This window comes from Cervus elaphus, chromosome X, assembly GCF_910594005.1.
Source record: "Cervus elaphus chromosome X, mCerEla1.1, whole genome shotgun sequence".
NCBI lineage: Eukaryota > Metazoa > Chordata > Mammalia > Artiodactyla > Cervidae > Cervus > Cervus elaphus.
This window is the reverse complement of record NC_057848.1, coordinates 72,457,487-73,610,919: the sequence shown is the minus strand read 5'-3', so window position 1 is coordinate 73,610,919 and position 1,153,433 is coordinate 72,457,487. Positions and strand designations below refer to the sequence as shown.

At 41.4% G+C, this 1,153,433-nt stretch overlaps 6 protein-coding genes, 6 long non-coding RNA genes, 2 other non-coding genes and 3 pseudogenes across 32 annotated transcripts in view; 8 read left to right on the top strand and 9 right to left on the bottom strand.

Annotated features, from left to right (window-relative positions):
- The window catches only part of LOC122689843 (melanoma-associated antigen 10-like), a 335,391-nt gene extending 329,399 nt beyond the window's left edge, over positions 1 to 5,992 (top strand). For 3 of the 5 annotated variants that reach the window (XM_043896612.1, XM_043896609.1, XM_043896613.1), the window contains 2 exons: positions 4,235 to 4,327; positions 4,671 to 5,992. In XM_043896612.1, coding sequence (XP_043752547.1) covers positions 4,691 to 5,476 — 786 coding nt within the window. In that variant the 5' untranslated portion in view covers positions 4,235 to 4,327; positions 4,671 to 4,690 and the 3' untranslated portion in view covers positions 5,477 to 5,992. The other 2 variants (XM_043896607.1, XM_043896608.1) reach the window with 2 other exon arrangements.
- On the bottom strand, positions 90 to 873 carry LOC122689844 (annotated as a pseudogene).
- Positions 5,993 to 129,891: 123,899 nt separating the features above from the next.
- On the bottom strand, positions 129,892 to 147,455 carry LOC122689753. Its single transcript, XR_006339912.1, has 3 exons — positions 147,240 to 147,455; positions 140,960 to 140,962; positions 129,892 to 129,925 (listed from the first exon to the last, which is right to left on the bottom strand). It is a non-coding gene; the product is annotated as an uncharacterized LOC122689753 (long non-coding RNA).
- Positions 147,456 to 208,587: 61,132 nt separating this feature from the next.
- Positions 208,588 to 210,389, top strand: LOC122690353 (melanoma-associated antigen 9-like). Its single transcript, XM_043897389.1, has 4 exons — positions 208,588 to 208,605; positions 209,195 to 209,274; positions 209,421 to 209,482; positions 209,557 to 210,389. Exons 1-4 carry the CDS (start codon positions 208,588 to 208,590, stop codon positions 210,387 to 210,389), a joined length of 993 nt encoding a protein of 330 aa, XP_043753324.1.
- A 16,584-nt stretch (positions 210,390 to 226,973) lies between these two features.
- LOC122690939 lies at positions 226,974 to 227,080 on the bottom strand. The gene has a single exon (XR_006340193.1). It is a non-coding gene; the product is annotated as a U6 spliceosomal RNA (small nuclear RNA).
- A 30,678-nt stretch (positions 227,081 to 257,758) lies between these two features.
- LOC122690352 (melanoma-associated antigen 8-like) lies at positions 257,759 to 259,021 on the bottom strand. The gene is made up of 2 exons (XM_043897388.1): positions 258,890 to 259,021; positions 257,759 to 258,573 (listed from the first exon to the last, which is right to left on the bottom strand). Exon 2 carries the CDS (start codon positions 258,551 to 258,553, stop codon positions 257,759 to 257,761), a length of 795 nt encoding a protein of 264 aa, XP_043753323.1. The 5' UTR covers positions 258,554 to 258,573; positions 258,890 to 259,021.
- Positions 259,022 to 264,506: 5,485 nt separating this feature from the next.
- LOC122690801 (melanoma-associated antigen 10-like) lies at positions 264,507 to 265,549 on the bottom strand. Its single transcript, XM_043897759.1, has 3 exons — positions 265,489 to 265,549; positions 265,077 to 265,139; positions 264,507 to 264,972 (listed from the first exon to the last, which is right to left on the bottom strand). Exons 2-3 carry the CDS (start codon positions 265,126 to 265,128, stop codon positions 264,560 to 264,562), a joined length of 465 nt encoding a protein of 154 aa, XP_043753694.1. The 5' UTR covers positions 265,129 to 265,139; positions 265,489 to 265,549; the 3' UTR covers positions 264,507 to 264,559.
- Positions 265,550 to 288,296: 22,747 nt separating this feature from the next.
- On the bottom strand, positions 288,297 to 307,845 carry LOC122690110. Of its 2 annotated transcripts, none has more exons than XR_006339977.1 (4): positions 307,062 to 307,845; positions 305,666 to 305,788; positions 304,266 to 304,839; positions 288,297 to 288,806 (listed from the first exon to the last, which is right to left on the bottom strand). It is a non-coding gene; the product is annotated as an uncharacterized LOC122690110 (long non-coding RNA). The 2 variants fall into 2 exon arrangements; XR_006339976.1 differs by having other exon boundaries at positions 304,571 to 304,839.
- A 30,965-nt stretch (positions 307,846 to 338,810) lies between these two features.
- Positions 338,811 to 1,066,144, top strand: LOC122689685 (probable ATP-dependent RNA helicase DDX4). 8 transcript variants are annotated; one of them, XM_043896317.1, is made up of 23 exons: positions 338,811 to 338,814; positions 340,283 to 340,359; positions 348,235 to 348,295; positions 356,597 to 356,674; positions 1,015,487 to 1,015,564; positions 1,018,435 to 1,018,512; positions 1,020,397 to 1,020,447; positions 1,023,914 to 1,023,973; positions 1,038,662 to 1,038,781; positions 1,039,729 to 1,039,809; positions 1,041,120 to 1,041,167; positions 1,043,001 to 1,043,048; positions 1,043,152 to 1,043,199; positions 1,043,767 to 1,043,909; positions 1,044,526 to 1,044,678; positions 1,046,497 to 1,046,651; positions 1,049,098 to 1,049,227; positions 1,050,607 to 1,050,773; positions 1,054,997 to 1,055,142; positions 1,062,545 to 1,062,644; positions 1,063,416 to 1,063,686; positions 1,064,939 to 1,065,049; positions 1,065,702 to 1,066,144. In XM_043896317.1, exons 2-23 carry the CDS (start codon positions 340,288 to 340,290, stop codon positions 1,065,786 to 1,065,788), a joined length of 2,286 nt encoding a protein of 761 aa, XP_043752252.1. In that variant the 5' UTR covers positions 338,811 to 338,814; positions 340,283 to 340,287; the 3' UTR covers positions 1,065,789 to 1,066,144. The 8 variants fall into 8 exon arrangements, with proteins under 8 accessions (XP_043752252.1, XP_043752251.1, XP_043752253.1 ...); XM_043896316.1 differs by lacking the exon at positions 338,811 to 338,814 and adding an exon at positions 338,886 to 339,239; XM_043896319.1 differs by lacking the exons at positions 338,811 to 338,814; positions 340,283 to 340,359; positions 348,235 to 348,295; positions 356,597 to 356,674 and adding exons at positions 982,550 to 982,629; positions 983,673 to 983,749; positions 999,411 to 999,471.
- Positions 443,328 to 495,683, bottom strand: LOC122689367 (annotated as a pseudogene).
- Positions 518,159 to 955,238, bottom strand: LOC122689687 (probable ATP-dependent RNA helicase DDX4). Of its 5 annotated transcripts, XM_043896324.1 has the most exons (23): positions 955,159 to 955,238; positions 954,039 to 954,115; positions 938,291 to 938,351; positions 922,199 to 922,276; positions 571,460 to 571,537; positions 568,521 to 568,598; positions 566,581 to 566,631; positions 563,036 to 563,095; positions 547,760 to 547,870; positions 546,735 to 546,815; positions 545,390 to 545,437; positions 543,513 to 543,560; positions 543,361 to 543,408; positions 542,651 to 542,793; positions 541,873 to 542,025; positions 539,897 to 540,051; positions 537,210 to 537,339; positions 535,665 to 535,831; positions 531,279 to 531,424; positions 522,351 to 522,450; positions 521,309 to 521,579; positions 519,963 to 520,073; positions 518,159 to 519,310 (listed from the first exon to the last, which is right to left on the bottom strand). In XM_043896324.1, exons 2-23 carry the CDS (start codon positions 954,108 to 954,110, stop codon positions 519,224 to 519,226), a joined length of 2,277 nt encoding a protein of 758 aa, XP_043752259.1. In that variant the 5' UTR covers positions 954,111 to 954,115; positions 955,159 to 955,238; the 3' UTR covers positions 518,159 to 519,223. The 5 variants fall into 5 exon arrangements, with proteins under 5 accessions (XP_043752259.1, XP_043752260.1, XP_043752261.1 ...); XM_043896325.1 differs by lacking the exon at positions 543,513 to 543,560 and having other exon boundaries at positions 518,160 to 519,310; XM_043896326.1 differs by lacking the exon at positions 563,036 to 563,095 and having other exon boundaries at positions 518,160 to 519,310.
- On the top strand, positions 604,460 to 639,839 carry LOC122689693. 3 transcript variants are annotated; one of them, XR_006339891.1, is made up of 4 exons: positions 604,460 to 605,000; positions 623,297 to 623,565; positions 623,748 to 623,870; positions 639,330 to 639,839. It is a non-coding gene; the product is annotated as an uncharacterized LOC122689693 (long non-coding RNA). The 3 variants fall into 3 exon arrangements; XR_006339890.1 differs by having other exon boundaries at positions 623,297 to 623,870; XR_006339889.1 differs by lacking the exon at positions 623,748 to 623,870 and having other exon boundaries at positions 604,464 to 605,000.
- On the top strand, positions 646,803 to 654,441 carry LOC122689696. The gene is made up of 3 exons (XR_006339894.1): positions 646,803 to 647,064; positions 653,159 to 653,161; positions 654,432 to 654,441. It is a non-coding gene; the product is annotated as an uncharacterized LOC122689696 (long non-coding RNA).
- LOC122689692 lies at positions 659,258 to 663,351 on the top strand. The gene is made up of 3 exons (XR_006339888.1): positions 659,258 to 659,500; positions 662,552 to 662,644; positions 662,994 to 663,351. It is a non-coding gene; the product is annotated as an uncharacterized LOC122689692 (long non-coding RNA).
- On the top strand, positions 701,123 to 701,229 carry LOC122690938. Its single transcript, XR_006340191.1, has one exon. It is a non-coding gene; the product is annotated as a U6 spliceosomal RNA (small nuclear RNA).
- On the bottom strand, positions 718,565 to 721,029 carry LOC122689697. The gene is made up of 4 exons (XR_006339895.1): positions 720,955 to 721,029; positions 718,894 to 718,968; positions 718,681 to 718,742; positions 718,565 to 718,606 (listed from the first exon to the last, which is right to left on the bottom strand). It is a non-coding gene; the product is annotated as an uncharacterized LOC122689697 (long non-coding RNA).
- Positions 1,066,145 to 1,071,358: 5,214 nt separating the features above from the next.
- Positions 1,071,359 to 1,138,661, top strand: LOC122690351 (annotated as a pseudogene).
- Positions 1,138,662 to 1,153,433: the final 14,772 nt, after the last annotated feature.

Genomic DNA, 1,153,433 nt, shown 5'->3' with positions numbered 1-1,153,433 from the left:
CCTGGGCCCTGACTTCTGAGAAGGCTGACTACTCCCTCTTTAATCACAAAGGGAAGGATCAACCTGGCTGCTGCTCTGGCTCAGGCCCTCTATTCCTCCTCCCTCGCAGCCTCTGCAGACAGGAGTGGGGAGGCCCTCAAAGCCCTCTGTTTGACGCTGAGCACACACACCATGACTTGCCACTTGCTGGTCTCCACATAGGCCAGGGACCCCACAGGAACTCACAGCGAGCAGGGTGACTGTCAGGCACCTGCTGGTACTCCAGGGATCCCTCCCACACCCACACTTGGGTCAGCAGCTCCCTGAGCTCCCCAAAGAGACAGTGCTCACTCCCAACACACACCCCCATCCTGCTGAGTACTCCCAAGACTGCTTCCTCAGGGGGCAGGTCTTCATTCTGCATGATCAGGTTGAGGACCAGCACCAGGAGGCCAGCCTTGGGCAGGCTCTGCCCATTGCTCAGCATCACATTGCAGGTGAGGCCCAGCGTGGGTACCATGATGTAGATGTGCTCCCTGGGGTCCAACTCCTTTACCTCCACACCAACAACCATCTGTAGGCACTCTTAGACTTGACTGAAGACCACCAGGACATGCTCCTGGTTATCCCTAAGGACCTTCTTCAGCATTTCTGCCTGAGATGTCAGCTGTTTGGCCAGATACTTCAGGAGCAAGAACTTCATCAAGTTAGCCACCATCTCATTCAGAGCTTCCAGGGGCAAGGCCTCCACAGGGGTGGAGCAGGAGACTGTGGGGGAGGAGGCTGAGGGAAATGCAACCTCCCCCGCCTCAGCCCCAGAGAGCTGCACCTCCACAGGACCCTGGCCTCACCTGGGTCCTGAAGGTCTTCCTCGAGCTTGCTCAGATCAGTCATCTTGACCACGAGCAAGATGCCTGGGATCAAACTACACAGTGAGGCAGGAGTGAGGCATGGGGGCAAATGGAGACAGATGGGCACCACAGGCCTGGATGGTGGATAGACAAACTGTGAATGGCCTCACCTGAAAACCGCACCCTGGTTGGCCACAGGCCACTTGCAGGCCTCCTCTTGAAAAATGCTCTCAGACCTCATGGGGGCATGCCTCTGGAGAGGCCAGTCCCCTGGCTACCTGAAGGAGGGAGTTAGGTGGCTCCCCAGGGTGTGGTCAGCACAGCCCGAGATTTCTGGGATTGACAAGGAAAGGGGATTAGGCTCTTGTGGGGTCCCCTCAGTTCGGGGATATGGAGCCCTTGGTGTCCACTCAGGGCACACTCGTCACCCTGACTCCTGGCACTCCCTGGACCTCCTCTGCTCTCTGACCTCAGGACATGGGCCTCAGACGTCTGCCTTCACCTCCTGGTTCCAGTAGATCCTGTGAGAGAAATGGAGGGGGCACCTCAGTGGTATCCTGTGGCACAGCCCTGAGCATTCTCTGACAGTATGAGGGGTGGACACTGTGAGGTCCCCTCTGGGCTCCCTTGTAGTTCTTACCTTTCCCATGGCACAACCTGGTCCCTCCCCTCTGGGGGCCTGCAGGGAAACTCAGAACAAGACCCAAGACTGAACAGAATGCGCTGAGGGCCCCTACATGTGGCTGCACCTGCCCAGGGTCTACTGCGGTTCCTAGGCTGGGGAGAAGCTCAGTCCTCAGCTCCACCTCACTTCCTGCCTGGCCTCCCAGCACTGACCACAGGGGCGGGGGTCTGCTCAGTCCTCCATTGGGGTTGAGGAATACAGCCTCTGCTGATCTGAAGCCTTCACCCTCTGCCTGAAAAACCTCACCTTCTGAGGTCCCTAAGCCAGAGGTCAAGAAACTGCTCACCCCACTCTGGGCCCACCAAGACCCTCTTGCAAGGGCCAAGATCCCTCCCTGTTGGGGTCTAACTGCCTTAGTACTTCCTTGCATGGAGCCTAGACTCCAGACAAGACCTGCAAGTTTCCCGTCTGCCATTTGGAGGTTCTGCTGCTTTCAAGAGGTCCCCAGTTTCTCTGAATGGTTGTCAGGCAATGCGGCACGAGGTTATCCTGCCCAGGGACTACCAGGGTTCCCTCTGTGCTGAGATCTGGCTACCCCCAGTCCTCCCTCAGGGTCCTCGCCTTGATTTCCAGGAGGACCTAGGCTCTGTCCTCTCCCCACCATAGTCCCTGCTCCTCACACTAGGTCCCCAGTCTCACAGAGATGGATGTCAGGAACTCAGGACAGACCTAGTGTGCTCTTCTCCCCCCGAGGGCTCCCAAGGCCGAAGGCAGGGGCAGGGAGCTGTGGGGTTCCATCACTCTTATCTTGGGATCCCTAGAGTTTTCACTTGGGGTCCCTTCAGCCTTCCCTCAGGGACCTCACCTTATCTCCAGGTATGACTTCAGATACTCTCCTCTCCCCTACTAATGCACCAACACTCATATCAGGACTCCAGGCTTTCTGAGATGCAGATGTCAGTAACTCCGCTCTCTAAACTAGGACACCAGTCTGAAATCTGGATATTAGGAAGTCAGCCCCCTATACCAATTCCCCAGTCTCTCTCAGACCCAGTCACGAAATGCAGCATATGTTCATCCACCATATGTCCCCCCATAGCCCACTCTGCTCTGGGGTCCAGGGTCCCCTCAGTCCTTCCTCAGTGTCCTCACCTTGACTCTCAAAAGAAAGAAGATCTTTCCCACTGCCCATCTGAGGCCCTGCCCCTTCTAACAATTGCGTAATATCTCTGAGACACAGATGCAAGAGTCAGAACAGGCTGCCAAGTGCTCATCCCACCACCAGGGTGGCCCAGGGCTGACAGCAGGGTCAGGAATCTGTGGGGTTCCTTATATCCTCCCTCAGGAACCTCATCTTGAGCTCTGGCAGATCTGGGGATGTCCCTTGTGTTGACCAGAGGTGGGACCCTCACATCAAGTCTCAGGGATCATAGATGGTGGATGAGCACATGCTGCATTTCCTGACATCTGGGTCTCAGAGTAACTGGGGACCTGGGAAAGGGGGTGTAGCCTCAGGTGAGCAGAGGGAAGAAGCTCAGCTCCTCCAGGGTTTCAATTTGAGGACCCTGAGGGACGATTGAGGGGACCCTGGACCCCAGTCAGTGGAGACCTCAGAAAAGCCTGGAGTTGCTGTTGGTCCTTGTTGGACCTGGGATACGATGAGTCCAAAGTGCATGGTCTCACTTCCTGACATCCGGGTCTCTGACTGGGGACCTCGCATATGGGGCAGGGCCTACGGGGGGCCGATTCCCAGGTCTTTCAGGGTTGAAAAATTTGCGGACCCTGAAGAGGGACTGGAGGACCCTGAACCCCTAATCAGAAGAGACCTCAGAGAAGCCTGAATCTGTTGTCAGTGCAGGGCAACCGTGGGGGCAGGATGAGCGCCACAGGCATGAGCTGACTTCCTGACATCCGGGTCTTCAAGAGACTGGGGTCTTGGTATAAGGGGCGGGGCTTCAGTTGCGGAGAGGCGAGAATCCAGGTCCTGCCCGGAGGCAAGGTGAGGTTCCGGAAGGAGGACTGTGGGGGCCCTGAGTGAGGACCGATGGAACCCCACAGATCCCCATCCCTGTAGTCGTCCCTGGGAGCCCTTGGGGTGAGAAGAGCACACTAGATCTGTCTGACTTCCTCACATGCCGGTGTCAGAGGGACTGGAGGCCTTGTGAAAGCGGCGCGATCTCAAAATGGCGGACAGGACAATCACGTGTCCTGCCTGGAGTCCAGGCTCCATGCAAGGAAGGATTGAGTCGGTTAGACCCCAACAGGGAGGGATCTTGGCCCTAGCAGGAGGGTCTTGGAGGGCTCAGAGTGGGGTGAGCGGGTTGAGCAGTTTCTTGACCGCTGGTTTAGGGATCTCGTGAGGTGAGTTTTTACGGGCGGAGGGCGGAGGCTTCAGGTTGGCAGAGGCTGGACTCCCCAACCCCGAGGTGGACTGAGCAGACCCCTGCCCCTGTGGTCAGTGCTGGGAGGCCAGGCAAGATGTGAAGAGGACCTGAGGACCGAGCATCTCCCCAGCCTAGGTCCCGCAGGAGGACCTGGACAGGTGTGGCCGCAAGTGGGGCCCCTCAGTGCTTTCTGTTCAGGCTTGTGTCTTGTTTTCAGTTTCTTTCTACTCCTCCAAAGGGGATGTCCCAGGCCATGCCAGGGGAAAGGTGAGCACTACAAGGGACCCACCACACAACTGGCTGTACTCATAGTGTCCGCCCCCTCCTACCATCACAGAAGGCGCAGGGCTGTGCCACAGTACAGCCCTTAGATATCACCTCCTTTTCTCTCACAGGAGCTCCAGGAACCAGTTGGTGAAGGCAGAGGTCTGAAGCCTGTGTCCTGAGTTCAGAGAGCAGAGGAGGTCCAGGCAGTATCAGGAGTCAAGGTGAGAGGGTGACCTGAAGTGAACCAGAGTATCCCAGAACAGAGGGGGGCCCCAGAAGACCCCAATTCCTCCCACTTTCTTGGACCCAGAAATCTCGGGCTGTGCTGACCGCACCCTGGGGAGCCACCTCCCTTCCTCCTTCGGGTAGCCAGGGGACTGGCCTCCCAGGAGGAGCTCTCCTGTGAGGTCGGAGAGAACCCCTCAAGGTGAGAGCTGTAAGTGGCCTGTGTCGTACCATCCAGGATGCATTTCTTAGCCCAGGTTGCTCACAACTCCTCTCTCCCAGAGGCCCTTGGTCCCCATCTGTACCTCTGCCTCACTTCCGTGTCTTGTTTCACCTCAGGCATTGTGCTCGTGGTTGAGATGAGTGAGCTCAGCAAACCCGAGGAAGACCTTCAGGACCCCGGCGAGGCCCAGGGCCCTGTTGAGGTGCCGCTCTTGGAGGCTGAGGTGGGGGAGGCTGCATCCCACTTGACCTCCAATGCCCTAGCATCCTCCTCCGCTACTGTGGAGGCCTTGCCCCAAGAAATTCTGGATGGGATGATGGCTAACCTGCTGAAGTTCCTGCTCTTCAAGTATCGAGCCAAGAAGATGACCTCCCAGGCGGAAATGCTGTATAAGGTCCTCAGCGATAAGCAGGAATACTTCCCTGTGGTCTTCAGGGAAGTCTCAGAGTGTCTGCAGCTGGTCTTTGGAGTGGATGTGAAGGAGGTGGACCCAGCGGAGCACATCTACATCTTGGTCCCCACCCTGGGCCTCACCTGTGATAAGATGCTGAGCGACGGGGTGGGCCTGCCCAAGGCCGGCTTCCTGTTGCTGGTCCTCAGCGTGATCATGCAGTGTGGAGACCCGGCCCCTGAGGAGGCGGTCTGGGGAGCACTCAGCAGGATGGGTGTGTATGTTGCGAGGGAGCACTGTGTCTTTGGAGAGCCCAGGGAGCTGCTGACCCAAGTATGGGTGCAGGAGGGTTACCTGGAATACCAGCAGGTGCCTGACAGCCACCCTGCTTGCTATGAGTTCCTGTGGGGTCCCCGGGCCTATGTGGAGACCAGCAAGTGGCAAGTCATGGCATTTATGCTCAGGGTCAATCAAAGAGCTTTGAGGGCCTTCCCATTCCTGTCTGCAGAGGATGAGAGGGAGGAGGAATAGGGGGCCTGAGCCAGAGCAGCAGCCAGGTTGTTCCTTTCCTCTGTGATTGAAGAGGGAGTAGTCATCCTTCTCAGAAGAGAGGGCCCCGGGCCAGTTGGGGGAACCAGTGTGTAACATCTTTTGGTTCCTGTTCTCTATGATGACATGGGGATTCATCTCTGTTTTCTTTAAAAATTTTTCAAAGTTTGGTTTCAGAGAAGGCTGAAGAAACTTCAACATCTTAGCTTTGTGAATGATATTGATCCGAGTGTATTTGTGGTTACCCGGTTCAAAAACAAGAGTTTTGCTGTTTTGTAAAGGAGATTGGGAAGTCTTCCATTTTGTTTTGTAGTCCTGAACATAATACAATGGAATAGTAATTAGAACTGTTTTGAAACCTTGTATTTACATAGAAATAATATTGAATGAAGAAGAATTAGATAATAAAAGGAATCATAGTGAATTCATGCTTATGTCCTTCTTGTCTGTCATTCACAATAACTAAATGATCTCAGTTAATTGAATTTTCCTGGGTTATTAAAGAAAGTAGCAGACAATCTGAGAGCCCTGCTCACTGGCTCAGTTATTCCAAAGACGTTTATAGATTCTCTGCTCCGTGATAGGCCGTGTTAGCAGTGGGAACACTAGGAGAAGCAGGACACCCCCACACTTACAGCAATGGTCCAGGAGTCGCAGTCACATGAGGTTTGTCTTGGGACTGAGGGGAATCTCTGAAATGGATCATTGCTGTGAGGTGTCCTTTTGCTTCTTGGATAAACCCCAGAGAGATCTCTTTCTAGGGCAGGCAGGAAGGGGTCCTGGCTCTTGTCCCAGCTGTTGACCACAGGGATGAAATAGGTGTGTTCTGTCCACCATCTGCTAGGAATCCTAGAGAAATGTGAATCTTGCTCTTTGATATATGCCCAGTATTCCCTGTGCTAGCCCTCTTGTCTCTGCCTTGGGAAGCTGATTAACAAGTACATTGAAATAACAGATTCTTTGGTCATCTGGAATTTTTTATTTTCACTTGTGAGCATGGTGTAGATTTCATTTGGATGAAATGAGTGAAGAGAAGCTGCAAAAGTGGACAGGACCTGCTGTGTGACTAGAATCCTGGGATCTTTGAGTGAGCTGTGCCCAGCTGGAGACACTGCTCTCCACCCCGAAACACACACAGACACTGAAATTGATATACATTTTCCGGGAGAAAAACACAGAACAGCAATTCTGAGTGGTTTTTTATTCCATTTCTAATTAAGCTCCCAATTCTCTGAGGTGTCCTGAAAAGAAAACAGTTTCCAGAAGGGAGAGGGACAGAGTCTGAGATCCGCATAGCATGAGAAATAAGTACTAGCCAGTAAAGATGCAACATCTGCCAGCATCCCTGGGTTCGGGTGGGTTCAGAAGTGTGGAGGCAGCAGAGACCCAGGTTAAGGCTGTGCCTGGCAGCAAAAGGCAGGAGCGACTTCCGGGCCTAAGGAGGTGGTGAGGTCACTGCAGTGGGGGTGTGGATGGGTGCAGGGGGCTAAAGGGGCAGCTATCCATGCTGAGTGCCAGAGAAAAACGGGAACAGGTGATGTGATTCTGGTCACATATATGGCAGCTGTCAGATAGTCAGTGGATGCTTGGAAAAGGGAGAATTTCAAGACCCATATGACCTGCTCAGACTCTCCTCCCCAAAACAAAGGCGATTTTTAACTGCTGCTCTTTGCGGAGCATCTGCTAGGCAGTGTGGAATTGGAGAGATGTCAGGTGTTCAGGCACCTCTTGTCTTCCTCTCTCCCTGCACACATGGGGACACGACCCTGCCAGGCCTCTTCACTTAGGAAGGGTCATGTGTTAACCCGGGGTCAGTGAGTTTTGAGAAGAAGCATTTTTGTCAACGACCATTTGTTCTGAAGGGACACGGGCACCTGGGGGTTAATCCCCAAATCAGGACAACACACAGACGCAGACCACCTCTTCCAGAGACTAAAATCCCTCACCTCTGACCCTTGAGAGAGGCTGCCCCACAGGGAACTGGCTGCAGGAAATCCACCCACCCCCACCAAAGACCCACAGCCAGCCCCCGCCCCCCACGAGCTTCTCTGTCTGCCCCCTCTGGGCTGTGCTCAGTCTCCATCAGGAGGGCAGCAGCCAGCTGCCAAAGGCCCCTGTTGGGGTTGGGGACATCCTCCTCATGGGGCCCAGCTGCGAGGCCACCCACCCCTGCTGCCCACAGCACCCCCTCTCCCCCAGAACCTGGCCTTGGGTTTTGTCCTGCTTCCCCCCCAACCCTCCATCCCCCACTGAGAGTGGATTAGGCCCTGGTCCTGATGACCTCATGTGTGTAACTTTATTTGAAAATCCCAGAGCAGCATCCCCTTCAACAGTGCTTCAGGTGGAGCCAGCAGGACTTGATGCAGCCCCTGGGCACGTCTCCTCGTGGGAGGTCAGTAGTAGTCATTGCCATGGAAATGCAGGGCACATCTCTAAGCTCCTGAGGTGTATCAGATTGTTCATTCCCTTTGGAATCCCCACGGAGGGTCTTGGAGGAAACTGAGGGTCTTGTTTATGTGACTGTGAGGTCCTGGTTTTGAGCCTGAGTTTGAGAGGCAGAGGGGTGTCTGGTCAGCAACCGGCAAAGCTAGCTAGGACTTTGGTGAGCCCAGTCGTGCTGTTTGAGCAGAGGACAAGCTCTAGCAGATGCCTGGGAGGATGCTCCCCCAGGCACCAGAGGCCCCACACTCCAGTGAGGATTCAGAAAGGAGCCAGGCAGGAGAGGAATCTGTGGCCCAGGGGTGCAGGCTGTAAAGAAGGTCAACAGCCCCAGAGACATGGAAGCAACAAGCCCCTGGAGATCCCATCAGACCTTCCTGGGCCTGGCCAGGAGACGGAGCGGGGAGCAGATGCCGCTGCAGGTGAGCAGATGCCGCTGCAGGTGAGCTGCTGACCTGGCCTCCAGTAGGCCATCTGTGCTCAGATGTCCTGAACACAGCCCCAGGGGGCACTCCAGGATGTATATGTGACAGCTGTCATGGCAGGTACTCCTCATGTGCCTTATGGGATGTGATTGTTAGGTGTGGTTGGGTTCTTGCTCTGGGTACATAAGAACCTCAGGCCTTTGATTGGGAGGAGGCCCAAACTGTCCCCCATCCCCATCGACTTATCTGGAGGTCATTTCCAGGATTCAGCATCTTCTGCAGCAGCCTCTGTGTGGACACACACCACCCTGTTCCCAAGCTGATCTTTCCCAGGGCATCACAGATTGCACAGGCACCTCCCTTGGGTTAAGGATTCTCAGTGAGTGTTCTGCTCCTCTGAGAAGTCCCTGTGTTTCATCATGGCTTCCCTGGAGGCTCAGTGTTAAAGAATCCGCCTGCAATGCGGGAGATGCAAGTTCAATCCCTGGGTGGGAAGATGCTCTAGAGGAGGAAAAGGTATCCCACTCCACTATTCTTGCCTGGGAAATCCCATGGACAGAGGAGATGGGGGCGGGGGTGTGTGTGTGCCACAGTCCATGGTGTCGCAAAGAGTCAGACACGACTGATTGACTGAGCACTCACATGTACACACAGCTAAAAGTTTGCTCTGGACCCTTGTATCCTTGTCAAGACATTGACCCCGGCCTGGATCTTGACAGACTTCTGTAGCAAATCATACTGTCAGACCTCTTAAAGTGGTTTTTGAGCAAGTACGGGGTTCCAGGTTGACACCTGGCCTCGGTTGGTGGCTTTTGCCATATCCAGGCAAAACATCTATGAGGTTGGACTAGGGCAGTGTTTGTGGGACTTGAGAAAAAAAGTGGATCCAGATATGTTTCTGTGGTGGAAGAGGCCCGGTGAGTATATTATATGGGATTGGAGGTTAAGGGAGAGGAAAAGTTGAAGCTAATTTAGCAAGGGGTGTTTCACACTTATAGGTTCCGTGTGCTTGTGTTTGGTTTCCTTTCTATTTCCTTTTTTAACTACTCAGCATGTTTGCCCAATGTTTCCTTGTCTTTTTATTTTGAAAATAGACTTTATTTTCACCTTTTCCTTTGTAACCCTTTTAGTCCTTCTAACCCTTTATGATTTGAAAAAAAAATTGTGAAAATAGTATAAATCGCTTATGCCCCTCACCCAGTCTCCCCTATTCCTAATATCTTACAGTAATATGATATATTTATTAAAATTAATGAGGAAGTATTGATGCATTATTGATTATCAAATAAAGCCCATATTTTACTCAGATTTCTATAGATTTTACCCATTCCCGGATCCTGGCAAGGAAAATACCCTGATATTTACTTGTAATGTCTCCTTGGGTTCCTCTTAGCTTTAATATTTCTTTGTTTTGGATGATCTTGACAGTTTTGAGGAGTACTCAGTAGATGTTTTGTACCATGTCCCTTGACTGGTATTTGTCTGATATTTTACTCGTGACTAGCCTGGGATTACAAGTTTGGGGGAGGAATTTTACAGATATAAAATCCTATTCTCATCACATTGTATCAAGTGTTTATACTAATAGCATAATTGATCACTGATGATGCTCTCATTGATCATGTGGCTGAGGTAGTGCTTGTCATGTGTATGCGATAAAGTGATTCTTTTATGCCCCCTTTCTATCCTGTCCTCTTTGGAAGAAAGTCACGATGAGCAGTCCATGCCTCAGGGGTGGGGAGTTATGATTGCCTTTCTACAAGTGGGAATGTCTGCATAAACTGGAATTTTTCTGTGTGGAACACTTGCCTATGCTTGTTTGTGTAATTAAGAAATTATTTCTGTTTCTCAGTATGGAATCATGGTATCTTTATTACACGTTGGGTTACAATCCAACTTTATATATTTTTATTTTCAAATTGTTCTCAGATTGGCCATTGGGAACTCTTCCTGTCACTCCCTTTGTATATACCTTTATCATATGCCTGGAAATGTTGCTTCCTCTTTTGAAAGTTTTTTGAGCACTTCTTTTTCTTTTATTTTTATTTTCACACCATACAAGATACTCCAGGCTCATTTTCCATATTTCCTTTCCCAATTCTAGAATCATCATTTTTTCCATGGAGCCCTTGTTTCTTTTATTGTTGAATGGTATTGACAAAACTAGATCTGTGCCCTAAGTGTGCTCATTGGTACTGAAGGGTCATTGCTTCTGGGCACCCGTTGGTTGACAGGGCAAAGAATTGTATGTGTACTTCTTAACCTGTGTTTATTTATATATCTAGAAATATTTTAGATGGTAATGATTTCATGGGTATGACACCAATAACCTGGCAGAAAAAGGAAAAACATAGATAAATTGGATCTCATAAAAAAAAAAAAGTCTGTGCATGAAAGAACACAATCAAGGAAGCTACCATATGATCCAGCAATTCCACTTCTGAGTGTATATTCAAAAGGAAATGAAAATTGGATATCGAAAAGATATCTACACTCCTACATTTATCGCAGCATTGTTCAGAATAGCCAAAATATGGATACAACCTAAGTGTCCATCAGTGGATGAATGGATAAAGAAGATGCAACATATTCAGGATAGAGCCATATGAGAGAAGGAAATCCTGCCATTTGCAACAACTTGGAAGAAGCTTGAAGGCATTATGCTAAATAAAATGAGACAGAAAAAGATAAGTACTGTTTGTTATTATTTACATGTGGAATCTTAAAAGGACAAACCAGGACTTCCCTGGCAGTCCAGTGGCTAAGACTCTGCAGTTCCAAAGCAGGGAGCATGGATTTGATCCCTGGTTAGGGACCTAAGATCCCACACTGTTGTGCTATTATTGTATTATCTAACTACTTGGTCATCTAGGCGGATCCATTCAAGGGAAGTACACAACAGAGGAAACTAAATACCCCCCAGTCTGTGTGAGAGGACCAGAAGGAGAGTTTCCTGGTAGCCAGAGTGAGGGCAGATAGTGGGAAAGAGCAAATATGAGCAAGGGATCCCAGCAAGTTGTATGAACTCTTGAGTTCAACCTGAGCTGTGCATGCAGGAATCTCACCAGAGACAGAATATCAAAAGCGAGGAAAACTGAACCATTGCCCTAGGGGCAGGCTGGGCCCTGCGTGATTCACAAATGCTGTGGATCTAAATATCACTGCATCAACCACAGCAAAATGCACATTTATTTCAAGCACATGGGAAACATTCAACAAGATAGAATCCTATATCCTCAAAACAAACTAAAAAAATATAATTGATGCAGAGTATGTTCTCTGACAAGAAAAGAACCAAACTAGAAGTCAAACAATATGGAAGGAGAAGAAAATTCTCAAAACACTTGGAAATTAAGCAACCATCCACAGGTAAAAGAGAGATTCCCAAGGAAATAGAAACTACACTGGAATGAATGAAAATGAAAGGGCAATGTAGTGGAATTTATGGGATGCATCCAAATCAGTGTTAAGAGGGAAAATTATAGCATTTAATGTTTAGATCAAGAAAGAAGAACAACCTCAATCAATAATCTATGCTTCCACGTTAACTTAGAAAAAGAAAACTATACCCAAAGCAATCTGCAAACAAACAAACCAAAAATAGAAGATAAAAAATTGAAATCAAAAATAAAGAAAAAAATCATGGTACAAAAACTGGTTCATTGAAAAGATCAACAAAATTGATAAAACTCTAGCTAGATAAACAAAATCTAAAAAAGAGAAGACAAATGACTAATATCAGAAATGAAATACTATCACTACAACTCTACAAGCCCTACACTAAAGATGTTGGAAGGATAAAAAGGAAACACTAAGAACAAATCTATGTATAGTACATAAATTCAAAAATTTAAGTGGAATTTTAAAATTCCTCAAAATCCAGAAACTACCCAACTCACCCCTGAGGAAATGTATAACCGTTATAGTACTACAACTATTAGAGAATGGATATCACATTTTAAAATTTTCTAAAATGAAAATCTTTAGAAAATCAGAAATATCAAAAAACTCAAACAGAAATTGTCAGAACCAACTTTATCAGAACTCTGAAGAATTGTCAAAGGTTAGCAGCAACTAAGCTACCAAGATTGTGAGCTCCTCTGGGTCTGGGTTACTGGTTTTGCTCTGTGGTCCTAGTGTCCACCATGGGCCTTGGCACTCAGTGAGAGATCAGAAAGTGTTCGCTAAATAATGTCTTACTCATGACTCCTGCAATCTGGTTGGATCAACTCTATTTGGCCCCCAATACATGTAACAGGTCAACATGACCATAAACACAAACGGGAGCAGTGACACAAGTACACCTCTGCAAACATCTGTGGAGAGGTGCCTGACACACACACAGCCAACAGAGACAGAACTGTTTGAGCCCATGGGTAGCTTTAAAAAATCCCATTTTTTTTTTCATGAAAATCTGATCACTGCTGTGAAAGAACAAAGTGGTGGCAAGAAAGAGTTTCTCATAGAATGACAAGCTGAGCCCATGTCCTCCAAGTGCTGGGAGAACAGAAGTGGCATTTAGGAGGAAATGACCAACCAGGCACATTAGGAAGGCTATTTAGGTTTGGAGGAGTACAATATTCTGATGATTTCCAGAAGTATAAAACCCAGTCCTTTCCTAAAATATCCTCTGGCACATTCAAGACACAGAGATCTTTGACTCTTCTAACAACGTAAACATTCTGGGCCTTCCCTGATAGTGTATGTGTTAAATGTCAGTACACAAGAAACAAGTGCCCGCACAGTCTGAATTCCAGGCCTGGCCTTCCTGTCACTATTACACAAAAGTGAGTGTATGAAATGAGTATTTACTAATTCTGTTTCACTTTTGCTTAAGTCCAAAGGACCTGAGACTGTGTTTGGTTAGCAAATCCACCCTTCTAGCAACAGAGAGGTCAAGACAGTAAGCTGATAGATATCTAAGCACAAAAATAGGCCCATGACCAAAATTCAGATGCAAATGCTATATATTTTCACCCTGCTTATTTAACTTATATGCAGAGTACATCATGAGAAACGCTGGGCTGGATGAAGCACAAGCTGGAATCAAGATTGCTGGGAGAAATATCAATAACCTCAGATATGCAGATGACACCACCCTTATGGCAGAATGTGAAGAACTAAAGAGCCTCGTGATGAAAGTGAAAGAGGAGAGTGAAAAAGTTGGCTTAAAACTCAACATTCAGAAAACTAAGATCATGGCATCTGATCCCATCATTTCATGGCAAATATATGGGGAAACAGTGGCTGATTTTATTTTTCTGGGCTCCAAAATCACTGCAGATGGTGATTGCAGCCATGAAATTAAAAGATGCGTACTCTTTGTAAGGAAAGTTATGACCAACCTAAACAGCATATTAAAAAGCAGAGACATTACTTTATCATCAAAGGTTCATCTAGTCAAGGCTATGGTTTTTCCAGTTGTCATGTATGGATGTGAGAATTGGTCTATAAAGAAAGCTGAGCACCGAAGAATTGATGCTTTTGAACTGTGGCGTTGGAGAAGCCTCTTGAGAGGTCCTTGGACTGCAAGGAGATCCACCTAGTCCATCCTCAAAGAGATCAGTCCTGGGTGTTCATTGGAAGGACTGATTTTGAAGCTGAACCTCCAATACTTTGGCCACCTGATGCAAAAAGCTGACTCATTTGAAAAGACCCTGATGCTAGGAAAGATTGAATGCGGGAGGAGACGGGGTTGACAGAGGATGAGATGGTTGAATGGCATCACTGATTCAATGGACATGGGTTTGGGTAGACTCTGGCAATTGGTGATGGACAGGGAGGCCTGGCGTGCTGTGTTTCATGGGGTTGCAAAGAGTTGGACATGACTGAGCAACTGAACTGAACTGAACTGAATGGAAATCTACTGAGTTTTCATCCCATATATAACTCTACTGACAAACCCACATCTTTAACAAACACTGATGATACAATTGCTGGATACACACTACTAGGCTGGTGAGTCATGTCACTGAGAATGATATGGCAGGTTCTGAAAAAGAGATGCATTTAAACTGAGAACATCAAAACTGGGCTGGAGGTTTTTATGATTTTAATACAGTCTAAAATGTTTAGAAGTACAAAGGGATCTGATTTTCAAAATTTGAAATGATGGTTTTCAAAACAAAATGAGGATTTTATTTTCATGGTCAGCTATTTCACCTATGGAACTATAAGTCCACTCAAGTTATCTAAAGCTTGAAAAGAAGTACTCCCAAGGCAGCCTTAATTTTGTTTAAAGCATCAGAAATTTGTTATACAGATGAACAGCTGGCTGGACCAGTGCCCTTGCAGGAATTCTGAAAGTAACAAGTGCAATGCTTATAGCAAGCGGCAGGACAGGACAGTGAGAATCACGCGACTTCAGATGTGAACTAGAACCTCTGGGAGCTACCATGCATTAACACGACAGAGGAAGTGGAGGCCTGTGGTCAAGGTCTGTCAGAAAGAAAACTTCTTCAACAAACCAAGGCTGTGACATTCTTATCCCCATAGTTACCTGGAAAGGTGACCTCCAGGGGGGCTCTTCATCTTTTTTTTTTTATACTTAATCTATGTTTATTTTGATCTAATTCTCATAATCAATTTCTATATACCATGACATTTATTTGTGAGCTTCTATTTTTTTCCAATCGATTTTTTTAATTTTTTTTCCATTTATTTTTATTAGTTGGAGGCTAATTACTTTACAGTATTTTAGTGGTTCTTGCCATACGTTGACATGAATCAGCCATGGATTTACATGTGTTCCCCATCCCTTTTTTTTTAAATCTTTTTCTCCCTCCTCTTCACTATCTGTTTCAAACAAACAGTAATCTCCACTCCTGACCACTAAGTAAGACAAAATATGTACTTATTTCTTGGAAGAAATATGAGACAGTTGGGGGCATATTTATGAAATGCCCCCCAAAGACACATAAATTGTCCATCAAAGGCATCAGTGGGGAGGAGGAAACAGGAGATGAGGAGGCCTCACTCTGGGCTAAGCTACATGGTTTGTGAAGGCCATGGAGGGGACCTGGTCGCTGCTGGGTTCATCTGGCATTTTCTTCCTTCTTCACAGGAAACTGTACATGTATGCACCAGATCAAGCCTGAAGCAACCAGTTCTGTTACCAAGATGGCCCAGAAGACTGAAAACTATCATCATGTTACAGTTCAGCACTTTGGGACCTCAGACAAGGTCAAAGTGGAGCGGAAGCTTCAGTGTTATCTGAATGGGTCCAAATTGCTACGGCAAAGCTAATTGGGATAATTAGGGACCAGGAGTCAGTGTCATCACCTTCTGCTTCACTTTATACTGTGTAGACACAGGCCATAACACAGGCCATAAGGCATTTGAAAGAGTTTTTTTTTTTTTTAATCACACATTATCATGAGGAGGAAATGGGCAAATAACATAAAAAAGAAAAGAAAAGAAATGAAAAAAGCACAATCACAAAAACTCTACCACCACACTCTGGCTGTTTCTACTCATAGGCTAGGACAGACGGAGTTAGGCAGACATGATCCATATTTAGCACTGTTAGGCTTCTGGTCAACAAGGAGTCCCCCAGTTGCTTACTGAAATTTGAGAAGAAGTGTACTGACCACAAGATACAAAGCACAAACTATATGGATGGTCTTTACCTGGCATTTTCCTTGCAAAGACATATTGTGTCTTAAGCACAGGGGCTGTCTAGAGAGCTGAAATGTTCAGAGAACTCAAGAAGTTTGAAGATGGAATCTATCATTTTGATGACTATTTTATCAGAGAAAAGAGACCCAGCATGTGCATTTCTGATGCTACAAGAACTTTACTGTCACTGCAAGAAAACATATACATATTTTCAAGTTATATTAGAATTTTCAAATGCTGAGGTGTCTTTTGGATGACATCATGTGATGTCTTTAGGTATCTTCTGGACTTATCCATTGTGAGGTTACAGGAAACCTTGACTTGTTGAAAATTAGTTGCTATCACTAAACATAACAGTGAGAAATTTTGCCCATGTTTTCAGAAATATCTGAAACCTTCACCCATGAAGATGCAGAATGAATGACTTGGGCCTTATATCCTTGAACAGAAGCACTGTAATTTGTTACGTTTATTTTGAAGAAGGCACCAGGCCCAGAGGCCTGGGCCCAGGCCTGAGGAAATAAATGCAATTCAACATAAAGTAAGAATAAGCAGGAACGAACCAAAGTCACAGCATTACATCAGACCGAGGTGGAGACCATGAAAGCAATGCTTCAGATAAGCTCAGAGACTTGCTGGAAAGTCACACAGACTTGATGTCATGTGGTCATTTGGTAAACACTGAGATTTCCAGGACTGAACATTTTACCCTCATTATCGGCTCTAAAATCAACCATGGCTTCAACTGTATTCAATCATACCTTCAAGAACTTTTGTTCACGTGGCCACTGAAGTCAGTTTTCATCATGAGCAGTTGTACATTGATTTTTATTGTTTGAAAGATGCTGCCAATTTTTACGTGACATGTGCCATTAACACATTAAAAAAGGAAGAAAATGTTTTAAAAAATCTCCTATTCCTTTATAAATTGTTATTGAAATGAAACTTAGAAATAGATAATATTTTCTGAAGTTCTATCTGCTAATAATAAGTAGAAAAACTCTTATATTTATGTTTGTGATTTCTGATAGGGGTCCTGCCTCCAGCCTGGGTCCGTGTATGTACCATGGACACTGATGCTGACAGCTGGCTTTTAAAATCCCACCACCTATAATCCCAGGGAGTTGGTCTTTTATTTCAGATATTTGACAACAAAGTGAGGCTTGTCACTGATTCTGCTGTACAGAACTGATGTGGAAACAAATGTGTCTCACCAGCATGGAAGGTGTCATTGAACAGCAATGATGCGATGGTCTGTATGCACATAGATATGGAACTGGGAGTATGTCACCTACAGAACATGTTAAGAGCTCAGATGCTCACCAATAATGTGAATAACACAGCAAAATTATTATATCATCAATAGGTTTGCCAAGGGTATTTCAAAGATACTTATTCTTACACTTGGCAACTCTTAGAAATATTTAAAAGCCCAATGACTCAAGAGATTGGAAAATGGGCTTTCAATAAAGTGCTTCCAAATCTAAAGATAGGTTTTGGAACTCGTCATTGTCTACAAAATAAGCCACACATCAATTCTTTCCTTTCCTCCCCAGCTTGTAAAAAGAAATATCTGATTCCAAGCTATCAATGACATACACCCCGGCATTATTGTACTGGAAGTTTTATGACGAGGCACGGGTAGTGTAATCCCAGCCTTCAAGAACTTGATATAATGAGGGTGAAATGAATCAGAAACTAAAGTCAACAACATTCAGAGGAACTTCTTTCAAGGATAACCAACTCATAAGGTGGTTATCAAAGACCATATCCAGTTCTTCCAAAATGTAATGTTTACATGAGCAAAGGAAAGACCCATGATGACCGCAGTGGGCATATACCCCCAGTTAAAGAACAAAACATCAGTATGACACCATTTTGAAATGGATAGACCTGATCGCTTGCCAACTGACTACCACTTAAAGTATCTCAACAACTTTATGTTTCCACAACCAGGAGGCAGAAGATGCTTTCCAAGAGTTCACTGAATCCTGAAGCATGCATTTTTATACTATAGGAATAAACCAACATTTCTTATTGGCAAAAAAAAAAAGGATAGGTCTCTCTAAACTAGCAAAGGCCCCTTTAAAAACAGACAGATTGGCACAGCTTACTTGTGACTTGATAGAAATTGGCACACAGTGTCTGCACAAGAGACTGTTGGCATGACTGACACGCCAGCAGACAGTGGGTCACACATAATTCCAGCTTGAATCTTTGTCTCTTGACTTGAGCAGCACATGAAATGAAACTCTTTAGAACTCATGGATTTTTTCATGCCATAATGCTAAATTCAATATTTGGGAGATTACATTTGATTACATCCAGGTATATGAAGCAAATTTTGAATATTGCTTCCTGAAATTGGCTTGCTGATTTTAGGAAATTACTTCTCAGGTGAAAGGCCAAAACCAGATTTAAATGATGGTAAGAATCAGGTGAGGGAAAGGATTCCAACTGATTTCCTACTGATTCTGAATACCATCCTGTTGACGTTAGGGACCTTGTGATATTACTTGTATGGTTACATAAGCTGCAGTAATCAAGACACAATACAAGACATAAAAAGTCTGAAGATATTATGAGTAATCTGCAAAATAATTAATAATTATTCAATATTCTAACAAATTCAAAGTGGGTCAGGCTGAAATGGATCATCCCATTAGAATGCCATTGCCAAGAGTAAGTGCTACGTCCTTTGCTAAGTGGAGCAGGCATAGCCGCTGCATTTCACAATTACTCATTCATTTTTTTTTTCTGTGATAGGGTGAAACACACCAACTCTGTGTGGCTATCGAGCTCTGCTTTTCCAAGACCATCATCTGACTTTGCTCTGAAGGGTCCTGTCTGAGCTCTGGTGACTCTGAAACCACCCACACACTGGGCATTGGATTTGGAGGGTAGTTTAGAGCTTTTTTGAAACTGAAGAGGCAGGGTGAGAAAGTAACTGTCTTAAGGTATCCCCATCTTTGTGTTTAATAAATCGCTAACTATCCTTACATGAAAATGGAATCAGTGCTCTCAGAATGGCAGCGTGGGGTGGGGGGGTTGCTCGTACGCATTCACGCTCAATGCTTTTCAAAGAAGGTCACGGACATTCGAAATACAGGGGTTCTCTTTAAATTCAGAGTTCCAGGAGGAACTGAAACGCATTTTCAGTAAGGGTTTTCAGCTATGGAACAAACACACCTCAGCAGAGCTCTGGACCTCAGAATTGGATAACAAAACCATCAACCCCTCTTCTCTTTCTGAGCCCATGGGTGGTGCTCAGGAGCAAGTGAGCCACATGGTAGTCAGCTGACTGCTCTGGAAGATTCCATCAGTCGGGCTCAGAGACCCACAGAGATCACAGTGTTTCACCCCTCTGCCCCCCTATCAAGTCACAAGCATCAAACCATGCATGGGACACACAGGTAACAGGGATACCTGAATTCTGGTCAAAGATATAAGGGTTAGAATCGATGAAATTGTAAGAGGATCAAGAAAACCTACTGGGAGCATGATCAACCCAAGGCTGCCACCACTGCTTTTTTTTTTTTTTTTTTGCCGTTCCTTTTCTGTTTGTCTGTTTCTTCTAATTAATAAAATATGTCCAAATATTAGTTAGTTAATACTAAAAGTTAATACTAGTTAATACTAAAAGAATATGAGCCTATCAGGAAATGAGAAAACAAACTTTGAAAACCATGCTTTAACAATTCAATTGTCAAAATCTAGACACATTGCAAAAGTACACCCAAGTTCAGGAAAAGAAATTCTACTGACTCTAAATGTTTACGTGGTTCAGCAATCAATTTCACAAGGTAAATATTCAGTATTTTATTAACAGAATGCCATTTTCACTCTCTTTTTTAGTGACTGAGGGTACATAAAAAGTATAATAAGAAAAGGATTATCTGTCAAAAATGCATCCCACATTGGATTTTCCATAGAATTGACAAAAAGAAGCACCACCCAGATATTATAGAAGAATTTAGTGGCAAATAATTTTCTAAAATATGTCCACTCCAATAACTAGAAATATCTCTTGTGATAATTTTGATGCATTGTTGGAAAAATATCAGTTTACTGTTGATAAATAGATACTATGCACTGGAAGAATACCATGTATTATTTCTTCATTCCCTTCAAATAGAAAAGCATGCAAGCATCTTTAAGAACTTTTAAACTTAACCGGATATAACAAGTCTATAATTAGATATAATAAATGTTATTTCATCTCAAGTTTCATTGGAACAGACCATAATTGAATATTTTAACTATTGTTATTCAGAGGCCTATGCATTTAATTTTTGTATAAAGTTTATAGAAATCAAAGACAACTGTATACTACATATCTAAATATCTTCCCTAAAGGAACAAATGAAGCCAACTCATCCTATTTTCTTCATAAGCACATGTCTGTGAAAGAGAAGCTAGTTATATTAAAGTCATCTTGCTAAATATGGGGCTATTCATTAAGTCATGGATTCATTAAATATGTACTTTCTGAAACAAACACATTCCACCCACAATTGGAACATAAAAATAGAATGAATAGTAATATTATTTCACAGCACCACCCTATATCATGCTTTTACCCAACATCAAGGTACTGAGTGAAGAAGGAAGTATTTCAACACATTCTCGTCATCGTCTTCAGAAAGTTTTTGGAGGTCTTGGCCTTCCCCAGACTCCTGGGTCAAGTTCAGCATCCTCTCCTTACCCTTTTTGTATTTCTGTTCCCTGGCCTTGATGCGGTCCATCGTGCACAACAAAACACCAGCAGCAATACCAAGAACACACCCACAGTTACCTACACACTTGTGCACACAGCCTACACCGACAGTTACCTACACTTTATCCAAAATCGTGGATAGTGTGGCAACAGTTGGGACTTGTGGATGGTTGCTTGTTAGCAACAAGTATCTCCTTGTTTCTTTTATTTTCCCAGATTTTGCATTCTTCTTTAAAAAAAAAATACTGCCTACCTCATAGAGTTGTGAAGATCAAGTGAAAAGATGTATAAATATGAGAACTGTTTTGTAAAGAGAAAGTGGCTACTTGAACATTCTCGAGTGTTCTATCAGACCCCACAAGTCTTCTGTGTGTCACATCTAATCTCTTATTGGATCTGGGAAAATGTAGCTTTTTGTCTGTTTATTCAGGAAATCTATTCAGAAACTGCAGTGTTTAGCTTCATCTCCCACACGTGCCCTCTTGAAAAATATCATTTATTTTAAAAATTTGACCTCTTTCTGAGGCAATGTGGTACATATACACAATGGAATATTACTCAGCTATTAAAAATAATGCATTTGAATCAGTTCTAATGAGGTGGATGAAACTGGAGCTTATTATACAGAGTGAAATAAGACAGAAAGAAAAACACTAATACAGTATATTAATGCATATATAAGGAATTTAGAAAGATGGTAACGATGACCTCATATGTGAGACAACAAAAGAGACACAGATATAAAGAACAGATTTTTGGACTCTGTGGGAGAAGGTGAGAGTGTGATGATTTGAGAGAATCATGCATGAGACAGGGCTCTCAGGGCCAGTGCATTGGGATGACCCAGAGGGATGGGATGGGGAGGGAGGTGGGAGGGGGGTTCTGGATGGGGGACACATGTACACCCATGGCTGATTCATGTGAATGTATGGCAAAACCACTACAATATTGTAAAGTAATTAGCCTCCAATTAAAATAAATAAATTAATTTACAAAAAAAAAACAAAACATTTTTGGCCTTACTGTGCGGCATGTGGGATCTTAATTCCCAGATCAGGGATCAAAACTCTGCCCCACTCCTGCAGTGGAAGTCTGCTGGACTACCAAGGAAGTCCTAAAATATTTCATTTCCTGGTTTCTTAAAATTCTAAATGTATGGCCCAAGTTTTAAAACTGATTTAAGTGACATTTCTGCTTTGGGCAGCTTAAATATTTTCTTTATTTGTTTGTACTTAGCAATGATCATTGCCTTCATTCTTTTTTTTTTTATTCTGACTTCTCATTTGAGGAAATGGAAAAATCCAGTGATGTAAATTATAGTAAAAGGTCTCACTTATGGGAAATTAGGAACACATACTACATGTGAGTTCAAATTTGCTATTTCTCTAGAGCTGATTTTGATAACTAGAAACAGCAATATGAGTAGCTACACCATATTGTACTTTCATTATATATATTTTATATACCTCCTACCTCTGATTATGAAAAAAGCCATGCCATGAGATAATGTGATTCATATTGGCAAATATTTTTTGCACAGGGAAAGGAGCTGGGAAATGAGGTCAGGATGGAATGAAGTAGTCTTAGAAATGCAGGGAACTTTCCAAGTGGGTTGGCAGAGTCTCTCCATTTTCCTGGAGAAAGTGGCTAGGTTTTGAATTCTATGGCCATCAGCTCTTAAACCTGGCCCCAGACATGTGAGGCACTAGCCTTCCTCGGAAGTTCCACTTATTGCTAGAGATTTCACTCTAAAAAAATCATTATTTTCAGTGGGCTAACTCAAAAAGAAAAAGACTTCTCAGATCTCCTGGGTGGAGTTAGTCCATTACTTGAGTTCTCCAGAATGGCCCAGTGGGACAGGAGGCCATGAACTGGACATGGAAATGTAAGTGTATTTTTAGTGCCACCTCCAGTTAGTTGTGGGTTTTAAGTCATCTGCTACATGCATCAGCAGCTTCTCCCCAGACTGGGCCGTATTATCTCTAAAGACCCTTCTGAAGTGAGAACCCATGTTCATTCACTTCACCCACAGACACAGTGGACTTCACTCTGAGTTAGTGTTGCTGGGAATGACCCAGTCTCATTCACTAGCTTGTTTAGTATTTACCAGGATCAGGCAGAACTGAGTCCTAATCTAAATCAGGAAACTGGAATTCAGAGAGTTTAGAGACCTGTTGGGGGCTCCAGAAGAAGCATCTAAACTAGGACCTGACACTGGTCTTGCCCATGGCAGCTCTTCCCCTCGCCCCAACTCCTCTGTGACCTCCTTCAGAAAATTTCCATGTCAGTTGACACAGAGCAAATACCTGGGCGTGTGAAGGTTACCACAAATGGCTTCTTCAGGGCTTGGGGCTCCCTGGGAGCCAGGATCTGGTGGGACAGGATCAGGCAAACCCCAAATGAAAGGGAAGTGTCCTTACTGCCTCTTCAGCTGGTCCATGGACTTTTTCTCCTCCTCAATTCTGGCCTTTACAGTCTTTACAATGGTGGTATGGAAAAGCTCAACCCCTCTAAAGGAAAGCCAGAAACAGAATGAACGAGCATTTTTATTGGTATTGGCCACTATCCCTGACAACAGTTACTAAGAGAAAACATTTCCGGCAGGCTGCTGCCTGGAGTCTCTGGGCTGGGGCTGGGGGTCGCAAGTCCCATCCAGAAGCCCCATCCCCATGGATGGGCTCACACAGCCTCCATCCTCCCCTGGGCAGAGTGGCTCCACCAGCTATACTCTGAAGGGTAACAGGTGAGTATTTTTTCTCTACCTTCAGGAGTTTCTCCTTAAAATGGAGGCCACAGGGAGGTGGGGGAAGATGTCCTAGACTCTGGACCAACATGGTCTCGGCTTCTGTTCTGACTCAGGAGACCCCAAGGAGCTACTCCAGGACTGAGGTCTGGACCGAGGAGTTCAATGTCCAGTCTGTCTTTGAACTTCAGGGGTATCCTAGTCTTGGTAAGGTGTAACTCCCTCTAGAGTGTTCCTCTTTACTCTTCTGTTCTATATCTTAAAGCCTTGGATCACTTTTCCTTGAAGGAATATGTCTTAATTCCTTGTGGGTTCTACAGGCAAGCTCAGACAGCAGTCTGGGTGCAATGTCACTTCCCAGCAGGTTTCTTAGGAGAAATCCCTTGATTCCACAGCCTGACCCACCTGGATGCCAGGATCTTCAAGGCTTTTATATCCACCACCACATGCAGGAAATAGTAACTCATGAACACTCTTCTCTGCAGCAGGAGGGAGGCAAAGCACATGCTGTCCCAAATGATTCCCACCTCCCCACTGAGCAGTTTACATGAGGAGTCGTCATCAGCTGGGGGAGGGGAAAAGAAAAAGAAAAAAATTAAAATGAATACTCATTTTCATTGTTATTTTATAAGCTCTGTGATACAATCACACAGACATACGAGTCGAGACATTGAGTCCCTATGAAAGGATTTGTGCAAGGGCACAAACTTCAAGTCTGGTAACAGCACCAGTTCAGAAGGCTGACCATAAGTGAGCTCTGCATACTCTAGGGCTCAGGAAGAAAGGTCAGGGAGAAATCGCATCTGTTTGTCCCAACACCAGAGGGAATCTGGGCACAAACAAGACATGTTCTGGGAATAGGCCCTTCCCAGGGTGACTAGCAGAGTAGCTACAGTCTACTGGAAGAAGAGGTGCCAACAGCATGTCTGATACCGCCCCCACCCCAAGTCAGAACAAGCTCTAGTGCCTTCTTCATCCTCTGACCAGAAGGCAGGGCAGGGCGGGGGTGGGGGTGGAGGAGAGCCAGGTTCCAGGCCCTATGGAGAACAGAGAGGGGGTGGCGCTGTCCAGGGTGCTGACGCAAGAGGCACAGGGTGGGTGGGAATGGGAGTCAGGCTTCCATCAGGGAGGGAGTCTAACTGCAGACATTCTGCTGCTCCTCCCAACTGTCCACCCGGTGGGGCTTCTCTGAGCTTTGCGGTGGGGGCTCTGCAGGCAGAACTCCTCTGATGATCCACCCAGCAGTCATAGGTGTGTATGGGCATCTGTGACCCTTTCCATCATAAATACAGGAAGTTCAGGCAGTTGCTAAACACCTGCTTGGGGAGAGGGATGGGATGTTTGTAGAAGAAGATCAAAGATTATCTTGGAGCTGGGGTGTCCTGACCACAGATACCCTGGAGGCACCAACCCACAGCTCCATGAAGACACTGAGTTGGGCATCCCTTCATCTCTTTCCTTCAGGGGCTTTGGCCCAGATATTTAAATTAGAACACTACTTCTGCCCTCCCTTCTCTGTCCCTCCATTCCAAAATCTGCTTTTCATACTCATGCATTTTGTATCCCTTGACTGTGCAGGCCAGGCTGAATGCTTGGATCAACCAGCAACTATTTCGAACCAATTTTTCAATATAGCCACATGCTCCTATCTGAAAAACAAATGGGAAAGGAGTATTCTGAAACTCTGCACTCAGAAAACAAGATTGATGTCTTGCAATCCCAACACATGCAGGAATTCCCCACAGCTCAGTGCTTTGATGGCTCCTAAAATCCAGTCCCACCCACTAAAGCACCTGATGTTTCACTTCTGGGAGTTAAACCCAAGGAGCAAGGAGAAGCCTCAGCATGGTGCTCTCTGCACTAGGAACTACCTCTCTTTTCAAAGAGGATACTTAGAGCATCATAGGAACAAGCCTGACTCTGCAATAGGCAATGGGTGAGCACTAATCCAAGATTCATATTTGAGCAGAGACAAACCTAGACAGCATATTAAAAAGCAGAGACATCACTTTGCCAACAAAGGTCCATATAGTGAAAGTTATGGTTTTTTCCAGTAGTCATGTATGGATGTGAGAGTTATACCATAAAGAAGGCTGAACACTGAAGTATTGATGATTTTGAGTTGTGGTGCTGGAGAAGACTCTTGAGATTCCCTTGGACAGCAAGGAGATCAAACCAGTCAATCCTAAAGGAAATCAATCCTGAGTATTCATTGAAAGTACAGATGCCGAAGCCCCAATACTTTGGCCACCTGATGTGAAGAGCTGATTCATTGGAAAAGACCCTGATGCTGGGAAAGATTGAAGGCAGGAGGAGAAGGAGACAACAGATGACGAGATAGTTGGATGGTATCACTGACTCAATGGACATGAGTTTGAGCAAACTCCCTGGGTGATAGTGAAGGACAGGGAAGCTTGATGTGCTGCAGTCCACGGGGTCTCAAAGAGTTTGACAAGCCTGGGCACCTAAACAACAACAGAAAAGTGAAGACCAGGTCTGAAACCCAGGTTTACAGAATGAATAAGTGAATCAGTGGATTTCACAGTCACACACTTTCCAGGAACAGCTCTTGGAAGGGATCAGTTACCAGGTGCCAGTCTCTGCCCATCAGACTGGCTTCAGGAGAAACCATGACCTCCTGTCCTGCCTCACCCCCGCCCGACAACTCTCAACACCACCCCACAGGCAAACATGCACTGCTAGAGTCCAACTGAGGAATAAAAATAACTTTTACTACCAACTAGAAACTTAACCATTCACATGGACTGGAGAAAAAATAAATTCTTCAAAGACACACTCATGGTTACAGAGACTTGGCTTCCCCAGACCTCTAAACACAGCAATGTATGTGCCTCCCCACACCCAAAGTCAAATACTTGCCAGGAGAATTGCCTGGCAAGCTCATCTTTAAGTACCAGGAAGGGGAGAAGCAGGAAGTCATACATCACTGTTCTTTTATTTCTATTTTAATTAATTTTAATTGGAAAATAATTGCTTTACAATATTGTGTTGGTTTCTGCAATATATCAACATGAATCAGCCATATATATATATATATCCTCCTTGAAACTCATTCTCACCTCCCACCCCATTCAACCACTGTTCTTCTAATGCTCTATCCGTTACAGCCATGAACAGCAGGCCCTGAGATTGAGTTTAAATCAGAGCTAGAGGTGGATTAACTCCTTCAGCTCCTGAAAGGTCACTGTTTAATTTCTTGACAGAATACATAGCTTAAAAGGTATCTTTGTGGCCTAAAATTTTCACGTGACTCTGGGATGACCCGTGGGCAGTTTATCTACCAGGGAGGGGCCACACTGTGACCTGGAAGGTAGAAATTTAACAGAGAACTGGCCATGTTCTGTGGACAGGAGGTGTTGGTCTGAATCTTGAACCATCTTAGCTGTTTTTTAAGTCAAGACACCAGTGCTTAGGGCAGCTATGAAGCTCCTGTGTCCACCTATGCATCAGGGCATCATAAAACACCTGCACCTTTGGGAGCCTGTCCCTCCCATCTGTACCCCACACAGTGTGGTGAAAAACCTTGTCCATTCTATCAATATTTACACTTGCATGGTGCTTTCCTGGTAAGAAAGTTGGTTTCAGCCAACAGAATATAATTTGTGAAGACATCCCATGACTATTTCAACTCATAAAGGGCCACATGCAGCCTGTCCTGGAGAGACATCCAATTGTTCCTTAGAAGGGATAGATTTTAATTGAGAAAATACACTGTAGAGTTTTTTCCCCTACAAATACATATCTTCTTGTCTTTGAGAGGGTAGAAGTGAGCAAAAAAGATTCTGCTTAAAACAGCAAAGCAAGGAGTAATAAACCGTCATTCCAATTCTGAGTCTGACAGCATCCTATTTGGGGCTTTTAAGAGAGCAGCATGAGGGGCTGAGGGCTTTCTGTAACCACCCAATGGGTCATTTGCTCTGAGGCTGGGACCGCAAATGTGTTACACGGCATGAGCCACTTACTGACAGTATATTTTTTGTTGTGATCATGAAGATGTTGTAAGCAATCAGTCAGTCCCAGTAGCACAGGATGCTCTTGATGGGTTTCAGCAGCAAGTTGCCCCCAAAGAGCAGGAAGTAGAAGCAGGCCACCACATAGCCCATGCAAAAGTTGCTGATGTGGGTCGTCCCAGTGATGAAGATGATGGTGAGCACGAACCAGAAGAGGTAACTGAAGATGACCACCATGGATATGTCCAGGTATGACCTGGACAACGAAACCAAGAGACAACACAGACTGCAGCACAGATGAAGTTGGGAGGTTCTAGTCGAGGAAGGGAATGCATTCACACATCCTCCTCCTGACTTGGCCTGGAGGCACAGGCCAGACAGGCACTCTGATCGCTAGCTGATCCACGTGTAATCCTCGCCCAGTTAGTGACGGACAGAGCAGTACTTTGTGAAAATGCCGTGTGCACTTTTATTATCATCAAACTGGGCCAAACTTCCCACAAGCAGCAACATTCTCTGCCTAGTACCTGAAGAGTCAGACATGACTGAGTGACTAGCACTTTCACTTTTTTACACACAAACATGGAGTTTGCAGGCTCTGTAAGCACTCTCTCTGCACTTCCCTGGGCTGAGCCAAGATCCCTTCTGTGGGACCACTCCTCACTCTGCAGACAGGCAGATGCTCAGGCCCTGTCCTCCCCCAGTGATGGAGCTCCAGGAGCTTCCCCAGCTGGGTATCAGCTGACAGGCATTGTGCTTACAAGTCGTGTCCTGTCTGGATTCATTTGCTCAGAGGCTCTCGGCTTTGGAGGCTTTGCTTGGCTGTTTCTCTTCCTAAGTTTGGGGAGAAGCACAGAAGCACCAATTGTGCTATCAGATACTTGATAACTGAGTTGTTATTTTGTGGAAGCTCTTAAGTTGTCTCTGATAAAATAGGTTCTACACTGTTTTCAGCATGGTTAGAGAATAAATGGTCCCTAGAAGAATGCTGGTGATGGACAGGGTGATGGAGTTGGTGACAGAGGGAAGGCTGGCATGCTGCAGTCCATGGGGTTGCAAAGAGTCGGACATGACTGAGTGACTGAACTGAACTGAGAAGAAAGCTGTTACAGAAGTGGACTTTTGGACTGTACTCTTAGACTAAAATACTCAACACTTTTGAATAGTTCCATGATTTTTCTCTAAACTATGTTTCACTCATCCTTGATGTCACACACACTGGAGAATGCATAAGATGTGGGTGTTTCTCAGCATCCCACGGTCACACAGGCAACGTCAGTGATTCAGTCCTGGTGGGATCTGAACACCCATAGTCCTCCTGATGTGTGTGTCTTGAAGTTGGTGGAACTAGGCTGCTGGCATGTTTAAGTGTGAGTGTGTATGTACTTGTGTGCACATGTTTGTGCACTGTGGGCTTTCCATCCATTTTTCTTCCCTGCCTGCAGCTGTGAATCCCCCTGTAGGAGCTCCAGCCCTCACTCCTCAGCCTGACCTGCTGTGGGTTCAGAAATCATAAAACTAAGCCTGTGGAAACAGCATGGAAACACCAACCAACATGCCCGGGGAGGACCTCTGGGGGCCCTGGGAGCACGTGAGGCCCAGGCTGTCCTGGGGTTCAAGGGCATCTGCTCCCCAGAACTGCCCTGGGCATGTCCATGGAGGATGGAGGATAACAAGGAGGTTTGACCTCCAGATCTCCAACCCATCTGGCCCTGGGATTCCTGGCATCATGGTGCAATCAGCGGGTCAGTGCCCAGGAAAGGCAGGGGAGCTGGAGGCATGGATTTCGGGGTCACGTCTTCTCAGGGGCTGCCCGCGGGTGGCCGCGTTACTTGCAGTGGATGAAGTTGGGCATGGGGTTGTGCTGGCTGAATGAGGCCACGTCCAGGTTCAGGCAGATCTCTACATTGTCACCTGCCATGATCCATATGGCGGCCTTACTCTCGTCCTCAAAGATCTGTCATTGCAGCGAGGCACACAGGAGCAGCATGAAATCATCTGGTGGAACAGAAGCATCTGTGGTCTGGCCTTGTCCTTCCAGCTACCCTGTCCAGTCTGTAGGTCTATGTCCATGGTGGCAGCAAGAAGCAACTGCTTCCCCCAGACCAGGCCCATCCACCCCTACAGCACCCCCAAAAGGTGGGTGCATACAGGTGTGTGGGGCTGGATAGTGGGGGTATGTGGCAGGAGATAAAATTACTAAAGTAAAAAAAGTGTTTGGAATGCTAACACGGTATTAACTCTGCAGACATAACAGGGCAGACCAGCCTGTCCAGACTGTATGTGCAGGGGTGTGGTGGGAGCGGGGGCAGGAATGCACCACTAGGGAAAGATGATCAGGTGGGACCCCAGCTCCCCACTTACACAAGAGGAACACAAGTTTGGGCCAAACGATGAAGTCAGGGAAGTACAGCCACTTGACGATATTGTCATTGAAGCTGGTACCCTTGAACTTCCAGGGGTAGTCTGCAGGGGGTGGAGTGGGAGGAGCCAGTCAGGGAGCCCCTCATGCCCTTGAGTTCCCTCCTTCCCAGTGCCAGCACTGGTGTGGGGGGGACTCACCTCGGCAGGGGGCAGGGGGGATGCCGATGCAGATGAAATACTGGAAGGTGATGATGCAAGCCAGGAAGCAGCAGTACTTGGGTGGATCAGATCTCGGTGATGGCCTTCCTCCTGTGCCGGTACAGGATGGCAATCAGCCAGCGGGCGTGAATCATGGTGTAGAAGTCTATGCGCTGGCCGATCACGTTAGCTGACATGAGAAAACAGATCTGCATGAGGATGAAAGAGGCAAGCTGCAGAGCAGGGGACAGGCACTGAGTCCTGGAGACTCTCCACCAGGCCAGGAACCCTGCCATGGAAGCTCCCCCCAGACCCCTGGATCCCAAGGAGGCAGAAACCAGGGCGTGGAGACATGCCACAAAGCCCTAGTGGCCACCTGGCTGAAAGCAGCCACTGGAATTTTCAGAGAAAAGAGAAAGAAAACAGCTCAGCAAGGAAACTCACCTCCAGACCAAACTTGTGGAAAAAGTAATTGATGAAATACTTGGCACAGTTAACAAGTCCATCATCCAGCTGGAGTCTTGTGATGTTGTGGAAGATGGTTTTAGACAAAGGGGGTTAAAAGGTTGTTCTGACTTTGGTAATACTCCTGATGGTGGTAGATGGTGACCTTGAAGGCCAGAATGGCCAGCATCAGCAGGTTGTTCTAGAAAACAAGGAAAATACATGTGTTGCCACGTGGTCATTTACAGTCTCCTCAAAAAGCCATCTAATTTCACTGTGGGTGTCTAAAGGGACAGTGTGTGATCAGATCCCACATCCATGAAACAGTCTTGACTTTAATGCTCATTTTCCCTGTTTTGCAGTAACAAGGGTAGAGTCATCTCCAGTTTGCAAATCAGGCTAATTTTCACGATAACAAGATTTAGAACCTCTATACCAATGACTGGCCATGGTCACACCGGATCCAGAAAAAGTACCACCGAACCATACAGCTGGGTCCAGTTATTCAGAAGGGTTGTCCAGCCTTCTCTTTAATGAAATGTGAGAAAATCTCATACAGCATCCTACAGGGACCCTGGGAAAGAGACTGAGCTGCAGACTGGGGCTCAACTTAGCAAGTTTTGAACACAGTACCTCTGAAAGCTGGCTAGAGAGAGCAGTAGAGTGAAAAATATGCTGACCATACTACAAAATAATAATATAAAATAGGTAACATTTATGTGCCAGACATTATTCTAATCACCCCTTGCAAATATTGAGTTGGTTTTATCCTTGTAACAGCTCTTAATGGTAGACATCATTTGTATGTTACAAACAATATTGGTCATATGAGCAAAAAACCAGAAATCTACACCAAAAGAGAGAGGAGATGCTTAGTACACTTTCAGACTCCAGGAGTTGAGTACAAAGGCTTTAATTACATTATCAGCATAATCCATCAAAGTAAAATGCTCAAATTATCCATCATAGTAACATGTGAATAATCTGAAGTATATTGCTTTCCCTATGTTTGTTACAACTATTTGCAATCAGAATTCATTTTTCAAAGACACGCTCTTTATATGTGGCTACTTCTAAACATAATAGATGCCATTGATTAAAATATGTAGAATTTAGAGAGCAAACATTTCTTGTCATGCTACACTTACTTCTCAGAAATAATTACTCTGACCATTTGTTGTAATTTACTCAATATTTTTTCTTTGTGCCTACAAGACATCATTCTATGTATCCTGTTTTGAAGTTTGCTTTTTTTTTTCAACATTATAATATATTTTGGATATATTTCAGTGTCTGATAATATCATCAATCTACCTCAGTCTTTGAGTGGTTTCATAACATTCCAGTGAATATATTTGTCATACTCTATTCAACGAATCTCAATTTACTCAGCTGATTTCTTTACAGCACAATTCAATACTGATTTTAATATTCAGTCATGTGTTTTGGAGATGACTTAAAACCCCATGTAAAAGGATGAGGCTGCTCTCAAAGGTGAGGTGAGTGGTCTCCAGGGAAAGGGCTGCAGACGTGAACTTGGCAGAGGCAATGCTAAGGATGAAGAAGCCTTATCCTCAGGTAGACGAGCAGAGGAGATGACTTCCTGAGGCCCATCCATTCCATGGGGTCAATGGGTGCGCTGTAGAGCAGAGACAAGTTCAGCTGGTGCAGGGGTATTTTCATCTGGTTTTCATTTGCCTGAAAAGAAGAAAGGAGTAAGAGATGGCCCTGCAGTCAGGAGAGTTCAGACTAGTCTCCTTTAGCTTTAAGCAAATGGACTCAGGGATGGGGAGGGAGGACCCACTTCAGAAGGAGCCAGCATTAGGAGAGACAGGGTCAGGACACCTCCAACTCACTGAACTGATGAAAGCCTGATGGCGAGTGCTGGGGGATGTGTGCCCCCTGAGGTCTGCCTCCCTTCCCTGAAGGCCAGGCAAGGAGACCCCCGTCTCCGAGGCTCACCAACGGACAGATCACAGAGAAGTTCTCAGGCTTGATGGTCTGCAGCTGGTACAGCATCTTACAGACGATGATCACATATGTCCAGACAGTGCAGACACTGGAGACCAGACAGCGGAGCTTGGCGTATGGCAGAGTGAAATCCCAGGAAATCAGAAACACGTAGTTGAATAGAGACACTTGAGAATACAAAATTGGAAATGCAGACAGAAATATGTCACATGGCACAACATCTAAAAACCTAGATGTTTTTAGGCAACTTGACTGATTCAGTTCCTCTGAACTGAGCAAAGGCTGGCTGAACTCTTATGTACAAGAAACAGCCATGGGTGTTAAGATATACATTTTGTATGCAGACAGGTGTACAACCAGGTGATGTTAAGTAACATCACAATGGGAAACTACAGAGGTGAACAGGCTTCTGGGAGGACACCCGGGGGATCCTTGGCCCAACCTAGAGTTTTAGGAACCTCTTGGGAGAGAACACACTTGAGCAGTGCCCTTAAGCATGGGGACCTTAAGTCCGAGCGGCCTGGGGCTCCAGCTTGAGCAGACGCCTGGCTGGTCTGGCCTGAAGACAGAACAGCATCACTTGCCTCCTTCATGGACACCCAGATGATGTAGGAGGACATGATCTTGATGATGTGCAGCTCCAGGATCCACCACAGGGACGTCTGCAGCTGGTAGAAGCCCAGCTGAAGTCCAGCTGGTAGAAGCAGCACTGTGAGGTGGTCGATCACCAAGTGTCAATTGTTCCTCAGATCTGCAAGGCAGGACGTGTGTGCAGCTGTAAGTGGAAGCCTGGCCTGTATGGATTGTTCCCACAGTTTCTAGCTCTCTGTCAGAGTCAAGTATATAATTGAGCATATAGTGAATATATATTTTATTATATACTTATATTGAGTATATATTTTATTCACTTGGAGCAAGTCAGCGTTTTGTTTCCTCCACCTGTGAGTCAGCATCTGAGCGGCTCCTGGGCGGGCAGCTTACCTGACATCTCCTCCTCCTCTTTGTCTTCCTCGTCCTCATCCTCATCCTCATCCTTGCTGTCCCTGCCAGGCTCGCCCTTCTTGGCTTTTGCAGGGCATCCCCCCAGTGTCTCCTCCCCAGGCCCAGCCAGCTGTTTGACTTCTGCTACCTCCAGGCTGGCAGTCAGCTTCATCATGGCGAGGTCCAGAAGGCTTCACTCGTGGTGGGCCAGCCTGTTGGCAGACAGCAGCAGAGTCAGGGAGGGAAGGGCATTGGGAGCTGAGAGTGAGGGGCATGTGGAGGAGAATGAACAAAATGGAAGTCACTATGCAGCCTGGCATGTGGGCTTGTCAGTGTCTGGTCACTTTTTATTTTTTAAAGCTCTTTCTAAAATATGAACTGTAAACTCAGGTTTGGTGAGCTCTTCAAATTCAGATTCTAGTGATGAGTCAGTCATGAGAGCTATCAACACCTAAACTTGACATTTTTTCCCCCTAAGGAGAAAATGGTCAGAGTTTAGGATGGAGAAGCATAAAATGGCATCCTGTAGAGCAAGAATTTCAAGGCTTCACAGAGGGACTTACTCATTGTGGTGGATTGGTAAGTTTTTCTTAATGCTGCTCAAAGTAATGGAAATAGAAAGAAAAAAAAGGAGATGAGAACAGAAGAGTTATAAGGAGAGTCAGAGATCACACATCATGCTACAGTCATCTACTGTGCACTGGGTACAGGGGCCCTAACACCACATGCATTCCAGGATGGCGGCCACAGTGTGTTTTGACTGGGAGCCCTGAGCTGGGCAGCTGATCTGAGAGTGAATGGCGCTGCAGTGGTAAAGGGCAGAACGTAGAGACTGCTAAGGCAAGACTGGTCATGCTTTCTCAGAAACACGGCAAACCATCCCCTAGGAATCAAGTCATTCACAGTTTAAGGAGGGATTTTTTTTTTTTAATTCTTAGATAATGTGTAATGTTGGGCAAGCTTTGCATGGACTAATCTCATCCTGTGGCCATCTGAAGCATTATGCAGTGGATGCAAATGCTTCCAGGGGTAAGAAGCCTGCAACACACCCCATCCTTGGGCACCAGGTAAGCTGCCAGACCAGATCTTCTGTGAAGAGTGCAGGAGCCCGGCTGAGGGGGCTGTAGCCTTAGGGAGCTCAGCGACTCTCGGGGGTCCAGCTTAGCTCACAGCAAATAGTAATGAGTATGATCTTGCTCCTCAATTTTTAAAGAGCATATCTTTTTATTCATATTCAAATGAATGCTTGAAGGAACATTTTTGGGCAATAAAGTAGACATTAGGATAAGGCTTATTACTGATAATGCAGGTAGTCCTCCTCATTTACAGTAAAGTATTCATTTCAACCTGACTGTCACAGGACAGGCATTGACTAATGTTATTGTATCTGTAATACTGTGGGCCCTGAGTCAATTTCACATCTCTGGAATTTTACTTTTTTTTTTTTTTTTTTTGACAAAATGAAGAAGTCTAGCTAGATAAAAATCTAAGCTCATATGCAACTTGTTGGTTTTGTATTTAAAATGCCTGTGATATTGGAGAACTGTGGTCAAGATTCTACATTGCCTTTGGACTTTCAGAGAGGTTCTCCTTCAAAAACAATTCCTTTTAGAGATGTCAAGCAGGTAGATCACAGAATGTCAGAAACAAATTGCTAATTTAATGAACAAAGAATGTTCTGAGGTCTGGTGGAATAAAGTGTGCTGACATGTACTTGCTTATTTTCTTTTCCTTTTCTTCTCTTATTGGATATATGCATACATATAGCTGATTCACATTGTTGTACAGCAGAAAGTAACACAGCATTGTAAAACAACTATCCTTCAAAATATAAATTAATTAAATCGTATGATCCCCCCAAAATTCACCTTTCAGTTTGGCTTTGATGATCCATATTATAGCCAGATTTCCACATCATTATTTTCCACTTGTATGTACTTACTTATTTTCTTAAGCTAGATAATTCACCTGAGAATATCTGTGTACCTAAACTGCCTCTTATTGAAAGTATGCATTGCTGGAGTTTCTACCTTAATGACACTGTGTGAATCCTTTCACTGTGCTTCTGTTTTTCTCATAGCATTTTTCTGAGACAATCCAGAACAGTGTTAAAAGCATGCTCTTTGGAATCAAAAAGATTTAGATTCAAGCCTCAACTAGACATCTTACTAACAAGGGCAAATGGCAAAGCTCCTTACTCTGTCTTTTATTTTAAAAAGATATTGAAATAGAGTTGATTTACTATGTGTTAATTACAACAATGTGATTCAGTTACACATGTACACAGGATCAGGTGTAATGGCCCTGATTTGTGTATATGTAGCAGAAATAACCATTGCTCCTGTTAAACTATTCTAAATCAGTCTGTTTACAAATTCAGTTGGAACTTCCTGCAATTTTTCACACCAACAGAATTTTATCAGTCAGCCACTGTCCTTAACACAGCCCTACCTCACATCTTATAAGGTCAAGTCAAAATGTGATTGACCCAGAAGTCGGATATAGGTATGTCCCCTCTTTCATCAGAACTCCCATCTACAAACACATTATTCTCCTTATTAAACAGCACTGAGCATACAGAAATAAATTTGGGGAGGAAGAAAGCTTATTGACTCAATAAAAGTTTCACCCTATCATTCTAATCAAGAGAAGTCCCTTCAAAACTGGACATACTTCACATGCAGCCTTCAGAAGCACATGCTGTGCAGGAACAGAGGGTTTATTAGGTTGAGTGCTCCCTAGGGCACAGCTCTTACTTTTCTTAAAATGTGGGCATTCAGACAAAAATGAGAGTCCACTGGAAAGAAGATTGAGATAATGGTGGAATGCTTCAAGTTTTTAATTATTTTAGATGACTGCATCTAGGTCATTCTGAGAACTCCTGAGTCAGTTCAGGGTTGATGGGCATGGACTTTTCCTCAGAAGGAAAGCAGGGGGCCAACTCTGTACCATCAGCATCCTTGGCACATTGGTTCTAGGACCCCCACGGACATCAATACCTATGGGTGCTCAAGTCCCTTGTATAAAATGGTATAGTATTTGCTTGTAACTTACGAACATCCTCCTATACATTTTAAGTGATCTCTAGATGACTTGTAATACCTAATACTATTTGAATGCCATGGAAATAGTAACTGACACACAGCAAATTCAAGTTTTGCTTTGGGGAACTTCCTGGATTTTTTTTTTAATGCTTTTGGTTGAATCCATAGGTGCAGAACCCACGGATACGAAAGGCTGAGTGTATAAGTTGTCAGAGCCCTTCAAACCACTCCTGCCTCTTGGGCACCCCAGCCACCTCCTCTTAAAGCATATGGTCAAGACTATCAGAAACACAGAGGGAGAGAGAGACAGATACAGTGTGGTTCTTTATGTTAAGAGGGATAATACTGATATCGTTGCCCACAAAACCAGCCCCAAAGGGAATCCACCCGGCCTCATTCCTCTTCCATAAAGATCTCCACAGAGATGCACTAAGTTTTTTCACCTCCTTCTAGATGTTCTGCCTCCTTAGGTCTGCTACTTGGTTACCAGCCTCAGCATTCTACTTAAAAGGAAAGAGAGTGGAGTAGAAAACCTACAAATCTTTCCAAGAGTTATTTGTTAAGTGGATTTATTGCAAAATACGTGCTTCTATTACTTAAATTACTGACTGACATGAAGTTATGGGAGTGGATATTTTAATTCTCTCAATAAAGTAAGAAGAGCTTTGGTGAATTAGACCTGAAGACTCTTCTCTTTGGGCACTTGAGGATAACTCCACACACAGCAGGTGTCAGAGCTCACCCTCTGTTACCTGTGGTTATGAGCATGTGTTATCTCCCTGCCTGGGTGATGTGCATCTAAAGCACACTGCCCAACCTGGCTTTTTTATTTTTTTGGCAGAAGGCAAATATGTTGTGAAATCTGTCATGCAAAATACCATCCTTCTATATGATGCTCTTTTAAGTAGATTTATATTTGAAGAAATTGGTGTTTTAATTTTCTCTTAACCATAGATTGTTGTGCCTATTATCACTTCATTGAGGAATATCCACTAGTGGTTAAGCCCCCATTGTAGGTGAGATGTAGGCCCTGTGGTGGATTGTACAGGGCCCCAGGGGCTGAGGGGCAGAGGCGGCAGGCGGGGGAGATAAGACAGGCTGAAGGCCAGTGTCAGGAGGCGGCAGCAAAGAGAAAGTGCACTGGGAACTCAGAAGAAGGGCCGGTATGCTCAGCAGGGACTCGGCAGTGATGGGTAGTTTGTGGACCAGCTGATTCTTGAGCTGAGCTCTCGACTATGTGTTCAAGAGGGAGGTGGGCTTGCAGGCAAGCCCAGGACTAACTCTACCAAAGGGTGACCAACGCCAAGTGCCAGCTGAAGACCCTCGGCCACCTCCCAGTCCACTCAGCAGCACCATTCAGTCCAAACACCAAATGGCTGGGTTTGCCAAAGACATCCATAGCATACCTGGAGGCCATGTCCACTGTCTGATGATGTCAGTTTCATTTACAAGCTAATAAAGTGCTTAACATCCCCAGCTGCTGCTGCTAAGTCACTTCAGTTGTGTCCGACTCTGTGCGACCCCATAGACGGCAGCCCACTAGGCTCCCCTGCTCCTGGGATTCTCCAGGCAAGAACACTGGAGTGGGTTGCCATTTCCTTCTCTAATGCAGGAAAGTGAAAAGTGAGAGTGAAATCGGTCAGTTATGTCCGACTCTTCACGACCCCATGGACGGCAGCCTACCAGGCTCCTCCATCCATGGGATTTTCCAGGCAAGAGTAATGGAGTGGGGTGTATTGCCTTCTCCTAACACTTCCAGAGACCATTTTAAAAAGGAGTCAAGAGAGAAAATGCTGAAGTACCCACCTATTTATTATCAGATACACATGCCCATTGACCTTGGCATGGCTATGTGGGAAGCACAAGGCAGCAGCAGGGGGACAGTCGGAGAGAGAAAGAGGAGAGTGTTAGCCAGAGGGAAGGAGCTGACTGTGTCCTGTAAACTCTGCATCACCAGGTGTGTCACCAACACCTTTCATGCACTGTGAAGTGTCCGGACAGCGAGGTTCGGCGGCACCGTGAAGTCAGACAGAGTCAGGTTTGAAAACACTTGACAGTAACAGCCTCTTCCTCCCTTCCTCCCCCAAGGAATCACATGCCCGGTCAGATATCTCTAAGGTTTAAATATCCAGAGTGCATTTATCAAATAAAATACCATGTAAAACATTAATTTTTGCTCCTTCTCCAGAATTAAATAAAATAAAATCCTTTGAGTATCCGTATTCAACATACTGTTTTCTGAGGTTCTTCTAAAATTAAAGTTTAAAAAAGTCATTTTATTTCTTTATGCATCACAGTACTTTCTAAAACAAATTATTGACATGTGGCAGTCACAGATATTTAAATAAGGAATGGGCATTCAGTACCTTACTATTAAGTGTTTGTTATATAATAATTATGTTGTAATTATGTTATAGTGCCTATTTTATCAATATATAAGGGAAATGGTATTCCTGACAATGCTAACCTAGACATAATAATAGTTTCTCATAAGATTTGTTATAAAATTTTTCATAATGCTAACTATAAATTCTCGAGGGCTCTACATGATGAATTCTTCTTCAGACACAAGTGACACTTGACTACAGAGCAGACAAAAGCCACACAAACAACAGACAAACAGGCAAAGGATAGCTGGCTGTTTACAGAAACAACAGGACCAGAATCAATTCAAAGGTTAAAACATACTGATCATTCCGTTTGGGAATTTTTTTTTTTTTTTTTCTGGTGTAGCATCTACCAGGGGGCGGGAACAGAGAAGGCAAAGCATGACAGTCAATCCAATTCTGAAGACCTCTTTCTTCATCATTTTGACTCTAATGTAGCCACTTACTAGGGTCCTAGGGACTAAAAATCACTAGTAAGGAAAACACTACAATGGAAAAGAGTTGTGAAAAAGATGGGATACACGTCCCACGCTCCAGGTAGAAATTTGGGGACTTTTATATGAAACTCCTGCATGAAATCCCAAACTACCAAACTCAGATGAGTCATTTGAACTCCTTGAATTCCTAGAAAACTCTTTTCACAGAAGCAAAAATGAAACCCCATGACCCCAAACCATACATACTGCTGACATTACTCATTCTTGCCTCGCCCTTTACGTTCTCTTAGAAAAGTAACAGTTCAGAGGGTAGGGGCTGAGCCTCAGTCAAAGGAGGGCCAGTCATGGCCTCAGACCGACCAGACCATGGGTCTCCTTCCTTTGCAGCCAGGTGAGGGGGTTACAGGCTGGACAGACAGTGGAGGAAAACAGGAGGACACATCTTGATAGGAGGCTTCTATCCTTTTTCAGAACCCACATAATTAAACCATGTTTACGTACTTAAGGAAACCCTGTTCAACACGCTCAGTTTTCCATAATTCCACCAGTCAATATTAAAGGAAGTCAACCTTGAATATTCATTGGAAGGACTGATGCTGAAACTCCAATACTTTGGCCACCAGATGTGAAGAGCTGACTCATTGAAAAAGACCCTGATGCTGGGAAAGATTGAAGATGGGAGGAGAAAGGGACGACAGAGGATGAAATGGTTGGTGGCATCACTGACTTGATGGACATGAGTTTGAGCAAGCTCTGGGAGTTGGTGATGGACAGGGAAGCCAGGTGTGTTGCAGTCCATGGGGTCGCAAAGAGTTGGACATGACTGGGTGACTGAACAACAACAACCCCCTAGCACAGCAGAATGTTCACAGTCTGACATTTCATGAACTATGCCTAATGAATTACTGCTTCATCTTCTTTCCATGGACTCACTGTTCCCCTTGAGAAGGAACTCAGGGGAATTTTCACCTGCGGCATCTGTGTTCCTCTGAAGGCAGCACTTTGCTCCCTCATCTATGCAACAAGGGTTTTCCAGGAGCTGAATCACAGGCTACTATTTGAAGCAGAGAGGAAAATCTGTATCAAGGCTCATTAGATGAATGCCTGTAATGTTCCCGAGATGGAGCAGGCCTAGGGATGTGTGCTGACCCGCTGTGGCTCTATGCACATGGCCAGGGTGAGACGGATCCCATTGGCTGCTTGGAAACACTTTGTATTAGTATTTATTGATGGAAGACAGCAACAGGGAACTGGTGGCAGGAATCACTGCTTTCGCTCCTTCCTTAAATGTTACTCTGGTTACTTGCAGATGGCAGAACCTTACAGCCGAGGTCCTTCCTTCCCGAAATGAAAAGGAAAATTCTGTACTACGCTTTTACTCATAGAGGCTTCCTTACTGCCTGTCAGTGCAACAGAAGACTCACCCTCTGAATTTAACCAGATTCTGTAAATGGTTCTAAAAATACCCCATACACCAGATACAAAAGACACATCACCACCACAAAGGAACTTCAGTCTGCACAGCTCCTCTGGACCAACTCACACGCCTGTCAAGATCACCCATGAAATGTCATAAATCACGACCCACGTGCATGCTAAGTCAATCAGTCATGTCCGACTCTTTGCGACCCCATGGATTGTAGCCCACCAGGCTCCTCTGTCCATGGGATTCTCCAGGCAAGGATACTGGAGTGAGTTTCCATTTCCTACTCCAGGGAATCCTCCTGACCCAGGGATCGAACTTGTGTCTCTTATGTCTCCTGCACTGGCAGGCAGGTTCTTTACCATGAGCACCACCTAGGAAACCCAAATCACTACCTACTGTTTCATAAAGTGCCATCAAACACTCCACATTTTTTCTGATTTTTTCCCACTCAGAGGCTGACTGTCACGGCAAGTACAGGTTGAGATTCTCAGTGAGAGGACAGGAGGGTTTGGCTGCACTTGTGTGGGCTCACCTATAGATGGCACTGTCCTCCTCCTGGGGATGGACTCAGATTGGTGAGCTCTAGGAACCAGTTGTGGAAGTAGTACAGGTGCAGGATGCAGACCAGGAGGAACGAGGCGGGGATGAAGATGCGTGTGAACAGCTCAGCCACCTTGAACTGCTTCAGGCCAAGGTCCTCCAGCCTGTGAAACAGGACGGGTTTCCCCTGTGGGCTCACTCACCCAAATGTCCACTGGAATTCGGCTATTTTTGGTGATTTCACACTGAACATTTTCAAGACAGAAGTCTCCATTTCCCCATGTTCCTGAAGCAGCTAAGCTGTTCTCACCCCCTCCCCACTCCAGTCTTCCTTGGCACAACCATCCACCTCATGCAAAACGCCCAAGTCAGGATGCCCCCTCACCCCCACACTTTCCTGTCTCCACCATCCACATTCCTTCACTCTCATTTCCTGAATCTGTGCTCTTGTTTCCTCTTTAGTGCCTCCTATTCTAGGTGAGACTGCCATCCTCAATCACAGGACACCCCCCACCAACATTGCTGGCTGACCACCTGGCTGTGTCTATTCTGGCCCCCACACATCACTGTTTTCTCAGCCAGTCAAGGGTGCTTTAAAGACTTGTAGACATTTCACCGAGAATGAGACACAAACCATCACCACCTAGGGGCCCTGCACCTCCAGGCCCCTGACTGACCTCCAGCCTCCCTGCAGGTGAGCCTTCGTGCTGTTCAGCTCACTCACCAAACCCTGTCCTGCCATAGGCCCTTTGCATTTGCTGTTCTCTTTTCCTGGAATGTTCTTCCACCTCTGAGCTCTCAACTCAGTTTTCTAAAGACAAGCTCCTTCTTATTCTTCAGGAGTTTAAACTACATCTCCTGGAATCCCTTGTAGTCCAGTGGTTAAGACTCAGCATTTTTACTGCCGAGGGCATGGTAAATCTGTGCTGGTCAGGGAACTAAGATTATACATGCCAGGTGGTGCAGCCAAAAATTAAAAATGACACCTCCTCAGGGAAACCTGCCTGAACCACTCCATCTCTAGCTATTGTGCCCCCACTGTTCACTATCTCGGCCTGATTTTGTTTCCTTCACAGATGTGTCTGTTTGTAATTTATTTGACATAAAGTAGGCCTTTTGGTTTGTCTCCTGTCCTAGAATGTAAATTCCACAAGACTCAGACTCCCTCTGGCTTCCTGTTGATATTCAGGTGCACAAGAGTATCTGGCTCAGGCAAGGTGCTCAGTTCTATGCCTCCTTCTCTGGACACTTGACTCTATGTCTCCTCCTCTGGACACTATGCCCAGTTCTGGTTCGATTTCTAAAGGAATTTAGGAAGTTTAGAGCAGCAGAGTAGAAAAGGCTAGAGTCCTATCTATTTCATGCATGAGAACGAGCTCATCACTGCTAGTTTCCATGGCCAACCACTCCTTAAGAGTCCCTTGGACAGCAAGAGGATAAACCAGTCAATCCTAAAGGAAATCATCCCTGACTATTCATTGGATGGACTGATGCTGAAGCTGAAGCTTCAAATCTTTGGCCACCTGATGGGAAGCCCCAATGTACTGAAAAAGACCTTGATGCTAGGAAAGATTGAGGGCAGAAGGAGAAGGGGATGAGAGAGGATGAGATGGTTGGATGGCATCACCGATTCAATGGGTATGAGTTTTAGCAAACTCCGGAAGATGGTGAAGGCAGGGAAGCCTGGTGTGCTGTAATCCAGGGGGTCACAAATAGTTTGACACAGCTTAGCAACTGAACAACAACTGCTTAGAATCTCAGCACCAGCTCCATCAGGGAGGGAGGCTGATGCTTTGTGTTATGAGCCTCCTGTTAGGAAGGGAGAACGTGTGACTCTGAGGAGCCAGGCAGGTGAGTTTCACATGAAACAGACACTAGAAAAAGCCATTTCATTAATAAGGGGCTGAGAATTCACTTTCCAGTCAATTCTTATTGAGTATCTATTATGTGTCCAAAGCTCAGGCCTAGGTCATGAGAACCCCAAACAACCAAGACCAATGTGTTCTGTTCTGGAGGAACTTACAGCCAGTGATGACATCAGGTTTTACTAAAACTTCCTTCCCGGCAACGTGTTTGGAAAAACACACCCTCACAACTTCACCTGGTGGGTCACTTTCCACCCTGCTGTCCAGAACAGTTACTTACTTTTCTTTTTTTCAGTCCAGTCATGTTTTGCCACAGGCCTGGGAAATTTTCAAATTGATATGTGTATATAAAGATGAGCACCAGCATCATGTAGATAACCACTGACTTCCAGAAGTACTTCAGGATCCTCCTCCACCATTCATAGTGCACCTGTGAGTCAACAAATGGGGGAAAAGCATGTTAGGGGAAAACTCACAAAAATACCTGCTCCATTCAACAAAGACAGGTGATTCCATTCACAGATGTCTGAAAGCGAAGTCAAGTTCATTTAGTTTTTGAGGCTGTGTTGCTTGTAGAGTTGGGATGATGTAGATTGGAATCTGAGGGCTTCTCTTGTGGCTCAGATGGTAAAGAACCCGTCTGCCAATGCAGGAGATGCAGGTTTGATCCCTGAATCAGGAAGATCCCCTGGAGAAAGAATGGCAACCCACTCCAGTATTCTTGCCTGGAGAATCCCATGGACAGAGGAGCATAGCGGGCTACAGTCATTAGGGTTACAGTCAGACACAACCAAAGCAACTTGGCACGCACGCATGTTGTGTTAGTTTCAGGTGTATAGCAAAGTGAGTTGGCTATATGTGTATACATCTTTTATAGGTTATTACAAAATCTGGGTATAGTTCCCTATGTTATTCTGTAGGTCTTTGTTTATCTCTTTTACAGATAGTAGTATGTATATGTTAATCTCAATTTCCAATTTTATCCCTACTCTCACTTTCCCTTTAGGTTAACAATAAGTCTGTTATCTATGTCTGTAGGTCTGTTTCTGTTTTGGAAATGAGTTCATTTGTGCTGTATTTTAGATTCCACATGTAAGTGATATCCTATGGTATTTGTCTTTCTCTGTCTGATTTACTTCACTTAGTGTGATAATCTCTAGGTCCATCCATGTTGCTGCAAATGGCACTATTTCATTCTTTTTATGGTTGAGTAATATTACATTGTATAAATATACCACATCTTTATCCAGTCATCTGTCAATGGACATTTCTAAGGTCAAGAACAAGACAAGGATGCCACCCTAACCAGTTTTCTGACTTTTTAAGAACATAATATTTCAAATTAGTGAACAGGTGGAAGGGGCTCATTCCTCATTTTATGATTCCTAGCCTGTATTGTTTGAATCTCATCAACCCCTTTACACGATGTGTTCATGAGGTCACAGTAACTCAGTGCCTCGCCAAAGGGAGCTCAGGCATACCCCTGGACAGACATGAGGATAGTAAACGGTGGACACAAGCACCCACCTGATATAGGGCCACATAGAAGAGGCAGAGCACCATGTGGATGATCTTGTACATCATGATTTTACCCTCAAAGCTGATGAAGAAGAACATCCCCCTGCAGATGTAGATCAAGTACTTGATGAACAGGGCCACCACCAGGTTCCCCAGCACCTTCATCACATCCTGTTCATCCACCTCTTCTTCTTCCTCTTCCTCTCTCTGTTCCTGCTGCTCCTCCTTTGGCTCCTTTTCTTCCTCCTTCTCCTGAGCCTTGCTGTCCACCTGTACATCCTGTTCATCATCTTCAAGAGAGAAGACCCTGCTGTTAGGAGGAGCCAGTCCATGGATCAGAGCCACACACTCTGACCCATGGTATATGGATGCCACACAATTTAGGCGTTACCATACAATTTAAATTATTTTAGATAGTTCTAATAAACAAGGCAGAATTTATAGAACTAATCATAGTCCATTTTCTTAATCTTCCTGAAACATAAAAGAAACACATTTTATAATACTTTTATACAAGCTTTTCATAACACCTATTTCACTTGCAATGTCCAATAGCTATAATTACTGCAGGATCAAGAGAAATAAACAGACAACAAGAACACAAACCGAAACTATGACAATTTCAGATTCTGACTACAACGTGCCTCTCAGTTCAGTTCAGTTCAGTCGCTCAGTCATGTCTGACTCTTTGAGACCCCATGGACCACAGCATGCCAGGCCTCCCTGTCCATCACCAACTCCCAGAATTTACTCAAACTCATGTCCATTGAGTCAGTGATGCCATCCAACCATCTCATCCTCTGTAGTCCCCTTCTCCAGTCTTCAATCTTTCCCAGCATCAGGGTCTTTTCAAATGAGTCAACTCACTGGATCAGGTGGCCAAAGTATTGGAGGTTCAGCTTCAACATCAGTCCTTCCAATGAACACCCAGGACTGATCTCCTTTGGGATGGACTGGTTGGATCTCCTTGCAGTCCAAGGGACTCTCAAGAGTCTTCTCCAACACCACAGTTCAAAAGCATCGATTCTTCAGTGCTCAGCTTTCTTTATAGTCCAACTCTCACATCCATACATGACTACTGGAAAAACCATAGCTTTGACTAGACAGACCTTTTTTTGGCAAAATAATGTCTCTATTTTTTAATATGCTGTCTAAGTTGGTCATAACTTTCCTTCCAAGGAGTAAGTGTCTTTTAATTTCATGGCTGCAATCACCATCTGCAGTGATTTTGGAGCCCAAAAAATAAAGTCAGTGACTGTTTACACTGTTTCCCCATCTATTTGCCATGAAGTGATGGGACTGGATGCCATGATCACTGTTTTCTGAATGTTAAGCTTTAAGCCAACTTTTTCACTTTCATCAAGAGGCTCTTTAGTTCTTTTTCACTTTCTGCCACAAGGATGGTGTCATCTGCATATCTGAAGTTATTGATATTTCTCCAGGCAATTTTGATTCCAGCTTGTGCTTCAGCCAGCCCTGCGTTTCTCATGATGTACTCTACATATAAATTAAATAAGCAGGGTGACAATATACAGCATTGACATACTCCTTTTCATATTTGGAACCAGTTTGTTGTTCCATGTCCAGTTCTAACTGTTGCTTCCTGACCTGCATACAAGTTTCTCAAGAGGCAGGTCAGGTGGTCTGGTATTCCCATCTCTTTCAGAATTTTCCACAGTTTATTGTGATCCACACAGTCAAAGGCTTTGGCATAGTCAATAAAGCAGAAAGAGATGTTTTTCTGGAACTCTCTTGCTTTTTTGATGATCCAGCAGATATTGGCAATTTGATCTCTGGTTCCTCTTCCTTTTCTAAAAACAGCTTGAACATCTGGAAGTTCACGGTTCAGGTATTACTGAAGCCTGGCTTGGAGAATTTTGAGCATTATTTTACTAGCGTGTGAGATGAGTGCAATTGTGCGATAGTTTGAGCATTGTTTGACATTGCCTTTCTTTGGGATTGGAATGAAAACTGACCTTTTCCAGTGCTGTGGCCACTGCTGAGTTTTCCAAAGTTGCTGTCATATTGAGTGCAGCACTTTCACAGCATCATCTTTTAGGATTTGAAATAGCTCAACTGGAATTCCATTGCCTCCACTAGCTTTTTTCGTAGTGATGCTTCCTAAAGCCTATGGATGGAGGTTCGTGACATTGTACAGGAGACAGGGATCAAGACCATTCCCAAGAAAAAGAAAAACAAAAACGCAAAATGGCTCTCTGAGGAGGCCTTACAAATAGCTGTGAAAAGAAGAGAAGTGAAAAGCAAAGGAGAAAAGAAAAGTTATACCCGTTTGAATGTAGAGTTCCAAAGAATAGCAAGGAGAGATAAGAAAGCCTTCCTCAGTGATCATTGAAAAAGAAATAGAGGAAAACAATAGAATGGGAAAGACCAGAGAACTCTTTAAGAAAATTAGAGATACCAAGGGAACATTTCATGCAAAGATGGACTTAATAAAGGACAGAAATGTTATGGACCTAACAGAAGCAGAAGATATTAAGAAGAGGTGGCAAGAATACACAGAAGAACTGCACAAAAAAAGATCTTTATGACCCAGATAATGATGGTGTGATCACTCGCCTAAAGCCAGACATCCTAGAATGTGAAGTCAAGTGGGCCTTAGGAAGCATCACTATGAACAAATCTAGTGGAAACAAGACCGGGAGCTGACTGTGGCTCAAATCATGAACTCCTTATTGCCAAATTCAGACTTAAATTGAATAAAGTAGGGAAAACCACTACACCATTCAGGTATGACCTAAATCAAATCCCTTACAATGTGCCTTTCACAGTATTTTATTGAATCTGGGTTATTAGTAATAATGTTAACCAGAAAGTATGATTTTATAGAATTTAAAAATTTAGAGTTAAAGCCAAATATAGTTTAATTTAAATTAGGCTTCAGGATTAATTATAATTTAGCCAAATTTAAAATAGTCTTATGCATTAGAAATAAAAGCTTATTTGGTCTTACTTTAAAATATGCTAACACATAGGACTCATCTTTGTGGTCTTAAGGTGACCTACTGTTTGAATAACTTATTCGAAAGACCAGGAGATCCACAGAGTGAGGGGAATGCATGTGGGGTGAGAGGTTGGAGCAACTGTTGTTCTTAAATGAACTGTTCTTTACATAAAGTAACTGGTGAATTTAATCACTGTGTTAACAGAGACATCCAAACTCAAATAGTCAAGATTTAAACCTTAAAGACGTCCATTGCTGAAAAACAACCAATGTTTAGGCCTAAATGAGAAACTATAAGAAAAAGATGAGTTGGTTTTTTCCTCCTGACGGGGTTAATCTGAAGGTTACCAGCCCTGCCTCTGACAACTTTTACGGCTTCCTTTTCAGACAGTGCTACATGCCTCACTAATGGTCTCCAAGCTGTTCAACGAGTATTAAATTTTATTGTATTTATTGGCACATCCAGGCAGGTAGGGAGCAAGTGGCTCCCATTTGACCCATGGAGCGGGTCTAAAATTACAGAGTTGATCATCAAAACATCATCTTCCTTTTTTTTTTTTTTGACTCTGGTACATTTGTTTTTGAAAAGGCAAGAAGATTTGAATTTGGGAGATCTGAGTCACTGTGACCTTGGAGGACCCAGGAAATGCCCTGCAATGGGATCACTTTTGTGTGGGTCAAATGGCCAAGGGTCCCTGAAGCTCCAGTGGACACCCATGTGGGCAGTAACTCAGCCCTGGCATGCGATCATCCACGCCTGGCCTCCCTCCAGTGATGTCCTCTGGGGCCCTTCTTCTGGTCACATTGCACGTACTAATCACCTTTTTCTTCACTTTCCTGACTTCCGATTTTGGTCTCAGACAGAAGAGCTTCCTTTTCTTGGAGAGCTTTCTGCTCTGTGAGGTGCTATCTCAGCAGTAGTCAGAATGTGATGGTTAACAGGATCTGGAAGGAGACAATAAGGATCAGAGCATCACCCTTCTGAAGTGTAAGCATGTTCAACCATGACTATGCTTCCCTGCCCTTCAGTGGGAGCACACTGCATAAACCTGTCCACTCCAGACAGTCAGGCACCCATTACATTGCACCTGAAAGCCACCAGCTTTTTCTTTTTTTTTTTTTTTTTAATTTTTCATTGATATGAATCAGGCATAGATTTCCCTTTCTGAGGATGCTGGAGTGCAGTCCAGCGCCGGGGTGCCTTCATGCCTGGGACACTCCAGGAAGATGCACAGGACCACCTGGGCTAGAAACTGACATGGGCCAAGGGTCTCCTTCCTGCCTCAGACCTCAGCACAAGTAGAAGAGGAAGATGTATTTCTCTTATGAGCCCCATTATTTCAACAATGTTCCTTATTTTGAAGAAATCCACAGAGGGGGTAAAAGAGCATTTCATCCCAGCAAACAGAGTCCCTGCATCCTCCCATTCTTTTCTGGAAGCTGAAAAGGTAGTTTTTCTAAGTGCCCACATGTTTATATCAACATTTTCTTGAGGGCAAAGGGGAAAAATAATGATTTCAAGGAGCACTGAATATTTGGAACCTACTTTTGCATGTTCCTGCTTGGATATGACTGTTTTGATTACTGTGTTTTTGTCTGAATGTCCTGTCCCCTTGTTTCCATGCCCACTTACCTTTGAGGCGAGCTCCCCCGGCTCCTTCGTTTCTAAGAATCTCCAGAACCTTTTTAATCTCGGGGAGCTCAAAGCTCCACATGTACCGCGGTATGAGCAGCAGGTTTCCGTAGACGACCATGAAGGAGGAGCTGATCATGGCGTACTTCCTCCAGTTGCGGATCACCACAGAGTGCAGGACCAGATGAGCAGCATGAAGGTCAGCCAGCTGTGATAGGTGATGCTCCAGGCCTCCAGGGAGGAAGAGCGAGAAAACAGGGCAGTCAGTACATGGTGCAATCCCCACCCTGCTGAGTTAGACTGGTCTACGATGAAAAGGTCAGTGACATTCACACTAGGGGGGAGGATCATGGTGAAACTGTAGAGGGGAGCATCCCAGCTGCATAGGGGATGAAGCAGGGAGAAAGGCTGCCCTGTGAGCTGACACTGCCCTCAACATCCTAGAGGGAAGAGGGTCAAGTGAGGGTGGGGATGGCTTCACTCTGCATCCTTTGCCCTCCAGTCCAGATGTCTTCCATTTAACTGGATTTGCTGGATGAAAAGCAGCCCTAAGTGCTTCTTCCTTCATTCTTCCAAACCAGCTTGGGGTTGGCTCTTTTTCCCGGGTGCTGGGTGAGTATGGCCAGGCTGGGCTCTGAAACGGAAGCTGTGGGACCACAGGGTAAGCAGATGAACAGGCTTCAGGGGTCCCTTTAGCCAACCCTCTGGGAAGACAGACATGATAGGAATCAGGGAATTGCCAGGAGGAGGTGGAGTGTCAGGTGTCTGCACCCCACGTAGTAAAGCCAGGTTAATGGAGAGTCTGGCCTCAGCTTCTATACTGTAGGGGGCAGGACATCCTCCAGTCACACCAAACTCTGGCAGACCTAGAATGCATCTCAAAAAGCAGTTTCCGGAACATTCTAGAAAATCAGGCTCATGAATATCATTAACCTCAAGAAATCTATCCTCTCTTACCATAATCTTCAATACCAAATTTCTGTGAAAAGGCCTCTGCGACAATCTAGAAAGGTGGGATGGGGTGGGAGGTGGGAGGGAAGTTCAAGAGGGAGGGGACATATGCATACCTATGGCTGATTCATGTTGATGTAAGGCAGAAACCAACACAATGTTGTAAAGCAATTATTCGCCAATTAAAAATACACAAATTTATTTTTTTAAAAAATGTCTAGTTGGGGCTGAGTTCAATCATATCCCTGACTATCAGGAATTTCAAGGGTTATTGCAAAGTCGGAAATGTTTTATGTCTGTTTTGCTTCTGGAAAGCAGATAAGTAATGAGATAAATAAAATAAATGAATGGAGTCAGCACAGAACAAATACTTCCTCTCAGCAACTTGCAAATGTATCCTAAAGCAAAGCCAATTTTTTTAAGTACAGAGTTATTTTAAATTGTTGTTTAAAACATATGGCAATTATAAACAGGAAATTAGAACTGCTTTTATTAAAATTGAGAACTGACAGCTATTTTTAAGTCATGAATTATTTTCATGAAAAATAGTATTCCTTGGAAATGGTGTTATCAAAGTGTTAGTTGCTCAGTTGTTTCCGACTTTTTGTGACCCCATGAGCTGTAGCCCTCCAGGCTCCTCTGTCCATGGAATTTTCCAGGCAAGAATACGAGGGTGGGTAGCCATTCCCTTCTTCAGGGAGATCTTCCCGACCTAGGGATCAATCCCGGGTCACCTGCATTGCAGGCAGATTCCTTACCACTGAGCCACCTGAGAAGCCTGGCATTATCAAAGGTACGTAATATTTAATGCCTTTATCCCAGAATGAAATTCGGATCTGACCTTGCTACTTTTGTGTGGATGACCCAGGAGAGTAACCTGCACAGCTATTGTAATTCCAGCAGAATTTTTTCCCTATACACTATTCTCCTTTGGATGAAAGAGGGAGGAAAACAAATTGGGAACATTTTGTTAAACTTCTTTCATTTTTAAGGCCTCAGTCACACACGCCCTTTGGTTGTTGGGGGTAGAATCTGCTTCATGTTCCTTCTTATGTGCAGTTCTAGGATCATCTGAAGGTATGGAACATTTGCATTGTGTGTTTCTGAATAAAGATGTCTATCATCCTAACAGATCCAGCTGCTTGGCACTGCTCTAGAAAGAAGAGATCTGCTGTGATTAAAAGTCTGCTGCAGAGGGGAGCTTCCAGGTAAGATGCTCATAACTAGAAGACACTCTTGGGGACTCGGTGCTTGGTGTTCAGACTGGTAAGTGTTTGTTTCAATTCAAATGGAATGCTGCTGCTGCTGCTGCTAAGTCACTTCAGTCGTGCCCAACTCTGTGCGACCCCATAGACGGCAGCCCGCCAGGCTCCTCTGTCCCTGGGATTCTCCAGGCAAGAATATTGGAGTGGGTTGCCATTTCCTTCTCCAGTGCATGAAAGTGAAAAGTGAAAGTGAAGTCGCTCAGTCATATCTGACTTTTAGCGACCCCATGGACTGCAGCCTACCAGGCTCCTCCATCCATGGGATTCTCCAGGCAAGAACACTAGAGTGGGTTGCCATTTCCTTCTCCGCCAAATGGAATAGTCTCACTCAAATCTAAGCTCTGACTATACTCCTCATCATCTGAGAGAAATAAAAGTGGCCTTTGTTAACTGTGAACACCTTCAAAGCCATATTAGAAAAACTACCATCATGTCTTTTTAAATCTGAAAAACAGGGGGCAGTCTGACTTGATAGGCTAATTTGAGAGACAGGTATTAATATTTAAAAGCAGGCTAATACGTGTAACTCTATGGCTGATTCATATCAATGTATGACAAAACCCACTGGAAAAAAAAATTTAAAAAATAAAATGAAAAAAAAAAAGCAGGCTAAGCAGCATAGAGGGGGACATAGTTTTAAAATCTATAGTATAAAAGTCCCGTGAAAAAATTAACAGAAGCAGCCATTGTCTGCTAAGACATCAGGAAGATGAACAAGTCATGCTGGTGGGAGGAGGCGGTAGGGCTTGGAGCCAGCGGGCTTCGAGCACTGTCCATCCCACCAGCGCTAACGGTGTCCCAAGGACAGAGCAAGGTGTGGGGCGGAATCTGGGCAGAAGTCAGGACTCTGGCGCATACGCACCATCGTGGCAATGAGGGTGCAGATGTAGCTCTGTTTCATGATGAACTGGAACACAGACACCATGGCGTGCACTTTGACACTCCTCTTCTCCTCCCAGCTCCACTCGTCCTCAAACTCTTTCTTATCATCTTCTTCCTCCTTCTTTTCTAGAGGGACAGATTATTTTATGTAACAATTTATGCATGTAGGTGAATTTCATATAAGCAACCCAAGCATGAATTTGTCCTCTCTAGTAACAGGCAGCTCTCTTTCAATAGGATTGTTGTATGCTAAGTCATTCAGTCATGTCTGACTCTTTGTGACCCCATGGGCTGTAGCCCACCAGGTTCTTCTGCCCATGGGATTCTCTCTGCAAGAATACTGGAGTGGAGTACCATTTTCTCTTCCAGGGGATCTTCCTGACCCTGGGATCAAACCCACAGCTCTTTCATCTCCTGCATTGGCGGGCAGATTCTTTACCACTAGTGTGCTTCAACAGGATAAACTGAGGGAAAAGGGAGAAAGGTCTCATCAAAGTTTTGGGCCTCTTGGTTTTTTTTTATTAGACAAAAAGAACTCTTCCAGAAAACACTCATCCAGGAACCAGCAAAACTATGGACCGTGATTGTGGAATCAAATTACAAAAGGACTAAAACACAAATATGCATGTAGGTTTAACACTGCACACAAGATGACCTGTTTAAAATGATATTTTACCTTCTATTTTTCAAAGTTTATTCCCATTGTGCTCAATCACTTCAGTTGTGTCTGACTCTTTGCGATCCTATGGGCTATAGCCCACCAGGCTCTTCTGTCCATATGATTCTCCTCTGCTAGAGATGAAAAGGAAAGAGGACCACATCTGATGAAGGATAAACCAAAGACAGGAGATGCTGAGCTCTGCCGGCAGCGGTCCCACAGGCTCCTGACCTGGGGAGGTGGTGGTGGGCTCCCAGTGGTACTGCGGCATGGAGTACAGGTCAGCCTTGGTGGGGCTGTTCTCCAGCGGGAGGCTGCAGTGGATGGTGTGGCAGTCCATGGAGTTGCCGTTCAGGGTCATCAGCAGGCCCTGCCAGGGGCGTGGGGCAAAGGCAGGTGTGACAGCAGCTCTGGTTTTCCACACAGAGCCCCCTCCTCTGCTCCGCTAGGTGGGCATACTGGACACCACAGAGCCGAGGGGAAGCTGAGCACCATGGGTAGTGATGCCTGCCAGCAAGACAGCCCTGCTTGCCCTCTGAACCCAGCCCCGCAGACCACACAGGACAAGGCAAACCTGAGCTGGCCTACTACTGCTGCACCCATGCCATGCACTCTGCTCTCCACATGAAGTGTGAAGCCTGGAAAGGCTGCAGAGGGCTCAGGGCCTGCTCTGGTCTCCCTCCAGCCTCAGTTCCCGGCCCTCCTCTGGCTACAGGATCTCCAGACAGACTGGGTTCTGGCCTGGAACTGCTGTCTGCCCTGCCTCCCCCCCCCCCCAGCCCTGATCCCACCTGCTCCACATTCCACATGGCCCTCGGGATGAGCAAAGTCTCTGGTTAGCCACAACCCTACGGTCGCCCCCTGACACTGCAGCCTGCAACTCCCGTGTTGTAGCATCTTGTACACTAACTACAGTTTCCTACTTTTTCCTTCTGTCTCTTTGGCTTTACAATTTTTTTTATTTATGCAGATACATATAAACATACACACACACGTGTGTGTCCACAGACGTGTGAGACTTCTTATTCAAATCATAAAACAAGCATATCTGCAGAGCAAAATGCTTTTTGAGGAAAAGACCCTCCAATGTGGCTTTTTAAAAGTTTAAATACATTCATATGTTTATACTCGAGCTCATGTTATATGAATCAGTGTTTTAACAGCAATAAATCAGATATAATTTCTGCAAAATAGTATTCAAAAATGTATGAAAATTTTATAGAGCATTAAACTACACTCAGAGGAGCTAATTCCATTTATGTGCCCTTTATGTCACTGACGCATGCAGAAATGAGAATTCTAGGGTATACCAATGTCGGATAGCTTGTATTCATCCTGAGTCATGGATAAAAGCTGCAAAAGCAATACAGGACAGCATGTCAACATGTAAGCAGAAAGCGATGCGATATTTACACACAGCTACAAAGTCTCAGCACACACACAGTCGCTCCTTCGCTGTTTTTCAAGTGTTTTGTTCTCATAGAATTAGCCGCTTGGTTTTAAACTCCTAGGTTTAAAACCCTTTGAGATGTCTGTAGGATTCTGAAAGTGTTGACTTTTCAAGAAACTGAAGTTTCATAATAAAGAAAGTTTGACTTGTAGTACAGATTGGGATTATTTTAAGATTTGTGCAGTATCCACAACAAAAGAATTATGACATGGCTGTGACTTTCAGTTGTAGTAGAGCTGGGGGGTTCAGCTTCCCGAATAACAAGCATCTGCTGATCTAGCGGTTCTTCTGCTTTTTGGCTCAGAACTCTCTCACTTTCTTAAAAATCACTGAAGATCCTGAAGGGTTTTACTTATGAGAGTCCTACCCATCAATATCTATTGTGCTAGAAATTAAAATTGTGGCGTTAAAAATATTCATTTGTTCATTCATTAAAAATTGGCTCGTTCACATGAATAATTTTATCTAAATAGTTATCTTTTAAAAAATAATGAAAAGAATGGTGCTGTCATATTAAAATATGCTTTTGTGTATCTTTAATGCTGGACTCAAAAGCCCACTCCATTTATTTTAAAGTAGCTGTCTGCTGAAAGCTCGCACCTGAACCCCCCAAACTGTCCATCAGCTGTTCTTGCACGTAGACCTGTGGTACATGGATGGCAGCAGGGTCCACTCACTGGCCAAGCACTTCTCCTTCTCAAGGGATTGGGACTTCAGGGGGTCTTCCCCTGATGTCAGTCAGAATATTAAAAAAGCGTGTGCCCCAAGGTTGAGATTTAAGAAAAACAAAGACTATTTATGGTTTATCAAGAATATTCTTAAGTGGACCTGACCTTTCTGTTTTGTTTCCTGCACACATGTGGCCATCAGTTTCATGCTGCTGCCATGGTTGGAGCTCTTGTACCATCAGAGCAAGTGTCAGCACAGCTGAAAGGCAGATCTCTTAAATGTTGTTACAAAAATTGTTTCAAGCCTGTGGATCCCAGGAAGGTCTTGGGAATCCCCACCATGGCCCGCAGCCCTCACCTTGGAAACTGCCATGCTGTCTCCATGGATACCATGACTTAGTGACCTGAGCAGGACAGTCTGGCACGTGTGTGACAGGACAAAAGGGATCCGGGACACTAGATGTCTTTGGGCACCATGGCTGCTCCTCTAGGCTGCAATGCGCTGAGAAGTTCATTCACTGATTCCCCATCTCTCAGCCCACAACAGGCAGGTGCAAAAACGGGACCATGTATCTTAGAGAAAGTCTGCCACTGAGTCAATCAGAGAATCTCCTCCTTGATTCCTAACATGACCCCACCAGAGAAGTGTGAGCATCTGTGGTCCCCACATTGCAAATGGGTCACTGTAACAAGTCAGTGGCTGGGTCGTGTTGAAAATAGTGAACAAATGGTGATGGTGAAAAGCTTAAGAATCACCCTGCTATGCTCTTGGCCCCGGTGTCTACACTGTGACCCTGACACAGGGAGGGGCTCCTTTTCATGTCCACACAGACTGGCTGGTGTCCCATGAGTGGTTGTGTGAGCGGTCATGGTCACCACGGCAGCCGCTTCAATATAAAATCACTCTCCACAGTGCATCCCAGCACCTAGGCTGTCACTGCCCAGGGCCAAGGGATCACCTTGTTTTTGTGTTGTTATTGTTTTAAATAACAAAATTATCTTTAAAAATTAAGACCACTCTATTTTTTCTGGGATTAAGAGTCTTCCCGGGGAAGCACTGAACTGTAAAAGGTTGGGTCTGACAGAGCCTGGGGTTTCCTTTCCAAGCACTGGGCTCTCGTGTCTGACCCTAACCTTCACCATCAAACAGCCCCTGTAAACTGAGCAACCTGGGTTTGCATGTGGACTCATATGGCCTGTATTCAGCAATATGATAAAAAGCAGAAAACAAATGAGAAACAACCCTGTCCTGGCGGCTTACTTTTCTCTCCATAGGGTAGTGGGTGGTGTACCAGAGGCTCCGCCTCCTCTCAGCCGTGAGGGGGGCGGGGCTGCAGGCCAGGGCTCTGTCCTCCTTGTTGGTCCTCTCTTCCTGCATCTGAGACACAAAATAACCCAGAGGACCTGCTTCTGGAGCAGGTCCTTCAGCAGCCTGGGAGCCCAGACAGAGCTGCTCGTCTCTGCCCCCGCATGCTGATCTTATAAAGTAACGTACACCCTACACAGGCTTCCATCCAGACACTTCACAAATGGCCAAAGGGCCACCCTATAAACGCGGAGACAGCAGGCTCGCTTGGTCCTGATCCTTGTGAAATACAGGGACAAGTGCCCATGCTCCGTAAGAAGCCTCCATGTGTGTTCTGACCTGTGGGAGGAGGGCCATGCAAGGTCCACAGAGGCCACAACTGCCTGTGGAACCTGCCAGGGGACTCTCATGAAAGAGACATTCACTACAGGCAGAACCATCTAGAGCTTACACACCACATTAAGCAAAAACACAGCTACTGCCTAACACTGCCGCTCACCTAATTGAACCTTGGCCTAAATGAGACAGTTGGTCCAGGAGAGATGGATAGAGAGAGGAAGGATCAGTACACACTTGGTGGTTGAGGATGGTTTCCAACAAAGATGCCCCATGAAAGGGCGCTTACACACATTGATCTGCAGACAGAGGGAGAGTGTTCAGTGTTGCCGCTGATTCCTAGGGCCTGGCAGCCACACAGAGCACCAGATCCCGGGGAACCCGAGTCTTACATTCAGCTCCAGACACTTGTTCCTCTCTTTCTCAAACTTACATCATAGACTTTTACTGCAGAACTCACATTTTCCATGAAAGCTGCCAGGCCACCTGGAACCATGATATTAATACAACCAGGCACCTGCCCTCCATCACCACCTTGGTGAGGAAGTCCTGAATGCCACCCCATTTAAAACACTGACCCCTGAGGGTCGACTTGGTATGAATGAGTCTCTGTTCTGCACAAACCTGCAGATGCTGTGGGGTAGGAACTGCTGTGGACTGTGGCCTGGAATGTGGCCTGTCCTCCCCACTCTCTGCTTTCCCTGGTTCCTGGACAGCCCGGGGCCAAGGAGGTTGAGAGTCTCCAGGGCCCGAGGGGCTTAAACAGCCTGGCAGCTCCTGACTGAGGCACCAAGGGAAAACCAGGGGCACCTGGGACTCTTATGAACCTGAAGGCATTAAGGTCATTTCCATTATTGCCTAAGACATTGTTCAGAGTAGACCTCACATTTTAACTTCTTTGGCACAGTTTTATGTGTGCATTTACACATACCCATATCTGTGTGTTTGTGCAGGAAACAAACATAGCAACACTTGTAAGGGGTTTACTGGCGTCCTCATGTCTTAGAAGAGACTCAGAGGAAAAGGTAACCAAGGTGACTGGGATTCTCCGTGAGCCTGAAATCATTCTGTCACCACTTGCCATCTTGGGGTCCAAGGAAAGTGAGACCTGAGACCCCTGCAAACAAGGATGCCTGTACCATGGGCCAGGGTGGGGGTCGCTACACAGAGAGAGGTAGGCAGACCCCCTGCAAACGACAACACCTGTGCCGTTGGCTGCTCACGTATTTGGGGGCCGCCTTTCCTCTTGTAAAACATTCAGCTCCTCCCCTACACTGGGCCAATGCTCTGCCTGTAGCCCCAGGCTGGGGTCTGAGTCACTGGCTCGCTTTCAGTACACACTGGTGGCCTGATCACTGACCATATGGATGGAGCTGGAGGGGAGCAGGTGCCAGCCTGGCATCTCACCTTTGCCCCCTGTCCCAGCATCCCCCTACCCCACTTGGCATGTGGGTGTGAGGTGATGTGTAGCAGCCCCGTCTATGCCACCTGAATCCCTCATACCTGAGCTTCTCACAGTCATTTTGGGAGAACGAAAGGGACTGGAGTTTCTGTCACTGAAAAGGAAAAGAGAGGGACCACAAGCCGTCTTCCCTGATGGTGCCCCAACATACCACATTCTACAAACAACCCCACAGGGAACAGCCCATTCCTCAGCCCTGCCCAGTGGCGGGACCCTGGGGGTTACAGCACCACTGAGAATGGGGACATCCCCATCATATCATCAGAGGTTAGAGGTCTAAGATTTAGGAAACTCCAGTTGCCATGACAACAGTCTGGGTGGTCAGAGACTCTTGCTTTGTCAGCAAACATGGGCTTGAATCTGATTTCTACTGTTCAGCAAGTGCGTGATTTACCTCTCTACCCTTGGCCTCCTCATCTCTAAGATGGGTACAGCACCTGTTCTTAGAGTCATGCAGGGGACTGAATGTGGTAATGTATGTAAATAGCCCAGGACCTGGCCTGGCACTAAGTGAGTGCTCAATGAAAACGAGGCTTCCACTGGCCTCACCACTGGCCCTCTGAGCAGCCTGGGGGATGCTAACACAGGGAAGCTGGTCTTTGCTCTGATAGAATCTGTACTCACTTAGGACTCTGTGTGGAAACAAAACACTCTGATAAGAACACTATAGTTATTTCAGAATACACTATAGATTAGTCAGCAGTTGATAGGAATGAACCCTTTCTCCAGAGTCTCCTGCTACTTTGCAGACAAGACCATGAAAACTTCTGGTCCTTACAATGGGCTCCTGCAGCCAGATTTGGATCAGAGTGGCCAGCGTGTAGTACATCACCAGCAGGATGATGGGGTACCTTGGTGGTACCAGGACAGGTCGGAGTTGGCAATGATCTTCCACGTACTGGAACAGTCCATCTGAATGACTGATTCAATACCAAACAACCTGTTTAAAAACAAAGAGAAATATTTATGTGTTAGTATGCTGTAATGTTCTTTATCTTTCTGGCTTACTTCACTCTGTATAATGGGCTCCAGCTTCATCCATCTCATTAGGACTGGTTCAAATGAATTCTTTTTAATGGCTGAGTAATATTCCATGGTGTATATGTACCACAGCTTCCTTATCCATTCATCTGCTGATGGGCATCTAGGTTGCTTCCATGTCCTGGCTATTATAAACAGTGCTGCGATGAACATTGGGGTGCACGTGTCTCTTTCAGATCTGGTTTCCTCAGTGTGTATGCCCAGAAGTGGGATTGCTGGGTCATATGGCAGTTCTATTTCCAGTTTTTTAAGAAATCTCCACACTGTTTTCCATAGCGGCTGTACTAGTTTGCATTCCCACCAACAGTGTAAGAGGGTTCCCTTTTCTCCACACCCTCTCCAGCATTTATTGCTTGTAGACTTTTGGATAGCAGCCATCCTGACTGGCATGTAATGGTACCTCATTGTGGTTTTGATTTGCATTTCTCTAATAATGAGTGATGTTGAGCATCTTTTCATGTGTTTGTTAGCCATCTGTATGTCTTCTTTGGAGAAATGTCTGTTTAGTTCTTTGGCCCATTTTTTGATTGGGTCATTTATTTTTCTGGAATTGAGCTGCAGGAGTTGCTTGTATATTTTTGAGATTAATCCTTTGTCTGTTTCTTCATTTGCTATTATTAAAAAGATGCAACAAAGATCTGGGTCCAATCCACAGAATACAACCAGCTTGTCCTACACATTCATGAGCTGTGTTGTGTCTCAGTTGTGTCACTCAGTTGTATCTGACTCTTTGTGACCCCATGGACTGTAGCCCACCAGGCTCCTCTGTCCATGGGATTTTCCAGGCAAGAATACTGGAGTGGGTTGCCATTCCCTTCTCCAGGGGATCGTCCCAACCCAGTGGTTGAACCCGGGTCTCCAGCATTGCAAGCAGATTCTTTACAGTTTGAGTCACCAGGGAAGCCCCATATACAATATATGCATCTTTAAATCATATATATGTATGTTCATGTATGCATACAATTCATGCAAACATTACCCAGATGGCTTTTCCTCTGGTTTAAAAATCTAGTTAATACTAAATCTTTGTACACTTATTAGAAATTTATGTCTTAATTGTCAATAAGTGTTTTATTAATGTAGATTTCTACTATATAATCAGATATGATATGATTATATAATGGGAAATTGTGTAAATGTGATTCATTTAGAAGTTCATTTTATATGAATTTTTTCTCATAAATGCTCTACCAAGTGAATGAAATATTTACATGTCAAGTGAGTCTCCCTGAAATGGAATATTTCAATCGTTTGTAGCTTTTACGAACTTCCTTTAACTTTGATGTCCTATTCTTCACTGCTCTAAGGTTTTGCAAGATGAATTCTCCATTTGTAAAACCTCTCATAGATATTGCAGTTATTAACACGAGTCCAGGGCAACATTAGTGACCATCCCCACCCCCAGTCCTATCAGATTCCTGCTTCTCTTCTTCCTCCTCTCTCTCTCTTCCTCCTCCTCCTTGGCAGGGAGCACAACTGTCTCTCCACTCCCCCTGGAGCACTTGCTTTGTAATTTTTCTCTCCTTCCAAAGCACTCCCAACATCTGACAGCACGTGTTGGTTATGACTTGGCTGGGTGTTTTTTTCTCTTTGCACATGTTGGCAGATTTACAAAACCTCCACCTGTTTTCAGGTTTACTCAGTATCACATCTGCTGGTGTCTGGTAATACAGAAACCCAGCCATTTGCAAGAAATATGTAATAATGAAAATAACACCCCACTTTAAAACATTTAATTTTGGTAAAATACAGATAACATACCATGGGTTGGGAAGGCCCCCCAGAGAAGGGAACAGCTACCCACTCCAGTATTCTGGCTTGGAAAATTCCATGGACTGTGTAGTCCATGGGGTTACAAAGAGTCGGACATGACTGAGTGACTTCCTCCTTGCAATCTCCTATATAGATCTCACACATAACATAGAATCGATCATCTTACATTTTAAAGTGTACAGTACAGGGGTATTAACTGCATTCACACTGTCATACAACCAATCTCTAAACTTTTCATCTTGCAAAAACTAAAATCCTGTCCCCATTAAACAATAAAACCACACCCCATCTTCCCCCTCAGCTCTTTGTCACCACCATCCTACCTTCTGTCTCCATCAGGATGATTACACAGTGCACCTGGTAGACTCTAAGTGGAATCACACAGTATCTGTTCTTTAGTGACTGTTTATTTCACTCAACATAATGTTCTCAAGGTTCATTCACTGGTGTAGCAGATGTCAGAATTTCTTTCCTTTCGAAGGCTGAATAATATACCATTGCATGGATGGATCACATTTTCTTTATCCATTTCTCCAAGGATAGAGACTTACAACTTTTGGCTATTATCAATAAAGTTGCCATGAACGCAGGTGTACAAATACCTTTTTAAGATCCCACTTTTGATATTTTTGGCCATAAACCCAGAAGTAGAATTGTTGGATCATATGGTAGTTCTATCTTTAATTGTTTGAGGAACCACTGTACTGTTTTCCACAGTGGCTGTAATCAGTTTATGTCCCCACCAACAGTGCACAGGGCTCCAATTTCTGTACATCACTGCCATGTTTCAGGTTTTTGATGGAGCCATCCTTGCAAGTGTGGCCTTAGACACCATGCTTTTAATTTAGCCTTTTCTTTCAAGAGCTCAGAGATCTTTATGATCTGATCCCCTCATACTGACACTTGGAGGTATAGTCTCCAATCAAATACACCCTCACTAACCAGTTGACACAATATCTTCACAAAACTTCACTGAGAGTTAATCAAGAGGTGAATCTTATTTCAGGAGCTTTTTATTTGTAACTCTGAGTTTTTACCAAGAATCACTTTCTTTAGTCTGCGAAACACCCTTTAATATTATATATATATATATATATATATATATATATTATACTGTGTGTCATGAAGATCTGTGGGTGCCAAATACCCTCAGTTTCACATAAGAACATCTTTATTTGACTTTTATGTTTTTCCATATATACCTTTGTACATAAAATCACACCTTGATTGTTTTTTTCCAGGAGAATGTGAAAGATGTCCTCTTGCATTTAGACTAGCATGATTTCTGGTGAGAAGTCTGTGATTCCCTTTCACAAAATGTACTTTCTATTGTGATGCTGTTACTATTTTTCTCTATCATTGTTACTCACAATTTAATTGTACTATGGCTTGGTGTGTCCAGCACCCTGCATTATGGGGTCTAAGGGAGGGGCAGGTGTGTGGGGGGAGATGGCCCTTGAGAACAGGGGGCCACCAGCAGACGGGGACAGAACCTCCTCCTCCAAAACCCCATGGTGCAGTCAGCACAAGTAAAGGCCAAACTCTAACTGCTGGCAGGTGGGAAGCAGAACTAGTATTACACACAAATAAAAGCAAGAACACACTGTCAAGAAGGCAAGGCAGGTCAGATGTCCACAGAAAGCGAGGTTTGTGCTTCCACCCCCATGAAGATATTTCCTCAACATTCGACAAATGTCTTTGCTGGAAGGAGACTGAATCTAGCTCTCAGTGGTCCTCCCAGCAAGATGCTCCCCTCTCCTTACAGCAGCCCATCTGGGTAAGGACAGACTGCTTTTATACACGTGTTCTTGCTGCTCTGGCTTCCAACCACCCTCCCCTCTGTATTGCATCATATGAAAAACACAGCCAATGTTTAACATCTTTTATCATTAGTTTCCTACTTATGCTTTAAACACATTTCCATGTCAAACCCTTAGATATTTTTGAGAAACTTGAGTCTGACAGTTTCCACACAACATTGTTTTCTTAGGCTTGGAAAAACTTTCTATGGAGTCCCCTGGGCTCTGCATCACACCTTGGAAGTCCTTTTTGGCATACATGTGCCTTAACGGTCTGCCAGGTTGTTGTAACTGGGCTTAACCCTACAGGTGCAGAGCCCTGCCTTATAATAAAAGCATTCTGTCCATTGGCCAATTTTGCACAGGTAGAAGGTGTGTTGTCTTCAGAAGGGGGACAGCTGATGGACACACTGAGGCCATGTGGAAGTTCCTTGCCATTTCACCATTAAAGGCCCACTATCCTATTTGAGATGATGCCACATCTCAAGAACATTTATATTCTATGAATATTGTAGATTCATGGTCTATTTTCTGTGTCCAAACACATTTTCACCTCTGAGAGCAGTGTAGAAATGAGTCAGAACCAGGACTCCCAGGACCAGGTGGTCATCCCATACGGCTGCTTATGACAAGACCAAGTTCGGCCCCTAAACCATGCGGCCTTCTGTGTTGGCAGCACAGGATGAAAAACATAAAATGTGGGCATTTCTATTACCCACAAACATAATTTTCCCCAAGTAGCTATAATGTAAGCATGGATTTGAATACCTCACTTTAAAGCCCTACATGGTTAATAACCAATGACATTACAAAGGCAAACAGAAGGAGACCCAAGCCAACCCTGCAGTTCCTCTGATAAATCAGGCACTATGTTGAATGTCTGCGGCCAGCTCTGCTGGGGATCTGCTATTGGCTCCATTATACACATGGATGGAGGCACAAATGATTAAAAAGGTTGTATGTGGTGGGGATTATGTATCCAGGTCTGCTGGCTTCAAATCACACCACCCCATTTCTCAGTAAGTGGTGAAATAGGAAAACCCTAAGGGTATCAGGAAACCCTCAGGAAAGGGCATCAGTCATAGGAAGATTCCACTACAGGATGCATTTAGCAAATTTGTCCTTTTAAGTGATGAGTCCTGAGTCTGTTGAGCACTACAGTTATTGTCGAGGATATGCAAACAAATAAGATACTATCCCTGTCATCATAGAGAATTCATGATGGTGGGAATACTACTCAAATATGGCGGAATGTTTTCAGGAAATGTTCTCCGAGTCATTCACCCATTGGAAGGTGGTTATCAAGTGTTCCCTCCATAGAACTGCTTTGCCTGGATGGTGGGTGCAGAGTGGTGATTTGCGCCACCTCTTTCTGAGCATCAGAGCAGTAGGCATTACCTCTGAAGGGCACAGAGGCACGTCACTGACCCCATGAGAGGGATCTCACTCCCCAGTGGAGTAGCCAATTGTTGGCTCTTACATTTTAATTTAAGAGCACTTTAATTAAGGGCACTAAAGAGAAACCTGTGAACTAATGACCAAGGAGTTTCATTTAGTGTCAGAAAGGTCAGAGATATTGAAGGAAAAAGATTGGATAATCCATCTATGGAGGCATGCTCAAGCAGGGGAAAGCAAGAAATCTTCTGTAAGAAAAGTTGTAGCTAAAGTTACTCGAGGAAGAAGCAAACACATCTAGAAAAGGAAAAAATTGGCAGAAGTCTCTTTAAAGCCCAGATCTTCTCCCTTTATAAGTCCACATAAAATGTTTCTATGTTGTCTAAGATAAAGTCCTAAGTTTCTCAGGTTCACGTCATAGGAAATGGCTTTCCATAAAGTGTCCTTGTAATGTGATGTAACAATAAGTATAAGCTTTTCCTATTCCTGGGAATTTTCTAATTTAGGGAAACATGAATATATTTTAATGGACATGTATCATGGAAATATGGTAACGTTAATCAGTCTCAAACCCAATGAGTCATGGAATGGATGTTAGAGCTGGGTTTTTTCTTTCTTTCTTTCTTTCTTTCTCTTTTCTTTTTTTTTTAATTCAGGGAAGCAGTTTTTAGGAAGGTGAATGCAATTTTCCATCAATATTAATATATAAAGTAACAATAATAGGAACTTCAGGTGTATTGTCAGACACAACACAAGTGAGAAGACAGTGATGGAACATCTTTTTAAAGTAGTGAAATAAAAGCTGTTACCCTAGAATTCTATACCTAGCAAAACTATCTATCACCAGAAGGTTTGCACTAGAAAAAATGTGAAAAATTATTTTATGCAGAAGAAAAATAATAATAAATGGAAATGTGGATATGTGGACTGAATAGGAAAAAAAGATGGTACAAATTCTCTGAATAAATTAAATAGTTATTCTCTGCAATAAAATAAACATCTTTACTGATTCTACAAATATTCAAAAGAAAATAAACTAAACATTATTAGCAACTTTATGCTAATAAATTTGACATCTTACATGCAAAGGCAAATTCCTTGAAAGACACAAATTACTAAAACTCATTCAAGAAGAAATAATCTGAGAATCTTATAATTATTAGAGAAATTGAATCTGTGCTTAAATACCTTCCCATAAAGAAAATTTCAGACTCACATAGTTTCATGAGTCAATTCTTAGGGAAAAATTTAAAAATAATAAAAACATTCGACATCAACTCTTCTGTTATACAAATTCAATCCCAGCAGACTTTGCTACAGACATCAACAGACTGATTTAAAATTCATATGGAAACATAAATGGCTTAGAATAGCTTAAACAACTTTAAATGAAAATTTAAAAAAGCAAAAAGAGAGTATGACATTGCTTAAATTCAAGACATTATCAAGCTACATGTAATTAAGACAGTCACATAAAGATGAGGAGAAGGCAATGGCAACCCACTCCAGTACTCTTGCCTGGAAAATCCCATGGATGGAGGAGCCTGCTAGGCTGCAGGCCATGGCGTCACTAAGAGTCGGACACGACTGAGCGACTTCACTTTCACTTTTCACTTTCATGCATTGGAGAAGGAAATGGCAACCCACTCCAGTGTTCTTGCCTGGAGAATCCCAGGGATGGGGGAGCCTGGTGGGCTGCCATCTATGGGGACGCACAGAGTTGGACATGACTGAAGAGACTTAGCAGCACATAAAGCACATAAAGATGAAGAGACAAATTGTACAGAACAGTCTATAAATAAAACCAACAACATAATCATGGTCACGATTTTCAACAAATGCAGAAGAAAACACAGTCACTTCAATAAATGATTCTATACTACTTAACATCAAAGGCTAAACAAACTCTGAGAAGAAGATATAGAGGAAACATTTGTGAATTTGGGATTGGAAAATATTTCTTAACTATCACACCAAAAGCATGATTCACAGAAGAACAACTATGAAGTATATTTCATCAAAACTAAAAACTCTGCTCTTGCAAAGACACTAGTGAAAGGATGATAACCCACAGACTGGAGAAATATTTGCAGAAACATATACCTGATAAATGATTTGTGTCCTGGTTTTCTAAACAAATGTCAGAACTCAACTGTAAGAAAACAAAGTTAACATTATTTTTAAAAATGGGTAATAGGTGAAAGATTTATATGACCTGAAGAGAGAGTGATGAAGAGAAAGTAGCATCTACATACAGTCCATAGCATTGCAAAGAGTTGGACATGACTGAAGCGACTCAGCATGCACACATGTGTAAAATAGATAGCTGGTGAGAAGTTTCTATAAAACACAAGGAGCCCAGCCTGGCACTCTGTGATAACCTAGAGGGGTGGAATGGGGTGAGGGGAAGGAGGTGATATATGTATAATTATGGCTGATTCTCACTGTCCTACAGCAGAAGTCAACACAACATTGTAAAGAAATTTCCCCTGAATTAAAAATAAATTTAAAAAAACAAATAAAAATGGGTAAAATATTTTAACAGACACTTCATTAGAAAGATATGTGAATGTAAAATCAGCTCATGAGAAAGATCCTGAGTCTCATTAGACATTAGGGAAATGCATTAATTTAAAACCACAATGAATTGCCTCTACACAACAATCAGAATGCCCAAATTTAAAAAGATTGACTGTACTAAGAGGGGATGAAAAAGAATGAACTCTCACAGTGCTAAATGAGACTTGCCTCCTACCCCCATGCAGGATAATAATAATATTAATAATAACAACAATAATAGCAAAAATAACATTAAAAAGTACATAATACATGATTTCATTTATAGAAAGTCCCAGAAAATGTATTCTAATCAAGTTATGGAGAGCCATCAGAGGTTACCTGGGGATGGGATGAAGGAGGATGAAGACAGGAGAGAGATTGCAAAAGGGATGGAGCCCTTGGGACAGATGGGTATATTCATTCGCTTAATTATGGTGATGGTTTCACAGGTATGATTTTGTCAAAACTGATCAAACTCTAAGCTTTAAATTATGCAGTTTATTTCATATCAATTATATGTCAAGAAAGCTGTTAAGAAAAACAATTATATTACTTCCACCAAAAATGAATAACTAGCAAGTTTATGAAAAACTGTTGTTAAGTTTTCTCAGGAAAAGTAGATTCTTTAGAGAAACTCTGAAGAGAAAAATCAGAGCCTCTTGGTTTGCATTTCCAGAGCTAATCTCTTACTTCTGGGTCAGTTTGTTTAGAACTAAAATGAACATACTGCTATATTTAAAATGGATAACTAACAGGGACCTACTGTACAGAACATGAACTCTGCTCAATGTTACGTGGCAGCCTGGATTGGAGGAGGTTTGGGGAAGAATGGATACATGTATGTGTATGGCTGATTCCCTTAGCTGTTCACCTGAAACTACCACAACATTGTTAATCAGCTATACTTCAATACAAAATAAAAAGTTTAAAGTTTGGAAAAAGAAAAAAAAATGAAGACAACAACAGCCACAGTTACTGCATATGTAACATTCTGAACTTCAGAACGCCAAGCAGTTACGAGGCAACATCCTTCTGTATATTTATCCTCAAAATACGTTGCAAGTCAGCCAAATTGGCTTATCTACAGTCTAAAAAATTAATGAGGTGTTACTGCATTGAATTAAAATCCATTCCATGAATGAGAAGCTTAGCTCTAATAAACAAGATGGTCACACTTTCCAACAAAACGCTTGATAGCAAAATAATTGTTTGGTTCCAAAATGCCCTTTCTCAAAAGATCGCTTTAATTTTTCATCAGTTGTTATCTTAACTTGAAGGATTAGTCCATCTTCCCACCACAAGAAATTTTACCATCATTAATTTGCTATTAATTTTTAAAGTTGAAGCACTTAAATGTACCATCCAGGCATAGTTTTTAATATGTTCATTAATACTAATCATTTGGAGCAAATGAAAAAAAAAAATAACTGCCAAATCTACCTAATCTCTATTCCTCTTCATATTTTGAAAGATTAAATGTAAAATGAGTCATCTTTTCAACTGGCAAGGTTCACTGGACCACACTTTATCCTTGAGAGCAGGGACAGAACTTGGGCAGAAAGGTCCTGACTTGAGGTGACCCATGCAGGTGAGCTGCTCTGTGGAAACAATGGCTCCAGAGCAAGACTACCCTCCAGGTCAGCCAGGACACCAGATCACAGGACAGGGTGGGTTCTTCCTGGACACTGGAAGAAGACCCTTCCTGAGAGGCAGCTCAAGAGCAAAGGCAAGACACAGCTGGTCAAGGCTGCACTTCCAGAAGCCCAGGCTAGGAGGTTTCAGGTTCAGGTTGGACAGACGTCCAGTGTGGAGGCTTGTCTGCCTGGTCAGGGGCAGTGGCAGCTTTACACATGATGCTAGGTGTCAGGGTGACACCCCACCCAGGGACCCCCTTTCCCAGGGGTCTTGAGTCAACACCACACTCACTCATGGCCCCAAGTGACCATCAGGTTGTGGAGATTCCCCAAATGGACTTGAGGGTCAAGTATTTACATTCTATTGATTTTCTATTTATCTGTGGAAAGTCAATTTGTTTCTCTTGGTTCCCAGTTTTTGCCTTTTAGATGAGCACAAATGAAGTGGGTCTGAGATTGGTCACTTAATCCAAAAAGAAACAAGAGTTTGGTTGCTGTTATATCACCTACCTACTGGACAAACTAAACCATCGGCTACCTGGTGGTGACACCTTTAACAAAAAGGGGAAGTGTTAACCACAGGTTCATTTACATTCCTCAGTGTGAAAATGACCTGCTTGACGTTAATTTTCCTCACACTGGACTGCTTTCAGATGAAGTTCTCACCAACCTGCCTCCATTGAGAATAATTTCATCTTTCCATGCTGTTTCTGTGCTAGGCTCAGATGGCTCTGATGAGGGGGCAGCACCATGGCTGTCCCAGGTGAGGCCACAAACGCACTAGAACAAGCCACATTAGACAACCACCTGCAAAGCTCATGGTGCCAGACACAACACAAGAGTGACTGCATTGTGTCACCTTCTAGGAGCCCACTGGCTTCTCCAAACTAGAAGAAAAAGACACAGCATCGGGGCCATTATGACTCTTGACACATTACTGACATTTTAATGACTAGTATAAGAACAGGATAAATATAATAAATAATACTGTACCATGGTTTTTTTTTTTTTTCATTTTTCTCATTTGTTACAGAATGGTTAAATATTGCTGAAGTTTGAAGCTTTGGCTTTTCTTTCTTATACCGTTTTAACACTGGAGTAAACATGCTTTTCCTTCACTAAACAAAATGCATTTTCTTATTGTGATTTGTTGAAACAGGACATGGAAAGGGTGGCATGGGACAAGTTGTTGTGTATTTATTTAATAGAGAATGCTGCCTCCACAGGGAATGGTCCGAAAATCTCTCCCATTCCTTCCCACAATTCTTGTTCATTTTCAAATTGCAGGATCTAAGGTGAAAAAAAAAAGCAGCAAAACAACAAAATGAATTTGAGCAAAGAAGTCCAACACCTGCAGTGTAGAGAAAGTGACTGTGATTGTCACAGAGAAAGTGCAGAGGTTGGAATGACAGTCGGTCAGAGATGATGAGACGCGACTTTGAGGGCTATTCGGGGCACCCCCATATGAGTGTTCACTGTGCACAAATGTTCATGACACATGAAGAATAAAACCTACAGGTTCCATCATTCTCTCTGTCATGATTATGAAAACAGTAGACGCTGATTCCCCTGCCAAGCCCTCCACCTGGCCCATGTGAGAATATTCGCTGGGATTGTCCAGATAATTTTGGTGAGAAAACAAGGACCGCCCCCCTACCCCGCCTTTGTCCAGGACTGTTTTTACATAAGTTCACCTCAGAATTACCTGCATTGTCATCTTTGCAAGGAAACAGTCAACAGTGAGCTGACACTGTTAAAACTGACTTTTTGTAAAGTCACCAGCGAGTAAATGTTTGTTTACAGCATTGAACACATTTCAGCTCACGTTCAAGGACACCACAGAGCAAGTCAGTTCCACCTGCTTCGGTCCCGTCCTCCACCCTGTGCACACCCCACACTTTCGGTGCAGAAAACCCACAGGACACAAACTGGCTGGGACTGGTGGCTTTATCACAGAGAGGAACCCAGGTGAGGACTGAAGCGACTTAGCATGCATGCATGCATTGGAGAAGGAAATGGCAACCCACTCCAGTATTCTTCCCTGGAGAATCCCAGGGACAGAGGAGCCTGGTGGGCTGCCGTCTGTGGGGTCGCACAGAGTCGGACATGACTGAAGCGATTTAGCAGCAACAGCAGCAGCCAAAACCTTAAAATCTCGTCCAGGGATGCTTTTACCCTAAAATGGCTTCTTGGAAAAATTGTCACAGAGACCATAGGCCTGCAAAATCTAAAATATTTGCTAACTTTACAGAAGAGGTGTTTTCAAGGTGGTTCAGAATAGTCTTTGTATTTCCTATTATCAGTCTCTAGATGGCAGAAAAGAGACTTAAATTGGGGTATGTGGAGCGACCACAGCCCCATAGAAGGTATACAACTTAACTTTCCAATGAAATCATCCCCTAAATTAGTCCAACAGTGCAAAACTTTTTGCTCTATGGGGTTCAATAAAACCAAAAATTAAACTTCTAAAACTGAAATATTCATTTAGTCTGGAACTAACCACCTTGCAACAGTAAAAAACATGTTTCTATATGTGTTCAATAAATTAAAAATTATATGTCTTTGAAGAAACTAAGACTGGCTTAGCCTAGAACTAATGTTTGCCCTGAAATCTTGTATCTGTCAACTTCTGCTTAAAATAAATATTATGTAAATCTGCATTATTAAAGAGACTTCTCATTTCCCCCAGCTTTGCTGAAGTACAATTATATTTAAAGTGGATGGCATGATGATTTGATATAAGTATAGGCTGTAAAATGATGCATAGCATCTCAATCAAGTTAGTAATCACTTCACATAGCTACTCTTTTTCTTTTGTGTGTGTGTGTGGTATGAAGGTTTAAGGTCTATTCTCAGCACATGTCAGTACAATGTTATTACAATGCAGTGCTACTACTACAGTACCCCTGTAGATAGATCCTCAGAATTTACTCATCTCATACCTGAAAATATGTACCTTTCCACCTCTGCCTATACTCCTCAGCCTCCAGTGCTTAGCAACCATCACTCCACTCTCTGTTTCTTTAGGTTTGACTTTCTGTTTAGATTCCACATAAGGGGTGAGATCATACAGTATTCATCTTTCTCTGACTTATTTCGCTCAGCACAATGCCCTCCATGTTCATCTAAAAAAGTGAAGTTACTCAGTCATGTCTGACTCTTCGTGACCCCATGCACTGCAGCCAACCAGGCTCCTCTGTCCATGGGATTTTCCAGGCAAGAGTACTGGAGTGGGTTGCCATTTCCTTCTCCAGGGGATCTTCCCAACCCAGGGATCGAACCCAGGTCTCCTGCATTGCAGGCAGACACTTTACCATCTGAGCCACCAGGGAAGTCCAGGTTGTTGCAAATAGCAGGACCTCCTTTTTTTTCATGGCCAAGTAACATTCCTTATATATGTGTACTATATTTTCTTTTGTCATTCGTCCATCAACAAACACCTAGGTGTTTCCATGTCTTGGCTCCTCTGTTTTTCATGTTTGTGTATCCTAAAGAGTTCACTCTGTATCTTCTAAAACAATGACATTTTCCCAGATATCCACATACAACCATGCACCTGAGAACTAACAGGGAGTTTGTAATATCAGTAACAACCAGTGAATATTGAAATTTCCCCATTTAATCTCAAGAAACTGGGATGTGATCCAGTGTTGGGCTTCCCATCTATCTGCAGGTTTCCTTGCTTCTCCTTTGAAGTACAACGGCCTTTGCCCACACCCTTCATGCACGCTTCTTTTTCAGAATGCTGATTTTCGAAGAGACCAGATTGCTTCCCTTACATTCTACATTCTGGACTTAATGACTGCTTCCCTGTGGAGTCAATTAAACCACATTCCTGCCCCTCATATTTCGTGGACATTGGAGGTTAGGTCTAAAGCCTTAACAATACAGTGCCTCATTACCCACACTGCATCCAGCCTAGAAGTCTGAAATGTCAAGGGACCCCACTCCAGTAAAATTTGTTTGGATCAACTGGTCAAAGTGCTGACTACCCCGGAAGGGGCTTTTCCCTTTGCAACTAGCAAATGATCAGTAAGCTTACACTCTGTCATCCTTGCAAACAATCTTCATCCCAGGAGCCTCTTTAAGTCATGGTTTCAATTTGTGAATAGATTTAAGTGTCTCATGAAGAATTGGTAAATGGTAGTTTTCTAATTTTATCACTCCTTTCCCTTCATTAGCTAGTGTCATCCTGTCAAGAGGAGTTTTCCCTCATTAACCGAGAACGGCCTAGAATTCCTTCTTAAAAGTCAAAGCAAATGCTGGGTTCTTTACCTTCAATTCTCATTTTCATAAAAGACTTTGGGATAATAGTCAACTTCAACTGAAGCACATTAAATATTTCTCTCTCTCTCTCTCACACACACACACACACCATGGATTCATGTATTTTTACTTTTACGTTTTTATGATCACTCAGTTCTTTTTGACACTCAGTTTGTCCTCTGTTTGCCCTTGAGAGCTCCCTCCCATGGATGCTCTGACATATCCTTCTTATTCTTTGCTGTAAAACATTCTCCCTAGTCTCCTTCCTCAACCAAGACCGTGTGTCTGCTCTTTACTGCAAACAGCAGCTTCCCTCCACTTCACCCTAGCAGCACCCCCACCTGAAACAACACCTCTTCCCTGCAGACTGTGTGGCAGGCAGACACCGTGTCCCCATCTCCACCAAAGCCCGGCTGACCCGCCAGTGGGCGTTAGAAGAAACTTTGCAGATGCTCAGGGCCCGGTAGGGTCCTCCCGAGGGCTCGAGGATTATCTTACGGAATCTTCATATATCCAATGATGCCTCTTAACCTGGCGTAGTAGTCGTGGGGAATGGCTTCCTGGATGAACTGGGAACTGGTACAGATAGAGTCTGATCAGGTGTCCCACGGTGAAGATCACCAGCAGGACGCAGAGACAACTGAACAACAAGGGGTCGAAAGTCCGGCACCAGGACCACCAGGTGCATAGGCCCAGGAACACGAAGAAGTACACGGACGAGGTCAGGGAGGGCAGCATCATCCCTGCGGGAGCGTGGGGCAGGGGGGAGCGGGCGGGCTTGTGTGAGAAATGCTGAGAGAAGGAAATCCTACACAGCTCAGCCTCCATCACTATTGGGGACGAAGAGGAATTCCTCCTCCGCTTGTAGTAAAATTCACCACACTCTCTTGATGAAATCAGAGTTAGTGCTATTTGTATTGTGAAAAAAAGTCATATGTAAAGTGAAACGTGTAAATATGGGGAAATATCAGATGATGAAGAAATCCTACCTGTGGCACTTGAGCCCTATCAACAAACATTCACTTCTCCAACCAGCAGAATTTAGCATGTTTACTTGCCTGTTTTCATCTTTCTATTTTCCCCCCAGTTTTTCAGGAATACTGTATCTCCATTTTAATTGTCCTCGATAAATTTTTTAAATAATGATTTATTTTTGCTTGTCTGTTGACAAGGGTTCGTAATAATATTGCATTCTGTGGCAGATAAAACCTCACTAAACCTTTGTCCTGCCTGACAAAATGTGATTTGCTCTATCACTAAAAGTGGAAAGGTCAAATGAAATCATTCCTTCATAGGCATTTAAAAACTTTGCAGGGAGCATTTTGAAACAACTTCTCATTAAAGTCCTGAGTTGCATTTCTTGAGAAATACTCTTCACTTTTCTATCTTTTAACTCTCCTATGGAAAAAGAGTTGCTTCATTTCATGAAACTTCACAGAAGCAGGATGGAATAATTTTGCAGCAGCTATGGGGCAATGGGGACAGTGCAAAGATGGAGATAACGTATTTATGGAAGGAGCAGCCTGCAGCCAACAGGGAGAGGTAGTGGGCGTGTGTGCTGGGAGATTAACTGGGGAAGAAAAACACTCTATCCTGAAGAGTTAAATTAAGAGACCTAATGACTCAGTGTAAATAGACAAGCTTCCGAAAGCCCATGTGTAACTCTGGACAGGGACAGAAAAGGGTCCCTTGTCACAGATCACCACCTACAGGCTCTGAGGGAGGTGAACAGTGGTCCTGTTGGTCACGTAGAAAATGCCACCTAACTACTAAGGGAAAAGACTGCTTTATAGAGGTTAACAGAAACCATCTAATACATAAAACCTACAACTGAACAGGAAAAGCTCTGTGTGTGTGTGTGTGTGTGTGTGGTTTGTACATGTGGCCAGTTTCACAAAATCTACATTTACGATTTTGTTGTTATGGAATAGAACTGTTTCCTTCTTTCATCATTCGCCAGCTCTCTCCCTGTGTGCCCCAGGACTTGGAGGTTCTCACCTGATGAACCCAGTAAAATCTTCAAGACAACCTTCCCCTCAGTGGTTATCATGTTGCCAATAAACTCTCTCAGCTTAGATGCCATGGAGGCCAGCCTGCAGAAGAGTTTTAGTTTTGCGCTTTCCTCCAAGTCACCTTCAGTACCATCTCCTTCACCTAAATCCTCTTCATAGATCAGGACCTCTTTGGAGTCTATTTTTTCTCCTCCAGCCTAAATAAGTGAAAAAAGAAAACACTGTAGTCTCTGCCTATCCACCCAGAATATTATATGGTTTGTAATTTACTGGTAGGTCAGTGAGGTGAATTTCAGAAATGAGGAAAAAATGCAGACTACCACTCAACCACGTAAGCCTCCTCAGGTCTCTGGTGGTCCCTGTGTGAAGCCCAAAGAACTCTGATCTTTTTCAAGACATAAACAAGAAGCATCACTAATCATAGGGTCCCCAACAGCAGATCATCTCATCTACATGAGCTCTTTTTTTTTTTTTTTAACACATAGAAGCCGAAACTGTCTGAAACATCTATTCATAACTCAGTTTTCATCAATCTGGGTTTGGTTCCTCAGATTTAAGTTTTCCACTAAGGTGATGGGAAGTTTGATGAGTGGGCTTAAACGGAAAGGATGGGCCACATCAGCTCTGAGAAAATCTCTTTTCATTCTGGAGTTTATCTTTGTTCACTATTTAAGTGTTTCCTGCCTGTGGGAGGACGAGTGGTCCTGGCTTCTTGGCTAAATAAACAGTTGCTTCCTATCTCATCCTTTTAGAGAATTGTGCACAGGTCCAATCCCAGGCCTCATGGGACCTCAGGACCATCACTAGAGAGTCAGAAGAAACACATGAACAGCACAAATACACTTCCATGGATTATTTTAAACTGTGTATACCACGGGCTTTTTTTGTTCATTTTTAAAGACTACATAAGAATTTTTTTGGATAATTACAATCTTTCCCTGGAAGGGTTAGGATTTTTTAAAGAAATTATAAATATAAACTGTCCCCTTAAGACGAAAGGAGCCTGTCTCAGATTCAGGACAGGCTTCAAGGCAGCAGCTTCTGCAGAGTCAGACAACTCTGAGACCCAGATCAGACATCGAGTCCAAGCAGTACCCGTTTGCTTCATTTTCCCATTTTAAAGTTTCTTTCTTTTTAAAAATTTTTATTGAATGAAAGATCCTTTAAAGTCTATGGTGCTTTAAAGTTTCAAAGATTTCATACATATGATTTCATCTAATTCTATAATAAGTCTTTTCTCCCCTACCCCACTGCTAACTACTAGTTTGTTCTCTATGTGTGCGTGTCTGCTTTTTTTTTTGTTTCATTCACTAGATTGTTGTATTTTTTATAGTTCACATATAAGTGATATCAAACAGTACTTATATTTCTCTGACTTATTTCACCAAGCATAATGCCCTTCGAGTCCGTCCATGTTACTGAAAATGGCATTATTTCATTTTGTGGCTGAGTAATATTCCATTGTGTATATATACACATACCATATCTTCTTTATCCATTCTTCTGTAAATGAATGTTTAGGTTGCTTCTGTGTCTTGGCTGTCATAAATAGTGCTGCTGTGAACACTGGGGTACCTCTTTTTCCAATTAGTGTCTTTTTTTCAGGCATATATTTATATATACATATATATATTTCTTGATCTGCTTAGTTTAGAATTACATAATATTCACTGCTGGTGTCTGAGCTTCTATCTCACTGGAGGAGAGGCTGGTGCACCACTCAGTAAGTGCTGAGTGACCTGAGGGCTCAGACCTGCTGTTTGCCTAGGTGGGTACAGGCCACTTGAGACTTACATTGGCTGTTGATGAAGCCAAGGCTACAGGATGCACTCCCACCCCTGTGTGCACAGACACACACACACGAAGACACACATGCACATCATACATACATACACACACAGACATACACACATGAGGATGTAATCCCAGGCTATTCAAGTCCATATACCCAAATCGGGTTTTGCGTTATACTGTATTTCATCACATCACATTTGTACTTTTTCTGGAAGGGAGAAAAATGTCACAGGCTTATGCATGAAGATTTTTCTATCTGCTCAGAGCCCAGTAGGCCTCAATATCACTAGTAAGAGACAGAAGAGCACACACACTAGAAAGAGATAGAAATAACTTAACAACTAAATATCTCAAAGTGACACTTGCTATTCCAAGAATTAAAACAGAGTGATGTGATTGAGAGAGTCAGTGTGGCCATTTTAGATTCTGAGTTCAGGGAGAGCCTCTCTGAGGAGGTGACATTTAAGCTGAGTGCTGACTGTCACAGAGCCACCAGTCATGTGAAAATTCTAGCCAGAGCCTTTCAGGCAGCAGGAAGGGCTGGTCAAGCCTCCATAGCACATCCCCAGACCCACGCCCTCTTCCACCTGCTCATCCTCCTCACTGTCAGCTGATGCCCCTGCATTCCACCTTGTAGAGACATGAGGGCTGAGCTCCAGTCACTGCAACACCAGCAGCCCCACCTGTGTGCAGATGCCCGGCCCCTGCCTGGGTTGATAGGAGAGCTGCAGAGCCGGGGTACCAGGAGGAAAGCCTGCCACCCCCTGCCCTGCATCACCCACAGAGGGAGTTTCAAAGCAAAACTCTCCAAGAGGTGGCAGGACTCAGAGCAAGACTTGCCCAACACTTCACTTCTCTTGAACCCAAGCTAAGACGATTCTGATCGCCAACCACTCCACCCAGTGAGAGGGACAACGGTATCTCTTCCATAGCAACTCCAGTGGCTGCAGTGGAGGAAGAGCAGGGGGACCCCTGCAGCCAGGATGCTGTGCTGATGGAAGAGGGGATGGGGAGTGGAGCTGAAGAGGGTTCACGTCTTGGGTGAGCATCTTGTAGGTCCAGTCAGCAGATCCTGGTTGGTAAATTTCACATGGTGGAGGGAGGGATGGAGGAGAATCAGAGGGAGCTCTTGTCTTTGTGGATGAGATCAGGACGACCAGCCATGGAACAAGTTGAATTAGATGAAATATTGTTGACATTACAGGCACATATAAGAGTGTCTGACTAATCTCCTGGCACAGAGCACAATCCCTGAGCCTGAAATGTGAAGCAGCTGAAAAGCCATCAATCAGCTTTTAAAGATGCAGCAAGTACCAGCCTTTTAAAAAAGTTTCTCCATACTGTACTTTCAAACACAAAGTGGCTGGTGGCACCTGATGTGAAGGCTGAAGCAATTCTGGACTCACAACAGAAGCTCACTCTCTGTGCTTTTCCAGGAATCCAGATAGACAACTGTTCATGGCAGACAGAATCTTGTCTGGGCACTGATAACTCTAGCAGGCAGGCTCCTTCATTTTATTGCATCCTCTCTCTGCTTTTAGTCAAAGTAAGACATAAAAACTGCATTTCTAGGGGAGTAAAATGTTTATGACGAGGGTGGGCAACCCCAAGAACTCAGACATGGGTAATGTATATAGTCTGGGGGATTCAGACCTTCAGGAGCCCCTCCTTGATTACCATACCCTCCCCTCCTGCAGAGGCAGGGTCCCTAAGGCAATCTCTTGGAAGCGACTTCCCAGGGAAGGAATTGGGGCCCCAGGCAGACAGTTAGGAAAGGAGACAGGATCCCCACTGCCACCCTCCCAGGCCTTAGGCTTTGAAACAAACACCAGTGTTTCCTTTGACAGAAAGGCAGAGGAGGGCTTGGACGGGAAATGGAAAGTCTACAAAGCAGAGGAGGGTAATGAATTCTGCTTGGGGGTTCAGGCTGACAAAGAGAAGTCCTGAGCATGGCCTCAGATCGCTCCTGAGGGGAAGAGAAGCAGGGGATGGGCTGCTGGCAGGACACGTGCACTGTTCCTGTCTTGAGGTCTCAGGGATGAGGTGGGCATGCCCACCGGGTCCCTGTGTCCCTAGTCCTTTGCCTCACACAGGTCTCAGGGATGAGGTGGACATGTCCACCAGGTTCCTGTGTCCCCACTCCTTTGCCTCACACACATTCCTCACTCCCCTTCACAGGAGAAGGAGCCAGAGTTATAGTTTTTCAATCCTGCATCCTTACAACACCATAAATAAACAATGAAAGGGCTTCCCTGGTGGCTCAGACAGTAAAGAATCTGCCTGAAATGCAGGAGACCTGGGTTTGATTCCTGGGTCATGAAGATCCCCTGGAGAAGGAAATGGCAACCTATTCCAGTAGTCTTGCCTGGAGAATTCATGGACAGAGCAGCCTGGTGGAAAACAGGTCATGGGGTCACAAAGAGTTGGACACGACTGAGTGACTTCACTTTCACTTCACTTTCAAACAATGAAAAGGGGATGTTGCAAATGAAAAAAAAAATGTGATGAACACAGAGCAGGTGGTTCAGCCAGCACAGTCCCCAATCTGAAGTCGGTTACATCCTGGTTCACAGAGCTGGCCTGACAGGAGCCAAGAGATCCTGGTGATTCTTAGTGACCTGAAGAGATCCGGGGCCATCATCCTAAGAGATACCTCACTTCGCAGGCCAGAACATCTCTTCCCGGTTGTGATTCAAAGTTCAGGAACATTTGGAAAGAGCTGTGAAATAATTGAGGGCTTCCCAGGTGGTGCTAGCTGTAAAGAACCAATGCAGGAGACGTAAGAAATGCAAGTTTGATCCCTGGGTCAGGAAGATTCCCTGGAGAAGGACATGGCAACCTACTCCAGTATTTTTGACTAGAGAATCCCATGGACAGAGGAGCCTGGTGGGCTACAGTCCATGGGGTCACAAAGAGTCAGACAGGACTGAGGACTAAGCACATAGGACTCAACATACCAGAAGCACATTTTTAAAAGAACCTTAGTAACTGCACTTCATTACTTTACTGAGCATGCAGAAAGTGTGGACGGAGCAGCTACTGTAGCTGAGCCCATTTCAGGCCCTGAGTAAAAACCTGGGAACAGAACATCCATGGTCTGTGCCCACCTGCAGTGTAGTCTAGGGCTGAAGAGAAGCGACAAGGACAGCAAAGTGATTAAAATTACAGCAAAGTTTTAAGAAGTAAAAGAAAGGAGAAGAATGCTTCAAACTAAGGTGGGGGGGGGGTGGGCAGTCACCTGAAGTCACAGTCGACTGCCCGTGCAAAGCTCTTAGCTCACGTTAACCTGGGAGCAGATTCCACGTCCCAGGACTCACAACTTTCCTATCACTTTGGAGGATGGAGTGGGTAGTATGTCCTAATGATAAGTGATTCACTTAACACAGCACCTTAGAAAAGCCCTGTTCCTCACATTAGCCCGGACTCAGACCCTTGGAGAGTGGAGCTTCCTATGCCGGGGCTCCCAGGCCGGTAAATGGAGGGCACCCCCACAACGTGTGGAGTTACCTGTGGGGTCTTGGGGTTCTTTGCTAATGCACACAAAAAGGCATAATGGACTCTTCTCCGGTTTTGAGTTTGGCTTCTGGACGGAGGCATTCTGGCCTTTCGGAAGTGTGCTCCCCCACCAGATGTGCAACGACAGCACCTTCCTGAGCCTGTGATGCTGGTGGCGAACTTCCTGTTGGGAGAAATGGGTCAGAGCCACCCCACACCAAGGCTGAAAGGGGACAGGTGACCAGGAATTCTGGCAGATTTGGCTAAAGTGTTTAGTCACTCAGTCATGTCTGACTCTTTGTGACCCCATGGACTGCAGCCCAGCAGGCTCCTCTGTCCATAGGATTCTCCAGGCAAGAATACTGGAGTGGGTTGTCATTTCCTTCTCCAGGGGATCTTCCTGACCCAGGAATCAAACCCGTGTCTCCTGCATTGCAGGCAGATTCTTTACCATGTGAGCCACCAACTTAGCCATCTGAAATAGCACTTAAAGATCTCATTTTATATTTTTATATTCATTTTATATTCAATAACACTTTATAATTGACCAAGATAGGAAGCAGGACATCAGTGGAGTAACAGAAAGAGCAAACCTGGGGTCAGAAGACTCATAGACTGTGAACTTGTGAACTTGGCCCTTGGCCTCAGCTTTCTCATCTGTAAAATGGATTTAATAATACCTGCCTCATGTGGTTCTTAGCATTAAATTGAAATAATACTGGGAAGCATGCTTTGCAAAGAGTCCAGTACTACAAAAAGCTAACATATTAGGCATCTAATAGGTATTAATAGCAGTGAGGTCTGACTACAGGCAAACACCCGTTTTAAGCTCTGACTTGTGCCAAAAATCCAGGGCCAGATGGAGGAAGGAAAGGCCCGTAAGTCAAACAGTCCCCTTAAGAAGCATCCTTAGGAAGTCAGCAAAGACTTGAACATTTTTGCTTCCAGTTAAATGAGCAGTGAGCAACTCCAGAAAAGTGCTAGCAATCAATTATTTAGGCTTCACATGTCATTAATAAAATACATTGTTCTAATAGACAATAATGAACTTATTGAAAGATTCCTCTTAACCAGAAAAGAGGATACTCAGTGCATTTTAAAAATGAATTAATAAGTGAATTCATTTTATAAATTAAGATGATTTTCTAGAAGGAAATTTCCTTCAAAAGAGATAGCTAGGTAATGGTTATTCACATTTCAAAAGCAGGTTTACATTCTTTTAAAAAAACTTTTTAAATTGAAGTATAGTTAACTTACAATGTTATGTTAGTTTCAAGTGTACACCAAAGTTACACACACATATATATATATTCTTTTTCAGATCCTTTCCATTACATGTTATCACAAGATGTTGAGTAGAGTTCCTTGTGCTAAACAGTAGGTCTTTGTTTAGCTATTTTATATATTGTAGTCTCTATATATTAATCCCAACCTTCTAATTTATCCCCAATCCATTTTCCCTCTGGTAACCATAAATTTGTTTTCTGTGTTTGTGAGTCTATTTTTATTTCATAAATAAGTTCATTTTATCGTTTTTTTAGGTTCCAAATACAAGTGATATCATATATTTGTCTTAACATAGTTTCAAGAGAAGACACTATAAAAAGTGAGAGATATAGCAAATATCATAGGTTGTAGTAAAACTTTAATTCCCATGGATGCCTGTGCATTATACCCTTAGAAGAGCTGAGACTGACAGTGACAACCCAAGAAGAATGTACATGACACACCACAAAAGTGACAGCCGTGTAACAGGAAGGGTGACCCTGGACAGGACTCTGTTTCGGATGCTAAGGGTGCTTCTGCACAGGCCTGGGAGATGTGTGCATGTCAGCTGACTCCAAGCTGGACCACAAGCTGCACTTGTCCTCTTCAGAGACATAGCCTCTAGGGGTTGTTGGCCAGCTTCTCCAACAGGGAGCACCCACAGAAGGTGCTACAATGCAAACCTACTAACCACCATATTGAGGGTAGGCAATCTCACGATTGCAAGGGGGACACTTAATACTTTTGAGATGCAGGCAGTGTTTTAGCTGTATTGCTAATCTCTGTACTTTTAACATGATTCCAACATATAATAAAAATTAAAATATACATAGAAGTGTTTATGGAATCTCTACAGTATTAAGAATTACTGTAATAATGGTCATGCACACACAAATGAGCTACTCTTATATTCTGACTGATAACTCTTCATTTATCACAGTGATGAGTTATTGTTCATTTTGTTAAATTATAACACTGAGAGATGCATTCTCAAGAAAAAACTGTGATGCCTGTTTTTTGATTAATGCAATCGTTGAACACCAGCAAATGTCAAATAATCCTAGTGAAAGATGATCTGGTCCTCCAATTGTGGCATGGATGATGTTTTAAGATTGAAATATTTTTTTTTTTGGCTTCTTGATTGGAATGGGTTCCGAGAGTGTGTTCATTGGAGAGGGCGATAAATGGTAGAAGTCAGCGTGATACAGACCAGAAATACTCAAAGTGGGGTGCAGACTATGTGGAGATTTACTCTCCCAAAGAGGGAAATAACCCAAATCAGCTATAAGAGACTGGTCGATACTTTACCCAAACTCTCACGTCATTTCACAGTAATAATTCACAAGATATGATGATCTCTGACAACTTTAACTTGTGGAGAATCTGACTCCCTATCTTCATTTATAATGTGTATGTGTGTGCACACATGTGTGTTCACGTCTGTGTTACAGAACTACAAAGCATGCAAATACACAAAGTGGTGTAACTTGCATAGACTCATGCAGATGTTTGACTCACTCCATGATGGGACCTGAGGGTGATGCAGTCTGTTTGTAAAAACCAGCCTCTTAGAATCATGTTGATTATATTCCAGCACCTACACCTGCTCTAGAAAACAGACTATCTCCATCTCAACATAAGGCCAAGCATCCTTTAAGGAAGCTTAAAGTCTGAGTAACGGAACTCTGAGTATTAACCCAGAGATCATCATTTATTGGTTGACAGAAATGGCAGTTAGATCCATTTTGAAATAAAATTTCCCAGGAAGTAGCAACCTAAGTTTTAATTTTTCCCCCACTGGCTAATAACTGAGAAATAAGAAACTTTTTTTTCTCATTTCCTCCCACTTTGTAGCCACCTGAATCAATACTAATGTAGGATATGGGTGAGAATCCATGTAGCTTTGCCCTTCACATCTGCAAGCCTCTAGGAACCAGAAAAACCAAGCAAATGCCATAAATACCAACCTGAATATGCTGCAAATCATGTTTAAAAAGAGAGGCTGGGCAAGAACTTTCTGGAGCTAGAGGTGTCCCTCCTCCAGCACTCTCCCTAGAGGTCAGCCAAGAATTCTCCAGAACCTCATTCCCACCTCTTTGTCTACCATCGCAGGGCAGGATGGCTCCAGGAGGACAGGGAGCCATCCGACTGGGGGCCCAGCAGTGACCTGACCTCCACCTTCCTGCTCCACCCGAAGGTGAGGTCTCAGAACTGAGCTGAGCATGCTTGCAACACCAGCCAGAGCAGCAGGAAAACTGCCACCTCCGAACCGCTAACAGGGCCAGCTTGTGCAACACAGCAGGTGAGAAGGTGCTTTTCTGCCCAGGACTCAAATAGAACATCGTCCCAGATCTCAGAACAGAGTGGAAACCATGCAGGTGGGAAAACCAATCACCAACCCAACACTGTTATGTCTTCAGCTATTTTTTTTTTTTTCAACTAAGGAGCAGGTCATGTGAGTTACTGGAAATGTGTCTTTACCTATGACCTGTACCCTGATAACACCCTCATCTGTGTTGCCAAGAGAATGTCCTTCCTGAATTATAGATCCACAATAACCTACCGGACGTTTTCTCTTACAGCTGGATCTGGATTTCAAACACCAAACTGACACCCTCCCTCCCTCCCTTCCCAAGTCAAATCTGACCTTCCCCATGTGGTCCTTACACTGTTGAAATAGTACCTCCACCCACCCAGTCAGTCTCTTTCTCCTTCCACCATGCTGAATTAGATAGCATTGTCTTTCTCGAAGCATCTCTTCTAAAATTCCTCTGCAGTCTTAGTTCAGGTTCTTGTCACTGGTCCCTCCTCCTCCATCACCCCAACTGTCATCACTCACATACACACACCCACACAAAGGTGCACACTGTGGTCAGGATGATCTTTCTAAAGCATCACTAAGAGACCTTCCTGAAGGCCCAGTGGTTAAGATGTCACCTTTCAATGCAGGGGTTACGAGTTCAATCCCTGGTTGGAGAGCTAAGATCCCACATGCCTGATGGCCAAAAAACTAAACATAAAACAAACAATATTGCAACAAATTCAATAAAGAGTTTAAAAATAGTCCACATCAAAAAAAGTATTTAAAACATCATTCATTCCTATTTCTGCCATTAGGGAAAAGAAAAAAAAAAAAAACCCTCAAAGGTTCCAGCTTCTGGTAAATTCAGAACTCGTCTAAGTGATATCCAAGACCTTACAATGCCTGGATCACTCTCCATGCCCAGCAGCTGTTGGGGTTCCCCAGGCCTTTGGGGGTGACTTTATTCATCAGATCACCTGTTACTGCGGAAATGTGTTTGTGTGCCTACCCCTCACCTTAGAGGAAGAGCTCCCCAGAGCAGGGGCTGGCTATGGCAGTCTTATCTGTGGTTCCCTGGGGCTGACACACACCCGGAACACAGAAGCTCTGTATGATCAACCAAGACTTGTTGAATAAATGAATGAAACATCGATAAGCTAGGAAGCGCTTTCAAAACCATCCTCTGATTTGGTCTTCACAACAGCACTTCAGACAAGAAAGCACGACCTTTAGGATCTGCAGTGGGACCAGAGTCTACCACTCTGATGCCCCCACTCTTCACAGAAGCCCTGAAGCAAATAACAAGGGGAAACTCCAATTTGTTCCCACCATGGTAAGTGGCTTTTAAAAAACATTCTTTGCTGTTGTTGTTTAGTCATTAAGTAAAAAAAAAAAAATAAAGTATAATTTAAATAACTTAAAACTCACTCGTTTTTTAATATAATTTTTCAAATTCTGACAAATGCATTCAGTCATGTAACTACCACATCTGTCAAGATACAGAGTAGCTCCATCAGTCCCAAAGTCTCCCAGCCACTGGTGACTGCTGATCTATTTTGTGTCCTTAGAGTTTGACTTTTTCTAGAACATCATCCATGTCATCATATGGGCTGGAGCATCTGAGACTGGCTTCTGTCACTCAGCATCTTTCATTGGAGAATCAGCTGTGTTACTGTGTGGACCAGCACTGTGTACTTTTCACTGCTGACTAATATTCCATCCAGGGTCTGCAGTTTGTTGATCCATTCAGCAACTGAAAGACATCTGGTTTTTTCTGAAGCTTGGGACAATTACAAATAAAGTTATTGAGAACATTTGCTTAGAGATTTTTGTGTGAATATACATTTTCATTCCACTTCAGTAAATTTCCAAAAGTAGGAATTCTGGGTTGAACAAGTAGTAAGTGGCTGACCATCAGATATACTGGCAACTGGTTTTCAAAGTGGCTGCATGACTCTGCATTCCTAGCAGCAATATGTTTGAATTCTAGGGGCTCTGCGTCTTCATTAGAAGTTGGGGTCCTTCCTTCCTTTCTCCCATAATAAGAGATACAGAGCAGTAACTTCATGTTTTCAATGTTCATTTTCCTAATGACTAATGATATTAAGCGTATTTTCATGCATTTATTTGTCATTTGAGTATCCTCTTTGGTGCAGTGCCTGCTCAAAATTTCTGCCCATCTTTTAAGTTGAGATGTATGTTTTCTTGGTATTGAGTTTTGAGAGTTCTTCATATATTCTGGATGGAAGTCCTTTACCACATATGTGATTTACAAATATTGTCTTTCAATTTGTGGCTTCACTTTTTAACATCTTCTTGGATTTTAAGAGGTTCTTAATTTTGATATAAGTTCAGTTTATCCATTTTTCCCCTTTGAATCATTTTTTTTGGTGTCATATTTAAGAAATCATCTCTTTTGTCCAACTCAAGACCACAAAGATCTTATTTTTTGAAAATAGTTTCATGGTTTTACATTTTAACTTCAATGATCCACTTTGAGTCAATTTTTATATATGGTACATGATAAAGATTAAAGCCCTTATTTTTCATATGAATTTTAAAGTGGAATGGATTTAAATATGGGCTTAAATATGGAACCCACATTTTTCCAGTAACAATTGTGCTCTATCCACAAACCTGCTTTTGCATCTCTGCTGAAAATTGACCATGTATGTGCAGATCTATTTCTGGCCCCTCTTGCTCTCTCACTAACGTGTACATCTGTCTTCTCACCACCAGCAAAGCAGCTCGATTACAGTGGCTTACAGTATTCTGAGCACCTCCTATTCACCTGTTGATGAGAGAGGTATCCCCTGCCTCAACAGAATGAGATGGTTGCATGCACAACACACAACACTAAGCAGATTGGACTGGCAGAGTTTCTCAGTCACAAACACTCCTGACCTTGGGAAGGAGGATGCCACGCACTCTGTGGGGCCACAGGGGTTGCAGAGTGAGCAGGGCTGTGGGACACATGCTCAGTAACATCAGGAAGGTAGGGTAACCCCTGCTTATCACAGAAAGATGTGATAGACTGGTTGGAATAATTCTTCAATCTACAATGTTTCAGCTCATGAACAATTATCCAGAGTGTGAGCACAGGAAGCAAAGGAACCCTGAAGCAGAGGCACTGAGCAGGGGAAGGTGGCGGCTGCAATTTTCTATGTGTCCACTTTGCTTCTCCGTGACCTCCCTGCCTGAAACATCCCCATGCTAACCTTGATATTTCATTTCTACTTTTCTGGGTTAATTTTCTTTAGAGCATTATTACTGTTAGAATATTATAAAGCTTACTTATTTATATATCTCCCACATTACAGAGCCGGAGAAGGCAATGGCACCCCAGTCCAGTACTCTTGCCTGGAGAATCCCATGGAGGGAGGAGCCTGGTGGGCTGCAGTCCACGGGGTCGCTAAGAGTCGGACACGGCTGAGCAACTTCCCTTTCACTTTTCACTTTCATGCATTGAAGGAGGAAATGGCAGCCCACTCCAGTGTTCTTGCCTGGAGAATCCCAGGGACGGGGGAGCCTGGTGGGCTGCCGTCTATGGGGTTGTGCAGTCAGACACGACTGGCGTGACATAGCAGCAGCAGCAGCAGTACATTACAGAATACCAGCTCAGTAAGGGTTACAGTTTCAATTGTTTTTGCTTTTAAGCTGCTGCATCCCCAGCAGCTGGAACAGTGCTTAGGACACACAGACAACTGGTAACTATTTGTTGTATGGATGGATGGACTTGAGCTGTGCTTCTAAGACTCTTGACATCCTTGGGGGTGGGGGAGGGGCTACTCCTCCCTCTGTTGATTGAAATGAAGTGTCCATAATGGTTTCATGGAATTCATGTAGGAGGTCTTGGGTGACTCGGTACCTGCAGTAAGTTTTAGATGGAGAAGTCATATCATGATCCAGTTCCATGATTCCAGGCCAATTCCAACATCCTTACAATAATACCCCTTAGTTTTACTCTATTAGAAACAAAAAGCCTACTTTTCTCAGAAGCACATTCATGGACTTCGGGCAGCCTATAATTTAAAATAAGTTTTAAGCAACATTATAAATCAACTATACTTCAATAAGAAAAAATTCTAACAAATGAATAAGCACTATAGCCATAAAAATGTAGACATATTCTAGGAAATAAATTTGGTCCCTCTGACTTTAAAATATAAATAAAAATACCAACCCTATTGTATACTATCAAGTATAAAGTTTACTGGTATAGTTACAAAAACATCATAAATTTAAAAATTACGTCATTAAGGAGACTGTTTACTGCTTTGACTCAAATCCAAGAATAAGTAATATTTCCAAGAGTAAAATAAATGCCAGTTACTGTTGACAAGAATGTCTATCTATAACTGAAGCACAGAAAGAAAGCATCGAATATATTTTGTTGACTGAAAAAATGATACATTGATTATTCACCTTTAAGGGTGAAATGCCTGTTGTTGCATTTTGCTAGCCTATTGATTCAAAATTTAAAGTATAAACTACTGGCTTGGCTGTTTAAAATGCAGCATGTGTTTTGGTTTGTTTTGCTTTCAAAGTTTTCATGGTGAGATGGTGTGCTCACCTACATCCAAGTCAATGGAAAGGGTAAATGATCTTATAGAGATGTCGTCAGAGACTTCACAGCCTGTCTGGCTTCTAAGCTTTCAATTATCCAAAGGCCAGTTCTTAAATAAAACTTACGTTTTGGATGACTTAATTCTTTGGATAAAGGGAAGTGTCATATGCCCAAGTTCATTACCAACATGTTGGACGATCACATGGAGATAACCCAGGGCAGGTATGGCTAAGGTGACATATATGTGACACATCCACCCAGATCTAAAGAACTAAGTCTTCAAATTGATTCAGAAAACTCTCACTTTGTCAACTTCTTGTTAACACCTGTGCTTACCAACCTTCCCCCCCACCCCCATTCCCCATGAGATGTCCAACCAGTTGGTTGGACAAAAAAACAAAAACAAAAAATGGTTTAACTTTATGACTGATTTTGCTTAATTAGGTGTTTATGGATCAAGAGTGTGTCTGTTTTTGTTTCTTTTCATCGTGAAAATTAAGGTGGTTTTTGGAGAAGACTCTGAAGTCTGAAAAACCAAATACAAGTAGAAAATGTAGGTTTTGGAGGACTTCAAAATGCAGATACTAATGCCTGAACTGCCACATATTGACATGTTCAACCACCTTCATTTCAGAGTAAGGCATAAACTAAGTGTATGTCTCAAAACCAAGACAAAAAGTTGATAAATAACTTCTGCTAAAGAAAGTTAAAATACCATACATTTTGGAAGCCAGATCACCCTTAATTTATAGGTGTTTTTATCCATCCTTCTTCCACAAATTATGACAATGTCAAGAAGGACTACCATCTATTTTGAGGAAACAGAAGATAAATGCAGAAAGAACTTGAATGTCTTCCTTATTGTTCTCTAATATAATCAGTTAATGAGGAAAACCATCTTTAACATTTTCTGGATGGTATGCATCAAGGCAAGACCTTGCATTAAATTTGATATATATTCATTGAAATTCTTCAATAGACTCTCTGCAGAGACACATAAATGTGGCTTTTACTTCATAGAGTCAAAGTTACTGTCTTAAGGGGCTGTTAGGAATCTCACAGCAAATGGATTCTTTCCAGGGATTTGTTGTTGTTGTTGTTGTTGAGTCACTAAATCATGTACAACTCTTTGTTACCCTATGGACTGCAGCAGGCCAGTCCTGTCCTTCACTGTCCTTCCCTGTCCTTCACTAACTCCTAGAGCTTGCTCAAATTCCTGTGTATTGAGTCAGTGATGCCATATAACCATCTCACCCACAGCTGCTCCCTTCTCCTTTTTAAAACTTGATAAGAGGAATGTTCTTGAGTATGTGTGTATTCCCAGAGCCAAATCTAATCTTCAGGGTTCATGAGATGATAGAGGTGGATGCATTTCATGATAGAAGGGCACTTTCATGGTTGTCACGACAAATAGCTACACCTTCAGGTGTCTACTCTCACATCACTTCCTCGAGGAAGTCTTCCATCCCAGGCCAGACTAGGTACCTATTAAGTATATTTCCACTGATCTTTCTACATCCTCAATATCAGCGTTATGTCTGACTCTGCTCATGGTCGTCATTCATCTGTCAGCCTCTACCTCACACAAGTGGACTACAAGGTCTGTGAAGGTAGGACTGTGATGTCTATAGGCTACCATGAATGCACTCAGTAGGTATTTAATAAAAAATTATCACATAAATTAATATATGACAAGACTGTGGGATTATAAATAACCTGAATTATTTAAAATTAATTTTCTTAGCAGTTATTGTAGTGTCTACTTTATGGAGAAACATTTTCAAAGTTAACAATACAAGATATCATAATATCATTGTTACAATTTAAATATGACATTCATTCAGATTTCTCAAATAAGAAAATAAATACAGCTCAGATGGTAAAGAATCTGCTTGCCAATGCAGGAGATGCAGGTTTGATCCCTGGATTGGGAAGATAAATTCAAAAAGGAAATAGCAACCCACTCCATTATTCTTGCCTGGAAAATCCCATGGACAGAGGAGTCTGGAGGGCTACAATCCATGGGGTCAAAAAGAATCGGACATGACTTAGAGACTAATCAACAACAATAATATTTTTTGAAGAGCAAATAAAAAATAAACATGAAAAAAAAACATGAGATTGCAATGAAATATCCTCCAAATTCTGCAAAACTAAAAAGAAGGAAATATGTTTACTCACTTCTGAGCATGGTGGTTTACACTTCATAAGTGCTTTGATTTGATTATTACCCATTGGCTCGTGGGGAAGAGGAAGAAACCACCATGTAAGAACCCTGGAAAACCAGCTGTCTACCCATCCTCCACTGCACTGCTTCTTAAAATGCTTTTGGGGTCTTCAAGAACGATCATTTAAAAATTAGAGATGATAAACTAAATAACAATGCAAGGTAATGAAAGAAAAGCATTTGAAACCATAATTATCAACATGCAATATTTAAAACATCCATCTACAATATAACATTTTATAGTAATATCAGCTCCAATACTGTGGCCACCTGATGTGATGAGTCAACTCATTGGAAAGGACCTTGATGCTGGGAAAGATTGAGGGCAAGAGAAGGGGACGACAGAGGATGAGATGGCTGGAGGGGATCACTGACTCAACGGATATGAGTTTGAGCAAACTCTGGGAGATAGCAAAAGGAAGCCTGGCGTGCTTCAGTCCATGGAGTCACAAAGAGTTGGACATAACTTAGAGACTGAAAGACAAAGAAGAATAATAGTAATATCTTTAGTATTTTATTCACTATATACTCATATCCTACAATGGGGATCTTAGGAAATGTTTAAATGTCTCTAAACATGAACATAAGAGATAAAATTATACTAGCAACTGCTTCACCAATCTTCTATGCCACTGAAATATATTTTCAATACATGAAATCAAGAGGAATTTTCTGAATCCAAAATTCTGTTTATAGGAAAAAAGTTTTTTATTTATGAATCCACATGTCTAGGTCCTAAAATACACACCCGTTCAATGAGTCTAAAGAATAACTAAACTGTTTTACAATTACCGCTTCCTGGAATTGCATGACTGTTCTTGACCCAGTTATACTCCCTGATGCCATTGAACTACCCTTCCATCACACCAGGCACTTGGAAACACACAGTTACAGCTCGATGTTGCCCATCTATAATTTTGAGATTGAGTTTACTCCTACACCACACAGACTAATCTTAGAGCTTTTATGGTAAATAATTTACACTAGAAATGCTGCATCATAAAATTGAGGGTAGGGAAATTGCTTTTTAAGCAACACAATCGATTGTGAATCATCTTGAATTTCCCGGATCTTGCAGCCAGATTGGAGGGAGCAGAGGGGCCTGAGGAGACTGGCTGAAGCATCATTCACTGCAGAATTCTCTCCCCACCCACCCAGGTATCAGTGAGGCCTACCCACCCATCCCACCCCACCCTCTTCTCCTCTCCCTTCCTCACTGCTTCTAAAGCCAGCTCTGCCTTTATGTTTACACTCCTAGTGTCCCCTAATCCAAATGGAAATCCGAGTTTCCTTTTGCACCAAGTGACTTTATTTGATGGATCATTTTTAGGGAGAAATAAAAGCCTTCGAGTGGTCATGTCTTTCTCCTACTTCCTTATGAACTGAAAAGAAGAGATGGTAACCACTACAGAGTAAAATGTACAGTGTGCATTCAGGGCATGGAGTCGGGCTGGGCAGGGAGAGGATGTCCCCACCCTGGAGCTGCACTCACAGGCCCAGAAGGTGAGGACCCATTCACGGAAAGTGAAGTCGCTCAGTCCTGTCCGATTCTTTGCAACCCCATGGACTGTAGCCTACCAGGCTTCTCCGTCCATGGGGTTTTCCAGGCAAGAATACTGTATTGGGTTGCCATTTCCTTCTCCAGGGGATCTTCCTGACCCAGGGATCGAACCCAGGTCTCCCGCATTGTAGGCAGATGCTTTATCTTCTGAGCCACCAGGGAAGCCCCACCTACAGAAAAGTGGCCCCCAAACAAAGAAGTCGTCTGGTTTCATCTCTGTCACCCTTCCTCCAAGCTTCACCCACATGACTGTGTATAATTTGGTTCTGGGTAATTTCTGCCCCTCTGATAATGACAGAAGCTTTAACAATAGCAGTACTAATAATTTATAGTCACTGACCACTTGCTCTGGGGCAGGCACTGTACTCGGTGCACGGCCTGTGTTTGTGGACCTCACAGCCATCTGGCGAGATGGTGACATCACCTTCACTTTACAGTCCAGGAAACTCAGGCACAAAGAACAACTTCCCCACAGTCCCCTGAGGTCCTAAGTTAACTCATATAGTAGAAAATATAAAAATTCTCATGAAAAATGTTTCTTCTGTAAAATGAGATATTGTCCTAGAAGAAATGCTGATAAATGATAAAGCAGACAGTGCTCAACAGCCATCACTGCAAGTGAACCAGGACACCAAGCAGCCCTGGCCTGCAAGACTTTCACCCTGATGGGGTCTCTCTTCCCCACCGAGTCTCCCACCCTTATTCGCCGCCCTCCCTCCCCGCCTGGGTCTAGCTCTGGGCAGTAAAAATTAATTGTGTCCATCATTCTAGGAGCATGGACTCATCTGTATCAGGTTACCAGAGTTCTCTTTCAGCATGCTTTCCCCCAAGGTCTACCAATCACAGGTCAGGCCCAGACTGAGGGGCCTTTGCCCTGCTGCTGGACATCAATCTCCTCTCAGTGGGCCCGTGCATCCATGTGTAGCGAGCTGAAAAAGTAATCTGCCTCCATTACCGGGGGCTGTGGGAAATACCAGTTAAGTCTAATTTCTCTTATAATATATGTGAGCGGGAGGTGTGCATACCATCCAGAAGCTTTTAAACTACTTCGCTTAAGAGAAAATCAGAGAGTGGTCCTCACCCTGGCACAGAGGGCCAGGAGAAAGCTGACAACCTGGTCTGGGTTTTTGTTTTCATTGTTGTGTCTTGAGGCAGATCCTGCTTTCAGGAGCTGGCAGAGGAGAGGAGTGTGACAGGGCCAAGAGGAAGCCGACACTGCCAGGCGCCGCCCTCCAGAGACCCCTGGTCAGGGCTCACAAGGATGCAGGCAGCAGACAGGTGCCAGAAAATGGCTCTCAGAGTGAGGGAGGTCAGTGTCCTTTCAAGTATTTTGTTTCTCATTTCATAAGCATCAGCTCTCTCTTCCGCAGTACCTTGTCCAGTGAAGACATAAAGAAGAACATAAAGAAATGGACTTAATTTTCTGAGGACAGACCTGCCAGGTGACTCTGTAGACCTCAGGCTCCATCTCCGACCAGCACAACTTATGATGCACCAAGAGGGGATGGAGGTTCCAAAGACAAATCAGCGTGGGCTCTGGGAAGCAGGGCACCTTCAGGTATGCTCCTCACTCACTCTGTGCTCACCCCATGTCATTGGGATGGGATGCCCACCTTCCAGACCCACAACTGGCCCTGGGTGTTCCTGTCACCTGCTGAGGTTTCAGATGCTGAGTCACAGCATCGGGACCCTCGCACTTTGAGGATTGAAGGGCAGCAGGAGAAAGTAACTCTGAAGCCTAGAATAACCTCTTGGTCAGTGGCTTCCAAGCTTTTGGGATGAGAAAAGTTGGAACTCTAGGTACCCCTCCCTCCACAGGAGAAGAAAGCAGTTAATCTGAGGGGTCTGACCCTCAGGGGAAAAGATATTTAACAATGACCCCAGCAACTGAATGAAGCAAAGAAAATACGCAATTCATTATGAGGAAAAATCTCCAAAGAAGAGAAAACCATGGACTGAACACCAGAAACTCTTACTTAAACCCTTTGAAATTGCACTAATCCAGAGTCTTAGAAAGTGCAATGGGCTTCCCTGGTGGCTCAGATGGTAAAGAATCTGCCTGCCAATGCGGGTGAGCCAGGTTCTATCCCTGGGTCAGTAAGATCCCCTGGAGAAGGGAATGACAGCCCACTCCAGTACCCTTGCCTGGAGAATCCCATGGAGAGAGGAGCCTGGCAGGCTACAGTCCATGGGGTTGCAAAGAGTCAGACATGACTTAGTGACTAAGCAGGCATGCATGCAGAAAGTGCAGTGGAGAAAAAAAATCCAAAACTGGTGATAAACACTGGGTTCCACAATGACGAGCAGAGAGAACAGAAAAGATTCTGGCTTGCATGACAGTGGCTCCAGCCACTCACTCGCCCTCTCAGCTGGGCTCTACATCTCCATCCTCAAAACTACCCTCCTCCCTGTCTCCTCCATCCCTCTTCACCCCACATCAGCCGCATGTGCAGACCAGGCACGGCAGGTTCCCGGAGAAGAGAGATTATGGGGTAGCCCAGCTCTGCAGAGGTGAGACTTGGCCGTCAGACTGGCCTCTGTGCAGGAACAAGCTGGGTCTCCATCTCCAGATGGATCCAGCCTGGAAGAGGGCGGCTGCTCACCTCCTGAGGCCCAGCCTGCATGGCCGGGGTCTACTCTAAACTGAATGGGACCTTGTGCATGGAGTGCCCTATACAAAGGATACCAGAGCCCATTTGTGACAAGGAGAAGGGAGGTGTTAATTAGAAGAGGGATACAATGACATGAAGGGCTCTATACAGAGCAGCTGTCATCACTGCAAAGCTTCCCTTCACAGTCCGGACAGCAAACATTTCTTTCAATCAACAGCCTGCATCAGCACAGTCCCTGCATCATCCAGACCGGCCCTGCATCTCCCTTCCCACCCCTGCTCCCCAACACCCACAGGTCCATCACCAAGGCAGACAGACTGCTTCTACAGGCTCCGGAAGGACATGATTAAAACAGTCCAGTTTTCTGGACTGTTCCATTTCATTTCATGGAACGAAAATATTTTAGTAAACTGTACAACATGTGTCTGAGGAGAATTTACAGAGGTGCCCCCCCCCAACGATTTCCTCACTTACCTGGAAGTGAAGGGGGAGGGGTGGGGCAGCAGGTCCCCCTTCTGCACAATAGCATCTTTCTTTTATATTTAAATGATTTATTTATTTTACTTTACAACGTTGTATAGGTTTTGCCATACATTGACTTGAATCCACCATGGGTGTACATGTGTTCCCCATCCTGAAAACAATGGCATGTTTAACAAACCCGCCAGCCACCAAGCACTAAGTGGGTGGTCTGAAGCAACCTTTACTACTGCCAGTGGCTGTTCACAGGGCTCTTGGGGGAGAGAACTTCCAATGGCTGGATATTTATAAGGGATACCGCTGTCACCAGACTCACAGCTCAGATTCCTGAGGGATCCTGGGAGCATTTGCCATAAGGAGGTTGAGGGCATACGAGTGTTAGACAGGGAGAGGAGTCGTTAGGATCACCAAATTAAACACGTATAAATGAGCACTCAGTGGTTTGGAGTCTGAACACCACTTGAGTGAGATGGGGAACCTGGACGTGTCTGGGTTCCTTCATTTTAATTTGACAAAGTCTGGCACACAGAGGAGGCATTCAGACGGCACAGTGCAGCCAGCCCAGGCACTCTGTGCCTTTTCATTTGAAGTTTTGCTACTTCGCCTATACAGATGCCAAAAGAAGGCGGAACTTCAAATGTGGGATATCAAAACAGAGGACTTTGTGTTTACAGCTTAGATGGTATAATCAAAACTGCATATGCTAGAGAAACAATAACACGAATGAGGTGAAGTTGTTGTAGCCATGCCTTCTGGGAAACAAACTCATTCAGAAGAACGACGCAGATAGTGGAGTGCAGTTTATTACACTGGCCGGGGCCAAGGCAGAGTCTCCTCTTAGCCAAGGACCCCGACCAGTTTTTGTAAAAACCTTATATACAGTAAGTGTACGTGCTCAAACCTACCTCCATAAATTCTCTGAAACAAGTCTGAACAAAGGAAAAAAAAAAGATACAATCAAAGTTAACCCATGATTCATATGCCTTAAGCACAGGTAATTAACAGTGGACAATTATCAATAGGCCTGTGGTCATACCCCAATAAGCATAATAGAATTTATGATTCTATTCGGTTACACAGATAATTAGGGTATTCTTTTAGGCCACAGAAAGTCTAGATACGAGCCCTGGGGCTCTTCCATCCTGGGGGTCTGGTTTTCCAGTTGGTATGTCGTTTCCATAGATACTGTGTATATAGCTCAAAGTCCACAGTCCAGCCCAAGATGGAGTCCTGCATTCAAGATGGAGCTTGTTCTGTCTGTTTCCTCCTTCAAAGTCAGCCCCAAATGGAAAGTCAGTGTTTCCATTACCGCGGGGGCAGGATTTTTCAAGAGTTTATATAACTTGATCATTAAAAAATGCTCCAGGCTGAAAACCTGATCTGTGTCAACCCTGGACTAAACTAGTTTGCAAAATTCTGAAGTTTGTTTGCTATCCTCTTTTATCCCTTTTCAAGAATGTATGATTTTTAAATACTGCATATGAAGCTGAACAAAAAAACAAAAAACAAAAACAAAAAACCTCTGTAGACCTGGTGTGCCGATGCTTTGCAGCATCGCTGGTTTTTAGGAGACACTGGTGATTTCTCTATGTAGACTCACTCCCAAGGTACCCGTGGAGCTCACATCCATTCTCTAATTCATTCTTTTGCATCTCCCTTCTCTGTGGTGACTTCCTCAAAAATGCTGGAACTTCACACTGGAACATTCACTTTTGTGGAAATAAGTGTACTGTTAGATTTCTATTATATTGGCCTGGGGGGAAGAGAATAGAGCTTTTATATGGGCATCAAAAAGGAAAGAAGGACAGTATGATAGGTTTGGACTTGTTCAAGATATATCTCTGTGAAGAGTAACAGCAGAAAGCACTACATATGAATAGAATGATCTCTAGCAATATACAGTGTCTAGAAGCCCACACATTTGGCTGTGAGGTTAGGAAAGGCAGGTCTGACTCTCCAAGAGAGAGTTACTGGTAATGGCCAGTAACAGACATGTCAAGAGACCAGATCTGACTGGTCTCTACTTTCACCACTGAGCAAGGCAGCCCAGGATACCAACATAGGATCCATCCAAAGGGTCTAAGTAATGTGGATCCTGGCCTGGGAAGGAGGAGAAAACATGAGTACAAGCTTATGCACATGTGCATATGTGAGTTGTGTGATGTGTATGTGGTATGTGTGTGGTGTGTGTATGTGTGACGTGTGTGTGTGTGTGTAGTGTGTGTGTGATGTGCATGTGTGTGTGGTATGTGTGTGTAGGATGTGTGATGTGTGTGTGACCTATGTGTGTGGTGTGTGTGTGTGAGATGTGTGTATGCACACATATGTATAAAGGGAACTTATTATTTATGAAATACCCTTTTTAAAAACAGGGATAATACTTTATTTTCTATATTGCCATGGTATGAGTTATTACTCTAGAGAAAGTAAATAAAATTTTGATGTCAAAACATTATTATATACAGAATATATAACATTATATAATTGGGTTATGGAATCTCGTCTGGATGCAATGTATCAAATAATTTTTCTATGTTCTTCCTCTCACACCTACCTTTTCTTACTTCAAATTCAGCTCTCATTGTGGGTAAGGTAGCAAGCTGTTCAGAAAACATCTATAGTTAAAAAAATCCCTCCTTTTGGCTCTGGGAATGCCTGATTAAGACCTACCCAAAGGATTTTTGATTCAGAACAGTAAAAAATATCACTGCTAACATTTCTACTAAGTTCAAAAAGACTTGAATCTGGCCAAGTGTAATAAATGCTTTCTATCATCTTAATATAACTAAAGTACCATTATTTATCAAGTTTTTAATAATGATGTGACTTTCATCCGACATTAAAGCCACATTGTAAGAATGGAATATTAGTCAGCCATGAAAAAGAAAAAGAAATAGTCCTAACATAGGCTACAACATAGATGAACCTTGAAAACATTACACTGAGTAAAAGAAGTCAGACACAAAAAAAAGTCAGAGACAGACATCATGTATTTCTGTTTGGATGAAATGCCCAGAGCAGGTAAATCCACCACAGTCAGAAGGTAAATTAGTGGTTGCCTAGGAATGCATGGAGAGGGAAAGAAGGATGTATAGTGTTCATGGGTGCAAGGTTTCTTCTTGGGGTGATGAAAGGTTTCTGGAATTAGAGAGCAGTAATGGGTGCACAACCTGAAAACCATTGAGTTGTATTCCTCAAATGGGTGAATGTTATGGTATATGAATTCTATCTAAGTCTTTTTGAAAACACATCTTAATTCCTAGATCTTAAACCAAGAATCACTTTGATAGGCATTATTATCCAAGGACCTGGGCACTTAATAAAATGGTCAAAATGAACACGAACTTTAGCTCTGTGAAGTTTAGCTCTCTAAAAGTTATGCAGTGAGGGATACTGAATAATCTATAACTTTGTATTTTACTAAAGAATCTCTCACTACAGTTATGCTAATATTCTTTGATCCATGAAGAATTTTGATCTCTTTTTATTTTACCGGGAAGGGTTTGTTTCCTTCATTTCACTTGTGCTTGCACTTATGAAAGATTAGGAAATTTCAAACCCACAAATGGGTTCCTCAGTGAAAAACTGACAACTTAAAACTATTAATTTAGTCTTTTCCAAATATCTCAGGGTTTCTTCAGGTTTAACTTAAAACATGTGGATTGTATTCCATCTCTTTGAAATCCTTCTTTTTTTTTTTTTATTCAAATGACAAACACACATCCTACAAAAACAAGAGTAGAATTTATCTGATAGTGAGAGGGTAACAGGCAGGAAGGCCAGGGGCCTCCAAACGGAGGAAATAGGCTGCGAGTGTCAGACATTTTTTAATATCTTTCTTAAGTGTCAGGAAGAAACAATCTAGTGTTACATTCCCCCCCCTCCCTTCTCTACACAGATTTAAAAAGAGGTTCCTCTTAAAACTCTGTGTTGCCATAATGACACCTGGTTTCACCTGAACTTAACTTTTCTCAAACCTTGAGCTGACCAATGTATTTTTCTTATGGAAATGTTTGTCTTAAGCTCTGTTAATGTGCTATGTATTTACCCCAGACTCTGTCTTCAAGTCAATTCCCTGTGTAAAGGCTACACAACAATGCATGTCCTTAGACATGCCCCCTTCTACCCATTCCACCCCCATTAGCCATTCCCCAAATGCACATCACCAGACCCTCAGCCACATCAGAACACAAACTCCCTCCTGTTTGTTACTCTATTTCCAGTTTCTATCCCCATTTCTAAACATAGTAAGCAATCAGTAAATATTTACTGAAAGAGTAAATAGATCCCTGCCTCTTTCTTTGCAAACCTGTAATGCCCTCTGCACAACCGTGGGTCCCAAATTCCAAAGCATACTTCAAACTCGCCCAAACATCTGTCTCCTCCCAGATAATACCCTCATCACCCAATAAAAAAGTAATCTTCTCTGAATAAAAAAAGCACACTTTTCTAGCAGTAAGAAATAACTCAGTAAGACTGCCACACTGTATCACAAAGAATGGTTCTTTCTCATAGGAGTTAACACTAAAAGATGTGTACAAAATGATGGGTCAAAACCTGGTTTATACAATTGTGTACAACATGACAGGCCTTTGAGGTTGATATTAATATTTTTAAGGTCCCCCATTTTCAAGAAACTAAGGTTCACAAAGTATATGCAACTTGTCCAAGGTCAAGGTGAAATTGGATTTAATCCCAGTCAGGCTGAGTCTTACCTCCTCCAATCCCCAGCCCTCTATACACACAGAAAACATTTGGAAGAATATCAGACCATTAACCTCTGGGAGGAGGGGTTGAAGGAGATTGAATAGTTACCTTTTAACTAATAGCATTAACTTTTCTCATAACAGGTATTTGTACATTTTGCATTTTAAAATCATACTGCATGCATGCTAAGTCACTTCAGTCATGTCCAACTCTTTGTGACCCTATGGACCAGAGCTGCCAGGCTCCTCTGTCCATGGGATTCTCCAGGCAAGAATACTGGAATGTGTTGCCATGCCCTCCTCCAGGGGAGTTTCCTAACCCAGGGATTAAACCTGGGTATCTTACATCTCCTGCATTGGCAGGCGAGTTCTTTAACTAAATCTAAGGAAATGCAATCTCTTGCGTTTCTGAATACTCATCACATTTATGACCTGGATCCATGTGACCTTGAAGTATTTCACCCTGCAAACTCATCACCCTTTTGAATGGGCTGTAAGCCCCTTAAGAGCACAGCTGTGTGCTAGCTGTGACTTTGGGAGCCCAGCATAGTGCCTCTCACATGACAATCATGTGACAATCGTGCAGAATGAATGAAGGAATGGAGGAATGAAAGGCTGGACTTCTCTTGCCCTTGGGGACAGAGATATCTGAGAAAAGCTGTTGTGTCTGACAGGTGGTGTAAATATTCAATGGCTTTCACCAAACAGATGATTCTGAAATGTCCGGTCTGGCTCACGTAATGACATGGCTACAAACAAGAATATTCAAAAGGGATGAGACAAAGATATCTGTTGGAAAACCAATATCTGCGTAATAATTTCCACTTAGGCATCCAGGAAGAGACAAGAAACAAGAGAGCTTCTTGAATCATGAACCTTTTCTGTCTTGATGAAGTTACACTCTAGAGAGCTTCTCTTGGAAGAAAAAGGTATATGAAGTTAAAGTCCAAGTCTTAACCATTTCCTTCTTACAGATGGATTCAATTCAAATTCTACATCACCACAAGAGGTTCTATAAGGCTTTCATCAGCTTTGGGGGATGGAAAGACATTTATTAACCATATATACCACACAAAGAAAGTGCGGAAATATGTTTTCAGCGTTCATCAGGTTGTGTCCATTGACTCTCACAACCTGACCCCTCTTTGGTGGCAACTAAGAGGAAGTCAAAATGTGAATCCCAATAGAGCTACACTGGACAAATCCATCAACACCTAAGTCTCAACTTCCTGTCTCGTGGCTTCCTTGGTGGCTCAGTGGTAAAGAATCCGCCTGCCAATGCAAGAGATGCAGATTGGATCCCTGGATCAGAAAGATTCCCTGGAGGAGGAAATGGCAACCCATTCCAGTATTCTTGCCTGGAGAATTCCATGGACAGAGGAGCCTGGTGGGCTACAGTCCATGGGGTCACAAAGAGTTGGATACAACTGAGCAACTAAGCAACAACTTCCTGTCCCAGAGAAGGAATTATGCCAGGCATAATCCTTTAATGCTACTAGAGACCAGTTGAATCAGCAGTGCTTAAATCATAGGTAGGATGAGTTGAAAGGACTTTGCAGACCTCCTAAGCTATTCAGGGGCCACTTCTCCGCTGGACACGACTCCTAGGTGTGTTTGGTGCTAACTGGCTGTTAATCTAGGGGCAAAGTTCAACTTCCTCTTGGGGTTGGAAACAAATGGCTGGGAGCAAAAAGTTTCCAGTTGATTTCTTTAAATCGAATTAACCCTCAGGACCTCTAGCGTTTTCTCCCGTTTCTCCTTCAGTTAAAAGTGGAGATTGTGCTCAGTCATGTCCAACTCTCTGCGACCCCATGGACTGTAAGCCACCAGTCCATGGGATTTCCCGGCAAGAATACTGGAGTGGGTTGCCATTCCCTACTCCAGAGGATCTTCCCTATCCAAAGATCAAACTTGTGTCTCCTGCATTGGCAGGATGATTCTTTATCTCTAGTTCCACCTGGGAAGCCCCCAAATGGGGAGGAACCTCTCAAAATCAAACTTCAACTATCTGGCATAAATCACACCACGGCCCACAACCAAGTAACATCCACCCCCCCTCATCAGTAAGGATTAAAGTTTCACATGAACAGGTAACCAGGAGCTGAAGGAAGGGGGATGGAGACCACAGGTGCTGATCACCTTCTAAAGAAAAGGGCATCATGTGGAGGTGATTCTGCATTTCTAAGCATATCCACACTCCCTTGGCACAAATGAATCCTAAAGAGCAAGTAACTCTTTTTTTCCCCCCTCAGATAGAGAACTAACATTTGTTGTTGTATTTTTTTCAGCTTCAGATAGAACCTGTTAATTTTTGAAGCAGACTGCCCAGAAATACAACCTGGAAAGTAAAGCAATCTCCAGCCTTTTTCTTCTTACTGTTTTCCTTTTGAAACACATCCTGGGGCCCCCAAAACTCATCTCTTGGAAGCCTCCTACAGACAGCAATAATTGGGCCATTTCATAGGAAAAACCACTATTTGGCCTCAGCAAATAACATCAAACACACAAGCCAGGATGTAGGAATGTAGAAAGACAGTGGATTGAACCAATCTGTAGCCTACTGGGAATCAGAAGTGTCGGTGTCTGTCACAGAGTCACCTTAACCATCGTCACCACCTCTGTTCCCTAGCCTCCATGGAGGCTCCAGGTGAGCCTTGATGACCCCACCTCCAGGTGAGTCCAGGACCCGCTCCACCTGCCAGACCACACCATTCACAGCCTGAGGGTCCAGTCCACAATGTGTTAAAAAAAAAACACACAACTTTTAAAAGCATACTTGAATTGGAATGCTTACTGGAACACAAAAATCCTGCTTTGGGAAGGAAGGAAGAGGGGAGGGGAGGAGGGAAGGTAGACCCCCCACAGTGAAAACCCTGGTGGTGAGGGTGGTAACCTGAAACCTGTGAGCCACTCAGGACAGAGACTATAAACCATCCCCCTGCATCCCCAGCACCCAGGACGATGTCCTGACACAGAGCGAGAGATGGATAAATACCTGTTCACTGAACTGCATTGATGTGACATACAAGAAATCATATTTATTATGATATACACAGGTTCCTGAAAATTGAAATGCTAAAAATAAGAAATATTAAAATTATTACCATAAAAATTGATGTGAAGATGACTTTTAAAACCATCATTTTGCTTATGCTAGCAATAAAAAAATTCAATATGGAAGTCTTAATAACAGGTTAGTGAGACTGATAAGTGGAAAAAAGAAATAGGAGGACATAGAAGTTATTATAAATAATCAAACAGAAAGAACCAATTTGCAAATTTGCCACTAACTATTCTGAAGGAAGTAACTGATATGAAAACACTATTAAGTGGTGAGAATGGAGGCCTGTTCCTCTACGCAAACTGTGTTGCAATTTTTTTAAAATGAGACAAGTAAATAATTCAGTCTTTTTAATGGGAAAAGATAAAGGAGCTGAAATGTCATATTTAAGAGAAATAGGATTTTAATTCAAAACTACACCTCAGTCTCCAAAGTATTTATATGGAATATCATAAGTCTTGTATGTTCTGGATAGAAATGAGTGGCCAGTCCTGTTGTGGCTTGTTGGGAACTTGCCCATGTCCTCCTCAGGGTCGCCTTCAGCCCTGATCGCTGGCAGAGCCCAAGTGGCTATAACTCCTGACCAGTCTGTTTTCTCGCCAGTGTCCTCTCCCAAGCAATACACTTGGTTGTTGTTCCTTTCATTCTAAACATATTTTTCTGACTCTAGACAGCGGAGGATTTTTTTTGTTTGTTTGTTTTGTTTTTCCCCCTCTGCAAATAACTAAGAACTCAGAGCTGGTGCTGGAGAAGTCTGTAAGCTCGACAGAAGTGGAGAAGAGGCCAGGTGGACACCCTGGTGCCTCTGGCAATGGGTGAGGCTGCTTGTCCCTGCTCTGGGCCTCTCTGCATCCCCTAATCACACCCTGCTTCTTCCCTTCTCCCAAAGCCCTTCATCAAGATCACCTAACCCCCCAGAGCAGGTCTTCAGCTCCTGTCCATCCTCCTCATGTGTTCATCTTCCTCCAGTGCTGGACACAGGTGTGTCAATAAGAGGGTTCCGAGGACCATGGGGACCACATACCCATTTGCTCCTGCCCTTCCACCCACCACCTCTGCCCACACTCAGAGTCCAGGTGCAACCACCTGCTGGCAGAGCCTCCCACTGCTGCTTCTTTCCCTGTTCTCTCACCACCTTTGTACCAAAACCCACGGTGTCCTGCGTTTCTGTCTTAGCTGACTCAAGTGCCATCCTTAGGAAGCCATCTCCTGAGTGTATGATGCTGAAAGGGGTCACCTCCTGGGCTGTGCTCCCAGGGGGCCTGTGCAGACCTCTGCATGTACCCACTATGTCTGGACTATTTGGTCACAGGTCACCCCCCACACACAACATTTTAAGTTCCCAGAGTCATCAGCTCCATCCTAGGTCTTCCTGTATCTGATAGGAACTCAACAGAGAAGGTCCTGAGGTGAACATACAAGACCACAATTCCCAGTGGGTCTGAATGAGGTGGAACTCCCATTCTGATGCATCTCTAACAGTGGCCTGGCCAAGGAAACCTAGATGGAATGAAGTGTGTTGACATGTCCTTACATGAGAAATTCAGAGAATTCTCCATGGCTGTTTACACTAATCAGCATGCCCTCACCTCTATGGGGCAGAAACAAAGAACATTCATATAGAGCCCTTAGATGTCTACCTTTCTAGTTTTTTGAGCCCAAGTGTAATCCATTTAGCAATCGTTTTCCTCATCACAGGTGCCATCTCTCAGCCACAAATAAAGAAGACTTTGTCAACCAAGGTAAAAGAACACAGGAGGCACAGTCAAACTGGGTGATGAAGGACTATATCCAGGGCTATAGTCTGGGTTCAAAAAAGGTACAAATGACAGCAGAGCAGGGGGCCATCAACAGAGGACAGAAACCTGCATCCAACTTCTGTCCCACCCACACTCCCCATCTCTTGCCAGCACCTCTTCATGGCCACCCAACCCAGAAGAACTAGAGCAGAAAAGCACCCCGATGCAGTTCAGGCAGACCAGCAATGGCAGAACAAAGGATGGCCCATGGGAGCAAGGCAGGTAACCGCACCAGCAGCACTGAGTTTTCTTTAGTTATCATGGACACTGCTGCCCTGATGTTCTGTGTATGACATTTCTAGCAATTGGCAGTCTGCTCATGTTCATGACATGCCCATGTGTGTGTACCCAGGTCAGTGTCCTGACAACTGGCCACATGTCACAACCTCTTGGATCTCTGAATCCAAACCCCAGCACCCCAACAACTGTGGTTTTCAAAGTTGGTAACCATCCATGTAAAGTCTCAGAGCTTAATTCATCTAAACTCTTCTTTCTTTCTCTCTCTCTTTTTTTTTTTTTTTGGCCTGTAATGGGTCTTTGTTGCTACACTTGGGCTTTCTCTAGTTGCACTAAACAAGAGCTACTCTCTAGTTGAAGTGTATAGGCTTCTCATTGCAGTGACTTCTCTTGTTGGGGAGAACAGGATCTAGAGTGTGAGGGTTTCAGTAGTTGCGGCTTGCAGGCTCCAGAGCACAACGCAGTAGTTGTGTGGCACTGGCTTAGTTGTTCTGTGGCATGTGGGATCTTCCTGGACCAGGCATCAAACTTGTTACCCTTGCAATGCAGAGTGGATTCTTAACCATGGGATCACTAGGGAAGCCCTGAACTCATCTTGACAATAGAATTCTCAACAGAGTGACTAAGGACCTCCTTCAGTCCAGTTCAGTTCAGTTCAGTCGCTCAGTTGTGTCCAGCTCTTTGTGACCCCATGAACTGCAGCACGCCAGGCCTCCCTGTCCACCACCAACTCCCAGAGTTTACCCAAACTCATGTCCACTGAGTCAGTGATGCCATCCAACCATCTCATCCTCTGTAGTCCCCTTCTCCTCCTGCCCTCAATCTTTCCCAGCATCAGGGTCTTTTCAAATGAGTCAGCTCTTCCCATCAGGTGGCCAAAATATTGGAGTTTCAGCTTCAACATCAGTCTTTCCAATGAACACCCAGGACTGATTTCTTTTAGGATGGACTGGTTGGATCTCTTTGCAGTCCAAGGGACTCTCAAGAGCCTTCTCAAACACCACAGTTCAAAAGCATCAATACTTCAGCGCTCAGTTTTCTTTATAGTCCAACTCTCACATCCATACATGACTACTGGAAAAACCATAACCTTGACTAGATGAACCTTTTTTGGCAAAGTAATGTCTCTGCTTTTTAATATGCTGTCTAGGTTGGTCATAATTTTCCTTCCAAGGAGTAAGCATCTTTTAATTTCATGGCTGCAATCACCATGTGCAGTGATTTTGGAGCCCAGAAAAATAAAGTCAGCCACTGTTTCCACTGTTTCCCCATCTATTTGCCATGAAGTGATGGGACCAGATGCCATGATGTTAGTTTTCTGAATGTTGAAATTTAAGCCAATTTTTTCACTCTCCTGTTTCACTTTCATCAAGAGGCTCTTATACAATGTCTCCTGTACAACGTCACAAACCTCTGTCCATAGTTCATCAGGCACTCTGTCTATATCAGATCTAGTCCCTTAAATCTGTTTCTCACTTCCACTGTTTAGTCATAAGGGATTTGATTTAGGTAATACCTGAATGGTCTAGTGGTTTTCCCTACTTTCTTCAATTTAAGTCTGAATCTGGCAATAAGCAGTTCATGATCTGAGCCACAGTCAGCTCCCAGTCTTGTTTTTGCTGACTGTATAGAGCTTCTCCATATTTGGCTGCAAAGAATATAATCAATCTGATTTTGGTGTTGGCCATCTGGTGATGTCCATGTGTAGAGTCTTCTCTTGTGTTGTTGGAAGGGGGTGTTTGCTATGACCAGTGCATTCTCTTGGCAAAACTCTATTAGCCTTTGCCCTGCTTCACTCTGTACTCCAAGGCCAAATTTGCCTGTTACTCCAGGTGTTTCTTGACTTCCTACTTTTGTATTTCAGTCCCCTATAATGAAAAGGACATATTTTTTTGGAGTTAGTCCTAAAAGTTCTTACAGGTCTTCATAGAACCATTCAACTTCATCTTCTTCAGCTTTACTGGTCGGGGCATAGACTTGGATTACTGTGATATTGAATGGTTTGCCTTGGAAACGAACAGAGATCATTCTGTCATTTTTGAGATTGCATCCAAGTACTGCATTTCGGACTCTTTTGTTGACTCTGATGGCTAATCCATTTCTTCTAAGGGATTCTTGCCCACAGTAGTAGATTTAGTGGTCATCTGAGTTAAATTCACCCATTGAAGTCCATTTTGCTGATTCCTAGAAAGTCGACGTTCACCCTTGCCATCTCCTGTTTGACCACTTCCAATTTGCCTTGATTCATGGACCTAACATTCCAGGTTCCTATTGCAATATTGCTCTTTACAACATCAGACCTTGCTTCTATCACCAATCACATCCACAACTGGGTGTTGTTTTTGCTTTGGCTCCATCCCTTCATTCTTTCTGCAGTTTTGTCTCCACTGATCTCCAGTAGCATATTGGGCACCTACTGACCTGGGGGAGTTCATCTCAGTGTCCTATCTTTTTGCCTTTTCATACTGTTCATGGGGTTCTCAAGGCAAGAATACTGAAGTGGTTTGCCGTTCCCTTTTCCAGTGGACCGCATTTGTCAGACCTCTCCACCACGACCTGTCTGTCTTTGGTGGCCCTACCTGACATGGCTTAGTTTCATTGAGTTAGACAGGCTGTGGTCCATGTGATCAGATTGGCTAGTTTTCTGTGATTGTGGTTTCAGTCTGCCCTCTGATGCCCTCTCTCAGTGCCTACTGTCTTACTGGGGTTTCTCTTACCTTGGATGTGGGGTTATCTCCTCTCAACCACTCCATCGCTGTGCAGCTGCCACTCCAGCGCCACGCAGCTGCCACTCCAGTCCAGTACAACTGGTCCACTAGGACCTCCCTAGTGAGACTTAAAGTCTGTCCTTGGGTTGAACTCACCCAGGAGAACACAGGTGTGATGGAGCATCTCCAACAGAAGAGATGTAACTGAGTTTGAGAAATTATTCTCTCATTGAGAGAAGACATGTCAAAGCCTGGTGGGTGGTGAGTATACACAGAATGACCGATGGCCTCTGTGACCTTCTCAAATGCCTTCCCATCCCAGGTCTTGGAAAATAATGAGGAAAGGATGTACAGTAATATGATGACCTGAACTCCTGAAATTAGTTTTGAAAGACAAGGATTTCAGGTTGAATGATGGGGGTGGGTGAGGGACATCTCTTCATTCTGGGAATAATGACCACGGCCTGGCATTTCAGAATAGCAGCTGTGTGTGGGGTCCTGGCCAGTCCCTCATATGTCCATCACAGAGCTTTCCAGTTGGCTCATCATGCTGATGGGAAATCATGTGGACAGGTGGTGGAGGATACATCCATCTCCTCAAACAGTCCATCTGATTGTGAAGGGTTCAACAAGAAGGTGGGGGACCTCCTTTTTGTCCACAGAGGTGTGGAGGAGGTGAGCAGTGTTTCAAAAGCAAACCCTCCTGAGTTCTGTCTCCTGCGCCAACCCTCTAGGGCCACCACAGCTAAGGCTCTGATGAAAGCCCAGAGCATCACAAGTCTTACCAAGACAGCCTATTGATCTCCTGAGCCTTGATCTCAGAGGGATCACACAATTGTAACAGAAGATGTCAGACATTTCCCTGTTCCATCACAGTGAAGAGGACAGCACACAAGTTAAATTGGAAATTCTAAAATGGAGCTCAAGGTATCAACCAGCCAGGCAGAGCCCTTCCCACAGGAGGAGGCAGAGCAGCAAGGTGGTCGTGATGCCCAGACCCTGCTGATCTGTGCCCCAGCTCAGCTCAGCAGCCAGGACTCCTAATGATTCTCCATCTCGGAGCCTCTGTCTCAGGGCCCTTTTCCTGGAACAGGCAATAGCAGTCCCCTCTGACCTCTGATAAGCTGGCTGCCAAGTCAAGTCTACAGATTAAATGGCCAAGAGGCAAAAGAGAGGGAGGGAGAAACACAAACAGCCCCTTAAAATCAAAATGAAAACTAAGTATTTACATTTGGCTTTAAGCTTAAAAACATGGAAGTGATTGTGAGGCCCCTTCCACGCAGGACACACTGACCAATTCCATGCTGTCTAACAGCTTCACACAGTGTCCACTGATTGCACTGACCAAATGCTGTGGAAACCTGTTCTAGACCTGAAGGGGCGAGGTGGTCGGGGAGAGGGTAAGGGCAAGCGAAGTCAAATACTTCCAGGCAAAGTGCCCAATAAGCTTCAAGTATAAATACAAGCAAAGATAGATGCACAAGCATTTTATCTTTCCAATAAGACTTACCCAATCACACGTCCTGCTTTCTCTGAGAGGTTGCACAAGGCACAGTGATCTTTCAAACAGGCCCACATGTTTGTACAGGAAGGTCCATTTGTTAAGAAAGCCACAAAAAATGGTACAGATGAACCTATTTGCAAAGCAAAGATGGAGACACAGATGTAGAGAACAAACCTATGGACATCAAGGGGAAGAGGGGGTGGGATGAATTGGGAACTTGGGATTGACACATATGCACTACTGATGGTGGTTTAGCTGCTAAGTCCTGTCTGACTCTTGCGACCCCATGGACTGCCAGGCTCCTCAGTCCTTGGGATTTCCCAGGCAAGAATACTGGAGTGGGTTGCCATTTCCTTCTTCAATACACTATTGATACTATGTATAAAATAGATAACTAGTGAGAACCTACTGTACAGCTCAGGGAACTCAACTCAGTGCTCTGTGGTGACCTGAATAGCAAGGAAATTCAAAATCAGAGGGCATATATGCATACATAGAGCTGATTCACTTTGTTGTACAGCATAAACTAACACAACATTGTAAAGTCACTCTACTCCAGTAAAAATTAATTTATAAAAAAGAGCGCCACAAGCATACAGCTTCAGGGATCCCTGTGTTAGTACACATGGCACTTTACCCCTCTAGTCTCTGTTTAAAATTCTACAAGAAATATCCCCTAATAAATGTGTAGGTACAGTGGAGAAAAATTACCAGAATGGTAGGCTTTGAGCCCTGGCCTTAATAGGGGGTGTTCATATTGAACATATATTTATTCCAAGACAAGATGATCTAACAACTCATCTGAAGAGAGCCTTTCTGGCTCCGTGGTCCCACTGACAGCATAGAAAGGAGATGAGTGCCTATTTCTGGGTGACAGGGGGGTTAACTGAGATGGAAGTATGCCCAAAAGGGGCTGGCCCGTCATGAGCATGACAAAAGGGTCTGTTCTTGTTCATAAAGCAGTTGTTGGAAATCTCCTGGCAGCCACAGCTAAAGAACACAAAGCTCCCTGGTCAGAGTCACTCCCCAGACTCAATGTGGACGCCCTTCTTCCACTGCAAAAGTCCCTGAAGCCGGCCTATCCCACCACAGTGCAGGGAAAGGGAGATCAGAGCATTTGCATGCACTGTTAGTGAAACACAGCCAGGGGCCCAATATAGGACTCTCTGGAGTGGGTAGTGCATGTGCTCCTCACCGGGTCAGTTTCACTCAGACACGCAGCTGAAAGTCAGCTTTCAGAAGGAGGTTACAGGAAAAGACTGAAGATGGAGAGTCACAGGGGACATTAAAAACACATTGTCTCAAGTATTGTAGCAACAAAAGCAAATAATTGGAAATAACAGTAAGAAATAGTTTAAAATATGTTTTAAAGTCCATATTATGGAATACTGTTCATCCACTCGAAGTCATGCTGATGGTAAATTTTTACTAAGAGATTGTTAAATAATTATAGCAAATTATAAACCACGTCTAAGCATCTGATTTGATTTTATGAGAAGTCACATGACATGATAAGAGCTAGGGTAAGGAAGCATAAAAATAGTAGGAATAGTCATTGCTCAGGAATGCAATTACAATTGATTTGTATTCTGAATTTAGATTTCAGTCTCTTTTTATATTTTCTGGAAGGATATAGGCTATTTTTGTAGCCAGAAAAAGAAAAAACCAAGACACATTACTTTCCATAACCAAGAATCAACTACATTGGACAGGGCAATCTGGATTCAACTCTGAACCTTGAAGAAATATGAACAAAAAGGGTTTTGTAAAACCAGGAAACAGAGTCACAGACGAATTCAGTCAGGACCTATCAGTAACGGAGCCTGTGTCATTAGGGACAGAACTAAGAAAATGACGGGGCCTGGGTCCCCCCACCTGCCACTTCCAGCCTTGGACCCACACACCCATCCTCCACACAAGGAGCAGGTCTCACATTTTCTCTTGCCTTTCACTGTCAAAACCTGTTCTCAGAAAAATTGATTTCATATGCGTCCATAGTGTTCTTTAAAACCCCAGCATTCTCACAGACTCTAAGGCCTGACAAGCCCTAGAGTCTTCAACACTGCCTGTATTTGAGTTCAGGGCCACTTGGTGTCCAGATTTTCAAATTAGAGATGATTTCTGGAAACATTCTAACTTTAGCAGCTTTGGTTCCCCTTGATACATGGGGGAAAAGTACCCTGGAGAAAAGTGTATCTTTCTCCCTGATTTAGAAGGTGACTTGCTAGCTCCAGAAACCTGAGTAACATGAATGGAGGGGCAGGGACCATTTGGGGCAATGGCCCAACACCCACCAGGCTAGTTCCCAGTCGACAGGCTTTGTGACCAACAGCTGATAGAAGAGGAAGATCCTAAAACAGGTGTAAAAATCACTTCACCTTCATGGACACAATTTAAAGAGCAAATAATAACTTTTCATGGTTTAATTATTTTTCTAATCTTTTAAAGACTTCATTTAAGCTCACCAAGATTACAGTAGGCTAGTTCTGATGTTATCAGATGACAGTCAAATCTGGGGCACCAGATAGTGTGTAGTGTGTTAGTCACTCAGTCGTATCCAACTCTTAGCAACCCCGTGGATTGTGGCCCACCAGACTCTGTTCATGGAATTCTCCAGGCAAGAATACTGGAGCAGGTTGCTGTTCCCTTCTCTAGGGGATCTTCCCCACCCAGGGATCGAACCTGGGTCTCCCACATTGCAGGCAGAATCCTAATTGTCTGAGCCACCAGGAAAGCCCGGGGCAACAGATGTGAAAGTTTCTGTCCTGTCATACAGCCCATGGAATTCTCCAGGCCAGAATATTGGAGTGGGTAGCTAGTCCCTTCTCCAGGGGATTTTCCCAACCCAGGGATCAAACCGGGGGCTACTGCATTGCAGGCAGATTCTTTACCAACTGAGCTATCAGGAAGCCAGGTATCAGGGCACCAGATATTCTTTTTTTTTTCCATTTATTTTTATTAGTTGGAGGCTAATTACTTTACAATATTGTAGTGGTTTTTGCCATACATTGACATGAATCAGCCATGGATTTACATGTATTCCCCATCCCGATCCCCCCTCCCACCTCGCTCCCCATCCCATCCCTCTGGGTCTTCCCAGTGGACCAGCCCCAAGCACTTGTCTCATGCATCCAACCTGGGCTGGTGATCTGTTTCACCCGTGATAATATACATGTTTCGATGCTGTTCTCTTGAAACATCCCACCCTCACCTTCTCCCGCAGAGTCCAAAAGTCTGTTCTGTACATCTGTATTCTTACACAAAATTCTCCCTCTTCAAATGCTGGGCAGATGCCCCCAAGATGACTTCCTCTTTCATATAAAATCTCTTCCCTCCACATCTTAAACTACCTTAAAAGAAACTTTAAAAGGTTTAAATCTTCAGCCCTACAGTGGGCTAAATAAAATACTTCTCTGACTGTAAGTATCCTGAAGGTAAATAATATATCTTATTTTTTTGTTCAAACCCACACACTTAGCCACTGGCACAGAACCTAGTGCACCATAAATAATAAATGGGAAGTGACAGAATGCTGTGTGTACAGCAGAATAAGTCTAGTGAATTCTGTTATTCCAAATTGATGATTTTCCACTATTTTCCAGTGGCATCAGTGAGTAAAGGGCATCCCTGGTGGCTCAGATGGTAAAGAATCTGCCTGCAATGAGGGAGATGTGGGTTCGACCCCTGGGTTGGGAAGATCCCCTGAAGATGGAAATGGCAACCTACTCCAGTATTCTTGCCTGGGCAATCCCATGGATAGAGGAGCCTGGTGGGCTCCAGGCCATGGGGTCGCAAAAGAGTCGGACACAACAGTGATTTTCACTCACTCAATGAGCAAAGTAACTTCTTTCTCTTAAAGACCTAGTGGCAAAAGGCAAGAACCTCATACAGTGGCAGGAGCCAGGAGGTGAAAGCACCATTCCAGCAGCTCTCCAAAATCAGGTGACTTCTGCAGGTGACTTCCCAGAAGCCCTGCAGATCTCCATCTGAAAACAGATGCCACCACCCACTGCCCACAGGCACCCCAACGTTCTTACCCGACTCTGACTGTATTTTTGCTTCTCTTAATAAAATGAAGGCATTCCTTCTCGATTTTTCAGTACAAACTTTAAATAGGAAAGAGAAACAGGAGCTAGATGAGGACCAATCATTCTCTATAAATTATAGAATATCTGTAAATACTGCCTGGAATCATTGTCCAGTTCTCATAAATGCATCTCTCCTTTGTAAACATTCATCCACAAATTTAGAATCACTTAATAAAACATCACATGAAGCACCACAGGGCTGGCTTGATCAGGGACATCTCAGGAGCCCCATCAGCTCTTCCTAGGAACCTGAGAATCACCCACCAGATGGGGATCTGAGGCCCATCAGTGTGCTGGTGCACTTTCATGGGTGGAGACCAAGATTCTGTGGTCCTCACCAACCACTCTTGCTCAGCCCTCCACGGAGAAGACTTCTAGTTCATGCTGGGGGCATGCTCGTCTCCTCTGATGGATCACTCCCTGTGGTCATGTTGCAATGGCTGCACAGCGGAGACTCGCAGAGAAAGAGCCACAGTCTGCTTCCATGTGTGGTTCACAATGAAAGGATGAACCTACTGAGCCCCATCATTCTAGACACTGGTCTCCTTCCCTTTCTCCTGGGGCCCAACTAGAAAGAAGTAATATTCCCCTTCCTTACCAGATGGGAGATCCAAGCTACTTACAGAGAGAATGCCCTGGCTCTGTGCTCTGGAATCACTCGTGTTTGAACTACATGGTTTTAAAACCACTACATGGTTTTAAAAGTGAGGAAATTGATACCCAGTGGGGCCAAGACATTTGCCCCAGATCAGAGCTAAATTAGAAACTAGAACCCAGGTCAGATCCACTCAGCCCCTCCTGACTATCCCACACCCAGCTCCCCCTGCCATTTCTAAGATTAACTCAATATGTGGTCAAATATATTTCTGAACAATATGGAAAACATAACAAACTCATAAAATGCTAGTGAAATTATTTCATTCATACCAAGTGAGACTCAAATGGCAATGGGAAAGAAATGGGCATATCCTACCATGTGGTTAATAAAAGCTAATAACCTCAACCTGAATTCCTGCTCACAGGATTCCTAGATCCCAAGTTAGGACGTCAGCCAGTTTGGAAGATTTGGTCCAAACAGTCCTGAAGTCCCCTTGCTGCAGATCAGAGACGAGATAGGATGAACTGGCCTCCTTTCCCTACACTGATTTCCCCACGACTTCCAAAAATAATACTCTGGGCCAGCTGTTCAGTAAAGCCCTCAGTTTATTTGTAGTGAGTTGGAATAGGAGACCATAAATTAAACTCAGATACCGTGAGAGAGAAATATGAATCCTTCCAAACTGAAAAGCCTTTCTTGTTTTCGAGTGGAATGAAAGAACGTCAGGCAATGGAGCTTTGACCCGACACTCCCCCAAGTTTGAAGATGAAGGGCCAGAAGAATGGACTTGTCCTAAGCCAGCGAGCCAGCTCAGTCCCTTGTTTTAATCCTCAGGTACCTGAAGAAATACAGAATTTTTTAAATTAATTAATTTATTTTAATTGGAGGCTAATTACTTTACAATATTGTGGTGGTTTTTGCCATACATTCACATGAATCAGTCATGGGTATATATTCTGAACCCCCCTCCCACTACCCTCCCCATCCCATCCCTCTGGGTTGTCCCAGTGCACCGGCTTTGAGTGCCCTGTTTCATGTATCGAACTTGCACTGGTCATCTATTTCACATATGGTAATATACATGTTTCAATACTATTCTCTCAAATCAACCCACCCTCTCCTTCTCCCACAGAGTCCAAAAGTCTGTTCTTTATATCTATGTCTCTTTTGCTGTCTCACATATAGGGTCATTACCATCTTTCTAAATTCCATATATATGTGTTAATATATTGTATTGGTGTTTCTCTTTCTGACTTCCTTCACTCTGTATAATAGGCTCCAGTTTCATCCACCTCATAGAATGGATTCAGATGTGTTCTTTTTAATAACTGAGTAATATTCTATTGTATATATGTACCACAACTTTCTTATTCATTCATCTGCCAATGGGCATCTAGGTTGCTTCCATGTCCTGGCTATTGTAAACAGTGCTGTGATGAACACTGGGGTACACGTATCTCTTTCAATTCTGGTTTCCTCGGTGTGTATGCCCAGCAGTGGGATTGCTGGGTCATATAGCAGTTCTATACTGTTCTCCATAGTGGCTGTACCAGTCTGCATTGCCACCAACTGTGTGAGAGGGTTCCCTTTTCTCCACACCCTCTCCAGCATTTATTGTTAGTAGACTTTTTGATAGCAGCATTGTAAATCAACTATCCTCCAGTATAAAATAAAAATTTGAAATATATAAATATATTTAAATAATTATTTCAATCAAAATTATATGGAACTATGGAAACTGTTCAACTGTGCTATTATAAAACATTGATCCAGAGTTTAGTTTGACATAACGGAATCTGTTTCAAAAGCCACATTCTTGACCAAAAAAAAATGTATCGATGTTGGCATAATTATGATTTTTGGAAGTTTGTATTTTAGAATGCTCCATTTCAAAATGGGCTGAGACCAGGAATTTCCTGTCGTTACACTGTTCCCATGCAGCCACTGGGCCAAGTGTGGCCTTCCCTTTACAAGGAAATGGAAGAAACCGAGGTCCCTGAGTGTTCCTGTTACAGAGTTTCAGGAAGAAATGCAGTCAAGAAAGAAAGCCAAAGAAAATACACATCAAAGTGGAAATGAAGACCTCTTCCAAATAACATTATCTCCACAATTTATTTTACCAAATGATGCTCAGTGCAAACCACAGAGCCTGGCAGAAATTGTCAGGATCTCAGGTCCATTGCGTCCCTTAATTGATGAGGCACCAGCCCCTGACCATATTCAGACAGTGCAGCAACAATGGAATGATGGTTTTGCACAATAATGTTGATATTAAAGAGACCAAAACTTAGAGAGAAAGGAAACTGTAGAAAGACTGCATTATTTATAATAATAAAGTTAAACCATCTCCTGGAATGTGTCCACAAGGGCAGTTATGGAGTCGGGAGATCTTAGCTGCTAGAATCCCGCCACTGGGTTCTGCCCCTCTGCAGACTGGCAGCTGGCCCGGACAGTTCTCTTGGTATGAACAGCAAAGCTACCATAGTGTGCATGGGGGAATTCATGCTTCTTTATCCCTGTCCTTAAAGGAGACCACAGCTGTTACTTGCAAAAACTCAATGATGTGTTTCTAGCAGTATTGTTGCCCAATCTTGTGATGAGATTGCTGGATTTCATCATTGTGCCCTATTTTTGCTCAGTAATTACTTTGGAGGCCTATGAGCATCTCTCTGTCTCTCTGTTTTTCTTTCATCCTTTCCTTTCTTAGGTAAACTGCTAACTTGTTTACACTCCCATCTTTTCACATAACCCTTGCTAAAGAAAAAAAAAATCATTGTACATTAAGCTATCTCATCACCGACTCAATGGGCATGAATTTGAGCAAACTCCAGGAGGTGGCACAGTGGTAAAGAATCTGCCCACCAATGCAGGAGATGCAAGAGACGTGGGTTCGATTCTTGGGTCAGGAAGATCCCCTGGAGGAGGGCATGGCAACCCACTCCAATATTCTTGCCTAGAGAATCCCCATGGACAGAGGACTCTAGTCATTTGGTAAATTTTAAAATCCTCTATTTTCTTTACTGCCTTAAGTCTTGGGTGCTGAGATTTTTTAAGTGCCCTAACCCTGTCTGGTTTCTTTCAATTTCCCATTGAATTACTGAGTTCTCATGCTTTATATATTTTAATTTTTAATGCAACTTGTTTTAGCACAGAGTTTCATGGAACTTATATGGGCAAAATGAGAATTTACCATGTCATTTTAAAAGTTTTACTTATGTATTACACAGTATTTAAGAAATATAAGGTTATAAAAACAATGCAACAAATATTTGAAAACCAAAACATTAGCAATACAGTTAATTCATCTTCATGATCCCTCCCCTGGGCTGTCTATCTTCCTTCCTCCCAGTTGAAACTTTTGTAATACTTTTTAAGTTTGTATTTCTCATAAATTTTCTCATATTTTTGTTACCTATGGGTCCAAAAGTAATATACTATGGCAGTATTTTATGCAGTGGAATTTCATGAACCAATGAAAACGAATGTTTGTAAGACATCTTTCAAGTCATGAAAATATCAAAATTATTTAGGAAAAATAAACAAGTGCAGAAAAATATATGCAGTGTGAAAACCATCAATAACCTGTTTTAAAACAAGAATTGTACTTTATTAATATAAAATATTCCTTTTTCTCCCATTTAAGTATTTTGCCTTGAATTATTATTTATCTTTAATATTTAATATGCTAATATTTGGGTTGTTTCTATTTTCATGATTTACAGGAGTCCACACTCAAGCTTTTATTCTTTTTAAGGTGACTTTATTTTAAATATGTTGCCTTACACTGAACATTTTTTCTTATATCTAGTGTGAATGACTATCCTTTCATGAGGTAGTTCAACTAATTAGCACACAGAGTTGAAATACTTAGTCATCTTTTTGTGTGCTCTTTCCTTTTTTTTGTTTTTGAACTTCATCAACTATTTCCTTTGTTTTCACTTACTCACCAAATAAACTGCATAGCCCTTGCTTTTGTCATAACCAATGTTTTAATATAGATAGACAAATGACAGATACAAATATATATACATACTTACAAAATCATGTATCTTGCCTTCTATGTTAACTACCCATTACTTTTAAGATTTTCAAAACCGTATTTAACCTATATTTCTTGTTAACATTCTTCTTACACTGTCCTAAAAGAAGACAGTAGATTTTTGAATTATACTGAACAGAATACTTTAATATACTTTACTATTCTACTTACTTTTCTCTGTCCCACTCACCACTGGACTCTATTAGCAGAATTAATAATATATTTTTAATATTTCTATTGCATTATCATTTTTAATGTATTTTATACTTTGACACTTGTATTAAGTTTCTAAATCATATGAAGAAGTGTTTTTCATTTATTTTTGTTGTTGAACAGGTTTTCTGTTTGCCTTCTCTCTCTGTCCTCTGTCTTCCCCCTTTCTGAGTTTAATATGGACTTTTCAGTGCCCTCTATGACTCACATTGGAATTGCTGAGTCCAAATACAGATGACAACTAAGATCCCTAGAATCTCCCCATCCAGGATTGCTCCATCCCCAGCTGTTCCCCCAGGATGGGTCCATGCTGGAACTGAGCATCTCAGATTTGGCCCAGAGCGGACCTGCCCCTCTGGGTGCCATGGCCCAGGACCATGGCTCTTCTGGTCCATGGATGCTAGACATCCACATATGCAGGAGGCTTTCTCTCTCTTCCTGTCCCTCCTCCTTTCACGACACTTTGGATGCTTTAATTAATGCACACATAATAAAGGTGTAAGTTCAGATGCTGAATGGATTAAATATATAAATGATTCTTGAAACAGGTTTTGGGTAACTCCCCAGAAAGGTCAAAGAGGGAGAAAGGAAGTAATTCAACAAATAATTAGTGTCTCTAGTTCATGGTGGAATCCCCTGTGTGCAGTATGTTATTATTATTTTTTTTAATGTAATCTCTTGGCCTTCCTGGCATAAGTTCTCAGGCATTTACTCAGCAAAATATTTATTTGTTCAAAGTTTCTTATCATAAATAGGAAGGCAGAGATTTGCAGAGGTTTTCTTTATACTTTATTTTCTTTGTGAATAATTAACAAGCTTTCAAGATTATCAGATGGATTTTAGAAAGATGACACAGATGGTATTTGTTAGTATTATGCTTTAATTTTTGATCATTTAAAGCGAACAAATGGGGGACTGGGCAACCTGCCCAGCCATCCATACCATTCACACGAAGTTGATGGACAAGAGAATAAGGCAAGCACTGTGTTTTCCTGGCAAATACAAACAACATGCAGAGAAACTCAAAAAACCTTAGATGTGTCTCTGAAAGAAGGAAAGAAATCCAGAGAAGTAGGTGGAGTTAGTGGACATCTCTGTATGTGCTAGCTATTACAGGGCTGGTGTTCAAGCCAAACCCCCAACAGGAATGCAAAATTAAGCTTTCAGTCAATTAATTATGACCTGGGTTTTAAGAAAGTCGGTCTTTTTGAGCAGAGGCATTCTCAGGGCACCCCGTTTTCTTGGTCCCTTGAGCACAGTGGCCTTAGCAGCAAGAAATGGCTCTCCTCGAGGCCCAGCTTGAGAGAAACCAGTAGAGAAAGACCATGCTGACCCTGTCGCTGCCCCAATTTTTTCTCTGCTGAGTTGGGACCGCACAAAAGCCTTTGTCCTCAGAAGCATCAACCAGGCATTCTCTGTCACAGAAATAAAGCAGAGTGGAAATATTGATAAGAAACTTCACGTCGACCTTTCACAGGATGGAGGTATGACCTGGCAAAGGAGCACTTTTCTGAGAGTAGCCAGCACCCCTCTTCTTGGCCCCACAGAATTTCTTATCCAGCATCTGGAAATGCCACAGGGGTGAACCTCCAAACCCCTCACATGCGTGGGGCCTAGGTCTACCCTCAGGCTGAGGGGAGACCAGCTGGTGTCTGCTAGGATCTGGAAGTCAGAAGACTGACCTTGAGGTTAGAAGGCCTTCTCTCTCACTCATCCTGCTGGAAGGCAGCTTCAAACCTAAGTCACCCTCCCTGCACTTTGCTCTCCTGCTATGGGGGTGACAGACACCCCCAAACTCAAGGTCAGGGTCTTCCCTATCTGGTTAACAAGCTCTGTATCCAGAGAGAGTAAAGAGTGATAGGGTACATGATTCCTGTGACAGGTAACGTGTATGCTCAAAATGATAGACACTGATTCCCACAGCTCTGGAGGCCAGAAGACCAAAGTCAAGCTGTGGACTGAGCCATGCACCCCCAGAGGTCCCAGGGGAGGCTCGCTGAGGTATTGCTCCAGCTGCTGGGTAGCTGCATCAGCCTACCTCTGCCTCATAGTCACCTTGCCTCTTCCTTTTCATTAGAGTCTCTCTGTCTCTCTTACACTTGGGATAGGGATGGGGTTTGAGCCCACCCAGATAATCCAGGATAAAATGCCTGTCTGTGTGAGTGCTGAGTTGCTTCAGCATCCAACTCTTTTGTGACCCCATGGACTATAGCCCTCCAGGCTCCTTTGTCCTTAGGATCCTCCAGGCAAGAATACTGGAATGAGTTGCTATGGGATCTTCCCAATGCAGGGATAGAACCCGTGTCTCTTATGTCTCCTGCATTGGCAGGCAGGTTCTTTACCACTCACTCTAAAGTCTCTACCTTTCACTTTATGGAATTAGGAATTAGGACCTGGTATCTTTGGGTGGCCATTATTCACACAACGTGACGAAAAAAGGTAAGAAGAGTTTTCTTTGTTTTATTCAGTCTTCTTTATTACACAGGATGTGTTGGTCTGCTCAGGTTTCCGTAACTGGATGGTTTCAGCAACAAAAGTTTGTTTATTTTCTCATAGCTCTGGAGGCTGAAGGGACCAGCCTGGAGAAGGCTCTCCTTGAGGCTAACAGATGGCCACCTTCTCCCTGTGTCCTCACGTGGCCTCTTTTCATTCATGCTTAAGTTCGTGCTGGCATCTCTCTTTATAATGGCATGCATCCCACCATGAGTCCCCATCCTCACGGCCTCGTCTGATCCTAATTACCTCCCAGAGACCCATCTTCAAACACCACCATTTTGAGGGTTAGCGTTTCAACATGTGAATTTTGAAGGGACACAAACATTCAGTCCCAAACACTTAATTCTGTGCTCAGGAACTAAAAATGCCCAACTACAAACTCCAAGGGCCCAGGTGGTGCTAATGGTAAAGAACCTGCCTGCCAATGCAGGAGACATAAGAGACATGGGTTCAATCCCTGGGTCTGGAAGAGCCCTCAGAGAAGGGCATGGCAACCCACTCCAGTATTCTTGCCTAGAAAATTCTATGGACAGAGGAGCCTGGTGGGCTATATAGTCTATGGGATCACAAAGAGTCGGACATGACTGAAATGACTTAGCTCAGCACTACAAACCCCAAGAAGTAACCCAGGACTCCAGATTCATCGCTGAGTCTCTGAGTTCATCTCCGTCAGACATGGAAATAGCTGTGGGAAGAGCTGCTTCTTACCTTTTGTAGTCAAGAGGGAAAAGGGCACACCATAATTGCTGACTCTTGGCTGGGGGTGGGATAAACATTTTGCAGGACAAAACTTATTGTCACTGAAATGTTTTCCCCCAAACCTACTGGGATCTCACTCATGACACAGGTATAATGAAAAAGTATAAATACCCTCTAACTTACCCTGTTTTATAACATCTAGGTCATAATAATTCTTGAGACCCAGAGGTTTCATAACTTGCCTAAGAATCCAGACCATATGTTAAACATGTCTCTCTGCAATTTTGCATTCTGGATATACATCTGGGCCTAATCCAAAAACATCATGTACTCATTCCACAGGGCAATAAATTTTATGATAAACTGAAGAATGCAAAACCATAATCTAACATTAAAGCATATATTTTTCACTTCTAAATAGTTTAGCTGCTTATCCTCAGAGATCAGTAATGCAGCCACGGAAGCTAACTTCCCTCCCTGCTTTCTGAACAAGGAGATTCAGTGATATCCATCTTTTTCACACATCTCTGCGGTCAGTGAAAAGTAGCTTGTTGTTGTTCAATCGCTGAGTCACATCAAACTCTTTGCGACCCCATGGGCTATAGCATGCCAGGCTTCCCTGTCCTTCACCATTTCCCGGATTTGCTCAAACTCATGTCCATTGAGTCGATGATACTATCTAACCATCTTATCCTCTGTCGCACTTCTTCTCTTGCCCTCAGTCTTTTCCAGCATCAGGGTCTTTTCCAATGAGTCGGCTCTTCACATCAGGTGAAAATCACAAACATTTATATTAGGCCATGCCTGTGAAGATCACTACGGAGCATATATTAAAACTCCCAAATGAGAGAGAGACAGAGAGGGTGGAGACACACAGAGATGGAGACAGAGTAGAGTGTGGTGCAAAGACTTGGAAGAAATCAGGAGGACCATTCCTGGAGCCAGCTGGCCCTGCAGCGGGACCTTTAAACTGTTTATGAAATGTGCTTTCTATGATTTATAGAGAAATTTCCCCAAGATGCTGCCCAAGTCTTTTCATGGTCATTTGGACCATCTTCAGTCTTTAAAGAAATAAAAGCAATGCATTATTTAGAAATAAGTTACAAACAGCAGAGACTAAAATCTCTCAAGCTGTGTACTTGCAAACATACACAACACGTGTTGCTCGAGATAAACACACCATCAACCAGCCTCCATCCCTCCCATGTCCACAGGTGTCTCTTCTTGTTCCACAATTGGTTGTTGATTGCTGAAAGTGATGAAGATGGAAGCTTCTTTTTGGGTGTGTTTTCTTTCTTTCTGTAAAGATCACAGGAGACTGACAAGTATGAAGGGAAAATAATTCATAAACTAGCATTCATAATTGGCAACTCTTAGACAATTAGCTATTAGGATACACAGAAAGAATCTATTTGTTTTTTTTTAAGAAGAACCCATAGGATTTCTGAACCATAACCTTAAGTGTTCTTTTACAAGCTTTGCTGGTAGCTATCCTTATTGACATTTGTGAGGAAGCCTGCTTGTGATGGCCCTGATGGATAGGAATATGCTGCATTAAGGCCACTCCCAGCTCAAGAACAGGTTGCATTCGCATCACTCCCTCCTAACTTGATTGTTTGCCATCAAAGGTCTCTTCCCCAGGTAACCACAGGCTGGGGAGTTTCCCTGGCCATCCTGAAGAAACCCTTTTATTCCTGACCAGGTCATGGTTCCTTCAGCTGTGGCTTCAGCAAAGAGGCAGCAGCAGAAATGTCTACGTGTGCTACCTGCTGCTCATAAATCCAGGACCGAGGCCTGGCTGTCCCAGTTGCCTCTTTGTTGATACACATAGTCTTCAGGGGCAGAAAGCCCTAAAGTTGTCCCAAACACCAAGATCTCTCAGAACTACAAGGTAGGTAAGATAACATGGTCGAAATAAGGACCAGACTCTTTCTGTTGTTGGAAATACCAAAAGAAAGAAAGAAAGGAAAATTGGTTTCAATTCATTATATTTTTTAAATACATTACTTAAAAATGAAAAAGAATGTGTTATCACAACAGTTAACTTCATAAGCCACATTAAGGATGAAGAACACATTCATCCATGGAATATATGGCTTTTCTCACCATGGAAGTTCAGAGATCTTCATGTGAAAAACTTTTAAAGGGATAAAAATGTGTGCTCTCACCAGTGGAGGATAGAACCATTTTAAAGGCAAACGTTTACCCCTGAATTAGTGGCTCTCTGCTGCTGTCAGCACCTGCACTGTGGTTTTCTACTCACTGTTGCCTGTATCATCAATTTCTATTTATTCTCGTCCACTCCTAAGTGAAAACACAGTTTACTGCATAAACCACAAAAGCCTCTTGTTATCCTCAGGCAGGCGTTAATAATGCATTCTGCAATCTTGCTCAGAGGTCAGAGAGGTGGGTCTTGCTCAGTGAACAGTAAGTGTACATCCCCCTTATTGACTAATTCATGGACTCTGAACATTAGGACAAAACCTAGAAGTCATCTACCCAGCTACTGATTCAAAACAGAGACTTGTCAGGTCCCAGTATCTTCTGAGATGTCTCCAAGAAGGAAGATATTTAGTGCTTGGTTTTGCTGTGTTTTTCTAGATAATGAAATGCCTACATGATGAAAAGTAAATCCAAGATGATGTGAATAAACAGTGAATGGATGTGATAGTGGCAAAGTTTCATCATAAGCCAGTTTAAGTTTTAGGAGTAAAACCATCTGAAAGAATTCTATAAGAAATGTGTGTTTGGCTTTTATTTTACATAGAGTATATTTCAGAGCTAATTCTACTTGATCTGTTCTTCAAGGAGCATGAGTTCCTAGAAAAACAGGCATGGATAATGTGGAGATATATTTAATGAGAGTAAAAACCTCCCAATATTTAAATACATCAATGCAAATGTGCATTGGGGGTTTAGGTTTGAATATTTTAAAACTAGAAGAATCTAAAACTATTTCAGGAAAAAAAATCACATCCTCATGTCAGCTGTTCTACAACCTTGTTGCTCTCATCTGACAAACTGCAGGTAGAACAGAGTTTTATATTCACAGGCAGTAATATTATTAATTAGATTTTTCCAGGAATAGATGTTTCTCTAAATCAGTTAGAAAAGTTCTCTCTTTCCTTGAAGGTACCTAGGTGTATTTCCTTGTAAGCCTAACCCAAATACCAACAGATTAGAAAAATGTCCTCAGTTTATTTCAGTCAATGAAGGATAATTTATTCAGAGAGTACTCAGAGGGGGAAAAAAAGCATTCATTCACCCATTTGACAAAGTATCTATTAAGTGTTTCCTATGTGCCAACCACTGTTTTAACTGCTTCAAATTGAATGTGAGCATAAACGTCCCAGAGCTCATGGGGCTCTGACATGGACACTGAAGGGCTAATTCCAGTCGACTCGTAGATGTGCTGAGGGAACCACATGGAACACTTCACACATGGAGACCTCGACCTTCTTGTGGATAAGTGAAGAAGCTCTTGGCTCTAAACCTCCACGTATCTGTACAAATAGAAAATGCTCCACACAGGTGAAGATGATACAGGAGGTAAGAAACATTTTCCCATTTAAGGAGAGGAATTTCTGCAAACCCACTTCATTTTCTTCCAAACTCCTTCAGACACTATAAAGGTAAATGATTCATGTCCTAAGGATATAGTGTGGATAGATTCTAAACTGGCTCTAAACTCAATAACTTTACCTAAACAGCAGGTTTATAGATCTGCCACAGAAGTATTCTCACGGACACCCCCTCCCCCCCAAAAAAAAACTAAATGAAATGCAGCATTTATGACATGAACTATCCAGCTATTCAAACTATTTAAAAGGTTTAAGCCACATAAGCATTATCAAATCAAAATACACAGTCCTCACTAGAATATAAATTCCACAGGGACAGGGGTCTATATTTGTTCTCTGCAGTCCCCTAATCCTGATGGCTTAAATACCACCTCACATAGTAGGCATAATAATTGTTTGTTGATTAAATATTTTTAATGTAGACAGGTTTTATATCTACATGTACTTGGATGAATTGCCAATTGCATGTGTGCTAAGTTGCTTCAGTCATGTCCAACTCTGTCCACGGGATTCTCCAGGCATGAATACTGGAGTCAGTTGTCATGTTTTCCTCCAGGGGATCTTCCCAACCCAGGGATTGAACCTGCATTTCTTATGTTTCCTGCATTGGCAGGCAGGTTCTTTACCACTAGTACCACCTGAGAAGCCTACATTGCCAATTAATATAAGTCACTTAGTAACTCCAACTGGCAAATAGATGCTGGGAAAGTGGAAACAGTGGCAGATTTTATTTTCTTGGGCTCCAAAATCACTATAGACAGTGACTGCTGCCATGAAATTAAAAGACACTTGCTACTTGGAAGAAAAGCTATGACAAAACTAAACAGCGTATTAGAAAACAGAGACATCACTTTGCTGACAAAGGTCCATCTAGTCAAAGGTATTGTTTTTCCAGTAGTCATGTATGGATGTGAGAGTTGGACCATAACGAAGGCTGAGCACCAAAGAATTGATGCATTCTAATTGTGGTGTTGGAGAAGACTCTTGAGAGTCTCTTGGACTGCAAGAAAATCAAACCAGTCAATTCCAAAGGACATCAACCCTGAGTATCATTAGAAGGATGCTAAAGCTAAAGCTCCAATACTTTGACCACTTGATGAAAAGAGCCAACTCATTAGAAAAGACCCTGATGCTGGGAAAGTTTGAGGGCAGGAGTAGAAGAGGATCAACAGAGGAGGGGATGGTTGGATGGCATCACTGACTCAAGGGACATGAGTCTGAGCAAACTCCAGGAGACAGTGAAGGACAGGGAAGCCAGGGTGCTTTAGTCCATGGGATCACAAAATGTTGGACACGACTGAGCGACTGAATAACAATAATCTTCAATTCAAGCTATTTAAGCAAAGTAAGGCTGAAAATCCATTTCTTAAGAAAAAAGCAATTTCAACTCCAGAAAGATTCTCTATGTGGTGATACTCCTAGTAATTGCTTCCACAATTGCTCATGTTTTAAGAGAAAATGTTATTTTTAAGTGATCAATCAATTAGGGTCTGGATATCAAGTATACTGGTTGCAGTCTGCTTTGACACTACTTGGAAACATTAACAGGACATGCAAAGGAAACAGTAAAATCTAGTTCCCCGTTCACTGCATTGTTCTTCTCCACTTAGTCCTATAAGCAAGCCACTTCTTTCCACCCATAACTTGGAAAAGACATGATTTTGTGTATTGGGAAATGCGGGTGACCCATGACAAGCTGACCACACAGGCAGTGGCAGAAAAGTCACCCCACATGGCCCATGGGGGCATGGAACCCCAGCCCAGAGAGAAAGAAGGTAACTTCTGGCGGCTCTGGCTCTGAGGGCTAGAGAGAAATGTGGGTGAGCCTGTGGCTGCTGCTGTGGTTGGAAGTAGTTAGGTTTCATGGGTTATTAACTTTCAACAGTTGGGCATTTTTAACTCGAGAAATTACTGGAAGACTCAGTCTTGCCGTGTCTTACCCTGAACCAACACTGGCCATGAAAACAAGACAGGTGGCATCTCTGCGTTGTGGGTTTTACAGTGCAGCAGAGAAGACAGAAAATTAGGCAGATAAAACCATGAAATAGGAGAAGGCTCTGATAGAAGAAACCAGATGGTGCTGAGAACATATCCCAGGGAGTCCACCTGGTCCCCGAGCCAGATGAGGACTCCCCAGGAATAGGTGACGAAGACGAGGGCTGGAGAGTTGAGGACACCAAGCATTCAAAATCTGACTCAGTTGCTGCCTTAGCAGATATTCCCACCTAGCACTGATCTCTCAGGAGCCCAGACCCAGCTCATGTTTTCTAAGGAGGAAGAGAGGGTGGGTTGGCATACCAGAGCAGAGAGAGAGTTAACGTCTCAGCTTGACAAGGACCATTTCCTTCAGCTTCTACAAAGTTTGCAGTTCAGGAATATTGATCTCTCTAAAGTAGACGTTGGCCTTAAGTGAGCAAAAAAAGAAAAGCATAAACAATCTCTTCTCCACCCAAAATTTTTGTTTTATTATCTAAGTACTTCATGCCTTTCAGAAGGCTCCACGTCAGCCATTCATCAACATCTCCAGCAAGAATAGTGAAATTCTTGGGGGAAAAAAGAAGCAATTAAAAGTGCTTTCAGACACACAGATACAGAGAACAAACTAGTGGCCCAGTAGGGAAAGGGGTGGGGGTAAAATAGGGGAAGGGGATGAAGAGGAAGAAACTACTGGGTATAGAATCAGATACAAGGGTGTGATGCACAGCACAGGGAATATATTCAGCATCTGAAATTATCAGATGACACTGGCTAGTCTATAAAAATACTGAATACTAAATAAAATACTAATATACTAAAAAAAAGTGCCTTACTAATGAGGTGTCAAATAATTGTGATTTTAACTTTAAGATTTCTAGTATGAATGATTCTAATTTTCTTGACTACCTAAATCAGAAACTTCTAGAGTATGGTGTCTTCAAAAATAGTTTATGATTACATGCTTGTAAGCAAATATTTACCTCTTTTCCTCTTTCCCACCTCTACCTCCAGAGAAAAGAGTGTGTGTGTTTGTGTGTGTACTTGGGAGAGGAGGCTATTTAGTCATTGAATCTTAAACGAACTAACTCAGTGCATCCAAGCCCCTTTCTAACACACCTAACCACATCCATACTAAATTTTTAAGCACCTAATTCACATTGGTTATACATCACCTAATGATAGAAATAAGATATGTTGAAATAGTTTAAATGTTCTTTTAACGGAATCTAGAATTATTTTCATAAAAATGTTAATAACACTAAGGCATTCAATAAAATATGTATGAATGAGGGAATAGTCCAATGTGATCACAAATTACTTGCCATCCAGTCCTATTTTGAACCCAGACACGTCAGCACATCTTTTTATGATCATGGTAAAGTAGGTCATTTCGAGTCTTTGGAATTATTTTTTACTCTTTCAAACAAGTTGAGATGATGATTGAGATGTCTGGTTTTGAAATTTTGTAATTCAGTTTTCTCCATATTCCAAGCTGACATAATGTCGAGTGGATTTTTTAGCCTCAGATCTAATCATTTCCCTGACTTTCAAATGTCTAGCTAGAAAGATCCTGCAGAGGTTTCACCCCAGTAAGCTGGATGCTCCAAGAGCCAGAAAACACCATGGAGACACATATCATGGGGTCGAGGCTGACTAAAGAGGCTGACGCATCAGCAGAGAAGACACGGGGGATGGTTTTCAAATGTGGTTCTGTTTCTGTTGCTCCTTGGAAATGAAGCTGTGAAACATGACTTGGAAACATAGCAAGTCAAGGAGCATGAGCCCCTGGACAGAGGGTCATGGGGTCAGGTTTACTTACATGTCTCCCCATACCTTCACTTCTGCCATCTGTGCTTGAAGGACCCAACTGGCCCCTCCAAGCAGCTCCCCACTCCATGAAGGTCAAAAACAGCACTGTGCACAACCACATGCCTGACACAGTGAGCCTACTGGGAGGTCAAACCTCTGGGTCAAAGGCCTGTGTTACCCCACCCGGCAAGCCATCCAGGCCAGCTGAAGTGCAGGTTGACAGCAGGGAGACCCTGGACGGGCCATAAAGGGGGGAATGATGACATTAACTAGGACATTAGTGCCACTGTGGTGGCAGTGGAGACAGTGGCCTGGCATCCAGACCCCTTTGAGGCCTTGGGACAGAGGGCTACTGACCGTCTGTTTTCTGGGAAGAGGTGAGGACATCTAGTTCCCTGGCTACTTCATCCATGAAGAACAGAGATATGCCAGGATGTTAAATCAATTCTCCAAATGTGGGGGACAGACGGCAGGGCATTTTCTTATGGGATTAACTTTCTGGATGACAGTCTTCCTGAACTCGAGTCAGTATGTCACAGACTGAAATATATAAGGGAGGTCCATTGTGAAATAATGGGGAACTTACGGGACCCTTACATGTCACTCGAAACTTGTCCTTGGTTTCCAGACTCCTGGGGAAGGGAGGGTACTATGATTGGAAATTTGATGAGCAAGCCTTATGTCCTTGGGAAGCTAAATAATCTAAATGGGAAAATAATCTGAAAAAGAATAGATATATGTATAACTGGATCACTGTGCTGCACACCTGAAACTAACACAACACTGTAAATCAACTCAGTTCAGTTCAGTCATTCAGTCGTGTCCGACTCTTTGCGACCTAGTGAACCACAGCATGCCAGGCTTCCTGTCCATCACCAACTCCCATAGCTTGATCAAACTCATGTCCATGGAGTCAGTGATGCCATCCAACCATCTCATCCTCTGTCGTCCCCTTCTCCTCCTGCCTTTAATCTTTCCCAGCATCAGGGTTTTTTCAAATGGGTCAGCTCTTCACATCAGGTGGCCAAAGTTTTGGAGTTTCAGCTTCAATATTAGTCATTCCAATGAACTCCCAGGACTGATCTCCTTTAAAATGGACTGGTTGGATCTCCTTGCAGTCCAAGGGACTCTCAAGAGTCTTCTTCAACACCACATTTCAAAAGCATCAATTCTTCAGCACTCAGCTTTCTTTATAGTCCAAATCTCATATTCATACATGATTACTGTAAAAAGCATAGCCTTGACTAGACGGGCCTTTGTTCACTAAGTAATGTCTCTGCTTTTTAATAAGCTGTCTATATTGGTCATAACTTTCTTCCAAGGAACAAGCGTCTTTTAATTTCATGGCTGCAGTCAACATCTGCTGTGATTTTGGAGCCCCGGAAATTAAAGTCTGTCACTGTTTACACTGTTTCCCAATCTATTTGCCATGAAGTGATGGGACCAGATGCCATGATCTTAGTTTTCTGAAAGCTGAGCTTTAAGCCAACGTTTTCACTCTCCTCTTTCACTTTCATTAAGAGGCTCTTTAGTTCTTCTTCACTTTCTGCCATAAGGGTGGTGTCATCTGCATATCTTAGGTTATTGATATTTTTCCAGGCAATCTTGATTCCAGTTTGTGCTTCATCCAACCCAGTATTTCTCATGATGTACTGTGCACATATGTTAAATAAACAGGGTGACAATATACAGCCTTAACGTACTCCTTTCCCAATTTGGAATCAGTCTGTTGTTCCATGTCCAGTTCTAACTGTTGCTTCCTGACCTGCATACAAATTTCTCAAGAGGCAGGTCAAGTGGTCTGGTATTCACATCTCTTTCAGAATTTTCCACAGTTTATTGTGATCCACATAGTCAAGGCTTTGGCACAGTCAATAAAGCAGAAACAGATGTTTTTCTGGAAATCTCTTGCTTTTTGGATGATCCAACAGATGTTGGCAATTTGATCTCTGATTCCTCTGCCTTTTCTAAAACCGTCTTGAACATCTGGAAGCTCACAGTTCACGTATTGCTGAAGCCTGACTTGGAGAATGTTGAGCATAACTTTACTAACATGTGAGATGAGTGCAATTGTGTGGTAGTGTGAGCATTCTTTGGAATTGCCTTCCTTTGGGATTGGAATGAAAATTGACCTTTTCCAGCCCTGTGGCCACTGCTGAGTTTTTGAAATTTGCCCAGCATATTAAGTGCAGCACTTTCACAGCATCATCTTTTAGGATTTGAAACAGCTCAACTGGAATTCCATCACCTCCACCAGCTTTGTTCATAGTGATACTTCCTTAGGTCCACTTGACTTCACATTCCAGGATGTCTGGCTCTAGGTGAGTGATCCCACCATCGTGATCATCTGGGTTGTGAAGATCTGTCTTGTACAATTCTTCTGTGTATTCTTGCCACCTCTTCTTAACATCTGCTTCTTTTAGGCCCGTAACATTTCTGTCCTTTATTGAGCCCATCTTTGTATGAAAATTTCCATTGGTATATCTCATTTTCTTGAAGAGATCTCTAGTCTTTCCCATTCTATTGTTTTCCTCTATTTCTTTGCATTGATCGCTGAGGAAGGCTTTCTTATCTCTCCTTGCTATTCTTTGGAACTCTGCATTCAAATGGGTATATCTTTCCTTTTCTCCTTTGCTTTTCACCTCTCTTCTTTTCACAGGTATTTGTAAGTCCTCCTCAGACAGGTATTTTGCTTTTTTGCATTTCTTTTTCTTGGGGATGGTCTTGATCCCTGTCTCCTGTACGATGTCACAAACCTCTGTCCATAGTTCATCAGGCACTCTGTCTATCAGATCTTGTCCCTTAAATTGATTTCTCACTTCCACTGTAAAATCGTAAGGGATTTGACTTAGTTCATACCTGAACAGTCTAGTGATTTTCCATATTTTCTTCAAATTAAGTCTGAATTGGCAATAAGGGGTTCATGATCTGAGCCACAGTCAGCTCCCAGTCTTTTTTTTTTTTTTTTTTGCTGACTGTATAGAGCTTCTCCATCTTTGGCTGCAAAGAATATAATCATTCTGATTTTGGTGTTGATCGTCTGGTGATGTCCATGTATAGCGTATTCTCTTGTGCTGTTGGAAGAGGGTGTTGGCTATGACCAGTGCATTCTCTTGGCAAAGGTCTACTAGCCTTTGTCCTGCTTCATTCTGTACTCCAAGACCAAATTTGCCTATTACTCCAGGTGTTTCTTGATTTCCTACTTTTGCATTACAGTCCCTTATAATGAAAAGGACATCTTTTTTGGCTGTTAGTTCTAGAGGGTCTTGGAGGTCTTCATAGAACTGTTCAACTTCAGCTTCTTCAGCATTACTTGGGCATAGACTTGGATTACTGTGATATTGAATGGTTTGCCTTGAAAATGAACAGAGATCATTCTGTCATTTTTGAGATTTCATCCAAGTATTGTATTTTTGGACTCTTTTTTTGACTATGACGGCTACTCCTTTTCTTCCAAGGGATTCCTGCCCACAGTAGTAGATATAATGGTCATCTGAGTTAAATTCTCTGATTCCAGTCTATTTGAGCTTGCTGATTCCTAAAGTGTTCACTCTTGCCATCTCCTGTTTGACCACTTCCAATTTGCCTTGATTCAGAGACTTAACATTACAAGTTCCTATGTAATATTGCTCTTTACAGCATTGGACCTTGCTTCCATCATCAGTCACATCCACAGCTGGGTGTTGTTTTTGCTTTGGCTCTGTCTCTTCATTCTTTCTGCTCTTATTTCTCCACTGATCTCCAGTAGCATATTGGGCATCTACCAACCTGGGGAGTTCATCTTTCAGGGTCCTATCTTTTTGCCTTTTCATACTGTTCATGGGGTTCTCAAGGCAAGAATACTGAAGTGGTTTGCCATTTCCTTCTCCAGTGGACAATGTTTTGTCAGAACTCTCCACCATGACCTGTGCACCTTGGGTGGCCCTACATGGCATGGCTCATAGTTTCACTGAGTTAGACAAGGTTGTATTCCATGTGATTAAATTGGTTCGTTTCCTGTGATTGTGGTTTTCAGTCTGTCTGCCCCTGATGGAGAAGTATAAGAGGCTTATGGAAGCTTCCTGATAGCTGACTGAGGGTGAAACTTGGTCTTGTTCTGATGGGCAGGGCCATGCTCAGTAAATCTTTAATCAAATTTTCTGTTCATGGTGGAGGTGTATTCCCTCCCTGCTATTTACCTGGAGCCAAACTATGGTGGAGGTAATGAAGATAATGGTTACCTCCTTCAAACAGTCCCATGCATGTACTGCTACATTCAGTGCCCTCAACCCTGCAGCAGGCCACCACCAATCCACGCCTCCACTGGAGACTGCTGGACATTCACAGGCAAGTTTGGGTCAGTCTCTTGTGGGGGTCACTGCTCCTTTCTCCTGGGTCCTGATGCACAAAGTTCTGTTTGTACACTCCAAGAGTCTATTTCCCAGCCTTGTATAAGTTCTGGCAGCTCTTAGGTGGGGTTAATGGTGACCTCCTCCAAGAGGGCTTATGCCATACCCAAGTCTGCTGCACCCAGAGCCCCTGTCCCTGTGGTAGTCCACTGCTGACCTGTACCTCCACAGGAGATGATCAAACACAGTTCTGTCTCAGTCTCTGTGGGGTCCCTGGGCCCTGGTGCACACAAGGTTTGTTTGAGCTCTCTGAACATCTCTGGTGGGAATGTGGTTTGATTGTAAATGTGAATTCACCCCTCCTACCGTCCTGCTGAGTCTTCTCTTTTGCCCTTGGATGGGGGTACCGCCACTGTTAACTGACATCAATCTATTTATGAAACTGTCCTTCCCTCCTAGACATGGGAATAGAGATTTCCACCTGTTTTGTTCCTGGTTACAGCAGACTTCCAAAGAATATCAAGGGGAGATAAGAAAGACTTCCTAAGTGAACAGTGCAAAGAAATAGAAGAAAACAACAGAATGGGAAAGACTAGAGATCTCTTCAAGAAAATTAGAGCTACCAAGGGAACATTTCATGCAAAGATGGGCACAATAAAGGACAGAAATCATTAGGTTTCTCTTAGGTGATGGACCTAACAGAAGAAGGAGATATTAAGAGGTGGTGGTGGCAAGAATACACAGAAGAACTATATGAAAAAGATCTTCATGACCCAGATAACTATAATAGTGTGATCACTCACCTAGAACCAGACATTGTGAGTGCTATGTCAAGTGGGCCTTAGGAAGCATCACTACGAACAAAGCTAGTAGAGGTAATGGAATTCCACCTGACCTATTTCAAATCCTAAAAGATGATGCTGTGAAAGTGCTGTACTCAGTATGCCAGCAAATATGGAAAACTCAGCAGTGGCCACAGGACTGGAAAATATCAGTCTTCATTCCAATCCCAAAGAAAGGCAATGCCAAAGAATGTTCAAAGTACCAAATAATTGTGTTCATTTCACATGCTAGCAAGGTAATGCTCAAAATCTTTCAAGCTAGGCTGCAACAGTATGTGAACCAATAACTTCCAGATATTCAATCTGGATTTAGAAAAGTCAGAGGAACCAGAGATCAAATTGCAAACATCCGTTGGATCATCAAAAAAGGAAGAGAATTCCAGAAAATCATCCACTCTGTTTCATTGACTACGCTAAAGCCTTTGACTGTGTGGATCACAGAAAAGAGTGGAAAATTCTTAAAGAGATGGAAATGTCAGACCACCTTATCTGCCTCCTAAGGAAATCTGTATGCAGGTCAAGAAGCAACAGTTAGAACTGGACATGGAACAACAGACTGGTTCCAAATTGGGAAAGGAGTACATCAAGGCTGTATATTGTTACCCTGCTTATTTAACTTATATGCAGAGTATATCACGTGAAAAGTCAGGCTGGATGAAGCACAAGCTGGAATCAAGATTGCCGGGAGAAATATCAATAACCTCAGATATACAGATGACACATCTTTATGGCAGAAAGCAAAGTTGAATTAAAGAGCCTCTCGATAAAAGTGAAAGAAGCAAATGAGAAAGCTGGCTTAAAACTCAACGTTCAATAAACGAAGATCATGGCATCCAGTCCCATCACTTCACGTCAAATAGATGGGGAAACAATGAAAACAGTGAGAAACGTTATTTTCTTGGGCTCCAAAATCACTGCAGCCAAGAAATTAAAAGAGGCTTGCTCCTTGGAAGAAAAGTTATGATTAACCTAGACAGCATATTAAAAAGCAGAGTCATTACTTTGCCAACAAAGGTCCTTCAAGTCAAAACTACTTCCAGTAGTCATGTATGGATGGGAAAGTTGGACCATGAAGAAGGGGGAACACTGAAGAATTGATGCTTTTGAACTGTGGTGTTTGAGAAGACTCTTGAGAGTCCCTTGGACTGCAAGGAGATCAAACCAGTCAGTCCTAAATGAAATCAATCCTGAATATTTATTAGAAGGGCTGATGCTGAAGCTGAAGCTCCAATACTTTGGCCACCTGATACGAATAGCCGACTCACTGGAAAAGACTCTGATGCTGGGAAAGACTGAAGGTGGGAAAAGGGGACGACAGAGGACCAGATGGTTGGATGGCATCACTGACTCAATGACCAAGAGTTTGAGCAAGCTATGGGAGATGGTGAAAGACAGGGAAGTCTGGTCTGCAGCCGTCCATGGGGTCACAAAGCGTCAGACATGACTGAGCAACTGAACAACAATACCAACAGTCCTAACACTTAGAGCACAACATCATCCATGTGAAGTGTTCAATAGATCTTTGTAGAAGAAATTAACTGAGGACCTTAAATTTCAGAGAGTACTATGCCAACCTCGCCAGATAACTGCTGCACAAGATGTCAACTTGTTCTTTGCAGTCAGCTCAACTAAGTGACCCTGCTTAAACCCCAGTGCTATTCCCCTCAGCTCTTCCATCATCCTCCCAGCTTCCAGCAGCAGTCCTTCCTCTTACCCCATTGTCACTAAAATCCAACACGAATAACTTTCTCATATCAAATACTAAAGAGATGGTGACTTTGCAAATATCTTAAACAAAATAACAGTAACTGATGGTCACAACCGCTACTCATCTTCTCCTAAGAAATAATTAGTGCAGACTTGGTGACAGTTTCCAACCCGGCCAATTGTTTGACAATTATCTACACAATGCACACTGCAGCAGAGAAGAAGCAGAAAATTCCCCCCCCCCCCAAGAGATCTCCCAACAGAGACTCTCAGCTCTGACAGGGCTAAACAGTCAGTGGTGTTTAGTTTCAACAAAAAGCCTTAGGCAGCAATGCCTGAGAGACATTACCTGAATAACAGACTTTGTTTTACACCAGTTAGGTTTAGCACAATTTCTAGAAACTTGAGTTTAACTGGGATCCCTACAAGGGGTTCCCAGACCTCTCTTAGTGAAAATTCCTTCATGAGAATTAATGTAATGGGTTTCCAATTAAGTCTTTTCAAATGAAGTCTTTCAAAATGAAGCTACCATACATCTTCCATATAAGAGATAAAACCCACATACTTTACTGAGGTTTTCACTAAAATACTTGTGCCTCAAGGTTCAAGAGCAACCGGTATCATTTTGGAGTTGGAAAACTCTACTTCCTTTTCAACAGTGGAAGAAGTTTCCTAGAATTTCAAAATGTAAAGCTGGAATTATTTCTTACAGAAATATTATCTGAATAAGACCACTTTACATTTGTATATTGGTGTAACTTTAAAAATGCACAAGTCTATGTCTATCTCAATAGACACCATCTCAATGTTCACTGAGCTGCCAGGAGCTACCACTCCACACATAACATGGTTCCTAGAGGAAAATGTGTTAAATGCATCCAACAGCCATAAAATAGACAAAGGTTTGGAGTCTAGTGGTTCAAGAGGTGTAGGCCATGAATAACTGGCACGTGCTAAACCAGTGGAGGTGTCGAGTTTTTAGCACGAATCTCAGACGACCCCAGTGAGAAGCTGGTGAAATTCTGGGGTATGGAACAAACCAGAACCAAGACAAACTATACAGGAATCTTTCAAATATGACCCCACAACAAACAGAAGATACACAGCACACACACATATGGAAAAAAAAAAAAAAAAAACCCTACAGAATATTTAGTGGGCTTAGAAAAATCCACCTTTGAAATACTCTGCCAACATATGCAAGAGTCTGGAGCAGAAGGAGGGAGTCGTCCCGCCATGTTGGGAAGCAATGACAGGTCAGCTGACAACGCCAGAATCTACCTTCTCTTGGACAACCCAGAGTCCATTGCATCCTTGTTGAATGTCAGGCAAGGAGAAGCATTAGGGACCTTTTTGGTTTTTTTTTTTTTTTTCCAGAAATGTTTCCTGGGCCAGATTTAAAGTTTTTTTTTTTTTCCCTAAGAAACCATTGCCACCAAGTCCTCAACACCACAACAGAGTGTTCTTCAAGGGGAACAGAGTCAATCTCTACCACACCCAACACCTACAGACCCCAAGAAGATGTCTGACACTCAAGTACAATCCCACCTAGATCTTCCCGTAACACCTATAACCAGATAGGCCTATTTTGCTTAACAAAGCAAATTCATATGACAAAAAGAAAACATGGGATAGTGGGTGCGTGAGAATTAGATTTTATTTTTTTGAGATCACTAATATCATGAATACAAATACCTGTTCAAACTTCTCAAGAGAAGGTGACTTTTCATAGCATCAGGTTACTAGTTATGCATATAGAGGAAATGTCCCAAACAGGAGAAGGTTGTGAACATGACAGATTTCATTAAGGGTCCAGGGAAGATAGTTACACATTCATCTAAAACTGAATATAATATTAGTGATATCTCTTTTTCACATTTCACATTGAAGATTTGAGAACTAATGTTTCCTATTTAATCAAACAGCTACATTTCAAATGCTGGCCCAAGCAAGCCTAAAAGTTTAATTTTTGTTAAAATTCCTGTACTATTCCTAAACTGATGTACTCTGATAGAAATAAGTAATTTTCCACACCTGGAGTAAGTTTCCATACCTGGAGTAAGTCTTAACTGTAAACAATGGAAATTTTGAAGGACTTAGTATTTCTTTAAGAGTTGGAGTGGTAAGTAATAACAAAGACTGAGACCAGCTGATTTCACAGCATTTTTATACAATTTAGTGATAAATGGAAATTTTTCTTCACCTATGACGCTAATACAAAACTTATGCCAAGTTTCATCAAGAAAATTTTGAGAGATATTCAAAAAAGTTTTGTTTACTCACCCAGCATTTCATCCTCTCCAAGGATCATAAAATGAGAATCTAATAAGAAAAAGTCAAGAATATAAAGTGCAGTTTTGGGATACAGGAATGGCAGACTTGCAGTTGATCTTTCCAGTTAGAAGATGTTATTCTAGCACCATCTCAGATATTAAGGATGCCAATGGATTTCTCATGGTGATTAAACATGTCAGGTAAAGAATGACAAATTAGGCAGGATAAGGAGAATAAAGGGTGAAGAGGTGATGCAGGAGTTGGTGGTGGTGCTATTATTGTATAATAAAGTCCTCAGAGAAGACAGGGATCTGAATTATGGGAGTCATCACTGTGGAGCTGATATTAAAAATATGACTGAGTGGTGGTGCATCCAGAGAAAGAGAGTAGAAAAAAAGAAGACTGAGCTCCAGACACTCCCCACTTAGATGTCAATGTTTCCAAATATGGGTTTTATATTATGTAGGTATAGTGAGGGCAACAGGTCAGGAGATGACAGCCATAGAAGTGATTGGTCAATTTGGGGAGAATTAATATCTAAACAATATTGAATCTTCCAATCCATGAACATGAATAGATCCTCTACTTATTTAATTCCCAATTGTTTACAATCAGGCTTATGAAGTATGTGACATACAGCTCTTACGTACTTTCCTAGACTTGTACCTAAGCATTTCCTAGGTTCTTTTTGTGCCAGTACAGAGAAATGTGATTCTGTACATTGACCTTACAGCCTGTGATCTTGATAAATCATTTATTAGGTCTAGTCGGTGTCTCGTGGATTCCTTGGGATCTTCTATGTATATAATTTATGTTTATAATTAGGTCATCTACAAAGAAAGATGACTTTATTTTTTTCCTTGTAATCTGTATACCTTTTCTTTCTTTGTCTGGCCTTATTACACTGGTTCATGTTGGAAACAGTGATAAGAGGCAATATATTAACCTTGTTCCCAGTCTTAGTGGAAAAGAATTCAGTCTTTTGCTATTAAGTATGATGTAAGCTATATGTTTATGTAAGGTTATATCAGGTTGAAGAAATTCCCTAACATTCTTAGTTTTCTGAAAATTTTTATCATGAATGTTGAATTTTTTAAAATGCTTTCATGCATCTGCAGAGTTTGTCATATACTTTTGGTTTTCTTTTTTTGGACTGGATCTGGTGGATTACAGATTGATTTTTAGATGTTGAATCACCCTTATATTCCTTGGATAAATATCATTTTATGATGTATTATCATTTTTATATATTTCCAGATCCCATTCAGTAATATTTGTTACAGTTTTCATGTTTACACTCAGTAAACATGAAAAGGAGTAAACTCCTTTTCTTAAATTTGTCATAATAATACTGGTCTCATAAAAGGCCTTCCATTATTTACATATATGTGGTCACATCTCTTACAAGGCTTTAGCACAGTTATTAACACAAACCTGATGGTAAGTAAGTGTTGTTAAGTAAGTCACTCATTGGAGAGTCTTTGTGACAAGGGGGCATCTTTTCCTAGTCTCTCTATTTCCTGTCCCTTTTCCTTACATGAGAACTAAGAGGAGCAAATTCAGTTACCTAGAAAATCCCTTTCCAGATATAAATGTTTATGAAGCTAAATTTACAGAATTTCAGGAGTGTCAGCCAAGTGTGACAGGTATCATGCTCAATAAAATCTTTAGGTCCTCGTAAAATTAATCTGGCTTCTTTACATAGTATTTTGAGACTGTGATTTAATTAACCTTCACATTCCCTGTCATCTAGCAGAGCTCTTTGTATAGGACTAACGTCATAGAACAGTAGATTTCAACCTTGGTGTGCCTCAGCCTGTTGTTTAAAAAAAAAATAATACTGATATCCACGTCTTCTCTCTCTAATGAAAACTCAATTCAGTAGATCTCAGGTTATGTCTGTTTAATTTTTAAGGTATCATGGTTGCAAACCATAGTTCACTTTCTGCCTTCAGTTCACATTGCTGCCACCAAGTACAGAGGCCTGCCCTTTGGGCAAGTTACACAATATTAATAGTTCCTCGTCTGTAAAATCAGAACAGCTCCAAACTACTATTGTGAGCATTAAATGAGTCACATGTAAAATGCTCAGAATGTGGTAAGTACATATAAATGTTAACTATTACTGCTATTTTTTTATTATTATTGTCACCGTAGGTTAGGTTAGCCCAAGCCATTTGTTTCCCATTTTTAAGTAGTTGCATGCTGTGCTCAGTCACTCAGTTGTGTCTGACTCTTTGTGAGCCCATGGACTGTAGCTCACTAGACTCCTCTGTCCGTGCGATTCTCCAGGCAAGAACACTGGAGTGGGTTGCCATTCCCTTCTCCAGGGGATCTTTTTGACCCAGGGATCAAACCGATATCTCCTGTGGCTCGCGGATTCTTTACCACTGAACCACCTGGGAAGGCCATCTTACTAGAGTTGGGGGTCCCCTTTAACATAGAAATAGATCAAAGACACATAAACTCTGTACTTGCTGAGTAAACATATGACCAAAATGTTACCGTGAATTCAAGTAAATTGTATTTTACTTATTTCATTAGCATCTATATACAGTTAAGTCATTATCTTTATTCAATACAAAGATAATGCTTGGCTTTCCTGTAGATTTTCCGACCCGTGTAACCAATCTGAGCTTGCTCCCCACCCCTCTTAAGGTTCTGAGTTCCACTGGTTGTGACCTACCACTCCAGACATATCAAGCTGCCTTGGATTTGTCTCAACATGCCACCAATCTTCCTGAATTCCTGCTCTCCTTACTGTCCCATCTACCTCAAACACCCACCCATCTGCTTCTCTATTTAGACCATAAGTCATGAATGTCAACAAACTCCTCTTAACTCACTGGCCCGAGCTTTCCCTACAGTTGGTTAGTGAGGAATTGAAGGTGCCATCCAATTAAGTGCTCTGCTCACTAACAGGAACAACAGTGAACAGGCATGATTTTTTAAATGGGATAGAGGGAAGGTCAGGGAGAGAAAGCAGAGAGCAGATGAGTGAATGGAGGTCTGTGGGCCTCAGGAGCATCAGAATGCCAGCACACACCTGGGAGGGCACATTGGCCAGGACCACAGGGTCCTGTCCTCTCTCTGTCCAAGCACAGAGAGACGGACCCAATGATGCCAGGCCCTGGCTCCACAGTAGCAGCTCACCCCAGTTACACTCCAGGGTCACTAGGCAAGATCAGTGGGCATGGGAAAGCGCCACCCTGACAGGAGAGCCCAGGGTCAAGGGCCCACAGCACTCACCATATCCCCAAAGGCTATCTTGCTGAGGAGCAAGGAGAGGGCACAGACTGAACCATTTTACCAAACTATGCTCAGGAGCTAATCAAAGAAGTTTTTAAAAAATCCACTTGCTAGAATAATTTTACTTGATTAGGCTAAAATTATGGGGCTTCTCTTTTCATTCTTTCTGGTGATCCAGCAGGACGGAGGCTCATGTGAACAGCAAACAAAGGACCGCTCAGAGAAAAACAAAGTTACATTTTTCTTTACCTGCTTGAGTGCAGCGTGATTTAAATTTTAACAGTCCTCTATGACTCTTTTTAACAGCAGCATAAGTGTTAACTGCCCTGTAATTGGTAGAATACACTTTTATGTATCAAGGATCACAGACTCAGTTATTCAGAGCACCACCACTCCCTCCCCTGGGCAAGCTGGGAGGGCTGTAACACAGGTGGTTGAATTGAAACAGCCAAGATCCCACACAGCCTAAATTCTCCAATGAGTCAGTGTTAAGAGAGAAACATTGAACACTGGGGTGCACGTGTCTCTTTCAGATCTGGTTTCCTCGGTGTGTATGCCCAGAAGTCATATTGCTGGGTCATATGGCAGTTCTATTTCCAGTTTTTTAAGAAATCTCCACACTGTTCTCCATAGCGGCTATACTAGTTTGCATTCCCACCAACAGTGTAAGAGGGTTCCCTTTTCTCCACATCCTCTCCAGCATTTATTGCTTGTAGACTTTTGGATAGCAGCCATCCTGACTGGTGTGTAATGGTACCTCATTGTGGTTTTGATTTGCATTTCTCTGATGATGAGTGATGTTGAGCATCTTTTCATGTGTTTGTTAGCCATCTGTATGTCTTCTTTGGAGAAATGTCTGTTTAGTTCTTTGGCCCATTTTTTGATTGGGTCATTTATTTTTCTGGAATTGAGCTGCAGGAGTTGCTTGTATATTTTTGAGATTAATCCTTTGTCTGTTGCTTCATTTGCTATTATTTTCTCCCAATCTGAGGGCTGTCTTTTCACCTTGCTTATAGTTTCCTTTGTTCTGCAAAAGCTTTTAAGTTTCATTAGGTCCCATTTGTTTATTTTTGCTTTTATTTCCAATATTCTGGGAGGTGGGTCATAGAGGATCCTGCTGTGATTTATGTCAGAGAGTGTTTTGCCTATGTTCTCCTCTAGGAGTTTTATAGTTTCTGGTCTTACATTTAGATCTTTAATCCATTTTGAGTTTATTTTTGTGTATGGTGTTAGAAAGTGTCCTAGTTTCATTCTTTGCCCATCAGCAGACGAATGGATAAGGAAGCTGTGGTACATATACACCATGGACTATTACTCAGCCATTAAAAAGAATTCATTTGAATCAGTTCTAATGAGATGGATGAAACTAGAGCCCACTATACAGAGTGAAGTAAGCCAGAAAGATAAAGACCAATACAGTATACTAACACATATATATGGAATTTAGAAAGATGTTAACAATAACCCTATATGCAAAACAGAAAAAGAGACATAGATGTACAGAACAGACTTTTGGACTCTGTGGGAGAAGGCGAGGGTGGGATGTTTCGCGAGAACAGCATCGAAACATGTATATTATCTAGGGTGAAACAGATCACCAGCCCAGGTTGGAAGCATGAGACAAGTGCTTGGGCCTGGTGCACTGGGAAGACGCAGAGGGATCGGGTGGAGAGGGAGGTGGGAGGGGGAATCGGGATGGGGAATACATGTAAATCCATGGCTGATTCATGTCAATGTATGACAAAAACTACTACAATATTGTAAAGTAATTAGCCTCCAACTAATAAAAATAAATGGAAAAATAAAATAAAATGAGTGAAAAAAAAAGAGAGAGAGAGAAACGTGTCTTACTCGTCCTGAAGGAATTACTAGGCTGCCTTTCCCTACAGTGTGACTTCAGTATTCCTACCCCCACCACCAACTTTTCCTCCCCGCCACACACCAGTAGAAAAGAGTTAGAAAAAAGTACATTCTGGATGACTTGATTTGGCTTTCAGTTTGAATAAGTTACCACAACTGTTCTTTATTCCCCTGGAGATTACCCTTGACAACCAATGCACTCCCTTCTTTCAAACGATCTACTCAGCTTAGACTTACAAGTTATTTTGTATAGAAGAGGAGTTTTGTTTCTTCACACCAGACTAAAAACCTGCCATAGTTCCATTTTCCTTCCTGATTTATTTATTTTTTTCCCTTCCTGATTTAAACATTTTATTTTAAATGGAAAAAAAAAAACTGTTTCTTTTTTCTTTTTAAAAATGCGTCCTTAAAGAATAGAATTATATTTACACAGAGACAGGAGGTAGTTTCCTCACATAGTGTTAAAGGGATTAGAGAGAAGACAGCAAATTAGAGGGACTCCACTGTGGAACTGCACAGGCAGAACTTTGCAGCCTTCAGATATCAAAAAAGGTATTGAAAAAACTACAGGACTGGGTTTTCAGCTTGTGGACAGACAATGTAAGGTAATGAGTCAAGAGGACTTTAGAGGGCATTTCACTAGAGTGGGTAAAAATAAATGGATAATATAGTAGAATGGATACCATAGGAATGACACAGGAGAATGGAAAAAATTTTTTTTGATACAAACAGCAAGAGCAGTAAGTGAGAGCTTCTCTGCTAGCTCAGATGGTAACAAATCTGCCTACAGTGTGGGAGACTCAGGTTCGATTCCTGAGTTGAGAAGATCCCCTGAAGAAGGGCATGGCAACCCACTCCAGTATTCTTGCCTGGAGAATTCCAGGGACAGAGGAACCTGGTGGGCTACAGTCCATGGGGTCACAAAGAGTCGGACATGACTGAGTGACTAACACACACACTACACTACACAAGGCTGCCACAGACTGCAGACATCACAGAAGCTCTGTGGTCAAGGCAGGACTTGGGCTCCCCCTTGAGGGGTGGGAAGAACCTGACCAGACAAGGAAACAGCAGAACTTCACAAGGGCACGAGGGAATAAACAGCCATGGGATTCAGGCTACAATGAATGGAGATCACCAGATTGGAACAGAAGTTATGTAGGGATCGTATGCACTAGACCTCAGGAAGGGCTGTGACAACACAACTGGAAAAGGATGATATCCCTAGACACCTTCCTTTTCTCTGACTATATTTCATTCTGGGTCTGGGTAAGGTTAAAAAAAAATTGACCCAAAACATTTTACCAGAGCTTAGAAGTTTGCTTATAACTCTAGTACAGAGGGGAAAATATATATATATATATATATATATATTCTCTCCAGAAGAGACTTCAAGTGGGTTCAGTAATTTTATCTTTTCATAGTTTGTACTTATAATATGGGATTAAACAGGTCTATTAAACAGCTCTCCACTGCCAATTTTCCCAGAGGAATTACCACTCCCAAATGTACACAATCACATCAGGAGAAAAAGAATGTGCTGACAAGGCATGCTATAGTGACTGTCAACTCCACAGGCATGGCATGTGTATGGTGATCGGAGCAACAAAACAAGTGAAAGTAATATACAGTTAATACTAGGAACCAATTGTTTTCGAATAGTTTCATTTTTAGAACCTGCAGCAGACTTGGGGTTTCCCTGTAACAAGGTCCTCTCACTGGCATTCCAATCTGCTTCCTCAGTGGGAGAGAAATGAGTGGAGCTAAACCATGAGGACTGCTTTCAAGTTTACTGCAGACCCCCTTATGCCCCCATTACTCTGGGTACACCCATCAGGACTGCACACACTTCTGAGTTCAGGATAGGAAACGGTTAAGAAGAGCTGCCAGAGAATGCCAGTCCATGGAGTCACAGAAAGTCACAGCCACCTCTAGCTTAATTCGACTCCTTCTTAGAAAGTTTTTTAAATTTGTTGAAATGCTCCTTGACTTTTCCTGGGAAACTTATGGCCTATATTAAAAGCATATTACATTAAGGAACATTTTCCGTACTTAGTCAAACGATGCTTTCTATTTAAATTTGTTTTTACCATAGCAAGGTGTTCTGTGAACAGTGGTGGTGCCAGTGGCACTGAATTTGTAACCATTTCAGAGTCAGTCTAACAATTTTATAGCTTCTGATTATCACATCTCAGAAGGGAAGCTAGAATGACCCCCATCACTCCTAGGCACACACTCTAGCAGGTGTTAAAAGTGCGGGTGTGAGAGCCAGACAGACATGGGATATGCCACACACCACGTGAGTGACCTTAAGATAGGTTACCTGATCTGTATGCCTCAGTTTCCTCACTTTAAAATAATGGAAACTGTTTTATACAATTCATCTGAAGATAAAATAAGAAATATAAAGCATGTCACATAGTTTCTGACACAAAGTGAATTCTCTACAATCAACCTATTAGTGTCTTATTCTGACATTTCTATCTTTTCTAAAAGCCTGTATTAACTGTTCAATATTGTCTTTTTTTAAACAAGAGTAATTCATCTTTGCTATGGTTGTAGGTGTTTATCCCTGAACCTATTTTTCTTACCCATGAGGTGAGGATAATACCACTTGTCCTCTAATCTCAATGTATTCTAGAAACTGAATATACAAAAGTTACTAACTAAAATTTTTACTCTGTGATTGATTATACTGAAATAAGCTTGTCAGGAATGCTGTGGATAAACAAAGACATGTCAGATTCATCATATCATGACTCAAGTCCTTTTCCCAAACCTCCTCTAATGAATTCATTTTAATTCATTTTAATCATATAGTGACTCAATGTCTTCATGTGATAATCATTCATGGGTTTTAAATTTGCCATATGTTGCTTCTAGATTATTTGCAGAAATGTCTGATGAGCTTTTTCTTAGGAAAGTCACGGCTAAGCTAGAGGATAAGATGTTGGTTATTATTTTATTCCAGCTTCAGCTAAAACATGTTTATTCCCAATTCAGATCATCTACTCATATCAGTTTAGTTCAGTTCAGTCACTCAGTCCTGTCTGACTCTTTGCGACCCCACAAACTGCAGCCTGCCAGGTATCCCTGTCCATCACCAAATGCTGGAGTTTACTCAAACTCATCTCCGTTGAGTTGGTGATGCCATCCAACCATTTCATCCTCTGTCATTCCCTTCTCCTCTAGCCTTCAATCTTTCCCAGAATCAGGGTCTTTTCAAATGAGTCACAAGTTTGCATCAGGTGGCCAAAGTATTGGAGTTTCAGCTGCAACACCAGTCCATCCAATGAACATTCAGGATTGATTTCCTTTAGGATGGACTGGTTGGATCTCCTTGCAGTTCAAGGGACTTTCAACAGTCTCCTCCAACATCACAGTTCAAAAGCATCAATTCTTCTGTGCTCAGCTTTCTTTAAAGTTCAACTCTCACATCCATACATGACTACTGGAAAAACCATAGCCTTGACTAGATGGAACTTTGCTGTCAAGTAATGTCTCTGCTTTTTAATATGCTATCTAGATTGGTCATAACTTTTCTTCCAAGGAATAAACGTTTTTAATTTCATGGCTGTAGTAACCATCTGCAGTGATTTTGGAGCCCCCAAAATAAAGTCTGTCACTCGTTCCACTGTTTCCCCATCTAATTGCTGTGAAGTGGTGGGACGATATGCCATGATCTTAGTTTTCTGAATATTGAGCTTTAAGCCAACTTTTTCACTCTCCTCTTTCACTTTCATCAAGAGGCTCTTTAGTTCTTCACTTTCTGCCATAAAGATGATATCATCTGCATATCTGAGGTTATTTAGGTTATTGATATTTCTTCTGGCAATCTTGATTCCAGCTTGTGCTTCATCCAGCCCAGCATTACTCATGATGTACTCTGCATGTAAGTTAAATAAGCAGGCTGTTAAATAAAACAGCCTTGACTTAGTCCTTTCCCTATTTGGAACCAGTCTGTTGTTCCATGTACAGTTCGAACTGTTGCTTCCTGACCTGCATACAGATTTCTCAAGAGACAGGTCAGGTCATCTGGTATTCCCATCTCTTTCAGAATTTTCCACAGTTTGTAGTGATCCACACAGTCAAAGGCTTTGGCATAGTCAATAAAGCAGAAATAGATTTTTTGTTTTGTTTTATTTTGTTTTTGCTGGAACTCTCTTGCTTTTTCAATAATCTAACGGATATTGGCAATTTGATCTCTGGTTCCTCTGCCTTTTCTAAAATCAGCTTGAATATCTGGAAGTTCATGGTTCACATATTGCTGAAACCTGGCTTGGAGAATTTTGAGCTTTACTTTACTAGCGTGTGAGATGAGTGCAATTGCGTGGTAGTTTGAGCATTCTCTGGCACTGCCTTTCTTTGGCATTTCTTTCTTTCTTGTTCTGCCCATCAAAACAAGACCCAATTTCCCCCTCAGTCAGTCTTTCCCATCAGGAAGCTTCAATAAGCCTCATATCCTTCTCCAACAGAGAGCAGACAGACTGAAAACCACAATCACAGGAAACTAACCAATCTGATCACATGGACCACAGCTTTGTCAAACTCAATGAAACAATGAGCCATGCCCTGTTGGGCCACCCAAGACGCACGGGTCTTGGTGGAGAGCTCTGAGAAAACGTGGTTCACTGGAGAAGGGAATGGCAAACCACTTCAGTACTCTTGCCTTGAGAACCCCATGAACAGTATGAAAAGGCAAAAAGATAGGACCCTGAAAGATGAACTCCCCAGGTTTGTAGGTGCCCAATATGCTACTGGAGACCAGTGGAGAAATAAGAGCAGAAAGAATGAAGAGACAGAGCCAAAGCAAAAACAACACCAGCTGTGGATATGGCTGGTGATGGAAGTAAAGTCCAATGCTGTAAAGAGCAATTACTACATAGGAACCCAGAATGTTAAGTCTATGAATCAAGGCAGATTGGAAGTGGTCAAACAGGAGATGACAAGAGTGAACATCAACATTTTAGGAATCAGTGAACTAAAATGGACTGGAATGGGTGAATTTAACTCAGGTGATTATTATATCTACTTCTGTGGCCAAGAATCCCTTTAGAAGAAATGGAGTAGCCCTCATAGTCAACAAAAGTGTCCAAAATGCAGTTGCTGCTGCTAAGTCACTTCAGTCGTGTCCGACTCTGTGCGACCCCATAGACAGCAGCCCACCAGGCTCCCCCGTCCCTGGTATTCTCCAGGCAAGAACACTGGAGTGGGTTGCCATTTCCTTCCCCAATGCATGAAAGTGAGAAGTGAAAGTGAAGTCGCTCAGTCGTGTCCGACTCTTCGCGACCCCATGGACTGCAACCTACCAGGCTCCTCTGCCCATGGGATTTTCCAGGCAAGAGCACTGGAGTGGGGTGCCAGTGCCTTCTCCCCGAAATGCAGTACTTGGATGCAATCTCAGAAACAACAGAATGATCTCTGTTCATTTCCACGGCAAACCATTCAATATCACGGTAATCCAAGTCTATGCCCTGACCAGCAATGCTGAAGAAGCTGAAATTGAATGGTTCTATGAAGACCTCCAAGACCTTCTAGAACTAACACCCAAAAAAGATGTCCTTTTCATTATAAGGGACTGGAATGCAAAAGTAGGAAATCAAGAAATACCTGGAGTATCAGGCAAATTTGGCCTTGGAGTGCAGAATGAAGGAGGGCAACAGCTAATAGAGTTTTGCCAAGAGAACGCACTGGTCATAGCAAACATTATCTTCCAATAACTCGAGAGAAGACTCTACACATGGACATCACCATATGGTCAATACTGAAATCAGACTGATTATATTCTTTGCAGTCAACGTTGGAGAAGTTCTATACAGTCAGCAAAAACAACATCGGGAGCTAACTGTGGCACAGACCATGAACTCCTTATTGCCAAATTCAGACTTAAATCTACTCATATAGCAATGATTAAATTAGAAGCAGTATGGTGCAGCTGGCAGGGTGTGGACTTCTGGGGTTTGAACACTAAACAGTCATTTATTAGCTAGACTGAAATTTCAGCTTTTTACCTTCCTGAACCTACATCTGAGAAATGGGAATAAAACAATTACTTTTTAAAGGAGATGGTCTTAAAAAGCAGAGCACAGTCCCCAGACACAGGGATGGTTCTCGAAGAGAGAATAATTTTACAATGGAACAAAACAGTATCTACTTACAGTTCACAGATGCCAGCTCGACTGGGAATGAGAGGCACAAGCTTCAGCAAGAGTCTGACACCATTCTGGCACACCTCTTCTCTATCAAACTCCCAGTACAAGTATCTACACTCATCAGATGAAAACTGGTAGAAAACATAGGTGTCCTGAAAGTATAGATGCTGGCCCACTGTTGGAAACAAAAAAGGTGTGGATCAGTTTCTTAAAGTATATTAGAGAGTCATAAATCGAGTAATAAATTGAAAGGCCTACTAACTACTAGGGAGAAGCTAGGGATAGGACCATAATTAAGTCCATTCATGTTCATAGTCACATTGAATGAAAAAGGACTTACTGACCAACCTATTTTCATCACTTGAAACTTTGGCCAGCACATTCATGTGGATTTTACAACTCTTCTGCTTCAGGGATGGGTGAAATCAATAGCAATTCCAAGGGAGTATAAGAAATTTCTTTCTTTTTTCTTTTTAGTGTCCCAAAGCAGTACATTTAATTACTTAAATTTAAGCAGTACATTAAATTACATTTAATTAATTTAATTACAAAACTATGCCAAGTTTTAAATTGGTGGTACTCAACCAACGGCAACTGTTCCCCTCCCTGAGGACATTTAACAACGTCTGGTGACATGCTGAGTTTCCGCAACTAAGTGCCACTGGCATTGGAGGCTGGAAGAAAGGGATGCTACTAAACATCCTACCATGTACAAGACAGCCCCCCACAATTAAGAATTATCTGGCAGAAAATACCAACACTATTAAGGCTGGGGTCAAGAAGTAGAGACGTTTCCTAAAAATATTAGCGTAAAATGTTTTGCAAACCAGAAACCTTAACCTCACAAGCAAGCTGATAAATATAATCCTCAAAGGCAGTTAACTGCTTTTCTAAATAAGAGCATCAGGTGCTAGGTGTGACCAACTAAGATGACAGCCACATCCCCACCTGTACCACTTTCCCACAGTGCTACTTGGGTATGCCTTTCTGAACCTTATTTTGTTCTCTGACCCTCATTATTTATAACCTAGAGAAGAAAAGAGCTTCCCAGTGACCCAGCACCTGTATGGTAGAGCTAAATAAAGAATCCAAGCTGCTTGACTTCTTTTTTTATTTTTAAATAAATTTTAATTGGAGTACAGTTGCTTTACAATGCTGTTAGTTTCTGATGTACAGCAAAATGAAACAGCTATACATGTACATATATCCCCTCTTTTTTGGATTTCCTTCCCATTTAGGTCACCCAGGAGGCACCAGGGATGAAGAATCTGCCAGCTAATGAAGGAGATGTGAGGGATACGGGTTTGATCCCTGGGTTGAGAAGATTCCCAGGAGAAGGAAATGGCCACCCACTCCCGTATTTTTGCCTGGAAAAATACCATGGACAGGGGAGCCTGGAGGGCTGCAGTCCATGGGGTTGCAAAGAGATGGACACGATCAAGCACTTGTCAGAAAAAAAAAAGAAGTCATCACAGAGGATGTGATGGAACTTCTTGGAAGTGCTATGCAGTTTGTTCTCATTAGTTATCTATTTTACACGTAGTATCAATAGCCTGGACTTCCTGGGTGGTACTAGTGGTAAAGAACCTGCCTGCAAATGCAGGAGACGTAAGAGAAGTGGGTTTGATGCCTAGGTGGAGTAGATCCCCTGGAGGAGGGCTCGACAACCCACTCTAGTGTTCTTGCCTGGAGAATCCCATGCACAGAGGAGCCTGGTGGGCTATGGTTTGTAGGGTTGCAAAAAGTCAGACACCACTGAAGTGACTTAGTGTGCATGCATCAATAGTGTATACATATGTGTATATATATATCAATCTCAATCTCCCAGTTGATCCCACCACTACCCTTTCCCCCTTGTGTTCTTTATGTCTTTGTCTCTGTTTGTCTGTGTCTCTGGTTGTAAGAACGAAGTCTGCAGTTTGATTATTGGGATCTGTCTTTCTGGACAACTTCCTAACTGAAAACCCAATTTTTCTACCTGTAAAAAGGAATACTGTATCGAAAGGTCAGGATCAACTGCAAAAAAAAAAAAAGGTTTTGAATGCACTTAGGCAAATTGCACCCAGGTCGGCAATTGATCCGTAGACTTGGCTTTTGCTGGATTTTCTGAGTAGACATCCTCTTAACATTTGGTCTCAAATCTACTCCTTCAGAGAATCTATCTTCCTTTTAACCCTCTAGATATTTTACTTTTAATATTTCAGCCATTATGAATGATGCGATCCCCTAAATAAACAAGCATCAGGACTTGTTAGCTCTTTCAACGATTTTAGTAACAGAAGAGCATTAAGTATATGACCTCAGCTTTGAAACAAAATAGGTTTCATCTGAATTTGCTGTATTAATACTTTCCTAACAACCATGATGAAGAATTAACTTTTCTTTGCAATTCACTTTGAAAATAAGCAGCATTGTCCACATCTAGCAGCGAAAGTAGAAGAATGGCTAATATTTAGGAAGCCTTTATCCCTTTGCTTTCTACATAATTTTTAAAATTTTTATTTATTTATTTATTTTTGACTGTGCTGGGTCTTCACTGCTGTCAAGCTGCTTGACTTCTAATTCTTCAATTCCCTGGACTCAACAAAGAAAAGCAATATTCACAATCTATTTTAGGGTCTGTGCTAAGTCACTTCAGTCATGTCTGATTCTTTGCAGTCCTGTGGACTGTAAACCACCAGGCTCCTCTGTCCATGAGATTCTCCAGGCAAGAATACTGGAGTGGGCTGCCATTTTCTTCTCCAATTTTAGTGTCTAGTTTGTGAGGCTGTCATGGCTAACACCATGGCAGGCAGCCTAGATTAGGAGTAGGCCTGGTTTCCCGGGGTAACATAATTATCAGGCCTCCTGGAGCCAGCCAATCAACATATGCCTAGCCAGAGAAAAGGGAACCTATCAAGGGAAAGCTAAAAGCCCCACGTTGGGCCAACAAAAATTACCTTGCAACTGTGTAACCAATCTGCTTACTGCCAACTACCCACTGTGTAACCAATCCGATTGTGCCAACTACCTGCTGCTTATTTTGACCTAATAAATATCCGAGAGAACTGGGGCTCGGGGCCTTTCATCCTCACACACCTGGTGAGGGCGGGAGGCCCTGGCTCAAGTCAGTAATAAATTCCCCTATTGCGAGTTGCATTGTTTCGAGGAGTCTTCTTTCCCGACCGGGGACTCGGACTATGGGCAGAACATTTGGGGGCTCGTCCGGGATCCCTTGACCAGGGAAGAACGCTCTTTGGAACAAAGGGGAAAAAAAGGGAATAGCACCGGTGCTCAGGCAGGTTTAGAAAAAGACCAGAGTAAAGCCGAGGCCCTGCTGTGAAGCGGGAAGGTGTCTGGTGCAGAAAAAGACCAGAGTAAATCCGGGGCCCTGCTGTGAAGCAGGAAGGTGTCTGGCATTAGGGAAAGCTTTCCATGAGGGAACGGACTGGCCGTTCCGGCTGGCATGAGGCCAAGGCCAGCGAGCGCGCTGGGAGGCAGCCAGCTCTGCGGGAAGGAGACCCCTTCTCCTAAACCCAAATCTGGGGAACAGTGGATGCCATACGGTAAGGTGACCCTTGTTCCAGAGGATCTGTGTTGTCGGCCGATGTATGTCTGTCTGTGTGTTTTTCTGTATAACTGCCGGCATTGTCTCCTGTCTCATTGTTCTCTGGTGTGTCGTTGTCTATTTCTTCCTATAAAGCCTTGGAGCCTCATTTCTGTTTCTGGGAGTTTCAGTGAACAGGCAGACAGTTGTTGGGGCAACTGACGAGTCCCGGCCAGGGCTACTCCCTGGCGGATTCTGAAGGCCTCCCAACAAGTCAGCCCCAGTAACAGGAGCCCGAGAGGGTGAAACTCCTTTCTTTTTTCTCGTATTCTAAACTGAGAATCTGGCCAAATAAAAACCTGTCTGTGTGGGCACGAGACAGGCACTTAAGAGCCAATAGGGCACCTGCCACTGGAAGACTCCCGTGAAAGGATAAGGGGGTCACGGAACGGGCTAGAAACCCTTAGGGTGCCCGCCCCCAGCAAGAAAACTTCCGTGCAACGACTAAGGCACTCAAATAGTTCCACAAAGCATACCACAAGCCCAACCTCCTGGCCGCCACCACTCCTGATAGGATTTATTGGTGGTAATTCTCGGTGACTTTCTTCTGACTCTTGTTACGGGGCAAAGAAAATCTACCTCACTCTCTCTCATGACTGATCATTTCTCGGATGTCAGGGCTAGAATGTATGATCTGTTGCTACTGGTTACAAAGAGTAAATTAATAACCTTTTGCTCTGCAGAGTGGCCCACCTTCCAAGTTGGATGGCCTCCAGAGGGAACTTTTCAACCTTCTATTATTCGGGCAGTGAAAAAGAAAAAGTTATGGCTCCTGATCCCTGGGGCCACCCGAGCCAAGTCCCAGATGTTGTGGTCTGGCAAGATCTAGTAAAAGATCCGCCCAAATGGTTAAAACCTTTTGTTCACAAACTCCCTGATTCTCCTAATGTACAGGCCCTGGTTATGAAAACTCCCACTGCCCCAGAAAAAGCCAAAAAGAATAAGGGCCCAAAACCGGTCTTGCAGGAATCCTCGGACCGGAACCTGATTGACTTGGAGACGGAAATTAGGCCCCCGCCATATGCCCCTCCGGGGGGAAGAGCCCCCCACCCGATGAATCAGAAGGGACAAGAAAATCCCGACCCCAGAGAAAGAATAGAGGAAATAGGGTGAGCAGGATCATGGGGAACCTTCATCTACTGTACAGACACTCCCCGTCCGGGTGGGACCATCTAACCCAGACGGAGAGCGAACCTCTCAATACTGGCCCTTTTCCATTTTGTTCACTCATAACCCCACCTGGGATGATTGCCAGCAGCTGTTGCAGGTGCTCTTCACCATGGAAGAATGGGAGCGAATCCCGGCAGAGGCGCGGAAACGGGTCCCGGGGGTTGACGAGAGACCAACCGCCCAGCCTCATCTCGCGGATGAGGGGTTTCCTCTGTTGTGGCCTAACTGGGATTTTGAGCAAGTAGGAGGTAGGGAGCGTCTCCGAGTGTACCACCAGACTCTAATGGCTGGCCTGAGGGCCACAGCTAGGAAGCCGACAAATTTGGCAAAGGTAAATTTAATAAGGCAAGAGCCCACTGAGAGCCCGTCAGCCTTCCTAGAGAGGCTAATGGAAGCCTTTAGGCAATATACACCTATGGACCCCCAGGCTGAGGAATCATGCGCTGCAGTTCTACTAGTGTTTGTAAATCAGGCAGCCCCAGATATTAGGAAGAAATTACAAAAGATGGAGGGGTTAAGAGAACAGACAATACAAGACTTACTGAAAGCAGCTGAAAAGGTATTTAATAATAGGGAGACCCCAGAAGAAAGGGAGGAACGACTTCGTCGGGAGGAAAGGGAACTAGCTGAAAAGATCAGGAAAGAAGATAGGGAACAAAGGGTGAAGGAAAACCGGAAAAACCAGAGAGAGCTAGCCAAGATTCTTTTTGCGGGGATGAAGGCCGGAACAAAATTGAGGGAGCCTCGAGGCCCCCAGACGGGAGAAACAGAGAGACCAAAAAGGCAGGCCCTAAGAAAGATCAGTGCACTTACTGCAAAGAACAGGGGCACTAGAAAAAAGAGTGCCCTAAGAAGGACCTAAAGAGAAGAACAACCCAGAGAGAGAGAATTTCCCCTGGAACTCAAGTTCTATATGCGGGAGAAGACAGTGACTAGGGGAGTCAAGACTCGGCACCCCTCCCCGAGTCCTAGGTAACCATATATATGGAGGGGAAACCCGTTGGCTTCATGGTGGACACTGGCGCCCAACACTCTGTTTTAAATCAAAAACTGGGACCAATGTCTAAAAAAACCAGCTTGGTGCAGGGAGCCATGGGGACAAAAAAAATATTGTTGGACCACAAAACGGAAAGTAAATCTGGGGACCCATCAGGTGTCCCATTCGTTTTTGGTGATACCAGAATGCCCAGCCCCTCTACTTGGACGGGACTTGTTGACTAAAGTTAATGCTCAGATCCATTTTGACCCTGGGAAAATGTCAGTCACGGATGGACTTAGACAGCTGATACATGTCTTGTCTCTAGCTTTAAGAGATGAATACAGTCTTTTTGTGCCTAAGCCCTCAGAGGTTATAGCACCAGATATACAACCATGGGTCCACAAATACCCGTTGGCATGGGCAGAAACAGCAGAAATGGGACTGGCTAAACAGAGACATCCAGTCGTCATCGAACTAAAAGCCGAGGCGACTCCTGTGAGGGTGAGGCAATACCCTATGAGCCAGGAGGCTCAGCGGGGGATCACTCCCCACATTCGACGGCTCATGGATGCCGGAGTTCTCAAGTGGTGCCAATCCCCTTGGAACACCCCCTTACTACCGGTAAAGAAGCCAGGGAGTACGGATTACAGACCTGTCCAGGACCTATGAGAAGTCAACAAGCGGGTGAGTGACATACACCCTACTGTCCCCAACCCGTATACCCTCCTGAGCAGTCTGCTGCTTGACTACACTTGGTACACTGTGTTGGACTTAAAAGATGCTTTTTTCAGCCTACCCCTGGCAGCCCAGAGCCATTTGCCTTTGAATAGACTGAGGGGAAAGGCCAACCGGTAGTACAACTAACTTGGACCCGCCTCCCACAAGGGTTCAAAAACTCCCCTACCTTGTTTAATGAGGCTTTGAGTGAGGACCTCTATGAATATCGGACTCGCCACCCAGAGGTAATCCTGCTGCAATATGTAGATGACCTTATGTTGGCTGGAACCACAGAAGAGGCATGCAGCCGTGCCACCGGTGACCTCTTACAGACTCTAGGCACCTTGGGATATCGTGCTAGCACAAAGAAGGCACAAATATCCAGGCAAGAGGTCACCTATTTGGGGTATAAGATCAGGCAAGGGCAAAGGTGGCTAACTCAGGCCATGAAAAAAACAATATTGCAGATACCAGAGCCCAAGACCCCCCGCCAGATGAGAGAGTTTTTGGGGACTATTAGATATTGTAGACTGTGGATCATGGGGTTTGCTGAAAAGGCCCAGCCCTCGTATGAGGGAAATAAAAAGACCCCAAACTGGACTTAGACTGAGCCAATAAAACAGGCTTTCCAGACACTGAGACAGGCCCTACTAGAAGCGGCCAGCAGGGACTACGCCGCCTCCATATTAGCCGTGGGACTTCCACCTCCTGGTATGGAGACTCTACCCCCAGTCCTCGACTATTCCCTCCCTGACCTCGTTTGGATCAACAAGGATACCACCCTCCAGAAGGATAACAAAGATGGATGGTACCGAGATCAAAACAACAACCTGATATTGCCTGCCATCCTGGGTCATCACCTATGTAAACACCTGCACACAACTACACACTTGGGAGATAAAAAGACCTTGACTCTTCTCCAGATGGCCTGCCTGAGGTTCCCTCGACAAAATGCAACTGTACAAGAGATAATCCGGGCTTGCAAAGCATGCCAGCTGATGAGGACAGAAAAAAGGCAGCACACTGGAACAAGGTACTGAGGGAAAGAGCCAGAGCAACACTGGGAGATAGATTTCACTGAGGTAAGGCCAGGCAAGTACAGGTATCGCTATCTGTTGGTTCTGGTAGATACCTTCTCGGGATGGATAGAAGCCTTCCCCACTAAGGGAGAGACAAAACAAGTGGTTGCTAAAAAGATCTTAGAGGAGATAATGCCTAGGTACAGGCTGCCAGTGACTATGGGCTCTGATAACGGACCTGCCTTTGTGAGCCAGATTGTACAAGGGCTGGCCCAAGCTCTGGGGACAAAATGGAAGTTACATTGTAAATATAACCCCCAGAGCTCAGGACGGGCAGAACAAATAAATTGGACCCTAAAAGAAACTTTGACAAAGTTGGTAATAGAGACTGGCGGGGACTGGGTGACCCTCCTTCCCTTCGCGCTCTTTTGAGCGCGTAACACCCCTTATAAGCTGAATCCTACCCCTTTTGAGATTCTGTATGGAAGACCCCCTCCTGTGTGTCCTATATTTGAAAAAAAATGCCTACCACCCCCTACCTTGGGACAATTTCAACAAACACTGATGGCATTAAGTAAGGTACATAGCCATGTTTAGAAATTAATTCGAGAGATACACGAGGGTCCAAGCAAGGGGACCATCCCCTCACATAATATTGGCCCGGGTGATTGGGTTTGGGTAAAACGACACCAATCTAAAGCATTAAAACCTAGATAAAAAGGCCCTTATGTTGTTCTCCTTACCACTCCTACTGCTATTAAAGTCAATGGGATCGGGCCCTAGGTTCACTGCAATCATGCGCGGCAAGCCACCCCGGAAGAACAAGAGAAGATGCAAGCAGAATGGGAGGCAAGACCTCACCCGTCAAATCCTTTAAAACTGAAACTCGTACGACGGGAGCCCTCTTAACTCTCCTGCTGATAACAGTTTTCATCGGCTCAGGAACAACCAGCCACAACCCCCATCAGCCAGCTAACCTGACTTGGGTGATCTACAATCCTGAGACTGGAGAAATGCTTAATTCGAGCTCCAACGTGGCCCCCAAAGGGACATGGTGGCCAGTACTGACCTTTGATTTGTGTGTGCTGGCAGCTGATGGTAATGGGTTTGGTCCCCACCAACTGACCAAGTTCTTTGCCCACGGCCCTTTCGGTCTGTTCACCCGTAACTGTGAGCGAAAAGGCCCACAGTACTACGAACAGGTGCCTGTCTATGTCTGCCTGGGGGGAAAAAGAGTCAAAACCAAATTGAAAAATGTGGGGGAGTTGACTCTTTTTATTGCACCACTTAGGGTTGCAAAACCATGAGAACAGTCCATTTCGCACCTCCAAGAATCCTTGAGCTCCTTGGCTGAAGTAGTGTTACAGAATAAGAGAGGTTTAGATTTGTTGTTTCTACAACAAAAAAGATTATGTGCAGCACTGAGAGAAAAATGCTGTTTCTATATCGACCATTCAGGGGTGGTACAAAAATCTCTCCAAAAAGTAAGAGAGAGACTAGCCCAATAGAAGAGAAAACGAAAAGCCCAACAAGGCTGGTTTAAATCTTGATTTCAGCGCTCCCCCTGGTTGACCACTTTGATTTCCACCCTCCTGGGTCCACTCATAATATTAATATTGTTACTGACCTTTGGTCCATACATTTTAAACCGTCTGGTCTCATTTATTAGGGAGCGCCTAAATACCATCCAAATTATGGTATTGAGACAACAATGTCAGTCAATTTCACAGGGTGAAGAGGAAGATTCCTCTACTTGAACAACAGACAGGGGGGAAATGTGAGGCTGTCATGGCTAACACCATGGCAGGCAGCCTAGATTAGGAGTAGGCCTGGTTTCCCGGGGTAACATAATTATCAGGCCTCCTGGAGCCAGCCAATCAACATATGCCTAGCCAGAGAAAAGGGAACCTATCAAGGGAAAGCTAAAAGCCCCACGTTGGGCCAACAAAAATTACCTTGCAACTGTGTAACCAATCTGCTTACTGCCAACTACCCACTGTGTAACCAATCCGATTGTGCCAACTACCTGCTGCTTATTTTGACCTAATAAATATCCGAGAGAACTGGGGCTTGGGGCCTTTCGTCCTCACACACGTGGTGAGGGCGGGAGGCCCTGGCTCAAGTCAGTAATAAATTCCCCTATTGCGAGTTGCATTGTTTCGAGGAGTCTTCTTTCCCGACCGGGGACTCAGACTATGGACAAAACAAGTTAACATCAATTTTCTTTTCTATTTAAACAGTTTATTTTCATAGATCATATTTCTAGTCGTTCATGATTCCTTATACAATTAAAATAGCATGCACCTTCTATTCATACAGTTAGTTTCTGATGAGTATTCTAAGTACAGCAAGACAAACAACACATTCAGAGCAACTAAAGATGTCCACTGATCTTTTTAAAAATTCGTGAGCATCGTTTTGAGTAGAGAAGAGATGGGGTAAGGGAAAGACTCTTACAGGTTGTAGTTAATGAATCAGCAAGTACCAAAAGGTGTGAGAAATAACAAAAGATGATATGCCACTTTCATTTATAAGAGAACACAAATATTTACCAGCAAAAGCAATTTCCATCTTGATTATAATATCATCTAGAAAACCAAACAGGTTTTGGTCAGGCAGCTTAACAGCTTCAGGATTCTGTGCCTTCAGAACACATAATACTAACCTGATGACAGAATTCCCATGTCCAGTAGGAGCTGCCAGGCCCATATGGCCATAGATCTGCACTGGATGAAAGGACAGTGTTCTAGAACCCAATCTACCAGTTCTGATCCAACACAGCTTCTCCTAGACAAAAGCAAAGCCATTCACAGTAAGACATGGTTGCCACCCATTTGCAAAAAAAAAAAAAAAAAAAAAGAAAAAGAAAGAAAAGAAATTTAATACCATTCCGTTTATGTGCTTTTTAGACCAGCAACTCAAGAACAAATGACATGCACTTCTTATTCATGTTTCAGATTTCAGCTCAAATATCACTTTCTTACAGAAACTTACAAACATATCATCTTACACTTTTTCTTTATATCACCTAACATTTAACAATTACACATCTTTCCAAATGTGTAATACTTGCTTTCTTCCCTTGAGAATAATTTTCGGGAGAACAGGGACTATGCACATGTAACTCATGACTAAACTCCAGCATTAGAACAGTCCAAGCACACAGCAAGTTCTCTGAATACATACATTTGAATAAATGAAGGAATAAACTTAGCAGTCCTTTACTGAAAGACAATGTTTCTGCCTTGATAAGACAAGTGCCATGATCAACTTTGGTGCAACCATTTACACATTTTTATCTCATCTTTTTGAGAACAAAACAATTCCAAGATTAGACCAAGTTGCACCACTGTGAGGGGTAAAATGTTTTGTTTTCTACTTTTCAAACAGAGATTAAGCTTAATATCTGTATCAAAGAACAATAAATTTGACTGTTAATATGGTCTAAGCAATTCACCAAGCAGCCTGGATCATAAACCCACAAACCTGGATGACAGATTCTGCTAACCACCTGAAGAAATACTTTCTGTAATCCATCTTAAAATACACAGCTGTATTCAAAGAATGCCCTAATCTGGGTATTACAAGCAATATTTTCATGCCTACCTTTCCAGCTTTATCAGCCTCAGATGAAAAACCAAATGAAGAAAACTTTCTGAAATAAGGGTCTTTAATTTGCAGAAATTTCATTGAAACCCACTCTCCCATATGAGAAAAGTCACACCAAAATTTTTTAAACACTTGTATCACATAAATGACTACCTTTCTCCTTCATTTTTTATTTAAGGACCAAAAGATGCTAACATCTATTTGTATTTCTAGAACAGAAAAATATTGCCTATCTTTTATGACTGGCATAATCACAAATATCTAGAAATCACCCAGTAACAAACAGAGTGAAGAAATGCCATGCGATGCTTTATTTTCTTGGGTGATGGAAAAATAAGGTAGTAAACATTTCTGCTGAGATATCTGAACAACTATTCTAGTTTTAGTTAAAATATCACTTTCTTGGGTAAAGATTTGAAAGATACTCTGAGGACATTTAGGCAATTCTAAGTTGTACCAACTGTACAATTCCAGTTGCAGGTTAGCAGTAAGACAAAAGAAAGATTAACAGTCAAATAAATGGATGATTTTTTTTTTTTTTTGGAAACAACACAAGAAAACAGATTGCAACAAAACAGGCAATTAGACCAAACCATCAATATTAACTTCTAGTTCCACAGGACACCTTTCATTAGTAAATGCTCAAAGTGTTAATTTCTCAACACCTCTATCAATTAGCCAGCATCTTTGGGCTTTAAAGCACTTTCATCATCTTTGTTTTTTTCTTTTTCTTTTTACTTTCATCATCTTAATCCTCATTCTCAGAATAATACATATGGCTCCTCAGCCTGTGCTGTGTCTGACATCACCTGGAACATGGCAGGATACAACAAAACATTTGCTAAACAGACTAAACTTTCAAATTGCAAACAGTGACTAGACAGATGCACTGGCTTTCTTCTTCACAGGTGATCGGGAAGACGTTTCTCAGAACAGGGCTTCCCATGTTTGTGTTGAGGGGGAGTTACCTGGGGGACCTTGTTAACATGAAGATTCTGGTGCAGCCTCTGAGTCCTCACTTCTAATGGGCTGCCAGGTGAGGCCAGTGACCCAGCCCTACCTTTTCAATGGGAAAAACTCGCTCTGTTTCAGGGGCGAGGAGGAAAGGGTGGTGGGCAGGACTGAGTCACTTTCCTAAAACACGGTATAGCCATGACTGCTGTCATGTGTAGTTATTACTTAGTAATCAAGCTCCCGCTCTTAGAGTAAGCTACTGTTTCAGTTGTGCACGCTTTTTCTACCCCCACCTGTGACTTATCATATTGTGTTTTGAATCGCTTTTGACAATCCCTTTGCACCAGGCAAAACATCACTGGGATAAAGATAAACACTATCACTAATACCACCAATTCACCAACTCAATGGACATGAGTTTGAGCAAACTCTGGGAGATAGTGAAGGACAGGGAAGGCTGACGTGCTGCCATCCACAGGGCCGCAAAGAGTCAGACACGACTTGGCAACTGAACAACGATACCACCAAAGCAAACAAAATAGGGTGAGTGGCCACTGCAGTTAACCTGTGGACCAGGTCAGCAACAATCCACTTTAAATCCCTGAGACTACATGACTGAGAGGAGGGTGGTGGAGAAATCAGAGATGCCTGGAAGGGAGGAGTGTGAACACCCACAGCAATTCTTACTCTCCACGTATCTTCAGTCTTGTACTGAATCCAGAAGCTGTCTCACCAGTGCTGCGATGCTAGACAGGAACATTATGATATGGAAGTGATGGCTCCAATGCCAATGTGATTGCCACAGCAAAACACGAATTTTACTAATCTCTGAAGTTGAACACTTATTCGTCTTGGCCTCCTTCCATCTCCAGTTACAGTTGAAGTAATCAGTTCATAGTAGTGCAGACAGACCCTCATCTCATTCAATGGGGGCAGTGGTATTTAGAGACTTACATGAAAGCTCAAAGAAGTAGTATGATTTTTCCTATAGTACCAAATGAATGGAAAACATATCAAAATTGTGAAAGTAATTCTCATGTGGTACTCTGCCTCAATTTACTACCAGACAAATGAAAATGACCCAGCCTAGGCTATCACATCAGCACTTTGTCTCTAAACGCAGAGTATTAATCAGTCCTTAGACTATAAACCCACACTGTCACCACATTCTACTCCTGATAAACCCAAAGTATGCTCTTGCTTGGATGGATGGTTCTTTTCCATGAACCTGATTAATGGATATCTTCCAATTCTTTTTCAGTCTATATCCAATCAGGAACAAAACTGAGAGCAAGGGCCGATTCTACACACAGCCTTATATAGGAGCAAAAATGAATCAATCCTATGAGTCTGCTCATAACTAGACCCAAAAACTGACACAGGCAGACCTCCTTTTATTGCAGTTTCCTTTTCTGTACTTTACAGATATTATGTTTACAAACTGAAGGTTTGTGGCAAGCTGAATGTAGCAAGTCTATCAGTGCCATTTTTCCAATAGCATTTGCTCACTTTGTGTCTCTTTTTGGTACTTCTCACAACATTTCAAACCATCCACTAACAAAAAGATGATGACTTGCTAAAGACTCAGATGATGACTAGCAAGTTTTAGCAATATTTTTTAAATTAAGAGACATACATTATTTTTAGACATAATGCAATTGCACACTTAATAGACTACAGTGTAATAACTGTTACATGCACTGGGAAACACAGTAATCCATGTGACCCACTTTATTGTGCTACTCATTGCACTGGGGTGTTCTGGAACCAAACCCACAGTATCTCTGAGGTATGCTTGTACAGGCAGTTTTAGCTTTTAAGGAAAAACAAATTAGACTTGTCTAAAGTTAATATAATCATCTATTAAAGAAAAAAGAGAGAGAGATTCTATATGAAGTAATGCAACTATCATTACAGCCCCTATCCTAGCCTGTTGCAACTACTTGACCTGGGCCCTAAGCTAGTGGTTTTCAGAGTTAGGGGCTTGAATTCCTTATGGAAGGAAGTATGTGGAGGTGATCTTGGAGCTTTTTAAAGAGATTCATAATTCCACGTACACAAAAGCATTGTTTCTCGACATAATAAATTATGTCTAACCTATGTGGAAGGTGTCAAAACCTACATAAATAAAACATGGATTTTAAAGTGTTAACTCATTGTAGTTCTCTCATCTCCACTACACAGTTGCTCAGTGGTGCCTAAGATTACAGATCCTGCCAAGTTTTTGATTAGAAACAAGTTGTCAGCCTGGGATGGTTACTGATGGGGATGGGACACAAAGACATCATCTGGGGTGTGAAAACCCCCTAGATCTTGCTGTAGATAGCAGTCACATGAAAGTGAAAGTGCAAGTCCCTCAGTTGTGTCCGACTCTTGGCGACCCTATGGACTATACAGTCCATGGAATTCTTCAGGCCAGAATACTGGAGTGGGTAGCCTTTCCCTTCTCCAGGGGATCTTCCTAACCCAGGAATTGAACCAAGGTTTTCTGCATTGCAATGGATTCTTTACCAGCTGAGCCACAATAGGTATGTGTAATAATTAAAAATTTATCCAGCTGTACCCTTAGATTTGTGCATTTTACTGTATGTCAGCTATGTCTCAGTAGAAAAGAGGAGGTGCTCTTACTCAAACAGGTTAGGAAGCACTATCCGCCCAAATCTAGGCCATGATGAAATTTTTCCCATCTGTGGCAAGTAGAAAAAAAAGAAAATACCATAAGGAGATGGTGATAAAGCTAAATGTAGTTAACTCAAAGAAATATCTTTCTTCTGAGAATCTTTCCTACTGTTTTTTGACATCATTTGTTCTGAGTATTCTTTCCTAATCTTCATGGTGTTGTAATCTCATTTCTGTAAGAACAAATAGTGATAATAAATGATAGTGGTTCTTTGTTTATTTCTGTAGTTTTAGTATTGTTTGCTGTGGTTTAATACCTTTACTGGGAAAAATATTCATAAAAAGCTCTTCATTCACATTTGTTATTTCTTTAAATGGCTCCATGGAATGGAGACATGTGCCCTGAACTTTCTCCGTGACCATCTTCTTGGTCCAGATGTACTTTAAGTTGACCATACGCCCATCCATTGACTCTAACACCTCCACCCTTATTCACCTGCCAAGGCAGAGAAGTGCCATCCCTATGCCCACCTGACCCTCCCCACCCCCATCCCTGCAGCTCCTGAAGGGGCAGCTCACTCCCACCTGGAGAGTTAGAGAAGTGGCCCTCTCCCCCAGGGACCTCCAAAGGGTCCTCACAGAGCTCTGATAGAGGGGACCTGTATTTACAGGAGGCCCAATGCAGTACACACCCAATAAAATGCCTTGGAGGAAGCAGAGCCGAGACTCTCAGGAGCCCACACACACCTGCAGCTGAGCACTCCCCTCCTGATCTTCAGACCAGGAGTCCAGCTGTCCAACACTTGGCTCGTTTAATTAAGAGAGAAGTCACCGCCAGTCTCCCAAGCAGACACTTCAAACCCAGCAACCCTCCTACTCCTGATAACAGCCTATCTCTCTGTGATCAAGGTTATGACTTTAACACGTTTTCAGGTTTGTTTGTTTTTGTTTTCTCAAGGAGAATTTCTGACAAGGTGTTAGGAAACTGTGTGACCTATAAAACCCCTTGGTTCGCTCTATCCTTTATCAGGTCAGCTGCCTGAACAATGATAATATTCTGCAACGCTCTTCCTGTACAAGAAGAATTGTCTCCATAAATCTACATAGACAAGACTAAAGACTCACTGAGAACTCAGAACAATAATGTGACAATTTGTGAACTGCCGATGACACATTATACAGAAAAATGATGGCCAAGTCCCTAAGCTTAAAATACTTATATTGTAGCATACATAGCTAAGACAATAGCTATGTAACTACCTATTCTATTTATTTTTGCTATTGGAGCACTTAAGCTATTAGGCTATAATAAAGTGAAAGTGAAAGTCACTCAGTCTTGTCTGACTCTTTGTGACCCCATGGACTATATAGTCCATGGAATTATCCAGGCCAGAATACTGGAATGGGTAGACTTTCCCTTCTCCAGGGGATCTTCCCAACTTTCCAAGTGCTAAACTGCTTTAACTGTAAATAATTTCCTTTTACACAAAATTTCCAGGGCAAAATACTTGTTTTTACACACAATGTTTCTATCAATACAGCAAACTGAAGAGCATTTTTTATATGAACTCTGCCATATTGATAATGCATACATGTAAACATCTTGGAAGATGGGAAAATTAATTTTTTCCTATCTAGTCAGCATCTCACACCATGATACAATTTGATAGCTGGCTGCTGTCTGCCTTGCTTTTAAGCTTCACTCAACTACAGGGTTCATGGTTAATTCCAAGCATCCTGGGTTCATCTACTTTACGATTCCATCTCACAGATAAAAATTTCATATAGCTTCTTTTTTTAATCTTCTGATTTGCCCGTATGCATCTCTGATTCTTGGAGGATGAAGGAGGGTATCCCTTAGATCTGGAGAGGCCTATGTCCCAATTTATAAACTACCTCCTTTCTCTGTAATTGGCAACTTCATCCACAGGGCAATATTGCCTCACAAAGGAAATGAACTCTCTTCCTAAGTAAAGCAAATGAAATTTCATGAAATTGAAAATATATTGAGGGTGAATGTTTACATCTGTTTACTTGCTGAACTCTTTTTGCACCCACAAAGTTTTGACAGAATATTTTTATCTTTTCCAAAGGCAAACAATTGATAATATATTGACTATAACTTAATCCTGAACATTTTAACCCCATCCTTATACTCCCTTAATTTTCATACTATCACCTCCTAAACACAACCCAATGAGAAGATGAAAACGACAGGAAATGATTTTATTTTTAACATGCAAAAACCATTAAAAAATACTTAAGTCAGATAACAGAAGGTACTACCGCAAAAGAGTATGAGTCAGCTAACACTTGACTGGTCCTGACAGTGTTCATTCACTCAGTCATTCAAAAACACTGAGCAGCGATCAGCCCCATTCTAGATGCTGGGATACAGTAGTGAACAAGACCAAAGGTTCTGTCCTCACAGAGCTCACAGTCTCCTGTCTTTCTAAAATACACAACCCTGTCAGCTGATATTTTTTTGTTCTTTTAATCAGCTATTTAACAACACAATGAAGGCAGCCCCACCTTGTCTCAGTAAGCATCCAGGGATATTCTACTATTAGATACCTATAAATAATCCCCCCTTTCACAAAGTTTTCAAAGTAAAACATCCCCTATTTTTTAAATACAGCATTTCTATCATTCAGCAAATTGAAAATATTTCTATTATATATGAACTTTGCCATATTCATAATGCATTCATGTAAAGGACTTGGAAAATGGAGGGATTTTTTTCCCCTTATTTAGTGAACATCTTTTGCCATGATACAACTATCAGAGCATTTCAAATACCTTTGGCCATGTCATTCCATCTGAAGGAGACGACATAATCAGGAGCAAAGGGCAGATTTCTAAGTAGCAAGTACTACACCAGGGTTTGTGTACTATCGTTTCAGAAATGCTGTAAGGCAGAAAAGAATCATACCTGGGAAGGATTATGTTCGAGGTACGGGTTGGAAATTCTTCTTGGTTGAGTCTATTTGGAAGGAAAGAAAAGGGAAAACTCAGAACTAAACAGTTTTTGGTACCACTGTACCATTAAGGACACAGTACATGCAACCGTGACAAGTCCAGCAATTGTCCGAGCCAAAAATGTCAATGACCACAGAGGATTAACGTCCTTATTCTCATTCAGGGTAAATATCTGGTCAACATTCACTCCAATGGGACAGGATATTCTATTAGAATGGCTTCCACAGCTTTAAAATCTGCAACTGAACAATGGACGTTTTGTGTCTATGTTGCTTTACTCTCAATGTGATTTTGATTCCACTTCTCCTTTCCCTTCCATGTCCCCTTTCACTGATCTAATTCCAGCTTTCATCCCTGTACCCCTGGACTGCTGTTTCAGCCTCTCAATGGATTTCCCCAGGCTCCAGTCACACCCCCTCAGGCCATCCTGCAAATCTCAAGTAAACAAAAGTCCCCCGTGTAGCCCCTCAACTGATGGTGGGTCTCTCTTTGCCTGTAGGAGTCAAGGAAAAACCCCCACTTGCCCTTCTGGGCCCACCAGCATCGGCCTCCAGCAGATTTCTAGTATTCTCCCTCTACTTCCCCACGTGGCTTCTATGATTCAACATGAAATCCACTTATCAAAAGAACCTACAACACATACCTGCCTCTGCTCATACCCTTCTCCAAAGCAGAAAGCCCTTCATCTTCTTTGACACGGCCCTGAACCCCAGTTAAGTCCAGGCCTGTACAGTCACCTGCCGGGTGAGGCTCCAGCCCCCTCTACTGGGGTTGTCCCTCTTTGGAGCTCCTTGTTTCTGACTATTTCTGGGGCAGCTCCCGGGTGCTCTGCCTTACTGGTGTCCTTCCACATGTGCATTTGCCCAACTAATTTGTAAGCTCCTTGAGGGAGAGATGGCAGCTTACCTGGCTTTGCTTTCACAGGTTCTAGCACATAGCTGTGCACAATAATGTTGAATTTTTCTATTCATTTATTACAGATGATTTATATCTCTATATCAATTGAGTATTTGCTGAATGATTTGAATTGTAAGAGCTAATTTTTCCTGCCTAACAATCCAGTAAGCGGCACCATCACGCACATGTGTTTAAGCACAATAGAAAACTATCATCATTTTCTGTTGCAGTTTAGGAGAAAGAACAGAGACATGAACATTTACTGAGCTCCTAACCCTATGTTTAAAAGTTCTTTACACTTCTATTCTGAAGCTTGCTACCTTTTGAGATCCCATAGTTTTTTGTCTGCCGCTTCCACTTCTTAGACTCACTTACTAAACATTCCCTGCCGTTCAGTGCCTTCCAGCCTCTGAACCTTCTACCAGACTTTATGGCAGAATTTCCATTTTGCCTCTGGCCTACTGCACACATCTCCCATATTACTTATCTTCTAATTAAACTGAAATAAATATATGGACTCTATATCCAGAAATGTCAGTTGGTACACTCTGCCAAAGACTTACAATGGCTCCCCCCCACCAACCCTAGAAATTGCTTCAGTTAGTTCAGTTCAGGCACAGTCATGTCCAACTCTTTGCGACCCCATGGACTGCAGAACACCAGGCTTCCTTGTCCATCATCTATTCCTAGAGCTTGTTCAAACTCGTGTCCATCTAAAGGGTGATGCCAAACAATCCAGAAATTGTTTAAGAAATGCCATTTTTTAATTAAAAAAAATTTTATTTATTTATTTATTTTTAGCTGTGCTGGTTCTTCATTGTTGAAAGGGCTTTTCTCTAGTTGCAGCGAGCAGGGTCTACTCTGTAGTTGTCGTGTATGGGCTTCTCATTTCAGTGGCTTCTCTTGTTGCAGAACAGGAGCTCTGGGGTGTGCAGGGGTCCGTAGTTGCAGCTCCCGGGCTCTAGAGCACAGGCTCAATAGTTGTGGCGCACGGGCCTAGTTGCTTTGGGGTATATGGGATCTTCCTGCATACCAGGGATCGAACCCATGTCTGCTGCATTAATAAGTGGATTCTTTACCACTGATCCACTCAGGGAAGCCCCAGACAGGCCATTTTTAATTGTCATGTATTAAAATAAAACATCCACTCACCCCTTCTGGTCTAGTCTATACACATTCTCAACTGGTCCTTCCTAGGTCTTTTGTCATCTGAGCCTAGGCTTTTGTACTCACTTACTGAAATAATGAACAGTGTGAAGTTTGCATCTACACCAGATTTACAATTCAAAGATGAATCATCATGATAAGTGATTTTTTTCCCCAAACAGACCTTTAAAAGTCAATATGGCAGGCCAGAATTGACCATTTTTATTACTCATCTAATTGCCTAAATCAGCTCAGAAAAGCTACCATGTCACATGATCTAGTTAAAAAGAAGTCTTCCAGGTAGAAACAAGCTCTGAAGAATTAGGTGGGGGCACTTCACAAAAGAACACAAACGGCTTCCTTTCTCTCTGCTGCCAGCCCTAATCTGACTGTCTCGACACTAGTGTTAGACTTGCAAGATTCCATTTCACAGAAACTTCCCCCGTGGGTGGCTTGTTACTAAAGATTGGTAAGGTGAGTCAATAACGCCATGGGGTCCTTCCATGCCAACTAGACAACAGTGTTAGATGAGCTCTCAGCCCACAGGGCATCGACCAGGAACTGCCTTTGACAGCACACAATACCTAGGTTTGTTGTCAGAAATGCCTCAGAAGCCTGCTCCCGGCTCTTCCCCAGGGAGCTGTGTTTTCTAAACATTCCAGACAGCAGCTCTCAAACAGTACCAGAAAGAACTGATTTGTTCAACTGAAAATAACTACACAAGCCTGTACCTTTTTTTTTTTTTTTTTTGAGACCGCTTTATGTCAGCTGTTGGTACTGACTAAAAGTTGCAAGTGCCAAAGACTTATTAAAAAAGAACATGGAAGAACTGACCATCCATCACCTCATTTTTTCAGACTTTGTGAAAGGATTGTCGTGGAATTTTACTGGGAGAATGCCATGGGCCAACTTACAGGACTCTGAGAATCACTGCTCTAAAGCACCTCACAAACTTGCTCTCCCAGCCCTTCCCTGAAAGAGGAGCACAAGAAACCTTGACAACGCACCTTCTCCTTTCAACATTCTTTCCCTGATATTCAATTACTCAGCTGTTTTCACCCCATCCTGGACTCCCTCGGTTTTGTTTCTCCTTTCCTCATTTCTGGGTTTCATCTCACCACTCCTGTGGCAACTAACTTCCCTTACGTTCCTTATGAAGCACCTATTGAACTCCTATTCTGGCAGTGTGGCAGTGCCAGAAACAGACATGTGAACAAGATACCATCCTCTTATTTAGAAATCAAGTTACTGAAAGACACAGGATCTAAAGAACACTTTAAACTCATAAGAGGTCTCTTTTTTCTTCCCAATTTCCCATCAATTTTCTCTATAATATCAGGTGGCTGGTCAATTTGATGCTGATCCTCTTTTCAATAGTTCTCACCATGATATCTCAAATAGAATGCCCAGATGAGATGATTCTTTTCCCCCCTTTAGTTACAATTTCCCAGAATTACTTAAGCCAGATGAAATGATTCTTTTACACAGGACTTTATATGGACTGTAGAAAGAAGACTAGTAACAATACAAATGAAATTAGATTTTAATTCAAATTTATTTCTTCTCCTTTCCAATTTAATGAACCATAGGAAATGATTCCCTAAATGATTCCATGCAAATCTCATATTTTAAACATGTGTTAGGAAGTTGCAACCCTTTAATATTTACAAATGAACTTCCAGAAAATAAATAATGGCATAACTCAGAAGGATAACTGGGAAGCAATCATATATTACTTCCATTTTTTTCTAAGTTAAGTGCCCACTGAAGTTAAACTATAATAGTCTGTGAGGCTGGGTCTAAATCAAACATTTTAGTGTCACTGGGCTTAAGGCACATTTTTTAATCGGCTCTTAAAGGACATGTCTTAAGGTTCTCCTTGGATTGAATTAAAAAAAAACTTAGGTTACAAGGGGATAGAGAAATGAAAAGAAAAAGTCTGAAATACTTCAATCACCACAGAAATATGACCTGCTCTACTACAAACAGGAACAAACAAGAACTACCAAATGTGTTGATAAGTTAAGAGTTCAGCTCACAACACAACTTTCTGTCATCTTCAGCCACCGTCCTCTACCCATTCTGGCTGACAAAGTAGAAATGAAGATGCTAAAACGGGTAAGTATACTTGGATTTATTATAATTCTAAGAAGCCAAAAAGTTCCATAAGCAACTAGAGGGTGCATGTGTTAGGAGACTAGGGACTACAACAATAGAGGCTGTGCAGTAGAGTTCTAAGACCTGGGGTGGAGGTACTTTATAAGTCCTAGCATACCCTTGCATCTCAGGCAAAGCTTGATCCCAGTAAAAAAGACAGAATCCCACCCAGCCAGGATGCTGGCTTAAGAAGAACAAGGCCATCCCAAGTTCAGCCTAATGCAAACTGGAGACCTGAGCCAAGTACTGACATGGAAGTACAGGGCAGGGCACCCCACCTCTTATCTGCAGACTCTGGTCCCAACTCAGGCCCAACCATCCTTCAGGGCTCCAAGGGTCATGCTCCCAAAGTCAGTCACAGCCACAAAGGCCATTTGTAACAGGATCTTCTCCACACATCCTGGCCAAACCAAAGTCAATGATGTTCTCAAAATTAGATCTTCCAATGCCTTATGAAAACAGAATGAGAGGGAAGGTGGCAAAATGCTTACTGAGCACCGACTTTGTGCTTAAGCACTTTCCCACACTAGGAAGTACACCACCTGTTCATACAGCTAGAGAAAAGAGGGTGAGAGTCAGAGAAATTAGGGAAAATTCTTAAAGATATGGGAATACCAGACCACCTGCCCTGCCTCCTGAGAAATCTGTATGCAGGTCAGAAAGCAACAGTTAGAACCAGACATGGAATGACAGACTGATTCCAAATAGGGAAAGGAGTACCTCAAGGCTGTATATTGTCACCCTGTTTATTTAACTTACATGCAGAGTACATCATGAGAAACATTGGGCTGGATGAAGCACAAGCTAGAATCAAGATTGCAGGGAGAAATATCAATAACCTCAGATATGCAGATGACACCACCTTTATGGCAGAAAGTGAAGAAGAACTAAAGAATTTCTTGACGAAAGTGAAAGAGGAGAGTGAAAAAGTTGGTCTAAAACTCGACATTCAGAAAACTACGATCATGCCATCTGGTCTCATCACTTCATGGCAAATAGATGGGGAAACAGTGGATACAGTGACAGATTTTATTTTGGGGGGGGGCTCCAAAATCACTGCAGATGATGACTGCAGCCATGATATTAAAAGACACTTGCTCCTTGGAAGAAAAGCTATGACCAAGCTAGACAGCATATTAAAAACCAGAGACAATACTTTGCTAACAAAGGTCCATCCAGTCAAGGCTATGGTTTTTCCAGTAGTCATGTATGGATGTGAGAGCTGGACTATAAAGGAAGCTGAGCACCAAAGAATTGATGCTTTTGAACTGTGGTGTTGGAGAAGACTCTTGAGGGTCCCTTGGACTTCAAGGAGATCCAACCAGTCCATCCTAAAGGAAATCAATCCTGAATGTTCATTGGATGGACTGATGCTGAAACTCCAATATTTTTGCAACCTGCTGCGAAGTTGTGACTCATTTGAAAAAACCCTGATTCTGGGAAAGATTGAAGGCGGGAGGAGAAGGGGAAGACAGAGGATGAGATGGTTGGATGGCATCACTGACTCAATGGACATGAGTTTGAGTAAAATCTGGGAGCTGGTGATGGACAGAGAGGCCTGGTGTGCTGCACTCCATGGAGTCACAAAGAATTGGACATGACTGAGTGACTGAACTGAACGGAACTTAAGGTTCCGGAGCTGGAAAGTTATACAGCCAGGTTGGAAGAAAATTTTTACTGATTCCAGTTGTGACCGACTCTTTGCAACCCCATGGACTGCAGCACGCCAGGCCTCCCTGTCCATCACCAACTCCCGGAGGCCACCCAAACTCATGTCTGTTGAGTCAGTGATGCCATCAAACCATCTCATCCTCTGTCGTCCCCTTCTCCTCCTGCCTTCAATCTTTCCCAACATCAGGGTCTTTTCAAATGAGTCAACACTTTGCATCAGGTGGCCAAAATACTGGAGTTTCAGTTTCAACATCAGTCCTTCCAATAAACACCCAGGACTGCTTTCCTTTAGGATGGACTGGTTGGATCTCCTTGCAGTCCAAGGAACTCTAAAGAGTCTTCTCTAACACCACAGTTCAAAAGCATCAATTCTTCTGCACTTGGCTTTCTTTATAGTCCAACTCTCACATCCATACATTACTATTGGAAAAATCATAGCCTTGACTAGATGGACCTTTGTTGATACAGTAATCTCTCTGTTTTTTAACATGCTATCTAGGTTGATCATAACTTTCCTTCCAAGGAGTAAGCATCTTTTAATTTCATGGCTGCAATCACCATCTGCAGTGATTTTGGAGCCCAAAAAAATAAAGTCAGCCACTGTTTCCCCAGGTATTTGCCATGAAGTAATGGGACCGGATACCATGATCTTAGTTTTCTGAATGTTGAGCTTTAAGACAACTTTTTCACTCTCCTCATTCACTTTCATCAAGAGGCTCTTTAGTTCTTCCTCACTTTCTGCCATAAGGGTGGTGTTATCTGCATACCTGAGGTTACTGATATTTATCCCGGCAATCTTGATTCCAGCTTGAACATGTAGAAGTTCACGGTTCACATATTGCTGAAGCCTGGCTTGGAGAATTTTGAGCATTACTTTACTAGTGTGTGAGATGAGTGCAATTGTGTGGCATTTTGAGCGTTCTTTGGCATTGCCTTTCTTTGGGATTGGATGAAAACTGACTTTTTCCAGTCCTGTGGACACTGCTAAGTTTTCCAAATTTGCTGGCATATTGAGTGCAGCACTTTCACAGCATCATCTTTCAGGATTTGAAATAGTTCAACTGGAATTCCATCACCTCCACTAGCTTTGTCTGTAGTGAATCTTCCTAAGGCCCACTTGACTTCACATTCCAAGATGTCTGGCTCTAGGTGAGTGTGAGTGATCACACCATCATGAAGATCTGGGTCATGAAGGTCCTTTTTGTACAGTTATTCTGTGTATCATTACCACCTCTTCTTAATATCTTCTGCTTCTGTTAGGTCCATACCATTTCTGTCCTTTATTGAGCCCATCTTTGCATGAAATGTTCCCTTGGTATCTCTAATTTTCTTGAAGAGATCTCTAGTCTTTCTCATTCTACTGTTTTCCTCTATTTCTTTGCATTGATTGCTGAGGAAGGCTTTCTTATCTCTCCTTGCTATTCTTTGGAACTCTGCATTCAAATGGGAATATCTTTCCTTTTCTCCTTTGCTTTTCACTTCTCTTCTTTTCACAGCTATTTGTAAGGCCTCCTTAGACAGCCATTTTGCTTTTTTGCATTTCTTTTTCTTGGGGATTGTCTTGTTTCCTGTCTCCTGTACAATTTCATGAATCCCTGTCCATAGTTTATCTGGCAGTCTGTCTATCAGATCTAGTCCCTTACACCTATTTCTCACTTCCACTGTATAGTCATAAGGGATTTGATTTAGGTCATACCCAAATGGTCTAGTGGTTTTCCCCACTTTCTTCAATTTCGGTCTGAATTTGGCAATAAGGAGTTCATGATCTGAGCCACAGTCAGGTCCCTGTCTTGTTTTTGCTGACTGTATAGAGCTTCTCCATCTTTGGCTGCAAAGAATATAATCAATCTGATTTCAGTGTTGACCGTCTGGTGATGTTCATGTGTAGAGTCTTCTCTTGTGTTGTTGGAAGAGGGTGTTTGCTATGACCAGTGTGTTCTCTTGGTAGAACTCTATTAGCCTTTGCCCTGCTTCATTCCGTACTCCAAGGCCAAATTTGCCTGTTACTCCAGGTGTTTCTTGACTTCCTACTTTTGTATTTCAGTCCCCTATAATGAAAAGGAAATCTTTTTTGGGTGTTAGTTCTAGAAGGTCTTGTAGGTCTTCATAGAACTGTTCATCTTCAGCTTCTTCAGCATTACTGGTTGGAGCATAGACTTGGATTACCGTGATATTGAATGGTTTGCCTTGGAAACAGAGATCATTCTGTCATTTTTGAGATTGCATCCAAGTACTGCATTTTGGACTCTTTTGTTGACTCTGATGGCTACTGCATTTCTTCTAAGGGATTCTTGCCCACAGTAGTAGATATAATGATCATCTGAATTAAATTCATCCATTCCATCCATCTTAGTTCACTGATTCCAAGAATGTTGATGTTCACTCTTGTCGTTTCCTGTTTGACCACTTCCAATTTGCCTTGATTCCTGGACCTAACATTTAAAGTTCCTATACAATATTGCTCTTTCCAGCATTGAACCTTGCTTCTATACCAGTCAATCCACAACTGGGTGTTGTTTTTGCTTTGGCTCTGTCTCTTCATTCTTTCTGGAGTTATTTCTCCACTGATCTCCAGTAGCATATTGGGCACCTACCAACCTCAGGAGTTCACCTTTAACTGTCTTATCTTTTTGCTTTTTCCTACTGTTCATGGGGTTCTCAAGGCAAGAATACTGAAGTGGTTTGCCACTCCCTTCTCCACATTCTGTCAGACATCTTCACCATGACCTGTCAGTCTTGGGTGGCCCCACACGGCATGGCTTAGTTTCATTGAGTTAGACAAGGCAGTGGGCCGTGTGATCAGATTGGCTGGTTCTGTGATTGTGGTTTCAGTCTGCCCTCTGATGCCCTCTGTCAGCACCTACCATCTTACTTGGGTTTCTCTTACCTTGGATGTTGGGTACCCCTTCATGACTGCTCCAGCAAAGCGCAGCCACTGATCCTTACCTTGGACGTGGGGTTGCTCCTCTTGGCCACCGCCCCAACCTTGGACGTGGACGAGAGGCTTCTCTCGGCCTCTCCTGTGCCATTGCAGCCACTGCTTAAGCTCAAACTACCGCAAAATTGCACTCATATCACATGTTAGTAAAGTAATGCTCAAAATTCTCCAAGCCAGGCTTCAGCAAAACATGAACTGTGAACTTCCAGATGTACAAGCTGGTTTTAGAAAAGGCAGAGGAACCAGAGATCAAATTGCCAACATCTGCTGGATCATTGAAAAAGCAAGAGAGTTCCAGAAAAACATCTATTTCTGCTTTATTGACTATGCCAAAGCCTTTGACTGTGTGGATCACAATAAACTGTGGAAAATTCTGAAAGAGATGGAAATACCAGACCACTTGACCTGCCTCTTGAGAAACCTGTATGCAGGTCAGAAAGCAACAGTTAGAACCAGGCACGGAACAACGGACTGGTTCCAAATTGGGAAAGGAGTACATCAAGGTTGTATATTGTCACCCTGCTTATTTAATTTATATGCAGAGTACATCATGAGAAACACTGGGCACAATGGAGCACAAATTGGAATCAAGATTGCCGGGAGAAATATCAGTAACCTCAGATAAGCAGATAATACCACTGTTATGGCAGAAAGTGAATAAGAACTAAAGATCCTCTTGATGAAGGTGAAAGAGGAGAATGAAAAAGTTGGCTTAAAGCTCAACATTCAGAAAACTAAGATCATGGCATCCGGGCCCATCACATCACAGCAAATAGATGGGGAAAGAGTGGAAACAGTGGCTGACTTTATTTTTCTGGGCTCCAAAATCGCTACAGATGGTGACTGCAGCCATGAAATTAAAAGACGCTTACTCCTTGGAAGGAAAGTCATGACCAACCCAGACAGCATATTAAAAAGCAGAGACATTACTTTGCCAAAAAGGTCCATCTAGTCAAGGCTATGTTTTTTCCAGTAGTCATGTATGGATGTGAGAGTTGGACTATAAAGAAAGCTGAGCGCTGAAGAATTGATGCTTTTGAACTGTGGTGTTGAAGAAGACTCTTGAGAGTCCCTTGGACTGCAAGGAGATCCAACCAGTCTCTCCTAAAGGAGATCAGTCCTGGGTGTTCATTGGAAGGAGTGATGTTGAAGCTGAAACTCCAATACTTTGGCATGATGCGAAGAGCTAACTCATTTGAACCCTGATGGTGGGAAAGATTGAGAGCAGGAGGAGAAGGGTACGACAGAGGATGAGATGGTTGGATGGCATCATCGACTGAGTGGACATGGGTTTGGGTGGCCTCCGGGAGTTGGTGTGATGGACAGGGAGGCCTGGCGTGCTGCGGCTCATGGGGTCACAAAGAGTCGGACACGACTGAGTGAATTGAACTGAAATTCATTGCACAGATGAAAAAATAAAAACAAGACACTGGGCTTTAAGGAAAGGCATTACAAATCATTCAGTCAGTCACAGGTCATTCTGAAATGAAGGCAAAGGAGAGACTTTGGCTGGCTCCTGATCTGGGGCCCCATATCAGGGCCATGTTGGCCTTTTCCATTTTCCATACACATATTTCCCCAAGTGGAGAAGCTGAGAAACAACCTGAGTAGAGAAATACCGAATGTTGTTCCTATTTATCCTAGGAGGGACTTCTGCCTTTCAATTGCTGATTCACTTATTTGTTCCTTTATTCATTCACCCAGTCTTCCTTCATTCATGTTTTATTATAAGGAGGCACCTATATTTACTCATGTATCTTATCAAACAATTCTGGAAAACTACATAATCTCTTGAACTTTTCCAAGATGAAATCTAAAGTCTCTCATCTCTCTCTCTCTCACACACACACACACACACATATGTTCATATATTTTTCTCTATTAAATTATAAAGTTTCCCTTTTGCCTAAATTGTTGCAAAGAATGTAATTCTGGTGTGTAGTCAATATGCACAATTTTCACAATCTAGAACAAAAATTGCTGAATGCTTTTATATGTATCCAAAGAATTATAGATACTATAGCAATGTTTACCACCACCCAAAATTTTAAAACACATGAATGACCTTTTAACAGTAGGAACACTTAATGTTCTTTTACCTCCTTAAAGTCACATTTCCATTCCATTTCTCCAATTTTACCCTTAATAACGTGCTTCATGCTTAAAAATCTCTTATGAATCATCCTAGCATTATTCTACATAACAAGAGTAAAATATAAATCAAAATGATTTCTTAATTTCCTGTAATCTTAAGGCTTTAGATGTTAAAATTTTTTCTTCTGAATTGAGTTATTGCTAAAATTAATAGGACAAAATTAATCAAAACAGCATAAATATATTACAACTCTAGACAATGCACTGTCAAGTCAGGGAGAAATAAGAAGTATGCCTTTTTGAAGTTCAAGGTGAGCTGAGAAAAAGAACCCTTCCCATTGAATCTTCCCTGCAGGCATGTTCTCAGGCTGATCTTATTAAGAAAGCATATATACAGGGAAGTCTAGGATCTGGAAATTAATTCCCTAAGATACATACAATGTAATATATTCCAGCTGGAAGATCACTTCTGTAGATGTCAAGAGCACAGAGGCTCCATAAGGAGTTCTGAGGGGCACATACAAACAACACAGCAGAAGTCAGATGTGTTCAAGTGTATCTGTTAGGGACCAGTCAAGAGACAAATCCCATTAATAACCTGAATGTGGGACATCAAGTAGAAAGAACTGTTAACTAGGCAGAAGATAAGAGAACTGTAAAGTGTAACAGAGGTAGAAATTCAGAAGGCAGCGACCTAAGGCTGAGGGAAAAGTCAATGAACAAATTAGAAACTGAGAGGAGGATCCCACAAGACTTGCAGACTGAGCGCGGCTGCTCGTAAAGAAGAACCAGGGTGCTACAGGTACTCAGGGCAGGACCCTGAGAGCCGTCACCACCACGGTGAACACTTCCCAGGACCCTCTGCACACCAATTTGCATGCAACTGTACCAGAAACAGCCCGTGGAACAAAAGCAGCCCTTTCTTTCCCTTTGACTTTGCTGCAACCTTGATTGCTTCAGTGCAAGACTGTGCCGACTGGCAAATGAGAAACAAGGAGCTCAGTCCAGATGCAGGATGATGAAGCAGAACAAAAAAGGATGCGTGTGGAGCTGAAGGGGGATTAATTAATGACTGGCACAAGCATCATGAGAAAACTGCAGTTAAGGAATTACATGAGTTCAGAGAAAAGGGAAATGACCTTTAATCTCCGCTCTCCTCAGATCAATAGATGGATAGATTCTAGCTGGATTCTGAGCTAGCACCTTTGGTCTCAATCTATCTGCAGATTTTAGTTGACAGCAACCAGAAGCTACATGTATAGCTACCTTGCAGTGACACCCAGGGCTGAGACGCTTGCCCCAGGCTCACAAACTCTTGACTTTGCTTCTGTGTGTGTGTGCAAAGCAAGCTGGCTCTCTCACATGTGCAGGAAGCACAACCAAGAGTCTCCAGGGGCGAATGATATGTCTGTCTTTGTGGCAGCTACTCATCTCGACACCAGCCTGTGGAGACTGCTTGTACTGCTGAACTTTTTCTCCTTTGATTCCTGCCCAAGAAGAGGAGGAAGCCAGGGAGCTAGGGATAGTCTATTTTGATTTCTCCTATTTCTGCTCTTTGTTTTGAAGTGAAATAATTTCATACAGCCCCCAGCTGGCACCAAGTTCTCCTTTTCACCAACTCCCCTACCGTCTTTATTACTGCAGTCAAGGAGATGTTTTTAAAAAAAATAAAGTGCCAGTGCCAACTAACTGTGACAGGGTTTTATTTCAAAATCATTATCTGTGGCTTTACTTGTTTGAAACTCTCTGCCATATTCTATAAAATACTCCATTATTCATCTCTAACGCCTTGAGAAAGAAACCCTCTGAGAGGCCACACAGGGGCAGGAAGGGCTCTGGCTGGGAATAGAAGGCTGAGGTATTCCCGTTTCTACCACTAACTGACTGTGTAAACAACGAAAATCATTTGCTTCCTCATCATGTCCCTTGGCTTTATCCCTGAACACTGTGAAGTGTGGAACCATAGTTACAGCCATCAGCCTATGGGGATGACAAGAAAGTACCCCATTCACCTGTGGAGCACTGTTGAGGTGGATGCAACCAAAGGAATCAATTAGGGTAGGTCTTGCCTACGCAGCTCCACACCCACAGTCCTTCTGATGACTTCAGACTCATATTCCTTTGTAGTCTGCTTTCTGTTTATTTTAAGGTATAACAGACACACAGTAAAGTACACACATCGATAACTTTTTATGCAAATGTACACTTCTGTAACTACCTTTTGATTAAGCCAGATATTTCTAATAGCCCACTCCCCAAATCCTTATTTCTTAGTCAGTATTCCCTCCTGCCCATAGAAGTAACTGCTATTATGACTTATGTCACCATAGATTTGTTTTGTGTCTTCTTGAGCTTTATGTAATGGAAATCCTATAGTCTGTACTCTTGTGCTTCTGGCTTCTTCCATTCAACACAGTCTGTGAGATCCTTCCACAGGAAGCTCCCTCCTCTTTCTTTCTTAAAGAAAATAGGAAAGAGGTGGAGTGGTTCCCAGAGGTCCCTTAAACTATCTTTGATTTAAAAATTTTTTGGGAGGGAGACAGGAGGGGGGATCGGGATGGGGAACACACGTAAATCCATGGCTGATTCATGTCAATATATGGCAAAAACCACTAAATATTGTAAAGTAATTAGCCTTCAACTAATAAAAATAAATGAAAAAAAAAATATATATATATATATTTTTCCTTTTTCTGTTCAGTGTAGGTGGTGTCTACTGCACTTGTTGTTTCCTTCTAGTGTATTTTTTAAAAAAATTCCAGACCTATTTATATGCTGCCTACAAGAGACTCACCTGAGATTTAAAAACACACAGACTGAAAGTGGGAGGATGGGAAAAGGTATTCCATACAAATGGAAATTTCACAAAGCAATATTTTTTTGGAGTATGTCTCCTGAGGCAAGGGAAGCAAAAGCAAAAATAAACAAATGGGACTACATCAATCTAAAAGAATTCTGCACAGTGAAGGAAACTATCAACAAAGTGAAACAGCAGCCTACTTGAATGGGAGAAGATATTTACAAACAGTATATCCAATATATATTTAATATTTAAAATATATAAAGAACTCATATAACTCATATAACAAACAATATGATTGCAAAATGGTCAAAGTGTCAAGGTAGACATACATATGGCCAAGAGGTACATGAAAAGATACTGAACGTATCATCAGGGAAATGCAAATAAAAACCACAATGAAATACCACCTCATACCTGTCACATGACTATCATCAAAAAGACAACAAATAACAAGTGTTGGCAAGGATGTGAAGAAAAGGGAAAACTTGTGCACTGCTGGTAGGAATATAAATCGGTGCAGTCACCATGGAAAAACAGAATAGGAGTCTTTTAAAAAACGAAAAATAGAACAATCATATGATCCAGCAATTTCACTTATGGGTATTTACACAAAGAAAAAAAAAATACTAAATTGAAAAGGTAATTGCATACCGGTGTTCACTAAAGCATTATTTACAAGAGCAAATGTATGGAAGCAACTGAATAGATAGCTGATAGACAAACATGATACATATACAGTGGAATATTACTTGGCCATGAAAGGAGATCTTGCTATTTGAAGCAACATAAATGAAGCTAGAGAGTATTATGCTTCATGAAATAAATCAGGCAGAGAAAGACAAATACCACATTATCTCATTTATATGAAGATTCTAAAAAACCAAACATATAAACAAATAAAAACCAAAGTGAAAACAGACATATATACAAAGAACAGATGAGTGCCACTAGGGAGGGGCATAGAGGTTGGGTGAAAGAAATGAAAGTGATTAAGAGGTACAAATCTCCAGTTACATAATAAATAGGTCACAGGGATGGAATGTACAGTATAATGAGTATGGTCAATAATACTGTAATAACTTTGGGGGTCAGATGGTCACCAGACTTATCATGGTGATCATTTTGTCATGTATGTAAATATAAACTCATTATGTAGTACACCTGAAATTAACATATTTCAATAAAGAAGTTACTTCTAGCACCAAAAAAAAAAAAAATTCCAAATCCAGTTAAAATAATTGTTTTCCCTTTCCTCTGCCAGTTTAATTGTTGAAGTCAGATTTCTAAAGCTGAGGAAAAGATTCAGGGTTTGACTTCATTATGGAATGCTCCTGTGAGATCATTTGGATTGCTTCCTCAATTTCTAAGAGAGACATCCTTCTTAAAAAAAACAGCAGCAGATATTTTAAAACGGATAACCAGCAAGGACTCACTGTACAGCACAGGGAATTCTGCTCAATGTTATGTGGCAGCCTGGATGAGAGGGAGTTTGGGGGGGAATGGTGGTGGTTTACTTGCTAAGTTGTGTCTGACTCTTGCGACCCCTTGAACTGTAGCCTGCCAGGCTCCTCTATCCATGGGATTTTCCGGGCAAGGATCCTGGACTGGATCGCCATTTCCTTCTCCAGGGGATCTTCCTGACCCAGGGATTGAACCGGAGTCTTCTGTGTTGCAGAGGCATTCTTAACCGCCTAAGTCACCAAGGAAGCCCTGGTGGGGAGTTTGAGGGAGAATGGATACATGCGTATCTATGATTTAGTCCTTTGGCTGTGCACCTGAATCTATCACAACATTCTTAATCAGCTCAATGCAAATATAAATTCAAAAGTTTGAAAACAACAGTAACAGCAAGAATCAACAACAGGACAGTGCCACTTCCAAGCACTCCAGGGGCAACCACCCCTCCAGTCACGTCTCTGTATATTAATACTCATGTGCTTTGCATCTGTCCCCTTCTCAAGGGTAAGTTCCATAAAAGTGAGAATCAAGCATTCTTACACATCTACATAAGCAGAGGGCTAGCCCAGGAATTGATGTGCCCTCTGCACTCAAGAAACATTTCCTGAACGTCTTGACTGAATCATAGCAGTCATTTATTCCAGATATGGGATAAGACACAAACTGAGTTTTTACTTTTGTCCACTTTTAACTGACGTCAGGGATGATGGTGATTAATAAGGAGAAAGATGGGAACCCAGGAGACAAGTCTGATTCCCCGAAGCATGAAAAATGGGAAATTGGAAGCTCCAGACCAGTCTTCTGGAGATGGGAACTGTCAGAGCGGGAAACAGTCTGGTTTAGACCAAAACAAGATTAGAAGGGACCTGATGATGTAATGCAGTAGGGATGGCTGGAAGAGACAGAGCAAAGTGTTGGGGCCAGTTGGGAACCCCTACGCAGACTCCAGTTGTCAAGTCCAGTTTCATGTTAGACCTGCCAGAGGAGACTTAAACCATACTGGTGCCCCAGCCCCACCAAAGAGCAGTGGGTTTAGAATGCAGGTGGAACAGGCATCCGTGTGCTTATTTAAAAAGTATCCCAGGTAATTCTGTCATGCGATGAAGATTGAGAACACCCAATCCAGAACAAAGTGAGAATGGAGGGCTTGTCTCCAACCTTGACCCCAAAGTCTGTGTCAAGAAAAGGCTGATTTCCATTGTGTGCCCTGACGGTGCCACACCCTGTACTAAAGCCATCTTAGCAATGACAGGGTTGAGGCCAGAGCATGGAGGACCTCTAATGTCAAGGTAAGGGGAGTGGATGCTTTACAGCGATGGGGTGCACCAGGCACAACTCCACAGACTGGGGAACTGGTTCCTGGTAAGTGGCTTCACCAGTGAGTCAGCCTCAACTCTGAAAGCCCACAATGGATTACATTATTGGCAAGATCCAAAGGAAGGACTAGTTATTTCTGAATATGAGTTTTCTTCGTATATATCTCGCTAGTGTCAGCTTGCATTAGTAACTCACGTTTACCACGTGAGTGCAACTGGCACTTGCTGGCAGGACTTAGGTTGAGTACAGAGAACAAGCAAACTGATGGGAAAGTTTAAAAATCTGAGGTTTAGAAAGTGCAAGGTCCAGCCTGCCTATATGATGACATGGTATTAGAAAAAGCAAGTGCATGAGGTTAGCAGGCATTGTAATTAGTGGCGCTGCCCTACACTGAAATCCGGGGGTTTTGTGGCACAAAGAGCCGGCTGGGGAAACCAGCTCTCCAGCCATTTCCCATCCTGACCAAACTCTCTCTCTCCCAGCCAACCTTCACAGCTCATGTCCAACAAGTCCAGGTGAGCCATATTTCTTCATAGCTCTGTACTTAATGACCCGATTGGTAACCTGAAATCAGCAATGGTTTGAGTATTCACACCTCAGAAATCAGCAAACTCTACAAACCAAGCTTTTTCCCTCCTGGAGAGATAAATCTTTCCCAACAAACCCTGGGTAGAACGTAGTCAGGATAGAGGGAAGCACATTTCAGGAAAAGTACACACCACACAGGCAAAGGCCTAGAGGCCAGGAAAAAAGAAATCAGAGGGGAATACGTGATTTTTTAATTTTTATGACTATAAAGTGCACAGTTGTAACAGCAAGAAATAAGACAAAAAGGGAGGCAAGGGCTAGGTTATGGAAGGCATCAGAAGCTGTGCAGAATTTCTACTTTACTCAGTTAGAGATGGTAGGCAAAGAAGTTTTAAGGTAGGGTATAATAAGCTGGTATTCTGGAAGCATCCTACTTACAACCACTGAAGCTTCTCTTTGATAATTATTAACATTTTATACAACATGAATTGAGACTAGATTGAAGAAAATTTGCTCCTAAAACCACCCTCAAAGCCAAAAATAAAATTAAAAAACAAAATAAGTCTTCAAAAATACAGAAGTTCTGTTTTATCACCCATGATATCATAATTTGGTGTCATGATAGCAAAATTTGGTTTAAGTAAGTGGCCCTATGGCAGTATAGCAGTTTGGGTCTAATCAGATGATAAAAACCACACAGTGCAACTTCCCTGGAGGTCCATGGTTGAGAAGCCACCTGCCAATGCAGGGGACATGAGTTTGCTCCCTGGTCCGGGATGATTCCACATGACACGGAGCAGCTAAGCCTGTGCAGCAGAACTCCTGAGCCCTCGTGCCGTGGAGCCCATGCTCTGTACCGAGAGAAGCCACAGCAACGAGAAGCTCGTGCACCACGACTAGAGAGGAGGCCCTGCTTGCCACAACTGGAGAAAAGCGCCAGTGCAGCCAAAAATACATAAATAAGGAAAATATTTTAAAGGCACAGTGGGTTAAATAGGGAGTTAAACATAAAGAACTATGAAAAATGACTGGAAGATACAAGGAAACTCCATATGGGGCCCTAGGAAGAACAAACTGGGAGGGGTTCACTCCATGGAGAAGCGGGGATTCAGCCCACCACGTAGCAAGGGAGTTTGCTGCAGAGCTGGTCTGAGTTGCCTGGCAATAATTATAATATGCCACTCTCTGGGGTGCAGACTGGGGGAACAGACCAGCAGAACTTGTGGCTGAGGCATGCAGTGCATGTCTAGGGTTGTCGGGGTCAGTTGGAGGCACTGGTTTTCATAAGAGACAGCGGCAGGAAAGTGATCGCCAGGCCAAGGCTGCAAGAGTGCTGAAGGACCAGGTTCTGGGCCAGAGGCTGGGACAGGCTCCGTCAGGTGACCTCGCCCACCGCCCATGGCCCTCCCGGGAGCCACAGGAGCCCCACCTCCTCCGGAGAGCCCCTCTGGCCTCCTCTACTGAGTAAGCCTTACACTGTGAGATCACTTATTTTTTAAATTGTCATTTTACTCTATATATATGTGTGTGTGTGTATTATAAAAAATATAATTTTACCTATTTTATTGCTCACTTTAAAGGAGAAATACTTAAAGGAATCCCATTATTTTTCAGACAGCATGTTGAAAGGTGTGTTTGTGGCTAAGGAGCTATAAAAGGAGGGGACATAGGTCCAGTGTTTCAGGGGAACTGAAAACTGTGGTCACTCTCTTGGCTGTTTTACCTCCATGGCCCAAAGAAGCGAGCAGTGCCAGGCTCTTTAGACAGCCTTAGACTGTGGCGTTGGAGAAGACTCTTGAGAGTCCCTTGGACTGCAAGGAGATCCAACCAGTCCATCCCAAAGGAAATCAGTCCTGGGTGTTCATTGGAAGGACTGATGTTGAAGCTGAAACTCCAATATTTTGGCCACCTGATGGGAAGAGCTGACTCATTTGAAAAGACACTGATGTTGGGAAAGATTGAAGGCAGGAGGAGAGGGGGACAACAGAGGATGAGATGGTTAGATGGCATCACCGACTCAATGGACGTGAGTTTGGGTGGAATCCGGGAGTTGATGATGGACAGGGAGGCCTGGCGTGCTGCGATTCACAGGGTTGCAAAGAGTCGGACAGGACTGAGCGACGGAACTGAACTAAACTGAACTGAGATGTTGAAGAACTGCTTGCTACTCATTCTGGGTGTCACCTTGGGGCCCTCAGCTAAGGCACAGCTCTAAGGAGTCTCAGTCCACTGGGCTCATGACCTGGGCAGCCCCTCCCGCTCACAGCACTGTCTGAGATGCTCACATTTCCTGCAGTTCCAGACCCCTGGGTCACATCACATGCTCCACTTTCCACCATCTCTCTTTGGGGAAAGAAGAAAACCATGTTGCTGTGGCTGCTTAATTTTATTGATGGTGCAAACAAGCCCCTGTCTTGAGAGACCATGGTTAAGAGTCCATGTCCCAGGGTCAGGCATGTCCCAGTCTCAATACTTAGTTATTCATTAAGCCTGGAAACCTCAATTGCCCCATCTCTAAAACAGGGATGAAGAGTACGCGTCATGCAGTTGTTAGAGGCATGAAATGAGATCATCTGTATAAAGTACAGTAAATACTTGGTAATAGTCACTGCTATTATGCTGCACAGAGAGCCAAAACTCAAACTCCTGAGAAATGGCCAACCATACCTTGTCTTCCTCAAAATGCTGGAAACTTAATAGTCATTTACACTTATTTTGATTTTGACTATCATCATTACCCAACTGGAAAAGAAGTGGGTTTTGCTGAAAAGTTTTTTACTATCCTGAATTCACTCCCAGAGTAGAAATGTTTGAGGACTTGCCTATGATATTCCCCCCTCTTTTTAATACACTTGATGGTATTGTTCATTATCCACTTGAGATGGCATTAGAATAAATTAATATTAAATATTTACATTTAGAACAATGAGTTTGAAATGCTATTAGGAAGATTTGTCACTTGCCATGAGAACTCAATGCTCCATTTGCTACAGGCCCCTCTCCAGTAAGTCCAGAGCCCTCTGGCTTAGATCACTACCTGGGACCTCTCTCGCCCTCCCTGTCCCCTGATGCCGTGTGGACATCTGTTCTTGGGTTCACTGAGAGTTTGATCCACTGACTCTCCTTAGACTTCAGACACCTGTATTTGACTGAGTGCTCTTTAATATCGTCTGCTTAGATGCCAATTAACACGAGAAAGGGCAAAATTCACTTGTTTCACCAAGTGCTCAAGATAACACAAAATGTACTTCAGAAAAGTGAAATGACTAACAGCGCTATGTCCAAATAGGAGAATAGAGCTTTGAAAGGGGATCGCAGCAAATCTGTGAGGCTGTAGGTATGGCTGTTAAGGCCCACACTCTGGAGCCCAGCTGCCTGGGTTCAGATCCCAGTCCTGCCACTCACTGGCCTTGAAAACTCCAGCAGGCTGCTTTAACTTTCCGAGCCTCAATCACCTTATCTGAAAAAATGGAGATGATATCAACACCTGCCTTGCAGGGGTGCCCTAAGGATTTCACGAGTTAAAAAACATAAAGGGCTTCAAACACCTAGCACAGGGATAAGGCTATGGAAGTATTTGCTGTTATCACCTGGTCTTTGAAAAAGACATAAGAGAAAATAGAATAACAGGTTCTTCCAATCTATTAAGCACCTGCCAGCATTCCAGAAGACCCTTATATGTAAGATCCCTTTCCTTGGCTTTTTCTGCTTTATTGACTACACGAAAACCTTCGACTGTGTGGATCACAATAAACTGTGGAAAATTCTGAAAGAGATGGGAATACCAGACCACCTGACCTGCCTCTTGAGAAACCTGTATGCAGGTCAGGAAGAAACAGTTAGAACTGGACATGGAACAACAGACTGGTTCCAAATAAGAAAAGGAGTACATCAGGCTGTATATTGTAACCCTGCTTATTTAACGTATATGCAGAGTACATCATGAGAAATGCTGGGCTGGAAGAAGCACAAGCTGGAATCAAGATTGCCGGGAGAAATATCAATAACCTCAGATACGTGGATGACACCACCCTTATGGCAGAGAGTGAAGAGGAACTGAAAAGTCTCTTGATGAAAGTGAAAAAGGAGAGTGAAAAAGTTGGCTTAAAACTCGACATTCAGAAAACTAAGATCATGGCATCTGGTCCCATCACCTCATGGAAAATAGGTGGGGAGACAGCAGAAACAGTGTCAGACTTTATTTTTTGGGGTTCCAAAATCACTGCTGATGGTGACTGCAGCCATGAAATTAAAAGACACTTACTCCTTGGAAGGAAAGTTATGACCAACCTAGATAGCATATTATTTTTTTTCCTTTATTTATTTATTTTTATTCAGTGGGTTTTGTCATACATTGATATGAATCAGCCATAGATTTACACATATTCCCCATCCCGATCCCCCCTATTAAAAAGAAGAAACATTACTTTGCCAACAAAGGTCTGTCTGGTCAAGACTATGGTTTTTCCAGTGGTCATGTATGGATGTGAGAGTCGGACTGTGAAGAAAGATGAGCACCAAAAAATTGATGCTTTTGAACTGTGGTGTTGGAGAAGACTCTTGAGAGTCCCTTGGACTGCAAGGAGATTCAACCTGTCCATCCTAAAGGAGATCAGTCCTGGGTGTTCATTGGAAGGACTGATGCTGAAGCTGAAACTCCAATACTTTGGCCACCTCATATGAAGCGTTGACTCATTGGAAAAGACCCTGATGCTGGGAGGGACTGGGGGCAGGAGGAGAAGAGGATGACAGAGGATGAGATGGCTGGATGGCATCACCAACTCGATGGGCATGGGTTTGGGTAGACTCCGGGAGTTGGTGATGGACAGGGAGGCCTGGCGTGCTGCGATTCATGGGGTCGCAAAGAGTTGGACACGACTGAGCGACTGAACTGAACTTTCCTTGGCTTGGACTTGTCTCCCTTTGCCGATCTTCTTCAAAAGAATAATGACCTACTTTGAAGTAGAAAGCCCTGAGGAAGTCGCTTTGAGAGGAACCTTCGCAGGAAATCCCCAAGTAATCTACTGGGGGGAAAATCGGCTTAAAAGCCAGCCAGCCTTGAACTCGTGCACTGCATTCCGAGTCAGGGCAACAGCTTGGTCATGCGCTATTCCATGATCTGAAGCCGATTCCTGGGTTGCTTACTGAGCCAAAGTGGATCCAGCCAAGCACTCGTGTTTTGTGCACCACTTAAATATATATATATATATATATTCAACTTCAACACAAATTCTACTTAAAATAAATACCTAATAGAAACATCCCTCCAGATCATCCAACAACCTCTGAAATTCTTCTCCCCTTTCTTCGTGGATATTTGAACATTTCTTTGGCAAAGAGCTCTGGTCCTTTTGAATGTATGCTGAGGTCTGAAAATAGGTAACCTCTAAGCAGAGCCCCCAAAACATCAGATAAAGAGTTTTTAGTATAAATATATTCCAGGTAATACTGGGGACATATTTATACTAAAAAATACTTATTTACATGAAATTCTGGCTTAACTGGATGTTCTATATTGTCTGCTAAATTCAGATTTTGAGTCTAGGTAGTTTATTTTAAAAATCTGACAACACAAAGTGCTGGCAAAGATCCAGATCAATTGGAAGTCTCATATGCTGGTGGTTTCTACTATTTCTATAGCAAAACGGTATAGCCATTTTGGAAAATCATTGTGGCAGCTGCTTAAAAGTTAACATACACCCACCATATGACACTGCCTACAACATCACCTACCAAAAGATTTGAAAATGTTTATATTGGATACTGTGAAGTTAAAATCAAAAATAAGTTCACACACACACACACACACACACACACGCACACTATACTCTAGATGATAAGCCTGTTTGTCACAAAGCCTAGCATTGGTAATTTCAATACTGTTTGTATACTTAGAGGAAAAACTAAGTAAATATATTGCAAATAATTATAGCTAATTTCTCAATTTTTGAAAAAAATAACAAATAAAGAAAAGAAGAAGGTTGGAATGAATCCTCAGGTGACAGATTGGAGTCAGAAGTATCAATATTGACTTATGTCTTAAAAAGATATACGTACACAGACAAATAGATACAGAAACAAAAATAGAGGTGTGTATATGCATGAACTAGTATACATATATGTATAGATTACCTAATTTTCTCTCCTGAGACAGGCCAGAAGCTAATTAGTACACGTACTGCCCAGATGATGGTTTCTAACACCATTCTCTAGTGAAAGGAACCAAGGCTCCTTGCAGAACTGGTTGAATCTAGGGTTGGAGCAATAAATAAAGATGAGCCTGGAGTATTCTGTGGTGCAAGAAAATAAGTGCTATTGTTGTTGTTTAGCCGCTCAGTTCTGTCTGACTCTTTGTGACCCCATGGACTATAGCCTGCCAGTGTCTTCTATCCGTGGGATTTCACAGGTAAGAATATTGGAGTGGGTTGTCATTTCCTTCTCTAGGGGATCTTTCCAACCCAGGGATCAAGCCCATATCTCCTGCACTGGCAGGCGGATTCAAAGAAGTACTAAAAATTATATTAAAAGATGGGGGCACATCAAACCTGAAAGCTTTCAAGGACCAAAGATGGAACCATGTGACAAATAAAGTAAACAGTATGATGGATTATAACCGAAAGAATCAGATAAATGTCCAACAATCCATCCTGCTATCAAAAAAGAACTGAAAAAATAAGTGAGGGAGAGTAGACAAGTTGTCTTTAACAGAATTCCAATCAACAAATGTAGGAAAAATGAGAGAAGCAGAGAGTCACTATTGGAGCACCACTGTAATTACTGCCGAAAGCAAGATCCACTGAAAGATGCTAAAATCAGGAGGCAAATGGAAAAGAATGAAATGCCACTTGCAGAAACATGTATGGACTTAAGGGATTATCACACTAGGTGAAGTAAGGCAGACACAGGGAAAGACAGATATTAATATCATATAATATTTATATGTGGAACCTAGAATATCATACAAATGAACTTATTTACAAAACAGAAACAGGCACACAGTTTGCACACAGAGAGCAAACTTATGGTTACAAAAGGGGAAAGTGGGGCGGTGTGTGAGGGATAAATTAGGATTTTGGGTTTGGCAAATGCCAGCTACTGTGTATAAAATAGATAAACAAGGTCCTCCTGGGAACAGGGAAGTATATTTAATATCTTCTAAAAAACTACAATGGAAAAGAAAAAGTCGGGGGGCAAGAGTTTAAACAGAAACAGGACATTTGCATGGTCTCAAAGTATCTCTCCTCAAATATTTGATAACTGCAAGAGGAAAAAGAGTGGGTTTATGGTGGAGAATCCTGACAAATACCACCTTTGCCAAGTGATCAAAATTAACATCACCAGTAACACATATCAAAATCATGTACCCCTGATATGATGCACAGAACAGGGCACCCTTCTGTTGTATCCTTCCCCAAACCACATAACCTCAATCTCATTGCAAGGAAACATCACACAGACCCCAATGGAGGGACTTCTATAAAATAACTGACGAAAGCTCTTCAAAAGCATCAAGTCCATTAAAGAGGATGGGGGAAGGCTAAATGAAATGTGGAATGCTGGAATAGAAAAAAAGAACAGTAGTGGGAAAAGTGGTGAAGTCCAAATAAACTCTGTAAACTTAATATATTGTACTAAGGTTGATTTTCTAGCTTACATAGATATTCAATAGTTTTTAGATGTTAGCATAGGAGGGAGTGGGTACAGCATATACAACTCTCTATTTTTGCAACAACTCTCAGTCTAAAATTACCTAAAAATAAAAATATTGCCCCCAAACCATAAAACCCTCATTTCTACCACACAATACCTTACTTTAGCAACAGAAAGAAAAAACTATTAAAGAGACAATTTTGCTGCAAGAACAGGCTACCACACTTTAGACTACTAAATCATTTCCCAAATCGTCTTTTCATCTTTAAACTGGGTCAGGAATCCTGGAGTCTTTTTTCCCCTCTCCTTTCTTCTTCAAATTTCTAAATCAGGATCTCCCACTGACTGCATGCAGCTGGTGCTGTCTCCCACACAGTTGCACACCCTGCCGAGAGGCAAGGCCCAAGTTGGGGGGCTGTGCCATTTCTCTGCCTCCACTGCAGGTCAGCAGGAAGTGGGTTCCTCCAGAGGTGCTGCCGCTGTTAGGATGTTTGAAGACCCTTCTAGAATTTTTGTTGAGAAAAGCAATGCAGAGGAATCTCACCCAGAGCAAGACTTGTGAGGCTTGGCGTTAAGGACCCTCAGTTGTCTCATTTTTTGAGGAAAATCACTCCCATCTCTGAATGTATAAATAAACTATTAGTGGTTAATGAAGTTAAAGCCATCTGCTGCCATGTGAACAAGCTGTCAAACTGCGACATTTCATAATGCTGTCTACATCTTCTAGCTTCCCACAAGGCAGGGTTACATTTTTTTTTAATCTGAAGGCAGATATTTTACCTCACTAAGGTGTTGGTGTTAGCTGTTGTAAGAGGAGACTGTCCCTGACTTTTCAGTTAGTGCCCAAGGGAAACACCAACTTTTGATTAATATAAAATGTTTGCAGATTAATGATAAGAATAATTGGAAATGATAACTACTCTAAAAAAATAGTCAGGGGATGAACAGGCTACTTACCAAAAAAAGAGGGAGTGGGTCAAGGCAAAAGCCCATGAACCTCAAAAACCAGGTGCTCAGACAGACACCATCTAGGTGGGAATACTTTTAATAGACTCAATACACTTTGGAAATGTTTATGCTTTGAGGCTCAGAGGTTCCTGAGACTTTGGGGATGAGAGAATTAGCATCACTGTCCCTTTCTCCGGGCCTTAAGTCAGCTTCGTACAGCATCTGGGCACCCCTAAACCTGGCTAGTCAGCTCTGAATGCCTCTGCCCAACAGCTCAATGCAGGGACTAAGTCCCAAACCAGTAGCTGTCTGAACTTTTGCCCCAGGGGATGACAGACAGCTTGTAATTGTGGATCTGAATCCAAATGAGAATGCTCTCCTGACAGTAAACCACTAGTCACAAAGGCTTCAAACAAGCTATCATATCTGGACGTAAGATCAGTTCCCTGGTACCTGCCTGTGACTGTCCAGCAAGCCTCTTGGTATCCCCATCTCTCATGGCAGGAGGAGTATGTACACCCGAGCCCTCCAGGCCTGACAACAGGGCTGTACATACCTCAACTCACTTCACCCCCACCATGACCCCAAGAAGTGGCTTCCTGTCTAGGGCCTTGTGCTTCTCCTAATGGGCACCTGGCCATCTCCATGGCCAGCGAGTGGGTAGTAGAGGTGGGAATGGAGGTGCGAGTGGGGGGCTGGACTGGGCTTCCAGGTTGCCATAACGTGGGGTCTTGAGTAGCTACATCTCAATGCCTCTCTTCAGGCAGCTAGGGGAAGTCTTGCCTAAACTTCCGTGTGTTAGATCTCTGCTGCTACAAGTCAGCACAAGTCACCAAGTTACCACAAACTTGGGGCGTCAGCAATTTATCACCTCTCAGTTTCTGTGGGTCAGGAGTCTAGGCACGGTTTGGTTGGATCTTCTGCTCAGGGTCCAGAGGATACAACCAGGCTGTGAGTTGGGCTGGGTTCTCATCTGCGGACTTGAGAAAACCTGCTTCTGAGTTTAACTGGAGTTGTTAGCAGCACCAACCCTGGTGGCTGTAGGACTCAGGGCTCTGGGCTATTGCTGGGAGCCACACTCAGCTCCTAGGGGTCACACACTGCCCCGCCATGTGGTCATCTCACATCGTGGCAGCTTACTATTTCAAAGTCACAAAGAGAGTCTCTTTCTCCAGTCTTCTAAGTTACCTAAGTTACCTGCTAACATCTATCACTTTCGCACATACTCTAACCCAGCCAAGGGAGTGACATCATAGCCTCTAACACCTTCCATTGATTGGAAGCAGGACACAGGTGCCGCCTGCACTGAAAGGGAAGGGGTATACAGTGGTGTGATCTGGGGGTTGCTGTAGTTTTTGCCTCCCACACTCAGACTCTTCCTTTCGTATTTGATTCAGGTTACAGGATTTGATTTCCTTTTTGATCCATCTTGTGGAGTCTGAACTTGGCCTCGATTTCTGTTACTGATCCCTAATTGCTTACCCGCTACACTCTCTCCTTCCAGATGCTCTTATATGATGTAACTGAACATGTCGGTGGCAACCAGCTTTCATGAATGAATGCCATCTACAGTCTAAGGACACCAACTGAGAAAGCGTAAGAGTGAGAAACCAATCGTCCAAGGTCACACAGATTACAACAGGTGAAATGTGACCTGGGTCCACTTTGTTTCCAAATCCAAACAATGCCTATTAGGATAGTGGTAATAATTCTACACATCTCCAGGATCAACAACAAAATAATGCATTAAATTACAATTAGTAAATTCAACAGTACTATGGAAATATCAACTACAATTTTCATTTACTGAGTTGCCATATGACACACAAGTTTTACTCCTGGGCAAAAGGAGGATGAAAATATAATTGAGAAAAATATGTTCACCACTATGTTAATAGTAGCAGTAGTCCCAACACACAAGAAATAGAAAAAACATAAATTTAACAATAAAAAACGGATGCATAAAGAAGATGTGGTACATATATACAATGGGATATTATTGATTAATAGGATTTGGAGAAAAATGGATGAATATTAATTAAAACAAAAAGTGAAGTCAGAAAACCAAACATCATATGATACCATGAATATCTGTGAGGCAAAAGTGAGAAAAACGTGCCAGCAATAAGGCCACCTGCACTCTCCAGCTGTATTATTTGAAATCTCTTTAGGAAATGACAATCTCCACACCAAGCAGGCCTTGACTAGTGCACCCAGGAATGGGGGACAGATTGGGCTGGAAGAGGTTTGAAGAGTCACCTGGTCTGCACCTCTCCCCGTGGGGGGTTTCCCACCTCCAGCCTCTGTCTTTAGAGTTGCCTTACCTTTAGACCACAGCATCTTCAGACCAGCTGAAAAGAGGGGTGGGGATTGCTTGCTGGGACAGAGGATACTGGGAAAAGAAGGGAGGAGACACAGCCCCTAGGCAGTTTGTTCTGGCCCTTTGCACTCTCATTTACAGCCATGGAAGGCAACTTTCATGAAGGTTCTCATTCCCCAAAAGACACGTGTACCCCAATGTTCACCACAGCACTGTCTACAATAGCTAGGACATGGAAGCAACCTAGATGTTCATTGGCAGATGAATGGATAAGAAAGCTGTGGTACATATACACAGTGGAATATTACTCAGCTATTAAAAGGAATGCATTTGAATCAGTTCTAATGAGGTGGATGAAACTGGAGCCTATTATACAGAGTGAAGTAAGTCAGAAAGAAAAAAAACAATACAGCATATTAATGCATATATAGGGAATTTAGAAAGATGGTAATGATGACCCTATATGTGAGACAGCAAAAGAGACACAGATGTAAAGAACAGACTTTTGGACTTAATGGGAGAAGGTGAGGGTGGGATGATTTGAGAGAATAGCATTGAAACATGTATAGTACCATATGTGAAATAGATTGCCAGTCCAGGTTTGATGCATGAGACAGGGCACTCAGGGCCAGTGCACTGGAATGACACTGAGGGATGGGATGGGGAGGGAGGTGGGAGGGAGGGTCAGGATGGGGAACACATGTACACCCATGGCTGATTCATGTATGGCACAAACCACTACAATATTGTAAATTAATTAGCCTCCAATTAAATAAATAAATAAACTAACCCAACATTTAAGGAATATAAGCACTCTTTAAGAAAATCACACTGAATGAACTATACTGAAGAAGGCCAAATTAAAGAACCATACAGAATAAGCCTCCAACTAATAAAAATAAATGAAAAAAAAAGTGTACGTACAAAAAAAAAGAATAAGAATTTAAAGTATGTTTATTATACATCCTCAGTATGATAAGAATTTTTGAAACATGAAACCTGAGTAAGTTGTTATAGTAAAAGAATCAAGTACAAATATTGAGCATGAGAAAGAAAAATTGCCCCAAATCTGGTCAAAGAACTTTTTTGTGGCATGTAATTAAAATTTCATATCAAACAAGGAAAAAGAAAGAGTCAGATTTGACTGAGAAACTGACACCTTCACTTTCACAATTATAGAATATATAACTAATATGGATCTATTGTACAGCACACAGAACTCTACTCAATACTCTGTAATATTCTCTGTATGGGAAAATAACCTAAAAAAGAGGATATGTGCATATGTATAACTGATTCACATTGTTGTACATCTGAAACTAACACAACATTGTAAATCAATTGTACTCTAATAAAAATTTTTTAAAAAATGCACCTGAATAAAAGGAAAAGAAAATCAAGAAGTGTTGTCTCCTTGTGGGCCTTTCTCCCAACACCACAATTCAAATCCAGGCTTCTGGGAACTGAATACTCCCAAGGCCTTAGCGGCTGTAAATGACACCTGCTCTCAAAAATGGGCCTTGAGAAGTATACTCAAGGAAAACGACAAAAGGGACAGGTTGTCAGGAAGCCTATTTCAGCCAGGAAAGTTTACTCACCCACATTATAAGAGGAAAAGTGTAGAATCACAGGAAATCATCCCACCCAGCATCCCTTTCCTGACAAATGCAAACGAAAGGTCACAGGAGGAACCACCTGTTCCCAGGCAAGTTGGCCATCATCATTGAGTCTGCACACAGGTATACTTGGGAGGGCGGACAGCAAGGGGAACATTCTAGCCCACTGGCATGGGTGTAACTGGAATCAGCCACAGTGGGGACAGCACAAGAGGACATAACGCCAAAAGGACCAGACTTAGCATATGATGCCACACTCTCCCCACGGGGTGTACACCTGGAGACACCTCCACTGAAAAAGATGTGCATCCCAACAGTCCCTGCCGCACTGTTTAATAGAGGCAAAACATGGAGGCACCCATTATGTCCTGGACGTGACTGCATCCAGGAGATGCGATGCCCAGTTACAAGCGCATGTTTCTCAGCCATAGATCAGAATGAATCTTTGAGCTACAGGGATGGGTCCAACTAAATGAAGGAATGAACACAGTGGGAGACAAAGACCTCACCACAGAACCATTCATAGTTGAACTCGACCACCTGAAATAGATGGACTTATTTAAAAAGGAGGAACAGACAGAGAGTTAGCAAACAGACCTAGTGTTACCAAGGGGACAAAAGAGGGGCCATAAAACAGGAGGATGCACTTACCCTATACACACTCACATATGTAAACTAGGTCACCAAAGAAAACTCACTTACTGTGTATCATAGAGAACTGTGGTCCACGACACTGTAATACCCCATCTGTGCAAGGATCTAGAAAAGACCGGATACACCTCCACCTATACCTGAATCAAGGTGTTGTACAAATGCAACAAACACATCATTGTCCATCAACTATACTCCAACGTGAACAGACATTATTTAACCACTGTACAAAATGACTACTCTAGTCCCCTCAGGACTGGGCAATCAGACTTGGGTCACATCGCTGGAGCCTGAGCAGCCTCGCCTCCCTCGGTTGGACACTCCTGGGGCTGAGGACGATGTGCACCCATGATCCTCTCACCTTAGACCTGTCTGTACCCCCTTCCGGAGCAAAGCACGATCTCCAGACCCAGTTTGTCCCCGCAGGATTCGAATAATCCTAGGGCACCCAGAGAATGGAGGACCTATTGGGATGGAAGAGCTTTGCAAAGTTGACTGGTCTGCACTTCTCCCATTGTGGGGGTTCCCACCTCTGGCCTCGGACCTTAGAGTCGCCTTACCTCTGGATGGCAGCACCTTCGGAGGAGCAAATAGAGGGGTGAGGATTGGTCTCGGAGTGGGGATGAATTGGAGGGGCTGAACGGTAATGAGGATACTACAAAGAAGACACAACCCACTGGCAGTGTGCTCTGCCACTTTTCACTCACATTTACAACCCAGCAAGCCAACTTTCAGGAAGGCTCTCCTTCCCCAAATAGAGGGTGGAAAAGCAGGAAGTGCTGCCACCTTGTGCCCGTTTCTCACAACAACACCAGGCAACCTGGAGCTTCTAGGAACTGAATACTCAGAAGGCTTAAGGGGTTGTAAATGACACCTGTCCTCAAGCATGGCACTTGTGCTGGATACCAACCACAAACTCCAGGAGGGACAGGCTTTCGCGAAGCACTTTTCAACTGGGAAATTTTACTCACTCTAGGTATAAAAGGGAAAATATAAAATCACAGGGAATCAGGGCAACCAGAGCCCAACACTTGTCTCTCCACGAATGCAAAAGAACGTTCCAAGGAGGAATCACCTGCTGCCAGCCAAGGCGGCCTACATCAAACACTCTGCACATATTTCATGTTGGGGAGGAATAAAATAGAGGGACTGCTCCTAGCACACTCTTAGGTGGGAAACTGGAATCAGCCACAGTGGGGAACAGCATGGGGAGACCTAATGCCTGAATAACTTGAGGTAGCCTTTGATGCAGCACCCCTCCCCACTATGTGTATGCTTGAAGACACCTCTGGTACAAAAGGCATGTGAACCCCAATGGTCCCTGCTGCCCTTTTTAAAAGAGGCAAGCTGTGAGTCAACCATAATGTCTCCAACAGATGATTGTATCCAGGAGATGCGATGCCCAGTTACAAGTGGGTGTAGCTCAGACAAGTGGGTGTAGCTCAGCCATAGGTCAGAATGAAATAAAACCATCTGCAGCTACAGGGATGTGTCCTACTAAGTGAAGGAAATCAGACAGAGCAAGACAAAAACTGCAGACCGCACAGTATCATGCAGAGGTGAAATCGACCACCAGAAACAGACAGACTCATTTAAAAAGGAGAAATAGACACAGAGTTAGCAAACAGACTTAGTGTCAACGAGGGGACAAAAGAGTAGGGATAAAACAGGATGCACTTCCCATGCACACACTCACATATGTAAACTTTCTTTAAGGTCCAGCTCTCACACCCATGCATGACTACTGGAAAAACCATAGCTTTGACTAGATGGACCTTTTGGGGCAAAGTAATGTCTTTGCTTTTTATTATGCTGTCTTGGTTGTTCGTAAGTGGCAGGAGGAAACAAACTACAAGTGTCAATTTTTCCCTGCATTGGAGTCTTTTCCAATGAGTCAGTTCTTTGCAACAGGTGGCCAAAGAACTGGAACTTCAGCTTCTGCATCAGTCCTTCCAGTGAGTATTCAGGGTTGATATCCTTTAGGATTGACTGGTTTGATCTCTTTGTGTCCAAGGGATTCTCCAGAGTGTTCTTCAACACCACCGTTCGAAGGCATCAATTCTTCAGTGCTCAGGCATTTTTATTGTACAGATCTCACATCCCTACATGACTACTGGAAAAACCATAGCTTGACTATATGGATCTTTGTCAGCAAAGTAATGTCTCTGCTTTTTAATTCACTATCTAGGTTTGTCATAGTTTTTCATCCAAGAAGCAAGTGCCTTTTAACTTCAAGTGAAAGAGCACAGTGGAAAAGTTGGCTTAAAACTCAACATTCCAAAAAGTAAGATCATGACACATGGTCCCATCACTTCATGGCAAATAGATGGGGAAACAATGGATACAGTGAGATACTTTATTTTTTTGGGCGCCAAAATCACTGCAGATGGTGACTGCAGCCATGAAATGAAAAGATGTTGGCCCCTTGGAAGAAAAGCTATGACCAACCTAGACAGCATATTGAAAAGCAGAGACATTACTTTGCCAACAAAGGTCCGTCTAGTCAAAGCTATGGTTTTTCCCATAGTCATGCATGGATGTGAAAGCTGGACCATAAAGAAAGCTGAGCACCAAAGAACTGATGCTTATGAACTGTGGTGTTGGAAAAGACTCTTGAGAATCCCTTGGACTGCAAGGAGATCAAACTCATCCATCCTAAAGGAAATCAGTTCTGAATATTCATTGGAAGTACTAATGCTGAAGCTGAAACTCCAATATTTTGGCCACCTGATGTGAAGAACTGACTCCTTGGGAAAGATCCTGATGCTGGGAAAGATTGAAAACAGGAGGAGAAGGGGACAACACAGGGTGAGATGGCTGGACGGCATTACCGACTCAATGGTTGTGAGTTTGAGCAAGATCCAGGAGTTGGTGATGAACAGGGAAGTGTGCTGGTGTGCTGTAGTCCATGGGGTCACAAAGAGTCAAACATGACTGAGCTGAACTGAGCTGATACTTTTCCATCTACATACACAAGCAGAACAAGATACAATTACTTTGATGCCTCCAAGGCCTTCCTTATAGCTCAATCGGTAAAGAATCTGCCTGCAATGCAGGAGACCAGGATTCGATCCCTGGGTTGGGAACATCCTCTGGAGAAGGGAATGGCAATCCACTCCAGTATTCTTGCCTGGAGAATTCCATGGACAAGAAGCCTCATGGGCTATAGTTGGTGGGGTTGCAAAGAGTCGGACACGACTGAGCGACTAACACACACACAGAGAGATAAAAATATAGTTTATTATGTTTGATAGTGTTAATCAGTTCTCTTAAGGCCAGTTCTTGGAAGTATGCTAGGCTTAGACTTGGGGCTGAAAGGGTAACAGGCAGGAGGGCTAAGGGGGTCCCCAAGCAGAGGAAATAGGCAGCAAGTGTCAGAATTTTTCTTTCCCTCTCTTAAGCGGCAGGAGGAAACAAACTACAAGTGTCAGACATTTTTTTCCTTCTCTATACAAAAGTAAAAGGAGGTTTCTTTTATTTTTTATTTTTTTAATTAATTAAATTATTTGTTTTACTTCACAATATTGTATTGGTTTTGCCATACATTGACTTGAATCCTCCAATTCTGCATTTCCATGATGATACTTGTTATCACTTGAACTTAATTTTTCTCACCTTTAGCTAACCAATGTGTTTTTCCTATTGAAATATTTCTCTTAAGCAGTGTTATTGAACTTATTTCATTATTTACTTTAAACTCTGTCTTTCTTCAAGGAGGTTCCACCCAAGACTCAGAGGGGATAATGGCTCAACAAACCAGTATGTTTTATTCATGGAAATGTTCTCTTAAGCTATGGTAATGAAACTATGTATTTGCTTGGAAACCTGCCTTTCTTCAAGATTCATGTCAATTGTTTTATGGCCCAGGATGACTCACCTTGTGCCAATGCTATCTCAAAATGCATGTTGTGGGTGAGGGGCCTGGTGCCACTCTCTCAGTTTTGAGGCATTCCTTTCTCTAATGAGCAGCTTGCTGGTAGAGCTTCCCTGGTGGCTCAGAGGCAAAGCCTCTGCCTGCAATGCAGGAGACCCGGGTTTGATCCCTGGGTCAGGAAGATTCCCTGGAGACGGAAATGCCAACCCACTCCAGTACTCTTGCCTGGAAGATTCTGTGAGCCACAGTCCATGGGGTCACAAAGAGTTGGACACGACGAAGCAACTTCACTTTCAGTTTTCAATAGGTATATAACTTCTTGCTATAAACTAACAAGGGTGCACTCTTTCAGCCGCCTTCTGATGTCTATGTCAGAAGCTTTCTCCATCTCTTTCATACTTTAATAAAACTTTACTACACAAAAGCTCTGAGCGATCAAGCCTTGGCACTGACCCTGGGTCAAATTCCTCTCCACAGGCCAAGAATCCTGGTGGCGTTCATGGCTCATAGTGACAACCTTTCAGTACTGGCTCAAGATGAAGCATTTTATGGCTTGGCTGCAGTCAGGTCATCAGGCAGTTCGCCTTTTCCCTCTGGGGGCAGTTACAGTATCTGTAAAACTCAGAAATGTGAGACTTCCCTTTTGATCCAGTGGTTAGGAACTTGCCTTCCAATGCAGGGGACATGGGTTTGATCCCTGGTCAGGGAAGTGAGATCCCACAAGCTATAGAGCAGCTAAGCCTGCGTGCCACAACGAGAGATCCCACACCCACAACAAAGATCCCATGTGCCGCAACTGACACTTGATGCACTCAAATATTTTTCAAAAAGAAAAAAAAAAAGAGGAAAAGGGAAAATGGTAGGGAGGGAGAGAGATGAAAAGAAATGGGTCATGAGTTAATAACTGATGAACTTCAGTGATGAGCATGTGAGTTTTATTATACTCTTTTCTTTACTTTTGTGTATGCTTGATCAATTACCACAATCAAAACTTTAAAATATAGACTTAAAATGACAAAAGGATGAGTGAACTATAATGTCATCTAGCACAGTAGGAAGTCAGCGGAGAATGTCTAAAGTTGAGAACTACATTAAAAAGTTAATATAGATATAAGCACAGTATTTACAAAGGTTGAGGCAAACTATAAGACAAACTGAAACTAGAAACATTGAAAATGAGAAAGGGAGGCTGATGGGAAGGACATGGGACCTTTGATTTGTATTATGTGCCTTTTGTTCTCTGACTTTCATTCCGAGTTGAATTGTGTCTGCCCACAACCAGCTGCCCCAATAAAGATTTGTTGAAGTCCTCATCTCTAATACTTCAACATGTGATCTTATCTGGAAATAGGGTCTTTACAGAGGTAATCAAGGCAAAATCAGGTCAGTAAGGTGGGATGTAATCTAATGTGATTCACGTCCTTGTAAAAAGGGGGAAATTTGCACACTGAAAGCAGGCACATATAGAATGAAAATGTCCACATGAAGATGGAGGATTGGAATGATGCATCAACAAGCCAATGAATAACAAAAATTGCCAGTAAACCACCAGCAGCTGGATGGGGTAAGAGAAGATCCTTCTCTTACTGGTTTTAGAAGGTGCAAAGTTCTGCAAATACCTTGATTTCAGACTTCCTGTTTCCAGAATAGTAAGAGAATACATTTTTGTTGTTCTAAGCCAACTAGTTTGTGGTGCTTAGTCACAGCAACCATAGAAAAGGAATACAACTTAAAAACATTTCAAAATGCAATGAGATTGATGAGCTATGCTGAAGGTAAGCTAAAATAGAAAATTGCATGCACCAATTGGCATAATTCTGTTGGTTTTGTTATCATTTTGTTGGGAAGTAGCAGCAACAGGACAAAAGTGAGAGCAAATGCAGGGGGCTCATGAGAGAGCAGTTTAGGTGACAGTGGTTAAGAGTGAGGGCATGAGATAACTGATTTTAGTCAGAGTGGGATCCCAAAGTTTAAGATGTTTGAGGTGGAGCAGATCCTGAGAATGAAAAGTCTAGAATGTGGCCGTGCAGGTGGGGAGCTGAGGTGCAGAGAAGAGAGATCGTCAGAGGCAAGGAAGAAGTCAAGGAGCTATGAGTAGCATGGGCTGCCCAGGTAGACACAAAAGTCAGCCAGGATGATGGCAGGACTCACGATGCCAAGGTCACCAGTGAGCCAGGTGCCTGAGTATTCGATGAATGAAGAAGGACCAATAAGTGCTGTGTAACCACAATCTCGGTGGCTGTACCTCATAGTTTCTTTGGGTCAGATGTCTGGGTGCAGCTTAACTGGGTCTTCTGCTCAGGGTTCCACAAAGCTGCAGCTGATGTGCTAGCCAGGGCTATGTTCTCATCTGAGGCCCTGGGTTCTCTTCCAACTTAGTCACATTGTTGACAGAGTTCAGTTTCTTGGGGTATAGGACCGAGGTCCCTGTTTTCTTGCTGGCCATCAGCCAAGGATCACTCTCAGCTCCTAGAGACCCCTTACAGTTCCTTGCCACATGGCCCTCTTACAGGTTCTCTCACATGGTAGTCTACTTCATCAAAGGCCAGCAGGGGGATCTCTCTACCTGCAGAGAAAGCCTGGCCCTTTTTTGTAAGGTTCACCTGATGAGGTCAGAATCACCCAGGGTAATCTCCCGTTTGATTAAGTGAAAGTCATCTGACTAGGGACCTTAATTATATCTGCAAAAATTCCTTCACCTTCCCCACACACTATTGTTGACAAACAAGTAGTTCATTCTGCCCATGCAATGTCAAGGAGAAAGGATTATACATGGACATATATACTGGGGGGTAGAAACCTTGGAGGCCATATAGAATTCAACCTACCGCAAACGAGCCCTATCTCGAACCTCGACTCCACTAGAGAACAGACATTTTAGTTCACATTTCTCCAGTTACTTCTTACTAATGACTAATTATTGCTATCCAGCATCTTGGGATTTTCTCCTCCTAGCAGACTACCACCTAAATTTTGTGAGGTTTAGTTTCATGGCATCTGGAGAAAAAGAGAATCTGGCCCCTGTCCTTGGCCACTGTACACGCCAGCATCCACTGTATTGTAATGTAGCAGTACATCCCATGTGGCCCTCAAAGACAGCACATCTTCATGCTGGCTTCCAATGAGGTGTCATCATCCCAGCCTGGTTCCTAGCTACACCGTCCACAGCAACATCCTTTGGAGGGTGGCTTTTTCTTTCTCTTCCACAAACACAACTTCTTCTTGAGGGCACAGGTAAATTCAGCTGCTTTCCTATGCTACGTTAGTGCCACAGGAAGCACAGGGGGCTGCCTCCGGCAATTCCACAGCAGAGCCGTGCTCATGGGAGGGGAGTTCTAAGACTGAGCACTGCCCAGGGTACAGTCCAGTGAGGGACCACAAGTTCCTCTGACCTGGGATTTCTATCATCCTCCCACCAATGACCCTAACTCCTGGGGTGAGGGCATAACACATGGGTCTGTTGGTCAACATCCCCAAATATCCTGCCACAGCAGAAGGATGAGGATTCAGGGAGAATTCAAGCCTTGTTTCAATCCGATCTGGGATCCTCAGATGGGCACTCCTTCAAGTCACCCTCTGCCCCTTCCATTCACTGCTGTATGCACAGGGCTGGCACAATTTGTTGGATTTCGAGGAATCACTGGGATGAGCAGCACAATCAGAAGTACTTGAGTGAGAAGGCAGAGCAGCCCAGGTTGTGCTCAGCGTGCTGCCAGTGAGGGCTCTCACCCTGCACAGAGCAGCAGGCAGCACCCTTGTCTCTGGGCATGTGAACTGAATCTGAGGAGCCTGATGTGGACTGCAATTGCTACCACAAGTGCTGGGCACCGAGGGCCCCATTCCAGGCAGTGACTGTCTCAGGATATGCTAGATGGGTCTCTCACTGCCTGGGGAGTGGCTGGTGCACGGATCTGGATCTGGGGTGCCAGGAGGTGGATGATACAGCAGGACTATCCTGCTTTCTGCAGCTCCCCAGGTGGCGTTAGTGGTGAAGAACCCACGTGCCAATGAAGGAGATATGAGAGACACAGGTTTGATCCCTGGGTCAGGAAGATACCCCATCATAGGAAATGGCAATTCACTCTAGTATTCTTGCCTGGAGAATCCCATGAACAGAGAAACCTGGTGGGCCACAGTCCATGGGGTCACAAAGTGTCAGACAGGACTATAGCAACTTAGCGCACACACACAGCCTGATTTCTAGCTGGGGACTCCTGGAGGGAGTGAAAATGAATTGAATTACAACCAGAACCTGATACTGCTGAAGTAAAACCCAGTGGAACATGAGGGCGCAGAAGAAGGACTGGGCATCACTGCAGCCTTGACATTTGCTGAGCTTCGGGCTTCCCTGGTGAATTGATGCTTTTGAACTGTGGTGTTGGAGAAGACTCTTGAGAGTCCCTTGGACTGCAAGGAGATCCAACCCATCCATCCTATAGGAATTCAGTCCTAAATATTCATTGGAAGGACTGATGCTGAAGCTGAAACTCCAATACTTTGGCCACCTAATATGAAGAACTGACTCATTGGAAAAGACCCTGATGCTGGGAAAGATTGAAGGCAGGAGGGGAAGGGGACAACAGAGCATGAGATGGTTGAGTGGCATCACCAACTCGATGGACATGAGTTTGGGTAAGCTCTGGGAGTTGGTGATGGACTGGGAGGCCTGGCGTGCTGCAGTCCATGTGGTCGCAGAGTCGGATATGACTGATTGACCTGAACCAAACTGATTCCTGAGTCTGTGCAAATATCCACCTGACACACCAGTCAGAAACAGCCTGACCTTTCTTTAAAAAGTACTATCTCAACAGATACAAAGAAGAGACTAAATATAGGACTGGAGTATGAGATAGATCGAAACATAGTAATAGCAGATACTCTTTAACAATTTAAGTATATATATGGTGGCTCAGTGGGAAAAGAATCTGTCTGCAATGCAGGAGATGCAAGAGACTCGAGTTCAATCCCTGGGTCAAGAAGATCCCCTGGAGAAGGAAATAGCAAACCACTCCAGTATTCCTGCCTAGAGAATCCCATGGACAGAGTAGCTGTTGTGCTACAGTCTGGGCTGCAAAGAGTTGGACACGACTGATGCAATTGAGCAGCAGCAGTGTAGTCCAAAAATTAATATATAGCTAAAAATCCAAATGTACACCCACATATACATGTTTAGTACAGACATTGTGGTTCAGTCATGTCCGAGTCTTTGCAAAACCATGGACTATAGAGTCCATGGAATTCTCCAGACCAGAATACTGGAGTGGGTAGCCTTTCCCTTCTCCAGGAGATCTTTCCAACCCAGGGATCAAACCCAGGTCTCCCGCATTGCAGGTGGGTTCTTCACCAGCTGAGCCACAAGGGAAGCCCAAGAACACTAGTGTTGGTAGCCTATCCCTTCTCCAGCAGATCTTCCCAACCCAGGAATTGAACCAGGTCTCCTGCATTGCAAGCAGATTCTTTACCAACTGAGCTATGAGGGAAACATATAATCTACACACACATATACATACAAATCTGACAGACACCTCATAGACATGTGAAATGTATTCATCAATATGAATGAGAATTAGACAGTGAAAAGGACAGCACTCCAACAGGATCAACTATTATGGCTGAGCGCTGAAGAATTTGATGCTTTTGAACTGTGCTGTTGGAGAAGACTCTTGAGAGTCCCTTGGACAGCAAGGAGATCAAATCAGTCAATCCTAAAGGAAATCAACCCTGAATTTTCATTGGAAGGACTGATGCTGAAGTTGAAGCTCCAATACTTTGGCCACTTGATGCAAAGAGCCAACTCACTGGAAAAGACTCTGATGCTGGGAGCAATTGAATGCAGGAGGACAAGGGGATGACAGAGCACGAGATGGTTGGATGGCACCACAAACTCAATGGACATGAGTTTGATCTAACTCTGGTAAATAGTGAAGGACAGGGAAGCCTGGCACGCTGCAGTCCATGAAGTTGCAAAGAGTTGGACATGATTGAGTGAATGAACAACAACCAACAGGTAATATTATCTAATCATCAAACCAAGGGTTCCCCTAAATCACCTGCCACTACTCATCCTCTTCACCTAAAACCAAATATTTTATACAAAATGTTTTCCAAGTATGGTGACTGCTGAGGGGCCCGCATGGGAAGATGTGTGGTTCCTCATGCTCCCCCATGGTCATGGGTACAGCAGGCCCCCATCCAGCATCTGTCCTGGGACTGCAGCCTTCTCTCAAATGTTAAGGAAGTTCCCTCCTGAATGAGGATGAGGGGATCCAGTCACCCTGGAACAGAGGTTCTCATAGAATACAACTCCACTCCTACTGGGACTCCTGGGGACCCCGGTCCGGGCTGTCAGGCTGAGCCCCTCCCCCACCACTTCCTCAGTGACTCAGGGAGTCAGAGTCTTGGTCTGAGGGTACAGTCTCATGTGGACAGAGGGAAGGGCCCACATCCTGAAGAGACTCGAGGTGAGGACAGAGGGTCCCCAAGGGATGCATGTGTGGCCCTCCGGACAGCCGTGGGGGACCATGGGATGTGGCGTCCAGATATGACGTCACTGACCCCGCTGAGGGGGAGAAGTGACGGCCTGGGTCACAGAGCTTGCGTTCAGGTTAGCAGACTGAAGGAGCCTAGCTGTGCTAGGAGTCAAGGTAGAATCCTGATGGGGGCACTGGGACCCCAGGACATACAGGTTGTCACTGCTTTTATCCCTGGGAGACCCCGACAGGCTTGTGGGAACGAGCCCTCACTCCTGCTTTCCTCTCAGGGGTCCTGGCTTGGGGAGATGCTGGCTCTAAGGCGAGCAAAGATGGCAGCTGAGGGCGGTGCCTAGGTGAGCTGGGAGTCAAGGTGACAAAGAGAAAGAGGGTTGAGGAACCCCTGCGGGATCATCTCAGCTCTGGGAAGCCCTGGGCTTGGAGCCCTGATGTCATGTCCACAGTCGCCTCCCGGGGTCTCAGGGCAGTGAAGCCGTTGATGTGAGGGTCCTGCTTCGGGTCAACATAGGGACATCCCCGGACCTGCCAGGGCTCAAGATGAGGACCTCGAGGGAGGACACAGCGAACCCTACAGGTCCTGGCACCTGCTGTCAGCCCGGGGAGACCCTGGTGGCGGCATGAGCACCGGGTCGCAGAGACACTGGAGACTTGATCTAAGAAGAGGGGCCTCGGAGGGTGAGGGGCCTCAGAGGGTGAAGGGGAGGATCTTAGGTTCTGAAAGAGTCTGGGTGAGGACCCTGAGGGAGGACTGCGGGGACTCTGGCCCTGGGGTAGGATGAGCCCAACATACATGGTCTCACTTCCTGATATCTGGGTCTCAGCCTGGGGTCCTGAAACAGGGGGCAGACTTCCTGACATCCGGGTCTCAGCCTGGGGACTCCACATATGGCAGGTGGACTCAGGTGCGCCAATTCCCAGGTCCCGTGGTGAGTTAAGTTGAGGACACTGAGGGAGGACTAGGGTACCATGGACCACAATCAGAGGAGACCGCAGAGAAGCCCGTCTCTCTGTTATCAGTCCAGGGTGACCCTGGGGTAGAATGAGTGAAACAGGCATGGTCTAACTTCCTGACATCCGGGTCTTGGAGAGACTGGGGCCCTGGTATAAGGGGCGGGGGCTTCAGCTGGGGAGAGGGGAGAATCCAAGATCCTGACTGGAGGCAAAGTGAGGTGCATGAAGGAAGATTGAGGGGTCCCTGCGTGAGGACTGATGGAACCTCACAGATCCCCGCCCCTGTAGTTGGCCCTGGGAGCCCTTGGGGTGAGAAGCGCACACTAAGTCTGTCTGACTTTCTGACATGCGGTTATCAGAGAGACTGGAGACTTGGTGTGAGGAGCCGGGCCTCAGGTAGGGAGAGGACAGAGCCCAGGTCCTACCGGGAGTCAAGGTGAGGACACTGAGGGAGGAGGGGAGCCCGACCCCAGAACAGAGGGCACCCTGGTAGTCCCCGGGCGGGATGATCATGTGCAGAATTTCCTGACATCCGGGTCTCAGAGAGCCTGGGGACCTGGTGAAAGTAGTGGGGTTTCAACATGGCAGACGGGACAATCGTGGGTCCTGACTAGAGCTTAGGTTCCATGCGAGGAAGGACTGAGGCTGTTAGACCCCAAGGCAGGGAGGGATCCTTGCTCTTGCGGGGGAGGTGGGGTGGTGCTTGGAGGGCCCAGAGCGAGGTGAGCAGTTTATTATTAATTCGGGGCATTAAGGTGAGGTGTTCTGGTAGAGGGTGGAGGCTTCAGGTCTGCAGAGGCTGGATTCCCTGAACCCCGAGGGGGTACCGAGCAGACGCCCGCCCCTCTGTTCAGTGCTGGGAGGCCAGGTAGGATGTGAGGAGAGGTGAGGATGGAGCATCTCCCCGGCCCAGGACACGCTGGAGGCCCTAGGCAGGTGCGGCCACATATGGGGCCCCTCAGCACTTTCTGTCCAGACTTGGCTCTTGTTCTGAGTTTCCCTGCAGGCACCCACAGGGGGAAAGTCCAGGCCATTCCAGTGGAAAAGTGAGCACTACACATTAGCCCCGTTGGGACTACCCACCCCAGATCTGGGGGGACCTCACAGAGTCAACCCCTCCTATCAGCACAGAAAGCCTAGGTCTGTGCCACAGTCTACCCTGAGGTGCCCCCTCCATTTGTCTCACAGGGGCTCCAGGAACCAGGAGGCGAAGTTGGAGGTCTGAGTCTGTGTCCTGACATCACAGGAGTGCCAGGAGTCAAGGTGAGGTGGGTGTCCTGAGTGTGCACAGGGGCTCCCCATCCCAGAACAGAGGGGACCTCAAAAGGCCCTAATCTCCCCACCTTGTCAGCCCCAGAACCTCGGGCTGTACTGGCTGCACCCTGAGCCAGAATTTCTCTTCCTCACTTGACAGGGGACTGACCACTGACGAGGAGCTCCCCTGTAACACGCTAGAGCAGCCCTCAAGGAAGACCGGTAAGTGGCCTCAGTCACAGCCACCCGTGGCACATTTCAAAACTGAGACCATTTACACTCTCTCTCTTTCCCAGGTCAGGGGTCTCCATTTTCCCCCTGCCACACCCCTAGCGGGCACAAGACCCCAGTCATCATGGTCCCAACGAATGAGCTCTGCACTTCTGAGGAAGACCTTCAGGGCCAAATCCAGGCCCAGGGCCCAGTGGAGGTGCAGCTCCTGGGGGCTGAGGCAGAGGATGCCTCAACCCCTCTGGCCTCCTTCCCTCCAGTCTCATCTTCCTCTGCAGCCGTGGTTGTGGAGATCTTGTTCAAGCAGGCTCTGTATGTGATGACGACTGAATTACTGGAATTCCTGCTCCTGAAGTATCGCACCAAGGAGCCAGTTTTCCAAGCTGAAATGCTGAATACGGTCCTCAGGGATAACCAGGCCAACTTCCCAGTGGTCTTTCGTAAAGCCACACAGTGCCTGCAGCTGGTCTTTGGCCTGGATGTGAAAGAGGTGGACCACAGAGAGCACATCTATGTCATGGTCCCCACCCTGGGCCTCACCCTCAATGAGATGCAGAGGGATGGGCAGAGCATGCCCAAGGCTGGCCTCCTACTGACGGCCCTGAGCAAGATTGTCCTAGCAGGGGGCCGGATCCGTGAGGAGAAGATCTGGGGAGTACTCAGCAGGATGGGGATATTTGCTGGGATAGAGCACTGCATCTATGGGGAGCCCAAGGAGCTGCTGACCCAAGTGTGGGTGCAGGCGGGGTACCTGCAGTACCGTCAGGTGCCTTACAGCCACCCTGCTCGTTATGAGTTCCTGTGGGGTCCCCGGGCCTATGCAGAGACCAGCAAGCAGCAAGTCAAGGACTATCTGCGCAGGGTCAATAGAAGGGGTCCCAGGTTCTTCCCACCCTAGTTTGCAGTCATGTGAGGGAGGAGGAAGAGGGGCCCTGAGCCAGAGTAGCAGCCAGGCTTCTTTCAGGCCCACATCCAGCAGCTTGTCCTGGGGATAGGAAGGGAGGCTGATCCTTCCCTCTGTGTTTGAAGAGGGAGCATTCAGCCTTCTCAGTCGTGACAGCCTGGGCCAGTTTGGGGCACTGGTGTGTAGCATCTTTGACTTCCTGTTCTCTACAATGCCATGGAGACTCACTTCTGTTTCCTTTAGAAAATTTTCAAATGTTATTGCTTTTAATAGGAGGCTTAATGAGCTTCAGTGTCTTAACTATGTCAGTAGCGTTGATCACAGTGTGTTTGTGCTTACCCAGTTCAAGAACAAGAGTTTTGCTGTTTTGTAAAAGTGATTGCAAACACTTTCACTTTATTTTGTGACCCTGAACAAGATTACATGAACTTGGAATATAACTACTTTGGAAATATGATATTACTTAGTAAGAATTAAGAAATAAAATGTATTTGAGGTGAGTTCCTCTATACTTCTTGTCTGTCATTTTATACAGCTAAACTATCTTTGTTCAATTGGATTTTTTCAAGTTATTATTTAAGAAAGTACAAAAAGCCTGATCTGACTTAATAAGTGCCCCACTCTGGCTCATTTATTCCACAGACCTTCATGGAGCCTGTGCTCTGTGGAAGGTCCTGTGTTAGCAGTGGGGACACTAGGAGAAGCAGGACTCCCCAACACCTCGAGTGATGATCTAAGAGCTGCAGTCACATGAGGAAGGTGGAGAGACATCCCCTAGTTCCACAGAACAGGGCAACCAGGGGCAGGGTCCAGGAGGAGCACTTGAGTGTCGGTGCCTGAGCCAGGGTGGTTTGGGGCTTTGGGAAGCGGGGTTCATTCTGCGAGAGGTGATTGTGATGAGGGTGGATGGTGGCAGCAGCCAGTTATACACAGTGTCTTATGAGTGAGAAGAATATCTGAAATGGGACATATACATTAGAAGATCCTCTTCTGTCCTAGATAAATTTCCTGGGGCTGGAAGGGAAGTTACACTATGGTCAGGAACAGTTAGACACCTGTTTATGCTGCTTGATCAAGGTACACCAAAAATTTTCAAAATGGGGAGGGGTGAGTGGACTTTGGTTTGCTGCACAATCTACTCAGTCTTAGAGAATATAATTGAAGACATCTTGTTAAGCACCCCCAAACTTTTGGTAGGATTTTAATGTAGTGTCTTCTTTGAAACTGGTGGTTGTGCACTTAACCTAAAGGATCAGCTTATCCAGGTGGTCAGGCCCTAAAGCAGTAGATGAGGAGGGGTTATGGAAACCACAGTGGCAAAATCTGTACTGAACTTGAATTCACACACGTCAGAATTCTCCTTTGAGGTGAAAAGTGCTGCTTTGTGCATATCCTAGCTAGATTTTATAAAGAAAACTCCCGCTGTCCTTGTCCTCTCACTGCCGCTTGTCTGATACCTGCCCCTCATGAAGCTCATGGCTGTCGGGGAGCCTAAGGGCACCTGTGCAGGTACTTAGGCAAGTTCCAGCATGTGGAGGCAGTCGGGACTCCCAGTGGGGCAGACTGTGTCTAGTATCAGGGGGCAGGGGCACATCCTCAGCCCGCTGAGACTGTGGGCAGGCATCACTGCAAAGGGAAGGGCAGAAAGAGCACTGGAGGGAGCCAGGAGGACCCCTCCCTGACATTCCCAAGAGCCTTAGAAACTAAATCAGATCTTGCATTTGGAAGTGCCAGCACAGAGGGATGACTAGAAACAGTTGGAGATTCAAGGCACCTTTGGCTTTCTCAAAAACTCCTCAACGCACGACGGGAATTGTCTTCATCACAAGCTATACCTACTGGCTGCTGTCTGTTGAGCACCGAATACACTGCAGGGCAGGGGAGAGACTCCAGGTCCTTGTTCACATCTCTTCTCCCTCTGCTTCCTGGAAGCTGTCTGCAAGGAACATGGGATCCTAGGTAAATCTCCAACAGTTTGGGAATAAATGCATGATCAATTCACCAGTTCAAATACAAAGACAGAAAAAAAACTTTTCATACAAATAGCAATAGCACGTTGTTTGGAGAAAAAGCATCCCAATTGTGCTGATATCTGGGGTGCTGTGGGAAAGATATTCTGGATGAAGGTGGTGCCACATCCATGGGGCTGAGGTCCCAAGAAGCAGGAAAGGCTCCTGCCTGCCTGACTGATGGAAGCTCTGTCCAGGTGCCGTCCATTCAGGGCCAAGGGTGAGGACCTGGGCTCTTCCCAGTGGCACTGGTCTCGTGAGTCAGCAGTGAGTGGTTGTGTGAAGCAGCATCTTAATTCTCTGCCCAGGAATTGAACCTGGGTAGTCTGGATGACAGCGAGGAATTCTAGCCAGGAGACTAGCAAGGGCTAGAGGCTGCAAGCTGTTTTTTCATGGATCATTGCCTCCAGTGAAAAATGCATTTATCACAGAGGCAGAAACTGTAAATGCAGATACAAAATTTATCATTAGAAACATAGCACAAGTGGGAGATCACATAAAGAAATAGTTTAGTTGAGACAGAAGCAAGGCAGAGATGCACTCCTGGAGAGAAAGAGTATAGATGTCACACCTGGTGAGCAGGAGCAGTCAAGAGGCAGTAAAGTCATTTATATAAGGCAGTACTTCTGGAATTTTGTCTTCCTTCAGGCCAATTATCTGGTTTCTTTTTCCACATGTGACCTACCCTGGGGCACTCCCCTGCATTCATACACACACCCCTCAGCCAAGATGGATCTCAAAGTGAAGGTTTCTGTGAGGAGCAAGACTCACTATGGTCTGGTATTATCCCTTGACTTTGGCCCCACAAGGAGCTTTTTTTCACATGTCTGATGTCTCCCTTGTCCCAAAAGATGGGGGAGTGGAGATCCTTTTATCCTTTACTCAAACAGGGTTTTACCCCTCTGTCCTTGCCATGACTGTTTCCTTTAGGTATTTATAAGAGACAAACACAGGCTATTTATGCTGTCTCTATTGTTCTATTCATTTCAGGGAGCAAACAGGAGGCTGATTGTAAATGCCTCAACTGTACCCAAACTGTCCCTTGTCACAGGGAACACTAACATTTGTTAAGTATCCAGCCTAAAGCCCACTTCTTTGTGCCCCATGAAATGCAAACAGGAGGCCAGTTGAAAATATCTAACTTGGAGTCCATTCATCCATACTCCTCTCCCTTACTGTGTGATGCACAAATACTTTCATCATGATAGTAGTGGTAAATGCCTACTAATTCTGTTCGTATAGTCTCTGGGACAAGAAGATGATCTGACTTGCTAAAATAACCATCAGGGCACAGAAGCCTTGAGATATAGCTTTGTGATTGAGTCCAACACAAGTACTTGGAAGTCATAGTCCTTGAACTTTGGTCAGGGCACAGGGATCACCCCTGCCCATGACTTCAACATCCAAAGGCTAAGTCTCTGTGTCTAACTTGCACTTCATTCTGTTGTTCACTTCTGGTGCCATTTCAGAGCACGATGGTCATAGTAATTTTCAGAAGGCAGACATCAAAAGGGAAGACCCTGCAGAGATCAACCTAATCAAGGTGAGGGCGTCAGGCCACTGTATCATTTCCACATTGATCCTGTGAGTAGTCTCTCACAAAGAGCTGCCCCCAGGGAAGCAGCCCCTTCAGTGGAGGGTAATTCCTGAGAAGACTTTTGGTCTGAGTCCTCATCCACCAACACCATTGGCCCTGGGCAAGTGAGTGGGCTAGTGACAAAGAGGAGATCTGGGTGGCACCACAGAATCCACTATAATCCACCCCTCCCAACACTGACATACACTCCCTTCATCTGGAGAGTTTGCCTGATCTGAGGACAGCTCCTTGAGGATTCTGGTTGGTCTCCTCTCCTCCTAAAGAAGCTCAGAGAGAAAGACTGGACTGCTGCCTCACAGTTGCAGCAGCTGCTGCATCACAACTGATGGTCACTCTCTCTTGCCTGAGATCCCTTCTAAATCCCCTGTTCTCTCAGCCAGGACCTCAGCCACTTCCAGTGGCTTTCCTGGTGAGGTAATACAGACATGTCCCTCAGGGCTCTGAAGCCCTGGGCCCGATGCCCTTCTCAGACCCTTGCTCTTGGACTTGTCAATTCACCACTGAAATGGGGCAGGAACCCAAGACACATCACCTGGCTGTTAGAGATGTTTCCTCGCTGTTCTCCCTGTGCCAGAGTAACCCACACACTCCTTAGGATCAAGGTCATCTCCGTCTGCCAGGATGGGGACAGTTCTCTGTGTGTGCTGGTCCCTAGCAGGAGGAGCCCAAAGTGCCCAGATGGGAACCATGGCTCATGGGTCAGTAGGACTGTTATTGTGTCTCCTGGGGGAACCTTCTGGCTTTGGGAATAGCCTGTCGTGTGTCACCACCGGCAAGAGGGTAACCAGTAGCCACATGAGGCTGGGTATTGTGAACTCAAATGGGCTTAGTGTGTTCCCAGGGCCTGGCCTTCTACCTTAACATAATGTGAAGTCAAATGTAAATAGCTAGATGTGGCTAATGTGGACAGCCCTGTATGGAACTACAGAACTTACTCTTAAGAACTGGAAGCACAACTTCCCTTGTGGGTCACTGAGAGTGGTGGCAGGTGGGGTCATGAGTCCCTGGGAGTGGTCGTACGGGGAGTCATAGATCTCTGGGAGTGGTTGTAGGTGCTTTCATAAGTTAGTGGAAGTGGTGATCAGTGGGGTCACTCTACCCTCTGGTTCAAGGACCATGCATCTTACCTCATGGGGAACTAAGGATGACAGATGTGGAGCATGTCTGGTCCCTGGAGGGTGACACCTGGGTGCCACGGGCTCTCATATCCCAGTGTGCACCCCACTTGTGCTTTGTAGAGGTCATCCCACTGTTCCAGAAGACCAGCAGCTTCTGGATGGTGGGGGCTGAGACAGTGACTTTGGATCCCATGGCCACTTGCCCTCTGAGCCCCCAGTGTGCTGTTAAAGGATTTCTTGGTCTTGGAAGGTTTTGTGAAATACCCTGTGTCAGTCAGTTCTGTTTTCTATGAGCCCTCAAATAGTGGCACCAGACAAGGTGCTGCAAGCAGGAAAAGCAAAACCCACATCTAGAATGTGTACCTATCGATTTCAGTAAAGATGAACCTGTCCTCCTTCAAGGATGGAAGTGAGATGTTGTTATCAACTCACCATTAGTGGCTCAATGATCTTCTAGAGCGAGGGTGCCACTGAGGTGTCAGCATGACTCTGTCCATGGTAGGGCAAACACCTGGTAGGTGCCATAGCTCATCTGGCCTGCTGGTGGCACCTGTGCTGCTGAGCCCAGATGCAGCACCATCCTTGGCCCCATGGCTCCTCCACGCATGAGAGCACTGTGCAGCCCTCAGGGACCACTGACAGAGGCTGGGTGCTCTCAATTCTTCAGGCATTGGGTCTTCATAGATGTTTCTTGCCTCTTGTATGCTGCATGCTTTTGTGAGTAGTAAGAGGCAATGCAAATATCTTCCCTTTTGGTATCCCTTCCTATAGGTTCATTGATGTACCCCTTCTCCAAACCTACATGTGGCAATCTACCAAAATTTCTCATTCTAAGTACCTGACCGGCTGTCCAATCCATTTTCCATCATCCTTAAGCCCATGTCTATTCTTGGCTCAGGTCATTTCTTTTATCCATATATAGTGGATCCCTAGAGGCACCATCTGAAGTTGCATCCACTGGGAGGGGATTTCTGCTCACCACTGTCTCTATGGCCATGTGTGGTGGAGGTGGTATTGCAGCAGGAGTTCATTTCCACCTGCAGTTGCAATTCAGCCAACCCACCCCTCGTCTACGCTCAGCATTTCTACACCCCCAGCAGCTGGTCTGGAAAGAACTTCCTGGTCCATTAATCTCCAGGAATAAACTGCAGCAGAGGTGCTTGTGACACATTTGCAGGTCATATTGGGGTTTAGCTCACCTTCTTGTAATCTATGGCCCTGCTTGGGTGTGATCTCCTCAGAGACGCCACTTCTGTTTTGTGGTGAATTACTGTTGCAGTCCCCTCCCTCTGTGGGTCTGACAGAACCTAGCTCATGAGGACCACTGACTGCATGCTGTATGCCGAGGAGGTGGCCACGTGTTCCAGCAAAGATAACAAACCTGGCAAAGCAGTTGCTGTCGAGGGAGTGGTGGGCCACAGTCCTCCTTGGGAGCCTATAGGTTTGAGTAGGGTCCAGACCGCTGAGGAGGTATGGTGGGGACCACCTCCCTGCATCCTTTTGGTGTTAAGGGTGTCATTCATGTTCCTCATCTCCCAGACCAGAGGGAATCTTGGTTTGTATTTACTCTCACGGTCAAGGTGCAGGGAGTGCACTTGATTTCCCCCGCTCTGATAGCTTCTATACTAATGGCCTTGCCCAATGGGCCTTGTGCCCATTATCAAGCCCATTTGTTCTAATCACACATCTGGAGGTGGCAGGCAGGAGCTCTCTGGGTCAGATCTAGGCCAAAACTCCGTATGTTCCTGGTGCACACATGCTCCCACTCCTTGGAGACATTGACAGAGTGAAGGCCTGAGTATCACTGTCCACAGCATCCCATTTCTAGATGTCCTTACAATGTTTGCGTTTTTCCTCTCTCGCCTGCTATCAGTCACCAAGGTAAACGATGCGGGTCTCTTTGTGGGACAGACTTGGGGAACGATGGCTGCATACATCTGTCAGGGTGTTGCAGAGTCTTTACTCATAAGGATCCCTCCTGCCCTTTGGTCAATGGATTCTGTGTCTGACAATTGACTCAGGTGTGCGAACTGGGGAAGATGTCATGACTCTCTTGGAGCACTCTCCTGCATCCTCCTGCTCACTCATCTTTGTTGTCTATCAGACAGTAAGGAATCTGCCTGCAATGCAGGAGACCTGGGTTTGATGCCTGGGTGGGCAAGATCCTCTGGAGAAGGGAGTGGCAACCCACTCCAGTATTCTTGCCTGGAGAATTCCATGGACAGAGGAGCATGGCGGGCTACAGTTCATGGGGTCACAAAGAGTCAGACACAACTGAGCGATGAACATTTTCACTTATACTAATTAAGTCACAGATTTGTGGATGGCTCATCTCTCTTGACCCTAAGAACACTGTCCTGTTAGCAAGTTCTACACCTCTCTGCAGATCAGAGCCTCTGGGTGCCACATCAGTTTTGCTGCTTTTACAATAATAGAGATCACATTCCTTTTGAAATTTAAGTGCCACCTGCTGAATTGAAGGGGATGTGATAAAATCTTCCAGGTTTTTGTTTTTTTTTTTTTAATTACAAGAAACAGTGTCTCTGGAGTTGACACCTGCACATGAATAATGCCAGAATTTTCTGCCCACAGGGGCTGCTGTGGGCACCATCCTCCTATGGCTTTCCAGGGTCTGACAAACCAAATGTCACTCGGGCACTAGTTGTGAACACACATGAGGCAGCTTGGGAATTTCAACCAATGAACCCTGTCATGACATTAAGAGGATGGCGATTCCTTATCAGGGAAGGGTGAGAGCAACTGGTGAAATTTAACTTTTACTCTTTACACTATTCTGAAGGAAACAGGAAAACTGGTATTACTGAGAGACAATGTGAACTTGCATAGCAAAAATTCTAGCGAACCCACCAAAAATAAATAAATAAACAAAACATATAAGAACCAGTTAATGAGTTCAGCCAGTACGCGGGATATGAGATCAATGTTTAAAAAAAAAAAACAATTACATTTCTGTATAGTAGCAACGAATCATCCCAAAGTGAAATTAAGAGAACACTTCCATTCACCATAGCATCCAAAGAAAGGAAATACTTCAGAAGAAGACTAATAGACAAACAAATAATGTGTGTGACTTCCACACTGAAAAGTACAAAACTTTGCTGAGTGGAGTTTACAAACATCTATAAGAGAGAAGGTCTCTCTGTTCATGAGTCAGGATGTGTGATGCTGTCAGATGGTGGTTCCCGCCAGTGTGATGTGTGGATTCTCTTCAGTCCCTCCCCAAATGCCCAGAGACTTTTCTGTAAAAATGGAGAAGCTGATTCAAAAATGACGATGCAAAAGATCCAGAATAGATGCAAAATGTGGTGGGAAGTGGGGGGACAATGGAAGACTTACTTGCCCTTCGTGATTTCAAAACCCAGCATTATAATAGAGGCATCATGACAATACAGTTGTGTTGTAATTGTAGATGTAGAGTTCAATGGGACAGAATTGAGAGTTCATAAATAAGCTCATATATTTATGGTTCATGGATTATTTTTCAAGGTGCTAAATCCACGTGGAAAGGATAAATCCACTTTTCAAAAATGGGGAATCCACCTGCAAAAAATGTGAGTTTACACCACTTCCTCAGAACATACACAAAAACTAATTCATCTGAGAAAATGTTCATGACTTTACCTTTAGATGATATTTTCCCAAATAGAACACTAAAGCCCAATGCATGAAAGGAAAAAAAAAATCAATACAGTGTAATTAACCGAAAATTAAAACTGTTTTTACATATCCTTGCAATGGAATTCTAGTTAGGAATAAAAATAAAAGAATGACAATTTTTTGGTATAGCATGGATCAAGGAAATAAGTCATGTGACTCCTTTTCTATGCAGTTTCCAGGAAAGGCAAATCAGTAGAGATGGGAAGAAGAGCAATGACTGCCTGGGAGTGGGCTGGGAAAGGAGCAGTTAAATTAAAAAAAAAAAACAAAAAAAAACTAGGAATGTTCAGGCCTGCTCACTGTTCTCTTTACATTCTTTCTTCTCAGGAAAGGGGGAAAAACAACAACAACAACAACAACTCATTTCTTCTTGCTTTCATTTTCACTGCAACACTACCACCCAGCCTCATCAAAATCACCTTCCACAGAAGGAACCCAGCTTCCCAAAGCCCCAAACCAACCTACCTCAGGCACTGAGTGCTCCTTCTGAAGCCCCACCACCTCACATTGTGTTGCCTTGTTGTGTGGGACTAGGGGACATCTCTCCACCTTCCTCATGTGACTGCAGCTCCTAGACCATCGCTCTAGGTGTGGGGGTGTTCTGCTTCTCCTACTGTCCCCACTGCTAACACGGCCTTCCACAGAGCAGAGGCTCCATGAGACTCTGGGTGAGAATAAGCCAGTGAGCAAGGTACTTAATGATTCAGAACGATTTTACCCTAATTTCTTTAATAAATAATGCAAATCCAACTAAACATAGATATTTTAGTTTTATAGATTAACTGATGACAAAAGGATTTAGAATTAACTTTTATTTTTTATTCTCTATTTCCTTTTATTTATTCCCCATGCCCAGTGGTTTTGGGGAGCTTAGTTCCCCAACCATGGATTGAACCTGGGACCCAGCAGTGAAAGTGCTGAGTCCTAACCACTGCACTGTCAGAGAATTCCCAATTTCTCTATTGCTTGACTCCATCAATTTTATTTTTCTTTCCCATTTCCAGGAAAATTCCTATTCCAATGAAATGTTAGCTTCTTCAGGGTCACAAAATAAAATAAGAGAGTTCCCAGGCTGTTTTACAAAAGAGCAAAACTCCTATCCTTAAACTGGGTAAGTATCATAGGTATCAATACATGTGTGATCATTGTCATTCACAAAGTTAGATATTGAAGTTTATTAAGTCTTCAGCTGAAAAAAAGCAACATATGAAAAATTCCTAAAGAAAACAGAGATGAATCTCCATGTCACTGTGGAAAGAAGCAACCCAAAGATGCTATGCATCGTGTCCCCTCAACTGGCCCAGGCCCTCACTACTGAGAAGGCTGACTGCTCCCTCTTCAATCACAGAGGGAAGGATCAGCCTCCCTTCTTGCCCCCAGGACACGCTGTTGGATGTGGGACTGGAAGGAGCCTGGCTGCTGCTCTGGCTCAGGGCCCCTCTTCCTCCTCCCTCTCAGCCTCTGCAGATGGGAGTGGGAAGGACCTGGAAGCCCCTTGATTGCTTTTGAGCAGATGGGAGTGGGAAGGACCTGGGAGCCCCTTGATTGCTTTTGAGCAGATGGGAGTGGGAAGGACCTGGGAGCCCCTTGACTGCTTTTGAGCAGATGCTCTAGGATGTGCCACTCGCTGGTCTCTGCATAGGCCTGGGGACCCCACAGGAACTCGTAGCGAGCAGGGTCACTGTGGGGCACCTACTGATATTCCAGTTACCCCTCCTGAACCCACTTGGGTCAGCACTCCCTGGGCTCCCCATAGATGTAGTACTCCCTTCCAGCGTATACACCCATGTTTTTCAGGGTTTCCCAGATCTCCTCCTCATGGGCACAGTGGCCCTCCAGGAGGATCATGCCTAGAACCACCACCAGGAGGCCGGCCTTGGGCACACTGTGTCCATCGCTCACTAGCATGTAGGTGTGTTTCGTGTGGTCCACCTCCCTGACATCCACGCCGAAAACCATCTACAGGCACTCCGGGGCTTGGCAGAAGGCCTCAGGGAAGTGGTGCCCGTCCTCTCTGAGGACCATGTTCAGGATTTCATCCTTCGTGGTTGGCTCCTTGGTGTGATACTTGAGGACCAGGAAGTGCACCAGCTCCACCACCAGCAGATGCAGTGGGTCTAGGTGCGTGGACTTGGCACCTTCCTGGTCCCACTGGGTGCTCTCGGCCCCTCCTAGTCTTGGCTGCTGGAGGCCTCATCTTTGGATTGGCTCCATGGAGTGGCAGCCATGGCAGGGGGGAGAAAAAAGCACCTTGAGGGCTCGAGGTGGTGGGGGGATGGGTGCTTCAGCGTCAGCCAGCTCCAGCTCCTCCAGGGTGCCCAGGAACAGGACAGAGGAGGAGGGGGAAACGTATGCAACCTCCTCTTCCTCCTCCTCCACCTCCACCTCCTCCTCCTCCTCCCCCTGAATGAACTGTGCCTCCACTGGGCTGTCAGCCTTCCTTGGGTCCTGAAGGTTGGCCTCACTCTCCTCATGGAGCTCGCTCATCCCAGGCATGATGACTGGGATCAAAACACAGACAGAAGTGAGGCAGGGGGACAGATGGGGACCACAGGCCTACGGGAGAGAGGGGGTTTGAGCTGCTTTGGCTGAGAAACCCACCCTGGTTGGTCTGACACAGGCCATTGACAGGTCTCCTCTTGAGGGGTGTTCTTGGGCCTCACAGGGATGCTCCTCCTGGGCAGGCTGTCTTCTGCTAACCCGAAGGAGGGTGAGGGGTGCCTCCCGAGGGTGCAGTCAGCACAGCCCGAGATTCCAGGGCTGATGCGCTAGGGGGAATTGGGCCTTGTGGGGTCCCATCTGTTCTGGATTGGGGAGCCCCTGATGCACACTCAGGGAACCCACCTCACCTAGACTCCTGGCACTGCCTGGACCTCCTCTGCTCTGCAACCTGCAGACACGAGCTTCAGACCTGTGCTTTCATCTCTGGGTTCTTGGAGCCCCTGTGAGAGGAAACAAGGGGGCACCTTGGCTTGTAGACTGTGGCATGGCACTGGGCCCCTCGGTGCTGACAGGAGGACTGGGCTGTACTCGGCGAGGTTCCCCCTGTCCTGAGGTGAGTGGTCCCCCCTGTGCTCACAAAGGGCCCTCCACTTCCTCCTGGCAGGGTCTGGGTCCTCCTGTCTGTTGTGCAGAGGCAAAATTCTCAAGACACATTCCCTGTACTGAAAGGAAGAAAGAGAGGGGCCTTGAATACTGGTCATGCCTGCCCAGGGGCTAACAGGGCTCACAAGGGACAACAAGGGGTGACCTAACTCTATTGATTCCCTCTGTGCTGGGATGATGGGCAGTCGGCTCAGTCTCCACCTTGACACCCTGGAAGGCCTAGGGCAGTGTCCTCTGTTGACTGTGACCCATCTCCTTAAGCAACGGCCTTAACATTCATGACAACGGAAGTGAGAGCACCAATGCACCCACCTCTTCTGGGCCACCCCAGGGTGACCAAAGGGGCAAGGCAGGCTGGGCTCCAAGTACTGTGTGTGAGGAGGTGTCTCCCCAGTGTTCCCCCTGACCTCTGTGAGGGCCTGAGGCCAGACCCTCAGAGGAAGGGCCCCTGGCCTTGACCAACCATCTGGCTGAGGAGGTGGACCTCAGGGCTCTGATGGTTTCTAGGGCTGGCAGGAGGGATCTCTGTGGCCCCTTCTTTGTGGTGGGAGTTGGGGTTCCTCACTCCTCCACAGGGTCCTCACCTTGACTCCTGGTGACTCTGGGACTCCTCCTGCTGCTGAGCAGACATGCTCCCCAGATGGCCGCCCTGGCGCAGTCCTCCCACTCTGGGTCTGCCTCCACAGCAGGCACTCTTCTATCCCTACCACGCAGGGTCTCCGCTGTCATGGGGGAGGCCGCCTCCTCAGTCTGTCCTCAGCACCTTCGCTCTGACTGCCTTGCAGCCTGGCCTGACCCATGCTGACCGATTCCCCCCAAAGCCTTAGCCCTCCAGAGTCCTCCTCCTCCCCTCCGCCCCCACCAAGCTCCCCACCAAGCACCTTGACAGGAAGAGTGCATCACCCTGGTCTCCATGCTGGGCTCTCGTGGCGGTACAGTGGACCACCCTGCAGGTGGGTTCCCTTCTTTCTGAGCAGGGGACCCAGCAGTCCACCCAAATGATAGCCTCAGGCCTTTCCTGCCCAGGCTCACCCTGGGGCCCCTCGAACTCAGCCCTATCCCTGCGAACCCTGAGGTGCTGCAGTTGGGAGGGGGATGTTTCCTAGGGACCTTCCTAGGTGACCTCCTCCAGGTCCTCCCTCACTGTCTGATGGAGCCTGGGCCCCTCCCTCTGCCCACCTGCAGCCTCCTGACCCCCTGACCCAGACCTTCAGCTGGTCTAAATGGAGAGGCTGCCCTCAGGGGGCAGCACCTGGAGCCACACGGGCTCCAGGGTGACAGCAGAGATGGAGAGGGGGACGCTGGGTTCTGGGGTCCAGGGCCCGACTCACCCTCAGGGTCTCCACCTAACGTCCCTGCAGGTCCTGGGTGGCCCGTCTTCATGCAGATAGCCCAATCCTCACACCAGGACCCCAGCCTCTCTAAGACCCAGATGCAGAAGTTGGGACATACAACATTTGCTCCTCTCACCTGTGGGTCTCCCAGGCCTGGGGGCAGGGGTGGGCTTGTTGGGGTCACCTCTGTTCTGGGACCCGGAGCCCCCTAAATCCTCCCTCAGCATCTTCACTTTCACTTTGGTCCCATGTAACCCTCCCCTCTGCCCACCTGAGTGCCCACCCCTATCCCAGGCTCCCAGTCTCTCTGGGACCCAGATGAGGAAGTCAGCACAGGCTGCTTATCTCACCCTGAGGCCTCCCACAGCTGAGGGCAGGGCCAGTTTCTCTGGGACACTCCACCCTCACCCACATTCTGGAGTCCAGGGTCCCCTCAGTGCACCCTCAGGGTCCTCACTTTCTCTCCCAGTAGTTCCTAGGCTTCTCATCTGCCCACCTGAGCCCCTACTCCCACCGCCATTGCACCAAGTCCCAGTCTGGCTGAGACCTAATGCGAATGTCAGGACACCCTGCCACGTGCTCATCCGCCTGGGGCCTCCCAGGCCTGACAGCAAGAGTGGACTTCTCTGGACACCCAACTTTCCTACTGCCCCACTTTTCAGGGCTCCAAGAGCCCTACACTCCTCCCTCTGCTCCTCATGTTGGCTCCCTTCAGGACCTGGGCTCCTCCCTCTGCCCACTTGAATTTTCTGCCCTGAGACCCAGGCCCTCCCCCTCCGGTCCCCATTCCAACAAGCCCACTCAGGGTCTCCCAGGGAGGACGCAGATCCTGTGGGGCTGTTAGTCCTCTCTCAGGCTCCTCCCCTGACCCCGCATAGGGCCAGCTTCCTCTCTGTCGGACTGGAGCCTCCTCCCAGACCCAGGCCCGCACTTTCTCAGACCTCTGAGGCAGACAGAAGTCGGGTGACATCACATTGGGATCCATGGCTTAGGGACTCCCAGGGCTGAGCTGGGAGTGGAGCTGGATTCTCTGGACCCCCTGGGAAGATGCCCCCTCCCCAGAACCCACTCCTGAGGGTCCTCACTTGGGAGTCCTTGAGGAAATGCTGCTGCAATGGACTCCCTCCGGGTCAGGTCTGCATCTCTGTCCAGCTGCACCCTGAGCACAGAGTGACTCTGCATCCCAGACTGGAAGCTGGGTGGGGCCACAGCACCCCTGACTGCGGAGGAGGGTCCCAGAGGAAGCACACCTTCCAGTGTTGCCTCTCTGCCTGCAGCCAGACTTAGTTTGTTCTAAGATTCCTTCTCTGCATGGAAGAGGTTGAGCAGCAGGGTCTGGGGAGGTCTTTTGAATCAAGTTTTCTAACTTTTCATAGTTCAGAGCACTGATTTTCACTCTCTTGAGCCACATTCAGAGTCAGAAATATGTTTCACATCTTGCCAAATTTCAAGAAAGAACATCTACTCTTACGCTGCTTGATTCACTCTGATGCTCAATGCTATTCTCTTATTTCTAGTCCAATCTTCATCTGCTATTTAAAGTGTACATTTCGGAAAGGCCAGTCCTCACCCTAAGGTGAGGTGATTTCAAGTGGTCATTAGCACAGACACTGCAGCCCTACTGGCTCAATCATCCCATTCTTTGTGCTGCCCTGATCTTACCCTGTGTCTTCTGGCATCTGTGGCCTGAGACACTGTCTTTCAATTTACACAATGAAATATGGGCAGAAGCTTAAACTTTCCTGTTACCCATCCTGTCACCTGCTTTTATGCAGGCTACAGCTGTTGAGATATAAATACACTTAATTTCATTCACTCTCCCTTCTTAGTTTCTCAGGATTTCCTTTGGGAACAGAAGACAGAAGCTCAAGATTGACTGTCCTTTTGGTAGATAAATTTATAGCACTAATCCTGTAAATCTATTTTTAAAAAAGGAGAATTGGTATTGTCACTGAATTCTGTTTCCCATCATTGGATCTGCTCTACTGCTCTATTTATGTGGGAACTCTTGAATTTGAGTCTACCAGTAAGCTTGTGTAATGCCTCCATAAAGATCTTGTCTACGTATTTGTTACAATTTTTTTTTTAATGCTTATGTTTTCTTAGAGAAGTTTAATGGTTTCGGGTCTTTGATTTAAATCTTTAATCCATTTCAAATTTACTTTTGTGCATGGTGTGAACAATAGTCCAGTTTTGTGTGTGAATATTTAGCTTTTGCAATACCATTCATTGAAGTGGCTGTCTTTTCCACATTGCATATTCTTGCCTCCTTTGTCATATACTAATTGCCCATTTAAGTGTGGCTTCCTTTCTGGGTTCTCTATTATGCTCCATTGATCCATGTGTCCGTTTTGTGCCCATACCATACTGTTTTGATGACTATAGCTTTTTTAGTAGTACAGTTTGAAACCAGGGAGTATGATACCTCCAGCTTTGTTCTTTTTTCTCAAGATACTTTTGGCTATTCAGAACCTTTAGTGTTTTCTTACAAATTTAGAATTATTATAGTTCTGTGAAAAACTCCACTGATGTTTTGATAAGGTTTGTACAGAATCTGGAGATTAACTTGGGTAGCATGTTCATTTTTTTTTAAATTATTTATATTTTTTTATTTTTATTTTATTTTTTCATTTATTTTTATTAGTTGGAGGCTAATTACTTTACAATATTGTAGTGGTTTTTGCCATACATTGACATGAATCAGCCATGGATTTACATGTGTTCCCCATCCCAATCCCCCCTCCTGCCTCCCTCCCCATCCCATCCCTCTGGGTCTTCCCAGTGCACCAGCCCTGAGCACTTGTCTCATGCATCCAACCTGGGCTGCTGGTCTGTTTCACCCTTGATAGTATACTTGTTTCAATGCTATTCTTTTTAGATAAATTTTGCAATTTTTTGCAGTTTTAAAATGAGGCATTTTCTATTACATATTCTACATAGCTCTTGCTCTTGCAGGGCAAAGCACTTGATTTGGCTGTGGTAATATTCCATCCCCTATTTTTCTGAAGTCTCTTATTCATTTGACTATTCCAAGGGCTCATTCCTTTGAATTTGCTAGATAGATGATCACACTGTAATATGAAATATTAATTTTTCAGTATGCATTTATATTGCAAAATATAAAGATATTATATTTATATAGCTCTGGTTTTCTGTTTCAGGGCAGCTTCAAAAATTAAATAGGATAGATAACATACTTCTAGGACTTGTCCCTAGTAAGAATGCTTCTAACATTCACTTTGCTGTATGTTTATATATGTGTATACATGTATACATATACATGATTTATGCATGCTGCATGTTTATATATGTGTGTGCACACACATATATGTGTATTTACGGTTATGTTTTTATAGTTATTTTAAATTGCTGACGTATTAAATTCAAATGCATTTTAACAACACTGCATTGTACTCTCTGCCCCTTGTTTATCGGGTTGGGCATCATATGTCCTTTTGCTTTTTCTATCCCTCATCTACTTTTTGTAGATATAGATGATTTTCCTTTTATCACTTGTCCTTCCTCCATGCTTATATGTGGTTGATTCTTTTTTTTTTTTTTGAATAGCAATAGAAGTTATCTTGATTTATGCAATATTGCATCTGAAAATTTTAAACACATTCTGTTAAAGTGGATGTGGATAGTACACCAAAAAAAAGATTGTGTGCCAGACTAGAAAACAAGTCTCATTACTTTTATTTTTTTTATTTAATTTATTATTTTATTTTTTTTCCATTAAAAATATGGAACGCTTCACAAATTTATGTGTCATCCTTGTGCAGGGGCCATGCTAATCTTCTCTGTATCGTTCCAATTTTAGTATATGTGCTGCTGAAGCGAGCACGTGGTTGATTCTTTTGAACTCTCCTTCAAATCTGAACAATAGACTTTCTGGGTAGAACACTTTTGAATGTCGTTTTTTGTCCTTTCAGCATTTTAAAAGCAAGGTGCCCCTCCCTGTGGCCTGTAGCATGTCTGCTGAGAAGTCAGCTGATAGCCTAATTGAATTTCTCTTGTAGGAAACTTACTGCATTTCTCTTGCTGCTGTAGTATTCCCTTCTTATCTTTTATTTTGGACATTTTAATTACAATGTGTGTTGAGGTGATCCTCTGGGAGTTGATCCTGTTTGGGACTCTAGGTGTTTCCTGAAACTGGAGGTCTGTTTCCTTTCCCAGGATAGGTAACTTTTCATGCATTGCGTGTCCCGTTATATTATCTAACCATCCTCTCTCTCTCTTCTCTTTCTGGGACCCGTATAATGCAAAGGTGAGAGTGTGTGATGTTCTCTCAGAGGTCTCTTAAACTGTCCTCATTTTTAAAGCTTTTTATCTGTTCCGCTTGAGTGATTTCCACTACTCACTCTTCAAGTTTTCTGACCTGTTCCTCAGTATCATCTAATCTACTCTTGACACTTATTAGTGTACCTTTAATTTCAGCTGTGGCATTCTTCAGCTCTGTTTGGTTCTTTGTTTTGTTTTCTGTTTCGTTAAACTTCTCACTTCAGTTCAGTTCAGTCGCTCAGTCATGTCCAACTATTTGGACCCCACGGACTGCAGCATGCCAGCCCTCCCAGTCCCTCACCATCTTCCGGGGCATACTAAAACTCACGTCCATCGAGTCAGTGATGCCATCCAACCATCTCATCCTCTGAAGTCCCCTTCTTCTCCCACCTTCAATCTTTCCCAGCATCAGGGTCTTTTCCAGTGAGTCAGTTCTTTGCATCAGGTGGCCAAAGTTTTGGAATTTGAGCTTCAGCATCAGTCCTTCCAATGAATATTCAGGACAGATTTCTTTTAGGATAGACTGGTAGGATCTCCTTGTAGTCCAAGGGACTCTCAAGAATCTTCTCCAACACCACAGTTCAAAAGCATCAGTTCTTCGGTGCTCAGCTTTCTTTATAGTCCAGCTCTCACATCCATACGTACTGCTGAAAGAACCTTAGCTTTGACTAGATTTTTGTTGGCAAAGTAATGTCTCTGCTTTGTAATATCTTGTCTAGGTTGATCATAGCTTTCCTTCCAAGGAGTAAGTGTCTTTTAATTTCATGGCTGCAGTCACCATCTGCAGTGATTTTAGAGCCCAGAAAAATACATCTGTCACTGTTTCCACTGTTTCCCCATCTGTTTGCCATGAAGTGATGGGACCAGCTTCCATGATATTAGTTTTCTGAATGTTGAGTTTTAAGCCAACATTTTCACTCTCCTCTTTCACCCATATCAAGAGGCTCTTTAGTTCTTCTTCACTTTCTGCCATAAGGGTGGTGGCATCTGCAAATCTGAGGTTATTGATATTTCTCCTGGCAATCTTGATTCAGGCTCGTGCTTCATCCAGTCCAGCATTTCTCATGATGTTCTCTGCATATAAATTAAATAAGCAGAGTGACAATATGTAGCCTTAATGTACTCCTTTTCTGATTTGGAACCAGTCTGTGGTTCCATGTCCAGTTCTAACTGTTGCTTCTTGGCCTGTATACAGATTTCTCAGGAGGCAGGTCAGGTGGTCTGGCATTCCCATCTCTTGAAGAATTTTCCACAGTTTGTTGTGATCCACACAATCAAAGGCTTTAGTGTCATCAACAAAGTAGATGTTTTTCTGGATTTCTCCTGCTTTGTCAATGATCCTATGGGTGTTGGCAGTTTGATCTTTGGTTCTCTGCCTTTTCTAAATCCAGATTGAACATCTGGAAGTTCACGGTTCATGTACCATTGGAGCCTGGCTTGGAGAATTTTGAGCATTACTTTGCCAGCATGTGAGATGAGTGCAAATGTGGTGTAGTTTGAACATTCTTTGGCATTGCCTCTCTTTGGGATTGGAATGAAAACTGACATTTTCCAGTCTTGTGGCCACTGCTGTTTTCCAAATTTGCTGGCATATTGAGTGCAGCACTTTCACAGCATCATCTTTTAGGATTTGAAATAGCTCAACTGGAATTCCATCACCTCCACTAGCTTTGTTCATAGTGATGTGTCCTAAGGCCCACTTGACTTTGCATTACAGGATGTCTGGCTCTAGGTGAGTGATCACACCATCCTGCTTATCTGGGTCTTGAAGGTCTTTTTTGTATAGTTCTTCTGTGTATTCCGGCCACCTCTTCTTAATCTCTTCTGCTTCTGCTAGGTCCATTCTGTTTCTGTCTTTTGTTGTGCCCATCTTTGCATGAAATGTTCCCTTGGTATCTCTAATTTTCTTGAAGTGATCTCTAGTCTTTCCCATTCTATTGTTTTCCTCTATTTCTTGGCGTTGATCGCTGAGGAAGGCTTTCTTATCTCTCCTTGCTATTCTTTGGAACTCTGCATTCAAATGGGCATATCTTTTCTTTCCTCCTTTGCCTTTCACTTCTTTTCTCAGCTATTTGTAAGGCCTCCTCAGGCAACCATTTTGCCTTTTTGCATTTCTTTTTCTTGGGGATGGTCTTGATCACTGCTTCTTTTCACAAACCTCCATCCATAGTTCTTCAGGCACTCTGTCTATCAGATCTAATCCCTTGAATCTATTTGTCACTGCCACTGTATAATCACAAGTGATTTGATTTAGGTCATACATGAATGGTCTGGTGGTTTTCCCTACTTTAACTATGTAACTTTTCACTATGTACATCTATTCTTCTCTCAAATTCTTTCAGCATCTTTATGATCATTACCTTGAACACTTTATTTGGTAAATTGTTTTCTCCATTTCACTTAGTTTTTCTCCTGGGGTTTGATCTCATTCCTTCAATTGGAACATAGTCTTCTGTTCCCTCATTTTTCCTAATTGGCTCTTTTTATTTCTATATCTTTGGCAGGTTGGTTTTTTTTCTTGATCTTGGAGTAATGGCCTTTGGAAGGAGACAATCTATGTATGCCAGCAGTCCCCTGTCTTCTTGTCACCAGAGATATATGCTCTAGTGTTGCCGCCGTGGAAACTGCGTGGTCCCCTCTCCTGAGGCAGGCTGACTGGTGTGGGCAGCCTGGGTAGGCATTGCTGACCCCTGGTCTGTTTGGTTGCCAGGGCTTGCCTTGTGCAGAGGCTGATGATCACCGGTGGGTGTGGTTGGGTCATGAGGTGTCTGGCTGCTGAGACCTGGGTGGTCCCAGGTCTAGTCCCGGCCCACTGGTGGGTGGAGCAGTGTTCTGGGGTGGATGGTTACACAGCCAAGAGTTCCTAGATCTAGTGCTAGCCTGCTGCTGTGTGGGGCTCACTCCTGACACAGCTGGTTTCAGGGTCCAGGGTGTCCTGAATCAAGACTCCTACTTCTCGTCTGGAAATCCAGCTCCTGTGGGGTTACAGGTCTGCTGGTGGCCTGCTAGTGGGTGGGCTAGGACCTGACATGGCAGGCTGTAGGGCTACAGTGGATCTGGGGCTGCTTCCTTCTCACTGTTGGCTGCAGCCCAATCCTGGTGACCCTGGCTACAGAGCATGTGATCCTGGAATGGGTGCCAGTCATCTGGTAAGCAGAGCTGGTCCCAGGGTTTCTGACTGCCAGCCTTGGGTTTGCTGAAGTTGGTGCCAGCCCACTGGTGGATGGGGCAGGGCTTGGACCTCTGGCTGCAGAGCTGAGGGTCCCCGGGCTTGTGCGGGCACACTGGTGGGTGGAGCACCATCCTGGGCACTCTGGTGTCAGGGCCGGGTCCTGCATAGGTGGGGGACTCTGAGGGTCCTAATGCAAATAGCCTGCTGGTGGGTGGGGCTGTGGCCATGCTCACCTATCTGTTGGTCTGAGTCTTCCCAGTACTCATGCCAACAAGCTGCCTGGTGAGGCTGAGACGTCTTGCTAATAAGTGAGAGGGAGGATTTCAAAATGGCACTTGCCAGCACCCATGTCCTTTGGAAGAACGAGCGCCCTCAAGTGGCTGCCACCAGTAGCTCTGCTCCAGGGTGAGCTCCATTTACCTACTGCCTCTCCAGGAGCTCTCAGAGATGAGCAGGTGGATCTCACGCAGGCTCTTTCAAATTACTGCTTCCACACAGAGTCTTGGACTGCGTGAGATTTCCTGTATGTACTTGAAGAGCGGAGTCTCTAGCTGCTAAAGCTGTCTGGCTCTCTTAAGGGTAAGACCCACTTCCCTTCAGACGCAAATGTTTTGTGGGCATGTTGTCCTGGTGCATGACATACAGGATAGGTGCCCAGTGTGGGGCTTGGACCCCTCACTTCCTGGGAAGAATATCTGCAGTGGTGATTATCCTACCGTTTGTGCATTGCCCACCCAGGGTATGGCTCTTGATTATATCATGAGTCTGCCCAGCTTACCCATCCTGATGTGGTTGCCTTTCTATACTATAAATATATATATATATATAAATGTGTGTATGTATGTAAATATATAATTCTATAAATATTAAATTATATATATATATTTCATATATAAAATTATGTTATCTTCATCACAGACTACTGCTGAATCCTCGGTGTCGTACTGTTCCTCAAGAAGACCGTTGAGCTACTAATGGTGAATTGATCACAATTTCTCACTTCCATCCTTGAGGGAGGAGAGGTCTATCTTTGCTGAAATTGATAGGTACACATTCTAGATGTGGGTTTCGCTTTCCTGCTTGCAGCACCTTGTCTGATGCCACTATTTGAGGTCTCACAGAATGCAGGACTGAGTGACACAGAATATTTCACAAAACCATCCAGGACCAAGAGACCCTCTAATAGGACGCCAGAGGCTCAGAGGGCAAGTGGCCATGGGATCCAAAGTCGCTATCTCAGCCCCCACCATCCAGAATCTGCTGGTCTTCTAGAGCAGGGGAATGGCCTCTACAAAGCACACGTGGGGTGCACACTGGGATATGAGAGCCCGTCATGCTGGGGTGTCACCCTCCAGGGACCAGACATGCTCCACATCTGCCATCCTTATTTCCCCCACGAGGTAAGATACATGGTCCTTGAACTAGAGGGTAGAGTGACCCCACTGATCACCACTCCCACTGACCCATGACCCCACCTACAATCACTCCCAGTGACCCACAGGGAACTTCTACTTCCGGTCTCCCAAGAGTGGATTCTAAAATTCCACAGCAGGGCTGTCCACATTAGCCACATCTAGCTATTTACATTTGACTTCACATTATGTTAAGGTAGAAGGCCAGGCCCTGGGAACACACTAAGCCCATTTGAGTTCACAATACCCAGCCTCATGTGGCTACTGGTTACCTACCCTCTTGCCGGTGGTGACACACGACAGGCTATTCCCAAAGCCAGAAAGTTCCCCCAGGAGACACGATAACAGTCCTACTGACCCATGAGCCATGGTTCCCATCTGGGCACTTTGGGCTCCTCCTGCTAGGGACCAGCACACACAGAGAACTGTCCCCATCCTGGCAGACGGAGATGACCTTGATCCTAAGGAGTGTGTGGGTTACTCTGGCACAGGGAGAACAGCGAGGAAACATCTCTAACAGCCAGGTGATGTGTCTTGGGTTCCTGCCCCATTTCAGTGGTGAATTGACAAGTCCAAGAGCAAGGGTCTGAGAAGGGCATCGGGCCCAGGGCTTCAGAACCCTGAGGGCCAAAGTCTGTATTACCTCACCAGGAAAGCCACTGGAAATGGCTGAGGTCCTGGCTGAGAGAACAGGGGATTTAGAAGGGATCTCAGGCAAGAGAGAGTGACCATCAGTTGTGATGCAGCAGCTGCTGCAACTGTGAGGGCCCAGCATTTGTCCAGTCTTTCTCTCTGAGCTTCTTTAGGAGGAGAGGAGACCAACCAGAATCCTCAAGGAGCTGTCCTCAGATCAGGCAAACTCTCCAGATGAAGGGAGTGTATGTCAGTGTTGGGAGGGGTGGATTATAGTGGATTCTGTGGTGCCACCCAGATCTCCTCTTTGTCACTAGCCCACTCATTTGCCCAGGGCCACCGGTGTTGGTGGATGAGGACTCAGACCAAAAGTCTTCTCAGGAATTACCCTTCACTGAATGGGCTGCCTCCCTGGGGCATCAGGGAGGATCAATGTGGAAATGATACAGTGGCCTGACCCCCTCACCTTGATTAGGTTGATCTCTGCAGGGTTTTCCTTTTTGATGTCTGCCTTCTGAAAATTACTATGACCATCGTGCTCTGAAATGGCACCAGAAGTGAACAACAGAATGAAGTGCAAGTTAGACACAGAGACTTAGCCTTTGGATGTTGAAGTCATGGGCAGGGGGGATCGCTGTGCCCTGACCAAAGTTCAAGGAGTATGACTTCCAAGTATTTTGTTGGACTCAATCACAAAGCTATATCTCAAGGCTTCTGTGCCCTGATGGTTATTGTGGCAAGTCAGATCGTCTTCTTGTCCCAGTGGATAAATGGAACAGAACTAGTAAGTATTTACCACTGCTATTATGATTAGAATATTTGTGTATCACACAGTAATGCAGAGGAGTATGAACAAGCACTACACTCTGTATTTCAATGCCAGGGTTCCCTTACCGCTCCAGTGAGGAAATGCCCGTGACCCACACGTGGATGAACAACACGGTGTGATGAAGCCAGCTATTTCCAATCCTCATTTGAGTCTGGGGATGATGGGGTCTGGGGAGCAGGCTGGTGACTGCACCTGTCATCTGCTACAGCCTTTCTTCTGCTCCAACTGCCTATTTGTGGACACTGAGGTCCTCTCTGGCTCTGTGGGTGGCTGACACACCATCCTGGCAACCCTCTTCTGGCTAAAGCTCAGAAAGGACAGCCTTCTACCACCCAGCCTTGCTGATCACTTTTATCAAAGATTAGGAATTAAGGAATCATTTGAATAGTCATACATAATCATAGCCTTTTGTCATTATTCAGATCACACAGGGTTGTTATTTACTAGCCATCATGACACTCACCAAAAGTGACCTCAACTGTCCATTTATGTGAATCACAATTGTGGCAGGGGACTATTATCTGGGGACCTTTACATACCGACCTGCCGGGGAATGCCAACACTGTGCCCATCTTGGGCTGGGAGGTTGTCTGGACAGGGACAGGAAGAGTAGAGCCCCGAGATGCAGAGAGTGAGGCCAGGTTGGAGACAGTGGGGGCAAGGGGTCCACAGTAGGGGTTATGGGAGCTCTGGGCTGGAAGCCAGGGACAGGATACAATCATCCTACAGGTCCACTTGGGCTGCTGCCTCCAGCGCACTGTCAAGAGTACCGAAGAGCTCTGAGACAATGGAAGGGTGCTGCTCTGAGAGCTAAAGTGATCAGGTGGCAGGAAGGAATTCCTGGACTTTGCTTCCTGAAGGGTGGCCCCTTGTATGAAGTCCACCACCCCTGCTCACATCAGGGGAGGTGCAGAGTGTGACATTTCATGAAAAAGGAACAAATACACAGGACTCCAGCTCCTCCTGGTGTGCAAACAGAGTGGTTTGTTTCACGACTGTGCTGGTTAGAGAAGGAAACCAAGATTCCGGAGGCTGCTTTTGTATAAATGGCCTTCATAGTCTCGTGTACCCCCAGCTTCTTTCTCAGCATCCCCAGAGGCTCTTGAGCCAGTTCCCCATCTATGTGTCTCCTCTTCTCCAGGCCTGGCCCTGCCACGTGGGGAAGGGAAGGGGAGAGAAGAATGGACCCCAGAAGGAGGGCAGAGGGGGAGGACTGTGTGGTCCTCATGTGGTTCTGGCTTGAAGCTCAGCTCCAGACTCCTAGGCTGCATCCTGATAGCCTATGGTGAATGATGTTGGATTCGTGATCTCCAAAGAAGATTTAGCTTCGGGACCAGGGACCAGGTTTGATCACTCAAGAGCTTTTGTGTAGTGGAGTTTTCTTAAAGTAAGAAAAGGGACAGATAAAGCTTCTGATATAGACATCAGAAGGGGGACAGAGAGTCCGCCATTGCTGGTGTTAGCAAGGGAGTCATATAGTTTTTAATAATTGGTTATTACAGTTAATCAAAAGAATGTCTCAAGGTTGTAAAAATTTTACCAGACCCACTCCCACAATTTACATTTTAGGATAACAGGACAAGAACTTAACAGTAGATTCTACCAGACCCACTCCCATAGTATACATTGTAAAATATCAGGATTAGTCAGAAGGTTTTCTGGAAGGAGAAGCTGTCCTCAAGCAGGATACACTGTTGCTGTATAATCCCTAGTACAGAGTTTAAGCTGAGTTGTTTGTTGTGTAATCATCAGTTTGAGGCTTAAAGGAAAAAAACATTTTATGTGACTAAGAGTAAGAAAAGTAGAGGGAAAAAAAATTGTCCTTTCCTCCTCCTTGAGAATTCCAGACCCCTATCTCCTCTTTGAGAGCTGCAAACCCCTTTCTCCTCCTCGGGGAACCCGGACTTGTTATCAACCTGCCTAGGAATTGACTCTCAATTCCTGCCCCTTGCTCCCAGGGCTCTCCACCATCCTCAGTCCCTCTGGCTGTACCACCCCCAGGATACCATCTGCAGTGCCCAGAATCCAAAATTTTCCTTCCTCTTCCACCCTGTCTACATCACTACTGTCCTGGAGGGCTCTAGGACGACAATAGTCCTTGGAAAAACACCTGCCTTCTGACTGTGCCACTTGGAGGAGCCCAGGTCCTCACCCTTGGTCCTGAACGGATGGCGCCTGGAAAGATCTTCCATCAGTCAGTCAGGCAGGAGCCTTTCCTGCTTCTGGGGAGCTCAGGCCCATGGATATGGCACCACCTGCCTCCAAAATACATTTCCACCCCACCCCAGGCAAAGTGCAAATGGTATGCTTTTTCCCCAAACAACGTGCTATTGTTATTTAGATAAAACCTTTGTCTGTATTTAAAACACTGAATTTGCTGTCATTCAGTCACATCCCATTCGTTGCCATCCTATGGACTGCAGCACGCCAGGCTTCCCAGTCCTTCACTTTCTCCCGGAATTTGCCCAAATTCATGTCCACTGAGTCTATGATGCCATTCAACCATCCCTTCCTTTGTCACCCTTCTTCTCCTGCCCTTAATCTTTCCCAGCATGAGGGTCTTTTCCAGTGAGTCAGCTCTTCACATCATGTGGACAACATATTGGAGCTGCAGCTTCAGCATCAGTCCTTCCAATGAATTAATTAAAAAACATTGAATTAATCACATCTCTGTTTCCAAATTGTGGTAGGATTTCATAAAGGCCCCATGTTTCCTGCAGGCAGCTTCCAGGAAGCAGAGGGAGAAGGGATGTGAACAAGGACCTGGAGTCTCTCCCCTGCCCCGCAGTGTACTCGGTGCTCAACAGACAGCAGCTGGTTGGTATAGGTTGTGATGAAGACAATTCCTGTTGTGTGTTGTGGAGTTTCTGAGAAAGCCCAACGTGCGTTGACTCTTCAACTGTTTCTAGTCGCCACTCTGTATCATCAGCACTTTCAAATGCAAGATCTGATTTAGTTTCCAAGGCTCTTGTGAATGGCAGGGAGGGGTCCCCCCAGCTCCCTCCAGTGCTCTTTCTGCCCTTCCCTCTGCAGTGATGCCCGGCCACAATCTCAGGATGTGCCCCTGCCTCCTGATGCCAGGACACAGTCTCCCCCCGGGAGTCCCCAGGAGTTCTGGCTGCCTCCACACGATAGAACTTGCCTGAGCAACTGCACAGGTGCCCTTAGGCTCCCCGACAGTCATGAGCTTCATGAGGGGCAGGTATCAGACAAGCAAGAGTGGGAGGACAAGGACAGTGGGAGTTTTCTTTATAAAATTAGGGTAGGATATGCACCTCCCTTCACCTTCAAGGATGATTCTGAGGTGTATGAATTCAAGTTCAGTGCAGGTTTTGCCGCTGTGGTTTCCATAACCCCTCCTCATCTATGGCTTTATGGTCTGACCACCTAGAAAAGCTGATCCATCAGTTGAAGTGCCCAGCCTCTAGTTTCAAAGATGGTACTCCATTAAAATCAGACAAAAGTTTAAGGGTGCTTATTAAGACTTTTTCAACTATATTCCCCAAGACTGAGTAGATTGTGCAGCAAATAAAAGTCCACTCACTCCTCCCCATTTTGAAAGTTTTGGTGTACTTAGATCAGGCAGCATAAGCAAGTGTCTAACTGTTTCTGACCAAAGTGTCCCTTCCTTTCCTGCCCCAGGAAATTCATCTAGGACAGAAGAGGATCTCCTAATGTGTATGCCCCATTTCAGATATTCTTCTCACTCATGAGACACTATTTATAATTCTGGCTGCTGTCACCACCCACCCTCATTACAATCACTTTCCACAGAAGGAACCCAGCTTCCCAAAGCTCCAAACCACCCAGGCTCAGGCACTGACATTTGAGTGCTCTTTGGAGACCCAACACCCCCCTCTCCATTTTGCCTTTTTCTGTAGGACTAGGGGACGTCTCTCCACCTTCCTCATGTGACTGCAGCTCTTAGATCATCACTCTAGGTGTGGGGGTGTCCTGCTTCTCCTAGTGTCCCCACTGCTAACACAGGGCCTTCCATAGAGCAGAGGCTCCATGAAGTAATAAATGTGGAATAAATGAGCCAGTGAGCAGGGAACTTATTAAGGATCAGATTTTATTTTATTTTTTTTACTTTCTTAAATAATAACCCCAAAAGTCCAACTGAACGGGGATAGCTTAACTGTATAAAATGACAGATGAGAAATATAAGAAGCAAGAACTCACCTCAGTTACATTTTAAGTCATAATTCCTCCCCAATGATATTACTGTTAAGTATTTTCACATTTCCAAAATAGTTCTATTCCAATTCCATTTCATCTTGTTCAGGGTCACAAAACAAAATGGAAGAGTTCCCAATCACTTTAAAACAAGAGCAAAACTCTTGTTCTTGAACTGTGTAAGCACAAACACACTGTGATCAGCATCATTCACAAAGCTAAGACACTGAAGTTTATTTAGCCTTCTATTAAAACAGCCAAAGTTTGAAAAATTCCTAAAGAAAAGAGAGATGAATCTGCATGTCATCATAGAGAAGAGGAACACAAAGATGCTTCACACTGGTTCCCCCAACTGGCCTGGGCCCTCACTTCTGAGAAGGCTGACTACTCCCTCTTCAATCACAGAGGGAAGGATCACCTGGCTGCTGCTCTGGCTCAGGCCCCCTCTTCCTCCTCCCCCTCAGCCTCTGCAGACAGGAGTCGGAAGGCCCTCAAAGCCCTTTGTTTGACCCTGAGCAGAAATGCCCTGACTTGCCACTTGCTGGTCTCCACATAGGCCCGGGGACCCCACAGGATCTCGAAGTGAGCAGGGTCATTGTCAGGCACCTGCTGGCACTCCAGGTACTCCTCCCCACCTACACTTGGGTCAGCAGCTTCCTGGGCACCCCAAAGATGCAGTGCTCACTCCAGACACCCCCCTCACCATCCTGCTAAGTGCTCCCCAGACCTCCTCCTCGGGGTCAGGTCCCCTGCTAGAAGGATCAGGCTGAGGTCTAACACCAGGAAGCCAGCCTTGGGCATGTTCTGCCCACCCCTCTGCATCTCATTGAGGGTGAGGCCCAGGGTGGGGACCAGGAAGTAGATGTGCTCCCTGGGGTCTACCTCCTTCATATACACACCAAAGACCAGCGGCAGGCACTGTGTGGCTTCACATAAGACCACCGGGAAGTGGGCCTGGTTATCCCTGAGGACCATATTCAGCATTTTTGGCCTGGGAGATTGGCTCCTTGATGCCATCTTTGAGCAGCAGGAACCCCGTTAGGTTAGCTGTCATCACATTCAGAGCCTTCTTGAGCAAGGACTCCATATGGGTGACAGCAGAGGAAGAGGAGACTGGGCAGGAGGAGGCCAGAGGGGTTGAGGCCTCCTCTGCCTCAGCCCCCATGAGCTGCGCCTCCACTGGGCCCTGGGCCTGGTTTTGGTCCTGAAGGTCTTCCTTGGGCTTGCTGAGTTCACTCATCTCAACCATGAACATGATGATGGATCGAACTGTAGACAGGAGTGATCCAGGGGGACAGCTGGGGACCTCGGGCCTGGTTGGGGGGCGGGTGGTAAATGGTCAGTTGAGAGACATGCCCTGGCCTGCTCTGACTCAGGCCACTTACAGATCCCCTCCTGAGGGCTGCTCTTGGGCCTCACAAGGGCGCTCCTCCTTGGTCGACTTTCCCCTGTCAAGTGAGGAAGTGAGAAGGCACCCAAGGGTGCAGCCAGCATAGCCAGTATTTCATGGGATGAAGGGAGAAGTGATCTGTGACATATTGGGTCCCATGTATTCGGGGATGGGGAGCTCTTGGTGCACACTAAGGGTGCCTGCCTCACCTTGACTCCTCACACTGCCTGGACCTTGAACCCTGTGACCTCAGGACACATTCTCAGGCCTAGGTCTTCATCTCTAGGTTCCTGGAGTCCTTGTGAGAGGTAACAAAGGCTCATATCCAGTGTCAGCTGTAGCAGAGCCCTAGGCCTTCTGTGCTGGAAGGTGGGGTGAACTCTGTGAGCCCCCCCCCCAGTTCTGGGGTGTGTGGTCCTTTCTGGGCTCACTTGTAGTGCTCATTTTTCCCCTGGCAATTCAAGAAGAGATGGCAAAAATACACAGAAGAACTGTGCAAAAAAGATCTTAATGACCTGGATATCAACAGTGGTGGAGTCACTCACTTAGAGCCAGACATCCTAGAGTATCTGTGCAGAGGAACCAGAGATCAAAGTGCTAACATTCGTTCAAGCATAGAGAAAGTAAGGGAATTTCAGAGGGACATCTACCTCTGTTGCATTGACTACTCTAAAGCCATTGACTGTGTGAAGTGAAAGTCACTCAGTCATGTCCCATGCTTTGCAAACCCATGGACTATAGAGTCCATGGAATTCTCCAGGTCAGAATACTGGAGTGGGTAGCTTTTCCCTTCTCCAGGGGATCTTCCCAACCCAGGGATCAAAACCAGGTCTCCAGAATACAGGCGGATTCTTTACCAGCTGAGCCACCAGAGAAACCCAAGAATACTGGAGTGGGTAGTCTATCCCTTCTCTGGAGGATATTCCCAACCCAGGGATCGAACCCAGGTCTCCAGAATTGCAGGTGGATTCTTTACCAGCTGATCCACCAGGGAAGCCCAAGAATACTGGAGTAGGTAGTCTATCCCTTCTCTAGGGGATCTTCCCAACCCAGGAATTGAACTGGGGTCTCCTGCATTGCAGGCAGATTCTTTACCAGCTGAGCTACCAGGGAATCCCAAATGTGTAGATAATAACAAACTGTGGAAAATCCTTAAGGAGATAGGAATCTCAGACTATTTTACCTGTCTCCTGAGAAACCTGTATGCCTGTCAAGAAGTAACAATTAGAACCTTGTAATGAACAACTGACTGATTCAGAATTGAGAAATGATTACCACAAGGCTGTGTATGTTCACCCTGTTCATTTACCGTATATAGAGAATCATCATATGACATTCCAGCCTGGATGAGTCACAGGCTGGATTCAGGATTGTCGGGAGAAATACCAACAACCTCAGTTTTGCAGATGATACCACTCTAATGGCAGAAAGTGAAGAGGAACTAAAGAGCCTCTTGAGGAAGGTGAAAGAGGACAGTGAAAAAGTGGGCTTAAAATTCAAAATTCAAAACAAACAAACAAACAAACCAAACAAACTAATATCATAGTAACCGGTCCCATCACTTCAAGCAATAAAGGTGAAAAGGTAGAAGCAGTGACAAATTTCCTCTTCTTGAACTCTAAAATCACTGGGATGGTGACTACAGCCATGAAATTAGAAGGTGACTGCTTCTTGGAAGGAAAGTTATGACAAACCTAGACAGTGTATTAAAAAGCAAAGGCACTAATTTGCTGACAATGGCCCATATAATCAAAGCTATGGTCTTTCCAGTAGTCAGGTACGGGTGTGAATGTTGGACCATAAAAAAGACAGAGTGCCGAGGAATTGATGCCTTAAAACTGAGGGGATGGAGAAGATTCTTGAGAGTGTCTTGGACTGCAAGGAGATCAAACCAGTCAATCCTAGAAGAAATCAACTCTGAATACTGTTGGAAGAACTGATGCTGAAGCTGAAGGTCCAGTACTTTGGCCACCTGATGCGAAGAGCTGACTCATTGGAAAATACCTTGATGCTGGGAAAGATTGAAGGCGGAAGGAGAAGAGGGCAACAGAGGATGAGATGGTTGGATGGCATCACTAAGTCAATGGACATGCACTTGGGCAAACTCCGGGAGATGCTGAGGGACAGGGAGGCTGGGCGTGTTGCAGCCCACAGGGTCACAAAGAGTCAGACATGTCCTAGTGATGGAACAGCAACATCAGCAACAAGTTTTCTCAAGATGTTGAAATGCCTTTGAAATCTTCCATTGTCATTTGGCTAAGTGAATAACTATTGTTTAAATCAACCAGTCAGGTCTATGGGGCATCCAAGATGGCTGCTTGGCTTTTCCTAGCCCCCTGACGAACCTCATTTTTATTTGATGGTATAAAGCCTTCTCTGATTTTGAGGTTTGTGCCCTTACAGTGAAGAAAAAAAAGTTTGTTTCACTAGATATTAAATTCTAGCTTTGCTAATCAAGGTCTGTGTTTATCAAGGCTCATTTCCCAGTTAGTTCCTTGCTGTTGTGTTACATTGCTAAAAAGTTTAATTGAGCTATTGCTAGTTTTAAAAATCAATCCAAGTATTGGGTTTATGTCAGTTATCTGTGTCTAGCACTTCTGGGTTACTTTGGTGGGTTTCCCCTCTCCAAGGATTTAATTGGTTGACTCTTGAGAAATCTATCTCAAATGAAAAACAAATATAGTCATGTTCAGGCCACTATTGATATTATGAGATAAGATTCCCTCACCTTATCAGTTAATAATGCCAGCTCTGACCTTGGCCATAAATATGAATTTTCTTCTATTACTCAAGTTCAATCAGAGCAACAAACAAAATTTCAACCAAGGAATAAAACCTCTCACAACTATGGGATGGATTTATGTAGTTAACATCAGGCTATGGTAATTTAAACTCTCTTCTATGCTGGGAACAACTAAATCATGCTAAGGATAATCAGTCTAGCAACACTAGAAAATAGGCTGGGTGCCTTATGGACAATGCCAATATATGGTTTCCCTAAGAAATAAGGATTGGTACAGAACAGTAAAAGTCAGATGACTTAGGTATATACTGGGCTACAACTAATGGAAGTTCTTCACTTAAGTTCTTACGTATGACCTTACTATTGAAAATTGAAAGTGTTAGTTGCTCAGTTGTGTCTGGCTCTTTCGGTCCCCATGCACTATAGCCCACCGGGCTCCTTTGTCTGTGGAACTCTCCAGGCAAGAATACTGGAGTGGGTAGCCATTCCCTTCTCCAGGGGATCTTCCCAACCCAGGGATTGAACCGAGGCCTCATGCATTGCAGGCAGATTCTTTACCATCTGAGCCACAAGGAAAGCCCATGACCTTACTATTACTGTTAGCTATATTGTTTTTCTATATTGACAGTTTAAAAAATTGTTGTCCCTTACATTACCAAATGTGTGACTGAACCACTGATAAAATGATAGTATACGTTTTTGCCTGAAATCAATAATTACAAAGTGTAACTCTAGATATGGGGGGAAATGGGGGGGGGGGGATAGTATTGTGGACCAAGAGGCTAGTAAGTACAGGTTGTCCAGTGAAATTTAAATACTGTTTTGTACTGTTTTGAATTTTGAATACTGTTTTGAACTGTGCCTAATTCAGTAACAACACACTGAGTGGCCTGTTAAGAAAATTTTCACAAGACCTGGGAATGAGCATTCCTAGCACCATGGGGCAAAATGGTCATGTAATGCCCCCAAACCATGGTCAGATTCATGACCCTGAAGGGACTCTGCCAGTTGGAAACTGGAACTTGCCGTCTATCTTCAAAACCCCCTGAAATGAATTCAGTGTGGAAATTAGGAATGAGGCACTCTGTGCTCTGGAAAAACTGGCAGAAGAGGCCTTCAGATAGTTAGACACCTTCAGGAGGAGATTTTTATGAGCCCTGATTCTTGCGTCTCCTCATACCTAGAGAAATACTAACGTCATTGATGGTGACAGTCACTTAGGCTATTAAGGGAAAATTATAATCAAAGTCAAAATAGAGTTACTGTTGTTGTTCAGTGGCTCAGTTGTGTCTGACTCTTTGTGACCCCATGGACTGCAGCATGTCAGGCTTTCCCTGTCCTTCATGCTCCCCTGAAGTTGGCTCAAACTCATATCCATTGAGTTGATGATGCCATCCAACCATCTATTCCCGTCGCCCCCATTTTCCTCCTGCCTTCAATCTTTCCAAGCATCAAGGTCTTTTCCAATGAGCAGGCTCTTCGAATCAGGTGGCCAAAGTAGTGAAGCTTCAGCTTCAGCATCAGTTTTTCTAATGAATATTCAGGGTTGATTTCCTTTAGGATTGACTGGTTTGATCTCCTTGCAGTCCAGGGGACTCTCAAGAATCTTCTCCAGCACCACAGTTCAAAAGCATCAATTCATCGGTGCTCAGCCTTCTTTATGGTCCAACTCTCATAGCTGTAGACGTCTGTGGTGGCTCAGACAGTAAAGCATCTGCCTACAACACCAGAGACCCAGGTTCGATCCCTGAGTCAGGAAGATCCCCTGGAGAAGGAAATGGCAACCCACTCTAGTACTCTTGCATGGGAAATGCCATGGACAGAGGAGCCTGGCAGGCTACAGTCCATGGGGAAGCAAAGAGTCGGACACGACTGAGTGACTTCACGTCACTTCACTCCACTTCTCGCAGCTGTACATGACAACTGGGAAAACCGTAGCTTTGACTAGAAGGACCTCTGTCAGCAAACTGATATCTCTCCTTTTTACTATGCTGTCTAGATTTGTCATAGCTCTCTTTCAAGGAGCAAGCGTCTTGTAATTTCATGGCTGCAGTCACTGTCCACAGTGATTTTGGAGTCCAAGAAAACAAAGTCTGTCACTGCCTACATTGTTTCCCCATCTATTTGCCATGAAGTGATGGGACTGGATGCCATGATCTTAGTTTTCTGAATGTTGAGTTTTAGGTCAGCTTGTTCACTCTCCTCTTGCACCTTCATCAAGTGGCTCTTTAGATTCTCCTGGCTTTCTGCCCTTGGAGTGGTGTCATTTCCATGCTGTGCTGTGCTTAGTCACTCAGTCATCTCTGACTCTTTGCGACCCTATGGACTGCAGCCTACCAGGCTCCTCTGGCCATGGGGATTCTCCAGGCAAGAACACCAGAGTGGGTTGCCATGCCCTCCTCCTGGGGACCTTCCCAACCAGGAATCGAGCCCATGTCTGCCTCATTGCAGGCGGAATCTTTACAGTCCGAGCCACCATGGAAGCCTGTCATTTGCATATCTGAGGTTATTGATATTTCTCCCAGCAATCTTGATTCCAGCCTGAATTTCATCCAGCCCAGCACTTTGTGTGATGTACTCTGCATATGTTAAACAAGCAGGGTGACAATATACAGCCTTGATGTACTCCTTTCCCAATTTGGAACCAGTTCATTGTTCCACGTCTGGTTTTAACTGTTGCTTTTTGATCTGCATAAAGGTTTCTCAAGAGGCAAGTTTGGTGGTCTGGTATTCTCATCTCTTTCAGAATTTTCCACAGTTCGTTGTGATCCACACAGTCAAAGGCTTTAGTGTAGTCAATGAAACAGAAGTAGATGTTTTTCAGGAACTCTCTTGCTTTTTCTAGGCCCCAACGGAGGCAGGCAATTTGATCTCTGGTTCCTCTGCCTTTTCTAAATCCAGCTTGTACATCGGGAAGTTCTCAGTTCACATACTGTTGAAGCTGAGGTTGGAGAATTTTGAGCATGATCTTGCTAGCATATGAAATGAGTGCAATTGTGCGGCAGTTTGAATATTCTTTAGCATTGCCCTTCTATGGGAGTGGAATGAAAAGTGACCTTTTCCAGTCCTGTGGCCACTGCTGAGTTTTCCCAATTTGCTGGCATATTGAGTGCAACACTTTCACGGCACCATCTTATAGGATTTGAAATAGTTCTGCTGGAATTCCATCACCTCCACTAGCCTTGTTCATAGTAAAGCTTCCTAAGGCCCACTTAACCTCACACTCCAGAACATCTGACTCTAGGTGAGTGAGCACACCATCGTGGTTATCTGGGTCATAAAGACCTTTTTTGTACAGTTCTTTTGTGTATTCTTGCCATCTCTTCTTAATCTCTTCTGCTTCTGTTAGGTCCATACCATTTCTGTCCTTTATTGTGCCCATCTTTGCATGAATTGTTCCCTTGGTATCTCTAATTTTCTTGAAGAGATCTCTAGTCTTTCCCATTCTATTGTTTTCCTCTATTTCTTTGCACTGTTCCCCTAAGAAAGTCTTCTTATTTCTCCTTGCTGTTCTTTGGAATTCTGCATTCAGATAGATATATCTTTCCTTTTCTCCTTTGCCTTTCTCGTCTTTTCTTTTTTCAGCTATTTGTAAGGACTCCTCAGACACCTGTTTGCCTTCTTGCATTTATTTCTCTTGGGGATGGTTTTGGTCACTGTCTCCTGTACAGTGTTGCAAATCTCTGATGGTAGTTCTTCAGGCACTCTGTTTATCAGATCTAATCCCATGAGTCTATTTGTCACTTCCACTGTATAACCATTAGGGATTCGATTTGGGTCATACTTGAATGGTCTAGTGGTTTTCCCTACTTTCTTCAACTTAAGTCTGAATTTTGCAATAAGAAGTTCATGATCTCAGCCACAGTCAGCTCCTGGTCTTGTTTTTGCTGACTGTATAGAGTTTCTCCATCTTCGGCTGGAAAGAATATAATCAATCTGATTTTGGTATTGACCATCTCGTGATGTCCGTGTGCAGAGTCATGTCTTGTGTTGTTGGAAGAGGGTGTTTGCTATGACCCATGCATTCTCTTAGCAAAACTCTGTTAGCCTTTGCCTTGCTTCATTTTATACTCCAAGGCCAAACTTGCCTGTTACTCCAGGTATCACTTGACTTCCTACTTTTGCATTCCAATTTCCTATGATGAAAAGGACATCTTTTTTTTTTTTTGGTGTTAGTTCTAGATTTCCCTGATGGCTCAGAGGGTAAAGCGTCTGCCTACAATGCAGGAGACCTGGGTTCAATCCCTGGGTCGGGAAGATCTCCTGGAGAAGGAAATGGCAACCCACTCCAGTATTCTTGCCTGGAAAATCCCATGGATGGAAGAGCCTGGTAGGCTACAGTCCATGGGGTCACAAAGAGTTGGACATGACTGAGCGACTTCACTTTCACTTTTTCTAGAAGGTCTTGTAGGTCTTCATAGAACTGTTCAACTTCAGCTTCTTTGGCATCAGTTGCTGGGGCACAGACTTGGATTACTGTGATAGCAAATGGTTTGCCTTGGAAATGAACCAAGATCATTAAGTCACTTTTGAGATTGCACCCAAGTACTGCATTTCAGACTCTAATGGCACCTCTAAGGGCTACTCCACTTCTAAGAGATACTTGCCCACTGTAATAGATATCATAGTCATCTGAACTAAGTTCGCCCATTCCCATCCACTTTAATTCACTGATACATAAAATGTTGATGTTCACTCTAGACCTCTCCTGTTTGACCACTTCCAATTTACCTTGATTCATGAACCTAACATTCCAGGTTCCTATACAATAATATTACAGCATCAAACTTTACTTTCACCACCAGACACAGCCACGCTGCCTGGTGTTTCTGCTTTGGCTCAGCCTCTTCATTCTTTCTGGAGCTATTTCTCCACTCTTTTCAGAAGCATATTGGGCACCTACCAACCTGGGGAGTCCATCTTTCAGTGTCATATCTTTTTGCCTTTTCACTGTTCATGGGGTTCTCAGGGCATGAATGCTGAAGTGATTTTCCATTCCCTTCTCCAGTGGACTGCATTTTGTCAGAACTCTCCACCATGACTCATTCCTCTTGGGTGACACTACATGGCATGGCTCATAGTTTCATTAAGTCACACAAAGCTGTGATCCATGTGATCAGTTAGCTTAGTTTTGCACGATTGTGGTTTTCATTCTCTCTGCCCTCTGATGGATGAGGATAAGAGGCGTGTGCAAGCTTCCTGGTGGATGGGACTGGCCATGGGGAAAACTGGGTCTTGCTCTGGTGGGCAAGGACATGCTCAGTAAATCTTTAATCCAATTTTCTGCTGATGAGTGGGGCTGTGTTCCTGCCCTGTATTTTGACCTGGGACCAAATTATGATTGGGATAATGGCAACCTCCTTCAAGAGGACTTGTGCCAGCATGCTGTGCCTCCCAGGACTGCTGCTGTCAGTGACCCTAACCCCACGGCATGTCACTGTTGACCCAGGCCTCCACCGGAGACTCCGGAACACTCACAGGCAAGTCTGGCTCAGTCTCTTGTGGGACCACTGCTCCTTTCTCCTGGGTCCTGGTGCACACAAGGTTTTGTTTCTGTCCTCTGAGTGTCTCTGTTTCCCCAGTCCTGTGGAAGTTCTGTAATCAGATCTCACTGACCTTCAAAGTCAGTTTCCCTTGGAGATTCTCAATCCCTTTGTCAGATTCCCAAGTTGGGAAGTCTATTGTGGGGCTTAGAGCTTTCTCAGGAGTGCCAGAACTTCTTCGGTGTAATTGCTCTCCAGTTTGTGGATCGCCCGCCTGGCAGCCCTATAGTGGGGTTAATGGCAACCTCCTCCAAGAGGACTTCTGGCACAAACAAAATAAAGCAGCTATGGAAATACCTAGGTGATGCTATGGTGTGATTTCAGACAAGTCCTTGTATTGTTAAGAACGTGAGTCTTCTGAGCTGTGCCAGACTTAGAATGCCATCAGCCATTCAGCAGCAATCATATTTTTAAAAGTCTTCTGTTGTAACTGTTTTATGTTTAGACAATGAAATTTCTCTGGACCATATGTTGGGGAAAAAAAAAAAAGCATGTGTAATGACCAATAGCCACATGAAATGTTAAAGTCTACTTAGATAAACCTAGACAACTAAATGAAGCTGAAGCTCCAATACTTTGGCTACCTGATGCAAAGAGCCAACTCAGTAGAAAAGCCCCTGAAGCTGGGAAAGGTTGAAGGCAGGAGGAGAAGGGCATGACTGTAAGGTACAGTTCGGGCGAGGCAGAAAATGAAAGACGACCTCAACAGAAGTAGGTTACCTTTATTCAGGCAAGGAGGGGCGACAGTCAGCCTAACGACCAGGCTGAGCGCCGAGAGAGATCAGGGAGGCTTCATACTTATTGGGAGTTTTGTGGAAGCAATAAGGGAAACGTTAATCAGGCGGGATATTTTGAGTATTCTTTTGTTGAGATGACATTTGTAGTTGGGCAGGGGGTGTAAGTCTTCTGGGTAAGTGTAGGGGGTGGAAGGTTTCTGGATAGGGGTTGATAAGTCCCAGATAGATGCAACCGGCCTGTAGCATCAGGGTGGAACTAAAGTTCTGTTTTGTTTCTCTGAAGTTAGATGATTCAGCAAGGGACCTTTGAGACTGTTGTTCTCTTTTCTAGGCCCAAAAGACTCCAATGACAGAGAATGAGATGGTTGGATGGCATCACCATCTCAATGGACATGAGTTTGAGCAAACTTTGGGAGATAGTGAAGGACACGGAAGTCTGGTGTGCTGCAGTTCATGGGATCAGAAGGAGCTGGACATGGCTGAACAACAACAGACAATGAGCCAGGCTACCTGGCTACAAGTGTTAAATCTAAATTAGGATTCAGGCTTAATTTCAGGCTTAGCTTTTTCTATCTTGTCTGCTAAGGTCCAGGTTGCCATTCCTCCAAGTACTTCTGAGTCCAAATAGCTCCATTCCTTTGAACAGGATGACCCAAGCACTGACCCTACCTGGACCAGAACCAAAATTGTCATCAAATATAACTTGGTTCTTACTCTTTCATTGACCCCCATTTACAATAACTCTTTTACTGATCTATGGCCTCTGTTTTTAAAAAAAAACAAAAAACAAAAAATCTGCTAAGTTTTGTCTCCTCCAGATGACAACATACTTACATCAAGAAAATGATGATGCGGAGCAAAAACCCATACCCCCCAGAGAGATTACAGCCACTCCTTAGAACAGATCATGTGGGAATAACCAGAAAGTCACCTGAGGGCCCCTTTATAAAACAAGGCAAGAGCTCCATGACCCCAACTAGGTAGCATCTACGAGTCCTGTGTCAGCACTAAAGAAGTTACGGAAGACTGACAATCTACCCCTCAGAACCCCAATAAAGATTTGTGAGGTTCATCTCTCAAGGAAAATTTGAAGTAGGAGATAGATGGGCCCCTGGGCTGAACAGCTGGTGATTGTCACATGGAGGAAAACTGAACTTCGTTCCTCAGCCAGACAAGAATGACAACAATTTCCCTCATCCATCAATAAGGAGGAGATAAACTGACAGGCAGGCATTTGTTGCAATGAAAAGGAAAAAAAGAAAAATGAGTTTTTCTCTATCCCTTTCCTGAGAACAAATAAGATAAAAGAGCACAGTGAGCAGGCCTGGACATTCCTAGTTTCTTTTTACTTTAACTGCTCTGAACTCTGCATGTCTGTAACTGTTTGCTTTTCTGTCTCTTAACTCTATAGGAGCTACACTTCACACCTATTTTTCTTCGATTCTATGCTAAATACACCCTGTATCTGGTGATTACCCTTACAACACCCTTCCCCTTGTAGTTACATATCAGAAAGTAAGGCACTGAGTCACTGAACCGCCAGGCTCAATGGATGGGTTACTGAGCCAGTCTATGACTGACTTTGAAGCAATGCAAGAGAAAGGCATCAAGATCCTAACACCTTTGTTCCTCATCACTGACTCCTGACTGGGAGCCCTCAGATTATATCAGCCCCTAGATTCCTCATAGACAGGGGGCTGTTTTTGAGGCATGTACTTTGTTCCCCTCTCTGCTGGCTGAGAATTAAAGCCACCTTTCTACTGCCTGCCCACTCTATCTTTGTATTTTTTGTTTACCTTCGGTGGGCAGAGAAGGCCAAGATTTTGGCCAGCAACATGATGGAACTTGCCTGAACACCTGCACAGGTGCCCTTGGGCTCCCTGATGGCCGTGACCTTCGTGAGGGGCAGGTATCAGACAAGAGACAGTGGGAGGACAAGGACGGTAGGAGTTTTCTTTATAAAATCTAGCTAAGATATGCCCAGTGCACCAACCTTCACCTTCAAGGAGGATTCTGAGCTGTGTGAATTCAGCTTCAGAGCAATTTTTATGGCCTTGGGGTCTCACCACCTAGGAGAGCCACTCCATCAGTTTAAGAGTCCAACTGCCAGTTTCAAAAAAGTTCCCCATTAAAATCCTACAGGAAGGCTGAGAGTGGTTGAAGAGGAAAAGTTAAAATTTTACATGACCTCCTTCTCCTTCTGCCTCAGTAACTCAGCTTGGCCCTTGCAAAGTCTAGATCATGTAGGTCACATAGTCTCAGAAAGTGGGGACATGCAACACTAGGAAGTGGAGTTTATTTCGCTCACCCTTGTCCTGCTCTTTGCAATCACCCAGCCCCTGCAAACCTGCTTAATCATGCCTGTCCAGGTCAGTCATCCCCATCACTGTTCTCAGGCACGCAAAACCCCTTAGTTTAAACCAGCCTATTAACAGCTAGTGTTGTCCACTACAGTCTGTCTATAAAACCTCTGTAATCCCTTTGTTTGGGGCTCAGAGCTTGGAGTGTTATATCATCTGCATCTGCTGGCATAATAAACCTGAGCTCTCCAACTTTGAGCGTGGTGCTTGGTTTCTCGAGTACTGATTTCTGTAACATTTCTGGAGGCCCCAGTGAGATTCCAACCACGCTGGCCCCTTGAGTCGCCAGACGGTTGGCTGGGCTGTGCCGAAGCAAAGCAACCCCAAGATGATCGAGGAGGCACGCCACCTGACGGTATTCTGGATTCTCTTTCGGACAGGTGTTCCGACTCTCCAGACGGCCGAACCCCAACTGAACTCATTGGAGGGACAGACCAACTCACCAGGAATGATCACAGGATAAGATAAGGCCCAGCAGGAACCTACCCCAACGGGTAGAAGAGGAGACTGATCACCTCCTTGGGCTCCCAGGAAGGGAGCATCAGATAGGGAGACCTGGGGACTTGGGAGGAAGGGAGGCATTGTGGTAGCCTCTGAATGATTGTGAGTGTGTGATTGCTGATTGAAAAGAAACTTGATGCATCTATGTTTCAAGAGCAGACATCCCAGTGCCCACTCTCCCTTGTGAATAATCTCAGTGCTAGTAAAGAACAGCTTATTTGCATAGATGCATTAAAGGATTTTTTGAATTCAAGAAAAAAAGAAAAAGAAAAGAAACTTGAAAGAAACTTTTGGAAACTACAAAACCAGTTCTTTTTGCATGTGCAATTAAAAACAACTAGCTTGTTAAAAGACCTGCCCAGGGAAAAGCTTGAAGTTAACCCTTTCCACGTCCTTGAAATATACAGTCAGCTTTGCCTGAGACCTCAGCCCTGGGCAAATTAGAACTTCAAACGGAAGGGAAAAAAAGGGAGGTGGTGTCAAAGAGATATTTTAAATCTCAAACAGAAAATTCTAAGATCTCTCTCAGTCTGTCTGTCTGGATTTATGTATGTCTCAGTGTATGTCTTTTTTCTGATAATATTGTTGAAGTTGTAAATGAGTTCTAATTGCCCTAAAGAAAAATAAGTGCTTAAAAACCAAAGAATTCTAAATACAAAAAAAAAAAAAAAAAGAAGAAGAAGAAAAAAACCTAAAAAAATTTCAGATTCATGTGAACTGGGAAATATTCCATATTAAATATCTAGTATCAATGTTTGTTTGCTAATCTAATAAGAAAGTAGGATGTGTGTTTTAAATAAAGAAGATATAAAAAATAAAATTACATTTTATAAAGGGAAAAGAAAGTAGGTCTGACTTGCAGGTGGCTATTACAGAAAGTGATTAAAAGGTTTGTGGAAGGTGGACCCTGTAAAAATGTTTTGTGCATGGTTAGGACTAAGTTTAAAATAAATTTAATTGAGGTTTACCTAAATGAGTTTAAAGTAAGCTGGTGCAAAGACTTAAATTTGGCCTTTCTCTCTGTTAAGAAGACATACTTTCTTCAGATGTTGAACTGCTTTTAATAATAGATTTAAGTTCCTTTACCTCTTAATTGATCTGCTCTATATTAACCTTTGAAATCTTTTGTTAACTTTGGCTAAGTAAATAATTATTATTTCACAGTAACTTACATGATCCTGCCTGACTATGTTAAACCTTTTGATATTTATTGGCAAAACTTCCTAAATAACTTGACTTCTAGCTAACTTTGGGATGCTTCAAAGGGCCCCTGAGACATCCCAAAGAGTTATTAAGCTACCTGGGTTCACTGGACATGTTAAATTACATGGGAAGTACTGTTAAAGGGGTGAAAAAATTCTTTACAGGTTATACTCTATGGCTGATATTACTAATATAGATATCCTAAAATTATGTGAAATTCATAGAGATCTGATATGCCCTGATAAAATATGGTCAATTATAATTCTAGTTATCATATTAAAGTGTTATGACCAGGTTTCTTTGTCAATTGCAATAGAATCAGATTTTAAACATGTCTTCTATGATTTTACTCACATGCCTTTAGAAGAATACAGCTAGTTCCTCAAGATTTATGGAAAAGACTTTCTAAGATTAAACAGATAAACACATTTTGTTATTAACAGTAAGCTGGTACCAGACTGGAATTTGGTCTTCTCTCTGTTTAGAGAACAAAGTTTTCTTAAAAAGTAGCTCTCAATAACAGACTATTAATTTCTTTGCCTTTAAGTGATTTTCATTGGTTTTTAAAATGCTTCTGTTACTTTGGTAACATAAATAAACATTATTTAAGATTATGGTACATGTACAAAAAGCTCATTGTGCTTCAACAAAAAATAACCCTTCAAGCTTAGACTTTTACTATCTTGATGTCCTTAAAACATAGTGACAGTCTGCTCTTACATCAGGAAATTAAAAATAAATAAACAACAGCTAAACATCAAAGATCCAGGGCTATGGGAAATCCAAGAAGGCCCCTTAGCTTTTCCCGGCTCCCTGATAGACCTCATTTTTATTTGATGGGTTAAAGCCTTACCTGCATACAGTGTTAATGCCCTCACAATGAGTTCTCCAAAAAAAAAAAAAAGAAGAAGAAAGAAAAGAAACAAATCATGTTTCATTAAATATTAAGTTCTAGTTTTGTTAATTAAGGTCTGTGCTACTAGGACGCACTTCTGAGAGTTCCTTGTTATGTTATATTGCTTAAAGGTTTAATTAAATTATTAAAATGACACTCTTAAGATTGTTTCTAAATCTTACCTCAGCAACCAGTCTTTGGATAAAGGTCAGATGCTCCATGATGTACAACCAGGAGATTAACACTTGGCTATAATCATTTAACTGAGACAGGTGACCTGGGGTATACTGGGCTATACCCAATGAAAGTTCTTGATTTAAATTCTTGCTTGTGACCTTACTAATAACTGCTAGCTATATTATTTTCTATGTAGCTTGTTTCAGAAGATTATTTCTTATGTTACCAAATGTGTCACAGAGCCTGTGATAAAATGCTGATATGCAGTTCCATATGAGATCAATAATTGTAATAATGTAAATTTAGATATGGAAAGAAACAACAAGAGGGAACATTTTCCTGGACCAAGAGGCTAGTAAGACAGGTATGGTCCAGAGACTTTTGCTACTTACAAGGCCTGGTCTAGTGACAACACATTGAGTGGCCTGTCAATGGAATCTTTGTTAGACCTGGGAATGAGCTTTCCGAGCACTGCGGGACACAATGACCATGAAATGCCCCCCAAACATGGTCAAATATGACTATGAAGTCAAATATGACTATGACAATCTTAAGAGTGTCTTTTTTAAATAATTTAATTAAAACTTTTAGCAATATAACATAAGTAACAATCTCAGAAGTGAGTCTTAGTAGCACAGACCTTAATTAACAAAACTAGAACTTAATATTTAATGAAACATGATTTTTTGTTTTCTTTTCTTTTCTTTTCTTTTTTTTGGAGAACTCATTGTGAGGGGATTAATTAACACTGTACCCAGGTAAGGCTTTAACCCATCAAATAGAAATGACTATCAACTGGAAGTTGGCCCTTGCCAGCTGACTCTACAAAGATTAAATCATGACCACTACAAGATGCTGATCTTCAACACCCCGTTGAAAAGAGTTAAGGGTGGAGACAGAAAATAAGGCACTCTGAGCTCTGGGAAAAACCCAGAGAAACAGGCCTTCAGATAGTCAGATGTTTTCAGGTAAAGATTTTTATGAGTCCAAATTCTTGCATCTTCTCACACCTAGAGAAACACTAATGTCACAAACCAATGTCTGGACCTGGTTCTCCTAGTCGTGCCTCGGCAGCTTTTCTACTTCTATTAATCTTTGGGCCGCATATCTTTAACTTTCTTGTTAAGTTTGCTTCTCCAAGTAGAAGTACGACAAGAATATTCCCCGGCCAATGCCCAGACAATGCTAAAAAAAGCTGCCTTAGTCTGTGGACTCACATCGCCCTCTGTAAATGCACCGCGAGGACCCAGGCTAGTCTCCCTTTGAGATCTTATATGGGAGATCACCTCCAGTGATTAAAAAAAGCTCAAGGGATACCACCAACTAACTGACCTGGAGGTGTAGGCCCTGGGAAATTCTTCCACCATGTCGCCCAAGAAACCTGAGAAAGGACACCCATTCCACTGGGAAATTGGGTTCATCCCTATCAGCCAGGAGATGAGGTATGGGTTAAAGATTGGAAAAAGGAACCACTTCAGCCAGTTTGGACAGGCCCTCACATGGTCATCCTGCCAAACCCTACTACTGTTAAAGTTATAGGTTTCAATCCCTTGGATCCACCACACCAGAGTGAAGAAGGCAGCAGCTTCCTATAATGAGGACACCTGGAAAGTAATTCAGGGCCCCAAAAACATCCTCAAAGTCTGTTTACAAAAACAACGACCCTCACGCACGAAGGATGCTGAGACTTGCTCCAGCCACACTCCGGCAGCTGGCTGGTCAACACACGACAGAAGCTTGAGGATCCGGCTATCAAAATATCAATGGATTTTCATTGTCAAGCCTGGACTCTATCCCTGATTGCTATTATTTCTGTGCTTTTCACAACAGGACTAGTTTCAGTCACACCCCAGGACTGGTGTTTGGGTCAGAAGCTGCAGTTAACTGTCTGTTATCTCACTGTAATGGGAATCCTCATTCTTATTAGAAGTCTCTTACGATCGATTCTCCCTACTAAACCGCTCCACAGTATAACTGACCCCCCTTCATGATAAGCTCAGTTGCTAGAGCCGTGACAACCCAAAGATGGGGAGAAACCCTTTTGCTAGTCTTCAGTTACCTGTTATGTGCAGGCTGCTTTGCAGCCTTTTGGTGTCCCTTGCTGTAACAGATGGTGCCGCCCCATCAAGGCCTTTTCTTTGTTTGTGGGACAGATGCTTACTTGTGTCTACCTGTCAATTAGATGGGTATCTGCACCTTAGCTTTCCTCACTCCCCAGATGAACATTGTCCCTAACAACCAGACTCTCACCGTACATCTGGCAGCACGTACAAAGTCAAAAAGAGCCATCCAGTTTATACCCCTACTAGCTGGTCTGGGAATCATGACTGGGATAGGTATGGGGATAGGAAGAATTGCTTCACCAACCATCTTTCACCATACACTATCCAAAGACTTCACAGATGACATTGAGAGAGTGGCTAAATCTTTAGTGGCCTTACCTGACCAACTAGACACCCTGGCTGGGGTGGTTTTGCAAAATAGGAGAGGTCTAGACCTACTGACAGCTGAAAAGGAAGGACTCTGCCACTTCTTGAATGAAGAATGCTACTTTTATATAAACCAGTCAGAAATAGTCAGGAACATGGCCCAACAGCTAAGGGAACAAATCATAAAAGGAGAGAAAAACTAGCTAATTCCTGGGGTAATTGGAGCAATATCTGGAGTTGGCCATCATGGCTTCTCCCTTTAACAGGTCCTCACTTCATGCTCTTTGCAGCGCTCTTGTTTGGCCCTTGTATTCTCAATGCTATTACCCAGTTCATAACCTCTCGGATTGAATCCACAAAGTTACAAATGGTAATAGTTCAATACAGCCCCATAAACCATGGGGAGCTCTGAATGTCCTACCAAAAACATGCGATGATGCTTTCTACAATGAGGGATAGAAGCATCAAGAAGGGGGAATGAAGAGGAAAAGTTAAATTTTTACAGCACCTCCTTCTTCTCCTGCCTTTGTAACTCAGCTTGCCCCTTGCAAAGTCTAGATCATGTAGGTCCCATAGCATCAGAAACTGAAGATTTGCAGTGCTAGGAACTGTAGTTTATCTCACTCACGCTTGTCCTGCTCTTTGCAATCACCCAGCCCCTGCAAATATGCTTAATCATGCCTGTCCAGGTCAGGCATCCCCCTCCCCATCTTGACCACTTTTCCCACACGTGAGAAACCCCTTAGTTTAAACAAGCCTATTTACAGCTAGTGTTGCCCACTACAGTCTGTCTATAAAAACTCTGCAATCCCTTTGATAGAGGCTCAGAGCTTGGAGTGTTAACTCCTCTGGGCCCGCTGGCTTAATAAACCTGACTTCTCCAACTCTCCAAGTGTCATGCTTGGTTTCCCAGTACTAGTTTCTGCAACATTGTAACTAAATGTCTTCAGCTATAAACCCTGAGACTGAGAAGATTGTGTGCCAACCCCAATTCACTCATGTCTCATTTGGAACCTTTCAAGTGTATTTACACTCAGGCAGAAAAACCAGGCATCTACTTGATCCTGATCACAGTGCACTTTGTCTTTTGGGCCCAGGAGATTCATCTCCAAATGAAGAGGAACTTCTAATATATATGTCCTATTTCAAATTTCCTTCTCACCCACAAGACATTGTCGAGAGGTCTGGTTGCTGCCACCACCCAGCCTCATCACGATCACCTCCCACAGAAGGAACCAAGCTTCCCAAAGCCCCAAACCACCCTGGCTCAGGCACCGACACTCGGGGGCTCCTCCTGGATCCCCACCGCCCCGCCATGTTTTGCCTTGTTCTGTGGGGCTAGGGGACATCGTTCCACCTTCCTCATGTGACTGCAGCTCTTAGATCATCATTCCAGGTGTGGGGGTGCCCTGCTTTTCCCACTGCTAACATGACCTGTCACAGAAATCAGGCTCTGTGAAGTTCTGTGGAATAAATGAACCAGGGAGCAGGGCCTTATTTAGTCAGATTAGTTTTCTCCTACTTTCTTAAATAATAACCTGGGAAAATTCAAATAAACTGAGATAGCTTAACAGTATAAAATGACAGACAAAAAGTATAAGAAGCAAGACTTCGCTTTAATCACATTTTATTTTCTAATTCTTTCACCAAGTACATTACTGCTAAGTAAGTTCACATTTCCAAAATAGTTATAATTCCATTCTCATGTTACCATGTTCAGGGTCACAAAATAAATGGGAAAGTTCCCAAACTCTTTTAAAAACCAGCAAGACTCTTTTCCTTAAACTGGGTAAGCACAAATACATGTGTGATCAATGTCATTCACAAAGTTAGATACTGAAGTTTATTAAGCCTTAAGCTGAAATACACATTTGAAAAATTCCTAAAGAAAACAGAGATCAATCTGCATGTCATCGCAGAGAGCAGGAACCTAAAAATGCTACACCTGGTTCCCCAAGTGGCTCAGGCCATCACTCCTGAGAAGGCTGACTACTCCCTCTTCAATCACAGAGAGACGTATCAGCCCGGCTGCTGCTCTGGCTCAGGGTCCCCCTACCTCCTCCCTCACATCCTCTGCAGAAGGGAGTGGGAAGGACCTAAAAGCCCTTTGGTTGACCCTGAGCAGATACTCCGTGAATTTCTCCTTGCTGGTCTCCGCACAGGCCCGGGGACCCCAGAGGAACTCGTAGCGAGCAGGGGCGCTGTCAGGCACCTGCCGGTACTCCAGGTACCCCTCCCGCACCCACACTTGGGTCAGCAGCTTCCTGGGCTCCCCAAAGATGGAGTGCTCCCTCCCAACATACACCCCCATCTTGGTGAGTGCTCCCCAGATCTCCTCCTCAGGGCCGTGATCCCTATTCTGGAGGATCAGGCTGAGGACCACCACCAGGAGGCCGGCCTTGGGCAGGCCCTGCCCACCTCTCTGCACTGCATCACAGGTGAGGCCCAGGCAGGGAACCATGATGTAGACGTGCTTCCTGGGATCTACCTCCTTCACATCCACGCCAAAGACCAGCAGAACGCACTCAACTGCTTGGCGGAAGACCACTGGGTAGTGCTCCTGGTTATCCCTGAGGACCGTATTCAGCAATTCGGCATCAGAGGTTGGCTCCTTGGTTCGATACTTGCGGAGCAGGAACTTCACCATGTTAGCCACCATTTTATTCAGAGCTTCCTGGGGCAAGGCCTCCTCAGCAGCAGACGAGGAGACTGGTGGGGAGGAGGCCGAGGGGGGTGCAGCCTCCCCCCCCTCAGCCCCCAAGAGCTGTGCCTCCTCCAGGCCCTGGGCCTCGCCTGGGTCCTGAAGGTCTTCCTTGGGCTTGCTCAGCTCACTCATCTCGACCACGAGCACGATGCCTGGGATCAAACCACAGACAGGAGTGAGGCAGGGGACATTGTGGACCATGGGCCTCAGCTAAGAAATACACCCTGGGTGGTCAACACAGGCCACTAACAGGTCTCCTCTTGCGAGGTGCTCTCGGCCTCACAGGGGCTGTCCTCCTGGGCAGTCTGACTCCTGGCTACCTGAAGGAGGAGGGCAGTGGCTCCCCTGCATGCAGCCAGCACAGCCAGAGGTTCTGGGGCTGACACAGTGGGGGAATTAGGGCTTTGTGGGGTTCCCTCTGTTCTGGGATGGGGAACCCCTGGTGCTCATTCAGGGCACCCTCCTCACCTTGACTCCTGGTACTGCCTGGACCTCCTCTGCTCTCAGACCTCTGGACACAGGCCTCAGACCTCTGCTCTTGCCTCCTGGTTCCTGGAGTGAGAAAAATGGAGGGGGCCCCTCGGGGGTAGATTCTGCACAGCCCTGGACTCTGAGGTCCGCCCCCCCTTGCTGTGGGGGAAGTGGTCCCCTTGTCGGGCTCCCTTGTAGTGCCCACCTTTCCCCTGCCATGGCCTGGACCCTGCCCTTTGGGGGCCTGCAGAGTAACTCAGAACAAGACCCCAGTCTGAAGAGAAAGTGCCCCACATGTGGTCGCACCTGCCCAGGGCCTCCTGCGAGTCCTACTTAGGCTGGGGAGATGCTCGGTCCTCACCTCACGTCCAGCCTAGACTCCCAGCACTGACCACAAGAGTGGGTTCAGCTCTGTCCATGGAGTCCACCCTCTGTGCATCTGAAGCCTCCACCATCCGCCTGAACACCTCATCTCCCGAGGCCCCTAAGCCAGAGGTCGACAAACTGCTCATCCTGTTCAACCTGCTCTGGGACCTCTAAGACCCCCATCAAAGGCAAGGATCCCTCTCTGTGTTGGGGTCTAACTGCCTCAGTCCTTCCCCGCCTGGAGCCTAGATGCCAGGCAGGACCTGGAATTGGCCCGTCCTCCATTTTGAGGCCGCGCCGCTCTCAACAGGTCCCCAGTCTCTCTGAGACCCGATGTCAGGAAATGCAGCACGAGGTCGTCCTGCCTGGGGAATACCAGGGTCCCCTCTGTTCTGGGGTCTGGATCCCCTCACTCCTCCCTCAGGGTCCTTACCTTGACTCCCGGTAGGACCGGGGCTCTGTCCTCCCCCAGTTTGAGGCCCGGTTCCTCACAACAGGTCCCCAGTCTCTCTTGAGACCCAGATGTCAGAAAGTGAGGACAGGTGTAGTGTGCTCTTCTCACCCCAGGGTCTCCCAGGGCTGATGACAGGGGCGGGGATCTGTGGGGCTCCATCAGTCCTCCCTGGGGGTCCCCTCAATCTTCCCTCAGGGCCTTACCTTGTCTTCGGGTAGAACTTCAGATTCTCTCCTCTCCCCACCTGAGGCCCCGCCCCTTATACGAGGCTCCCAGTCTCTCTGAGACCCGGATGTCAGGAAGTCAAACCATGCCTGTGATTCTCATCCTACCTCAGGGTCGCCAAGGACCGACAACAGAGACAGCTTTCTTTGAGGCCAAGGGTCCCTTAGTCCTCCGTCAGGGACCTCAACTTGTTACCCCACAAGTCCTGGAATTCTCCTCTCTTCCCACCTGAGGCCCTGCCACCTATAGCAGGTCCCCAGTCTCTCTGAGACCCGGATGTCAGGAAATGCAGCATGTGCTCATTCCACCCTATGTGCTCCCTGAGTCCACTCTGTGATGGGGTCCAGAATCCCCTCAGTCCTTCCTCAGGGTCCTTACCCAGACTTCTTCAGAACCTAAGATCCTCCCCTTCTCCTTCTAAGGCCCGCCCCTTATATCAGGTCCCCATTCTGTCAGAGACAGGGATGCCAAATTTCGGGACATGCTGCCAAGTGCTCATGCCGCCATAAGGGATGCCTAGGGATGACATTAGGGGTGGGATCCATGGGGTCCTTGTGTCCTCCTCAGGGTCCTCATCTTGAGCTCTGCAAGCTACAGGATGTCCCCGAGTTGACCCAAGCCTGGACCCTCACACCAAAGCCCTCATTGCCCTGAGACCACAGCTTCCAGTGCTGCTGGTCTCCTGGAGCAGCAGAATGGCTTCTACGAAGCACATGTGAGGTGCACACTGGGATATGAGAGTCCGTGGTACTGGGGTTTCACCCTCCAGGGACTGGACAAATTTCACATCTGTCATCATTAGTTCCCCCACCAAGTAAGATACATGGCCCTGGAACCAGAGGGTACAGTGACCCCACCTACCACCACTCCCAGTGACCCACAGGGGAGGTTGTGCTTCTTGGCCCCCGTATAGGTTCTGCAGTTCCTCAGCGGGGCTATCTAGCCGTTAGCCACTTCTAGCTATTTACATTTGACTTCACATTATGTTAAGGCAGAAGGCCAGGCCCTGGGACACACTAAGTACATTGGAGTTCACACTACCCAGCCTCATGTGGCTACTGGTCACTCTATTAATGGGGGTGACAGGACATGCTCTTCCCAAAGGAAGTTGGTTCCACCAGGAGGTATCATAACAGTCCTACTGACCTATGAGCCATGGTTCCCACCTGGTACTTTGCACTCCTCTCCACAGAGGTTCAGGCACCAGTTCCCCATCCACATGTCTCCTCTTCTCCTGACCCAGCTCTGCCATGTGACGAAGGGAAAGGGAGAGAAGGATGGACCTCAGAAGGAGGGCTGTGTGGTCCTCATGTGATTTTGGCTTGAAGCTCAGCTCCAGACTCCCAGGCTGCATCCCTGCCCCTTGCTCCCAGGGCTCTCCACCCTCCTCAGTCCCTCTGGCTGTACCACCCCCAGGATACTATCTGCAGTGCCCAGAATCCAAAATGCTCCTTCCTCTTCCACCCTGTCTACATCACAACTGTCCTGGAGGGCTCTAGGAAGAGAGTAGTTCTCCTAAAAACACCTACCTTCTGACTGTGCCACTGAGAAGAGCCCAGGTCCTTACCCTTGGCCCTGAATGGACAGCACCTGGACAGATCTTCCATCAGTCAGGCAGGCAAAAGTGTTTCCTGCTTCTTGGGATCTCAACCCCATGGATGTGGCACCACCTGCATCCAAAATACCTTTCCATCCCACCCCAGGCATCAAGACACATGGGATGCTTTTTCCCTAAAGTACATTCTATTGTTATTTAGATGAACCGTTTTTTTTCTTTGTATTAAAATCGGTGAATTAACCTTGTATTTATTTCCAACTTGTTGTAGGTTTACATAAGGATCCCCTGTTCCCTGCAGGCAGCTTCCAGGAAGCACATGGAGAAGAGATGTGAACAAGGACCTGGAGTCTCTCCCCTGACCTGCAGTGTACTCGGTGCTGGTGCTCAACAGACAGCAGCCGGTAGGTAAAGCTTGTGATGAAGACAATTCCCTTCACGTGTTGAGGAGTTTCTGAGGAAGCCAAAGACGCCTTGAATTTTCAACTGTTTCTAGTCACTACTCTCTACTGGCACTTTCTTTCTTTCTTTCTTTTCTTTTGGGGGGGACACTTTCCAATGCAAGATCTGATTTAGTTTCCAAGGCTCTTGGGAATGTCAGGGAGGGGATCCCCCTCCCCCCACTCCCTCCAGTTCTCTTTCTGCCCTACCCTCTGCAGCAGTGCCCAGCCACAGTCTCAGCAGTGAATATGTGGCCCTACCTCCTAATGCCAGGGAGTGTAGCCTGGGAGACTCGGCTGCCTCCACAGGATAAAACATGTCTGAGCACAGGTGCCCGTAGGCTCCCCAACAGCCATGACCTTCATGAGGGGCAGGTATCAGACAAGTGACAGTGGGAGAAAAAGGACAGTGGGAGTTTTCTTTACAAAATCCAGCAAGGATAAGCACAATGCACCACTCTTCAACTTCAAGGATTCTGCTGCTGCTGCTGCTGCTAAGTCGCTTCAGTTGTGTCCGACTCTGTGCAACCCCATGGACTGCAGCCTACCAGGCTCCTCCATCCATGGGATTTTCCAGGCAAGAGTACTGGAGTGGGGTGCCATTGCCTTCTCCGGGAGGATTCTGAGGTGTGTGAATTCAAGTTCAGTGCAATTTTTATTATTGTAACCACGCATTCCGGGAAACAAACTCCCTCAGAAGGAGAATGCAGATAGTGGAGTGCAGCTTATTACACCGGTGGGCCCAAGACAGAGTCTCCTCTTAGCCAAGGACCCCGACCAGTTTTTGTGAAAATCTTATATACCCTAAGTGTATAAGTTTCCCTGAAACTAGTCTGAACAAAGGAAAAAGTAAGATCCAAACAAAGTTAACCCGTGATCATATGCCTTAAGCCTAGGTAGTTAACAGTGGACAATTATCAATAAGCCTGTGGCTATACCCCAGTAAGCATAATAGAATGTATGATTCTATTCAGTTACACAGATAATTAAGGTATTCTTTTAGGGGATGGAGAGCCCTGGGGCTCTTCCTTCCAGGGTCCTGGTTTTCCAGTTGGTATGTCGTCTCCATAGATACTGGGCCTATAGCTCAAAGTCCACGGTCCCGCCCAAGATGGAGTCCTACTTTCAAGACAGAGCCTGTTCTGTTTCCTCCTTCACTATGGCTTTGGGGTGTGACCACTCAGGAAAGCTGACCCACCAGTTGAAGTGTCCGATTGCCAGTTTCAAAGAAGAACCCTATTAAAATCTTACCAGAAGACTGAGGGTGGTAATTGAAATGTCTTCAACTGTATTCCCTGAGACTGAGTAGACTGTGTGCCAAACCAAATTCACTCATTTCCCATTTGGAAACTTTCAAGTGTATTTAGACTCAGGCAGAAAAACCAGGTATCTACCTGTTCTGACCAAACTGCACGTTGTTTTTGAGACCCAGGAGATTTATTGGAGAGAAGATCAACTTCTAACATGCATGCCTGATTTCAGACTTTCCTCTCACCCATAAGACACCTTCTAAAGTCTGGCTGTTGACACCACTCAGGTTCATTACCATCATCTCCCACAGAAGGAGTCCAGCTTCCCAAAGCCTCAAACTGCCCTGGCTCAGACACCAACACTTGAGTGCTCCTCCTGGATCCCCACCACTGTGCCCCATATTGCCTGTTCTGTGGGACAGTGGTACATCTCTCCACCTTTGTCCTGTGACTGTGGCTCCTAGACCATAGCTCTAGGCGTGGGGGTGTCCTGCTTCTCCTAGTGTCCCCACTGCTAACACAGGGCCTTCCACAGAGCAGAGGATCCGTGAAGTTCTGTGGAATAAATGAACCAGTGAGAAGGGGGCTTATTAATCTCATCAATTTTTTCCTACTTTCTTAAATAATAACCTGGCAAAATCCAAGTAAACAGATGTGGTGGATTAGCTGTAGAAAAGGACAGTCAAAACCTATAAGAAGCAAGAATTCACTACAATCGTTTTTTATTTTCCAATTCTTCCACCAACTATATACTGCTAAGTAAGTTCACATATCCAAAATACTTGTAATTCCAATTCCATGTATTCTTGCTCCAGGTCACAAAATAAAATGCAAGAGTTCCCAATCTCTTTTACAAAACAGCAAAAGTCTGGTCCTTAAACTGGTTAAGTACAAATACATGTGTGAACAATGTCATTCACAAAGTTAGATACTGAAGTTTATTAAGGCTTAAGCTGAAAAAACACATTTGAAAAATTCCTAAAAAAAAAAGAGAGAGATGAATTTCCATGTCATCTCAGAGAAAAGGAACACAAAGATGCTACACCCCGGGTTCCCCCAAGTGTCCCAGGCCATCACTACTGAGAAGGCTGACTGCTCCCTCTTCAATCACAGAGGGGAAGATCAGCTTGTCTGCTTCTCTGTGTCAGGACTCCTCTTCCTCCTCCTTCACAGCCTCTGCAGATGGGGGTGGGAAGGCCATGGAAAACCACTGGTTGACTCTCAGCAGGTCCTCCATGACTTCCGACTCGCTGGTCTCCATACAGGCCTGGGGACCCTACAGGAACTCGAAGCGAGCAGGGTCATTGTCAGACACCTGCCGGTACTCCAGGTACCCCTCCTGCACCCACACTTGGGTCAGCAGCTCCCTGGGCTCCCCTAAGACACAGTGCTCCCTCCTGACAAACATCCCCACTTGCTGAGTGCTCCCCAGACATCCTCCCTAGGAGTGCAGTCTCCATTCTGCATGATCAGGCTGAGGACCAGCACCAGGAGGCAGGCCTTGGGCATGCTCTTCCCACTGCTCAGCATCGCATCACAGGTGAGGCCCAGGGTGGGGACCATGATGTAGATGTGCTCCCTGGGGTCTACCTCCTTCACCTCCACACCACAGACCAGCTGCAGGCACTCTGAGGCTTGGCTGAAGACCACCGAAAAGTGCTCCTTGTTATCCCTGAGGACCTTCTTCAGCATTTCCGCCTCGGAGGCCATCTCCTTGGCCCGATACTCGAACAGCAGGAACTTCATCAGGTTAGCCACCATCTCATTCAAAGCTTCCTGGGGCAAGGCCTCTGCAAGGGTGGAGCAGGAGACTTGGGGGAGAAGGCCGAGGTGGATGCAGCCTCCCCTGCCTCAGCCCCCAAGAGCTGCGCCTCCTCCAGGCCCTGGGCCTTGCCTGGGTCCTGAAGGTCTTCCTCGGGCTTGCTCAGCTCAGTCATCCTGATCATGAGTGCAATGCCTGGGGTCAAACCACAGCCAGGAGTGAGGCAGGGGAACAGATGGGGACCATGCCTCTGGGGGAGAAAGGGGGTGTCAGCGGCCTCAGCTGAGCAACACACCCTGGGATTTCTGACACAGGCCACTTACAGGTCTCCCCTTGAGGTGTGCTCTCAGACCTCACAGGGGCATGCCTCTGGGGCGGGCAGTCCCCTGGCTACCTGAAGGAGGAAGTAGGGTGGCTCCCCAGGGTGCAGTCAGCACAGTCCGAGATTTCCAGGGCTGACAAGGTGTGGGAATTAGGCCCTTGTGGGGTCCCCTCTGTTCTGGGGTGGGGAGCCCCTGGTGCACACTCAGGCCACCCTCCTCACCTTGACTCCTAGCACTGCCTGGACCTCCTCTGCTCTCTGACTTCAGGACATGGGCCTCAGACTTCTGCCTTCACCTCCTGATTCCTGGAGTTCCTGTGAGAGAAATGGAGGGAGCACCTCGGGGTTATCCTGTGGCACAGCCCTGAGCCTTCTGGGATGGTACGAGGGGTGGACCCTGTGAGGTCACCCCAGTTGTGCAGTGGGAGGTCCCCTCAGGGTTCCCTTGTAGTGTTCACCTTTCTCCTGGCACAACCTGGCCCCTCCCCTCTGGGGGCCTGCATGGAAACTCAGAAAAAGATGCGAGCCTGAACAGAAAGTGCTAAGGGGCCCCACATGTGGCCGCACCTGCCCAGGGCCTCCCACGGGTCCTCAGCTCCTCCTCACATCCTGCCTGGCCTCCCAGCACTGACCACAGGGGCGGGGGTCTGCTCAGTCCTCCCTCGGGGTCCGGGAAGTCCACTCTCTGTGGACCTGAAGTCTCAGCACCCTCCCCCCCACCCCCCGCCTGATCACCTCAGGTCTCGAGGCCCCTAAGCCAGAGGTCAAGAAACTGTTCACCCTGTTCACCCCACTCTGTGGACTCCAAGACCCCCATCAAAGGGAAGGATCCCTCCCCATGTCCGGGTCTAACCGCCTCATTCCTTCCTCTCATGGAACCTGGACTCCAGGCAGGACCCAGGATTATCCTGTCCTCCATTTTGTGGCCCTGCCACTCTCATGAGGCCCCCAGTCTCTCTGAGACCCGCACGTGAGGAAGGCACACAGGCCTAGTGTGGTCTTCTCACCCCAAGGGTTCCCACGGCCAACTTCAGGGGCAGGGATCTGTAGGGTTCTGTCAATCCTCCTTTGGGGTTACCTCAGTTCTCCTTAGGTACCTCACCTTGCCCCCGGGCAGGACCTGGATTCTCACCTCTCCCCAACTGAAGCCCCGCCCCTTATACCAGGGCCCCAGTCCCTCAAAGACGCGGATGTCAGGAAGTCAGACCATGCCTGTTTCATTCATTCTACTGCACTGTTGCCCTGGACTGACAACAGAGACGGGCTCCTCTGAGGTCTGCTCTGATTGGGGTCCATGATCCCCTAGTCCCTCCTCAGGGTCCTCAACTTGACGCCCCACAGGACCTGGGAAGTTGCCCCCCTGAGTTCCCAGTCCATAGATGAGGTCTCAATCTGAGACCCAGATATCAGGAACTCCTCCCCCATACTGGGTCCCTAGTCTGAGACCCGTATTTCAGGAAGTCTGACCATGTCTGCTGCACTCATCCTACGCCAGCGGTGCCAGGGACCAACAGCAGGGACCGACTTCTCTTAAGTCTCCTCTGTTTGGGATCCAGGGTCCTCTCAGTCCTCCCTCAGGGCCCTCACCTAAACTCCTTCAAAATCTAGGAATCTCCCCTCCAATCTCTGAGGCCCTGTCCCTTATATCAAGTCTCCAGTGTTTCTGAGACCCGATGCTCATGTCCCCATGAGAGTCTCCCCTGGCTGACAACAGATGCCAAGACCGGTGGGATTCCCTGTTTCCTCGCTCAAGGTTCTCATCTTGAGCCCTGGCAGGTCCAGTGATGCCCCTTGTGTTGACCGGAAGCAGGGCCCTCACACCAAGGCCATCACTTCACTGAGACCCCAAAGGGAAGTCTGTGGACATAACACCAGGGCTCCAAGCCCAGGGCTTCCCAGAGCTGAGATGATGCCCTGGGTGTTCCTCAACCCTCCTTCTGCTCTTCACTTTGACTCTGAGCAGGTCTGAGCACCACCCTCTGTCCCTGACCTTCCTCCCCTTAGAACCAGGCCATCCCCAGCTAGGACCCCTGAGAGGCAAGCGGGAGTAGGGGGCTCATTCCTACAACCCTGCCAGGGTCTCCCAGGGCTGAGAGCAGTGATGACCTGGATGTCTTGGGGCCCTAGAGCCCCACTACCTTGACTCCTAGAACAGCTGGGTTCTTTCACTGTGCTGACCTGAACCCGGACACCTGACCCAGGCCCTCCCTTCACTCCCATCGGCATCAGTGACATTACATCTGGATGCCATGCCCCATGGTCCCCCAGGGCTGTCGGGAGGGCCGCACATGCATGCCCTGGGGACCCTCAGCCTCCTCTGGTCCTCACCTCAAGTCTCCAGAGGACGTGGGCCCCTCCCTCTGCCTACCTGAGACTGGGCCACAAAGACCAAGCCTCTGACTCTGAAAGTTCACTGACAAAGTGAGGGGGAGTGTGGGGTCTCAGCCTGACAGCCCAGACTAGGGCCCCCAGGAGTCCCAGTCGGGCTGGGGTTGTATTCTATAGGACCCTCTCTTCCGGGACAACTGGACCCTCTCATCCTCTCTCAGGAGGGGGCCTCTTTAACCCTCGAGAGAAGGCTGCAGTCCAAGCACAGATGATGGATGGGGGGCTGCTGTGCCCATGACTTTGTGGGAGCACAGGGAACCACTCACCTTCCCATGGGGGTTGCTCAGTGTCACCACACTTTGGAAATTTTTGCATGAATGATATTGTTTTAGCTGAAGAGGGTGAGCAGCGGCAGGTGAATTAGCAAGAACTCAGCAGCCTGTAGATGGCCTTGGTTACTCATAGTGACTTCACACTCCTCCTCTCTGGGGTATCCCCAGGGTCATCTCCTGGTGGCTCTCTTCCACTGGTCTACACGGATGCCCCCCCCCCCAATCTCCCGCATGGGCCCGTCTTATGCAGAGTGTCCCAGAGGGACTCTCGGGGGCCAAGAACTCGTGAGTCGTGGGTTCTAAGTCCCCACCGGTCGGGCGACTTTAGACTCTTCCCCCAGGAAGGAGAGACATTTGGGAGGAGGGTGGGTGGCTGACCTGCCCTGCCCCTGGGGACCCTGAGGGCCAAGGACTCAGCCTCACTGGAGTCCAGCCCAGCCCCCATGATGGCCTGGCCACCCCAGCCCCACTAACAACCCCCCAGAGCACCACTCAGAGGCCGGAGGTGTTGCCTGAGTGAGGCTTGGGCATCCCCAAGTTTGCTGAGGGTGGGGCGTGCAGAGGTCATCGTCTGTGTGGTTTGCACGGGTCCTCAGGGGAAGGGGGGGCCCTGGATGGGGCCTCAGACCCTGGGGATGGGGACCTTCCCTCCCTTTCCAGAGGCTCAGCAGATGGCTAAGCACCTTGCTGCCCGGTCACAGGCCTTACCTGTGGGGTTGGGCATAGACAAGTCCCAGGCCGTGGTGTCTCATCAGCCTCCCCTGCTGGTTTGTAGCTTGATCCATCCTAGGGCCTTTCCTCATAACAGTTCCCACGGAGTCCCGGGCGGTTCCTCCTGCAGAGAGCTGGCACTCCAGAGCACTGCCAGGTTTGCTCATCACAGGCTAAGTCTTGTTTCTGTCATCCAGAAATCAGACTCTTTGAGCCTCATCCCTGTTTGGCCATGGCATCTCCCTTTGTGAAAGGACAGAGCAAGGGGGCCCAGGGGGCAAATGAGCCACTGAGGACCCAAGAATAGCACTGGGCTGAAGAAGGCTCAAGCAGAGCTGGTGGGAAGTGAGTTGGCCGTGGATCACTGGCTCCCCTGGGTCTGCCCGGTTGGGCCTCCAGGGTCACCCTTACTTAGTTGGAGCACTTGTGAGGTAGGCCCCTGCTCTGAGACACCCTGTCTGGTTGAATTGCATTTCCACTCTCCTAGACACAGTCACCTGTGTGACCCCGGGGACAAAAGTAAACCCATGCCTCTGGAGCCGCCTGGCCTCTCCTCTGGTGACCCAGGCACACGTGGGGCTTGAGACACTTTGACTGTCCAGGGCCAGCCCATCAAGTCCATACTCCCTCCCTCCACTCCTGTGTGACCTTAGGCTGCCGCCTCTGCCCAGCCCAGGAGGACACGTGCTTAGCCACTTCACTCTGCAGACATCAATCAAAATCTACCAAGGACTGAGTGGTGGGAGTGAAGTACCACAGGAGTCTCTTTTGATGTCAGGCAGCCTTGACTGTAAATAAAAGTTGCCTTTTGTGACAAGCAGATGATTTGATATTGCAATCAGCACATCTCCACTTTATAGATTTACAGGTAAGCAGGTGCCACACATGCTGAGGTTTCAGGGAATGTGTTTTATAAATAGCAGCATCTGTGTGTGATTCAGGTCAGGAGGCATACGGAAGTCAAGACAAAAAACCGAATGAAATCTTCTGAAATTTAAGGCATTCCCCAGGCAGCGACCTTTGTAAGGGGCTGTGTTTTGACTTGGAAGTGAGCAGTTTGGTCGGGTGTCATGGCAGCTCAGTGCTGGGGCTGACAGAGGCCTGGCCTGCACTGCCCCGTGTCCTTTCTCAGGGGCTCCTCTGCCTGCACCAGACTTCCAACAAGGGAGACCCAGCCTTTCAGTTCTGGTGGACTGGTGTGCATGCTCTCCCCTCTCCCGACCTCGGAGCCCTTGTCTCTGCAGCACGACCCTGGAGGGCTCTTTGCTATGCTCCTCAGGACAAACACTCTTTTAAGAGAAAGCGTGTTATAAAATGGACACCCCAGCAAGCAGAGGGTGCTGAGGTGTGACACCCTTGGAGCACTCAGCTGAAAAGGGAAAAGAAAAGAGAAACAAGAAAATGTCACCAGATGTAGGCCCTGCAATGAAGCCAAACCTCGGGCCTGCTGTCCAGACACCAGCGAGTCCCCAAACTGAACACCCGCAGGCCTCGGACAGGTACCACAAGCTCCAGCCCTGTGCATCTCAGGACAAGTAGGGCTCTTTTGGGGCCCCCAACAAGGGGAGGCCTAATTTCTACTCATCTGTCAAGTGAGGAGCCTGCTGGACAGTGTCCCTGTGCCCGTGAAGCCACTCCACCGGGCTCTTGTCAAGCTCTTGACGGGTCTTTTCAACGAGTGGGTGCAGAGCATCTGAGGGGCTTCCCCAGGTGTGTACGAGCTGCCCATATTGTGCCAGGGGTGGGTCGCTATCTGTCTTGACTTTGCAAGCAAGCAGCTGCCTGAGGGGACTCAAATGCTCAGCCAGGCCCAGGATGGAGACGCTGAAGATATGTGCTGGGTGGGAAATCCCTCGTGTTTTCAGGTTCTTTTTTGGCGTGCAGTATTCTGACCAAAGGGCCGCCTCTATCTGTCTGAATAGGGTGCATATTTGGGGCCCTCTGGGGGTACACCTGAAGGGGGTGGGGATTACGGGAAAGAATGGCTGGAGATTTTGGGAAAGAGGCGCTGCCTGAGCAGTAGTAGAAGGGGTTCCAGGCCTGAGCCACAACAGGCATCCAGGTGGGGCACAGAAGCACCCGTGTGGCCACTGGGAGCTGCCCAGGGGGCAGGCTGAAGATTTGGGTGGGCACAGTGGTAGGGCCAACCACCATCAAAGGAGGAACCATCTGGGCAGGAGGCCAGGTGAAGCAGAGCCACAGGCAGGGCCCGTGGGCAGGGCCACCTCTGTTGGGACAGGGATTAGAAAAAAAGGAGCTTGTGTGCCCTCGGGCTGCCAGGCCTCAGGACCCAACAAGGAGGGTGGGGCCGCCCTCCCTGGACCAGCAGCAGGGACATTGTAGGTCCCGGCCAGGGCAGTGGCGGGGGCGAGTTCCAGGTGGCTCACGGTCCCCTGGGCACCCTCAGGGCAGGGTGACAGGCCGTCCTGTGGCTGAGCAGTGCTGGGCCCATGAAGGACGCCCAGGGCTGCCGGCCTGCCCTCCACCTGCTGAGATGCAGACTTAATGCCCCCTCTCCTCTTCATCTTCCCCAGGAGGTATGGCTGTCTCTCTCAAACAGGGAACTGCAGCAGAACTGTAACTGGGGTTCACTGAGAGAGAGAGAGAGAGAATAGCAAGTCCAAGTGTCAAAAGGCTTACTGAAACCAGCACCCTCTTGGCTAGGCCCCTGGGTGCCCTCACCCCGCCATCCCCAGGCCTCATGGAGAAAGCAGGTCCCTGTCCCACAGGAGGCAGTGCCCCAGCTTGCACATCCTCGGGACTCATTAACTCACCATCACCTTGGAAAATGAATCAGAGTGGCCCAAGAGTATCCGTACAAGGCCCAGAGAGGGGCCTTGGCATTTGCAGCAGGCAGACTGCACAAGTTTCTCTGCTTTCTGTGCAGGTGTCGACCCATGGCCTGCACTTCCTCGGCTGAGCAGGACACTTCCCAGGAAAGGACCTGTGCTTCCCTGCACTAGACTTCTGCTCCACAGCTCTGGGAGTCATGTGCTTAGTCACTTAGTCATGTGTGACTCTTTGCGACCCCATGGACAGTAGTCCACCAGGCTCCTCTGTCCATGGGGATTCTCCCGGCAAGAATACTGGAGTGGGTTGCCATGCCCTTCTTCAGGAGATGTTTCCAACCCAGGGATCGACCCCAGATCTCCTGCCTTGCTGGCAGATTCTTTCAGGTCTGAGCCGTGAGGGAGTCATGGGGGCACACAAACCCTGTCCCCCACCTGCCTCCGCTTGGCCCATTTGTGCCCTGGCTGGAGGACAGGAAGGTCCAGCATTTGAGCAATGTCATCTCTTTCCCTGATGTGACTGTGATCTAAGGGCCCACGGGTCAGTGGTACAGAGTGACTCCTGGCCCCCGGGTATCCTGACCTGATCCCTACTGTGCATTCAGCTTACCTCCGTCATCTCACACAGACATCCCCAGCAGAGAAAGAAAGGAGGAGCAGTGACTTCTTTGTGCTGAGAATGCTCAGACTCTCCCCCTCACAACTCCCCAATGCAGCACCAGCACTGGCAGCTCCGGCAGTCACGCTGGTCCCCAGTCCTGTCTTTACACACAGCATTCCCGGCCACACTGAGGTTGGCACCCACCCCGCCCCCAGGGCCCAGCAGATATTCCTCCACCCTTACCTTGCTCAAGACACAGACAGGCAGCTCCTCCATGAGCAGGTTGGTCAGGCAGAGGGAGGTGAGCACATCCTGGCACGCTTTGCTGAATCCATACAAGCTAAGCTGGCAGACGAAGCTCTTCATGCAGTCTGTCTCAGACACCTTGTCTGAGTCCACCCTCTCCAAAATTTCCTCAAAGAGCTCCTCACTGATGCCTACACAAGTGACATCTTCCTCCCACCAGATGGACACAAAGTGGTGACTGTTGACGATGGTCCACCGCTTCCTGGGAGAGGGGAGGGAGAGGAGGCTGCCCTCTCCCCCAGGCAGGGCAGCACACTCGGTGTGCAGCCTCTTCAACAAAGGCTCTTCCCTCAAAGCCTGGAAAGTGCTCTCTTCCAGCAGCAGCCTGAAGCTGCGGTGGGCACAGGCAGGGCCAGGGCGACCAAAAGGTCCGCAGGGAGGGGTGCAGCTTCCTGAGCCCAGGGCCAGAGGCCCTGTGTTTGGAAGAAAGGGAGTCCCCCAGACGCCGGGCATCCCGTCCATTGTGGGGCCCTCCTTGTCCACAGCCACACGGAGGGTGGTGCGTCCCTCCTTCCTGGAAATTGGACAGTGCAGTGGCCAGGAGCAGTCCAGGCTCACAAGAGCGCTCGGCCCCTCACCAAAGGCCTCTGCTTGCTCAGGGTTGACATCACAAGGCAGTCATTAAGTGACCTAATAAATGGCTGGCTGCACCCAGGCTGGTTAGCATGTCAGCCTCCTGGTCCATGCTCGTAATGACAGCAGACACCGTGACACTTGTGCATGAGGGTGAAGTCTCAGACCAAGCACTCGTGCAAAGTGGACACAGTCTTCTGGTCCTGGAGTCCCAGGTCTGGGCAGACGCGCACCGACAGATGTGTGATCCTCAAAGTCAGCCCCTCCTCTGTGTTCACAGGTGCCTTGAGGGTTCTGCATGGCACCCTTGTGCTCAAGCACAGCCTCATCCAGGGTGGGGGTCCATGGTCAGGGGTACAGTCACCCAGTCCTCTGTGCACTGTCATTGGCCGGGCATCCGGTCCCCAACACAGACCCTCTCTGGGCCCTGCCATTGGTCTGCAGGAGCCCCAGGGTGGGGGCTGTAGAGGTGACAGGTGAGGTCCCAGGGACGCAGAAGGAGGACAGGCTGCCATCCTCTGGGCTCCACAGCCTGACCATGTCCACCCCAGGCCAGCCTTGCTCTGCACATTGCTGCCCCAGGCATTCAGGCGGGGGCAGTCTCCCTGGGCCGTCATGCAACAGTGTGGATCCCTTTCCTGTGACCGCCGTCCACACGACCTCCATCTGGCTCTGCATCCAGGCTTTGAGAGATGCCATCTTGCTCTAGGGCCTGGTGCTCTAGCATCAAAGAGGAGGCCGTGCAGGGCAGCCCACACAGGCGGCCCACCCTACTAATGCCCCTCACCCTCACTCTGCTCCTGGGGTTGAGGATCTTCCTGAGACTTCCGGAATCAGAAATGCCTCTGATGTTGAGGTGTCAGCCATCCAGGGCCCAGACGCCCGGCCCAGTGGGTGACAGAGAAGGCTCAGGTGAGGAGATGCCAAGCCGGGCACCGCTGCCCTGATGACCCCTAGTTGCCTGGCTCACCCACTCTGAGCCTCCGCTTCCCCACACAGGTTCCTAGGGGAACCTGCCTCACAGGGTCCTGAGGACTCGGGGGAGGCACAGGAGGTGGCGAGTTTCCTGACATGTATGTCTGCCATGTAGTTACAGGGAAGCGTGTTGTGTCCAACAGCAAGTCTGCATCTAAGGTGCGTAAGCTCTGATCTCCCGCTGGACCTTGGCTCCATGCTGGAAGCCTCCGGTCACCAGCGAGGGGTGGGCTTCCTTGTCAATTCTTGCAAACTGAGGGCTGACACACCACCTGAATTAAATCTCTCTAGACACAGCTTGGGTGAGCTAGATAGCATTGCCCAGTGTTTCCTGTAGACAAAAGCCCTATTCAGTGCCCTCCCATGTGACCCAGGGATGCTTCAGACCCCTAAAAAGCCAAGTTCCATTTTAGACTGTCTGGGACCCTGCAAACACTCTCGGCTGCCTCCTCAGCTATCAGGATTGTGGCAGGGCACTCCCTGCCAATGGTTGAATCCCTCGCCTGCCCTTTCCTCTCTGTATGTCCTGGATGCCCCTGTATACTCCTGAGAGATGCTCACCCACCCCTGCTCCCCTCGGCTGCCGGTGGCAGCTTGAGGTTCCCTTTTGTTCTGGTTGAGAGAACACCTAGCATCCTGGTTCCAGAAAACTACTAGAGCTCATTGATGAATTCAGTGACGTTTCAGTATACAAAGTTAATATATAAAAATCTGTTTGCATCTCTACTCTAACAGCAACTAGCAGGAAGAGAACTTTAGGATATTATCCCATTTACCATTAAATAATCCCATTTAACTGCATCAAAAAGAATAAACTACCTAGAAATAAACCTACCTAAAGAGGCAAAAGACCTGTACTTGGAAAACTGTAAGATATTGACCAGAGAAAGTGAAGAGAGTGCAACAACAAAAATGTGCCACAACAAAGACCAGACACTATCAAATAAAGTAAAAAGAAAAAAAGAACAGAGCTGGAGGAATCAAGCTTCTTGACCTTAGACTATACTATGAAGCTATAGCAATCAAAACAGTATGGTATTGGCACAAAAACAGACATACAGCTCAATGAAATAAGATAGAAATCATAGAAACAAGCCTATGCACCGATGGTCAATTAATCTACAACAAAGGAGGCAAGAATACATATACAGTGGAGAAAAGACAGTCTCCCCAGCAAGTGGTGCTGGGAAAACTGGACAGTTGCATGTAAAAGAATGAAAGTAGAACATGATCTAACACTATATACAAAAACAAACTCAAAATGGATTTGAGACCTATGAAGATTGAATATGCAAAACTTCTGGATGAAAACATGGGCAGAACACTCTTTGACATAAATCACAACAGCATTGTTTTTGGATCCACCTCCAAAAGTAAAGGAAATAAAAGCAAAAATAAACAAATGGGCTTCCCAGGTAGCACTACTGGTAAAGAAATTGCCTGTCAATGCAGAAGACATAAGAGATGAGGGTTCAGTCCCTGGGTCAAGAAAATACCCTGGAGAAGGTCATGGCAACCCACTCCAGTATTCTTGCCTGGAGAATTCCATGGGCAGAGGAGCCTGGCAGGCTACAGTCCATAGGGTTGCACAGAGTCAGACATGACTGAAGCGACTTAGTATAGCATGGGGACTCAATTAAACCTAAAAGTTCTTGCACAGCAAAAGACACCATTGAAAAAATGAAAAGAAGCTACTGAATGAGAGAAAATATTGCATGTAATTGATTTGGGGTTAATATCCAACATATATAAATAGCTCAAAAACTTAGGGTCAGAAAAAAAGAAACTTTAAAAATAGGCAGAAAAACTGAATAGAAACTTTCCCAAAGTAGATATACAGATGGCTAACAGGCACATGAAAAGATGCTCAACATCACTAACCCATCAGGGAAATGGAAATCAAAATCACAATGAGATGTCACCTCATACCTGTGAGAATGGCTATCATCAAAAAGAACACAAATAACAAATGGTACCAAGGATGTGGCACAAAGGGAATCTTTGTGCACTGTTGGTGGGAACATATATTGATGCAGTCACTGTGTAGGGACGTTTCTCAGAAAACTAAAATTGAGCTATGTGACCCAGCAATTCAATTCCTGGGTGTATATCCAAAAAACCCAAAAACACTAATTTGAAAAGATAAGTGCTCTCCAATGTTCATGGTAGAATTATTTACAATTGTCAGATATGGAAGCAATCTAAGTGTCCATCAATGGATGAATGGATAAATAATATGTGGTGCATGCACGCGTGTGCACGCACACGCACACACACACACACACAATGGAATACTACACAGACATAAAAATGAATGGCATTTTGCCATTTGTAGCAAGACGGATGGGCTTGTAGGGCAATATGCTAAGTGAAACGAGTCAGACAGAGAAAGACAAATACTGCATGATCTCACTTAGATGTTGAATTTAAAAAATAAAACAGACTAATAACCTCAGATGACACCACCCTTATGGCAGAAAATGAAGAGGAACTAAAGAGCCTCTTGATGAAGGTGAAAGAGGGGAGTGGAAAAGCTGGCTTAAAATTCAACATTCAAAAAACGAAGATCATGGCATCTGGTCCCATCACTTCATGGCAAATAGATGGGGAAACAATGGAAACAGTGACAGACTTTATTTTCTTGGGTTCCAAAATCACTGTGGATCGTGACTGCAGCCATGAAATTAAAAGATGCTTGCTCCTGGGAAGGAAAGCTATGATACACCTAGATAGCGTATTAAAAAGCAGAGACATTGCTTTCCTGACAAAAGTCTGTTTAGTCGAAGCTATGGTTTTTCCAGTAGTCATGCATGGATGTGAGAGTTGGACCACATAGAAGGCTAGGCACCAAAGAATTGGTGCTTTTGAACTGTGGTGTTGGTGAAGACTCCTGAGAGTCCCTTGGATGTCAAGGAGATCCAACCAGTCCATCCTAAAGGAAATCAGTCCTGAATATTCATTGGAAGGACTGATGCTGAAGTTGAAACTCCAATACTTTGGCCACCTGATGCAAAGAACTGACTCATTAGAAAAGAACCTGATGTTGGGAAATACTGAATGCAGGAGAAGAAGGGGAGGAGAGAGGGGAGATGGTTGGATGGCATCACCAACTCACTGGACATGGGTTTGAGGAAGTTCTGGGAGATGGTGAAGAACTGGGAAGCCTGGCATGCTGCAGTCCATGGGGTCACAAAGAGTCGGGCGTGACTGAGCAACTGAACAAAAACTGAACATTAACATAGAAGAAGCTGACTCACAGACACAGAGAACAAACTAGTGGTTACCAGTCGGGAGAGGGAGGGAGGAAGGGGCAAGATAGGAATAGGGGAGTAAGAGTTATAGACTATTATGTATAAAATAAGCTACAAGGATATATTGCAAAACATGGGGAATATAGCCAATATTTTGTAATAGCTATAAGTGGAGTATAACCTTTAAAATTGCAAATCACTATATTGTACATCTGTAACATACAGTTCTGTGTAGCCACTATACTTCAATTTAAAAAAAGAGTTTTCTCAAATGCTTCTGGAGTTTCTAGAATTAGCTCTGTAATCTGATTAGGTTTAAAGTTGCTAACGACTCTATAGTAAAGACAGCATCGATAGTCTATGGCAATAGATATATGGAAAATATCTCCTTTGGATATGCCTGATGAACCACTTAAAAGAACTCCTGGGTGCAAGGTGTTCTGTGACTGTGTATATGATACTTTTGAACATTTTTGGAACACCAATAGATATGAGGAGCTTTCTGGTTGCTCCAAATGTAGTTGGAAAGAGTGGTGAAAGAAAAGGATTAGCTCAGTTTACAGTAAAAGACATAAAAGATTCTGTGTGTAATCATAAGCAGACAATTATCTCCTGTACATACTGGGCTGAGATTGCTAATGATCACATGCAAACGCTCAACCTGCAACTGGTTGAATTAGACTAGAAGTTGAATTCTGCCACTAGAGTGTTTCCTGTTAAAATGAGGGCGCTGACTTGGAAAGAATGGGATTCTGTACATTGTGATAGAGCTGTGTGGGGAGACCCTGATGAAGCTGGGGACACTGAGTCCATCAAGTCTGACAAGTCATCTTTGCCAGTAGAAGAATCCTCCCCACCCTCAGTTGGAAGCAGTCTCCTGACCCCCAATGTGATCAGCCTCCCCACAGAAAGCTAGATCAGGCCAAAATGATTCATTAAGCATAGATTCTGCATTTAATATTGCAACTCTGGGAGTTAGAAAGTGCTCTTATTAGTTTGTCTGGTTGGTTGAACTATGGACCAAAATTGGGCCCACAGTGAGTGAGTTGGAAATGTCAACCCTGCCTTGGTTTAATACAGAGGAAGGCATTCAGAGGTTTACAGAGATTTGACTGTTAGTGTGGATTTGGCATTGAAGACATACTCATCCATACTGGGAGGGTCCTGAAGACATACCTTTCACCAAGACTGTGAGGGAAGCCCCAGCACCCTTGAAGAACTCTGTGATTGCTCTTCTCTGCAGGCCAGAACTCACGGTAGGAACTGCAGTCACTGAATGGGGAATCCTAAATGCAGTGGGAGTACTTAGATTCCCAGATGGCAGGAGCCAAGTGGCAGCACACAACCACCAAGGGCAAGGTGGGCCTGGTTACAGGAATGGAGAGCAGAGTCAAAGCACCAATCAGAACAGGCTGACTTGGGCAGCTCTATGGTTTTATCCAGTTGCTCATGATCTTCCTAGAAGTGAAAGAGTTAGGAAGCCCAGTAAGTTCTTACTTGGTCTGTATAAGCAGAGATGTCACTGGTCAAATGAACAAAAGTTTATTCTGAATCATGAAAACAGAGAGTCACAGTCTTTTGATCAATTCCCAGACTTGAGCCATTAAAACTCTGAGAAGAAAATGCAGAGGTACATTTTTATGACGCTGGATTTCAGAAACGGATCCTTAGATGTGACACCAAATGCATGAAGAACAAAATGAAAAAAGACAATGTGGGTGAACCTCGAAAACATCATGCTAGATGAAGGAAGCCAGCCACCAAAGACCACATATTATGATTCCGTTTATATGAAATATCCACCATAGGAAAATCTACAGATAAGCAAAGAAGATTAATGGTTACCTAAGGCTGGGGGCTTCCCAGGTGGCACAGTGGTATAGAATCCGCCTGCCAATGCAGGAGATGCAGGTTGGATCCCTGGCTTGGGAAAATCCCCTGAAGAAGGAAATGGCTACCCACTCCAGTATTCTTGCCTGGGAAACCCTATGGACGGAAGGGTCTGGCAGGCTGCAGCCCATGGGGTTGCAAAGAGTCAGACATGACTGAGCGACTGAACACACACACATACAAGGCTGGAGTGGGCCGGGGGGACATCGTGGTGGATAGTGTCTGTGAATATTCATCCACTTGGTTCTTACTGGTGTGCTGGAAATTTTCTAAAATTGATTGTGGTTATGCTCGTCTGACTCCCCAAATACACTGATTGCACTTTACACTTTATTTTTTTTTTTCATTTTACACTTTAAATGGACGAATTGTGTGCTATATGAATTTGTGTCAATAGACATATTTTAAACAATATTTAAAAAGAGGAAATGGAATATCTAAATAAAACTACTAAAAGTCAGGATTTGGAGGACTTCCCTGCTGGTCCAGTGTTCAGGAATCTACCTGCCACAGTGGGGAACGCAGCTTGGATCTCTGGTCTGGGAAGGTTCTGTGTGCCATGAAGCAACTGGGCCCATGTGCCACAAGTACTGAAGCCCGTGCACCCTAGGTCCCGTGCTCCACAACAAGAGAGTGGTCTCCACTAGCTGCAACTATAGAAAGCCTGTGGGCAGCAACAAAGACCCAGCACAGCCAAAAATAAAAGCAATAAAGTTTTTTAAAAAGTAAGAATTTTGAATTAGTACGTAAAAATTCTTTCCACAAAGAAAAGCCTGTGTTCAGATGGCTTTACTGGTGAATTCTACCAAACGTTAAAAGAATGAACACCGATCCTCACACACTCTACCAAAATGTTAAAGAGAGGGGAAACACTTCCCAACTCATTCTATGCAGCCAGTATTATATACCAAACTGAATAAAGTCAGCACAAGGAAAGACAATGATAGGCCATGACAAATGTACAAAATGCTCAACAATATGCTTATCAACTGGATCCAGCACCATATAAGAGGGAAGATACACCATAGCCAAGTTGGGTTTATCCCAGATATGCAGTTGTTTTAACATGTGAAAATCAATTAATGTCATGTATTATATTAATAGAAGAAAGGACAAAAACCACAGGATTGCCTCAAGATATACAGGAAAAGCATTTGGCAAAATCCAACACCCTTTTATAATAAAAACTATTCAATGAGTTAAGAATAGAAGAATAATTCCTCAACCTGATAAGGGTATCCATAAAGAAAAACTTATAGCAAACATCATACTCAATACTAAGATGCATTGAATAATACACTGAAAATGAGTGAAGAGTACATTTTCTGGTATGTAAAACATATGTCAATAAAATTGGTAGGTCAGTTGTTTTTCTTGGTCTCGTGGGTGCTACTTCTGATTGTTAGAGAGAAAGAGCAACTACCATGAACTTATGGCTTGCCTCTCTGGAGAGTAACTGAACTTGGTAGTTTCCATCACCATGGCACTTACTCTTCCTTTCACCCTTTCCCACCCCACTGCCTGTTACCCACAGGTACCATCTTGGCTGGGTGCTGTGTGACCCTGGGAAAGGAGAGCAGAGAAAAGCAGAAGGAGTCATATGTGGGGGAACGGGGCTGGGAGACATGTCAGTGTGAGAGAAAGGAGGCTTTTAGAATTTCCACAATGGTTTCCAGCCATTTAAAATTGGGAGAGGCAACATCAAACTCTGGATTTACAGCTCAATTTTATAAAAGGGAGGGATGGGGAAAGCAGAGACAACACTTGGCCCCTGTGTCGGGCTGGTGTTTCTCCTGCAGCTGGGCAGCTTCATTCATTTTTATCAGCCATTGAGCCCCCACCAGCATCTGCATTTGTGTGTTCCTTTTGTCTTTCCCTGCTCCACAGCCTTCTGTTCAGGCCACAGAATGACCCTATTGGGACTTCTCACATAGGACTGCACTTCACACTTCTGGGTTAGCGGTGCATGCAGTGACCTTCCCCTCTCTTTCCTATTGTTAGCTCTTCCATGAAGCCTCCTCCTGTTCTACCATTCATATCTGACCTCACTCTCTCCTCTGAAACTTGCTCAGATCTGAGTAGGCAAATCCCACACCTGCCTCTGCTCTAGGTATCTGCATGCTGTTCTAGGGCCTCCAGTATTCTCTCATGCTGGTTTCTGTCTTACTGACTGCTGCCTTGACTGCTGTACCCCCTAGATAACCTGTACACAGTCAGTTCAGTTCAGTCCCTCAGTCGTGTCTGACTCTTTATGACCTGACCTCAGGGACTGTAGCACGCCAGGCTTCCCTGTTCATCGCCAACTCCCAGAATTAACTTAAACTCATGTCCATTGAATTGGTGATGCCATCCAACCATCTCATCAGTAGGTGCCTAATATTTTACAGACTGGATGGTCCCTCTGGCCTGGCCTGATGCTGAGGAAGGAAAGTTGCTATCACCATAGGAAAAGATTCAGCACAGAAAATCATGGTACACTAACTTAGAGGAGCAGTGACAAGTGAAGGAATTCAGCAGCAAAGACCATGGGAAAACACTCCTTGCTTGAACTGAGCTAAGCCTGTTCAGAGATATTCCAGTTCAGAGATATTTTACAATGTGGCTCAGCGGTAAAGAATCTGCCTGCAGTGCAAGAGATGAGGGTTCAGTCCCTGGGTTGGGAAGAACCCCTGGAAGAGGAAGTGACAACCCATTCTAGCATTCTTGCCTGGAAAATCCCATGGACAGAAGAGCCTGGCGAACTGCAGTGTTTCATGGGGTCGCAAAGAGTTGGGCACAACTGAGTGACTGAGCACATAGGATCTCACTCAAATCGGAAGTGGCCTCATTCCTTCCAACAGCAGTGCTCTCCTGACGGTGGCTGGTAAATGGCGTATTGGCAGCTGGGGGAGTGAAAGGTGATCTGGCCTGTGCAGCCAGTGCTTGCAAGTCTGACAGTCACCTTTTCTGACAACCCCATGGGCAAAGCGCTACTTCCCCCTCCCACTAGAACAGGCTAGACTGCAGGGTTGATGTGCAGAGCACAGAAATCACTGTTGATTGCCTGTCTCCACCTGTGAAACCACCTGGAGAGTAGGAGAAAGCCAAGAACAGAGGCTTGGAGGTGGGGTGGGGACTGGGAAGAGAAGTCCTAACTTCTGTTTTCCTTTAAACCACTAAGGTCATTTTTTTCCTCTGCGGTCCTTGCTCTTCAGTCATGAAAAAATTTCTTCTCCAGAATGAATGAAATCACGCTCCTAAGGAACTGAGAATGACTCTTGCTGGGTGAGTAACTAACTGGAGCTTCTAGAAAGTCTCCACTGAAGACATCAGGCACGATTTCTTCTGACTATGCGTGTGTGCTAAGTTGTTCACGGACTGTAGCCCAACAGGCTCCTCTGTCCATGGAATTTCCCAGGCAGGAACTCTGAAGTGGGTTGCCATTTCCTCCCCCAAGGAATTTTCCTCGACCCAGGGATCAAACCCGCGTCTCCTGCAGTTCCTGCATTGCAGGGGAAATATTTACCACTGGGTGGCGGTAGGGGTTAAAGAACCCGCTTGCCGACGCAGAACAGGACTGAAGCGACTTAGCAGGCACGCAGGAGCCACTGGGGAAGCCACTCCTGACTGTGGAAGACGCAATGATCCCGCGTTCACAGACTATACAAGGCAGAGGACCACAGCACAAGGGGTAGTGAACACGTGGTGACTTGCCCTCCCCCTCCTGAAAGTGGAAGTGTGTCTCTCAGTCGTGTCCGACTCTTTGCCACCCCATGGAAGCTGCCAGTCTCCTCTGTCCATGAAATTCTGGGGTTGCCATTCCCTTCTCAGGGTTTGAACCTGGTTCTCTCGCAGTGCAGGCAGATTCTTTACCATCTTAGCCACTAGGGACGCCCCTCCCCGTTCTGGGGATCTCGTTAATATGCAGATCCTCGCTGTGTATCTGGGTGGAGTCTCAGATGTTTGTTCTCTTCTCTGCACCCAGGTGATGGGGTGCTGCTAGTCCAGAACCACTGATGGGCTGCAGAGGGCAGGAGTTGGAGTGGGGGGAGGTGGGTTGCAATGGAGACAAAGCAGCCAGAATGGTCCTTGGCTTACCCCAGGCACAGGTGGGTGCACCCTGGTGGTCCTTGAGAAGGCTTGGGATTTGTTCAAGCAGCCCTGGCCTGTCGTGGCTACTTTTGGCTCCTCCCTTCTTAGAGATCAGAGATTCCCTGGTGTCTCGGAATCATGGTAAAGCACCTGCCTACAGTGCAGGAGACCAGGGTTCGATTCCAGGGTCAGGAAAATCCCCTGAAGAAGGGAATGGCAACCCATTCCAGTGTTCTTGCCTCAAGATCTCCATGGATGGAGGAGACTTGCAGAGACTCGAACACAATTGAGCGACTTTCTCTTTTCCTTAAAGATCCACCAAAGGATGGTGACGGCCCTGGAACCAGTCACTGTGTGCAGGAAACTGTCAGTGTGTAATGCTGGACATGGGATGGCACGGGCTGGGACTAGAGTATGACTTCCCCAATCTCTCCTTTCCCAACGTGCCAGAGAGATGAGTGGATGGTCTTTTAGGGATGCCCTGGGGAACATAGGAGAGACCCCCACACCTCTCTGCAGTCTCTCTCCTCAAGGAGACCCCGCGTCCACTCTGGAGGTGCCCCGCGGCGCCTGGCAGTTCTCCCTCAGGCTTAAGCTTCTTTGATTCCCACGGACCAAGGGCAGAGCCTCCCAGCTGCACCACGGTGAAGGAGTCACGGGCTGGGGGTCCAGGGGACCTGGTGTCTCCACCAGACCGGGCACGCCCTTGGCCCCAAGCACGCAGGCGTCCCAGGGATGCTGGCCCACAGAAGTATCCTCCCTTCAGGGTGTCTTTCCACGGGTGCAGGTGGCAGCCCGCACCACTCACGTCATTGTCCCTCCTTCAGGACCCCGCGGCACCCCCTTGGCGGGACCACGCAGTCCCTGGTCGCCCCGGTGACCAAGGCCATCTTCGTGGCTCTGTGCCTCTTCACTATGCTGCTCACCCTCTGCTAATCCTGTGGTACATTTGCCGGGACCTGGACAATGACTCCATCTGAAGCAGGTAAAGCGCTGCCTCAGCCCTCTGAGGCCCCAGCCCCATGACCCCGAGTTCGTCCCAGAATCCACGTCTCTTCCCAGGACCCCGTGCTCTTCCTATGGATTCTGTGTTGCTCCCCGGGACCCAAAGCCCTCTCTCAGTCCCGCATACTTCCCCGGATTCTGGGTTCTCCCATCTCTGATCCCGTGCCTCTTCCCCAGACCACTTGCCCTTCCCTTGGACTCGGAATTTCTTCCCTGGACCCGGTGCCCCTCCCCAGATTCTGTGCCCGTGACCCAATCCCCTGACCCACCTCTCACCCTGCACGCTCCTCTCCTGGACCCCGAGTCCCTTCCCAGGACCCTAATGCCCTCTCTTAAGCTCATCATCCCTTCCCTGCACCCCGTTGCCCTCCCCAGACCTCCAGAGTCCTCTGGGAAATCCCAAGGACTCCATGTTCTTCCCAAGACCCTGTGGCTCCATCCTGATCTGTGATCCTGAGCCCTCTCCCCGAACCCCACTCTGTTCCTTGGAGCACTCTCCCCTCCCCCAAGCTCCGAGGCCCTCTCCCCATCTCTGAAATCTGCTTATTGCCCCTACTCCCCACCACAGCCCTGCATTCTCTTCTGACCCCACACTCTGAAGCTTTCTCCAGACCCTGGAGAAACCCAGTGTCTTTCTTCAGAAACCCATAGCCCACCGGCCAGCACCCCTCATCCCACCCTAGGGCCAGAGCCCCCCTCCCCAGGATGTCTGGGCCTTCTCCCAAGCTGGTTCCCTTCTCAGGGTCCTTTGCCCTTCTCCAGATTCTGCTGTCACCAACTGCTAAGAGTCCAGCAAGACTGAGCGACTTCACTTTCACTTTTCAGTTTCATGCATTGGAGAAGGAAATGGCAACCCACTCCAGTATTCTTGCCTGGAGAATCCCAGGGACGGGGGAGCCTAGTGGGCTGCTGTCTATGGGGTCGCACAGAGTCGGACACAACTGAAGCGACTTAGCAGCAGCAGCAATCCTTCTGGAAAACTTCAATGCATTCTCCAAATGTTTTCCCATTGGGCGTGTGAGTACTCTGATTTGTCACTTAATCAGCTGGCTCTTTGGATATAAACCTGATGTTAAAGAGAGGAATTTTTAATCTGATCTGGCCACGGCCTGGGGTGGGCGGGAAGGGCAGGGGCTCCAGAGAAATGGAGACCAGGGCTCTGAGCCCACCCCGGCCCTCACTAGCACGTGGTCCTGTGAAGATGCCCAAGCCCTGTGGCCTCAGTTCTTCATCTGGGAGGCAAGTGGCTGTGAGGAGTCCCATGTGTTGGACTGCAGGATGTGCTGGATACACAGGACAGAGCTCGCAGGCCTGGCAGCTGTTGGCCCTGTGATGGCAGGGCAGGAATCTCTCACACTGTTGCCCCCAGACACACCTCTGTCCTTTCCTCTGGCATTTGATATTATTATCCTGTTCACAGAATTCAGTCTCTTCCAGAGGCTTCTCATGTTTTGTTGTTTAGCTTTTGCTGTCGATATTGTGCTTTTCATTTGCTTCATTTTCTCTTCTCTAGTTTACCAGGGTAGATTTTGGGAACAGAAGACAGCAGCCTATACTTCGACACCATCTTGAGAGCTACAGGTAGAGCACTAAATCTATAAATAATTTAAGCAGATTTGACATCTTTACAACAGTTTGCCACCATAAATGAGTATGGTATACTGCTAGAGACTTTTTATTTGAGACTTTTTTTTTACCCATATCTATCTATAAATTTGTGTTGTAGCCTCTATTAAGATTTTATATATTTTGTTAGACTTCTAAGATAATTTTTTGGCTTGTGTTGTGAATGGGGCATTTTTAAATTACATCTTCTAAATAGTTAGTGCTTTGTGTGTGTGGCAAGGCTCTTGGTTTTGCTGTAGTAATCTTCCATACAAAGTTTTTTCTGGTCTCTTATTAATTTGAGTATTCCATGTATCAATTTCTTTGAATTCCCTATGTAGATGACCATATTGTCACAAAATATTATCTTTTTCAATATTCATAGTTCTTATTTCCATTGATATGCACGGTTCTAACTGTGTTCTAGTGAATTCTTGTATTGTACAAGGGAGAGCATGCATCTTTGACTTGTTCCTGTCTTTAATGGGAATGCATCAAACTTTTCACACTTAAGTGTGTCTGCTTTTGATATTAGGAAATGGAAGTTCCTTTCTAATCTTTATTTGTTAAAGTTGTACTCATGTTAAATTGATTTCTGAGGCTTTTCCACATCCATTGATATGCTTCAATGTTTTCCCCTAATTTGTTATTGTGCAGAATTATAATTGAGCCATTTTCTAGTTTGAATCGTATTTTCATTCTTTAGCCATAACCTGTCTGTTCATGTAATTCACTGCTTTATTGAATATGCTATTAGTTTGCTTAGGATATTTGCTACTCTCTGGGTGAACTGTGCTCAAGTGTTCTTTGCATGGTAGGAGTGGGAGTACTCATCTCGTTTTATAGTCAAGGAGAGCTGGTCTGGGAAAATAAGTTAAATAATTTCCCAGCTTTTTTGTGTGTGCTTTAGAGGAGTTTGCATAAGATGGAGATTAATTTTCCCTGACCATTGGTACAACTGACCACCCAAACTGCCTGTCTTGGAATATTTGAAGGTAGCTTGGGTGTTGAGTACTGTTAAAGTTTGTAGTGTTTAAAGTTTTCTGCTTCTTTATGGGTGGATTTTGTCTTAAAAAAAAAATCCATTTCACCCAGAATTTCAAATTTAATTGCATGATATTTATGATAAAATTTATTATTATAACAGAAACTGTAAGACATATACAGCAGTAGAGAATGATATAAGGGACCCAATATACTGGGCAGCCAGCATCAATCATCTGCAGTACATGGCTGGTCTGGTTCCAATGTACCCTCACCTTCCCCACATCTCTGCCAGTGGACTAATGTGAAGGTAGTCCAAGACATCAGGATGATTCATCTCTAAGTATGTCAGTAAGCATTGCTAACAGACAAGGAATCTTTTATAAAACATAAACCCCAAACAATGATCATTCCTAAAAATTTAAATGTTTTAACAAGAGCAAATATCTAGTAATTTTTAACATTTACCTTACACATTACTTTTTTTTTTTTAGTTTGTTTGGATCACAAATACAGTCTATATATTGTGATTTTGTATGTTCCTTAAGTCTTTTTTAATCAACAGGTTTCCCCTGCATCATCTTTTTTTTCCTGTAGTTTTTGTTGTGAAAAAAAGCAGGTTTTGTATTTTTCAAGTTTTCCGTAATACAGATTATGTTGAATGAAACAGTTTGATGTCATTTAACACTTTCTTTAAATTGGTAGTTACAGGTAGAAGCTTGATGAACTTGTTTATTTACAAGACTGCTACCTAGGTGATGCCAGGTACTTCCATTAAGAAGAACATAATGTTTGTTGTCCTTTGTTGGCAGTCATTGATGATCCTCACCTTCATTTACCTATTGGGGGTTGCAGAGGGTTAATTTTCAAATTCTCTCATTCAGTTTTAGTTTATCACCTGAAATACTTTCATATGTAGAAACTTTTCCTTGGCCAGCATTTGCTTCTCTTGAGGGAATCATATAACATATTTGCTGTGCTTTTACATCATTTAAATATCTTTTGCATCTATAGTTTATACAGTTTTAACTTATTTTGTTTATGTGTTATTTTTTTCTTTAGTATCTGGTCATATTTTCAAAAAAAGTCTGTTTCATAAATATTTTCAAGTAATTGGCATTTGTTTTTTGGCCTTACTGCTTTCTAATTCATTATTTCTACATGTACCTTTATTCTTTCCTACCTTCTGTTACTTAAAGTTTCATATGATGTTGATTATCTAGCTTCTTGAAGTTCTTGGGTGATTTAAATAGCTCTTGTTTTCTAATACATCTGTTTAAGTCTATATATTTCCCTTTGAGTACCATTTTGGATCTGTTATATATTTCCCTTTGAGTACCATTTTGGATCTGTTGCACAGTCATGCTATTTAACTTCATGTATATTGCTTGAATTTTTTTTTACAAATTGGCTAAATCACTCTATTACTTATGTTATTAGAATTTTTCAATATATGCCCCAAAACTACTGAGTGTAAAATTTATTTTTGAGAAGGCCATGAAGATGATGATGAAAGATGCTTTATTTGGGGAAAGTTTCAGAGCCAAGGGGTATTTTGTTTTATAAATTATTTTTATTAATTACAGAAGAGACAAGCATATTTACCTGCTGGTGACAGAGCTGGGTTTATGTCAAGAATGCAAAAGAGTTCAACACTAGATCAGTCATTATAATTGGTTGCATGTAACAGTCAAGGATTGTCCTGGAAATTAGAAACCACTGTAAATATTTAACATGGAGGAAACTTAATGCATGGGGTTGGTTTCAAAAGTGGTAGGTAGCCAAGCAGGAGAGAATTGGGAAACCCAATTATTAGCAACATGAGGAAATCAGTCACCTCTGAGATGAAATGACAAAGAAAGGAGATCGTGTTACTGGAACCTGGGTGTTGGATCCAGAGCCCTGATGGGTCAACCTCATGGTTGAATGGCTGGAGCCATGGAGAATATGGAACTATTGAAAGACAAGTCACCTGATGCAGAGGAAGGAGAAAAACCTTTGATTGCTCTGTCTTCCAAGATTCTAATCTCTTACTGGTGTTTCTGGTTAGCTGAACCAAAATGGCAGCCAACTGTTGGTAAGTTTGATTGCAGCCTGCTGGAGTCGGCCCCTGGATAACCTAGAACAGGGCAAGGAGGAATGAGGGATGGATCTGGGAATGCATAAGCTCAGGATTGCCTTATTACAATAACAGATTGAGTGAGAAAAATCAGAGCTACATCGATACAGAAAAGTATCTACTAAAAATCAACATCCAGTCATGGTAAAAAGAAGTGTTAGTCCAAAGTATTCAACTGGGGTAATGAGTTTTGGGGAGGAAGACCAGAGAGACAAAGTGCCATTCTTATCATATCATATCAAGGGTACACTCTATCAACATGATTTATAACCATTGTTATTTACCTTGTTCACCTAGCTGAAGTATTGTTTGTCAGGTTTTCTCCTCTCTTGAGCTCAGATGCAGAAATAAGGAAGAGAGGAAGCTCACTCAGATCATTTCCTAAATAACCAGCCCAGAAATCACAGCTAACTGTGGCTAACTTGTCACACAGATTAAAACCCCCAAAAAATATTCAGCCCTATTTCCTGCAGTGAAACAGAAGTCTTCCAACATGGAAAACAATAAATGGGATCATGGTGTAAATTAAGAACATGGTAGGGTTTCTGTCCAACTTAGAGGGACCCTGAATATCAGAGGAAGGGGTGTGGAACTTATTTTACATGCTAAGTCGCTTCAGTCGTGTCAGACTCTTTGCGACCCTATGGACTGTAGTCCTCCAGGCTCCTCTGTCCATGGGATTCTCCAGGCAGGAATACTGGAGTGGGTTGCCATTTCCTTCTCCAGGAGATCTTCCTAACCCAGGGATCAAACCTGCATCTCTTATGTCTCTGGCATTGGCAGGCAGATTCATTTCCACTGGCGCCACCTGGGAAGCTTTTATGGGTGGTAGAAAATTAAGCAGCAGGGTGACATGATTACACCTGGGCTCCTCTCATCCTCCTCAGTTCCTTTTGGATCTGTGATTTGGATCTGTTTTCTTATATACTATCCTCACTGGATATGAGGAAGGCTTAAATGTTCTCAGTTTGCGATGTACTTATGAATACCTCAAAAGAAAAGCACCATTTAAACTCCCACCTAAGAACAATCCTTTGCTTATTTTGAGATCAAGGTGTTTCAATAAGACGCACTTTCAGTTCACCTGTGTTCTCTTTATTCTTTCAGGTCAAACTCCATCCAGTGACTGCTCGACATCATGGCCCCAAACCCAAGAAAGCATGAAGTCTTGATGAGGAGCTGAAAACACCAGATGAGCATCCTCATTGTGTATTATGGACTCCCTAATCTATGGTCATGTGAACCATTACATTTCCATCTGAATTTTGGTCTTAGGCCTATTTTTGTGCTTAGGTATCTATCACCTTACTGTCTTGACCTCTCTGTTGCTAGAAGGGTGGATTTGCTCACCAAACACAGTCTCAGGTCCTTTTGACTTAAGCAAAAGTGAAACAGAATTACTAAACACTTGTTTCATACACTCACTTTTCTGTAATAATGACAGGAAGGCCAGGCCTGGAATTCGGACTGTGTGGGCACTTGTTTCTTTTGTACTGACTAACACATACACTCTCAGGGAAGGGCCAGAATGTTTATCCTGTTAGAAGAGTCCAAGGTCTCTGTGTCTTGAATGTGCCAGAGGATATTTTAGGAAAGGACTGGGTTTTGTACTTCTGGAAGTCATCAGAATATTGTACTCCTCCAAACCTAAATAGCCTTCCTATTGCACCTGGTTGGTCATTTCCTCCTAAATGCCACTTCAGTTCTCCCAGCACTTGGAGGACATGGGCTCAGCTTGTCATTCTGTGATGACCTCTTTCTTGCCATCATTTTGTTCTTTCACAGCAGTGATCAGACTTTCATGAAAAATGGGATTTTTTAAAGCTACCCATGGGCTAAACTGGTTCTGTCTCTGTTGGCTGTGTAAGTCTCAGGCACCTCTCCACAGATGTTTGCAGAAGTGTACTTGTATCACTGCTTCTCTTTGTGTTTATGGTCATGTTGACCTGTTACATGTATTGGGGGCCAAATAGAGCTGATCCAACCAGATTGCAGGAGCTGTGAATAAGACATTATTTAGCGAACACTTTCTGATCTCTCACTGAGTGCCAAGGCCCATAGTGGACACCAGGACCACAGAGCATGACAAGTAACCCTGACCCAGAGGAGCTCACAATGTTGATAGCTTAGTTGCTACAAACTTTGACTATTTTTCAGAGTTCTGATAAAGTTGATTCCAACGATTTCTGCTTGAGTTTTTTTTTTTGTTTTCTGAGGTTCTAAAGATTTTCTTTTTAGAAAATTTTAAAATGTGATATCCATTCTCTAATAGCTGTAGATACAGGTTATGCATTCCATCAGGGGTGAGTTGGGCAGTTTCTGGATTTTGAGGAATTGTACAATTCCATTTAAGTTCTTCAATTTATGTACTGTACATAGATTTGTTCTCAGTGTTTCCTTTTTATCTTTCCAATATCTTTAGGACTTGTAGAATTGTAGTGATAGTCAGTATTTCCTTCTGATATTAGCCATTTGTCATCTCTTTTTTGATTTTATCTGGTGAGAGCTTTATCAATTTTGTTGATCTTTTCAATGAACCAGTTTTCTTCCCGTGATTTTTTCTCTTTATTTTTGATTTCAATTTTTTCTCTTCTGTTTTTGGTTTGTTTGTTTTCATATTGCTTTGGGTAAAGTTTTCTCTTCTTTTCCTAAGTTATGGTTGAGGCATAGATTATTGCTTGAGGTCTTTCTTCTTTCTTAATCTAAACATTCAATGCTATAATTTTCCCTCTTAACACTGATTTAACTGCATCCCATAAATTGTAATACGTTGCCCTTTACTTTTAATTCATTCCAGTGCAGTTTCTACTTCCTTGAGAATCTCTTTTTTACTTATGGATGGTAGTTTAATTTCCAAGTATTTTGAGATTTTTCTTCTCCTTCCATATTGTTTGATTTCTAGTTTGATTCTTTTCTTGTCAGAAAACATACTCTGCATCATATAAATTTTTAAAATTTGTTTTGATGATATAGGATGCTATCTTGGTGAATGTTTCCCATATGGTTGAAATAAATGTGCGTTTTGCTGTGGTTGATCCAGTGATATTTAGATCTATATTGTTTGTGAATCATGCAGCACCCAGCCTGCCCCTTGAGCAATGGTTCAGTTCACCACAATTTTGGTATTCTGTCTCTGGTGAGATTCCTGTATGCACAGCTCAGGTCAAACTCAAGAGTTCCTACAACTTGCTGGAATCCCTTGCTCATACTTGCTCTTCTCCACTATCTGCCCTCAGTCTTTGGCTACCAGAAGACTCTCCTTCTGGTCTTCTCACTGAGAGTGGAGGGGTTATTTAGTTTGCTAACTCTGTTGTATACTTCCCTTCAATAGATTCACGTAGATGACCAAGTGGTCAGATAATACAAAAATAGCACAACAGTCACTTCTCACAGAAGTTTTTCTTTACAGAGAAAAATACCGCCCTCCCTCAAAGTTTTAGGTGTCTGCCATGCTGTTATTGAGTCTTTTACAGCAGGGTTAAAGATCTGGGCCTGGGGCTTTTGCTTCTACCCATGTTATAAATCCCTCAGTATATTCATGCTATTTTGCTTTTCACCAGTGATCAGCAAACATCCCTGGTAAATGGCTAAATTGTAAATATTTTTGACTTTGTAGGCCATATTTTCTCTGAGATAGATAGATTGTGTATTTTATTTTTGTATTATATTCATAATAATTTTGTGTTTAATGTTTATAATTATAAATGTATAAATGTATAAACATTTATAATGTATACATTTATAATGTATACATTTATAAATGTACAAATGTATACACATTTAATGTTTATAATTAGTTAATCGTTCAATTTACTTAATACATGCAAATCCACCTGACTGACATTTACATGCTCCTCTTAAGATTAATGTGACATTTTGTTTGAAAAATCTGCCATAGAGGAGGCACTTAAATATCTGGAGGATATCAAGGCAAATCTGGCCTTCTCAGAAACTCTTCCACGAAATGAGGAAGCTAGTCATAACAAATGATAATGACCACTCTTAATTGAGCGCCTACTGTGGATCACTCTATGGGAGAGACTACAAGTGCTTGTCCGTATCTTGTCTCCCCTTCCTCCATCCCAGACATAGGGGACGCTACACTGCCTGTCCACTTGTAGCTAGGATGGGTGATGTGACTAGACATTGACATCGAGATATGATCAGGAGCATTTTGGTCACGTCTGAAGCCAGTATGCCATTTCTGTGCTTACTCTTTCACTCAGCAAGAAACATGGCAATCCAATGGTAGAATTCCAGAATGGAAACAGTATGGAAACTTGGGCCCTCTGAGACCAGAGTTAGTTTTAGTTGCTCAGTCGTATCCAACCCTTTAGAGCCCCATGGACTGGAGCGCACCAGGACTCCCTGTCCATCACCAAATACCAGAGTTCACTCAAACTCATGTCCATTGAGTTGGTGATGCCATGCAACCATCTCATCCTCTGTTTTCCCCTTCTCCTCCCAATTTCAGTCTTTCCCAGCATCAGGGTCTTTTCAAATGAGTCAGTTCTTCTCATCAGGTGGCCAAAGTATTGGAGTTTTAGATTCAGCATCAGTCCTTCCAATGAATATTCAGGACTGATTTCCTTTAGGATGGACTGGTTGAATCTCCTTGCTGTCCAAGGGACTCTCAAGAGTCTTCTCCAACACCACAGTTCAAAAGCATCAAGTCTTTGGCGCTCAGGTTTCTTTATAGTCCAACTCTCACATCCATACATGACTGCTGGAAAAACCATAGCTTTGACTAGATGGACCTTTGTTGGCAAAGTAATGTCTCTGCTTCATAATAAGCTGACTAGGTTGGTCATAACTTTTCTTCCCAAGAGCAAGTGTCTTTTAATTTCATGGCTACAGTCACCATCTTCAGTGATTTTGGAGCCCACAAAAACAGAGTCTGTCACTGTTTCCACTGTTTCCCCATCTGTTTGCCATGAAGTGATGGGACCAGCTTCCATGATATTAGTTTTCTGAATGTTGAGTTTTAAGTCAACATTTTCACTCTCCTCTTTCAATTTCATCAAGAGGCTCTTTAGTTCTTCTTCACTTTCTGCCATAAGTGTGGTGTCATCTGCATATCTGGGGTTGGGGTACAGTTTTTCAGGGTATGCCAAGGAGGCAGGTTCTAAATGGTGAAAATCGTTTATTTGGACTACATTAAAAGTAATTAGATGTTCAAAAATTTGAGCTTGTTGGGGAATATTTTAGGGAAGGGCTCCTTCTCACACTTCTGTAACCATTCTGTAGCACGCTCCACTCCCAGACCCAAGCTTAACTTGCCTTCCTATTGTGCCTGATGTGTCATTTCCTCCTAAATGCCACAACGGTTCACCAAGCACTTGAGGGACACTGGCTCAGCTTGTCATTACATGTTTGAAAATCTGCCATATAGGAGGCACTTAAATATCTGGAGGATATCAAGGCAAATCTGGCCTTCTCAGAAATTCTTCCATGAAATGAAGAAGCTAGTTATAACAAATGACTAGGCAAGAGAGAGGAGCTCCCTCTTGCCACTATCTTATTCTTTCACATCATTGATCTGATTTTCCTGGACAGTGGGACGTTTTAAAGTTACTCATGGGCTAAAATGGTTTGTCTATGTTGGCTGTGTAAGTATCAGGCATCTCTCCTACAGATGCTTGCATAAATGAACTCGTGTCATTGCTGCTGTTTGTGTTTATGGTCGTGTTGACATGTATTGGGGGCCAAATAAAGTTGATACGACCAGATCATGTGATCTGTAAGATATTTTCTGATCTTCTACTGAGTGCCAAGGCCCATGGTGGCTGCCAGGACCACAGAGCATGACATGTGAACTCTGACTTGAGCAGCTCATGGTCTCATATGGGGTCTGGCCGCATACTTTTCACGGGGTTCTCGAGGCAAGAATACTGGAGTGATTGACATATCCTCCTCCAGTGGACCATGTTTTGTCAGAACTCTTCACTGTGACCCATCCGTCTTGGGTGGCCCTGCACGGTATGGCTCACAGCTTCATTGAGTTACACAAACCCCTTTGCCTCGACAAGGCTGTGATACATGAAGGGTACCCTGATGCTGGGAAAGATTGAAGGTAAAAGGAGAAGGAGGCTGCAGAGGATGAGATGGTTAGATAGCATCACCCAACCAATGGGCATGAATTTGAGCAAACTCTGTGAGACAGTGGAGGACAGAGGAGCCTGCAGTCTATGGGGTCGCAACATGTTGGACACAACGTAGCAACTGAATAACAATAAATTGTCACATAACAAAGTTCCTTCTTCATGTTCTAGAAGTGCCAAGGCATATAGACAACAAAAATGGATAATTACAAATATGTCAGGAAGCTTCCATAAGCCTCTTGTCCTTCTCCATCAGAGGGCAGACAGACTGAAAACCACAATCACAGAAAACTAACCAATCTGATCACATGGACCACAGCCTTGTCTAATTCAATGAAACTATGAGTCATGCTGTGTAGGGCCACCAAAGACGGACAGGTCATGGTGGAGAGTTCTGACAAAATGTGGTCCCTTGGAGAAGGGAATGGCTAACTATCTCAGTATTCTTGCCTCGAGAACCCCATGAACAGTATGAAAAGGCAAAAACATAGGACACTGAAAGTTGAACTCTCCAGGTCGATAGGTGCCCAATATGCTACTGGAGACCAGTGGAGAACTAACTCCAGAAAGAATGAAGAGACAGAGCCAAAGCAAAAACAACACCCAGCTGTGGATGTGACTGGTGATGGAAGGAAAGTCCGATGCTGTAAAGAGCAATATTGCATAGGAACCTGGATTGTTATGTCCACGAATCAAGGCAAATTGGAAGTGGTCAAACAGGAGATGGCAAGGGTGAACATTGACATTTTAGGAATCAGTGAACTAAAATGGACTGGAATGGGTGAATGTAACTCAGATGACCATTATATCAACTACTGTGGGCAAGCATCCCTTAGAAGAAATGGAATAGCCATCATAGTCAACAGAAGAATCTGAAATGCAGTACTTGGATGCAATCTCAAAAAACGACAGAATGATCTCTGTTTGTTTCCAAGGCAAACCATTCAATAGCACAGTAATCCAAGTCTATGCCCCGACCAGTAATGCTGAAGAAGCTGAAGTTGAATGGCTCTAAGAAGACCTACAAGACCTTCTAGAATTAACACCCATAAAATATGTCCTTTTCATTATAGGAGACTGGAATGCAAAAGTAGGAAGTCAGGAAATATCTGGAGCAACGGGAAAGGGGCCCAAGGTCAGGGGCAGCAGCCGAGAGGAGCTACACCATGTCAAAGGTAAGGAGCAGCGGCTGCACTTTGATGGAGCATCCTTGAAGAGATAACCCACGTCCAAGGTAAGAGAAACTGAAGTAAGACGGTAGGCACAGAGAGGGCATCAGAGGGCAGACAGACTGAAACCACAGCCATAGACAACTAGCCAATCTGATCACATGGACCACAGCCTGTCCTACTCAGTGAAACTAAGCCATGCCATGTGGGGACACCCAAGATGGACAGGTCATGGTGGAGAGCTCTGAAAGAACGTGGTCCACTGGAGAAGGGAATGGCAAACCACTTCAGTATTCTTGCCTTGAGAACCCCATGAACAGTATGAAAAGGCAAAAAGATAGGACACTGAAGGATGAACTCCCCAGGTCGGTAGGTGCCCGATATCCTACTGGAGATCAGTGGAGAAATAACTCCAGAAAGAATGAAGGGATGGAGCCAAAGCAAAAACAACACCCATTTCTGGATGGGACTGATGATAGAAGCAAGGTTTGATGTTGGAAAGAGCAATATTGCATAGGAACCTGGATTGTTAGGTCCATGAATCAAGGCAAATTGGAAGTGGTCAAACAGGAGATGACAAGAGTGAACATCCACATTCTAGGAATCAGCGAACTAAGATGGGCTGGAATGGGTGAATTTAACTCAGATGACCATTATATCTACTACTGTGGGCAGGAATCCCTTAGAAGAAATGGAGTAGTCAACAAAAGAGTCCAAAATGCAGTACTTGGATGCAATCTCAAAAACGAAAGAATGATCTCTGTTCGCTTCCAAGGCAAACCATTCAAGATCACGGTAATCCAAGTATTTGCCCCGACCAGTAACACTGAAGAAGCTGAAGTTGAACAGTTCTATGAAGACCTGCAAGGCCTTCTAGAACTAACACCCAACAAGGATGTCATTTTCATTATAGCGGACTGGAATGCAAAAGTAGGAAGTCAAGAAACACCTGGAGTAACAGGCAAAATTGGCCTTGGAGTACGGAATGACGAAGGGCAAAGGCTAAATTAGAGTTCTGCCAAGAGAATGCAGTGGTCATAGCAAACACCCTCTTCCAACAACACAAGAGAAGACTCTACACACGGACATCACCAGAAGGTCGACGCCGAAATCAGACTGATTATATTCTTTGCAGCCAAAGATGGAGAAGCTCTATATAGTCAGTAAAAACAAGACCAGGAGCTGACTGTGGCTCAGATCATGAACTCCTTATTGCCAAATTCAGACTGAAATTGAAGAAAGTGGAGAAAACCACTAGACCATTCAGGTATGACCTAAGTCAAATCCCTTATGACTACACAGTGGAAGTGACAAACAGATTTAAGGGACTAGATCTGACAGACAGCGTGCCTGAAGAACTAAGGACAGAGGTTTGTGACACTGTACAGCAGACAGGAATCAAGACCATCCCCAAGAAAAGGAAATGCAAAAAACAAAATCCCTGTCTGAGGAGGCCTTACAAATAGCTGTGAAAAGAAGAGAAGCAAAAAGCAAAGGAGAAAAGGAAAGATATTCCCATTTGAATGCAGAGTTCCAAAGAATACCAAGGAGAGATAAGAAAGTCTTCCTCAGTGATCAATGCAAAGAAACAGAGGAAAACAATAGAATGGGAAAGACTAGAGATCTCTTCAAGAAAATGAGAGATGCCAAGGGAATATTTCATGCAAAGATGGGCACAATAAAGGACAGAAATGGTAGGAACCTAACAGAAGCAGAAGATATTAAGAAGAGGTGGCAAGAATACACAGAACTATACAAAAAAGATCCTCATGACCTGGATAATCACGATGGTGTGATCACTGAACTAGAGCCAGATATCCTGAAATGTGAAGTCAAATGGGCCTTAGGAAGCATCACAAGGAACAAAGCTAGTGGAGGTGATGGAATTCCAGTTGAGCTCTTTCAAATCCTGAAAGATGACGCTTTGAAAGCGCTGCACTCAATATGCCAGTAAATTTGGAAAACTCAACAGTGACCACAGGACTGGAAAAGGTCAGTTTTCATTCCAATTCCAAAGAAAGACAGTGCCAAAGAATGGTCAAACTATCACACAACTGCACCCATCTCACATGCTAGTAAAGTAATGCTTAAAATTCTCCAAGCCAGGCTTCAGCAATATGTGAACCGTGAACTTCCAGATGTTCAGCTGGCCTTAGAAAAGGCAGAGGAACCAGAGATCAAATTGCCAACATCTGGTGGATCACTGAAAAAGCAAGAGAGCTCCAGAAAACCATCTCTTTCTGCTTTATTGACTATGCGAAAGCCTTTGACTGTGTGGATCACAATAAACTGTGGAGAATTCTGAAAGAGATGGAAATACCAGACCATCTGACCTGCATCTTGAGAAACCTGTATGCAGGTCAGGAAGAAACATAACTGGACATGGAAAAACAGACTGGTTCCAAATAGGAAAAGGAGTACGTCAAGGCTGTATATTGTCACCCTGCTTATGTAACTTATATGCAGAGTACATCATGAGAAATGCTGGGCTGGAGGAAGCACAGTCTGGAATCAAGATTGCCGGGAGAAATATCAATAACCTCAGATATGCAGATGACACCACACTTATGGCAGAAAGTGAAGAAGAAATAAAGAGCCTCTTGATGAAGGTGAAAGAGGAGAGTGAAAAAGTTGGCTTAAAGCTCAACACTCAGAAAACTAAGATCATGGCATCCGGTCCCATCACTTCATGGCAACAGATGGGAAAACAGTGGAAACAGTGGCTAACTTTATTTTTCTGGGCTCCAAAATCACTGCAGATGGTGATTGAAGCCATGCAATTAAAAGACGCTTACTCCTTGAAGGAAAGTTATGACCAACCTTAACAGCATATTGAAAAGCAGAGACATTACTTTGTCAACAAAGGTCCGTCTAGTCAAGGCTATGATTTTTCCAGTGGTCATGTATGGATGTGAGTTGGACTATAAAGAAACCTGAGTGCCGAAGAATTGATGCTTTTGAACTGTGGTGTTGGAGAAGACTCTTGAGAGTCCCTTGGACTGCAAGGAGATCCATCCAGTCCATCCTAAAGGAAATCAGTCCTGAATATTCATTGGAAGGACTGATGGTGAAGATGAAACTCCAATACTTTGGCCACCTGATGCGAAGAGGTGACTCATTTGAAAAGACCCTGATGCTGGGAGGGATTGGGGGCAGGAGGAGAAGGGGACGACAGAGGATGAGATGATTCGATGCCATCACTGACTCAATGGACGTGGGTTTGGGTGAGCTCCAGGAGTTGGTGCTGGACAGGGAGGCCTGGCGTGCTGCAGTTCATGGGGTCGCAAAGAGCTGGACACAACCGAGTGACTGAACTGAACTGAACTGAACTGAATGGGAAAATTTGGCCTTGGAGTACAGAATGAAGCAGTGCAAAGGCTAACAGAGTTTTGCCTAGAGAACACACTGGTCATAGCAAATACCCTCTTCCAACAACACAAGTGAAGTCTCTCCATATAGACATCACTGCATGGTCAAAACCAAAATCAGATTGATTATATTTTTGCAGCCAAAGATGGAGAATCTCTATACAGTCAGCAAAAACAAGACTGGGAGCTGACTGTGGCTCAGATCATGAACTCGTTATTGCCAAGTCCAGACTTAAACTGAAGAAAGTAGGCAAAACCACTAAACCATTCAGGTATGACCTAAGTCAAATCCCTTATGACTACACAGTAGAAGTGACAAACAGACTCAAGGGATTAGATCTGATAGACAGAGTGCCTGAAGAACTATGGATGGAGGTTCATGAAATTGTACAGGAGGCAGTGATCAAGAGCATCCCCAAGAAAAAAAATGCAAAATGGCAAAATGATTGTTGGAGGAGGCCTTACAAACAGCTATGAAAAGAAGAGAAGCAAAAGGCAATGGAGAAAAAGAAAGATATACCCATTTGAATGCAGAGTTCCAAAGAATAGCAAGGACAGATAAGAAAGCCTTCCTCAGTGATCAGTGCAAAGCAATAGAGGAAAACAATAGAATGGGAAAGACTAAAGATCTCTTGAAGAAAGTTAGAGATACCAAGGGAACTTTTCATGCAGATATGGGCACAATAAAGGACAGAAATGGTAGGGACCTAACAGAAGTATAAGGTATTAAGTACAGGTGGCAAGAATACACAGAAGAATATACAAAAAAGATCTTCATGACCTGGATAATCATGATGGTGTGACCACTAACCTAGAGCCAGACATCCTGGAATGCAAAGTCAAGAGGGCCTTAGGAAGCATCACTATGAACAAAAGCTAATGAAAGTGATGGAATTCCAGTTGAACTATTTCAAATCCGAAAAGATGATGCTGTGAAAATGTTGCACTCAATATGTCAGCAAATGTGGAAAACTCAGCAGTGACCACAGGACTGGAAAAGGTCAGTTTTCATTCCAAACCCAAAGAAATGTAATGCCAAGGAATGCTCAAACTACTGCACAATTGTACTCATCTCACACGCTAGGAAAGTAATGCTCAAAATTATCCAGGCTAGCCTTCGACAGCACATGAACCATGAACTTCCAGATGTTTAAGCTGGATTTAGAAATGACAGAAAACCAGACATCAAATTGCCAACATCCGGTGGATCACCAAAAAAGCAAGAGTGTTCCAGAAAAAAAAACATCTACTTCTGGTTTATTGACTATGCCAAAGCCTTTGACTGTGTGGGCCACAACAAACTGTGGAAAATTCTTAGAGAGATGGGAATAACAGACCACCTGACTTGCAGGTCAAGAAGCAACCGTTAGAACTGGAGATGGAACAGCAGACTTTCCAAATCAGGAAAGGAGTATGTCAAGGCTGTATATTGCCACCCTGTTTATTTAACTTATATGCAGGGTACATGATGAGAAATGCTGGACTGGATGAAGCACAAGCTGGAATCAAGTTTGCTGGGAGAAATATCAATAACCTCAGATATGCAGATGACACCACACTTATGGCAGAGAGTGAAGAAGAACTAAAGAGCCTCTTGATGAAGGTGAAAGAGGAGAGTGAAAAAGCTGGCCTAAAATTCAACATTTAGAAAACTAAGATCATGGCATCTGGTCCCATCACTTCATGGCAAACAGATGGGGAAACAGTGGAAACAGTGACAGACTTTGTTTTTGTGGGCTCCAAAATCATTGAAGATGTTGACTGCAGCCACGGAAATAAAAGATGCTTGCTCCTGGGAAGAAAAGCTATGACCAACCTAGACAGCTTATTATGAAGCAGAGACATTACTTTGCCAACAAAGGTCCATCTAGTCAAGGCTATGGTTTTTCAAGCAGTCATGTATGGATGTGAGAGTTGGACTATAAAGAAAGTTGAGCATTGAAGAATTTATTCTTTTGAACTGTGGTGTTGGAGAAGACTCTTGAGAGTTCCTTGGACTGCAGGAAGATCCAACCAGTGCATCCTAAAGGACATCAGTCCTGAATATTCATTGGAAGGACTGATGCTGAATCTAAAACTCCAATACTTTGGCCACCTGATGCGAAGAGCTGACTCATTTGAAAAGATCCTAATGCTGGGAAAGATTGAAATTGGGAGGAGAAGGGGACAATAGAGGATGAGATAGTTGCATGGCATCACCGACTCAATGGACATGAGTTATAGGAAACTCCAGAGATGGTGATGGACAGGGAGGCCTGGTGTGCTGCAGTCCATGGGGTCGCAAAGAGTCGGACACAACTGAGCCACTGAACTGAACTGAACAAACACTTTTGTTTTTGAGTGAGAATGTTTAGCCTGACAGGTTTAAAGGAGTTGGCTAAGTACATGGTTATGAGCAGGGGCTCTGATTCCAGCCAGCCTGGATTTCAATCTTGACTGTGCCACTTGCTGGCTGTGTGATCTTGTGTAAGCGTTCAACCTCTCTGTGCCTCAGTTCCCTCATCTGTAAACCATGGATAGCGATAGTACCTAACTCATGGCTCAGTTATGAGGACAAAACCAGGTAATATTTATAAACCACGTTCAACAGCACCTGGTACATATTAAATGCCAAGTGAGGGCTTATTAAATCAACAAATTCTGACCTCACCAGACACTGCTGTGTAGCCTCAGGATTCTGTCATTTGGCTCAGTAAATGGAACTGGGAAAGTCTGTAAAACAGGGCTAAAACTTGTGCTCCACTGAGCTGTGATGAACTTGAAACACTTAGCCTCCTGAAAAGCATGCTGTATGGTTATCCTTCTCCTTGACAGAGGCCTGGAAGCCCTCGGATCCTCCCATGCTCTAGAGTGTGCTATTGCACCTCTCGAATGTTCATAGTGTTTCTGCAACAACCCAGTGGTCAATTCTGGTGAAGTCCCTTAACATCTTGAATGTAGTCCATGACTACAGCAGCTTACTGTGGGATGCATAAAATACATCATAATAACAATGGTAACTGCTTACCAGTACACTACAGGTTATACAGTGGATCACGGAGATGATCTCATTTGCTAAAACAAGCAATGGGGCGCAATAGGCTTGAGATTCTGGCCTTTGAATGAGCCCGAGCCAAATAAATACTTTGGGAGCTCTATTCCTGGAGGGGGTTTTTTTTTGTTGTTGTTGTTTTTTTTTTTTTTTTTGAGTTTTTGACAGAACACATGGATGGCCTCCCTTCCCATGACTTAAGCCTCCAATAGCTAAACTGCAGGGTATAACTTGCATTTCACTCTCTCAGTCACCTCTGCTGCCATTTCAGATCACAGAGGTCACAGTAATAATTTGAAACCAGATGTTTGCTATTCCTTAGCCTCTTCTCATTTAGATAAATAAGTATTAATAGATCAACATCCTGACATGTGCTGCTCATCCACAAACACTCATTTATGCCTTTTCCACCACCCTCTCATGGGCATGTGCTTTTCTTGCCCATCAAACACATCCTGCTGTTACAGCAGAGGTAACTGGGAGCCTTGGCCCAAGTGGAAAATTCATATCAACAGGAATACTTATTATTTGCGATCACCTTCTAATTAGTTCCATCATTTCCGTACTCTTCTGAGCCCAGCTCTGGATATTCCCATATGTCTGCTTCCCTGGTACTTGAAGATGCAGTTTGCTTTCCAGCACTGGCAGTCAGTAGCCCAGGGTAGACAAAATAACCCAGCAAAGAGAGCTCCCTACAGGGAAGGAGTGCCAGTGAGAAGAGCCAGACAGGCAGCCCACGATGCTCTCAGAAAAACAGCTGTTGCAGGGACCAATTCTGTCCCTATAAGGACAGACCCCAAACAAGTTGCTTTAAAATTATTTGTGAAAACATTAAAACTGTCATTACTCAAAATTGCCCAGCATCTCAAGAAACTTTGCAGGCCACACCTAGGGGCTTAATTCTTGAATCATGTCAAGAGCTGCCACACTTCCAGGCACGTTGGAGTTAGCCAGTCAACCGTGACCCAATTTCCTGAGAGATGTCAGGCTGGTGGAGGAAATGAAGGAATCAAGGGCATGCTAGTGGGTTTGTCCACACTTGTGTTTTCACTTATAATGAAAACTGCTCCTTCCATCTTCCCTGCCACCATTGCTTTTACGTATATGATGTTGAACTTGGAAAGGCCCTGAGGGATTGGATCAGGCAGGAAAGGCTAGACTCTTCTGGTCCTCTATGACTGACTCTCTATGACTTTTCTGATCTAATCTTCAGAGAGTCTGCTGCTCACTCCTGATATATGTATATCAATACCAATGTACCAGTTTATACCAATATATTGGTATCTACCAGTGTACCAATTTATACTGATTTAAAGCCAAATGTACAATAATTGATGAATAGATAGAATGTGTATATATGCAAGGCTTCCCTGATAGCTCGGTTGGTCAATGATATGTTATTCAACCATTAAAAAGGAATGAACTAAAATCTTAAGGGGAAAAAAAGAAGGAAGTACTGATACTTGTTCCAACCTGAACCAACCTTTAACTATTTAAATGGGGATAGGTTCCAGAGAATGGCTTTTCTTTCTAGAGATGGATGTGATGGGTAATTTCTAGCTAGTGATTTTCTAGAGGGGGATTCAGATGTTGGGTAGGGTTTGGGAGTAGATGTATATATACACTCACACACACACATACACATGAAAGGTTCTCTCTGGTTGGACTTACTGATAAAACACTTAGAGGAGGGCTATAACATTTTAAAAGGACAAATTCTGGAAGGTATGAAGAAAGTGCAACCCACTGCTTTAGTGATTTGCTTGTCTCTGACAACAGCTGCAACTCACCTACAGCCTCCAATCCATGACAGGGCAGAATTCTCAGCGATCTTGCTGTTAAGGCTGAAGGAACATAGCAAAAGGGCAGGTATTCCAAAGGCCCGTGTGAGGCATCCACTGATTGGTTGTCAGCTGCACTGTCAAGAGTAACATCAGCACCCCAAACATGTGGGTCCCTGGCACCCATCAATTTTGTTAGTTTCCCTGAACAAGCACCAGCAGATGGTAGGTGAGGCCAGCCTTGGATCAACACTCTAGGGTGATAACACTTGTGTGGGGTTGGGGGGTGGAGTTGAAGTTCTAAGCTCACCGACCTGCTTCAGGGATTCAAATCTCCTGTTCGATGCTGCAAGACACAAGTTCATTCTCAAGGAGGAATTGGAGGAAAGGAAAACTCCATAATCCATGTCACACCCCAAGGTTTGAACACGCAGTTGTAATTGGTTCAGAGGCTGTTCTTTAAGCTGAGTTAGGAGTGGAGGAGGCTCTGGTTTGCACAGTCAGGCAGGGACGTGTTCGTGTGTACAAGGTGACTTTCACACATATTCTGGTCAATATGCCACGGGCATTGCATAGACCCCATCTGTGGGCACAAACAACATTGCCAACTGAGAACAAAGCCAGTGGCCTCTGCAGAAACCAAAGCTACAAGTGAAGCCTCGAGAGATATAACTAGGCTACGACTCTCTGAGCTCTTTCTCTGAGCCAGGCCCTTGGTTAGACACCCTGGGTGGTAGGATGAGAGGAAGGAAAATCAAGGCGACAATGTTATTAGGAGCCAGGAACACAGGCTTAGGGAACCTACATTCCCCAGAGCCACTGACATGTGAATGACGTCACTGGCCTCTTACTGGATCAGCTTTGTGTCTCCTGTCCTTTTCCAACTCAAGCCAGTACCTGAGCCTCCACACTCATCCAGTCACCAAGGTCCACCAGTTCTAAGTCAGAGATGTCTCAACCCCGCTTTCTCCTATGGCCATGGGCTGAATTCAGGCCCTCATGCTTTCTGATCTTCTAACTGCTCTCTACTCCCAGGACCTCAAATCTGTCCTCCACACTGCTGATGAGGAACTATCTAGAAGCACTGACAGGACCACTGAGAAAGGCTCTGGGCTTTCTGTAGGTAAGGGGAGGAAGTCTCCAGTTCAAAACAGCTGACATCAACATCATTGGACAGCCACTCTGGTGCTCTACCCCGCTGCCTAAGGGGCAAAGCAAGGAACGGAGCTGGCTGCCACTTCCAGGGTAAGTGGGCAGTCAAGAAGTGGGCCACACCAAAATGTGGATCTTGAGCCTCCTCTGCCCTCTATGCAAATGCCCAGTGCTGACTCTTAAAAATAGTCTTTGCACTTCATGTAGCACCTTTCTTCAGAGGATTTCACAAAAGAAGTTCAAAGCAATCTGCTCACAGACTTGGGTGGCAGGTGTCCCTTCCCTGGCAGTGTCTGAGTATAGAAGGAGAAGACAAGGGAGCAGGGCCTTGCCACTTCCTTGGGAGACTTTCTTCTGCTTTTGAATTCCTTCCTGGTCCTCTGAAATCCAAAGTAAAATCCCATTTAATATAAAGAATATAAACACATCGCACTGTGTGTCTGAGTGAGAGACAGAGAAGGCAGGGAGCAAGTAAAGGCAGGAAACAGAAGAACTGAATGGTTAACAGTGTCACCTCCTCTGGGAAGGAGGATGGGGGCAGGCTGTGTGGACTGATTGCTCCTTTCATTTCTGGGCTGTATGATTTTGCTTTTTTTGCAAGAAAGTATATTTATTGCTCGGGTAATATAAAAAAAATCTCTTTGTAACATAAAGTATCATGAATATTGGTGAAAAAAAGTAATGAAGCATTTTGGTGGGAAAGTCAAGCAGTACCATGCACATCTCGACTCTGTGGGAGAAGGCGAGGGTGGGATGATCTGAGAGAATAGCATTGAAACATGTATATTATCAAGTGTCAAACAGATCTCCAGTCCAGGTTTGATGCATGAGACAAGTACTCAGGGCTGGTGCGCTGGGATGACCCAGAGGGATGGAATGGGGAGGTAGGTGGGAGGGGGATTCAGGATGTGGAACACATGTATACCCCTGGCTGATTCATGTCAATGTATGAAAAACCACTACAATATTGTAAAGTGATTAGCCTCCAATTAAAATAAATAAATGAAAAAAATAATTTAATAAAATATTAAACAAGTACTGAACATTTATATTGAATATAAATATAAATGAATATTTTCCTTGCTTCTTAAAAACAAGCTTTAGATGCTGTTTTTCTTGGACTTAAAGACATGGGAAGGAAAACATTTTTAGTATTAGGTTATCAATAGAAGGTACTCATATCTTGCTTGTAGTGGAGGTTATACAGCTTAATGTATTTGTCAAAACTTAGCACTGTACACTGAAAATAGAAAATTTTACTCCATGTAACTTATGCCCCCCAAATAAGTAAAATAATGTTATCATTAGAGGGTGGTTGGCTATCCACAAGTAACTACCACCACTAAATGCAGATTTTCTGCATGTAAGACTGTTTATCAGCTTAAATACAGTATTTCATGTAATAACCTCAATATGCCTGACACCAGCATTAATTTCCATTTACAGATAAAAAAATAGATGTGAAGTGTAGCTCCTGTAGAATTAGGGGGCAGAAAACAGTTACAGACATGCAGAGTTCAGAGCAGTTAAAGTAAAAAGAAACTAGGAATGTTCAGGCCTGCTCACTGTGCTCTTTATCTTATTTGTTCTCAGGGAAGGGATAGAGAAAAACTCATTTTTCTTTTTTTCCTTTTCATTGCAACACATGCGCACCTGTCAGTTTATCTCCTCCTTATTGATGGATGAGGGAACTTGCTGTCATTCTTGTCTGGCTGAGGAATGAAGTTCAGTTTTCCTCCATGTGACAATCACCAGCTGTTCAGCCCAGGGGCCCATCTATCTCCTACTTCAAATTTTCATTGAGAGATGAACCTCACAAATCTTTATTGGGGTTCTGAGGGGTAGATTGTCAGTCTTCCGTAACTTCTTTAGTGCTGACACAGGACTCGTAGATGCTACCTAGTTTGGGTTATGGAGCTCTTGCCTAGTTTTAAAAAGGGGCCCTAAGGTGACTTTTCTGGTTATTCCTACATGATCTGTTCGAAGGAGTGGCTGTAATCTCTCTGGGGGGTATGGGTTTTTGCTCCGCATCATCATTTTCTTGATGTAAGTATGTTGTCATCTGGAGGAGACAAAACTTAGCAGATTTTTTGTTTTGTCTTTTTTTTTTTTAAGAAAAACAGAGGCCATAGATCAGTAAAAGAGTTATTGTAAATGGGGGTCAATGAAAGAGTAATAATCAAGTTATATTTGATGACAATTTTGGTTCTGGTCCAGGTAGGGTCAGTGCTTGGGTCATCCTGTTCAAAGGAATGGAGCTATTTGGACTCAGAAGTACTTGGAGGAATGGCAACCTGGACCTTAGCAGACAAGATAGAAAAAGCTAAGCCTGAAATTAAGCCTGAATCCTAATTTAGATTTAACACTTGTAGCCAGGTAGCCTGGCTCATTGTCTGTTGTTGTTCAGCCATGTCCAGCTCCTTCTGATCCCATGAACTGCAGCACACCAGACTTCCGTGTCCTTCACTATCTCCCAAAGTTTGCTCAAACTCATGTCCATTGAGATGGTGATGCCATCCAACCATCTCATTCTCTGTCATTGGAGTCTTTTGGGCCTAGAAAAGAGAACAACAGTCTCAAAGGTCCCTTGCTGAATCATCTAACTTCAGAGAAACAAAACAGAACTTTAGTTCCACCCTGATGCTACAGGCCGGTTGCATCTATCTGGGACTTATCAACCCCTATCCAGAAACCTTCCACCCCCTACACTTACCCAGAAGACTTACACCCCCTGCCCAACTACAAATGTCATCTCAACAAAAGAATACTCAAAATATCCCGCCTGATTAACGTTTCCCTTATTGCTTCCACAAAACTCCCTATAAGTATGAAGCCTCCCTGATCTCTCTCGGCGCTCAGCCTGGTCGTTAGGCTGACTGTCGCCCCTCCTTGCCTGAATAAAGGTAACCTACTTCTGTTGAGGTCGTCTTTCATTTTCTGCCTCGCCCGAACTGTACCTTACAGTCATGCCCTTCTCCTCCTGCCTTCAACCTTTCCCAGCTTCAGGGGCTTTTCTACTGAGTTGGCTCTTTGCATCAGGTAGCCAAAGTATTGGAGCTTCAGCTTCATTTAGTTGTCTAGGTTTATCTAAGTAGACTTTAACATTTCATGTGGCTATTGGTCATTACATATGTTTTTTTTCCGCCAACATATGGTCCAGAGAAATTTCACTGTCTAAACATACAACAGTTACAACAAAAGACCTTTAAAAATATGATTGCTGCTGAATGGCTGATGGCATTCTAAGTCTGGCACAGCTCAGAAGACTCACGTTCTTAACAATACAAGGACTTGTCTGAAATCACACCATAGCATCACCTAGGTATTTCCATAGCTGCTTTATTTTGTTTGTGCCAGAAGTCCTCTTGGAGGAGGTTGCCATTAACCCCACTATAGGGCTGCCAGGTGGGCGATCCACAAACTGGAGAGCAATTACACTGAAGAAGTTCTGGCACTCCTGAGAAAGCTCTAAGCCCCACAATAGACTTCCCAACTTGGGAATCTGACAAAGGGATTGAGAATCTCCAGAGAAACTGACTTTGAAGGTCAGTGAGATCTGATTACAGAACTTCCACAGGACTGGGGAAACAGAGACACTCAGAGGACAGAAACAAAACCTTGTGTGCACCAGGACCCAGGAGAAAGGAGCAGTGGTCCCACAAGAGACTGAGCCAGACTTGCCTGTGAGTGTTCCGGAGTCTCCGGTGGAGGCCTGGGTCAACAGTGACATGCCGTGGGGTTAGGGTCACTGACAGCAGCAGTCCTGGGAGGCACAGCATGCTGGCACAAGTCCTCTTGAAGGAGGTTGCCATTATCCCAATCATAATTTGGTCCCAGGTCAAAATACAGGGCAGGAACACAGCCCCACTCATCAGCAGAAAATTGGATTAAAGATTTACTGAGCATGTCCTTGCCCACCAGAGCAAGACCCAGTTTTCCCCATGGCCAGTCCCATCCACCAGGAAGCTTGCACACGCCTCTTATCCTCATCCATCAGAGGGCAGAGAGAATGAAAACCACAATCGTGCAAAACTAAGCTAACTGATCACATGGATCACAGCTTTGTGTGACTTAATGAAACTATGAGCCATGCCATGTAGTGTCACCCAAGATGAATGAGTCATGGTGGAGAGTTCCCACAAAATGCGGTCCACTGGAGAAGGGAATGGAAAATCACTTCAGCATTCATGCCCTGAGAACCACATGAACAGTATGAAAAGGCAAAAAGGTATGACACTGAAAGATGAACTCCCCATGCTGGTAGGTGTCCAATATGCTTCTGGAAAAGCGTGGAGAATTAGCTTCAGAAAAAATGAAGAGGCTGAGCCAAAGCAGAAACACTGGGCAGTGTGGCTGTGTCTGCTGGTGAAAGTAAAGTTTGATGCTGTAATATAATTGTATAGGAATACTATTGTATAGGAACCTGGAATGTTAAGTCCATGAATCAAGGTAAATTGGAAGTGGTCAAACAGGAGATGTCTAAAGTGAACATCAACATTTTATGTATCAGTGAATTAAACTGGATGGGAATGGGCGAACTTAGTTCAGATGACCATGATATCTATTACAGTGGGCAAGTATCTCTTAGAAGAAGTGGAGTAGCCTTTGTAGGTGCCATTAGAGTCTGAAATGCAGTACTTGGGTGCAATCTCAAAAGTGACTTACTGACCTAGGTTCATTTCCAAGGTAAACCATTTGCTATCACAGTAATCCAAGTCTGTGCCCCAGCCACAGATGCCAAAGAAGCCGGAGTTGAACAGTTCTATGAAGACCTACAAGACCTTCTAGAAAAAAGTGAAAGTGAAGTTGCTCAGTTGTGTCCGACTCTTTGCGACCTCATGGACTGTAGCCTACCAGGCTCTTTCATCCATGGGATTTTCCAGGCAAGAATACTGGAGTGGGTTGCCATTTCCTTCTCCAGGAGATTGTCCCGACCCAGGGATTGAATCCGGGTCTCCTGCATTGTAGGCAGACGCTTTACCCTCTGAGCCACCAGGGAAGTCTAGAACTAACACCCAAAAAAAGATGTCCTTTTCATCATAGGGAATTGGAATGCAAAAGTAGGAAGTCAAGAGATACCTGGAGTAACAGGCAAGTTTGGCCTTGGAATCTAAAATGAAGCAAGGGGGAGGAGCCAAGATGGTGGAGGAATAGGACAGGGAGACCGCTTTCTCCCCTACAAATTCATCGAAAGAACAATTGAACGCTGATCAAACTTCACAAAACAACTTCTGATCGCTAGCAGGCGCCCAGAAAAGCAGCCCATTGTCTTCGAAAGGAGGTAGGACAAAACATAAAAGATAAAAAGAGAGACAAATGAGCTAGGGACGGAGACCCGTCCAGGGAAGGGAGTCTTAATAGAGGAAGTTTCCAAACACCAGGAAACCCTTGCACTGGCGGGTCTGGGGGAAGTTTTCGAATCTCGGAAGGCAACCTAACTGGGAGGAAAAATAAATAAAACCCGCAGATTACATGCCTAAAAGCAACTCCCAGCAGAAAAGTACCCCAGACGCCCGCATCCGCCACCAGCAAGTGGGGGCAGAAGAGAGAGGAGCGGGCAGCATTGCTTAGGGTAAGGACCGGCCCAAAGGCCCTGAGAGCAATCGGAGGGAGCTTTCGTGAGATAGCAACTTAAGCTGTGGGATAGCAAGAGAAAGAGAGAAAATTAACCGGCCCGAACACACTGCCGGCCGTTCGCAGAACAAAGGGACTGAGCAACTCCAGAGAAGAGCTAGCCGGCGGCTGACTGGCCCATCCCCGCCGGAGGCAGGAGGCAGGGGGGAGGGGAAACGGGCAAACTCGGCCCCAAGGACGGCATCCTCTACCAAACTGCAAACAGGCTCCCAGTTTCTAACCAAAGACTTCCTGAGATCCTGGATGGTTGACATCCGCCAGGAGGGTCGTGGCTAACCACAAGGCGCATGCACCCGACTGGCGCAGGCAGAAACTGAGACTGGGACCGTGGAGGAGAGAAGGCGCCACCGCACCCGGGGAGAGTGCGCTTGTCAAGCTCCTGGCTGCCTGAGGTGCTCCAGCCGGGGAAGGCACAAAACGCAGGTTCAACCGAGTCCGCACTTTTGTGGAATACCCGAAAACTGGAACCGCACGCAACGCAGGGCCCGCTCCATATAGAGCAGCCGGGAGCCTGAGCAGTGTAGACGGGAAAAGCACACACACCCGTGAGTGGGGGCAAACCCAGTGTGGCCGGAACACTGTGAGTACTACCCACACACAGCGATATCTGTCTGCAGCGCCCCTCCCTCCCCGCAGCAGGACTGAACTATCAACCTGAACAAGAGACCACCTCCGCCCACCTGTGTGAGGGTGGAAATTAGACACTGAAGAGACCGCCAAACAGAATCCAAATAAACAAAGGGAACCTCTGCAGAAGGGACCGGTGAAACAGATTAAAATCCCTGTAGGTAACACCGACTACACCGGAAGGGGCCTATAGATATCAAGAAGTGTAAGCTGGAACCAGGAGCTATCTGAAACTGAACTGAACCCACAATCACCGCAACAGCTCCAGAGAAATTCCTAGATATATTTTTACCTTATTTTTTAATTAAAAAAATTTTTTTTCTTTCTTATCTTTCTTATTTTTTCTCTTTTATTTTCTTTTAAAATTCCCTATTACTCCCCCATTACTCCTTAACTTTCATTTTCATATATTTTTATGATTTTTTTAATTAGGAAAAATTTTTGTTCTTTTTTTTTCTTTTTTTTCTCATATTTTCTTTTAAAGTTCTCTATTACTCCTCTATTACTCCTTAATTTTCATTTTCATTTCACTATACCCTTGCAAAAAAAAAAAAGAGAGAAGGCCTATTTTTAAACCGAACTTCATATATATTTCTAAAATTTTTTGTGATTTTGTTTTTGTTTTTAATACTGTATTTTTAAGAGTCTAACCTCTAGATTTTAATCTTTGTTTTTCAGTATGTGATATAAATTTTGGACATGTAAGAATCCAGTATTCAGTTCCCATTTCTATTCAGGAGTGTGTTGATTACTCTCTCCCACTTTTGACTCTCCGTTTTCCACCTTAGAACAACTCTATTTCCTCCCTTCCCCTTCTCTTCCCAATCAATTCTGTGAATCTTTGCGGGTGTCTGGGCTACAGAGAACACTTTGGGAACAGAGAACTGTGTAGATCTGTCTCTCTCCTCTTGAGTCCCCCTTTTCTCCTCCTGCTCATCTCTATCTCCCTCCTCCCTCTCCTCTTTTTCATGTAACTCTGTGAACCTCTCTGGGTGTCCCTCACGGTGGAGAATCTTTTCACCATTAACCTAGAAGTTTTATTATCAGTGCTGTATAGTTGAAAAAGTCTTGAGACTACTGGCAGAATAAAACTGAAATCCAGAGGCAGGAGACTTAAGCCCAAAACCTAAGAACACCAGAAAACTCCTGACTACACGGAACATTAAGTAATAAGAGACCATCCAAAAGCCTCCATACCTACATTGAAACCAACCACCACCCAAGAGCCAATAAGTTCCAGAGCAAGACATACCACGCAAATTCTCCAGCAACGCAGGAACATAGCCCTCAGCGTCAACATACAGGCTGCCCAAAGTCACACCTAACACATAGACCCATCTCAAAACTCATTACTGGACACTCCATTGCACTCCAGAGAGAAGAAATCCAGTTCCACGCACCAGAACACCAATGCAAGCTTCCCTAACCAAGAAACCTTTACAAGCCCATCGTCCAACCCCACCCAATGGGTGAAACCTCCACAATAAAAAGGAACCACAGACCACCAAAATACAGAAAGCCCACTTCAGACACAGAAACCTAAACAAGATGAAAAGGCAGAAGAAAAGGCAGAGAAATACCCAACAGGTAAAGGAACATGAAACATGCCCACCAAGTCAAACAAAAGAGGAGGAGATAGGGAATCTACCTGAAAAACAATTTAGAATAATGATAATAAAAATGATCCAAAATCTTGAAAACAAAATGGAGTTGCAGATAAATAGCCTGGAGACAAAGATTGAGAAGATGCAAAAAATGTTTAATAAGGACCTAGAAGAAATAAAAAAAAGTCAATTAAAAATGAATAGTGCAATAAATGAGATCAAAAACACTCTGGAGGGAACCAAGAGTAGAATAACGGAGATAAAAGATAGCATCAGTGAGGTAGAAGATAAAGTGGTGGAAATAAATGAAGCAGAGAGGAAAAAAGAAAAAAGAATCAAAAGAAATGAGGACAACCTCAGGGACCTCTGGGACAATGTGAAACACCCCAACATTCGAATCATAGGAGTCTCAGAAGAAGAAGACAAAAAGAAAGGCCATGAGAAAATACTCGAGGAGATAATAGCTGAAAACTTCCCTAAAATGGGGAAGGAAATAGTTACACAGATCCAAGAAACCCAGAGAGTCCCAAACAGGATAAACCCAAGGTGAAACACCCCAAGACACATATTAATCAAATTAACAAAGATCAAACACAAAGAACAAATATTAAAAGCAGCAAGAGAGAAACAACAAATAACACACAAAGGGATTCCCATAAGGATAACAGCTGATCTATCAATTGAAACCCTCCAGGCCAGAAGGGAATGGCAGGACACACTTAAAGTAATGAAAGAGAATAACCTACAACCTAGATTACTATACCCAGCAAGGATCTCATTCAGATATGAAGGAGAATTCAAAAGCTTTACAGACAAGCAAAAGCTGACAGAATTCAGCACCACCAAATCAGCTCTTCAACAAATGCCAAAGGATCTTCTCTAGACAGGAAACAGAGAAAGGTTGTATAAACATGAACCCAAAACAACAAAGTAAATGGCAACGGGACCATACCTATCAATAATTACCTTAAATGTAAATGGGTTGAATGCCCCAACCAAAAGACAAAGACGGGCTGAATGGATACAAAAACAAGACCCCTATATATGCTGTCAATAAGAGACCCACCTCAAAACAAGGGACACATAGGGACTAAAAGTGAAGGGCTGGAAAAAAATATTTCACGCAAACGGAGACCAAAAGAAAGCAGGAGTCGCAATACTCATATCAGATAAAACAGACTTCAAAATAAAGGCTATGAAAAGAGACAAAGAAGGACACTACATAATGATCAAAGGATCAATCCAAGAAGAAGATATAACAATTATAAATATATATGCACCCAACATAGGAGTACCGCAATATGTAAGGCAAATGCTAACGAGTATGAAAGAGGAAATTATTAGGAACACAGTAATAGTGGGAGACTTTAATACCCCACTCACACCTATGGATAGATCAACTAAACAGAAAATTAACAAGGAAACACAAACTTTAAATGAAACAATGGACCAGCTAGACCTAATTGATATTTATAGGACATTTCACCCCAAAACAATCAACTTCACCTTTTTCTCAAGTGCACACGGAACCTTCTCCAGAATAGATCACACCCTGGGCCATAAATCTAGTCCCAGTAAATTCAAAAAAATTGAAATCAATCCAGTCATCGTTTCTAACCACAGTGCAGTAAGATTAGATCTCAATTACAGGAAAAAAAATTGTTAAAAATTCAAACATATGGAGGCTAAATAACACGCTTCTGAATAACCAACAAATCATAGAAGAAATCAAAAAAGAAATAAAAATATGCATAGAAATGAATGAAAATGAAAACACAACAACCCAAAACCTACGGGACACTGTAAAAGAAGTGCTAAGGGGAAGGTTCATAGCATTACAGGCCTACCTCAAGAAACAAGAAAAAAGTCAAATAAATAACCTAACTCTACACCTAAAGCAACTAGAGAAGGAAGAAATGAAGAACCCCAGGGTTACTGGAAGGAAAGAAATCTTAAATATTAGGGCAGAAATAAATGCAAAAGAAACTAAAGAGACCATAGCAAAAATCAACAAAGCTAAAAGCTGGTTTTTTGAGAAAATAAACAAAATTGACAAACCATTAGCAAGACTCATTAAGAAACAAAGGGAGAAGAACCAAATTAACAAAATTAGAAATGAAAATGGAGAGATCACAACAGACAACACTGAAATACAAAGGATCATAAAAGACTACTACCAGCAGCTCTATGCCAATAGAATGGACACCTTGGAAGAAATGGACGAATTCTTAGAAAAGTATAACTTTCCAAAACTGAACCAGAAAGAAATAGATCTTAACAGACCCATCACAAGCAAGGAAATCGAAACTGTAATCAGAAGTCTTCCAGCAAACAAAAGCCCAGGACCAGATGGCTTCACAGCTGAATTCTGCCAAAAATTGAGAGAAGAGCTAACACCTATCTTACTCAAACTCTTCCAGAAAATTGCAGAGGAAGGTAAACTTCCAAACTCATTCTATGAGGCCACCATCACCCTAATTCCAAAACCAGACAAAGATGCCACAAAAAAAGAAAACTATGGGCCAATATCACTGATGAACATAGATGTAAAAATCCTTAACAAAATTCTAGCAAACAGAATCCAACAACATATTAAAAAGATCATACATCATGACCAAGTGGGCTTTATCCCTGGAATGCAAGGATTCTTTAATATCTGCAAATCAATCAATGTAATACACCACATTAACAAATTGAAAAATAAAAACCATGTGATCATCTCAATAGATGCAGAAAAAGCCTTTGACAAAACTCAACATCCATTTATGATTAAAACTCTGCAGAAAACAGGAATAGAAGGAACATACTTCAACATAATAAAAGCTATATATGACAAACCCACAGCAAACATTACCTTCAATGGTGAAAAATTGAAAGCATTTCCCCTAAAATCAGGAACAAGACAAGGGTGCCCAGTCTCACCACTACTATTCAACATAGGTTTGGAAGTGTTGGCTACAGCAATCAGAGCAGAAAAAGAAGTAAAAGGAATCGAGATAGGAAAAGAAGAACTGAAACTCTCGCTGTTTGCAGATGACATGATTTTCTACATAGAAAAGCCTAAAGACTCTACCAGAAAATTACTAGAGCTACTCAACGAATGTAGTAAAGTTACAGGATATAAAATTAACACACAGAAATTCCTTGCATTCCTATACACTAACAATGAGAAAACAGAAAGAGAAATTAAGGAAGCAATACCATTCACCATTGCAACAAAAAGTACAAAATAATTAGGAGTGTATCTACCTAAAGAAACAAAAGACCTATACATAGAAAACTATAAAACACTGATGAAAGAAATCAAAGAGGACACAAACAGATGGAGAAATACACCATGTTCATGGATTGGAAGAATCAATATTGTCAAAATGGCTATACTGCCCAAAGCAATCTATAGATTCAATGCAATCCCTATCAAGCTACCAACGGTATTCGTCACAGAACTAGAACAAATAATTTCACAATTTGTATGGAAATACAAAAAACCTCGAATAGCCAAAGTAATCCTGCGAAAGAGGAATGGAACTGGAGGAATCAACCTGCCTGACTTCAGGCTATACTACAAAGCCACAGTCATCAAGACAGTATGGTACTGGCACAAAGACAGAAATATAGATCAATGGAACAGAATAGAAAGCCCAGAGATAAATTCACGAACCTATGGACACCTTATCTTTGACAAAGGAGGCAAGGATATACAATGGAAAAAAAGACAACCTCTTTAACAAGTGGTGCTGGGAAAACTGGTCAACCACTTGTAAAAGAATGAATCTAGAACACTTTCTAACATCATACACAAAAATAAACTCAAAATGGATTAAAGATCTAAATATAAGACCGGAAACTATAAAACTCCTAGAGGAGAACATAGGCAAAACACTCTCCAACATAAACGACAGGAGGATCCTCTATGACCCACCTCCCAGAATATTGGAAATAAAAGCAAAAATAAACAAATGGGACCTAATGAAACTTAAAAGCTTTTGCACAACAAAGGAAACTATAAGCAAGGTGAAAAGACAGCCCTCAGATTGGGAGAAAATAATAGCAAATGAAGCAATAGACAAAGGATTAATCTCAAAAATATACAAGCAACTCCTGCAGCTCAATTCCAGAAAAATAAATGACCCAATCAAAAAATGGGCCAAAGAACTAAGCAGACAGTTCTCCAAAGAAGACATACAGATGGCTAGCAAACACATGAAAAGATGCTCAACATCACTCATTATTAGAGAAATGCAAATCAAAACCACAATGAGGTACCATTACACGCCAGTCAGGATGGCTGCTATCCAAAAGTCTACAAGGAATAAATGCTGGAGAGGGTGTGGAGAAAAGGGAACCCTCTTACACTGTTGGTGGGAATGCAAACTAGTACAGCTGCTATGGAGAACAGTGTGGAGATTTCTTAAAAAACTGGAAATAGAACTGCCATATGACCCAGCAATCCCACTTCTGGGCATACACACCAAGGAAATCAGATCTAAATGAGACATGTGCACCCCAATATTCATCACAGCACTGTTTATAATAGCCAGGACACAGAAGCAACCTAGATGCCCATCAGCAGACGAATGGATAAGGAAGCTGTGGTACATATACACCATGGAATATTACCCAGCCATTAAAAAGAATTCATTTGAATCAGTTCTAATGAGATGGATGAAACTGGAGCCCACTATACACAGTGAAGTAAGCCAGAAAGAAAAAGAACAATACAGTATACTAACACATATATATGGAATTTAGAAAGATGGTAATGATAACCCTATATGCAAAACAGAAAAAGAGACACAGATGTACAGAACAGAATTTTGGACTCTGTGGGAGAAGGCAAGGGTGGGATGTTTCGAGAGAACAGCATCGAAACATGTATATCATCTAGGGTGAAACATATCACCAGCCCAGGTTGGATGTATGAGACAAGTGCTCGGGCCTGGTGCACCGGGACGACCCAGAGGGATCGGGTAGAGGGGGAGGTGGGAGGGGGGATAAGGATGGGGAATACATGTAAATCCATGGCTGATTCATCTCAATTTATGACAAAAACCACTACAACATTGTAAAGTAATTAGCCTCCAACTAATAAAAAAAAGAATGGAAAAAATAAATAAATAAAATGTATTAACCGTGAGCATCACCATATTTCAAAGAATGTCAGTTCTTTCCACTCCAGGTTCAGAAACTTCCTTTCACATTTCTTTGAGAAAGCTAATTTATAGTACTGGGTTGGCCAAAAAGTTCCTGTGGTTTTAAAGGAAAAACAGAAGACACATTTTTCATCATTTTCACCAAGAACTTTATTGAACAACATATTCACCGATTGCAACATATTCACCAATATGCAGATGAAACTACTCTAATGACAGAAAGTGAAGAGGAACTGAAGAGTCTCTTGAGGAGGGTGAAAAGGAAATGGAAAAGCCAGCTGAAAACTCAACATTCAAAAAACGAAGATCATGGCATCTGGTTTCATCACTTCATGGCAAGTAGATGGAGAAAAAGTGGATGCAGTAGCAGGTATTACTTCCTTGGGCTGCAAAATCACTGTGGACTGTGACTGCAGCCACGAAATTAAGGCATTTGTTCCTTGGAAGGAAAGCTATGACAAACCTAGACAGCATATTAAAAAGCAGGGACATCATTTGGCCAACAAAGGTCCATATAGTCAAAGCTATGGTTTTTACAATAGTCATGTACAGATGTGAGAGTTGGAGCATAGATAAGGCTGAGCACCAAAAAACTGATGCTTTCAACTGTGGTGCTGGAGAACACTCTTGAGAGTCCCTGGGACAGGAAGGCGATCAAACCAGTCAATTCTAAAGGAAATCAACCCTGAACATTCACTGAAAGGACTGATGCTGAAGCTGAAGCTCCAATACTCTGGCCACCTGATGCAAAGAGCTGACTCATCGCAGAAAAGACCCTGTTGCTGGGAAAGTCTGAAGGCAGGAGAAGGGGCAGCAGAGGATGAGATGATTGGATGGCATCACAGACTCGATGGACATGAGCTTGTGGAAATTCCGGGAAATAGTGAAGAACAGGGATGCCTGGCATGCTGCTGTCCAGGGGTCCAGGGGGTTGCAAACAGTAGGACACAACTTAGTGACTGGATAACATTCACCATTGTGTTTCACTACCTTCTGACATTTTTCAGGCAATTTTATAATTCCATCGTCCCAAAGCTTTTTATCTTTTTGAGCAAGAAACTGTTAGAGGTGCTTCTTACAATCTTCCACGGAATTGAAAATTTTCCATTAAGAGAATTTTGGAAGGACTGAAATAAATGGAAATCTGAGGATGCAGTGTCTGGCGAATACAGCGAATGAATCAGACCTTCCCAGCCAAGCTGTAACAGGTTTTGTCTGGTCATCAGAGAAATATGCAGTCTTGTGTTATCCTGATGGAAGACTATGTGTTTTCTGTTGACTAATACCAGACTCTTTTCTTTGAGCGCTGCTTTCAGTTGGTCAAATGGGGAGCAGCACTTGTTGGAATTAATAGTTTTGTTTTCCAGAAGGAGCTCATAGTAGAGGCCTCCCTTCCAATCCCACCATATACACAACATCATGTTCTCTGAATGGAGATAAACTTTGGTGTGGTTGGTGGTAGTCCGTTTCACTTGCCCCATGATCTCTTTCATTAAACATTACTGTATGGTATCCAATTATTATTGCCCATCACAATTTGTTTTAAAAATGGAATTTTCATTAAATAGAGAATTGAATGCAGAAATATGGTCAAGGTTTTTTTGCTTAACTTACATGGAACCCAAACATCAAAGCGATTAATACAACCAAGCGGGTGCAAATGATTTTCAATGCTTGATTTGGATTTTCTGAGCATGTTGGCTATTTCCCTTATGATATAAAGTTGACTGTTCTCATTAGTGTCTAGATTTGATCCCTCTCAACTTCAACTGGTCTACCTGAATGTGGAACATCACCCAGCAAGAAATGTCCAGTACTGTACTTCCTTGATGGCTCAATGATTACAGAGGCCACCTGCCAATGCAGGGGACACAGGTTTGACCCCTGGTCTGGGAAGAGTCCCCGTGCCACTGGGCAACTAATCCATGTGCCACAATTACCAAGACTGTGCTCTAAAGGCTGAGAGGCACAACCACTGGGCCCATGTGCCGCAACTACTGAAACCCATGCACCCTAGAGCCTGTGCTCCACAACAAGAGAAGCCACTGCAGTGAGAAGCCCATGCATTGCAACTAGACAGTAGCCCCTCCTCTCTGCAACTAGAGAAAAGCCCACACAGCAACAAAGACCTAGCATAGCCATAAAGAAAGAAAGAAACAAAGAAAGAAAGAAATCTCCAGCACAAACCACAAACCATTTTGTCATGTTTGATTAGTCATGTCACCTTCTCCATATACTGCACAAGTCTATTCTTGTGTTTCAGTTGCCTTTTTACCTTTCATGAAATAATAAAGCATAAAATGCCAAAAATGTTGCTTTTTTCCCTTCCATCTTCAATATTAAAATAGCTACACAAAAATTCACCAATTTTGATGATTTTTTTTAATGCACACTGATATGACAGCTGTTACAATACATTCTAACAGAACTGTTTCAAATGAAGTTAAAGACAACGAAGCACTACTACAGCATCTTACAGAAAACAACCAAATGAAGTTTTTGGCCAACTCAATACATATGCCAAGATGCTAGCAACAATCTGCAATAACAGGCACTGGCTTTTCCCCAAAGAAATGGATTATGAACCCACCATATATGTATTTATGAGTGAGAATTACTATTAACTAATACTTCTGCATATGGCAGAGTTTTAGATACTACATTTATATTTAGTTTACCAGGCTGGGGGTTGATTTTTTTTTTTCCTGTAACTGGCCAGATAGTAAATATTTTAGGCTTTGCCAGCCATACGGTCTGTGCAACTACTCAACTTTGCCTTGTAGCACAAAAGAAAATATATAAATGAGTAAGCATGGCTGTGTTCCAGTAAAACTACATAAAAAGTACATACATTTGGCAGTGGGCCAAGCTTGGTCATAGTTTACGCACCTATCCAGTACACCAATATAAAAGCAAATGGGGGACCTTCCCGTTGGTCCAGTGGCTAAGAATCTGTGTTCCCAATGCAAGGGGCCTGGGTTCGATACCTAGTCATGGAATTAGATTCCACATGCCATAACTAAAACATCCCACATGCCGCAATTAAGACCTGATGCAGCCAAATAAGTAAATATTTTAAAAAAAAAGCTAATGGAATCATACCATTAAAAAGGCAGCCTGGTGAAAGCAGTTTTCTTATGTATATGTATGTTCTTCTATGTATTGTAAGTCTATAACTTCTATAAAGTCCAGTAATGGACTTATCCAAACCTCTTCCTTATGAATTGCTTAATGGTCAACCAACAGGAGCTATAATATTTAAATTGTGATGTGACAGTTGGATCAACAAATCCTTCAAGAGGTGTAAATTTGACAGTGCTGGGAGAGAATGTGGTTTAATAAAGAAATTACCAGTTAAAACAATGCAGTAGCACCAAAAAGCCTATCCTCCCACACTGGGGAACACTATTATAAATGCTCTAAAGTTATGTTTAGGGAGGAAAAAAGAAAGAATACTGGTATACTGGTAAAGGACTTAAATTTAAGTTTATTATAAAATGCTGGCCTGGTAGAGGTTTTTAACCTATTAATGATTTCTTTTATTTACTTTTATGGTCATATCTCCTTTAAAAAAATAATAGTATAAATCATTATTTTAATTTGTAATTCATGCATTCCCATCCTCCTATGCTGTTTATCTTTTATTGTAACTATTCAGGGTATTATGAAAATCACAATAAACAGCAACTACTTTTACATATGTAACTGAGATATGCAGCATTTAAGATTGAGAGAAGAAATCTAAGGCTAAAGGTTCTCAGAGCTCTAGTGGGCACACAGTGGGAAAGCTGAACTTTATTTTCTTCCAGTCAGAGAATCTATAGGTGATATTTTAGTTTGCTACTAATCTGTCATCTTAACATGAAGTTTGTAGATGTTTGTGATGCAAGGAGATTTTTGTTCAAGTTAAAACAAGGTTTCTTTAACCTATTGGAAAGTTTAAGGGCTTCCCAGGTGGCCCTTGTGGTAGGGAATCCACCCGACAGTGCAAGAGAGGGAAGAGATGCTGGTTCGATCCCTGGTTCAGGAAGAGTCCCTGGATAAGGGCATGACAACCCACTCCAGCATTCTTGCCTGCAGAATCCCATGGAGAGAGGAGCCTGGCAGGTTACAGCCCCATAGGTCGCAAAGAATCTGAAAGGATTGAAGCGGCTTTCCACCCACGCATTGAAAAGCTTAAAGCCTTTCCCTTCAGGGGTTGCCTGGTTACCTTGCATATGACAGCAGTAAAAAGATAAAAGAAGGGGGAACAGGTTAGAGTTTGCTAATATACTGATCGCAGCAATAGATTAAGGCAAGGCTTGAGAGTCATGAAAATTAGGTTTCAGTCAATAACTGGTTGTCTGGTGGTGAGCGAGTCAATTTCTTCATCTCGGTGGGCCTGACTTTCCTCATCTGGAAAGTCTCAACGCACTTGATAGCAACTCTCAAAGACCCCTTCTAGCTCTGCTATTTTAAGACAGGAAGATGTCAAGCCACCTACTATCAGGGCACTAGCTCTCACAATCGAGCCGGGGGTGGGGGTTGGGGAGAAGAGTGACAAGGACTTACTGGTCTGGCCCTCACTCCCCACCCCTCGCCACCGCCATCTGCGGCCCGAGCTCAAGGCATCAAAGGGGTTCCCCCCCCCCCCACTTCCCCTCTCTAGCTCTCTCCTACTCCCATTACTATAATTCTCCCAATTCTCCACCTCCCTCCTCTCACCTGGGTCTTCACCCACTGTAACCTTGCCTTTTCCTTAAGGCTCCGGCAGACACGACTCCCACAGCCCCTCGAGTTCTCCCAGCCACGGACTGAGTCCCCTACTTTGCTGGCAACTGAACCCTGCAGGAGCGCGCGCCGCCCCTCCGGACAGGACTCCACGGGCCCCAGCTTTGGCCTCACCGCTCCCGCAAGAAGCCACCGTTCCGACGCGTTTCCCCAAAGAACTTCCCCGAGTGACAGCCCGCTCCGATGCAAGCTCAGTCCTTCAGGCCGCTTCTCCCCTCTTCCCTCTGCTCCTTCCCCGGAGGTGAGTTTGCAAAACCCGGAACGTGCTCTACCTGAGCAGGCCAAGCCCGGAAACTCAGAGCGTTTGGGGGGAAGCAGTACACCCCTTCCCCAATCCTCTCAACTTGCCACAGCGAGGCTTCTAGTCCCCTGGACAGGAAAAGGCAAAGGCCTAGGTCGCGGGGGCCGGCGGGGAATGAAGTTCTGAGAGCACCAAGCCGGCAGCCGCAGTCAAACCTCCCGCCGTTGCGGACTACCACTCCCAGAGGGCTCTGCGACAACCAACACGCCTCCCGCCGCAGAGCCCAATCCCGCCCACACCCCCCCCCCCCCCCCCCCCCCCCCGCTTCAGCTTCGGCTTTTGCTTGGGCTTCAGCTTCAGAAAGAGGGGCGGCCCGGGTGCACAAATCGCTCCCCCCAGCCGCGTGACGTCCGCGTTGGAGTCTGTTGTCTGTCCGAGACCCTTAAGGTGTCGAAGTGGAGGGGCGCGATCTCCTGCAGTCGGTACCACCCCCGAGGCCGCTGAGAAAGGGCTGCTGTGACATTTCCATCTATGGCAGACTTCCCACTGTCTCTCATTTCAGGATGTTCTGACTGATGCTCTGTACTCTCATCACGTGCCTGAACCCGATGGACACCAAGGGAAGCCGGTTTGAAAAAAAAAAAAATTGTTGAATTGGCACTTTTCCTTCCTTGTCTAGACACTTAGGTTTTTTAAAATTTTTAACGTGTCGGCAAATTACTCACGAGCCTGAAAGGGGATTTGGGAGAATTTTAAGCACCCTCTCGCCATCCCTAACAGTTTCTCCCAGAGCCACCCCAAATAAACATACAACTAAGTAAAATTAATGTGCTTGTTATTAAAAGTCAGCTTAAGGTAAGCCTTCTGAAAAGCGTATGGTGATACCTAAGCTCTTCTTATACAGGAAGACGGTGACTTTTTTTTTTTTTTGGAAGGAAAACAACCAGGATAAATCCAACAATGTAATATGTTAATGGAATATGAAATAACCCAAATTTAACAAATATCTAATATTGAGTGTCAAGCATTTTACATGCAAAATATCTTTTTAAAATATTTTTTTATTATTTTTGGCTGTTCTGTATCTTTATTGCTGTCCAGGCTTTGTCTAGTTGTGGAAAGCAGGGCTACTCTTCGTTGCAGAGGGTTCTCATTCTGGTGGCTTCTCTTGTTGTGGAGGGCAGGATCTAGGTGCGCTGGCTTCAGTATTTGTGGCTCTTGGGCTCAGAAGTTGTGGTGCGTGGGCTTAGTTGCTCTGCAGCATGTGGACTCTTCCCTGACCAGGGATTGAACTCGTGTCCCCTGCGTTGACAGTTGGATCATTATCCACTGTACCCTCACATTCAGTATCTCTTGAAGTCTTTCACATGATTCTAGAAGTGTGTATTGCTCCTATTTTACAAATAAGGAAGCCGGCCTAGACAATGTAAGTGAGTTACCCAAGGCAAAATAACTATTAAGCAGCAGAAGAGCTGGAAATCAAACTAAGGTCTTATTCCAAAACTTTGTGCTCTCAAACACTGCCTCTGGTAGTGAGGGTTTGACAATTACAAGGCAGGTGATGTGATGAACGTTGTCTTTAAGGTGTGTGCTAAGTCACTTCAATAGTGTCTGTTTCTTTGTGACCCTATGGACTGTAGCCCGCCAGTCTCCCCTGACCATAAGATGCTCTGGGCAAGAATACTGGAGTGGGTTGCCATGCCCTCCTCGCCTTTAAGGTAGATAAAAGTTATTTTGCTAATGGTATCCGTATTGAAAAACTTTTGCAACTGCTCTTTAGGTCAACAGTACATTCTTCAGATCAACATTACATTTCTTTTGATAACTCCAGTGATAGAAAAATGTTCTTTTTTCTCTGCTTTTCAAGCTGAGAAAATATTTTTAGGCAAGGCTGAGACGTGTGAAAGGAAATGGTATAGAATGACATCCGCAAAGATAGCTGAATAGGAAACTTGAAAATTGTCCCTCCCACAAAAGCAAGAAATAAGCTGGCAAAACTGTCAGAATCAACTATTTTGGGTACTCTGGAATCTAATAAAAAAAATTATACCAAGCAGGGGAACACTTAAGGAGAGACTGCTGAATTTTGGCAAGAGAGCTCTATGATCATCTCCAGCTTGTCAGTGGCCTTGAAGACAGCAGTCCACATCCCTGGCTTAGGTTGCTGGTAACACAGAGGGCAACACGGACTTTATTCTAAAGGAGTTGTGAGGATTCCATGGCAGTCCAGTGTTAAGGAGTCCCCGCTTTTACTGCTGAGAGCCCCTGTTCAATTGCTGGTAAGGGAACTAAGATGCCACAGGCAGTGCTGTGAGGGCAAAAAGAGTTGTCATTGTGTGTTTTGACCTATCTGGTGGTTCCCTGAAGGTTTGGCTCAAGGCTGTCCTGGAGCCTCCCCAGGACTGAGGCAGCTAGCTTCCCAGGCAGGGTTTGTCAAAAGGATTTAAAGCAAATATATTAGCCACTGCCATCAGGTACAGTATAACAGAGGAGACAAACAATAAGCAGGCCAAAAGCCTGGGAAGGAAGAGGCTGGGGGAGCAGATACTTGGGGAATAAGGGTTTTGAAAAGCTTCCTCTTATTCTGGGGAATCTAGAAGACCACATGCCTGCCTTGGTCTGGACACATACTCAGAAAAGACCTGAGAAGACTCTATCCACCTAAGCTCTCACTTCTGGTTGACCTTTAGAGTTGGTGCAAGGAGGAGGTGAAGACTACTGCAGAACTGTAAAGTATCTAGCTAAGCATTGAAGGAGTGCCCCAGTGACACAACTAATTGGCAAGCACTGAAAGAGTTTTCTTGAATCTTGATTGTTTGTTTTTAATATTTTGCTTCTAGGCATTTAATAAAGACATCTCTGCTGAATTACTACTTGACCACCAAGCTAATGAAATGGAGTGGTCCTGCAACAAAGGAGGCAGACTGTATAGAATTAGTTGACTGGTAGTTAAATTTCCTTGAAAAAGACCCTGATGCTGGGAAAGATTGAAGGCAAAAGGAGAAGAGGGCAGCAGAGAATGAGATTGTTATTAGATAGCATTACCTACTCAGTGGACATGAGTTTGAGCAAACTCTGGGAGACAGTGGAGGACAAAGGAGCCTGGCGTTCTGCAGTCTATGGGGTCACAAAGAGTCAGACATGACTTGGCAACTGAACAACAATGACAGTTAAGTCTAGAAGCTTGATCATATTTAAGCTTGATTTTTAAAATCAAGTCTTTATAAATGGTATTGTGTACTTCCCATCATGTTAGGAAGCACATTTCTGGAAGTCTGATTTGTGATATTAAACTACTCAGTGGGCTCAAATATTTTCTCTTTCAAAATTCTCCTTTAGCTTTTCACCATACTTTGATAATCATTAGCCATCGATGATCATCTGCTAGATCAGAGGTTCATGTCACCTTTAGTGTCTGAGTAAATTTTTCTCAGTGTCCTTCATTTCCGTTTACTATGTAGTTATGTCCAAACAAGTTAATATGTGTTTATACCCTAACAATTTAAGCCATTTAAATAGATACGTAAATTGAAAGAAAACTATTTTATTTTATTCTTAAAGAACGACAACTGCTTACTAACTGGGTGTGTATACCTATTGGGCACTGTGTAACTTCTCAAACCTGGAAATCAGATGGGATATCACTATCTTCATGTCCTGTCCCACACTGGATTTTACATGACACTTACTTGAGATCATAGCAACTGTTGCAAACTCAATTTTGCAAAGATGTGATGTTAGCCAAAAGAATTAGCTTGATCTAATGTTAAAACTGAAGTATCTCAAGCTGGTTCACATGGCGTCTGACAGATGTTGCTGTGTTTTCCTTAAAAATCTAAAACGCTCTATGATGTCCTTATGAGTTCCCTGTGGTAGCCTCATAGTTTAGGAACTGCAGGTCATCAGCAATTATTTTCTTGGCCGATAGCAACAACTGACAAACATTTTATGAAAAGGGCCTAGTTGTAAGTATTTTAGGCTTTGTAGTGATATGGTCAGAGAAGGCAATGGCACCCCACTCCAGTACTCTTGCCTGGAAAATCCCATGAACGGAGGAGCCTGGTAGGCTGCAGTCCATGTGGTCGCTAAGAGTTGGACACGACTGAGCGACTTCACTTTCATTTTTCACTTTCATGCATTGGAGAAGGAAATGGCAACCCATTCCAGTATTCTTGCCTGGAGAATCCCAGGGATGGGGGAGCCTGGTGGGCTGCCGTCTATGGGGTCGCACAGAGTGGGACATGACTGAAATGACTTAGCAGCAGCAGCAGCCATTTGGTCTCTGTCAACAACTACCCAGTTCTGTGTTTGTGTCATGACTGCAGCCAACAGAGACAGTATGTAAACCGATGAGGTGGCTGTATTCTAATCTATTTATAAAAACAGGTATTTGGCTAGATTTGTTCCCAGAACTGTAGTTTCCTGACGTCCTCATCTAGAGATCTCAGAGTGGAGATTCTCATTTATTAGTTGGAATTCTTCTAAGAGGAGATCTTTCCCTCTTTTCCTGGACATGAGCTTACTCCCTTGTAGGATTTGGAGTTTTCCAGGCTGTATTTGGGATTTACTTGAAGTACTTGCTTTGAGTACTTGTTTGGCACTTTGGTCTGATATTGAGATCAGAATGTTTAAATCAAAGTTGGCTGAAAACGACTTCGGCCCAATTTCTTTGGGAATGGGCTGCTTCAAATGGAACTGCTGATTGAGCCTCCAGCCCATTCTTTTGGGGCTATCTTATGGAGACTGACAAAAGAAAAAAAAGGAAGGAAGGAAGGAAGGAAAAAGAAGGGGAGAGAGGAGATGGGAGAAGAGACGAGAAGGCCTTTATCGTGGCTCCTCAGGGGCCAAGCTGTCTCCTTAAGATTGGCTAGAATGGGTTTGTGAACATTTCTGCTGTAAGCTGTTTGAACTGTTTGGAAATTGTTCTTTATGCTAAAGGAAAAACATCTAGAAAATCGGATCCCAGTTATCTAAGTATTTTGAGGGTGTACACTCAGTTATCTAAGTATTTTGAGGGTGTAAACTGTGGCCAATTTTATGTTTAAAACCAAGGTTCTTTCTCTTGTGCACTTCTAACTAAATAGCCTGACTTGATCAAAGGCAAGTTAGAAGATCAGTGGCCATTGTGGGGAACTCTTGAAATCCTCAAACTTAATTTCATTAGAATTGGATTATAATAGCTCAGAACTTTCCAGAACTGAGTGGAACACTTATTTCAATGGGTATTTTTGAGGTTTTCTGAAATTATCAGAAGTCTAAAATTGGAAAATAAAACTGAGATTAACTGAGGCAAACGAATGATTAAAGAAAGCTAAAATGGTTCCAGAAGCCTCAGGCTCTTATTGCTTGCATTCTTTGTCTCAGGCTCTGCCTTTGGCACCGTCTTGTCTCTCTGCCTCAGCACCAGCTTGCTCCTTCCCTTCTACACCACCTGTGCTCCCACTTTACCATTGTCCCAGTACTAACTCTCTCACTTAACTTCCCTCTTTCTCTGAAACTCCCCTCACCCCGCTTTCCTCTGAACTTGTCAGAATCTATCACATTAAAATTAAGCATTCGAGGATCTGGAGACTAAAAGCTCAATCTCATACTTTCTGGACTCCAGCTGAACTGCAGGCCACAGCCAAAGATTTCCTCAAAGTAACTGAAGGTTGTCGTAGATTTGCTGAGGATTTTAATATAGTGATTCAGACATAACCTGGTTTCTCTGATTTATATCAGCTTGTTTATATGTTTGTTGGCAATAGCCAAGCCCAGCATTGAATGAAAACTCCTAATTGTGAAGGTCCTGAAAGAGTTCTAGAGTTACAACTGAGAAATCAGCCTGCTAACTTATTATACGATCAATCTCAGGCAATTGCTGGATGACTTCATTGAGCAATTTGTAGAGCTTTTCCAAAGCCTGTTGATTGACACAAAATTCAGACGTACACACAAAAATCTGATAAATCTGTTCATGAATATTACAATTGACTTCAGAATGTTTTTAAATGAAATTCTCATCTTCCTTCAAATGTTGAGTCCACCTGAGTAGCTTTTAAATTTCTTTTACTTCTAATTATCTCTTTTGAACTGTGGTGTTGAGAAGACTCTTGAGAGTCCCTTGGACTGCAAGGAGATCCAACCAGTCTATCCTAAAGGAAATCAGTCCTGAATAGTCATTGGAAGGACCGATGCTGAAGCTGAAACTCCAATACTTTGACCACCTGATGTGAAGAACAGACTCACTGGAAAAGACCCTGATGCTGGGAAAGATTGAAGGTGGGAGGAGAAGGGGATGACAGAGGATGAGATTGTTGGATGGCATCACCGACTCGATGGACATGAATTGGAGTAAGCTCTGAGAGTTGGTGATGGACAGGGAAGCCTGGTGTGCTACAGTCCATGGGGTCGCAAAGAGTTGGACATGACTGAAGACTGAACTGAACTGACTAATCTCTCCCACATTCTCTTCCTACTTTGGTATCCATAAATTTGTTTTCTACTTCTGTGAGTCTATTACTATCTTGTAAAGAAGTTCATTTATATCATATTTTTAGATTCCACATATAAGTGATACCATGATATTTGTCTTTCATTTTCTGACTTAATTCACTTAGTATGATAAATCTCTAGGTCTATCCATATTACTGAAAATGGCATTTTATACTTTTTATGGCTGCATAGTATTCCATGTATATGTATATATGTACAATATCTTCTTTATCTATTCATCTGTCAATAGAAATTTAGCTGGCTTCCACACCTTGGCTATTGTAAATAGTGCTGCTGTGAACATTGGAGTGCATGTATCTATTGAATTAGACTTTTTGTCATTTCCAAATATAGATCCAAGAGTGGGATTATTGGATAATATGTAATTCTATTTATTTCCTTTTTTCCACACCCTCTCCAGATTTATTATTTATAAACCTTTTAAGGATGGCCAGTCTGACTGGTGTGAGGTGACATTTCACTGTAGTTTTGTTTTGCATTTCTCTACTGGTTACTGATCTTTAACATCTTTCCATGTTCCTCAGCAGTTCAGTTCAGTTGCTCAGTCATGTCCAACTTTTTGTAACCCCATGGACTGCAGCACACCAGGCTTCCTTATCCATCAACAACTCCTGTAGCTTGCGCAAACTCATGTCCATTGAGTTTTGATGCCATCCAACCATCTTATCCTCTGTCATCCCCTTCTCCTCCTGCCTTCAGTCTTTCCTAGCATCAGGGTCTTTTCAAATGAGACAGTTCTTCACGTAGGGAGACAAAGAATTGGAGTTTCAGCTTCAGCATCAATCCTTCCAATGAATATTCAGGACTGATTTCCTTTAAGATTGACTGGTTGGATTTCCTTGCAGTCGAAGAGACTCTTAAGAGTCTTCTCCAACACCACAGTTCAAAAGCATCAGTTCTTTGACACTCAGCTTTCTTTATGGTCCAACTCTCATATCCATACACAACTACTGAAAAAACCATAGCTTGGACTAGAAGAACCTTTGTTGGTAAAGTCAAGTCTCTGCTTTTTAATATGCTGTCTAGGTTGGTCATATCTTTTCTTCCAAGGGGCAAGTGTCTTTTAATTTCATGGCTGCAGTCACCATCTGCAGTGATTTTGGAGCCCAAGAAAATAAAGTCTGTCACTGTTTCCATTGTTTCCCCATCTATTTGCCCTGAAGTGATGGGACCAGATGCCATGATCTTCATGTTTTGAATGTTGAACTTTAAGCCAGCTTTTTCACTTTCCTTTTCCACTTTCATCAGGAAGCTCTTTAGTTCCTCTTTGCTTTCTGCCATAAGGGTCATGTCATCTGCATATCTGAGGTTACTGATATTTCTCCTGGCAATCTTGATTCCAGCTCGTGCTTCATCCAGCCCAGCATTTCTCATGATGTACTCTGCACAGAAGTTAAATAAGCAGGGTGACAATATACAGCTTTGATGAACTCCTTTCCAAATTTGGAACCAGCCCATTGTTCCATGATTGGTTCTATCTGTTGCTTCTTTACCTGCATACAGATTTCTCAGGAGGCAGGTCAGGTGGTCTGGTATCCCCAACTCTTTAAGAATTTTACAGAGTGATCCACACAGTCGAAAGTTTTGGCATGGTCAATAAAGCAGAAACAGATATTTTTTTTCTGGAACTCTCTTGCTTTTTCGATGATCCAGCAGATTTTGGCAATTTGATCTCTGGTTCCTTTGCCTTTTCTAAATCCAGGTTGAACATCTGGAAATTCTCTGTTCACATACTGTTGAAGCACGACTTGGAGAATTTTGAGCATTGCTTTGCTAGCATGTGAGATGAGTGCAATTGTGTGGTAGTTTGAACATTCATTGGCGTTGCCTTTCTTTGGGATTGGAATGAAAACTGATCTTTTCCAGTCCTGTGGCCACTGCTGAGTTTTCCAAATTTGCAGGCATATTGAGTGCAGCACTTTCACTGCATCATCTTTTAGGATTTGAAATAGCTCAACTGAATTCCATCACCTCCACTAGCTTTGTGCATAGTGATGCTTTCTAAGGCTCACTTGTCTTCACATTTCCGGATGACTGGCTTGAGGTGAGTGATCACACCATTGTGGTTATGTGTGTCATGAAGATCTTTTTGGTATCGTTCTGTGTATTCTTGCCACCTCTTCTTAATATCTCACTTCTGTTAGGTCCATACTGTTTCTGTCCTTTATCGTGCCCATCTTTGCATGAAATGTTCCCTTGGTATCTCTGATTTTCTTGAAGAGATCTCTAATCTTTCCCATTCTATTGTTTTCCTCTATTTCTTGGCATTGATCACTGAGGAAGGCTTTCTTATTTCTCTTTGCTGTTCTTTGGAACTCTGCGTTCAAATGTGTGTATCTATCTTTTCTTCCTTTTCCTTTTGCCTCTCTTATTTACTCAGCTATTTGTAAGGCCTCGTCAGACAACCATTTTGCCCTTTTTGCATTTCTTTTTCTTGGGGATGGTCTTGATCATGGCCTCCTGTACAGTGTTCTTCCATAGTTCTTCAGGCACTCTGTCTATCAGATCTAGGCCCTTGAATGATGTGTCATTTCCACTGTATAATCTTAAGAGATATGATTTAGATCATACCTGAATCATGTAGTGGTTTCCCCTACTTTCTTCAATTTAAGTGTGAATTTTACCTTAGGGAGTTCATGATCTGAGCCACAGTCAACTCCTGGTCTTGTTTTTGCTGAGTGTATACAGCTTCTTCATCTTCAGCTGCAAAGAATATTATCAGTCTGATTTCAATATTGACCATCTGGTGATGTTCATGAGTAGAGCTGTCTCTTGTGTTGTTCGAAGAGGGTGTTTGCTATGACCAGTGAGTTCCCTTGACAAAACTCTGTTAGCCTTTGCCCTGCTTCATTTTGTACTCCAAGGCTAAATTTGCCTGTTACTTCAGGTATCTCTTGTCTTCCCACTTTTGCATGCCAGTCCCCTATGATGAAAAGGACATCTTTTTTGGTGTTAGTTCTCGAAGGTCCTGGAGATCATCATAGAACCGTTCAACTTCAGCTTCTTTGGCATTAGTGGTTGGGACATAGATTACTGTGATATTGAATGGTTTGCCTTGGAAACAAACAGAAATCATTCTGTCATGTTTGAGACTGCACCCAAGTACTGCATTTTGGACTCTTTGGTTGACTATGAGGGCTACTCCATTTCTTCTAAGGGATTCATGCCCACAGTAGTAGATATAATGGTCATCTGAATTTAATTCTCCCATTCCGGTCCATTTTAGTTCACTGATTCCTAAAATGTCAGTGTTCATTCTTGCCATCTCCTGTATGGCCAGTTCCAATTTACTTTGACTCATGAACCTAACATTCCAGATTCCTATGCAATATTGTTCCTTATAGCATCAGACTTTACTTCCATCACCAATCACATCCACAACTGGGCATTGTTTTTGCTTTGTCTCTGTCTCTTCATTCTGTCTGAAGTTATTTTTCCACTGCTCTCCAGTAGCATATTGGGCACCTACCAACCTGGGGAGTTCATCTTTCAGTGTCCTGCCTTTCTGCCTTTTCATACTATTCATGGGGTTCTTAAGGCAAGAATACTGAAGTGGTTTGCCATTCCCTTCTCCAGTTAACCACGTTTTTTCATGATCCACCAACTTAGGTGGCCCTGCACAGCATGGCTCAATGTTTCATTGAGTTAGACAATGCTGTGATCCATGTGATCAGTTTGGTTAGTTTTCTGTGATTGTGGCTTTGATTCTGTCTGCCCTCTAATGGATAAGGATAAGAGGCTTGCGGAAGCTTCCTGATGGGAGTGGAAGCTTCCACGTGCCTATTGGCCATCTATATGTCTTTTTTGGAGAAACGTCTGTTTAGATCTTCTGCCCATTTTTTGGATTGGGTTGTTTGTTTCTCTGTTATTGAGCTACATTAGCTGTTTTAATATTTTGGAAGTAAAGTCCTTGTTGGTTGCATTGTTTGCAAATATTTTCTCCCAGTCCATAGGTTCTCTTTCTGAACTTTGTTTATAGTTTCCTTTGTTGTGCAAAAGCTTATAAGTTTGATTAGGTTCCATTTGTTTATTTTTGTTTTATTTCTTTTGCCTTGGGAGACTGACCCTAGAAAACACTCATGCAGTTTATTTTAGAGAATGTTTTGCCTGTATTCTCTTCTCGGAGTTTCATGTAGCATGCCTATATGTAAGTCTTTAAAACACTTTGAATTTATTTTTGCATATAGTGAGAGAATATTCTAACTTCATTGTTACATGTGCCTGTCCAGCTTTCCCGGCACCACTTGCTGAAGAGACTGTCTTTTCTCCATTTTATTTTCATTCCATTGTACTTACCTCCTTTGTTGACAATTGACTGACCAGAGGTGGGTTTATTTCTTGGGTCTCTATTCTAGTCCATTTATCCATATGTCTGTTTTTCTGCCAGTAACATTTTGTTTTGATTATCACAGTTTTGTAGTATTGTCTGAAGTCTGGGAGGGTTATAACTTTGTTCTTTTTCCTCATGTTTGCTTTGGCAATACTGGGTCTTTCATGGTTCCATCCACCTGAGTGGTTTTAAACTCTTATGTTTACTAATTGGCAGAACTGGGACTTTTTCCTTCTAGAAAAAACTATGAGGGTGGAATGGAAAACTATGTTCACTCCAGATTTAGTACGTCTGGCAAGAGAACTCCATTATACTCTAGATGTTGCGCGAAAGGAACACTGCCAAAATTTTTAATCTTTAACTCCAGTAAATGACGGCTCCTAAATATGATCAAAACCTGCTTAGGGTCTCAGTTCAGTTCAGTAGCTTAGTCTTGTTTGACTCTTTGTGACCCCATGGACCGCAGCACCCCAGGCCTCCCTGTCCATCACCAATTCCTGGAGTTTACCCAAACTCATGTCCACTGAGTCGGTGATGCCATCCAACCATCTCATTCTCTGTCGTCCCCTTATCCTCCTGCCTTCAGTCTTCCCCAGCATCAAGGTCTTTTCCAATGAGTCAGTTCAAGGATGTATATTGTCATCCTGCTTATTTAACTTCTGTGCAGAGTACATCATGCGCAATGCCAGGTTGGATGACTCATAAACTGGAACCAAGATTGCATGGAGAAATATCAACAACCTCAGATACGCAGATGGTACCACTCTAATAGCAAAAAGTGAAGAGGAACTAAAGAACTTCTTGAGGAGGGTGAAAGAAGAGAGTGAGAAGGCTGGCTTGAGATGCAACATTCAAAAAACAAAGATCACGGCATCTGTTCCCGTCACTTCATGGCAAATAGATGGGGAAAGGACATTATATTGATACTGAGCCACCAAGAAAACCCCTGGTCACTTCTTTGAGTCTCATATTTTTATGTGACTCCTGTATGTATGAAATTAAAATTGTTTTTCTCCTTTTGTTTAATGTCAGTTTAATTATTGGGACAGCCAAAAAGGCTACAAAGGAAGAAGGGAAAATTTTTCTGCCCCTTCAACTACATGGGTGGATGTTTCAGTCTGCTATTGAGGGATTTTTGACTTATTTCTCATTAACTTTTAGTTCTGCAGTTAATAACTTTGTGGAAACAGTGACAGACTTTATTTTGGGGGGCTCCAAGATCACCTAAGATGGTGAATGCAGCCATGAAGTTAAAAGACGCTTGCTCCTTGGAAGAAAAATTATGACAAACCTAGACAGTGTATTAAAAAGCAGAGACATTACTTTGCTGACAAAAGTCCGTCTAGTCAAAGCTATGGTTTTTCCAGTAGTCATGTATGGATGTGAGAGTTGGACCATAAAGAAGCTGAATGCCAAAGAATTGATGCTTTTGGATTGTGGTGTTGGAGAAGACTTTTGAGAGTCCCTTGGGCTTCAAGGAGATCGAACCAGTCAATCCTAAATGAAATCAATTCTGAATATTCATTAGAAGGACTGATGCTGAACTGAGGCTCCAATACTTTGGCCCCCTGACATGAAGAGCTGACTCATTAGAAAAAACCCTGATGCTGGGAAAGATGGAAGGCAAGAGGAAAAGGGGATGACAGAGGATGTGATGGTTGGATGGCATCATTGACTCAGTGGACATGAGTTTGAGCAAGCTCCAGGAGATGGTGAAGGACAGGGAAGCCTGGCGTGCAGCAGTCCAAGGGGTTGCCGAGTTGGACACAATTGAGCAACTGAACAACAGAGTTGTCCTTTTATATTTTTGTTAGTGTATCTTTGAAATAAATTCTAGAAGTAGGATTACAGGATCCAAGGATAAATGCACATGTGATTTTGCTAGATGTTGTCAAATTCCCTTCCTTCAAGGTTTAGGCCATGGAACATCCCCAACAGTGATAAAAGAGGGTGCCTGTTACCTCGAAGCTTCCCTAACAGAGTTCATTATCAACATATGCACTGATGAATGTGTCTAATATATACTAAGATATTAAATAAACACACTAAAATGACTATCAAAATGAAAATTGTCTGAGTTGCCTAAAATCAGTGGTATGAGTACCATACATTCATAAACACTGCCTTAGCCATTACTTGAAAAACTCAGATATTTTGGCCTCTCTGGACCCTGCTTGGTATGCTGAAAACCCCTGTCCAAGTTGCTTTCTTCCTTAGATGTTGCACAAGTACGAGATGTCCTGTCTGAGACATTATAACCCATTCCACCTTGTTTTTGTGTTGATTTATAGGGCTCCAACCTGCAGTATTTAATTTTTTTAGCCTGTTGTATGGTTATGTGCATAATAAAAGATTCTCAAATATTTGTAATCCTTAAAGATGAACATCTAATTCTCCCCCACCTGAGGTAATCCATTTTTATACTGTTTGTTGTTGTTCAGTCAGGAAGTTGTGTCTGACTCTTGTGACCCCGCAGACTGTAGCCCACCAGGCTCCTCTGTCCATGGGACTTCCCGGGCAAGAGTACTGGAGTGGGTTGCCATTTCCTTCTCCAGGAAGTCTTTGGACCCAGGGATTGAACTCATGTCTCCTGCATTGGGAAACAGGTTCTTTACCACTGAACCACCAGGGAAGCCCCATGTACTACTGGTAGATTAAAAGAATTTTTAATAGCCTTGACATGGTGCAAGGCACAGTACACATCAACTAAAAAAATCATTACTTGAATAATGTGGAGAGAATGCTAGGAACATAAAATCTAAAATATTAGTCATCTTTACATGTATTACTTTGAACTAACTACATTGATTCCAAACTGAGAGACAGCTTTGAGGAAACTCTTGTCCTACCTTATTAAAGAAGGATTTAGGAAATTCGGAGAAACATTATATAAGCTTTCCAGGGAATCTTTTGAGATAAGAATGTTAAGGTTTAAATTCCATTGGTCATTGCCATTCTTGTCACTAGAATGTTCCTTGAGAAGCTAATTTTACCTGAAACATTTAGCATAATACCTGACATATAGTAGGTGTTCATTTAAAGCCTATCTAACTAATGAATGAATCCCTGCCTTTTCCATACATTGTGATTTATTACCACCAGTAACTTAGGATCTGTTAGTGAGAACAAGAAAATAGAATATACTGGCTTCATTTTCTTGGGACACCCATTAACGAGCAAGTGTTTGCTAAACCGTGGGCTTGTCTTTTTTCACTGTTTACGTTCAATTTTTGAATTGCATGATTTTTATCCATTGTTTATCCTTTACTCAGTACAGAACTTTAGTTCTCATCAGAATGCACTTTTTCTTAAACAGGAACTCTCAAGGATTATATTGAGTGTTTCATAAAGAACTATTTCATTGCAGTACCTGAAAGCACAAAAATTTCTTCTCTCGTACAGTTAACAGCAGAGAATGTTTGCCAAATGTTTTAAAAAAATATGCTCATTTTAGAAAATATTTCCAAGCTTTCTATTCCTAAAATAAAAATATCTAGTTGGTTATCATTCTATCTACACAATTTCATATCTTGTTTTTTTTACCTGATACATATTTTCCCACAACATAAAAATTTTTGAAAGAACATTCAATTCAAAGTGAGTAAAAATACGTCAGAGGACCCTGTGTACAAATTCAGAGCATCAGAAAGAGTGTTGGTAGCTCTCCCCCATACATATACGATTGAAAGTATAAGATGCCTCAAGAGTATGATGTAAAAATTTTGTTTAAAATAGAAATTATTAAAAATGAAAAAATAAAATTAAAAATATATTCTGATTTCACTTTTGTTCAATGTAATCTTTTAAACATAATTCACCTTGATAATAGTCTGACAAAGTTTGATGCTAACTAAATAAATATTTTTAAGGATTCAAAGAAAATAAGTATTTTTAATTAAAGAGATCAATAATGATGGTTCAAGAGCTGGAAAGTGTAAAGTGTTCCATAAAGTACCTCAGCCTCTATGCCTGAGTGTCAGACTGTGTTGGGACTTACATTTCTGAACTATTCAGGGATTTATTAAAAGATTCAGAGCATGGAAAATGATGAAAATAAAGCCAAAAATAAAAATGGTATTTTTCAAGCGGCCTGTTATGCCTTTTGGAGGGATGGGAAAATACGGAAAGATTTCCCTGACTTTTTGTGGGACAGAACAAACACTAACTGGTTGACGAGTGTAAGTACCGAAATGACCTTCGGACACCCTTAGGTTTGGCCAGTAAGTGGGGATATAAACAGGTGGGTCACAAATCTAACGAACGACCTTCACCAGCACAATTTACTTCTTCCTTCTGGATCAGAGAGTGTCTCCTTCCCAAAGAATTCGACCTCTAGCTCTGTAAGACAAGTTACTGACTTCACAGCCTCCTAGGTATCGGCGTGACAGTCTCATCCTTCGGTCTGGGAAGAAAAAGAAATACCCCACCACCCCGAGCCTCAGCCATACTTTGAGGTGCCTGGAAACCCCCTGGATGTGAAGCAAGCGCCTGAGAAATAGAGGCCAACTGCCAGGGACTGCAGTAGGCAAAAAAGGAGAGAAAGTTTAAAGAGGTAGGTAGGAGGACGTTTTAATTCCTCTTCTATTTTTAACTTTGACTTGCAGCGCTTACATAGGAAAATTCTATAGTCTCTCGAGATAGAGGACCCCGCAGAAAAATCCAGAGAAAGTGACCCACGGTCAGCCTTGTATCCCCAGGCCTAATGGGCCACTCTGTCCAGAACATAATGGGTCAGCTGATTGCGGCCTTGAACGCGAACACATACGGTAGGAGAAGCAGGAGATGGGGGCGGGACGACATTGCTGCCTGACGCTGATTGGCTGATGGAGCTCGTCGCCTGGTGTCATTTGTTGTTGGATCGGCGCACCAGACGCAGTCTGCGTCGTGCACGTGACGACGCAGTCTGCGTCGTGCACGTGCAGCCGTTTAAGTCGCGTCAGCGCCGGTGAGGACTCCGGGAGAGCAAGTTGCAGAGAGGTGAGTGGGCTGCCGGCTCTTTTCCCAGTACGGGTTTCATCCCAATGCTCTGGGCTTCCTAGTTGTAGCTGGACTTCAGGCCAAGTGAAGAACGGTTGGGGTGGGCAGGGGTTTGAAGCCGTCCTTTGGGGTCTTTCTGCTTCCTGCCGGAGGGTCCAGTAGCACGGTGCGTGTCCGAAGTCTGGGGTTGAGGCCTGCAGGAAAGGCGAAGGAGCATTTTTGACCACATGGTAGTACACCATCTGTGTTGAGAGAAAAAGACTCTCTAAACATGGATGGTTGTAGAACTATTCGTGTATACACCCTCTTTGGCGAAACTGGTTGTTTGTGGGAGACATTTGGGCCACCTAATCACCCCTTCCTTCCCTGCCAAACTTCAAGGCCTTGATCCCTGGTCACTCCCCCCCACCCCTGCAAAGAAACTAAATAAACCCCACACAAAACGTCGTACCCAGTTTTGAAGGGAGAAACCTGGAGTAGTATCTGAAAAATTTCCCCTCCCCCTTAATATTCACTAAGACGCATTGGGAACCCTTCGGTGAGAAAATAAATTCTGTCAACAGATTTTGGGGAAACGCCTGAACTCCACTGGGACATGGTGATTGCTAGAGTGATTAGATAAGTGGTTCAACTAATTTTTAAAGATAAAAAATTGAAAGTCGCTCAGTCGTGTCCGACTCTTTGTGACGCCATGGACTATACAGTCCATGGAATTCTTCAGGCCAGAACACTGGAGTGGGTAGCCATTCCCGTCTCCAGGGGATCTTCCCAACCCAGGGATTGAATCCATGTCTCCCGCATTGCAGCCGGATTCTTTACCGTCTGAGCCAGAAGGATGAATATAAATGGTATCTCTCGGTAAGAAACAAAACTTTAATTGGCCTTTTTGCAAAAACTTTTGGGGAGGATCAAGAGTTAATGGTGTAGCTTGGAGGTATATGTGTGAAATGATGATTTATGCTTTTAAAGGTAAAATTCTGATCTCTGATTCTGACTGAGCCTAAATGTGCATGTTTGTATTTCTATAAAAACTGAACTGGAAGCCGCCATGGGAGATGAAGATTGGGAAGCAGAACTAATCAACCCTCATGTGTCTTCCTATGTTCCTGTATTTGAGAAGGTAATAAAATTTAAAGTTTGTAGTTATTGAATGCTACAGATTTTATCAGAGTTGAAAATCTCTGTGGTGAGAAAGTTCATCTGTAGTGAGAAGCATGCTGTGCTTCTCCATGTGATTGTTATTAACTGTCTTATAGGGAATGATGAAGCATGCTAAGCCTCAAATAGAAGAAAACAGTCTGACATAATTTAATAATTAAAACCTAAAACGGGTATAATATTCTTAGCAACTTAATTTAAATCTCAGTGATTTAGAACTTACTGTGGGTGAAAGCAAGCTTGTGTTAATGTGGTTGAATGTCTCTAAGATACAGTTGTATATAGAAAATGGAAAAATAAAATTCGTTTTTGGGTGGCAGTTTGAATTCTGAAATTTGGTTTTATATAAGCAGGGCTCTCAAGATGAAAACATTAGGTTGATTCAGATGGTAACATCCGTTTGATCTTCAGATGTACAAATCTGCAGATCTTTTTCCTCAATAGCTTTTGAAGAGTTACACTGAAATTTACCTGAGGGGATTATGGAGTGGGTTTTTGGATTTTAGTTTTGACTTTAAGATGGTGAAGAAAGCCTACTTTGGAAGACAGTGTATTTAATGGATTGCTTTTACATAAGTTTTATCTACTTGAAAATGTCTCCAAAAGTCAATTTGTTTTCCTCTTAGGATTTCCAGTTTGTATTTATGTTAGTCAGTTCTGCCACTTTCTATTTCAAGTGATGTCTTAATAGAAATTCTTAATTTACCCCAAAACATAAAATTTAATTCTTTGTCTTTCTTGAATTTGGCCTGTTTGCATATAAACTTTAGATTAAAATACCTAAGGTTGTTAATCTGAATTTATCATGTTTCTTGCTTTGGGACTTTTTTTAGAAATAACTTCTTTGTATGTTATCTTTTTATAGTCTTCTTTATGTTACAATATCATAAGAATATTGTAAGACCAAAAGAGGACAAATATTACCTATAGTCTCGCTCACTAGCACAAATGCTCTGTTGAGGTTTTAGTCAATTTTCTTCTATATTTCCCAAACACATTTTTCCATGGATTCTAATGATTGTATGTAATAGTAATTTTTGATTTCAGTTTTTTCACTCTTCAGCACTAGCTATTCCATATTACTAACTTCCTAAAAATAATTTCATATGGGTGTGTGGTACTTAATGGACTAGAACTACCAAAGCATAATTGATTTTCTTTTGGTAGAAATTAAAGTGTTATCTTTGCACTGTAGTATTGTCATGAATAGCTACAGTTTATTGTTTAATTTGGGAGTATTTTTTTCAAAAATGGAATTACTTGGTCAAATAATTTTCTATGGTTCTTTTCTTCCCAGGTTCTTGGTAGATTAGTTGTAATACACAGTTTAACTCATAGGTACAGATGTTCTTCCACTTGAACTTGTCTAATTTTTACTTTTTCTTACTATGAGATTTTGTTTTAACTAAGTATTATTCAAATGGTATACTGCACTGTAGAATGTTGTGCATGGTTATTGCAAAGGGGGTCTGAAATTGAGGATGGTCAACTGTCAGGCTTCCAGGTTTACCTTTTGGGAGTCTTTGTGCTATTCAGTAACATACTTTGTTTCTCAATGCTGGTCGTACTGATTGAATATTAATTAATATTAATGTTAATGTTAATATTCAATTACATTGTTAACATTAGTTAATAATACTGTTAATGTTAATATTAATATTAATGTTAACATTTCTACCTTACGATTCTTAGTACATATCTGTGTGGGGCCAATTTGTAGTAAACTTTTTGCATTTGTCCACAACTTAACACCTGGTGCTAGGTGTGCAGTTAGTAGTTTGACCTACTTAACTTGAAGGAACATGATGCATTCAGTGACTTTGTTCGCTTATCTTCGTTGAATAAGATGTGTAGAAGCTAAGGATGAACACATGACATTTTTATGTAGGAGAAATCTGAGGTCTTCAGCCCGTTTTCTTTTAAAGGCACCATTTGATTGGTTGTTGTAATTGGATTTCTGTTTCAAGAAGCAACTGGGCTTCCCTTTTGTGCAATTTGTATTGGCTCTGAGATCATCTTGGATTGGTAATAATATCTGTGATCAGCCTTTTCTTAATTTAAAAAATCGGAAGTATAGTTGATTTACAATGTTGTGTTTCTGCTGTACAGCAAAATAGGTCAGTTATACATATACATATATTCATTCTTTTTTATCTTCTATTCTTATATAGGTCTTTACAAAGTATTGAATAGAATTCCCTGTGCTATGCAGGAGGTTCTTATTATGTGATAAGCCTTTTCTGAATGCTTCTAAGGATCCTTTGGAGATTTAGTATTAACACAGGCTTATATAATTTTGAAATAACAAGTTGCTTTTCTGGTAGTTTTTAGAACTTCCCAGTGCTAGTTTTTGAAGTGAGTGTACTATGTGGGGATAGAATAATAAAAAATGTGAGGTTGAGAAATATTTGGTAATCTAGCAGTTACAGTAGTCCAGAAATGGTTCAGTTCAGTTCAGTTCCTCAGTCGTGTCCGACTCTTTGAGACCTCATGAATCGCAGCACACCAGGCCTCCCTGTCCATCACAAACTCCTGGAGTTTACTCAAACTCATGCCCATTGAGTCAGTGATGCCATCCAGCCATCTCATCCTCTGTCGTACCCTTCTCCTGCCCCCAATGCCTGCCAGCATCAGGGTCTTTTCCAACGAGTCAACTCTTCGCATGAGGTGGCCAAAGTATTGGAGCTTCAACTTCAGCATCAGTCCTTCCAATGAACACCCAGGACTTATCTCCTTTAGGATGGACTGGTTGGATCTCCTTGCAATCCAAGGGACTCTCAAGAGTCTTCTCCAACACCATAGTTCAAAAGCACCAATTTTTCAGCGCTCAGTTTTCTTCACAGTCCGACTCTCACATCCATACATGACCACTGGAAAAACCATAGCCTTGACCAGATGGACCTTTGTTGGCAAAGTAATGTCTCTGCTTTTTAATATGCTATCTAGTTTGGTCATAACTTCCCTTCCAAGGAGTAAGCGTCTTTTAATTTCATGGCTGCAGTCGCCATCTGTTAGGCGTTTGCATATTGTGCGCACGCTTGTTGGGGTGAGAGATGAAATGAATGAGCGTGATGACTGTAACAGGATACTGGGTTTGCTTGCTAGTTGTAATATTTCATATTAAACCACTGATGAGTATACACACTCGTCTCTTCTGTCTGAACTTTTTTCCTTTTTTCTGGCATATTTCAGAAGGCATATATACTCTTGTGATTAAAGTGGAAACTGCTTAAGATAATTAGTCCATCCACAATTATTATTTTGAAATTTATAGTATTTGAAATAATGTTAAGTTTTAAAATTTCTAAATTGGTTCACTTGGATGTGTAAAGAGGTTATAAATGTTTTATAGCTAAGTGTTCTAAAAATAGGTAATGTTAAGACCTAAGACTCATTCCACATGTTTTTTTGAGCCTTATTAAATGCTGGAGCTAGTGGTAAACATGATAGATAAGGGGCTTGCTGGCATGGATGTTGTATTTTACTGGAAGAGACAGAATAAGCACATTAAAAATCATATACTAATAGTGAAAATTCTTAAATAATAATAGTAATAAAATAATCAGGAAACTCTGTGTGTGAGGGAGAGAGGGAGAAGAAGATTGGTATGGGTAGATTTAGATCAGGTGGAAAGGAAGATATTCCTTGAGACTATGACTCATGAGCCGGAGACCTGAAAGAGTCCCAGTAACACATGACGTGCAGAGATCTGAAGAGAGAACAAACTTAGGGTATCAGGACAACTGGAAGAAGTACAATGTGTTAGTTTCCTATAGATGCTATAATAAATTATCACAAACTAGATGGCTTACAGTAACAGAAAAATTTCTCTTACAGTTCTGGAGGCCAGAAGTTAGAAACCATGGTCTCAGCAGTGCTGTTTTCCTTCAGTAGGCTCTTGGAGAGAATCCATGCTTCTTCCAACTTCTGGTGGTTATAGGCAGCCTTGGCTTGTGGCTGCATCTCTTTCTGTTGTCTTCACTGGGCCTTCTCTGTGTTTGTGTTAATACCCTTGGCCTTTCATAAGGACACTTGTGATGACATTTAGGGCCCACTTAGATGATCCAGGGTAATCTCCTCATTTCAAAATTCTTAGTTATATCGGCCAGAACTGCTTTTTCTTCAAATAATACAACACATTTTTCAGAAATTAGGGCTTGATATCATTGAGTGGACGTTATTCAATCTACTGTAGCTGCTGCTGCTGTTAAGTTGCTTCAGTCGTGTCCAATTCTGTGTGACCCCATGCACAGCAGCCCTCCAGGCTCCCCTGTCCCTGGGATTCTCCAGCCAAGAATACTGGAGTAGGTTGCCATTTCCTACTCCAGTACCTGAAAGTGAAAAGTGAAAGTGAAGTGGCTCAGTTATGTCTGACTCCTAGCAACACCATGGACTGCAGCCTACCAGGCTCCTACATCCATGGGATTTTCCAGGCAAGAGTACTGGAGTGGGTTCCATTGCCTTCTCTGCTACTATAGCTAGTATAGAGCTATTTCATATCCTAAAAGATGATGCTGTGAAAGTGCTGCACTCAATATGTCAGCAAATTTGGAAAACTCAGCAGTGACCACAGGTCTGCAAAAGGTCAGTTTTCATTTCATTCCCAAAGAAAGGCAATGCCAAAGAATTTTCGAACTACCACACAGTTGCACTCATCTCATGCTCTAGCAGAGTAATGCTCAGAATTCTCAAAGCTAGGCTTCAACAGGAACCGAGAACTTCCAGATGTTCAAGCTGGTTTTAGAAAAGGCAGAGGAACCAGAGATCAAATTGCCAACATCCATTGGAGCATATCAAAAGCAAGAGAGTTCCAAAAATTACCTATTTCTGCTTCATTGACTACGCTAAAGATTTTAACTGTGTGGATCACTACAAACTGTGTTAAATTCTTAAAGAGATGGGAATACCAGACCACCTGACCTGCCTCCTGAGAGACCTGTATGCAAGGCCAGAAGCAACAGTTAGGACTGGACATGAAACAATGGACTGGTTCCAAATTGGGAAAGGAGTACGTCAAGGCTGTATATTGTCACTCTGCTTATATAACTTATATGTGGAGTACATCATGTGAAATGCCAGGATGAATGTAGCACAAGCTGGAATCGAAATTCCCGGGAGAAATACCAATAATCTCAGATATGCAGATGATACCAGCCCTATGGCCGAAAGCGAAAGAGGAACTAAAGAGCCTCTTGATGAAAGTGAATGAGGAGGGTAAAAAAGCTGGCTTAAAATTCAGCATTCAAAAAGCAAAGATCGTGGCATCCGGTCTCAGCACTTTATGGCAAATAGATGGGGAAACAATGGAAACAGTGAGAGACTATTTTCTTGGGTTCTAGAATCACTGCAGATGGTGATTGCAGCCATGAAATTAAAAGATGCTTGCTCCTTGGGAGAAAAGCTATGACCAACCTAGACAGCATATTAAAAAGTGGAGACATTACTTTGTCAACAAAGGGCCATCTAGACAAAGCTATGGTTTTTTGAATAGTCATACATGGATGTGAGTGTTGGACCGTAAAGAAGGCTGAGTGCAAAGGATTGATCCTTTTGAACTGAGATGTTGGAGAAGACTCTTGAGAGTTCCTTGGACTGCTAGGAGATCAAACCTGTCAATCCTAAAGGAAATCAATCCTGAATATTCATCGGAAGGACTGTTACTAAAGCTCCAATACTTTGGCTACCTGATTCAAAGAGCTGACTCATTAGAAAATACCCTGATACTGGGAAAGACTGATGGCAGGAGGAGAAAGGGATGACAGAGCATGAGATGGTTGGATGGCATCATGTGACTCGATGGACATGACTTTGAACAACCTCTGAGAGATGGTAAAGGACAGGGATGCCTGTCGTGATGCAGTGCATGAGTCGCGAAGAGTCAGACATGACTGAGTGGCTGAGCAACAACACATTTCTAGCATGGCTAAACTATAGTAAGATAAAGCAACATTTGTAGAAAGTGAAATCTGAGGAGGAAAGAGAAAAGGAAGAGAGGGAGAGGGCCCTCACGATAGAAGTGGGCATAGAGTTGATAGAACTAGATGGCCTGGATATGGGGAATGCAAGAGAGAATGATGCTAAGTTTTTATATTGAAGCAAGTAGATGGATGATGGTGCTCATTACTGAAATGGGAAATATGTGGAAGATGAACCAATTTGGGAGGGAAAAAATCAAGAATTCTGTATTTGCAGTGTTGAATTTCAGATGCCTAAGCAAAGATTTAAGTAAGGATACTAGTCATTAGTTGTTGCTTAGGAGAGGGATCAGAGCTGTAGGTACAAATCTGGAATTTATCTGTTTTAATAGGATTTAAATCTGTGAGAGTGGAGTGGGTAAAGTTGGATGGAATAAAACAGACTTAGAGGGCTCTGCCATGAACTGTGGGGCACTTTGATTTTAAAGGTACATTAGCTGGGGAGCTGGCAAGGGAGACTGTGGAGGGAGTGGCCATGGGGCAAGAGGAAAACCTGGGAAGGATGTGTTCCCTATGCCAGAGAAGCAAGTAGATAGTCTGTTGTTTCAAATGCTGCTGAGAGCTCTGGCAGGATGAAGCTTAAAAGTAGTAATTTTATTACATAATATGCTTACTATAAGCTTTTTCAGTGCAGAGGTGAGGATGGAGGCTAGCAAGAGTAGCTTGAAGGAAATATGGAATGTGAGAAAACAGAGGCAGCAAATGTAGACAAATTTTTTTGCCTATAACAGAGCAGAGAAATGGTACAGTAGCTGGAAGGGAATATGAAGTTACTTTATTATTAAGGTTATGAAAACTATTAAGGATTTTTATGATGAAAGATGAATTCTATTGACTTTTTTTTTTTTCAAAATTTGCCTTAGAATGTGTGTGGGATGTTAAATTCCGTCTTCTGAAGATTGTTTGGTAACAATAATTTTTCAGTTGTTTGGTGCCAGAGTGTTTCATTACTTTTTATCAGTTATATGAAGCTGAATGTTATAACACTTATAAAACTAGCCTCTTTGGGGGCTCTATTCGTCCAGTAGTATTTTGGATACTAGAAAAGAGAAAAAAAAGTCTTCAGTGTTTCACTTTAAATAGGGAAAGCTGGATTAATGTTCTTGTTTGTCTTATCATCTACGGTAATCATAAATTGGAACATTTTACTGTAGCAGTTATCAAAATCCCAAGCCATTTCAAAGATTTTATCATATGTTTTTAGTAAGTTAGAAAAATAACTGAATGTCTTTTGAGCTTTATAAAGGTAGTTTTTAACAGTCAGTGTCTTTTGTGAAAGAAATTTTGGAGCATAAGTATTACCTGACGATGTTAATACCTACCTTGGTATACTCCCTCCAGCTTTAGGTTTGTTTAAAGAAACTGATTTGACAAAAATATTGTGATTTTTCTAATTCAGCCAGTTAATTGAAGTGTTATCTGTAAATTTGAGATCACTTTTTGTGCTTCAGTTATTGAATTTGATTTTGAAGAATTTCAGAGCTCTGTTCAAAAGTTTTGCCTTTAGTATTGGAAACTTGTTTGAGAGGAAGCAGCCTGTTACATACCTAGATGAATTGAGGATGGCTTTTTTCCAATAAAACTTTATTTATAAAAACTGGTAGCCCACCAGATTTGGCTTGTGGCTATAGTTTGCTGACTATTGTTTTAAGTGATATATTAGTATGCTATACATACAATTTTAAAGTGAAGGTGTTTTAGAGTAGTAAATAAAAGAACATGCAGTGACCCAGGAAATCTTACATTCTTTAACTATTTTGTTTTGGACAAAAAAAGTTGTTAAAACTTTCTAGTATTTATGAGATAGATTACTCATTGTTATTATTCAAAGTATAAAACTGGTGTTTTCTTTTTTCTTACAGGATAGGTATTCTTCTGGAGCAAATGGAGACACTTTTAACAGGACTCTGGCTTCATCATCAGGTATGTGTTAAAGCAAAAATGCAGAGCTGTTTTTAGGTTAAGGGCTTCATCCACTGGATGAGAAGCAGACTAATAGATACCTTGTCAAAGATGTTTTTGAAATTTTCTAGTGAGACGTTTTGGCTTGAATATTTTGGGTTTGGCGCCTCTTACAATTAAAGGAAGGGAGAGAAGAGAGAGTGTAATGTTAGAGTGTATCCTTCGATTTAGTGGGTTTGCTGTAAAACCTTTGCCCAGCCTCCAAGTTGCATGTTTGGCTTTCAGGCTGCTATGGGAATTGTCAGGATTCCTGATACAAGGCAGTAGGAGAGTAGACTCAGGTGTTGAAGCAGGTTACAGTGATGGTGACCTGTCAGGATAGCAACTATTTAAACCAAACTCATACCAAATTAATGCCCATAAATCCCTGGCATTCCTATACACTAACAATGAGAAAATAGATATAAGAATTAAGGAAACAACCCTATTCACCATTACATCAAAAAGAATAAAATACTTAGGAATAATTCTACCTCAAGAAACAAAAGACCTATATTTAGAAAACTGTAAAACACAGATGAAAGAAATCAAAAGATGACACAAATAGATGGAGAAATATACCATGGTCATGGATTGGAAGAATCAACATAGTGAAAATGAGTATATTACACAATGGAATCTATAGATTCAATGCAATCTCTATCAAGCTACCAATATCATTTTTCACAGAACTTAAACAAATAATTCCACAATTTGTGTGGAAGCACAAAAAACCTCGAATAGCCAAAGCATCTTGAGAACGAAGAATGGAACTGGAGGAATCAACCTGCCTGACTTCAGACTATACTATAAAGCTACAGTCATCAAGACAGAATGGTACTGGCATAAAAACCGAAATATAGATCAGTGGAAAAAAATAGAAAACCCAGAGATAAATCCACGCACCTATGGACACCTTATCTTTGGCAAAGGGGGCAAAAATACGCAATGGAGAAAAGACAATCTTATTAACAGGTGATGCTGGGAAAACTGGTCAACCACTTGTAAAAGAATGAAACTAGAACACTTTCTAACACCATACAAAAAATTAAACTCAAATTAAATTAAAGATGTAAATGTAAAATCAGAAACTATAAAACTCCTAGAGGAAAATATAGGCAGAACACTCTGACATAAATCACAACAGGATCCTCTATGATCCACCTCCCAGAGTAATGGAAATAAAAGCAAAAAAAACAAAGTGGGACCTAATTAAACTTAAAAGTTTTTGCACAACAAAGTAAACTATAGTAAGTTGAAAAGACAGCTTTCAGAATTGGAGAAAATAATAGCAAACAAAGCAACTTTCAATCTCAAAAAACCCACAAGGAGCTCATGCAGCCCAATACCAGAAAAATAAACAACTCAGTCAAAAAATGGGCCAAAGAACTAAACAGACATTTCTTCAAAGAAGACATACAGATGGCTAACAAACACATGAAAAGATGCTCAATATCACTTATCATCAGAGAAATGCAAATCAAAACCACAATGAGGTACCATCTCACGCTGGTCAGAATGGCGGCTATCAAAAAGTCTACAAACAATAAATGCTGGAGGTGTGTAGAAAAGGGACCCCTCTTACACTGTTGGTGAGAATGCAAACTATTATAGCCACCATGGCAAACAGTGTGGAGATTCCTTAAAAAACTGAAAATAGAACTGCCATATGACCCAGCAGTCCCACTGCTGGGCACACACACTGAGGAAACCAGAATTGAAAGAGACACATGTACCCCAGTGTTCATTGTAGCACTGTTTACAGTCGCTAGGACATGGAATCAACCTAGGTGTCTGTCTGCATATGAATGGATGAGAAACTTGTGGTACATATACACTGTGGAATATTACTCAGCTATAAAAGAACATATTTGAGTCAGCTCTAACGAGGTGGATGAGACTGGAACCTATTATACAGAGTGAAGTAAGTCAGAAAGAAAACACACCAATAACAATTTATTAGCGCATATATATGTTGGAAATTAGAAAAATGGTAACAGTGACCCTATATGCGAGACGGCAAAAGAGACACAGATATAAAGTACAGGCTTTTGAACTCTTGGGAGAAGGTGAGGATGGGATGATTTTAGAGAATAGCTTTGAAACATGTATATTACCATATGTGAAATAGATGACCAGTCTTAAGTTCGATGCTTGAAACAGGGCACTCAAAGCTGGTGCACTGGGACAATCCAGAGAATTTGGATGGGGAGGTAGGTGGGAGGACGGTTTGGAACAGCCTTGTTCCAAACAAGGAACACCTGTGGCTGTACACAGGTACAGCTATATACACCCATGGCTTGTACACCCGTGGCTGATTCATGTCAATATATGGCAAAACCCACCACAATATTGTAATTAACCTCCAATTAAATAAATTAATTAAAAAGTAAAATATTTAAAAAAAGATAATATGAGCTTCTTTGGGATCTGAAAACTAACTTAGGGAGGTCCTTGGCAAATAAGAGAAAGAAATCAAGATAAGGGAGCTGTTGTTTTCCCCCTGTCACTTGTCTCTATCTTGTTTGCCTACATTTTTTATAAAGCTGAGAAGGTAGGTGGAAGTGGTAGGACCTGGGCTAGAAAATTAAACTCATGACAGTAGCCTTTGAGTTTGTTGAAGTTCACAGCAGGCTAATATGTGACTTCTAGTATTTTTTCAATTAAAAAATACATATAACAACAAAATTTACTGTATTAACCAAAGAGTCTGAGCAACTGAACTGAATGTCCTGAAAATATCAATTAAGTCTAAGTGTTCTAATACATCATTTAGGATCTCTGTTGCCTTATTGATGTTCTGTCTGGAAGATTTGTTCACTGATGTCAGTGAGGTCTTAAAAAGTCTCCTTTATTATTGTATTCCCATCCATTTGTCTGTTAGTATTTGTTTTCTATATTTCAGTTCAGTTCAGTTGCTGAGTCATGTCCGACACTTTTCGACCCCATGGACTGCAGCACCCCAGGCTTCCCTGTCCATCACCAACTCCAGAGCTTACCCAAACTCATGTCCCTCGATCGGTGATGCCATCCAACCATCTCATCCTCTGTCATCCCTTTCTCCTCCCATCTTCAATCTTTCCCAGCATCAGGATCTTTTCAAATGTTAGTTCTTCACATCAGGTGGCCAGAGTATTGGAGTTTCCACTTCAGCCTCAGTCCTTCCAATGAATATTCAGGAATGATTTCCATTAGGATTGACTGGTTGGATCTCCTTGCAGTCCAAGGGACTCTCAAGAGTCTTCTCCAACACCATAGTTCAAAAGCATTACTTCTTCGGCACTCAGCTTTCTTTATAGCCCAACTCTCACATCCCTACATGACTGCTGGAAAAACCATAGCTTTGATTAGACGGACTTTTGTTAGCAAAGTAATGTATCTGCTTTTTAATATGCTGTTGAGGTTGGTCATGGCTTTTCTTCCAAGGAGTAAGAGTCTTTTAATTTCATGGCTGCAGTCACCATCCGCCGTGATTTTGGAGCCCCCCCAAATAAGTCTCTCAGTGTTTCCATTATTTCCCCATCTATTTGCCGTGAAGTGATGGGACTGGATGCAATGATCTTCATTTTCTGAATGTTGAATTTTAAGACCACTTTTTCACTCTCCTCTTTGACTCTCATCAAGAGGCTCTTTAGTTCTTCTTTGCTTCCTGCCGTTAGTGTGGTGTCATCTGCATAGCTGAGATTATTGATATTTCTCCTGGAAATCTTGATTCTAGCTTGTGATTCCTCCAGCCCAGCATTTTGCATGATGTATTCTGCATATAAGTTAAACAAGCAGGGTGACAATATACAGCCTTGACATACTCCTTTTCCTATTCGGAACCAATCTTTTGTGCCATGTCCAGTTCTATCTGTTGCTTCTTGACCTGCATACAGATTTCTCAGGAGACAGGTCAGGTGGTTTGGTATTCCCATCTCATTAAGAATTCTCCATCGTTTGTTGAGATCTACACAGTCAAATGCTTTGGTGTAGTCAATAAAGCAGAAGTAGATGTTTTTCTGGAATACATGATTTTTCAATGATCCAGTGAGTATTGGCAATTTGATCTTTGTTTCCTCTGCCTTTTCTAAATCCAGCTTGCACATCTGTAAGTTCACGGTTCATGTACTGTTGAAGCATGCTTGGAGAATTTTGAAGGTTACTTTGCTAGCATGTGAGATGAGTGCAATTGTGGGGTAGTTTGAACATTCCTTGGCATTGCCTTTCTTTGGGATTGGAATGGAAACTGACCTCTTCCAGTCCTGTGGCCACTGGCTGAGTCTTCCAAATTTGCTGGCATGTTGAGTGCAGCACTTCCACAGCATCGTCTTTTAGGATTTGAAATAGCTCAATTGGAATTCCATCTCCTCCACTAGCTTTGTTCATAGTGGTGCTTCATAAGGCCCATTTGACTTCACATTCCAGGATGTCTGCCTCTAGGTGAGTGATCACACCATCATGGTTATCTGGGTCATGAAGATCATTTTTGTATAGTTCTGTGTATTTGCCACCTCTTCTTAATATCTTCTGCTTCTGTTAGGTCCATACCATTTCTGTCCTTAATTGTGCCCATCTTTGCATGAAATGTTCCCTTAGTATCACTCATTTTCTTGAAGAGATCTCTAGTCTTTCCCACTCTATTGTTTTGCTCTATTTCTTTGCACTGATCACTGAGGGAGGTTTTCTTATCTCTCTTTGCTATTCTTTGGAACTCTGCATTCACATGGGTATATCTTTCCTTTTCTCCTATTCCTTTCACTTCTCTTCTTTTCTCAGCTATTTGTAAGACCTCCTAAGACAATCATTTTGCCTTTTTGCATTTCTTTTTCTTGGGGGTGGTCTTGATCACTGCCCTCTGTACTATGTCACGAACCTCCATCCATAGTTCTTCAGGCACTCTATCAGATCTAATCTCTTGAATCTGTTTCTCACTTCCACTGTATAATCGTAAGGGATTTGATTTAGGTCATACCTGAAGGATGTAATGATTTTTCCCTGCTTTCTTCAGTTTCAATCTGAAATTGGCAATAAGGAGTTTATGATCTGAGCCACAGTCAGCTCCCAGTCTTGTTTTTGCTGACTGTATAGAGTTCTCCATGTTTCTCTGCAAAGAATATGATATTTTTATATACTTATATGTTTTTATATTTATATATAATTATTTATTTTAAGTATTTAAATATAATTTTAATATAAAAATAAATATTTGTATAAATTTAGATGATCCTATATTGAGTGTGTATGTGTCATTGAGTATAATATCCTCTTCTTGTATTGATTCTTTTATCATTATATATAGTGTCTTTCTTTAGCCTTCTTATGGCTTTTGTTTGGAAGTCTGTTTTGTTTATACGAGTGTTGCATCCCCCACTTTATTGTCATTTTCATTTGTATGAAATACCTTTTTCCATCTCCTCACTTTGAGTCGTTTGTCCTGGAGTGGGTCATTGGTTTCTTAAAGAACTAGGTTTTGGCTTTATTGAGCCACTATTATATTTTTGTTTACTGTTTCATTATTTTTTATTTTTAACATTTTTTAAAAGATTTATTTACTTGTAATTATTTACAGCTGTACTGGGTCTTAATTGCTCTGCACAGGCCTTCTCCACTTGTGGTGAGTGGGGGCTACTCTCTCGTTGCAGTGCATGGGCTTCTCATTCCACTGGTTTCTCTTGTTGTGGACCACGGACTCTAGGTGCATGGGCTTCAGTAGTTGCAACTCATGGTATCTGGAGCGCTGGTTCAGTAGTTGTGGCACACAGGCTTAGTTGTCCCACCGCACCTGAGACCTTCCTGAACCACGGATTGAACCTGTGTCTCCTTCATTGGTGGGTTCTTTACCACTGAGCCACCAGAGAGGCCTGCTTTTACCATCATTTTTCTCCTTTACTCTTCTGTGATTTGTTGTTTTTCTAATGTTCTTACTAGTTGAGATGGATGTTTACCTCATTAATTTTCAGTTCTTATTGTATAAAAATATAATTTCTGATAGGTGTCATTTTATCATACAATTCTAAGTATTTCTAAAGTTCCATTGTAATTTTTTTTCTTTGAACTGTTTTGTATAGACGTGGTTCCAAATGTAAGAGAATTTTAAAATTGTATAATTGAGTTACTCAATCATTAGTTGTCAGTGTATAATAGTGATTTGCTATTTTTATAGATTATACACCATACAAAGTTAGTGTAAAATATTGACTATATTCCTTGTGCTGTATATTGCATCCCTGTAGCTAATTTATTTTATAACTAGTAGTTTGTGCCTCTTACCTCCCCTTCACCTATTTCATACCTCCCTCACCCTTCTCCCATGTGGCAAACCACTAGTTTGTTTTCTATATCTGTTCATCTTATCTGTTTTTGTGTATTTGTTGACTTGTTTTATTTTTTGGATTCCACATATAAGCAAAACTATACAGTATTTGTCTTCTAGCAATTTTTAAATTGATTGCTTTGCAATTAGAGAATTTTGTGTATGTGATAACTGATTTTTGAAATTGTTGAATTTACATTTTGGCCTTCCATGTGGTCAGTTTTTATGAACATTCTATTGTTGAAGAAAGTCACCAGTTTAATGTTTTTAGTTCTGTGAATGTTTACAGTGTTCTGTGGATGATTGTAATTTGTCTGTTCTCCTTTGACTGTTTTTCTTGGCTGTTATAGACAGTGCTTATCAAAACATTTTTATGTGTATCTGTGTTACCATGTGAGTATATCCACAGGAAAAAGTATACTAGTATATTTTCAAAAAGTATTTTCCTTTAAAATTAGGATCAAGAGGGATCTAGTTTATAGTTTCAATGTTGTATCTGATTCGTGCTTGTTCCCCTATGTCCTTGACTAGTCTTGGTATTTAAAAAAATATTTATTGGAATATAGTTGCTTTACAATGTTGTGTTAGCTTCTATTGTACAGCAACGTGAATCAGTTATATATATATTTCCACTTGTTTAGATTTCCTTCCATAGAGCAGTGAATAATGTTCCCTGTGCTATACAGTAGGATTTTCATTAGTTATCTATTTTACACATAGCATCAATAGTGTATATACGTGAATCACCATCTCCCAGTTCATCCTTCCCCCAACCTCCTGCCTCTTGATATCCTTAGATTTGTTCTCTACGTTTGTGTCTCTGTTTCTGCTTTGCAAATAGGTTCATCTGTACCATTTTTCTAGATTCCATGTTTATACATTAATATATGATATTTGTTTTTATGACTTTCTTCATTCTGTATGACAGTCTCTAGGTATATCCATGTCTCTACAGGTGACCCAATTTAATTCCTTTTTATGGCCAAGTAATATTCCATTGTCTGTGTGTACCACGTCTTCTTTATTTATTTCCTCTGTTGATGGAAATTTTGCTTGCTTCCCTGTCCTGGCTTTTGTAGATAGTGCTGCAGTGAACATTGGAGTGCATGTGTCATTTTGAATTACGTTTTTCTCTGGGTATATATATGCCCAGTGTTGGGATTGCTGGGTCATAGGGTCCTTCTGTTTTTAGTAGTTTTTAGGAACCTGCGTATTGTTCTCCATAGTGGCTGTATCAGTTTACCTTCACACCAACAGTGTAAGAGGGTCTCTTTTCTCCACACTCTCTCCAGCATTTGTTGTTTGTACACTTTTTGATGTTGGCCATCCTGACTTGTGTGAGGTGATAACTCATTGTAGTTTTGATTAGCATTTCTCTAATAATTAGTGATGTTGAGCATCTTTTCATGTGTTTGTTGGTCATCTGTATGTCTTCTTTGGAGAAATGTCTGGTCTTTTGGTGGTAGTTTAGTCACTAAGTCATGTCGGAGTCATGTCCAACTCTTGCAACCCCATGGGCTGTGGCCTGCCAGGCTCTTCTGTCCATGGTATTCTCCAGGCAAGAATACTGAAATAGGTTGCTATTTCATTCTTCAGAGGATCTTCCCAACCCAGAGATCTAACCTAGGTCTTGTGGATTACAGGCAGATTCTTTACTGACTTAGCTACGAGGAAAGCCCCATTTAGGTCTTCTACTAGATTTGTATTAGCAAACTGTTTCCAGTCAGTCATGGTTGCAAAAAGTTATATTCTTCTTTTGATTTTCAGTGTCTTTAATTAGGAGTGAGAGTTAGTCAGCATTTTTTTCATTTGGAGGACTACCTATTCTTATTCATAGCCCATTTTCCTACTAGGCTACTCATCTTTCTTACTGCTATGTAAAATTCCTCCTATGCCGTGTGGATGGCACATTTAGATGGTTTAAAGCTTACTTACCACCAGGATACTTTTTTGTTATTTTGACTTGCTTCAAATGTTATTTACTTTAGAAATGGGTGATGGATCATCTCGAAGAGATCATTTCATGAGAAGTGGATTTGCCTCTGGGAGGAGTTTGGGAAACAGAAGTAAGTATCTTTCTTTAATCATCTGTTATAATAGGTGAATAGTGGAATGAATAGAGGCTTTTATGGCTGTTTAGTGCAAGGTTAAATCTGATATAACTTAGTGTACAGTAGCCTTTGTTGGGATGATGAATTTCTTTTAATACCAGTATTCTTTTCACTGTTTTACATTTTAAGATAGTAGGAAATAGTTGAATTGATTAGATGGGTAGATTGGTTAAAGAGAGTTGCTTCCCAGAGCTGCTTCTTGATGTGTTGATGGTTATTGTTCCCATTGGCATGGGAGGAATGGGAGAAACTCCAGAGACTGAAGTGTGAAGGCCCTTTTCCTTAAGTTTTATGTTTCTCACAAAAAGGCAGTATGTGAAACAGTTTTGTTAGCTCACTAGTATTAAGAGGTTGTTTTCCCAAAATTGAAAGTTTTTATTGTCACTTTCAGAACAACCAGCACTAGATGTGACAGATAATGACACACCAAATAGTTTCCTCCTTTCCATTTTTAGATTTGTTATTAAAATGCTGAAAATATTGTGCACTGTGTTTTATTATAGTGCAACAAAATACTATTAGAACCTCAAATGGTCATATGGATTTTTAAATAAATTTCTCTTATGGGGCCCTAAGCTAGGGTTAATAGTTTTAAATATACATGACACTTATTCTTGAATATATTAAATGTTAGTTTTTGAAAAACTTTGGTATTTGTATATATTTTTATTCATTGGAAACTGAATGTTGGTATATGGTATTGCATTTGCTACTTGGAAAACTTAATTTTTTAAGATAAAGTTAACATAAGTGTGAATTTTATGTTTTGACATATTTCTTCTACTAATGAAATTTGTTGAAGATGCATATATATTTTTTTTATTTTTAAGCCTGCATGTTAAATAAGAGGCATTAATGTTTTGGACCATATAGTTGTGCTTAGAGATTCAAGTGTGTATTCTGTTTGCTAGTACTAAAAAGTAACAAATACCTTAATACGACACTCAGGGAACTACTTAATATTTGGATATATTTTAAAATCCTAATTTAGAATGATATTTTTTGATGCAGACTTCTAAACATTGTTGACTAGAGCCTTTTTAAATGAGAAAACCATCACTGAGATTTTACTATGAATTGTTAATTGAATATGTTGCAGATTTAAATACATTAAATTTCTGATCGAAACTGTGAATATTGATGCTTTAAAAGTTATCTTTGAAAAAATCTGAAAAAGAATGAATATATGTATATGTACACTGAATCACTTTGTATACCTGAAACTAACACAAAATTGTAAATTAACTATACTCCGATAATATTTAAGAAAAAAAAAGTTCTCTTTAATACTGCATATAATCCTGGAAATTTATAGAAGAACCATACCTTTCCCAAATGATTCAGTTTACCATTCTAGTTTGTTTCAATCTTTATGGTATTTTTTCTCACAACTTGGATATATCTAGTAACATGGTTTTAAAATTGACTTTTAATTACCTAAAATATATATTGATTTGCTTTTTATCTTCTGTGAAGCATGGCCTAAAAAGCCTTAACTTCCTGAATCACGTGCTTTTTTAGAATCTGATAAAAGTACTGATAGTTGCATATACGCAGTTTTGCATGTGGCATTAGGAGTTTCACACATCTCTTAGCTCCTCTGTATTGGGATATTATAGATGTAGGGAAGACAATTTGTGAAAATCACAAGATTATGATAATTATCCCAATGAGAGTTTAAAGTGGCTATTTGTGATGTTTGGGGTGCTTAAGTTTATGTTTTAAATAACTGTGCTGCTTGCCATAGAAACTCTGCCCTCAAAATTCTTAATTTCGTGGTAGAGAAGCACATGGAAAGAAATATTGCTTTAAAAGAGATACACATAGTATGCTGTGGGAATGTGATTGATGAATTGATTACAGTTAGAGGACTGAAGGAGGACTTCACAGGAGAGGTGGGTTTTGAATCAGGCTTTTGAAGAGTGAAAAGAATTTTGCTAGGAAAAATAGGAAAGCAAGGAATGTCATGCTGAAGGAATAGCGTGTAGGAAATAGAAGATATTAGAAGTTCACAGCGTGGAGTATGGAAAGTTGTTTTATGAATTAAAATGTTGGGTGTTCAGAGTTGTATAGTAGAATATAAAACTAAGAAGGTTGATATGGGGAAATACTGTGGAGTGGGAGGTAAAGAGAAGTGGTATTCTTAGCATTTTTCGTTATTATATATCGCCTTCTTAATTCTAATTTTAAAAAGTAGATTGAGTGTGATTTAAGTACTAGAAAAATGAATAGGGATTTCCCTGGTGGTCCAGTGACTTAAGACTTATGCAGCCAATACCAGGGGCCCTGGTTTGATCCTTGGTCAGGGAACTAGATCCCACATGCTGCAACTAAGAGTTCTCATGATGCAGCTAAGACCTGGTGCAGCCAAATAAATAATATTTTTTTAAAAATGAATAAATAATGAATAACAATAGGACAAGAGTATAGAATTTTCATTAGCAGTGACTTTCACATAGAGGTATAATGTAAATAGCTGGATCTGTCAGGGTGAGGTTTCAGTATATAGAAAATGAGAGTTGAATTGAATAGAGTTCAATTGTAGAATTGAATTTCTTGGTTAAAGTTCTCTAGTAGAATAGCAAGTAGTTGAGAGCTGTATTTCAGCAGTAGTATATTTACGTTTTTACTTTGGTATAATGTAAGAATTTTTTAAAAAGAAGTTGCAGGCATATTTTAATTTCATAAGTTCCTGTAATACTCTCTCCTCATCCTTGGAAGTTCCCTCACCACACAGATTCATTTAATTCCTAGTTATTGATGACACACTTGATTTTACACTTTAAAAAGTTTTAATTGTATCTGAACCTTTTCAGATCCTGGTGAGTCTAATAAGAGAGAGAATACGTCCAGAGTGGGTGGTTTTGGAGTTGGAAAGAGTTTTGGAAACAGAGGTAATCTGCTTATGATGTCTTTCAATTGAAACTTAAGTGATACCTTATAGTCTTTGAGTACTGTTTCCTTTTAACATACATAGGAAGTGTGTGCCTTTCCCAAGAGTTTATGGAGATCACAAGGGAGTGCTTTCAGTTTCCTAATCATAGTTCAGAGCAACACTTTATGCTGCTTTGGATGTGTTTGCTATTCTACTTAGTTTTCTTGTTTTCCTTTTTAATAGCCATGCTACTTGTTGCAGCATCTCATCAAATTGATTTACCCCACAGGTGAACCCCACCTCTTTTCTCCTGTACTCACGACTTCCTTGCCCTGCTCTTGCAGCAAGAGATCCATCTTAAACTTCCAGGGGTGAATCCGAGTTTCCATCTTTACTTGAACAAAGAACCGGTGGCAGTGGTTTAGTCGCTAAGCTGTGTCTGACTCTTGCAACTCCGTGGACTGTAGCCTGCCAGGCTCCTCTGTCCAAGTTGTGTCTGACTCTTGCGACCCCGTGGACTGTAGCCCGCCAGGCTCCTCTGTCCACGGGATTCTCCAGGCAAGAATACTGGAATGGGTTGCCATTTCCTTCTCCAAAAGAACCAGTAGAAGTTTTGAATTTGTGTTTTGTGTCTAAAAAAATTTAAAAACTATAAAGTAGAATTTGTGTAGAGTTTAAGATCAAAACCAATAGTACATAGATGGAAGACTTCTCAAGCATTTTGGAGACTCAGCACTTGACTTTTCTGGGACAGGTATATGGAGGGGAAGGGGCAATTGTAGAGGGCAGTAGAGTGTAATCTTTTTCTGAACCAACTTCAAAACTTGCAAGTATTTAAATAAATGAAATAACCAAAAAGTCTGTTTTGTTATATATACTCTTTTTGTAGGGATTGTCTTTATTTTGAAATTATATATCTGCTTAAGGAAAAAGTGTTATCCATTCATATATAGAGGCCATATGTGGCCTGATACTTACTTTTTAATATGCTAACTGTGTGTTAAATGTCTCTGGAGTTTAATGCTGGAACATGAGATTTTGTTGAGCCTGAGATGTTAAATGACTTGATATGTAGACACTTTGCATATAAACTTAATGTCTCTCAAACAGTAATTGATTGGTCTCTGTACTATTGAAGCCATAATTTAATATATTTTATTATTTAAATTAGATCATGATTGAGAGACATTGCGTATTGACATTTAATTTTTAAGTTACATTATCTGAGTAACTTGTAGTTACTCAGGTACCTAAAAGATCATTTGATTAAAACTCATATTTTTAAAAATGTATGAAATATTACTGATAGATAATTTTAAAGTGAATTTTAGAGCTACATCTATATGTTCCATAGATGCATAGATCTTGACATAAGGTTTTATTAAACGAGAAATTTGAAAGCAGAGTTTGGTGAAAGATTGTTTTTAAAATTTTATAAACAGAAGTTGGTAGAATTTCCTTGATACTGAGAAGGAAAAAATGATATGATATTGGATTGTAATTTAGTTTTCCTCCAGCAGATGAAAGTATAATTTATAAAATTCATAAAAATTTGATATTTTGAATAGAAAGTACATAGTGGTTATAGTGAGATACACACAACACATACCCATGTTTCACTCATGTACATATGAAGGAATATGTAACATTTCAGGTAATATAAGATTGGCTGGTATTTTAATCTTAATAAACTGACACAAGGCAGAAGTTGTCATACAATGCACCTGCATTCTCATTCACTATTTATATATATAGTTGTATGCAATTTATATAGTTTTAAAGGGACATCATAACTAGCAGTCCCTGTAAGGTGTTTCTCTTTCTTCTGCAGAAGAAATTGGTTTTTGGTCATTTGATTTAGGTAGTTGTTTTCCGAAATTTACAAGTTTAATTTTATGTTTCGTGTAGGTTTTTCAAATAACAAGTTTGAAGAAGGTGATAGCTCTGATTTCTGGAGAGGTAAGTTCACTGTTTTTCGTAGTGACTTAAGAATTTAGTGTCTAGAATCCATGCTAAGGAGGAAATAAAATTATCTTAGTCTGTTCCAACTCTAATTTATTTAAACACGGTTTTATAAGGCACATATCAGTCAGTTCAGTCGCCCAGTCGTGTCCGACTCTTTGCGACCCCATGAACTGCAGCACGCAGGGCTTTCCTGTCCATCACCAACTCCTGGAACTTGCTCAAACTCATTTCCATCCAGTCAGTGATGCTATCCAACCGTCTCATCCTCTGTCGTCCCCTTCTCCTCCTGCCTTCAATCTTTCTCAGCATCCGGGTCCTTTCTAATGAGTCAATTCTTTGGCGTCAGGTGGCCAAAGTATTGGAGCTTCAGCTTCAGCGTCAGTCCTTCCAATGAATATTCAGGACTGACTTCCTTTAGGATTGACTAGTTTGGTCTCCCTGCAGTCCAAGGGACTCTCAAGAGTCTTCTCCAATACCACAGTTTGAAAGCATCTTTGATGCTCAGCTTTCTTTATGGTCCAACTCACATTCATACATGACTAGTGGAAAAACCATTGCTTTGACTAGATGGACCTTTGTTGGCAAGGTAATGTGTCTGCTTTTTAATGTGCTGTCTAGGTTGGTCATAGCTTTTCTTCCAAGGAGCAAGCGTCTTTTAATTTCATGGCTGCAGTCACCATCTGCAGTGATTTTGGAGCCCAAGAAAATAAAGTCAGCCACTGTTTCCATTGTTTCCCTGTCTGTTTGCCATGAAGTGATGGGACCAGATACCATGATCTTTGTTTTTTGAATATTGAGTTTTCAGCCAGCTTTGTCACTCTCTTTCACTTTTATCAAGAGGCTCTTTAGTTCCTCTTGGCTTTCTGCCATAAGGGTGGCATCATCTGCATATCTGATATTATTGATACTTCTCCCAGCTGTCTTGATTCCAGCTTGTGCTTCATCCGTGACTTCTCTTGGCCAGAATACTGGAGTGGTTAGCCGTTCCCTTCTCCAGAGGATCTTCCCAACCCAGGTCTCCCACATTGCAGGCAAATTCTTTACCAGTTCAGCCACCACAGAAGCCCCAAAGCAGTATCAGTTCAGTTCAGTTCAGTCGCTCGGTTGTGTCTGACTCTTTGTGACCAAAGTAGGATAGGCAGAGCCTTAACCAAGAATTCAGCCTTCCTCATCTGGGCTGTTGTCATCTATCTTAACTAATCTATGCAGGACAATTTTGAATGCTGTGTTACCTTAAGAAAAAGAGGATAGTAGAGCAAGTCAGGAAGCAAAATTTCACTTTCATATATAAATACAATTTGGGGCGTGTAGGTCCTTATTCAGACTCAAATAAGTATTTCCAGTGGAAAAGGATTCGAGACTGGATCATTGCTGAGATCAAAGACATTTATGTAAAAGTACTGACACTCTGGTTTGGAGGAATACAGAAAATGGTGAGGATATTGTTAGCAGAAGATAGACTTAAATAATTAATAATACTTTCCCAAGAGAACCTGACTGAGGAGATTTGAGTGAGGCCCTGGCTCCTGTATTTAAAAGCCTCCCTGATGACTCTGATGCCTCTTTGATTTGGTAACCACTGATCTATGGAGTCTTTATAACTTAAAAAGCAGGGTTTGCTATCATGATAGAAGCTTTTTTTCTCTGCACACAGATATATAGTGTATTTTGTGATTATTTTTCCTGTATCTTGTGTCCCTTAGCTGGTACAGTATAGCAAGAAGGAGCTCAGATTTTGGAATCAGACACCTGGGGTTTGAGACCCAGATCCTTCTCTTCCTGTCAGTTGTATTATCTTAAAAAAACATGTTTAACTTTGTATTTCTTTTTCTCTGCTTATAAATTGAGGATAATACCCACCTCATAAGGTTTTTGTGAAGATTTAAAAAGTTAAAATAGAATTCATTTAGAAGAGTGTCAGACATACTAAGTTAAATGTGTTGTTATTACATTATTTCTTATAATTAATAGATTATAACTAATCTTGGGATCATTATCTCATTTTTGTTTGTGCTTAGCTTTATTTTTAACTCTACAGAGATAATTTCTCTTTAAATAACTTTTTATTTTGAAATCGTTTGACTCAAGAAGTTTCAAAAATAGTACAGAAGATTTCCTTCACCTTGCCTCTAATGTAATTGTACTCCTCACCCAACTTCTCCTAATGTCATTAGTCTATTTTAATTCCCAATGTGGTCAAAATAACTAAGTTTGTTTTAGGAGAACAGTTGGCCAAAGGTTATGTGAGGTGTCTTTCTCCTTGTCAGGTCCCAAATTAATTCATAGGTTTTCTTTCGTATATGGCAATAAATGTTAGCTACCATCATCATTATTCCAGATGATGATGAATTATTATATCATCAACTAATAATTCCATTATTCCAGATTATTCTAAGAATCTTTCCAGAATTCATTCTTTCCTCTTCAGTTCCCTTGTATGAAATCTTGCTTCTGAGAAGGTTGTCTTGGTGTTAAATGACTCTTCAGGAGTATGGTCAATTGTTGATATCATCTCAAATAGGAGCCTGCAACAAGAGCTGTGGGTCATTCTTTATTATAAATCAATATTAATTGAGTGGATTAGTACTTTTGTATATAAACAACTGATAACTTTTAATCTGGTTAGCCACATATGTCATCACTGGGATCTAAAGTTCTCCGGTACTAAATGTTAGTGATATGTACAAAGATTCCTTGAAACCATCTTGGTATTTTCCAAATATGGTTTTATTGGAATCTTCTAGAAAGCTTAAAGTTATTACTGAACATTATATCAATAATGTATAATTTTTTTAATTTAGAAAAATTGTTCATTCCTTGATGTCACTCTGCACATTCAAAACACATATCTCTAGGGTGGGTTATGAAAATTTATTTTTAACCAACTTTCCTGATAATTTTTAGTCATCCTTCAGTGTAGTGATCCTCATACTACTATGCAGAAACTCTGGTAATGTTACTTAATAATATTACTAAGAACAGAAAGCCAGGATATCCCCAAATGCTTCCATTAGGATGGATGGGGGAAACTTTGCATATATTAAAAAAACACTAATGTCTCAGGTTTATTAAGAAAGGCAATTTACAGAAATAATGATGACATTAAAAATATAATAGTTACGCATGTCTGAGATCCGATTGAGTACTCAAATGTTCAGATATTTCTGAAACTGTTTCATGACATTTATGAAATTCATATTTTTTGGTTGTGCTTAGAACATGACAGATACATGCTTAACCTTTAGTATTTAGGTATATTAGGTGATTTTTTATAGTAGGTGATTTTTAAAAAGAACTGACTGAATAATGTGTATTTTGTTGTTATTTTAAAATTTAAAATTTTGTTCACATGTTAACTTATGAATATATTTATTTTTTCTTGGTAATTTATCTTGTGACAGTACTATTTAGATACTACAATAATATAAATACTGCAGTAATTATTTAGATGCTATTCACATGTTAAATTTTTTATCAAGAGTCTAGTAATGACTGTGAAGATAATCAAACACGGAACAGAGTGTTTTCCAAGAGAGGCGGTAAGGACCATGTTTTGGAACAACTTGTACTTAAGACAGAAGTTAAACTGAAAAATTGATTTTGGAAGAGCTGAAAGAAAAATTCTGGTGGTGAAAACCTTTCAAGAAAAATACTTTGGCATATCCTTTATGCTGTTAATACTTGAGTTAATATTCAGTAGGTGTCTCTCCTTCTGTCACTGGATTTGTCTTTTCCTAAGACCTCTAGAGTGTTCTATGAAGTACAACAGGCGGGACTGTGTGAATTTTGGTCAGTCATGGTATAGATAACCTGGGATGTCTTTGTCTCTGAGTAGGGACATTGGAGATATGGGGGAAGGGAGAAATTGTAGATTAATTGCCATACTTGCTAATCCTGCAATCCTTGCTAATCCTTGAGGTGAGATGGTATAAAAATTATCATGCTCAGTTCTGGATTATCTATAGGCAGACATGTTAAAATAGCAACAATACCCACGAAAAACCACAGTGAACTTATAAATTTGCTATAAGTGTGCAAATATATTTATGATAGAACTTTAGTTTTTGCTGCAACTTGGGGATGTCCTTTTCCCTTGCTTATTAAATGATTGGCTGATTGACTAGATCATTGACTAGCAGGCCTTCCTAGTGAAGCTGAGACTTGCTGTGGATTTCACTGTAGCCTTGGTTGAGTTGTGAGGGGAGTAGGAATTTGGTGGTGAATGAGGGATGGCTTATTTATCTCCTAAGTTGAGTCTTTAATGGCAATTGCAGGGGTGCCTGCAGTGATGGGGCAGACGTTTAGCTAAGAAACAGACTCCTCTTTTAACATTGCTCTCCTTCCCCCTTTAACAAGCAGGTTTGACACAAATGTTCCTAAAACATAGCTCTTATTTAAAATGTTTGATTTTCTGCAGAACAGTGCCTGGCTTTCTTACTATTTAGTTTTCTTTAAATCATTTTAGTTCATATTTAAGTAAAGCAGTGAAAAGCCAGTTGTAGCCCTTTGTGCTTGATCCTGGCTTATTGACTAGTGTAGGTTGACTAGTAGGGTGTCCCTGATTGCTATTTTCTTTAGATGTACACATTTGAAGGTAGAAAATTTGTGTGTGACACGGTGGTCACTCAGTAAATACAGAGGTGTGTGTAAATAGAACCGTATCTAAGTTTATGTTGAAGTATGATGTCATACAGGAACAGGTAGGTGCATATGTCATAAATGTATGCAGCTCAGTGATTTTTCAGTAACTGAAGACACCTGGGTTCTGTGTTTTCCCAAGCACCCAGATCAGGAGTAGAAATTACTAGGTCCTCAAAAACCCCTTTCATGCTCATTTTTAGTCACTAGCACTGCCCTTCTAGTTAATCTCTATTCTGACTTGTAGCAGCATAAATTTTTAAAAATTTTGTACTTAATATAAATAGAATCACATAGTATGTAATCTTTTTGTGTCTGTCTTCCTCTTAATGTAGTTGTGAGACTGTCTTATTGTTGGTTGCAGTTGAAGATCATTATTGCTGTATAGTGTTCTTTTGTTCTCCTGCTAATGATGGGTACTTGGATTTTGTAAATATGAAGAGTTTTGGACTGTTCTGAAACTGCTTCTCTGAACATTCAAGTACATTTCTTTTGGTGAGGCTTGCTAGTGTTTGTCTTTTTGACTATAGTCATTGTAATGGATATAAAGTGGTATCTCATGATTTTTTATGATTGACATATAGTTGATGTATAATATTATGTAAATTACAGGTAACAAAATGTAGTGATTCATACCTTTTAAAGGTTATACTCCATTTATAGTTATTATGAAACATTGGCTGTATCCCCTGAGTTGCACAACATATCCTTGTATCATTGTGATTTTGATCTGTATTTCCTGGTGACTGTGATGTTGAGCAGCTCTCCATGTGTATATTGGTCATTTGTATACATTCTTTGAAGAAATGCTATTCATAACTTTTGCCCATTAAAAAAAAATCAGGGTTATTTATCTTTTTGTTTTAAGAATTCTTTATATATTCTTGATACAAGGGCTATCAGAAACATGATTTGCAAATATTTTCTCCCTTTCTGTGGTTGTTTTTTTAAACTTTCTTGATGGTATCCTTTGAAGCACAAAAGTTTTAAATTTTGATGCAATCCAGTATTTTTGTTTTTGTTGCTTGTTCTCTTGATATCATATAGAAAACCCTTGCCTGTCCGTAGGTCATGCAGGTTTTCACTTCTTTCCTTCTAAGAATTTTATAGTTTTCACTCTGCTCTTACATTTAAGGTCTTTGAGTTCATTTTTGTATATGGTGTGGAATAAGGGTCCAACTTAATTATTTGGCGTGTGACTGACCAGTTGTCCCAGCACCATTTGTTCATGTTATATATTGACATGTATAGGTCTGGAGCTCTTGAAATATATCCAACTTGCAGTTTATTAAGCTTCTTAGATGTTTGTTGCTTCAGTCGTGTCTGACTCTTTGCGACCTTATGGACTGTAGCCCGACATTCTCCTTTATCCATGGGAATTTTGCCAGCAAGAATACTGGAGTGGGTTGCCGTGCGCTCCTCTAGGGAATCTTCCAGACCCAGGGATGGAATCTGCGTCTCCGGGTTCTTTATTGCTGAGCCACCAGGGAAGCCCCCTTCGATGTGTAGGTGAATATTTTTCATTAAATTTTAAATTTTTTCTGTTTTTATTATGGTAAAATAACTTAGCATAAAGTTTGTCATTTCAGCTATGGATGTATAATTCAGTGGCACTGAATATTTGTGCAGTGTTGTTCTGTTATCACCCCTGTGTATTTCTAAAACTTCTTCATCACACAAGCAGAGCTTATATCCATGTAGCAGTAACTCCACATACCTCTTCCTCTCAGTCTTGCTGTTTTGTGTTTGGCTTCATTCACTTAGTCTCAGCATTTTCAGTGTTATGTGGTTGCATGTATCAGAACTTCATTCCTTTTTATGGCATACTGTTCCATTGTGGGCTTCCCTGGTGGCTGGCTCAGTGGTAAAAAACCCTCCTGCTAATGTAGGAGATGCAGGTTGGATCCCTGGGTCAGAAAGATCTCCTGGAGGAGGAAATGGCAACCCACTCCAGTATTCTTGCCTTGGTAATCCCATGAATAGGGGAGCCTGGTGGGCTACAGGCCATGGGGTTGCAGAAGAGTCAGAGATGATTTAGTGACTTAACAGTAGCAACAGTACTATTCCATTGTAGGTGTACTCTTAAAAAAAACAAAGAAACAGACAAAGGAGTAATCTCAAAAATATACAAGCAAGTCCTGCAGCTCAAATCCAGAAAAATAAATGACCCAATTAAGAAATGGGCCAAAGATCCAAACAGACATTTCTCCAAAGAAGATATACAGATGGCTAAAAAACACATGAAAATATGCTCAACATCACTCATTATTAGAGAAATGCAAATCAAAACCACAGTGAGGTATCATTATACACCAGTCAGAATGGCTGCTATCCAAAAGTCTACAAGCAGTGAATGCTAGAGAGGGTTGGAGAAAAGGGAACCCTCTTACACTGTTGGTGGGAATGCAAACTAGTACAGCCACTAGGGAGAACAGTGTGGAGATTCCTTAAAAACCTGGAAATAGAACTGCCATATGAGCCAGCAATCCCACTCCTGGGCATACACACGATGAAACCAGATCTGAAAGAAGCACATGTACCCCAGTGTTCATTGCAGCACTGTTTATAATTGCCAGGACATGGAAGCAACCTAGATGCCCATCAGCAGACGATTGGATAAGGAAGCTATGGTACATATACACAATGGAATATTACTCAGCCATTTAAAAGAATACATTTGAATCAGTTCTAATGAGATGGATGAAACTGGAGCCCATTATACAGAGTGAAGTAAGGCAGAAAGATAAACACCAATACAGTATACTAGTGCATATATATGGAATTTAGAAAGATGGTAATGATAACCCTATATGCAAGACAGAAAAAGAGACACAGATGTACAGAACAGACTTTTGGACTCTATGGGAGAAGGCGAGGGTGGGATGATCTGAGAGAACAGCATCAAAACATGTATATTATCAAGTGTGAAACAGATTGTCAGTCCAGGTGGGATGCACGAGAAAAGTGCTGGGGGCTGGTGCACTGGGATGATCCAGAGGGATAGGATGGGGAGGGAGGCTGGAGGGGGATTAAGGATGGGGAACACATGTAAATCCATGGCTGATTCATGTCAATGTATGGCAAAAACAACTACAATATTGTAAAGTAATTAGGCTCCAACTAATAAAAATAAGTGAAAAAAAGTATATAAGTAAAAATAAAATTCCATTCAAAAGTTGATGTACCCTTGGGTTTCTAACTACTTTTGTCTGTTGTGTATAATGCTTCTTTGAATATTCATAAACAATTATCTGTTTGAGTCACCGTTCTTGCATGTTTGGGGTATATGTTTAGAAGAGGAATTGTCAGGGAATTGACTGGGGTAAGTTAAAATATGCCATAAAAATCACAGCTCTTACTGAGAATCAGCCTATTTTATTTTATTTTTTTTCATTTATTTTTATTAGTTGCAGGCTAAATACTCCACAACATTGCAGTGGGTTCTGTCACACATTGACATGAATCAGCCATGGAGTTACATGTGTCCCCCATCCCGATCCCCCCTCCCACCTCCCTCTCCACCCGATTCCTCTGGGTCTTCCCAGTGCACCAGGCCCGAGCACTTGTCTCATGCATCCAACCTGGGCTGGTGATCTGTTTCACCATAGATAATATACATGCTATTCTCTCGAAACATCCCACCCTCGCCTTCTCCCACAGAGTCCAAAAGTCTGTTCTGTACATCTGTGTCTCTTTTTCTGTTTTGCGTATAGGGTTATCATTACCATCTTTCTAAATTCCATATATATGTGTTAGTATGCTGTAATGGTCTTTATCTTTCTGCTTACTTCACTCTGTATAATGGGCTCCAGTTTCATCCATCTCATTAGAACTGCTTCAAATGAATTCTTTTTAATGGCTGAGTAATATTCCATGATGTATATGTACCACAGCTTCCTTATCCATTCATCTGCTGATGGGCATCTAGGTTGCTTCCATGTCCTGGCTATAATAAACAGTGCTGCCATTAACACTGGGGTTTACATGTCTCTTTCAGATCTGGTTTCCTCAGTGTGCATGCCCAGGAGTGGTATTGCTAGGTCATATGGCAATTCTATTTCCAGTTTTTTAAGGAATCTCCACACTGTTTTCCATAGCGGCTGTACTAGTTTGCATTCCCACCAACAGTGTAAGAGGGTTCCCTTTTCTCCACATCCTCTCCAGCATTTATTGCTTGTAGACTTTTGGATAGCAGCCATCCTGACTGGCATGTAATGGTACCTCATTGTGGTTTTGATTTGCATTTCTCTAATAATGAGTGATGTTGAGCATCTTTTCATGTGTTTGCTGGCCATCTGTATGTCTTCTTTGGAGAAATGTTTGTTTAGTTCTTTGGCCCATTTTTTGATTGGGTCATTTATTTTTCTGGAATTGAGCTGCAGGAGTTGCTTGTATATTTTTGAGATTAATCCTTTGTCTGTTGCTTCATTTGCTATTATTTTCTCCGAATCTGAGGGCTTTCTTTTCACCTTACTTATAGTTTCTTTTGTTGTGCAAAAGCTTTTAAGTTTCATTAGGTCCCATTTGTTTATTTTTGCTTTTATTTCCAATATTCTGGGAGGTGGGTCATAGAGGATCCTGCTGTGATTTATGTCGGAGAGTGTTTTGCCTATGTTCTCCTCTAGGAGCTTTATAGTTTCTGGTCTTATATTTAGATCTTTAATCCATTTTGAGTTTATTTTTGTGTATGGTGTCAGAAAGTGTTCTAGATTCATTCTTTTACAAGTGGTTGACCAGTTGTCCCAGCACCACTTGTTAAAGAGGTTGTCTTTTTTCCATTGTATATCCTTGCCTCCTTTGTCAAAGATAAGGTGTCCATAGGTTCGTGGATTTATCTCTGGGCTTTCTGTTCTGTTCCATTGATCTATATTTCTGTCTTTGTGCCAGTACCATACTGTCATGATGACTGTGGCTTTGTAGTATAGCCTGAAGTCAGGCAGGTTGATTCCTCCAGTTCCATTCTTCTTTCGCACGATTACTTTGGCTATTCGAGGTTTTCTGTATTTCCATACAAATTGTGAAATTATTTGTTCTAGTTCTGTGAAAAATACCGTTGGTAGCTTGATAGGGATTGCATTGAATCTATAGATTGCTTTGGGTAGAATGGCCATTTTGACAATATTGGAGAATCAACCTATTTTAAAAAAATATTTTCTATTTTTAATTAACATTTTGTTTCTAATAAACATTAATATTTTGTTGTTGTTGTTCAGTTGTGCCTGACTCTTTGCGATCCCAAGGAGTGCAGGATGCCAGGCTTCCCTGTAGTTTACCATCTCTAGGAGCTCGTGCAAACTCATGAACACTGAGTCGGTGATACCATCCAACCATCTCATCCTCTGTCGTCCCCTTCTCCTGCCCTCAGTCTTTCCCTGCATCATGGGCTTTTCCAGTGAGTCAGCTCTTCCCATCAAGTGGCCAGAGTTTTGGAGATTCAGCTTCAAAATCAGTCCTTCCAATGAATATTCAGGATTGATTTCCTTTAGGATCGACCAGTTTGATCTCCTTGTAGTCCAAGGGACTCTCAAGAGTCTTCACCAGCACCACAGTTCAAAATCATCAGTTCTTCAGTGCTCAGCCTTCTTTCTGGTCCAACTCTCACATCTCTATATAACTACTGGAAAACCCATAGCTTTGACTAGACGGACCTTTGTCGGCAAAGTGATGTGTCTGCTTTTTAATACACTGTCTAGGTTGCTCATAACTTTTTTTCCAAGGAGCAGGCATCTTTTAATTTCATGGATGCAGTCACCATCTGTGGTGATTTTAGAAACCCCCCCAAATAAAGTTTCTCACTGTTTCCATTGTTTCCCCATCTATTTGTCATGAAATTATGGGACTGGATACCATGATTTTGGTTTTCTGAATGTTGAGTTTTAAGCAGCTTTTTTACTCCCCTTTTTTCACCTTTATCAAGAGGCTCTTTAGTTCCTCTTGGCTTTCTGCCATAAGGGTGGTGTCATCTGCATATCTGAGGTTATTGATATTTCTCCCGGCAATCTTGATTCCAGCATATGAGTCAACCAACATGGCATTAGTTAAATAACCAGGGTAACAATATACATCCTGATGCACTCCTTTTTCAATTTTGAACCAGTCTGTTGTTCCATGTCCAGTTCTAACTGTTGCTTCTTGACCAGTATATAGGTTTCTTAGGAGGCAGGTAAAATGGTCTGGAATTCCTGTCTCTTTTAAGAATTTTACACAGTTTGCTATGATCCACAGTCAAAGGCTTTGGTGTAATCAGTGAAGCAGAAGTAGATTTTTTTTTCTGAAATTCTTTTGCTTTTTCTGTGATCTACCAGCTGTTGGCAATTTGACCTCTGGTTCCTCTGCCTTTTCTAAATCCAGCTTGAACATCTGGAAGTTCTTGGTTCATGTATTATTGAAACCTAGCTTGGAGGATTTTGATCATGACCTAGCTAACACGTGAAATGAGTGCAATTGTATGGTAGTTTGAACATTCTTTGGCATTGCCTTTCTTTGGGGTTGGAATGAAAACTGACCTTTTCCAATCCTGGGGCCACTGCTGAGTTTTCCAAATTTGCTGGCATGTTGAGTGTAGCACTTTCACAGCATCATCCTTTAGGATTTGAAATAGCTCAGCTGGAATCCTGTCACCTCCACTAGCTTTGTTTGTAGTGATGCTTCCTAAGGCCCACTTGACTTCACATTCCAGGATGTCTGGCTCTAGGCGAGTGATGACACCATTGTGGTTATCCGGGTCATTAGGATGTTTTTTGTGTTCTTCTGTGTATTCATGCCACCTCTTCTTAATGTCTTCTGCTTCTGTTAGGTCTATATCATTTCTGTCCTTTATTGTGCCCATCTTTGCATGAAATGTTCCCTTGGTTTCTCTCATTTTCTTGAAGAGATCTTTAGATTTACTCATTCTGTTGGTTGCCTCTGTTTCTTTGCATTATTCACTTAGGAAGTCTTTCTTATCTCTCCATGTTGTTCTTTGGAACTCTGCGTTCAGATGGGTATATCTTTCCTTTTCTTGGTTTCCTCTCACTTCTTTTCTCAGCTATTTGCAAGGACTCCTCAGACAACCATTTTGCCTTTTTGCATTTCTTTTTCTCAGGGGTGGTTTTGATCACTTCCTCCTGTACAATGTCATGAACCATGTCCATAGTTCTTCAGGCACTCTGTCAGATCTAATCCCTTGAATCTATTTGTCACTTCCACTGTATAATGGTAAGGGATTTGATTTAGGTTATACTGAATGACTTAGTGGTTTTCTCCACTTTCCTCCATTTAAGTCTGAATTTTGCAGTAAAGAGTTCAATCTGAGCCACAGTCAGCTCCCAGTCTTGTTTTTGTTGACTGTATAGAGCTTCTCCATCTTTGGCTACAAAGAATATAATCAATCTGATTTCGGTGTTGACTCTCTAGTGATGTCCATGTGTTGAGTCATCTCTTGTGATGTTGGAAGATGGTGTTTGCTATGACCAGTGCATTTAATGTTGTTTGTTGTTTTTTTAATGTTCCTTGAGTTGATGCAAGTCCTGGATTAATTTTTGGTTTGGAAAGTATTAATTGGACAATTTATTTTGTTCTTTAGTGTACCAGCATGTGGAGACCTTTACTTTGCTATTTTTACTGATATTAGTGATACAGATTGTTTAGTAATTTTATTTTGTTTGTTAGTATAAAGAAATACAGTTAAGTTTTGTATATTGACGCTTCAGTAACATCACTAAACTTATAAGTAATTTTTCAAAAAATGACAAAAATTTTCCTGTTCTTTTACCAAAGTTTAATTGATTTATAAATTCATTCTTTTCTAAAGATTGTTACCAGACATCTTTAAGAGCTGCTCAAAACTGTCGATTCTCCCTTACAAAATGCAGGATATAGTTCATGGGAAGGACTTAGGTTACCTTTAAAAGAATATTGATGTTATATTATGAAAAGTGACATTTGTGTGTAGAATCATTAAGCTATAGCTACCAGAGGTACTGATGCATTATGTTGTTGATGGTCCACTGGTGAAGGTAGATTTGGAAAGGAATGCAACTGAATTTATAGAAAAGATTTCAGTGGTTAAAAGCATATTGAATTTAATAAGATTAAACACAGATGAATAGAACAAATGAATCCAAAGGTAGATTTGTAGAAGTTCTCTAAATTCGGAAATGTAAAGCATGAAAGCCGTTAATAGATGTGAAAAACAGATTAAGAAGCCCTGCTATTCTGGCATATAGTTAAATATCTCCAGAGGAGAGAATAGGAACAGAAGGAGAGGAGACTGTTCAAAGATAACAGATGAGACTTTTCCAGAGTGAATGAGGTATAAGAGTCTTGAGCAAGGTAAATAATAGCAAATTTACACCCTTTAAAAATATTATAGAGATTAAAAAAATTTTGAAAAACCACCAGAGGAAAAAGATCCACCTATCCAGGCAAGAATACTGGAGTGGGTAGCCTTTCCCTTCTCCAGGGGATCTTCCCAACCCAGGGATTGAATGCAGGTCTCCTTCATTGAAGGCAGATTCTTTACCAGCTGAGCCACAAAGGAAATCCAAAGCCCTTGACTGTGTGGATCTCAACAAACTGTGGAAAATTCTTAAAGAGCTGGGAATACCAGACCATCTTACCTGCCTCCTGAGAAATCTGTTTGCAGGTCAGGAAGCAACAGTTAGAACCAGACGTGGAACAACGGACTGGTTCCAAATTGGGAAAGGAGTACTTCAAAGCTGTATATTGCCACCCTCCTTATTTAACTAATAGGCAGAGTACATCATGGGAAATGCCGGGCTGGATGAAGTGTAAGCTGGAATCAAGATTTCTGGTAGAAATATCAATAACCTCAGATACGCAGATGACGCCACCCTTATGGCAGAAAGTGAAGAGGAACTAAATAGCCTCTTGATGAAAGTGAAAGAGGAGAGTGAAAGAGTTGACTTCAAGCTCAACATTCAGAAAACTAAGATCATGGCATCTGGTCCCATCACTTCATGGCAAATAGATGGGGAAAACAGTGGCAGACTTTATTTTCTTGGGTTCTGGAATCACTGCCGATAGTGACTGCAGCCATGAAATTAAAAGACGGTTGCTCCTTGGAAGAAAAACTATGACCCAGACAGCATATTAAAAAGCAGAGACATTACTTTGCCAACAAAAGTCCTCCTAGTGAAAGTTACGGTTTTTCCAGGAGTCATGTATGGATGTGAGAGTTGGACTATAAAGAAAAATGAGCTCAGAAAAATTGATGCTTTTGAACTGTGGTGTTGGAGAAGACTCCTGAAAGTCCCTTGGACTACAAGGAGATCAAACCAGTCAATCCTAAAGGAAATCAGTCCTAAATATTCATTGGAAGGACTGATGCTGAAACTGAAGCTTCAATACTTTGGCCACCTGATGCGAAGAACTGACTCATTGGAAGAGACCCTGATGCTGGGAGAGATTGAGAGTGGGAGGAGAAGGGGACGGCAGAAGATGAGATGTTTGAATGGTGTCACCTGACTCGATGGACATGAGTTTGAGTAAGCTTTAGGAATTGGTGGTGGACAAGGAAGCGTGGTGTGCTGCAGTCTATCGGGTCGCAAAGAGTCAGACAGAACTGAGAGACTGTACTGAACTGATAAAAGAACAGTAATTCAGCAGCATAAATTTTTCTCAGTAATGGCAGAGGTCAGAATAAGGTAGAATTCAGAATACTAAGGGAGAATAACTCTGAACCCAAGCTGCTGTTTTCAGATAATTTGGGTGTTAGAAATAATATTTTGGGTAAAGTTGATGTTTAATACTTTTAGGGGATTGAGGAAAGAACTATTAAATCATATTAGTAAAAAGGAAACTGAGCTTTGGAAGAAAGTAGGAAGCAATGATGAGCCAAAATAAATAAAATTTCAAAATTCGTAAGCATATTGGTATAATTGAAAGCATATTGACTGCATGAGCTAGTGATAATGATGATTAATTTAGGGTTATTTAGAAATAAAAAGAACTAAAATTTTAACAAATGAAAAGACAGTTCTTTGTCAGTTCTTATTAGTAAAAACGAGAATAGATTGAAATTAAAGATTTCTTAAATATGGTAAAAGTTGGGGTAATCAGAAAAAGAATAAAATAAGTAACTTACTAGTGGAGGAAATACAGTAGAAAGAGGAGAGGACTTTGTAGGAAGGAGATTAGGTTGAAAATAATTTTAATAATAGCTTCAATATCCATGGTGACATTGAAGGATGTCAGTAAAATCATTAAATAGAATACAGCCTTTGGGGATATCTAATAGAAGGCCAGAAAGGAAAACAGGAAGCATTGAAAGAAATCAGTGAAGAGGAAACACAAAATAAGATGATAGGAGTAAAAATACATGTATCAGTAATTTTATGTAAGCATTTCAATGCAGAGTTGAGAATAAAGAGAAAAAATATCAGTACATTATTAAACAAAGCTGATGTAGAAATAGACAAAATAGACTCTAAGGCAGATATAGTTCTGAACATGCTTTGAATCTAACAACATGGTCTTAAAATATACAGGGCAAAAATTGAAATAAGGAAAAATGTGCAAACCCTAGTTAAACAGTTAATCACCATTAGGATTTTAAACTATTTTATTTTTCAAAAACTGATAGAGCAGAAATGAGTAAGATTACAGAAGATTTGAATATAAGATTTGAATATCAGTTATTAAGCTTGATTTAATAGTTGCGTTTGAAGTGATATATTCCCAAATTACAAATTACAGATCCTTTTCCAGCATATAGAAAATATACACAATTTGAAAATCTATCAAGTCTAAAAGAAAGGCCCAAGATATATCATAAAATTTATATCATAGACCATATTGTAATTATTAAGGTATATCTTGTACTTGTTAAAATACATTAAAAGTAGAAATCAATAACAGACGCCTGACCCTTGTGCTTTGGGAACTGCATTTCTCAGTTTATGAATAGCAATTTATGTGGAAATGATGAAATATTTAGAATGGAATGACTATACAAACAGAACATATAAAAATGTATGGGGTTACATGGCTGTGGGCTGCTCCATGGGGTGGGCACCACTTCCCATGGCATCCCATGGAGGCCACTCCCATTGGTCGAGGGCAGTTCTTCAAAATGAGTATGCACATATGATCCGGTTGCATACTGGGGCTGGCGACAGTGCACTGGCCCAATGAAGGAGTCCAGGAGGGGCATCATCATTGCCTGCTACTCCACCACCTCCGTTTCTACCTAATGTTGTGTGGAAGGCCAGTGCAATCAGAAAAAAGTTATTGAAGATACAGGACCTTGACAAGAAAGCACAGCATATGACTTGATTATCTATTTCTAACATCCACAAGAATACACAGTTTATCAACCACTGAAAATAATATCATAATGTGTTAGACTGTGAAATCAGCATACAGAAGTTAACAGCTTTCCGTGCAGTTCAATTAGTAGATGTATGGCAGATATCCTATCTGTAGTCATAAAATAAGATAAAATAGAGTAAGAATAAAGTATTCCAAAGAATGCGAGTTCCACCGAATAGCAAAGAGAGAAAGAAAGCCTTCCTCAGTGATCAGTGCAAAGAAATAGAGGAAAACAATAGACTGGGAAAGACTAGACATCTCTTCAAGAAAATTAGAGATACCAAGGAAACATTTCATGCAAAGATTGGCTCAGTAAAGGACAGAAATGGTAGGGACCTAACAGAAGCAGAAGATATTAAGAGGAGGTGGCAAGAATATACAGAAGAACTGTACAAGAAAGATCTTCACGACCCAGATAATCACGAGAGTGTAGAACCAGACATCCTGGAAAGCAAAGTCAAGTGGGCCTTAGGAAGCATCACTATGAGCAAAGCTAGTGGAGGCGATGGAATTCCAGTAGAGCTGTTTCAAATCCTGGAAGATGATTCTGTGAAAGTGCTGCACTCAACATGCCAGCAAATTTGGAAAACTCAGCAGTGGCCACAGGACTGGAAAAGGTCAGTTTTCATTCCAATCCCAAAGAAAGGCATGCTCAAACTACTGCACAATTACACTCATCTCACACGCTAGCAAAGTAATGCTCAAAATTCTGCAAGTGAGGCTTCACCAATACGTGAACCGTGAACTTCCAGATATTCAAGCTGGTTTTAGAAAAGGCAGAGGAAGCAGAGATCAGATTTCCAATATCTGCTGGATCATCGAAAAAGCACAAGAGTTCCAGAAAATTACCAATTTCTGCTTTATTGACTATGCCAAAGCCTTCGACTGTGTGGATCACAATAAACTGTGGAAAATTCTGAGAGATGGCAATACCAGACCAGCTGACCTGCCTCTTGAGAAATCTGTATGCACGTCAGGAAGCAACAATTAGAACTGTACATGGAACAACAGACTTATTCCAAATAGGAAAAAGAGTACGTCAGGGCTATATATTGTCACCCTGCTTATTTAACTTATATGCAGAGTACATCATGAGAAACGCTGGGCTGGAGGAAGCACCAGCTGGAATCAAGATTGCTGGGAGAAATATCAGTAACCTCAGACATGCAGATGATGCGAAACCTTATGGCAGAAAGTGAAGAAGAACTAAAGAGCTTCTTGATGAAAGTGAAAGAGGAGAGTGAAAAAGTTGGCTTAAAACTCAACATTCAGAAAACTAAGATCATGGCATCTGGTCCCATGACTTCATGGCAAATAGATGGAGAAACAGTGGAAACAGTGGCTGACCTTATTTTGGGGGGCTCCAGAATCACTGCAGATGGTGACTGCCGCCATGAAATTAAAGGGTGCTTGCTCCTTGGTAGGAAAGTTATGACCAACCTAGACAGCATATTAAAAAGCAGAGACTTTGCCAACAAAGGTCCATCTAGTCAAGGCTCTGGTCTTTCCAGTAGTCATGTATGGATGTGAGAGTTGGACTGTAAAGATAGCTGAGCACTTAAGAATTGATGCTTTTGAGCTGTGGTGTTGGAGAAGACTCTTGCGAGTCCCTTGGACTGCAAGGAGATTCAGCCAGTCAATCCTAAAGCAAATACCTCCTGGCTATTCATTGGAAGGACTGATGCTGAAGCTGAGGCTCCAATACTTTGGCCACCTGATGCAAAGAACTGACTCATTGGAAAAGACCCTGATGCTGGGAAAGATTGAAGGTGGGAGGAGAAGGGGATGACAGAGGGTAAGATGTTTGGATGACATCACCAACTTGATGGACATGAGTTTGAGTAAACTCCGGGAGTTGGTGATGGACGGGGATGCCTGGCGTGCTGAAGTCCAGTAGGGTCACAAAGAGTCAGACAAGACTGCCCAACTGAACTGAACTGAAATATAGAAAACAAATACTAACAGACCTAAAGGAAGAAATGGATGGGAATACAATAATAGAGGAGATTCCAACACCTCAGTGACGTCAGTGGACGAATCTTCCAGACAGAAAATCAATAAGGCAACAGAGATCCTAGATGACGTATTAGGACAATTAGACTTAATTGATATTTTCAGGACATTCAGTTCAGTTCAGTCACTCAGGCTGTCTGCGACCCTGTGGACTCAGCACACCAGGCTTCCCTGTCCATCACCAACACCCATAGCTTGTTCAAACTCATGTCCATTGAGTCGGTGATGCCATCCAGCCATCTCATCCTCTGTCATCCCCTTCTCCTCCCATCTTCAATCTTTCCCAGCATCAGGGTCTTTTCCAATGAGTCAGTTCTTCGCATCAGGTGGCCAAAATATTGGAGTTTCAGCTTCAGTATCAGTCCTTCCAATGAATAATCAGGAGTTATTTACTTTAGGATTCACTGGTTTGATGTCCTTGCAGTCCAAGGGACTCTCAAGAGTCTTCTCCAACACCACAGTGTTTATAGGTGTCACTTTTTCTTTTTAGTCATTTTTAGGTTTTGTTTGCAAAGCAAATAGTGGATTTTTTAAAAAAGATCATAGCTTTTATTTATTTTCTGGTAAAGTTGAACAGTTATAGGTCAAACACAGCATTTCTCTTTAGTAACTATCTGTTGATGACTTAAAATATTAAAGTCATTGAATTATGCAAGGCTTAAATTAATGTGGCCACCATGTCCCCAAGATTTCTTTGTTGGTTTTTGTGTCGTTTGTGTTTTTGTGTTTTAATATTATAGGTTATCAAGTCGGCAATGATTCAGAAGCTTCAGGATCGTCCAGAAGAGGTGGAAGAGGTGGAAGAGGTAGTTTCCGAGGTTGCCGTGGAGGATTTGGTCTAGGAAGTCCAAGTTAGTAGTGGATTGCAAATACTGTGCTTCGTTTATTAAAGAAATGATTAAAAATAACACCTATCACGTATAAGATTGTTATGACTATGTGAGAATGGTTTAGTATAATGGCTGGTACATAATCACTTATGCTATGCAAAATATTATTTTGTAGACATATGTAATTCCTTATAGATTAAATGAGAATATGTGACTCTTTGTAACAGTTTGTGTGGTGCAGTTCTTTAATATTACATGCTGTGAAGCATTTTAGAGCTTTGATAAAGATGGCTGACCTTACAAATAAGTGGCATTCTCATGATTCCATTATACCTTCTTATACCAGTGTGGCTTTCTACCTAAATTTTTCCAGTTGTCTTTCCTTGGTGCTAAGATATTGTCTCCTGAAGTCACTTTGGGAATGCATGTCTCTCTTAACAGAGGAGAACAGAATAGTGAAACTAAAAACGTAAATTGATATAATGATTTAATAGATATGTAGCAGATTAGTGAATTGTCCCTTTTTAAAAAGTGAAGAGATCCACAGGGTTGCTGTTTAAGACTGATAAAGTTTGATTTGAGTGCAGTGGGTACCAAGGGATACTATTGTGGAGAATAAGCACTAAGATTATGTAATGTGAAATTTTGAGGGGCAGCAACAGTGCTGTTTTTCAAAGGGAATTTAACTTGCTTATATCATATTTTGGTGTAGTATTAGCCCTGACTACTTTTATAAGATAATTTTAATAAAATATTGAGAAAGTAATGTATAATTGAAGGAAATAATTTATGGAAAGATCCTTCTGTGTGATACTTCAAAAACACTACGATTCCTGTTAAATTTAAATTATTTTATCCTGCATCTTTTTAACTTACGGCACCATAAATTGATTTTTTTCTGTTCACTGCATGACTTAAAAGTTTTTAAAAGTAACGTAATCTAAATTTTTAATCTGTAAATCTAGAGAGCGAATATGAACAAGAGGAGGGGACCCAGCGCTCTGGTGGCATTTTTGGTTCTAGAAGATCAGCATTAAGTGGTGCAGGTGAGAAACAGAATTTATTACTGAATATTAATCATTCACATTTGCTTTTAGTTCTAGGATTATTGAACATAATATGTATATTAGATTGGTTCATGATTATCTCTGCTTTTTAGATTTGTAGGCAAAAGGAAAATGGACAATTTTTCCTCCCTTATAAAATTTGTGCTCTGTGAATTATTCCTTCTTTCTTATCTACCAGTTAATTTGAGATATAAATTATACTTTTAATTAGAAGAAGGAAAATGAAGTTTCCTTTGGTTTCAAAGAAAGGATTCTGAGGGAATTTGAGGAGAAAGTGGGGGAAAAAAAGCATCCTGTTGATGAAATGTTTAAAAGTAGTTAAATGAACTGTGGTATTAAGAAGAAATGAGCTATATCAAGCCTGAAAAGACATGGAGGGGCCTTAAATGCGTACTGCATGCTTGCTAAGTCACTTCAGTTGTGTCAGATTCTTTGCAGCCCCATGGACTATAGCTCACCAGGCTCCTCTGTCCAATGGGACTCTCTACGCAGGAATATTATAGTGGGTTGCCATGCCCTCCTCCAGGGGATCTTGCCAACCCAGGGATTGAACCTGCGTCTCCTGTGACTCCTGCATTGCAGGCAGATTCTTTACTGCTGAGCCACTGGGGAAGCTCTAAATATGTGCTACTGAGTGAAAGAAGCCAATCTGAAAAGACAGTATACTGTATGATTCCAACTCTGTATGACATTCTGTAAAAGGCAAAACTGTAAGAAGAGGGCTGAAAAAAATTGCGTGGTTGCTAGGGGTCAGGGAAGGGATGAACAGACAGAGCACTGAGAATTTTTCGGGTAGTCAAGTTACTGTGTATGATACTATAATGATGGAGACATGCCATGATACATTTTTGCAAACATAAAAAACACTGTACAGTACCATGAATGAGCTGTAATGTAAACCATGGACTTTGGGTGATTGTGATGTGCCAGTATAGGTTTATCAACTGTAACAAAATACCTCTCTTGTGGGGAGCGTTGATTATGTCAGGGGGGTGTGGAGTATGCAGGTGTGAGGACTGGAAGTATCTGGGAAGTCTCTGCATTTTCCTCTTAATGTTTCTGTGAACCTGAAATTGCCCTAAAAATGAAGTGTTTAAACAAAATGTTCAGACGAGAAAACGGTTTTTGTTAAACATAGAATTAGGAGATGGGTGGGTTAAGGGTCTAGGAATCCTGAGAAATCACTCAGTATTTGAAAAGAAATAGCTATATATTTTATGTGCTTGAAGAGGAGCTGTGTTTCCTCTGAATATTTCTGTAAAACAATGCCTTACAGGTAATGGTGACACTTTCCAAAGCAGAAGAGGTCGTGGAAGTGGACGAGGTGAGTTCTTATTTGGTTTACCTGTAAGTGGTTAAAATGACTGTAATCCAAGTTTAATTTTTGAAGTTAAAGGTAACTGTTGGTGCTTTTATACACACTTTGAGGAGTATACATTTGCACGGCCAGTTTGGAGAAGTTGTTTACTTTTGTTGTTTAGTCGCTGTGTTGTGTCTGACTCTTGCAGCCCTGTGGACTATAGCCCACCAGGCTCATCTGTCCATGGGATTTTCCAGGCAAGAATACTGGAGTGGGTTGTCATTTCCTTCTCCAGGGGAAGCCAGTTGTTTACTACTACTCTTTAATCCAGCAGTTCCATTATATACTGTAGGTGTATATGCTCAGTGCATGTAAAAGGATGTTCACTTAAGCTTCATGTGTAATACGTGAAAACTGAAAATCACCTAAAATTCATCAGTAAATAACTGCTTAATAAATAACATAACCATAAAATGGGAGTTACCATGCAAATTTTAAAGACTGAGATGTAATCTATGTTTACAGATTCTTATATTAAAATAATCTTTCTTATGAGATAGTTAGCTTGGTGTAGGGGATAAAGAAAGTTCAGTATAGATAATTTTATACTCTTAAAAAAATCTCAGAGTTAAAAATGCTTAAACTTCATATAAAAGTTAAAATATTTTCCAGACTAGGAAAACAAGAAAGCTTGTTTAATATCTCTGAAAAATTCTGTGATCATTTTTAGTCTGAGAGCATTCAGAGTGGCAGTTCCCTTGAACCACTTTTCCCTGCTTCACTCTTTCAGATTCTTGGTTTCTCCAGTGTAGAAAAAGATTATGAATGGCTAAACCATATTTTATACAAATTCTTAGATCTTGTTTGAAAAGGGGTTTGAAGACCTGTGGACATACAGGACAAGAAAATTAGAGAGTGCACATATAAAAGTGCTATGTGTTAGCCTTTCAAAGCTAGTACAGTCCTGATTCTTTCTGTGTTAGTACCTGAAAGTGGCACAGTCAGTGACTCCTTGTCTAGAAACCAGAAAGGTAGTGTGTGGAAAAGAGTTAACATGGTAGACCTGACTGGTCTTCTTGGAAAGTCCTTCTTACAAGACCCCTCCCTGGCTTCTGGGAACTTGGATTTGGGGAGGGGTCTCAACACCCTTAACCAGTGTGAGTGGTCCACTGTACCTAAATGGTTTGTAAAACAATGTGGTTTATGATGAATACCCCCTTTTCTTCTGGGAGTTGGGAAATTTGGTACATGCCAGGCAGAAGGTGCCTGCCTGCTTTATCAGCCCCTCATAAGAACCCTGGAAATTGAATCTCTAAATTGCTCTGGTAAACATTTTCAGCATTTTGTCACAACTCATCCTGTATGACCCCAGTGGGAGTGACTCTTAAAAGCTTGCACCTGGTCTTCTCTGGCCTTTTCTCCATACCCTTTTTTCCTTTGCTCATTTTGCTTCATATCTTTTCTATGTAATAAGTCACAGCCATAGTTTTGACTGTATTCTGAGTCCTAGCAAATCATAGAACCTATATGGACTAAGCAGAGATGGACTTGTAGTTCCTCTTAGAAAATATATTCCTTTGTTGAGGAATATAGGAATAGGAAAGAGACATAACAGCTTAAACAGGGAGATACTAATATGTTATAACATTGTAATCTACATAAAGTCAGCATTTTGAATGCTAAGGGAACTTAAAATATTCAGGATTCTATTTATCTTAATTGTCTCAAAATATTATTTGTTTGAAGGGGCCATCCATGTTTGGAACTTTTTTCTCTTTGAAAACAAGCAACAAAAATAAAGATATACACAGTCTTGTATATTAACTGGCTGTCACTGTGTATTTCTTTAATAGGTGGTTACAAAGGTTTAAATGAAGAAGTAATTACAGGCTCTGGAAAGAGTTAAGTTTTACTTTAGATCAGGTATTTGATTTTTATAGTGAGTATTGTTTTACCCCTCGATTTTAAAAAACATTTGTCTTGTTTTCGTTTGATTCCTTTTAAGATTCTTGGAAGTCAGGAGCTAAAGGAGGAGAAAGTGGTGACACTAAGGGTATATTAATTTTTGTGTGATCCACATAAATGTATATTACATTCGTGTATATATATACAAATGCAGAATATTTAAAGAGATAACTTTAAAAAGTTTGAAGTAAAAACTTTAATGGTAAACCTTGGGACCTTTTCTGGTAATTTTATTTACTTACTCTTGGCTGTGCTGGGTCTTCGTTGCTGCACAGGCTTTTCTCTAGTTGCGGAGACTGAGGGCTCCTCTCTAGCTGTGGTCTTCTCATTGTGGTGGCTTTTCTTGATGCAGAGCATGGGCTCTAAGGTGCACGGGCCTCAGTAGTTGTGATACGTAGGCTCAGTAGTTGCAGCTCCTGGGCTCTAGCGCACAGGCTGCGCATGGGCTTAGTTGCTCTGTGGCATGTGAGATTTTCCTGGGGCAGGAATTGAACTCGTATTTCCTGCATTGGCAGGTGGATTCTTTACCAGTGAGCCACCAGCGAAGCCCAGGAATTTGCATGTTGTTTTGAATTTGAGTTTGTTGCTTTTTGTCTGTTTTCTCTTTTATTTTTATCTTAATCCTTATAATGTAAATTTTCTTTTCAATTCCGAGGTCGAAAAGTGACCTACATACCACCTCCTCCACCTGAAGATGAGGACTCCATCTTTGCACATTATCAGACAGGCATAAACTTTGACAAATATGATACTATTCTTGTAGAAGTATCTGGACATGATCCACCACCAGCAATTCTGGTCAGTGTAATAATTGTCTCTGTACTGACTGTGAGACAAACTTTGTTTTTTAAAAATTTGGAACATTTCTCTAAGTTGATATTAAAGAATACAAAAACTTCATCTTTAGTATTTACTGTCTTAGGTTGGAAATTTAGAATCATATCTAACATCTACATTATAATTCATTGCTGTGTTGAAAGGGAGGGTACTATATTTCCTCCCCACCTCCTCAAACTAGGATGGAAACTTGATTTAAATTTATTAAAAAGGATACTTTTCCTAAAGATTCACTATTTCTGCTTTCTACGTATGTGAGAAAGTGCATCTTAGGGGAGTGATTTTCTAAGGAATCGGGGAGCCCAGAGTTCCCTGTTGATAATGAACCGTTTTTATTGATCAGAGTTATTTGTATCTCACAGGTTTTAAGGGGGCTGAAAAAGTTTTTAGAGCCATTGTCTATATGGAATATTCCTTAATTCTATCAAGTAGTCGCATAGAGGTTCTAGATATTACTTTTGAATGGGGGCATATATAGGATATAAAGTAGAATTAACAACTTGAAACTAATTCAAATGGAATGTGTTTATGGAATGACTAGTGTATGATACATGGCATTTAACCACTGCCCCCTGATTTTTTCTAGACTTTTGAAGAAGCTAATCTTTGTCAGACATTGAATAAGAACATTGCTAAAGCTGGTTATACGAAGCTTACTCCTGTGCAAAAATACAGTATTCCTATTATACTAGGAGGACGAGATTTGATGGCTTGTGCTCAGACAGGCTCTGGAAAGACTGTAAGTCACTTCCCTACATATATTTAGCCCAGTATTCAAACTGTCACTTTTTGAACTTTGGTTCTTCCCAAGTAGATGATTTTAGTGAACTGTCATAAATACTCATGTTTTTGTCTCTGATTTCTGGTTTTATTGAAGTTTGTGTACTTTTGACGAAAGAATTTTGAACTATTTCTAGAGTAGTGTTTTGCAGTTCATAGATGTTTATAAGTGTATTCAGCTCCTTCTGTGGGACATAATACTTAATACCTGAGAGTCAAAGCACCAAAGGTTATGAGACCTTTGATTATAAGAGCATGGGAAAAAATAATTTATGTAATGTAAAGTTTTTCCCATCACTTCATGGCAAATAGATGGAAAACAAAACGGGGAAACAGTGACAGATTTTATTATCTTGGGCTCCAGAACCACTGTGGACGGTGACTACAGCCACGAAATTAAAAGACACTTCCTCCTTGGAAGAAAAGCTATGACAAACCTAGACAGCATATTAAAAAGCAGAAATTTACCACTTTGCTTACAAAGGTCCTTACAGTCAAAGCTAAGATTTTTCCAATAGTCATGTATGGATGTGAGAGCCTTAAAGAAGGCTGAAAGCCAAAGAATTGACGCTTTCAAGCTGTGGTGCTGGAGGAGGCTCTTGAGAGTCCCTTGGACAGCACGGAGATCAAAGCAATTGATCCTAAAAGAAATTAGCCCTGAATATTCACTGCAAGGACTGATGCTGAAGCGCCGATACTTTGGCTTCCTGATGTGAAGAGCCACCTCATTGGAAAAGACCCTGATGCTGGGAAAGATTAAGGCAGGAGGAGAAGGGGGCGACAGAGGATGAGATGGTTGGATGGCATCACCAACTCAATGGACATGAGTTTGAGCAAACTCCGAGAGACAGTAAAGCAGCCTGACGTACTGCAGTCCACGGGGTCAAAAAGAGTTGGACACGAGTTAGCGACTAACAACAACAGTGTAATAGCCGATACAGTTTTGGAGTCAAGAGAATGAGAAATAGCTGTATGTACTGTTGTTGTCTATGTACTGTACCTGGTCCTTAGTACGAAGTGACCTCTGGTTATGCTAATTCTAAAAAAAACTCTGATGGGACCAAGTTGGTCTTAGGACTAAACTGTGAGATTTGTGAATTAAATAGGGTTCCATGAGATGAGCATTAAAGACTGTCATTTCCAGGATCCTAGTCTTGCTTCATACTATATTAGTCTTAAAAATTCTCCATAGTAGAGTTGAAAGGAAAATAAGTGAAAATAAGCTGTACAATATAGCAGCTAATGTGTGACTTAAATGTGGTTTTGGAGGTAGGTTTTAGTGTCTTATTTAATAAGAAAACTGTATCACAAAGTTTCTCTTGCCATATGTAACATTTATGAGGGTGATATGTTTAGTAAGTCAAATGAATGCTTTCCCAATTTTTGCTCTGTTTTGTGGACCACTTTTGTCATGCATTCTGATTTTATTTCTACCTCAAAAGGAATCATTTATACTAAATGCTACATTCCTCATTTACCTCTCAAAATAAGTTAATGTTTGTTTATGTAGAATCTTTGGTTGTGTTTGTTTTTAAAAAAGCACAAAAGATAAGTTTCATAAGATAGATTAACTTTATCAAACATTTTATATTGTATAATATGAGCATGATGACCAAAATGTTAGAAACTCATGGAAATAAAAATTATTTCCCTTTCTCATTTTAAATTTATCAAAAGGATGAAAGAAGCAGCTAAGGGGTTTAAAGACATGAGGAATAGGTTGCCATAGGGAAAAGGATGATGCCCTATAAATTTGTAAGTTATGCAATTTAACTTCTAGGCAGCTTTTCTCTTGCCAATTTTGGCTCATATGATGCGTGATGGAATAACCGCCAGTCGTTTTAAAGAACTGCAGGAACCAGAGTGTATTATTGTAGCACCAACTCGAGAGTTGATCAGTCAGATCTATTTGGAAGCCAGAAAATTTTCTTTTGGGTAAGTACATCTGGAATGCCACTCACAAACAAGTTTTTCTTTTGAGAATTATTGTATTTATTTTGGGAAGAACTCAGTACATGTAAAAGAATGCAGTCATATAATTTAATTTGGTGTTACCTGACTGAAGTTCACTTTTTCATAATCTTGTTTATAGAATCTATTTTTTTAAATGCTTATTAAAAATCAGATGGTGATAGAAGTAGAACGATAAGACAGTGTACATATTCATGTGTTTTCTGGTAGTTTTTAAGTATATGTTTAATCATGAGTTTATGGTGTTCGTAATAATTTTCTCTCCTTTAACCCGTAACTTCATAAAATGGATAACTGCTTATTTAACAATCAGACGTAATTTTTAATGACTGTAAGATTGTCCATGTGTTTGTATTTTACTTCTCTATTTGGGAGATTTAAGTTGTTTCTAATTTGGGGCTACTATAAATAAAAGCAATTCTTGCTTTAATGAACAGCTTGCTTATAAACTTTTTCTACTTTTATCTTTTAAGTATTTTATTAGAGTAGATTTTTATAGATTTAATGTTAAAGAATATGAAGTTATTTTAAAGCTTGCATTCTACCAGCAATATTTGAAAATGCCAACTTCACTATACACTTTGCCACTGTTTGGTATTGGATTATTTATCTGTTGCTGCTTACTTTAAAACCTAGTTGCTCAAAACAATACATATTATTTATAGTTTCTGAGGGTTAGGAATTGAGGAACAGTTAAGCTGGGTGTTTCTGGCTTGGCATCTCATGAGGTTGCAGACAAGATGTCATCCAGAATTACAGTCATCTGGCTTTACTGGATCTCTGTAAGAATGGTTGTCTCTAGGGAATGACAGCTGGCTTCACTTAGATTGAAGGGTCAGTGAGAAAGAGCAAGGAGGAGGTTTCTGTGACTCTTGTAAGACAGTTGCAGTCACTTTTGCTGTACTCTGTTCGTCACTAAGCAGGTCACTAAATCTAGCTCATCCTCAGGACTGGCTATATAATTTGCGAGAACTAGCCCAAAATGAACTAGCCCAGTACAAGGTCCTTTGTTTAAAAATTATGATGAATTTTAAAGCAGCAAATAGAATATTAAACCAAGTTCAGGTCTATTTTAAGCATAGGACTGTGTATTACTGCACAGGTTCTATACCTATGAAGCCAGCCTTGCACACATCTTTGGAGGAGGGAGTTAGGATCTATATTTAAAGGAAGGTGTATTGAAGAATTTGTGTACATATTTTAAAATCACTACAGCTATCTTCATGTTTTCATCTATTTGGTTATTGAGAGGTTGAACTACTTTTTGAATGCTTTGTACATTTTCCCTGTGAATTATCCATTTGTTGTCTACCCATTTATCTGTTGGTATATTAGTCTTTTTCTGTACAGTTCTTTAGAGCTTTCTATCTAGAACCTTCAGCTTTTATTTTGTGTAAATCAGTTTATTTGAAATTAGAGGAGAAAAAACTAAAATTATTAATTCTTTTAATGTCAAGCTTGACAGATCTCTTTTTGTAAGAAGTAGATGTTCATTGCTTATACCAGTATTTATTTCTTACTGACCCCCATGTACTGTGTTGCTCTTCGGGCTTTTAAATCAAGTAAAAGATAAACGTTTTCTTTAAAAAAAAAACAATAATGATATTTCAGATAATATGTATGCACAAAATGTGCATTAGTATGTGGATATTTTTTGGAACATTTTTGTGGCAAAAAACTGAGAAGTATCTAACTGTCTTACCTTTAATCCTCCTCTTCAAAGTTTACACACTATTACAGTTTTATGTGAAATAGTATAGAAAGAGCTGGTGCACATGTATGCACTTTAATTCTCCTCTCAGCAAATCTTAGCATACTAAGCTTGGTTGCCATCCTTTAAAAAAATGGTATATGTTGGAGCTAACACTTACTATAGAACTGTACTCATCTTTATAGATGCTCAGTGTTCTTTTGTATGGAAGGCCTATAATTCTGTTTTTCATTGTTAGATAATTTTCAGACTTTCGATACTAAAAAGCATGTTATCAGTGAATATATTACACAGTCATCTTTACCCCTTTGTGGGGGTATATCTGAAGGGAAAATTCCTATATGTGAATTTCTTGGGAAAAATAAGTTTTAAAATTTTAATAGAGACTAAAATTGTGAAAGAGATTGTATCAGTTTATCCCCCTGAGTGCCAGTTACCCTACACTGGCTAACATGGCATTATCACACTTGAGGGAAAATTTTGTTAGACTTCATTTGTTTTGCTTTATTGATTTAAAAAGTAATATTGAACTTAAAGTGTTTAAAAACCGTCTGTATTTTTAATGAACATTTGTTCATGTTGTTGGCCTGTCGTATGGGTGTTGGTTGTGTTTATCACTGTTTTTGAAGAGCTCTGTCAGACAGGTTGCAAATTTTTTTTTCCCTCAGCTTTTCAACTTTCTGGGAAGAATTGTAAAAGAATGTTGAATGTATTAGCTTTTTCTTCATGGGTTTCATTTTACATCTCATTAAAAACAAATGACTAATTTTCAAGCAACTAGAAAATGACATTTATTTTTATTGTCAATAGGACTTGCATAAGAGCAGTTGTCACATATGGGGGAACCCAGTTGAGGCATTCAATTCGACAAATAGTACAAGGCTGTAATATATTATGTGCTACTCCTGGGAGACTGATGGATATCATAGGCAAAGAAAAGGTAAGCTCTAGAGGGATACAGTGTTGTGAGATTGACTAGTAATTGTTTTGTTTGGGAAAGAGAGAAACTTGTGTAAAGACATGTATGTTCATTACAGCACCATTTGTATATTAGGCTCCCATCTGATTCCTTGAATGCTTTCTTTTAATACAAATAGGTAAATAGTATTTTCCATTTTATACTTGGGAAAACAAACTTTTAGTGAGATTATGTAATTTATTTTAATCTCTAAGTTAGCTCTAGTAAGTGATAGGGTTAGAATCTGGATCTGAATCCAGAATCCATATCCTAGACCCACTCTACTGGGAGAAAAATGAAGTCAGTGCTTTTTTCTAGTTTCGTATATGTCTTGAGGAAATCATTTATTTTTCCCTGGAAGAAAACCTTTGTGGTATCAGTAATTGTGTCTCCTGTTTTAAGTGTGAGAGTGATATTATCCAGGATTGTTAAGTTTCTGTCTTTGGAGAGCGATTTTAGGGCGATTTATTTTCAGTATTCACATACCACATTATTACATCTCTGTATCAGTATTTTCAGTTCACTTTCATGACCCTGATTTGCTTTTTAAGGCTGTTCTTTAAAGGGATTATTAAAAATATGCTCTTTCTGCAGAAAGGAATTTTTCTTATGGTACTTATTAAGAGTATCCAGAGAAATTCACCTTGATTTCCCACCTTGTTTCCCATCTTCCATAGGGTAACAAAATCACTTGTTTTCTTTTTGCAAATATGTGCTTCTGCTTTTAGCACTAAATATTCATGATAGGTAAGAAAACTTTTCCACTTGTTGCTGAGTGGTTAGAGAATCGGGGGTTTATTAAGGGTTTAAAGGAGTTAGAAATAAATTTGTCAGTTATAGGCCACTTGATAATGTCATGCTGTTAAGAAATTTTATTTCTTACACTAAATAGCCTGCCTTGATCAGATGATAGAATCTAGATGTGTGCTGTCCAATACAGTAGTCACTAGCTACATGTGGATATTTACATTTTAACTGATATAAAATTAAAAGTTCATTCTTCAGGCACACTAACTACATTTCAAGTGCTTAATAGCTGCATATGGCTCCTGGCTAATACTGAAGATATAGAATATTTAAGTAATTACAGAAAGGTCTATTGTGTAATACTGATCTAAATGTTTTGGTTTCTTTCAGTTTTATGAAATGTTTTATAAGACAAAATTGAGAAATGAAATGAACACTAATACTACTAGCTAACCATAACAGTGGTCTCATCATTGTATGCATTGATTTCTAATCTTCATCTTTGAGAATATATTAATAGTTAGACTTGATGAGAATATTTTCATTTAATATATCAACTACTGTACTAACTAGTATGCATTCTCTGCTCTAACCCTTGAAAATATCCTAAAAGATTGGTCTCAGACAAGTCAAATACTTAGTTTTGGATGAAGCTGATTGCATGCTGGATATGGGTTTTGGACCAGAGATGAAAAAGTTAATTTCCTGCCCAGGAATGTCGTCAAAGGAACAGCGTCAGACCCTTATGTTCAGTGCAACTTTTCCAGAAGAAATTCAGAGGTAAATTTTTTCTTCTTAGAAGTGGCTGCTGTGTACTAAAATGCTTTTACAGCAGGAGAAACAATGTGAATATCTTACTCTTGAGAGATGATAACATGGATAGTTTAAAAGTATTTCTAAAAAGTTTACTATATTTTTCATTGTTTCTTACCTTAATTCCTGGCTTTGCATTAGCATCACACTTTATATTAGCGTGTATGTGGTTGTGTGAGTGAGAAAATGAGAGCACGTAGCACCTCGCCAGGATTTAGTAAGTGCTTACTAAATGAAATTATTTTTATGGTGGTGCCCCCTCTTCGACCCCAAATTATAGAGTTTGGGGGAATTGAACTTGTGTTAGAAAATGTATGTACTAATTGTTGACAGATACCTGAGTATCATATATACACTGTGTGGTCTGTGAGTTCTGAGGTTCGCATGACGTATTCCTGCTAGAATGGTGACTCTTCTTTCTGCCTGCTAATCCCTTAGCAAGAGGGAACCTGAAGTACCCACACAGCAGGTCTAGCTTATACAGTTCAGTAAAACTCCTGTTTTCTCTGGTGGAACTGTTCTCCCTTTGGGAACCAAGACCTCCAATACTTATAGTTGGTGCAGTGAGCACAATTTCCCATGTGGGTCACTGGGAGTGATGGTAAATGGGCCACTCTAGCTTGTATCCCTTGGTTCCCAGACCCACATACTCCATAAAGATCTTTGGTTCCTACCGAATGATTGCTTTACTATCTGCTTTTAAATGTTATAAATTGCCTATTATTCCATCTGAAGTCCATTTTTCGCATTCTGCATATTCCCTGAACCATTGTGGCATCCATATCCTTGGCTTGCATTTCTACCTGTATGCACTCCCAAAACTTATACCTGTAATTTTTTGATTGAAGTATAGTTGACTTACAATATTATATTAGTTTCAAGTGTACAACTTAGTAATTTGATATTTTATAAAATATATTCCATACAAAGTTATAAAATGTGAAGTATGTTCCTTATGCTGTACATTCTGTCTTTGTAACTTATTTTATACCTCATAGTTTGTAACTCAATCCTTTTCACCTCTTTTACTACTCTCCTGGCCCCCTCCCTTTTGGTGACCATTGGTTTATTCTCAATATCTGAGTCTGTTTGTTTTGTTATGTTTGTTCCTTCGTTTTATTTTTTAGATTCCACTTACAAGTGAAACCATACAGTATTTGCTTTTTTCAGACATATTTTACTAAGTATAATTAACCTCCAGATTCATCCATGTTATTGAAGATGGCAAAATTTTCATTATTTTCTATGGCTGAGTAATATTCCATTGTGTGTGTGTGTACCACATCTTCTTTATCCATTCATCTGTTGATGGACACTTAGGTTGTTTTCATATCTTGTCTATTGTAAATAATAATGCTGCTATGAACATTGGGAAACATGTATCTTTTCATTTTAGTGATTTCATTTTCTTCAGATAGCTACTCAGCAGTGGAATTGCTTCCTATGGTAGTTTTATTTTGAATTTTTTGAAAAATGCCCATTCTGTTTTCTATAGTGGCTGTACCAGTTTACGCTCCCACCATCAGTGCATGTGGATTCTCTTTTCTCCACATCTTGCCAACCCTCGTTATTTCTTGTCTTTTTGATAATAGCCATTCTGATAGGTGTGCAGTGAGATCTCATTGTAGTTTTGATTTGCATTTCCCTGATGATTTGTGTTACTGAGCATCATTTCATGAGCCTATTGGCCATCTGTACATCTTATTTGGGAAAATGTCTATTCAGGACCTCTGCCCATTTAAAAAAATTGGGTTGTTTGTCTTACGCTATGAGAGAAATCATGAAGAAACCCAAAGACAGTGTACTGATTGGGAGAAGATATTTGTAAACAATATGTTCAATGAGGGGTTAATATTCAAAATACATGAAGAACTTGTATAAGTTAATGTATTAACTTGTATAAGTTAATATTTAAAAAAAAACAGCCTGATTATTACCTGTATGCTTAATCTCTCTCCTCAGCTTCAGACTTTTAGATTTAACTCTTCAGGATTATTTTTCCTCTTCGATGAATTACCAGTAACTCATGTTCATCAGGTACAAAACTGAACCTCTTCTTCAACTCCCTCTTTTTATCTTTCCAGTTTTCCTTGTTGGCTTCGAGGTCTTTCGAAACCAAAGTCCTTTGAAGCATGTTGATTCCTCCCTCATATTCCTTTAACTCTGCTCTTCAAAAGTATTCAACTTGGCAGTTACCTGTAAAATATTGCAAATTTGTTAGTTTCTTCTCTGTTTACCACCTTATTTTAGGTCCCTTTCAGTTCCCCTCTGCTCATTGATAGTAGCTTTCTAATACGTCTGTGGTTTGACTTTTGGGCTGTTAAAATTGCAAAACTAAGTCTGATTTTATCACCATTTATTGAAAATAAATTCTCCCATGTCTTTCCATTTCCACAGACTAACCAACTTTTAAATGCTTTTATATGTGACAATTTTTGCCTCATTTGCCACTTTATTCCTTGGAATGATGTTTTTCTGGTTTATTCAGAGTATTTTCTATTGGCTACGCAAGCCAAATTCTGTTCCTCTTCATTATTTATCCTTATTTCTTCTTTCCTTCTGCATAGAGTGCTTTTCCTTAGTCATCCCTATTTCATGTTCTTGCTTGCTGCTTCCTTAGATCAAGCTTTAAACTTGAAGACTCTTTTTTTAAAAAAAAACTTTAAAAAAGGTTTATTTTTTTTAATTATTTTTAATGGTTCTTTTTATTTTTTTAGTTTTTTTCCATTTATTTTTATTCGTTGGAGGCTAATTACTTTACAATATTGTAGTGGTTTTTGCCTTACATTGACATGAATCAGTAGACATTAATTCATGACATGAATTAATAGACATCATTTCATCCATTTCCTGCCCGTCTTGTAAAGGAACCCTCTGTCTTTTGAAAGAAGCTATTTAAAACACTTTGCAGTTTTCTTGTAATATAGTAAGGTCCAATCAATATTAACTATTGTAGCACTAACTTACTGTAGTAAAGCATTGAATAATTAAAACATGTAAATATTAAACTTAATAAAATATTTTTAAATTATAGTAATTGCTTTTATGTAGCTATATTTATGCTGTTTGATATGAGCAACACAGGCAGAGACCATCATATTCATCTTTATACACACAGTACCTTATACCACATATACCTCACATGAGGCACTCAGTATATATTTTAATGAGTGTAAAGGATGATTGATAATTAAGAATTTCAGATAATGTCAAGGTTTGTGCCTGGATGAAAGGGTTCTTGACTCTAGAAGTAGTGTATGAACAAGAAGTTTTTCTTTTATGGTAAGAGAGCAGATGAAAAAGAAGCAGCAGTGATTTATTAAGATTCTAGATCTGCAGAGTTTGAACTATTTTCTTGATATGCTGGGGGATAACTAGAAAGTAAGAAATTGCTATGTAGGAGAGAGGAGGACTGCTCCATGACCTCCTCTTTTTTCCTCCCAAACTTGCTCTGTAATTGGCAATTCCACTTCTCCCCACCCCATGTTTCTGTGATCTAAAGCAGGGCTTCTTCATGATATATTATCCGTGAGTCGTGTGTGTGTCAGGATGCTGATACCCTCAAACTTTGGGGAGAGCATCTGCAGCTTGGTGTGGCCTAGCCCCTGGTCTGTTCACCTGGTCTCATTTTTTTCACCAGTTATGCTCAACAGGTATTATCATTTTCTATGTCATGATGTGAAAAGCATTGACTTACGATCTGGTTTGCTCAGAATATTATAGTTCATTTGGAGTATACTAATTTAACAGCTCATATTTTCAGGGAACAACTCTTTTAAATAACATATATGAAGGTGATGAATGAAGAACAGAATTTTTGCTGTAGGTTTGCATTTTAATCTTTAATTTAAAAATTCCTGCTTGTTGTAGTCTGATAGTTTAGCATACTTTTTATTATTGTTGTATACACATTTTGTATAGTTTCGTGTGGTCAGGGCTTCCAGTTGAATTTACTCACCCATCATTTGACACAGACTTTTTCATTTGTAATAAATGTTTTGAAAAATGCTAACATTTTACAATGATATTTGAAAGTAATACTTGGATGATGTAATATCTACCATCTCTTATTATGACTGTTATAATCTGGCTTATAAATGTTATAATCTGGCTTATAAATGTTGAAGTAACACTTGAGAAATTCAGTGAATATTATTAGCATTAATAGAAGAGAATAAGTTAAGGAATACTCTTTTTGTCTTTCAAGGTTGGCTGGGAAGTTTTTAAAGTCAAATTATTTGTTTGTTGCCGTTGGACAAGTGGGTGGCGCATGTACAGATGTTCAGCAGACCATTCTTCAAGTTGGCCAGTACTCAAAAAGAGAAAAACTTGTTGGAATTCTACAAAACATAAGTATATCTTATGTTGATTATCTTTTGTCATGATTTTGATTTTTACAAAAATTACTTTTAGAAATGACTTTAAGACTATTTGGCATGAGTTAAATAAGTTTTCACTGTTTCTTCTTCCTCTAAAGTTCTGTTTATTATGATTTGATTCGTCTATGGGATCACACAGAGTTGGACACGACTGACGTGACTTGGCAGCAGCAGCATAGTCCTTTCTCCTCTATAAATGTTAAAAAAAAATAGGAGGAGTTTGAGACTTTTAACAGTGCTTGACCAAAAACTATTCCAGCAGAAATATATATGTTCTTGTTTTAGAAAATAGAAAGCTTTACATCAAGCTCTATTTACTCCACTAAAAGTACTATCTTTGCTGTATTTCTAATTCCCAGTTTTTGCTCTCTAAGGCTTCCTGTATTCACATAGTCAAAGACTTTTGGAGCTAGAAGGGACTTTAAAGGTCTAATTCTATTCCTTACAATGTTAATGAGAAACTCTATCCCTCCCTTCAAAAAAGCCAGTTTATATGGAAAGTTGTATTTCTTTGTTTGATTGAGATAGCTTTGGTTTGTGCCTAGAAATAAAATTTTATAATATGGCCATTTTAATATTTTTTGTTGCCTCACAGGCTAAATATATTATATGGATCCTTTCTCCTCATCCTCCACTTTAAGTGTCTGTTTCAGTTTGAAGTCAGTGTTAGGACTGGGGAATAAAAAGGCAAGAAGCTGTCTAATTTCCAACAATAAGAAAAAGTTGATTTAGAAACGCTTTTAAAAGGCTTCTAGTCTTCAGTTTTTTCTGAGTTTTATATAAAAAAAAACTTTTAAAAACCAAATATTCATCTTGAGTTTGAGAAATGTTATTAGTTTTACTTCATGATATGTTTCATAGCATATACTGTTGCATGCAAAATAACATTTGCTGTGGGCCATATACTATTCTGATTGTTTTACATGTGTTCACTCATTTAATCCACAAAACAACCTTCTGAGGGTGGGGTTTGTCATCATTTTAAGATTGTGGGCACTGAAATACAGAGATGTCAGATAACATGCCCAGTATAAATTGAAGTTCCAAATGCAACAGGAGATAAGTAATACATGGTTTTGCTGAAGTTAGAGCACATTTGTAGTATAATTATCTTTAAGACTTTTTTTTCCATTTATTTTATTAGTCGGAGGCTATTTATTTTACAATATTGTAGTGGTTTTTTGCCATACATTGACATGAATCAGCCATGGATTTACATGTATTCCCCATCCTGATCCCCCCTTCCACCTCCCTTTCCACCCGATCCCTCTGGGCCTTCCCAGTGCACCAGCCCCGAGCACTTTGGTGCACTGGGAAGACAAGTGCTTAAGACTTTTTATATGTGAATTTATGGAATGAAGTTTGAGAATAATTCAGCTGAAGATAGTGTTTCAAAAGTGCTGGTTTCCCTTTGGGAAACCTTTGAGGTCAGCATGTAAGCACTATTGGTATACTTCTATATTATTTGAAAGGGTAAATGTTTTATAGTTCATAATTTATTATTCTTGGTTTCTTTTTACTTTGCATAGAAATGTTATGCTGTATATCATATTTTATATGTTTTTGTTCATATAAATTTATCTCTTTTTCTAATCATTAACTTAAATCAGGTAGCTTTCCTCTTCTGCTTTTAAAATGTATGGGTTTAATTATTTCATAGTAGTATCAGTTCAGTTCAGTTCAGTTCAGTCGCTCAGTCGTGTCCGACTCTGCGACCCCATGAACCGCAGCACGCCAGGCCTCCCTGTCCATCACCAACTCCCAGAGTTCACTCAAACTCATGTCCGTCGACTCGGTGATGCCGTCCAGCCATCTCATCCTCTGTGATCCCTTCTCCCCCTGCCCCCCATCCCTCCCAGCATCAGGGTCTTTTCCAGTGAGTCAACTCTTTGCATGAGGTGGCCAAATTATTGGAGCTTCAGCTTCAGCATCAGTCCTTCCAAAGAACACCCAGGGCTGATCTCCTTTAGGATGGACTGGTTGGATCTCCTTGCAGTCCAAGGGACTCTCAAGAGTCTTCTCCAACACCACAGTTCAAAAGAATCAATTCTTCAGTGCTCAGTTTTCTTTATAGTCCAACTCTCACATCCATACATGACCACTGGAAAAACCATAGCCTTGACTAGACATTGTTGGCAATGTAATGTCTCTGCTTTTTAATATGCTATCTAGGTTACCAACTGCCTTTTTCATAATTTTAAATGAACAGGTTTCATAGATGTTAGTGGACTCATTAATTACAAAGGGAACTAGTAAGATGTTATAGCCAGTTCAGGGGAGAATTCAAAGAACACATTTATGTGTAGGATATCAGGAAGACTAAGATGAATTTATAAATAGATGTAAAATTGATCAATATCCACAAAGTTTAATAATCTGTTACATTTGAGGGAAGATTTTCATTTGTATTTTTATCAATAAGAATCATTTGCATTGCTCTCAGTTGCAGTAGAGGTATAAAACAAAGGTAGTAAAAGGTACAGACAACCTTGAAGGGTATGCTGATCAGTATCAGCTTTGCTCGTTTCAGAGTCTTCAACACTTTTTTCTGACAACCTGTATTCCTACATAGTCACAATAATCTCAGATTATTCTTGATCACAAGAAAGGCTGGTCTCATTATGTTTGGCCTATTTTCAAACAGTGCAGCAAGACTGTTCCATAAGAAAGGCCTCTTCGAGTTTGTTTCGCAAATCTAGAACCGTACAATATTGAACAACTCTGAAAGTCACAAAATTAACTTCTAGATAGTTTTCATAAGAAATCTGAGATTGAAGTTGTAAAGGTCTCTGAAGAATAGGAAACTAAGTCTAAGATACTTTTCATATACCATTTGCTGAACCTAGAAATTTAAGTGAATTCCTCTCTTCTAAATTTCCCCAGATTTTTAATGTAATTGATTCTTGTTTCATTGAATCTGTCATCAGATTCTATCTACTTTTAGACTATAAACAGTTCTAGAAATTATCCTCAATCCAGTGATCTTTGCAAGTTGTCAGAATGTCAGTTTGCAGCCTTCTCACCTTGAGGTATCAATAGTTTGAAGTGCCTGAAACAGTGCTTTCCCAGAAGACTTGGAGTCTGTTCTTCTTCACTGGTGATAGAAACTCTCTGGTTTATAGAAAGTCTTTGGACAAGCATCAGAACAAAACAGAAACTGTCTGTAGTTGACAGAGAATGATTGTGGTTAAGTTATTAGTGATTATTGTTAAATACAGAAGATCTGACGAAGGCTGAAAATAAGAATAATGCTACAGACAAAGAAATTTGGTTGTATGGGGCAGTGTACCTCTGAAATGTACAGAAAACCTATTTAGAGTTGTTTCATAAGTGTCTTGGTCAGTGTTTCTCCTGAACTTTAAAAACAATATTATGAGCAGCAAGGGAATTTACATAATTCTAGGGACTTCTCATGAAGTAAACAGTTTTGAAATGTATGAATAACATTTTACCTATGCATTTCAACCTCGGGAAAGCTTAATGTCTTCTGATACAACAGTTCTTACCACACAACTCTTCAAAAGTAATAGCATGCTATACAAGCTTAATTATTTATTAGCTTCTCTTTTATTTTATATGGTGAAATAAAAAGCCTATCTTTTCCCTGGGGTTCTCTGAGAAATCTCAGGAGTACTTTAGGCAGATTTCTTCTTCTAAATTTATCAGTTCAGTTCAGTTGTTCAGTCATGTCCGACTCTTTGTGACCCCATGAAGCGCAGCACGCCAGGCCTCTCTGTCCATCACCAACTCCCAGAGCTTACCCAAACTCATGTCCATTGAGTTGGTGATGCCATCCAACCATCTCATCCTCTGTTGTCCCCTTCTCCTCCTGCCCGCAATCCTTCCCAGCATCAGGGTCTTTTCAAATGAGTCAGCTCTTCACATCAGGTGGCCAGAGTAATTGAGTTTCAGCTTCAACATCAGTCCTACCAATGAACACCCAGGACTGACCTCCTTTAGGATGGACTGGTTGGATCTCCTTGCAGTCCAAGGGACTCTCAAGAGTCTTCTCCAACACCACAGTTCAAAAGCATCAATTCTTCGGTGCTCAGCTTTCTTCACAGTCCAACTCTCACATCCATACATGACCACTGGAGAAATCATAGCCTTGACTAGACGGACTTTGTTGACAAAGGAATGTCTCTGCTTTTTAATAAGCTATCTAGGTTGGTCATAACTTTCCTTCCAAGGAGTAAGCGTCTCTTAATTTCATGGCTGCAGTCACCATCTGCAGTGATTTTGGAGCCCAGAAAAATAAAGTCAGCAGCCACTGCTTCCACTGTTTCCCCATCTATTTGCCATGAAGTGATGGGACCAGATGCCATGATCTTAGTTTCTGGATGTTGAGCTTTAAGCCAATTTTACACTCTCCTCTTTCACTTTCACCAAGAGGCTCTTTAGTTCTTCTTCATTTTCTGCCATAAGGGTGGTGTCACCTGCATATCTAAGGTTATTGATATTTCTCCTGCCAATCTTGATTCCAGCCTGTGCTTCCTCCAGCCCAGTGTTTCTCATGATGTACTCTGCATATAAGTTAAATAAGCAGGGTGCCAGTATACAGTCATGACATACTCCTTTTCCTATTTGGAACCAGTCTGTAGTTCCATGTCCAGTTCTAACTGTTGCTTCCTGACCTGCATACAGATTTGTCAAGAGGCAGGTCAGGTGGTCTGGTATTCCCATCTCTTTCAGAATTTTCCACAGTTTATTGTGATCCACGCAGTCAAAGGCTTTGGCATAGTCAATAAAGCAGAAATAGATGTTTTTCTGAAACTCTTGCTTTTTTGATGATCCAGTGAATGTTGGCAATTTGATCTCTGCTTCCTCTGCCTTTTCTAAAACCAGCTTGAACATCTGGAAATTCATGGTTCACGTATTGCTGAAGCCTGGCTTGGAGAATTTTGAGCATTACTTTACTAGCATGTGAGATGAGTGCAATTGTGCGGTAGTTTGAGCATTCTTTGGCGTTGCCTTTCTTTGGGATTGGAATGAAAACTGACCTTTTCCAGTCCTGTGGCCACTGCTGAGTTTTCCAAATTTGCTGGCATGTTGAGTGCAGCACTTTCACAGCATCATCTTCCAGGATTTGAAATAGCTCAACTGGAATTCCACCAGCTCCACTAGCTTTGTTTGTAGTGAATCTTCCTAAGGCCCACTTGACTTCACATTCCGGGATGTCTGGCTCTAGGTGAGTGATCACACTATCGTGATTATCTGGGTCGTGAAGATCTTTTTTGTACAGTTCTTCTGTGTATTCTCGCCACCTCTTCTTAATATCTTTTGCTTCTGTTAGGTCTAAATTTATAGCTGATCTTAAAAAAGACAAAATCAAAAGTTGCCAGAAGAGAGTTGAACATTTTACTAGTGTAAGATTACTTAGTTCTTAGGCAGTAATTTAATTGAAGTGACAAAGCATTTAAAAATAAGAGTAGAAGATAACGTGGTTATAAAGAACAATAGCTCTTTCATAAAGGTCGTTTTCTCTTTAAACAACCAAAGACATAATAAAGTCAAAAGAATCTCTGCTATATAGGCTGATTATAAGAGAAAGAAGAAAGAAGAACCTTTCATATTGTAAGTAAAGGCATTAAACAGTAAATCAGGAAATAGTTCCGTGCAAATTGATTGAATTTGTTAACATTTTAACATATTTCATCCTTTTTTTTTTTCTTTTTTTGGGGGGCTTTCCTGGTGGCTCAGTGGTAAAGAATCAGCCTGCAGTGTAGGATACGCAGGAGACGGTTGTGATCCCTAGGTCACGTAGATGCCCCCTGGAGGAGGACATGGCAGCCCACTGTAGTATTCTTGCCTGGAGAATCCCATGGACAGAGTTGCCTGGCTGGCTACAGTTGATGGTGTCGGAAAGAGTCGGACACCACTGAAGTGACTTAAGACAAGCACATAGCTTTTTTTTTTTAATAGTCACATATTATAAACTGGTATAAAATTCAGTTTCCAAGTTTTATCTTTCATTGTGCATTTTTCACATTCTGGAGCAAACTGACACTTTAGGACAAAATGAATCCTTCTCAGGTTCCCTGAGATGCTCTCAAGGAGTCTGTGAGGTAAAAACAATTTTCATAATTATACTAAAATTATTTTAACATGCAGAATGTTCCAGTAAATATTTAAAAATTTTTTTGGTTTTAGTGTTCAGGGTGGTAAATGTTAGTTGTTACAACCCATGTAGCTAAAACTCTTTGGGATTGTTGATAATTTTTTGAGTTTACAAGAGTCATAGACCAAAATTTTGAGAGCTGCAGCTTTAGGGAAATTTTGCTTTTTCTTTCCTTGAAAAATAAATGCAAAAACAGTTTATGTTTCTTGGTCAATATTACTCCTAGTATAGTCTCGACCACTTAGGTTAATTATTACTTTTAACCAACGTTCACTTCTGTTTCATAGAGAAAACTAGAAGTAGGGATGGACAGTTGAGAGATACCATACAGAGACATTGAGGCTGACTACCAGAACTCATGAACTTTCTATCCTACTTTCTACACCACACATATCCTTTTACACTTAAAGTAGCAAAATTCAGTATCTTCCTTATTATGACTCAAAGATATTTCCTCTCTATAATATATGAAAAATAACAAGCAAATTCTATCCTAAATATTCAGTGATTATCAATTTAATTAACTCAGTATAGTCTACTGTTTTAACTTAACCATAAAGCCAAAGATCCTGGAAATTATCTTCAGATGACAGTATGCAAAACAGTAGATAATGTTGAATAGTCAGTTTAGTTGAACACAGATTTACATTTTCATACAGTTAAACATTATGTAGAATATTAATTTGATTGGCAAATCTTCATACATTAGAAAAACCCAAGTAAAGTAAGATATGTTTGTTTTCTACTTAACACTGATAAATTGGAGCAAGGACATGCATATTTTTAAAACCAAAGTTATTAAGTTAGTCTTGTGTATCAAAAGTTTCACTTATTTATGAGAACTTGGAATCTTAAAATATTTCTGCTTAGTTGCTATAGGAAGAGTTTTTAATTTGATATAGAGTGGGTGCTTAGTTGCTTCAGTCGTGTCCCACTCTCTGCGACCCTATGAACCATGGCCTGCCAGGCTCCTCTGTCCATGGGATTCTTCAGGCAAGAATACTGGAGTGGGTTGCCATTTCCTTCTCCAACAGTTAGAGTATTGTGAGTCAATTTCTCTATTTTCTGGGAATTTTAGATTTCTGGAATTTTTAGAATCATAGTTTTTAGAATTATGGATTTCTATAAATTCTCTAATTTATCTGTGTAAACCAGTCAGAATTGAGCTCCTTTAAGAGGCTTTATGTTTGTTAATACTTGTCCATAGAGTATTAACATAAAGATTATGTACAGTGGTAGATAAAAATCTTTCTGAATTATAGATACATAAAGAGCTGATAGCTTCAGTTCTGTCGCTTAAGCCATAGGTCAAGAATGTACACAGAAATACAAAAAATTGCAATTTGCCTACCAGAGCTAGTATTCTTTTTAGATTCTTAATTAACTTTAGTTCATAATGGACCAGCAAAATGAATCCTGTATTATTTTTCACCTCACAGAATAAGTAGTTGTAATTCATTAATCCATCTACAGAGATCACAAAATGGTCTGATCATAAAACTAAATTTTCATTATCTCTGCCACTGAAGGGATATAGCTTATTACCTGAACGAGAAAAAAATCCGAACTTTTTAGTAGAGGAAAAAACAGGGAAAGTGTCAGCAGAGTTAAATTTTTATTACCATTTTGGGATTCACACTGGGGGACCAGGAAAAGATGAGATCAGGGCTTTAAGCTGCATAGTAGTATTATGTACTTGACTGTATCAAATGAATCAGTTGTGGCATTGGGCATCTTGATGGATGATCTCCAAAACTGTTGAAAGATTAATTTTTGATAAAACATAAAATGATGACTCATTAATAAAATGACTATGTCTCAAGGATATAGCTCATTTATTACTGTGAGTATCACTTATTCTCTTGATTTCCTACCTGGTTGTCTGATATCTGAGATTAAATATCACCTTTAAAACCTTCCTTTCTTGCATTCCTACTATGTCACTTAGGAAGTTCCATTCAGTATCTTGCCTGGAGAATTCCAAGGACAGAAGAGCCTGGTGGGCTATATATAGTCCATGGGGTCACAAGGAAACAATCGGACACGACTGAGCGACTAAGACTCACTCCAGTTGTTCAGACACAAAAATATGAGGCATCTTTGGTTTCTTTCTCCAGTGTACATATCTGATCTGTTAGCAGAGTCCTCTTGTTTCTGGAGAAAGAAATCAAAGATGCCTCATATTGGGGATTAAGGGGTTTGAATTGAGATAATGTTGAAACACAGAATATTGTAGAGTTTGTCAGCCCTGGGTTGAATGCAATTGTTATGAATGCCTCTGGCAGTCAAGGTAGAATAAAAGAGTCTATGACCATGGGACGAACAAAGATGTTTATTTATAGAGAGGGAAATGAAGGGCCTGAGCCAAATTTGGAACTGCTAAGAGTTGGCAGGTAGATATCATTTATCTTTCCCTAAATCTCTACTTATTGGTTGGCCTATGAAGGCAAAGGGCAAGCAGCTGTTTTTCTTTCTTTTTATTTCTATAGTCATAAAGTAGAAAAAAGTCCTTGTCTCTCGATCTCTGACATTCATCCACTCAGGAAATATTGGAATTGCTCCTACCTATCAGGCCTGAGTTTAGGTGCTGGGAATATAGTAGTGGATAAGACAGTTTCCTACTCACCCTATGCATTTTTTTCTTTTCCTAATTTTGTAATTTAAATGTTTCATTGTCTTGTAGGTGATGAAAGAACCATGGTCTTTGTTGAAACTAAGAAAAAAGCAGATTTTATTGCCACTTTTCTTTGTCAAGAAAAAATATCAACAACAAGTATTCATGGGTGAGTAGGTTATGATGATTTCCTAGTAAGGAGGGAACTTCCATTTGCCATTTGTTAAGAAATGTTGGTATGTTTAACTAGTAGAAAATCCTGGAATTAGGATTTCAAGATCTAACTATTATTCTTCATCTTTTAAGTTTTTATAAGAACCAAGTGGCAGGGATGGGTGAGTTAGAAGTATCTTAGGTTTCTCATCCTGATTGTCAATCGATCTCACTTAAAAGTCTCTCTGATCCTTAGATCTAGGTGTTTATTCAGCTAAATCTATTCCATGCTTGAGATTTTTTTTCATTGGAGTCCTCAAAAATGTCGTATTAACACAATTTCATTGGCACTTTACTAGAAGATCTAAAATATTAATCAGTGAATATGTAGAATTCAGAGATTATACTTTTAAAAAATCAGTAATTTTTGAGAAAGCATTTGATCAGGTAGTTGTTTATTTTTTGTCAAAACTAGAAAGAGTTTATTAGTGGGTAAGATTTGATGTTTGTCATGTTTGGGTCTGTATTTTGGCTGTAGGTATTAGCTGTCACCTTACTTCATCTGCAAATGGGGTTAATCGTTCTAACCTCAAAGTGTTATTGTGAGAATTAAATGATGACTTAAAAGAAATTAGTATAATACTTTGTATGTAAGAAGTAGACATTAATGTTAAATGTTGCTATTTTTTTTTACTGTTATTAAAAAAATCTATCCGTTGAACTTTAATGGTTCTCTTTAATAATTTTCTTAAGGACTGTTCTAATACATGCTTTGCTTTCTTTCAAGTGATCGTGAACAGAGAGAAAGAGAGCAAGCTCTTGGAGATTTCCGCTGTGGAAAGTGCCCCGTTCTTGTTGCTACTTCAGTAGCTGCACGAGGGCTGGATATTGAAAATGTTCAGCATGTTATTAATTTTGATCTTCCTTCTACCATTGATGAATATGTTTATCGAATTGGGCGTACTGGTCGTTGTGGAAATACTGGCAGAGCTATTTCCTTTTTTGATCTGGAATCAGATAGCCATTTAGCACAGCCTCTAGTGAAAGTGCTATCAGATGTAAGTTTTTAACTTTTAAAACTGAATGGATAGTGTTCTTGCCTTGTCATTGAAAGCGGACATTTTATATATATGGATTTTCAGTTCAGTTGCTCAGTCATGTCCGACTCTTTGAGGCTCCATGGACTGCAGTATGCCAGGCTTCCCTGTCTATCACCACCTCCCAGAGATTACTCAGACTCATGTTCATTGAGTTGGTGATGCCAACTCTGTCGTCCCCTTCTCCTCCTGCCTTCAATCTTTGCCAGGATCAGGGTCTTTTCCAATGAGTCAGTTCTTCACATCAGGTGGCCAGAGTATTGGAGCTTCAGCATCTGTCCTTCCAATGAATATTCAGGACTGATTTCCTGGTTGACTGGTTTGATCTCCTTGCAGTCCAAAGAGACTCTCAAGAGTCTTCTTCAGCACCACAGTTCAAAAGCATCAATTCCTCGGCACTCAGTTTTCATTAAAGTCCAACGCTCATATCCTTACATGACTACTGAAGAAACCATAGCTTTGACTAGACAGACCCTTGTTGGCAAAGTAATGTCTCTGCTTTTTAATATGCTATCTAGGTTGGTCATAGCTTTTCTTCCAAGGAGCAAGCATCTTTTAATTCCATGGCTGTAGTCACCATCTGCAGTGATTTTGGAGCCCCCAAAAATAAAGTCTCTCACTGTTTCCATTGTTTCCCCATCTGTTTGGCATGAATTGATGGGACTGGAAGCCATGATCTTAGTTTTCTGAATGTTGAGGTTTAAGCCAACTATTTCACTCTCCTCTTTGACTTTCATCAAGAGGCTCTTTATTTCTTCTTTGCTTCCTGCTGTAAGGGTGGTGTCATCGGCATATCTGAGGTTATTGATATTTGTCTGGGCAATCTTTTCATCCAGCCCAGTGTTTCTCATGATGTACTCTGCAGATAAGTTAAATAAGCAGGGTGATGATATATAGCCTTGACGTACTCCTTTTCCTATTTGGAACCAGTCTGTTGTTCCATGTCCAGTTCTAACTGTTGCTTCTTGACCTGCATACAGATTTCTCAGGAGGCAGGTCAGGTGGCCTGGTATTCCATCTCTTTCAGAATTTTCCACAGTTTGTTGTGATCCACACAGTCAAAGGCTTTGGTGTAGTCAATAAAGCAGAAGAAGATGTTTTTCTAGAACTCTCTTGCTTTTTTGAAGGAAAAGTAAACATGTGAATCTTTTGAGACTTTATGCATGTTGTTTATGAAGTTAATTTTTTTTTTAAGGCTCAACAGGATGTTCCTGCCTGGTTAGAAGAAATTGCCTTTAGTACATATGGTCCTGGCTCCAGTGGTAGGACAAGAGGAAATATGGTTGCATCAGTTGATACCAGAAAGGTTAGTTGAGGGGGAAAATTTAGAAATTGGCTTTTTGTTATTTACTCTTTGTAAATGTTGCGCTTAATATTGTGAAGTAACTATAACAATAACTTAAGCCATTATTTTCAAGCTTGGAAGATTAATGTTTCTCTAAAAATTTTATGTACATATATAGTTTTGGTCTTAAAGGGGAGGAATTTAATTTAATTATGCTCAAACACTTTCCTTTCCCATTTTAAATTCTAATTTAGGATCTTCTGAGATTTTTGTAGTAATTCTTTATTTTTTGAATTCTGACCACATTATTAGGTAAGATGAGATAATAGCAGTGTGGTTACATATCTTTTCTATTGTGTCAGTCTAGGCAACATAATTTTTATACAGAAACAATGGGCATACTAGTCATTAAGTATTTATGCTTATTCATTAAAGTGAAGAGCTTTGTTTTTCCATTTGCCAAAACTATTGGCTTACATTTTTTTCTTGAAATAGTCTGCAATTTAAACTTCCTAGGTTGATATGGACCTTTTGTCAAATAGATTGGAGTCAGTGAGAATGAAATTTTTTGTTTGGGGAAGAAATGGTAGACAGCTTGAGTCCTTGCTATCAGTCTAGGTAGTGTAACTTTAATGCTACATAAAATTAAATGTTTGTTTGTTTCTTTTTTAAGAATTACCTCCGCAGGAGCTCTTTGAACACAGCAGGGTTTTCTTCATCACAAGCTCCTAATCCAGTAGATGATGAGTCATGGGATTAAGACGAAAATAACCAGCAAGTCTGTGGTACAGTTGTGATGCAGAGAAGAAAGTAGTTTTGATTTTTGATTTTTTAAAACAGAAGTATGAAACCTTGCATCTCCTATCCTTCTGTTCGTACTCCCACCCTTAAAAAAAAATCCTTACTGACTAGTTATGTGAAATGCTAAAAGTTACAACGATGCAATTACTAATACAAATGGTGTTAACCAGAAAGATTAAAACATTCTAAATGCCTTGCCTATTTCTATTGTATTCTTCAAGGGTTTTAGACATACTTCATGTCTAAATGCCATGTCTTAGTATAGTGTTTATTGATCCTAGAGCAAACAGGATTATAGGATACACTTTTGGTTAAAAATTATTGGGTTCCGTTTTTGCTTAAAAGGAGCCTTTAAACAATAGTGTGTCACTGAAATGTAATGACATGATTTTCATGATAGAAACAGTGAAAGACAAGCTTTTAAAAGCAATTTTGATTTTATATCATCAGATGTGTGATAAACATGGTTGAATGTTTGCAACGTGAACTCTGTACTCAATGATACAACTGTTTGTATTTATAACATACAGACTTCTCCTTAAAAATAAAGGATGATGCTGTTCTCTAGAAACCTCCCACCCTCGCCTTCTCCCTGATCCATGTCAATGTATGACAAAAACCACTACAATATTGTAAAGTAATTAGCCTCCAACTAATAAAAAGAAATGAAAAAAAAATAAAGGATGAAACTCTTTCCCCCCTAAGTTTTCCAACAGCACTTTTAATTTTTCTTGTTACAGATTATAGTTCTCAACTCTTGTATTTTGAAATTTTGAGTCTTGTGAAGCCAATGAAGTGAAAAGTCTTATATAAATTGAATATGTATAATACACATTAGTACACAGATGCAGTAATGAAAATCATTCTTTCAGCTCAACCTATATCAACAGAAACAGTGTTGTTCACTCTTGCTATAATTAATTTTTTGATATTTTAATATTGAGGGTGAAAACTTTTTTTCACTTCCCCCATTACGTATCTTAAATTTACTGTGTCTACGTGTACCCCAATGTTCATCGCAGCACTGTTTACAATAGCCAGGACATGGAAGCAACCTAGATGTCCATCGGCAGACGAGTGGATAAGAAAGCTGTGGTACATATACACAATCGAATATTACTCAGCTATTAAAAAGAATGCATTTGAATCAATTCTAATGAGGTGGATGAAACTGGAGCCTATTCTACAGAGTTAAGTGAGCCAGAAAGAAAAACACCAATATAGTATATTAACGCATATATATGGAATTTAGAAAGATGGTAACGATGACCCTATCTGCGAGACAGGAAAAGAGACACAGATGTAAAGAACAGACTTTTGGACTCTGTGGGAGAAGGCAAGGGTGGGATGATTTGAGAGAATAGCATTGAAACGTGTATATTATCATATGTGAAATAGATCGCCAGTCCAGGTTCGATGCATGAGACAGGGTGCTCAGGGCTGGTGCACTGGGATGACCCTGAGGGATGGGATGGGGAGGGAGGTGGGAGGGAGGGTCAGGATGGGGGACACAGGTACATGCATGGCTGATTCATGTGAATGTATGGCAAAAACCACCACAATGTTGTAAAGTAATTAGTCTCCAATTAAAATAAAGAGTAATAATTTTTAAAAAGACGGAAGAAGGGCAAACAAAAACTTACTGTGTCTAGATTGTAAGAAATTCTTACTAAATCATTAAATAAATGAACCAAAATATTAACATAAAGCAAGTGAGACATAAACACAGGGGGACAAAAATAATCTGTTTCAAGTGTATGTTATTATTCACTTAAAATATCCAAAGCAGCATTTCCTGAACATGTATGTCTGGTTATAAGAATTTTGGTTAGTAAAGGAGGCATTGCAATTTAAAAGAGGAATGGAACATTCAACAGATTCTTCTGGGATAACTAGATGCCTACCCCCATGCCATATTAAAAATCAACCCTGTGTGACATGTAAAAATTACAACTACAAAAAAATACAGTTAAATATTAAACCTTTGACTTGGGAATGAGAGTTGACATTAAGCTCACAGGACAGAAATCATGAAGGAAACAAGGAATAGATTTGATCACAACAATATTACTTGATTATATAAAAAAGGTAAACAGAAAAGGAAAAATATCATTATGACTATAGTGGATTATCAGCGTATAGTTATTTATATATGTGGGTCTGTAGGAATACCGTTAGACAAATACACAAAGAACAGACAACTCAAAATGAGAAGTTTAGTTAAAAAGAATAAGCGACAGAAATTCCCTGGGAATCCAGTGGTTAGGATTCCGTGCTTTCACTGCCAAGGACCTGGGTTTGATCCCTGATTGGGGGAACTAAGATCCTGCAAGTGAAAAAGTAAACAGGATATATTTAACTTAATACTGTGAATCTCACTTCTGGGAACGGCTAAATGAAAGTGTTTGCACTGTTAGTTGTTTTGTCTGTATGTCTTAATTGTCCCTTCCAGTTTTGTTTACAAAGAGAATTTATAGGTCATTTCTTTGTTTATTTCCTCAAATAGCTTCTTGGTCATAGCCTGATTGCCTTAAAACTATTTTGAGTCATGCTTGGTTTATCAAATTTACCATCAGAGCATTACTGAAACAAATGTAAAGAGAAAGTCACACACAATCCGACCATCATAACAAACCAACTGTAAATGTCCAAGTGTTCATTTACTTTCCTTATTTCTGAGTATAGATTTGAAAAATTTCTTTAAAAAATATCAAAGTAACAGATACACATATGACTAGAAAATAAAATTCTGTAGAAGGATTATAACAGAGCAATATCCTGCTGCCTCTCCCTTTCTAAATTGCTATTCCATATCCCACGGTTTACTGACTGTGCATGGTAAAGACCACTCACCTCATGGTCCCTTCTTTGGTAACTTTTTTCCAATTTTATTGAGATGCAGTTAATATATACCACTGTGTAAGTGAGGGCATATAGCATATGGTTTTGCTTACACTGTATTGTGAAATGATTACTGCAATAAGATTAGTTAGCATCCATCATCTTATAGTAGATAAAAAGAGAAAAGAAGAAAAAAAGTGATAACTTTAATATAGTTGGAAGTATACTTTGTGAGATGATAAAGACACCCTACTTCTGTTTTTACACTGCAACATCTGTAAACTATACATTTACATTTCCAAAGTTAACATCTGCATTCTGTGACAAAGCTCTCTTGTTATATCTACAAGTTGGTTCTAAAACTGAAAATCAATAAGGTTTACATTATATAATTTGTTCTCTGCATGGGCCAGTTAACATGGTCTGATTATCTTTCCTTTACTATTTATTCAATTTTGTCACCTCTGTGTTTCTAGAGATGATTACTATAAATATTTCACAGGCCAATTTGCTTTAATTTTGGATAAACTCTTAGAGCAGTTTGCTTACCCTATAGTTCCATTGTCTTTCTCTTTTTGGGAGAAGAAATACGTGCTTTTCATCGTAATATTTTCTGTGCTCAGAGTTAGTGTCTGGAAGCTAGATCCCCAAAGATGTTAATGTTCTTAAATTTTATAATGAGTGGACCTTTCAATTCTAGAGTATTTGGTGTGCTTTGCAGATCATACTTTTCTGACTCTGGGAGTGTGTTGTATTTCTTTGATAATTTTTCCTAGATTTTCTTTGTTCTTTATGGAACTCCTGTTGATATTAATCAGATGCTGCTGCCGTTGCTGCTAAGTCACATCAGTCATGTCCGACTCTGTGCGACCCCACAGACGGCAGCCCACCAGGCTCCCGTCCCTGGGATTCTCCAGGCAAGAATACTGGAGCATGTTGCCATTTCCCGCTCCAGTGCATGAAAGTGAAAAGTGAAAGTGAAGTCGCTCAGTCGTGTCAGACTCTTCGTGACCCCAAGGACTGTAGCCTACCAGGCTCCTCCGTCCATGGGATTTTCCAGGCAAGAGTACTGGAGTGGGTTGCCATTGCCTTCTCCAATCAGATGCTAGAACTACAAAATTAATCTCTAAGTCTTCTGTCTTTCATGTTTTTTCATCTTTTTGCTTATGTTCTGGTAGAATACTATCTTTAAATCTTTTTTATATACATTTTTTAGCAATTATATTTTATTTCCAATAGCTCTCTTATTTTCTTTTGTTTTTCCAAGTGTTGCTTAATAGTGAATTTTCTACTTCACTGATGCTTGTTTAATCCCTGGAATTTAACCTGAGAAATCTTTTTTTTTAACATTATGTATTTGTTTTCCTGCTGCTTGATATCAGAAATCTTTAGCCTTTATCAACTTTAAGTTGTTATGGTATATAGAATGCTGGCTTTAGGCAAATTCAGTAATCTGTTCGTTTTTGTGCCTTTCCTGCCAACTGCTAGAGTCTAGTGACCTCTCCTCCTCTATCTGTTTATTGAGGCCTCTTCTCAAGTGAGTGCCTAGTCACTTTTGTCAGTAGTGTCCAACTCTCTGCATTGCCATGGACTGTGTAGCCTGTCAGGCTCCTCTGTCCAGGTAATTTTCTGGGCAAGAGTACTGGAGTCGGTTGCCATTTCCTACTCCGGGGATCTTCCCGACTGGAATTGAATCTGTGTCTCTCCAGTCTCCTGCATTGAGAGGTGGATTGTTAACCACTAGCGCCCCCTGAAAAGGCATAGGTTAAGATGTGAATAATAAAGCTTAGATTTTCTTCCCTTGAATTGTTTGCATTTTAAAACTGCAGAGTCAAAGGTTCTGGCCCAAAGTAAAGAAGCTCAAAATGTAGAATGTCAGGCATCAGCTGTACAAAGGAAGGTTTGGAAATAATGGTGATGTTAGTAGAGAGGAAAGATGAAGAGTGGTCCTGATTTCATACTGGGTACATGACCCGTCCAGCCCATCTGTCCGTTAGGGTCTTGGGTAGAGTAGTGATTGTTTTCTGATTTAAGTTTTCAGCACTGATAACATAGGGCAGCAGCATTGGACAGAAGTTCACCCCTTCTTTACACTTTAACCTCCTTTACACCCCTGGCTTTACATTTTGTGCTGTTCCTGTAATCTCTTTATTGGTCCCCTAACTGGGGAGAAGAGAGCTTTTCATTTTGTTTTGTGTGTTCATTATAGATTTTAAACTATGTTTAAAATGGCCATGTTAAAATTTTCAGCCACACGCCAGTGTGCATGATGCTGTAGTTGGCACTTAACGTTCAGTGTCGGCTTTAGATTTCCCTGCCAGTGTCCACGCAGAACCGGGAACCTAGTACCTCCTTAGGAAAAGCCCAGAATGGACCTGTATTATGTCCCACGATGCTAGTGGTGAGGAAAAGTGCTCTTTTACTATCCGACCAGCAGAGAGCTCAGCCTCGGGGTCAGACAGATGTGAGCGATCAGACAGTTGTGTGTGGCTGTGGTCACTTTGAAGCAGCTGGCGCTGGGAAGCAGCTTTGCCTGCATGCCGGCTTGGTCACCGAGGCAGCTCTGAGCTGGCAGTCCTGCCCTTTCCCGAAGCAGGGCAGTGCTTTGCTCTGCCCGCTGCCGGGAATGACAGCTACTGAGGGCGTGGGGGCGGCGGGAAACTCCCCCCTGGCGCGGAGCCGGAGGTTGGCTTCCTGGGATCCCAGGGACAGGGATAAGCAGATAGGAGGGCGTCCCTGCCGCTGAGAACTTGGCGCTGATTGCATCCAAGTGAGTGTGGGGCACGCCTGCGTGGTGGGCTGGCGCTGCTGTACTCTTGGGGTTCTCCCTTTAGAATCGCGGCTCCTAATCACTTTAGATCACGTTGGTTTTTCGACTCAAGTTTTACTTGAATTTTCAGAGATTTTATCTGTGTTCTGCCTAGTCATGTGCTTAGATTTATCTACCTATGTAATTCCATCCATAGACACAGCAAAAAGGTCAAGGAACCAAAGATTAAATGAGTCCTGCTTTAGAGACAGTTGGTGGTTCCCTGAGGAATTTCTTGTAAGGAGAGCGGACTGGGGGGAGGGGCAATAAGGTGAATGTGCTGGAACACTAAGGATGCTTGAAATTGAAATGAGCAAATGATTTGTCCTAGAGTTTGGGGTCTGGCAATTTAGGTTAATCCTTTAAGTGCTTCATTAATTGTTTTGCTGTAATTTAGGAGATTGCCAAATCATAGTAGGGCATTGAAATCTACTTCTCTGTGGGGGATTTTGCATGTAAGAATTCCTTGGAAAAGGTTTTTTTTTTTTTTTTTTTTTCTATTTTTCCTTTATCAGTGTTTTCTGGATTTGGAATCGTGTTTTTGTAGAATTCTTTTTCAGCATTCAGGAACAAAGCCCGATTTTTTATTTCCTGTGTATACGAATTTACTGTCCCAAAGTCTTGGCTGTCTCTATCTAACCTGATTTTCTCCTTAGTTTTGGCAGAGGTTCACCATGTGAGGGATGTATTCTCAACAGGTACAAAAACGGTTTAAAATACTCATAAACTTTTATGTATAGGAAGAGACACTCCTGTATATCAAGGTGGGTATGACGCTTCATATTAGAGAACTAGTTGGAGTAGCCTTAACACTGGCCTTATTCGATGACTTGCGTGGTACCTAGCACTATCAATGATCTGGTTTATCCTTCAGTCTGCTTTTACATAAAAGAAAGACAACAACTGGAGTTTTCTTCATCCAGTGTGCATCCAGTGAAGATGCTACACAGTCAGTGCAGGCAGTTACAATAAAATACTTTTAAAAGAGGCAGCCCTGTGTAAGAATGCAGAGTATCATAAACGTATGCTAGTGCCCTTATATTTTAATGTTCATTTTATTCTAATACAAAAAATCCCCTACATACAAAGAAATTCTATTCCAGGAGCACATTCATAACTCTGGTTTGCTTGTAAATCCAACAGAGTTAGCCGGGGTACCCAAGCAGAACAATCGGCTACACAGGGCTGTACTGTATTGGTTTATAATACTTATCACAAAAACAATACATTAAAAAAAATTAAAACACTTTTAGTCTTACAGTACCTTGAAGAGTATAGTAGTACAGTACAGAAATAGCATACAGGAGCTGGCATCGAGTGAACAGGCAAGAAGAGTTACTGACTGGAGGAGGGAAAGGAGATGGGAAATGATAGACCTGAAGGATCGCCAGCAGTAGGAAACAGAGGGCAAGCTGCCGTTTCACTCATGCCTGATGTTGATGGAATTCATGTTTGCATCCTTCAAAGTTAGCAATTTGAAGGTTTGTATTAGGGAACATACTGTATTGAATTAGCTGATATATCAGTGATCAATAAATAGGTTCTTTCCTGAGAAACAGGTAGGGATCACATTTGTAACTATATTGTTTGAGTTGCTTACAAATATCACAGGGATATGAGTGACACTTGTTAATTGGTCATATATCATCTCACTGCATCTTCATCTATTAATTGTTTCATCAGTCTTAGGATGTTCTACCACTTGAGATTTTTCATGATAATCTACAGGTGCTAATCAACTAATGTATTTGTGCTAGTTAAATGGCAGGTTCTGACAGTTTTATCTTACCATGTTTGTCCCTCAAGTGGATTATCTTACTCCGTTACCAGTTATATGGGATGATGGAAAGTTTGATTTCAATAATGTACTTCAGTTCTATAGACAGAATTGTTATTGCTGTAGTGCCACAAATTAAAACCATCATTTGAACTATAGAATGTTTTGGTGCCAAAATCAGTTCAGTTCAGTCGCTCAGTTGTGTCTGACTCTTTGTGACCTCATGGACTGCAGCATGCCAGGCTTCCATGTCCATCACTGCCTCCCAGAGCTTACTCAAACTCATGTTCATTGAGTCAGTGATTTCATCCAGCCATCTCATCCTCTGCCATCCCCTTCTCCTCCTGCCTTCTATCTTTGCCGGCATCAGGGTCTTTTCAAATGAGTCAGTTCTTCAAGTCAGGTGGTCAAAGTATTGGAGTTTCAGCTTCAGCATCCGTCCTTCCAGTGAATATTCAGGACTGATTTCCTTTAAGGTTGACTGGTTTGATCTCCTTGCAGTCCAAGAGACTCCCAAGAGCCTTCTCCAACACTACAGTTCCGAAGCATCACATCTTCGGCACTCAGCTTTCTTTATGGCCCAACTCTCACATCCATACATGACTACTGGAAAAACCATAGCTTTGACTAGGTGGACTTTTGTTGGCAAAGTAACGTGCCTGCTTTTTAATATGCTGTCTAAGTTGATTATAGCTTTTCTTCCAAGGAGCGAGTGTCTTAATTTCATGGCTGCAGTTGCCATCTGCAGTGATTTTGGAGCCCAAGAAAATGAAGTCTCACTGTTTCCATTGTTTCCCCATCTGTTTGCCATGAAAGGATGGGGCCCAGATGCCATGATCTTAGTTTTCTGAATGTTGAGTTTTAAGCCAACTTTTCCACTCTCCTCTTTCACTTTCATGAAAAGGTTCTTTAGGTCTTCGCTTTCTGCCATAAGTGTGGTGTCATCTGCATATCTAAGGTTATTGATATTTCTCCTGGCAGTCTTGATTTCACCTTGTGCTTCATCCAGCCCAGCGTTTCGCATGATGTACTCTGCATATAAGTTAAATAAGCAGGGTGACAAACGACATCCTTGACATACTCCTTTCCCGATTTGGAACCAGTCTGTTGTTCCATGTCTGGTTCTAAATGTTGCTTCCTGACCTGCATAAAGATTTCTCAGGAGGTAGGTCAGGTGGTCTGGTATTCCTATTTCTTTAAGAATTTTCCACAGTTTGTTGTGGTACACACAGTCAAAGACTTTGGCATAGTCGATAAAGCAGAAGTAGTTGTTTTTCTGAAACTCTCTTGGTTTTTTGATAATCCAATGGATGTTGACAATTTGATCTCTGGTTCCTCTGCCTTTTCTAAATCCAGCTTGAACATCTGGAACTTCAAGTTTCACGTACTGTTGAAAAATCAGTACAGTTTATCATAATATAGATACTATGGATAAATTATGTAGCAATAGTGATGCTACTGATGTATTTAAGCTAAGTAACAACAGTCTTCTTGGAGTTTTCTCATTTCTCTATGGATTGGGTGGAAAAGTGAACCCTACTCAAGTCAGAAGACTAAGATTAACCTAAGTTTGAACCTGAGCCCAACATCTTGTATTTGTGTGCTTTGGGGCAAGTTAACTTTTTAATCATTTTATTGGAAATATGATTTACATATTTTAAAAGGCACAAACACTTAGTGTATGGCTTAAATTTTTATTTCTATATACTTAAAACCATTGCATGAATCAAAATGGGTAACATTTCTATTACCCTTTTGCCCCTTTGCACTCAACTCTTTTGCCCAGAGGTAACCACTATTCTGATTTTTATAATCATAAATTATGTTTGTTCCTGAACTCTATATAAATGGATCATCAACTCTCTTTTTTGTTGTTTTTTTCAACATAGTATTGGTGAGATTTCTCCATGTTGTGTGTATCAGTTCTCTTTTACTGTGTGGTGTTCTGTCATATGAATATACTATAAATTGTTTTTCTAATTTGTTGATGGGCATTTGAGTTGTTCCCCGTTTTTTACTATTGTAAATAAAGCTCCTAAGCGTATTCTGTAAGTCTTTGGTGAACACAGCTCTCAGTTCTCACAGGTGTGTACCTAGGAGTGAAATTGCTGGGTCATAGGGTAGGTATGTGTTTAGCTTTCCTAGTAACAGCCAAAGAGTTTTCCAAAGTAGTTGAATTATTATTATTATAGCTACCAGCATTGTAGGAAGATTGTTCCATTTGTTTCACATCCTCACCATTATTTGTTATTGCCAGCTTTAAAATTGTAGCCATTTACTGTGGTTTTAATTTATGTTTACCTGATGGTTAGTGATGTCGAGCACCTTTTCATGTGTCTGTTGGTCATTTATTTCATTGTTTCTTCATCTGTTTACATGTCTACCAATCACAGTCTTGGCAACAATACACCTGGGAGTCATACAAGGGGGTGGAGAAGAGATGGAATCAAGGGATGGGGTGTTATCTTACTGCTTCATGAGGACATCAAGAGTTGTGAACTGGTTGATTGTTAGTATTTTGAGTCACTGATTTTATCCACTAGGATGACACTAGCTGCTTTTAAGAAATCCCCAGAACTTCAGTGACTTAACAAGATGGAGGTAGGTTTTTGCTCACCTAACTGTCCAAGGAGGGTATTCCTGCAAGGTAGGCAGCCTTTCAAATGGTTATTTAGGACTCCAAGCTTCTTCTGTCATGTGCCTCTTCTATCTTTGTATCTTTGGTACATGGTTTCCAAGGACTTTTATGCTTCTCTTCATCAAGCCAGGAAAAGGGAAAGAGTGGGGCTAGGGGAGGGCAGCAGTGGACAATAGGAAGATGTTTATGAATTAGGCAAAGAAATGGCATATAGATCTCTCTTCCTATTCCACTGTTGAGAACTTAATCACATCTAACTGTAAGGGAGGCTGGCAAGTGGCAGAATGGGGCTTTGAACCCAGATATTCTGGCTCAAAAGTCTGTTTGCTGCTCCAGTCTAGCCCATCTCCAGCTGCTGTGTGTATGCTCAGTTGTTCTGTCGTGTCTGACTCTGTGACCCCATGGACTGTAGCCCACCAAGTTCTTCTGTCCATGGGATTTTCCAGGCAAGAATACTGGAGTGGGGTGCCGTTTTCTGCTTCAGGGGGTCTTCCTAACCCAGCGATCAAACCCACGTCCCTTGAGTCTCCTGCATTTGCAGGTGGATTCTTTACCGCTGCCTTGCTGGTATGGGAGAGACATATGTGATCAATATATCCCAAATATCATTTCAGTATATAATCAGTATAAAATTAAGGTATTTTACATTTTTGTACTGAATCTTTGAAATCCAATATATATTTTATAATTCCCTCCTATCTCAAATTGGAAGCTGTTTTCACTGGAAATATTTAGTATTTAGATTTTATAAACTATACTGAATATAGTAAATTATGATTTAATACCCAATATAGATTCACATACTCAAGTTGTTTCAGATACACTGAAGTTTCCCAATAGCCAAATCAAGTCTCAAGCTTTGCATTAAGTAAAATAAAGTTTAGAAAATTCAGTTTCTCAGTTGAACTAGCTGTGTTTCAAGTGCTCAGTAGCCACATGTGCTTAGTGGCTAAGACTCTTTAAGCAACAGTGCAATTCTAAAGTCTAGACTAAATTCAGACTGTAAGCTCTAGGAAGGCAGGGACTTCTGCCTGGAACTGAGAAAGTGCTCAAGAAATATTTGTGGTTTGAAAATAATGTCATCCTATTCTGAAGTTGGTAAGAGTTGAGAGTGAGGTTTAATAAATAATTTAATTGAATAGCTGGGAGGAAGCCAGGCTTCCAAAGCCAAGATTTTGTCTCAAAAATTTAATTATTCTTAATAAGCATTTAGAGTATGCTTATTATATATAAATATAGGATTTATTTTTATTTATATATTCATTATATATTATGTGTATTAGTTTTTAAATATATATTATTTATTTTATATATTATATAGCATTGTATATTTTAATTATATATTATATATAAATATAGCATTTATATATAGCATTTATTATTATTAAATACAGCATTTATACGTGCAGTGATTTAGGCTATAATGGCTATACATTTTTGGAAGATGTCTTTTTCCACTCAAGTGGCTGGCAACTCTTGTCAAATTGCATATTAATCACCACATAGTGGATTAGCTAAACAACTATGGAGGAAAATGTTCAAAGTTGATTTTTCTGCAATTCATTGGTTTGAATTTGGGGAATAGAAACTAAAGGAAAAGAAAGTTAAAACAATTAAGGTTCAAATTCTGAAAAATAATCATACATCCTATTTCATGTTGCTCTGCAGAGGAAACTATTTTGTTGTGTTACAGAGGCATACACATGTAATTTAACAACAACAACAACAAAATGTTTTTTGAAAAAAAAAAAACCTGAAAAAAGAACTATATTCTTTGAGAATGGGAGTTTTATATATTAATGTTCTTATGTTTTTCCCACTAATTACCCAGACTTTACTAGTTCAGTGCTCTACTCAAGTCACACTTCTTTTGCAAAGTCTGTCTTGTTTACTGTACTTCACAGTGCTTCCTCCCATCCCAGAACTCATAGACTCAAATCTTTTGTTGTCCAAATATATATCTACAGTGTTGTGAATTGTTTCTCATTTGACTCATGTCATGTCTAGCCATCTCAACTCAGTCCTCTCAGTATTTAACAAGTAACAGTTGCTCAACTTGTGCTTGAGTACGCAAAAAAATGACAAATGGAAATCCTGACTGACAGACTTCTTAAGAACCTCTGACTGTTCCCATGCTTTGAGTTCAAATTGCTTTACTGCATCCTTCTTGACTTGAGTAGTGAGAACAGTTCAGCTGAGCTGGAGAGCTAACTGCCAAGTGCTGGAGTACTGCATTAAACAGGTCAAAATGAAAGTGAGTCACGTTTTTAACCGCTTATGGCGTTTGTATAGACAAGGGTCTGAACTCAAAGGGTCACTCTGGTCCACTTCTTCCTGTGGAATGGCCTACTTGTTGAGGGTTGGACGGATCAGCACAGATGTTGGGAGTTGTCTCACTGTTTAGGGAGCCCTGAACAAAAGGCACTTGCAGACTTATGGACCCAGAGGTTGGGAAAAGGAGGAAGGAAAGGCTAGGAATTGGAAACTACTGAGTCAGGGTCTAGAAAATTGTCTTCTAGTTTTTTCCCATAAGAAAACTTCCAGATAGAGGTGCCTGGGCCAGAAATGCAGATGTGTTTAACAGCACCGCCATCCAGGGGGACCTGAATCCTTGTCTGCAACAACTTTCAGAGGTGGTAATGCATTGTGTGTTGATTTTGTATCAAATCTGATATGGGGAGGACACCTTTGCTATGAAGCCCACCAAGGAAAGTCTTTGTAATTGCTTATGGTCAGGCCTGAAAAATCGGTGATTTTTGGCTGGGACATGGACTCCTTATGTATGAAATCTGTACTCAGGACCTCAAACTACCCTTATCTGTTCCAGGGTGGCCATTTCCCAACATTTTAATATCTTTGATATCAGGATGTATTTTATAATTGATGTCATCCAGATAACAGTTGTGATTTAATTGATGCTTTGGGATAAAAATCAAGAAAGTACCAGCATACTCAGCCCTAAAAAGGAACGAATTTGGGTCAGTTGTAGTGAGGTGGGTGAAATTAGAGTGAAGACAGAAAGAGAAAAACAAATGTCATTTATTAATTCATGGAATCTAGAAAAAAGGCACTGATGAACCTATTTGCAGGGAAGGAATGGAGACACAGGTCTAGAGAATGGACTTGTGGACACGGGGAAGGTAAGGGTGGGATGAATTGAGAAAGTAGTGCTGACATGTATACACTATCAAATAGTGAGAAGTTCCTGTATAGCGCAGAGGGCCCAGCCTGCTGAACCAAGGCAGAGGATGCAGACTGAAGCTGCCTAGAACTTGGTTTGGTTTCCCTCAACCACCGCAGTGCATGCCTCAGTCCATGGCAAGCACCCAAGCACCAGATGAAGAATCCAGAGCATTAGTAATAAGAATGCTAACTGAACTAAGGAAAAGAATCGATGAACACAGTTTTAATAAGGAACTAGAAAATGAATAAAAGAACCAGTCAGGACTGGAGAATACAGTAACAAATGGAAAACATACTTGAAGGAATGAACAGCAGACTAAGGATACAGAAGAACACAGTGATACAGAAGACAGAATAAGGGAAATTGTGCATTCGGAACAGGAAGAAGGTGGCTCCGGTGGTGAAGAGTCCACCTGCAGTGCAGGAGACTCAGGTTCGATCCCTGGGTCAGGAAGATCCCTGGGGAAGGAAATGGCTACCCACTCCAGTATTCTTGCCTGGAGAATTCCACAGACAGAGGAGCCTGGAGGGCTACAGTCCATGGGGTCGCATAGAGTCAGGCACGACTGAACAACAAACACACACATACAAGGAAACAACACAAGTGATCTGGAAGACAGCGTAAGGGAAATCCCCCAATCAGAACAGGAAAAAGAAAAAGAAAGGGAACAATTTAGGGTACCTGTTGGAAAACGGCAGGTATACTAATATTCACATTATAGGTGTCCCAGAAGAAGAGAGAGAAAGATGTGTTGAAAATGTAATTTGATTAAATTGTGGCTTAAAAATGTCTGAATCTGAAGAAGGAAACAGATATCTAGGTATGAGAGGCACAGCGAGTTCCCTAAAATTTATGAACTCAGACCCATTCCAAGATATAATTAAAACAGCAAAATTTAGAATTTTAAAGGCAGTCAGAACAGACTCATATAAAAGGGAGTTCCCATAAGGTCATCAGCTGATTCTTCTGCAGAAACTTTGCAAGCCAGAATGAAGTGGCATGGTTTATTTAAGGTATTGAAAGGGGGAAAACCTACAATTAAGGATAACCTGCCCAGCAAGATTATAATTCAGAGTTGGAGGAGAAATAAAGAACTTCTCAGACAAGTAAAAGTGAAAAGAATTCATCAATACTACACCAACCCTAAAAGAAATGTTAAAGGATTTTCTACAGGTGGAAAGAAAAGGCTGCAAGAAGAAGAACTTATAGGCAAGGAAAAATCCAATTAGTAAAGGCAAATATATAGTAAAGATTGTGAATCAACCACTGAAGTAAGCTTGTGTAAAGATTAAAAGACAAAAAGAAATTCTAAAATCAACCATAACTATAATAAATAGTTAAGGGATAATAAACATGAAGATGTAAAATATGACATCAGAAATACAAAACTGCAGGGGAGAGGAGTAAAAAAATGTAACTCTTTTAGAATGTGTATGAACTTAATGACTACCAGTTTAAAACAATAGATATATAGGCCAACATATGTGAACCCCATGGTAACTACAAATCATAGACCTACAATAGATATGCAAAAACTAGAGGGAAAAGGACTTAAGCATACCGCTGAAGCAATCAAACCACGAGAGAAGAGTCTAAAGGAAGAAGAAAACAGAAGAACTGCAAAAACAACCAGAAAACAAGTAACAAAGTGGCAATAAGTGTATTTAAATGTCAATAGACCAAATGGTCCAAGCGAAAGACAAAGAGTGTCTAATTGGATAAAAAATAAGACCCCTGTATATACTGCTTGCAGGAGACTCACTTCAGAGCTAAAGCCACACATGGAAAGAAAGTGAGGTGATGGAAAAGAATATTTCCTGAAAATAAAAATAGCAAGAAAGCTGGGGTAGCAATATTCATATAAAACAAAATAGGCTTTAAAACGAAGCCTGTAATAAAAGACAAGGCCATTATATAATAACAAAAGGATCAATACAATAAGAGGATATGACATCTGTTAACGTGTGTGCACCTTATATAGGAGCATCTAAATATATAAAGCAAATATTAACAGACATAAAGGGAGAAGTTGACATTGATAATAGGTGACTCTAACACCCCCATTTACACTGGTGGACAGGTCATCCAGACAGAAAATAAGGACACAGTAGTAGTAAATGATACATTAGAACAGTTGTGCTGAATAGATATGTATAGGACATTCCATCCAAAACCAGCAGAATGCACATTCTTTTCAAGTGTACATAGAACATTCTCTAGGGTAGATCCTATGCTAGGCCACAAGTTTCAACAAATTTAAGAGCATAGAAATTATTTCAGGCATTATTTTCTGACCACAGTAGTATAAAACTAGAAAACAACTACATTAAGAAAAATGGGGAAAAAACCAAACACAGAGAGAGTAAACAATAAGCTACTAAAAAACCAGTGAGACAACAAAGAAATAAAAAAGGAAATCAGAAAATACTTCGAGACAAAAATACAACTTTCCAAAATCTATGAAAGCCAAAGTGTTAGTCGCTCAGTCACATCCCACTCTTTGTAACCCCACATGGACTGTAGCCCACCAGCCTCCTCTGTCCTCCTCTCTCCAAGCAGGAATACTGGAGTGGGTAACCATTCCCTTCTGAAGGGATCTTCCCAACCCAGGGACCTAACCCAGGTCTCTTGCATTGCAGGCAGATTCTTGACCACCTGAGTCACCAGAGAAGCCCAAAATCTATGGGACACAGCAAAAACAGGTCCAGAAGAGAAGCTTCTAGCAATGCAGGCAACCTCAGGAGACATGAAAAGTCTCAAGCAACCTAAGGTACTATCTATAGGAATTAGAAAAAGAAGAACAAAGCCTGAAGTCAGTGGAAGGAAGGAAATAGTAAAGATCAATCAGGAAATGAAATAGAGCCCCCCTAGAGAAGAAACCAATAGAAAAGATTGATGAAGGCATGAACTGTTTTTTGAAGAAATGAAAAACAGAATTGATAAGAATCGGTAAGGCTTTAGCCAGTTGCCATGTCAGGCTATTACACATCTCTACCAGAAACATGTTATTTTTATAATTTTTCCATTTACTTTCAATGTACTGCTAAACTGTTCCTTTCTCTTACTTTCTGGGATCCATTTGCCTTAGGGCACAATTAATGGCTCCTCTTTCCCGTTTCCTGTAGCACTTTATACACACATTTAACAGCACTTGCCACTTTGTTCTATAGTGCCTTGTTTATTCTTGCCTGGAGAATCACATGGACAGAGGAGCCTGGTGGGCTGCAGTCCACAGGGTCGCACAGAGCCAAACACGACTGAAGCGACTTAGCACAGCACAGCACACAGCACCTTTGTTTATGAGTCTGTTTTCCTACCTAAGTTGTGAATGTTTCCTAGTTGAGACCTCTGCTTTCCTCAACTTTGCTTCCACAAGCTCAAGCATAAGATCTGACACTGACTTATGTTTGTGGAGTTGAGTTGAAAGGCTGGAATGCATGGGTTTCATCTCTCCTCCTCCAACCTCAGTGTTACTTTCTTCAAGTGTATTGATTTGCCATTCTAGCCAGCACTGTCTCCTGTTGTGCTCTGTCCCATGCTTTCTGTCATATGCTCAGATTGACTTTAGCCCCTATCAGTAAACTCCTGCTGCCATAGCTTCAATGGTCCCTAAAAGTCCAAGTTGCCTTCTTCCTTCAGTTGACATTTATCTTCTCTATTGCATGTGTTATTTGTGGTAATCATGTTTTATAAAGGCACTGTGGACTCGGAGTTAGTGAATACTGAACACTTCTCCCTCGTGGAAACACAGGGTTGAGTTCCTGTGAACCTCTGGTCACGACATTCGTGTCAGATACTCAGCACATAACCTTGTTGTATATGTGTTTCCATTTAAAGGCACCTAGTTCAATGTATCGGAGAAGGCAATGGCAACCCACTCCGGTACTCTTGCCTGGAAAATCCCATGGGCAGAGGAGCCTGGTAGGCTGCAGTCCATGGGGTCACGAAGAGTTGGACAGGACTGAGCGACTTCCCTTTCACTTTTCACTTTCATGCATTGGACAAGGAAATGGCAGCCCACTCCCGTGTTCTTGCCTGGAGAATCCCAGGGACGGCGGAGCCTGGTGGGCTGCCGTCAATGGGGTCGCACAGAGTCGGACACGATTGAAGTGACTTAGCAGCAGCAGCAGCAGCAGCTGTTCACTGTATATTGTTGGTGCATCAACCTTGAAGTCACAGCCAACAGCAGTATAACTCACACCTGAACAAAGGTTGTCTAACACACGTATGTCCTGTCAAGCACATCATGAGCTTCTCCTTAGGACCACTAGACAGCTCTTCAGCACTACGCTTGAGGGCCATTTTAAATGGCGAAATCACCATCAAAACGCACGCAAAAATGTGAAAACTGTGGCACTGAACAGATCATGAAAAGAAAGTTTGTACAGTACAAGAGCAGTGTTACTTATTCAACCTCAGCATGGAATGTATGCTTCTTGCCACTGCTTATGTCTGTGAATGACCATGGCACAGCTCAAGGACTGATTCTGGGGACACAGTGAATTTTAGAGAGTTGGTGAATTTGCAAATATGAATCTATGGGTAATGAGGATAGATTGTGCCCCCGTAGTATCTCATCTTCTGAAATTATGAGATTCATGGCACAGATCTTGCTTCTTGGTGGCCTCCCTTTTAGGTGATTTTAGGTTTCAACTTTCTCATGTTTCTTCATCCCACTGCCGCTTGACTCACTTCTCATACTCCAAAACTTTTTGACCTCTCTTATTGCCATGTTTTGTTGTCTCTTCTCCCATTTGTTTTGTTTTGTGTGACTTTGTAGCTTTCCTCTGCCTTTACCGTCATTTTCATGGAGTTATCTGATAGAGCAGAGAGAAAAGTATATATCCAATCAACCATGGAGCCAGAATTTTATTGTATAACATCATTAGTCACGTGTTATATGTATAATAAGTTTACTAAGTAATTGTTGAATAAAGAGCTGCTATTTTTATGCAAAAATGTACCTGTCCTAGATAGTACATTATAACGGTATTTTTTTAGTACCTCATAGTTTACTATGTTAAAGAAAAAACAAACAAACTTTCTCCTCCTTACTTCTGCTAAACTTTCCTACTTAGTAGAACATTGGCTAAGGAAGATGGGAAATAAATTTAAATTAAGACATATATGGGGACGTCCCTGGTGGCACAGTGGATGGAACACTGCCAATGTAAGGGACATGGGTTTGATCCATGGTCCAGAAAGATTCCACATACCTCAGAGCAACGAAGCCCATAAGCTGCAACTCCTTAGCCTGCATGCTTCAACTACTGAAGCCCAAGTGCCTTTGCTCTGCAGTAAGAGAAGCCACTGCAGTGAGAAGACTGCACCCTGCAAGAAGGACTAGCCCCTTCTCGTCACAACTGGAGAACGCCCATGCAGCAGCCAAGAGCCAGCACAGCCATAAATGAATAAATACTAAGTTTAAAAAATTACTAAATAAAAAACCATATTCAGCTGGAGTGCATATCTTGTTTTAAAGCTTAGGTTTCTTTCCTTTTGCATCATTTTTTCCATAGACAGTTCCATAGACTTTATGATTTTGTCAGTTACAAAAAGATAAAATTATAATGCCTAAAGTGATCCCAGAAACCATCAGATTTAACCTTTGATTTATAGGATACCGAGAGTCAGGCTGTCTTGGTTCAGTTCTTGGCTCTACTACTTGATTTGGACAAGTGTCTTTTTCTGGCCTCTGTATCCTCATCTATAAGATGAGAGGAAAAATATAACTGATGTCATAGAATTGTTGTGAAGACTGAGATAATTTCAAGTTTGTAGTACTATGACTGACATGTAGTAAGATCTCCATATATATTTAATTATTATATTAAGTCACTTAATTAGTAATTTAGCTGGCTTCCAGCCCCCCAGTTTAGTATACTTAATATTGGGTTGGTCGAAATGTTTGTTTTTCCGCAACACTGGATGAAAAACCCAAATGAACTTTTTGGCCAACCCAACACATGCTTAGGAATTATAAATCTCTTTTTCCAAGTTAGCTACCATTATTTTCTCTCCATCTCTTTCTTCATTTAAAGATCATTGCATGATGATATATTTCTGAAACTAAACATACTCTTAGCATTTCACCCATTACCACCTGCATTTGTAAGGACTTCCTGTATAGAACATTTTAAATTTAGTCATTCCTTGTAGTTGTTTATGGCACTTTCAGATAGCACTTTTTTCTGTAAAGTTGAGTGGTCTCACAGAAGCAGATTTTTTTAAAGTTACAATAATGCACTCCATTTCCCAGCATAAGTGGGTAAGTGCCACCCTGGCTTGAGCTGGGCTTAAAAGCAAAGGAAAAGCCCTTGGACCAGAGAGGAAACACTTGCATAACTGTGTTGATAAATTACAAACCACTCTCCTTGCTCTCACTTGTGCTGTGGAAGACAGGGCACCTTTGATGTGGATCTTTTTAAACAGCAGAACCTCTGTGGGATACCACCCCACACAGGAAGGTGAGTATCAGGCCACAGAACCTGATAACGCAAACACCTGCAGATTTGGTCCCTTCTTCTATTATATGAGGGTTTATTTCTGCTTTCTTCAATAAAGTTATCGGTCAGAACTCGCTGCATGACTTACTCTGTAGTTAGATTGGTTATTGATGGTGACAAGGAATCTAATCTTCTGGCAGTATATCTTTTTTCAAATGCTGGCGCTAGGGTGGGAGATGGTGGAGGACAGCGATCAGGGGCTGGGGAAAATATAGGAACGTTAAAGGTTTATCTTTCTGGGAGCTTGAGGCTGTAGGAAATTAGACCTAGGAGATTCAGAAGAAAATCCCTGTGTGTAATGGCATTTTGTGGCAGGAGGACTGAGGGAGAGTAAACCAATAATAACTTCTGCTTGATTTTGATGGAGAGAATCTAGGCTTTAGAATAAGAGAAGCGTAAGTTTGAATCCAGCCATGGGGTCGCAAAGAGTCGCATACGACTGAGTGACTGAACTGAAAATGAAACTGAAGTCACTTACAAACTATGAGAGTTTTGGACTGATGAAGTGATACTGTGAGCCACAACTTCCATATCTGTAAAGCAGGGGTAATAATACCAACTCTGCAGGGATTTTAGGAAGGACAGGTGTAACTTATGTAATGCAATTAGGACTTTGTAGACTTTGTAGTAATGTCGCATCATACTTGTGTTCTTGCCAATCTTGCTGCTAGCTGTCTCAAAGTATTCATTGTGTGAAAGCAGCCTGAACCTCAAATGGGTTTATACTCTGAAACTGAATGCAGTTTCCTGATAACTCTTTTTAAAAGTAATTGAGATATAATTAACTTATTAGTTTCAACTATACAACATAATGATTGAATATCTGTATGCAGTGTGACATGATCACCACATTAAGTCTATTTAAGGTAACATGTATGGTGGCACTAATGGTAAAAAACATGCCAGCCAATGCAGGAGATGTAAGGGATGTGGGTTCGATCCCTAGGTTGGGAAGATCCCCTGGAGGAGGGTGCGGCAACCCAATATTCTTGCCTGGAGAATCCCCATGGATAGAGGAGCCTGGCAGGCCCCAGTCCACAGGGTCGCAAAGAGTCGGCCACGACTGAAGCGACTTAGCATGCACACATACCACCATACATAGTTACAAAACTTTTCTCTCGTGATGAGAGCCTTTAAGGTCTACTGCCATGAAAGTGAAAGTTGCTCAGTTGTGTCTGACTCTTCGACACACCACGGACGGAATTCTCCAGGCCAGAATACTGGAGTGGGTAGCTGTTCCCTTCTCCAGGGCATCTTCCCAACCTAGGGATCGAACCCCGGTTTCCCACATTGCAGGAGGATTCTTTACCAGCTGAGCCACAAGGGAAGCCCATACATGGTTACAAAACTTTTCTCTTCTGATGAGAGTTTTTAAGGTCTACTGCCATAGCAACTTTCAAATATACAGCACAGTATTATTAACTAATATTAACATATTAGTCACCATGCTGACAGCTCTTAATCTCGTCTTGATAAGGTACATAAGCATTTCCTCACCCAAAAAGAAGATACGGTTAGTTTACTAGGCTGAAATTGTCAATATGTGACTGTTTTAGACTTATGAAAATAGCATTTTTGTATAATTCAACCTAAAAGTATGTTACTATCCCTAGAATTTACTTCTTTGTCCATCCTTTAAAAACTCAATCCCATGCTCTGCACAGTTTGTGGCACAGCATGGGTATCAGCACACATTAACTGAGGAAATGTATGAATGAATGAATGAAAGCAGGGTCATATAGTGATATATTGGTGTGCAGGCGAAATCAGGTAAAACAGCCTCCAGGACACAGCCTTGAGTGGGAACTGAAGCTCCAAAGAACAGCCTGCGTGTGGAGTGGTGGAGGTGTTTGTGTGTGTGTAATGGGAGATTGCTAGAGAGGAAACCAGCCATGCTATTGCTTCTGGTTGGGTGATAAGAGATAGAATATGGAGAGGAAGGGATAGTTTCACATCAGCTGGCAAGAGCAGAGTCTCTTCCTTTGTTTTCTTGTCTCCAGCCACTGCTGAAGCCAGCAATAATTGGTTGGTTTCACTTCCAGTCATTGTACTCCTAACAGTAGCTACTACTTTAAAGATAAGACACTAAAAATTACTCAAGTGGCATCACTTTATGTTCTGAGTCCTTTGGTTCAGTATGGAATATTCACAGTGTTGTTTGAGAATTCCAGAGCTCCTGTTGTATTCAAATCAGGCACCACTACTGAGAAGGTGTATATTTCCTAGGAAGTGCCTCCTTCCTAGGAAACAGGAAGGAGGAAACAGTGGAGACAGTTATTCAAAGCTGCTGCATTTTAAAAGTTAGCGCTGATGAGTCAGGCAATGAAGGTAATGGTTTAATGGTTCTCCTTAAGAGCTCAGGATAATCTTCATGAATTTTCTGTAGCCCACAGTCTTGCTGCACCCAGAATTGCTCAGATTTGAGGAGGCTGATTACAGCATGTAAGACTTCATGAGACTGGTATGTTTAAACAAAGGAGGGTAGTCTTTTCTAATTACTAGAAGTCTTACATCCTTTGTTCAGGATCGGGACAATTGCTAAATTATTAATAATCAGAAATGGCTTCACAGAATCAGAGCAGTCACGGAAATTTTGGGTTTTGAGGTATCTTTCATCAAGGCTGTGGTGAAGTCTAATGATTTTCCTGTTATAGAGTACAGCTGACCCTTGAACAACATGGATTTTAACTGTGTGTCTTGTTTTCAATAGTAAATATTGTCGTACTACACTGATTGTGATTGGTTGAATCCAAGGTTGTAGAACCTCAGATGGGGAGGAACTGGGTGTATGGACAGAAGTTATGTGAGTGGATTTCTTTTTTTTTTTTTTTTTTTAAATTTTTTTATTAGTTGGAGGCTAATTACTTCACAACATTTCAGTGGGTTTTGTCATACATTGATATGAATCAGCCATAGATTTACACTTATTCCCCATCCCGATCCCCCCTCCCACCTCCCTCTTCACCCGACTCCTCTGGGTCTTCCCAGTGCACCAGGCCCGAGCACTTGTCTCATGCATCCCACCTGGGCTGGTGATCTGTTTCACCATAGATAGTATACATGCTGTTCTTTTGAAACATCCCACCCTCACATTCTCCCACAGAGTTCAAAAGTCTGTTCTGTATTTCTGTGTCTCTTTTTCTGTTTTGCATATAGGGTTATCATTACCATCTTTCTAAATTCCATATATATGTGTTAGTATGCTGTAATGTTCTTTATCTTTCTGGCTTACTTCACTCTGTATAATGGGCTCCAGTTTCATCCATCTCATTAGGACTGATTCAAATGAATTCTTTTTGACAGCTGAGTAATATTCCATGGTGTATATGTACCACAGCTTCCTTATCCATTCATCTGCTGATGGGCATCTAGGTTGCTTCCATGTCCTGGCTATTATAAACAGTGCTGCAATGAACATTGGGGTGCACGTGTCTCTTTCAGATCTGGTTTCCTCAGTGTGTATGCCCAAAAGTGGGATTGCTGGGTCATATGGCAGTTCTATTTCCAGTTTTTTAAGGAATCTCCACACTGTTTTCCATAGTGGCTGTACTAGTTTGCATTCCCACCAACAGTGTAAGAGGGTTCCCTTTTCTCCACACCCTCTCCAGCATTTATTGCTTGTAGTCTTTTGGATAGCAGCCATCCTGACTGGCGTGTAATGGTACCTCATTGTGGTTTTGATTTGCATTTCTCTAATAATGAGTGATGTTGAGCACCTTTTCATGTGTTTGTTAGCCATCTGTATGTCTTCTTTGGAGAAATGTCTGTTTAGTTCTTTGGCCCATTTTTTGATTGGGTCATTTATTTTTCTGGAATTGAGCTTCAGGAGTTGCTTGTATATTTTTGAGATTAATCCTTTGTCTGTTTCTTCATTTGCTATTATTTTCTCCCAGTCTGACGGCTGTCTTTTCACCTTACTTATAGTTTCCTTTGTAGTGCAAAAGCTTTTAAGTTTCATTAGATCCCATTTGTTTAGTTTTGCTTTTATTTCCAATATTCTGGGAGGTGGGTCATAGAGGATCTTGCTGTGATTTATGTCAGAGAGTGTTTTGCCTATGTTCTCCTCTAGGAGTTTTATAGTTTCTGGTCTTACATTTAGATCTTTAATCCCTTTTTGAGTTTATTTTTGTGTATGGTGTTAGAAAGTGTTCTAGTTTCATTCTTTTACAAGTGGTTGACCAGTTTTCCCAGCACCACTTGTTAAAGAGGTTGTCTTTTTTCCATTGTATATCCTTGCCTCCTTTGTCAAAGATAAGGTGTCCATAGGTTCGTGGATTTATCTCTGGGCTTTCTATTCTGTTCCATTGATCTATATTTCTGTCTTTGTGCCAGTACCATACTGTCTTGATGACTGTGGCTTTGTAGTAGAGTCTGAAGTCAGGCAGGTTGATTCCTCCAGTTCCATTCTTCTTTCTCAAGATTACTTTGGCTATTCGAGGTTTTTTGTATTTCCATACAAATTGTGAAATTCTTTGGTCTAGTTCTGTGAAAAATACCGTTGGTAGCTTGATAGGGATTGCATTGAATCTATAGATTGCTTTGGGTAGAATAGCCATTTTGACAATATTGATTCTTCCAATCCATGAACACGGTATGTTTCTCCATCTGTTTGTGTCCTCTTTGATTTCTTTCATCAGTGTTTTATAGTTTTCTATGTATAGGTCTTTTGTTTCTTTAGGTAGATATACTCCTAAGTATTTTATTCTTTTTGTTGCAATGGTGAATGGTATTGTTTCCTTAATTTCTCTTTCTGTTTTTTCATTGTTAGTATATAGGAATGCAAGGGATTTCTGTGTGTTAATTTTATATCCTGCAACTTTACTATATTCATTGATTAGTTCTAGTAATTTTCTGGTAGAGTCTTTAGGGTTTTCTATGTAGAGGATCATGTCATCTGCAAACAGTGAGAGTTTCACTTCTTCTTTTCCTATCTGGATTCCTTTTACTTCTTTTTCTGCTCTGATTGCTGTGGCCAAAACTTCCAACACTATGTTGAACAGTAGTGGTGACAGTGGGCACCCTTGTCTTGTTCCTGATTTCAGGGGGAATGCTTTCAATTTTTCACCATTGAGGGTGATGCTTGCTGTGGGTTTGTCATATATGGCTTTTATAATGTTGAGGTATGTTCCTTCTATTCCTGCTTTTTGGAGAGTTTTAATCATAAATGAGTGTTGAATTTTGTCAAAGGCTTTCTCTGCATCTATTGAGATAATCATATGGTTTTTATCTTTCAATTTGTTAATGTGGTGTATTACGTTGATTGATTTGCGGATATTGAAGAATCCTTGCATTCCTGGGATAAAGCCCACTTGGTCGTGGTGTATGATTTTTTTAATATGTTGTTGGATTCTGTTTGCTAGAATTTTGTTAAGGATTTTTGCATCTATGTTCATCAGTGATATTGGCCTGTAGTTTTCTTTTTTTGTGGCATCTTTGTCTGGTTTTGGAATTAGGGTGATGGTGGCCTCATAGAATGAGTTTGGAAGTTTACCTTCATCTGCAATTTTCTGGAAGAGTTTGAGTAAGGTAGGTGTTAGCTCTTCTCTAAATTTTTGGTAGAATTCAGCTGTGAAGCCATCTGGTCCTGGGCTTTTGTTTGCTGGAAGATTTTTGATTACACTTTCGATTTCCTTGCCTGTGATGGGTCTGTTAAGATCTTCTATTTCTTCCTGGTTCAGTTTTGGAAAGTTATACTTTTCTAAGAATTTGTCCATTTCATCCAAGTTGTCCATTTTATTGGCATAGAGCTGCTGGTAGTAGTCTCTTATGATCCTTTGTATTTCAGTGTTGTCTGTTGTGATCTCTCCATTTTCATTTCTAATTTTGTTAATTTGGTTCTTCTCTCTTTGCTTCTTAATGAGTCTTGCTAATGGTTTGTCAATTTTGTTTATTTTTTCAAAAAACCAGCTTTTAGCTTTGTTGATTTTTGCTATGGTCTCTTTAGTTTCTTTTGCATTTATTTCTGCCCTGATTTTTAAGATTTCTTTCCTTCTGCTAACCCTGGGGTTCTTCATTTCTTCCTTCTCTAATTGCTTTAGGTGTAGAGTTAGGTTATTTATTTGGCTTTTTTCTTGTTTCTTGATGTAAGCCTGTAATGCTATGAACTTTCCCCTTAGCACTGCTTTTACAGTGTCCCATAGGTTTTGGGTTGTTGTGTTTTCATTTTCATTCATTTCTATACATATTTTGATTTCTTTTTTGATTTCTTCTATGATTTGTTGGTTATTCAGAAGTGTGTTATTTAGCCTCCATGTGTTTGAATTTTTAACAATTTTTTTCCTGTAATTGAGATCTAATCTTACTGCACTGTGGTCAGAAAAGATGACTGGAATGATTTCAATTTTTTTTGAATTTTCCAAGACCAGATTTATGGCCCAGGATGTGATCTATTCTGGAGAAGGTTCCGTGTGCACTTGAGAAAAAGGTGAAGTTGATTGTTTTGGGGTGAAATGTCCTATAGATATCAATTAGGTCTAGCTGGTCCATTGTGTCATTTAAAGTTTGTGTTTCCTTGTTAATTTTCTGTGTAGTTGATCTATCCATAGTTGTGAGTGGGGTATTAAAGTCTCCCACTATTATTGTGTTACTATTAATTTCCTCTTTCATACTCGTTAGTGTTTGCCGTACATATTGCGGTGCTCCTATGTTGGGTGCATATATATTTATAATTGTTATATCTTCTTCTTGGATTGATCCTTTGATCATTATGTAGTGTCCTTCTTTGTCTCTTTTCACAGCTTTTATTTGAAAGTCTATTTTATCTGATATGAGTATTGCGACTCCTGCTTTCTTTTGGTCTCCGTTTGCATGAAATATTTTTTTCCAGCCCTTCACTTTCAGTCTGTATGTGTCTCTTGTTTTGAGGTGGGTCTCTTGTAGACAGCATATATAGGGGTCTTGTTTTTGTATCCATTCAGCCAATCTTTGTCTTTTGGTTGGGGCATTCAACCCATTTACATTTAAGGTAATTATTGATAGGTGTGGTCCCGTTGCCATTTACTTTGTTGTTTTGGGTTCACGTTTATACAACCTTTCTGCATTTCCTGTCTAGAGAAGATCCTTTAGCATTTGTTGAAGAGCTGGTTTGGTAGTGCTGAATTCTCTCAGCTTTTGCTTATCTGTAAAGCTTTTGAGTTCTCCTTCATATCTGAATGAGATCCTTGCTGGATACAGTAATCTAGGTTGTAGGTTATTCTCTTTCATTACTTTCAGGACGTCCTGCCATTCCCTTCTGGCCTGGAGGGTTTCTATTGATAGATCAGCTGTTATCCTTATGGGAATCCCTTTGTGTGTTATTTGTTGTTTTTCCCTTGCTGCTTTTAATATTTGTTCTTTGTGTTTGATCTTTGTTAGTTTGATTAATATGTGTCTTGGGGTGTTTCGCCTTGGGTTTATCCTGTTTGGAACTCTCTGGGTTTCTTGGACTTGGGTGGCTATTTCCTTCCCCATTTTAGGGAAGTTTTCAGCTATTATCTCCTCGAGTATTTTCTCATGGCCTTTCTTTTTGTCTTCTTCTTCTGGAACTCCTATGATTCGAATGTTGGGGCGTTTCACATTGTCCCAGAGGTCCCTGAGGTTGTCCTCATTTCTTTTGATCCTTTTTTCTTTTTTCCTCTCTGCTTCATTTATTTCCACCATTTTATCTTCTATCTCAGTTATCCTATCTTCTGCCTCCGTTATTCTACTCTTGGTTCCCTCCAAAGTGTTTTTGATCTCATTCATTGCATTATTCATTTTTAATTGACTCTTTTTTATTTCTTCTAGGTCTTTATTAAACAATTCTTGTATCTTTTCAATCTTTGTTTCCAAGCTATTTATCTGTAACTCCATTTTGTTTTCAAGATTTTGGATCATTTTTATTATCATTATTCTAAATTCTTTTTCAGGTAGATTCCCTATCTCCTCCTCTTTTGTTTGACTTGGTGGGCATTTTTCTTGTTCCTTTACCTGTTGGGTATTTCTTTGCCTTTTCATCTTGTTTAGATTGCTGTGTCTGGAGTGGACTTTCTGTATTCTGGAGGTCTGTGGTTCCTTTTTATTGTGGAGGATTTACCCAGTGGGTGGGGTTGGACGTTTGGCTTGTCAAGGTTTCCTGGTTAGGGAAGCTTGCGTCAGTGTACTGGTGCGTGGAACTTGATTTCTTCTCTTTGGAGAGCAATGGAGTGCCCAGTAATGAGTTTTGAGTTGGGTCTATGTGTTAGGTGTGACCTTGGGTAGCCTGTATGTTGACATTCAGGGCTATGTTCCTGTGTTGCTGGAGAATTTGCGTGGTATGTCTTGCTCTAAAACTTATTGGCTCTTGGGTGGTGGTTGGTTTCAGTGTAGGTATGGAGGCTTTTGGACGGCCACTTATCACTTAAAGTTCCATGTAGTCAGGAGTTTTCTGGTGTTCTCAGGTTTTGGGCTTAAGTTTCCTGCCTCTGGATTTCAGTTTTATTCTTCCTGTAGTCTCAGGACTTCTCCAACTATACAGCTCTGATAATTAAACTTCTAGGTTAATGGCGAAAAGATTCTCCCCCGTTAGGGACACCCAGAGAGGTTCACAGAGTTACATGAACAGGAGAAAAGGGAGGAGGGAGATAGAGATGAGTAGGAGGAGAAAAAGGGGGACTCAAGAGGAGAGAGACAGATCTACGCAGCTGTCTGTTCCCAGAGTGTTCTCGTATCTCAGACACCTACAAGGATTCACAGAATTGGATGGGGAAGAGAAGGGGAAAAGAGGAAATAGAGGTGTTCTGAGGTAGAAAACAGAGAGTCAAGATTGGGAGGGAATAATCTTCGGTTTTAAGATAGGGCTTCTCTTTTTTTTTTTTTTGTAAGGTTATAGTGTAGTGAAGATGAAAATGAAGAGTAGTAGAGGAGTACTAGAGGACTTTAAAAGAAATAAGATAAAAAGAAAAATAGAAAATAGAAGAGAAAAAGGAAAGAAAAAAAAAAAAAGAAGAAAAAGGAGAAGAAAAAAAAAGAAAAAGAAAAAAAAAAAAAAAAAGAAAGAAAAAAAAAATTTTTTTTTCCCCTAATTAAAAAAATCGTAAAAATCTATGAAAATGAAAGTTAAGGAGTAATGGGGGAGTAATAGGGAATTTTAAAGGAAAATAAAAGAGAAAAAATAAAAAAGAAAAATATAAAAAGAAAAAAAAATTTTTTTTTTTTTTTTTTCCTTACTTAGAAAAAACAGAAAAATAAAAAAAAAAGTAAAAATATGTCTAGGAATTTCTCTGGAGCTGTTGCGGTCAGTGTGGGTTCGGCTCAGTTTCAGATAGCTCCTCGTTCCAGCTTGCACTTCTCGATATCTACAGGGCCCTTCCGGTGAAGTCGGTGTTTTCTTCAGGGATTTTAATCTGTTGCACCAGTCCCTTCTGAAGCGGTTCCCTTTGTTTATTTGGCTTCTGTTTGCCGGTCTCTTCAGAGGCTCATTTCCGCCCTGACACAGGCGGCCGGAGGCGGACTCTTATTCAGGTAGCTAGTTCCGTTGCGCTGCTGGGAGGGGCTGACGCTGCGGGGCGGGGCTGGCGCTGTGGGGCGGGGCTGACGCTGCGGGGAGGGGCTGGCCCTGCGGGGGCGGGGCTGACGCTGCGGGGAGGGGCTGACGCTGCTTTCTCCGTCTGCGCTGCTCAGGCTCCCGGCTGTTCTATATGGAGCGCGCCCCGCGCTGCGCGAGGTTCCAGCCCTCGGGTGTTACACAAAAGCGCGGAAGGAAAAGCTGCGCCTGCTCTCTGTGCCTTCCCCGTCAGAGCGGTCCAGGCAGCCAGGGGCTTGGTGGGCGCGCTATCCCCAGGTGTGGCGCACCCACTCCCTTCCGCGGACCCAGTCTCAGTTTCCGCTGGCGCCAGGCGGGTGAGCGCGCCTTCCGCCCTCCGCGTCCCCAGCCCCAGTCCCCGCCCGCGCCGGTCGGGTGCCTGCGCCCTGTGTCTCGCCGCGACCTTCCCCTCCCCCCTGCCTCCTGCCTCCGGCGGGGCTGGGCCGGTCCGCAGCCTGCGAGCTCTTCTCGGGACTTTCCCCGTCCCTTTGTTCTGCGAACGGCCGGCAGTGTGTTCCGGCCGGTCAATTTTCTCTCTCTCCTTTGGTCTCCCACAGTTCAAGTTGGCACCTCACAGAAGCTCCCCCCGATTGTCCTCAGGGCACTCAGGCCCGGACCCTAGCCCAAGCAAGGCCGCCTAAGACTCCCTTCCCGGGACGGGTCTCCGTCCTTAGCTCTTTTGTCTCACTTTTTATCTTTTATATTTTGTCCTACCTCCTTTCGAAGACAATGGTCTGCTTTTCTGGGCGCCTGATGACCTCAGCTAGCGATCAGAAGTTGTTTTGTGAAGTTTGCTCTGCATTCGGTTATTCTTTTGATGAATTTGTAGGAGAGAAAGTGGTCTCCCGGTCCTACTCCTCCGCCATCTTGGCTCCTCCCCTGAGTGGATTTCTGACTGCGTGGAGAGCCTGTGCTCCTAACTTTGGCATCGCTCAAGGTCAACTGTATGTCACTCCAGCAATGGAAAACTTCATAATTTCCTCCCATGGATACTTAGCCACTCAGTTGTGTCTGACTCTTTGTGACCCCACGGACTCAGACTGCCAGGCTCCTCTGTCCATGGGATTCTCCAGGCAAGAAGACTGGAGTGGGTAGCCATTCTCTTCTCCACGGGATCATCCCAATCCAGGTATCAAACCTGGGTCTCTTATGTTGAAGGCAGATTCTTTACTATCTGAGCTACCAGGGAAACCCTAGGCATTTCCTTACTATATCTGACTCTTTGTGACCCCATGGACATATCTGACTCTTTGTGACCCCATGTATTAGAGCGCACCAGGTTCCTCTGCCCATGGAATTCTCCAGGCAAGAATACTAGAGTAGGTAGCCATTTTCTTCTCCAGGGGATCATCCCAATCCAGGATCCAACCTGAGTCTCCTGCATTGCAGGCAGAATATTTACCGTCTGAGTCACCAGGGAAGCCCTAGGTATTTCCTTAGACAGCAATAATCCTTCTAGTAGCAGTGAAACAGATGAAAAGTCAATAACCAAGTCAGAGTAGGGGAAAAAGTTACCTGCTTAAACAATGGTGGAAATACATGCTTACGCTTACATGGTTCTGACTTACTTTGCTAACCAATGCTCTCCACTGTATTGGTTCCTAAACTAAACTAGGATGTGGCTGAATTTACAAACAGGATTCTTTCAACTCCCAGAGATGATACTTTCACTGATTACTGAATGTTAGGAAACCAGAAAAGAGGAAAATCTAGAAAGGTTCTTAAATTTCAGTCAGCCTTAATAAAAAGTAGCAATCAGGGTTGAGGAAAATATGAAGGATATTCAGGAACTGACATAAAAGTTCCAGTTGAATCACAAACATCTATTTTTTTTCCTGAGCAAACCTGAAATTTGCGTTTTCAAATTAGCCTTTTATTCCAAACAAGTAGAAAACTGATATTTCAATGATTTAAAATAAATCATGAATGAGTTCAAAGTTCAAATCCAAAGTTCCCAGTGCCTTTCAGAGATTTAACAATATTCAAATAAATATGAAGAATTGTAAGAAAATTGATAATTTTCAGTTGCCTCAACTTTAAATTCCCCCAGAAAGCACTCTCAAAGGAAATTTAATATCTTTTTTGAAAGTCTTGATGAGAACTATAAGATATCTTAAAATCTGATGAATTAGGCTGAGAGGTGAACTGGAGTTTCATAGCTAATATTACAGGATAGTGCTATCAATGATTGACTAAACTGTTAAATATTCCAAAGCATTATTTTTTTCATAGACTAACACTAATACAGGAGACTAAATACACAAAATGACATAAACAGACATACTCACTTCTATTTCATTCAGTCCTCTGACTTTTAAAACAAAGTCCAAGATTCAAGATTTACGTCAAAGATAAGTCATTTAATAATGAGCCCCTAATCATTTAAGATTGGTTTTAGTATGAGGTCTCAAGACACAAACAGCTTATTAATAACTTGCTTGCTAATACCTATGCTGAAACATTATCTCCACAAAAAGAACATAGAGAACAAAAAAAGGAAGCACCTGTAATGTCTTTTAAAAGGTATTCATTTGAATCAGTTCTAATGAGATGGATGAAACTGGAGCCCACTATACAGAGTGAAGTAAGCCAGAAAGATAAAGAACAATACAGTATACTAACACATATATATGGAATTTAGAAAGATGGTAACGATAACCCTATATGCAAAACAGAAAAAGAGACACAGATGTACAGAACAGACTTTTGGACTCTGTGGGAGAAGGCGAGGGCGGGATGTTTCGAGAGAACAGCATCTACAGAAACATGTATATTATCTAGGGTGAAACAGATCACCAGCCCAGGTTGGATGCATGAGACAAGTGCTCGGGCCTGGTGCACCGGGACGAGGGAGAAGGCGAGGGCGGGATGTTTCGAGAGAACAGCATATACAGAAACATGTATATTATCTAGGGTGAAACAGATCACCAGCCCAGGTTGGATGCATGAGACAAGTGCTCGGGCCTGGTGCACCGGGACGACCCAGAGGGATGGGGTAGAGAGGGAGGTGGGAGGGGGGATCGGAATGGGGAATACATGTAAATCCATGGCTGATTCATCTCAATGTATGACAAAAACCACTACAACATTGTAAAGTAATTAGCCTCCAACTAATAAAAAAATAAATGGGAAAAAATAAATAAAAGGTATTAACCGTGAGCATCACCATATTTCAAAGAATGTCAGTCCTTTCCACTCCAGGTTCAGAAACTTCCTTTCACAATTCTTTGAGAAAGCTAATTTATAGTGCTGGGTTGGCCAAAATGTTCCTGTGGTTTTAGAGCAAAAACAGAAGACACATTTTTCATCATTTTCACCAAGAACTTTATTGAACAACATATTCACCAATTGCAACATATTCACCAATATGCAGATGAAACTACTCTAATGACAGAAAGTGAAGAGGAACTGAAGAGTCTCTTGAAGAGGGTGAAAAGGAAATGGAAAAGCCAGCTGAAAACTCAACATTCAAAAAACAAAGATCATGGCATCTGGTTTCATCACTTCATGGCAAGTAGATGGGGAAAAAGTGGATGCAGTAGCAGATATTACTTCCTTGGGCTACAAAATCACTGTGGACTGTGACTGCAGCCACGAAATTAAGACATTTGTTCCTTGGAAGGAAAGCTATGACAAACCTAGACAGCATATTAAGAAGCAGGGACATCATTTTGCCAGCAAAGTCCATATAGTCAAAGCTATGGTTTTTACAATAGTCATGTACAGATGTGAGAGTTGGATCATAGATAAGAACTGATGCTTTCAACTGTGGTGCTGGAGAACACTCTTGAGAGTCCCTGGGACAGGAAGGTGATCAAACCAGTCAGTCCTAAAGGAAATCAACCCTGAACATCCACCGAAAGGACTGATGCTGAAGCTGAAGCTCCAATACTCTGGCCACCTGATGCAAAGAGCTGACTCATCGCAGAAAAGACCCTGTTGCTGGGAAAGTCTGAAGGCAGGAGAAGGGGCAGCAGAGGATGAGATGGTTGGATGGCATCACAGACTCGATGGACATGAGCTTGAGGAAACTCCAGGAAATAGTGAAGAACAGGGATGCCTGGCATGCATTCAAATAATTTCTTCTTCTAGGGGGCCCAAAGCTATTTTTCATATAATCATGGGCTCACAAAATTCCAGTGGAAATGGAAACATCAAAACTAAAACTCTTACAGATGGAACAATCACAGTCATAAGGACAAATGACTTTCCCAACATCACCAGAAAAATCAAAGATGGCTTCCTGGCAGGGGCAGGGTCTGATATCTTTGCATTCCCAGTGCCGAGTTCAGTGCTCGGCATATATTGAGTGATTAATATGTGGGTACTGCAGATAATTCAAAAAACTTTTTAGACATGAAACAATACTTCCTATGAATTAATTTACTCTGTTAATAACTTTTGATCAGTAGGAAATTAAATAGGATAATACATGAATGATGAGAGAAGAAAATAGAAATAACAAGAATTTAATTAAATAAATAATAAAATAATTTTAATGCCCATGTTAAAAAAGTCTTCTGAGTTGAAATGAGGGCTAATACTAAAAATTCCTGCATCAAGGGATACTGAAAATAGTCCTTCAATAATAAGGATTTAAAGGTTATACTTGATTGGGCTTATTTCTAGTTAACCAGGAAATTAAACCTTAAAAATTTCAGAACAGTTTTCACTTTCAAAATGTATGTGAAAGGAAACTTTCTATTATGAATAACTCATGAGAATACCCATTGCCAACTTCTCCAATCTGAGAAAAACAATTTGATGCAGCCTGCCCTAGCCTTCGGACAGAAATGCACATAAGCAGTCCCCAGGTGGTCTCTGGATTAATTTGCTCTTGGCTGCTGTTTCAATGGCCTCCAACCTTATAGCTGGGCTCTCCTGCTTTCTAACTGGACAGTCGGGTCCTTAAAGGTAAGGCCAGTGTCTTTCTCCTGTGGCATCCCTTATAGGACCAGTTCTATACCCAGCAAACACCAGGTTCTATGAGCCTGGTGAAGCCCTTTCTTCTTGTCCAAAGATTGAGGTCAAAGTTGTTCCAGGAAGTCTGATTCCACTTGTCCTGCCAGCCATTCCTTGGGACGTTTAAACCTCGAGTGCCCCTTATGTGAACCCTGTGCAAATCTCAGCCCAGGACTGCTCCCCACCTGCATCATCCTGTCCACCTCCCATAACCAGCCTGCTCACAGTCTCCTTAATAGAAACAGGAGTGTTTACCTTGAAATCATCCCCAAACCACATGGCTATACAGGGTTGGGAACATCAGGCCAACATAGGTGCTTCAGTTTGCTAATAAGAGAGAAGATTTTAAAACAAGAAGTAAGTCCAAGAAGCATTTTCCTTGTACTGCATGGCCAAGCCAAAAGAATGCTAACCCGCCTTCCAGTGGAGGAGACGCAAGACCCAGGTTCAAGTTGGGAAGATCCCCTGGAGAAGGAAATGGCAGCCCACTGCAATATTCTTGCCTGGAAACTTCCATGGACAGAGGAGTCTGGTGGGCTACAGTCCATGGGTCACAAAGAATCAGACACGACTGAGCATGCAAACACACATGGGGAATTGTACGGCCCCCTATTGAATAATGGCAAGCTCACAGCCTCCTGATGGAAACTGAGAAAGCAAAGTACTTTGTGGGGAGGCAGCGGGGGTTGAAACTGCAAGTCATTTGTGCGACATAATGGAGGGAGACCTTTCTCCAGAAAGCTACTCTTTCCCACTCTCCTGCCACCGCATCTCCACCCCCTGGTCCTGGTGCCAAGAATCACACTATCACAGAGCCATTTGTTTGAGATTTATTCCCCAGGAAAGGTAACACTCTAAGTCTTATAAGATACTCATATTTTAGAGCAGTGATTCTCAAAGTGTGGTTCCCAACCAGCAGCATCGTCACCACCTGGGAGCTTTTAGATATGCAAAATTTACAAGAATTTGTGCTGAAGATTCAGTTACAATCCTCGGGAATTGAGGTTGACTTAGTTTGACCATAACTAAGCACAGCTTGGTCCTCCTAGGTGGCGTCAGTGGTAAAGAACCCACCTGCCAATGCAGGAGACATTAGAGATATGGGTTCAATCCCTGGGCTGGGAAGATCCCCTGGAGGTGGGCATGGCAACCCACTCCAGTATTCTTGCCTGGAGAATTCCACAGACAGAGGAGTCTGGCAGGCTATGGTCCCTAGTTAGGGTCTCTAAGGTTGCAAAGAGTCAGACACGACTGAAGTGACTTAGCATACATGCACACACAAGCGCAGCTTGGCAGAGAAGACTCACAACTGTGCAGTTCTGGAGAGAGAGGTCTACCAGGGAGGGAGCCCGTGACCCTTAGGGTAGAATGAGGCTTCCTGGGGAGAGAAAGGACAAGACCCTGAAGACAGGCTTCCTTCCCTACAGTGGCCAGAGCAGGCAGGACAAATGGCCTTCAGCCAGTCCTCCAACACTGTGTAATTAGCAAGGACCAATCTATCCTGGGCATGCGCTGACCAGAGCTCCAACTCCATGGGTACCCTGCTCCCTACTCTACCTAGAAGAGAAGCTGGCCACCTGGAGACCCTTTGCTGCTGCCAGTGGTCCCCACTAGACACTGAGAGAGAGGATCTTCTCCCCAACTCTAGTATCAATTTTAGAACATAGTAGATAAAGCCTGTAAAGCAGCTGACACCTCCCTGGCTTCAAAAAGTCCTAGGCCTGGGGCATGGGCTGTCGGGGGTGGAGGTCCTCTGCTCCAGTTAGAATTCTAATGTGCCAGAGTGTAAGGCACATGATAAACTCAGTAGCTAGGTAAAAAAAAACAAAAAAATGAATGAACATGCCTAAATAGCAGAGCACCCTCTTCCACCCATGGTGCCTTCCACTCCCTTTCCACCCCTCATTTTGAGGGCCCGCATTGTTGTCTCCAAACCCACTTGGGTTTTTGGATGCCATATGCCACCGTCAGGAGGATGAAAATAAGAAGGCCCCCTCCAACCAGAGAAGTTACAAGAAAAATCTCAAAGACACCTTTGGGAAAAGGAGAACAAAATCAGTAGTAGGCTGAGCTCCTTACTTTCTTGACAAAAATCAAAGAGTAATATTTCCTTCCAGTAGTTTTAGCAACATATTCCTTGCCAATTTTCTTTCAATTTAATTTAAACTCATTCCATTTCTCCTCTCCCTGAATAATACTGACAGAAATTATGTTCCCCAGGTTCACCCTCCAGTTTCATTCATTTAATAAACATTTCTGAGCACTTATAATTTGCCAAACACTATTCTGAGTAATAAAATAAATAAACAGCAAGAAACACAAGAATCCCTACTCTCATGGAGTTTACATTCTGGTACAAGAATTCAGACAATAAATAATGTAAGATTATTTCAGATAAAATGGGTATTTTTAAAATTATTTTATTATTAGAGAATAACTAGGGTAAAGTGGGATAGGAGTTAGCACCTTTAGATAGGGTAGCAAAGGAAGACTCTTGGGAGAAGTGAAATTTGAGCTAATGTGAATAATGAGAAGGAACGAGCCATGTTCATTCTGGGGAAAGCATTCCAGACCGAAAAAAGAGCAGATGCAAGAGCATAAATGGGAACATAATTGGGAAGTGGTGGGAGGTGAGATCAGGAAGGGACAGATGAGGAAGTGTCCTGAAATCTGGGAAGGAGTTTAGGTTTTATTTAAAATACAACAGAAGCCATTGGTGGCTTTTAAGCAAGGAGTCTAGGATTTTAAACTCTGGCTGTTGTGTGGAAAACAGATGGTAGAGGATCAAAGATAGAAGCAGGGAGATCTATAAGAACCAAGGGTAAAAAACTTCTAGGCTCCAAGGTAGACTTTTGCCTTCAAGTTGACCCCTAGAGAAATTCCACCAGATAATGCAATTTGTGTCTAGTGTTGTAAAAAGATAACATAATTTTTAAAGATTTTAAAGAGCAATATCAAAAAAGAAGTCCCTAAAGACAATGCTTCAGTCAATAAAAAAGAACGTGTTTTCTGTGTAGAAACACATACTATACCCACATTTTCTAGAACCATAAACTGCTTTTCTTCTCTTGGAAACATGATGATAAACAAGGGACTTCCAAGAATACTTAGACTGTTTCTAGCTTTTATTGAAATTTTGCAATATCCCTTCACTTTTAAGTTTCATTTTTAAGAACAGTGTTAGTATATCCTTACAATCAAATCTTGGTCATTCAAAGGCTTGGAAAAATTAACCTGTTTCTCCCATCTTCCTTCCTTCTTTCTCCTTCATCTCCCTTCTCAGCCCATCTTCTTTCCCCTCTTGAATAGCCCCCACGAGCATCAGATGCATCACATTATATTTTACATTATTGTTTTATTTATTAAATTTTTCTTGCTCCCATTTTTTTTTATTTTTATTTTTTTATTTTACATAACAAAACAAATGGATACGGTTAGGTTACAAGATAGTTAGGTCTTTTCCTGCCCTAAATTCAGTGATTTTCTGTCTACTGAAATGACATAAAACAAGGGGCATCTAGATGTCCTGACATTAGTGCACTGAGAATATCTGACCCCATCTCTGAGTCAGACTGAGTTATTCTGGGGTCCTTCCCACACCCCAAGACCCCAGACCCCACAGGGCCCTGGACGTGGGGTGAGTCCCAGAGGAGGACGATCATTGCTCACAGTGTTGGGCCGTAGGGTGCTTCACACTACCCGAGAACAGATTTTTATTTTTACTTGATTTATGTTTGCACATCATTAAGTATTATTCAAAAGCGGCGATGAAAACAGAGAATGAGAATGTAAGGTTCAAGATCAGGATCTTCTTAATTACTACAACTCTGTATACCCACTGTTTTCTATTAACTTAGATCTGACATCATTTTAAAGTAAATATTTTGAAAGCACATACCAACCATAAAGGAACATAAATTAAAGGTTGTCAAATTTTATGTATTTTATAAATATTTAATAAAGTTTTATATAGATGAGAAAGCTCAGATATAAAAATGTTAATAATACACAGACTAAATTCTCTGAGATGATTCTGAGGAGTCTAAACCCAAGGGGAAAATATGCAATACAACTATGTCCATTTCAATTCCTATGACTTCTCCATTTTAAAAAGGTTAAGACGGGCGAAAAAAGAAAAAGATGAAGGTTAAGATGATTTCAGGATTTAACAAAATAATGAAGAATAAACTTGGCCTCACTGAAATTTTAATATAAAATCTGATTACTAGAACATATTATGCACTTTTTTACTCAAAAGACTCCACAAATGATGACATTAAGTGGGTCAGTGGTGCAAGGTTTTTCCTTGTTTGACACACAGGGATTGACAACTGTGAACTGGGGACAATCTTGAGGTGGGGCTGGTTTGAAGTGTCAGTGAAGTTGGCATTAACTTGATCCCTCCTCTCTATGAAGATTTGGGGCTACCCGTGAGGAAGAAGCAAAACGAACCATCTTTCCAAATTCAGCTCTCAATCTTCCTGCTCTCCCTCCCATCACTCATATGCTTTCCTGGAAGGCCAGTGAGTCAGACAACAAATGGTTCTTCTTACTTTGCCCTTTCTTTTGGCTTCCCCCTGCCCCTGGCAAACACCATCTGTGACTGGCCTAAAGGAAATGTCAAGGAGACATTCCCAGGGACTAAAAGAGTACTCACTAATTGACGATGTCTTGAAGTTTATCCCGGGGCCATTAGCTCCCCCAGCACTGGTGCTGGCCATGACCCGAACAGTGTAAGAGGTCTTTCGTGTCAGGGACTCCAGGTCATACCGCAGGATGCTGGAGCTGACTGTCTTGGCTAAAGGAAAAATACAGAAGTCAAACACCACAGCCAAACCCAAGTGAAAATTGTGCTTTATTGGAGTTCAAATAAGAGCACTGGAACCTGTGCTTCCAAGCTTGGCCATCTAATACTCCTATCTCTCTATCCATTAAAATTAGCTTATTAAGATGGATCAAAGACCTAAATATAAGGGTTAAAACTATAAAACGCTTAGAAAACCACATAAGGTAGATCTATATGGCCTTGAATATGACAATGACTTCTTAAATATGACACTAGCACAGAAGCAGCAGAAAGATTAAACTGGGCTTCATCAAAATTAAAAGTTTTTGTGCATCAAAAGACACTATCAAGAGAGTGAAAAACTCACAGAATGGGAAAAAATACTTACAAATCATGCATTTGATAAGGAATTTGTATCCAGAATGCTTTAAAAAATAAAACCCTAACAACTCAACAACTGAATGACAAACAGCCTGATTTAAAAATGAGCAAAGAGACTGAGAAGACTTTCTCTAAAGAAGATATACAAATGGCCAACAAACACATATAAAAGATGCTCTACATCATTAGTTATTATGGAAGTGCAAATCAAAAGCATATTGATATGGCTGATTCATGTTGATACATGACAGTAATCAACACAGTGTTGTAAAGCAATTATCCTTCAATTAAAAATAAATACATTTTAAAAAAAACCACATTGAGATAGCATTTTATACCCACTAGGACAGCCACGCTTTTTAAAAATGAAAAATAACAAGTGTTGATAAGGATGTAGAGAAATTAGAACTCTAATTTATTGCTAGTGGAAATGCAAATTGGTATAACTGCTATGGAAAACAGTTTGGTGGCCCCTCAGTAAGTTAACTTAGAATTCCCAAATGACCCAGCAATTCTAATCCTAGTATATACCCCCCAAAGAATTAAAAGCAGAGATTCAAACAGATATTTATACACCAATGTTCATAGCAGCATTAATCACAGTGGCTAAAATGTTTTATCAACTGATGAATGGATTAAAAGATGTTTTTTGATATAATAAAATATTATTTAGCCATAAAAAGGAATGAGGTGCTAATACATGCTACAACATGGATGAATTTTGAACACATTATGCTAAGTGAAAGAAGCCAGGCTAAAAAAAAAAAAGTAACATATTGTAGGATTCTGTTTATATGAAATATCCAGAGTAGGGAAACCCATAGAAACAGAAAGGAGTTTTGTGGTTGCCGCGGACTCTGGGTCAAGGGTAAGGAAGTGACTGATTCATGGGTACACGGTTCCTGTTTGGAGTGGAATTAAGTAGTATTATGGTTACAACATTACGGATGTTTAATACTTAATGCCACTAAATTGTATACTTTCACATGTTTGAAGTGGTACAATTTACATTATATGTACACTACATGTATTTTACCATAACCAAAAAAAAAAAAAAATTAGCCTAAACAGAAACCCAGGCCTAGCCCACAATTGAGGATGTCAGGCAATATTGTAGATGCAAGAAAAAGGCAGTGGACGGTAGAAGCCATTGTAAAGGGTCCTGCACTGAAGCAAGTGCCACCAAACAGGGTCTGTCCCCTCTAGCCTTTAATCTAGGCATGTCCCACTCTGGCGTAAAGATCAAGAGCTCCATGGAGGCCCACTGTTCACAGCCTGATGGGCACAAATTATATCAATTTCTCTGGTCCCTACAGGACTCTCAGGTACAGTCATTTCAATCTCATTTGACTCTTAAAAACTCAAGAGATGGACACCCTTGACACTGTTTTCAGAGAATCTCAAGGAAGTTAAGTGATTCCTGCAAAATGGCAGGGCACCCACCATAGGAGCTACCCCGATAGCAGGTCTATCCACAGCATCTATCTGGGGCTCAGGGTTCTTTCAGCTAGACTATAAGCTCTAATATAAGCTCACTTACAGAATTCCTTTCCATCTTCAACTTGGTAAAATATGGTGTAATTGATGAAACCATTTCTCTGATGCTTGGGAATCTCCTTCCATGTAATTGTGACTGTCCTCACACCAGTGTTCTCCGCCTTCATCACGGGACCTGCTGATGGAACTTTATAGGACAGGGAGACAAATGAACACCGAATCACACCCCAGCAGGTCTTTCCCCTACGAAGTCTCTGCCCAGTCCTCAAACTGTAATCAGTGCTGGGGGTGGGAGGTGGGGCAGAGTAGGGAAACGATGAATCAACTTGTCTTGAAAAGCTGTTGTCTGGAATCATGCCTCTCAAACAGGAAGAGAAGCAGAGACAAAGACCAGAGAAAGAGTACTTCCTCATAGACCTCTCACTAATTTGGCACCCAGCTTTTTCATCCAGACATGTAATAGCTATTATCAAACAGTTGAAGATTATGCTTCCATGAGCTATCACTGAGTGACAGGATATATTTCCTAAGGTTGAATCTGGAAGATGTTAACTTCCAAAAAGGCAGAAGTTACAGTCTGAGTGGTTCACCAATAAAACCTTTGCTTATTGCTATACAATCAAATACAGTTTTTTAGCATCTCCAAGTTACAGTTAACTCTTAGGGTCCCTAGCTTGGTCTTTTCTGATTATAGAGCTGTTAGCACTGTTTCTTTGTGACTTTTGGCAAGTTGGTTCACCTCTCTGAGCCTTGCTTTTGTGAGATGAGGGACTTGGACTTGATGATCTCTAATGTCCACCGCAGCTTTAAATTTCATTGACTCCATACTCTGACCACAACTGTGTCAACTTCTACAAACTGTAATAAGTATACATAGCTTACTACAAGCTAAATGTGCAGCACGGATGAGCACTAAAACAACTGTGAACAAGCCACAGGCCTTCACAGCCTTGAGTAAATGTTGGACAGGCCCCAGAGTTTCCTTTGCCCAATGGCACCTTGTCCATACATACCACCTTCTTTGACATAAGCCTGGATGGAATATGGCTCGCCCACTCGGTTTTGCAACATTGGATACACAGAGATATTATAGTACCAGATAGGTTTCAGTTCATCTGCAGAAAAGGGGGAGGTAGAGAGGGAGGGGGGCAGAGGGAGGGAAAGAGAGAGAAGGAGTGAGGGAGGGAGGAGGAAGCGTTAGGTGCAGAGCATGGCATAGAAGAAGGAATGCTAGACTAAGACTTATGACCTGTGACTTAGAGAAGATACTTTATTTCTCAATCATCTCCACATCTGAAAAATAAGGAAGTTAACTTGGATGGTCTCTAATATTTATGTTGGTTCTAACATTTTAAAGTTAATTAATTTTAAAATTAATTAAATTTTAAAAGGAACCAAACCTGCACCACTCTGACAAAATGGCTGAGCCACCCAGGAAAGGAGAAGTAAGAGATCCAGGCTCTCCTTCATCACTGATTTTGTTACATCATTTGGGGAGCACTACAGAATAAACTTAATTCTTCTTTCAATAGCATATCACCTTAGAGAACTCAGCTACCATACATTCTAGCTCTTCTGTCTGTCTGCATCCCTACATAAGTATAATTCTTCATATAGATGCTACTAAGTATTAAAAAATGGTTGGAGTGATAGGACTGGGAGAGTAAAGCCTCACTTATGTGTCTTATATGGAGCAGGGACTTTCTTGAAAAGAAGGCTATTCTCTGTATCAGTCACTTGGGGAAGGGCCCTAGAACCTAAACATGTAGCCAGAACTGAAGGAGGCATCCTGAATTGGACAGATGGGATACAAACTCTGGTGTTTCCACACAATCGCATGATTTCCACATTGTATTCACATGATCCTGGTATCTGGGAAGAGCTCTCTGATGGTGGGTGTCCACCACCAAAGATGGTGCTTTCCGCCTGGAAGGACATCAGCTGCCTAGTCCGATACTCACGGCTTCTTATTCCTGCATTTCTGGGAAATGCCAAGAAGCACACGTCACTAAGCTTGCCCTAGCCTGTCAAATTCTATTACTTACAATTTACAGGTTTGAAGACAAAATTAAGGACTTTAAAACTGGTGAAAACAATCGTGAATCCTACACAGCAAGAACCTGTGGGGTCCGCACTGACTACCTTGCTGGATTGTCCAGTTCCTGGTATGAGACACAGACTCCCAGGAAATGGCCAAGGGCTTTGAGTCCGTCTGTGACCCACTCCACCATCCATGTATCGACCTCCAGAGCAGAGCTTTGCCACTACACCACCAGCTGGTCCTGAGTGAGGCAGGTGTGCATGGCCTCAATGCACTGGAACACTGAAAGGAGAGGAAAAGACTGCTTCACAACACCGAACTCATCCTCCAAACGCACCAACCATATTTACATCTATTCACTGCCTAAAGTGTAAAGAAGGTCAAAGTTCAGGATCTCCACTGCCACCTTCCACTAGGATGCTGTTTTCAATGTTTTTATTGTATCCCTTTTCCTTACTCTTAATATTTGATGAAGTGCCTTTTGTTATCTTCCCCAAATTTGCCTGTTGCCAGCAGAGAACCTTACTAGACCGTTGATGCCTAAGAAGAATTACCGGGCATCTCTGGGGTCTGTGCAAATCAAACGGAAAGTAAGCCTGAGACAAAGAATGGATCTCTAAAGGTAGAATTTCAGGCATCTATAACTTTGTGACTGGGAAGCTGGAATCTGGTGACCCTAAAATCACACCAGGGTGATGGTTTCTAATTTCAACTACCTAAACTGGTGCTATACAACCTGGCTATGCAGTCCCATCTTCAGGTAGGAAGAACTGTGTCTGCTGCAGAAGGATATAGACACACCCAACTAAAGCACCTAGATGTGGACCAATAAGTAAATGACTGCATTCCCTGCAGACCTAGCAAAAAGACAGGTGGGGAAACAGTCCACAGTGTTCTTTAGTGGAAAAGTTGAACATGTGGCTTCAAGTCTAGTACCTGGGATCTAATCAGAATCAGAGAGTTCCCTTATTGAAAATGTTCTGAATATGCAGAAGAGAGGACTACTGGAGATGTGGGGAGAGAAGGAGGAGAAGGAGGGCATGAAGGAGTGGGGCTCAGAAGACCACAGCATGTGGCTGTCCCCTCTTCTACTCCTCACTGCCTACAACATCCCTGAGCCTATAGAATTGGAATCCACAGGAAGCATGTTTAAAGTAACATCAAAGATGGTTCTGGATGAGGGCAGAAGAGGAGGTGGAGTCCCTCAAAAAAGCCAAAATGCCTCTGGAAGTTGGAAAGCTAGGCAAGTATAGAGATTTGGCATAAGAGGCCAGGCGGTACTAAATTCTGCTATGCCTATGCAACAAATACATTCAGTTCAGTTCAGTTCATTTCAGTCGCTCAGTCATGTCTGAGTCTTTGCAACCCCGTAAATCGCAGCATGCCAGGCCTCCTTGTCCATCACCAACTCCCGGAGATTAAATACATTACTATGTGTAAAATAGATAACTAATGAGAACCTACTCTATGGCAAAAGGAACTCTATTCAGTGCTCCGTGGTGACCTAAATGGGAAAGTGAAAATTGCTTAGTCGTGTCCAACTCTTTGCGACCCCATGGACCGAAGTCCATGGAATTCTCCATACCAGAATACTAGAGTGGGTAGCCTATCCCTTCTCCAGGGGATCTTCCCGACCCGGGAATTGAACCAGGGTCTCCTGCATTGCAGGCAGGTTCTTTACCAACTGAGCTATCAGGGAAGCCAAAAAATGGGAAGGAAATCTAAAAATGAGGGGATATGTGTATATGTATAATTGATTCACTTTGCTGTATGGCAGAAACTAACACAACACTGTAAAGCAACTGTGTGTGTGTTAGTCATTAAGTCATGTCCAACTCTTTGCAACTCCATGGACTGTAGGCCACCAGGCTCCTCTGTTCATGGGCTTTCCCAGGCAGCAATACTTGAATGGGTAGACACTTCCTTCTCCAGGGGAATCTTTCTGACCCACAGATTGAACCCAGGTCTCCTGCACTGCAGTCAGATTCTTTAGTGTCTGAGCCACCAAGGAAGCTCCCCACTCCAAAAGCAACTAGACTCCAATAAAAATTAATTTAAAATTAAAAAATAAATAAAATAACAGGAAAACGACAACAACAACAAGCCCCAGAGGGCTGTGTACCTATTTGGAGCCTCTGTTCTTGAAGCTCACAATGGAAGGGAAAGGAGTCCTTTCCCCGTACTAGGCCTTTATGAGAGACTCTACCGTCTGGTCTAGAAGCAAGGCCAGAGAATCCGTCAACTTGAAAGGGCAGCTCTGAGGAAGGGCAACTGACATATGGAGAAATCGTGAAGCTGGAGTAGGGCAAGGAGCACAGAGCCAGGAAATTAAACCCACCTAAGCCCTAGCGTTCCAGCTCTCTCCTCCCTGCCCTCCCCTGCTCACAGCCTCTAAGCATCCTTAGTCACTGTTGCAATCAGGCTTAAAGTCATTATTGGAGCATTTGCAAACTTATTCAGCCTCTTGAAGCAGGTAACATTAGTGTTCCCTGATCGCCTCAGTTGGTAAAGAATCTGCCTGCAATGCAGGAGACCCAGGTTCGATTCTTGGGTTGGGAAGAGCCCCTGGAGAAGGAAATGGCAACCCACTCCAGTATTCTTGCCTGGAGAATCCGATGGGCAGAGGAGCCTGCAGGCTATAGTCCATGGGGTCACAAGAGTCGGACACGACTTAGAGACTAAACTGCCAACCGATCCCCTCCGATGCCTTTTTGCTGTCTTTATATGTCGCCTGCTTGGGATAACTTTGAGCTGTAACAAACTTCAGAGTTCCTGTGCAGGGTCAGGCTGGAACCACCCTCCCCAGGACTGTCAACTCAAATCGAACCATTCTGGGTTGAATTGTGTGCCCGCAGAAGATATTCTTGGTATTGCAAAATGTAACCTCATCTGGAAAGCAGGAATAAGTAGTTAAAATAAGATGAGAGTCCTTAGCCCAATATGACTGGTCTCCTTAAAAGTGGAATTTGAATGCAGAGACAGATACACACAGGAAGCTGGTCATGTGAGGAATGAGTCGGATTAGAATTAGACTGCTACAAGCCAAGGAAAGCCTGGGGCTTCCAGAAGCTGGGATAAAAAGGAAGGATCCTCCCTTAGAAGTTTTTGAGGGAGCACGGTCTTGCCAGTGCCTCATTTTCAGACTTTTCAGCCTGCAGAAAAATGAGGCAGTTGAGTTTCTGTTGTTTGAAGTCACCGAGTCTATGGTGCTTTGTTGGGAAGATCTGGGAAAATCAATCAACATCTTTGGCTCAGCCTCCTCTTCCTCCTCTTCCCTGGCCTTCCTTCCTTTTCTGATTAATAAACCACTTGCACGAACATCCCAACTTGAAGATGGAAGTGAGTGTTGGTTGCTAACCCCACACTCTTTCTCTTTAGCAGTATTGGAACTCTGAGGAGCAGAAGTCAGGTCTAAAGAGTTAAGAAACAAGCACAGATTCTGAACCACAGAGGGTGTGGAATCAAGCCATGAGTCAGCCTAGCAAGATGAAAGGGCCTGGGCAGCATTAAGTGTTGTTGAAAGAAGTTTCCAAGTCATTGTTCTACTGAATGTTGACTAATTGCCTCTATCACTCAACAATCACTTTTTCAGCAACTTCTCCAAACACAATACACCCCCAGATGTGGTAGGAAATAGATTCCTCTTGAGAGAAGAGGAAAGGCACTAAGACTGCAAATGCTGTTAATTTCTTATGATTTGCATGAAGTCAGTCACTCTGGGCCCATCAAATATCATTCTCAGATGCTAGTAGTGCTTCATCTTTGCCCACCATCCTAGCCCAACCTGAACCCTCCCTCAACTCAGGACCAACCTCCTCCTTGGACAATTGGCCATGTTTTGCCATGTCCTGCCTCAGACCACTCCACAGCTGTCTGCTGGCTAAGGTCTCTTAGAAGCAGAGCTTCTTGTCTTGGGGCCAAAAAGAACCTGAAGGTGTTTCTGTTCCAATTCTTTATTTGAAAGATAGGAAAACAGAGGTCCACAGAGGAAAAGAATCATTCAGTGTCACACAGCAGCTGTGATCAGATTTCTAAGTCACTTTACTAAGTCCAAGGTTCTGGATAAAATATATTGGACAAGTGTGGAATCATGTAGACCTGTGCTTAAAGTCCACCTGAGAGATCTTTGAGCAAATTACTAAGCTTTCCTGAATCACAGCTTCATCAGCTCAAAAGTAAACCTGATAGCACCTATCCCATGGGTCATGTGAGGCTAAAATTAGATTGAATCATATCATTTTAGCACAATGTCTGACATATCCTAATGGACAATATTGGATAATTATACTTAATGACTGTTAAACTTACAATTATTATTATAACTATTCTCCAGGCGACTCTAGTAAACAAAATTCTGTAAAACATCACATTCTTAAATGTCTTGGACTGGGAACTGCAAAGAGGTCTGTAAAGGGTCAAATAGTAAATATTTTAGGTTTTGCAGGCCTCCTCTGTGGCAACTACTCAACACTGCCACTGCTTTACATTGTTGCAGGAGATGCAGGACACAAGCGTTAGATCCCTGGGTCAGGAAGATCCCCTGGAGAAGGAAATGGCAACTCATCCCAGTATTCTTGCATGGGCAATCCCATGGATAAAGGAACTTGGTGGGCTACAGCCCATGGGGTCGCAAAAGAGTCAGACATGACTTATCAACTGAACAACAGCAATAAGATCTATAGAGAAAATAAAGCCAGGAAGAGGAAATAGATTGTCTGCAATTCCTTGAATAAGACTCAAAGAAGCTATTTTATTCCAAAACAGGATATAGGTTTGCATGAGAGTAGTAATATTTTTAAAATTACTTAATTAAAGGTGTAATGAGCAATTATTGGCAAGAATAAGCATTAGAGCCAACTCATTAGAAAAGACCCTGGTGCTGGGAAAGACTGAAGGCAAAAGAAGAGGGTGGCAGAGGATGAGATGATTAGATAGCATCACCAACTCAATGAACAAGAATCCAAACAAACTCCAGGGAGACAGTGAAGGACAGGGAAGCCTATGGCATGGGGCAGTCCATGGGGTTGCAAAGAGTCAGACACTACTTAGCAATTGAACAACAACAACAATTAACATTAGAACTATCCCTAACTAGATAGTCAAATGGAAGGGAGAAAAAGAAGGAAACAGGAGAGTGAACAAATCAAGACCAGGATGGGGTCAGAACTGTGAAGGGAAGATTTCGAAAGACATCTTTTAGCCACTGAGGATAAACATGGCAGATCTGACAGTTTTAATGCTCAATCCAGCTTATATTCACTCAGAATAAAACAAAGACTTGCTGCACATAGAACTTCTAGGCTCATGACTGTGTATCCTATGATTTATGAAATCTCTGATTTTCAACAGAGGCTTTATTCCAAAAGAACGTTATTTCAAGAAGCTCATTAATTGAAGATTATGATCACCCCACCATAACCTAAAATGTCCTTACTTCATTTTCATTTCGATGCTAAAAAAACAGCAACCATTGAGAGGATAGGGACAACTCCTTGGCAAATCAGATGGGGTAAGGCATCTAACTAAGAAGTTTATGTCATACTTACACGTTTCATCAATAGCTGGAATCCTCAAGGTGGCCTCTGGAGATTTCCCAAGAGAATTATAAGAAATCACGTGTACCCAGTAGGTCTGGTTTCCCAGATACAGTTCAGGCTGCTGGTTAGTAGTGTTCATTGTCTCTGTGAGGTTAGTGTTGTTTTCTGGAAAATACCATATGTTGTAACCAAGTACTTTCTCCAGGACTGGGGTTCCTTTTGCCTTCTGAACACAAAGGAAACAAAATTTACTGCTAACAGCAAGGAAAGAAAGTCATTGAGACAGTAATAAGTGATGGGAATCAGGGATGGGAGGTAATATTAATTATTAGGTGCTAAACTATAATCATATGATGATCCCTCTGGGATGAGTAACATACACTCTGCCATGTTAACCCTCCAAATGCCAGGAGAGGTGATTTCTAAATGGTCTCTTGGTATCAACCCTTGACATAAATCTAATTCCACAAAGATAAACTAGCATGATGCCCAAACCAATGCAAGCAAACCACTCCTTATTCCTTTAGGCAGCATCTTGCTCTCTGTCTTCAATGGGAGAGGTTGTTGTTCACTTGCTCAGTCCTGTCCGACTCTTTGCAACCTCATGGACTGCAACATGCCAGGCTTCCCTGTCCTCCACTATTTCCTGGACTTTGCTCAAACTCAAATTCATTGAGTCGATGATGCCATTCAACCAACTTGTCCTCTGTTACCCACTTCTCTTCCTGCCTTCAATCTTTCCCAGCACCAGGGTCTTATCCAGTGAGTCAGTTCTTCACATCCGGTGGCCAAAGTATTGGAGCTTCAGCTTCAGCATCAGTCCTTCCAATGAATATTCAGAGTTGATTTTCTTTAGGATTGACTGGTTTGATCTCCTTGCTGTCCAGGGGACTTTCAAGAGTCTTCCCCAGCACCAATAGTTCGAAGACATAAATTTTTTGGTGTTCAGTTTTTTTTTGTTGTCCATCTCTCACATCCATACACAACTAATGGAAAAAACATAGCTTTGACTACATGGACATTTGTAGGCAAGGTAATGTGTCTGCTTTTTAATACACCGTCTAGGTTTGTCATAGCTTTTCTTCCAAGGAGCAAGCGTCTTTTAATTTCATGGCTGCAGTTACCATCCACAGTGGGCACTTTGGATCCCAAGAAAATAAAGTCTCTCACTGTTTTCATTGCTTCCTCATCTATTTGCCATGAAGTGATGGGACCAGATGCCATGATCTTAGTTTTCTGAATGTTGAGCTTTAAGCCAACTTTTTCACTCTCCTCTTTCACTTTCATCAAGAGGCTCTTTAGTTCCTCTTCACTTTCTGCCATAAGGGTGTTGTTATCTGCATATCTGAGTTTACTGATGTTTCTCCTGGCAATCTTGATTCCAGCTTGTGCTTCATCCAGCCTGTCATTTCACATGATGTGCTCTGCATATAAGTTAAATAAGCAGGGTGACAATACACAGCCTTGACATACTCCTTTCCCAATTTGGAACCAGTCTGTTGTTCCATGTCCAGTTCTAACTGTTGCTTCTTGACCTTCATACAGGTTTCTCAGGAGGCAGGTAAGGTGGTCTAATATTCCCATCTCGTGAAGAATTTTCCATTGTTTGTTGCTATCCACACAGTCAAAGGCTTTAGTGTAGTCTATGAAGCGGATACAGATATTTTTCTGGAATTCTTTTGCTTTTTCTATGATCCAATGGATATTGGTAATGGACAGAGAAGCATAAACTTAAAAGCTGAGGCATTTCCTCTGAGCCAATCCCAAGTCTGTTCTGGCCCTGGATGATTTCTTTCATGGAAACCTTCAGGTGTTGGAGAGTGCCCTGTCCTTTTATCTCCATACCACCCTCTCCAAGGAGAGAGCTAGCTTCCCCAACCAGACATTCCAGCTAAGAGGACTAGAACATTCAAGGTTACCCTATCAGACCAAATCCTTGGTGAGAAATGAAGGTGACCCCAGGGGCTCCAGGCCAACCTCTTTTTTTCAGCCTTGAACCTGAGCCTGTTAATCATATGCTTTGCTAGAGATCAGCATGCTGAGTATTTCTCAGGAATTAGAGGGCTTCCCTGTTTTTCTCTTTCTGTTACTGATAACACACAGAGATGAGCAGAATGACTGAACATAAGGTCAGAAGGACTTCAGAAGTCACTTTGTCCCACTGCCTTTCTGGTTTGAGAATTTCCTTTACACCTCCCATGACATAAAAAGTCTGTTAAAAATCTTCCTGATGACTGGGAGGCATTTATCTTTCATGATAACTCATTCTATTTTTATAATAAAATAATAAAATTTTTTATTGAGATATAATTCACATACCAGAAAATTCACTTTTTTGGAGTGTGCAACTCACTGGCTTTTAGGATAGTAAAGAGTTGTGCAATCATCACCACAATCTGATTTTAGTTCATTCTTTTTTAAGCATCTCTGATTCTTAGAAAACTCTATTGAAGCAAAAGGAAGACCAGTCCCCAGGTGAGGGGGAGAAGAAGAAGGGCATTCAAGTCCATCTCACCTACTTCACAGGTTGGCCTACTTGATCTATCTGGGTCTGGCCACACACAGGATGTGCTCTTGTTTATTTTCCTTCTCAGAAATATGTTGACAGAGTAATTCCTTTCCACACTTGATGACTGAGAAAGAACTCACAACATCTGGGATCAATTCTTGAAGATTTCCCAACACCACTGGCTGTGTTCTCCCTTGCATGCTGCCACTGATGGCGTCCTTCTGTCCTCGGGGTGGGGAGAGGAGAAAGGTAGAAGGATGCTCCAACCCTGAAGTAACTGGAATTGGGATGTCATTTGGAAAAAGCAGGGTGATTTCTCCATTTTCAAGAGCATTTGAAACTTGCCCAGACTTGAGCAAGTATGAGATAACCCAATGAGTATTTCCTGAGCAATTTGGAGACACACCAAAGAATTGGGGCATCTCACTGCTCTTCTCCCTCTCTTCTTTCCCCCAACTCCTCTCTCCTACTTTCTGGCTGGTTTTTCCCCTCTGTTTGCCCTTTCCTTTCCTAATGATCCCCTCTTTCTCTCCTTTTCTGTCCTTTTTCCTACAGTCACCTCTCATCCCCTCTCTCGTATCCTCTGTATTAACCACCTGGATCCTCCTTTGTTCCTCATTCCGAGGCCTCCATCCTACAAAGGACCATTGGGCCCCTGTTCTATCCTTGCACCCCACTATCCCAGTGCTCTGGGGGGCACTTGTGCAATGACCCCAGGACACACTGGTAAGCTCACCCCCAAGGCAGTGCTCTTCTCCAGTGTGCGGGTGGGGACTATATAATTTTCCATTGCCTTAGAGTGAGGGCCAGCCAGCGACAGTTTTCTCCAGAAGGTCAAGGAGCCTCCTGCACTTCCACTTGCACTTACACTTTGTACCTGTCCCAGGTGTTAACATTTCCAAGTGTTAACATTTCAGATCAAAGAAGAAGGCTCAGGGTCTGCATTGCCCATTCAGGACTTCTACAAAATGACATCCAGGGCTTTTCTGAGGTAGGAAACCATTGTGAGATTTGGGGCATCAAAGGAAAGGAAGGAAATTAAGGAGGTAAAATGCCCATAATCACGGTTCTTAGAGGTATAAGAGACCAAGGCTTTTACACAGAATTGTAAATAAATAACCCAGAGAGAGGTCACCTTCCACAACAACTGCACTGGCCTTTTTCCATCCACTTTGTCTAATCTCTCCATAGATCCAGGTCATGTGGAGCTGTAAAGAATAGGAGTGAGGTGTTCAGCAGAGACAGAAGGGAGTTGTAGCAGGAGATGGTGAAATTAGTGAGGCTGTCTGTCTAGAAAATGCAGTTGGGGAGGATTTGCTCGAGGGGGCCAGCAGGAGTAAGGTGGAGAGTGGAAGACTTCATTGCAATGACGTCTTCATCCTGTAGTTGAAGGACTAGAATCAACCAAAAGTCAAAAATAACAAAGGATCTATAAAATTAATATCCTATATATAAATCACTCTCCCCCTGCAATGAAAATGTTGGGATTTTCTTGTATTAGAACACTACTATAATGTGGTGAAAAGCTTTGTATTTTGTGGAAAAAATAATCATGATTATGAAAACCACAATCATGTAGGGCAAAAATAAACATAAAATAAAAAATTAAAACTGCTCTTGGATCTGATGACTTAAGGTAAGCTAAAATAAAACTACAATAGATCCCACTGTAATATAATTTATTATTCAAATCTGGATTGGAATATGACATCTCATGTCCTCATCATTCACATACATGAAAGCTAGGAATAACATAGATAACTGCTAAGGAGAGTTTATATATAATTTATACCATATCTGGGCTTCCCTGGTGGCTCAGAGGTTAAAGTGTCTGCCTGCAATGTGGGAGACCCAGGTTCAATCCCTGGGTTGGGAAGATGCCCTGGAGAAGGAAATGGCAACCCACTCCAGTATTCTTGCCTGGAGAATCCCATGGACGGAGGAGCCTGGTGGGCTACAGTCCTCGGGGTCGCAAAAAGTCAGACATGACTGAGCGACTTCATTTTCACTATGCCATATCTACTCCCCAAAAAGAAGAAACCACACACTTACAATGTTATAAAGCACAACAAAGAATCAAAGAAGAAACAAGCAGAGAAATAATCTTTCCTAAGCCCCTCTCTAAGCTCTAAATTTAATGCTGATCTTCCAGGCAGGAAGAGTGAAAAAGAATGAAATTTAGTTGTGTATTCCTTATGTGCTGATAAAAAGAACACATAGAAATCATTGTGAAGAGGCAAGTTTTTTCAGGCTATGGGCATTAAATTCATAAATGGAATTACCTTGTAGATCCAGTCAAAAAAGACAAAAGATAACCTAAAACTGTGTCTGCAATCACAGTTGAACAAAAGCACATAAATATGGCAAGTGTACACTTCTCATGGTTGTCTTCTATGAAATACAAGGTCATAATGTGAAAGTTAGGTTCATGCATTTCTCCCGTGAAAAACAACATACCTGAAGACAGCATAGTTCAAGTGTGTTAGCTTCTGATGATCTAACCATTCAGGGATAAAACTTAAAAAAAAAGAGAGAAGGAGAGAGAGGAATTTCTATTACACTTGACCTCCAGACTGTATCTCCCAAATATCTTGTCTCAAGGAGTTTTGGCACAAAGTGGGCCACTGGTAATTTATAGTTGAACCTTCTGACATGCACCTGAAATTTCAAATGGTGAGCTACTGACTAAAGAATGACACATACACTTTAGTCAAGAGAGGAAAGCAGGGTTCGAAAGAACTGTTCAGAAGGCTATTGGCCTGTAATTGAGGAAATGTCTCTAACTAAAGCTGAAGTTTATGAAGACTAAATCTTTTCTTGAGGAATTCACATGGATGAAAGGAATGTAATTCAGTCTGCAAAAAATGGGATCTGCCACTCAGGACAAGATCTAAACTACTTTAGTACTGAGAGACTATTTTTAGGGATTTTTTTGTTTTTAATTCAGGTAATTGAGTGTTTAATGTGAAATTACATACTGAACCCTAATTAAAGACAACTTCATAATGTAGAGAAGGGCACTAAAGGGCAATTAAATCAATGACCTGTCTTGTCATCAATGAAGGGTGACATTTCTACAACTATGCTTGCAGAAGTCAAAGTGTGGTTAACACAGTCTAACGGCTAGGTTCCAAGTGTCCCGATGAGACCTATTGTAATTCCATGTAAGTGCCATATAAGGAAATTGGAACATTTAAACTTTATATATGACTCAATCTTCATTCCATTGAAATGTTGTCTCACAAGCTCTGCCAGGAGTTTTCCCAAAGGTCTTTACCAAATCAAGAGACTGGACAGTCAGGACTCAACTTTCTCAGACAGAGAACAACAAGTTTCAGCCTGTCAACAGGTTACAGCCTGAGATGTCAGCAAAGACAGTGTTCCTCCCAGAAGACAGTCTTCTCAGCACAAAGCTACAAAGTCATGAGACCTTCATAGGTGACCCACAGAACTGGAAAGACTCTCAATCCATCTCTTACTTGCAGAGTCTCTCTGTTCCAGTTACATGGAACTCAGACTCTGGGATAATAATATGGAGAATAAGAAAGAGAAAACCTAAAGGCAAAGTTTTCATTACAAACCAGTTCCAAATACTCATGTGAAGCATAGAGAGAAACAAAAAAAAAGAACCAATATCCTTAGTATAATCAATACAATGGTTATGTGTGTTTTCTCTGTGTTCAAAAATTCATAAATCCTGAGTGGAGGGGACAGTCCCACCCAAAAATATATTGCAAATACTATATCACCTAAATTATTCCTATGTCAAAAAAAAAAGTAGATTTGTATTATATGACTGTTCTCAAATGATTATTGATTTTAATTCCAAGGTTAGAAAACATAATATTTAATAACAGTAAAAAATATTAAGGCTAATAAAGGTATTGTGTTGTGAAAAATAAATAAATAAACTGATCATTAAATAATCAATCATTCCAGTCACTGATTAGAAAGAGTAAAATTCTACTTAGATTTACCCCATAGGCAGCCACTTGGTTCTAGTAGATGGTAAACAGTGCTGACGAATGAATTTAATCAGGTATTTTCTTCTTTCACTGTGGTCACTGTTTCCTGCAGATGTGTTCCAAAGAGAAACAGTCTTTCTGATGTAGACTTCCTACAGACGCGACTTTTAGTAAAACAAATGGCTAGCATTTAAATCTTCTACAATTACGTGTGCATGCTCAATTGTGTCCAACTCTTTGCAACCCCTTGGACTGTAGCCCAGGCTCTTCTGTCTATGGAATTTTTCATGCGAGAATACTGGAGTGGGTTTCCATTTCCTCCTGCAGGAGATCTTCCCAACCTAGGGATTGAAACTGCATCTCCTGCATTCATAGGTGGATTCTTTACCACTTGAGCCATCTGAAAAACCCTCATCTACAACTATTACAGTCAATTTTCCAAGATCATAAATTGATAATGAATAAATTAATAATCCAGCTTAACCAAATGGGGAAAAGCAATAATTCTGTATTTGTGAAAGAATAATACTAAGCTTTTACAAATTTGCCAAAATATTTACATATTGGTGGTGGTGGTTTAGCCGCTAAGTCATATCCAACTCTTGCGACCCCGTGGACTGTAGCCCTCCAGGTTCCTTTGTCCATGGGATTCTCCAGGCAAGGAATATTGGAGTGGGTTGCCATTTCCTTCTCCAATTACATATTGGAGTTTACATATTCCAAGGCATCAACTGTCTGGACAGACGTAGTAAGAATTTGCTGTTCTGTTGCTCCAGGTACAATCTGGAAATACCCACAGTCACCACCAATCAGCACTTTAGACACATTCTGCTGCCTTTGCTGAAGACTAACACTAAGAATCACTCACTTTTAGCAAGTGTCAGATACTAAGCATTTTACCTGAATCATCTCATCTAACCTCCACAGCCTATAATTAGGTACATCAATATTACTATTTCCTCTTCTGAGGTGTTAAGAAGTGAGAAAATTGCCCAATATAACTTTTAAGTAATGGCGCCAGGAATTGAATATTATTATATGTTTCCTGTGGCTGTTCAATCACTAAGTCATGCCCGACTCTTTGCAATCCAAAGGATTGCAGCACTCCAGGCCTCCCTGTCCCTCACTGTCTCCCGAGGTGTGCCCAAGTTCATGTCCATCGAGTTGGTGATGTGATCCAGCCATCTCATCCCCTGCTGCCCTCTTCTTCTTTTGCCTTAAATCTTCCCCAGTATCAGGGTCTTTTCTCATGAATCGGCTGTTTTGTGTAGTATGCGTGTTTCAAGTAGTATATATTTATATGCTTAAATGTGAGTAAATAATCCTAATAATCAATATATTGAAATGCAAAAGGGAAGAGTAATTCATATTCAACTTAAAATGGAAATTTTCAAATTAGAAAAGGTTTGAGGTAGTGTGTATAAAACAGCTGGCATTTCTTTGTGAAACAGGGAAACACTTTACGAATTAGAAGAGGATAAATTAGGATTTGCCAGGGGTGGGTACATTTTCATTAGTTTCTTCTGGGATTCTGAAAAAATTAAGAAAAGCAAAAATTGTCCAGTGGTATGTTGACAGATGTTCATTTTATTTAACAAGCACAGGGCACAGAGGACACTAGCATCTAATGTTTTGGTGGTCAATCTTAACCAAGCAAGCTGAAATAACAAATCAGTTGAAATGGTAAATCTCATTTCTAGTGGTGAAACAAGTGTATGAAATTGACATTAGCAAGTGGTTGGACTGTGATGAACTTAAGACAGTGAACCATAATGATGTTAGGTCTCTAAGAAGAATGACAGCTACAGGGAGGAGAACTGTACAAAACAAGATCAAACCCAGGGTAGAACTCACTCTCCCAGATTGCCTGCTGAAAGGTATAGCAGAGGGAGAGGACAACTTGCACAAGGATATTGCTTGCATTTCGTTCTAATATTTTTAAAGATAGGGGTCAGTGAAGCCACAGACAGCAATAACTGAGCACTCCAACAGATTGTAACCATTGGGTCATTTTATATTGTACAATTTAAGTGCTATTTGGTATTTGTAAACTAGTATATTTGTTTTGAAAGTGAAAGTGAAGTTGCTCAGTCATGTCCGAATCTTTGCAACCCCATGAACTGTAGCCTACCAGGCTCTTCTGTCCATGGGAATTTCCAGGCAAGAATACTAGAGTGGGTTGCCATTTCCTTCTCCAGGGGATCTTCCCGACCCAGGGATCGAACCCAGTTCTCCCGAGTTGTAGGCAGACACTTTACCGTCTGAGGATTATTTACGATGGTGTCTATAGAGTGTTCCCAAATACTGCATATAATTTTAATCAAAAATTCACATTAGGTCCACAACTTGACTAGTTTTGTTTTAATCATGCATGTATTTTTATTTATTTAAAATTTATATAGCACTTACCATTTGTAAGGCACTGTTCTAAGCATATAAACACATAGGGATTAGAAATTTTATATTACTTTTTCCTGTATTCTTACAGTTGAGCATGGAAGCCTGGATGCCTGAATGCCATAGATGAACAGAATCTTAGAGTAAGAAGGGACTTCAGAGGCCATCCAGCCCAATCCTCTATGTGTGTCACATGAATCTTTGTTGTAACTACATCCACCAATGAGTAGTCCAGACTAAGCATGAACATCTCCAGTGGGAGATACAAAATTCAGAAGGCACCTGATTATTCCCAGACATATGATCATATGGGCAAACATGCCAAATATCTGTTAACACTAACTTGGGTCTCATGGGAAACTCAACCAGGATCCAGGGGAATACACTTTCGCCATATAGACCAGGGAGCACAGGAGCTGACCCCACATGTTGCATAAGATCAGTGAGGGACTTGTTGTAAGACTGATTAAAAAGGGCCTGAAACCATGCCCACGGTGGGGTGAGGGGAAATTCATGGTCTAGAACTTACATGTCTCATAAACAAAGTTAAAGCCTCAGAAGGTTAGAATGATCAGCATTTTTCTGTTTCTCTTACATATTTCAGAAGATGTGTGGCCTTTGATAAGTATTCATTTAATTAGTCATTCATTCATTGTATTAGGTTGAAAAATGAACCCCCAAAATCTAAGTACAAATCTCTTATCACCTATAAACGTTACCTTTTATGGCCAAAGGGACTTTGTACATGTGATTGGGTTAGGATCTTGAGATGGGGAGACTATCTTGGATTATCCCAGTGGGCCCTAAATGTTATCACAATGGTCATTACAAGAAGGAAGCAGACAGATTTGACATGGAAGAGGAGAAAAAGGTAATGTGATGACAGAAGCAGAGACTGAAGTAATATGCTTTGTTTATAGGAAGGGGCCACAAACCAAAGAATACAGACAGCTACTAGAAGATAGAAAAGGCGAGAAAATATATTCTCCCTTCAAAATCTCCAACTGTGCCAGCACTTTGACTTTAGTCCAATGAAACTGATTTTGGACCTTTGAATTCTAGAACTAGAAGAGAAAAAAAAAATTGTGGGCTTCCCAGGTGGCACAGTGGCAAAGAAGCCACCTGCCAATGCAGGAGACACAAGAGAGGGGAGTTTGGTCTCTGGGTTGGGAAGATCCTCTGGAGTAGGAAATGGTAACCTGCTCCAGTATTCTCACTTGGAAAATTACATGGACAGAGGAGTCTGTCACGCTATAGTCCATGGGGTCACAAAGAGTCAGATATGACTGAGCAACTGAGCACACACACACACCCACAATTTGTTACAGTGGCCACAGGAAACGAACACATTCGTCAAACACTTACTGAACGTCTACTGGGGTCAGGCTCTGGGCAAAGCTCTTGATTTATAGAGCATGGTAACATGCTGAGTGACAATGAACAAATTAACATCTCAGCTATCTCACTTGCAAACAGAGGTGATTCTACATATTTTATAGGGCTCTTAGGAGAATTAATAACACTGATAGGAAATCTGTCAACTACTGAATGTTGATTATGGGCTAAACACAATTATTTCTTTTAATCTTTAAAATAATACTAAAAAGTAGGTACTACTATTAACTCAATTTTATAAATTATAGTCCATTATGGAAAAGGGGAAACATTAGTAAGGAGACTGAATCTTAGAGGGTGAGTATCTTGCCCAAAGTTACTCCACAGCCAGGCTGGATTTTATATCAAGCCCACAGATTAGGTTGGCCAAAAAGTTCATTCCAGTTTTTCTGTAAGATGTTATAGAAAAACTCAAAGGAACATTTTGGTGAACCCAATAGTGTTCTTGATTACCATTCCTGACTCATGGTAACCATTCAATCAAGGTGCAATCAATCCTCTTCTCCTTCCTTCCTTCACTATAATTAAAGATGTGGCCTTTTTTCTCATTAGTTACACCTTTATTTTTTAGCAGTAGCTCAGGGTTTGCAACATCAATCTTTAATTTATCATAGGACATCTTTAAATAATCTTATACTACTTCAAGCACAGTATAAGAACTTTATACAAGTATTCAAGATATGGTCCTTTGCCTTCAAGGCAGAAAGCTGCTAATGTCACTAACATCATCAGGGGAAGGCCAGCTTATCCTGTAGGCTCAGGCGTGTGCCATGCATGCCCTGTGGAGGCGCACTGTACAGACTCTCTGGCTCTGGGATTGTGGGATTCCATCATTCCCAAGTATGGCAAAGTACTTGACAAAATCCACAAGGGCTCAGTTCAGTTTGCCCTAAACCAGAGCAGACAAAAAAGAAACCACAATGGACCAACTTGCCTTCTTCCATAGTTATTCCCATTTTTTCTTGACTCCAGCCACTCCAGAACCTTGACTTGTGAGCCACACATTGCAGAGCCACAACGTACTCTGTAAAAGCCTGCAGACCTGTGAGGTTATATGCTTCTTCTTCATTCACACAGCTTTTGGTGAAGTTGACTTCCATCTAAAAGACAAAGACAGCCTTAAGCTGGATGGGAGACCACATGTTATCTTTCCATGTTTCTTCTTTACTCCCCAACCCTCTCTTACCTTTCTGAACCAGTAGCATTATATTTAAAATTTTTTAATTTTCACAAATAAACTTCTACACTTGCTTGGAGACTGTTAGCATCAAATAGAGGGGTTACCCCAAGAACCACCACTCATCCCCTTTCTTCTTTCTAAGCTTGTGAGGTAGATATTCCTGCCTCTGGGCTGGATGTGAGTGAATCTTGCTGTCCTGGAAGATGCAGGGTGGGTGGAGTCCTGGCACCCAATACAGGCCTCAGTTTAATTTCTGGAGATGACAACAATACCTAGAGATAAGATCTCAAGGAACAGTATGTAAAAGACACGTTGACAGCATGAAGTTCAAACTCATGTCATGAGCAAAACCCCGACAAGTTAAGTGATTATGGACTACCTCAGCAGTTATAATCAGCAGAACTAGGATCAGAGCACAGATCCCCTCACGCCCAGACTCTTTCCTTTTATTCAAACTTCCCATTTCAAATGATTGGTCTTTGGGTGATCAGTCAAGTTGCTAAAGATCTCAGTATCCTAGATACATAAATTCATTTTGACACTCTCTCAGTGTGCAGAACAGGGAGAGGCAAATATACCACCTCCCCTTTCTAGACCTCAGTTTCCTTGTTAGTAAATGAGCGTGTTGCTTTCTATAAAGTCCCTCTGGACTTAACTCTCCACAAGAAAGTAGAAATTCAGCTATGTCTTACTGAGCATGATCATTGTTGCTGCAACATGAACTTTTAGCTGTAGGTTTATATAAATTTATATTGAGCTTATTAATGAAAATAAACTCTATTTACAGACATGACTACTTTGTGAGGATGCACACTAGCCCATAGAATCTGGCAAGAATAGGAAGTCCTGATATCACTTATGTGTACAACAACTGTGAAAATCGGTACACAATTATAGGTGCTGGGCCTAAAGGAAATTGGGGCAAAATCAGGATGCGTCTATATGGCCAACAGCTGAGCATCCCAGCTGCAGATGGACGGTTCTGAACTCCCAGTCTAGTGAGATGGCATCAGAGCAAGGAAGCAGCATCCAGGCCTGAAGGCAATTTTGCTGCTGAACCCCAGGTTCCCTGAGCACCTTCCTGCAAAAGCCCCTGGAGACGTTGCAGTGGTAGAACAGGGCTGTTGGGAACATATCTTGGGACAATTCATCATCTCCGGGGAAGTGGCCTCCTCAACTGACCTCAGTTATGGGGCTCAGTTAAAACCAGATTAAGACCTTTGAGAGAAGGTCAACCACATGGTACTCTCCATGCATAAATCAAAATAAAAACAGTATTAATCCATAAAACACATGTAAGGAAGTCTAATGACATTCTATTTTACTTTCCATGCTTTTAAAATATATAATCTTCTTCTTCTATTTTTAATTTCTCAAAATTTTCCTCCTGTTTTGCTAGTACCCTCAGCATATGCTTGGTCTCTTGCTGGGTCTCCTCACAATCAGAAAGCTCTCTTTACTGTACCTGTGCAAACCTGTTCTTCCCAGACCCAGCCTCAGGGCAGAAAAAAATGCAGTTAAAGTTCCAAAGAGTGCTCCTCTAAGGCTTCTTTACTGTGGCTTTTTTCCAGGCTATATGGCTTTGGTCCTCACTGGATCCAAGACCAATTGATCCCCCATATACAGGCTTAAATCTAAAAATCCCCGAACTCAGAACAAGCAATGGACTCCTACCGAAACACTAATTAACCACCAGTTTTGTTTCTAGCAACCTATATTTTGTGCCACGTCCTAGCTTATCCCAAGTGTTTATATCTTAAGAGATGAGTCAGAAGTTTTGGAGCAAAGCCTAAGTCAAATTCTTAAAACAGTCTTGAAATCCTTTGGTAGAGTGTTCACATGGTTCCTTTTTATAAAAGTAGAAACCCTTTCCACTATGGCCATGGGGAGGTAGTTTGGAGGCTAAAGTATGGTCAAATGAATGACTGAACTTGGCGTCACAAAACCTGAGCTCAACTCTGTAACTCACAAATCTTAGACAGATGACCAAAGTGCTCTACATTGCAATTTGCTACTGCTACTGCTAAGTCACTTCAGTCGTGTCCGACTCTGTGCGACCCCATAGATAGCAGCCCACCAGGCTCCCCCGTCCCTGGGATTCTCCAGGCAAGAATACTGGAGTGGGTTGCCATTTCCTTCTCCAATGCATTGCAATTTACTAATCTGTAATAACAATGGGGCTTCCCTGGTGGCTCAGTGGTAAAGAATTCACCTGCAAATGCAGGAGATGTGGGTTTGATTCCTGTGTCAGGAAGATCCCCAGAAGAAGGAAATAGCAACTCATTCCAGTATTCTTGCCTGGGAAATCCCAAGGAGGAGGAGCCTGGAGGTCTACAGTCCCTGGGGTCACAAAGAGTCGGACACAACTTACTGACTAAACAAAAACAACAATAAGAAGAAAAGCGATATCTTATTTATAGGAGGGGTTTCCCAGGTGGCTCAGTGGTAAAGAATCAACCTTCCAATGGAAGAGACACAGTTTCAATCCCTGGGTTGGGAAGATCTCCTGGAGATGGAATTGGTAAACCACGCTAGTATTCTTGCTTATGTTTTCCCAGTAGTCACATATGGGTGTGAGAGCTGGACCATAAAGAAGGCTGAGCACCGGAGAGTTGATGCTTTCGAACTGTGGTGCTGAAGAAGACTCTTGAGAGTTCCTTGGACAGCAAGGAGATCAAACCAGTCAATCTGAAAGAAAATCAACCCTGAACATTCATTGGAAGGACTGACACTGAAGCTGAAGCTCCAGTACTTTGGCCACCTGATGTGAAAAGCCTACTCATTGGAAAAAACCCTGATGCTGGGAAAGACTGAGGACAGGAAGAGAAGGGGTGACAGAGGATGAGATGGTTGGATGGCATCATCAACTCAATGGACATGTGTTTGAGCAAACTCTGGGAGATAGTGAAGAACCAGGAACCCTGGCGTGCTGCAGTCCCGTGGGGTTGGAGAGAGTCGGACATGACTGAGCGAATGAACAACATTCTTGCCTGGGAAATCCCATGGAAAGAGAAGCCAAGCAGACTATGGTCCATGGTCTTGCAAAGAGTCAGACACAACCTTTTAACTAAAAAACAACAATTTATATGATATTTGCAAGGATTAAGTAGCTTGCAGTATAAAAAAGCACTCTGCAACCCATATATTGTGTGCATGGGTGCTCAGTCACTCAGTCATATTTGACTCTTTGCAATCCCATGGACTGTAGCCCACCAAACTCCTCTGTCCATGGGATTATCACAGCAAGAATATTGGAGTGGGTTGCCATTACCTCCTCCAGGGGATCTTTCCAACCCAGGAATTGAAAACAAGTCTCCTGCAGTTCCTGCACTGGCAAGTAGGATTCTTTACCATTGAGCCACCTGGGAAGCAAACCCATATGTTAGCATCTCACAAATATGAGTCTTGTTATATGAACATATTGGGATTTTGGAATTGGTTTTTATGTGGTGTAGTTTAATTAAACATTTATTGAGCACATGTGGCAGGCAATGAGAATACTAAGATGAAAATCAAGGTCTCTGTGTTTGAGGAACTTATCATCAAATATGGGGAGAGATGAGTTTAAGTGACTATGTTAAGTGCAATGACAGAGGAGGAGTACCTATCTCAGACTCCCAGAAGAAAATATGTCAGATCAGAGTTCTGAGAGATGAGTGGCTCTAGCAAGGTTTAGGCCAAGAGGAGAGGTACAAAGCAGAGAGCTGTTCTAGGCAGAAGCAGAGAGTAATGAAATGACGTGACACAAGGGAAACTAGCAATTCAGAACTACTAGAGAAGCAAGAGCAAGATGGAAGATGAGTTTGGAGGGCTTGATAGGGGCCAGGCCTTGGAGGGTTAAGAATTTAGATCTTTTTCCATTGACAATGGGATGAGAACCATCCAGAGAAGACTGGATTGGTTTAGGTGGATTTAGAACTGATTAGACTTGGTTGTGTTTGAGAACTGAAAGGAGAGAGATTCTGGTTGTACATTCCACTCTCCTTCCCACGTTCTCCAGGTTAGCAGGAGGAAGGACCTCGGAAGGAAGGAGGCAAAGATGAGTACAGATGCAGGTAAGTTTTTCAAAGAGGTGGGGTACAGGATGCTAGGGATTGAAGTAGTTTGCATGTGCTGCCCTCACTTAGTATTGTAAGTGGTTTAGTAATTTTCCAGAGGAATATAGCTCCTGGCTTCTTTTTCTTGTTGGATTTTGTAAAGTAGTCACAGGACTCTGGGATCAGACAAAAGAAACCAAGGGTTGCTAGACAGTAGATCACACAGAAGTTCCTCAGATTCACTGAGCCCATGTTATGTGGTATGAAGATGAGTTTCCGTTGTGCTGGGGAGTGCCCTACTTAGGGGTTCCTTTCTGGGTTCCAGAAACTACCCATCAGTGAGTCTTATGTTCGTATAGTCAGTTCTAGGAGAATGGATCCAGAGTTGGCACAGAAAAGAAGCTGAGAGGAAGAGTGAACTCATTATTTCTCTTGACTTGAATATAAGACAAGTGAAACTTAACCAGTTTTCTTTTCTGCAAGAGTTCTAGTCTAGTGGAGGATGCACTAGATATAGTACCATGGCTTCAGTAAAGGAAAAAGTCTAGTGATGGCCTCATGGCCAAGATGAAAAAAGTAGGCTAATGATTGTGGTGGTCTTCTATATTCAAAGAAGCTTGAGTAAATGAGCTTCTTTTAGCACAAAGGAGAGGCTGATGTCTTTGGATGGGCTCCAGTGTAGTCATTCTTTGATCAATGATTAGATGAAGGTATAAAAATGTTATCAAATCTGAAGATATTAAAAAATTAGAAAGTAAAAAGTTAACTCGAAGGTTTATAGAAAAGTTAGAAAGTAGAAAATTAACTACAAGCTTTGGGTAATAGAATAAAGATTCTCAATAGGCCAAAATGATGGATAAGACCAACCTGAAGAAATTCAATAGGAATAAATAAAACATCAGCATTTTAGGTTAAAAAGGGATAAGTTATAAGACAGTGGAAATATTCTTACTAGAAAATCTTTTGTGTGTTGGGGGGAAATCTTAAAGATTTAAATGATTTAATTGGCTGGAAGCTAAGAGTCAATAATGTAAGTTGGTTAGAAATAGAAAGTTGATATAATATCAGACTGCATTATGGAAATATGATAATTATTTCTGAATTTTGAGGTAAGAAAATATTTCTCAAGATGCAAGAGACAATAAATATAAAGGGAAACCTTGATAAAATTTGACAGTATTCATATTAAGAAGTTCTGTTCCTCTAAAGTTACCATTAAGAAAGTGAAAAGGCAAGCTGCTTAGTGAGAGATGTTTACAAGACACATAAAAAATAAAGACTCATAAACAGAATATGTAAGTAACTCCTATGAGTCAATTAAAAAATCAGATCTTCCAAAAGAAAAAAAGTGTGCAAAAGGCTTAAATCAATACTTCAAAAAGAAGGATTCCACGTGGCCAATAAATACACGAAAAGACATACAATCTCATTAAAAGTTAGGTAAATGCAAATTAAAGCCATGATTCCATTGTGTACATGCAACAGAAGACTACATTGGAATAAAAATGTATAAACACCAGCACTGTAAAACATGAATGGATTTTAAAAACACAATATTGAGAGAGAGGAGTCAAACATAAAGAAAATACAAAGTATATGGATTCCATTTATACACCATCTCAAACTACATTGTTTAGGGATGCAGGCCTACATGGTAATACCAAAATGAAAAGCAAAGAAGCAATTACCAAGAAAATTAGGATAATCATTGGTTCTAAAGGCAGGAGGAGAGTGTTATCAGAAAAAGGTAGGCAGGGGGCTATCGCATGCTATTTTTTATATCAGTGGTTTTTACATGCACACTGACTTAATAATAACTTGTTAAATGCAATATTTATATTTTGTTCACTCTTCTAAATATGTGTTATAGATCACAAAGTTTAGAACAATTTAAAAAGAAATTCCCAAGCTATAGACTCTCAAGAACCAATGTAGCTAGACACAAAACAGAATGAAATGCAAAAATAAATTTATCACTTTTTTGTATGCCCCTATGTTCAGAATGCAAGATGCATATGGTAAAACACTTTTCCAATCTAAAAGGCCCAAATGGGAAACTGGGGAGAAAAGTATTCACTATTGTCTATCTTCTATTTTAAATGTAGAAAATAGAAAAAAATTGGTTCCAGATCAACAAACATCAATAATTCTCTGAGAAACATTATAATGGCATAACTTACCCAGTGGGTACTATTTACTGCTCTGAATCGAAGTGTATAATTTAAAGCAGATGACTTAGGTGCCAACACAGGCTGTGTCCATTTTATTTGAACCATTTTTTTGAGGCCCAAAACTGGTTTCACACTGGAAATCTTAGGAGGCTCGATTTTAGCTGAAAATAAAAATCATACAGTTCTTGTATTTGCACAAAGACCAGAAAGTGCTAATAACATCCACCCAGAATTGAAAAGGAAATGATAGTGCATATTTCGTGATTTAATGTATGCACAAGGCTTTAGGAAAGCAGGGCAAAAAGAATGTTGCCACCTCCCACTCCTTCAAAAGAGAATGTCCAGTGAGGAAAGGCTATATTTCTGAGATTTTTTTTTTTTTTAACAAATCAGCCTTTTACTGACTGGTTGAGATCTTTTGTTAAACAGAAGGGAGGTAAAAGGAAATTCCATGACCAGAGAATGGGTTGCTCCTCTTGTCTATTCTCCCCATCTCTCTTTCTTTGACCTTCAGGATGAAGAAGTGTCCAGTAGAAAGCACCTCTCATCTCCCCTGAACACTACAAACATTCTCACCCTAAATCTCTCCTTGAAAAAGTGTGTGTGTGGGGGGGGTTATAAAAGTAACATAGGCTCACTTCAAAAATTATTTATTTGAATGCATTTATTTGGTTGTGCCAGGTCTAATTTGCAGAGTTGCAGCTTGAGAACTCGTAGTTGTAGCTTGTAGGATCTAGTTCCCTATCCAGGGATCGAACCCACGCTCCCTGCATTGGAAGGCAGAGTCTTGACCACTGGACCATCAGGGAAGTCCTCCCCAAATTTTTTAAATATAGAAAAACTACAAAGAAAAATGTAGTCAACCATAATTCTATCAACCGGCATGCATGCTAAGTTGCTTCAGTCATGTCGGATTCTCTGTGATCCCATGGACTCTAGCCCGCCAGGCTCCTCTGTCCATGGGATTCCCCAGGCAAGAATACTGCAGTGGGTTGCCATGTCCTTCTTGCCATCAACCAGAGATCATCCTTATTAGCATTTTGGTGTATTTCCAGGCTTTTTCCAATACAAGAATTTGTATTTTTTTTTAAATGATGTTATAGGAAAAGAAGAAGTGAAACTCTCGCTGTTTGCAGATGACATGATCCTCTACATAGAAAACCCTAAAGACTCTTCCAGAAAATTACTAGAGCTAATCAATGAATATAGTAAAGTTGCAGGATATAAAATTAACACACAAAAATCCCTTGCATTCCTATATACTAACAATGAAAAAACAGAAAGAGAAATTAAGGAAACAATACCATTCACCACTGCAACAAAAAGAATAAAATACTTAGGAATATATCTACCTAAAGAAACAAAAGAGCTATACATAGAAAACTATAAAACACTGATGAAAGAAATCAAAGAGGACACAAACAGATGCTCATGGATTGGAAGAATCAATATTGTCAAAATGGCTATTCTACCCAATTCAATGCAATCCCTATCAAGCTACCAACGGTATTTTTCACAGAACTAGAACAAATAATTTCACAATTTGAATGGAAATACAAAAAACCTCAAATAGCCAAAGTAATCTTGAGGAAGAAGAATGGAACTGGAGGAATCAACCTGCCTGACTTCAGACTCTACTACAAAGCCACAGTCATCAAGACAGTATGGTACTGGCACAAAGACAGAAATATAGGTCAATGGAACAGAATAGAAAGCCCAGAGATAAATCCACGAACTTATGGACACCTTATCTTTGACAAAGGAGGCAAGGATATACAATGGAAAAAAGACAACCTCTTTAACAAGTGGTGCTGGGAAAGCTGGTCAACCACTTGTAAAACAATGAAACTAGAACACTTTCTAACACCATACACAAAAATAAACTCAAAATGGATTAAAGACCTAAATGTAAGACCAGAAACTATAAAACTCCTAGAGGAGAACATAGGCAAAACACTCTCCGACATAAACCACAGCAAGATCCTCTATGACCCACCTCCCAGAATATTGGAAATAAAAGCAAAAATAAACAAATGGGACCTAATGAAACTTAAAAGCTTTTGCACAACAAAGGAAACTATAAGTAAGGTGAAAAGACAGCCCTCAGATTCGGAGAAAATAATAGCAAATGAAGAAACAGACAAAGGATTAATCTCAAAAATATACAAGCAACTCCTGCAGCTCAATTCCAGAAAAATAAATGACCCAATCAAAAAATGGGCCAAAGAACTAAACAGACATTTCTCCAAAGAAGACATACAGATGGCTAACAAACACATGAAAAGATGCTCAACATCACTCATTATTAGAGAAATGCAAATCAAAACTACAATGAGGTACCATTACACGCCAGTCAGGATGGCTGCTATCCAAAAGTCTACAAGCAATAAATGCTGGAGAGGGTGTGGAGAAAAGGGAACCCTCTTACACTGTTGGTGGGAATGCAAACTAGTACAACCACTATGGAGAACAGTGTGGAGATTTCTTAAAAAACTGGAAATAGAACTGCCATATGACCCAGCAATCCCACTTCTGGGCATACACACTGAGGAAACCAGATCTGAAAGAGACACGTGCACCCCAATGTTCATCGCAGCACTGTTTATAATAGCCAGGACATGGAAGCAACCTAGATGCCCATCAGCAGATGAATGGATAAGGAAGCTGTGGTACATATACACCATGGAATATTATTCAGCCGTTAAAAAGAATTCATTTGAATCAGTCCTAATGAGATGGATGAAACTGGAGCCCATTATACAGAGTGAAGTAAGCAGAAAGATAAAGACCATTACAGCATACTAACACATATATATGGAATTTAGAAATATGGTAACGACAACCCTATAAGCAAAACAGAAAAAGAGACACAGAAGTACAGAACAGACTTTTGAACTCTGTGGGAGAAGGTGAGGGTGGGATGTTTCGAAAGAACAGCATGTATATTATCTATGGTGAAACAGGTCACCAGCCCAGGTGAGACAAGTGCTCGAGCCTGGTGCACTGGGAAGACCCAGAGGAATCGGGTGGAGAGGGAGGTGGGAGGGGGGATCGGGATGGGGAATACGTGTAAATCTATTGCTGATTCATGTCAATTTATGACAAAACCCACTGAAAAAAAAAAGCTGAAGGAAAAAGCAAAGAAAAAAAAAAGAAAATGATGTTATGCTAAATAAATCTTTTGTCTTTTTGAAAAACATTATGAAACCAGCAAACATCCCTTTGCATTAAAATTTTTCAAAACATGATTTCAAAGCTTCCTAATATTCTCTTATAGAGGAACAGAATTTGACACTTTCTCTATTAGTGTACATAGTGCTTCCAATTTCTTGTTTTAAAGCTCCCCTGAGAACAGAAGCTGAGTCTCCATCACAAGGCCTTGGATTAACACTTGGCACTTAGCAAATTTCAGATATTTGTTAAGTGAACAAGTAAGTGGATGACAGTTGTATCTTTGTCTGCATCTCTCACGGCTTCCATAGATCCCCTAGGACAGAAGGATTAAATTAAAGGGTATAAATATTTTGGGTCTTCCCAGGTGGTTCAGTGGTAAAGAACCCACCTGCCAGTGCAGGAGATGTGGGTTTGATCCTTGGGTTGGGAGATCCCTTGCAGAAGGAAAGGGCAACCCACTCCAGTATTCTTGCCTGGAGGATCCCACGGACAGAGGAGCCTGGAGGGTTAGAGTCCATGGGGTTGCAAAAGAGTTGGACATGACTTAGTGACTAAACAACAAAAAACAACAACATAAACATTGTTAGGGCTACTTCCCACAAAATGTCATTTTGCTTTCCAAAATAGCTACAGTAATTGCAGTGTATATATATATAGCACAGTTTCTTTATTCATGATTCTGTTGGTGGGCATTTAGGCTGTTCCTATATCTTGGCTATTATGAATAATATTGCAATGAACATGGAAATGCAAGTATTTCTTTAAGATCCTAATAAGATCTTATTTAGATAATACCAGAATTGGAATTGCTAGTAGTTGTATTTTTAATTTGGGAGTTGTAGTTTTTAATTTGGTAGTTGTATTTTTAACATGGTAGTGGTATTTTTAATTTTTTTTGAACTTTCATACTGTTTTCCATTAATTTACATTATTGCTAAAGTAATATATGTTCATTTTAAGAAAGTAAAGATAATAATAAAATAGAAGTTTGTGTTTAAGAAGTGAAAAGCCTTGCCCCTTTCAGGCCCATCGTCAAGAGGTAGAGCCAATGTTAGCAGTGTGATGTAAGCCTTCCAAAGGGAGTTCCTAAAAATGTTTTTATAAAGAAACCCAAGTCAAAACACTTCACAAAAAGAAAATCTGAGGCCCAGATACCTAAACTGCTGAGATGTACCAGAGGTTTAAAGACAAATTACCACTGATCTTTCAGTTCAGTTCAGATCAGTCACTCAGTAGTGCCCGACTCTTTGCGATCCCATGAACCGCGGCACGCCAGGCCTCCCTGTCCATCACCAACTCCCGGAGTTTGCTCAAACTCATGGCCACTGAGTCGGTGATGCCATCCAGCCATCTCAGCCTCTGTCGTCCCCTTCTCCTCCTGCCCTCAATCTTTCCCAGCATCAGGGTCTTCAAATGAATCAGTTCTTCTCATCAGGTGGCCAAAGTATTGGAGTTTCAGCTTCAACATCAGTCCTTCCAATGAATACCCAGCATTGATCTCCTTTAGGATGGACTGGTTGGATCTCCTTGCAGCCCAAGAGACTCTCAAGAGTCTTCTCCAACACCACAGTTTAAAAGCATCAGTTCTTCTGCACTCAGCTTTCTTTATAGTCCAACTCTCACATCCATACATGACTACTGGAAAAACCACAGCCTTGACTAGATGGATCTTTGTTGGCAAGGTAATGGCTCTGCTTTTTAATATGCTGTCTAGGCTGGTCATAACTTTCCTCCCAAGGAGCAAGTGTCTTTTAATTTCATGACTGCAATCACCATCTGCAGTGATTTTGGAGCCCCAAAATAAAGTCAGCCACTGTTTCCACGCTTTCCCCATCTATTTGCCATGAAGTAATGGGACCAGATGCCATGATCTTAGTTTTCTGAATGTTGAGCTTTAAGCCAACTTTTTCACTCTGCTCTTTCACTTTCACCAAGAGGCTCTTTAGTTCTTCACTTTCTGCCATAAGGGTGGCGTCATCTGCATATCTGAGGTTATTGATATTTCTCCTGGCAATCTTGATTCCAGCGTGTGCTTCTTCCAGCCCAGCGTTTCTCATGATGTACTCTGCATATAAGTTAAATAAGCAGGGTGACAATATACAGCCTTGACATACTCCTTTTCCTATTTGGAACCAGTCTGTTGTTCCATGTCCAGTTCTGACTGTTGCTTCCTGACCTGCATACAGGTTTCTCAAGAGGCAGGTCAGGTGGTCTGGCATTCCCATCTCTTGAAGAATTTTCCTCAGTTTATTGTGAGTGACACAGTCAAAGGCTTTGGCATAGTCAATAAAGCAGAAAGAGATGTTTTTCTGGAACTCTCTTGCTTTTTTGATGATCCAGCAGATGTTGGCAATTTGATCTCTGGTTCCTCTGCCTTTTCTAAAACCAGCTTGAACATATGGAAGTTCACGGTTCATGTATTGCTGAAGCCTGGCTTGGAGAATTTTGAGCATTACTTTGCTGGTGTGTGAGATAAGTGCAATTGTGCAGTAGTTTGAGCATTCTTTGGCATTGCCTTTCTTTGGGACTGGAATGAAAACTGACCTTTTCCAGTCCTGTGGCCACTGCTGAGTTTTCCAAATGTGCTGGCATATTGAGTGCAGCACTTTCACAGCATCAACTTTTAGGATTTGAAATAGCTCAACGGGAATTCTATCACCTCCACTAGCTTTGTTCATAGTGATGCTTCCTAAGGCCCACTTGATTTCACATTCCAGGATTTCTGGCTCTAGGTGAATGATAACACCATCATGATTATCTGGGTCGTGAAGATCTTTTTTGTACAGTTCTTCTGTGTATTCATGCCACCTCTTATTATCTTCTGCTTCTGTTAGGTCCATACCATTTCTGGCCATTATTGTGCCCATCTTTGCATGAAATGTTCCCTGGGTATCTCTAATTTTATTGAAGAAATCTCTAGACTTTCCCATTCTATTGTTTTCCTCTATTTCTTTGCATTGATCACTGAGGAAGGCTTTCTTATCTCTCCTTGCTCTTCTTTGGAACTCTGCATTCAAATGGGTATATCTTTCCTTTTCTCCTTTGCTTCACTTCTCTTCTTTACACAGCTATTTGTAAGGCCTCCTCAGACAGCCATTTTGCTCTTTTGCATTTCTTTTTCTTGTGGATGGTCTTGATCCCTGTAACTTTTTCAAAAACAGGACCAGGAAACACTTTCCAACTCATTCTATGAGGCCAGTATTTCCATGATGCCAAAAACAGACAAATATTTCACAAGAAAGAAAGCAACAGACCAATATCCCCTATGAAGATAGAAGAAAAAGTCCTCAACAAAAAAACTATCAGTCCAAATTCAGCAACATATAGAAAGCATTATACACTTACAACCACGTGAGATTTATTTCAGGAATACAAAGTTTGTTAATTTTGCTTAAAAATTAACTCAGAAAGGATCATAGAACTAAATGTAAGGGCTAAAACTATAGTCTTTAAAAGAAAACAGTAGGAATCTTTGTGACCTCAGGTTTGGTACTAGTTTATTAGTTCTGACTCCTGAGCACAAGCAATAAAGGAAAAAATAGATAAATTATAATAAAATCATCAAGATTAAATTATGTTTTAGTTTCAAAGGACATCATTAAGAAATTGAAAACATAACCCACAGGAAGAAAGAAAATATGTGCAAAACATATCTTATAAGGAGCTGATACCCAGAATATATAAAGAACTCGAACTTCCCTGGCAATCCAGTGATTAATATTCACTCTTCCACTGCAGGGAGCTTAGGTTGATCCCTAGTAGGGGAACTAAGATCTCACATGCTTCAGAGCACAGCTCCTTGCAAAAAGAACTCTTAAAATTGAACAATAAAAAGACAACATAATTATAAAATCAGCAAATACATGGATTAACATTTTTCCAGAGAAGATGTACAAATGGCCACTTAGCACATGAAAAGATGCTCAATATCATTAATTATTTGGTAAGTGCAAATCAGAACAGTGAGGTATGATGTAATACCCATCGGGGAAGTTCCCTGATAGCCATTAGGATGGTTATGATAAAAAAAAAAGTGCAATAACTAGTGTGTCGGTGAGGATATGGAGAAGCTAGTAACTTTATAAATTGCTGGTGGGAATGTGAAATGATACAGCCATTTTGGTAAAATTCAGCAGTTCCTCAAAAAGTTAAAGACTGAGTTATATGACACAGCAATTTCATTAGGTATATATCTAAGAGAATTGAAGCCTATATCCAAACAAAAATTTGTACACAAATATTAATAATTGCAGCAGTCATAACCAAAAATTGGGAACAACTCAAATGTCTATCAACCAATGTATGGTTGAACATAATGTAATATGTCCCTATGATGGATTATTATTCAGCTATAAAAAGGAATAAATGCTACAAGATGGATTGAACCTTTAAAACATTATGCTGTGAAAGAAATAAGACACAAGGACTATACTGTATCATTACATTTATATGAATTTTCAAAAATAAGTAAATCCATAAAGACAGAAAAATAGATTAGTGACTGCCAGAGACCAAGGGGAAGGTGGAATTAAGGATTTCTGCTAATGGGCATGAAGTTTCTTTGAGGGGTGATGAAAAGTTTCTGGAACTAGATCCTGATGATATTTGTATAACTTTGTGAATATGATTTTTAAAAACTGGTGAATTGTCATTTTTGAACAGTGAATCTTTGGGGTGGGGAATGGGATGGAGGTTCAAGAGGGAGGGGACATATGTATACCTATGGCTGATTCATGTTGAGGTATGGCAAAAACCAACACAATATTGTAAAGCAATTATCCTCCAGTTAAAAATAAATAAATTAACAAAAAAGGTGAATCTTATCACATGTGAATTATATCTCACAAATGATGTTATTTTAAAATTAAATAGTAAAAATTACTCTTTGAAAAAGAATTTAAAAGGTAACAATCAGTGAGATATTTTTTAAAATAAGAGTTTTACTTTCTCCTACAGGAGCAATAATGTTTTGAAGGAGAAACACTGTTTCTTCTAATATAATTTATGGTACAAACTGCAAGAGAAAATCAAGGACCAGCAAAATGTTTCTTCTCATTCTTTTTTTTTTTTTTTGGTCAGTTCCCTCCTTCCTTCCTTTCATCTTCCCTCTGATCCTCCCTCTCTTTTCCTTCTTCAAAAGAAGACAAATTTTCCATATATCCATAACATACACCTACTATATGCTTGAGCTGTGAATCTACTTTTTGGTTCACAGATATCTCTTTAAAAAAAAAAAAGAAGAGGGTATATTTTAATAAAAAAGTACATAAGAATATAAAGTGATACTTACTTATGGTATTTAAGTCCCAATATGTTATATCAGATTTAATTATACCATATGCATTTTGAGCCTTCACTTGAATAATGTAAATATCTGGTGGTGTTAATCTTGAATAAAAAGAGCATGAAGAACCATTTTTACTTGTAGAATTACAAGTATCATTTTCATGTAAATAACACCTTTGAAGGAAAAAATGATTCAGCATTAGTTTAGTGCAGCAGTTTAGAAACATAAGCATATTTAATATATTAAGCATGTATTTGGTAGCTTCCTTCTGGGTCTCTCTTGAGAACTATATAGTCCAGAAATTGATGTTTATCTCTCCAGATTCCTTCCTCAGCTTCAAGGAGAGAGAAAAGTTACCATGGAGACCTCCCTGGGAATCCTGTAAGTCCATCAAAAGTTATAGTCATATAACATATTTCCTATTGGTAAGAAATAATGAATAGGCTCTTGAAAATCTCAGATTCTAACCTTGAGAACATATTCTTGAAAGAAAAAAATAAAAAGAATTTGTTAAATAAATTACAGTAGATACATAAATAGAATTTAAAATGATAGTTTTTACTACAACTATATTTAATGATATGGAAAGATGCCTGGTACTCTATTAATGGTGAAAAAAGCAAGATGCATATTATATAAATAATGACTACATTAATATGAACTTACATATTTACATAACTCTTCTTAAAGGTGTCTAGAAATGCCTTCATTAAAATGTTAAACATTGTTACCTTTGGTGGTGGGATTTTGGGTGATTTTTTATATTCTTCATATTTTTCAGATTGATTTTTTGGCCACTGGTGTACACTGTTTTCAGAAATCTCATTACAATTAGTTTCTTAGATAGATAACTTAAACCTTATCAAGCTATAACTTAATGAAAACAACTACACATATTGTAGGAATCAAGGAGGTGGCTATTGCTATAGTCCTCTAGGGACTATGTGGGAGATGAAACAGGCTGAGACCAGAAGAGGGGGCCCACTTTGTAAGGATTTGTAAAGGCAGGGGTGAGGGAGCAGAGCCTGAACATACAGAAATAGAGAATCATGGAATTTTGAAAGCAGAAAGGATCTCAGGGTTTTCCATGGTTATCATAGAGTGCAAAAATGGCCAACAGGGTAATGTAGTGTAATGGTTATACAAGCATCCTCCCCTCCCTCTTAGCTTTAGATCCTACCAGTATGGTTGCAAATAACCAAGATATCACCCCAGCCACTGGATGCAAATAATGGTTATCTAGAAGCTATAATTGAGAAAACATATTACTTACTGTCTAAGCAACTTGAGTCAGGAGTTAAAGTGGGAACCTCTGCCTCCTCCCCTTACTCTCCCTGATGGCACAAAAGCTCCCATACTCACGAAGTTCTCCTGACTGTGTAGATATAAAATTAGCTTCTTTCTCTGGACTCCAGGTGCAAGTAAAATTTTTCCTATAGTAGAAGACACAAGAAATGTTCTCAGGCTTAGTTGGCAGGTCTAGAAAACTACACAAACACAGTAAATTTAGTGCATGATAAATATTGCCAGCATTGAAGAGTTTGATGAAAACAGATTAATCAAAAGCTGAACTTCTTGGTAAGTTACTAGGTATAACAGGTTCTCCTTATCAGGGCCATGGAAGGAATCTAACTCCATCTCTGCAGTTAGTCCCTTTAAACAGCTAGATTTCTACTTAGAAAACACTTCTTTTATTTTTATTCAAGGAAGTTCCTACCAGATAAGAAGTAAAAAGTCCATCACTTGTAGCAAGTAAAATATTGGAGCAGGGGAGTAAAGGTTAAGATGGAGCAAAGAACTCAGATATCAGCCTTCTTGGGTGCAACAGTACAAATACGCATGAGTCTGAGGAACCAAGGTCATTTGGGCTGGTGGCCTATTTCACCAGGCATAGTAAGTCTAGTCGGAGCCTTGTGTACCACTTAAGCACCAACTCCAGCATGATATGCAAGTCCTAGCACTGCAGAGGGTGGGTTGGAAAAGATCTTCACGTAAGCTCTGAACAGGTGAGAGTAGCAAGCAGGGATTCAGAAGTCCCCAGTATCTCAGGGTGAGGAACTGGGGGTGGGTATAGATGTGTGGGGTTGGTCCAGGCCTGGGATTCAGAAGAGATCAGGCACGTTCAGGGTGTTATGGCTGTAGATCAGGCCTGGGATTCAGATGAAGAGGCTTCTGTGCACAGGGGGATGTCAAGACCACAGGCAAACAGCTGGGGCATGAACTTCAGGAGTGGGTTTGGCAATGATACCCCAAAGCCCACGCAAAGTTGGCTGCCCAGCAGCAGATAACAGAGAAGGGATAAGACCCCAGCAGACCGCCCAGAGGAAAACAGAGGGAAACAAAGACTTGCTCACACAGATTTAGGAGACAAGGACTCTGAAGTTACGTAAACCCTCTCATATACCTAGACACCACCCTAGGCAGGAGTAGGGGGACAGGCAGAAGCTCTGGAACTGCACACAGTTACCCCAGAGAGACTGAATCAGCTGAAAAACACTATAAATCAGGAGAAACTGAGACAATGCTAACAAATATAAGTGCTGCCCATGTTGTTCCCTTCCTCAGGCTTGCCTGGCTTTCCAGGCGAGCAGGGACTTTTTGAAAACTGATTAGCTTAATCATAGAAAATAAGGATGCTATAAAATATATCTGCATATCTGACTAATGTATACATTTCAACTCTTCCAGAGGTAACACCTTCTAATAGGAAGTCAGTAATAAACGGTTTCAGAATGGGTTGTATTCACTGCTTAGATTTGGGACTTTTGGGATTTGTATATTCATTCATGGGCTTCCCTGGTGGTTCAGATGGTTATGAATCTGCCTGCAATGTGGGAGACTGTGGTCTAAGAAGTGAGAATTGTCCACATAGGTAAAGCGGCCCCTGGGAGTGCCAAACAAGAGTGAAGGAGAGCAAGGGGCCTTCATGTCATGTCCACATTTCCAGCTTTTTCCTGAGACGCCTTCCTCTGAGTCCTGCAGATGAGCCTGATCCTGACAACAATTGCCAAGGTCCAGCCCCAGCAGGACCAGGAATACCCAAGGGATGAGTGGCGTCGGCGAGGAAGAAGACAGACAGACACACAGACACAGACGGTTGTGTAGAAGAGGTAGCTTTTTTTAAATTTTTTTTTAGGATAGCTCAGTTTTTATAGAATGAATATTACCTCACCCTTAAGTCACCACATATTACATCAGATATTGGTTTGTGCTTCTGTCAATATTTTTTCACATGTTTTTCCCCTATGCATTCATCTAGAACATTTCTGATTACAGGGTTTATACTTAAATGTCCCGTACATAGTCTTCTTGCCTCAATGGCCTAACATTCTCACTCTAACAAAAACAATGTTCCACAAACCTCAGGTATAGTGTAAATTCTTTGGACAATAAAACAATACATGGGAAGGGTCACAGTAACATGTTTGACATTTCTGAGAATAGTACCACAAGAAAAACCTGATATTTTTCTTTACCTGAAACCACAAAATCTCAGTTTACAATGATTAACTATTAAACAGCAAAAACACCTCTAAAGCAGCAAAACATCTCTATTAGTAGTGAGATAATGGCAGTGAAACTGGTTAATATAAATCTTCTATTAAAATCCTATATACCCCACTTTCTAATTTTACAAAAATACCTATAATATCCCGTGTTGTTTAAAGAAAGGGAAACAATGAACAAATAGCAGCAAGGAAATAGCAATGATGAAAACCCTTTCAACCAAGGGGCAAGTAAACTAAAGCAGTATATCTACTTTTTTTTTTTTTAATGTAGATTCCATCTTTCTTTTTTCCATTTATTTCTATTAGCTGGAGGCCAACCACCCCACAACATTTTAGTGGTTTTCGTCACACATTGACGCGAATCAGCCATGGATTTACATCAACCAAGGAGAAAGTAAACTAAAGCAGTATATCTACTTCTAAATCTAAATACCTCTACACTTTTCTATTCTAGAACATTATAATCTTTTAAGCAATCAGCCAGACGATACCTGCGGCCTTTTCTTCTTTGACTTAATGTTTATGGTCGTGTCCTGAGCCAGAGCAATCATGAGCATTTCCAAAGAGGCTTGGATTTTTCCAGCGAGGCCTTATTACTATATATTATTCTTTCTAAAAATTAATAGAAAGCCCAACAACAGTAAGACAGAAGGAAGAAAGGGACATACTGGGCCCCTGGAACAACCTCGAGGGGAAGAGCTGCCTTGCAGGTTCCTTTCTCGTCCCGGTGGCTCCGGAGGGGACATATTGGGTCCCCGGGGCAGCCCCATGTGAGGAAGAGCTACCTTGCAGGTTCCTCTCTCATCCCATGACCTTGTCACGGACTGGGCCCATCCCGGCGGCTCCGGACAAACAATTAAGGCAATGACTTTCTATCTGTGCTACTTGCATGCTGAAAACCATGAAAAAGCTGGTGATCTCCAAGTCTAACTGCTTAAAGGACCAAAGTTCACTGACCTGAACCAAAGAATACTACATGTTAAGTGGAGATCAGAAGGTAAACCAATTAGCCCAGTAATTCCTCAGAGAGCCCATATAGCTTGAAAACCCTCCCTCACGAATCCTCAGGACAGCAAGCAGAATATTAACAGATGCACACTTCACAACTGTCAGTGGGACAGGCAAAATTCTACAAGAGGGTGAGCCAAGGGTTAGCCAACAATGTCCCCAGGGGAATGGCTTTCACACTGACCGACTCACTCTCTGGCTCAGAGATTTTGGCTGCATGTGTTTGTGTGTACATGTGGGTCTGTCTTTAGTCCTCTGGCCAAGTTCCTTACAAATAGTCATCCAAAACTAGCCTGCCCTGCACCTCCATTTTGCTCATACCAGCACATGAACTCTCAGCAGGATTTCAAAGTTGATCATTGGCTGGAAAACAAAGAAATAAGATGCCTTTCCCTGTCTCCTCAGAATAGTCTTTAGTTTTGTACTATTCTCATTATGGCCCCCTACGGTCACATTTGATTTCCACCTTCATTCTCAGTCTGTCTTGCACAGGCTGATTCCAAAGACAGCCACCAAAAGAACCAGTGTAGAAATAGATGGGCAGAGGAGCCTCGGACACGACTGAGGTGACTTAACATAGCACAGCACAGGAATAGATCCTTGTGAATCTAAATATATCCCCATCGAACCATGGTGAACTCTGGTCTTTACTATTCTTCCTTGAATATCTCTCTTTAGCTCTTTCAGAAGCTTTGATTAATATCTATAAAAACCATAAGTCAGAGGGGAATCCAACCTCTGGTTACCAGAACCATCAGTGTCATCAGAAATCAGAAGAGGAAGTAGTTGTAAAAATGATTTTCCTCTTCCCCTGAGCTTTTTTGAAGGAGCTACATTTGTTTTACTCTCCCTGTTTGGTACATGGCAGGACAGAGGTATTCTTGTCGAGGCCACTTGATATTGGTATAGAGAAGGAAAAAATTCTGTTTCCTTTTACTCTCCTAGGTTCTCCAGCCAGCACCCTGTAAAATCAGACTGACAAAAGACAGGTTAATAAGAGAAAACATTATATTAATGCATGCAGTGAAATTACACAGGCAAAAACTCAATAAAGAGTAACTTAAAGAGGTGGTGAGAACTTGGGCTGAAACAGCATCTTAAGACAAAACCAATAAATCTGTAGAGAACTGACAGGGCAAAGGAAAACGAACTTAGGCTTTCAAGGGTGGCAAACTGTGAAAAGGTAAATGTATGTGAGACACTAATGGAGTAGGGTTTACATGTGCAGATCCATCCTGGCACTGATTTTCTGTCTTCCTCATGGTCATCAAACTCCTCCAGGAGAGGAGATGTATAGCAGTCCTCACTTTTCAGAAGTGTCTTCTTTTAAACAAATAAAAGAAGTTCCACAAAGACTTTGCTTCTGCATCTCTTGATTCTCATTTGACTCCGAATCAAAATAAATCCTTATGCCAAAGTGGTATATTTGGGGTTGGCATAGTCTGATCCCCTATGTTGGTGTTACAGAAGAGATTTATGATAAATAAAATGAATGCCCAGGAACATTTCCAGTGCTCATCCGTATTTCCCCTTCCCGGACATATGGGAAGATTTTATTTCCTTGCTTCCTTGGGCATAGCAACATGACTTCTTTGGCCCCTGACATGAGAGGAGACTAAAGCACTGGTACATGATTATCCTTTCTCTCCTCCCTCTGCCCTGCACACCCTGCAAATCCATGTTGAGATGATGAGTCTTAGGCTGGTACAGCCCCCATCAGTCTAGGTCCCTACTTACCGGTGGTGGACATACAGACTTTGTTGTCTTAAGCACTAAGATTTTAGGCTTGTTTATTTTCACGGCATAAACAACTTTCCCTGCCTCATGTGAAAAATGGCTTGCCTGAAAATCCAAGATTTTAGGACTTGGGGGAGGAATTCATTTAAGAGTAATCTTCCCTCTTCTTCTCTTTGTCCTATGTCCTTTTTCTCTATGTCCTCATGACATTCTAACTCTGCATATGATCTCAGGGCATTGTAGATTTGTTTTGTCACAAATGAGGGTGTCAAGGGGAACTGGAATAAAAAGGAAAACCAGATCAGCAAACAGTTTCATTTTTGCTTTCTTTCTTTACTTAAGAGTTATTACTTACAGCCTCAGTTATCTGGTGTGGATCCCACATATCTGAACTGCCCTAACTTATGTAACTGCAAGTGAGTAGCAAGGCTTATACATCTGTTGTCCTGCCTATTTGTTGGCACCTAGTGTGCCTATTTTAAGCCTTATTCAACTTACCTCTAATCAGAATATAAACTCTTCATCAAAAGACTGTCACAAACATTATATAATTGTGATAGAGCAATGAAGGGCATTTTACCTCTGTTCTATTTTTCAAAAAACCCCAAGAATACTCACAGTACTCTTCAAGACTGCCACAGTCATGAGAAAAAAGGGAAGACTAAAGAGCTGTCATCCACCAGAAGAGACTAAGGAGACATGACAATTCAGTGCAATATGCTACCCTGAATTGGATCCCAGAATAGAAAGAGAACATTAAGGAAAAACTGGTGAAATCAAATAAAGTCTGGAATGTACTTAATAATCATGTGTTAATATCAGTTTCTTTGTTTCAGCAAGCATACGATGCTATTAGAAAATATTAGCAATAAGGGAAACTGGATGAAGGGTATATAAGAATTCTCTGTACTATCTTCACAATTTTTGTGTACATTTAAAACTACAACAGAATGTTTATTTTTTACACATGGACAACTGAAGGCTACATTTGCCCCTCACAAACATGAATCCTTCCACTTGTTAAGAAAAAGCATATAAACATGTTGCTACATTTCTAGAAATAACTATTTCCTCTATTTTTAGAAATAAGCAGAAATATTCAGAATTTTCCTCTAAGAAGGACCAGGAGAATGTTCTGCTCTTGCTTATCAGCGAATTTCCTACATGCAAAAAGAACATTTTTCAAAATTAAAAAGATCTTCTCAATCTCCCTTCTTCCCCTCTATGTCCATATATCTTTGGTGTCTTTGCAAAGATACATTTTGTTGTGAGCAATGCCTTGAAATAAAAGAAGGGCAAGGCTGAGACCGAGGGAAAAATTGTCTAGAAGGGAAGTAGTGTGGAAACTGGAGTCAGTTATACAGGAAATGGTATTAATGAAAGGTAGTAAGAGAAGACTGAGATACAAGACCGAGATACAAGTTGAGGGGAATGGTGTCATGATGCTTATAAGCAGAACTTTAAATTGGACAATTGGAAGCAATTGAGGATTTCTGAGATGGCTGAAAGTGACAGAGACACATAGCCCTACCTGCCTGTATTGTCTACAAAGCTCTGGAGTGTCCACAAGTATAAGCCCAGGGACCTGCAAGGTGGGCCAGGCATGCCAGAGGTCTAGAAGACATTCTCATTATCTCTGGATCACAACTGCCATCTGGGTGACCTCTGATTATGATAAGTTACGGCCTGAATTGTGTCCCTCCCCACAAATCTCATATGTTGAAGCCCTACCCTCTCTCTGCTCTGCATTTGGAAACAGGGCATATAAGGATGTATTAACTAAAATGGGGCCATTACAGGGTGTCCTAATTCAATCTGACTGGTGTCCTTATAAGAGGAGATTAAGATACACAGAGGGATGACCACGTGAAGAGGCAGCAAGATGATGGTCATCCACAAGTCAAGGAGAGATGTGTCAGAGAAAATCAACTCTGCAGACAGCTTGACCTTGGACTTCCAGTCTCCAAAACTGTGAGAAAATAAACTTCTGTTGTTTAGGCTATCCAGTCTGTGGTATTTTCTTATATAGCAGCCTGACCAGACGAATAATTATACTACATGCCTTTTCTACATTTCTAGTGTTCAGTCACCATTTCTTTTAATCTGGTCTTATCTTTTTTAACATAATATGTGATCTAAGTAATACATCTTAGACCTACAAGGTATTATATGGCCTTTAGGCCCATAGTTTTGAGTTGGACCATTGTAGAAACATGTTGATTCATTTCCCTTTATATCCTTGAAATTGATGGCAAATAGTGTAAAAATGTATATATGTTTTTATGTGTGTATCCCATAGGAACCAATGCACACTTAACACAGGAATCACCAAAATAATCACTTACTATTACTCTAAAACAGTGAATCTTGACTTTCAAAGGGCCATATCTCCCTTTGAAAATATGATAGATCATCTTGCCAAACTTGTACATGCATAAGTGTATATCAACAGGCACATACAACCCCACACTAATTCAGGGAGTTCACAAATCCCCCATTGTTCATCCATGAATGCCCATGTCCAGGTGCCCCTTTGTTCTCAAGTTAACAACTCTTATCCAAAAAAGGCAAAAAGAATCACATAATCCATAAAAGGGCACAGGCTGACCTACCTGCCAGGCCAAATTTGCAGAGTAGAGGGAGCATCCACAGTGTCCCACATTGTTCCCAAATAATGCAGGGAGGCTGAAAAGAGAACAGAAAATATCGTCAGTCAAGAGTTAGTTTGCTTCCTGTCTCTCCTCAACAATTCTGTTTCTAGTGACAAACAGATTCTGGGAATTTTGAGGAAAGGTATTTTGTTTTATATATTTTGTATTACATTCTATTTTGTTATATTTATTTGGTTAGCATCACATAGATCCCTCTGTGATTATTCCATTACCCCAGTCAATTATTTTGTCCACAGTTAATTCTACTATATAATACAAAAAGTACACCAGCCAGCAAGAATACACTCCAGAAAGACAGTACTGTCCTCCAGTCTCTGCCTCAGTTCCTGACCACTCCAGCTAAACAAGGCATCTCGTCATTTCCCAAAAGCACCATGCAACTTCACATCTCCATGCTTTGTCCATGTGGTTCCTTCTGTCTAGAATGTCCTTTCTTCCCTATTCCTGACAAAGTGATCCATCTTTCCAGACTCAGCTCAAAGCCAGCCTTCTCCAAGCACCTTCCCTGAGCTCCCAGATGGACTCGGCCCGCCAGTCAGCCTTTGTGCCCCACCCGCCCTCCATGCCTTCCGTACTGTGCACGCAGCACACAGAACGGTGTTTAGTAGATTACCTGCTGGCTTCTCTACAGATAGGGAGCTTCTGAAGAGTGGAGCTTCTCTCTCTATGAAGCCTGAGTGTTGAAGGCAGTGCCTGGGACCTGGTAGACATTCACTATTGTTTGCGGAATAATTAGGATAAAAAGGCTGCTGCGCCTCACATCATCCCAGATGAGATGGTGAGATAGTCTAAGGATTAAAGCAAATGTAAAGGCAATATCTCGCTTTCAGAAAGAAATAAATGATGCTACATTTTCAGCTGACATATCATTATGGGGGGAAAAGGAGAGTTTTCAGCAAAATAAATCATTTTAGGAAAAGTTGAATGCAGCATTTCTGGGCGAAAACCATAGGGATAACGTTTTCTCACACACAAACCAGTTGAAACACCTAACTGAAAGTGCCTAAGGCAAAATAAAGCAGAGTGAGACCTTGGATCCACAGTCATAGAAATACCACTATGAAACAACAAAAAAATGGTTACATAACAGCAATAGTTAATGCCTGTTACTCAAGAGCTATGGCTAATCTCTCCAAAAACAACCATTTTGATTTAAATGAGTATAAAACTTAGGAAGTTTTTAAATTTTTCAATGAAGAATAAATGTTGTTTGAAAATTAATTATAACAGCAATAGATTTTTTTTTTTGGCCTTGAATAGAATTTTTCTTTCTTTCTTTCTTTTTTTTTTTTTTTTTGCCTTGAAGCATGTGGGATCTTAGTCCTCTGACCAGAGATAGAAACCATGCCTTCTGCAATGGAAGCTCAGAGTCCTAACCACTGAAACACCAGGGAATTCCCAGTAATAGCACTTTTTAACATCCAACTATTCACAATGGTGTCCTAATTTTCTCCAGTTCTTAGCCAAAAAGCATGCCTTTACAAGTTCTAAAAGCATACTGGCAAGTGAGGGAGGCCCAGTCATGAAGACACTATTCAAGACATGATGCTGACAGTCTCGATGATTGAATAAATAAGCAATTATAAGTGCTAAAGCTCAAATTGTTATTCCAACACAGGCTTTTGCATTTTAAAATCTTATCAATATTAAATATTGAATATATTGAACTTAAATATTTTAATTAATTGTAATTATTGCTTTTTTGCTTTACAGTGAGAATACTCACTTATTATTTGTGAATTTTTAAAGCCTTAACAAAAAACAGCAGTACTAACAGTACTAAATTATACCCAGAGACAAAGCTGTAGAAGAAAAAAGGGTTGAGAACCACTGATCTACTTGCAGCAACAGAAGCACGGATAGTAATAGCAAATATCACCTGATAAGTGCTGTAATTACAATAGTGCGAGGAGAGCACAGAATGTCCAAAGAGAGGGAAGAGCTGATGACTGGGGAAGTCAATAAGCTTTGCTAGAATGACAATGCCCTAACACCTGTTTGTCCTCCAGGGCGTTTTCCACTTCTCCTCACACACCAGAGAACTACCACTCATGACTGCTTATCGGTAGTAAAAGTAAACAAATGTGAGGTACCTCCCAGGAACTTAGAAATAAGTTCAACTGAGAGTTCAACTAGCAAAATGTGTGCACAGAAGTGATCCTAGTTAACTGTGGGAGTAAATCAAGAATGTATTTGTAAAATGGCATTTGAAAAACTTGACTTCACTCTGAACTTCTTCCAAGGAAGCCTGGGTGTACACTCAAGAGAGTTGGATCTGGAAAATTAACACTGTCATTTAGTTGCAGGAATTTATTCAACTAAATGTATCCTAAATGGAAGGAGACTATGGGAATGGAAAGGAGAGGTCACAGAAAAAAAAGTTGGCAGTGTTCATTGGTGTTCATTGGGCTTCCCTGATGGCTCAGGGGTAAAGAATCTGCCAGCAACACAGGAGATGCAGTTTCGACCCCTGGGTCAGGAAGATCCCCTGGAAGAGGAAATGGCAACCCACTCCACTCTTCCTGCCTGGAGAATCCCATGGACAGAGGAGCCTGGCAGGCTGCAGTCCGTGGGGTCACAAAGAGTTGGACACAACTGAGTGACTCAGTATCCATGGGAGGAAATTATGAAGTTTTCCATTGCTGCAGTGACATACAGTTGACCTTGAGCGATGCCAAAGTTAGGAGCACAGGCTCTCCACGCAGTCAGAAATCCACTCACATAACTTCTGTCCACACACCCAGTTCCTCCCCATCTGAGGTTCTACAACCTTGGATTCAACCAATCATGAACAGTGTAGTACGACAGTATTTACTATTGAAAACAAGACACACAGTTAAAATCCATGTTGTTCAAGGGTCAGCTGTACGCTATAACAGGACAATCATTAGACTTCACCACAGCCTTGATGAAAGATACCTCAAAACCCAAAATTTCCATGACTGCTCTGATTCTGTGAAGCCATTTCTGATTATTGATAATTTAGCAAAAGTCCCGATCCTGAACAAAGGATGTAAGTCTTCTAGTAATTAGAAAAGTCTACCCTCCTTTGTTTAAACCTACCAGTCTCATGAAGTCTTACATGCGGTAATCAGCCTCCCCAAATCTGAGCAATTCTGGGTGCAGCAAGACTGTGGGCTACAGAAAATTCACGAAGATTATCCTGAGCTCTTAAGGAGAACCATTAAACCATTACCTTCATTGCCTGACTCATCAGCGCTAACTTTTAAAATGCAGCAGCTTTGAATAACTGTCTCCACTAAGGAGGCACTTCCTAGGAAATACACACCTTCTCATTAGTGGTGCCTGATTTGAATACAACAGGAGCTCTGGAATTCTCAAACAACACTGTGAATATTCCATACTGAACCAAAGGACTCAGAACATAAAGTGATGCCACTTGAGTAATTTTTAGTGTCTTATCTTTAAAGTAGTAGCTACTGTTAGGAGTACAATGACTGGAAGTGAAACCAACCAATTATTGCTGGCTTCAGCAGTGGCTGGAGACAAGAAAACAAAGGAAGAGACTCTGCTCTTGCCAGCTGATGTGAAACTATCCCTTCCTCTCCATATTCTATCTCTTATCACCCAACCAGAAGCAATAGCATGGCTGGTTTCCTCTCTAGCAATCTCCCATTACACACACACAAACACCTCCACCACTCCACACGCAGGCTGTTCTTTGGAGCTTCAGTTCCCACTCAAGGCTGTGTCCTGGAGGCTGTTTTACCTGATTTCGCCTGCACACCAATATATCACTATATGACCCTGCTTTCATTCATTCATTCATACATTTCCTCAGTTAATGTGTGCTGATACCCATGCTGTGCCACAAACTGTGCAGAGCATGGGATTGAGTTTTTAAAGGATGGACAAAGAAGTAAATTCTAGGGATAGTAACATACTTTTAGGTTGAATTATACAAAAATGCTATTTTCATAAGTCTAAAACAGTCACATATTGACAATTTCAGCCTAGTAAACTAACCGTATCTTCTTTTTGGGTGAGGAAATGCTTATGTACCTTATCAAGACGAGATTAAGAGCTGTCAGCATGGTGACTAATATGTTAATATTAGTTAATAATACTGTGCTGTATATTTGAAAGTTGCTATGGCAGTAGACCTTAAAAACTCTCATCAGAAGAGAAAAGTTTTGTAACCATGTATGGGCTTCCCTTGTGGCTCAGCTGGTAAAGAATCCTCCTGCAATGTGGGAAACCGGGGTTCGATCCCTAGGTTGGGAAGATGCCCTGGAGAAGGGAACAGCTACCCACTCCAGTATTCTGGCCTGGAGAATTCCGTCCGTGGTGTGTCGAAGAGTCAGACACAACTGAGCAACTTTCACTTTCATGGCAGTAGACCTTAAAGGCTCTCATCACGAGAGAAAACTTTTGTAACTATGTATGGTGGTATGTGTGCATGCTAAGTCGCTTCAGTCGTGGCCGACTCTTTGCGACCCTGTGGACTGGGGCCTGCCAGGCTCCTCTATCCATGGGGATTCTCCAGGCAAGAATATTGGGTTGCCGCACCCTCCTCCAGGGGATCTTCCCAACCTAGGGATCGAACCCACATCCCTTACATCTCCTGCATTGGCTGGCATGTTTTTTACCATTAGTGCCACCATACATGTTACCTTAAATAGACTTAATGTGGTGATCATGTCACACTGCATACAGATATTCAATCATTATGTTGTATAGTTGAAACTAATAAGTTAATTATATCTCAATTACTTTTAAAAAGAGTTATCAGGAAACTGCATTCAGTTTCAGAGTATAAACCCATTTGAGGTTCAGGCTGCTTTCACACAATGAATACTTTGAGACAGCTAGCAGCAAGATTGGCAAGAACACAAGTATGATGCGACATTACTACAAAGTCTACAAAGTCCTAATTGCATTACATAAGTTACACCTGTCCTTCCTAAAATCCCTGCAGAGTTGGTATTATTACCCCTGCTTTACAGATATGGAAGTTGTGGCTCACAGTATCACTTCATCAGTCCAAAACTCTCATAGTTTGTAAGTGACTTCAGTTTCATTTTCAGTTCAGTCACTCAGTCGTATGCGACTCTTTGCGACCCCATGGCTGGATTCAAACTTACGCTTCTCTTATTCTAAAGCCTAGATTCTCTCCATCAAAATCAAGCAGAAGTTATTATTGGTTTACTCTCCCTCAGTCCTCCTGCCACAAAATGCCATTACACACAGGGATTTTCTTCTGAATCTCCTAGGTCTAATTTCCTACAGCCTCAAGCTCCCAGAAAGATAAACCTTTAACGTTCCTATATTTTCCCCAGCCCCTGATCGCTGTCCTCCACCATCTCCCACCCTAGCGCCAGCATTTGAAAAAAGATATACTGCCAGAAGATTAGATTCCTTGTCACCATCAATAACCAATCTAACTACAGAGTAAGTCATGCAGCGAGTTCTGACCGATAACTTTATTGAAGAAAGCAGAAATAAACCCTCATATAATAGAAGAAGGGACCAAATCTGCAGGTGTTTGCGTTATCAGGTTCTGTGGCCTGATACTCACCTTCCTGTGTGGGGTGGTATCCCACAGAGGTTCTGCTGTTTAAAAAGATCCACATCAAAGGTGCCCTGTCTTCCACAGCACAAGTGAGAGCAAGGAGAGTGGTTTGTAATTTATCAACACAGTTATGCAAGTGTTTCCTCTCTGGTCCAAGGGCTTTTCCTTTGCTTTTAAGCCCAGCTCAAGCCAGGGTGGCACTTACCCACTTATGCTGGGAAATGGAGTGCATTATTGTAACTTTAAAAAAATCTGCTTCTGTGAGACCACTCAACTTTACAGAAAAAAGTGCTATCTGAAAGTGCCATAAACAACTACAAGGAATGACTAAATTTAAAATGTTCTATACAGGAAGTCCTTACAAATGCAGGTGGTAATGGGTGAAATGCTAAGAGTATGTTTAGTTTCAGAAATATATCATCATGCAATGATCTTTAAATGAAGAAAGAGATGGAGAGAAAATAATGGTAGCTAACTTGGAAAAAGAGATTTATAATTCCTAAGCATGTGTTGGGTTGGCCAAAAAGTTCATTTGGGTTTTTCATCCAGTGTTGCGGAAAAACAAACATTTCGACCAACCCAATATTAAGTATACTAAACTGGGGGGCTGGAAGCCAGCTAAATTACTAATTAAGTGACTTAATATAATAATTAAATATATATGGAGATCTTACTACATGTCAGTCATAGTACTACAAACTTGAAATTATCTCAGTCTTCACAACAATTCTATGACATCAGTTATATTTTTCCTCTCATCTTATAGATGAGGATACAGAGGCCAGAAAAAGACACTTGTCCAAATCAAGTAGTAGAGCCAAGAACTGAACCAAGACAGCCTGACTCTCGGTATCCTATAAATCAAAGGTTAAATCTGATGGTTTCTGGGATCACTTTAGGCATTATAATTTTATCTTTTTGTAACTGACAAAATCATAAAGTCTATGGAACTGTCTATGGAAAAAATGATGCAAAAGGAAAGAAACCTAAGCTTTAAAACAAGATATGCACTCCAGCTGAATATGGTTTTTTATTTAGTAATTTTTTAAACTTAGTATTTATTCATTTATGGCTGTGCTGGCTCTTGGCTGCTGCATGGGCGTTCTCCAGTTGTGACGAGAAGGGGCTAGTCCTTCTTGCAGGGTGCAGTCTTCTCACTGCAGTGGCTTCTCTTACTGCAGAGCAAAGGCACTTGGGCTTCAGTAGTTGAAGCATGCAGGCTAAGGAGTTGCAGCTTATGGGCTTCGTTGCTCTGAGGTATGTGGAATCTTTCTGGACCATGGATCAAACCCATGTCCCTTACATTGGCAGTGTTCCATCCACTGTGCCACCAGGGACGTCCCCATATATGTCTTAATTTAAATTTATTTCCCATCTTCCTTAGCCAATGTTCTACTAAGTAGGAAAGTTTAGCAGAAGTAAGGAGGAGAAAGTTTGTTTGTTTTTTCTTTAACATAGTAAACTATGAGGTACTAAAAAAATACCGTTATAATGTACTATCTAGGACAGGTACATTTTTGCATAAAAATAGCAGCTCTTTAATTTATTCAACAATTACTTAGTAAACTTATTATACATATAACACGTGACTAATGATGTTATACAATAAAATTCTGGCTCCATGGTTGATTGGATATATACTTTTCTCTCTGCTCTATCAGATAACTCCATGAAAATGACGGTAAAGGCAGAGGAAAGCTACAAAGTCACACAAACAAAACAAATGGGAGAAGAGACAACAAAACATGGCAATAAGAGAGGTCAAAAAGTTTTGGAGTATGAGAAGTGAGTCAAGCGGCAGTGGGATGAAGAAACATGAGAAAGTTGAAACCTAAAATCACCTAAAAGGGAGGCCACCAAGAAGCAAGATCTGTGCCATGAATCTCATAATTTCAGAAGATCAGATACTACGGGGGCACAATCTATCCTCATTACCCATAGATTCATATTTGCAAATTCACCAACTCTCTAAAATTCACTGTGTCCCCAGAATCAGTCCTTGAGCTGTGCCATGGTCATTCACAGACATAAACAGTGGCAAGAAGCATACATTCCATGCTGAGGTTGAATAAGTAACACTGCTCTTGTACTGTACAAACTTTCTTTTCATGATCTGTTCAGTGCCACAGTTTTCACATTTTTGCATGCGTTTTGATGGTGATTTCGCCATTTAAAATGGCCCTCAAGCGTAGTGCTGAAGAGCTGTCTAGTGGTCCTAAGGAGAAGCTCATGATGTGCTTGACAGGACATACGTGTGTTAGACAACCTTTGTTCAGGTGTGAGTTATACTGCTGTTGGCTGTGACTTCAAGGTTGATGCACCAACAATATACAGTGAACAGCTGCTGCTGCTGCTGCTGCTAAGTCACTTCAATCGTGTCCGACTCTGTGCGACCCCATTGACGGCAGCCCACCAGGCTCCGCCGTCCCTGGGATTCTCCAGGCAAGAACACGGGAGTGGGCTGCCATTTCCTTGTCCAATGCATGAAAGTGAAAAGTGAAAGGGAAGTCGCTCAGTCCTGTCCAACTCTTCGTGACCCCATGGACTGCAGCCTACCAGGCTCCTCTGCCCATGGGATTTTCCAGGCAAGAGTACCGGAGTGGGTTGCCATTGCCTTCTCCGATACATTGAACTAGGTGCCTTTAAATGGAAACACATATACAACAAGGTTATGTGCTGAGTATCTGACACGAATGTCGTGACCAGAGGTTCACAGGAACTCAACCCTGTGTTTCCACGAGGGAGAAGTGTTCAGTATTCACTAACTCCGAGTCCACAGTGCCTTTATAAAACATGATTACCACAAATAACACATGCAATAGAGAAGATAAATGTCAACTGAAGGAAGAAGGCAACTTGGACTTTTAGGGACCATTGAAGCTATGGCAGCAGGAGTTTACTGATAGGGGCTAAAGTCAATCTGAGCATATGACAGAAAGCATGGGACAGAGCACAACAGGAGACAGTGCTGGCTAGAATGGCAAATCAATACACTTGAAGAAAGTAACACTGAGGTTGGAGGAGGAGAGATGAAACCCATGCATTCCAGCCTTTCAACTCAACTCCACAAACATAAGTCAGTGTCAGATCTTATGCTTGAGCTTGTGGAAGCAAAGTTGAGGAAAGCAGAGGTCTCAACTAGGAAACATTCACAACTTAGGTAGGAAAACAGACTCATAAACAAAGGTGCTGTGTGCTGTGCTGTGCTAAGTCGCTTCAGTCGTGTTTGGCTCTGTGCGACCCTGTGGACTGCAGCCCACCAGGCTCCTCTGTCCATGTGATTCTCCAGGCAAGAATAAACAAGGCACTATAGAACAAAGTGGCAAGTGCTGTTAAATGTGTGTATAAAGTGCTACAGGAAACGGGAAAGAGGAGCCATTAATTGTGCCCTAAGGCAAATGGATCCCAGAAAGTAAGAGAAAGGAACAGTTTAGCAGTACATTGAAAGTAAATGGAAAAATTATAAAAATAACATGTTTCTGGTAGAGATGTGTAATAGCCTGACATGGCAACTGGCTAAAGCCTTACCGATTCTTATCAATTCTGTTTTTCATTTCTTCAAAAAACAGTTCATGCCTTCATCAATCTTTTCTATTGGTTTCTTCTCTAGGGGGGCTCTATTTCATTTCCTGATTGATCTTTACTATTTCCTTCCTTCCACTGACTTCAGGCTTTGTTCTTCTTTTTCTAATTCCTATAGATAGTACGCTAGGTTGCTTGAGACTTTTCATGTCTCCTGAGGTTGCCTGCATTGCTAGAAGCTTCTCTTCTGGACCTGTTTTTGCTGTGTCCCATAGATTTTGGGCTTCTCTGGTGACTCAGGTGGTCAAGAATCTGCCTGCAATGCAAGAGACCTGGGTTAGGTCCCTGGGTTGGGAAGATCCCTTCAGAAGGGAATGGTTACCCACTCCAGTATTCCTGCTTGGAGAGAGGAGGACAGAGGAGGCTGGTGGGCTACAGTCCATGTGGGGTTACAAAGAGTGGGATGTGACTGAGCGACTAACACTTTGGCTTTCATAGATTTTGGAAAGTTGTATTTTTGTCTCGAAGTATTTTCTGATTTCCTTTTTTATTTCTTTGTTGTCTCACTGGTTTTTTAGTAGCTTATTGTTTACTCTCTCTGTGTTTGGTTTTTTCCCCATTTTTCTTAATGTAGTTGTTTTCTAGTTTTATACTACTGTGGTCAGAAAATAATGCCTGAAATAATTTCTATGCTCTTAAATTTGTTGAAACTTGTGGCCTAGCATAGGATCTACCCTAGAGAATGTTCTATGTACACTTGAAAAGAATGTGCATTCTGCTGGTTTTGGATGGAATGTCCTATACATATCTATTCAGCACAACTGTTCTAATGTATCATTTACTACTACTGTGTCCTTATTTTCTGTCTGGATGACCTGTCCACCAGTGTAAATGGGGGTGTTAGAGTCACCTATTATCAATGTCAACTTCTCCCTTTATGTCTGTTAATATTTGCTTTATATATTTAGATGCTCCTATATAAGGTGCACACACGTTAACAGATGTCATATCCTCTTATTGTATTGATCCTTTTGTTATTATATAATGGCCTTGTCTTTTATTACAGGCTTCGTTTTAAAGCCTATTTTGTTTTATATGAATATTGCTACCCCAGCTTTCTTGCTATTTTTATTTTCAGGAAATATTCTTTTCCATCACCTCACTTTCTTTCCATGTGTGGCTTTAGCTCTGAAGTGAGTCTCCTGCAAGCAGTATATACAGGGGTCTTATTTTTTATCCAATTAGACACTCTTTGTCTTTCGCTTGGACCATTTGGTCTATTGACATTTAAATACACTTATTGCCACTTTGTTACTTGTTTTCTGGTTGTTTTTGCAGTTCTTCTGTTTTCTTCTTCCTTTAGACTCTTCTCTCGTGGTTTGATTGCTTCAGCGGTATGCTTAAGTCCTTTTCCCTCTAGTTTTTGCATATCTATTGTAGGTCTATGATTTGTAGTTACCATGGGGTTCACATATGTTGGCCTATATATCTATTGTTTTAAACTGGTAGTCATTAAGTTCATACACATTCTAAAAGAGTTACATTTTTTTACTCCTCTCCCCTGCAGTTTTGTATTTCTGATGTCATATTTTACATCTTCATGTTTATTATCCCTTAACTATTTATTATAGTTATGGTTGATTTTAGAATTTCTTTTTGTCTTTTAATCTTTACACAAGCTTACTTCAGTGGTTGATTCACAATCTTTACTATATATTTGCCTTTACTAATTGGATTTTTCCTTGCCTATAAGTTCTTCTTCTTGCAGCCTTTTCTTTCCACCTGTAGAAAATCCTTTAACATTTCTTTTAGGGTTGGTGTAGTATTGATGAATTCTTTTCACTTTTACTTGTCTGAGAAGTTCTTTATTTCTCCTCCAACTCTGAATTATAATCTTGCTGGGCAGGTTATCCTAAATTGTAGGTTTTCCCCCTTTCAATACCTTAAATAAACCATGCCACTTCATTCTGGCTTGCAAAGTTTCTGCAGAAGAATCAGCTGATGACCTTATGGGAATTCCCTTTTATATGAGTCTGTTCTGACTGCCTTTAAAATTCTAAATTTTGCTGTTTTAATTATATCTTGGAATGGGTCTGAGTTCATAAATTTTAGGGAACTCGCTGTGCCTCTCATACCTAGATATCTGTTTCCTTCTTCAGATTCAGACATTTTTAAGCCACAATTTAATCAAATTACATTTTCAACACATCTTTCTCTCTCTTCTTCTGGGACACCTATAATGTGAATATTAGTATACCTGCCGTTTTCCAACAGGTACCCTAAATTGTTCCCTTTCTTTTTCTTTTTCCTGTTCTGATTGGGGGATTTCCCTTACGCTGTCTTCCAGATCACTTGTGTTGTTTCCTTGTATGTGTGTGTTTGTTGTTCAGTCGTGCCTGACTCTATGCGACCCCATGGACTGTAGCCCTCCAGGCTCCTCTGTCTGTGGAATTCTCCAGGCAAGAATACTGGAGTGGGTAGCCATTTCCTTCCCCAGGGATCTTCCTGACCCAGGGATCGAACCTGAGTCTCCTGCACTGCAGGTGGACTCTTCACCACCGGAGCCACCTTCTTCCTGTTCCGAATGCACAATTTCCCTTATTCTGTCTTCTGTATCACTGTGTTCTTCTGTATCCTTAGTCTGCTGTTCATTCCTTCAAGTATGTTTTCCATTTGTTACTGTATTCTCCAGTCCTGACTGGTTCTTTTATTCATTTTCTAGTTCCTTATTAAAACTGTGTTCATCGATTCTTTTCCTTAGTTCAGTTAGCATTCTTATTACTAATGCTCTGGATTCTTCATCTGGTGCTTGGGTGCTTGCCATGGACTGAGGCATGCACTGCGGTGGTTGAGGGAAACCAAACCAAGTTCTAGGCAGCTTCAGTCTGCATCCTCTGCCTTGGTTCAGCAGGCTGGGCCCTCTGCGCTATACAGGAACTTCTCACTATTTGATAGTGTATACATGTCAGCACTACTTTCTCAATTCATCCCACCCTTACCTTCCCCGTGTCCACAAGTCCATTCTCTAGACCTGTGTCTCCATTCCTTCCCTGCAAATAGGTTCATCAGTGCCTTTTTTCTAGATTCCATGAATTAATAAATGACATTTGTTTTTCTCTTTCTGTCTTCACTCTAATTTCACCCACCTCACTACAACTGACCCAAATTCGTTCCTTTTTAGGGCTGAGTATGCTGGTACTTTCTTGATTTTTATCCCAAAGCATCAATTAAATCACAACTGTTATCTGGATGACATCAATTATAAAATACATCCTGATATCAAAGATATTAAAATGTTGGGAAATGGCCACCCTGGAACAGATAAGGGTAGTTTGAGGTCCTGAGTACAGATTTCATACATAAGGAGTCCATGTCCCAGCCAAAAATCACCGATTTTTCAGGCCTGACCATAAGCAATTACAAAGACTTTCCTTGGTGGGCTTCATAGCAAAGGTGTCCTCCCCATATCAGATTTGATACAAAATCAACACACAATGCATTACCACCTCTGAAAGTTGTTGCAGACAAGGATTCAGGTCCCCCTGGATGGCGGTGCTGTTAAACACATCTGCATTTCTGGCCCAGGCACCTCTATCTGGAAGTTTTCTTATGGGAAAAAACTAGAAGACAATTTTCTAGACCCTGACTCAGTAGTTTCCAATTCCTAGCCTTTCCTTCCTCCTTTTCCCAACCTCTGGGTCCATAAGTCTGCAAGTGCCTTTTGTTCAGGGCTCCCTAAACAGTGAGACAACTCCCAACATCTGTGCTGATCCGTCCAACCCTCAACAAATAGGCCATTCCACAGGAAGAAGTGGACCAGAGTGACCCTTTGAGTTCAGACCCTTGTCTATACAAACGCCATAAGCGGTTAAAAACGTGACTCACTTTCATTTTGACCTGTTTAATGCAGTACTCCAGCACTTGGCAGTTAGCTCTCCAGCTCAGCTGAACTGTTCTCACTACTCAAGTCAAGAAGGATGCAGTAAAGCAATTTGAACTCAAAGCATGGGAACAGTCAGAGGTTCTTAAGAAGTCTGTCAGTCAGGATTTCCATTTGTCATTTTTTTGCGTACTCAAGCACAAGTTGAGCAACTGTTACTTGTTAAATACTGAGAGGACTGAGTTGAGATGGCTAGACATGACATGAGTCAAATGAGAAACAATTCACAACACTGTAGATATATATTTGGACAACAAAAGATTTGAGTCTATGAGTTCTGGGATGGGAGGAAGCACTGTGAAGTACAGTAAACAAGACAGACTTTGCAAAAGAAGTGTGACTTGAGTAGAGCACTGAACTAGTAAAGTCTGGGTAATTAGTGGGAAAAACATAAGAACATTAATATATAAAACTCCCATTCTCAAAGAATATAGTTCTTTTTTCAGGTTTTTTTTTTTTCAAAAAACATTTTGTTGTTGTTGTTAAATTACATGTGTATGCCTCTGTAACACAACAAAATAGTTTCCTCTGCAGAGCAACATGAAATAGGATGTATGATTATTTTTCAGAATTTGAACCTTAATTGTTTTAACTTTCTTTTCCTTTAGTTTCTATTCCCCAAATTCAAACCAATGAATTGCAGAAAAATCAACTTTGAACATTTTCCTCCATAGTTGTTTAGCTAATCCACTATGTGGTGATTAATATGCAATTTGACAAGAGTTGCCAGCCACTTGAGTGGAAAAAGACATCTTCCAAAAATGTATAGCCATTATAGCCTAAATCACTGCACGTATAAATGCTGTATTTAATAATAATAAATGCTATATATAAATGCTATATTTATATATAATATATAATTAAAATATACAATGCTATATAATATATAAAATAAATAATATATATTTAAAAACTAATACACATAATATATAATGAATATATAAATAAAAATAAATCCTATATTTATATATAATAAGCATACTCTAAATGCTTATTAAGAATAATTAAATTTTTGAGACAAAATCTTGGCTTTGGAAGCCTGGCTTCCTCCCAGCTATTCAATTAAATTATTTATTAAACCTCACTCTCAACTCTTACCAACTTCAGAATAGGATGACATTATTTTCAAACCACAAATATTTCTTGAGCACTTTCTCAGTTCCAGGCAGAAGTCCCTGCCTTCCTAGAGCTTACAGTCTGAATTTAGTCTAGACTTTAGAATTGCACTGTTGCTAAAAGAGTCTTAGCCACTAAGCACATGTGGCTACTGAGCACTTGAAACACAGCTAGTTCAACTGAGAAACTGAATTTTCTAAACTTTATTTTACTTAATGCAAAGCTTGAGACTTGATTTGGCTATTGGGAAACTTCAGTGTATCTGAAACAACTTGAGTATGTGAATCTATATTGGGTATTAAATCATAATTTACTATATTCAGTATAGTTTATAAAATCTAAATACTAAATATTTCCAATGAAAACAGCTTCCAATTTGAGATAGGAGGGAATTATAAAATATATATTGGATTTCAAAGATTCAGTACAAAAATGTAAAATACCTTAATGTTATACTGATTATATACTGAAATGATATTTGGGATATATTGATCACATATGTCTCTCCCATACCAGCAAGGCAGCGGTAAAGAATCCACCTGCAAATGCAGGAGACTCAAGGGACGTGGGTTTGATCGCTGGGTTAGGAAGACCCCCTGAAGCAGAAAACGGCACCCCACTCCAGTATTCTTGCCTGGAAAATCCCATGGACAGAAGAACTTGGTGGGCTACAGTCCATGGGGTCACAGAGTCAGACACGACAGAACAACTGAGCATACACACAGCAGCTGGAGATGGGCTAGACTGGAGCAGCAAACAGACTTTTGAGCCAGAATATCTGGGTTCAAAGCCCCACTCTGCCACTTGCCAGCCTCCCTAACAGTTAGATGTGATTAAGTTCTCAACAGTGGAATAGGAAGAGAGATCTATATGCCATTTCTTTGCCTAATTCATAAACATCTTCCTATTGTCCACTGCTGCCCTCCCCTAGCCCCACTCTTTCCCTTTTCCTGGCTTGATGAAGAGAAGCATAAAAGTCCTTGGAAACCATGTACCAAAGATACAAAGATAGAAGAGGCACATGACAGAAGAAGCTTGGAGTCCTAAATAACCATTTGAAAGGCTGCCTACCTTGCAGGAATACCCTCCTTGGACAGTTAGGTGAGCAAAAACCTACCTCCATCTTGTTAAGTCACTGAAGTTCTGGGGATTTCTTAAAAGCAGCTAGTGTCATCCTAGTGGATAAAATCAGTGACTCAAAATACTAACAATCAACCAGTTCACAACTCTTGATGTCCTCATGAAGCAGTAAGATAACACCCCATCCCTTGATTCCATCTCTTCTCCACCCCCTTGTATGACTCCCAGGTGTATTGTTGCCAAGACTGTGATTGGTAGACATGTAAACAGATGAAGAAACAATGAAATAAATGACCAACAGACACATGAAAAGGTGCTCGACATCACTAACCATCAGGTAAACATAAATTAAAACCATAGTAAATGGCTAAAATTTTAAAGCTGGCAATAACAAATAATGGTGAGGATGTGAAACAAATGGAACAATCTTCCTACAATGCTGGTAGCTATAATAATAATAATTCAACTACTTTGGAAAACTCTTTGGCTGTTACTAGGAAAGCTAAACACATACCTACCCTATGACCCAGCAATTTCACTCCTAGGTACACACCTGTGAGAACTGAGAGCTGTGTTCACCAAAGACTTACAGAATACGCTTAGGAGCTTTATTTACAATAGTAAAAAACGGGGAACAACTCAAATGCCCATCAACAAATTAGAAAAACAATTTATAGTATATTCATATGACAGAACACCACACAGTAAAAGAGAACTGATACACACAACATGGAGAAATCTCACCAATACTATGTTGAAAAAAACAACAAAAAAGAGAGTTGATGATCCATTTATATAGAGTTCAGGAACAAACATAATTTATGATTATAAAAATCAGAATAGTGGTTACCTCTGGGCAAAAGAGTTGAGTGCAAAGGGGCAAAAGGGTAATAGAAATGTTACCCATTTTGATTCATGCAATGGTTTTAAGTATATAGAAATAAAAATTTAAGCCATACACTAAGTGTTTGTGCCTTTTAAAATATGTAAATCATATTTCCAATAAAATGATTAAAAAGTTAACTTGCCCCAAAGCACACAAATACAAGATGTTGGGCTCAGGTTCAAACTTAGGTTAATCTTAGTCTTCTGACTTGAGTAGGGTTCACTTTTCCACCCAATCCATAGAGAAATGAGAAAACTCCAAGAAGACTGTTGTTACTTAGCTTAAATACATCAGTAGCATCACTATTGCTACATAATTTATCCATAGTATCTATATTATGATAAACTGTACTGATTTTTCAACAGTACGTGAAACTTGAAGTTCCAGATGTTCAAGCTGGATTTAGAAAAGGCAGAGGAACCAGAGATCAAATTGTCAACATCCATTGGATTATCAAAAAACCAAGAGAGTTTCAGAAAAACAACTACTTCTGCTTTATCGACTATGCCAAAGTCTTTGACTGTGTGTACCACAACAAACTGTGGAAAATTCTTAAAGAAATAGGAATACCAGACCACCTGACCTACCTCCTGAGAAATCTTTATGCAGGTCAGGAAGCAACATTTAGAACCAGACATGGAACAACAGACTGGTTCCAAATCGGGAAAGGAGTATGTCAAGGATGTCGTTTGTCACCCTGCTTATTTAACTTATATGCAGAGTACATCATGCGAAACGCTGGGCTGGATGAAGCACAAGGTGAAATCAAGACTGCCAGGAGAAATATCAATAACCTTAGATATGCAGATGACACCACACTTATGGCAGAAAGCGAAGACCTAAAGAACCTTTTCATGAAAGTGAAAGAGGAGAGTGGAAAAGTTGGCTTAAAACTCAACATTCAGAAAACTAAGATCATGGCATCTGGGCCCCATCCTTTCATGGCAAACAGATGGGGAAACAATGGAAACAGTGAGACTTCATTTTCTTGGGCTCCAAAATCACTGCAGATGGCAACTGCAGCCATGAAATTAAGACACTCGCTCCTTGGAAGAAAAGCTATAATCAACTTAGACAGCATATTAAAAAGCAGGCACGTTACTTTGCCAACAAAAGTCCACCTAGTCAAAGCTATGGTTTTTCCAGTAGTCATGTATGGATGTGAGAGTTGGGCCATAAAGAAAGCTGAGTGCTGAAGATGTGATGCTTTGGAACTGTAGTGTTGGAGAAGGCTCTTGAGAGTCTCTTGGACTGCAAGGAGATCAAACCAGTCAACCTTAAAGGAAATCAGTCCTGAATATTCACTGGAAGGACAGATGCTGAAGCTGAAACTCCAATACTTTGACCACCTGACTTGAAGAACTGACTCATTTGAAAAGACCCTGATGCCGGCAAAGATAGAAGGCAGGAGGAGAAGGGGATGGCAGAGGATGAGATGGCTGGATGAAATCACTGACTCAATGAACATGAGTTTGAGTAAGCTCTGGGAGGCAGTGATGGACATGGAAGCCTGGCATGCTGCAGTCCATGAGGTCACAAAGAGTCAGACACAACTGAGCGACTGAACTGAACTGATTTTGGCACCAAAACATTCTATAGTTCAAATGATGGTTTTAATTTGTGGCACTACAGCAATAACAATTCTGTCTATAGAACTGAAGTACATTATTGAAATCAAACTTTCCATCATCCCATATAACTGGTAACGGAGTAAGATAATCCACTTGAGGGACAAACATGGTAAGATAAAACTGTCAGAACCTGCCATTTAACTAGCACAAATACATTAGTTGATTAGCACCTGTAGATTATCATGAAAAATCTCAAGTGGTAGAACATCCTAAGACTGATGAAACAATTAATAGATGAAGATACAGTGAGGTGATATATGACCAATTAACAAGTGTCACTCATATCCCTGTGATATTTGTAAGCAACTCAAACAATATAGTTACAAATGTGATCCCTACCTGTTTCTCAGGAAAGAACCTATTTATTGATCACTGATATATCAGCTAATTCAATACAGTATGTTCCCTAATACAAACCTTCAAATTGCTAACTTTGAAGGATGCAAACATGAATTCCATCAACATCAGGCATGAGTGAAACGGCAGCTTGCCTTCTGTTTCCTACTGCTGGCGATCCTTCAGGTCTATCATTTCCCATCTCCTTTCCCTCCTCCAGTCAGTAACTCTTCTTGCCTGTTCACTCGATGCCAGCTCCTGTATGCTATTTCTGTACTGTACTACTATACTCTTTTTTTTTTTTTTTTAAATTTTTTTATTAGTTGGAGGCTAATTACTTCACAACATTTCAGTGGGTTTTGTCATACATTGATATGAATCAGCCATAGATTTACACTTATTCCCCATCCCGATCCCCCCTCCCACCTCCCTCTTCACCCGACTCCTCTGGGTCTTCCCAGTGCACCAGGCCCGAGCACTTGTCTCATGCATCCCACCTGGGCTGGTGATCTGTTTCACCATAGATAGTATACATGCTGTTCTTTTGAAACATCCCACCCTCACATTCTCCCACAGAGTTCAAAAGTCTGTTCTGTATTTCTGTGTCTCTTTTTCTGTTTTGCATATAGGGTTATCATTACCATCTTTCTAAATTCCATATATATGTGTTAGTATGCTGTAATGTTCTTTATCTTTCTGGCTTACTTCACTCTGTATAATGGGCTCCAGTTTCATCCATCTCATTAGGACTGATTCAAATGAATTCTTTTTGACAGCTGAGTAATATATCCACGAACCTATGGACACCTTATCTTTGACAAAGGAGGCAAGGATATACAATGGAAAAAAGACAACCTCTTTAACAAGTGGTGCTGGGAAAACTGGTCAACCACTTGTAAAACAATGAAACTAGAACACTTTCTAACACCATACACAAAAATAAACTCAAAATGGATTAAAGATCTAAATGTAAGACCAGAAACTATAAAACTCCTAGAGGAGAACATAGGCAAAACACTCTCTGACATAAATCACAGCAAGATCCTCTATGACCCACCTCCCAGAATATTGGAAATAAAAGCAAAACTAAACAAATGGGATCTAATGAAACTTAAAAGCTTTTGCACTACAAAGGAAACTATAAGTAAGGTGAAAAGACAGCCGTCAGATTGGGAGAAAATAATAGCAAATGAAGAAACAGACAAAGGATTAATCTCAAAAATATACAAGCAACTCCTGAAGCTCAATTCCAGAAAAATAAATGACCCAATCAAAAAATGGGCCAAAGAACTAAACAGACATTTCTCCAAAGAAGACATACAGATGGCTAACAAACACATGAAAAGGTGCTCAACATCACTCATTATTAGAGAAATGCAAATCAAAACCACAATGAGGTACCATTACACGCCAGTCAGGATGGCTGGTATCCAAAAGACTACAAGCAATAAATGCTGGAGAGGGTGTGGAGAAAAGGGAACCCTCTTACACTGTTGGTGGGAATGCAAACTAGTACAGCCACTATGGAAAACAGTGTGGAGATTCCTTAAAAAACTGGAAATAGAACTGCCATATGACCCAGCAATCCCACTTTTGGGCATACACACTGAGGAAACCAGATCTGAAAGAGACACGTGCACCCCAATGTTCATTGCAGCACTGTTTATAATAGCCAGGACATGGAAGCAACCTAGATGCCCATCAGCAGATGAATGGATAAGGAAGCTGTGGTACATATACTATACTCTTCAAGGTACTGTAAGACTAAAAGTGTTTTAATTTTTTTAATGTATTGTTTTTGTGGTAAGTATTATAAACCAATACAGTACAGCCCTGTGTAGCCGATTGTTCTGCTTGGGTACCCCGGCTAACTCTGTTGGATTTACAAGCAAACCAGAGTTATGAATGTGCTCCTGGAATAGAATTTCTTTGTATGTAGGGGATTTTTTGTATTAGAATAAAATGAACATTAAAATATAAGGGCACTAGCATACGTTTATGATACTCTGCATTCTTACACAGGGCTGCCTCTTTTAAAAGTATTTTATTGTAACTGCCTGCACTGACTGTGTAGCATCTTCACTGGATGCACACTGGATGAAGAAAACTCCAGTTGTTGTCTTTCTTTTATGTAAAAGCAGACTGAAGGATAAACCAGATCATTGATAGTGCTAGGTACCACGCAAGTCATCGAATAAGGCCAGTGTTAAGGCTACTCCAACTAGTTCTCTAATACGAAGCGTCATACCCACCTTGATATACAGGAGTGTCTCTTCCTATACATAAAAGTTTATGAGTATTTTAAACCGTTTTTGTACCTGTTGAGAATACATCCCTCACATGGTGAACCTCTGCCAAAACTAAGGAGAAAATCAGGTTAGATAGAGACAGCCAAGACTTTGGGACAGTAAATTCGTATACACAGGAAATAAAAAATCGGGCTTTGTTCCTGAATGCTGAAAAAGAATTCTACAAAAACACGATTCCAAATCCAGAAAACACTGATAAAGGAAAAAAAAAAAAAAAAAAAAAAAAAAAAAAACCTTTTCCAAGGAATTCTTACATGCAAAATCCCCCACAGAGAAGTAGATTTCAATGCCCTACTATGATTTGGCAATCTCCTAAATTACAGCAAAACAATTAATGAAGCACTTAAAGGATTAACCTAAATTGCCAGACCCCAAACTCTAGGACAAATCATTTGCTCATTTCAATTTCAAGCATCCTTAGTGTTCCAGCACATTCACCTTATTGCCCCTCCCCCCAGTCCGCTCTCCTTACAAGAAATTCCTCAGGGAACCACCAACTGTCTCTAAAGCAGGACTCACTTAATCTTTGGTTCCTTGACCTTTTTGCTGTGTCTATGGATGGAATTACATAGGTAGATAAATCTAAGCACATGACTAGGCAGAACACAGATAAAATCTCTGAAAATTTAAGTAAAACTTGAGTCGAAAAACCAACGTGATCTAAAGTGATTAGGAGCCGCGATTCTAAAGGGAGAACCCCAAGAGTACAGCAGCGCCAGCCCACCACGCAGGCGTGCCCCACACTCACTTGGATGCAATCAGCACCAAGTTCTCAGCGGCAGGGACGCCCTCCTATCTGCTTATCCCTGTCCCTGGGATCCCAGGAAGCCAACCTCCGGCTCCGCGCCAGGGGGGAGTTTCCCGCCGCCCCCACGCCCTCAGTAGCTGTCATTCCCGGCAGCGGGCAGAGCAAAGCACCGCCCTGCTTCGGGAAAGGGCAGGACTGCCAGCTCAGAGCTGCCTCGGTGACCAAGCCGGCATGCAGGCAAAGCTGCTTCCCAGCGCCAGCTGCTTCAAAGTGACCACAGCCACACACAACTGTCTGATCGCTCACATCTGTCTGACCCCGAGGCTGAGCTCTCTGCTGGTCGGATAGTAAAAGAGCACTTTTCCTCACCACTAGCATCGTGGGACATAATACAGGTCCATTCTGGGCTTTTCCTAAGGAGGTACTAGGTTCCCGGTTCTGCGTGGACACTGGCAGGGAAATCTAAAGCCGACACTGAACGTTAAGTGCCAACTACAGCATCATGCACACTGGCGTGTGGCTGAAAATTTTAACATGGCCATTTTAAACATAGTTTAAAATCTATAATGAACACACAAAACAAAATGAAAAGCTCTCTTCTCCCCAGTTAGGGGACCAATAAAGAGATTACAGGAACAGCACAAAATGTAAAGCCAGGGGTGTAAAGGAGGTTAAAGTGTAAAGAAGGGGTGAACTTCTGTCCAATGCTGCTGCCCTATGTTATCAGTGCTGAAAACTTAAATCAGAAAACAATCACTACTCTACCCAAGACCCTAACGGACAGATGGGCTGGACGGGTCATGTACCCAGTATGAAATCAGGACCACTCTTCATCTTTCCTCTCTACTAACATCACCATTATTTCCAAACCTTCCTTTGTACAGCTGATGCCTGACATTCTACATTTTGAGCTTCTTTACTCTGGGCCAGAACCTTTGACTCTGCAGTTTTAAAATGCAAACAATTCAAGGGAAGAAAATCTAAGCTTTATTATTCACATCTTAACCTATGCCTTTTCAGGGGGCGCTAGTGGTTAACAATCCACCTCTCAATGCAGGAGACTGGAGAGACACAGATTCAATTCCAGTCGGGAAGATCCCCGGAGTAGGAAATGGCAACCGACTCCAGTACTCTTGCCCAGAAAATTACCTGGACAGAGGAGCCTGACAGGCTACACAGTCCATGGCAATGCAGAGAGTTGGACACTACTGACAAAAGTGACTAGGCACTCACTTGAGAAGAGGCCTCAATAAACAGATAGAGGAGGAGAGGTCACTAGACTCTAGCAGTTGGCAGGAAAGGCACAAAAACGAACAGATTACTGAATTTGCCTAAAGCCAGCATTCTATATACCATAACAACTTAAAGTTGATAAAGGCTAAAGATTTCTGATATCAAGCAGCAGGAAAACAAATACATAATGTTAAAAAAAAAGATTTCTCAGGTTAAATTCCAGGGATTAAACAAGCATCAGTGAAGTAGAAAATTCACTATTAAGCAACACTTGGAAAAACAAAAGAAAATAAGAGAGCTATTGGAAATAAAATATAATTGCTAAAAAATGTATATAAAAAAGATTTAAAGATAGTATTCTACCAGAACATAAGCAAAAAGATGAAAAAACATGAAAGACAGAAGACTTAGAGATTAATTTTGTAGTTCTAGCATCTGATTGGAGAAGGCAATGGCAACCCACTCCAGTACTCTTGCCTGGAAAATCCCATGGACGGAGGAGCCTGGTAGGCTACAGTCCTTGGGGTCACGAAGAGTCTGACACGACTGAGCGACTTCACTTTCACTTTTCACTTTCATGCACTGGAGTGGGAAATGGCAACATGCTCCAGTATTCTTGCCTGGAGAATCCCAGGGACGGGAGCCTGGTGGGCTGCCGTCTGTGGGGTCGCACAGAGTCGGACATGACTGATGTGACTTAGCAGCAACGGCAGCAGCATCTGATTAATATCAACAGGAGTTCCATAAAGAACAAAGAAAATCTAGGAAAAATTATCAAAGAAATACAACACACTCCCAGAGTCAGAAAAGTATGATCTGCAAAGCACACCAAATACTCTAGAATTGAAAGGTCCACTCATTATAAAATTTAAGAACATTAACATCTTTGGGGATCTAGCTTCCAGACACTAATTCTGAGCACAGAAAATATTACGATGAAAAGCACGTATTTCTTCTCCCAAAAAGAGAAAGACAATGGAACTATAGGGTAAGCAAACTGCTCTAAGAGTTTATCCAAAATTAAAGCAAATTGGCCTGTGAAATATTTATAGTAATCATCCCTAGAAACACAGAGGTGACAAAATTGAATAAATAGTAAAGGAAAGATAATCAGACCATGTTAACTGGCCCATGCAGAGAACAAATTATATAATGTAAACCTTACTGATTTTCAGTTTTAGAACCAACTTGTAGATATAACAAGAGAGCTTTGTCACAGAATGCAGATGTTAACTTTGGAAATGTAAATGTATAGTTTACAGATGTTGCAGTGTAAAAACAGAAGTAGGGTGTCTTTATCATCTCACAAAGTATACTTCCAACTATATTAAAGTTATCACTTTTTTTCTTCTTTTCTCTTTTTATCTACTATAAGATGATGGATGCTAACTAATCTTATTGCAGTAATCATTTCACAATACAGTGTAAGCAAAACCATATGCTATATGCCCTCACTTACACAGTGGTATATATTAACTGCATCTCAATAAAATTGGAAAAAGGTTACCAAAGAAGGGACCATGAGGTGAGTGGTCTTTACCATGCACAGTCAGTAAACCGTGGGATATGGAATAGCAATTTAGAAAGGGAGAGGCAGCAGGATATTGCTCTGTTATAATCCTTCTACAGAATTTTATTTTCTAGTCATATGTGTATCTGTTACTTTGATATTTTTTAAAGAAATTTTTCAAATCTATACTCAGAAATAAGGAAAGTAAATGAACACTTGGACATTTACAGTTGGTTTGTTATGATGGTCGGATTATGTGTGACTTTCTCTTTACATTTGTTTCAGTAATGCTCTGATGGTAAATTTGATAAACCAAGCATGACTCAAAATAGTTTTAAGGCAATCAGGCTATGACCAAGAAGCTATTTGAGGAAATAAACAAAGAAATGACCTATAAATTCTCTTTGTAAACAAAACTGGAAGAGACAATTAAGACATACAGACAAAAACAACTAACAGTGCAAACACTTTCATTTAGCCGTTCCCAGAAGTGAGATTCACAGTATTAAGTTAAATATATCCTGTTTACTTTTTCACTTGCAGGATCTTAGTTCCCCCAATCAGGGATCAAACCCAGGTCCTTGGCAGTGAAAGCACGGAATCCTAACCACTGGATTCCCAGGGAATTTCTGTCGCTTATTCTTTTTAACTAAACTTCTCATTTTGAGTTGTCTGTTCTTTGTGTATTTGTCTAACGGTATTCCTACAGACCCACATATATAAATAACTATACGCTGATAATCCACTATAGTCATAATGATATTTTTCCTTTTCTGTTTACCTTTTTTATATAATCAAGTAATATTGTTGTGATCAAATCTATTCCTTGTTTCCTTCATGATTTCTGTCCTGTGAGCTTAATGTCAACTCTCATTCCCAAGTCAAAGGTTTAATATTTAACTGTATTTTTTTGTAGTTGTAATTTTTACATGTCACACAGGGTTGATTTTTAATATGGCATGGGGGTAGGCATCTGGTTATCCCAGATGAATCTGTTGAATGTTCCATTCCTCTTTTAAATTGCAATGCCTCCTTTACTAGCCAAAATTCTTATAACCAGACATACATGTTCAGGAAATGCTGCTTTGGATATTTTAAGTGAATAATAACATACACTTGAAACAGATTATTTTTGTCCCCCTGTGTTTATGTCTCACTTGCTTTATGTTAATATTTTGGTTCATTTATTTAATGATTTAGTAAGAATTTCTTACAATCTAGACACAGTAAGTTTTTGTTTGCCCTTCTTCCGTCTTTTTAAAAATTATTACTCTTTATTTTAATTGGAGACTAATTACTTTACACCATTGTGGTGGTTTTTGCCATACATTCACATGAATCAGCCATGCATGTACCTGTGTCCCCCATCCTGACCCTCCCTCCCACCTCCCTCCCCATCCCATCCCTCAGGGTCATCCCAGTGCACCAGCCCTGAGCACCCTGTCTCATGCATCGAACCTGGACTGGCGATCTATTTCACATATGATAATATACACGTTTCAATGCTATTCTCTCAAATCATCCCACCCTTGCCTTCTCCCACAGAGTCCAAAAGTCTGTTCTTTACATCTGTGTCTCTTTTCCTGTCTCGCAGATAGGGTCATCGTTACCATCTTTCTAAATTCCATATATATGCGTTAATATACTATATTGGTGTTTTTCTTTCTGGCTCACTTAACTCTGTAGAATAGGCTCCAGTTTCATCCACCTCATTAGAATTGATTCAAATGCATTCTTTTTAATAGCTGAGTAATATTCGATTGTGTATATGTACCACAGCTTTCTTATCCACTCGTCTGCCGATGGACATCTAGGTTGCTTCCATGTCCTGGCTATTGTAAACAGTGCTGCGATGAACATTGGGGTACACGTAGACACAGTAAATTTAAGATACGTAATGGGGGAAGTGAAAAAAAGTTTTCACCCTCAATATTAAAATATCAAAAAATTAATTATAGCAAGAGTGAACAACACTGTTTCTGTTGATATAGGTTGAGCTGAAAGAATGATTTTCATTACTGCATCTGTGTACTAATGTGTATTATACATATTCAATTTATATAAGACTTTTCACTTCATTGGCTTCACAAGACTCAAAATTTCAAAATACAAGAGTTGAGAACTATAATCTGTAACAAGAAAAATTAAAAGTGCTGTTGGAAAACTTAGGGGGGAAAGAGTTTCATCCTTTATTTTTTTTTCATTTCTTTTTATTAGTTGGAGGCTAATTACTTTACAATATTGTAGTGGTTTTTGTCATACATTGACATGGATCAGGGAGAAGGCGAGGGTGGGAGGTTTCTAGAGAACAGCATCATCCTTTATTTTTAAGGAGAAGTCTGTATGTTATAAATACAAACAGTTGTATCATTGAGTACAGAGTTCACGTTGCAAACATTCAACCATGTTTATCACACATCTGATGATATAAAATCAAAATTGCTTTTAAAAGCTTGTCTTTCACTGTTTCTATCATGAAAATCATGTCATTACATTTCAGTGACACACTATTGTTTAAAGGCTCCTTTTAAGCAAAAACAGAACCCAATAATGTTTAACCAAAAGTGTATCCTATAATCCTGTTTGCTCTAGGATCAATAAACACTATACTAAGACATGGCATTTAGACATGAAGTATGTCTAAAACCCTTGAAGAATACAATAGAAATAGGCAAGGCATTTAGAATGTTTTAATCTTTCTGGTTAACACCATTTGTATTAGTAATTGCATCGTTGTAACTTTTAGCATTTCACATAACTAGTCAGTAAGGATTTTTTTTTAAGGGTGGGAGTACGAACAGAAGGATAGGAGATGCAAGGTTTCATACTTCTGTTTTAAAAAATCAAAAATCAAAACTACTTTCTTCTCTGCATCACAACTGTACCACAGACTTGCTGGTTATTTTCGTCTTAATCCCATGACTCATCATCTACTGGATTAGGAGCTTGTGATGAAGAAAACCCTGCTGTGTTCAAAGAGCTCCTGCGGAGGTAATTCTTAAAAAAGAAACAAACAAACATTTAATTTTATGTAGCATTAAAGTTACACTACCTAGACTGATAGCAAGGACTCAAGCTGTCTACCATTTCTTCCCCAAACAAAAAATTTCATTCTCACTGACTCCAATCTATTTGACAAAAGGTCCATATCAACCTAGGAAGTTTAAATTGCAGACTATTTCAAGAAAAAAATGTAAGCCAATAGTTTTGGCAAATGGAAAAACAAAGCTCTTCACTTTAATGAATAAGCATAAATACTTAATGACTAGTATGCCCATTGTTTCTGTATAAAAATTATGTTGCCTAGACTGACACAATAGAAAAGATATGTAACCACACTGCTATTATCTCATCTTACCTAATAATGTGGTCAGAATTCAAAAAATAAAGAATTACTACAAAAATCTCAGAAGATCCTAAATTAGAATTTAAAATGGGAAAGGAAAGTGTTTGAGCATAATTAAATTAAATTCCTCCCCTTTAAGACCAAAACTATATATGTACATAAAATTTTTAGAGAAACATTAATCTTCCAAGCTTGAAAATAATGGCTTAAGTTATTGTTATAGTTACTTCACAATATTAAGCGCAACATTTACAAAGAGTAAATAACAAAAAGCCAATTTCTAAATTTTCCCCCTCAACTAACCTTTCTGGTATCAACTGATGCAACCACATTTCCTCTTGTCCTACCACTGGAGCCAGGACCATATGTACTAAAGGCAATTTCTTGTAACCAGGCAGGAACATCCTGTTGAGCCTTAAAAAAAAAATTAACTTCATAAACAACATGCATAAAGTCTCAAAAGATTCACATGTTTACTTTTCCTTCAAAAAAGCAAGAGAGTTCTAGAAAAACATCTTCTTCTGCTTTATTGACTACACCAAAGCCTTTGACTGTGTGGATCACAACAAACTGTGGAAAATTCTGAAAGAGATGGGAATACCAGGCCACCTGACCTGCCTCCTGAGAAATCTGTATGCAGGTCAAGAAGCAACAGTTAGAACTGGACATGGAACAACAGACTGGTTCCAAATAGGAAAAGGAGTACGTCAAGGCTATATATCATCACCCTGCTTATTTAACTTATCTGCAGAGTACATCATGAGAAACACTGGGCTGGATGAAAAGATTGCCCAGACAAATATCAATAACCTCAGATATGCCGATGACACCACCCTTACAGCAGGAAGCAAAGAAGAAATAAAGAGCCTCTTGATGAAAGTCAAAGAGGAGAGTGAAATAGTTGGCTTAAACCTCAACATTCAGAAAACTAAGATCATGGCTTCCAGTCCCATCAATTCATGCCAAACAGATGGGGAAACAATGGAAACAGTGAGAGACTTTATTTTTGGGGGCTCCAAAATCACTGCAGATGGTGACTACAGCCATGGAATTAAAAGATGCTTGCTCCTTGGAAGAAAAGCTATGACCAACCTAGATAGCATATTAAAAAGCAGAGACATTACTTTGCCAACAAGGGTCTGTCTAGTCAAAGCTATGGTTTCTTCAGTAGTCATGTAAGGATATGAGCGTTGGACTTTAATGAAAACTGAGTGCTGAAGAACTGATGCTTTTGAACTGTGGTGCTGAAGAAGACTCTTGAGAGTCTCTTTGGACTGCAAGGAGATCAAACCAGTCAACCAGGAAATCAGTCCTGAATATTCATTGGAAGGACAGATGCTGAAGCTCCAATACTCTGGCCACCTGATGTGAAGAACTGACTCATTGGAAAAGACCCTGATCCTGGCAAAGATTGAAGGCAGGAGGAGAAGGGGACGACAGAGTTGGCATCACCAACTCAATGAACATGAGTCTGAGTAATCTCTGGGAGGTGGTGATAGACAGGGAAGCCTGGCATACTGCAGTCCATGGAGCCTCAAAGAGTCGGACATGACTGAGCAACTGAACTGAAAATCCATATATATAAAATGTCCGCTTTCAATGACAAGGCAAGAACACTATCCATTCAGTTTTAAAAGTTAAAAACTTACATCTGATAGCACTTTCACTAGAGGCTGTGCTAAATGGCTATCTGATTCCAGATCAAAAAAGGAAATAGCTCTGCCAGTATTTCCACAACGACCAGTACGCCCAATTCGATAAACATATTCATCAATGGTAGAAGGAAGATCAAAATTAATAACATGCTGAACATTTTCAATATCCAGCCCTCGTGCAGCTACTGAAGTAGCAACAAGAACGGGGCACTTTCCACAGCGGAAATCTCCAAGAGCTTGCTCTCTTTCTCTCTGTTCACGATCACTTGAAAGAAAGCAAAGCATGTATTAGAACAGTCCTTAAGAAAATTATTAAAGAGAACCATTAAAGTTCAACGGATAGATTTTTTTAATAACAGTAAAAAAAAATAGCAACATTTAACATTAATGTCTACTTCTTACATACAAAGTATTATACTAATTTCTTTTAAGTCATCATTTAATTCTCACAATAACACTTTGAGGTTAGAACGATTAACCCCATTTGCAGATGAAGTAAGGTGACAGCTAATACCTACAGCCAAAATACAGACCCAAACATGACAAACATCAAATCTTACCCACTAATAAACTCTTTCTAGTTTTGACAAAAAATAAACAACTACCTGATCAAATGCTTTCTCAAAAATTACTGATTTTTTAAAAGTATAATCTCTGAATTCTACATATTCACTGATTAATATTTTAGATCTTCTAGTAAAGTGCCAATGAAATTGTGTTAATACAACATTTTTGAGGACTCCAATGAAAAAAAATCTCAAGCATGGAATAGATTTAGCTGAATAAACACCTAGATCTAAGGATCAGAGAGACTTTTAAGTGAGATCGATTGACAATCAGGATGAGAAACCTAAGATACTTCTAACTCACCCATCCCTGCCACTTGGTTCTTATAAAAACTTAAAAGATGAAGAATAATAGTTAGATCTTGAAATCCTAATTCCAGGATTTTCTACTAGTTAAACATACCAACATTTCTTAACAAATGGCAAATGGAAGTTCCCTCCTTACTAGGAAATCATCATAACCTACTCACCCATGAATACTTGTTGTTGATATTTTTTCTTGACAAAGAAAAGTGGCAATAAAATCTGCTTTTTTCTTAGTTTCAACAAAGACCATGGTTCTTTCATCACCTACAAGACAATGAAACATTCAAATTACAAAATTAGGAAAAGAAAAAAATGCATAGGGTGAGTAGGAAACTGTCTTATCCACCACTATATTCCCAGCACCTAAACTCAGGCCTGATAGGTAGGAGCAATTCCAATATTTCCTGAGTGGATGAATGTCAGAGATCGAGAGACAAGGACTTTTTTCTACTTTATGACTATAGAAATAAAAAGAAAGAAAAACAGCTGCTTGCCCTTTGCCTTCATAGGCCAACCAATAAGTAGAGATTTAGGGAAAGATAAATGATATCTACCTGCCAACTCTTAGCAGTTCCAAATTTGGCTCAGGCCCTTCATTTCCCTCTCTATAAATAAACATCTTTGTTCGTCCCATGGTCATAGACTCTTTTATTCTACCTTGACTGCCAGAGGCATTCATAACAATTGCATTCAACCCAGGGCTGACAAACTCTACAATATTCTGTGTTTCAACATTATCTCAATTCAAACCCCTTAATCCCCAATATGAGGCATCTTTGATTTCTTTCTCCAGAAACAAGAGGACTCTGCTAACAGATCAGATATGTACACTGGAGAAAGAAACCAAAGATGCCTCATATTTTTGTGTCTGAACAACTGGAGTGAGTCTTAGTCGCTCAGTCGTGTCCGATTGTTTCCTTGTGACCCCATGGACTATATATAGCCCACCAGGCTCTTCTGTCCTTGGAATTCTCCAGGCAAGATACTGAATGGAACTTCCTAAGTGACATAGTAGGAATGCAAGAAAGGAAGGTTTTAAAGGTGATATTTAATCTCAGATATCAGACAACCAGGTAGGAAATCAAGAGAATAAGTGATACTCACAGTAATAAATGAGCTATATCCTTGAGACATAGTCATTTTATTAATGAGTCATCATTTTATGTTTTATCAAAAATTAATCTTTCAACAGTTTTGGAGATCATCCATCAAGATGCCCAATGCCACAACTGATTCATTTGATACAGTCAGGTACATAATACTACTATGCAGCTTAAAGCCCTGATCTCATCTTTTCCTGGTCCCCCAGTGTGAATCCCAAAATGGTAATAAAAATTTAACTCTGCTGACACTTTCCCTGTTTTTTCCTCTACTAAAAAGTTCGGATTTTTTTCTCGTTCAGGTAATAAGCTATATCCCTTCAGTGGCAGAGATAATGAAAATTTAGTTTTATGATCAGACCATTTTGTGATCTCTGTAGATGGATTAATGAATTACAACTACTTATTCTGTGAGGTGAAAAATAATACAGGATTCATTTTGCTGGTCCATTATGAACTAAAGTTAATTAAGAATCTAAAAAGAATACTAGCTCTGGTAGGCAAATTGCAATTTTTTGTATTTCTGTGTACATTCTTGACCTATGGCTTAAGCGACAGAACTGAAGCTATCAGCTCTTTATGTATCTATAATTCAGAAAGATTTTTATCTACCACTGTACATAATCTTTATGTTAATACTCTATGGACAAGTATTAACAAACATAAAGCCTCTTAAAGGAGCTCAATTCTGACTGGTTTACACAGATAAATTAGAGAATTTATAGAAATCCATAATTCTAAAAACTATGATTCTAAAAATTCCAGAAATCTAAAATTCCCAGAAAATAAGAGAAATTGACTCACAATACTCTAACTGTTGGAGAAGGAAATGGCAACCCACTCCAGTATTCTTGCCTGAAGAATCCCATGGACAGAGGAGCCTGACAGGCCATGGTTCATAGGGTCGCAGAGAGTGGGACACGACTGAAGCAACTAAGCACCCACTCTATATCAAATTAAAAACTCTTCCTATAGCAACTAAGCAGAAATATTTTAAGATTCCAAGTTCTCATAAATAAGTGAAACTTTTGATACACAAGACTAACTTAATAACTTTGGTTTTAAAAATATGCATGTCCTTGCTCCAATTTATCAGTGTTAAGTAGAAAACAAACATATCTTACTTTACTTGGGTTTTTCTAATGTATGAAGATTTGCCAATCAAATTAATATTCTACATAATGTTTAACTGTATGAAAATGTAAATCTGTGTTCAACTAAACTGACTATTCAACATTATCTACTGTTTTGCATACTGTCATCTGAAGATAATTTCCAGGATCTTTGGCTTTATGGTTAAGTTAAAACAGTAGACTATACTGAGTTAATTAAATTGATAATCACTGAATATTTAGGATAGAATTTGCTTGTTATTTTTCATATATTATAGAGAGGAAATATCTTTGAGTCATAATAAGGAAGATACTGAATTTTGCTACTTTAAGTGTAAAAGGATATGTGTGGTGTAGAAAGTAGGATAGAAAGTTCATGAGTTCTGGTAGTCAGCCTCAATGTCTCTGTATGGTATCTCTCAACTGTCCATCCCTACTTCTAGTTTTCTCTATGAAACAGAAGTGAACGTTGGTTAAAAGTAATAATTAACCTAAGTGGTCGAGACTATACTAGGAGTAATATTGACCAAGAAACATAAACTGTTTTTGCATTTATTTTTCAAGGAAAGAAAAAGCAAAATTTCCCTAAAGTTGCAGCTCTCAAAATTTTGGTCTATGACTCTTTTAAACTCAAAAAATTATCAACAATCCCAAAGAGTTTTAGCTACATGGGTTGTAACAACTAACATTTACCACCCTGAACACTAAAACCAAAAAAATTTTTAAATATTTACTGGAACATTCTGCATGTTAAAATAATTTTAGTATAATTATGAAAATTGCTTTTACCTCACAGACTCCTTGAGAGCATCTCAGGGAACCTGAGAAGGATTCATTTTGTCCTAAAGTGTCAGTTTGCTCCAGAATGTGAAAAATGCACAATGAAAGATAAAACTTGGAAACTGAATTTTATACCAGTTTATAATATGTGACTATTAAAAAAAAAAAGCTATGTGCTTGTCTTAAGTCACTTCAGTGGTGTCCGACTCTTTCCGACACCATCGACTGTAGCCAGCCAGGCAACTCTGTCCATGGGATTCTCCAGGCAAGAATACTACAGTGGGCTGCCATGTCCTCCTCCAGGGGGCATCTACGTGACCTAGGGATCACAACCGTCTCCTGCGTATCCTACACTGCAGGCTGATTCTTTACCACTGAGCCACCAGGAAAGCCCCCCAAAAAAAGAAAAAAAAAAAGGATGAAATATGTTAAAATGTTAACAAATTCAATCAATTTGCACGGAACTATTTCCTGATTTACTGTTTAATGCCTTTACTTACAATATGAAAGGTTCTTCTTTCTTCTTTCTCTTATAATCAGCCTATATAGCAGAGATTCTTTTGACTTTATTATGTCTTTGGTTGTTTAAAGAGAAAACGACCTTTATGAAAGAGCTATTGTTCTTTATAACCACGTTATCTTCTACTCTTATTTTTAAATGCTTTGTCACTTCAATTAAATTACTGCCTAAGAACTAAGTAATCTTACACTAGTAAAATGTTCAACTCTCTTCTGGCAACTTTTGATTTTGTCTTTTTTAAGATCAGCTATAAATTTAGACCTAACAGAAGCAAAAGATATTAAGAAGAGGTGGCGAGAATACACAGAAGAACTGTACAAAAAAGATCTTCACGACCCAGATAATCACGATAGTGTGATCACTCACCTAGAGCCAGACATCCCGGAATGTGAAGTCAAGTGGGCCTTAGGAAGATTCACTACAAACAAAGCTAGTGGAGCTGGTGGAATTCCAGTTGAGCTATTTCAAATCCTGGAAGATGATGCTGTGAAAGTGCTGCACTCAACATGCCAGCAAATTTGGAAAACTCAGCAGTGGCCACAGGACTGGAAAAGGTCAGTTTTCATTCCAATCCCAAAGAAAGGCAACGCCAAAGAATGCTCAAACTACCGCACAATTGCACTCATCTCACATGCTAGTAAAGTAATGCTCAAAATTCTCCAAGCCAGGCTTCAGCAATACGTGAACCATGAATTTCCAGATGTTCAAGCTGGTTTTAGAAAAGGCAGAGGAAGCAGAGATCAAATTGCCAACATTCACTGGATCATCAAAAAAGCAAGAGTTTCAGAAAAACATCTATTTCTGCTTTATTGACTATGCCAAAGCCTTTGACTGCGTGGATCACAATAAACTGTGGAAAATTCTGAAAGAGATGGGAATACCAGACCACCTGACCTGCCTCTTGACAAATCTGTATGCAGGTCAGGAAGCAACAGTTAGAACTGGACATGGAACTACAGACTGGTTCCAAATAGGAAAAGGAGTATGTCATGACTGTATACTGGCACCCTGCTTATTTAACTTATATGCAGAGTACATCATGAGAAACACTGGGCTGGAGGAAGCACAGGCTGGAATCAAGATTGGCAGGAGAAATATCAATAACCTTAGATATGCAGGTGACACCACCCTTATGGCAGAAAATGAAGAAGAACTAAAGAGCCTCTTGGTGAAAGTGAAAGAGGAGAGTGTAAAATTGGCTTAAAGCTCAACATCCAGAAACTAAGATCATGGCATCTGGTCCCATCACTTCATGGCAAATAGATGGGGAAACAGTGGAAGCAGTGGCTGCTGACTTTATTTTTCTGGGCTCCAAAATCACTGCAGATGGTGACTGCAGCCATGAAATTAAGAGACGCTTACTCCTTGGAAGGAAAGTTATGACCAACCTAGATAGCTTATTAAAAAGCAGAGACATTCCTTTGTCAACAAAGTCCGTCTAGTCAAGGCTATGATTTCTCCAGTGGTCATGTATGGATGTGAGAGTTGGACTGTGAAGAAAGCTGAGCACCGAAGAATTGATGCTTTTGAACTGTGGTGTTGGAGAAGACTCTTGAGAGTCCCTTGGACTGCAAGGAGATCCAACCAGTCCATCCTAAAGGAGGTCAGTCCTGGGTGTTCATTGGTAGGACTGATGTTGAAGCTGAAACTCAATTACTCTGGCCACCTGATGTGAAGAGCTGACTCATTTGAAAAGACCCTGATGCTGGGAAGGATTGCGGGCAGGAGGAGAAGGGGACAACAGAGGATGAGATGGTTGGATGGCATCACCAACTCAATGGACATGAGTTTGGGTAAGCTCCGGGAGTTGGTGATGGACAGAGAGGCCTGGCGTGCTGCGCTTCATGGGGTCACAAAGAGTCGGACATGACTGAACAACTGAACTGAACTGATAAATTTAGAAGAAGAAATCTGCCTAAAGTACTCCTGAGATTTCTCAGAGAACCCCAGGGAAAAGATAGGCTTTTTATTTCACCATATAAAATAAAAGAGAAGCTAATAAATAATTAAGCTTGTATAGCATGCTATTACTTTTGAAGAGTTGTGTGGTAAGAACTGTTGTATCAGAAGACATTAAGCTTTCCCGAGGTTGAAATGCATAGGTAAAATGTTATTCATACATTTCAAAACTGTTTACTTCATGAGAAGTCCCTAGAATTATGTAAATTCCCTTGCTGCTCATAATATTGTTTTTAAAGTTCAGGAGAAACACTGACCAAGACACTTATGAAACATCTCTAAATAGGTTTTCTGTATATTTCAGAGGTACACTGCCCCATACAACCAAATTTCTTTGTCTGTAGCATTATTCTTATTTTCAGCCTTCGTCAGATCTTCTGTATTTAACAATAATCACTAATAACTTAACCACAATCATTCTCTGTCAACTACAGACAGTTTCTGTTTTGTTCTGATGCTTGTCCAAAGACTTTCTATAAACCAGAGAGTTTCTATCACCAGTGAAGAAGAACAGACTCCAAGTCTTCTGGGAAAGCACTGTTTCAGGCACTTCAAACTATTGATACCTCAAGGTGAGAAGGCTGCAAACTGACATTCTGACAACTTGCAAAGATCACTGGATTGAGGATAATTTCTAGAACTGTTTATAGTCTAAAAGTAGATAGAATCTGATGACAGATTCAATGAAACAAGAATCAATTACATTAAAAATCTGGGGAAATTTAGAAGAGAGGAATTCACTTAAATTTCTAGGTTCAGCAAATGGTATATGAAAAGTATCTTAGACTTAGTTTCCTATTCTTCAGAGACCTTTACAACTTCAATCTCAGATTTCTTATGAAAACTATCTAGAAGTTAATTTTGTGACTTTCAGAGTTGTTCAATATTGTACGGTTCTAGATTTGCGAAACAAACTCGAAGAGGCCTTTCTTATGGAACAGTCTTGCTGCACTGTTTGAAAATAGGCCAAACATAATGAGACCAGCCTTTCTTGTGATCAAGAATAATCTGAGATTATTGTGACTATGTAGGAATACAGGTTGTCAGAAAAAAGTGTTGAAGACTCTGAAACGAGCAAAGCTGATACTGATCAGCATACCCTTCAAGGTTGTCTGTACCTTTTACTACCTTTGTTTTATACCTCTACTGCAACTGAGAGCAATGCAAATGATTCTTATTGATAAAAATACAAATGAAAATCTTCCCTCAAATGTAACAGATTATTAAACTTTGTGGATATTGATCAATTTTACATCTATTTATAAATTCATCTTAGTCTTCCTGATATCCTACACATAAATGTGTTCTTTGAATTCTCCCCTGAACTGGCTATAACATCTTACTAGTTCCCTTTGTAATTAATGAGTCCACTAACATCTATGAAACCTGTTCATTTAAAATTATGAAAAAGGCAGTTGGTAACCTAGATAGCATATTAAAAAGCAGAGACATTACATTGCCAACAATGTCTAGTCAAGGCTATGGTTTTTCCAGTGGTCATGTATGGATGTGAGAGTTGGACTATAAAGAAAACTGAGCACTGAAGAATTGATTCTTTTGAACTGTGGTGTTGGAGAAGACTCTTGAGAGTCCCTTGGACTGCAAGGAGATCCAACCAGTCCATCCTAAAGGAGATCAGCCCTGGGTGTTCTTTGGAAGGACTGATGCTGAAGCTGAAGCTCCAATAATTTGGCCACCTCATGCAAAGAGTTGACTCACTGGAAAAGACCCTGATGCTGGGAGGGATGGGGGGCAGGGGGAGAAGGGATCACAGAGGATGAGATGGCTGGACGGCATCACCGAGTCGACGGACATGAGTTTGAGTGAACTCTGGGAGTTGGTGATGGACAGGGAGGCCTGGCGTGCTGCGGTTCATGGGGTCGCAGAGTCGGACACGACTGAGCGACTGAACTGAACTGAACTGAACTGATACTACTATGAAATAATTAAACCCATACATTTTAAAAGCAGAAGAGGAAAGCTACCTGATTTAAGTTAATGATTAGAAAAAGAGATAAATTTATATGAACAAAAACATATAAAATATGATATACAGCATAACATTTCTATGCAAAGTAAAAAGAAACCAAGAATAATAAATTATGAACTATAAAACATTTACCCTTTCAAATAATATAGAAGTATACCAATAGTGCTTACATGCTGACCTCAAAGGTTTCCCAAAGGGAAACCAGCACTTTTGAAACACTATCTTCAGCTGAATTATTCTCAAACTTCATTCCATAAATTCACATATAAAAAGTCTTAAGCACTTGTCTTCCCAGTGCACCAAAGTGCTCGGGGCTGGTGCACTGGGAAGGCCCAGAGGGATCGGGTGGAAAGGGAGGTGGAAGGGGGGATCAGGATGGGGAATACATGTAAATCCATGGCTGATTCATGTCAATGTATGGCAAAAAACCACTACAATATTGTAAAATAAATAGCCTCCGACTAATAAAATAAATGGAAAAAAAAGTCTTAAAGATAATTATACTACAAATGTGCTCTAACTTCAGCAAAACCATGTATTACTTATCTCCTGTTGCATTTGGAACTTCAATTTATACTGGGCATGTTATCTGACATCTCTGTATTTCAGTGCCCACAATCTTAAAATGATGACAAACCCCACCCTCAGAAGGTTGTTTTGTGGATTAAATGAGTGAACACATGTAAAACAATCAGAATAGTATATGGCCCACAGCAAATGTTATTTTGCATGCAACAGTATATGCTATGAAACATATCATGAAGTAAAACTAATAACATTTCTCAAACTCAAGATGAATATTTGGTTTTTAAAAGTTTTTTTTTATATAAAACTCAGAAAAAACTGAAGACTAGAAGCCTTTTAAAAGCGTTTCTAAATCAACTTTTTCTTATTGTTGGAAATTAGACAGCTTCTTGCCTTTTTATTCCCCAGTCCTAACACTGACTTCAAACTGAAACAGACACTTAAAGTGGAGGATGAGGAGAAAGGATCCATATAATATATTTAGCCTGTGAGGCAACAAAAAATATTAAAATGGCCATATTATAAAATTTTATTTCTAGGCACAAACCAAAGCTATCTCAATCAAACAAAGAAATACAACTTTCCATATAAACTGGCTTTTTTGAAGGGAGGGATAGAGTTTCTCATTAACATTGTAAGGAATAGAATTAGACCTTTAAAGTCCCTTCTAGCTCCAAAAGTCTTTGACTATGTGAATACAGGAAGCCTTAGAGAGCAAAAACTGGGAATTAGAAATACAGCAAAGATAGTACTTTTAGTGGAGTAAATAGAGCTTGATGTAAAGCTTTCTATTTTCTAAAACAAGAACATATATATTTCTGCTGGAATAGTTTTTGGTCAAGCACTGTTAAAAGTCTCAAACTCCTCCTATTTTTTTTTAACATTTATAGAGGAGAAAGGACTATGCTGCTGCTGCCAAGTCACGTCAGTCGTGTCCAACTCTGTGTGATCCCATAGACGAATCAAATCATAATAAACAGAACTTTAGAGGAAGAAGAAACAGTGAAAACTTATTTAACTCATGCCAAATAGTCTTAAAGTCATTTCTAAAAGTAATTTTTGTAAAAATCAAAATCATGACAAAAGATAATCAACATAAGATATACTTATGTTTTGTAGAATTCCAACAAGTTTTTCTCTTTTTGAGTACTGGCCAACTTGAAGAATGGTCTGCTGAACATCTGTACATGCGCCACCCACTTGTCCAACGGCAACAAACAAATAATTTGACTTTAAAAACTTCCCAGCCAACCTTGAAAGACAAAAAGAGTATTCCTTAACTTATTCTCTTCTATTAATGCTAATAATATTCACTGAATTTCTCAAGTGTTACTTCAACATTTATAAGCCAGATTATAACATTTATAAGCCAGATTATAACAGTCATAATAAGAGATGGTAGATATTACATCATCCAAGTATTACTTTCAAATATCATTGTAAAATGTTAGCATTTTTCAAAACATTTATTACAAATGAAAAAGTCTGTGTCAAATGATGGGTGAGTAAATTCAACTGGAAGCCCTGACCACACGAAACTATACAAAATGTGTATACAACAATAATAAAAAGTATGCTAAACTATCAGACTACAACAAGCAGGAATTTTTAAATTAAAGATTAAAATGCAAACCTACAGCAAAAATTCTGTTCTTCATTCATCACCTTCATATATGTTATTTAAAAGAGTTGTTCCCTGAAAATATGAGCTGTTAAATTAGTATACTCCAAATGAACTATAATATTCTGAGCAAACCAGATCGTAAGTCAATGCTTTTCACATCATGACATAGAAAATGATAATACCTGTTGAGCATAACTGGTGAAAAAAATGAGACCAGGTGAACAGACCAGGGGCTAGGCCACACCAAGCTGCAGATGCTCTCCCCAAAGTTTGAGGGTATCAGCATCCTGACACACACACGACTCACGGATAATATATCATGAAGAAGCCCTGCTTTAGATCACAGAAACATGGGGTGGGGAGAAGTGGAATTGCCAATTACAGAGCAAGTTTGGGAGGAAAAAAGAGGAGGTCATGGAGCAGTCCTCCTCTCTCCTACATAGCAATTTCTTACTTTCTAGTTATCCCCCAGCATATCAAGAAAATAGTTCAAACTCTGCAGATCTAGAATCTTAATAAATCACTGCTGCTTCTTTTTCATCTGCTCTCTTACCATAAAAGAAAAACTTCTTGTTCATACACTACTTCTAGAGTCAAGAACCCTTTCATCCAGGCACAAACCTTGACATTATCTGAAATTCTTAATTATCAATCATCCTTTACACTCATTAAAATATATACTGAGTGCCTCATGTGAGGTATATGTGGTATAAGGTACTGTGTGTATAAAGATGAATATGATGGTCTCTGCCTGTGTTGCTCATATCAAACAGCATAAATATAGCTACATAAAAGCAATTACTATAATTTAAAAATATTTTATTAAGTTTAATATTTACATGTTTTAATTATTCAATGCTTTACTACAGTAAGTTAGTGCTACAATAGTTAATATTGATTGGACCTTACTATATTACAAGAAAACTGCAAAGTGTTTTAAATAGCTTCTTTCAAAAGACAGAGGGTTCCTTTACAAGACGGGCAGGAAATGGATGAAATGATGTCTATTAATTCATGTCATGAATTAATGTCTACTGATTCATGTCAATGTAAGGCAAAAACCACTACAATATTGTAAAGTAATTAGCCTCCAACGAATAAAAATAAATGGAAAAAAACTAAAAAAATAAAAAGAACCATTAAAAATAATTAAAAAAAATAAACCTTTTTTAAAGTTTTTTTTTAAAAAAAGAGTCTTCAAGTTTAAAGCTTGATCTAAGGAAGCAGCAAGCAAGAACATGAAATAGGGATGACTAAGGAAAAGCACTCTATGCAGAAGGAAAGAAGAAATAAGGATAAATAATGAAGAGGAACAGAATTTGGCTTGCGTAGCCAATAGAAAATACTCTGAATAAACCAGAAAAACATCATTCCAAGGAATAAAGTGGCAAATGAGGCAAAAATTGTCACATATAAAAGCATTTAAAAGTTGGTTAGTCTGTGGAAATGGAAAGACATGGGAGAATTTATTTTCAATAAATGGTGATAAAATCAGACTTAGTTTTGCAATTTTAACAGCCCAAAAGTCAAACCACAGACGTATTAGAAAGCTACTATCAATGAGCAGAGGGGAACTGAAAGGGACCTAAAATAAGGTGGTAAACAGAGAAGAAACTAACAAATTTGCAATATTTTACAGGTAACTGCCAAGTTGAATACTTTTGAAGAGCAGAGTTAAAGGAATATGAGGGAGGAATCAACATGCTTCAAAGGACTTTGGTTTCGAAAGACCTCGAAGCCAACAAGGAAAACTGGAAAGATAAAAAGAGGGAGTTGAAGAAGAGGTTCAGTTTTGTACCTGATGAACATGAGTTACTGGTAATTCATCGAAGAGGAAAAATAATCCTGAAGAGTTAAATCTAAAAGTCTGAAGCTGAGGAGAGAGATTAAGCATACAGGTAATAATCAGGCTGTTTTTTTTTAAATATTAACTTATACAAGTTAATACATTAACTTATACAAGTTCTTCATGTATTTTGAATATTAACCCCTCATTGAACATATTGTTTACAAATATCTTCTCCCAATCAGTACACTGTCTTTGGGTTTCTTCATGATTTCTCTCATAGCGTAAGACAAACAACCCAATTTTTTTAAATGGGCAGAGGTCCTGAATAGACATTTTCCCAAATAAGATGTACAGATGGCCAATAGGCTCATGAAATGATGCTCAGTAACACAAATCATCAGGGAAATGCAAATCAAAACTACAATGAGATCTCACTGCACACCTATCAGAATGGCTATTATCAAAAAGACAAGAAATAACGAGGGTTGGCAAGATGTGGAGAAAAGAGAATCCACATGCACTGATGGTGGGAGCGTAAACTGGTACAGCCACTATAGAAAACAGAATGGGCATTTTTCAAAAAATTCAAAATAAAACTACCATAGGAAGCAATTCCACTGCTGAGTAGCTATCTGAAGAAAATGAAATCACTAAAATGAAAAGATACATGTTTCCCAATGTTCATAGCAGCATTATTATTTACAATAGACAAGATATGAAAACAACCTAAGTGTCCATCAACAGATGAATGGATAAAGAAGATGTGGTACACACACACACAATGGAATATTACTCAGCCATAGAAAATAATGAAAATTTTGCCATCTTCAATAACATGGATGAATCTGGAGGTTAATTATACTTAGTAAAATATGTCTGAAAAAAGCAAATACTGTATGGTTTCACTTGTAAGTGGAATCTAAAAAATAAAACGAAGGAACAAACATAACAAAACAAACAGACTCAGATATTGAGAATAAACCAATGGTCACCAAAAGGGAGGGGGCCAGGAGAGTAGTAAAAGAGGTGAAAAGGATTGAGTTACAAACTATGAGGTATAAAATAAGTTACAAAGACAGAATGTACAGCATAAGGAACATACTTCACATTTTATAACTTTGTATGGAATATATTTTATAAAATATCAAATTACTAAGTTGTACACTTGAAACTAATATAATATTGTAAGTCAACTATACTTCAATCAAAAAATTACAGGTATAAGTTTTGGGAGTGCATACAGGTAGAAATGCAAGCCAAGGATATGGATGCCACAATGGTTCAGGGAATATGCAGAATGCGAAAAATGGACTTCAGATGGAATAATAGGCAATTTATAACATTTAAAAGCAGATAGTAAAGCAATCATTCGGTAGGAACCAAAGATCTTTATGGAGTATGTGGGTCTGGGAACCAAGGGATACAAGCTAGAGTGGCCCATTTACCATCACTCCCAGTGACCCACATGGGAAATTGTGCTCACTGCACCAACTATAAGTATTGGAGGTCTTGGTTCCCAAAGGGAGAACAGTTCCACCAGAGAAAACAGGAGTTTTACTGAACTGTATAAGCTAGACCTGCTGTGTGGGTACTTCAGGTTCCCTCTTGCTAAGGGATTAGCAGGCAGAAAGAAGAGTCACCATTCTAGCAGGAATACGTCATGCGAACCTCAGAACTCACAGACCACACAGTGTATATATGATACTCAGGTATCTGTCAACAATTAGTACATACATTTTCTAACACAAGTTCAATTCCCCCAAACTCTATAATTTGGGGTCGAAGAGGGGGCACCACCATAAAAATAATTTCATTTAGTAAGCACTTACTAAATCCTGGCGAGGTGCTACGTGCTCTCATTTTCTCACTCACACAACCACATACACGCTAATATAAAGTGTGATGCTAATGCAAAGCCAGGAATTAAGGTAAGAAACAATGAAAAATATAGTAAACTTTTTAGAAATACTTTTAAACTATCCATGTTATCATCTCTCAAGAATAAGATATTCACATTGTTTCTCCTGCTGTAAAAGCATTTTAGTACACAGCAGCCACTTCTAAGAAGAAAAAATTTACCTCTGAATTTCTTCTGGAAAAGTTGCACTGAACATAAGGGTCTGACGCTGTTCCTTTGACGACATTCCTGGGCAGGAAATTAACTTTTTCATCTCTGGTCCAAAACCCATATCCAGCATGCAATCAGCTTCATCCAAAACTAAGTATTTGACTTGTCTGAGACCAATCTTTTAGGATATTTTCAAGGGTTAGAGCAGAGAATGCATACTAGTTAGTACAGTAGTTGATATATTAAATGAAAATATTCTCATCAAGTCTAACTATTAATATATTCTCAAAGATGAAGATTAGAAATCAATGCATACAATGATGAGACCACTGTTATGGTTAGCTAGTAGTATTAGTGTTCATTTCATTTCTCAATTTTGTCTTATAAAACATTTCATAAAACTGAAAGAAACCAAAACATTTAGATCAGTATTACACAATAGACCTTTCTGTAATTACTTAAATATTCTATATCTTCAGTATTAGCCAGGAGCCATATGCAGCTATTAAGCACTTGAAATGTAGTTAGTGTGCCTGAAGAATGAACTTTTAATTTTATATCAGTTAAAATGTAAATATCCACATGTAGCTAGTGACTACTGTATTGGACAGCACACATCTAGATTCTATCATCTGATCAAGGCAGGCTATTTAGTGTAAGAAATAAAATTTCTTAACAGCATGACATTATCAAGTGGCCTATAACTGACAAATTTATTTCTAACTCCTTTAAACCCTTAATAAACCCCCGATTCTCTAACCACTCAGCAACAAGTGGAAAAGTTTTCTTACCTATCATGAATATTTAGTGCTAAAAGCAGAAGCACATATTTGCAAAAAGAAAACAAGTGATTTTGTTACCCTATGGAAGATGGGAAACAAGGTGGGAAATCAAGGTGAATTTCTCTGGATACTCTTAATAAGTACCATAAGAAAAATTCCTTTCTGCAGAAAGAGCATATTTTTAATAATCCCTTTAAAGAACAGCCTTAAAAAGCAAATCAGGGTCATGAAAGTGAACTGAAAATACTGATACAGAGATGTAATAATGTGGTATGTGAATACTGAAAATAAATCGCCCTAAAATCGCTCTCCAAAGACAGAAACTTAACAATCCTGGATAATATCACTCTCACACTTAAAACAGGAGACACAATTACTGATACCACAAAGGTTTTCTTCCAGGGAAAAATAAATGATTTCCTCAAGACATATACGAAACTAGAAAAAAGCACTGACTTCATTTTTCTCCCAGTAGAGTGGGTCTAGGATATGGATTCTGGATTCAGATCCAGATTCTAACCCTATCACTTACTAGAGCTAACTTAGAGATTAAAATAAATTACATAATCTCACTAAAAGTTTGTTTTCCCAAGTATAAAATGGAAAATACTATTTACCTATTTGTATTAAAAGAAAGCATTCAAGGAATCAGATGGGAGCCTAATATACAAATGGTGCTGTAATGAACATACATGTCTTTACACAAGTTTCTCTCTTTCCCAAACAAAACAATTACTAGTCAATCTCACAACACTGTATCCCTCTAGAGCTTACCTTTTCTTTGCCTATGATATCCATCAGTCTCCCAGGAGTAGCACATAATATATTACAGCCTTGTACTATTTGTCGAATTGAATGCCTCAACTGGGTTCCCCCATATGTGACAACTGCTCTTATGCAAGTCCTATTGACAATAAAAATAAATGTCATTTTCTAGTTGCTTGAAAATTAGTCATTTGTTTTTAATGAGATGTAAAATGAAACCCATGAAGAAAAAGCTAATACATTCAACATTCTTTTACAATTCTTCCCAGAAAGTTGAAAAGCTGAGGGAAAAAAAAATTTGCAACCTGTCTGACAGAGCTCTTCAAAAACAGTGATAAACACAACCAACACCCATACGACAGGCCAACAACATGAACAAATGTTCATTAAAAATACAGACGGTTTTTAAACACTTTAAGTTCAATATTACTTTTTAAATCAATAAAGCAAAACAAATGAAGTCTAACAAAATTTTCCCTCAAGTGTGATAATGCCATGTTAGCCAGTGTAGGGTAACTGGCACTCAGGGGGATAAACTGATACAATCTCTTTCACAATTTTAGTCTCTATTAAAATTTTAAAACTTATTTTTCCCAAGAAATTCACATATAGGAATTTTCCCTTCAGATATACCCCCACAAAGGGGTAAAGATGACTGTGTAATATATTCACTGATAACATGCTTTTTAGTATCGAAAGTCTGAAAATTATCTAACAATGAAAAACAGAATTATAGGCCTTCCATACAAAAGAACACTGAGCATCTATAAAGATGAGTACAGTTCTATAGTAAGTGTTAGCTCCAACATATACCATTTTTTTAAAGGATGGCAACCAAGCTTAGTATGCTAAGATTTGCTGAGAGGAGAATTAAAGTGCATACATGTGCACCAGCTCTTTCTATACTATTTCACATAAAACTGTAATAGTGTGTAAACTTTGAAGAGGAGGATTAAAGGTAAGACAGTTAGATACTTCTCAGTTTTTTGCCACAAAAATGTTCCAAAAAATATCCACATACTAATGCACATTTTGTGCATACATATTATCTGAAATATCATTATTGTTTTTTTTTTAAAGAAAACGTTTATCTTTTACTTGATTTAAAAGCCCGAAGAGCAACACAGTACATGGGGGTCAGTAAGAAATAAATACTGGTATAAGCAATGAACATCTACTTCTTACAAAAAGAGATCTGTCAAGCTTGACATTAAAAGAATTAATAATTTTAGTTTTTTCTCCTCTAATTTCAAATAAACTGATTTACACAAAATAAAAGCTGAAGGTTCTAGATAGAAAGCTCTAAAGAACTGTACAGAAAAAGACTAATATACCAACAGATAAATGGGTAGACAACAAATGGATAATTCACAGGGAAAATGTACAAAGCATTCAAAAAGTAGTTCAACCTCTCAATAACCAAATAGATGAAAACATGAAGATAGCTGTAGTGATTTTAAAATATGTACACAAATTCTTCAATACACCTTCCTTTAAATATAGATCCTAACTCCCTCCTCCAAAGATGTGTGCAAGGCTGGCTTCATAGGTATAGAACCTGTGCAGTAATACACAGTCCTATGCTTAAAATAGACCTGAACTTGGTTTAATATTCTATTTGCTGCTTTAAAATTCATCATAATTTTTAAACAAAGGACCTTGTACTGGGCTAGTTCATTTTGGGCTAGTTCTCGCAAATTATATAGCCAGTCCTGAGGATGAGCTAGATTTAGTGACCTGCTTAGTGACGAACAGAGTACAGCAAAAGTGACTGCAACTGTCTTACAAGAGTCACAGAAACCTCCTCCTTGCTCTTTCTCACTGACCCTTCAATCTAAGTGAAGCCAGCTGTCATTCCCTAGAGACAACCATTCTTACAGAGATCCAGTAAAGCCAGATGACTGTAATTCTGGATGACATCTTGTCTGCAACCTCATGAGATGCCAAGCCAGAAACACCCAGCTTAACTGTTCCTCAATTCCTAACCCTCAGAAACTATAAATAATATGTATTGTTTTGAGCAACTAGGTTTTAAAGTAAGCAGCAACAGATAAATAATCCAATACCAAACAGTGGCAAAGTGTATAGTGAAGTTGGCATTTTCAAATATTGCTGGTAGAATGCAAGCTTTAAAATAACTTCATATTCTTTAACATTAAATCTATAAAAATCTACTCTAATAAAATACTTAAAAGATAAAAGTAGAAAAAGTTTATAAGCAAGCTGTTCATTAAAGCAAGAATTGCTTTTATTTATAGTAGCCCCAAATTAGAAACAACTTAAATCTCCCAAATAGAGAAGTAAAATACAAACACATGGACAATCTTACAGTCATTAAAAATTACGTCTGATTGTTAAATAAGCAGTTATCCATTTTATGAAGTTACGGGTTAAAGGAGAGAAAATTATTACGAACACCATAAACTCATGATTAAACATATACTTAAAAACTACCAGAAAACACATGAATATGTACACTGTCTTATCGTTCTACTTCTATCACCATCTGATTTTTAATAAGCATTTAAAAAAATAGATTCTATAAACAAGATTATGAAAAAGTGAACTTCAGTCAGGTAACACCAAATTAAATTATATGACTGCATTCTTTTACATGTACTGAGTTCTTCCCAAAATAAATACAATAATTCTCAAAAGAAAAACTTGTTTGTGAGTGGCATTCCAGATGTACTTACCCAAAAGAAAATTTTCTGGCTTCCAAATAGATCTGACTGATCAACTCTCGAGTTGGTGCTACAATAATACACTCTGGTTCCTGCAGTTCTTTAAAACGACTGGCGGTTATTCCATCACGCATCATATGAGCCAAAATTGGCAAGAGAAAAGCTGCCTAGAAGTTAAATTGCATAACTTACAAATTTATAGGGCATCATCCTTTTCCCTATGGCAACCTATTCCTCATGTCTTTAAACCCCTTAGCTGCTTCTTTCATCCTTTTGATAAATTTAAAATGAGAAAGGGAAATAATTTTTATTTCCATGAGTTTCTAACATTTTGGTCATCATGCTCATATTATACAATATAAAATGTTTGATAAAGTTAATCTATCTTATGAAACTTATCTTTTGTGCTTTTTTAAAAACAAACACAACCAAAGATTCTACATAAACAAACATTAACTTATTTTGAGAGGTAAATGAGGAATGTAGCATTTAGTATAAATGATTCCTTTTGAGGTAGAAATAAAATCAGAATGCATGACAAAAGTGGTCCACAAAACAGAGCAAAAATTGGGAAAGCATTCATTTGACTTACTAAACATATCACCCTCATAAATGTTACATATGGCAAGAGAAACTTTGTGATACAGTTTTCTTATTAAATAAGACACTAAAACCTACCTCCAAAACCACATTTAAGTCACACATTAGCTGCTATATTGTACAGCTTATTTTCACTTATTTTCCTTTCAACTCTACTATGGAGAATTTTTAAGACTAATATAGTATGAAGCAAGACTAGGATCCTGGAAATGACAGTCTTTAATGCTCATCTCATGGAACCCTATTTAATTCACAAATCTCACAGTTTAGTCCTAAGACCAACTTGGTCCCATCAGAGTTTTTTTTAGAATTAGCATAACCAGAGGTCACTTCGTACTAAGGACCAGGTACAGTACATAGACAACAACAGTACATACAGCTATTTCTCATTCTCTTGACTCCAAAACTGTATCGGCTATTACACTGTTGTTGTTAGTCGCTAACTCGTGTCCAACTCTTTTTGACCCCGTGGACTGCAGTACGTCAGGCTGCTTTACTGTCTCTCGGAGTTTGCTCAAACTCATGTCCATTGAGTTGGTGATGCCATCCAACCATCTCATCCTCTGTCGCCCCCTTCTCCTCCTGCCTTAATCTTTCCCAGCATCAGGGTCTTTTCCAATGAGGTGGCTCTTCACATCAGGAAGCCAAAGTATCGGCGCTTCAGCATCAGTCCTTGCAGTGAATATTCAGGGCTAATTTCTTTTAGGATCAATTGCTTTGATCTCCGTGCTGTCCAAGGGACTCTCAAGAGCCTCCTCCAGCACCACAGCTTGAAAGCGTCAATTCTTTGGCTTTCAGCCTTCTTTAAGGCTCTCACATCCATACATGACTATTGGAAAAATCTTAGCTTTGACTGTAAGGACCTTTGTAAGCAAAGTGGTAAATTTCTGCTTTTTAATATGCTGTCTAGGTTTGTCATAGCTTTTCTTCCAAGGAGGAAGTGTCTTTTAATTTCGTGGCTGTAGTCACCGTCCACAGTGGTTCTGGAGCCCAAGATAATAAAATCTGTCACTGTTTCCCCGTTTTGTTTTCCATCTATTTGCCATGAAGTGATGGGAAAAACTTTACATTACATAAATTATTTTTTCCCATGCTCTTATAATCAAAGGTCTCATAACCTTTGGTGCTTTGACTCTCAGGTATTAAGTATTATGTCCCACAGAAGGAGCTGAATACACTTATAAACATCTATGAACTGCAAAACACTACTCTAGAAATAGTTCAAAATTCTTTCGTCAAAAGTACACAAACTTCAATAAAACCAGAAATCAGAGACAAAAACATGAGTATTTATGACAGTTCACTAAAATCATCTACTTGGGAAGAACCAAAGTTCAAAAAGTGACAGTTTGAATACTGGGCTAAATATATGTAGGGAAGTGACTTACAGTCTTTCCAGAGCCTGTCTGAGCACAAGCCATCAAATCTCGTCCTCCTAGTATAATAGGAATACTGTATTTTTGCACAGGAGTAAGCTTCGTATAACCAGCTTTAGCAATGTTCTTATTCAATGTCTGACAAAGATTAGCTTCTTCAAAAGTCTAGAAAAAATCAGGGGGCAGTGGTTAAATGCCATGTATCATACACTAGTCATTCCATAAACACATTCCATTTGAATTAGTTTCAAGTTGTTAATTCTACTTTATATCCTATATATGCCCCCATTCAAAAGTAATATCTAGAACCTCTATGCGACTACTTGATAGAATTAAGGAATATTCCATATAGACAATGGCTCTAAAAACTTTTTCAGCCCCCTTAAAACCTGTGAGATACAAATAACTCTGATCAATAAAAACGGTTCATTATCAACAGGGAACTCTGGGCTCCCCGATTCCTTAGAAAATCACTCCCCTAAGATGCACTTTCTCACATACGTAGAAAGCAGAAATAGTGAATCTTTAGGAAAAGTATCCTTTTTAATAAATTTAAATCAAGTTTCCATCCTAGTTTGAGGAGGTGGGGAGGAAATATAGTACCCTCCCTTTCAACACAGCAATGAATTATAATGTAGATGTTAGATATGATTCTAAATTTCCAACCTAAGACAGTAAATACTAAAGATGAAGTTTTTGTATTCTTTAATATCAACTTAGAGAAATGTTCCAAATTTTTAAAAAACAAAGTTTGTCTCACAGTCAGTACAGAGACAATTATTACACTGACCAGAATTGCTGGTGGTGGATCATGTCCAGATACTTCTACAAGAATAGTATCATATTTGTCAAAGTTTATGCCTGTCTGATAATGTGCAAAGATGGAGTCCTCATCTTCAGGTGGAGGAGGTGGTATGTAGGTCACTTTTCGACCTCGGAATTGAAAAGAAAATTTACATTATAAGGATTAAGATAAAAATAAAAGAGAAAACAGACAAAAAGCAACAAACTCAAATTCAAAACAACATGCAAATTCCTGGGCTTCGCTGGTGGCTCACTGGTAAAGAATCCACCTGCCAATGCAGGAAATACGAGTTCAATTCCTGCCCCAGGAAAATCTCACATGCCACAGAGCAACTAAGCCCATGCGCAGCCTGTGCGCTAGAGCCCAGGAGCTGCAACTACTGAGCCTACGTATCACAACTACTGAGGCCCGTGCACCTTAGAGCCCATGCTCTGCATCAAGAAAAGCCACCACAATGAGAAGACCACAGCTAGAGAGGAGCCCTCAGTCTCCGCAACTAGAGAAAAGCCTGTGCAGCAACGAAGACCCAGCACAGCCAAGAGTAAGTAAATAAAATTACCAGAAAAGGTCCCAAGGTTTACCATTAAAGTTTTTACTTCAAACTTTTTAAAGTTATCTCTTTAAATATTCTGCATTTGTATATATATACACGAATGTAATATACATTTATGTGGATCACACAAAAATTAATATACCCTTAGTGTCACCACTTTCTCCTCCTTTAGCTTCTGACTTCCAAGAATCTTAAAAGGAATCAAACGAAAACAAGACAAATGTTTTTTAAAATCGAGGGGTAAAACAATACTCACTATAAAAATCAAATACCTGATCTAAAGTAAAACTTAACTCTTTCCAGAGCCTGTAATTACTTCTTCATTTAAACCTTTGTAACCACCTATTAAAGAAATACACAGTGACAGCCAGTTAATATACAAGACTGTGTATATCTTTATTTTTGTTGCTTGTTTTCAAAGAGAAAAAAGTTCCAAACATGGATGGCCCCTTCAAACAAATAATATTTTGAGACAATTAAGATAAATAGAATCCTGAATATTTTAAGTTCCCTTAGCATTCAAAATGCTGACTTTATGTAGATTACAATGTTATAACATATTAGTATCTCCCTGTTTAAGCTGTTATGTCTCTTTCCTATTCCTATATTCCTCAACAAAGGAATATATTTTCTAAGAGGAACTACAAGTCCATCTCTGCTTAGTCCATATAGGTTCTATGATTTGCTAGGACTCAGAATACAGTCAAAACTATGGCTGTGACTTATTACATAGAAAAGATATGAAGCAAAATGAGCAAAGGAAAAAAGGGTATGGAGAAAAGGCCAGAGAAGACCAGGTGCAAGCTTTTAAGAGTCACTCCCACTGGGGTCATACAGGATGAGTTGTGACAAAATGCTGAAAATGTTTACCAGAGCAATTTAGAGATTCAATTTCCAGGGTTCTTATGAGGGGCTGATAAAGCAGGCAGGCACCTTCTGCCTGGCATGTACCAAATTTCCCAACTCCCAGAAGAAAAGGGGGTATTCATCATAAACCACATTGTTTTACAAACCATTTAGGTACAGTGGACCACTCACACTGGTTAAGGGTGTTGAGACCCCTCCCCAAATCCAAGTTCCCAGAAGCCAGGGAGGGGTCTTGTAAGAAGGACTTTCCAAGAAGACCAGTCAGGTCTACCATGTTAACTCTTTTCCACACACTACCTTTCTGGTTTCTAGACAAGGAGTCACTGACTGTGCCACTTTCAGGTACTAACACAGAAAGAATCAGGACTGTACTAGCTTTGAAAGGCTAACACATAGCACTTTTATATGTGCACTCTCTAATTTTCTTGTCCTGTATGTCCACAGGTCTTCAAACCCCTTTTCAAACAAGATCTAAGAATTTGTATAAAATATGGTTTAGCCATTCATAATCTTTTTCTACACTGGAGAAACCAAGAATCTGAAAGAGTGAAGCAGGGAAAAGTGGTTCAAGGGAACTGCCACTCTGAATGCTCTCAGACTAAAAATGATCACAGAATTTTTCAGAGATATTAAACAAGCTTTCTTGTTTTCCTAGTCTGGAAAATATTTTAACTTTTATATGAAGTTTAAGCATTTTTAACTCTGAGATTTTTTTAAGAGTATAAAATTATCTATACTGAACTTTCTTTATCCCCTACACCAAGCTAACTATCTCATAAGAAAGATTATTTTAATATAAGAATCTGTAAACATAGATTACATCTCAGTCTTTAAAATTTGCATGGTAACTCCCATTTTATGGTTATGTTATTTATTAAGCAGTTATTTACTGATGAATTTTAGGTGATTTTCAGTTTTCACGTATTACACATGAAGCTTAAGTGAACATCCTTTTACATGCACTGAGCATATACACCTACAGTATATAATGGAACTGCTGGATTAAAGAGTAGTAGTAAACAACTGGCTTCCCCTGGAGAAGGAAATGACAACCCACTCCAGTATTCTTGCCTGGAAAATCCCATGGACAGATGAGCCTGGTGGGCTATAGTCCACAGGGCTGCAAGAGTCAGACACAACACAGCGACTAAACAACAAAAGTAAACAACTTCTCCAAACTGGCCGTGCAAATGTATACTCCTCAAAGTGTGTATAAAAGCACCAACAGTTACCTTTAACTTCAAAAATTAAACTTGGATTACAGTCATTTTAACCACTTACAGGTAAACCAAATAAGAACTCACCTCGTCCACTTCCACGACCTCTTCTGCTTTGGAAAGTGTCACCATTACCTGTAAGGCATTGTTTTACAGAAATATTCAGAGGAAACACAGCTCCTCTTCAAGCACATAAAATATATAGCTATTTCTTTTCAAATACTGAGTGATTTCTCAGGATTCCTAGACCCTTAACCCACCCATCTCCTAATTCTATGTTTAACAAAAACCGTTTTCTCGTCTGAACATTTTGTTTAAACACTTCATTTTTAGGGCAATTTCAGGTTCACAGAAACATTAAGAGGAAAATGCAGAGACTTCCCAGATACTTCCAGTCCTCACACCTGCATACTCCACACCCCCCTGACATAATCAACGCTCCCCACAAGAGAGGTATTTTGTTACAGTTGATAAACCTATACTGGCACATCACAATCACCCAAAGTCCATGGTTTACATTACAGCTCATTCATGGTACTGTACAGTGTTTTTTATGTTTGCAAAAATGTATCATGGCATGTCTCCATCATTATAGTATCATACACAGTAACTTGACTACCCGAAAAATTCTCAGTGCTCTGTCTGTTCATCCCTTCCCTGACCCCTAGCAACCACGCAATTTTTTTCAGCCCTCTTCTTACAGTTTTGCCTTTTACAGAATGTCATACAGAGTTGGAATCATACAGTATACTGTCTTTTCAGATTGGCTTCTTTCACTCAGTAGCACATATTTAGAGCTTCCCCAGTGGCTCAGCAGTAAAGAATCTGCCTGCAATGCAGGAGTCACAGGAGACGCAGGTTCAATCCCTGGGTTGGCAAGATCCCCTGGAGGAGGGCATGGCAACCCACTATAATATTCCTGCGTAGAGAGTCCCATTGGACAGAGGAGCCTGGTGAGCTATAGTCCATGGGGCTGCAAAGAATCTGACACAACTGAAGTGACTTAGCAAGCATGCAGTACGCATTTAAGGCCCCTCCATGTCTTTTCAGGCTTGATATAGCTCATTTCTTCTTAATACCACAGTTCATTTAACTACTTTTAAACATTTCATCAACAGGATGCTTTTTTTCCCCCACTTTCTCCTCAAATTCCCTCAGAATCCTTTCTTTGAAACCAAAGGAAACTTCATTTTCCTTCTTCTAATTAAAAGTATAATTTATATCTCAAATTAACTGGTAGATAAGAAAGAAGGAATAATTCACAGAGCACAAATTTTATAAGGGAGGAAAAATTGTCCATTTTCCTTTTGCCTACAAATCTAAAAAGCAGAGATAATCATGAACCAATCTAATATACATATTATGTTCAATAATCCTAGAACTAAAAGCAAATGTGAATGATTAATATTCAGTAATAAATTCTGTTTCTCACCTGCACCACTTAATGCTGATCTTCTAGAACCAAAAATGCCACCAGAGCGCTGGGTCCCCTCCTCTTGTTCATATTCGCTCTCTAGATTTACAGATTAAAAATTTAGATTACGTTACTTTTAAAAACTTTTAAGTCATGCAGTGAACAGAAAAAAATCAATTTATGGTGCCGTAAGTTAAAAAGATGCAGGATAAAATAATTTAAATTTAACAGGAATCGTAGTGTTTTTGAAGTATCACACAGAAGGATCTTTCCATAAATTATTTCCTTCAATTATACATTACTTTCTCAATATTTTATTAAAATTATCTTATAAAAGTAGTCAGGGCTAATACTACACCAAAATATGATATAAGCAAGTTAAATTCCCTTTGAAAAACAGCACTGTTGCTGCCCCTCAAAATTTCACATTACATAATCTTAGTGCTTATTCTCCACAATAGTATCCCTTGGTACCCACTGCACTCAAATCAAACTTTATCAGTCTTAAACAGCAACCCTGTGGATCTCTTCACTTTTTAAAAAGGGACAATTCACTAATCTGCTACATATCTATTAAATCATTATATCAATTTACGTTTTTAGTTTCACTATTCTGTTCTCCTCTGTTAAGAGAGACATGCATTCCCAAAGTGACTTCAGGAGACAATATCTTAGCACCAAGGAAAGACAACTGGAAAAATTTAGGTAGAAAGCCACACTGGTATAAGAAGGTATAATGGAATCATGAGAATGCCACTTATTTGTAAGGTCAGCCATCTTTATCAAAGCTCTAAAATGCTTCACAGCATGTAATATTAAAGAACTGCACCACACAAACTGTTACAAAGAGTCACATATTCTCATTTAATCTATAAGGAATTACATATGTCTACAAAATAATATTTTGCATAGCATAAGTGATTATGTACCAGCCATTATACTAAACCATTCTCACATAGTCATAACAATCTTATACGTGATAGGTGTTATTTTTAATCATTTCTTTAATAAACGAAGCACAGTATTTGCAATCCACTACTAACTTGGACTTCCTAGACCAAATCCTCCACGGCAACCTCGGAAACTACCTCTTCCACCTCTTCCACCTCTTCTGGACGATCCTGAAGCTTCTGAATCATTGCCGACTTGATAACCTATAATATTAAAACACAAAAACACAAACGACACAAAAACCAACAAAGAAATCTTGGGGACATGGTGGCCACATTAATTTAAGCCTTGCATAATTCAATGACTTTAATATTTTAAGTCATCAACAGATAGTTACTAAAGAGAAATGCTGTGTTTGACCTATAACTGTTCAACTTTACCAGAAAATAAACAAAAGCTATGATCTTTTTTAAAAAATCCACTATTTGCTTTGCAAACAAAACCTAAAAATGACTAAAAAGAAAAAGTGACACCTATAAACACTGTGGTGTTGGAGAAGACTCTTGAGAGTCCCTTGGACTGCAAGGACATCAAACCAGTGAATCCTAAAGTAAATAACTCCTGATTATTCATTGGAAGGACTGATACTGAAGCTGAAACTCCAATATTTTGGCCACCTGATGCGAAGAACTGACTCATTGGAAAAGACCCTGATGCTGGGAAAGATTGAAGATGGGAGGAGAAGGGGATGACAGAGGATGAGATGGCTGGATGGCATCACCGACTCAATGGACATGAGTTTGAACAAGCTATGGGTGTTGGTGATGGACAGGGAAGCCTGGTGTGCTGAGTCCACAGGGTCGCAGACAGCCTGAGTGACTGAACTGAACTGAATGTCCTGAAAATATCAATTAAGTCTAATTGTCCTAATACGTCATCTAGGATCTCTGTTGCCTTATTGATTTTCTGTCTGGAAGATTCGTCCACTGACGTCACTGAGGTGTTGGAATCTCCTCTATTATTGTATTCCCATCCATTTCTTCCTTTAGGTCTGTTAGTATTTGTTTTCTATATTTCAGTTCAGTTCAGTTGGGCAGTCTTGTCTGACTCTTTGTGACCCTACTGGACTTCAGCACGCCAGGCATCCCCGTCCATCACCAACTCCCGGAGTTTACTCAAACTCATGTCCATCAAGTTGGTGATGTCATCCAAACATCTTACCCTCTGTCATCCCCTTCTCCTCCCACCTTCAATCTTTCCCAGCATCAGGGTCTTTTCCAATGAGTCAGTTCTTTGCATCAGGTGGCCAAAGTATTGGAGCCTCAGCTTCAGCATCAGTCCTTCCAATGAATAGCCAGGAGGTATTTGCTTTAGGATTGACTGGCTGAATCTCCTTGCAGTCCAAGGGACTCGCAAGAGTCTTCTCCAACACCACAGCTCAAAAGCATCAATTCTTAAGTGCTCAGCTATCTTTACAGTCCAACTCTCACATCCATACATGACTACTGGAAAGACCAGAGCCTTGACTAGATGGACCTTTGTTGGCAAAGTCTCTGCTTTTTAATATGCTGTCTAGGTTGGTCATAACTTTCCTACCAAGGAGCAAGCACCCTTTAATTTCATGGCGGCAGTCACCATCTGCAGTGATTCTGGAGCCCCCCAAAATAAGGTCAGCCACTGTTTCCACTGTTTCTCCATCTATTTGCCATGAAGTCATGGGACCAGATGCCATGATCTTAGTTTTCTGAATGTTGAGTTTTAAGCCAACTTTTTCACTCTCCTCTTTCACTTTCATCAAGAAGCTCTTTAGTTCTTCTTCACTTTCTGCCATAAGGTTTCGCATCATCTGCATGTCTGAGGTTACTGATATTTCTCCCAGCAATCTTGATTCCAGCTGGTGCTTCCTCCAGCCCAGCGTTTCTCATGATGTACTCTGCATATAAGTTAAATAAGCAGGGTGACAATATATAGCCCTGACGTACTCTTTTTCCTATTTGGAATAAGTCTGTTGTTCCATGTACAGTTCTAATTGTTGCTTCCTGACGTGCATACAGATTTCTCAAGAGGCAGGTCAGCTGGTCTGGTATTGCCATCTCTCAGAATTTTCCACAGTTTATTGTGATCCACACAGTCGAAGGCTTTGGCATAGTCAATAAAGCAGAAATTGGTAATTTTCTGGAACTCTTGTGCTTTTTCGATGATCCAGCAGATATTGGAAATCTGATCTCTGCTTCCTCTGCCTTTTCTAAAACCAGCTTGAATATCTGGAAGTTCACGGTTCACGTATTGGTGAAGCCTCACTTGCAGAATTTTGAGCATTACTTTGCTAGCGTGTGAGATGAGTGTAATTGTGCAGTAGTTTGAGCATGCCTTTCTTTGGGATTGGAATGAAAACTGACCTTTTCCAGTCCTGTGGCCACTGCTGAGTTTTCCAAATTTGCTGGCATGTTGAGTGCAGCACTTTCACAGAATCATCTTCCAGGATTTGAAACAGCTCTACTGGAATTCCATCGCCTCCACTAGCTTTGCTCATAGTGATGCTTCCTAAGGCCCACTTGACTTTGCTTTCCAGGATGTCTGGTTCTACACTCTCGTGATTATCTGGGTCGTGAAGATCTTTCTTGTACAGTTCTTCTGTATATTCTTGCCACCTCCTCTTAATATCTTCTGCTTCTGTTAGGTCCCTACCATTTCTGTCCTTTACTGAGCCAATCTTTGCATGAAATGTTTCCTTGGTATCTCTAATTTTCTTGAAGAGTTGTCTAGTCTTTCCCAGTCTATTGTTTTCCTCTATTTCTTTGCACTGATCACTGAGGAAGGCTTTCTTTCTCTCTTTGCTATTCGGTGGAACTCGCATTCTTTGGAATACTTTATTCTTACTCTATTTTATCTTATTTTATGACTACAGATAGGATATCTGCCATACATCTACTAATTGAACTGCACGGAAAGCTGTTAACTTCTGTATGCTGATTTCACAGTCTAACACATTATGATATTATTTTCAGTGGTTGATAAACTGTGTATTCTTGTGGATGTTAGAAATAGATAATCAAGTCATATGCTGTGCTTTCTTGTCAAGGTCCTGTATCTTCAATAACTTTTTTCTGATTGCACTGGCCTTCCACACAACATTAGGTAGAAACGGAGGTGGTGGAGTAGCAGGCAATGATGATGCCCCTCCTGGACTCCTTCATTGGGCCAGTGCACTGTCGCCAGCCCCAGTATGCAACCGGATCATATGTGCATACTCATTTTGAAGAACTGCCCTCGACCAATGGGAGTGGCCTCCATGGGATGCCATGGGAAGTGGTGCCCACCCCATGGAGCAGCCCACAGCCATGTAACCCCATACATTTTTATATGTTCTGTTTGTATAGTCATTCCATTCTAAATATTTCATCATTTCCACATAAATTGCTATTCATAAACTGAGAAATGCAGTTCCCAAAGCACAAGGGTCAGGCGTCTGTTATTGATTTCTACTTTTAATGTATTTTAACAAGTACAAGATATACCTTAATAATTACAATATGGTCTATGATATAAATTTTATGATATATCTTGGGCCTTTCTTTTAGACTTGATAGATTTTCAAATTGTGTATATTTTCTATATGCTGGAAAAGGATCTGTAATTTGTAATTTGGGAATATATCACTTCAAACGCAACTATTAAATCAAGCTTAATAACTGATATTCAAATCTTATATTCAAATCTTCTGTAATCTTACTCATTTCTGCTCTATCAGTTTTTGAAAAATAAAATAGTTTAAAATCCTAATGGTGATTAACTGTTTAACTAGGGTTTGCACATTTTTCCTTATTTCAATTTTTGCCCTGTATATTTTAAGACCATGTTGTTAGATTCAAAGCATGTTCAGAACTATATCTGCCTTAGAGTCTATTTTGTCTATTTCTACATCAGCTTTGTTTAATAATGTACTGATATTTTTTCTCTTTATTCTCAACTCTGCATTGAAATGCTTACATAAAATTACTGATACATGTATTTTTACTCCTATCATCTTATTTTGTGTTTCCTCTTCACTGATTTCTTTCAATGCTTCCTGTTTTCCTTTCTGGCCTTCTATTAGATATCCCCAAAGGCTGTATTCTATTTAATGATTTTACTGACATCCTTCAATGTCACCATGGATATTGAAGCTATTATTAAAATTATTTTCAACCTAATCTCCTTCCTACAAAGTCCTCTCCTCTTTCTACTGTATTTCCTCCACTAGTAAGTTACTTATTTTATTCTTTTTCTGATTACCCCAACTTTTACCATATTTAAGAAATCTTTAATTTCAATCTATTCTCGTTTTTACTAATAAGAACTGACAAAGAACTGTCTTTTCATTTGTTAAAATTTTAGTTCTTTTTATTTCTAAATAACCCTAAATTAATCATCATTATCACTAGCTCATGCAGTCAATATGCTTTCAATTATACCAATATGCTTACGAATTTTGAAATTTTATTTATTTTGGCTCATCATTGCTTCCTACTTTCTTCCAAAGCTCAGTTTCCTTTTTACTAATATGATTTAATAGTTCTTTCCTCAATCCCCTAAAAGTATTAAACATCAACTTTACCCAAAATATTATTTCTAACACCCAAATTATCTGAAAACAGCAGCTTGGGTTCAGAGTTATTCTCCCTTAGTATTCTGAATTCTACCTTATTCTGACCTCTGCCATTACTGAGAAAAATTTATGCTGCTGAATTACTGTTCTTTTATCAGTTCAGTACAGTCTCTCAGTTCTGTCTGACTCTTTGCGACCCGATAGACTGCAGCACACCACGCTTCCTTGTCCACCACCAATTCCTAAAGCTTACTCAAACTCATGTCCATCGAGTCAGGTGACACCATTCAAACATCTCATCTTCTGCCGTCCCCTTCTCCTCCCACTCTCAATCTCTCCCAGCATCAGGGTCTCTTCCAATGAGTCAGTTCTTCGCATCAGGTGGCCAAAGTATTGAAGCTTCAGTTTCAGCATCAGTCCTTCCAATGAATATTTAGGACTGATTTCCTTTAGGATTGACTGGTTTGATCTCCTTGTAGTCCAAGGGACTTTCAGGAGTCTTCTCCAACACCACAGTTCAAAAGCATCAATTTTTCTGAGCTCATTTTTCTTTATAGTCCAACTCTCACATCCATACATGACTCCTGGAAAAACCGTAACTTTCACTAGGAGGACTTTTGTTGGCAAAGTAATGTCTCTGCTTTTTAATATGCTGTCTGGGTCATAGTTTTTCTTCCAAGGAGCAATCATCTTTCAATTTCATGGCTGCAGTCACCATCTGCAGTGATTCTAGAACCCAAGAAAATAAAGTCTGCCACTGTTTTCCCCATCTATTTGCCATGAAGTGATGGGACCAGATGCCATGATCTTAGTTTTCTGAATGTTGAGCTTGAAGTCAACTCTTTCACTCTCCTCTTTCACTTTCATCAAGAGGCTATTTAGTTCCTCTTCACTTTCTGCCATAAGGGTGGCGTCATCTGCGTATCTGAGGTTATTGATATTTCTACCAGAAATCTTGATTCCAGCTTACACTTCATCCAGCCCGGCATTTCCCATGATGTACTCTGCCTATTAGTTAAATAAGGAGGGTGGCAATATACAGCTTTGAAGTACTCCTTTCCCAATTTGGAACCAGTCCGTTGTTCCACGTCTGGTTCTAACTGTTGCTTCCTGACCTGCAAACAGATTTCTCAGGAGGCAGGTAAGATGGTCTGGTATTCCCAGCTCTTTAAGAATTTTCCACAGTTTGTTGAGATCCACACAGTCAAGGGCTTTGGATTTCCTTTGTGGCTCAGCTGGTAAAGAATCTGCCTTCAATGAAGGAGACCTGCATTCAATCCCTGGGTTGGGAAGATCCCCTGGAGAAGGGAAAGGCTACCCACTCCAGTATTCTTGCCTGGATAGGTGGATCTTTTTCCTCTGGTGGTTTTTCAAAATTTTTTTAATCTCTATAATATTTTTAAAGGGTGTAAATTTGCTATTATTTACCTTGCTCAAGACTCTTATACCTCATTCACTCTGGAAAAGTCTCATCTGTTATCTTTGAACAGTCTCCTCTCCTTCTGTTCCTATTCTCTCCTCTGGAGATATTTAACTATATGCCAGAATAGCAGGGCTTCTTAATCTGTTTTTCACATCTATTAACGGCTTTCATGCTTTACATTTCCGAATTTAGAGAACTTCTACAAATCTACCTTTGGATTCATTTGTTCTATTCATCTGTGTTTAATCTTATTAAATTCAATATGCTTTTAACCACTGAAATCTTTTCTATAAATTCAGTTGCATTCCTTTCCAAATCTACCTTCACCAGTGGACCATCAACAACATAATGCATCAGTACCTCTGGTAGCTATAGCTTAATGATTCTACACACAAATGTCACTTTTCATAATATAACATCAATATTCTTTTAAAGGTAACCTAAGTCCTTCCCATGAACTATATCCTGCATTTTGTAAGGGAGAATCGACAGTTTTGAGCAGCTCTTAAAGATGTCTGGTAACAATCTTTAGAAAAGAATGAATTTATAAATCAATTAAACTTTGGTAAAAGAACAGGAAAATTTTTGTCATTTTTTGAAAAATTACTTATAAGTTTAGTGATGTTACTGAAGCGTCAATATACAAAACTTAACTGTATTTCTTTATACTAACAAACAAAATAAAATTACTAAACAATCTGTATCACTAATATCAGTAAAAATAGCAAAGTAAAGGTCTCCACATGCTGGTACACTAAAGAACAAAATAAATTGTCCAATTAATACTTTCCAAACCAAAAATTAATCCAGGACTTGCATCAACTCAAGGAACATTAAAAAAACAACAAACAACATTAAATGCACTGGTCATAGCAAACACCATCTTCCAACATCACAAGAGATGACTCAACACATGGACATCACTAGAGAGTCAACACCGAAATCAGATTGATTATATTCTTTGTAGCCAAAGATGGAGAAGCTCTATACAGTCAACAAAAACAAGACTGGGAGCTGACTGTGGCTCAGATTGAACTCTTTACTGCAAAATTCAGACTTAAATGGAGGAAAGTGGAGAAAACCACTAAGTCATTCAGTATAACCTAAATCAAATCCCTTACCATTATACAGTGGAAGTGACAAATAGATTCAAGGGATTAGATCTGACAGAGTGCCTGAAGAACTATGGACATGGTTCATGACATTGTACAGGAGGAAGTGATCAAAACCACCCCTGAGAAAAAGAAATGCAAAAAGGCAAAATGGTTGTCTGAGGAGTCCTTGCAAATAGCTGAGAAAAGAAGTGAGAGGAAACCAAGAAAAGGAAAGATATACCCATCTGAACGCAGAGTTCCAAAGAACAACATGGAGAGATAAGAAAGACTTCCTAAGTGAATAATGCAAAGAAACAGAGGCAACCAACAGAATGAGTAAATCTAAAGATCTCTTCAAGAAAATGAGAGAAACCAAGGGAACATTTCATGCAAAGATGGGCACAATAAAGGACAGAAATGATATAGACCTAACAGAAGCAGAAGACATTAAGAAGAGGTGGCATGAATACACAGAAGAACACAAAAAACATCCTAATGACCCGGATAACCACAATGGTGTCATCACTCGCCTAGAGCCAGACATCCTGGAATGTGAAGTCAAGTGGGCCTTAGGAAGCATCACTACAAACAAAGCTAGTGGAGGTGACAGGATTCCAGCTGAGCTATTTCAAATCCTAAAGGATGATGCTGTGAAAGTGCTACACTCAACATGCCAGCAAATTTGGAAAACTCAGCAGTGGCCCCAGGATTGGAAAAGGTCAGTTTTCATTCCAACCCCAAAGAAAGGCAATGCCAAAGAATGTTCAAACTACCATACAATTGCACTCATTTCACGTGTTAGCTAGGTCATGATCAAAATCCTCCAAGCTAGGTTTCAATAATACATGAACCAAGAACCTCCAGATGTTCAAGCTGGATTTAGAAAAGGCAGAGGAACCAGAGGTCAAATTGCCAACAGCTGGTAGATCACAGAAAAAGCAAAAGAATTTCAGAAAAAAAAATCTACTTCTGCTTCACTGATTACACCAAAGCCTTTGACTGTGGATCATAGCAAACTGTGTAAAATTCTTAAAAGAGACAGGAATTCCAGACCATTTTACCTGCCTCCTAAGAAACCTATATACTGGTCAAGAAGCAACAGTTAGAACTGGACATGGAACAACAGACTGGTTCAAAATTGAAAAAGGAGTGCATCAGGATGTATATTGTTACCCTGGTTATTTAACTAATGCCATGTTGGTTGACTCATATGCTGGAATCAAGATTGCCGGGAGAAATATCAATAACCTCAGATATGCAGATGACACCACCCTTATGGCAGAAAGCCAAGAGGAACTAAAGAGCCTCTTGATAAAGGTGAAAAAAGGGGAGTAAAAAAGCTGCTTAAAACTCAACATTCAGAAAACCAAAATCATGGTATCCAGTCCCATAATTTCATGACAAATAGATGGGGAAACAATGGAAACAGTGAGAAACTTTATTTGGGGGGGTTTCTAAAATCACCACAGATGGTGACTGCATCCATGAAATTAAAAGATGCCTGCTCCTTGGAAAAAAAGTTATGAGCAACCTAGACAGTGTATTAAAAAGCAGACACATCACTTTGCCGACAAAGGTCCGTCTAGTCAAAGCTATGGGTTTTCCAGTAGTTATATAGAGATGTGAGAGTTGGACCAGAAAGAAGGCTGAGCACTGAAGAACTGATGATTTTGAACTGTGGTGCTGGTGAAGACTCTTGAGAGTCCCTTGGACTACAAGGAGATCAAACTGGTCGATCCTAAAGGAAATCAATCCTGAATATTCATTGGAAGGACTGATTTTGAAGCTGAATCTCCAAAACTCTGGCCACTTGATGGGAAGAGCTGACTCACTGGAAAAGCCCATGATGCAGGGAAAGACTGAGGGCAGGAGAAGGGGACGACAGAGGATGAGATGGTTGGATGGTATCACCGACTCAGTGTTCATGAGTTTGCACGAGCTCCTAGAGATGGTAAACTACAGGGAAGCCTGGCATCCTGCACTCCTTGGGATCGCAAAGAGTCAGGCACAACTGAACAACAACAACAAAATATTAATGTTTATTAGAAACAAAATGTTAATTAAAAATAGAAAATATTTTTTTAAAATAGGTTGATTCTCCAATATTGTCAAAATGGCCATTCTACCCAAAGCAATCTATAGATTCAATGCAATCCCTATCAAGCTACCAACGGTATTTTTCACAGAACTAGAACAAATAATTTCACAGTTTATATGGAAATACAGAAAACCTCGAATAGCCAAAGTAATCGTGCGAAAGAAGAATGGAACTGGAGGAATCAACCTGCCTGACTTCAGGCTATACTACAAAGCCACAGTCATCATGACAGTATGGTACTGGCACAAAGACAGAAATATAGATCAATGGAACAGAACAGAAAGCCCAGAGATAAATCCACGAACCTATGGACACCTTATCTTTGACAAAGGAGGCAAGGATATACAATGGAAAAAAGACAACCTCTTTAACAAGTGGTGCTGGGACAACTGGTCAACCACTTCTAAAAGAATGAATCTAGAACACTTTCTGACACCATACACAAAAATAAACTCAAAATGGATTAAAGATCTAAATATAAGACCAGAAACTATAAAGCTCCTAGAGGAGAACATAGGCAAAACACTCTCCGACATAAATCACAGCAGGATCCTCTATGACCCACCTCCCAGAATATTGGAAATAAAAGCAAAAATAAACAAATGGGACCTAATGAAACTTAAAAGCTTTTGCACAACAAAAGAAACTATAAGTAAGGTGAAAAGAAAGCCCTCAGATTCGGAGAAAATAATAGCAAATGAAGCAACAGACAAAGGATTAATCTCAAAAATATACAAGCAACTCCTGCAGCTCAATTCCAGAAAAATAAATGACCCAATCAAAAAATGGGCCAAAGAACTAAACAAACATTTCTCCAAAGAAGACATACAGATGGCCAGCAAACACATGAAAAGATGCTCAACATCACTCATTATTAGAGAAATGCAAATCAAAACCACAATGAGGTACCATTACATGCCAGTCAGGATGGCTGCTATCCAAAAGTCTACAAGCAATAAATGCTGGAGAGGATGTGGAGAAAAGGGAACCCTCTTACACTGTTGGTGGGAATGCAAACTAGTACAACCACTATGGAAAACAGTGTGGAGATTTCTTAAAAAACTGGAAATAGAATTGCCATATGACCTAGCAATACCACTCCTGGGCATGCACACTGAGGAAACCAGATCTGAAAGAGACATGTAAACCCCAGTGTTAATGGCAGCACTGTTTATTATAGCCAGGACATGGAAGCAACCTAGATGCCCATCAGCAGATGAATGGATAAGGAAGCTGTGGTACATATACATCATGGAATATTACTCAGCCATTAAAAAGAATTCATTTGAAGCAGTTCTAATGAGATGGATGAAACTGGAGCCCATTATACAGAGTGAAGTAAGCAGAAAGATAAAGACCATTACAGCATACTAACACATATATATGGAATTTAGAAAGATGGTAATGATAACCCTATACGCAAAACAGAAAAAGAGACACAGATGTACAGAACAGACTTTTGGACTCTGTGGGAGAAGGCGAGGGTGGGATGTTTCGAGAGAATAGCATGTATATTATCTATGGTGAAACAGATCACCAGCCCAGGTTGGATGCATGAGACAAGTGCTCGGGCCTGGTGCACTGGGAAGACCCAGAGGAATCGGGTGGAGAGGGAGGTGGGAGGGGGGATCGGGATGGGGGACACATGTAACTCCATGGCTGATTCATGTCAATGTGTGACAGAACCCACTGCAATGTTGTGGAGTATTTAGCCTGCAACTAATAAAAATAAATGAAAAAAAATAAAATAAAATAGGCTGATTCTCAGTAAGAGCTGTGATTTTTATGGCATATTTTAACTTACCCCAGTCAATTCCCTGACAATTCCTCTTCTAAACATATACCCCAAACATGCAAGAACGGTGACTCAAACAGATAATTGTTTATGAATATTCAAAGAAGCATTATACACAACAGACAAAAGTAGTTAGAAACCCAAGGGTACATCAACTTTTGAATGGAATTTTATTTTTACTTATATACTTTTTTTCACTTATTTTTATTAGTTGGAGCCTAATTACTTTACAATATTGTAGTTGTTTTTGCCATACATTGACATGAATCAGCCATGGATTTACATGTGTTCCCCATCCTTAATCCCCCTCCAGCCTCCCTCCCCATCCTATCCCTCTGGATCATCCCAGTGCACCAGCCCCCAGCACTTTTCTCGTGCATCCCACCTGGACTGACAATCTGTTTCACACTTGATAATATACATGTTTTGATGCTGTTCTCTCAGATCATCCCACCCTCGCCTTCTCCCATAGAGTCCAAAAGTCTGTTCTGTACATCTGTGTCTCTTTTTCTGTCTTGCATATAGGGTTATCATTACCATCTTTCTAAATTCCATATATATGCACTAGTATACTGTATTGGTGTTTATCTTTCTGCCTTACTTCACTCTGTATAATGGGCTCCAGTTTCATCCATCTCATTAGAACTGATTCAAATGTATTCTTTTAAATGGCTGAGTAATATTCCATTGTGTATATGTACCATAGCTTCCTTATCCAATCGTCTGCTGATGGGCATCTAGGTTGCTTCCATGTCCTGGCAATTATAAACAGTGCTGCAATGAACACTGGGGTACATGTGCTTCTTTCAGATCTGGTTTCATCGTGTGTATGCCCAGGAGTGGGATTGCTGGCTCATATGGCAGTTCTATTTCCAGGTTTTTAAGGAATCTCCACACTGTTCTCCCTAGTGGCTGTACTAGTTTGCATTCCCACCAACAGTGTAAGAGGGTTCCCTTTTCTCCAACCCTCTCTAGCATTCACTGCTTGTAGACTTTTGGATAGCAGCCATTCTGACTGGTGTATAATGATACCTCACTGTGGTTTTGATTTGCATTTCTCTAATAATGAGTGATGTTGAGCATATTTTCATGTGTTTTTTAGCCATCTGTATATCTTCTTTGGAGAAATGTCTGTTTGGATCTTTGGCCCATTTCTTAATTGGGTCATTTATTTTTCTGGATTTGAGCTGCAGGACTTGCTTGTATATTTTTGAGATTACTCCTTTGTCTGTTTCTTTGTTTTTTTTAAGAGTACACCTACAATGGAATAGTACTGTTGCTACTGTTAAGTCACTAAATCATCTCTGACTCTTCTGCAACCCCATGGCCTGTAGCCCACCAGGCTCCCCTATTCATGGGATTACCAAGGCAAGAATACTGGAGTGGGTTGCCATTTCCTCCTCCAGGAGATCTTTCTGACCCAGGGATCCAACCTGCATCTCCTACATTAGCAGGAGGGTTTTTTACCACTGAGCCAGCCACCAGGGAAGCCCACAATGGAACAGTATGCCATAAAAAGGAATGAAGTTCTGATACATGCAACCACATAACACTGAAAATGCTGAGACTAAGTGAATGAAGCCAAACACAAAACAGCAAGACTGAGAGGAAGAGGTATGTGGAGTTACTGCTACATGGATATAAGCTCTGCTTGTGTGATGAAGAAGTTTTAGAAATACACAGGGGTGATAACAGAACAACACTGCACAAATATTCAGTGCCACTGAATTATACATCCATAGCTGAAATGACAAACTTTATGCTAAGTTATTTTACCATAATAAAAACAGAAAAAATTTAAAATTTAATGAAAAATATTCACCTACACATCGAAGGGGGCTTCCCTGGTGGCTCAGCAATAAAGAACCCGGAGACGCAGATTCCATCCCTGGGTCTGGAAGATTCCCTAGAGGAGCGCACGGCAACCCACTCCAGTATTCTTGCTGGCAAAATTCCCATGGATAAAGGAGAATGTCGGGCTACAGTCCATAAGGTCGCAAAGAGTCAGACACGACTGAAGCAACAAACATCTAAGAAGCTTAATAAACTGCAAGTTGGATATATTTCAAGAGCTCCAGACCTATACATGTCAATATATAACATGAACAAATGGTGCTGGGACAACTGGTCAGTCACACGCCAAATAATTAAGTTGGACCCTTATTCCACACCATATACAAAAATGAACTCAAAGACCTTAAATGTAAGAGCAGAGTGAAAACTATAAAATTCTTAGAAGGAAAGAAGTGAAAACCTGCATGACCTACGGACAGGCAAGGGTTTTCTATATGATATCAAGAGAACAAGCAACAAAAACAAAAATACTGGATTGCATCAAAATTTAAAACTTTTGTGCTTCAAAGGATACCATCAAGAAAGTTTAAAAAAACAACCACAGAAAGGGAGAAAATATTTGCAAATCATGTTTCTGATAGCCCTTGTATCAAGAATATATAAAGAATTCTTAAAACAAAAAGATAAATAACCCTGATTTTTTTTTAATGGGCAAAAGTTATGAATAGCATTTCTTCAAAGAATGTATACAAATGACCAATATACACATGGAGAGCTGCTCAACATCACAGTCACCAGGAAATACAGATCAAAATCACAATGATACAAGGATATGTTGTGCAACTCAGGGGATACAGCCAATGTTTCATAATAACTATAAATGGAGTATAACCTTTAAAAGGTATGAATCACTACATTTTGTTACCTGTAATTTACATAATATTATACATCAACTATATGTCAATCATAAAAAATCATGAGATACCACTTTATATCCATTACAATGACTATAGTCAAAAAGACAAACACTAGCAAGCCTCACCAAAAGAAATGTACTTGAATGTTCAGAGAAGCAGTTTCAGAACAGTCCAAAACTCTTCATATTTACAAAATCCAAGTACCCATCATTAGCAGGAGAACAAAAGAACACTATACAGCAATAATGATCTTCAACTGCAACCAACAATAAGACAGTCTCACAACTACATTAAGAGGAAGACAGACACAAAAAGATTACATACTATGTGATTCTATTTATATTAAGTACAAAATTTTTAAAAATTTATGCTGCTACAAGTCAGAATAGAGATTAACTAGAAGGGCAGTGCTAGTGACTAAAAATGAGCATGAAAGGGGTTTTTGAGGACCTAGTAATTTCTACTCCTGATCTGGGTGCTTGGGAAAACACAGAACCCAGGTGTCTTCAGTTACTGAAAAATCACTGAGCTGCATACATTTATGACATATGCACCTACCTGTTCCTGTATGACATCATACTTCAACATAAACTTAGATACGGTTCTATTTACACACACCTCTGTATTTACTGAGTGACCACCGTGTCACACACAAATTTTCTACCTTCAAATGTGTACATCTAAAGAAAATAGCAATCAGGGACACCCTACTAGTCAACCTACACTAGTCAATAAGCCAGGATCAAGCACAAAGGGCTACAACTGGCTTTTCACTGCTTTACTTAAATATGAACTAAAATGATTTAAAGAAAACTAAATAGTAAGAAAGCCAGGCACTGTTCTGCAGAAAATCAAACATTTTAAATAAGAGCTATGTTTTAGGAACATTTGTGTCAAACCTGCTTGTTAAAGGGGGAAGGAGAGCAATGTTAAAAGAGGAGTCTGTTTCTTAGCTAAACGTCTGCCCCATCACTGCAGGCACCCCTGCAATTGCCATTAAAGACTCAACTTAGGAGATAAATAAGCCATCCCTCATTCACCACCAAATTCCTACTCCCCTCACAACTCAACCAAGGCTACAGTGAAATCCACAGCAAGTCTCAGCTTCACTAGGAAGGCCTGCTAGTCAATGATCTAGTCAATCAGCCAATCATTTAATAAGCAAGGGAAAAGGACATCCCCAAGTTGCAGCAAAAACTAAAGTTCTATCATAAATATATTTGCACACTTATAGCAAATTTATAAGTTCACTGTGGTTTTTCGTGGGTATTGTTGCTATTTTAACATGTCTGCCTATAGATAATCCAGAACTGAGCATGATAATTTTTATACCATCTCACCTCAAGGATTAGCAAGGATTGCAGGATTAGCAAGTATGGCAATTAATCTACAATTTCTCCCTTCCCCCATATCTCCAATGTCCCTACTCAGAGACAAAGACATCCCAGGTTATCTATACCATGACTGACCAAAATTCACACAGTCCCGCCTGTTGTACTTCATAGAACACTCTAGAGGTCTTAGGAAAAGACAAATCCAGTGACAGAAGGAGAGACACCTACTGAATATTAACTCAAGTATTAACAGCATAAAGGATATGCCAAAGTATTTTTCTTGAAAGGTTTTCACCACCAGAATTTTTCTTTCAGCTCTTCCAAAATCAATTTTTCAGTTTAACTTCTGTCTTAAGTACAAGTTGTTCCAAAACATGGTCCTTACCGCCTCTCTTGGAAAACACTCTGTTCCGTGTTTGATTATCTTCACAGTCATTACTAGACTCTTGATAAAAAATTTAACATGTGAATAGCATCTAAATAATTACTGCAGTATTTATATTATTGTAGTATCTAAATAGTACTGTCACAAGATAAATTACCAAGAAAAAATAAATATATTCATAAGTTAACATGTGAACAAAATTTTAAATTTTAAAATAACAACAAAATACACATTATTCAGTCAGTTCTTTTTAAAAATCACCTACTATAAAAAATCACCTAATATACCTAAATACTAAAGGTTAAGCATGTATCTGTCATGTTCTAAGCACAACCAAAAAATATGAATTTCATAAATGTCATGAAACAGTTTCAGAAATATCTGAACATTTGAGTACTCAATCGGATCTCAGACATGCGTAACTATTATATTTTTAATGTCATCATTATTTCTGTAAATTGCCTTTCTTAATAAACCTGAGACATTAGTGTTTTTTTAATATATGCAAAGTTTCCCCCATCCATCCTAATGGAAGCATTTGGGGATATCCTGGCTTTCTGTTCTTAGTAATATTATTAAGTAACATTACCAGAGTTTCTGCATAGTAGTATGAGGATCACTACACTGAAGGATGACTAAAAATTATCAGGAAAGTTGGTTAAAAATAAATTTTCATAACCCACCCTAGAGATATGTGTTTTGAATGTGCAGAGTGACATCAAGGAATGAACAATTTTTCTAAATTAAAAAAATTATACATTATTGATATAATGTTCAGTAATAACTTTAAGCTTTCTAGAAGATTCCAATAAAACCATATTTGGAAAATACCAAGATGGTTTCAAGGAATCTTTGTACATATCACTAACATTTAGTACCGGAGAACTTTAGATCCCAGTGATGACATATGTGGCTAACCAGATTAAAAGTTATCAGTTGTTTATATACAAAAGTACTAATCCACTCAATTAATATTGATTTATAATAAAGAATGACCCACAGCTCTTGTTGCAGGCTCCTATTTGAGATGATATCAACAATTGACCATACTCCTGAAGAGTCATTTAACACCAAGACAACCTTCTCAGAAGCAAGATTTCATACAAGGGAACTGAAGAGGAAAGAATGAATTCTGGAAAGATTCTTAGAATAATCTGGAATAATGGAATTATTAGTTGATGATATAATAATTCATCATCATCTGGAATAATGATGATGGTAGCTAACATTTATTGCCATATACGAAAGAAAACCTATGAATTAATTTGGGACCTGACAAGGAGAAAGACACCTCACATAACCTTTGGCCAACTGTTCTCCTAAAACAAACTTAGTTATTTTGACCACATTGGGAATTAAAATAGACTAATGACATTAGGAGAAGTTGGGTGAGGAGTACAATTACATTAGAGGCAAGGTGAAGGAAATCTTCTGTACTATTTTTGAAACTTCTTGAGTCAAACGATTTCAAAATAAAAAGTTATTTAAAGAGAAATTATCTCTGTAGAGTTAAAAATAAAGCTAAGCACAAACAAAAATGAGATAATGATCCCAAGATTAGTTATAATCTATTAATTATAAGAAATAATGTAATAACAACACATTTAACTTAGTATGTCTGACACTCTTCTAAATGAATTCTATTTTAACTTTTTAAATCTTCACAAAAACCTTATGAGGTGGGTATTATCCTCAATTTATAAGCAGAGAAAAAGAAATACAAAGTTAAACATGTTTTTTTAAGATAATACAACTGACAGGAAGAGAAGGATCTGGGTCTCAAACCCCAGGTGTCTGATTCCAAAATCTGAGCTCCTTCTTGCTATACTGTACCAGCTAAGGGACACAAGATACAGGAAAAATAACCACAAAATACACTATATATCTGTGTGCAGAGAAAAAAAGCTTCTATCATGATAGCAAACCCTGCTTTTTAAGTTATAAAGACTCCATAGATCAGTGGTTACCAAATCAAAGAGGCATCAGAGTCATCAGGGAGGCTTTTAAATACAGGAGCCAGGGCCTCACTCAAATCTCCTCAGTCAGGTTCTCTTGGGAAAGTATTATTAATTATTTAAGTCTATCTTCTGCTAACAATATCCTCACCATTTTCTGTATTCCTCCAAACCAGAGTGTCAGTACTTTTACATAAATGTCTTTGATCTCAGCAATGATCCAGTCTCGAATCCTTTTCCACTGGAAATACTTATTTGAGTCTGAATAAGGACCTACACGCCCCAAATTGTATTTATATATGAAAGTGAAATTTTGCTTCCTGACTTGCTCTACTATCCTCTTTTTCTTAAGGTAACACAGCATTCAAAATTGTCCTGCATAGATTAGTTAAGATAGATGACAACAGCCCAGATGAGGAAGGCTGAATTCTTGGTTAAGGCTCTGCCTATCCTACTTTGGTCACAAAGAGTCAGACACAACCGAGCGACTGAACTGAACTGAACTGATACTGCTTTGGGGCTTCTGTGGTGGCTGAACTGGTAAAGAATTTGCCTGCAATGTGGGAGACCTGGGTTGGGAAGATCCTCTGGAGAAGGGAACGGCTAACCACTCCAGTATTCTGGCCAAGAGAAGTCACGGATGAAGCACAAGCTGGAATCAAGACAGCTGGGAGAAGTATCAATAATATCAGATATGCAGATGATGCCACCCTTATGGCAGAAAGCCAAGAGGAACTAAAGAGCCTCTTGATAAAAGTGAAAGAGAGTGACAAAGCTGGCTGAAAACTCAATATTCAAAAAACAAAGATCATGGTATCTGGTCCCATCACTTCATGGCAAACAGACAGGGAAACAATGGAAACAGTGGCTGACTTTATTTTCTTGGGCTCCAAAATCACTGCAGATGGTGACTGCAGCCATGAAATTAAAAGACGCTTGCTCCTTGGAAGAAAAGCTATGACCAACCTAGACAGCACATTAAAAAGCAGACACATTACCTTGCCAACAAAGGTCCATCTAGTCAAAGCAATGGTTTTTCCACTAGTCATGTATGAATGTGAGTTGGACCATAAAGAAAGCTGAGCATCAAAGATGCTTTCAAACTGTGGTATTGGAGAAGACTCTTGAGAGTCCCTTGGACTGCAGGGAGACCAAACTAGTCAATCCTAAAGGAAGTCAGTCCTGAATATTCATTGGAAGGACTGACGCTGAAGCTGAAGCTCCAATACTTTGGCCACCTGACGCCAAAGAATTGACTCATTAGAAAGGACCCGGATGCTGAGAAAGATTGAAGGCAGGAGGAGAAGGGGACGACAGAGGATGAGACGGTTGGATAGCATCACTGACTGGATGGAAATGAGTTTGAGCAAGTTCCAGGAGTTGGTGATGGACAGGAAAGCCCTGCGTGCTGCAGTTCATGGGGTCGCAAAGAGTCGGACACGACTGGGCGACTGAACTGACTGATATGTGCCTTATAAAACCGTGTTTAAATAAATTAGAGTTGGAACAGACTAAGATAATTTTATTTCCTCCTTAGCATGGATTCTAGACACTAAATTCTTAAGTCACTACGAAAAACAGTGAACTTACCTCTCCAGAAATCAGAGCTATCACCTTCTTCAAACTTGTTATTTGAAAAACCTACACGAAACATAAAATTAAACTTGTAAATTTCGGAAAACAACTACCTAAATCAAATGACCAAAAACCAATTTCTTCTGCAGAAGAAAGAGAAACACCTTACAGGGACTGCTAGTTATGATGTCCCTTTAAAACTATATAAATTGCATACAACTATATATATAAATAGTGAATGAGAATGCAGGTGCATTGTATGACAACTTCTGCCTTGTGTCAGTTTATTAAGATTAAAATACCAGCCAATCTTATATTACCTGAAATGTTACATATTCCTTCATATGTACATGAGTGAAACATGGGTATGTGTTGTGTGTATCTCACTATAACCACTATGTACTTTCTATTCAAAATATCAAATTTTTATGAATTTTATAAATTATACTTTCATCTGCTGGAGGAAAACTAAATTACAATCCAATATCATATCATTTTTTCCTTCTCAGTATCAAGGAAATTCTACCAACTTCTGTTTATAAAATTTTAAAAACAATCTTTCACCAAACTCTGCTTTCAAATTTCTCGTTTAATAAAACCTTATGTCAAGATCTATGCATCTATGGAACATATAGATGTAGCTCTAAAATTCACTTTAAAATTATCTATCAGTAATATTTCATACATTTTTAAAAATATGAGTTTTAATCAAATGATCTTTTAGGTACCTGAGTAACTACAAGTTACTCAGATAATGTAACTTAAAAATTAAATGTCAATACGCAATGTCTCTCAATCATGATCTAATTTAAATAATAAAATATATTAAATTATGGCTTCAATAGTACAGAGACCAATCAATTACTGTTTGAGAGACATTAAGTTTATATGCAAAGTGTCTACATATCAAGTCATTTAACATCTCAGGCTCAACAAAATCTCATGTTCCAGCATTAAACTCCAGAGACATTTAACACACAGTTAGCATATTAAAAAGTAAGTATCAGGCCACATATGGCCTCTATATATGAATGGATAACACTTTTTCCTTAAGCAGATATATAATTTCAAAATAAAGACAATCCCTACAAAAAGAGTATATATAACAAAACAGACTTTTTGGTTATTTCATTTATTTAAATACTTGCAAGTTTTGAAGTTGGTTCAGAAAAAGATTACACTCTACTGCCCTCTACAATTGCCCCTTCCCCTCCATATACCTGTCCCAGAAAAGTCAAGTGCTGAGTCTCCAAAATGCTTGAGAAGTCTTCCATCTATGTACTATTGGTTTTGATCTTAAACTCTACACAAATTCTACTTTATAGTTTTTAAATTTTTTTAGACACAAAACACAAATTCAAAACTTCTACTGGTTCTTTTGGAGAAGGAAATGGCAACCCATTCCAGTATTCTTGCCTGGAGAATCCCGTGGACAGAGGAGCCTGGCGGGCTACAGTCCACGGGGTCGCAAGAGTCAGACACAACTTGGACAGAGGAGCCTGGCAGGCTACAGTCCACGGAGTTGCAAGAGTCAGACACAGCTTAGCGACTAAACCACTGCCACCGGTTCTTTGTTCAAGTAAAGATGGAAACTCGGATTCACCCCTGGAAGTTTAAGATGGATCTCTTGCTGCAAGAGCAGGGCAAGGAAGTCGTGAGTACAGGAGAAAAGAGGTGGGGTTCACCTGTGGGGTAAATCAATTTGATGAGATGCTGCAACAAGTAGCATGGCTATTAAAAAGGAAAACAAGAAAACTAAGTAGAATAGCAAACACATCCAAAGCAGCATAAAGTGTTGCTCTGAACTATGATTAGGAAACTGAAAGCACTCCCTTGTGATCTCCATAAACTCTTGGGAAAGGCACACACTTCCTATGTATGTTAAAAGGAAACAGTACTCAAAGACTATAAGGTATCACTTAAGTTTCAATTGAAAGACATCATAAGCAGATTACCTCTGTTTCCAAAACTCTTTCCAACTCCAAAACCACCCACTCTGGACGTATTCTCTCTCTTATTAGACTCACCAGGATCTGAAAAGGTTCAGATACAATTAAAACTTTTTAAAGTGTAAAATCAAGTGTGTCATCAATAACTAGGAATTAAATGAATCTGTGTGGTGAGGGAACTTCCAAGGATGAGGAGAGAGTATTACAGGAACTTATGAAATTAAAATATGCCTGCAACTTCTTTTTAAAAAATTCTTACATTATACCAAAGTAAAAACGTAAATATACTACTGCTGAAATACAGCTCTCAACTACTTGCTATTCTACTAGAGAACTTTAACCAAGAAATTCAATTCTACAATTGAACTCTATTCAATTCAACTCTCATTTTCTATATACTGAAACCTCACCCTGACAGATCCAGCTATTTACATTATACCTCTATGTGAAAGTCACTGCTAATGAAAATTCTATACTCTTGTCCTATTGTTATTCATTATTTATTCATTTTTAAAAAAATATTATTTATTTGGCTGCACCAGGTCTTAGCTGCATCATGAGAACTCTTAGTTGCAGCATGTGGGATCTAGTTCCCTGACCAAGGATCAAACCAGGGCCCCTGGTATTGGCTGCATAAGTCTTAAGTCACTGGACCACCAGGGAAATCCCTATTCATTTTTCTAGTACTTAAATCACACTCAATCTACTTTTTAAAATTAGAATTAAGAAGGCGATATATAATAACGAAAAATGCTAAGAATACCACTTCTCTTTACCTCCCACTCCACAGTATTTCCCCATATCAACCTTCTTAGTTTTATATTCTACTATACAACTCTGAACACCCAACATTTTAATTCATAAAACAACTTTCCATACTCCACGCTGTGAACTTCTAATATCTTCTATTTCCTACACGCTATTCCTTCAGCATGACATTCCTTGCTTTCCTATTTTTCCTAGCAAAATTCTTTTCACTCTTCAAAAGCCTGATTCAAAACCCACCTCTCCTGTGAAGTCCTCCTTCAGTCCTCTAACTGTAATCAATTCATCAATCACATTCCCACAGCATACTATGTGTATCTCTTTTAAAGCAATATTTCTTTCCATGTGCTTCTCTACCACGAAATTAAGAATTTTGAGGGCAGAGTTTCTATGGCAAGCAGCACAGTTATTTAAAACATAAACTTAAGCACCCCAAACATCACAAATAGCCACTTTAAACTCTCATTGGGATAATTATCATAATCTTGTGATTTTCACAAATTGTCTTCCCTACATCTATAATATCCCAATACAGAGGAGCTAAGAGATGTGTGAAACTCCTAATGCCACATGCAAAACTGCGTATATGCAACTATCAGTACTTTTATCAGATTCTAAAAAAGCACGTGATTCAGGAAGTTAAGGCTTTTTAGGCCATGCTTCACAGAAGATAAAAAGCAAATCAATATATATTTTAGGTAATTAAAAGTCAATTTTAAAACCATGTTACTAGATATATCCAAGTTGTGAGAAAAAATACCATAAAGATTGAAACAAACTAGAATGGTAAACTGAATCATTTGGGAAAGGTATGGTTCTTCTATAAATTTCCAGGATTATATGCAGTATTAAAGAGAACTTTTTTTTTCTTAAATATTATCGGAGTATAGTTAATTTACAATTTTGTGTTAGTTTCAGGTATACAAAGTGATTCAGTGTACATATACATATATTCATTCTTTTTCAGATTTTTTCAAAGATAACTTTTAAAGCATCAATATTCACAGTTTCGATCAGAAATTTAATGTATTTAAATCTGCAACATATTCAATTAACAATTCATAGTAAAATCTCAGTGATGGTTTTCTCATTTAAAAAGGCTCTAGTCAACAATGTTTAGAAGTCTGCATCAAAAAATATCATTCTAAATTAGGATTTTAAAATATATCCAAATATTAAGTAGTTCCCTGAGTGTCGTATTAAGGTATTTGTTACTTTTTAGTACTAGCAAACAGAATACACACTTGAATCTCTAAGCACAACTATATGGTCCAAAACATTAATGCCTCTTATTTAACATGCAGGCTTAAAAATAAAAAAAATATATATGCATCTTCAACAAATTTCATTAGTAGAAGAAATATGTCAAAACATAAAATTCACACTTATGTTAACTTTATCTTAAAAAATTAAGTTTTCCAAGTAGCAAATGCAATACCATATACCAACATTCAGTTTCCAATGAATAAAAATATATACAAATACCAAAGTTTTTCAAAAACTAACATTTAATATATTCAAGAATAAGTGTCATGTATATTTAAAACTATTAACCCTAGCTTAGGGCCCCATAAGAGAAATTTATTTAAAAATCCATATGACCATTTGAGGTTCTAATAGTATTTTGTTGCACTATAATAAAACACAGTGCACAATATTTTCAGCAGTTTAATAACAAATCTAAAAATGGAAAGGAGGAAACTATTTGGTGTGTCATTATCTGTCACATCTAGTGCTGGTTGTTCTGAAAGTGACAATAAAAACTTTCAATTTTGGGAAAACAACCTCTTAATACTAGTGAGCGAACAAAACTGTTTCACATACTGCCTTTTCTTGAGAAACATAAAACTTAAGGAAAAGGGCCTTCACACTTCAGTCTCTGGAGTTTCTCCCATTCCTCCCATGCCAATGGGAACAATAACCATCAACACATCAAGAAGCAGCTCTGGGAAGCAACTCTCTTTAACCAATCTACCCATCTAATCAATTCAACTATTTCCTACTATCTTAAAATGTAAAACAGTGAAAAGAATACTGGTATTAAAAGAAATTCATCATCCCAACAAAGGCTACTGTACACTAAGTTATATCAGATTTAACCTTGCACTAAACAGCCATAAAAGCCTCTATTCATTCCACTATTCACCTATTATAACAGATGATTAAAGAAAGATACTTACCTCTGTTTCCCAAACTCCTCCCAGAGGCAAATCCACTTCTCATGAAATGATCTCTTCGAGATGATCCATCACCCATTTCTAAAGTAAATAACATTTGAAGCAAGTCAAAATAACAAAAACGTATCCTGGTGGTAAGTAAGCTTTAAACCATCTAAATGTGCCATCCACACGGCATAGGAGGAATTTTACATAGCAGTAAGAAAGATGAGTAGCCTAGTAGGAAAATGGGCTATGAATAAGAATAGGTAGTCCTCCAAATGAAAAAAATGCTGACTGACTCTCACTCCTAATTAAAGACACTGAAAATCAAAAGAAGAATATAACTTTTTGCAACCATGACTGACTGGAAACAGTTTGCTAATACGAATCTAGTAGAAGACCTAAATGGGGCTTTCCTCGTAGCTAAGTCGGTAAAGAATCTGCCTGTAATCCACAAGACCCAGGTTAGATCTCTGGGTTGGGAAGATCCTCTGAAGAATGAAATAGCAACCTATTTCAGTATTCTTGCCTGGAGAATACCATGGACAGAAGAGCCTGGCAGGCCACAGCCCATGGGGTTGCAAGAGTTGGACATGACTCCGACATGACTTAGTGACTAAACTACCACCAAAAGACCAGACATTTCTCCAAAGAAGACATACAGATGACCAACAAACACATGAAAAGATGCTCAACATCACTAATTATTAGAGAAATGCTAATCAAAACTACAATGAGTTATCACCTCACACAAGTCAGGATGGCCAACATCAAAAAGTGTACAAACAACAAATGCTGGAGAGAGTGTGGAGAAAAGAGACCCTCTTACACTGTTGGTGTGAAGGTAAACTGATACAGCCACTATGGAGAACAATACGCAGGTTCCTAAAAACTACTAAAAACAGAAGGACCCTATGACCCAGCAATCCCAACACTGGGCATATATATACCCAGAGAAAAACGTAATTCAAAATGACACATGCACTCCAATGTTCACTGCAGCACTATCTACAAAAGCCAGGACAGGGAAGCAAGCAAAATTTCCATCAACAGAGGAAATAAATAAAGAAGACGTGGTACACACAGACAATGGAATATTACTTGGCCATAAAAAGGAATTAAATTGGGTCACCTGTAGAGACATGGATATACCTAGAGACTGTCATACAGAATGAAGAAAGTCATAAAAACAAATATCATATATTAATGTATAAACGTGGAATCTAGAAAAATGGTACAGATGAACCTATTTGCAAAGCAGAAACAGAGACACAAACGTAGAGAACAAATCTAAGGATATCAAGAGGCAGGAGGTTGGGGGAAGGATGAACTGGGAGATGGTGATTCACGTATATACACTATTGATGCTATGTGTAAAATAGATAACTAATGAAAATCCTACTGTATAGCACAGGGAACATTATTCACTGCTCTATGGAAGGAAATCTAAACAAGTGGAAATATATATATAACTGATTCACGTTGCTGTACAATAGAAGCTAACACAACATTGTAAAGCAACTATATTCCAATAAATATTTTTTTAAATACCAAGACTAGTCAAGGACATAGGGGAACAAGCACGAATCAGATACAACATTGAAACTATAAACTAGATCCCTCTTGATCCTAATTTTAAAGGAAAATACTTTTTGAAAATATACTAGTATACTTTTTCCTGTGGATATACTCACATGGTAACACAGATACACATAAAAATGTTTTGATAAGCACTGTCTATAACAGCCAAGAAAAACAGTCAAAGGAGAACAGACAAATTACAATCATCCACAGAACACTGTAAACATTCACAGAACTAAAAACATTAAACTGGTGACTTTCTTCAACAATAGAATGTTCATAAAAACTGACCACATGGAAGGCCAAAATGTAAATTCAACAATTTCAAAAATCAGTTATCACATACACAAAATTCTCTAATTGCAAAGCAATCAATTTAAAAATTGCTAGAAGACAAATACTGTATAGTTTTGCTTATATGTGGAATCCAAAAAATAAAACAAGTCAACAAATACACAAAAACAGATAAGATGAACAGATATAGAAAACAAACTAGTGGTTTGCCACATGGGAGAAGGGTGAGGGAGGTATGAAATAGGTGAAGGGGAGGTAAGAGGCACAAACTACTAGTTATAAAATAAATTAGCTACAGGGATGCAATATACAGCACAAGGAATATAGTCAATATTTTACACTAACTTTGTATGGTGTATAATCTATAAAAATAGCAAATCACTATTATACACTGACAACTAATGATTGAGTAACTCAATTATACAATTTTAAAATTCTCTTACATTTGGAACCACGTCTATACAAAACAGTTCAAAGAAAAAAAATTACAATGGAACTTTAGAAATACTTAGAATTGTATGATAAAATGACACCTATCAGAAATTATATTTTTATACAATAAGAACTGAAAATTAATGAGGTAAACATCCATCTCAACTAGTAAGAACATTAGAAAAACAACAAATCACAGAAGAGTAAAGGAGAAAAATGATGGTAAAAGCAGGCCTCTCTGGTGGCTCAGTGGTAAAGAACCCACCAATGAAGGAGACACAGGTTCAATCCGTGGTTCAGGAAGGTCTCAGGTGCGGTGGGACAACTAAGCCTGTGTGCCACAACTACTGAACCAGCGCTCCAGATACCATGAGTTGCAACTACTGAAGCCCATGCACCTAGAGTCCGTGGTCCACAACAAGAGAAACCAGTGGAATGAGAAGCCCATGCACTGCAACGAGAGAGTAGCCCCCACTCACCACAAGTGGAGAAGGCCTGTGCAGAGCAATTAAGACCCAGTACAGCTGTAAATAATTACAAGTAAATAAATCTTTTAAAAAATGTTAAAAATAAAAAATAATGAAACAGTAAACAAAAATATAATAGTGGCTCAATAAAGCCAAAACCTAGTTCTTTAAGAAACCAATGACCCACTCCAGGACAAACGACTCAAAGTGAGGAGATGGAAAAAGGTATTTCATACAAATGAAAATGACAATAAAGTGGGGGATGCAACACTCGTATAAACAAAACAGACTTCCAAACAAAAGCCATAAGAAGGCTAAAGAAAGACACTATATATAATGATAAAAGAATCAATACAAGAAGAGGATATTATACTCAATGACACATACACACTCAATATAGGATCATCTAAATTTATACAAATATTTATTTTTATATTAAAATTATATTTAAATACTTAAAATAAATAATTATATATAAATATAAAAACATATAAGTATATAAAAATATCATATTCTTTGCAGAGAAACATGGAGAACTCTATACAGTCAGCAAAAACAAGACTGGGAGCTGACTGTGGCTCAGATCATAAACTCCTTATTGCCAATTTCAGATTGAAACTGAAGAAAGCAGGGAAAAATCATTACATCCTTCAGGTATGACCTAAATCAAATCCCTTACGATTATACAGTGGAAGTGAGAAACAGATTCAAGAGATTAGATCTGATAGAGTGCCTGAAGAACTATGGATGGAGGTTCGTGACATAGTACAGAGGGCAGTGATCAAGACCACCCCCAAGAAAAAGAAATGCAAAAAGGCAAAATGATTGTCTTAGGAGGTCTTACAAATAGCTGAGAAAAGAAGAGAAGTGAAAGGAATAGGAGAAAAGGAAAGATATACCCATGTGAATGCAGAGTTCCAAAGAATAGCAAAGAGAGATAAGAAAACCTCCCTCAGTGATCAGTGCAAAGAAATAGAGCAAAACAATAGAGTGGGAAAGACTAGAGATCTCTTCAAGAAAATGAGTGATACTAAGGGAACATTTCATGCAAAGATGGGCACAATTAAGGACAGAAATGGTATGGACCTAACAGAAGCAGAAGATATTAAGAAGAGGTGGCAAATACACAGAACTATACAAAAATGATCTTCATGACCCAGATAACCATGATGGTGTGATCACTCACCTAGAGGCAGACATCCTGGAATGTGAAGTCAAATGGGCCTTATGAAGCACCACTATGAACAAAGCTAGTGGAGGAGATGGAATTCCAATTGAGCTATTTCAAATCCTAAAAGACGATGCTGTGGAAGTGCTGCACTCAACATGCCAGCAAATTTGGAAGACTCAGCCAGTGGCCACAGGACTGGAAGAGGTCAGTTTCCATTCCAATCCCAAAGAAAGGCAATGCCAAGGAATGTTCAAACTACCCCACAATTGCACTCATCTCACATGCTAGCAAAGTAACCTTCAAAATTCTCCAAGCATGCTTCAACAGTACATGAACCGTGAACTTACAGATGTGCAAGCTGGATTTAGAAAAGGCAGAGGAAACAAAGATCAAATTGCCAATACTCACTGGATCATTGAAAAATCATGTATTCCAGAAAAACATCTACTTCTGCTTTATTGACTACACCAAAGCATTTGACTGTGTAGATCTCAACAAACGATGGAGAATTCTTAATGAGATGGGAATACCAAACCACCTGACCTGTCTCCTGAGAAATCTGTATGCAGGTCAAGAAGCAACAGATAGAACTGGACATGGCACAAAAGATTGGTTCCGAATAGGAAAAGGAGTATGTCAAGGCTGTATATTGTCACCCTGCTTGTTTAACTTATATGCAGAATACATCATGCAAAATGCTGGGCTGGAGGAATCACAAGCTAGAATCAAGATTTCCAGGAGAAATATCAATAATCTCAGCTATGCAGATGACACCACACTAACGGCAGGAAGCAAAGAAGAACTAAAGAGCCTCTTGATGAGAGTCAAAGAGGAGAGTGAAAAAGTGGTCTTAAAATTCAACATTCAGAAAATGAAGATCATTGCATCCAGTCCCATCACTTCACGGCAAATAGATGGGGAAATAATGGAAACACTGAGAGACTTATTTGGGGGGGCTCCAAAATCACGGCGGATGGTGACTGCAGCCATGAAATTAAAAGACTCTTACTCCTTGGAAGAAAAGCCATGACCAACCTCAACAGCATATTAAAAAGCAGATACATTACTTTGCTAACAAAAGTCCGTCTAATCAAAGCTATGGTTTTTCCAGCAGTCATGTAGGGATGTGAGAGTTGGGCTATAAAGAAAGCTGAGTGCCGAAGAAGTAATGCTTTTGAACTATGGTGTTGGAGAAGACTCTTGAGAGTCCCTTGGACTGCAAGGAGATCCAACCAGTCAATCCTAATGGAAATCATTCCTGAATATTCATTGGAAGGACTGAGGCTGAAGTGGAAACTCCAATACTCTGGCCACCTGATGTGAAGAACTAACATTTGAAAAGATCCTGATGCTGGGAAAGATTGAAGATGGGAGGAGAAAGGGATGACAGAGGATGAGATGGTTGGATGGCATCACCGATCGAGGGACATGAGTTTGGGTAAGCTCTGGAGTTGGTGATGGACAGGGAAGCCTGGGGTGCTGCAGTCCATGGGGTCGAAAAGTGTCGGACATGACTCAGCAACTGAACTGAACTGAAATATAGAAAACAAATACTAACAGACAAATGGATGGGAATACAATAATAAAGGAGACTTTTTAAGACCTCACTGACATCAGTGAACAAATCTTCCAGACAGAACATCAATAAGGCAACAGAGATCCTAAATGATGTATTAGAACACTTAGACTTAATTGATATTTTCAGGACATTCAGTTCAGTTGCTCAGACTCTTTGGTTAATACAGTAAATTTTGTTGTTATATGTATTTTTTAATTGAAAAAATACTAGAAGTCACATATTAGCCTGCTGTGAACTTCAACAAACTCAAAGGCTACTGTCATGAGTTTAATTTTCTAGCCCAGGTCCTACCACTTCCACCTACCTTCTCAGCTTTATAAAAAATGTAGGCAAACAAGATAGAGACAAGTGACAGGGGGAAAACAACAGCTCCCTTATCTTGATTTCTTTCTCTTATTTGCCAAGGACCTCCCTAAGTTAGTTTTCAGATCCCAAAGAAGCTCATATTATCTTTTTTTAAATATTTTACTTTTTAATTAATTTATTTAATTGGAGGTTAATTACAATATTGTGGTGGGTTTTGCCATATATTGACATGAATCAGCCACGGGTGTACAAGCCATGGGTGTATATAGCTGTACCTGTGTACAGCCACAGGTGTTCCTTGTTTGGAACAAGGCTGTTCCAAACCGTCCTCCCACCTACCTCCCCATCCAAATTCTCTGGATTGTCCCAGTGCACCAGCTTTGAGTGCCCTGTTTCAAGCATCGAACTTAAGACTGGTCATCTATTTCACATATGGTAATATACATGTTTCAAAGCTATTCTCTAAAATCATCCCATCCTCACCTTCTCCCAAGAGTTCAAAAGCCTGTACTTTATATCTGTGTCTCTTTTGCCGTCTCGCATATAGGGTCACTGTTACCATTTTTCTAATTTCCAACATATATATGCGCTAATAAATTGTTATTGGTGTGTTTTCTTTCTGACTTACTTCACTCTGTATAATAGGTTCCAGTCTCATCCACCTCGTTAGAGCTGACTCAAATATGTTCTTTTATAGCTGAGTAATATTCCACAGTGTATATGTACCACAAGTTTCTCATCCATTCATATGCAGACAGACACCTAGGTTGATTCCATGTCCTAGCGACTGTAAACAGTGCTACAATGAACACTGGGGTACATGTGTCTCTTTCAATTCTGGTTTCCTCAGTGTGTGTGCCCAGCAGTGGGACTGCTGGGTCATATGGCAGTTCTATTTTCAGTTTTTTAAGGAATCTCCACACTGTTTGCCATGGTGGCTATAATAGTTTGCATTCTCACCAACAGTGTAAGAGGGGTCCCTTTTCTACACACCTCCAGCATTTATTGTTTGTAGACTTTTTGATAGCCGCCATTCTGACCAGCGTGAGATGGTACCTCATTGTGGTTTTGATTTGCATTTCTCTGATGATAAGTGATATTGAGCATCTTTTCATGTGTTTGTTAGCCATCTGTATGTCTTCTTTGAAGAAATGTCTGTTTAGTTCTTTGGCCCATTTTTTGACTGAGTTGTTTATTTTTCTGGTATTGGGCTGCATGAGCTCCTTGTGGGTTTTTTGAGATTGAAAGTTGCTTTGTTTGCTATTATTTTCTCCAATTCTGAAAGCTGTCTTTTCAACTTACTATAGTTTACTTTGTTGTGCAAAAACTTTTAAGTTTAATTAGGTCCCACTTTGTTTTTTTTGCTTTTATTTCCATTACTCTGGGAGGTGGATCATAGAGGATCCTGTTGTGATTTATGTCAGAGTGTTCTGCCTATATTTTCCTCTAGGAGTTTTATAGTTTCTGATTTTACATTTACATCTTTAATTTAATTTGAGTTTAATTTTTTGTATGGTGTTAGAAAGTGTTCTAGTTTCATTCTTTTACAAGTGGTTGACCAGTTTTCCCAGCATCACCTGTTAATAAGATTGTCTTTTCTCCATTGCGTATTTTTGCCCCCTTTGCCAAAGATAAGGTGTCCATAGGTGCGTGGATTTATCTCTGGGTTTTCTATTTTTTTCCACTGATCTATATTTCGGTTTTTATGCCAGTACCATTCTGTCTTGATGACTGTAGCTTTATAGTATAGTCTGAAGTCAGGCAGGTTGATTCCTCCAGTTCCATTCTTCGTTCTCAAGATGCTTTGGCTATTCGAGGTTTTTTGTGCTTCCACACAAATTGTGGAATTATTTGTTTAAGTTCTGTGAAAAATGATATTGGTAGCTTGATAGAGATTGCATTGAATCTATAGATTCCATTGTGTAATATACTCATTTTCACTATGTTGATTCTTCCAATCCATGACCATGGTATATTTCTCCATCTATTTGTGTCATCTTTTGATTTCTTTCATCTGTGTTTTACAGTTTTCTAAATATAGGTCTTTTGTTTCTTGAGGTAGAATTATTCCTAAGTATTTTATTCTTTTTGATGTAATGGTGAATAGGGTTGTTTCCTTAATTCTTATATCTATTTTCTCATTGTTAGTGTATAGGAATGCCAGGGATTTATGGGCATTAATTTGGTATGAGTTTGGTTTAAATAGTTGCTATCCTGACAGGTCACCATCACTGTAACCTGCTTCAACACCTGAGTCTACTCTCCTACTGCCTTGTATCAGGAATCCTGACAATTCCCATAGCAGCCTGAAAGCCAAACATGCAACTTGGAGGCTGGGCAAAGGTTTTACAGCAAACCCACTAAATCGAAGGATACACTCTAACATTACACTCTCTCTTCTCTCCCTTCCTTTAATTGTAAGAGGCGCCAAACCCAAAATATTCAAGCCAAAACGTCTCACTAGAAAATTTCAAAAACATCTTTGACAAGGTATCTATTAGTCTGCTTCTCATCCAGTGGATGAAGCCCTTAACCTAAAAACAGCTCTGCATTTTTGCTTTAACACATACCTGATGATGAAGCCAGAGTCCTGTTAAAAGTGTCTCCATTTGCTCCAGAAGAATACCTATCCTGTAAGAAAAAAGAAAACACCAGTTTTATACTTTGAATAATAACAATGAGTAATCTATCTCATAAATACTAGAAAGTTTTAACAACTTTTTTTGTCCAAAACAAAATAGTTAAAGAATGTAAGATTTCCTGGGTCACTGCATGTTCTTTTATTTACTACTCTAAAACACCTTCACTTTAAAATTGTATGTATAGCATACTAATATATCACTTAAAACAATAGTCAGCAAACTATAGCCACAAGCCAAATCTGGTGGGCTACCAGTTTTTATAAATAAAGTTTTATTGGAAAAAAGCCATCCTCAATTCATCTAGGTATGTAACAGGCTGCTTCCTCTCAAACAAGTTTCCAATACTAAAGGCAAAACTTTTGAACAGAGCTCTGAAATTCTTCAAAATCAAATTCAATAACTGAAGCACAAAAAGTGATCTCAAATTTACAGATAACACTTCAATTAACTGGCTGAATTAGAAAAATCACAATATTTTTGTCAAATCAGTTTCTTTAAACAAACCTAAAGCTGGAGGGAGTATACCAAGGTAGGTATTAACATCGTCAGGTAATACTTATGCTCCAAAATTTCTTTCACAAAAGACACTGACTGTTAAAAACTACCTTTATAAAGCTCAAAAGACATTCAGTTATTTTTCTAACTTACTAAAAACATATGATAAAATCTTTGAAATGGCTTGGGATTTTGATAACTGCTACAGTAAAATGTTCCAATTTATGATTACCGTAGATGATAAGACAAACAAGAACATTAATCCAGCTTTCCCTATTTAAAGTGAAACACTGAAGACTTTTTTTTCTCTTTTCTAGTATCCAAAATACTACTGGACGAATAGAGCCCCCAAAGAGGCTAGTTTTATAAGTGTTATAACATTCAGCTTCATATAACTGATAAAAAGTAATGAAACACTCTGGCACCAAACAACTGAAAAATTATTGTTACCAAACAATCTTCAGAAGACGGAATTTAACATCCCACACACATTCTAAGGCAAATTTTGAAAAAAAAAAAAGTCAATAGAATTCATCTTTCATCATAAAAATCCTTAATAGTTTTCATAACCTTAATAATAAAGTAACTTCATATTCCCTTCCAGCTACTGTACCATTTCTCTGCTCTGTTATAGGCAAAAAAATTTGTCTACATTTGCTGCCTCTGTTTTCTCACATTCCATATTTCCTTCAAGCTACTCTTGCTAGCCTCCATCCTCACCTCTGCACTGAAAAAGCTTATAGTAAGCATATTATGTAATAAAATTACTACTTTTAAGCTTCATCCTGCCAGAGCTCTCAGCAGCATTTGAAACAACAGACTATCTACTTGCTTCTCTGGCATAGGGAACACATCCTTCCCAGGTTTTCCTCTTGCCCCATGGCCACTCCCTCCACAGTCTCCCTTGCCAGCTCCCCAGCTAATGTACCTTTAAAATCAAAGTGCCCCACAGTTCATGGCAGAGCCCTCTAAGTCTGTTTTATTCCATCCAACTTTACCCACTCCACTCTCACAGATTTAAATCCTATTAAAACAGATAAATTCCAGATTTGTACCTACAGCTCTGATCCCTCTCCTAAGCAACAACTAATGACTAGTATCCTTACTTAAATCTTTGCTTAGGCATCTGAAATTCAACACTGCAAATACAGAATTCTTGATTTTTTCCCTCCCAAATTGGTTCATCTTCCACATATTTCCCATTTCAGTAATGAGCACCATCATCCATCTACTTGCTTCAATATAAAAACTTAGCATCATTCTCTCTTGCATTCCCCATATCCAGGCCATCTAGTTCTATCAACTCTATGCCCACTTCTATCGTGAGGGCCCTCTCCCTCTCTTCCTTTTCTCTTTCCTCCTCAGATTTCACTTTCTACAAATGTTGCTTTATCTTACTATAGTTTAGCCATGCTAGAAATGTGTTGTTGCTCAGCCACTCAGTCATGTCTGACTCTTCGCGACTCATGCACTGCATCACGACAGGCATCCCTGTCCTTTACCATCTCTCAGAGGTTGTTCAAAGTCATGTCCATCGAGTCACATGATGCCATCCAACCATCTCATCCTCTGTCATCCCTTTCTCCTCCTGCCATCAGTCTTTCCCAGTATCAGGGTATTTTCTAATGAGTCAGCTCTTTGAATCAGGTAGCCAAAGTATTGGAGCTTTAGTAACAGTCCTTCCGATGAATATTCAGGATTGATTTCCTTTAGGATTGACAGGTTTGATCTCCTAGCAGTCCAAGGAACTCTCAAGAGTCTTCTCCAACATCTCAGTTCAAAAGGATCAATCCTTTGCACTCAGCCTTCTTTACGGTCCAACACTCACATCCATGTATGACTATTCAAAAAACCATAGCTTTGTCTAGATGGCCCTTTGTTGACAAAGTAATGTCTCCACTTTTTAATATGCTGTCTAGGTTGGTCATAGCTTTTCTCCCAAGGAGCAAGCATCTTTTAATTTCATGGCTGCAATCACCATCTGCAGTGATTCTAGAACCCAAGAAAATAGTCTCTCACTGTTTCCATTGTTTCCCCATCTATTTGCCATAAAGTGCTGAGACCGGATGCCACGATCTTTGCTTTTTGAATGCTGAATTTTAAGCCAGCTTTTTTACCCTCCTCATTCACTTTCATCAAGAGGCTCTTTAGTTCCTCTTTCGCTTTCGGCCATAGGGCTGGTATCATCTGCATATCTGAGATTATTGGTATTTCTCCCGGGAATTTCGATTCCAGCTTGTGCTACATTCATCCTGGCATTTCACATGATGTACTCCACATATAAGTTATATAAGCAGAGTGACAATATACAGCCTTGACGTACTCCTTTCCCAATTTGGAACCAGTCCATTGTTTCATGTCCAGTCCTAACTGTTGCTTCTGGCCTTGCATACAGGTCTCTCAGGAGGCAGGTCAGGTGGTCTGGTATTCCCATCTCTTTAAGAATTTAACACAGTTTGTAGTGATCCACACAGTTAAAATCTTTAGCGTAGTCAATGAAGCAGAAATAGGTAATTTTTGGAACTCTCTTGCTTTTGATATGCTCCAATGGATGTTGGCAATTTGATCTCTGGTTCCTCTGCCTTTTCTAAAACCAGCTTGAACATCTGGAAGTTCTCGGTTCCTGTTGAAGCCTAGCTTTGAGAATTCTGAGCATTACTCTGCTAGAGCATGAGATGAGTGCAACTGTGTGGTAGTTCGAAAATTCTTTGGCATTGCCTTTCTTTGGGAATGAAATGAAAACTGACCTTTTGCAGACCTGTGGTCACTGCTGAGTTTTCCAAATTTGCTGACATATTGAGTGCAGCACTTTCACAGCATCATCTTTTAGGATATGAAATAGCTCTATACTAGCTATAGTAGCAGAGAAGGCAATGGAACCCACTCCAGTACTCTTGCCTGGAAAATCCCATGGATGTAGGAGCCTGGTAGGCTGCAGTCCATGGTGTTGCTAGGAGTCAGACATAACTGAGCCACTTCACTTTCACTTTTCACTTTCAGGTACTGGAGTAGGAAATGGCAACCTACTCCAGTATTCTTGGCTGGAGAATCCCAGGGACAGGGGAGCCTGGAGGGCTGCTGTGCATGGGGTCACACAGAATTGGACACGACTGAAGCAACTTAACAGCAGCAGCAGCTACAGTAGATTGAATAACGTCCACTCAATGATATCAAGCCCTAATTTCTGAAAAATGTGTTGTATTATTTGAAGAAAAAGCAGTTCTGGCCGATATAACTAAGAATTTTGAAATGAGGAGATTACCCTGGATCATCTAAGTGGGCCCTAAATGTCATCACAAGTGTCCTTATGAAAGGCCAAGGGTATTAACACAAACACAGAGAAGGCCCAGTGAAGACAACAGAAAGAGATGCAGCCACAAGCCAAGGCTGCCTATAACCACCAGAAGTTGGAAGAAGCATGGATTCTCTCCAAGAGCCTACTGAAGGAAAACAGCACTGCTGAGACCATGGTTTCTAACTTCTGGCCTCCAGAACTGTAAGAGAAATTTTTCTGTTACTGTAAGCCATCTAGTTTGTGATAATTTATTATAGCATCTATAGGAAACTAACACATTGTACTTCTTCCAGTTGTCCTGATACCCTAAGTTTGTTCTCTCTTCAGATCTCTGCACGTCATGTGTTACTGGGACTCTTTCAGGTCTCCGGCTCATGAGTCATAGTCTCAAGGAATATCTTCCTTTCCACCTGATCTAAATCTACCCATACCAATCTTCTTCTCCCTCTCTCCCTCACACACAGAGAGTTTCCTGATTATTTTATTACTATTATTATTTAAGAATTTTCACTATTAGTATATGATTTTTAATGTGCTTATTCTGTCTCTTCCAGTAAAATACAACATCCATGCCAGCAAGCCCCTTATCTATCATGTTTACCACTAGCTCCAGCATTTAATAAGGCTCAAAAAAACATGTGGAATGAGTCTTAGGTCTTAACATTACCTATTTTTAGAACACTTAGCTATAAAACATTTATAACCTCTTTACACATCCAAGTGAACCAATTTAGAAATTTTAAAACTTAACATTATTTCAAATACTATAAATTTCAAAATAATAATTGTGGATGGACTAATTATCTTAAGCAGTTTCCACTTTAATCACAAGAGTATATATGCCTTCTGAAATATGCCAGAAAAAAGGAAAAAAGTTCAGACAGAAGAGACGAGTGTGTATACTCATCAGTGGTTTAATATGAAATATTACAACTAGCAAGCAAACCCAGTATCCTGTTACAGTCATCACGCTCATTCATTTCATCTCTCACCCCAACAAGCGTGCGCACAATATGCAAACGCCTAACAGATGGCGACTGCAGCCATGAAATTAAAAGACGCTTACTCCTTGGAAGGGAAGTTATGACCAAACTAGATAGCATATTAAAAAGCAGAGACATTACTTTGCCAACAAAGGTCCATCTGGTCAAGGCTATGGTTTTTCCAGTGGTCATGTATGGATGTGAGAGTCGGACTGTGAAGAAAACTGAGCGCTGAAAAATTGGTGCTTTTGAACTATGGTGTTGGAGAAGACTCTTGAGAGTCCCTTGGATTGCAAGGAGATCCAACCAGTCCATCCTAAAGGAGATAAGTCCTGGGTGTTCATTGGAAGGACTGATGCTGAAGTTGAAGCTCCAATACTTTGGCCACCTCATGCGAAGAGTTGACTCGTTGGAAAAGACCCTGATGCTGGCAGGCATTGGGGGCAGGAGAAGGGTACGACAGAGGATGAGATGGCTGGATGGCATCACTGACTCAATGGGCATGAGTTTGAGTAAACTCCAGGAGTTTGTGATGGACAGGGAGGCCTGGTGTGCTGCGATTCATGAGGTCTCAAAGAGTCGGACACGACTGAGGAACTGAACTGAACTGAACCATTTCTGGACTACTGTAACTGCTAGATTACCAAATATTTCTCAACCTCACATTTTTTATTATTCTATCCCCACATAGTACACTCACTTCAAAAACTAGCACTGGGAAGTTCTAAAAACTACCAGAAAAGCAACTTGTTATTTCAAAATTATATAAGCCTGTGTTAATACTAAATCTCCAAAGGATCCTTAGAAGCATTCAGAAAAGGCTTATCACATAATAAGAACCTCCTGCATAGCACAGGGAATTCTATTCAATACTTTGTAAAGACCTATATAAGAATAGAAGATAAAAAAGAATGAATATATGTATATGTATAACTGACCTATTTTGCTGTACAGCAGAAACACAACATTGTAAATCAACTATACTTCCGATTTTTTAAATTAAGAAAAGGCTGATCACAGATATTATTACCAATCCAAGATGATCTCAGAGCCAATACAAATTGCACAAAAGGGAAGCCCAGTTGCTTCTTGAAACAGAAATCCAATTACAACAACCAATCAAATGGTGCCTTTAAAAGAAAACGGGCTGAAGACCTCAGATTTCTCCTACATAAAAATGTCATGTGTTCATCCTTAGCTTCTACACATCTTATTCAACGAAGATAAGCGAACAAAGTCACTGAATGCATCATGTTCCTTCAAGTTAAGTAGGTCAAACTACTAACTGCACACCTAGCACCAGGTGTTAAGTTGTGGACAAATGCAAAAAGTTTACTACAAATTGGCCCCACACAGATATGTACTAAGAATCGTAAGGTAGAAATGTTAACATTAATATTAATATTAACATTAACAGTATTATTAACTAATGTTAACAATGTAATTGAATATTAACATTAACATTAATATTAATTAATATTCAATCAGTACGACCAGCATTGAGAAACAAAGTATGTTACTGAATAGCACAAAGACTCCCAAAAGGTAAACCTGGAAGCCTGACAGTTGACCATCCTCAATTTCAGACCCCCTTTGCAATAACCATGCACAACATTCTACAGTGCAGTATACCATTTGAATAATACTTAGTTAAAACAAAATCTCATAGTAAGAAAAAGTAAAAATTAGACAAGTTCAAGTGGAAGAACATCTGTACCTATGAGTTAAACTGTGTATTACAACTAATCTACCAAGAACCTGGGAAGAAAAGAACCATAGAAAATTATTTGACCAAGTAATTCCATTTTTGAAAAAAATACTCCCAAATTAAACAATAAACTGTAGCTATTCATGACAATACTACAGTGCAAAGATAACACTTTAATTTCTACCAAAAGAAAATCAATTATGCTTTGGTAGTTCTAGTCCATTAAGTACCACACACCCATATGAAATTATTTTTAGGAAGTTAGTAATATGGAATAGCTAGTGCTGAAGAGTGAAAAAACTGAAATCAAAAATTACTATTACATACAATCATTAGAATCCATGGAAAAATGTGTTTGGGAAATATAGAAGAAAATTGACTAAAACCTCAACAGAGCATTTGTGCTAGTGAGCGAGACTATAGGTAATATTTGTCCTCTTTTGGTCTTACAATATTCTTATGATATTGTAACATAAAGAAGACTATAAAAAGATAACATACAAAGAAGTTATTTCTAAAAAAAGTCCCAAAGCAAGAAACATGATAAATTCAGATTAACAACCTTAGGTATTTTAATCTAAAGTTTATATGCAAACAGGCCAAATTCAAGAAAGACAAAGAATTAAATTTTATGTTTTGGGGTAAATTAAGAATTTCTATTAAGACATCACTTGAAATAGAAAGTGGCAGAACTGACTAACATAAATACAAACTGGAAATCCTAAGAGGAAAACAAATTGACTTTTGGAGACATTTTCAAGTAGATAAAACTTATGTAAAAGCAATCCATTAAATACACTGTCTTCCAAAGTAGGCTTTCTTCACCATCTTAAAGTCAAAACTAAAATCCAAAAACCCACTCCATAATCCCCTCAGGTAAATTTCAGTGTAACTCTTCAAAAGCTATTGAGGAAAAAGATCTGCAGATTTGTACATCTGAAGATCAAACGGATGTTACCATCTGAATCAACCTAATGTTTTCATCTTGAGAGCCCTGCTTATATAAAACCAAATTTCAGAATTCAAACTGCCACCCAAAAACGAATTTTATTTTTCCATTTTCTATATACAACTGTATCTTAGAGACATTCAACCACATTAACACAAGCTTGCTTTCACCCACAGTAAGTTCTAAATCACTGAGATTTAAATTAAGTTGCTAAGAATATTATACCCGTTTTAGGTTTTAATTATTAAATTATGTCAGACTGTTTTCTTCTATTTGAGGCTTAGCATGCTTCATCATTCCCTATAAGACAGTTAATAACAATCACATGGAGAAGCACAGCATGCTTCTCACTACAGATGAACTTTCTCACCACAGAGATTTTCAACTCTGATAAAATCTGTAGCATTCAATAACTACAAACTTTAAATTTTATTACCTTCTCAAATACAGGAACATAGGAAGACACATGAGGGTTGATTAGTTCTGCTTCCCAATCTTCATCTCCCATGGCGGCTTCCAGTTCAGTTTTTATAGAAATACAAACATGCACATTTAGGCTCAGTCAGAATCAGAGATCAGAATTTTACCTTTAAAAGCATAAATCATCATTTCACACATATACCTCCAAGCTACACCATTAACTCTTGATCCTCCCCAAAAGTTTTTGCAAAAAGGCCAATTAAAGTTTTGTTTCTTACCGAGAGATACCATTTATATTCATCCTTCTGGCTCAGACGGTAAAGAATCCGGCTGCAATGCGGGAGACATGGATTCAATCCCTGGGTTGGGAAGATCCCCTGGAGACGGGAATGGCTACCCACTCCAGTGTTCTGGCCTGAAGAATTCCATGGACTGTATAGTCCATGGCGTCACAAAGAGTCGGACACGACTGAGCGACTTTCAATTTTTTATCTTTAAAAATTAGTTGAACCACTTATCTAATCACTCTAGCAATCACCATGTCCCAGTGGAGTTCAGGCGTTTCCCCAAAATCTGTTGACAGAATTTATTTTCTCACCGAAGGGTTCCCAATGCGTCTTAGTGAATATTAAGGGGGAGGGGAAATTTTTCAGATACTACTCCAGGTTTCTCCCTTCAAAACTGGGTACGACGTTTTGTGTGGGGTTTATTTAGTTTCTTTGCAGGGGTGGGGGGGAGTGACCAGGGATCAAGGCCTTGAAGTTTGGCAGGGAAGGAAGGGGTGATTAGGTGGCCCAAATGTCTCCCACAAACAACCAGTTTCGCCAAAGAGGGTGTATACACGAATAGTTCTACAACCATCCATGTTTAGAGAGTCTTTTTCTCTCAACACAGATGGTGTACTACCATGTGGTCAAAAATGCTCCTTCGCCTTTCCTGCAGGCCTCAACCCCAGACTTCGGACACGCACCGTGCTACTGGACCCTCCGGCAGGAAGCAGAAAGACCCCAAAGGACGGCTTCAAACCCCTGCCCACCCCAACCGTTCTTCACTTGGCCCGAAGTCCAGCTACAACTAGGAAGCCCAGAGCATTGGGATGAAACCCGTACTGGGAAAAGAGCCGGCAGCCCACTCACCTCTCTGCAACTTGCTCTCCCGGAGTCCTCACCGGCGCTGACGCGACTTAAACGGCTGCACGTGCACGACGCAGACTGCGTCGTCACGTGCACGACGCAGACTGCGTCTGGTGCGCCGATCCAACAACAAATGACACCAGGCGACGAGCTCCATCAGCCAATCAGCGTCAGGCAGCAATGTCGTCCCGCCCCCATCTCCTGCTTCTCCTACCGTATGTGTTCGCGTTCAAGGCCGCAATCAGCTGACCCATTATGTTCTGGACAGAGTGGCCCATTAGGCCTGGGGATACAAGGCTGACCGTGGGTCACTTTCTCTGGATTTTTCTGCGGGGTCCTCTATCTCGAGAGACTATAGAATTTTCCTATGTAAGCGCTGCAAGTCAAAGTTAAAAATAGAAGAGGAATTAAAACGTCCTCCTACCTACCTCTTTAAACTTTCTCTCCTTTTTTGCCTACTGCAGTCCCTGGCAGTTGGCCTCTATTTCTCAGGCGCTTGCTTCACATCCAGGGGGTTTCCAGGCACCTCAAAGTATGGCTGAGGCTCGGGGTGGTGGGGTATTTCTTTTTCTTCCCAGACCGAAGGATGAGACTGTCACGCCGATACCTAGGAGGCTGTGAAGTCAGTAACTTGTCTTACAGAGCTAGAGGTCGAATTCTTTGGGAAGGAGACACTCTCTGATCCAGAAGGAAGAAGTAAATTGTGCTGGTGAAGGTCGTTCGTTAGATTTGTGACCCACCTGTTTATATCCCCACTTACTGGCCAAACCTAAGGGTGTCCGAAGGTCATTTCGGTACTTACACTCGTCAACCAGTTAGTGTTTGTTCTGTCCCACAAAAAGTCAGGGAAATCTTTCCGTATTTTCCCATCCCTCCAAAAGGCATAACAGGCCGCTTGAAAAATACCATTTTTATTTTTGGCTTTATTTTCATCATTTTCCATGCTCTGAATCTTTTAATAAATCCCTGAATAGTTCAGAAATGTAAGTCCCAACACAGTCTGACACTCAGGCATAGAGGCTGAGGTACTTTATGGAACACTTTACACTTTCCAGCTCTTGAACCATCATTATTGATCTCTTTAATTAAAAATACTTATTTTCTTTGAATCCTTAAAAATATTTATTTAGTTAGCATCAAACTTTGTCAGACTATTATCAAGGTGAATTATGTTTAAAAGATTACATTGAACAAAAGTGAAATCAGAATATATTTTTAATTTTATTTTTTCATTTTTAATAATTTCTATTTTAAACAAAATTTTTACATCATACTCTTGAGGCATCTTATACTTTCAATCGTATATGTATGGGGGAGAGCTACCAACACTCTTTCTGATGCTCTGAATTTGTACACAGGGTCCTCTGACGTATTTTTACTCACTTTGAATTGAATGTTCTTTCAAAAATTTTTATGTTGTGGGAAAATATGTATCAGGTAAAAAAAACAAGATATGAAATTGTGTAGATAGAATGATAACCAACTAGATATTTTTATTTTAGGAATAGAAAGCTTGGAAATATTTTCTAAAATGAGCATATTTTTTTAAAACATTTGGCAAACATTCTCTGCTGTTAACTGTACGAGAGAAGAAATTTTTGTGCTTTCAGGTACTGCAATGAAATAGTTCTTTATGAAACACTCAATATAATCCTTGAGAGTTCCTGTTTAAGAAAAAGTGCATTCTGATGAGAACTAAAGTTCTGTACTGAGTAAAGGATAAACAATGGATAAAAATCATGCAATTCAAAAATTGAACGTAAACAGTGAAAAAAGACAAGCCCACGGTTTAGCAAACACTTGCTCGTTAATGGGTGTCCCAAGAAAATGAAGCCAGTATATTCTATTTTCTTGTTCTCACTAACAGATCCTAAGTTACTGGTGGTAATAAATCACAATGTATGGAAAAGGCAGGGATTCATTCATTAGTTAGATAGGCTTTAAATGAACACCTACTATATGTCAGGTATTATGCTAAATGTTTCAGGTAAAATTAGCTTCTCAAGGAACATTCTAGTGACAAGAATGGCAATGACCAATGGAATTTAAACCTTAACATTCTTATCTCAAAAGATTCCCTGGAAAGCTTATATAATGTTTCTCCGAATTTCCTAAATCCTTCTTTAATAAGGTAGGACAAGAGTTTCCTCAAAGCTGTCTCTCAGTTTGGAATCAATGTAGTTAGTTCAAAGTAATACATGTAAAGATGACTAATATTTTAGATTTTATGTTCCTAGCATTCTCTCCACATTATTCAAGTAATGATTTTTTTAGTTGATGTGTACTGTGCCTTGCACCATGTCAAGGCTATTAAAAATTCTTTTAATCTACCAGTAGTACATGGGGCTTCCCTGGTGGTTCAGTGGTAAAGAACCTGTTTCCCAATGCAGGAGACATGAGTTCAATCCCTGGGTCCAAAGACTTCCTGGAGAAGGAAATGGCAACCCACTCCAGTACTCTTGCCCGGGAAGTCCCATGGACAGAGGAGCCTGGTGGGCTACAGTCTGCGGGGTCACAAGAGTCAGACACAACTTCCTGACTGAACAACAACAAACAGTATAAAAATGGATTACCTCAGGTGGGGGAGAATTAGATGTTCATCTTTAAGGATTACAAATATTTGAGAATCTTTTATTATGCACATAACCATACAACAGGCTAAAAAAATTAAATACTGCAGGTTGGAGCCCTATAAATCAACACAAAAACAAGGTGGAATGGGTTATAATGTCTCAGACAGGACATCTCGTACTTGTGCAACATCTAAGGAAGAAAGCAACTTGGACAGGGGTTTTCAGCATACCAAGCAGGGTCCAGAGAGGCCAAAATATCTGAGTTTTTCAAGTAATGGCTAAGGCAGTGTTTATGAATGTATGGTACTCATACCACTGATTTTAGGCAACTCAGACAATTTTCATTTTGATAGTCATTTTAGTGTGTTTATTTAATATCTTAGTATATATTAGACACATTCATCAGTGCATATGTTGATAATGAACTCTGTTAGGGAAGCTTCGAGGTAACAGGCACCCTCTTTTATCACTGTTGGGGATGTTCCATGGCCTAAACCTTGAAGGAAGGGAATTTGACAACATCTAGCAAAATCACATGTGCATTTATCCTTGGATCCTGTAATCCTACTTCTAGAATTTATTTCAAAGATACACTAACAAAAATATAAAAGGACAACTCTGTTGTTCAGTTGCTCAATTGTGTCCAACTCGGCAACCCCTTGGACTGCTGCACGCCAGGCTTCCCTGTCCTTCACCATCTCCTGGAGCTTGCTCAAACTCATGTCCACTGAGTCAATGATGCCATCCAACCATCACATCCTCTGTCATCCCCTTTTCCTCTTGCCTTCCATCTTTCCCAGCATCAGGGTTTTTTCTAATGAGTCAGCTCTTCATGTCAGGGGGCCAAAGTATTGGAGCCTCAGTTCAGCATCAGTCCTTCTAATGAATATTCAGAATTGATTTCATTTAGGATTGACTGGTTCGATCTCCTTGAAGCCCAAGGGACTCTCAAAAGTCTTCTCCAACACCACAATCCAAAAGCATCAATTCTTTGGCATTCAGCTTCTTTATGGTCCAACTCTCACATCCATACATGACTACTGGAAAAACCATAGCTTTGACTAGACGGACTTTTGTCAGCAAAGTAATGTCTCTGCTTTTTAATACACTGTCTAGGTTTGTCATAATTTTTCTTCCAAGGAGCAAGCGTCTTTTAACTTCATGGCTGCATTCACCATCTTAGGTGATCTTGGAGCCCCCCAAAATAAAGTCTGTCACTGTTTCCACAAAGTTATTAACTGCAGAACTAAAAGTTAATGAGAAATAAGTCAAAAATCCCTCAATAGCAGACTGAAACATCCACCCATGTAGTTGAAGGGGCAGAAAAATTTTCCCTTCTTCCTTTGTAGCCTTTTTGGCTGTCCCAATAATTAAACTGACATTAAACAAAAGGAGAAAAACAATTTTAATTTCATACATACAGGAGTCACATAAAAATATGAGACTCAAAGAAGTGACCAGGGGTTTTCTTGGTGGCTCAGTATCAATATAATGTCCTTTCCCCATCTATTTGCCATGAAGTGACGGGAACAGATGCCGTGATCTTTGTTTTTTGAATGTTGCATCTCAAGCCAGCCTTCTCACTCTCTTCTTTCACCCTCCTCAAGAAGTTCTTTAGTTCCTCTTCACTTTTTGCTATTAGAGTGGTACCATCTGCATATCTGAGGTTGTTGATATTTCTCCATGCAATCTTGGTTCCAGTTTATGAGTCATCCAACCTGGCATTGCGCATGATGTACTCTGCACAGAAGTTAAATAAGCAGGATGACAATATACATCCTTGAACTGACTCATTGGAAAAGACCTTGATGCTGGGGAAGACTGAAGGCAGGAGGATAAGGGGACGACAGAGAATGAGATGGTTGGATGGCATCACCGACTCAGTGGACATGAGTTTGGGTAAACTCCAGGAATTGGTGATGGACAGGGAGGCCTGGGGTGCTGCGGTCCATGGGGTCACAAAGAGTCAAACAAGACTAAGCTACTGAACTGAACTGAGACCCTAAGCAGGTTTTGATCATATTTAGGAGCCGTCATTTACTGGAGTTAAAGATTAAACATTTTGGCAGTGTTCCTTTCACGCAACATCTAGAGTATAATGGAGTTCTTTTGCCAGACGTACTAAATCTGGAGTGAACATAGTTTTCCATTCCACCCTCATAGTTTTTTCTAGAAGGAAAAAGTCCCAGTTCTGCCAATTAGTAAACATAAGAGTTTAAAACCACTCAGGTGGATGGAACCATGAAAGACCCAGTATTGCCAAAGCAAACATGAGGAAAAAGAACTAAGTTACAACCCTCCCAGACTTCAGACAATACTACAAAACTGTGATAATCAAAACAAAATGTTACTGGCAGAAAAACAGACATATGGATAAATGGATTAGAATAGAGACCCAAGAAATAAACCCACCTCTGGTCAGTCAATTGTCAACAAAGGAGGTAAGTACAATGGAATGAAAATAAAATGGAGAAAGGACAGTCTCTTCAGCAAGTGGTGCCGGGAAAGCTGGACAGGCACATGTAACAATGAAGTTAGAATATTCTCTCACTATATGCAAAAATAAATTCAAAGTGTTTTAAAGACTTACATATAGGCATGCTACATGAAACTCCTAGAAGAGAATACAGGCAAAACATTCTCTAAAATAAACTGCATGAGTGTTTTCTAGGGTCACTCTCCCAAGGCAAAAGAAATAAAACAAAAATAAACAAATGGAACCTAATCAAACTTATAAGCTTTTGCACAACAAAGGAAACTATAAACAAAGTTCAGAAAGAGAACCTATGGACTGGGAGAAAATATTTGCAAACAATGCAACCAACAAGGACTTTACTTCCAAAATATTAAAACAGCTAATGTAGCTCAATAGCAGAGAAACAAACAACCCAATCCAAAAAATGGGCAGAAGATCTAAACAGACGTTTCTCCAAAAAAGACATATAGATGGCCAATAGGCACGTGGAAGCTTCCACTCCCATCAGGAAGCTTCCACAAGCCTCTTATCCTTATCCATTAGAGGGCAGACAGAATCAAAGCCACAATCACAGAAAACTAACCAAACTGATCACATGGATCACAGCATTGTCTAACTCAATGAAACATTTAGCCATGCTGTGTAGGGCCACCTAAGTTGGTGGATCATGAAAAAACGTGGTTAACTGGAGAAGGGAATGGCAAACCACTTCAGTATTCTTGCCTTAAGAACCCCATGAATAGTATGAAAAGGCAGAAAGGCAGGACACTGAAAGATGAACTCCCCAGGTTGGTAGGTGCCCAATATGCTACTGGAGAGCAGTGGAAAAATAACTTCAGACAGAATGAAGAGACAGAGACAAAGCAAAAACAATGCCCAGTTGTGGATGTGATTGGTGATGGAAGTAAAGTCTGATGCTATAAGGAACAATATTGCATAGGAATCTGGAGTGTTAGGTTCATGAGTCAAAGTAAATTGGAACTGGCCATACAGGAGATGGCAAGAATGAACACTGACATTTTAGGAATCAGTGAACTAAAATGGACCAGAATGGGAGAATTAAATTGAGATGACCATTATATCTACTACTGTGGGCATGAATCCCTTAGAAGAAATGGAGTAGCCCTCATAGTCAACCAAAGAGTCCAAAATGCAGTACTTGGGTGCAGTCTCAAACATGACAGAATGATTTCTGTTTGTTTCCAAGGCAAACCATTCAATATCACAGTAATCTATGTCCCAACCACTAATGCCAAAGAAGCTGAAGTTGAACGGTTCTATGATGATCTCCAGGACCTTCGAGAACTAACACCAAAAAAGATGTCCTTTTCATCATAGGGGACTGGCATGCAAAAGTGGGAAGACAAGAGATACCTGAAGTAACAGGCAAATTTAGCCTTGGAGTACAAAATGAAGCAGGGCAAAGGCTAACAGAGTTTTGTCAAGGGAACTCACTGGTCATAGCAAACACCCTCTTCGAACAACACAAGAGACAACTCTACTCATGAACATCACCAGATGGTCAATATTGAAATCAGACTGATAATATTCTTTGCAGCTGAAGATGAAGAAGCTGTATACACTCAGCAAAAACAAGACCAGGAGTTGACTGTGGCTCAGATCATGAACTCCCTAAGGTAATATTCACACTTAAATTGAAGAAAGTAGGGGAAACCACTACATGATTCAGGTATGATCTAAATCATATCTCTTAAGATTATACAGTGGAAATGACACATCATTCAAGGGCCTAGATCTGATAGACAGAGTGCCTGAAGAACTATGGAAGAACACTGTACAGGAGGCCATGATCAAGACCATCCCCAAGAAAAAGAAATGCAAAAAAGGCAAAATGGTTGTCTGACGAGGCCTTACAAATAGCTGAGTAAATAAGAGAGGCAAAAGGAAAAGGAAGAAAAGATAGATACACACATTTGAACGCAGAGTTCCAAAGAATAGCCAAGAGAAATAAGAAAGCCTTCCTCAGTGATCAATGCCAAGAAATAGAGGAAAACAATAGAATGGGAAAGATTAGAGATCTCTTCAAGAAAATCAGAGATACCAAGGGAACATTTCATGCAAAGATGGGCACGATAAAGGACAGAAACAGTATGGACCTAACAGAAGCGAGATATTAAGAAGAGGTGGCAAGAATACACAGAACGATACCAAAAAGATCTTCATGACACACATAACCACAATGGTGTGATCACTCACCTCAAGCCAGTCATCCGGAAATGTGAAGACAAGTGAGCCTTAGAAAGCATCACTATGCACAAAGCTAGTGGAGGTGATGGAATTCAGTTGAGCTATTTCAAATCCTAAAAGATGATGCAGTGAAAGTGCTGCACTCAATATGCCTGCAAATTTGGAAAACTCAGCAGTGGCCACAGGACTGGAAAAGATCAGTTTTCATTCCAATCCCAAAGAAAGGCAACGCCAATGAATGTTCAAACTACCACACAATTGCACTCATCTCACATGCTAGCAAAGCAATGCTCAAAATTCTCCAAGTCGTGCTTCAACAGTATGTGAACAGAGAATTTCCAGATGTTCAACCTGGATTTAGAAAAGGCAAAGGAACCAGAGATCAAATTGCCAAAATCTGCTGGATCATCGAAAAAGCAAGAGAGTTCCAGAAAAAAATATCTGTTTCTGCTTTATTGACCATACCAAAACTTTTGACTGTGTGGATCACTCTGTAAAATTCTTAAAGAGTTGGGGATACCAGACCACCTGACCTGCCTCCTGAGAAATCTGTATGCAGGTAAAGAAGCAACAGATAGAACCAATCATGGAACAATGGGCTGGTTCCAAATTTGGAAAGGAGTTCATCAAAGCTGTATATTGTCACCCTGCTTATTTAACTTCTGTGCAGAGTACATCATGAGAAATGCTGGGCTGGATGAAGCACGAGCTGGAATCAAGATTGCCAGGAGAAATATCAGTAACCTCAGATATGCAGATGACATGACCCTTATGGCAGAAAGCAAAGAGGAACTAAAGAGCTTCCTGATGAAAGTGGAAAAGGAAAGTGAAAAAGCTGGCTTAAAGTTCAACATTCAAAACATGAAGATCATGGCATCTGGTCCCATCACTTCAGGGCAAATAGATGGGGAAACAATGGAAACAGTGACAGACTTTATTTTCTTGGGCTCCAAAATCACTGCAGATGGTGACTGCAGCCATGAAATTAAAAGACACTTGCCCCTTGGAAGAAAAGATATGACCAACCTAGACAGCATATTAAAAAGCAGAGACTTGACTTTACCAACAAAGGTTCTTCTAGTCCAAGCTATGGTTTCTTCAGTAGTTGTGTATGGATATGAGAGTTGGACCATAAAGAAAGCTGAGTGTCAAAGAACTGATGCTTTTGAACTGTGGTGTTGGAGAAGACTCTTAAGAGTCTCTTCGACTGCAAGGAAATCCAACCAGTCAATCTTAAAGGAAATCAGTCCTGAATATTCATTGGAAGGATTGATGCTGAAGCTGAAACTCCAATTCTTTGTCTCCCTATGTGAAGAACTGTCTCATTTGAAAAGACCCTGATGCTAGGAAAGACTGAAGGCAGGAGGAGAAGGGGATGACAGAGGATAAGATGGTTGGATGGCATCAAAACTCAATGGACATGAGTTTGCGCAAGCTACAGGAGTTGTTGATGGATAAGGAAGCCTGGTGTGCTGCAGTCCATGGGGTTACAAAAAGTTGGACATGACTGAGCAACTGAACTGAACTGCTGAGGAACATGGAAAGATGTTAAAGATCAGTAACCAGTAGAGAAATGCAAAACAAAACTACAGTGAAATGTCACCTCACACCAGTCAGACTGGCCATCCTTAAAAGGTTTATAAATAATAAATCTGGAGAGGGTGTGGAAAAAAGGAAATAAATAGAATTACATATTATCCAATAATCCCACTCTTGGATCTATATTTGGAAATGACAAAAAGTCTAATTCAATAGATACATGCACTCCAATGTTCACAGCAGCACTATTTACAATAGCCAAGGTGTGGAAGCCAGCTAAATTTCTATTGACAGATGAATAGATAAAGAAGATATTGTACATATATACATATACATGGAATACTATGCAGCCATAAAAAGTATAAAATGCCATTTTCAGTAATATGGATAGACCTAGAGATTTATCATACTAAGTGAATTAAGTCAGAAAATGAAAGACAAATATCATGGTATCACTTATATGTGGAATCTAAAAATATGATATAAATGAACTTCTTTACAAGATAGTAATAGACTCACAGAAGTAGAAAACAAATTTATGGTTACCAAAGTAGGAAGAGAATGTGGGAGAGATTAGTCGTTCAGTTCAGTCTTCAGTCATGTCCAACTCTTTGCGACCCCATGGACTGTAGCACACGAGGCTTCCCTGTCCATCACCAACTCTCAGAGCTCACTCCAATTCATGTCCATCGAGTCGGTGATGCCATCCAACAATCTCATCCTCTGTCATCCCCTTCTCCTCCCACCTTCAATCTTTCCCAGCATCAGGGTCTTTTCCAGTGAGTCTGTTCTTCACATCAGGTGGCCAAAGTATTGGAGTTTCAGCTTCAGCATCGGTCCTTCCAATGACTATTCAGGACTGATTTCCTTTAGGATAGACTGGTTGGATCTCCTTGCAGTCCAAGGGACTCTCAAGAGTCTTCTCAACACCACAGTTCAAAAGAGATAATTAGAAGTAAAAGAAATTTAAAAGCTGCTCAGGTGGACTCAACATTTGAAGGAAGATGAGAATTTCATTTAAAAACATTCTGAAGTCAATTGTAATATTCATGAGCAGATTTATCAGATTTTTGTGTGTACGTCTGAATTTTGTGTCAATCAACAGGCTTTGGAAAAGCTCTACAAATTGCTCAATGAAGTCATCCAGCAATTGCCTGAGATTGATCGTATAATAAGTTAGCAGGCTGATTTCTCAGTTGTAACTCTAGAACTCTTTCAGGACCTTCACAATTAGGAGTTTTCATTCAATGCTGGGCTTGGCTATTGCCAACAAACATATAAACAAGCTGATATAAATCAGAGAAACCAGGTTATGTCTGAATCACTATATTAAAATCCTCAGCAAATCCACGACAACCTTCAGTTGCTTTGAGGAAATCTTTGGCTGTGGCCTGCAGTTCAGCTGGAGTCCAGAAAGTATGAGATTGAGCTTTTAGTCTCCAGATCCTCGAATGCTTAATTTTAATGTGATAGATTCTGACAAGTTCAGAGGAAAGCGGAGTGAGGGGAGTTTCAGAGAAAGAGGGAAGTTAAGTGAGAGAGTTAGTACTGGGACAATGGTAAAGTGGGAACACAGGTGGTGTAGAAGGGAAGGAGCAAGCTGGTGCTGAGGCAGAGAGACAAGACGGTGCCAAAGGCAGAGCCTGAGACAAAGAATGCAAGCAATAAGAGCCTGAGGCTTCTGGAACCATTTTAGCTTTCTTTAATCATTCGTTTGCCTCAGTTAATCTCAGTTTTATTTTCCAATTTTAGACTTCTGATAATTTCAGAAAACCTCAAAAATACCCATTGAAATAAGTGTTCCACTCAGTTCTGGAAAGTTCTGAGCTATTATAATCCAATTCTAATGAAATTAAGTTTGAGGATTTCAAGAGTTCCCCACAATGGCCACTGATCTTCTAACTTGCCTTTGATCAAGTCAGGCTATTTAGTTAGAAGTGCACAAGAGAAAGAACCTTGGTTTTAAACATAAAATTGGCCACAGTTTACACCCTCAAAATACTTAGATAACTGAGTGTACACCCTCAAAATACTTAGATAACTGGGATCCGATTTTCTAGATGTTTTTCCTTTAGCATAAAGAACAATTTCCAAACAGTTCAAACAGCTTACAGCAGAAATGTTCACAAACCCATTCTAGCCAATCTTAAGGAGACAGCTTGGCCCCTGAGGAGCCACGATAAAGGCCTTCTCGTCTCTTCTCCCATCTCCTCTCTCCTCTTCTTTTTCCTTCCTTCCTTCCTTCCTTTTTTTTCTTTTGTCAGTCTCCATAAGATAGCCCCAAAAGAATGGGCTGGAGGCTCAATCAGCAGTTCCATTTGAAGCAGCCCATTCCCAAAGAAATTGGGCCGAAGTCGTTTTCAGCCAACTTTGATTTAAACATCCTGATCTCAATATCAGACCAAAGTTCCAAACAAGTACTCAAAGCAAGTACTTCAAGTAAATCCCAAATACAGCCTGGAAGACTCCAAATCCTACAAGGGAGTAAGCTCATGTCCAGGAAAAGAGGGAAAGATCTCCTCTTAGAAGAATTCCAACTAATAAATGAGAATCTCCACTCTGAGATCTCTAGATGAGGACGTCAGGAAACTACAGTTCTGGGAACAAATCTAGCCAAATACCTGTTTTTATAAATAGATTAGAATACAGCCACCTCATCGGTTTACATACTGTCTCTGTTGGCTGCAGTCATGACACAAACACAGAACTGGGTAGTTGTTGACAGAGACCAAATGGCTGCTGCTGCTGCTAAGTCATTTCAGTCATGTCCCACTCTGTGCGACCCCATAGACGGCAGCCCACCAGGCTCCCCCATCCCTGGGATTCTCCAGGCAAGAATACTGGAATGGGTTGCCATTTCCTTCTCCAATGCATGAAAGTGAAAAATGAAAGTGAAGTTACTCAGTCGTGTCCAACTCTTAGCGACCACATGGACTGCAGCCTACCAGGCTCCTCCGTTCATGGGATTTTCCAGGCAAGAGTACTGGAGTGGGGTGCCATTGCCTTCTCTGACCATATCACTACAAAGCCTAAAATACTTACAACTAGGCCCTTTTCATAAAATGTTTGTCAGTTGTTGCTATCGGCCAAGAAAATAATTGCTGATGACCTGCAGTTCCTAAACTATGAGGTTACCACAGGGAACTCATAAGGACATCATAGAGCGTTTTAGATTTTTAAGGAAAACACAGCAACATCTGTCAGACGCCATGTGAACCAGCTTGAGATACTTCAGTTTTAACATTAGATCAAGCTAATTCTTTTGGCTAACATCACATCCTTGCAAAATTGAGTTTGCAACAGTTGCTATGATCTCAAGTAAGTGTCATGTAAAATCCAGTGTGGGACAGGACATGAAGATAGTGATATCCCATCTGATTTCCAGGTTTGAGAAGTTACACAGTGCCCAATAGGTATACACACCCAGTTAGTAAGCAGTTGTCGTTCTTTAAGAATAAAATAAAATAGTTTTCTTTCAATTTACGTATCTATTTAAATGGCTTAAATTGTTAGGGTATAAACACATATTAACTTGTTTGGACATAACTACATAGTAAACGGAAATGAAGGACACTGAGAAAAATTTACTCAGACACTAAAGGTGACATGAACCTCTGATCTAGCAGATGATCATCGATGGCTAATGATTATCAAAGTATGGTGAAAAGCTAAAGGAGAATTTTGAAAGAGAAAATATTTGAGCCCACTGAGTAGTTTAATATCACAAATCAGACTTCCAGAAATGTGCTTCCTAACATGATGGGAAGTACACAATACCATTTATAAAGACTTGATTTTAAAAATCAAGCTTAAATATGATCAAGCTTCTAGACAACTGTCATTGTTGTTCAGTTGCCAAGTCATGTCTGACTCTTTGTGACCCCATAGACTGCAGAATGCCAGGCTCCTTTGTCCTCCACTGTCTCCCAGAGTTTGCTCAAACTCATGTCCACTGAGTAGGTAATGCTATCTAATAACAATCTCATTCTCTGCTGCCCTCTTCTCCTTTTGCCTTCAATCTTTCCCAGCATCAGGGTCTTTTTCAAGGAAATTTAACTACCAGTCAACTAATTCTATACAGTCTGCCTCCTTTGTTGCAGGACCACTCCATTTCATTAGCTTGGTGGTCAAGTAGTAATTCAGCAGAGATGTCTTTATTAAATGCCTAGAAGCAAAATCTTAAAAACAAACAATCAAGATTCAAGAAAACTCTTTCAGTGCTTGCCAATTAGTTGTGTCACTGGGGCACTCCTTCAATGCTTAGCTAGATACTTTATTCTGCAGTAGTCTTCACCTCCTCCTTGCACCAACTCTAAAGGTCAACCAGAAGTGAGAGCTTAGGTGGATAGAGTCTTCTCAGGTCTTTTCTGAGTATGTGTCCAGACCAAGGCAGGCATGTGGTCTTCTAGATTCCCCAGAATAAGAGGAAGCTTTTCAAAACCCTTATTCCCCAAGTATCTGCTCCCCCAGCCTCTTCCTTCCCAGGCTTTTGGCCTGCTTATTGTTTGTCTCCTCTGTTATACTGTACCTGATGGCAGTGGCTAATATATTTGCTTTAAATCCTTTTGACAAACCCTGCCTGGGAAGCTAGCTGCCTCAGTCCTGGGGAGGCTCCAGGACAGCCTTGAGCCAAACCTTCAGGGAACCACCAGATAGGTCAAAACACACAATGACAACTCTTTTTCTCTTTTTGCCCTCACAGCACTGCCTGTGGCATCTTAGTTCCCTTACCAGCAATTGAACAGGGGCTCTCAGCAGTAAAAGCGGGGACTCCTTAACACTGGACTGCCATGGAATCCTCACAACTCCTTTAGAATAAAGTCCGTGTTGCCCTCTGTGTTACCAGCAACCTAAGCCAGGGATGTGGACTGCTGTCTTCAAGGCCACTGACAAGCTGGAGATGATCATAGAGCTCTCTTGCCAAAATTCAGCAGTCTCTCCTTAAGTGTTCCCCTGCTTGGTATAATTTTTTTTATTAGATTCCAGAGTACCCAAAATAGTTGATTCTGACAGTTTTGCCAGCTTATTTCTTGCTTTTGTGGGAGGGACAATTTTCAAGTTTCCTATTCAGCTATCTTTGCGGATGTCATTCTATACCATTTCCTTTCACACGTCTCAGCCTTGCCTAAAAATATTTTCTCAGCTTGAAAAGCAGAGAAAAAAGAACATTTTTCTATCACTGGAGTTATCAAAAGAAATGTAATGTTGATCTGAAGAATGTACTGTTGACCTAAAGAGCAGTTGCAAAAGTTTTTCAATACGGATACCATTAGCAAAATAACTTTTATCTACCTTAAAGGCGAGGAGGGCATGGCAACCCACTCCAGTATTCTTGCCCAGAGCATCTTATGGTCAGGGGAGACTGGCGGGCTACAGTCCATAGGGTCACAAAGAAACAGACACTATTGAAGTGACTTAGCACACACCTTAAAGACAACGTTCATCACATCACCTGCCTTGTAATTGTCAAACCCTCACTACCAGAGGCAGTGTTTGAGAGCACAAAGTTTTGGAATAAGACCTTAGTTTGATTTCCAGCTCTTCTGCTGCTTAATAGTTATTTTGCCTTGGGTAACTCACTTACATTGTCTAGGCCGGCTTCCTTATTTGTAAAATAGGAGCAATACACACTTCTAGAATCATGTGAAAGACTTCAAGAGATACTGAATGTGAGGGTACAGTGGATAATGATCCAACTGTCAACGCAGGGGACACGAGTTCAATCCCTGGTCAGGGAAGAGTCCACATGCTGCAGAGCAACTAAGCCCACGCACCACAACTTCTGAGCCCAAGAGCCACAAATACTGAAGCCAGCGCACCTAGATCCTGCCCTCCACAACAAGAGAAGCCACCAGAATGAGAACCCTCTGCAACGAAGAGTAGCCCTGCTTTCCACAACTAGACAAAGCCTGGACAGCAATAAAGATACAGAACAGCCAAAAATAATAAAAAAATATTTTAAAAAGATATTTTGCATGTAAAATGCTTGACACTCAATATTAGATATTTGTTAAATTTGGGTTATTTCATATTCCATTAACATATTACATTGTTGGATTTATCCTGGTTGTTTTCCTTCCAAAAAAAAAAAAAAGTCACCGTCTTCCTGTATAAGAAGAGCTTAGGTATCACCATACGCTTTTCAGAAGGCTTACCTTAAGCTGACTTTTAATAACAAGCACATTAATTTTACTTAGTTGTATGTTTATTTGGGGTGGCTCTGGGAGAAACTGTTAGGGATGGGGAGAGGGTGCTTAAAATTCTCCCAAATCCCCTTTCAGGCTCGTGAGTAATTTGCCAACACGTTAAAAATTTTAAAAAACCTAAGTGTCTAGACAAGGAAGGAAAAGTGCCAATTCAACAATTTTTTTTTTTTTTTCAAACCGGCTTCCCTTGGTGTCCATCGGGTTCAGGCACGTGATGAGAGTACAGAGCATCAGTCAGAACATCCTGAAATGAGAGACAGTGGGAAGTCTGCCATAGATGGAAATGTCACAGCAGCCCTTTCTCAGCGGCCTCGGGAGTGGTACCGACTGCAGGAGATCGCGTCCCTCCACTTCGACACCTTAAGGGTCTCGGACAGACAACAGACTCCAACGCGGACGTCACGCGGCTGGGGGGAGCGATTTGTGCACCCGGGCCGCCCCTCTTTCTGAAGCTGAAGCCCAAGCAAAAGCCGAAGCTGAAGCGGGGGGGGGGGGGGGGGTGTGGGCGGGATTGGGCTCTGCGGCGGGAGGCGTGTTGGTTGTCGCAGAGCCCTCTGGGAGTGGTAGTCCGCAACGGCGGGAGGTTTGACTGCGGCTGCCGGCTTGGTGCTCTCAGAACTTCATTCCCCGCCGGCCCCCGCGACCTAGGCCTTTGCCTTTTCCTGTCCAGGGGACTAGAAGCCTCGCTGTGGCAAGTTGAGAGGATTGGGGAAGGGGTGTACTCCTTCCCGCCAAACGCTCTGAGTTTCCGGGCTTGGCCTGCTCAGGTAGAGCACGTTCCGGGTTTTGCAAACTCACCTCCGGGGAAGGAGCAGAGGGAAGAGGGGAGAAGCGGCCTGAAGGACTGAGCTTGCATCGGAGCGGGCTGTCACTCGGGGAAGTTCTTTGGGGAAACGCGTCGGAACGGTGGCTTCTTGCGGGAGCGGTGAGGCCAAAGCTGGGGCCCGTGGAGTCCTGTCCGGAGGGGCGGCGCGCGCTCCTGCAGGGTTCGGTTGCCAGCAAAGTAGGGGACTCAGTCCGTGGCTGGGAGAACTCGAGGGGCTGTGGGAGTCGTGTCTGCCGGAGCCTTAAGGAAAAGGCAAGGTTACAGTGGGTGAAGACCCAGGTGAGAGGAGGGAGGTGGAGAATTGGGAGCATTATAGTAATGGGAGTCGGAGAGAGCTAGAGAGGGGAAGTGGGGGGGGGGGAACCCCTTTGATGCCTTGAGCTCGGGCCGCAGATGGCGGTGGCGAGGGGTGGGGAGTGAGGGCCAGACCAGTAAGTCCTTGTCACTCTTCTCCCCAACCCCCACCCCCGGCTCGATTGTGAGAGCTAGTGCCCTGATAGTAGGTGGCTTGACATCTTCCTGTCTTAAAATAGCAGAGCTAGAAGGGGTCTTTGAGAGTTGCTATCAAGTGCGTTGAGACTTTCCAGATGAGGAAAGTCAGGCCCACCGAGATGAAGAAATTGACTCGCTCACCACCAGACAACCAGTTATTGACTGAAACCTAATTTTCATGACTCTCAAGCCTTGCCTTAATCTATTGCTGCGATCAGTATATTAGCAAACTCTAACCTGTTCCCCCTTCTTTTATCTTTTTACTGCTGTCATATGCAAGGTAACCAGGCAACCCCTGAAGGGAAAGGCTTTAAGCTTTTCAATGCGTGGGTGGAAAGCCGCTTCAATCCTTTCAGATTCTTTGCGACCCTATGGGGCTGTAACCTGCCAGGCTCCTCTCTCCATGGGATTCTGCAGGCAAGAATGCTGGAGTGGGTTGTCATGCCCTTATCCAGGGACTCTTCCTGAACCAGGGATCGAACCAGCATCTCTTCCCTCTCTTGCACTGTCGGGTGGATTCCCTACCACAAGGGCCACCTGGGAAGCCCTTAAACTTTCCAATAGGTTAAAGAAACCTTGTTTTAACTTGAACAAAAATCTCCTTGCATCACAAACATCTACAAACTTCATGTTAAGATGACAGATTAGTAGCAAACTAAAATATCACCTATAGATTCTCTGACTGGAAGAAAATAAAGTTCAGCTTTCCCACTGTGTGCCCACTAGAGCTCTGAGAACCTTTAGCCTTAGATTTCTTCTCTCAATCTTAAATGCTGCATATCTCAGTTACATATGTAAAAGTAGTTGCTGTTTATTGTGATTTTCATAATACCCTGAATAGTTACAATAAAAGATAAACAGCATAGGAGGATGGGAATGCATGAATTACAAATTAAAATAATGATTTATACTATTATTTTTTTAAAGGAGATATGACCATAAAAGTAAATAAAAGAAATCATTAATAGGTTAAAAACCTCTACCAGGCCAGCATTTTATAATAAACTTAAATTTAAGTCCTTTACCAGTATACCAGTATTCTTTCTTTTTTCCTCCCTAAACATAACTTTAGAGCATTTATAATAGTGTTCCCCAGTGTGGGAGGATAGGCTTTTTGGTGCTACTGCATTGTTTTAACTGGTAATTTCTTTATTAAACCACATTCTCTCCCAGCACTGTCAAATTTACAGGATTTGTTGATCCAACTGTCACATCACAATTTAAATATTATAGCTCCTGTTGGTTGACCATTAAGCAATTCATAAGGAAGAGGTTTGGATAAGTCCATTTGTGGACTTTATAGAAGTTATAGACTTACAATACATAGAAGAACATACATATACATAAGAAAACTGCTTTCACCAGGCTGCCTTTTTAATGGTATGATTCCATTAGCTTTTTTTTTAAAATATTTACTTATTTGGCTGCATCAGGTCTTAATTGCGGCATGTGGGATGTTTTAGTTATGGTATGTGGAATCTAATTCCATGACCAGGTATCGAACCCAGGCCCCTTGCATTGGGAACACAGATTCTTAGCCACTGGACCAACGGGAAAGTCCCCCATTTGCTTTTATATTGGTGTACTGGATAGGTGTGTAAACTATGACCAAGCTTGGCCCACTGCCAAATGTATGTACTTTTTATGTAGTTTTACTGGAACACAGCCATGCTTACTCATTTATATATTTTCTTTTGTGCTACAAGGCAAAGTTGAGTAGTTGCACAGACCGTATGGCTGGCAAAGCCTAAAATATTTACTATCTGGCCAGTTACAGGAAAAAAAAAAAATCAACCCCCAGCCTGGTAAACTAAATATAAATGTAGTATCTAAAACTCTGCCATATGCAGAAGTATTAGTTAATAGTAATTCTCACTCATAAATACATATATGGTGGGTTCATAATCCATTTCTTTGGGGAAAAGCCAGTGCCTGTTATTGCAGATTGTTGCTAGCATCTTGGCATATGTATTGAGTTGGCCAAAAACTTCATTTGGTTGTTTTCTGTAAGATGCTGTAGTAGTGCTTCGTTGTCTTTAACTTCATTTGAAACAGTTCTGTTAGAATGTATTGTAACAGCTGTCATATCAGTGTGCATTAAAAAAAATCATCAAAATTGGTGAATTTTTGTGTAGCTATTTTAATATTGAAGATGGAAGGGAAAAAAGCAACATTTTTGGCATTTTATGCTTTATTATTTCATGAAAGGTAAAAAGGCAACTGAAACACAAGAATAGACTTGTGCAGTATATGGAGAAGGTGACATGACTAATCAAACATGACAAAATGGTTTGTGGTTTGTGCTGGAGATTTCTTTCTTTCTTTGTTTCTTTCTTTCTTTATGGCTATGCTAGGTCTTTGTTGCTGTGTGGGCTTTTCTCTAGTTGCAGAGAGGAGGGGCTACTGTCTAGTTGCAATGCATGGGCTTCTCACTGCAGTGGCTTCTCTTGTTGTGGAGCACAGGCTCTAGGGTGCATGGGTTTCAGTAGTTGCGGCACATGGGCCCAGTGGTTGTGCCTCTCAGCCTTTAGAGCACAGTCTTGGTAATTGTGGCACATGGATTAGTTGCCCAGTGGCACGGGGACTCTTCCCAGACCAGGGGTCAAACCTGTGTCCCCTGCATTGGCAGGTGGCCTCTGTAATCATTGAGCCATCAAGGAAGTACAGTACTGGACATTTCTTGCTGGGTGATGTTCCACGTTCAGGTAGACCAGTTGAAGTTGAGAGGGATCAAATCTAGACACTAATGAGAACAGTCAACTTTATATCATAAGGGAAATAGCCAACATGCTCAGAAAATCCAAATCAAGCATTGAAAATCATTTGCACCCGCTTGGTTGTATTAATCGCTTTGATGTTTGGGTTCCATGTAAGTTAAGCAAAAAAACCTTGACCATATTTCTGCATTCAATTCTCTATTTAATGAAAATTCCATTTTTAAAACAAATTGTGATGGGCAATAATAATTGGATACCATACAGTAATGTTTAATGAAAGAGATCATGGGGCAAGTGAAACGGACTACCACCAACCACACCAAAGTTTATCTCCATTCAGAGAACATGATGTTGTGTATATGGTGGGATTGGAAGGGAGGCCTCTACTATGAGCTCCTTCTGGAAAACAAAACTATTAATTCCAACAAGTGCTGCTCCCCATTTGACCAACTGAAAGCAGCGCTCAAAGAAAAGAGTCTGGTATTAGTCAACAGAAAACACATAGTCTTCCATCAGGATAACACAAGACTGCATATTTCTCTGATGACCAGACAAAACCTGTTACAGCTTGGCTGGGAAGGTCTGATTCATTCGCTGTATTCGCCAGACACTGCATCCTCAGATTTCCATTTATTTCAGTCCTTCCAAAATTCTCTTAATGGAAAATTTTCAATTCCGTGGAAGATTGTAAGAAGCACCTCTAACAGTTTCTTGCTCAAAAAGATAAAAAGCTTTGGGACGATGGAATTATAAAATTGCCTGAAAAATGTCAGAAGGTAGTGAAACACAATGGTGAATGTTATCCAGTCACTAAGTTGTGTCCTACTGTTTGCAACCCCCTGGACCCCTGGACAGCAGCATGCCAGGCATCCCTGTTCTTCACTATTTCCCGGAATTTCCACAAGCTCATGTCCATCGAGTCTGTGATGCCATCCAATCATCTCATCCTCTGCTGCCCCTTCTCCTGCCTTCAGACTTTCCCAGCAACAGGGTCTTTTCTGCGATGAGTCAGCTCTTTGCATCAGGTGGCCAGAGTATTGGAGCTTCAGCTTCAGCATCAGTCCTTTCAGTGAATGTTCAGGGTTGATTTCCTTTAGAATTGACTGGTTTGATCGCCTTCCTGTCCCAGGGACTCTCAAGAGTGTTCTCCAGCACCACAGTTGAAAGCATCAGTTTTTTGGTGCTCAGCCTTATCTATGCTCCAACTCTCACATCTGTACATGACTATTGTAAAAACCATAGCTTTGACTATATGGACCTTTGTTGGCCAAATGATGTCCCTGCTTTTTAATATGCTGTCTAGGTTTGTCATAGCTTTCCTTCCAAGGAACAAATGCCTTAATTTCGTGGCTGCAGTCACAGTCCACAGTGATTTTGCAGCCCAAGGAAGTAATACCTGCTACTGCATCCACTTTTTCTCCATCTACTTGCCATGAAGTGATGAAACCAGATGCCATGATCTTCGTTTTTTGAATGTTGAGTTTTCAGCTGGCTTTTCCATTTCCTTTTCACCCTCCTCAAGAGACTCTTCAGTTCCTCTTCACTTTCTGTCATTAGAGTAGTTTCATCTGCATATTGGTGAATATGTTGCAATCGGTGAATATGTTGTTCAATAAAGTTCTTGGTGAAAATGATGAAAAATGTGTCTTCTGTTTTTGCTTTAAAACCACAGGAACTTTTTGGCCAACCCAGTACTATAAATTAGCTTTCTCAAAGAAATGTGAAAGGAAGTTTCTGAACCTGGAGTGGAAAGAACTGACATTCTTTGAAATATGGTGATGCTCACGGTTAATACATTTTATTTATTTATTTTTTCCATTCTTTTTTTTATTAGTTGGAGGCTAATTACTTTACAATGTTGTAGTGGTTTTTGTCATAAATTGAGATGAATCAGCCATGGATTTACATGTATTCCCCATCCTTATCCCCCCTCCCACCTCCCCCTCTACCCGATCCCTCTGGGTCGTCCCGGTGCACCAGGCCCGAGCACTTGTCTCATGCATCCAACCTGGGCTGGTGATATGTTTCACCCTAGATGATATACATGTTTCGATGCTGTTCTCTCGAAACATCCCACCCTTGCCTTCTCCCACAGAGTCCAAAATTCTGTTCTGTACATCTGTGTCTCTTTTTCTGTTTTGCATATAGGGTTATCATTACCATCTTTCTAAATTCCATATATATGTGTTAGTATACTGTATTGTTCTTTTTCTTTCTGGCTTACTTCACTGTGTATAGTGGGCTCCAGGTTCATCCATCTCATTAGAACTGATTCAAATGAATTCTTTTTAATGGCTGGGTAATATTCCATGGTGTATATGTACCACAGCTTCCTTATCCATTCGTCTGCTGATGGGCATCTAGGTTGCTTCTGTGTCCTGGCTATTATAAACAGTGCTGTGATGAATATTGGGGTGCACATGTCTCATTTAGATCTGATTTCCTTGGTGTGTATGCCCAGAAGTCATATTGCTGGGTCATATGGCAGTTCTATTTCCAGTTTTTTAAGAAATCTCCACACTGTTCTCCATAGCGGCTGTACTAGTTTGCATTCCCACCAACAGTGTAAGAGGGTTCCCTTTTCTCCACACCCTCTCCAGCATTTATTGCTTGTAGACTTTTGGATAGCAGCCATCCTGACTGGCGTGTAATGGTACCTCATTGTGGTTTTGATTTGCATTTCTCTAATAATGAGTGATGTTGAGCATCTTTTCATGTGTTTGCTAGCCATTTGTATGTCTTCTTTGGAGAACTGTCTGCTTAGTTCTTTGGCCCATTTTTTGATTGGGTCATTTATTTTTCTGGAATTGAGCTGCAGGAGTTGCTTGTATATTTTTGAGATTAATCCTTTGTCTGTTGCTTCATTTGCTATTATTTTCTCCCAATCTGAGGGCTGTCTTTTCACCTTGCTTATAGTTTCCTTTGTTGTGCAAAAGCTTTTAAGTTTCATTAGGTCCCATTTGTTTATTTTTGCTTTTATTTCCAATATTCTGGGAGGTGGGTCATAGAGGATCCTCCTGTCGTTTATGTCGGAGAGTGTTTTGCCTATGTTCTCCTCTAGGAGTTTTATAGTTTCTGGTCTTACATTTAGGTCTTTAATCCATTTTGAGTTTATTTTTGTGTATGGTGTTAGAAAGTGTTCTAGTTTCATTCTTTTACAAGTGGTTGACCAGCTTTCCCAGCACCACTTGTTAAAGAGGTTGTCTTTTTTTCCATTGTATATCCTTGCCTCCTTTGTCAAAGATAAGGTGTCCATAGGTTCGTGAATTTATCTCTGGGCTTTCTCTTCTGTTCCATTGATCTATATTTCTGTCTTTGTGCCAGTACCATACTGTCTTGATGACTGTGGCTTTGTAGTATAGCCTGAAGTCAGGCAGGTTGATTCCTCCAGTTCCATTCCTCTTTCGCAGGATTACTTTGGCTATTCGAGGTTGTTTGTATTTCCATTCAAATTGTGAAATTATTTGTTCTAGTTCTGTGACGAATACCGTTGGTAGCTTGATAGGGATTGCATTGAATCTATAGATTGCTTTGGGCAGTATAGCCATTTTGACAATATTGATTCTTCCAATCCATGAACATGGTGTATTTCTCCATCTATTTGTGTCCTCTTTGATTTCTTTCATCAGTGTTTTATAGTTTTCTATGTATAGGTCTTTTGTTTCTTTAGGTAGATATACTCCTAATTATTTTGTACTTTTTGTTGCAATGGTGAATGGTATTGCTTCCTTAATTTCTCTTTCTGTTTTCTCATTGTTAGTGTATAGGAATGCAAGGAATTTCTGTGTGTTAATTTTATATCCTGTAACTTTACTACATTCGTTGAGTAGCTCTAGTAATTTTCTGGTAGAGTCTTTAGGCTTTTCTATGTAGAAAATCATGTCATCTGCAAACAGCGAGAGTTTCAGTTCTTCTTTTCCTATCTCGATTCCTTTTACTTCTTTTTCTGCTCTGATTGCTGTAGCCAACACTTCCAAACCTATGTTGAATAGTAGTGGTGAGACTGGGCACCCTTGTCTTGTTCCTGATTTTAGGGGAAATGCTTTCAATTTTTCACCATTGAAGGTAATGTTTGCTGTGGGTTTGTCATATATAGCTTTTATTATGTTGAAGTATGTTCCTTCTATTCCTGTTTTCTGCAGAGTTTTAATCATAAATGGATGTTGAGTTTTGTCAAAGGCTTTTTCTGGATCTATTGAGATGATCACATGGTTTTTATTTTTCAATTTGTTAATGTGGTGTATTACATTGATTGATTTGCAGATATTAAAGAATCCTTGCATTCCAGGGATAAAGCCCACTTGGTCATGATGTATGATCTTTTTAATATGTTGTTGGATTCTGTTTGCTAGAATTTTTTAAGGATTTTTACATCTATGTTCATCAGTGATATTGGCCCATAGTTTTCTTTTTTTGTGGCATCTTTGTCTGGTTTTGGAATTAGGGTGATGGTGGCCTCATAGAATGAGTTTGGAAGTTTACCTTCCTCTGCAATTTTCTGGAAGAGTTTGAGTAAGATAGGTGTTAGCTCTTCTCTCAATTTTTGGCAGAATTCAGCTGTGAAGCCATCTGGTCCTGGGCTTTTGTTTGCTGGAAGACTTCTAATTACAGTTTCGATTTCCTTGCTTGTGATGGGTCTGTTAAGATCTTCTATTTCTTTCTGGTTCAGTTTTGGAAAGTTATACTTTTCCAAGAATTCATCCATTTCTTCCAAGGTGTCCATTCTATTGGCATAGAGCTGCTGGTAGTAGTCTTTTATGATCCTTTGTATTTCAGTGTTGTCTGTTGTGATCTCTCCATTTTCATTTCTAATTTTGTTAATTTGGTTCTTCTCCCTTTGTTTCTTAATGAGTCTTGCTAATGGTTTGTCAATTTTGTTTATTTTCTCAAAAAACCAGCTTTTAGCTTTGTTGATTTTTGCTATGGTCTCTTTAGTTTCTTTTGCATTTATTTCTGCCCTAATATTTAAGATTTCTTTCCTTCCAGTAACCCTGGGGTTCTTCATTTCTTCCTTCTCTAATTGCTTTAGGTGTAGAGTTAGGTTATTTATTTGACTTTTTTCTTGTTTCTTGAGGTAGGCCTGTAATGCTATGAACCTTCCCCTTAGCACTTCTTTTACAGTGTCCCGTAGGTTTTGGGTTGTTGTGTTTTCATTTTCATTCATTTCTATGCATATTTTTATTTCTTTTTTGATTTCTTCTATGATTTGTTGGTTATTCAGAAGCATGTTATTTAGCCTCCATGTGGTTGAATTTTTAACAATTTTTTTTCCTGTAATTGAGATCTAATCTTACTGCACTGTGGTTAGAAACGATGACTGGATTGATTTCAATTTTTTTGAATTTACCGGGACTAGATTTATGGCCCAGGGTGTGATCTATTCTGGAGAAGGTTCCGTGTGCACTTGAGAAAAAGGTGAAGTTGATTGTTTTGGGGTGAAATGTCCTATAAATATCAATTAGGTCTAGCTGGTCCATTGTTTCATTTAAAGTTTTTGTTTCCTTGTTAATTTTCTGTTTAGTTGATCTATCCATAGGTGTGAGTGGGGTATTAAAGTCTCCCACTATTACTGTGTTCCTAATAATTTCCTCTTTCATACTCGTTAGCATTTGCCTTACATATTGCGGTACTCCTATGTTGGGTGCATATATATTTATAATTGTTATATCTTCTTCTTGGATTGATCCTTTGATCATTATGTAGTGTCCTTCTTTGTCTCTTTTCATAGCCTTTATTTTGAAGTCTGTTTTATCTGATATGAGTATTGCGACTCCTGCTTTCTTTTGGTCTCCGTTTGCGTGAAATATTTTTTTCCAGCCCTTCACTTTTAGTCCCTATGTGTCCCTTGTTTTGAGGTGGGTCTCTTATTGACAGCATATATAGGGGTCTTGTTTTTGTATCCATTCAGCCCGTCTTTGTCTTTTGGTTGGGGCATTCAACCCATTTACATTTAAGGTAATTATTGATAGGTATGGTCCCGTTGCCATTTACTTTGTTGTTTTGGGTTCATGTTTATACAACCTTTCTCTGTTTCCTGTCTAGAGAAGATCCTTTGGCATTTGTTGAAGAGCTGGTTTGGTGGTGCTGAATTCTGTCAGCTTTTGCTTGTCTGTAAAGCTTTTGAATTCTCCTTCATATCTGAATGAGATCCTTGCTGGGTATAGTAATCTAGGTTGTAGGTTATTCTCTTTCATTACTTTAAGTATGTCCTGCCATTCCCTTCTGGCCTGGAGGGTTTCAATTGATAGATCAGCTGTTATCCTTATGGGAATCCCTTTGTGTGTTATTTGTTGTTTCTCTCTTGCTGCTTTTAATATTTGTTCTTTGTGTTTGATCGTTGATAATTTGATTAATATGTGTCTTGGGGTGTTTCGCCTTGGGTTTATCCTGTTTGGGACTCTCTGGGTTTCTTGGATCTGTGTAACTATTTCCTTCCCCATTTTAGGGAAGTTTTCAGCTATTATCTCCTCGAGTATTTTCTCATGGCCTTTCTTTTTGTCTTCTTCTTCTGAGACTCCTATGATTCGAATGTTGGGGTGTTTCACATTGTCCCAGAGGTCCCTGAGGTTGTCCTCATTTCTTTTGATTCTTTTTTCTTTTTTACTCTCTGCTTCATTTATTTCCACCACTTTATCTTCTACCTCACTGATGCTATCTTTTATCTCCGTTATTCTACTCTTGGTTCCCTCCAGAGTGTTTTTGATCTCATTTATTGCACTATTCATTTTTAATTGACTTTTTTTTATTTATTCTAGGTCCTTATTAAACATTTTTTGCATCTTCTCAATCTTTGTCTCCAGGCTATTTATCTGCAACTCCATTTTGTTTTCAAGATTTTGGATCATTTTTATTATCATTATTCTAAATTGTTTTTCAGGTAGATTCCCTATCTCCTCCTCTTTTGTTTGACTTGGTGGGCATGTTTCATGTTCCTTTACCTGTTGGGTATTTCTCTGCCTTTTCTTCTGCCTTTTCATCTTGTTTAGGTTTCTGTGTCTGAGGTGGGCTTTCTGTATTCTGGTGGTCTGTGGTTCCTTTTTATTGTGGAGGTTTCACCCAGTGGGTGGGGTTGGACGATGGGCTTGTAAAGGTTTCTTGGTTAGGGAAGCTTGCATTGGTGTTCTGGTGCGTGGAACTGGATTTCTTCTCTCTGGAGTGCAATGGAGTGTCCAGTAATGAGTTTTGAGATGGGTCTATGTGTTAGGTGTGACTTTGGGCAGCCTGTATGTTGACGCTGAGGGCTATGTTCCTGCGTTGCTGGAGAATTTGCGTGGTATGTCTTGCTCTGGAACTTATTGGCTCTTGGGTGGTGGTTGGTTTCAATGTAGGTATGGAGGCTTTTGGATGGTCTCTTATTACTTAATGTTCCGTGTAGTCAGGAGTTTTCTGGTGTTCTTAGGTTTTGGGCTTAAGTCTCCTGCCTCTGGATTTCAGTTTTATTCTGCCAGTAGTCTCAAGACTTTTTCAACTATACAGCACTGATAATAAAACTTCTAGGTTAATGGTGAAAAGATTCTCCACCGTGAGGGACACCCAGAGAGGTTCACAGAGTTACATGAAGAAGAGGAGAGGGAGGAGGGAGATAGAGATGAGCAGGAGGAGAAAAGGGGGACTCAAGAGGAGAGAGACAGATCTACACAGTTCTCTGTTCCCAAAGTGTTCTCTGTAGCCCAGACACCCGCAAAGATTCACAGAATTGATTGGGAAGAGAAGGGGAAGGGAGGAAATAGAGGTGTTCTAAGGTGGAAAACGGAGAGTCAAAAGTGGGAGAGAGTAATCAACACACTCCTGAATAGAAATGGGAACTGAATCCTGGATTCTTACATGTCCAAAATTTATATCACATACTGAAAAACAAAGATTAAAATCTAGAGGTTAGACTCTTAAAAATACAGTATTAAAAACAAAAACAAAATCACAAAAAATTTTAGAAATATATATGAAGTTCGGTTTAAAAATAGGCCTTCTCTCTTTTTTTTTTTTTTTGCAAGGGTATAGTGAAATGAAAATGAAAATTAAGGAGTAATAGAGGAGTAATAGAGAACTTTAAAAGAAAATATGAGAAAAAAAAGAAAAAAAAAGAACAAAAATTTTTCCTAATTAAAAAAATCATAAAAATATATGAAAATGAAAGTTAAGGAGTAATGGGGGAGTAATAGGGAATTTTAAAAGAAAATAAAAGAGAAAAAATAAGAACGATAAGAAAGAAAAAAAATTTTTTTAATTAAAAAAAAAGGTAAAAATATATCTAGGAATTTCTCTGGAGCTGTTGCGGTGATTGTGGGTTCAGTTCAGTTTCAGATAGCTCCTGGTTCCAGCTTACACTTCTTGATATCTATAGGCCCCTTCCGGTGTAGTCAGTGTTACCTACAGGGATTTTAATCTGTTTCACCGGTCCCTTCTGCAGAGGTTCCCTTTGTTTATTTGGATTCTGTTTGGCGGTCTCTTCAGTGTCTAATTTCCACCCTCACACAGGTGGGCGGAGGTGGTCTCTTGTTCAGGTTGATAGTTCAGTCCTGCTGCGGGGAGGGAGGGGCGCTGCAGACAGATATCGCTGTGTGTGGGTAGTACTCACAGTGTTCCGGCCACACTGGGTTTGCCCCCACTCACGGGTGTGTGTGCTTTTCCCGTCTACACTGCTCAGGCTCCCGGCTGCTCTATATGGAGCGGGCCCTGCGTTGCATGCGGTTCCAGTTTTCGGGTATTCCACAAAAGTGCGGACTCGGTTGAACCTGCGTTTTGTGCCTTCCCCGGCTGGAGCACCTCAGGCAGCCAGGAGCTTGACAAGCGCACTCTCCCCGGGTGCGGTGGCGCCTTCTCTCCTCCACGGTCCCAGTCTCAGTTTCTGCCTGCGCCAGTCGGGTGCATGCGCCTTGTGGTTAGCCACGACCCTCCTGGCGGATGTCAACCATCCAGGATCTCAGGAAGTCTTTGGTTAGAAACTGGGAGCCTGTTTGCAGTTTGGTAGAGGATGCCGTCCTTGGGGCCGAGTTTGCCCGTTTCCCCTCCCCCCTGCCTCCTGCCTCCGGCGGGGATGGGCTGGTCAGCCGCCGGCTAGCTCTTCTCTGGAGTTGCTCAGTCCCTTTGTTCTGCGAACGGCCGGCAGTGTGTTCGGGCCGGTTAATTTTCTCTCTTTCTCTTGCTATCCCACAGCTTAAGTTGCTATCTCACGAAAGCTCCCTCCGATTGCTCTCAGGGCCTTTGGGCCGGTCCTTACCCTAAGCAATGCTGACCGCTCCTCTCTCTTCTGCCCCCACTTGCTGGTGGCGGATGCGGGCGTCTGGGATACTTTTCTGCTGGGAGTTGCTTTTAGGCATGTAATCTGCGGGTTTTATTTATTTTTCCTCCCAGTTAGGTTGCCTTCCGAGATTCGAAAACTTCCCCCAGACCCGCCAGTGCAAGGGTTTCCTGGTGTTTGGAAACTTCCTCTATTAAGACTCCCTTCCCTGGACGGGTCTCCGTCCCTAGCTCATTTGTCTCTCTTTTTATCTTTTATGTTTTGTCCTACCTCCTTTCGAAGACAATGGGCTGCTTTTCTGGGCGCCTGCTAGCGATCAGAAGTTGTTTTGTGAAGTTTGATCAGCGTTCAATTGTTCTTTCGATGAATTTGTAGGGGAGAAAGCGGTCTCCCTGTCCTATTCCTCCACCATCTTGGCTCCTCCCCCTTGCTTCATTTTAGATTCCAAGGCCAAACTTGCCTGTTACTCCAGGTATCTCTTGACTTCCTACTTTTGCATTCCAATTCCCTATGATGAAAAGGACATCTTTTTTTGGGTGTTAGTTCTAGACTTCCCTGGTGGCTCAGAGGGTAAAGCGTCTGCCTACAATGCAGGAGACCCGGATTCAATCCCTGGGTCGGGACGATCTCCTGGAGAAGGAAATGGCAACCCACTCCAGTATTCTTGCCTGGAAAATCCCATGGATGAAAGAGCCTGGTAGGCTACAGTCCATGAGGTCGCAAAGAGTCGGACACAACTGAGCAACTTCACTTTCACTTTTTTCTAGAAGGTCTTGTAGGTCTTCATAGAACTGTTCAGCTCCGGCTTCTTTGGCATCTGTGGCTGGGGCACAGACTTGGATTACTGTGATAGCAAATGGTTTACCTTGGAAATGAACCTAGGTCAGTAAGTCACTTTTGAGATTGCACCCAAGTACTGCATTTCAGACTCTAATGGCACCTACAAAGGCTACTCCACTTCTTCTAAGAGATACTTGCCCACTGTAATAGATATCATGGTCATCTGAACTAAGTTCGCCCATTCCCATCCAGTTTAATTCACTGATACATAAAATGTTGATGTTCACTTTAGACATCTCCTGTTTGACCACTTCCAATTTACCTTGATTCATGGACTTAACATTCCAGGTTCCTATACAATAGTATTCCTATACAATTATATTACAGCATCAAACTTTACTTTCACCAGCAGACACAGCCACACTGCCCAGTGTTTCTGCTTTGGCTCAGCCTCTTCATTTTTTCTGAAGCTAATTCTCCACGCTTTTCCAGAAGCATATTGGGCACCTACCAGCATGGGGAGTTCATCTTTCAGTGTCATACCTTTTTGCCTTTTCATACTGTTCATGTGGTTCTCAGGGCATGAATGCTGAAGTGATTTTCCATTCCCTTCTCCAGTGGACCGCATTTTGTGGGAACTCTCCACCATGACTCATTCATCTTGGGTGACACTACATGGCATGGCTCATAGTTTCATTAAGTCACACAAAGCTGTGATCCATGTGATCAGTTAGCTTAGTTTTGCACGATTGTGGTTTTCATTCTCTCTGCCCTCTGATGGATGAGGATAAGAGGCGTGTGCAAGCTTCCTGGTGGATGGGACTGGCCATGGGGAAAACTGGGTCTTGCTCTGGTGGGCAAGGACATGCTCAGTAAATCTTTAATCCAATTTTCTGCTGATGAGTGGGGCTGTGTTCCTGCCCTGTATTTTGACCTGGGACCAAATTATGATTGGGATAATGGCAACCTCCTTCAAGAGGACTTGTGCCAGCATGCTGTGCCTCCCAGGACTGCTGCTGTCAGTGACCCTAACCCCACAGCATGTCACTGTTGACCCAGGCCTCCACCGGAGACTCTGGAACACTCACAGGCAAGTCTGGCTCAGTCTCTTGTGGGACCACTGCTCCTTTCTCCTGGGTCCTGGTGCACACAAGGTTTTGTTTCTGTCCTCTGAGTGTCTCTGTTTCCCCAGTCCTGTGGAAGTTCTGTAATCAGATCTCACTGACCTTCAAAGTCAGTTTCTCTGGAGATTCTCAATCCCTTTGTCAGATTCCCAAGTTGGGAAGTCTATTGTGGGGCTTAGAGCTTTCTCAGGAGTGCCAGAACTTCTTCGGTGTAATTGCTCTCCAGTTTGTGGATCGCCCGCCTGGCAGCCCTATAGTGGGGTTAATGGCAACCTCCTCCAAGAGGACTTCTGGCACAAACAAAATAAAGCAGCTATGGAAATACCTAGGTGATGCTATGGTGTGATTTCAGACAAGTCCTTGTATTGTTAAGAACGTGAGTCTTCTGAGCTGTGCCAGACTTAGAATGCCATCAGCCATTCAGCAGCAATCATATTTTTAAAGGTCTTTTGTTGTAACTGTTGTATGTTTAGACAGTGAAATTTCTCTGGACCATATGTTGGCGGAAAAAAAAACATATGTAATGACCAATAGCCACATGAAATGTTAAAGTCTACTTAGATAAACCTAGACAACTAAATGAAGCTGAAGCTCCAATACTTTGGCTACCTGATGCAAAGAGCCAACTCAGTAGAAAAGCCCCTGAAGCTGGGAAAGGTTGAAGGCAGGAGGAGAAGGGCATGACTGTAAGGTACAGTTCGGGCAAGGCAGAAAATGAAAGACGACCTCAACAGAAGTAGGTTACCTTTATTCAGGCAAGGAGGGGCGACAGTCAGCCTAACGACCAGGCTGAGCGCCGAGAGGGATCAGGGAGGCTTCATACTTATAGGGAGGTTTGTGGAAGCAATAAGGGAAACGTTAATCAGGCGGGATATTTTGAGTATTCTTTTGTTGAGATGACATTTGTAGTTGGGCAGGGGGTGTAAGTCTTCTGGGTAAGTGTAGGGGGTGGAAGGTTTCTGGATAGGGGTTGATAAGTCCCAGATAGATGCAACCGGCCTGTAGCATCAGGGTGGAACTAAAGTTCTGTTTTGTTTCTCTGAAGTTAGATGGTTCAGCAAGGGACCTTTGAGACTGTTGTTCTCTTTTCTAGGCCCAAAAGACTCCAATGACAGAGAATGAGATGGTTGGATGGCATCACCATCTCAATGGACATGAGTTTGAGCAAACTTTGGGAGATAGTGAAGGACACGGAAGTCTGGTGTGCTGCAGTTCATGGGATCAGAAGGAGCTGGACATGGCTGAACAACAACAGACAATGAGCCAGGCTACCTGGCTACAAGTGTTAAATCTAAATTAGGATTCAGGCTTAATTTCAGGCTTAGCTTTTTCTATCTTGTCTGCTAAGGTCCAGGTTGCCATTCCTCCAAGTACTTCTGAGTCCAAATAGCTCCATTCCTTTGAACAGGATGACCCAAGCACTGACCCTACCTGGACCAGAACCAAAATTGTCATCAAATATAACTTGATTATTACTCTTTCATTGACCCCCATTTACAATAACTCTTTTACTGATCTATGGCCTCTGTTTTTCTTAAAAAAAAAAAAAAAAAGACAAAACAAAAAATCTGCTAAGTTTTGTCTCCTCCAGATGACAACATACTTACATCAAGAAAATGATGATGCGGAGCAAAAACCCATACCCCCCAGAGAGATTACAGCCACTCCTTCGAACAGATCATGTAGGAATAACCAGAAAAGTCACCTTAGGGCCCCTTTTTAAAACTAGGCAAGAGCTCCATAACCCAAACTAGGTAGCATCTACGAGTCCTGTGTCAGCACTAAAGAAGTTACGGAAGACTGACAATCTACCCCTCAGAACCCCAATAAAGATTTGTGAGGTTCATCTCTCAATGAAAATTTGAAGTAGGAGATAGATGGGCCCCTGGGCTGAACAGCTGGTGATTGTCACATGGAGGAAAACTGAACTTCATTCCTCAGCCAGACAAGAATGACAGCAAGTTCCCTCATCCATCAATAAGGAGGAGATAAACTGACAGGTGCGCATGTGTTGCAATGAAAAGGAAAAAAAGAAAAATGAGTTTTTCTCTATCCCTTCCCTGAGAACAAATAAGATAAAGAGCACAGTGAGCAGGCCTGAACATTCCTAGTTTCTTTTTACTTTAACTGCTCTGAACTCTGCATGTCTGTAACTGTTTTCTGCCCCCTAATTCTACAGGAGCTACACTTCACATCTATTTTTTTATCTGTAAATGGAAATTAATGCTGGTGTCAGGCATATTGAGGTTATTACATGAAATACTGTATTTAAGCTGATAAACAGTCTTACATGCAGAAAATCTGCATTTAGTGGTGGTAGTTACTTGTGGATAGCCAACCACCCTCTAATGATAACATATTATTTTACTTATTTGGGGGGCATAAGTTACATGGAGTAAAATTTTCTATTTTCAGTGTACAGTGCTAAGTTTTGACAAATACATTAAGCTGTATAACCTCCACTACAAGCAAGATATGAGTACCTTCTATTGATAACCTAATACTAAAAATGTTTTCCTTCCCATGTCTTTAAGTCCAAGAAAAACAGCATCTAAAGCTTGTTTTTAAGAAGCAAGGAAAATATTCATTTATATTTATATTCAATATAAATGTTCAGTACTTGTTTAATATTTTATTAAATTATTTTTTTCATTTATTTATTTTAATTGGAGGCTAATCACTTTACAATATTGTAGTGGTTTTTCATACATTGACATGAATCAGCCAGGGGTATACATGTGTTCCACATCCTGAATCCCCCTCCCACCTACCTCCCCATTCCATCCCTCTGGGTCATCCCAGCGCACCAGCCCTGAGTACTTGTCTCATGCATCAAACCTGGACTGGAGATCTGTTTGACACTTGATAATATACATGTTTCAATGCTATTCTCTCAGATCATCCCACCCTCGCCTTCTCCCACAGAGTCGAGATGTGCATGGTACTGCTTGACTTTCCCACCAAAATGCTTCATTACTTTTTTTCACCAATATTCATGATACTTTATGTTACAAAGAGATTTTTTTTATATTACCCGAGCAATAAATATACTTTCTTGCAAAAAAAGCAAAATCATACAGCCCAGAAATGAAAGGAGCAATCAGTCCACACAGCCTGCCCCCATCCTCCTTCCCAGAGGAGGTGACACTGTTAACCATTCAGTTCTTCTGTTTCCTGCCTTTACTTGCTCCCTGCCTTCTCTGTCTCTCACTCGGACACACAGTGCGATGTGTTTATATTCTTTATATTAAATGGGATTTTACTTTGGATTTCAGAGGACCAGGAAGGAATTCAAAAGCAGAAGAAAGTCTCCCAAGGAAGTGGCAAGGCCCTGCTCCCTTGTCTTCTCCTTCTATACTCAGACACTGCCAGGGAAGGGACACCTGCCACCCAAGTCTGTGAGCAGATTGCTTTGAACTTCTTTTGTGAAATCCTCTGAAGAAAGGTGCTACATGAAGTGCAAAGACTATTTTTAAGAGTCAGCACTGGGCATTTGCATAGAGGGCAGAGGAGGCTCAAGATCCACATTTTGGTGTGGCCCACTTCTTGACTGCCCACTTCCCCTGGAAGTGGCAGCCAGCTCCGTTCCTTGCTTTGCCCCTTAGGCAGCGGGGTAGAGCACCAGAGTGGCTGTCCAATGATGTTGATGTCAGCTGTTTTGAACTGGAGACTTCCTCCCCTTACCTACAGAAAGCCCAGAGCCTTTCTCAGTGGTCCTGTCAGTGCTTCTAGATAGTTCCTCATCAGCAGTGTGGAGGACAGATTTGAGGTCCTGGGAGTAGAGAGCAGTTAGAAGATCAGAAAGCATGAGGGCCTGAATTCAGCCCATGGCCATAGGAGAAAGCGGGGTTGAGACATCTCTGACTTAGAACTGGTGGACCTTGGTGACTGGATGAGTGTGGAGGCTCAGGTACTGGCTTGAGTTGGAAAAGGACAGGAGACACAAAGCTGATCCAGTAAGAGGCCAGTGACGTCATTCACATGTCAGTGGCTCTGGGGAATGTAGGTTCCCTAAGCCTGTGTTCCTGGCTCCTAATAACATTGTCGCCTTGATTTTCCTTCCTCTCATCCTACCACCCAGGGTGTCTAACCAAGGGCCTGGCTCAGAGAAAGAGCTCAGAGAGTCGTAGCCTAGTTATATCTCTCGAGGCTTCACTTGTAGCTTTGGTTTCTGCAGAGGCCACTGGCTTTGTTCTCAGTTGGCAATGTTGTTTGTGCCCACAGATGGGGTCTATGCAATGCCCGTGGCATATTGACCAGAATATGTGTGAAAGTCACCTTGTACACACGAACACGTCCCTGCCTGACTGTGCAAACCAGAGCCTCCTCCACTCCTAACTCAGCTTAAAGAACAGCCTCTGAACCAATTACAACTGCGTGTTCAAACCTTGGGGTGTGACATGGATTATGGAGTTTTCCTTTCCTCCAATTCCTCCTTGAGAATGAACTTGTGTCTTGCAGCATCGAACAGGAGATTTGAATCCCTGAAGCAGGTCGGTGAGCTTAGAACTTCAACTCCACCCCCCAACCCCACACAAGTGTTATCACCCTAGAGTGTTGATCCAAGGCTGGCCTCACCTACCATCTGCTGGTGCTTGTTCAGGGAAACTAACAAAATTGATGGGTGCCAGGGACCCACATGTTTGGGGTGCTGATGTTACTCTTGACAGTGCAGCTGACAACCAATCAGTGGATGCCTCACACGGGCCTTTGGAATACCTGCCCTTTTGCTATGTTCCTTCAGCCTTAACAGCAAGATCGCTGAGAATTCTGCCCTGTCATGGATTGGAGGCTGTAGGTGAGTTGCAGCTGTTGTCAGAGACAAGCAAATCACTAAAGCAGTGGGTTGCACTTTCTTCATACCTTCCAGAATTTGTCCTTTTAAAATGTTATAGCCCTCCTCTAAGTGTTTTATCAGTAAGTCCAACCAGAGAGAACCTTTCATGTGTATGTGTGTGTGTGAGTGTATATATACATCTACTCCCAAACCCTACCCAACATCTGAATCCCCCTCTAGAAAATCACTAGCTAGAAATTACCCATCACATCCATCTCTAGAAAGAAAAGCCATTCTCTGGAACCTATCCCCATTTAAATAGTTAAAGGTTGGTTCAGGTTGGAACAAGTATCAGTACTTCCTTCTTTTTTTCCCCTTAAGATTTTAGTTCATTCCTTTTTAATGGTTGAATAACATATCATTGACCAACCGAGCTATCAGGGAAGCCTTGCATATATACACATTCTATCTATTCATCAATTATTGTACATTTGGCTTTAAATCAGTATAAATTGGTACACTGGTAGATACCAATATATTGGTATAAACTGGTACATTGGTATTGATATACATATATCAGGAGTGAGCAGCAGACTCTCTGAAGATTAGATCAGAAAAGTCATAGAGAGTCAGTCATAGAGGACCAGAAGAGTCTAGCCTTTCCTGCCTGATCCAATCCCTCAGGGCCTTTCCAAGTTCAACATCATATACGTAAAAGCAATGGTGGCAGGGAAGATGGAAGGAGCAGTTTTCATTATAAGTGAAAACACAAGTGTGGACAAACCCACTAGCATGCCCTTGATTCCTTCATTTCCTCCACCAGCCTGACATCTCTCAGGAAATTGGGTCACGGTTGACTGGCTAACTCCAACGTGCCTGGAAGTGTGGCAGCTCTTGACATGATTCAAGAATTAAGCCCCTAGGTGTGGCCTGCAAAGTTTCTTGAGATGCTGGGCAATTTTGAGTAATGACAGTTTTAATGTTTTCACAAATAATTTTAAAGCAACTTGTTTGGGGTCTGTCCTTATAGGGACAGAATTGGTCCCTGCAACAGCTGTTTTTCTGAGAGCATCGTGGGCTGCCTGTCTGGCTCTTCTCACTGGCACTCCTTCCCTGTAGGGAGCTCTCTTTGCTGGGTTATTTTGTCTACCCTGGGCTACTGACTGCCAGTGCTGGAAAGCAAACTGCATCTTCAAGTACCAGGGAAGCAGACATATGGGAATATCCAGAGCTGGGCTCAGAAGAGTACGGAAATGATGGAACTAATTAGAAGGTGATCGCAAATAATAAGTATTCCTGTTGATATGAATTTTCCACTTGGGCCAAGGCTCCCAGTTACCTCTGCTGTAACAGCAGGATGTGTTTGATGGGCAAGAAAAGCACATGCCCATGAGAGGGTGGTGGAAAAGGCATAAATGAGTGTTTGTGGATGAGCAGCACATGTCAGGATGTTGATCTATTAATACTTATTTATCTAAATGAGAAGAGGCTAAGGAATAGCAAACATCTGGTTTCAAATTATTACTGTGACCTCTGTGATCTGAAATGGCAGCAGAGGTGACTGAGAGAGTGAAATGCAAGTTATACCCTGCAGTTTAGCTATTGGAGGCTTAAGTCATGGGAAGGGAGGCCATCCATGTGTTCTGTCAAAAACTCAAAAAAAAAAAAAACAACAACAACAACAAAAAAAAACCCCCTCCAGGAATAGAGCTCCCAAAGTATTTATTTGGCTCGGGCTCATTCAAAGGCCAGAATCTCAAGCCTATTGCGCCCCATTGCTTGTTTTAGCAAATGAGATCATCTCCGTGATCCACTGTATAACCTGTAGTGTACTGGTAAGCAGTTACCATTGTTATTATGATGTATTTTATGCATCCCACAGTAAGCTGCTGTAGTCATGGACTACATTCAAGATGTTAAGGGACTTCACCAGAATTGACCACTGGGTTGTTGCAGAAACACTATGAACATTCGAGAGGTGCAATAGCACACTCTAGAGCATGGGAGGATCCGAGGGCTTCCAGGCCTCTGTCAAGGAGAAGGATAACCATACAGCATGCTTTTCAGGAGGCTAAGTGTTTCAAGTTCATCACAGCTCAGTGGAGCACAAGTTTTAGCCCTGTTTTACAGACTTTCCCAGTTCCATTTACTGAGCCAAATGACAGAATCCTGAGGCTACACAGCAGTGTCTGATGAGGTCAGAATTTGTTGATTTAATAAGCCCTCACTTGGCATTTAATATGTACCAGGTGCTGTTGAACGTGGTTTATAAATATTACCTGGTTTTGTCCTCATAACTGAGCCATGAGTTAGGTACTATCGCTATCCATGGTTTACAGATGAGGGAACTGAGGCACAGAGAGGTTGAACGCTTACACAAGATCACACAGCCAGCAAGTGGCACAGTCAAGATTGAAATCCAGGCTGGCTGGAATCAGAGCCCCTGCTCATAACCATGTACTTAGCCAACTCCTTTAAACCTGTCAGGCTAAACATTCTCACTCAAAAACAAAAGTGTTTGTTCAGTTCAGTTCAGTGGCTCAGTTGTGTCCGACTCTTTGCGACCCCATGGACTGCAGCACACCAGGCCTCCCTGTCCATCACCATCTCTGGAGTTTCCTATAACTCATGTCCATTGAGTCGGTGATGCCATGCAACTATCTCATCCTCTATTGTCCCCTTCTCCTCCCAATTTCAATCTTTCCCAGCATTAGGATCTTTTCAAATGAGTCAGCTCTTCGCATCAGGTGGCCAAAGTATTGGAGTTTTAGATTCAGCATCAGTCCTTCCAATGAATATTCAGGACTGATGTCCTTTAGGATGCACTGGTTGGATCTTCCTGCAGTCCAAGGAACTCTCAAGAGTCTTCTCCAACACCACAGTTCAAAAGAATAAATTCTTCAATGCTCAACTTTCTTTATAGTCCAACTCTCACATCCATACATGACTGCTTGAAAAACCATAGCCTTGACTAGATGGACCTTTGTTGGCAAAGTAATGTCTCTGCTTCATAATAAGCTGTCTAGGTTGGTCATAGCTTTTCTTCCCAGGAGCAAGCATCTTTTATTTCTGTGGCTGCAGTCAACATCTTCAATGATTTTGGAGCCCACAAAAACAAAGTCTGTCACTGTTTCCACTGTTTCCCCATCTGTTTGCCATGAAGTGATGGGACCAGATGCCATGATCTTAGTTTTCTAAATGTTGAATTTTAGGCCAGCTTTTTCACTCTCCTCTTTCACCTTCATCAAGAGGCTCTTTAGTTCTTCTTCACTCTCTGCCATAAGTGTGGTGTCATCTGCATATCTGAGGTTATTGATATTTCTCCCAGCAAACTTGATTCCAGCTTGTGCTTCATCCAGTCCAGCATTTCTCATCATGTACCCTGCATATAAGTTAAATAAACAGGGTGGCAATATACAGCCTTGACATACTCCTTTCCTGATTTGGAAAGTCTGCTGTTCCATCTCCAGTTCTAACGGTTGCTTCTTGACCTGCAAGTCAGGTGGTCTGTTATTCCCATCTCTCTAAGAATTTTCCACAGTTTGTTGTGGCCCACACAGTCAAAGGCTTTGGCATAGTCAATAAACCAGAAGTAGATGTTTTTTTTTCTGGAACACTCTTGCTTTTTTGGTGATCCACCGGATGTTGGCAATTTGATGTCTGGTTTTCTGTCATTTCTAAATCCAGCTTAAACATCTGGAAGTTCATGGTTCATGTGCTGTCGAAGGCTAGCCTGGATAATTTTGAGCATTACTTTCCTAGCGTGTGAGATGAGTACAATTGTGCAGTAGTTTGAGCATTCCTTGGCATTACATTTCTTTGGGTTTGGAATGAAAACTGACCTTTTCCAGTCCTGTGGTCACTGCTGAGTTTTCCACATTTGCTGACATATTGAGTGCAACATTTTCACAGCATCATCTTTTCGGATTTGAAATAGTTCAACTGGAATTCCATCACTTTCATTAGCTTTTGTTCATAGTGATGCTTCCTAAGGCCCTCTTGACTTTGCATTCCAGGATGTCTGGCTCTAGGTTAGTGGTCACACCATCATGATTATCCAGGTCATGAAGATCTTTTTTGTATATTCTTCTGTGTATTCTTGCCACCTGTACTTAATACCTTATACTTCTGTTAGGTCCCTACCATTTCTGTCCTTTATTGTGCCCATATCTGCATGAAAAGTTCCCTTGGTATCTCTAACTTTCTTCAAGAGATCTTTAGTCTTTCCCATTCTATTGTTTTCCTCTATTGCTTTGCACTGATCACTGAGGAAGGCTTTCTTATCTGTCCTTGCTATTCTTTGGAACTCTGCATTCAAATGGGTATATCTTTCTTTTTCTCCATTGCCTTTTGCTTCTCTTCTTTTCATAGCTGTTTGTAAGGCCTCCTCCAACAATCATTTTGCCATTTTGCATTTTTTTTCTTGGGGATGCTCTTGATCACTGCCTCCTGTACAATTTCATGAACCTCCATCCATAGTTCTTCAGGCACTCTGTCTATCAGATCTAATCCCTTGAGTCTGTTTGTCACTTCTACTGTGTAGTCATAAGGGATTTGACTTAGGTCATACCTGAATGGTTTAGTGGTTTTGCCTACTTTCTTCAGTTTAAGTCTGGACTTGGCAATAACGAGTTCATGATCTGAGCCACAGTCAGCTCCCAGTCTTGTTTTTGCTGACTGTATAGAGATTCTCCATCTTTGGCTGCAAAAATATAATCAATCTGATTTTGGTTTTGACCATGCAGTGATGTCTATATGGAGAGACTTCACTTGTGTTGTTGGAAGAGGGTATTTGCTATGACCAGTGTGTTCTCTAGGCAAAACTCTGTTAGCCTTTGCACTGCTTCATTCTGTACTCCAAGGCCAAATTTTCCCATTCAGTTCAGTTCAGTTCAGTTCAGTCACTCGGTTGTGTCCAGCTCTTTGCGACCCCATGAACTGCAGCACGCCAGGCCTCCCTGTCCAGCACCAACTCCTGGAGCTCACCCAAACCCACGTCCATTGAGTCAGTGATGGCATCGAATCATCTCATCCTCTGTCGTCCCCTTCTCCTCCTGCCCCCAATCCCTCCCAGCATCAGGGTCTTTTCAAATGAGTCACCTCTTCGCATCAGGTGGCCAAAGTATTGGAGTTTCATCTTCACCATCAGTCCTTCCAATGAATATTCAGGACTGATTTCCTTTAGGATGGACTGGATGGATCTCCTTGCAGTCCAAGGGACTCTCAAGAGTCTTCTCCAACACCACAGTTCAAAAGCATCAATTCTTCGGCACTCAGGTTTCTTTATAGTCCAACTCACATCCATACATGACCACTGGAAAAATCATAGCCTTGACTAGACGGACCTTTGTTGACAAAGTAATGTCTCTGCTTTTCAATATGCTGTTAAGGTTGGTCATAACTTTCCTTCAAGGAGTAAGCGTCTTTTAATTGCATGGCTTCAATCACCATCTGCAGTGATTTTGGAGCCCAGAAAAATAAAGTTAGCCACTGTTTCCACTGTTTTCCCATCTGTTGCCATGAAGTGATGGGACCGGATGCCATGATCTTAGTTTTCTGAGTGTTGAGCTTTAAGCCAACTTTTTCACTCTCCTCTTTCACCTTCATCAAGAGGCTCTTTATTTCTTCTTCACTTTCTGCCATAAGTGTGGTGTCATCTGCATATCTGAGGTTATTGATATTTCTCCCGGCAATCTTGATTCCAGACTGTGCTTCCTCCAGCCCAGCATTTCTCATGATGTACTCTGCATATAAGTTACATAAGCAGGGTGACAATATACAGCCTTGACGTACTCCTTTTCCTATTTGGAACCAGTCTGTTTTTCCATGTCCAGTTATGTTTCTTCCTGACCTGCATACAGGTTTCTCAAGATGCAGGTCAGATGGTCTGGTATTTCCATCTCTTTCAGAATTCTCCACAGTTTATTGTGATCCACACAGTCAAAGGCTTTCGCATAGTCAATAAAGCAGAAAGAGATGGTTTTCTGGAGCTCTCTTGCTTTTTCAGTGATCCACCAGATGTTGGCAATTTGATCTCTGGTTCCTCTGCCTTTTCTAAGGCCAGCTGAACATCTGGAAGTTCACGGTTCACATATTGCTGAAGCCTGGCTTGGAGAATTTTAAGCATTACTTTACTAGCATGTGAGATGGGTGCAGTTGTGTGATAGTTTGACCATTCTTTGGCACTGTCTTTCTTTGGAATTGGAATGAAAACTGACCTTTTCCAGTCCTGTGGTCACTGTTGAGTTTTCCAAATTTACTGGCATATTGAGTGCAGCGCTTTCAAAGCGTCATCTTTCAGGATTTGAAAGAGCTCAACTGGAATTCCATCACCTCCACTAGCTTTGTTCCTTGTGATGCTTCCTAAGGCCCATTTGACTTCACATTTCAGGATATCTGGCTCTAGTTCAGTGATCACACCATCGTGATTATCCAGGTCATGAGGATCTTTTTTGTATAGTTCTGTGTATTCTTGCCACCTCTTCTTAATATCTTCTGCTTCTGTTAGGTTCCTACCATTTCTGTCCTTTATTGTGCCCATCTTTGCATGAAATATTCCCTTGGCATCTCTCATTTTCTTGAAGAGATCTCTAGTCTTTCCCATTCTATTGTTTTCCTCTGTTTCTTTGCATTGATCACTGAGGAAGACTTTCTTATCTCTCCTTGGTATTCTTTGGAACTCTGCATTCAAATGGGAATATCTTTCCTTTTCTCCTTTGCTTTTTGCTTCTCTTCTTTTCACAGCTATTTGTAAGGCCTCCTCAGACAGGGATTTTGTTTTTTGCATTTCCTTTTCTTGGGGATGGTCTTGATTCCTGTCTGCTGTACAGTGTCACAAACCTCTGTCCTTAGTTCTTCAGGCACGCTGTCTGTCAGATCTAGTCCCTTAAATCTGTTTGTCACTTCCACTGTGTAGTCATAAGGGATTTGACTTAGGTCATACCTGAATGGTCTAGTGGTTTTCTCCACTTTCTTCAATTTCAGTCTGAATTTGGCAATAAGGAGTTCATGATCTGAGCCACAGTCAGCTCCTGGTCTTGTTTTTACTGACTATATAGAGCTTCTCCATCTTTGGCTGCAAAGAATATAATCAGTCTGATTTCGGCGTCGACCTTCTGGTGATGTCCGTGTGTAGAGTCTTCTCTTGTGTTGTTGGAAGAGGGTGTTTGCTATGACCACTGCATTCTCTTGGCAGAACTCTAATTTAGCCTTTGCCCTTCGTCATTCCGTACTCCAAGGCCAATTTTGCCTGTTACTCCAGGTGTTTCTTGACTTCCTACTTTTGCATTCCAGTCCGCTATAATGAAAATGACATCCTTGTTGGGTGTTAGTTCTAGAAGGCCTTGCAGGTCTTCATAGAACTGTTCAACTTCAGCTTCTTCAGTGTTACTGGTCGGGGCAAATACTTGGATTACCGTGATCTTGAATGGTTTGCCTTGGAAGCGAACAGAGATCATTCTTTCGTTTTTGAGATTGCATCCAAGTACTGCATTTTGGACTCTTTTGTTGACTACTCCATTTCTTCTAAGGGATTCCTGCCCACAGTAGTAGATATAATGGTCATCTGAGTTAAATTCACCCATTCCAGCCCATCTTAGTTCGCTGATTCCTAGAATGTGGATGTTCACTCTTGTCATCTCCTGTTTGACCACTTCCAATTTGCCTTGATTCATGGACCTAACAATCCAGGTTCCTATGCAATATTGCTCTTTCCAACATCAAACCTTGCTTCTATCATCAGTCCCATCCAGAAATGGGTGTTGTTTTTGCTTTGGCTCCATCCCTTCATTCTTTCTGGAGTTATTTCTCCACTGATCTCCAGTAGGATATCGGGCACCTACCAACCTGGGGAGTTCATCCTTCAGTGTCCTATCTTTTTGCCTTTTCATACTGTTCATGGGGTTCTCAAGGCAAGAATACTGAAGTGGTTTGCCATTCCCTTCTCCAGTGGACCACGTTCTTTCAGAGCTCTCCACCATGACCTGTCCATCTTGGGTGTCCCCACATGGCATGGCTTAGTTTCACTGAGTAGGACAGGCTGTGGTCCATGTGATCAGATTGGCTAGTTGTCTATGGCTGTGGTTTCAGTCTGTCTGCCCTCTGATGCCCTCTCTGTGCCTACCGTCTTACTTCAGTTTCTCTTACCTTGGACGTGGGTTATCTCTTCAAGGATGCTCCATCAAAGTGCAGCCGCTGCTCCTTACCTTTGACATGGTGTAGCTCCTCTCGGCTGCTGCCCCTGACCTTGGGCCCCTTTCCCGTTGCTCCAGATATTTCCTGACTTCCTACTTTTGCATTCCAGTCTCCTATAATGAAAAGGACATATTTTATGGGTGTTAATTCTAGAAGGTCTTGTAGGTCTTCTTAGAGCCATTCAACTTCAGCTTCTTCAGCATTACTGGTCGGGGCATAGACTTGGATTACTGTGCTATTGAATGGTTTGCCTTGGAAACAAACAGAGATCATTCTGTCGTTTTTTGAGATTGCATCCAAGTACTGCATTTCAGATTCTTCTGTTGACTATGATGGCTATTCCATTTCTTCTAAGGGATGCTTGCCCACAGTAGTTGATATAATGGTCATCTGAGTTACATTCACCCATTCCAGTCCATTTTAGTTCACTGATTCCTAAAATGTCAATGTTCACCCTTGCCATCTCCTGTTTGACCACTTCCAATTTGCCTTGATTCGTGGACATAACAATCCAGGTTCCTATGCAATATTGCTCTTTACAGCATCGGACTTTCCTTCCATCACCAGTCACATCCACAGCTGGGTGTTGTTTTTGCTTTGGCTCTGTCTCTTCATTCTTTCTGGAGTTAGTTCTCCACTGGTCTCCAGTAGCATATTGGGCACCTATCGACCTGGAGAGTTCAACTTTCAGTGTCCTATGTTTTTGCCTTTTCATACTGTTCATGGGGTTCTCGAGGCAAGAATACTGAGATAGTTAGCCATTCCCTTCTCCAAGGGACCACATTTTGTCAGAACTCTCCACCATGACCTGTCCGTCTTTGGTGGCCCTACACAGCATGACTCATAGTTTCATTGAATTAGACAAGGCTGTGGTCCATGTGATCAGATTGGTTAGTTTTCTGTGATTGTGGTTTTCAGTCTGTCTGCCCTCTGATGGAGAAGGACAAGAGGCTTATGGAAGCTTCCTGACATATTTGTAATTATCCATTTTTGTTGTCTATATGCCTTGGCACTTCTAGAACATGAAGAAGGAACTTTGTTATGTGACAATTTATTGTTATTCAGTTGCTACGTTGTGTCCAACATGTTGCGACCCCATAGACTGCAGGCTCCTCTGTCCTCCACTGTCTCACAGAGTTTGCTCAAATTCATGCCCATTGGTTGGGTGATGCTATCTAACCATCTCATCCTCTGCAGCCTCCTTCTCCTTTTACCTTCAATCTTTCCCAGCATCAGGGTACCCTTCATGTATCACAGCCTTGTCGAGGCAAAGGGGTTTGTGTAACTCAATGAAGCTGTGAGCCATACCGTGCAGGGCCACCCAAGACGGATGGGTCACAGTGAAGAGTTCTGACAAAACATGGTCCACTGGAGGAGGATATGTCAATCACTCCAGTATTCTTGCCTCGAGAACCCCGTGAAAAGTATGCGGCCAGACCCCATATGAGACCATGAGCTGCTCAAGTCAGAGTTCACATGTCATGCTCTGTGGTCCTGGCAGCCACCATGGGCCTTGGCACTCAGTAGAAGATCAGAAAATATCTTACAGATCACATGATCTGGTCGTATCAACTTTATTTGGCCCCCAATACATGTCAACACGACCATAAACACAAACAGCAGCAATGACACGAGTTCATTTATGCAAGCATCTGTAGGAGAGATGCCTGATACTTACACAGCCAACATAGACAAACCATTTTAGCCCATGAGTAACTTTAAAACGTCCCACTGTCCAGGAAAATCAGATCAATGATGTGAAAGAATAAGATAGTGGCAAGAGGGAGCTCCTCTCTCTTGCCTAGTCATTTGTTATAACTAGCTTCTTCATTTCATGGAAGAATTTCTGAGAAGGCCAGATTTGCCTTGATATCCTCCAGATATTTAAGTGCCTCCTATATGGCAGATTTTCAAACATGTAATGACAAGCTGAGCCAGTGTCCCTCAAGTGCTTGGTGAACCGTTGTGGCATTTAGGAGGAAATGACACATCAGGCACAATAGGAAGGCAAGTTAAGCTTGGGTCTGGGAGTGGAGCGTGCTACAGAATGGTTACAGAAGTGTGAGAAGGAGCCCTTCCCTAAAATATTCCCCAACAAGCTCAAATTTTTGAACATCTAATTACTTTTAATGTAGTCCAAATAAACGATTTTCACCATTTAGAACCTGCCTCCTTGGCATACCCTGAAAAACTGTACCCCAACCCCAGATATGCAGATGACACCACACTTATGGCAGAAAGTGAAGAAGAACTAAAGAGCCTCTTGATGAAATTGAAAGAGGAGAGTGAAAATGTTGACTTAAAACTCAACATTCAGAAAACTAATATCATGGAAGCTGGTCCCATCACTTCATGGCAAACAGATGGGGAAACAGTGGAAACAGTGACAGACTCTGTTTTTGTGGGCTCCAAAATCACTGAAGATGGTGACTGTAGCCATGAAATTAAAAGACACTTGCTCTTGGGAAGAAAAGTTATGACCAACCTAGTCAGCTTATTATGAAGCAGAGACATTACTTTGCCAACAAAGGTCCATCTAGTCAAAGCTATGGTTTTTCCAGCAGTCATGTATGGATGTGAGAGTTGGACTATAAAGAAACCTGAGCGCCAAAGACTTGATGCTTTTGAACTGTGGTGTTGGAGAAGACTCTTGAGAGTCCCTTGGACAGCAAGGAGATTCAACCAGTCCATCCTAAAGGAAATCAGTCCTGAATATTCATTGGAAGGACTGATGCTGAATCTAAAACTCCAATACTTTGGCCACCTGATGAGAAGAACTGACTCATTTGAAAAGACCCTGATGCTGGGAAAGACTGAAATTGGGAGGAGAAGGGGAAAACAGAGGATGAGATGGTTGCATGGCATCACCAACTCAATGGACATGAGTTTGAGTGAACTCTGGTATTTGGTGATGGACAGGGAGTCCTGGTGCGCTCCAGTCCATGGGGCTCTAAAGGGTTGGATACGACTGAGCAACTAAAACTAACTCTGGTCTCAGAGGGCCCAAGTTTCCATACTGTTTCCATTCTGGAATTCTACCATTGGATTGCCATGTTTCTTGCTGAGTGAAAGAGTAAGCACAGAAATGGCATACTGGCTTCAGACGTGACCAAAATGCTCCTGATCATATCTCGATGTCAATGTCTAGTCACATCACCCATCCTAGCTACAAGTGGACAGGCAGTGTAGCGTCCCCTATGTCTGGGATGGAGGAAGGGGAGACAAGATACGGACAAGCACTTGTAGTCTCTCCCATAGAGTGATCCACAGTAGGCGCTCAATTAAGAGTGGTCATTATCATTTGTTATGACTAGCTTCCTCATTTCGTGGAAGAGTTTCTGAGAAGGCCAGATTTGCCTTGATATCCTCCAGATATTTAAGTGCCTCCTCTATGGCAGATTTTTCAAACAAAATGTCACATTAATCTTAAGAGGAGCATGTAAATGTCAGTCAGGTGGATTTGCATGTATTAAGTAAATTGAACGATTAACTAATTATAAACATTAAATGTTTATACATTTGTACATTTATAAATGTATACATTATAAATGTATACATTATAAATGTTTATACATTTATACATTTATAATTATAAACATTAAACACAAAATTATTATGAATATAATACAAAAATAAAATACACAATCTATCTATCTCAGAGAAAATATGGCCTACAAAGTCAAAAATATTTACAATTTAGCCATTTACCAGGGATGTTTGCTGATCACTGGTGAAAAGCAAAATAGCATGAATATACTGAGGGATTTATAACATGGGTAGAAGCAAAAGCCCCAGGCCCAGATCTTTAACCCTGCTGTAAAAGACTCAATAACAGCATGGCAGACACCTAAAACTTTGAGGGAGGGCGGTATTTTTCTCTGTAAAGAAAAACTTCTGTGAGAAGTGACTGTTGTGCTATTTTTGTATTATCTGACCACTTGGTCATCTACGTGAATCTATTGAAGGGAAGTATACAACAGAGTTAGCAAACTAAATAACCCCTCCACTCTCAGTGAGAAGACCAGAAGGAGAGTCTTCTGGTAGCCAAAGACTGAGGGCAGATAGTGGAGAAGAGCAAGTATGAGCAAGGGATTCCAGCAAGTTGTAGGAACTCTTGAGTTTGACCTGAGCTGTGCATACAGGAATCTCACCAGAGACAGAATACCAAAATTGTGGTGAACTGAACCATTGCTCAAGGGGCAGGCTGGGTGCTGCATGATTCACAAACAATATAGATCTAAATATCACTGGATCAACCACAGCAAAACGCACATTTATTTCAACCATATGGGAAACATTCACCAAGATAGCATCCTATATCATCAAAACAAATTTTAAAAATTTATATGATGCAGAGTATGTTTTCTGACAAGAAAAGAATCAAACTAGAAATCAAACAATATGGAAGGAGAAGAAAAATCTCAAAATACTTGGAAATTAAACTACCATCCATAAGTAAAAAAGAGATTCTCAAGGAAGTAGAAACTGCACTGGAATGAATTAAAAGTAAAGGGCAACGTATTACAATTTATGGGATGCAGTTAAATCAGTGTTAAGAGGGAAAATTATAGCATTGAATGTTTAGATTAAGAAAGAAGAAAGACCTCAAGCAATAATCTATGCCTCAACCATAACTTAGGAAAAGAAGAGAAAACTTTACCCAAAGCAATATGAAAACAAACAAACCAAAAACAGAAGAGAAAAAATTGAAATCAAAAATAAAGAGAAAAAATCACGGGAAGAAAACTGGTTCATTGAAAAGATCAACAAAATTGATAAAGCTCTCACCAGATAAAATCAAAAAAGAGATGACAAATGGCTAATATCAGAAGGAAATACTGACTATCACTACAATTCTACAAGTCCTAAAGATATTGGAAAGATAAAAAGGAAACACTGAGAACAAATCTATGTACAGTACATAAATTGAAGAACTTAAATGGAATTGTACAATTCCTCAAAATCCAGAAACTGCCCAACTCACCCCTGATGGAATGCATAACCTGTATCTACAGCTATTAGAGAATGGATATCACATTTTAAAATTTTCTAAAAAGAAAATCTTTAGAACCTCAGAAAACAAAAAAAAAAACTCAAGCAGAAATCGTTGGAATCAACTTTATCAGAACTCTGAAAAATAGTCAAAGTTTGTAGCAACTAAGCTATCAACATTGTGAGCTCCTCTGGGTCAGGGTTACTTGTCATGCTCTGTGGTCCTGGTGTCCACTATGGGCCTTGGCACTCAGTGAGAGATCAGAAAGTGTTCGCTAAATAATGTCTTATTCACAGCTCCTGCAATCTGGTTGGATCAGCTCTATTTGGCCCCCAATACATGTAACAGGTCAACATGACCATAAACACAAAGAGAAGCAGTGATACAAGTACACTTCTGCAAACATCTGTGGAGAGGTGCCTGAGACTTACACAGCCAACAGAGACAGAACCAGTTTAGCCCATGGGTAGCTTTAAAAAATCCCATTTTTCATGAAAGTCTGATCACTGCTGTGAAAGAACAAAATGATGGCAAGAAAGAGGTCATCACAGAATGACAAGCTGAGCCCATGTCCTCCAAGTGCTGGGAGAACTGAAGTGGCATTTAGGAGGAAATGACCAACCAGGTGCAATAGGAAGGCTATTTAGGTTTGGAGGAGTACAATATTCTGATGACTTCCAGAAGTACAAAACCCAGTCCTTTCCTAAAATATCCTCTGGCACATTCAAGACACAGAGACCTTGGACTCTTCTAACAGGATAAACATTCTGGCCCTTCCCTGAGAGTGTATGTGTTAGTCAGTACAAAAGAAACAAGTGCCCACACAGTCCGAATTCCAGGCCTGGCCTTCCTGTCATTATTACAGAAAAGTGAGTGTATGAAACAAGTGTTTAGTAATTCTGTTTCACTTTTGCTTAAGTCAAAAGGACCTGAGACTGTGTTTGGTGAGCAAATCCACCCTTCTAGCAACAGAGAGGTCAAGACAGTAAGGTGATAGATACCTAAGCACAAAAATAGGCCTAAGACCAAAATTCAGATGGAAATGTAATGGTTCACATGACCATAGATTAGGGAGTCCATAATACACAATGAGGATGCTCATCTGGTGTTTTCAGCTCCTCATCAAGACTTCATGCTTTCTTGGGTTTGGGGCCATGATGTCGAGCAGTCACTGGATGGAGTTTGACCTGAAAGAATAAAGAGAACACAGGTGAACTGAAAGTGCGTCTTATTGAAACACCTTGATCTCAAAATAAGCAAAGGATTGTTCTTAGGTGGGAGTTTAAATGGTGCTTTTCTTTTGAGGTATTCATAAGTACATCGCAAACTGAGAACATTTAAGCCTTCCTCATATCCAGTGAGGATAGTATATAAGAAAACAGATCCAAATCACAGATCCAAAAGGAACTGAGGAGGATGAGAGGAGCCCAGGTGTAATCATGTCACCCTGCTGCTTAATTTTCTACCACCCATAAAAGCTTCCCAGGTGGCGCCAGTGGAAATGAATCTGCCTGCCAATGCCAGAGACATAAGAGATGCAGGTTTGATCCCTGGGTTAGGAAGATCTCCTGGAGAAGGAAATGGCAACCCACTCCAGTATTCCTGCCTGGAGAATCCCATGGACAGAGGAGCCTGGAGGACTACAGTCCATAGGGTCGCAAAGAGTCTGACACGACTGAAGCGACTTAGCATGTAAAATAAGTTCCACACCCCTTCCTCTGATATTCAGGGTCCCTCTAAGTTGGACAGAAACCCCACCATGTTCTCAATTTACACCATGATCCCATTTATTGTTTTCCATGTTGGAAGACTTCTGTTTCACTGCAGGAAATAGGGCTGAATATTTTTTGGGGGTTTTAATCTGTGTGACAAGTTAGCCACAGTTAGCTGTGATTTCTGGGCTGGTTATTTAGGAAATGATCTGAGTGAGCTTCCTCTCTTCCTTATTTCTGCATCTGAGCTCAAGAGAGGAGAAAACCTGACAAACAATACTTCAGCTAGGTGAACAAGGTAAATAACAATGGTTATAAATCATGTTGATAGAATGTACCCTTGATATGATATGATAAGAATGGCACTTTGTCTCTCTGGTCTTCCTCCCCAAAACTCATTTCCCCAGTTGAATACTTTGGACTAACACTTCTTTTTACCATGACTGGATGTTGATTTTTAGTAGATACTTTTCTGTATCGATGTAGCTCTGATTTTTCTCACTCAATCTGTTATTGTAATAAGGCAATCCTGAGCTTATGCATTCCCAGATCCATCCCTCATTCCTCCTTGCCCTGTTCTAGGTTATCCAGGGGCCGACTCCAGCAGGCTGCAATCAAACTTACCAACAGTTGGCTGCCATTTTGGTTCAGCTAACCAGAAACACCAGTAAGAGATTAGAATCTTGGAAGACAGAGCAATCAAAGGTTTTTCTCCTTCCTCTGCATCAGGTGACTTGTCTTTCAATAGTTCCATATTCTCCATGGCTCCAGCCATTCAACCATGAGGTTGACCCATCAGGGCTCTGGATCCAACACCCAGGTTCCAGTAACACGATCTCCTTTCTTTGTCATTTCATCTCAGAGGTGACTGATTTCCTCATGTTGCTAATAATTGGGTTTCCCAATTCTCTCCTGCTTGGCTACCTACCACTTTTGAAACCAACCCCATGCATTAAGTTTCCTCCATGTTAAATATTTACAGTGGTTTCTAATTTCCAGGACAATCCTTGACTGTTACATGCAACCAATTATAATGACTGATCTAGTGTTGAACTCTTTTGCATTCTTGACATAAACCCAGCTCTGTCACCAGCAGGTAAATATGCTTGTCTCTTCTGTAATTAATAAAAATAATTTATAAAACAAAATACCCCTTGGCTCTGAAACTTTCCCCAAATAAAGCATCTTTCATCATCATCTTCATGGCCTTCTCAAAAATAAATTTTACACTCAGTAGTTTTGGGGCATATATTGAAAAATTCTAATAACATAAGTAATAGAGTGATTTAGCCAATTTGTAAAAAAAAATTCAAGCAATATACATGAAGTTAAATAGCATGACTGTGCAACAGATCCAAAATGGTACTCAAAGGGAAATATATAACAGATCCAAAATGGTACTCAAAGGGAAATATATAGACTTAAACAGATGTATTAGAAAACAAGAGCTATTTAAATCACCCAAGAACTTCAAGAAGCTAGATAATCAACATCATATGAAACTTTAAGTAACAGAAGGTAGGAAAGAATAAAGGTACATGTAGAAATAATGAATTAGAAAGCAGTAAGGCCAAAAAACAAATGCCAATTACTTGAAAATATTTATGAAACAGACTTTTTTTGAAAATATGACCAGATACTAAAGAAAAAAATAACACATAAACAAAATAAGTTAAAACTGTATAAACTATAGATGCAAAAGATATTTAAATGATGTAAAAGCACAGCAAATATGTTATATGATTCCCTCAAGAGAAGCAAATGCTGGCCAAGGAAAAGTTTCTACATATGAAAGTATTTCAGGTGATAAACTAAAACTGAATGAGAGAATTTGAAAATTAACCCTCTGCAACCCCCAATAGGTAAATGAAGGTGAGGATCATCAATGACTGCCAACAAAGGACAACAAACATTATGTTCTTCTTAATGGAAGTACCTGGCATCACCTAGGTAGCAGTCTTGTAAATAAACAAGTTCATCAAGCTTCTACCTGTAACTACCAATTTAAAGAAAGTGTTAAATGACATCAAACTGTTTCATTCAACATAATCTGTATTACGGAAAACTTGAAAAATACAAAACCTGCTTTTTTTCACAACAAAAACTACAGGAAAAAAAAGATGATGCAGGGGAAACCTGTTGATTAAAAAAGACTTAAGGAACATACAAAATCACAATATATAGACTGTATTTGTGATCCAAACAAACTAAAAAAAAAAAAGTAATGTGTAAGGTAAATGTTAAAAATTACTAGATATTTGCTCTTGTTAAAACATTTAAATTTTTAGGAATGATCATTGTTTGGGGTTTATGTTTTATAAAAGATTCCTTGTCTGTTAGCAATGCTTACTGACATACTTAGAGATGAATCATCCTGATGTCTTGGACTACCTTCACATTAGTCCACTGGCAGAGATGTGGGGAAGGTGAGGGTACATTGGAACCAGACCAGCCATGTACTGCAGATGATTGATGCTGGCTGCCCAGTATATTGGGTCCCTTATATCATTCTCTACTGCTGTATATGTCTTACAGTTTCTGTTATAATAATAAATTTTATCATAAATATCATGCAATTAAATTTGAAATTCTGGGTGAAATGGATTTTTTTTTTAAGACAAAATCCACCCATAAAGAAGCAGAAAACTTTAAACACTACAAACTTTAACAGTACTCAACACCCAAGCTACCTTCAAATATTCCAAGACAGGCAGTTTGGGTGGTCAGTTGTACCAATGGTCAGGGAAAATTAATCTCCATCTTATGCAAACTCCTCTAAAGCACACACAAAAAAGCTGGGAAATTATTTAACTTATTTTCCCAGACCAGCTCTCCTTGACTATAAAACGAGATGAGTACTCCCACTCCTACCATGCAAAGAACACTTGAGCACAGTTCACCCAGAGAGTAGCAAATATCCTAAGCAAACTAATAGCATATTCAATAAAGCAGTGAATTACATGAACAGACAGGTTATGGCTAAAGAATGAAAATACGATTCAAACTAGAAAATGGCTCAATTATAATTCTGCACAATAACAAATTAGGGGAAAACATTGAAGCATATCAATGGATGTGGAAAAGCCTCAGAAATCAATTTAACATGAGTACAACTTTAACAAATAAAGATTAGAAAGGAACTTCCATTTCCTAATATCAAAAGCAGACACACTTAAGTGTGAAAAGTTTGATGCATTCCCATTAAAGACAGGAACAAGTCAAAGATGCATGCTCTCCCTTGTACAATACAAGAATTCACTAGAACACAGTTAGAACCGTGCATATCAATGGAAATAAGAACTATGAATATTGAAAAAGATAATATTTTGTGACAATATGGTCATCTACATAGGGAATTCAAAGAAATTGATACATGGAATACTCAAATTAATAAGAGACCAGAAAAAACTTTGTATGGAAGATTACTACAGCAAAACCAAGAGCCTTGCCACACACACAAAGCACTAACTATTTAGAAGATGTAATTTAAAAATGCCCCATTCACAACACAAGCCAAAAAATTATCTTAGAAGTCTAACAAAATATATAAAATCTTAATAGAGGCTACAACACAAATTTATAGATAGATATGGGTAAAAAAAAAGTCTCAAATAAAAAGTCTCTAGCAGTATACCATACTCATTTATGGTGGCAAACTGTTGTAAAGATGTCAAATCTGCTTAAATTATTTATAGATTTAGTGCTCTACCTGTAGCTCTCAAGATGGTGTCGAAGTATAGGCTGCTGTCTTCTGTTCCCAAAATCTACCCTGGTAAACTAGAGAAGAGAAAATGAAGCAAATGAAAAGCACAATATCGACAGCAAAAGCTAAACAACAAAACATGAGAAGCCTCTGGAAGAGACTGAATTCTGTGAACAGGATAATAATATCAAATGCCAGAGGAAAGGACAGAGGTGTGTCTGGGGGCAACAGTGTGAGAGATTCCTGCCCTGCCATCACAGGGCCAACAGCTGCCAGGCCTGCGAGCTCTGTCCTGTGTATCCAGCACATCCTGCAGTCCAACACATGGGACTCCTCACAGCCACTTGCCTCCCAGATGAAGAACTGAGGCCACAGGGCTTGGGCATCTTCACAGGACCACGTGCTAGTGAGGGCCGGGGTGGGCTCAGAGCCCTGGTCTCCATTTCTCTGGAGCCCCTGCCCTTCCCGCCCACCCCAGGCCGTGGCCAGATCAGATTAAAAATTCCTCTCTTTAACATCAGGTTTATATCCAAAGAGCCAGCTGATTAAGTGACAAATCAGAGTACTCACACGCCCAATGGGAAAACATTTGGAGAATGCATTGAAGTTTTCCAGAAGGATTGCTGCTGCTGCTAAGTCGCTTCAGTTGTGTCCGACTCTGTGCGACCCCATAGACAGCAGCCCACTAGGCTCCCCCGTCCCTGGGATTCTCCAGGCAAGAATACTGGAGTGGGTTGCCATTTCCTTCTCCAATGCATGAAACTGAAAAGTGAAAGTGAAGTCGCTCAGTCTTGCTGGACTCTTAGCAGTTGGTGACAGCAGAATCTGGAGAAGGGCAAAGGACCCTGAGAAGGGAACCAGCTTGGGAGAAGGCCCAGACATCCTGGGGAGGGGGGCTCTGGCCCTAGGGTGGGATGAGGGGTGCTGGCCGGTGGGCTATGGGTTTCTGAAGAAAGACACTGGGTTTCTCCAGGGTCTGGAGAAAGCTTCAGAGTGTGGGGTCAGAAGAGAATGCAGGGCTGTGGTGGGGAGTAGGGGCAATAAGCAGATTTCAGAGATGGGGAGAGGGCCTCGGAGCTTGGGGGAGGGGAGAGTGCTCCAAGGAACAGAGTGGGGTTCGGGGAGAGGGCTCAGGATCACAGATCAGGATGGAGCCACAGGGTCTTGGGAAGAACATGGAGTCCTTGGGATTTCCCAGAGGACTCTGGAGGTCTGGGGAGGGCAACGGGGTGCAGGGAAGGGATGATGAGCTTAAGAGAGGGCATTAGGGTCCTGGGAAGGGACTCGGGGTCCAGGAGAGGAGCGTGCAGGGTGAGAGGTGGGTCAGGGGATTGGGTCACGGGCACAGAATCTGGGGAGGGGCACCGGGTCCAGGGAAGAAATTCCGAGTCCAAGGGAAGGGCAAGTGGTCTGGGGAAGAGGCACGGGATCAGAGATGGGAGAACCCAGAATCCGGGGAAGTATGCGGGACTGAGAGAGGGCTTTGGGTCCCGGGGAGCAACACAGAATCCATAGGAAGAGCACGGGGTCCTGGGAAGAGACGTGGATTCTGGGACGAACTCGGGGTCATGGGGCTGGGGCCTCAGAGGGCTGAGGCAGCGCTTTACCTGCTTCAGATGGAGTCATTGTCCAGGTCCCGGCAAATGTACCACAGGATTAGCAGAGGGTGAGCAGCATAGTGAAGAGGCACAGAGCCACGAAGATGGCCTTGGTCACCGGGGCGACCAGGGACTGCGTGGTCCCGCCAAGGGGGTGCCGCGGGGTCCTGAAGGAGGGACAATGACGTGAGTGGTGCGGGCTGCCACCTGCACCCGTGGAAAGACACCCTGAAGGGAGGATACTTCTGTGGGCCAGCATCCCTGGGACGCCTGCGTGCTTGGGGCCAAGGGCGTGCCCGGTCTGGTGGAGACACCAGGTCCCCTGGACCCCCAGCCCGTGACTCCTTCACCGTGGTGCAGCTGGGAGGCTCTGCCCTTGGTCCGTGGGAATCAAAGAAGCTTAAGCCTGAGGGAGAACTGCCAGGCGCCGCGGGGCACCTCCAGAGTGGACGCGGGGTCTCCTTGAGGAGAGAGACTGCAGAGAGGTGTGGGGGTCTCTCCTATGTTCCCCAGGGCATCCCTAAAAGACCATCCACTCATCTCTCTGGCACGTTGGGAAAGGAGAGATTGGGGAAGTCATACTCTAGTCCCAGCCCGTGCCATCCCATGTCCAGCATTACACACTGACAGTTTCCTGCACACAGTGACTGGTTCCAGGGCCGTCACCATCCTTTGGTGGATCTTTAAGGAAAAGAGAAAGTCGCTCAATTGTGTTCGAGTCTCTGCAAGTCTCCTCCATCCATGGAGATCTTGAGGCAAGAACACTGGAATGGGTTGCCATTCCCTTCTTCAGGGGATTTTCCTGACCCTGGAATCGAACCCTGGTCTCCTGCACTGTAGGCAGGTGCTTTACCATGATTCCGAGACACCAGGGAATCTCTGATCTCTAAGAAGGGAGGAGCCAAAAGTAGCCACGACAGGCCAGGGCTGCTTGAACAAATCCCAAGCCTTCTCAAGGACCACCAGGGTGCACCCACCTGTGCCTGGGGTAAGCCAAGGACCATTCTGGCTGCTTTGTCTCCATTGCAACCCACCTCCCCCCACTCCAACTCCTGCCCTCTGCAGCCCATCAGTGGTTCTGGACTAGCAGCACCCCATCACCTGGGTGCAGAGAAGAGAACAAACATCTGAGACTCCACCCAGATACACAGCGAGGATCTGCATATTAACGAGATCCCCAGAACGGGGAGGGGCGTCCCTAGTGGCTAAGATGGTAAAGAATCTGCCTGCACTGCGAGAGAACCAGGTTCAAACCCTGAGAAGGGAATGGCAACCCCAGAATTTCATGGACAGAGGAGACTGGCAGCTTCCATGGGGTGGCAAAGAGTCGGACACGACTGAGAGACACACTTCCACTTTCAGGAGGGGGAGGGCAAGTCACCACGTGTTCACTACCCCTTGTGCTGTGGTCCTCTGCCTTGTATAGTCTGTGAACGCGGGATCATTGCGTCTTCCACAGTCAGGAGTGGCTTCCCCAGTGGCTCCTGCGTGCCTGCTAAGTCGCTTCAGTCCTGTTCTGCGTCGGCAAGCGGGTTCTTTAACCCCTACCGCCACCCAGTGGTAAATATTTCCCCTGCAATGCAGGAACTGCAGGAGACGCGGGTTTGATCCCTGGGTCGAGGAAAATTCCTTGGGGGAGGAAATGGCAACCCACTTCAGAGTTCCTGCCTGGGAAATTCCATGGACAGAGGAGCCTGTTGGGCTACAGTCCGTGAACAACTTAGCACACACGCATAGTCAGAAGAAATCGTGCCTGATGTCTTCAGTGGAGACTTTCTAGAAGCTCCAGTTAGTTACTCACCCAGCAAGAGTCATTCTCAGTTCCTTAGGAGCGTGATTTCATTCATTCTGGAGAAGAAATTTTTTCATGACTGAAGAGCAAGGACCGCAGAGGAAAAAAATGACCTTAGTGGTTTAAAGGAAAACAGAAGTTAGGACTTCTCTTCCCAGTCCCCACCCCACCTCCAAGCCTCTGTTCTTGGCTTTCTCCTACTCTCCAGGTGGTTTCACAGGTGGAGACAGGCAATCAACAGTGATTTCTGTGCTCTGCACATCAACCCTGCAGTCTAGCCTGTTCTAGTGGGAGGGGGAAGTAGCGCTTTGCCCATGGGGTTGTCAGAAAAGGTGACTGTCAGACTTGCAAGCACTGGCTGCACAGGCCAGATCACCTTTCACTCCCCCAGCTGCCAATACGCCATTTACCAGCCACCGTCAGGAGAGCACTGCTGTTGGAAGGAATGAGGCCACTTCCGATTTGAGTGAGATCCTATGTGCTCAGTCACTCAGTTGTGCCCAACTCTTTGCGACCCCATGAAACACTGCAGTTCGCCAGGCTCTTCTGTCCATGGGATTTTCCAGGCAAGAATGCTAGAATGGGTTGTCACTTCCTCTTCCAGGGGTTCTTCCCAACCCAGGGACTGAACCCTCATCTCTTGCACTGCAGGCAGATTCTTTACCGCTGAGCCACATTGTAAAATATCTCTGAACTGGAATATCTCTGAACAGGCTTAGCTCAGTTCAAGCAAGGAGTGTTTTCCCATGGTCTTTGCTGCTGAATTCCTTCACTTGTCACTGCTCCTCTAAGTTAGTGTACCATGATTTTCTGTGCTGAATCTTTTCCTATGGTGATAGCAACTTTCCTTCCTCAGCATCAGGCCAGGCCAGAGGGACCATCCAGTCTGTAAAATATTAGGCACCTACTGATGAGATGGTTGGATGGCATCACCAATTCAATGGACATGAGTTTAAGTTAATTCTGGGAGTTGGCGATGAACAGGGAAGCCTGGCGTGCTACAGTCCCTGAGGTCAGGTCATAAAGAGTCAGACACGACTGAGGGACTGAACTGAACTGACTGTGTACAGGTTATCTAGGGGGTACAGCAGTCAAGGCAGCAGTCAGTAAGACAGAAACCAGCATGAGAGAATACTGGAGGCCCTAGAACAGCATGCAGATACCTAGAGCAGAGGCAGGTGTGGGATTTGCCTACTCAGATCTGAGCAAGTTTCAGAGGAGAGAGTGAGGTCAGATATGAATGGTAGAACAGGAGGAGGCTTCATGGAAGAGCTAACAATAGGAAAGAGAGGGGAAGGTCACTGCATGCACCGCTAACCCAGAAGTGTGAAGTGCAGTCCTATGTGAGAAGTCCCAATAGGGTCATTCTGTGGCCTGAACAGAAGGCTGTGGAGCAGGGAAAGACAAAAGGAACACACAAATGCAGATGCTGGTGGGGGCTCAATGGCTGATAAAAATGAATGAAGCTGCCCAGCTGCAGGAGAAACACCAGCCCGACACAGGGGCCAAGTGTTGTCTCTGCTTTCCCCATCCCTCCCTTTTATAAAATTGAGCTGTAAATCCAGAGTTTGATGTTGCCTCTCCCAATTTTAAATGGCTGGAAACCATTGTGGAAATTCTAAAAGCCTCCTTTCTCTCACACTGACATGTCTCCCAGCCCCGTTCCCCCACATATGACTCCTTCTGCTTTTCTCTGCTCTCCTTTCCCAGGGTCACACAGCACCCAGCCAAGATGGTACCTGTGGGTAACAGGCAGTGGGGTGGGAAAGGGTGAAAGGAAGAGTAAGTGCCATGGTGATGGAAACTACCAAGTTCAGTTACTCTCCAGAGAGGCAAGCCATAAGTTCATGGTAGTTGCTCTTTCTCTCTAACAATCAGAAGTAGCACCCACGAGACCAAGAAAAACAACTGACCTACCAATTTTATTGACATATGTTTTACATACCAGAAAATGTACTCTTCACTCATTTTCAGTGTATTATTCAATGCATCTTAGTATTGAGTATGATGTTTGCTGTAAGTTTTTCTTTATGGATACCCTTATCAGGTTGAGGAATTATTCTTCTATTCTTAACTCATTGAATAGTTTTTATTATAAAAGGGTGTTGGATTTTGCCAAATGCTTTTCCTGTATATCTTGAGGCAATCCTGTGGTTTTTGTCCTTTCTTCTATTAATATAATACATGACATTAATTGATTTTCACATGTTAAAACAACTGCATATCTGGGATAAACCCAACTTGGCTATGGTGTATCTTCCCTCTTATATGGTGCTGGATCCAGTTGATAAGCATATTGTTGAGCATTTTGTACATTTGTCATGGCCTATCATTGTCTTTCCTTGTGCTGACTTTATTCAGTTTGGTATATAATACTGGCTGCATAGAATGAGTTGGGAAGTGTTTCCCCTCTCTTTAACATTTTGGTAGAGTGTGTGAGGATCGGTGTTCATTCTTTTAACGTTTGGTAGAATTCACCAGTAAAGCCATCTGAACACAGGCTTTTCTTTGTGGAAAGAATTTTTACGTACTAATTCAAAATTCTTACTTTTTAAAAAACTTTATTGCTTTTATTTTTGGCTGTGCTGGGTCTTTGTTGCTGCCCGCAGGCTTTCTATAGTTGCAGCTAGTGGAGACCACTCTCTTGTTGTGGAGCACGGGACCTAGGGTGCACGGGCTTCAGTACTTGTGGCACATGGGCCCAGTTGCTTCATGGCACACAGAACCTTCCCAGACCAGAGATCCAAGCTGCGTTCCCCACTGTGGCAGGTAGATTCCTGAACACTGGACCAGCAGGGAAGTCCTCCAAATCCTGACTTTTAGTAGTTTTATTTAGATATTCCATTTCCTCTTTTTAAATATTGTTTAAAATATGTCTATTGACACAAATTCATATAGCACACAATTCGTCCATTTAAAGTGTAAAATGAAAAAAAAAATAAAGTGTAAAGTGCAATCAGTGTATTTGGGGAGTCAGACGAGCATAACCACAATCAATTTTAGAAAATTTCCAGCACACCAGTAAGAACCAAGTGGATGAATATTCACAGACACTATCCACCACGATGTCCCCCCGGCCCACTCCAGCCTTGTATGTGTGTGTGTTCAGTCGCTCAGTCATGTCTGACTCTTTGCAACCCCATGGGCTGCAGCCTGCCAGACCCTTCCGTCCATAGGGTTTCCCAGGCAAGAATACTGGAGTGGGTAGCCATTTCCTTCTTCAGGGGATTTTCCCAAGCCAGGGATCCAACCTGCATCTCCTGCATTGGCAGGCGGATTCTATACCACTGTGCCACCTGGGAAGCCCCCAGCCTTAGGTAACCATTAATCTTCTTTGCTTATCTGTAGATTTTCCTATGGTGGATATTTCATATAAACGGAATCATAATATGTGGTCTTTGGTGGCTGGCTTCCTTCATCTAGCATGATGTTTTCGAGGTTCACCCACATTGTCTTTTTTCATTTTGTTCTTCATGCATTTGGTGTCACATCTAAGGATCCGTTTCTGAAATCCAGCGTCATAAAAATGTACCTCTGCATTTTCTTCTCAGAGTTTTAATGGCTCAAGTCTGGGAATTGATCAAAAGACTGTGACTCTCTGTTTTCATGATTCAGAATAAACTTTTGTTCATTTGACCAGTGACATCTCTGCTTATACAGACCAAGTAAGAACTTACTGGGCTTCCTAACTCTTTCACTTCTAGGAAGATCATGAGCAACTGGATAAAACCATAGAGCTGCCCAAGTCAGCCTGTTCTGATTGGTGCTTTGACTCTGCTCTCCATTCCTGTAACCAGGCCCACCTTGCCCTTGGTGGTTGTGTGCTGCCACTTGGCTCCTGCCATCTGGGAATCTAAGTACTCCCACTGCATTTAGGATTCCCCATTCAGTGACTGCAGTTCCTACCGTGAGTTCTGGCCTGCAGAGAAGAGCAATCACAGAGTTCTTCAAGGGTGCTGGGGCTTCCCTCACAGTCTTGGTGAAAGGTATGTCTTCAGGACCCTCCCAGTATGGATGAGTATGTCTTCAATGCCAAATCCACACTAACAGTCAAATCTCTGTAAACCTCTGAATGCCTTCCTCTGTATTAAACCAAGGCAGGGTTGACATTTCCAACTCACTCACTGTGGGCCCAATTTTGGTCCATAGTTCAACCAACCAGACAAACTAATAAGAGCACTTTCTAACTCCCAGAGTTGCAATATTAAATGCAGAATCTATGCTTAATGAATCATTTTGGCCTGATCTAGCTTTCTGTGGGGAGGCTGATCACATTGGGGGTCAGGAGACTGCTTCCAACTGAGGGTGGGGAGGATTCTTCTACTGGCAAAGATGACTTGTCAGACTTGATGGACTCAGTGTCCCCAGCTTCATCAGGGTCTCCCCACACAGCTCTATCACAATGTACAGAATCCCATTCTTTCCAAGTCAGCGCCCTCATTTTAACAGGAAACACTCTAGTGGCAGAATTCAACTTCTAGTCTAATTCAACCAGTTGCAGGTTGAGCGTTTGCATGTGATCATTAGCAATCTCAGCCCAGTATGTACAGGAGATAATTGTCTGCTTATGATTACACACAGAATCTTTTATGTCTTTTACTGTAAACTGAGCTAATCCTTTTCTTTCACCACTCTTTCCAACTACATTTGGAGCAACCAGAAAGCTCCTCATATCTATTGGTGTTCCAAAAATGTTCAAAAGTATCATATACACAGTCACAGAACACCTTGCACCCAGGAGTTCTTTTAAGTGGTTCATCAGGCATATCCAAAGGAGATATTTTCCATATATCTATTGCCATAGACTATCGATGCTGTCTTTACTATAGAGTCGTTAGCAACTTTAAACCTAATCAGATTACAGAGCTAATTCTAGAAACTCCAGAAGCATTTGAGAAAACTCTTTTTTTAAATTGAAGTATAGTGGCTACACAGAACTGTATGTTACAGATGTACAATATAGTGATTTGCAATTTTAAAGGTTATACTCCACTTATAGCTATTACAAAATATTGGCTATATTCCCCATGTTTTGCAATATATCCTTATAGCTTATTTTATACATAATAGTCTATAACTCTTACTCCCCTATTCCTATCTTGCCCCTTCCTCCCTCCCTCTCCCGACTGGTAACCACTAGTTTGTTCTCTGTGTCTGTGAGTCAGCTTCTTCTACGTTAATGTTCAGTTTTTGTTCAGTTGCTCAGTCACGCCCGACTCTTTGTGACCCCATGGACTGCAGCATGCCAGGCTTCCCAGTTCTTCACCATCTCCCAGAACTTCCTCAAACCCATGTCCAGTGAGTTGGTGATGCCATCCAACCATCTCCCCTCTCTCCTCCCCTTCTTCTCCTGCATTCAGTATTTCCCAACATCAGGTTCTTTTCTAATGAGTCAGTTCTTTGCATCAGGTGGCCAAAGTATTGGAGTTTCAACTTCAGCATCAGTCCTTCCAATGAATATTCAGGACTGATTTCCTTTAGGATGGACTGGTTGGATCTCCTTGACATCCAAGGGACTCTCAGGAGTCTTCACCAACACCACAGTTCAAAAGCACCAATTCTTTGGTGCCTAGCCTTCTATGTGGTCCAACTCTCACATCCATGCATGACTACTGGAAAAACCATAGCTTCGACTAAACAGACTTTTGTCAGGAAAGCAATGTCTCTGCTTTTTAATACGCTATCTAGGTGTATCATAGCTTTCCTTCCCAGGAGCAAGCATCTTTTAATTTCATGGCTGCAGTCACGATCCACAGTGATTTTGGAACCCAAGAAAATAAAGTCTGTCACTGTTTCCATTGTTTCCCCATCTATTTGCCATGAAGTGATGGGACCAGATGCCATGATCTTCGTTTTTTGAATGTTGAATTTTAAGCCAGCTTTTCCACTCCCCTCTTTCACCTTCATCAAGAGGCTCTTTAGTTCCTCTTCATTTTCTGCCATAAGGGTGGTGTCATCTGAGGTTATTAGTCTGTTTTATTTTTTAAATTCAACATCTAAGTGAGATCATGCAGTATTTGTCTTTCTCTGTCTGACTCGTTTCACTTAGCATATTGCCCTACAAGCCCATCCGTCTTGCTACAAATGGCAAAATGCCATTCATTTTTATGTCTGTGTAGTATTCCATTGTGTGTGTGTGTGTGTGCGTGTGCGTGCACACGCGTGCATGCACCACATATTATTTATCCATTCATCCATTGATGGACACTTAGATTGCTTCCATATCTGACAATTGTAAATAATTCTACCATGAACATTGGAGAGCATTTATCTTTTCAAATTAGTGTTTTTGGGTTTTTTGGATATACACCCAGGAATTGAATTGCTGGGTCCCATAGCTCAATTTTAGTTTTCTGAGAAACGTCCCTACACAGTGACTGCATCAATATATGTTCCCACCAACAGTGCACAAAGATTCCCTTTGTGCCACATCCTTGGTACCATTTGTTATTTGTGTTCTTTTTGATGATAGCCATTCTCACAGGTATGAGGTGACATCTCATTGTGATTTTGATTTCCATTTCCCTGATGGGTTAGTGATGTTGAGCATCTTTTCATGTGCCTGTTAGCCATCTGTATATCTACTTTGGGAAAGTTTCTATTCAGTTTTTCTGCCTATTTTTAAAGTTTCTTTTTTTCTGACCCTAAGTTTTTGAGCTATTTATATATGTTGGATATTAACCCCAAATCAATTACATGCAATATTTTCTCTCATTCAGTAGCTTCTTTTCATTTTTTCAATGGTGTCTTTTGCTGTGCAAGAACTTTTAGGTTTAATTGAGTCCCCATGCTATACTAAGTCGCTTCAGTCATGTCTGACTCTGTGCAACCCTATGGACTGTAGCCTGCCAGGCTCCTCTGCCCATGGAATTCTCCAGGCAAGAATACTGGAGTGGGTTGCCATGACCTTCTCCAGGGTATTTTCTTGACCCAGGGACTAAACCCTCATCTCTTATGTCTTCTGCATTGACAGGCAATTTCTTTACCAGTAGTGCTACCTGGGAAGCCCATTTGTTTATTTTTGCTTTTATTTCCTTTACTTTTGGAGGTGGATCCAAAAACAATGCTGTTGTGATTTATGTCAAAGAGTGTTCTGCCCATGTTTTCATCCAGAAGTTTTGCATATTCAATCTTCATAGGTCTCAAATCCATTTTGAGTTTGTTTTTGTATATAGTGTTAGATCATGTTCTACTTTCATTCTTTTACATGCAACTGTCCAGTTTTCCCAGCACCACTTGCTGGGGAGACTGTCTTTTCTCCACTGTATATGTATTCTTGACTCCTTTGTTGTAGATTAATTGACCATCGGTGCATAAGCTTGTTTCTATGATTTCTATCTTATTTCATTGAGCTGTATGTCTGTTTTTGTGCCAGTACCATACTGTTTTGATTGCTATAGCTTCATAGTATAGTCTAAGGTCAAGAAGCTTGATTCCTCCAGCTCTGCTCTTTTTTTCTTTTTACTTTATTTGATAGTGTCTGGTCTTTGTTGTGGCACATTTTTGTTGTTGCACTCTCTTCACTTCCTCTGGTCAATATCTTACAGTTTTCCAAGTACAGGTCTTTTGCCTCTTTAGGTAGGTTTATTTCTAGGTAGTTTATTCTTTTTGATGCAGTTAAATGGGATTATTTAATGGTAAATGGGATAATATCCTAAAGTTCTCTTCCTGCTAGTTGCTGTTAGAGTAGAGATGCAAACAGATTTTTATATATTAACTTTGTATACTGAAACGTCACTGAATTCATCAATGAGCTCTAGTAGTTTTCTGGAACCAGGATGCTAGGTGTTCTCTCAACCAGAACAAAAGGGAACCTCAAGCTGCCACCGGCAGCCGAGGGGAGCAGGGGTGGGTGAGCATCTCTCAGGAGTATACAGGGGCATCCAGGACATACAGAGAGGAAAGGGCAGGCGAGGGATTCAACCATTGGCAGGGAGTGCCCTGCCACAATCCTGATAGCTGAGGAGGCAGCCGAGAGTGTTTGCGGGGTCCCAGACAGTCTAAAATGGAACTTGGCTTTTTAGGGGTCTGAAGCATCCCTGGGTCACATGGGAGGGCACTGAATAGGGCTTTTGTCTACAGGAAACACTGGGCAATGCTATCTAGCTCACCCAAGCTGTGTCTAGAGAGATTTAATTCAGGTGGTGTGTCAGCCCTCAGTTTGCAAGAATTGACAAGGAAGCCCACCCCTCGCTGGTGACCGGAGGCTTCCAGCATGGAGCCAAGGTCCAGCGGGAGATCAGAGCTTACGCACCTTAGATGCAGACTTGCTGTTGGACACAACACGCTTCCCTGTAACTACATGGCAGACATACATGTCAGGAAACTCGCCACCTCCTGTGCCTCCCCCGAGTCCTCAGGACCCTGTGAGGCAGGTTCCCCTAGGAACCTGTGTGGGGAAGCGGAGGCTCAGAGTGGGTGAGCCAGGCAACTAGGGGTCATCAGGGCAGCGGTGCCCGGCTTGGCATCTCCTCACCTGAGCCTTCTCTGTCACCCACTGGGCCGGGCGCCTGGGCCCCGGATGGCTGACACCTCAACATCAGAGGCATTTCTGATTCCGGAAGTCTCAGGAAGATCCTCAACCCCAGGAGCAGAGTGAGGGTGAGGGGCATTAGTAGGGTGGGCCGCCTGTGTGGGCTGCCCTGCACGGCCTCCTCTTTGATGCTAGAGCACCAGGCCCTAGAGCAAGATGGCATCTCTCAAAGCCTGGATGCAGAGCCAGATGGAGGTCGTGTGGACGGCGGTCACAGGAAAGGGATCCACACTGTTGCATGACGGCCCAGGGAGACTGCCCCCGCCTGAATGCCTGGGGCAGCAATGTGCAGAGCAAGGCTGGCCTGGGGTGGACATGGTCAGGCTGTGGAGCCCAGAGGACGGCAGCCTGTCCTCCTTCTGCGTCCCTGGGACCTCACCTGTCACCTCTACAGCCCCCACCCTGGGGCTCCTGCAGACCAATGGCAGGGCCCAGAGAGGGTCTATGTTGGGGACCGGATGCCCGGCCAATGACAGTGCACAGAGGACTGGGTGACTGTACCCCTGACCATGGACCCCCACCCTGGATGAGGCTGTGCTTGAGCACAAGGGTGCCATGCAGAACCCTCAAGGCACCTGTGAACACAGAGGAGGGGCTGACTTTGAGGATCACACATCTGTCGGTGCGCGTCTGCCCAGACCTGGGACTCCAGGACCAGAAGACTGTGTCCACTTTGCACGAGTGCTTGGTCTGAGACTTCACCCTCATGCACAAGTGTCACGGTGTCTGCTGTCATTACGAGCATGGACCAGGAGGCTGACATGCTAACCAGCCTGGGTGCAGCCAGCCCTTTATTAGGTCACTTAATGACTGCCTTGTGATGTCAACCCTGAGCAAGCAGAGGCCTTTGGTGAGGGGCCGAGCGCTCTTGTGAGCCTGGACTGCTCCTGGCCACTGCACTGTCCAATTTCCAGGAAGGAGGGACGCACCACCCTCCGTGTGGCTGTGGACAAGGAGGGCCCCACAATGGACGGGATGCCCGGCGTCTGAGGGACTCCCTTTCTTCCAAACACAGGGCCTCTGGCCCTGGGCTCAGGAAGCTGCACCCCTCCCTGCGGACCTTTTGGTCGCCCTGGCCCTGCCTGTGCCCACCGCAGCTTCAGGCTGCTGCTGGAAGAGAGCACTTTCCAGGCTTTGAGGGAAGAGCCTTTGTTGAAGAGGCTGCACACCGAGTGTGCTGCCCTGCCTGGGGGAGAGGGCAGCCTCCTCTCCCTCCCCTCTCCCAGGAAGCGGTGGACCATCGTCAACAGTCACCACTTTGTGTCCATCTGGTGGGAGGAAGATGTCACTTGTGTAGGCATCAGTGAGGAGCTCTTTGAGGAAATTTTGGAGAGGGTGGACTCAGACAAGGTATCTGAGACAGACTGCATGAAGAGCTTCGTCTGCCAGCTTAGCTTGTATGGATTCAGCAAAGCGTGCCAGGATGTGCTCACCTCCCTCTGCCTGACCAACCTGCTCATGGAGGAGCTGCCTGTCTGTGTCTTGAGCAAGGTAAGGGTGGAGGAATATCTGCTGGGCCCTGGGGGCAGGGTGGGTGCCAACCTCAGTGTGGCCGGGAATGCTGTGTGTAAAGACAGGACTGGGGACCAGCGTGACTGCCGGAGCTGCCAGTGCTGGTGCTGCATTGGGGAGTTGTGAGGGGGAGAGTCTGAGCATTCTCAGCACAAAGAAGTCACTGCTCCTCCTTTCTTTCTCTGCTGGGGATGTCTGTGTGAGATGACGGAGGTAAGCTGAATGCACAGTAGGGATCAGGTCAGGATACCCGGGGGCCAGGAGTCACTCTGTACCACTGACCCGTGGGCCCTTAGATCACAGTCACATCAGGGAAAGAGATGACATTGCTCAAATGCTGGACCTTCCTGTCCTCCAGCCAGGGCACAAATGGGCCAAGCGGAGGCAGGTGGGGGACGGGGTTTGTGTGCCCCCATGACTCCCTCACGGCTCAGACCTGAAAGAATCTGCCAGCAAGGCGGGAGATCTGGGGTCGATCCCTGGGTTGGAAACATCTCCTGAAGAAGGGCATGGCAACCCACTCCAGTATTCTTGCCGGGAGAATCCCCATGGACAGAGGAGCCTGGTGGACTACTGTCCATGGGGTCGCAAAGAGTCACACATGACTAAGTGACTAAGCACATGACTCCCAGAGCTGTGGAGCAGAAGTCTAGTGCAGGGAAGCACAGGTCCTTTCCTGGGAAGTGTCCTGCTCAGCCGAGGAAGTGCAGGCCATGGGTCGACACCTGCACAGAAAGCAGAGAAACTTGTGCAGTCTGCCTGCTGCAAATGCCAAGGCCCCTCTCTGGGCCTTGTACGGATACTCTTGGGCCACTCTGATTCATTTTCCAAGGTGATGGTGAGTTAATGAGTCCCGAGGATGTGCAAGCTGGGGCACTGCCTCCTGTGGGACAGGGACCTGCTTTCTCCATGAGGCCTGGGGATGGCGGGGTGAGGGCACCCAGGGGCCTAGCCAAGAGGGTGCTGGTTTCAGTAAGCCTTTTGACACTTGGACTTGCTATTCTCTCTCTCTCTCTCTCAGTGAACCCCAGTTACAGTTCTGCTGCAGTTCCCTGTTTGAGAGAGACAGCCATACCTCCTGGGGAAGATGAAGAGGAGAGGGGGCATTAAGTCTGCATCTCGGCAGGTGGAGGGCAGGCCGGCAGCCCTGGGCGTCCTTCATGGGCCCAGCACTGCTCAGCCACAGGACGGCCTGTCACCCTGCCCTGAGGGTGCCCAGGGGACCGTGAGCCACCTGGAACTCGCCCCCGCCACTGCCCTGGCCGGGACCTACAATGTCCCTGCTGCTGGTCCAGGGAGGGCGGCCCCACCCTCCTTGTTGGGTCCTGAGGCCTGGCAGCCCGAGGGCACACAAGCTCCTTTTTTTCTAATCCCTGTCCCAACAGAGGTGGCCCTGCCCACGGGCCCTGCCTGTGGCTCTGCTTCACCTGGCCTCCTGCCCAGATGGTTCCTCCTTTGATGGTGGTTGGCCCTACCACTGTGCCCACCCAAATCTTCAGCCTGCCCCCTGGGCAGCTCCCAGTGGCCACACGGGTGCTTCTGTGCCCCACCTGGATGCCTGTTGTGGCTCAGGCCTGGAACCCCTTCTACTACTGCTCAGGCAGCGCCTCTTTCCCAAAATCTCCAGCCATTCTTTCCCGTAATCCCCACCCCCTTCAGGTGTACCCCCAGAGGGCCCCAAATATGCACCCTATTCAGACAGATAGAGGCGGCCCTTTGGTCAGAATACTGCACGCCAAAAAAGAACCTGAAAACATGAGGGATTTCCCACCCAGCACATATCTTCAGCGTCTCCATCCTGGGCCTGGCTGAGCATTTGAGTCCCCTTAGGCAGCTGCTTGCTTGCAAAGTCAAGACAGATAGCGACCCACCCCTGGCACAATATGGGCAGCTCGTACACACCTGGGGAAGCCCCTCAGATGCTCTGCACCCGCTCGTTGAAAAGACCCATCAAGAGCTTGACAAGAGCCCGGTGGAGTGGCTTCACGGGCACAGGGACACTGTCCAGCAGGCTCCTCACTTGACAGATGAGTAGAAATTAGGCCTCCCCTTGTTGGGGGCCCCAAAAGAGCCCTACTTGTCCTGAGATGCACAGGGCTGGAGCTTGTGGTACCTGTCCGAGGCCTGCGGGTGTTCAGTTTGGGGACTCGCTGGTGTCTGGACAGCAGGCCCGAGGTTTGGCTTCATTGCAGGGCCTACATCTGGTGACATTTTCTTGTTTCTCTTTTCTTTTCCCTTTTCAGCTGAGTGCTCCAAGGGTGTCACACCTCAGCACCCTCTGCTTGCTGGGGTGTCCATTTTATAACACGCTTTCTCTTAAAAGAGTGTTTGTCCTGAGGAGCATAGCAAAGAGCCCTCCAGGGTCGTGCTGCAGAGACAAGGGCTCCGAGGTCGGGAGAGGGGAGAGCGTGCACACCAGTCCACCAGAACTGAAAGGCTGGGTCTCCCTTGTTGGAAGTCTGGTGCAGGCAGAGGAGCCCCTGAGAAAGGACACGGGGCAGTGCAGGCCAGGCCTCTGTCAGCCCCAGCACTGAGCTGCCATGACACCCGACCAAACTGCTCACTTCCAAGTCAAAACACAGCCCCTTACAAAGGTCGCTGCCTGGGGAATGCCTTAAATTTCAGAAGATTTCATTCGGTTTTTTGTCTTGACTTCCGTATGCCTCCTGACCTGAATCACACACAGATGCTGCTATTTATAAAACACATTCCCAGAAACCTCAGCATATGTGGCACCTGCTTACCTGTAAATCTATAAAGTGGAGATGTGCTGATTGCAATATCAAATCATCTGCTTGTCACAAAAGGCAACTTTTATTTACAGTCAAGGCTGCCTGACATCAAAAGAGACTCCTGTGGTACTTCACTCCCACCACTCAGTCCTTGGTAGATTTTGATTGATGTCTGCAGAGTGAAGTGGCTAAGCACGTGTCCTCCTGGGCTGGGCAGAGGCGGCAGCCTAAGGTCACACAGGAGTGGAGGGAGGGAGTATGGACTTGATGGGCTGGCCCTGGACAGTCAAAGTGTCTCAAGCCCCACGTGTGCCTGGGTCACCAGAGGAGAGGCCAGGCGGCTCCAGAGGCATGGGTTTACTTTTGTCCCCGGGGTCACACAGGTGACTGTGTCTAGGAGAGTGGAAATGCAATTCAACCAGACAGGGTGTCTCAGAGCAGGGGCCTACCTCACAAGTGCTCCAACTAAGTAAGGGTGACCCTGGAGGCCCAACCGGGCAGACCCAGGGGAGCCAGTGATCCACGGCCAACTCACTTCCCACCAGCTCTGCTCGAGCCTTCTTCAGCCCAGTGCTATTCTTGGGTCCTCAGTGGCTCATTTGTCCCCTGGGCCCCCTTGCTCTGTCCTTTCACAAACGGAGATGCCATGGCCAAACAGGGATGAGGCTCGAAGAGTCTGATTTCTGGATGACAGAAACAAGACTTAGCCTGTGATGAGCAAACCTGGCAGTGCTCTGGAGTGCCAGCTCTCTGCAGGAGGAACCGCCCGGGACTCCGTGGGAACTGTTATGAGGAAAGGCCCTAGGATGGATCAAGCTACAAACCAGCAGGGGAGGCTGATGAGACACCACGGCCTGGGACTTGTCTATGCCCAACCCCACAGGTAAGGCCTGTGACCGGGCAGCAAGGTGCTTAGCCATCTGCTGAGCCTCTGGAAAGGGAGGGAAGGTCCCCATCCCCAGGGTCTGAGGCCCCATCCAGGGCCCCCCCTTCCCCTGAGGACCCGTGCAAACCACACAGACGATGACCTCTGCACGCCCCACCCTCAGCAAACTTGGGGATGCCCAAGCCTCACTCAGGCAACACCTCCGGCCTCTGAGTGGTGCTCTGGGGGGTTGTTAGTGGGGCTGGGGTGGCCAGGCCATCATGGGGGCTGGGCTGGACTCCAGTGAGGCTGAGTCCTTGGCCCTCAGGGTCCCCAGGGGCAGGGCAGGTCAGCCACCCACCCTCCTCCCAAATGTCTCTCCTTCCTGGGGGAAGAGTCTAAAGTCGCCCGACCGGTGGGGACTTAGAACCCACGACTCACGAGTTCTTGGCCCCCGAGAGTCCCTCTGGGACACTCTGCATAAGACGGGCCCATGCGGGAGATTGGGGGGGGGCATCCGTGTAGACCAGTGGAAGAGAGCCACCAGGAGATGACCCTGGGGATACCCCAGAGAGGAGGAGTGTGAAGTCACTATGAGTAACCAAGGCCATCTACAGGTTGCTGAGTTCTTGCTAATTCACCTGCCGCTGCTCACCCTCTTCAGCTAAAACAATATCATTCATGCAAAAATTTCCAAAGTGTGGTGACACTGAGCAACCCCCATGGGAAGGTGAGTGGTTCCCTGCGCTCCCACAAAGTCATGGGCACAGCAGCCCCCCATCCATCATCTGTGCTTGGACTGCAGCCTTCTCTCGAGGGTTAATGAGGCCCCCTCCTGAGAGAGGATGAGAGGGTCCAGTTGTCCCGGAACAGAGGGTCCTATAGAATACAACCCCAGCCCGACTGGGACTCCTGGGGGCCCTGGTCCGGGCTGTCAGGCTGAGACCCCACACTCCCCCTCACTTTGTCAGTGAACTTTCAGAGTCAGAGGCTTGGTCTTTGTGGCCCAGTCTCAGGTAGGCAGAGGGAGGGGCCCACGTCCTCTGGAGACTTGAGGTGAGGACCAGAGGAGGCTGAGGGTCCCCAGGGCATGCATGTGCGGCCCTCCCGACAGCCCTGGGGGACCATGGGGCATGGCATCCAGATGTAATGTCACTGATCCCGATGGGAGTGAAGGGAGGGCCTGGGTCAGGTGTCCGGGTTCAGGTCAGCACAGTGAAAGAACCCAGCTGTTCTAGGACTCAAGGTAGTGGGGCTCTAGGGCCCCAAGACATCCAGGTCATCACTGCTCTCAGCCCTGGGAGACCCTGGCAGGGTTGTAGGAATGAGCCCCCTACTCCCGCTTGCCTCTCAGGGATCCTAGCTGGGGATGGCCTGGTTCTAAGGGGAGCAAGGTCAGGGACAGAGGGTGGTGCTCAGACCTGCTCAGAGTCAAAGTGAAGAGCAGAAGGAGGGTTGAGGAACACCCAGGGCATCATCTCAGCTCTGGGAAGCCCTGGGCTTGGAGCCCTGGTGTTATGTCCACAGACTTCCCTTTGGGGTCTCAGTGAAGTGATGGCCTTGGTGTGAGGGCCCTGCTTCCGGTCAACACAAGGGGCATCACTGGACCTGCCAGGGCTCAAGATGAGAACCTTGAGCGAGGAAACAGGGAATCCCACCGGTCTTGGCATCTGTTGTCAGCCAGGGGAGACTCTCATGGGGACATGAGCATCGGGTCTCAGAAACACTGGAGACTTGATATAAGGGACAGGGCCTCAGAGATTGGAGGGGAGATTCCTAGATTTTGAAGGAGTTTAGGTGAGGGCCCTGAGGGAGGACTGAGAGGACCCTGGATCCCAAACAGAGGAGACTTAAGAGAAGTCGGTCCCTGCTGTTGGTCCCTGGCACCGCTGGCGTAGGATGAGTGCAGCAGACATGGTCAGACTTCCTGAAATACGGGTCTCAGACTAGGGACCCAGTATGGGGGAGGAGTTCCTGATATCTGGGTCTCAGATTGAGACCTCATCTATGGAGTGGGAACTCAGGGGGGCAACTTCCCAGGTCCTGTGGGGCGTCAAGTTGAGGACCCTGAGGAGGGACTAGGGGATCATGGACCCCAATCAGAGCAGACCTCAGAGGAGCCCGTCTCTGTTGTCAGTCCAGGGCAACAGTGCAGTAGAATGAATGAAACAGGCATGGTCTGACTTCCTGACATCCGCGTCTTTGAGAGACTGGGGCCCTGGTATAAGGGGCGGGGCTTCAGTTGGGGAGAGGTGAGAATCCAGGTCCTGCCCGGGGGCAAGGTGAGGTACCTAAGGAGAACTGAGGTAACCCCAAAGGAGGATTGACAGAACCCTACAGATCCCTGCCCCTGAAGTTGGCCGTGGGAACCCTTGGGGTGAGAAGACCACACTAGGCCTGTGTGCCTTCCTCACGTGCGGGTCTCAGAGAGACTGGGGGCCTCATGAGAGTGGCAGGGCCACAAAATGGAGGACAGGATAATCCTGGGTCCTGCCTGGAGTCCAGGTTCCATGAGAGGAAGGAATGAGGCGGTTAGACCCGGACATGGGGAGGGATCCTTCCCTTTGATGGGGGTCTTGGAGTCCACAGAGTGGGGTGAACAGGGTGAACAGTTTCTTGACCTCTGGCTTAGGGGCCTCGAGACCTGAGGTGATCAGGCGGGGGGTGGGGGGGAGGGTGCTGAGACTTCAGGTCCACAGAGAGTGGACTTCCCGGACCCCGAGGGAGGACTGAGCAGACCCCCGCCCCTGTGGTCAGTGCTGGGAGGCCAGGCAGGATGTGAGGAGGAGCTGAGGACCCGTGGGAGGCCCTGGGCAGGTGCGGCCACATGTGGGGCCCCTTAGCACTTTCTGTTCAGGCTCGCATCTTTTTCTGAGTTTCCATGCAGGCCGCCAGAGGGGAGGGGCCAGGTTGTGCCAGGAGAAAGGTGAACACTACAAGGGAACCCTGAGGGGACCTCCCACTGCACAACTGGGGTGACCTCACAGGGTCCACCCCTCGTACCATCCCAGAAGGCTCAGGGCTGTGCCACAGGATAACCCCGAGGTGCTCCCTCCATTTCTCTCACAGGAACTCCAGGAACCAGGAGGTGAAGGCAGAAGTCTGAGGCCCATGTCCTGAAGTCAGAGAGCAGAGGAGGTCCAGGCAGTGCTAGGAGTCAAGGTGAGGAGGGTGGCCTGAGTGTGCACCAGGGGCTCCCCACCCCAGAACAGAGGGGACCCCACAAGGGCCTAATTCCCACACCTTGTCAGCCCTGGAAATCTCGGACTGTGCTGACTGCACCCTGGGGAGCCACCCTACTTCCTCCTTCAGGTAGCCAGGGGACTGCCCGCCCCAGAGGCATGCCCCTTTGAGGTCTGAGAGCACACCTCAAGGGGAGACCTGTAAGTGGCCTGTGTCAGAAATCCCAGGGTGCGTTGCTCAGCTGAGGCCGCTGACACCCCCTTTCTCCCCCAGAGGCATGGTCCCCATCTGTTCCCCTGCCTCACTCCTGGCTGTGGTTTGACCCCAGGCATTGCACTCATGATCAGGATGACTGAGCTGAGCAAGCCCGAGGAAGACCTTCAGGACCCAGGCAAGGCCCAGGGCCTGGAGGAGGCGCAGCTCTTGGGGGCTGAGGCAGGGGAGGCTGCATCCACCTCGGCCTTCTCCCCCAAGTCTCCTGCTCCACCCTTGCAGAGGCCTTGCCCCAGGAAGCTTTGAATGAGATGGTGGCTAACCTGATGAAGTTCCTGCTGTTCGAGTATCGGGCCAAGGAGATGGCCTCCGAGGCGGAAATGCTGAAGAAGGTCCTCAGGGATAACAAGGAGCACTTTTCGGTGGTCTTCAGCCAAGCCTCAGAGTGCCTGCAGCTGGTCTGTGGTGTGGAGGTGAAGAAGGTAGACCCCAGGGAGCACATCTACATCATGGTCCCCACCCTGGGCCTCACCTGTGATGCGATGCTGAGCAGTGGGAAGAGCATGCCCAAGGCCTGCCTCCTGGTGCTGGTCCTCAGCCTGATCATGCAGAATGGAGACTGCACTCCTAGGGAGGATGTCTGGGGAGCACTCAGCAAGTGGGGATGTTTGTCAGGAGGGAGCACTGTGTCTTAGGGGAGCCCAGGGAGCTGCTGACCCAAGTGTGGGTGCAGGAGGGGTACCTGGAGTACCGGCAGGTGTCTGACAATGACCCTGCTCGCTTCGAGTTCCTGTAGGGTCCCCAGGCCTGTATGGAGACCAGCGAGTCGGAAGTCATGGAGGACCTGCTGAGAGTCAACCAGTGGTTTTCCAGGGCCTTCCCACCCCCATCTGCAGAGGCTGTGAAGGAGGAGGAAGAGGAGTCCTGACACAGAGAAGCAGACAAGCTGATCTTCCCCTCTGTGATTGAAGAGGGAGCAGTCAGCCTTCTCAGTAGTGATGGCCTGGGACACTTGGGGGAACCCGGGGTGTAGCATCTTTGTGTTCCTTTTCTCTGAGATGACATGGAAATTCATCTCTTTCTTTTTTTTTTAGGAATTTTTCAAATGTGTTTTTTCAGCTTAAGCCTTAATAAACTTCAGTATCTAACTTTGTGAATGACATTGTTCACACATGTATTTGTACTTAACCAGTTTAAGGACCAGACTTTTGCTGTTTTGTAAAAGAGATTGGGAACTCTTGCATTTTATTTTGTGACCTGGAGCAAGAATACATGGAATTGGAATTACAAGTATTTTGGATATGTGAACTTACTTAGCAGTATATAGTTGGTGGAAGAATTGGAAAATAAAAAACGATTGTAGTGAATTCTTGCTTCTTATAGGTTTTGACTGTCCTTTTCTACAGCTAATCCACCACATCTGTTTACTTGGATTTTGCCAGGTTATTATTTAAGAAAGTAGGAAAAAATTGATGAGATTAATAAGCCCCCTTCTCACTGGTTCATTTATTCCACAGAACTTCACGGATCCTCTGCTCTGTGGAAGGCCCTGTGTTAGCAGTGGGGACACTAGGAGAAGCAGGACACCCCCACACCTAGAGCTATGGTCTAGGAGCCACAGTCACAGGACGAAGGTGGAGAGATGTACCACTGTCCCACAGAACAGGCAATATGGGGCACAGTGGTGGGGATCCAGGAGGAGCACTCAAGTGTTGGTGTCTGAGCCAGGGCAGTTTGAGGCTTTGGGAAGCTGGACTCCTTCTGTGGGAGATGATGGTAATGAACCTGAGTGGTGTCAACAGCCAGACTTTAGAAGGTGTCTTATGGGTGAGAGGAAAGTCTGAAATCAGGCATGCATGTTAGAAGTTGATCTTCTCTCCAATAAATCTCCTGGGTCTCAAAAACAACGTGCAGTTTGGTCAGAACAGGTAGACACCTGGTTTTTCTGCCTGAGTCTAAATACACTTGAAAGTTTCCAAATGGGAAATGAGTGAATTTGGTTTGGCACACAGTCTACTCAGTCTCAGGGAATACAGTTGAAGACATTTCAATTACCACCCTCAGTCTTCTGGTAAGATTTTAATAGGGTTCTTCTTTGAAACTGGCAATCGGACACTTCAACTGGTGGGTCAGCTTTCCTGAGTGGTCACACCCCAAAGCCATAGTGAAGGAGGAAACAGAACAGGCTCTGTCTTGAAAGTAGGACTCCATCTTGGGCGGGACCGTGGACTTTGAGCTATAGGCCCAGTATCTATGGAGACGACATACCAACTGGAAAACCAGGACCCTGGAAGGAAGAGCCCCAGGGCTCTCCATCCCCTAAAAGAATACCTTAATTATCTGTGTAGCTGAATAGAATCATACATTCTATTATGCTTACTGGGGTATAGCCACAGGCTTATTGATAATTGTCCACTGTTAACTACCTAGGCTTAAGGCATATGATCACGGGTTAACTTTGTTTGGATCTTACTTTTTCCTTTGTTCAGACTAGTTTCAGGGAAACTTATACACTTAGGGTATATAAGATTTTCACAAAAACTGGTCGGGGTCCTTGGCTAAGAGGAGACTCTGTCTTGGGCCCACCGGTGTAATAAGCTGCACTCCACTATCTGCATTCTCCTTCTGAGGGAGTTTGTTTCCCGGAACGCGTGGTTACAACAATAAAAATTGCACTGAACTTGAATTCACACACCTCAGAATCCTCCCGGAGAAGGCAATGGCACCCCACTCCAGTACTCTTGCCTGGAAAATCCCATGGATGGAGGAGCCTGGTAGGCTGCAGTCCATGGGGTCGCACAGAGTCGGACACAACTGAAGCGACTTAGCAGCAGCAGCAGCAGCAGAATCCTTCTTGAAGTTGAAGAGTGGTGCATTGTGCTTATCCTTGCTGGATTTTGTAAAGAAAACTCCCACTGTCCTTTTTCTCCCACTGTCACTTGTCTGATACCTGCCCCTCATGAAGGTCATGGCTGTTGGGGAGCCTACGGGCACCTGTGCTCAGACATGTTCTATCCTGTGGAGGCAGCCGAGTCTCCCAGGCTACACTCCCTGGCATTAGGAGGTAGGGCCACATATTCACTGCTGAGACTGTGGCTGGGCACTGCTGCAGAGGGTAGGGCAGAAAGAGAACTGGAGGGAGTGGGGGGAGGGGGATCCCCTCCCTGACATTCCCAAGAGCCTTGGAAACTAAATCAGATCTTGCATTGGAAAGTGCCCCCCCCCACCAAAAAAAAAGAAAGAAAGAAAGAAAGAAAGTGCCAGTAGAGAGTAGTGACTAGAAACAGTTGAAAATTCAAGGAGTCTTTGGCTTCCTCAGAAACTCCTCAACACGTGAAGGGAATTGTCTTCATCACAAGCTTTACCTACCGGCTGCTGTCTGTTGAGCACCAGCACCAAGTACACTGCAGGTCAGGGGAGAGACTCCAGGTCTTTGTTCACATCTCTTCTCCATGTGCTTCCTGGAAGCTGCCTGAAGGGAACAGGGGATCCTTATGTAAACCTACAACAAGTTGGAAATAAATACAAGGTTAATTCACCGATTTTAATACAAAGAAAAAAAACAGTTCATCTAAATAACAATAGAATGTACTTTAGGGAAAAAGCATCCCATGTGTCTTGATGCCTGGGGTGGGATGGAAAGGTATTTTGGATGCAGGTGGTGCCACATCCATGGGGTTGAGATCCCAAGAAGCAGGAAACACTTTTGCCTGCCTGACTGATGGAAGATCTGTCCAGGTGCTGTCCATTCAGGGCCAAGGCTAAGGACCTGGGCTCTTCTCAGTGGCACAGTCAGAAGGTAGGTGTTTTTAGGAGAACTACTCTCTTCCTAGAGCCCTCCAGGACAGTTGTGATGTAGACAGGGTGGAAGAGGAAGGAGCATTTTGGATTCTGGGCACTGCAGATAGTATCCTGGGGGGTGGTACAGCCAGAGGGACTGAGGAGGGTGGAGAGCCCTGGGAGCAAGGGGCAGGGATGCAGCCTAGGAGTCTGGAGCTGAGCTTCAAGCCAGAATCACATGAGGACCACACAGCCCTCCTTCTGAGGTCCATCCTTCTCTCCCTTTCCCTTCGTCACATGGCAGAGCTGGGTCAGGAGAAGAGGAGACATGTGGATGGGGAACTGGTGCCTGAACCTCTGCGGAGAGGAGTGCAAAGTACCAGGTGGGAACCATGGCTCATAGGTCAGTAGGACTGTTATGATACCTCCTGGTGGAACCAACTTCCTTTGGGAAGAGCATGTCCTGTCACCCCCATTAATAGAGTGACCAGTAGCCACATGAGGCTGGGTAGTGTGAACTCCAATGTACTTAGTGTGTCCCAGGGCCTGGCCTTCTGCCTTAACATAATGTGAAGTCAAATGTAAATAGCTAGAAGTGGCTAACGGCTAGATAGCCCCGCTGAGGAACTTCAGAACCTACACGGGGGCCAAGAAGCACAACCTCCCCTGTGGGTCACTGGGAGTGGTGGTAGGTGGGGTCACTGTACCCTCTGGTTCCAGGGCCATGTATCTTACTTGGTGGGGGAACTAATGATGACAGATGTGAAATTTGTCCAGTCCCTGGAGGGTGAAACCCCAGTACCACGGACTCTCATATCCCAGTGTGCACCTCACATGTGCTTCGTAGAAGCCATTCTGCTGCTCCAGGAGACCAGCAGCACTGGAAGCTGTGGTCTCAGGGCAATGAGGGCTTTGGTGTGAGGGTCCAGGCTTGGGTCAACTCGGGGACATCCTGTAGCTTGCAGAGCTCAAGATGAGGACCCTGAGGAGGACACAAGGACCCCATGGATCCCACCCCTAATGTCATCCCTAGGCATCCCTTATGGCGGCATGAGCACTTGGCAGCATGTCCCGAAATTTGGCATCCCTGTCTCTGACAGAATGGGGACCTGATATAAGGGGCGGGCCTTAGAAGGAGAAGGGGAGGATCTTAGGTTCTGAAGAAGTCTGGGTAAGGACCCTGAGGAAGGACTGAGGGGATTCTGGACCCCATCACAGAGTGGACTCAGGGAGCACATAGGGTGGAATGAGCACATGCTGCATTTCCTGACATCCGGGTCTCAGAGAGACTGGGGACCTGCTATAGGTGGCAGGGCCTCAGGTGGGAAGAGAGGAGAATTCCAGGACTTGTGGGGTAACAAGTTGAGGTCCCTGACGGAGGACTAAGGGACCCTTGGCCTCAAAGAAAGCTGTCTCTGTTGTCGGTCCTTGGCGACCCTGAGGTAGGATGAGAATCACAGGCATGGTTTGACTTCCTGACATCCGGGTCTCAGAGAGACTGGGAGCCTCGTATAAGGGGCGGGGCCTCAGGTGGGGAGAGGAGAGAATCTGAAGTTCTACCCGAAGACAAGGTAAGGCCCTGAGGGAAGATTGAGGGGACCCCCGGGGAGGACTGATGGAGCCCCACAGATCCCCGCCCCTGTCATCAGCCCTGGGAGACCCTGGGGTGAGAAGAGCACACTACACCTGTCCTCACTTTCTGACATCCGGGTCTCAAGAGAGACTGGGGACCTGTTGTGAGGAACCGGGCCTCAAACTGGGGGAGGACAGAGCCCCGGTCCTACCGGGAGTCAAGGTAAGGACCCTGAGGGAGGAGTGAGGGGATCCAGACCCCAGAACAGAGGGGACCCTGGTATTCCCCAGGCAGGACGACCTCGTGCTGCATTTCCTGACATCGGGTCTCAGAGAGACTGGGGACCTGTTGAGAGCGGCGCGGCCTCAAAATGGAGGACGGGCCAATTCCAGGTCCTGCCTGGAATCTAGGCTCCAGGCGGGGAAGGACTGAGGCAGTTAGACCCCAACACAGAGAGGGATCCTTGCCTTTGATGGGGGTCTTAGAGGTCCCAGAGCAGGTTGAACAGGATGAGCAGTTTGTCGACCTCTGGCTTAGGGGCCTCGGGAGATGAGGTGTTCAGTCGGAGGGTGGAGGCTTCAGATGCACAGAGGGTGGACTCCATGGACAGAGCTGAACCCACTCTTGTGGTCAGTGCTGGGAGTCTAGGCTGGACGTGAGGTGAGGACCGAGCATCTCCCCAGCCTAAGTAGGACTCGCAGGAGGCCCTGGGCAGGTGCGACCACATGTGGGGCACTTTCTCTTCAGACTCGGGTCTTGTTCTGAGTTACTCTGCAGGCCCCCAAAGGGCAGGGTCCAGGCCATGGCAGGGGAAAGGTGGGCACTACAAGGGAGCGACAAGGGGACCACTTCCCCCACAGCAAGGGGGGGGGACCTCAGAGTCCAGGGCTGTGCAGAATCTACCCCCGAGGGGCCCCCTCCATTTTTCTCACTCCAGGAACCAGGAGGCAAGAGCAGAGGTCTGAGGCCTGTGTCCAGAGGTCTGAGAGCAGAGGAGGTCCAGGCAGTACCAGGAGTCAAGGTGAGGAGGGTGCCCTGAATGAGCACCAGGGGTTCCCCATCCCAGAACAGAGGGAACCCCACAAAGCCCTAATTCCCCCACTGTGTCAGCCCCAGAACCTCTGGCTGTGCTGGCTGCATGCAGGGGAGCCACTGCCCTCCTCCTTCAGGTAGCCAGGAGTCAGACTGCCCAGGAGGACAGCCCCTGTGAGGCCGAGAGCACCTCGCAAGAGGAGACCTGTTAGTGGCCTGTGTTGACCACCCAGGGTGTATTTCTTAGCTGAGGCCCATGGTCCACAATGTCCCCTGCCTCACTCCTGTCTGTGGTTTGATCCCAGGCATCGTGCTCGTGGTCGAGATGAGTGAGCTGAGCAAGCCCAAGGAAGACCTTCAGGACCCAGGCGAGGCCCAGGGCCTGGAGGAGGCACAGCTCTTGGGGGCTGAGGGGGGGGAGGCTGCACCCCCCTCGGCCTCCTCCCCACCAGTCTCCTCGTCTGCTGCTGAGGAGGCCTTGCCCCAGGAAGCTCTGAATAAAATGGTGGCTAACATGGTGAAGTTCCTGCTCCGCAAGTATCGAACCAAGGAGCCAACCTCTGATGCCGAATTGCTGAATACGGTCCTCAGGGATAACCAGGAGCACTACCCAGTGGTCTTCCGCCAAGCAGTTGAGTGCGTTCTGCTGGTCTTTGGCGTGGATGTGAAGGAGGTAGATCCCAGGAAGCACGTCTACATCATGGTTCCCTGCCTGGGCCTCACCTGTGATGCAATGCAGAGAGGTGGGCAGGGCCTGCCCAAGGCCGGCCTCCTGGTGGTGGTCCTCAGCCTGATCCTCCAGAATAGGGATCACGGCCCTGAGGAGGAGATCTGGGGAGCACTCACCAAGATGGGGGTGTATGTTGGGAGGGAGCACTCCATCTTTGGGGAGCCCAGGAAGCTGCTGACCCAAGTGTGGGTGCGGGAGGGGTACCTGGAGTACCGGCAGGTGCCTGACAGCGCCCCTGCTCGCTACGAGTTCCTCTGGGGTCCCCGGGCCTTTGCGGAGACCAGCAAGGAGAAATTCACGGAGTATCTGCTCAGGGTCAACCAAAGGGCTTTTAGGTCCTTCCCACTCCCTTCTGCAGAGGATGTGAGGGAGGAGGTAGGGGGACCCTGAGCCAGAGCAGCAGCCGGGCTGATACGTTTCTCTGTGATTGAAGAGGGAGTAGTCAGCCTTCTCAGGAGTGATGGCCTGAGCCACTTGGGGAACCAAGTGTAGCATTTTTAGGTTCCTGCTCTCTGCGATGACATGCAGATTGATCTCTGTTTTCTTTAGGAATTTTTCAAATGTGTATTTCAGCTTAAGGCTTAATAAACTTCAGTATCTAACTTTGTGAATGACATTGATCACACATGTATTTGTGCTTACCCAGTTTAAGGAAAAGAGTCTTGCTGGTTTTTAAAAGAGTTTGGGAACTTTCCCATTTATTTTGTGACCCTGAACATGGTAACATGAGAATGGAATTATAACTATTTTGGAAATGTGAACTTACTTAGCAGTAATGTACTTGGTGAAAGAATTAGAAAATAAAATGTGATTAAAGCGAAGTCTTGCTTCTTATACTTTTTGTCTGTCATTTTATACTGTTAAGCTATCTCAGTTTATTTGAATTTTCCCAGGTTATTATTTAAGAAAGTAGGAGAAAACTAATCTGACTAAATAAGGCCCTGCTCCCTGGTTCATTTATTCCACAGAACTTCACAGAGCCTGATTTCTGTGACAGGTCATGTTAGCAGTGGGAAAAGCAGGGCACCCCCACACCTGGAATGATGATCTAAGAGTTGCAGTCACATGAGGAAGGTGGAACGATGTCCCCTAGCCCCACAGAACAAGGCAAAACATGGCGGGGCGGTGGGGATCCAGGAGGAGCCCCCGAGTGTCGGTGCCTGAGCCAGGGTGGTTTGGGGCTTTGGGAAGCTTGGTTCCTTCTGTGGGAGGTGATCGTGATGAGGCTGGGTGGCGGCAGCAACCAGACCTCTCGACAATGTCTTGTGGGTGAGAAGGAAATTTGAAATAGGACATATACATTAGAAGTTCCTCTTCATTTGGAGATGAATCTCCTGGGTCCAAAAGACAAAGTGCACTGTGATCAGGATCAAGTAGATGCCTGGTTTTTCTGCCTGAGTGTAAATACACTCGAAAGGTTCCAAATGAGACATGAGTGAATTGGGGTTGGCACGCAATCTTCTCAGTCTCAGGGTTTATAGCTGAAGACATTTAGTTACAATGTTGCAGAAACTAGTACTGGGAAACCAAGCATGACACTTGGAGAGTTGGAGAAGTCAGGTTTATTAAGCCAGCGGGCCCAGAGGAGTTAACACTCCAAGCTCTGAGCCTCTAACAAAGGGATTGCAGAGTTTTTATAGACAGACTGTAGTGGGCAACACTAGCTGTAAATAGGCTTGTTTAAACTAAGGGGTTTCTCACGTGTGGGAAAAGTGGTCAAGATGGGGAGGGGGATGCCTGACCTGGACAGGCATGATTAAGCATATTTGCAGGGGCTGGGTGATTGCAAAGAGCAGGACAAGCATGAGTGAGATAAACTACAGTTCCTAGCACTGCAAATCTTCAGTTTCTGATGCTATGGGACCTACATGATCTAGACTTTGCAAGGGGCAAGCTGAGTTACAAAGGCAGGAGAAGAAGGAGGTGCTGTAAAAATTTAACTTTTCCTCTTCATTCCCCCTTCTTGATGCTTCTATCCCTCGTTGTAGAAAGCATCATCGCATGTTTTTGGTAGGACATTCAGAGCTCCCCATGGTTTATGGGGCTGTATTGAACTATTACCATTTGTAACTTTGTGGATTCAATCCGAGAGGTTATGAACTGGGTAATAGCATTGAGAATACAAGGGCCAAACAAGAGCGCTGCAAAGAGCATGAAGTGAGGACCTGTTAAAGGGAGAAGCCATGATGGCCAACTCCAGATATTGCTCCAATTACCCCAGGAATTAGCTAGTTTTTCTCTCCTTTTATGATTTGTTCCCTTAGCTGTTGGGCCATGTTCCTGACTATTTCTGACTGGTTTATATAAAAGTAGCATTCTTCATTCAAGAAGTGGCAGAGTCCTTCCTTTTCAGCTGTCAGTAGGTCTAGACCTCTCCTATTTTGCAAAACCACCCCAGCCAGGGTGTCTAGTTGGTCAGGTAAGGCCACTAAAGATTTAGCCACTCTCTCAATGTCATCTGTGAAGTCTTTGGATAGTGTATGGTGAAAGATGGTTGGTGAAGCAATTCTTCCTATCCCCATACCTATCCCAGTCATGATTCCCAGACCAGCTAGTAGGGGTATAAACTGGATGGCTCTTTTTGACTTTGTACGTGCTGCCAGATGTACGGTGAGAGTCTGGTTGTTAGGGACAATGTTCATCTGGGGAGTGAGGAAAGCTAAGGTGCAGATACCCATCTAATTGACAGGTAGACACAAGTAAGCATCTGTCCCACAAACAAAGAAAAGGCCTTGATGGGGGCGGCACTATCTGTTACAGCAAGGGACACCAAAAGGCTGCAAAGCAGCCTGCACATAACAGGTAACTGAAGACTAGCAAAAGGGTTTCTCCCCATCTTTGGGTTGTCACGGCTCTAGCAACTGAGCTTATCATGAAGGGGGGTCAGTTATACTGTGGAGCGGTTTAGTAGGGAGAATCGATCGTAAGAGACTTCTAATAAGAATGAGGATTCCCATTACAGTGAGATAACAGACAGTTAACTGCAGCTTCTGACCCAAACACCAGTCCTGGGGTGTGACTGAAACTAGTCCTGTTGTGAAAAGCACAGAAATAATAGCAATCAGGGATAGAGTCCAGGCTTGACAATGAAAATCCATTGATATTTTGATAGCCGGATCCTCAAGCTTCTGTCGTGTGTTGACCAGCCAGCTGCCGGAGTGTGGCTGGAGCAAGTCTCAGCATCCTTCGTGCGTGAGGGTCGTTGTTTTTGTAAACAGACTTTGAGGATGTTTTTGGGGCCCTGAATTACTTTCCAGGTGTCCTCATTATAGGAAGCTGCTGCCTTCTTCACTCTGGTGTGGTGGATCCAAGGGATTGAAACCTATAACTTTAACAGTAGTAGGGTTTGGCAGGATGACCACGTGAGGGCCTGTCCAAACTGGCTGAAGTGGTTCCTTTTTCCAATCTTTAACCCATACCTCATCTCCTGGCTGATAGGGATGAACCCAATTTCCCAGTGGAATGGGTGTCCTTTCTCAGGTTTCTTGGGCGACATGGTGGAAGAATTTCCCAGGGCCTACACCTCCAGGTCAGCTACTTGGTGGTATCCCTTGAGCTTTTTTTAATCACTGGAGGTGATCTCCCATATAAGATCTCAAAGGGAGACTAGCCTGGGTCCTCGCGGTGCATTTACAGAGGGTGATGTGAGTCCACAGACTAAGGCAGCTTTTTTTAGCATTGTCTGGGCATTGGCCGGGGAATATTCTTGTCGTACTTCTACTTGGAGAAGCAAACTTAACAAGAAAGTTAAAGATATGCGGCCCAAAGATTAATAGAAGTAGAAAAGCTGCCGAGGCACGACTAGGAGAACCAGGTCCAGACATTGGTTCGTGACATTAGTGTTTCTCTAGGTGTGAGAAGATGCAAGAATTTGGACTCATAAAAATCTTTACCTGAAAACATCTGACTATCTGAAGGCCTGTTTCTCTGGGTTTTTCCCAGAGCTCAGAGTGCCTTATTTTCTGTCTCCACCCTTAACTCTTTTCAACGGGGTGTTGAAGATCAGCATCTTGTAGTGGTCATGATTTAATCTTTGTAGAGTCAGCTGGCAAGGGCCAACTTCCAGTTGATAGTCATTTCTATTTGATGGGTTAAAGCCTTACCTGGGTACAGTGTTAATTAATCCCCTCACAATGAGTTCTCCAAAAAAAAGAAAAGAAAAGAAAACAAAAAATCATGTTTCATTAAATATTAAGTTCTAGTTTTGTTAATTAAGGTCTGTGCTACTAAGACTCACTTCTGAGATTGTTACTTATATTATATTGCTAAAAGTTTTAATTAAATTATTTAAAAAAGACACTCTTAAGATTGTCATAGTCATATTTGACTTCATAGTCATATTTGACCATGTTTGGGGGGCATTTCATGGTCATTGTGTCCCGCGGTGCTGGGAAAGCTCATTCCCAGGTCTAACAAAGATTCCATTGACAGGCCACTCAATGTGTTGTCACTAGACCAGGCCTTGTAAGTAGCAAAAGTCTCTGGACCATACCTGTCTTACTAGCCTCTTGGTCCAGGAAAATGTTCCCTCTTGTTGTTTCTTTCCATATCTAAATTTACATTATTACAATTATTGATCTCATATGGAACTGCATATCAGCATTTTATCACAGGCTCTGTGACACATTTGGTAACATAAGAAATAATCTTCTGAAACAAGCTACATAGAAAATAATATAGCTAGCAGTTATTAGTAAGGTCACAAGCAAGAATTTAAATCAAGAACTTTCATTGGGTATAGCCCAGTATACCCCAGGTCACCTGTCTCAGTTAAATGATTATAGCCAAGTGTTAATCTCCTGGTTGTACATCATGGAGCATCTGACCTTTATCCAAAGACTGGTTGCTGAGGTAAGATTTAGAAACAATCTTAAGAGTGTCATTTTAATAATTTAATTAAACCTTTAAGCAATATAACATAACAAGGAACTCTCAGAAGTGCGTCCTAGTAGCACAGACCTTAATTAACAAAACTAGAACTTAATATTTAATGAAACATGATTTGTTTCTTTTCTTTCTTCTTCTTTTTTTTTTTTTTGGAGAACTCATTGTGAGGGCATTAACACTGTATGCAGGTAAGGCTTTAACCCATCAAATAAAAATGAGGTCTATCAGGGAGCCGGGAAAAGCTAAGGGGCCTTCTTGGATTTCCCATAGCCCTGGATCTTTGATGTTTAGCTGTTGTTTATTTATTTTTAATTTCCTGATGTAAGAGCAGACTGTCACTATGTTTTAAGGACATCAAGATAGTAAAAGTCTAAGCTTGAAGGGTTATTTTTTGTTGAAGCACAATGAGCTTTTTGTACATGTACCATAATCTTAAATAATGTTTATTTATGTTACCAAAGTAACAGAAGCATTTTAAAAACCAATGAAAATCACTTAAAGGCAAAGAAATTAATAGTCTGTTATTGAGAGCTACTTTTTAAGAAAACTTTGTTCTCTAAACAGAGAGAAGACCAAATTCCAGTCTGGTACCAGCTTACTGTTAATAACAAAATGTGTTTATCTGTTTAATCTTAGAAAGTCTTTTCCATAAATCTTGAGGAACTAGCTGTATTCTTCTAAAGGCATGTGAGTAAAATCATAGAAGACATGTTTAAAATCTGATTCTATTGCAATTGACAAAGAAACCTGGTCATAACACTTTAATATGATAACTAGAATTATAATTGACCATATTTTATCAGGGCATATCAGATCTCTATGAATTTCACATAATTTTAGGATATCTATATTAGTAATATCAGCCATAGAGTATAACCTGTAAAGAATTTTTTCACCCCTTTAACAGTACTTCCCATGTAATTTAACATGTCCAGTGAACCCAGGTAGCTTAATAACTCTTTGGGATGTCTCAGGGGCCCTTTGAAGCATCCCAAAGTTAGCTAGAAGTCAAGTTATTTAGGAAGTTTTGCCAATAAATATCAAAAGGTTTAACATAGTCAGGCAGGATCATGTAAGTTACTGTGAAATAATAATTATTTACTTAGCCAAAGTTAACAAAAGATTTCAAAGGTTAATATAGAGCAGATCAATTAAGAGGTAAAGGAACTTAAATCTATTATTAAAAGCAGTTCAACATCTGAAGAAAGTATGTCTTCTTAACAGAGAGAAAGGCCAAATTTAAGTCTTTGCACCAGCTTACTTTAAACTCATTTAGGTAAACCTCAATTAAATTTATTTTAAACTTAGTCCTAACCATGCACAAAACATTTTTACAGGGTCCACCTTCCACAAACCTTTTAATCACTTTCTGTAATAGCCACCTGCAAGTCAGACCTACTTTCTTTTCCCTTTATAAAATGTAATTTTATTTTTTATATCTTCTTTATTTAAAACACACATCCTACTTTCTTATTAGATTAGCAAATAAACATTGATACTAGATATTTAATATTGAATATTTCCCAGTTCACATGAATCTGAAATTTTTTTAGGTTTTTTTCTTCTTCTTTTTTTTTTTTTTTTGTATTTAGAATTCTTTGGTTTTTAAGCACTTATTTTTCTTTAGGGCAATTAGAACTCATTTACAACTTCAACAATATTATCAGAAATAAGACATACACTGAGACATACATAAATCCAGACAGACAGACTGAGAGAGATCTTAGAATTTTCTGTTTGAGATTTAAAATATCTCTTTGACACCACCTCCCTTTTTTTCCCTTCTGTTTGAAGTTCTAATTTGCCCAGGGCTGAGGTCTCAGGCAAAGCTGACTGTATATTTCAAGGACGTGGAAAGGGTTAACTTCAAGCTTTTCCCTGGGCAGGTCTTTTAACAAGCTAGTTGTTTTTAATTGCACATGCAAAAAGAACTGGTTTTGTAGTTTCCAAAAGTTTCTTTCAAGTTTCTTTTCTTTTTCTTTTTTTCTTGAATTCAAAAAATCCTTTAATGCATCTATGCAAATAAGCTGTTCTTTACTAGCACTGAGATTATTCACAAGGGAGAGTGGGCACTGGGATGTCTGCTCTTGAAACATAGATGCATCAAGTTTCTTTTCAATCAGCAATCACACACTCACAATCATTCAGAGGCTACCACAATGCCTCCCTTCCTCCCAAGTCCCCAGGTCTCCCTATCTGATGCTCCCTTCCTGGGAGCCCAAGGAGGTGATCAGTCTCCTCTTCTACCCATTGGGGTAGGTTCCTGCTGGAGGACCGGCCCCAGGGCCTTATCTTATCCTGTGATCATTCCTGGTGAGTTGGTCTGTCCCTCCAATGAGTTCAGTTGGGGTTCGGCCGTCTGGAGAGTCGGAACACCTGTCCGAAAGAGAATCCAGAATACCGTCAGGTGGCGTGCCTCCTCGATCATCTTGGGGTTGCTTTGCTTCGGCACAGCCCAGCCAACTGTCTGGCGACTCAAGGGGCCAGCGTGGTTGGAATCTCACTGGGGCCTCCAGAAATGTTACAGAAATCAGTACTCGAGAAACCAAGCACCACGCTCAAAGTTGGAGAGCTCAGGTTTATTATGCCAGCAGATGCAGATGATATAACACTCCAAGCTCTGAGCCCCAAACAAAGGGATTACAGAGGTTTTATAGACAGACTGTAGTGGACAACACTAGCTGTTAATAGGCTGGTTTAAACTAAGGGGTTTTGTGTGCCTGAGAACAGTGATGGGGATGACTGACCTGGACAGGCATGATTAAGCAGGTTTGCAGGGGCTGGGTGATTGCAAAGAGCAGGACAAGGGTGAGCGAAATAAACTCCACTTCCTAGTGTTGCATGTCCCCACTTTCTGAGACTATGTGACCTACATGATCTAGACTTTGCAAGGGCCAAGCTGAGTTACTGAGGCAGAAGGAGAAGGAGGTCATGTAAAATTTTAACTTTTCCTCTTCAACCACTCTCAGCCTTCCTGTAGGATTTTAATGGGGAACTTTTTTGAAACTGGCAGTTGGACTCTTAAACTGATGGAGTGGCTCTCCTAGGTGGTGAGACCCCAAGGCCATAAAAATTGCTCTGAAGCTGAATTCACACAGCTCAGAATCCTCCTTGAAGGTGAAGGGTGGTGCACTGTGCATATCTTAGCTAGATTTTATAAAGAAAACTCCTACCGTCCTTGTCCTCCCACTGTCTCTTGTCTGATACTTGCCCCTCACGAAGGTCACGGCCATCAGGGAGCCCAAGGGCACCTGTGCAGGTGTTCAGGCAAGTTCCATCATGTTGCTGGCCAAAATCTTGGCCTTCTCTGCCCACCGAAGGTAAACAAAAAATACAAAGATAGAGTGGGCAGGCAGTAGAAAGGTGGCTTTAATTCTCAGCCAGCAGAGAGGGGAACAAAGTAGGCTCATGCCTCAAAAACAGCCCCCTGTCTATGAGGAATCTAGGGGCTGATATAATCTGAGGGCTCCCAGTCAGGAGTCAGTGATGAGGAACAAAGGTGTTAGGATCTTGATTCCTTTCTCTTGCATTGCTTCAAAGTCAGTCATAGACTGGCTCAGTAACCCATCCATTGAGCCTGGCGGTTCAGTGACTCAGTGCCTTACTTTCTGATATGTAACTACAAGGGGAAGGGTGTTGTAAGGGTAATCACCAGATACAGGGTGTATTTAGCATAGAATCGAAGAAAAATAGGTGTGAAGTGTAGCTCCTATAGAGTTAAGAGACAGAAAAGCAAACAGTTACAGACATGCCGAGTTCAGAGCAGTTAAAGTAAAAAGAAACTAGGAATGTCCAGGCCTGCTCACTGTGCTCTTTTATCTTATTTGTTCTCAGGAAAGGGATAGAGAAAAACTCATTTTTCTTTTTTTCCTTTTCATTGCAACAAATGCCTGCCTGTCAGTTTATCTCCTCCTTATTGATGGATGAGGGAAATTGTTGTCATTCTTGTCTGGCTGAGGAACGAAGTTCAGTTTTCCTCCATGTGACAATCACCAGCTGTTCAGCCCAGGGGCCCATCTATCTCCTACTTCAAATTTTCCTTGAGAGATGAACCTCACAAATCTTTATTGGGGTTCTGAGGGGTAGATTGTCAGTCTTCCATAACTTCTTTAGTGCTGACACAGGACTCGTAGATGCTACCTAGTTGGGGTCATGGAGCTCTTGCCTTGTTTTATAAAGGGGCCCTCAGGTGACTTTCTGGTTATTCCTACATGATCTGTTCTAAGGAGTGGCTGTAATCTCTCTGGGGGGTATGGGTTTTTGCTCCGCATCATCATTTTCTTGATGTAAGTATGTTGTCATCTGGAGGAGACAAAACTTAGCAGATTTTTTGTTTTTTGTTTTTTTTTAAAAACAGAGGCCATAGATCAGTAAAAGAGTTATTGTAAATGGGGGTCAATGAAAGAGTAAGAACCAAGTTATATTTGATGACAATTTTGGTTCTGGTCCAGGTAGGGTCAGTGCTTGGGTCATCCTGTTCAAAGGAATGGAGCTATTTGGACCCAGAAGTACTTGGAGGAATGGCAACCTGGACATTAACAGACAAGATAGAAAAAGCTAAGCCTGAAATTAAGCCTGAATCCTAATTTAGATTTAACACTTGTAGCCAGGTAGCCTGGCTCGTTGTCTGTTGTTGTTCAGCCATGTCCAGCTCCTTCTGATCCCATGAACTGCAGCACACCAGACTTCCGTGTCCTTCACTATCTCCCAAAGTTTGCTCAAACTCATGTCCATTGAGATGGTGATGCCATCCAACCATCTCATTCTCTGTCATTGAAGGAGTCTTTTGAGCCTAGAAAAGAGAACAACAGTTTCAAAGGCTGAACCATCTAACTTCGGAGAAACAAAACAGAACTTTAGTTCCACCCTGATGCTACAGGCCGGTTGCATCTATCTGGGACTTATCAACCCCTATCCAGAAACCTTCCACCCCCTACACCTGCCCAGAAGACTTATCGCCCCCTGTCCGGAAACTTTCCACCCCCTACACCTGCCCAAAAGACTTATCACCCCCTGCCCAACTACAAATGTCATCTCAACAAAAGAATACTCAAAATATCCCGCCTGATTAACGTTTCCCTTATTGCTTCCACAAACCTCCCTATAAGTATGAAGCCTCCCTGATCCCTCTCGGCGCTCAGCCTGGTCGTTAGGCTGACTGTCGCCCCTCCTTGCCTGAATAAAGGTAACCTACTTCTGTTGAGGTCGTCTTTCATTTTCTGCCTCGCCCGAACTGTACCTTACAGTCATGCCCTTCTCCTCCTGCCTTCAACCTTTCCCAGCTTCAGGGGCTTTTCTACTGAGTTGGCTCTTTGCATCAGGTAGCCAAAGTATTGGAGCTTCAGCTTCATTTAGTTGTCTAGGTTTATCTAAGTAGACTTTAACATTTCATGTGGCTATTGGTCATTACACATGCTTTTTTTTTTTTCCCCAACATATGGTCCAGAGAAATTTCATTGTCTAAACATAAAACAGTTACAACAGAAGACTTTTAAAAATATGATTGCTGCTGAATGGCTGATGGCATTCTAAGTCTGGCACAGCTCAGAAGACTCACGTTCTTAACAATACAAGGACTTGTCTGAAATCACACCATAGCATCACCTAGGTATTTCCATAGCTGCTTTATTTTGTTTGTGCCAGAAGTCCTCTTGGAGGAGGTTGCCATTAACCCCACTATAGGGCTGCCAGGCGGGCGATCCACAAACTGGAGAGCAATTACACCGAAGAAGTTCTGGCACTCCTGAGAAAGCTCTAAGCCCCACAATAGACTTCCCAACTTGGGAATCTGACAAAGGGATTGAGAATCTCCAGGGAAACTGACTTTGAAACTGACAGTGAGATCTGATTACAGAACTTCCACAGGACTGGGGAAACAGAGACACTCAGAGGGCAGAAACAAAACCTTGTGTGCACCAGGACCCAGGAGAAAGGAGCAGTGTTCCCACAAGAGACTGAGCCAGACTTGCCTGTGAGTGTTCCGGAGTCTCCGGTGAAGGCCTGGGTCAACAGTGACATGCCGTGGGGTTAGGGTCACTGACAGCAGCAGTCCTGGGAGGCACAGCATGCTGGCACAAGTCCTCTTGAAGGAGGTTGCCATTATCCCAATCATAATTCGGTCCCAGTTTAAAATACAGGGCAGGAACACAGCCCCACTCATCAGCAGAAAATTGGATTAAAGATTTACTGAGCATGTCCTTGCCCACCAGAGCAAGACCCAGTTTTCCCCATGGCCAGTCCCATCCACCAGGAAGCTTGCACACGCCTCTTATCCTCATCCATCAGAGGGCAGAGAGAATGAAAACCACAATCGTGCAAAACTAAGCTAACTGATCACATGGATCACAGCTTTGTGTGACTTAATGAAACTATGAGCCATGCCATGTAGTGTCACCCAAGATGAATGAGTCATGGTGGAGAATTCCCACAAAATGCAGTCCACTGGAGAAGGGAATGGAAAATCACTTCAGCATTCATGCCCTGAGAACCCCATGAACAGTGAAAAGGCAAAAAGATATGACACTGAAAGATGGACTCCCCAGGTTGGTAGGTGCCCAATATGCTTCTGAAAAGAGTGGAGAAATAGCTCCAGAAAGAATGAAGAGGCTGAGCCAAAGCAGAAACACCAGGCAGCGTGGCTGTGTCTGGTGGTGAAAGTAAAGTTTGATGCTGTAATATTATTGTATAGGAACCTGGAATGTTAGGTTCATGAATCAAGGTAAATTGGAAGTGGTCAAACAGGAGAGGTCTAGAGTGAACATCAACATTTTATGTATCAGTGAATTAAAGTGGATGGGAATGGGCGAACTTAGTTCAGATGACTATGATATCTATTACAGTGGGCAAGTATCTCTTAGAAGTGGAGTAGCCCTTAGAGGTGCCATTAGAGTCTGAAATGCAGTACTTGGGTGCAATCTCAAAAGTGACTTAATGATCTTGGTTCATTTCCAAGGCAAACCATTTGCTATCACAGTAATCCAAGTCTGTGCCCCAGCAACTGATGCCAAAGAAGCTGAAGTTGAACAGTTCTATGAAGACCTACAAGACCTTCTAGAAAAAGTGAAAGTGAAGTCGCTCAGTCATGTCCGACTCTTTGCGACCCCATGGACTGTAGCCTACCAGGCTCTTCCATCCATGGGATTTTCCAGGCAAGAATACTGGAGTGGGTTGCCATTTCCTTCTCCAGGAGATCTTCCCGACCCAGGGATTGAACCCAGGTCTCCTGCATTGTAGGCAGACGCTTTACCCTCTGAGCCATCAGGGAAATCTAGAACTAACACCAAAAAAAAAAAAAAAAAGATGTCCTTTTCATCATAGGAAATTGGAATGCAAAAGTAGGAAGTCAAGTGATACCTGGAGTAACAGGCAAGTTTGGCCTTGGAGTATAAAATGAAGCAAGGCAAAGGCTAACAGAGTTTTGCTAAGAGAATGCATGGGTCATAGCAAACACCCTCTTCCAACAACACAAGACATGACTCTGCACACGGACATCACGAGATGGTCAATACCAAAATCAGATTGATTATATTCTTTCCAGCCGAAGATGGAGAAACTCTATACAGTCAGCAAAAACAAGACCAGGAGCTGACTGTGGCTGAGATCATGAACTTCTTATTGCAAAATTCAGACTTAAGTTGAAGAAAGTAGGGAAAACCACTAGACCATTCAAGTATGACCCAAATCGAATCCCTAATGGTTATACAGTGGAAGTGACAAATAGACTCATGGGATTAGATCTGATAAACAGAGTGCCTGAAGAACTACCATCAGAGATTTGCAACACTGTACAGGAGACAGTGACCAAAACCATCCCCAAGAGAAATAAATGCAAGAAGGCAAACAGGTGTCTGAGGAGTCCTTACAAATAGCTGAAAAAAGAAAAGACGAGAAAGGCAAAGGAGAAAAGGAAAGATATATCTATCTGAATGCAGAATTCCAAAGAACAGCAAGGAGAAATAAGAAGACTTTCTTAGGGGAACAGTGCAAAGAAATAGAGGAAAACAATAGAATGGGAAAGACTAGAGATCTCTTCAAGAAAATTAGAGATACCAAGGGAACAATTCATGCAAAGATGGGCACAATAAAGGACAGAAATGGTATGGACCTAACAGAAGCAGAAGAGATTAAGAAGAGATGGCAAGAATACACAAAAGAACTGTACAAAAAAGGTCTTTATGACCCAGATAACCACGATGGTGTGCTCACTCACCTAGAGTCAGATGTTCTGGAGTGTGAGGTTAAGTGGGCCTTAGGAAGCTTTACTATGAACAAGGCTAGTGGAGGTGATGGAATTCCAGCAGAACTATTTCAAATCCTATAAGATGGTGCCGTGAAAGTGTTGCACTCAATATGCCAGCAAATTGGGAAAACTCAGCAGTGGCCACAGGACTGGAAAAGGTCACTTTTCATTCCACTCCCATAGAAGGGCAATGCTAAAGAATATTCAAACTGCCGCACAATTGCACTCATTTCATATGCTAGCAAGATCATGCTCAAAATTCTCCAACCTCAGCTTCAACAGTATGTGAACTGAGAACTTCCCGATGTACAAGCTGGATTTAGAAAAGGCAGAGGAACCAGAGATCAAATTGCCTGCCTCCGTTGGGGCCTAGAAAAAGCAAGAGAGTTCCTGAAAAACATCTACTTCTGTTTCATTGACTACACTAAAGCCTTTGACTGTGTGGATCACAACGAACTGTGGAAAATTCTGAAAGAGATGAGAATACCAGACCACCAAACTTGCCTCTTGAGAAACCTTTATGCAGATCAAAAAGCAACAGTTAAAACCAGACGTGGAACAATGAACTGGTTCCAAATTGGGAAAGGAGTACATCAAGGCTGTATATTGTCACCCTGCTTGTTTAACATATGCAGAGTACATCACACAAAGTGCTGGGCTGGATGAAATTCAGGCTGGAATCAAGATTGCTGGGAGAAATATCAATAACCTCAGATATGCAAATGACAGGCTTCCATGGTGGCTCGGACTGTAAAGATTCCGCCTGCAATGAGGCAGACATGGGCTCGATTCCTGGTTGGGAAGGTCCCCAGGAGGAGGGCATGGCAACCCACTCTGGTGTTCTTGCCTGGAGAATCCCCATGGCCAGAGGAGCCTGGTAGGCTGCAGTCCATAGGGTCGCAAAGAGTCAGAGATGACTGAGTGACTAAGCACAGCACAGCATGGAAATGACACCACTCCAAGGGCAGAAAGCCAGGAGAATCTAAAGAGCCACTTGATGAAGGTGCAAGAGGAGAGTGAACAAGCTGACCTAAAACTCAACATTCAGAAAACTAAGATCATGGCATCCAGTCCCATCACTTCATGGCAAATAGATGGGGAAACAATGTAGGCAGTGACAGACTTTGTTTTCTTGGACTCCAAAATCACTGTGGACAGTGACTGCAGCCATGAAATTACAAGACGCTTGCTCCTTGAAAGAGAGCTATGACAAATCTAGACAGCATAGTAAAAAGGAGAGATATCAGTTTGCTGACAGAGGTCCTTCTAGTCAAAGCTACGGTTTTCCCAGTTGTCATGTACAGCTGCGAGAAGTGGAGTGAAGTGACGTGAAGTCACTCAGTCGTGTCCGACTCTTTGCTTCCCCATGGACTGTAGCCTGCCAGGCTCCTCTGTCCATGGCATTTCCCATGCAAGAGTACTAGAGTGGGTTGCCATTTCCTTCTCCAGGGGATCTTCCTGACTCAGGGATCGAACCTGGGTCTCTGGTGTTGTAGGCAGATGCTTTACTGTCTGAGCCACCACAGACGTCTACAGCTATGAGAGTTGGACCATAAAGAAGGCTGAGCACCGATGAATTGATGCTTTTGAACTGTGGTGCTGGAGAAGATTCTTGAGAGTCCCCTGGACTGCAAGGAGATCAAACCAGTCAATCCTAAAGGAAATCAACCCTGAATATTCATTAGAAAAACTGATGCTGAAGCTGAAGCTTCACTACTTTGGCCACCTGATTCGAAGAGCCTGCTCATTGGAAAAGACCTTGATGCTTGGAAAGATTGAAGGCAGGAGGAAAATGGGGGCGACGGGAATAGATGGTTGGATGGCATCATCAACTCAATGGATATGAGTTTGAGCCAACTTCAGGAGAGCATGAAGGACAGGGAAAGCCTGACATGCTGCAGTCCATGGGGTCACAAAGAGTCAGACACAACTGAGCCACTGAACAACAACAGTAACTCTATTTTGACTTTGATTATAATTTTCCCTTAATAGCCTAAGTGACTGTCACCATCAATGATGTTAGTATTTCTCTAGGTATGAGGAGACGCAAGAATCAGGGCTCATAAAAATCTCCTCCTGAAGGTGTCTAACTATCTGAAGGCCTCTTCTGCCAGTTTTTCCAGAGCACAGAGTGCCTCATTCCTAATTTCCACACTGAATTCATTTCAGGGGGTTTTGAAGATAGACGGCAAGTTCCAGTTTCCAACTGGCAGAGTCCCTTCAGGGTCATGAATCTGACCATGGTTTGGGGGCATTACATGACCATTTTGCCCCATGGTGCTAGGAATGCTCATTCCCAGGTCTTGTGAAAATTTTCTTAACAGGCCACTCAGTGTGTTGTTACTGAATTAGGCACAGTTCAAAACAGTATTCAAAATTCAAAACAGTACAAAACAGTATTTAAATTTCACTGGACAACCTGTACTTACTAGCCTCTTGGTCCACAATACTATCCCCCCCCCATTTCCCCCCATATCTAGAGTTACACTTTGTAATTATTGATTTCAGGCAAAAACGTATACTATCATTTTATCAGTGGTTCAGTCACACATTTGGTAATGTAAGGGACAACAATTTTTTAAACTGTCAATATAGAAAAACAATATAGCTAACAGTGATAGGAAGGTCATGGGCTTTCCTTGTGGCTCAGATGGTAAAGAATCTGCCTGCAATGCATGAGGCCTCGGTTCAATCCCTGGGTTGGGAAGATCCCCTGGAGAAGGGAATGGCTACCCACTCCAGTATTCTTGCCTGGAGAGTTCCACAGACAAAGGAGCCCGGTGGGCTATAGTGCATGGGGACCGAAAGAGCCAGACACAACTGAGCAACTAACACTTTCAATTTTCAATAGTAAGGTCGTACGTAAGAACTTAAGTGAAGAACTTCCATTAGTTGTAGCCCAGTATATACCTAAGTCATCTGACTTTTACTGTTCTGTACCAATCCTTATTTCTTAGGGAAACCATATATTGGCATTGTCCATAAGGCACCCAGCCTATTTTCTAGTGTTGCTAGACTGATTATCCTTAGCATGATTTAGTTGTTCCCAGCATAGAAGAGAGTTTAAATTACCATAGCCTGATGTTAACTACATAAATCCATCCCATAGTTGTGAGAGGTTTTATTCCTTGGTTGAAATTTTGTTTGTTGCTCTGATTGAACTTGAGTAATAGAAGAAAATTCATATTTATGGCCAAGGTCAGAGCTGGCATTATTAACTGATAAGGTGAGGGAATCTTATCTCATAATATCAATAGTGGCCTGAACATGACTATATTTGTTTTTCATTTGAGATAGATTTCTCAAGAGTCAACCAATTAAATCCTTGGAGAGGGGAAACCCACCAAAGTAACCCAGAAGTGCTAGACACAGATAACTGACATAAACCCAATACTTGGATTGATTTTTAAAACTAGCAATAGCTCAATTAAACTTTTTAGCAATGTAACACAACAGCAAGGAACTAACTGGGAAATGAGCCTTGATAAACACAGACCTTGATTAGCAAAGCTAGAATTTAATATCTAGTGAAACAAACTTTTTTTTCTTCACTGTAAGGGCACAAACCTCAAAATCAGAGAAGGCTTTATACCATCAAATAAAAATGAGGTTCGTCAGGGGGCTAGGAAAAGCCAAGCAGCCATCTTGGATGCCCCATAGACCTGACTGGTTGATTTAAACAATAGTTATTCACTTAGCCAAATGACAATGGAAGATTTCAAAGGCATTTCAACATCTTGAGAAAACTTGTTGCTGATGTTGCTGTTCCATCACTAGGACATGTCTGACTCTTTGTGACCCTGTGGGCTGCAACACGCCCAGCCTCCCTGTCCCTCAGCATCTCCCGGAGTTTGCCCAAGTGCATGTCCATTGACTTAGTGATGCCATCCAACCATCTCATCCTCTGTTGCCCTCTTCTCCTTCCGCCTTCAATCTTTCCCAGCATCAAGGTATTTTCCAATGAGTCAGCTCTTCGCATCAGGTGGCCAAAGTATTGGACCTTCAGCTTCAGCATCAGTTCTTCCAACAGTATTCAGAGTTGATTTCTTCTAGGATTGACTGGTTTGATCTCCTTGCAGTCCAAGACACTCTCAAGAATCTTCTCCATCCCCTCAGTTTTAAGGCATCAGTTCCTCGGCACTCTGTCTTTTTTATGGTCCAACATTCACACCCGTACCTGACTACTGGAAAGACCATAGCTTTGATTATATGGGCCATTGTCAGCAAATTAGTGCCTTTGCTTTTTAATACACTGTCTAGGTTTGTCATAACTTTCCTTCCAAGAAGCAGTCACCTTCTAATTTCATGGCTGTAGTCACCATCCCAGTGATTTTAGAGTTCAAGAAGAGGAAATTTGTCACTGCTTCTACCTTTTCACCTTTATTGCTTGAAGTGATGGGACCGGTTACTATGATATTAGTTTGTTTGGTTTGTTTGTTTGTTTTGAATTTTGAATTTTAAGCCCACTTTTTCACTGTCCTCTTTCACCTTCCTCAAGAGGCTCTTTAGTTCCTCTTCACTTTCTGCCATTAGAGTGGTATCATCTGCAAAACTGAGGTTGTTGGTATTTCTCCCGACAATCCTGAATCCAGCCTGTGACTCATCCAGGCTGGAATGTCATATGATGATTCTCTATATACGGTAAATGAACAGGGTGAACATACACAGCCTTGTGGTAATCATTTCTCAATTCTGAATCAGTCAGTTGTTCATTACAAGGTTCTAATTGTTACTTCTTGACAGGCATACAGGTTTCTCAGGAGACAGGTAAAATAGTCTGAGATTCCTATCTCCTTAAGGATTTTCCACAGTTTGTTATTATCTACACATTTGGGATTCCCTGGTAGCTCAGCTGGTAAAGAATCTGCCTGCAATGCAGGAGACCCCAGTTCAATTCCTGGGTTGGGAAGATCCCCTAGAGAAGGGATAGACTACCTACTCCAGTATTCTTGGGCTTCCCTGGTGGATCAGCTGGTAAAGAATCCACCTGCAATTCTGGAGACCTGGGTTCGATCCCTGGGTTGGGAATATCCTCCAGAGAAGGGATAGACTACCCACTCCAGTATTCTTGGGTTTCTCTGGTGGCTCAGCTGGTAAAGAATCCGCCTGTATTCTGGAGACCTGGTTTTGATCCCTGGGTTGGGAAGATCCCCTGGAGAAGGGAAAAGCTACCCACTCCAGTATTCTGACCTGGAGAATTCCATGGACTCTATAGTCCATGGGTTTGCAAAGCATGGGACATGACTGAGTGACTTTCACTTCACACAGTCAATGGCTTTAGAGTAGTCAATGCAACAGAGGTAGATGTCCCTCTGAAATTCCCTTACTTTCTCTATGCTTGAACGAATGTTAGCACTTTGATCTCTGGTTCCTCTGCACAGATACTCTAGGATGTCTGGCTCTAAGTGAGTGACTCCACCACTGTTGATATCCAGGTCATTAAGATCTTTTTTGCACAGTTCTTCTGTGTATTTTTGCCATCTCTTCTTGAATTGCCAGGGGAAAAATGAGCACTACAAGTGAGCCCAGAAAGGACCACACACCCCAGAACCGGGGGGGGGGGCTCACAGAGTTCACCCCACCTTCCAGCACAGAAGGCCTAGGGCTCTGCTACAGCTGACACTGGATATGAGCCTTTGTTACCTCTCACAAGGACTCCAGGAACCTAGAGATGAAGACCTAGGCCTGAGAATGTGTCCTGAGGTCACAGGGTTCAAGGTCCAGGCAGTGTGAGGAGTCAAGGTGAGGCAGGCACCCTTAGTGTGCACCAAGAGCTCCCCATCCCCGAATACATGGGACCCAATATGTCACAGATCACTTCTCCCTTCATCCCATGAAATACTGGCTATGCTGGCTGCACCCTTGGGTGCCTTCTCACTTCCTCACTTGACAGGGGAAAGTCGACCAAGGAGGAGCGCCCTTGTGAGGCCCAAGAGCAGCCCTCAGGAGGGGATCTGTAAGTGGCCTGAGTCAGAGCAGGCCAGGGCATGTCTCTCAACTGACCATTTACCACCCGCCCCCCAACCAGGCCCGAGGTCCCCAGCTGTCCCCCTGGATCACTCCTGTCTACAGTTCGATCCATCATCATGTTCATGGTTGAGATGAGTGAACTCAGCAAGCCCAAGGAAGACCTTCAGGACCAAAACCAGGCCCAGGGCCCAGTGGAGGCGCAGCTCATGGGGGCTGAGGCAGAGGAGGCCTCAACCCCTCTGGCCTCCTCCTGCCCAGTCTCCTCTTCCTCTGCTGTCACCCATATGGAGTCCTTGCTCAAGAAGGCTCTGAATGTGATGACAGCTAACCTAACGGGGTTCCTGCTGCTCAAAGATGGCATCAAGGAGCCAATCTCCCAGGCCAAAAATGCTGAATATGGTCCTCAGGGATAACCAGGCCCACTTCCCGGTGGTCTTATGTGAAGCCACACAGTGCCTGCCGCTGGTCTTTGGTGTGTATATGAAGGAGGTAGACCCCAGGGAGCACATCTACTTCCTGGTCCCCACCCTGGGCCTCACCCTCAATGAGATGCAGAGGGGTGGGCAGAACATGCCCAAGGCTGGCTTCCTGGTGTTAGACCTCAGCCTGATCCTTCTAGCAGGGGACCTGACCCCGAGGAGGAGGTCTGGGGAGCACTTAGCAGGATGGTGAGGGGGGTGTCTGGAGTGAGCACTGCATCTTTGGGGTGCCCAGGAAGCTGCTGACCCAAGTGTAGGTGGGGAGGAGTACCTGGAGTGCCAGCAGGTGCCTGACAATGACCCTGCTCACTTCGAGATCCTGTGGGGTCCCCGGGCCTATGTGGAGACCAGCAAGTGGCAAGTCAGGGCATTTCTGCTCAGGGTCAAACAAAGGGCTTTGAGGGCCTTCCGACTCCTGTCTGCAGAGGCTGAGGGGGAGGAGGAAGAGGGGGCCTGAGCCAGAGCAGCAGCCAGGTGATCCTTCCCTCTGTGATTGAAGAGGGAGTAGTCAGCCTTCTCAGAAGTGAGGGCCCAGGCCAGTTGGGGGAACCAGTGTGAAGCATCTTTGTGTTCCTCTTCTCTATGATGACATGCAGATTCATCTCTCTTTTCTTTAGGAATTTTTCAAACTTTGGCTGTTTTAATAGAAGGCTAAATAAACTTCAGTGTCTTAGCTTTGTGAATGATGCTGATCACAGTGTGTTTGTGCTTACACAGTTCAAGAACAAGAGTTTTGCTCTTGTTTTAAAGTGATTGGGAACTCTTCCATTTTGTTTTGTGACCCTGAACAAGATGAAATGGAATTGGAATAGAACTATTTTGGAAATGTGAAAATACTTAACAGTAATATCATTGGGGAGGAATTATGACTTAAAATGTAACTGAGGTGAGTTCTTGCTTCTTATATTTCTCATCTGTCATTTTATACAGTTAAGCTATCCCCGTTCAGTTGGACTTTTGGGGTTATTATTTAAGAAAGTAAAAAAAATAAAATAAAATCTGATCCTTAATAAGTTCCCTGCTCACTGGCTCATTTATTCCACATTTATTACTTCATGGAGCCTCTGCTCTATGGAAGGCCCTGTGTTAGCAGTGGGGACACTAGGAGAAGCAGGACACCCCCACACCTAGAGTGATGATCTAAGAGCTGCAGTCACATGAGGAAGGTGGAGAGACGTCCCCTAGTCCTACAGAAAAAGGCAAAATGGAGAGGGGGGTGTTGGGTCTCCAAAGAGCACTCAAATGTCAGTGCCTGAGCCTGGGTGGTTTGGAGCTTTGGGAAGCTGGGTTCCTTCTGTGGAAAGTGATTGTAATGAGGGTGGGTGGTGACAGCAGCCAGAATTATAAATAGTGTCTCATGAGTGAGAAGAATATCTGAAATGGGGCATACACATTAGGAGATCCTCTTCTGTCCTAGATGAATTTCCTGGGGCAGGAAAGGAAGGGACACTTTGGTCAGAAACAGTTAGACACTTGCTTATGCTGCCTGATCTAAGTACACCAAAACTTTCAAAATGGGGAGGAGTGAGTGGACTTTTATTTGCTGCACAATCTACTCAGTCTTGGGGAATATAGTTGAAAAAGTCTTAATAAGCACCCTTAAACTTTTGTCTGATTTTAATGGAGTACCATCTTTGAAACTAGAGGCTGGGCACTTCAACTGATGGATCAGCTTTTCTAGGTGGTCAGACCATAAAGCCATAGATGAGGAGGGGTTATGGAAACCACAGCGGCAAAACCTGCACTGAACTTGAATTCATACACCTCAGAATCATCCTTGAAGGTGAAGGGAGGTGCATATCCTACCCTAATTTTATAAAGAAAACTCCCACTGTCCTTGTCCTCCCACTCTTGCTTGTCTGATACCTGCCCCTCATGAAGCTCATGACTGTCGGGGAGCCTAAGGGCACCTGTGCAGTTGCTCAGGCAAGTTCTATCGTGTGGAGGCAGCCAGAACTCCTGGGGACTCCCGGGGGGAGACTGTGTCCTGGCATCAGGAGGCAGGGGCACATCCTGAGATTGTGGCCGGGCATCACTGCAGAGGGAAGGGCAGAAAGAGCACTGGAGGGAGCTGGGGGGACCCCTCCCTGCCATTCACAAGAGCCTTGGAAACTAAATCAGATCTTGCATTTGAAAGTGCTGATGATACAGAGTGGCGACTAGAAACAGTTGAAGAGTCAACGCACGTTGGGCTTTCTCAGAAACTCCACAACACACAACAGGAATTGTCTTCATCACAACCTATACCAACCAGCTGCTGTCTGTTGAGCACCGAGTACACTGCGGGGCAGGGGAGAGACTCCAGGTCCTTGTTCACATCCCTTCTCCCTCTGCTTCCTGGAAGCTGCCTGCAGGAAACATGGGGCCTTTATGAAATCCTACCACAATTTGGAAACAGAGATGTGATTAATTCAATGTTTTTTAATTAATTCATTGGAAGGACTGATGCTGAAGCTGCAGCTCCAATATGTTGTCCACATGATGTGAAGAGCTGACTCACTGGAAAAGACCCTCATGCTGGGAAAGATTAAGGGCAGGAGAAGAAGGGTGACAAAGGAAGGGATGGTTGAATGGCATCATAGACTCAGTGGACATGAATTTGGGCAAATTCCGGGAGAAAGTGAAGGACTGGGAAGCCTGGCGTGCTGCAGTCCATAGGATGGCAACGAATGGGATGTGACTGAATGACAGCAAATTCAGTGTTTTAAATACAGACAAAGGTTTTATCTAAATAACAATAGCACGTTGTTTGGGGAAAAAGCATACCATTTGCACTTTGCCTGGGGTGGGGTGGAAATGTATTTTGGAGGCAGGTGGTGCCATATCCATGGGCCTGAGCTCCCCAGAAGCAGGAAAGGCTCCTGCCTGACTGACTGATGGAAGATCTTTCCAGGCGCCATCCGTTCAGGACCAAGGGTGAGGACCTGGGCTCCTCCAAGTGGCACAGTCAGAAGGCAGGTGTTTTTCCAAGGACTATTGTCGTCCTAGAGCCCTCCAGGACAGTAGTGATGTAGACAGGGTGGAAGAGGAAGGAAAATTTTGGATTCTGGGCACTGCAGATGGTATCCTGGGGGTGGTACAGCCAGAGGGACTGAGGATGGTGGAGAGCCCTGGGAGCAAGGGGCAGGAATTGAGAGTCAATTCCTAGGCAGGTTGATAACAAGTCCGGGTTCCCCGAGGAGGAGAAAGGGGTTTGCAGCTCTCAAAGAGGAGATAGGGGTCTGGAATTCTCAAGGAGGAGGAAAGGACAATTTTTTTTCCCTCTACTTTTCTTACTCTTAGTCACATAAAATGTTTTTTTCCTTTAAGCCTCAAACTGATGATTACACAACAAACAACTCAGCTTAAACTCTGTACTAGGGATTATACAGCAACAGTGTATCCTGCTTGAGGACAGCTTCTCCTTCCAGAAAACCTTCTGACTAATCCTGATATTTTACAATGTATACTATGGGAGTGGGTCTGGTAGAATCTACTGTTAAGTTCTTGTCCTGTTATCCTAAAATGTAAATTGTGGGAGTGGGTCTGGTAAAATTTTTACAACCTTGAGACATTCTTTTGATTAACTGTAATAACCAATTATTAAAAACTATATGACTCCCTTGCTAACACCAGCAATGGCGGACTCTCTGTCCCCCTTCTGATGTCTATATCAGAAGCTTTATCTGTCCCTTTTCTTACTTTAAGAAAACTCCACTACACAAAAGCTCTTGAGTGATCAAACCTGGTCCCTGGTCCCGAAGCTAAATCTTCTTTGGAGATCACGAATCCAACATCATTCACCATAGGCTATCAGGATGCAGCCTAGGAGTCTGGAGCTGAGCTTCAAGCCAGAACCACATGAGGACCACACAGTCCTCCCCCTCTGCCCTCCTTCTGGGGTCCATTCTTCTCTCCCCTTCCCTTCCCCACGTGGCAGGGCCAGGCCTGGAGAAGAGGAGACACATAGATGGGGAACTGGCTCAAGAGCCTCTGGGGATGCTGAGAAAGAAGCTGGGGGTACACGAGACTATGAAGGCCATTTATACAAAAGCAGCCTCCGGAATCTTGGTTTCCTTCTCTAACCAGCACAGTCGTGAAACAAACCACTCTGTTTGCACACCAGGAGGAGCTGGAGTCCTGTGTATTTGTTCCTTTTTCATGAAATGTCACACTCTGCACCTCCCCTGATGTGAGCAGGGGTGGTGGACTTCATACAAGGGGCCACCCTTCAGGAAGCAAAGTCCAGGAATTCCTTCCTGCCACCTGATCACTTTAGCTCTCAGAGCAGCACCCTTCCATTGTCTCAGAGCTCTTCGGTACTCTTGACAGTGCGCTGGAGGCAGCAGCCCAAGTGGACCTGTAGGATGATTGTATCCTGTCCCTGGCTTCCAGCCCAGAGCTCCCATAACCCCTACTGTGGACCCCTTGCCCCCACTGTCTCCAACCTGGCCTCACTCTCTGCATCTCGGGGCTCTACTCTTCCTGTCCCTGTCCAGACAACCTCCCAGCCCAAGATGGGCACAGTGTTGGCATTCCCCGGCAGGTCGGTATGTAAAGGTCCCCAGATAATAGTCCCCTGCCACAATTGTGATTCACATAAATGGACAGTTGAGGTCACTTTTGGTGAGTGTCATGATGGCTAGTAAATAACAACCCTGTGTGATCTGAATAATGACAAAAGGCTATGATTATGTATGACTATTCAAATGATTCCTTAATTCCTAATCTTTGATAAAAGTGATCAGCAAGGCTGGGTGGTAGAAGGCTGTCCTTTCTGAGCTTTAGCCAGAAGAGGGTTGCCAGGATGGTGTGTCAGCCACCCACAGAGCCAGAGAGGACCTCAGTGTCCACAAATAGGCAGTTGGAGCAGAAGAAAGGCTGTAGCAGATGACAGGTGCAGTCACCAGCCTGCTCCCCAGACCCCATCATCCCCAGACTCAAATGAGGATTGGAAATAGCTGGCTTCATCACACCGTGTTGTTCATCCACGTGTGGGTCACGGGCATTTCCTCACTGGAGCGGTAAGGGAACCCTGGCATTGAAATACAGAGTGTAGTGCTTGTTCATACTCCTCTGCATTACTGTGTGATACACAAATATTCTAATCATAATAGCAGTGGTAAATACTTACTAGTTCTGTTCCATTTATCCACTGGGACAAGAAGACGATCTGACTTGCCACAATAACCATCAGGGCACAGAAGCCTTGAGATATAGCTTTGTGATTGAGTCCAACAAAATACTTGGAAGTCATACTCCTTGAACTTTGGTCAGGGCACAGCGATCCCCCCTGCCCATGACTTCAACATCCAAAGGCTAAGTCTCTGTGTCTAACTTGCACTTCATTCTGTTGTTCACTTCTGGTGCCATTTCAGAGCACGATGGTCATAGTAATTTTCAGAAGGCAGACATCAAAAAGGAAAACCCTGCAGAGATCAACCTAATCAAGGTGAGGGGGTCAGGCCACTGTATCATTTCCACATTGATCCTCCCTGATGCCCCAGGGAGGCAGCCCATTCAGTGAAGGGTAATTCCTGAGAAGACTTTTGGTCTGAGTCCTCATCCACCAACACCGGTGGCCCTGGGCAAATGAGTGGGCTAGTGACAAAGAGGAGATCTGGGTGGCACCACAGAATCCACTATAATCCACCCCTCCCAACACTGACATACACTCCCTTCATCTGGAGAGTTTGCCTGATCTGAGGACAGCTCCTTGAGGATTCTGGTTGGTCTCCTCTCCTCCTAAAGAAGCTCAGAGAGAAAGACTGGACAAATGCTGGGCCCTCACAGTTGCAGCAGCTGCTGCATCACAACTGATGGTCACTCTCTCTTGCCTGAGATCCCTTCTAAATCCCCTGTTCTCTCAGCCAGGACCTCAGCCATTTCCAGTGGCTTTCCTGGTGAGGTAATACAGACTTTGGCCCTCAGGGTTCTGAAGCCCTGGGCCCGATGCCCTTCTCAGACCCTTGCTCTTGGACTTGTCAATTCACCACTGAAATGGGGCAGGAACCCAAGACACATCACCTGGCTGTTAGAGATGTTTCCTCGCTGTTCTCCCTGTGCCAGAGTAACCCACACACTCCTTAGGATCAAGGTCATCTCCGTCTGCCAGGATGGGGACAGTTCTCTGTGTGTGCTGGTCCCTAGCAGGAGGAGCCCAAAGTGCCCAGATGGGAACCATGGCTCATGGGTCAGTAGGACTGTTATCGTGTCTCCTGGGGGAACCTTCTGGCTTTGGGAATAGCCTGTCGTGTGTCACCACTGGCAAGAGGATAGGTAACCAGTAGCCACGTGAGGCTGGGTATTGTGAACTCAAATGGGCTTAGTGTGTTCCCAGGGCCTGGCCTTCTACCTTAACATAATGTGAAGTCAAATGTAAATAGCTAGATGTGGCTAATGTGGACAGCCCTGCTGTGGAATTTTAGAATCCACTCTTGGGAGACCGGAAGTAGAAGTTCCCTGTGGGTCACTGGGAGTGATTGTAGGTGGGGTCATGGGTCAGTGGGAGTGGTGATCAGTGGGGTCACTCTACCCTCTAGTTCAAGGACCATGTATCTTACCTCGTGGGGGAAATAAGGATGGCAGATGTGGAGCATGTCTGGTCCCTGGAGGGTGACACCCCAGCATGACGGGCTCTCATATCCCAGTGTGCACCCCACGTGTGCTTTGTAGAGGCCATTCCCCTGCTCTAGAAGACCAGCAGATTCTGGATGGTGGGGGCTGAGATAGCGACTTTGGATCCCATGGCCACTTGCCCTCTGAGCCTCTGGCGTCCTATTAGAGGGTCTCTTGGTCCTGGATGGTTTTGTGAAATATTCTGTGTCACTCAGTCCTGCATTCTGTGAGACCTCAAATAGTGGCATCAGACAAGGTGCTGCAAGCAGGAAAGCGAAACCCACATCTAGAATGTGTACCTATCAATTTCAGCAAAGATAGACCTCTCCTCCCTCAAGGATGGAAGTGAGAAATTGTGATCAATTCACCATTAGTAGCTCAACGGTCTTCTTGAGGAACAGTACGACACCGAGGATTCAGCAGTAGTCTGTGATGAAGATAACATAATTTTATATATGAAATATATATATATATTATTTAATATTTATAGAATTATATATTTACATACATACACACATTTATATATATATATATATTTATAGTATAGAAAGGCAACCACATCAGGATGGGTAAGCTGGGCAGACTCATGATATAATCAAGAGCCATACCCTGGGTGGGCAATGCACAAACGGTAGGATAATCACCACTGCAGATATTCTTCCCAGGAAGTGAGGGGTCCAAGCCCCACACTGGGCACCTATCCTGTATGTCATGCACCAGGACAACATGCCCACAAAACATTTGCGTCTGAAGGGAAGTGGGTCTTACCCTTAAGAGAGCCAGACAGCTTTAGCAGCTAGAGACTCCGCTCTTCAAGTACATACAGGAAATCTCACGCAGTCCAAGACTCTGTGTGGAAGCAGTAATTTGAAAGAGCCTGCGTGAGATCCACCTGCTCATCTCTGAGAGCTCCTGGAGAGGCAGTAGGTAAATGGAGCTCACCCTGGGGCAGAGCTACTGGTGGCAGCCACTTGAGGGCGCTCGTTCTTCCAAAGGACATGGGTGCTGGCAAGTGCCATTTTGAAATCCTCCCTCTCACTTATTAGCAAGACATCTCAGCCTCACCAGGCAGCTTGTTGGCATGAGTACTGGGAAGACTCAGACCAACAGATAGGTGAGCATGGCCACAGCCCCACCCACCAGCAGGCCATTTGCATTAGGACCCTCAGAGTCCCCCACCTATGCAGGACCCGGCCCTGACACCAGGGTGCCCAGGATGGTGCTCCACCCACCAGTGTGCCCGCACAAGCCCGGGGACCCTCAGCTCTGCAGCCAGAGGTCCAAGCCCTGCCCCATCCACCAGTGGGCTGGCACCAACTTCAGCAAACCCAAGGCTGGCAGTCAGAAACCCTGGGACCAGCTCTGCTTACCAGATGACTGGCACCCATTCCAGGATCACATGCTCTGTAGCCAGGGTCACCAGGATTGGCTGCAGCCAACAGTGAGAAGGAAGCAGCCCCAGATCCACTGTAGCCCTACAGCCTGCCATGTCAGGTCCTAGCCCACCCACTAGCAGGCCACCAGCAGACCTGTAACCCCACAGGAGCTGGATTTCCAGACGAGAAGTAGGAGTCTTGATTCAGGACACCCTGGACCCTGAAACCAGCTGTGTCAGGAGTGAGCCCCACACAGCAGCAGGCTAGCACTAGATCTAGGAACTCTTGGCTGTGTAACCATCCACCCCAGAACACTGCTCCACCCACCAGTGGGCCGGGACTAGACCTGGGACCACCCAGGTCTCAGCAGCCAGACACCTCATGACCCAACCACACCCACCGGTGATCATCAGCCTCTGCACAAGGCAAGCCCTGGCAACCAAACAGACCAGGGGTCAGCAATGCCTACCCAGGCTGCCCACACCAGTCAGCCTGCCTCAGGAGAGGGGACCACGCAGTTTCCACGGCGGCAACACTAGAGCATATATCTCTGGTGACAAGAAGACAGGGGACTGCTGGCATACATAGATTGTCTCCTTCCAAAGGCCATTACTCCAAGATCAAGAAAAAAAACCAACCTGCCAAAGATATAGAAATAAAAAGAGCCAATTAGGAAAAATGAGGGAACAGAAGACTATGTTCCAATTGAAGGAATGAGATCAAACCCCAGGAGAAAAACTAAGTGAAATGGAGAAAACAATTTACCAAATAAAGTGTTCAAGGTAATGATCATAAAGATGCTGAAAGAATTTGAGAGAAGAATAGATGTACATAGTGAAAAGTTACATAGTTAAAGTAGGGAAAACCACCAGACCATTCATGTATGACCTAAATCAAATCACTTGTGATTATACAGTGGCAGTGACAAATAGATTCAAGGGATTAGATCTGATAGACAGAGTGCCTGAAGAACTATGGATGGAGGTTTGTGAAAAGAAGCAGTGATCAAGACCATCCCCAAGAAAAAGAAATGCAAAAAGGCAAAATGGTTGCCTGAGGAGGCCTTACAAATAGCTGAGAAAAGAAGTGAAAGGCAAAGGAGGAAAGAAAAGATATGCCCATTTGAATGCAGAGTTCCAAAGAATAGCAAGGAGAGATAAGAAAGCCTTCCTCAGCGATCAACGCCAAGAAATAGAGGAAAACAATAGAATGGGAAAGACTAGAGATCACTTCAAGAAAATTAGAGATACCAAGGGAACATTTCATGCAAAGATGGGCACAACAAAAGACAGAAACAGAATGGACCTAGCAGAAGCAGAAGAGATTAAGAAGAGGTGGCCGGAATACACAGAAGAACTATACAAAAAAGACCTTCAAGACCCAGATAAGCAGGATGGTGTGATCACTCACCTAGAGCCAGACATCCTGTAATGCAAAGTCAAGTGGGCCTTAGGACACATCACTATGAACAAAGCTAGTGGAGGTGATGGAATTCCAGTTGAGCTATTTCAAATCCTAAAAGATGATGCTGTGAAAGTGCTGCACTCAATATGCCAGCAAATTTGGAAAACTCAGCAGTGGCCACAAGACTGGAAAATGTCAGTTTTCATTCCAATCCCAAAGAGAGGCAATGCCAAAGAATGTTCAAACTACACCACATTTGCACTCATCTCACATGCTGGCAAAGTAATGCTCAAAATTCTCCAAGCCAGGCTCCAATGGTACATGAACCGTGAACTTCCAGATGTTCAATATGGATTTAGAAAAGGCAGAGAACCAAAGATCAAACTGCCAACACCCATAGGATCATTGACAAAGCAGGAGAAATCCAGAAAAACATCTACTTTGTTGATGACACTAAAGCCTTTGATTGTGTGGATCACAACAAACTGTGGAAAATTCTTCAAGAGATGGGAATGCCAGACCACCTGACCTGCCTCCTGAGAAATCTGTATACAGGCCAAGAAGCAACAGTTAGAACTGGACATGGAACCACAGACTGGTTCCAAATCAGAAAAGGAGTACATTAAGGCTACATATTGTCACTCTGCTTATTTAATTTATATGCAGAGAACATCATGAGAAATGCTGGACTGGATGAAGCACGAGCCTGAATCAAGATTGCCAGGAGAAATATCAATAACCTCAGATTTGCAGATGCCACCACCCTTATGGCAGAAAGTGAAGAAGAACTAAAGAGCCTCTTGATATGGGTGAAAGAGGAGAGTGAAAATGTTGGCTTAAAACTCAACATTCAGAAAACTAATATCATGGAAGCTGGTCCCATCACTTCATGGCAAACAGATGGGGAAACAGTGGAAACAGTGACAGATGTATTTTTCTGGGCTCTAAAATCACTGCAGATGGTGACTGCAGCCATGAAATTAAAAGACACTTACTCCTTGGAAGGAAAGCTATGATCAACCTAGACAAGATATTACAAAGCAGAGACATTACTTTGCCAACAAAAATCTAGTCAAAGCTAAGGTTCTTTCAGCAGTACGTATGGATGTGAGAGCTGGACTATAAAGAAAGCTGAGCACCGAAGAACTGATGCTTTTGAACTGTGGTGTTGGAGAAGATTCTTGAGAGTCCCTTGGACTACAAGGAGATCCTACCAGTCTATCCTAAAAGAAATCTGTCCTGAATATTCATTGGAAGGACTGATGCTGAAGCTCAAATTCCAAAACTTTGGCCACCTGATGCAAAGAACTGACTCACTGGAAAAGACCCTGATGCTGGGAAAGATTGAAGGTGGGAGAAGAAGGGGACTTCAGAGGATGAGATGGTTGGATGGCATCACTGACTCGATGGACGTGAGTTTTAGTATGCCCCGGAAGATGGTGAGGGACTGGGAGGGCTGGCATGCTGCAGTCCGTGGGGTCCAAATAGTTGGACATGACTGAGCGACTGAACTGAACTGAAGTGAGAAGTTTAACGAAACAGAAAACAAAACAAAGAACCAAACAGAGCTGAAGAATGCCACAGCTGAAATTAAAGGTACACTAATAAGTGTCAAGAGTAGATTAGATGATACTGAGGAACAGGTCAGAAAACTTGAAGAGTGAGTAGTGGAAATCACTCAAGCGGAACAGATAAAAAGCTTTAAAAATGAGGACAGTTTAAGAGACCTCTGAGAGAACATCACACACTCTCACCTTTGCATTATACGGGTCCCAGAAAGAGAAGAGAGAGAGAGGATGGTTAGATAATATAACGGGACACGCAATGCATGAAAAGTTACCTATCCTGGGAAAGGAAACAGACCTCCAGTTTCAGGAAACACCTAGAGTCCCAAACAGGATCAACTCCCAGAGGATCACCTCAACACACATTGTAATTAAAATGTCCAAAATAAAAGATAAGAAGGGAATACTACAGCAGCAAGAGAAATGCAGTAAGTTTCCTACAAGAGAAATTCAATTAGGCTATCAGCTGACTTCTCAGCAGACATGCTACAGGCCACAGGGAGGGGCACCTTGCTTTTAAAATGCTGAAAGGACAAAAAACGACATTCAAAAGTGTTCTACCCAGAAAGTCTATTGTTCAGATTTGAAGGAGAGTTCAAAAGAATCAACCACGTGCTCGCTTCAGCAGCACATATACTAAAATTGGAACGATACAGAGAAGATTAGCATGGCCCCTGCACAAGGATGACACATAAATTTGTGAAGCGTTCCATATTTTTAATGGAAAAAAAATAAAATAATAAATTAAATAAAAAAAATAAAAGTAATGAGACTTGTTTTCTAGTCTGGCACACAATCTTTTTTTTGGTGTACTATCCACATCCACTTTAACAGAATGTGTTTAAAATTTTCAGATGCAATATTGCATAAATCAAAATAACTTCTATTGCTATTCAAAAAAAAAAAAAAAAGAATCAACCACATATAAGCATGGAGGAAGGACAAGTGATAAAAGGAAAATCATCTATATCTACAAAAAGTAGATGAGGGATAGAAAAAGCAAAAGGACATATGATGCCCAACCCGATAAACAAGGGGCAGAGAGTACAATGCAGTGTTGTTAAAATGCATTTGAATTTAATACGTCAGCAATTTAAAATAACTATAAAAACATAACCGTAAATACACATATATGTGTGTGCACACACATATATAAACATGCAGCATGCATAAATCATGTATATGTATACATGTATACACATATATAAACATACAGCAAAGTGAATGTTAGAAGCATTCTTACTAGGGACAAGTCCTAGAAGTATGTTATCTATCCTATTTAATTTTTGAAGCTGCCCTGAAACAGAAAACCAGAGCTATATAAATATAATATCTTTATATTTTGCAATATAAATGCATACTGAAAAATTAATATTTCATATTACAGTGTGATCATCTATCTAGCAAATTCAAAGGAATGAGCCCTTGGAATAGTCAAATGAATAAGAGACTTCAGAAAAATAGGGGATGGAATATTACCACAGCCAAATCAAGTGCTTTGCCCTGCAAGAGCAAGAGCTATGTAGAATATGTAATAGAAAATGCCTCATTTTAAAACTGCAAAAAATTGCAAAATTTATCTAAAAAGAATAGCATTGAAACAAGTATACTATCAAGGGTGAAACAGACCAGCAGCCCAGGTTGGATGCATGAGACAGGTGCTCAGGGCTGGTGCACTGGGAAGACCCAGAGGGATGGGATGGGGAGGGAGGCAGGAGGGGGGATTGGGATGGGGAACACATGTAAATCCATGGCTGATTCATGTCAATGTATGGCAAAAACCACTACAATATTGTAAAGTAATTAGCCTCCAACTAATAAAAATAAATGAAAAAATAAAATAAAAATAAAAAAATATAAATAATTTTAAAAAAAATGAACATGCTACCCAAGTTAATCTCCAGATTCTGTACAAACCTTATCAAAACATCAGTGGAGTTTTTCACAGAACTATAATAATTCTAAATTTGTAAGAAAACACTAAAGGTTCTGAATAGCCAAAAGTATCTTGAGAAAAAAGAACAAAGCTGGAGGTATCATACTCCCTGGTTTCAAACTGTACTACTAAAAAAGCTATAGTCATCAAAACAGTATGGTATGGGCACAAAACGGACACATGGATCAATGGAGCATAATAGAGAACCCAGAAAGGAAGCCACACTTAAATGGGCAATTAGTATATGACAAAGGAGGCAAGAATATGCAATGTGGAAAAGACAGCCACTTCAATGAATGGTATTGCAAAAGCTAAATATTCACACACAAAACTGGACTATTGTTCACACCATGCACAAAAGTAAATTTGAAATGGATTAAAGATTTAAATCAAAGACCCGAAACCATTAAACTTCTCTAAGAAAACATAAGCATTAAAAAAAAAAATTGTAACAAATACGTAGACAAGATCTTTATGGAGGCATTACACAAGCTTACTGGTAGACTCAAATTCAAGAGTTCCCACATAAATAGAGCAGTAGAGCAGATCCAATGATGGGAAACAGAATTCAGTGACAATACCAATTCTCCTTTTTTAAAAATAGATTTACAGGATTAGTGCTATAAATTTATCTACCAAAAGGACAGTCAATCTTGAGCTTCTGTCTTCTGTTCCCAAAGGAAATCCTGAGAAACTAAGAAGGGAGAGTGAATGAAATTAAGTGTATTTATATCTCAACAGCTGTAGCCTGCATAAAAGCAGGTGACAGGATGGGTAACAGGAAAGTTTAAGCTTCTGCCCATATTTCATTGTGTAAATTGAAAGACAGTGTCTCAGGCCACAGATGCCAGAAGACACAGGGTAAGATCAGGGCAGCACAAAGAATGGGATGATTGAGCCAGTAGGGCTGCAGTGTCTGTGCTAATGACCACTTGAAATCACCTCACCTTAGGGTGAGGACTGGCCTTTCCGAAATGTACACTTTAAATAGCAGATGAAGATTGGACTAGAAATAAGAGAATAGCATTGAGCATCAGAGTGAATCAAGCAGCGTAAGAGTAGATGTTCTTTCTTGAAATTTGGCAAGATGTGAAACATATTTCTGACTCTGAATGTGGCTCAAGAGAGTGAAAATCAGTGCTCTGAACTATGAAAAGTTAGAAAACTTGATTCAAAAGACCTCCCCAGACCCCACTGCTCAACCTCTTCCATGCAGAGAAGGAATCTTAGAACAAACTAAGTCTGGCTGCAGGCAGAGAGGCAACACTGGAAGGTGTGCTTCCTCTGGGACCCTCCTCCGCAGTCAGGGGTGCTGTGGCCCCACCCAGCTTCCAGTCTGGGATGCAGAGTCACTCTGTGCTCAGGGTGCAGCTGGACAGAGGCGCAGACCTGACCCAGAGGGAGTCCATTGCAGCAGCATTTCCTCAAGGACTCCCAAGTGAGGACCCTCAGGAGTGGGTTCTGGGGAGGGGGCATCTTCCCAGGGGGTCCAGAGAATCCAGCTCCACTCCCAGCTCAGCCCTGGGAGTCCCTAAGCCATGGATCCCAATGTGATGTCACCCGACTTCTGTCTGCCTCAGAGGTCTGAGAAAGTGCGGGCCTGGGTCTGGGAGGAGGGTCCAGTCCGACAGAGAGGAAGCTGGCCCTATGCGGGGTCAGGGGAGGAGCCTGAGAGAGGACTAACAGCCCCACAGGATCTGCGTCCTCCCTGGGAGACCCTGAGTGGGCTTGTTGGAATGGGGACCGGAGGGGGAGGGCCTGGGTCTCAGGGCAGAAAATTCAAGTGGGCAGAGGGAAGAGCCAAGGTCCTGAAGGGAGCCAACATGAGGAGCAGAGGGAGGAGTGTAGGGCTCTTGGAGCCCTGAAAAGTGGGGCAGTAGGAAAGTTGGGTGTCCAGAGAAGTCCACTCTTGCTGTCAGGCCTGGGAGGCCCCAGGCGGATGAGCACGTGGCAGGGTGTCCTGACATTCGCATTAGGTCTCAGCCAGACTGGGACTTGGTGCAATGGCGGTGGGAGTGGGGGCTCAGGTGGGCAGATGAGAAGCCTAGGAACTACTGGGAGAGAAAGTGAGGACCCTGAGGGTGCACTGAGGGGACCCTGGACTCCAGAATGTGGGTGAGGGTGGAGTGTCCCAGAGAAACTGGCCCTGCCCTCAGCTGTGGGAGGCCTCAGGGTGAGATAAGCAGCCTGTGCTGACTTCCTCATCTGGGTCCCAGAGAGACTGGGAGCCTGGGATAGGGGTGGGCACTCAGGTGGGCAGAGGGGAGGGTTACATGGGACCAAAGTGAAAGTGAAGATGCTGAGGGAGGATTTAGGGGGCTCCGGGTCCCAGAACAGAGGTGACCCCAACAAGCCCACCCCTGCCCCCAGGCCTGGGAGACCCACAGGTGAGAGGAGCAAATGTTGTATGTCCCAACTTCTGCATCTGGGTCTTAGAGAGGCTGGGGTCCTGGTGTGAGGATTGGGCTATCTGCATGAAGACGGGCCACCCAGGACCTGCAGGGACGTTAGGTGGAGACCCTGAGGGTGAGTCGGGCCCTGGACCCCAGAACCCAGCGTCCCCCTCTCCATCTCTGCTGTCACCCTGGAGCCCGTGTGGCTCCAGGTGCTGCCCCCTGAGGGCAGCCTCTCCATTTAGACCAGCTGAAGGTCTGGGTCAGGGGGTCAGGAGGCTGCAGGTGGGCAGAGGGAGGGGCCCAGGCTCCATCAGACAGTGAGGGAGGACCCGGAGGAGGTCACCTAGGAAGGTCCCTAGGAAATATCCCCCTCCCAACTGCAGCACCTCAGGGTTCGCAGGGATAGGGCTGAGTTCGAGGGGCCCCAGGGTGAGCCTGGGCAGGAAAGGCCTGAGGCTATCATTTGGGTGGACTGCTGGGTCCCCTGCTCAGAAAGAAGGGAACCCACCTGCAGGGTGGTCCACTGTACCGCCACGAGAGCCCAGCATGGAGACCAGGGTGATGCACTCTTCCTGTCAAGGTGCTTGGTGGGGAGCTTGGTGGGGGCGGAGGGGAGGAGGAGGACTCTGGAGGGCTAAGGCTTTGGGGGGAATCGGTCAGCATGGGTCAGGCCAGGCTGCAAGGCAGTCAGAGCGAAGGTGCTGAGGACAGACTGAGGAGGCGGCCTCCCCCATGACAGCGGAGACCCTGCGTGGTAGGGATAGAAGAGTGCCTGCTGTGGAGGCAGACCCAGAGTGGGAGGACTGCGCCAGGGCGGCCATCTGGGGAGCATGTCTGCTCAGCAGCAGGAGGAGTCCCAGAGTCACCAGGAGTCAAGGTGAGGACCCTGTGGAGGAGTGAGGAACCCCAACTCCCACCACAAAGAAGGGGCCACAGAGATCCCTCCTGCCAGCCCTAGAAACCATCAGAGCCCTGAGGTCCACCTCCTCAGCCAGATGGTTGGTCAAGGCCAGGGGCCCTTCCTCTGAGGGTCTGGCCTCAGGCCCTCACAGAGGTCAGGGGGAACACTGGGGAGACACCTCCTCACACACAGTACTTGGAGCCCAGCCTGCCTTGCCCCTTTGGTCACCCTGGGGTGGCCCAGAAGAGGTGGGTGCATTGGTGCTCTCACTTCCGTTGTCATGAATGTTAAGGCCGTTGCTTAAGGAGATGGGTCACAGTCAACAGAGGACACTGCCCTAGGCCTTCCAGGGTGTCAAGGTGGAGACTGAGCCGACTGCCCATCATCCCAGCACAGAGGGAATCAATAGAGTTAGGTCACCCCTTGTTGTCCCTTGTGAGCCCTGTTAGCCCCTGGGCAGGCATGACCAGTATTCAAGGCCCCTCTCTTTCTTCCTTTAAGTACAGGGAATGTGTCTTGAGAATTTTGCCTCTGCACAACAGACAGGAGGACCCAGACCCTGCCAGGAGGAAGTGGAGGGCCCTTTGTGAGCACAGGGGGGACCACTCACCTCAGGACAGGGGGAACCTCGCCGAGTACAGCCCAGTCCTCCTGTCAGCACCGAGGGGCCCAGTGCCATGCCACAGTCTACAAGCCAAGGTGCCCCCTTGTTTCCTCTCACAGGGGCTCCAAGAACCCAGAGATGAAAGCACAGGTCTGAAGCTCGTGTCTGCAGGTTGCAGAGCAGAGGAGGTCCAGGCAGTGCCAGGAGTCTAGGTGAGGTGGGTTCCCTGAGTGTGCATCAGGGGCTCCCCAATCCAGAACAGATGGGACCCCACAAGGCCCAATTCCCCCTAGCGCATCAGCCCTGGAATCTCGGGCTGTGCTGACTGCACCCTCGGGAGGCACCCCTCACCCTCCTTCGGGTTAGCAGAAGACAGCCTGCCCAGGAGGAGCATCCCTGTGAGGCCCAAGAACACCCCTCAAGAGGAGACCTGTCAATGGCCTGTGTCAGACCAACCAGGGTGGGTTTCTCAGCCAAAGCAGCTCAAACCCCCTCTCTCCCGTAGGCCTGTGGTCCCCATCTGTCCCCCTGCCTCACTTCTGTCTGTGTTTTGATCCCAGTCATCATGCCTGGGATGAGCGAGCTCCATGAGGAGAGTGAGGCCAACCTTCAGGACCCAAGGAAGGCTGACAGCCCAGTGGAGGCACAGTTCATTCAGGGGGAGGAGGAGGAGGAGGTGGAGGTGGAGGAGGAGGAGGAGGAGGTTGCATACGTTTCCCCCTCCTCCTCTGTCCTGTTCCTGGGCACCCTGGAGGAGCTGGAGCTGGCTGACGCTGAAGCACCCATCCCCCCACCACCTCGAGCCCTCAAGGTGCTTTTTTCTCCCCCCTGCCATGGTTGCCACTCCATGGAGCCAATCCAAAGATGAGGCCTCCAGCAGCCAAGACTAGGAGGGGCCGAGAGCACCCAGTGGGACCAGGAAGGTGCCAAGTCCACGCACCTAGACCCACTGCATCTGCTGGTGGTGGAGCTGGTGCACTTCCTGGTCCTCAAGTATCACACCAAGGAGCCAACCACGAAGGATGAAATCCTGAACATGGTCCTCAGAGAGGACGGGCACCACTTCCCTGAGGCCTTCTGCCAAGCCCCGGAGTGCCTGTAGATGGTTTTCGGCGTGGATGTCAGGGAGGTGGACCACACGAAACACACCTACATGCTAGTGAGCGATGGACACAGTGTGCCCAAGGCCGGCCTCCTGGTGGTGGTTCTAGGCATGATCCTCCTGGAGGGCCACTGTGCCCATGAGGAGGAGATCTGGGAAACCCTGAAAAACATGGGTGTATACGCTGGAAGGGAGCACTACATCTATGGGGAGCCCAGGGAGTGCTGACCCAAGTGGGTTCAGGAGGGGTAACTGGAATATCAGTAGGTGCCCCACAGTGACCCTGCTCGCTACGAGTTCCTGTGGGGTCCCCAGGCCTATGCAGAGATCAGCGAGTGGCACATCCTAGAGCATCTGCTCAAAAGCAGTCAAGGGGCTCCCAGGTCCTTCCCACTCCCATCTGCTCAAAAGCAATCAAGGGGCTCCCAGGTCCTTCCCACTCCCATCTGCTCAAAAGCAATCAAGGGGCTTCCAGGTCCTTCCCACTCCCATCTGCAGAGGCTGAGAGGGAGGAGGAAGAGGGGCCCTGAGCCAGAGCAGCAGCCAGGCTCCTTCCAGTCCCACATCCAACAGCGTGTCCTGGGGGCAAGAAGGGAGGCTGATCCTTCCCTCTGTGATTGAAGAGGGAGCAGTCAGCCTTCTCAGTAGTGAGGGCCTGGGCCAGTTGAGGGGACACGATGCATAGCATCTTTGGGTTGCTTCTTTCCACAGTGACATGGAGATTCATCTCTGTTTTCTTTAGGAATTTTTCATATGTTGCTTTTTTTCAGCTGAAGACTTAATAAACTTCAATATCTAACTTTGTGAATGACAATGATCACACATGTATTGATACCTATGATACTTACCCAGTTTAAGGATAGGAGTTTAGCTCTTTCGTAAAACAGCCTGGGAACTCTCTTATTTTATTTTGTGACCCTGAAGAAGCTAACATTTCATTGGAATAGGAATTTTCCTGGAAATGGGAAAGAAAAATAAAATTGATGGAGTCAAGAAATAGAGAAATTGGGAATTCTCTGACAGTGCAGTGGTTAGGACTCAGCACTTTCACTGCTGGGTCCCAGGTTCAATCCATGGTTGGGGAACTAAGCTCCCCAAAACCACTGGGCATGGGGAATAAATAAAAGGAAATAGAGAATAAAAAATAAAAGTTAATTCTAAATCCTTTTGTCATCAGTTAATCTATAAAACTAAAATATCTATGTTTAGTTGGATTTGCATTATTTATTAAAGAAATTAGGGTAAAATCGTTCTGAATCATTAAGTACCTTGCTCACTGGCTTATTCTCACCCAGAGTCTCATGGAGCCTCTGCTCTGTGGAAGGCCGTGTTAGCAGTGGGGACAGTAGGAGAAGCAGAACACCCCCACACCTAGAGCGATGGTCTAGGAGCTGCAGTCACATGAGGAAGGTGGAGAGATGTCCCCTAGTCCCACACAACAAGGCAACACAATGTGAGGTGGTGGGGCTTCAGAAGGAGCACTCAGTGCCTGAGGTAGGTTGGTTTGGGGCTTTGGGAAGCTGGGTTCCTTCTGTGGAAGGTGATTTTGATGAGGCTGGGTGGTAGTGTTGCAGTGAAAATGAAAGCAAGAAGAAATGAGTTGTTGTTGTTGTTGTTGTTTTTCCCCCTTTCCTGAGAAGAAAGAATGTAAAGAGAACAGTGAGCAGGCCTGAACATTCCTAGTTTTTTTTTGTTTTTTTTAATTTAACTGCTCCTTTCCCAGCCCACTCCCAGGCAGTCATTGCTCTTCTTCCCATCTCTACTGATTTGCCTTTCCTGGAAACTGCATAGAAAAGGAGTCACATGACTTATTTCCTTGATCCATGCTATACCAAAAAATTGTCATTCTTTTATTTTTATTCCTAACTAGAATTCCATTGCAAGGATATGTAAAAACAGTTTTAATTTTCAGTTAATTACACTGTATTGATTTTTTTTTTCCTTTCATGCATTGGGCTTTAGTGTTCTATTTGGGAAAATATCATCTAAAGGTAAAGTCATGAACATTTTCTCAGATGAATTAGTTTTTGTGTATGTTCTGAGGAAGTGGTGTAAACTCACATTTTTTGCAGGTGGATTCCCCATTTTTGAAAAGTGAATTTATCCTTTCCACGTGGATTTAGCACCTTGAAAAATAATCCATGAACCATAAATATATGAGCTTATTTATGAACTCTCAATTCTGTCCCATTGAACTCTACATCTACAATTACAACACAACTGTATTGTCATGATGCCTCTATTATAATGCTGGGTTTTGAAATCACGAAGGGCAAGTAAGTCTTCCATTGTCCCCCCAGTTCCCACCACATTTTGCATCTATTCTGGATCTTTTGCATCGTCATTTTTGAATCAGCTTCTCCATTTTTACAGAAAAGTCTCTGGGCATTTGGGGAGGGACTGAAGAGAATCCACACATCACACTGGCGGGAACCACCATCTGACAGCATCACACATCCTGACTCATGAACAGAGAGACCCTCTCTCTTATAGATGTTTGTAAACTCCACTCAGCAAAGTTTTGTACTTTTCAGTGTGGAAGTCACACACATTATTTGTTTGTCTATTAGTCTTCTTCTGAAGTATTTCCTTTCTTTGGATGCTATGGTGAATGGAAGTGTTCTCTTAATTTCACTTTGGGATGATTCGTTGCTACTATACAGAAATGTAATTGTTTTTTTTTTTTTAAACATTGATCTCATATCCCGCGTACTGGCTGAACTCATTAACTGGTTCTTATATGTTTTGTTTATTTATTTATTTTTGGTGGGTTCGCTAGAATTTTTGCTATGCAAGTTCACATTGTCTCTCAGTAATACCAGTTTTCCTGTTTCCTTCAGAATAGTGTAAAGAGTAAAAGTTAAATTTCACCAGTTGCTCTCACCCTTCCCTGATAAGGAATCGCCATCCTCTTAATGTCATGACAGGGTTCATTGGTTGAAATTCCCAAGCTGCCTCATGTGTGTTCACAACTAGTGCCCGAGTGACATTTGGTTTGTCAGACCCTGGAAAGCCATAGGAGGATGGTGCCCACAGCAGCCCCTGTGGGCAGAAAATTCTGGCATTATTCATGTGCAGGTGTCAACTCCAGAGACACTGTTTCTTGTAATTAAAAAAAAAAAACAAAAACCTGGAAGATTTTATCACATCCCCTTCAATTCAGCAGGTGGCACTTAAATTTCAAAAGGAATGTGATCTCTATTATTGTAAAAGCAGCAAAACTGATGTGGCACCCAGAGGCTCTGATCTGCAGAGAGGTGTAGAACTTGCTAACAGGACAGTGTTCTTAGGGTCAAGAGAGATGAGCCATCCACAAATCTGTGACTTAATTAGTATAAGTGAAAATGTTCATCGCTCAGTTGTGTCTGACTCTTTGTGACCCCATGAACTGTAGCCCGCCATGCTCCTCTGTCCATGGAATTCTCCAGGCAAGAATACTGGAGTGGGTTGCCACTCCCTTCTCCAGAGGATCTTGCCCACCCAGGGATCAAACCCAGGTCTCCTGCATTGCAGGCAGATTCCTTACTGTCTGATAGACAACAAAGATGAGTGAGCAGGAGGATGCAGGAGAGTGCTCCAAGAGAGTCATGACATCTTCCCCAGTTCGCACACCTGAGTCAATTGTCAGACACAGAATCCATTGACCAAAGGGCAGGAGGGATCCTTATGAGTAAAGACTCTGCAACACCCTGACAGATGTATGCAGCCATCGTTCCCCAAGTCTGTCCCACAAAGAGACCCGCATCGTTTACCTTGGTGACTGATAGCGGGCGAGAGAGGAAAAACGCAAACATTGTAAGGACATCTAGAAATGGGATGCTGTGGACAGTGATACTCAGGCCTTCACTCTGTCAATGTCTCCAAGGAGTGGGAGCATGTGTGCACCAGGAACATACGGAGTTTTGGCCTAGATCTGACCCAGAGAGCTCCTGCCTGCCACCTCCAGATGTGTGATTAGAACAGATGGGCTTGATAATGGGCAAGGCCATTAGTATAGAAGCTATCAGAGCGGGGGAAATCAAGTGCACTCCCTGCACCTTGACCGTGAGAGTAAATACAAACCAAGATTCCCTCTGGTTTGGGAGATGAGGAACATGAATGACACCCTTAACACCAAAAGGATGCAGGGAGGTGGTCCCCACCATACCTCCTCAGCGGTCTGGACCCTACTCAAACCTATAGGCTCCCAAGGAGGACTGTGGCCCACCACTCCCTCGACAGCAACTGCTTTGCCAGGTTTGTTATCTTTGCTGGAACACGTGGCCACCTCCTCGGCATACAGCATGCAGTCAGTGGTCCTCATGAGCTAGGTTCTGTCAGACCCACAGAGGGAGGGGACTGCAACAGTAATCCATCACAAAACAGAAGTGGCGTCTCTGAGGAGATCACACCCAAGCAGGGCCATAGATTACAAGAAGGTGAGCTAAACCCCAATATGATCTGCAAATGTGTCACAAGCACCTCTGCTGCAGTTTATTCCTGGAGATTAATGGACCAGGAAGTTCTTTCCAGACCAGCTGCTGGGGGTGTAGAAATGCTGAGCGTAGACGAGGGGTGGGTTGGCTGAATTGCAACTGCAAGTGGAAATGAACTCCTGCTGCAATACCACCTCCACCACACATGGCCATAGAGACAGTGGTGAGCAGAAATCCCCTCCCAGTGGATGCAACTTCAGATGGTGCCTCTAGGGATCCACTATATATGGATAAAAGAAATGACCTGAGCCAAGAATAGACATGGGCTTAAGGATGATGGAAAATGGATTGGACAGCCGGTCAGGTACTTAGAATGAGAAATTTTGGTAGATTGCCACATGTAGGTTTGGAGAAGGGGTACATCAACGAACCTATAGGAAGGGATACCAAAAGGGAAGATATTTGCATTGCCTCTTACTACTCACAAAAGCATGCAGCATACAAGAGGCAAGAAACATCTATGAAGACCCAATGCCTGAAGAATTGAGAGCACCCAGCCTCTGTCAGTGGTCCCTGAGGGCTGCACAGTGCTCTCATGCGTGGAGGAGCCATGGGGCCAAGGATGATGCTGCATCTGGGCTCAGCAGCACAGGTGCCACCAGCAGGCCAGATGAGCTATGGCACCTACCAGGTGTTTGCCCTACCATGGACAGAGTCATGCTGACACCTCAGTGGCACCCTCGCTCTAGAAGATCATTGAGCCACTAATGGTGAGTTGATAACAACATCTCACTTCCATCCTTGAAGGAGGAGAGGTTCATCTTTACTGAAATCGATAGGTACACATTCTAGATGTGGGTTTTGCTTTTCCTGCTTGCAGCACCTTGTCTGGTGCCACTATTTGAGGGCTCATAGAAAACAGAACTGACTGACACAGGGTATTTCACAAAACCTTCCAAGACCAAGAAATCCTTTAACAGCACACTGGGGGCTCAGAGGGCAAGTGGCCATGGGATCCAAAGTCACTGTCTCAGCCCCCACCATCCAGAAGCTGCTGGTCTTCTGGAACAGTGGGATGACCTCTACAAAGCACAAGTGGGGTGCACACTGGGATATGAGAGCCCATGGCACCCGGGTGTCACCCTCCAGGGACCAGACATGCTCCACATCTGTCATCCTTAGTTCCCCATGAGGTAAGATGCATGGTCCTTGAACCAGAGGGTAGAGTGACCCCACTGATCACCACTTCCACTAACTTATGAAAGCACCTACAACCACTCCCAGAGATCTATGACTCCCCGTACGACCACTCCCAGGGACTCATGACCCCACCTGCCACCACTCTCAGTGACCCACAAGGGAAGTTGTGCTTCCAGTTCTTAAGAGTAAGTTCTGTAGTTCCATACAGGGCTGTCCACATTAGCCACATCTAGCTATTTACATTTGACTTCACATTATGTTAAGGTAGAAGGCCAGGCCCTGGGAACACACTAAGCCCATTTGAGTTCACAATACCCAGCCTCATGTGGCTACTGGTTACCCTCTTGCCGGTGGTGACACACGACAGGCTATTCCCAAAGCCAGAAGGTTCCCCCAGGAGACACAATAACAGTCCTACTGACCCATGAGCCATGGTTCCCATCTGGGCACTTTGGGCTCCTCCTGCTAGGGACCAGCACACACAGAGAACTGTCCCCATCCTGGCAGACGGAGATGACCTTGATCCTAAGGAGTGTGTGGGTTACTCTGGCACAGGGAGAACAGCGAGGAAACATCTCTAACAGCCAGGTGATGTGTCTTGGGTTCCTGCCCCATTTCAGTGGTGAATTGACAAGTCCAAGAGCAAGGGTCTGAGAAGGGCATCGGGCCCAGGGCTTCAGAGCCCTGAGGGACATGTCTGTATTACCTCACCAGGAAAGCCACTGGAAATGGCTGAGGTCCTGGCTGAGAGAACAGGGGATTTAGAAGGGATCTCAGGCAAGAGAGAGTGACCATCAGTTGTGAGGCAGCAGTCCAGTCTTTCTCTCTGAGCTTCTTTAGGAGGAGAGGAGACCAACCAGAATCCTCAAGGAGCTGTCCTCAGATCAGGCAAACTCTCCAGATGAAGGGAGTGTATGTCAGTGTTGGGAGGGGTGGATTATAGTGGATTCTGTGGTGCCACCCAGATCTCCTCTTTGTCACTAGCCCACTCATTTGCCCAGGGCCACCGGTGTTGGTGGATGAGGACTCAGACCAAAAGTCTTCTCAGGAATTACCCTTCACTGAAGGGGCTGCTTCCCTGGGGGCAGCTCTTTGTGAGAGACTACTCACAGGATCAATGTGGAAATGATACAGTGGCCTGACGCCCTCACCTTGATTAGGTTGATCTCTGCAGGGTCTTCCCTTTTGATGTCTGCCTTCTGAAAATTACTATGACCATCGTGCTCTGAAATGGCACCAGAAGTGAACAACAGAATGAAGTGCAAGTTAGACACAGAGACTTAGCCTTTGGATGTTGAAGTCATGGGCAGGGGTGATCCCTGTGCCCTGACCAAAGTTCAAGGACTATGACTTCCAAGTACTTGTGTTGGACTCAATCACAAAGCTATATCTCAAGGCTTCTGTGCCCTGATGGTTATTTTAGCAAGTCAGATCATCTTCTTGTCCCAGAGACTATACGAACAGAATCAGTAGGCATTTACCACTACTATCATGATGAAAGTATTTGTGCATCACACAGTAAGGGAGAGGAGTATGGATGAATGGACTCCAAGTTAGATATTTTCAACTGGCCTCCTGTTTGCATTTCATGGGGCACAAAGAAGTGGGCTTTAGGCTGGATACTTAACAAATGTTAGTGTTCCCTGTGACAAGGGACAGTTTGGGTACAGTTGAGGCATTTACAATCAGCCTCCTGTTTGCTCCCTGAAATGAATAGAACAATAGAGACAGCATAAATAGCCTGTGTTTGTCTCTTATAAATACCTAAAGGAAACAGTCATGGCAAGGACAGAGGGGTAAAACCCTGTTTGAGTAAAGGATAAAAGGATCTCCACTCCCCCATCTTTTGGGACAAGGGAGACATCAGACATGTGAAAAAAAGCTCCTTGTGGGGCCAAAGTCAAGGGATAATACCAGACCATAGTGAGTCTTGCTCCTCACAGAAACCTTCACTTTGAGATCCATCTTGGCTGAGGGGTGTGTGTATGAATGCAGGGGAGTGCCCCAGGGTAGGTCACATGTGGAAAAAGAAACCAGATAATTGGCCTGAAGGAAGACAAAATTCCAGAAGTACTGCCTTATATAAATGACTTTACTGCCTCTTGACTGCTCCTGCTCACCAGGTGTGACATCTATACTCTTTCTCTCCAGGAGTGCATCTCTGCCTTGCTTCTGTCTCAACTAAACTATTTCTTTATGTGATCTCCCACTTGTGCTATGTTTCTAATGATAAATTTTGTATCTGCATTTACAGTTTCTGCCTCTGTGATGAATGCATTTTTCACTGGAGGCAATGATCCATGAAAAAACAGCTTGCAGCCTCTAGCCCTTGCTAGTCTCCTGGCTAGAATTCCTCACTGTCATCCAGGCTACCCAGGTTCAATTCCTGGGCAGAGAATTAAGATGCTGCTTCACACAACCACTCACTGCTGACTCACGAGACCAGTGCCACTGGGAAGAGCCCAGGTCCTCACCCTTGGCCCTGAATGGACGGCACCTGGACAGAGCTTCCATCAGTCAGGCAGGCAGGAGCCTTTCCTGCTTCTTGGGACCTCAGCCCCATGGATGTGGCACCACCTTCATCCAGAATATCTTTCCCACAGCACCCCAGATATCAGCACAATTGGGATGCTTTTTCCCCAAACAACGTGCTATTGCTATTTGTATGAAAAGTTTTTTTTCTGTCTTTGTATTTGAACTGGTGAATTGATCATGCATTTATTCCCAAACTGTTGGAGATTTACCTAGGATCCCATGTTCCTTGCAGACAGCTTCCAGGAAGCAGAGGGAGAAGAGATGTGAACAAGGACCTGGAGTCTCTCCCCTGCCCTGCAGTGTATTCGGTGCTCAACAGACAGCAGCCAGTAGGTATAGCTTGTGATGAAGACAATTCCCGTCGTGCGTTGAGGAGTTTTTGAGAAAGCCAAAGGTGCCTTGAATCTCCAACTGTTTCTAGTCATCCCTCTGTGCTGGCACTTCCAAATGCAAGATCTGATTTAGTTTCTAAGGCTCTTGGGAATGTCAGGGAGGGGTCCTCCTGGCTCCCTCCAGTGCTCTTTCTGCCCTTCCCTCTGCAGTGATGCCTGCCCACAGTCTCAGCGGGCTGAGGATGTGCCCCTGCCCCCTGATACTAGACACAGTCTGCCCCACTGGGAGTCCCGACTGCCTCCACATGCTGGAACTTGCCTAAGTACCTGCACAGGTGCCCTTAGGCTCCCCAAAAGCCATGAGCTTCATGAGGGGCAGGTATCAGACAAGCGGCAGTGAGAGGACAAGGACAGCGGGAGTTTTCTTTATAAAATCTAGCTAGGATATGCACAAAGCAGCACTTTTCACCTCAAAGGAGAATTCTGACGTGTGTGAATTCAAGTTCAGTACAGATTTTGCCACTGTGGTTTCCATAACCCCTCCTCATCTACTGCTTTAGGGCCTGACCACCTGGATAAGCTGATCCTTTAGGTTAAGTGCACAATCACCAGTTTCAAAGAAGACACTACATTAAAATCCTACCAAAAGTTTGGGGGTGCTTAACAAGATGTCTTCAATTATATTCTCCAAGACTGAGTAGATTGTGCAGCAAACCAAAGTCCACTCGCCCCTCCCCATTTTGAAAATTTTTGGTGTACCTTGATCAAGCAGCATAAACAGGTGTCTAACTGTTCCTGACCATAGTGTAACTTCCCTTCCAGCCCCAGGAAATTTATCTAGGACAGAAGAGGATCTTCTAATGTATATGTCCCATTTCAGATATTCTTCTCACTCATAAGACACTGTGTATAACTGGCTGCTGCCACCATCCACCCTCATCACAATCACCTCTCGCAGAATGAACCCCGCTTCCCAAAGCCCCAAACCACCCTGGCTCAGGCACCGACACTCAAGTGCTCCTCCTGGACCCTGCCCCTGGTTGCCCTGTTCTGTGGAACTAGGGGATGTCTCTCCACCTTCCTCATGTGACTGCAGCTCTTAGATCATCACTCGAGGTGTTGGGGAGTCCTGCTTCTCCTAGTGTCCCCACTGCTAACACAGGACCTTCCACAGAGCACAGGCTCCATGAAGGTCTGTGGAATAAATGAGCCAGAGTGGGGCACTTATTAAGTCAGATCAGGCTTTTTGTACTTTCTTAAATAATAACTTGAAAAAATCCAATTGAACAAAGATAGTTTAGCTGTATAAAATGACAGACAAGAAGTATAGAGGAACTCACCTCAAATACATTTTATTTCTTAATTCTTACTAAGTAATATCATATTTCCAAAGTAGTTATATTCCAAGTTCATGTAATCTTGTTCAGGGTCACAAAATAAAGTGAAAGTGTTTGCAATCACTTTTACAAAACAGCAAAACTCTTGTTCTTGAACTGGGTAAGCACAAACACACTGTGATCAACGCTACTGACATAGTTAAGACACTGAAGCTCATTAAGCCTCCTATTAAAAGCAATAACATTTGAAAATTTTCTAAAGGAAACAGAAGTGAGTCTCCATGGCATTGTAGAGAACAGGAAGTCAAAGATGCTACACACCAGTGCCCCAAACTGGCCCAGGCTGTCACGACTGAGAAGCCTGAATGCTCCCTCTTCAAACACAGAGGGAAGGATCAGCCTCCCTTCCTATCCCCAGGACAAGCTGCTGGATGTGGGCCTGAAAGAAGCCTGGCTGCTGCTCTGGCTCAGGGCCCCTCTTCCTCCTCCCTCACATGACTGCAAACTAGGGTGGGAAGAACCTGGGACCCCTTCTATTGACCCTGCGCAGATAGTCCTTGACTTGCTGCTTGCTGGTCTCTGCATAGGCCCGGGGACCCCACAGGAACTCGTAATGAGCAGGGTGGCTGTAAGGCACCTGACGGTACTGCAGGTACCCCGCCTGCACCCACACTTGGGTCAGCAGCTCCTTGGGCTCCCCATAGATGCAGTGCTCTATCCCAGCAAATATCCCCATCCTGCTGAGTACTCCCCAGATCTTCTCCTCACGGATCCGGCCCCCTGCTAGGACAATCTTGCTCAGGGCCGTCAGTAGGAGGCCAGCCTTGGGCATGCTCTGCCCATCCCTCTGCATCTCATTGAGGGTGAGGCCCAGGGTGGGGACCGTGACATAGATGTGCTCTCTGTGGTCCACCTCTTTCACATCCAGGCCAAAGACCAGCTGCAGGCACTGTGTGGCTTTACGAAAGACCACTGGGAAGTTGGCCTGGTTATCCCTGAGGACCGTATTCAGCATTTCAGCTTGGAAAACTGGCTCCTTGGTGCGATACTTCAGGAGCAGGAATTCCAGTAATTCAGTCGTCATCACATACAGAGCCTGCTTGAACAAGATCTCCACAACCACGGCTGCAGAGGAAGATGAGACTGGAGGGAAGGAGGCCAGAGGGGTTGAGGCATCCTCTGCCTCAGCCCCCAGGAGCTGCACCTCCACTGGGCCCTGGGCCTGGATTTGGCCCTGAAGGTCTTCCTCAGAAGTGCAGAGCTCATTCATTGGGACCATGATGACTGGGGTCTTGTGCCCACTAGGGGTGTGGCAGGGGGAAAATGGAGACCCCTGACCTGGGAAAGAGAGAGAGTGTAAATGGTCTCAGTTTTGAAATGTGCCACGGGTGGCTGTGACTGAGGCCACTTACCGGTCTTCCTTGAGGGCTGCTCTAGCGTGTTACAGGGGAGCTCCTCGTCAGTGGTCAGTCCCCTGTCAAGTGAGGAAGAGAAATTCTGGCTCAGGGTGCAGCCAGTACAGCCCGAGGTTCTGGGGCTGACAAGGTGGGGAGATTAGGGCCTTTTGAGGTCCCCTCTGTTCTGGGATGGGGAGCCCCTGTGCACACTCAGGACACCCACCTCACCTTGACTCCTGGCACTCCTGTGATGTCAGGACACAGACTCAGACCTCCAACTTCGCCTCCTGGTTCCTGGAGCCCCTGTGAGACAAATGGAGGGGGCACCTCAGGGTAGACTGTGGCACAGACCTAGGCTTTCTGTGCTGATAGGAGGGGTTGACTCTGTGAGGTCCCCCCAGATCTGGGGTGGGTAGTCCCAACGGGGCTAATGTGTAGTGCTCACTTTTCCACTGGAATGGCCTGGACTTTCCCCCTGTGGGTGCCTGCAGGGAAACTCAGAACAAGAGCCAAGTCTGGACAGAAAGTGCTGAGGGGCCCCATATGTGGCCGCACCTGCCTAGGGCCTCCAGCGTGTCCTGGGCCGGGGAGATGCTCCATCCTCACCTCTCCTCACATCCTACCTGGCCTCCCAGCACTGAACAGAGGGGCGGGCGTCTGCTCGGTACCCCCTCGGGGTTCAGGGAATCCAGCCTCTGCAGACCTGAAGCCTCCACCCTCTACCAGAACACCTCACCTTAATGCCCCGAATTAATAATAAACTGCTCACCTCGCTCTGGGCCCTCCAAGCACCACCCCACCTCCCCCGCAAGAGCAAGGATCCCTCCCTGCCTTGGGGTCTAACAGCCTCAGTCCTTCCTCGCATGGAACCTAAGCTCTAGTCAGGACCCACGATTGTCCCGTCTGCCATGTTGAAACCCCACTACTTTCACCAGGTCCCCAGGCTCTCTGAGACCCGGATGTCAGGAAATTCTGCACATGATCATCCCGCCCGGGGACTACCAGGGTGCCCTCTGTTCTGGGGTCGGGCTCCCCTCCTCCCTCAGTGTCCTCACCTTGACTCCCGGTAGGACCTGGGCTCTGTCCTCTCCCTACCTGAGGCCCGGCTCCTCACACCAAGTCTCCAGTCTCTCTGATAACCGCATGTCAGAAAGTCAGACAGACTTAGTGTGCGCTTCTCACCCCAAGGGCTCCCAGGGCCAACTACAGGGGCGGGGATCTGTGAGGTTCCATCAGTCCTCACGCAGGGACCCCTCAATCTTCCTTCATGCACCTCACTTTGCCTCCAGTCAGGATCTTGGATTCTCCCCTCTCCCCAACTGAAGCCCCCGCCCCTTATACCAGGGCCCCAGTCTCTCCAAGACCCGGATGTCAGGAAGTTAGACCATGCCTGTTTCACTCATTCTACCCCAGGGTCACCCTGGACTGATAACAGAGAGACGGGCTTCTCTGCGGTCTCCTCTGATTGTGGTCCATGGTACCCTAGTCCTCCCTCAGTGTCCTCAACTTAACTCACCACGGGACCTGGGAATTGGCGCACCTGAGTCCACCTGCCATATGTGGAGTCCCCAGGCTGAGACCCGGATGTCAGGAAGTCTGCCCCCTGTTTCAGGACCCCAGGCTGAGACCCAGATATCAGGAAGTGAGACCATGTATGTTGGGCTCATCCTACCCCAGGGCCAGAGTCCCCGCAGTCCTCCCTCAGGGTCCTCACCCAGACTCTTTCAGAACCTAAGATCCTCCCCTTCACCCTCTGAGGCCCCTCACCCTCCGAGGCCCCTCTTCTTAGATCAAGTCTCCAGTGTCTCTGCGACCCGGTGCTCATGCCGCCACCAGGGTCTCCCCGGGCTGACAGCAGGTGCCAGGACCTGTAGGGTTCGCTGTGTCCTCCCTCGAGGTCCTCATCTTGAGCCCTGGCAGGTCTGGGGATGTCCCTATGTTGACCCGAAGCAGGACCCTCACATCAACGGCTTCACTGCCCTGAGACCCCGGGAGGCGACTGTGGATATGACATCAGGGCTCCAAGCCCAGGGCTTCCCAGAGCTGAGATGATCCCGCAGGGGTTCCTCAACCCTCTTTCTCTTTGTCACCTTGACTCCCAGCTCACCTAGGCACCGCCCTCAGCTGCCATCTTTGCTCGCCTTAGAGCCAGCATCTCCCCAAGCCAGGACCCCTGAGAGGAAAGCAGGAGTGAGGGCTCGTTCCCACAAGCCTGTCGGGGTCTCCCAGGGATAAAAGCAGTGACAACCTGTATGTCCTGGGGTCCCAGCGCCCCCGTCAGGATTCTACCTTGACTCCTAGCACAGCTAGGCTCCTTCAGTCTGCTAACCTGAACGCAAGCTCCGTGACCCAGGCCGTCACTTCTCCCCCTCAGCGGGGTCAGTGACGTCATATCTGGACGCCACATCCCATGGTCCCCCATGGCTGTCCGGAGGGCCACACATGCATCCCTTGGGGACCCTCTGTCCTCACCTCGAGTCTCTTCAGGATGTGGGCCCTTCCCTCTGTCCACATGAGACTGTACCCTCAGACCAAGACTCTGACTCCCTGAGTCACTGAGGAAGTGGTGGGGGAGGGGCTCAGCCTGACAGCCCGGACCGGGGTCCCCAGGAGTCCCAGTAGGAGTGGAGTTGTATTCTATGAGAACCTCTGTTCCAGGGTGACTGGATCCCCTCATCCTCATTCAGGAGGGAACTTCCTTAACATTTGAGAGAAGGCTGCAGTCCCAGGACAGATGCTGGATGGGGGCCTGCTGTACCCATGACCATGGGGGAGCATGAGGAACCACACATCTTCCCATGCGGGCCCCTCGGCAGTCACCATACTTGGAAAACATTTTGTATAAAATATTTGGTTTTAGGTGAAGAGGATGAGTAGTGGCAGGTGATTTAGGGGAACCCTTGGTTTGATGATTAGATAATATTACCTGTTGGTTGTTGTTCATTCACTCAATCATGTCCAACTCTTTGCAACTTCATGGACTGCAGCGTGCCAGGCTTCCCTGTCCTTCACTATTTACCAGAGTTAGATCAAACTCATGTCCATTGAGTTTGTGGTGCCATCCAACCATCTCGTGCTCTGTCATCCCCTTGTCCTCCTGCATTCAATTGCTCCCAGCATCAGAGTCTTTTCCAGTGAGTTGGCTCTTCGCATCAAGTGGCCAAAGTATTGGAGCTTCAACTTCAGCATCAGTCCTTCCAATGAAAATTCAGGGTTGATTTCCTTTAGGATTGACTGATTTGATCTCCTTGCTGTCCAAGGGACTCTCAAGAGTCTTCTCCAACAGCACAGTTCAAAAGCATCAAATTCTTCAGCGCTCAGCCATAATAGTTGATCCTGTTGGAGTGCTGTCCTTTTCACTGTCTAATTCTCATTCATATTGATGAATACATTTCACATGTCTATGAGGTGTCTGTCAGATTTGTATGTATATGTGTGTGTAGATTATATGTTTCCCTCATAGCTCAGTTGGTAAAGAATCTGCTTGCAATGCAGGAGACCTGGTTCAATTCCTGGGTTGGGAAGATCTGCTGGAGAAGGGATAGGCTACCAACACCAGTGTTCTTGGGCTTCCCTTGTGGCTCAGCTGGTGAAGAACCCACCTGCAATGCGGGAGACCTGGGTTTGATCCCTGGGTTGGAAAGATCTCCTGGAGAAGGGAAAGGCTACCCACTCCAGTATTCTGGTCTGGAGAATTCCATGGACTCTATAGTCCATGGTTTTGCAAAGACTCGGACATGACTGAACCACAATGTCTGTACTAAACATGTATATGTGGGTGTACATTTGGATTTTTAGCTATATATTAATTTTTGGACTACACTGCTGCTGCTCAATTGCATCAGTCGTGTCCAACTCTTTGCAGCCCAGACTGTAGCACAACAGCTACTCTGTCCATGGGATTCTCTAGGCAGGAATACTGGAGTGGTTTGCTATTTCCTTCTCCAGGGGATCTTCTTGACCCAGGGATTGAACTCCAGTCTCTTGCATCTCCTGCATTGCAGACAGATTCTTTTCCCACTGAGCCACCATATATATACTTAAATTGTTAAAGAGTATCTGCTATTACTATGTTTCGATCTATCTCATACTCCAGTCCTATATTTAGTCTCTTCTTTGTATCTGTTGAGATAGTACTTTTTTAAGAAAGGTCAGGCTGTTTCTGACTGGTGTGTCAGGTGGATATTTGCACAGACTCAGGAATCAGTTTGGTTCAGGTCAATCAGTCATATCCGACTCTGCGACCACATGGACTGCAGCACGCCAGGCCTCCCAGTCCATCACCAACTCCCAGAGCTTACCCAAACTCATGTCCATCGAGTTGGTGATGCCACTCAACCATCTCATGCTCTGTTGTCCCCTTCCCCTCCTGCCTTCAATCTTTCCCAGCATCAGGGTCTTTTCCAATGAGTCAGTTCTTCATATTAGGTGGCCAAAGTATTGGAGTTTCAGCTTCAGCATCAGTCCTTCCAATGAATATTTAGGACTGAATTCCTATAGGATGGATGGGTTGGATCTCCTTGCAGTCCAAGGGACTCTCAAGAGTCTTCTCCAACACCACAGTTCAAAAGCATCAATTCACCAGGGAAGCCCGAAGCTCAGCAAATGTCAAGGCTGCAGTGATGCCCAGTCCTTCTTCTGCGCCCTCATGTTCCACTGGGTTTTACTTCAGCAGTATCAGGTTCTGGTTGTAATTCAATTCATTTTCACTCCCTCCAGGAGTCCCCAGCTAGAAATCAGGCTGTGTGTGTGCGCTAAGTTGCTATAGTCCTGTCTGACACTTTGTGACCCCATGGACTGTAGCCCACCAGGTTTCTCTGTTCATGGGATTCTCCAGGCAAGAATACTAGAGTGGATTGCCATTTCCTATGATGGGGTATCTTCCTGACCCAGGGATCAAACCTGTGTCTCTCATATCTCCTTCATTGGCACGTGGGTTCTTCACCACTAACGCCACCTGGGGAGCTGCAGAAAGCAGGATAGTCCTGCTGTATCATCCACCTCCTGGCACCCCAGATCCAGATCCGTGCACCAGCCACTCCCCAGGCAGTGAGAGACCCATCTAGCATATCCTGAGACAGTCACTGCCTGGAATGGGGCCCTCGGTGCCCAGCACTTGTGGTAGCAATTGCAGTCCACATCAGGCTCCTCAGATTCAGTTCACATGCCCAGAGACAAGGGTGCTGCCTGCTGCTCTGTGCAGGGTGAGAGCCCTCACTGGCAGCACGCTGAGCACAACCTGGGCTGCTCTGCCTTCTCACTCAAGTACTTCTGATTGTGCTGCTCATCCCAGTGATTCCTCGAAATCCAACAAATTGTGCCAGCCCTGTGCATACAGCAGTGAATGGAAGGGGCAGAGGGTGACTTGAAGGAGTGCCCATCTGAGGATCCCAGATCGCATTGAAACAAGGCTTGAATTCTCCCTGAATCCTCATCCTTCTGCTGTGGCAGGATATTTGGGGATGTTGACCAACAGACCCATGTGTTATGCCCTCACCCCAGGAGTTAGGGTCATTGGTGGGAGGATGATAGAAATCCCAGGTCAGAGGAACTTGTGGTCCCTCACTGGACTGTACCCTGGGCAGTGCTCAGTCTTAGAACTCCCCTCCCATGAGCACGGCTCTGCTGTGGAATTGCCGGAGGCAGCCCCCTGTGCTTCCTGTGGCACTAACGTAGCATAGGAAAGCAGCTGAATTTACCTGTGCCCTCAAGAAGAAGTTGTGTTTGTGGAAGAGAAAGAAAAAGCCACCCTCCAAAGGATGTTGCTGTGGACGGTGTAGCTAGGAACCAGGCTGGGATGATGACATCTCATTGGAAGCCAGCATGAAGATGTGCTGTCTTTGAGGGCCACATGGGATATACTGCTACATTACAATACAGTGGATGCTGGCGTGTACAGTGGCCAAGGACAGGGGCCAGATTCTCTTTTTCTCCAGATGCCATGAAACTAAACCTCACAAAATTTAGGTGGTAGTCTGCTAGGAGGAGAAAATCCCAAGATGCTGGATAGCAATAATTAGTCATTAGTAAGAAGTAACTGGAGAAATGTGGAACTAAAATGTCTGTTCTCTAGTGGAGTCGAGGTTCGAGATAGGGCTCGTTTGCGGTAGGTTGAATTCTATATGGCCTCCAAGGTTTCTACCCCCCAGTATATATGTCCATGTATAATCCTTTCTCCTTGACATTGCATGGGCAGAATGAACTACTTGTTTGTCAACAATAGTGTGTGGGGAAGGTGAAGGAATTTTTGCAGATATAATTAAGGTCCCTAGTCAGATGACTTTCACTTAATCAAACGGGAGATTACCCTGGGTGATTCTGACCTCATCAGGTGAACCTTACAAAAAAGGGCCAGGCTTTCTCTGCAGGTAGAGAGATCCCTCTGCTGGCCTTTGATGAAGTAGACTACCATGTGAGAGAACCTGTAAGAGGGCCATGTGGCAAGGAACTGTAAGGGGTCTCTAGGAGCTGAGAGTGATCCTTGGCTGATGGCCAGCAAGAAAACAGGGACCTCGGTCCTATACCCCAAGAAACTGAACTCTGTCAACAATGTGACTAAGTTGGAAGAGAACCCAGGGCCTCAGATGAGAACATAGCCCTGGCTAGCACATCAGCTGCAGCTTTGTGGAACCCTGAGCAGAAGACCCAGTTAAGCTGCACCCAGACATCTGACCCAAAGAAACTATGAGGTACAGCCACCGAGATTGTGGTTACACAGCACTTATTGGTCCTTCTTCATTCATCGAATACTCAGGCACCTGGCTCACTGGTGACCTTGGCATCGTGAGTCCTGCCATCATCCTGGCTGACTTTTGTGTCTACCTGGGCAGCCCATGCTACTCATAGCTCCTTGACTTCTTCCTTGCCTCTGACGATCTCTCTTCTCTGCACCTCAGCTCCCCACCTGCACGGCCACATTCTAGACTTTTCATTCTCAGGATCTGCTCCACCTCAAACATCTTAAACTTTGGGATCCCACTCTGACTAAAATCAGTTATCTCATGCCCTCACTCTTAACCACTGTCACCTAAACTGCTCTCTCATGAGCCCCCTGCATTTGCTCTCACTTTTGTCCTGTTGCTGCTACTTCCCAACAAAATGATAACAAAACCAATAGAATTATGCCAATTGGTGCATGCAATTTTCTATTTTAGCTTACCTTCAGCATAGCTCATCAATCTCATTGCATTTTGAAATGTTTTTAAGTTGTATTCCTTTTCTATGGTTGCTGTGACTAAGCACCACAAACTAGTTGGCTTAGAACAACAAAAATGTATTCTCTTACTATTCTGGAAACAGGAAGTCTGAAATCAAGGTATTTGCAGAGCTTTGCACCTTCTAAAACCAGTAAGAGAAGGATCTTTTCTTACCCCATCCAGCTGCTGGTGGTTTACTGGCAATTTTTGTTATTCATTGGCTTGTTGATGCATCATTCCAATCCTCCATCTTCATGTGGACATTTTCATTCTATATGTGCCTGCTTTCAGTGTGCAAATTTCCCCCTTTTTACAAGGACGTGAATCACATTAGATTACATCCCACCTTACTGACCTGATTTTACCTTGATTACCTCTGTAAAGACCCTATTTCCAGATAAGGTCACATGTTGAAGTATTAGAGATGAGGACTTCAACAAATCTTTATTGGGGCAGCTGGTTGTGGGCAGACACAATTCAACTCGGAATGAAAGTCAGAGAACAAAAGGCACATAATACAAATCAAAGGTCCCATGTCCTTCCCATCAGCCTCCCTTTCTCATTTTCAATGTTTCTAGTTTCAGTTTGTCTTATAGTTTGCCTCAACCTTTGTAAATACTGTGCTTATATCTATATTAACTTTTTAATGTAGTTCTCAACTTTAGACATTCTCTGCTGACTTCCTACTGTGCTAGATGACATTATAGTTCACTCATCCTTTTGTCATTTTAAGTCTATATTTTAAAGTTTTGATTGTGGTAATTGATCAAGCATACACAAAAGTAAAGAAAAGAGTATAATAAAACTCACATGCTCATCACTGAAGTTCATCAGTTATTAACTCATGACCCATTTCTTTTCATCTCTCTCCCTCCCTACCATTTTCCCTTTTCCTCTTTTTTTTTTTCTTTTTGAAAAATATTTGAGTGCATCAAGTGTCAGTTGCGGCACATGGGATCTTTGTTGTGGGTGTGGGATCTCTCGTTGTGGCACGCAGGCTTAGCTGCTCTATAGCTTGTGGGATCTCACTTCCCTGACCAGGGATCAAACCCATGTCCCCTGCATTGGAAGGCAAATTCCTAACCACTGGATCAAAAGGGAAGTCTCACATTTCTGAGTTTTACAGATACTGTAACTGCCCCCAGAGGGAAAAGGCGAACTGCCTGATGACCTGACTGCAGCCAAGCCATAAAATGCTTCATCTTGAGCCAGTACTGAAAGGTTGTCACTATGAGCCATGAACGCCACCAGGATTCTTGGCCTGTGGAGAGGAATTTGACCCAGGGTCAGTGCCAAGGCTTGATCGCTCAGAGCTTTTGTGTAGTAAAGTTTTATTAAAGTATGAAAGAGATGGAGAAAGCTTCTGACATAGACATCAGAAGGCGGCTGAAAGAGTGCACCCTTGTTAGTTTATAGCAAGAAGTTATATACCTATTGAAAACTGAAAGTGAAGTTGCTTCGTCGCGTCCAACTCTTTGTGACCCCATGGACTGTGGCCCACAGAATCTTCCAGGCAAGAGTACTGGAGTGGGTTGGCATTTCCGTCTCCAGGGAATCTTCCTGACCCAGGGATCAAACCCGGGTCTCCTGCATTGCAGGCAGAGGCTTTGCCTCTGAGCCACCAGGGAAGCTCTACCAGCAAGCTGCTCATTAGAGAAAGGAATGCCTCAAAACTGAGAGAGTGGCACCAGGCCCCTCACCCACAACATGCATTTTGAGATGGCATTGGCACAAGGTGAGTCATCCTGGGCCATAAAACAATTGACATGAATCTTGAAGAAAGGCAGGTTTCCAAGCAAATACATAGTTTCATTACCATAGCTTAAGAGAACATTTCCATGAATAAAACATACTGGTTTGTTGAGCCATTATCCCCTCTGAGTCTTGGGTGGAACCTCCTTGAAGAAAGACAGAGTTTAAAGTAAATAATGAAATAAGTTCAATAACACTGCTTAAGAGAAATATTTCAATAGGAAAAACACATTGGTTAGCTAAAGGTGAGAAAAATTAAGTTCAAGTGATAACAAGTATCATCATGGAAATGCAGAATTGGAGGATTCAAGTCAATGTATGGCAAAACCAATACAATATTGTGAAGTAAAACAAATAATTTAATTAATTAAAAAAATAAAAAATAAAAGAAACCTCCTTTTACTTTTGTATAGAGAAGGAAAAAAATGTCTGACACTTGTAGTTTGTTTCCTCCTGCCGCTTAAGAGAGGGAAAGAAAAATTCTGACACTTGCTGCCTATTTCCTCTGCTTGGGGACCCCCTTAGCCCTCCTGCCTGTTACCCTTTCAGCCCCAAGTCTAAGCCTAGCATACTTCCAAGAACTGGCCTTAAGAGAACTGATTAACACTATCAAACATAATAAACTATATTTTTATCTCTCTGTGTGTGTGTTAGTCGCTCAGTCGTGTCCGACTCTTTGCAACCCCACCAACTATAGCCCATGAGGCTTCTTGTCCATGGAATTCTCCAGGCAAGAATACTGGAGTGGATTGCCATTCCCTTCTCCAGAGGATGTTCCCAACCCAGGGATCGAATCCTGGTCTCCTGCATTGCAGGCAGATTCTTTACCGATTGAGCTATAAGGAAGGCCTTGGAGGCATCAAAGTAATTGTATCTTGTTCTGCTTGTGTATGTAGATGGAAAAGTATCAGCTCAGTTCAGCTCAGTCATGTTTGACTCTTTGTGACCCCATGGACTACAGCACACCAGCACACTTCCCTGTTCATCACCAACTCCTGGATCTTGCTCAAACTCACAACCATTGAGTCGGTAATGCCGTCCAGCCATCTCACCCTGTGTTGTCCCCTTCTCCTCCTGTTTTCAATCTTTCCCAGCATCAGGATCTTTCCCAAGGAGTCAGTTCTTCACATCAGGTGGCCAAAATATTGGAGTTTCAGCTTCAGCATTAGTACTTCCAATGAATATTCAGAACTGATTTCCTTTAGGATGGATGAGTTTGATCTCCTTGCAGTCCAAGGGATTCTCAAGAGTCTTTTCCAACACCACAGTTCAAAAGCATCAGTTCTTTGGTGCTCAGCTTTCTTTATGGTCCAGCTTTCACATCCATGCATGACTATGAGAAAAACCATAGCTTTGACTAGACGGACCTTTGTTGGAAAAGTAATGTCTCTGCTTTTCAATATGCTGTCTAGGTTGGTCATAGCTTTTCTTCCAAGGGGCCAACATCTTTTCATTTCATGGCTGCAGTCACCATCTGCAGTGATTTTGGCGCCCAAAAAAATAAAGTATCTCACTGTATCCATTGTTTCCCCATCTATTTGCCATGAAGTGATGGGACCATGTGTCATGATCTTACTTTTTGGAATGTTGAGTTTTAAGCCAACTTTTCCACTGTGCTCTTTCACTTGAAGTTAAAAGGCACTTGCTTCTTGGATGAAAAACTATGACAAACCTAGATAGTGAATTAAAAAGCAGAGACATTACTTTGCTGACAAAGATCCATATAGTCAAGCTATGGTTTTTCCAGTAGTCATGTAGGGATGTGAGATCTGTACAATAAAAATGCCTGAGCACTGAAGAATTGATGCCTTCGAACGGTGGTGTTGAAGAACACTCTGGAGAATCCCTTGGACACAAAGAGATCAAACCAGTCAATCCTAAAGGATATCAACCCTGAATACTCACTGGAAGGACTGATGCAGAAGCTGAAGTTCCAGTTCTTTGGCCACCTGTTGCAAAGAACTGACTCATTGGAAAAGACTCCAATGCAGGGAAAAATTGACACTTGTAGTTTGTTTCCTCCTGCCACTTACGAACAACCAAGACAGCATAATAAAAAGCAAAGACATTACTTTGCCCCAAAAGGTCCATCTAGTCAAAGCTATGGTTTTTCCAGTAGTCATGCATGGGTGTGAGAGCTGGACCTTAAAGAAAGTTTACATATGTGAGTGTGTGCATGGGAAGTGCATCCTGTTTTATCCCTACTCTTTTGTCCCCTCGTTGACACTAAGTCTGTTTGCTAACTCTGTGTCTATTTCTCCTTTTTAAATGAGTCTGTCTGTTTCTGGTGGTCGATTTCACCTCTGCATGATACTGTGCGGTCTGCAGTTTTTGTCTTGCTCTGTCTGATTTCCTTCACTTAGTAGGACACATCCCTGTAGCTGCAGATGGTTTTATTTCATTCTGACCTATGGCTGAGCTACACCCACTTGTCTGAGCTACACCCACTTGTAACTGGGCATCGCATCTCCTGGATACAATCATCTGTTGGAGACATTATGGTTGACTCACAGCTTGCCTCTTTTAAAAAGGGCAGCAGGGACCATTGGGGTTCACATGCCTTTTGTACCAGAGGTGTCTTCAAGCATACACATAGTGGGGAGGGGTGCTGCATCAAAGGCTACCTCAAGTTATTCAGGCATTAGGTCTCCCCATGCTGTTCCCCACTGTGGCTGATTCCAGTTTCCCACCTAAGAGTGTGCTAGGAGCAGTCCCTCTATTTTATTCCTCCCCAACATGAAATATGTGCAGAGTGTTTGATGTAGGCCGCCTTGGCTGGCAGCAGGTGATTCCTCCTTGGAACGTTCTTTTGCATTCGTGGAGAGACAAGTGTTGGGCTCTGGTTGCCCTGATTCCCTGTGATTTTATATTTTCCCTTTTATACCTAGAGTGAGTAAAATTTCCCAGTTGAAAAGTGCTTCGCGAAAGCCTGTCCCTCCTGGAGTTTGTGGTTGGTATCCAGCACAAGTGCCATGCTTGAGGACAGGTGTCATTTACAACCCCTTAAGCCTTCTGAGTATTCAGTTCCTAGAAGCTCCAGGTTGCCTGGTGTTGTTGTGAGAAACGGGCACAAGGTGGCAGCACTTCCTGCTTTTCCACCCTCTATTTGGGGAAGGAGAGCCTTCCTGAAAGTTGGCTTGCTGGGTTGTAAATGTGAGTGAAAAGTGGCAGAGCACACTGCCAGTGGGTTGTGTCTTCTTTGTAGTATCCTCATTACCGTTCAGCCCCTCCAATTCATCCCCACTCCGAGACCAATCCTCACCCCTCTATTTGCTCCTCCGAAGGTGCTGCCATCCAGAGGTAAGGCGACTCTAAGGTCCGAGGCCAGAGGTGGGAACCCCCACAATGGGAGAAGTGCAGACCAGTCAACTTTGCAAAGCTCTTCCATCCCAATAGGTCCTCCATTCTCTGGGTGCCCTAGGATTATTCGAATCCTGCGGGGACAAACTGGGTCTGGAGATCGTGCTTTGCTCCGGAAGGGGGTACAGACAGGTCTAAGGTGAGAGGATCATGGGTGCACATCGTCCTCAGCCCCAGGAGTGTCCAACCGAGGGAGGCGAGGCTGCTCAGGCTCCAGCGATGTGACCCAAGTCTGATTGCCCAGTCCTGAGGGGACTAGAGTAGTCATTTTGTACAGTGGTTAAATAATGTCTGTTCACGTTGGAGTATAGTTGATGGACAATGATGTGTTTGTTGCATTTGTACAACACCTTGATTCAGGTATAGGTGGAGGTGTATCCGGTCTTTTCTAGATCCTTGCACAGATGGGGTATTACAGTGTCGTGGACCACAGTTCTCTATGATACACAGTAAGTGAGTTTTCTTTGGTGACCTAGTTTACATATGTGAGTGTGTATAGGGTAAGTGCATCCTCCTGTTTTATGGCCCCTCTTTTGTCCCCTTGGTAACACTAGGTCTGTTTGCTAACTCTCTGTCTGTTCCTCCTTTTTAAATAAGTCCATCTATTTCAGGTGGTCGAGTTCAACTATGAATGGTTCTGTGGTGAGGTCTTTGTCTCCCACTGTGTTCATTCCTTCATTTAGTTGGACCCATCCCTGTAGCTCAAAGATTCATTCTGATCTATGGCTGAGAAACATGCGCTTGTAACTGGGCATCGCATCTCCTGGATGCAGTCACGTCCAGGACATAATGGGTGCCTCCATGTTTTGCCTCTATTAAACAGTGCGGCAGGGACTGTTGGGATGCACATCTTTTTCAGTGGAGGTGTCTCCAGGTGTACACCCCGTGGGGAGAGTGTGGCATCATATGCTAAGTCTGGTCCTTTTGGCGTTATGTCCTCTTGTGCTGTCCCCACTGTGGCTGATTCCAGTTACACCCATGCCAGTGGGCTAGAATGTTCCCCTTGCTGTCCGCCCTCCCAAGTATACCTGTGTGCAGACTCAATGATGATGGCCAACTTGCCTGGGAACAGGTGGTTCCTCCTGTGACCTTTCGTTTGCATTTGTCAGGAAAGGGATGCTGGGTGGGATGATTTCCTGTGATTCTACACTTTTCCTCTTATAATGTGGGTGAGTAAACTTTCCTGGCTGAAATAGGCTTCCGACAACCTGTCCCTTTTGTCGTTTTCCTTGAGTATACTTCTCAAGGCCCATTTTTGAGAGCAGGTGTCATTTACAGCCGCTAAGGCCTTGGGAGTATTCAGTTCCCAGAAGCCTGGATTTGAATTGTGGTGTTGGGAGAAAGGCCCACAAGGAGACAACACTTCTTGATTTTCTTTTCCTTTTATTCAGGTGCATTTTTTAAAAAATTTTTATTAGAGTACAATTGATTTACAATGTTGTGTTAGTTTCAGATGTACAACAATGTGAATCAGTTATACATATGCACATATCCTCTTTTTTAGGTTATTTTCCCATACAGAGAATATTACAGAGTATTGAGTAGAGTTCTGTGTGCTGTACAATAGATCCATATTAGTTATATATTCTATAATTGTGAAAGTGAAGGTGTCAGTTTCTCAGTCAAATCTGACTCTTTCTTTTTCCTTGTTTGATATGAAATTTTAATTACATGACACAAAAAAGTTCTTTGACCAGATTTGGGGCAATTTTTCTTTCTCATGCTCAATATTTGTACTTGATTCTTTTACTATAACAACTTACTCAGGTTTCATGTTTCAAAAATTCTTATCACACTGAGGATGTATAATAAACATACTTTAAATTCTTATTCTTTTTTTTTTGTACGTACACTTTTTTTTTCATTTATTTTTATTAGTTGGAGGCTTATTCTGTATGGTTCTTTAATTTGGCCTTCTTCAGTATAGTTCATTCAGTGTGATTTTCTTAAAGAGTGCTTATATTCCTTAAATGTTGGGTTAGTTTATTTATTTATTTAATTGGAGGCTAATTAATTTACAATATTGTAGTGGTTTGTGCCATACATGAATCAGCCATGGGTGTACATGTGTTCCCCATCCTGACCCTCCCTCCCACCTCCCTCCCCATCCCATCCCTCAGTGTCATTCCAGTGCACTGGCCCTGAGTGCCCTGTCTCATGCATCAAACCTGGACTGGCAATCTATTTCACATATGGTACTATACATGTTTTAATGCTATTCTCTCAAATCATCCCACCCTCACCTTCTCCCATTAAGTCCAAAAGTCTGTTCTTTACATCTGTGTCTCTTTTGCTGTCTCACATATAGGGTCATCATTACCATCTTTCTAAATTCCCTATATATGCATTAATATGCTGTATTGTTTTTTTCTTTCTGACTTACTTCACTCTGTATAATAGGCTCCAGTTTCATCCACCTCATTAGAACTGATTCAAATGCATTCCTTTTAATAGCTGAGTAATATTCCATTGTGTATATGTACCACAGCTTTCTTATCCATTCATCTGCCAATGAACATCTAGGTTGCTTCCATGTCCTAGCTATTGTAGACAGTGCTGTGGTGAACATTGGGGTACACGTGTCTTTTGGGGAATGAGAACCTTCATGAAAGTTGCCTTCCATGGCTGTAAATGAGAGTGCAAAGGGCCAGAACAAACTGCCTAGGGGCTGTGTCTCCTCCCTTCTTTTCCCAGTATCCTCTGTCCCAGCAAGCAATCCCCACCCCTCTTTTCAGCTGGTCTGAAGATGCTGTGGTCTAAAGGTAAGGCAACTCTAAAGACAGAGGCTGGAGGTGGGAAACCCCCCACGGGGAGAGGTGCAGACCAGGTGACTCTTCAAACCTCTTCCAGCCCAATCTGTCCCCCATTCCTGGGTGCACTAGTCAAGGCCTGCTTGGTGTGGAGATTGTCATTTCCTAAAGAGATTTCAAATAATACAGTTGGAGAGTGCAGGTGGCCTTATTGCTGGCACGTTTTTCTCACTTTTGCCTCACAGATATTCATGGTATCATATGATGTTTGGTTTTCTGACTTCACTTTTTGTTTTAATTAATATTCATCCATTTTTCTCCAAATCCTATTAATCAATATCATGTATATCCCATTGTATATATGTACCACATCTTCTTTATGCATCCGTTTTTTATTGTTAAATTTATGTTTTTTCTATTTCTTGTGTGTTGGGACTACTGCTACTATTAACATAGTGGTGAACATATTTTTCTCAATTATATTTTCATCCTCCTTTTGCCCAGGAGTAAAACTTGTGGGTCATATGGCAACTCAGTAAATGAAAATTGTAGTTGATATTTCCATAGTACTGTTGAATTTACTAATTGTAATTTAATGCATTATTTTGTTGTTGATCCTGGAGATGTGTAGAATTATTACCACTATCCTAATAGGCATTGTTTGGATTTGGAAACAAAGTGGACCCAGGTCACATTTCACCTGTTGTAATCTGTGTGACCTTGGACGATTGGTTTCTCACTCTTACGCTTTCTCAGTTGGTGTCCTTAGACTGTAGATGGCATTCATTCATGAAAGCTGGTTGCCACCGACATGTTCAGTTACATCATATAAGAGCATCTGGAAGGAGAGAGTGTAGCGGGTAAGCAATTAGGGATCAGTAACAGAAATCGAGGCCAAGTTCAGACTCCACAAGATGGATCAAAAAGGAAATCAAATCCTGTAACCTGAATCAAATACGAAAGGAAGAGTCTGAGTGTGGGAGGCAAAAACTACAGCAACCCCCAGATCACACCATTGTATACCCCTTCCCTTTCAGTGCAGGCGGCACCTGTGTCCTGCTTCCAATCAATGGAAGGTGTTAGAGGCTATGATGTCACTCCCTTGGCTGGGTTAGAGTATGTGCGAAAGTGATAGATGTTAGCAGGTAACTTAGGTAACTTAGAAGACTGGAGAAAGAGACTCTCTTTGTGACTTTGAAATAGTAAGCTGCCACGATGTGAGATGACCACATGGCGGGGCAGTGTGTGACCCCTAGGAGCTGAGTGTGGCTCCCAGCAATAGCCCAGAGCCCTGAGTCCTACAGCCACCAGGGTTGGTGCTGCTAACAACTCCAGTTAAACTCAGAAGCAGGTTTTCTCAAGTCCGCAGATGAGAACCCAGCCCAACTCACAGCCTGGTTGTATCCTCTGGACCCTGAGCAGAAGATCCAACCAAACCGTGCCTAGACTCCTGACCCACAGAAACTGAGAGGTGATAAATTGCTGACGCCCCAAGTTTGTGGTAACTTGGTGACTTGTGCTGACTTGTAGCAGCAGAGATCTAACACACGGAAGTTTAGGCAAGACTTCCCCTAGCTGCCTGAAGAGAGGCATTGAGATGTAGCTACTCAAGACCCCACGTTATGGCAACCTGGAAGCCCAGTCCAGCCCCCCACTCGCACCTCCATTCCCACCTCTACTACCCACTCGCTGGCCATGGAGATGGCCAGGTGCCCATTAGGAGAAGCACAAGGCCCTAGACAGGAAGCCACTTCTTGGGGTCATGGTGGGGGTGAAGTGAGTTGAGGTATGTACAGCCCTGTTGTCAGGCCTGGAGGGCTCGGGTGTACATACTCCTCCTGCCATGAGAGATGGGGATACCAAGAGGCTTGCTGGACAGTCACAGGCAGGTACCAGGGAACTGATCTTACGTCCAGATATGATAGCTTGTTTGAAGCCTTTGTGACTAGTGGTTTACTGTCAGGAGAGCATTCTCATTTGGATTCAGATCCACAATTACAAGCTGTCTGTCATCCCCTGGGGCAAAAGTTCAGACAGCTACTGGTTTGGGACTTAGTCCCTGCATTGAGCTGTTGGGCAGAGGCATTCAGAGCTGACTAGCCAGGTTTAGGGGTGCCCAGATGCTGTACGAAGCTGACTTAAGGCCCGGAGAAAGGGACAGTGATGCTAATTCTCTCATCCCCAAAGTCTCAGGAACCTCTGAGCCTCAAAGCATAAACATTTCCAAAGTGTATTGAGTCTATTAAAAGTATTCCCACCTAGATGGTGTCTGTCTGAGCACCTGGTTTTTGAGGTTCATGGGCTTTCGCCTTGACCCACTCCCTCTTTTTTTGGTAAGTAGCCTGTTCATCCCCTGACTATTTTTTTAGAGTAGTTATCATTTCCAATTATTCTTATCATTAATCTGCAAACATTTTATATTAATCAAAAGTTGGTGTTTCCCTTGGGCACTAACTGAAAAGTCAGGGACAGTCTCCTCTTACAACAGCTAACACCAACACCTTAATGAGGTAAAATATCTGCCTTCAGATTAAAAAAAAATGTAACCCTGCCTTGTGGGAAGCTAGAAGATGTAGACAGCATTATGAAATGTCGCAGTTTGACAGCTTGTTCACATGGCAGCAGATGGCTTTAACTTCATTAACCACTAATAGTTTATTTATACATTCAGAGATGGGAGTGATTTTCCTCAAAAAATGAGACAACTGAGGGTCCTTAACGCCAAGCCTCACAAGTCTTGCTCTGGGTGAGATTCCTCTGCATTGCTTTTCTCAACAAAAATTCTAGAAGGGTCTTCAAACATCCTAACAGCGGCAGCACCTCTGGAGGAACCCACTTCCTGCTGACCTGCAGTGGAGGCAGAGAAATGGCACAGCCCCCCAACTTGGGCCTTGCCTCTCGGCAGGGTGTGCAACTGTGTGGGAGACAGCACCAGCTGCATGCAGTCAGTGGGAGATCCTGATTTAGAAATTTGAAGAAGAAAGGAGAGGGGAAAAAAGACTCCAGGATTCCTGACCCAGTTTAAAGATGAAAAGACGATTTGGGAAATGATTTAGTAGTCTAAAGTGTGGTAGCCTGTTCTTGCAGCAAAATTGTCTCTTTAATAGTTTTTTCTTTCTGTTGCTAAAGTAAGGTATTGTGTGGTAGAAATGAGGGTTTTATGGTTTGGGGGCAATATTTTTATTTTTAGGTAATTTTAGACTGAGAGTTGTTGCAAAAATAGAGAGTTGTATATGCTGTACCCACTCCCTCCTATGCTAACATCTAAAAACTATTGAATATCTATGTAAGCTAGAAAATCAACCTTAGTACAATATATTAAGTTTACAGAGTTTATTTGGACTTCACCACTTTTCCCACTACTGTTCTTTTTTTCTATTCCAGCATTCCACATTTCATTTAGCCTTCCCCCATCCTCTTTAATGGACTTGATGCTTTTGAAGAGCTTTCGTCAGTTATTTTATAGAAGTCCCTCCATTGGGGTCTGTGTGATGTTTCCTTGCAATGAGATTGAGGTTATGTGGTTTGGGGAAGGATACAACAGAAGGGTGCCCTGTTCTGTGCATCATATCAGGGGTACATGATTTTGATATGTGTTACTGGTGATGTTAATTTTGATCACTTGGCAAAGGTGGTATTTGTCAGGATTCTCCACCATAAACCCACTCTTTTTCCTCTTGCAGTTATCAAATATTTGAGGAGAGATACTTTGAGACCATGCAAATGTCCTGTTTCTGTTTAAACTCTTGCCCCCCGACTTTTTCTTTTCCATTGTAGTTTTTTAGAAGATATTAAATATACTTCCCTGTTCCCAGGAGGACCTTGTTTATCTATTTTATACACAGTAGCTGGCATTTGCCAAACCCAAAATCCTAATTTATCCCTCACACACCGCCCCACTTTCCCCTTTTGTAACCATAAGTTTGCTCTCTGTGTGCAAACTGTGTGCCTGTTTCTGTTTTGTAAATAAGTTCATTTGTATGATATTCTAGGTTCCACATATAAATATTATATGATATTAATATCTGTCTTTCCCTGTGTCTGCCTTACTTCACCTAGTGTGATAATCCCTTAAGTCCATACATGTTTCTGCAAGTGGCATTTCATTCTTTTCCATTTGCCTCCTGATTTTAGCATCTTTCAGTGGATCTTGCTTTCGGCAGTAATTACAGTGGTGCTCCAATAGTGACTCTCTGCTTCTCTCATTTTTCCTACATTTGTTGATTGGAATTCTGTTAAAGACAACTTGTCTACTCTCCCTCACTTATTTTTTCAGTTCTTTTTTGATAGCAGGATGGATTGTTGGACATTTATCTGATTCTTTCGGTTATAATCCATCATACTGTTTACTTTATTTGTCACATGGTTCCATCTTTGGTCCTTGAAAGCTTTCAGGTTTGATGTGCCCCCATCTTTTAATATAATTTTTAGTACTTCTTTGAATCCGCCTGCCAGTGCAGGAGATATGGGCTTGATCCCTGGGTTGGAAAGATCCCCTAGAGAAGGAAATGACAACCCACTCCAATATTCTTACCTGTGAAATCCCACGGATAGAAGACACTGGCAGGCTATAGTCCATGGGGTCACAAAGAGTCAGACAGAACTGAGCGGCTAAACAACAACAATAGCACTTATTTTCTTGCACCACAGAATACTCCAGGCTCATCTTTATTTATTGCTCCAACCCTAGATTCAACCAGTTCTGCAAGGAGCCTTGGTTCCTTTCACTAGAGAATGGTGTTAGAAACCATCATCTGGGCAGTACGTGTACTAATTAGCTTCTGGCCTGTCTCAGGAGAGAAAATTAGGTAATCTATACATATATGTATACTAGTTCATGCATATACACACCTCTATTTTTGTTTCTGTATCTATTTGTCTGTGTACGTATATCTTTTTAAGACATAAGTCAATATTGATACTTCTGACTCCAATCTGTCACCTGAGGATTCATTCCAACCTTCTTCTTTTCTTTATTTGTTATTTTTTTCAAAAATTGAGAAATTAGCTATAATTATTTGCAATATATTTACTTAGTTTTTCCTCTAAGTATACAAACAGTATTGAAATTACCAATGCTAGGCTTTGTGACAAACAGGCTTATCATCTAGAGTATAGTGTGCGTGTGTGTGTGTGTGTGTGTGTGTGAACTTATTTTTGATTTTAACTTCACAGTATCCAATATAAACATTTTCAAATCTTTTGGTAGGTGATGTTGTAGGCAGTGTCATATGGTGGGTGTATGTTAACTTTTAAGCAGCTGCCACAATGATTTTCCAAAATGGCTATACCGTTTTGCTATAGAAATAGTAGAAACCACCAGCATATGAGACTTCCAATTGATCTGGATCTTTGCCAGCACTTTGTGTTGTCAGATTTTTAAAATAAACTACCTAGACTCAAAATCTGAATTTAGCAGACAATATAGAACATCCAGTTAAGCCAGAATTTCATGTAAATAAGTATTTTTTAGTATAAATATGTCCCCAGTATTACCTGGAATATATTTATACTAAAAACTCTTTATCTGATGTTTTGGGGGCTCTGCTTAGAGGTTACCTATTTTCAGACCTCAGCATACATTCAAAAGGACCAGAGCTCTTTGCCAAAGAAATGTTCAAATATCCACGAAGAAAGGGGAGAAGAATTTCAGAGGTTGTTGGATGATCTGGAGGGATGTTTCTATTAGGTATTTATTTTAAGTAGAATTTGTGTTGAAGTTGAATATATATATATATATATATTTAAGTGGTGCACAAAACACGAGTGCTTGGCTGGATCCACTTTGGCTCAGTAAGCAACCCAGGAATCGGCTTCAGATCATGGAATAGCGCATGACCAAGCTGTTGCCCTGACTCGGAATGCAGTGCACGAGTTCAAGGCTGGCTGGCTTTTAAGCCGATTTTCCCCCCAGTAGATTACTTGGGGATTTCCTGCGAAGGTTCCTCTCAAAGCGACTTCCTCAGGGCTTTCTACTTCAAAGTAGGTCATTATTCTTTTGAAGAAGATCGGCAAAGGGAGACAAGTCCAAGCCAAGGAAAGTTCAGTTCAGTCGCTCAGTCGTGTCCAACTCTTTGCGACCCCATGAATCGCAGCACGCCAGGCCTCCCTGTCCATCACCAACTCCCGGAGTCTACCCAAACCCATGCCCATCGAGTTGGTGATGCCATCCAGCCATCTCATCCTCTGTCATCCTCTTCTCCTCCTGCCCCCAGTCCCTCCCAGCATCAGGGTCTTTTCCAATGAGTCAACGCTTCATATGAGGTGGCCAAAGTATTGGAGTTTCAGCTTCAGCATCAGTCCTTCCAATGAACACCCAGGACTGATCTCCTTTAGGATGGACAGGTTGAATCTCCTTGCAGTCCAAGGGACTCTCAAGAGTCTTCTCCAACACCACAGTTCAAAAGCATCAATTTTTTGGTGCTCATCTTTCTTCACAGTCCGACTCTCACATCCATACATGACCACTGGAAAAACCATAGTCTTGACCAGACAGACCTTTGTTGGCAAAGTAATGTTTCTTCTTTTTAATAGGGGGGATCGGGATGGGGAATATGTGTAAATCTATGGCTGATTCATATCAATGTATGACAAAACCCACTGAATAAAAATAAATAAATAAAGGAAAAAAAATAATATGCTATCTAGGTTGGTCATAACTTTCCTTCCAAGGAGTAAGTGTCTTTTAATTTCATGGCTGCAGTCACCATCAGCAGTGATTTTGGAACCCCAAAAAATAAAGTCTGACACTGTTTCTGCTGTCTCCCCACCTATTTTCCATGAGGTGATGGGACCAGATGCCATGATCTTAGTTTTCTGAATGTCGAGTTTTAAGCCAACTTTTTCACTCTCCTTTTTCACTTTCATCAAGAGACTTTTCAGTTCCTCTTCACTCTCTGCCATAAGGGTGGTGTCATCCGCGTATCTGAGGTTATTGATATTTCTCCCGGCAATCTTGATTCCAGCTTGTGCTTCTTCCAGCCCAGCATTTCTCATGATGTACTCTGCATATACGTTAAATAAGCAGGGTTACAATATACAGCCTGATGTACTCCTTTTCTTATTTGGAACCAGTCTGTTGTTCCATGTCCAGTTCTAACTGTTTCTTCCTGACCTGCATACAGGTTTCTCAAGAGGCAGGTCAGGTGGTCTGGTATTCCCATCTCTTTCAGAATTTTCCACAGTTTATTGTGATCCACACAGTCGAAGGTTTTCGTGTAGTCAATAAAGCAGAAAAAGCCAAGGAAAGGGATCTTACATATAAGGGTCTTCTGGAATGCTGGCAGGTGCTTAATAGATTGGAAGAACCTGTTATTCTATTTTCTCTTATGTCTTTTTCAAAGACCAGGTGATAACAGCAAATACTTCCATAGCTTTATCCCTGTGCTAGGTGTTTGAAGCCCTTTATGTTTTTTAACTCGTGAAATCCTTAGGGCACCCCTGCAAGGCAGGTGTTGATATCATCTCCATTTTTTCAGATAAGGTGATTGAGGCTCGGAAAGTTAAAGCAGCCTGCTGGAGTTTTCAAGGCCAGTGAGTGGCAGGACTGGGATCTGAACCCAGGCAGCTGGGCTCCAGAGTGTGGGCCTTAACAGCCATACCTACAGCCTCACAGATTTGCTGCGATCCCCTTTCAAAGCTCTATTCTCCTATTTGGACATAGCGCTGTTAGTCATTTCACTTTTCTGAAGTACATTTTGTGTTATCTTGAGCACTTGGTGAAACAAGTGAATTTTGCCCTTTCTCGTGTTAATTGGCATCTAAGCAGACGATATTAAAGAGCACTCAGTCAAATACAGGTGTCTGAAGTCTAAGGAGAGTCAGTGGATCAAACTCTCAGTGAACCCAAGAACAGATGTCCACACGGCATCAGGGGACAGGGAGGGCGAGAGAGGTCCCAGGTAGTGATCTAAGCCAGAGGGCTCTGGACTTACTGGAGAGGGGCCTGTAGCAAATGGAGCATTGAGTTCTCATGGCAAGTGACAAATCTTCCTAATAGCATTTCAAACTCATTGTTCTAAATGTAAATATTTAATATTAATTTATTCTAATGCCATCTCAAGTGGATAATGAACAATACCATCAAGTGTATTAAAAAGAGGGGGGAATATCATAGGCAAGTCCTCAAACATTTCTACTCTGGGAGTGAATTCAGGATAGTAAAAAACTTTTCAGCAAAACCCACTTCTTTTCCAGTTGGGTAATGATGATAGTCAAAATCAAAATAAGTGTAAATGACTATTAAGTTTCCAGCATTTTGAGGAAGACAAGGTATGGTTGGCCATTTCTCAGGAGTTTGAGTTTTGGCTCTCTGTGCAGCATAATAGCAGTGACTATTACCAAGTATTTACTGTACTTTATACAGATGATCTCATTTCATGCCTCTAACAACTGCATGACGCGTACTCTTCATCCCTGTTTTAGAGATGGGGCAATTGAGGTTTCCAGGCTTAATGAATAACTAAGTATTGAGACTGGGACATGCCTGACCCTGGGACATGGACTCTTAACCATGGTCTCTCAAGACAGGGGCTTGTTTGCACCATCAATAAAATTAAGCAGCCACAGCAACATGGTTTTCTTCTTTCCCCAAAGAGAGATGGTGGAAAGTGGAGCATGTGATGTGACCCAGGGGTCTGGAACTGCAGGAAATGTGAGCATCTCAGACAGTGCTGTGAGCGGGAGGGGCTGCCCAGGTCATGAGCCCAGTGGACTGAGACTCCTTAGAGCTGTGCCTTAGCTGAGGGCCCCAAGGTGACACCCAGAATGAGTAGCAAGCAGTTCTTCAACATCTCAGTTCAGTTTAGTTCAGTTCCGTCGCTCAGTCCTGTCCGACTCTTTGCAACCCTGTGAATCGCAGCACGCCAGGCCTCCCTGTCCATCATCAACTCCCGGATTCCACCCAAACTCACGTCCATTGAGTCGGTGATGCCATCTAACCATCTCATCCTCTGTTGTCCCCCTCTCCTCCTGCCTTCAATCTTTCCCAACATCAGTGTCTTTTCAAATGAGTCAGCTCTTCCCATCAGGTGGCCAAAATATTGGAGTTTCAGCTTCAACATCAGTCCTTCCAATGAACACCCAGGACTGATTTCCTTTGGGATGGACTGGTTGGATCTCCTTGCAGTCCAAGGGACTCTCAAGAGTCTTCTCCAACGCCACAGTCTAAGGCTGTCTAAAGAGCCTGGCACTGCTCGCTTCTTTGGGCCATGGAGGTAAAACAGCCAAGAGAGTGACCACAGTTTTCAGTTCCCCTGAAACACTGGACCTATGTCCCCTCCTTTTATAGCTCCTTAGCCAAAAACACACCTTTCAACATGCTGTCTGAAAAATAATGGGATTCCTTTAAGTATTTCTCCTTTAAAGTGAGCAATAAAATAGGTAAAATTATATTTTTTATAATACACACACACACATATATATAGAGTAAAATGACAATTTAAAAAATAAGTGATCTCACAGTGTAAGGCTTACTCAGTAGAGAAGGCCAGAGGGGCTCTCCGGAGGAGGTGGGGCTCCTGTGGCTCCCGGGAGGGCCATGGGCGGTGGGCGAGGTCACCTGACGGAGCCTGTCCCAGCCTCTGGCCCAGAACCTGGTCCTTCAGCACTCTTGCAGCCTTGGCCTGGCGATCACTTTCCTGCCGCTGTCTCTTATGAAAACCAGTGCCTCCAACTGACCCCGACAACCCTAGACATGCACTGCATGCCTCAGCCACAAGTTCTGCTGGTCTGTTCCCCCAGTCTGCACCCCAGAGAGTGGCATATTATAATTATTGCCAGGCAACTCAGACCAGCTCTGCAGCAAACTCCCTTGCTACGTGGTGGGCTGAATCCCCGCTTCTCCATGGAGTGAACCCCTCCCAGTTTGTTCTTCCTAGGGCCCCATATGGAGTTTCCTTGTATCTTCCAGTCATTTTTCATAGTTCTTTATGTTTAACTCCCTATTTAACCCACTGTGCCTTTAAAATATTTTCCTTATTTATGTATTTTTGGCTGCACTGGCGCTTTTCTCCAGTTGTGGCAAGCAGGGCCTCCTCTCTAGTCGTGGTGCACGAGCTTCTCGTTGCTGTGGCTTCTCTCGGTGCAGAGCATGGGCTCCACGGCACGAGGGCTCAGGAGTTGGGCTGCACAGGCTTAGCTGCTCCGTGTCATGTGGAATCATCCCGGACCAGGGAGCAAACTCATGTCCCCTGCATTGGCAGGTGGCTTCTCAACCATGGACCTCCAGGGAAGTTGCACTGTGTGGTTTTTATCATCTGATTAGACCCAAACTGCTATACTGCCATAGGGCCACTTACTTAAACCAAATTTTGCTATCATGACACCAAATTATGATATCATGGGTGATAAAACAGAACTTCTGTATTTTTTAAGACTTATTTTGTTTTTTAATTTTATTTTTGGCTTTGAGGGTGGTTTTAGGAGCAAATTTTCTTCAATCTAGTCTCAATTCATGTTGTATAAAATGTTAATAATTATCAAAGAGAAGCTTCAGTGGTTGTAAGTAGGATGCTTCCAGAATACCAGCTTATTATACCCTACCTTAAAACTTCTTTGCCTACCATCTCTAACTGAGTAAAGTAGAAATTCTGCACAGCTTCTGATGCCTTCCATAACCTAGCCCTTGCCTCCCTTTTTGTCTTATTTCTTGCTGTTACAACTGTGCACTTTATAGTCATAAAAATTAAAAAATCACGTATTCCCCTCTGATTTCTTTTTTCCTGGCCTCTAGGCCTTTGCCTGTGTGGTGTGTACTTTTCCTGAAATGTGCTTCCCTCTATCCTGACTACGTTCTACCCAGGGTTTGTTGGGAAAGATTTATCTCTCCAGGAGGGAAAAAGCTTGGTTTGTAGAGTTTGCTGATTTCTGAGGTGTGAATACTCAAACCATTGCTGATTTCAGGTTACCAATCGGGTCATTAAGTACAGAACTATGAAGAAATATGGCTCACCTGGACTTGTTGGACATGAGCTGTGAAGGTTGGCTGGGAGAGAGAGAGTTTGGTCAGGATGGGAAATGGCTGGAGAGCTGGTTTCCCCAGCCGGCTCTTTGTGCCACAAAACCCCCGGATTTCAGTGTAGGGCAGCGCCACTAATTACAATGCCTGCTAACCTCATGCACTTGCTTTTTCTAATACCATGTCATCATATAGGCAGGCTGGACCTTGCACTTTCTAAACCTCAGATTTTTAAACTTTCCCATCAGTTTGCTTGTTCTCTGTACTCAACCTAAGTCCTGCCAGCAAGTGCCAGTTGCACTCACGTGGTAAACGTGAGTTACTAATGCAAGCTGACACTAGCGAGATATATATGAAGAAAACTCGTATTCAGAAATAACTAGTCCTTCCTTTGGATCTTGCCAATAATGTAATCCATTGTGGGCTTTCAGAGTTGAGGCTGACTCACTGGTGAAGCCACTTACCAGGAACCAGTTCCCCAGTCTGTGGAGTTGTGCCTGGTGCACCCCATCGCTGTAAAGCATCCACTCCCCTTACCTTGACATTAGAGGTCCTCCATGCTCTGGCCTCAACCCTGTCATTGCTAAGATGGCTTTAGTACAGGGTGTGGCACGGTCAGGGCACACAATGGAAATCAGCCTTTTCTTGACACAGACTTTGGGGTCAAGGTTGGAGACAAGCCCTCCATTCTCACTTTGTTCTGGATTGGGTGTTCTCAATCTTCATCGCATGACAGAATTACCTGGGATACTTTTTAAATAAGCACACGGATGCCTGTTCCACCTGCATTCTAAACCCACTGCTCTTTGGTGGGGCTGGGGCACCAGTATGGTTTAAGTCTCCTCTGGCAGGTCTAACATGAAACTGGACTTGACAACTGGAGTCTGCGTAGGGGTTCCCAACTGGCCCCAACACTTTGCTCTGTCTCTTCCAGCCATCCCTACTGCATTACATCATCAGGTCCCTTCTAATCTTGTTTTGGTCTAAACCAGACTGTTTCCCGCTCTGACAGTTCCCATCTCCAGAAGACTGGTCTGGAGCTTCCAATTTCCCATTTTTCATGCTTCGGGGAATCAGACTTGTCTCCTGGGTTCCCATCTTTCTCCTTATTAATCACCATCATCCCTGACGTCAGTTAAAAGTGGACAAAAGTAAAAACTCAGTTTGTGTCTTATCCCATATCTGGAATAAATGACTGCTATGATTCAGTCAAGACGTTCAGGAAATGTTTCTTGAGTGCAGAGGGCACATCAATTCCTGGGCTAGCCCTCTGCTTATGTAGATGTGTAAGAATGCTTGATTCTCACTTTTATGGAACTTACCCTTGAGAAGGGGACAGATGCAAAGCACATGAGTATTAATATACAGAGACGTGACTGGAGGGGTGGTTGCCCCTGGAGTGCTTGGAAGTGGCACTGTCCTGTTGTTGATTCTTGCTGTTACTGTTGTTTTCAAACTTTTGAATTTATATTTGCATTGAGCTGATTAAGAATGTTGTGATAGATTCAGGTGCACAGCCAAAGGACTAAATCATAGATACGCATGTATCCATTCTCCCTCAAACTCCCCACCAGGGCTTCCTTGGTGACTTAGGCGGTTAAGAATGCCTCTGCAACACAGAAGACTCCGGTTCAATCCCTGGGTCAGGAAGATCCCCTGGAGAAGGAAATGGCGATCCAGTCCAGGATCCTTGCCCGGAAAATCCCATGGATAGAGGAGCCTGGCAGGCTACAGTTCAAGGGGTCGCAAGAGTCAGACACAACTTAGCAAGTAAACCACCACCATTCCCCCCCAAACTCCCTCTCATCCAGGCTGCCACATAACATTGAGCAGAATTCCCTGTGCTGTACAGTGAGTCCTTGCTGGTTATCTGTTTTAAAATATCTGCTGCTGTTTTTTTTAAGAAGGATGTCTCTCTTAGAAATTGAGGAAGCAATCCAAATGATCTCACAGGAGCATTCCATAATGAAGTCAAACCCTGAATCTTTTCCTCAGCTTTAGAAATCTGACTTCAACAATTAAACTGGCAGAGGAAAGGGAAAACAATTATTTTAACTGGATTCGGAATTTTTTTTTTTTTTTTGGTGCTAGAAGTAACTTCTTTATTGAAATATGTTAATTTCAGGTGTACTACATAATGAGTTTATATTTACATACATGACAAAATGATCACCATGATAAGTCTGGTGACCATCTGACCCCCAAAGTTATTACAGTATTATTGACCATACTCATTATACTGTACATTCCATCCCTGTGACCTATTTATTATGTAACTGGAGATTTGTACCTCTTAATCACTTTCATTTCTTTCACCCAACCTCTATGCCCCTCCCTAGTGGCACTCATCTGTTCTTTGTATATATGTCTGTTTTCACTTTGGTTTTTATTTGTTTATATGTTTGGTTTTTTAGAATCTTCATATAAATGAGATAATGTGGTATTTGTCTTTCTCTGCCTGATTTATTTCATGAAGCATAATACTCTCTAGCTTCATTTATGTTGCTTCAAATAGCAAGATCTCCTTTCATGGCCAAGTAATATTCCACTGTATATGTATCATGTTTGTCTATCAGCTATCTATTCAGTTGCTTCCATACATTTGCTCTTGTAAATAATGCTTTAGTGAACACCGGTATGCAATTACCTTTTCAATTTAGTATTTTTTTTTTCTTTGTGTAAATACCCATAAGTGAAATTGCTGGATCATATGATTGTTCTATTTTTCGTTTTTTAAAAGACTCCTATTCTGTTTTTCCATGGTGACTGCACCGATTTATATTCCTACCAGCAGTGCACAAGTTTTCCCTTTTCTTCACATCCTTGCCAACACTTGTTATTTGTTGTCTTTTTGATGATAGTCATGTGACAGGTATGAGGTGGTATTTCATTGTGGTTTTTATTTGCATTTCCCTGATGATACGTTCAGTATCTTTTCATGTACCTCTTGGCCATATGTATGTCTACCTTGACACTTTGACCATTTTGCAATCATATTGTTTGTTATATGAGTTATATGAGTTCTTTATATATTTTAAATATTAAATATATATTGGATATACTGTTTGTAAATATCTTCTCCCATTCAAGTAGGCTGCTGTTTCACTTTGTTGATAGTTTCCTTCACTGTGCAGAATTCTTTTAGATTGATGTAGTCCCATTTGTTTATTTTTGCTTTTGCTTCCCTTGCCTCAGGAGACATACTCCAAAAAAATATTGCTTTGTGAAATTTCTATTTGTATGGAATACCTTTTCCCATCCTCCCACTTTCAGTCTGTGTGTTTTTAAATCTCAGGTGAGTCTCTTGTAGGCAGCATATAAATAGGTCTGGAATTTTTTAAAAAAATACACTAGAAGGAAACAACAAGTGCAGTAGACACCACCTACACTGAACAGAAAAAGGAAAAAATATATATATATATATTTTTTTCATTTATTTTTATTAGTTGAAGGCTAATTACTTTACAATATTTAGTGGGTTTTGCCATATATTGACATGAATCAGCCATGGATTTACGTGTGTTCCCCATCCCGATCCCCCCTCCTGCCTCCCTCCCAAAAAATTTTTAAATCAAAGATAGTTTAAGGGACCTCTGGGAACCACTCCACCTCTTTCCTATTTTCTTTAAGAAAGAAAGAGGAGGGAGCTTCCTGTGGAAGGATCTCACAGACTGTGTTGAGTGGAAGAAGCCAGAAGCACAAGAGTACAGACTATAGGATTTCCATTACATAAAGCTCAAGAAGACACAAAACAAATCTATGGTGACATAAGTCATAATAGCAGTTACTTCTATGGGCAGGAGGGAATACTGACTAAGAAATAAGGATTTGGGGAGTGGGCTATTAGAAATATCTGGCTTAATCAAAAGGTAGTTACAGAAGTGTACATTTGCATAAAAAGTTATCGATGTGTGTACTTTACTGTGTGTCTGTTATACCTTAAAATAAACAGAAAGCAGACTACAAAGGAATATGAGTCTGAAGTCATCAGAAGGACTGTGGGTGTGGAGCTGCGTAGGCAAGACCTACCCTAATTGATTCCTTTGGTTGCATCCACCTCAACAGTGCTCCACAGGTGAATGGGGTACTTTCTTGTCATCCCCATAGGCTGATGGCTGTAACTATGGTTCCACACTTCACAGTGTTCAGGGATAAAGCCAAGGGACATGATGAGGAAGCAAATGATTTTCGTTGTTTACACAGTCAGTTAGTGGTAGAAACGGGAATACCTCAGCCTTCTATTCCCAGCCAGAGCCCTTCCTGCCCCTGTGTGGCCTCTCAGAGGGTTTCTTTCTCAAGGCGTTAGAGATGAATAATGGAGTATTTTATAGAATATGGCAGAGAGTTTCAAACAAGTAAAGCCACAGATAATGATTTTGAAATAAAACCCTGTCACAGTTAGTTGGCACTGGCACTTTATTTTTTTTAAAAACATCTCCTTGACTGCAGTAATAAAGACAGTAGGGGAGTTGGTGAAAAGGAGAACTTGGTGCCAGCTGGGGGCTGTATGAAATTATTTCACTTCAAAACAAAGAGCAGAAATAGGAGAAATCAAAATAGACTATCCCTAGCTCCCTGGCTTCCTCCTCTTCTTGGGCAGGAATCAAAGGAGAAAAAGTTCAGCAGTACAAGCAGTCTCCACAGGCTGGTGTCGAGATGAGTAGCTGCCACAAAGACAGACATATCATTCGCCCCTGGAGACTCTTGGTTGTGCTTCCTGCACATGTGAGAGAGCCAGCTTGCTTTGCACACACACACAGAAGCAAAGTCAAGAGTTTGTGAGCCTGGGGCAAGCGTCTCAGCCCTGGGTGTCACTGCAAGGTAGCTATACATGTAGCTTCTGGTTGCTGTCAACTAAAATCTGCAGATAGATTGAGACCAAAGGTGCTAGCTCAGAATCCAGCTAGAATCTATCCATCTATTGATCTGAGGAGAGCGGAGATTAAAGGTCATTTCCCTTTTCTCTGAACTCATGTAATTCCTTAACTGCAGTTTTCTCATGATGCTTGTGCCAGTCATTAATTAATCCCCCTTCAGCTCCACACGCATCCTTTTTTGTTCTGCTTCATCATCCTGCATCTGGACTGAGCTCCTTGTTTCTCATTTGCCAGTCGGCACAGTCTTGCACTGAAGCAATAAAGGTTGCAGCAAAGTCAAAGGGAAAGAAAGGGCTGCTTTTGTTCCACGGGCTGTTTCTGGTACAGTTGCATGCAAATTGGTGTGCAGAGGGTCCTGGGAAGTGTTCACCGTGGTGGTGACGGCTCTCAGGGTCCTGCCCTGAGTACCTGTAGCACCCTGGTTCTTCTTTACGAGCAGCCGCGCTCAGTCTGCAAGTCTTGTGGGATCCTCCTCTCAGTTTCTAATTTGTTCATTGACTTTTCCCTCAGCCTTAGGTCGCTGCCTTCTGAATTTCTACCTCTGTTACACTTTACAGTTCTCTTATCTTCTGCCTAGTTAACAGTTCTTTCTACTTGATGTCCCACATTCAGGTTATTAATGGGATTTGTCTCTTGACTGGTCCCTAACAGATACACTTGAACACATCTGACTTCTGCTGTGTTGTTTGTATGTGCCCCTCAGAACTCCTTATGGAGCCTCTGTGCTCTTGACATCTACAGAAGTGATCTTCCAGCTGGAATATATTACATTGTATGTATCTTAGGGAATTAATTTCCAGATCCTAGACTTCCCTGTATATATGCTTTCTTAATAAGATCAGCCTGAGAACATGCCTGCAGGGAAGATTCAATGGGAAGGGTTCTTTTCCTCAGCTCACCTTGAACTTCAAAAAGGCATACTTCTTATTTCTCCCTGACTTGACAGTGCATTGTCTAGAGTTGTAATATATTTATGCTGTTTTGATTAATTTTGTCCTATTAATTTTAGCAATAACTCAATTCAGAAGAAAAAATTTTAACATCTAAAGCCTTAAGATTACAGGAAATTAAGAAATCATTTTGATTTATATTTTACTCTTGTTATGTAGAATAATGCTAGGATGATTCATAAGAGATTTTTAAGCATGAAGCACGTTATTAAGGGTAAAATTGGAGAAATGGAATGGAAATATGACTTTAAGGAGGTAAAAGAACATTAAGTGTTCCTACTGTTAAAAGGTCATTCATGTGTTTTAAAATTTTGGGTGGTGGTAAACATTGCTATAGTATCTATAATTCTTTGGATACATATAAAAGCATTCAGCAATTTTTGTTCTAGATTGTGAAAATTGTGCATATTGACTACACGCCAGAATTACATTCTTTGCAACAATTTAGGCAAAAGGGAAACTTTATAATTTAATAGAGAAAAATATATGAACATATGTGTGTGTGTGTGTGTGTGAGAGAGAGAGAGATGAGAGACTTTAGATTTCATCTTGGAAAAGTTCAAGAGATTATGTAGTTTTCCAGAATTGTTTGATAAGATACATGAGTAAATATAGGTGCCTCCTTATAATAAAACATGAATGAAGGAAGACTGGGTGAATGAATAAAGGAACAAATAAGTGAATCAGCAATTGAAAGGCAGAAGTCCCTCCTAGGATAAATAGGAACAACATTCGGTATTTCTCTACTCAGGTTGTTTCTCAGCTTCTCCACTTGGGGAAATATGTGTATGGAAAATGGAAAAGGCCAACATGGCCCTGATATGGGGCCCCAGATCAGGAGCCAGCCAAAGTCTCTCCTTTGCCTTCATTTCAGAATGACCTGTGACTGACTGAATGATTTGTAATGCCTTTCCTTAAAGCCCAGTGTCTTGTTTTTATTTTTTCATCTGTGCAATGAATTTCAGTTCAATTCACTCAGTCGTGTCCGACTCTTTGTGACCCCATGAGCCGCAGCACGCCAGGCCTCCCTGTCCATCACACCAACTCCCGGAGGCCACCCAAACCCATGTCCACTCAGTCGATGATGCCATCCAACCATCTCATCCTCTGTCGTACCCTTCTCCTCCTGCTCTCAATCTTTCCCACCATCAGGGTTCAAATGAGTTAGCTCTTCGCATCATGCCAAAGTATTGGAGTTTCAGCTTCAACATCACTCCTTCCAATGAACACCCAGGACTGATCTCCTTTAGGAGAGACCGGTTGGATCTCCTTGCAGTCCAAGGGACTCTCAAGAGTCTTCTTCAACACCACAGTTCAAAAGCATCAATTCTTCAGCACTCAGCTTTCTTTATAGTCCAACTCTCACATCCATACATGACTACTGGAAAAAACATAGCCTTGACTAGATGGACCTTTTTGGCAAAGTAATGTCTCTGCTTTTTAATATGCTGTCTGGGTTGGTCATGACTTTCCTTCCAAGGAGTAAGCGTCTTTTAATTTCATGGCTGCAGTCACCATCTGTAGCGATTTTGGAGCCCAGAAAAATAAAGTCAGCCACTGTTTCCACTCTTTCCCCATCTATTTGCTGTGATGTGATGGGCCCGGATGCCATGATCTTAGTTTTCTGAATGTTGAGCTTTAAGCCAACTTTTTCATTCTCCTCTTTCACCTTCATCAAGAGGATCTTTAGTTCTTATTCACTTTCTGCCATAACAGTGGTATTATCTGCTTATCTGAGGTTACTGATATTTCTCCCGGCAATCTTGATTCCAATTTGTGCTCCATTGTGCCCAGTGTTTCTCATGATGTACTCTGCATATAAATTAAATAAGCAGGGTGACAATATACAACCTTGATGTACTCCTTTCCCAATTTGGAACCAGTCCGTTGTTCCGTGCCTGGTTCTAACTGTTGCTTTCTGACCTGCATACAGGTTTCTCAAGAGGCAGGTCAAGTGGTCTGGTATTTCCATCTCTTTCAGAATTTTCCACAGTTTATTGTGATCCACACAGTCAAAGGCTTTGGCATAGTCAATAAAGCAGAAATAGATGTTTTTCTGGAACTCTCTTGCTTTTTCAATGATCCAGCAGATGTTGGCAATTTGATCTCTGGTTCCTCTGCCTTTTCTAAAACCAGCTTGTACATCTGGAAGTTCACAGTTCATGTTTTGCTGAAGCCTGGCTTGGAGAATTTTGAGCATTACTTTACTAACATGTGATATGAGTGCAATTTTGCGGTAGTTTGAGCTTAAGCAGTGGCTGCAATGGCACAGGAGAGGCCGAGAGAAGCCTCTCGTCCACGTCCAAGGTTGGGGCGGTGGCCAAGAGGAGCAACCCCACGTCCAAGGTAAGGATCAGTGGCTGCGCTTTGCTGGAGCAGTCATGAAGAGGTACCCAACATCCAAGGTAAGAGAAACCCAAGTAAGATGGTAGGTGCTGACAGAGGGCATCAGAGGGCAGACTGAAACCACAATCACAGAACCAGCCAATCTGATCACACGGCCCACTGCCTTGTCTAACTCAATGAAACTAAGCCATGCCGTGTGGGGCCACCCAAGACTGACAGGTCATGGTGAAGATGTCTGACAGAATGTGGAGAAGGGAGTGGCAAACCACTTCAGTATTCTTGCCTTGAGAACCCCATGAACAGTAGGAAAAAGCAAAAAGATAAGACAGTTAAAGGTGAACTCCTGAGGTTGGTAGGTGCCCAATATGCTACTGGAGATCAGTGGAGAAATAACTCCAGAAAGAATGAAGAGACAGAGCCAAAGCAAAAACAACACCCAGTTGTGGATTGACTGGTATAGAAGCAAGGTTCAATGCTGGAAAGAGCAATATTGTATAGGAACTTTAAATGTTAGGTCCAGGAATCAAGGCAAATTGGAAGTGGTCAAACAGGAAACGACAAGAGTGAACATCAACATTCTTGGAATCAGTGAACTAAGATGGATGGAATGGATGAATTTAATTCAGATGATCATTATATCTACTACTGTGGGCAAGAATCCCTTAGAAGAAATGCAGTAGCCATCAGAGTCAACAAAAGAGTCCAAAATGCAGTACTTGGATGCAATCTCAAAAATGACAGAATGATCTCTGTTTCCAAGGCAAACCATTCAATATCACGGTAATCCAAGTCTATGCTCCAACCAGTAATGCTGAAGAAGCTGAAGATGAACAGTTCTATGAAGACCTACAAGACCTTCTAGAACTAACACCCAAAAAAGATTTCCTTTTCATTATAGGGGACTGAAATACAAAAGTAGGAAGTCAAGAAACACCTGGAGTAACAGGCAAATTTGGCCTTGGAGTACGGAATGAAGCAGGGCAAAGGCTAATAGAGTTCTACCAAGAGAACACACTGGTCATAGCAAACACCCTCTTCCAACAACACAAGAGAAGACTCTACACATGAACATCACCAGACGGTCAACACTGAAATCAGATTGATTATATTCTTTGCAGCCAAAGATGGAGAAGCTCTATACAGTCAGCAAAAACAAGACAGGGACCTGACTGTGGCTCAGATCATGAACTCCTTATTGCCAAATTCAGACCGAAATTGAAGAAAGTGGGGAAAACCACTAGACCATTTGGGTATGACCTAAATCAAATCCCTTATGACTATACAGTGGAAGTGAGAAATAGGTGTAAGGGACTAGATCTGATAGACAGACTGCCAGATAAACTATGGACAGGGATTCATGAAATTGTACAGGAGACAGGAAACAAGACAATCCCCAAGAAAAAGAAATGCAAAAAAGCAAAATGGCTGTCTAAGGAGGCCTTACAAATAGCTGTGAAAAGAAGAGAAGTGAAAAGCAAAGGAGAAAAGGAAAGATATTCCCATTTGAATGCAGAGTTCCAAAGAATAGCAAGGAGAGATAAGAAAGCCTTCCTCAGCAATCAATGCAAAGAAATAGAGGAAAACAGTAGAATGAGAAAGACTAGAGATCTCTTCAAGAAAATTAGAGATACCAAGGGAACATTTCATGCAAAGATGGGCTCAATAAAGGACAGAAATGGTATGGACCTAACAGAAGCAGAAGATATTAAGAAGAGGTGGTAATGATACACAGAATAACTGTACAAAAAGGACCTTCATGACCCAGATCTTCATGATGGTGTGATCACTCACACTCACCTAGAGCCAGACATCTTGGAATGTGAAGTCAAGTGGGCCTTAGGAAGATTCACTACAGACAAAGCTAGTGGAGGTGATGGAATTCCAGTTGAACTATTTCAAATCCTGAAAGATGATGCTGTGAAAGTGCTGCACTCAATATGCCAGCAAATTTGGAAAACTTAGCAGTGTCCACAGGACTGGAAAAAGTCAGTTTTCATCCAATCCCAAAGAAAGGCAATGCCAAAGAACGCTCAAAATGCCACACAATTGCACTCATCTCACACACTAGTAAAGTAATGCTCAAAATTCTCCAAGCCAGGCTTCAGCAATATGTGAACCGTGAACTTCTACATGTTCAAGCTGGAATCAAGATTGCCGGGATAAATATCAGTAACCTCAGGTATGCAGATAACACCACCCTTATGGCAGAAAGTGAGGAAGAACTAAAGAGCCTCTTGATGAAAGTGAATGAGGAGAGTGAAAAAGTTGTCTTAAAGCTCAACATTCAGAAAACTAAGATCATGGTATCCGGTCCCATTACTTCATGGCAAATACCTGGGGAAACAGTGGCTGACTTTATTTTTTTGGGCTCCAAAATCACTGCAGATGGTGATTGCAGCCATGAAATTAAAAGATGCTTACTCCTTGGAAGGAAAGTTATGATCAACCTAGATAGCATGTTAAAAAACAGAGAGATTACTGTATCAACAAAGGTCCATCTAGTCAAGGCTATGATTTTTCCAATAGTAATGTATGGATGTGAGAGTTGGACTATAAAGAAAGCCAAGTGCAGAAGAATTGATGCTTTTGAACTGTGGTGTTAGAGAAGACTCTTTAGAGTTCCTTGGACTGCAAGGAGATCCAACCAGTCCATCCTAAAGGAAAGCAGTCCTGGGTGTTTATTGGAAGGACTGATGTTGAAACTGAAACTCCAGTATTTTGGCCACCTGATGCAAAGTGTTGACTCATTTGAAAAGACCCTGATGTTGGGAAAGATTGAAGGCAGGAGGAGAAGGGGACGACAGAGGATGAGATGGTTTGATGGCATCACTGACTCAACAGACATGAGTTTGGGTGGCCTCCGGGAGTTGGTGATGGACAGGGAGGCCTGGCGTGCTGCAGTCCATGGGGTTGCAAAGAGTCGGTCACAACTGGAATCAGTAAAAATTTTCTTCCAACCTGGCTGTATAACTTTCCAGCTCCGGAACCTTAAGTTCCGTTCAGTTCAGTCACTCAGTCATGTCCAATTCTTTGTGACTCCATGGAGTGCAGCACACCAGGCCTCTCTGTCCATCACCAGCTCCCAGATTTTACTCAAACTCATGTCCATTGAGTCAGTGATGCCATCCAACCATCTCATCCTCTGTCTTCCCCTTCTCCTCCCACCTTCAATCTTTCCCAGAATCAGGGTTTTTTCAAATGAGTCACAACTTCGCAGCAGGTTGCAAAAATATTGGAGTTTCAGCATCAGTCCATCCAATGAACATTCAGGATTGATTTCCTTTAGGATGGACTGGTTGGATCTCCTTGAAGTCCAAGGGACCCTCAAGAGTCTTCTCCAACACCACAGTTCAAAAGCATCAATTCTTTGGTGCTCAGCTTCCTTTATAGTCCAGCTCTCACATCCATACATGACTACTGGAAAAACCATAGCCTTGACTGGATGGACCTTTGTTAGCAAAGTATTGTCTCTGGTTTTTAATATGCTGTCTAGCTTGGTCATAGCTTTTCTTCCAAGGAGCAAGTGTCTTTTAATATCATGGCTGCAGTCATCATCTGCAGTGATTTTGGAGCCCCCCCCCAAAATAAAATCTGTCACTGTATCCACTGTTTCCCCATCTATTTGCCATGAAGTGATGAGACCAGATGGCATGATCGTAGTTTTCTGAATGTCGAGTTTTAGACCAACTTTTTCACTCTCCTCTTTCACTTTCGTCAAGAAATTCTTTAGTTCTTCTTCACTTTCTGCCATAAAGGTGGTGTCATCTGCATATCTGAGGTTATTGATATTTCTCCCTGCAATCTTGATTCTAGCTTGTGCTTCATCCAGCCCAATGTTTCTCATGATGTACTCTGCATGTAAGTTAAATAAACAGGGTGACAATATACAGCCTTGAGGTACTCCTTTCCCTATTTGGAATCAGTCTGTCATTCCATGTCTGGTTCTAACTGTTGCTTTCTGACCTGCATACAGATTTCTCAGGAGGCAGGGCAGGTGGTCTGGTATTCCCATATCTTTAAGAATTTTCCCTAATTTCTCTGACTCTCACCCTCTTTTCTCTAGCTGTATGAACAGGTGGTGTACTTCCTAGTGTGGGAAAGTGCTTAAGCACAAAGTCGGTGCTCAGTAAGCATTTTGCCACCTTCCCTCTCATTCTGTTTTCATAAGGCATTGGAAGATCTAATTTTGAGAACATCATTGACTTTGGTTTGGCCAGGATGTGTGGAGAAGATCCTGTTACAAATGGCCTTTGTGGCTGTGACTGACTTTGGGAGCATGACCCTTGGAGCCCTGAAGGATGGTTGGGCCTGAGTTGGGACCAGAGTCTGCAGATAAGAGGTGGGGTGCCCTGCCCTGTACTTCCATGTCAGTACTTGGCTCAGGTCTCCAGTTTGCATTAGGCTGAACTTGGGATGGCCTTGTTCTTCTTAAGCCAGCATCCTGGCTGGGTGGGATTCTGTCTTTTTTACTGGGATCAAGCTTTGCCTGAGATGCAAGGGTATGCTAGGACTTATAAAGTACCTCCACCCCAGGTCTTAGAACTCTACTGCACAGCCTCTATTGTTGTAGTCCCTAGTCTCCTAACACATGCACCCTCTAGTTGCTTATGGAACTTTTTGGCTTCTTAGAATTATAATAAATCCAAGTATACTTACCCGTTTTAGCATCTTCATTTCTACTTTGTCAGCCAGAATGGGTAGAGGACGGTGGCTGAAGATGACAGAAAGTTGTGTTGTGAGCTGAACTCTTAACTTATCAACACATTTGGTAGTTCTTGTTTGTTCCTGTTTGTAGTAGAGCAGGTCATATTTCTGTGGTGATTGAAGTATTTCAGACTTTTTCTTTTCATTTCTCTATCCCCTTGTAACCTAAGTTTTTTTTTAATTCAATCCAAGGAGAACCTTAAGACATGTCCTTTAAGAGCCGATTAAAAAATGTGCCTTAAGCCCAGTGACACTAAAATGTTTGATTTAGACCCAGCCTCACAGACTATTATAGTTTAACTTCAGTGGGCACTTAACTTAGAAAAAAATGGAAGTAATATATGATTGCTTCCCAGTTATCCTTCTGAGTTATGCCATTATTTATTTTCTGGAAGTTCATTTGTAAATATTAAAGGGTTGCAACTTCCTAACACATGTTTAAAATATGAGATTTGCATGGAATCATTTAGGGAATCATTTCCTATGGTTCATTAAATTGGAAAGGAGAAGAAATAAATTTGAATTAAAATCTAATTTCATTTGTATTGTTACTAGTCTTCTTTCTACAGTCCATATAAAGTCCTGTGTAAAAGAATCATTTCATCTGGCTTAAGTAATTCTGGGAAATTGTAACTAAAGGGGGGAAAAGAATCATCTCATCTGGGCATTCTATTTGAGATATCATGGTGAGAACTATTGAAAAGAGGATCAGCATCAAATTGACCAGCCACCTGATATTATAGAGAAAATTGATGGGAAATTGGGAAGAAAAAAGAGACCTCTTATGAGTTTAAAGTGTTCTTTAGATCCTGTGTCTTTCAGTAACTTGATTTCTAAATAAGAGGATGGTATCTTGTTCACATGTCTGTTTCTGGCACTGCCACACTGCCAGAATAGGAGTTCAATAGGTGCTTCATAAGGAACGTAAGGGAAGTTAGTTGCCACAGGAGTGGTGAGATGAAACCCAGAAATGAGGAAAGGAGAAACAAAACCGAGGGAGTCCAGGATGGGGTGAAAACAGCTGAGTAATTGAATATCAGGGAAAGAATGTTGAAAGGAGAAGGTGCGTTGTCAAGGTTTCTTGTGCTCCTCTTTCAGGGAAGGGCTGGGAGAGCAAGTTTGTGAGGTGCTTTAGAGCAGTGATTCTCAGAGTCCTGTAAGTTGGCCCATGGCATTCTCCCAGTAAAATTCCACGACAATCCTTTCACAAAGTCTGAAAAAATGAGGTGATGGATGGTCAGTTCTTCCATGTTCTTTTTTAATAAGTCTTTGGCACTTGCAACTTTTAGTCAGTACCAACAGCTGACATAAAGCGGTCTCAAAAAAAAAAAAAAAAAAGGTACAGGCTTGTGTAGTTATTTTCAGTTGAACAAATCAGTTCTTTCTGGTACTGTTTGAGAGCTGCTGTCTGGAATGTTTAGAAAACACAGCTCCCTGGGGAAGAGCCGGGAGCAGGCTTCTGAGGCATTTCTGACAACAAACCTAGGTATTGTGTGCTGTCAAAGGCAGTTCCTGGTCGATGCCCTGTGGGCTGAGAGCTCATCTAACACTGTTGTCTAGTTGGCATGGAAGGACCCCATGGCGTTATTGACTCACCTTACCAATCTTTAGTAACAAGCCACCCACGGGGGAAGTTTCTGTGAAATGGAATCTTGCAAGTCTAACACTAGTGTCGAGACAGTCAGATTAGGGCTGGCAGCAGAGAGAAAGGAAGCCGTTTGTGTTCTTTTGTGAAGTGCCCCCACCTAATTCTTCAGAGCTTGTTTCTACCTGGAAGACTTCTTTTTAACTAGATCATGTGACATGGTAGCTTTTCTGAGCTGATTTAGGCAATTAGATGAGTAATAAAAATGGTCAATTCTGGCCTGCCATATTGACTTTTAAAGGTCTGTTTGGGGAAAAAAATCACTTATCATGATGATTCATCTTTGAATTGTAAATCTGGTGTAGATGCAAACTTCACACTGTTCATTATTTCAGTAAGTGAGTACAAAAGCCTAGGCTCAGATGACAAAAGACCTAGGAAGGACCAGTTGAGAATGTGTATAGACTAGACCAGAAGGGGTGAGTGGATGTTTTATTTTAATACATGACAATTAAAAATGGCCTGTCTGGGGCTTCCCTGAGTGGATCAGTGGTAAAGAATCCACTTATTAATGCAGCAGACATGGGTTCGATCCCTGGTATGCAGGAAGATCCCATATACCCCAAAGCAACTAGGCCCGTGCGCCACAACTATTGAGCCTGTGCTCTAGAGCCCGGGAGCTGCAACTACGGACCCCTGCACACCCCAGAGCTCCTGTTCTGCAACAAGAGAAGCCACTGAAATGAGAAGCCCATACACGACAACTACAGAGTAGACCCTGCTCGCTGCAACTAGAGAAAAGCCCTTTCAACAATGAAGAACCAGCACAGCTAAAAATAAATAAATAAATAAAATTTTTTTTAATTAAAAATGGCATTTCTTAAACAATTTCTGGATTGTTTGGCATCACCCTTTAGATGGACACGAGTTTGAACAAGCTCTAGGAATAGATGATGGACAAGGAAGCCTGGTGTTCTGCAGTCCATGGGGTCGCAAAGAGTTGGACATGACTGTGCCTGAACTGAACTAACTGAAGCAATTTCTAGGGTTGGTGGGGGGGAGCCATAGTAAGTCTTTGGCAGAGTGTACCAACTGACATTTCTGGATATAGAGTCCATATATTTATTTCAGTTTAATTAGAAGATAAGTAATATGGGAGATGTGTGCAGTAGGCCAGAGGCAAAATGGAAATTCTGCCATAAAGTCTGGTAGAAGGTTCAGAGGCTGGAAGGCACTGAACGGCAGGGAATGTTTAGTAAGTGAGTCTAAGAAGTGGAAGCGGCAGACAAAAAACTATGGGATCTCAAAAGGTAGCAAGCTTCAGAATAGAAGTGTAAAGAACTTTTAAACATAGGGTTAGGAGCTCAGTAAATGTTCATGTCTCTGTTCTTTCTCCTAAACTGCAACAGAAAATGATGATAGTTTTCTATTGTGCTTAAACACATGTGCGTGATGGTGCCGCTTACTGGATTGTTAGGCAGGAAAAATTAGCTCTTACAATTCAAATCATTCAGCAAATACTCAATTGATATAGAGATATAAATCATCTGTAATAAATGAATAGAAAAATTCAACATTATTGTGCACAGCTATGTGCTAGAACCTGTGAAAGCAAAGCCAGGTAAGCTGCCATCTCTCCCTCAAGGAGCTTACAAATTAGTTGGGCAAATGCACATGTGGAAGGACACCAGTAAGGCAGAGCACCCGGGAGCTGCCCCAGAAATAGTCAGAAACAAGGAGCTCCAAAGAGGGACAACCCCAGTAGAGGGGGCCGGAGCCTCACCCAGCAGGTGACTGTACAGGCCTGGACTTAACTGGGGTTCAGGGCCGTGTCAAAGAAGATGAAGGGCTTTCTGCTTTGGAGAAGGGTATGAGCAGAGGCAGGTATGTGTTGTAGGTTCTTTTGATAAGTGGATTTCATGTTGAATCATAGAAGCCACGTGGGGAAGTAGAGGGAGAATACTAGAAATCTGCTGGAGGCCGATGCTGGTGGGCCCAGAAGGGCAAGTGGGGGTTTTTCCTTGACTCCTACAGGCAAAGAGAGACCCACCATCAGTTGAGGGGCTACACGGGGGACTTTTGTTTACTTGAGATTTGCAGGATGGCCTGAGGGGGTGTGACTGGAGCCTGGGGAAATCCATTGAGAGGCTGAAACAGCAGTCCAGGGGTACAGGGATGAAAGCTGGAATTAGATCAGTGAAAGGGGACATGGAAGGGAAAGGAGAAGTGGAATCAAAATCACATTGAGAGTAAAGCAACATAGACACAAAACGTCCATTGTTCAGTTGCAGATTTTAAAGCTGTGGAAGCCATTCTAATAGAATATCCTGTCCCATTGGAGTGAATGTTGACCAGATATTTACCCTGAATGAGAATAAGGACGTTAATCCTCTGTGGTCATTGACATTTTTGGCTCGGACAATTGCTGGACTTGCCACGGTTGCATGTACTGTGTCCTTAATGGTACAGTGGTACCAAAAACTGTTTAGTTCTGAGTTTTCCCTTTTCTTTCCTTCCAAATAGACTCAACCAAGAAGAATTTCCAATCCGTACCTCGAACATAATCCTTCCCAGGTATGATTCTTTTCTGCCTTACAGCATTTCTGAAACGATAGTACACAAACCCTGGTGTAGTACTTGCTAGTTAGAAATCTGCCCTTTGCTCCTGATTATGTCGTCTCCTTCAGATGGAATGACATGGCCAAAGGTATCTGAAATGCTCTGATAGTTGTATCATGGCAAAAGATGTTCACTAAATAAGGGGAAAAAAAATCCCTCCATTTTCCAAGTCCTTTACATGAATGCATTATGAATATGGCAAAGTTCATATATAATAGAAATATTTTCAATTTGCTGAATGATAGAAATGCTGTATTTAAAAAATAGGGGATGTTTTACTTTGAAAACTTTGTGAAAGGGGGGATTATTTATAGGTATCTAATAGTAGAATATCCCTGGATGCTTACTGAGACAAGGTGGGGCTGCCTTCATTGTGTTGTTAAATAGCTGATTAAAAGAACAAAAAAATATCAGCTGACAGGGTTGTGTATTTTAGAAAGACAGGAGACTGTGAGCTCTGTGAGGACAGAACCTTTGGTCTTGTTCACTACTGTATCCCAGCATCTAGAATGGGGCTGATCGCTGCTCAGTGTTTTTGAATGACTGAGTGAATGAACACTGTCAGGACCAGTCAAGTGTTAGCTGACTCATACTCTTTTGCGGTAGTACCTTCTGTTATCTGACTTAAGTATTTTTTAATGGTTTTTGCATGTTAAAAATAAAATCATTTCCTGTCGTTTTCATCTTCTCATTGGGTTGTGTTTAGGAGGTGATAGTATGAAAATTAAGGGAGTATAAGGATGGGGTTAAAATGTTCAGGATTAAGTTATAGTCAATATATTATCAATTGTTTGCCTTTGGAAAAGATAAAAATATTCTGTCAAAACTTTGTGGGTGCAAAAAGAGTTCAGCAAGTAAACAGATGTAAACATTCACCCTCAATATATTTTCAATTTCATGAAATTTCATTTGCTTTACTTAGGAAGAGAGTTCATTTCCTTTGTGAGGCAATATTGCCCTGTGGATGAAGTTGCCAATTACAGAGAAAGGAGGTAGTTTATAAATTGGGACATAGGCCTCTCCAGATCTAAGGGATACCCTCCTTCATCCTCCAAGAATCAGAGATGCATACGGGCAAATCAGAAGATTAAAAAAAGAAGCTATATGAAATTTTTATCTGTGAGATGGAATCGTAAAGTAGATGAACCCAGGATGCTTGGAATTAACTATGAACCCTGTAGTTGAGTGAAGCTTAAAAGCAAGGCAGACAGCAGCCAGCTATCAAATTGTATCATGGTGTGAGATGCTGACTAGATAGGAAAAAATTAATTTTCCCATCTTCCAAGATGTTTACATGTATGCATTATCAATATGGCAGAGTTCATATAAAAAATGCTCTTCAGTTTGCTGTATTGATAGAAACATTGTGTGTAAAAACAACAACAAGTATTTTGCCCTGGAAATTTTGTGTAAAAGGAAATTATTTACAGTTAAAGCAGTTTAGCACTTGGAAAGTTGGGAAGATCCCCTGGAGAAGGGAAAGTCTACCCATTCCAGTATTCTGGCCTGGATAATTCCATGGACTATATAGTCCATGGGGTCACAAAGAGTCAGACAAGACTGAGTGACTTTCACTTTCACTTTGTTATAGCCTAATAGCTTAAGTGCTCCAATAGCAAAAATAAATAGAATAGGTAGTTACATAGCTATTGTCTTAGCTATGTATGCTACAATATAAGTATTTTAAGCTTAGGGACTTGGCCATCATTTTTCTGTATAATGTGTCATCGGCAGTTCACAAATTGTCACATTATTGTTCTGAGTTCTCAGTGAGTCTTTAGTCTTGTCTATGTAGATTTATGGAGACAATTCTTCTTGTACAGGAAGAGCGTTGCAGAATATTATCATTGTTCAGGCAGCTGACCTGATAAAGGATAGAGCGAACCAAGGGGTTTTATAGGTCACACAGTTTCCTAACACCTTGTCAGAAATTCTCCTTGAGAAAACAAAAACAAACAAACCTGAAAACGTGTTAAAGTCATAACCTTGATCACAGAGAGATAGGCTGTTATCAGGAGTAGGAGGGTTGCTGGGTTTGAAGTGTCTGCTTGGGAGACTGGCGGTGACTTCTCTCTTAATTAAACGAGCCAAGTGTTGGACAGCTGGACTCCTGGTCTGAAGATCAGGAGGGGAGTGCTCAGCTGCAGGTGTGTGTGGGCTCCTGAGAGTCTCGGCTCTGCTTCCTCCAAGGCATTTTATTGGGTGTGTACTGCATTGGGCCTCCTGTAAATACAGGTCCCCTCTATCAGAGCTCTGTGAGGACCCTTTGGAGGTCCCTGGGGGAGAGGGCCACTTCTCTAACTCTCCAGGTGGGAGTGAGCTGCCCCTTCAGGAGCTGCAGGGATGGGGGTGGGGAGGGTCAGGTGGGCATAGGGATGGCACTTCTCTGCCTTGGCAGGTGAATAAGGGTGGAGGTGTTAGAGTCAATGGATGGGCGTATGGTCAACTTAAAGTACATCTGGACCAAGAAGATGGTCACGGAGAAAGTTCAGGGCACATGTCTCCATTCCATGGAGCCATTTAAAGAAATAACAAATGTGAATGAAGAGCTTTTTATGAATATTTTTCCCAGTAAAGGTATTAAACCACAGCAAACAATACTAAAACTACAAAAATAAACAAAGAACCACTATCATTTATTATCACTATTTGTTCTTACAGAAATGAGATTACAACACCATGAAGATTAGGAAAGAATACTCAGAACAAATGATGTCAAAAAACAGTAGGAAAGATTCTCAGAAGAAAGATATTTCTTTGAGTTAACTACATTTAGCTTTATCACCATCTCCTTATGGTATTTTCTTTTTTTTCTACTTGCCACAGATGGGAAAAATTTCATCATGGCCTAGATTTGGGCGGATAGTGCTTCCTAACCTGTTTGAGTAAGAGCACCTCCTCTTTTCTACTGAGACATAGCTGACATACAGTAAAATGCACAAATCTAAGGGTACAGCTGGATAAATTTTTAATTATTACACATACCTATTGTGGCTCAGCTGGTAAAGAATCCATTGCAATGCAGAAAACCTTGGTTCAATTCCTGGGTTAGGAAGATCCCCTGGAGAAGGGAAAGGCTACCCACTCCAGTATTCTGGCCTGAAGAATTCCATGGACTGTATAGTCCATAGGGTCGCCAAGAGTCGGACACAACTGAGGGACTTGCACTTTCACTTTCATGTGACTGCTATCTACAGCAAGATCTAGGGGGTTTTCACACCCCAGATGATGTCTTTGTGTCCCATCCCCATCAGTAACCATCCCAGGCTGACAACTTGTTTCTAATCAAAAACTTGGCAGGATCTGTAATCTTAGGCACCACTGAGCAACTGTGTAGTGGAGATGAGAGAACTACAATGAGTTAACACTTTAAAATCCATGTTTTATTTATGTAGGTTTTGACACCTTCCACATAGGTTAGACATAATTTATTATGTCGAGAAACAATGCTTTTGTGTACGTGGAATTATGAATCTCTTTAAAAAGCTCCAAGATCACCTCCACATACTTCCTTCCATAAGGAATTCAAGCCCCTAACTCTGAAAACCACTAGCTTAGGGCCCAGGTCAAGTAGTTGCAACAGGCTAGGATAGGGGCTGTAATGATAGTTGCATTACTTCATATAGAATCTCTCTCTCTTTTTTCTTTAATAGATGATTATATTAACTTTAGACAAGTCTAATTTGTTTTTCCTTAAAAGCTAAAACTGCCTGTACAAGCATACCTCAGAGATACTGTGGGTTTGGTTCCAGAACACCCCAGTGCAATGAGTAGCACAATAAAGTGGGTCACATGGATTACTGTGTTTCCCAGTGCATGTAACAGTTATTACACTGTAGTCTATTAAGTGTGCAATTGCGTTATGTCTAAAAATAATGTATGTCTCTTAATTTAAAAAATATTGCTAAAACTTGCTAGTCATCATCTGAGTCTTTAGCAAGTCATCATCTTTTTGTTAGTGGATGGTTTGAAATGTTGTGAGAAGTACCAAAAAGAGACACAAAGTGAGCAAATGCTATTGGAAAAATGGCACTGATAGACTTGCTACATTCAGCTTGCCACAAACCTTCAGTTTGTAAACATAGTATCTGTAAAGTACAGAAAAGGAAACTGCAATAAAAGGAGGTCTGCCTGTGTCAGTTTTTGGGTCTAGTTATGAGCAGACTCATAGGATTGATTCATTTTTGCTCCTATATAAGGCTGTGTGTAGAATCGGCCCTTGCTCTCAGTTTTGTTCCTGATTGGATATAGACTGAAAAAGAATTGGAAGATATCCATTAATCAGGTTCATGGAAAAGAACCATCCGTCCAAGCAAGAGCATACTTTGGGTTTATCAGGAGTAGAATGTGGTGACAGTGTGGGTTTATAGTCTAAGGACTGATTAATACTCTGCGTTTAGAGACAAAGTGCTGATGTGATAGCCTAGGCTGGGTCATTTTCATTTGTCTGGTAGTAAATTGAGGCAGAGTACCACATGAGAATTACTTTCACAATTTTGATATGTTTTCCATTCATTTGGTACTATAGGAAAAATCATACTACTTCTTTGAGCTTTCATGTAAGTCTCTAAATACCACTGCCCCCATTGAATGAGATGAGGGTCTGTCTGCACTACTATGAACTGATTACTTCAACTGTAACTGGAGATGGAAGGAGGCCAAGACGAATAAGTGTTCAACTTCAGAGATTAGTAAAATTCGTGTTTTGCTGTGGCAATCACATTGGCATTGGAGCCATCACTTCCATATCATAATGTTCCTGTCTAGCATCGCAGCACTGGTGAGACAGCTTCTGGATTCAGTACAAGACTGAAGATACGTGGAGAGTAAGAATTGCTGTGGGTGTTCACACTCCTCCCTTCCAGGTATCTCTGATTTCTCCACCACCCTCCTCTCAGTCATGTAGTCTCAGGGATTTAAAGTGGATTGTTGCTGACCTGGTCCACAGGTTAACTGCAGTGGCCACTCACCCTATTTTGTTTGCTTTGGTGGTATCGTTGTTCAGTTGCCAAGTCGTGTCTGACTCTTTGCGGCCCTGTGGATGGCAGCACGTCAGCCTTCCCTGTCCTTCACTATCTCCCAGAGTTTGCTCAAACTCATGTCCATTGAGTTGGTGAATTGGTGGTATTAGTGATAGTGTTTATCTTTATCCCAGTGATGTTTTGCCTGGTGCAAAGGGATTGTCAAAAGCGATTCAAAACACAATATGATAAGTCACAGGTGGGGGTAGAAAAAGCGTGCACAACTGAAACAGTAGCTTACTCTAAGAGCGGGAGCTTGATTACTAAGTAATAACTACACATGACAGCAGTCATGGCTATACCGTGTTTTAGGAAAGTGACTCAGTCCTGCCCACCACCCTTTCCTCCTCGCCCCTGAAACAGAGCGAGTTTTTCCCATTGAAAAGGTAGGGCTGGGTCACTGGCCTCACCTGGCAGCCCATTAGAAGTGAGGACTCAGAGGCTGCACCAGAATCTTCATGTTAACAAGGTCCCCCAGGTAACTCCCCCTCAACACAAACATGGGAAGCCCTGTTCTGAGAAACGTCTTCCCGATCACCTGTGAAGAAGAAAGCCAGTGCATCTGTCTAGTCACTGTTTGCAATTTGAAAGTTTAGTCTGTTTAGCAAATGTTTTGTTGTATCCTGCCATGTTCCAGGTGATGTCAGACACAGCACAGGCTGAGGAGCCATATGTATTATTCTGAGAATGAGGATTAAGATGATGAAAGTAAAAAAAAAAAGAAAAAAACAAAGATGATGAAAGTGCTTTAAAGCCCAAAGATGCTGGCTAATTGATAGAGGTGTTGAGAAATTAACACTTTGAGCATTTACTAATGAAAGGTGTCCTGTGGAACTAGAAGTTAATATTGATGGTTTGGTCTAATTGCCTGTTTTGTTGCAATCTGTTTTCTTGTGTTGTTTCCAAAAAAAAAAAAAATCATCCATTTATTTGACTGTTAATCTTTCTTTTGTCTTACTGCTAACCTGCAACTGGAATTGTACAGTTGGTACAACTTAGAATTGCCTAAATGTCCTCAGAGTATCTTTCAAATCTTTACCCAAGAAAGTGATATTTTAACTAAAACTAGAATAGTTGTTCAGATATCTCAGCAGAAATGTTTACTACCTTATTTTTCCATCACCCAAGAAAATAAAGCATCGCATGGCATTTCTTCACTCTGTTTGTTACTGGGTGATTTCTAGATATTTGTGATTATGCCAGTCATAAAAGATAGGCAATATTTTTCTGTTCTAGAAATACAAATAGATGTTAGCATCTTTTGGTCCTTAAATAAAAAATATAGGAGAAAGGTAATCATTTATGTGATACAAGTGTTTAAAAAATTTTGGTGTGACTTTTCTCATATGGGAGAGTGGGTTTCAATGAAATTTCTGCAAATTAAAGACCCTTATTTCAGAAAGTTTTCTTCATTTGGTTTTTCATCTGAGGCTGATAAAGCTGGAAAGGTAGGCATGAAAATATTGCTTGTAATACCCAGATTAGGGCATTCTTTGAATACAGCTGTGTATTTTAAGATGGATTACAGAAAGTATTTCTTCAGGTGGTTAGCAGAATCTGTCATCCAGGTTTGTGGGTTTATGATCCAGGCTGCTTGGTGAATTGCTTAGACCATATTAACAGTCAAATTTATTGTTCTTTGATACAGATATTAAGCTTAATCTCTGTTTGAAAAGTAGAAAACAAAACATTTTACCCCTCACAGTGGTGCAACTTGGTCTAATCTTGGAATTGTTTTGTTCTCAAAAAGATGAGATAAAAATGTGTAAATGGTTGCACCAAAGTTGATCATGGCACTTGTCTTATCAAGGCAGAAACATTGTCTTTCAGTAAAGGACTGCTAAGTTTATTCCTTCATTTATTCAAATGTATGTATTCAGAGAACTTGCTGTGTGCTTGGACTGTTCTAATGCTGGAGTTTAGTCATGAGTTACATGTGCATAGTCCCTGTTCTCCCGAAAATTATTCTCAAGGGAAGAAAGCAAGTATTACACATTTGGAAAGATGTGTAATTGTTAAATGTTAGGTGATATAAAGAAAAAGTGTAAGATGATATGTTTGTAAGTTTCTGTAAGAAAGTGATATTTGAGCTGAAATCTGAAACATGAATAAGAAGTGCATGTCATTTGTTCTTGAGTTGCTGGTCTAAAAAGCACATAAACGGAATGGTATTAAATTTCTTTTCTTTCTTTTTCTTTTTTTTTTTTTGCAAATGGGTGGCAACCATGTCTTACTGTGAATGGCTTTGCTTTTGTCTAGGAGAAGCCGTGTTGGATCAGAACTGGTAGATTGGGTTCTAGAACACTGTCCTTTCATCCAGTGCAGATCTATGGCCATATGGGCCTGGCAGCTCCTACTGGACATGGGAATTCTGTCATCAGGTTAGTATTATGTGTTCTGAAGGCACAGAATCCTGAAGCTGTTAAGCTGCCTGACCAAAACCTGTTTGGTTTTCTAGATGATATTATAATCAAGATGGAAATTGCTTTTGCTGGTAAATATTTGTGTTCTCTTATAAATGAAAGTGGCATATCATCTTTTGTTATTTCTCACACCTTTTGGTACTTGCTGATTCATTAACTACAACCTGTAAGAGTCTTTCCCTTACCCCATCTCTTCTCTACTCAAAACGATGTTCACGATTTTTTAAAAAGATCAGTGGACATCTTTTGTTGCTCTGAATGTGTTGTTTGTCTTGCTGTACTTAGAATACTCATCAGAAACTAACTGTATGAATAGAAGGTGCATGCTATTTTAATTGTATAAGGAATCATGAACGACTAGAAATATGATCTATGAAAATAAACTGTTTAAATAGAAAAGAAAATTGATGTTAACTTGTTTTGTCCATAGTCTGAGTCCCCGGTCGGGAAAGAAGACTCCTCGAAACAATGCAACTCGCAATAGGGGAATTTATTACTGACTTGAGCCAGGGCCTCCCGCCCTCACCAGGTGTGTGAGGACGAAAGGCCCCGAGCCCCAGTTCTCTCGGGTATTTATTAGGTCAAAATAAGCAGCAGGTAGTTGGCACAATCGGATTGGTTACACAGTGGGTAGTTGGCAGTAAGCAGATTGGTTACACAGTTGCAAGGTAATTTTTGTTGGCCCAACGTGGGGCTTTTAGCTTTCCCTTGATAGGTTCCCTTTTCTCTGGCTAGGCATATGTTGATTGGCTGGCTCCAGGAGGCCTGATAATTATGTTACCCCGGGAAACCAGGCCTACTCCTAATCTAGGCTGCCTGCCATGGCGTTAGCCATGACAGCCTCACATTTCCCCCCTGTCTGTTGTTCAAGTAGAGGAATCTTCCTCTTCACCCTGTGAAATTGACTGACATTGTTGTCTCAATACCATAATTTGGATGGTATTTAGGCGCTCCCTAATAAATGAGACCAGACGGTTTAAAATGTATGGACCAAAGGTCAGTAACAATATTAATATTATGAGTGGACCCAGGAGGGTGGAAATCAAAGTGGTCAACCAAGGGGAGCGCTGAAATCAAGATTTAAACCAGCCTTGTTGGGCTTTTCGTTTTCTCTTCTATTGGGCTAGTCTCTCTCTTACTTTTTGGAGAGATTTTTGTACCACCCCTGAATGGTCGATATAGAAACAGCATTTTTCTCTCAGTGCTGCACATAATCTTTTTTGTTGTAGAAACAACAAATCTAAACCTCTCTTATTCTGTAACACTACTTCAGCCAAGGAGCTCAAGGATTCTTGGAGGTGCGAAATGGACTGTTCTCATGGTTTCGCAACCCTAAGTGGTGCAATAAAAAGAGTCAACTCCCCCACATTTTTCAATTTGGTTTTGATCTCTTTTTCCCCCCAGGCAGACATAGACAGGCACCTGTTCGTAGTACTGTGGGCCTTTTCGCTCACAGTTACGGGTGAACAGACCGAAAGGGCCGTGGGCAAAGAACTTGGTCAGTTGGTGGGGACCAAACCCATTACCATCAGCTGCCAGCACACACAAATCAAAGGTCAGTACTGGCCACCATGTCCCTTTGGGGGCCACGTTGGAGCTCGAATTAAGCACTTCTCCAGTCTCAGGATTGTAGATCACCCAAGTCAGGTTAGCTGGCTGATGGGGGTTGTGGCTGGTTGTTCCTGAGCCGATGAAAACTGTTATCAGCAGGAGAGTTAAGAGGGCTCCCGTCGTACGAGTTTCAGTTTTAAAGGATTTGATGGGTGAGGTCTTGCCTCCCATTCTGCTTGCATCTTCTCTTGTTCTTCCGGGGTGGCTTGCCGCGCGTGATTGCAGTGAACCTAGGGCCCGATCCCATTGACTTTAATAGCAGTAGGAGTGGTAAGGAGAACAACATAAGGGCCTTTTTATCTAGGTTTTAATGCTTTAGATTGGTGTCGTTTTACCCAAACCCAATCACCCGAGCCAATATTATGTGAGGGGATGGTCCCCTTGCTTGGACCCTCGTGTATCTCTCGAATTAATTTCTAAACATGGCTATGTACCTTACTTAATGCCATCAGTGTTTGTTGAAATTGTCCCAAGGTAGGGGGTGGTAGGCATTTTTTTTTCAAATATAGGACACACAGGAGGGGGTCTTCCATACAGAATCTCAAAAGGGGTAGGATTCAGCTTATAAGGGGTGTTACGCGCTCAAAAGAGCGCGAAGGGAAGGAGGGTCACCCAGTCCCCGCCAGTCTCTATTACCAACTTTGTCAAAGTTTCTTTTAGGGTCCAATTTATTTGTTCTGCCCGTCCTGAGCTCTGGGGATTATATTTACAATGTAACTTCCATTTTGTCCCCAGAGCTTGGGCCAGCCCTTGTACAATCTGGCTCACAAAGGCAGGTCCGTTATCAGAGCCCATAGTCACTGGCAGCCTGTACCTAGGCATTATCTCCTCTAAGATCTTTTTAGCAACCACTTGTTTTGTCTCTCCCTTAGTGGGGAAGGCTTCTATCCATCCCGAGAAGGTATCTACCAGAACCAACAGATAGCGATACCCGTACTTGCCTGGCCTTACCTCAGTGAAATCTATCTCCCAGTGTTGCTCTGGCTCTTTCCCTCAGTACCTTGTTCCAGTGTGCTGCCTTTTTTCTGTCCTCATCAGCTGGCATGCTTTGCAAGCCTGGATTATCTCTCGTACAGTTGCATTTTGTCGAGGGAACCTCAGGCAGGCCATCTGGAGAAGAGTCAAGGTCTTTTTTTCTCCCAAGTGTGTAGTTGTGTGCAGGTGTTTACATAGGTGATGACCCAGGATGGCAGGCAATATCAGGTTGTTGTTTTGATCTCGGTACCATCCATCTTTGTTATCCTTCTGGAGGGTGGTATCCTTGTTGATCCAAACGAGGTCAGGGAGGGAATAGTCGAGGACTGGGGGTAGAGTCTCCATACCAGGAGGTGGAAGTCCCACGGCTAATATGGAGGCGGCGTAGTCCCTGCTGGCCGCTTCTGGTAGGGCCTGTCTCAGTGTCTGGAAAGCCTGTTTTATTGGCTCAGTCTAAGTCCAGTTTGGGGTCTTTTTATTTCCCTCATACGAGGGCTGGGCCTTTTCAGCAAACCCCATGATCCACAGTCTACAATATCTAACAGTCCCCAAAAACTCTCTCATCTGGCGGGGGGTCTTGGGCTCTGGTATCTGCAATATTGTTTTTTTCATGGCCTGAGTTAGCCACCTTTGCCCTTGCCTGATCTTATACCCCAAATAGGTGACCTCTTGCCTGGATATTTGTGCCTTCTTTGTGCTAGCACGATATCCCAAGGTGCCTAGAGTCTGTAAGAGGTCACCGGTGGCACAGCTGCATGCCTCTTCTGTGGTTCCAGCCAACATAAGGTCATCTACATATTGCAGCAGGATTACCTCTGGGTGGCGAGTCCGATATTCATAGAGGTCCTTACTCAAAGCCTCATTAAACAAGGTAGGGGAGTTTTTGAACCCTTGTGGGAGGCGGGTCCAAGTTAGTTGTACTACCGGTTGGCCTTCCCCCTCAGTCTATTCAAAGGCAAATGGCTCTGGGCTGCCAGGGGTAGGCTGAAAAAAGCATCTTTTAAGTCCAACACAGTGTACCAAGTGTAGTCAAGCAGCAGACTGCTCAGGAGGGTATACGGGTTGGGGACAGTAGGGTGTATGTCACTCACCCGCTTGTTGACTTCTCATAGGTCCTGGACAGGTCTGTAATCCGTACTCCCTGGCTTCTTTACCGGTAGTAAGGGGGTGTTCCAAGGGGATTGGCACCGCTTGAGAACTCCGGCATCCATGAGCCGTCGAATGTGGGGAGTGATCCCCCGCTGAGCCTCCTGGCTCATAGGGTATTGCCTCACCCTCACAGGAGCCGCCTCGGCTTTTAGTTCGATGACGACTGGATGTCTCTGTTTAGCCAGTCCCATTTCTGCTGTTTCTGCCCATGCCAACGGGTATTTGTGGACCCATGGTTGTATATCTGGTGCTATAACCTCTGAGGGCTTAGGCACAAAAAGACTGTATTCATCTCTTAAAGCTAGAGACAAGACATGTATCAGCTGTCTAAGTCCATCCGTGACTGACATTTTCCCAGGGTCAAAATGGATCTGAGCATTAACTTTAGTCAACAAGTCCCGTCCAAGTAGAGGGGCTGGGCATTCTGGTATCACCAAAAACGAATGGGACACCTGATGGGTCCCCAGATTTACTTTCCGTTTTGTGGTCCAACAATATTTTTTTTGTCCCCATGGCTCCCTGCACCAAGCTGGTTTTTTTAGACATTGGTCCCAGTTTTTGATTTAAAACAGAGTGTTGGGCGCCAGTGTCCACCATGAAGCCAACGGGTTTCCCCTCCATATATATGGTTACCTAGGACTCGGGGAGGGGTGCCGAGTCTTGACTCCCCTAGTCACTGTCTTCTCCCGCATATAGAACTTGAGTTCCAGGGGAAATTCTCTCTCTCTGGGTTGTTCTTCTCTTTAGGTCCCTCTTAGGGCACTCTTTTTTCTAGTGCCCCTGTTCTTTGCAGTAAGTGCACTGATCTTTCTTAGGGCCTGCCTTTTTGGTCTCTGTTTCTCCCGTCTGGGGGCCTCGAGGCTCCCTCAATTTTGTTCCGGCCTTCATCCCCGCAAAAAGAATCTTGGCTAGCTCTCTCTGGTTTTTCCGGTTTTCCTTCACCCTTTGTTCCCTATCTTCTTTCCTGATCTTTTCAGCTAGTTCCCTTTCCTCCCGACGAAGTCGTTCCTCCTTTTCTTCTGGGGTCTCCCTATTATTAAATACCTTTTCAGCTGCTTTCAGTAAGTCTTGTATTGTCTGTTCTCTTAACCCCTCCATCTTTTGTAATTTCTTCCTAATATCTGGGGCTGCCTGATTTACAAACACTAGTAGAGCTGCAGCGCATGATTCCTCAGCCTGGGGGTCCATAGGTGTATATTGCCTAAAGGCTTCCATTAGCCTCTCTAGGAAGGCTGACGGGCTCTCAGTGGGCTCTTGCCTTATTAAATTTACCTTTGCCAAATTTGTCGGCTTCCTAGCTGTGGCCCTCAGGCCAGCCATTAGAGTCTGGTGGTACACTCGGAGACGCTCCCTACCTCCTACTTGCTCAAAATCCCAGTTAGGCCACAACAGAGGAAACCCCTCATCCGCGAGATGAGGCTGGGCGGTTGGTCTCTCGTCAACCCCCGGGACCCGTTTCCGCGCCTCTGCCGGGATTCGCTCCCGTTCTTCCATGGTGAAGAGCACCTGCAACAGCTGCTGGCAATCATCCCAGGTGGGGTTATGAGTGAACAAAATGGAAAAGGGCCAGTATTGATAGGTTCGCTCTCCGTCTGGGTTAGCTGGTCCCACCCGGACGGGGAGTGTCTGTACAGTAGATGAAGGTTCCCCATGATCCTGCTCACCCCTATTTCCTCTATTCTTTCTCTGGGGTCGGGATTTTCTTGTCCCTTCTGATTCATTGGGTGGGGGGCTCTTCCCCCCGGAGGGGCATATGGCGGGGGCCTAATTTCCGTCTCCAAGTCAATCAGGTTCCGGTCCGAGGATTCCTGCAAGACCGGTTTTGGGCCCTTATTCTTTTTGGCTTTTTCTGGGGCAGTGGGAGTTTTCATAACCAGGGCCTGTACATTAGGAGAATCAGGGAGTTTGTGAACAAAAGGTTTTAACCATTTGGGCGGATCTTTTACTAGATCTTGCCAGACCACAACATCTGGGACTTGGCTCGGGTGGCCCCAGGGATCAGGAGCCATAACTTTTTCTTTTTCACTGCCCGAATAATAGAAGGTTGAAAAGTTCCCTCTGGAGGCCATCCAACTTGGAAGGTGGGCCACTCTGCAGAGCAAAAGGTTATTAATTTACTCTTTGTAACCAGTAGCAACAGATCATACATTCTAGCCCTGACATCCGAGAAATGATCAGTCATGAGAGAGAGTGAGGTAGATTTTCTTTGCCCCGTAATGAGAATCAGAAGAAAGTCACCGAGAATTACCACCAATAAATCCTATCAGGAGTGGTGGCGGCCAGGAGGTTGGGCTTGTGGTATGCTTTGTGGAACTATTTGAGTGCCTTAGTCGTTGCACGGAAGTTTTCTTGCTGGGGGCGGGCACCCTAAGGGTTTCTAGCCCGTTCCGTGACCCCTTTATCCTTTCACGGGAGTCTTCCAGTGGCAGGTGCCCTATTGGCTCTTAAGTGCCTGTCTCGTGCCCACACAGACAGGTTTTTATTTGGCCAGATTCTCAGTTTAGAATACGAGAAAAAAGAAAGGAGTTTCACCCTCTCGGGCTCCCGTTACTGGGGCTGACTTGTTGGGAGGCCTTCAGAATCCGCCAGGGAGTAGCCCTGGCCGGGACTCGTCAGTTGCCCCAACAACTGTCTGCCTGTTCACTGAAACTCCCAGAAACAGAAATGAGGCTCCAAGGCTTTATAGGAAGAAGTAGACAACGACACACCAGAGAACAATGAGACAGGAGACAATGCCAGCAGTTATACAGAAAAACACACAGACAGACATACATCGGCTGACAACACAGATCCTCTGGAACAAGGGTCACCTTACCGTATGGCATCCACTGTTCCCCAGATTTGGGTTTAGGAGAGGGGGTCTCCTTCCCGCAGAGCTGGCTGCCTCCCAGCGCGCTCGCTGGCCTCGGCCTCACGCCAGCCGGAACGGCCAGTCCGTTCCCTCATGGAAAGCTTTCCCTAATGCCAGACACCTTCCTGCTTCACAGCAGGGCCCCGGATTTACTCTGGTCTTTTTCTGTGCCAGACACCTTCCCGCTTCACAGCAGGGCCTCGGCTTTACTCTGGTCTTTTTCTAAACCTGCCTGAGCACCGGTGCTATTCCCTTTTTTTCCCCTTTGTTCCAAAGAGCGTTCTTCCCTGGTCAAGGGATCCCGGACGAGCCCCCAAATGTTCTGCCCATAGTCCGAGTCCCCGGTCGGGAAAGAAGACTCCTCGAAACAATGCAACTCGCAATAGGGGAATTTATTACTGACTCGAGCCAGGGCCTCCCGCCCTCACCAGGTGTGTGAGGACGAAAGGCCCCGAGCCCCAGTTCTCTCGGATATTTATTAGGTCAAAATAAGCAGCAGGTAGTTGGCACAATTGGATTGGTACACAGTGGGTAGTTGGCAGTAAGCAGATTGGTTACACAGTTGCAAGGTAATTTTTGTTGGCCCAACGTGGGGCTTTTAGCTTTCCCTTGATAGGTTCCCTTTTCTCTGGCTAGGCATATGTTGATTGGCTGGCTCCAGGAGGCCTGATAATTATGTTACCCCGGGAAACCAGGCCTACTCCTAATCTAGGCTGCCTGCCATGGCGTTAGCCATGACAGCCTCACAAACTAGACACTAAAATTGGAGAAGAAAATGGCAGTCCACTCCAGTATTCTTGCCTGGAGAATCTCATGGACAGAGGAGCCTGGTGGTTTACAGTCCACAGGACTGCAAAGAATCAGACATGACTGAAGTGACTTAGCACAGACCCTAAAATAGATTGTGAATATCGCTTTTCTTTGTTGAGTCCAGGGAATTGAAGAATTAGAAGTCAAGCAGCTTGACAGCAGTGAAGACCCAGCACAGTCAAAAATAAATAAATAAATAAAAATTTTAAAAATTATGTAGAAAGCAAAGGGATAAAGGCTTCCTAAATATTAGCCATTCTTCTACTTTCGCTGCTAGATGTGGACAATGCTGCTTATTTTCAAAGTGAATTGCAAAGAAAAGTTAATTCTTCATCGTGGTTGTTAGGAAAGTATTAATACAGCAAATTCAGATGAAACCTATTTTGTTTCAAAGCTGAGGTCATATACTTAATGCTCTTCTGTTACTAAAATCGTTGAAAGAGCTAACAAGTCCTGATGCTTGTTTATTTAGGGGATCGCATCATTCATAATGGCTGAAATATTAAAAGTAAAATATCTAGAGGGTTAAAAGGAAGATAGATTCTCTGAAGGAGTAGATTTGAGACCAAATGTTAAGAGGATGTCTACTCAGAAAATCCAGCAAAAGCCAAGTCTACGGATCAATTGCCGACCTGGGTGCAATTTGCCTAAGTGCATTCAAAACCTTTTTTTTTTTTTTTTGCAGTTGATCCTGACCTTTCGATACAGTATTCCTTTTTACAGGTAGAAAAATTGGGTTTTCAGTTAGGAAGTTGTCCAGAAAGACAGATCCCAATAATCAAACTGCAGACTTCGTTCTTACAACCAGAGACACAGACAAACAGAGACAAAGACATAAAGAACACAAGGGGGAAAGGGTAGTGGTGGGATCAACTGGGAGATTGAGATTGATATATATATACACATATGTATACACTATTGATGCATGCACACTAAGTCACTTCAGTGGTGTCTGACTTTTTGCAACCCTACAAACCATAGCCCACCAGGCTCCTCTGTGCATGGGATTCTCCAGGCAAGAACACTAGAGTGGGTTGTCGAGCCCTCCTCCAGGGGATCTACTCCACCTAGGCATCAAACCCACTTCTCTTACGTCTCCTGCATTTGCAGGCAGGTTCTTTACCACTAGTACCACCCAGGAAGTCCAGGCTATTGATACTATGTGTAAAATAGATAACTAATGAGAACAAACTGCATAGCACTTCCAAGAAGTTCCATCACATCCTCTGTGATGACTTCTTTTTTTTTTTTTTTCTGACAAGTGCTTGATCGTGTCCATCTCTTTGCAACCCCATGGACTGCAGCCCTCCAGGCTCCCCTGTCCATGGTATTTTTCCAGGCAAAAATACGGGAGTGGGTGGCCATTTCCTTCTCCTGGGAATCTTCTCAACCCAGGGATCAAACCCGTATCCCTCACATCTCCTTCATTAGCTGGCAGATTCTTCATCCCTGGTGCCTCCTGGGTGACCTAAATGGGAAGGAAATCCAAAAAAGAGGGGATATATGTACATGTATAGCTGTTTCATTTTGCTGTACATCAGAAACTAACAGCATTGTAAAGCAACTGTACTCCAATTAAAATTTATTTAAAAATAAAAAAAGAAGTCAAGCAGCTTGGATTCTTTATTTAGCTCTACCATACAGGTGCTGGGTCACTGGGAAGCTCTTTTCTTCTCTAGGTTATAAATAATGAGGGTCAGAGAACAAAATAAGGTTCAGAAAGGCATACCCAAGTAGCACTGTGGGAAAGTGGTACAGGTGGGGATGTGGCTGTCATCTTAGTTGGTCACACCTAGCACCTGATGCTCTTATTTAGAAAAGCAGTTAACTGCCTTTGCGGATTATATTTATCAGCTTGCTTGTGAGGTTAAGGTTTCTGGTTTGCAAAACATTTTATGCTAATATTTTTAGGAAACGTCTCTACTTCTTGACCCCAGCCTTAATAGTGTTGGTATTTTCTGCCAGATAATTCTTAATTGTGGGGGGCTGTCTTGTACATGGTAGGATGTTTAGTAGCATCCCTTTCTTCCAGCCTCCAATGCCAGTGGCACTTAGTTGCGGAAACTCAGCATGTCACCAGACGTTGTTAAATGTCCTCAGGGAGGGGAACAGTTGCCGTTGGTTGAGTACCACCAATTTAAAACTTGGCATAGTTTTGTAATTAAATTAATTAAATGTAATTTAATGTACTGCTTAAATTTAAGTAATTAAATGTACTGCTTTGGGACACTAAAAAGAAAAAAGAAAGAAATTTCTTATACTCCCTTGGAATTGCTATTGATTTCACCCATCCCTGAAGCAGAAGAGTTGTAAAATCCACATGAATGTGCTGGCCAAAGTTTCAAGTGATGAAAATAGGTTGGTCAGTAAGTCCTTTTTCATTCAATGTGACTATGAACATGAATGGACTTAATTATGGTCCTATCCCTAGCTTCTCCCTAGTAGTTAGTAGGCCTTTCAATTTATTACTCGATTTATGACTCTCTAATATACTTTAAGAAACTGATCCACACCTTTTTTGTTTCCAACAGTGGGCCAGCATCTATACTTTCAGGACACCTATGTTTTCTACCAGTTTTCATTTGATGAGTGTAGATACTTGTACTGGGAGTTTGATAGAGAAGAGGTGTGCCAGAATGGTGTCAGACTCTTGCTGAAGCTTGTGCCTCTCATTCCCAGTCGAGCTGGCATCTGTGAACTGTAAGTAGATACTGTTTTGTTCCATTGTAAAATTATTCTCTCTTCGAGAACCATCCCTGTGTCTGGGGACTGTGCTCTGCTTTTTAAGACCATCTCCTTTAAAAAGTAATTGTTTTATTCCCATTTCTCAGATGTAGGTTCAGGAAGGTAAAAAGCTGAAATTTCAGTCCAGCTAATAAATGACTGTTTAGTGTTCAAACCCCAGAAGTCCACACCCTGCCAGCTGCACCATACTGCTTCTAATTTAATCATTGCTATATGAGTAGATTTAAGTCTGAATTTGGCAATAAGGAGTTCATGGTCTGTGCCACAGTTAGCTCCCGATGTTGTTTTTGCTGACTGTATAGAACTTCTCCAACGTTGACTGCAAAGAATATAATCAGTCTGATTTCAGTATTGACCATATGGTGATGTCCATGTGTAGAGTCTTCTCTCGAGTTATTGGAAGATAATGTTTGCTATGACCAGTGCGTTCTCTTGGCAAAACTCTATTAGCTGTTGCCCTCCTTCATTCTGCACTCCAAGGCCAAATTTGCCTGATACTCCAGGTATTTCTTGATTTCCTACTTTTGCATTCCAGTCCCTTATAATGAAAAGGACATCTTTTTGGGTGTTAGTTCTAGAAGGTCTTGGAGGTCTTCATAGAACCATTCAATTTCAGCTTCTTCAGCATTGCTGGTCAGGGCATAGACTTGGATTACCGTGATATTGAATGGTTTGCCGTGGAAATGAACAGAGATCATTCTGTTGTTTCTGAGATTGCATCCAAGTACTGCATTTCGGGGAGAAGGCACTGGCACCCCACTCCAGTGCTCTTGCCTGGAAAATCCCATGGGCAGAGGAGACTGGTAGGTTGCAGTCCATGGGGTCGCGAAGAGTCGGACACGACTGAGCGACTTCACTTTCACTTCTCACTTTCATGCATTGGGGAAGGAAATGGCAACCCACTCCAGTGTTCTTGCCTGGAGAATACCAGGGACGGGGGAGCCTAGTGGGCTGCTGTCTATGGGGTCGCACAGAGTCGGACACGACTGAAGTGACTTAGCAGCAGCAACTGCATTTTGGACACTTTTGTTGACTATGATGGCTACTCCATTTCTTCCAAAGGGATTCTTGGCCACAGAAGTAGATATAATAATCACCTGAGTTAAATTCACCCATTCCAGTCCATTTTAGTTCACTGATTCCTAAAATGTTGATGTTCACTCTTGTCATCTCCTGTTTGACCACTTCCAATCTGCCTTGATTCATAGACTTAACATTCTGGGTTCCTATGTAGTAATTGCTCTTTACAGCATTGGACTTTACTTCCATCACCAGCCATATCCACAGCTGGTGTTGTTTTTGCTTTGGCTCTGTCTCTTCATTCTTTCTGCTCTTATTTCTCCACTGATCTCCAGTAGCATATTGGGCACCTACAAACCTGGGGAGTTCATCTTTCAGGGTCCTATCTTTCTGCCTTTTCATACTGTTCATGGGGTTCTCAAGGCAAGAGTACTGAAGTGGTTTGCCATTCCCTTCTCCAGTGAACCACGTTTTCTCAGAACTCTCCACCAAGACCCGTGCGTCTTGGGTGGCCCAACAGGGCATGGCTCATTGTTTCCTTGAGTTTGACAAAGCTGTGGTCCATGTGATCAGATTGGTTAGTTTCCTGTGATTGTGGTTTTCAGTCTGTCTGCTCTCTGTTGGAGAAGGATATGAGGCTTATTGAAGCTTCCTGATGGGAAAGACTGACTGAGGGGGAAATTGGGTCTTGTTTTGATGGGCAGAACAAGAAAGAAAGAAATGCCAAAGAAAGGCAGTGCCAGAGAATGCTCAAACTACCACGCAATTGCACTCATCTCACACGCTAGTAAAGTGAAGCTCAAAATTCTCCAAGCCAGGTTTCAGCAATATGTGAACCATGAACTTCCAGATATTCAAGCTGATTTTAGAAAAGGCAGAGGAACCAGAGATCAAATTGCCAATATCTGTTAGATTATTGAAAAAGCAAGAGAGTTCCAGCAAAAACAAAACAAAACAAAACAAAAAATCTATTTCTGCTTTATTGACTATGCCAAAGCCTTTGACTGTGTGGATGACTACAAACTGTGGAAAATTCTGAAAGAGATGGGAATACCAGATGACCTGACCTGTCTCTTGAGAAATCTGTATGCAGGTCAGGAAGCAACAGTTCAAACTGTACATGGAACAACAGACTGGTTCCAAATAGGGAAAGGACTAAGTCAAGGCTGTTTTATTTAACAGCCTGCTTATTTAACTTATATGCAGAGTACATCATGAGTAATGCTGGGCTGGATGAAGCACAAGCTGGAATCAAGATTGCCAGAAGAAATATCAATAACCTAAATAACCTCAGATATGCAGATGATATCATCTTTATGGCAGAAAGTGAAGAACTAAAGAGCCTCTTGATGAAAGTGAAAGAGGAGAGTGAAAAAGTTGGCTTAAAGCTCAATATTCAGAAAACTAAGATCATGGCATATCGTCCCATCACTTCACAGCAATTAGATGGGGAAACAGTGGAACGAGTGACAGACTTTATTTTGGGGGCTCCAAAATCACTGCAGATGGTTACTACAGCCATGAAATTAAAAACGTTTATTCCTTGGAAGAAAAGTTATGACCAACCTAGATAGCATATTAAAAAGCAGAGACATTACTTGACAGCAAAGTTCCATCTAGTCAAGGCTATGGTTTTTCCAGTAGTCATGTATGGATGTGAGAGTTGAACTTTAAAGAAAGCTGAGCACAGAAGAATTGATGCTTTTGAACTGTGATGTTGGAGGAGACTGTTGAAAGTCCCTTGAACTGCAAGGAGATCCAACCAGTCCATCCTAAAGGAAATCAATCCTGAATGTTCATTGGATGGACTGGTGTTGCAGCTGAAACTCCAATACTTTGGCCACCTGATGCAAACTTGTGACTCATTTGAAAAGACCCTGATTCTGGGAAAGATTGAAGGCTAGAGGAGAAGGGAATGACAGAGGATGAAATGGTTGGATGGCATCACCGACTCAACGGAGATGAGTTTGAGTAAACTCCAGCATTTGGTGATGGACAGGGATACCTGGCAGGCTGCAGTTTGTGGGGTCGCAAAGAGTCAGACAGGACTGAGTGACTGAACTGAACTAAACTGATATGAGTAGATGATCCGAATTGGGAATAAACATGTTTTAGCTGAAGCTGGAATAAAATAATAACCAACATCTTATCCTCTAGCTTAGCCGTGACTTTCCTAAGAAAAAGCTCATCAGACATTTCTGCAAATAATCTAGAAGCAACATATGGCAAATTTAAAACCCATGAATGATTATCACATGAAGACATTGAGTCACTATATGATTAAAATGAATTAAAATGAATTCATTAGAGGAGGTTTGGGAAAAGGACTTGAGTCATGATATGATGAATCTGACATGTCTTTGTTTATCCACAGCATTCATGACAAGCTTATTTCAGTATAATCAATCACAGAGTAAAAATTTTAGTTAGTAACTTTTGTATATTCAGTTTCTAGAATACATTGAGATTAGAGGACAAGTGGTATTATCCTCACCTCATGGGTAAGAAAAATAGGTTCAGGGATAAACACCTACAACCATAGCAAAGATGAATTACTCTTGTTTAAAAAAAGACAATATTGAACAGTTAATACAGGCTTTTAGAAAAGATAGAAATGTCAGAATAAGACACTAATAGGTTGATTGTAGAGAATTCACTTTGTGTCAGAAACTATGTGACATGCTTTATATTTCTTATTTTATCTTCAGATGAATTGTATAAAACAGTTTCCATTATTTTAAAGTGAGGAAACTGAGGCATACAGATCAGGTAACCTATCTTAAGGTCACTCACGTGGTGTGTGGCATATCCCATGTCTGTCTGGCTCTCACACCCGCACTTTTAACACCTGCTAGAGTGTGTGCCTAGGAGTGATGGGGGTCATTCTAGCTTCCCTTCTGAGATGTGATAATCAGAAGCTATAAAATTGTTAGACTGACTCTGAAATGGTTACAAATTCAGTGCCACTGGCACCACCACTGTTCACAGAACACCTTGCTATGGTAAAAACAAATTTAAATAGAATGCATTGTTTGACTAAGTACGGAAAATGTTCCTTAATGTAATATGCTTTTAATATAGGCCATAAGTTTCCCAGGAAAAGTCAAGGAGCATTTCAACAAATTTAAAAAACTTTCTAAGAAGGAGTCGAATTAAGCTAGAGGTGGCTATGACTTTCTGTGACTCCATGGACTGGCACTCTCTGGCAGCTCTTCTTAACCGTTTCCTATCCTGAACTCAGAAGTGTGTGCAGTCCTGATGGGTGTACCCAGAGTAATGGGGGCATAAGGGGGTCTGCAGTAAACTTGAAAGCAGGCCTCATGGTTTAGCTCCACTCATTTCTCTCCCACTGAGGAAGCAGATTGGAATGCCAGTGAGAGGACCTTGTTACAGGGAAACCCCAAGTCTGCTGCAGGTTCTAAAAATGAAACTATTCGAAAAAAATTGGTTCCTAGTATTAACTGTATATTACTTTCACTTGTTTTGTTGCTCCGATCACCATACACATGCCATGCCTGTGGAGTTGACAGTCACTATAGCATGCCTTGTCAGCACATTCTTTTTCTCCTGATGTGATTGTGTACGTTTGGGAGTGGTAATTCCTCTGGGAAAATTGGCAGTGGAGAGCTGTTTAATAGACCTGTTTAATCCCATATTATAAGTACAAACTATGAAAAGATAAAATTACTGAACCCACTTGAAGTCTCTTCTGGAGAGAATATATATATATATATATTTTCCCCTCTGTACTAGAGTTATAAGCAAACTTCTAAGCTCTGGTAAAATGTTTTGGGTCAATTTTTTTTTAACCTTACCCAGACCCAGAATGAAATATAGTCAGAGAAAAGGAAGGTGTCTAGGGATATCATCCTTTTCCAGTTGTGTTGTCACAGCCCTTCCTGAGGTCTAGTGCATACGATCCCTACATAACTTCTGTTCCAATCTGGTGATCTCCATTCATTGTAGCCTGAATCCCATGGCTGTTTATTCCCTCGTGCCCTTGTGAAGTTCTGCTGTTTCCTTGTCTGGTCAGGTTCTTCCCACCCCTCAAGGGGAAGCCCAAGTCCTGCCTTGACCACAGAGCTTCCGTGATGTCTGCAGTCTGTGGCAGCCTTGTGTAGTGTAGTGTGTGTGTTAGTCACTCAGTCATGTCCGACTCTTTGTGACCCCATGGACTGTAGCCCACCAGGTTCCTCTGTCCCTGGAATTCTCCAGGCAAGAATACTGGAGTGGGTTGCCATGCCCTTCTTCAGGGGATCTTCTCGACTCAGGAATCGAACCTGAGTCTCCCACACTGTAGGCAGATTTGTTACCATCTGAGCTAGCAGAGAAGCTCTCACTTACTGCTCTTGCTGTTTGTATCAAAAAAATTTTTTTCCATTCTCCTGTGTCATTCCTATGGTATCCATTCTACTATATTATCCATTTATTTTTACCCACTCTAGTGAAATGCCCTCTAAAGTCCTCTTGACTCATTACCTTACATTGTCTGTCCACAAGCTGAAAACCCAGTCCTGTAGTTTTTTCAATACCTTTTTTGATATCTGAAGGCTGCAAAGTTCTGCCTGTGCAGTTCCACAGTGGAGTCCCTCTAATTTGCTGTCTTCTCTCTAATCCCTTTAACACTATGTGAGGAAACTACCTCCTGTCTCTGTGTAAATATAATTCTATTCTTTAAGGACGCATTTTTAAAAAGAAAAAAGAAACAGTTTTTTTTTTCCATTTAAAATAAAATGTTTAAATCAGGAAGGGAAAAAAATAAATAAATCAGGAAGGAAAATGGAACTATGGCAGGTTTTTAGTCTGATGTGAAGAAACAAAACTCCTCTTCTATACAAAATAACTTGTAAGTCTAAGCTGAGTAGATCGTTTGAAAGAAGGGAGTGCATTGGTTGTCAAGGGTAATCTCCAGGGGAATAAAGAACAGTTGTGGTAACTTATTCAAACTGAAAGCCAAATCAAGTCATCCAGAATGTACTTTTTTCTAACTCTTTTCTACTGCTGTGTGGCAGGGAGGAAAAGTTGGTGGTGGGGGTAGGAATACTGAAGTCACACTGTAGGGAAAGGCAGCCTAGTAATTCCTTCAGGACGAGTAAGACACGTTTCTCTCTCTCTCTTTTTTTTTCATTCATTTTATTTTATTTTTCCATTTATTTTTATTAGTTGGAGGCTAATTACTTTACAATATTGTAGTAGTTTTTGTCATACATTGACATGAATCAGCCATGGATTTACATGTATTCCCCATCCCGATTCCCCCTCCCACCTCCCTCTCCACCCGATCCCTCTGCGTCTTCCCAGTGCACCAGGCCCAAGCACTTGTCTCATGCTTCCAACCTGGGCTGGTGATCTGTTTCACCCTAGATAATATACATGTTTCGATGCTGTTCTCGCGAAACATCCCACCCTCGCCTTCTCCCACAGAGTCCAAAAGTCTGTTCTGTACATCTGTGTCTCTTTTTCTGTTTTGCATATAGGGTTATTGTTAACATCTTTCTAAATTCCATATATATGTGTTAGTATACTGTATTGGTCTTTATCTTTCTGGCTTACTTCACTCTGTATAGTGGGCTCTAGTTTCATCCATCTCATTAGAACTGATTCAAATGAATTCTTTTTAATGGCTGAGTAATATTCCATGGTGTATATGTACCACAGCTTCCTTATCCATTCGTCTGCTGATGGGCAAAGAATGAAACTAGGACACTTTCTAACACCGTACACAAAAATAAACTCAAAATGGATTAAAGATCTCAATGTAAGACCAGAAACTATAAAACTCCTAGAGGAGAACATAGGCAAAACACTCTCTGACATAAATCACAGCAGGATCCTCTATGACCCACCTCCCAGAATATTGGAAATAAAAGCAAAAATAAACAAATGGGACCTAATGAAACTTAAAAGCTTTTGCAGAACAAAGGAAACTATAAGCAAGGTGAAAAGACAACCCTCAGATTGGGAGAAAATAATAGCAAATGAAGCAACAGACAAAGGATTAATCTCAAAAATATACAAGCAACTCCTGCAGCTCAATTCCAGAAAAATAAATGACCCAATCAAAAAATGGGCCAAAGAACTAAACAGACATTTCTCCAAAGAAGACATACAGATGGCTAACAAACACATGAAAAGATGCTCAACATCACTCATCATCAGAGAAATGCAAATCAAAACCACAATGAGGTACCATTACACACCAGTCAGGATGGCTGCTATCCAAAAGTCTACAAGCAATAAATGCTGGAGAGGATGTGGAGAAAAGGGAACCCTCTTACACTGTTGGTGGGAATGCAAACTAGTATAGCCGCTATGGAGAACAGTGTGGAGATTTCTTAAAAAACTGGAAATAGAACTGCCATATGACCCAGCAATATGACTTCTGGGCATACACACCGAGGAAACCAGATCTGAAAGAGACACGTGCACCCCAGTGTTCAATGTTTCTCTCTTAACACTGACTCATTGGAGAATTTAGGCTGTGTGGGATCTTGGCTGTTTCAATTCAACCACCTGTGTTACAGCCCTCCCAGCTTGCCCAGGGGAGGGAGTGGTGGTGCTCTGAATAACTGAGTCTGTGATCCTTGATACATAAAAGTGTATTCTACCAATTACAGGGCAGTTAACACTTATGCTGCTGTTAAAAAGAGTCATAGAGGACTGTTAAAATTTAAATCACGCTGCACTCAAGCAGGTAAAGAAAAATGTAACTTTGTTTTTCTCTGAGCGGTCCTTTGTTTGCTGTTCACATGAGCCTCCGTCCTGCTGGATCACCAGAAAGAATGAAAAGAGAAGCCCCATAATTTTAGCCTAATCAAGTAAAATTATTCTAGCAAGTGGATTTTTTAAAAACTTCTTTGATTAGCTCCTGAGCATAGTTTGGTAAAATGGTTCAGTCTGTGCGCTCTCCTTGCTCCTCAGCAAGATAGCCTTTGGGGATATGGTGAGTGCTGTGGGCCCTTGACCCTGGGCTCTCCTGTCAGGGTGGCGCTTTCCCATGCCCACTGATCTTGCCTAGTGACCCTGGAGTGTAACTGGGGTGAGCTGCTACTGTGGAGCCAGGGCCTGGCATCATTGGGTCCGTCTCTCTGTGCTTGGACAGAGAGAGGACAGGACCCTGTGGTCCTGGCCAATGTGCCCTCCCAGATGTGTGCTGGCATTCTGATGCTCCTGAGGCCCACAGACCTCCATTCACTCATCTGCTCTCTGCTTTCTCTCCCTGACCTTCCCTCTATCCCATTTAAAAAATCATGCCTGTTCACTGTTGTTCCTGTTAGTGAGCAGAGCACTTAATTGGATGGCACCTTCAATTCCTCACTAACCAACTGTAGGGAAAGCTCGGGCCAGTGGGTTAAGAGGAGTTTGTTGACATTCATGACTTATGGTCTAAATAGAGAAGCAGATGGGTGGGTGTTTGAGGTAGATGGGACAGTAAGGAGAGCAGGAATTCAGGAAGATTGGTGGCATGTTGAGACAAATCCAAGGCAGCTTGATATGTCTGGAGTGGTAGGTCACAACCAGTGGAACTCAGAACCTTAAGAGGGGTGGGGAGCAAGCTCAGATTGGTTACACGGGTGTGAAAATCTACAGGAAAGCCAAGCATTATCTTTGTATTGAATAAAGATAATGACTTAACTGTATATAGATGCTAATGAAATAAGTAAAATACAATTTACTTGAATTCACGGTAACATTTTGGTCATATGTTTACTCAGCAAGTACAGAGTTTATGTGTCTTTGATCTATTTCTATGTCAAAGGGGACCCCCAATTCTAGTAAGATGGCCTTCCCAGGTGGTTCAGTGGTAAAGAATCCGCGAGCCACAGGAGATATCGGTTTGATCCCTGGGTCAAAAAGATCCCCTGGAGAAGGGAATGGCAACCCACTCCAGTGTTCTTGCCTGGAGAATCGCACGGACAGAGGAGTCTAGTGAGCTACAGTCCATGGGCTCACAAAGAGTCAGACACAACTGAGTGACTGAGCACAGCATGCAACTACTTAAAAATGGGAAACAAATGGCTTGGGCTAACCTAACCTACGGTGACAATAATAATAAAAAAATAGCAGTAATAGTTAACATTTATATGTACTTACCACATTCTGAGCATTTTACATGTGACTCATTTAATGCTCACAATAGTAGTTTGGAGCTGTTCTGATTTTACAGACGAGGAACTATTAATATTGTGTAACTTGCCCAAAGGGCAGGCCTCTGTACTTGGTGGCAGCAATGTGAACTGAAGGCAGAAAGTGAACTATGGTTTGCAACCATGATACCTTAAAAATTAAACAGACATAACCTGAGATCTACTGAATTGAGTTTTCATTAGAGAGAGAAGACGTGGATATCAGTATTATTTTTTTTTTAAACAACAGGCTGAGGCACACCAAGGTTGAAATCTACTGTTCTATGACGTTAGTCCTATACAAAGAGCTCTGCTAGATGACAGGGAATGTGAAGGTTAATTAAATCACAGTCTCAAAATACTATGTAAAGAAGCCAGATTAATTTTACAAGGACCTAAAGATTTTATTGAGCATGATACCTGTCACACTTGGCTGACACTCCTGAAATTCTGTAAATTTAGCTTCATAAACATTTATATCTGGAAAGGGATTTTCTAGGTAACTGAATTTGCTCCTCTTAGTTCTCATGTAAGGAAAAGGGACAGGAAATAGAGAGACTAGGAAAAGATGCCCCCTTGTCACAAAGACTCTCCAATGAGTGACTTACTTAACAACACTTACTTACCATCAGGTTTGTGTTAATAACTGTGCTAAAGCCTTGTAAGAGATGTGACCACATATATGTAAATAATGGAAGGCCTTTTATGAGACCAGTATTATTATGACAAATTTAAGAAAAGGAGTTTACTCCTTTTCATGTTTACTGAGTGTAAACATGAAAACTGTAACAAATATTACTGAATGGGATCTGGAAATATATAAAAATGATAATACATCATAAAATGATATTTATCCAAGGAATATAAGGGTGATTCAACATCTAAAAATCAATCTGTAATCCACCAGATCCAGTCCAAAAAAAGAAAACCAAAAGTATATGACAAACTCTGCAGATGCATGAAAGCATTTTAAAAAATTCAACATTCATGATAAAAATTTTCAGAAAACTAAGAATGTTAGGGAATTTCTTCAACCTGATATAACCTTACATAAACATATAGCTTACATCATACTTAATAGCAAAAGACTGAATTCTTTTCCACTAAGACTGGGAACAAGGTTAATATATTGCCTCTTATCACTGTTTCCAACATGAACCAGTGTAATAAGGCCAGACAAAGAAAGAAAAGGTATACAGATTACAAGGAAAAAAATAAAGTCATCTTTCTTTGTAGATGACCTAATTATAAACATAAATTATATACATAGAAGATCCCAAGGAATCCACGAGACACCGACTAGACCTAATAAATGATTTATCAAGATCACAGGCTGTAAGGTCAATGTACAGAATCACATTTCTCTGTACTGGCACAAAAAGAACCTAGGAAATGCTTAGGTACAAGTCTAGGAAAGTACGTAAGAGCTGTATGTCACATACTTCATAAGCCTGATTGTAAACAATTGGGAATTAAATAAGTAGAGGATCTATTCATGTTCATGGATTGGAAGATTCAATATTGTTTAGATATTAATTCTCCCCAAATTGACCAATCACTTCTATGGCTGTCATCTCCTGACCTGTTGCCCTCACTATACCTACATAATATAAAACCCATATTTGGAAACATTGACATCTAAGTGGGGAGTGTCTGGAGCTCAGTCTTCTTTTTTTCTACTCTCTTTCTCTGGATGCACCACCACTCAGTCATATTTTTAATATCAGCTCCACAGTGATGACTCCCATAATTCAGATCCCTGTCTTCTCTGAGGACTTTATTATACAATAATAGTACCACCACCAACTCCTGCATCACCTCTTCACCCTTTATTCTCCTTATCCTGCCTAATTTGTCATTCTTTACCTGACATGTTTAATCACCATGAGAAATCCATTGGCATCCTTAATATCTGAGATGGTGCTAGAATAACATCTTCTAACTGGAAAGATCAACTGCAAGTCTGCCATTCCTGTATCCCAAAACTGCACTTTATATTCTTGACTTTTTCTTATTAGATTCTCATTTTATGATCCTTGGAGAGGACGAAATGCTGGGTGAGTAAACAAAACTTTTTTGAATATCTCTCAAAATTTTCTTGATGAAACTTGGCATAAGTTTTGTATTAGCGTCATAGGTGAAGAAAAATTTCCATTTATCACTAAATTGTATAAAAATGCTGTGAAATCAGCTGGTCTCAGTCTTTGTTATTACTTACCACTCCCACTCTTAAAGAAATACTAAGTCCTTCAAAATTTCCATTGTTTACAGTTAAGACTTACTCCAGGTATGGAAACTTACTCCAGGTGTGGAAAATTACTTATTTCTATCAGAGTACATCAGTTTAGGAATAGTACAGGAATTTTAACAAAAATTAAACTTTTAGGCTTGCTTGGGCCAGCATTTGAAATGTAGCTGTTTGATTAAATAGGAAACATTAGTTCTCAAATCTTCAATGTGAAATGTGAAAAAGAGATATCACTAATATTATATTCAGTTTTAGATGAATGTGTAACTATCTTCCCTGGACCCTTAATGAAATCTGTCATGTTCACAACCTTCTCCTGTTTGGGACATTTCCTCTATATGCATAACTAGTAACCTGATGCTATGAAAAGTCACCTTCTCTTGAGAAGTTTGAACAGGTATTTGTATTCATGATATTAGTGATCTCAAAAAAATAAAATCTAATTCTCATGCACCCACTATCCCATGTTTTCTTTTTGTCATATGAATTTGCTTTGTTAAGCAAAATAGGCCTATCTGGTTATAGGTGTTACGGGAAGATCTAGGTGGGATTGTACTTGAGTGTCAGACATCTTCTTGGGGTCTGTAGGTGTTGGGTGTGGTAGAGATTGACTCTGTTCCCCTTGAAGAACACTCTGTTGTGGTGTTGAGGACTTGGTGGCAATGGTTTCTTAGGGAAAAAAAAAAAAAAAACTTTAAATCTGGCCCAGGAAACATTTCTGGAAAAAAAAAAAAAAAACCAGAAAGGTCCCTAATGCTTCTCCTTGCCTGACATTCAACAAGGATGCAATGGACTCTGGGTTGTCCAAGAGAAGGTAGATTCTGGCGTTGTCAGCTGACCTGTCATTGCTTCCCAACATGGCGGGACGACTCCCTCCTTCTGCTCCAGACTCTTGCATATGTTGGCAGAGTATTTCAAAGGTGGATTTTTCTAAGCCCACTAAATATTCTGTAGGGTTTTTTTTTTTTCCATATGTGTGTGTGCTGTGTATCTTCTGTTTGTTGTGGGGTCATATTTGAAAGATTCCTGTATAGTTTGTCTTGGTTCTGGTTTGTTCCATACCCCAGAATTTCACCAGCTTCTCACTGGGGTCGTCTGAGATTCGTGCTAAAAACTCGACACCTCCACTGGTTTAGCACGTGCCAGTTATTCATGGCCTACACCTCTTGAACCACTAGACTCCAAACCTTTGTCTATTTTATGGCTGTTGGATGCATTTAACACATTTTCCTCTAGGAACCATGTTATGTGTGGAGTGGTAGCTCCTGGCAGCTCAGTGAACATTGAGATGGTGTCTATTGAGATAGACATAGACTTGTGCATTTTTAAAGTTACACCAATATACAAATGTAAAGTGGTCTTATTTAGATAATATTTCTGTAAGAAATAATTCCAGCTTTACATTCTGAAATTCTAGGAAACTTCTTCCACTGTTGAAAAGGAAGTAGAGTTTTCCAACTCCAAAATGATACCGGTTGCTCTTGAACCTTGAGGCACAAGTATTTTAGTGAAAACCTCAGTAAAGTATGTGGGTTTTATCTCTTATATGGAAGATGTATGGTAGCTTCATTTTGAAAGACTTCATTTGAAAAGACTTAATTGGAAACCCATTACATTAATTCTCATGAAGGAATTTTCACTAAGAGAGGTCTGGGAACCCCTTGTAGGGATCCCAGTTAAACTCAAGTTTCTAGAAATTGTGCTAAACCTAACTGGTGTAAAACAAAGTCTGTTATTCAGGTAATGTCTCTCAGGCATTGCTGCCTAAGGCTTTTTGTTGAAACTAAACACCACTGACTGTTTAGCCCTGTCAGAGCTGAGAGTCTCTGTTGGGAGATCTCTTGGGGGGGAGGAATTTTCTGCTTCTTCTCTGCTGCAGTGTGCATTGTGTAGATAATTGTCAAACAGTTGGCCGGGTTGGAAACTGTCACCAAGTCTGCACTAATTATTTCTTAGGAGAAGATGAGTAGCGGTTGTGACCATCAGTTACTGTTATTTTGTTTAAGATATTTGCAAAGTCACCATCTCTTTAGTATTTGATATGAGAAAGTTATTCGTGTTGGATTTTAGTGACAAGGGGGTAAGAGGAAGGACTGCTGCTGGAAGCTGGGAGGATGATGGAAGAGCTGAGGGGAATAGCACTGGGGTTTAAGCAGGGTCACTTAGTTGAGCTGACTGCAAAGAACAAGTTGACATCTTGTGCAGCAGTTATCTGGCGAGGTTGGCATAGTACTCTCTGAAATTTAAGGTCCTCAGTTAATTTCTTCTACAAAGATCTATTGAACACTTCACATGGATGATGTTGTGCTCTAAGTGTTAGGACTGTTGGTATTGTTGTTCAGTTGCTCAGTCATGTCTGACGCTTTGTGACCCCATGGACGGCTGCAGACCAGACTTCCCTGTCTTTCACCATCTCCCATAGCTTGCTCAAACTCTTGGTCATTGAGTCAGTGATGCCATCCAACCATCTGGTCCTCTGTCGTCCCCTTTTCCCACCTTCAGTCTTTCCCAGCATCAGAGTCTTTTCCAGTGAGTCGGCTATTCGTATCAGGTGGCCAAAGTATTGGAGCTTCAGCTTCAGCATCAGCCCTTCTAATAAATATTCAGGATTGATTTCATTTAGGACTGACTGGTTTGATCTCCTTGCAGTCCAAGGGACTCTCAAGAGTCTTCTCAAACACCACAGTTCAAAAGCATCAATTCTTCAGTGTTCCCCCTTCTTCATGGTCCAACTTTCCCATCCATACATGACTACTGGAAGTAGTTTTGACTTGAAGGACCTTTGTTGGCAAAGTAATGACTCTGCTTTTTAATATGCTGTCTAGGTTAATCATAACTTTTCTTCCAAGGAGCAAGCCTCTTTTAATTTCTTGGCTGCAGTGATTTTGGAGCCCAAGAAAATAACGTTTCTCACTGTTTTCATTGTTTCCCCATCTATTTGACGTGAAGTGATGGGACTGGATGCCATGATCTTCGTTTATTGAACGTTGAGTTTTAAGCCAGCTTTCTCATTTGCTTCTTTCACTTTTATCGAGAGGCTCTTTAATTCAACTTTGCTTTCTGCCATAAAGATGTGTCATCTGTATATCTGAGGTTATTGATATTTCTCCCGGCAATCTTGATTCCAGCTTGTGCTTCATCCAGCCTGACTTTTCACATGATATACTCTGCATATAAGTTAAATAAGCAGGGTAACAATATACAGCCTTGATGTACTCCTTTCCCAATTTGGAACCAGTCTGTTGTTCCATGTCCAGTTCTAACTGTTGCTTCTTGACCTGCATACAGATTTCCTTAGGAGGCAGATAAGGTGGTCTGACATTTCCATCTCTTTAAGAATTTTCCACTCTTTTCTGTGATCCACACAGTCAAAGGCTTTAGCGTAGTCAATGAAACAGAGTGGATGATTTTCTGGAATTCTCTTCCTTTTTTGATGATCCAACGGATGTTTGCAATTTGATCTCTGGTTCCTCTGACTTTTCTAAATCCAGATTGAATATCTGGAAGTTATCGGTTCACATACTGTTGCAGCCTAGCTTGAAAGATTTTGAGCATTACCTTGCTAGCATGTGAAATGAACACAATTATTTGGTACTTTGAACATTCTTTGGCATTGCCTTTCTTTGGGATTGGAATGAAGACTGATATTTTCCAGTCCTGTGGCCACTGCTGAGTTTTCCATATTTGCTGGCATACTGAGTACAGCACTTTCACAGCATCATCTTTTAGGATTTGAAATAGGTCAGGTGGAATTCCATTACCTCTACTAGCTTTGTTCGTAGTGATGCTTCCTAAGGCCCACTTGACATAGCACTCACAATGTCTGGTTCTAGGTGAGTGATCACACTATTATAGTTATCTGGGTCATGAAGATCTTTTTCATATAGTTCTTCTGTGTATTCTTGCCACCACCACCTCTTAATATCTCCTTCTTCTGTTAGGTCCATCACCTAAGAGAAACCTAATGATTTCTGTCCTTTATTGTGCCCATCTTTGCATGAAATGTTCCCTTGGTAGCTCTAATTTTCTTGAAGAGATCTCTAGTCTTTCCCATTCTGTTGTTTTCTTCTATTTCTTTGCACTGTTCACTTAGGAAGTCTTTCTTATCTCCCCTTGATATTCTTTGGAAGTCTGCTGTAACCAGGAACAAAACAGGTGGAAATCTCTATTCCCATGTCTAGGAGGGAAGGACAGTTTCATAAATAGATTGATGTCAGTTAACAGTGGCGGTACCCCCATCCAAGGGCAAAAGAGAAGACTCAGCAGGACGGTAGGAGGGGTGAATTCACATTTACAATCAAACCACATTCCCACCAGAGATGTTCAGAGAGCTCAAACAAACCTTGTGTGCACCAGGGCCCAGGGACCCCACAGAGACTGAGACAGAACTGTGTTTGATCATCTCCTGTGGAGGTACGGGTCAGCAGTGGACTACCACAGGGACAGGGGCTCTGGGTGCAGCAGACTTGGGTATGGCATAAGCCCTCTTGGAGGAGGTCACCATTAACCCCACCTAAGAGCTGCCAGAACTTATACAAGGCTGGGAAATAGACTCTTGGAGTGTACAAACAGAACTTTGTGCATCAGGACCCAGGAGAAAGGAGCAGTGACCCCCACAAGAGACTGACCCAAACTTGCCTGTGAATGTCCAGCAGTCTCCAGTGGAGGCGTGGATTGGTGGTGGCCTGCTGCAGGGTTGAGGGCACTGAGTGTAGCAGTACATGCATGGGACTGTTTGAAGGAGGTAACCATTATCTTCATTACCTCCACCATAGTTTGGCTCCAGGTAAATAGCAGGGAGGGAATACACCTCCACCATGAACAGAAAATTTGATTAAAGATTTACTGAGCATGGCCCTGCCCATCAGAACAAGACCAAGTTTCACCCTCAGTCAGCTATCAGGAAGCTTCCATAAGCCTCTTATACTTCTCCATCAGGGGCAGACAGACTGAAAACCACAATCACAGGAAACGAACCAATTTAATCACATGGAATACAACCTTGTCTAACTCAGTGAAACTATGAGCCATGCCATGTAGGGCCACCCAAGGTGCACAGGTCATGGTGGAGAGTTCTGACAAAACATTGTCCACTGGAGAAGGAAATGGCAAACCACTTCAGTATTCTTGCCTTGAGAACCCCATGAACAGTATGAAAAGGCAAAAAGATAGGACCCTGAAAGATGAACTCCCCAGGTTGGTAGATGCCCAATATGCTACTGGAGATCAGTGGAGAAATAAGAGCAGAAAGAATGAAGAGACAGAGCCAAAGCAAAAACAACACCCAGCTGTGGATGTGACTGATGATGGAAGCAAGGTCCAATGCTGTAAAGAGCAATATTACATAGGAACTTGTAATGTTAAGTCTCTGAATCAAGGCAAATTGGAAGTGGTCAAACAGGAGATGGCAAGAGTGAACATTTTAGGTATCAGCAAGCTCAAATAGACTGGAATCAGAGAATTTAACTCAGATGACCATTATATCTACTACTGTGGGCAGGAATCCCTTGGAAGAAAAGGAGTAGCCGTCATAGTCAAAAAAAGAGTCCAAAAATACAATACTTGGATGAAATCTCAAAAATGACAGAATGATCTCTGTTCATTTTCAAGGCAAACCATTCAATATCACAGTAATCCAAGTCTATGCCCAAGTAATGCTGAAGAAGCTGAAGTTGAACAGTTCTATGAAGACCTCCAAGACCCTCTAGAACTAACAGCCAAAAAAGATGTCCTTTTCATTATAAGGGACTGTAATGCAAAAGTAGGAAATCAAGAAACACCTGGAGTAATAGGCAAATTTGGTCTTGGAGTACAGAATGAAGCAGGACAAAGGCTAGTAGACCTTTGCCAAGAGAATGCACTGGTCATAGCCAACACCCTCTTCCAACAGCACAAGAGAATACGCTATACATGGACATCACCAGACGATCAACACCAAAATCAGAATGATTATATTCTTTGCAGCCAAAGATGGAGAAGCTCTATACAGTCAGCAAAAAAAAAAAAAAAAGACTGGGAGCTGACTGTGGCTCAGATCATGAACCCCTTATTGCCAATTCAGACTTAATTTGAAGAAAATATGGAAAATCACTAGACTGTTCAGGTATGAACTAAGTCAAATCCCTTACGATTTTACAGTGGAAGTGAGAAATCAATTTAAGGGACAAGATCTGATAGACAGAGTGCCTGATGAACTATGGACAGAGGTTTGTGACATCGTACAGGAGACAGGGATCAAGACCATCCCCAAGAAAAAGAAATGCAAAAAAGCAAAATACCTGTCTGAGGAGGACTTACAAATACCTGTGAAAAGAAGAGAGGTGAAAAGCAAAGGAGAAAAGGAAGGATATACCCATTTGAATGCAGAGTTCCAAAGAATAGCAAGGAGAGATAAGAAAGCCTTCCTCAGCGATCAATGCAAAGAAATAGAGGAAAACAATAGAATGGGAAAGACTAGAGATCTCTTCAAGAAAATGAGATATACCAATGGAAATTTTCATACAAAGATGGGCTCAATAAAGGACAGAAATGTTACGGGCCTAAAAGAAGCAGATGTTAAGAAGAGGTGGCAAGAATACACAGAAGAATTGTACAAGACAGATCTTCACAACCCAGATAATCACGATGGTGGGATCACTCACCTAGAGCCAGACATCCTGGAATGTGAAGTCAAGTGGACCTAAGGAAGTATCACTATGAACAAAGCTGGTGGAGGTGATGGAATTCCAGTTGAGCTGTTTCAAATCCTAAAAGATGATGCTGTGAAAGTGCTGCACTTAATATGCTGGGCAAATTTCAAAAACTCAGCAGTGGCCACAGGGCTGGAAAAGGTCAATTTTCATTCCAATCCCAAAGGAAGGCAATTCCAAAGAATGCTCACACTACCACACAATTGCACTCATCTCACATGTTAGTAAAGTTATGCTCAACATTCTCCAAGTCAGGCTTCAGCAATACGTGAACTGTGAGCTTCCAGATGTTCAAGACGGTTTTAGAAAAGGCAGAGGAATCAGAGATCAAATTGCCAACATCTGTTGGATCATCCAAAAAGCAAGAGATTTCCAGAAAAACATCTGTTTCTGCTTTATTGACTGTGCCAAAGCCTTGACTATGTGGATCACAATAAACTGTGGAAAATTCTGAAAGAGATGTGAATACCAGACCACTTGACCTGCCTCTTGAGAAATTTGTATGCAGGTCAGGAAGCAACAGTTAGAACTGGACATGGAACAACAGACTGATTCCAAATTGGGAAAGGAGTACATTAAGGCTGTATATTGTCACCCTGTTTATTTAACATATGTGCACAGTACATCATGAGAAATACTGGGTTGGATGAAGCACAAACTGGAATCAAGATTGCCCGGAAAAATATCAATAACCTAAGATATGCAGATGACACCACCCTTATGGCAGAAAGTGAAGAAGAACTAAAGAGCCTCTTAATGAAAGTGAAAGAGGAGAGTGAAAACGTTGGCTTAAAGCTCAGCTTTCAGAAAACTAAGATCATGGCATCTGGTCCCATCACTTCATGGCAAATAGATTGGGAAACAGTGTAAACAGTGACAGACTTTAATTTCCGGGGCTCCAAAATCACAGCAGATGTTGACTGCAGCCATGAAATTAAAAGACGCTTGTTCCTTGGAGGAAAGTTATGACCAATATAGACAGCTTATTAAAAAGCAGAGACATTACTTAGTGAACAAAGGCCCGTCTAGTCAAGGCTATGCTTTTTACAGTAATCATGTATGAATATGAGATTTGGACTATAAAGAAAGCTGAGTGCTGAAGAATTGATGCTTTTGAAATGTGGTGTTGAAGAAGACTCTTGAGAGTCCCTTGGACTGCAAGGAGATCCAACCAGTCCATTTTAAAGGAGATCAGTCCTGGGAGTTCATTGGAATGACTAATATTGAAGCTGAAACTCCAAAACTTTGGCCACCTGATGTGAAGAGCTGACCCATTTGAAAAAACCCTGATGCTGGGAAAGATTAAAGGCAGGAGGAGAAGGGGACGACAGAGGATGAGATGGTTGGATGGCATCACTGACTCCATGGACATGAGTTTGATCAAGCTATGGGAGTTGGTGATGGACAGGAAGCCTGGCATGCTGTGGTTCACTAGGTCGCAAAGAGTCGGACACGACTGAATGACTGAACTGAACTGAGTTGATTTACAGTGTTGTGTTAGTTTCAGGTGTGCAGCACAGTGATCCAGTTATACATATATCTATTCTTTTTCAGATTATTTTCCCATTTAGATTATTTAGCTTCCCAAGGACATAAGGCTTGCTCATCAAATTTCCAATCATAGTACCCTCCCTTCCCCAGGAGTCTGGAAACCAAGGACAAGTTTCGAGTGACATGTAAGGGTCCCGTAAGTTCCCCATTATTTCACAATGGACCTCCCTTATATATTTCAGTCTGTGACATACTGACTCGAGTTCAGGAAGACTGTCATCCAGAAAGTTAATCCCATAAGAAAATGCCCTGCCGTCTGTCCCCCACATTTGGAGAATTGATTTAACATCCTGGCATATCTCTGTTCTTCATGGATGAAGTAGCCAGGGAACTAGATGTCCTCACCTCTTCCCAGAAAACAGACGGTCAGTAGCCCTCTGTCCCAAGGCCTCAAAGGGGTCTGGATGCCAGGCCACTGTCTCCACTGCCACCACAGTGGCACTAATGTCCTAGTTAATGTCATCATTCCCCCCTTTATGGCCCGTCCAGGGTCTCCCTGCTGTCAACCTGCACTTCAGCTGGCCTGGATGGCTTGCCGGGTGGGGTAACACAGGCCTTTGACCCCGAGGTTTGACCTCCCAGTAGGCTCACTGTGTCAGGCATGTGGTTGTGCACAGTGCTGTTTTTGACCTTCATGGAGTGGGGAGCTGCTTGGAGGGGCCAGTTGGGTCCTTCAAGCACAGATGGCAGAAGTGAAGGTATGGGGAGACATGTAAGTAAACCTGACCCCATGACCCTCTGTCCAGGGGCTCATGCTCCTTGACTTGCTATGTTTCCAAGTCATGTTTCACAGCTTCATTTCCAAGGAGCAACAGAAACAGAACCACATTTGAAAACCATCCCCCGTGTCTTCTCTGCTGATGCGTCAGCCTCTTTAGTCAGCCTCGACCCCATGATATGTGTCTCCATGGTGTTTTCTGGCTCTTGGAGCATCCAGCTTACTGGGGTGAAACCTCTGCAGGATCTTTCTAGCTAGACATTTGAAAGTCAGGGAAATGATTAGATCTGAGGCTAAAAAATCCACTCGACATTATGTCAGCTTGGAATATGGAGAAAACTGAATTACAAAATTTCAAAACCAGACATCTCAATCATCATCTAAACTTGTTTGAAAGAGTAAAAAATAATTCCAAAGACTCGAAATGACCTACTTTACCATGATCATAAAAAGATGTGCTGACGTGTCTGGGTTCAAAATAGGACTGGATGGCAAGTAATTTGTGATCACATTGGAATATTCCCTCATTCATACATATTTTATTGAATGCCTTAGTGTTATTAACATTTTTATGAAAATAATTCTAGATTCCGTTAAAAGAACATTTAAACTATTTCAACATATCTTATTTCTATCATTAGGTGATGTATAACCAATGTGAATTAGGTGCTTAAAAATTTAGTATGGATGTGGTTAGGTGTGTTAGAAAGGGGCTTGGATGCACTGAGTTAGTTCGTTTAAGATTCAATGACTAAATAGCCTCCTCTCCCAAGTACACACACAAACACACACACTCTTTTCTCTGGAGGTAGAGGTGGGAAAGAGGAAAAGAGGTAAATATTTGCTTACAAGCATGTAATCATAAACTATTTTTGAAGACACCATACTCTAGAAGTTTCTGATTTAGGTAGTCAAGAAAATTAGAATCATTCATACTAGAAATCTTAAAGTTAAAATCACAATTATTTGACACCTCATTAGTAAGGCACTTTTTTTTAGTATATTAGTATTTTATTTAGTATTCAGTATTTTTATAGACTAGCCAGTGTCATCTGATAATTTCAGATGCTGAATATATTCCCTGTGCTGTGCATCACACCCTTGTATCTGATTCTATACCCAGTAGTTTCTTCCTCTTCATCCCCTTCCCCTATTTTACCCCCACCCCTTTCCCTACTGGGCCACTAGTTTGTTCTCTGTATCTGTGTGTCTGAAAGCACTTTTAATTGCTTCTTTTTTCCCCCAAGAATTTCACTATTCTTGCTGGAGATGTTGATGAATGGCTGACGTGGAGCCTTCTGAAAGGCATGAAGTACTTAGATAATAAAACAAAAATTTTGGGTGGAGAAGAGATTGTTTATGCTTTTCTTTTTTTGCTCACTTAAGGCCAACGTCTACTTTAGAGAGATCAATATTCCTGAACTGCAAACTTTGTAGAAGCTGAAGGAAATGGTCCTTGTCAAGCTGAGACGTTAACTCTCTCTCTGCTCTGGTATGCCAACCCACCCTCTCTTCCTCCTTAGAAAACATGAGCTGGGTCTGGGCTCCTGAGAGATCAGTGCTAGGTGGGAATATCTGCTAAGGCAGCAACTGAGTCAGATTTTGAATGCTTGGTGTCCTCAACTCTCCAGCCCTCGTCTTCGTCACCTATTCCTGGGGAGTCCTCATCTGGCTCGGGGACCAGGTGGACTCCCTGGGATATGTTCTCAGCACCATCTGGTTTCTTCTATCAGAGCCTTCTCCTATTTCATGGTTTTATCTGCCTAATTTTCTGTCTTCTCTGCTGCACTGTAAAACCCACAATGCAGAGATGCCACCTGTCTTGTTTTCATGGCCAGTGTTGGTTCAGGGTAAGACACGGCAAGACTGAGTCTTCCAGTAATTTCTCGAGTTAAAAATGCCCAACTGTTGAAAGTTAATAACCCATGAAACCTAACTACTTCCAACCACAGCAGCAGCCACAGGCTCACCCACATTTCTCTCTAGCCCTCAGAGCCAGAGCCGCCAGAAGTTACCTTCTTTCTCTCTGGGCTGGGGTTCCATGCCCCCATGGGCCATGTGGGGTGACTTTTCTGCCACTGCCTGTGTGGTCAGCTTGTCATGGGTCACCCCCATTTCCCAATACACAAAATCATGTCTTTTCCAAGTTATGGGTGGAAAGAAGTGGCTTGCTTATAGGACTAAGTGGAGAAGAACAATGCAGTGAACGGGGAACTAGATTTTACTGTTTCCTTTGCATGTCCTGTTAATGTTTCCAAGTAGTGTCAAAGCAGACTGCAACCAGTATACTTGATATCCAGACCCTAATTGATTGATCACTTAAAAATAACATTTTCTCTTAAAACATGAGCAATTGTGGAAGCAATTACTAGGAGTATCACCACATAGAGAATCTTTCTGGAGTTGAAATTGCTTTTTTCTTAAGAAATGGATTTTCAGCCTTACTTTGCTTAAATAGCTTGAATTGAAGATTATTGTTATTCAGTCGCTCAGTCGTGTCCAACATTTTGTGATCCCATGGACTAAAGCACCCTGGCTTCCCTGTCCTTCACTGTCTCCTGGAGTTTGCTCAGACTCATGTCCCTTGAGTCAGTGATGCCATCCAACCATCCCCTCCTCTGTTGATCCTCTTCTACTCCTGCCCTCAAACTTTCCCAGCATCAGGGTCTTTTCTAATGAGTTGGCTCTTTTCATCAAGTGGTCAAAGTATTGGAGCTTTAGCTTTAGCATCCTTCTAATGATACTCAGGGTTGATGTCCTTTGGAATTGACTGGTTTGATTTTCTTGCAGTCCAAGAGACTCTCAAGAGTCTTCTCCAACACCACAATTAGAATGCATCAATTTTTTGGTGCTCAGCCTTCGTTATGGTCCAACTCTCACATCCATACATGACTACTGGAAAAACAATACCTTTGACTAGATGGACCTTTGTCAGCAAAGTGATGTCTCTGTTTTCTAATACGCTGTTTAGTTTTGTCATAGCTTTTCTTCCAAGTAGCAAGTGTCTTTTAATTTCATGGCAGCAGTCACTGTCTATAGTGATTTTGGAGCCCAAGAAAATAAAATCTGCCACTGTTTCCACTTTCCCAGCATCTATTTGCCAGTTGGAGTTACTAATTGACTTATATTAATTGGCAATGTGGGCTTCTCAGGTGGTACTAGTGGTAAAGAACCTGCCTGCCAATGCAGGAAACATAAGAAATGCAGGTTCAATCCCTGGGTTGGGAAGATCCCCTGGAGGAAAACATGACAACTGACTCCAGTATTCATGCCTGGAGAATCCCGTGGACAGAGTTGGACATGACTGAAGCGACTTAGCACACATGCAATTGGCAATTCATCCAAGTACATGTAGATATAAAACCTGTCTACATTAAAAATATTTAATCAACAAACAATTATTATGCCTACTATGTGAGGTGGTATTTAAGCCATCAGGATTAGGGGACTGCAGAGAACAAATATAGACCCCTGTCCCTGTGGAATTTATATTCTAGTGAGGACTGTGTATTTTGATTTGATAATGCTTATGTGGCTTAAACCTTTTAAATAGTTTGAATAGTTGGATAGTTCATGTCATAAATGCTGCATTTCATTTAGTTTTTTTTTTGGGGGGAGGGGGTGTCCGTGAGAATACTTCTGTGGCAGATCTATAAACCTGCTGTTTAGGTAAAGTTATTGAGTTTAGAGCCAGTTTAGAATCTATCCACACTATATCCTTAGGACATGAATCATTTACCTTTATAGTGTCTGAAGGAGTTTGGAAGAAAATGAAGTGGGTTTGCAGAAATTCCTCTCCTTAAATGGGAAAATGTTTCTTACCTCCTGTATCATCTTCACCTGTGTGGAGCATTTTCTATTTGTACAGATACGTGGAGGTTTAGAGCCAAGAGCTTCTTCACTTATCCACAAGAAGGTCGAGGTCTCCATGTGTGAAGTGTTCCATGTGGTTCCCTCAGCACATCTACGAGTCGACTGGAATTAGCCCTTCAGTGTCCATGTCAGAGCCCCATGAGCTCTGGGACGTTTATGCTCACATTCAATTTGAAGCAGTTAAAACAGTGGTTGGCACATAGGAAACACTTAATAGATACTTTGTCAAATGGGTGAATGAATGCTTTTTTTCCCCCTCTGAGTACTCTCTGAATAAATTATCCTTCATTGACTGAAATAAACTGAGGACATTTTTCTAATCTGTTGGTATTTGGGTTAGGCTTACAAGGAAATACACCTAGGTACCTTCAAGGAAAGAGAGAACTTTTCTAACTGATTTAGAGAAACATCTATTCCTGGAAAAATCTAATTAATAATATTACTGCCTGTGAATATAAAACTCTGTTCTACCTGCAGTTTGTCAGATGAGAGCAACAAGGTTGTAGAACAGCTGACATGAGGATGTGATTTTTTTTTCCTGAAATAGTTTTAGATTCTTCTAGTTTTAAAATATTCAAACCTAAACCCCCAATGCACATTTGCATTGATGTATTTAAATATTGGGAGGTTTTTACTCTCATTAAATATATCTCCACATTATCCATGCCTGTTTTTCTAGGAACTCATGCTCCTTGAAGAACAGATCAAGTAGAATTAGCTCTGAAATATACTCTATGTAAAATAAAAGCCAAACACACATTTCTTATATAATTCTTTCAGATGGTTTTACTCCTAAAACTTAAACTGGCTTATGATGAAACTTTGCCACTATCACATCCATTCACTGTTTATTCACATCATCTTGGATTTACTTTTCATCATGTAGGCATTTCATTATCTAGAAAAACACAGCAAAACCAAGCACTAAATATCTTCCTTCTTGGAGACATCTCAGAAGATACTGGGACCTGACAAGTCTCTGTTTTGAATCAGTAGCTGGGTAGATGACTTCTAGGTTTTGTCCTAATGTTCAGAGTCCATGAATTAGTCAATAAGGGGGATATACACTTACTGTTCACTGAGCAAGACCCACCTCTCTGACCTCTGAGCAAGATTGCAGAATGCATTATTAACGCCTGCCTGAGGATAACAAGAGGCTTTTGTGGTTTATGCAGTAAACTGTGTTTTCACTTAGGAGTGGACGAGAATAAATAGAAATTGATGATACAGGCAACAGTGAGTAGAAAACCACAGTGCAGGTGCTGACAGCAGCAGAGAGCCACTAATTCAGGGGTAAACGTTTGCCTTTAAAATGGTTCTATCCTCCACTGGTGAGAGCACACATTTTTATCCCTTTAAAAGTTTTTCACATGAAGATCTCTGAACTTCCATGGTGAGAAAAGCCATATATTCCATGGATGAATGTGTTCTTCATCCTTAATGTGGCTTATGAAGTTAACTGTTGTGATAACACATTCTTTTTCATTTTTAAGTAATGTATTTAAAAAATATAATGAATTGAAACCAATTTTCCTTTCTTTCTTTCTTTTGGTATTTCCAACAACAGAAAGAGTCTGGTCCTTATTTCGACCATGTTATCTTACCTACCTTGTAGTTCTGAGAGATCTTGGTGTTTGGGACAACTTTAGGGCTTTCTGCCCCTGAAGACTATGTGCATCAACAAAGAGGCAACTGGGACAGCCAGGCCTCGGTCCTGGATTTATGAGCAGCAGGTAGCACACGTAGACATTTCTGCTGCTGCCTCTTTGCTGAAGCCACAGCTGAAGGAACCATGACCTGGTCAGGAATAAAAGGGTTTCTTCAGGATGGCCAGGGAAACTCCCCAGCCTGTGGTTACCTGGGGAAGAGACCTTTGATGGCAAACAATCAAGTTAGGAGGGAGTGATGCGAATGCAACCTGTTCTTGAGCTGGGAGTGGCCTTAATGCAGCATATTCCTATCCATCAGGGCCATCACAAGCAGGCTTCCTCACAAATGTCAATAAGGATAGCTACCAGCAAAGCTTGTAAAAGAACACTTAAGGTTATGGTTCAGAAATCCTATGGGTTCTTCTTAAAAAAAAAAACAAATAGATTCTTTCTGTGTATCCTAATAGCTAATTGTCTAAGAGTTGCCAATTATGAATGCTAGTTTATGAATTATTTTCCCTTCATACTTGTCAGTCTCCTGTGCTCTTTACAGAAAGAAAGAAAACACACCCAAAAAGAAGCTTCCATCTTCATCACTTTCAGCAATCAACAACCAATTGTGGAACAAGAAGAGACACCTGTGGACATGGGAGGGATGGAGGCTGGTTGATGGTGTGTTTATCTCGAGCAACACGTGTTGTGTATGTTTGCAAGTACACAGCTTGAGAGATTTTAGTCTCTGCTGTTTGTAACTTATTTCTAAATAATGCATTGCTTTTATTTCTTTAAAGACTGAAGATGGTCCAAATGACCATGAAAAGACTTGGGCAGCATCTTGGGGAAATTTCTCTATAAATCATAGAAAGCACATTTCACAAACAGTTTAAAGGTCCCGCTGCAGGGCCAGCTGGCTCCAGGAATGGTCCTCCTGATTTCTTCCAGGTCTTTGCACCACACTCTACTCTGTCTCCATCTCTGTGTGTCTCCACCCTCTCTGTCTCTCTCTCATTTGGGAGTTTTATTATATGCTCCGTAGTGATCTTCACAGGCACGGCCTAATATAAATGTTTGTGATTTTCACCTGATGTGAAGAGCCGACTCATTGGAAAAGACCCTGATGCTGGAAAAGATTGAGGGCAAGAGAAGAAGTGCGACAGAGGATAAGATGGTTAGATAGTATCATCGACTCAATGGACATGAGTTTGAGCAAATCCGGGAAATGGTGAAGGACAGGGAAGCCTGGCATGCTATAGCCCATGGGGTCGCAAAGAGTTTGATGTGACTCAGCGATTGAACAACAACAAGCTACTTTTCACCGACCGCAGAGATGTGTGAAAAAGATGGATATCACTGAATCTCCTTGTTCAGAAAGCAGGGAGGGAAGTTAGCTTCCGTGGCTGCATTACTGATCTCTGAGGATAAGCAGCTAAACTATTTAGAAGTGAAAAATATATGCTTTAATGTTAGATTATGGTTTTGCATTCTTCAGTTTATCATAAAATTTATTGCCCTGTGGAATGAGTACATGATGTTTTTGGATTAGGCCCAGATGTATATCCAGAATGCAAAATTGCAGAGAGATATGTTTAACATATGGTCTGGATTCTTAGGCAAGTTATGAAACCTCTGGGTCTCAAGAATTATTATGACCTAGATGTTATAAAACAGGGTAAGTTAGAGGGTATTTATACTTTTTCATTATACCTGTGTCATGAGTGAGATCCCAGTAGGTTTGGGGGAAAACATTTCAGTGACAATAAGTTTTGTCCTGCAAAATGTTTATCCCACCCCCAGCCAAGAGTCAGCAATTATGGTGTGCCCTTTTCCCTCTTGACTACAAAAGGTAAGAAGCAGCTCTTCCCACAGCTATTTCCATGTCTGACGGAGATGAACTCAGAGACTCAGTGATGAATCTGGAGTCCTGGGTTACTTCTTGGGGTTTGTAGTGCTGAGCTAAGTCATTTCAGTCATGTCCGACTCTTTGTGACCCCATAGACTATAGCCCACCAGGCTCCTCTGTCCATAGAATTTTCTAGGCAAGAATACTGGAGTGGGTTGCCATGCCCTTCTCTGAGGGCTCTTCCAGACCCAGGGATTGAACCCATGTCTCTTATGTCTCCTGCATTGGCAGGCAGGTTCTTTACCATTAGCACCACCTGGGCCCTTGGAGTTTGTAGTTGGGCATTTTTAGTTCCTGAGCACAGAATTAAGTGTTTGGGACTGAATGTTTGTGTCCCTTCAAAATTCACATGTTGAAACGCTAACCCTCAAAATGGTGGTGTTTGAAGATGGGTCTCTGGGAGGTAATTAGGATCAGACGAGGCCGTGAGGATGGGGACTCATGGTGGGATGCATGCCATTATAAAGAGAGATGCCAGCACGAACTTAAGCATGAATGAAAAGAGGCCACGTGAGGACACAGGGAGAAGGTGGCCATCTGTTAGCCTCAAGGAGAGCCTTCTCCAGGCTGGTCCCTTCAGCCTCCAGAGCTATGAGAAAATAAACAAACTTTTGTTGCTGAAACCATCCAGTTACGGAAACCTGAGCAGACCAACACATCCTGTGTAATAAAGAAGACTGAATAAAACAAAGAAAACTCTTCTTACCTTTTTTCGTCACGTTGTGTGAATAATGGCCACCCAAAGATACCAGGTCCTAATTCCTAATTCCATAAAGTGAAAGGTAGAGACTTTAGAGTGAGTGGTAAAGAACCTGCCTGCCAATGCAGGAGACATAAGAGACACGGGTTCTATCCCTGCATTGGGAAGATCCCATGGCAACTCATTCCAGTATTCTTGCCTGGAGGATCCTAAGGACAAAGGAGCCTGGAGGGCTATAGTCCATGGGGTCACAAAAGAGTTGGATGCTGAAGCAACTCAGCACTCACACAGACAGGCATTTTATCCTGGATTATCTGGGTGGGCTCAAACCCCATCCCTATCCCAAGTGTAAGAGAGACAGAGAGACTCTAATGAAAAGGAAGAGGCAAGGTGACTATGAGGCAGAGGTAGGCTGATGCAGCTACCCAGCAGCTGGAGCAGTACCTCAGCGAGCCTCCCCTGGGACCTCTGGGGGTGCATGGCTCAGTCCACAGCTTGACTTTGGTCTTCTGGCCTCCAGAGCTGTGGGAATCAGTGTCTATCATTTTGAGCATACACGTTACCTGTCACAGGAATCATGTACCCTATCACTCTTTACTCTCTCTGGATACAGAGCTTGTTAACCAGATAGGGAAGACCCTGACCTTGAGTTTGGGGGTGTCTGTCACCCCCATAGCAGGAGAGCAAAGTGCAGGGAGGGTGACTTAGGTTTGAAGCTGCCTTCCAGCAGGATGAGTGAGAGAGAAGGCCTTCTAACCTCAAGGTCAGTCTTCTGACTTCCAGGTCCTAGCAGACACCAGCTGGTCTCCCCTCAGCCTGAGGGTAGACCTAGGCCCCACGCATGTGAGGGGTTTGGAGGTTCACCCCTGTGGCATTTCCAGATGCTGGATAAGAAATTCTGTGGGGCCAAGAAGAGGGGTGCTGGCTACTCTCAGAAAAGTGCTCCTTTGCCAGGTCATACCTCCATCCTGTGAAAGGTCGACGTGAAGTTTCTTATCAATATTTCCACTCTGCTTTATTTCTGTGACAGAGAATGCCTGGTTGATGCTTCTGAGGACAAAGGCTTTTGTGCGGTCCCAACTCAGCAGAGAAAAAATTGGGGCAGCGACAGGGTCAGCATGGTCTTTCTCTACTGGTTTCTCTCAAGCTGGGCCTCGAGGAGAGCCATTTCTTGCTGCTAAGGCCACTGTGCTCAAGGGACCAAGAAAACAGGGTGCCCTGAGAATGCCTCTGCTCAAAAAGACCGACTTTCTTAAAACCCAGGTCATAATTAATTGACTGAAAGCTTAATTTTGCATTCCTGTTGGGGGTTTGGCTTGAACACCAGCCCTGTAATAGCTAGCACATACAGAGATGTCCACTAACTCCACCTACTTCTCTGGATTTCTTTCCTTCTTTCAGAGACACATCTAAGGTTTTTTGAGTTTCTCTGCATGTTGTTTGTATTTGCCAGGAAAACACAGTGCTTGCCTTATTCTCTTGTCCATCAACTTCGTGTGAATGGTATGGATGGCTGGGCAGGTTGCCCAGTCCCCCATTTGTTTGCTTTAAATGATCAAAAATTAAAGCATAATACTAACAAATACCATCTGTGTCATCTTTCTAAAATCCATCTGATAATCTTGAAAGCTTGTTAATTATTCACAAAGAAAATAAAGTATAAAGAAAACCTCTGCAAATCTCTGCCTTCCTATTTATGATAAGAAACTTTGAACAAATAAATATTTTGCTGAGTAAATGCCTGAGAACTTATGCCAGGAAGGCCAAGAGATTACATTAAAAAAATAATAATAATAACATACTGCACACAGGGGATTCCACCATGAACTAGAGACACTAATTATTTGTTGAATTACTTCCTTTCTCCCTCTTTGACCTTTCTGGGGAGTTACCCAAAACCTGTTTCAAGAATCATTTATATATTTAATCCATTCAGCATCTGAACTTACACCTTTATTATGTGTGCATTAATTAAAGCATCCAAAGTGTCGTGAAAGGAGGAGGGACAGGAAGAGAGAGAAAGCCTCCTGCATATGTGGATGTCTAGCATCCATGGACCAGAAGAGCCATGGTCCTGGGCCATGGCACCCAGAGGGGCAGGTCCGCTCTGGGCCAAATCTGAGATGCTCAGTTCCAGCATGGACCCATCCTGGGGGAACAGCTGGGGATGGAGCAATCCTGGATGGGGAGATTCTAGGGATCTTAGTTGTCATCTGTATTTGGACTCAGCAATTCCAATGTGAGTCATAGAGGGCACTGAAAAGTCCATATTAAACTCAGAAAGGGGGAAGACAGAGGACAGAGAGAGAAGGCAAACAGAAAACCTGTTCAACAACAAAAATAAATGAAAAACACTTCTTCATATGATTTAGAAACTTAATACAAGTGTCAAAGTATAAAATACATTAAAAATGATAATGCAATAGAAATATTAAAAATATATTATTAATTCTGCTAATAGAGTCCAGTGGTGAGTGGGACAGAGAAAAGTAAGTAGAATAGTAAAGTATATTAAAGTATTCTGTTCAGTATAATTCAAAAATCTACTGTCTTCTTTTAGGACAGTGTAAGAAGAATGTTAACAAGAAATATAGGTTAAATACGGTTTTGAAAATCTTAAAAGTAATGGGTAGTTAACATAGAAGGCAAGATACATGATTTTGTAAGTATGTATATATATTTGTATCTGTCATTTGTCTATCTATATTAAAACATTGGTTATGACAAAAGCAAGGGCTATGCAGTTTATTTGGTGAGTAAGTGAAAACAAAGGAAATAGTTGATGAAGTTCAAAAACAAAAAAAAGGAAAGAGCACACAAAAAGATGACTAAGTATTTCAACTCTGTGTGCTAATTAGTTGAACTACCTCATGAAAGGATAGTCATTCACACTAGATATAAGAAAAAATGTTCAGTGTAAGGCAACATATTTAAAATAAAGTCACCTTAAAAAGAATAAAAGCTTGAGTGTGGACTCCTGTAAATCATGAAAATAGAAACAACCCAAATATTAGCATATTAAATATTAAAGATAAACAATAATTCAAGGCAAAATACTTAAATGGGAGAAAAAGGAATATTTTATATTAATAAAGTACAATTCTTGTTTTAAAACAGGTTATTGATGGTTTTCACACTGCATATATTTTTCTGCACTTGTTTATTTTTCCTAAATAATTTTGATATTTTCATGACTTGAAAGATGTCTTACAAACATTCGTTTTCATCGGTTCATGAAATTCCACTGCATAAAATACTGCCATAGTATATTACTTTTGGACCCATAGGTAACAAAAATATGAGAAAATTTATGAGAAATACAAACTTAAAAAGTATTACAAAAGTTTCAACTGGGAGGAAGGAAGATAGACAGCCCAGGGGAGGGATCATGAAGATGAATTAACTGTATTGCTAATGTTTTGGTTTTCAAATATTTGTTGCATTGTTTTTATAACCTTATATTTCTTAAATACTGTGTAATACATAAGTACAACTTTTAAAATGACATGGTAAATTCTCATTTTGCCCATATAAGTTCCATGAAACTCTGTGCTAAAACAAGTTGCATTAAAAATTAAAATATATAAAGCATGAGAACTCAGTAATTCAATGGGAAATTGAAAGAAACCAGACAGGGTTAGGGCACTTAAAAAATCTCAGCACCCAAGACTTAAGGCAGTAAAGAAAATAGAGGATTTTAAAATTTACCAAATGACTAGAGTCCTCTGTCCATGGGGATTCTCTAGGCAAGAATATTGGAGTGGGTTGCCATGCCCTCCTCCAGGGGATCTTCCTGACCCAAGAATCGAACCCACATCTCTTGCATCTCCTGCATTGGTGGGCAGATTCTTTACCACTGTGCCACCTCCTGGAGTTTGCTCAAATTCATGCCCATTGAGTCGGTGATGAGATAGCTTAATGTACAATGATTTTTTTTTTCTTTAGCAAGGGTTATGTGAAAAGATGGGAGTGTAAACAAGTTAGCAGTTTACCTAAGAAAGGAAAGGATGAAAGAAAAACAGAGAGACAGAGAGATGCTCATAGGCCTCCAAAGTAATTACTGAGCAAAAATAGGGCACAATGATGAAATCCAGCAATCTCATCACAAGATTGGGCAACAATACTGCTAGAAACACATCATTGAGTTTTTGCAAGTAACAGCTGTGGTCTCCTTTAAGGACAGGGATAAAGAAGCATGAATTCCCCCATGCACACTATGGTAGCTTTGCTGTTCATACCAAGAGAACTGTCCGGGCCAGCTGCCAGTCTGCAGAGGGGCAGAACCCAGTGGCGGGATCCTAGCAGCTAAGATCTCCCGACTCCATAACTGCCCTTGTGGACACATTCCAGGAGATGGTTTAACTTTATTATTATAAATAATGCAGTCTTTCTACAGTTTCCTTTCTCTCTAAGTTTTGGTCTCTTTAATATCAACATTATTGTGCAAAACCATCATTCCATTGTTGCTGCACTGTCTGAATATGGTCAGGGGCTGGTGCCTCATCAATTAAGGGAAGCAATGGACCTGAGATCCTGACAATTTCTGCCAGGCTCTGTGGTTTGCACTGAGCATCATTTGGTAAAATAAATTGTGGAGATAATGTTATTTGGAAGAGGTCTTCATTTCCACTTTGATGTGTATTTTCTTTGGCTTTCTTTCTTGACTGCATTTCTTCCTGAAACTCTGTAACAGGAACACTCAGGGACCTCGGTTTCTTCCATTTCCTTGTAAAGGGAAGGCCACACTTGGCCCAGTGGCTGCATGGGAACAGTGTAACGACAGGAAATTCCTGGTCTCAGCCCATTTTGAAATGGAGCATTCTAAAATACAAACTTCCAAAAATCATAATTATGCCAACATCGATACATTTTTTTTTGGTCAAGAATGTGGCTTTTGAAACAGATTCCGTTATGTCAAACTAAACTCTGGATCAATGTTTTATAATAGCACAGTTGAACAGTTTCCATAGTTCCATATAATTTTGATTGAAATAATTATTTAAATATATTTATATATTTCAAATTTTTATTTTATACTGGAGGATAGTTGATTTACAATGCTGCTATCAAAAAGTCTACTAACAATAAATGCTGGAGAGGGTGTGGAGAAAAGGGAACCCTCTCACACAGTTGGTGGCAATGCAGACTGGTACAGCCACTATGGAGAACAGTATAGAACTGCTATATGACCCAGCAATCCCACTGCTGGGCATACACACCGAGGAAACCAGAATTGAAAGAGATACGTGTACCCCAGTGTTCATCACAGCACTGTTTACAATAGCCAGGACATGGAAGCAACCTAGATGCCCATTGGCAGATGAATGAATAAGAAAGTTGTGGTACATATATACAATAGAATATTACTCAGTTATTAAAAAGAACACATCTGAATCCATTCCATGAGGTGGATGAAACTGGAGCCTATTATACAGAGTGAAGGAAGTCAGAAAGAGAAACACCAATACACTATACTAACACATATATATGGAATTTAGAAAGATGGTAATGACCCTATATGTGAGACAGCAAAAGAGACATAGATATAAAGAACAGACTTTTGGACTCTGTGGGAGAAGGAGAGGGTGGGTTGATTTGAGAGAATAGTATTGAAACATGTATATTACCATATGTGAAATAGATGACCAGTGCAAGTTCGATACATGAAACAGGGCACTCAAAGCCGGTGCACTGGGACAACCCAGAGGGATGGGATGGGGAGGGTAGTGGGAGGGGGGTTCAGAATATATACCCATGACTGATTCATGTGAATGTATGGCAAAAACCACCACAATATTGTAAAGTAATTAGCCTCCAATTAAAATAAATTAATTAATTTAAAAAATTCTGTATTTCTTCAGGTACCTGAGGATTAAAACAAGGGACTGAGCTGGCTCGCTGGCTTAGGACAAGTCCATTCTTCTGGCCCTTCATCTTCAAACTTGGGGGAGTGTCGGGTCAAAGCTCCATTGCCTGACGTTCTTTCATTCCACTCGAAAACAAGAAAGGCTTTTCAGTTTGGAAGGATTCATATTTCTCTCTCACGGTATCTGAGTTTAATTTATGGTCTCCTATTCCAACTCACTACAAATAAACTGAGGGCTTTACTGAACAGCTGGCCCAGAGTATTATTTTTGGAAGTCGTGGGGAAATCAGTGTAGGGAAAGGAGGCCAGTTCATCCTATCTCGTCTCTGATCTGCAGCAAGGGGATTTCAGGACTGTTTGGACCAAATCTTCCAAACTGGCTGACGTCCTAACTTGGGATCTAGGAATCCTGTGAGCAGGGATTCAGGTTGAGGTTATTAGCTTCTATTAACCACATGGTAGGATATGCCCATTTCTTTCCCATTGCCATTTGAGTCTCACTTGGTATGAATGAAATAATTTCACTAGCATTTTATGAGTTTGTTACGTTTTCCATATTGTTCAGAAATATATTTGACCACATATTGAGTTAATCTTAGAAATGGCAGGGGGAGCTGGGTGTGGGATAGTCAGGAGGGGCTGAGTGGATCTGACCTGGGTTCTAGTTTCTAATTTAGCTCTGATCTGGGGCAAATGTCTTGGCCCCACTGGGTATCAATTTCCTCACTTTTAAAACCATGTAGTGGTTTTAAAACCATGTAGTTCAAACACGAGTGATTCCAGAGCACAGAGCCAGGGCATTCTCTCTGTAAGTAGCTTGGATCTCCCATCTGGTAAGGAAGGGGAATATTACTTCTTTCTAGTTGGGCCCCAGGAGAAAGGGAAGGAGACCAGTGTCTAGAATGATGGGGCTCAGTAGGTTCATCCTTTCATTGTGAACCACACATGGAAGCAGACTGTGGCTCTTTCTCTGCGAGTCTCCGCTGTGCAGCCATTGCAACATGACCACAGGGAGTGATCCATCAGAGGAGACGAGCATGCCCCCAGCATGAACTAGAAGTCTTCTCCGTGGAGGGCTGAGCAAGAGTGGTTGGTGAGGACCACAGAATCTTGGTCTCCACCCATGAAAGTGCACCAGCACACTGATGGGCCTCAGATCCCCATCTGGTGGGTGATTCTCAGGTTCCTAGGAAGAGCTGATGGGGCTCCTGAGATGTCCCTGATCAAGCCAGCCCTGTGGTGCTTCATGTGATGTTTTATTAAGTGATTCTAAATTTGTGGATGAATGTTTACAAAGGAGAGATGCATTTATGAGAACTGGACAATGATTCCAGGCAGTATTTACAGATATTCTATAATTTATAGAGAATGATTGGTCCTCATCTAGCTCCTGTTTCTCTTTCCTATTTAAAGTTTGTACTGAAAAATCGAGAAGGAATGCCTTCATTTTATTAAGAGAATATATGGTGGTGAATCAAGAAAGAAGATGTATGTACAGCTGAGTTCCAAAGTATTTTTAAGATATAAAGAAAGTTAGAGCCAAAATAAAAAGAAAGAAAACTGAAACAAAGCAGCAGTAAGAATTATTGATTGCACCTGGGAGATGATTCTCATTTGTGAGAGTGGAGTGCATCACAGAAAACAGAGAAGTTGTTTGTGTGATCAATTTGAGTGGACTCGGTAGAGTGTCAAGCTTTATTACTGTATGTCTCATCTTACTCTTTCTATGTTGTGCACAAATATGTTTATTAATCTTTTAAAATAATTCATGCTATAAAATTATATATTTTACATAAAAAAAAGAGAAGCAAAAATACAGTCAGAGTTGGGTAAGAACGTTGGGGTGCCTGTGGGCAGTGGGTGGTGGCATCTGTTTTCAGATGGCGATCTGCAGGGCTTCTGGGAAGTCACCTGCAGAAGTCACCTGCAGAAGTCACCTGATTTTGGAGAGCTGCTGGAATGGTGCTTTCACCTCCTGGCTCCTGCCACTGTATGAGGTTCTTGCCTTTTGCCACTAGGTCTTTAAGAGAAAGAAGTTACTCTGCTCATTGAGTGAGTGAAAATCACTGTCGTGTCCGACTCTTTTGCGACCCCATGGCCTGGAGCCCACCAGGCTCCTCTATCCATGGGATTGCCCAGGCAAGAATACTGGAGTAGGTTGCCATTTCCATCTTCAGGGGATCTTCCCAACCCAGGGGTCGAACCCACATCTCCCTCATTGCAGGCAGATTCTTTACCATCTGAGCCACCAGGGATGCCCTTTACTCACTGATGCCACTGGAAAATAGTGGAAAATCATCAATTTGGAATCACAGAATTCACTAGACTTATTCTGCTGTACACACAGCATTCTGTCACTTCCCATTTATTATTTATGGTGCACTAGGTTCTGTGCCAGTGGCTAAGTGTGTGGGTTTGAACAAAAAATAAGATATATTATTTACCTTCAGGATACTTACAGTCGGAGAAGTATTTTATTTAGCCCACTGTAGGGCTGAAGATTTAAACCTTTTAAAGTTTCTTTTAAGGTAGTTTAAGATGTGGAGGGAAGAGATTTTATATGAAAGAGGAAGTCATCTTGGGGGCATCTGCCCAGCATTTGAAGAGGGAGAATTTTGTGTAAGAATACAGATGTACAGAACAGACTTTTGGACTCTGCGGGAGAAGGTGAGGGTGGGATGTTTCAAGAGAACAGCATCGAAACATGTATATTATCACGGGTGAAACAGATCACCAGCCCAGGTTGGATGCATGAGACAAGTGCTTGGGGCTGGTCCACTGGGAAGACCCAGAGGGATGGGATGGGGAGCGAGGTGGGAGGGGGGATCGGGATGGGGAATACATGTAAATCCATGGCTGATTCATGTCAATGTATGGCAAAAACCACTACAATATTGTAAAGTAATTAGCCTCCAACTAATAAAAATAAATGGAAAAAAAAAAGAATATCTGGTGCCCTGATACCTGGCTTCCTGATAGCTCAGTTGGTAAAGAATCTGCCTGCAATGCAGTAGCCCCCGGTTTGATCCCTGGGTTGGGAAAATCCCCTGGAGAAGGGACTAGCTACCCACTCCAATATTCTGGCCTGGAGAATTCCATGGGCTGTATGACAGGACAGAAACTTTCACATCTGTTGCCCCGGGCTTTCCTGGTGGCTCAGACAATTAGGATTCTGCCTGCAATGTGGGAGACCCAGGTTCGATCCCTGGGTGGGGAAGATCCCCTAGAGAAGGGAACAGCAACCTGCTCCAGTATTCTTGCCTGGAGAATTCCATGAACAGAGTCTGGTGGGCCACAATCCACGGGGTTGCTAAGAGTTGGATACGACTGAGTGACTAACGCACTACACACTATCTGGTGCCCCAGATTTGACTGTCATCTGATAACATCAGAACTAGCCTACTGTAATCTTGGTGAGCTTAAATGAAGTCTTTAAAAGATTAGAAAAATAATTAAACCATGAAAAGTTATTGTTTGCTCTTTAAATTGTGTCCATGAAGGTGAAGTGATTTTTACACCTGTTTTAGGATCTTCCTCTTCTATCAGCTGTTGGTCACAAAGCCTGTCGACTGGGAACTAGCCTGGTGGGTGTTGGGCCATTGCCCCAAATGGTCCCTGCCCCTCCATTCATGTTACTCAGGTTTCTGGAGCTAGCAAGTCACCTTCTAAATCAGGGAGAAAGATACACTTTTCTCCAGGGTACTTTTCCCCCATGTATCAAGGGGAACCAAAGCTGCTAAAGTTAGAATGTTTCCAGAAATCATCTCTAATTTGAAAATCTGGACACCAAGTGGCCCTGAACTCAAATACAGGCAGTGTTGAAGACTCTAGGGCTTGTCAGGCCTTAGAGTCTGTGAGAATGCTGGGGTTTTAAAGAACACTATGGACGCATATGAAATCAATTTTTCTGAGAACAGGTTTTGACAGTGAAAGGCAAGAGAAAATGTGAGACCTGCTCCTTGTGTGGAGGATGGGTGTGTGGGTCCAAGGCTGGAAGTGGCAGGTGGGGGGACCCAGGCCCCGTCATTTTCTTAGTTCTGTCCCTAATGACACAGGCTCCGTTACTGATAGGTCCTGACTGAATTCGTCTGTGACTCTGTTTCCTGGTTTTACAAAACCCTTTTTGTTCATATTTCTTCAAGGTTCAGAGTTGAATCCAGATTGCCCTGTCCAATGTAGTTGATTCTTGGTTATGGAAAGTAATGTGTCTTGGTTTTTTCTTTTTCTGGCTACAAAAATAGCCTATATCCTTCCAGAAAATATAAAAAGAGACTGAAATCTAAATTCAGAATACAAATCAATTGTAATTGCATTCCTGAGCAATGACTATTCCTACTATTTTTATGCTTCCTTACCCTAGCTCTTATCATGTCATGTGACTTCTCATAAAATCAAATCAGATGCTTAGACGTGGTTTATAATTTGCTATAATTATTTAACAATCTCTTAGTAAAAATTTACCATCAGCATGACTTCGAGTGGATGAACAGTATTCCATAATATGGACTTTAAAACATATTTTAAACTATTTCTTACTGTTATTTCCAATTATTTGCTTTTGTTGCTACAATACTTGAGACAATGTGTTTTTAATGTCCCCTGTGACTCTCCATCTTCAGTCTTTTCCTGTAACCTCCTTCTGAAAGCTGACTTTCAGCTGCGTGTCTGAGTGAAACTGACCCCGTGAGGAGCACATGCACTACCCACTCCAGAGAGTCCTATATTGGGCCCCTGGCTGTGTTTCACTAACAGTGCATGCAAATGCTCTGATCTCCCTTTCCCTGCACTGTGGTGGGATAGGCCGGCTTCAGGGACTTTTGCAGTGGAAGAAGGGCGTCCACATTGAGTCTGGGGAGTGACTCTGACCAGGGAGCTTTGTGTTCTTTAGCTGTGGCTGCCAGGAGATTTCCAACAACTGCTTTATGAACAAGAACAGACCCTTTTGTCATGCTCATGACGGGCCAGCCCCTTTTGGGCATACTTCCATCTCAGTTAACCCCCCTGTCACCCAGAAATAGGCACTCATCTCCTTTCTATGCTGTCAGTGGGACCACGGAGCCAGAAAGGCTCTCTTCAGATGAGTTGTTAGATCATCTTGTCTTGGAATAAATATATGTTCAATATGAACACCCCCTATTAAGGCCAGGGCTCAAAGCCTACCATTCTGGTAATTTTTCTCCACTGTACCTACACATTTATTAGGGGATATTTCTTGTAGAATTTTAAACAGAGACTAGAGGGGTAAAGTGCCATGTGTACTAACACAGGGATCCCTGAAGCTGTATGCTTGTGGCGCTCTTTTTTATAAATTAATTTTTACTGGAGTAGAGTGACTTTACAATGTTGTGTTAGTTTATGCTGTACAACAAAGTGAATCAGCTCTATGTATGCATATATCCCCTCTGATTTTGAATTTCCTTGCTATTCAGGTCACCACAGAGCACTGAGTTGAGTTCCCTGAGCTGTACAGTAGGTTCTCACTAGTTATCTATTTTATACATAGTATCAATAGTGTATTGAAGAAGGAAATGGCAACCCACTCCAGTATTCTTGCCTGGGAAATCCCAAGGACTGAGGAGCCTGGCAGTCCATGGGGTCGCAAGAGTCAGACAGGACTTAGCAGCTAAACCACCATCAGTAGTGCATATGTGTCAATCCCAAGTTCCCAATTCATCCCACCCCCTCTTCCCCTTGATGTCCATAGGTTTGTTCTCTACATCTGTGTCTCCATCTTTGCTTTGCAAATAGGTTCATCTGTACCATTTTTTGTGGCTTTCTTAACAAATGGACCTTCCTGTACAAACATGTGGGCCTGTTTGAAAGATCACTGTGCCTTGTGCAACCTCTCAGAGAAAGCAGGACGTGTGATTGGGTAAGTCTTATTGGAAAGATAAAATGCTTGTGCATCTATCTTTGCTTGTATTTATACTTGAAGCTTATTGGGCACTTTGCCTGGAAGTATTTGACTTCGCTTGCCCTTACCCTCTCCCCGACCACCTCGCCCCTTCAGGTCTAGAACAGGTTTCCACAGCATTTGGTCAGTGCAATCAGTGGACACTGTGTGAAGCTGTTAGACAGCATGGAATTGGTCAGTGTGTCCTGCGTGGAAGGGGCCTCACAATCACTTCCATGTTTTTAAGCTTAAAGCCAAATGTAAATACTTAGTTTTCATTTTGATTTTAAGGGGCTGTTTGTGTTTCTCCCTCCCTCTCTTTTGCCTCTTGGCCATTTAATCTGTAGACTTGACTTGGCAGCCAGCTTATCAGAGGTCAGAGGGGACTGCTATTGCCTGTTCCAGGAAAAGGGCCCTGAGACAGAGGCTCCGAGATGGAGAATCATTAGGAGTCCTGGCTGCTGAGCTGAGCTGGGGCACAGATCAGCAGGGTCTGGGCATCACGACCACCTTGCTGCTCTGCCTCCTCCTGTGGGAAGGGCTCTGCCTGGCTGGTTGATACCTTGAGCTCCATTTTAGAATTTCCAATTTAACTTGTGTGCTGTCCTCTTCACTGTGATGGAACAGGGAAATGTCTGACATCTTCTGTTACAATTGTGTGATCCCTCTGAGATCAAGGCTCAGGAGATCAATAGGCTGTCTTGGTAAGACTTGTGATGCTCTGGGCTTTCATCAGAGCCTTAGCTGTGGTGGCCCTAGAGGGTTGGCGCAGGAGACAGAACTCAGGAGGGTTTGCTTTTGAAACACTGCTCACCTCCTCCACACCTCTGTGGACAAAAAGGAGGTCCCCCACCTTCCTGTTGAACCCTTCACAATCAGATGGACTGTTTGAGGAGATGGATGTATCCTCCACCACCTGTCCACATGATTTCCCATCAGCATGATGAGCCAACTGGAAAGCTCTGTGATGGACATATGAGGGACTGGCCAGGACCCCACACACAGCTGCTATTCTGAAATGCCAGGCCGTGGTCATTATTCCCAGAATGAAGAGATGTCCCTCACCCACCCCCATCATTCAACCTGAAATCCTTGTCTTTCAAAACTAATTTCAGGAGTTCAGGTCATCATATTACTGTACATCCTTTCCTCATTATTTTCCAAGACCTGGGATGGGAAGGCATTTGAGAAGGTCACAGAGGCCATCGGTCATTCTGTGTATACTCACCACCCACCAGGCTTTGACATGTCTTCTCTCAATGAGAGAATAATTTCTCAAACTCAGTTACATCTCTTCTGTTGGAGATGCTCCATCACACCTGTGTTCTCCTGGGTGAGTTCAACCCAAGGACAGACTTTAAGTCTCACTAGGGAGGTCCTAGTGGACCAGTTGTACTGGACTGGAGTGGCAGCTGCGTGGCGCTGGAGTGGCAGCTGCACAGCGATGGAGTGGTTGAGAGGAGATAACCCCACATCCAAGGTAAGAGAAACCCCAGTAAGACAGTAGGCACTGAGAGAGGGCATCAGAGGGCAGACTGAAACCACAATCACAGAAAACTAGCCAATCTGATCACATGGACCACAGCCTGTCTAACTCAATGAAACTAAGCCATGTCAGGTAGGGCCACCAAAGACAGACAGGTCGTGGTGGAGAGGTCTGACAAATGCGGTCCACTGGAAAAGGGAATGGCAAACCACTTCAGTATTCTTGCCTTGAGAACCCCATGAACAGTATGAAAAGGCAAAAAGATAGGACACTGAGATGAACTCCCCCAGGTCAGTAGGTGCCCAATATGCTACTGGAGATCAGTGGAGACAAAACTGCAGAAAGAATGAAGGGATGGAGCCAAAGCAAAAACAACACCCAGTTGTGGATGTGATTGGTGATAGAAGCAAGGTCTGATGTTGTAAAGAGCAATATTGCAATAGGAACCTGGAATGTTAGGTCCATGAATCAAGGCAAATTGGAAGTGGTCAAACAGGAGATGGCAAGGGTGAACGTCGACTTTCTAGGAATCAGCAAAATGGACTTCAATGGGTGAATTTAACTCAGATGACCACTAAATCTACTACTGTGGGCAAGAATCCCTTAGAAGAAATGGATTAGCCATCAGAGTCAACAAAAGAGTCCGAAATGCAGTACTTGGATGCAATCTCAAAAATGACAGAATGATCTCTGTTCGTTTCCAAGGCAAACCATTCAATATCACAGTAATCCAAGTCTATGCCCCGACCAGTAAAGCTGAAGAAGATGAAGTTGAATGGTTCTATGAAGACCTGTAAGAACTTTTAGGACTAACTCCAAAAAAATATGTCCTTTTCATTATAGGGGACTGAAATACAAAAGTAGGAAGTCAAGAAACAACTAGAGTAACAGGCAAATTTGGCCTTGGAGTACAGAGTGAAGCAGGGCAAAGGCTAATAGAGTTTTGCCAAGAGAATGCACTGGTCATAGCAAACACCCCCTTCCAACAACACAAGAGAAGACTCTACACATGGACATCACCAGATGGCCAACACCAAAATCAGATTGATTATATTCTTTGCAGCCAAATATGGAGAAGCTCTATACAGTCAGCAAAAACAAGACTGGGAGCTGACTGTGGCTCAGATCATGAACTGCTTATTGCCAGATTCAGACTTAAATTGAAGAAAGTAGGGAAAACCACTAGACCATTCAGGTATTACCTAAATCAAATCCCTTATGACTAAACAGTGGAAGTGAGAAACAGATTTAAGGGACTAGATCTGATATAGACAGAGTGCCTGATGAACTATGGACAGAGGTTTGTGACGTTGTACAGGAGACATTGTATAAGAGCCTCTTGATGAAAGTGAAACAGGAGAGTGAAAAAATTGGCTTAAATTTCAACATTCAGAAAACTAACATCATGGCATCTGGTCCCATCACTTCATGGCAAATAGATGGGGAAACAGTGGAAACAGTGGCTGACTTTATTTTTCTGGGCTCCAAAATCACTGCACATGGTGATTGCAGCCATGAAATTAAAAGATGCTTACTCCTTGGAAGGAAAATTATGACCAACCTAGACAGCATATTAAAAAGCAGAGACATTACTTTGCCAAAAAAGGTTCATCTAGTCAAGGTTATGGTTTTTCCAGTAGTCATGTATGGATGTGAGAGTTGGACTATAAAGAAAACTGAGCGCTGAAGTATTGATGCTTTTGAACTGTGGTGTTTGAGAAGGCTCTTGAGAGTCCCTTGGACTGCAAAGAGATCCAACCAGTCCATCCTAAAAGAAATCAGTCCTGGGTGTTCATTGGAAAGACTGATGTTGAAGCTGAAACTCCAATATTTTGGCCACCTGATGGGAAGAGCTGACTCATTTGAAAAGACCCTGATGCTGGGAAAGATTGAGGGCAGGAGGAGAAGGGGACTACAGAGGATGAGATGGTTGGATGGCATCACTGACTCAGTGGACATGAGTTTGGGTAAACTCTGGGAGTTGGTGGTGGACAGGGAGGCCTGGCGTGCTGCAGTTCATGGGGTCACAAAGAGCTGGACACAACTGAGCGACTGAACTGAACTGAACTGGACTGAAGGAGGTCCTTAGTCACTCTGTTGAGAATTCTATTGTCAAGATGAGTTCAGGGCTTCCCTAGTGATCCCATGGTTAAGAATCCACTCTGCATTGCAAGGGTAACAAGTTTGATGCCTGGTCCAGGAAGATCCCACATGCCACAGAACAACTAAGCCAGTGCCACACAACTACTGCGTTGTGCTCTGGAGCCTGCAAGCCGCAACTACTGAAACCCTCACACTCTAGAGCCTGTTCTCCCCAACAAGAGAAGTCACTGCAATGAGAAGCCTATACACTTCAACTAGAGAGTAGCTCTTGTTTAGTGCAACTAGAGAAAGCCCAAGTGTAGCAACAAAGACCCATTACAGGCCCAAAAAAAAAAATAAAAAGAGAGAGAGAGAGAAAGAAAGAAGAGTTTAGATGAATTAAGCTCTGAGACTTTACATGGATGGTTACCAACTTTGAAAACCACAGTTGTTGGGGTGCTGGGGTTTGGATTCAGAGATCCAAGAGGTTGTGACATGTGGCCAGTTGTCAGGACACTGACCTGGGTACACACACATGGGCATGTCATGAACATGAGCAGACTGCCAATTGCTAGAAATGTCATACACAGAACATCAGGGCAGCAGTGTCTATGATAACTAAAGAAAACTCAGTGCTGCTGGTGCGGTTACCTGCCTTGCTCCCATGGGCCATCCTTTGCTCTGCCATCGCTGGTCTGCCTGAACTGCATCGGGGTGCTTTTCTGCTCTAGTTCTTCTGGGTTGGGTGGCCATGAAGAGGTGCTGGCAAGAGATGGGGAGTGTGGGTGGGACAGAAGTTGGATGCAGGTTTCTGTCCTCTGTTGATGGCCCCCTGCTCTGCTGTCATTTGTACCTTTTTTGAACCCAGACTATAGCCCTGGATATAGTCCTTCATCACCCAATTTGACTGTGCCTCCTGTGTTCTTTTACCTTGGTTGACAAAGTCTTCTTTATTTGTGGCTGAGAGATGGCACCTGTGATGAGGAAAACGATGCTAAATGGATTACACTTGGGCTCAAAAAACTAGAAAGGTAGACATCTAAGGGCTCTATATGAATGTTCTTTGTTTCTGCCCCATAGAGATGAGGGCATGCTGATTAGTGTAAACAGCCATGGAGAATTCTCTGAATTTCTCATGTAAGGACATGTCAACACACTTCATTCCATCTAGGTTTCCTTGGCCAGGCCACTGTTAGAGATGCATCAGAATGGGAGTTCCACCTCATTCAGACCCACTGGGAATTGTGGTCTTGTATGTTCACCTCAGGACCTTCTCTGTTGAGTTCCTATTAGATACAGGAAGACCTAGGATGGAGCTGATGACTCTGGGAACTTAAAATGTTGTGTGTGGGGGGTGACCTGTGACCAAATAGTCCAGACATAGTGGGTACATGCAGAGGTCTGCACAGGCCCCCTGGGAGCACAGCCCAGGAGGTGACCCCTTTCAGCATCATACACTCAGGAGATGGCTTCCTAAGGATGGCACTTGAGTCAGTTAAGACAGAAACGCAGGACACCGTGGGTTTTGGTACAAAGGTGGTGAGAGAACAGGGAAAGAAGCAGCAGTGGGAGGCTCTGCCAGCAGGTGGTTGCACCTGGACTCTGAGTGTGGGCAGAGGCGGTGGGTGGAAGGGCAGGAGCAAATGGGTATGTGGTCCCCATGGTCCTCGGAACCCTCTTATTGACACACCTGTGTCCAGCACTGGAGGAAGATGAACACATGAGGAGGATGGACAGGAGCTGAAGACCTGCTCTGGGGGGTTAGGTGATCTTGATGAAGGGCTTTGGGAGAAGGGAAGAAGCAGGGTGTGATTAGGGGATGCAGAGAGGCCCAGAGCAGGGACAAGCAGCCTCACCCATTGCCAGAGGCACCAGGGTGTCCACCTGGCCTCTTCTCCACTTCTGTCGAGCTTACAGACTTCTCCAGCACCAGCTCCGAGTTCTTAGTTATTTGCAGAGGGGGAAAAACAAAACAAACAAACAAAAAAAATCCTCCGCTGTCTAGAGTCAGAAAAATATGTTTAGAATGAAAGGAACAACAACCAAGTGTATTGCTTGGGAGAGGACACTGGCGAGAAAACAGACTGGTCAGGAGTTATAGCCACTTGGGCTCTGCCAGCGATCAGGGCTGAAGGCGACCCTGAGGAGGACATGGGCAAGTTCCCAACAAGCCACAACAGGACTGGCCACTCATTTCTATCCAGAACATACAAGACTTATGATATTCCATATAAATACTTTGGAGACTGAGGTGTAGTTTTGAATTAAAATCCTATTTCTCTTAAATATGACATTTCAGCTCCTTTATCTTTTCCCATTAAAAAGACTGAATTATTTACTTGTCTCATTTTTAAAAAATTGCAACACAGTTTGCGTAGAGGAACAGGCCTCCATTCTCACCACTTAATAGTGTTTTCATATCAGTTACTTCCTTCAGAATAGTTAGTGGCAAATTTGCAAATTGGTTCTTTCTGTTTGATTATTTATAATAACTTCTATGTCCTCCTATTTCTTTTTTCCACTTATCAGTCTCACTAACCTGTTATTAAGACTTCCATATTGAATTTTTTTATTGCTAGCATAAGCAAAATGATGGTTTTAAAAGTCATCTTCACATCAATTTTTATGGTAATAATTTTAATATTTCTTATTTTTAGCATTTCAATTTTCAGGAACCTGTGTATATCATAATAAATATGATTTCTTGTATGTCACATCAATGCAGTTCAGTGAACAGGTATTTATCCATCTCTTGCTCTGTGTCAGGACATCGTCCTGGGTGCTGGGGATGCAGGGGGATGGTTTATAGTCTCTGTCCTGAGTGGCTCACAGGTTTCAGGTTACCACCCTCACCACCAGGGTTTTCACTGTGGGGGGTCTACCTTCCCTCCTCCCCTCCCCTCTTCCTTCCTTCCCAAAGCAGGATTTTTGTGTTCCAGTAAGCATTCCAATTCAAGTATGCTTTTAAAAGTTGTGTGTGTTTTTTTTAACACATTGTGGACTGGACCCTCAGGCTGTGAATGGTGTGGTCTGGCAGGTGGAGCGGGTCCTGGACTCACCTGGAGGTGGGGTCATCAAGGCTCACCTGGAGCCTCCATGGAGGCTAGGGAACAGAGGTGGTGACGATGGTTAAGGTGACTCTGTGACAGACACCGACACTTCTGATTCCCAGTATGCTACAGATTGGTTCAATCCACTGTCTTTCTACATTCCTACATCCTGGCTTGTGTGTTTGATGTTATTTGCTGAGGCCAAATAGTGGTTTTTCTTATGAAATGGCCCAATTATTGCTGTCTGTAGGAGGCTTCCAAGAGATGAGTTTTGGGGGCCCCAGGATGTGTTTCAAAAGAAAAACAGTAAGAAGAAAAAGGCTGGAGATTGCTTTACTTTCCAGGTTGTATTTCTGGGCAGTCTGCTCCAAAAATTAACAGGTTCTATCTGAAGCTGAAAAAAATACAACAACAAATGTTAGTTCTCTATCTGAGGGGGGAAAAAAAGAGTTACTTGCTCTTTAGGATTCATTTGTGCCAAGGGAGTGTGGATATGCTTAGAAATGCAGAATCACCTCCACATGATGCCCTTTTCTTTAGAAGGTGATCAGCACCTGTGGTCTCCATCCCCCTTCCTTCAGCTCCTGGTTACCTGTTCATGTGAAACTTTAATCCTTACTGATGAGGGGGGGTGGATGTTACTTGGTTGTGGGCCGTGGTGTGATTTATGCCAGATAGTTGAAGTTTGATTTTGAGAGGTTCCTCCCCATTTGGGGGCTTCCCAGGTGGAACTAGAGATAAAGAATCATCCTGCCAATGCAGGAGACACAAGTTTGATCTTTGGATAGGGAAGATCCTCTGGAGTAGGGAATGGCAACCCACTCCAGTATTCTTGCTGGGAAATCCCATGGACTGGTGGCTTACAGTCCATGGGGTCGCAGAGAGTTGGACATGACTGAGCACAATCTCCACTTTTAACTGAAGGAGAAACGGGAGAAAACGCTAGAGGTCCTGAGGGTTAATTCGATTTAAAGAAATCAACTGGAAACTTTTTGCTCCCAGCCATTTGTTTCCAACCCCAAGAGGAAGTTGAACTTTGCCCCTAGATTAACAGCCAGTTAGCACCAAACACACCTAGGAGTCGTGTCCAGCGGAGAAGTGGCCCCTGAATAGCTTAGGAGGTCTGCAAAGTCCTTTCAACTCATCCTACCTATGATTTAAGCACTGCTGATTCAACTGGTCTCTAGTAGCATTAAAGGATTATGCCTGGCATAATTCCTTCTCTGGGACAGGAAGTTGTTGCTTAGTTGCTCAGTTGTATCCAACTCTTTGTGACCCCATGGACTGTAGCCCACCAGGCTCCTCTGTCCATGGAATTCTCCAGGCAAGAATACTGGAGTGGGTTGCCATTTCCTCCTCCAGGGGATCTTTCTGATCCAGGGATCCAATCTGCATCTCTTGCATTGGCAGGCGGATTCTTTACCACTGAGCCACCAAGGAAGCCACGAGACAGGAAGTTGAGACTTAGGTGTTGATGGATTTGTCCAGCGTAGCTCTATTGGGATTCACATTTTGACTTCCTCTTAGTTGCCACCAAAGAGGGGTCAGGTTGTGAGAGTCAATGGACACAACCTGATGAACGCTGAAAACATATTTCCGCACTTTCTTTGTGTGGTATATATGGTTAATAAATGTCTTTCCATCCCCCAAAGCTGATGAAAGCCTTATAGAACCTCTTGTGGTGATGTAGAATTTGAATTGAATCCATCTGTAAGAAGGAAATGGTTAAGACTTGGACTTTAACTTCATATACCTTTTTCTTCCAAGAGAAGCTCTCTAGAGTGTAACTTCATCAAGACAGAAAAGGTTCATGATTCAAGAAGCTCTCTTGTTTCTTGTCTCTTCCTGGATGCCTAAGTGGAAATTATTACGCAGATATTGGTTTTCCAACAGATATCTTTGTCTCATCCCTTTTGAATATTCTTGTTTGTAGCCATGTCATTACGTGAGCCAGACCGGACATTTCAGAATCATCTGTTTGGTGAAAGCCATTGAATATTTACACCACCTGTCAGACACAACAGCTTTTCTCAGATATCTCTGTCGCCAAGGGCAAGAGAAGTCCAGCCTTTCATTCCTCCATTCCTTCATTCATTCTGCACGATTGTCACATGATTGTCATGTGAGAGGCACTATGCTGGGCTCCCAAAGTCACAGCTAGCACACAGCTGTGCTCTTTAGGGGCTTACAGTCCATTCAAAAGGGTGATGAGTTTGCAGGGTGAAATACTTCAAGGTCACATGGATCCAGGTCATAAATGTGATGAGTATTCAGAAACGCAAGAGATTGCATTTCCTTAGATTTAGTTAAAGAACTCGCCTGCCAATGCAGGAGATGTAAGATACCCAGGTTTAATCCCTGGGTTAGGAAACTCCCCTGGAGGAGGGCATGGCAACACATTCCAGTATTCTTGCCTGGAGAATCCCATGGACAGCGGAGCCTGGCAGCTCTGGTCCATAGGGTCACAAAGAGTTGGACATGACTGAAGTGACTTAGCATGCATGCAGTATGATTTTAAAATGCAAAATGTACAAATACCTGTTATGAGAAAAGTTAATGCTATTAGTTAAAAGGTAACTATTCAATCTCCTTCAACCCCTCCTCCCAGAGGTTAATGGTCTGATATTCTTCCAAATGTTTTCTGTGTGTATAGAGAGGGCTGGGGATTGGAGGAGGTAAGACTCAGCCTGACTGGGATTAAATCCAATTTCACCTTGACCTTGGACAATTTGCATATACTTTGTGAACCTTAGTTTCTTGAAAATGGGGGACCTTAAAAATATTAATATCAACCTCAAAGGCCTGTCGTGTTGTACACAATTGTATAAACCAGGTTTTGACCCATCATTTTGTACACATCTTTTAGTGTTAACTCCTATGAGAAAGAACCATTCTTTGTGATACAGTGTGGCAGTCTTACTGAGTTATTTCTTACTGCTAGAAAAGTGTGCTTTTTTTATTCAGAGAAGATTACTTTTTTATTGGGTGATGAGGGTATTATCTGGGAGGAGACAGATGTTTGGGCGAGTTTGAAGTATGCTTTGGAATTTGGGACCCACGGTTGTGCAGAGGGCATTACAGGTTTGCAAAGAAAGAGGCAGGGATCTATTTACTCTTTCAGTAAATATTTACTGATTGCTTACTATGTTTATAAATGGGGGTAGAAACTGGAAATAGAGTAACAAACAGGAGGGAGTTTGTGTTCTGATGTGGCTGAGGGTCTGGTGATGTGCATTTGGGGAATGGCTAATGGGGGTGGAATGGGTAGAAGGGGGCATGTCTAAGGACATGCATTGTTGTGTAGCCTTTACACAGGGAATTGACTTGAAGACAGAGTCTGGGGTAAATACATAGCACATTAACAGAGCTTAAGACAAACATTTCCATAAGAAAAATACATTGGTCAGCTCAAGGTTTGAGAAAAGTTAAGTTCAGGTGAAACCAGGTGTCATTATGGCAACACAGAGTTTTAAGAGGAACCTCTTTTTAAATCTGTGTAGAGAAGGGAGGGGGGGGGGAAATGTAACACTAGATTGTTTCTTCCTGACACTTAAGAAAGATATTAAAAAATGTCTGACACTCGCAGCCTATTTCCTCCGTTTGGAGGCCCCTGGCCTTCCTGCCTGTTACCCTCTCACTATCAGATAAATTCTACTCTTGTTTTTGTAGGATGTGTGTTTGTCATTTGAATAAAAAAAAAAAAAGAAGGATTTCAAAGAGATGGAATACAATCCACATGTTTTAAGTTAAACCTGAAGAAACCCTGAGATATTTGGAAAAGACTAAATTAATAGTTTTAAGTTGTCAGTTTTTCACTGAGGAACCCATTTGTGGGTTTGAAATTTCCTAATCTTTCATAAGTGCAAGCACAAGTGAAATGAAGGAAACAAACCCTTCCCGGTAAAATAAAAAGAGATCAAAATTCTTCATGGATCAAAGAATATTAGCATAACTGTAGTGAGAGATTCTTTAGTAAAATACAAAGTTATAGATTATTCAGTATCCCTCACTGCATAACTTTTAGAGAGCTAAACTTCACAGAGCTAAAGTTCGTGTTCATTTTGACCATTTTATTAAGTGCCCAGGTCCTTGGATAATAATGCCTATCAAAGTGATTCTTGGTTTAAGATCTAGGAATTAAGATGTGTTTTCAAAAAGACTTAGATAGAATTCATATACCATAACATTCACCCATTTGAGGAATACAACTCAATGGTTTTCAGGTTGTGCACCCATTACTGCTCTCTAATTCCAGAAACCTTTCATCACCCCAAGAAGAAACCTTGCACCCATGAACACTATACATCCTTCTTTCCCTCTCCATGCATTCCTAGGCAACCACTAATTTACCTTCTGACTGTGGTGGATTTACCTGCTCTGGGCATTTCATCCAAACAGAAATACATGATGTCTGTCTCTGACTTTTTTTTGTGTCTGACTTCTTTTACTCAGTGCAATGTTTTCAAGGTTCATCTATGTTGTAGCCTATGTTAGGACTATTTCTTTTTCTTTTTCATGGCTGACTAATATTCCATTCTTACAACGTGGCTTTAATGTCGGATGAAAGTCACATCATTATTAAAAACTTGATAAATAATGGTACTTTAGTTATATTAAGATGATAGAAAGCATTTATTACACTTGGCCAGATTCAAGTCTTTTTGAACTTAGTAGAAATGTTAGCAGTGATATTTTTTACTGTTCTGAATCAAAAATCCTTTGGGTAGGTCTTAATCAGGCATTCCCAGAGCCAAAAGGAGGGATTTTTTTAACTATAGATGTTTTCTGAACAGCTTGCTACCTTACCCACAATGAGAGCTGAATTTGAAGTAAGAAAAGGTAGGTGTGAGAGGAAGAACATAGAAAAATTATTTGATACATTGCATCCAGACGAGATTCCATAACCCAATTATATAATGTTATATATTCTGTATATAATAATGTTTTGACATCAAAATTTTATTTACTTTCTCTAGAGTAATAACTCATACCATGGCAATATAGAAAATAAAGTATTATCCCTGTTTTTAAAAAGGGTATTTCATAAATAATAAGTTCCCTTTATACATATGTGTGCATACACACATCTCACACACACACAACACACACATAGGTCACACACACATCACACATCCTACACACACATACCACACACACATGCACATCACACACACACTACACACACACACACACGTCACACATACACACACCACACACATACCACATACACATCACACAGCTCACATATGCACATGTGCATAAGCTTGTACTCATGTTTTCTCCTCCTTCCCAGGCCAGGATCCACATTACTTAGACCCTTTGGATGGATCCTATGTTGGTATCCTGGGCTGCCTTGCTCAGTGGTGAAAGTAGAGACCAGTCAGATCTGGTCTCTTGACATGTCTGTTACTGGCCATTACCAGTAACTCTCTCTTGGAGAGTCAGACCTGCCTTTCCTAACCTCACAGCCAAATGTGTGGGCTTCTAGACACTGTATATTGCTAGAGATCATTCTATTCATATGTAGTGCTTTCTGCTGTTACTCTTCACAGAGATATATCTTGAACAAGTCCAAACCTATCATACTGTCCTTCTTTCCTTTTTGATGCCCATATAAAAGCTCTATTCTCTTCCCCCCAGGCCAATATAATAGAAATCTAACAGTAAACTTTATTACTAACAAGTTTATTTCTACTTTTAAACTTATTTCCACAAAAGTGAATGTTCCAGTGTGAAGTTCCAGCATTTTTGAGGAAGTCACCACAGAGAAGGGAGATGCAAAAGAATGAATTAGAGAATGGATGTGAGCTCCACGGGTACCTTGGGAGTGAGTCTACATAGAGAAATCACCAGTGTCTCCTAAAAACCAGCGATGCTGCAAAGCATCGGCACACCAGGTCTACAGAGGTTTTTTGTTTTTGTTTTTTGTTTTTTTGTTCAGCTTCATATGCAGTATTTAAAAATCATACATTCTTGAAAAGGGATAAAAGAGGATAGCAAACAAACTTCAGAATTTTGCAAACTAGTTTAGTCCAGGGTTGACACAGATCAGGTTTTCAGCCTGGAGCATTTTTTAATGATCAAGTTATATAAACTCTTGAAAAATCCTGCCCCCGCGGTAATGGAAACACTGACTTTCCATTTGGGGCTGACTTTGAAGGAGGAAACAGACAGAACAGGCTCCATCTTGAATGCAGGACTCCATCTTGGGCTGGACTGTGGACTTTGAGCTATATACACAGTATCTATGGAAACGACATACCAACTGGAAAACCAGACCCCCAGGATGGAAGAGCCCCAGGGCTCGTATCTAGACTTTCTGTGGCCTAAAAGAATACCCTAATTATCTGTGTAACCGAATAGAATCATAAATTCTATTATGCTTATTGGGGTATGACCACAGGCCTATTGATAATTGTCCACTGTTAATTACCTGTGCTTAAGGCATATGAATCATGGGTTAACTTTGATTGTATCTTTTTTTTTTCCTTTGTTCAGACTTGTTTCAGAGAATTTATGGAGGTAGGTTTGAGCACGTACACTTACTGTATATAAGGTTTTTACAAAAACTGGTCGGGGTCCTTGGCTAAGAGGAGACTCTGCCTTGGCCCCGGCCAGTGTAATAAACTGCACTCCACTATCTGCGTCGTTCTTCTGAATGAGTTTGTTTCCCAGAAGGCATGGCTACAACAACTTCACCTCATTCGTGTTATTGTTTCTCTAGCATATGCAGTTTTGATTATACCATCTAAGCTGTAAACACAAAGTCCTCTGTTTTGATATCCCACATTTGAAGTTCCGCCTTCTTTTGGCATCTGTATAGGCGAAGTAGCAAAACTTCAAACGAAAAGGCACAGAGTGCCTGGGCTGGCTGCACTGTGCCGTCTGAATGCCTCCTCTGTGTGCCAGACTTTGTCAAATTAAAATGAAGGAACCCAGACACGTCCAGGTTCCCCATCTCACTCAAGTGGTGTTCAGACTCCAAACCACTGAGTGCTCATTTATACGTGTTTAATTTGGTGATCCTAACGACTCCTCTCCCTGTCTAACACTCGTATGCCCTCAACCTCCTTATGGCAAATGCTCCCAGGATCCCTCAGGAATCTGAGCTGTGAGTCTGGTGACAGCGGTATCCCTTATAAATATCCAGCCATTGGAAGTTCTCTCCCCCAAGAGCCCTGTGAACAGCCACTGGCAGTAGTAAAGGTTGCTTCAGACCACCCACTTAGTGCTTGGTGGCTGGCGGGTTTGTTAAACATGCCATTGTTTTCAGGATGGGGAACACATGTACACCCATGGTGGATTCAAGTCAATGTATGGCAAAACCTATACAACGTTGTAAAGTAAAATAAATAAATCATTTAAATATAAAAGAAAGATGCTATTGTGCAGAAGGGGGACCTGCTGCCCCACCCCTCCCCCTTCACTTCCAGGTAAGTGAGGAAATCGTTGGGGGGGGGCACCTCTGTAAATTCTCCTCAGACACATGTTGTACAGTTTACTAAAATATTTTCGTTCCATGAAATGAAATGGAACAGTCCAGAAAACTGGACTGTTTTAATCATGTCCTTCCGGAGCCTGTAGAAGCAGTCTGTCTGCCTTGGTGATGGACCTGTGGGTGTTGGGGAGCAGGGGTGGGAAGGGAGATGCAGGGCCGGTCTGGATGATGCAGGGACTGTGCTGATGCAGGCTGTTGATTGAAAGAAATGTTTGCCGTCCGGACTGTGAAGGGAAGCTTTGCAGTGATGACAGCTGCTCTGTATAGAGCCCCTCATGTCATTGTATCCCTCTTCTAATTAACACCTCCCTTCTCCTTGTCACAAATGGGCTCTGGTATCCTTTGTATAGGGCACTCCATGCACAAGGTCCCATTCAGTTTAGAGTAGACCCCGGCCATGCAGGCTGGGCCTCAGGAGGTGAGCAGCCGCCCTCTTCCAGGCTGGATCCATCTGGAGATGGAGACCCAGCTTGTTCCTGCACAGAGGCCAGTCTGACGGCCAAGTCTCACCTCTGCAGAGCTGGGCTACCCCATAATCTCTCTTCTCCGGGAACCTGCCGTGCCTGGTCTGCACATGCGGCTGATGTGGGGTGAAGAGGGATGGAGGAGACAGGGAGGAGGGTAGTTTTGAGGATGGAGATGTAGAGCCCAGCTGAGAGGGCGAGTGAGTGGCTGGAGCCACTGTCATGCAAGCCAGAATCTTTTCTGTTCTCTCTGCTCGTCATTGTGGAACCCAGTGTTTATCACCAGTTTTGGATTTTTTTTCTCCACTGCACTTTCTGCATGCATGCCTGCTTAGTCACTAAGTCATGTCTGACTCTTTGCAACCCCATGGACTGTAGCCTGCCAGGCTCCTCTCTCCATGGGATTCTCCAGGCAAGGGTACTGGAGTGGGCTGTCATTCCCTTCTCCAGGGGATCTTACTGACCCAGGGATAGAACCTGGCTCACCCGCATTGGCAGGCAGATTCTTTACCATCTGAGCCACCAGGGAAGCCCATTGCACTTTCTAAGACTCTGGATTAGTGCAATTTCAAAGGGTTTAAGTAAGAGTTTCTGGTGTTCAGTCCATGGTTTTCTCTTCTTTGGAGATTTTTCCTCATAATGAATTGCGTATTTTCTTTGCTTCATTCAGTTGCTGGGGTCATTGTTAAATATCTTTTCCCCTGAGGGTCAGACCCCTCAGATTAACTGCTTTCTTCTGTGGAGGGAGGGGTACCTAGAGTTCCAACTTTTCTCATCCCAAAAGCTTGGAAGCCACTGACCAAGAGGTTATTCTAGGCTTCAGAGTTACTTTCTCCTGCTGCCCTTCAATCCTCAAAGTGCGAGGGTCCCGATGCTGTGACTCAGCATCTGAAACCTCAGCAGGTGACAGGAACACCCAGGGCCAGTTGTGGGTCTGGAAGGTGGGCATCCCATCCCAATGACATGGGGTGAGCACAGAGTGAGTGAGGAGCATACCTGAAGGTGCCCTGCTTCCCAGAGCCCACGCTGATTTGTCTTTGGAACCTCCATCCCCTCTTGGTGCATCATAAGTTGTGCTGGTCGGAGATGGAGCCTGAGGTCTACAGAGTCACCTGGCAGGTCTGTCCTCAGAAAATTAAGTCCATTTCTTTATGTTCTTCTTTATGTCTTCACTGGACAAGGTACTGCGGAAGAGAGAGCTGATGCTTATGAAATGAGAAACAAAATACTTGAAAGGACACTGACCTCCCTCACTCTGAGAGCCATTTTCTGGCACCTGTCTGCTGCCTGCATCCTTGTGAGCCCTGACCAGGGGTCTCTGGAGGGCGGCGCCTGGCAGTGTCGGCTTCCTCTTGGCCCTGTCACACTCCTCTCCTCTGCCAGCTCCTGAAAGCAGGATCTGCCTCAAGACACAACAATGAAAACAAAAACCCAGACCAGGTTGTCAGCTTTCTCCTGGCCCTCTGTGCCAGGGTGAGGACCACTCTCTGATTTTCTCTTAAGCGAAGTAGTTTAAAAGCTTCTGGATGGTATGCACACCTCCCGCTCACATATATTATAAGAGAAATTAAACTTAACTGGTATTTCCCACAGCCCCCGGTAATGGAGGCAGATTACTTTTTCAGCTCGCTACACATGGATGCACGGGCCCACTGAGAGGAGATTGATGTCCAGCAGCAGGGCAAAGGCCCCTCAGTCTGGGCCTGACCTGTGATTGGTAGACCTTGGGGGAAAGCATGCTGAAAGAGAACTCTGGTAACCTGATACAGATGAGTCCATGCTCCTAGAATGATGGACACAATTAATTTTTACTGCCCAGAGCTAGACCCAGGCGGGGAGGGAGGGCGGCGAATAAGGGTGGGAGACTCGGTGGGGAAGAGAGACCCCATCAGGGTGAAAGTCTTGCAGGCCAGGGCTGCTTGGTGTCCTGGTTCACTTGCAGTGATGGCTGTTGAGCACTGTCTGCTTTATCATTTATCAGCATTTCTTCTAGGACAATATCTCATTTTACAGAAGAAACATTTTTCATGAGAATTTTTATATTTTCTACTATATGAGTTAACTTAGGACCTCAGGGGACTGTGGGGAAGTTGTTCTTTGTGCCTGAGTTTCCTGGACTGTAAAGTGAAGGTGATGTCACCATCTCGCCAGATGGCTGTGAGGTCCACAAACACAGGCCGTGCACCGAGTACAGTGCCTGCCCCAGAGCAAGTGGTCAGTGACTATAAATTATTAGTACTGCTATTGTTAAAGCTTCTGTCATTATCAGAGGGGCAGAAATTACCCAGAACCAAATTATACACAGTCATGTGGGTGAAGCTTGGAGGAAGGGTGACAGAGATGAAACCAGACGACTTCTTTGTTTGGGGGCCACTTTTCTGTAGGTGGGGCTTCCCTGGTGGCTCAGAAGATAAAGCATCTGCCTACAATGCGGGAGACCTGGGTTCGATCCCTGGGTCAGGAAGATCCCCTGGAGAAGGAAATGGCAACCCAATACAGTATTCTTGCCTGGAAAACCCCATGGACGGAGAAGCCTGGTAGGCTACAGTCCATGGGGTTGCAAAGAATCGGACAGGACTGAGCGACTTCACTTTCCGTGAATGGGTCCTCACCTTCTGGGCCTGTGAGTGCAGCTCCAGGGTGGGGACATCCTCTCCCTGCCCAGCCCGACTCCATGCCCTGAATGCACACTGTACATTTTACTCTGTAGTGGTTACCATCTCTTCTTTTCAGTTCATAAGGAAGTAGGAGAAAGACATGACCACTCGAAGGCTTTTATTTCTCCCTAAAAATGATCCATCAAATAAAGTCACTTGGTGCAAAAGGAAACTCGGATTTCCATTTGGATTAGGGGACACTAGGAGTGTAAACATAAAGGCAGAGCTGGCTTTAGAAGCAGTGAGGAAGGGAGAGGAGAAGAGGGTGGGGTGGGATGGGTGGGTAGGCCTCACTGATACCTGGGTGGGTGGGGAGAGAATTCTGCAGTGAATGATGCTTCAGCCAGTCTCCTCAGGCCCCTCTGCTCCCTCCAATCTGGCTGCAAGATCCGGGAAATTCAAGATGATTCACAATCGATTGTGTTGCTTAAAAAGCAATTTCCCTACCCTCAATTTTATGATGCAGCATTTCTAGTGTAAATTATTTACCATAAAAGCTCTAAGATTAGTCTGTGTGGTGTAGGAGTAAACTCAATCTCAAAATTATAGATGGGCAACATCGAGCTGTAACTGTGTGTTTCCAAGTGCCTGGTGTGATGGAAGGGTAGTTCAATGGCATCAGGGAGTATAACTGGGTCAAGAACAGTCATGCAATTCCAGGAAGCGGTAATTGTAAAACAGTTTAGTTATTCTTTAGACTCATTGAACGGGTGTGTATTTTAGGACCTAGACATGTGGATTCATAAATAAAAAACTTTTTTCCTATAAACAGAATTTTGGATTCAGAAAATTCCTCTTGATTTCATGTATTGAAAATATATTTCAGTGGCATAGAAGATTGGTGAAGCAGTTGCTAGTATAATTTTATCTCTTATGTTCATGTTTAGAGACATTTAAACATTTCCTAAGATCCCCATTGTAGGATATGAGTATATAGTGAATAAAATACTAAAGATATTACTATTATTCTTCTTTGTCTTTCAGTCTCTAAGTTATGTCCAACTCTTTGTGACTCCATGGACTGAAGCACGCCAGGCTTCCTTTTGCTATCTCCCAGAGTTTGCTCAAACTCATATCCGTTGAGTCAGTGATCCCCTCCAGCCATCTCATCCTCTGTCGTCCCCTTCTCTTGCCCTCAATCTTTCCCAGCATCAAGGTCCTTTCCAATGAGTTGACTCATCACATCAGGTGGCCACAGTATTGGAGCTGATATTACTATAAAATGTTATATTGTAGGTGGATGTTTTAAATATTGCATGTTGATAATTATGGTTTCAAATGCTTTTCTTTCATTACCTTGCATTGTTATTTAGTTTATCATCTCTAATTTTTAAATGATCGTTCTTGAAGACCCCAAAAGCATTTTAAGAAGCAGTGCAGTGGAGGATGGGTAGACAGCTGGTTTTCCAGGGTTCTTACATGGTGGTTTCTTCCTCTTCCCCACGAGCCAATGGGTAATAATCAAATCAAAGCACTTATGAAGTGTAAACCACCATGCTCAGAAGTGAGTAAACATATTTCCTTCTTTTTAGTTTTGCAGAATTTGGAGGATATTTCATTGCAATCTCATGTTTTTTTTTCATGTTTATTTTTTATTTGCTCTTCAAAAAATATTATTGTTGTTGATTAGTCTCTAAGTCATGTCCGATTCTTTTTGACCCCATGGATTGTAGCCCTCCAGACTCCTCTGTCCATGGGATTTTCCAGGCAAGAATAATGGAGTGGGTTGCTATTTCCTTTTTGAATTTATCTTCCCAATCCAGGGATCAAACCTGCATCTCCTGCATTGGCAAGCAGATTCTTTACCATCTGAGCTGTATTTATTTTCTTATTTGAGAAATCTGAATGAATGTCATATTTAAATTGTAACAATGATATTATGATATCTTGTTAACTTTGAAAATGTTTCTCCATAAAGTAGACACTACAATAACTGCTAAGAAAATTAATTTTAAATAATTCAGGTTATTTATAATCCCACAGTCTTGTCATATATTAATTTATGTGATAATTTTTTATTAAATACCTACTGAGTGCATTCATGGTAGCCTATAAACATCACAGTCCTACCTTCACAGACCTTGTAGTCCACTTGTGTGAGGTAGAGGCTGACAGATGAATGACGACCATGAGCAGAGTCAGACATAACGCTGATATTGAGGATGTAGAAAGATCAGTGGAAATATACTTAATAGGTACCTAGTCTGGCCTGGGATGGAAGACTTCCTGGAGGAAGTGATGTGAGAGTAGACACCTGAAGGTGTAGCTATTTGTCGTGACAACCATGAAAGTGCCCTTCTATCATGAAATGCATCCACCTCTATCATCTCATGAACCCTGAAGATTAGATTTGGCTCTGGGAATACACACATACTCAAGAACATTCCTCCTATCAAGTTTTAAAAAGGAGAAGGGAGCAGCTGTGGGTGAGATGGTTATATGGCATCACTGACTCAATACACAGGAATTTGAGCAAGCTCTAGGAGTTAGTGAAGGACAGGGAAGCCTGGCCTGCTGCAGTCCATAGGGTAACAAAGAGTTGTACATGATTTAGTGACTCAACAACAACAACAACAACAAATCCCTGGAAAGAATCCATTTGCTGTGAGATTCCTAACAGCCCCTTAAGACAGTAACTTTGACTCTATGAAGTAAAAGCCACATTTATGTGTCTCTGCAGAGAGTCTATTGAAGAATTTCAATGAATATATATCAAATTTAATGCAAGGTCTTGCCTTGATGCATACCATCCAGAAAATGTTAAAGATGGTTTTCCTCATTAACTGATTATATTAGAGAACAATAAGGAAGACATTCAAGTTCTTTCTGCATTTATCTTCTGTTTCCTCAAAATAGATGGTAGTCCTTCTTGACATTGTCATAATTTGTGGAAGAAGGATGGATAAAAACACCTATAAATTAAGGGTGATCTGGCTTCCAAAATGTATGGTATTTTAACTTTCTTTAGCAGAAGTTATTTATCAACTTTTTGTCTTGGTTTTGAGACATACACTTAGTTTATGCCTTACTCTGAAATGAAGGTGGTTGAACATGTCAATATGTGGCAGTTCAGGCATTAGTATCTGCATTTTGAAGTCCTCCAAAACCTACATTTTCTACTTGTATTTGGTTTTTCAGACTTCAGAGTCTTCTCCAAAAACCACCTTAATTTTCACGATGAAAAGAAACAAAAACAGACACACTCTTGATCCATAAACACCTAATTAAGCAAAATCAGTCATAAAGTTAAACCATTTTTTGTTTTTGTTTTTTTGTCCAACCAACTGGTTGGACATCTCATGGGGAATGGGGGTGGGGGGGAAGGTTGGTAAGCACAGGTGTTAACAAGAAGTTGACAAAGTGAGAGTTTTCTGAATCAATTTGAAGACTTAGTTCTTTAGATCTGGGTGGATGTGTCACATATATGTCACCTTAGCCATACCTGCCCTGGGTTATCTCCATGTGATCGTCCAACATGTTGGTAATGAACTTGGGCATATGACACTTCCCTTTATCCAAAGAATTAAGTCATCCAAAACGTAAGTTTTATTTAAGAACTGGCCTTTGGATAATTGAAAGCTTAGAAGCCAGACAGGCTGTGAAGTCTCTGACGACATCTCTATAAGATCATTTACCCTTTCCATTGACTTGGATGTAGGTGAGCACACCATCTCACCATGAAAACTTTGAAAGCAAAACAAACCAAAACACATGCTGCATTTTAAACAGCCAAGCCAGTAGTTTATACTTTAAATTTTGAATCAATAGGCTAGCAAAATGCAACAACAGGCATTTCACCCTTAAAGGTGAATAATCAATGTATCATTTTTTCAGTCAACAAAATATATTCGATGCTTTCTTTCTGTGCTTCAGTTATAGATAGACATTCTTGTCAACAGTAACTGGCATTTATTTTACTCTTGGAAATATTACTTATTCTTGGATTTGAGTCAAAGCAGTAAACAGTCTCCTTAATGATGTAATTTTTAAATTTATGATGTTTTTGTAACTATACCAGTAAACTTTATACTTGATAGTATACAATAGGGTTGGTATTTTTATTTATATTTTAAAGTCAGAGGGACCAAATTTATTTCCTAGAATATGTCTACATTTTTATGGCTATAGTGCTTATTCATTTGTTAGAATTTTTTCTTATTGAAGTATAGTTGATTTATAATGTTGCTTAAAACTTATTTTAAATTATAGGCTGCCCGAAGTCCATGAATGTGCTTCTGGGAAAAGTAGGCTTTTTGTTTCTAATAGAGTAAAACTAAGGGGTATTATTGTAAGGATGTTGGAATTGGCCTGGAATCATGGAACTGGATCATGATATGACTTCTCCATCTAAAACTTACTGCAGGTACCGAGTCACCCAAGACCTCCTACATGAATTCCATGAAACCATTATGGACACTTCATTTCAATCAACAGAGGGAGGAGTAGCCCCTCCCCCACCCCCAAGGATGTCAAGAGTCTTAGAAGCACAGCTCAAGTCCATCCATCCATACAACAAATAGTTACCAGTTGTCTGTGTGTCCTAAGCACTGTTCCAGCTGCTGGGGATGCAGCAGCTTAAAAGCAAAAACAATTGAAACTGTAACCCTTACTGAGCTGGTATTCTGTAATGTACTGCTGCTGCTGCTGCTATGTCACGCCAGTCGTGTCTGACTGCACAACCCCATAGACGGCAGCCCACCAGGCTCCCCCGTCCCTGGGATTCTCCAGGCAAGAACACTGGAGTGGGCTGCCATTTCCTCCTTCAATGCATGAAAGTGAAAAGTGAAAGGGAAGTTGCTCAGCCGTGTCCGACTCTTAGCGACCCCGTGGACTGCAGCCCACCAGGCTCCTCCCTCCATGGGATTCTCCAGGCAAGAGTACTGGACTGGGGTGCCATTGCCTTCTCCGGCTCTGTAATGTGGGAGATATATAAATAAGTAAGCTTTATAATATTCTAACAGTAATAATGCTCTAAAGAAAATTAACCCAGAAAAGTAGAAATGAAATATCAAGGTTAGCATGGGGATGTTTCAGGCAGGGAGGTCACGGAGAAGCAAAGTGGACACATAGAAAATTGCAGCCGCCACCTTCCCCTGCTCAGTGCCTCTGCTTCAGGGTTCCTTTGCTTCCTGTGCTCACACTCTGGATAATTGTTCATGAGCTGAAACATTGTAGATTGAAGAATTATTCCAACCAGTCTATCACATCTTTCTGTGATAAGCAGGGGTTACCCTACCTTCCTGATGTTACTGAGCATGTGTCCCACAGCCCTGCTCACTCTGCAACCCCTGTGGCCCCACAGAGTGCGTGGCATCCTCCTTCCCAAGGTCAGGAGTGTTTGTGACTGAGAAACTCTGCCAGTCCAATCTGCTTAGTGTTGTGTGTTGTGCATGCAACCATCTCATTCTGTTGAGGCAGGGGATACCTCTCTCATCAACAGGTGAATAGGAGGTGCTCAGAATACTGTAAGCCACTGTAATCGAGCTGCTTTGCTGGTGGTGAGAAGACAGATGTACACGTTAGTGAGAGAGCAAGAGGGCCCAGAAATAGATCTGCACATACATGGTCAATTTTCAGCAGAGATGCAAAAGCAGGTTTGTGGATAGAGCACAATTGTTACTGGAAAAATGTGGGTTCCATATTTAAGCCCATATTTAAATCCATTCCACTTTAAAATTCATATGAAAAATAAGGGCTTTAATCTTTATCATGTACCATATATAAAAATTGACTCAAAGTGGATCATTGAAGTTAAAATGTAAAACCATGAAACTATTTTCAAAAAATAGGATCTTTGTGGTCTTGAGTTGGACAAAAGAGATGATTTCTTAAATATGACACCAAAAAAAATGATTCAAAGGGGAAAAATGGATAAACTGAACTTATATCAAAATTAAGAACCTATTAAAATCCAAGAAGATGTTAAAAAGTGAAGCCACAAATTGAAAGACAATATTTGTAAATCACATATGTGGTAAAGGACTTCCATCCAGAATATATGAAGAACTCTCAAAACTCAATACCAAGAAAACATACATCTCAACTTAAAAGATGGGCAGAAATTTTGAGCAGGCACTGCACCAAAGAGGATACTCAAATGACAAATAAATGCATGAAAATACGCTTAATATCATGAGTCATTAGGAAAATGAACATTGAAAACATGAAGTTACTGCTCTGTATCTCTTATTATGGGAGAAAGGAAGGAAGGACCCCAACTTCTAACTGTCTCCACTGTTTCCTCCTTCCTGTTTCCTAGGAAGGAGGCACTTCCTAGGAAATATACACCTTCTCAGTAGTGGTGCCTGATTTGAATACAACAGGAGCTCTGGAATTCTCAAACAACACTGTGAATATTCCATACTGAACCAAAGGACTCAGAACATAAAGTGATGTCACTTGAGTAATTTTTAGTGTCTTATCTTTAAAGTAGTAGCTACTGTTAGGAGTACAATGACTGGAAGTGAAACCGACCAATTATTGCTGGCTTCAGCAGTGGCTGGAGACAAGAAAACAAAGGAAGAGACTCTGCTCTTGCCAGCTGATGTGAAACTATCCCTTCCTCTCCATATTCTATCTCTTATCACCCAACCAGAAGCAATAGCATGGCTGGTTTCCTCTCTAGCAATCTCCCATTACACACACACAAACACCTCCACCACCCCACACGCAGGCTGTTCTTTGGAGCTTCAGTTCCCACTCAAGGCTGTGTCCTGGAGGCTGTTTTACCTGATTTCGCCTGCACACCAATATATCACTATATGACCCTGCTTTCATTCATTCATTCATACATTTCCTCAGTTAATGTGTGCTGATACCCATGCTGTGCCACAAACTGTGCAGAGCATGGGATTGAGTTTTTAAAGGATGGACAAAGAAGTAAATTCTAGGGATAGTAACATACTTTTAGGTTGAATTATACAAAAATGCTATTTTCATAAGTCTAAAACAGTCACATATTGACAATTTCAGCCAAGTAAACTAACCGTATCTTCTTTTTGGGTGAGGAAATGCTTATGTACCTTATCAAGACGAGATTAAGAGCTGTCAGCATGGTGACTAATATGTTAATATTAGTTAATAATACTGTGCTGTATATTTGAAAGTTGCTATGGCAGTAGACCTTAAAAAACTCTCATCAGAAGAGAAAAGTTTTGTGACCATGTATGGGCTTCCCTTGTGGCTCAGCTGGTAAAGAATCCGCCTGCAATGTGGGAAACCGGGGTTCGATCCCTAGGTTGGGAAGATGCCCTGGAGAAGGGAACAGCTACCCACTCCAGTATTCTGGCCTGGAGAATTCCGTCCGTGGTGTGTCGAAGAGTCAGACACAACTGAGCAACTTTCACTTTCATGGCAGTAGACCTTAAAGGCTCTCATCACGAGAGAAAACTTTTGTAACTATGTATGGTGGTATGTGTGCATGCTAAGTCGCTTCAGTCGTGGCCGACTCTTTGCGACCCTGTGGACTGGGGCCTGCCAGGCTCCTCTATCCATGAGGATTCTCCAGGCAAGAATATTGGGTTGCCGCACCCTCCTCCAGGGGATCTTCCCAACCTAGGGATCGAACCCACATCCCTTACATCTCCTGCATTGGCTGGCATGTTTTTTACCATTAGTGCCACCATACATGTTACCTTAAATAGACTTAATGTGGTGATCATGTCACACTGCATACAGATATTCAATCATTATGTTGTATAGTTGAAACTAATAAGTTAATTATATCTCAATTACTTTTAAAAAGAGTTATCAGGAAACTGCATTCAGTTTCAGAGTATAAACCCATTTGAGGTTCAGGCTGCTTTCACACAATGAATACTTTGAGACAGCTAGCAGCAAGATTGGCAAGAACACAAGTATGATGTGACATTACTACAAAGTCTACAAAGTCCTAATTGCATTCCATAAGTTACACCTGTCCTTCCTAAAATCCCTGCAGAGTTGGTATTATTACCCCTGCTTTACAGATATGGAAGTTGTGGCTCACAGTATCACTTCATCAGTCCAAAACTCTCATAGTTTGTAAGTGACTTCAGTTTCATTTTCAGTTCAGTCACTCAGTCGTATGCGACTCTTTGCGACCCCATGGCTGGATTCAAACTTACACTTCTCTTATTCTAAAGCCTAGATTCTCTCCATCAAAATCAAGCAGAAGTTATTGGTTTACTCTCCCTCAGTCCTCCTGCCACAAAATGCCATTACACACAGGGATTTTCTTCTGAATCTCCTAGGTCTAATTTTCTACAGCCTCAAGCTCCCAGAAAGATAAACCTTTAACGTTCCTATATTTTCCCCAGCCCCTGATCGCTGTCCTCCACCATCTCCCACCCTAGCGCCACCATTTGAAAAAAGATATACTGCCAGAAGATTAGATTCCTTGTCACCATCAATAACCAATCTAACTACAGAGTAAGTCATGCAGCGAGTTCTGACTGATAACTTTATTGAAGAAAGCAGAAATAAACCCTCATATAATAGAAGAAGGGACCAAATCTGCAGGTGTTTGCGTTATCAGGTTCTGTGGCCTGATACTCACCTTCCTGTGTGGGGTGGTATCCCACAGAGGTTCTGCTGATTAAAAAGATCCACATCAAAGGTGCCCTGTCTTCCACAGCACAAGTGAGAGCAAGGAGAGTGGTTTGTAATTTATCAACACAGTTATGCGAGTGTTTCCTCTCTGGTCCAAGGGCTTTTCCTTTGCTTTTAAGCCCAGCTCAAGCCAGGGTGGCACTTACCCACTTATGCTGGGAAATGGAGTGCATTATTGTAACTTTAAAAAAATCTGCTTCTGTGAGACCACTCAACTTTACAGAAAAAAGTGCTATCTGAAAGTGCCATAAACAACTACAAGGAATGACTAAATTTAAAATGTTCTATACAGGAAGTCCTTACAAATGCAGGTGGTAATGGGTGAAATGCTAAGAGTATGTTTAGTTTCAGAAATATATCATCATGCAATGATCTTTAAATGAAGAAAGAGATGGAGAGAAAATAATGGTAGCTAACTTGGAAAAAGAGATTTATAATTCCTAAGCATGTGTTGGGTTGGCCAAAAAGTTCATTTGGGTTTTTCATCCAGTGTTGCGGAAAAACAAACGTTTCGACCAACCCAATATTAAGTATACTAAACTGGGGGGCTGGAAGCCAGCTAAATTACTAATTAAGTGACTTAATATAATAATTAAATATATATGGAGATCTTACTACATGTCAGTCATAGTACTACAAACTTGAAATTATCTCAGTCTTCACAACAATTCTATGACATCAGTTATATTTTTCCTCTCATCTTATAGATGAGGATACAGAGGCCAGAAAAAGACACTTGTCCAAATCAAGTAGTAGAGCCAAGAACTGAACCAAGACAGCCTGACTCTCGGTATCCTATAAATCAAAGGTTAAATCTGATGGTTTCTGGGATCACTTTAGGCATTATAATTTTATCTTTTTGTAACTGACAAAATCATAAAGTCTATGGAACTGTCTATGGAAAAAATGATGCAAAAGGAAATAAACCTAAGCTTTAAAACAAGATATGCGCTCCAGCTGAATATGGTTTTTTATTTAGTAATTTTTTAAACTTAGTATTTATTCATTTATGGCTGTGCTGGCTCTTTGCTGCTGCATGGGCGTTCTCCAGTTGTGACGAGAAGGGGCTAGTCCTTCTTGCAGGGTGCAGTCTTCTCACTGCAGTGGCTTCTCTTACTGCAGAGCAAAGGCACTTGGGCTTCAGTAGTTGAAGCATGCAGGCTAAGGAGTTGCAGCTTATGGGCTTCGTTGCTCTGAGGTATGTGGAATCTTTCTGGACCATGGATCAAACCCATGTCCCTTACATTGGCAGTGTTCCATCCACTGTGCCACCAGGGACGTCCCCATATATGTCTTAATTTAAATTTATTTCCCATCTTCCTTAGCCAATGTTCTACTAAGTAGGAAAGGTTAGCAGAAGTAAGGAGGAGAAAGTTTGTTTGTTTTTTCTTTAACATAGTAAACTATGAGGTACTAAAAAAATACCGTTATAATGTACTATCTAGGACAGGTACATTTTTGCATAAAAATAGCAGCTCTTTAATTTATTCAACAATTACTTAGTAAACTTATTATACATATAACACGTGACTAATGATGTTATACAATAAAATTCTGGCTCCATGGTTGATTGGATATATACTTTTCTCTCTGCTCTATCAGATAACTCCATGAAAATGACGGTAAAGGCAGAGGAAAGCTACAAAGTCACACAAACAAAACAAATGGGAGAAGAGACAACAAAACATGGCAATAAGAGAGGTCAAAAAGTTTTGGAGTATGAGAAGTGAGTCAAGCGGCAGCGGGATGAAGAAACATGAGAAAGTTGAAACCTAAAATCACCTAAAAGGGAGGCCACCAAGAAGCAAGATCTGTGCCATGAATCTCATAATTTCAGAAGATGAGATACTACGGGGGCACAATCTATCCTCATTACCCATAGATTCATATTTGCAAATTCACCAACTCTCTAAAATTCACTGTGTCCCCAGAATCAGTCCTTGAGCTGTGCCATGGTCATTCACAGACATAAGCAGTGGCAAGAAGCATACATTCCATGCTGAGGTTGAATAAGTAACACTGCTCTTGTACTGTACAAACTTCCTTTTCATGATCTGTTCAGTGCCACAGTTTTCACATTTTTGCGTGCGTTTTGATGGTGATTTCGCCATTTAAAATGGCCCTCAAGCGTAGTGCTGAAGAGCTGTCTAGTGGTCCTAAGGAGAAGCTCATGATGTGCTTGACAGGACATACGTGTGTTAGACAACCTTTGTTCAGGTGTGAGTTATACTGCTGTTGGCTGTGACTTCAAGGTTGATGCACCAACAATATACAGTGAACAGCTGCTGCTGCTAAGTCACTTCAATCGTGTCCGACTCTGTGCGACCCCATTGACGGCAGCCCACCAGGCTCCGCCGTCCCTGGGATTCTCCAGGCAAGAACACGGGAGTGGGCTGCCATTTCCTTGTCCAATGCATGAAAGTGAAAAGTGAAAGGGAAGTCGCTCAGTCCTGTCCAACTCTTCGTGACCCCATGGACTGCAGCCTACCAGGCTCCTCTGCCCATGGGATTTTCCAGGCAAGAGTACCGGAGTGGGGTGCCATTGCCTTCTCCGATACATTGAACTAGGTGCCTTTAAATGGAAACACATATACAACAAGGTTATGTGCTGAGTATCTGACACGAATGTCGTGACCAGAGGTTCACAGGAACTCAACCCTGTGTTTCCACGAGGGAGAAGTGTTCAGTATTCACTAACTCCGAGTCCACAGTGCCTTTATAAAACATGATTACCACAAATAACACATGCAATAGAGAAGATAAATGTCAACTGAAGGAAGAAGGCAACTTGGACTTTTAGGGACCATTGAAGCTATGGCAGCAGGAGTTTACTGATAGGGGCTAAAGTCAATCTGAGCATATGACAGAAAGCATGGGACAGAGCACAACAGGAGACAGTGCTGGCTAGAATGGCAAATCAATACACTTGAAGAAAGTAACATTGAGGTTGGAGGAGGAGAGATGAAACCCATGCATTCCAGCCTTTCAACTCAACTCCACAAACATAAGTCAGTGTCAGATCTTATGCTTGAGCTTGTGGAAGCAAAGTTGAGGAAAGCAGAGGTCTCAACTAGGAAACATTCACAACTTAGGTAGGAAAACAGACTCATAAACAAAGGTGCTGTGTGCTGTGCTGTGCTAAGTCGCTTCAGTCGTGTTTGGCTCTGTGCGACCCTGTGGACTGCAGCCCACCAGGCTCCTCTGTCCATGTGATTCTCCAGGCAAGAATAAACAAGGCACTATAGAACAAAGTGGCAAGTGCTGTTAAATGTGTGTATAAAGTGCTACAGGAAACGGGAAAGAGGAGCCATTAATTGTGCCCTAAGGCAAATGGATCCCAGAAAGTAAGAGAAAGGAACAGTTTAGCAGTACATTGAAAGTAAATGGAAAAATTATAAAAATAACATGTTTCTGGTAGAGATGTGTAATAGCCTGACATGGCAACTGGCTAAAGCCTTACCGATTCTTATCAATTCTGTTTTTCATTTCTTCAAAAAACAGTTCACGCCTTCATCAATCTTTTCTATTGGTTTCTTCTCTAGGGGGGCTCTGTTTCATTTCCTGATTGATCTTTACTATTTCCTTCCTTCCACTGACTTCAGGCTTTGTTCTTCTTTTTCTAATTCCTATAGATAGTACGCTAGGTTGCTTGAGACTTTTCATGTCTCCTGAGGTTGCCTGCATTGCTAGAAGCTTCTCTTCTGGACCTGTTTTTGCTGTGTCCCATAGATTTTGGGCTTCTCTGGTGACTCAGGTGGTCAAGAATCTGCCTGCAATGCAAGAGACCTGGGTTAGGTCCCTGGGTTGGGAAGATCCCTTCAGAAGGGAATGGTTACCCACTCCAGTATTCCTGCTTGGAGAGAGGAGGACAGAGGAGGCTGGTGGGCTACAGTCCATGTGGGGTTACAAAGAGTGGGATGTGACTGAGCGACTAACACTTTCGCTTTCATAGATTTTGGAAAGTTGTATTTTTGTCTCGAAGTATTTTCTGATTTCCTTTTTTATTTCTTTGTTGTCTCACTGGTTTTTTAGTAGCTTATTATTTACTCTCTGTGTTTGTTTTTTTCCCCATTTTTCTTAATGTAGTTGTTTTCTAGTTTTATACTACTGTGGTCAGAAAATAATGCTTGAAATAATTTCTATGCTCTTAAATTTGTTGAAACTTGTGGCCTAGCATAGGATCTACCCTAGAGAATGTTCTATGTACACTTGAAAAGAATGTGCATTCTGCTGGTTTTGGATGGAATGTCCTATACATATCTATTCAGCACAACTGATCTAATGTATCATTTACTACTACTGTGTCCTTATTTTCTGTCTGGATGACCTGTCCACCCGTGTAAATGGGGGTGTTAGAGTCACCTATTATCAATGTCAACTTCTCCCTTTATGTCTGTTAATATTTGCTTTATATATTTAGATGCTCCTATATAAGGTGCACACATGTTAACAGATGTCATATCCTCTGATTGTATTGATCCTTTTGTTATTATATAATGGCCTTGTCTTTTGTTACAGGCTTCGTTTTAAAGCCTATTTTGTTTTATATGAATATTGCTACCCCAGCTTTCTTGCTATTTTTATTTTCAGGAAATCTTCTTTTCCATCACCTCACTTTCTTTCCATGTGTGGCTTTAGCTCTGAAGTGAGTCTCCTGCAAGCAGTATATACAGGGGTCTTATTTTTTATCCAATTAGACACTCTTTGTCTTTCGCTTGGACCATTTGGTCTATTGACATTTAAATACACTTATTGCCACTTTGTTACTTGTTTTCTGGTTGTTTTTGCAGTTCTTCTGTTTTCTTCTTCCTTTAGACTCTTCTCTCTTCTCTCGTGGTTTGATTGCTTCAGCGGTATGCTTAAGTCTTTTTCTCTCCAGTTTTTGCATATCTATTGTAGGTCTATGATTTGTTGTTACCATGAGGTTCACATATGTTGGCCTATATCTATTGTTTTAAACTGGTAGTCATTAAGTTCATACACATTCTAAAAGAGTTACATTTTTTTACTCCTCTCGCCTGCAGTTTTGTATTTCTGATGTCATATTTTACATCTTCATGTTTATCCCTTAACTATTTATTATAGTTATGGTTGATTTTAGAATTTCTTTTTGTCTTTTAATCTTTACACAAGCTTACTTCAGTGGTTGATTCACAATCTTTACTATATATTTGCCTTTACTAATTGGATTTTTCCTTGCCTATAAGTTCTTCTTCTTGCAGCCTTTTCTTTCCACCTATAGAAAATCCTTTAACATTTCTTTTAGGGTTGGTGTAGTATTGATGAATTCTTTTCACTTTTACTTGTCTGAGAAGTTCTTTATTTCTCCTCCAACTCTGAATTATAATCTTGCTGGGCAGATTATCCTAAATTGTAGGTTTTCCCCCTTTCAATACCTTAAATAAACCATGCCACTTCATTCTGGCTTGCAAAGTTTCTGCAGAAGAATCAGCTGATGACCTTATGGGAATTCCCTTTTATATGAGTCTGTTCTAACTGCCTTTAAAATTCTAAATTTTGCTGTTTTAATTATATCTTGGAATGGGTCTGAGTTCACAAATTTTAGGGAACTCACTGTGCCTCTCATACCTAGATATCTGTTTCCTTCTTCAGATTCAGACATTTTTAAGCCACAATTTAATCAAATTACATTTTCAACACATCTTTCTCTCTCTTCTTCTGGGACACCTATAATGTGAATATTAGTATACCTGCCGTTTTCCAACAGGTACCCTAAATTGTTCCCTTTCTTTTTCTTTTTCCTGTTCTGATTGGGGGATTTCCCTTATGCTGTCTTCCAGATCACTTGTGTTGTTTCCTTGTATGTGTGTGTTTGTTGTTCAGTCGTGCCTGACTCTATGCGACCCCATGGACTGTAGCCCTCCAGGCTCCTCTGTCTGTGGAATTCTCCAGGCAAGAATACTGGAGTGGGTAGCCATTTCCTTCCCCAGGGATCTTCCTGACCCAGGGATCGAACCTGAGTCTCCTGCACCGCAGGTGGACTCTTCACCACCGGAGCCACCTTCTTCCTGTTCCGAATGCGCAATTTCCCTTATTCTGTCTTCTGTATCACTGTGTTCTTCTGTATCCTTAGTCTGCTGTTTATTCCTTCAAGTATGTTTTTCATTTGTTACTGTATTCTCCAGTCCTGACTGGTTCTTTTATTCATTTTCTAGTTCCTTATTAAAACTGTGTTCATCGATTCTTTTCCTTAGTTCAGTTAGCATTCTTATTGCTAATGCTCTGGATTCTTTATCTGGTGCTTGGGTGCTTGCCATGGACTGAGGCATGCACTGGGGTGGTTGAGGGAAACCAAACCAAGTTCTAGGCAGCATCCTCTGCCTTGTTTCAGCAGGCTGGGCTCTCTGCGCTATACAGGAACTTCTCACTATTTGATAGTGTATACATTTCAGCACTACTTTCTCAATTCATCCCACCCTTACCTTCCCCGTGTCCACAAGTCCATTCTCTAGACCTCTGTCTCCATTCCTTCCCTGCAAATAGGTTCATCAGTGCCTTTTTTCTAGATTCCATGAATTAATAAATGACATTTGTTTTTCTCGTTCTGTCTTCACTCTAATTTCACCCACCTCACTACAACTGACCCAAATTCATTCCTTTTTAGGGCTGAGTATGCTGGTACTTTCTTGATTTTTATCCCAAAGCATCAATTAAATCACAACTGTTATCTGGATGACATCAATTATAAAATACATCCTGATATCAAAGATATTAAAATGTTGGGAAATGTCCACCCTGGAACAGATAAGGGTAGTTTGAGGTCCTGAGTACAGATTTCATACATAAGGAGTCCATGTCCCAGCCAAAAATCACCGATTTTTTAGGCCTAACCATAAGCAATTACAAAGACTTCCCTTGGTGGGCTTCATAACAAAGGTGTCCTCCCCATATCAGATTTGATACAAAATCAACACACAATGCATTACCATCTCTGAAAGTTGTTGCAGACAAGGATTCAGGTCCCCCTGGATGGCGGTGCTGTTAAACACATCTGCATTTCTGGCCCAGGCACCTCTATCTGGAAGTTTTCTTATGGGAAAAAACTAGAAGACAATTTTCTAGACCCTGACTCAGTAGTTTCCAATTCCTAGCCTTTCCTTCTTCCTTTTCCCAACCTCTGGGTCCATAAGTCTGCAAGTGCCTTTTGTTCAGGGCTCCCTAAACAGTGAGACAACTCCCAACATCTGTGCTGATCCGTCCAACCCTCAACAAGTAGGCCATTCCACAGAAGTAGTGGATCAGAGTGAGCCTTTGAGTTCAGACCCTTGTCTATACAAACGCCGTAAGCGGTTAAAAACGTGCCTCACTTTCATTTTGACCTGTTTAATGCAGTACTCCAGCACTTGGCAGTTAGCTCTCCAGCTCAGCTGAACTGTTCTCACCACTCAAGTCAAGAAGGATGCAGTAAAGCAATTTGAACTCAAAGCATGGGAACAGTCAGAGGTTCTTAAGAAGTCTGTCAGTCAGGATTTCCATTTGTCATTTTTTTGCGTACTCAAGCACAAGTTGAGCAACTGTTACTTGTTAAATACTGAGAGGACTGAGTTGAGATGGCTAGACATGACATGAGTCAAATGAGAAACAATTCACAACACTGTAGATATATATTTGGACAACAAAAGATTTGAGTCTATGAGTTCTGGGATGGGAGGAAGCACTGTGAAGTACAGTAAACAAGACAGACTTTGCAAAAGAAGTGTGACTTGAGTAGAGCACTGAACTAGTAAAGTCTGGGTAATTAGTGGGAAAAACATAAGAACATTAATATATAAAACTCTCATTCTCAAAGAATATAGTTCTTTTTTCAGGTTTTTTTTTCAAAAAACTTTTTGTTGTTGTTGTTGTTAAATTACATGTGTACGCCTCTGTAACACAACAAAATCGTTTCCTCTGCAGAGCAACATGAAATAGGATGCATGATTATTTTTCAGAATTTGAACCTTAGTTGTTTTAACTTTCTTTTCCTTTAGTTTCTATTCCCCAAATTCAAACCAATGAATTGCAGAAAAATCAACTTTGAACATTTCCCTCCATAGTTGTTTAGCTAATCCACTATGTGGTGATTAATATGCAATTTGACAAGAGTTGCCAGCCACTTGAGTGGAAAAAGACATCTTCCAAAAATGTATAGCCATTATGGCCTAAATCACTGCATGTATAAATGCTGTATTTAATAATAATAAATGCTATATATAAATGCTATATTTATATATAATATATAATTAAAATATACAATGCTATATAATATATAAATTATATTTAAAAACTAATACACATAATATATAATGAATATATAAATAAAAATAAATCCTATATTTATATATAATAAGCATACTCTAAATGCTTATTAAGAATAATTAAATTTTTGAGACAAAATCTTGGCTTTGGAAGCCTGGCTTCCTCCCAGCTATTCAATTAAATTATTTATTAAACCTCACTCTCAACTCTTACCAACTTCAGAATAGGATGACATTATTTTCAAACCACAAATATTTCTTGAGCACTTTCTCAGTTCCAGGCAGAAGTCCCTGCCTTCCTAGAGCTTACAGTCTGAATTTAGTCTAGACTTTAGAATTGCACTGTTGCTAAAAGAGTCTTAGCCACTAAGCACATGTGGCTACTGAGCACTTGAAACACAGCTAGTTCAACTGAGAAACTGAATTTTCTAAACTTTATTTTACTTAATGCAAAGCTTGAGGCTTGATTTGGCTATTGGGAAACTTCAGTGTATCTGAAACAACTTGAGTATGTGAATCTATATTGGGTATTAAATCATAATTTACTATATTCAGTATAGTTTATAAAATCTAAATACTAAATATTTCCAATGAAAACAGCTTCCAAATTGAGATAGGAGGGAATTATAAAATATATATTGGATTTCAAAGATTCAGTACAAAAATGTAAAATACCTTAATTTTATACTGATTATATACTGAAATGATATTTGGGATATATTGATCACATATGTCTCTCCCATACCAGCAAGGCAGCGGTAAAGAATCCACCTGCAAATGCAGGAGACTCAAGGGACGTGGGTTTGATCGCTGAGTTAGGAAGACCCCCTGAAGCAGAAAACGGCACCCCACTCCAGTATTCTTGCCTGGAAAATCCCATGGACAGAAGAACTTGGTGGGCTACAGTCCATGGGGTCACAGAGTCAGACACGACAGAACAACTGAGCATACACACAGCAGCTGGAGATGGGCTAGACTGGAGCAGCAAACAGACCTTTGAGCCAGAATATCTGGGTTCAAAGCCCCACTCTGCCACTTGCTAGCCTCCCTTACAGTTAGATGTGATTAAGTTCTCAACAGTGGAATAGGAAGAGAGATCTATATGCCATTTCTTTGCCTAATTCATAAACATCTTCCTATTGTCCACTGCTGCCCTCCCCTAGCCCCACTCTTTCCCTTTTCCTGGCTTGATGAAGAGAAGCATAAAAGTCCTTGGAAACCATGTACCAAAGATACAAAGATAGAAGAGGCACATGACAGAAGAAGCTTGGAGTCCTAAATAACCATTTGAAAGGCTGCCTACCTTGCAGGAATACCCTCCTTGGACAGTTAGGTGAGCAAAAACCTACCTCCATCTTGTTAAGTCACTGAAGTTCTGGGGATTTCTTAAAAGCAGCTAGTGTCATCCTAGTGGATAAAATCAGTGACTCGGAAGACTAACAGTAAACCATTTCACAACTCTTGGTGTCATCATGAAGCAGTAAGATAGCGTCCTATCCCTTGATTCCATCTCTTCTCCACCCCCTTGTATGACTCCCAGGTGTATTGTTGCCAAGACTGTGATTGGTAGACATGTAAACAGATGAAGAAACAATGAAATAAATGAGCAACAGACACATGAAAAGGTGCTCGACATCACTAACCATCAGGTAAACATAAATTAAAACCACAGTAAATGGCTAAAATTTTAAAGCTGGCAATAATAAATAATGGTGAGGGTGTGAAACAAATGCAACAATCTTCCTACAATGCTGGTAGCTATAATAATAATAATTCAACTACTTTGGAAAACTCTTTGGCTGTTACTAAGAAAGCTAAACACATACCTACCCTATGACCCAGCAATTTCACTCCTAGGTACACACCTGTGAGAACTGAGAGCTGTGTTCACCAAAGACTTACAGAATACGCTTAGGAGCTTTATTTACAATAGTAAAAAACGGGGAACAACTCAAATGCCCATCAACAAATTAGAAAAACAATTTATAGTATATTCATATGACAGAACACCACACAGTAAAAGAGAACTGATACACACAACATGGAGAAATCTCACCAATACTATGTTGAAAAAAACAACAAAAAAGAGAGTTGATGATCCATTTATATAGAGTTCAGGAACAAACATAATTTATGATTATAAAAATCAGAATAGTGGTTACCTCTGGGCAAAAGAGTTGAGTGCAAAGGGGCAAAAGGGTAATAGAAATGTTACCCATTTTGACTCATGCAATGGTTTTAAGTATATAGAAATAAAAATTTAAGCCATACACTAAGTGTTTGTGCCTTTTAAAATATGTAAATCATATTTCCAATAAAATGATTAAAAAGTTAACTTGCCCCAAAGCACACAAATACAAGATGTTGGGCTCAGGTTCAAACTTAGGTTAATCTTAGTCTTCTGACTTGAGTAGGGTTCACTTTTCCACCCAATCCATAGAGAAATGAGAAAACTCCAAGAAGACTGTTGTTACTCAGCTTAAATACATCAGTAGCATCATTATGGCTACATAATTTATCCATAATATCTATATTATGATAAACTGTACTGATTTTTCAACAGTACGTGAAACTTGAAGTTCCAGATGTTCAAGCTGGATTTAGAAAAGGCAGAGGAACCAGAGATCAAATTGTCAACATCCATTGGATTATCAAAAAACCAAGAGAGTTTCAGAAAAACAACTACTTCTGCTTTATTGACTATGCCAAAGTCTTTGACTGTGTGTACCACAACAAACTGTGGAAAATTCTTAAAGAAATAGGAATACCAGACCACCTGACCTACCTCCTGAGAAATCTTTATGCAGGCCAGGAAGCAACATTTAGAACCAGGCGTGGAACAACAGACTGGTTCCAAATCGGGAAAGGAGTATGTCAAGGATGTCGTTTGTCACCCTGCTTATTTGACTTATATGCAGAGTACATCATGCGAAACGCTGGGCTGGATGAAGCACAAGGTGAAATCAAGACTGCCAGGAGAAATATCAATAACCTTAGATATGCAGATGACACCACCCTTATGGCAGAAAGCGAAGAACTAAAGAACCTTTCCATGAAAGTGAAAGAGGAGAGTGGAAAAGTTGGCTTAAAACTCAACATTCAGAAAACTAAGATCATGGCATCTGGGCCCCATCCTTTCATGGCAAACAGATGGGGAAACAATGGAAACAGTGAGACTTTATTTTCTTGGGCTCCAAAATCACTGCAGATGGCAACTGCAGCCATGAAACTAAGACACTCGCTCCTTGGAAGAAAAGCTATAGTCAACTTAGACAGCATATTAAAAAGCAGGCACGTTACTTTGCCAACAAAAGTCCACCTAGTCAAAGCTATGGTTTTTCCAGTAGTCATGTATGGATGTGAGAGTTGGGCCATAAAGAAAGCTGAGTGCCGAAGATGTGATGCTTCAGAACTGTAGTGTTGGAGAAGGCTCTTGAGAGTCTCTTGGACTGCAAGGAGATCAAACCAGTCAACCTTAAAGGAAATCAGTCCTGAATATTCACTGGAAGGACGGATGCTGAAGCTGAAACTCCAATACTTTGACCACCTGACTTGAAGAACTGACTCATTTGAAAAGACCCTGATGCCGGCAAAGATAGAAGGCAGGAGGAGAAGGGGATGGCAGAGGATGAGATGGCTGGATGAAATCACTGACTCAATGAACATGAGTTTGAGTAAGCTCTGGGAGGCAGTGATGGACATGGAAGCCTGGCATGCTGCAGTCCATGAGGTCACAAAGAGTCAGACACAACTGAGCGACTGAACTGAACTGATTTTGGCACCAAAACATTCTATAGTTCAAATGATGGTTTTAATTTGTGGCACTACAGCAATAACAATTCTGTCTATAGAACTGAAGTAGAATTGAAATCAAACTTTCCATCATCCCATATAACTGGTAACGGAGTAAGATAATCCACTTGAGGGACAAACATGGTAAGATAAAACTGTCAGAACCTGCCATTTAACTAGCACAAATACATTAGTTGATTAGCACCTGTAGATTATCATGAAAAATCTCAAGTGGTAGAACATCCTAAGACTGATGAAACAATTAATAGATGAAGATACAGTGAGATGATATATGACCAATTAACAAGTGTCACTCATATCCCTGTGATATTTGTAAGCAACTCAAACAATATAGTTACAAATGTGATCCCTACCTGTTTCTCAGGAAAGAACCTATTTATTGATCACTGATATATCAGCTAATTCAATACAGTATGTTCCCTAATACAAACCTTCAAATTGCTAACTTTGAAGGATGCAAACATGAATTCCATCAACATCAGGCATGAGTGAAACGGCAGCTTGCCCTCTGTTTCCTACTGCTGGCGATCCTTCAGGTCTATCATTTCCCATCTCCTTTCCCTCCTCCAGTCAGTAACTCTTCTTGCCTGTTCACTCGATGCCAGCTCCTGTATGCTATTTCTGTACTGTACTACTATACTCTTCAAGGTACTGTAAGACTAAAAGTGTTTTAATTTTTTTTAATGTATTGTTTTTGTGGTAAGTATTATAAACCAATACAGTACAGCCCTGTGTAGCCGATTGTTCTGCTTGGGTACCCCGGCTAACTCTGTTGGATTTACAAGCAAACCAGAGTTATGAATGTGCTCCTGGAATAGAATTTCTTTGTATGTAGGGGATTTTTTGTATTAGAATAAAATGAACATTAAAATATAAGGGCACTAGCATACGTTTATGATACTCTGCATTCTTACACAGGGCTGCCTCTTTTAAAAGTATTTTATTGTAACTGCCTGCACTGACTGTGTAGCATCTTCACTGGATGCACACTGGATGAAGAAAACTCCAGTTGTTGTCTTTCTTTTATGTAAAAGCAGACTGAAGGATAAACCAGATCATTGATAGTGCTAGGTACCACGCAAGTCATCGAATAAGGCCAGTGTTAAGGCTACTCCAACTAGTTCTCTAATACGAAGTGTCATACCCACCTTGATATACAGGAGTGTCTCTTCCTATACATAAAAGTTTATGAGTATTTTAAACCGTTTTTGTACCTGTTGAGAATACATCCCTCACATGGTGAACCTCTGCCAAAACTAAGGAGAAAATCAGGTTAGATAGAGACAGCCAAGACTTTGGGACAGTAAATTCATATACACAGGAAATAAAAAATCAGGCTTTGTTCCTGAATGCTGAAAAAGAATTCTACAAAAACACGATTCCAAATCCAGAAAACACTGATAAAGGAAAAAAAAGAAAAAAAAAAAAAAAAAAAAACCTTTTCCAAGGAATTCTTACATGCAAAATCCCCCACAGAGAAGTAGATTTCAATGCCCTACTATGATTTGGCAATCTCCTAAATTATAGCAAAACAATTAATGAAGCACTTAAAGGATTAACCTAAATTGCCAGACCCCAAACTCTAGGACAAATCATTTGCTCATTTCAATTTCAAGCATCCTTAGTGTTCCAGCACATTCACCTTATTGCCCCTCCCCCCAGCCCTCTCTCCTTACAAGAAAGTCCTCAGGGAACCACCAACTGTCTCTAAAGCAGGACTCACTTAATCTTTGGTTCCTTGACCTTTTTGCTGTGTCTATGGATGGAATTACATAGGTAGATAAATCTAAGCACATGACTAGGCACAGCACAGATAAAACCCCTGAAAATTCAAGTAAAACTTGAGTCGAAAAACCAACGTGATCTAAAGTGATTAGGAGCCGCGATTCTAAAGGGAGAACCCCAAGAGTACAGCAGCGCCAGCCCACCACGCAGGCGTGCCCCACACTCACTTGGATGCAATCAGCGCCAAGTTCTCAGTGGCAGGGACGCCCTCCTATCTGCTTATCCCTGTCCCTGGGATCCCAGGAAGCCAACCTCCGGCTCCGCCCCAGGGGGCAGTTTCCCGCCGCCCCCACGCCCTCAGTAGCTGTCATTCCCGGCAGCGGGCAGAGCAAAGCACTGCCCTGCTTCGGGAAAGGGCAGGACCGCCAGCTCAGAGCTGCCTCGGTGACCAAGCCGGCATGCAGGCAAAGCTGCTTCCCAGCGCCAGCTGCTTCAAAGTGACCACAGCCACACACAACTGTCTGATCGCTCACATCTGTCTGACCCCGAGGCTGAGCTCTCTGCTGGTCGGATAGTAAAAGAGCACTTTTCCTCACCACTAGCATCGTGGGACATAATACGAGTCCATTCTGGGCTTTTCCTAAGGAGGTACTAGGTTCCCGGTTCTGCGTGGACACTGGCAGGGAAATCTAAAGCCGACACTGAACGTTAAGTGCCAACTACAGCATCATGCACACTGGCGTGTGGCTGAAAATTTTAACATGGCCATTTTAAACATAGTTTAAAATCTATAATGAACACACAAAACAAAATGAAAAGCTCTCTTCTCCCCAGTTAGGGGACCAACAAAGAGATTACAGGAACAGCACAAAATGTAAAGCCAGGGGTGTAAAGGAGGTTAAAGTGTAAAGAAGGGGTGAACTTCTGTCCAATGCTGCTGCCCTATGTTATCAGTGCTGAAAACTTAAATCAGAAAACAATCACTACTCTACCCAAGACCCTAACGGACAGATGGGCTGGACGGGTCATGTACCCAGTATGAAATCAGGACCACTCTTCATCTTTCCTCTCTACTAACATCACCATTATTTCCAAACCTTCCTTTGTACAGCTGATGCCTGACATTCTACATTTTGAACTTCTTTACTTTGGGCCAGAACCTTTGACTCTGCAGTTTTAAAATGCAAAGAATTCAAGGGAAGAAAATCTAAGCTTTATTATTCACATCTTTTTTTTTTCAATGTGTAACAATTTATTTTTATAGACTGAACAACTGAAAATTAACAATTTATAGAAATAGATGATAACATCAAGGACTCAGGGACATGAGTTTAAGCAGACTCCAGGAGTTGGTGAAGGACAAAAAAGGCTGGCATGCTGCAGTCCATGGGGTCACAGAGTCAGACATGACTTAGTGACTGAACAGAAATAAAATAGCATCAAGAAATATAAAACAGTTAGGGCCGATTTTAACACAAGATGTGAAATGTTTCTATATAAATATTAATACCTCTATAAAACAGGACCACATCTTAACCTATGCCTTTTCAGGTGGCGCTAGTGGTTAACAATCCACCTCTCAATGCAGGAGACTGGAGAGACACAGATTCAATTCCAGTCGGGAAGATCCCCGGAGTAGGAAATGGCAACCCACTCCAGTACTCTTGCCCAGAAAATTACCTGGACAGAGGAGCCTGACAGGCCACACAGTCCATGGCGATGCAGAGAGTTGGACACTACTGACAAAAGTGACTAGGCACTCACTTGAGAAGAGGCCTCAATAAACAGATAGAGGAGAGGTCACTAGACTCTAGCAGTTGGCAGGAAAGGCACAAAAACGAACAGATTACTGAATTTGCCTAAAGCCAGCATTCTATATACCATAACAACTTAAAGTTGATAAAGGCTAAAGATTTCTGATATCAAGCAGCAGGAAAACAAATACATAATGTTAAAAAAAAGATTTCTCAGGTTAAATTCCAGGGATTAAACAAGCATCAGTGAAGTAGAAAATTCACTATTAAGCAACACTTGGAAAAACAAAAGAAAATAAGATAGCTATTGGAAATAAAATATAATTGCTAAAAAATGTATGTAAAAAAGATTTAAAGATAGTATTCTACCAGAACATAAGCAAAAAGATGAAAAAACATGAAAGACAGAAGACTTAGAGATTAATTTTGTAGTTCTAGCATCTGATTGGAGAAGGCAATGGCAACCCACTCCAGTACTCTTGCCTGGAAAATCCCATGGACGGAGGAGCCTGGTAGGCTACAGTCCTTGGGGTCACGAAGAGTCTGACACGACTGAGCGACTTCACTTTCACTTTTCACTTTCATGCACTGGAGCGGGAAATGGCAACATGCTCCAGTATTCTTGCCTGGAGAATCCCAGGGACGGGAGCCTGGTGGGCTGCCGTCTGTGGGGTCGCACAGAGTCGGACATGACTGATGTGACTTAGCAGCAACGGCAGCAGCATCTGATTAGTATCAACAGGAGTTCCACAAAGAACAAAGAAAATCTAGGAAAAATTGTCAAAGAAATACAACACACTCCCAGAGTCAGAAAAGTATGATCTGCAAAGCACACCAAATACTCTAGAATTGAAAGGTCCACTCATTATAAAATTTAAGAACATTAACATCCAGACACCAACTCTGAGCACAGAAAATATTACGATGAAACGCACGTATTTCTTCTCCCAAAAAGAGAAAGACAATGGAACTATAGGGTAAGCAAACTGCTCTAAGAGTTTATCCAAAATTAAAGCAAATTGGTCTGTGAAATATTTATAGTAATTGTCCCTAGAAACACAGAGGTGACAAAATTGGATAAATAGTAAAGGAAAGATAATCAGACCATGTTAACTGGCCCATGCAGAGAACAAATTATATAATGTAAACCCTATTGATTTTCAGTTTTAGAACCAACTTGTAGATATAACAAGAGAGCTTTGTCACAGAATGCAGATGTTAACTTTGGAAATGTAAATGTATAGTTTACAGATGTTGCAGTGTAAAAACAGAAGCAGGGTGTCTTTATCATCTCACAAAGTATACTTCCAACTATATTAAAGTTATCACTTTTTTTCTTCTTTTCTCTTTTTATCTACTATAAGATGATGGATGCTAACTAATCTCATTGCAGTAATCATTTCACAATACAGTGTAAGCAAAACCATATGCTATATGCCCTAACTTACACAGTGGTATATATTAACTGCATCTCAATAAAATTGGAAAAAAGTTACCAAAGAAGGGACCATGAGGTGAGTGGTCTTTACCATGCACAGTCAGTAAACTGTGGGATATGGAATAGCAATTTAGAAAGGGAGAGGCAGCAGGATATTGCTCTGTTATAATCCTTCTACAGAATTTTATTTTCTAGTTGTATGTGTATCTGTTACTTTGATATTTTTTAAAGAAATTTTTCAAATCTATACTCAGAAATAAGGAAAGTAAATGAACACTTGGACATTTACAGTTGGTTTGTTATGATGGTAGGATTGTGTGTGACTTTCTCTTTACATTTGTTTCAGTAATGCTCTGATGGTAAATTTGATAAACCAAGCATGACTCAAAATAGTTTTAAGGCAATCAGGCTATGACCAAGAAGCTATTTGAGGAAATAAACAAAGAAATGACCTATAAATTCTCTTTGTAAACAAAACTGGAAGGGACAATTAAGACATACAGACAAAACAACTAACAGTGCAAACACTTTCATTTAGCCGTTCCCAGAAGTGAGATTCACAGTATTAAGTTAAATGTATCCTGTTTATTTTTTCGCTTGTAGGAACTTAGTTCCCCCAATCAGGGATCAAACCCAGGTCCTTGGCAGTGAAAGCACGGAATCCTAACCACCGGATTCCCAGGGAATTTCTGTCGCTTATTCTTTTTAACTAAACTTCTCATTTTGAGTTGTCTGTTCTTTGTGTATTTGTCTAACGGTATTCCTACAGACCCACATATATAAATAACTATATGCTGATAATCCACTATAGTCATAGTGATATTTTTCCTTTTCTGTTTACCCTTTTTATATAAGCAAGTAATTTTGCTGCGATCAAATCTATTCATTGTTTCCTTCATGATTTCTGTCCTGTGAGCTTAATGTCAACTCTCATTCCCAAGTCAAAGGTTTAATATTTAACTGTATTTTTTTTGTAGTTGTAATTTTTACATGTCATACAGGGTTGATTTTTAATATGGCATGGGGGTAGGCATCTGGTTATCCCAGATGAATCTGTTGAATGTTCCATTCCTCTTTTAAATTGCAATGCCTCCTTTACTAGCCAAAATTCTTATAACCAGACATACATGTTCAGGAAATGCTGCTTTGGATATTTTTTTTTCCTCCAATATACATTTATTTCTCTCTGAAAACTATTTTGAAATGTATATATACTTAAGAATAAAGTTGCTACCTTTTTTAATATGGGGAAAAACTAGATTTATATATAACAATGCTTGTTACTCTAGTTTTTTTTTTTTTTAATTTTTTTATTAGTTGGAGGCTAATTACTTCACAACATTTCAGTGGGTTTTGTCATACATTGATATGAATCAGCCAAAGATTTACACGTATTCCCCATCCCGATCCCCCCTCCCACCTCCCTCTCCACCCGATTCCTCTGGGTCTTCCCAGTGCACCAGGCCCGAGCACTTGTCTCATGCATCCCACCTGGGCTGGCGATCTGTTTCACCATAGATAGTATACATGCTGTTCTTTTGAAACATCCCACCCTTTGGATATTTTAAGTGAATAATAACATACACTTGAAACGGATTATTTTTGTCCCCCTGTGTTTATGTCTCACTTGCTTTATGTTAATATTTTGGTTCATTTATTTAATAATTTAGTAAGAATTTCTTACAATCTAGACACAGTAAGTTTTTGTTTGCCCTTCTTCCCTCTTTTTTAAAATTATTACTCTTTAATTTATTTTAATTGGAGACTAATTACTTTACAACATTGTGGTGGTTTTTGCCATACATTCACATGAATCAGCCATGCATGTACATGTGTTCCCCATCCTGAACCCCCCTCCCACCTCCCTCCCCATCCCATCCCTCAGGGTCATCCCAGTGCACCAGCCCTGAGCACCCTGTCTCATGCATCAAACCTGGACTGGCGATCTATTTCACATATGATAATATACATGTTTCAATGCCATTCTCTCAAATCATCCCACCCTTGCCTTCTCCCACAGAGTCCAAAAGTCTGTTCTTTACATCTGTGTCTCTTTTCCTGTCTCGCATATAGGGTCATCGTTACCATCTTTCTAAATTCCATATATATGCGTTAATATACTATATTGGTGTTTTTCTTTCTGACTCACTTAACTCTGTATAATAGGCTCCAGTTTCATCCACCTCATTAGAATTGATTCAAATGCATTCCTTTTAATAGCTGAGTAATATTCGATTGTGTATATGTACCACAGCTTTCTTATCCACTCGTCTGCCGATGGACATCTAGGTTGCTTCCATGTCCTGGCTATTGTAAACAGTGCTGCGATGAACATTGGGGTACACGTAGACACAGTAAATTTAAGATACATAATGGGGGAAGTGAAAAATAGTTTTCACCCTCAATATTAAAATATCAAAAAATTAATTATGGCAAGAGTGAACAACACTGTTTCTGTTGATATAGGTTGAGCTGAAAGAATGATTTTCATTACTGCATCTGTGTACTAATGTGTATTATACATATTCAATTTATATAAGACTTTTCACTTCATTGGCTTCACAAGACTCAAAATTTCAAAATACAAGAGTTGAGAACTATAATCTGTAACAGGAAAAATTAAAAGTGCTGTTGGAAAACTTAGGGGGGAAAGAGTTTCATCCCTTATTTTTTTTTTTCATTTCTTTTTATTAGTTGGAGGCTAATTACTTTACAATATTGTAGTGGTTTTTGTCATACATTGACATGGATCAGGGAGAAGGTGAGGGTGGGATGTTTCTAAACAACAGCATCATCCTTTATTTTTAAGGAGAAGTCTGTATATTATAAATACAAACAGTTGTATCATTGAGTGCAGAGTTCACGTTGCAAACATTCAACCATGTTCATCACACATCTGATGATCTAAAATCAAAATTGCTTTTAAAAGCTTGTCTTTCACTGTTTCTATCATGAAAATCATGTCATTACATTTCAGTGACACACTATTGTTTAAAGGCTCCTTTTAAGCAAAAATAGAACCCACTAATTTTTAACCAAAAGTGTATCCTATAATCCTGTTTGCTCTAGGATCAATAAACACTATACTAAGACATGGCATTTAGACATGAAGTATGTCTAAAACCCTTGAAGAATACAATAGAAATAGGCAAGGCATTTAGAATGTTTTAATCTTTCTGCTTAACACCATTTGTATTAGTAATTGCATCGTTGTAACTTTTAGCATTTCACATAACTAGTCAGTAAGGGTTTTTTTTTTTAAGGGTGGGAGTACGAACAGAAGGATAGGAGATGCAAGGTTTCATACTTCTGTTTTAAAAAATCAAAAATCAAAACTACTTTCTTCTCTGCATCACAACTGTACCACAAACTTGCTGGTTATTTTCGTCTTAATCCCATGACTCATCATCTACTGGATTAGGAGCTTGTGATGAAGAAAACCCTGCTGTGTTCAAAGAGCTCCTGCGGAGGTAATTCTTAAAAAAGAAACAAACAAACATTTAATTTTATGTAGCGTTAAAGTTACACTACCTAGACTGATAGCAAGGACTCAAGCTGTCTACCATTTCTTCCCCAAACAAAAAATTTCATTCTCACTGACTCCAATCTATTTGACAAAAGGTCCATATCAACCTAGGAAGTTTAAATTGCAGACTATTTCAAGAAAAAAATGTAAGCCAATAGTTTTGGCAAATGGAAAAACAAAGCTCTTCACTTTAATGAATAAGCATAAATACTTAATGACTAGTATGCCCACTGTTTCTGTATAAAAATTATGTTGCCTAGACTGACACAATAGAAAAGATATGTAACCACACTGCTACTATCTCATCTTACCTAATAATGTGGTCAGAATTCAAAAAATAAAGAATTACTACGAAAATCTCAGAAGATCCTAAATTAGAATTTAAAATGGGAAAGGAAAGTGTTTGAGCATAATTAAATTAAATCCCTCCCCTTTAAGACCAAAACTATATATGTACATAAAATTTTTAGAGAAACATTAATCTTCCAAGCTTGAAAATAATGGCTTAAGTTACTGTTATAGTTACTTCACAATATTAAGCGCAACATTTACAAAGAGTAAATAACAAAAAGCCAATTTCTAAATTTTCCCCCTCAACTAACCTTTCTAGTATCAACTGGTGCAAACACATTTCCTCTTGTCCTACCACTGAAGCCAGGACCATATGTACTAAAGGCAATTTCTTCTAACCAGGCAGGAACATCCTGTTGAGCCTTAAAAAAAAAATTAACTTCATAAACAACATGCATAAAGTCTCAAAAGATTCACATGTTTACTTTTCCTTCAAAAAAGCAAGAGAGTTCTAGAAAAACATCTTCTTCTGCTTTACTGACTACACCAAAGCCTTTGACTGTATGGATCACAACAAACTGTGGAAAATTCTGAAAGAGATGGGAATACCAGACCACCTGACCTGCCTCCTGAGAAATCTGTATGCAGGTCAAGAAGCAACAGTTAGAACTGGACATGGAACAACAGACTGGTTCCAAATAGGAAAAGGAGTACGTCAAGGCTGTGTATCATCACCCTGCTTATTTGACTTATCTGCAGAGTACATCATGAGAAACACTGGGCTGGATGAAGCACAAGGTAGAATCAAGATTGCCCAGAGAAATATCAATAACCTCAGATATGCAGATGACACCACCCTTACAGCAGGAAGCAAAGAAGAAATAAAGAGCCTCTTGATGAAAGTGAAAGAGGAGAGTGAAAAAGTTGGCTTAAAGCTCAACATTCAGAAAACTAAGATCATGGCATCCAGTCCCATCAATTCATGCCAAACAGATGGGGAAGCAATGGAAACAGTGAGAGACTTTATTTTTGGGGGCTCCAAAATCACTGCAGATGGTGACTACAGCCATGGAATTAAAAGATGCTTGCTCCTTGGAAGAAAAGCTATGACCAACCTAGATAGCATATTAAAAAGCAGAGACATTACTTTGCCAACAAGGGTCTGTCTAGTCAAAGCTATGGTTTCTTCAGTAGTCACGTAAGGATATGAGCGTTGGACTTTAATGAAAACTGAGTGCCGAAGAATTGATGCTTTTGAACTGTGGTGCTGAAGAAGACTCTTGAGAGTCTCTTGGACTGCAAGGAGATCAAACCAGTCAACCAGGAAATCAGTCCTGAATATTCATTGGAAGGACAGATGCTGAAGCTCCAATACTCTGGCCACATGATGTGAACAACTGACTCATTGGAAAAGACCCTGATGCTGGCAAAGACTGAAGGCAGGAGGAGAAGGGGACGACAGAGTTGGCATCACCAACTCAATGAACATGAGTTTGAGTAAGCTCTGGGAGGTGGTGATAGACAGGGGAGCCTGGCATACTGCAGTCCATGGAGCCTCAAAGAGTCGGACATGACTGAGCAACTGAACTGAAAATCCATATATATAAAATGTCCGCTTTCAATGACAAGGTAAGAACACTATCCATTCAGTTTTAAAAATTAAAAACTTACATCTGATAGCACTTTCACTAGAGGCTGTGCTAAATGGCTATCTGATTCCAGATCAAAAAAGGAAATAGCTCTGCCAGTATTTCCACAACGACCAGTACGCCCAATTCGATAAACATATTCATCAATGGTAGAAGGAAGATCAAAATTAATAACATGCTGAACATTTTCAATATCCAGCCCTCGTGCAGCTACTGAAGTAGCAACAAGAACGGGGCACTTTCCACAGCGGAAATCTCCAAGAGCTTGCTCTCTTTCTCTCTGTTCACGATCACTTGAAAGAAAGCAAAGCATGTATTAGAACAGTCCTTAAGAAAATTATTAAAGAGAACCATTAAAGTTCAACGGATAGATTTTTTTAATAACAGTAAAAAAAATAGCAACATTTAACATTAATGTCTACTTCTTACATACAAAGTATTATACTAATTTCTTTTAAGTCATCATTTAATTCTCACAATAACACTTTGAGGTTAGAACGATTAACCCCATTTGCAGATGAAGTAAGGTGACAGCTAATACCTACAGCCAAAATACAGACCCAAACATGACAAACATCAAATCTTACCCACTAATAAACTCTTTCTAGTTTTGACAAAAAATAAACAACTACCTGATCAAATGCTTTCTCAAAAATTACTGATTTTTTAAAAGTATAATCTCTGAATTCTACATATTCACTGATTAATATTTTAGATCTTCTAGTAAAGTGCCAATGAAATTGTGTTAATACGACATTTTTGAGGACTCCAATGAAAAAAAATCTCAAGCATGGAATAGATTTAGCTGAATAAACACCTAGATCTAAGGATCAGAGAGACTTTTAAGTGAGATCGATTGACAATCAGGATGAGAAACCTAAGATACTTCTAACTCACCCATCCCTGCCACTTGGTTCTTATAAAAACTTAAAAGATGAAGAATAATAGTTAGATCTTGAAATCCTAATTCCAGGATTTTCTACTAGTTAAACATACCAACATTTCTTAACAAATGACAAATGGAAGTTCCCTCCTTACTAGGAAATCATCATAACCTACTCACCCATGAATACTTGTTGTTGATATTTTTTCTTGACAAAGAAAAGTGGCAATAAAATCTGCTTTTTTCTTAGTTTCAACAAAGACCATAGTTCTTTCATCACCTACAAGACAATGAAACATTCAAATTACAAAATTAGGAAAAGAAAAAAATGCATAGGGTGAGTAGGAAACTGTCTTATCCACCACTATATTCCCAGCACCTAAACTCAGGCCTGATAGGTAGGAGCAATTCCAATATTTCCTGAGTGGATGAATGTCAGAGATCGAGAGACAAGGACTTTTTTCTACTTTATGACTATAGAAATAAAAAGAAAGAAAAACAGCTGCTTGCCCTTTGCCTTCATAGGCCAACCAATAAGTAGAGATTTAGGGAAAGATAAATGATATCTACCTGCCAACTCTTAGCAGTTCCAAATTTGGCTCAGGCCCTTCATTTCCCTCTCTATAAATAAACATCTTTGTTCGTCCCATGGTCATAGACTCTTTTATTCTACCTTGACTGCCAGAGGCATTCATAACAATTGCATTCAACCCAGGGCTGACAAACTCTACAATATTCTATGTTTCAACATTATCTCAATTCAAACCCCTTAATCCCCAACATGAGGCATCTTTGATTTCTTTCTCCAGAAACAAGAGGACTCTGCTAACAGATCAGATATGTACACTGGAGAAAGAAACCAAAGATGCCTCATATTTTTGTGTCTGAACAACTGGAGTGAGTCTTAGTCGCTCAGTCGTGTCCGATTGTTTCCTTGTGACCCCATGGACTATATATAGCCCACCAGGCTCTTCTGTCCTTGGAATTCTCCAGGCAAGATACTGAATGGAACTTCCTAAGTGACATAGTAGGAATGCAAGAAAGGAAGGTTTTAAAGGTGATATTTAATCTCAGATATCAGACAACCAGGTAGGAAATCAAGAGAATAACTGATACTCACAGTAATAAATGAGCTATATCCTTGAGACATAGTCATTTTATTAATGAGTCATCATTTTATGTTTTATCAAAAATTAATCTTTCAACAGTTTTGGAGATCATCCATCAAGATGCCCAATGCCACAACTGATTCATTTGATACAGTCAGGTACATAATACTACTATGCAGCTTAAAGCCCTGATCTCATCTTTTCCTGGTCCCCCAGTGTGAATCCCAAAATGGTAATAAAAATTTAACTCTGCTGACACTTTCTCTGTTTTTTCCTCTACTAAAAAGTTCGGATTTTTTTCTCGTTCAGGTAATAAGCTATATCCCTTCAGTGGCAGAGATAATGAAAATTTAGTTTTATGATCAGACCATTTTGTGATCTCTGTAGATGGATTAATGAATTACAACTACTTATTCTGTGAGGTGAAAAATAATACAGGATTCATTTTGCTGGTCCATTATGAACTAAAGTTAATTAAGAATCTAAAAAGAATACTAGCTCTGGTAGGCAAATTGCAATTTTTTGTATTTCTGTGTACATTCTTGACCTATGGCTTAAGCGACAGAACTGAAGCTATCAGCTCTTTATGTATCTATAATTCAGAAAGATTTTTATCTACCACTGTACATAATCTTTATGTTAATACTCTATGGACAAGTATTAACAAACATAAAGCCTCTTAAAGGAGCTCAATTCTGACTGGTTTACACAGATAAATTAGAGAATTTATAGAAATCCATAATTCTAAAAACTATGATTCTAAAAATTCCAGAAATCTAAAATTCCCAGAAAATAGAGAAATTGACTCACAATACTCTAACTGTTGGAGAAGGAAATGGCAACCCACTCCAGTATTCTTGCCTGAAGAATCCCATGGACAGAGGAGCCTGGCAGGCCATGGTTCATAGGGTCGCAGAGAGTGGGACACGACTGAAGCAACTAAGCACCCACTCTATATCAAATTAAAAACTCTTCCTATAGCAACTAAGCAGAAATATTTTAAGATTCCAAGTTCTCATAAATAAGTGAAACTTTTGATACACAAGACTAACTTAATAACTTTGGTTTTAAAAATATGCATGTCCTTGCTCCAATTTATCAGTGTTAAGTAGAAAACAAACATATCTTACTTTACTTGGGTTTTTCTAATGTATGAAGATTTGCCAATCAAATTAATATTCTACATAATGTTTAACTGTATGAAAATGTAAATCTGTGTTCAACTAAACTGACTATTCAACATTATCTACTGTTTTGCATACTGTCATCTGAAGATAATTTCCAGGATCTTTGGCTTTATGGTTAAGTTAAAACAGTAGACTATACTGAGTTAATTAAATTGATAATCACTGAATATTTAGGATAGAATTTGCTTGTTATTTTTCATATATTATAGAGAGGAAATATCTTTGAGTCATAATAAGGAAGATACTGAATTTTGCTACTTTAAGTGTAAAAGGATATGTGTGGTGTAGAAAGTAGGATAGAAAGTTCATGAGTTCTGGTAGTCAGCCTCAATGTCTCTGTATGGTATCTCTCAACTGTCCATCCCTACTTCTAGTTTTCTCTATGAAACAGAAGTGAACGTTGGTTAAAAGTAATAATTAACCTAAGTGGTCGAGACTATACTAGGAGTAATATTGACCAAGAAACATAAACTGTTTTTGCATTTATTTTTCAAGGAAAGAAAAAGCAAAATTTCCCTAAAGTTGCAGCTCTCAAAATTTTGGTCTATGACTCTTTTAAACTCAAAAAATTATCAACAATCCCAAAGAGTTTTAGCTACATGGGTTGTAACAACTAACATTTACCACCCTGAACACTAAAACCAAAAAAATTTTTAAATATTTACTGGAACATTCTGCATGTTAAAATAATTTTAGTATAATTATGAAAATTGTTTTTACCTCACAGACTCCTTGAGAGCATCTCAGGGAACCTGAGAAGGATTCATTTTGTCCTAAAGTGTCAGTTTGCTCCAGAATGTGAAAAATGCACAATGAAAGATAAAACTTGGAAACTGAATTTTATACCAGTTTATAATATGTGACTATTAAAAAAAAAAAGCTATGTGCTTGTCTTAAGTCACTTCAGTGGTGTCCGACTCTTTCCGACACCATCGACTGTAGCCAGCCAGGCAACTCTGTCCATGGGATTCTCCAGGCAAGAATACTACAGTGGGCTGCCATGTCCTCCTCCAGGGGGCATCTACGTGACCTAGGGATCACAACCGTCTCCTGCGTATCCTACACTGCAGGCTGATTCTTTACCACTGAGCCACCAGGAAAGCCCCCCAAAAAAAGAAAAAAAAAAGGATGAAATATGTTAAAATGTTAACAAATTCAATCAATTTGCACGGAACTATTTCCTGATTTCCTGTTTAATGCCTTTACTTACAATATGAAAGGTTCTTCTTTCTTCTTTCTGTTCCTTATAATCAGCCTATATAGCAGAGATTCTTTTGACTTTATTATGTCTTTGGTTGTTTAAAGAGAAAAAGACCTTTATGAAAGAGCTTTTGTTCTTTATAACCACGTTATCTTCTACTCTTATTTTTAAATGCTTTGTCACTTCAATTAAATTACTGCCTAAGAACTAAGTAATCTTACACTAGTAAAATGTTCAACTCTCTTCTGACAACTTTTGATTTTGTCTTTTTTAAGATCAGCTATAAATTTAGACCTAACAGAAGCAAAAGATATTAAGAAGAGGTGGCAAGAATGCACAGAAGAACTGTACAAAAAAGATCTTCACGACCCAGATAATCACGATAGTGTGATCACTCACCTAGAGCCAGACATCCTGGAATGTGAAGTCAAGTGGGCCTTAGGAAGATTCACTACAGACAAAGCTAGTGGAGCTGGTGGAATTCCAGTTGAGCTATTTCAAATCCTGGAAGATGATTCTGTGAAAGTGCTGCACTCAACATGCCAGCAAATTTGGAAAACTCAGCAGTGGCCACAGGACTGGAAAAGGTCAGTTTTCATTCCAATCCCAAAGAAAGGCAATGCCAAAGAATGCTCAAACTACCGCACAATTGCACTCATCTCACATGCTAGTAAAGTAATGCTCAAAATTCTCCAAGCCAGGCTTCAGCGATACGTGAACCGTGAACTTCCAGATGTTCAAGCTGGTTTTAGAAAAGGCAGAGGAAGCAGAGATCAAACTGCCAACATTCACTGGATCATCAAAAAAGCAAGAGCTTCAGAAAAACATCTATTTCTGCTTTATTGACTATGCCAAAGCCTTTGACTGTGTGGCTCACAATAAACTGAGGAAAATTCTGAAAGTGATGGGAATACCAGACCACCTGACCTGCCTCTTGAGAAATCTGTATGCAGGTCAGGAAGCAACAGTTAGAACTGGACATAGAACTACAGACTGGTTCCAAATAGGAAAAGGAGTATGGCAAGGCTGTATACTGGCACCCTGCTTATTTAACTTATATGCAGAGTACATCATGAGAAACGCTGGGCAGGAGGAAGCACAAGCTGGAATCAAGATTGGCAGGAGAAATATCAATAACCTTAGATATGCAGATGACACCACCCTTATGGCAGAAAATGAAGAACTAAAGAGCCTCTTGGTGAAAGTGAAAGAGGAGAGTGAAAAAGTTGGCTTAAAGCTCAACATTCAGAAAACTAAGATCATGGCATCCAGTCCCATCAATTCATGCCAAACAGATGGGGAAGCAATGGAAACAGTGAGAGACTTTATTTTTGGGGGCTCCAAAATCACTGCAGATGGTGACTACAGCCATGGAATTAAAAGATGCTTGCTCCTTGGAAGAAAAGCTATGACCAACCTAGATAGCATATTAAAAAGCAGAGACATTACTTTGCCAACAAGGGTCTGTCTAGTCAAAGCTATGGTTTCTTCAGTAGTCACGTAAGGATATGAGCGTTGGACTTTAATGAAAACTGAGTGCCGAAGAATTGATGCTTTTGAACTGTGGTGCTGAAGAAGACTCTTGAGAGTCTCTTGGACTGCAAGGAGATCAAACCAGTCAACCAGGAAATCAGTCCTGAATATTCATTGGAAGGACAGATGCTGAAGCTCCAATACTCTGGCCACATGATGTGAACAACTGACTCATTGGAAAAGACCCTGATGCTGGCAAAGACTGAAGGCAGGAGGAGAAGGGGACGACAGAGTTGGCATCACCAACTCAATGAACATGAGTTTGAGTAAGCTCTGGGAGGTGGTGATAGACAGGGGAGCCTGGCATACTGCAGTCCATGGAGCCTCAAAGAGTCGGACATGACTGAGCAACTGAACTGAAAATCCATATATATAAAATGTCCGCTTTCAATGACAAGGTAAGAACACTATCCATTCAGTTTTAAAAATTAAAAACTTACATCTGATAGCACTTTCACTAGAGGCTGTGCTAAATGGCTATCTGATTCCAGATCAAAAAAGGAAATAGCTCTGCCAGTATTTCCACAACGACCAGTACGCCCAATTCGATAAACATATTCATCAATGGTAGAAGGAAGATCAAAATTAATAACATGCTGAACATTTTCAATATCCAGCCCTCGTGCAGCTACTGAAGTAGCAACAAGAACGGGGCACTTTCCACAGCGGAAATCTCCAAGAGCTTGCTCTCTTTCTCTCTGTTCACGATCACTTGAAAGAAAGCAAAGCATGTATTAGAACAGTCCTTAAGAAAATTATTAAAGAGAACCATTAAAGTTCAACGGATAGATTTTTTTAATAACAGTAAAAAAAATAGCAACATTTAACATTAATGTCTACTTCTTACATACAAAGTATTATACTAATTTCTTTTAAGTCATCATTTAATTCTCACAATAACACTTTGAGGTTAGAACGATTAACCCCATTTGCAGATGAAGTAAGGTGACAGCTAATACCTACAGCCAAAATACAGACCCAAACATGACAAACATCAAATCTTACCCACTAATAAACTCTTTCTAGTTTTGACAAAAAATAAACAACTACCTGATCAAATGCTTTCTCAAAAATTACTGATTTTTTAAAAGTATAATCTCTGAATTCTACATATTCACTGATTAATATTTTAGATCTTCTAGTAAAGTGCCAATGAAATTGTGTTAATACGACATTTTTGAGGACTCCAATGAAAAAAAATCTCAAGCATGGAATAGATTTAGCTGAATAAACACCTAGATCTAAGGATCAGAGAGACTTTTAAGTGAGATCGATTGACAATCAGGATGAGAAACCTAAGATACTTCTAACTCACCCATCCCTGCCACTTGGTTCTTATAAAAACTTAAAAGATGAAGAATAATAGTTAGATCTTGAAATCCTAATTCCAGGATTTTCTACTAGTTAAACATACCAACATTTCTTAACAAATGACAAATGGAAGTTCCCTCCTTACTAGGAAATCATCATAACCTACTCACCCATGAATACTTGTTGTTGATATTTTTTCTTGACAAAGAAAAGTGGCAATAAAATCTGCTTTTTTCTTAGTTTCAACAAAGACCATAGTTCTTTCATCACCTACAAGACAATGAAACATTCAAATTACAAAATTAGGAAAAGAAAAAAATGCATAGGGTGAGTAGGAAACTGTCTTATCCACCACTATATTCCCAGCACCTAAACTCAGGCCTGATAGGTAGGAGCAATTCCAATATTTCCTGAGTGGATGAATGTCAGAGATCGAGAGACAAGGACTTTTTTCTACTTTATGACTATAGAAATAAAAAGAAAGAAAAACAGCTGCTTGCCCTTTGCCTTCATAGGCCAACCAATAAGTAGAGATTTAGGGAAAGATAAATGATATCTACCTGCCAACTCTTAGCAGTTCCAAATTTGGCTCAGGCCCTTCATTTCCCTCTCTATAAATAAACATCTTTGTTCGTCCCATGGTCATAGACTCTTTTATTCTACCTTGACTGCCAGAGGCATTCATAACAATTGCATTCAACCCAGGGCTGACAAACTCTACAATATTCTATGTTTCAACATTATCTCAATTCAAACCCCTTAATCCCCAACATGAGGCATCTTTGATTTCTTTCTCCAGAAACAAGAGGACTCTGCTAACAGATCAGATATGTACACTGGAGAAAGAAACCAAAGATGCCTCATATTTTTGTGTCTGAACAACTGGAGTGAGTCTTAGTCGCTCAGTCGTGTCCGATTGTTTCCTTGTGACCCCATGGACTATATATAGCCCACCAGGCTCTTCTGTCCTTGGAATTCTCCAGGCAAGATACTGAATGGAACTTCCTAAGTGACATAGTAGGAATGCAAGAAAGGAAGGTTTTAAAGGTGATATTTAATCTCAGATATCAGACAACCAGGTAGGAAATCAAGAGAATAACTGATACTCACAGTAATAAATGAGCTATATCCTTGAGACATAGTCATTTTATTAATGAGTCATCATTTTATGTTTTATCAAAAATTAATCTTTCAACAGTTTTGGAGATCATCCATCAAGATGCCCAATGCCACAACTGATTCATTTGATACAGTCAGGTACATAATACTACTATGCAGCTTAAAGCCCTGATCTCATCTTTTCCTGGTCCCCCAGTGTGAATCCCAAAATGGTAATAAAAATTTAACTCTGCTGACACTTTCTCTGTTTTTTCCTCTACTAAAAAGTTCGGATTTTTTTCTCGTTCAGGTAATAAGCTATATCCCTTCAGTGGCAGAGATAATGAAAATTTAGTTTTATGATCAGACCATTTTGTGATCTCTGTAGATGGATTAATGAATTACAACTACTTATTCTGTGAGGTGAAAAATAATACAGGATTCATTTTGCTGGTCCATTATGAACTAAAGTTAATTAAGAATCTAAAAAGAATACTAGCTCTGGTAGGCAAATTGCAATTTTTTGTATTTCTGTGTACATTCTTGACCTATGGCTTAAGCGACAGAACTGAAGCTATCAGCTCTTTATGTATCTATAATTCAGAAAGATTTTTATCTACCACTGTACATAATCTTTATGTTAATACTCTATGGACAAGTATTAACAAACATAAAGCCTCTTAAAGGAGCTCAATTCTGACTGGTTTACACAGATAAATTAGAGAATTTATAGAAATCCATAATTCTAAAAACTATGATTCTAAAAATTCCAGAAATCTAAAATTCCCAGAAAATAGAGAAATTGACTCACAATACTCTAACTGTTGGAGAAGGAAATGGCAACCCACTCCAGTATTCTTGCCTGAAGAATCCCATGGACAGAGGAGCCTGGCAGGCCATGGTTCATAGGGTCGCAGAGAGTGGGACACGACTGAAGCAACTAAGCACCCACTCTATATCAAATTAAAAACTCTTCCTATAGCAACTAAGCAGAAATATTTTAAGATTCCAAGTTCTCATAAATAAGTGAAACTTTTGATACACAAGACTAACTTAATAACTTTGGTTTTAAAAATATGCATGTCCTTGCTCCAATTTATCAGTGTTAAGTAGAAAACAAACATATCTTACTTTACTTGGGTTTTTCTAATGTATGAAGATTTGCCAATCAAATTAATATTCTACATAATGTTTAACTGTATGAAAATGTAAATCTGTGTTCAACTAAACTGACTATTCAACATTATCTACTGTTTTGCATACTGTCATCTGAAGATAATTTCCAGGATCTTTGGCTTTATGGTTAAGTTAAAACAGTAGACTATACTGAGTTAATTAAATTGATAATCACTGAATATTTAGGATAGAATTTGCTTGTTATTTTTCATATATTATAGAGAGGAAATATCTTTGAGTCATAATAAGGAAGATACTGAATTTTGCTACTTTAAGTGTAAAAGGATATGTGTGGTGTAGAAAGTAGGATAGAAAGTTCATGAGTTCTGGTAGTCAGCCTCAATGTCTCTGTATGGTATCTCTCAACTGTCCATCCCTACTTCTAGTTTTCTCTATGAAACAGAAGTGAACGTTGGTTAAAAGTAATAATTAACCTAAGTGGTCGAGACTATACTAGGAGTAATATTGACCAAGAAACATAAACTGTTTTTGCATTTATTTTTCAAGGAAAGAAAAAGCAAAATTTCCCTAAAGTTGCAGCTCTCAAAATTTTGGTCTATGACTCTTTTAAACTCAAAAAATTATCAACAATCCCAAAGAGTTTTAGCTACATGGGTTGTAACAACTAACATTTACCACCCTGAACACTAAAACCAAAAAAATTTTTAAATATTTACTGGAACATTCTGCATGTTAAAATAATTTTAGTATAATTATGAAAATTGTTTTTACCTCACAGACTCCTTGAGAGCATCTCAGGGAACCTGAGAAGGATTCATTTTGTCCTAAAGTGTCAGTTTGCTCCAGAATGTGAAAAATGCACAATGAAAGATAAAACTTGGAAACTGAATTTTATACCAGTTTATAATATGTGACTATTAAAAAAAAAAAGCTATGTGCTTGTCTTAAGTCACTTCAGTGGTGTCCGACTCTTTCCGACACCATCGACTGTAGCCAGCCAGGCAACTCTGTCCATGGGATTCTCCAGGCAAGAATACTACAGTGGGCTGCCATGTCCTCCTCCAGGGGGCATCTACGTGACCTAGGGATCACAACCGTCTCCTGCGTATCCTACACTGCAGGCTGATTCTTTACCACTGAGCCACCAGGAAAGCCCCCCAAAAAAAGAAAAAAAAAAGGATGAAATATGTTAAAATGTTAACAAATTCAATCAATTTGCACGGAACTATTTCCTGATTTCCTGTTTAATGCCTTTACTTACAATATGAAAGGTTCTTCTTTCTTCTTTCTGTTCCTTATAATCAGCCTATATAGCAGAGATTCTTTTGACTTTATTATGTCTTTGGTTGTTTAAAGAGAAAAAGACCTTTATGAAAGAGCTTTTGTTCTTTATAACCACGTTATCTTCTACTCTTATTTTTAAATGCTTTGTCACTTCAATTAAATTACTGCCTAAGAACTAAGTAATCTTACACTAGTAAAATGTTCAACTCTCTTCTGACAACTTTTGATTTTGTCTTTTTTAAGATCAGCTATAAATTTAGACCTAACAGAAGCAAAAGATATTAAGAAGAGGTGGCAAGAATGCACAGAAGAACTGTACAAAAAAGATCTTCACGACCCAGATAATCACGATAGTGTGATCACTCACCTAGAGCCAGACATCCTGGAATGTGAAGTCAAGTGGGCCTTAGGAAGATTCACTACAGACAAAGCTAGTGGAGCTGGTGGAATTCCAGTTGAGCTATTTCAAATCCTGGAAGATGATTCTGTGAAAGTGCTGCACTCAACATGCCAGCAAATTTGGAAAACTCAGCAGTGGCCACAGGACTGGAAAAGGTCAGTTTTCATTCCAATCCCAAAGAAAGGCAATGCCAAAGAATGCTCAAACTACCGCACAATTGCACTCATCTCACATGCTAGTAAAGTAATGCTCAAAATTCTCCAAGCCAGGCTTCAGCGATACGTGAACCGTGAACTTCCAGATGTTCAAGCTGGTTTTAGAAAAGGCAGAGGAAGCAGAGATCAAACTGCCAACATTCACTGGATCATCAAAAAAGCAAGAGCTTCAGAAAAACATCTATTTCTGCTTTATTGACTATGCCAAAGCCTTTGACTGTGTGGCTCACAATAAACTGAGGAAAATTCTGAAAGTGATGGGAATACCAGACCACCTGACCTGCCTCTTGAGAAATCTGTATGCAGGTCAGGAAGCAACAGTTAGAACTGGACATAGAACTACAGACTGGTTCCAAATAGGAAAAGGAGTATGGCAAGGCTGTATACTGGCACCCTGCTTATTTAACTTATATGCAGAGTACATCATGAGAAACGCTGGGCAGGAGGAAGCACAAGCTGGAATCAAGATTGGCAGGAGAAATATCAATAACCTTAGATATGCAGATGACACCACCCTTATGGCAGAAAATGAAGAACTAAAGAGCCTCTTGGTGAAAGTGAAAGAGAAGAGTACAAAATTGGCTTAAAGCTCAACATCCAGAAAACTAAGATCATGGCATCTGGTCCCATCACTTCATGGCAAATAGATGGGGAAACAGTGGAAGCAGTGGCTGCTGACTTTATTTTTCTGGGCTCCAAAATCACTGCAGATGGTGACTGCAGCCATGAAATTAAGAGGCGCTTACTCTTTGGAAGAAATGTTATGACCAACCTAGATAGCTTATTAAAAAGAAAGACATTACTTTGTCAACAAAGTCCGTCTAGTCAAGGCTATGATTTTTCCAGTGGTCGTGTATGGATGTGAGAGTTGGACTGTGAAGAAAGCTGAGCACCAAAGAACTGATGCTTTTGAACTGTGGTGTTGGAGAAGACTCTTGAGAGTCCCCTGGACTGCAAGGAGATCCAAACAGTCTATCCTAAAGGAGATCAATCCTGGGTGTTCATTGGTAGGACTGATGTTGAAGTTGAAACTCCATTACTTTGGCCACCTGATGTGAAGAGCTGACTCATTTGAAAAGACCCTGATGCTGGGAGGGATGGGGGGCAGGAGGAGAAGGGATGACAGAGGATGAGATGCCTGGACGGCATCACCGAGTCGATGGACATGAGTTTGAGTAAACTCTGGGCGTTGGTGATGGACAGGGAGGCCTGGCGTGCTGCGGTTCATGGGGTCAGAGAGTCAGACACGACTGAGCGACTGAACTGAACTGAACTGATACTACTATGAAATAATGAAACCTATACATTTTAAAAGCAGAAGAGGAAAGCTACCAGATTTAAGTTAATGATTAGAAAGAGAGATAAATTTATATGAACAAAATATATAAAATATGATCTGCAGCATAACATTTCTATGCAAAGTAAAAGGAAACCAAGAATAATAAATTATGAACTATAAAACATTTACCCTTTCAAAAGTAATATAGAAGTATACCAATAGTGCTTACATGCTGACCTCAAAGGTTTCCCAAAGGGAAACCAGCACTTTTGAAACACTATCTTCAGCTGAATTATTCTCAAACTTCATTCCATAAATTCACATATAAAAAGTCTTAAGCACTTGTCTTCCCAGTGCACCAAAGTGCTCGGGGCTGGTGTACTGCGAAGACCCAGAGGGATCGGGTGGAAAGGGAGGTGGGAGGGGGGATCAGGATGGGGAATACATGTAAATCCATGGCTGATTCATGTCAATGTATGGCAAAAACCACTACAATACTGTAAAGGAATTAGCCTCCAACTAATAAAAATAAATGAAAAAAAAAAAGTCTTAAGATAATTATACTACAAATGTGCTCTAACTTCACCAAAACCATGTATTACTTATCTCCTGTTGCATTTGGAACTTCAATTTATACTGGGCATGTTATATGACATCTCTGTATTTCAGTGCCCACAATCTTAAAATGAGGATGACAAACCCCACCCTCAGGAGGTTGTTTTGTGAATTAAATGAGTGAACACATGTAAAACAATCAGAGTAGTATATGGCCCAGAGCAAATATTATTTTGCATGCAACAGTACATGCTATAAAACATATCATGAAGTAAAACTAATAACATTTCTCAAACTCAATATGAATATTTGGTTTGTTTTTTTTTTAATTAGTTGGAGGCTAATTACTTCACAACATTTCAGTGGGTTTTGTCATACATTGATATGAATCAGCCATAGGGTTACACGTATTCCCCATCCCGATCCCCCCTCCCACCTCCCTCTCCACCCGATTCCTCTGGGTCTTCCCAGTGCACCAGGCCCGAGCACTTGTCTCATGCATCCCACCTGGGCTGGTGATCTGTTTCACCATAGATAATATACATGTTGTTCTTTCGAAACATCCCACCCTCACCTTCTCCCACAGAGTTCAAAAGTCTGTTCTGTACTTCTGTGTCTCTTTTTCTGTTTTGCATATAGGGTTATCGTTACCATCTTTCTAAATTCCATATATATGTGTTAGTATGCTGTAATGTTCTTTATCTTTCTGGCTTACTTCACTCTGTATAATGGGGAAAAAGTTTTTTTTTTATATAAAACTCGGAAAAAACTGAAGACTAGAAGCCTTTTAAAAGCATTTCCAAATCAACTTTTTCTTGTTGTTGGAAATTAGACAGCTTCTTGCCTTTTTATTCCCCATTCCTAACACTGACTTCAAACTGAAACAGACAATTAAAATGGAGGATGAGGAGAAAGGATCCATATAATACATTTAGCCTGTGAGGCAACAAAAAATATTAAAATGGCCATATTATAAAATTTTATTTCTAGGCACAAACCAAAGCTATCTCAATCAAACAAAGAAATACAACTTTCCATAAAAACTGACTTTTTTGAAGGGAGGGATAGAGTTTCTCATTAACATTGTAAGGAATAGAATTAGACCTTTAAAGTCCCTTCTAGCTCCAAAAGTCTTTGACTATATGAATACAGGAAGCCTTAGAGAGCAAAAACTGGGAATTAGAAATACAGCAAAGATAGTACTTTTAGTGGAGTAAATAGAGCTTGATGTAAAGATACGTTTCTAATCCTTTCTATTTTCTAAAACAAGAACATATATATTTCTGCTGGAATAGTTTTTGGTCAAGCACTGTTAAAAGTCTCAAACTCCTCCTATTTTTTTTAACATTTATAGAGGAGAAAGGACTATGCTGCTGCTGCTAAGTCACGTCAGTCGTGTCCAACTCTGTGTGATCCCATAGACGAATCAAATCATAATAAACAGAACTTTAGAGGAAGAAGAAACAGTGAAAACTTATTTAACTCATGCCAAATAATCTTAAAGTCATTTCTAAAAGTAATTTTTGTAAAAATCAAAATCATGACAAAAGATAATCAACAGAAGATATACCTATGTTTTGTAGAATTTCAACAAGTTTTTCTCTTTTTGAGTACTGGCCAACTTGAAGAATGGTCTGCTGAACATCTGTACATGCGCCACCCACTTGTCCAACGGCAACAAACAAATAATTTGACTTTAAAAACTTCCCAGCCAACCTTGAAAGACAAAAGAGTATTCCATAACTTATTCTGTTCTATTAATACTAATAATATTCACTGAATTTCTGCAAGTGTTACTTCAACATTTATAAGCCAGATTATAACTTTTATAAGCCAGATTATAACAGTCATAATAAGAGATGGTAAATATTACATCATCCAAGTATTACGTTCAAATATCATTGTAAAATGTTAGCATTTTTCAAAACATTTATTACAAATGAAAAAGTCTGTGTCAAATGATGGGTAAGTAATTTCAACTGGAAGCCCCGAACACATGAAACTATACAAAATGTGTACACAACAATAATAAAAATATGCTAAACTATCAGACTACAACAAGAGGAATTTTTTAATTAAAGATTAAAATGCAAACCTACAGCAAAAATTCTGTTCTTCATTCATCACCTTCATATATGTTATTTAAAAGAGCTGTTTCCCTGAAAATATGAGCTGTTAAATTCGTATACTCCAAATGAACTATAATATTCTGAGCAAACCAGATCGTAAGTCAATGCTTTTCACATCATGACACAGAAGATGATAATACCTGTAGAGCATAACTGGTGAAAAAAACGAGACCAGGTGAACAGACCAGGGGCTAGGCCACACCAAGCTGCAGATGCTCTCCCCAAAGTTTGAGGGTATCAGCATCCTGACACACACACGACTCACGGATAATATATCATGAAGAAGCCCTGCTTTAGATCACAGAAACATGGGGTGGGGAGAAGTGGAATTGCCAATTACAGAGCAAGTTTGGGAGGAAAAAGAGGAGGTCATGGAGCAGTCCTCCTCTCTCCTACATAGCGATTTCTTACTTTCTAGTCATCTTCTAGCATATCAAGAAAATAGCTCAAACTCTGCAGATCTAGAATCTTAATAAATCACTGCTGCTTCTTTTTCATCTGCTCTCTTACCATAAAAGAAAAACTTCTTGTTCATACACTACTTCTAGAGTCAAGAACCCTTTCATCCAGGCGCAAACCTTGACATTATCTGAAATTCTTAATTATCAATCATCCTTTACACTCATTAAAATATATACTGAGTGCCTCATGTGAGGTATATGTGGTATAAGGTACTGTGTGTATAAAGATGAATATGATGGTCTCTGCCTGTGTTGCTCATATCAAACAGCATAAATATAGCTATATAAAAGCAATGACTATAATTTAAAAATATTTTATTAAGTTTAATATTTACATGTTTTAATTATTCAATGCTTTACTACAGTAAGTTAGTGCTACAATAGTTAACATTGATTGGACCTTACTATATTACAAGAAAACTGCAAAGTGTTTTAAATAGTTTCTTTCAAAAGACAGAGGGTTCCTTTACAAGACGGGCAGGAAATGGATGAAATGATGTCTATTAATTCATGTCATGAATTAATGTCTACTGATTCATGTCAATGTAAGGCAAAAACCACTACAATATTGTAAAGTAATTAGCCTCCAACGAATAAAAATAAATGGAAAAAAGCTAAAAAAATAAAAAGAACCATTAAAAATAATTTAAAAAAATAAACCTTTTTTAAAGTTTTTTTTTTTTTTTAAAAAAAGAGTCTTCAAGTTTAAAGCTTGATCTAAGGAAGCAGCAAGCAAGAACATGAAATAGGGATGACTAAGGAAAAGCATTCTATGCAGAAGGAAAGAAGAAATAAGGATAAATAATGAAGAGGAACAGAATTTGGCTTGCGTAGCCAATAGAAAATACTCTAAATAAACCAGAAAAACATCATTCCAAGGAATAAAGTGGCAAATGAGGCAAAAATTGTCACATATAGAAGTATTTAAAAGTTGGTTAGCCTGTGGAAATGGAAAGACATGGGAGAATTTATTTTAAATAAATGGCTATAAAATCAGACTTAGTTTTGCAATTTTAACAGCCCAAAAGTCAAACTACAGACGTATTAGAAAGCTACTATCAATGAGCAGAGGGGAACTGAAAAGGACCTAAAATAAGGTGGTAAACAGAGAAGAAACTAACAAATTTGCAATATTTTAGAGATAACTGCCAAGTTGAATACTTTTGAAGAGCAGAGTTAAAGGAATATGAGGGAGGAATCAACATGCTTCAAAGGACTTTGGTTTCGAAAGACCTCGAAGCCAACAAGGAAAACTGGAAAGATAAAAACAGGGCGTTGAAGAAGAGGTTCAATTTTGTACCTGACGAACATGAGTTACTGGTAATTCATCGAAGAGGAAAAATAATCCTGAAGAGTTAAATCTAAAAGTCTGAAGCCGAGGAGAGAGATTAAGCATACAGGTAATAAACAGGCTGTTTTTTTTTAAATATTAACTTATACAAGTTCTTCATGTATTTTGAATATTAACCCCTCATTGAACATATTGTTTACAAATATCTTCTCCCAATCAGTACACTGTCTTTGGGTTTCTTCATGATTTCTTTCATAGCGTAAGACGAACAACCCAATTTTTTTTAAATGGGCAGAGGTCCTGAATAGACATTTTCCCAAATAAGATGTACAGATGGCCAATAGGCACATGAAAAAATGCTCAGTAACACTAATCATCAGGGAAATGCAAATCAAAACTACAATGAGATATCACCGCACACCTGTCAGAATGGCTATTATCAAAAAGACAAGAAATAACGAGGGTTGGCAAGATGTGGAGAAAAGAGAATCCACATGCACTGATGGTGGGAGCGTAAACTGGTACAGCCACTATAGAAAACAGAATGGGCATTTTTCAAAAAATTCAAAATAAAACTACCTTAGGAAGCAATTCCACTACTGAGTAGATATCTGAAGAAAATGAAATCACTAAAATGAAAAGATACATGTTTCCCAATGTTCATAGCAGCATTATTTACAATAGACAAGATATGAAAACAACCTAAGTGTCCATCAACAGATGAATGGATAAAGAAGATGTGGTACACACACACACAATGGAATATTACTCAGCCATAGAAAATAATGAAAATTTTGCCATCTTCAATAACATGGATGAATCCGGAGGTTAATTATACTTAGTAAAATATGTCAGAAAAAAGCAAATACTGTGTGGTTTCACTTGTAAGTGGAATCTAAAAAATAAAACGAAGTGACAAACATAACAAAACAAACAGACTCAGATATTGAGAATAAACCAATGGTCACCCAAAGGGAGGGGGCCAGGAGAGTAGTAAAAGAGGTGAAACGGACTGAGTTACAAACTATGCGGTATAAAATAAGTTACAAAGACAGAATGTACAGCATAAGGAACATACTTCACATTTTATAACTTTGTATGGAATATATTTTATAAAATATTAAATTACTAAGTTGTACACTTGAAACTAATATAATATTGTAAATCAACTGTACTTCAATCAAAAATTACAGGTATAAGTTTGGGAGTGCATACAGGTAGAAATGCAAGCCAAGGATATGGATGCCACAATGGTTCAGGGAATATGCAGAATGTGAAAAATGGACTTCAGATGGAATAATAGGCAATTTATAACATTTAAAAGCAGATAGTAAAGCAATCATTCGGTAGGAACCAAAGATCTTTATGGAGTATGTGGGTCTGGGAACCAAGGGATACAAGCTAGAGTGGCCCATTTACCATCACTCCCAGTGACCCACATGGGAAATTGTGCTCACTGCACCAACTATAAGTATTGGAGGTCTTGGTTCCCAAAGGGAGAACAGTTCCACCAGAGAAAACAGGAGTTTTACTGAACTGTATAAGCTAGACCTGCTGTGTGGGTACTTCAGGTTCCCTCTTGCTAAGGGATTAGCAGGCAGAAAGAAGAGTCACCATTCTAGCAGGAATACGTCATGCGAACCTCAGAACTCACAGACCACACAGTGTATATATGATACTCAGGTATCTGTCAACAATTAGTACATACATTTTCTAACACAAGTTCAATTCCCCCAAACTCTATAATTTGGGGTCGAAGAGGGGGCACCACCATAAAAATAATTTCATTTAGTAAGCACTTACTAAATCCTGGCGAGGTGCTACGTGCTCTCATTTTCTCACTCACACAACCACATACACTCTAATAAAGTGTGATGCTAATGCAAAGCCAGGAATTAAGGTAAGAAACAATGAAAAATATAGTAAACTTTTTAGAAATACTTTTACTTTTAAACTATCCATGTTATCATCTCTCAAGAATAAGATATTCACATTGTTTCTCCTGCTGTAAAAGCATTTTAGTACACAGCAGCCACTTCTAAGAAGAAAAAATTTACCTCTGAATTTCTTCTGGAAAAGTCGCACTGAACATAAGGGTCTGACGCTGTTCCTTTGACGGCATTCCTGGGCAGGAAATTAACTTTTTCATCTCTGGTCCAAAACCCATATCCAGCATGCAATCAGCTTCATCCAAAACTAAGTATTTGACTTGTCTGAGACCAATCTTTTAGGATATTTTCAAGGGTTAGAGCAGAGAATGCATACTAGTTAGTACAGTAGTTGATATATTAAATGAAAATATTCTCATCAAGTCTAACTATTAATATATTCTCAAAGATGAAGATTAGAAATCAATGCATACAATGATGAGACCACTGTTATGGTTAGCTAGTAGTATTAGTGTTCATTTCATTTCTCAATTTTGTCTTATAAAACATTTCATAAAACTGAAAGAAACCAAAACATTTAGATCAGTATTACACAATAGACCTTTCTGTAATTACTTAAATATTCTATATCTTCAGTATTAGCCAGGGGCCATACGCAGCTATTAAGCACTTGAAATGTAGTTAGTGTGCCTGAAGAATGAACTTTTAGTTTTATATCAGTTAAAATGTAAATATCCACACGTAGCTAGTGACTACTGTATTGGACAGCACATATCTAGATTATATCATCTGATCAAGTCAGGCTATTTAGTGTAAGAAATAAAATTTCTTAACAGCATGACATTATCAAATGGCCTATAACTGACAAATTTATTTCTAATGCCTTTAAACCCTTAATAAATCCCCGATTCTCTAACCACTCAGCAACAAATGGAAAACTTTTCTTACCTATCATGAATATTTAGTGCTAAAAACAGAAGCACATATTTGCAAAAAGAAAACAAGTGATTTTGTTACCCTATGGAAGATGGGAAACAAGGTGGGAAATCAAGGTGAATTTCTCTGGATACTCTTAATAAGTACCGTAAGAAAAATTCCTTTCTGCAGAAAGAGCATATTTTTAATAATCCCTTTAAAGAACAGCCTTAAAAAGCAAATCAGGGTCATGAAAGTGAACTGAAAATACTGATACAGAGATGTAATAATGTGGTATGTGAATACTGAAAATAAATCGCCCTAAAATCGCTCTCCAAAGACAGAAACTTAACAATCCTGGATAATATCACTCTCACACTTAAAACAGGAGACACAATTACTGATACCACAAAGGTTTTCTTCCAGGGAAAAAAAAAATGATTTCCTCAAGACATATACGAAACTAGAAAAAAGCACTGACTTCATTTTTCTCCCAGTAGAGTGGGTCTAGGATATGGATTCTGGATTCAGATCCAGATTCTAACCCTATCACTTACTAGAGCTAACTTAGAGATTAAAATAAATTACATAATCTCACTAAAAGTTTGTTTTCCCGAGTATAAAATGGAAAATACTATTTACCTATTTGTATTAAAAGAAAGCATTCAAGGAATCAGATGGGAGCCTAATATACAAATGGTGCTGTAATGAACATACATGTCTTTACACAAGTTTCTCTCTTTCCCAAACAAAACAATTACTAGTCAATCTCACAACACTGTATCCCTCTAGAGCTTACCTTTTCTTTGCCTATGATATCCATCAGTCTCCCAGGAGTAGCACATAATATATTACAGCCTTGTACTATTTGTCGAATTGAATGCCTCAACTGGGTTCCCCCATATGTGACAACTGCTCTTACGCAAGTCCTATTGACAATAAAAATAAATGTCATTTTCTAGTTGCTTGAAAATTAGTCATTTGTTTTTAATGAGATGTAAAATGAAACCCATGAAGAAAAAGCTAATACATTCAACATTCTTTTACAATTCTTCCCAGAAAGTTGAAAAGCTGAGGGAAAAAATATTTGCAACCTGCCTGACAGAGCTCTTCAAAAACAGTGATAAACACAACCAACACCCATACAACAGGCCAACAACATGAACAAATGTTCATTAAAAATACAGACGGTTTTTAAACACTTTAAGTTCAATATTACTTTTTAAATCAATAAAGCAAAACAAATGAAGTCTAACAAAATTTTCCCTTAAGTGTGATAATGCCATGTCAGCCAGTGTAGGGAAACTGGCACTCAGGGGGATAAACTGATATAATCTCTTTCACAATTTTAGTCTCTCTTAAAATTTTAAAACTTATTTTTCCCAAGAAATTCACATATAGGAATTTTCCCTTCAGATATATCCCCACAAAGGGGTAAAGATGACTGTGTAATATATTCACTGCTAACATGATTTTTAGTATCAAAAGACTGAAAATTATCTAACAATAAAAAACAGAATTATAGGCCTTCCGTACAAAGAACACTGAGCATCTATAAAGATGAGTACAGTTCTATAGTAAGTGTTAGCTCCAACATATACCATTTTTTTTTAAAGGATGGCAACCAAGCTTAGTATGCTAAGATTTGTTGAGAGGAGGATTAAAGTGCATACATGTGCACCAGCTCTTTCTATACTATTTCACATAAAACCATAATAGTGTGTAAACTTTGAAGAGGAGGATTAAAGATAGACAGTTAGACACTTCTCAGTTTTTTGCCACAAAAATGTTCCAACAAATATCCACATACTAATACACATTTTGTACATACATATTATCTGAAATATCATTATTGTTTTTTTAAAAGAAAACTTTTATCTTTTACTTGATTTAAAAGCTCGAAGAGCAACACAGTACATGGGGGTCAGTAAGAAATAAACACTGGTATAAGCAATGTACATCTACTTCTTACAAAAAAAGATCTGTCAAGCTTGACATTAAAAGAATTTTAATAATTTTAGTTTTTTCTCCTCTAATTTCAAATAAACTGATTTATACAAATTAAAAGCTGAAGGTTCTAGATCAAAAGCTCTAAAGAACTGTACAGAAAAAGACTAATATACCAACAGATAAATGGGTAGACAACAAATGGATAATTCACAGGGAAAATGTACAAAGCATTCAAAAAGTAGTTCAACCTCTCAATAACCAAATAGATGAAAACATGAAGATAGCTGTAGTGATTTTAAAATATGTACACAAATTCTTCAATACACCTTCCTTTAAATATAGATCCTAACTCCCTCCTCCAAAGATGTGTGCAAAGCTGGCTTCATAGGTATAGAACCTGTGCTGTAATACAGAGTCCTATGCTTAAAAAAGACCTGAACTTGGTTTAATATTCTATTTGCTGCTTTAAAATTCTTCATAATTTTTTAACAAAGGACCTTGTACTTTCATTTTGGGCTAGTTCTCGCAAATTATATAGCCAGTCCTGACGATGAGCTAGATTTAGTGACCTGTTTAGTAAGGAACAGAGTACAGCAAAAGTGACTGCAACTGTCTTACAAAAGTCACAGAAACCTCCTCCTTGCTCTTTCTCACCGACCCTTCAATCTAAGTGAAGCCAGCTGTCACTTCCTAGAGACAACCATTCTTACAGAGAGATCCAATAAAGCCAGATGACTGTAATTCTGGATGACATCTTGTCTGCAACCTCTTGAGATGCCAAGCCAGAAACACCCAGCTAAACTGCTCCTCAATTCCTAACCCTCAGAAACTGTAAATAATATGCATTGTTTTGAGCAACTAGGTTTTAAGGTAAGCAGCAACAGATAACTAATCCAATACCAAATAGTGGCAAAGTGTATAGTGAAGCTGGCATTTTCAAATACTGCTGGTAGAATGCAAGCTTTAAAATAACTTCATATTTTGAACATTAAATCTATAGAAACAACTTAAACCTCCCAAATAGAGAAATAAAATACAAACACATGGACAATCTTACAGTCATTAAAAATTACGTCTGACTGTTAAATAAGCAGTTATCCATTTTATGAAGTTACGGGTTAAAGGAGAGAAAACTATTAGGAACACCATAAACTCATGTTTAAACATATACTTAAACACTACCAGAAAACACATGAATATGTACACGGTCTTATCGTTCTACTTCTATCACCATCTGATTTTTAATAAGCATTTTAAAAAATAGATTCTATAAACAAGATTATGAAAAAGTCAACTTCAGTCAGGTAACACCACATTAAATTATATGACTGCATTCTTACTCATGTACTGAGTTCCTCCCCAAATAAATACAATAATCCTCTAAAGAAAAAAACTTGTTTGTGAGTGGCATTCCAGATGTACTTACCCAAAAGAAAATTTTCTGGCTTCCGAATAGATCTGACTGATCAACTCTCGAGTTGGTGCTACAATAATACACTCTGGTTCCTGCAGTTCTTTAGAACGACTGGCGGTTATTCCATCACGCATCATATGAGCCAAAATTGGCAAGAGAAAAGCTGCCTAGAAGTTAAATTGCATAACTTACAAATTTATAGGGCATCATCCTTTTCCCTATGGCAACCTATTCCTCATGTCTTTATATCCCTTAGCTGCTTCTTTCATCTTTTTGATAAATTTAAAATGCAAAAGGGAAATAATATTTATTTCAATGGGTATCTAATACTTTGGTCGTCATTCTCATATTATACAATATAAAATGTTTGATAAAGTTAATCTATCTTATGAAACTATCTTTTGTGCTTTTTAAAAAACAAACACAACCAAAGATTCTACATAAACAAACATTAACTTATTTTGAGAGGTAAATGAGGAATGTAGCATTTAGTATAAATGATTCCTTTTGAGGTAGAAATAAAATCAGAATGCATGACAAAAGTGGTCCACAAAACAGAGCAAAAATTGGGAAAGCAGTCATTTGACTTACTAAACATATCACCCTCATAAATGTTACATATGGCAAGAGAAACTTTGTGCTACAGTTTTCTTATTAAATAAGACACTAAAATCTACCTCCAAAACCACATGTAAGTCACACATTAGCTGCTATATGGTACAGCTTATTTTCACTTATTTTCCTTTCAACGCTACTATGGAGAATTTTTAAGACTAATATAGTATGAAGCAAGACTAGGATCCTGGAAATGACAGTCTTTAATGCTCATCTCATGGAACCCTATTTAATTCACAAATCTCACAGTTTAGTCCTAAGACCAACTTGGTCCCATCAGAGATCTTTTAGAATTAGCATAACCAGAGGTCACTTCGTACTAAGGACCAGGTACAGTACATAGACAACAACAGTACATACAGCTATTTCTCATTCTCTTGACTCCAAAACTGTATCAGCTATTACACTGTTGTTGTTAGTCGCTAACTCGTGTCCAACTCTTTTTGACCCCATGGACTGCAGTACGTCAGGCTGCTTTACTGTCTCTCGGAGTTTGCTCAAACTCATGTCCACTGAGTTGGTGATGCCATCCAACCATCTCATCCTCTGTCACCCCCTTCTCCTCCTGCCTTAATCTTTCCCAGCATCAGGGTCTTTTCCAATGAGGTGGCTCTTCACATCAGGTAGCCAAAGTATTGGCGCTTCAGCATCAGTCCTTGCAGTGAATATTCAGGACTAATTTCTTTTAGGATCGATTGCTTTGATCTCCGTGCTGTCCAAGGGACTCTCAAGAGCCTCCTCCAGCACCACAGTTTGAAAGCATCAATTCTTCGGCTTTCAGCCTTCTTTAAGGCTCTCACATCCATACATGACTATTGGAAAAATCTTAGCTTTGACTGTAAGGACCTCTGTAAGCAAAGTGGTAAATTTCTGCTTTTTAAAATGCTGTCTAGGTTTGTCATAGCTTTTCTTCCAAGGAGGAAGTGTCTTTTAATTTCGTGGCTGTAGTCACCGTCCACAGTGATTCTGGAGCCCAAGATAATAAAATCTGTCACTGTTTCCACTTTTTGTTTTCCATCTATTTGCCATGAAGTGATGGGAAAAACTTTACATTACATAAATTATTTTTCCCATGCTCTTATAATCAAAGGTCTCATAACCTTTGGTGCTTTGACTCTCAGGTATTAAGTATTATGTCCCACAGAAGGAGCTGAATACACTTATAAACATCTATGAACTGCAAAACACTACTCTAGAAATAGTTCAAAATTCTTTCGTCAAAAGTACACAAACTTCAATAAAACCAGCAATCAGAGACAAAAACATGAGTATTTATGACAGTTCACTAAAATCATCTACTTGGGAAGAACCAAAGTTCAAAAAGTGACAGTTTGAATACTGGGCTAAATACATGTAGGGAAGTGACTTACAGTCTTTCCAGAGCCTGTCTGAGCACAAGCCATCAAATCTCGTCCTCTTAGTATAATAGGAATACTGTATTTTTGCACAGGAGTAAGCTTAGTATAACCAGCTTTAGCAATGTTGTTATTCAATATCCAACAAAGATTAGCTTCTTCAAAAGTCTAGAAAAAATCAGGGGGCAGTGGTTAAATGCCATGTATCATACACTAGTCATGCCATAAACATATTCCATTTGAATTAGTTTCAAGTTGTTAATTCTACTTTATATCATACATATGCCCCCATTCAAAAGTAATATCTAGAACCTCTATGCGACTACTCGATAGAATTAAGGAATATTCCATATAGACAATGGCTCTAAAACCTTTTTCAGCCCCCTTAAAACCTGTGAGATACAAATAACTCTGATTAATAAAAATGGTTCATTATCAACAGGGAACTCTGGGCTCCCCGATTCCTTAGAAAATCACTCCCCTAAGATGCACTTTCTCACATACGTAGAAAGCAGAAATACTGAATCTTTAGGAAAAGTATCCTTTTTAATAAATTTAAATCAAGTTTCCATCCTAGTTTGAGGAGGTGGGGAGGAAATATAGTACCCTCCCTTTCAACACAGCAATGAATTATAATGTAGATGTTAGATATGATTCTAAATTTCTCATTAAATACTAAAGATGAAGTTTTTGTATTCTTTAATATCAACTTAAAGAAATGTTCCAAATTTTTAAAAAACAAAGTTTGTCTCACAGTCATTACAGAGACAATTATTACACTGACCAGAATTGCTGGTGGTGGATCATGTCCAGATACTTCTACAAGAATAGTATCATATTTGTCAAAGTTTATGCCTGTCTGATAATGTGCAAAGATGGAGTCCTCATCTTCAGGTGGAGGAGGTGGTATGTAGGTCACTTTTCGACCTCGGAATTGAAAAGAAAATTTACATTATAAGGATTAAGATAAAAATAAAAGAGAAAACAGACAAAAACCAACAAACTCAAATTCAAAACAACATGCAAATTCCTGGGCTTCGCTGGTGGCTCACTGGTAAAGAATCCACCTGCCAATGCAGGAAATACGAGTTCAATTCCTGCCCCAGGAAAATCTCACATGCCACAGAGCAACTAAGCCCATGCGCAGCCTGTGCGCTAGAGCCCAGGAGCTGCAACTACTGAGCCTACGTATCACAACTACTGAGGCCCGTGCACCTTAGAGCCCATGCTCTGCATCAAGAAAAGCCACCACAATGAGAAGACCACAGTTAGAGAGGAGCCCTCAGTCTCCGCAACTAGAGAAAAGCCTGTGCAGCAACGAAGACCCAGCACAGCCAAGAGTAAGTAAATAAAATTACCAAAAAAGGTCCCAAGGTTTACCATTAAAGTTTTTACTTCAAACTTTTTAAAGTTATCTCTTTAAATATTCTGCATTTGTATATATATACACGAATGTAATATACATTTATGTGGATCACACAAAAAATAATATACCCTTAGTGTCACCACTTTCTCCTCCTTTAGCTCCTGACTTCCAAGAATCTTAAAAGGAATCAAACGAAAACAAGACAAATGTTTTTTAAAATCGAGGGGTAAAACAATACTCACTATAAAAATCAAATACCTTATCTAAAGTAAAACTTACTTTTTCCAGAGCCTGTAATTACTTCTTCATTTAAACCTTTGTAACCACCTATTAAAGAAATACACAGTGACAGCCAGTCAATATACAAGACTGTGTATATCTTTATTTTTGTTGCTTGTTTTCAAAGAGAAAAAGTTCTAAACATGGATGGTCCCTTCAAACAAATAATATTTTGAGACAATTAAGATAAATAGAATCCTGAATATTTTAAGTTCCCATAGCATTCAAAATGCTGACTTTATGCAGATTACAATGTTATAACATATTAGTATCTCCCTGTTTAAGCTGTTATGTCTCTTTCCTATTCCTACATTCCTCAACAAAGGAATGTATTTTCTAAGAGGAACTACAAGTCCATCTCTGCTTAGTCCATATAGGTTCTATGATTTGCTAGGACTCAGAATACAGTCAAAGCTATGGCTGTGACTTATTACATAGAAAAGATATGAAGCAAAATGAGCAAAGGAAAGAAGGGTATGGAGAAAAGGCCAGAGAAGACCAGGTGCAAGCTTTTAAGAGTCACTCCCACTGGGGTCATACAGGACGAGTTGTGACAACATGCTGAAAATGTTTACCAGAGCAATTTAGAGATTCAATATCCAGGGTTCTTATGAGGGGCTGATAAAGCAGGCAGGCACCTTCTGCCTGGCATGTACCAAATTTCCCAACTCCCAGAAGAAAAGGGGGTATTCATCATAAACCACATTGTTTTGCAAACCATTTAGGTACAGTGGACCACTCACACTGGTTAAGGGTGTTGAGACCCCTCCCCAAATCCAAGTTCCCAGAAGCCAGGGAAGGGTCTTGTAAGAAGGACTTTCCAAGAAGACCAGTCAGGTCTACCATGTTAACTCTTTTCCACACACTACCTTTCTGGTTTCTAGACAAGGAGTCACTGACTGTGCCACTTTCAGGTACTAACACAGAAAGAATCAGGACTGTACTAGCTTTGAAAGGCTAACACATAGATAGCACTTTTATATGCGCACTCTCTAATTTTCTTGTCCTGCATGTCCACAGGTCTTCAAACCCCTTTTCAAACAAGATCTAAGAATTTGTATAAAATATGGTTTAGCCATTCATAATCTTTTTCTACACTGGAGAAACCAAGAATCTGAAAGAGTGAAGCAGGGAAAAGTGGTTCAAGCGAACTGCCACTCTGAATGCTCTCAGACTAAAAATGATCACAGAATTTTTCAGAGATATTAAACAAGCTTTCTTGTTTTCCTAGTCTGGAAAATATTTTAACTTTTATATGAAGTTTAAGCATTTTTAACTCTGAGATTTTTTTTAATAGTATCAAATTATCTATACTGAACTTTCTTTTTCCCCTACACCAAGCTAACTATCTCATAAGAAAGATTATTTTAATATAAGAATCTGTAAACACAGATTACATCTCAGTCTTTAACATTTGCATGGTAACTCCCATTTTATGGTTATGTTATTTATTAAGCAGTTATTTACTGATGAATTTTAGGTGACTTTCAGTTTTCACGTATTACACATGAAGCTTAAGTGAACATCCTTTTACACGCACTGAGCATATACACCTACAGTATATAATGGAACTGCTGGATTAAAGAGTAGTAGTAAACAACTGGCTTCCCCTGGAGAAGGAAATGACAACCCACTCCAGTATTCTTGCCTGGAAAATCCCATGGACAGATGAGCCTGGTGGGCTATAGTCCACAGGGTTGCAAGAGTCAGACACAACACAGCGACTAAACAACAAAAGTAAACAACTTCTCCAAACTGGCCGTGCAAATGTATACTCCTCAAAATGTGTATAAAAGCACCAACAGTTACCTTTACCTTCAAAAATTAAACTTGGATTACAGTCATTTTACCCACTTACAGGTAAACCAAATAAGAACTCACCTCGTCCACTTCTACGACCTCTTCTGCTTTGGAAAGTGTCACCATTACCTGTAAGGCATTGTTTTACAGAAATATTCAGAGGAAACACAGCTCCTCTTCAAGCACGTAAAATATATAGCTATTTCTTTTCAAATACTGAGTAATTTCTCAGGATTCCTAGACCCTTAACCCACCCATCTCCTAATTCTATGTTTAACGAAAACCGTTTTCTCGTCTGAACATTTTGTTTAAACACTTCGTTTTTTAGGGCAATTTCAGGTTCACAGAAACATTAAGAGGAAAATGCAGAGACTTTCCAGATACTTCCAGTCCTCACACCTGCATACTCCACACCCCCCTGACATAATCAACGCTCCCCACAAGAGAGGTATTTTGTTACAGTTGATAAACCTATACTGGCACATCACAATCACCCAAAGTCCATGGTTTACATTACAGCTCATTCATGGTACTGTACAGTGTTTTTTATGTTTGCAAAAATGTATCATGGCATGTCTCCATCATTATAGTATCATACACAGTAACTTGACTACCCGAAAAATTCTCAGTGCTCTGTCTGTTCATCCCTTCCCTGACCCCTAGCAACCACGCAATTTTTTTCAGCCCTCTTCTTACAGTTTTGCCTTTTACAGAATGTCATACAGAGTTGGAATCATACAGTATACTGTCTTTTCAGATTGGCTTCTTTCACTCAGTAGCACATATTTAGAGCTTCCCCAGTGGCTCAGCAGTAAAGAATCTGCCTGCAATGCAGGAGTCACAGGAGACGCAGGTTCAATCCCTGGGTTGGCAAGATCCCCTGGAGGAGGGCATGGCAACCCACTATAACATTCCTGCCTAGAGAATCCCATGGACAGAGGAGCCTGGTGAGCTATAGTCCATGGGGTTGCAAAGAATCTGACACAACTGAAGTGACTTAGCATGCATGCAGTACGCATTTAAGGCTCCTCCATGTCTTTTCAGGCTTGATGTAGCTCATTTCTTTTTAATACCACAGTTCATTTAACTACTTTTAAACATTTCATCAACAGGATGCTTCTTGTTTTTCCCCACTTTCTCATCAAATTCCCTCAGAATCCTTTCTTTGAAACCAAAGGAAACTTCATTTTCCTTCTTCTAATTAAAAGTATAATTTATATCTCAAATTAACTGGTAGATAAGAAAGAGGGAATAATTCTCAGAGCACAAATGTTATAAGGGAGGAAAAATTGTCCATTTTCTTTTTGCCTACAAATCTACAAAGCAGAGATAATCATGAACCAATCTAATATACTTAAAAATATATATTAGGTTCAATAATCCTAGAGCTAAAAGCAAATGTGAATGATTAATATTCAGTAGTAAATTCAATTTCTCACCTGCACCACTTAATGCTGATCTTCTAGAACCAAAAATGCCACCAGAGCGCTGGGTCCTCTCATCTTGTTCATATTCGCTCTCTAGATTTACAGATTAAAAATTTAGATTATGTTACTTTTAAAAACTTTTAAGTCATGCAGTAAACAGAAAAAAATCAATTTATGGTGCCATAAGTTAAAAAGATGCAGGATAAAATAATTTAAATTTAACAGGAATCATAGTGGTTTTGAAGTATCACACAGAAGGATCTTTCCATAAATTATTTCCTTCAATTATACATTACTTTCTCAAAATTTTATTAAAATTATCTTATAAAAGTAGTCAGGGCTAATACTGCACCAAAATATGATATAAGCAAGTTAAATTACCTTTGAAAAACAGCACTGTTGCTGCCCCTCAAAATTTCACATTACATAATCTTAGTGCTTATTCTCCAGAATAGCATCCCTTCGTACCCACTGCACTCAAATCAAACTTTATCAGTCTTAAACAGCAACTCTGTGGATCTCTTCACTTTTTAAAAAGTGACAATTCACGAATCTGCTACATATCTATTAAATCGTTATATCAATTTACGTTTTTAGTTTCACTATTCTGTTCTCTTCTGTTAAGAGAGACATGCATTCCAAAAGTGACTTCAGGAGACAATATCTTAGCACCAAGGAAAGACGACTGGAAAAATTCAGGTAGAAAGCCACACTGGTATAAGACGGTATAATGGAATCATGAGAATGCCACTTATTTGTAAGGTCAGCCATCTTTATCAAAGCTCTAAAACGCTTCACAGCATGTAATATTAAAGAACTGCATCACATAAACTGTTAGAAAGTTCACATATTCTCATTTAATCTATAAGGAATTACATATGTCTACAAAATAATATTTTGCATAGCATAAGTGATTATGTACCTACCAGCCATTATACTAAACCGTTCTCATAAAGTCATAATAATCTTATATGTGATAGGTGTTATTTTTAATCATTTCTTTAATAAATGAAGCACAGTATTTGCAATCCACTACTAACTTGGACTTCCTAGACCAAATCCTCCACGGCAACCTCGGAAACTACCTCTTCCACCTCTTCCGCCTCTTCCACCTCTTCTGGACGATCCTGAAGTTTCTGAATCATTGCCGACTTGATAACCTATAATATTAAAACACAAACACACAAACGACACAAAAACCAACAAAGAAATCTTGGGGACATGGTGGCCAAGTTAATTTAAGCCTTGCATAATTCAACGACTTTAATATTTTAAGTCATCAACAGATAGTTACTAAAGAGAAATGCTGTGTTTGACCTATAACTGTTCAACTTTACCAGTAAATAAATAAAAGCTATGATCTTTTTTTTTTTTTTTAAATCCACTGTTTGCTTTGCGAACAAAACCTAAAAATGACTAAAAAGAAAAAGTGACACCTATAAACACTGTGGTGTTGGAGAAGACTCTTGAGAGTCCCTTGGACTGCAAGGACTTCAAACCAGTCAATCCTAAAGCAAATAACTCCTGATTATTCATTGGAAGGACTGATGCTGAAGCTGAAACTCCACTATTTTGGCCACCTGATGCGAAGAACTGACTCATTGGAAAAGACCCTGATGCTGGGAAAGATTGAAGATGGGAGGAGAAGGGGATGACAGAGGATAAGATGGCTGGATGGCATCACCGACTCAATGGACATGAGTTTGAACAAGCTATGGGTGTTGGTGATGGACAGGGAAGCCTGGTGTGCTGAGACCACAGGGTCACAGAGAGCCTGAGTGACTGAACTGAACTGAATGTCCTGAAAATATCCATTAGGTCTAACTGTCCTAATATGTCATCTAGGATCTCTGTTGCCTTATTGATTGTCTGTCTGGAAGATTTGTCCACTGACGTCAGTGAAGTGTTCAAGTCTCCTCTATTATTGTATTCCCATCCATTTCTTCCTTTAGGTCTGTTAGTATTTGTTTTCTATATTTCAGTTCAGTTCAGTTGGGCAGTCTTGTCTGACTCTTTGTGACCCCACTGGACTTCCCATCTCTCAGAATTTTCCACAGTTTATTGTGATCCACACAGTCGAAGGCTTTGGCATAGTCAGTAAAGCAGAAATAGATATTTTTCTGGAACTCTCATGCTTTTTCGATGATCCAGCAGATATTGGCAATTTGATCTCTGCTTCCTCTGCCTTTTCTAAAACCAGCTTGAATATCTGGAAGTTCACGGTTCACGTATCGCTGAAGCCTGTCTTAGAGAATTTTGAGCATTACTTTGCTAGCGTGTGAGATGAGTGTAATTGTGCAGTAGTTTGAGCATCCTTTGGTATTGCCTTTCTTTGGGACTGGAATGAAAACTGACCTTTTCCAGTCCTGTGGCCACTGCTGAGTTTTCCAAATTTGCTGGCATGTTGAGTGCAGCACTTTCACAGAATCATCTTCCAGGATTTGAAACAGCTCTACTGGAATTCCATCACCTCCACTAGCTTTGCTCATAGTTAGTGATGCTTCCTAAGGCCCACTTGACTTTGTATTCCAGGATGGCTGGCTCTACACTATCATGATTATCTGGGTCATGATCTTTTTTGTACAGTTCTTCTGTATATTCTTGCCACATCTTCTTAATATTTCTGCTTATGTTAGGTCCATACCATTTCTGTCCTTTATTGAGCCAATCTTTGCATGAAATATTCCCTTGGTATCTCTAATGTTCTTGAAGAGATGTCTAGTCTTTCCCCTTCTATTGTTTTCCTCTATTTCTTTGCACTGATCACTGAGGAAGGCTTTCTTTCTCTCTTTGCTATTCTGTGGAACTCGCATTCTTTGGAATACCTTATTCTTACTCTATTTTATCTTATTTTATGACTGCAGATAGGATATCTGCCATACATCTACTAACTCAACTGCATGGAAAGCTGTTATCTTCTGTATGCTGATTTCACAATCTAACACATTATGATATTATTTTCAGTGGTTGATAAACTATGTATTCTTTTGGATTTTACAAATATATAATCAAGTCATATGCTGTACTTTCTTGTCAAGGTCCTGTATCTTCAATATCTTTTTTCTGATTGCACTGGCCTTCCACACAACATTAGGTAGCAACGGAAGTGGTGGAGTAGCAGGCAATGATGATGCCCCTCCTGGACTCCTTCATTGGGCCAGTGCACTGTCGCCAGCCCCAGTATGCAACCGGATCATATGTGCATACTCATTTTGAAGAACTGCCCTGGACCAGTGGGAGTGCCTCCATGGGATGCCATGGGAAGGGGTGCCCACCCCATGGAGCAGCCCACAGCCATGTAACCCCATACATTTTCATATGTTCTGTTTGTATAGTCATTCCATTCTAAATATTTCATCATTTCCACATAAATTGCTATTCATAAACTGAGAAATGCAGTTCCCAAAGCACAAGGGTCAGGCATCTGTTATTGATTTCTACTTTTAATGTATTTTAACAAGTACAATATGCACCTTAATAATTACAATATGGTCTACGATATAAATTTTATGATATATCTTGGGCCTTTCCTTTAGCCTTAATAGACTTTCAAATTGTGTATATTTTCTATATGCTGGAAAAGGATTTGTAATTTGGGAATATATCACTTCAAACACAACTATTAAATCAGGCTTAATAACTGATATTCAAATCTTATATTCAAATCTTCTGTAATCTTACTCATTTCTGCTCTATCAGTTTTTGAAAAATTAAATAGTTTAAAATCCTAATGGTGATTAACTGTTTAACTAGGGTTTGCACATTTTTCCTTATTTCAATTTTTGCCCTGTATATTTTAAGACTATGTTGTTAGATTCAAAGCATGTTCAGAACTCTGTCTGCCTTAAGAGTCTATTTTGTCTATTTCTACATCAGCTTTGTTTAATAGTGTACTGATATTTTTTCTCTTTATTCTCAACTCTGCATTGAAATGCTTACATAAAATTACTGATACATGTATTTTTACTCCTATCATCTTATTTCGTGTTTTCTCTTCACTGATTTCTTTCAATGCTTCCTGTTTTCCTTTCTGGCCTTCTATTAAATATCCCCTAAGGCTGTATTCTATTTAATGATCTTACTGACATCCTTCAATGTCACCATGGATACTGAAGCTATTATTAAAATTATTTTCAACCTAATCTCCTTCCTACAAAGTCCTCTCCTCTTTCTACTCTATTTCTTCCACTAGTAAGTTACTTATTTTATTCTTTTTCTGATTACCCCAACTTTTACCATATTTAAGAAACCTTTAATTTCAATCTATTCTCGTTTTTACTAACAAGAACTGACAAAGAACTGTCTTTTCACTTGTTAGAATTTTAGTTCTTTTTATTTCTAAATAACCCTAAATTAATCATCGTTATTACTAGCTCATGCAGTCAATATGCTTTCAATTATACCAATATGCTTACGAATTTTGAAATTTTATTTATTTATTTTGGCTCATCATTGCTTCCTACTTTCTTCCAAAGCTCAGTTTCCTTTTTACTAATATGATTTAATAGTTCTTTCCTCAATCCCCTAAAAGTATTAAACATCAACTTTACCCAAAATATTATTTCTAACACCCAAATTATCTGAAAACAGCAGCTTGGGTTCAGAGTTATTCTCCCTTAGTATTCTGAATTCTACCTTACACTGACCTCTGCCATTACTGAAAAAAATTTATGCTGTTGACCTACTGTTCTTTTATCAGTTCAGTACAGTCTCTCAGTCGTGTCTGACTCTTTGCGACCCGATGGACTGCAGCACACCAGGCTTCCCTGTCCATCACCAACTCCTGAAGCTTACTCAGACTCATGTCTATCGAGTCTGGTGACACCATCCAAACATCTCATCTTCTGTCGTCCCCTTCTCCTCCCACCTTCAATCTTTCCCAGCATCAGGGTCTCTTCCAATGAGTCAGTTCTTCACATCAGGTGGCCAAAGTATCGAAGCTTCAGTTTCAGCATCAGTCCTTCCAATGAATATTTAGGACTGATTTCCTTTAGGATTGACGGGTTTGATCTCCTTGTAGTCCAAGGGACTTTCAAGAGTCGTCTCCAACACCACAGTTCAAAAGCATCAATTCTTCTGAGCTCACTTTTCTTTAATAGTCCAACTCTCACATCCATACATGACTCCTGGAAAAACTGTAACTCTGACTAGGAGGACTTTTGTTGGCAAAGTAATGTCTCTGCTTTTTAATATGCTGTCTGGGTCATAGTTTTTCTTCCAAGGAGCAACCGTCTTTTAATTTCATGGCTGCAGTCACTATCGGCAGTGATTCCAGAACCCAAGAAAATAAAGTCTGCCACTGTTTTCCCCATCTATTTGCCATGAAGTGATGGGACCAGATGCCATGATCTTAGTTTTCTGAATGTTGAGCTTGAAGTCAACTCTTTCACTCTCCTCTTTCACTTTCATCAAGAGGCTATTTAGTTCCTCTTCACTTTCTGCCATAAGGGTGGCGTCATCTGCGTATCTGAGGTTATTGATATTTCTACCAGAAATCTTGATTCCAGCTTACACTTCATCCAGCCCGGCATTTCCCATGATGTACTCTGCCTATTAGTTAAATAAGGAGGGTGACAATATACAGCTTTAAAGTACTCCTTTCCCAATTTGGAACCAGTCTGTTGTTCCACGTCTGGTTTCAACTGTTGCTTCTTGACCTGCAAGCAGATTTCTCAGGAGGCAGGTAAGACGGTCTGGTATTCCCAGCTCTTTAAGAATTTTCCACAATTTGTTGAGATCCACACAGTCAAGGGCTTTGGATTTCCTTTGTGGCTCAGCTGGTAAAGAATCTGCCTTCAATGAAGGAGACCTGGGTTCAATTCCTAGGTTGGGGAGATCCCCTGGAGCAGGGAAAGGCTACCCACTCCAGGATTCTTCCCTGGATAGGTGGATCTGTTTCCTCTGGTGAGTTTTCAAAAATTTTTTTAATCTCTATAGTATTTTTTAAGGGTGTAAATTTGCTTTTATTTACCTTGCTCGACTCTTATACCTCATTCACTCTGGAAAAGTCTCATCTATTATCTTTGAACAGTCTCCTCTCCTTCTGTTCCTATTCTCTCCTCCGGAGATATTTAACTATATGCCAGAATAACAGAGCTTCTTAATCTGTTTTTCATATCTATTAACAGTTTTCATGCTTTACATTTCCGAATTTAGAGAACTTCTACAAATCTACCTTTGGATTCATTTGTTCTATTCATCTGTGTTTAATCTTATTAAATTCAATATGCTTTTAACCACTGAAATCTTTTCTATAAATTCAGTTGCATTCCTTTCCAAATCTACCTTCACCAGTGGACCATCAACAACATAATGCATCAGTACCTCTGGTAGCTATAGCTTAATGATTCTACACACAAATGTCACTTTTCATAATATGACATCAATATTCTTTTAAAGGTAACCTAAGTCCTTCCCATGAACTATATCCTGCATTTTCTAAGGGAGAACTGACAGTTTTGAGCAGCTCTTAAAGATGTCTAGTAACAATCTTTAGAAAAGAATGAATTTATAAATCAATTAGACTTTGATAAAAGAACAGGAAAATTTTTGTCATTTTTTGAAAAATTACTTATCAGTTTAGTGATGTTACTGAAGCGTCAATATACAAAACTACTTTATTTCTTTATACTAACAAACAAAATAAAATTACTAAACAATCTGTATCACTAATATCAGTAAAAATAGCAAAGTAAAGGTCTCCACATGCTGGTACACTAAAGAACAAAATAAATTGTCCAATTAATACTTTCCAAACCGAAAATTAACCTAGGACTTGCATCAACTCAAGCAACATTAACAAAATAAAAAACAACATTAAATGCACTAGTCATAGCAAACACCATCTTCCAACATCACAAGAGATGACTCAACACATGGACATCACTAGATAGTCAACACCGAAACCAGATTGATATTATTCTTTTTAGCCAAAGATGGAGAAGCTCTATACAGTCAACAAAAACAAGACTGGGAGCTGACTGTGGCTCAGATTGAACTCTTTACCGCAAAATTCAGACTTAAATGGAGGAGAGTAGAGAAAACCCCTAAGTCATTCAGTATAACCTAAATCAAATCCCTTACCATTATACAGTGGAAGTGACAAATAGATTCAAGGGATTAGATCTGACAGACAGAGTGCCTGAAGAACTATGGACAAGGTTCATGACATTGTACAGGAGGAAGTGATCAAAACCACCCCTGAGAAAAAGAAATGCAAAAAGGCAAAATGGTTGTCTGAGGAGTCCTTGCAAATAGCTGAGAAAAGAAGTGAAAGGAAACCGAGAAAAGGAAAGATATACCCATCTGAATGCAGAGTTCCAAAGAACAGCGTGGAGAGATAAGAAAGACTTCCTAAGTGAATAATGCAAAGAAACAGAGGAAAACAACAGAATGGGAAAAACTAGAGATCTCTTCAAGAAAATGAGAGAAACCAAGGGGACATTTCATGCAAAGATGGGCACAATAAAGGACAGAAATGATATAGACCTAACAGACGCAGAAGACATTAAGAAGAGGTGGCATGAATACACAGAAGAACACAAAAAACCTCCTAATGACCCGGATAACCACAATGGTGTCATCACTCACCTAGAGCCAGACATCCTGGAATGTGAAGTCAAGTGGGCCTTAGGAAGCATCACTACAAACAAAGCTAGTGGAGGTGACAGGATTCCAGCTGAGCTATTTCAAATCCTAAAGGATGATGCTGTGAAAGTGCTGCACTCAACACGCCAGCAAATTTGGAAAACTCAGCCAGTGGCCACAGGATTGGAAAAGGTCAGTTTTCATTCCAATCCCAAAGAAGGGCAATGCCAAAGAATGTTCAAACTACCATACAATTGCACTAATTTCACGTGCTAGCTAGGTCATGACCAAAATCCTCCAAGCTGGGTTTCAACAATACATCAACCAAGAACCTCCAGATGTTCAAGCTGGATTTAGAAAAGGCAGGGGAACCAGAGGTCAAATTGCCAACAGCTGGTAGATCACAGAAAAAGCAAGAGAATTTCAGAAAAAACATCTACTTCTGCTTCACTGATTACACCAAAGCCTTTGACTGTGTGGATCAGAGCAAACTGTGTAAAATTCTTAAAAGAGACGGGAATACCAGACCATCTTACCTGCCTCCTGAGAAACCTACATGCTGGTCAAGAAGCAACAGTTAGAACTGGCCATGGAACAACAGACTGGTTCAAAACTGGAAAAGGAGTGCATCAGGATGTATATTGTTACCCTGGTTATTTAACTAATGCCATGTTCGTTGACTCATATGCTGGAATCAAGATTGCCGGGAGAAATATCAATAACCTCAGATATGCAGATGACACCACCCTTACGGCAGAAAGCCAAGAGGAACTAAAGAGCCTCTTGATAAAGGTGAAAAAAGGAGAGTAAAAAAGCTGCTTAAAACTCGACATTCAGAAAACGAAAATCATGGCATCCGGTACCATAATTTCATGACAAATAGATGGGGAAACAATGGAAACAGTGAGAAACTTTATTTGGGGGGGTTCTAGAATCACCACAGATGGTGACTGCATCCATGAAATTAAAAGACGCTTGCTCCTTGGAAAAAAAGCTATGAGCAACCCAGACAGTGTATTAAAAAGCAGACACATCACTTTGCCGACAAAGGTCCGTCTAGTCAAAGCTATGGTTTTTCCAGTAGTTATATACAGATGTGAGAGTTGGACCAGAAAGAAGGCTGAGCACTGAAGAACTGATGATTTTGAACCGTGGTGCTGGTGAAGACTCTTGACAGTCCCTTGGACTACAAGGAGATCAAACCAGTCGATCCTAAAGGAAATCAATCCTGAATATTCATTGGAAGGACTGATGTTGAAGCTGAATCTCCAAAACTCTGGCCACTTGATGGGGAAGAGCTGACTCATTGGAAAAGACCATGATGCTGGGAAAGATTGAGGGCAGAAGGAGAAGGGGACGACAGAGGATGAGATGGTTGGATGGTATCACCGACTCAATGGACATGAGATTGAGCAAGCTCCTAGAGATGGTAAACTACAGGGAAGCCTGGCATCCTGCACTCCTTGGGATCGCAAAGAGTCAGGCACAACTGACCAACTGAACAACAACAACAAAACAGTAATGTTTATTAAAAACAAAATATTAAAAATAGAAAATATTTCTTAAAATAGGCTGATCCTCACTAAGAGCTGTGATTTTTATGGCATATTTTAACTTATCCCAGTCAATTCCCTGACAATTCCTCTTCTAAACATATACCCAAAAAATGCAAGAACAGTGACTCAAACAGATAATTGTTTATGAATATTCAGAGAAGCATTATACACAACAGACAAAAGTAGTTAGAAACCCAAGGGTACATCAACTTTTGAATGGATTTTTATTTATATATATATTTTTTCATTTAATTTTATTAGTTGGAGCCTAATTACTTTACAATATTGTAACGGTTTTTGCCATATTTTGACAGGAAACAGCCATGGAGTTACATGTGTTCCCCATCCTGAATCCCCCTCCCGCCTCCCTCCCCATCATATCCCTCTGGGTCATGCCAGTGCACCATCCCCAAGCACTTGTCTCATGCATCCCACCTGGACTGACGATCTGTTTCACACTTGATAATATACATGTTTTGATGCTGTTCTCTCAGATCATCCCACCCTCGCCTTCTCCTATAGAGTCCAAAAGTCTGTTCTATACATCTGTGTCTCTTTTTCCGTCTTGCGGTTATCGTTACCATCATTCTAAATTCCAAATATATGCGTTAATATACTGTATTGGTGTTTATCTTTCTGGCTTACTTCACTCTGTATAATGGGCTCCAGTTTCATCCATCTCATTAGAACTGATTCAAATGTATTCTTTTTAACGGCTGAGCAATATTCCATTGTGTATCTGTACCATAGCTTCCTTATCCATCCATCTGCTGATGGGCATCTAGGTTGCTTCCATGTCCTGGCTATTATAAATAGTGCTGTGATGAACATTGGGGTACACGTGCTTCTTTCAGATCTGGTTTCCTCGGTGTGTATGCCCAGGAATGGGATTGCTGGGCCATATGGCAGGTCTATTTCCAGTTTTTTAAGGAATCTCCACACTGTTCTCCATAGTGGCTGTACTAGTTTGCATTCCCACCAACAGTGTGAGAGGGTTCCCTTTTCTCCACACCCTCTCCAGCATTTATTGCTTGTAGACTTTTGGATAGCAGCCATCCTGACTGGCATGTAATGGTACCTCATTGTGGTTTTGATTTGCATTTCTCTGATAATGAGTTATGTTGAGCATCTTTTCACGTGTTTGTTAGCCATCTGGATGTCTTCTTTGGGGAAATGTCTGTTTAGTTCTTTGGCCCAGGTTTTGATTGGGTCGTTTATTTTTCTGGAATTGAGCTGCAGGAGTTGCTTGTATATTTTTGAGATTAATCCTTTGTCTGTTGCTTCGTTTGCTCTTATTTTCTCCCATTCTGAAGTCTGTCTTTTCACCTTGCATACAGTTTCCTTCGTTGTGCAAAAGCTTTTAAGTTTCATTAGGTCCAATTTGTTAATTTTTGCTGTTATTTCCAATATTCTGGGAGGTGGGTCACAGAGGATCCTGCTATGATTTAGGTCAGATAGTGTTTTGCCCATGTTCTCCTCTAGGAGTTTTCTATTTTCTGGTCTTATAGTTATATCTTTAATCCATTTTGAGTTTATTTTTGTGTATGGTGTTAGAAAGTGTTCTGGTTTCATTCTTTTACAAGTGGTTGACCAGTTTTCCCAGCACCACTTGTTAAAGAGACTGTCTTTTTTCCATTGTATATCCTTGCCTCCTTTGTCGAAGATAAGGTGTCCATAGGTACGTGGATTTTTCTCTGGGCTTTCTATTCTGTTCCATTGGTCTATATTTCTGTCTTTGCACCAGTACCATACTGTCTTGATGACTGTGGCTTTGTAGTACAGCCTGAAGTCAGGCAGGGTGATTCTTCCAGTTCCATTCTTATTTTTCAAGATTGCTTTGGCTATTCAAGGTTTTTTTGTATTTCCATACAAATTGTGAAATTATTTGTCCTAGTTCTGTAAAGAATACCATTGGTAGCTTGATAGGGATTGCACTGAATCTATAGATTGCTTTGGGTGGTACACTCATTTTCACAATATTGATTTTTCCAATCCATGAACACATATTTCTCCATCTATTTGTGTCCTCTTTGATTTCTTTCACCAGTGTTTTATAGTTTTCTATGTATAGGTCTTTTGTTTCTTTAGGTAGATATACTCCTAAGTATTTTATTCTTTTTGTTGCAATGGTGAGTGGTTTTGTTTCCTTAATTTCTCTTTCTGTTTTCTCATTCTTAGTGTATAGAAATGCAAGGGATTTCTGTGTGCTAATTTCATATCCTGAAACTTTACTATATTCATTGATTAGCTCTAGTAATTTTCTGGTAGAGTCTTTAGGGTTTTCTATGTAGAGGATTGTGTCATCTGCAAACAGTGATAATTTTATTTCTTCAATTGCTATCTGGATTCCTTTTATTTCTTTCTCTGCTCTGATTGCTGTGGCCAAAATTTCCAAAACTATCTTGAATATTAGTGGTGAGAGTGGGCACCCTTTTCTTGTTCCTGACTTCAGGGGAAATGCTTTCAATTTTTCACTTGAATGGATTTTTTTTTCATTTATTTTTATTACTTGGATGCTAATTACTTTACAATATTGTAGTGGTTTCTGCCATACATTGACATGAATCAGCCATGGATTTACACGTGTTCCCCATGCTGAACCCCCCTCCCACCTTCCTCCCCATCCCATCCCTCTGGGTTATCCCAGTGCACCAGCCCCGAGCACGTGTCTCATGCATCCCACCTTAACTGACAATCTGTTTCACACCTGATAATATACATGTTTTGATGCTGTTCTCTCAGATCATCCCACCCTCGCCTTCTCCCATAGAGTCCAAAAGTATGTTCTGTACATCTGTGTCTCTTTTCTGTCTTGCATATAGGGTTATTACAATCTATCTAACTTCCATATATATGCATTAGTATACTGTATTGGTGTTTATCTTTCTGGCTTACTTCAGTCTGTATAATGGGCTCTGGTTTCATCCATCTCATTAGAACTGATTCAAATGTATTCTTTTTAATAGCTGAGTCCTATTCCATGGTGTATATGTACCATAGCTTCCTTATCCATTCGTCTGCTGATGGGCATCTAGGTTGCTTCCATGTCCTGGCAATTATAAACAGTGCTGCGATGAACACTGGGGTAAACATGCTTCTTTCAGATCTGGTTTCCTCAGTGTGTATGCCCAGGAGTGGGATTGCTGGGGCATATGGCAGGTCTATTTCCAGTTTTTAAGGAATCTCCACACTGTTCTCCATAGTGGCTGTACTAGTTTGCATTCCCACCAACAGTGTATGAGGATTCCCGTTTCTCCAACCCTCTCCAGCATTCACTGCTTGAAGACTTTTGGACAGCAGCCATTCTGACTGGCGTGTAATGATACCTCACTGTGGTTTTGATTTGCATTTCTTTGATACTGAGTGATGTTGAGCATGTTTTCATGTGTTTTTTAGCCATCTGTATGTCTTCTTTGGAGAAATGTCTGTCTGGATCTTTGGCCCAGTTTTTGATTGGGTCATTTATTTTTCTGGAATTGAGCTGCAGGAGTTGCTTGTATATTTTTGAGATTAATCCTGTGTCTGTTTCTTTGTTTTTTTAAGAGTACACATACAATGGAATAATACTGTTGCTGCTGTTAAGTCACTAAATCATGTCTGACTCTTCTGCAACCCCATGGTCTGTAGCCCACCAGGCTACCCTATTCATGGGATTACCAATGCAAGAATACTGGAGTGGGTTGCCATTTCCTCCTCCAGGAGATCCTTCTGACCCAGGGACCCAACCTTCATCTCCTGCATTACCAGGAGGGTTCTCTACCACCGAGCCAGCCACCAGGGAAGCCCACAATGGAATAGTATGCCATGAAAAGGAATGAAGTTCTGATACATGCAACCACATAACACTGAAAATGCTGAGACTAAGTGAATGAAGCCAAACACAAAACAGCAAGACTGAGAGGAAGAGGTATGTGGAGTTACTGCTACATGGATATAAGCTCTGCTTGTGTGATGAAGAAGTTTTAGAAATACACAGGGGTGATAACAGAACAACACTGCACAAATACTCAATGCCACTGAATTATACATACATACCTGAAATGACAAACTTTATGCTAAGTTATTTTACCATAATAAAAACAGAAAAAATTTGAAATTTAATGAAAAATATTAATCTACACATCGAAGAGGGCTTCCCTGGTGGCTCAGCAATAAAGAACCGAGGAGACGCAGGTTCCATCCCTGGGTCTGGAAGATTCCCTAGAGGAGAGCATGGCAACCCACTCCAGTATTCTTGCTGGCAAAATTCCCATGGATAAAGGAGAATGCTGCGCCACAGTCCATAAAGTCACAAAGAGTCAGACACGACTGAAGCAACAAACATCTAAGAAGCTTAATAAACTGCGAGTTGGATATATTTCAAGAGCTCCAGACCTATACATGTCAATGTAAAACATGAACAAATGGTACAGGGACAACTGGTCACACGCCAAAGAATTAAGTTGGACCCTTATTCCACACCAAATACAAAAACGAACTCAAAGACCTTAAATGTAAGAGCAGTGTGAAAACTATAAAATTCTTAGAAGGAAAGAAGTGAAAACCTGCATGACCTACGAACAGGCAAGGGCTTTCTACATGATATCAAGAGAAAAAGTGACAAAAACAAAAATACTGGATTGCATCAAAATTTAAAGCTTTGTGCTTCAAAGGATACCATCAAGAAAGTTTAAAAAAACAACCACAGAAAGGGAGAAAATATTTGCAAATCATGTTTCTGTTAGCCCTTGTATCAAGAATACATAAAGAATTCTTAAAACAAAAAGATAAATAACCCTGATTTTTTTTAAATGGGCAAAGGATATGAATTACATTTCTTCAAAGAATATATACAAGTGACCAATATACACATGGAGAGCTGCTCAACATCACAGTCACCAGGAAATGCAGATCAAAATCACAATGATACAAGGATATGTTGTGCAATTCAGGGGATACAGCCAACGTTTCATGACTATAAATGGAGTATAACCTTTAAAAGTATGAATCACTATGTTTTGATACCTGTAATTTACATAATATTATACATCAACTATATGTCAATCATAAAAATCATGAGAGACCACTTTTTATCCATTACAATGACTACAGTCAAAAAGACAAACACTAGCAAGCATCACCAAAAGAAATGTACTTGAATGTTCAGAGAAGCAGTTTCAGAACAGTCCAAAACTCTTCATATTTACAAAATCAAACTACCCATCATTAGCAGGAGAACAAAAGAACACTATACAGCAATAATGATCTTCAACTGCAACCAACAATAAGACAGTCTCACAACTACATTAAGAGGAAGACAGACACAAAAAGATTACATACTATGTGATTCTATTTATATTAAGTACAAAATTTTTAAAAATTTATGCTGCTACAAGTCAGAATAGAGATTAACTAGAAGGGCAGTGCTAGTGACTAAAAATGAGCATGAAAGGGGTTTTTGAGGACCTAGTAATTTCTACTCCTGATCTGGCTGCTTGGGAAAACACAGAACCCAGGTGTTTTCAGTTACTGAAAAATCACTGAGCTGCATACATTTATGACATATGCACCTACCTGTTCCTGTGTGACATCATACTTCAACATAAACTTAGATACGGTTCTATTTACACACACCTCTGTATTTACTGAGTGACCACCATGTCACACACAAATTTTCTACCTTCAAACGTATACATCTAAAGAAAATAGCAATCAGGGACACCCTACTAGTCAACCTACACTAGTCAATAAGCCAGGATCAAGCACAAAGGGCTACAACTGGCTTTTCACTGCTTCACTTAAATATGAATTAAAATGATTTAAAGAAAACGAAATAGTAAGAAAGCCAGGCACTGTTCTGCAGAAAATAAAACATTTTAAATAAGAGCTATGTTTTAGGAACATTTGTGTCAAAACTGCTTGTTAAAGGGGGAAGGAGAGCAATGTTAAAAGAGGAGTCTGTTTCTTAGCTAAATGTCTGCCCCATCACTGCAGGCACCCCTGCAATTGCCATTAAAGACTCAACTTAGGAGATAAATAAGCCATCCCTCATTCACCACCAAATTCCTCCCCCCTCACAACTCAACCAAGGCTACAGTGAAATCCACAGCAAGTCTCAGCTTCACTAGGAAGGCCTGCTAGTCAATGATCTAGTCAATCAGCCAATCATTTAATAGGCAAGGGAAAAGGACATCCCCAAGTTGCAGCAAAAACTAAAGTTCTATCAAAAATATATTTGCACACTTATAGCAATTTTATAAGTTCACTGTGGTTTTTCGTGGGTATTGTTGCTAGTTTAACATGTCTGCCTATAGATAATCCAGAACTGAGCACGATAATTTTTATACCATCTCACCTCAAGTAGAGGCAGGATTAGCAAGTATGGTAATTAATCTACAATTTCTCCCTTCCCCCATATCTCCAGTGTTCCTACCCAGAGACAAAGACATCCCAGGTTATCTATACCGTGACTGACCAAGATTCACACAGTTCCGCCTGTTGTACTTCACAGAACACTCTAGAGGTCTTAGGAAAAGACAAATCCAGTGACAGAAGGAGAGACACCTACTGAATATTAACTCAAATATTAACAGCATAAAGGATATGCCAAAGTATTTTTCTTGAAAGGTTTTCACCACCAGAATTTTTCTTTCAGCTCTTCCAAAATCAATTTTTCAGTTTAACTTCTGTCTTAAGTACAAGTTGTTCCAAAACATGGTCCTTACCGCCTCTCTTGGAAAACACTCTGTTCCGTGTTTGATTATCTTCACAGTCATTACTAGACTCTTGGATAAAAATTTAACATGTGAATAGCATCTAAATAATCACTGCAGTATTTATATTATTGTAGTATCTAAATAGTATTGTCACGAGAAATTACCAAGAAAAAATAAATATATTCATAAGTCAGCATGTGAACAAAATTTTAAATTTTAAAATAACAACAAAATACAAACACATTATTCAGTCAGTTCTTTTTAAAACTCACCTAACATACCTAAATACTAAATGTTTAGCATGTATCTGTCATGTTCTAAGCACAACCAAAAAATACAAATTTCAAAAATGTCATGAAACAGTTTCAGAAATATCTGAACATTTGAGTAGTCAATCGGATCTCAGAAATGCATAACTATTATATTTTTAATGTCATCATTATTTCTGTAAATTGCCTTTCTTAATAAACCTGAGACATTAGTGTTTTTTTAATATATGCAAAGTTTCCCCCATCCATCCTAATGGAAGCATTTGGGGATATCCTGGCTTTCTGTTCTTAGTAACATTATTAAGTAACATTATCAGAGTTTCTGCATAGTAGTATGAGGATCACTACACTGAAGGATGACTAAAAATTATCAGGAAAGTTGGTTAAAAATAAATTATCAGAACCCACCCTAGAGATATTTATTTTGAATGTGCAGAGTGACATCAAGGAATGAACAATTTTTCTAAATTAAAAAATTATACATTATTGATATAACATTCAGTAATACCTTTAAGCTTTCTAGAAGATTCCAATAAAGCCATATTTGGAAAATACCAAGATGGTTTCAAGGAATCTTTGTACATATCACCAACATTTGGTACCGGAGAACTTTAGATCCCAGTAACGACATATGTGGCTAACCAGATAAAAAGCGATCAGTTGTTTATATACAAAAGTACTAATCTACTCAATTAATATTGATTTATAGTAAACAATGACCCACAGGTCTTGTTGCAGGCTCCTATTTGAGATGATATCAACAATTGACAATACTCCTGAAGAGTCATTTAACATCAAGACAACCTTCTCAGAAGCAAGATTTCATACAAGGGAGTTGAAGAGGAAAGAATGAATTCTGGAAAGATTCTTAGAAAAATCTGGAATAATGGAATTATTAGTTGATGATATAATAATTCATCATCATCTGGAATAATGATGATGGTAGCTAACATTTATTGCCATATATGAAAGAAAACCTATGAATTAATTTGGGACCCGACAAGGAGAAAGACACCTCACATAACCTTTGGCCAACTGTTCTCCTAAAACAAACTTAGTTATTTTGACCACATTGGGAATTAAAATAGGCTAATGACATTAGGAGAAGTTGGGTGAGGAGTACAATTACATTAGAGGCAAGGTGAAGGAAATCTGTACTATTTTTGAAACTTCTTGAGTCAAACGATTTCAAAATAAAAAGTTATTTAAAAACAAATTATCTCTGTAGACTTAAAAATAAAGCTAAGCACAAACAAAACTGAGATAATGAGCCCAAGATTAGTTATAATCTATTAATTATAGAAAACTAATGTAATAATAACACATAAAACTCAGTATCTGTCTGACACTCTTCTAAATGAATTCTATTTTAACTTTTTAAATCTTCACAAAAACATTATGAGGTAGGTATTATCCTCAATTTATAAACAGAGAAAAAGAAATACAAAGTTAAACATGTCTTTTTAAGATAATACAACTGACAGGAAGAGAAGGATCTGGGTCTCAAACCCCAGGTGTCTGATTCCAAAATCTGAGCTCCTTCTTGCTATACTGTACCAGCTAAGGGACACAAGATACAGGAAAAATAACCACAAAATACACTATATATCTGTGTGCAGAGAAAAAAAGCTTCTACCATGATAGCAAACCCTGCTTTTTAAGTTATAAAGACTCCATAGATCAGTGGTTACCAAATCAAAGAGGCATCAGTCATCAGGGAGGCTTTTAAATACAGGATCCAGGGCCTCACTCAAACCTCCTCAATCAGGTTCTCTTGGGAAAGTATTATTAATTATTTAAGTCTATCTTCTGCTAACAATATCCTCACCATTTTCTGTATTCCTCCAAACCAGAGTGTCAGTACTTTTACATAAATGTCTTTGATTTCAGCAATGATCCAGTCTCAAATCCTTTTCCACTGGAAATACTTATTTGAGTCTGAATAAGGACCTACATGCCCCAAATTGTATTTATATATGAAAGTGAAATTTTGCTTCCTGACTTGCTCTACTATCCTCTTTTTCTTAAGGCAACACAGCATTCAAAAGGTGTACTGCATAGATTAGTTAAGATAGATGACAACAGCCCAGATGAGGAAGGCTGAATTCTTGGTTAAGGCTCTGCCTATCCTACTTTGGTCACAAAGAGTCAGACACAACCGAGCGACTGAACTGAACTGAACTGATACTGCTTTGGGGCTTCTGTGGTGGCTCAACTGGTAAAGAATTCACCTGCAATGTGGGAGACCTGGGTTGGGAAGATCCTCTGGAGAAGGGAACGGCTAACCACTCCAGTATTCTGGCCAAGAGAAGTCACGGATGAAGCACAAGCTGGAATCAAGACAGCTGGGAGAAGTATCAATAATATCAGATATGCAGATGATGCCACCCTTATGGCAGAAAGCCAAGAGGAACTAAAGAGCCTCTTGATAAAAGTGAAAGAGAGTGAAAAAGCTGGCTGAAAACTCAATATTCAAAAAACAAAGATCATGGTATCTGGTCCCATCACTTCATGGCAAACAGACAGGGAAACAATGGAAACAGTGGCTGACTTTATTTTCTTGGGCTCCAAAATCACTGCAGATGGTGACTGCAGCCATGAAATTAAAAGACGCTTGCTCCTTGGAAGAAAAGCTATGACCAACCTAGACAGCACATTAAAAAGCAGACACATTACCTTGCCAACAAAGGTCCATCTAGTCAAAGCAATGGTTTTTCCACTAGTCATGTATGAATGTGAGTTGGACCATAAGGAAAGCTGAGCGTCAAAGATGCTTTCAAACTGTGGTATTGGAGAAGACTCTTGAGTCCCTTGGACTGCAGGGAGACCAAACTAGTCAATCCTAAAGGAAATCAGTCCTGAATATTCATTGGAAGGACTGACGCTGAAGCTGAAGCTCCAATACTTTGGCCACCTGACGCCAAAGAATTGACTCATTAGAAAAGACCCTGATGCTGAGAAAGATTGAAGGCAGGAGGAGAAGGGGACGACAGAGGATGAGACGGTTGGATAGCATCACCGACTGGATGGAAATGAGTTTGAGCAAGTTCCGGGAGTTGGTGATGGACAGGAAAGCCCTGCGTGCTGCAGTTCATGGGGTCGCAAAGAGTCGGACACGACTGGGCGACTGAACTGACTGATAGGTGCCTTATAAAACCGTGTTTAAATAAATCAGAGTTGGAACAGACTAAGATAATTTTATTTCCTCCTTAGCATGGATTCTAGACACTAAATTCTTAAGTCACTACGAAAAACAGTGAACTTACCTCTCCAGAAATCAGAGCTATCACCTTCTTCAAACTTGTTATTTGAAAAACCTACACGAAACATAAAATTAAACTTGTAAATTTCGGAAAACAACTACCTAAATCAAATGACCAAAAACCAATTTCGTCTGCAGAAGAAAGAGAAACACCTTACAGGGACTGCTAGTTATGATGTCCCTTTAAAACTGTATAAATTACACACAACTATATATAAAAATAGTGAATTAGAATGCATATGCATTGTATGACAACTTCTGCCTTGTGTCACTTTATTAAGATTAAAATACCAGCCAATCTTATACTACCTGAAATGTTACGTATTCCTCCATATGTACATGAGTGAAACATGGTATGTGTGTGTGTATCTCACTATAACCACTATGTACTTTCTATTCAAAATATCAAATTTTTAATTTTATAAATTATACTTTCATCTGATGGAGGACAACTAAATTACAATCCAATATCATATCATTTTTCCCTTCTCAGTATCAAGGAAATTCTACCAACTTCTGTTTATAAAATTTTAAAAACAATCTTTCACCAAACTCTGCTTTCAAGTTTCTCATTTAATAAAACCTTGTGTCTAGATCTATGCATCTCTGGAAAATATAGATGTGGCTCTAAAATTCACTTTAAAAGCATCTATCAGTAATATTTCATACATTTTTAATATATGAGTTTTAATAAAATGATCTTTTTGGTACCTGAGTAACTACAAGTTACTCAGATAATGTAACTTAAAATTAAATGTCAATATGCAATGTCTCTCAATCATGATCTAATTCAAATAATAAAATATATTAAATTATGGCTTCAATAGTACAGAGACCAATCAATTACTGTTTGAGAGACATTAAGTTTATATGCAAAGTGTCTACATATCAAGTCATTTAATATCTCAGGCTCAACAAAATCTCATGTCCCAGCATTAAACTCCAGAGACATTTAATACACAATTAGCATATTAAAAAGTAAGTATCAGGCCACATATGGCCTCTATATATGAATGGATAACACTTTTTCCTTAAGCAGATATATAATTTCAAAATAAAGATAGTCCCTACAAAACCAGTATATATAACAAAACAGATTTTTTGGTTATTTTATTTATTTAAATACTTGCAAGTTTTGAAGTTGGTTCAGAAAAAGATTACACTCGACTACCCTCTACAATTGCCCCTTCCCCTCCATATACCTTTCCCAGAAAAGTCAAGTGCTGAGTCTCCAAAATGCTTGAGAAGTCTTCCATCTATGTACTATCGGTTTTGATCTCAAACTCTACATAAATTCTACTTTATAGTTTTTAAAGTATTTTAGACACAAAACACAAATTCAAAACTTCTACTGGTTCTTTTGGAGAAGGAAATGACAACCCATTCCAGTATTCTTGCCTGGAGAATCCCAGGGACAGAGGAGTCTGGCAGGCTACAGTCCACGGGGTCGCAAGAGTCAGACACAACTTGGACAGAGGAGCCTGGCAGGCTACAGTCCACGGGGGTCGCAAGAGTCAGACACAGCTTAGCAACTAAACCACCACCACTGGTTCTTTGTTCAAGTAAAGATGGAAACTCAGATTCACCCCCTGGAAGTTTAAGATAGATCTCTTGCTGCAGGAGCAGGGCAAGGAACTCGTGAGTACAGGAGAAAAGAGGTGGGGTTCACCTGTGGGGTAAATCAATTTGATGAGATGCTGCAACAAGTAGCATGGCTATTAAAAAGGAAAACAAGAAAACTAAGTAGAATAGCAAACACATCCAAAGCAGCATAAAGTGCTGCTCTGAACTATGATTAGGAAAGTGATAGCACTCCCTTGTGATCTCCATGAACTCTTGGGAAAGGCACACACTTCCTATGTATGTTATAAGGAAACAGAACTCAATGACTGTAAGGTATCACTTAAGTTTCCATTGAAAGACATCATAAGCAGATTACCTCTGTTTCCAAAACTCTTTCCAACTCCAAAACCACCCACTCTGGACGTATTCTCTCTTTTATTAGACTCACCAGGATCTGAAAAGGTTCAGATACAATTAAAACTTTTTAAAGTATAAAATCAAGTGTGTCATCAATAACTAGGAATTAAATGAATCTGTGTGGTAAGGGAACTTCCAAGGATGAGGAGAGAGTATTACAGGAACTTATGAAATTAAAATATACCTGCAACTTCTTTTTAAAAAATTCTTACATTATACCAAAGTAAAAACGTAAATATACTACTGCTGAAATACAGCTCTCAACTAGTTGCTATTCTACTAGAGAACTTTAACCAAGAAATTCAATTCTACAATTGAACTCTATTCAACTCTCATTTTCTATATATTGAAACCTCACCCTGACAGATCCAGCTATTTACATTATACCTCTATGTGAAAGTCACTGCTAATGAAAATTCTATACTCTTGTCTTATTATTATTCATTATTTATTCATTTTTAAAAAAATATTTATTATTTATTTGGCTGCACCAGGTCTTAGCTGCATCATGAGAACTCTTAGTTGCAGCATGTAGGATCTAGTTCCCTGACCAAGGATCAAACCAGGGCCCCTGGTATTGGCTGCATAAGAGGCTTAGGTCACTGGACCACCAGGGAAGTCCCTATTCATTTTCCTGGTACTTAAATCACACTCAATCTACTTTTTAAAATTAGAATTACGATGGAGCTAATATAATAACGAAAAAATGCTAACAATACCACTTCCCTTTACCTCCCACTCCTCCATAGTATTTCCCCATATCAACCTTCTTAGTTTTATATTCCACTATACAACTCTGAACACCCAACATTTTAATTCATAAAACAACTTTCCATACTCCACGCTGTGAACTTCTAATATCTTCTATTTCCTACATGCTATTCCTTCAGCATGACATTCCTTGCTTTCCTATTTTTCCTAGCAAAATTCTTTTCACTCTTCAAAAGCCTGAGTCAAAACCCACCTCTCCTGTGAAGTCCTCCTTCAGTCCTCCATCTGTAATCAATTCATCAATCACATTCCCACAGCATACTATGTGTATCTCTTTTTAAGCAATATTTCTTTCCATGTGCTTCTCTACCACGAAATTAAGAATTTTGAGGGCAGAGTTTCTATGGCCAGCAGCACAGTTATTTAAAACATAAACTTAAGCACCCCAAACATCACAAATAGCCACTTTAAACTATCATTGGGATAATTATCATAATCTTGTGATTTTCACAAATTGTCTTCCCTACATCTATAATATCCTAATACAGAGGAGCTAAGAGATCTGTGAAATTCCTAATGCCACATGCAAAACTGTGTATATGCAACTATCAGCATTTTTATCAGATTCTAAAAAAGCATGTGATTTAGGAAGATAAGGCTTTTTAGGCCATATCTCACAGAAGATAAAAAGCCAACCAATATATATTTTAGGTAATTAAAAGTCAATTTTAAAACCATGTTACTAGATATACCCAAGTTGTGAGAAAAAAATACCATAAAGATTGAAACAAACTAGAATGGTAAACTGAATCATTTGGGAAAGGTGTAGTTCTTCTATAAATTTCCAGGATTATATGCAGTATTAAAGAGTACTTTTTTTTTCTTAAATATTATCAGAGTATAGTTAATTTACAATTCTGTGTTAGTTTCAGGTATACAAAGTGATTCAGTTTACATATACATATATTCATTCTTTTTCAGATTTTTTCAAAGATAACTTTTAAAGTATCAATATTCACAGTTTTGATCAGAAATTTAATGTATTTAAATCTACAACATATTGAATTAACAATTCATAGTAAAATCTCAGTGATGGTTTTCTCATTTAAAAAGGCTCTAGTCAACAATGTTTAGAAGTCTGCATCAAAAAATATCATTCTAAATTAGGATTTTAAAATATATCCAAATATTAAGTAGCTCCCTGAGTGTCCTATTAAGCTATTTGTTATTTCCTAGTAGTAGCAAACAAAATACACACTTGAATCTCTAAGCACAACTACATGGTCCAAAACATTACTGCCTCTCACTTAATATGCAGGCTTAAAGATAAAAAAAATATATATGCATCTTCAACAAATTTCATTAGTAGAAGAAATATGTCAAAACATAAAATTCACACTTATGTTATCTGTGTATTAAAAAATTAAGTTTTCTAAGTAGCAAATGAAATATCATATAACAACATTCAGTTTCCAATGAATAAAAATATATACAAATACCAAAGATTTTCAAAAACTAACATTTAATAAATTCAAGAATAAGTGTCATGTATATATAAAACTATTAACCCTAGCTTAGGGCCCCATAAGAGAAATTTATTTAAAAATCCATATGACCATTTGAGGTTCTAACAGTATTTTGTTGCACTATAATAAAACACAGTGCACAATATTTTCAGCAGTTTAATAACAAATCTAAAAATGGAAAGGAGGAAACTATTTTGCTGTGTCATTATCTGTCACATCTAGTGCTGGTTGTTCTGAAAGTGACAATAAAAACTTTCAATTTTGGGAAAACAACCTCTTAATACTAGTGAGCTAACAAAACTGTTTCACATACTGCCTTTTCTTGAGAAACATAAAACTTAAGAAAAAGGGCCTTCACACTCTAGTCTCTGGAGTTTCTCCCATTCCTCCCATGCCAATGGGAACAATAACCATCAACACATCAAGAAGCAGCTCTGGGAAGCAACTCTCTTTAACCAATCTACCCATCTAATCAATTCAACGATTTCCTACTATCTTATAATGTAAAACAGTGAAAAGAGTACTGGTATTAAAAACAAAATCGTCATCCCAACCAAGTCTACTGTACACTAAGTTATATCAGATTTAACCTTGCACTAAACAGCCATAAAAGCCTCTATTCATTCCACTATTCACCTATTAAAACAGATGACTAAAGAAAGATTCTTACCTCTGTTTCCCAAACTTCTCCCAGAGGCAAATCCACTTCTCATGAAATGATCTCTTTGAGATGATCCATCACCCATTTCTAAAGTAAATAACATTTGAAGCAAGTCAAAATAACAAAAAAGTATCCTGGTGGTAAGTAAGCTTTAAACCATCTAAATGTGCCATCCACACGGCATAGGAGGAATTTTACATAGCAGTAAGAAAGATGAGTAGCCTAGTAGAAAAATGGGCGATGAATAAGAATAGGTAGTCCTCCAAATGAAAAAAAACGCTGACTAACTCCCACTCATAATTAAAGACACTGAAAATCAAAAGAAGAATATAACTTTTCCCAACCATGACTGACTGGAAACAGTTTGCTAATACGAATCTAGTAGAAGACCTTAATGGGGCTTTCCTCATAGCTAAGTCGGTAAAGAATCTGCCTGTAATGCACAAGACCTAGGTTAGATCTTTGGGTTGGGAAGATCCTCTGAAGAAAGGAACAGCCACCTATTCCAGTATTCTTGCCTGGAGAATACCATGGACAGAAGAGACTGGCAGGCCACAGCCCATGGGGTTGCAAGAGTTGGACATGACTCTGACATGACTTAGTGACTAAACTACCACCAGAAGAACTACCACCACATTTCTCCAAAGAAGACATACAGATGACCAACAAACACATGAAAAGATGCTCAACATCACTAATTATTAGAGAAATGCTAATCAAAACTACAATGAGTTATCACCTCACACAAGTCAGGATGGCCAACATCAAAAAGTGTACAAACAACAAATGCTGGAGAGAGTGTGGAGAAAAGAGACCCTCTTCCACTGCTGGTGCGAAGGTAAATTGATACAGCCACTATGGAGAACAATACGGAGGTTCCTAAAAACTACTAAAAACAGAAGGACCCTATGACCCAGCAATCCCAACACTGGGCATATACCCAGAGAAAAACGTAATTCAAAATGACACATGCACTCCAATGTTCACTGCAGCACTATCTACAAAAGCCAGGACAGGGAAGCAAGCAAAATTTCCATCAACAGAGGAAATGAATAAAGAAGATGTGGTACACACAGATAATGGAATATTACTTGGCCATGAAAAGGAATTAAATTGTGTCACCTGTAGAGACATGGATATACCTAGAGACTGTCATACAGAATGAAGAAAGTCATAAAAACAAATATCATATATTAATGTATAAATGTGGAATCTAGAAAAATGGTACAGATGAACCTATTTGCAAAGCAGAAACAGAGACACAAACATAGAGAACAAATCTAAGAATATCAAGAGGCAGGGGGTTGCGGGAAGGATGAACTGGGAGACTGTGTTTCACGTATATACACTATTGGTGCTATGTGCAAAATAGATAACTAATGAAAATCCTACTGTATAGCACAGGGAACTTTATTCATTGCTCTATGGAAGGAAATCTAAACAAGTGGAAATATATATATTACTGATTCACTTTGCTGTACAATAGAAGCTAACACAACATTGTAAAACAACTATATTCCAATAAATATTGTTTTAAATGCCAAGACTAGTCAAGGACGTAAGGAAATAAGCACGAATTAGATACAACATTGAAACTATAAACTAGATCCACCTTGATCCTAATTTTAAAGGAAAATATTTTTTGAAAATATACTAGTATACTTTTTCCTGTGGATATACTCACATGGTAACACAGATACACATAAAAATGTTTTGATAAGCACTGTCTATAACAGCCAAGAAAAACAGTCAAAGGAGAACAGACAAATTACAATCATCCACAGAACACTGTAAACATTCACAGAACTAAAAACATTAAACTGGTGACTTTCTTCAACAATAGAATGTTCATAAAAACCGACCACATGGAAGGCCAAAATGTAAATTCAACAATTTCAAAAATCAGTTATCACATACACAAAACTCTCTAATTGCAATGCAATCAAATTAAAAATTGCTAGAAGACAAATACTGTATATTTTTGCTTATAAGTGGAATCCAAAAAATAAAACAAGTCAACAAATACACAAAAACAGATAAGATGAACAGATATAGAAAACCAACTAGTGGTTTGCCACATGGGAGAAGGGTGAGGGAGGTATGAAATAGGTGAAGGGGAGGTAAGAGGCACAAACTACTAGTTATAAAATAAATTAGCTACAGGGATGTAATATACAGCACAAGGAATATAGTCAATATTTTACACTAACTCTGTATGGTGTATAATCTATAAAAATAGCAAATCACTATTATACACTGACAACTAATGATCGAGTAACTCAATTATACAATTTTAAAATTCTCTTACATTTGGAAACACTTCTATCAAAACAGTTCAAAGAAAAAAAATTACAATGGAACTTTAGAAATACTTAGAATTGTATGATAAAATGACACCTATCAGAAATTACATTTTTATACAATAAGAACTGAAAATTAATGAGGTAAACATCCATCTCAACTAGTAAGAACATTAGAAAAACAACAAATCACAGAAGAGTAAAGGAGAAAAATGGTGGTAAAAGCAGGCCTCCCTGGTGGCTCAGTGGTAAAGAACCCACCAATGAAGGAGACACAGGTTCAATCCGTAGTTCAGGAATGTCCCACATACGATGGGACAACTAAGCCTGTGTGCCACAACTACTGAACCAGTGCTCCAGGGCCCATGAGTTGCAACTACTGAAGCCCATGCACCTAGAGTCCGTGGTCCACAACAAGAGAAACCAGTGGAATGAGAGGCCCATGCACTGCAACTAGAGAGTAGCCCCCACTCACCACAAGTGGAGAAGGCCTGTGCAGAGCAATTAAGACCCAGTACAGCCGTAAATAAATACAACTAAATAAATCTTTTAAAAATGTTAACAACAAAAGATAAAGAAAGAGGAAACAAACATATAATAGTGGCTCAATAAAGCCAAAACTAAGTTCTTTAAGAAACCAATGACCCACTCCAGCACAAAGGACTCAAAGTGGGGAGATGGAAAAAGGTATTTCATGCAAATGAAAATGACAATAAAGTGGGGGATGCAACACTCCTATAAACAAAACAGACTTCCAAACAAAAGCCATAAAAAGGCTAAAGAAAGACACTATATAATGATAAAAGAATCAATACAAGAAGAGGATATTACTCTCAATGACACATACACACTCAATATAGGAGCATCTAAATTTATATAAATATTTATTTATTTTATATTAAAATTATATTTAAATACTTAAATAATTATATATAAATACAAAAACATATAAGTATATAAAATATCATATTCTTTGCAGAGAAAACATGGAGAACACTATACAGTCAGCAAACACAAGACCGGGAGCTGACTGTGGCTCAGATCATAAACTCCTTATTGCAAATTCAGACTGAAACTGAACAAAGCAGGTAAAAATCACTATATCCTTCAGGTATGACCTAAATCAAATCCCTTACAATTATACAATGGAAGTGTGAACCAGATTCAAGAGATTAGATATGATAGAGTGCCTGAAGAACTATGGATGGAGGTTCATGACATAGTACAGAGGGCAGTGATCAAGACCATCCCCAAGAAAAAGAAATGCAAAAAGGCAAAATGGTTGTCTTAGGTGGCCTTACAAATAGCTGAGAAAAGAAGAGAAGTGAAAGGAAAAGGAGAAAAGGAAAGATATACCCATGTGAATGCAGAGTTCCAAAGAATAGCAAAGAGAGATAAGAAAACCTCCCTCAGTGATCAGTGCAAAGAAATAGAGCAAAACAATAGAGTGGGAAAGACTAGAGATCGCTTCAAGAAAATGAGTGATACTAAGGGAACATTTCATGCAAAGATGGGCACAATTAAGGACAGAAATGGTATGGACCTAACAGAAGCAGAAGATATTAAGAAGAGGTGGCAAATACACAGAACTATACAAAGACGATCTTCATGACCCAGATAACCATGATGGTGTGATCACTCACCTAGAGGCAGACATCCTGGAATGTGAAGTCAAATGGGCCTTATGAAGCACCACTATGAACAAAGCTAGTGGAGGAGATGGAATTCCAATTGGGCTATTTCAAATCCTAAAAGACGATGCTGTGGAAGTGCTGCACTCAACATGCCAGCAAATTTGGAAGACTCAGCCAGTGGCCACAGGACTGGAAGAGGTCAGTTTTCATTCCAATCCCAAAGAAAGGCAATGCCAAAGAATGTTCAAACTACCCCACAATTGCACTCATCTCACATGCTAGCAAAGTAACCTTCAAAATTCTCCAAGCATGCTTCAACAGTACATGAACTGTGAACTTACAGATATTCAGGCTGGATTTAGAAAAAGCAGAGGAATCAAAGATCAAATTGCCAATATTCACTGGATCATTGAAAAATCATGTACTCCAGAAAAACATCTACTTCTGCTTTATTGACTACACCAAAGCATTTGACTGTTTAGACCTCAACAAACTATGAAGAATTCTTAATGAGATGGGAATACCAAACCACCTGACCTGTCTCCTGAGAAATTTGTATGCAGGTCAAGAATCAACAGATAGAACTGGACATGGAACAAAAGACTGGTTCCAAATAGGAAAAGGAGTAGGTCAAGGCTGTATATTGTCACCCTGCTTGTTTAACTTATATGCAGACTACATCATGCAAAATGCTGGGCTGGAGGAATCACAAGCTAGAATTAAGATTTCCAGGAGTTATATCAATAATCTCAGCTATGCCGATGACACCACACTTATGGTAGGAAGCAAAGAAGAACTAAAGAGACTCTTGATGAGGGTCAAAGAGGACAGTGAAAAAGTGGCCTTAAAATTCAACATTCAGAAAATGAAGATCATTGCATCCAGTCCCATCACTTCATGGCAAATAGATGGGGAAATAATGGAAACACTGAGAGACATATCTGGGGGGGCTCCAAAATCACAGCAGATGGTGACTGCAGCCATGAAATTAAAAGACTCTTACTCCTTGGAAGAAAAGTCATGACCAACCTCAACAGCATATTAAAAAGCAGATACATTACTTTGCTAACAAAAGTCCATCTACTCAAAGCTATGGTTTTTCCAGCAGTCATGTAGGGATGTGACAGTTGGGCTACAAAGAAAGCTGAGTGCCGGGGAGGAGCCAAGATGGGGGAGGAATAGGACCGGGAGACCACTTTTTCCCCTACAAATTCATTGAAAGAACTATTGAACACTGAGCAAATTTCACAAAACAACTTCTGATCACTAGCAGAGGACATCAGGCACCCAGAAAAGCAACCCATTGTCTTCAAAAGGAGGTAGGACAAAATATAAAAGATCAAAAGAGAGACAAAAGAGCTAGGGACAGAGTCCCGGGAAGGGAGTCTTAATAGAGGAAGTTTCCAAACACCAGGAACCCCTCGCACTGGCGGGTCTGGGGGAAGTTTTCAAACCTCAGAGTGCAACCTAACCGGGAGGAAAAAGTAAATAAGGCCCACAGATTACGTGCCTAAAAGCAACTCCCAGCAGAAAAGTACCCCAGACGCCCGCATCCGCCACCAGCAAGTGGGGGCAGAACGGAGAGGAGCGGGTGACATTGCTTAGGGTAAGGACCGGCCCAAAGGCCCTGAGAGCAATTGGAGGGAGCTTTTTTAAACTGTGGGATAGCAACAGAGAAAATTAACCAGCCCGAACACACTGCCGCCCGATCGCAAAACAAAGGGACTGAGAAACTCCAGAGAAGAGCTAGCCTGCGGCAGACCGGCCCATCCCACCGGAGGTAGGAGGCAAAGGGGAGGGGAAAGGGGCAAACTCGGCCCCAGAGATGGCATCCCCTCCCACACTGCAAACAGGCCTCCAGTTTCTATCCAAAGACTTCCTGAGATTCTGGATGGTCAACATCTGGCTGCCTGAGCCGCTCAGGCCGGGGAAGGCACAAAACGCAGGCGCAACCGAGTCCGCGCTTTTGTGGAGTACGCGAAAACTGGAACCGCACGCAACACAGGGCACGCTCCCTATAGAGCAGCCGGGAGCCTGAGCAGTGTAGACGGGGAAAGCACAGACACTGGTGAACAGGGGCAAACCCAGTGTGCCCGGAACACTGTGAATGCTCCCCACACACAGCGATATCTGTCTGCAGCACCCCGCCCTCCCGGTAGCAGGACTGAACTAGCGAACCTAAATAAGAGATCACCTCTGCCCGCCTGTGTCAGGGCGGAAATTAGACACCGAAGAGACGGCAAACAGACGCCAAATAAACAAAGGGAACCGCTTCAGAAATGACCGGTGCAACAGATTAAAATCCCTGTAGGTAACACCGACTACACCAGAAGGGGCCTATAGATACCGAGAAGTATAAGCTGGAATGAGGAGCTATCTGAAACTGAACTGAACCCACACTGACCGCAACAGCTCCAGAGAAATTCATATATATATATATTCTTTTTTTAAATTAAAAATTTTTTTTCTTTTTTTTTCTTTTTAATTTTATCTTTTATTTTCTTTTAAAATTCCCTACTACTCCCCCATTACTCCTTAACTTTCATTTTCATATATTTTTACGATTTTTTTAATTAGGGGAAAAATTTTTTTTTCTTTTTCTTTTTTTTTCTTGTTTTTCTCTCTTATTTCATTTTAAAGTACTCTAATACTCCTCTATTATGTCTTAATTTTCATTTTCATTTCACTATAACCTTGCAAAAAAAAAAAGAGAGAAGTCCTATTTTTAAACTGAACTTCATAATTATTTCTAGATTTTTTGTGTGTGTTTGTTTTTGTTTTTAAATATTGTATTTTAAAGAGTCTAACATCTATGCTTGATTTTTAATCTTTGTTTTTCAGTATGTGATATAAATTTTGGACATTTAAGAATCCAATATTCAGTTCCCATTTCTATTCAGGAGTGTGTTGATTACTCCCTCCCACTTTTAACTCTCTGTTTTCTACCTCAGAACACCTCTATTTCCTCCTTTCCCCTTCTCTTCCCAATCCAATTCTGTGAATCTCTGCGGATGTCTGGGGTACGGAGAAAACTCTGGGAACAGACAACTGCGTAGATCTGTCTCTCTCCTCTTGTGTCCCCCTTTTTCTCCGCCTGCTCATCTCTATCTCCCTCCTCCCTCTCCTCTTTTTCATGTAACTCCGTGAACCTCTCTGGGTGTCCCTCACGGTGGAGAATCTTTTCACCATTAAGCTCGAAGTTTTATTATCAGTGCTGTATAGCTGAAGAAGTCTTGAGACTACTGGAATAAATAAAACTGAAATCCAGAGGCAGGAGACTTAAGCCCAAAACCTGAGAACACCAGAAAACTACTGACTACTCGGAACATTAAGTAATAAGAGACCATCCAAAAGCTTCCATACCTACACTGAAACCAACCACCACCCAAGAGCCAATAAGTTCCAGAGCAAGACATACCACGCAAATTCTCCAGCAATGCAGGAACATAGCCCTGAGCATCAACATACAGGCTGCCCAAAGTCACACCTAACACACAGGCCCATCTCAAAACTCATTACTGAACACTCCATTGCACTCCAGAGAGAAGAAATCCAGTTCCACACACCAGAACACTGACGCAAGCTTCCCTAACCAGGAAACCTTGACAAGCCCATCGTCCAACCCCACCCACTGGGTGAAACCTCCACAATAAAAAGGAACCACAGACCACCAGAATACAGAAAGCCCACTCCAGACACAGCAATCTAAACAAGATGAAAAGGCAGAGAAATACCCAACAGGTAAAGGAACATGAAAAATGCCCACCAAGTCAAACAAAAGAGGAGGACATAGGGAATTTACCTGAAAAAGAATTTAGAATAATGATAATAAAAACGATCCAAAATCTTGAAAACAAAATGGAGTTACAGATAAATAGCCTGGAGACAAGGATTGAGAAGATGCAAGAAATGTTTAATAAGGACCTAGAAGAAATAAAAAAGAGTCAATTAAAAATGAATAATGCAATAAATGAGATCAAAAACACTCTGGAGGGAATCATGAGTAGAATAATGGAGACAGAAGGTAGGATAAGTGAGGTAGAAGATAAAATGGTGGAAATAAATGAGGCAGAGAGGAAAAAAGACAAAAGAATCAAAAGAAATGAGGACAACCTCAGGGACCTCTGGGACAATGTGAAACGCCCCAACATTCGAATCATAGGAGTCCCAGACGAAGAAGACAAAAAGAAAGGCCATGAGAAGATACTCGAGGAGATAATAGCTGAAAACTTCCCTAAAATGGGGAAGGAAATAGCCACCCAAGTCCAAGAAAGCCAGAGAGTCCCAAACAGGATAAACTCAAGGCAAAACACCCCAAGACACATATTAATCAAATTAACAAAGATCAAACACAAAGAACAAATACTAAAAGCAGCAAGGGAGAAACAATAAATAACACACAAAGGGATTCCCATCAGGATAACAGCTGATCTATCAATAGAAACCCTTCAGGCCAGAAGGGAATGGCAGGATATACTTAGAGTAATGAAAGAGAATAACCTACAACCTAGATTACTGTACCCAGCAAGGATCTCATTCAGATATGAAGGAGAACTCAAAAGCTTTACAGACAAGCAAAAGCTGAGAGAATTCAGCACCACCAAACCAGCCCTTCAACAAATGCTAAAGGATCTTCTCTAGACAGGAAACACAGAAAGACTCTATAAACGTGAACCCAAAACAAAGTAAATGGCAACGGGACCATACCTATCAATAATTACCTAAAATGTAAATGGGTTGAATGCCCCAACCAAAAGACAAAGACTGGCTGAATGGATACAAAAACAAGACCCCTATATATACTGTCTACAAGAGACCCACCTCAAAACAAGGGACACATACAGACTGAAAGTGAAGGGTTGAAAAAAAAATATTTCACGCAAACGGAGACCAAAAGAAGGCAGGAGTTGCAATACTCATATCAGATAAAATAGACTTTCAAATAAAGGCTGTGAAAAGAGACAAAGAAGGACACTACATAATGATCAAAGGATCAATCCAAGAAGAAGATATAACAATTATAAATATATATGCACCCAACATAGGAGCACCGCAATATGTACGGCAAACGCTAACGAGTATGAAAGAGGAAATGAATAGTAACACAATAATAGTGGGAGACTTTACTACCGCACTCACACCTATGGATAGATCAACTAAACAGAAAATTAACAAGGAAACACAAACTATAAATGACACAATGGACCAGCTAGAACTAATTGACATCTATAGGACATTTCACCCCAAAACAATCAACTTCACCTTTTTCTCAAGTGCACACGGAACCTCCTCCAGAACAGATCACATCCTGGGCCATAAATCTAGTCTTGGTAAATTTAAAAAAATTGAAATCATTCCAGTCATCTTTTCTGACCACAGTGAAGTAAGATTAGATCTCAATTACAGGAAAAAAATTATTACAACTTCAAACATATGGAGGCTAAACAACATGCTTCTGAATAACCAACAAATCATAGAAGAAATCAAAAAAGAAATAAAAATATGCATAGAAATGAATGAAAATGAAAACACAACAACCCAAAGCCTATGGGACACTGTAAAAGCAGTGCTAAGGGGAAGGTTCATAGCATTACAGGCCTACCTCAAGAAACAAGAAAAATGTCAAATAAATAACCTAACTCTACACCTAAAGCAACTAGAGAAGGAAGAAATGAAGAACCCCAGGGTTAGTAGAAGGAAAGAAATCTTAAATATTAGGGCAGAAATAAATGCAAAAGAAACTAAAGTGACCATAGCAAAAATCAACAAAGCTAAAAGCTGGTGTTTTGAAAAAATAAACAAAACTGACAAACCATTAGCAAGACTCATTCAGAAACAAAGAGAGAAGAACCAAATTAACAAAATTAGAAACGAAAATGGAGAGATCACAACAGACAACACTGAAATACAAAGGATCATAAGAGATTATTACCAGCAGCTCTATGCCAATAAAATGGACAACTTGGAAGAAATGGACGAATTCTTAGAAAAGTATAACTTTCCAAAACTGAACCAGGAAGAAATAGAAGATCTTAACAGACCCATCACAAGCAAGGAAATCGAAACTGTAATCAGAAATCTTCCAGCAAACAAAAGCCCAGGACCAGATGGCTTCACAGCTGAATTCTGCCAAAAATTTAGAGAAGAGCTAACACCTATCTTACTCAAACTCTTCCAGAAATTTGCAGAAGAAGGTAACTTTCAAACTCATTCTATGAGGCCACCATCACCCTAATTCCAAAACCAGACAAAGATGCCACAAAAAAAGAAAACTACAGGCCAATATCACTGATGAACATAGATGCAAAAATCCTTAACAAAATTCTAGCAAACAGAATCCAACAACATATTAAAAAAATCATACACCGTGACCAAGTGGGCTTTATCCCAGGAATGCAAGGATTCTTTAAAATACGCAAATCAATCAATGTAATACACATTAACAAATTGAAAGATAAAAACAATATGATTATCTCAATTGATGCACAGAAAAGTCTTTGACAAAATTCAACACCCATTTATGATTAAAACTCTCCAGAAAGCAGGAATAAAAGCAACATACCTCAACATAAAAAAGCTATATATGACAAAGCCACAGCAAGCATTACCCTCAATGGTGAAAAATTGAAAGCATTTCCCCTGAAATCAGGAACAAGACAAGGGTGCCCACTCTCACCACTACTATTCAACATGGTGTTGGAAGTACTGGCCACAGCAATCAGAGCAGAAAAAGCAGTAAAAGGAATCCAGATAGGAAAAGAAGAAGTGAAAGTCTCTGTGTTTGCAGGTGAGATAATCCTCTACATAGAAAACCCTAAAGACTCTACCAGAAACTTACTAGAGCTATCAACGAATATAATAAAGTTGCAGGATATAAAATTAACACACAGAAATCCCTTGCATTCCCATACACTAACAATGAGAAAACAGAAAGAGAAATTAAGGAAACAATACCATTCACCATTGCAACACAAAGAATAAAATACTTAGGAGTGTATCTACCTAAAGAAACAAAAGACCTATACATAGAAAACTATAAAACGCTGATGAAAGAAATCAAAGAGGACACAAACACATGGAGAAATATACCATGTTCATGGATTGGGAGAATCAGTATTGTCAAAATGGCTATAGTACCCAAAGCAATCTATGCATTCAATGCAACCCCTATCAAGCTACCAATGGTATTTTTCACAGAACTGGAACAAATAATTTCACAATTTGTATGGAAATACAAAAAACCTCGAATAGCCAAAGTAATCTTGAGAAAGAAGAATGGAACTGGAGGAATCAACCTGCCTGACTTCAGAATCTACTACAAAGCCACAGTTATCAAGATAGAATGGTACTGGCACAAAGACAGAAATATAGATCAATGGAACAGAATAGAAAGCCCAGAGATAAATCCATGAAACTATGGACACCTTATCTTTGACAAAGGAGGCAAGGATATACAATGGAAAAAAGACAACCTCTTTAACAAGTGGTGCTGGGAAAACTAGTCAACCACCTGTAAAAGAATGAAACTAGAACACTTTCTAACACCATACACAAAAATAAACTCAAAACGGATTAAAGATCTAAATGTAAGACCACAAACTATAAAACTCCTAGAGGAGAACATAGGCAAAACACACTCCGACTTAAATCATAGCAGGATCCTCTATGACCCACATCCCAGAATATTAGAAACAAAAGCAAAAATAAACAAATGGAACCTAATGAAACTTAAAAGCTTTTGCACAACAAAGGAAACTATAAGCAAGGTGAAAAGACAGCCCTCAGATTGGGAGAAAATAACAGCAAATGAAGAAACAGACAAAGGATTAATCTCAAAAACATACAAGCAACTCTTGAAGCTCAATTCCAGAAAAATACATGACCCAATCAAAAAATGGGCCAAAGAACTAAACAGACAGTTCTCCAAAGAAGACATATAGATGGCTAACAAACACATGAAAAGATGCTCAACATCACTCATTATCAGAGAAATGCAAATCAAAACCACAATGAGGTACCATTACACGCCAGTCAGAATGGCTGCTATCCAAAAGTCTACAAGCAATAAATGCTGGAGAGGGTGTGGAGAAAAGGGAACCCTCTTACACTGTTGGTGGGAATTGAAACTAGTACAGCTGCTATGGAGAACAGTGTGGAGATTTCTTAAAAAACTGGAAACAGACCTGCCATATGACCCAGCAATCCCACTTTTGGGCATACATACCGAGGAAACAAGATCTGAAAGAGACACGTGCACCCCAATGTTCATCGCAGCACTGTTCATCATAGCCAGGACATGGAAGAAACCTAGATGCCCATCAGCAGACGAATGGATAAGGAAGCTGTGGTACACATACACCGTGGAATATTACTCAGCCATTAAAAAGAATTCATTTGAATCAGTTCTAATGAGATGGATGAAACTGGAGCCCATTATACAGAGGGAAGTAAGCCAGAAAGATAAAGACCATTACAGTATACTAACACATATATATGGAATTTAGAAAGATGGTAATGATAACCCTATATGCAAAACAGAAAAAGAGACACAGATGTACAGAACAGACTTTTGGACTCTGTGGGAGAAGGCGAGGGTGGGATGTTTCAAGAGAATAGCAGCAAAACACGTATATTATCTAGGGTGAAACAGATCACCAGCCCAGGTGGGATGCATGAGACAAGTGATCAGACCTAGTGCACTGGGAAGACCCAGAGGGATCGGGTAGAGAGGGAGGTGGGAGGGGGGATCGGGATGGGGGATACATGTAAGTCCATGGCTAATTCATGGCAATGTATGACAAAAACCACTACAATATTGTAAAGGAATTAGCCTCCAACTAATAAAAATAAATGAAAAAAAAGAAAAAAAGAAAGCTGAGTGCCGAACAAGTAATGCTTTTGTACTATGGTGTTGGAGAAGACTCTTGAGAGTCCCTTGGACTGCAAGGAGATCCAACCAGTCAATCCTAATGGAAATCATTCCTGAATATTCATTGGAAGGACTGATGCTGAAGTAGAACCTCCAATACTTTGGCCACCTGATGTGAAGAACTAACATTTGAAAAGATCCTGATGCTGGGAAAGATTGAAGACGGGATGAGAACGGGATGACAGAGGATGAGATGGTTGGATGGCATCACCGATCGAGGGACATGAGTTTGGGTAAGCTCTGGAGTTGGTGATGGACAGGGAATCCTGGGGTGCTGCAGTCCATGGGGTCCCAAAGAGTCGGACATGACTCAGCAACTGAACTGAGCTGAAATATAGAAAACAAATACTAACAGACAAATGGATGGGAATACAATAATAGAGGAGACTTTAAGACCTCAATGACATCAGTGGACAAACCTTCCAGACAGAAAATCAATAAGGCAACAGAGATCCTAAATGACGTATTAGAACAGTTAGACTTAATTGATTTTTTCAGGACATTCAGTTCAGTTGCTCAGACTCTTTGGTTAATACAGTAAATTTTGTTGTTATATGTATTTTTTTAATTGAAAATATACTAGAAGTAGCATATTAGCCTGCTGTGAACTTCAACAAAATCAAAGACTACTGTCATGAGTTTAATTTTCTAGCCCAGGTCCTACCACTTCCACCTATCTTCTCAGCTTTATAAAAAATGTAGGTGAACAAGATGGAGACAAGTGACAGGGGGAAAACAACAGCTCCCTTATCTTGATTTGTTTCTCTTATTTGCCAAGGACCTCCCTAAGTTAGTTTTCAGATCCCAAAGAAGCTCATATTATCTTTTTTTAATTAAATATTTTACTTTTTTAATTAATTTATTTAATTGGAGGTTAATTACAATATTGTGGTGGGTTTTGCCATACATTGACATGAATCAGCCACCGGTGTACAAGCCACGGGTGTACATAGCTGTACCTGTGTACAGCCACAGGTGTTCCTAGTTTGGAACAAGGCTGTTCCAAACCATCCTCCCACCTACCTCCCCATCCAATCCCTCTGGATTGTCCCAGTGCAGCAGCTCTGAGTGCCCTGTTTCAAGCATCGAACTTGGACTGGTCACCTATTTCGCATATGGTAATATACATGTTTCAATGCTATTCTCTAAAATCATCCCATCCTCACCTTCTCCCAAGAGTTCAAAAGCCTGTACTTTATGTCTGTGTCTCTTTTGCCGTCTCACATATAGGGTCACTGTTACCATCTTTCTAAATTCCACCATGTATATGCGCTAATATACTGTTATTGGTGTTTTTTATTTCTGACTTACTTCACTCTGTATAATAGGTTCCAGTTTCAATCACCTCATTAGAACTGACTCAAATATGTTCTTTTTATAGCTGAGTAATATTCCACTGTGTATATGTACCACAACTTTCTCATCCATTCATCTGCGGACAGACATCTAGGTTGCTTCCATGTCCTAGCTACTGTAAACAGTGCTACAATGAACACTGGGGTACACGTGTCTCTTTCAATTCTGGTTTCCTCAGTGTGTGTGCCCAGCAGTGGGACTGCTGGGTCATATGGCAGTTCTATTTCCAGTTTTTTAAGGAATCTCCACACTGTTCGCCATAGTGGCTGTACTAGTTTGCATTCTCACCAACAGTGTAAGAGGGGTCCGTTTTCTCCACACCTCCAGCATTTATTGTTTGTAGACTTTTTGATAGCAGCCATTCTGACCAGCGTGAGATGGTACCTCATTGTGGTTTTGATTTGCATTTCTCTGATGATAAGTGATATTGAGCATCTTTTCATGTGTTTGTTAGCCATCTGTATGTCTTCTTTGGAGAAATGTCTGTTTAGTTCTTTGGCCCATTTTTTGACTGAGTCGTTTATTTTTCCAGTATTGGGCTGCATGAGCTCCTTGTGGGTTTTTGACATTGAAAGTTGCTTTGTTTGCTATTATTTTCTCCAATTCTGAAAACTGTCTTTTCAACTTGCTCATAGTTTCCTTCGTTGTGCAAAAGCTTTTAAGTTTAATTAGGTCCCATTTTGGTTTTTTTGCTTTTATTTCCATTACTCTGGGAGGTGGATCATAGAGGATCCTGTTGTGATTTATGTCAGAGTGTTCTGCCTATGTTTTCCTCTAGGAGTTTTATAGTTTCTGGTTTTACATTTAGATCTTTAATTTATTCTGAGTTTATTTTTGTGTATGGTGTTAGAAAGTGTTCTAGTTTCATTCTTTTACAAGTGGTTGACCAGTTTTCCCAGCATCACCTGTTAATAAGATTGTCTTTTCTCCGTTGCATATTTTTGCCTCCTTTGCCAAAGATAAGGTGTCCACAGGTGCGTGGATTTATCTCTGGGCTTTCTATTTTGTTCCACTGGTCTATATTTCTGTTTTTGTGCCAGTACCATACTGTCTTGACGACTGTAGCTTTACAGTATAGTCTGAAGTCAGGCAGGTTGATTCCTCCAGTTCCATTCTTCGTTCTCAAGATGCTTTGGCTATTCGAGGTTTTTTGTGCTTCCATACAAATTGTGGAATTATTTGTCCTAGTTCTGTGAAAAAATGTTATTGGTAGCTTGATAGGGATTGCATTGAATCTATAGATTTCATTTTCACTATGTTGATTGTTCCAATCCATGAACATGGTATATTTCTCCATCTATTTGTGTCATCTTTTGATTTCTTTCATCAGTGTTTTACAGTTTTCTAAATATAGGTCTTTTGTTTCTTGAGGTAAATTTATTCCTAAGTATTTTATTCTTTTTGACGTAATGGTGAATAGGGTTGTTTCCTTAATTCCCATATCTATTTTCTTATTGTTAGTGTATAGGAATGCCAGGGATTTATGTGCATTAATTTGATATGAGTTTGGTTTAAATAGTTGCTATCCTGACAGGTCACCATCACTGTAACCTGCTTCAACACCTGAGTCTACTCTCCTACTGCCTTGTATCAGGAATCCTGACAATTCCCATAGCAGCCTGAAAGCCAAACATGCAACTTGGAGGCTGGGCAAAGGTTTTACAGCAAACCCACTAAAAAGGAGGATACACTCTAACATTACACTCTCTCTTCTCTCCCTTCCTTTAATTGTAAGAGGCTCCAAACCCAAAATATTCAAGCCAAAACGTCTCCCTAGAAAATTTAAAAACATCTTTGACAAGGTATCTATTAGTCTGCTTCTCATCCAGTGGATGAAGCCCTTAACCTAAAAACAGTTCTGCATTTTTGCTTTAACACATACCTGATGATGAAGCCAGAGTCCTGTTAAAAGTGTCTCCATTTGCTCCAGAAGAATACCTATCCTGTAAGAAAAAAGAAAACACTAGTTTTCTACTTCAAATAATAACAATGAGTAATCTATCTCATAAATACTAGAAAGTTTTAACAATTGGGTTTTGTCCAGAACAAAATAATTAAAGATTGTAAGATTTCCTGGGTCACTGCATGTTCTTTTATTTACTACTCTAAAACACCTTCACTTTAAAATTGTATGAATAGGGAGGAGCCAAGATGGCGGAGGAGTAGGACGGGGAGACCACTTTCTCTCCTACAAATTCATCAAAAGAATAACTGAACGCAGAGCAAACTTCACAAAACAACTTCTGATCGCTAGCTGAGGTCATCAGGCGCCCAGAAAAGCAGCCCATTGTCTTTGAAAGGAGGTAGAACAAAATATAAAAGATAAAAAGTGAGACAAAAGAGCTAAGGACGGAGATCCGTCCCGGGAAGGGAGTCTTTAGAGGACGTTTCCAGACACCGGGAAACCCTCTCACTGGCGGGCCTGGGGGAAGTGTTTGAGTCTCGGAGGGCAACCTGACTGGGAGGGAAACAATAAATAAAACCCACAGATTAGGAGCCTAAAAGCAACTCCCAGCAGAAAAGTACCCCAGACACCCGCATCCACCACCAGCAAGTGGGGGCCGCACGGAGAGGAGCGGGAGGCATTGCTTGGGGTAGGGTCCGGGCCTGAGTGCCCTGAGGACAATCGGAGGGAGCTTTTGTGAGTTGCCAACTTGAACTGTGGGAGAGCAAAAGAGAGAGAGAAAATTAACCGGCCGGAACACACTGCCGGCCGTTCGCAGAACAAAGGGACCAAGAAAGTCCAGAGAAGACCTCGCAGGCTGCAGACCGGCCCAGCCCTGCCAGAGGCAGGAGCAAGTCACGGCGAGACACAGGGCGCAGGCACCCGACCGGCACAGGCGGGGACTGGGGCTGGGGACGCGGAGGGCAGAAGGCGCACGCACCCGACTGGCGCTAGCGGAAACTGAGACTGGGAGCGCGGAAGGGAGTAGGCGCGCCACACCCGTGGAAAGTGCGCCCCTCAAGCCCCTGGCTGCCTGGACTGCTCTGACGGGGAAGGCACAAAGAGCAGGCGCAGCTCTCTGTTCCGCGCTTTTGTGCAACACCCGAGGGCTGGAACCTCGCGCAGCGTGGGGCGCGCTCCATATAGAGCAGCCGGGAGCCTGAGCAGCGCAGACGGCGAAAGCAGCGCCAGCCTCTCCCCGCAGCACCAGCCCCTCCCCGCAGCGCCAGCCCCTCCCTGCAGCGCGGCCGAACTAGCTAGCTGATTAAGAGTCCACCTCTGCCCGCCTGTGTCAGGGCGGAAATGAGGCTCTGAAAAGACCGGCATACAGAAGCCAAATAAACAAAGGGAACCGCTTCAGAAGGGACCGGTGCAACAGATTAAAATCCCTGTAGAAAACACCGACTACACCAGAAGAGGCCTGTAGATATCGAGAAGTGTAAGCTGGAACGAGGAGCTATCTGAAACTGAGCCTAACCCACACTGACCGCAACAGCTCCAGAGAAACTCCTAGATATATTTTTACTTTCTTTTTTATAAGTAAGAAAAAAAAAATTTTTATTTTATTCTTTTTTATTTTTTCTCTTTTATTTTCCTTTAAAATTCTCTATTACTCCCCCATTACTCCTTAACTTTCATTTTCATAGACTTTTACGATTTCTTTAATTAGGGAAAAATTTTTTTTCCTTTCTTTTTTTTTTCTTTCTTTTTTTTTCCTTTTTCTCTTCTACTTTCTATTTCTCTTTTTCTCTTATTTCTTTTAAAGTCCTCTAGTACTCCTCTACTACTTCTTAATTTTCATTTTCAGTACACTATAACCTTACAAAAAAAAAAAAGAAGAGAAGCCCTATTTTTAAACTGAACTTCATATATATTTCTAAAATTTGTGTGTGTGTGTGTGTGTGTTTGGTTTTTGTTTTTAATATAGTATTTTTAAGAGTCTAACCTCTACTCTAGATTTTTAATTTTTGTTTCTCAGTATATGATATAAATTGTGAACATTTAAGAATCCAATATTCAATTCCCATTTTTATTCAGGAGTGTGTTGATTATTCTCTCCCAATCTTGACTCTCTGTTTTCTACCTCAGAATACCTCTATTTCCTCCTTTCCCCTTCTCTTCCCAATCCAATTCTGTGAATCTTTGTGGGTGTCTGGGCTATGGAGAACACTCTGGGAACAGACAACAGCGTAAATCTGTCTCTCCCCTCTTGAGTCCCCCTTTTTCTCCTCCTGCTCATCTCTATCTCCCTCCTCCCTCTCCTCTTCTTCATGTAACTCTGTGAACCTCTCTGGGTGTCCCTAACGGGGGAGAATCTTTTTGCCATTAACCTAGAAGTTTTATTATCAGTGCTGTATAGTTGGAGAAGTCCTGAGACTGCAGGAAGAATAAAACTGAAATCCAGAGGCAGGAGACTTAAGCCCAAAACCTGAGAACACCAGAAAACTCCTGACTACATGGAACTTTAAGTAATAAGTGACCGTCCAAAAGCCTCCATACCTACACTGAAACCAACCACCACCCAAGAGCCAATAAGTTTTAGAGCAAGACATACCACGCAAATTCTCCAGCAACGCAGGAACATAGCCCCGAGCATCAACATACAGGCTGCCCAAAGTCACACCTAACACACAGGCCCATCTCAAAACTCATTACTGGACACTCCATTGCTCTCCAGAGAGAAGAAATCAAGTTCCACACACCAGAACACCGACGCAAACTTCCCTAACCAGGAAACCTTGACAAGCCCATCGTCTAACCCCACCCACTGGGTAAAACCTCCACAATAAAAAGGAACCACAGACCACCAGAATACAGAAAGCCCACTCCAGACAAAGCAATCTAAACAAGATGAAAAGGCAGAGAAATACCCAACAGGTAAAGGAACATGATAAAGGCCCACCAAGTCAAACAAAAGAGGAGGACATAGGGAATCTACCTGAAAAAGAATTTAGAATAATGATAATAAAAACGATCCAAAATCTTGAAAACAAAATGGAGTTACAGATAAATAGCCTGGAGACAAAGATTGAAAAGATGCAAGAAATGTTTAATAAAGACCTAGAAGAAATAAAAAAGAGTCAATTAAAAATAAATAATGCAATGAATGAGATCAAAAACACTATGGAGGGAATCAAGAGTAGAATAACGGAGACAGAAGATAGGGTAAGTGAGGTAGAAGATAAAATGGTGGAAATAAATGAAGCAGAGAGGAAAAAAGACAAAAGGATCAAAAGAAATGAGGACAACCTCAGGGACGTCTGGGACAATGTGAAACGCCCCAACATTAGAATCATAGGAGTCCCAGAAGAAGAAGACAAAAAGGAAGGCCATGAGAAAATACTCGAGGAGATAATAGCTGAAAACTTCCCTAAAATGGGGAAGGAAATAGCCACCCAAGTTCAAGAAACCCAGAGAGTCCCAAACAGGATAAACCCAAGGCGAAACACCCCAAGACACATATTAATCAAATTAACAAAGATCAAACACAAAGAACAAATACTAAAAGCAGCAAGGGAGAAACAGTAAATAACACACAAAGGGATTCCCATAAGGATAACAGCTGATCTATCAATAGAAACCCTCCAGGCCAGAAGGGAATGGCAGGACATACTTAAAGTAATGAAAGAGAATAACCTACAACCTAGATTACTATACCTAGCAAGGATCTCATTCAGATATGAAGGAGAATTCAAAAGCTTTACAGACAAGCAAAAGCTGACAGAATTCAGCACCACCAAACCAGCCCTTCAACAAATGCTAAAGGATCTTCTCTAGACAGCAAACACAGAAAGACTGTATAAACATGAACCCAAAACAACAAAGTAAATGGCAACGGGACCACACCTATCAATAATTACCTTAAATGTAAATGGGTTGAATGCCCCAACCAAAAGACAAAGACTGGCTGAATGGATACAAAAACAAGACCCCTATATATGCTGTCTACAAGAGACCCACCTCAAAACAAGAGACACATACAGACTAAAATTGAAGGGCTGGGAAAAAATATTTCACGCAAACGGAGACCAAAAGAAAGCAGGAGTCGCAATACTCATATCAGATAAAACAGACTTTCAAATAAAGGCTGTGAAAAGAGACAAAGAAGGACACTACATAATGATCAAAGGATCAATCCAAGAAGAAGATATAACAATTATAAATATATATGCACCCAACATAGGAGCACCGCAATATGTACAGCAAACGCTAACGAGTATGAAAGAGGAAATGAATAGTAACACAATAATAGTGGGAGACTTTAATACCGCACTCACAACTATGGATGGATCAACTAAACAGAGAATTAACAAGGAAACACAAACCTTAAATGACACAATGGACCAGCTAGACCTAATTGATATCTATAGGACATTTCACCCCAAAACAATCAACTTCACCTTTTTCTCAAGTGCACACGGAACCTCCTCCAGAACAGATCACATCCTGGGCCATAAATCTGGTCTTGGAAAATTCAAAAAAATTGAAATCATTCCAGTCATCTTTTCTGACCACAGTGAAGTAAGATTAGATCTCAATTACAGGAAAAAAATTGTTAAAAATTCAACCACATGGAGGCTAAATAACACACTTCTGAATAACCAACAAATCATAGAAGAAATCAAAAAAGAAATCAAAATATGCATAGAAATGAATGAAAATGAAAACACAACCCAAAACCTATGGGACACTGTAAAAGCAGTGCTAAGGGGAGGGTTCATAGCATTACAGGCTTACATCAAGAAACAAGAAAAGAGCCAAATAAATAATCTAACTCTACACCTAAAGCGATTAGAGAAGGAAGAAATGAAGAACCCCAGAGTAAGCAGAAGGAAAGAAATCTTAAAAATTAGGGCAGAAATAAATGCAAAAGAAACTAAAGAGACCATAGCAAAAATCAACAAAGCTAAAAAGCTGGTTTTTTGAAAAAATAAACAAAATTGACAAACCATTAGCAAGACTCATTAAGAAACAAAGAGAGAAGAACCAAATTAACAAAATTAGAAATGAAAATGGAGAGACCACAACAGACAACTGAAATACAAAGGATCATAAGAGATTATTACCAGCAGCTCTATGCCAATAAAATGGACAACTTGGAAGAAATGGATGAATTCTTGGAAAAGTATAACTTTCCAAAACTGAACCAGGAAGAAATAGAAGATCTTAACAGACCCATCACAAGCAAGGAAATCAAAACTGTAATCAGAAATCTTCCAGCAAACAAAAGCCCAGGACCAGATGGCTTCACAGCTGAATTCTGCCAAAAATTTAGAGAAGAGCTAACACCTATCTTACTCAAACTCTTCCAGAAAATTGCAGAGGAAGATAAACTTCCAAACTCATTCTATGAGGCCACCATCACCCTAATTCCAAAACCAGACAAAGATGCCACAAAAAAAGAAAACTACAGGCCAATATCACTGATGAACATAGATGCAAAAATCCTTAACAAAATTCTAGCAAACAGAATCCAACAACATATTAAAAAAACCATACACCGTGACCAAGTGGGCTTTATCCCAGGAATGCAAGGATTCTTTAATATCCACAAATCAATCAATGTAATACACCACATTAACAAATTGAAAAATAAAAACCATATGATTATCTCAATAGATGCAGAGAAAGCCTTTGACAAAATTCAACACCCATTTATGATTAAAACTCTCCAGAAAGCAGGAATAGAAGGAACATACCTCAACATAATAAAAGCTACATATGACAAACCCACAGCAAGCATCACCCTCAATGGTGAAAAATTGAAAGCATTTCCCCTGAAATCAGGAACAAGACAAGGGTGCCCACTCTCACCACTACTATTCAACATAGTGTTGGAAGTTTTGGCCACAGCAATCAGAGCAGAAAAAGAAGTAAAAGGAATCCAGATAGGAAAGGAAGAAGTGAAACTCTCGCTGTTTGCAGATGACATGATCCTCTACATAGAAAACCCTAAAGACTCTTCCAGAAAATTACTAGAGCTAATCAGCGAATATAGTAAAGTTGCAGGATATAAAATTAACACACAGAAATCCCTTGCATTCCCATACACTAACAATGAGAAAACAGAAAGAGAAATTAAGGAAACAATACCATTCACCATTGCAACAAAAAGAATAAAATACTTAGGAGTATATCTACCTAAAGAAACAAAAGACCTATACATAGAAAACTATAAAACGCTGATGAAAGAAATCAAAGAGGACACAAACAGATGGAGAAACATACCATGTTCATGGGTTGGTAGAATCCGTATTCTCAAAATGGCTATTCTACCCAAAGCAATCTATAGATTCAATGCAATCCCTATCAAGCTACCAACGGTATTTTTCACAAAACTAGAACAAATAATTTCACAATTTATATGGAAATACAAAAAACCTCGAATAGCCAAAGTAATCTTGAGAAAGAAGAATGGAACTGGAGGAATCAGCCTGCCTGACTTCAGACTCTACTACAAAGCCAGTATGGTACTGGCACAAACACAGAAATATAGATCAATGGAACAGAATAGAAAGCCCAGAGATAAATCCACGAACCTATGGACACCTTATCTTTGACAAAGGAGGTAAGGATATACAATGGAAAAAAGACAACCTCTTTAACAAGTGGTGCTGGGACAACTAGTCAACCACCTGTAAAAGAATGAAACTAGAACACTTTCTAACACCATACACAAAAATAAACTCAAAATGGATTAAAGATCTAAATGTAAGACCAGAAACTATAAAACTCCTAGAGGAGAGCATAGGCAAAACACTCTCCGACAGAAATCACAGCAAAGTCCTCTATGACCCACCTCCCAGAATGTTGGAAATAAAAGCAGAACTAAACAAATGGGACCTAATGAAACTTAAAAGCTTTTGCACTACAAAGGAAACTATAAGTAAGGTAAAAAGACAGCCCTCAGATTGGGAGAAAATAATAGCAAATGAAGCAACAGACAACGGATTAATCTCAAAAATATACAAGCAACTCTTGAAGCTCAATTCCAGAAAAATACATGACCCAATCAAAAAATGGGCCAAAGAACTAAACAGACAGTTCTCCAAAAAAGACATATAGATGGCTAACAAACACATGAAAAGATGCTCAACATCACTCATTATCAGAGAAATGCAAATCAAAAACCACAATGAGGTACCATTACATGCCAGTCAGGATGGCTGCTATCCAAAGTCTACAAGCAATAAATGCTGGAGAGGGTGTGGAGAAAAGGGAACCCTCTTACACTGTTGGTGGGAATGCAAACTAGTACAGCCACTAGGGAAAACAGTGTGGAGATTTCTTAAAAAACTGGAAATAGAACTGCCATATGACCCAGCAATCCCACTTCTGGGCATACACACGGAGGAAACCAGATCTGAAAGAGACACGTGCACCCCAATGTTCAAAGCATCACTGTTTATAATAGCCAGGACATGGAATCAACCTAGATGCCCATCAGCAGATGAATGGATAAGGAAGCTGTGGTACATATACACCATGGAATATTACTCAGCTGTTAAAAAGAATTCATTTGAATCAGTCCTAATGAGATGGATGAAACTGGAGCCCATTATACAGAGTGAAGTGAGCCAGAAAGATAAAGAACATTACAGCATACTAACACATATATATGGAATCTAGAAAGATGGTAACGATAACCCTATATGCAAAACAGAAAAAGAGACACAGAAGTACAGAACAGACTTTTGAACTCTGTGGGAGAAGGTGAGGGTGGGATGTTTCGAAAGAACAGCATGTATATTATCTATGGTGAAACAGATCACCAGCCCAGGTGGGATGCATGAGACAAGTGCTTGGGCCTGGTGCACTGCGAAGACCCAGAGGAATCGGGTGGAGAGGGAGGTGGGAGGGGGGATCGGGATGGGGAATACGTGTAAATCTATGGCTGATTCATATCAATGTATGACAAAACCCACTGGAAAAAAAATAAATAAATATGGTTAAAAGAAAAAAAAATTAAAAAAAAATAAAATTGTGTGTATAGCATACTAATATATCACTTAAAACAATGGTCAGCAAACTATAGCCACAAGCCAAATTGGGTGGGCTACCAGTTTTTATAAATAAAGTTTTATTGGAAAAAAGTCATCCTCAATTCATCTAGGTATGTAACAGGCTGCTTCCTCTCAAACAAGTTTCCAATACTAATGGCAAATCTTTTGAACAGAGCTCTGAAATTCTTCAAAATCAAATTCAATAATTTAAGCACAAAAAGTGATCTAAAATTTACAGATTACACTTCAATTAACTGACTGAATTAGAAAAATCACAATATTTTTGTCAAATAGGCTTCTTTAAATAAACCTAAAGCTGGAGGGAGTGCACCAATGTAGGTATTAACATCGTCAGGTAATACTTTTGCTCCAAAATTTCTTTCACAAAAGACACTGACTTTTAAAAACTACCTTTATAAAGCTCGAAAGACATTCAGTTATTTTTCTAACTTACTAAAAACATATGATAAAATCGTTGAAATGGCTTGGGATTTTGATAACTGCTACAGTAAAAAGTTCCAATTTATCATTACCATAGATGATAAGACAAACAAGAAAAGTAATCCAGCTTTCCCTATTTAAAGTGAAACACTGAAGACTTTTTTTTCTCTTTTCTAGTATCCAAAATACTACTGGATGAATAGAGCCCCCAAAGAGGCTAGTTTTATAAGTGTTATAACATTCAGCTTCATATAACTGATAAAAAGTAATGAAACACTCTGGCACCAAACAACTGAAAAATTATTGTTACCAAACAATCTTCAGAAGATGGAATTTAACATCCCACACACTTTCTAAGGCAAATTTTGAAAAAAAAAGTCAATAGAATTCATCTTTCATCATAAAAATCCTTAATATTTTTCATAACCTTAAAAATAAAGTAACTTCATACTCCCTTCCAGCTACTGTACCATTTCTCTGCTCCGTTATAGGCAAAAAAATTTGTCTACATTTGCTGCCTCTGTTTTCTCAAATTCTGTATTTCCTTCAAGCTACTCTTGCTAGCCTCCACCCTCACCTCTGCATTGAAAAAGCTTATAGTAAGCATATTATGTAATAAAATTACTACTTTTAAGCTTCATCCTGCCAGAGCTCTCAGCAGCATTTGAAACAACAGACTATCTACTTGCTTCTCTGGCTTAGGGAACACATCCTTCCCAGGTTTTCCTCTTGCCCCATGGCCACTCCCTCCACAGTCTCCTTTGCCAGCTCCCCAGCTAATGTACCTTTAAAATCAAAGTGCCCCACAGTTCATGGCAGAGCCCTCTAAGTCTGTTTTATTCCATCCAACTTTACCCACTCCACTCTCACAGATTTAAATCCTATTAAAACAGATAAATTCCAGATTTGTACCTACAGCTCTGATCCCTCTCCTAAGCAACAACTAATGACTAGTATCCTTACTTAAACCTTTTCTTAGGCATCGGAAATTCAACACTGCAAATACAGAATTCTTGATTTTTTCCCTCCCAAATTGGTTCACCTTCCACATATTTCCCATTTCAGTAATGAGCACCATCATCCATCTACTTGCTTCAATATAAAAACTTAGCATCATTCTCTCTTGCATTCCCCATATCCAGGCCATCTAGTTCTATCAACTCTATGTCCACTTCTATCGTGAGGGCCCTCTCCCTCTCTTCCTTTTCTCTTTCCTTCTCAGATTTCACTTTCTACAAATGTTGCCTTATCTTACTATAGTTTAGCCATGCTAGAAATTTGTTGTTGCTCAGCCCCTCAGTCATGTCCGACTCTTCGCGACTCATGCACTGCAGCACAACAGGCATCCCTGTCCTTTACCGTCTCTCAGAGGTTGTTCAAAGTCATGTCCATTGAGTCACATGATGCCATCCAACCATCTCATCCTCTGTCATCGCTTTCTCCTCCTGCCATCAGTCTTTCCCAGTATCAGGGTATTTTCTAATGAGTCAGCTCTTTGAATCAGGTAGCCAAAGTACTGGAGCTTAAGTAACAGTCCTTCCAATGAATATTCAGGACTGATTTCCGTTAGGATTGACATGTTTGATCTCCTAGCAGTCCAAGGAACTCTCAGGAGTCTTCTCCGACATCTCAGTTCAAAAGGATCAATCCTTGGCACTCAGCCTCCTTTACAGTCCAACTCTCACATCCATACATGACTATTCAAAAAACCATAGCTTTGTCTAGATGGCCCTTTGTTGACAAAGTAATGTCTCCACTTTTTAATATGCTGTCTAGGTTGGTCATAGCTTTTCTTCCAAGTAGCAAGCATCTTTTAATTTCATGGCTGCAGTCACCATCTGCAGTGATTCCAGAACCCCAGAAAATAGTCTCTCATTGTTTCCCCATCTATTTGCCATAAAGTGATGAGACCGGATGCCATGATCTTCGCTTTTTGAATGTTGAATTTTAAGCCAGCTTTTTCACTCTCCTCATTCGCTTTCATCAAGAGGCTCTTTAGTTCCTCTTTGCTTTCGGCCATAGGGCTGGTATCATCTGCATATCTGAGATTATTGGTATTTCTCCTGGGAATTTTGATTCCAGCTTGTACTACATTCATCCTGGCATTTCACATGATCTACTCCACATATAAGTTATATAAGCAGAGCGACAATATACAGCCTTGACGTACTCCTTTCCCAATTTGGAACCAGTCCGTTGTTTCACGTCCAGTTCTGACTGTTGCTTCTGGCCTTGCATACAGGTTTCTCAGGAGGCAGGTCAGGTGCTCTGGTATTCCCATCTCTTTAAGAATTTAACACAGTTTGTAGTGATCCACACAGTCAAAATCTTTAGCGCAGTCAATGAAGCAGAAATAGGTGATGTTTGGAACTCTCTTGCTTTTGCTATGCTCCAATGGATGTTGGCAATTTGATCTCTGGTTTCTCTGCCTTTTCTAAAACCAGCTTGAACATCTGGAAGTTCTCGGTTCCTGTTGAAGCCTAGCTTTGAGAATTCTGAGCATTACTCTGCTAGAGCATGAGCTGAGTGCAACTGTGTGGTGGTTTGAAAATTCTTTGGCATTGCCTTTCTTTGGGAATGAAATGAAAACTGACCTTTTGCAGACCTGTGGTCACTGCTGAGTTTTCCAAATTTGCTGGCATACTGAGTGCAGCACGTTCACAGCATCATCTTTTAGGATATGAAATAGCTCTATACTAGCTATAGTAGCAGAGAAGGCAATGGAACCCACTCCAGTACTCTTGCCTGGAAAATCCCATGGATGTAGGAGCCTGGTAGGCTGCAGTCCATGGTGTCGCTAGCAGTCAGAGCCACTTCACTTTCGCTTTTCACTTTCAGGTACTGGAGAAGCAAATGGCAACCCACTCCAGTATTCTTGGCTGGAGAATCCCAGGGACAGGGGAGCCTGGTGGGCTGCTGTCCATGGGGTCACACAGAGTTGGACACGACTGAAGTGACTTAGCAGCAGCAGCAGCTATAGTAGATTGAATAACGTCCACTCGATATCAAGCCGTAATTTCTGAAAAGTGTGTTATATTCTTTGAAAAAAAAGCAGTTCTAGCCGATACAACTAAGAGTTTTGAAATGAGCAGATTACCCTGGATTATCTAAGTGGGCCCTAAATGTCATCACAAGTGCCCTTAAGAAAGGCCAAGGGTATTAACACAAACACAGAGAAGGCCCAGTGAAGACAACAGAAAGAGATGCAGCCACAAGCCAAGGCTGCCTATAACCAACCAGAAGTTGGAAGAAGCATGGATTCTCTCCAAGACCCTACTGAAGGAAAACAGCACTGCTGAGACCATGGTTTCTAACTTCTGGCCTCCAGAACTGTAAGAGAAATTTTTCTGTTACTGTAAGCCATCTAGTTTGTGATAATTTATTATAGCATCTATAGGAAACTAACACATTGTACTTCTTCCTGTTGTCCTGATACCCTAAGTTTGTTCTCTCTTCAGATCTCTGCACATCATGTGTTACTGGGCCTCTTTCAGGTCTCCGGCTCATGAGTCATAGTCTCAAGGAATATCTTCCTCTCCACCTGATCTGAATCTACCCATACCAATCTTCTTCTCCCTCTCTCCCTCACACACAGAGAGTTTCCTGATTATTTTATTACTATTATTATTTAAGAATTTTCACTATTAGTATATGATTTTTAATGTGCTTATTCTGTCTCCTCCAGTAAAATACAACATCCATGCCAGCAAGCCCCTTATCTATCATGTTTACCACTAGCTCCAGCATCTAATAAGGCTCAAAAAAATTTGTGGAATGAGTCTTAGGTCTTAACATTACCTATTTTTAGAACACTTAGCTATAAAACATTTATAACCTCTTTACTCATCCAAGTGAACCAATTTAGAAATTTTAAAACTTAGCATTATTTCAAATATTATAAATTTCAAAATAATAATTGTGGATGCACTAATTATCTTAAGCAGTTTCCACTTTAATCACAAGAGTATATATGCCTACTGAAATATGCCAGAAAAAAAGGCAAAAAGATCAGACAGAAGAGACGAGTGTGTAGACTCACTGGTCATTTAATAAGAAATATTACAACTAGCAAGCAAACCCAGTATCCTGTTACAGTCATCACGCTCATTCATTTCATCTCTCACCCCAACAAGCGTGCGCACAATGTGCAAACACCTAACAGATGGTGACTGCAGCCATGAAATTAAAAGACGATTACTCCTTGGAAGGAAAGTTATGACCAACCTAGATAGCATATTAAAAAGCAGAGACATTACTTTGCCAACAAAGGTCCATCTGGTCAAGGCTACGGTTTTTCCAGTGGTCATGTATGGATGTGAGAGTCGGACTGTGAAGAAAACTGAGTGATGAAAAACTGGTGCTTTTGACCTATGGTGTTGGAGAAGACTCTTGAGAGTCCCTTGGACTGCAAGGAGATCCAACCAGTCCATCCTAAAGGAGATAAGTCCTGGGTGTTCATTGGAAGGACTGATGCTGAAGCTGAAGCTCCAATACTTTGGCCACCTCATGCGAAGAGTTGACTCGTTGGAAAAGACCCTCATGCTGGCAGGCATTGGGGGCAGGAGAAGGGTATGACAGAGGATGAGATGGCTGGATGGCATCATCGACTCAATGGGCATGAGTTTGAGTAAACTCCGGGAGTTTGTGATGGACAGGGAGGCCTGGCGTGCTGCGATTCATGGGGTCTCAAAGAGTCGGACATGACTGAGCGACTGAACTGAACTGAACTGAACTGAACCATTTCTGGACTACTGTAACTGCTAGATGACCAAATATTTCTCAACCTCACATTTTGTATTATTCTATCCCCACATAGTACACTCACTTCAAAAACCAGCATTGGGAAGTTCTAAAAACTAACAGAAAAGCAAATTTTTGAACTGTTAGTTCAAAATTATATAAGCCTGTGTTAATACTAAATCTCCAAAGAAGGATCCTTAGAAGCATTCAGAAAAGGCTTATCACATAATAAGAGCCTCCTGCATAGCACAGGGAATTCTATTCAATACTTTGTAAAGACCTATATAAGAATAGAAGATAAAAAAGAATGGATATATGTATATGTATAACTGACCTATTTTGCTGTACAGCAGAAACACAACATTGTAAATCAACTGTACTCCCAATTTTTTAAATTAAGGAAAGGCTGATCACAGATATTACTACCAATCCAAGATGATCTCAGAGGCAATACAAATTGCACAAAAGGGAAGCCCAGTTGCTTCTTGAAACAGAAATCCAATTACAACAACCAATCAAATGGTGCCTTTAAAAGAAAACGGGCTGAAGACCTCAGATTTCTCCTACATAAAAATGTCATGTGTTCATCCTTAGCTTCTACACATCTTATTCAACGAAGACAAGCAAACAAAGCCACTGAATGCATCATGTTCCTTCAAGTTAAGTAGGTCAAGTTACTAACTGCACACCTAGCACCAGGTGTTAAGTTTGTGAACAAATGCAAAAAGTTTACTACAAATTGGCCCCACACAGATATGTACTAAGAATCGTAAGGTAGAAATATTAACATTAATATTAATATTAACATTAAGATTATTAATTTACATTATTAAATAATGTTAATAATGTACATTAAATATTAACATTAACATTAATATTAATTAACATTCAATCAGTATGACCAGCATTGAGAAACAAAGTTTGTTACTGAATAGCACAAAGACTCCCAAAAGGTAAATCTGGAAGCCGGACAGTTGACCATCCTCAATTTCAGAGACCCTTTGCAATAACCATGCACGACATTCTACAGTGCAGTATACCATTTGAATAATACTTAGTTAAGACAAAATCTCATAGTAAGAAAAAGTAAAAATTAGACAAGTCCAAGTGGAAGAACATCTGTACCTATGAGTTAAACTGTGTATTACAACAAATCTACCAAGAACCTGGGGAAAAAAGAACCATAGAAAATTATTTGACCAAGTAATTCCATTTTTGAAAAAAAATACTCCCAAATTAAACAATAAACTGTAGCTATTCATGACAATACTACAGTGTAAAGATAACACTTTAATTTCTACCAAAAGAAAATCAATTATGCTTTGGTAGTTCTAGTCCATTAAATACTACACACCCATATGAAATTATTTTTAGGAAGTTAGTAATATGGAATAGCTAGTGCTGAGGAGTGAAAAAGCTGAAATCAAAAACTACTATTACATACAATCATTAGAATCCATGGAAAAATGTGCTTGGGAAATATAGAAGAAAATTGACTAAAACCTCAACAGAGCATTTGTGCTAGTGAGCGAGACTATAGGTAATATTTGTCCTCTTTTGGTCTTACAATATTCTTACGATATTGTAACATAAAGAAGACTATAAAAAGATAACATACAAAGAAGTTATTTCTAAAAAAAGTCCCAAAGCAAGAAACATGATAAATTCAGATTAACATCTTAGGTATTTTAATCTAAAGTTTATATGCAAACAGGCCAAATTCAAGAAAGACAAAGAAGTAAATTTTATGTTTTGGGGTAAATTAAGAATTTCTATTAAGACACCACTTGAAATAGAAAGTGTCAGAATTGACTAACATAAATACAAACTGGAAATCCTAAGAGGAAAACAAATTGACTTTTGGAGACATTTTCAAGTAGATAAAACTTATGTAAAAGCAATCCATTAAATACACTGTCTTCCAAAGTAGACTCTCTTCACCATCTTAAAGTCAAAACTAAAATCCAAAAACCCACTCCATAATCCCCTCAGGTAAATTTCAGTGTAACTCTTCAAAAGCTATTGAGGAAAAAGATCTGCAGATTTGTACATCTGAAGATCAAACGGATGTTACCATCTGAATCAACCTAATGTTTTCATCTTGAGAGCCCTGCTTATATAAAACCAAATTTCAGAATTCAAACTGCCACCCAAAAACGAATTTTATTTTTCCATTTTCTATATACAACTGTATCTTAGAGACATTCAACCACATTAACACAAGCTTGCTTTCACCCACAATAAGTTCTAAATCACCGAGATTTAAATTAAGTTGCTAAGAATATTATACCCGTTTTAGGTTTTAATTATTAAATTATGTCAGACTGTTTTCTTCTATTTGAGGCTTAGCATGCTTCATCATTCCCTATAAGACAGTTAATAACAATCACATGGAGAAGCACAGCATGCTTCTCACCACAGATGAACTTTCTCACCACAGAGGTTTTCAACTCTGAGAAAATCTGTAGCATTCAATAACTACAAACTTTAAATTTTATTACCTTCTCAAATACAGGAACATAGGAAGACACATGAGGGTTGATTAGCTCTGCTTCCCAATCTTCATCTCCCATGGCGGCTTCCAGTTCAGTTTTTATAGAAATACAAATATGCACATTTAGGCTCAGTCAGAATCAGAGATCAGAATTTTACCTTTAAAAGCATAAATCATCATTTCACACATATACCTCCAAGCTACACAATTAACTCTTGATCCTCCCCAAAAGTTTTTGCAAAAAGGCCAATTAAAGTTTTGTTTCTTACCGAGAGATACCATTTATATTCATCCTTTTGGCTCAGACGGTAAAGAATCCGGCTGCAATGCGGGAGACATGGATTCGATCCCTGGGTTGGGAAGATCCCCTGGAGAAGGGAATGGCTACCCACTCCAGTGTTCTGGCCTGAAGAATTCCATGGACTGTATAGTCCATGGCGTCGCAAAGAGTCGGACACGACTGAGCGACTTTCAATTTTTTATCTTTAAAAATTAGTTGAACCACTTATCTAACCACTCTAGCAATCACCATGTCCCGGTGGAGTTCAGGCCTTTCCCCAAAATCTGTTGACAGAATTTATTTTCTCACCGAAGGGTTCCCAATGCGTCTTACTGAATATTAAGGGGGAGGGGAAATTTTTCAGATACTACTCCAGGTTTCTCCCTTCAAAACTGGGTACGACGTTTCGCGTGGGGTTTATTTAGTTTCTTTGCGGGGGTCGGGGGGAGTGACCAGGGATCAAGGCCTTGAAGTTTGGCAGGGAAGGAAGGGGTGATTAGGTGGCCCAAATGTCTCCCACAAACAACCAGTTTCGCCAAAGAGGGTGTATACACGAATAGTTCTACAACCATCCGTGTTTAGAGAGTCTTTTTCTCTCAATACGGATGGTATACTACCATGTGGTCAAAAATGCTCCTTCGCCTTTCCTGCAGGCCTCAACCCCAGACTTCGGACACGCACCGTGCTACTGGACCCTCCGGCAGGAAGCAGAAAGACCCCAAAGGACGGCTTCAAACCCCTGCCCACCCCAACCGTTCTTCACTTGGCCCGAAGTCCAGCTACAACTAGGAAGCCCAGAGTGTTGGGATGAAACCCGTACTGGGAAAAGAGCCGGCGGCCCACTCACCTCTCTGCAGCTTGCTCTCCCGGAGTCCTCACCGGCGCTGACGCGACTTAAACGGCTGCACGTGCACGACGCAGACTGCGTCTGGTGCGCCGATCCAACAACAAATGACACCAGGCGACGAGCTCCATCAGCCAATCAGCGTCAGGCAGCAATGTCGTCCCGCCCCCATCTCCTGCCTCTCCTGCCCTATGTGTTCGCGTTCAAGGTCGCAATCAGCTGACCCATTAGGTTCCGGACGGAGTGGCCCGTTAGGCCTAGGGGTACAAGGCTGACCGTGGGTCACTTTCTCTGGATTTTTCTGCGGGGTCCTCAATCTGGAGAGACTATAGAATTTTCCTATGTAAGCGCTGCAAGTCAAAGTTAAAAATAGAAGAGGAATTAAAACGTCCTCCTACCTACCTCTTTAAACTTTCTCTCCTTTTTTGCCTACTGCAGTCCCTGGCAGATGGCCTCTATTTCTGAGGCGCTTGCTTCACATCCAGGGGGTTTCCAGGCACCTCAAAGTATGGCTGAGGCTCGGGGTGGTGGGGTATTTCTTTTTCTTCCCAGACTGAAGGATGAGACTGTCACGCCGATACCTAGGAGGCTGTGAAGTCAGTAACTTGTCTTACAGAGCTAGAGGTCGAATTCTTTGGGAAGGAGACACTCTCTGATCCAGAAGGAAGAAGTAAATTGTGCTGGTGAAGGTCGTTCGTTAGATTTGTGACCACCTGTTTATATCCCCACTTACTGGCCAAACCTAAGGGTGTCCGAAGGTCATTTCGGTACTTACACTCGTCAACCAGTTAGTGTTTGTTCTGTCCCACAAAAAGTCAGGGAAATCTTTCCGTATTTTCCCATCCCTCCAAAAGGCATAACAGGCCGCTTGAAAAATACCATTTTTATTTTTGGCTTTATTTTCATCATTTTCATGCTCTGAATCTTTTAATAAATCCCTGAATAGTTCAGAAATGTAAGTCCCAGCACAGTCTGACACTCAGGCATAGAGGCTGAGGTACTTTATGGAACACTTTACACTTTCCAGCTCTTGAACCATCATTATTGATCTCTTTAATTAAAAATACTTATTTTCTTTGAATCCTTAAAAATATTTATTTAGTTAGCATCAAACTTTGTCAGACTATTATCAAGGTGAATTATCTTTAAAAGATTACATTGAACAAAAGTGAAACCAGAATATTTTTTTAATTTTATTTTTTTCATTTTTAATAATTTCTATTTTTAAACAAAATTTTTACATCACACTCTTGAGGCATCTTATACTTTCAATCGTATATGTATGGGGGAGAGCTACCAACACTCTTTCTGATGCTCTGAATTTGTACACAGGGTCCTCTGATGTATTTTTACTCACCTTGAATTGAATGTTCTTTCAAAAATTTTTATGTTGTGGGAAAATATGTATTAGGTGAAAATAACAAGATATGAAATTGTGTAGATAGAATGATAACCAACTAGGTTTTTTTTATTTTAGGAGTGGAAAGCTTGGAAACATTTTCTAAAATGAGCATATTTTTTTTAAAACATTTGGCAAACATTCTCTGCTATTAACTCTAGGAGAGAAGAAATTTTTGTGCTTTCAGGTACTGCAGTGAAATAGTTCTTTATGAAACACTCAATATAATCCTTGAGAGTTCCTGGTTAAGAAAAAGTGCATTCTGATGAGAACTAAAGTTCAGTACTGAGTAAAGGATAAACAATGGATAAAAATCATGCAATTCAAAAATTGAACATAAACAGTGAAAAAAGACAAGCCCACGGTTTAGTAAACCTTAATGGGTGTCCCAGGAAAATGAAGCCAGTATATTCTATTTTCTTGTTCTCACTAACAGATCCTAAGTTACTGGTGGTAATAAATCACAATGTATGGAAAAGGCAGGGATTCATTCATTAGTTAGATAGGCTTTATTTTATTTTTTTTTTCAGGGTCCTACATTTTATTTTCAAACATTTTTTTTTTTCAATTATGGCATCCCTAACAGGTCAGGTCAGATCCGACCGATTCAAGCAGAGAATCAGCGCGTCTAAGGGAGGGGCTGACTTGCTTTCCTCTGAGTCTTAGGCTGGTCACCAACCACCAGGGGGCGTTCTTCCCCGTCAGCGGGGCCGGGCGGGCAGGGCCTAGCTGATGTCAGACCGACTCACCGAGGAAAGATTTTCATGAACGGAGTGCTACTGCTTCCAACGTGTGACTTTTCCTCTCAGGTTGTATGTAAACTGGAGGGTCATGAGGGGAATCGAGGCCCAGTTCCTGGCTCTCCAGAAGGGGTTTAACGAGCTCATCCCTCAACACTTACTGAAGCCTTTTGACCAGAAGGAGCTGGAGGTGGGCCGTGCGGGGCTGGGGTGCGAGGGGCTGTTGTGTGCAGGGTGGTCTGCCTCCTGGGCTGGCTGCAGGAGCAAAGACAGGGTGGGGGGAACAGGGGCGTCAGGGAGCCCTGAGCAGGGACGACGAGGCCCGGTGTCCCTGTGGTGGCCGGGAGTCCAGCTCATCCATCAGGTTCCCCCTGACTTAGAGACCTCCAGCGTAGAGCTCCCCCAGTGCCTCCTCCCGAGGGGTCACCTTACACCGAGGATGTGACCAATAGCCAGCTGCTCCCATGCTAACCAGCTGCTCGACTTTGATTCCGGCTGTTATCAGGCCCAAGATGGAGTGTTACTGTCCTTTCTCATCCATCTTCCATTCACATCTTGTCCACCCCTGGCACCATGTAGCTCGGGCCTTTCAAAGTGCCCCCAACCTTCTGCCCTGGTGTGGTGCCAGAGTGCGCGTGCCCCACCGGGGTGGGGGAGTCACACTTTACACCCCACGTGTCCCCAAGAGGTCCTGGGAGGCGGCCCCCCTGGCCCCGGGGCCTGGCTCCTCCGTGCATGCCCACGCACACGCACGCATTCAGTTGTGGGGAAATGTCACGTCCGCAGCCACCCTGTGCCCTGGAAGTGCAGAGACAGACGGGGGCCTCAGGCTGGCTGTGTGTGTTGGGGGGGTGTCCCCTTGTCTGAACATCGCCTGGTTGACTGGGGCGTGGTTGGTCGGTCTCTCCACGGCCTGGTAGCCTGGGCGGCCCGTCGCGTTGCATGTCCAGAAAGTGACCCGCCTTCATGCCCCGCAGCTGATCATCGGCGGCCTGGACAAGATCGAGCTGGACGACTGGAAGTCCAACACGCGGCTGAAGCACTGCGGGGCCGACAGCAACGTGGTCCGGTGGTTCTGGCAGGCGGTGGAGACCTTCGATGAGGAGCGGCGGGCCCGGCTGCTGCAGTTCGTGACGGGCTCCATGCGGGTCCCCCTCCAGGGCTTCAAGGCGCTGCAAGGTGACTGCAGTGGCGGCCGGGCGGCCGGGGGTGTCTCCTGGCATCGGGTCTTTCGCTTGGCCCAAGACCTCTTCTGTCCCCACTGCCGCCCCCAGGGTGAGAAACGCCTGTGAGCAGTAGGAGCCTGTGTCAGCCGCATGCGTCCTCCACACCGCCTGCTCGGGCTGTCTCAGCCCGTGGGCCCGCAGCGGCGGATGCTGGCCGGCCAGCCTGGTGCCCCACGGGGCTGGACCAGGAACGATCCCGCCAGAAAGGCCAGGGGAGCCGGGGTAGGGGGTGGGCTCCCCTCGCCCAACAGCGTGGATGGCTTGGGGGGAGGAAAGCAGCTTTAAAAGCGCACTCGGGTTAATTCTGAGTCTCCCGAGTGCGCTGTGCAGGCCGGGCTCTCAGTCCCCTCGTCCGCTGGGGCCCGCCTGGTCGGCTGCCTGGTCCAGTGAGGAGCCGTCCTCCCGGGTGTTCCTTCCGGCTCACCTGGGGGCCGGTTGAGCTCAGGAGGCTTTAAATGAGCACCTACTGTATGTCAGGTATTATGCTAAATGTTTCAGGTAAAATTAGCTTCTCAAGGAACATTCTAGTGACAAGAATGGCAATGACCAATGGAATTTAAACCGTAACATTCTTATCTCAAAAGATACCCTGGAAAGCTTATATAATGTTTCTCCGAATTTCCTAAATCCTTCTTTAATAAGGTAGGACAAGAGTTTCCTCAAAGCTGTCTCTCAATTTGGAATCAATGTAGTTATTTCAAAGTAATACATGTAAAGATGACTAATATTTTAGATTTTATGTTCCTAGCATTCTCTCCACATTATTTAAGTAATGATTTTTTTAGTTGATGTGTACTGTGCCTTGCACCATGTCAAGGCTATTAAAAATTCTTTTAATCTACCAGTAGTACATGGGGCTTCCCTGGTGGTTCAGTGGTAAAGAACCTGTTTCCCAATGCAGGAGACATGGGTTCAATCCCTGGGTCCAAAGACTTCCTGGAGAAGGAAATGGCAACCCACTCCAGTACTCTTGCCTGGGAAATCCCATGGACAGAGGAGCCTGGTGGGCTACAGTCTGCGGGGTCACAAGAGTCAGACACAACTTCCTGACTGAACAACAACAAACAGTATAAAAATGGATTACCTCACGTGGGGGAGAATTAGATGTTCATCTTTAAGGATTACAAATATTTGAGAATCTTTTATTATGCACATAACCATACAACAGGCTAAAAAAATCAAATACTGCAGGTTGGAGCCCTATAAATCAACACAAAAACAAGGTGGAATGGGTTATAATGTCTCAGACAGCACATCTTGTACTAGTGCAACATCTAAGGAAGAAAGCAACTTGGACAGGGGTTTTCAGCATACCCAGCAGGGTTCAGAGAGGCCAAAATATCTGAATTTTTCAAGTAATGGCTAAGGCAGTGTTTATGAATGTGTGGTACTCATACCACTGATTTTAGGCAACTCAGACAATTTTCATTTTGATAGTCATTTTTAGTGTTTTTATTTAATATCTTCGTATATATTAGACACATTCATCAGTGCATATGTTGATAATGAACTCTGTTAGGGAAGCTTTGAGGTAACAGGCACCCTCTTTTATCACTGTTGGGGATGTTCCATGGCCTAAACCTTGAAGGAAGGGAATTTGACAACATCTAGCAAAATCACATGTGCATTTATCCTTGGATCCTGTAATCCTACTTCTAGAATTTATTTCAAAGATACACTAACAAAAATATAAAAGGACAACTCTGTTGTTCAGTTGCTCAATTGTGTCCAACTCGGCAACCCCTTGGACTGCTGCACGCCAGGCTTCCCTGTCCTTCACCATCTCCTGGAGCTTGCTCAAACTCATGTCCACTGAGTCAATGATGCCATCCAACCATCACATCCTCTGTCATCCCCTTTTCCTCTTGCCTTCCATCTTTCCCAGCATCAGGGTTTTTTCTAATGAGTCAGCTCTTCATGTCAGGGGGCCAAAGTATTGGAGCCTCAGTTCAGCATCAGTCCTTCTAATGAATATTCAGAATTGATTTCATTTAGGATTGACTGGTTCGATCTCCTTGAAGCCCAAGGGACTCTCAAAAGTCTTCTCCAACACCACAATCCAAAAGCATCAATTCTTTGGCATTCAGCTTCTTTATGGTCCAACTCTCACATCCATACATGACTACTGGAAAAACCACAGCTTTGACTAGACGGACTTTTGTCAGCAAAGTAATGTCTCTGCTTTTTAATACACTGTCTAGGTTTGTCATAATTTTTCTTCCAAGGAGCAAGCGTCTTTTAACTTCATGGCTGCATTCACCATCTTAGGTGATCTTGGAGCCCCCCAAAATAAAGTCTGTCACTGTTTCCACAAAGTTATTAACTGCAGAACTAAAAGTTAACGAGAAATAAGTCAAAAATCCCTCAGTAGCAGACTGAAACATCCACCCATGTAGTTGAAGGGGCAGAAAAATTTTCCCTTCTTCCTTTGTAGGCTTTTTGGCTGTCCCAATAATTAAACTGACATTAAGCAAAAGGAGAAAAACAATTTTAATTTCATACATACAGGAGTCACATAAAAATATGAGACTCAAAGAAGTGACCAGGGGTTTCCTTGGTGGCTCAGTATCACTATAATGTCCTTCCAGTGCATATTCAAGGGTTTAACTTTAGGATTGACTGGTTTGATCTCTTTGCAGTCCAAGGGACTCTCCTACTCTCTTCTAGCACCACAATTTGAAAGCATCAATCCTTCAGTGCTCAGCTTTCTTTACAGTCCAACTCTCACATCCCTACATGATTACTGGAAAAACCGTAGTTTTTGACTATATGGACCTTTGTCGGCATGTCTCTGCTTTTTTTAATATGCTATCTAGGTTGGTCACAGCTTTTCTTCCAAGGAGCAAGTGTCTTTTGATTTCATGGCTTCAGCCACTATCTGCAGTGATTTTGGAGCCCAAGAAAAGAAAATCTGGCACTATTTCCACTTTTTCCCCATCTATTTGCCATGAAGTGATGGAAACAGATGCCGTGATCTTTGTTTTTTGAATGTTGCATCTCAAGCCAGCCTTCTCACTCTCTTCTTTCACCCTCCTCAAGAAGTTCTTTGTTCCTCTTCACTTTTTGCTATTAGAGTGGTACCATCTGCGTATCTGAGGTTGTTGATATTTCTCCAGGCAATCTTGGTTCCAGTTTATGAGTCATCCAACCTGGCATTGCACATGATGTACTCTGCACAGAAGTTAAATAAGCAGGATGACAATATACATCCTTGACATTGACATACTCAATTTTGAACCAGTCTGTTGTTCCATGTCCAGTTCTAACTGTTGCTTCTTGTCCTGCATACAGGTTTCTCAGGAGACAGGTAAGGTGGTCTGGTATTCCCATCTCTTTAAGTATTTTCCCGTTTGTTGTGATCCACACAATCAAAGGCTTTAGTGTAGTCAAGTATGTTAGGTCAAGTATGCTGGCTTATATCTAATATATGTGCTTATATTTTTTTAATGGAAGGATAAGCCAAAAATTATAAAATGACTAAGAGAGAATAGGTTGAGAAGGATAAGAATGTGTGTCAGACTTCTCTGAATGAGTGGATTTGATTGTGAAACCATGTGATTGTTATACAAACTTATAAAACTAAATCAAATCAAGATTTAAAAGGCAATCTTTAAAGTTAAAGCCAAAAAACAAATGCACTTAAATAAATGTGTATTTAGTTAGTGGCTTAACCACACAAAGTTATTTCAAATGCTTTAAAATAGAGTAATTTGACCATTTGTCCCTAGTGAGATATATCATAAGGCAAAAAATACTGCATAAAATTCATCAATTCTGTAGTCATATTGTCAGTAATAAACTGCTACATAATTAAGTTACTATTGTTTCAGAAGTAAGATTTTTCAGTGTGAGAGAAAAGAAATCGGAAAAGAAAAGCAGAGGTTAAGAAATAACCCTATCCTCTTAAATTTGAATAGAAATATCATTATGAACTCATTATATATCATCTCCTTTAGAAAAAATAAAAAATTTACAACACAAAGACGTCCTTAACTCTGCCCACTGACAAAACAGCAACAATGACAAACCCATCAGCAGTACACATGCTAGCACATAAGACTAATGTTGACTTGAAACAAAAACACTACTAAATATTTCTCCAGCAAAGATCTGTTTATTCAGGATCAGAAGAGAACTGCAGCGTGGGGTCGGCAGCCCTCCCGAACCACAGGCAAGTCCTGGCGTGCCAAAGGAAGGAGAACAAGGTTTGTCAAAGTACCTGCCCAGTAAGATGGGTCCCTCGTGGCTCCAAGGAGTTCCCCAGGGAGGGGTAACCACTTCTAAAAAGACTTTAGCCACAGAAGAGGTAGTCTGTCTTCAAGGAAAGTCCAGTGCACAAACATACAGATCATGACTAAAACAGAGCTCATGGCTTTTCACTGAGTCCTTGTCAGGAAAGGAGTCTTTCCTCTTCCTGTTGGGTTCTATTATCATCACAGGTTACGAGAGCTCCCCCTTCTGGTCTCCAAACTCTATTTAACTGAGGTTTCTGTTCATTTTTTACATCTTCCCCTTTTGATCAGGATTTTTCTCTGAAAGCATTGCTGATCAAGAGTCAGGGTTTCTAGTTTTAGCAGCTTTTTGTCCCTCAGTGTCACAAAGGACCATTACTGGGCACAGCGTCTCACATTAGATTGGAAACCCATTAAGGTCACATTTGAGTAACAAGGCGGGGAAGGAGGGAAGACTGTCAAGCACTTTTTATCTGAAGTCCTGTTACCAAAATCATAGACATTGGAGATCTTCTGAAGCATTATGCCATCATCAAAGGTTTGGCAACAAACTTCCATCAGGCCTGGTCTACATATCTAGGGAACGTTGTCTCATCAGATGTCATCTGCTTCAATTCTGGAAAATCTTCATTTTCATGTCACCAGACGATATGCAGTTTCAGTCAGGGTTTGGTGCTTTCTTTAGGTGTAGCTCAGGAATCCAATGAAGAAGGCAATGGCAACCCACTCCAGTACACTTGCCTGGAAAATCCCATGGACGGAGGAGCCTGGTAGGCTGCAGTCCATGGGGTCGTGAAGAGTCAGACAGGACTGAGCGACTTCACTTTCACTTTTCACTTTCATGCATTGGAGAAGGAAATGGCAACCCACTCCAGTGTTCTTGCCTGGAGAATCCCAGGGATGGGGGAGCCTGGTGGGCTGCTGTCTATGGGGTCGCACAGAGTCAGACACGACTGAAGTGACTTAGCAGCAGCAGCAGCAGGAACCCAAGAGTCTATTCTTTGGAGTCAGGAGGCACAAGGGTTGTTTGGAGTACTCAATAAAGGGCTTTCCAGCAAGACTGAAGAGAGTTCTTCTGAGTGTATCTTTCCTAATAGACGAAATCTCCAAGTTGCAAGTTGTGACACTTAAGGTCTTTGTCCCCCAAGGGTTCCATTTGAAAAGACTGATCTACCAAAACATGGTTATTTTTAATAGAAGCTGTTGCTGCTGCTGCTGCTGCTAAGTCGCTTCAGTCGTGTCCGACTCTGCGCGACCCCATGGACTGCAGCCTACCAGGCTCCTCCGCCCATGGGATTTTCCAGGCAAGAGTACCGGAGTGGGTTGCCATTGCCTTCTCCAATAGAAGCCATTAGGCATTTGCAATATTGGAGTTGCTTTCCTTTTATCAGTTGTGGATCAAAAGAAGCAGGAGCCAAGTTCGTTGGATATACTGTGACTATCTCTAAGAGTTTATAAATTCCAAAAGGAATGGATGTGAGACTTAAAGGAATCAGAGCAAGGCTTCAGGCCTCTCTGAATTTTGCCAATTGAATCTTAACAACACCCTTCATGTGTTAGACTAAACCAGAGGACTAAGGATGGTAAGCACAGTGAAAGTGATATAAAGTTAGCCAAACAGAACAGACTTGTCAAAGGACCTGGCCAGTAAGATGGGCGATGGGCTCCTTATAGTTCTAGAAGAGTTCCCCAGGTAGGGGTGATCTTTTTCAAAAGGACATTAGCCACAGAAGAAGTAGTAGTCTGTCTTCAAAGAAAGGCTTCATTCAGTCCAGTGTGAAAACATATAGACCATGTCTAAAACATACTTATATGCATTAGATGGAGGAACTTGTATGAAATCCACTTGCCAGACCTCAATTGTCCACGATGAAGTTTAAATTGTCCAGGATGCAATACAAACCAGCTTCCCAGGTTTGTACTTTGGACAAGTGAGACAAGTGTGGTAGGCACGTTTTGCAGCCTTGTTAATGTTTCCCCACCAGTACTGATTCATGAAGGCTATTATTTTGTCAGTATACTAATTGTTTAATTCATATACAGTAATGAAGAGTGGGAATTTTAGAGTCTTCAGTGGGACTGGATTATTATTTGGTCTAAAACACAGTTTTTAAAAAACCAACACTTAAAATTTTATTTCCACTGGAAGAAGGGAGCCATGTTGCTTCCACATTCTGAAATCATGAACTGCTTCGAAAGCACATCTACTAACGGTATAAATATTGGCAGTTTTGTCCTTGCCTAAAGTACAAGCCCCTGAAAGAGCATATAATTTAGTGTATTGGGCTGAAGTAGTCATGGATAAAGATGCTGCCTCAACAGCATCAAAAAGAGTTGTTATAGCATACCCAACACAATATTTTCCATTGTCACCTTTCAAATAAGAACCATCAGTGAATCATGAGAAAGAAATATTACACAATGGAATTTCCTTTAGATCATTAGAAGAATTCAGGAGGTGATCCATCAGCATTAAGCAGTCATGAGGTACTTGATTAGTGACAGAGGGAAGAGAAATAATCAGGCCAAGGTTATTACAAGGTAAAAGACTTATGTGAAGGACAGTTAACCAAAGTACTTCATTGGAGTTGAGGCAGCTGTCTGAGGAATGTTGAGTGTGATGGGAATTCTGCTGTGTGTGTGTGCTTAGTCGTGTCCAACTCTTTGTAGCCTCATGGACTATAGTCCCCCCCGCCCAGGCTCCTCTGTCCATGAAACTTTCGACACAAGAATACTGCAGTGGTGGTCACTTCCTACTTTAGCGGATCTTCCTGACCTAGAGATTGAACCTCCGTCTCTTGCATCTCCTGCACTGGCAAGCAGATTCTTTACAACTAATGCCGCCTGGAAGCCCTGAGCTTCTGCTGCCTGAGAGGATGTGCATAATTTTGTAACAATCTAGACACTAAAGGATTATGCTGTGAAAGTGCTACACTCAATATCCCAGCAAATTTGGAAAACTCAGCACTGGCCATAGGACTGGAAAAGGTGAGCTTTCATTCAAACACCAAAGAAAAGCAATGCCAAAGAATGATCAAACTACTGCACAATTGCACTCATCTCACACACTAGCAAAGTAATGCTCAAAATTCTCCAAGGCAGGCTTCAGCAATACGTGAACCGTGAACTTCCATAAGTTCAAGCTGGTTTTAGAAAAGGCGGAGGAACCAGAGATCAAATTGCCAACATCTGCTGGATCATCAAAAAAGCAAGACAGTTCCAGAAAAACATCTATTTCTGCTTTATCGACTATGCCAAAGCCTTTCACTGTGTGGATCACAATAAACTGTGGAAAATTCTGAAAGAGATGGGAATACAAGATCACATGACCTGCCTCTGGAGAAATCTGTATGCAGGTCAGGAAGCAACAGTTAGAACTGGACATGGAACGACAGACTGGTTCCAGCTAGGAAAAGGAGTATGTCAAGGCTGTATGTTGTCACCCTGCTTATTTAACTTACATGCAGAGTACATCATGAGAAACACTGCACTGGATGAAGCACAAGCTGGAATCAAGATTGCCAGGAGAAATATCAATAACCTCAGATATGCAGTGGTGTCATCTGACACCACCCTTATGGCAGAGAGTGAAGAAGAACTAAAGAGCCTTTGATGAAAGTGAAAGAGGAGAGTGAAAAAGTTGGCTTAAAGCTCAACATTCAAAAAACTAAGATCATGGCATCCGGTCCCATCACTTCATGGCAAATAGATTGGAAAAGAGTGGAAACAGTGGCTGACTTTATTTTTCGGGGCTCCAAAATCACTGCAGATGGTAATTGCAGCCATGAAATTAAAAGACACTTACTCCTTAGAAGGAAAGCTATGACCAGCCTAGACAGCATATTAAAAAGCAGAGACATTACTTTGCCAACACATGTCCATCAAGTCAAGGCTATGGTTTTTCCAGTAGTCATGTATGGATGTGAGAGTTGGACTATAAAGAAAGCTGAGTGCTGAAGGATTGATGCTTTTTGAACTGTGGTGTTGGAGAAGATTCTTGAGAGTCCCTTGGACTGCAAGGAGATCCAACCAGTCCATCCTAAAGGAGATCAGTCCTCAGTGTTCATTGGAAGGACTGATGTCGAAGCTGAAACTCCAATACTTTGGCCACATGATTGCAAAGAACTGACTCATTGGAAAAGACCTTGATGCTGAGAAAGATTGAAGGCAGGAGGAGAAGGGGACGACAGAGAATGAGATGGTTGGATGGCATCACCGACTCAGTGGACATGAGTTTGGGTAAACTCCAGGAGTTGGTGATGGACAGGGAGGCCTGGCGTGCTGCGGTCCATGGGGTCGCAAAGAGTCAAACAAGACTAAGCTACTGAACTGAACTGAGACCCTAAGCAGGTTTTGATCATATTTAGGAGCCATCATTTACTGGAGTTAAAGATTAAACATTTTGGCAGTGTTCCTTTCGCACAACATCTAGAGTATAATGGAGTTCTTTTGCCAGACTTACTAAATCCGGAGTGAACATAGTTTTCCATTCCACCCTCATAGTTTTTTCTAGAAGGAAAAAGTCCCACTTCAGCCCATTAGTAAACATAAGAGTTTAAAACCACTCAGGTGGATGGAACCATGAAAGACCCAGTATTGCAAAAGCAAACATGAGGAAAAAGAACTAAGTTACAACCCTCCCAGACTTCAGACAATACTACAAAACTACGATAATCAAAACAAAATGTTACTGGCAGAAAAACAGACATATGGATAAATGGATTAGAATAGAGACCCAAGAAATAAACCCACCTCTGGTCAGTCAATCGTCAACAAAGGAGGTAAGTACAATGGAATGAAAATAAAATGCAGAAAAGACAGTCTCTTCAGCAAGTGGTGCCGGGAAAGCTGGACAGGCACATGTAACAATGAAGTTAGAATATTCTCTCACTATATGCAAAAATAAATTCAAAGTGTTTTAAGGACTTACACAGACACATGCTACATGAAACTCCGAGAAGAGAATACAGGCAAAACATTCTCTAAAATAAACTGCATGAGTGTTTGCTAGGGTCAGTCTCCCAAGGCAAAAGAAATAAAACAAAAATAAACAAACGGGACCTAATCAAACTTACAAGCTTTTGCACAACAAAGGAAACTATAAACAAGGTTCAAAAAGAGAACCTATGGACTGGGAGAAAATATTTGCAAACAATGCAACCAACAAGGACTTTACTTCCAAAATATTAAAAACAGCTAATGTAGCTCAATAACAGAGAAACAAACAACCCAATCCAAAAAATGGGCAGAAGATCTAAACAGACGTTTCTCCAAAAAAGACATATGGGTGGCCAATAGGCACGTGGAAGCTTCCGCTCCCATCAGGAAGCTTCCACAAGCCTCTTATCCATTAGAGGGCAGACAGAATCAAAGCCACAATCACAGAAAACTAACCAAACTGATCACATGGATCACAGCATTGTCTAACTCAATGAAACACTGAGCCATGCTGTGTAGGGCCACCTAAGTTGGTGGATCATGAAAAAAACGTGGTTAACTGGAGAAGGGAATGGCAAACCACTTCAGTATTCTTGCCTTGAGAACCCCATGAACAGTATGAAAAGGCAAAAAGGCAGGACACTGAAAGATGAACTCCCCAGGTTGGTAGGTGCCCAATATGCTACTGGAGAGCAGTGGAAAACTAACTCCAGAAAGAATGAAGAGACAGAGCCAAAGCAAAAACAATGCCCAGTTGTGGATGTGATTGGTGATGGAAGTAAAGTCTGATGCTATAAGGAACAATACTGCATAGGAATCTGGAATGTTAGGTTCATGAGTCAAAGTAAATTGGAAGTGGCCAAACAGGAGATGGCAAGAATGAACACTGACATTTTAGGAATCAGTGAACTAAAATGGACCGGAATGGGAGAATTTAATTCAGATGACCATTATATCTACTACTGTGGGCAAGAATCCCTTAGAAGAAATGGAGTAGCCCTCATAGTCCACCAAAGAGTCCAAAATGCAGTACTTGGGTGCAGTCTCAAACATGACAGAATGATTTCTGTTTGTTTCCAAGGCAAACCATTCAATATCACAGTAATCTATGTCCCAACCACTAATGCCAAAGAAGCTGAAGTTGAACGGTTCTATGATGAGATCTCCAGGACCTTCAAGAACTAACACCAAAAAAGATGTCCTTTTCATCACAGGGGACTGGCATGCAAAAGTGGGAAGACAAGAGATACCTGAAGTAACAGGCAAATTTAGCCTTGGAGTACAAAATGAAGCAGGGCAAAGGCTAACAGAGTTTTGTCAAGAGAACTCACTGGTCATAGCAAACACCCTCTTCGAACAACACAAGAGACAACTCTACTCATGAACATCACCAGATGGTCAATATCGAAATCAGACTGATAATATTCTTTGCAGCTGAAGATGAAGAAGCTCTATACAGTCAGCAAAAACAAGACCAGGAGTTGACTGTGGCTCAGATCATGAACTCCCTGAGGTAAAATTCAGACTTAAATTGAAGAAAGTAGGGAAAACCACTACATCATTCAGGTATGATCTAAATCAAATCTCTTACGATTATACGGTGGAAATGACAAATACATTCAAGGCACTAGATCTGATAGACAGAGTGCCTGAAGAACTATGGAAGAACATTGTACAGGAGGCCATGATCAAGACCATCCCCAAGAAAAAGAAATGCAAAAAAGGCAAAATGGTTGTCTGACGAGGCCTTACAAATAGCTGAGCAAATAAGAGAGGAAAAAGGCAAAGGAAGAAAAGATAGATACACACATTTGAACGCAGAGTTCCAAAGAATAGCAAAGAGAAATAAGAAAGCCTTCCTCAGTGATCAATGCCACGAAATAGAGGAAAACAATAGAATGGGAAAGATTAGAGATCTCTTCAAGAAAATCAGAGATACCAAGGGAACATTTCATGCAAAGATGGGCACAATAGAGGACAGAAACAGTATGGACCTAACAGAAGCGAGATATTAAGAAGAGGTGGCAAGAATACACAGAATGATACCAAAAAGATCTTCATGACACACATAACCACAATGGTGTGATCACTCACCTCGAGCCAGTCATCCGGAAATGTGAAGACAAGTGAGCCTCAGAGAGCATCACTATGCACAAAGCTACTGGAGGTGATGGAATTCAGTTAAGCTATTTCAAATCCTAAAAGATGATGCAGTGAAAGTGCTGCACTCAGTATTCCTGCAAATTTGGAAAACTCAGCAGTGGCCACAGGACTGGAAAAGGTCAGTTTTCATTCCAATCCCAAAGAAAGGCAAGTCCAATGAATGTTCAAACTACCACACAATTGCACTCATCTCACATGCTAGCAAAGCAATGCTCAAAATTCTCCAAGTCGTGCTTCAACAGTACGTGAACAGAGAATTTCCAGATGTTCAACCTGGATTTAGAAAAGGCAAAGGAACCAGAGATCAAATTGCCAAAATCCGCTGGATCATCGAAAAAGCAAGAGAGTTCCAGAAAAAAATATCTGTTTCTGCTTTATTGACTACGCCAAAGCTTTTGACTGTGTGGATCACTCTGTAAAATTCTTAAAGAGTTGGGGGTACCAGACCACCTGACCTGCCTCCTGAGAAATCTGTATGCAGGTAAAGAAGCAACAGTTAGAACCAAACATGGAACAATGGGCTGGTTCCAAATTTGGAAAGGAGTTCATCAAAGCTGTATATTGTCACCCTGCTTATTTAACTTCTGTGCAGAGTACATCATGAGAAATGCTGGGCTGGATGAAGCACGAGCTGGAATCAGGATTGCCAGGAGAAATATCAGTAACCTCAGATATGCAGATGACATGACCCTTACGGCAGAAAGCAAAGAGGAACTAAAGAGCTTCCTGATGAAAGTGGAAAAGGAAAGTGAAAAAGCTGGCTTAAAGTTCAACATTCAAAACATGAAGATCATGGCATCTAGTTCCATCACTTCATGGCAAATAGATGGGGAAACAATGGAAACAGTGACAGACTTTATTTTCTTGGGCTCCAAAATCACTGCAGATGGTGACTGCAGCCATGAAATTAAAAGACACTTGCCCCTTGGAAGAAAAGCTATGACCAACCTAGACAGCATATTAAAAAGCAGAGACTTGACTTTACCAACAAAGGTCCTTCTAGTCTAAGCTATGATTTTTCCAGTAGTTGTGTATGGATATGAGAGTTGGGCCATAAAGAAAGCTGAGTGTCAAAGAACTGATGCTTTTGAACTGTGGTGTTGGAGAAGACTCTTAAGAGTCTCTTCGACTGCAAGGAAATCCAGTCAATCTGAAAGGAAATCAATCCTGAATATTCATTGGAAGCACTGATGCTGAAGCTGAAACTCCAATTCTTTGTCTCCCTATGTGAAGAACTGTCTCATTTGAAAAGACCCTGATGCTAGGAAAGACTGAAGGCAGGAGGAGAAGGGGATGACACAGGATGAGATGGTTGGATGGCATCAAAACTCAATGGACATGAGTTTGAGCAAGCTACGGGAGTTGTTGATGGATAAGGAAGCCTGGTGTGCTGCAGTCCACGGGGTCACAAAGAGTTGGACATGACTGAGCAACTGAACTGAACTGCTGAGGAACATGGAAAGATGTTAAAGATCAGTAACCAGTAGAGAAATGCAAAACAAAACTACAATGAAATGTCACCTCACACCAGTCAGACTGGCCATCCTTAAAAGGTTTATAAATAATAAATCTGGAGAGGGTGTGGAAAAAAGGAAATAAATAGAATTACATATTATCCAATAATCCCACTCTTGGATCTATGTCTGGAAATGACAAAAACTCTAATTCAAAAAGATACATGCACTCCAATGTTCATAGCAGCACTATTTACAATAGCCAAGGTGTGGAAGCCACCTAAATTTCTATTGACAGATGAATAGATAGAGAAGATATTGTACATATATACATATACATGGAATACTATGCAGCCATAAAAAGTATAAAATGCCATTTTCAAATAATATGGATAGACCTAGAGATTCATCATACTTAACTGAATTAAGTCAGAAAATGAAAGACAAATATCATGACATCACTTATATGTGGAATCTAAAAATATGATATAAATGAACTTATTTACAAGACAGAAATAGACTCACAGAAGTAGAAAACAAATTTATGGTTACCAAAGTAGAAAGAGAATGTGGGAGAGATTAGTCAGTTCAGTTCAGTCTTCAGTCATGTCCAACTCTTTGCGACCCCATGGACTGTAGCACACCAGGCTTCCCTGTCCATCACCAAGTCTCAGAGCTTACTCCAATTCATGTCCATCGAGTTGTGATGCCATCCAACCATCTCACCCTCTGTCATCCCCTTCTCCTCCCACCTTCAATCTTTCCCAGCATCAGGGTCTTTTCCAGTGAGTCTGTTCTTCACATCAGGTGGCCAAAGTATTGGAGTTTCAGCTTCAGCATCGGTCCTTCCACTGAATATTCAGGACTGATTTCCTTTAGGATAGACTGGTTGGATCTCCTTGCAGTCCAAGGGACTCTCAAGAGTCTTCTCAACACCACAGTTCAAAAGAGATAATTAGAAGTAAAAGAAATTTAAAAACTGCTCAGGTGGACTCAACATTTGAAGGAAGATGAGAATTTCATTTAAAAACATTCTGAAGTCAATTGTAATATTCATGAGCAGATTTATCAGATTTTTGTGTGTAAGTCTGTATTTTGTGTCAATCAACAGGCTTTGGAAGAGCTCTACAAATTGCTCAATGAAGTCATCCAGCAATTGCCTGAGATTGATCGTATAATAAGTCAGCAGGCTGATTTCTCAGTTGTAACTCTAGAACTCTTTCAGGACTTTCGCAATTAGGAGTTTTCATTCAATGCTGGGCTTGGCTATTGCCAACAAACATATAAACAAGCTGATATAAATCAGAGAAACTGGGTTATGTCTGAATCACTATATTAAAGTCCTCAGCAAATCCACGACAACCTTCAGTTACTTTGAGGAAATCTTTGGCTATGGCCTGCAGTTCAGCTGGAGTCCAGAAAGTATATGAGAGATTGAGCTTTTAGTCTCCAGATCCTCAGAATGCTTAATTTTAATGTGATAGATTCTGACAAGTTCAGAGGAAAGCGGAGTGAGGGGAGTTTCAGAGAAAGAGGGAAGTTAAGTGAGAGAGTTAGTACTGGGACAATGGTAAAGTGGGAGCACAGGTGGTGTAGAAGGGAAGGAGCAAGCTGGTGCTGAGGCAGAGAGACAAGACGGTGCCAAAGGCAGAGCCTGAGACACAGAAGCCAAGCAATAAGAGCCTGAGGCTTCTGGAGCCATTTTAGCTTTCTTTAATCATTCGTTTGCCTCAGTTAATCTCAGTTTTATTTTCCAATTTTAGACTTCTGATAATTTCAGAAAACCTCAAAAATACCCATTGAAATAAGTGTTCCACTCAGTTCTGGAAAGTTCTGAGCTATTATAGTCCAATTCTAATGAAATTAAGTTCGAGGATTTCAAGAGTTCCCCACAATGGCCACTGATCTTCTAACTTGCCTTTGATCAAGTCAGGCTATTTAGTTAGAAGTGCACAAGAGAAAGGACCTTGGTTTTAAACATAAAATTGGCCACAGTTTACACCCTCAAAATACTTAGATAACTGAGTGTACACCCTCAAAATACTTAGATAACTGGGATCCGATTTTCTAGATGTTTTTCCTTTAGCATAAAGAACAATTTCCAAACAGTTTAAACAGCTTACAGCACAAATGTTTACAAGCCCATTCTAGCCAATCTTAAGGAGACAGCTTGGCCCCTGAGGAGCCACGATAAAGGCCTTCTCGTCTCTTCTCCCGTCTCCTCTCTCCTCTTCTTTTTCCTTCCTTCCTTCCTTTCTTTTTTTCTTTTGTCAGTCTCCATAAGATAGCCCCAAAAGAATGGGCTGGAGGCTCAATCAGCAGTTCCATTTGAAGCAGCCCATTCCCAAAGAAATTGGGCCGAAGTCGTTTTCAGCCAACTTCGGTTGAAACGTTCTGATCGCAAGATCAGACCAAAGTGCCAAACAAGTACTCAAAGCAAGTACTTCAAGTAAACCCCAAATACAGCCTGGAAAACTCCAAATCCTAAAAGGGAGTAAGCTCATGTCCAGGAAAAGAGGGAAAGCTCTCTTCTTAGAAGAATTCCAACTAATAAATGAAAATCTCCACTCTGCGTTCTCTAGACGAGGAGGTCAGGAAACTACAGTTCTGGGAACAAATCTAGCCAAATACCTGTTTTTATAAATAGATTAGAGTACAGCCACCTCATCGGTTTACATACTGTCTCTGTTGGCTGCAGTCATGCCACAGACATAGAACTGGGTAGTTGTTGACAGAGACCATATGGCTGCTGCTGCTGCTGCTAAGTCACTTCAGTCGTGTCTGACTCTGTGCGACCCCATAGACGGCAGCCCACCAGGCTCCCCCATCCCTGGGATTCTCCAGGCAAGAACACTGGAGTGGGTTGCCATTTCCTTCTCCAATGCATGAAAGTGAAAATTGAAAGTGAAGTCGCTCAGTCCTGTCTGACTCTTCACGACCCCATGGACTGCAGCCTACCAGGCTCCTCTGCCCATGGGATTTTCCAGGCAAGTGTACTGGAGTGGGTTGCCATTGCCTTCTTCATTGGATTCCTGAGCTACACCTAAAGAAAGCACCAAACCCTGACTGAAACTGCATATCGTCTGGTGACATGAAAATGAAGATTTTCCAGAATTGAAGCAGATGACATCTGATGAGACAACGTTCCCTAGATATGTAGACCAGGCCTGATGGAAGTTTGTTGCCAAACCTTTGATGATGGCATAATGCTTCAGAAGATCTCCAATGTCTATGATTTTGGTAACAGGACTTCAGATAAAAAGTGCTTGACAGTCTTCCCTCCTTCCCCGCCTTGTTACTCAAATGTGACCTTAATGGGTTTCCAATCTAATGTGAGACGCTGTGCCCAGTAATGGTCCTTTGTGACACTGAGGGACAAAAAGCTGCTAAAACTAGAAACCCTGACTCTTGATCAGCAATGCTTTCAGAGAAAAATCCTGATCAAAAGGGGAAGATGTAAAAAATGAACAGAAACCTCAGTTAAATAGAGTTTGGAGACCAGAAGGGGGAGCTCTCGTAACCTGTGATGATAATAGAACCCAACAGGAAGAGGAAAGACTCCTTTCCTGACAAGGACTCAGTGAAAAGCCATGAGCTCTGTTTTAGTCATGATCTGTATGTTTGTGCACTGGACTTTCCTTGAAGACAGACTACCTCTTCTGTGGCTAAAGTCTTTTTAGAAGTGGTTACCCCTCCCTGGGGAACTCCTTGGAGCCACGAGGGACCCATCTTACTGGGCAGGTACTTTGACAAACCTTGTTCTCCTTCCTTTGGCACGCCAGGACTTGCCTGTGGTTCGGGAGGGCTGCCGACCCCACGCTGCAGTTCTCTTCTGATCCTGAATAAACAGATCTTTGCTGGAGAAATATTTAGTAGTGTTTTTGTTTCAAGTCAACATTAGTCTTATGTGCTAGCATGTGTACTGCTGATGGGTTTGTCATTGTTGCTGTTTTGTCAGTGGGCAGAGTTAAGGACGTCTTTGTGTTGTAAATTTTTTATTTTTTCTAAAGGAGATGATATATAATGAGTTCATAATGATATTTCTATTCAAATTTAAGAGGATAGGGTTATTTCTTAACCTCTGCTTTTCTTTTCCGATTTCTTTTCTCTCACACTGAAAAATCTTACTTCTGAAACAATAGTAACTTAATTATGTAGCAGTTTATTACTGACAATATGACTACAGAATTGATGAATTTTATGCACTATTTTTTGCCTTATGATATATCTCACTAGGGACAAATGGTCAAATTACTCTATTTTAAAGCATTTGAAATAACTTTGTGTGGTTAAGCCACTAACTAAATACACATTTATTTAAGTGCATTTGTTTTTTGGCTTTAACTTTAAAGATTGCCTTTTAAATCTTGATTTGATTTAGTTTTATAAGTTTGTATAACAATCACATGGTTTCACAATCAAATCCACTCATTCAGAGAAGTCTGACACACATTCTTATCCTTCTCAACCTATTCTCTCTTAGTCATTTTATAATTTTTGGCTTATCCTTCCATTAAAAAAATATAAGCACATATATTAGATATAAGCCAGCATACTTGACCTAACATACTTGACTACACTAAAGCCTTTGATTGTGTGGATCACAACAAACGGGAAAATACTTAAAGAGATGGGAATACCAGACCACCTTACCTGTCTCCTGAGAAACCTGTATGCAGGACAAGAAGCAACAGTTAGAACTGGACATGGAACAACAGACTGGTTCAAAATTGAGTATGTCAATGTCAAGGATGTATATTGTCATCCTGCTTATTTAACTTCTGTGCAGAGTACATCATGTGCAATGCCAGGTTGGATGACTCATAAACTGGAACCAAGATTGCCTGGAGAAATATCAACAACCTCAGATACGCAGATGGTACCACTCTAATAGCAAAAAGTGAAGAGGAACAAAGAACTTCTTGAGGAGGGTGAAAGAAGAGAGTGAGAAGGCTGGCTTGAGATGCAACATTCAAAAAACAAAGATCACGGCATCTGTTTCCATCACTTCATGGCAAATAGATGGGGAAAAAGTGGAAATAGTGCCAGATTTTCTTTTCTTGGGCTCCAAAATCACTGCAGATAGTGGCTGAAGCCATGAAATCAAAAGACACTTGCTCCTTGGAAGAAAAGCTGTGACCAACCTAGATAGCATATTAAAAAAAGCAGAGACATGCCGACAAAGGTCCATATAGTCAAAAACTACGGTTTTTCCAGTAATCATGTAGGGATGTGAGAGTTGGACTGTAAAGAAAGCTGAGCACTGAAGGATTGATGCTTTCAAATTGTGGTGCTAGAAGAGAGTAGGAGAGTCCCTTGGACTGCAAAGAGATCAAACCAGTCAATCCTAAAGTTAAACCCTTGAATATGCACTGGAAGGACATTATAGTGATACTGAGCCACCAAGGAAACCCCTGGTCACTTCTTTGAGTCTCATATTTTTATGTGACTCCTGTATGTATGAAATTAAAATTGTTTTTCTCCTTTTGCTTAATGTCAGTTTAATTATTGGGACAGCCAAAAAGCCTACAAAGGAAGAAGGGAAAATTTTTCTGCCCCTTCAACTACATGGGTGGATGTTTCAGTCTGCTACTGAGGGATTTTTGACTTATTTCTCGTTAACTTTTAGTTCTGCAGTTAATAACTTTGTGGAAACAGTGACAGACTTTATTTTGGGGGGCTCCAAGATCACCTAAGATGGTGAATGCAGCCATGAAGTTAAAAGACGCTTGCTCCTTGGAAGAAAAATTATGACAAACCTAGACAGTGTATTAAAAAGCAGAGACATTACTTTGCTGACAAAAGTCCGTCTAGTCAAAGCTGTGGTTTTTCCAGTAGTCATGTATGGATGTGAGAGTTGGACCATAAAGAAGCTGAATGCCAAAGAATTGATGCTTTTGGATTGTGGTGTTGGAGAAGACTTTTGAGAGTCCCTTGGGCTTCAAGGAGATCGAACCAGTCAATCCTAAATGAAATCAATTCTGAATATTCATTAGAAGGACTGATGCTGAACTGAGGCTCCAATACTTTGGCCCCCTGACATGAAGAGCTGACTCATTAGAAAAAACCCTGATGCTGGGAAAGATGGAAGGCAAGAGGAAAAGGGGATGACAGAGGATGTGATGGTTGGATGGCATCATTGACTCAGTGGACATGAGTTTGAGCAAGCTCCAGGAGATGGTGAAGGACAGGGAAGCCTGGCGTGCAGCAGTCCAAGGGGTTGCCGAGTTGGACACAATTGAGCAACTGAACAACAGAGTTGTCCTTTTATATTTTTGTTAGTGTATCTTTGAAATAAATTCTAGAAGTAGGATTACAGGATCCAAGGATAAATGCACATGTGATTTTGCTAGATGTTGTCAAATTCCCTTCCTTCAAGGTTTAGGCCATGGAACATCCCCAACAGTGATAAAAGAGGGTGCCTGTTACCTCAAAGCTTCCCTAACAGAGTTCATTATCAACATATGCACTGATGAATGTGTCTAATATATACGAAGATATTAAATAAAAACACTAAAAATGACTATCAAAATGAAAATTGTCTGAGTTGCCTAAAATCAGTGGTATGAGTACCACACATTCATAAACACTGCCTTAGCCATTACTTGAAAAATTCAGATATTTTGGCCTCTCTGAACCCTGCTGGGTATGCTGAAAACCCCTGTCCAAGTTGCTTTCTTCCTTAGATGTTGCACTAGTACAAGATGTGCTGTCTGAGACATTATAACCCATTCCACCTTGTTTTTGTGTTGATTTATAGGGCTCCAACCTGCAGTATTTGATTTTTTTAGCCTGTTGTATGGTTATGTGCATAATAAAAGATTCTCAAATATTTGTAATCCTTAAAGATGAACATCTAATTCTCCCCCACGTGAGGTAATCCATTTTTATACTGTTTGTTGTTGTTCAGTCAGGAAGTTGTGTCTGACTCTTGTGACCCCGCAGACTGTAGCCCACCAGGCTCCTCTGTCCATGGGATTTCCCAGGCAAGAGTACTGGAGTGGGTTGCCATTTCCTTCTCCAGGAAGTCTTTGGACCCAGGGATTGAACCCATGTCTCCTGCATTGGGAAACAGGTTCTTTACCACTGAACCACCAGGGAAGCCCCATGTACTACTGGTAGATTAAAAGAATTTTTAATAGCCTTGACATGGTGCAAGGCACAGTACACATCAACTAAAAAAATCATTACTTAAATAATGTGGAGAGAATGCTAGGAACATAAAATCTAAAATATTAGTCATCTTTACATGTATTACTTTGAAATAACTACATTGATTCCAAATTGAGAGACAGCTTTGAGGAAACTCTTGTCCTACCTTATTAAAGAAGGATTTAGGAAATTCGGAGAAACATTATATAAGCTTTCCAGGGTATCTTTTGAGATAAGAATGTTACGGTTTAAATTCCATTGGTCATTGCCATTCTTGTCACTAGAATGTTCCTTGAGAAGCTAATTTTACCTGAAACATTTAGCATAATACCTGACATACAGTAGGTGCTCATTTAAAGCCTCCTGAGCTCAACCGGCCCCCAGGTGAGCCGGAAGGAACACCCGGGAGGACGGCTCCTCACTGGACCAGGCAGCCGACCAGGCGGGCCCCAGCGGACGAGGGGACTGAGAGCCCGGCCTGCACAGCGCACTCGGGAGACTCAGAATTAACCCGAGTGCGCTTTTAAAGCTGCTTTCCTCCCCCCAAGCCATCCACGCTGTTGGGCGAGGGGAGCCCACCCCCTACCCCGGCTCCCCTGGCCTTTCTGGCGGGATCGTTCCTGGTCCAGCCCCGTGGGGCACCAGGCTGGCCGGCCAGCATCCGCCGCTGCGGGCCCACGGGCTGAGACAGCCCGAGCAGGCGGTGTGGAGGACGCATGCGGCTGACACAGGCTCCTACTGCTCACAGGCGTTTCTCACCCTGGGGGCGGCAGTGGGGACAGAAGAGGTCTTGGGCCAAGCGAAAGACCCGATGCCAGGAGACACCCCCGGCCGCCCGGCCGCCACTGCAGTCACCTTGCAGCGCCTTGAAGCCCTGGAGGGGGACCCGCATGGAGCCCGTCACGAACTGCAGCAGCCGGGCCCGCCGCTCCTCATCGAAGGTCTCCACCGCCTGCCAGAACCACCGGACCACGTTGCTGTCGGCCCCGCAGTGCTTCAGCCGCGTGTTGGACTTCCAGTCGTCCAGCTCGATCTTGTCCAGGCCGCCGATGATCAGCTGCGGGGCATGAAGGCGGGTCACTTTCTGGACATGCAACGCGACGGGCCGCCCAGGCTACCAGGCCGTGGAGAGACCGACCAACCACGCCCCAGTCAACCAGGCGATGTTCAGACAAGGGGACACCCCCCCAACACACACAGCCAGCCTGAGGCCCCCGTCTGTCTCTGCACTTCCAGGGCACAGGGTGGCTGCGGACGTGACATTTCCCCACAACTGAATGCGTGCGTGTGCGTGGGCATGCACGGAGGAGCCAGGCCCCGGGGCCAGGGGGGCCGCCTCCCAGGACCTCTTGGGGACACGTGGGGTGTAAAGTGTGACTCCCCCACCCCGGTGGGGCACGCGCACTCTGGCACCACACCAGGGCAGAAGGTTGGGGGCACTTTGAAAGGCCCGAGCTACATGGTGCCAGGGGTGGACAAGATGTGAATGGAAGATGGATGAGAAAGGACAGTAACACTCCATCTTGGGCCTGATAACAGCCGGAATCAAAGTCGAGCAGCTGGTTAGCATGGGAGCAGCTGGCTATTGGTCACATCCTCGGTGTAAGGTGACCCCTCGGGAGGAGGCACTGGGGGAGCTCTACGCTGGAGGTCTCTAAGTCAGGGGGAACCTGATGGATGAGCTGGACTCCCGGCCACCACAGGGACACCGGGCCTCGTCGTCCCTGCTCAGGGCTCCCTGACGCCCCTGTTCCCCCCACCCTGTCTTTGCTCCTGCAGCCAGCCCAGGAGGCAGACCACCCTGCACACAACAGCCCCTCGCACCCCAGCCCCGCACGGCCCACCTCCAGCTCCTTCTGGTCAAAAGGCTTCAGTAAGTGTTGAGGGATGAGCTCGTTAAACCCCTTCTGGAGAGCCAGGAACTGGGCCTCGATTCCCCTCATGACCCTCCAGTTTACATACAACCTGAGAGGAAAAGTCACACGTTGGAAGCAGTAGCACTCCGTTCATGAAAATCTTTCCTCGGTGAGTCGGTCTGACATCAGCTAGGCCCTGCCCGCCCGGCCCCGCTGACGGGGAAGAACGCCCCCTGGTGGTTGGTGACCAGCCTAAGACTCAGAGGAAAGCAAGTCAGCCCCTCCCTTAGACGCGCTGATTCTCTGCTTGAATCGGTCGGATCTGACCTGACCTGTTAGGGATGCCATAATTGAAAAAAAAAAATGTTTGAAAATAAAATGTAGGACCCTGAAAAAAAAAATAAAATAAAGCCTATCTAACTAATGAATGAATCCCTGCCTTTTCCATACATTGTGATTTATTACCACCAGTAACTTAGGATCTGTTAGTGAGAACAAGAAAATAGAATATACTGGCTTCATTTTCCTGGGACACCCATTAAGGTTTACTAAACCGTGGGCTTGTCTTTTTTCACTGTTTATGTTCAATTTTTGAATTGCATGATTTTTATCCATTGTTTATCCTTTACTCAGTACTGAACTTTAGTTCTCATCAGAATGCACTTTTTCTTAACCAGGAACTCTCAAGGATTATATTGAGTGTTTCATAAAGAACTATTTCACTGCAGTACCTGAAAGCACAAAAATTTCTTCTCTCCTAGAGTTAATAGCAGAGAATGTTTGCCAAATGTTTTAAAAAAAATATGCTCATTTTAGAAAATGTTTCCAAGCTTTCCACTCCTAAAATAAAAAAAACCTAGTTGGTTATCATTCTATCTACACAATTTCATATCTTGTTATTTTCACCTAATACATATTTTCCCACAACATAAAAATTTTTGAAAGAACATTCAATTCAAGGTGAGTAAAAATACATCAGAGGACCCTGTGTACAAATTCAGAGCATCAGAAAGAGTGTTGGTAGCTCTCCCCCATACATATACGATTGAAAGTATAAGATGCCTCAAGAGTGTGATGTAAAAATTTTGTTTAAAAATAGAAATTATTAAAAATGAAAAAAATAAAATTAAAAAAATATTCTGGTTTCACTTTTGTTCAATGTAATCTTTTAAAGATAATTCACCTTGATAATAGTCTGACAAAGTTTGATGCTAACTAAATAAATATTTTTAAGGATTCAAAGAAAATAAGTATTTTTAATTAAAGAGATCAATAATGATGGTTCAAGAGCTGGAAAGTGTAAAGTGTTCCATAAAGTACCTCAGCCTCTATGCCTGAGTGTCAGACTGTGCTGGGACTTACATTTCTGAACTATTCAGGGATTTATTAAAAGATTCAGAGCATGAAAATGATGAAAATAAAGCCAAAAATAAAAATGGTATTTTTCAAGCGGCCTGTTATGCCTTTTGGAGGGATGGGAAAATACGGAAAGATTTCCCTGACTTTTTGTGGGACAGAACAAACACTAACTGGTTGACGAGTGTAAGTACCGAAATGACCTTCGGACACCCTTAGGTTTGGCCAGTAAGTGGGGATATAAACAGGTGGTCACAAATCTAACGAACGACCTTCACCAGCACAATTTACTTCTTCCTTCTGGATCAGAGAGTGTCTCCTTCCCAAAGAATTCGACCTCTAGCTCTGTAAGACAAGTTACTGACTTCACAGCCTCCTAGGTATCGGCGTGACAGTCTCATCCTTCAGTCTGGGAAGAAAAAGAAATACCCCACCACCCCGAGCCTCAGCCATACTTTGAGGTGCCTGGAAACCCCCTGGATGTGAAGCAAGCGCCTCAGAAATAGAGGCCATCTGCCAGGGACTGCAGTAGGCAAAAAAGGAGAGAAAGTTTAAAGAGGTAGGTAGGAGGACGTTTTAATTCCTCTTCTATTTTTAACTTTGACTTGCAGCGCTTACATAGGAAAATTCTATAGTCTCTCCAGATTGAGGACCCCGCAGAAAAATCCAGAGAAAGTGACCCACGGTCAGCCTTGTACCCCTAGGCCTAACGGGCCACTCCGTCCGGAACCTAATGGGTCAGCTGATTGCGACCTTGAACGCGAACACATAGGGCAGGAGAGGCAGGAGATGGGGGCGGGACGACATTGCTGCCTGACGCTGATTGGCTGATGGAGCTCGTCGCCTGGTGTCATTTGTTGTTGGATCGGCGCACCAGACGCAGTCTGCGTCGTGCACGTGCAGCCGTTTAAGTCGCGTCAGCGCCGGTGAGGACTCCGGGAGAGCAAGCTGCAGAGAGGTGAGTGGGCCGCCGGCTCTTTTCCCAGTACGGGTTTCATCCCAACACTCTGGGCTTCCTAGTTGTAGCTGGACTTCGGGCCAAGTGAAGAACGGTTGGGGTGGGCAGGGGTTTGAAGCCGTCCTTTGGGGTCTTTCTGCTTCCTGCCGGAGGGTCCAGTAGCACGGTGCGTGTCCGAAGTCTGGGGTTGAGGCCTGCAGGAAAGGCGAAGGAGCATTTTTGACCACATGGTAGTATACCATCCGTATTGAGAGAAAAAGACTCTCTAAACACGGATGGTTGTAGAACTATTCGTGTATACACCCTCTTTGGCGAAACTGGTTGTTTGTGGGAGACATTTGGGCCACCTAATCACCCCTTCCTTCCCTGCCAAACTTCAAGGCCTTGATCCCTGGTCACTCCCCCCGACCCCCGCAAAGAAACTAAATAAACCCCACGCGAAACGTCGTACCCAGTTTTGAAGGGAGAAACCTGGAGTAGTATCTGAAAAATTTCCCCTCCCCCTTAATATTCAGTAAGACGCATTGGGAACCCTTCGGTGAGAAAATAAATTCTGTCAACAGATTTTGGGGAAAGGCCTGAACTCCACCGGGACATGGTGATTGCTAGAGTGGTTAGATAAGTGGTTCAACTAATTTTTAAAGATAAAAAATTGAAAGTCGCTCAGTCGTGTCCGACTCTTTGCGACGCCATGGACTATACAGTCCATGGAATTCTTCAGGCCAGAACACTGGAGTGGGTAGCCATTCCCTTCTCCAGGGGATCTTCCCAACCCAGGGATCGAATCCATGTCTCCCGCATTGCAGCCGGATTCTTTACCGTCTGAGCCAAAAGGATGAATATAAATGGTATCTCTCGGTAAGAAACAAAACTTTAATTGGCCTTTTTGCAAAAACTTTTGGGGAGGATCAAGAGTTAATTGTGTAGCTTGGAGGTATATGTGTGAAATGATGATTTATGCTTTTAAAGGTAAAATTCTGATCTCTGATTCTGACTGAGCCTAAATGTGCATATTTGTATTTCTATAAAAACTGAACTGGAAGCCGCCATGGGAGATGAAGATTGGGAAGCAGAGCTAATCAACCCTCATGTGTCTTCCTATGTTCCTGTATTTGAGAAGGTAATAAAATTTAAAGTTTGTAGTTATTGAATGCTACAGATTTTCTCAGAGTTGAAAACCTCTGTGGTGAGAAAGTTCATCTGTGGTGAGAAGCATGCTGTGCTTCTCCATGTGATTGTTATTAACTGTCTTATAGGGAATGATGAAGCATGCTAAGCCTCAAATAGAAGAAAACAGTCTGACATAATTTAATAATTAAAACCTAAAACGGGTATAATATTCTTAGCAACTTAATTTAAATCTCGGTGATTTAGAACTTATTGTGGGTGAAAGCAAGCTTGTGTTAATGTGGTTGAATGTCTCTAAGATACAGTTGTATATAGAAAATGGAAAAATAAAATTCGTTTTTGGGTGGCAGTTTGAATTCTGAAATTTGGTTTTATATAAGCAGGGCTCTCAAGATGAAAACATTAGGTTGATTCAGATGGTAACATCCGTTTGATCTTCAGATGTACAAATCTGCAGATCTTTTTCCTCAATAGCTTTTGAAGAGTTACACTGAAATTTACCTGAGGGGATTATGGAGTGGGTTTTTGGATTTTAGTTTTGACTTTAAGATGGTGAAGAGAGTCTACTTTGGAAGACAGTGTATTTAATGGATTGCTTTTACATAAGTTTTATCTACTTGAAAATGTCTCCAAAAGTCAATTTGTTTTCCTCTTAGGATTTCCAGTTTGTATTTATGTTAGTCAATTCTGACACTTTCTATTTCAAGTGGTGTCTTAATAGAAATTCTTAATTTACCCCAAAACATAAAATTTACTTCTTTGTCTTTCTTGAATTTGGCCTGTTTGCATATAAACTTTAGATTAAAATACCTAAGATGTTAATCTGAATTTATCATGTTTCTTGCTTTGGGACTTTTTTTAGAAATAACTTCTTTGTATGTTATCTTTTTATAGTCTTCTTTATGTTACAATATCGTAAGAATATTGTAAGACCAAAAGAGGACAAATATTACCTATAGTCTCGCTCACTAGCACAAATGCTCTGTTGAGGTTTTAGTCAATTTTCTTCTATATTTCCCAAGCACATTTTTCCATGGATTCTAATGATTGTATGTAATAGTAGTTTTTGATTTCAGCTTTTTCACTCCTCAGCACTAGCTATTCCATATTACTAACTTCCTAAAAATAATTTCATATGGGTGTGTAGTATTTAATGGACTAGAACTACCAAAGCATAATTGATTTTCTTTTGGTAGAAATTAAAGTGTTATCTTTACACTGTAGTATTGTCATGAATAGCTACAGTTTATTGTTTAATTTGGGAGTATTTTTTTTCAAAAATGGAATTACTTGGTCAAATAATTTTCTATGGTTCTTTTTTCCCCAGGTTCTTGGTAGATTTGTTGTAATACACAGTTTAACTCATAGGTACAGATGTTCTTCCACTTGGACTTGTCTAATTTTTACTTTTTCTTACTATGAGATTTTGTCTTAACTAAGTATTATTCAAATGGTATACTGCACTGTAGAATGTCGTGCATGGTTATTGCAAAGGGTCTCTGAAATTGAGGATGGTCAACTGTCCGGCTTCCAGATTTACCTTTTGGGAGTCTTTGTGCTATTCAGTAACAAACTTTGTTTCTCAATGCTGGTCATACTGATTGAATGTTAATTAATATTAATGTTAATGTTAATATTTAATGTACATTATTAACATTATTTAATAATGTAAATTAATAATCTTAATGTTAATATTAATATTAATGTTAATATTTCTACCTTACGATTCTTAGTACATATCTGTGTGGGGCCAATTTGTAGTAAACTTTTTGCATTTGTTCACAAACTTAACACCTGGTGCTAGGTGTGCAGTTAGTAACTTGACCTACTTAACTTGAAGGAACATGATGCATTCAGTGGCTTTGTTTGCTTGTCTTCGTTGAATAAGATGTGTAGAAGCTAAGGATGAACACATGACATTTTTATGTAGGAGAAATCTGAGGTCTTCAGCCCGTTTTCTTTTAAAGGCACCATTTGATTGGTTGTTGTAATTGGATTTCTGTTTCAAGAAGCAACTGGGCTTCCCTTTTGTGCAATTTGTATTGCCTCTGAGATCATCTTGGATTGGTAGTAATATCTGTGATCAGCCTTTCCTTAATTTAAAAAATTGGGAGTACAGTTGATTTACAATGTTGTGTTTCTGCTGTACAGCAAAATAGGTCAGTTATACATATACATATATCCATTCTTTTTTATCTTCTATTCTTATATAGGTCTTTACAAAGTATTGAATAGAATTCCCTGTGCTATGCAGGAGGCTCTTATTATGTGATAAGCCTTTTCTGAATGCTTCTAAGGATCCTTCTTTGGAGATTTAGTATTAACACAGGCTTATATAATTTTGAACTAACAGTTCAAAAATTTGCTTTTCTGTTAGTTTTTAGAACTTCCCAATGCTGGTTTTTGAAGTGAGTGTACTATGTGGGGATAGAATAATACAAAATGTGAGGTTGAGAAATATTTGGTCATCTAGCAGTTACAGTAGTCCAGAAATGGTTCAGTTCAGTTCAGTTCAGTTCAGTCGCTCAGTCATGTCCGACTCTTTGAGACCCCATGAATCGCAGCACGCCAGGCCTCCCTGTCCATCACAAACTCCCGGAGTTTACTCAAACTCATGCCCATTGAGTCGATGATGCCATCCAGCCATCTCATCCTCTGTCATACCCTTCTCCTGCCCCCAATGCCTGCCAGCATGAGGGTCTTTTCCAACGAGTCAACTCTTCGCATGAGGTGGCCAAAGTATTGGAGCTTCAGCTTCAGCATCAGTCCTTCCAATGAACACCCAGGACTTATCTCCTTTAGGATGGACTGGTTGGATCTCCTTGCAGTCCAAGGGACTCTCAAGAGTCTTCTCCAACACCATAGGTCAAAAGCACCAGTTTTTCATCACTCAGTTTTCTTCACAGTCCGACTCTCACATCCATACATGACCACTGGAAAAACCGTAGCCTTGACCAGATGGACCTTTGTTGGCAAAGTAATGTCTCTGCTTTTTAATATGCTATCTAGGTTGGTCATAACTTTCCTTCCAAGGAGTAATCGTCTTTTAATTTCATGGCTGCAGTCACCATCTGTTAGGTGTTTGCACATTGTGCGCACGCTTGTTGGGGTGAGAGATGAAATGAATGAGCGTGATGACTGTAACAGGATACTGGGTTTGCTTGCTAGTTGTAATATTTCTTATTAAATGACCAGTGAGTCTACACACTCGTCTCTTCTGTCTGATCTTTTTGCCTTTTTTTCTGGCATATTTCAGTAGGCATATATACTCTTGTGATTAAAGTGGAAACTGCTTAAGATAATTAGTGCATCCACAATTATTATTTTGAAATTTATAATATTTGAAATAATGCTAAGTTTTAAAATTTCTAAATTGGTTCACTTGGATGAGTAAAGAGGTTATAAATGTTTTATAGCTAAGTGTTCTAAAAATAGGTAATGTTAAGACCTAAGACTCATTCCACAAATTTTTTTGAGCCTTATTAGATGCTGGAGCTAGTGGTAAACATGATAGATAAGGGGCTTGCTGGCATGGATGTTGTATTTTACTGGAGGAGACAGAATAAGCACATTAAAAATCATATACTAATAGTGAAAATTCTTAAATAATAATAGTAATAAAATAATCAGGAAACTCTCTGTGTGTGAGGGAGAGAGGGAGAAGAAGATTGGTATGGGTAGATTCAGATCAGGTGGAGAGGAAGATATTCCTTGAGACTATGACTCATGAGCCGGAGACCTGAAAGAGGCCCAGTAACACATGATGTGCAGAGATCTGAAGAGAGAACAAACTTAGGGTATCAGGACAACAGGAAGAAGTACAATGTGTTAGTTTCCTATAGATGCTATAATAAATTATCACAAACTAGATGGCTTACAGTAACAGAAAAATTTCTCTTACAGTTCTGGAGGCCAGAAGTTAGAAACCATGGTCTCAGCAGTGCTGTTTTCCTTCAGTAGGGTCTTGGAGAGAATCCATGCTTCTTCCAACTTCTGGTTGGTTATAGGCAGCCTTGGCTTGTGGCTGCATCTCTTTCTGTTGTCTTCACTGGGCCTTCTCTGTGTTTGTGTTAATACCCTTGGCCTTTCTTAAGGGCACTTGTGATGACATTTAGGGCCCACTTAGATAATCCAGGGTAATCTGCTCATTTCAAAACTCTTAGTTGTATCGGCTAGAACTGCTTTTTTTTCAAAGAATATAACACACTTTTCAGAAATTACGGCTTGATATCGAGTGGACGTTATTCAATCTACTATAGCTGCTGCTGCTGCTAAGTCACTTCAGTCGTGTCCAACTCTGTGTGACCCCATGGACAGCAGCCCACCAGGCTCCCCTGTCCCTGGGATTCTCCAGCCAAGAATACTGGAGTGGGTTGCCATTTGCTTCTCCAGTACCTGAAAGTGAAAAGCGAAAGTGAAGTGGCTCTGACTGCTAGCGACACCATGGACTGCAGCCTACCAGGCTCCTACATCCATGGGATTTTCCAGGCAAGAGTACTGGAGTGGGTTCCATTGCCTTCTCTGCTACTATAGCTAGTATAGAGCTATTTCATATCCTAAAAGATGATGCTGTGAACGTGCTGCACTCAGTATGCCAGCAAATTTGGAAAACTCAGCAGTGACCACAGGTCTGCAAAAGGTCAGTTTTCATTTCATTCCCAAAGAAAGGCAATGCCAAAGAATTTTCAAACCACCACACAGTTGCACTCAGCTCATGCTCTAGCAGAGTAATGCTCAGAATTCTCAAAGCTAGGCTTCAACAGGAACCGAGAACTTCCAGATGTTCAAGCTGGTTTTAGAAAAGGCAGAGAAACCAGAGATCAAATTGCCAACATCCATTGGAGCATAGCAAAAGCAAGAGAGTTCCAAACATCACCTATTTCTGCTTCATTGACTGCGCTAAAGATTTTGACTGTGTGGATCACTACAAACTGTGTTAAATTCTTAAAGAGATGGGAATACCAGAGCACCTGACCTGCCTCCTGAGAAACCTGTATGCAAGGCCAGAAGCAACAGTCAGAACTGGACGTGAAACAACGGACTGGTTCCAAATTGGGAAAGGAGTACGTCAAGGCTGTATATTGTCGCTCTGCTTATATAACTTATATGTGGAGTAGATCATGTGAAATGCCAGGATGAATGTAGTACAAGCTGGAATCAAAATTCCCAGGAGAAATACCAATAATCTCAGATATGCAGATGATACCAGCCCTATGGCCGAAAGCAAAGAGGAACTAAAGAGCCTCTTGATGAAAGCGAATGAGGAGAGTGAAAAAGCTGGCTTAAAATTCAACATTCAAAAAGCGAAGATCATGGCATCCGGTCTCATCACTTTATGGCAAATAGATGGGGAAACAATGCGAGACTATTTTCTGGGGTTCTGGAATCACTGCAGATGGTGACTGCAGCCATGAAATTAAAAGATGCTTGCTACTTGGAAGAAAAGCTATGACCAACCTAGACAGCATATTAAAAAGTGGAGACATTACTTTGTCAACAAAGGGCCATCTAGACAAAGCTATGGTTTTTTGAATAGTCATGTATGGATGTGAGAGTTGGACTGTAAAGGAGGCTGAGTGCCAAGGATTGATCCTTTTGAACTGAGATGTCGGAGAAGACTCCTGAGAGTTCCTTGGACTGCTAGGAGATCAAACATGTCAATCCTAACGGAAATCAGTCCTGAATATTCATTGGAAGGACTGTTACTTAAGCTCCAGTACTTTGGCTACCTGATTCAAAGAGCTGACTCATTAGAAAATACCCTGATACTGGGAAAGACTGATGGCAGGAGGAGAAAGCGATGACAGAGGATGAGATGGTTGGATGGCATCATGTGACTCAATGGACATGACTTTGAACAACCTCTGAGAGACGGTAAAGGACAGGGATGCCTGTTGTGCTGCAGTGCATGAGTCGCGAAGAGTCGGACATGACTGAGGGGCTGAGCAACAACAAATTTCTAGCATGGCTAAACTATAGTAAGATAAGGCAACATTTGTAGAAAGTGAAATCTGAGAAGGAAAGAGAAAAGGAAGAGAGGGAGAGGGCCCTCACGATAGAAGTGGACATAGAGTTGATAGAACTAGATGGCCTGGATATGGGGAATGCAAGAGAGAATGATGCTAAGTTTTTATATTGAAGCAAGTAGATGGATGATGGTGCTCATTACTGAAATGGGAAATATGTGGAAGGTGAACCAATTTGGGAGGGAAAAAATCAAGAATTCTGTATTTGCAGTGTTGAATTTCCGATGCCTAAGAAAAGGTTTAAGTAAGGATACTAGTCATTAGTTGTTGCTTAGGAGAGGGATCAGAGCTGTAGGTACAAATCTGGAATTTATCTGTTTTAATAGGATTTAAATCTGTGAGAGTGGAGTGGGTAAAGTTGGATGGAATAAAACAGACTTAGAGGGCTCTGCCATGAACTGTGGGGCACTTTGATTTTAAAGGTACATTAGCTGGGGAGCTGGCAAAGGAGACTGTGGAGGGAGTGGCCATGGGGCAAGAGGAAAACCTGGGAAGGATGTGTTCCCTAAGCCAGAGAAGCAAGTAGATAGTCTGTTGTTTCAAATGCTGCTGAGAGCTCTGGCAGGATGAAGCTTAAAAGTAGTAATTTTATTACATAATATGCTTACTATAAGCTTTTTCAATGCAGAGGTGAGGATGGAGGCTAGCAAGAGTAGCTTGAAGGAAATACAGAATTTGAGAAAACAGAGGCAGCAAATGTAGACAAATTTTTTTGCCTATAACGGAGCAGAGAAATGGTACAGTAGCTGGAAGGGAGTATGAAGTTACTTTATTTTTAAGGTTATGAAAAATATTAAGGATTTTTATGATGAAAGATGAATTCTATTGACTTTTTTTTTCAAAATTTGCCTTAGAAAGTGTGTGGGATGTTAAATTCCATCTTCTGAAGATTGTTTGGTAACAATAATTTTTCAGTTGTTTGGTGCCAGAGTGTTTCATTACTTTTTATCAGTTATATGAAGCTGAATGTTATAACACTTATAAAACTAGCCTCTTTGGGGGCTCTATTCATCCAGTAGTATTTTGGATACTAGAAAAGAGAAAAAAAAGTCTTCAGTGTTTCACTTTAAATAGGGAAAGCTGGATTACTTTTCTTGTTTGTCTTATCATCTATGGTAATGATAAATTGGAACTTTTTACTGTAGCAGTTATCAAAATCCCAAGCCATTTCAACGATTTTATCATATGTTTTTAGTAAGTTAGAAAAATAACTGAATGTCTTTCGAGCTTTATAAAGGTAGTTTTTAAAAGTCAGTGTCTTTTGTGAAAGAAATTTTGGAGCAAAAGTATTACCTGACGATGTTAATACCTACATTGGTGCACTCCCTCCAGCTTTAGGTTTATTTAAAGAAGCCTATTTGACAAAAATATTGTGATTTTTCTAATTCAGTCAGTTAATTGAAGTGTAATCTGTAAATTTTAGATCACTTTTTGTGCTTAAATTATTGAATTTGATTTTGAAGAATTTCAGAGCTCTGTTCAAAAGATTTGCCATTAGTATTGGAAACTTGTTTGAGAGGAAGCAGCCTGTTACATACCTAGATGAATTGAGGATGACTTTTTTCCAATAAAACTTTATTTATAAAAACTGGTAGCCCACCCAATTTGGCTTGTGGCTATAGTTTGCTGACCATTGTTTTAAGTGATATATTAGTATGCTATACACACAATTTTATTTTTTTTTAATTTTTTTTTCTTTTAACCATATTTATTTATTTTTTTTCCAGTGGGTTTTGTCATACATTGATATGAATCAGCCATAGATTTACACGTATTCCCCATCCCGATCCCCCCTCCCACCTCCCTCTCCACCCGATTCCTCTGGGTCTTCGCAGTGCACCAGGCCCAAGCACTTGTCTCATGCATCCCACCTGGGCTGGTGATCTGTTTCACCATAGATAATATACATGCTGTTCTTTCGAAACATCCCACCCTCACCTTCTCCCACAGAGTTCAAAAGTCTGTTCTGTACTTCTGTGTCTCTTTTTCTGTTTTGCATATAGGGTTATCGTTACCATCTTTCTAGATTCCATATATATGTGTTAGTATGCTGTAATGTTCTTTATCTTTCTGGCTCACTTCACTCTGTATAATGGGCTCCAGTTTCATCCATCTCATTAGGACTGATTCAAATGAATTCTTTTTAACAGCTGAGTAATATTCCATGGTGTATATGTACCACAGCTTCCTTATCCATTCATCTGCTGATGGGCATCTAGGTTGATTCCATGTCCTGGCTATTATAAACAGTGATGCTTTGAACATTGGGGTGCACGTGTCTCTTTCAGATCTGGTTTCCTCCGTGTGTATGCCCAGAAGTGGGATTGCTGGGTCATATGGCAGTTCTATTTCCAGTTTTTTAAGAAATCTCCACACTGTTTTCCCTAGTGGCTGTACTAGTTTGCATTCCCACCAACAGTGTAAGAGGGTTCCCTTTTCTCCACACCCTCTCCAGCATTTATTGCTTGTAGACTTTGGATAGCAGCCATCCTGACTGGCATGTAATGGTACCTCATTGTGGTTTTTGATTTGCATTTCTCTGATAATGAGTGATGTTGAGCATCTTTTCATGTGTTTGTTAGCCATCTATATGTCTTTTTTGGAGAACTGTCTGTTTAGTTCTTTGGCCCATTTTTTGATTGGGTCATGTATTTTTCTGGAATTGAGCTTCAAGAGTTGCTTGTATATTTTTGAGATTAATCCGTTGTCTGTTGCTTCATTTGCTATTATTTTCTCCCAATCTGAGGGCTGTCTTTTTACCTTACTTATAGTTTCCTTTGTAGTGCAAAAGCTTTTAAGTTTCATTAGGTCCCATTTGTTTAGTTCTGCTTTTATTTCCAACATTCTGGGAGGTGGGTCATAGAGGACTTTGCTGTGATTTCTGTCGGAGAGTGTTTTGCCTATGCTCTCCTCTAGGAGTTTTATAGTTTCTGGTCTTACATTTAGATCTTTAATCCATTTTGAGTTTATTTTTGTGTATGGTGTTAGAAAGTGTTCTAGTTTCATTCTTTTACAGGTGGTTGACTAGTTGTCCCAGCACCACTTGTTAAAGAGGTTGTCTTTTTTCCATTGTATATCCTTACCTCCTTTGTCAAAGATAAGGTGTCCATAGGTTCGTGGATTTATCTCTGGGCTTTCTATTCTGTTCCATTGATCTATATTTCTGTGTTTGTGCCAGTACCATACTGGCTTTGTAGTAGAGTCTGAAGTCAGGCAGGCTGATTCCTCCAGTTCCATTCTTCTTTCTCAAGATTACTTTGGCTATTCGAGGTTTTTTGTATTTCCATATAAATTGTGAAATTATTTGTTCTAGTTTTGTGAAAAATACCGTTGGTAGCTTGATAGGGATTGCATTGAATCTATAGATTGCTTTGGGTAGAATAGCCATTTTGAGAATACGGATTCTACCAACCCATGAACATGGTATGTTTCTCCATCTGTTTGTGTCCTCTTTGATTTCTTTCATCAGCGTTTTATAGTTTTCTATGTATAGGTCTTTTGTTTCTTTAGGTAGATATACTCCTAAGTATTTTATTCTTTTTGTTGCAATGGTGAATGGTATTGTTTCCTTAATTTCTCTTTCTGTTTTCTCATTGTTAGTGTATGGGAATGCAAGGGATTTCTGTGTGTTAATTTTATATCCTGCAACTTTACTATATTCGCTGATTAGCTCTAGTAATTTTCTGGAAGAGTCTTTAGGGTTTTCTATGTAGAGGATCATGTCATCTGCAAACAGCGAGAGTTTCACTTCTTCCTTTCCTATCTGGATTCCTTTTACTTCTTTTTCTGCTCTGATTGCTGTGGCCAAAACTTCCAACACTATGTTGAATAGTAGTGGTGAGAGTGGGCACCCTTGTCTTGTTCCTGATTTCAGGGGAAATGCTTTCAATTTTTCACCATTGAGGGTGATGCTTGCTGTGGGTTTGTCATATGTAGCTTTTATTATGTTGAGGTATGTTCCTTCTATTCCTGCTTTCTGGAGAGTTTTAATCATAAATGGGTGTTGAATTTTGTCAAAGGCTTTCTCTGCATCTATTGAGATAATCATATGGTTTTTATTTTTCAATTTGTTAATGTGGTGTATTACATTGATTGATTTGTGGATATTAAAGAATCCTTGCATTCCTGGGATAAAGCCCACTTGGTCACGGTGTATGGTTTTTTTAATATGTTGTTGGATTCTGTTTGCTAGAATTTTGTTAAGGATTTTTGCATCTATGTTCATCAGTGATATTGGCCTGTAGTTTTCTTTTTTTGTGGCATCTTTGTCTGGTTTTGGAATTAGGGTGATGGTGGCCTCATAGAATGAGTTTGGAAGTTTATCTTCCTCTGCAATTTTCTGGAAGAGTTTGAGTAAGATAGGTGTTAGCTCTTCTCTAAATTTTTGGCAGAATTCAGCTGTGAAGCCATCTGGTCCTGGGCTTTTGTTTGCTGGAAGATTTCTGATTACAGTTTTGATTTCCTTGCTTGTGATGGGTCTGTTAAGATCTTCTATTTCTTCCTGGTTCAGTTTTGGAAAGTTATACTTTTCCAAGAATTCATCCATTTCTTCCAAGTTGTCCATTTTATTGGCATAGAGCTGCTGGTAATAATCTCTTATGATCCTTTGTATTTCAGTTGTCTGTTGTGGTCTCTCCATTTTCATTTCTAATTTTGTTAATTTGGTTCTTCTCTCTTTGTTTCTTAATGAGTCTTGCTAATGGTTTGTCAATTTTGTTTATTTTTTCAAAAAACCAGCTTTTTAGCTTTGTTGATTTTTGCTATGGTCTCTTTAGTTTCTTTTGCATTTATTTCTGCCCTAATTTTTAAGATTTCTTTCCTTCTGCTTACTCTGGGGTTCTTCATTTCTTCCTTCTCTAATCGCTTTAGGTGTAGAGTTAGATTATTTATTTGGCTCTTTTCTTGTTTCTTGATGTAAGCCTGTAATGCTATGAACCCTCCCCTTAGCACTGCTTTTACAGTGTCCCATAGGTTTTGGGTTGTGTTTTCATTTTCATTCATTTCTATGCATATTTTGATTTCTTTTTTGATTTCTTCTATGATTTGTTGGTTATTCAGAAGTGTGTTATTTAGCCTCCATGTGGTTGAATTTTTAACAATTTTTTTCCTGTAATTGAGATCTAATCTTACTTCACTGTGGTCAGAAAAGATGACTGGAATGATTTCAATTTTTTTGAATTTTCCAAGACCAGATTTATGGCCCAGGATGTGATCTGTTCTGGAGGAGGTTCCGTGTGCACTTGAGAAAAAGGTGAAGTTGATTGTTTTGGGGTGAAATGTCCTATAGATATCAATTAGGTCTAGCTGGTCCATTGTGTCATTTAAGGTTTGTGTTTCCTTGTTAATTCTCTGTTTAGTTGATCCATCCATAGTTGTGAGTGCGGTATTAAAGTCTCCCACTATTATTGTGTTACTATTCATTTCCTCTTTCATACTCGTTAGCGTTTGCTGTACATATTGCGGTGCTCCTATGTTGGGTGCATATATATTTATAATTGTTATATCTTCTTCTTGGATTGATCCTTTGATCATTATGTAGTGTCCTTCTTTGTCTCTTTTCACAGCCTTTATTTGAAAGTCTGTTTTATCTGATATGAGTATTGCGACTCCTGCTTTCTTTGGGTCTCCGTTTGCGTGAAATATTTTTTCCCAGCCCTTCAATTTTAGTCTGTATGTGTCTCTTGTTTTGAGGTGGGTCTCTTGTAGACAGCATATATAGGGGTCTTGTTTTTGTATCCATTCAGCCAGTCTTTGTCTTTTGGTTGGGGCATTCAACCCATTTACATTTAAGGTAATTATTGATAGGTGTGGTCCCGTTGCCATTTACTTTGTTGTTTTGGGTTCACGTTTATACAGTCTTTCTGTGTTTGCTGTCTAGAGAAGATCCTTTAGCATTTGTTGAAGGGCTGGTTTGGTGGTGCTGAATTCTGTCAGCTTTTGCTTGTCTGTAAAGCTTTTGAATTCTCCTTCATATCTGAATGAGATCCTTGCTAGGTATAGTAATCTAGGTTGTAGGTTATTCTCTTTCATTACTTTAAGTATGTCCTGCCATTCCCTTCTGGCCTGGAGGGTTTCTATTGATAGATCAGCTGTTATCCTTATGGGAATCCCTTTGTGTGTTATTTACTGTTTCTCCCTTGCTGCTTTTAGTATTTGTTCTTTGTGTTTGATCTTTGTTAATTTGATTAATATGTGTCTTGGGGTGTTTCGCCTTGGGTTTATCCTGTTTGGGACTCTCTGGGTTTCTTGAACTTGGGTGGCTATTTCCTTCCCCATTTTAGGGAAGTTTTCAGCTATTATCTCCTCGAGTATTTTCTCATGGCCTTCCTTTTTGTCTTCTTCTTCTGGGACTCCTATGATTCTAATGTTGGGGCGTTTCACATTGTCCCAGACGTCCCTGAGGTTGTCCTCATTTCTTTTGATCCTTTTGTCTTTTTTCCTCTCTGCTTCATTTATTTCCACCATTTTATCTTCTACCTCACTTACCCTATCTTCTGTCTCCGTTATTCTACTCTTGATTCCCTCCATAGTGTTTTTGATCTCATTCATTGCATTATTTATTTTTAATTGACTCTTTTTTATTTCTTCTAGGTCTTTATTAAACATTTCTTGCATCTTTTCAATCTTTGTCTCCAGGCTATTTATCTGTAACTCCATTTTGTTTTCAAGATTTTGGATCGTTTTTATTATCATTATTCTAAATTCTTTTTCAGGTAGATTCCCTATGTCCTCCTCTTTTGTTTGACTTGGTGGGCCTTTATCATGTTCCTTTACCTGTTGGGTATTTCTCTGCCTTTTCATCTTGTTTAGATTGCTGTGTCTGGAGTGGGCTTTCTGTATTCTGGTGGTCTGTGGTTCCTTTTTATTGTGGAGGTTTTACCCAGTGGGTGGGGTTAGACGATGGGCTTGTCAAGGTTTCCTGGTTAGGGAAGTTTGCGTCGGTGTTCTGGTGTGTGGAACTTGATTTCTTCTCTCTGGAGAGCAATGGAGTGTCCAGTAATGAGTTTTGAGATGGGCCTGTGTGTTAGGTGTGACTTTGGGCAGCCTGTATGTTGATGCTCGGGGCTATGTTCCTGCGTTGCTGGAGAATTTGCGTGGTATGTCTTGCTCTAAAACTTATTGGCTCTTGGGTGGTGGTTGGTTTCAGTGTAGGTATGGAGGCTTTTGGACGGTCACTTATTACTTAAAGTTCCATGTAGTCAGGAGTTTTCTGGTGTTCTCAGGTTTTGGGCTTAAGTCTCCTGCCTCTGGATTTCAGTTTTATTCTTCCTGCAGTCTCAGGACTTCTCCAACTATACAGCACTGATAATAAAACTTCTAGGTTAATGGCAAAAAGATTCTCCCCCGTTAGGGACACCCAGAGAGGTTCACAGAGTTACATGAAGAAGAGGAGAGGGAGGAGGGAGATAGAGATGAGCAGGAGGAGAAAAAGGGGGACTCAAGAGGGGAGAGACAGATTTACGCTGTTGTCTGTTCCCAGAGTGTTCTCCATAGCCCAGACACCCACAAAGATTCACAGAATTGGATTGGGAAGAGAAGGGGAAAGGAGGAAATAGAGGTATTCTGAGGTAGAAAACAGAGAGTCAAGATTGGGAGAGAATAATCAACACACTCCTGAATAAAAATGGGAATTGAATATTGGATTCTTAAATGTTCACAATTTATATCATATACTGAGAAACAAAAATTAAAAATCTAGAGTAGAGGTTAGACTCTTAAAAATACTATATTAAAAACAAAAACCAAACACACACACACACACACACAAATTTTAGAAATATATATGAAGTTCAGTTTAAAAATAGGGCTTCTCTTCTTTTTTTTTTTTGTAAGGTTATAGTGTACTGAAAATGAAAATTAAGAAGTAGTAGAGGAGTACTAGAGGACTTTAAAAGAAATAAGAGAAAAAGAGAAATAGAAAGTAGAAGAGAAAAAGGAAAAAAAAAGAAAGAAAAAAAAAAGAAAGGAAAAAAAATTTTTCCCTAATTAAAGAAATCGTAAAAGTCTATGAAAATGAAAGTTAAGGAGTAATGGGGGAGTAATAGAGAATTTTAAAGGAAAATAAAAGAGAAAAAATAAAAAAGAATAAAATAAAAATTTTTTTTTTCTTACTTATAAAAAAGAAAGTAAAAATATATCTAGGAGTTTCTCTGGAGCTGTTGCGGTCAGTGTGGGTTAGGCTCAGTTTCAGATAGCTCCTCGTTCCAGCTTACACTTCTCGATATCTACAGGCCTCTTCTGGTGTAGTCGGTGTTTTCTACAGGGATTTTAATCTGTTGCACCGGTCCCTTCTGAAGCGGTTCCCTTTGTTTATTTGGCTTCTGTATGCCGGTCTTTTCAGAGCCTCATTTCCGCCCTGACACAGGCGGGCAGAGGTGGACTCTTAATCAGCTAGCTAGTTCGGCCGCGCTGCAGGGAGGGGCTGGCGCTGCGGGGAGGGGCTGGTGCTGCGGGGAGAGGCTGGCGCTGCTTTCGCCGTCTGCGCTGCTCAGGCTCCCGGCTGCTCTATATGGAGCGCGCCCCACGCTGCGCGAGGTTCCAGCCCTCGGGTGTTGCACAAAAGCGCGGAACTTCCCCGTCAGAGCAGTCCAGGCAGCCAGGGGCTTGAGGGGCGCACTTTCCACGGGTGTGGCGCGCCTACTCCCTTCCGCGCTCCCAGTCTCAGTTTCCGCTAGCGCCAGTCGGGTGCGTGCGCCTTCTGCCCTCCGCGTCCCCAGCCCCAGTCCCCGCCTGTGCCGGTCGGGTGCCTGCGCCCTGTGTCTCGCCGTGACTTGCTCCTGCCTCTGGCAGGGCTGGGCCGGTCTGCAGCCTGCGAGGTCTTCTCTGGACTTTCTTGGTCCCTTTGTTCTGCGAACGGCCAGCAGTGTGTTCCGGCCGGTTAATTTTCTCTCTCTCTTTTGCTCTCCCACAGTTCAAGTTGGCAACTCACAAAAGCTCCCTCCGATTGTCCTCAGGGCACTCAGGCCCGGACCCTACCCCAAGCAATGCCTCCCGCTCCTCTCCGTGCGGCCCCCACTTGCTGGTGGTGGATGCGGGTGTCTGGGGTACTTTTCTGCTGGGAGTTGCTTTTAGGCTCCTAATCTGTGGGTTTTATTTATTGTTTCCCTCCCAGTCAGGTTGCCCTCCGAGACTCAAACACTTCCCCCAGGCCCGCCAGTGAGAGGGTTTCCCGGTGTCTGGAAACGTCCTCTAAAGACTCCCTTCCCGGGACGGATCTCCGTCCTTAGCTCTTTTGTCTCACTTTTTATCTTTTATATTTTGTCCTACCTCCTTTCAAAGACAATGGGCTGCTTTTCTGGGCGCCTGATGACCTCAGCTAGCGATCAGAAGTTGTTTTGTGAAGTTTGCTCTGCGTTCAGTTATTCTTTTGATGAATTTGTAGGAGAGAAAGTGGTCTCCCCGTCCTACTCCTCCGCCATCTTGGCTCCTCCCTATTCATACAATTTTAAAGTGAAGGTGTTTTAGAGTAGTAAATAAAAGAACATGCAGTGACCCAGGAAATCTTACAATCTTTAATTATTTTGTTCTGGACAAAACCCAATTGTTAAAACTTTCTAGTATTTATGAGATAGATTACTCATTGTTATTATTTGAAGTAGAAAACTAGTGTTTTCTTTTTTCTTACAGGATAGGTATTCTTCTGGAGCAAATGGAGACACTTTTAACAGGACTCTGGCTTCATCATCAGGTATGTGTTAAAGCAAAAATGCAGAACTGTTTTTAGGTTAAGGGCTTCATCCACTGGATGAGAAGCAGACTAATAGATACCTTGTCAAAGATGTTTTTAAATTTTCTAGGGAGACGTTTTGGCTTGAATATTTTGGGTTTGGAGCCTCTTACAATTAAAGGAAGGGAGAGAAGAGAGAGTGTAATGTTAGAGTGTATCCTCCTTTTTAGTGGGTTTGCTGTAAAACCTTTGCCCAGCCTCCAAGTTGCATGTTTGGCTTTCAGGCTGCTATGGGAATTGTCAGGATTCCTGATACAAGGCAGTAGGAGAGTAGACTCAGGTGTTGAAGCAGGTTACAGTGATGGTGACCTGTCAGGATAGCAACTATTTAAACCAAACTCATATCAAATTAATGCACATAAATCCCTGGCATTCCTATACACTAACAATAAGAAAATAGATATGGGAATTAAGGAAACAACCCTATTCACCATTACGTCAAAAAGAATAAAATACTTAGGAATAAATTTACCTCAAGAAACAAAAGACCTATATTTAGAAAACTGTAAAACACTGATGAAAGAAATCAAAAGATGACACAAATAGATGGAGAAATATACCATGTTCATGGATTGGAACAATCAACATAGTGAAAATGAAATCTATAGATTCAATGCAATCCCTATCAAGCTACCAATAACATTTTTTCACAGAACTAGGACAAATAATTCCACAATTTGTATGGAAGCACAAAAAACCTCGAATAGCCAAAGCATCTTGAGAACGAAGAATGGAACTGGAGGAATCAACCTGCCTGACTTCAGACTATACTGTAAAGCTACAGTCGTCAAGACAGTATGGTACTGGCACAAAAACAGAAATATAGACCAGTGGAACAAAATAGAAAGCCCAGAGATAAATCCACGCACCTGTGGACACCTTATCTTTGGCAAAGGAGGCAAAAATATGCAACGGAGAAAAGACAATCTTATTAACAGGTGATGCTGGGAAAACTGGTCAACCACTTGTAAAAGAATGAAACTAGAACACTTTCTAACACCATACACAAAAATAAACTCAGAATAAATTAAAGATCTAAATGTAAAACCAGAAACTATAAAACTCCTAGAGGAAAACATAGGCAGAACACTCTGACATAAATCACAACAGGATCCTCTATGATCCACCTCCCAGAGTAATGGAAATAAAAGCAAAAAAACCAAAATGGGACCTAATTAAACTTAAAAGCTTTTGCACAACGAAGGAAACTATGAGCAAGTTGAAAAGACAGTTTTCAGAATTGGAGAAAATAATAGCAAACAAAGCAACTTTCAATGTCAAAAACCCACAAGGAGCTCATGCAGCCCAATACTGGAAAAATAAACGACTCAGTCAAAAAATGGGCCAAAGAACTAAACAGACATTTCTCCAAAGAAGACATACAGATGGCTAACAAACACATGAAAAGATGCTCAATATCACTTATCATCAGAGAAATGCAAATCAAAACCACAATGAGGTACCATCTCACGCTGGTCAGAATGGCTGCTATCAAAAAGTCTACAAACAATAAATGCTGGAGGTGTGGAGAAAACGGACCCCTCTTACACTGTTGGTGAGAATGCAAACTAGTACAGCCACTATGGCGAACAGTGTGGAGATTCCTTAAAAAACTGGAAATAGAACTGCCATATGACCCAGCAGTCCCACTGCTGGGCACACACACTGAGGAAACCAGAATTGAAAGAGACACGTGTACCCCAGTGTTCATTGTAGCACTGTTTACAGTAGCTAGGACATGGAAGCAACCTAGATGTCTGTCCGCAGATGAATGGATGAGAAAGTTGTGGTACATATACACAGTGGAATATTACTCAGCTATAAAAAGAACATATTTGAGTCAGTTCTAATGAGGTGATTGAAACTGGAACCTATTATACAGAGTGAAGTAAGTCAGAAATAAAAAACACCAATAACAGTATATTAGCGCATATACATGGTGGAATTTAGAAAGATGGTAACAGTGACCCTATATGTGAGACGGCAAAAGAGACACAGACATAAAGTACAGGCTTTTGAACTCTTGGGAGAAGGTGAGGATGGGATGATTTTAGAGAATAGCATTGAAACATGTATATTACCATATGCGAAATAGGTGACCAGTCCAAGTTCGATGCTTGAAACAGGGCACTCAGAGCTGCTGCACTGGGACAATCCAGAGGGATTGGATGGGGAGGTAGGTGGGAGGATGGTTTGGAACAGCCTTGTTCCAAACTAGGAACACCTGTGGCTGTACACAGGTACAGCTATGTACACCCGTGGCTTGTACACCGGTGGCTGATTCATGTCAATGTATGGCAAAACCCACCACAATATTGTAATTAACCTCCAATTAAATAAATTAATTAAAAAAGTAAAATATTTAATTAAAAAAAGATAATATGAGCTTCTTTGGGATCTGAAAACTAACTTAGGGAGGTCCTTGGCAAATAAGAGAAACAAATCAAGATAAGGGAGCTGTTGTTTTCCCCCTGTCACTTGTCTCCATCTTGTTCACCTACATTTTTTATAAAGCTGAGAAGATAGGTGGAAGTGGTAGGACCTGGGCTAGAAAATTAAACTCATGACAGTAGTCTTTGATTTTGTTGAAGTTCACAGCAGGCTAATATGCTACTTCTAGTATATTTTCAATTAAAAAAATACATATAACAACAAAATTTACTGTATTAACCAAAGAGTCTGAGCAACTGAACTGAATGTCCTGAAAAAATCAATTAAGTCTAACTGTTCTAATACGTCATTTAGGATCTCTGTTGCCTTATTGATTTTCTGTCTGGAAGGTTTGTCCACTGATGTCATTGAGGTCTTAAAGTCTCCTCTATTATTGTATTCCCATCCATTTGTCTGTTAGTATTTGTTTTCTATATTTCAGCTCAGTTCAGTTGCTGAGTCATGTCCGACTCTTTGGGACCCCATGGACTGCAGCACCCCAGGATTCCCTGTCCATCACCAACTCCAGAGCTTACCCAAACTCATGTCCCTCGATCGGTGATGCCATCCAACCATCTCATCCTCTGTCATCCCGTTCTCATCCCGTCTTCAATCTTTCCCAGCATCAGGATCTTTTCAAATGTTAGTTCTTCACATCAGGTGGCCAAAGTATTGGAGGTTCTACTTCAGCATCAGTCCTTCCAATGAATATTCAGGAATGATTTCCATTAGGATTGACTGGTTGGATCTCCTTGCAGTCCAAGGGACTCTCAAGAGTCTTCTCCAACACCATAGTACAAAAGCATTACTTGTTCGGCACTCAGCTTTCTTTTTTTCTTTTTTTTCATTTATTTTTATTAGTTGGAGGCTAATTCCTTTACAATATTGTAGTGGTTTTTGTCATACATTGCCATGAATTAGCCATGGACTTACATGTATCCCCCATCCCGATCCCCCCTCCCACCTCCCTCTCTACCCGATCCCTCTGGGTCTTCCCAGTGCACTAGGTCTGATCACTTGTCTCATGCATCCCACCTGGGCTGGTGATCTGTTTCACCCTAGATAATATACGTGTTTTGCTGCTATTCTCTTGAAACATCCCACCCTCGCCTTCTCCCACAGAGTCCAAAAGTCTGTTCTGTACATCTGTGTCTCTTTTTCTGTTTTGCATATAGGGTTATCATTACCATCTTTCTAAATTCCATATATATGTGTTAGTATACTGTAATGGTCTTTATCTTTCTGGCTTACTTCCCTCTGTATAATGGGCTCCAGTTTCATCCATCTCATTAGAACTGATTCAAATGAATTCTTTTTAATGGCTGAGTAATATTCCACGGTGTATGTGTACCACAGCTTCCTTATCCATTCGTCTGCTGATGGGCATCTAGGTTTCTTCCATGTCCTGGCTATGATGAACAGTGCTGCGATGAACATTGGGGTGCACGTGTCTCTTTCAGATCTTGTTTCCTCGGTATGTATGCCCAAAAGTGGGATTGCTGGGTCATATGGCAGGTCTGTTTCCAGTTTTTTAAGAAATCTCCACACTGTTCTCCATAGCAGCTGTACTAGTTTCAATTCCCACCAACAGTGTAAGAGGGTTCCCTTTTCTCCACACCCTCTCCAGCATTTATTGCTTGTAGACTTTTGGATAGCAGCCATTCTGACTGGCGTGTAATGGTACCTCATTGTGGTTTTGATTTGCATTTCTCTGATAATGAGTGATGTTGAGCATCTTTTCATGTGTTTGTTAGCCATCTATATGTCTTCTTTGGAGAACTGTCTGTTTAGTTCTTTGGCCCATTTTTTGATTGGGTCATGTATTTTTCTGGAATTGAGCTTCAAGAGTTGCTTGTATGTTTTTGAGATTAATCCTTTGTCTGTTTCTTCATTTGCTGTTATTTTCTCCCAATCTGAGGGCTGTCTTTTCACCTTGCTTATAGTTTCCTTTGTTGTGCAAAAGCTTTTAAGTTTCATTAGGTTCCATTTGTTTATTTTTGCTTTTGTTTCTAATATTCTGGGATGTGGGTCATAGAGGATCCTGCTATGATTTAAGTCGGAGTGTGTTTTGCCTATGTTCTCCTCTAGGAGTTTTATAGTTTGTGGTCTTACATTTAGATCTTTAATCCGTTTTGAGTTTATTTTTGTGTATGGTGTTAGAAAGTGTTCTAGTTTCATTCTTTTACAGGTGGTTGACTAGTTTTCCCAGCACCACTTGTTAAAGAGGTTGTCTTTTTTCCATTGTATATCCTTGCCTCCTTTGTCAAAGATAAGGTGTCCATAGTTTCATGGATTTATCTCTGGGCTTTCTATTCTGTTCCATTGATCTATATTTCTGTCTTTGTGCCAGTACCATTCTATCTTGATAACTGTGGCTTTGTAGTAGATTCTGAAGTCAGGCAGGTTGATTCCTCCAGTTCCATTCTTCTTTCTCAAGATTACTTTGGCTATTCGAGGTTTTTTGTATTTCCATACAAATTGTGAAATTATTTGTTCCAGTTCTGTGAAAAATACCATTGGTAGCTTGATAGGGGTTGCATTGAATGCATAGATTGCTTTGGGTACTATAGCCATTTTGACAATACTGATTCTCCCAATCCATGAACATGGTATATTTCTCCATGTGTTTGTGTCCTCTTTGATTTCTTTCATCAGCGTTTTATAGTTTTCTATGTATAGGTCTTTTGTTTCTTTAGGTAGATACACTCCTAAGTATTTTATTCTTTGTGTTGCAATGGTGAATGGTATTGTTTCCTTAATTTCTCTTTCTGTTTTCTCATTGTTAGTGTATGGGAATGCAAGGGATTTCTGTGTGTTAATTTTATATCCTGCAACTTTATTATATTCGTTGATAGCTCTAGTAAGTTTCTGGTAGAGTCTTTAGGGTTTTCTATGTAGAGGATTATCTCACCTGCAAACACAGAGACTTTCACTTCTTCTTTTCCTATCTGGATTCCTTTTACTGCTTTTTCTGCTCTGATTGCTGTGGCCAGTACTTCCAACACCATGTTGAATAGTAGTGGTGAGAGTGGGCACCCTTGTCTTGTTCCTGATTTCAGGGGAAATGCTTTCAATTTTTCACCATTGAGGGTAATGCTTGCTGTGGCTTTGTCATATATAGCTTTTTTATGTTGAGGTATGTTGCTTTTATTCCTGCTTTCTGGAGAGTTTTAATCATAAATGGGTGTTGAATTTTGTCAAAGACTTTTCTGTGCATCAATTGAGATAATCATATTGTTTTTATCTTTCAATTTGTTAATGTGTATTACATTGATTGATTTGCGTATTTTAAAGAATCCTTGCATTCCTGGGATAAAGCCCACTTGGTCACGGTGTATGATTTTTTTAATATGTTGTTGGATTCTGTTTGCTAGAATTTTGTTAAGGATTTTTGCATCTATGTTCATCAGTGATATTGGCCTGTAGTTTTCTTTTTTTGTGGCATCTTTGTCTGGTTTTGGAATTAGGGTGATGGTGGCCTCATAGAATGAGTTTGAAAGTTACCTTCTTCTGCAAATTTCTGGAAGAGTTTGAGTAAGATAGGTGTTAGCTCTTCTCTAAATTTTTGGCAGAATTCAGCTGTGAAGCCATCTGGTCCTGGGCTTTTGTTTGCTGGAAGATTTCTGATTACAGTTTCGATTTCCTTGCTTGTGATGGGTCTGTTAAGATCTTCTATTTCTTCCTGGTTCAGTTTTGGAAAGTTATACTTTTCTAAGAATTCGTCCATTTCTTCCAAGTTGTCCATTTTATTGGCATAGAGCTGCTGGTAATAATCTCTTATGATCCTTTGTATTTCAGTGTTGTCTGTTGTGATCTCTCCATTTTCGTTTCTAATTTTGTTAATTTGGTTCTTCTCTCTTTGTTTCTGAATGAGTCTTGCTAATGGTTTGTCAGTTTTGTTTATTTTTTCAAAACACCAGCTTTTAGCTTTGTTGATTTTTGCTATGGTCACTTTAGTTTCTTTTGCATTTATTTCTGCCCTAATATTTAAGATTTCTTTCCTTCTACTAACCCTGGGGTTCTTCATTTCTTCCTTCTCTAGTTGCTTTAGGTGTAGAGTTAGGTTATTTATTTGACATTTTTCTTGTTTCTTGAGGTAGGCCTGTAATGCTATGAACCTTCCCCTTAGCACTGCTTTTACAGTGTCCCATAGGCTTTGGGTTGTTGTGTTTTCATTTTCATTCATTTCTATGCATATTTTTATTTCTTTTTTGATTTCTTCTATGATTTGTTGGTTATTCAGAAGCATGTTGTTTAGCCTCCATATGTTTGAAGTTGTAATAATTTTTTTCCTGTAATTGAGATCTAATCTTACTTCACTGTGGTCAGAAAAGATGACTGGAATGATTTCAATTTTTTTAAATTTACCAAGACTAGATTTATGGCCCAGGATGTGATCTGTTCTGGAGAAGGTTCCGTGTGCACTTGAGAAAAAGGTGAAGTTGATTGTTTTGGGGTGAAATGTCCTATAGATGTCAATTAGTTCTAGCTGGTCCATTGTGTCATTTATAGTTTGTGTTTCCTTGTTAATTTTCTGTTTAGTTGATCTATCCATAGGTGTGAGTGCGGTAGTAAAGTCTCCCACTATTATTGTGTTACTATTCATTTCCTCTTTCATACTCGTTAGCGTTTGCCGTACATATTGCGGTGCTCCTATGTTGGGTGCATATATATTTATAATTGTTATATCTTCTTCTTGGATTGATCCTTTGATCATTATGTAGTGTCCTTCTTTGTCTCTTTTCACAGCCTTTATTTGAAAGTCTATTTTATCTGATATGAGTATTGCAACTCCTGCCTTCTTTTGGTCTCCGTTTGCGTGAAATATTTTTTTTTCAACCCTTCACTTTCAGTCTGTATGTGTCCCTTGTTTTGAGGTGGGTCTCTTGTAGACAGTATATATAGGGGTCTTGTTTTTGTATCCATTCAGCCAGTCTTTGTCTTTTGGTTGGGGCATTCAACCCATTTACATTTTAGGTAATTATTGATAGGTATGGTCCCGTTGCCATTTACTTTGTTTTGGGTTCACGTTTATAGAGTCTTTCTGTGTTTCCTGTCTAGAGAAGATCCTTTAGCATTTGTTGAAGGGCTGGTTTGGTGGTGCTGAATTCTCTCAGCTTTTGCTTGTCTGTAAAGCTTTTGAGTTCTCCTTCATATCTGAATGAGATCCTTGCTGGGTACAGTAATCTAGGTTGTAGGTTATTCTCTTTCATTACTCTAAGTATATCCTGCCATTCCCTTCTGGCCTGAAGGGTTTCTATTGATAGATCAGCTGTTATCCTGATGGGAATCCCTTTGTGTGTTATTTATTGTTTCTCCCTTGCTGCTTTTAGTATTTGTTCTTTGTGTTTGATCTTTGTTAATTTGATTAATATGTGTCTTGGGGTGTTTTGCCTTGAGTTTATCCTGTTTGGGACTCTCTGGCTTTCTTGGACTTGGGTGGCTATTTCCTTCCCCATTTTAGGGAAGTTTTCAGCTATTATCTCCTCGAGTATCTTCTCATGGCCTTTCTTTTTGTCTTCTTCGTCTGGGACTCCTATGATTCGAATGTTGGGGCGTTTCACATTGTCCCAGAGGTCCCTGAGGTTGTCCTCATTTCTTTTGATTCTTTTGTCTTTTTTCCTCTCTGCCTCATTTATTTCCACCATTTTATCTTCTACCTCACTTATCCTACCTTCTGTCTCCATTATTCTACTCATGATTCCCTCCAGAGTGTTTTTGATCTCATTTATTGCATTATTCATTTTTAATTGACTCTTTTTTATTTCTTCTAGGTCCTTATTAAACATTTCTTGCATCTTCTCAATCCTTGTCTCCAGGCTATTTATCTGTAACTCCATTTTGTTTTCAAGATTTTGGATCGTTTTTATTATCATTATTCTAAATTCTTTTTCAGGTAGATTCCCTATGTCCTCCTCTTTTGTTTGACTTGGTGGGCATTTTTCATGTTCCTTTACCTGTTGGGTATTTCTCTGCCTTTTCATCTTGTTTAGATTGCTGTGTCTGGAGTGGGCTTTCTGTATTCTGGTGGTCTGTGGTTCCTTTTTATTGTGGAGGTTTCACCCAGTGGGTGGGGTTGGACGATGGGCTTGTCAAGGTTTCCTGGTTAGGGAAGCTTGCGTCAGTGTTCTGGTGTGTGGAACTGGATTTCTTCTCTCTGGAGTGCAATGGAGTGTTCAGTAATGAGTTTTGAGATGGGCCTGTGTGTTAGGTGTGACTTTGGGCAGCCTGTATGTTGATGCTCAGGGCTATGTTCCTGCATTGCTGGAGAATTTGCGTGGTATGTCTTGCTCTGGAACTTATTGGCTCTTGGGTGGTGGTTGGTTTCAGTGTAGGTATGGAAGCTTTTGGATGGTCTCTTATTACTTAATGTTCCGAGTAGTCAGTAGTTTTCTGGTGTTCTCAGGTTTTGGGCTTAAGTCTCCTGCCTCTGGATTTCAGTTTTATTTATTCCAGTAGTCTCAAGACTTCTTCAGCTATACAGCACTGATAATAAAACTTCGAGCTTAATGGTGAAAAGATTCTCCACCGTGAGGGACACCCAGAGAGGTTCACGGAGTTACATGAAAAAGAGGAGAGGGAGGAGGGAGATAGAGATGAGCAGGCGGAGAAAAAGGGGGACACAAGAGGAGAGAGACAGATCTACGCAGTTGTCTGTTCCCAGAGTTTTCTCCGTACCCCAGACATCCGCAGAGATTCACAGAATTGGATTGGGAAGAGAAGGGGAAAGGAGGAAATAGAGGTGTTCTGAGGTAGAAAACAGAGAGTTAAAAGTGGGAGGGAGTAATCAACACACTCCTGAATAGAAATGGGAACTGAATATTGGATTCTTAAATGTCCAAAATTTATATCACATACTGAAAAACAAAGATTAAAAATCAAGCATAGATGTTAGACTCTTTAAAATACAATATTTAAAAACAAAAACAAACACACACAAAAAATCTAGAAATAATTATGAAGTTCAGTTTAAAAATAGGACTTCTCTCTTTTTTTTTTTGCAAGGTTATAGTGAAATGAAAATGAAAATTAAGACATAATAGAGGAGTATTAGAGTACTTTAAAATGAAATAAGAGAGAAAAACAAGAAAAAAAAAAGAAAAAGAAAAAAAAATTTTTCCCCTAATTAAAAAAATCGTAAAAATATATGAAAATGAAAGTTAAGGAGTAATGGGGGAGTAGTAGGGAATTTTAAAAGAAAATAAAAGATAAAATTAAAAAGAAAAAAAAAGAAAAAAAATTTTTAATTTAAAAAAAGAATATATATATATATGAATTTCTCTGGAGCTGTTGCAGTCAGTGTGGGTTCAGTTCAGTTTCAGATAGCTCCTCATTCCAGCTTATACTTCTCGGTATCTATAGGCCCCTTCTGGTGTAGTCGGTGTTACCTACAGGGATTTTAATCTGTTGCACCGGTCATTTCTGAAGCGGTTCCCTTTGTTTATTTGGCGTCTGTTTGCCGTCTCTTCGGTGTCTAATTTCCGCCCTGACACAGGCGGGCAGAGGTGATCTCTTATTTAGGTTCGCTAGTTCAGTCCTGCTACCGGGAGGGCGGGGTGCTGCAGACAGATATCGCTGTGTGTGGGGAGCATTCACAGTGTTCCGGGCACACTGGGTTTGCCCCTGTTCACCAGTGTCTGTGCTTTCCCCGTCTACACTGCTCAGGCTCCCGGCTGCTCTATAGGGAGCGTGCCCTGTGTTGCGTGCGGTTCCAGTTTTCGCGTACTCCACAAAAGCGCGGACTCGGTTGCGCCTGCGTTTTGTGCCTTCCCCGGCCTGAGCAGCTCAGGCAGCCAGATGTTGACCATCCAGAATCTCAGGAAGTCTTTGGATAGAAACTGGAGGCCTGTTTGCAGTGTGGGAGGGGATGCCATCTCTGGGGCCGAGTTTGCCCCTTTCCCCTCCCCTTTGCCTCCTACCTCCGGTGGGATGGGCCGGTCTGCCGCAGGCTAGCTCTTCTCTGGAGTTTCTCAGTCCCTTTGTTTTGCGATCGGGCGGCAGTGTGTTCGGGCTGGTTAATTTTCTCTGTTGCTATCCCACAGTTTAAAAAAGCTCCCTCCAATTGCTCTCAGGGCCTTTGGGCCGGTCCTTACCCTAAGCAATGTCACCCGCTCCTCTCCGTTCTGCCCCCACTTGCTGGTGGCGGATGCGGGCGTCTGGGGTACTTTTCTGCTGGGAGTTGCTTTTAGGCACGTAATCTGTGGGCCTTATTTACTTTTTCCTCCCGGTTAGGTTGCACTCTGAGGTTTGAAAACTTCCCCCAGACCCGCCAGTGCGAGGGGTTCCTGGTGTTTGGAAACTTCCTCTATTAAGACTCCCTTCCCGGGACTCTGTCCCTAGCTCTTTTGTCTCTCTTTTGATCTTTTATATTTTGTCCTACCTCCTTTTGAAGACAATGGGTTGCTTTTCTGGGTGCCTGATGTCCTCTGCTAGTGATCAGAAGTTGTTTTGTGAAATTTGCTCAGTGTTCAATAGTTCTTTCAATGAATTTGTAGGGGAAAAAGTGGTCTCCCGGTCCTATTCCTCCCCCATCTTGGCTCCTCCCCGGCACTCAGCTTTCTTTGTAGCCCAACTGTCACATCCCTACATGACTGCTGGAAAAACCATAGCTTTGAGTAGATGGACTTTTGTTAGCAAAGTAATGTATCTGCTTTTTAATATGCTGTTGAGGTTGGTCATGACTTTTCTTCCAAGGAGTAAGAGTCTTTTAATTTCATGGCTGCAGTCACCATCTGCTGTGATTTTGGAGCCCCCCCAGATATGTCTCTCAGTGTTTCCATTATTTCCCCATCTATTTGCCATGAAGTGATGGGACTGGATGCAATGATCTTCATTTTCTGAATGTTGAATTTTAAGGCCACTTTTTCACTGTCCTCTTTGACCCTCATCAAGAGTCTCTTTAGTTCTTCTTTGCTTCCTACCATAAGTGTGGTGTCATCGGCATAGCTGAGATTATTGATATAACTCCTGGAAATCTTAATTCTAGCTTGTGATTCCTCCAGCCCAGCATTTTGCATGATGTAGTCTGCATATAAGTTAAACAAGCAGGGTGACAATATACAGCCTTGACCTACTCCTTTTCCTATTTGGAACCAGTCTTTTGTTCCATGTCCAGTTCTATCTGTTGATTCTTGACCTGCATACAAATTTCTCAGGAGACAGGTCAGGTGGTTTGGTATTCCCATCTCATTAAGAATTCTTCATAGTTTGTTGAGGTCTAAACAGTCAAATGCTTTGGTGTAGTCAATAAAGCAGAAGTAGATGTTTTTCTGGAGTACATGATTTTTCAATGATCCAGTGAATATTGGCAATTTGATCTTTGATTCCTCTGCTTTTTCTAAATCCAGCCTGAATATCTGTAAGTTCACAGTTCATGTACTGTTGAAGCATGCTTGGAGAATTTTGAAGGTTACTTTGCTAGCATGTGAGATGAGTGCAATTGTGGGGTAGTTTGAACATTCTTTGGCATTGCCTTTCTTTGGGATTGGAATGAAAACTGACCTCTTCCAGTCCTGTGGCCACTGGCTGAGTCTTCCAAATTTGCTGGCATGTTGAGTGCAGCACTTCCACAGCATCGTCTTTTAGGATTTGAAATAGCTCAATTGGAATTCCATCTCCTCCACTAGCTTTGTTCATAGTGGTGCTTCATAAGGCCCATTTGACTTCACATTCCAGGATGTCTGCCTCTAGGTGAGTGATCACACCATCATGGTTATCTGGGTCATGAAGATCGTCTTTGTATAGTTCTGTGTATTTGCCACCTCTTCTTAATATCTTCTGCTTCTGTTAGGTCCATACCATTTCTGTCCTTAATTGTGCCCATCTTTGCATGAAATGTTCCCTTAGTATCACTCATTTTCTTGAAGCGATCTCTAGTCTTTCCCACTCTATTGTTTTGCTCTATTTCTTTGCACTGATCACTGAGGGAGGTTTTCTTATCTCTCTTTGCTATTCTTTGGAACTCTGCATTCACATGGGTATATCTTTCCTTTTCTCCTTTTCCTTTCACTTCTCTTCTTTTCTCAGCTATTTGTAAGGCCACCTAAGACAACCATTTTGCCTTTTTGCATTTCTTTTTCTTGGGGATGGTCTTGATCACTGCCCTCTGTACTATGTCATGAACCTCCATCCATAGTTCTTCAGGCACTCTATCATATCTAATCTCTTGAATCTGGTTCACACTTCCATTGTATAATTGTAAGGGATTTGATTTAGGTCATACCTGAAGGATATAGTGATTTTTACCTGCTTTGTTCAGTTTCAGTCTGAATTTGCAATAAGGAGTTTATGATCTGAGCCACAGTCAGCTCCCGGTCTTGTGTTTGCTGACTGTATAGTGTTCTCCATGTTTTCTCTGCAAAGAATATGATATTTTATATACTTATATGTTTTTGTATTTATATATAATTATTTAAGTATTTAAATATAATTTTAATATAAAATAAATAAATATTTATATAAATTTAGATGCTCCTATATTGAGTGTGTATGTGTCATTGAGAGTAATATCCTCTTCTTGTATTGATTCTTTTATCATTATATAGTGTCTTTCTTTAGCCTTTTTATGGCTTTTGTTTGGAAGTCTGTTTTGTTTATAGGAGTGTTGCATCCCCCACTTTATTGTCATTTTCATTTGCATGAAATACCTTTTTCCATCTCCCCACTTTGAGTCCTTTGTGCTGGAGTGGGTCATTGGTTTCTTAAAGAACTTAGTTTTGGCTTTATTGAGCCACTATTATATGTTTGTTTCCTCTTTCTTTATCTTTTGTTGTTAACATTTTTAAAAGATTTATTTAGTTGTATTTATTTACGGCTGTACTGGGTCTTAATTGCTCTGCACAGGCCTTCTCCACTTGTGGTGAGTGGGGGCTACTCTCTAGTTGCAGTGCATGGGCCTCTCATTCCACTGGTTTCTCTTGTTGTGGACCACGGACTCTAGGTGCATGGGCTTCAGTAGTTGCAACTCATGGGCCCTGGAGCACTGGTTCAGTAGTTGTGGCACACAGGCTTAGTTGTCCCATCGTATGTGGGACATTCCTGAACTACGGATTGAACCTGTGTCTCCTTCATTGGTGGGTTCTTTACCACTGAGCCACCAGGGAGGCCTGCTTTTACCACCATTTTTCTCCTTTACTCTTCTGTGATTTGTTGTTTTTCTAATGTTCTTACTAGTTGAGATGGATGTTTACCTCATTAATTTTCAGTTCTTATTGTATAAAAATGTAATTTCTGATAGGTGTCATTTTATCATACAATTCTAAGTATTTCTAAAGTTCCATTGTAATTTTTTTTCTTTGAACTGTTTTGATAGAAGTGTTTCCAAATGTAAGAGAATTTTAAAATTGTATAATTGAGTTACTCGATCATTAGTTGTCAGTGTATAATAGTGATTTGCTATTTTTATAGATTATACACCATACAGAGTTAGTGTAAAATATTGACTATATTCCTTGTGCTGTATATTACATCCCTGTAGCTAATTTATTTTATAACTAGTAGTTTGTGCCTCTTACCTCCCCTTCACCTATTTCATACCTCCCTCACCCTTCTCCCATGTGGCAAACCACTAGTTGGTTTTCTATATCTGTTCATCTTATCTGTTTTTGTGTATTTGTTGACTTGTTTTATTTTTTGGATTCCACTTATAAGCAAAAATATACAGTATTTGTCTTCTAGCAATTTTTAATTTGATTGCATTGCAATTAGAGAGTTTTGTGTATGTGATAACTGATTTTTGAAATTGTTGAATTTACATTTTGGCCTTCCATGTGGTCGGTTTTTATGAACATTCTATTGTTGAAGAAAGTCACCAGTTTAATGTTTTTAGTTCTGTGAATGTTTACAGTGTTCTGTGGATGATTGTAATTTGTCTGTTCTCCTTTGACTGTTTTTCTTGGCTGTTATAGACAGTGCTTATCAAAACATTTTTATGTGTATCTGTGTTACCATGTGAGTATATCCACAGGAAAAAGTATACTAGTATATTTTCAAAAAATATTTTCCTTTAAAATTAGGATCAAGGTGGATCTAGTTTATAGTTTCAATGTTGTATCTAATTCGTGCTTATTTCCTTACGTCCTTGACTAGTCTTGGCATTTAAAACAATATTTATTGGAATATAGTTGTTTTACAATGTTGTGTTAGCTTCTATTGTACAGCAAAGTGAATCAGTAATATATATATTTCCACTTGTTTAGATTTCCTTCCATAGAGCAATGAATAAAGTTCCCTGTGCTATACAGTAGGATTTTCATTAGTTATCTATTTTGCACATAGCACCAATAGTGTATATACGTGAAACACAGTCTCCCAGTTCATCCTTCCCGCAACCCCCTGCCTCTTGATATTCTTAGATTTGTTCTCTATGTTTGTGTCTCTGTTTCTGCTTTGCAAATAGGTTCATCTGTACCATTTTTCTAGATTCCACATTTATACATTAATATATGATATTTGTTTTTATGACTTTCTTCATTCTGTATGACAGTCTCTAGGTATATCCATGTCTCTACAGGTGACACAATTTAATTCCTTTTCATGGCCAAGTAATATTCCATTATCTGTGTGTACCACATCTTCTTTATTCATTTCCTCTGTTGATGGAAATTTTGCTTGCTTCCCTGTCCTGGCTTTTGTAGATAGTGCTGCAGTGAACATTGGAGTGCATGTGTCATTTTGAATTACGTTTTTCTCTGGGTATATGCCCAGTGTTGGGATTGCTGGGTCATAGGGTCCTTCTGTTTTTAGTAGTTTTTAGGAACCTCCGTATTGTTCTCCATAGTGGCTGTATCAATTTACCTTCGCACCAGCAGTGGAAGAGGGTCTCTTTTCTCCACACTCTCTCCAGCATTTGTTGTTTGTACACTTTTTGATGTTGGCCATCCTGACTTGTGTGAGGTGATAACTCATTGTAGTTTTGATTAGCATTTCTCTAATAATTAGTGATGTTGAGCATCTTTTCATGTGTTTGTTGGTCATCTGTATGTCTTCTTTGGAGAAATGTGGTGGTAGTTCTTCTGGTGGTAGTTTAGTCACTAAGTCATGTCAGAGTCATGTCCAACTCTTGCAACCCCATGGGCTGTGGCCTGCCAGTCTCTTCTGTCCATGGTATTCTCCAGGCAAGAATACTGGAATAGGTGGCTGTTCCTTTCTTCAGAGGATCTTCCCAACCCAAAGATCTAACCTAGGTCTTGTGCATTACAGGCAGATTCTTTACCGACTTAGCTATGAGGAAAGCCCCATTAAGGTCTTCTACTAGATTCGTATTAGCAAACTGTTTCCAGTCAGTCATGGTTGGGAAAAGTTATATTCTTCTTTTGATTTTCAGTGTCTTTAATTATGAGTGGGAGTTAGTCAGCGTTTTTTTTCATTTGGAGGACTACCTATTCTTATTCATCGCCCATTTTTCTACTAGGCTACTCATCTTTCTTACTGCTATGTAAAATTCCTCCTATGCCGTGTGGATGGCACATTTAGATGGTTTAAAGCTTACTTACCACCAGGATACTTTTTTGTTATTTTGACTTGCTTCAAATGTTATTTACTTTAGAAATGGGTGATGGATCATCTCAAAGAGATCATTTCATGAGAAGTGGATTTGCCTCTGGGAGGAGTTTGGGAAACAGAGGTAAGAATCTTTCTTTAGTCATCTGTTTTAATAGGTGAATAGTGGAATGAATAGAGGCTTTTATGGCTGTTTAGTGCAAGGTTAAATCTGATATAACTTAGTGTACAGTAGACTTGGTTGGGATGACGATTTTGTTTTTAATACCAGTACTCTTTTCACTGTTTTACATTATAAGATAGTAGGAAATCGTTGAATTGATTAGATGGGTAGATTGGTTAAAGAGAGTTGCTTCCCAGAGCTGCTTCTTGATGTGTTGATGGTTATTGTTCCCATTGGCATGGGAGGAATGGGAGAAACTCCAGAGACTAGAGTGTGAAGGCCCTTTTTCTTAAGTTTTATGTTTCTCAAGAAAAGGCAGTATGTGAAACAGTTTTGTTAGCTCACTAGTATTAAGAGGTTGTTTTCCCAAAATTGAAAGTTTTTATTGTCACTTTCAGAACAACCAGCACTAGATGTGACAGATAATGACACAGCAAAATAGTTTCCTCCTTTCCATTTTTAGATTTGTTATTAAACTGCTGAAAATATTGTGCACTGTGTTTTATTATAGTGCAACAAAATACTGTTAGAACCTCAAATGGTCATATGGATTTTTAAATAAATTTCTCTTATGGGGCCCTAAGCTAGGGTTAATAGTTTTATATATACATGACACTTATTCTTGAATTTATTAAATGTTAGTTTTTGAAAATCTTTGGTATTTGTATATATTTTTATTCATTGGAAACTGAATGTTGTTATATGATATTTCATTTGCTACTTAGAAAACTTAATTTTTTAATACACAGATAACATAAGTGTGAATTTTATGTTTTGACATATTTCTTCTACTAATGAAATTTGTTGAAGATGCATATATATTTTTTTTATCTTTAAGCCTGCATATTAAGTGAGAGGCAGTAATGTTTTGGACCATGTAGTTGTGCTTAGAGATTCAAGTGTGTATTTTGTTTGCTACTACTAGGAAATAACAAATAGCTTAATAGGACACTCAGGGAGCTACTTAATATTTGGATATATTTTAAAATCCTAATTTAGAATGATATTTTTTGATGCAGACTTCTAAACATTGTTGACTAGAGCCTTTTTAAATGAGAAAACCATCACTGAGATTTTACTATGAATTGTTAATTCAATATGTTGTAGATTTAAATACATTAAATTTCTGATCAAAACTGTGAATATTGATACTTTAAAAGTTATCTTTGAAAAAATCTGAAAAAGAATGAATATATGTATATGTAAACTGAATCACTTTGTATACCTGAAACTAACACAGAATTGTAAATTAACTATACTCTGATAATATTTAAGAAAAAAAAAGTACTCTTTAATACTGCATATAATCCTGGAAATTTATAGAAGAACTACACCTTTCCCAAATGATTCAGTTTACCATTCTAGTTTGTTTCAATCTTTATGGTATTTTTTTCTCACAACTTGGGTATATCTAGTAACATGGTTTTAAAATTGACTTTTAATTACCTAAAATATATATTGGTTGGCTTTTTATCTTCTGTGAGATATGGCCTAAAAAGCCTTATCTTCCTAAATCACATGCTTTTTTAGAATCTGATAAAAATGCTGATAGTTGCATATACACAGTTTTGCATGTGGCATTAGGAATTTCACAGATCTCTTAGCTCCTCTGTATTAGGATATTATAGATGTAGGGAAGACAATTTGTGAAAATCACAAGATTATGATAATTATCCCAATGATAGTTTAAAGTGGCTATTTGTGATGTTTGGGGTGCTTAAGTTTATGTTTTAAATAACTGTGCTGCTGGCCATAGAAACTCTGCCCTCAAAATTCTTAATTTCGTGGTAGAGAAGCACATGGAAAGAAATATTGCTTAAAAAGAGATACACATAGTATGCTGTGGGAATGTGATTGATGAATTGATTACAGATGGAGGACTGAAGGAGGACTTCACAGGAGAGGTGGGTTTTGACTCAGGCTTTTGAAGAGTGAAAAGAATTTTGCTAGGAAAAATAGGAAAGCAAGGAATGTCATGCTGAAGGAATAGCATGTAGGAAATAGAAGATATTAGAAGTTCACAGCGTGGAGTATGGAAAGTTGTTTTATGAATTAAAATGTTGGGTGTTCAGAGTTGTATAGTGGAATATAAAACTAAGAAGGTTGATATGGGGAAATACTATGGAGGAGTGGGAGGTAAAGGGAAGTGGTATTGTTAGCATTTTTTCGTTATTATATTAGCTCCATCGTAATTCTAATTTTAAAAAGTAGATTGAGTGTGATTTAAGTACCAGGAAAATGAATAGGGACTTCCCTGGTGGTCCAGTGACCTAAGCCTCTTATGCAGCCAATACCAGGGGCCCTGGTTTGATCCTTGGTCAGGGAACTAGATCCTACATGCTGCAACTAAGAGTTCTCATGATGCAGCTAAGACCTGGTGCAGCCAAATAAATAATAAATATTTTTTTAAAAATGAATAAATAATGAATAATAATAAGACAAGAGTATAGAATTTTCATTAGCAGTGACTTTCACATAGAGGTATAATGTAAATAGCTGGATCTGTCAGGGTGAGGTTTCAATATATAGAAAATGAGAGTTGAATAGAGTTCAATTGTAGAATTGAATTTCTTGGTTAAAGTTCTCTAGTAGAATAGCAACTAGTTGAGAGCTGTATTTCAGCAGTAGTATATTTACGTTTTTACTTTGGTATAATGTAAGAATTTTTTAAAAAGAAGTTGCAGGTATATTTTAATTTCATAAGTTCCTGTAATACTCTCTCCTCATCCTTGGAAGTTCCCTTACCACACAGATTCATTTAATTCCTAGTTATTGATGACACACTTGATTTTATACTTTAAAAAGTTTTAATTGTATCTGAACCTTTTCAGATCCTGGTGAGTCTAATAAAAGAGAGAATACGTCCAGAGTGGGTGGTTTTGGAGTTGGAAAGAGTTTTGGAAACAGAGGTAATCTGCTTATGATGTCTTTCAATGGAAACTTAAGTGATACCTTACAGTCATTGAGTTCTGTTTCCTTATAACATACATAGGAAGTGTGTGCCTTTCCCAAGAGTTCATGGAGATCACAAGGGAGTGCTATCACTTTCCTAATCATAGTTCAGAGCAGCACTTTATGCTGCTTTGGATGTGTTTGCTATTCTACTTAGTTTTCTTGTTTTCCTTTTTAATAGCCATGCTACTTGTTGCAGCATCTCATCAAATTGATTTACCCCACAGGTGAACCCCACCTCTTTTCTCCTGTACTCACGAGTTCCTTGCCCTGCTCCTGCAGCAAGAGATCTATCTTAAACTTCCAGGGGGTGAATCTGAGTTTCCATCTTTACTTGAACAAAGAACCAGTGGTGGTGGTTTAGTTGCTAAGCTGTGTCTGACTCTTGCGACCCCCGTGGACTGTAGCCTGCCAGGCTCCTCTGTCCAAGTTGTGTCTGACTCTTGCGACCCCGTGGACTGTAGCCTGCCAGACTCCTCTGTCCCTGGGATTCTCCAGGCAAGAATACTGGAATGGGTTGTCATTTCCTTCTCCAAAAGAACCAGTAGAAGTTTTGAATTTGTGTTTTGTGTCTAAAAAAATTTAAAAACTATAAAGTAGAATTTATGTAGAGTTTGAGATCAAAACCGATAGTACATAGATGGAAGACTTCTCAAGCATTTTGGAGACTCAGCACTTGACTTTTCTGGGAAAGGTATATGGAGGGGAAGGGGCAATTGTAGAGGGTAGTCGAGTGTAATCTTTTTCTGAACCAACTTCAAAACTTGCAAGTATTTAAATAAATAAAATAACCAAAAAATCTGTTTTGTTATATATACTGGTTTTGTAGGGACTATCTTTATTTTGAAATTATATATCTGCTTAAGGAAAAAGTGTTATCCATTCATATATAGAGGCCATATGTGGCCTGATACTTACTTTTTAATATGCTAATTGTGTATTAAATGTCTCTGGAGTTTAATGCTGGGACATGAGATTTTGTTGAGCCTGAGATATTAAATGACTTGATATGTAGACACTTTGCATATAAACTTAATGTCTCTCAAACAGTAATTGATTGGTCTCTGTACTATTGAAGCCATAATTTAATATATTTTATTATTTGAATTAGATCATGATTGAGAGACATTGCATATTGACATTTAATTTTAAGTTACATTATCTGAGTAACTTGTAGTTACTCAGGTACCAAAAAGATCATTTTATTAAAACTCATATATTAAAAATGTATGAAATATTACTGATAGATGCTTTTAAAGTGAATTTTAGAGCCACATCTATATTTTCCAGAGATGCATAGATCTAGACACAAGGTTTTATTAAATGAGAAACTTGAAAGCAGAGTTTGGTGAAAGATTGTTTTTAAAATTTTATAAACAGAAGTTGGTAGAATTTCCTTGATACTGAGAAGGGAAAAATGATATGATATTGGATTGTAATTTAGTTGTCCTCCATCAGATGAAAGTATAATTTATAAAATTAAAAATTTGATATTTTGAATAGAAAGTACATAGTGGTTATAGTGAGATACACACACACATACCATGTTTCACTCATGTACATATGGAGGAATACGTAACATTTCAGGTAGTATAAGATTGGCTGGTATTTTAATCTTAATAAAGTGACACAAGGCAGAAGTTGTCATACAATGCATATGCATTCTAATTCACTATTTTTATATATAGTTGTGTGTAATTTATACAGTTTTAAAGGGACATCATAACTAGCAGTCCCTGTAAGGTGTTTCTCTTTCTTCTGCAGACGAAATTGGTTTTTGGTCATTTGATTTAGGTAGTTGTTTTCCGAAATTTACAAGTTTAATTTTATGTTTCGTGTAGGTTTTTCAAATAACAAGTTTGAAGAAGGTGATAGCTCTGATTTCTGGAGAGGTAAGTTCACTGTTTTTCGTAGTGACTTAAGAATTTAGTGTCTAGAATCCATGCTAAGGAGGAAATAAAATTATCTTAGTCTGTTCCAACTCTGATTTATTTAAACACGGTTTTATAAGGCACCTATCAGTCAGTTCAGTCGCCCAGTCGTGTCCGACTCTTTGCGACCCCATGAACTGCAGCACGCAGGGCTTTCCTGTCCATCACCAACTCCCGGAACTTGCTCAAACTCATTTCCATCCAGTCGGTGATGCTATCCAACCGTCTCATCCTCTGTCGTCCCCTTCTCCTCCTGCCTTCAATCTTTCTCAGCATCAGGGTCTTTTCTAATGAGTCAATTCTTTGGCGTCAGGTGGCCAAAGTATTGGAGCTTCAGCTTCAGCGTCAGTCCTTCCAATGAATATTCAGGACTGATTTCCTTTAGGATTGACTAGTTTGGTCTCCCTGCAGTCCAAGGGACTCAAGAGTCTTCTCCAATACCACAGTTTGAAAGCATCTTTGACGCTCAGCTTTCCTTATGGTCCAACTCACATTCATACATGACTAGTGGAAAAACCATTGCTTTGACTAGATGGACCTTTGTTGGCAAGGTAATGTGTCTGCTTTTTAATGTGCTGTCTAGGTTGGTCATAGCTTTTCTTCCAAGGAGCAAGCGTCTTTTAATTTCATGGCTGCAGTCACCATCTGCAGTGATTTTGGAGCCCAAGAAAATAAAGTCAGCCACTGTTTCCATTGTTTCCCTGTCTGTTTGCCATGAAGTGATGGGACCAGATACCATGATCTTTGTTTTTTGAATATTGAGTTTTCAGCCAGCTTTTTCACTCTCTTTCACTTTTATCAAGAGGCTCTTTAGTTCCTCTTGGCTTTCTGCCATAAGGGTGGCATCATCTGCATATCTGATATTATTGATACTTCTCCCAGCTGTCTTGATTCCAGCTTGTGCTTCATCCGTGACTTCTCTTGGCCAGAATACTGGAGTGGTTAGCCGTTCCCTTCTCCAGAGGATCTTCCCAACCCAGGTCTCCCACATTGCAGGTGAATTCTTTACCAGTTGAGCCACCACAGAAGCCCCAAAGCAGTATCAGTTCAGTTCAGTTCAGTCGCTCGGTTGTGTCTGACTCTTTGTGACCAAAGTAGGATAGGCAGAGCCTTAACCAAGAATTCAGCCTTCCTCATCTGGGCTGTTGTCATCTATCTTAACTAATCTATGCAGTACACCTTTTGAATGCTGTGTTGCCTTAAGAAAAAGAGGATAGTAGAGCAAGTCAGGAAGCAAAATTTCACTTTCATATATAAATACAATTTGGGGCATGTAGGTCCTTATTCAGACTCAAATAAGTATTTCCAGTGGAAAAGGATTTGAGACTGGATCATTGCTGAAATCAAAGACATTTATGTAAAAGTACTGACACTCTGGTTTGGAGGAATACAGAAAATGGTGAGGATATTGTTAGCAGAAGATAGACTTAAATAATTAATAATACTTTCCCAAGAGAACCTGATTGAGGAGGTTTGAGTGAGGCCCTGGATCCTGTATTTAAAAGCCTCCCTGATGACTGATGCCTCTTTGATTTGGTAACCACTGATCTATGGAGTCTTTATAACTTAAAAAGCAGGGTTTGCTATCATGGTAGAAGCTTTTTTTCTCTGCACACAGATATATAGTGTATTTTGTGGTTATTTTTCCTGTATCTTGTGTCCCTTAGCTGGTACAGTATAGCAAGAAGGAGCTCAGATTTTGGAATCAGACACCTGGGGTTTGAGACCCAGATCCTTCTCTTCCTGTCAGTTGTATTATCTTAAAAAGACATGTTTAACTTTGTATTTCTTTTTCTCTGTTTATAAATTGAGGATAATACCTACCTCATAATGTTTTTGTGAAGATTTAAAAAGTTAAAATAGAATTCATTTAGAAGAGTGTCAGACAGATACTGAGTTTTATGTGTTATTATTACATTAGTTTTCTATAATTAATAGATTATAACTAATCTTGGGCTCATTATCTCAGTTTTGTTTGTGCTTAGCTTTATTTTTAAGTCTACAGAGATAATTTGTTTTTAAATAACTTTTTATTTTGAAATCGTTTGACTCAAGAAGTTTCAAAAATAGTACAGATTTCCTTCACCTTGCCTCTAATGTAATTGTACTCCTCACCCAACTTCTCCTAATGTCATTAGCCTATTTTAATTCCCAATGTGGTCAAAATAACTAAGTTTGTTTTAGGAGAACAGTTGGCCAAAGGTTATGTGAGGTGTCTTTCTCCTTGTCGGGTCCCAAATTAATTCATAGGTTTTCTTTCATATATGGCAATAAATGTTAGCTACCATCATCATTATTCCAGATGATGATGAATTATTATATCATCAACTAATAATTCCATTATTCCAGATTTTTCTAAGAATCTTTCCAGAATTCATTCTTTCCTCTTCAACTCCCTTGTATGAAATCTTGCTTCTGAGAAGGTTGTCTTGATGTTAAATGACTCTTCAGGAGTATTGTCAATTGTTGATATCATCTCAAATAGGAGCCTGCAACAAGACCTGTGGGTCATTGTTTACTATAAATCAATATTAATTGAGTAGATTAGTACTTTTGTATATAAACAACTGATCGCTTTTTATCTGGTTAGCCACATATGTCGTTACTGGGATCTAAAGTTCTCCGGTACCAAATGTTGGTGATATGTACAAAGATTCCTTGAAACCATCTTGGTATTTTCCAAATATGGCTTTATTGGAATCTTCTAGAAAGCTTAAAGGTATTACTGAATGTTATATCAATAATGTATAATTTTTTAATTTAGAAAAATTGTTCATTCCTTGATGTCACTCTGCACATTCAAAATAAATATCTCTAGGGTGGGTTCTGATAATTTATTTTTAACCAACTTTCCTGATAATTTTTAGTCATCCTTCAGTGTAGTGATCCTCATACTACTATGCAGAAACTCTGATAATGTTACTTAATAATGTTACTAAGAACAGAAAGCCAGGATATCCCCAAATGCTTCCATTAGGATGGATGGGGGAAACTTTGCATATATTAAAAAAACACTAATGTCTCAGGTTTATTAAGAAAGGCAATTTACAGAAATAATGATGACATTAAAAATATAATAGTTATGCATTTCTGAGATCCGATTGACTACTCAAATGTTCAGATATTTCTGAAACTGTTTCATGACATTTTTGAAATTTGTATTTTTTGGTTGTGCTTAGAACATGACAGATACATGCTAAACATTTAGTATTTAGGTATGTTAGGTGAGTTTTAAAAAGAACTGACTGAATAATGTGTTTGTATTTTGTTGTTATTTTAAAATTTAAAATTTTGTTCACATGCTGACTTATGAATATATTTATTTTTTCTTGGTAATTTCTCGTGACAATACTATTTAGATACTACAATAATATAAATACTGCAGTGATTATTTAGATGCTATTCACATGTTAAATTTTTATCCAAGAGTCTAGTAATGACTGTGAAGATAATCAAACACGGAACAGAGTGTTTTCCAAGAGAGGCGGTAAGGACCATGTTTTGGAACAACTTGTACTTAAGACAGAAGTTAAACTGAAAAATTGATTTTGGAAGAGCTGAAAGAAAAATTCTGGTGGTGAAAACCTTTCAAGAAAAATACTTTGGCATATCCTTTATGCTGTTAATATTTGAGTTAATATTCAGTAGGTGTCTCTCCTTCTGTCACTGGATTTGTCTTTTCCTAAGACCTCTAGAGTGTTCTGTGAAGTACAACAGGCGGAACTGTGTGAATCTTGGTCAGTCACGGTATAGATAACCTGGGATGTCTTTGTCTCTGGGTAGGAACACTGGAGATATGGGGGAAGGGAGAAATTGTAGATTAATTACCATACTTGCTAATCCTGCCTCTACTTGAGGTGAGATGGTATAAAAATTATCGTGCTCAGTTCTGGATTATCTATAGGCAGACATGTTAAACTAGCAACAATACCCACGAAAAACCACAGTGAACTTATAAAATTGCTATAAGTGTGCAAATATATTTTTGATAGAACTTTAGTTTTTGCTGCAACTTGGGGATGTCCTTTTCCCTTGCCTATTAAATGATTGGCTGATTGACTAGATCATTGACTAGCAGGCCTTCCTAGTGAAGCTGAGACTTGCTGTGGATTTCACTGTAGCCTTGGTTGAGTTGTGAGGGGGGAGGAATTTGGTGGTGAATGAGGGATGGCTTATTTATCTCCTAAGTTGAGTCTTTAATGGCAATTGCAGGGGTGCCTGCAGTGATGGGGCAGACATTTAGCTAAGAAACAGACTCCTCTTTTAACATTGCTCTCCTTCCCCCTTTAACAAGCAGTTTTGACACAAATGTTCCTAAAACATAGCTCTTATTTAAAATGTTTTATTTTCTGCAGAACAGTGCCTGGCTTTCTTACTATTTCGTTTTCTTTAAATCATTTTAATTCATATTTAAGTGAAGCAGTGAAAAGCCAGTTGTAGCCCTTTGTGCTTGATCCTGGCTTATTGACTAGTGTAGGTTGACTAGTAGGGTGTCCCTGATTGCTATTTTCTTTAGATGTATACGTTTGAAGGTAGAAAATTTGTGTGTGACATGGTGGTCACTCAGTAAATACAGAGGTGTGTGTAAATAGAACCGTATCTAAGTTTATGTTGAAGTATGATGTCACACAGGAACAGGTAGGTGCATATGTCATAAATGTATGCAGCTCAGTGATTTTTCAGTAACTGAAAACACCTGGGTTCTGTGTTTTCCCAAGCAGCCAGATCAGGAGTAGAAATTACTAGGTCCTCAAAAACCCCTTTCATGCTCATTTTTAGTCACTAGCACTGCCCTTCTAGTTAATCTCTATTCTGACTTGTAGCAGCATAAATTTTTAAAAATTTTGTACTTAATATAAATAGAATCACATAGTATGTAATCTTTTTGTGTCTGTCTTCCTCTTAATGTAGTTGTGAGACTGTCTTATTGTTGGTTGCAGTTGAAGATCATTATTGCTGTATAGTGTTCTTTTGTTCTCCTGCTAATGATGGGTAGTTTGATTTTGTAAATATGAAGAGTTTTGGACTGTTCTGAAACTGCTTCTCTGAACATTCAAGTACATTTCTTTTGGTGATGCTTGCTAGTGTTTGTCTTTTTGACTGTAGTCATTGTAATGGATAAAAAGTGGTCTCTCATGATTTTTATGATTGACATATAGTTGATGTATAATATTATGTAAATTACAGGTATCAAAACATAGTGATTCATACTTTTAAAGGTTATACTCCATTTATAGTCATGAAACGTTGGCTGTATCCCCTGAATTGCACAACATATCCTTGTATCATTGTGATTTTGATCTGCATTTCCTGGTGACTGTGATGTTGAGCAGCTCTCCATGTGTATATTGGTCACTTGTATATATTCTTTGAAGAAATGTAATTCATATCCTTTGCCCATTTAAAAAAAATCAGGGTTATTTATCTTTTTGTTTTAAGAATTCTTTATGTATTCTTGATACAAGGGCTAACAGAAACATGATTTGCAAATATTTTCTCCCTTTCTGTGGTTGTTTTTTTAAACTTTCTTGATGGTATCCTTTGAAGCACAAAGTTTTAAATTTTGATGCAATCCAGTATTTTTGTTTTTGTCACTTTTTCTCTTGATATCATGTAGAAAGCCCTTGCCTGTTCGTAGGTCATGCAGGTTTTCACTTCTTTCCTTCTAAGAATTTTATAGTTTTCACACTGCTCTTACATTTAAGGTCTTTGAGTTCGTTTTTGTATTTGGTGTGGAATAAGGGTCCAACTTAATTCTTTGGCGTGTGACCAGTTGTCCCTGTACCATTTGTTCATGTTTTACATTGACATGTATAGGTCTGGAGCTCTTGAAATATATCCAACTCGCAGTTTATTAAGCTTCTTAGATGTTTGTTGCTTCAGTCGTGTCTGACTCTTTGTGACCTTATGGACTGTGGCGCGGCATTCTCCTTTATCCATGGGAATTTTGCCAGCAAGAATACTGGAGTGGGTTGCCATGCTCTCCTCTAGGGAATCTTCCAGACCCAGGGATGGAACCTGCGTCTCCTCGGTTCTTTATTGCTGAGCCACCAGGGAAGCCCTCTTCGATGTGTAGATTAATATTTTTCATTAAATTTCAAATTTTTTCTGTTTTTATTATGGTAAAATAACTTAGCATAAAGTTTGTCATTTCAGCTATGTATGTATAATTCAGTGGCATTGAGTATTTGTGCAGTGTTGTTCTGTTATCACCCCTGTGTATTTCTAAAACTTCTTCATCACACAAGCAGAGCTTATATCCATGTAGCAGTAACTCCACATACCTCTTCCTCTCAGTCTTGCTGTTTTGTGTTTGGCTTCATTCACTTAGTCTCAGCATTTTCAGTGTTATGTGGTTGCATGTATCAGAACTTCATTCCTTTTCATGGCATACTATTCCATTGTGGGCTTCCCTGGTGGCTGGCTCGGTGGTAGAGAACCCTCCTGGTAATGCAGGAGATGAAGTTTGGGTCCCTGGGTCAGAAGGATCTCCTGGAGGAGGAAATGGCAACCCACTCCAGTATTCTTGCATTGGTAATCCCATGAATAGGGTAGCCTGGTGGGCTACAGACCATGGGGTTGCAGAAGAGTCAGACATGATTTAGTGACTTAACAGCAGCAACAGTATTATTCCATTGTATGTGTACTCTTAAAAAAACAAAGAAACAGACACAGGATTAATCTCAAAAATATACAAGCAACTCCTGCAGCTCAATTCCAGAAAAATAAATGACCCAATCAAAAACTGGGCCAAAGATCCAGACAGACATTTCTCCAAAGAAGACATACAGATGGCTAAAAAACACATGAAAACATGCTCAACATCACTCAGTATCAAAGAAATGCAAATCAAAACCACAGTGAGGTATCATTACACGCCAGTCAGAATGGCTGCTGTCCAAAGGTCTTCAAGCAGTGAATGCTGGAGAGGGTTGGAGAAACGGGAATCCTCATACACTGTTGGTGGGAATGCAAACTAGTACAGCCACTATGGAGAACAGTGTGGAGATTCCTTAAAAACTGGAAATAGACCTGCCATATGCCCCAGCAATCCCACTCCTGGGCATACACACTGAGGAAACCAGATCTGAAAGAAGCATGTTTACCCCAGTGTTCATCGCAGCACTGTTTATAATTGCCAGGACATGGAAGCAACCTAGATGCCCATCAGCAGACGAATGGATAAGGAAGCTATGGTACATATACACCATGGAATAGGACTCAGCTATTAAAAAGAATACATTTGAATCAGTTCTAATGAGATGGATGAAACCAGAGCCCATTATACAGACTGAAGTAAGCCAGAAAGATAAACACCAATACAGTATACTAATGCATATATATGGAAGTTAGATAGATTGTAATAACCCTATATGCAAGACAGAAAAGAGACACAGATGTACAGAACATACTTTTGGACTCTATGGGAGAAGGCGAGGGTGGGATGATCTGAGAGAACAGCATCAAAACATGTATATTATCAGGTGTGAAACAGATTGTCAGTTAAGGTGGGATGCATGAGACACGTGCTCGGGGCTGGTGCACTGGGATAACCCAGAGGGATGGGATGGGGAGGAAGGTGGGAGGGGGGTTCAGCATGGGGAACACATGTAAATCCATGGCTGATTCATGTCAATGTATGGCAGAAACCACTACAATATTGTAAAGTAATTAGCATCCAAGTAATAAAAATAAATGAAAAAAAAATCCATTCAAGTGAAAAATTGAAAGCATTTCCCCTGAAGTCAGGAACAAGAAAAGGGTGCCCACTCTCACCACTAATATTCAAGATAGTTTTGGAAATTTTGGCCACAGCAATCAGAGCAGAAAAAGAAATAAAAGGAATCCAGATAGCAATTGAAGAAATAAAATTATCACTGTTTGCAGATGACACAATCCTCTACATAGAAAACCCTAAAGACTCTACCAGAAAATTACTAGAGCTAATCAATGAATATAGTAAAGTTTCAGGATATGAAATTAGCACACAGAAATCCCTTGCATTTCTATACACTAAGAATGAGAAAACAGAAAGAGAAATTAAGGAAACAAAACCACTCACCATTGCAACAAAAAGAATAAAATACTTAGGAGTATATCTACCTAAAGAAACAAAAGACCTATACATAGAAAACTATAAAACACTGGTGAAAGAAATCAAAGAGGACACAAATAGATGGAGAAATATGTGTTCATGGATTGGAAAAATCAATATTGTGAAAATGAGTGTACCACCCAAAGCAATCTATAGATTCAGTGCAATCCCTATCAAGCTACCAATGGTATTCTTTACAGAACTAGGACAAATAATTTCACAATTTGTATGGAAATACAAAAAAACCTTGAATAGCCAAAGCAATCTTGAAAAATAAGAATGGAACTGGAAGAATCACCCTGCCTGACTTCAGGCTGTACTACAAAGCCACAGTCATCAAGACAGTATGGTACTGGTGCAAAGACAGAAATATAGACCAATGGAACAGAATAGAAAGCCCAGAGAAAAATCCACGTACCTATGGACACCTTATCTTCGACAAAGGAGGCAAGGATATACAATGGAAAAAAGACAGTCTCTTTAACAAGTGGTGCTGGGAAAACTGGTCAACCACTTGTAAAAGAATGAAACCAGAACACTTTCTAACACCATACACAAAAATAAACTCAAAATGGATTAAAGATATAACTATAAGACCAGAAAATAGAAAACTCCTAGAGGAGAACATGGGCAAAACACTATCTGACCTAAATCATAGCAGGATCCTCTGTGACCCACCTCCCAGAATATTGGAAATAACAGCAAAAATTAACAAATTGGACCTAATGAAACTTAAAAGCTTTTGCACAACGAAGGAAACTGTATGCAAGGTGAAAAGACAGACTTCAGAATGGGAGAAAATAAGAGCAAACGAAGCAACAGACAAAGGATTAATCTCAAAAATATACAAGCAACTCCTGCAGCTCAATTCCAGAAAAATAAACGACCCAATCAAAACCTGGGCCAAAGAACTAAACAGACATTTCCCCAAAGAAGACATCCAGATGGCTAACAAACACGTGAAAAGATGCTCAACATAACTCATTATCAGAGAAATGCAAATCAAAACCACAATGAGGTACCATTACATGCCAGTCAGGATGGCTGCTATCCAAAAGTCTACAAGCAATAAATGCTGGAGAGGGTGTGGAGAAAAGGGAACCCTCTCACACTGTTGGTGGGAATGCAAACTAGTACAGCCACTATGGAGAACAGTGTGGAGATTCCTTAAAAAACTGGAAACAGACCTGCCATATGGCCCAGCAATCCCATTCCTGGGCATACACACCGAGGAAACCAGATCTGAAAGAAGCACGTGTACCCCAATGTTCATCACAGCACTATTTATAATAGCCAGGACATGGAAGCAACCTAGATGCCCATCAGCAGATGGATGGATAAGGAAGCTATGGTACAGATACACAATGGAATATTGCTCAGCCGTTAAAAAGAATACATTTGAATCAGTTCTAATGAGATGGATGAAACTGGAGCCCATTATACAGAGTGAAGTAAGCCAGAAAGATAAACACCAATACAGTATATTAACGCATATATTTGGAATTTAGAATGATGGTAACGATAACCGCAAGACGGAAAAAGAGACACAGATGTATAGAACAGACTTTTGGACTCTATAGGAGAAGGCGAGGGTGGGATGATCTGAGAGAACAGCATCAAAACATGTATATTATCAAGTGTGAAACAGATCGTCAGTCCAGGTGGGATGCATGAGACAAGTGCTTGGGGATGGTGCACTGGCATGACCCAGAGGGATATGATGGGGAGGGAGGCGGGAGGGGGATTCAGGATGGGGAACACATGTAACTCCATGGCTGTTTCCTGTCAAAATATGGCAAAAACCGTTACAATATTGTAAAGTAATTAGGCTCCAACTAATAAAATTAAATGAAAAAATATATATATAAATAAAAATCCATTCAAAAGTTGATGTACCCTTGGGTTTCTAACTACTTTTGTCTGTTGTGTATAATGCTTCTCTGAATATTCATAAACAATTATCTGTTTGAGTCACTGTTCTTGCATTTTTTGGGTATATGTTTAGAAGAGGAATTGTCAGGGAATTGACTGGGATAAGTTAAAATATGCCATAAAAATCACAGCTCTTAGTGAGGATCAGCCTATTTTAAGAAATATTTTCTATTTTTAATATTTTGTTTTTAATAAACATTACTGTTTTGTTGTTGTTGTTCAGTTGGTCAGTTGTGCCTGACTCTTTGCGATCCCAAGGAGTGCAGGATGCCAGGCTTCCCTGTAGTTTACCATCTCTAGGAGCTTGCTCAATCTCATGTCCATTGAGTCGGTGATACCATCCAACCATCTCATCCTCTGTCGTCCCCTTCTCCTTCTGCCCTCAATCTTTCCCAGCATCATGGTCTTTTCCAATGAGTCAGCTCTTCCCCATCAAGTGGCCAGAGTTTTGGAGATTCAGCTTCAACATCAGTCCTTCCAATGAATATTCAGGATTGATTTCCTTTAGGATCGACTGGTTTGATCTCCTTGTAGTCCAAGGGACTGTCAAGAGTCTTCACCAGCACCACAGTTCAAAATCATCAGTTCTTCAGTGCTCAGCCTTCTTTCTGGTCCAACTCTCACATCTGTATATAACTACTGGAAAAACCATAGCTTTGACTAGACGGACCTTTGTCGGCAAAGTGATGTGTCTGCTTTTTAATACACTGTCTGGGTTGCTCATAGCTTTTTTTCCAAGGAGCAATCGTCTTTTAATTTCATGGATGCAGTCACCATCTGTGGTGATTCTAGAACCCCCCCAAATAAAGTTTCTCACTGTTTCCATTGTTTCCCCATCTATTTGTCATGAAATTATGGTACCGGATGCCATGATTTTCGTTTTCTGAATGTCGAGTTTTAAGCAGCTTTTTTACTCTCCTTTTTTCACCTTTATCAAGAGGCTCTTTAGTTCCTCTTGGCTTTCTGCCGTAAGGGTGGTGTCATCTGCATATCTGAGGTTATTGATATTTCTCCCGGCAATCTTGATTCCAGCATATGAGTCAACGAACATGGCATTAGTTAAATAACCAGGGTAACAATATACATCCTGATGCACTCCTTTTCCAGTTTTGAACCAGTCTGTTGTTCCATGGCCAGTTCTAACTGTTGCTTCTTGACCAGCATGTAGGTTTCTCAGGAGGCAGGTAAGATGGTCTGGTATTCCCGTCTCTTTTAAGAATTTTACACAGTTTGCTCTGATCCACACAGTCAAAGGCTTTGGTGTAATCAGTGAAGCAGAAGTAGATGTTTTTTCTGAAATTCTCTTGCTTTTTCTGTGATCTACCAGCTGTTGGCAATTTGACCTCTGGTTCCCCTGCCTTTTCTAAATCCAGCTTGAACATCTGGAGGTTCTTGGTTGATGTATTGTTGAAACCCAGCTTGGAGGATTTTGGTCATGACCTAGCTAGCACGTGAAATTAGTGCAATTGTATGGTAGTTTGAACATTCTTTGGCATTGCCCTTCTTTGGGATTGGAATGAAAACTGACCTTTTCCAATCCTGTGGCCACTGGCTGAGTTTTCCAAATTTGCTGGCGTGTTGAGTGCAGCACTTTCACAGCATCATCCTTTAGGATTTGAAATAGCTCAGCTGGAATCCTGTCACCTCCACTAGCTTTGTTTGTAGTGATGCTTCCTAAGGCCCACTTGACTTCACATTCCAGGATGTCTGGCTCTAGGTGAGTGATGACACCATTGTGGTTATCCGGGTCATTAGGAGGTTTTTTGTGTTCTTCTGTGTATTCATGCCACCTCTTCTTAATGTCTTCTGCGTCTGTTAGGTCTATATCATTTCTGTCCTTTATTGTGCCCATCTTTGCATGAAATGTCCCCTTGGTTTCTCTCATTTTCTTGAAGAGATCTCTAGTTTTTCCCATTCTGTTGTTTTCCTCTGTTTCTTTGCATTATTCACTTAGGAAGTCTTTCTTATCTCTCCACGCTGTTCTTTGGAACTCTGCATTCAGATGGGTATATCTTTCCTTTTCTCGGTTTCCTTTCACTTCTTTTCTCAGCTATTTGCAAGGACTCCTCAGACAACCATTTTGCCTTTTTGCATTTCTTTTTCTCAGGGGTGGTTTTGATCACTTCCTCCTGTACAATGTCATGAACCTTGTCCATAGTTCTTCAGGCACTCTGTCTGTCAGATCTAATCCCTTGAATCTATTTGTCACTTCCACTGTATAATGGTAAGGGATTTGATTTAGGTTATACTGAATGACTTAGGGGTTTTCTCTACTCTCCTCCATTTAAGTCTGAATTTTGCGGTAAAGAGTTCAATCTGAGCCACAGTCAGCTCCCAGTCTTGTTTTTGTTGACTGTATAGAGCTTCTCCATCTTTGGCTAAAAAGAATAATATCAATCTGGTTTCGGTGTTGACTATCTAGTGATGTCCATGTGTTGAGTCATCTCTTGTGATGTTGGAAGATGGTGTTTGCTATGACTAGTGCATTTAATGTTGTTTTTTATTTTGTTAATGTTGCTTGAGTTGATGCAAGTCCTAGGTTAATTTTCGGTTTGGAAAGTATTAATTGGACAATTTATTTTGTTCTTTAGTGTACCAGCATGTGGAGACCTTTACTTTGCTATTTTTACTGATATTAGTGATACAGATTGTTTAGTAATTTTATTTTGTTTGTTAGTATAAAGAAATAAAGTAGTTTTGTATATTGACGCTTCAGTAACATCACTAAACTGATAAGTAATTTTTCAAAAAATGACAAAAATTTTCCTGTTCTTTTATCAAAGTCTAATTGATTTATAAATTCATTCTTTTCTAAAGATTGTTACTAGACATCTTTAAGAGCTGCTCAAAACTGTCAGTTCTCCCTTAGAAAATGCAGGATATAGTTCATGGGAAGGACTTAGGTTACCTTTAAAAGAATATTGATGTCATATTATGAAAAGTGACATTTGTGTGTAGAATCATTAAGCTATAGCTACCAGAGGTACTGATGCATTATGTTGTTGATGGTCCACTGGTGAAGGTAGATTTGGAAAGGAATGCAACTGAATTTATAGAAAAGATTTCAGTGGTTAAAAGCATATTGAATTTAATAAGATTAAACACAGATGAATAGAACAAATGAATCCAAAGGTAGATTTGTAGAAGTTCTCTAAATTCGGAAATGTAAAGCATGAAAACTGTTAATAGATATGAAAAACAGATTAAGAAGCTCTGTTATTCTGGCATATAGTTAAATATCTCCGGAGGAGAGAATAGGAACAGAAGGAGAGGAGACTGTTCAAAGATAATAGATGAGACTTTTCCAGAGTGAATGAGGTATAAGAGTCGAGCAAGGTAAATAAAAGCAAATTTACACCCTTAAAAAATACTATAGAGATTAAAAAAATTTTTGAAAACTCACCAGAGGAAACAGATCCACCTATCCAGGGAAGAATCCTGGAGTGGGTAGCCTTTCCCTGCTCCAGGGGATCTCCCCAACCTAGGAATTGAACCCAGGTCTCCTTCATTGAAGGCAGATTCTTTACCAGCTGAGCCACAAAGGAAATCCAAAGCCCTTGACTGTGTGGATCTCAACAAATTGTGGAAAATTCTTAAAGAGCTGGGAATACCAGACCGTCTTACCTGCCTCCTGAGAAATCTGCTTGCAGGTCAAGAAGCAACAGTTGAAACCAGACGTGGAACAACAGACTGGTTCCAAATTGGGAAAGGAGTACTTTAAAGCTGTATATTGTCACCCTCCTTATTTAACTAATAGGCAGAGTACATCATGGGAAATGCCGGGCTGGATGAAGTGTAAGCTGGAATCAAGATTTCTGGTAGAAATATCAATAACCTCAGATACGCAGATGACGCCACCCTTATGGCAGAAAGTGAAGAGGAACTAAATAGCCTCTTGATGAAAGTGAAAGAGGAGAGTGAAAGAGTTGACTTCAAGCTCAACATTCAGAAAACTAAGATCATGGCATCTGGTCCCATCACTTCATGGCAAATAGATGGGGAAAACAGTGGCAGACTTTATTTTCTTGGGTTCTGGAATCACTGCCGATAGTGACTGCAGCCATGAAATTAAAAGACGGTTGCTCCTTGGAAGAAAAACTATGACCCAGACAGCATATTAAAAAGCAGAGACATTACTTTGCCAACAAAAGTCCTCCTAGTCAGAGTTACAGTTTTTCCAGGAGTCATGTATGGATGTGAGAGTTGGACTATTAAAGAAAAGTGAGCTCAGAAGAATTGATGCTTTTGAACTGTGGTGTTGGAGACGACTCTTGAAAGTCCCTTGGACTACAAGGAGATCAAACCCGTCAATCCTAAAGGAAATCAGTCCTAAATATTCATTGGAAGGACTGATGCTGAAACTGAAGCTTCGATACTTTGGCCACCTGATGTGAAGAACTGACTCATTGGAAGAGACCCTGATGCTGGGAAAGATTGAAGGTGGGAGGAGAAGGGGACGACAGAAGATGAGATGTTTGGATGGTGTCACCAGACTCGATAGACATGAGTCTGAGTAAGCTTCAGGAGTTGGTGATGGACAGGGAAGCCTGGTGTGCTGCAGTCCATCGGGTCGCAAAGAGTCAGACACGACTGAGAGACTGTACTGAACTGATAAAAGAACAGTAGGTCAACAGCATAAATTTTTTTCAGTAATGGCAGAGGTCAGTGTAAGGTAGAATTCAGAATACTAAGGGAGAATAACTCTGAACCCAAGCTGCTGTTTTCAGATAATTTGGGTGTTAGAAATAATATTTTGGGTAAAGTTGATGTTTAATACTTTTAGGGGATTGAGGAAAGAACTATTAAATCATATTAGTAAAAAGGAAACTGAGCTTTGGAAGAAAGTAGGAAGCAATGATGAGCCAAAATAAATAAATAAAATTTCAAAATTCGTAAGCATATTGGTATAATTGAAAGCATATTGACTGCATGAGCTAGTAATAACGATGATTAATTTAGGGTTATTTAGAAATAAAAAGAACTAAAATTCTAACAAGTGAAAAGACAGTTCTTTGTCAGTTCTTGTTAGTAAAAACGAGAATAGATTGAAATTAAAGGTTTCTTAAATATGGTAAAAGTTGGGGTAATCAGAAAAAGAATAAAATAAGTAACTTACTAGTGGAAGAAATAGAGTAGAAAGAGGAGAGGACTTTGTAGGAAGGAGATTAGGTTGAAAATAATTTTAATAATAGCTTCAGTATCCATGGTGACATTGAAGGATGTCAGTAAGATCATTAAATAGAATACAGCCTTAGGGGATATTTAATAGAAGGCCAGAAAGGAAAACAGGAAGCATTGAAAGAAATCAGTGAAGAGAAAACACGAAATAAGATGATAGGAGTAAAAATACATGTATCAGTAATTTTATGTAAGCATTTCAATGCAGAGTTGAGAATAAAGAGAAAAAATATCAGTACACTATTAAACAAAGCTGATGTAGAAATAGACAAAATAGACTCTTAAGGCAGACAGAGTTCTGAACATGCTTTGAATCTAACAACATAGTCTTAAAATATACAGGGCAAAAATTGAAATAAGGAAAAATGTGCAAACCCTAGTTAAACAGTTAATCACCATTAGGATTTTAAACTATTTAATTTTTCAAAAACTGATAGAGCAGAAATGAGTAAGATTACAGAAGATTTGAATATAAGATTTGAATATCAGTTATTAAGCCTGATTTAATAGTTGTGTTTGAAGTGATATATTCCCAAATTACAAATCCTTTTCCAGCATATAGAAAATATACACAATTTGAAAGTCTATTAAGGCTAAAGGAAAGGCCCAAGATATATCATAAAATTTATATCGTAGACCATATTGTAATTATTAAGGTGCATATTGTACTTGTTAAAATACATTAAAAGTAGAAATCAATAACAGATGCCTGACCCTTGTGCTTTGGGAACTGCATTTCTCAGTTTATGAATAGCAATTTATGTGGAAATGATGAAATATTTAGAATGGAATGACTATACAAACAGAACATATGAAAATGTATGGGGTTACATGGCTGTGGGCTGCTCCATGGGGTGGGCACCCCTTCCCATGGCATCCCATGGAGGCACTCCCACTGGTCCAGGGCAGTTCTTCAAAATGAGTATGCACATATGATCCGGTTGCATACTGGGGCTGGCGACAGTGCACTGGCCCAATGAAGGAGTCCAGGAGGGGCATCATCATTGCCTGCTACTCCACCACTTCCGTTGCTACCTAATGTTGTGTGGAAGGCCAGTGCAATCAGAAAAAAGATATTGAAGATACAGGACCTTGACAAGAAAGTACAGCATATGACTTGATTATATATTTGTAAAATCCAAAAGAATACATAGTTTATCAACCACTGAAAATAATATCATAATGTGTTAGATTGTGAAATCAGCATACAGAAGATAACAGCTTTCCATGCAGTTGAGTTAGTAGATGTATGGCAGATATCCTATCTGCAGTCATAAAATAAGATAAAATAGAGTAAGAATAAGGTATTCCAAAGAATGCGAGTTCCACAGAATAGCAAAGAGAGAAAGAAAGCCTTCCTCAGTGATCAGTGCAAAGAAATAGAGGAAAACAATAGAAGGGGAAAGACTAGACATCTCTTCAAGAACATTAGAGATACCAAGGGAATATTTCATGCAAAGACTGGCTCAATAAAGGACAGAAATGGTATGGACCTAACATAAGCAGAAATATTAAGAAGATGTGGCAAGAATATACAGAAGAACTGTACAAAAAAGATCATGACCCAGATAATCATGATAGTGTAGAGCCAGCCATCCTGGAATACAAAGTCAAGTGGGCCTTAGGAAGCATCACTAACTATGAGCAAAGCTAGTGGAGGTGATGGAATTCCAGTAGAGCTGTTTCAAATCCTGGAAGATGATGCTGTGAAAGTGCTGCACTCAACATGCCAGCAAATTTGGAAAACTCAGCAGTGGCCACAGGACTGGAAAAGGTCAGTTTTCATTCCAGTCCCAAAGAAAGGCAATACCAAAGGATGCTCAAACTACTGCACAATTACACTCATCTCACACGCTAGCAAAGTAATGCTCAAAATTCTCTAAGACAGGCTTCAGCGATACGTGAACCGTGAACTTCCAGATATTCAAGCTGGTTTTAGAAAAGGCAGAGGAAGCAGAGATCAAATTGCCAATATCTGCTGGATCATCGAAAAAGCATGAGAGTTCCAGAAAAATATCTATTTCTGCTTTACTGACTATGCCAAAGCCTTCGACTGTGTGGATCACAATAAACTGTGGAAAATTCTGAGAGATGGGAAGTCCAGTGGGGTCACAAAGAGTCAGACAAGACTGCCCAACTGAACTGAACTGAAATATAGAAAACAAATACTAACAGACCTAAAGGAAGAAATGGATGGGAATACAATAATAGAGGAGACTTGAACACTTCACTGACGTCAGTGGACAAATCTTCCAGACAGACAATCAATAAGGCAACAGAGATCCTAGATGACATATTAGGACAGTTAGACCTAATGGATATTTTCAGGACATTCAGTTCAGTTCAGTCACTCAGGCTCTCTGTGACCCTGTGGTCTCAGCACACCAGGCTTCCCTGTCCATCACCAACACCCATAGCTTGTTCAAACTCATGTCCATTGAGTCGGTGATGCCATCCAGCCATCTTATCCTCTGTCATCCCCTTCTCCTCCCATCTTCAATCTTTCCCAGCATCAGGGTCTTTTCCAATGAGTCAGTTCTTCGCATCAGGTGGCCAAAATAGTGGAGTTTCAGCTTCAGCATCAGTCCTTCCAATGAATAATCAGGAGTTATTTGCTTTAGGATTGACTGGTTTGAAGTCCTTGCAGTCCAAGGGACTCTCAAGAGTCTTCTCCAACACCACAGTGTTTATAGGTGTCACTTTTTCTTTTTAGTCATTTTTAGGTTTTGTTCGCAAAGCAAACAGTGGATTTAAAAAAAAAAAAAAAAGATCATAGCTTTTATTTATTTACTGGTAAAGTTGAACAGTTATAGGTCAAACACAGCATTTCTCTTTAGTAACTATCTGTTGATGACTTAAAATATTAAAGTCGTTGAATTATGCAAGGCTTAAATTAACTTGGCCACCATGTCCCCAAGATTTCTTTGTTGGTTTTTGTGTCGTTTGTGTGTTTGTGTTTTAATATTATAGGTTATCAAGTCGGCAATGATTCAGAAACTTCAGGATCGTCCAGAAGAGGTGGAAGAGGCGGAAGAGGTGGAAGAGGTAGTTTCCGAGGTTGCCGTGGAGGATTTGGTCTAGGAAGTCCAAGTTAGTAGTGGATTGCAAATACTGTGCTTCATTTATTAAAGAAATGATTAAAAATAACACCTATCACATATAAGATTATTATGACTTTATGAGAACGGTTTAGTATAATGGCTGGTAGGTACATAATCACTTATGCTATGCAAAATATTATTTTGTAGACATATGTAATTCCTTATAGATTAAATGAGAATATGTGAACTTTCTAACAGTTTATGTGATGCAGTTCTTTAATATTACATGCTGTGAAGCGTTTTAGAGCTTTGATAAAGATGGCTGACCTTACAAATAAGTGGCATTCTCATGATTCCATTATACCGTCTTATACCAGTGTGGCTTTCTACCTGAAGTTTTCCAGTCGTCTTTCCTTGGTGCTAAGATATTGTCTCCTGAAGTCACTTTTGGAATGCATGTCTCTCTTAACAGAAGAGAACAGAATAGTGAAACTAAAAACGTAAATTGATATAACGATTTAATAGATATGTAGCAGATTCGTGAATTGTCACTTTTTAAAAAGTGAAGAGATCCACAGAGTTGCTGTTTAAGACTGATAAAGTTTGATTTGAGTGCAGTGGGTACGAAGGGATGCTATTCTGGAGAATAAGCACTAAGATTATGTAATGTGAAATTTTGAGGGGCAGCAACAGTGCTGTTTTTCAAAGGTAATTTAACTTGCTTATATCATATTTTGGTGCAGTATTAGCCCTGACTACTTTTATAAGATAATTTTAATAAAATTTTGAGAAAGTAATGTATAATTGAAGGAAATAATTTATGGAAAGATCCTTCTGTGTGATACTTCAAAACCACTATGATTCCTGTTAAATTTAAATTATTTTATCCTGCATCTTTTTAACTTATGGCACCATAAATTGATTTTTTTCTGTTTACTGCATGACTTAAAAGTTTTTAAAAGTAACATAATCTAAATTTTTAATCTGTAAATCTAGAGAGCGAATATGAACAAGATGAGAGGACCCAGCGCTCTGGTGGCATTTTTGGTTCTAGAAGATCAGCATTAAGTGGTGCAGGTGAGAAATTGAATTTACTACTGAATATTAATCATTCACATTTGCTTTTAGCTCTAGGATTATTGAACCTAATATATATTTTTAAGTATATTAGATTGGTTCATGATTATCTCTGCTTTGTAGATTTGTAGGCAAAAAGAAAATGGACAATTTTTCCTCCCTTATAACATTTGTGCTCTGAGAATTATTCCCTCTTTCTTATCTACCAGTTAATTTGAGATATAAATTATACTTTTAATTAGAAGAAGGAAAATGAAGTTTCCTTTGGTTTCAAAGAAAGGATTCTGAGGGAATTTGATGAGAAAGTGGGGAAAAACAAGAAGCATCCTGTTGATGAAATGTTTAAAAGTAGTTAAATGAACTGTGGTATTAAAAAGAAATGAGCTACATCAAGCCTGAAAAGACATGGAGGAGCCTTAAATGCGTACTGCATGCATGCTAAGTCACTTCAGTTGTGTCAGATTCTTTGCAACCCCATGGACTATAGCTCACCAGGCTCCTCTGTCCATGGGATTCTCTAGGCAGGAATGTTATAGTGGGTTGCCATGCCCTCCTCCAGGGGATCTTGCCAACCCAGGGATTGAACCTGCGTCTCCTGTGACTCCTGCATTGCAGGCAGATTCTTTACTGCTGAGCCACTGGGGAAGCTCTAAATATGTGCTACTGAGTGAAAGAAGCCAATCTGAAAAGACAGTATACTGTATGATTCCAACTCTGTATGACATTCTGTAAAAGGCAAAACTGTAAGAAGAGGGCTGAAAAAAATTGCGTGGTTGCTAGGGGTCAGGGAAGGGATGAACAGACAGAGCACTGAGAATTTTTCGGGTAGTCAAGTTACTGTGTATGATACTATAATGATGGAGACATGCCATGATACATTTTTGCAAACATAAAAAACACTGTACAGTACCATGAATGAGCTGTAATGTAAACCATGGACTTTGGGTGATTGTGATGTGCCAGTATAGGTTTATCAACTGTAACAAAATACCTCTCTTGTGGGGAGCGTTGATTATGTCAGGGGGGTGTGGAGTATGCAGGTGTGAGGACTGGAAGTATCTGGAAAGTCTCTGCATTTTCCTCTTAATGTTTCTGTGAACCTGAAATTGCCCTAAAAAACGAAGTGTTTAAACAAAATGTTCAGACGAGAAAACGGTTTTCGTTAAACATAGAATTAGGAGATGGGTGGGTTAAGGGTCTAGGAATCCTGAGAAATTACTCAGTATTTGAAAAGAAATAGCTATATATTTTACGTGCTTGAAGAGGAGCTGTGTTTCCTCTGAATATTTCTGTAAAACAATGCCTTACAGGTAATGGTGACACTTTCCAAAGCAGAAGAGGTCGTAGAAGTGGACGAGGTGAGTTCTTATTTGGTTTACCTGTAAGTGGGTAAAATGACTGTAATCCAAGTTTAATTTTTGAAGGTAAAGGTAACTGTTGGTGCTTTTATACACATTTTGAGGAGTATACATTTGCACGGCCAGTTTGGAGAAGTTGTTTACTTTTGTTGTTTAGTCGCTGTGTTGTGTCTGACTCTTGCAACCCTGTGGACTATAGCCCACCAGGCTCATCTGTCCATGGGATTTTCCAGGCAAGAATACTGGAGTGGGTTGTCATTTCCTTCTCCAGGGGAAGCCAGTTGTTTACTACTACTCTTTAATCCAGCAGTTCCATTATATACTGTAGGTGTATATGCTCAGTGCGTGTAAAAGGATGTTCACTTAAGCTTCATGTGTAATACGTGAAAACTGAAAGTCACCTAAAATTCATCAGTAAATAACTGCTTAATAAATAACATAACCATAAAATGGGAGTTACCATGCAAATGTTAAAGACTGAGATGTAATCTGTGTTTACAGATTCTTATATTAAAATAATCTTTCTTATGAGATAGTTAGCTTGGTGTAGGGGAAAAAGAAAGTTCAGTATAGATAATTTGATACTATTAAAAAAAATCTCAGAGTTAAAAATGCTTAAACTTCATATAAAAGTTAAAATATTTTCCAGACTAGGAAAACAAGAAAGCTTGTTTAATATCTCTGAAAAATTCTGTGATCATTTTTAGTCTGAGAGCATTCAGAGTGGCAGTTCGCTTGAACCACTTTTCCCTGCTTCACTCTTTCAGATTCTTGGTTTCTCCAGTGTAGAAAAAGATTATGAATGGCTAAACCATATTTTATACAAATTCTTAGATCTTGTTTGAAAAGGGGTTTGAAGACCTGTGGACATGCAGGACAAGAAAATTAGAGAGTGCGCATATAAAAGTGCTATCTATGTGTTAGCCTTTCAAAGCTAGTACAGTCCTGATTCTTTCTGTGTTAGTACCTGAAAGTGGCACAGTCAGTGACTCCTTGTCTAGAAACCAGAAAGGTAGTGTGTGGAAAAGAGTTAACATGGTAGACCTGACTGGTCTTCTTGGAAAGTCCTTCTTACAAGACCCTTCCCTGGCTTCTGGGAACTTGGATTTGGGGAGGGGTCTCAACACCCTTAACCAGTGTGAGTGGTCCACTGTACCTAAATGGTTTGCAAAACAATGTGGTTTATGATGAATACCCCCTTTTCTTCTGGGAGTTGGGAAATTTGGTACATGCCAGGCAGAAGGTGCCTGCCTGCTTTATCAGCCCCTCATAAGAACCCTGGATATTGAATCTCTAAATTGCTCTGGTAAACATTTTCAGCATGTTGTCACAACTCGTCCTGTATGACCCCAGTGGGAGTGACTCTTAAAAGCTTGCACCTGGTCTTCTCTGGCCTTTTCTCCATACCCTTCTTTCCTTTGCTCATTTTGCTTCATATCTTTTCTATGTAATAAGTCACAGCCATAGCTTTGACTGTATTCTGAGTCCTAGCAAATCATAGAACCTATATGGACTAAGCAGAGATGGACTTGTAGTTCCTCTTAGAAAATACATTCCTTTGTTGAGGAATGTAGGAATAGGAAAGAGACATAACAGCTTAAACAGGGAGATACTAATATGTTATAACATTGTAATCTGCATAAAGTCAGCATTTTGAATGCTATGGGAACTTAAAATATTCAGGATTCTATTTATCTTAATTGTCTCAAAATATTATTTGTTTGAAGGGACCATCCATGTTTAGAACTTTTTCTCTTTGAAAACAAGCAACAAAAATAAAGATATACACAGTCTTGTATATTGACTGGCTGTCACTGTGTATTTCTTTAATAGGTGGTTACAAAGGTTTAAATGAAGAAGTAATTACAGGCTCTGGAAAAAGTAAGTTTTACTTTAGATAAGGTATTTGATTTTTATAGTGAGTATTGTTTTACCCCTCGATTTTAAAAAACATTTGTCTTGTTTTCGTTTGATTCCTTTTAAGATTCTTGGAAGTCAGGAGCTAAAGGAGGAGAAAGTGGTGACACTAAGGGTATATTAATTTTTGTGTGATCCACATAAATGTATATTACATTCGTGTATATATATACAAATGCAGAATATTTAAAGAGATAACTTTAAAAAGTTTGAAGTAAAAACTTTAATGGTAAACCTTGGGACCTTTTTTGGTAATTTTATTTACTTACTCTTGGCTGTGCTGGGTCTTCGTTGCTGCACAGGCTTTTCTCTAGTTGCGGAGACTGAGGGCTCCTCTCTAGCTGTGGTCTTCTCATTGTGGTGGCTTTTCTTGATGCAGAGCATGGGCTCTAAGGTGCACGGGCCTCAGTAGTTGTGATACGTAGGCTCAGTAGTTGCAGCTCCTGGGCTCTAGCGCACAGGCTGCGCATGGGCTTAGTTGCTCTGTGGCATGTGAGATTTTCCTGGGGCAGGAATTGAACTCGTATTTCCTGCATTGGCAGGTGGATTCTTTACCAGTGAGCCACCAGCGAAGCCCAGGAATTTGCATGTTGTTTTGAATTTGAGTTTGTTGGTTTTTGTCTGTTTTCTCTTTTATTTTTATCTTAATCCTTATAATGTAAATTTTCTTTTCAATTCCGAGGTCGAAAAGTGACCTACATACCACCTCCTCCACCTGAAGATGAGGACTCCATCTTTGCACATTATCAGACAGGCATAAACTTTGACAAATATGATACTATTCTTGTAGAAGTATCTGGACATGATCCACCACCAGCAATTCTGGTCAGTGTAATAATTGTCTCTGTAATGACTGTGAGACAAACTTTGTTTTTTAAAAATTTGGAACATTTCTTTAAGTTGATATTAAAGAATACAAAAACTTCATCTTTAGTATTTAATGAGAAATTTAGAATCATATCTAACATCTACATTATAATTCATTGCTGTGTTGAAAGGGAGGGTACTATATTTCCTCCCCACCTCCTCAAACTAGGATGGAAACTTGATTTAAATTTATTAAAAAGGATACTTTTCCTAAAGATTCAGTATTTCTGCTTTCTACGTATGTGAGAAAGTGCATCTTAGGGGAGTGATTTTCTAAGGAATCGGGGAGCCCAGAGTTCCCTGTTGATAATGAACCATTTTTATTAATCAGAGTTATTTGTATCTCACAGGTTTTAAGGGGGCTGAAAAAGGTTTTAGAGCCATTGTCTATATGGAATATTCCTTAATTCTATCAAGTAGTCGCATAGAGGTTCTAGATATTACTTTTGAATGGGGGCATATGTATGATATAAAGTAGAATTAACAACTTGAAACTAATTCAAATGGAATATGTTTATGGCATGACTAGTGTATGATACATGGCATTTAACCACTGCCCCCTGATTTTTTCTAGACTTTTGAAGAAGCTAATCTTTGTTGGATATTGAATAACAACATTGCTAAAGCTGGTTATACTAAGCTTACTCCTGTGCAAAAATACAGTATTCCTATTATACTAAGAGGACGAGATTTGATGGCTTGTGCTCAGACAGGCTCTGGAAAGACTGTAAGTCACTTCCCTACATGTATTTAGCCCAGTATTCAAACTGTCACTTTTTGAACTTTGGTTCTTCCCAAGTAGATGATTTTAGTGAACTGTCATAAATACTCATGTTTTTGTCTCTGATTGCTGGTTTTATTGAAGTTTGTGTACTTTTGACGAAAGAATTTTGAACTATTTCTAGAGTAGTGTTTTGCAGTTCATAGATGTTTATAAGTGTATTCAGCTCCTTCTGTGGGACATAATACTTAATACCTGAGAGTCAAAGCACCAAAGGTTATGAGACCTTTGATTATAAGAGCATGGGAAAAATAATTTATGTAATGTAAAGTTTTTCCCATCACTTCATGGCAAATAGATGGAAAACAAAAAGTGGAAACAGTGACAGATTTTATTATCTTGGGCTCCAGAATCACTGTGGACGGTGACTACAGCCACGAAATTAAAAGACACTTCCTCCTTGGAAGAAAAGCTATGACAAACCTAGACAGCATTTTAAAAAGCAGAAATTTACCACTTTGCTTACAGAGGTCCTTACAGTCAAAGCTAAGATTTTTCCAATAGTCATGTATGGATGTGAGAGCCTTAAAGAAGGCTGAAAGCCGAAGAATTGATGCTTTCAAACTGTGGTGCTGGAGGAGGCTCTTGAGAGTCCCTTGGACAGCACGGAGATCAAAGCAATCGATCCTAAAAGAAATTAGTCCTGAATATTCACTGCAAGGACTGATGCTGAAGCGCCAATACTTTGGCTACCTGATGTGAAGAGCCACCTCATTGGAAAAGACCCTGATGCTGGGAAAGATTAAGGCAGGAGGAGAAGGGGGTGACAGAGGATGAGATGGTTGGATGGCATCACCAACTCAGTGGACATGAGTTTGAGCAAACTCCGAGAGACAGTAAAGCAGCCTGACGTACTGCAGTCCATGGGGTCAAAAAGAGTTGGACACGAGTTAGCGACTAACAACAACAGTGTAATAGCTGATACAGTTTTGGAGTCAAGAGAATGAGAAATAGCTGTATGTACTGTTGTTGTCTATGTACTGTACCTGGTCCTTAGTACGAAGTGACCTCTGGTTATGCTAATTCTAAAAGATCTCTGATGGGACCAAGTTGGTCTTAGGACTAAACTGTGAGATTTGTGAATTAAATAGGGTTCCATGAGATGAGCATTAAAGACTGTCATTTCCAGGATCCTAGTCTTGCTTCATACTATATTAGTCTTAAAAATTCTCCATAGTAGCGTTGAAAGGAAAATAAGTGAAAATAAGCTGTACCATATAGCAGCTAATGTGTGACTTACATGTGGTTTTGGAGGTAGATTTTAGTGTCTTATTTAATAAGAAAACTGTAGCACAAAGTTTCTCTTGCCATATGTAACATTTATGAGGGTGATATGTTTAGTAAATCAAATGACTGCTTTCCCAATTTTTGCTCTGTTTTGTGGACCACTTTTGTCATGCATTCTGATTTTATTTCTACCTCAAAAGGAATCATTTATACTAAATGCTACATTCCTCATTTACCTCTCAAAATAAGTTAATGTTTGTTTATGTAGAATCTTTGGTTGTGTTTGTTTTTTAAAAAGCACAAAAGATAGTTTCATAAGATAGATTAACTTTATCAAACATTTTATATTGTATAATATGAGAATGACGACCAAAGTATTAGATACCCATTGAAATAAATATTATTTCCCTTTTGCATTTTAAATTTATCAAAAAGATGAAAGAAGCAGCTAAGGGATATAAAGACATGAGGAATAGGTTGCCATAGGGAAAAGGATGATGCCCTATAAATTTGTAAGTTATGCAATTTAACTTCTAGGCAGCTTTTCTCTTGCCAATTTTGGCTCATATGATGCGTGATGGAATAACCGCCAGTCGTTCTAAAGAACTGCAGGAACCAGAGTGTATTATTGTAGCACCAACTCGAGAGTTGATCAGTCAGATCTATTCGGAAGCCAGAAAATTTTCTTTTGGGTAAGTACATCTGGAATGCCACTCACAAACAAGTTTTTTTCTTTAGAGGATTATTGTATTTATTTGGGGAGGAACTCAGTACATGAGTAAGAATGCAGTCATATAATTTAATGTGGTGTTACCTGACTGAAGTTGACTTTTTCATAATCTTGTTTATAGAATCTATTTTTTAAAATGCTTATTAAAAATCAGATGGTGATAGAAGTAGAACGATAAGACCGTGTACATATTCATGTGTTTTCTGGTAGTGTTTAAGTATATGTTTAAACATGAGTTTATGGTGTTCCTAATAGTTTTCTCTCCTTTAACCCGTAACTTCATAAAATGGATAACTGCTTATTTAACAGTCAGACGTAATTTTTAATGACTGTAAGATTGTCCATGTGTTTGTATTTTATTTCTCTATTTGGGAGGTTTAAGTTGTTTCTATAGATTTAATGTTCAAAATATGAAGTTATTTTAAAGCTTGCATTCTACCAGCAGTATTTGAAAATGCCAGCTTCACTATACACTTTGCCACTATTTGGTATTGGATTAGTTATCTGTTGCTGCTTACCTTAAAACCTAGTTGCTCAAAACAATGCATATTATTTACAGTTTCTGAGGGTTAGGAATTGAGGAGCAGTTTAGCTGGGTGTTTCTGGCTTGGCATCTCAAGAGGTTGCAGACAAGATGTCATCCAGAATTACAGTCATCTGGCTTTATTGGATCTCTCTGTAAGAATGGTTGTCTCTAGGAAGTGACAGCTGGCTTCACTTAGATTGAAGGGTCGGTGAGAAAGAGCAAGGAGGAGGTTTCTGTGACTTTTGTAAGACAGTTGCAGTCACTTTTGCTGTACTCTGTTCCTTACTAAACAGGTCACTAAATCTAGCTCATCGTCAGGACTGGCTATATAATTTGCGAGAACTAGCCCAAAATGAAAGTACAAGGTCCTTTGTTAAAAAATTATGAAGAATTTTAAAGCAGCAAATAGAATATTAAACCAAGTTCAGGTCTTTTTTAAGCATAGGACTCTGTATTACAGCACAGGTTCTATACCTATGAAGCCAGCTTTGCACACATCTTTGGAGGAGGGAGTTAGGATCTATATTTAAAGGAAGGTGTATTGAAGAATTTGTGTACACATTTTAAAATCACTACAGCTATCTTCATGTTTTCATCTATTTGGTTATTGAGAGGTTGAACTACTTTTTGAATGCTTTGTACATTTTCCCTGTGAATTATCCATTTGTTGTCTACCCATTTATCTGTTGGTATATTAGTCTTTTCCTGTACAGTTCTTTAGAGCTTTTGATCTAGAACCTTCAGCTTTTAATTTGTATAAATCAGTTTATTTGAAATTAGAGGAGAAAAAACTAAAATTATTAAAATTCTTTTAATGTCAAGCTTGACAGATCTTTTTTTGTAAGAAGTAGATGTACATTGCTTATACCAGTGTTTATTTCTTACTGACCCCCATGTACTGTGTTGCTCTTCGAGCTTTTAAATCAAGTAAAAGATAAAAGTTTTCTTTTAAAAAACAATAATGATATTTCAGATAATATGTATGTACAAAATGTGTATTAGTATGTGGATATTTGTTGGAACATTTTTGTGGCAAAAAACTGAGAAGTGTCTAACTGTCTATCTTTAATCCTCCTCTTCAAAGTTTACACACTATTATGGTTTTATGTGAAATAGTATAGAAAGAGCTGGTGCACATGTATGCACTTTAATCCTCCTCTCAACAAATCTTAGCATACTAAGCTTGGTTGCCATCCTTTAAAAAAAAATGGTATATGTTGGAGCTAACACTTACTATAGAACTGTACTCATCTTTATAGATGCTCAGTGTTCTTTGTACGGAAGGCCTATAATTCTGTTTTTTATTGTTAGATAATTTTCAGTCTTTTGATACTAAAAATCATGTTAGCAGTGAATATATTACACAGTCATCTTTACCCCTTTGTGGGGATATATCTGAAGGGAAAATTCCTATATGTGAATTTCTTGGGAAAAATAAGTTTTAAAATTTTAAGAGAGACTAAAATTGTGAAAGAGATTATATCAGTTTATCCCCCTGAGTGCCAGTTTCCCTACACTGGCTGACATGGCATTATCACACTTAAGGGAAAATTTTGTTAGACTTCATTTGTTTTGCTTTATTGATTTAAAAAGTAATATTGAACTTAAAGTGTTTAAAAACCGTCTGTATTTTTAATGAACATTTGTTCATGTTGTTGGCCTGTTGTATGGGTGTTGGTTGTGTTTATCACTGTTTTTGAAGAGCTCTGTCAGGCAGGTTGCAAATATTTTTTCCCTCAGCTTTTCAACTTTCTGGGAAGAATTGTAAAAGAATGTTGAATGTATTAGCTTTTTCTTCATGGGTTTCATTTTACATCTCATTAAAAACAAATGACTAATTTTCAAGCAACTAGAAAATGACATTTATTTTTATTGTCAATAGGACTTGCGTAAGAGCAGTTGTCACATATGGGGGAACCCAGTTGAGGCATTCAATTCGACAAATAGTACAAGGCTGTAATATATTATGTGCTACTCCTGGGAGACTGATGGATATCATAGGCAAAGAAAAGGTAAGCTCTAGAGGGATACAGTGTTGTGAGATTGACTAGTAATTGTTTTGTTTGGGAAAGAGAGAAACTTGTGTAAAGACATGTATGTTCATTACAGCACCATTTGTATATTAGGCTCCCATCTGATTCCTTGAATGCTTTCTTTTAATACAAATAGGTAAATAGTATTTTCCATTTTATACTCGGGAAAACAAACTTTTAGTGAGATTATGTAATTTATTTTAATCTCTAAGTTAGCTCTAGTAAGTGATAGGGTTAGAATCTGGATCTGAATCCAGAATCCATATCCTAGACCCACTCTACTGGGAGAAAAATGAAGTCAGTGCTTTTTTCTAGTTTCGTATATGTCTTGAGGAAATCATTTTTTTTTTCCCTGGAAGAAAACCTTTGTGGTATCAGTAATTGTGTCTCCTGTTTTAAGTGTGAGAGTGATATTATCCAGGATTGTTAAGTTTCTGTCTTTGGAGAGCGATTTTAGGGCGATTTATTTTCAGTATTCACATACCACATTATTACATCTCTGTATCAGTATTTTCAGTTCACTTTCATGACCCTGATTTGCTTTTTAAGGCTGTTCTTTAAAGGGATTATTAAAAATATGCTCTTTCTGCAGAAAGGAATTTTTCTTATGGTACTTATTAAGAGTATCCAGAGAAATTCACCTTGATTTCCCACCTTGTTTCCCATCTTCCATAGGGTAACAAAATCACTTGTTTTCTTTTTGCAAATATGTGCTTCTGTTTTTAGCACTAAATATTCATGATAGGTAAGAAAAGTTTTCCATTTGTTGCTGAGTGGTTAGAGAATCGGGGATTTATTAAGGGTTTAAAGGCATTAGAAATAAATTTGTCAGTTATAGGCCATTTGATAATGTCATGCTGTTAAGAAATTTTATTTCTTACACTAAATAGCCTGACTTGATCAGATGATATAATCTAGATATGTGCTGTCCAATACAGTAGTCACTAGCTACGTGTGGATATTTACATTTTAACTGATATAAAACTAAAAGTTCATTCTTCAGGCACACTAACTACATTTCAAGTGCTTAATAGCTGCGTATGGCCCCTGGCTAATACTGAAGATATAGAATATTTAAGTAATTACAGAAAGGTCTATTGTGTAATACTGATCTAAATGTTTTGGTTTCTTTCAGTTTTATGAAATGTTTTATAAGACAAAATTGAGAAATGAAATGAACACTAATACTACTAGCTAACCATAACAGTGGTCTCATCATTGTATGCATTGATTTCTAATCTTCATCTTTGAGAATATATTAATAGTTAGACTTGATGAGAATATTTTCATTTAATATATCAACTACTGTACTAACTAGTATGCATTCTCTGCTCTAACCCTTGAAAATATCCTAAAAGATTGGTCTCAGACAAGTCAAATACTTAGTTTTGGATGAAGCTGATTGCATGCTGGATATGGGTTTTGGACCAGAGATGAAAAAGTTAATTTCCTGCCCAGGAATGCCGTCAAAGGAACAGCGTCAGACCCTTATGTTCAGTGCGACTTTTCCAGAAGAAATTCAGAGGTAAATTTTTTCTTCTTAGAAGTGGCTGCTGTGTACTAAAATGCTTTTACAGCAGGAGAAACAATGTGAATATCTTATTCTTGAGAGATGATAACATGGATAGTTTAAAAGTAAAAGTATTTCTAAAAAGTTTACTATATTTTTCATTGTTTCTTACCTTAATTCCTGGCTTTGCATTAGCATCACACTTTATTAGAGTGTATGTGGTTGTGTGAGTGAGAAAATGAGAGCACGTAGCACCTCGCCAGGATTTAGTAAGTGCTTACTAAATGAAATTATTTTTATGGTGGTGCCCCCTCTTCGACCCCAAATTATAGAGTTTGGGGGAATTGAACTTGTGTTAGAAAATGTATGTACTAATTGTTGACAGATACCTGAGTATCATATATACACTGTGTGGTCTGTGAGTTCTGAGGTTCGCATGACGTATTCCTGCTAGAATGGTGACTCTTCTTTCTGCCTGCTAATCCCTTAGCAAGAGGGAACCTGAAGTACCCACACAGCAGGTCTAGCTTATACAGTTCAGTAAAACTCCTGTTTTCTCTGGTGGAACTGTTCTCCCTTTGGGAACCAAGACCTCCAATACTTATAGTTGGTGCAGTGAGCACAATTTCCCATGTGGGTCACTGGGAGTGATGGTAAATGGGCCACTCTAGCTTGTATCCCTTGGTTCCCAGACCCACATACTCCATAAAGATCTTTGGTTCCTACCGAATGATTGCTTTACTATCTGCTTTTAAATGTTATAAATTGCCTATTATTCCATCTGAAGTCCATTTTTCACATTCTGCATATTCCCTGAACCATTGTGGCATCCATATCCTTGGCTTGCATTTCTACCTGTATGCACTCCCAAACTTATACCTGTAATTTTTGATTGAAGTACAGTTGATTTACAATATTATATTAGTTTCAAGTGTACAACTTAGTAATTTAATATTTTATAAAATATATTCCATACAAAGTTATAAAATGTGAAGTATGTTCCTTATGCTGTACATTCTGTCTTTGTAACTTATTTTATACCGCATAGTTTGTAACTCAGTCCGTTTCACCTCTTTTACTACTCTCCTGGCCCCCTCCCTTTGGGTGACCATTGGTTTATTCTCAATATCTGAGTCTGTTTGTTTTGTTATGTTTGTCACTTCGTTTTATTTTTTAGATTCCACTTACAAGTGAAACCACACAGTATTTGCTTTTTTCTGACATATTTTACTAAGTATAATTAACCTCCGGATTCATCCATGTTATTGAAGATGGCAAAATTTTCATTATTTTCTATGGCTGAGTAATATTCCATTGTGTGTGTGTGTACCACATCTTCTTTATCCATTCATCTGTTGATGGACACTTAGGTTGTTTTCATATCTTGTCTATTGTAAATAATGCTGCTATGAACATTGGGAAACATGTATCTTTTCATTTTAGTGATTTCATTTTCTTCAGATATCTACTCAGTAGTGGAATTGCTTCCTAAGGTAGTTTTATTTTGAATTTTTTGAAAAATGCCCATTCTGTTTTCTATAGTGGCTGTATCAGTTTACGCTCCCACCATCAGTGCATGTGGATTCTCTTTTCTCCACATCTTGCCAACCCTCGTTATTTCTTGTCTTTTTGATAATAGCCATTCTGACAGGTGTGCGGTGATATCTCATTGTAGTTTTGATTTGCATTTCCCTGATGATTAGTGTTACTGAGCATTTTTTCATGTGCCTATTGGCCATCTGTACATCTTATTTGGGAAAATGTCTATTCAGGACCTCTGCCCATTTAAAAAAAATTGGGTTGTTCGTCTTACGCTATGAAAGAAATCATGAAGAAACCCAAAGACAGTGTACTGATTGGGAGAAGATATTTGTAAACAATATGTTCAATGAGGGGTTAATATTCAAAATACATGAAGAACTTGTATAAGTTAATATTTAAAAAAAAACAGCCTGTTTATTACCTGTATGCTTAATCTCTCTCCTCGGCTTCAGACTTTTAGATTTAACTCTTCAGGATTATTTTTCCTCTTCGATGAATTACCAGTAACTCATGTTCGTCAGGTACAAAATTGAACCTCTTCTTCAACGCCCTGTTTTTATCTTTCCAGTTTTCCTTGTTGGCTTCGAGGTCTTTCGAAACCAAAGTCCTTTGAAGCATGTTGATTCCTCCCTCATATTCCTTTAACTCTGCTCTTCAAAAGTATTCAACTTGGCAGTTATCTCTAAAATATTGCAAATTTGTTAGTTTCTTCTCTGTTTACCACCTTATTTTAGGTCCTTTTCAGTTCCCCTCTGCTCATTGATAGTAGCTTTCTAATACGTCTGTAGTTTGACTTTTGGGCTGTTAAAATTGCAAAACTAAGTCTGATTTTATAGCCATTTATTTAAAATAAATTCTCCCATGTCTTTCCATTTCCACAGGCTAACCAACTTTTAAATACTTCTATATGTGACAATTTTTGCCTCATTTGCCACTTTATTCCTTGGAATGATGTTTTTCTGGTTTATTTAGAGTATTTTCTATTGGCTACGCAAGCCAAATTCTGTTCCTCTTCATTATTTATCCTTATTTCTTCTTTGCTTCTGCATAGAATGCTTTTCCTTAGTCATCCCTATTTCATGTTCTTGCTTGCTGCTTCCTTAGATCAAGCTTTAAACTTGAAGACTCTTTTTTTTAAAAAAAAAAAAAAACTTTAAAAAAGGTTTATTTTTTTAAATTATTTTTAATGGTTCTTTTTATTTTTTTAGCTTTTTTCCATTTATTTTTATTCGTTGGAGGCTAATTACTTTACAATATTGTAGTGGTTTTTGCCTTACATTGACATGAATCAGTAGACATTAATTCATGACATGAATTAATAGACATCATTTCATCCATTTCCTGCCCGTCTTGTAAAGGAACCCTCTGTCTTTTGAAAGAAACTATTTAAAACACTTTGCAGTTTTCTTGTAATATAGTAAGGTCCAATCAATGTTAACTATTGTAGCACTAACTTACTGTAGTAAAGCATTGAATAATTAAAACATGTAAATATTAAACTTAATAAAATATTTTTAAATTATAGTCATTGCTTTTATATAGCTATATTTATGCTGTTTGATATGAGCAACACAGGCAGAGACCATCATATTCATCTTTATACACACAGTACCTTATACCACATATACCTCACATGAGGCACTCAGTATATATTTTAATGAGTGTAAAGGATGATTGATAATTAAGAATTTCAGATAATGTCAAGGTTTGCGCCTGGATGAAAGGGTTCTTGACTCTAGAAGTAGTGTATGAACAAGAAGTTTTTCTTTTATGGTAAGAGAGCAGATGAAAAAGAAGCAGCAGTGATTTATTAAGATTCTAGATCTGCAGAGTTTGAGCTATTTTCTTGATATGCTAGAAGATGACTAGAAAGTAAGAAATCGCTATGTAGGAGAGAGGAGGACTGCTCCATGACCTCCTCTTTTTCCTCCCAAACTTGCTCTGTAATTGGCAATTCCACTTCTCCCCACCCCATGTTTCTGTGATCTAAAGCAGGGCTTCTTCATGATATATTATCTGTGAGTCGTGTGTGTGTCAGGATGCTGATACCCTCAAACTTTGGGGAGAGCATCTGCAGCTTGGTGTGGCCTAGCCCCTGGTCTGTTCACCTGGTCTCGTTTTTTTCACCAGTTATGCTCTACAGGTATTATCATCTTCTGTGTCATGATGTGAAAAGCATTGACTTACGATCTGGTTTGCTCAGAATATTATAGTTCATTTGGAGTATACGAATTTAACAGCTCATATTTTCAGGGAAACAGCTCTTTTAAATAACATATATGAAGGTGATGAATGAAGAACAGAATTTTTGCTGTAGGTTTGCATTTTAATCTTTAATTAAAAAATTCCTCTTGTTGTAGTCTGATAGTTTGGCATATTTTTATTATTGTTGTGTACACATTTTGTATAGTTTCATGTGTTCGGGGCTTCCAGTTGAAATTACTTACCCATCATTTGACACAGACTTTTTCATTTGTAATAAATGTTTTGAAAAATGCTAACATTTTACAATGATATTTGAACGTAATACTTGGATGATGTAATATTTACCATCTCTTATTATGACTGTTATAATCTGGCTTATAAAAGTTATAATCTGGCTTATAAATGTTGAAGTAACACTTGCAGAAATTCAGTGAATATTATTAGTATTAATAGAACAGAATAAGTTATGGAATACTCTTTTGTCTTTCAAGGTTGGCTGGGAAGTTTTTAAAGTCAAATTATTTGTTTGTTGCCGTTGGACAAGTGGGTGGCACATGTACAGATGTTCAGCAGACCATTCTTCAAGTTGGCCAGTACTCAAAAAGAGAAAAACTTGTTGAAATTCTACAAAACATAGGTATATCTTCTGTTGATTATCTTTTGTCATGATTTTGATTTTTACAAAAATTACTTTTAGAAATGACTTTAAGATTATTTGGCATGAGTTAAATAAGTTTTCACTGTTTCTTCTTCCTCTAAAGTTCTGTTTATTATGATTTGATTCGTCTATGGGATCACACAGAGTTGGACACGACTGACGTGACTTAGCAGCAGCAGCATAGTCCTTTCTCCTCTATAAATGTTAAAAAAAAATAGGAGGAGTTTGAGACTTTTAACAGTGCTTGACCAAAAACTATTCCAGCAGAAATATATATGTTCTTGTTTTAGAAAATAGAAAGGATTAGAAACGTATCTTTACATCAAGCTCTATTTACTCCACTAAAAGTACTATCTTTGCTGTATTTCTAATTCCCAGTTTTTGCTCTCTAAGGCTTCCTGTATTCATATAGTCAAAGACTTTTGGAGCTAGAAGGGACTTTAAAGGTCTAATTCTATTCCTTACAATGTTAATGAGAAACTCTATCCCTCCCTTCAAAAAAGTCAGTTTTTATGGAAAGTTGTATTTCTTTGTTTGATTGAGATAGCTTTGGTTTGTGCCTAGAAATAAAATTTTATAATATGGCCATTTTAATATTTTTTGTTGCCTCACAGGCTAAATGTATTATATGGATCCTTTCTCCTCATCCTCCATTTTAATTGTCTGTTTCAGTTTGAAGTCAGTGTTAGGAATGGGGAATAAAAAGGCAAGAAGCTGTCTAATTTCCAACAACAAGAAAAAGTTGATTTGGAAATGCTTTTAAAAGGCTTCTAGTCTTCAGTTTTTTCCGAGTTTTATATAAAAAAAAAACTTTTTGCCCATTATACAGAGTGAAGTAAGCCAGAAAGATAAAGAACATTACAGCATACTATCACATATATATGGAATTTAGAAAGATGGTAACGATAACCCTATATGCAAAACAGAAAAACAGACACAGAAGTACAGAACAGACTTTTGAACTCTGTGGGAGAAGGTGAGGGTGGGATGTTTCGAAAGAACAACATGTATATTATCTATGGTGAAACAGATCACCAGCCCAGGTGGGATGCATGAGACAAGTGCTCGGGCCTGGTGCACTGGGAAGACCCAGAGGAATCGGGTGGAGAGGGAGGTGGGAGGGGGGATCGGGATGGGGAATACGTGTAACCCTATGGCTGATTCATATCAATGTATGACAAAACCCACTGAAATGTTGTGAAGTAATTAGCCTCCAACTAATTAAAAAAAAAAAACAAACCAAATATTCATATTGAGTTTGAGAAATGTTATTAGTTTTACTTCATGATATGTTTTATAGCATGTACTGTTGCATGCAAAATAATATTTGCTCTGGGCCATATACTACTCTGATTGTTTTACATGTGTTCACTCATTTAATTCACAAAACAACCTCCTGAGGGTGGGGTTTGTCATCCTCATTTTAAGATTGTGGGCACTGAAATACAGAGATGTCATATAACATGCCCAGTATAAATTGAAGTTCCAAATGCAACAGGAGATAAGTAATACATGGTTTTGGTGAAGTTAGAGCACATTTGTAGTATAATTATCTTAAGACTTTTTTTTTTTCATTTATTTTTATTAGTTGGAGGCTAATTCCTTTACAGTATTGTAGTGGTTTTTGCCATACATTGACATGAATCAGCCATGGATTTACATGTATTCCCCATCCTGATCCCCCCTCCCACCTCCCTTTCCACCCGATCCCTCTGGGTCTTCGCAGTACACCAGCCCCGAGCACTTTGGTGCACTGGGAAGACAAGTGCTTAAGACTTTTTATATGTGAATTTATGGAATGAAGTTTGAGAATAATTCAGCTGAAGATAGTGTTTCAAAAGTGCTGGTTTCCCTTTGGGAAACCTTTGAGGTCAGCATGTAAGCACTATTGGTATACTTCTATATTACTTTTGAAAGGGTAAATGTTTTATAGTTCATAATTTATTATTCTTGGTTTCTTTTTACTTTGCATAGAAATGTTATGCTGCAGATCATATTTTATATATTTTGTTCATATAAATTTATCTCTCTTTCTAATCATTAACTTAAATCTGGTAGCTTTCCTCTTCTGCTTTTAAAATGTATAGGTTTCATTATTTCATAGTAGTATCAGTTCAGTTCAGTTCAGTCGCTCAGTCGTGTCTGACTCTCTGACCCCATGAACCGCAGCACGCCAGGCCTCCCTGTCCATCACCAACGCCCAGAGTTTACTCAAACTCATGTCCATCGACTCGGTGATGCCGTCCAGGCATCTCATCCTCTGTCATCCCTTCTCCTCCTGCCCCCCATCCCTCCCAGCATCAGGGTCTTTTCAAATGAGTCAGCTCTTCACATCAGGTGGCCAAAGTAATGGAGTTTCAACTTCAACATCAGTCCTACCAATGAACACCCAGGACTGATCTCCTTTAGGATAGACTGTTTGGATCTCCTTGCAGTCCAGGGGACTCTCAAGAGTCTTCTCCAACACCACAGTTCAAAAGCATCAGTTCTTCGGTGCTCAGCTTTCTTCACAGTCCAACTCTCACATCCATACACAACCACTGGAAAAATCATAGCCTTGACTAGACGGACTTTGTTGACAAAGTAATGTCTTTCTCTTTAATAAGCTATCTAGGTTGGTCATAACATTTCTTCCAAAGAGTAAGCGCCTCTTAATTTCATGGCTGCAGTCACCATCTGCAGTGATTTTGGAGCCCAGAAAAATAAAGTCAGCAGCCACTGCTTCCACTGTTTCCCCATCTATTTGCCATGAAGTGATGGGACCAGATGCCATGATCTTAGTCTTCTGGATGTTGAGCTTTAAGCCAATTTTGTACTCTTCTCTTTCATTTTCACCAAGAGGCTCTTTAGTTCTTCTTCATTTTCTGCCATAAGGGTGGTGTCATCTGCATATCTAAGGTTATTGATATTTCTCCTGCCAATCTTGATTCCAGCTTGTGCTTCCTCCAGCCCAGTGTTTCTCATGATGTACTCTGCATATAAGTTAAATAAGCAGGGTGCCAGTATACAGCCTTGCCATACTCCTTTTCCTATTTGGAACCAGTCTGTTGTTCCATGTCCAGTTCTAACTGTTGCTTCCTGACCTGCATACAGATTTCTCAAGAGGCAGGTCAGGTGGTCTGGTATTCCCATCACTTTCAGAATTTTCCTCAGTTTATTGTGAGCCACACAGTCAAAGGCTTTGGCATAGTCAATAAAGCAGAAATAGATGTTTTTCTGAAACTCTTGCTTTTTTGATGATCCAGTGAATGTTGGCAATTTGATCTCTGCTTCCTCTGCCTTTTCTAAAACCAGCTTGAACATCTGGAAGTTCACGGTTCACGTATCGCTGAAGCCTGGCTTGGAGAATTTTGAGCATTACTTTACTAGCATGTGAGATGAGTGCAATTGTGCGGTAGTTTGAGCATTCTTTGGCATTGCCTTTCTTTGGGATTGGAATGAAAACTGACCTTTTCCAGTCCTGTGGCCACTGCTGAGTTTTCCAAATTTGCTGGCATGTTGAGTGCAGCACTTTCACAGAATCATCTTCCAGGATTTGAAATAGCTCAACTGGAATTCCACCAGCTCCACTAGCTTTGTCTGTAGTGAATCTTCCTAAGTCCCACTTGACTTCACATTCCAGGATGTCTGGCTCTAGGTGAGTGATCACACTATCGTGATTATCTGGGTCGTGAAGATCTTTTTTGTACAGTTCTTCTGTGTATTCTTGCCACCTCTTCTTAATATCTTTTGCTTCTGTTAGGTCTAAATTTATAGCTGATCTTAAAAAAGACAAAATCAAAAGTTGTCAGAAGAGAGTTGAACATTCTACTAGTGTAAGATTACTTAGTTCTTAGGCAGTAATTTAATTGAAGTGACAAAGCATTTAAAAATAAGAGTAGAAGATAACGTGGTTATAAAGAACAAAAGCTCTTTCATAAAGGTCTTTTTCTCTTTAAACAACCAAAGACATAATAAAGTCAAAAGAATCTCTGCTATATAGGCTGATTATAAGGAACAGAAAGAAGAAAGAAGAACCTTTCATATTGTAAGTAAAGGCATTAAACAGGAAATCAGGAAATAGTTCCATGCAAATTGATTGAATTTGATAACATTTTAACATATTTCATCCTTTTTTTTTTTCTTTTTTTGGGGGGCTTTCCTGGTGGCTCAGTGGTAAAGAATCAGCCTGCAGTGTAGGATACGCAGGAGACGGTTTTGATCCCTAGGTCACGTAGATGCCCCCTGGAGGAGGACATGGCAGCCCACTGCAGTATTCTTGCCTGGAGAATCCCATGGACAGAGTTGCCTGGCTGGCTACAGTCCATGGTGTCGGAAAGAGTCGGACACCACTGAAGTGACTTAAGACAAGCACATAGCTTTTTTTTTTTTTTTTAATAGTCACATATTATAAACTGGTATAAAATTCAGTTTCCAAGTTTTATCTTTCATTGTGCATTTTTCATATTCTGGAACAAACTGACACTTTAGGACAAAATGAATCTTTCTCAGGTTCCCTGAGATGCTCTCAAGGAGTCTGTGAGGTAAAAACAATTTTCATAATTATACTAAAATTATTTCAACATGCAGAATGTTCCAGTAAATATTTAAAAAAACTTTTTTGTTTTAGTTTTCAGGGTTGTAAATGTTAGTTGTTACAACCCACGTAGCTAAAACTCTTTGGGATTGTTGATAATTTTTGAGTTTAAAAGAGTCATAGACCAAAATTTTGAGAGCTGCAACTTTAGGGAAATTTTGCTTTTCCTTTCCTTGAAAAATAAATGCAAAAATGGCTGTTCATGTCAATGTATGACAAAAACCACTACAATATTGTAAAGTAATTAGCCTCCAACTAAAAAAAATAAATGAAAAAAAAATTAAAAAAAAAAAACAGTTTATGCTTCTTGGTCAATATTACTCCTTGTATAGTCTCGACCACTTAGGTTAATTATTACTTTTAACCAAAGTTCACTTCTGTTTCATAGAGAAAACTAGAGGCAGGGATGGACAGTTGAGAGATACCATACAGAGACATTGAGGCTGACTACCAGAACTCATGAACTTTCTATCCTACTTTCTACACCACACATATCCTTTTACACTTAAAGTAGCAAAATTCAGTATCTTCCTTATTATGACTCAAAGATATTTCCTCTCTATAATATATGAAAAATAACAAGCAAATTCTATCCTAAATATTCAGTGATTATCAATTTAATTAACTCAGTATAGTCTACTGTTTTAACTTAACCATAAAGCCAAAGATCCTGGAAATTATCTTCAGATGACAGTATGCAAAACAGTAGATGATGTTGAATAGTCAGTTTAGTTGAACACAGATTTACATTTTCATACAGTTAAACATTATGTAGAATATTAATTTGATTGGCAAATCTTCATACATTAGAAAAACCCAAGTAAAATAAGATATGTTTGTTTTCTACTTAACACTGATAAATTGGAGCAAGGACATGCATATTTTTAAAACCAAAGTTATTAAGTTAGTCTTGTGTATCAAAAGTTTCACTTATTTATGAGAACTTGGAATCTTAAAATGTTTCTGCTTAGTTGCTATAGGAAGAGTTTTTAATTTGATATAGAGTGGGTGCTTAGTTGCTTCAGTCATGTCCCACTCTCTGCGACCCTATGAACCATGGCCTGCCAGGCTCCTCTGTCCATGGGATTCTCCAGGCAAGAATACTGGAGTGGGTTGCCATTTCCTTCTCCAATACTTAGAGTATTGTGAGTCAATTTCTCTATTTTCTGGGAATTTTAGATTTCTGGAATTTTTAGAATCATGGTTTTTAGAATTATGGATTTCTATAAATTCTCTAATTTATCTGTGTAAACCAGTCAGAATTGAGCTCCTTTAAGAGGCTTTATGTTTGTTAATACTTGTCCATAGAGTATTAACATAAAGATTATGTACAGTGGTAGATAAAAATCTTTCTGAATTATAGATACATAAAGAGCTGATAGCTTCAGTTCTGTCGCTTAAGCTATAGGTCAAGAATGTACACAGAAATACAAAAAATTGCAATTTGCCTACCAGAGCTAGTATTCTTTTTAGATTCTTTTTTTTTTTTTTTTCTTTTTAGATTCTTAATTAACTTTAGTTCATAATGGACCAGCAAAATGAATTCTGTATTATTTTTCACCTCACAGAATAAGTAGTTGTAATTCATTAATCCATCTACAAAGATCACAAAATGGTCTGATCATAAAACTAAATTTTCATTATCTCTGCCACTGAAGGGCTATAGCTTATTACCTGAACTAGAAAAAAATCCGAACTTTTTAGAAGAGGAAAAAACAGGGAAAGTGTCAGCAGAGTTAAATTTTTATTACCATTTTGGGATTCACACTGGGGGACCAGGAAAAGATGAGATCAGGGCTTTAAGCTGCATGGTGGTATTATGTACCTGACTGTATCAAATGAATCAGTTGTGGCATTGGGCATCTTGATGGATGATCTCCAAAACTGTTGAAAGATTAATTTTTGATAAAACATAAAATGATGACTCATTAATAAAATGACTATGTCTCAAGGATATAGCTCATTTATTACTGTGAGTATCAGTTATTCTCTTGATTTCCTACCTGGTTGTCTGATATCTGAGATTAAATATCACCTTTAAAACCTTCCTTTCTTGCAATCCTACTATGTCACTTAGGAAGTTCCATTCAGTATCTTGCCTGGAGAATTCCAAGGACAGAAGAGCCTGGTGGGCTATAGTCCATGGGGTCACAAGGAAACAATCGGACACGACTGAGTGACTAAGACTCACTCCAGTTGTTCAGACACAAAAATATGAGGCATCTTTGGTTTCTTTCTCCAGTGTACATATCTGATCTGTTAGCAGAGTCCTCTTGTTTCTGGAGAAAGAAATCAAAGATGCCTCATGTTGGGGATTAAGGGGTTTGAATTGAGATAATGTTGAAACATAGAATATTGTAGAGTTTGTCAGCCCTGGGTTGAATGCAATTGTTATGAATGCCTCTGGCAGTCAAGGTAGAATAAAAGAGTCTATGACCATGGGACGAACAAAGATGTTTATTTATAGAGAGGGAAATGAAGGGCCTGAGCCAAATTTGGAACTGCTGAGTTGGCAGGTAGATATCATTTATCTTTCCCTAAGTCTCTACTTATTGCTTGGCCTATGAAGGCAAAGGGCAAGCAGCTGTTTTTCTTTCTTTTTTTTTCTTAGTCATAAAGTAGAAAAAAGTCCTTGTCTCTCGATCTCTGACATTCATCCACTCAGGAAATATTGGAATTGCTCTTACCTATCAGGCCTGAGTTTAGGTGCTGGGAATATAGTGGTGGATAAGACAGTTTCCTACTCACCCTATGCATTTTTTTCTTTTCCTAATTTTGTAATTTGAATGTTTCATTGTCTTGTAGGTGATGAAAGAACTATGGTCTTTGTTGAAACTAAGAAAAAAGCAGATTTTATTGCCACTTTGCTTTGTCAAGAAAAAATATCAACAACAAGTATTCATGGGTAAGTAGGTTATGATGATTTCCTAGAAAGGAGGGAACTTCTATTTGCCATTTGTCAAGAAATGTTGGTATATTTAACTAGTAGGAAATCCTGGAATTAGGATTTCAAGATCTAACTATTATTCTTCATCTTTTAAGTTTTTATAAGAACCAAGTGGCAGGGATGGGTGAGTTAGAAGTATCTTAGGTTCCTCATCATGATTGTCAAGCGATCTCACTTAAAAGTCTCTCTGATCCTTAGATCTAGGTGTTTATTCAGCTAAATCTATTCCATGCTTGAGATTTTTTTCCATTGGAGTCCTCAAAAATGTCATATTAACACAATTTCATTGGCACTTTACTAGAAGATCTAAAATATTAATCAGTGAATATGTAGAATTCAGAGATTAGACTTTTAAAAAATCAGTAATTTTTGAGAAACCATTTGATCAGGTAGTTGTTTATTTTTTGTCAAAACTAGACAGAGTTTATTAGTGGGTAAGATTTGATGTTTGTCATATTTGAGTCTGTATTTTGGCTGTAGGTATTAGCTGTCACCTTACTTCATCTGCAAATGGGGTTAATCGTCCTAACCTCAAAGTGTTATTGTGAGAATTAAATGATGACTTAAAAGAAATTAGTATAATACTTTGTATGTAAGAAGTAGACATTAATGTTAAATGCTGCTATTTTTTTTACTGTTATTAAAAAAAATCTATCCGTTGAACTTTAATGGTTCTCTTTAATAATTTTCTTAAGGACTGTTCTAATACATGCTTTGTTTTCTTTCAAGTGATCGTGAACAGAGAGAAAGAGAGCAAGCTCTTGGAGATTTCCACCGTGGAAAGTGCCCCGTTCTTGTTGCTACCTCAGTAGCTGCACGAGGGCTGGATATTGAAAATGTTCAGCATGTTATTAATTTTGATCTTCCTTCTACCATTGATGAATATGTTTATCGAATTGGGCGTACTGGTCGTTGTGGAAATACTGGCAGAGCTATTTCCTTTTTTGATCTGGAATCGGATAGCCATTTAGCACAGCCTCTAGTGAAAGTGCTATCAGATGTAAGTTTTTAATTTTTAAAACTGAATGGATAGTGTTCTTACCTTGTCATTGAAAGCGGACATTTTATATATATGGATTTTCAGTTCAGTTGCTCAGTCATGTCCGACTCTTTGAGGCTCCATGGACTGCAGTATGCCAGGCTCCCCTGTCTATCACCACCTCCCAGAGCTTACTCAAACTCATGTTCATTGAGTTGGTGATGCCAACTCTGTCGTCCCCTTCTCCTCCTGCCTTCAGTCTTTGCCAGCATCAGGGTCTTTTCCAATGAGTCAGTTCTTCACATCAGGTGGCCAGAGTATTGGAGCTTCAGCATCTGTCCTTCCAATGAATATTCAGGACTGATTTCCTGGTTGACTGGTTTGATCTCCTTGCAGTCCAAGAGACTCTCAAGAGTCTTCTTCAACACCACAGTTCAAAAGCATCAATTCTTCGGCACTCAGTTTTCATTAAAGTCCAACGCTCATATCCTTACGTGACTACTGAAGAAACCATAGCTTTGACTAGACAGACCCTTGTTGGTAAAGTAATGTCTCTGCTTTTTAATATGCTATCTAGGTTGGTCATAGCTTTTCTTCCAAGGAGCAAGCATCTTTTAATTCCATGGCTGTAGTCACCATCTGCAGTGATTTTGGAGCCCCCAAAAATAAAGTCTCTCACTGTTTCCATTGCTTCCCCGTCTGTTTGCCATGAATTGATGGGACTGGATGCCATGATCTTAGTTTTCTGAATGTTGAGCTTTAAGCCAACTTTTTCACTCTCCTCTTTCACTTTCATCAAGAGGCTCTTTATTTCTTCTTTGCTTCCTGCTGTAAGGGTGGTGTCATCTGCATATCTGAGGTTATTGATATTTCTCTGGGCAATCTTGATTCTACCTTGTGCTTCATCCAGCCCAGTGTTTCTCATGATGTACTCTGCAGATAAGTCAAATAAGCAGGGTGATGATACACAGCCTTGACGTACTCCTTTTCCTATTTGGAACCAGTCTGTTGTTCCATGTCCAGTTCTAACTGTTGCTTCTTGACCTGCATACAGATTTCTCAGGAGGCAGGTCAGGTGGTCTGGTATTCCCATCTCTTTCAGAATTTTCCACAGTTTGTTGTGATCCATACAGTCAAAGGCTTTGGTGTAGTCAGTAAAGCAGAAGAAGATGTTTTTCTAGAACTCTCTTGCTTTTTTGAAGGAAAAGTAAACATGTGAATCTTTTGAGACTTTATGCATGTTGTTTATGAAGTTAATTTTTTTTTTTTTAAGGCTCAACAGGATGTTCCTGCCTGGTTAGAAGAAATTGCCTTTAGTACATATGGTCCTGGCTTCAGTGGTAGGACAAGAGGAAATGTGTTTGCACCAGTTGATACTAGAAAGGTTAGTTGAGGGGGAAAATTTAGAAATTGGCTTTTTGTTATTTACTCTTTGTAAATGTTGCGCTTAATATTGTGAAGTAACTATAACAGTAACTTAAGCCATTATTTTCAAGCTTGGAAGATTAATGTTTCTCTAAAAATTTTATGTACATATATAGTTTTGGTCTTAAAGGGGAGGGATTTAATTTAATTATGCTCAAACACTTTCCTTTCCCATTTTAAATTCTAATTTAGGATCTTCTGAGATTTTCGTAGTAATTCTTTATTTTTTGAATTCTGACCACATTATTAGGTAAGATGAGATAGTAGCAGTGTGGTTACATATCTTTTCTATTGTGTCAGTCTAGGCAACATAATTTTTATACAGAAACAATGGGCATACTAGTCATTAAGTATTTATGCTTATTCATTAAAGTGAAGAGCTTTGTTTTTCCATTTGCCAAAACTATTGGCTTACATTTTTTTCTTGAAATAGTCTGCAATTTAAACTTCCTAGGTTGATATGGACCTTTTGTCAAATAGATTGGAGTCAGTGAGAATGAAATTTTTTGTTTGGGGAAGAAATGGTAGACAGCTTGAGTCCTTGCTATCAGTCTAGGTAGTGTAACTTTAACGCTACATAAAATTAAATGTTTGTTTGTTTCTTTTTTAAGAATTACCTCCGCAGGAGCTCTTTGAACACAGCAGGGTTTTCTTCATCACAAGCTCCTAATCCAGTAGATGATGAGTCATGGGATTAAGACGAAAATAACCAGCAAGTCTGTGGTACAGTTGTGATGCAGAGAAGAAAGTAGTTTTGATTTTTGATTTTTTAAAACAGAAGTATGAAACCTTGCATCTCCTATCCTTCTGTTCGTACTCCCACCCTTAAAAAAAAAACCCTTACTGACTAGTTATGTGAAATGCTAAAAGTTACAACGATGCAATTACTAATACAAATGGTGTTAACTAGAAAGATTAAAACATTCTAAATGCCTTGCCTATTTCTATTGTATTCTTCAAGGGTTTTAGACATACTTCATGTCTAAATGCCATGTCTTAGTATAGTGTTTATTGATCCTAGAGCAAACAGGATTATAGGATACACTTTTGGTTAAAAATTAGTGGGTTCTATTTTTGCTTAAAAGGAGCCTTTAAACAATAGTGTGTCACTGAAATGTAATGACATGACTTTCATGATAGAAACAGTGAAAGACAAGCTTTTAAAAGCAATTTTGATTTTATATCATCAGATGTGTGATGAACATGGTTGAATGTTTGCAACGTGAACTCTGTACTCAATGATACAACTGTTTGTATTTATAATATTACTCAGACTTCTCCTTAAAAGTAAAGGATGATGCTGTCGTCTAGAAACATCCCACCCTCGCCTTCTCCCTGATCCATGTCAATGTATGACAAAAACCACTACAATATTGATATTGTAGAGTAATTAGCCTCCAACTAATAAAAAGAAATGAAAAAAAAATAAGGGATGAAACTCTTTCCCCCCCAAGTTTTCCAACAGCACTTTTAATTTTTCTTGTTACAGATTATAGTTCTCAACTCTTGTATTTTGAAATTTTGAGTCTTGTGAAGCCAATGAAGTGAAAAGTCTTATATAAATTGAATATGTATAATACACATTAGTACACAGATGCAGTAATGAAAATCATTCTTTCAGCTCAACCTATATCAACAGAAACAGTGTTGTTCACTCTTGCCATAATTAATTTTTTGACATTTTAATATTGAGGGTGAAAACTTTTTTTCACTTCCCCCATTACGTATCTTAAATTTACTGTGTCTACGTGTACCCCAGTGTTCATCGCAGCACTGTTTACAATAGCCAGGACATGGAAGCAACCTAGATGTCCATCGGCAGACGAGTGGATAAGAAAGCTGTGGTACATATACACAATCGAATATTACTCAGCTATTAAAAGGAATGCATTTGAATCAATTCTAATGAGGTGGATGAAACTGGAGCCTATTCTACAGAGTTAAGTGAGTCAGAAAGAAAAACACCAATATAGTATATTAACGCAATATATGGAATTTAGAAAGATGGTAACGATGACCCTATCTGCGAGACAGGAAAAGAGACACAGATGTAAAGAACAGACTTTTGGACTCTGTGGGAGAACGCAAGGGTGGGATGATTTGAGAGAATAGCATTGAAACATGTATATTATCATATGTGAAATAGATCGCCAGTCCAGGTTCGATGCATGAGACAGGGTGCTCAGGGCTGGTGCACTGGGATGACCCTGAGGGATGGGATGGGGAGGGAGGTGGGAGGGAGGGTCAGGATGGGGGACACAGGTACATGCATGGCTGATTCATGTGAATGTATGGCAAAAACCACCACAATGTTGTAAAGTAATTAGTCTCCAATTAAAATAAAGAGTAATAATTTTAAAAAAGAGGGAAGAAGGGCAAACAAAAACTTAGTGTGTCTAGATTGTAAGAAATTCTTACTAAATTATTAAATAAATGAACCAAAATATTAACATAAAGCAAGTGAGACATAAACACAGGGGGACAAAAATAATCCGTTTCAAGTGTATGTTATTATTCACTTAAAATATCCAAAGCAGCATTTCCTGAACATGTATGTCTGGTTATAAGAATTTTGGCTAGTAAAGGAGGCATTGCAATTTAAAAGAGGAATGGAACATTCAACAGATTCATCTGGGATAACCAGATGCCTACCCCCATGCCATATTAAAAATCAACCCTGTGTGACATGTAAAAATTACAACTACAAAAAAAATACAGTTAAATATTAAACCTTTGACTTGGGAATGAGAGTTGACATTAAGCTCACAGGACAGAAATCATGAAGGAAACAATGAATAGATTTGATCGCAGCAAAATTACTTGCTTATATAAAAAGGGTAAACAGAAAAGGAAAAATATCACTATGACTATAGTGGATTATCAGCATATAGTTATTTATATATGTGGGTCTGTAGGAATACCGTTAGACAAATACACAAAGAACAGACAACTCAAAATGAGAAGTTTAGTTAAAAAGAATAAGCGACAGAAATTCCCTGGGAATCCAGTGGTTAGGATTCCGTGCTTTCACTGCCAAGGACCTGGGTTTGATCCCTGATTGGGGGAACTAAGTTCCTACAAGCGAAAAAATAAACAGGATACATTTAACTTAATACTGTGAATCTCACTTCTGGGAACGGCTAAATGAAAGTGTTTGCACTGTTAGTTGTTTTGTCTGTATGTCTTAATTGTCCCTTCCAGTTTTGTTTACAAAGAGAATTTATAGGTCATTTCTTTGTTTATTTCCTCAAATAGCTTCTTGGTCATAGCCTGATTGCCTTAAAACTATTTTGAGTCATGCTTGGTTTATCAAATTTACCATCAGAGCATTACTGAAACAAATGTAAAGAGAAAGTCACACACAATCCTACCATCATAACAAACCAACTGTAAATGTCCAAGTGTTCATTTACTTTCCTTATTTCTGAGTATAGATTTGAAAAATTTCTTTAAAAAATATCAAAGTAACAGATACACATACGACTAGAAAATAAAATTCTGTAGAAGGATTATAACAGAGCAATATCCTGCTGCCTCTCCCTTTCTAAATTGCTATTCCATATCCCACAGTTTACTGACTGTGCATGGTAAAGACCACTCACCTCATGGTCCCTTCTTTGGTAACTTTTTTCCAATTTTATTGAGATGCAGTTAATATATACCACTGTGTAAGTGAGGGCCTATAGCATATGGTTTTGCTTACACTGTATTGTGAAATGATTACTGCAATGAGATTAGTTAGCATCCATCATCTTATAGTAGATAAAAAGAGAAAAGAAGAAAAAAAGTGATAACTTTAATATAGTTGGAAGTATACTTTGTGAGATGATAAAGACACCCTGCTTCTGTTTTTACACTGCAACATCTGTAAACTATACATTTACATTTCCAAAGTTAACATCTGCATTCTGTGACAAAGCTCTCTTGTTATATCTACAAGTTGGTTCTAAAACTGAAAATCAATAGGGTTTACATTATATAATTTGTTCTCTGCATGGGCCAGTTAACATGGTCTGATTATCTTTCCTTTACTATTTATCCAATTTTGTCACCTCTGTGTTTCTAGGGACAATTACTATAAATATTTCACAGACCAATTTGCTTTAATTTTGGATAAACTCTTAGAGCAGTTTGCTTACCCTATAGTTCCATTGTCTTTCTCTTTTTGGGAGAAGAAATACGTGCGTTTCATCGTAATATTTTCTGTGCTCAGAGTTGGTGTCTGGATGTTAATGTTCTTAAATTTTATAATGAGTGGACCTTTCAATTCTAGAGTATTTGGTGTGCTTTGCAGATCATACTTTTCTGACTCTGGGAGTGTGTTGTATTTCTTTGACAATTTTTCCTAGATTTTCTTTGTTCTTTGTGGAACTCCTGTTGATACTAATCAGATGCTGCTGCCGTTGCTGCTAAGTCACATCAGTCATGTCCGACTCTGTGCGACCCCACAGACGGCAGCCCACCAGGCTCCCGTCCCTGGGATTCTCCAGGCAAGAATACTGGAGCATGTTGCCATTTCCCACTCCAGTGCATGAAAGTGAAAAGTGAAAGTGAAGTCGCTCAGTCGTGTCAGACTCTTCGTGACCCCAAGGACTGTAGCCTACCAGGCTCCTCCGTCCATGGGATTTTCCAGGCAAGAGTACTGGAGTGGGTTGCCATTGCCTTCTCCAATCAGATGCTAGAACTACAAAATTAATCTCTAAGTCTTCTGTCTTTCATGTTTTTTCATCTTTTTGCTTATGTTCTGGTAGAATACTATCTTTAAATCTTTTTTATATACATTTTTTATCAATTATATTTTATTTCCAATAGCTATCTTATTTTCTTTTGTTTTTCCAAGTGTTGCTTAATAGTGAATTTTCTACTTCACTGATGCTTGTTTAATCCCTGGAATTTAACCTGAGAAATCTTTTTTTTAACACTATGTATTTGTTTTCCTGCTGCTTGATATCAGAAATCTTTAGCCTTTATCAACTTTAAGTTGTTATGGCATATAGAATGCTGGCTTTAGGCAAATTCAGTAATCTGTTCGTTTTTGTGCCTTTCCTGCCAACTGCTAGAGTCTAGTGACCTCTCCTCTATCTGTTTATTGAGGCCTCTTCTCAAGTGAGTGCCTAGTCACTTTTGTCAGTAGTGTCCAACTCTCTGCATCGCCATGGACTGTGTGGCCTGTCAGGCTCCTCTGTCCAGGTAATTTTCTGGGCAAGAGTACTGGAGTGGGTTGCCATTTCCTACTCCGGGGATCTTCCCGACTGGAATTGAATCTGTGTCTCTCCAGTCTCCTGCATTGAGAGGTGGATTGTTAACCACTAGCGCCACCTGAAAAGGCATAGGTTAAGATGTGGTCCTGTTTTATAGAGGTATTAATATTTATATAGAAACATTTCACATCTTGTGTTAAAATCGGCCCTAACTATTTTATATTTCTTGATGCTATTTTATTTCTGTTCAGTCACTAAGTCATGTCTGACTCTGTGACCCCATGGACTGCAGCATGCCAGCCTTTTTTGTCCTTCACCAACTCCTGGAGTCTGCTTAAACTCATGTCCACTGAGTCCTTGATGTTATCATCTATTTCTATAAATTGTTAATTTTCAGTTGTTCAGTCTATAAAAATAAATTGTTACACATTGAAAAAAAAAAAGATGTGAATAATAAAGCTTAGATTGTCTTCCCTTGAATTCTTTGCATTTTAAAACTGCAGAGTCAAAGGTTCTGGCCCAAAGTAAAGAAGCTCAAAATGTAGAATGTCAGGCATCAGCTGTACAAAGGAAGGTTTGGAAATAATGGTGATGTTAGTAGAGAGGAAAGATGAAGAGTGGTCCTGATTTCATACTGGGTACATGACCCGGTCCAGCCCATCTGTCCGTTAGGGTCTTGGGTAGAGTAGTGATTGTTTTCTGATTTAAGTTTTCAGCACTGATAACATAGGGCAGCAGCATTGGACAGAAGTTCACCCCTTCTTTACACTTTAACCTCCTTTACACCCCTGGCTTTACATTTTGTGCTGTTCCTGTAATCTCTTTGTTGGTCCCCTAACTGGGGAGAAGAGAGCTTTTCATTTTGTTTTGTGTGTTCATTATAGATTTTAAACTATGTTTAAAATGGCCATGTTAAAATTTTCAGCCACACGCCAGTGTGCATGATGCTGTAGTTGGCACTTAACGTTCAGTGTCGGCTTTAGATTTCCCTGCCAGTGTCCACGCAGAACCGGGAACCTAGTACCTCCTTAGGAAAAGCCCAGAATGGACTCGTATTATGTCCCACGATGCTAGTGGTGAGGAAAAGTGCTCTTTTACTATCCGACCAGCAGAGAGCTCAGCCTCGGGGTCAGACAGATGTGAGCGATCAGACAGTTGTGTGTGGCTGTGGTCACTTTGAAGCAGCTGGCGCTGGGAAGCAGCTTTGCCTGCATGCCGGCTTGGTCACCGAGGCAGCTCTGAGCTGGCGGTCCTGCCCTTTCCCGAAGCAGGGCAGTGCTTTGCTCTGCCCGCTGCCGGGAATGACAGCTACTGAGGGCGTGGGGGCGGAGCCGGAGGTTGGCTTCCTGGGATCCCAGGGACAGGGATAAGCAGATAGGAGGGCGTCCCTGCCGCTGAGAACTTGGCGCTGATTGCATCCAAGTGAGTGTGGGGCACACCTGTGTGGTGGGCTGGCGCTGCTGTACTCTTGGGGTTCTCCCTTTAGAATCGCGGCTCCTAATCACTTTAGATCACGTTGGTTTTTCGACTCAAGTTTTACTTGAATTTTCAGGGGTTTTATCTGTGCTGTGCCTAGTCATGTGCTTAGATTTATCTACCTATGTAATTCCATCCATAGACACAGCAAAAAGGTCAAGGAACCAAAGATTAAGTGAGTCCTGCTTTAGAGACAGTTGGTGGTTCCCTGAGGACTTTCTTGTAAGGAGAGAGGGCTGGGGGGAGGGGCAATAAGGTGAATGTGCTGGAACACTAAGGATGCTTGAAATTGAAATGAGCAAATGATTTGTCCTAGAGTTTGGGGTCTGGCAATTTAGGTTAATCCTTTAAGTGCTTCATTAATTGTTTTGCTATAATTTAGGAGATTGCCAAATCATAGTAGGGCATTGAAATCTACTTCTCTGTGGGGGATTTTGCATGTAAGAATTCCTTGGAAAAGGTTTTTTTTTTTTTTTTTTTTTTTCTTTTTTTTCCTTTATCAGTGTTTTCTGGATTTGGAATCGTGTTTTTGTAGAATTCTTTTTCAGCATTCAGGAACAAAGCCTGATTTTTTATTTCCTGTGTATATGAATTTACTGTCCCAAAGTCTTGGCTGTCTCTATCTAACCTGATTTTCTCCTTAGTTTTGGCAGAGGTTCACCATGTGAGGGATGTATTCTCAACAGGTACAAAAACGGTTTAAAATACTCATAAACTTTTATGTATAGGAAGAGACACTCCTGTATATCAAGGTGGGTATGACGCTTCGTATTAGAGAACTAGTTGGAGTAGCCTTAACACTGGCCTTATTCGATGACTTGCGTGGTACCTAGCACTATCAATGATCTGGTTTATCCTTCAGTCTGCTTTTACATAAAAGAAAGACAACAACTGGAGTTTTCTTCATCCAGTGTGCATCCAGTGAAGATGCTACACAGTCAGTGCAGGCAGTTACAATAAAATACTTTTAAAAGAGGCAGCCCTGTGTAAGAATGCAGAGTATCATAAACGTATGCTAGTGCCCTTATATTTTAATGTTCATTTTATTCTAATACAAAAAATCCCCTACATACAAAGAAATTCTATTCCAGGAGCACATTCATAACTCTGGTTTGCTTGTAAATCCAACAGAGTTAGCCGGGGTACCCAAGCAGAACAATCGGCTACACAGGGCTGTACTGTATTGGTTTATAATACTTACCACAAAAACAATACATTAAAAAAAATTAAAACACTTTTAGTCTTACAGTACCTTGAAGAGTATAGTAGTACAGTACAGAAATAGCATACAGGAGCTGGCATCGAGTGAACAGGCAAGAAGAGTTACTGACTGGAGGAGGGAAAGGAGATGGGAAATGATAGACCTGAAGGATCGCCAGCAATAGGAAACAGAGGGCAAGCTGCCGTTTCACTCATGCCTGATGTTGATGGAATTCATGTTTGCATCCTTCAAAGTTAGCAATTTGAAGGTTTGTATTAGGGAACATACTGTATTGAATTAGCTGATATATCAGTGATCAATAAATAGGTTCTTTCCTGAGAAACAGGTAGGGATCACATTTGTAACTATATTGTTTGAGTTGCTTACAAATATCACAGGGATATGAGTGACACTTGTTAATTGGTCATATATCATCTCACTGTATCTTCATCTATTAATTGTTTCATCAGTCTTAGGATGTTCTACCACTTGAGATTTTTCATGATAATCTACAGGTGCTAATCAACTAATGTATTTGTGCTAGTTAAATGGCAGGTTCTGACAGTTTTATCTTACCATGTTTGTCCCTCAAGTGGATTATCTTACTCCGTTACCAGTTATATGGGATGATGGAAAGTTTGATTTCAATAATGTACTTCAGTTCTATAGACAGAATTTTTATTGCTGTAGTGCCACAAATTAAAACCATCATTTGAACTATAGAATGTTTTGGTGCCAAAATCAGTTCAGTTCAGTCGCTCAGTTGTGTCTGACTCTTTGTGACCTCATGGACTGCAGCATGCCAGGCTTCCATGTCCATCACTGCCTCCCAGAGCCTACTCAAACTCATGTTCATTGAGTCAGTGATTTCATCCAGCCATCTCATCCTCTGCCATCCCCTTCTCCTCCTGCCTTCTATCTTTGCCGGCATCAGGGTCTTTTCAAATGAGTCAGTTCTTCAAGTCAGGTGGTCAAAGTATTGGAGTTTCAGCTTCAGCATCCGTCCTTCCAGTGAATATTCAGGACTGATTTCCTTTAAGGTTGACTGGTTTGATCTCCTTGCAGTCCAAGAGACTCTCGAGAGCCTTCTCCAACACTACAGTTCTGAAGCATCACATCTTCGGCACTCAGCTTTCTTTATGGCCCAACTCTCACATCCATACATGACTACTGGAAAAACCATAGCTTTGACTAGGTGGACTTTTGTTGGCAAAGTAACGTGCCTGCTTTTTAATATGCTGTCTAAGTTGACTATAGCTTTTCTTCCAAGGAGCGAGTGTCTTAGTTTCATGGCTGCAGTTGCCATCTGCAGTGATTTTGGAGCCCAAGAAAATAAAGTCTCACTGTTTCCATTGTTTCCCCATCTGTTTGCCATGAAAGGATGGGGCCCAGATGCCATGATCTTAGTTTTCTGAATGTTGAGTTTTAAGCCAACTTTTCCACTCTCCTCTTTCACTTTCATGGAAAGGTTCTTTAGTTCTTCGCTTTCTGCCATAAGGGTGGTGTCATCTGCATATCTAAGGTTATTGATATTTCTCCTGGCAGTCTTGATTTCACCTTGTGCTTCATCCAGCCCAGCGTTTCGCATGATGTACTCTGCATATAAGTCAAATAAGCAGGGTGACAAACGACATCCTTGACATACTCCTTTCCCGATTTGGAACCAGTCTGTTGTTCCACGCCTGGTTCTAAATGTTGCTTCCTGGCCTGCATAAAGATTTCTCAGGAGGTAGGTCAGGTGGTCTGGTATTCCTATTTCTTTAAGAATTTTCCACAGTTTGTTGTGGTACACACAGTCAAAGACTTTGGCATAGTCAATAAAGCAGAAGTAGTTGTTTTTCTGAAACTCTCTTGGTTTTTTGATAATCCAATGGATGTTGACAATTTGATCTCTGGTTCCTCTGCCTTTTCTAAATCCAGCTTGAACATCTGGAACTTCAAGTTTCACGTACTGTTGAAAAATCAGTACAGTTTATCATAATATAGATATTATGGATAAATTATGTAGCCATAGTGATGCTACTGATGTATTTAAGCTGAGTAACAACAGTCTTCTTGGAGTTTTCTCATTTCTCTATGGATTGGGTGGAAAAGGGAACCCTACTCAAGTCAGAAGACTAAGATTAACCTAAGTTTGAACCTGAGCCCAACATCTTGTATTTGTGTGCTTTGGGGCAAGTTAACTTTTTAATCATTTTATTGGAAATATGATTTACATATTTTAAAAGGCACAAACACTTAGTGTATGGCTTAAATTTTTATTTCTATATACTTAAAACCATTGCATGAGTCAAAATGGGTAACATTTCTATTACCCTTTTGCCCCTTTGCACTCAACTCTTTTGCCCAGAGGTAACCACTATTCTGATTTTTATAATCATAAATTATGTTTGTTCCTGAACTCTATATAAATGGATCATCAACTCTCTTTTTTGTTGTTTTTTTCAACATAGTATTGGTGAGATTTCTCCATGTTGTGTGTATCAGTTCTCTTTTACTGTGGTGTTCTGTCATATGAATATACTATAAATTGTTTTTCTAATTTGTTGATGGGCATTTGAGTTGTTCCCCGTTTTTTACTATTGTAAATAAAGCTCCTAAGCGTATTCTGTAAGTCTTTGGTGAACACAGCTCTCAGTTCTCACAGGTGTGTACCTAGGAGTGAAATTGCTGGGTCATAGGGTAGGTATGTGTTTAGCTTTCTTAGTAACAGCCAAAGAGTTTTCCAAAGTAGTTGAATTATTATTATTATAGCTACCAGCATTGTAGGAAGATTGTTGCATTTGTTTCACACCCTCACCATTATTTATTATTGCCAGCTTTAAAATTTTAGCCATTTACTGTGGTTTTAATTTATGTTTACCTGATGGTTAGTGATGTCGAGCACCTTTTCATGTGTCTGTTGCTCATTTATTTCATTGTTTCTTCATCTGTTTACATGTCTACCAATCACAGTCTTGGCAACAATACACCTGGGAGTCATACAAGGGGGTGGAGAAGAGATGGAATCAAGGGATAGGACGCTATCTTACTGCTTCATGATGACACCAAGAGTTGTGAAATGGTTTACTGTTAGTCTTCCGAGTCACTGATTTTATCCACTAGGATGACACTAGCTGCTTTTAAGAAATCCCCAGAACTTCAGTGACTTAACAAGATGGAGGTAGGTTTTTGCTCACCTAACTGTCCAAGGAGGGTATTCCTGCAAGGTAGGCAGCCTTTCAAATGGTTATTTAGGACTCCAAGCTTCTTCTGTCATGTGCCTCTTCTATCTTTGTATCTTTGGTACATGGTTTCCAAGGACTTTATGCTTCTCTTCATCAAGCCAGGAAAAGGGAAAGAGTGGGGCTAGGGGAGGGCAGCAGTGGACAATAGGAAGATGTTTATGAATTAGGCAAAGAAATGGCATATAGATCTCTCTTCCTATTCCACTGTTGAGAATTAATCACATCTAACTGTAAGGGAGGCTAGCAAGTGGCAGAGTGGGGCTTTGAACCCAGATATTCTGGCTCAAAGGTCTGTTTGCTGCTCCAGTCTAGCCCATCTCCAGCTGCTGTGTGTATATGCTCAGTTGTTCTGTCGTGTCTGACTCTGTGACCCCATGGACTGTAGCCCACCAGGTTCTTCTGTCCATGGGATTTTCCAGGCAAGAATACTGGAGTGGGGTGCCGTTTTCTGCTTCAGGGGGTCTTCCTAACCCAGGGATCAAACCCACGTCCCTTGAGTCTCCTGCATTTGCAGGTGGATTCTTTACCGCTGCCTTGCTGGTATGGGAGAGACATATGTGATCAATATATCCCAAATATCATTTCAGTATATAATCAGTATAAAATTAAGGTATTTTACATTTTTGTACTGAATCTTTGAAATCCAATATATATTTTATAATTCCCTCCTATCTCAAATTGGAAGCTGTTTTCATTGGAAATATTTAGTATTTAGATTTTATAAACTATACTGAATATAGTAAATTATGATTTAATACCCAATATAGATTCACATACTCAAGTTGTTTCAGATACACGGAAGTTTCCCAATAGCCAAATCAAGTCTCAAGCTTTAGATTAAGTAAAATAAAGTTTAGAAAATTCAGTTTCTCAGTTGAACTAGCTGTGTTTCCAGTGCTCAGTAGCCACATGTGCTTAGTGGCTAAGACTCTTTTAGCAACAGTGCAATTCTAAAGTCTAGACTAAATTCAGACTGTAAGCTCTAGGAAGGCAGGGACTTCTGCCTGGAACTGAGAAAGTGCTCAAGAAATATTTGTGGTTTGAAAATAATGTCATCCTATTCTGAAGTTGGTAAGAGTTGAGAGTGAGGTTTAATAAATAATTTAATTGAATAGCTGGGAGGAAGCCAGGCTTCCAAAGCCAAGATTTTGCCTCAAAAATTTAATTATTCTTAATAAGCATTTAGAGTATGCTTATTATATATAAATATAGGATTTATTTTTATTTATATATTCATTATATATTATGTGTATTTGTTTTTAAATATATATTATTTATTTTATATATTATATAGCATTATATATTTTAATTATATATTATATATAAATATAGCATTTATATATAGCATTTATTATTATTAAATACAGCATTTATACATGCAGTGATTTAGGCCATAATGGCTATACATTTTTGGAAGATGTCTTTTTCCACCCAAGTGGCTGGCAACTCTTGTCAAATTGCATATTAATCACCACATAGTGGATTAGCTAAACAACTATGGAGGGAAATGTTCAAAGTTGATTTTTCTGCAATTCATTGGTTTGAATTTGGGGAATAGAAACTAAAGGAAAAGAAAGTTAAAACAATTAAGGTTCAAATTCTGAAAAATAATCATACATCCTATTTCATGTTGCTCTGCAGAGGAAACTATTTTGTTGTGTTACAGAGGCGTACACATGTAATTTAACAACAACAAAATGTTTTTTGAAAAAAAAAAAACCTGAAAAAAGAACTATATTCTTTGAGAATGAGAGTTTTATATATTAATGTTCTTATGTTTTTCCCACTAATTACCCAGACTTTACTAGTTCAGTGCTCTACTCAAGTCACACTTCTTTTGCAAAGTCTGTCTTGTTTACTGTACTTCACAGTGCTTCCTCCCATCCCAGAACTCATAGACTCAAATCTTTTGTTGTCCAAATATATATCTACAGTGTTGTGAATTGTTTCTCATTTGACTCATGTCATGTCTAGCCATCTCAACTCAGTCCTCTCAGTATTTAACAAGTAACAGTTGCTCAACTTGTGCTTGAGTACGCAAAAAAATGACAAATGGAAATCCTGACTGACAGACTTCTTAAGAACCTCTGACTGTTCCCATGCTTTGAGTTCAAATTGCTTTACTGCATCCTTCTTGACTTGAGTAGTGAGAACAGTTCAGCTGAGCTGGAGAGCTAACTGCCAAGTGCTGGAGTACTGCATTAAACAGGTCAAAATGAAAGTGAGGCACGTTTTTAACCGCTTACGGCGTTTGTATAGACAAGGGTCTGAACTCAAAGGCTCACTCTGATCCACTACTTCTGTGGAATGGCCTACTTGTTGAGGGTTGGACGGATCAGCACAGATGTTGGGAGTTGTCTCACTGTTTAGGGAGCCCTGAACAAAAGGCACTTGCAGACTTATGGACCCAGAGGTTGGGAAAAGGAAGAAGGAAAGGCTAGGAATTGGAAACTACTGAGTCAGGGTCTAGAAAATTGTCTTCTAGTTTTTTCCCATAAGAAAACTTCCAGATAGAGGTGCCTGGGCCGGAAATGCAGATGTGTTTAACAGCACCGCCATCCAGGGGGACCTGAATCCTTGTCTGCAACAACTTTCAGAGATGGTAATGCATTGTGTGTTGATTTTGTATCAAATCTGATATGGGGAGGACACCTTTGTTATGAAGCCCACCAAGGGAAGTCTTTGTAATTGCTTATGGTCAGGCCTAAAAAATCGGTGATTTTTGGCTGGGACATGGACTCCTTATGTATGAAATCTGTACTCAGGACCTCAAACTACCCTTATCTGTTCCAGGGTGGACATTTCCCAACATTTTAATATCTTTGATATCAGGATGTATTTTATAATTGATGTCATCCAGATAACAGTTGTGATTTAATTGATGCTTTGGGATAAAAATCAAGAAAGTACCAGCATACTCAGCCCTAAAAAGGAATGAATTTGGGTCAGTTGTAGTGAGGTGGGTGAAATTAGAGTGAAGACAGAACGAGAAAAACAAATGTCATTTATTAATTCATGGAATCTAGAAAAAAGGCACTGATGAACCTATTTGCAGGGAAGGAATGGAGACAGAGGTCTAGAGAATGGACTTGTGGACACGGGGAAGGTAAGGGTGGGATGAATTGAGAAAGTAGTGCTGAAATGTATACACTATCAAATAGTGAGAAGTTCCTGTATAGCGCAGAGAGCCCAGCCTGCTGAAACAAGGCAGAGGATGCAGACTGAAGCTGCCTAGAACTTGGTTTGGTTTCCCTCAACCACCCCAGTGCATGCCTCAGTCCATGGCAAGCACCCAAGCACCAGATAAAGAATCCAGAGCATTAGTAATAAGAATGCTAACTGAACTAAGGAAAAGAATCGATGAACACAGTTTTAATAAGGAACTAGAAAATGAATAAAAGAACCAGTCAGGACTGGAGAATACAGTAACAAATGAAAAACATACTTGAAGGAATAAACAGCAGACTAAGGATACAGAAGAACACAGTGATACAGAAGACAGAATAAGGGAAATTGCGCATTCGGAACAGGAAGAAGGTGGCTCCGGTGGTGAAGAGTCCACCTGCGGTGCAGGAGACTCAGGTTCGATCCCTGGATCAGGAAGATCCCTGGGGAAGGAAATGGCTACCCACTCCAGTATTCTTGCCTGGAGAATTCCACAGACAGAGGAGTCTGGAGGGCTACAGTCCATGGGGTCGCATAGAGTCAGGCACGACTGAACAACAAACACACACATACAAGGAAACAACACAAGTGATGTGGAAGACAGCATAAGGGAAATCCCCCAATCAGAACAGGAAAAAGAAAAAGAAAGGGAACAATTTAGGGTACCTGTTGGAAAACAGCAGGTATACTAATATTCACATTATAGGTGTCCCAGAAGAAGAGAGAGAAAGATGTGTTGAAAATGTAATTTGATTAAATTGTGGCTTAAAAATGTCTGAATCTGAAGAAGGAAACAGATATCTAGGTATGAGAGGCACAGTGAGTTCCCTAAAATTTGTGAACTCAGACCCATTCCAAGATATAATTAAAACAGCAAAATTTAGAATTTTAAAGGCAGTTAGAACAGACTCATATAAAAGGGAATTCCCATAAGGTCATCAGCTGATTCTTCTGCAGAAACTTTGCAAGCCAGAATGAAGTGGCATGGTTTATTTAAGGTATTGAAAGGGGGAAAACCTACAATTTAGGATAATCTGCCCAGCAAGATTATAATTCAGAGTTGGAGGAGAAATAAAGAACTTCTCAGACAAGTAAAAGTGAAAAGAATTCATCAATACTACACCAACCCTAAAAGAAATGTTAAAGGATTTTCTATAGGTGGAAAGAAAAGGCTGCAAGAAGAAGAACTTATAGGCAAGGAAAAATCCAATTAGTAAAGGCAAATATATAGTAAAGATTGTGAATCAACCACTTAAGTAAGCTTGTGTAAAGATTAAAAGACAAAAAGAAATTCTAAAATCAACCATAACTATAATAAATAGTTAAGGGATAAACACGAAGATGTAAAATATGACATCAGAAATACAAAACTGCAGGGGAGAGGAGTAAAAAAATGTAACTCTTTTAGAATGTGTATGAACTTAATGACTACCAGTTTAAAACAATAGATATAGGCCAACATATGTGAACCCCATGGTAACAACAAATCATAGACCTACAATAGATATGCAAAAACTGGAGAGAAAAAGACTTAAGCATACCGCTGAAGCAATCAAACCACGAGAGAAGAGTCTAAAGGAAGAAGAAAACAGAAGAACTGCAAAAACAACCAGAAAACAAGTAACAAAGTGGCAATAAGTGTATTTAAATGTCAGTAGACCAAATGGTCCAATGGAAAGACAAAGAGTGTCTAATTGGATAAAAAATAAGACCCCTGTATATACTGCTTGCAGGAGACTCACTTCAGAGCTAAAGCCACACATGGAAAGAAAGTGAGGTGATGGAAAAGAAGATTTCCTGAAAATAAAAATAGCAAGAAAGCTGGGATAGCAATATTCATATAAAACAAAATAGGCTTTAAAACGAAGCCTGTGACAAAAGACAAGGCCATTATATAATAACAAAAGGATCAATACAATCAGAGGATATGACATCTGTTAACATGTGTGCACCTTATATAGGAGCATCTAAATATATAAAGCAAATATTAACAGACATAAAGGGAGAAGTTGACATTGATAATAGGTGACTCTAACACCCCCATTTACACTGGTGGACAGATCATCCAGACAGAAAATAAGGACACAGTAGTAGTAAATGATACATTAGATCAGTTGTGCTGAATAGATATGTATAGGACATTCCATCCAAAACCAGCAGAATGCACATTCTTTTCAAGTGTACATAGAACATTCTCTAGGGTAGATCCTATGCTAGGCCACAAGTTTCAACAAATTTAAGAGCATAGAAATTATTTCAGGCATTATTTTCTGACCACAGTAGTATAAAACTAGAAAACAACTACATTAAGAAAAATGGGGAAAAAACCAAACACAGAGAGTAAACAATAAGCTACTAAAAAAACAGTGAGACAACAAAGAAATAAAAAAGGAAATCAGAAAATACTTCAAGACAAAAATACAACTTTCCAAAATCTATGAAAGCAAATGTGTGTCACATCCCACTCTTTGTAACCCCACATGGACTGTAGCCCACCAGCCTCCTCTGTCCTCCTCTCTCCAAGCAGGAATACTGGAGTGGGTAACCATTCCCTTCTGAAGGGATCTTCCCAACCCAGGGACCTAACCCAGGTCTCTTGCATTGCAGGCAGATTCTTGACCACCTGAGTCACCAGAGAAGCCCAAAATCTATGGGACACAGCAAAAACAGGTCCAGAAGAGAAGCTTCTAGCAATGCAGGCAACCTCAGGAGACATGAAAAGTCTCAAGCAACCTAGCGTACTATCTATAGGAATTAGAAAAAGAAGAACAAAGCCTGAAGTCAGTGGAAGGAAGGAAATAGTAAAGATCAATCAGGAAATGAAATAGAGCCCCCCTAGAGAAGAAACCAATAGAAAAGATTGATGAAGGCGTGAACTGTTTTTTGAAGAAATGAAAAACAGAATTGATAAGAATCGGTAAGGCTTTAGCCAGTTGCCATGTCAGGCTATTACACATCTCTACCAGAAACATGTTATTTTTATAATTTTTCCATTTACTTTCAATGTACTGCTAAACTGTTCCTTTCTCTTACTTTCTGGGATCCATTTGCCTTAGGGCACAATTAATGGCTCCTCTTTCCCGTTTCCTGTAGCACTTTATACACACATTTAACAGCACTTGCCACTTTGTTCTATAGTGCCTTGTTTATTCTTGCCTGGAGAATCACATGGACAGAGGAGCCTGGTGGGCTGCAGTCCACAGGGTCGCACAGAGCCAAACACGACTGAAGCGACTTAGCACAGCACAGCACACAGCACCTTTGTTTATGAGTCTGTTTTCCTACCTAAGTTGTGAATGTTTCCTAGTTGAGACCTCTGCTTTCCTCAACTTTGCTTCCACAAGCTCAAGCATAAGATCTGACACTGACTTATGTTTGTGGAGTTGAGTTGAAAGGCTGGAATGCATGGGTTTCATCTCTCCTCCTCCAACCTCAATGTTACTTTCTTCAAGTGTATTGATTTGCCATTCTAGCCAGCACTGTCTCCTGTTGTGCTCTGTCCCATGCTTTCTGTCATATGCTCAGATTGACTTTAGCCCCTATCAGTAAACTCCTGCTGCCATAGCTTCAATGGTCCCTAAAAGTCCAAGTTGCCTTCTTCCTTCAGTTGACATTTATCTTCTCTATTGCATGTGTTATTTGTGGTAATCATGTTTTATAAAGGCACTGTGGACTCGGAGTTAGTGAATACTGAACACTTCTCCCTCGTGGAAACACAGGGTTGAGTTCCTGTGAACCTCTGGTCACGACATTCGTGTCAGATACTCAGCACATAACCTTGTTGTATATGTGTTTCCATTTAAAGGCACCTAGTTCAATGTATCGGAGAAGGCAATGGCACCCCACTCCGGTACTCTTGCCTGGAAAATCCCATGGGCAGAGGAGCCTGGTAGGCTGCAGTCCATGGGGTCACGAAGAGTTGGACAGGACTGAGCGACTTCCCTTTCACTTTTCACTTTCATGCATTGGACAAGGAAATGGCAGCCCACTCCCGTGTTCTTGCCTGGAGAATCCCAGGGACGGCGGAGCCTGGTGGGCTGCCGTCAATGGGGTCGCACAGAGTCGGACACGATTGAAGTGACTTAGCAGCAGCAGCAGCAGCAGCTGTTCACTGTATATTGTTGGTGCATCAACCTTGAAGTCACAGCCAACAGCAGTATAACTCACACCTGAACAAAGGTTGTCTAACACACGTATGTCCTGTCAAGCACATCATGAGCTTCTCCTTAGGACCACTAGACAGCTCTTCAGCACTACGCTTGAGGGCCATTTTAAATGGCGAAATCACCATCAAAACGCACGCAAAAATGTGAAAACTGTGGCACTGAACAGATCATGAAAAGAAAGTTTGTACAGTACAAGAGCAGTGTTACTTATTCAACCTCAGCATGGAATGTATGCTTCTTGCCACTGCTTATGTCTGTGAATGACCATGGCACAGCTCAAGGACTGATTCTGGGGACACAGTGAATTTTAGAGAGTTGGTGAATTTGCAAATATGAATCTATGGGTAATGAGGATAGATTGTGCCCCCGTAGTATCTCATCTTCTGAAATTATGAGATTCATGGCACAGATCTTGCTTCTTGGTGGCCTCCCTTTTAGGTGATTTTAGGTTTCAACTTTCTCATGTTTCTTCATCCCGCTGCCGCTTGACTCACTTCTCATACTCCAAAACTTTTTGACCTCTCTTATTGCCATGTTTTGTTGTCTCTTCTCCCATTTGTTTTGTTTGTGTGACTTTGTAGCTTTCCTCTGCCTTTACCGTCATTTTCATGGAGTTATCTGATAGAGCAGAGAGAAAAGTATATATCCAATCAACCATGGAGCCAGAATTTTATTGTATAACATCATTCGTCACGTGTTATATGTATAATAAGTTTACTAAGTAATTGTTGAATAAATTAAAGAGCTGCTATTTTTATGCAAAAATGTACCTGTCCTAGATAGTACATTATAGCGGTATTTTTTTAGTACCTCATAGTTTACTATGTTAAAGAAAAAACAAACAAACTTTCTCCTCCTTACTTCTGCTAACCTTTCCTACTTAGTAGAACATTGGCTAAGGAAGATGGGAAATAAATTTAAATTAAGACATATATGGGGACGTCCCTGGTGGCACAGTGGATGGAACACTGCCAACGTAAGGGACATGGGTTTGATCCATGGTCCAGAAAGATTCCACATACCTCAGAGCAACGAAGCCCATAAGCTGCAACTCCTTAGCCTGCATGCTTCAACTACTGAAGCCCAAGTGCCTTTTCTCTGCAGTAAGAGAAGCCACTGCAGTGAGAAGACTGCACCCTGCAAGAAGGACTAGCCCCTTCTCGTCACAACTGGAGAACGCCCATGCAGCAGCCAAGAGCCAGCACAGCCATAAACGAATAAATACTAAGTTTAAAAAATTACTAAATAAAAAACCATATTCAGCTGGAGCGCATATCTTGTTTTAAAGCTTAGGTTTCTTTCCTTTTGCATCATTTTTTCCATAGACAGTTCCATAGACTTTATGATTTTGTCAGTTACAAAAAGATAAAATTATAATGCCTAAAGTGATCCCAGAAACCATCAGATTTAACCTTTGATTTATAGGATACTGAGAGTCAGGCTGTCTTGGTTCAGTTCTTGGCTCTACTACTTGATTTGGACAAGTGTCTTTTTCTGGCCTCTGTATCTTCATCTATAAGATGAGAGGAAAAATATAACTGATGTCATAGAATTGTTCTGAAGACTGAGATAATTTCAAGTTTGTAGTACTATGACTGACATGTAGTAAGATCTCCATATATATTTAATTATTATATTAAGTCACTTAATTAGTAATTTAGCTGGCTTCCAGCCCCCCAGTTTAGTATACTTAATATTGGGTTGGTCGAAATGTTTGTTTTTCCGCAACACTGGATGAAAAACCCAAATGAACTTTTTGGCCAACCCAACACATGCTTAGGAATTATAAATCTCTTTTTCCAAGTTAGCTACCATTATTTTCTCTCCATCTCTTTCTTCATTTAAAGATCATTGCATGATGATATATTTCTGAAACTAAACATACTCTTAGCATTTCACCCATTACCACCTGCATTTGTAAGGACTTCCTGTATAGAACATTTTAAATTTAGTCATTCCTTGTAGTTGTTTATGGCACTTTCAGATAGCACTTTTTTCTGTAAAGTTGAGTGGTCTCACAGAAGCAGATTTTTTTAAAGTTACAATAATGCACTCCATTTCCCAGCATAAGTGGGTAAGTGCCACCCTGGCTTGAGCTGGGCTTAAAAGCAAAGGAAAAGCCCTTGGACCAGAGAGGAAACACTCGCATAACTGTGTTGATAAATTACAAACCACTCTCCTTGCTCTCACTTGTGCTGTGGAAGACAGGGCACCTTTGATGTGGATCTTTTTAAACAGCAGAACCTCTGTGGGATACCACCCCACACAGGAAGGTGAGTATCAGGCCACAGAACCTGATAACGCAAACACCTGCAGATTTGGTCCCTTCTTCTATTATATGAGGGTTTATTTCTGCTTTCTTCAATAAAGTTATCGGTCAGAACTCGCTGCATGACTTACTCTGTAGTTAGATTGGTTATTGATGGTGACAAGGAATCTAATCTTCTGGCAGTATATCTTTTTTCAAATGGTGGCGCTAGGGTGGGAGATGGTGGAGGACAGCGATCAGGGGCTGGGGAAAATATAGGAACGTTAAAGGTTTATCTTTCTGGGAGCTTGAGGCTGTAGAAAATTAGACCTAGGAGATTCAGAAGAAAATCCCTGTGTGTAATGGCATTTTGTGGCAGGAGGACTGAGGGAGAGTAAACCAATAATAACTTCTGCTTGATTTTGATGGAGAGAATCTAGGCTTTAGAATAAGAGAAGCGTAAGTTTGAATCCAGCCATGGGGTCGCAAAGAGTCGCATACGACTGAGTGACTGAACTGAAAATGAAACTGAAGTCACTTACAAACTATGAGAGTTTTGGACTGATGAAGTGATACTGTGAGCCACAACTTCCATATCTGTAAAGCAGGGGTAATAATACCAACTCTGCAGGGATTTTAGGAAGGACAGGTGTAACTTATGTAATGCAATTAGGACTTTCTAGACTTTGTAGTAATGTCGCATCATACTTGTGTTCTTGCCAATCTTGCTGCTAGCTGTCTCAAAGTATTCATTGTGTGAAAGCAGCCTGAACCTCAAATGGGTTTATACTCTGAAACTGAATGCAGTTTCCTGATAACTCTTTTTAAAAGTAATTGAGATATAATTAACTTATTAGTTTCAACTATACAACATAATGATTGAATATCTGTATGCAGTGTGACATGATCACCACATTAAGTCTATTTAAGGTAACATGTATGGTGGCACTAATGGTAAAAAACATGCCAGCCAATGCAGGAGATGTAAGGGATGTGGGTTCGATCCCTAGGTTGGGAAGATCCCCTGGAGGAGGGTGTGGCAACCCAATATTCTTGCCTGGAGAATCCACATGGATAGAGGAGCCTGGCAGGCCCCAGTCCACAGGGTCGCAAAGAGTCGGCCACGACTGAAGCGACTTAGCATGCACACATACCACCATACATAGTTACAAAAGTTTTCTCTCGTGATGAGAGCCTTTAAGGTCTACTGCCATGAAAGTGAAAGTTGCTCAGTTGTGTCCGACTCTTCGACACACCACGGACGGAATTCTCCAGGCCAGAATACTGGAGTGGGTAGCTGTTCCCTTCTCCAGGGCATCTTCCCAACCTAGGGATCGAACCCCGGTTTCCCACATTGCAGGCGGATTCTTTACCAGCTGAGCCACAAGGGAAGCCCATACATGGTTACAAAACTTTTCTCTTCTGATGAGAGTTTTTAAGGTCTACTGCCATAGCAACTTTCAAATATACAGCACAGTATTATTAACTAATATTAACATATTAGTCACCATGCTGACAGCTCTTAATCTCATCTTGATAAGGTACATAAGCATTTCCTCACCCAAAAAGAAGATACAGTTAGTTTACTAGGCTGAAATTGTCAATATGTGACTGTTTCAGACTTATGAAAATAGCATTTTTGTATAATTCAACCTAAAAGTATGTTACTATCCCTAGAATGTACTTCTTTGTCCATCCTTTAAAAACTCAATCCCATGCTCTGCACAGTTTGTGGCACAGCATGGGTATCAGCACACATTAACTGAGGAAATGTATGAATGAATGAATGAAAGCCGGGTCATATAGTGATATTTTGGTGTGCAGGCGAAATCAGGTAAAACAGCCTCCAGGACACAGCCTTGAGTGGGAACTGAAGCTCCAAAGAACAGCCTGCGTGTGGGGTGGTGGAGGTGTTTGTGTGTGTGTAATGGGCAATTGGAAAACAGAGATGGAAACCAGCCATGCTATTGCTTCTGGTTGGGTGATAAGAGATAGAATATGGAGAGGAAGGGATAGTTTCACATCAGCTGGCAAGAGCAGAGTCTCTTCCTTTGTTTTCTTGTCTCCAGCCACTGCTGAAGCCAGCAATAATTGGTTGGTTTCACTTCCAGTCATTGTACTCCTAACAGTAGCTACTACTTTAAAGATAAGACACTAAAAATTACTCAAGTGGCATCACTTTATGTTCTGAGTCCTTTGGTTCAGTATGGAATATTCACAGTGTTGTTTGAGAATTCCAGAGCTCCTGTTGTATTCAAATCAGGCACCACTAATGAGAAGGTGTGTATTTCCTAGGAAGTGCCTCCTTAGTGGAGACAGTTATTCAAAGCTGCTGCATTTTAAAAGTTAGCACTGATGAGTCAGGCAATGAAGGTAATGGTTTAATGGTTCTCCTTAAGAGCTCAGGATAATCTTCGTGAATTTTCTGTAGCCCACAGTCTTGCTGCACCCAGAATTGCTCAGATTTGGGGAGGCTGATTACCGCATGTAAGACTTCATGAGACTGGTAGGTTTAAACAAAGGAGGGTAGACTTTTCTAATTACTAGAAGACTTACATCCTTTGTTCAGGACCGGGACTTTTGCTAAATTATCAATAATCAGAAATGGCTTCACAGAATCAGAGCAGTCATGGAAATTTTGGGTTTTGAGGTATCTTTCATCAAGGCTGTGGTGAAGTCTAATGATTGTCCTGTTATAGCGTACAGCTGACCCTTGAACAACATGGATTTTAACTGTGTGTCTTGTTTTCAATAGTAAATACTGTCGTACTACACTGTTCATGATTGGTTGAATCCAAGGTTGTAGAACCTCAGATGGGGAGGAACTGGGTGTGTGGACAGAAGTTATGTGAGTGGATTTCTGACTGCGTGGAGAGCCTGTGCTCCTAACTTTGGCATCGCTCAAGGTCAACTGTATGTCACTGCAGCAATGGAAAACTTCATAATTTCCTCCCATGGATACTGAGTCACTCAGTTGTGTCCAACTCTTTGTGACCCCACGGACTGCAGCCTGCCAGGCTCCTCTGTCCATGGGATTCTCCAGGCAGGAAGAGTGGAGTGGGTTGCCATTTCCTCTTCCAGGGGATCTTCCTGACCCAGGGGTCGAAACTGCATCTCCTGTGTTGCTGGCAGATTCTTTACCCCTGAGCCATCAGGGAAGCCCAATGAACACCAATGAACACTGCCAACTTTTTTTTCTGTGACCTCTCCTTTCCATTCCCATAGTCTCCTTCCATTTAGGATACATTTAGTTGAATAAATTCCTGCAACTAAATGACAGTGTTAATTTTCCAGATCCAACTCTCTTGAGTGTACACCCAGGCTTCCTTGGAAGAAGTTCAGAGTGAAGTCAAGTTTTTCAAATGCCATTTTACAAATACATTCTTGATTTACTCCCACAGTTAACTAGGATCACTTCTGTGCACACATTTTGCTAGTTGAACTCTCAGTTGAACTTATTTCTAAGTTCCTGGGAGGTACCTCACATTTGTTTACTTTTACTACCGATAAGCAGTCATGAGTGGTAGTTCTCTGGTGTGTGAGGAGAAGTGGAAAACGCCCTGGAGGACAAACAGGTGTTAGGGCATTGTCATTCTAGCAAAGCTTATTGACTTCCCCAGTCATCAGCTCTTCCCTCTCTTTGGACATTCTGTGCTCTCCTCGCACTATTGTAATTACAGCACTTATCAGGTGATATTTGCTATTACTATCCGTGCTTCTGTTGCTGCAAGTAGATCAGTGGTTCTCAACCCTTTTTTCTTCTACAGCTTTGTCTCTGGGTATAATTTAGTACTGTTAGTACTGCTGTTTTTTGTTAAGGCTTTAAAAATTCACAAATAATAAGTGAGTATTCTCACTGTAAAGCAAAAAAGCAATAATTACAATTAATTAAAATATTTAAGTTCAATATATTCAATATTTAATATTGATAAGATTTTAAAATGCAAAAGCCTGTGTTGGAATAACAATTTGAGCTTTAGCACTTATAATTGCTTATTTATTCAATCATCGAGACTGTCAGCATCATGTCTTGAATAGTGTCTTCATGACTGGGCCTCCCTCACTTGCCAGTATGCTTTTAGAACTTGTAAAGGCATGCTTTTTGGCTAAGAACTGGAGAAAATTAGGACACCATTGTGAATAGTTGGATGTTAAAAAGTGCTATTACTGGGAATTCCCTGGTGTTTCAGTGGTTAGGACTCTGAGCTTCCATTGCAGAAGGCATGGTTTCTATCTCTGGTCAGAGGACTAAGATCCCACATGCTTCAAGGCAAAAAAAAAAAAAAAAAGAAAGAAAGAAAGAAAAATTCTATTCAAGGCCAAAAAAAAAATCTATTGCTGTTATAATTAATTTTCAAACAACATTTATTCTTCATTGAAAAATTTAAAAACTTCCTAAGTTTTATACTCATTTAAATCAAAATGGTTGTTTTTGGAGAGATTAGCCATAGCTCTTGAGTAACAGGCATTAACTATTGCTGTTATGTAACCATTTTTTTGTTGTTTCATAGTGGTATTTCTATGACTGTGGATCCAAGGTCTCACTCTGCTTTATTTTGCCTTAGGCACTTTCAGTTAGGTGTTTCAACTGGTTTGTGTGTGAGAAAACGTTATCCCTATGGTTTTCGCCCAGAAATGCTGCATTCAACTTTTCCTAAAATGATTTATTTTGCTGAAAACTCTCCTTTTCCCCCCATAATGATATGTCAGCTGAAAATGTAGCATCATTTATTTCTTTCTGAAAGCGAGATATTGCCTTTACATTTGCTTTAATCCTTAGACTATCTCACCATCTCATCTGGGATGATGTGAGGCGCAGCAGCCTTTTTATCCTAATTATTCCGCAAACAATAGTGAATGTCTACCAGGTCCCAGGCACTGCCTTCAACACTCAGGCTTCATAGAGAGAGAAGCTCCACTCTTCAGAAGCTCCCTATCTGTAGAGAAGCCAGCAGGTAATCTACTAAACACCGTTCTGTGTGCTGCGTGCACAGTACGGAAGGCGTGGAGGGCGGCTGGGGCACAAAGGCTGACTGGCGGGCCGAGTCCATCTGGGAGCTCAGGGAAGGTGCTTGGAGAAGGCTGGCTTTGAGCTGAGTCTGGAAAGATGGATCACTTTGTCAGGAATAGGGAAGAAAGGACATTCTAGACAGAAGGAACCACATGGACAAAGCATGGAGATGTGAAGTTGCATGGTGCTTTTGGGAAATGACGAGATGCCTTGTTTAGCTGGAGTGGTCAGGAACTGAGGCAGAGACTGGAGGACAGTACTGTCTTTCTGGAGTGTATTCTTGCTGGCTGGTGTACTTTTTGTATTATATAGTAGAATTAACTGTGGACAAAATAATTGACTGGGGTAATGGAATAATCACAGAGGGATCTATGTGATGCTAACCAAATAAATATAACAAAATAGAATGTAATACAAAATATATAAAACAAAATACCTTTCCTCAAAATTCCCAGAATCTGTTTGTCACTAGAAACAGAACTGTTGAGGAGAGACAGGAAGCAAACTAACTCTTGACTGACGATATTTTCTGTTCTCTTTTCAGCCTCCCTGCATTATTTGGGAACAATGTGGGACACTGTGGATGCTCCCTCTACTCTGCAAATTTGGCCTGGCAGGTAGGTCAGCCTGTGCCCTTTTATGGATTATGTGATTCTTTCTGCCTTTTTTGGATAAGAGTTGTTAACTTGAGAACAAAGGGGCACCTGGACATGGGCATTCATGGATGAACAATGGGGGATTTGTGAACTCCCTGAATTAGTGTGGGGTTGTATGTGCCTGTTGATATACACTTATGCATGTACAAGTTTGGCAAGATGATCTATCATATTTTCAAAGGGAGATATGGCCCTTTGAAAGTCAAGATTCACTGTTTTAGAGTAATAGTAAATGATTATCTTGGTGATTCCTGTGTTAAGTGTGCATAGGTTCCTATGGGATACACACATAAAAACATATATACGTTTTCACACTATTTGCCATAAATTTCAAGGGTATAAAGGGAAATGAATCAACATGTTTCTACAATGGTCCAACTCAAAACTATGGGCCTAAAGGCCATATAATACCTTGTAGATCTAAGATGTATTACTTAGATCACATATTATGTTAAAAAAGATAAGACCAGATTAAAAGAAATGGTGACTGAACACTAGAAATGTAGAAAAGGCATGTAGTATAATTATTCGTCTGGTCAGGCTGCTATATAAGAAAATACCACAGACTGGATAACCTAAACAACAGAAGTTTATTTTCTCACAGTTTTGGAGACTGGAAGTCCAAGGTCAAGCTGTCTGCAGAGTTGATTTTCTCTGATACCTCTCTCCTTGACTTGTGGATGACCATCATCTTGCTGCCTCTTCACGTGGTCATCCCTCTGTGTATCTTAATGTCCTCTTATAAGGACACCAGTCAGATTGAATTAGGACACCCTGTAATGGCCCCATTTTAGTTAATATGTCCTTATATGCCCTGTTTCCAAATGCAGAGCAGAGAGAGGGTAGGGCTTCAACATATGAGATTTGTGGGGAGGGACACAATTCAGGCCGTAACTTATCATAATCAGAGGTCACCCAGAAGGCAGTTGTGATCCAGAGATAATGAGAATGTCTTCTAGACCTCTGGCATGCCTGGCCCACCTTGCAGGTCCCTGGGCTTATACTTGTGGACACTCCAGAGCTTTGTAGACAATACAGGCAGGTAGGGCTGTGTGTCTCTGTCCCTTTCAGCCATCTCAGAAATCCCCAATTGCTTCCAATTGTCCAATTTAAAGTTCTGCTTATAAGCATCATGACACCGTTCCCCTCAACTTGTATCTTGGTCTTGTATCTCAGTCTTCTCTTACTACCTTTCATTAATACCATTTCCTGTATAACTGACTCCAGTTTCCACACTACTTCCCTTCTAGACAGTTTTTCCCTCGGTCTCAGCCTTGCCCTTCTTTTATTTCAAGGCATTGCTCACAACAAAATGTATCTTTGCAAAGATACCAAAGATATATGGACATAGAGGGGAAGAAGGGAGATTGAGAAGATCTTTTTAATTTTGAAAAATGTTCTTTTTGCATGTAGGAAATTCGCTGATAAGCAAGAGCAGAACATTCTCCTGGTCCTTCTTAGAGGAAAATTCTGAATATTTCTGCTTATTTCTAAAAATAGAGGAAATAGTTATTTCTAGAAATGTAGCAACATGTTTATATGCTTTTTCTTAACAAGTGGAAGGATTCATGTGTGTGAGGGGCAAATGTAGCCTTCAGTTGTCCATGTGTAAAAAATAAACATTCTGTTGTAGTTTTAAATGTACACAAAAATTGTGAAGATAGTACAGAGAATTCTTATATACCCTTCATCCAGTTTCCCTTATTGCTAATATTTTCTAATAGCATCGTATGCTTGCTGAAACAAAGAAACTGATATTAACACATGATTATTAAGTACATTCCAGACTTTATTTGATTTCACCAGTTTTTCCTTAATGTTCTCTTTGTATTCTGGGATCCAATTCAGGGTAGCATATTGCACTGAATTGTCATGTCTCCTTAGTCTCTTCTGGTGGATGACAGCTCTTTAGTCTTCCCTTTTTTCTCATGACTGTGGCAGTCTTGAAGAGTACTGTGAGTATTCTTGGGGTTTTTTGAAAAATAGAACAGAGGTAAAATGCCCTTCATTGCTCTATCACAATTATATAATGTTTGTGACAGTCTTTTGATGAAGAGTTTATATTCTGATTAGAGGTAAGTTGAATAAGACTTAAAATAGGCACAGTAGGTGCCAACAAATAGGCAGGACAACAGATGTATAAGCCTTGCTACTCACTTGCAGTTACATAGGTTAGGGCAGTTCAGATATGTGGGATCCACACCAGATAACTGAGGCTGTAAGTAATAACTCTTAAGTAAAGAAAGAAAGCAAAAATGAAACTGTTTGCTGATCTGGTTTTCCTTTTTATTCCAGTTCCCCTTGACACCCTCATTTGTGACAAAACAAATCTACAATGCCCTGAGATCATATGCAGAGTTAGAATGTCATGAGGACATAGAGAAAAAGGACATAGGACAAAGAGAAGAAGAGGGAAGATTACTCTTAAATGAATTCCTCCCCCAAGTCCTAAAATCTTGGATTTTCAGGCAAGCCATTTTTCACATGAGGCAGGGAAAGTTGTTTATGCCGTGAAAATAAACAAGCCTAAAATCTTAGTGCTTAAGACAACAAAGTCTGTATGTCCACCACCGGTAAGTAGGGACCTAGACTGATGGGGGCTGTACCAGCCTAAGACTCATCATCTCAACATGGATTTGCAGGGTGTGCAGGGCAGAGGGAGGAGAGAAAGGATAATCATGTACCAGTGCTTTAGTCTCCTCTCATGTCAGGGGCCAAAGAAGTCATGTTGCTATGCCCAAGGAAGCAAGGAAATAAAATCTTCCCATATGTCCGGGAAGGGGAAATACGGATGAGCACTGGAAATGTTCCTGGGCATTCATTTTATTTATCATAAATCTCTTCTGTAACACCAACATAGGGGATCAGACTATGCCAACCCCAAATATACCACTTTGGCATAAGGATTTATTTTGATTCGGAGTCAAATGAGAATCAAGAGATGCAGAAGCAAAGTCTTTGTGGAACTTCTTTTATTTGTTTAAAAGAAGACACTTCTGAAAAGTGAGGACTGCTATACATCTCCTCTCCTGGAGGAGTTTGATGACCATGAGGAAGACAGAAAATCAGTGCCAGGATGGATCTGCACATGTAAACCCTACTCCATTAGTGTCTCACATACATTTACCTTTTCACAGTTTGCCACCCTTGAAAGCCTAAGTTCATTTTCCTTTGCCCTGTCAGTTCTCTACAGATTTATTGGTTTTGTCTTAAGATGCTGTTTCAGCCCAAGTTCTCACCACCTCTTTAAGTTACTCTTTATTGAGTTTTTGCCTGTGTAATTTCACTGCATGCATTAATATAATGTTTTCTCTTATTAACCTGTCTTTTGTCAGTCTGATTTTACAGGGTGCTGGCTGGAGAACCTAGGAGAGTAAAAGGAAACAGAATTTTTTCCTTCTCTATACCAATATCAAGTGGCCTCGCAAGAATATCTCTGTCCTGCCATGTACCAAACAGGGAGAGTAAAACAAATGTAGCTCCTTCAAAAAAGCTCAGGGGAAGAGGAAAATCATTTTTACAACTACTTCCTCTTCTGATTTCTGATGACACTGATGGTTCTGGTAACCAGAGGTTGGATTCCCCTCTGACTTATGGTTTTTATAGATATTAATCAAAGCTTCTGAAAGAGCTAAAGAGAGATATTCAAGGAAGAATAGTAAAGACCAGAGTTCACCATGGTTCGATGGGGATATATTTAGATTCACAAGGATCTATTCCTGTGCTGTGCTATGTTAAGTCACCTCAGTCGTGTCCGAGGCTCCTCTGCCCATCTATTTCTACACTGGTTCTTTTGGTGGCTGTCTTTGGAATCAGCCTGTGCAAGACAGACTGAGAATGAAGGTGGAAATCAAATGTGACCGTAGGGGGCCATAATGAGAATAGTACAAAACTAAAGACTATTCTGAGGAGACAGGGAAAGGCATCTTATTTCTTTGTTTTCCAGCCAATGATCAACTTTGAAATCCTGCTGAGAGTTCATGTGCTGGTATGAGCAAAATGGAGGTGCAGGGCAGGCTAGTTTTGGATGACTATTTGTAAGGAACTTGGCCAGAGGACTAAAGACAGACCCACATGTACACACAAACACATACAGCCAAAATCTCTGAGCCAGAGAGTGAGTCAGTCAGTGTGAAAGCCATTCCCCTGGGGACATTGTTGGCTAACCCTTGGCTCACCCTCTTGTAGAATTTTGCCTGTCCCACTGACAGTTGTGAAGTGTGTATCTGTTAATATTCTGCTTGCTGTCCTGAGGATTCCTGAGGGAGGGTTTTCAAGCTATATGGGCTCTCTGAGGAATTACTGGACTAATCGGTTTACCTTCTGATCTCCACTTGACATGTAGTATTCTTTGGTTCAGGTCAGTGAACTTTGGTCCTTTAAGCAGTTGGACTTGGAGATCACCAGCTTTTTCATGGTTTTCAGCATGCAAGTAGCACAGATAGAAAGTCATTGCCTTAATTGTTTGTCCGGAGCCACCGGGATGGGCCCAGTCCGTGACAAGGTCATGGGACGAGAGAGGAACCTGCAAGGCAGCTCTTCCTCACATGGGGCTGCCCCGGGGGCCCAATATGTCCCCTCCGGAGCCACCGGGACGAGAAAGGAACCTGCAAGGCAGCTCTTCCCCTCGAGGTTGTCCCAGGGGCCTGGTATGTCCCTTTCTTCCTTCTGTCTTACTGTTGTTGGGCTTTCTATTAATTTTTAGAAAGAATAATGTATAGTAATAAGGCCTCACTGGAAAAATCCAAGCCTTTTTGGAGATGCTCATGATTGCTCTGGCTCAGGACACGACCATAAACATTAAGTCAAAGAAATAAGGCCGCAGGTATCGTCTGGCTGATTGCTTAAAAGATTATAATGTTCTAGAACAGAAAAGTGTAGAGGTATTTAGATTTAGAAGTAGATATACTGCTTTAGTTTACTTGCTCCTTGGTTGATGTAAATCCATGGCTGATTCGCGTCAATGTGTGACGAAAACCACTAAAATGTTGTGGGGTGGTTGGCCTCCAGCTAATAGAAATAAATGGAAAAAAGAAAGATGGAATCTACATTAAAAAAAAAAGTAGATATACTGCTTTAGTTTACTTGCCCCTTGGTTGAAAGGGTTTTCATCATTGCTATTTCCTTGCTGCTATTTGTTCATTGTTTCCTTTTCTTTAAACAACACGGGATATTATAGGTATTTTTGTAAAATTAGAAAGTGGGGTATATAGGATTTTAATAGAAGATTTATATTAACCAGCTTCACTGCCATTATCTCACTATTAATAGAGATGTTTTGCTGCTTTAGAGGTGTTTTTGCTGTTTAATAGTTAATCATTGTAAACTGAGATTTTGTGGTTTCAGGTAAAGAAAAATATCAGGTTTTTCTCGTGGTACTATTCTCAGAAATGTCAAACATGTTACTGTGACCCTTCCCATGTATTGTTTTATTGTCCAAAGAATTTACACTATACCTGAGATTTGTGGAACATTGTTTTTGTTAGAGTGAGAATGTTAGGCCATTGAGGCAAGAAGACTATGTATGGGACATTTAAGTATAAACCCTGTAACCAGAAACGTTCTAGATGAATGCATAGGGGAAAAACATGGGAAAAATATTGACGGAAGCACAAACCAATATCTGATGTAGTATGTGGTGACTTAAGGGTGAGGTAATATTCATTCTATAAAAACTGAGCTATCCTAAAAAAAAAATTAAAAAAAAGCTACCTCTTCTACGCAACCGTCTGTGTCTGTGTGTCTGTCTGTCTTCTTCCTCGCCGACGCCACTCATCCCTTGGGTATTCCTGGTCCTGCTGGGGCTGGACCTTGGCAATTGTTGTCAGGATCAGGCTCATCTGCAGGACTCAGAGGAAGGCGTCTCAGGAAAAAGCTGGAAATGTGGACATGACATGAAGGCCCCTTGCTCTCCTTCACTCTTGTTTGGCACTCCCAGGGGCCGCTTTACCTATGTGGACAATTCTCATTTCTTAGACCACAGTCTCCCACATTGCAGGCAGATTCATAACCATCTGAACCACCAGGGAAGCCCATGAATGAACATACAAATCCCAAAAGTCCCAAATCTAAGCAGTGAATACAACCCATTCTGAAACCGTTTATTACTGACTTCCTATTAGAAGGTGTTACCTCTGGAAGAGTTGAAATGTATACATTAGTCAGATATGCAGATATATTTTATAGCATCCTTATTTTCTATGATTAAGCTAATCAGTATTCAAAAAGTCCCTGCTCGCCTGGAAAGCCAGGCAAGCCTGAGGAAGGGAACAACATGGGCAGCACTTATATTTGTAAGCATTGTCTCAGTTTCTCCTGATTTATAGTGTTTTTCAGCTGATTCAGTCTCTCTGGGGTAACTGTGTGCAGTTCCAGAGCTTCTGCCTGTCCCCCTACTCCTGCCTGGGGTGGTGTCTAGGTATATGAGAGGGTTTACGTAACTTCAGAGTCCTTGTCTCCTAAATCTGTGTGAGCAAGTCTTTGTTTCCCTCTGTTTTCCTCTGGGCGGTCTGCTGGGGTCTTATCCCTTCTCTGTTATCTGCTGCTGGGCAGCCAACTTTGCGTGGGCTTTGGGGTATCATTGCCAAACCCACTCCTGAAGTTCATGCCCCAGCTGTTTGCCTGTGGTCTTGACATCCCCCTGTGCACAGAAGCCTCTTCATCTGAATCCCAGGCCTGATCTACAGCCATAACACCCTGAACGTGCCTGATCTCTTCTGAATCCCAGGCCTGGACCAACCCCACACATCTATACCCACCCCCAGTTCCTCACCCTGAGATACTGGGGACTTCTGAATCCCTGCTTGCTACTCTCACCTGTTCAGAGCTTACGTGAAGATCTTCCCCAACCCACCCTCTGCAGTGCTAGGACTTGCATATCATGCTGGAGTTGGTGCTTAAGTGGTACACGAGGCTCCGACTAGACTTACTATGCCTGGTGAAATAGGCCACCAGCCCAAATGACCTTGGTTCTTCAGACTCATGCGTATTTGTACTGTTGCACCCAAGAAAGCTGATATCTGAGTTCTTTGCTCCATCTTACCTTCACTCCCCTGCTCCAATATTTTACTTGCTACAAGTGATGGACTTTTTACTTCTTATCTGGTAGGAACTTCCTTGAATAAAAATAAAAGAAGTGTTTTCTAAGTAGAAATCTAGCTGTTTAAAGGGACTAACTGCAGAGATGGAGTTAGATTCCTTCCATGGCCCTGATAAGGAGAACCTGTTATACCTAGTAACTTACCAAGAAGTTCAGCTTTTGATTAATCTGTTTTCATCAAACTCTTCAATGCTGGCAATATTTATCATGCACTAAATTTACTGTGTTTGTGTAGTTTTCTAGACCTGCCAACTAAGCCTGAGAACATTTCTTGTGTCTTCTACTATAGGAAAAATTTTACTTGCACCTGGAGTCCAGAGAAAGAAGCTAATTTTATATCTACACAGTCAGGAGAACTTCGTGAGTATGGGAGCTTTTGTGCCATCAGGGAGAGTAAGGGGAGGAGGCAGAGGTTCCCACTTTAACTCCTGACTCAAGTTGCTTAGACAGTAAGTAATATGTTTTCTCAATTATAGCTTCTAGATAACCATTATTTGCATCCAGTGGCTGGGGTGATATCTTGGTTATTTGCAACCATACTGGTAGGATCTAAAGCTAAGAGGGAGGGGAGGATGCTTGTATAACCATTACACTACATTACCCTGTTGGCCATTTTTGCACTCTATGATAACCATGGAAAACCCTGAGATCCTTTCTGCTTTCAAAATTCCATGATTCTCTATTTCTGTATGTTCAGGCTCTGCTCCCTCACCCCTGCCTTTACAAATCCTTACAAAGTGGGCCCCCTCTTCTGGTCTCAGCCTGTTTCATCTCCCACATAGTCCCTAGAGGACTATAGCAATAGCCACCTCCTTGATTCCTACAATATGTGTAGTTGTTTTCATTAAGTTATAAGCTTGATAAGGTTTAAGTTATCTATCTAAGAAACTAATTGTAATGAGTTTTCTGAAAACAGTGTACACCAGTGGCAAAAAAATCAATCTGAAAAATATGAAGAATATAAAAAATCACCCAAAATCCCACCACCAAAGGTAACAATGTTTAACATTTTAATGAAGGCATTTCTAGACACCTTTAAGAAGAGTTATGTAAATATGTAAGTTCATATTAATGTAGTCATTATTTATATAATATGCATCTTGCTTTTTTCACCATTAATAGAGTACCAGGCATCTTTCCATATCATTAAATATAGTTGTAGTAAAAACTATCATTTTAAATTCTATTTATGTATCTACTGTAATTTATTTAACAAATTCTTTTTATTTTTTCTTTTTTTTTTCTATGTGTGTTAATTTTTTTTTATTAGTTGGAGGCTAATTACTTCACAACATTTCAGTGGGTTTTGTCATACATTGATATAAATCAGCCATAGAGTTACACGTATTCCCCATCCCGATCCCCCCTCCCACCTCCCTCTCCACCCGATTCCTCTGGGTCTTCCCAGTGCACCAGGCCCGAGCACTTGTCTCAGACTATTTTTTTCCTTTAAGAATAAGTTCTCAAGGTTAGAATCTGAGATTTTCAAGAGCCTATTCATTATTTTTTACGAATAGGAAATATGTTATATGACTGTAACTTTTGATGGACTCACAGGATTCCCAGGGAGGTCTCCATGGTAACTTTTCTCTCTCCTTGAAGCTGAGGAAGGAATCTGGAGAGATAAACATCAATTTCTGGACTATATAGTTCTCAAGAGAGACCCAGAAGGAAGCTACCAAATACATGCTTAATATATTAAATATGCTTATGTTTCTAAACTGCTGTACTAAACTAATGCTGAATCATTTTTTCCTTCAAAGGTGTTATTTACATGAAAATGATACTTGTAATTCTACAAGTAAAAATGGTTCTTCATGCTCTTTTTATTCAAGATTAACACCACCAGATATTTACATTATTCAAGTGGAGGCTCAAAATGCATATGGTATAATTAAATCTGATATTAACATATTGGGACTTAAATACCATAAGTAAGTATCACTTTATATTCTTATGTACTTTTTTTATTAAAATATACCCTCTTCTTTTTTTTTTAAAGAGATATCTGTGAACTAAAAAGTAGATTCACAGCTCAAGTATATACTAGGTGTATGTTATGGATATATGGAAAATTTGTCTTCTTTTGAAGAAGGAAAAGAGAGGGAGGATCAGAGGGAAGATGAAAGGAAGGAAGGAGGGAACTGACCAAAAAAAAAAAAAAAAAGAATGAGAAGAAACATTTTGCTGGTCCTTGATTTTCTCTTGCAGTTTGTACCATAAATTATATTAGAAGAAACAGTGTTTCTCCTTCAAAACATTATTGCTCCTGTAGGAGAAAGTAAAACTCTTATTTTGAAAAATATCTCACTGATTGTTACCTTTTAAATTCTTTTTCAAAGAGTAGTTTTTACTATTTAATTTTAAAATAACATCATTTGTGAGATATAATTCACATGTGATAAGATTCACCTTTTTTGTTATTTATTTTTAACTGGAGGATAATTGCTTTACAATATTGTGTTGGTTTTTGCCATACCTCAACATGAATCAGCCATAGGTATACATATGTCCCCTCCCTCTTGAACCTCCATCCCATTCCCCACCCCAAAGATTCACTGTTCAAAAATGACAATTCACCAGTTTTTAAAAATCATATTCACAAAGTTATACAAATATCATCAGGATCTAGTTCCAGAAACTTTTCATCACCCCTCAAAGAAACTTCATGCCCATTAGCAGAAATCCTTAATTCCACCTTCCCCTTGGTCTCTGGCAGTCACTAATCTATTTTTCTGTCTTTATGGATTTACTTATTTTTGAAAATTCATATAAACGTAATGATACAGTATAGTCCTTGTGTCTTATTTCTTTCACAGCATAATGTTTTAAAGGTTCAATCCATCTTGTAGCATTTATTCCTTTTTATAGCTGAATAATAATCCATCATAGGGACATATTACATTATGTTCAACCATACATTGGTTGATAGACATTTGAGTTGTTCCCACTTTTTGGTTATGAATGCTGCAATTATGAATATATGTGTACAAATTTTTGTTTGGATATAGGCTTCAATTCTCTTAGATATATACCTAATGAAATTGCTGTGTCATATAACTCAGTCTTTAACTTTTTGAGGAACTGCTGAATTTTACCAAAATGGCTGTATCATTTCACATTCCCACCAGCAATTTATAAAGTTACTAGCTTCTCCATATTCTCGCCAACACTAGTTATTGCACGTTTTTTTTTTTTTTTTTTATCATAACCATCCTAGTGGGTATTAGGGAACTTCCCCGATGGGTATTACATCATACCTCACTGTTCTGATTTGCACTTACCAAATAATCAATGATATTGAGCATCTTTTCATGTGCTAATTGGCCATTTGTACATCTTCTCTGGAAAAATGTTAATCCATGTATTTGCTGATTTTACAATTATGTTGTCTTTTTATTGTTCAATTTTAAGAGTTCTTTTTGCAAGGAGCTGTGCTCTGAAGCATGTGAGATCTTAGTTCCCCTACTAGGGATCAACCTAAGCTCCCTGCAGTGGAAGAGTGAGTATTAATCACTGGATTGCCAGGGAAGTTCGAGTTCTTTATATATTCTGGGTATCAGCTCCTTATAAGATATGTTTTGCACATATTTTCTTTCTTCCTGTGGGTTATGTTTTCAATTTCTTAATGATGTCCTTTGAAACTAAAACATAATTTAATCTTGATGATTTTATTATAATTTATCTATTTTTTCCTTTATTGCTTGTGCTCAGGAGTCAGAACTAATAAACTAGTACCAAACCTGAGGTCACAAAGATTCCTACTGTTTTCTTTTAAAGACTATAGTTTTAGCCCTTACATTTAGTTCTATGATCCTTTCTGAGTTAATTTTTAAGCAAAATTAACAAACTTTGTATTCCTGAAATAAATCTCACGTGGTTGTAAGTGTATAATGCTTTCTATATGTTGCTGAATTTGGACTGATAGTTTTTTTGTTGAGGACTTTTTCTTCTATCTTCATAGGGGATATTGGTCTGTTGCTTTCTTTCTTGTGAAATATTTGTCTGTTTTTGGCATCATGGAAATACTGGCCTCATAGAATGAGTTGGAAAGTGTTTCCTGGTCCTGTTTTTGAAAAAGTTACAGGGATCAAGACCATCCACAAGAAAAAGAAATGCAAAAGAGCAAAATGGCTGTCTGAGGAGGCCTTACAAATAGCTGTGTAAAGAAGAGAAATGAAAAGCAAAGGAGAAAAGGAAAGATATACCCATTTGAATGCAGTTCCAAAGAAGAGCAAGGAGAGATAAGAAAGCCTTCCTCAGTGATCAATGCAAAGAAATAGGGGAAAACATTAGAATGGGAAAGTCTAGAGATCTCTTCAATAAAATTAGAGATACCAAGGGAACATTTCATGCAAAGATGGGCACAATAAAGGCCAGAAATGGTATGGACCTAACAGAAGCAGAAGATATTAAGAGGTGGCATGAATACACAGAAGAACTGTACAAAAAAGATCTTCATGACCCAGATAATCATGACGGTGTTATCATTCACCTAGAGCCAGAAATCCTGGAATGTGAAATCAAGTGGACCTTAGGAAGCATCACTATGAGCAAAGCTAGTGGAGGTGATGGAATTCCAGTAGAGCTGTTTCAAATCCTGGAAGATGATGCTGTGAAAGTGCTGCACTCAACATGCCAGTAAATTTGGAAAACTCAGCAGTGGCCACAGGACTGGAAAAGGTCAGTTTTCATTCCAATCCCAGAGAAAGGCAATCCCGAAGAATGTTCAAACTACCGCACAATTGCCCTCATCTCACACGCTAGTAAAGTAATGCTCAAAATTTCTCCAAGCCAGGCTTCAGCAATACGTGAACCATGAACTTCCATATGTTCAAGCTGGTTTTAGAAAAGGCAGAGGAACCAGAGATCAAATTGCCAACATCTGCTGGACCATCAAAAAAATAAGAGAGTTCCAGAAAAACATCTATTTCTGCTTTATTGACTACGCCAAATCCTTTGACTGTGTGGCTCACAATAAACTGAGGAAAATTCTGAAAGAGATGGGAATACCAGACCACCTGACCTGCCTCTTGAGAAACCTGTATGCAGGTCAGGAAGCAACAGTCAGAACTGGACATGGAACAACAGACTGGTTCCAAATAGGAAAATGAGTATGTCAAGGCTGTATATTGTTATGCTGCTTATTTAACTTATATGCAGAGTACATCATGAGAAACGCTGGGCTGGAAGAAGCACAAGCTGGAATCAAGATTGCCAGGAGAAATATCAATAACCTCAGATATGCAGATGACACCACCCTTATGGCAGAAAGTGAAGAAGAACTAAAGAGCCTCTTGATGAAAGTGAAAGAGCAGAGTGGAAAAGTTGGCTTAAAGCTCAACATCCAGAAAACTATGATCATGGCATCTGGTCCCATCACTTCATGGCAAATAGATGGGCAAACAGTGGAAACAGTGGCTGACTTTATTTTGGGGCTCCAAAATCACTTGCAGATGGTGATTGCAGTCATGAAATTAGAAGACACTTGCTCCTTGGGAGGAAAGTTATGACCAGCCTAGACAGCATATTAAAAAGCAGAGCCATTATCTTGCCAACAAAGATCCATCTAGTCAAGGCTGTGGTTTTTCCAGTAGTCATGTATGGATGTGAGAGTTGGACTATAAAGAAAGCTGAGTGCAGAAGAACTGATGCTTTTAAACTGTGGTGTTGGAGAAGACTCTTGAGAGTCTCTTGGGCTGCAAGGAGATCCAACCAGTCCATCCTAAAGGAGATCAATGCTGGGTGTTCATTGGAAGGACTGATGTTGAAGCTGAAACTCCAATACTTCGGCCACCTGATGAGAAGAACTGATTCATTTGAAGACCCTGATGCTGGGAAAGATTGAGGGCAGGAGGAGAAGGGGACGACAGAGGCTGAGATGGCTGGATGGCATCACCGACTCAGTGGCCATGAGTTTGGGCAAACTCCGGGTGTTGGTGATGGACAGGGACGCCTGGCGTGCCGCGGTTCATGGGATCGCAAAGAGTCGGGCACTACTGAGTGACTGATCTGAACTGAACTGAAAGATCAGTGGTAATTCGTCTTTAAACCTCTGGTACATCTCAGCAGTTTAGGTATCTGGGCCTCAGATTTTCTTTTTGTGAAATGTTTGACTTGGGTTTCTTTTAAAAACATTTTTAGGAACTCCCTTTGGAAGGCTTACATCACACTGCTAACATTGGCTCTACCTCTTGACGATGGGCCTGAAAGGGGCAAGGCTTTTCACTTCTTAAACACAAACTTCTATTTTATTATTATCTTTACTTTCTTAAAATTAACATATATTACTTTAGCAAAAATGTAAATTAATGGAAAACAGTATGAAAGTTCAAAAAAAATTTAAAATACCACTACCATGTTAAAAATACAACTACCAAATTAAAAACTACAACTCCCAAATTAAAAATATAACTACTAGCAATTCCAATTCTGGTATTATCTAAATAGGATCTTATTAGGATCGTAAAGAAATACTTGCATTTCCATGTTCATTGCAATATTATTCATAATAGCCAAGATATAGAAACAGCCTAAATGCCCACCAACAGAATCATGAATAAAGAAATTGTGCTATATATATATACACTGCAGCTATTACTGTAGCTATTTTGGAAAGCAAAATGACATTTTGTGGGAAGTAGCCCTAACAATGTTTATGCTGTTGTTTTTTGTTGTTTAGTCACTAAGTCATGTCCAACTCTTTTGCAACCCCATGGACTCTAACCCTCCAGGCTCCTCTGTCCGTGGGATCCTCCAGGCAAGAATACTGGAGTGGGTTGCCCTTTCCTTCTGCAAGGGATCTCCCAACCCAAGGATCAAACCCACATCTCCTGCACTGGCAGGTGGGTTCTTTACCACTGAACCACCTGGGAAGACCCAAAATGTTTATACCTTTTAATTTAATCCTTCTGTCCTAGGGGATCTAAGGAAGCCATGAGAGATGCAGACAAAGATACAACTGTCATCCACTTACTTGTTCACTTAACAAATATCTGAAATTTGCTAAGTGCCAAGTGTTAATCCAAGGCCTTGTGATGGAGACTCAGCTTCTGTTCTCAGGGGAGCTTTAAAACAAGAAATTGGAAACACTATGTACACTAATAGAGAAAGTGTCAAATTCTGTTCCTCTATAAGAGAATATTATGAAGCTTTGAAATCATGTTTTGAAAAATTTTAATGCAAAGGGATGTTTGCTGGTTTCATAATGTTTTTCAAAAAGACAAAAGATTTATTTAGCATAACATCATTTTCAAAAAAAAAAAACAAATTCTTGTATAGGAAAAAGCCTGGAAATACACCAAAATGCTAATAAGGATGATCTCTGGTTGATTGCAAGAAGGACATGGCAACCCACTGCAGTATTCTTGCCTGGGGAATCCCATGGACAGAGGAGCCTGGCGGGCTAGAGTCCATGGGATCACAGAGAATCCGACATGACTGAAGCAACTTAGCATGCATGCCGGTTGATAGAATTATGGTTGACTACATTTTTCTTTGTAGTTTTTCTATATTTAAAAAATTTGGGGAGGACTTCCCTGATGGTCCAGTGGTCAAGACTCCGCCTTCCAATGCAGGGAGCGTGGGTTCGATCCCTGGATAGGGAACTAGATCCTACAAGCTACAACTATGAGTTCTCAAGCTGCAACTCTGCAACTTAGACCTGGCACAACCAAATAAATGCATTCAAATAAATAATTTTTGAAATGAGCCTATGTTACTTTTATAACCCCCCCCCCACACACACACACTTTTTCAAGGAGAGATTTAGGGTGAGAATGTTTGTAGTGTTCAGGGGAGATGAGAGGTGCTTTCCACTGGACACTTCTTCATCCTGAAGGTCAAAGAAAGAGAGATGGGGAGAATAGACAAGAGGAGCAACCCATTCTCTGGTCATGGAGTTTCCTTTTACCTCCCTTCTGTTTGACAAAAGATCTCAACCAGTCAGTAAAAGGCTGATTTGTTTTAAAAAAATCTCAGAAATATAGCCTTTCCTCACTGGACATTCTCTTTTGAAGGAGTGGGAGGTGGCAACATTCTTTTTGTCCTGCTTTCCTAAAGCCTTGTGCATACACTAAATCACGAAATATGCACTATCATTTCCTTTTCAATTCTGGGTGGATGTTATTAGCACTTTCTGGTCTTTGTGCAAATACAAGAACTGTATGATTTTTATTTTCAGCTAAAATCGAGCCTCCTAAGATTTCCAGTGTGAAACCAGTTTTGGGCCTCAAAAAAATGGTTCAAATAAAATGGACACAGCCTGTGTTGGCACCTAAGTCATCTACTTTAAATTATGCACTTCGATTCAGAGCAGTAAATAGTACCCACTGGGTAAGTTATGCCATTATAATGTTTCTCAGAGAATTATTGATGTTTGTTGATCTGGAATCAATTTTTTTCTATTTTCTACATTTAAAATAGAAGATAGACAATAGTGAATACTTTTCTCCCCAGTTTCCCATTTGGGCCTTTTAGATTGGAAAAGTGTTTTACCATATGCATCTTGCATTCTGAACATAGGGGCATACAAAAAAGTGATAAATTTATTTTTGCATTTCATTCTGTTTTGTGTCTAGCTACATTGGTTCTTGAGAGTCTATAGCTTGGGAATTTCCTTTTAAATTGTTCTAAACTTTGTGATCTATAACACATATTTAGAAACGTGAACAAAATATAAATATTGCATTTAACAAATTATTATTAAGTCAGTGTGCATGTAAAAACCACTGATATAAAAAATAGCATGCGATAGCCCCCTGCCTACCTTTTTCTGATAACACTCTCCTCCTGCCTTTAGAACCAATGATTATCCTAATTTTCATGGTAATTGCTTCTTTGCTTTTCATTATGGTATTACCATGTAGGCCTGCATCCCTAAACAATGTAGTTTGAGATGGTATATAAATGGAATCCATATACTTTGTATTTTCTTTATGTTTGACTCCTCTCTCTCAATATTGTGTTTTTAAGATCCATTCATGTTTTACAGTGCTGGTGTTTATACATTTTTATTTATTCCAATGTAGTCTTCTGTTGCATGTACACAATGGAATCATGGCTTTAATTTGCATTTACCTAACTTTTAATGAGATTGTATGTCTTTTCATGTATTTATTGGCCACGTGGAATCCTTCTTTTTGAAGTATTGATTTAAGCCTTTTGCACACTTTTTTTCTTTTGGAAGATCTGATTTTTTAATTGACTCATAGGAGTTACTTACATATTCTGTTTATGAGTCTTTATTTTTTATGTGTCTTGTAAACATCTCTCACTAAGCAGCTTGCCTTTTCACTTTCTTAATGGTAACTTTAGAGGAACAGAACTTCTTAATATGAATACTGTCAAATTTTATCAAGGTTTCCCTTTATATTTAATTGTCTTTTGCATCTTGAGAAATATTTTCTTACCTCAAAATTCAGAAATAATTATCATATTTCCATAATGCAGTCTGATATTATATCAACTTTCTATTTCTAACCAACTTACATTATTGACTCTTAGCTTCCAGCCAATTAAATCATTTAAATCTTTAAGATTTCCCCCCCCAACACACAAAAGATTTTCTAGTAAGAATATTCCCACTGTCTTATAACTTATCCCTTTTTAACCTAAAATGCTGATGTTTCATTTATTCCTATTGAATTTCTTCAGGTTGGTCTTATCCATCTTTTTGGCCTATTGAGAATCTTTATTCTATTACCCAAAGCTTGTAGTTAATTTTCTACTTTCTAACTTTTCTATAAACCTTCGAGTTAACTTTTTACTTTCTAATTTTTTAATATCTTCAGATTTGATAACATTTTTATACCTTCATCTAATCATTGATCAAAGAATGACTACACTGGAGCCCACCCAAAGACATCAGCCTCTCCTTTGTGCTAAAAGAAGCTCATTTACTCAAGCTTCTTTGAATATAGAAGACCACCACAACCATTAGCCTACTTTTTTCATCTTGGCCATGAGGCCATCACTAGACTTTTTCCTTTATTGAAGCCATGGTACTATATCCAGTGCATCCTCCACTAGACTAGAACTCTTGCAGAAAAGAAAACTGGTTAAGTTTCACTTGTCTTATATTCAAGTCAAGAGAAATAATGAGTTCACTCTTCCTCTCAGCTTCTTTTCTGTGCCAACTCTGGATCCATTCTCCTAGAACTGACTATACGAACATAAGACTCACTGATGGGTAGTTTCTGGAACCCAGAAAGGAACCCCTAAGTAGGGCACTCCCCAGCACAACGTAAGCTCATCTTCATACCACATAACATGGGCTCAGTGAATCTGAGGAACTTCTGTGTGATCTACTGTCTAGCAACCCTTGGTTTCTTTTGTCTGATCCCAGAGTCCTGTGACTACTTTACAAAATCCAACAAGAAGAAGAAGCCAGGAGCTATATTCCTCTGGAAAATTACTAAATCACTTACAATACTAAGTGAGGGCAGCACATGCAAACTACTTCAATCCCTAGCATCCTGTACCCCACCTCTTTGAAAAACTTACCTGCATCTGTACTCATCTTTGCCTCCCTTCCGAGGTCCTTCCTCCTGCTAACCTGGAGAACGTGGGAAGGAGAGTGGAATGTACAACCAGAATCTCTCTCCTTTCAGTTCTCAAACACAACCAAGTCTAATCAGTTCTAAATCCACCTAAACCAATCCAGTCTTCTCTGGATGGTTCTCATCCCATTGTCAATGGAAAAAGATCTAAATTCTTAACCCTCCAAGGCCTGGCCCCTATCAAGCCCTCCAAACTCATCTTCCATCTTGCTCTTGCTTCTCTAGTAGTTCTGAATTGCTAGTTTCCCTTGTGTCACATCATTTCATTACTCTCTGCTTCTGCCTAGAACAGCTCTCTGCTTTGTACCTCTCCTCTTGGCCTAAACCTTGCTAGAGCCACTCATCTCTCAGAACTCTGATCTGACATATTTTCTTCTGGGAGTCTGAGATAGGTACTCCTCCTCTGTCATTGCACTTAACATAGTCACTTAAACTCATCTCTCCCCATATTTGATGATAAGTTCCTCAAACACAGAGACCTTGATTTTCATCTTAGTATTCTCATTGCCTGCCACATGTGCTCAATAAATGTTTAATTAAACTACACCACATAAAAACCAATTCCAAAATCCCAATATGTTCATATAACAAGACTCATATTTGTGAGATGCTAACATATGGGTTTGCTTCCCAGGTGGCTCAATGGTAAAGAATCCTACTTGCCAGTGCAGGAACTGCAGGAGACTCGTTTTCAATTCCTGGGTTGGAAAGATCCCCTGGAGGAGGTAATGGCAACCCACTCCAATATTCTTGCTGTGATAATCCCATGGACAGAGGAGTTTGGTGGGCTACAGTCCATGGGATTGCAAAGAGTCAAATATGACTGAGTGACAGCACCCATGCACACAATATATGGGTTGCAGAGTGCTTTTTTATACTGCAAGCTACTTAATCCTTGCAAATATCATATAAATTGTTGTTTTTTAGTTAATAAGTTGTGTCTGACTCTTTGCAAGACCATGGACCATAGTCTGCTTGGCTTCTCTTTCCATGGGATTTCCCAGGCAAGAATGTTGTTCATTCGCTCAGTCATGTCCGACTCTCTCCAACCCCACGGGACTGCAGCACGCCAGGGCTCCTGGTTCTTCACTATCTCCCAGAGTTTGCTCAAACACATGTCCATTGAGTTGATGATGCCATCCAACCATCTCATCCTCTGTCACCCCTTCTCTTCCTGTCCTCAGTCTTTCCCAGCATCAGGGTTTTTTCCAATGAGTAGGCTTTTCACATCAGGTGGCCAAAGTACTGGAGCTTCAGCTTCAGTGTCAGTCCTTCCAATGAATGTTCAGGGTTGATTTTCTTTCAGATTGACTGGTTTGATCTCCTTGCTGTCCAAGGAACTCTCAAGAGTCTTCTTCAGCACCACAGTTCGAAAGCATCAACTCTCCGGTGCTCAGCCTTCTTTATGGTCCAGCTCTCACATCCATATGTGACTACTGGGAAAACATAAGCAAGAATACTAGCGTGGTTTACCAATTCCATCTCCAGGAGATCTTCCCAACCCAGGGATTGAAACTGTGTCTCTTCCATTGGAAGGTTGATTCTTTACCACTGAGCCACCTGGGAAACCCCTCCTATAAATAAGATATCGCTTTTCTTCTTATTGTTGTTTTTGTTTAGTCAGTAAGTTGTGTCCGACTCTTTGTGACCCCAGAGACTGTAGACCACCAGGCTCCTCCTCCTTGGGATTTCCCAGGCAAGAATACTGAAATGAGTTGCTATTTCCTTCTTCTGGGGATCTTCCTGACACAGGAATCAAACCCACATCTCCAGCATTTGCAGGTGAATTCTTTACCACTGAGCCACCAGGGAAGCCCCATTGTTATTACAGATTAGTAAATTGCAATGCATTGGAGAAGGAAATGGCAACCCACTCCAGTATTCTTGCCTGGAGAATCCCAGGGACGGGGGAGCCTGGTGGGCTGCTATCTATGGGGTCGCACAGAGTCGGACACGACTGAAGTGACTTAGCAGTAGCAGTAGCAAATTGCAGTGTAGAGCACTTTGGTCATCTGTCCAAGATTTGTAAGTTACAGAGTTGAGCTCAGGTTTTGTGACGCCAAGTTCAGTCATTCATTTGACCATACTTTAGCCTCCAAACCACCTTCCCATGGCCGTAGCGTAAAGGGTTTCTACTTTTATAAAAGGGAACCATGTGAACACTCTACCAAAGGATTTCAAGACTGTTTTAAGAATTTGACTTAGGCTTTGCTCCAAAACTTCTGACTCATCTCTTAAGATATAAACACTTGGGATAAGCTAGGACGTGGCACAAAATATAGGTTGCTAGAAACAAAACTGGTGGTTAATTAGTGTTTCGGTAGGAGTCCATTGCTTGTTCTGAGTTCGGGGATTTTTAGATTTAAGCCTGTATATGGAGGATCAATTGGTCTTGGATCCAGTGAGGACCAAAGCCATATAGCCTGGAAAAAAGCCACAGTAAAGAAGCCTTAGAGGAGCACTCTTTGGAACTTTAACTGCATTTTTTTACTGCCCTGAGGCTGGGTCTGGGAAGAACAGGTTTGCACAGGTACAGTAAAGAGAGCTTTCTGATTGTGAGGAGACCCAGCAAGAGACCAAGCATATGCTGAGGGTACTAGCAAAACAGGAGGAAAATTTTGAGAAATTAAAAATAGAAGAAGAATATTATATATTTTAAAAAGCATGGAAAGTAAAATAGAATGTCATTAGACTTCCTTACATGTGTTTTATGGATTAATACTGTTTTTATTTTGATTTATGCATGGAGAGTACCATGTGGTTGACCTTCTCTCAAACGTCTTAATCTGGTTTTAACTGAGCCCCATAACTGAGGTCGGTTGAGGAGGCCACTTCCCCGGAGATGATGAATTGTCCCAAGATATGTTCCCAACAGCCCTGTTCTACCACTGCAACGTCTCCAGGGGCTTTTGCAGGAAGGTGCTCAGGGAAGCTGGGGTGCAAAATTGCCTTCAGGCCTGGATGCTGCTTCCTTGCTCTGATGCCATCTCACTAGACTGGGAGTTCAGAACCGTCCATCTGCAGCTGGGATGCTCAGCTGTTGGCCATATAGACGCATCCTGATTTTGCCCCAATTTCCTTTAGGCCCAGCACCTATAATTGTGTACCGATTTTCACAGTTGTTGTACACATAAGTGATATCAGGACTTCCTATTCTTGCCAGATTCTATGGGCTAGTGTGCATCCTCACAAAGTAGTCATGTCTGTAAATAGAGTTTATTTTCATTAATAAGCTCAATATAAATTTATATAAACCTACAGCTAAAAGTTCATGTTGCAGCAACAATGATCATGCTCAGTAAGACATAGCTGAATTTCTACTTTCTTGTGGAGAGTTAAGTCCAGAGGGACTTTATAGAAAGCAACACGCTCATTTACTAACAAGGAAACTGAGGTCTAGAAAGGGGAGGTGGTATATTTGCCTCTCCCTGTTCTGCACACTGAGAGAGTGTCAAAATGAATTTATGTATCTAGGATACTGAGATCTTTAGCAACTTGACTGATCACCCAAAGACCAATCATTTGAAATGGGAAGTTTGAATAAAAGGAAAGAGTCTGGGCGTGAGGGGATCTGTGCTCTGATCCTAGTTCTGCTGATTATAACTGCTGAGGTAGTCCATAATCACTTAACTTGTCTGGGTTTTGCTCATGACATGAGTTTGAACTTAATGCTGTCAAGGTGTCTTTTACATACTGTTCCTTGAGATCTTATCTCTAGGTATTGTTGTCATCTCCAGAAATTAAACTGAGGCCTGTATTGGGTGCCAGGACTCCACCCACCCTGCATCTTCCAGGACAGCAAGATTCACTCACATCCAGCCCAGAGGCAGGAATATCTACCTCACAAGCTTAGAAAGAAGAAAGGGGATGGGTGGTGGTTCTTGGGGTAACCCCTCTATTTGATGCTAACAGTCTCCAAGCAAGTGTAGAAGTTTATTTGTGAAAATTAAAAAATTTGAAATATAATGCTACTGGTTCAGAAAGGTAAGAGAGGGTTGGGGAGTAAAGAAGAAACATGGAAAGATAACATGTGGTCTCCCATCCAGCTTAAGGCTGTCTTTGTCTTTTAGATGGAAGTCAACTTCACCAAAAGCTGTGTGAATGAAGAAGAAGCATATAACCTCACAGGTCTGCAGGCTTTTACAGAGTACGTTGTGGCTCTGCAATGTGTGGCTCACAAGTCAAGGTTCTGGAGTGGCTGGAGTCAAGAAAAAATGGGAATAACTATGGAAGAAGGCAAGTTGGTCCATTGTGGTTTCTTTTTTGTCTGCTCTGGTTTAGGGCAAACTGAACTGAGCCCTTGTGGATTTTGTCAAGTACTTTGCCATACTTGGGAATGATGGAATCCCACAATCCCAGAGCCAGAGAGTCTGTACAGTGCGCCTCCACAGGGCATGCATGGCACACGCCTGAGCCTACAGGATAAGCTGGCCTTCCCCTGATGATGTTAGTGACATTAGCAGCTTTCTGCCTTGAAGGCAAAGGACCATATCTTGAATACTTGTATAAAGTTCTTATACTGTGCTTGAAGTAGTATAAGATTATTTAAAGATGTCCTATGATAAATTAAAGATTGATGTTGCAAACCCTGAGCTACTGCTAAAAAATAAAGGTGTAACTAATGAGAAAAAAGGCCACATCTTTAATTATAGTGAAGGAAGGAAGGAGAAGAGGATTGATTGCACCTTGATTGAATGGTTACCATGAGTCAGGAATGGTAATCAAGAACACTATTGGGTTCACCAAAATGTTCCTTTGAGTTTTTCTATAACATCTTACAGAAAAACTGGAATGAACTTTTTGGCCAACCTAATCTGTGGGCTTGATATAAAATCCAGCCTGGCTGTGGAGTAACTTTGGGCAAGATACTCACCCTCTAAGATTCAGTCTCCTTACTAATGTTTCCCCTTTTCCATAATGGACTATAATTTATAAAATTGAGTTAATAGTAGTACCTACTTTTTAGTATTATTTTAAAGATTGAAAGAAATAATTGTGTTTAGCCCATAATCAACATTCAGTAGTTGACAGATTTCCTATCAGTGTTATTAATTCTCCTAAGAGCCCTATAAAATATGTAGAATCACCTCCGTTTGCAAGTGAGATAGCTGAGATGTTACTTTGTTCATTGTCACTCAGCATGTTACCATGCTCTATAAATCAAGAGCCTTGCCCAGAGCCTGACCCCAGTAGACGTTCAGTAAGTGTTTGATGAATGTGTTCGTTTCCTGTGGCCACTGTAACAAATTGTGGGTGTGTGTGTGTGCTCAGTTGCTCAGTCATATCTGACTCTTTGTGACCCCATGGACTATAGCGTGACAGACTCCTCTGTCCATGTAATTTTCCAAGTGAGAATACTGGAGCAGGTTACCATTTCCTACTCCAGAGGATCTTCCCAACCCAGAGACCAAACTCCCCTCTCTTGTGTCTCCTGCATTGGCAGGTGGCTTCTTTGCCACTGTGCCACCTGGGAAGCCCACAATTTTTTTTTTCTCTTCTAGTTCTAGAATTCAAAGGTCCAAAATCAGTTTCATTGGACTAAAGTCAAAGTGCTGGCACAGTTGGAGATTTTGAAGGGAGAATATATTTTCTCGCCTTTTCTATCTTCTAGTAGCTGTCTGTATTCTTTGGTTTGTGGCCCCTTCCTATAAACAAAGCATATTACTCCAGTCTCTGCTTCTGTCATCACATTACCTTTTTCTCCTCTTCCATGTCAAATCTGTCTGCTTCCTTCTTGTAATGACCATTGTGATAACATTTAGGGCCCACTGGGATAATCCAAGATAGTCTCCCCATCTCAAGATCCTAACCCAATCACATGTACAAAGTCCCTTTGGCCATAAAAGGTAACGTTTATAGGTGATAAGAGATTTGTACTTAGATTTTGGGGGTTCATTTTTCAACCTAATACAATGAATGAATGACTAATTAAATGAATACTTATCAAAGGCCACACATCTTCTGAAATATGTAAGAGAAACAGAAAAATGCTGATCATTCTAACCTTCTGAGGCTTTAACTTTGTTTATGAGACATGTAAGTTCTAGACCATGAATTTCCCCTCACCCCGCCGTGGGCATGATTTCAGGCCCTTTTTAATCAGTCTTACAACAAGTCCCTCACTGATCTTATGCAACATGTGGGGTCAGCTCCTGTGCTCCCTGGTCTATATGGCGAAAGTGTATTCCCCTGGATCCTGGTTGAGTTTCCCATGAGACCCAAGTTAGTGTTAACAGATATTTGGCATGTTTGCCCATATGATCATATGTCTGGGAATAATCAGGTGCCTTCTGAATTTTGTATCTCCCACTGGAGATGTTCATGCTTAGTCTGGACTACTCATTGGTGGATGTAGTTACAACAAAGATTCATGTGACACACATAGAGGATTGGGCTGGATGGCCTCTGAAGTCCCTTCTTACTCTAAGATTCTGTTCATCTATGGCATTCAGGCATCCAGGCTTCCATGCTCAACTGTAAGAATACAGGAAAAAGTAATACAAAATTTCTAATCCCTATGTGTTTATATGCTTAGAACAGTGCCTTACAAATGGTAAGTGCTATATAAATTTTAAATAAATAAAAATACATGCATGATTAAAACAAAACTAGTCAAGTTGTGGACCTAATGTGAATTTTTGATTAAAATTATATGCAGTATTTGGGAACACTCTATAGACACCATCTTAAATAATCCTCAGACGGTAAAGTGTCTGCCTACAACTCGGGAGAACTGGGTTCGATCCCTGGGTCGGGAAGATCCCCTGGAGAAGGAAATGGCAACCCACTCTAGTATTCTTGCCTGGAAATTCCCATGGACAGAAGAGCCTGGTAGGCTACAGTTCATGGGGTTGCAAAGATTCGGACATGACTGAGCAACTTCACTTTCACTTTCAAAACAAATATACTAGTTTACAAATACCAAATAGCACTTAAATTGTACAATATAAAATGACCCAATGGTTACAATCTGTTGGAGTGCTCAGTTATTGCTGTCTGTGGCTTCACTGACCCCTATCTTTAAAAATATTAGAACGAAATGCAAGCAATATCCTTGTGCAAGTTGTCCTCTCCCTCTGCTATACCTTTCAGCAGGCAATCTGGGAGAGTGAGTTCTACCCTGGGTTTGATCTTGTTTTGTACAGTTCTCCTCCCTGTAGCTGTCATTCTTCTTAGAGACCTAACATCATTATGGTTCACTGTCTTAAGTTCATCACAGTCCAACCACTTGCTAATGTCAATTTCATACACTTGTTTCACCACTAGAAATGAGATTTACCATTTCAACTGATTTGTTATTTCAGCTTGCTTGGTTAAGATTGACCACCAAAACATTAGATGCTAGTGTCCTCTGTGCCCTGTGCTTGTTAAATAAAATGAACATCTGTCAACATACCACTGGACAATTTTTGCTTTTCTTAATTTTTTCAGAATCCCAGAAGAAACTAATGAAAATGTACCCACCCCTGGCAAATCCTAATTTATCCTCTTCTAATTCGTAAAGTGTTTCCCTGTTTCACAAAGAAATGCCAGCTGTTTTATACACACTACCTCAAACCTTTTCTAATTTGAAAATTTCCATTTTAAGTTGAATATGAAGTACTCTTCCCTTTTGCATTTCAATATATTGATTATTAGGATTATTTACTCACATTTAAGCATATAAATATATACTACTTGAAACACGCATACTACACAAAACAGCCGATTCATGAGAAAAGACCCTGATACTGGGGAAGATTTAAGGCAAAAGAAGAAGAGGGCAGCAGGGGATGAGATGGCTGGATCACATCACCAACTCGATGGACATGAACTTGGGCACACCTCGGGAGACAGTGAGGGACAGGGAGGCCTGGAGTGCTGCAATCCTTTGGATTGCAAAGAGTCGGGCATGACTTAGTGATTGAACAGCCACAGGAAACATATAATAATATTCAATTCCTGGCGCCATTACTTAAAAGTTATATTGGGCAATTTTCTCACTTCTTAACACCTCAGAAGAGGAAATAGTAATATTGATGTACCTAATTATAAGCTGTGGAGGTTAGATGAGATGATTCAGGTAAAATGCTTAGTATCTGACACTTGCTAAAAGTGAGTGATTCTTAGTGTTAGTCTTCAGCAAAGGCAGCAGAATGTGTCTAAAGTGCTGATTGGTGGTGACTGTGGGTATTTCCAGATTGTACCTGGAGCAACAGAACAGCAAATTCTTACTACGTCTGTCCAAACAGTTGATGCCTTGGAATATGTAAACTCCAATATGTAATTGGAGAAGGAAATGGCAACCCACTCCAATATTCCTTGCCTGGAGAATCCCATGGACAAAGGAACCTGGAGGGCTACAGTCCACGGGGTCGCAAGAGTTGGATATGACTTAGCGGCTAAACCACCACCACCAATATGTAAATATTTTGGCAAATTTGTAAAAGCTTAGTATTATTCTTTCACAAATACAGAATTATTGCTTTTCCCCATTTGGTTAAGCTGGATTATTAATTTATTCATTATCAATTTATGATCTTGGAAAATTGACTGTAATAGTTGTAGATGAGGGTTTTTCAGATGGCTCAAGTGGTAAAGAATCCACCTATGAATGCAGGAGATGCAGTTTCAATCCCTAGGTTGGGAAGATCTCCTGCAGGAGGAAATGGAAACCCACTCCAGTATTCTCGCATGAAAAATTCCATAGACAGAAGAGCCTGATGGGCTACAGTCCAAGGGGTTGCAAAGAGTTGGACGCAATTGAGCATGCACACGTAATTGTAGAAGATTTAAATGCTAGCCATTTGTTTTACTAAAAGTCGCGTCTGTAGGAAGTCTACATCAGAAAGACTGTTTCTCTTTGGAACACATCTGCAGGAAACAGTGACCACAGTGAAAGAAGAAAATACCTGATTAAATTCATTCGTCAGCACTGTTTACCATCTACTAGAACCAAGTGGCTGCCTATGGGGTAAATCTAAGTAGAATTTTACTCTTTCTAATCAGTGACTGGAATGATTGATTATTTAATGATCAGTTTATTTATTTATTTTTCACAACACAATACCTTTATTAGCCTTAATATTTTTTACTGTTATTAAATATTATGTTTTCTAACCTTGGAATTAAAATCAATAATCATTTGAGAACAGTCATATAATACAAATCTACTTTTTTTTTTGACATAGGAATAATTTAGGTGATATAGTATTTGCAATATATTTTTGGGTGGGACTGTCCCCTCCACTCAGGATTTATGAATTTTTGAACACAGAGAAAACACACATAACCATTGTATTGATTATACTAAGGATATTGGTTCTTTTTTTTGTTTCTCTCTATGCTTCACATGAGTATTTGGAACTGGTTTGTAATGAAAACTTTGCCTTTAGGTTTTCTCTTTCTTATTCTCCATATTATTATCCCAGAGTCTGAGTTCCATGTAGCTGGAACAGAGAGACTCTGCAAGTAAGAGATGGATTGAGAGTCTTTCCAGTTCTGTGGGTCACCTATGAAGGTCTCATGACTTTGTAGCTTTGTGCTGAGAAGACTGTCTTCTGGGAGGAACACTGTCTTTGCTGACATCTCAGGCTGTAACCTGTTGACAGGCTGAAACTTGTTGTTCTCTGTCTGAGAAAGTTGAGTCCTGACTGTCCAGTCTCTTGATTTGGTAAAGACCTTTGGGAAAACTCCTGGCAGAGCTTGTGAGACAACATTTCAATGGAATGAAGATTGAGTCATATATAAAGTTTAAATGTTCCAATTTCCTTATATGGCACTTACATGGAATTACAATAGGTCTCATCGGGACACTTGGAACCTAGCCGTTAGACTGTGTTAACCACACTTTGACTTCTGCAAGCATAGTTGTAGAAATGTCACCCTTCATTGATGACAAGACAGGTCATTGATTTAATTGCCCTTTAGTGCCCTTCTCTACATTATGAAGTTGTCTTTAATTAGGGTTCAGTATGTAATTTCACATTAAACACTCAATTACCTGAATTAAAAACAAAAAAATCCCTAAAAATAGTCTCTCAGTACTAAAGTAGTTTAGATCTTGTCCTGAGTGGCAGATCCCATTTTTTGCAGACTGAATTACATTCCTTTCATCCATGTGAATTCCTCAAGAAAAGATTTAGTCTTCATAAACTTCAGCTTCAGTTAGAGACATTTCCTCAATTACAGGCCAATAGCCTCCTGAACAGTTCTTTCGAACCCTGCTTTCCTCTCTTGACTAAAGTGTATGTGTCATTCTTTAGTCAGTAGCTCACCATTTGAAATTTCAGGTGCATGTCAGAAGGTTCAACTATAAATTACCAGTGGCCCACTTTGTGCCAAAACTCCTTGAGACAAGATATTTGGGAGATACAGTCTGGAGGTCAAGTGTAATAGAAATTCCTCTCTCTCCTTCTCTCTTTTTTTTAAGTTTTATCCCTGAATGGTTAGATCATCAGAAGCTAACATACTTGAACTATGCTGTCTTCAGGTATGTTGTTTTTCACGGGAGAAATGCATGAACCTAACTTTCACATTATGACCTTGTATTTCATAGAAGACAACCATGAGAAGTGTACACTTGCCATATTTATGTGCTTTTGTTCAACTGTGATTGCAGACACAGTTTTAGGTTATCTTTTGTCTTTTTTGACTGGATCTACAAGGTAATTCCATTTATGAATTTAATGCCCATAGCCTGAAAAAACTTGCCTCTTCACAATGATTTCTATGTGTTCTTTTTATCAGCACATAAGGAATACACAACTAAATTTCATTCTTTTTCACTCTTCCTGCCTGGAAGATCAGCATTAAATTTAGAGCTTAGAGAGGGGCTTAGGAAAGATTATTTCTCTGCTTGTTTCTTCTTTGATTCTTTGTTGTGCTTTATAACATTGTAAGTGTGTGGTTTCTTCTTTTTGGGGAGTAGATATGGCATAGTGAAAATGAAGTCGCTCAGTCGTGTCTGACTTTTTGTGACCCCGAGGACTGTAGCCCACCAGGCTCCTCCGTCCATGGGATTCTCCAGGCAAGAATACTGGAGTGGGTTGCCATTTCCTTCTCCAGGGCATCTTCCCAACCCAGGGATTGAACCTGGGTCTCCCACATTGCAGGCAGACACTTTAACCTCTGAGCCACCAGGGAAGCCCAGATATGGTATAAATTATATATAAACTCTCCTTAGCAGTTATCTATGTTATTCCTAGCTTTCATGTATGTGAATGATGAGGACATGAGATGTCATATTCCAATCCAGATTTGAATAATAAATTATATTACAGTGGGATCTATTGTAGTTTTATTTTAGCTTACCTTAAGTCATCAGATCCAAGAGCAGTTTTAATTTTTTATTTTATTTTTATTTTTGCCCTACATGATTGTGGTTTTCATAATCATGATTATTTTTTCCACAAAATACAAAGCTTTTCACCACATTATAGTAGTGTTCTAATACAAGAAAATCCCAACATTTTCATTGCAGGGGGAGAGTGATTTATATATAGGATATTAATTTTATAGATCCTTTGTTATTTTTGACTTTTGGTTGATTCTAGTCCTTCAACTACAGGATGAAGACGTCATTGCAATGAAGTCTTCCACTCTCCACCTTACTCCTGCTGGCCCCCTCGAGCAAATCCTCCCCAACTGCATTTTCTAGACAGACAGCCTCACTAATTTCACCATCTCCTGCTACAACTCCCTTCTGTCTCTGCTGAATACCTCACTCCTATTCTTTACAGCTCCACATGACCTGGATCTATGGAGAGATTAGACAAAGTGGATGGAAAAAGGCCAGTGCAGTTGTTGTGGAAGGTGACCTCTCTCTGGGTTATTTATTTACAATTCTGTGTAAAAGCCTTGGTCTCTTATACCTCTAAGAACCGTGATTATGGGCATTTTACCTCCTTAATTTCCTTCCTTTCCTTTGATGCCCCAAATCTCACAATGGTTTCCTACCTCAGAAAAGCCCTGGATGTCATTTTGTAGAAGTCCTGAATGGGCAATGCAGACCCTGAGCCTTCTTCTTTGATCTGAAATGTTAACACTTGGAAATGTTAACACCTGGGACAGGTACAAAGTGTAACTGCAAGTGGAAGTGCAGGAGGCTCCTTGACCTTCTGGAGAAAACTGTCGCTGGCTGGCCCTCACTCTAAGACAATGGAAAATTATATAGTCCCCACCCGCACACTGGAGAAGAGCACTGCCTTGGGGGTGAGCTTACCAGTGTGTCCTGAGGTCATTGCACAAGTGCCCCCCAGAGCACTGGGATAGTGGGGTGCAAGGATAGAACAGGGGCCCAATGGTCCTTTGTAGGATGGAGGCCTCGGAATGAGGAACAAAGGAGGATCCAGGTGGTTAATACAGAGGATACGAGAGAGGGGATGAGAGGTGACTGTAGGAAAAAGGACAGAAAAGGAGAGAAAGAGGGGATCATTAGGAAAGGAAAGGGCAAACAGAGGGGAAAAACCAGCCAGAAAGTAGGAGAGAGGAGTTGGGGGAAAGAAGAGAGGGAGAAGAGCAGTGAGATGCCCCAATTCTTTGGTGTGTCTCCAAATTGCTCAGGAAATACTCATTGGGTTATCTCATACTTGCTCAAGTCTGGGCAAGTTTCAAATGCTCTTGAAAATGGAGAAATCACCCTGCTTTTTCCAAATGACATCCCAATTCCAGTTACTTCAGGGTTGGAGCATCCTTCTACCTTTCTCCTCTCCCCACCCCGAGGACAGAAGGACGCCATCAGTGGCAGCATGCAAGGGAGAACACAGCCAGTGGTGTTGGGAAATCTTCAAGAATTGATCCCAGATGTTGTGAGTTCTTTCTCAGTCATCAAGTGTGGAAAGGAATTACTCTGTCAACATATTTCTGAGAAGGAAAATAAACAAGAGCACATCCTGTGTGTGGCCAGACCCAGATAGATCAAGTAGGCCAACCTGTGAAGTAGGTGAGATGGACTTGAATGCCCTTCTTCTTCTCCCCGTCACCTGGGGACTGGTCTTCCTTTTGCTTCAATAGAGTTTTCTAAGAATCAGAGATGCTTAAAAACGAATGAACTAAAATCAGATTGTGGTGATGATTGCACAACTCTTGACTATCCTAAAAGCCAGTGAGTTGCACACTCCAAAAAAGTGAATTTTCTGGTATGTGAATTATATCTCAATAAAACTATTATTTTATTATAAAAAGAGAATGAGTTGTCATGAAAGATATATGCTTCCCAGTCATTAGGAAGATTTTTAATGGACTTTTTATGTCATGAGAGGTGTAAAGGAAATTCTCAAACCAGAAAGGCAGTGGGACAAAGTGACTTCTGAAGTCCTTCTGACCTTATGTTCAGTCATTCTGCTCATCTCTGTGTGTTATCAGTAACAGAAAGAGAAAAACAAGGAAGCCCTCTAATTCCTGAGAAATACTCAGCATGCTGACCTCTAGCAAAACATATGATTAATAGGCTCAGGTTCAAGGCTGAAAAAAAGAGGTTGGCCTGGAGCCCCTGGGGTCACCTTCATTTCTCACCAAGGATTTGGTCTGATAGGGTAACCTTGAATGTTCTAGTCCTCTTAGTTGGAATGTCTGGTTGGGGAAGCTAGCTCTCTCCTTGGAGAGGGTGGTATGGAGATAAAAGGACAGGGCACTCTCCAACACCTGAAGGTTTCCATGAAAGAAGTGACCCAGGGCCAGGACAGACTTGGGATTGGCTCAGAGGAAATGCCTCAGCTTTTAAGTTTATGCTTCTCTGTCCATTACCAATATCCATTGGATCATAGAAAAAGCAAAAGAATTCCAGAAAAATATCTGTATCCGCTTCATAGACTACACTAAAGCCTTTGACTGTGTGGACAACAACAAACAATGGAAAGTTCTTCACGAGATGGGAATATTAGACCACCTTACCTGCCTCCTGAGAAACCTGTATGAAGGTCAAGAAGCAACAGTTAGAACTGGACATGGAACAACAGACTGGTTCCAAATTGGGAAAGGAGTATGTCAAGGCTGTGTATTGTCACCCTGCTTATTTAACTTATATGCAGAGCACATCATGTGAAATGACAGGCTGGATGAAGCACAAACGGGAATAAAGCTTGCCAGGAGAAACATCAATAAACTCAGATACACAGATGACAACACCCTTATGGCAGAAAGTGAAGAGGAACTAAAGAGCCTCTTGATGAAAGTGAAAGAGGAGAGTGAAAAAGTTGGCTTAAAGCTCAACATTCAGAAAACTAAGATCATGGCATCTGGTCCCATCACTTCATGGCAAATAGATGGGGAAGCAATGGAAACAGAGAATTTATTTTCTTGGGCTCCGAAGAGCCCACTGTGGATGGTAACTGCAGCCATGAAATTAAAAGACGCTTGCTCCTTGGAAGAAAAGCTATGACAAACCTAGACGGTGTATTAAAAAGCAGACACATTACCTTGCCTACAAATGTCCATGTAGTCAAAGCTATGTTTTTTCCATTAGTTGTGTATGGATGCGAGAGATGGACACTAAAAAAAGCTGAGCACCAAAAAATTTATGTCTTCGAACTGTGGTGCTGGGGAAGACTCTTGAAAGTCCCTTGGACAGCAAGAAGATCAAACCAGTCAATCCTAAAAAGAAAATCAACCCTGAATATTCATTGGAAGGACTGATGCTGAAGCTGAAGCTCCAATACTTTGGCCACCGGATGTGAAGAACTGACTCACTGGATAAGACCCTGGTGCTGGGAAAGATTGAAGGCAGGAAGAGAAGTGGGTAACAGAGGACAAGTTGGTTGAATGGCATCATCGACTCAATGAATTTGAGTTTGAGCAAAGTCCAGGAAATAGTGGAGGACAGGGAAGCCTGGCGTGTTGCAGTCCATGAGGTTGCAAAGAGTCGGACACGACTGAGCAAGTGAACAACAACCTCTCCCATTGAAGACAGAGAGCAAGATGCTGCCTAAAGGAATAAGGAGTGGTTTGCTTGCATTGGTTTGGGCATCATGCTAGTTTATCTTTGTGGAATTAGATTTATGTCAAGGGTTGATACCAAGAGACCATTTAGAAATCACCTCTCCTGGCATTTGGAGGGTTAACATGGCACAGTGTATGTTACTCATCCCAGAGGGATCATCATATGATTATAGTTTAGCACCTAATAATTAATATTACCTCCCATCCCTGATTCCCATCACTTATTACTGTCTCAATGACTTTCTTTCCTTGCTGTTAGCAGTAAATTTTGTTTCCTTTGTGTTTAGAAGGCAAAAGGAACCCCAGTCCTGGAGAAAGTACTTGGTTACAACATATGGTATTTTCCAGAAAACAACACTAACCTCACAGAGACAATGAACACTACTAACCAGCAGCCTGAACTGTATCTGGGAAACCAGACCTACTGGGTACATATGATTTCTTATAACTCTCTTGGGAAATCTCCAGAGGCCACCTTGAGGATTCCAGCTATTGATGAAAAGTGTAAGTATGACATAAACTTCTTAGTTAGATGCCTTACCCCATCTGATTTGCCAAGGAGTTGTCCCTATCCTCTCAATGGTTGCTGTTTTTTTAGCATCGAAATGAAAATGAAGTAAGGACATTTTAGGTTATGGTGGGGAGATCATAATCTTCAATTAATGAGCTTCTTGAAATAATGTTCTTTTGGAATAAAGCCTCTGTTGAAAATCAGAGATTTCATAAATCATAGGATACACAGTCATGAGCCTAGAAGTTCTATGTGCAGCAAGTCTTTGTTTTATTCTGAGTGAATATAAGCTGGATTGAGCATTAAAACTGTCAGATCTGCCATGTTTATCCTCAGTGGCTAAAAGATGTCTTTCGAAATCTTCCCTTCACAGTTCTGACCCCATCCTGGTCTTGATTTGTTCACTCTCCTGTTTCCTTCTTTTTCTCCCTTCCATTTGACTATCTAGTTAGGGATAGTTCTAATGTTAATTGTTGTTGTTGTTCAATTGCTAAGTAGTGTCTGACTCTTTGCAACCCCATGGACTGCCCCATGCCATAGGCGTCCCTGTCCTTCACTATCTCCCTGGAGTTTGTTTGGATTCTTGTTCATTGAGTTGGTGATGCTATCTAATCATCTCATCCTCTGCCACCCTCTTCTTTTGCCTTCAGTCTTTCCCAGCACCAGGGTCTTTTCTAATGAGTTGGCTCTAATGCTTATTCTTGCCAATAATTGCTCATTACACCTTTAATTAAGTAATTTTAAAAATATTACTACTCTCATGCAAACTTATATCCTGTTTTGGAATAAAATAGCTTCTTTGAGTCTTATTCAAGGAATTGCAGGCAATCTATTTCCTCTTCCTGGCTTTATTTTCTCTATAGATCTTATTGCTGTTGTTCAGTTGATAAGTCATGTCTGACTCTTTTGCGACCCCATGGGCTGTAGCCCACCAAGTTCCTTTATCCATGGGATTGCCCATGCAAGAATACTGGGATGAGTTGCCATTTCCTTCTCCAGGGGATCTTCCTGACCCAGGGATCTAACGCTTGTGTCCTGCATCTCCTGCAACAATGTGAAGCAGTGGCAGTGTTGAGTAGTTGCCACAGAGGAGGCCTGCAAAACCTAAAATATTTACTATTTGACCCTTTACAGACCTCTTTGCAGTTCCCAGTCCCAGACATTTAAGAATGTGATGTTTTACAGAATTTTGTTTACTAGAGTCGCCTGGAGAATAGTTATAATAATAATTGTAAGTTTAACAGTCATTAAGTATAATTATCCAATATTGTCCATTAGGATATGTCAGACATTGTGCTAAAATGATATGATTCAATCTAATTTTAGCCTCACATGACCCATGGGATAGGTGCTATCAGGTTTACTTTTGAGCTGATGAAGCTGTGATTCAGGAAAGCTTAGTAATTTGCTCAAAGATCTCTCAGGTGGACTTTAAGCACAGGTCTACATGATTCCACACTTGTCCAATATATTTTATCCAGAACCTTGGACTTAGTAAAGTGACTTAGAAATCTGATCACAGCTGCTGTGTGACACTGAATGATTCTTTTCCTCTGTGGACCTCTGTTTTCCTATCTTTCAAATAAAGAATTGGAACAGAAACACCTTCAGGTTCTTTTTGGCCCCAAGACAAGAAGCTCTGCTTCTAAGAGACCTTAGCCAGCAGACAGCTGTGGAGTGGTCTGAGGCAGGACATGGCAAAACATGGCCAATTGTCCAAGGAGGAGGTTGGTCCTGAGTTGAGGGAGGGTTCAGGTTGGGCTAGGATGGTGGGCAAAGATGAAGCACTACTAGCATCTGAGAATGATATTTGATGGGCCCAGAGTGACTGACTTCATGCAAATCATAAGAAATTAACAGCATTTGCAGTCTTAGTGCCTTTCCTCTTCTCTCAAGAGGAATCTATTTCCTACCACATCTGGGGGTGTATTGTGTTTGGAGAAGTTGCTGAAAAAGTGATTGTTGAGTGATAGAGGCAATTAGTCAACATTCAGTAGAACAATGACTTGGAAACTTCTTTCAACAACACTTAATGCTGCCCAGGCCCTTTCATCTTGCTAGGCTGACTCATGGCTTGATTCCACACCCTCTGTGGTCCAGAATCTGTGCTTGTTTCTTAACTCTTTAGACCTGACTTCTGCTCCTCAGAGTTCCAATACTGCTAAAGAGAAAGAGTGTGGGGCTAGCAACCAACACTCACTTCCATCTTCAAGTTGGGATGTTCGTGCAAGTGGTTTATTAATCAGAAAAGGAAGGAAGGCCAGGGAAGAGGAGGAAGAGGAGGCTGAGCCAAAGATGTTGATTGATTTTCCCAGATCTTCCCAACAAAGCACCATAGACTCGGTGACTTCAAACAACAGAAACTCAACTGCCTCATTTTTCTGCAGGCTGAAAAGTCTGAAAATGAGGCACTGGCAAGACTGTGCTCCCTCAAAAACTTCTAAGGGAGGATCCTTCCTTTTTATCCCAGCTTCTGGAAGCCCCAGGCTTTCCTTGGCTTGTAGCAGTCTAATTCTAATCCGACTCATTCCTCACATGACCAGCTTCCTGTGTGTATCTGTCTCTGCATTCAAATTCCACTTTTAAGGAGACCAGTCATATTGGGCTAAGGACTCTCATCTTATTTTAACTACTTATTCCTGCTTTCCAGATGAGGTTACATTTTGCAATACCAAGAATATCTTCTGCGGGCACACAATTCAACCCAGAATGGTTTGATTTGAGTTGACAGTCCTGGGGAGGGTGGTTCCAGCCTGACCCTGCACAGGAACTCTGAAGTTTGTTACAGCTCAAAGTTATCCCAAGCAGGCGACATATAAAGACAGCAAAAAGGCATCGGAGGGGATCGGTTGGCAGTTTAGCCTCTAAGTCGTGTCCGACTCTTGTGACCCCATGGACTATAGCCTGCAGGCTCCTCTGCCCATCGGATTCTCCAGGCAAGAATACTGGAGTGGGTTGCCATTTCCTTCTCCAGGGGCTCTTCCCAACCCAAGAATTGAACCTGGGTCTCCTGCATTGCAGGCAGATTCTTTACCGACTGAGGGGATCAGGGAACACTAATGTTACCTGCTTCAAGAGGCTGAATAAGTTTGGAAATGCTCCAATAATGACTTTAAGCCTGATTGCAACAGTGACTAAGGATGCTTAGAGGCTGTGAGCAGGGGAGGGCAGGGAGGAGAGAGCTGGAACGCTAGGGCTTAGGTGGGTTTAATTTCCTGGCTCTGTGCTCCTTGCCCTACTCCAGCTTCACGATTTCTCCATGTGTCAGTTGCCCTTCCTCAGAGCTGCCCTTTCAAGTTGACAGATTCTCTGGCCTTACTTCTAGACCAGACGGTAGAGTCTCTCATAAAGGCCTAGTACGGGGAAAGGACTCCTTTCCCTTCCATTGTGAGCTTCAAGAACAGAGGCTCCAAATAGGTACACAGCCCTCTGGGGCTTGTTGTTGTTGTCGTTTTCCTGTTATTTTATTTATTTTTTAATTTTAAATTAATTTTTATTGGAGTCTAGTTGCTTTTGGAGTGGGGAGTTTCCTTGGTGGCTCAGACACTAAAGAATCTGACTGCAGTGCAGGAGACCCGGGTTCAATCTGTGGGTCAGAAAGATTCCCCTGGAGAAGGAAGTGTCTACCCATTCAAGTATTGCTGCCTGGGAAAGCCCATGAACAGAGGAGCCTGGTGGCCTACAGTCCATGGAGTTGCAAAGAGTTGGACACGACTTAATGACTAACACACACACAGTTGCTTTACAGTGTTGTGTTAGTTTCTGCCATACAGCAAAGTGAATCAGTTATACATATACACATATCCCCTCATTTTTAGATTTCCTTCCCATTTTTTGGCTTCCCTGATAGCTCAGTTGGTAAAAAACCTGCCTGCAATGCAGGAGACCCTGGTTCAATTCCTGGGTCGGGAAGATCCCCTGGAGAAGGGATAGGCTACCCACTCTAGTATTCTGGTGTGGAGAATTCCATGGACTTCGGTCCATGGGGTCGCAAAGAGTTGGACACGACTAAGCAATTTTCACTTTCCCATTTAGGTCACCATGGAGCACTGAATAGAGTTCCTTTTGCCATAGAGTAGGTTCTCATTAATTATCTATTTTACACATAGTAATGTATTTAATCTCCGGGAGTTGGTGATGGACAAGGAGGCCTGGCATGCTGCGATTCACGGGGTTGCAAAGACTCAGACATGACTGAGCGACTGAAATGAACTGAACTGAACTGAATGTATTTGTTGCATAGGCATAGTAGAATTTAGTACCACCTGGCCTCTTATGCCAAATCTCTATACTTGCCTAGCTTTCCAACTTCCAGAGGCATTTTGGCTTTTTTGAGGGACTCCACCTCCTCTTCTGTCCTCATCCAGAACCATCTTTGATGTTACTTTAAACATGCTTCCTGTGGATTCCAATTCTATAGGCTCAGGGATGTTGTAGGCAGTGAGGAGTAGAAGAGGGGAAAGCCACATGCTGTGGTCTTCTGAGCCCCACTCCTTCATGCCCTCCTTCTCCTCCTTCTCTCCCCACATCTCCAGTAGTCCTCTCTTCTGCATATTCAGAACATTTTCAATAAGGGAACTCTCTGATTCTGATTAGATCCCAGGTACTAGACTTGAAGCCACATGTTCAACTTTTCCACTAAAGAACTCTGTGGACTGTTTCCCCACCTGTCTTTTTGCTAGGTCTGCAGGGAATGCAGTCATTTACTTATTGGTCGACATCTAGGTGCTTTAGTTGGGTGTGTCTATATCCTTCTGCAGCAGACACAGTTCTTCCTACCTGAAGATGGGACTGCATAGCCAGGTTGTATAGCACCAGTTTAGGTAGTTGAAATTAGAAACCATCACCCTGGTATGATTTTAGGGTCACCAGATTCCAGCTTCCCAGTCACAAAGTTATAGATGCCTGAAATTCTACCTTTAGAGATCCATTCTTTGTCTCAGGCTTACTTTCCTTTTGATTTGCACAGACCCCAGAGATGCCCGGTAATTCTTCTTAGGCATCAACGGTCTAGTAAGGTTCTCTGCTGGCAACAGGCAAATTTGGGGAAGATAACAAAAGGCACTTCATCAAATATTAAGAGTAAGGAAAAGGGATACAATAAAAACATTGAAAACAGCATCCTAGTGGAAGGTGGCAGTGGAGATCCTGAACTTTGACCTTCTTTACACTTTGGGCAGTGAATAGATGTAAATATGGTTGGTGCGTTTGGAGGATGAGTTCGGTGTTGTGAAGCAGTCTTTTCCTCTCCTTTCAGTGTTCCAGTGCATTGAGGCCATGCACACCTGCCTCACTCAGGACCAGCTGGTGGTGTAGTGGCAAAGCTCTGCTCTGGAGGTCGATACATGGATGGTGGAGTGGGTCACAGATGGACTCAAAGCCCTTGGCCATTTCCTGGGAGTCTGTGTCTCATACCAGGAACTGGACAATCCAGCAAGGTAGTCAGTGCGGACCCCACAGGTTCTTGCTGTGTAGGATTCACGATTGTTTTCACCAGTTTTAAAGTCCTTAATTTTGTCTTCAAACCTGTAAATTGTAAGTAATAGAATTTGACAGGCTAGGGCAAGCTTAGTGACGTGTGCTTCTTGGCATTTCCCAGAAATGCAGGAATAAGAAGCCGTGAGTATCGGACTAGGCAGCTGATGTCCTTCCAGGCGGAAAGCACCATCTTTGGTGGTGGACACCCACCATCAGAGAGCTCTTCCCAGATACCAGGATCATGTGAATACAATGTGGAAATCATGCGATTGTGTGGAAACACCAGAGTTTGTATCCCATCTGTCCAATTCAGGATGCCTCCTTCAGTTCTGGCTACATGTTTAGGTTCTAGGGCCCTTCCCCAAGTGACTGATACAGAGAATAGCCTTCTTTTCAAGAAAGTCCCTGCTCCATATAAGACACATAAGTGAGGCTTTACTCTCCCAGTCCTATCACTCCAACCATTTTTTAATACTTAGTAGCATCTATATGAAGAATTATACTTATGTAGGGATGCAGACAGACAGAAGAGCTAGAATGTATGGTAGCTGAGTTCTCTAAGGTGATATGCTATTGAAAGAAGAATTAAGTTTATTCTGTAGTGCTCCCCAAATGATGTAACAAAATCAGTGATGAAGGAGAGCCTGGATCTCTTACTTCTCCTTTCCTGGGTGGCTCAGCCATTTTGTCAGAGTGGTGCAGGTTTGGTTCCTTTTAAAATTTAATTAATTTTAAAATTAATTAACTTTAAAATGTTAGAACCAACATAAATATTAGAGACCATCCAAGTTAACTTCCTTTTTTTTCAGATGTGGAGATGATTGAGAAATAAAGTATCTTCTCTAAGTCACAGGTCATAAGTCTTAGTCTAGCATTCCTTCTTCTATGCCATGCTCTGCACCTAACGCTTCTTCCTCCCTCCCTCACTCCTTCTCTCTCTTTCCCTCCCTCTGCCCCCCTCCCTCTCTACCTCCCCCTTTTCTGCAGATGAACTGAAACCTATCTGGTACTATAATATCTCTGTGTATCCAATGTTGCAAAACCGAGTGGGCGAGCCATATTCCATCCAGGCTTATGTCAAAGAAGGTGGTATGTATGGACAAGGTGCCATTGGGCAAAGGAAACTCTGGGGCCTGTCCAACATTTACTCAAGGCTGTGAAGGCTTGTGGCTTGTTCACAGTTGTTTTAGTGCTCATCCGTGCTGCACATTTAGCTTGTAGTAAGCTATGTATACTTATTACAGTTTGTAGAAGTTGACACAGTTGTGGTCAGAGTATGGAGTCAATGAAATTTAAAGCTGCGGTGGACATTAGAGATCATCAAGTCCAAGTCCCTCATCTCACAAAAGCAAGGCTCAGAGAGGTGAACCAACTTGCCAAAAGTCACAAAGAAACAGTGCTAACAGCTCTATAATCAGAAAAGACCAAGCTAGGGACCCTAAGAGTTAACTGTAACTTGGAGATGCTAAAAAACTGTATTTGATTGTATAGCAATAAGCAAAGGTTTTATTGGTGAACCACTCAGACTGTAACTTCTGCCTTTTTGGAAGTTAACATCTTCCAGATTCAACCTTAGGAAATATATCCTGTCACTCAATGATAGCTCATGGAAGCATAATCTTCAACTGTTTGATAATAGCTATTACATGTCTGGATGAAAAAGCTGGGTGCCAAATTAGTGAGAGGTCTATGAGGAAGTACTCTTTCTCTGGTCTTTGTCTCTGCTTCTCTTCCTGTTTGAGAGGCATGATTCCAGACAACAGCTTTTCAAGACAAGTTGATTCATCGTTTCCCTACTCTGCCCCACCTCCCACCCCCAGCACTGATTACAGTTTGAGGACTGGGCAGAGACTTCGTAGGGGAAAGACCTGCTGGGGTGTGATTCGGTGTTCATTTGTCTCCCTGTCCTATAAAGTTCCATCAGCAGGTCCCGTGATGAAGGCAGAGAACACTGGTGTGAGGACAGTCACAATTACATGGAAGGAGATTCCCAAGCATCAGAGAAATGGTTTCATCAATTACACCATATTTTACCAAGTTGAAGATGGAAAGGAATTCTGTAAGTGAGCTTATATTAGAGCTTATATTAGAGCTTATAGTCTAGCTGAAAGAACCCTGAGCCCCAGATAGATGCTGTGGATAGACCTGCTATCGGGGTAGCTCCTATGGTGGGTGCCCTGCCATTTTGCAGGAATCACTTAACTTCCTTGAGATTCTCTGAAAACAGTGTCAAGGGTGTCCATCTCTTGAGTTTTTAAGAGTCAAATGAGATTGAAATGACTGTACCTGAGAGTCCTGTAGGGACCAGAGAAATTGATATAATTTGTGCCCATCAGGCTGTGAACAGTGGGCCTCCATGGAGCTCTTGATCTTTACGCCAGAGTGGGACATGCCTAGATTAAAGGCTAGAGGGGACAGACCCTGTTTGGTGGCACTTGCTTCAGTGCAGGACCCTTTACAATGGCTTCTACCGTCCACTGCCTTTTTCTTGCATCTACAATATTGCCTGACATCCTCAATTGTGGGCTAGGCCTGGGTTTCTGTTTAGGCTAATTTTTTTTTTTTTTTTTTGGTTATGGTAAAATACATGTAGTGTACATATAATGTAAATTGTACCACTTCAAACATGTGAAAGTATACAATTTAGTGGCATTGAGTATTAAACATCCGTAATGTTGTAACCATAATACTACTTAATTCCACTCCAAACAGGAACCGTGTACCCATGAATCAGTCACTTCCTTACCCTTGACCCAGAGTCCGCGGCAACCACAAAACTCCTTTCTGTTTCTATGGGTTTCCCTACTCTGGATATTTCATATAAACAGAATCCTACAATATGTTACTTTTTTTTTTTTTTTTTTAGCCTGGCTTCTTTCACTTAGCATAATGTGTTCAAAATTCATCCATGTTGTAGCATGTATTAGCACCTCATTCCTTTTTATGGCTAAATAATATTTTATTATATCAAGAAACATCTTTTAATCCATTCATCAGTTGATAAAACATTTTAGCCACTGTGATTAATGCTGCTATGAACACTGGTGTATAAATATCTGTTTGAATCTCTGCTTTTAATTCTTTGGGGGGTATATACTAGGATTAGAATTGCTGGGTCATTTGGGAATTCTAAGTTAACTTACTGAGGGGCCGCCAAACTGTTTTCCATAGCAGTTATACCAATTTGCATTTCCACTAGCAATAAATTAGAGTTCTAATTTCTCTACATCCTTATCAACACTTGTTATTTTTCATTTTTAAAAAGCGTGGCTGTCCTAGTGGGTATAAAATGCTATCTCAATGTGGTTTTTTTTAAAATGTATTTATTTTTAATTGAAGGATAATTGCTTTACAACACTGTGTTGATTACTGTCATGTATCAACATGAATCAGCCATATCAATGTGCTTTTGATTTGCACTTCCATAATAACTAATGATGTAGAGCATCTTTTATATGTGTTTGTTGGCCATTTGTATATCTTCTTTAGAGAAAGTCTTCTCAGTCTCTTTGCTCGTTTTTAAATCGGGCTGTTTGTCATTCAGTTGTTGAGTTGTTAGGGTTTTATTTTTTAAAGCATTCTGGATACAAATTCCTTATCAAATGCATGATTTGCAAGTATTTTTTCCCATTCTGTGAGTTTTTCACTCTCTTGATAGTGTCTTTTGATGCACAAAAACTTTTAATTTTGATGAAGCCCAGTTTAATCTTTCTGCTGCTTCTGTGCTGGTGTCATATTTAAGAAGTCATTGTCATATTCAAGGCCATATAGATCTACCTTATGTGGTTTTCTAAGCGTTTTATAGTTTTAACCCTTATATTTAGGTCTTTGATCCATCTTAATAAGCTAATTTTAACGGATAGAGAGATAGGAGTATTAGATGGCCAAGCTTGGAAGCACAGGTTCCAGTGCTCTTATTTGAACTCCAATAAAGCACAATTTTCACTTGGGTTTGGCTGTGGTGTTTGACTTCTGTATTTTTCCTTTAGCCAAGACAGTCAGCTCCAGCATCTTGTGGTATGACCTGGAGTCCCTGACACGAAAGACCTCTTACACTGTTCGGGTCATGGCCAGCATCAGTGCTGGGGGAGCTAATGGCCCCGGGATAAACTTCAAGACATCATCAATTAGTGAGTACTCTTTTAGTCCCTGGGAATGTCTCCTTGACACTTCCTTTAGGCCAGTCACAGATGGTGTTTGCCAGGGGCAGGGGGAAGCCAAAAGAAAGGGCAAAGTAAGAAGAACCATTTGTTGTCTGACTCACTGGCCTTCCAGGAAAGCATATGAGTGATGGGAGGGAGAGCAGGAAGATTGAGAGCTGAATTTGGAAAGATGGTTCGTTTTGCTTCTTCCTCACGGGTAGCCCCAAATCTTCATAGAGAGGAGGGATCAAGTTAATGCCAACTTCACTGACACTTCAAACCAGCCCCACCTCAAGATTGTCCCCAGTTCACAGTTGTCAATCCCTGTGTGTCAAACAAGGAAAAACCTTGCACCACTGACCCACTTAATGTCATCATTTGTGGAGTCTTTTGAGTAAAAAAGTGCATAATATGTTCTAGTAATCAGATTTTATATTAAAATTTCAGTGAGGCCAAGTTTATTCTTCATTATTTTGTTAAATCCTGAAATCATCTTAACCTTCATCTTTTTTTTTTTCGCCCGTCTTAACCTTTTTAAAATGGAGAAGTCATAGGGATTGAAATGGACATAGTTGTATTGCATATTTTCCCCTTGGGTTTAGACTCCTCAGAATCATCTCAGAGAATTTAGTCTGTGTATTATTAACATTTTTATATCTGAGCTTTCTCATCTATATAAAACTTTATTAAATATTTAGAAAATACATTAAATTTGACAACCTTAATTTTATGTTCCTTTATGGTTGGTATGTGCTTTCAAAATATTTACTTTAAAATGATGTCAGATCTAAGTTAATAGAAAACAGTGGGTATACAGAGTTGTAGTAATTAAGAAGATCCTGATCTTGAACCTTACATTCTCATTCTCTGTTTTCATCGCCGCTTTTGAATAATACTTAATGATGTGCAAACATAAATCAAGTAAAAATAAAAATCTGTTCTCGGGTAGTGTGAAGCACCCTACGGCCCAACACTGTGAGCAATGATCGTCCTCCTCTGGGACTCACCCCACGTCCAGGGCCCTGTGGGGTCTGGGGTCTTGGGGTGTGGGAAGGACCCCAGAATAACTCAGTCTGACTCAGAGATGGGGTCAGATATTCTCAGTGCACTAATGTCAGGACATCTAGATGCCCCTTGTTTTATGTCATTTCAGTAGACAGAAAATCACTGAATTTAGGGCAGGAAAAGACCTAACTATCTTGTAACCTAACCGTATCCGTTTGTTTTGTTATGTAAAATAAAAAAATAAAAATAAAGAAAAATGGGAGCAAGAAAAATTTAATAAATAAAACAATAATGTAAAATATAATGTGATGCATCTGATGCTCGTGGGGACTATTCAAGAGGGGAAAGAAGATGGGCTGAGAAGGGAGATGAAGGAGAAAGAAGGAAGGAAGATGGGAGAAACAGGTTAATTTTTCCAAGCCTTTGAATGACAGAGATTTGATTGTAAGGATATACTAACACTGTTCTTAAAAATGAAACTTAAAAGTGAAGGGATATTGCAAAATTTCAATAAAAGCTAGAAACAGTCTAAGTATTCTTGGAAGTCCCTTGTTTATCATCATGTTTCCAAGAGAAGAAAAGCAGTTTATGGTTCTAGAAGATGTGGGTATAGTATGTGTTTCTACACAGAAAACACGTTCTTTTTTATTGACTGAAGCATTGTCTTTAGGGACTTCTTTTTTGATATTGCTCTTTAAAATCTTTAAAAATTATGTTATCTTTTTACAACACTAGACACAAATTGCATTATTTGGTGGAATTTCTTTAGGGGTCAACTTGAAGGCAAAAGTCTACCTTGGAGCCTAGAAGTTTTTTACCCTTGGTTCTTATAGATCTCCCTGCTTCTATCTTTGATCCTCTACCATCTGTTTTCCACACAACAGCCAGAGTTTAAAATCCTAGACTCCTTGCTTAAAAGCCACCAATGGCTTCTGTTGTATTTTAAATAAAACCTAAACTCCTTCCCAGATTTCAGGACACTTCCTCATCTGTCCCTTCCTGATCTCACCTCCCACCACTTCCCAATTATGTTCCCATTTATGCTCTTGCATCTGCTCTTTTTTCGGTCTGGAATGCTTTCCCCAGAATGAACATGGCTCGTTCCTTCTCATTATTCACATTAGCTCAAATTTCACTTCTCCCAAGAGTCTTCCTTTGCTACCCTATCTAAAGGTGCTAACTCCTATCCCACTTTACCCTAGTTATTCTCTAATAATAAAATAATTTAAAAAATACCCATTTTATCTGAAATAATCTTACATTATTTATTGTCTGAATTCTTGTACCAGAATGTAAACTCCATGAGAGTAGGGATTCTTGTGTTTCTTGCTGTTTATTTATTTTATTACTCAGAATAGTGTTTGGCAAATTATAAGTGCTCAGAAATGTTTATTAAATGAATGAAACTGGAGGGTGAACCTGGGGAACATAATTTCTGTCAGTATTATTCAGGGAGAGGAGAAATGGAATGAGTTTAAATTAAATTGAAAGAAAATTGGCAAGGAATATGTTGCTAAAACTACTGGAAGGAAATATTACTCTTTGATTTTTGTCAAGAAAGTAAGGAGCTCAGCCTACTACTGATTTTGTTCTCCTTTTCCCAAAGGTGTCTTTGAGATTTTTCTTGTAACTTCTCTGGTTGGAGGGGGCCTTCTTATTTTCATCCTCCTGACGGTGGCATATGGCATCCAAAAACCCAAGTGGGTTTAGAGACAACAATGCGGGCCCTCAAAATGAGGGGTGGAAAGGGAGTGGAAGGCACCATGGGTGGAAGAGGGTGCTCTGCTATTTAGGCATGTTCATTCATTTTTTTGTTTTTTTTTTTACCTAGCTACTGAGTTTATCATGTGCCTTACACTGTGGCACATTAGAATTCTAACTGGAGCAGAGGACCTCCACCCCCGACAGCCCATGCCCCAGGCCTAGGACTTTTTGAAGCCAGGGAGGTGTCAGCTGCTTTACAGGCTTTATCTACTATGTTCTAAAATTGATACTAGAGTTGGGGAGAAGATCCTCTCTCTCAGTGTCTAGTGGGGACCACTGGCAGCAGCAAAGGGTCTCCAGGTGGCCAGCTTCTCTTCTAGGCAGAGTAGGGAGCAGGGTACCCATGGAGTTGGAGCTCTGGTCAGCGCATGCCCAGGATAGATTGGTCCTTGCTAATTACACAGTGTTGGAGGACTGGCTGAAGGCCATTTGTTCTGCCTGCTCTGGCCACTGTAGGGGAGGAAGCCTGTCTTCAGGGTCTTGTCCTTTCTCTCCCCAGGGAGCCTCATTCTACCCTAAGGGTCACGGGCTCCCTCCCTGGTAGACCTCTCTCTCCAGAACTGCACAGTTGTGAGTCTTCTCTGCCAAGCTGCGCTTGTGTGTGCATGTATGCTAAGTCACTTCAGTCGTGTCTGACTCTTTGCAACCTTAGAGACCCTAACTAGGGACCATAGCCTGCCAGACTCCTCTGTCTGTGGAATTCTCCAGGCAAGAATACTGGAGTGGGTTGCCATGCCCACCTCCAGAGGATCTTCCCAGCCCAGGGATTGAACCCATATCTCTAATGTCTCCTGCATTGGCAGGTGGGTTCTTTACCACTGACGCCACCTAGGAGGACCAAGCTGTGCTTAGTTATGGTCAAACTAAGTCAACCTCAATTCCCGTGGATTGTAACTGAATCTTCAGCACAAATTCTTGTAAATTTTGCATATCTAAAAGCTCCCAGGTGGTGACGATGCTGCTGGTTGGGAACCACACTTTGAGAATCACTGCTCTAAAATATGAGTATCTTATAAGACTTAGAGTGTTACCTTTCCTGGGGAATAAATCTCAAACAAATGGCTCTGTGATAGTGTGATTCTTGGCACCAGGACCAGGGGGTGGAGATGCGGTGGCAGGAGAGTGGGAAAGAGTAGCTTTCTGGAGAAAGTTCTCCCTCCATTATGTCGCACAAATGACTTGCAGTTTCAACCCCCGCTGCCTCCCCGCAAAGTACTTTGCTTTCTCAGTTTCCATCAGGAGGCTGTGAGCTTGCCATTATTCAATAGGGGGCCGTACAATTCCCCATGTGTGTTTGCATGCTCAGTCGTGTCTGATTCTTTGTGACCCATGGACTGTAGCCCACCAGACTCCTCTGTCCATGGAAGTTTCCAGTCAAGAATATTGCAGTGGGCTGCCATTTCCTTCTCCAGGGGATCTTCCCAACTTGAACCTGGGTCTTGCGTCTCCTCCACTGGAAGGCGGGTTAGCATTCTTTTGGCTTGGCCATGCAGTACAAGGAAAATGCTTCTTGGACTTACTTCTTGTTTTAAAATCTTCTCTCGTATTAGCAAACTGAAGCACCTATGTTGGCCTGATGTTCCCAACCCTGCTGAAGGCAGTATAGCCATGTGGTTTGGGGATGATTTCAAGGTAAACACTCCTGTTTCTATTAAGGAGACTGTGAGCAGGCTGGTTATGGGAGGTGGACAGGATGATGCAGGTGGGGAGCAGTCCTGGGCTGAGATTTGCACAGGGTTCACATAAGGGGCACTCGAGGTTTAAACGTCCCAAGGAATGGCTGGCAGGACAAGTGGAATCAGACTTCCTGGAACAACTTTGACCTCAATCTTTGGACAAGAAGAAAGGGCTTCACCAGGCTCATAGAACCTGGTGTTTGCTGGGTATAGAACTGGTCCTATAAGGGATGCCACAGAAGAAAGACACTGGCCTTACCTTTAAGGACCCGACTGTCCAGTTAGAAAGCAGGAGAGCCCAGCTATAAGGTTGGAGGCCATTGAAACAGCAGCCAAGAGCAAATTAATCCAGAGACCACCTGGGGACTGCTTATGTGCATTTCTGTCTGAAGGCTAGGGCAGGCTGCATCAAATTGTTTTTCTCAGATTGGAGAAGTTGGCAATGGGTATTCTCATGAGTTATTCATAATAGAAAGTTTCCTTTCACATACATTTTGAAAGTGAAAACTGTTCTGAAATTTTTAACGTTTAATTTCCTGGTTAACTAGAAATAAGCCCAATCAAGTATAACCTTTAAATCCTTATTATTGAAGGACTATTTTCAGTATCCCTTGATGCAGGAATTTTTAGTATTAGCCCTCATTTCAACTCAGAAGACTTTTTTAACATGGGCATTAAAATTATTTTATTATTTATTTAATTAAATTCTTGTTATTTCTATTTTCTTCTCTCATCATTCATGTATTATCCTATTTAATTTCCTACTGATCAAAAGTTATTAACAGAGTAAATTAATTCATAGGAAGTATTGTTTGATGTCTAAAATGTTTTTTGAATTATCTGCAGTACCCACTTATTAATCACTCAATATATGCCAAGCATTGAACTCGGCACTGGGAATGCAAAGATATCAGACCCTGCCCCTGCCAAGAAGCCATCTTTGATTTTTCTGGTGATGTTGGGAAAGTCATTTGTCCTTATGACTGTGATTGTTCCATCTGTAAGAGTTTTAGTTTTGATGTTTCCATTTCCACTGGAATTTTGTGAGCCCATGATTATATGAAAAATAGCTTTGGGCTCCCTAGAAGAAGAAATTATTTGAATGCATGCCAGGCATCCCTGTTCTTCACTATTTCCCGGAGTTTCCTCAAGCTCATGTCCATCGAGTCTGTGATGCCATCCAACCATCTCATCCTCTGCTGCCCCTTCTCCTGCCTTCAGACTTTCCCAGCAACAGGGTCTTTTCTGCGATGAGTCAGCTCTTTGCATCAGGTGGCCAGAGTATTGGAGCTTCAGCTTCAGCATCAGTCCTTTCAGTGGATGTTCAGGGTTGATTTCCTTTAGGACTGACTGTTGATCACCTTCCTGTCCCAGGGAATCTCAAGAGTGTTCTCCAGCACCACAGTTGAAAGCATCAGTTCTTTGGTGCTCAGCCTTATCTATGATCCAACTCTCACATCTGTACATGACTATTGTAAAAACCATAGCTTTGACTATATGGACTTTGCTGGCAAAATGATGTCCCTGCTTCTTAATATGCTGTCTAGGTTTGTCATAGCTTTCCTTCCAAGGAACAAATGTCTTAATTTCGTGGCTGCAGTCACAGTCCACAGTGATTTTGTAGCCCAAGGAAGTAATATCTGCTACTGCATCCACTTTTTCCCCATGTACTTGCCATGAAGTGATGAAACCAGATGCCATGATCTTCGTTTTTTGAATGTTGAGTTTTCAGCTGGCTTTTCCATTTCCTTTTCACCCTCCTCAAGAGACTCTTCAGTTCCTCTTCACTTTCTGTCATTAGAGTAGTTTCATCTGCATATTGGTGAATATGTTGCAATTGGTGAATATGTTGTTCAATAAAGTTCTTGGTGAAAATGATGAAAAATGTGTCTTCTGTTTTTGCTTTAAAACCGCAGGAACATTTTGGGCAACCCAGTACTATAAATTAGCTTTCTCAAAGAATTGTGAAAGGAAGTTTCTGAACCTGGAGTGGAAACGACTGACATTCTTTGAAATATGGTGATGCTCATGGTTAATACCTTTTATTTATTTTTTCCCATTTATTTTTTTATTAGTTGGAGGCTAATTACTTTACAATATTGTAGTGGTTTTTGTCACACATTGAGACGAATCAGCCATGGATTTACATGTATTCCCCATCCCGATCCCCCCTCCCACCTCCCTCTCTACCCGATCCCTCTGGGTCTTCCCGGTGCACCAGGCCCGAGCACTTGTCTCATGCATCCAACCTGGGCTGGTGATCTGTTTCACCCTAGATAATATACATGTTTCGATGCTGTTCTCTTGAAACATCCCACCCTCGCCTTCTCCCACAGAGTCCAAAAGTCTGTTCTGTACATCTGTGTCTCTTTTTCTGTTTTGCATATAGGGTTATTGTTACCATCTTTCTAAATTCCATATATATGTGTTAGTATACTGTATTGTTCTTTATCTTTCTGGCTTACTTCACTCTGTATAGTGGGCTCCAGTTTCATCCATCTCATTAGAACTGATTCAAATGAATACCTTTTAAAAGACGTTACAGGTGCTTCCTTTTTTTGTTCTCTATGTTCTTTTTGTGGAGATAATGTTTCAGCATAGGTATTAGCAAGCAAGTTATTAATAAGCTGTTTGTGTCTTGAGACCCCATACTAAAACCAGTCTTAAATGATTAGGGGCTCATTATTAAATGACTTATCTTTGACATTAATCTTGAATCTTGGACTTTGTTTTAAAAGTCAGAGGACTGAATGAAATAGAAGTGAGTATGTCTGTTTATGTCATTTTGTGTATTTAGTCTCCTGTATTAGTGTTAGTCTATGACAAAAATAATACTTTGGAATATTTAACAGTTTAGTCAATCATTGATAGCACTATCCTGTAATATTAGCTATGAAACTCCAGTTCACCTCTCAGCCTAATTCATCAGATTTTAAGATATCTTATAGTTCTCATCAAGACTTTCAAAAAAGATATTAAATTTCCTTTGAGAGTGCTTTCTGGGGGAATTTAAAGTTGAGGCAACTGAAAATTATCCATTTTCTTACAATTCTTCATATTTATTTGAATATTATTAAATCTCTGAAAGGCACTGGGAACTTTGGATTTGAACTTTGAACTCATTCATGATTTATTTTAAATCATTGAAATATCAGTTTTCTACTTGTTTGGAATAAAAGGCTAATTTGACAATGCAAATTTCAGGTTTGCTCAGGAAAAAAAAAATAGATGTTTCTGATTAAACTGGAACTTTTATGTCAGTTCCTGAATATCCTTCATATTTTCCTCAACCCTGATTGCTACTTTTTATTAAGGCTGACTGAAATTTAAGAACCTTTCTAGATTTTCCTCTTTTCTGGTTTCCTAACATTCAGTAATCAGTGAAAGTATCATCTCTGGGAGTTGAAAGAATCCTGTTTGTAAATTCTGCCACATCCTAGTTTAGTTTAGGAACCAATACAGTGGAGAGCATTGGTTAGCAAAGTAAGTCAGAACCATGTAAGTGTAAGCATGTATTTCCACCATTGTTTAAGCAGGTAACTTTTTCCCCTACTCTGACTTGGTTATTGACTTTTCATCTGTTTCACTGCTACTAGAAGGATTATTGCTGTCTAAGGAAATACCTAGGGCTTCCCTGGTGACTCAGACGGTAAATATTGTGCCTGCAATGCAGGAGACTCAGGTTGGATCCTGGATTGGGATGATCCCCTGGAGAAGAAAATGGCTACCTACTCTAGTATTCTTGCCTGGAGAATTCCATGGGCAGAGGAACCTGGTGCACTCTAATACATGGGGTCACAAAGAGTCAGATATGTCCATGGGGTCACAAAGAGTCAGATATAGTAAGGAAATGCCTAGGGTTTCCCTGGTAGCTCAGATAGTAAAGAATCTGCCTTCAACATAAGAGACCCAGGTTCGATACCTAGATTGGGATGATCCTGTGGAGAAGGGAATAGCTACCCACTCCAGTCTTCTTGCCTGGAGAATCCCATAGACAGAGGAGCCTGGCAGTCTGAGTCCGTGGGGTCACAAAGAGTCAGACACAACTGAGTGGCTAAGTATCCATGGGAGGAAATTATGAAGTTTTCCATTGCTGGAGTGACATACAGTTGACCTTGAGCGATGCCAAAGTTAGGAGCACAGGCTCTCCACACAGTCAGAAATCCACTCACATAACTTCTGTCCATACACCCAGTTCCTCCCCATCTGAGGTTCTACAACCTTGGATTCAACCAATCACGATCAGTGTAGTACGACAATATTTACTATTGAAAACAAGACACACAGTTAAAATCCATGTTGTTCAAGGGTCAGCTGTACTCTATAACAGGACAATCATTAGACTTCACCACAGCCTTGATGAAAGATACCTCAAAACCCAAAATTCCCGTGACTGCTCTGATTCTGTGAAGCCATTTCTGATTATTGATAATTTATCAATTGTCCCAATCCTGAACAAAGGATGTAAGACTTCTAGTAATTAGAAAAGACTACCCTCCTTTGTTTAAACATACCAGTCTCATGAAGTCTTACATGCGGTAATCAGCCTCCCCAAATCTGAGCAGTTCTGGGTGCAGCAAGACTGTGGGCTACAGAAAAATCACGAAGATTATCCTGAGCTCTTAAGGAGAACCATTAAACCATTACCTTCATTGCCTGACTCATCAGCGCTAACTTTTAAAATGCAGCAGCTTTGAATAACTGTCTCCACTGTTTCCTCCTTCCTGTTTCCTAGGAAGGAGGCACGTCCTAGGAAATATACACCTTCTCATTAGTGGTGTCTGATTTGAATACAACAGGAGCTCTGGAATTCTCAAACAACACTGTGAATATTCCATACTGAACCAAAGGACTCAACATAAAGTGATGCCACTTGAGTAATTTTTAGTGTCTTATCTTTAAAGTAGTAGCTACTGTTAGGAGTACAATGACTGGAAGTGAAACCAACCAATTATTGCTGGCTTCAGCAGTGGCTGGAGACAAGAAAACAAAGGAAGAGACTCTGCTCTTGCCAGCTGATGTGAAACTATCCCTTCCTCTCCACATTCTATCTCTTATCACCCAACCAGAAGCAATAGCATGGCTGGTTTCCTCTCTAGCAATCTCCCATTACACACACACAAACACCTCCACCACCCCACACGCAGGCTGTTCTTTGGAGCTTCAGTTCCCACTCAAGGCTGTGTCCTGGAGGCTGTTTTACCTGATTTCTCCTGCACACCAAAATATCACTATATGACCCTGCTTTCATTCATTCATTCATACATTTCCTCAGTTAATGTGTGCTGATACCCATGCTGTGCCACAAACTGTGCAGAGCATGGGATTGAGTTTTTAAAGGATGGACAAAGAAGTACATTCTAGGGATAGTAACATACTTTTAGGTTGAATTATACAAAAATGCTATTTTCATAAGTCTGAAACAGTCACATATTGGCAATTTCAGCCTAGTAAACTAACTGTATCTTCTTTTTGGGTGAGGAAATGCTTATGTACCTTATCAAGATGAGATTAAGAGCTGTCAGCATGGTGACTAATATGTTAATATTAGTTAATAATACTGTGCTGTATATTTGAAAGTTGCTATGGCAGTAGACCTTAAAAACTCTCATCAGAAGAGAAAAGTTTTGTAACCATGTATGGGCTTCCCTTGTGGCTCAGCTGGTAAAGAATCCGCCTGCAATGTGGGAAACCGGGGTTCGATCCCTAGGTTGGGAAGATGCCCTGGAGAAGGGAACAGCTACCCACTCCAGTATTCTGGCCTGGAGAATTCCGTCCGTGGTGTGTCAAAGAGTCGGACACAACTGAGCAACTTTCACTTTCATGGCAGTAGACCTTAAAGGCTCTCATCACGAGAGAAAACTTTTGTAACTATGTATGGTGGTATGTGTGCATGCTAAGTCGCTTCAGTCGTGGCCGACTCTTTGCAACCCTGTGGACTGGGGCCTGCCAGGCTCCTCTATCCATGGGGATTCTCCAGGCAAGAATATTGGGTTGCCACACCCTCCTCCAGGGGATCTTCCCAACCTAGGGATCGAACCCACATCCCTTACATCTCCTGCATTGGCTGGCATGTTTTTTACCATTAGTGCCACCATACATGTTACCTTAAATAGACTTAATGTGGTGATCATGTCACACTGCATACAGATATTCAATCATTATGTTGTATAGTTGAAACTAATAAGTTAATTATATCTCAATTACTTTTAAAAAGAGTTATCAGGAAACTGCATTCAGTTTCAGAGTATAAACCCATTTGAGGTTCAGGCTGCTTTCACACAATGAATACTTTGAGACAGCTAGCAGCAAGATTGGCAAGAACACAAGTATGATGCGACATTACTACAAAGTCTAGAAAGTCCTAATTGCATTACATAAGTTACACCTGTCCTTCCTAAAATCCCTGCAGAGTTGGTATTATTACCCCTGCTTTACAGATATGGAAGTTGTGGCTCACAGTATCACTTCATCAGTCCAAAACTCTCATAGTTTGTAAGTGACTTCAGTTTCATTTTCAGTTCAGTCACTCAGTCGTATGCGACTCTTTGCGACCCCATGGCTGGATTCAAACTTACGCTTCTCTTATTCTAAAGCCTAGATTCTCTCCATCAAAATCAAGCAGAAGTTATTATTGGTTTACTCTCCCTCAGTCCTCCTGCCACAAAATGCCATTACACACAGGGATTTTCTTCTGAATCTCCTAGGTCTAATTTTCTACAGCCTCAAGCTCCCAGAAAGATAAACCTTTAACGTTCCTATATTTTCCCCAGCCCCTGATCGCTGTCCTCCACCATCTCCCACCCTAGCGCCACCATTTGAAAAAAGATATACTGCCAGAAGATTAGATTCCTTGTCACCATCAATAACCAATCTAACTACAGAGTAAGTCATGCAGCGAGTTCTGACCGATAACTTTATTGAAGAAAGCAGAAATAAACCCTCATATAATAGAAGAAGGGACCAAATCTGCAGGTGTTTGCGTTATCAGGTTCTGTGGCCTGATACTCACCTTCCTGTGTGGGGTGGTATCCCACAGAGGTTCTGCTGTTTAAAAAGATCCACATCAAAGGTGCCCTGTCTTCCACAGCACAAGTGAGAGCAAGGAGAGTGGTTTGTAATTTATCAACACAGTTATGCGAGTGTTTCCTCTCTGGTCCAAGGGCTTTTCCTTTGCTTTTAAGCCCAGCTCAAGCCAGGGTGGCACTTACCCACTTATGCTGGGAAATGGAGTGCATTATTGTAACTTTAAAAAAATCTGCTTCTGTGAGACCACTCAACTTTACAGAAAAAAGTGCTATCTGAAAGTGCCATAAACAACTACAAGGAATGACTAAATTTAAAATGTTCTATACAGGAAGTCCTTACAAATGCAGGTGGTAATGGGTGAAATGCTAAGAGTATGTTTAGTTTCAGAAATATATCATCATGCAATGATCTTTAAATGAAGAAAGAGATGGAGAGAAAATAATGGTAGCTAACTTGGAAAAAGAGATTTATAATTCCTAAGCATGTGTTGGGTTGGCCAAAAAGTTCATTTGGGTTTTTCATCCAGTGTTGCGGAAAAACAAACATTTCGACCAACCCAATATTAAGTATACTAAACTGGGGGGCTGGAAGCCAGCTAAATTACTAATTAAGTGACTTAATATAATAATTAAATATATATGGAGATCTTACTACATGTCAGTCATAGTACTACAAACTTGAAATTATCTCAGTCTTCAGAACAATTCTATGACATCAGTTATATTTTTCCTCTCATCTTATAGATGAAGATACAGAGGCCAGAAAAAGACACTTGTCCAAATCAAGTAGTAGAGCCAAGAACTGAACCAAGACAGCCTGACTCTCAGTATCCTATAAATCAAAGGTTAAATCTGATGGTTTCTGGGATCACTTTAGGCATTATAATTTTATCTTTTTGTAACTGACAAAATCATAAAGTCTATGGAACTGTCTATGGAAAAAATGATGCAAAAGGAAAGAAACCTAAGCTTTAAAACAAGATATGCGCTCCAGCTGAATATGGTTTTTTATTTAGTAATTTTTTAAACTTAGTATTTATTCGTTTATGGCTGTGCTGGCTCTTGGCTGCTGCATGGGCGTTCTCCAGTTGTGACGAGAAGGGGCTAGTCCTTCTTGCAGGGTGCAGTCTTCTCACTGCAGTGGCTTCTCTTACTGCAGAGAAAAGGCACTTGGGCTTCAGTAGTTGAAGCATGCAGGCTAAGGAGTTGCAGCTTATGGGCTTCGTTGCTCTGAGGTATGTGGAATCTTTCTGGACCATGGATCAAACCCATGTCCCTTACGTTGGCAGTGTTCCATCCACTGTGCCACCAGGGACGTCCCCATATATGTCTTAATTTAAATTTATTTCCCATCTTCCTTAGCCAATGTTCTACTAAGTAGGAAAGGTTAGCAGAAGTAAGGAGGAGAAAGTTTGTTTGTTTTTTCTTTAACATAGTAAACTATGAGGTACTAAAAAAATACCGCTATAATGTACTATCTAGGACAGGTACATTTTTGCATAAAAATAGCAGCTCTTTAATTTATTCAACAATTACTTAGTAAACTTATTATACATATAACACGTGACGAATGATGTTATACAATAAAATTCTGGCTCCATGGTTGATTGGATATATACTTTTCTCTCTGCTCTATCAGATAACTCCATGAAAATGACGGTAAAGGCAGAGGAAAGCTACAAAGTCACACAAACAAAACAAATGGGAGAAGAGACAACAAAACATGGCAATAAGAGAGGTCAAAAAGTTTTGGAGTATGAGAAGTGAGTCAAGCGGCAGCGGGATGAAGAAACATGAGAAAGTTGAAACCTAAAATCACCTAAAAGGGAGGCCACCAAGAAGCAAGATCTGTGCCATGAATCTCATAATTTCAGAAGATGAGATACTACGGGGGCACAATCTATCCTCATTACCCATAGATTCATATTTGCAAATTCACCAACTCTCTAAAATTCACTGTGTCCCCAGAATCAGTCCTTGAGCTGTGCCATGGTCATTCACAGACATAAGCAGTGGCAAGAAGCATACATTCCATGCTGAGGTTGAATAAGTAACACTGCTCTTGTACTGTACAAACTTTCTTTTCATGATCTGTTCAGTGCCACAGTTTTCACATTTTTGCGTGCGTTTTGATGGTGATTTCGCCATTTAAAATGGCCCTCAAGCGTAGTGCTGAAGAGCTGTCTAGTGGTCCTAAGGAGAAGCTCATGATGTGCTTGACAGGACATACGTGTGTTAGACAACCTTTGTTCAGGTGTGAGTTATACTGCTGTTGGCTGTGACTTCAAGGTTGATGCACCAACAATATACAGTGAACAGCTGCTGCTGCTGCTGCTGCTAAGTCACTTCAATCGTGTCCGACTCTGTGCGACCCCATTGACGGCAGCCCACCAGGCTCCGCCGTCCCTGGGATTCTCCAGGCAAGAACACGGGAGTGGGCTGCCATTTCCTTGTCCAATGCATGAAAGTGAAAAGTGAAAGGGAAGTCGCTCAGTCCTGTCCAACTCTTCGTGACCCCATGGACTGCAGCCTACCAGGCTCCTCTGCCCATGGGATTTTCCAGGCAAGAGTACCGGAGTGGGGTGCCATTGCCTTCTCCGATACATTGAACTAGGTGCCTTTAAATGGAAACACATATACAACAAGGTTATGTGCTGAGTATCTGACACGAATGTCGTGACCAGAGGTTCACAGGAACTCAACCCTGTGTTTCCACGAGGGAGAAGTGTTCAGTATTCACTAACTCCGAGTCCACAGTGCCTTTATAAAACATGATTACCACAAATAACACATGCAATAGAGAAGATAAATGTCAACTGAAGGAAGAAGGCAACTTGGACTTTTAGGGACCATTGAAGCTATGGCAGCAGGAGTTTACTGATAGGGGCTAAAGTCAATCTGAGCATATGACAGAAAGCATGGGACAGAGCACAACAGGAGACAGTGCTGGCTAGAATGGCAAATCAATACACTTGAAGAAAGTAACATTGAGGTTGGAGGAGGAGAGATGAAACCCATGCATTCCAGCCTTTCAACTCAACTCCACAAACATAAGTCAGTGTCAGATCTTATGCTTGAGCTTGTGGAAGCAAAGTTGAGGAAAGCAGAGGTCTCAACTAGGAAACATTCACAACTTAGGTAGGAAAACAGACTCATAAACAAAGGTGCTGTGTGCTGTGCTGTGCTAAGTCGCTTCAGTCGTGTTTGGCTCTGTGCGACCCTGTGGACTGCAGCCCACCAGGCTCCTCTGTCCATGTGATTCTCCAGGCAAGAATAAACAAGGCACTATAGAACAAAGTGGCAAGTGCTGTTAAATGTGTGTATAAAGTGCTACAGGAAACGGGAAAGAGGAGCCATTAATTGTGCCCTAAGGCAAATGGATCCCAGAAAGTAAGAGAAAGGAACAGTTTAGCAGTACATTGAAAGTAAATGGAAAAATTATAAAAATAACATGTTTCTGGTAGAGATGTGTAATAGCCTGACATGGCAACTGGCTAAAGCCTTACCGATTCTTATCAATTCTGTTTTTCATTTCTTCAAAAAACAGTTCACGCCTTCATCAATCTTTTCTATTGGTTTCTTCTCTAGGGGGGCTCTATTTCATTTCCTGATTGATCTTTACTATTTCCTTCCTTCCACTGACTTCAGGCTTTGTTCTTCTTTTTCTAATTCCTATAGATAGTACGCTAGGTTGCTTGAGACTTTTCATGTCTCCTGAGGTTGCCTGCATTGCTAGAAGCTTCTCTTCTGGACCTGTTTTTGCTGTGTCCCATAGATTTTGGGCTTCTCTGGTGACTCAGGTGGTCAAGAATCTGCCTGCAATGCAAGAGACCTGGGTTAGGTCCCTGGGTTGGGAAGATCCCTTCAGAAGGGAATGGTTACCCACTCCAGTATTCCTGCTTGGAGAGAGGAGGACAGAGGAGGCTGGTGGGCTACAGTCCATGTGGGGTTACAAAGAGTGGGATGTGACACACATTTGCTTTCATAGATTTTGGAAAGTTGTATTTTTGTCTTGAAGTATTTTCTGATTTCCTTTTTTATTTCTTTGTTGTCTCACTGTTTTTTTAGTAGCTTATTGTTTACTCTCTGTGTTTGGTTTTTTCCCCATTTTTCTTAATGTAGTTGTTTTCTAGTTTTATACTACTGTGGTCAGAAAATAATGCCTGAAATAATTTCTATGCTCTTAAATTTGTTGAAACTTGTGGCCTAGCATAGGATCTACCCTAGAGAATGTTCTATGTACACTTGAAAAGAATGTGCATTCTGCTGGTTTTGGATGGAATGTCCTATACATATCTATTCAGCACAACTGATCTAATGTATCATTTACTACTACTGTGTCCTTATTTTCTGTCTGGATGATCTGTCCACCAGTGTAAATGGGGGTGTTAGAGTCACCTATTATCAATGTCAACTTCTCCCTTTATGTCTGTTAATATTTGCTTTATATATTTAGATGCTCCTATATAAGGTGCACACATGTTAACAGATGTCATATCCTCTGATTGTATTGATCCTTTTGTTATTATATAATGGCCTTGTCTTTTGTCACAGGCTTCGTTTTAAAGCCTATTTTGTTTTATATGAATATTGCTATCCCAGCTTTCTTGCTATTTTTATTTTCAGGAAATCTTCTTTTCCATCACCTCACTTTCTTTCCATGTGTGGCTTTAGCTCTGAAGTGAGTCTCCTGCAAGCAGTATATACAGGGGTCTTATTTTTTATCCAATTAGACACTCTTTGTCTTTCCATTGGACCATTTGGTCTACTGACATTTAAATACACTTATTGCCACTTTGTTACTTGTTTTCTGGTTGTTTTTGCAGTTCTTCTGTTTTCTTCTTCCTTTAGACTCTTCTCTCGTGGTTTGATTGCTTCAGCGGTATGCTTAAGTCTTTTTCTCTCCAGTTTTTGCATATCTATTGTAGGTCTATGATTTGTTGTTACCATGGGGTTCACATATGTTGGCCTATATCTATTGTTTTAAACTGGTAGTCATTAAGTTCATACACATTCTAAAAGAGTTACATTTTTTTACTCCTCTCCCCTGCAGTTTTGTATTTCTGATGTCATATTTTACATCTTCATGTTTATCCCTTAACTATTTATTATAGTTATGGTTGATTTTAGAATTTCTTTTTGTCTTTTAATCTTTACACAAGCTTACTTAAGTGGTTGATTCACAATCTTTACTATATATTTGCCTTTACTAATTGGATTTTTCCTTGCCTATAAGTTCTTCTTCTTGCAGCCTTTTCTTTCCACCTATAGAAAATCCTTTAACATTTCTTTTAGGGTTGGTGTAGTATTGATGAATTCTTTTCACTTTTACTTGTCTGAGAAGTTCTTTATTTCTCCTCCAACTCTGAATTATAATCTTGCTGGGCAGATTATCCTAAATTGTAGGTTTTCCCCCTTTCAATACCTTAAATAAACCATGCCACTTCATTCTGGCTTGCAAAGTTTCTGCAGAAGAATCAGCTGATGACCTTATGGGAATTCCCTTTTATATGAGTCTGTTCTAACTGCCTTTAAAATTCTAAATTTTGCTGTTTTAATTATATCTTGGAATGGGTCTGAGTTCACAAATTTTAGGGAACTCACTGTGCCTCTCATACCTAGATATCTGTTTCCTTCTTCAGATTCAGACATTTTTAAGCCACAATTTAATCAAATTACATTTTCAACACATCTTTCTCTCTCTTCTTCTGGGACACCTATAATGTGAATATTAGTATACCTGCTGTTTTCCAACAGGTACCCTAAATTGTTCCCTTTCTTTTTCTTTTTCCTGTTCTGATTGGGGGATTTCCCTTATGCTGTCTTCCACATCACTTGTGTTGTTTCCTTGTATGTGTGTGTTTGTTGTTCAGTCGTGCCTGACTCTATGCGACCCCATGGACTGTAGCCCTCCAGACTCCTCTGTCTGTGGAATTCTCCAGGCAAGAATACTGGAGTGGGTAGCCATTTCCTTCCCCAGGGATCTTCCTGATCCAGGGATCGAACCTGAGTCTCCTGCACCGCAGGTGGACTCTTCACCACCGGAGCCACCTTCTTCCTGTTCCGAATGCGCAATTTCCCTTATTCTGTCTTCTGTATCACTGTGTTCTTCTGTATCCTTAGTCTGCTGTTTATTCCTTCAAGTATGTTTTTCATTTGTTACTGTATTCTCCAGTCCTGACTGGTTCTTTTATTCATTTTCTAGTTCCTTATTAAAACTGTGTTCATCGATTCTTTTCCTTAGTTCAGTTAGCATTCTTATTACTAATGCTCTGGATTCTTTATCTGGTGCTTGGGTGCTTGCCATGGACTGAGGCATGCACTGGGGTGGTTGAGGGAAACCAAACCAAGTTCTAGGCAGCTTCAGTCTGCATCCTCTGCCTTGTTTCAGCAGGCTGGGCTCTCTGCGCTATACAGGAACTTCTCACTATTTGATAGTGTATACATTTCAGCACTACTTTCTCAATTCATCCCACCCTTACCTTCCCCGTGTCCACAAGTCCATTCTCTAGACCTCTGTCTCCATTCCTTCCCTGCAAATAGGTTCATCAGTGCCTTTTTTCTAGATTCCATGAATTAATAAATGACATTTGTTTTTCTCGTTCTGTCTTCACTCTAATTTCACCCACCTCACTACAACTGACCCAAATTCATTCCTTTTTAGGGCTGAGTATGCTGGTACTTTCTTGATTTTTATCCCAAAGCATCAATTAAATCACAACTGTTATCTGGATGACATCAATTATAAAATACATCCTGATATCAAAGATATTAAAATGTTGGGAAATGTCCACCCTGGAACAGATAAGGGTAGTTTGAGGTCCTGAGTACAGATTTCATACATAAGGAGTCCATGTCCCAGCCAAAAATCACCGATTTTTTAGGCCTGACCATAAGCAATTACAAAGACTTCCCTTGGTGGGCTTCATAACAAAGGTGTCCTCCCCATATCAGATTTGATACAAAATCAACACACAATGCATTACCATCTCTGAAAGTTGTTGCAGACAAGGATTCAGGTCCCCCTGGATGGCGGTGCTGTTAAACACATCTGCATTTCTGGCCCAGGCACCTCTATCTGGAAGTTTTCTTATGGGAAAAAACTAGAAGACAATTTTCTAGACCCTGACTCAGTAGTTTCCAATTCCTAGCCTTTCCTTCTTCCTTTTCCCAACCTCTGGGTCCATAAGTCTGCAAGTGCCTTTTGTTCAGGGCTCCCTAAACAGTGAGACAACTCCCAACATCTGTGCTGATCCGTCCAACCCTCAACAAGTAGGCCATTCCACAGAAGTAGTGGATCAGAGTGAGCCTTTGAGTTCAGACCCTTGTCTATACAAACGCCGTAAGCGGTTAAAAACGTGCCTCACTTTCATTTTGACCTGTTTAATGCAGTACTCCAGCACTTGGCAGTTAGCTCTCCAGCTCAGCTGAACTGTTCTCACTACTCAAGTCAAGAAGGATGCAGTAAAGCAATTTGAACTCAAAGCATGGGAACAGTCAGAGGTTCTTAAGAAGTCTGTCAGTCAGGATTTCCATTTGTCATTTTTTTGCGTACTCAAGCACAAGTTGAGCAACTGTTACTTGTTAAATACTGAGAGGACTGAGTTGAGATGGCTAGACATGACATGAGTCAAATGAGAAACAATTCACAACACTGTAGATATATATTTGGACAACAAAAGATTTGAGTCTATGAGTTCTGGGATGGGAGGAAGCACTGTGAAGTACAGTAAACAAGACAGACTTTGCAAAAGAAGTGTGACTTGAGTAGAGCACTGAACTAGTAAAGTCTGGGTAATTAGTGGGAAAAACAT

Coding starts and splice junctions, on each gene's coding strand:
- LOC122689687 (XM_043896324.1), bottom strand. CDS start 954,110: ATGGGAGATGAAGATTGGGAAGCAGAGCTAATCAACCCTCATGTGTCT. Junction 938,352..954,038: donor ATGTTCCTGTATTTGAGAAG/GTAATAAAATTT, acceptor TTTTTCTTACAG/GATAGGTATTCTTCTGGAGC. Junction 543,561..545,389: donor AGGTCGTGGAAGTGGACGAG/GTGAGTTCTTAT, acceptor TTTCTTTAATAG/GTGGTTACAAAGGTTTAAAT.
- LOC122690353 (XM_043897389.1), top strand. Junction 209,275..209,420: donor GTGCCAGGAGTCAAGGTGAG/GTGGGTGTCCTG, acceptor CTCACTTGACAG/GGGACTGACCACTGACGAGG. Junction 209,483..209,556: donor GCAGCCCTCAAGGAAGACCG/GTAAGTGGCCTC, acceptor TCTCTTTCCCAG/GTCAGGGGTCTCCATTTTCC.
- LOC122690801 (XM_043897759.1), bottom strand. CDS start 265,128: ATGATCAGGATGACTGAGCTGAGCAAGCCCGAGGAAGACCTTCAGGAC. Junction 264,973..265,076: donor GGAAGACCTTCAGGACCCAG/GCAAGGCCCAGG, acceptor CCACCCTTGCAG/AGGCCTTGCCCCAGGAAGCT.
- LOC122689685 (XM_043896317.1), top strand. CDS start 340,288: ATGGGAGATGAAGATTGGGAAGCAGAACTAATCAACCCTCATGTGTCT. Junction 1,015,565..1,018,434: donor GAGGAGTTTGGGAAACAGAG/GTAAGAATCTTT, acceptor GAACCTTTTCAG/ATCCTGGTGAGTCTAATAAA. Junction 1,041,168..1,043,000: donor AGGTCGTAGAAGTGGACGAG/GTGAGTTCTTAT, acceptor TTTCTTTAATAG/GTGGTTACAAAGGTTTAAAT.
- LOC122690352 (XM_043897388.1), bottom strand. CDS start 258,553: ATGAGTGAGCTGAGCAAGCCCAAGGAAGACCTTCAGGACCCAGGCGAG.